Here is a 1,109,446-nt window from a genome sequence, read left to right as displayed (position 1 = left end):
CTTAGGTCACCTTCTGCTTCGTTCCCCACCTTTGCAGCCCCAGGCTCACTGTCGGGAGCCTGAGGTGGGGCAAACTTCAGAGACCTCCAGACCTCCTCCCTGGTCTCCTGGGCCCTCTCTTTTCTCTCCTTGTCCACACCGATGAGCTTTTGCTCATGCGTAGTGCTGGGGCCTGAGCTGTGTGCATGCTAAGCACATGGTCCACCGCTGAGCCACACTGCAGCCCTGGTTTTATTTTTACACCAAAATCTGGTTCTTTAAAGGTTAAAAGTTTAGGCTCAAAATTTTTATTTTTATTTCTTTGGAGTGTTGGGGATGAACACAGAACCTTCTATTGCCAAATAGAGTGGTAAGTACTCTACCACTGAGGTACATCTTCAGCCCTTCAAAAAATTGTTCTAAAAGCTCCTAGTGTCATGTTTAGGATCCTCGTGTGTTCATGGGATTGACCTCGTTTCCAACGTCATTTGCTTCATTCCCCTGCTTCGTCTACTCTAAAGCTACAGGAACTTTTTCAAAGGTCTCTGTTACGGCCATACTTGATGGATGAAAGATTACTCAAAGATTACTTGGGGTCAATGTTCAATCCATACTCCAAGGGGGTCCAGAGGGGTTGCCATTAACTGAGACCCCTCAGCACGAGAAGTCTCAAACAACAGCCCTGACCTGAAGCCTCTGTGGCCTTTTGTTGATAGAACTGGGAAGCAAGGATCAAAGAAAAAGAAGGGCATCTGGCCAGGAACTCATGCAGGGGACAGGGGAAGGCCAGGGTGGTCTGTTAAAGAGTTTGGGACTAATTTAGATGATATAATTTAGGAGTATGGAGGAGGGCAAAGGCGAGAGCATTCTCTCCTTCAGACAATGCATTGTGACCCTACCATAACTTGTGGCCCTGGAGCTCTTTTAATCTCTAACCATGCATTCTGGGAGGTTTTGCACTTACGGCTTCAAAAGTCCCTTAGCTCTCTGTATCTATCTCATGCAGACCTCTGGCCACCACCCCCACATTACAGAGTCACTGTCAAATTCACCTGAATGAAGTTGTGGATTTTTGGGGTGCCATAACTTACTAAAGGGTTGGATTAGAAAACCTTTAGAACATTTCGGCATATGAAAGAGTTCAGGTCGCGGGTCCTATTCCTGTGGATCATAACTAGTGTTAGAAAAGACAACGACTGAGGCTGGGGGACCCATTTCTCAGATGATCCATTTTAGACCCAGGGAATTGATGCTGGCTGTGGGTGGGAACCAAAGGTTCTTGCCCCTTGGACTGCTCATGGCTTCTTGGAGTGAGTAATCAGAGAGAGAGCAAGATGAAACTCAACAGTGATACCATCATAGCCAGCGAAGTCAGATAGAAATATTATAGGCACTCAGATAGGGCTAAGCCCCCGAGAGAGATAGGACCAAGATGAAACACCTCACAGCTGCAGCCAGAGACACATCTGCTGGAGACCAGGCCTCAAGATAAACATGAAATGACCAGGCCTGCATAATTCCTCAGAAGACAAACACTGGGCCTAATGAAGCCTAGATAGACATCAGTCACCCTGCTGGGTGACCATGACCTCCAGGCCCATCATTACCTAGAAAAAGTATTTGTTCTTTCCACACATCCTTGTTACATGACTTGTTTCCCCACTGGATCACTGCTACCTAAGGACTATACTTGTAACCTTATTGGTTAATCATAGCTGTAAACCACATTGCTCTATAAAACTCCCCTGTAAAGTGGGGTCTCAGGCTACCCATTTGGGTCCCCTCCTGCCTCTCAGGAGCTATCCTCTCAATAAATATTTTCCTACTCTTAACTTCGGTTGTTCCTAGAATTCATTCTTTGATTTTTAGGAAACACAATCTTGGTGTATCATACAGCTAATAGGTTGGGTAGTATTTTCATATTTCATCTCCTGTGTCACTACTCCTTAATATCTACTCTGACTCAGAACCCGGAAGGAAGCTCCCTGCCTCCATCCCAGGCTCCTAGGGCAGAGAATCTCAGCCAGTCCCAGCACCTGGAAGGAAGCTCCCCCACTGCCATCCCAGGCTCCTAGGGCAGAGAAGCCTCCTAGGGCAGAGAAGCTCAGCCTGTCCCAGCACCCAGAAGGAAGCTCCCCCACCACCATCCCAGGCTCCTAGGGCAGAGAAGGTGAGCTGCATGGGTGCCAGAAGCACCCGCTCCCGTCGAAATGAGAAGACACATAAACAAGCCTCAAAAACAGACTTCTGGATCACCTACAGCAACCCCAAAGGGAAACAAAATGGAATAATCTGATACTCAACCACCTGGACTCTCTGAACTGGCAACAAAAGAGGATCTGGGAAAAATGAAATCAGAAATAATTACTCAGATAACAGCAAAGATTTTGCTCATGGTGCAAGACATGATTAATAAATCTAGAGAGGACACAGATAAAAAAATAGAGGATCTGAGGAACATGATGGAATCCCACCAAAGGAAACAAATGGAAGCCATAAAACAGATACAAACAGATTTCCAAGAGATTAAAGCTCCATCAAAAGTCTAAGCAAAAGAATGAACCAATGTGAGGATAGAATTTCACATATAGAAGATAAGATTGCAAGTAGTGAGGAGGAAAAGAAAAATTGCTTTAAAATTGTAAGGGAACATGAGAAATCAATCCAGCAGCTGCTAGACGATGCAAAGAAGAATAACATAAGGCTAATTGGAGTCAATGAAGAAAGAGGAGAGAGTGCAGATGACATAAAAAAACTCTTCACAGAAGTGATGGCAGAAAACTTCCCAAGGAGGGGAAAAGAACTTGACATACAGATAAGTGAGGCATATAGGACTCCAGCTAGCCTTAATCAAAAAAAAATCTACACATAGGCATATAATAGGATTCCAGAAATCCAACAGAAGAACAAAATTCTACAAGCAGTGAGAGAAAAGAAACAAATCACATACAAAGGAAGGCCCGTCAGAGTCACAGCAGACTTCTCAATGCAAACTCTCAAGGCAAGAAGAACTTGGAGTGATGTATTTCAAGTCCTAAAGGAAAACAGCCTCCAACCCAGATTGATGTACCCTGCAAAACTATCTTTCAAAATGGATGGAGAAATCAGATACTTTCATAACATAGAGTACCTCAGGAACTTCATGAATATCAAACCAGCACTCCAAAAAATTTTAGACAATACCCTAGGAAAAGGCAATGAGGATCACAACCCCAGGAAACCCAGCAGAATGAATCCACTGGTCGTGACAAATTAAATGCAAAGGGGGAGAATCCAACAAAAAGAAAGTCATGACAAGGCTTTTAAAACTTTTAACTTCTTCTCCCTAATGAGTGTATAATTCAATCTTATTATTGTACTGATTAGTATTTTTCTTATTCTAGAGTTGCACACCATTCCTTGTGTCATACTGGCTATTTATCATCTTCTTACGTCTACATTTTAATTGGGTTGTCTATTAATGAGCTCTAAGAATTCTTTATATATTCTGGTCATAGGTTATATGTATTGTAAATATGGTCTGTTTAAGGACTACTTTTCATTTTAATGATGTCATTTAAAGTTCTAAATTTTGATGGAATCCCATTTATTAATTTTTTTCTTTTATACATCATGTTTTTTGTATCCTAGGTAGTTCTTGCCTACCCTGAATTCATGAACATTTTCCCTTATAATTTCTTCTTAAAGTTTTATACTTTTAGGCTTTCTTATTTAGGTTCATAGATCCCTTCAAGTTATTTTCATGTATGGAAAAAAGGATTGAAGTTAATTTTTTATATATGGATACCAGGTGTTCTAGTGCCATTTGCTGCAAACACTCTTCCTTGGCTCTTGAATTGAGTTTATATTCTATAAAATGCTAATGTTAAATAATCTTTCAAAACTCAGTGGACCATATATGTGTGGTTCTATTTCTAGATTCTCTGTTTTATTCAAATGATCTATAGGTCTTCCCTTACACCAACTCTGCCTTGATTACTGTAGGTTTAGAAGAAGTCTTAAAATTAGGTTCTAAACTTCTTCCAACACTGTTTTTATTTTTGTTTTTGTTTTTAACTTTTCTAGGTCCTTTGTACTCCTACATAACTTTTAAATTTCAATATCCAATTCTTCATTTATAGCAAGTATACACAGACTTGAATTTTTATATATACCTTGTGTTTTCTAATCCTGCTAAATTCAAATACAAGTTCTAGGGGCTCCTAGAGATTTCTTAGTATTTTCTCTGTAGATGATCATTTCATCTACATATAAAGATTTTGCTTCTGCTGTGCCAATCCTATCCTAGTTGTGTCATTTTATTGTCAGACTATTTTGGTGGGGACTAGGTTTCAAAGTTTAATGGTCAGATAAGGAGTAAGCATATCTGCCCTTGTTCCCCACCTTAAGGAGAAAGCATTGTATCTTCTCCATTTATATAAGGCATTCTCGCTGGAAGTATGGAGTACATGTCTTTAATCTGTTGAGAAGTTTCTGTTCTACTTCTAGGGCTCCTGATAGCTTTTACCATGAACAGCTGTAGAATTTAGTCCAACACTTTTTCTCCAACTAGTGACAGGATCATATGGCTTTTTCCTGTCCTCTGTTAAAATGATGACTTTTGGGGGTGGATCTTCCAATGCTAAAGCAACACTGCCATCCCTATAACAAAACCACTTTCTACATCTTGCCAGATCTGACGTCTAAGAGTTTGTTTTGTTAAACAAATTTCTATCTATGTTCATACTTTTTTCTTCTATTATCTTTATCCAGTTTTAGGATTAGCACAATGTTGAGTTCCTAAAATGAGGGGAGAAGTGTTCCTTCTTTTTTCTGCTTTAATTGTTTGATATACTTTATCAGTTAAAATGTTTATGAGCCTGCTGTTGTCATATAGGTAGGTTTTCAAGCTAGGAATATACTTTCTTTAATAGGTGCTATTCAAATTTTATATTTCCCCCAGAGTTAGTTTCATTAATTTGTCTTCCAAGGTACTTCTTAGAAGTTGTCAAATTTATTTCAAAAAAGATTTTTGTAATATGTTTTCTATATCCTTTTAAATTCTGTAAAATCTGTGGTAATGTCTCCTAGATCTTAATATTATAATTTAAAAAATGTATAACTGATATTGTGTAATAGGAAGAAAAGGTCTAAAAGAGCAGGGGAATTGGGAGGGGTAGGGGAAGGGAAAAAAGGGAAAGGGAAAAATATGAAAAGAGGGAAAAAAATGGAAACAAAGTCTTTGCAAATAGGGAAGGGTGGAGTGGGTGAAGGGAGGGCAAGGGAAGGGGAAAAAAATAAGAACCAAGATACTCATGTAAAGGTACAAGATCCCAAAGATGAATGTAACTGTATTTTATACCAAAAATGTACCAATAAACTTAATGCAAAAAAAAAATATCTGCTCTGACTATGTTGTATTTGATGTGGAAGGGGACTACAGAAGGCAAGAACAACAGGAAGCAAGAATCACTGGGGCCTATGTTAGAGGCTAGAGAACACAGTCCAGACTATGGATTCCCAATGGTACAGATCCCTCCTCACCCGGAACACCCTCACCCATGCCATCTCATTGGCTAAAGTTAAAACCTCATCTTTGTCAAATCTCAATGTGTGTGATTCTTTCTGAATGGAGTTCTTTTAGTTCCTCTTGGTCCTGACATGAAAACTGTTACAAGGAGTGCACAAGACACTACCCAAACACAGACTTTGTGTGAACAAAAGGGCTGGATTTATTTCTGCTTGGGTGCAGGCAGGGCTGAGGTCGTGAATGATTTCAGAAGCTGGCCAGAGGAGAAGTTAAGCTTTTCAGGGTTTGGGGATGGGGGTTACAATCCCAAGGAATCTGAGTGGAATGCTTGGGGTCCAAGTTCCACCTGTGCAGGTCAGTGCAGGTATGCACATAGTACTGGGCCTCTTGGTGCCAGGAGATTGCATCTCCTGTGCTACATTTTCTTTATGGCCATCTGTTCTGTTCCCTGAGGACAGTGTGGCCATTGGTGCTCTCCTGTTGTTTGTTGAGGGCTGCATGTTCGCTGAGAGGGTCTCACTCAGGTCAGGCATGACATAAACTAAAGAGGAAAGAGGTGCCTCTTCCAGCACCTAACCCTAACAGACAAAAGTGGAAAGGCATAGGAAAGCCGCTAAAAACAGTCCTAATCAAAAAGAGGAAAAAAGAAGGCATACAAGATTCACTGGTCCATAGCATTTCTGAAATCAGCTGGGTGAAAATGGGAAGTTCATTTTTTAAGACTCAGTCTTTCTCCTTCTGAGAAATGATCTCCGTGGCCCTCAGATCCACCTTCTGGGTGCTTGGTTTCACTGTGAGTCATTCTGATCCTTGTCCATGGAAGCTGGTCTATGTGTGGGACAGTAGGTTTCTCAACTGCTTTTCGAGTACAAAGGCTATTGTTGCTCTGTCTCTGGCTGTGTCAGCCCAGGCTGGTGGTGCTGTTGATGATATGAGCCTTTTAAATACCATGTAGATCTCTAAATTTTACTGGCATTCACTCCACTGGACAAAGGCCACACCCAGCAATCTGTTCCAGTTACTATTCTCACCTTGAACTTCTGTGAGGCCTGTTGGAGGGCAGCACCATTGACGTCTTAGAACCGCTGATGTTTGACAGACAATCCTTTGACTCACGGTCTTGTGGATTTCTGAGGTCTTAGCAAAGAATTCAAAATTCTTGGGTTTTTGTTTAGATCATATTTTCTTCAGAGTATTCTAGTATAGATCTTTTCTTGGAAGCCCTTTCTTAATTGTAGCATCATCTCATGTGTTCAGGGGTTAGAATTTTAAAAACATTTTTGTTGTTTAAAAATCTTTTTCATTTCTCTCTCTTTTCACATTTTATTACAAGCAACAAGAACTAACCAGGAAGTACTTTCTGCACTTTCTGGAAATCTCCTTAGCTAGATCACAATTCATTAGGTAAGTTTGATACTTTCTTATTATTGCAGGAGACAGTGCTGATGAGCTTTCTACCACTGTAGAATAAATATCTTTTTTTCTCCAGTTTCAGATAAAAATTTCTATACTTTTCTGCAAAGACTCATTCAAAAACTTCTCAAAGATTATTAGGGACTTTATGAAACACTCTTCAAGCTCTTCAGGCTTTCATTAACACTCGCTTCAGAGCCTTCCCAGCTTCCTTCCACAACCTGGTTCCAAAGTTTCTTCCACCTTCCAAGGTTTCATTGGGACAGAGCTCTACCAAGTACACTACTCTGGTTTCCTGAGTACAGAACTCTACTGAATGCTGTCATTGTCTAACAGCATTAGTGCTAGTTCATAGTTCTGAGCTTTATACATCTTCTCTCTTCTGGAGTATTTCCCAATAATCTTGTATGCCTGATAAACATCCAGATTATAGGATTTTCCCCAATACACAACAAAGTCCTTGGGTCTTTGTCACAACTTCTCTATGTTTCTTTTAGAGCAGTTGTCATGTTATTTTTTAACCTTTTGCTTTGTTCCCATTTTCTAGCTTTCCTCCATAAGTTCTTTGAGTAATTAACATCTTTTATTTTGTATATTTATCCTTTTTCCTCCCAAATTCCAACAGAGACACTCTTTGTGAGTGCATGGAGTCTTATCTTGCTAGATTTGGAATGAGAACATTTCAACACTCCCCAAAATACTTACAATCATTTTTTTCTTTTTATTTAGACCTTTTTTTTTGGTTTGGGTTTCCTTTCCCTGTCTCCTCCAGTGGCTGATGTTGATGGCAAAAGTACAAAATACTAGGAATTTTATTTTTCTTAAGTAGAGGAACTAGGGTTTTTATTCCATGTGTGTTCATCATTCAAAATGTTTTCTTTATACATATGCTTAAAAATATGTCAACTTGAAAGAAAACAATCTAACAAGGAAATTCGTAATTCTTGGTAATTAATGTCTGAACTTTCCCCCTTCTATTATTTCACGCACCTGTTGACTGTAAATTTCCTCAACCATTTTTATATCACATTAAGGCTGCTCAGAACTTGGACACAGTACTGAAGTTTTTTTGAATTTTAATTATTTTCAAATTAATTTTAATATTCTGAGTAATTTCAAACTTACCCATATGTTTCATAAAGCCGAACTTTATATTTCAAAACATGGATGAAGTTTTCCTAAGGTTTCAAAAGATTGGGCCGGGGATTTAGCTTAGTGGTGCAACACCTGCCTCTCAAGCACAAGGTCCTGAGTTCTATACTGGGTACCAAAAAAAAAAAAAGAAAAAAAAAGATAATGTGTGATCTAGTTTTATGAATACTGTAAAAATAGTTGTTGAAAAAAATTCTTTCACCAAAACCACTCTTATTCGTTGCAAATCTTATCTTCCGTGATCAACTTAGCACCTTGTCTTGTGCAGTAGCTCACGGATTTCCAAGGCGAAACATAGTTTCGTTTCTGTGCCAGCTTCCAGTACTGGGACCCCACCCCAGCCCCCCAGCCTCAGCCCCCACCCCACCCTACCCCACCCCTAGTTTAGGTCATTCTGTTTGCTTACAATAATTTTTGTTTTTCTCTTGCTTCACTTGACAGCCTCTTTGCTCTGAGGTGTGCTAATTTTACAAATGTGGCCACCATCCAGATGTTTATTAAAACATCAGCTGCTTTTGGTTAAAGTATTTCACAACATTAAGACTTTAAGAACAACCAATCAGATGAGGGTTGTTCTTACTGTATCAGTCTCTAGGGACTTGTCATTTTCTAAATATTCCTTATAATATAGGATAGGAGGAGGTCTTGTTTAGACTGGCAAAGTGAGGTTTCCGTTTTCTCATGGTGTTTAGCCTTCATATAGTAGTTTATATCACATAGTAACTTTTATTAGTTGCTGGTAATTATTGTGTAGTAACAATACAGACACAGCTAAAGGAACAAGACTTGGGCTTAGGAGGGTATATAGAGCATGTGGACTTTCTGACTTTAAAAATATTCATATTTTACACCTAGGTACATAGACTTATGAACTGATGGCCTATTATCAAAATAGTGGGGGAAAATCAAGATAAAATAGAAACTCATTTAATCAATGGAAACTCAACCTAAAGAACCAAAGTCCTAGATCAATTCTTGCCAACTACCACTCCCATTTCCTTTATTGAGATAGAGGCAATTAGGTCAGTGTCATTATGCCTTCCCTGAAACAGTAGGGTACATAAAGTGCGACTTACTGAGAATCCTTAGTGTGAAATACACCTAACACTTACACATAGTCAACCTCTAATACAGGGCACTAATTCCAATAATGTTTTCTTTACTTCAAGCATATTTGCAATCCTTCCTCAGGAACTCTCCTCCTTCTGGCTTTGCAGATGCCTGTGTGAAAATCAGTACTCTAGAAGTCATTATGATTTCTTTAACCCCGCCTAATGTTCAGATCAACAATGGGACCACTTAGCCTTGATCTTATGCACTAACGTGGCTCCAAGTGACTTGTGCTTTCAGAAATCACATGCAGCCTGTGAATTTAAAGAACTGCCATCATTCAAGATGTTTTAAGAATGATAGTGGATACTGTAAACGCTTTCCAGAAAATTTTCAAAAATCGTTTCAAGATATGGTAGAACAATTGAACAAGTGGAACTCCCAAGTTACTTCCACAGTGGTAACATACTCATTGGTAACATGTATTTATAGATACAAATTTCTTTATAAGCATTGATTCGGTCATGTCTCACAAGTTTTGACATTTGGTGCTTTCACTTTTACTCATCTCAGAACATTTTCTATTTTCCTGTGATTCCTTTTTTGATGAATTAGTTACTTAGGAGTATGTTCTTCAATTTCCACATATTTGTGAGTTTTCCAAAATTCCTTTGGCTACTGGTTTCTAATTTAATACCTTTGTGTCAAAGAACATATTTTGTATGATTTCCCTCCTTTTCAATTTATTGAGGCTTGTTTTATGGACTTACATATGATCTATTCAGGAGAATATTTCACATGTGCTTGAGAAAATATATATTCTGTTACTGTTGAGTGGTGTGTTCTGTAGATAGTCATTAGGTGTAGTTGCTTCACAGGATTGTTTAATTCTTCTATTTCCATGTTAATCTTCTGCCCACTTGTCCTATTCATTATTGAACATGATGCATGGAACTCTCCAAATATGATGTGAGTGTTTATTTCTCCCTCAACTGTAAAAGTTTTTGCTTTGTATATTTTCGGCTTTTATCATTATGTCCGTATATATTTATAATTGATGTCTTTTTGATGGATCAATCGTTTTAGTCATTAAAAAATGATCCTGTTTTGTTCCTAGTGACAAATTTGTCTTACAGTCTGTTTTGTCTGATTATTACACAGCCACTCGAGTTCTCTATGACACTGTTTGCATGGCATTTCTTTTTCCATGCAAATTAACCATCAGTGTAAAGTTTGTCATTTGTACACAGTTGTTCGTAGATAGTTATAGACAGCTGTGTTTTAAATTAGATAGGAGGCACTATATTACTTCTGTACCCTGTTGGTGTTCATATTTTTTCACATGCATTTAAGTTATTGTCTGGTGTCTTTTCATTTCAGCCTAAAGAATTCCCTTTGTTATTTCCTATAAGGGAGGTTGGTAGCAACGCATTCTCTCAATTTTTGTCTATCCTGAAATGTTTTAATTTTTCCATGTTTTTGAAGAATAAATGACTAGGTATAGAATTCATGGGTGGTAGTCTGTATCCTTCATTTTGAATATGCTGTTCCACTGCTTTCTGGACCCTATAGTCTCTGAAAAGGAGTCAGCTATTAGCCTTATCAGTATCGCTGATATGTGATGCATTGTTTTGTCTTGTGGCATTCCAAATTCTTTGTCTTTATATTTTGTCAATATGATTATGTTTCTTGGCTAGATATATTTGAGTTTATTCTATTTGGAGTCTTTTGAGCATATTGATTTTTTTCTATCAAATGTGAAAAATTTTTAACTATTCCTCATGCATTATTTCTGCTTCTTTTTCTCTCTCTTCTTCCTTTGGGAATCTCATTGAGCATATGTTAGTATGTTTGATGGAATTCCCCAGATAACTGAGGCTGTGCTCATTTTTCTTCATCTTTTTTATTTCTGTTCCTCAGACTGGATAATCTTAACTGACCTATGTTCAAGTTTGCTGATAATTTATTCTGCCAATCTAAATCTATTGTTGGTCTCTTCTAGTGAAATTTTCACATTAGGTATTATAACTTTTCAACTCCAAAATTACTAATTTAGAAAAATATTTATATCTCTTTATTAATATTTTCTATGAGACATCACTCTAATATTTTTATTCAAATATTTAGACATAGTTTCTTTCAATTCTTTGTAACTATTTTAATAGATAATTAAAAATCTTTCTAGTTAGTCTCAAAATCTGACTTCCTAATGGACAATGGCTATTGATTGTGTTTGTTCCTTTGAGCCATGCTTGCCATTTTCTTTCAGAGTCTCATAGTATTTTCTGTTGAAAACAGGACATTTGAAAAATAAACAATGGGTGATCAAAGAGATGGTTAAGTTTTTAAAGATTATTACCCTAAAAAATATATGGTCAGTAATCCTCCAAAATACTCCCCATCAGTTTGTAAACACCTGTCCCATCTTTCTTACCACTTTCTGAGGCACTTCTGGGAGTCCTCTTTCATAGGTGTCTTTACAAGCTATGATCAAAACTATGGTGAGTATTGCTGCCAACTGCCATCCAACGGGAAAGCAGGCTTGTAAAATCATTACAGTGTGTCCTCTTCCTCCTTATTCACCAAATCTAACACTGTGACTTCTGGTTCTTCCCCAGGTCTAAAATGATCATGAAAGTTAACTATCATGAATTGATTCTGGACATTGAGGCTGCTATGACAGCACAACTAAAGACAAAAAGAGGACTTCCGGAACTGCTTCAGAAAGTGGCAGAATGAGTTTGAAGTGAGGGGAATATTTTGAGGAGGATTAATGGCAATGTGTCTTTTACCATAATAATTTTTTTAAAATTTAAGCATTCACCATATTTCCCATCATACCTTGCAATGTACCTATTCTGTAAACCACATTCCTTCCTTTCCAGCGTTTGTTGTTGCTGTTGATGACAATTCCTACTTAGTGACTTTCTTGACCTACTTCTATAAAGTCTGTGTTCCTTGTCCCAGGTGATCACTTGTGTCTCTGTTCAGTTGGCTGAATTAGTGGTCAGTGACTAAGATTTTGAGAAGTCATTAAACATAGATTAAAAATAAAGCCTCCTACTCTTTGCTAGGTCTTTCCTGTGTATACTGGGACACATCTTCAATGCAGCCACATTCTAGAGCTCTGCCTTAGCCACCATGTCCTGCTTTCATAGGAACCCATGGTCAGGTAGATGGTGAGAGGCTAGGTTCTTCTTAGATTTTTTCTAAGCATGTATACAGTCTACACTGTGCTTGGCTTTCTGGATCCCTGGAATACGAACATAGGAAAATGAACATTTCATTCTCCAAATATGTTCCTGTAAGTTTTTTGGACAGCTCGTTACTTGCTCCAACTGGCAACATCATCTCAGGCAGTTGAGATGTTGAGTTTAGATATATGCCTGGGGGAGAAGGATGTTCTCACTGAGTGAACTCTCAGCTAGGTCAAATAACAACAAATCCTGCCAATGCAGATTCCCTAGGTAGCTTCCAGACAGGTCTAAAAGTAACAGTGCTCTCAGGATGGGAACATTTTGAGGAACTCCAAATGGATTATTTCCCTTCTACTGGTTGATAAACCACCTGCTGGTTTTCAAGACCACCATGAAACTGAAGAGAGGGGTAGGTGACGAGAGCAAGCTAAAACATTATAAAGCATGAACTCTACCACTGAGCTAGATCTCCTAGTCCTCATCAATTCTATTGATCTTCTCAAAGAACTGCTTATATTTAATTAGTTTTATCTATACATTTTTGTCTCTATTTCATTTATTTCTGTTCTTGATTATATCTTTCTTTACATTAGGTTCAGTTTGAGTCTTCTTTCTTTTCCTTATTTCATAAGAAGGAAGCTTAGGCCACTGAGTTGAAGTATTTCTTTCCTTTTCTCATATAATGAGTGTTAATAATTTCCCAAAGTACTGCTTTAAGCAGTAACCCCAAGGTAGTCTGTGATACAGATGGGAAGTAACTCAGTTTGCATTATAAAATAAAATTCCCTAGTAGCACTGTGTATGGGGCCCACTCCATGGGACCCTTACAGGTAAAACTACATTAACTTCTTCACATCTACACTCCTTTGGATAGAATCTATGGCAGATTGAAATTGTTGAGTTTCATGCTGTCATGTATGATAGTAAAGTGAAATTCCAATATGTTGTCCAGAAATATGGGCTAGTTTGAAGAAAATAAATCAGGAATATATTTAAACATGCTTAGTTGCATGAAATCTTGTGGTATACTATGTTCATAGTTATCATTACAAGTAGATATTTGTGTCTGGCATTGAGCTAAGAGATTTACCATCATTATCTAATTTAATATTCACAGTAACTTTTGCAAAGTGTTATGCCCTGCCATCATATCAACTGTCCTGACAGAGAAATTGAGCCTTAGATAATATGTTGCAGGTCCTTCCTATAGGAAGTGGCCAAAGGGAGGTTTCTCCTAAGGACTTTGAAACCGAAAGTCGTAATGAGCAGTTCCACACACTGCCTCTAAATCTGTCACAGACCTGACCTTTAGCATGCGGTGCTGATCTGGCAAGGATGGAATCAAAAGGCTGGGACAGAAAGAGAGAATGAGAAAGAAGCCACTTGAGAAAGCTTGGACTCTCTCCAGGGGTCACTGAGAAGGCTCACCTGACACACATCACGGCAGCAACAGCAGCTGTGGTCCTAATGGCACCCGGCACCTATGTCACTGTGGCATTATTAGGAAACTCTCCTGTGTCCACGCTAACTGGTATTACTTTCTATTGTCTGTGAACTACATACGCTCCCCCTCCACACACACACACGTGGTGCCTCACCTGCAGGGCAACTGAAAACAAAGGTCAAGGTGAATGTTCATGAGCTCATATGTAAAACATCAAGCCCAATAAAATTGATTTAAGGATAGAAAATTTCACACACACACACGCACACACACACGCTAAGGTTTTCTACACACTGCACCTGTTGTGAGATTGCAATTCTCAGTGGAAGACAAGGAACCAAACCTGGGATAACACAGCTTATCCTTTTTCCTAGGTGAGGTCAGTGCTTATCAGATGATTATCCACTGTAGACACATCTGTGAGCTTGTAGTAGTACATGCTTTTATGGATCATTTATGTTTGAAAAATCAATCTGTTCATCTAACATGAAAGTGTTCCGTTACTTTTTAAAAGTTTTACTTCTAGTCTACAGCTTTGTTCATATTTGTCAGCCATTCTGGAACTGTTTAAATTAGTGCAGGTTTTTTATTGAGTGTCAGGTACACTTGGGGATAGGCTGGCCTGCAGTTACTCCAAGTGCTCAGTCAGATCTTGGAGATCTGCAAGACAGGGAAGCACCATTGTTAATAAAAGGTTTTTGTGCAGAGCCTATCTGAGATCCTTCCTCTTGCCCTCTGATTTCCTTTCTGTGAACTGCCTGGGGGTTTGATCCTCCTCTGCTGGGAGGGGTTGTCAAGAGTTCTGTTCCAGGAGGAGAGCTTCTGGGGAATTTGAGACAGCTGCTCAACGCCTCAGTGGAATGACCTTCACAGAGCAGGCGGGCACGTCCAGCTGATATTTCAAAAGTGGCAGAAACCTGCTGATCATTCCCTGCCTCCAAAGAAAAATTCAAAAAGTACAGATTGTCCCTCAGGCCATTTAGCAAGTGCCTGGTCACCCTTAGAGCTCCGGTTACACATGTGCATATAATGAACATCCACCCAGGAATAGGCTGGGGTATCAGATTGTCCCAACTGCACCTCCTCTTCTCTTTAGAGAGGACTTCATTGCAGGTGCACGGCAGGCAGGAAATGTGCCCCCAGCTTGCTTCTGAGGAACTGGATACATTAAAGTGAAGCTATTAAACCTCCTCCACAGGCTTGTTTGTACAACAGCTTGGTCTAAGTCTCAGGTGGTGTGGTACATTCCACAGTGACAATCTTATACCGCTGTTTCTTCCAGAGGTGCAGAGACTCACACCATGGAACAGGGTCACAGAACCAGCAGCCAAGTTCACCCCGCTCTGAGCAGCACCCAGGGGACTCCCAAAGCAGCTCACAGAGGGAGCTGCCTGCCCCATCCCATCCCCATCCCTGCCCATTCCTCCCCAGCTTCTTCAGGGAGGATGTGTGGCTGTTACTTCTGTCAGAAGGGTTGTCCCTGCCAGCCATTTTCCTTTGGACTCAGGTTTATGTAACACCATATTCAACAACTTACCTGATTTCAGTGCAGCTGCAGTGAATAGCTGTGAGTATGTACAGCTGTGTACTCTGCTGTCTCCATTTAGCCCCAGGACCTTTCCTAATTCCCAGGAAGTAGCTTTTTCCAGGTGTACAATGTCCTAGAGTGGGATCCTCCACCAATGGGAGGTTTTGGTCGGTGGGAAATGCCCAGCTTCCTGCCCTGTGGAAAGGGAATTGTCATTCTTCAGATCTTCCAACGTGGGAAAGGCTTGACCCTGGATTGGTGCTGCTGGGAGGTGGTAGAACTTTAAGAGATGGAGACTAGTGGGAGACAGTTAGGTCATTGGGGTGTGGTCTTGAAAGGGAACTGTGGGCCTCCAGATTCCAGGCACGTTCTCTCCCTCTCTCTCTCCGCCTCCCTACCTCTCCAGCTTTCTGGGCATGAAGTAAGCATTTTTCTCTATCATGTGTTCCCACCATGACATGCTGCTTCACCACAGGCCAAAATGCAACAGGGCCGATCCATCACGGACTGACAGCTTCGAGCCACAATCATCCTCTCTTTTCCTATGTTGATTGCCTCAGGTATTTGTACTGACAGCTCACCAGCACAAGAGTTCTGAGTCATGCTCTTCACAATTCCTCAAAAGACACCCTGCAAGACTGGCCCCAGGTGCCCATGGCAGTAGCCAGCCTGGCCACAGTCGCTGTTGACTTTTCTTCCCTTTTGGTCTCTCTGGTCCTCACTCTGCCTCCTGGGATTACTTTCCATGTAAACGACCTGCTTCTCACTGCATACTCCAGGCTCTGCTTCAGAATAACTCAAACTCCAACAACTTCCCTTGAGTTTGGGTCTACAAGGGAACAAAGGACTAGATGGCTAAGTCACTCCAGCTAACCCTTCACCACCCGATGAATAGAAGGGAAGTTCAGCTGGTGGCTGAATACAGTCAACCCGGTTATTCGAATGAATTGGTGGTCTGCTGTTGATTTTTAATGCAATGAGAAGATGGACGCGGCCCCTCTTGACTTTTCTTGCTGCAAGCCTCCCTGCTAGATTTGAGCCTGCTCTGAGAATCGCCCATATTCAGCACTGTCCCTCCTCAGTCCCCAGTGTGTCTTTCTGCATGGCTCCAGCCAACCCAGGGGGTGACCAGGGCTCCCTGAGAACAGGTTGGGGTGTCTGAATCCTCCCTGCCACTAGCCTCCGTTCCCTGAGCTCTGTCCCCCAAAATGACTTTACTCTTGTAGCTGCCTGGGTCTTCTGCTGGATACAGAAATCTCTCACATTGCTCCTCCAGTCAATTAAAGAGCAAGAGGTGATGAGACTGTGCCAAGATCAATTCCTAACCTCAGTCAATTGTCCAGGAAGTGAGTGATACCGGCCATGAGTGAGTGGGAGTTAGCAAATGCTGTCTGCCCCTAGGGTAATGCCGTAAAGATAATATTGAAATGGATGATGCATGGAGGATGAATGATTTAAAATTTTTTTAGCTTTGTTGAGGTATTATTTACCTTAATAAAATGCAGACATGCAAATTGCATACGCTGTGCACTTAACACACACTATAGTGTACAGTGTGATGAATGTCAGTAGCTTTATATGGCAGCCCTCGCCACCATTGAGATATGGGACACTTGCATCCCTCTAAAACTTTCCTTGAGTTTTTTTACAATTGATCCTGTCTCAGGATCACCAGTTCCTGTCAACTAACTGATCAGCTTTATGCTACTGTAGTTTTATATTTCTAGACTTTTATATTAGCTTTCCCATTCCTGGACATAATACCAGACACCTGCAAATTTGTGCTTGTGCCATAAATAATAATTTCTCTATATCATGTGTCAAGCCACTTTTTATATGCTCATTGTCTAACTAAAGTTGCTGCTAAGCAATATCCTAAAACATTCTCAAGGGATGCGCCATCCCTAAGGTGGATGGTATCACCCCTCATTCGCAGGTGAAAGCCTGAGGCCTTTAGTCCTGCTCAGTGGTTGATCTTCTTTCCTTCTGGCCCATGAGGGCTGAAGCTTCCTAGGACAGTGTGTCCTCCACTGGGCAAGAGCTCCATGTTTTCAATGGCTGCAGACAGACACTCTGTGGCCTCCTGGGCACCAATTGGGACAGACAGGTGGCTCATTTTGACATTAATATTTTGTCAGAGTTCAGTATCAAGTATTTGACATTGCCAAGTACTTTGTTCTTTCAAGCTGTAGGTCCTCCAATTATTTTCAGAAGATTTAGTACATGGCATCATCTCATGCTTAGTTTATTTTTCCCGTCTTCTGACGTGCCCTGTTTGGTGTTTGTAGGAAGGAAGCCTCCCACTTATTCTCCCTTGTCCTGAGAGCTTGGGGAGACCCCCTGTCACTCAGTCCTCCCTCCCTGTTTGTTGATTCCCAAACCCTTTCTGTCCTAGCAGAGCAAGTCTTTTAACTGAAGGCCTAGAGCTCGGACAAAGCAGCGACCCAGTGTACCTAGGAGCAGATGCTCTCAGGGGAGCCTTTTGTGACCAGAGCTCTGCAGGCTGCAGGGAGACAGGAGAAGGCACGGTTCGAGGCCCAGGAGGGCGGCTGGGAGCACTGAGATGCTGGCAAAGAGAATTTTCTGTCGGTCTCGGGTCTCCGTCATTTCTATGATCTTGTCTATTTCTACTCTTTAAATACTCTAAAATATTCTTGTAGAGCTGTGTTTAGGGGTGTAGGAGGGGGCTCCCTGGAGATGGCCAATCTGAGGGAAGGAGAAGGCTTTGAAGGCAAAAAGAAGCCAGACCCTCAGGACTTTCAGGAAGACGGGGCCATACAGTGATGGTGCCCAGAGCGGCTGCCGCCCGGTTGCACATGCCTGCAAGCCACGCACACACACACACCTGCACTAGGGCAGGCATGAGTGTAGGAATGCACACGTGCATTGTCATGTGTGCGCTTGCATGTGTGCGTGCTGCATGTGCCCTTGTGCTCCTGTATCTGTGGGTCCCCCAGGCTTGTGGCATGTGTGCATTGTGGGGTGGGGACACTGTATGTGTGAGTTCGTGCATGTGTGCAGCTGGTGTGTGAGGGGTGTCTGTGTGTAGTGTGGTCTGTGAGTGCTGTGTGTGATATTTGGGGTGTGCGATGTGCACATGAGTGTGTATGTGTGTGACATCTGTGTGTGCTGTGCTTATCTGTGTGGTGTGGGAGTGCTGAGCATGCAGGCCGATGTGTGTGTGTGCAGTGTGGCAGGTGCTGGGGTGGGAAGGGAAAAGGCATCACTTTTACTCTCGCTGGTCATTTACTGTTTGGAATAAATTAATTCAATTCAATTAATTAATTTCATAGACTGAAATAAAAAATATTTTGCAGTACTGGGGATTGGACCCAGGCCCTTCCCACTAAGTGAAATCCCCTGCCCTTTTCTGATTTGATGCAGGGTCTCACCAAGTCGCCAAGTTGCCCAGGCTAGGCATGGACTTGTGATCCTCCTGCCTCAGCCTCCTGGAGTGCTGGGATTACAGATAGGCACCGGCACAGGTGGCTGAGGACAATTCTCAATGCGGACAGAACAGGAAGGGTTGACGGCGTTGTGTCCCAGACAGGAAGCAGGTGGGTGGGAAGGGGGCACACAAATCTCCCCGCCTCGTTTTCGCTTTCATGCCTGTGTCGGCGGGTGTTGCACTTTGGCTTACTTAGAACTACAAAGTCACAGGCAAAGATTTTCGCTTTTTTTTTTTTTTTTGCAGCTAAGCTCATTTATTTACTTATTATTTACTTATTTACAGTCTCGCTAAGTTGCCCAGGAGGTGCTTGCACTTTGGTCCTCCTGCCTCAGCCTCCCTAAGTGCTGGGGTCACAGTCGCACCCCACTGCAGGCAGTGGGGAGGATCCAAGTGAAGGAATTGCTCGTCCTCCTGAGCTGGCTGCTGGACCGCGCATGCATACTGACTATCACCTAGTGCCCCAGAAACACCTATGCACAACAAAGGAAATGTCTGGCTGCCCTGGTGCCCGCTGGCACAATCAGGTCAGTCCCGGGGTGCTGGCACCGTCCACCCCCCCATGCCGAGCGTTGACGAACCCACTCCCTCAGTGTGGGGGCAGCCTGGTCTGGGCAGGGGGCCCGGAGATCCGCCCAGGTCACTTTCCCAGGTAGGCCGAGGAGCGGGGCGGGGCCGGAAGCTGCAGGTCACAGCCAGCATGCAGGGCGGAGCCCCTGCCCAGTCCGACGCGCAGGCGTGCGAATGCCCCACTGTCGCAGGAGGACAGAACCCCTGAGGCGGAGTCCTTGCTGTCCCAGCCTTTGAAAGGGTCTCAGACTCACTTTGATGTTCGCAGTTCCTTGGACAAACAAAGGGTTAACGTTGGATTTTCCTGGGAAATGAGATAGGAATATTGGGATATGAAGATCCATCTTCTCTTGTTCGAAATATCCAAACACCCAAGCAGGCAGGCACACGAAGTTTTCGTGGGAACGCGTGCCTGTGTTTCAACCACAGCAGCACAGTCTTGAGGTTTTCGTTCTCTGGTGCCTGCAATAAAAACACTTCAGGAACAAATGAAACTCTGGGGCCACAAACAGTCGCTTAGTCACTTAGTGGCGCTGTAGTCACCAAAGCCGCTGCAGAGCTGAGGAAGCCTGCTATATTTAGACGATTTCCCATCCCGGCCCAATCCCAGACCTGGTCAGGGCCACCGTGGCTTCGCACGTGGTCATTTTTGTCTGTCAGGGTCTTGTTCCCTGGTAATTTGAGGTCCTCCCTTTTCGCAAGCTCTACTGTGGCTGAGCCCGCCGGAGCCCTGCCCGCCAGGGCGGTCTCCAGACCCTGGGCAGCGCTGGACGCGACGCGGTGACTTCGCGGCGTCAGAGCTGTGTGGTCCAGCCTGGCTGCTGCTCAGCTCCAGATGCCACCCAGGCACTGGTCATGAGGGCTCCGAGGTTCCCCAAAGTCTGCGTGTCCTTCCTCTACCAGCTCCCAACCTACTTTTAGGTGGTGAGGACCGAGGGGTGGGCCGTGGGTGGAGGAGGGAGAGAACCCCAGCCGGACCGGAGACTCCCCAGGGACCCCGGGTGTCCTGTAGGCCCTGGGTAGACTGTGACTGACGACACCCACACTCCGGAGAAGTCACCTTTCCGTAAACTCCCAGGCTGCCCCTGATCGGCGCATCAACCCAAAGAAAGCGGCTCCACGCCCCACACCCAGCAGGGCAGCTGCCATCAAAAGCCAGAAAAGGGCGTGTGGTCCAGGACGGAGAAGGTGGAACTCTTGTGCACCGCTGGTGGGAGGGCGAAGTCGCGCGGCCACTGTGGGAAATAGTGTGGCAAGTCCTCAAAACATTAGGCACCCAATTACCATATGGTCCAGCCGTTCCACTTTCGGGCATAGACCTAGGAGAACTGAAAGCAGGGACTTGAAGAGGGAGATCGGCCTCCCCACGCTCATAGCCCCGTCACTCATGATCGCCAAAGGGTAGAAGCACCCACTGTCTACTGATGGACGAGTGGATACAAAATGTGTTCCCCGCACACAGTGAAACGTTCCTCAGTCTTCAGAGGAAGGAAATTCTGACACACGCTACAGCGTGGATTCAGGTAAGTGCAAAACGCCAGCCACAAAAGGACAGTACTGTACGGGTCCACAGATGGGAGACGGGAAGCAGAATGCAGATTGCTGAGAGGAGAATGGAGAGTTGGTCTTCAGCGGGACAGAGCTTCAGTTAGGGGCATGCAAGAGTTCTGGAGAGACGAGGCGATGGTCACACAATGCAGAGTCCTTCAGGCCTCGGAACTGTGACTAACAGTGGATAAGACGGACGGTTTTATGCCAGGTTATCTTGCTTCAATTAAAAAACAAAAAGAAGGCAGCTTTAAAATCAGTGAAAGCAGGTTTCGCAGGTGGAGGAGCCACCTCCTCTTCGGAAGGGGACCCAGATCTCTGGTCAGGGCTCGCAGGACCAAGTGGGCCGAGCACTGGTTTGTGGAGCCCAGTGTGGGCCTTGCACACACAGGCCGTGCTGTGCCGGTTTGCATTTCCTCTTCATTCTGCGTCTGTACCTTCACCAGGAAACATCCTCCCGCTCTGGCAGTTACACTCCGCGAAACAAAGTGCGCACAGGTTGCCCGGAAGCGATCAGTCTACTCGGCCCTGCAGGGAAGGCAGCGTTCACAGGGCTGTTCGCTCCAGGAAGCCCCGGCGCGCTCTCAGAGCCGGCAGGACTAGGACTCATCTCACACGGCAGCCTGGCAGACCGGGCGGAGCGGGATTCTTCCACTCTGTGAGGAAGCGCGGAGAACTGAGTCAAGACTAAGCTGCTGGGGTGGAAAATACCAGAAGAGCGACGCCCTCTTGGCTTCCTGTGCCCCACTCAGCTCCCACACGTCGACAGCTCCGCCCCGAGCCCAGGGCACAGCGAGGGCGCCCGGGAGAGACGAAGCCCACGAGCTCCCATCGGGCCTGCAGGTCCCACGCCGGGCTTTCGGCTCACAGGGAACCACGGTGCTGGGTTTCTATCAAGGACACGCTGTGAATAATGCGTATGACAGTTTCGCTTGCTGCTGTACAAAAATCACAAACCATTCTTTTTGCCAAGTTTCACAAGCTAAAGTGTGCCCCAGTAACGGGCATGGCAATGGTTCCAACATGTTACTTGTGGACGACAATATTATACAATGTTTTAAAAGATCTGGGCCGCTTTTCTGACTCTGAACTACTGGGAAATTCAGCTTGCTATCTGGGAACCAAAACATTCATACTCTGAAATTCAAAGTGGAATTTTTATTTGTGTTTTCTACTGTCTTTCTCTCTGGCCTAGCGCTCGCTCCCTGGGAATGCTTCTCCTTGTCCACGCTTTCTTTGGGACTGGTGGGAACGGGGAGGCTCAGAGGCCGGGGCGGACCCCAGGGCTCCGGCCCAGCCCGCGCTGGCCACCAGAGGGCAGTGCTGCCATTCGCGGGCCGCTCCCGGTGCACGGCGTTAATAGTTTTTTGATTTATAAAGCGCCATTCAGGAGCGCAGCCCCCCTCCCCGCCCGCCAGCTGCTTCGGAGAGAGCTCGCCGAAGCGGCCGCGAGCGAGGACAGAAACCCCCGGCGCGAGGCGGCCCACGCCGCGCACAGGTGGGCGCGGGAGAGAGACCCCGAGGCCCGGGCAGTGTGGGCCGGGCTCCGCAGCAGGGAGCCCGGAAAACCGCGCTGTCCTGCTGGGCGCAGGCGCGAATGCGTTCCCATCAGAGAGTGGGAAGAGCAGCTTTGGAGTCCAGCAATCCCAACAGTCCCTCCTGGCCAAGACCTTCTGGGCCAGCGCTAGTGCTTGTTCTCGGTCCAGCCCTGTGGCCGGCTGGTCTGTGGGAGCAACACCAGCTCCCCACATTGTTTAGGGAACCGGGGCAGAAGAACCGGGGTGGCCGGAGGCTGGGAAGCCCAGTCCGAGAGCCCGGGGCCGAGGTCGCCAGTGGAACCCTTCTGGGGACAGCTGGGAGAGATTAGGAGCGCCGCGCGGAGGGGCAGGCGGGGGCGGGGGGGGGCAGCCGGAGCCACTGTGGGTTCCCGGGACTCCAGGCCCGCGCGTCCCCCTCCCAGCCGCGTTCCTCCCCAGGCCTCCAGGTTCCCCAGCTGGGCTGCCACAAGGCTGACTTCACTCTAAGCCATTCTCACAGCTACGGAGCAAAGCAGACTTAGCTCCAGGACTTCCCAGGTGAAGCAGGGGAAGGTCGGACGTCCAAGGTGACTCGGCCAAGGCCAGAGCTGGAGCTCAGGCTCCCAGGGAAAGGCCAGGCAGGGGGTGCGGGGCCAGGTCGGCGAGGGGCCAGTCTGCCTTCCCTCCCTGTCGCGAACGGGGCTGACAGCGGGCCGAGGGGGTCTCAGTCTCACCCTCTGCTTGCAGGGCAGAGGAGGCTGGAGAAGGCCCTGCTGGGCAGGGCACCGGGCACATCCAGGAGCCTGTCTGGGCCAGTCCTGGGGGGCGGCCGCCAGCCAGTGTCACCCAGGGCCACAGCAGTGTGGGTACAGAAAGAACAAATTGCAACCGTGAACTTGTGAGTCTGATAGCTCTGAAGTGTCTCATTGCTTTCTTTCAGTATTATTTAAACAAGATGAGCATTTTGGTTCCGCTAGAAAATATCTTTCTGCTAAAAAATCGCAAGGGCGGGAAAAGTCCCCAAGAATGGCTGATAGCAGAGTAACGCACTCGCATGCTGTGTCCGTGTGGCAGCAAAACAGTGCCCGGAGGATGGAGGACAGAGGACACAGAGCTTGGGGCCCGGGAGGAGGGAGGTGACTGGTCCTGGGTCAGCTCTGTGGGGACGGGGCCTCGAGGGTCTCCAGCGCCCTTGGATGGTTTAAACCAAGCTGGAAAAGGCAGACAAAGCTGTCCCGGAGGGATTTGTTTTTGGCTATCGTGTCAGCTTGGGAAAAAGATGGATCAGAGAGAAGGCAAGGTGGAGAAGGAGAGAAAATAAAGAACAAAGGCAGGCGCCGTGGGTAGAGAGCCACCGTGTGTGCGGCTGAGCGGGCGTTTCTGTGGTGGGCCCGGGTTTCGGTTGTGCAACAGCCGCCCTGCTGTCGGCTCTCGACAATGAGGCCCGGCAAGGGCCCGCCAGCCTGTTTTAGTCTCACACATTCGTGGACTGTGTTCAACAGCTCCTTGGTGCCAAGTTAAAATGGAGACAGGTTTGAGTCACAGCCACCTGGCTGGCGGCAGTGCGTGGGCCGGCAGGGCGGGGCGGGTGTCCCGGGCGGGGGTCGCGGGCTTCCTGGGGGTGCTTCTCAGCTGGCGGCCTGGGTGCATGCTGACTTTGGCCTGCAGCACCTGCGCCCACCCTCTCGCTGCTTCGGACTTCGCAGTGTAGAAGGTGGGGTCCGACCGCAGTCAGGGGAGGTGGAGCTCCCTCGAAGTCAACGTCCTCTGTGAGAGTGATCGGCTATTTTGGAGTGTTTTTTAAAAAAATTTAAATATCTGCATTACTTTCTGAGCCCTGTTCTAGATGGGTGGGGCATATCATAAAGCGGCCTTTTAAAGATTCCCATTTCACCTTTTGAAAGTTCTGATTATCCAGAAAGTGAATGCTGTTATTCCCATTCTGTGGATGTGGAAAATGAGGCCCTCAGTCTCACACCTGCTGAAGGTCACAGCTAGTGGTGGCCGAGTCAGGAGGAGATGCCAGGTCTCTGATTGAAAAGCCTGGGAGTTTCCTCCTTATTTCCAATTTTTAAAAATAGCTTTATTGCTATTGTCAAATAAATTGTGAAAAGGACCCCAAGTGACATCAACCAGGGATAGCCAGGGACATTTTAATGAATATCCTTCAAGAAACCTCGCTCCAGCCCTATCTTTAGGGTGAACTTGTCAAGACCCAGGTTATTTCAAACTTAAGCAAGTGGCTTTAGGACTTCAGGTCTGCTGAGGGTTTCTGCAAAAGACCCATCTTCAGGGTCTCATAAATCCCCTCTTCGTGGCCCCTGGAATCTGCCCCTCCACAACAGCCGGTGCAGGGCCTGTTCCCCATTTCTGTCCCCGCAGGAAAGTCTGCCTTGTGATCTCTGAATGCCTTGGACGTCCACTTGATTAGTGCCGAAATGGGCATATTACACTTTCTGGCTCTAGGGGGCAGGATTCCACAGCCCTGGCTGAGATAGGCAGAGGCATCGTCTTCCTCATTCTTTCCTATCTGTGGGACAAGAGATACTTGCACGTTTCCTTCTGGTCAGTTGAGTACAGAGCCAGGCAGTGACATGACCTTAGCCAATTTTCTGTGTGCGGAGATGGAGTTGAGCTGCCTGTGGACACACAGCTGGTAGCTGTCAGGATTTGAACCAGGGTCTCTTGAGTTTCAGAGCTCGTGCCTATATCACTCCAAGTCCCTTGGTCACATTCCTAGCACACAGGAAAGGGGTGCTTGTGTGAGAGGGGGCTATTGAAAATAACCAATTTTTTTTGGCCAGGAAGAATTAAGATTGAGCAAACCTTCATCAGTCCAACACACACACACACACACACACACACACACACACACACACACACACCCCTGTACCACGCTGACGTGGCCTAGCCCCTTCTTTTTGAAGTGTGTGTCAGTAAACAAACCTGTGCCAATCTGAACTCAAAGTTGAGTCCTTAACCACATTTGGCATCCAGCACAACCCTGAAAGCTGCTTTGTTTTTATTATTGAGCAAAAAAAGTGCTCTAAGTACAATACACTTTTCTGAGTCAGAGGAGTGAGGGAAACTGCTCTTTGGCTAGGGAGTGATATTTGTGAAATCCTGGAGGAAGAGACTATCAGTCGCTGCGAATGCCTGCTGAGCAGTGGAGTGAGAACCCTGACAATGGCGAACGGAGCAGGGAGGTCTGTAAGTGGCTGTCCATGGAGGTCAGCAGATGTAATAATGAGACAGTTGCTTCCCCGTGTGTGTATTTGTCAGGGGAGAGAATCCATGCTGCAGACACAAGCAGGCCCCACGCTCTCCGTAATTAAAAAAAAGTGGAATTCTTGCGCACCCAAGGCCAGGTCAGGCAGCCTTGGTCACCCTGGCCTTGTAGCAAGCCAGCTGGAGCACTGGTTCCTCCGTGACAGGGCCGGGGTGGGGAAGCTTTGCAATTGTGTAAGAGGTCTGCACCTACCCCACGAAGGACAAAACTAATTAGGGCTGTTGAGCGGATTAGACCTCACCACTTTTAAATGATGTCTTCATTTTCCTGCCGCATACTTTTGGATAACAGCTCCAGAATTTTGGAATCAGAATTGAATTCCATGATAGGAAAAACTTGCCATTAGATTGAGGGCTCAGGGTCCAGGATGACCTCATGTGCCAGTCCCCAACTCACGTACATCTGCAAAGGTCTCTGACTGAGCAGAGCCTGTTCACAGATCAGGGGCACACACATCTGAGGGGTGGATGGCACTCTCCCTATGGTCCAGTATTTGCATAACAAATTGAAACCTTACTAATAAATTCAGAGTCTTCTCTGGACACCTTGTTGGTCCTGTTTTTTTCTCCAGTTTCCCTTTGTTCTGTTTCCTCAGGAGCAACAGCCCTGATGAATTTGATGCATGTCCTTCCAGTCCGTGTTTTTATATTTCTATCTCACTTATATTTTCCATAACTGAAGCCTAGGAATGCTTTATAGTTTTAAAATTTACATAATTGGCATCCTGTTGAATATGTTGTTTATGATTATTTTGTATATTCAACAATTTGCTGGCCAGAGCTGATCAAGTGGAAAGACATGAACTAATTTACTGATTTTGATGGATGTTTGTATTCCATCATATGGATGTGTTGTGTATTAATTACCGAGTCCACTAATGTTGGGGATTTAAAGTTTCTTCCTTTTTTCCCTTACAAACTCTATTAGGATTCTTCAGAGAAACAGAATCAATAGGATATAGACACAGACCTACCTCATCTACTTGTCTGTCTGTCTGTCTATCTAGCTGATATAAAGGGATAAAGAGAGCAGAGGGCAAAGGCATGGGGAAAGGGCGAGGTGAGAGAGGAAGAGAGAGGGAGACAGAGACATAGACAAAGAGAGCCTGGGTTCGAGGACTTGGCTTACGCATAACCGAAGAAGCCAGCAAGCCTGAAACCCACAGGTGGGCCAGCGGGACAGGGACCCCACCAGGAAAGGCTTGGGTTTATGTCCAGTGGCTGATGGCCGAACTCTTCCTTCCTGGGTGACCTCAATCTTTTCTCCTTGGGCCTCTGCCTGCCTGAATGAGGCCCAGCCACAACGTGGAGGGCCTTCTGCTCGCACGCAGTGCACGGACTGAAATGCTAAACCTATTGGACCAAATCGCTGGGTGCTGGGGCCCAGCCAGCAGACTATAAACATGACCGAAACACAGGCCAACCTCTAGGTCATGTCCTAGACAAGCTTCCTGCCTCTGGGGACTGTTTCTCACATCGAGGGGCAGGAACAGTAACGGAACACAGCATAAAATGCAGTGGGTCCTAACCAGCATTTCTTATTTGCAAAATGGACTTGATTTTAAAATAAAAATTATGATTCTTTTAGTCTACTAGTGATATTTTTAAAATGTGATTATTTGAAGGGAAAAGAAGGCTGCTTGCCCCTCTTTTGTGTCGTACTGGGGATTGAGCCCAGGGCTTGTGCACTGAGCTGCATCCTTACCCCCTTACACATTATTCAGCATTTTGAGACAGGGTCTCTCTAAGTTGCTAAGTTACCCAGACTGGACTGGAACTTGTGATACCCCTGCCTCAGCCTCCCAGAGCACTGAGATAACAAGTGTGCACACCGCACCTGGCCTACTGTCTCCCTTTGCTTGTCCTGCATTTCTTTGATTTGAGGGGCTGGACCATTTCTTTAATTATTATAGATTAATAGTTCTTCCAAAAATCACATTCATTGGACAGCAAGCTGGAGGCTGAGAGGTCCTGGATTTAATCCCCAGCTCCACATGCACAAACACAAAGTCACACTTCAGAAGGGCTCTTTTCCAGATCCAGAACAAATCCTGTTTCATCCTCTTATGGCATAGTTTGGGTCTGGAACATTCTCCAAAGGCCCTGTGTTAAAGGCTTGGTCTCAGTCCATGGTACTACTGAGAAGTGGTGGGTGGGCCCTTTAAGAGGTGGGGCCTTGTGGGAGGAAGTAAGGTCACTGGAGGCGTGGCCTTGAAGGGTATTAGGACCTGGTTTCTTCTTTTCTCTCTTTCACTTCCAGCTCTGAGGTGAACTGTTTTGTTCTACTGCACACTCCCACCATGATGTGCTGCCTCAGCACAGGCCCTAAAGCACAAGGCCAAGCAACCATGGACTGAAACCTTCAAAATGTGGGCCAAACAAAGCTTTCCTCTTTATAAGTTGATTATCTCGGGTGTTTTCTTGCAGTAACAGAAAACAGACTAACATGCCTTAAGAGAAACACAATTACAACAACTCTCAAAGTGCTCGTGTTAGCTCATTATACAGCCCCAATGTCTTAATGGGATCATTCATATTTTGTAGGACTGTAGGACTAAGCTCAAATAAGCAGTAGTTCTCTACTTTCAAAAATCCAGCTTCAGGGACTGTTTCCCCTCCCTGCTGCTGACACTTCACAAGCCTCTCAGCCTCCATGTGATGGCTTCAGGGACTGGCAGGCCCAGTTCCTCAGAGGTCCCTTTGGGTGACATCTATTTCTTCTACTGTTCTCTGCACCACTTAATTCAGGGTTCTCAGCTTCAGCACTCTTGGTGTTTTGGATGAACTCTTTGTTGTGGGGCTCCCTGTGCATTATGGGGTGTTCAGCAGTGCCTCTGGCCTGTACCCTTCGCTGACACAGCATCTCTCCTTTTTGTGTCAATCAGAAACGTCTCCAGATATTGCCAGAAGTCTAGGGTGGGGGTGTGAATTGTCTAGAGTTGAGAACCCCTGACTACTTAAAACACCAAAGTAAAGCACTGGTGGAAGGTGCTCTGAAAATTCCCATCCAGCCAGCATATACTGAAATGGAATGGAGAGGACTTGAAAGGGTGACCTAACCTACCCAGCCTTGTCTGCTTTCTGGTTGCTCCAAAATTTTAGGTTCTGACTAGAGTTTATTTCTCTGCCTTGATACATTTTGAGGAGGAATAATTTCATGAGTAAGATCCTATGGTCTCGGGTCTGGGATTTAGCTCCATGGCACCACACCTGCTTCCCAAGTGTAAGGTCCTGAGTTCGATCCCTGGTACTGGAAAAAAAAATTATTGTCAAGGCACATTGAGAGCAAATAGAGAAAGAATCTGTCTTTTATTCAGTGGTAGGAAATGATAATAACCTAAAAGAGAATTTTACTTAAATTTTATCTCCTTAATTGAATTTTCTCTTTTGTTCTCACAGTGGGGATGGAGGCCACTAGATATTAGTACTGTGTTTTGCCTTTTGAGGTTAACAGAATCTTAAGGCAACCAAAATAGACAAGAAGAGGAGCCCTGCTTTGTTTATAGGGCAAGAGACTGTCAGTCACCACAAGCTAAGACAGCAAAGAGCCCAGAAGAGGTGAAGTCACTTTCCAAAGTACCATGCACCCACGGGATATGTATGAATATTGCTCACAGGACCTGTTGTCAACACTGGGACTCGTAGTTTAGTACGACTCTAAAGTTTAGTTTCTGGCTTGCTCTGTAGCAGATTAGGAAAGAGTTGATGTCACAGGCAAGTAAATTTGAAAATAGAGAAAAATGATTGTTTACAGCCTGATGAGAGAAGACAAAGAACAACGAAGAGCAATACAAAACCAGTATCTCAAGACCTCAGGACCTTAACCTGGGTTACTTAATGCATTCCTTGATATGGGGTAGACAGCCAGACACACCCTACTCTTCCCTGTGAAGGACAGTTCTACACAGTGCCATGCTGGACGCTTATAATGATGGTGCTGAGTTATCAAGGCAAAGTTAGTTTGCTGAAAACATCAGTTCTTATATCAAGGCAAGGTTATGTTAAAAATAATTGGCTGTTATGGACAGCAGTGTAAACGTGCTTCATGCAGTGACAGGTACACGTTGTGCTTAGAAAGGTGAGCTTTATGTTTCGCATATTCTAGCACAATTTTTTAAGAAGTAAAATAAGTGCTTAAGAAGGTTGGGAGTTAGCAATATGTTTCAGGGGGAAAATGTTATCAAAATGGCTAAGATTAAAAATAAATGGCTGGTAGTATAATTCAGAGGTAAAGTATGTGCTTAACTTGTGTGAGACCCTGGATTCAATCACCAGCACCAAAATAAATAAATACAAGAAAAGTAAGTAAGTAAATAAATAAATATGTGGTGTAAAGGGTTAAGCGAAGTTATCTCGATGACTCACCCATGAACAGTCTCTCCTTTATCAAGCCATCTTGATAAATAATATGTCACTGGAATTAGTTCAACAATAGCAAGCAATCATATTCTAATGAAAAGAATTGGATGTCATGATTTGGGGGAAGTAGGTTTTATTTTTGACTCTGACAATGAAATATGACTCCAAATCTGGGGGTCTGAAATTGGCACTTCCTGCCTGCACCGTAGGCCGGGCTCCTTCTGTGGTCAAAGCCCAGCCCTGCTCCTCCGATGAGGGTTGTTGGCTTCAGATTTGCACTTGAGCAGCCGGGGTTGATGGATGAATGCGTTCACTGTCTGGATGGATAACAAGGAACAGTGCTGGTGCTGAGCTCCGAACACAGGCGGCCCTCCTGGGCCTCTGGAGTCCCTGCTTAGACCCGGAGACAGGGCCATTTGGGAGTAATTGGAGCCTCACTGACCCAGCTCTGGAGAGCGCTCCTACACCAACCCATATTGCTGTCATGTTCCCAGGACCACTCCAGGAACACACTAAGGCTTTTTGTTACGTTGAGTGCGAAAGTTGGGCATTGCCTGCTGCTTCTTGCCTGGCCTTGAGCGATAGATTTTCCTTGACATTTCTGCTTTCCCACGCCACGGTGGGAGGAAGGCTGTAAGAAAGTGACTCTGATTAGTGGGCAGGGGACAGGCTGTGTTTGGAGACTTTGTTGCTTTGTACTAATCAGCTGTCTTCTTGGTAATTTCTTGTTTATTGGCAGTACCAGAGCCCAGGGCCTTCTCACTGAGCTACATCCCCAGCCCATTCTTAAAAATATCTAGCCAGGGTCTTGCTAAGTTGCTCAGGCTTTGCTCGAACTTGTGGTCTTCCTGCTTCAGACTCCCAGAGTGCTTGGTAAGTGTTTTGTAAGGCAGTGCTTTAAATAATTTGAGGGGAAGGGTTTCCATTATATTTTGGAGGGGGCGTGTGAGAACCCAATGTTTTACAAATGAGCCTGAAATGCATTTTATTTAATGAGGCAAGTAGAGCCATTTGAAATCTTTCATTTCCATTGCATGCAAATCTCAAAGCCTGAAAGGAAGGGGCAGCTACAAGAATAAGCAGACGTCCTTTGCTCAGGGGACAAATGGCATTTAGGCCAGGGTTTGAAAGTGCAGCTCTCCGTCTGTTGGGAGCCTTGGGCAGCCAACTGGGATGGGATTCTCTGAGGAAAGAAAGGATTTTTCGAAATCATTTCCTTAGCAGGGAACTAACCACACTCATTTTGGTCTCAGACTTTCTAAGTCAGTTCTCAGTCTTTGGAGGTTTTTCAAACCAGTTCCCAAAGTTTTTAGAAAGTCACAATGGCCCTGAAATCTCCCTGTCCAAGGGCAGAGACACATGCGGTAGGAACAGGGTGTGCTGCGGTTGCTGAGTTTATTTGGGTTTCAGGAAGTGAACGAGATAAGCTGAGTGGCCTTTGCCTACTCTGACTCTAAAACAAAAACAAAAACCTCTTGCCCAAAGATGCTCGAAAGAAACCACTGACGTTTCCTAACTTCAAAAGGACAGAAAAATCTAACGGGGAGAAAGGAAAGTCACAACTATAGCCAGGATGCAGCGAAGACATCAGAACGGCCACACGGCCCAGCCGCGGTGGGTCCACACGCAGTCTCCGAGCGCGCTTGCGCTTGCTGTGTTTGGTCTCTGCTTCCGCACGGCAAGGAGGAAACGCAGCTGCACCTGTGCCGTCTGGAGCGTTTCCCTTTCCTCCTGTTACTGGCTGCTGTGCTCTGTGATTCACAGCGAGGAAAGGAAGTCATCTTGGCTGGGGAGGAGGTACAGGGTGAGCCCCTGTTGATAAAATAGGTGGATGAGAGCCAAGATGTATTTTTGCTGTTTCAAAAAATAAAGCCGAAAAAAGCCTGGTGCCACCTTTATTGTGCGACCAACTTCGAGATGGGTAGATTTCCCCAGGGGAAGGACTCCCCCCATCGCTGCCTGGCAACTGCAGAGGCCGAGGTCGCATGCACCCGTCAGAGGGGCTCGGGCTGCCCCTCTCCGGCCTCCAGCCCCCCCCCCCCGCCCCCCGACTCCCAGCCCGCTCAGCCAGGTCGGGAGCTGCCTCAGCTGTGGTTTCAGATGCCAGACCTTCGCCACAGAGACTCAGGACACCCAGATCCCCAACCACAGCCTGCTCAGAGCCCCGCTGGGTGAAAGGGCGACCTGTCCTCCTCCGGCCCGTGTCAAACCGGTGGTCAGGGAGGCGGCGGAAGCTGCGTCCTGGGCCCTGCTGAGCCTCGGCGCCTCACTCTCACCCGCAGCTCGGTGGCCCAGGGCCCGGTGCTGCCTCCAGGCCCGGGCACCGTGGTCCCCACCATCGCCCAGGAAGGCCCAGCTCAGTTCGGTCTCTCTGAATCCCAGAATGCCCATTGCGGGGAAAAACAGCCCCAAACCTGGCTTTCCCTTTTAATCGTATCCCACGCAGGCCAGCAAACTGCATGGCATAAAATGTTCCGTTTCTCCAACGGAAATCTTCACCGCTGGGACGAATGAGTGGCTGGACCGGACCTCACTCCTGAAGCGCTCATGTCCCTGGGCTCCGCACCCCTCACTCCGCCCCCAGTCCTGGGAAGCGCCTTCCCCCGGGGCCGTGGAGCAGGGAGTCAGGCTGAGGCTCCGTCCAGCTCCAGAGCCAACTGTTCACTCCGGAAGTGCCTTGGATCCGAAGCACTTGCTCCCTCCATGGCTAGGACCTATGCAACAACGCCGGGCACCGAGCTTTGGCCCTCACGGGCCTGCAGTCCCTCTGTCCCTCTCTGCGGAGAGGCGGCTCTAGGAGTGGCTGACGGGCTCAGGACCTCAGGGAAGGAGGCTTTGGGCTCCCCTAGTGGAGGCGCATAGGAGTCAGGAAAACACGCGTGGGTTCCAGCCACTGCCCTCACAAGGTCCTTGAAAAGGATCTATATTCCCCTTTAGAGGGTTTGTCTTTCCTATGGTCCCTTGATTCATTCTGAACTACTCCTCCTCCTTTCCTTGAGGAAAGGAGAGAATGTGTCTATTCTCTCTCTGTCTCTCTCTGTCTCTGTCTCTCTGTGTCACTTACTATCTCTCTGTCTCTGTCTTTCTCTGTGTCTCTCTGACCTCCACCCCCATCACGCTGGGGATTGAACCCAGGGCCTTTGCCCTGAGCTACATCCCCAGCCCTTTTCTCATTTTTAATTTTGAGACAGTGTCTCACTAAGCTGCCAAGTTGCCCAGCTAGGCTCGTACTTTGTGATCTCCTGCTCAGCCTCCCAGAGTGCTAAGCCCTCAGGCGTGTGCCACTGCAGAGCCAAAGAGCTGATGACAGCGTCTGTGACCTCAGGTGACTTCAGGTGGCTTGGGATTCCTTGCTCCTGCCTGATCTTGCCCCACTACAGTTGCTGTCAGACCTGAAGCCTTTCCTCCTTTCCCATGGGTCCTACAGCCTTGCAAGACTGCAGAGACCAACGCGCTCCCGATGCCTGAGAAGCTAAAACCATCTTTCCTCAGGGGGCTCTCTGTCGTGGCTCCTTTCTTACTCATTGCCATGAGCTCCAAACCCACAAGAGACTGGAGACCCCGTGACCCACACAAGGCCTCCCCAGTGGGTGTCGCCCGCCAGAGCCCCACCTCATTACCAGGGTGGGGTGGGACAAACACCTGCCAGCGCCTGCAGCCACTTGACTCCCCAACCTCACAGCACCCTCGGGGCGGGAGAGGGCCAGAGCGAGGAGCCCGCCGGGGATGGCGCCGGGCTTCGCCTCGCCCCCTTCACTGAGAAATTCTTCCATCCCTGAAAGCACTTTACTGCTGAGATTCAGAGGAGGTGTTTTGAAGTCACGCCAGGAAAAGCTCTGGAAACTGGGGTGGGAGCTTGTGCTGGAAGTGAGGACAGAGCTCCATGCTGATTCTCCATTCTCTTATTTATTTGCATGATCTGAACTAATTTCTCAGCTGTAATGTACACCGCCCACCACCTAGGAACTTCCCAGAAGCGTCCAGCAGGGGAGGGTGGGAACGAGAAGGAATGTGCCGACCAGAGGCCGCCAGACTGTTCCGGACCATCCCAGACGACACTTAGCTGATCTCCAAATAAGCAAAACATGTTGGCAGCAAATGGCCGAGGAGAGTGCCCCGATTTTATTAGAGGAGAAAGCCTGTCACTTTGTCAGACAGCACATGGGCTACAAGTGTGGAGATGGGGTGGCCACGCAGAGTGACCCAGTCTTTGAGCTGTGCTATTCTGTTCATCTTGGAATTTTTTGCATTAATTTTGATCTTTTAAAAATACTAGTTATAGGTGCTCCATCCCCAAAGAAGAAATTGCATGGGGAAACTTGAATACCAGTTTTAAAAAGCCACTCTGAAAAAGCTACCTACTGTATGATTGCCACCACACCATGTTCTGGAGAAGGCAAAACTAGAGACAGAAAAAGATCAATGCAAAGGTTTTTTAAAAGGGGAGGGGATAAATAGGTGGAGAGAGGAATAAATAAGTTTTTTAAGGCAAGGGAATTACTTGGTGAGATGCTAGGGTGGTGGCTACCTGCCATCATGCATTTGTCCAAACCCATGGGACCTGTGACATGAAGAGCAAAGCCTGGTGCACACCATGGATCCAGGGCGGTAAGGGGAAGGCTGGGCCTGCGGGGATGGGGTGCAGGGACTCTCCATACCTAGGCTCAGTATTGCTGGGTTGTTCTGCAGGTGGTGGTGAGGAGGATGCTTACTCCGTGCATGTCCTTCAGGCCGCTCAACCGCACACTCAGAGGTGGTTCCCATGGCACATTTCGTATTGTGTAGGTTTCATGGTAATTAAATAATATTATCTATCTTGATGACGGGGCTTTTGGGGTGCTGCCTCCCAGCCCCACCCCTGCTTTCCTGACTGAGGAGCTGGGCTTCAGGCTGCTGTGGAGGCAGCCGGCCTCACAGGAGTCCCTTGCTTCATTATGCAGTCAGCTAGCTGCTTTGCTTTTCTTAAAACACGATGCCTTAAATGCCCAAATCATATTGGAAATATTACCTCCCTTTTAGACAAATACAATTAGTCTCATGTGTCTGGCTTACTCTTTATTTCACGTCAGTCAGAGGCAAGAATCAGAGTCACTGAGATAGGAGTGAGACAAATCCAGGGTTTCTCAGTGCCCCCTGGGAACTGGGTCCAGTGTCCCCGGCGGATCCTGAACTCTGCAGGTTCTCAAGACCCTCCTATAAAACAGCATTGTATTTGCTCAGAACCTGTGCACACCTCCTGGACACTCCGGTCACCTCGAGATGACTTATACCTAAGGCACTGTCAGTGCTACGTCAGTAGTTGATATGCTGTATCATTTAGGGAATAATGACAATAAAAAGTCTGTACATGTTCAGTATGATGCAATTTAAATTTCTTTTTTATCTGTGGTGAGTCTAGTTGAAGCACTGAGAATCCAGTGCTTCAGGAGGCTGACAGTATAGAAAGACACGAAAGTGACTTATTCTTGCGGAATAACCCATAACTCCAGACGTAGCGGCCTAAAGCAACCAGGCATCAGCTCACAATGTCTTTGGTCCAAAGTCCACAGCATTGTGCAGCTGGGCTCTTGCTCAGAGTGAAGGCCACTGTCAAGGTGTGGGCTGGCCTTAGTGCTCTGTAGCTTCCGAGGAAAAGTCCACTTCCAAGCTCGTTCTTGCCATAAACAGAGCTCAGTTCCTGTCCTTGCAGGACTGAGGCCCCATTTCCCTACTAGTGTCAGCTGCAGTCCTCCCCTGGGGCCCTTTCATCATTACTGAACAAGGATGGAACAAATTCTCCTCCAGCTTCCTGGGCCTCTGACTCCTCCGTCCAGGCCTCTGTACCAAGGTTCAAAGGATGTGTGTGGTTAGGTCAGACAATCTCCCTATTTGAGAGTCAATGAATCGAATTGGGGCCTTAATTCTATCTGCATGACCCCTTCCCAGTAGTATCACATTAGGGTCAAACTGAATCCCCGGGAGCTGTGAGAACAGGGGATAGAAATGTTGGGGCTGTCTCAGGATTCAGCCTGCTGCAGCAGCCTTTGAAATGTATCGCGCTGGCAGGTAAGTGACTTTGGGGTCCTCACGGATGGCATGCTTGCCTTGAACCCTTTGCCAATCACAGGTCACCTTGGAACCATCATAGCTCTGTTTCCAAGGAAGGAGCAGTGGGTTCTTTCTGCTCCTGGTCAGTGTGAACGTGGGCCAGGACCACCAGCATAGGTGATAATTGTGACAATTTTTTTTGAGATCAGATTACTGCTGGTCCTATCCTCTCCTGTCATACTCAGCCCCCGACCTTCCTCAGATGGAAATGATTTTCAGAGCTTGAGTAACTGCGCTCTGGAGGTACAGTCCTTGCTAGCTACTTACGTATATCATTTGGCATGGATTCCCTCCTCTTCTCAAAGCGTGTCGTATATCTTAGTGACAGTGGTGATTATTGCTCAGGTCATAGGTGTGTATCTTTCTAATGGCCACAGTTCAAAGAGAAAGAAAAGCATGCAGGATTTGCCGCTCCGGTTGGGAGCATTAGCTAAAGTTCGCTTTTATTCTCTCCGAGGAAAACGGCTATGTGAATAGTGCAAAGATGACAGAAAAGTCTACCACTTACAGTAGCAATGTGCTCTAAAGACTGAAAACCATTTCTAGGTAATCCACGCACTAAATCTAAACTTTTTACCTCAGGAATGAACTCACTGCTCCCTGATTGGTTGGGTGATGAGAAGAGGTGCTACTCCACTTTATTCCTGAGCAGTTTATTTTCCATGGAGTTAGCTACTGCTCTCTAGGAAGAAAGGGAAGGAAAGGTTTCCTTTTCAAAAACATGGTCTAGCATGGAGGCGGGGACCCCTTCTCTCCTCTGCTATTTGCCCTGCTTTGCCCTACCCTGCCACGGCAGTGGGCTCAGCAGCTGCACTTGGACTCTGGTGGGACCCATGGGCCTTGCTGGTCTCATCCCCCCAAGGAGGGCACACGCGTCCCTCGCTCTCCTTCCCCTTAGCTCTTCTGGAGGGAGTCCCAACGGCTTGAGTTCCAGTCCCTTCTTCTGGGTTTTTGATGGAAACTGACATAAAATCTGAATAAACCATTGCTTTCAGCTCCTGGACAAGCCCTCTGGACATCACCTGGTCTTAGTCACTTGCTTTTAGTTAACAGTAGACAGCACCTCTGATGTGTGGTCATGATTGTACCAGTTGACGAAGGTCGATTCAGGCTCCTTTCCCCACACCTCGGCCCATAATTACCCCCAAACCCCATCCTTCGGGAGGTGGATTTCAAACTTCTCTCCTGCCTCCATATGCTCGGCTGCCTTGTGAACAAATTCTTTCTCTTTTGCAAACTCATCATTTCAGCGACAGGCACAGCACACATGAGCAAAGCGGGCAGGTGTGGTAACCTGTGTCCTCCTGGCTCCCAGAGCCCCCAGAAAAGCATCGTCTCTTTGGACGGGGCCTTGCTTCAAACTCTCTAACTCATGTCCAAATACTTGCTAGAATATCTCCAATACTATTTATAGATCATCTTTTCTGAACACACTGATCAACCTCCATTTGTAGTGATGGCTTATGGCAAGAATCTTTTAAATGTCTTTTAGATCTTCAGCCTCCTGGGAAATGTACCCTGTTTAGATTTAAGAATGGCAACTCCATCTTTCTATCTTCTCTTGAGATACAGTTGCCACACTGACTAAAGATGTGAACTTACTGTCGTCAGAGATTCCACAAACTCTTTTCTGCCCCTTATATTGAGCAGAGGAATCCCATCTGTACTCCGTTAGAGTCTGGGTGCCCACTAAAATTGGGGGCAGTTTATTTTTTAAATTAATGTACTACTTCTGAGCCATTTTTAGATTTACAGAGAAACTGATTGGAAAGTACAGAGAGTTCTCATATACCTTTCCCCTGCACACACTTTTCCTTACTATTACATCCTGCATGAACGTGTTAGATTGCCCATAAAGAACCAAGAGAGCTGTACTTTGTATCTCAACCATTGCTCAAAGGCCCACGTGTTAAAGGCTGGTTCCCAGACTGGGCTATGGAGAGACTGGGAGCCTTATGAAGTGGGTTCCAGTGGAAGGTTCTAAGTCAGCGTTGGAGGCTGTGCCCTTAGAAAGAATCATGGACCCGGGCCACTTTTTCTCTTTAACTCTTTAGCTGCCGTGAGCAGAATGATTTTCTCCACCATGTGCTGCCTGCCACAATATATTGCCTGGCCCCAGAAAAGCAACAGGGACAATAGATCATGGACTGAAACCATGAGTGAAAAGAAACTTTGTTTTTCTATAAGTTGAATGACCGAAAGTATTTGTTACAGTAATGGAAAGCTGACTAATACAAGGAGTCAGGATTGGTACATTATTTCTAAGATTCCCATACTTTACATTTGTGTCCACTGGTTGGGTTGTAATTCTATAGGTTTCAATAAATGTATAATGTCTTGTATCCACTATTGGAGAATCATATAGAACAATTTCATGTCCCTAAAAACCCTCCCTCTTTCCCAATCCTTGACTACCGTGCATCTTTTTACTATTTTGGTAGTTTTATGTTTTCAAGAATGTTACATAGCTGGGATCAAATAGTATATACATAGCATTTCAAATTGGCTTCTTTCACTCAGGAATACACCTTTGCGATTTGGAGACAGTGTTTAATACAGCAACAAATAACTGAAACACTTGACCTGCCAAGAAAATTAGTGTGTTGGTCACATAGGTGACCACACCTACGTGTTTTCATTAATGGAGGTAAAATAAGCTAACAAGATTCATTTCTTAACATTTCAGCAATATTGGCTGTCTGGGTGACACATGAGGATGGCGTGCTTATTCAGTGACACATATTAAGCCAGTAGTTTGCTCAGAAATAGAAAAATTCAATTTATGGTCATCATCAGTCCTGCAGCAGTTTAGCCTAGCTCTGAATACAATACACTACTCTCTTCTTCTGCAAGCCAGTGGGGACTCCCCAAGCATGGGCAGGTCCTCCACACACAGAGTTACTCTGGAAGCTGGGATTGAGGTCTTGTTGTGGATTCTAACTCTGGCATCTGCCCCGGGTTGGACAACCTTCTCCCAGCTTTCCCTACCTGGTATATGCTTGCTGTGTGAGCATACAGTGATGTTTAAGAGCTGGAAAGAACAAAGCGTGAGAAAGTCCCCAAGCGCACTCACTTCCTCAGGATGTCATTTCCATTTAGCAAGGCCTGGAGGCAGCAGTGCCCACCCATAGTTTGACTGCAGGCTCCCCAGTGCCTGCATCCCCCAGGGTGGAGCACAGCGTGGTGCTCTTGAAAGTCAGACTGCCCTGGAAATTAATCACATCCTTTGCGAGGACCACTTGTTCAATGGGAATTATTTTTTTTATGGCGTCCTGCTCCAAACTAAATCCAGAGACCGCTATGTATTCATTTATCCATCAAACATGACTGGAACCCCTGTTCCTCGTGCCTGACACTGCAGGATGACTAGTAGTCAGTTACCTTACTAAAGGCTCATGATGGCTACGGGGTGGCACGGGCAGGGATTCAGTAATCCTGCCTGTGGCTGAGGAAAGGCTGCGCAGGGAGGTGACGCTGAACTGGCATTCAGCAGGCATGGTAGGGAGCATCCGTACAGAGGGAGGAGGACAGGACAGCTGGCCCTCGGTACTCATAGGTTCCGCAAAGATTCAGCCAACCTCAGAAAAAGACTGCATCTGCACTGAACACGTACAGCTATGCAAATACTATGCCATCTTTAGAGGGAGCTAGAGTGCCTGGAGATTTGGTGATCTTTAGCGGTTCCTGGACAGGGTACCCCGAGGGCACTGAGGGGCTGTGTCCACAGTGCCACGCTGATTGAAATAGGGGCCATTTGGTGAGCTCTACATCGCCAGCTATGATCTGAGGGGAGTGGGGTTGGAGAGTAGTGTGTGGGGAGTGGGATCGGGAGAGGACAGGATGGAGTTGATGGCGATGTAAGAGAACGAGCTTGGGGAAGCACAGTATTTGCATATTTAAACTTTTACTTCCGTGCAGAGTGTTTCCAAACTTAATTTCAAAATACCCTTTCTTGTCCTCGATAGCACCATTAAACTCCTAAAATAGCACGGTGTGCACACTGCTATCCATTCTTGGCTACACGCATTTCAAAAAAGCATTCTTTTTTCCTACAGATACCGGAAGCTCAGTAGTTTTGAAACAGAAAATTTAAACTTTGGAAACAAAGCATTTCCTGCATTAAGTTCAGAGCCCAGAAAAGTCTGATGTGAGTCACTAGTCCCAGGCACATCCTGGCTCTGCCACTAAAACAAGGGTAGCCCTGGCAAGTCACTGGAGCCTTCTGAGCCCTGGATACCCGGCTCAGAAAACAATAAAGTTGGGGTAGATGGTCATTCAGACCTCTCCCGGATCTTTTACTGAATGACACTTTCACCACATTTATAAGCCCTAAATAACCCGGAAAAATCAATTGCCTTTTGGATTTGTGGATAGGGTTTCCTATGTGTTACCGCCTTTTACCTAACTCAGCTGGAGTCCATTAGGGTAAAGCCAGCTGCCATATCCCAGGCATCCCAGCTCCTGGATGGGAAACCACACTAGTCTGGTTAAAGCTCTGCGGACTTCAGTGGCAGGCCTGATTCATGAAAAACCTGTCCACTTTCACTGAGCACCGGGAGTACAAAGGTTGTGTGATTCTACTTTTTTTCCTTACCAAAGTGCTCTTTTTCATGCCTGTAAAAATATATTAACAAACGGGGTTACATGAAGTGTATGCAGGCAGCATTGAATGATTCTGGATTTGCACAGAAACTTTCTAAAATAACAGCAAGAGAGCTATCATAAGAGTTTAAAGTACAGCAAGGCAGATGAACTTTCCCCTTGAAACATTTATTTATTTGTCGAAGTCCCGTTAGGCTGTAGGCTTCAGTCTATGAAGTTTGTTATAGACACTCTGAAATGTCGAGGGTCTGGTACCCAAGTTAATTCACACCCCAACAGAAGGGAGAAGAATTTCTACAACATTGTGCTATACAGAGCACACTGGTTCCTAACAGGCCGGGAGGCAGAATCTACCTTTAATTGAAGATTTTTTTACAATGGTAAAATAAAGGTATTGGAATTGGCTGTGACTATTCTCAAGTAAGATATTTGTATTGTGAGAGCAAAGTTGATTCATTATATTTCTTTAAAGTATAAAATAAAACAGCTTAAAACTTCTCTCTTGAGTAAATGTTTCAAAATATTTCAGAAGTATCATCTGAAGAGGTAATATATGAGGAATACATTAATATATGAGGGATACATTAATACTAACTGAAGGCCTGGGGGTGCTTGCCCACCATGCACACAGCTCTGAGTTTCAATGCCAGTACTGAAAAAATGAAGGAAATAAAGGAAGAAAAGAAGGGAGGAAGGGAGAAAGACAGACAGACAGAAAGAGAAAGAAAGACAGACAAATAGAAAGAAAGACAGACAGAAAGAAAGGCAGACAGACAGACAGACAGACAGAAAGAGAAAGAAAGAAAAGAGGGAGAAAGGGAGAGAAAACCCCTAGCTAGACTATCACAGTAGACATCATCTTTGGAAGCATGACTTCTGATTTTTTCCCCTCTTCTTTCCTGCTTTTCAATCTGATGCATTATTTTATTTTTTGAGAGGAATTTTAAATGTTTTGTAAAAGCTCATTTCCAAAAATCTTAAAATATTACGGTCTTGCAGTGCTCAGCACCACCAGATCTCATGGTGGCCTTTGAAGGAGACCGTTTCACCTTTTATTGCTCTCCTTTCTCAGCTGGAAATGGGATCTGAGTAGCCCTCAAGGCCGAGGACCATGCCTGCTTTACCACGTCGTCGCAGGGAGAGGAACGGCCCCAAAGATGTCCATGTTCTAGTTCCCGAAACCTGTCAGTATGTTCCTTCTCATGGCAAAAGGGACTCTGCCTGTGCTAGGGGAGGAGGAGGTTGCCCAGGACTCTTATAATCAGAGGCCTTACTCAGGCTTTATGAGAGGACCTCCTAAGACGGAGGCAGGAAGGCCAGAGTGAGAGGAGGTGCTGTGCTGATGGAATCAAAGGTTGGAAAAGTGGGACATGAGGATCTCATCTGCCATCTTGGGCACTGAATACAGGGAAGTGAACCATGAACAAAGAACATGGCAGACTTTCAACCTCAGAAAAGACAGCAAAATGGATTTTCCCTACTGTCTCCAGAGTAACGTAGTTCTGCTGACACCTTAATTTTAGGCAAGTGACACGCATTTCAGACTTCTGACCCCAGAGCAGTAAAACAACAAGCCTGTACTGCTTTCAGCCACCAGGCATGTGGGCATTTGTTACAACAGCAGTAGGAAACTAACACACCAGTGTATCCTCTGTGCAAACACAGAGCTGGGTGCAGAACAGAGTCATCCCTCAGTGTCGGGGAGCCTCAGGTCCAGGCCCCGGCCTCCCTACAGAAATGTGCAAGTGCTCAGGTCCCCTAGAGGAAACGGAAGAGTGCCCCATGGAACCCACACACACCCTCTCTTACGTGATCTCTTGATGACTTATAATACCTGATAGAGTGCAAGTGCCATGCACGTAGTTGCTTTACCATCTAGGACATGATATTAAGGAAAAAGGTCTGTATGTGTTTAGTACAAATGCAATATTTTAAAAAGTACTTAGGGCCCAGGTTTGGTTGACTCCTTGGATATGACACCCACAGATACAACCTGCCGACTGCAATGCTCTATGGTTACCCGAAGAGTCGTGATACCTAACATTTGTTTAGCAAAGAGCAGAAACTTAACATCGATTATATCGTTAGACTATGATGCTCCTGTATGAGATAGTTATTATTTCTTTACCAACATGGCCAAAGGCCTCGGTGAAAAGGCCATTGAGAGCATGAGACAGCAAGCCACAGACTGGTTAACAATATTTACAACAGGCACATCTGATAAAGGGCTGTTATTCAAAATAGATAAAGCACCCTTGAGACTCGACAATAGGAAAATAACCTGATGAGCAATGGAACCAAAGAACTTAACTGATCCTGCACCAAAGAACACAGGCACACAGCACTCAAGCTTACGTAAGGATGCTCCACTTCCTAATCCTCGGGGGAACACAAATTAAAACACGATCCATGCAAAACCTAGAAGAATGGCCCAAACCCAGAGCGCTGACAGCATCAAGTGTTCGATGCTCTTCCACTCTGAGCAGCATGTGCTTTGGTCTTCCCAATTGTAAAATGGATAACAGTCCCTGGCAGAGGTTATTAAAAAGATCCTGAGTGACATAACACACTTTCAGTTTCAGTTCTGAATTTCATAAGTTGAGTTTTTTTAAATCATAAGTTCATGTTCCTATGCCACTTACTGTGTGTGATGACATTTATATTTTTATTGCATATTAGAACAAAATGATCTCATATATTTCTTTTTTGGAAGACTTTCTTGACAAACATTTCCTTTGTAAGATCATAGCAAACAATTATAGAGCCTTCATGTGTCTTAATTCTCTTCTATGATTTTTATTTGTCTTTTTAAGTTGTAGAGTAACAGGAACTCTCATTTATTGCTAGTCAGAATGCGAAATGGTACAGTCACTTTGGAAGACAGTTACAAAGTTTTTTATAAAACTGAACTTCCTTTTACCATATAATCCAGCAATCATGCTCCTTGGTGCTTACCCAAAGGAACAGAAAACTTACATCCACGCAAAACCCACACAGGAATATTTACAGTGGCTTTACTAATAATCACTCCAATTGAAAGCATCAAGCTGTCTTTTAGAAAGTAAATGGAGAAATAAACTGTGGTACACCCAAACAATACAATATTAGTTAGCAATGCAAAGGAATGAGCTATCAAGTCATGAAAAGACAGGGAAGAATCATAAATGCACTTTTCCAAGTAAAGGAAGCCAATCTGGAAAGGATGCATACTCTGTGTTTCTAACTTCACGTCATTCTGGAAAATGCAAAGCCACAGAGACAGTAAAACAATTGGTGGTTGCCAGGGGCGAGGGGAGGGAGGAGAGGTGGATGAGTAGGTGGAGTGGAGAGGAGTTTTACAGCGTGAGACTCCGTGGTGTGGGATGGTGTGTGTGTGTGCGTGGTTATACATTAGTCCAAACCATAGAGTGTATGACACTGAGGGAGCCTGGTGTAAACTACAGACCCTGGTGCTCACGACAGTCCTTGCGAGCTAACTGATGACAACAATGCACCACGCTGGAGGGGAGAATGTGTTGGTAATGGGGGATTGATGTGTGTGTGGCAGCAGAGGATATGGGAGTTATCTGTTCCTTTCTCCCAATTTGGCTGTGAAACTAAAGTTGCTCTGAAAGTAAAGGTCTTCCCTTTGTAATTGTATATCCAGTGTCTTCTGGTGGAGTCAGTGGGAAGGGCAGCATAAATGAAGATCATCTTGGAGAAAAAAAAAACTCTGACTTAGGCAAAGAAAACGGGTGCTGCAATTGAATAAAATAATAAACAATCTAGTGCTAAATTTACTTTTAAAGCTCAGAATTAAAACAAAAACATTCATCTCTTCAATATTGCTTTTTATTTTTTTAACAAGAGCATATCTCAGTAAATGTATTTACTTTGTGGAAAGCTTGGCAGTTGGGCAAGGAAGAAACTATTGTTAGGCACCATAGTATATGGAGAACACTTAAGGCACGCTGTCATTACTGTGAGTTTTCTTCCAGTGCTACAGCTCAAACTAGGAGCTTTGTGTATGCTACCCAAGTGCCTTACAGGAGGTACATCCCAATCCTGTTCTGATACTTTAGGGCCATTTTTAAATCCTCAGATAGGATGTGATTGTATCAAGAGCTCCTCATATCAGATGTTTCGGGAGCAAGGAGAGGAGAGTGAGTGGAAACGTTGGGTGAACATGGATCTTTCATAGCAGCTCAAAGCTGGACTTGTGGAACTATCCTACCTGTTTTCTCCAAACCCGTTTCATAGGTATTTCCAACAAAGAACCATTAAGAATTCACATTGACTCTATAAAAGCTGATCTCAAAGAAAGACAGAGTAGAAGCCTGTTATCAGAGGAAGGGCTGGCTCGGGGCGGTGGCCTATGGGGAGACACTGGTCCAAGAATATGTCATTATAGCCAGGAACGAGGAAAAAGAAAATAAATACTGTCCGCAGAGACAAGGAGCAGATAAGTGCTTGCTGGGGGCTAGGTGGTTCCGGGGAAAGGATCAGTGCAAAGGGGAAAGGGGAGGTTGGAAGAACTGCTCAGGGCTATGTGCTTCATTCATCGGTGATGACCACGTGGGTGGTTGCACAACCGTGCGCATACTAAAAATTGCTTCATTCATTCATTCATTCATTCATTTGCTGGGCTGAGGATCAAACCCAGGCCCTCACACATGCTAGGGAAGTGCTCTACCACTGAGCCACATATCACACACTCTCTGTGAGTGAATCATATGGTAAAGCACAGCTCAACAAAATTGTTTGTAATAAAGAATTCATGAGCTATTTCACCTCCCAGATAAGGCGCAACATTCCTTCTTGTGGTTCCTACAGGCCTAGTGATACATATTCCCTTCTAGACCAAATGTGTGTTTTCTTTTTCTCCTCATCCATCATCTCTCCAAAACTTACTCTTTCACCCCTCATGTGGCTGGAAGATGCCTGCTGTGTGGCCAACCCCTCACCTGCGGTCTATAGTTTCACCACACCCCCTACCGGTTTTATTTATAATTTGTCTATTCTGTTTTACAGTACTTACACAGAAAAATCTGCACCTGTTCCTTCCAACAATTGTCTCATATCCTAGTTCCTTTCTATTTTGAACAAAATTCTCCCAAGATAATCTATTTCTGTACCATGTCAAGAAAGTCGTCTTTGATGAACTTCATCCTTCACATACCAGAAGGACGTGGGTCTGAGCAGTAGTCTTCCCTTATCTGAAGTTTCACTTTCCATGGTTTCAGTTACCTACAGTCAAAAGCAAATAGAAAATTCCAGAAATAAATAATTTATCTGTTTTCAGTTGCATGCTGTTCTAAATAGTGTGATAAAAATCTGTTTTGTCTACTCCCTGCAGCTTGGGATGTGAATCATCCCTTTGTCCAGTGTATCCACAGAGTATATATTACCCATAAGCCAAAAATTAGATTGACAGTTCCCATGAGCAGACACATAGCACAGTCACTCATTGGTGCGCACCCTACACCCAGCACCTAGCATAGTCAGGGTCTGGCACCACTGCTGTGTCACTGAATGATTGTGTAAGCACATAACAAGAGAAGACTAGGGCACATGGCTGTGTGATGCGCTTTGGGCTCTAAACTGATATGAACACTGTGCCAAAACAATCCTCTATTTCATCAAAAACTCAGCTAAGTAAATAAAGTAGCATTGGATTATAACCCAAAGGATAAAATAAATATCCACGAACCCAGACTGATATAAACAAATGACTGCATAAATAAATAAGTGGGAAAAGGAGACAATTCTTGCATGCAGAAAATTTCAAATAATTTGTGTAGACACTGTGCTCTCAAGGAGGGGGAGCCTAATGGCCAACTCTACATGTGGATGGCAGACGGTGCAGTGACTTCTTCCACAATGACAGTATGGGAAGGGAAAATGGAGTAAACTTTCCTCTAGATGAATATATTTGGAGAATAAATTATTAGAAAAACAACACTGGGTCAAGGAGTATATTCATTTATAATTTTTAGTAGATATTGCCAAATTCCCCACAGAAGTTGAAACCAATACATATTCCCATTAGCTTTGTTAAAGTGACTTTCTGCTCTAGCCTCTAGGTGCAATCACATGTTACCCTTTTTAAAAAAATAATAAACAGTCTGAGAGTTGGAAAATGAAATCTCAGCATAGTGTAATTTGCATTTTAATTATTGTGAGTGAGGTTGATCTCATCTGTTTACATTTCTGAGCCCTCGTCTGTACAGTATTGCTATAGTTTGGATCAGAAGAACGCCCAAAGGCTCCCTTCCTGAAAGCTAGGCCCCATCTGTGGCCTGCTGGGAGGTGGAGGAATCTTTCCCAGTGTGGCTTGTGGGAGGAAGCTCAGTCACTGAGGGTGTGGCCTAGAAGAGGATGTTGGGATCTAGCCTCTTCTATTTCTTTGAAACAGGGTCTCCCTATGTAGTTCAGGCTGGCCTTGAACTCACAGTAATCCTCCTGCCTCCGCCTCCCGGGTGCTGGGATTACAGGGATGCAGCACCATGCCCAGCCTCTTCTGTTTCTTTCTTGGCTTCCTGGCTACCATAGATGTCTTTTGTTCTATCACAAGCTCCCTGCCATGGTGAGCTGCCTTCCTATGTGCCCAAAAGCAATGAGGCCAAGTGACCATAGATCAAAACCTCTGAAGCCGTGAGCCAAAATAAACCTTTACTCTTCTAAAATTGGTTTACCTCACATATTTATTATAGCTATCAGAAACTAACACAAATGTTGTTTCCCCAGTTTGCTACTGGGCAGTTGGCATTTCTCTTATTGACTTGTGTGACCTGTTTAGATATGAGGTACATCATCCCTTTGCCCATGCATTATAAGTACCTTGCTCATTTGTGTTATAAAGGCTACATAATATAGAATTTAGATTTATTCTCAAATGGCCCTATCTTGGACCAAATTAAGTATTTCTTTTAGATTAGAAGTAGTTGGTAATTTATACTTTTCATCCTATGGAATCACTTGGAGGATGACAGTATATTGAGATACAAATATAAATGTGGGAGGATTGGATGTAAATTAGTGGTAGAGAACTTGCCTAGCATGTTCAAAGTTCTGGGTTCCACCTCCTGATCCAGAATTGAAAATTTTATATATATATATATGAGATTTGAATTCTTTTTGTAATGAATAAGTGGGTTTTTTCTCATTTTTTTGGAAGTTACATGAAACACCTATAATTTTACTCATCATTTATACAATACATTAGCAGTGACAAATTTCAATATTCACTCTACATAGACCTATCTTTATTACTCTGGCAAGATTCAAAGTTTGTTTACTAAAGAACCTTGGTATAAACAACAACTTATACACACACATGAATGTAGTTTTTGCAGAATCTTTTGGTCCAAAGAGTAAACAAAGACTTTGCATTAAGATTGTTAAAGTTTTACTGAAAAATATATACAGAAAGTCCCTGACTTATGATGGTTCAACTTAGGTAGGTGGCATAGCAGAGGAGAAACAGTTCATGGTGGGCAGGAGGCAGCAAGGCAGCAAAGTAGTGAAGAAGTAGCAAGTGAGAACACCAGCCCTCCGTCCCTTATATTCTAACCAGGCTACTTAGGGTAGGTAGTACTCACACCCAGGGTGAACATTCCCATTATCCATGCCCAAAATTATGCCAAACCAATCAGTGGACTAATTTAGTAATTACGCTTCCTTGATCCCAGCATCACACACTTAATCCCAGGATCGTGCACATAAACCCAGCATCAGATGCTCTAGATCCAGTCACCTCTGAAAAGTCCCTCTATGACTACATGAGACTTTAGGAGGACATCTAGACACAAGTCATAACACAACTTTATGATGATACCAAGCAGGCATGCATTGAGTACCAACCGTACTATGGATTTCGATTCAGATCTTGTCCTAGTCTAGTGATACATCCTTTACAACTCTGGGCAGTAACAGTGAGCCACAGCTCCTATTCAGTTCTGCAGTCACAAGGGAAACCCACTGACACTCTACAGTGTGCTGTGTTGCTAAGCTAGGATGCTTGGGAGGTGAGGGGTATTCAATGCATTTTCAGTTAATGAAGGGTTTATCAGGACACAATCCCATTGTAAACTGAGGAGTATCTGTGTGCCCTTTCTGGGATTGAACAAGCACCAGGTTGCCAGCTGACACCATCATTCCTGTTTTCTGAGGTTGTCAGTAGGAAATACCTGCCTGAGATTCCATTCCAGAGCTTTGCAAACGTTCCATTCCACAGCAATGCTCTAGGAGCTCGACATCGCAAAGGAGTTATGGAGAGATTCTGGTCACATCAAGCACCTCACTAGCCTTCCCACTCCCTACCAGCATCCAGGAGCCTCAGAGAAATTCACATGACATTAATCTTGGAGCCTTGGAGGATCAGCACTCTGTCCCCTTGGGAAAGAGGCTGCAGGGTTCACATTTTGAAAGTGGTTTTCTGTTGCTAAAAAATGTGTGGTTTATCACAGCCTTAAAAAATGTCCAATGATTGGGATTATCCCCTTTCTCCTTTCCTGTGTGCCTTCAATTAGCTGAATGAAAGCAAACCCATGGCTTTAGAACCCGAAATAGCTGGAGAAAAGTGACGCAGATTTCAGTGAGATGAAAGAGTGGAACCCAGAAGCCTAATTAAAAGCAACTGAGAAACTACTATTCGATCCAGAGTTTACTCACCTGAAAAAATAAACCAAGAGCTCCGGCGAGGCTTTGCTGGAGGGTTGTGGGAGAGGGGCTGAGATGTTTCACACAGGTCACAGGAAGGCCCAGCTTGGAGGACACAGAGCCCACTATTCGTCCACTCTTGGAGTCAGGAGAAGGTCAGCCAGAGAGTTGAGGCCACGCCACACTGGGGCTGTGGGACAGCAGTTAGCTAATGGGAGAAAAGGCCCTTGCTCCACGGTGGCAAGGGTGACACCTACCCAGCCCCTAATGCTGTGCCCTTTTTTAGTATATCTAAATATGCACGATTAATCAAACATCACCCCACTCTGATTTTCCAGGCTTCTTTTTCATCTCATTCCCCTGCTTCTCTTTCCTTCCCACATCACCTTTCTTAAATTCAGAGTATTTTTGTACATTCAGCATATGGATTGTTTTTGATGGCAGGTACTATCGAGGACTTACTGAAAGAATTAGCCTACTTTACTGAAGGAAAATTCTCTTGGCTTTGAGATAAATCAAAGCCCAAGGTCAGTCAAGAGAGGGAAGAAATAAATGAGTCTCTCTTTCATACATTGCATATTTTTAACCTACAAATCAGCTCTCCCAGTGGAATGTTGGCAAATAAAAACAGCTTCTGTGATCCTTCTAAATGTAATTGCCATCTTTTCCAAGATTTTATTTGGAGGCAAGAGGAATGACTTTACCTAATGTTCTTGGCCCTTGACGTGTGGGGGAGATGACCTTCATCCTTTTCCTTGTCAAGTTTGGTATTCATTACCTTGGTAGGGTGGGAGGTGGGGAATGTGGAAAGATCTATATGCTGTCTCCAAACAAATGCAGTGCTCTGTTACTGCAGAAAACTGAAATGACTGCACTGTTTTTAGAATAACCTGTTTAAGAAGCAGAGACGGGATGCTTCCAGCTTTGTGGGGTCACAGTTAGCTCTTCATGACTGCAGCCTTCGTGAACAGGGTCTATAGCTTATGAAGATATCAACACTGGATGGGAACTAGTCAGTGTTCTGTGATGCTCAGTGGGCTTCCAAAGTGGCAGCCCTGGAAGAGGATTTGCTCTGATGTTACAGCCCTCATCTCTCCCATGCTTGGCAACAGATATGCACTCACACTTTGCTGGGTATTGGGGGAAGCATAACAGGAAGTATTGAAGTTTTGACTCTTTTTTTTTGTACCAGGGATAGAACTCGGGACCTTGTGCTTGTGAAGCAGGCAGTGGCATCACTGAGTTAAATTCCCAGCCCAAAGCTTTGACTCTTGCCTGTAAGGAGTCAGCTATCTTAAAGGAACATTCACCACTGTTCTTGGAGTCCTGCTTATTTGTCCCTTCTGTTATATAAAATTTGTGGGAGGTCAGTGATTTGAGTGAGGTTCTTGTACTAAGCCCAAATAGACCAAATCAACACGAAGTCACTCATGCTAAATGAAACTACTTCATGAACGAGTACACCAAGTGTCACTCAGCTCAGCAGCTAAGCTTCAGGCACATGTAGGTGAGCAGCTGACTCACAAATGAGATTGTGGAGCTGTAAACAATTAAGTGGGTTTTTTGTCTCACTTCCATTTTCTGTCCATAAACGCTGCCTGACCATGAAGCAGATCAGAATTGCCCGAGCCTGTACTGGTTCAGAGAGCTGCCAGAGTCTAGCATCATTTGTTTTTTATTTTGTTTTGCCTTTTGTTCAAATAACTCATTAAACTTAAACTTGTCTAAGATTTTTCCTTTTAATTCTGCCTCCTTTCTTCCTTCTTTTCCTCTTTTTTCTTTCCTTCCTTCTTCCTTTCCTTCCTCTCTCCTCCCTTCCTTCCTTCCTTTCTTCCTTCGAGAATCCTCTCTTCTGCTTCTGTTTCTCCTGCCTCCATGCTATGCTTTGGAACTGGACCATTCCCTCAGTGTCCATGTGTTAACATCTTGGTCTTCAGGATGAGATCATTGGGAAGTGGAGGGACCTCTAGAGGGTGAGACATGCAGGAAGGTTCTTGAGTGGGTGAGCATGCGCACTTGAAAGGGATCATCAGACTTGTGCCGCTTCACCATCAGCCCAAAGCAATGGACCCAGCTGACCATGGAGAGAAATGTCCAAAACTGTGAGCCAAAACAAACCTTTCCTCTTTACCCTGGATATTTCCTTATAGTGATGGAAGCTTGACTGATCCACCCTGTTTCTCTTCATGACACTTCTCTGCCTGAAGCTTAGGGTCAATCTCTAGGGATCATGGCCCTGTGTCCAATACTAGAGGCTGCTTGCTTTATCAAATTATTTTTTTGTCCTTGTTTATTTTGGACACCTCAGGGGCAGAGATTCCACCCATTGCATTTCTCAGTACATTCTGTACAAAGCTCCCCGTGGGCCTTATTTTCCCATCATCTCCAATTTCTCCGCTATTTCATCACACCTATCCCCAGGCATAGAATAAGGCTTTATACAAGTCCTTAAGTAATCACATAATTATATATTCTTTTTGTAAAATAGACTGGGGTTTTTGGTGTGCATATGGACTTTAACGTACATAAACGGCATTGTGGTTCTCTTTCATTTTAAACTTTCCCCACACAGCACCACACCTTGAGGGTCTGTCCAGCTTCCTGTGCATGCATTTCATGATTTCTGATGCCTGCACAGACTGCCACAGCACCCACATGCAATTCTGGCCTCTGCCACTCCTCACCGTGTGCACCACTGGCTGTGGGAAGGGATGACCTTCTGAGAAGAGGAGGTAGAGTGTTCAGAATCATGGTGTGCCATAAGAGACAGCTACAGAAAGTCGTGGGTAATACAAGGGCAATCCTGCCCTGAAGGCAAATAAACTGAGGAGGTCCGTGAGTGCATCTGACCCATGCCCATGTGCTTCCCTCTATAGTGCATTCCTCCTGTGACCACATGGTTCTTGGGTGGTGACTGGTGAGTGTCTGGGAGCCCTAGAGGTTGGGACTCAGTGCCTGGGAAATAGGAAAGGCCCCATAAGTATTTATTGGAGGAGTGTTAGAATGAGTGGATAACTTAATAATAATGATTGTATGATGATTAAGAACATGGTGCTAGGGGCAGACAAATCTAGAGTTCCATCCTGACCAGACCACTGAGCAATGTCGTCAACCTTCCTGAGTCTATTATTTCTTCTGGAGGACAAGATAGAAAGGTTGTTGGGGCGATTGTATGAGATGATAAGGGCATAGTGGCTTGAAAGGTATTCTGCATTTAGTAAGGTCACAACCAAAACAGCTACTTTTCAGTCCAGTCCCAAAAGGCTAAGGGTCAATGAGAGGGCCTAATGCATAGGTGGGCACCCAGGGCTACAGGCATTCAGCAGATCCCAGCCAGCCACAAAGATAATTCCACTCGGGACATTATGGCTTGCAAAATTAGGACCCTGGGTTGTTTGGCTCCATTTAAACAGCACCAGGCTTTCACTCCAGACTTAGAAATGCAAAAGAGATGCTTAGAGACACAAGTATGAGCACCTATTTTGGGACTAGGAGGCCAGAGGGAGGGGGGGTTTCAGCTCTACCAACTTTCTCATTATTGGTTGTTGGAGTGTTGGTTATATACAGATGCTACAAAACTTGAAAGAATGAGGGGGGGCAGGCAATAAGTAGAATATTGGCCCACAACCTGGTTTTGGTGAAGTTTTATTAGAACACAGCCACACCCATTTGTCGATAGCTAATTTCAAATGGCAGAGTTGAGTAGTATGATAGAGACTATCTAGTCACACAGAGCCTGACGTGTTTGCTATCCGGCCCTGTACGGGGGGTTTGCCAGCTCCTAGCTTAGAGGAAGAGCCGTAGAACATACCTGTTTACTATGATTTTACAGCAAGTCACAGAGAGGAAATGAAGAGCTGGGGAAGCAAAATTTGCATTTGTGATCTTTGCGAGTGTATGTGAAGTGTGTGTGTGTGTGTGTGTGTGTGTGTGTGTCCAATCTTTCAATAACCCACTAGGTGGGCTCAGGACAGGTAGATCATTCACAACAGACAATCATTCACAAAAGTCTCTCTGGAGGCACCTGAGGGTCTCAAAGCCTGACTTTTACTGGTTGGTAAAAACAAACAAAAAGGAACCAATTTTTAAAGAACTTAAGAGGCCTCTGTGTCCCCCTAAATCACTGACTACTGGCCTCCATTCACAGCTAAATGGCAGGACCCGTAATTTAGCTGCAAAACTGTGACATGAAATCTGACCTTGAACACACAGAGCTCCCCTTTCAAGCTCTCCAGGCCTCTCGGGTTCATTTACGGAGACAGCTCACACGCGCAGTCCAGAGCCGCAAGAAACAGGCAGCGCTTTGCTCACTTCCACCCAGCCCTTACACCGCCATGTCCCACTCAGATTCCTTCTCCTACCGCGATCCTGTAAGAGAGAAGGATCAGAACATTATTGAGGCACTCGTGAAAAAACACAGACTAAAAGAGCAAAGAAATTGAAGATGGAAGATAAGGGTTTGATGTGTTTCCTTCCTTCTAAGATTGAAACTTGGGTAACTGAATCATTTTCAGCTTTATTTTCCTGAACTTTAAAGAGGGTGATGCTGATACTAGTTATTCATAGTCGTAAGGTCATTTAGAGGATTATTTTCAGTCTTTTCATGCCACTCTGAGTGTTCCAATTTTTTTGGCCTTCACAGTGAGGGCCTTTGTTCTTGGATTTTAGTGCTGTTCACGCTATGGCATCCTTTTATTTCATGCCCTCTTGTAGTTTCCTAGTGTCCCCTCTGTAGTAGCTGGCAGAGTGTGCAGCGTTGTCCCAATAAGCGTCCCTCCCCTCTGGCTGCCTCAGGGTCCCTAGACTCACCCAAAGCCCCTTTTCTCTCCCAAGAAGGGTGGATTCCCTGACCAACTCCACAGAGAGTTAAGTTCTAAGACAACCACCTCTGGGCTTATTTGCTTAGGATGAATTTCAGGAAGTAGAACTGTTGGCCAAAGAATTTGTCATTGACATATTGACTTCTAAGTGCTCTTTGTATATGGAGGACACTGGTCCTATATCTGAAATATGTATGGCAGATGTTTTTCTGATTTTTGAAGTGACATTTAATTTGCCCATGTAATTTATGGAATTTATCACCTGCAAGAAGAGCTACCAATGATTTAGTTATAATCTCTGCTTTGATCATATTTTTAGAAGGGACTTTTAAAACACCAAAATCATATAAATATTTATCTAAATTTCCTCCACTATTTGCAAAGTTTTATTTTAGAATTTTATCTCTTTAAATCATTTGGAATTTATTTTTATATTTGGATAAAAGTAAAAGCTCACTTAACTTTTTCCAGATAGGTAATTAGTTTTCTCAGTCCCTTTAATAATCTTTTCTTGGGCCAGGGATTTGGCTCAGTGGTTCTGCCACCTGCCTGGCAAGTGCAAGGTCCCAAGTTCGATTCCCAGTACCAAAAAAAAAAATCTTTCCTTCTACTGCTCATACAAAACACCACATTTATCATCTGTTAAACAATCACATAGTGTGGTGCCTGTTTCTGAATGCTGTTCTTAAATCTGTTTTTTTAATTAAGAGAAATCTGTTTTTTCTATCTAGGATAACACACATTCATATATGATAGTAAATATAAATTCTCATTATTTTTGAGTCTTAATTATTCTCCCCCAGTTATTCCTCCATCTGAAGTTTATAATCACTTTTTAAAGTTGAAATTCATTGGGGTTGTAACTGACATCGCATCTATGCATCAGATTCACTTGAAGACAACATGCACGGCTGTATCTCCAACTCAGCCACGTGATCTCCCTTTTCATTTATTCACCCCTCTTTTGGCTACTCAATAAAGCTTTTAAGGTTCCCCCCAAGAAATATATATGTTCTACACCTCCTCTTTGTTTGCTTGTTCAGAGACAGGATCTTGCTATGTTGTCCAGGCTGTCTAGAGCTCTCCAGCTCAAGTAAGCCTCCTGCCTCAGCCTTCCAAGTAGCCGGGACTATAGGCCTGCAAAACCAGGCCCAGCTCCTTTTGAGTATAATTCATAGATATTTCTTGTGATCTAAAGCTATTATGAGCATCTTTGCAATTCTATTTAATGTTTCCAGCATACTTATTTTCTATTACTTGCTGCTGGTACTGGAAGCCTCACTCCAATTGCTAATTAGTTCTAAAATATTGTGGTCACACAAAAAAAGAATAAAATATTGTGGTCACTGTCTAAATAGTTTCTTACTATCTGTAAATAACTCCAAATTTCACTACTGAGTACGATCAAATGAGGTCATCTGGGCAATATTCATTCCTCTCTTACCATTCTCCTATGTCTCAATGAAAGTAAATAGTTACAGGGGTTCAGTGGTCATCATGAGCTTCCTTTTCTTGACTTTAATAAAATATTCTCTTATTAAATACAATGTTGGCTGTTGGCCTAAAGCAGATATTCTTTACTATATGAAAGGAGTAACCAGGTTTGGTTTTCTGAATGTCGTCATTAGGAATGAATGTTAGTTTCACCAGAGCCTATATACTGAGGAGCAAGTTTTGCCCATCTGCTTTGACCCAAAGACACAAACAGATCCACTGTCGCTCTCCAGCTTTCCTTTCTAGAATATGCCCTGCTTGGTCCTGAGCTTATGCTTTGATATTTACTTATAGTTTTACATTGCCTATGGATTTAAGGTTGAGATTTATGTACAGATTTTCTTCCCTTTTGCTATTTTTTACTTGTTCTAAAGTTATTAATGATTATCCCTTAAAAGTTTAAGAAGACTTCCCTCAAAGCCAACTGGTTTGTAGGACTTTCTGGAGCTATTCCTTTGGTACCTTTTTTCATTGTCCTCCACGGTGTTGGTCTGTTCTAAGTTTCTGCATCTTTTTCTTCTCAATTCGATTACATTATAATTTTCTATTTTGTTAACGTAGTCATACATAATAAAATTCTTTATCAGAATATAATTTTCAAAATGTAAATATTTGCCTTTGTATCTGTGGTCATAGATGGCTCAGTCAGTATGGGCTGCTATAGCAAATTGCCATAGGTAGGAGGCTGACAAACAGTCAGGTTTACTTCTCACCATGCTGGAGGCTGGGAAGACCAAGACCGAGGTGCCAGCAGGCCCAGTGTCTGGTGAGGGCCGCTGCTTTGCTGACAGCCTTCTTTTCACTGTATCCTCCCAAGGAAGAGAGAGAGCTAAGGATATCTCTGGGATCTCATATTCTCTGTCTCTCTCTCTCTCTCTCTCTCTCTCTCCCCTCTCTCCTCTCTCTCTCTCACACACATACACAGAGACACACACACAGTGATAGTTCCATTTCTTGAAAGCAATTATTTCCTATCTGCAGGACCATTCAGTAGAGATCCTATAGAAGCAGTGTTTAGTGTGAGTCAATAATTTATTTTAATCTTTTCTGGGCTAAAATTTGTGGAAAGCTAAAGCCAATCTCTCCTTTGGGGGAAAAACTGCATCCATGCATTGCACACACACCAAGTGTTGCCTTTAATTTCAATGAATTCACAGTCTCTCTGAGGCTTACCCCCACCCATTCTAAATGGCAATGAACTAGGATTTTTCCAACCCTGCGATTCTGAGAAAGTCATTTTGTATCACTGAACTAGAGAAGGATCTTTCCTCCAAGCTCTTGTGACTTTATTGTACCATCGGTTACACCCGGAAGAGATGGCTGTGGCGGTGAATGTGACAAGGCTTAATGGTGGTGGCTTTGGACACCAGGTAGAAACAGCAGCAACAGCCTGGTGGGGGGCACGCTGAACCACCGTGCTGCCCAGGGACACCCACCAACACAATACACCCTCTGGGGCTGCACACCTGTGTGCCTGCACACCCGGAAAACAGGACTCCGACTTGTGCATGAGAGAAGTATAACTAATCATCAGGATAAAAGAGGGGCTTAAAACATTTCTATTCAAGAAAAGAAAAATAAACAGCAGGATCACTCCTACCCATGGGTGAGGGCTTCGGTGTATGGTTGTCTGTGGAGGACACTCAAAGCCAGCCCTCTCCAACTGGCCTGGCTCAAAGAGAATACCTGGGCTTGGGGTAGGGCTCGGTCAGAGAGCACCTGTCTAGCATGCGTGTGGCCTTGGGTTTGATCCCAAGCTCCACAATAATCATAATCATAGTTATTATTATTATTCCTGGCAAAATCAGGGGGCTGGACACATAGAGTGGTCTGGTGACCTCCCAGCAGGCCCTCTGTCTGTCACAATGGGGTCTTGGGCACAGCCTGAGTCCACCATGGTTATGTGTGGGCTGCTGGTGTTCACCACCTTGGGTTGCTTCCTCTTGAACAAGTACAGAGTTTGTGTTTTTAAAAGAGCAAGCGCCCTACAGAATCCTTCACGGACTCCAAAATGCAGACCAACTTTTTTCCCCCTCATTATTCTGACGAAGAAGAAAACACTGACGTGCTGCTCCCTGAACGGGAGCGTGCTGGGAGTAGCACTGAGGTCTCTGCTGCTGGTGTGGAATTAGATCAGTTTCTGAAACTGACATTTAACTGGCCCTTTTGTGGACTGTTTGATCCCCTCTAATTCTCTAATGTGTGTCTCAGAATATTTTGAACTTTGCTTTATTTTCTTAAGCTAGTAAAAGACCTCCTTATGTTTCCATTCACTTTATTTTAACAGCATTTTTTCTCGTAATGAATTTATTTTCTGGAGCTATTTCCATGCGAAGGAAGTATGGTATAGCATTTGGAGTGTGCCATGTGACTGTGGTTCATTTTCTGATGGGGAGGACAGTTTGAAAAAAGAAAGGGCTGTGGGCCAGTTGGTAGGTGAGCAGTTCATGCAGTGAGACATCAGGGTGGGGGCTTGTGGTCTCCCCAATCCCTCTCCTCCTCAGAATCAACACCCAGAGCATCTGGTTCCCTTGCCCTTCATAGAAGCTACATAAAAGCTTGCGTTTCTCCAACATAGTGTTTCACCATGGCAATAAAATAATATGAAATTACTGGTTCAACACCATCTCCAGGGCCAGAGGGTCATCGCATGAAAACAGGATCCATTTGAGGCCGTGTCCCAGTCCGTTTTGTGCCACTGTAACAGAATGCTCAGGACTGGGTAATTCACAATGACAGAGATTTATTTTCTTATGGTTCCAAAGGCTGCAAAGTCCAAGAGAAAGGCCCTGGCATCTGCGAAGGACCTTCTGTGTCATCTCGTGGCAGAAGACAAAGAGGCAGAGGCAAAGGGGGCCAAGGTAACTTTGTAACACCACAGTCCCACTTGTGAGGGTTGGCCCTACATAACCTAATCACCTGACAGTGTCCCCCTCTGCATGTGGATAGAATGGAAATTAAAATTCAAGCTGAGTTGTGGAGGGAACATTGAAAATAGAGCGGCCAGTTTTGCAGGTGAAAGGTCTTTGCAGCCACAGGGCTCCCCTCGAGAAGAGACCCATGGAGGGGCTAATGCGCTGTTGTCCCTACCTCTAAATTCTTCATAATTTTTAAAAATTTTTTTATTTTATTGGTACATTTTAGGTATACAATATAATGACATTCATCATTGGAAATTTGCACCCTTACATAGTCTCTCTTGGTTCTTATTTTTCCCCCTTCCCCTGTCCTCCCTTCACCCCCTCCATCCCTCCCTATTTACAAAGACTTGGTTTCCTTTTTTTCATTTTCTCATATTAATCCCATTCCCTTCTTTCCTTTCCCCTACCCCTTCCACTTCCTCTTTGTCCCTTTTCTTCCTATTTCACATTATCTATTATACCTTTTAGCCCTTATTTACACTTTCAGTTTCTCACACTAGAGAAACTATTTGGTATTTACACATGTGTGTCCTATTTATTTCACTTAAGAGTATGGCCTCAATGTGCATCCATTTAGCTCTAAATGTCTCTAATTTCTCATTTTTTATGGCTGAGTAGTACTCCATTTTATATTAAAAAAACACATTTTCTTTATCCACTCTCCAGTTGATGGACAATTGGGCTGCTTCCAAGTTTTAGCTATTACAAATTTTGCTTCTATAAACATGGGTGCACATATATCACTGTGGTATGATTCTTTTAATTCTTTGGGGAAGATCCCCAGCAGGGGAATAGCTGGGTCAAATGGGATTTCCAGTCCTAGTTCTTGGAGGTCTCTCCATACTGATTTCCACAGTGGTTGCACCAGTCTACACTCCCACCAGCAGTGGAGCAGGGTTCCTCTTTCCCCACAGCCCCGCCAGCATTTGTTATTGGTTGATTTCAAGATAGCAGCCATTCTCTCTGGAGTGAGGTGGAATCTCAGCATTGTTTTCATTTGCATCTCTCGAATGACCAGTGATGTTGAACATTTTTTCATATGTTTATTTGCTATTTCTACTTCTTTGTCTGAGAAATGTCTGTTCATTTCAGATGCCCATTTTTGGATTGGATCTTTAAATTTGGGAGGTCTGATTTTTGTAAGTTCTTTATAGATTCGAGATAGTAGACCTTTGTCTGAGGAAGAGCAGGTGAAAATTTTTTCCCACATTGTGGGTTGTCTCTTCACACTGCTGGGAGTTTCTCTTGCTATGCAGAAGCTTTTTAATAAGAAGAGATCCCATTTGTTGATTGTTTGTGCTAGTACACGGGCAACTGAGGCTTTGTTAATAAAATCTTGTCCTACACCAATGTCTTCAGGAGTTCTACCTAACCTCTGTTCCAGCTGATTCAGTGTTTCTATTTTAATATTTAGATCTTTAATCCATTTTAATTTTAGTTTAGTGCATGGTGGGAGATACAGGTCTAGTTTTAATCTTTGACAAATTGAAACCCAATTTTTCCAGCACTATTTATTTATTTATTTATTTATTTATTTGTATGAGGGATCAAACTTGGGACCTTGCACTTGCGAGACAGGTGCTGGAACCACTGAGCTAAATCCTTAGCCCTCCAGACCATTTACTAAAGAGGCTATCTTTCCTCCAGGGAGGGTGTTTGGCTCCTTTATCGAAGATGAGATGGCTGAGTGTGTCTGGAGTTGTTTCTGCATCTTCTAATCTGTTCCACTGGTCCTCAGGTCTGCTTCTTTGCCAGTACCATGCTGTTTTTATCATAGTAGTTTTGTAGTATAGTTTCAAGTTGGGGGTTGTGATACCCCCTGCCGTGTCTCTGTTACCTAGAATTGCTTTTGCTATTTTTTGTTTTGTTTTGTTTTGTTTTGTTTTTGGAACTGGGAATCAAACTCTGGTCCTTGAGCTTGCAAGGCAGGCGGTGGAACCACTGAGCTAAATCCCCAGCCCTGCTTTTGCTGTTCTGGGTCTCTTGTCCCAAATGAATTTTTGGATTGTTTTCTCAAGGTCCATGAAGTACAGTGCTGGGATTTCCATTGGGATTGCATTGAATTTATATAGCAGTTTTGGAAGTATGGCCATCTTCACTATGTTGATCCTTCCTACCCATGAGCAGGGGATATCTGTCCATTTTCTGATGTCATCTTCAATCTCTCTTTTCAGAGTGCTATAGTTTTCAGAGAAGAGGTCTTTGATTTCTTTTGTTAGGTTGATTCTTAGGTATTTCAGTCTTTTGGATGCTATTGTAAAAGGAATTGTTTGCCCTATTTCTCAGTGAGTCTGTAGTTTGTGTAGAGGAAAGCTATTGATTTTTGTGTGTTGACCTTGTATCCAGCTACTCTACTGAATTTGGTTATTAAGTCTAGAAGACTTTTGGTGGAGTTCTTGGGGTCTTCTATATAGAGTATCATGTCATCTGCAAATAATGACAATTTGATTTCTTCATTTCCTTTTTTTCTTTTATTTCTTTCTCTTGTCTAATTCCCGTGGCTAATGTTTCCAGAACTATATTGAACAGGAGTGGTGATAGTGGACATCCTTGTCTTGTTCCTGATTTTAGTGTGAAGGATTTCAGTTTTTGACCAGTTAGTATGATATTGGCTGTTGGTTTTTCATAGATGGCTTCTATCAGTTTGAAGTAGAGACCATCTATTCCAATTTTTTGTAGGGTTTTTATCATAAATGCATGTTGGAGTTTGTCAAATGCTTTTTCTGCATCTATGGAGATAATCATATGGTTTTTGTCCTTGGCTCTATTGATATAGTGTATTACACTGATTGATTTGTGTATATTGAACCATCCCTGCATCCCTGGGATGAACCCCACTTGATCAGGGTGTATGATCTTCTTGATGATCTTCTGCATTCTGTTTGCCATTATCTTATTAAGGATTTTTGCATCTATGTTCATTAGTGAGATTGGCCTATAGTTCTCCTTTTCAGTTGGGTCTTTCTCTGCTTTGAGGATCAAGGTGATGCTTTCTTCCAGGAATGAATTTGAGAGTATTGCTTCCCTTTCAATTTCATTGAAGAGTTTAAACAGTAGTGGCAGTAGTTCCTCTCTAAATGTCTTGTAGAATTCAGCAGTGAAGACATCAGGACCTGGGCTTTTCTTAGTTGGTAAGTTTTTCATTACGTTTTCAATTTCATTGATTGATATTGGGTCATTTACAATTTTTAGATCTTCTTCATTCAACTTTGGTAATTCATACATATCTAGGAATCTGTCTATTTCTTCCCGGTTTTCCATCTTATTGGCATATAGGTTCTCAAAGTAGGTATTGATGATCCTCTGGATTTCTGCTGGGTCTGTTGTAATTTCACCCTTTTCATTCCTAATTGCATGGATTTGGGACTTTTCTTTCCTTTTTCTGATAAGGTTGGCTAAGGGTTTGTCAATTTTGTTTATTCTTTCGAAGAACCAACTCTTAGCTTCATTAATATTTTTGTATCATTCTCTTAGTCTCCATTGAATTGATTTCTGCTCTGATCTTTATAATTTCCTCCCTTGTATGAGCTTTGGGTTTGTCCTGCTCCTCTTTGTCTAGAAGCTTGAGGTTTAGCATCAGGTGTTTAATTGGAACTCACTCTGTTTTCTTAATATGAGTATTCACTGCTGTGAATTTCCCTTGTAAGACTGCTTTCATTTTGTCCCATAGATTCCAATATGTTGTATTGTCATTGTCATTTAATTGAAGGAACTGTCTGATTTCTTCTTTAATTTCCTCTGTGACCCATTGGTTATTCAGAAGTGTGCTGTTCAATTTCCATGTGTTTATGAAATTCTTGTGGTTTATTCTGCTATTGATCTCCAATTTCATTGCATTATGGTCTGATAATATACAAAGGATAACTTCAATTCCTTTGCACTTACTTAACATGTTCTATGTGTGAGTATGTGGTCTATTTTGGAGAATGACCTATGTGCAGCTGAAAAGAATGTGTATTCTGATTTTGTGGAGTGGAACGCTCTGTAAACATCTGTTAAGTTCATTTGTTCAAGAGTTTGAGTTCTAGTATTTCATTACTAATTTTTTTCTAGTTGATCTATCTATTTATTTGTGACAGTGGGATACTGAGCTCTCCCACTATTATCATATTACTGCATATATGACTTTTCAAGTCTGTTAGTATTTGTTTTATATAGTTGGGTGCCTAGTGTTTGGTGCATAGATATTCATGATTGTCATCTCTTCCTCTTGGATTGTTCCCTTTACAAGGATGTAGTGTCCTTCTTTGTCTCTCTTAATCAGTGTTGGTTTGAAATCCACTTGATCTGCAAAGAGGATAGCTACTCCTGCTTTTTTTGGGTTCCTGTCACATGGAGTATTGTTTTCCACCTTTTAACTTTCAGTCTATGAGTTTCTCTTTGAATTAAGTGTGTTTCTTGTATGCAGCATATTGTTGGATTTTGCTTCTTGACCCATTCTGCCAGTCTATTTCTTTTGATTGGTGAATTGAGACCATTAACATTGGTGGTTATAAGTGATACATATTGACTTATCATTGTCATGACTTTTTGTTTTGGTTGGATTCTCCCCCTTTGCATTTAATTTCTTGTCATGCCCAATGGATTCATTCTGCTGAGCTTCCTGGGGTTGTGATCCTCACTGTCTTTTCCTAGGATATTTTCTAAAATTTTTTGGTGTGCTGATTTGATATTCATGAAGTTCCTAAGGTGCTCTTTGTCATGAAAGTGTCCTATTTCTCCATAGATTTTGAAAGAGAGCTTTGCAGGGTACATCAGTCTGTGTTGGAAGCTGTTTTCCTTTAGGGCTTGAAATACATCACTCCAAGCTCTTCTTACCTTGATGGTTTGTGTTTAGAAGTCTGCTGTGATTCTGATGGGCTTTCCTTTGTATGTGATTTGTTTCTTTTCTCTAACTGCTTGTAGAACTTTGTTCTTCTGTTGGGTTTCTGAAATCTTAACAATTATATGGCTATGTGTAGTTTTTTTTTTTATCAAGGCTATTTGGAGTCCTATATGCCTCCCTTATCTGTATGTCAAGTTCTTTTCCCCTTCTTGGGAAGTTTTCTGCCATTACTTCTGTGAACAGTTTTTTTAATGTCACCTGCACTCTCTCCTGTTCCTTTGTTGACTCCAATCAGTGTTATGTTATTCTTCTTTGCATCATCTAGCAGCTGCTGGATTGATTTCTCATGTTCCCTTACAATTTTGAAGCAATTTTTCTTTTCCTGGTCAATTATTGCAATCTTATCTTCTATATTTGAAATTCTGTCCTCACATTGGCTCATTCTGCTGTGTAGACTTTCAATGGAGTTTTTAATCTCCTGGAAATCTGCATCTGTTTTATGGATTCCATTTGTTTTCTATGTTGGGATTCAATCATGTTCCTGAGCTCCTCTCTAGATTTATTAATCATGTCTTGCACTCTGAGCACAATCTCTACTGTTATCTGAGAAATTATTTCTGATTTCATTTTTTTCCAGATCCTTTTTTGTTGCCAGTTCAGGGAGTCCAGGTGGTTGAGTATTAGGGTGTTCCTTCTCATTTCCCTTTGGGGTTGCTTTAGGTGATCTGGAAGTCTGGTTTTGAGACTTATTTACATATCTTCTCATTTCCATGGGGGGGAGGGGTGGCAGGAGGTGCTGTTGGTGCCTGCACAGCTCACCTCCTCTGCACTGGGAGCAGTGGTACGGTGGCCCAGAAGCCCCTTCCTCTGGGCTGGGAGTGGTGGAATGGCGGCCCAGAGGCCCCTTCCTGTCTCTTCATAATTTTTGAACAAGGGACTCTGAAAAATATCAGAGCCAGTACTGGACCTAAATCCAAACTTAGTTCCTAGATGTGTGCCTTATACCTTGTGGGAGGCAAATGTGCAGGCATCTTTGGCTGTGGTTACTGACTGAACATATGAAGATGAGCTGCGAAGTACTGAGGCTTTATCCAGACATGAGTATAGCAGACATGAGCTGCAGAGCCTGTTATTCTGGGAAAAGAAGAAGAGGACCAATGCTCTTGGCTGGCACCTCTGGAAGGCTCTGAGATGGTGGAATTGTTGGCGAGTCCCCTGGGATGGAGCAGCAGGTGCCCCAGGAGAGGCTGGCCTGCACAGCTGTCACAAAGAATGAGTCCCAGGCAACCCGTGGCGTGCTCTGAGACTGCACAGCCTAGGGAGGTGCCCTAAGTTCAGTTACCAGATGCAGCCCACCCTGGGAGGAGATGCAATTCCTGCCAAGGTAGTTCTCTCCAGCCTCCCACAGTGGTTCTCAGCCAGGGTGATTTTCCCACCAGGGACATTGGAAAATGTCCATGGTTGTTTTGGGTCATCAGAACTGGTGCTAGGGCATCCAGTGGGTAGAGGCTAGGGATGTTGCTGCACGTTCTATGGTGGCCTTCTCCAACCAACAGTGAGGGTCTCTAAGTGTCAATCATGTGAGGCTGAGAAACCTGGCTTAATGTTAAACCTGGCCAAGGTTGGGCCATCTGCAGACAGTTATTTGGTAGTAGTAATAGAAAGTTGCCTGCAGACTAAGGAACCTTTGGGGCAGCCTTGCATGGCTGGGCCTCACTGCCTCACAGAGGCAGAGAGAGCAGCTTCTCCATGGACATGGTTGGCCCATTTCCTGGGGGAAACCTACAAAAGGCAGCTAGTAGGAGACACTACAGACCTCGTGACTGTGAGGCATCAGGAGAGGACAGTGGACACCCTCCTTTCCATTCCACTGCTGGTGTGGGTGGCTTCATTAGTAGCCCTCTGTCTCCATGCAAGCATGTGGGGACCATAGTTCTTACCTGGTCCACTTCTAGCCCCCACTCACATACTGATCTGACCTTCGGTGAACACAGATCAGGACTGTCCCTCCCTCCACAGTTGACCAGGAGGGGTCCCCAGCCTCAGGAGTCTCTAGCAGTGGTTGAGGGACAGGCATTGCTGTAGTTCAGAGTATGGCATGGGGTGGGGGGTGCACCTGCTCAAGAGGCTCACCTTGGCTTCCATCCTTGCTCATGTCTGACCCCTAAGGTACTATTATGATTTATATCTAAAATGTCCCCCAAAGCTTCATGGGGACCTAGGTAGGGCTTTTGAGAGTTGCTGGATCACAGGTGTGTGATACTGGATCATGGGGGTGTGATGACTGAATTAGCCTACTGAATGGATTTGCATGGTTTTGAGTGTGGCTGAATGGATTTATTAAAGACAGGATACCTACACTGGCTGTGAGTGGCACCAACCAACAGAGTTGTAGCCTGAATGGAGTGAAAAGGGAAAGGAAGGCTCACTGCTTGCTACCTTCTGCCTGCATTGCCATGGACTGTTTCTCCTCTGCCGTGCCCCTCTGGTACATCACCTGCCTTGGAGCCAGCTGAATTATAGACTGAAAACACTACAAACTGTGAGCTAGTATACACCTTTCCTCATTTAACTTGTGGGTGTTGTGTATTTTGTCCTAGCAACAAGGAAGTAACTAAGATAGGTGCTACTTTCATGTTGTGATGGATGAGTTGGCTTGGCCTTTCCAACTTTAGGACTTGGTGGTTCTGATAGAACTCAATTTGGCTTTGTGATTGCTTTGCAACACAACTCTCGAGCTTTGTCTCTACCAGACAGTAGTAGCTTACCAGAAGGCATTTTCCATGAAGTATATAATTCACCTCTTCATATGGCATAGTCTAATCTAAATCTCTCAGCAACTGTGTAGCAATTCCCCTATTGAGGCATGTCATGAATTCCATGATGCATGTGCTCCCATATAGACACTTCCAATGCCATCAAATCTGCTAGCTTCAATGGTCAGAAACAAGGCCACTGTCTCACACCACAGGCTGCTGTGCACCACCCCCTCAAAGCTGGCAGTCTTTTATGTCACCTGATGTAGTGGATTTCATTTTATCCCACCCCACCCCCAAAATATGCACAAGATCTAATCCTTCCTAAGGTGAATGTTACCTTATTTGGAAATAGAGTTTTTACAGAAGTAATTAAGTTCAAGATCCTCAGATGAGATCATTCTGGAGTTAGTGTGGTTTCTACATTCAATGACAAGTGTCTTAGAAAACAGAGAAGGAGATTTAAAACACAGAGAAATACACAAGGAAAGAAGTGCTGGAAAGAGAGGCAGAGAATGGAGGAATGTTGCCATAAACCAAGAAGATATCAGATGTTGGAAGGAAGAATTTTCCCTAGAGGTTTTAACAGGAGTGTGGGAGTGTAGTCTTGCTGACACCTCGATTTTAAACTCTGGGCTCCATTATTGTGAGAGAACAGATGGCCATTGTTTTAAGACACAGTTGGTGGTAGTAACTTATTACAGCAGCCCTAAGAGATACAATGTGGATGATCCCCAATTTATGATGGTTTGGCAAATCATTTTTTAACTTTCCAATGGTGCAAAACTGATAAGCATTTAGTAAAACTGAATTTGAAATTTTGAATTTGGATAGTGTCCCAAGCTGGGAACATCAGTCCTCTCCCTTGATGGTGGGTGGACAGCAGCTCCCATTCACCTGGGAGAAAACAAGGGGATGTAACTGACACCTCACAGTGTCAGTTATAAGACGCTAAGATGTGCTGCTAAGATGTGAGGGTCAATAGATGAGGTGGATTGAATGCATTTTTGACTAAACATTTTCAAGTTACGATGAATTAATCAGGACACAGCCTCTTCGGAGGGCAAAGGGCACCTACACTTGGTATATGGGCCAGGTATGGAACATACTGTCTCTAAAACCTCTCAGGAGTTATGCCCTCTTTGTGGTTGGAGAAATAAGAAGCAATACTGTGTTCTGAATTTTGTGAGGATGCCCAGATCCCCAGGTCCCTAAAAGTTTTTTGATGTAGTGGTCCTAAATCATCATGGAGTTTATCACCTACCTCATAGGGTTCGTATGTCTGACCCTAATCCCCAATATATTTGCCATGTCTTGCTTATGTACCCTAGTTAGCAGGGCAGTCAACAGTGTAGTGTGATGTCTTGCAGAGGTCCAAAAGGTCCATGTCTCCCCAAACTGTGTTATCGCAGAGGGCAGATGAGCTGTCATAGCTTTGGGGCAGAACTATGCGTGTATACTGTTGTCTGTTCCAAATTAACGCAGATTGTTTCTGAACTTCCTTTCAGGATGGAAAAGACTCTCAATGGCTATATTGTTCACCTGCTTTTGCAAAAAATACCACATCTGGCACAGAAACTGCAATTGAGGCTATGACTTTGCAGAAGTCCACTGCCATCCCTGAAGATCTTTGTTCTTCTGTGGAGAAACAGCTGGTGGATTAAATGGATATTTGACTGGGGATTACCAGCCCTGACTCTTTTAGGGTTTGAAGGGCGGGCCTCATCTCTACCAGGTTGCCTAGTCACTTATGACGGACCCTCTCTGAAGTTTTCTAGGGTTCCATATGGCTTTCCCTTTCTGAAAGCTCTTAATCTGTTGGTTAGTGAAGCAATGTGAGAATTGCACAATGATCAAATGTGTCCATTGTAATACTACATTTAGGAGTGGAAAAAATCACTAGGGACTGTGGGCTACAGGAAACCTTGAAAATCAGACCTGGGCCAGGACTCCACTTCTGACCAGCCTCTGTATGGCCCATTCTATTGACATGGGGAGAGGGGAACATAATGGCACTTGGAATCCCTGGATATTAATATCACCTTGGACCTTGTTGCTGTGTCACAATGTTTGGGTACTCTCATTTCCCCTGTGTTCATTTATCTGAGTAAATGGCCATAGGCCTCTTTGGAGAAAGACAGGGAATCTATCACCTGTGCTTGCCATGGTGTTATGGGTCTTCACCCTGCGGATCTGGCCCTTTCTCGATCAGTGGGCTATGGGTGGACTCAGGTCCTCTGAAAGTGGACAATGAAGTCTTGACTTTAGTGGGATAGCTCTCCTTATTTTCCTGCTTAACAGTCTTGCTGTCTCTTGGTTCATATATCAAGCAGTGAATCCTCTTACCGTATGCCCCTCACTCCTGCCTCAGAAATATTGTGTTCTCAAATAATCTCCATAGTTCTATGAAGAACACACCTTCTGGCTGCCTTTACACTTGCCTCTCCCGAACCATACTTGATGCTGAAACACTCTGGCCTGGCCTCTGCTGTTTCAGGAGTCATTTCCCCAAAGTCACTAGGGAGCTCAGTTCTGGAACCACCTCAGTTCTAGGGTTACCCTTGGCCCCAGAGGGTTGCCACTAAGCTTCTCAGGGATGCTGGTGCATTCCTCAATGCTGGAGTAAACAGAAATTCCTCAAGTCCCTCCTGTATAACATGGTCACCCGGCAGGTGTCCTGGCCTTATCTAGGAGAGCCACTCCAGCAGGCCCACTTCCTGAGACTTTTGGTCTTCTTCTACCATGTGCCATGGCAATTTGGACCTTTCTATCTCATTTGGTGGGGACCATGGTCTTCTCAGTTTCCAATAGCACGCCTTCAGGAGGACACAGCTGAGTGGCGGAGTGGGAGGGGCGAGCAGGAATGGGAGGAGTCACCCACGGGGAGCCTTGAGGCAGGGATGTCCTGCAGAGTTGTCCCAAATTGGGGTGAGGGGACCAAGCCTGAGTGCCCCACATTGACCAGTCATTTGGATACAGGCTGTCCTCGGGAGGAGGGCAGGAACCTGGGTGTGGTCAGCTCTCCTTAGCCAAGAGTAATTCCTGGGCAGGGATGACAGCTGACCTCTGTCTGCCAGCTGCACCGAGAGCACCAGCCAGCAAGGAGAGCTCAGCACAGCGTCCACTGCTGCTGCGCAGGCCCGTCTGACACAGGCAGCACAATACAGCATGGTGTAAATGCTACACTATATTCTATATTGCAGTGCACACCATACACACGCCATGATACAGAAGGCACAATTGTATATAAAGACAAAAATTTTATATTATGGATTTATAATAATTAGCATATGTGATAATATATAATCCTAAATTAGACATTCTATATTATAAATATGTAATAATTTAAATATATAATGCTGTACTTATATAACAATTATGCAGTGTGTGTCATGATACATATATGAATATTATGATGTGTAATATATTTGATATCATGGTGTGTTATATATGATACATGGATATGATGTGTTATATATAATATAATACTATGTATTATATATTTCTATTACACTGCATTTCTGAAAATTGAAAAGCAACAGTAGTAGAAGCTGTGTGATAATATGCATTCTGCATATATTCTGTATTCTATATGCATATTATATATTAATATAGAACCTATAATTATGTAATTATATTCATATGTATTCTATAATTATGTAATTATATTTATTTTAAATTATATATCACAATAGGCTATGTTATGTTCCACTGGACTTTTATTAATTGGCATTTCATTATGAAGAAGCAGATCTGTCCAGGCACTGAGGGTTGAGGGTGTACATTCCTGTGTTGCTTAAGCACAGCGCATGCTTTGAGAACTGCGTCACTAGGCTTTTGTCATTGTGTGAACATCCTGGAATTCGCGCACAAATAACCCCTACGATGTCACCAGGGCACACAATCTCATTGGACTACTGTTACACATGCGGTCTGTCACTGACCAGGGCCCCACTGCATCTAGAGGTGCAGATAGAGAGTGACCAGCAACTACATTTAACCTCCACAGAGTCAAGAGAAGCGCCAGAAATTACTCCCCCGCTTTCCATGAATTTGGGGACTGGATTCTGGCAAGAAACTATCTCGCTCTCCTCCCTTACACAAACCCTGTGGCAGGCAGTCAAAGAGAATACACTTTTGCACATTTCTCAGACACCTCTGCTGGCTCCAGCATTGGCAGCTCACAGCTGGCCTGGGGCAATAGTCATTTGGCAAGTTACCCAGCACATGCTCCCCTGAGCCCCAGGGAGAACATCCTGTGGTCAGCAGCATTGTCAGGTAGAATACCATGCCATCGGTGGTCCACACATAGGAGCAGACAGATCACCTACAAGGCACTGATCATGGCTCTAAAAGGCATGTGTATGTGTGGGAGGGGTCAGTTTTAATTTTTCTCTTTTGCAGATTTGCCAGCTCAATTATATTCTGCTTAGATAAACTATAAAGCTGGGCTTTGCTCCCTTGGTGCTCTCTGGCTGAGATGGAAAAAGTGGGCAGAATCTAGCCCAGAATGAAAGTTAGATAAAGAGCAGACATTAGTCCTGCTGTTAATCAAGGCTTTGCTGTTTAGTTTCTAGGCTTACAGCTCCAGGTCAAGGTAAAGACTGTTTATTTAAGCCCACAGAACTGTCTAGGTCTCAAGCCTATCAATGTAAGTTTTGCGAGTTTGCCAAGTAGTGAAACTCTTAAAACTTTTACCATTGGTGAGCAGGTGAGGATTACATAAAGCGTTAGCAATGGCCCCATGGTCCCTCCATGGTGCCTAATGTGCTTGTCCTTCTGATTCACAGATGAGGCAGTGGCCTCTGCTGGAGACAGAGCTCTCATAGTGACAGCAAACAGAATTTTGGAAAGTGACCTCCTGAAAGGCCTGTGTGACAGTCATGTTCTGGCACCTTACTGCTTTGAAACTCATTGACTCTGTACCTGACAAATTTCAATGTGACGGTTTTGTTTGGTACTCAAAGGACAAGCTAGCACACACTGGTGTGTATTGTCTCGTGACTCACTACACTGTCCCACCGTAAGTGTTTGCTTGGTACTTGTTGTAGTGGGTGCTTTTTGCACCTTCCAGAACCAATGACAAGAATAGAGATAGCACTGTACAGTTTTTGTTTATAAAAAAATTATTATTATTTGATTGTACATTTTTATGGGGTATAGTTTGCTGTTTTGATGTATGTATACAATATGTAATGATCACATCAGGGTAGTTAGCATTTTTATCTCCTTGAACATTTTTTAAAAACTTGATTAACACATAATAATTACACATATTTATTACATAAAGTGTGACATTTCAATACATGTATATAATGTATACTCATCCAATCAGGGTAATTAACATTTCCATCTCCTTATCATTACTTTGTTTGGAGCCTTCCAGTTCCTCTGTCCTAATTACTCATAAAATATAGAATAGAATATTTTGGACTATGTATTTATATTTCATTTATGTTTTTTCACTCTTCATGGCCCCAATCTGGCCAGAAATTTGTGTAAATAACACAGGCCAGATGAAAACCTGCCCACTTTTATCTCCAACCAATCTCTACCTCTTAGTGAGTACTAAAATCAAAACAACTGAGTTTAGCTAAACTCTAAATTTCTACTATATTATTCTACCAAGCATAACTGGCTTTTTAATGTTGTTTCAGTTTGTGTTTCAGTGAATTTTTCATTTGAAACACCCTTTTCTTCTGCTTCTGGTGGGAGCCAAAACCGTTCGTCTTTCTGCCCCAAATAGGCCTTTCTTTGCTTATTACTGCACTGTGGTCTTAGCCCTATGAGCAACACAAAGGCGCGGCTGCCTGGGTCTCGAGCTAGTTCCTTGTCACCAGGCTGGAGAGTAGGAAGGAGGGAGACTCAGGATTCTGTGTGGATAATTGTTGAATTGTAGAGTAATCTTTGTAGCCATGCCCAGATTCTATACAATGGTGCATTTTGGAGATAGGAAAATAAATAAGGAAGAAATGAATACATCAGAGGAGATAGTATCATGCCTTCAGGGCTTGATTAAAACAATAGGACAAGCAGGAACTCTCTGGTAAGTCCCAGGCTGGGAAACTAGTTAGGGATTTGAGGGCTATTTTTGCTTGTCTTTTAATTTTGTTTTAAGGAATGACATGATAAAAGAATCTTTCAGTATTTTGATTCCCTTTTCCTCTTTAATTCCCTTTTACTGGTTTCTCCTTCAACTTTATATCTTCACTTCGACTTTGTTTGATGAGAAGTGATTTTGGAATTACAGCTCAGAAATGGAGGGATTCTCCGGGCATTTTGTTCCTGGGTCAAATGGCTATCACCAAATACTATGGTTTTGGATCTGTTCTGCCACTTTCCTCCTAATTCCTTCTCAGATGGGGTCTGAAATCCTGAATGTAGAAGCTGTCACCTTCCTAGCAGTTTTTCTGTTGTCTGTTGTGTAATTTCCTTAAAATCAATTCTCTTGCCTTTCTCTTCCCTTACCTCTCCTTGGAAGTAATATTTGACTAAAAGACTGTTCCTTGGAGGACTCCACACCACCTCTCCTGGTTGGTGATCTATCCTCTTCCGCTTTTTCTCAGGGACCATGCTTTATCATTATTCCTCCTCACTTCTCCAGATACACAGAGCAGAAGTTTACCAATCCACAACCATCTGCTCAGCTCCCAGTAGTTTCCCAGTACTGTCCAGTGTGTGCGTGCGTGTGTGCGTGTGTGTGTGTGTGTGTGTGTGTGCAGAGGGGCCAGCCAGGGAAAAACACGATAGAAAACAATAGAAAGATATCATTATCTTTTTCTTGCAAGAACTTACAATTTAGTGGGGTAGACAAGATGGACACATTAAAGCAAACAACTAGAGAGAAAAAATGAAACAAGAGAATAAGTACAGAAGTGACAATAAGAATTTTTGAGCAATTATTAATTAATTGCCAGGCATTGTATAAGCATATAGTGTGCAATTGTCTATTATATACTTCCTATAAACTCACAAGTGAGGAACTATGATTAGTCCCGGTTTGCAGGTAGATCAACGAAGGCTTCAAAATGTTCTAAACCCCTACTAATAAGTGATATCTGGCTTTGGGCCTGAATCTGTAAGCGCTGCCATGTCTTTGCTGTAGGTATAGCTGAATCTCAGAGCAGGTTCAAGTCAAGAGGAGCCATATGAGCTGCTGTGCTTGGAAGATACAAGGAGTTCAGAGGGACAAAGGCAGGGTACTTCAGGAGGCAGGCAGCAGGTGGAGTGAGTGTGTTACAAAGAGGAATAACAAATGCAGGACAGGTCAGGTCAAGGGTTTAGGCACAGAAGACAGGCACAAGACGTGGGACTTGACATGGCAGATGTTGGGCTCTCAGCCACAGAAATGACACTGACTATGGACTTTGGCTTAGCAATGGCCCAGGAGGGCCCCGGAGTCTGTAGGTGGCATCTTGGGTGACCTACAGGATGAAAATAAAAAATCTCCAGCTTCTTTCCAATTTTTGGTTTTGCTCTCCTTTTTGAAATTTCTTCTCTTTTGCAGTAACTTTAGCTATGTTCGCTTTTGTGAACAATGACTTTGGAATCATGACTCAGAAAGATCAGAGAAAAGAGACATCTGGAGATATCACCAACCGGGCCAGGGACAGATTTGACATGAACAGAGGGAAAAGTCAAAGATGTCCCCCCAGGCCTCCTCTGGGTGTCTGGAAGTGTGGTTTTGCTGACAGAATTAGGAAGAGGAGCCAGTTTGGGGGAGGATGAGCTCAGTTTTGGATAATTTAAATGTGACATCAGAAAAGCTAAAGGGAGCAGTCCAGATGGTAGCCCGGGGTATAATGAAAGGTCAAGGATGAGGAGGCACGTGTGTTACTCTCTTTATTCTTTCTCTTTATTCCCAAGAAGTTCCATACTATCACTCTCATACCCTCTATTTTTCCTCATCTTCCTGTTAAATATGGCTACCGAATTTTCTAGAACCTTTCAGACACTTCCAAAATCCCAACATTCCTCTAGTCCTGCCTCCACAGCCCTGTCTCTATCACCAGCTTGGTAAAACTGCCCCTCCTGGGAAAGCACTGCTGATTCCTGGCCAGAATGTCTCTCCTCAGCAGCCACAGACTCCTTTGGTGCTCTGGGAATGTGGCTCATTACAGATTGTCTGTTCAAACCCTGCTATCTGCACGAGGGGACTCTGCTTTCAGTCAAGTCTGTGATGATGCACTATTCCGGCAGCATCGGCTGCCAAAACCCAAGAAGAAATATATGGTGACAATTTCCCCTCACAGATAATATCGTGTGTGTGGCTGGCTGCTGACTGGAAATGTGGATCCTGTCAGGCTCACCGAACTCACTCCGAAAACACGGCGGTAATGTGTGACTGTGTAGGCTGGTGCTGGCCAGAGGCTGGGACCCAGGCCCTGTGGCGATGGGGGATGTAAGCACACTGACTGAAAGGCGGACCCTGTCAGAAACACTTCATCCATTCAGCCTACAGCTCCGAGAAGCCAGGAAGGCTTCATGAAAGTCTTTCAGTGCTGAGACACTATGAATATACTTCCTGTGTTCCATGGCTCACCACTGTCCCCTCCAGCCCTGTCAAAACTGGGATTCTACCTCTGAAAATGGGTTAGAGAAATATAATGTTGGGCAAAAATCATGGGCGGCCATAATGTTGGCCAAGGCCCCTCCACTGGACTGGCTGTAACATAAAGCTTCATACACTAAATACAACATAATTGAACTGAAACTTTAAGGAAGCAGATAAATCCCCAAAATAGACTGATTTTTCCTGAATACAGGGGATTCCAGTCTACCAGAATTAGCATAATAAGAAATGCCCCTCTGCTCTGATGATTATTGAAAAAAGTAACTTGAAGCAACCTGGTGTTAACCAACCAGCTTTTATTTCTATCTTTTCGTTCCCTTGTTTTCCCAATTTTCTACCATTGTGGTGGGATGGGGTTGGGGGCGGGGTTCTCCCTCTATTCTGTAGAACGGAGCTGCTCCAATTCATGAACCTCAAATAAAAGCCAATCAGATGTATAACTGACTTTGTCTCTTGAAACAGATAGGTTTTACGAGGTGACATGGATTGGAAGTACGGGTAGGGTGACCTCTGTGGGTAAAACTCCACAACCAGGACAAGGTGGAGGCCACAAAGCTTCCCGATCCAACACGGGTACCTGCCCTGGCTACTGGGTTCTTCTAACCACAGGAGGACAACAGACCTCTGAAGCTGGAAGCAGCCCCAGAGCCCACCCCGCCCACCTTCTCCTCATAAGGCCAAACTGTGAAGCTTAGAAAGGCTTTGCATCTTGTCCTAGTAGGAGTGGAAGAGAGAACTGCGGCCTAAGTCTCTGAAATCCCTTCTCTACCTACAAACCCCTCTTTCAAATTCTTTTAAAAGAATCAGGAGGTGAGGTTAATCGTTTGCTTGAGGTTATAATTGCTTGATGAAATAGAACTTGAGATTTCTCAGTGGGTCAAGGCCACTCCAGTCCCCCTCCTCACTATGCATACTGTTTGTTCTAACACACGTGAAGCAGGATTTTGGGAAGTAGTGCAGGAGTAGTCAGTATCTGCCTCCTTCAAGGCACAGTTGTGGCTCCAGGCCGGAAGAAAGAGGCCATTCACACGGAAGTCTCTCATTACTTTTCTTCTCATCTATAAGATCAGAGCATTAGGCTATGTGACCGCTAAAGTCCTCCCAGAATCACAAATTGCATTATTTCATGTAATCAAAGTAGGCCCTCAATTGTCCCTATCCATGGCAGATTTTATATCTGATAATGCCCAGAACTCTGCTGGACTCTACATGTGTTAGACCTTTCTAGAATATATATATATATTCTAAGACTATCTAAGACTACATATTCTAAGACTATCCAAAGGAAATAGGGTTAATTGATGTGCAAAGAAAGTATATCTATATTATAACATTATTTGGAGAAGTAGAAAATTAGGAAAAATTTAAGGTCCAAAATAAAGCAGTGTTTAAATCCAGCCACAGTGGTAACACATTAAAAACTATGATTTCAGAGAATATTTCTAAGAAAAATATTCACCTTATATTATATATGAAATATAATCTACAGTGGGCCCTTGACTTACAAACTCACTTTGTTCTTGAGGGCTGGTTATAACTCAAGTTGGTCAATTGAAGGCTCAGGCTCCTTTACACAGCCTTCAAAGTCTCTCTCCTGTATACAGGCAGATCTCAGTGACCTTAGGGAGACACTGGGCCAGGATTTGTCTGTTAACCCCACACAGGAAAGGATGTTATAATGTTCCTTCCAGAACTCTTAAAGGTTAAATCTGTATCTGAGACTATCTGGAAGCACAAGTGGCCAGCATCCAGGTCGTAACTCGAGACTTTGTTCATAAGTTAAAACTAAAATTTTGATCATAACCCAAGTTATTCTTAGGTCCAGACAGTTGTAACTCAAGGGTACACTTTACAAAAATAAATTTAAGTAGCTCATACTTTTAGAAAAAAGATCCTTAATTTATATGTGTACTTTAAAAGCCTGGAAATTTAAAAAATGTTAATGGTTATATCAGGAATCAGAGTTAGTATTACTCTTAAATTCTCTGCAATTTTTAAATTTTTCCTAATAAGCATGAATGCCTTTTATTCTCAAAGAACAAGTAATAGAACAAAAATGACTCAGTAGGGCCTTTGCTTTCAGGAAGACAGGGAATGGACTTTGCCCTAGCCCACCCTCTAAGTCCAAATAAGAGCCTGGGCATTATACAAAATCTGAAAGGTGGGGAGAAGCAGGTAGACCAGCTGGAGACATCAGAATACAAGGAACAATGTGATGAGCACTGTGGGTCTCAGTTTATTTCGTATATCCCAGTGTTAAAGCCAAAGAAGCAAACAACGCAGACAAATCAACATAGGAAAGAAAACTTCCAACAAAACCCACTCTTTTTAGTCAGGAAAAAGGCAGGTAAGTAAGACAGAACCTAAACAATAACAACCCTACTAGAGTCAAACACCACAGAAAAAACCTTTGGCCCCACCCAGGGTAACAGGCCAAATAGGAAGTCCAGACCCCCTCTGTTGTGAAGCTGAGCAGGGAGCTGGTTCTTTTATCCATGCTGGAGGGTAAAGCTTTCCTTTCTTCCCACCCCACTTCCCACAGTGTCAGTTGATATCACACAGGAAGCTTGGACTTCTACCCCAGCAATCAGTAACGAGGGAGTGCTCCTCTCCCTTCCCCTGTTTAGCAGTGTCACAGAAAGTCAGCTAAAACAGAAGGTTTAAGCGAAAGCCAGTCTTATAATGCCCCAAATATCCAGGCTTTAAGAAAAAGAACCCATTCATCATACTATGAAAACCAGAAAAATAAAAATTTTAATGACAAAAGATAATCAATAGATGCTCGCACTGAGATTACAGAGATGTTGGAACTAGCTGACAAAGATTTTAAAGTACTCAGGACCAAAATGCTTCAACAGTAGTTGCAAAACAACTTAAAATAACTGGTGAAAACATCTCAGAAAAGAAATAAGAAGGGTGGGGGAGGACAAAAAGAAGAATCAAGCAGAAATTTAGAACTGAAAATTCAAAAAGAAAAAATTAAAAGCACAATGGATGTGGTTAAGAGCAGAATGGAAGGATGGGGGGAAAAAGTCAATGATGTTGAAGATTTAATAGTAGAAATTCCTCAATCTGAATAATATAAAGAAAATAGACTAAAAAAAAAAATTATCAAAGACCCCAAGGAGAGGGGAAGAAAAAGCAGCCCTAAAAAATATTTGAGTAAATAATTGCTTTTTAAAAAGTCCCTAAACTTGACAAAAAACATAAACCTACAGATTCAAGAGGTTTAACAAGTTCCAAACTGAACAAATCTAAAGAAATCCACATCATATACATAAGGTCAAACTGCTAAAAACTGAAGAAGAAAGAAGTTAGAAAAGCAGCAAGAGAGAAGTGATGCACTATCTGTAGGAGAGAATCAACTCAAATGTCATCAAATTTCCTTTTGTCATTGTATCCCAGGCTTGGACTAAAGAAGATAGTGATCCAGGCCTTCTGGCCTCAGTCAGAAACCATAGAGGCCAGAGGAAGTGGCACAAGATTTTTAAGTGCTGAAATAAAAATAGAATCATCCCAGAAGAGTGGCATGCCAAAATCTTGTATCTGGTGAAAGTGCCCTTTGGGTATGAATGATAAATTAAGATATCTTTAGATGAAGAAAAATGAAGATAATTTACTATCAGCAGACATATCCTAAAATAATGGCTAAAGGAAATTTTCTAGTAAATAAAGAGATGATAAAAAAGGAATCTTGAAAGATCAGGAAAAAAGAAAGAGTAACATGAGTAAATAGAATACCATTTCCTTCTTCTTTTGAGTTTTCTAAATTATGTTGGATGAATAACTTAGTTTTAAAAGTACCTGGAAAAAATACTTCAGGCAATTATAAATGGCAGAGGACCAGGGCCATGATGAAAGGAAGTTCAGATTTCTGTGCTTCACTAAGCTGGCAAAGTACTGGTAGCAGGAGACTGAACTATATATAATCTAATGAACACAGTAATCACTAACACAAAAATATACACAGATACACTGAAAAACACTTTAGGTTAATAAAAACAGAATTCTAAATACTATTCAATTAACTCCACCAGAAAACAAGAAAAAGAAAACCAGAGAAATGAAAAGCAGAGTGAACAAACAGAAAACAAAAAATAAAATAGGCTTAGGCCCTAACATATCAAAAATTACACCAACTATAAATGTTCTAAATACACCAATTAAAAGATATACACAGGCAGATTGAATTTTTAAAATGATCATGTGCTATCTAAAAGAAATTATTCCAAATGTAATAATAGGGGCAAACTGGAATTAAAATTAATGAAAATATATATCATGAAAATATTAATCAAAGGAATCAGCAGTAGCTATACTAATGTTAGATAAATCAGACTCAGGTAAAAAAAAAATTACTAGAGGCATTACATAAAAAGGTCAATACCTGAAGACATAACAATCTTTATGTATCTAAAAGCCAAGCTGCAAAATATGTAGAAGAAAAAAATCAACAGAATGGGAGAGATAAATTAAAAACCCCACAATTATAGTTGGAGACTTCAACAGTGCTAGACAAAAAACCAGCAAGGATATAGAAAACCTCAATAACATTATCAACTAACAAGATCCAATTGACATTAATAAAACACTGCCCAACAATAACAGAATACACATTCTTCTCAAGCATCCACAGAAATGTACCAATATAAGCTCTACCCTGGGTCATAAAACAGACTTCAAAAATTAAAGAATAACTTAAATAATACAGAGAATTTCTGACTACAGTAAAATAAGTCAAAAACAAAGATAACACAAAAATCACAAAATAGTTGGAAACCAAACAACACATTTAAAAATAATCCGTGATTTAAAGAGGAAATGTCAAGAGAAAATTGAAAATATATTGAACTGAATGAAAAAGAAAATAAAACATAACAAATTTTATGGGACACAACTAAAACAGGAAAATTTCTATCACTAAGTTCTTAAATTAGAAAGAGGAAAAGTCTGAATTCAATAGTTTGAGCTCCCACATCAAGAATCTAGAAAAGAAAGATTAAAATAAACACAAAACAAGCAAGAAAAAGAAATAAAGCAAGAGCATCAATAAAAGAGGAAAGAAAAAATTAGAGAAAACAATGAAATAAAAAGCTATCATTTGAAAAACTCAATAAAATTGACAAATCTGACTACACAATTTATGAATACTAGAAATCCTAGATAAAAAGGATAATGAATTGATACTAAAATAAGTAATTTGAAAATTTAGATAAAAATGAACCAACTTATTGAAAAGCACAAATTACCAGAACTCACCCAAAAGGAAATAGATTATTTGAACAAATTATTATTAAGGACATTGAATTCAAAATCCATAGTTTTTAAAATCCCAAAAATGAAATTTCCAGTGCCAGATAGTTTCATTGGAGAATTCCACTAAATGTTTAAAGAGTTAATACTAATTCTATATAATCTGTTCCACAAAGTGGAAGAGGAGGGAACACTTCCTAAATCATTTTATGTGGTCAAATTACTCCAATATCCAAATCAGAAAAAAATAGCACAAAAAGGAAAAATACAGACCAGAATAGATGAAAAATTAACAAAATATTAGCAAACAGAACTTGGTAATATATAAAAATATATCATGATCAAGTAAGATTTATTCCAGTGATGCAAAGGTAGTTAAATATTCAAAATATCAACCAGTCTAATTCATCATATCAACATGCTAAAATTTATTAAATCAGTTGGTGAAGCAAATGCTTTTGAATATCTCCAAGCTCATTCATGATATTAAAAAAAACACTTAGAAAAAATGAATATCAAAGAATTATTTTCACCTTAATAAAAAGAAATTCTGTAACTAATAGCATATTTAATAGTGAAAGAATTAATACTTTCCTCCTCAGATTAGATATAAGGCAAGAATGACCTCTCTTCCATGTCTTCTTTAACATAATACTAGTAGTTCTATCCAGTACAACAAGGCAAGAAAATTAAATAAATGGCATACAGATCATAGAGGAAAGCAAATTGTTCCTGTTTGTCAATAACATAATGGTCTACGTAGAAAATTCAAAGTAATCTATAAAAACTCAACTGATAATATTAATAAACTAATAAATATGTTCAGCAAGGTCATAGGATACAAGACTAATATTCAAAATCAACTATACTGCCACACATTAGCCATGAACATATAAACACTATAATTTAAAATACAATTATAATCACTAAAACATAAGAAATACTTCAATGTAAATAAAACAAAATATGTAGAACTTGAATGTTGAAAACTACAAAATGACAATAAAAAAAATCAAAGGAAATCTAAATAAATGGACAGACAAACCATGTTCATGGATTGGAAAAGTCAACATAATTAAAATGTCAGTTCTCCTGATATACAAATTGTGGTAGACTTTGCCTCAAAGATATCCAGATAATAATCTGTGGGGCCTGCAAATATTACCTTACATAGCAAAAGAAATTTTGCATGTATGATTAAGCTAAGGATTTTGAGATTGGGAAATCATACCAGATTATTTTGTGAGCCCAAAATATAACCACAAGTTTCCTTATAGGAAGAACCAGAGGGATATTTGACACACACTCCTAGCACACAGATTCTTATACAAAAATTAATCCAAAATGGATATTATACCTACAGGAAAAAATGCAAACATAAAAGTTCTGGAAGAAATGTAGAAGAAAACCCTTTGTGACCTTGGATTGGTGATGCATTTTTGGTTACAACACCAAAGCATGACCTATGAATGAAAAAATATTGATAAGTTAAACTTTATTAAAATTAAACACTTAAGAGAATGAGGAGACAAGGCACAGGCTGGGATAAAATATTTATAAAACACACATCCAGTAAGTTACTTATAGCCAAAATACAAAGATTATTAAAACTCAACAATACAAAATACAACACAATTTTAAAATGAGCAAAAGATCTGAGCAGATATTTCACAAAAGACAATATGCAGATGGACATAAGCATATAATTTCAAATTTTTCAATCTGTTCAGATAACAGCCAAACTTTTAGTAATATCAGATCATCACACTGATCTTGACATCCAGCTCTCCAATCAACATGCCGCACTAGAGAAGGTTATAGGAGAGTTGCAATGGCTTCTAATGAACCTCTTATTAAATTAATGTGGATTTCACATTTCTATCTATGTTGTATTTCTTGCATATTATTGGGACCTTCAAGGTGTCAGGGGCTTTTGTAACATGGTTATTGGCAAAAGCTGTCAATCACTGTTTCCTCACCAACTCAAGGTGTTAAACATCTCCAGCACACCACTGCCAAGAACCTGCAGTAAGATTTAATTCAGCAAAGGATTTCTGAACTTCACATAGTGATGATCTCCATAGCCTAGCTAGAGTGAACATTCTGAAAGGTAAATCTGATCTCATCACCTTGTTTAGAATACTTTCCTTGTTCCTAGGATGGAGACCTTAACAAGACTTTTAAGGCCCCAAATGGTTTCAGTTATCTCTCTCTCCCATGAGATCACCTTTAGAATGGTATGCTGGTCACCTTTCCATCACTGTCACATAATTCCCAAGCAAATCACATTAAAAGGAGAAAAGGTTTACTTGGGCTCACAATTTAAGGGGTTTCAGCACATGATTATGTGGCACAGCACATCATGGCAAAACACGTAGCAGAGAAATTCTGTTCACCTAATGGTAGCCAGGAAGCAAAAAGAGAGGAGGGACTGGGGTTTCAATATTCTAACTTCTTCCCATGGAGCCATAAATTCTAGGGATTCCACCACCTCCCCAATAGAACCATAGACTGGCACTCAAGCCTTTAGGTTGTGGGCCTGGTGGTGGTGGGGAGATATTTGAGATCCAACAGATGGGATGCTGCCAAATATTCCAAGAGTTTTAGCCCTCCATCCTTTCCTTAAACACAACATGCTTTCTTCTTCGACAGGAGTTTTGCACACTCTGAACTTTTGTATAGTTTTTCTAGGGATCGTCCCACTTCCAACACTGCAAGTCCTTTTTAGCACTGAAAAATCCAGCAAGCCCCATTTGTGAGGAGACTTCTCTTCCTCAGCTCACCCAGTTACTCCTTACCTTGGCTCCAGTATCATCAACAGAGAAGGCTTCTCTGACTCCCTCAATTTCACCCATTTTTCTCACCCAGCCAAGTGTAACGCACTGCTATCATAAGCTTTAATAATAGCTCTACTTCATAGTGCAGCACTCACTGTAGTTCCAATTCTAAATGCATTATTGATCAGCCCGCTGCACACAGGTAGGTCTGCGCACACCCTACCGAGGTCCCGAGTTGCATGGAAGTCGCCGAATCAGCCCGCACCCCAGCAACAATCCACTGGACCCCCCACCCCCTGCTCCTCTGTACAGCCACCTGGTTCCACACTACAAAGACACAGAGGACACCAGACCACCAGACCACGGTACTGAGTCCCGCTGCTCCCGGCATGGAGGTAGGGGCTTCTGAGCCATTGTTCCACTACTCCTGGTCCAGAGGAAGAGGCTTCCCAGCCACCATCCCTCCTGCTGCTCCCAGCCCAGAGGAAAGGGCTTTTGGGCCACCTTCTGTCCCACCGCTCCTAGCCCAGAGGAAGGGGCTTCTAGGCCACCATCCCTCCCACTGCACCCAGCCCAGAGGAAAGGGCTTTTGGGCCACCTTCTGTCCTGCCACTCCTGGCCCAGAGGAAGGGGCTTCTGGGCCATCATCCCTCCCACCGCTCCCAGCCCAGAGGTAGGGGTTTTTGGGCCACCTTCTGTCCTGCCACTCCTGGCCCAGAGGAAGGGGCTTCCAGGCCACCATCCCTCCGGCTGCTCCCAGCCCACAGAAAAGGGCTTTTGACTTACCATCCCTACCACTGCTCCCAGCCCCTGTCCCATCTCTCCCAGCTCAGAGGACATAATCTGTGCAGGCGCCAACAGCCCCCCCCCCCCAGTCAAAATGAGAAAACACATAAATAAGTCTCAAAACCAGACTCTCAGATCACCTACAGCAACTCCAAAGGGAAATGAGATGGAATACTCTGATATTCAACCACCTGGACCCACTGAACTGGCAACAAAAGGGGATCTGGAAAAAATGAAATCAGAAATAATTTCTCAGATAACAGGAGAAATTGTGCTCCTCCTGCAAGACATGATTAATAAATCTAGAGAGGAGCTCAGGAACATGATGGAATCCCAACATAGGAAACAAACGGAATCCATAAAACAGATGCAAATAGATTTCCAGGACATGAAAAATTCCACTGAAAGTCTACACAGCAGAATGAGCCAATGTGAGGACAGAATTTCAGATATAGAAGATAAGATTGCAATTAGTGACCAGGAAAAGAAAAATTGCTTCAAAATTATAAGGGAACATGAGAAATCAATCCAGCAGCTGCTAGATGATGCAAAAAGGAATAACATAAGACTGATTGGAGTCAATGAAGAAACAGGAGAGAGTGCAGATGACATAAAAGATCTCTTCACAGAAATAATGGCAGAAAACTTCCCAAGCAGGGGAAAAGAGCTTGACATACAGAGAAGTGAGGCATATAGGACTCCAAATAGCCTTGATCAAAAAAAATCTATACATAGGCATATAATTGTTAAGATTCCAGAAACTCAACAGAAGAACAAAGTTCTACAAGCAGTTAGAGAAAAGAAACAAATCACATACAAAGGAAAGCCCATCAGAATCACAGTAGGCTTCTCAACACAAACCATCAAGGCAAGAAGAGCTTGGAGTGACATATTCCAAGCCCTAAAAGAAAACAGCCTCCAACCCAGATTGATGTGCCCTGCAAAAGTATCTTTCAAAATTGATGGAGAATTAAGATACTTTCATGACAAAGAGCACCTTAGGAACTTTGTGAATACCAAACCAACACTCCAAAGAATTTTATACAATATCCTAGGAACAGACATTGAGGATCACAACCCCAGGAAGCAAAGCAGAATGAACCCATCTGGCATGACAAGAAATTAAATGTAAAGGGGGACAACCCAACAAAAAGAAAAAGTCATGGCAATGACAAGTCAATACGTTTCAGTTATAACCATCAATGTTAATGGTCTCAATTCACCAATCAAAAGAAATAGACTGGCAGAATGGGTCAAGAAGCAAAATCCAACAATATGCTGCATACAAGAAACACACTTAATTCAAAGAGAAACTCATAGACTGAAAGATAAAGGGTGGAAAATAATACTCCAGGTGAAAGGAACCCGAAAAAAAGGAGGAGTAGCTATCCTCTTTGCAGATCAAGTAGATTTCAAACCAACACTGATGAAGAGAGACGAAGAAGGACTCTACATCCTTGTAAAGGGAACAATCCAAGAGGAAGAGATGAAAATCATAAATATCTATGCACCAAACACTAGTGCACCCAACTATATAAAACAAATATTAACAGACATGAAAAGTCATATATGCACTAATACAATTGTAGTGGGGGAACTCAACACCCCACTGTCACATATAGATAGATCAACTAGACAAAAAATAAGTAATGAAATACTAGAACTCAATGAAACTCTTGAATAAATGAACTTAACAGATGTTTACAGAGTCTTCCACCCCACAAAATCAGAATACACATTCTTCTCAGCTGCACATAGGTCATTCTCCAAAATAGACCACATACTCATACATAGAACATGTTTAAGTAAGTGCAAAGGAATTGAAGTTATCCCCTGTATATTATCAGACCATACTGCAATGAAATTGGAGATCCATAACAAAAAAAAACTAGAAAAATTTCATAAACACGTGGAAATTGAACAACACACTTCTGAATAACCAATGGGTCACAGAGGAAATTAAAGAAGAAATCAGACAGTTCCTTCAATTAAATGACAATGACAATACAACATATCGGATTCTATGTGACACAAAGAAAGCAGTCTTATGAGGGAAATTCATAGCAGTGAATATGCATATTAGGAAAACAGAACGAGCCCAATTAAACAACCTGATGCTGCACCTCAAGCTTCTAGAAAAAGAAGAACAGAACAACCCCAGAGCTCATACAAGGGAGGAAATTATAAAGATCAGAGGAGAAATCAATGCAATGGAGACTAAGAGAATGATACAAAAAAAATCAATGCAGCTAAGAGTTGGTTCTTTGAAAGAATCAACAAAATTGATAAACCCTTAGCCAACCTTGTCAGAAAAAAGGAAAGAAAAGGCCCAAATCCATGCAATTAGGAATGAAAAGGGTGAAATTACAACAGACCCAGTAGAAATCCAGAGGATCATCAATACCTACTTCCAGAACCTTTATGCCAATAAGATAGACAACACAGAAGAAATGGACAGATTCCTAGATACATATGAACTACCAAAGTTGAATGAAGAAGACCTAAAAATTCTGAAAAACCCAATATCAACCAATGAAATTGAAAATGTAATTAAAAACTTATCAACCAAGAAAAGCCTGGGCCCTGATGGCTTCACTGCTGAATTCTACCAGACATTTAGAGAGGAACTGCTGCCACTACTGTTTAAACTCTTCAATGAAATTGAAAGGGAAGCAATACTCTCAAATTCATTCCTGGAAGAAAGCATCACCTTGATCCTCAAAGCAGAGAAAGACCCAACTGAAAAGGAGAACTATAGGCCAATCTCACTAATGAACATAGATGCAAAAATCCTTAATAAGATAATGGCAAACAGAATGCAGAAGATCATCAAGAAGATCATACACCCTGATCAAGTGGGGTTCATCCCAGGGATGCAGGGATGGTTCAATATACACAAATCAATCAGTGTAATACACTATATCAATAGAGCCAAGGACAAAAACCATATGATTATCTCCATAGATGCAGAAAAAGCATTTGACAAACTCCAACATGCATTTATGATAAAAACCCTACAAAAAATTGGAATAGATGGTCTCTACTTCAAACTGATAGAAGCCATCTATGAAAAACCAACAGCCAATATCATACTAACTGGTCAAAAACTGAAATCCTTCACACTAAAATCAGGAACAAGACAAGGATGTCCACTATCACCACTCCTGTTCAATATAGTTCTGGAAACATTAGCCACGGGAATTAGACAAGAGAAAGAAATAAAAGGAAAAAAGATAGGAAATGAAGAAATCAAATTGTCATTATTTGCAGATGACATGATACTCTATATAGAAGACCCCAAGAACTCCACCAAAAGTCTTCTAGACTTAATAACTAAATTCAGTCAAGTAGCTGGTTACAAGGTCAGCACACAAAAATCAATAGCTTTCCTCTACACAAACTACAGACTCACTGACAAATAGGGCAAACAATTCCTTTTACAATAGCATCCAAAAAACTGAAATACCTAGGAATCAACCTAACAAAAGAAATCAAAGACCTCTTCTCTGAAAACTATAGCACTCTGAAAAGAGAGATTGAAGATGACATCAGAAAATTTACAGACATCCCCTGCTCATGGGTAGGAAGGATCAACATAGTGAAAATGGCCATACTTCCAAAACTGCTATATAAATTCAATGCAATCCCAATGGAAATCCCAGCACTGTACTTCATGGACCTTGAGAAAACAATCCAAAAATTCATTTGGAACGAGAGACCCAGAATAGCAAACACAGGGCTGGGGATTTAGCTCAGTGGTTCCGCCACCTGCCTTGCAAGCTCAAGGACCAGAGTTTGATTCCCAGTTCCAAAAACAAAACAAAATAGCAAAAGCAATTCTAGGTAACAGAGACATGGCAGGGGGTATCACAACCCCCAACTTGAAACTATACTACAAAACTACTATGATAAAAACAGCATGGTACTGGCAAAGAAACAGACCTGAGGACCAGTGGAACAGATTAGAAGATGCAGAAACAACTCCAGACACACTCAGCCATCTCATCTTTGATAAAGGAGCCAAACACCCTCACTGGAGGAAAGATAGCCTCTTTAGTAAATGGTCTGGAGGGCTAAGGATTTAGCTCAGTGGTTCCAGCACCTGTCTCGCAAGTGCAAGGTCCCAAGTTTGATCCCTCATACAAATAAATAAATAAATAATGCTGGAAAAATTGGGTTTCAATTTGTCAAAGATTAAAACTAGACCTGTATCTCTCACCATGCACTAAAGTAAAATCAAAATGGATTAAAGATCTAAATATTAAAATAGAAACACTGAATCAGCTGGAACAGAGGTTAGGTAGAACTCCTGAAGACATTGGTGTAGGACAAGATTTTATTAACAAAACCTCAGTTGCCCGTGAACTAGCACAAACAATCAACAAATGGGATCTCTTCTTATTAAAAAGCTTCTGCATAGCAAGAGAAACTCCCAGCAGTGTGAAGAGACAACCCACAATGTGGGAAAAAATTTTCACCTGCTCTTCCTCAGACAAAGGTCTACTATCTCGAATCTATAAAGAACTTACAAAAATCAGACCTCCCAAATTTAAAGACCCAATCTGAAAATGGGCATCTAAAATGAACAGACATTTCTCAGACAAAGAAGTAGAAATAGCAAATAAATACATGAAAAAATGTTCAACATCACTGGTCATTCGAGAGATGCAAATGAAAACAATGCTGAGATTCCACTTCACTCCAGAAAGAATGGCTGCTATCATGAAATCAACTGATTACAAATGCTGGCAGGGCTGTGGGGAAAGAGGAACCCTGCTCCACTGCTGGTGGGAGTGTAGACTGGTGCAACCACTGTGGAAATCAGTATGGAGAGACCTCAAAGAACTAGGACTGGAAGTCCCATTTGACCCCGCTATTCCTCTGCTGGGGATCTTCCCCAAAGAATTAAAAGAATCATACCACAGTGATATATGTGTGCCCATGTTCATAGCAGCACAGTTTGTAATAGCTAAAACTTGGAAACAGCCTAAATGCCCATCAACTGGAGACTGCATAAAGAAAATGTGGGTTTTTTATAAAATGGAGTACTACTCAGCCATAAAAAATGAGAAATTAAAGACATTTATAGCTAAGTGGATGCACATTGAGGTGATACTCTTAAGGTAAATAAATAGGACACACATGTGTAAATACTGAATAGTTTCTCTGGTGTGAGAAACTGAAAGTGTAAATAAGAACTAAAATGTATAATAGGTAATGTGAAATAGGAAGAAAAGGGGCAAAGGGGAAGGAAGTGGGAGGGCTAGGGGAAAGGATAGAAGGGAATGGGATTCATATGAGAAAATGGAAAAATAGGAACAAAATCTTTGTAAATAGGGAGGAATGGAGGGGTTGAAGGGAAGGCTGGGCAAGGGTGAAAAATAAGAACCAAGAGAGACTATGTAAAGTTGCAAATTTCCAATGATGAATGTCATTATATTGTATACCTAAAATGTACCAATGATTAGAATGAATAATCATTAATGCAAAATAGGAAGAAAAGGTCCAAAGGGGTAGGGGTAGTGGGAGGGGCAGGGGAAAGGAAAGAAGGGAAAGGAAAAATGTAAAGTCTTTGTAAATAGGGAAGGGTGGAGGGGGTGAAGGGAGGGCTAGGAATGGGGAAAAAATAAGAACCAAGATACATTACGTAAACATACAATTCCCAATGAGAAATGTAATTGTGTTGTATACCTACAATGTACCAATAAAAGAATTTAATTAAAAAATAAAATAAAAATAAATAAATAAATGCATTATTGTGATTACTTGAATAATGTCTCTCTTTCCCACTCACTACATGGGATCACGTCAGGTTTGCTTAACATTCCACCACTAATGCCCAGAACCCAGACCGCCGCTCAATAACACTGAAATATTTGTTGAATAAATCAGTGAATAACAAGCACTTCCTTTCCAAAGAGTTCCACTGCCTGATTATACCCTGTGGATTGAAGCACTAACAGCTTAAAGCTGGGGAAGGAGAAAGAACAAAAGATGGCTCTGATTGGGTCAAAGAGCAAAGAACAAGTGCTTTAGCAAAAGGCAAGCAAAAGACTTGGGAAGGTGGTGTTCAATGTCTACCTTCTTCACAGCGTGTGCCCCAGACATGGAACAAACTAGTTTGTTACAGTGAACTGTGACAGCTCAGCGTTAGAACCAAGTGTTACAGCTATCTGAAGGTCTCTGGAGGCAAAGAGGTCCAGCAGCAGAAAGAGAGATGCAGGAAACCTTTGTTATGCCAGTGGGCTCAGAGGAGTTTGCATTCTGAAGTCTGAGCCCTGAACAGCAATGGAAGCAGCCTTATATAGAGATCTACAGGATAGGGGGTTGGGCCCACCTCCTGGGCAAGTATGTTCATTGAGGTGGATAAGTGGAGTTAACAGAATATTCTTGCAGAAACATTGTGCAGCACAGTTACATTGTTGGAACAGAACATTTTATGGGAAAAACATGGAGGGGACAGAGGCCTGCCCTACTGTGCATTATTTCCATATCGGTTTAAAGTGTCAACACATGACCATCGTTTCTGGAGCCTCAAATACAGTGGACCCTCGAACCAAGACTAGCCTGACATATGAACAACTTGGGTTCCGACCAGAATTGTAACTTACCACCAAAATCTTGAGTTATGATCCAAATGCCACTGCTTGTGCTTCCAGATGGTCTCAGTTACAGATTTAACCCTTAAAGGGTTCTGGAAGGAACATTACAACATCCTTTCCTATGTGAGGTTAACTGAGAAATCCTAGGCTGATGTCTCTCTAAGGACACTGAGATCTGCCTGTGTGCAGGAGAGAGACTTTGAAGGCTGTGTAGGGGAGCCTGAGCTTTCATTGACCAACTTGATTACAACCAGCCCCTGAGAACGAATTGAGTTTGTAAGTCAAGGTTCCACTGTATATGCTTTCTCTTCTAATGAGGCTACACTCCCATTTGAGGCTTCTCTTGTAATGTTTGATCCACCAGAATGTAATCAGAGTAGAAAAGCATCTCATTTGAGAACCATAGGCCAACACTGAGGCATATCATCCTTCACACAAAAGGAGCTGGGGCCAGACCCCATTGCCTTCCAAAGCCTGGAGCAATGTGCTCCACATCCTCTTTAAGCCCAGGCAAAGCCTCTGGAAAATATAACCCAGGTACACTTTCAGTTTACTGACAACAATCATTAATTAGCACCGAAAGGGGAGCAGCCGAAAAGCTCTTTGTTCGAGGTTTGTTTCTTTATTCATTTTCCATGTCCCCCAATTAGGCAACACTTGTGGGTGGGAAGTGCTTTTTGCTTTAAGGAATTAGTTTAAAATAAAAAGGATCATTTTGCCTACTGCAAGGAAAAGCAGGTCCCCCTCTGCCTTAACAATCCCTTCATAGATTCCCATGGCCGTCTGTCTGCTGGAATCACAAGACACTCTGCCAATTGGCAACGGTGGGTACGCATTTCTAACTCACTGGGGAGTGAAGCAAGGAAAACATTTTTGTAAGGCTGTTTAAAAACTATTTGCAAGGGAAACAATTTGGAAAAAAATGTGTGGCCATTTTCTTGATGTTGAAGAAATGCTATATCCAACATCCAACTCCAGTGGGCCAGTTTTCTCCTGCAAGATTTATGAAGCAAATGCTGCCAAGCAGACAGAAATCTAAATAGGAACATGTTTCACTCTAACAGAACTTTAATTTAATGAGAATAATATCCCAAATGCCCAGACAGTTTTATAGTGCTCTAGTCTTAGTGTCCCACTTTCTCTTTGGAGCCTTGGGGATGATAAATCCGGTCCCATACGTCACCACCAGCAGCTGCCTTGTAACTGGCTTCAAGGATGGCTCTGGCTGAGCCTTCAATCTTCCAGAATTAATTGAGAATTTCATTTCTCAACAAGCATGCTTTTGCCACATCTCTAGGTGTACTATAGTTTCTCTTAAAAAGTCCTCAATTCTTGTTTGGTAAATCTGAAGTTTGAGAATAATCCCCTGACTATACTTACTGACAGGCCGCAGCTCGCATTCAGTCTTACAACAAAGTTGTGGGAAGACTTCATTTTTGTTATTCTTTGGGATAGAGTATCTGGACACAGTAGAGGCTTTTTATAAAATCACACTGGGGGTCTGGGTGGACATCAGTATTCCAGCATATAACTCTCTATGACTTTTCCTCTAAGCATTCTTTCTGTTTCAGGACCTAGCTTGACCCGTGGTGCTCACAAATCAGTGTAAGAAGGATCCATATTACAAAGGGAGGGCTGCTGTGCTCCCAGTTGGGCCTGGAAATCTGTGTTTGAGCTTTAACCCTGCCTTGATGGATTCTTGGGCTGTAGCATCTTTAGGACTGAAATGTTCATACGTGCATGTTGTTCCCCTTCCACACAGGGATCAGCAACAACCAGGCCACCATGTACCACTTCCTGTTGAGCCCTAATGTACCTCAGAATCCTTCTCAACATAGAGCCAGGGAGATGCCAGCAATCCATTAAATGTGGTTCACATGAAAAATACCTACTACTTTCCAGTCTATATACATAAACAAGTTGAAAGAAAGCACTCCCTAAAACAACTAATATTTTGGGAAAATAGTTGTGTAGTCCATTATTTGAAAATAAGCAGTTATTAACTGCTTATGCATCTCTATCCTGTGAGTTGTGGCTCTACTCAAGTGTGCCTGCTTTTTCTGCCAGGTTGAATGCCTTAAATTTGGGGGATATCAGGCTCCACCCCCAGCTCAGACGTATGGCAGGGGTATTGCTTATGCCCCATGGATGCTTGATGACTGGATTGGAAAGCTTTTGGGTAACTGTTGCAACCATAATCCAGAGTTCCTAAATGAGAAGCTGAGAGCTTTAAGGAGACCAGAAAGCTCATGCCAGGGGACAGAACCAGGATGAAAAAACTGTAAGAGTAGAGGGTTGCAATTTGAATCAAAAGGCAGCCTCTCAAAGTGCACTTGCTAAGCCAAAGTTTATCCAAACCCAGGGAATGCTTTGGTCAGCAAAACTGGACGGGAAAACCTCCTGAGAACAAGCTGTCTCATAAGATTTCCGTTACCTGCTGCTTCTAGCCGGACTGAAAATACCTCCAGGGCAGCCTTTCCAATGGTGGTTTTGGCACTTCTTCCCCCAGATGGAGCCCAGAAGTGCAGGAGTACACAGAAATCAAATGTCCCGGGAGGGGAGCTGATTAAATGTTTTCAAACCTCAAAAGGGGGGGAAATGAAAAAAAATCAGTTCAGGTAGAGTTCAAGTTTGGGGGTCAAGCTTCAGGGACCCCTGGGACTCTTTTGTAGTGAGGCCATTAACTTGCTCCTTGAAATTGTACCCCGGAGAGCTTATCAAGGGCAGCAGTGTTAGTTCATGGCATTGCCCTTCTTTGTTTTGTGTGGTCCGCTTGTCACACAGTGAACCTGGAATCGGCCACACTCTGCCTGCTAAAGGGAAACACAGCCAAGTCACAGGAGAATTTAGCGTCCATCCTGAGGCAGATGGCGTCTTTATTTTCCACACTTCCTCCCACTTCCCTCTTGAAATCAGAACTTCAAATGGTTGACCTCTGCCCGGGTCTGCTTTTCCCGCAGAGATAGCATCACTTCAAGCTGCTTTTCACATTGGAAGCCTTTAAAAGCCTCGATGACACCACCACCACCCTCCCAAGATGTGGCTGGAGGATGGAGCGGGCCTAAAAACAGTCCAATGTACGTTGAAAACTGAGCATACCAAGATTATTCCTTGTGCTGAGCCCTTTCCAGATGTTATCCCCGTGCTTGACACTGGGGCGGATGGCTGTTTTTCTGAATAGGAAATAGGGCTTCTTTTTCACTTTGGTGCAAGAATAATTCATGAAATGACTGATAGAGACCACTGGCACTTCCGCCTCACCCAGGGCTTTGCCTCCAGCTCCAACCCCCTCTCCCCACAGACCTGGCTTTTGCTCTTGGGGAAGGAGCTGTGGACTTTGATTACTCTTTACAAAAGAGGGCTAACATCATCCCTCAGCTGAAAGAAAACAGAATTTCAGTGCATAGTTGGCTGACTTTTCCAGTTGAGGACCACGTAGTAAATATTTTCAGCTTTACAGTCTCTGACATAATCCCTAACCACTGCCCTTGAGAAACCAGCGGCAGACAGTATGTCAACAAATGGTGTGGGAGGCTTAGAATAAAACTTTATTAGTAAAAGCAAGCTGTGAGCAGGGTTCAGCTCACCAGCCGTGGACTATACAACCCTATTTCAGATTCCGTGTGTGTGTGTGTGTGTGTGTGTGTGTGTGTGTGTTTCGGGATGCTGGGATCAAACCCAGGGCCTCGTGCATACTAAGCAGCTGCTCTACCACTGAGCTACACTCCAGCCCCTACATTCAAGTGGTTTCTTCTTTGACTCATAGTTTTTGATAAGGAGAGGTAACTGGAGGGGCAAACTACAGTTCCCAAGGATGACCATGTAGGGCTTAAACATACAGGTCTTATCTTTTTAGATCAAAGATGAGTATATTTAATGTTTTTAAGGGAACTTTCTTAATAAGCAGGTGCTTCAGTTTGGCCCCTCCAGCTAAGATTCCCTCCTTCACCCAGATTGATGGTGAGTGCTCTTTCAACCTTTGATCATCTGAAACCTCAAGGGCAATGTTAATTTGAATGGCTCATGCTGGAGCACTCATGGCTCCTCCGCATTTAGACATAAACTTCCTCCTCCTCAGTCATATTCAGTGGGGACCTAGGACTGTGCTCCATACTGAGAACTGCCCAGCTGGAGCTTGATCCATGGACTGTACCTCAGGGACACAGGGTCAGTGAGAGGCCAGGCCCGCTCCCTCCTGTCGCATTGGAACACGTGCAGAGCTATCTGATCGCACAGTTGCTTTCATTAGGTGAACATGTGCACACTTAGCCAAGCAGGTGAAATTGATTTATGCCAGCCTGCAAGGGCCAAGGACTGCCCAGGCAGCCGGGCTTTGTGTGCGTGGGAAGACTGGGATTCTTCTGGGTTGAACTCGGTGAGAAATTCAATTTGAGCGCGCCCCCTTTCCACCTCTGAGGCACGCCTGAGGCCACCTGAATCAAAACCAGATGGAGTCTCGGGCCTAAAGACAACAAACAGCAGTTCAAGATCCTGTGAGCTGAGGACCACCGGAGCAAGGGTGGGCCAGAGCCGCAGCTGGCTCCATCCCATACTCTGCGGGGTGCGTGGCAAGGCTCCCCAGCCCCGGCTGCCCAGCCTCACTAGCTCGCTGCCCAACACCCGGGAACACAGCATCCTTGGGGACCGGTTACTTGAGACTGTTCAAGTGCAGGCCGGCTGCGGCGGAGCCCCGCTTCCTCCGCCTTGCGCCCCTCGCAGGGCTGGCTTGTTTTGGCAGAGCCAGCAGGTGCCCTCCCGGGGCGGAGATCTGAGCTGTGACCCGGAGTCTTGGGTGGCCGCCTTCACACGCGCACTTCCCCGCCAGCCGGCCATCTGCCACCCACACACTGGACTCAGCCTCAGATTCCTGCTGGAGGGAGCGACCTCCGCCCCTGCCCCTAGCAGGCCGGGCCCCCTGGAGGAGCTGGACTCCCTTGGAAACCTCGGGCGCTGCCTTTCCATAAACAGCGAGGGAGGTGAGCATTTCAACATGTGGTCTGTGAAACATTACCTTCCAGCTGATCACTGAAATGGGGCCTGTAAACAAACGATGACTTGCATCGCCAGAAGTTTCTGCTAAACTCGCCTTTGAAGAGAGGAGAGGGATGAGTGGTTATTTTGTCAGAGGCTGGGTTTATTTGGGCACCCCAGTCACAAGAGCGTCCCCAGGAGGGACCTTTTCTCCCTCGCCTACCACTGAATTCCTGTGCATCCTACAGAGCCCCGGGACGGCCCGAGCAGCCCCCCAAAGACACCAACAGCCATCTCCACTGCCAGGAAAACAAAGCCAGGAAGCCCAGGGAGGTGTGGGGAGCTTCTTTTCCCTTTCTGTCCCCAGGGCACAAGACAGCCATTCAGATTCTAAAATAAAACCCTGCTGATGGCCTTGCTTCTGTTCCCATTGCATTTCCTCATTGACCTGAGCCCCAGCCCCGGAAGCTGTCCCAAAATTCCTGCTGTGTGCAGAGCAGAACGGCAGTGCTGGGGAGCGGTGGGCAGGGTGGGGTGCAGGGGCTGAACCTCCACAGCCCCGGGGGCAACCTGCCTCCTGGCCACCTGCTGCCTGCTCCACCTGGGAACAAGGGCACAGGTTGGAGTGGGTCTCTCTGCTCTGTCTGTCTGTCCCTTCACCAAAATGCAGGTGATAAATAAAGGAGACAGAGCACCTGCTGCCCTGAGCAGGAAGTGGGGTGCTGATGGACATTGGAACAAATAGGGGCGGCTCCGGGTGAGCAGCCCCTAAGCCAGGCGAGCCTGCCTCCTGGGGGATCCCAGTGCCAGGGTTTTCATCAGAGGCAGAGTTGGCCTCAACTGTGGGCTTCTTGCCTTGGAGTCTTACTGAATCTTCTCCTGCACAGTGTTTGAAATCCACTCAGGAACTAGGGGTCTGGCAATTCTACATCACGCAGAATGACCAGTCAGGCGGTAAAAGTAGGGGCACATGAAGGACAGCTCTGTGTTCTCGTAAGTGGTAGATTCTTATCACACACTTTCTAGATCTCTCCATGGCTCATTTGCTGCACACCAGGCATTGTGCTGATACTTTCCAGACCCTGATTCTCATGGAGGCTTTTATTGTACCCGCTCACACCAGAATGAGTGAGGCTTGAAAAAAGTGACTTGCCCCTTGTGGGGGGCATCTGATGGCTTAATGTGGAGACCCGAGTCTTCTCACAGTCTCATTGCTCAGGTGTTCGTCCTTCGCAGGCAGCAACAGCGTGGGGCGCTCTGTTTGTGGCTGATCTTTCTCTATGATGCAGTGCAGTTAAGGAGATAAGGTTGAAGGGAGCCCAAGGTGCAGATCGAGGAGAAGCCTAGGTAGTGCTCATATCAATGTAATATGCACACCCAGAACAAGATCATGAGTGCCAGGGAACAGACACAAACATGTACACACCCACATGTGTTTATGCACACAGTGCATGCTCGTCCATGTATGTGCACACACAGTGTATGGATATATGCACACACCACACACATGCACGCACTTGCACAGGTATATATATATATACACACAAAGACACCTCAAAACTAAGGGATCAGTGAGGAAGGAGAGGAGGTGGCTAGGAAACAATTATCTATTTTCACATCATCTCTTTTCACACTCTAGTGCACACCTTGCACTTCTGACTGAGTTGAGAGAAAGGTCTAGGGAATGCTGAGCATGGAGCAATTGCCCTAATCTGCCATATTCCTGGGAGAGTGGTAATTTGAATCAAAACTAGAGTGGAAAGCGTGGTTGTGCTTGTGGGAGCACTGGGCCCTGTCAGGAGGAAGCTTGTGTGTGTTTGCCGCTTCTGGTGGCTCTTCAATTCTGCCTCCCTGGTCTGTGAGCTTCCCAAGGCCTCTGCGGGTTTGCTGGGGAGATGCTGAGAAGGAGACAGTGCTGGGTGTGCCTGATGGTGCCTGTGGAGATGAGGAGCCTCAGCTTTGTGGGTGGAGTCCAATCCACAATGTTTAAAATCTCATTGCTAGAGTCAGCTAAAATTGAGTTCTTGGTTGAAATCTTCCTGGGAGTTGTACACATAGGTCTTAGGGTACATAAAGAGGTTACATGTGAGGTAAGGCAAGAACTAAAGGTAAAAGCTTGTGCTGTGGACCCTGGCTGCTCCGACATGACTAAGAAATGTTAAAGAATGGGAGGCTCTGCCCAAATCATCAGTCTCTTGTTACAGGGCTGGGCACTGCACAAGTTCCCACAGCATTTGATCCCATTCTGCCGTCGGGTTAAGACCTATCAGACAGCTGGGGATGTGCGAAGGTCCCACAAATAGTGGGGCAGGGAGAAAGGAAAGGGAGGAACCAGGCTACATCTCAGAATTAGGGTGAGGAAAAGCTTTGCTTTGTGACAGATTTCAGACCTTAACTGGAAAAGCTGTCCTATTGAATGACTGTGTATGTGCGCTTGTGTGTGTGTGTAGTGTTGGAGGGATATTTAATTCTCTTTATTCATTAAAATAAGTGCACTAATTAAAATAAGTTTCCCCGTGGGGCTGGCTGCAAGTATGTGGCATTAGCAGTACTGCTAATCTCCCACTTAAGCTACAGAGGGAACCAGTCATTCCACAGCAAGCAGCAGGGACAAAAGGTTCACTCCTGCAACCTGCTATTTTTTACTTTTGAAAGAAAGAAAAGAAAGAGAGGATGGGAAGGAAGAAGGGAGAAAGAATTCCCTTTAAGAAATAAACCAACATATACGTATATATACTTAGTGAAAAGGTAAAGCCCCAATGCCAGTAGCTGTGCCCTCTGCTAAAGAACTTTCAAAGTAGCCACATCTGGAAGCCTTTAAGAAAACTGCAGAGAATGGATTTTAGTTGCTCTTACCACAAAATGGGGAAAGGTAACTAACAAAGGTGATGGGTATGTTAATTTGCTTACCTGAACTAATTATTCCAGTATGTATACGTATAACAAAGTGTCATGTACACCTTAAACACATACGATAAAGATCTTCAAAAGAAAAACAGCAAAGAAGTCCTGCTTTCAGCTGAGCAGGCTGTGCTGCTGGGAAGAGGGGCTCTGCCGACCTTTGAGGCTGTGAGTGATCATGGCGTGAGTCATCTAGACTTGACACCAAGAAGCCAAGTTTGTCTTCACATTATTTGAGACTTTCGTATCATGTGTTGCTTGGCGAGGTAACATCTGTCAGAAGGGTTCTGTGTTCCTTTTTTTTTAAGATCTGAGCTTTGCAAGATTAAAGATGCCATACGCACTCTGTGGGGGCCAAGTCTCAGGTAGATCCAGCGATCTGAAGACAAATGTCACATGTGTTGTCACCACCCCATCAGGAAGAATTTTCAATGCACTTTATATTTGCACTGTGTTTCAGATTGCATTAGTTTTTGTCAGAATTCACTATTTAAAGATTTTGATGGGTAAAATTACAGAAGTCATCTAACACACAGTCTGAGGAATGACAATGGGTGAAATGTGTTTGCCTTTTTGCTATAGATAAGTGGAGGACTAGGAAAATTCAAGCCTTCAGTGTTGATTACGCATATTGTTTTCTGAGATGGGTTCTGGAGACCTAGGTGCCTGAGTTTGTACTTTGTGTTGTCACCCTAGAGCCATTCTTCATCTTCACTGCGCAGTAGCCCAGTTTGGGGTTTTTTAGTTAGTTTTTTTTAATCTACTTACTTCAAATTTTTATCAATGCATAGCACTTCTATAGTTTTTTTGAATGAGTCTTTCAAGGGTTGTTAATGAGAAGAAAAATTCTCATTTTGACATCTGGCTAGAATTTGAACAGCCAGAGCATAACCAGACATAGTAGGGATTCTGCAATTTTAATTTTTAAATCCAAATTTACTATTGTCCTTTTTAGTGAAAGCTTTACTATCCCTAATGTGGCTATCAATCTCCTCAATCCTTTTGGTAAATAGGGTGTGTGCGTGCGTGTGTGTGTCTGTGTGTGTGTGTGTGTGTGTGTGAATTCACTTCATACTGACATATTTGTTTTTATAATATCTCTTTGAAGGGTAGGAAAGAGGTTTCTTCATGTTCTGCAAGACAGATGCAACTGAAACCAAGCTTGATTTATCAGTTGCTAAAGTTTTGAAGGATCTTAGGGAAACTGCAGAGTAGAGGTGAAGAGAATCATAGAGTAACCAATAAACAAAGGTGAGCTGGGACAACTTACTTAACCTTAAACCTCAAGATTTTCAAGAACAAAACTGAAATAATACCAATCATGACTACTGTGCCTTATGACTATTGAAACAGATAATGATTGGAAAATATTTTGTAAACTTCAGATTGCTGTCCATTTGTGTATATAATTACACGCTACTGTATATTCATTTGCACATTATAGTATATAATTGTATATTTATATAATGCATTCTCACTAAAATTGAGGATGAAGCTATTTCATTTCATAAAGTTCAGATGCATTTTCTAATTCCGGTAAAAACAAGCTTTTGCTCTAGGCCCCTTGACACAGTCTGTTTATTTTTAGAAATAATTTTATAATGAGATTCTCCTGAAGTGAAAACTATCTATAAAAACAAACCTCAAATACCACCAGCAAGAGATTATTGTAAAATAAAAGCACATTTTATGAAACTGAATAGGCTTCACATTAATACTAGTCCTTCAAAGGTGTGTGGAATGAGACACATATTGCTGAAAAATATATTACTTTCTCTTTCAAGGAATAATAATATACCTTCTCTCCCTTTTACCCACAACTTAGGAAATAAATATTGGAGAAGCTTTCTCCCCTTTAGAAGCCAGGACATTTAAAAAGAGAAGTTCAGTGATTTCGTGGGCCTGGAGCCCAGGACCCCTCAAGGCCCAAGTCGCCGTATGGATCGCAGCTCTCGAAGGTGGGAGAAAGTGAGCCCCAACCAGCTTTTCAGGAGCTTTCCTTGAGGCCACAGTGTGGTGCTGTTCTTCTGGATGGTTTTCCTGCTTTCTAGGAAACTACCCCTAAGAACAGAATCAGAATGTGGACAAGATTTATATATAAGGATTGTCATTAGTGTGTTTAGAAGAGCAATCATAGAATAGAATAGAATAGAGTAGAATAGAATAGAATAGAATTTTGTCATCAATATAGTATTTCCAAAGAATGTTTATTAATACTACAAACTACTTCATGCTACAATGTGAGATGTAAGGGTTAAATATAAAATCAGGAATGTAATGCTTCCCCTTTTATAGATGTACTTATACACAGGAAAAAAGGATGAAAGCAAAGATATCCAAATAACAACTTTCCAGGGGTGGATATGAGAAAAATTTTCCCTCTTATTCTTTGCTGTATTTTATACATGTTCTATGATAATCACACATTACAATTAGGAAAAAAGTTTGTTATTTTTATCTAGAACATCTTTTCCAAGGATGTGAGTTTTGTTCTGACTCAACAATAAATCTGTTAAGAACTTAATTTTTCAAGATGTAGTTTACCTTTCATAGCTCCACTTTATTTCTATTTTTGTTTTGTTATCCGGTGGTGCAGGGGATCGAACCCAGGGCCTCACACATACTTGGCAAGGTCTCTGCCACTGAAGTACAGCCACAGCCCAGGCCTCCTGCTGAGAAAATGACCACGTTCTCAGTTGTAACCTCTGCTGGTCTGTGCCTTGTGTCTGTCCCTAGCCCAGCAGCCAAGCCAACTGAGCTCAGCTGCACAAGGGAGGCAAATAAAGGAACTCCAAAAAGATAAATTCACTAGTTTCTTGGTCCAGCAAGCGCTTCTTGCTCTGATGCTCTGCGGGTTGTATTTTAAGTGTTTTACATCAGGGTCTCTGTGTGAAGCAGCTTCTTTGGAATCTAAGGCCAGCTAAACCTTTCTCCAATATATCAGTTCTCATTCTTGACAGATGGACCCAACTCTCTGAAAGACGAATGTGAATTCTTAAATCCAAAACATATTTAATGAGCCCATTCTGTGTGTCAAATGCCATGCTAGGAATCCTGGATACAGAAAAGAAGTGTTAATAAATGTCCCTCACCTTCAAGCAGCAGCAGTTTTCCTCTCCCTTAGACTTTCCAGTTTCACCATCCTAAATAACTGTGTAGGCAGAAGGCAATATTATTTCATTTTCCTTGGCCATTATGAATTTCCACTGTAGCAATTGCTCGACATTCCAGTATCCACTTTCTAATTCTTTGGCAAACTTTATATGTATCTTAACAAATAAAACAGTGGCATTTTAAAGCTATGTGGGTAAGAGAACATTGCAATCTCTAGTCTTCTAGCTGTTATAAATAAAGCTCCATTCATTTAGTACATATTATTATTCTAGAAACACTAACATTAACCAAGATCACCCAGGAATTAAAGTACTGTATTTATCCCAAATGATATGTAAAAATAGCCTCAAATTTTCTCTGATACTCTCATTTCCTGACATTCATCAAGGTGCAGGATATAGTATTAGAAATAGATGAACAAAAAGATAAAGCATAACAGATAACATGAAAAAAAAAACCCTTTCTTCAACTTACTAAAAGTTTAAAAATATCAAGAATATCAGTATTCAGTAACTCAGCAAAGCTAGCAAAATCTTTGGGATAAAAACTTATAAGAAATACTACATTCATCAAGAAAATCTTTTGTAAGAATCCCTGTGTATAGCGAGATGTGGTATACGCCCATAATCCCAGCTCTTCGGGAGGCTAAGGCTGGAGGACCACAAGTTTGAGCCCAGCCTGGACAACTTAGCAACTTAATAGGACTCTGGCTCAAAACAAAAAATAAAATAAGGGTGAGGATGTAGCTCAGCGCAAGAGCCTTGGGTTCAATCCTCTACATTATGTTTGCAGCGTATTACAATGCGTGTATTAAACATTGCAATATACATCAATGTATGCTACAGGGTGTGCAGCAATGTGTAAAATGCATGTAAGATGCCTGCTTGGATAGCAATGTCTGTATGCAACAGAGCTTCTCAAACTTTCACATGTACACAAATCCCTGAGATCCTAGGAGATCTGGGAGCTGAGGCCCAAGTCTGCATCTTGACAAGATCCCAAGTGACACTAATGCTGACATCCACTGACCACACTTTGAGTAGCAAGGATCTTTAGGGTTAGCTCATGGAGAGAGGTATGAGCTTTGCAGGCAAATTCTGAGCTATCAAAAATCAATTTCCTTGTGGAGGAGGATTATACGTCTCGGGAATTCTTTGAGGCCTGTGTCATGGGACACTGTCTTTGGAAGGACACACGTGGTTGAGACACTGTCATGGCCCATGTGAGTGTGGCACATCACGAGGGCCTCCTCGATGGGAGGCTGCAGAGTGTGAGGATGGCTTGGCAGCCCAGAGTCTCGCAGGTGGGGTGTGGAAGCGACAAGTTTTCAACACATAGGCCAAGTGCCATACGTAGTGTGAAAATACTTTGCAAAGTACAATGAACATGTCAGGTGATATTATCGTCCTCATTATTTTGCAAAATTTACTGGGTCCTGAGGCCCAATCTTAGTGGGTGTGGAAAATTATAGGATCACAGCTGCTATTCTAGACAGCACTGGATGGCCCTCAAGATCTTCACTGAACGTTCCATAGGGTGAGGCTTTGACCACATTTGAGGGAAGGGAGAGGGTACATAGTTCGTGCCCTCACCACCTCTCCTCCACCTCCTATCAACTCATCTCTCCACTTTCTCCAGCCTCGGCCGGCGCCCCTGATCCTCTCCGTGATGCCCAGCCTTCCCCCCACTGGGGGAGCTTGCCCAAAGGAGCTGCCACGCGCTGCTTGACTTCTCCTTCCAGCTTCCATCCAGCCTCACCCAATGGCTCTCACATCCTTCCCACTGTGGGATACAGAGTATAAGCAAATTTGCTCAGCTCATCATCAGCCTTAAAAACAAAATAGGTCGGCTTCTCCTGTTTGCCATCCATCCACTTGTCTGGTAATCGACTGTCTTGCTCACAAGTGGATGGATGTGTGTATCTGCATGTATGGATGTATATATTTTGCATGCCTTTGTGTTTTTCATGAAATTGGAATTTCTCAGTGTTTCTGATGTGGTCATAATGCTCTTTTATTTTGTTTGTATGGTGGGTCGATCTTGGATGGTTAACACCAATATGATTTTTTACCTACTGATATATGTTTGTGCTTGCTGATCTAGGACTAGTACAATGTTTGCTCAAGAGTGAGGACCATTTGTTTTCTCTCTGAGTCTCTTGTAGAACTATCTAGAGGATGGTATTATCTGGCTCTTGTCAGCTACCTTGAGCTTTATCTTACTGGGTATGTTTTGAGAACCAAAGAAAAGAAATTGGGCCTCAAAGTACAAGCTGTTACCAGTGGACTCAGAATAAAAATAAATGGATAATTTGGTGGTCAAATGTGTAACAGCAGTTCACTGCAAGAGGAGCATACTCCAGTGTCCCATTCTCCATTCCTCCTTTAGCTCCTACTTAACAGCTATATACTGACCGCCTGCTAGGAGAAAGGATCCTGGTTACAATGGTGAACTGCACAACTTCTTGGCCCTTGAAGTTCTCACAGCTGGTGTGTGTGTGTGGGTGTGTGTGTGATGGAAACAGGCTCATCTGTCCCAATGTGTGTGTCCAGGTGTGCCTGCACACGTGTGTAGGTATATAACAGGAAGTGTGCTTACAAAGGTGGATACATAAACAGATTTCTTCAAAAGGACTTGCCAAAGAGGTATAGAGGTGAGCGCACAGACCGAAGGGGCTGCAGGCTGGAGGTTAAAGGAAAGTTCCTGTCCCAGGGACACCGAAAGTGCAGCTTGAAGGATGAACAGGAACATAGCCAGGCAGAGTATAGGAGAAATGAAATGTTTTAGTCAGAGGAAAATGTGTATCAGAGGCTCCAGGGCAGACTATTGCAGCATAAATGAAGCTTTGAGTGTGCAGGCAGGAGGGCCAGTGAGTGACAACATGGGGGAGATAAGCAGAGACCAGGTCACACCCCCCAGGCCCAAGGATGAGCAAGATGCTCCACGCCACAGCCCTGTCACTCCCCTCAGCCACAGTAATAACCCTTGGAAGAGTCCTCTTTGGTTTGTTCCCTGGTGAAACCTGAAAATCCCCAAGCTTTGTCTCCACCCCACTTCTTCCTGCTTGGTGTAATCATTGTGCAAAACACAAAAAGGCCTACTTGTGGTAGATGCAGGCAGGAAAAGGAGGGTTGACCTCTCTCTCCACCAAACCCATAAGCTCTTTGCAAACAATTACCATTTCTACTTCCAATTTACAGACACCAGTCACCCGTGAGACATCAGAACAAAAGCTCTAACAGCTGCCTCCTTGCTCCATTGCTCTGTGTTATCTCAGGAACCCTAGGCCTCTTTCCTTAAGCTCAGGGTTTTCATCACAGGTGAGTTGATGTAAAAGATCTGATTGGCTGCTGGGTGGATTTCCAAATACGCAATGTCTTACAAACCAAACACAGAGATAGAGAACCACTGTGTGCATGATAAAAGAAGCCCAGGATATCAGTCAGGAAGGACCCCATCCAGGGGACCTGGGACAGAGGCGATCACAATCCCAGCTGTTGCTAAATTTAGCATCACTAGCCAAGTAAGAGAAGTTATTGAGAAAACATGGAAGTCCACCCAACAGTTTCAGTGATGGAAAATTAGACGTAGTTAAGACATAAAATTTTACAATATTGTGATTGAAGGGTGACTGGATGTCTTTCATAGTTTTAAGAATGCAGTTCAATGGACCATCTCTTAGCATTATCCCAAAAGCTCATGTATTTGATTAAAACCATAAAATCTATCTTAGAGATCCAGGAAAGAGCACGCATACCTTAAACCCAAACATTCTACCACCTGGATGACCACTATTCTCATTTTTCTTCTACCTTTAATTTAATTAAAGTGGCCACAGCCAAACTGGAATTCTTGTATGTGAACTTCGTGTAGAAAATTCAAAGAAATTTGAGATTTTCAGAGATTATTTGAGAGTTTACACACAGGGATCATTGCAGGGGATATGGGTCACACCCACATTTAACCCAGGGCCTTGAAATGACTGTGAATCTGCCTTAGTCCTGCACACCTAGGGCCAGAGGTCGAATGGGGACACCAGCACGGCCCATGTGAATTGTCCTGTGATCCATGACATGTTGATTTGGAGGAGGGAGGAAGTCAGCTGGGGCCAGGCTAGACTGGAGTCCTGGCTGTGGGCCTCTCCAGCTGTCATTCAGTTCACTTCTACCTTGTCTGCTTCACTTACATCCACTCTCCTGACTCAGCCAGAATCACAAGCCTTCAAGTAATTGCACCAGGCCAGATAAAGAGAGGGCGGAGTGGTCTGGAGCAACCAATGCCAAGATCTGTCACACTAGTGAGCATTGTGTACTGTGAACAAGAAACCCAGAGGAATACAAAAGTAATAAAATAATAATCCTTGTTATGACATGTCTAGCAAATCCAAATTTTCATGAAATGCTAAACAATAAAAAGGTTTCTCAAGATACATCTGCCTTTATAAGAAAATCTCATGGTCTTAAATCAGTTTAGTCCAGTTCAAGGGGATTTATTGGGATCCTCCTATATTTGAGGCATTGTGAAAAGCCATGGTAATTGCGAGGTCTCAGGGAACAGTAAACATCATCCGATTACCAGATCTATGCTATGGACTGTGCTAGACCCTAAAGCTGTAAGGCGCGATGGCAAACCTTTTAGAGATGAGTGCCCAAACTGCAACCCCAAACCCACTTATTTATCACAAAGTGCCAACACTGAAATTAAACCTGAATACTGAGGTTGTAGTTTAGAAAAAACAACACATACTTTAATATCTTTGGTCTTAAAGGAAAAAGAACATGCGTGCCATAAGTTCACCACCACTGCTATAAGGTTTATTAGGACCAAAAAACTTAGGAGCTCATCCTTAGAACCTCATAAGCTTTAGGGCTATTGCCTTTTTTCCTGCTGCTTTACAAAATACAGAAATCCTTGGGACCAAAAAACTTTATCACACAGTAAAATGATAAGACTCTGGAAGATGATAAAACTTAGTCTAGCTCTTAGGGAACCTGATCAAAATGAGCAAACAAAATAGGAAATGCAGGGTTTCTAGCAAAGAAAAAAAGTAGTAATGAAGAAAACATGTTAGCCAAGGAAAGTTATCAAAAAAGTCAAAACATTTTTTTAAAATATCTCTTTCAAATAATAAAGAGAATGAATTAGATCTAAGAATATCTCACCTTCTAGGAGAGCTACCATGCCATGCCAAACACTTTACCCTTCTTTGTCATTTATTTCTTACAGCAGCCGCAGGAAGGGATGGCATGATCTGCATTTAATTAATAAGGAAACATAGGGAATAATTTTGACAAGTTTGTACTAAGTGGCCAGCCAAAACTGAAACCAAGGCTTGTGAGATTCTAAAGCATGTGCTCTTAAGCACTGTACTGCAGGTCAAAGCTAAGAGACTGTCTAGAAATTACCCAGCAGGGTCAGGAGTTTTCAGGAGAATTGATTGTCACTGGCCCAGGCTCTGTGTCCACCACTCTCGTGACACTAACAAGTGCAAGAGAAGAGGCCCCACCCTGTGTTGCCCAAAGGACTCTGTGGTCATCTATCTTTTCTAGAAAAATATTTCTAAAAGAGACCTAAAGAACACGATTTTCCTTCTAGACCTCTATCCTAAAAAAAGCGAAACTCAGGAAAAGTGTTGCTTAAAACAGGCAAGTAGCTTAAATAGGAGTAATGATAAGTATATAATGTTACCTTATGCAGCCTTCTAACTTGTGTCGTAGCAAAAATACAAATGGTATTAGAAAATGCTTTCATGATGGGGGAAATTTCAAGACAAAAAGTGTGTGTGTGTGTGTGTGTGTGTAAAATTATCCTAATTTTGTTAGAGTACATACATATGCATATGCCTTAAAAAAGGGATTGATAAAATTTCACAAAACAGTAATAGCAGGTCCTGAAACTGTGCTATTCATTTTCTTCTTAAAACTTTTATTGTCTAAGTCTCTATAATGAGCATGTGCTGTTTTTATAATTAAAATATTAAAGATAAAATTTTTAAAGGGAAAAATAATGAGTTTATATTAACTGTGTTATGGAAATAATTCTTTTACTTCTTGGCCTGTAGAAGAAATGATTAAAATAAGGAAAACAATGAAATAGGAAAAATTTTGAAGTAAAGTTAACAGACAAAAGCCTATTTAATTGAGTAAAATTTACAATAATGAAAATAGGGCTGGGGATTTAGCTCAGTGGTTCCAGTGCCTGCCATGCAAGCGCAAGGTCCCAAGTTCAATCTCCGGTACCAATAATAATAATAATAATGAAAATAGTTCAAATGTCCGATGACAGGATAATTGTCATATTAATTAATCATAATGTATGGGTGTACAGATGTTTCTAAGCCCACAAATTGAGAATGTAGGAATGACACAGACAGAACGTGACCTTCAATATCTAAAATATTTACTCTCTGGACCTTTATAGAAGAAATTGGCCAACTCTTACTATAAAATATTATGCACACATTAAATTAATATAGATAAAGGTTCTTGAATAGCAATATCAAAAAACCTACAGCAGCCCTGATTTATGGTTTAACCTGACATTTTTCAACTTTTCAATAGTGTGAAAGTGATATGCATTCAGCAGGATGTGTACTTGGACTTTTGAATCCCCATCTCCTGGGACCAGTGATATGCAGCCTGATGTCTCTTGCTGCTGGGGGTGGCAGCTACAGCTCCCAGCCAGCCCTGCGATCCCCAGGGGAAACAGCCAACAGCTATGTGCTGTGTTGCTGTGCTAGGATGCTTGGAAGGTCACATGTACCGAGTGTGTTTTCATCTGATGATATTTTCAGCTTGCAATGGGTTTACTGCTGTAAGCCCATAAATCAAGGAGCACCTGTATATCATATCATAGTATATGAAATATCACAACATGACAAAATGCACAAAGATTAAAAGAGCCTCCAAATTTTTATAGCTGCTTTTAGTCATTGATTGATTATCAAATATTTTCAAAACATTTACTGTGTTCCAGATTGTGTGAGTTACTTTTCTCTCATTGCTGAGACAAAATACCCAGCACCAAAAGTTAAAGGGGAAGAGGTTTATTTGGCTTGCAGTTTGGAGAGGTTTCAGTCCATAATCAGCGGGCTCCAAGGCAGGGATGGCAAACAAGCATCGCAGAGGAGAAACAACATGGCACGCACACAGTAGCAAAGGCGACAAGGGGCCTTCACAGAGTCTTTCTGCCTCTTTTATCCCATCCAGACTACCAGGATTAGGGCGGTACCAAACTAATCACTCACATGTAGTGGTTTAGTAATCACTTGCCCTTAACCCCAGCATCACACATTCCAGATTCAACTACCTCTGAGAAAGTCCCACCTCATCTGCATGAGACTTTGGGAGGACATCTAAACACAAACCATAACATTCTGCTCCTGGACCCTCAAAGACTCATGCCCATCCCTTTATGCAAAAAAAAATTTAGTCCATCTCTAAGAGTTGCCAAAATCCTGATAGTTTCAGCATTGCTGAAAAGTCCAAAATCTAAAGTCTCCTTTGAGATTTAAAGCAAACTCTTAGTTGCAAGCACCTATACAAATAAAAAGGAAGTTAAACACTTCCCACATTCAATGGCACAAAATAGACATTTCCATTCCAAAAGGTACGAACAGGAGGATACAAAGGAATGGGACCAAAGTAAGTCCAAAATCCAGCAGGCCAAACATTACATTCCACCATTTCACCTCCGGCATTCGAGGCAATCTGTGGCAAGCTGTGAACTCCAAAGGGCTTGGGTGGCTCTGCCCCTACAGCTCTTCCAGTGGTTGCAGCTCCCAGGGCTTCTCTCTCTCTCTCTTTTTTTTTCCGTGGTACTGGGGATTGAACTCAGGACCTTGCGCTTGTGAGGCAGGTTGCAGTGCCACTGAGCTAAATCCCTGGCCCTGCATGGCTTCTCTCTTGGGCAGGTTCTGCTCCCTCCTTGCAGCTTTCCTCAGATGATCCACACTCCTGGCTTCTCCAAACATCTGGGGTCTTCACTACACCTTTGGCTTCACACTCACAGCTTCACACACTGCCCTCTCAGGGGCACACTGCCTGGCCTCCCAGGCCTTCTCTGTTAAATAATCTTCTGAAATCTGGCTGGAAGCCTTACTGACCCCACAACTTTTGCATTCTGCATGTGCCTAAAACCAGCACCAAATGGATCATGCCAAGGTCTGCTGCTAGCTGGAGCAGTAGTAGTTAGTCTTCCCTCTCTCTTGGCTGTAGGGGTCCAATGCCTATGAACCAAATCCTAAGGAACAACATCCTTAAGCTGCCATTTTGGAACAACTTCCCAAGGCCTCTGCCATTCTGGACCATGGTGTTCTGGGGCTTTCTGCTCAAAGCAAAATCTTTCACCTTTACAACTCTGAGGCTGCAAAGGGTGGAGTCTTCCTGCTTTCTGTGATGCCTCTGGGCCATCTTTTCTATTTTCCTATTCCTTCTCACCAGTCAAGATCACCTCTGCTCTATCTTTGCAATCCACAGCTTTACTGGAGCTTCCTTTCTGGCCAAACTCAAAATGTTTTAAATCATTCTGGGTTTTTTGCTCTTGATTCTGAACATAAATCTGGCTAAAAGCCCCCAACAGCAGCCATGCCACCACCTCAATATTTGACTGCCTTGAAATCTCTTCTGCAAGATTAATTAGTCCACCACCCCTAATCTCAATCTCAGGAAAAGTCTCTGGACACAAACAAAATGCAAACAAACTTTCTGCCAAGCCATAACATACATCATCTGGAGTGCAACAGCCAATGCAGTCCTTCTTCCTAGCAGAAACCTCCCTAGCATGGTCTTTATAAGCTTTCTAGTCTTCTGAGCTCTGACCAGAATCTCCCATACAGAACAGCTTTAAGTGTTCCAGCTCTACCTCTTCAGCTGGCAGCTCTGAATGTTTTGACAAAGCCTCTGAACATGAGCAAAATGTAGACAAACTTTCTGTCAAACCATAACACACATCTTCTGGAGTTCAGCAGTCAATGCAGTCCTACTTCCCAGCAGAAACTCCTAAAGCCTGGTCTTTACTGGTTTCTGGTCTTCTGAGCTCTGATCAGAATTTCCCATACAAAACAGCCTAAGGCATTCCAGTACTACTTCTGAAGCTAATGTCTCTGAATCTTTCCTTCCTAACTCTTCTCCTTCCCACAAGCCAGTTCCAAATGCTTTTCAGCCACATGGACAGGTACTATCACAGCAACAACCCCACTCATGGTACCAAATTTCTATGTTAGTTACTTTTCTCTCATTGCTGAGACAAAAGACCCAGCACCAAAAGTTAAAGGGGGATGGGGTTGAGTTGGCTTGCAGTTTGGAGAGGTTTCAGTCCATAATCAGCGGGCTCCAAGGCAGGGATGGCAAACAGGCATCGCAGAGGAGAAATAACATGGTGCGCACACAGTAGCAAAGGTGACAAGGGGCCTTCACAGAGTCTTTCTGCCTCTTTTATCCCATCCAGACTACCAAGATTAGGGCGGTACCAAACTAATCACTCACATGTAGTGGTTTAGTAATCACTTGCCCTTAACCCCAGCATCACACATTCCAGATTCAACTCTGAGAAAGAAAGTCCCACCTCATCTGCATGAGGCTTTGGGGGGACATCTAAACACAAACCATAACACAGATCCTATTTCAGCACATAGGAAATATCAATGCACAAAACAGAGAAAAAACCCCAACACTATGGAGCTTGCACTTGAGCAGGAGGAAGACTAAATAGTAGTAACTATTGGAGAAAGTATGCTATCTAAAGATTGCAAATAGAGTAGGTGGCAGGGGACGCTCATTGAGAGGATCAGAAAAGATCAAATCCTGGAACAAAATGTCAGCCCAAATAAGGAAAAGAGATTCTATAAAAGACCAAGAGTTTACTCAGAGGTAGCATTGCAATGGGCTCACTTATGCCATAGTACAACTATGAGTATTCAAAGAGATTGAGGCAAAGGGAAGTTTCTAAAGGTAAAACAAGGAGAATTCCACAAGTTGTTTTGAATCAATTATTCTCGGGTATGAGGATCCATAACAAAGCTGGTGCCAATCTGAGGTTGAACTGGCAGATGTCCTCATGGAAGGGCTTTTTGTGTAAGACTGCAGTGGCCTTTGTGTAAGGTTGAGGTTCTACAAGAGTCTCTTGTGATAGTTCTTGTCATCCAGCTTGCCTGCATGAGATCCCCTCCTTCATGACCTTCTGGCTTTGCTTACTCATTAATGCTTTGCACACATGACTCTGTATTGGTTCCAACCATTTTCACAGAGGTCATGGTGTTATCAGTGAGGGTTGCTGGCAGAAGAGCATTCAGGCCAGTGGACAATGGACAGTACCTGGAGTGCGGAGATGGACAGAGCCATGTGCTGGATTGGACTTAGAGAGGTGGCCGGGCTGGGTCAGAATATAAGGAGTGTTGAGGACCATTCTGAGGCCCGGGAACAGGGTTTGAACAGAGGACAGACATAATGAGCCACACATGCTGTCTGCCGTTGTAGTGCTACACTACCGGCCTAAGGACAACAGCTGAGACACTTCTTGGGGAGCTAGTGGTAGGAACCCAGAAAGAAAGTCATCATGGTGACTCATGTAGTTTGGAGAGGTCAGAGTCTGGATATATGCTGAAGAGAAGGTAGAGACGAAATGATTTCTTATCAGAGTATATGGGTTGGGAGAGTTGGAAAATAATACCTAAATTTTTGACCTGAACAACTGGATAGATCGAATTGCCAATTAAGTAGATGAGAAAAATTCACTGTGCAATTCAATTTTTATGTATTAAATTGCATCTGTCAGAAATCAGGTATATATATAAGAGTTTGGAGTTGGAGGAAGATCTTGGCTGGAAAGATGCATTTGGGAATCTTCAGCAGATAGACTTAAGTCATCAGATCACTTACAGATGAATGTACATACACACTTTACAATGCATACATTCAGAGGGAAAGGACCCAGGAGCAAATTCCAGGCCACTGAAATGTTGAGTATTCCCAAGGAGAGGAGGAAGCTGCAGTTAGACTGAGAAAGAAGGGCCAGGTAATACAAGCAGGAAATCCGGAAATCAAAGGCAGGAAGTGTGTCAAAGAGGAGGAAGTTGTCAACGGATCTGAGGAGGAGTCAGCAGGAACAGAAAGTCATCATGGATTCAGCCATTCGAACATCACTTGTGACCTGGAAGGGGGCAGATTTGGTAAAGTGATAGCAGCAGAAGCCAAATTGGAGGAGCTTAACAAGAAATAAGAGGATGAGGTTTGGAAACAGCAAGTGTAGAGAGCATTTCTGAAAGGTTTTCTTGCATAAATGAGCAGAAAAATAGAATCATAGCTAACATGAGAGTTGGAATTCAGTTGAAGTTCTTTTTTCTTTTTGTTACAAGAAATAAATAGCACATTTGCATGCTGATAGGAACGATCCAGTAAGGCAGAAAAATGTGATGACATCAGCAAGAGATAATACGGTAGCACTTTGGAGGGGTGCTTTTCAGTAAGCAAGAGGAGGTGCAATCCAGTGCCAGGCGGGGCTGACTATTTAGAGAGTGATGCAGATCAGGACCTGGGACCTCCGAACCTTGCACCTCAGCACGCGAGGAAAGAGCAGGAGCAGGAAGGCCACTCTTACCTTCCCCTTGTCCTCTTCCCTGGAGCAGGTCCTGTAACCCACAAGGTCACGGCCCTTTTGATTTCTTTCTCCGCAGAAGTTCCCCACGACAGGTGACACATGGCGTATCAGGAGACGAGGAACACAGGAACACCAAGAATGTGAACAAACAAGTTCCCTCCAGCTTCGCATTAGAGCATACCCTTATTAAGCTTCTACACAATTGCCCACACAATTTCTGCAAGTTCTTGTGTCATGTAAACTTAGATCAAATAAACTTCTGCTTTTCTCTTGTCCATCTGTCTTTTGCTATAAAGGTCTTAGCCATGAACCGTGTGATGGGTCAAGCAAAGAGTACTTTTGCTTTGCTACAGATTGAGCCAGTAGCTCCTTTAGAGTAGCGTTGGGTTTATCTACGTGCAGAGGTGATTTTGTATCTTTTGAGATGCTGTCTCAAAAAACAAACAAACAAACAAAAATCTGCCCTTACTCAATGAAATAGTTATTAAACTAAAGTCAAAGAGAAGAGATTGAGGCATCTGTTGGCAATGTGGTTAAAGTATAAAATATTCGTTAAATTTTAAAAACCGTTTTACAGCAGGACAGCCTTTCAGTATCACGGGATAAGATCAGGGAAGTGGTTGATATGAAAACCAGTCAATCACGAGAGGCTACCAGTTCCTCACTGTGTATCCTGGAGATGTACAGGGCAAGACTCGAGGGTCCAGGTGACCAGCTGCATTCTGGGGGTAGCTTGGGGTCCAGCCACACCTGCTCCATACCCCACCATCCCTACCCTGTGGGGCCTGGGTGTCGCATCTCCCCGCTGGCCTCAGCAGCTCCCTCTCCACGAGCTGAAGGGGCCCCTGGCTTCTCCTCTGCCCTGACTCACCTGAGTCCTGCTTGAGGAGGTCAAGCTGCCGCTGCAGAGACCCATCTGGCTGTCTGCAGGGAGCCTGGAAGGGCCTGGGAACTCTTGCACAGGAAGTAAGGAATCCTCCCAGAGAGCCGAGTTAGAGATGAAATAGCCAAGAGCACAGAGAGCAGTGCGATTTTGATGATTTCTAATTACCTTCTCTATGAAACACTCTAAACACTAGCCTCAACCTTCCAATATTATCATCACAAAGCCTCAGACTGCACCGGAGCTAATTTAGCGATAAAAAACTCTAAGAAAGAACACGAATAGAATAACATCTTTTAGTTCCATTATGGAGAACACATTTGGTGGGCCTGAGTTCTGAAGTGAAATATAAGAATACAATAGCATGAAGTGTTTTTCCACATTTCCACCTATAGGGTGAGTGTAATCGCTGCCTGTTGACCTTACCCTGGAGCTGTTATGGACAAAACATAATGAAACTTGGGATTTGCACAGGAAGAAACAAGCAGAAAATCTCAATTCACATCAAGTGTCTTGATATTCACCACTTTCTGTCTTGAAAATGCTTATATTTTTTCAAAACATCTGCTAGCTTTTCAGTATGGCAAGAACATAAGACATTCAGTGTTGTTTATCTCCATAAACATATTTCTATGCCAAGTGAAACAGCCAATAATAATTTATTAAGCATTAATTATGAGACGTTGTTCTAAAAATTTTACATTCATTAACTTGTTTAATGTTCATAACAACTGTATGGAATACATATTATTACCATTATGCTAGTTATTAAGCTATTGGAAACATCAACTATGAAAAAGATGAAAAAAACTTTGAATGTGTTAAGCTAAGTAAAAGAAAGCAATCTTAAGAGATCACATACTATGTGATCCCATTTATGTGAAATATGAAGTGTCCTGAATAGGCAAATCTATGGAGACGGGACATAGAGTCATCATGTCGGGGAGAGTGGAATGGGGAGTGACTACCACTGGGTACTGGGTTTGTGTTTGTCCTGATTAAAGTATTTGTGGTAATGGTGAATATATTAAAAGCCACTGAATTGAATAGTTTAAGTGGATGAATTTTATCACAAAATTAAATATCAACAAAGATGTTTAAAAACATCCTAATCATGGCTTCATGATCAGTTACAGATACAGAGATGGTAGCAACTTGCTACAGCTTAGATCATAAATGTGCCACAAAGACCTGTGTGTTAAGGACTTGGTACTCAGTTCATAGGAGGTGGTGAAGCCTTTGAGAGATATTGCCCAGTGAGAGGTTTTGAGTCATCAGTAGCATGCTCTCAAGGGAGATTGTAGGATGTTGGCCTCTTCCTGTTTCCTTTACTCCCAGTCATGAGATCAATGGGCTTCCTCTGCCATGTGAAGCCACCATGGTATACTGTGCCACCACAAGCTTTGAATAACAGGGTCATCTGCCATGGACTGATCCCTCCAAAACTGTAAGCCAAGACAAATATTTCCTTTTTTTTTGAGTTAATCTGTCTCCATTTTTTATTATAGTAATGGAAAATTGAATAACACAAAGCTATACATATGTTATATAGGTATACAAATATTATTAGTAGTTTATACAAGTTTTGATGTAAGGTCACTTTGTAATCTAGTCTTTAACAGAACATTTAATGAGAATGTAGCTGAATATAAGGAATAAGTATTAACAGAGCTAGGGATGGTTAGTGTATCTGGCCCCCTCACTGGATATGACTGCTACTTTTCTTCATTGTAAAGAGAGTAGAATCAGGCTTATTTGTTCCATAAATGATTTCTTGTCTTATCAAATAGAAATACAGAATTGTTCTTGGTCTAGTATGATGTTATGGTTTGAATGTGAAGTGTGCTCCCAAGCATTCATGTGTGTCGGAAATTTGATCAATGTTAAGAGGTAAGCCCATACACACACACACACACACACACACACACACACACACACAGTCCAACCACTGTGCTTCCATCCACCATGAGGTCCACACCAGAGTTGAGCTGAGGCTGGTACCTTGTCCTTGAATCTCTAGAACTATGAGTAAAATACAGTGGTACCTCAGCTCCTGAACTTGATTCTTTCCATAATTCTGGTCAAACTGAGTTGGACAAGAACTAAATCAAGTATATTGGTTGGGCTCAATGTTGATCTTATGGAGAAATTTGACTTGGTTCTCGTCCAGTTTGGTTTGTGACCAGAACTGTGGGGAGAATTGAGTTTGTGAACTGAGGTACCACTATAAACCTCTTTTCTTTATAAAGTAGCCTTCCTTTCACACCCTCAGAAGGAGCCAACCCTGCTGACACCTTGACCTTGGATCCTGACTTTGACCTTGTCCAGCCTCCGGAAATGTGAAAAAATAAATCTGGTGTTTAATCTACCCAGTTTGTGGAATTTCCAACTTTCTGGGGGACATCTTACTGTTCTGTGTTTTTCTTGTGAGTTATCTAGTTAACAACTTTATATCAGGTTAAAAAGACTTGATTTTAAATTTTATGTGCTCCAATACCTTGTAAACCTTTTTCCTTATTTGTACTGAAACATAATCAACAAATAAAAATTGCATGTATTTAAAGTATACAATGTGATGTTTTGATATACATACACACTGTAAAATTATGACTATAATTAAGCTAAGGAACATATCTCACATAGTTTGTGTGCATGTAGGTGGTGAAGACTTAAAATTTCCTATTTTACCAGATTTCAAGTATACAATAATAGTCATCATGCCGTACGTTAGGTCTCTGGGATTTATCCATCTTGCAATTGCAAGTTTGTATACTTTGACCAGTATTTCTTCATTTTTCCCACCTCTCAGCCGCTGGCAACCACCCTTGTACTCTTTGCTTCTGAAAATCTAACTCTTTTAGATGCCACATACTTATGTGTGGAATGAGATAATGAAGTATTTATCTTTCTGTGCCTGGTTTGTTTTGCTAATGTAGTGTCTTCTGGGTCCACTCATGTCATAACAAATGGCAAAATTTCTCTCTTTTTTCAAGGCACATATATTCGTTTTTCTCTATAGCCTCACCAGCACTTATCTTTTGACTTTTTATAATAGTCATTCTAAGAGGTATGAGGTAATATCTCATTGTGGTCTTGATGGAAGAAGACAAAAAAAAATAGATGGAAAGATATATCCCATTTTCATGAAGTGGAAGAATTAATTAGTATTGTCAAAATATCCACATTACTCAAAGTGATTTACAGATCAATGTGTTTCCCCTATCAAAATTCCAGTGGTGCTTTTCATAGAAATAGAAAAAATCTTTAAGTTTATATAGAACCACAGAATACTTCAAATACCTAAAGTAATCCTAAGCAAAACAACAAAAGTAAATGTGTCATGTTTTCTGATTTTAAATTATACTACAAAGGTATAATAATTAAAACAGTATGCTACTGACATAAAAACAGGCACACAGACCAGCACACAGAATAGAAAGCCAGAAATAAACTATGCATATTCAGTCAACAAATTGTCAGGAAAGGTTCAAAGAACAAACCATGGGAAAAGGAAGTCTTCTTCAATAAGTGGTATTGGGAAAACTTGATATCCATAAGCAAAAGAATAAAATTGGATCTTTATCTTAGACTACTTACAAAACTAAGCTCAAGGTGAGTTAAAGATTTAAATAGAAGAGCTGAAACTATAAAGTTCCCAGAAGAAAACTTAAGGAAAAAGTTCCCTGATGTTGCTTGGACAGTGACCTCGGGATATAACACCCAAAGCACAGAAAACAAAAGCAAAAATAAACAATGAGAACTACATTAAACTAAATATTTCAGCACAGTTAAGGATATAATCAAAGAGCAAGAGCAAAGAACAAGCTACAGAATAAGAGAGGATAATTGCAAACCATTTATGTAATAAGGAGTTAATACCAAAAATATATAAGGAATTCAGGCAACTTGAGAGGAAAAAGTAACAATTTATAAAAGAGAAAAGGATCTGAATTGACATTCTTCCAAACGAGACATATGAATAGGCAAGTGCTTTGCACTCAACATCATGAACCATAGGGATGGATGCTGCTTAGCATCACAAATCATCAGAAATGTGCAAATCAATGCCTTGTAGTTTTTCTTCCTCCTGACTAAACATTGCCTGATATATCTACTTTCATATAAGGAAACTAACTGTTTTAGTCACTTTCCCATTGCTGAAACAAAATACCTGGCATCCACAACTCAAAGGAGGAAAGGTTTCTTTGGTTCACAGTTTCCAGTGGGTTCCATTCAAAGCTGTCTGGCTCCAAGGCAGAACTGGCATCGTGGAAGGGCCTGGTGAAGGAGAACTGTTCAATGGCAGCAGCCAGAAAGCAGAGAGAGAAGGGAGGAGTCAGGTTACACACCCAGTGACCCCAGGACACACCCCCAGGGACCCACCTCTTCCGACCCAGGCCCCTCCTTTGAACAGCACATTCAGATCTGAACCCATCAAAGGATTCATCCATTGATTAATGTCCCCAAGATTCAATCACCTTTCAAAAGCCTGACCTCTGAATTCAAGACTTTTGGGGAACATTTTAGATCTAAACCACAATAGTGGAGGGGATGGAGTGTGGAGGAGATGACAAATTGTCCAAGGTCAAAGAGCCAGCCAGTAACAGAACTAGTCTGGTATGCTTCTAGAATCCATCCCCTTAACCACAACACATAACTGCTTGTCCATAAACCAAGAATCTGAATTAATTTGTCTCTACACATGTAAGATATAAGACTTAATAGTACATTTCCTTTCAAAGATGAAGACTAATTTATCTTTTTAATGTCCTGTCTTTATAGACATTGGTTCAGGTCCTCTAGAAAGCAAGAAAGTGTTGGGCAAACTAATGGGGTGAATTTGAGTGAAGTCACCCATTGGGAAGATCCCATTTCTGGAAGGAATGAACCAGCCTGAATAGCTCCACCATGCTCAGTACCTGGCTAGGGGCAACTTGAGATGAACACACTTTTGGCAAGACCAGCATGGTGAGTTCAAATCTCCCCACGGCAGATTTTCCTGAAGGAATGCATCACCATGGCTGCCACATGAATCCACTTCCCTGTGCATGTCTGAGGAGCAGCTACTCCAGAGGCAGGCTATTTGGATGAGAAAGTTAATTTTATGTGTCAACTTGACTAGGTCACAGAATGCTTAGATTAAACATTATCTCTGGTTTGGTCTGTTAGATTAGCAAATGCGATGGCATTTGAATAGGTGGACTCAGTAGATTGCCCTTTCCAACATGATATAATCCAATCCACTGAGGGCTTAAATAGAACAAAAAGTGAAGGAATGAGGTATTCACTCTCTTTTTTCCTGCCCCATTGCTTGAGCTGGGACATCTCTCAGTCTCAGTCCCTTGTTTGCAGGTAGCAGATGCTGGGACTTTTCAGCCTTCACAATCATGTGGGTCAGTTCCTCTTTATCTATGTGTGTGTCTGTCTCTCTATCCATCCATCCAACATTGGCTTTTGCTTTGCTGAGGACACTGACTAGTGGATGAAGGGAACTATATTGCATGGAGCTGCTGGTTGCCACAACTGATACTCATCATCTCTTCTTCTCCATGCATTCTAATTTCCCCTCACTCTTTCCTTCACTGGTGAAGTGGCTTTGGTAGACCAGCAGAATGACTCAGACCTTTGTTTCTGGGGCAAATTGAGTCCTTAGTTATTTGATTCTTTTCAGGTCAGGGTCACTCACATTTCCACTCCCAGTCATATTTGGACACCTGAGAGAGTCCCCTGAGATCTGCACTTATTCTTGCATATCCTGTGCATTAGCATCCCCTCCTCCTCCTGCTGGGGAAACATCATGATACAAGGGTCAACAATTTACTACTTTTCTGATATTCTAAGGGATAGCACTGTCTCTTCAGGGTTTCCTCTGAGTCAGTGCTTCCGCTTTGTCTTTAGAAGGTTAGCTGTTTCTGAAGGGCATGATAGCTGTGACTATTAATGATTGTCAACCTCACTGGCTAGCAGATTAGTAAACCACACTTCAGGGTGCATCCAGATGGGTCATGGAGGCATAGTCTTGTATACCATGTCCTGTCCCTGGCCTCTTCCTCTCTGACACTGTTCTCTGATTCTCAGCTATAATAAACTATACAGCTTTGCTCCACTCTGCCCTCCCACCCTGGGGTTCCTGCCTTACAGCCAGATAACTATAGGCTGAACCCTCTGAAGCCATAAGCCAAATAAAATTTTCCTCCTTGAAATTGTAGTTGTCAGGTATTTTTCCCCAGTACTTCAAAATCTGAACCATATCATGGTGATATAACCAATGGCGCCTATCTGTACCTCCTTTGCTCTGAAGTACACCCCTGGGTCAGTACAGTACTGCTTATGGTTTCATACCTGTGGACCAAGGCAGCAGTACTGATAGAAGCCCTGAAAGCAAGAGAGATGGCCCACACTTAGAAGAGGCATCTACCTGTGTTAAGGGAAACTTCAGACTCTTCCAGAATAGAGGGGATGCAATGTGGATCATGCCACCAAGAAGCTTAGTGATTTCCTTGAGAAATAATATCATATAGAGAGCTCAGCAGAGCTCTATTGTAGACAGCTTGGCTATTCAGAGCCATCCCAAGCAACTGGCCTTGTTATGGGAAAATTTAAGCATTTCACCTCACTGTGGTCACTCCATTCATGTGCTTGAAGGAATCTAATGTCAAAGCCTGGTTACCCTGAACTGGCTGAGCCATTTGTCTACTTCTGCATCTATAATTTATGACAGACACTAGAATGGGATACAAAATCTTCATTCTTTGTGGCTGACCCCAGCTGTAAATCTTGAACCCCAACTCCTTCGCCTGTGATCTTGTCTTTCTTCTCCCAAGCCATGGCAAATTGATGAAGCTATTTGTCCCTGTCCAGAAAATCATATATTCCCCCTCTTCAGGGCACTTCTCCTATGTAGTGTGAGTGACCAAGTGCACACACGCAAGTCTGCCCTCTGGGAGGCTTTCCTCTATTCACTGACTTCAGGGCCACCCCTAAAAGTGACTGCAACATAGCCACTGTCCATTTTCAGCTTTCCCTTACATACTGAATTGAACTATCTATAACTAAGCTCCTTCTCCAGCTGGTCACAGAGGATCCCTAACACCCATAGATATGAGCTGAAGAAGAGTCTTAAAAAGACATAGTTGATGATAGGCAGGACTGGCTACCTGCTCATGCAGTTTCCTGTGCTCTCTGGTCTTGTTTAGGCTTGGGTCTCAGATATACCATCCCCATCCAGAGATAGAGAGCTGCTGAGACCATCCAGTATTATGACTTAGTGGGTCTCATGAACTTGCTGGTAGTGGGAAATTCCCCATGGTCAAGTTTTCCATCTCTACTAGGTCCTGGAACCCTGCCAGGAGGTCTCTCACCAGGTGTGCAATGCCACATTACAAACACAATTGACACGGCTCCACTCCAAGACCCCAGAGACACATTCAAGTATCTTTTCTGCGATTTAACACAAATTCAAACCACATCCAGCCCATTGTCACCTCTGACACATCATTGGGTCTGCAAGATTGGATGGTCCCAGAGGCAGGGCTGAATGTTCTGTGATCTTGTCTTGCTTCATGCCCCACCTAAAGCTGGTAGCTTTCCATGCCATCTAATAAGTGGGCCAGAGCACAACCTCAGTGTGAAATGATGCCTGCAAGAACTCAGAGGCCCACTATACATGTGTTTCCTCCTTCAAGGTTAGGATGCAAGATGCAGCAGATTATCTCTTTGGAGAGGATGTATAAGCACTCTACTGACCCATGGCCTCCTAAAAACTTTACCTGGCAGTTGCCTGAATGTTTACGTGCCTTATCCACTACCCTTTGAAGCCTACACATCTTACTAAGTGCGCCAATATATTCCCAACCTCTTGCTTGTCTCAGCCAATCAGCATGATGTCATCAATTTAATGAAGTGATATGGCATTTTCCAGGCATTTTCCAGTGGCCTGTGTTTCCTTGGCCTGATATAGAGGGTGTGAAAGCTAAAATAGTTTTGGAGAAAAGTGATAAATGGATGTAGTTGTCTATTTTATGTGAATACAAATGGTTCCTGACTCTGTTTCTGATAGAAAGACATCCACCAACTCAATGAATGCCATATACCTAAGGCCTGAAGAATCTGCTCTGGCAACAATACCACATCTGGAACTACAGTATTTGCACATGGAACTACCACTTGATTGAGCTTGGGAGTCTACAAAGATATAGAAAAGATGGGAAATTTGTGCAAATTGCACAGCAAAGTGTGGGGGCAGAAATAGACACATTATTCTTTCCAGTATGATGTGGACATTTGCAAGGTTAGCAATTGTTTGGGAGAAAAGCATGTGTAGATATTTGTAGAAGATAATGTCTTAACACATTCCTACTTTCCTTCCTCAGCTGGGGTCTGCTTTATTTTCTACTGAAGAGATTTCTCTATGAGGACTTGCTGCTCTGTCACCGACCAGTTTATTTGCCTTTTGAACAGGAACACTTGGCTTGTGTATATCCAGTCACAAAGTTGCCTTGATAAAAACCATATGAAAATACCACAAAGCCAAAGGGCAATATTGTTACATAGAGCATGCTTTGTTGAAAACCACAGTTTTAACATTAAAAAAAATCTCTTCCTAAGGTTTACTCACTCAACCCGAGGCTACTCAATCCAACCCCATTCTTTGTGATAGCTCTAATCCAACAGAGTCAGGATACTGATGTGACATTTGATATCAAGCACAACTTTAAAAAGAGAGGAAGGATAAACCTGGAACACATGACTCCTGGGGTCAGGTTGGTGGCACCCTGAGGCGGTTCAGAGTGAGGGCCTTTCCCTTTGCAGGAAGAGCCCATCACCTCTACCTACCCCTGGCCACCATGGTTAAGCAGAAGTCCGAGAGGCTGCAGAGCCACCTCTTGCTCTTCTCATCCTTCTTTTCTCTATCACATTTCATGAGCTACCTTCCATTATCCGAGTGCCCACTTCAGTCCTCTGCCAAGAGAGAATTATTAGGTGCCAGCACATTCAGTAGATGGCTATTTGGCTGCACTTGAAAATGTTCTTTTTCTGTAACAGACCCATTATTCTAGGAATGTAATTAGAACCCAGACTGTTATGACCTCAGGAAATAGAATGTAACAAAGCTATGCAGAAATATTAACTTTGCCTTGAAGCATGGCCACCCTTTCCTTGGAGAAAGTAGAAGACTCCATCACTCCGCCTTCCTAGTCTCTCATAAAGCTACAGATGGCTGGGTCTTCAGGAACTTCAGAGGATGTCTAAGCAAAAATCTTTACTTGACCCATGGGGAAACTGAAGATTATAATTTAAAAAGTAGAACTCCTACTGCCATGGAGAACTTTTTCTGGAGAACTCTCCAATTCCTTAATGTAGGCTAAGAAGACTTTGGGTATACAACATGGAAGTTGGGGGGACTTATAGCCCGATGTTATAATGACAATGTTAAAAAACATTTACAAGGTTGAAGAAAAGAAATAAAGGGGTGGAGATAAAAGCTAAATTAACAGCTTATTAAAATCAAAGGGGTCAGATAAAGTGACAAGGATCCTTTCAGCTCTGATATTCTGTCTCATGATATCTTTTGAACAGTATGGGTAAAATGGAGCTTAATATAAATATAACACACTGTGCACCATTAAAATAGCCAATACAGAAATTTGGTACGATGTTAATGATTTAGACTGGAAACTGTTCAACAAGTGGGCTTAAAATAATTAGAAATGCTATCCTTTTCAAGTGAGCTGTGCGGAGGCTAATCTGGGCCCTTACTTTTAAGCCTCAGAATAGCTGTATTCTAGAGAGCTCGTTTGAGTTTGGTTTCTCTTTTTGGGGTAAAGTTTTATGGCCTTGTGTGACTTTGTAAGAAGGACATCATTATGTGCACTCATACACACATATGAGCCATGTTTGAAATTCCCAATTTCAGCCTCTGAACAAAGACTATTTTGTAGTATAATAAGACATATTTACTAGTATTAAAATGGCAGACTTATTATAAGTTTTATAACATTAAAATGCAGTGGAATATTTTACTCTCAAAATAATTTATAACATTTAAGATTTCTCAGTTGGGTTAAAAATACAAAGCCAAGAGCAACGTACAATAGAAAAAGGAGCAAAGGATATGAACAGATAATTCACAGAAAATGAAAAATGTATCTTAAACCCAAGAAAAGATGTTCACTGCACTTATTACAAGAGAAATGAAAATTAAAACTATACTGGACTGTCATTTTTTCACAAATCAGATTAACAAAAATCTGAAGTTGTTGATGCTCTGTGTTGGAAAGGCTGTGAGGAGAGACACATTGTCAGTGGGACTGTAAACTCTTATAGGCCCAACAAAGATCCACTTGGCAGTAGCTATTGCCCTTTAAGCCAGAGATTCTCTTCATAAACTCAACCTTAAAATGTAGTTGTACATGTACAAAATGGCATATATGCAAAATAATCCATTGCAGCATTTTCTGTAATAATGAAAGATTGGAAACACCAAAATTTCCATTATCAGGGACTGTTTAAGTACAGTATAGCAAATAGCTTTTCTTTCAATGACGAGGTTCTGCATTAGTCAGCTTTTAGTCACTGTGACAAAATACTTGAGAGTCAATATATGAGGAGAAAAGGTTTGTTTTACCTCATGGCTCAGACAGTAAAGACAAGGCTCAGAAGATTTCAGCTGGAAACAAGGACCACACTGGCAGTTGGACTCCAAGCTATGGGGGTTATACTCTAGCAGAAAATTTGTCTATATTTTGTTCATGTCCTGAGACTTTGCTCAATGTTTAAGCTTAGCAATGGGTACTGTGTGGTAGACACCTCTGGCCAGAGCCAAAGTGGGCTACAGTATGGAGCAGGCATTTCCCTCATAACTGGCTACAACATATTTGGAGCTGGACAGAAGCCTGTGTGGCTCACAGGAGCATGTCAAATGCCACACAGGCTAGCATAAGCCCCTCCCCTCCCACCAGCAGCTATGACAGAGACCTAAGTCCTTGTCTATGAAGTGGCAGGGCTCCTAAATGAGATAACATTGCAGCCGAGGACCATGTGGCTCCAAACCAGATTTCATTCCTAGAGCTGCCTTAATTGTTTTAGTAGCTTACTAGTTAACTATGACCTACCTTTGGTCTGTTCTACTCTTTTCACAAGAATGCCTTATCCCCATTTTACAAGCCTGCCTGTGTCAGCTGATATCACCAGATGCCACATTCCCCCTACCCTATTTTACTCATGCTTGTATAATAAATAAATACTGGCAGGCCTGGTTGCTTGGGGTGCTCGCCACATGCTCTGTGTAGTCCATCTCAGTTCCCTGCTTTCCTGTGAATCTTTGTGTCTTCTTTTTACTTGTATTGCATTGCCTTGCAAGAGATCAGGGCTCATAGCTAGGGTCCTCGATAGTACTGCTTGGTGCTTTTAGTGAGATTTACACTAAGAAACAGAAGCACAAAGCCCATTTAAAAGTTTTCAGTTACCCCACAAAGGCAGCATCTGTAATTTAGTGCCTTTGAGAGCAAGATTAAAAGGAAGGCCAAGTACTTTGCATCATGAAAATAGGAAAGATGCCTTGCCAGAACCACAGGAATCAGCAAGACCCCTTCCTTCACAGGCTTAAGGGTGCAAAGCTGTAAACTTTTAATTTGAGAAGAGTTTCAGGGAACCCTGCTCTAGCAGGCCACCTAGAGCACTGATTCCCCAGGATTCAGTTTACAGTGCTCAGCCATCCAAGGCACACTCAGAGGCCCCTGCAGCCATGATTCAAGGGGGTCTGGCAACTGCCCAAGCTGATCGCAGACCTTGGCGTCATCCAGACAGTGATGGTTTTACAGTCATGCAGAATGCAAGAATTGTGGGGTCAGGGAGGATTCCACCCAGATTTCAAAAGAAGCCTTGGGAGGTCAGGCAGTGTGCCCCTGAGAGGGCAGTATGTGAAGCTGTGACAGTGAAGCCAAAAGTGCAGTGGAGAAGTCAGGAATGTAAACCTTCTGAGGACAACCACAGGAAATGAGTAAAGTCAGCCCAACAGAGAGGATATGAGGGCTGCAACAGGCAATGCCACAGGGCCAAAGATGCCCAAGCTGTTCAGAAGTTGTATTTTGCCCTGGGTCCTGGACGTGGATTAGGGGTTTAATGTTTGCCATTCTTGGTTTTGATCTTGGTTTGGTCACATTTCTTTCTACCGCACTTTCTACCATACAGTTCCCTTTTGAAATAGAAGTGTTTAGCCTGTGCTATTATATGTTGGAGGTGTTTTACTTTCTTTTTGATTTTTACAGAGGCTCATAGCTAAGAGTCTGAGGGGAGAACATGGACTTGGAATTTTCAACAGTGATGTGTCACTTAAGATTCTGACAACTCTTAGATATAGACTTAAATACATTTTGCATAAAGAGGTATGCATGTGTCTTTTGGGGACCAGTGGCAGAATGCTGTGATCTGGACCTAGATGTCCCCTAAGAGCCTCAAGTATGCAGCAGTAGGGCTTTTAGAAGATGATTGAATTACAGGGTTGCTGCCTTGGTGTTAGGAGGTGGAACCTGGTTAGAGGTGGTTAGAGTTGGGGGTATGACCTAGAAGGGCATATTTCCCTCTTCAGCTCCTCCCTTCATGCTCTCCTTCCTGGCCACCATGATGTGAGCAGCTTTTCTTCTGTTATGGTTCTCTCTATGTCATCCTGCCTTGGAATGAGCAGACTATGGGCTAACTGTGTGACCCAAAACAAATCTTTCTCCCCTTAAGTTATAGGTGTCAGGTATTGTGTCTCAGCAATGAGAAAGTAACTCAGACACTTATTTTTCAAATATTCTTTTAGAAATGCATTGAATATTTTTATTCCTTATTTAGGTCAAGAGTTAGCAGTTATAGCCAAGATATCATAATAATTCCAATAAGAATATCTTTATTACATAAATGTTAAACATGTGGTGACTTATTATTGCAATATTACCATAGTAACCTCCTAATGGGCTACCTGTCTTTCTTAAGTTTCTTCTCAATCAGCAACCAGAATCATTTTGTTAAAAGTATGAGTAAGATTCTATCAGTCTTCTGCTCAGAACCATCACCTTCTCATCTTGTTCTAAGAGTCCTTACAGTGGTTCTTTAAAATGATCTTCTCCTTTGCCTGCTGTGTGATCCTGGAGCAAGTCCCTGTTGATACTCTCCTAGGATGATGCCCAACTTTGTCAGCAGAAGGTACTGCAGGAGGCATGAATGAAACACTGTAAAACCTTGCAAATCCATAGCAGAGATCAAGTGCTTCAGAATACATGTAATCTGGTTCAAGAACCTACATTTTCTTTCCACTAAGTTTATTGGTATATTTTAGGTATACAATACAGTTACATTCATCATTGGGTGCTTGTACCTGTACATGATGCATCTTGGTTCTTATTTTTTCCCTATTCCCCTACCCTCTCTCCACCACCTCCTCCCTTCCCTATTTACAAAGACTTTGTTTCCATTTTTTTCCTTTTCTCATATATTTTCTTTTCCCTTCTTTCCTTTCCCTTAGCCCTCCCTCTTCCCCTACTCCTTTAGACATTTTCTTCCTATTTCACAATATCAATTATACATTTAGATCTTTATTTATACTTTTAGTTTTTCACACCAGAGAAACTATTTGGTATTTACACGTGTGTCCTATTTATTTCACTTAAGAGTATGGCCTCAATGTGCATCCACTTAGCTATAAATGTCTCTAGTTTTTGTTCTTTATGGTTCAGTAGTACTTCATTTTATTAAAAAACCCACATCTTCTTTATCCATCCTCCAGTTGATAGGCAATTGGGTTGTTTCCAAGTTTTAGCTATTACAAACCATGCCGCTATAAACATAGGTGAGCATATATCATTGTGGTATGATTCTTTTAATTCTTTTGGGAAGATACGCAGCAGAGGAATAGCTGGGTCAAATGGAACTTCTGATCCAAGTTTTTTTAAATTATCTCCATACTGATTTCCACAGTGGTTGCACAAGTCTGTACTCCTACCAACAATGAAGAAGTGTTCTTTTCTCCCCACAACTCCACCAACATTTGTTATTGGTTGATTTCTTGATAGCAGCCATTCTTTCTGGGGTGAGGTAGAATCTCAGCCTTGTTTTCATTTGCATCTCTCAAGTGATGTGGAAGATTTTTTCATATGTTTATTTGCTGCTTTTACTTCTTTGTCTGAAAAAATGTCTATTCATTTCAGATGCCCATTTTTGAATTGGGTCTTTATATTTGGGGGGTCTTATTCTTTTTTAGTTCTTTATATATTCTAGATAATAGACCTTTGTGTGAGGAACAGCTGGTAAAACTTTTTTCCCACTTTGTAGGTTGTCTCTTTACACTGTGGTGGTTTCTCTTTCTGTGCAGAAGTTTTTTAATATGATGAGATTCCAGTTAGTGATACTTTGTGCTACTTTCTGTGTGACTGAGGTTTTGTTCATAAGGTCTTTTCCTATGCCAATGTCTTTAAGAGTTCTACCTAACCTATCTTCCAGCAGGTTTAATGTTTCTGTTTTAATATTTAGATCTTTGATCCATTTTGATTTTAGTTTAGTGCATGGTGACACATAATAGGTCTAGTTTTAATCTTTGGCAAGTTGGAACCCAATTTTTTCCAGCACCATTTATTAAAGAGGCTATCTTTCCTCCAGTGAGGGTGGTTGGCTTCTTTGTCAAAGATGAGGTAGCTGAGTGTGTCTGGAGTTGTTTCTGCATCTTCTAATCTATTCCACTGATCCTCAGGTCTGTTTCTTTGCCAGTACCATGCTGTTTTTAATCACAGTGGCTTTTTAGTATAGTTTCAACTTGGGGGATTGTGATACCCCCAGCCATGTCTCTGTTGCCTAGAATTGCTTTTGCTGCTCTAGGTCTCTTCTGGTTCCAAATGAATTTTTGGACTTTTTTCTCTAGTTCTGTGAAATATAGTGTCGGGATTTCAATTGGGATTGCATTAAATCTGTAGAGCAGTTTTGGAAGTATGGCCATTTTCACTATATTGGTTCTTCCTACCCAGGAACAGGGGATCTCTTTCCATTTTCTTATATCCTCTTCAATCTCTTTTTTCAGTGTTCTGCAGTTCTCAATGTAGAGGTCTTTTGCTTCCTTCATTAGACTGATTCCTAGATATTCCATTTTTTGGATGTTATTGTGAAAAGAATTATTTCCCTAATTTCTCTCTCAGTGAGTCTTTGTGTAAAGAATGCTATTGATTTTTGTGTGTTGACCTTGTATCCAGCTACTCAACTGAATCTGGTTATTAAGTCTAGAAGTCTTTTGGAGGAGTTTTTTGGGTCTTCTATGTAGAGTATCATATCACCAGCAAATTAATGACAGTTTAACTTCTTCCTTTATTATCTTTATTCCTTTTATTTCTTTCCCATATCTAATTGCTGTGGCTAATAAGAACCTGCATTTTAAAATATTTTGTTTTCATGCTTTCGAATTATAGCAGGCAGGTAGGCAGTGGGTTATACTGTCTCTTCCAGTTGATATGAGCCATGGCTAATATTATTTAGGCAAAGATATTGAACAAATGTTGGATTCATCTACTGATAGCCACATTGGAGTTGAGTCTTGATAGCTATCAAAAGAGAGCTATGATGTTTTGCAGCAATTCAGAAGTGAGGTCCTCATACTTTGTCCCCATCCATAAGTTTTGTTGCAACTCCATCAGAAAAAGAAATTATGGGGTCTGTTCTTTCTATGGATGATGTCTACTAGCAAATACAATTTAGTGATCTGTTGTAGAATATCACTGGGAATTGATTTCAAGCTCACAGTTTCATCATTTCAAAATGTCAACTATTATGCAGTCATGCATCACTTAACGACAAAGATGCTTTCTGAAGAATGGGTTCTTGGCCAATTTCATAGTTGGGCAAACATCACAAGTGTAATTACATAAACTAAAGCAGCTACAATTTCACTAGATAATATAATCCTATAGAACTACCTTTGTATATGAGGTCCTTCGTTGGTCAAAATGTTACTATGTAGGGCCTGATCATAATTAAACAAGTAAACAGGACCTTTCTCAGACCCTTTCTCGCCCTACTACTAGAAAGATCCTCTGATTAACCTTACAAAGTAATTCTGAATTATGTCACCAAGTGGTTTCAATAATTTGGATGTTCTCCCATTGTTATTTCATATCTTGCTACAATTTAAACAATAAAATTTTCAGTGGCTACTATCCAGTATTAAAATACTAAAATATCCATAATCTTCCATTTCTCCTGGATTTTTAAAAAGTGGACAATTTTTTTGATAGGTGCCTTTGTAACCATGTCATCCTTAACTCCAGTGTACTAATTCTGGTGAAAATCTGTAGTGCCCTGGCCTGGTCTGAAGCACCTTAGAATTATCCTATGCATTTGCTCTAAGATTTACAGGCCTTAGAATAAAACATTGCCTGTGGCGATGAGTCTGCACCTCTTCTATAAAGCAGTAAGGCAAAGCTGAGGCTAAAAACAGCCAGTAGCCCTTCTTGACCTCTGCATGCTCTGTGTCTCAGGGTCCTGCAGGCACTGTGTCCATACATGCCGCTGTGTTAGAAAACCCAACCACCAGGGCCCAAGCCAAAGATATGTTCATCTAAGTTATAGTAACAGTTATGAGACGTCACTCTTTCTGTTGGTTTTTTGTTTTTCAAAAAATTTCCCCTATTGGTGCTTTCAAAGGTTGGCCTTGTGCCTCTGCACAACATGTCAGGACTAAGAAATTGCTCTGAGCTCATCTGATCTGGAGAGGTGGGATTACCTGTCAGACATGGATTTTGCTGCCTTTTGCAAAACAAGTATATGGGAATGAGTGGCACCAAGTGAGAGTAAAACACTCGAACAGTAAGTGACAGACACGCAAGGGTGGGAAGCTGAAGGTGCACAGCTGCAGGGTTCAGAGACCACATGGGCAGGGCAGGTTCTTTCCTACTTCTGGGAATTCATGCCCCATCATCACCTGTGTCCTGGGGTGCAAGGTTGAGCAGCTCCGAGAGCAGGAGGAAGGAGTATCTTTCTCAAAAAGGCTATTTCCTCAAGGGTAATACGTCATGACACAGACAGAAGGTAAACACGGCAAGGATGAAGAGCAAAGGAGAATGTGAAGGAAGAGGGAGGAGAGGGGGACAGGATGCCATCTGTGCTCACATCAAGAGCCTTGGTTCTGTGCTCTACACGTCCCTTTGCTTTGGTTCAGCTTGTTTTGCTCAGCAAGGTCCAAATGTATGCACAATATTTTTCTGTAAAGGATGCTGTTATCTAAACTTAATCCTCTTTCTGAAACCTGGGGAAGGATACTTTGTAATGGAAATTTTAGTTGTACAGCGCACCCACGAAATTTGTGGGTGTTAGGTTTCTGGTGCACCCGCGAATTGTGAAAAAAACCCACGAATTTCAGATATAGTCAGAAAAAAGCTTATAAATGCCTATTTTTATAGTTTAAACCATAAATATGCTATGTAATTTAATTTAATACAGATAAGTAATTTAATTTAATAAAATATTGTATTAATACAGCCTTAGAAGGTGCAGGGCATTTTGGTAGCATCTTGGGAACCTTAGGGCTTTAAGAACAAACCCGAGCCCACTGGACACAGCTACATGCGGTACCGCACCTTGTTATGATGTGGAAATGCTGGTCCATCTGTCCCAGATGGGTTACAACCCAGCAGCCAATCAGCAGCAAGGAGAACTGAATAACGCTCTCGGATTGGCTACTTGCAAACCTCCTGTCAAAAAAAAAAAAACAACAAAAAAACAATTTGCAGTTTCTGTGAAATTGCAGGGGTTTCCGCAAACAATTATTAATTAGGTTCTAAGGAAAAATCCTCGAACGACTGAGGCTGTGAACAACTGACCCAGAAAACTCTAAAACAGGACTTCGCGGGAGTATGCTGTATTGTTATTATAAATATATATCTTGTAGCATAGCATCAACATTCATAGAGTAAAACCCACAGGAAATGCAAAAAGAAATATGCAGAAATTCGTTGACTGTAGGAAACTTAGTCCATGTTAAATCTAGGATGTATATGTGCATGGGAATACACACAGTATATAACAGAAGACCTAGGTAATAAATAATGAGGTACCTCTAGTTGCTATATATCAAATTCTGTACTGAAAAATCAGAGAATAAATCTTTTTTTTCCTAATGACATAGTAAAAGTCATAAGACAGGATTTCTTATCATGCATTATCATGTAATAAAATTAGAAATTAATTAAAGAATAGAAACTAGAAAACAAAACATACCTGCCAATTAGAAACATTTTAAAGATTTTTTGAATTATCCAGATGAGTGTGGTGGCATACTCCTATGATCCCTGCATTGGGGACGGGGCATGAGTAGCTGAGGCAGGAGGATTACTGCAAATTCGAGGCCAGCCTGGGCTACACAGTGAATTCCAGGCCAGCCTAAACTACATAAGTGAGACTCTGTTTCACAAACAAACAAAAAAGTATAGGAGATAAATAAATTATATACAGTTTAAGAACTTTGAAAAACAGCAGAAAAAAGAACCGAAGGAAAGCAAAAATATTTTTTAAAGTATTTTTTATGCGTAAAACAGAAATGACTAGATTAAAATAAAGCTAGAATACCAGTAGGTAAACTCAAATATTGCTTATCAAAAGACATTGGAATGGGGCCAAAGATTTAGCTCAGTGGCACTGCACCTGCCTCAAAAGCACAAGGTCCTGAGTTTGATCCCTGGTAGCAAAAAAAAAAGACATTGGAATGAATTAGCAAAATACAGATATAAAAATGTTAGAAATGATAATGCAGAGTAGAATTTTAAAGTTATAAAACCAATTTTTAAAATTCATGCAAATAAATGTATATTAGTTACCAAAATTGTCCCCAAAATACAAAATCTATTCAGACCAATTAACAGAGAAGAACTAAAATTATTAAAGATCTGCTTTTTAAAATACTCCAAATCTGTACTATTTTATAAATTGCTACCAAACCTTAAGGCTTAGAAACTACACTGCTATTGAATCTATTTCAGAGCATTCACATTCTCTTTATACAAGTAGCATGATAGGGATAACAAAATTTACTGCATAAAGAAAACCACAGGCTACTATTTTAACTCATGAGTATTCATAGAGTAAAGACACAGAGTCACATAAACAAGGGCCAGTGTCCCCGCTGCAGCACAGCACCCTGGGGGCCAGGATGAAACCGCATCCAGGCGAACGGGCTTCCTTGCTGTCCACCACAGCCTGAAGTCCTGTGACCTGGTGGAGCCAGATGTGAGACTGAGGAGGAAAGTCATAAACTCGGGGATGGGGAATTTTTCTGCCACAGTACTGAGGAAGGCCCAGCCCTCACTTGGTGTAATCAAGGACTCAGATCTAATACTAATAACGTGCAATGGTGCCTTGGTTTGGACTCTATCCTGCCAGTCCAGGGCTCAGGAATTGTGGAAGGGAAGCTGCAAATCCTCTTCTGCTGAGAAAGGGATTGATTTCTTTCAAATCTTCGCGTTTAGGTTTTGCAGCTATAGTTAATAAGGGAGCAAGGTAACTTGAGTATGTCAGTCAGCTTTTGTTGCTTAACGAAACACCTGAGACAATCAATTTAAAAAGAGAAAAGCTTTACTCTGGCTCGCTGTTTTGGAAATTTCAGTCCATGGTCAGTTGGCTCATTGCTTTTGGGCCTGTGATGACACATTATAGTGGAAGTGCATGGTCGTGGAAGATTCTTGCCTCTTGGCATCCAGGAAGCAAAGAGAGAGGAAAGGGCTGAGTCAAAATGTCCCTTTCAAGCCCTACTCTTCCATGGCCTCACCTCTTACAAGTCCTGCCACCCCCCAGTAACAGGAAGCCTTTAATGCATGTGGCTTTGGGGGACACTTACACAAACCATAGCAAGTAGGATTTATCATATTGGCATTTGGGCTTGGGAAAATACCAGTCCTTACCCTAGCATGATCAGGAGCTGGATCTAAAGTAGAAAGGTAGGGCGGGGCAAAGCTGGCTGGGGGAATAAGCAGCACTTATTAATTACAAGATCCCAGGACAGCACCAAATAATTTCCAAGGCCTTGTATATGGACTTCTCACTGGGTTCCACAAGGTGGACAGAATATAAGGACACAGATGCTATGAAGAGCTCACTGTCATGCCTCTTCACCATAGCCTGCCCTGTGTGCCCCAGGCTGTACTTTATTTCTGCTTTTCACTTTTCCTCTTTTGTTCAGCCCAAGTTTGCTCTGCAGAGCTAGTTTCTCCTTTACCCTTCACTTTCACTTTGTCAAATAAACTGGTTTTGGCTTGTTTTGGTCAAGATGAGGAGGACCTGGAAACTAAGAGGAGTACCCCCCAAAACCTGGTAACTTTATTTGGTGAGCTATTTCTAGAAAGAGGCTACCCAACAACGGATCCAGGTCTTCCAATCAACCAGAAATGGGGCTTGAGTACTGTTCTGTAGCCAGGCTCCATGTAGCTTGGAAGAACAGTTCCTTTTCCAAAGGCCACATTTCAGGAGCTCAGTTTTGTACAACTCAGCTCTTACTTCTCAGTTAGTAAACAATCTAAAAAATAAGTAAAAGAATAATGTTCAAAAATTTCCAACAATTCAGGAGTGGCCAAATATTAGGAACTCCATTATCATCACTGCACATTCATATTCTTTCTATACAATGTTAAAATGAACCAAAAATGATATAATTTCCATAGATAATGAAAAAATGGTCAAGTCAAACATTCAAAATCCATCTGTGATTTCAAAAATAATAAGTTGGGAGAAAATTAATTGATTAAATAAAGAATGGCCTTTATCATCACCATTACGATCCTTCTATAGGTTCTAAAATTCTTAGACAAAAGAAAGAAATAAAAACCCAAAGATTAGAAAATAGAAAGCAAAATTATTATCATTGGCAGGTGACTGTGTTATTTTACTAGGAAACCTAATACACTCGATCTAAAATATGGCAACTTTTTTATAAGAAGTTGGCACTTTTTGATATTGAAATGTGACATAATTATAATACAGCACATGAATATATAAATTAACAGAACATATTCCAGAAATAGACCAAAATGAAGATAAGAATATAGTGTTTGAAAAATACAGCCTTTCGAATAATGGAGAAAACATGGATTATTCATTAACAGGACATCTAGATGTCACTGTCTGTTAAAATGATGAAGTTAGATTGCTGTCTCCCACACTGCGTGTTATAGTTTGCATCTGAACTTTCCCTGGAAGGCTCCTGTGTTGAAGCCTTGGTCCCCAGCTAGTGGTTCTCCCGGAAACTTTAGTAGGTTGGGCTCAAGGGAGGAAGTGGGTCACTGGAGCTATACAATCAAGGGTATGTTTTGCACCCAGCCACCGCCCCCGCCGCCCCAAGCCCACCATGAGGTGAGCAGTTTTGCCCCAATATGTGCTCCCTGACACAGTGCTCTGCCTTAACACAGGCCCAGAAATGACAGTGCCATGTGACCATGGACTGAAACCTCTGAAACTGTGAGCTAAATAATGCTTCCCTCCTTTAAGTTGATTTTCTGGGAATTTTGTCACAGTGATTTAAAGCTGACTAGCACACACACAAAATTGGTCCTAAGAACTGGGGTCATTGTATGATTATGCCTGGACCACAAAGTTCAGAATCCTCTAGAGTTTGCAGAAGTTTGGAAATATTCTGAGAAGCAGACTAGCAAAAGCTTTGCTGTAAGTGGGAGCTCAGAACATCAGCATGCTGATAGGAATATGGACAGTGATGTCTGTGTTTATGAGATTTCATAGGGAAATAAGGGTTATGTTTGGAATTGGACTAATGGCCATTCATGTTAATTCTGGCAAAGAACATTTCTATATTTTGCCCATTCCCTGAGACTTCATGAGGGGGTTGAGTAAATGTAATGGACTAGTTAATCTGGTGGAGGAAATTTCGAGGCAGCACAGCGGTCAGACTGTGGCATAGACATTGTTGGCTCCTCTTAGCAAGGTTTACAGTGAGAACTGGGAATAAAAAGCAGAGTGGAAAGATTTGAAAAAGTTGAAAGTTGGCCAGAAAAAAAAAGTGTGTGTAAAGTTGGAGCCCAGGAAGGTGTGGTTATAAAGAAATAAGCACCATTAAAACGAAGTTAAGCACTTTGCACTGGGACGATAGGACAGATGTCTTGAGGCCATCTCAGGAATTGGCCACACCTCCCCCACTGTAGGCTCAAGATGCAAAAGCTCTTTTGAAAAACTTTGCTTTTGAGAAGACAAAGGCAACCTGCTTGTGTGGGCCAGCTAGAAAGATGTTTGCCCAGGATTCATTTTACCATACTCAGCTGTGCAGGCACTCAGAAATTGCTGAAGCCATGGTCCCAGGGGGTCCAGCTGTTGCTCAAGCTAGAAGCGACCTTGGTATCATCCACATGACTCTGGGTTTGCAGGAATGTAGAATGTAAGAGTTGTGTGGTCATAGAGGCTTCTGTCCAGATTTCAAAGGAGAGACTGTGAGGCCAGGTAATTGTGTGGCCGTGTTGGGATCCCTTCACATAACCTCAAAGAGGGCGGTGTGTCAAACTTTGATAGTGAATCCAAAGCTGCAGCATATATTCCAGAGAATTAGAGATGCCGGGAACAACAACAAAATGTTTGTTGAGAGAAGCCACAGGCACTGGGCAGAGCCAACCCAAGAGTGGCAATGTGGGATGCAGCCAGCAAGGCCTAGGGGTGGGACTGGCCAAGACCTCTGGAGCTCACATCATGCCACCACCTGTCCTGATGCCAACAGAGAGCCACAGGATTCAATATTTACCCTCTGGATTTTGGTCTTGCTTCAGTCTGATTCCTCCATGATACTGTCATATTTTTCTTTTTTGAAATAGGAATGTTTACCCTCTGCTGTTGCATTTGGAAGTATTTTACTTTCATTTTGCATTTATAAGGGGTCACATCTAAGAGTTTGCTTTGAATCTCAGAGGAGACTTTGGACTCGGACTCCTGAGCAATTCTGGAACTGTTCAAACTTTGGCGACTGTTGGAGATGGACTGAATGCATTTTGCATTGCGAGATAAGCCTGAGTCTTTCAGGTTCAGGGGAAGAGTGTTATAGTTTGAGTCTGGAATGTCCCTCAAAGGCTTGGTTGTTGAAAGCTTGGTCCGAAGCTATTGAAAGGTGGTGAAAACTTCTGGAAGAGAAGCCTATTGGAGGAAGTATGTCCCCGGCAGTATGCCTTGAAGGGTATGTTTTGTCCCTGTCCCTGACCTTTCTCTTCTTTTCCTTCCCTTTCTTTCCTTTCTCTTCCCTTCCCCTTCCTCTACCTCTCTCCTTTCCACTTGTCTCTCTTCTCCTCTCCTTTTCTCTCTCCTCTTCCCTACTCCATGAACTGAGCAACTCTGCTCCACCACACCCCTCTTACCGCCTGTCCAGAAAGCAATGTGGCCCCTGATCCAAAATCAGTCTTTCCTCCTTTAAGTTGGTTATCTCAGTTACTTTGTCACAGTGATGGAAACCTAACATATTACGTCAAAATAATTGTCATCAATTAAAGATTTATTAATGAAAAAAAGCAAAACCAAAATGAAAAGAAGAAAGCACAAGATAATTAAATAATAATAGTAATAAAAATCTCAGAGGATGGGTGTCTTTTTAGAAAAATATCACACAAATCCAGAAGCCAAAAACAAAAGATTAATGAATCTTACTATATACAAATTCTTAATTATGCCCAAAACAAAACCTTCCATAAACAAAATCAAAATGCTGTGCAACAATCTAGGGAAAACATTTGCAACTCATAAAATAGTCATTTCTGTAATTTCCCTAATAAAAAACTCCCACCAGACAATCATTAAAAGGTCAAATCGGGCCAGGGATTTAGCTCAGTGGTTTCGCCGCCTGCTGTGCAAGTGCAAGGACCCGAGTTTGATCCCCGGTACCAGTGCCAAAAAAAAAAAAAAAAAAAAGGTCAAACCAACAAAGTGAAAACAGGCAAAGTCTATGAATAAAGAATTCACTGATGGGGCCAGGTATTTAGCTCAGTGGTTCTGGTGCCTGCCTTGCAAGAGCAAGGTCCTGAGTTCGATCCCCGATGCCTCCCCCGCAAAAAGAATTCATTGAAAAACTGTGTATGTAAGTGGCTCTCAAACATATGAAACGATCCGCATTCTCACTCAAAATAAGAGATAAAAATTAAAACTACACTGAAATTCAATGTTTTACTTAAGAAACAGGCAAAAGAAAATTTTTTTAAATGTAGCTAGCATGCTGCCTTGAAGGTGTGGGAGAAGAGAGTCTCTCATATATTAATTACTGTTGATAGTATCCATTCACATAGACAGATCTAGGGGAAAATTTGACAATATCCATGGGAAATTTAGATTCACAGTGCTTTGACTTAGTAATTCCACAACAGATATTTACCCTACATATAGAGTCATGCATATGTAGAATTATGTATGTACTGAGATAGTAATTGTTATTTGCAGCAGGAAAGTAATGTTACCAATTCAAAGGAAGATGTGTTACATTAACTGCAATTCATGGTTGTACTATTTTCAGACAAGCATTTTTTTGTGTATTGATATTAGCAATCTTAGAGACAGATTCTTGGGTTAAAAAATATGAAAGAAAAATGTGTTTAATGTGCGGTGTATATGCAGTCTCATTTAGTTGCCCCACGGCTCCATGAGTTCATCATCCAAGGCACTTTCATTCCACAAATAGCAGGCCCTTTGCAGTCCCAGCCGAATCCAGCAGGTGTCCATGGGCAGCCTGGCTGCCTCTCTGTCTGCAGGTACGAACCCCAGGAGGAACACGGGGAGGGGCAACGCCTGCACCTGCTGCTAGTTAAGCACCTGGAGATGGACACCAGGGGGGATTCAGTGCACAGGCAGCGTGGCTGGAAGCCTGGGTGAAGACCCAAGCTGCGGCATGGTGGGGACCTTCCCCAGGGCTGAGGGCCAGCTCGGGCTTGGTAACCCAAGATTTCAGCCTGCAGGGCAAGAGCACCTGCCATGCATAGTGCAGCAGCTTTCTCAGGGACAGCACACGTGGGCCCTGGAAAAGTGAGTCTCACCAAGAAAGCACAGCACAAGAACACTTCCTCCAGCTCTGCTGTGGAACGCTCCCCAAGAGGGGTCCCCAGGGGTGGCAGTGGCCCTGCAGGCCTGGGATAAACATGAACTCCCAATCTCTTTCTGTTCCCGCCCACCTTTAGTCTCCACTGGTGTTGCCCACTATTCAAACCAACTGGATGCCAGCCCAGCAGGATGCAGAGCAGGCCAGGCTAGGTGAAGAATAAGCCTTGGCAAATGATTCCTAAAGAATACCCAGCACAGCTGCCATGGCTCCGCACCTCCCAACACCCACACAGGTATCTCCATCCTTCAGCATTCACCCTGACTCTGTGCTCACAATGACCGGTGGAATTTCTCCCCTTGCCAGGTATGACATCAAGTCACTGAGAAGCTGATCTGTGCCACAGAGAACTGATTCATTATTAGATCAGCAAGATTACCCAAGACAACTCCAAAAGTAAATACAAATTCAAAAAGAAAACCAAAATACCAGGAAGGCATTTTTCTATGGGCATATTGTTTGCACACCACTGAAAATCACTGTTGGTATGAGGTGTTCACAAAAGCCAAAAAGCACTGCTATAATAAATTTGATCACCCATAAAATAGGATTGTTTTAGTCCCTGCAGGCATCACAGGCATAAGGATGAAACCAAATGATGTTTGAGAAAGTATTTATTCAATTGCAAAGAACTGGACAAATATGTTTGCATTATTTGCTTAGAGATTTCTAAGAAATTCTTTATACTTTTCTCAACAAACATGTATAAGAACCTACCCTGGTCCAAGGCTCTAGCTACAAAAACACGAGAAGCCCCAGCCCTCAAAGAATTCACACTGTAGTAAGCACAGGGGCCAGCAAACCCACGGTCCATGAGCCTAATTCTGTTTATGGTTTTAAATGTTTTTTTAATCCAAAGAAGAATAATACTTCATGATATGTTAAAATTATCCAAAATTGCAAATTTTAGTGCCCATAAATAAAGTGTTATTGGAACACAGCCATGCCCATTTGTTTACATATTGACTTGTGGTCTGGAGCTATAACCACTGAGTTGAGCAGTTAAGACAGAGACTGTGTGGCCCACAAAGTCTAAAATAGTTATTATCTAGTTCTTTATAGAAAAAAGATGTTGCTGACTACTGGTCTGGTATAAAATAGATCTATTAAAAAAATAACTTCAGCTCAGCTCAGCTCGTATGAATCAATCCAGGGTAAAAAGTAGAAAAAGATCCCATCTGGCTGTAGGAGGGGAGGGAGCAGAGCCAGGAGACCCCGAAGCAAGGTTTGTCAATCAAGAGCAGATTGGAACAGGATGTCGTGGCAACTCCTGTAATCCTAGCTTCTCAAAAGGCTGAGGCAGGAAGATTCCTTGTGCCTAGGAATTCGAGGGCAGCCTGGGCAACATGAAGAAACCCTAGCTCAAACAAAACAAGACAAAGTAGAGTAAATTTCTACTGTCCGCATGATACTAAGGAATGTACATGTCAGTGGCACATTTTCTAGAATTTTTCTATCCACTGCTGATGGTGGACGACTACAGATCCCACCAAACATTTGCACTTTTCCTGGGTGTCTAACACCCCACACTTGCTAGACTGCTAGATTGATGGAAGGCTCAGAATCTGCAAGCCTGCCAACATACACACTTACTGCCACCAACCACACTAACTAGCAACAGGTAGAAGTGAAGGGTTGAAGAATGACCAAAAGCACTGGGTTGAAAATCATGGCCCACACCTGGAAGGCACCGAAGGTCTGAGACTAGATGCTAAGCCTGCTCTTAAAAGCAGTCAAGAACAATGCACCTCAGCAAAGAGCAGCCCCAGAGAGCAAGCTGCCAAGGGGGCATCTCAGAAAGTAACACTTCAGGATGCACATCTCTCATGATAGGCCAGATACCAGAACTCATTTCCTCTCCCCTCCTTCTGATCATGAAATGAAATGTTGCTCCCTGAAGGAGCAAGGAGCCCATGCCACTGATTTGCCTGAAATGAACTTACTGTTCTGACAGACAAATTATTTTGTGAGCGAGTTGGCACTGGTTGACTCTTTCTTTAACTTCCACAGGTTAGCCTGGTCCTTGGGCTCTCTCGCTCAATGGCGGCAGATGCAGTTTGGAGGGACAATCTCCTGTGGGAATGTGGGGAGCACCCCCGAAGACGATCAGAGGGAAAGGGAAGACTTGATGGATAGGATGGCAGTAACATGCATGGGATGTGGCTAGCAACTCCCCTGCCAGCTCTCACAAGTTCAGTCAGATGAGACCCTGGGAGCTCGGGAGGCTCCATGCTTCACACGTGCTCTGAAGGGCCAGCCCAGCAGCCCGCCTTTCTGCCTGTGGTCACCTGGCAGTGAGCTGGGTCCTGGCTTCCCAGCTGGCCGGCATCAAAGGAGCCCTGCCCATGCCCCACCTCCTACCCTGGCACTCTGGTCCATCTTTCCAACTCCCCTTACACCCAAGAGCCAGTGGAATCTTTGCACAAAGCTTGGCTGTTTCCATCTTCTGGAAGCTGTGTTTCCTTCTCATCCTTGTGGTAAATGTGTATTACACTCCTCACACCCCATGGCACTTTGCTTGGGATTGTAAAGGAATGCTGCTCATGCCCGATTCTTCCCTAAAAGGAGATGGTGAATTATTAGCAATGATAGCTATTCCATAGCATTTTACAGATTTTTAAGTTTATTAGTACATGTGTGTAGTACATAATGTTTACACTCCTTGTGGAAAGCTGGTACATGTACATCATTTGGCAGATTTTAAAGGCTCCTATCCTAGACAACTTCACAATAATGCCATGGGGAGGATGATTTCACTCCTATTTTACAGACACCACCTCTGAGAGTCAGAGAGCTGCTAAGCAGCAAAGCCCAGGTGAGCCCAGCTCTTCAGAAGGGAAGTCTTGGGTTCCACAGTCCAATACTGCCCCCGCCACACTCGGGACAGAGACACTGGCTGAACTGAGTGCATTCCCAAAGAGTTAATATTAGAAGTTGCAGCAATCTCCCTTATCCATGGTTTGGCTTTCTGCAGTTTCAATTACCTGAGGTCAACCACAGCCCAAAAATAGTATATGGAAAATTCCAGAAATAAGCATTTCCTCTGTTTTAAATAACTTTTATTGCAGTATATTATAATAATCGGTCTATTTTTATAATTGGGTGCTATTGTTAACATCTTACTGTGTCTACTTTATAAAGTAAAATGCATCATAGGTATGAATGTACAGAAAAACCTAGTATCTGTTTTTAGGGTTCTGCACCAGCCATGGTTTCTGGCTCCCTGGTGGGTTGTAGCATATCCTCCATGGATAAGGAGGAACCACTAGATTTGTATAAATCTGTTCCAACAGAGCAAGATTCTCCCTTAAGGGGTAAAGACTAGATAGGAACTGAGTAAGTGAAATGCAAATCTGCTTGTCCTGAAAGTCTCACATGAACACACTGCCCTCCACCTGTCGGCTTTTTGGTTTCTCACTCACTCTAGCTGAATATTCAATGACAATGGCTGGGAAAACTGCCACTGTTGGCAACTTCCTCAACAGAGTTCTCTAATGTGAGCATAGAGAATCATAATGGTCTGAGCTGGTAACTAAGATGAATTTAAATATTCTGTGGGATACTGAACTACCTAAAGCACACTCATGAGTCATTAATAATTTTCTTTAGAAATATCTGCAGTGAATGATTCATCAAAAATGTTTTTTTATTTGAGAAATTCCTCTGAGAATTCTAGATTCTGAAGTAACTGTTTTTTAAACGATATTGTTTTTTATATGCCAAATGCCTCCTGAGAGTCGAAGATGAATCTTGAATTGCAGATTATTTGAAATCCCCGAATGAGCAATGGTGCACATCACGTCCGGAGCACACACTATGTGGAGACAGCCCCAAGCATTTCAGACTACTAGATACATCTCATTCCTACTACAGCCTCTGAGGCCAGGTCACTGCCTCTTTGTAGATGAGAAACTGGACATTTGGAGCTTGGTGTCAGGATCCTTCCCAAAGCATCCAGTTAGAAGGTGGCTAAGCTGAGATTCCAACAGCTCTGCCGGACACCTAGGCTTGCGAAAGAAAGGCCAGCCCCTTGTTGCACCTGCTGCAGGGTGTGGCCATCTCCAGGCAGAGCTCGAAATCGCCCACCTGCTTCCTGGGAGCCACCCAGCATTCTCGCTGCTTTTTTTTCTTTTCCAAGTCCATGCAAAAAAATCTCCTTCAGAAAGGATCTGAGACACTTGCTAAAGGAACAAAAATGACCAGAGAAGCTTGAAGTGTTCTCAGGGTGTTCCAGCAGAGGATAAGGACCACATCTGGGAGACATCAAAGACATAGCAGGCAGGGACTATGGAATTTCAGGCCCCAGGGAGTCAAGGGGCAGGTATTTGGAAAGGCAAGAAGATCCAAAAGTCACAGCAATTTCCATAAAAACCTCTACCCTCTCAGTGTCATTTCTGTACCCTACTCATTGCCCTGCACGCCCAAATTGTGAGGAGCATGAATTGCTCCCTGCCTGCTGGTTGAACTTCTGAGTCATTTTTTTAACCTGTATGTAGCACGCACCACACATCACACACTGTTCTGGGCACTTTCCAAATACTAATTCATTCGCTTTTCATGCCAATCTTATGTGGTAGGTGGTGTTGTTCTCATTGTGCCACACAATATGTAACTCACCCAAAGGCAAGAGAGGTGATAGAACAGAAATTTAAGCCCAGACGGTCTCCATCTTATTCCATTTCAATATTCAAAGACGAAACTAACCTTTAGCTTCACCAACTTAACAGCAGAGTCTCCAGATGCTTGAATGACATGAAGACAGTCCACTGTGAGAGGAGAAGAATTAATGTGGAGTTAATGTTGATGGAGAGTAGTAAGGACTGTTATGGAGACTGTATTTGCATTCTTGAATTTCTCATAAATAATAGTAAAATTACAGGGGAAATTCAGAGAGCTAGGGATCCCCCAATGATCTACTCTCCCCCATATAAACATAATATGATATAAAAAATTAAGAATGACAAGAGCTACAAAACCTTGAAGAGACAAAGAACCTGCCAAAAAACAAAAGACAAAGGGGATGTGGGAAGGAAATGCCCATGTCCTGCTCCCCATGTAGAATTCCATAGAATCAGGACAGCTGTGTCAGGGACAATTGGTCAGGTAAGAGGAGGCCTGTGTCCCACAGGATCAGAATGTTCTTTGGTACCTGGCTTCATCTCTCCATCCAGCCACCCACCCACCCATCCATCCACCCACCCATCCATCCATCCACCCACCCACACATCCATCCATGCACCCATCCATCCACCCATCCACCCATTCATCTATCCATTCATCCATCCATCCATCCACCCATCCATCCACCCACCCATCCACCCATCCATCCACCCATTCATCTATCCATTCATCCATCCACCCATCCACCCACCCACCCATCCATCCATCCACCCATCCATGCACCCACCCATCCATCCACCCATTCATCTATCCATTCATCCATCCATCCACCCATCCACCCATCCACCCATCCATCTACCCATTCATCCATCCATCCATCCATCCACCCACCCACCCATCCATCCATCCACCCATCCATGCACCCACCCATCCATCCACCCATTCATCTATCCATTCATCCATCCATCCACCCATCCACCCACCCACCCATCCATCCACCCATTCATCTATCCATTCATCCATCCATCCATCCACCCACCCACCCATCCATCCATCCACCCATCCATCCACCCACCCATCCACCCATCCACCCATCCATCTATCCATTCATCCATCCATCCACCCATCCACCCACCCATCCATCCATCCATCCACCCATTCATCTATCCATTCATCCATCCATCCACCCACCCATCCATGAGAGGAAGACCTATCCCTCCTTTCCTTGCCAATTTTTCATGAGTATTTACTTCTCTTACGAGGCATTTCAGAGATGAGGTTGAAGAAATGAGTGTTTGTCAAGGTAGGTCCAGATCGGGACCCTGCAAGTTACAGCCTGAGTTTTATTTACAATTCCCCATGACGGTTTTAATCCTATTGGCGCGCCTTACCTTACTCTTCAGAGAATTTTTATTTGGGAAACACAGCAAATCGTTCATCCCTGAAACATGAGATAGTTTTGTGACTCTGAGAGTATTACAGAAATTATAAATGATAAGGAAACACTGGGCCAAATTTAAGTTTTATGTGACTCTCCAGGAATTATATAGGATGGGAATCTGACCCTTCGAGAGCTACAAATGTATCTAAGATGGAGGAGACTTGATGCGCAAGAGCCAAAGCTCATTAAATCATACTGGTAGTGCAATTATCTCCCAGCAAAAAGCCCCAGAGTTGAAGGTTGAGCTGGGGGTTGAGGGGTTGGTTAGGGAAACAGGGTTCCTCTTGTTAAAATAGAGCAATTAGTTTAATACATACTGTAGGGAAAGGAGAGAAGGGAAGGGAAATTCCCCTTGTCAAATGTCAAACATTTAGAATACCGCTTAGAGCAAAAGTAATAAGGCTCTCTTCGTGAAAAAAATTGGCCATATACCATGTCTAAATGCAAACATGTGTGTTCTTTGTGTCCTTAATTCATTTCAACTTCTGTTAACTGGGAATATTTTTATGTGCATTCTCAGTCATCTCCTTCCTCGCTCGAACAAAAATGTGTCAGAGGTCAGGAATGGTGCCTGTTGCCCCCAGTACATTTAGATACCATAAAATATTTAACGGCTCTTTCTAGTACAGTTAAGCCCTGCCAAATGGCTAAGCAAACTCGAATTTATAATTCATAGGCTGAAGCATTCAAAGGGCCATAATATTTTGGTGCTGTTAATTTATATCTCTTAGAGAGACATTAAATTTAAAGTGGGCCATTTAGAAGTTCTAATTCCTTTCTGTGACACAAAGAACCAAACCCATTTTTATTTCTAGCAGTTGCATTCTTTGCCATCAAGGGGAGCAGCATTTCTCTGAGAGTTTCAAGGTCTTTGGAGAGACATTTTAAGTCACCCTGGAAAATAGGTGATTCTAATTCAACTTGGATCCTAGTTTCTTGGGTTCTTATAGAAAGAGCAAAAGAAAAAAATAGGTTTCTGCAATGATACATGCAAAAACATGGATAGTTTTCAAAAGCATGCTGAGTAAAGTAAGCCTTACCCAAAATTACATCTACCAAATGACTTCATTTATCTGAAATTCTATGACAGACAAAATAATCTACATTGGAAAAAAATCAGAAGAGTGGGTTTTCTGGCTGTTGGGAGAACGGACTGACTGGGAAGGGCCAGAGGGAGTGTTTAGGATTATTAAAATGTTTTGTCTTCCTACAACTTTGGGTTACACATTTATCAGCAGTTAGCAAAAAACACCTAGGATGTACATTTCATTTTATGTTAATTTTACTGCAAAAGGAAAAATCCACAAGCAAATATAGAGCACCAGTTAATTATTTAACTAAGGAGAAGTGTACTCTTTCTATAATTTACTCTGAAATGCATCCAAAAATAAAATGATTTGGTGGACAGAGAGAAATAAGGTAAGGCAAGTGTGGTGCAGTAAATTGTGAATGGTAGAATCTAAGTAACGGATATCCCACTATCCCTATAAAATTCACCTTTTCCTTGATAACATGGAATTTCTCATAAGAAGTTTAGGGTGGGGTGATACTATCAGCAATCAGCCCAGGAAAACAGGACTTGGCTGGGAATGTCTCAGACAAGCTCAAATATAAGGATATCCTGCACATAAGTAATCCTCCATCTTCATTTAAACACAACAGTATTCAAAGTTTTGGTAAAGCCATGTGTCCCCTCTTCCTCCGAGACAGAGGCTGAAGAATGTGTGCACCAGAGGGTAGACGGAGGTGCTGACTCTGCCCTCTGAGATGTGAGTGGATTCCTTAGGGCCAAGGGTCCAGAAAGCTTTCAAGGAGGAGAGATTCACGCGGCCTATGCCCTTGCCCTTTTTCAACCCTTTGCCACTTTTCCTTCCTCAATCTCTTTTCTTGCTGCGTGGAACATAGATGCAACACCTGGAATTGCAGTAGCCATCTTGAACCTTGAGGATGCAACCCTCACACTTCAAGAATGGCAGAGCAGGAAGGTGGATGGCGCTGGAAATCAGCCCTGTTACAGCGACACTAAGATTTCTTGTTACCCAACATGAGAAAATGCTTATTATGAAAACATCTTAGATTTTCTGCTATAGCCAACCAAAGACAAGCCTAACTGATATTCAGGGTATATTAGATCAGCTCTGAAGAACTGTTTATTTTAATGCACATTAATTTGAGTAATTAACTGCATTGAACATTTTAACTAGGAGGGAAGAAAGATGGAATGTCATGCGCTTAAACAGAGGGGATCATGAATGCCAGGCATGGGTGAGGTAAAGGCAGACCCGTATGTATCTCTCTGCTCCCATTCTTCCTTCCTTCCTTAGAATCTTTGTATGGACATGTTAGAGAAACACAGAACTTAGGCTTGACATGAAGAGAAGCTGCTCCAAAGAGCAAGACATGGCAGCTGGGAGGGTTATGGACAGAACTGGGAAAACCATCAGTGAACAGCCAGTCTCAGGGTGGCATTAACTGTGCTTATGGGAATATATGAAGAGCTAAGGGAATTCTTATCCTAACTTCTAAGTAGGTCCAGCCAGTAGATGGCTCTACATGGTAACCAAAGCCACATGGGCCTCCATGCCTAGGTTCTGGAGGTAACTACTCGAAATGCTGAGCCTAGGGACATTTAGTAACAATGACAGCAAATCCCTTCAGCATCCAGGACTGGGGCCACTAGGAAATATAGCAAACTGGGACAGACGAGTTACTCTGCGGGCATTGCCAAGACTTTCCAACCTTATGCTCATAATTCAAGCAAAATGAATTCTCACTACATGAAGACAGACAAGTCATAGATCTATACCTTTCTTATGTTCCCCAAAACCACTGGCTTCCTGCCTAAGGCATGTATAAAACTTTAATCTGCTAGACTTTTTTAAAGGGTGATTTCATTGAGCATCAGTATGGAGGACACTTTAAATGAAGGTCTTTCAACATCTTATGATTAAGCATCGCATCATTCTGATACTGTTTAAGGTCTGTCATCAGGCAATGGGGCAACACTCCCCAGTAATGCAGACAGCAACAGCGGGAACACAGGCAGGGAACTATCTGCCACAGCAGCATCCTGGAATCCACATGGTCAGTTTCACTAGACACTTGCTTCATACAGAACCTAAAAAAATTGCAAACATCTTTCATAGCCAAAACTTGCCCCACTTCAATGACTAACATGGTGTGAGTGGCCCTTGAGTTTGTAAATCTGAAAGTCACGCTCAATCAACAAGGGAGGGACCTACTTTCGTAGTCAAACCTGTTTTCTGCTTAGGACTGGATTTTTTTTAATTGCTAGTGAAAAATGGTTCTGGAAAACACTAACTTCCTCATTTTGTAGTCATTATTTTGCCCCCTTTTGTTCTTGAAAACAGCAGCATTCAAAAAGAAAAATTTCCCCTTCTTAGCTTTAAAGTTCTTGCCCTGTCTTAGTTACATGTGGGTTTAAAACACATTTTTATTTCAAGGAATGTCACTATTTGTAACAGACACAAGTAAGCATGATAGCACAATCATGCACTACACAGTGACATTTCAGTCAATAAAAGGCCACAAATACCATGGTGCTACCAGATCACAATGCGACCGAAAAATTCCTATCGCCTAGTGGCATCGTAGCTGTCATAACATAGTGCAACGCATGCCTCATGTGTTTTCAGTGGTGCTGGTGTGAACACACCCACTGGGCTGCCAGTTGTATAAAAGTAGAGCACATACAGCTGTTTTAGTACACAGTACTTGATAATTCTAAAAAACAACTACATTATCGCTTCTCAGCCTTTTGGCTAAGATCAAGTGTACAAACAACTACATTAGTGGTTTATGTGTTTACTATATGTTTTAACATTATTTTAGAGTGTCTTCCTCCTCCTTATTATTATTATTATTATTTTTTTTTTTTTTTTACCAGGGATTGAACTTGAGTTCTTGCTCTTGCGAGGCAGGTGGTGGAACCACTGAGCTAAATCCCCAGCCCTCTCCTCATTACTGAAAATAAGTTGGCTGTAAGTCAGTCTGCCATATGATGTCAGCAGTAGCCTCATACATCTTGTGTTTACCACATCTCCTGATTTTATCATTTTCTCTTGTGCTTGATTTCATCTCATGTTGTTTTGTTCATCATGGCCCTAGGAGTAATAAGGTGTAAGATATGTGGTGTGTGTGTTTGCCTATTACTGACCCTCTGTGTATAGTAAGCTGTCCCATCTAACATTGTGTATAGAGATACTATAGCAAAATTTCTTAATGACACATTTCCTGGGGACACGTCCCACCACGCATTTATGTCTCCATTTAATCATTCCAGCTGTCCCTGGAGCCCTGACTCTTGGAATTCCATGGTCCTAGAGTTGAGATCCTCAGATATCTATACAGCCAGCCAGCACATCAGACTCAAGTATGAGAAGGCAAGCTCAACATGATACAAACACCTGGGCCTGCACAGATACATTCTGACAAATGTGTCACTGTGCCCTCTGGTCATTGTACCAACATCATAGAGTACTCCACAAACCTAGATAGTACAGCCTACTCCACAGGCAGGTTGTATGGTATAGTTGGACAGGTAGTCTTTCGTTGACCAAAATGTCATTTGCTCATGGCTGCATATAAACATATAGGATACACTGCATATCTTGCACGGCCATTTGCTTTTTGGGGGAGCTGGTCCTGGGGAATGAACCCAGGGCCTTGTGTATGCTAGTCCAGCACTCTACCACCGAGCCACACCCCCTACCCCAGCCATTTGCATTTTTTATCCTCCATCTTCTCTAGTAATTGAAACAGCACAGATACACAAGAAAGAAAAAAATTGAGTAGGAATACACTGGAGTATCATATTTGCAAATTGTTGCTCTGTGTGTTTTCAATGCCAGCCTGAGGTGGTGGGTATTTGATACTGAGGTCCCCTCCTATTACAGCTTGGCCATGGGTCAACTGCCCTTAGTTGACTCTCCAGCATTTTACCTCATTATGTGCTGTTGAGCAGCCAGCTGATCTTTGCTCTCCTAATCTTTCTGTCATTAATGATTGGCCTTCATTCTGACAGCTTTTTGGCTTGAAACTGAACCCTTCTGACAAGTTCTACAAAGATGAGAATTTAGCCAAGGGGCTCTTTTGTCAATTAAAACATTTCATCCCACAATTGCCACCAGGGGCTTTCCAGGGCTCTCGCAGTTCCCATTGCTGTCTGATTGCAAGAGTGAAGAGGCAGATGTTAGGCCTTCTGAAGGTATCCTTCAATCACAGGAAAGGCAGTCTTACCCGCTCACACTTAAACTCTTGCTCAGAAAGGGGACGTGTGCACACGAAGGGCAGTTCCCCATTTGTTCCTTGAGTGAGTGCCTAGTGACTCAGAATTATCCAGACAGCCAAAGCAAATAAATCAGACCTAAGATACCACTTTGGGTCTCAATTGTCCAAATTGGCTGTCTAACCAAGCTGCTAATTCAGAGTGATCCTAATTCACAGGAAAATTGTTGAAACTTCTGCTTCAGCTGTTGAAAGTTGGCCTCAAGTTTCTTACTATTATATTACATGGGGAACACACAGGCATGCTTCCTAAGCATAATATACTCATTATTACATGGCAATGAGTATGTGACAGCTTAAAATGATCCCCCATGACTTTTTTGCAGCCCAATTCACAATTAATTGTTTGGTACAAAACACCAGGTTTTGTTCTAATGGATATTCAAAAAATTGTTTCACTCAGGTCATAGTTCCCTTTTCAAAATGATTTAGGAATTTTAATAAACTGTAATCTGAAAACTCTCAGGACGTTCTTCATGCTCTTCTGGGAAGAAGAGACATTGATGAACCCAAGGCAGAAACTGAGTTATGTTCTGCAAATCCAAAGGCCAAGATGTCAGGGCAGTCCTCGGAGCCAGAGCAGCTGACGTACAGTATCACCCAAATCCCCGAAGACATGTAATCACTTCTTATTTCCACTGCCTTTGTAAATTCTGTGTAACTTAAGAATTTTAATGCAGATACAGAGTATGAAGCACCAGTAAATACTCACAAATCAAGGAGCTTTACCCACCACTCAAACTTCCACTTAATGACTGCCTCTGGATAGAGATTAATTTCCATCTTCACCAGGCTGGGAAAACCATAGGTTCGCTGATCTGTTGGCTTCATTTGCTGAGTTCTGTCACAGAATCTCAGGAGCATTACATGAACAGCTTTGGTGAAAAGTAACAGGAATCCCCAAGGACCAGTTGTGATGGCATGGGCTGAACTACCTCGGATTTCAAGATATTTTAGAGCTTCGTCTTTTCACGGTTCTCCTCAAGTGTGTCTTCCCCAGGTTGGTGGGAATTCTTTCTCTCAGAGAGCTCCAAGGCAAAGTTTAATTGTACAGAGGTAGCAAAAACCAAACAAACAAAAAACAGGATAACACAAAAAGTAAGAAAGATGCCAAATCACTAGGAATTTATAACATGCAGAATACATTCCTGTCTTTACCTTATGCTTAAAAAATGAAGAAGGGAAAATTGAGAGATTTGGAGCTTTAGGTTTCTGTTGCTGTGACAAAATACTGAGAAAATCACCTTACAGAGAAAAACTCATTTTGGCTCACAGTTTCTCGCTCCATTGTTTCTGGTTCTGCGAAGTCGAATGTCACGGCAGAGAGCCCTGGTGAAGCAAAGCTGTTTGTCTCATGGCCACCAGAAAGCAGAAAGGTAGAGGAAGAGAACCAGAGAGGAAAAAGGCCAGGGACAAAACATGCCCTTCTGGCACTGTGGAACTTACTTCCCCTGCAGAGCAGGCTCAGAGTCTCCACCAGCTCCCTGAAGCCCCTGAAGCTGCAGATAGCAGGGAGTTAAACCAGTGACCCGCTGAGAGCCTCAGGACCCACTCACCTTCCAAAGCCCCACCTCTGAATATTGCTGCTCCAAGGAGCCAGCCTTCCACCCAGGAGCTTTTGGGTGACATTTCAGGTTCAAATCATACCATTCAGGTATTTTCCAAGTTAATTTCTGCAGAATGAAATTTTATCAATGCTGTTACAGATCCATTCACCACAGTGACTTTTTAGCATTATCTTTTAGGTGTGCACTTCCAGGATATTCTTAGCACAATTATCTGCCTACTTCTTATCTTAATTCAGACAATCCACAAGGACTAAGCAAGAGGGATTTAGATATGCTCAAGAACTGAAGGTCAGTTCAGATGTTCATAGGCATGGTGGTCTCTGAAACACCATTAGCAATTTCCTACTCAGTTATGATTTCACATTTATTTTTTCTTTCAATTTAAAACTATAGAGAGCAAAACCAGAAACCATTTCTACCTGTGTGAGGGTCACAGTCCAGGGGGCGGGGGAGACAGTCACTCCATAATGACACAAATGTGAGCTAAACTACAATTGCAGAAAAGCATCAGAGTAGGGGTACAGGGAGCTCTGCTCTCTTCCACCCTGGAGTTGACCCAGTGGGAAGTCAGGAGAGGACCCAACCCCATTGAGGTCTGCAGGCCAAAGAGGGCTGGTGCGAGTTAATTAGGCAAAACTTGGAAGAAATGGCTGTCCAGGCAGAGGGACAGATATAAAAAGGACCCTCACCACAGGAGTGGGAGGAGCATGGTAGATGTCTCTGAGATGGCAGAGCCACCCCATGCCAGTGTCTTGAGCCATATGAACAACATGTTTCCCTAAGGACAGAGAAAGCCACTGATTGTGTGTGTGTGTTTTATTGAGGATTAACTGACAAACAGAAGCTATGTAAGGATAGGGTATTCCATGTGATATTTTGGTATACATGGACATCCTGCAGTGATTATGACCATCTACTGATGTGTTTTCAGCTTTGTTCATTCTGGCTGCAGCATGGGAACTATTTGGAATGAACACCAGAGGGTTTGGGTGGAAAGAGTGAAGCCAGTGGCCATGAGCCCCAGGAAAGAATCAAAGCCTAGACCATGTGGTGGGAATGATGATGCAGTGGATTTGGGGTGAGGAGGGGAAAGGAGAGGGTGAGGTAGAAGAAGGAGAAGGAAGAGGAGGGAGAGGAAAGACGCAGAGGGGTGAAGATGGAGAGGGAGGGGTGCAAAAGAATTAGAAGGGAAAGGAGGGGAAAGGGGTTGGGGAGGGCGGAGAGAATCACTCACCCCACACCCAATGGCAATGGCAATGGCAATGGCAATGGCAATGTTGGGGCGGGGGGGGGTGTGTGTCACATCCTTCAAGATAATGAGCGGAGGCAGCCTTGGGGTTCAAGGGGAAACCAAGTGCGGTCTGGACTGGTGGAAATCCAGTTGCTCTTTGACACCCTTCCCCAAGGACACAGGAAGTGGGCTGTGGGACACACAGGCCTGACCTGCAGAGCGGGGTCCAGGCCAGAGGTAGAAGATGAGTCCCATAACCTGTCGGAGGCCATGGACATGCACACCCAGATTACTAGTGTCTCTATTTGCAACCCCAATGCTGGGAGCAAAATGGAAAGTAATAAAAACATCTGGACTTGTCTCACTGTTATCAATCACTCTCTAACACCCTTCCTCCCGCCAGGCGTGGGCTCCATTATGACTCCCGCAGGCCTCGAGACTCTTCTGGGAAATCTATCTGACTCCGGATCTCACACATAAAACTCGTTTTCTGCCTTTCTGGTTGGGAACCAGGAATTAGGGTTCTTCAGTTCAGCAAAAGCTAAACTGTGCTGATCTCTTCCACAGAATGTTGCTAAATTCCAGCAAGGTGTAGAGCTACACTCTATTTGGAGATTTTTCTTATCTCTCAGAGCACTTGGCACAGGTTGCTCAAGAGAAAATGACTGAAAGGGAAATACAGTATTTATTGGACAGTATAAGACCTAACAATTTATTTTTTCAATTAAAGGACAGTTTTCTATGTCTTTGATTATATCTTCCAACTTTTAAAAAACCATTCATCTCTTCAGTGAGAGATGGAGAAATTGTATGTTATATGTTTAACACTGAAAAAATTATTCAGAAGATCCACTGTTCTCGCAGACTTTGACTCTGCAAAGAGTTAGGCATTTTGAAATCTGTTTATTGGGTAATAATTGTAAGTTTTAAAAAAAACTTTTAAAAAGATTTTCAGGAAAATAAAACTATAGTTTCACTACTGATGGTTGCCTTTTGATCAATCTATGTATTTAAAATACTTTACACTGATTCACTCACAGCGGATTATTATAGAAAGAACTCATCTTGTTCTAGAGTTAGTTCTTTCTTCATTTACAGACAGGGTCTCACTGTGTTGTCCAGCCTGGTTCCAAATTCCTAGGCTTAAGCCATCCTCCTGTCTCAGCCTCCTAAGTAACTGGGATGGCAGGCATGTGCCACGACACTTAGTTTACTTATCTCTTTCATCTTAAAGCCTATATCTATAAAATTAGATTATCAGTACCTGGATTCAAAGGATAGATTTTTAAAATTTCATGTTAATGTAAACTTTATGAGAATCACACATGAAATCTATCATTTTATTACTAATGAATAGAAGGCATTATTATTGCCACAATTTTCAGAAAAAAAGCTTTCTACAGCATTCTTAATGTCTAGTTCTTCTTGAAATCATCTAAAATAAAAATGTTTTTATTATTAGCATCCTTTCTCTAACTGCAAGTAGTCAGAGGGCATGAACTTTCTTCGCAATACCGTGGATTGAAAGATTGTGGTCTAGGAAGTCAAGATGACCAGTGCTTAGGCATCATGCAAGCTGTGTGTCCTGGAACGGGGTACTTGACCTCCCTCTGGACCTCCTTGCAGTAATCTAGCATCCGCGACCTCACAGTACACCGAATGCCTTGTGCACTGTGGTCTCTCCATCAGTGCCTCGTGTATGGCGCCCATTAATGCTCTGTGAATCCTTTTTCCTGACTTCCCAGTCTCTTCTCACTGGGTGAGTGCCTCCAAAGATGTTGCACAACGCCTGGGGCCAGCAGCCCCCATGGGGACAGCTGATGTGTGAGCATTCTGACTGCTAACCACAATTTCCACACACAGTGCCGCTCTGGGAGTTCACTAATCCTACCAGGCTCCCAAGACGAATCCAGATCATAAAAACATGAAACACTAGACTTGTGTTGCAGAAAATAATTTCTAAATGTCTTTAACTCCCCAGTGATACCACAGCCTGGCCTCGTGCCTTCCTGCACTGCAACGCCACGAGCTCATGGTAGCTGGGCAGCCCTCCTTTGTAGCTAGGCCTACAGCGGGTACAGAGGCCAAGCCAAAACCCCTGGCATCTCATTCCTGGCATCCAACCTGCCCGGATCCTGACACAGGATCAGCGTCTCGCTGCTGCCTGCTCCCCTCTGGGAGCCTCCAGACCTCCTCCCGAAAGCCTTCCCCGCGAGGTGCCCTCTCCCATAGTGCTGCTGGCCTCACTCCCTCTCTTCATCACCCTGACCAAATCCCTGTGGCCCCATGGGCAGGGGGGTTATTTTTGGAAGGGCACTTGTGTTTGTCCTGCAGAAAACTCACCAGGCTAGGAGTGACGAATACTTTTCCCTTAGCTCAAGGATACTTTCTTCCAGGTAACACTCCGAGAGCCAGAGTATCAGATGATTCACTTTAAGGGTCGATATGTGAACCATCTGCGGGTTCTCCTGCTCCCAAGAGGGGATGATAAGGGGTCGATGCAACGACCTGAAAGTGTTCCCCAAACTTTAGGGTAGAAACAACCTCCAGATCAGACGTGAACGGTGTCCACAGTGGGATGCTGGGCGGTGACCAGGTCCAGAAGGTTCTAAGCCATACATGGATTAGTGGGCTCACAGGTCATGGTCACGGAGGAAGTGGTCGGTGGTAAAGGCAAACTCCCCCGGCGCGCTTCTTGCTCTCTCTATCCACGCGACACCTGCCCCACATCATGACCCGGCACCAGGCCGTCCTCAGACACTGGGCAGATGCTAGCACCACGCTCGCCGATGTCTGTCTCCAGAACCGCGATCCAATAAATGCCTCTTCCTTATATATCAGATACTTTGTTACAGCAACAGAAAACAGAAACAGTCAACTTGGAGGAAACCAAAGGAAGCTGCTAGCACCACTGGGGTCATGGAGCTGCCCCGCTTCTCACTGTTGCTGCAGGGGGTGCAGATCAGAAGGGACAGCGCAGCCTCCGCAGGGCGAGGCCCCTCTGATCTCCCTGTCGTTCTCGCTGGGTAGCCAGATGCCCTGCCATGCTGCCTCAACTTCGCAGGCAGACATGGCCCACAAAGCACCCTCCAAGGGTACTGTCTGCTCACTTCAGCTTGCCATCATGACCTTCGACCTGCAGTCTGCCTGCTTCCGGTAACGGGGATACAGGCGGTCCCGGGGAGGACAGCGGCAAGGCCCGCACAGCAGTACACATATGTTCAAAGCCTCAGAACCTAAAATTGGTCAGTTCAAAAATGGCTAAAATGGTAATTTGGGGGGCCACTAAGGACTGAACTCAGGACTTTTCACTGAGCTACATCCCTAGCCTTTTGATCTTTTCACTTTGAGACAGGGTCTTGCTAAGTTGGCCAGGCTCGGCTCCAACGTGGAATCCTCCTGCTTCAGCCTCCCTGAGTGTTGGGATTACAGGTGTGAGCCACCACACCCAGCTTAAAATAATAAATTTCATGTCAGACATCTTAACATAACTGAATGTGTTTGTTTATCTATTGGTATAGAACACAAAATACTTTAGTATTGAGAAAGTAATTAATATTTTAAATCCCCATTGTAACATTCCTGCATTTCGGGGTGTGATGTTCAGATTTGATGGCGAGTATTTTTTTTTGCTACCATAGGTCCATCCATCAAAATAAATCTCTAAAAGTTTATTTCTATCTTCTTCTTTGTACGTACAAAGATGTGCATAGGGGTTTATCTGTGGTGGACACCATGAGGTAAGAATGAAAGAATCACTCACAGATTTGGGGGAAATAAGAGGATAAATCCATACACAAGGCGTGGAGCTTGCATTTCCAGAGAAATGAAATTAGCTCGGCTCCATAACCAACGCTTCTCTCTTGGAGATGGCAGGCGGAGGGGTCCTCGGGTGCTTTAGGGCATGCATGTCATTCAAACTTCTCAGGAGGCTGCTTAAACTTATTATTTGCTGCTCAGAAATCCTCCAGAAACCATTACCTTATATTAATGTAAGGCCACTAAATTCTTCCCTAAGCCAGTGTTGGTAAAAGTGCCTAGTATAAGAGGCGCACAACTAACTTTACACCTGGGACATTTTATGGAGAAACTGGACCTGGCCCTGTTTTCTGTAGGCGCCTTCCTGATCGCCCGGACAGGAGTGCTCCTGTGGACCACTGGGAAGGAAAGTTACACCGGTGGAAGGGAGCAATTTTCATTTTCCGTCTGCTTCAGAACTTCTAATGGCACATCTCCGACTAGTTGTCATGTGTTTGAATTGTGGCGGTTTATGGCTCTCAATCACTACAGACAACAACGGTGGTAATATTGCATTTAAAAACATCTTTCATCTGCCAGGTGCTGGCAGTCACAGAGAAAAATTTCAGTCACTTTCCTTTATGGGGTTTGAGAAATGATTGCTTCAGAACAGAACAGCATCAAATGAGCAATGAACACAGGCATCGTTTTTACCTACAGAATGTATCGTGCTCCTATAAGTGCTTTTGTGTATGCCTCTCATGTGTGTTGCATAAGTCACACGATTACACTTTATTGGAGAGGTGAAAAAGACTGAGGCTCCAGGGCCAGGATGTAGCTCAGTGGTTTCGCCGCCTGCCTCGCAAGCACAAGGTCCCGAGTTCGATCCCCGGCACCAAAAAAAAAAAGACTGAGGCTCCAGAGACTGAGATTCCAACCCAAATCCTTAGCCCAGGCTTGTTTAGACGCATACATAACGGTGCCCTGGGGATATGACTGGCCTGTGATTTTTCAGCGACATTTTCAGTTTTCTTGGTCAATCCTTTACTAATTCTTGAGAAATCAAGCCTACATTTAGCTACTGTGTACTGTGACAGGGAAATAGAAGGAAGAGGACTTTTCTTTCAGACTCAGAGACAAATACTTGATGCCTCTCAAAATCCTTCATGAGTGAGGAAGTTAGAGGAGTTGTTTTGATGTACAACTTCCCCCGGAGAAAATAGTACTAAGCACTGACACTTAGCACTTGGTATGTGCCAAGCACTGTTTAACGTGGTTCACCTGCATCTCCAGTTGAACCTGATGACTGTGCTATAAAACAGATATCATGAAGTGTAGTTCAGGGAATGGAAACTAGGAGGCACCCAGAGCCCATACAGCTTACATAGCTTGAACTCGGGAGAGCCAGATTCTAAACATAAATGGTGAGACTGAAAAGCATATTCAGATGCTCCTCAATTTCCAGTGGGCTTATGGCCTTGTGCCAGTTAATCTTGAGTGTCAACATCACTGCATTAAGAGACTCCTGGAAAGCTGATTAGGGTCTTAATCTCTTCAATGGCATGATCCCTGAATGGGTTACTAGGAAGTGAGGATGGAAGAAGTGGGTTATGGGGGTGCAACCTTGGGAATTATATCTGGTCCCTGGTCCCTTCTGCTTGGGTTTCCCCTGTTCTCTGCCTCCAACGTCTTAGGATTTGAGCAGTTTTCCTTCATCGTGCTTTCCCACCATTGAGCCAGCTGGCCATGGACTGAAACCCCTGAAACTGTAAGCCAAATAAACTCCTCCTTTAAGTTGCAGGTATCAGGTATTTTGTCCCAGCAATGAGAAAAGTGACCAGTACAATCCTGATAAATCCATGCAAAGTTGAAAATGGAAGTCAAAAGTGCATTGAATCCATCTAAATTACCAAACATCACAGCTTAGTCCAGCCTAACTTAAATATGCTCAAAACACTTATGTTAGCCTGCAATTGAGCAAAATCACCTAACACAAAGCCTATTTTATAATAAGGTGCGAATATCTTGTGCAACTTATTAAATACCACACTGAAAATGAAATCAGAATGATTATCTTTTTGCAAGCTCAAAAAAAATCACTAAGTGGGCTCCATCAGTATTCTTAGCCACTCATGTGCTATATCTCCTTTAAGACTTTTCTTTTATAAAGCAATCAAATAAAAGCACCTTCTGTTCACTTCTCTATCATAGCTTCATTCTTTGTGCAGCAAAGTGAGATAAGGGATACACACACACGAGTTTCCTGCCCCTGGGAGGGCGAGGAAAGAAGGAGGTGTGCACTTGTGCACATGTGCAACACGTTCATCTGGGTCTTGGTAAGGAGGTAAAACATAAAGACCTGACATCCACATCATTTTCCAGGTCACTCTAGTTTATAGGGCATCTCAAGTCCGGGCTACCTGCTGCAGAGTGGAGACAGGCAAACGTAAGGGAAGTTTTGGTATGCTTCTTCCTTGTCAATCCATGTCAGTGCTCTCCTTTCTCTGCCTGGCTAACACTAATTCCTGCTTTGAGTCCCAGTCCAAATGTCCCTTCCCCTGGATAAGATTTCAGACTCCTCGGGCCAGGGCAGCCCCACCAGTCATAGGTGACAAAGAGCAGACTGTTTATAACAAGATAGGAGGGGAAATGCCTGAAAAGATTAGAGACACACAGGGCACAGGTCTACTGTGGGAAATCCCACGAGCCTTTGTATTCCTGCAGCCCAGTGCAGTTTGCAGCTCACGAAATGTTAGGCATGGGATGAATACATGGTTAAATGTGGACAGGGACCACCACATCCAGAGGCCATCATGTCCTCTTTTGCATCTATAGTGACACTAAACTCGGTGCATCAAGATTCTAGTTTCTTTATCCTCTGTCAGCTTTCAGCCAGAAGAGTGATGAGTAGAGATTGTGTTACACAGTGTCAGCTGGGGTCACCAGGTCCTTGAGGATTCAAACACAATTGGCAAAGCCTTTTCCCCACATCCTGTGGGAAGTCCAGGGCCCTACCCAGGATTTCTGCAGACTCCATGGGAGTGACATTCCCATGGTCACCGCTCATTCCAGTTTCCTGTCCTGCCGACCTCCCCGTCTCATTCACAGCTTGCCTCCTGTCACTGTTTTCTCTCCTTTGTCCTGTGTCATCCTGAACCTAGCCAAAGAGTTGCCCTTGACTTCATTAAACTCCACTCGCACAAACTAGTGGGAATACAAAAGACTCTGGCTCAAGATGATGGGAGCTGGGCATGGGGTGCCTTCTATACCACCCAGCAGATGGTTTAAGATAAAAAGCCAGGCGTCTTCTTCCATGAACCTATGAATGCTCATCGGCTATTACCCTATCATCTGGGACATCTCTGTTCCCCACATGGTGGAAATATTCTCAACATTTCCTCAGGTCTCTCTTTTGTGCCTTATTGATGTTTTCATCCAACCACCGCATCTTATTCTTTCTGCACACCAGCCAGGGCTCCAACTCTTGGTCAAACCTTGGCCCTCTGGGCCATGTCCTCACTTTCATAAGCAAGCACTCATCCAGATATACTCCCAAGAAGGACACAACACTAACTTCTTACTATAAGGATTTCCCCCTAGCCTTTCTCAGCAGGAACTACAATGGCCCTGGTATAGAGAAGGAGGAGGCAGATGGGTTAAGGGGGTGGGGTGGGTGGAGCCTGAGTTGCATCTGGCATTAGGCTGTGGACCTACAAGTAGCTCAAATGGTAGATGGCCAGGCTAGATGGAGACAAAGCCACATTTCACTTGCTTTGTAAAATATCATCAAGTGCTTAATATATGATGGTCACAGGAAAGTGCTGAGCCAAAAACATGTATGATGCCATCAAAGAATGCACACAGGTGAGCAGAGACCTCAGGATGGCAAGCTCTCCATGCGTACTCACCCGTCATCTACCCAGCTCCACCAGCAACCAACAGTGTCGTAACAATGACACTGCTGATTGTCTAAACTACATTCCACGTGTCTCCTTTTCTTCCTTACAGATTCCTCATTTCATTTAGGAATCTACCCCACCCACGGTGGAGCATATTGGAGCATTGTCCCAATACCACAGTCTGATTGTTCGTGTCCCCCTAATGTGCACATGTTGAGAGTGACCCCAGTGTAACAGTATCAGGGAGTGGGACCCTTGGCAGGTGATTAGGCCATACCATGGAGCCTCATGAATGCGATTAGGGTCCTTTATATAGAAGTCCCAGAAGGATTCCTCATCCCTTTAGATATAAGGACACAAGGAGAAGATGGTGGCATTTGAAGGAAGCAAGGCTCCGTTAGACACAGAATCTGCTGACACCTTGATCTTGGGTTTCCAACTTTCAGTTTCTGTTATTTTTAAGCCACCTGGTCTGCAGTATTTTGTCATGGCAGCCCTAAGAGACAGACACACAAAAAGATACTGATTCATTTTAATCCACAGAGATTGTCCCATTTCCTCTAAGAAGGATTGCTGGGTGACAAGAGTCCTCAGAAAGGGGATCTTTAAAGTCCCCATCTCCTCAGGGCTACCTGTGCCTGGCAGGTACCTGGCCACTGCAGCTGGCCAGTGGGTGGCAGGATGGACAAGAGGGGAACAGGTCCCTGGGATGCCATTAGAGTTAGGGTGTTACGGCTTATATCTAGATGTGCCCCCAAAGCCTCATTCAGTCTTAGGTGGAGCTTTTCAGAGGTGGCTGGATCTAGAGTGTATGATGCCAGGATTAAGGGTGTATGGTTACTAAATTAGCCCAGTGATTGGTTTGGCATAGTTATGGGTGTGGATTAGAAGTCCTTCTCATTAGAAGCCCCCCTCCCCGGGTGAGTGCTACACCTAACGGTGTATAACTGGATAGAATATAAGGGACAGAAAGAAAGCTGCTGTTATTGCTTGCTGCTTATTCTTTGATACTTTGCTGCTTTATGCCTGCCACAAACTATTTCTCTGTGATACCCTTCTGCCATGTGCCACCCTGCCTTTGTTCCAGCCAACTATGAACTGAAAGCTCTACAAACTGTGAGCTACAATAAACCTTTCCTCCTTTAACTTTAGGTTTCAGGTATTTTGAGCAACAAAAAAAGTAACTAGACATAGAGTTAAGGTCAGGATTCGGGCCATTGTTACAACAGAGTGGCTGTCCGTTTAATCGGTGATTTATGTTATTTATGACTGAAGGCCATTTAACTACTGTACCCAGAGCACAAGGTCTAGTTCTACAAAATATGTGTTAGATTGTATTAGTCCTTCACCAGCAACAGTGGGGATGTTTTCATATTGTCACAATAATTGAGAGAGGGATGTCTTGCAATTTGTAGACTATTCCAGAAAAATCCCTTCACATTCAACAAGATTCTGGAAGATCATGCAAAGATTATGTAATTATTATAATACTACATATCCCTAGGGTTTAACTCCATTCTACACCTACAGGGGGAGCTCCACTCACGTTTTTCACTTTCCATGGCTTCAGTTACCTGTGGTCAATGGCAGTTGGAAAATGGTATTAAATGGAAAACTCCAGAAATCCATGTTTTAAATAACTTTTACTGCAGTACAATGTTATACTTTTTCTATTCCATTATTAGTCACTGCTATCGATCTTTCACTGTGCCTAATTTATAAATTAAACTTTATCACAGGTGTGTGGCATGACCCTCAGTTTCGGGCATCATTGGAGGTCTCAGAACAGAGCCCCTGAGGCAAAGAGGCGGCTGCTGTGAGCACATGCATCCTAGAACAGGCTTCATTTATAGCTATCTTGTTCATTTATAGCTATCTTGTAAGTCTGGGGACTCCTTTCTTTTATTGCTGGAACAGCAACAGTGCATGTGCATTATTTTGGAAAGTCACCAGGAAGACAGCAAAGCTGCTCATTGTGTTTGAGCCCCAAGTTTAGCTCCTCTGTCTTTGTCTTATTGACACAGTTGTATTCCTGCCTCCCAAAATACACCCATCTCTGTCTTCACTGTCTCCTGATACCACCACTCGAGTATTGATCAATCATGATATTGATTTTTAAAATGCATTTGTGATGAGTTGTATATTATCTACTACTTTCTTGTATGGGTGTTACAGAATATTTTCAAAAGAAGATGATTGTGAAATGCATGCCCAAAGGTGGACATACTCAAAACTGATCAAACCGTAGACTTAAGATATATACTTCCCTAAAATTGGGAAAAGGGAGAGTCTGGGATCTAATAGAGCCAAAAACCCCTAGCTAAGGTAGTCCACGATGTCCTTTTCAAATCTTAAAGTTTCATCCGAACACATTTCTATTGTAGGAAGAATCCTGGGACAGAAACTATTATAAACAGGTAAGTAACTTCAGATGTTTATCCATCCTTAGCACGAGTTAGGCCCTTTCAGTTTGAACTTTTACTCAAGTATGCTGTGTGAGAAGACACGATAAATGTTGTCCAACACAAGACTGCTCCTTGTGGTGTGAATCTGATTCTACCAGATCATCTTCTTGCTTTGCCAAAGACAATTTTTAGGACATCTGAACATGAAAATAGCTTTCAGATCTTTTCCACTTCACCCCTAAACTGTTGCCAATTACTTCACAAATTAATACTCTTCTGCGCAGTTGATTTGTACTTACAGATTGCTACATAATAGACCCAGAGACAGAGGTGTGCTGGGTCCAGCTCCATGCTGAAAGTCATTTGTGTTCTTCTCACCACAGTTAATGCTGTGTTGGTAGCCTGAAATCAGCCATGGAGGGAGTACTTGCACCCCAGATATGGGCAAATGCTGCAGACCTAGGCTTTTTACTTTGGGAGACCTGATTGGTAAACATTTACCAGTACAACATGCCCAGATGGGGAGCAGACACCCTCTTAGTCACGCCCAGAGGCATCCCAGGTGGCAGGATCTTACCCTGAAAACATCACATAAACTGTTGCTTTGTTCTGAAGATTAAAATCTGCTTCCCCATTATCAGAAAACTGGGGTTACATATTAGACCTTGACCTTTTTGGAAGAAAGTCAAAGATCTGTAGAGGTTTGGTGGAGAGGTGAGATCTTGAATACAGGGGTAGCAGCAATGTGAAAATGTTGCTCCGTGTGTGTGTGTGTGTGTGTGTGTGTGTGTGTGTGTGTGAAAGCTGGCTAGAAATCAAAGCTAACAAACTGGCTCCAGCTAACAGGTCTGACATGAGCAGTGTAATTGCTGGGAGTTCATTAGCACTCTTGCTGGATGGGCTTGGCAGTGGGCTTGTTTTCCATTGGCAGGAGGGAGTTAAGAAAGAAAGTGCCAACAAATGTTTTAGCCAACCAGATGATAATCAGCATGCTCCACCTGAACCTGGTGCAATTAACACCTGAAAGTCTCCAGGACTTGGAGGAAAGCAGATGAAAAGATTCAGGATTGAGGAAAACATGTTAAGGGGCTGTGGGCTGAGCTCACAAATGAGACTCCAAGGCCATCTCTGTGAGATGAAGTTAACCACGGTCATGAGATGGATGAGTGTGTACGGGGACATAAACCACACTGACGAATACAAAAATGCAGACGCTCGTCACCACAGATCATCCTAAGCCAGGGTGTTGTCCGAGAACTTTCTGGGCATCTGGGACGGGATGTGCCCTGGGTCCCAGGGAAGTTGGCCTTGTGACCACTCTTGGAGACCCTCCTCTCTTCTCTCCCTCTGCCTGCTGTCTCCTTTCAGGCACATATTTATTCAGCACAAAGATTTCTGCCAAGCACACCATGTCCTCTGGTCTCTCTCCACTCCACAAAAAAGGCCCCATGCCCAGAAAGGGATCTGATGCCAGCTGTTTCCTTTGTGCCCATCTCGGTGCCAGTCATACCCAGTCAAAGGAGATGCCCATCAAATATGCAACGGAGCAGCCGAGGCCCTCCCACCGGAGTGTCTGTCAGCCTTTGCAGGAGGACTGCACCGCTGGGCAGCACCAGCCCGAGGGAGTTTTACTTCCTCTGCATGCCTGTAGACCCGACAGGCCCAGGAGTGTTTTGGCTACTTTGTTATATGATGGATTGGCTCCAGGCAAAATCAAGCACTCTTCTGAGTCTGATTTCTGAAAATTCTGAGTCTGTGGTCTTTTTTTCTAAGTAGTTAGGACTGGCAGCAAGATGGGAGCAGATTGGAGAATCATCTCCCTCAAAAGATAGTGCAGGCACAAAGAGGAAAAAGCAGCAAACAAAACAGTAAAGGCAACAAATAGGATTGGACCGTTGCAGTTCAGAAAAAATGCTTAGTGCCAGACCCTGGAGCCATTACTTCAGACCTCGGGCTTGTGGAGGGGAGCATGAGGCAGTGGCTCTGATCGGCTGGTAGAGGCTGAATTCTACAAGACATTTAGAGAGGAACTGGGGCCACTACTGTTTAAACTCTTCAATAAAATTGAAAGGGAAGCAATGCTCCCAAATTCATTCCTGGAAGCAAGCATCACCTGGATCCCCAAAGCAGAGAAAGACCCAATCAAAAAGGAGAACTATAGGCCAATCTCACTAATGAACATAGATGCAAAAATCCTTAATAAGATAATGGCAAACAGAATGCAGAAGATCATCAAGAAGATCATACACCCTGATCAAGTGGGGTTCATCCCAGGGATGCAGGGATGGTTCAACATACACAAATCAATCAGTGTAATACACTATTATCAATAGAGCCAAGGACAAAATCCATATGATTATCTCCATAGACGCAGAAAAAGCATTTGACAAACTCCAACATGCATTTATGATAAAAATCCTACAAAAAATTGGAATAGATGGTCTCTACCTCAAACTGATGAAGCCATCTATGAAAAACCAACAGGCAATATCATACTAAATGGTCAAAAACTGAAATCCTTCACACTAAAATCAGGAACAAGACAAGGATGTCCACTATCACCACTCCTGTTCAATATAGTTCTGGAAACATTAGCCACGGGAATTAGACAAGAGAAAGAAATAAAAGGAATAAAGATAGGAAATGAAGAAATCAAATTGTCATTATTTGCAGATGACACGATACTCTATATAGAAGACCCCAAGAACTCCACCAAAAGTCTTCTAGACTTAATAACCAAATTCAGTCAAGTAGCTGGTTACAAGGTCAACACAGAAAAATCAGTAGCTTTCCTCTACACAAACTATAGACTCACTGAGAAATAGGGCAAACAATTCCTTTCACAATAGCATCCAAAAGACTGAAATACCTAGGAATCAACCTAACGAAAGAAATCAAAGACCTCTTCTCTGAAAACTATGGCACTCTGAAAAGAGAGATTGAAGATGATATCAGAAAATGGACAGACATCCCCTGCTCCTGGGCAGGAAGGATTAATATAGTGAAAATGGTCATACTTCCAAAACTGCTATATAGATTTAATGCAATTTCAATTGAGATCCCAGCAGCATACTTCATGGATCTTGAGAAAATAATCCAAAAATTCATTTGGAGCAAGAAGAGACCCAGAATAGCAAAAGCAATTCTAGATAACAGAGACATGGCAGGGGGCATCACAATCCCCAACCTGCAACTATACTACAAAGCTACTGTGATAAAAACAGCATGGGGATGGCAAAGAAACAGACCTGAGGGCCAGTGGTACAGATTAGAAGATGCAGAAACAATGCCAGACACACTCAGCCATCTCATCTTCGATAAAGGAGCCAAACACCCTCATTGGAGGAAAGATAGCCTCTTTAATAAATGGTGCTGGAAAAAGTGGGCTTCAACTTGCCAAAGATTAAAACTAGACCTATATCTCTCACCATGCACTAAACTAAAATCAAAATGGATTAAAGATCTAAATATTAAAATAGAAACTCTGAAACAGTTGGAACAGAGGTTAGGTAGAACTCTTGAAGACATCGGTGTAGGAAAAGATTTTATGAACAAAACGTCAGTTGCCCGTGAACTAGCACAAACAATCAACAAGTGGGATCTCTTCTTATTAAAAGGCTTCTGCACAGCAAGAGAAATCACCAGCAGTGTGAACAGACAACCCACAATGTGGGAAAAAAATCTTCACCGGCTCTTCCTCAGACAAAGGTCTACTATCTCAAATCTATAAAGAACTTAAAAAGATCAGACCTCCCAAATTTAAAGACCCAATCCGAAAATGGGCATCTGAAATGAACAGACATTTCTCAAAGAAGCAGAAATAGCAAATAAATACATGAAAAAATGTTCAACATCACTGGTCATTCGAGAGATCCAAATGAAAACAACGCTGAGATTCCACTTCACTCCAGAAAGAATGGCTGCTATCATGAAATCAACTGATTACAAATGCTGGCGGGGCTGTGGGGAAAGAGGAACCCTGTTCCACTGCTGGTCGGAGTGTAGACTGGTGCAACCACTGTGGAAATCAGTATGGAGAGACCTCAAAGAACTAGGACTGGAAGTCCCATTTGACTCTGCTATTCCACTGCTGGGGATCTTCCCCAAAGAATTAAAAGAATCATACCACAGTGATATATGTGCACCCATGTTACAGCAGCACAGTCTGTGATAGCTAAAACTTGGAAACAGCCCAAATGCCCATCAGCTGGAGACTGGATAAAGAAAATGTGGGGTTTTTTTATATAATGGAGTACTACTCAGCCATAAAAAATGAGAAATTAAAGACATTTATAGCTAAGTGGATGCACATTGAGGCGATACTCTTAAGTGAAATAAATAGGACACACATGTATAAATACCAAATAGTTTCTCTGGTGTGAGAAACTGCAAGTGTAAATAAGGACTAAAATGTATAATAGGTAAAGTGAAATAGGAAGAAAAGGGGCAAAGGGGAAGGAAGTGGGAGGGCTAGGGGAAAGGATAGAAGGGAATGGGATTCATATGAGAAAATGGAAAAATAGGAACAAAATCTTTGTAAATAGGGAGGAATGGAGGGGTTGAAGGGAAGGCTGGGCAAGGGTGAAAAATAAGAACCAAGAGAGATTATGTAAAGGTGCAAATTTCCAATGATGAATGTCATTATATTGTATACCTAAAATGTACCAATGATTAGAATGAATAATCATTAATGCAAAATAGGAAGAAAAGGTCCAAAGGGGTAGGGGTAGTGGGAGGGGCAGGGAAAAGGAAAGAAGGGAAAGGAAAAATGATGAGAAATGGAAGAAATGGAAATAAAGTCTTTGTAAATAGGGAAGGGTGGAGGGGGTGAAGGGAGGGCTAGGAATGGGGAAAAAATAAGAACCAAGATGCATTATGTAAAGGTACAATTCCCAATGAGAAATGTAATTGTGTTGTCTACCTACAATGTACCAATAAAAGAATTTAATAAAGTGAAAAAAAAAGGAGTTGGAGTGATAGAGAGATAAAAGGAGGAGAGGTTAGAAATAGGGCTAGAGGACACAGGAAGATCATGAAAACCTTGGGAAACTGATGAAGACAAGAGGAAAAGGGAGATGGAAAGAACAAATACGAAATAGAACAAACAGTAATAGGGTGACTAGAAACTGAATTTACTCTCCAAAAGAATAAGAATAATCAAAATTGAAAAAGAAGAAAAGAAAAAATAGGACAATAACAGGAACAAGAAAGGAGAGAAATGAAGAAGAGAGGAAAAGGCCAGAGAGAAAGAAAAAAAAGGGAGGGTCTTCTTCAAAGTGTGTCTCTGCTGTCACTGGTAGCATGGGCAGCAGCCTGCAGATCCAAGTCAGATAATCTCAGTGAGCCCATCATAGTCCACTGAGATTAAAGCTGGTTTCTGGCTGTAAGACCAGGGTGAGCTCCCTGATCTCCTGCAGGTTTGAACTGTGCACAATTCTACTGCAGGTTTGAGCTGCCCTTCCCCTGAAGCAAAGCCAGGTTAGTAAGAGGTGCTGATCCCACCAACACACCAACTGCTGTAGTCTGATGGGTCTTCACTACAGTGTCTCTCTTACCTCACCCTGTGGGCTTCAACTTTGTGACTTCTGGGGTTGAGATCTGGGGACTTTCCCCAATCAGCAGTCTTCCCTATATCTCTTGCCCAAATCTCCCCTGTGATTTCGCCCGCACAGCTCTCTCAGCCGCTGTGGCACCTTTTGTGTCTGTCCACTGTCCCAGTGCAAGGGAGGGGGGAGTGTTCCCTCCCTGTCACTAGCCAAGGCCCCTTGTCTGTCCCTCCTATCTGGTTTCAAAGCAGAGTGGGTGTCTCCAGCCCTGGGTGGACCTGGGAGCAGAGTTTGGCCAGACTCATTCTCTACTTCACAACAGATTCTCTCGATCTGTTGAGCAGCTGCCAGCAGTCGAGTGTGGCTGTTTATCTCTTCTTTCCTTTCTCTCAAGGCAGCAAAGTGGCCCAGGGAGAACGGAGGGGAAAAAAAGTGCGGTGGGGTGGGGCAGCACCTCTGCCAAAATGGCAGGCAGGACCCAGCTGCCATTCACTTTGGGTGAACCAGGTTTCTACTTTTTGACTTAAATTCCCTCAGTCTGCTGTCCAGCTGCCCGCAATCCCAGTCTGCCGTGTCTGAGTGGCTTTTCCCTTTTGTCTCTCTGGGCCACAGTGCAGCAAGGAGGTATGCAGTGCCTAGAAGACAAACAAAGTTTCAGAATACTTCACTGAGTGGACTTCTTCCATTGGCCTGGATGGACAACACAAAAAATGTCTACATGAGCTCTTGAAGGGTCCCTAACACCATGCTCATAAGTGCATTTGTGAACAGATCTGCAAAAATATGACCCTTAACGGCAATGAATTAAGGTCTTTTGGGGGTGGCTGCAGGGAATTTGGGATTCAGAGAGGAGGTGAGTTGAGGATATAATTAGTTTGGATTTAATGGAATACACTTGTGTTCACTATGCCCTATCTTAACGTAGGGGTGACTACTAGAAATGTTCCAATTACACACTGGGTCTACCCACCCAGCATGAAGAATGAGGATGCAGCACCTGAGATAAGAATAAGTCCACCAGCCCCCAGCTGTGAACAGTGGAGGAGAAAACAGTTCTGGCAGACAAAGACCCTGAGGAAAATTTCCCCCCATCATCAGTTGTGTTAAATTATAGCACAGGGTCATCAGCACTTTCGTCCCAACAAAAGTTTATGAGAATTTCTTTTTCCATTTTAGTTGGGTGTCCCGGCCCGCGGGTAAGTCAACGGAGACCCTAGAGGGGGAGTGAGAATGACAAAGGACAGGGGACACGAGAGATGGAGACAAGACAGGTTTCTGATCAAGTCTCCTTTATTGTGGAAGCTGCTACAGCATATATACCGTAGGGCTAGAGGGAGGGAGCAAGGGGAGGGTACTGGGGCTACTTCCTTGTTACCGGGTAGACTTGCAGCAGGCTTAGACATGCCCGTAAAAGGCACTCAAGAGTACTAGCGGGGGGGGGGGGGGGGGACAAGGCCCCCCACAGTTGGGAATGGCAAGCTTGATAAAATGCGAAGACATTTTTACTTGCAATTTAGAAAGAGGAAACATATACAAAACACCTAAAGTCTTGATTTGGATGTATGAAGGCTATCTTATTTTGTCAGGCTTAAATTCAGTGGAATGTGAACCAGCATAAAGAAGATGTGTGACAGAATAAATAGGAATTATTCTGATCTAAAGAAGTGAATTTAATCAAAGAACGTTAAAATCATTCAAAAAGTAATTCATGGAAAGGAATAGATAAATTGAGTTGAAATCATGAATAAGCCATTGCATTATTCAAAGCGCTAATCAATGAAAATGTAAGAATCTTATAAGCATTTGGGAATAAGATGAAAATGTCTTGCTGACTTGAGACAAATGAGTTGCATCAATGAATGTAGCACAAAACTGTTAAATAAGAGTTACAGGAAGCCATTGTTTGGGACTAAGTTTCTTCACTAGGTCCCAACAGACCTAGGCTAAAATAACCAACACAGAATTGCACTGAAGTCCCCTGTCACCAAGATTGAACTAAATTGTTTCATCTGACCTTTTGAGGAACCAAGACTAGAGAAATGTCAGCCAAACTCCTGAAAAGAACAGTTTCAATCCACATGACCGTAAAGTTCTCTCCACTCTAGTCCTAATGCAAAAGAAGTAACTTGAAATAACCTGATGTGAGCTAATGCATTATTTTTCTATTGTTCTGTCTCCCTCTTCCAAGCCCACAAAGAAAGTAACTTTGAGATGACCAATCTGCTTTGTTTCTGCTTTATTCCTCCTTTCTCTGTCCACAAAACCAAACTCCTTGATTCAGACCACTGACTGCTTTGTCCATTTTGTAGAAGGAAGCATTGCCTGGGCTTCCAGGAATGCTCTCAATGCCCCTTCCACTGATATGGATGGTGAGCCCAGGGTGCAGGGTTATGGGGATCTGCTGTTCAAAACTGCTCTGTGGAGCTGGCTGCTGGCCGCTAGAAGTACACGCAAAGAAGATGTTAACATCCAAACATTAAGTGTCCTCTCAAGACTCATGCATTAAGGGTGCTAACCTCATCAGTGGCGGAACCTGTTGATAAAAGTTTCAAGCTGGATGGGCTGTTACTATTAGGAGCTGTGACTTAGCTGGAGGAAACAGGTCACTGTGAGAGTGCCTTTCAGGGACATGCCTCATGTTTCTTTCTCTCTCTCTGGCTCTTTCCCACCTGCTCTGTTTCCTGGCTGCCATGAGGTGAGCAGCTCTCCTCCACCACGTTGTCAACCATGGTTTCTGCCTCCAGACCAGAAAACCGTGCACTCAAACCCGAGACGACGGCCAAAATAAACATTTCCTCCTTTAAGTTGTGGGCGTAAAAGCTAGTACATGAGAAACACCATTGAAAAAGATGGCGCCCAAAACCACCCTTGGAAAAAATTTCCAAATCTTACAGCTTACCTATGCAAGAAAGGTGGTAGAAGTTACCTAAAATTTGATAGCAACACTGACACTTATGTGATGTTATCAATAATGAGTTGTAAAACTGAAAGAAATGTTTCCAATTAAACAGAAACTAATTCTGATCAATTGTGCAAGAAAGACTAAATGATCTCAGTATTCTCACTACAAAAATAATGGTGTAAAATTGTGGTCATAGAAAAAGGCAACTGAAGTATATAAAGCCAAAAAAAAAAAAAATAAGGGAAAAAATATACAGAGAGTGATTAGACAGTTAAGTAAAAAGGTCTTATTTTTCTGGACTTTATACTATTTGTAGTAGTTTTGAAGGTTTTAAAAATGTGTAATTGTTACCATTTTCTTTATCTTGGTAAGAATTTTGTACTTTATTTTGCATGTATTCTTTCTGAAAGAGGGTTCCCAAACTGTGCCAGGCATCTCTCCAGCTGGGGCTATACCAATGTGTGTGTTAAAAAGGAATTTTTCCTTAGCTATTTGAGAAGACATTCCCTGTCTCTCGTCACACCATTTAAACTCTGTGGATTTTGTCTTATCTGTAAAATGAAGGAATTAGCTTAAAACCGTTAAGGCCTACTGCAGCTGCAAAGGTAGTAGCTCTGTGATGCCGTGAATTGGGAAGGCGAGATTTCGTGAGGCTTAGCCACGGTGTGATCTTGTAAAATGACACATCCCTCATTTGACAGATGAAGAGAAGTGACCCAAAAGGAGAAAGGGCACATACACAACCGCATACACAGTTCTGGGCAAAGGGGACCAAAGTGGAAACAGACAGGGTGGACACAAAGAGCAAGGGCCAGTTTGGCCACGCCATTGGTCAGTTCCCTGGTCACGGTGCCAGGACCTCTCAGGGAAAGTCTCCAGCGCCGGCTTTACAACTTCAGCCCGACACTTTAGGGCACAAAATGGCTAACACTGAAAAAACAAGAAGAGAGGATTTTTTTGGACAAAGTTTTTAGAATTCCGTGGCATTTTCTTTTCTTACTCTCAGAGGTTTGGAGTTAGTATTTTTACACAGAAGTAGCCTTTTAGTTGTTAAAATTAAATTGAGGGACTAGACGTGACCAGTGGAGGTTTTCCTTTAAAATTGCAATGTGATTAGAGAAATCACGAGATTTATCCCAGATTCTAACCATGGTAAAGAAGATGCCAGCAGAGCTGGTGTGCAGCCCCGGTCACGCAGAAGCATAAATGTTATGTGTTGGCCAGTATATTCCACTCTTCGTACCTTAAAGACACTAGACATAGAGATGTTATACAAACTGTTTAGTGCTTTACAAATTTTGGTCTGGATTACACAGGAGGCATAGTTCACGAGATCAATGGGCCTTGTATTGACTAGATTTCAGAGATGAGATAAGTAACATTTAGAAACACTTTGAGAGGAACATATTTGGTTTCCAAATCTTTATTTTGCCAAGTGAAAACATATTTTTACACTCCACCATCTAAAATCCCTAATATTTCATAAGAGGAAGAAAAATTTTATACCAAAAAGTACAAAAGAGATATATGGCATATTATCAGAATAAAAATACTTGAAATACAATCAATTTAGCTTAATGAGTGGTATCTCCTCATAAGTGTGTTTCCCCATAGATGCACGAACACTTGCTACAGACCTGGGGATGGGAGCTGTGACTCAAATGCTTACAGAGGTGTGGATTAAATTGTGGCATTTCAACAATCGGAGAAAAATACACGATCATCTTGTAAGTATTTCAAAGGTATTTAAACTTATAATGAACCACAACCTGAATTATAAGTCCAGCTAAATCTGTTATTTTCTTGTATAATGAAGTCAAACATAAAATTCTAGTATCGCAGTACTCTCAGCTGGAGAGCACTTTCCCAGCATGAGGCCCTGGGTTCCATCCCCAGCACTGAAAAAAAGAAGCCAAAGTAAAATTGGGATATCATTCCCTTAGATACCTGCTTCCAAGGAATGGGCGGTCCCCTTCCTGTTTGCCACCTCAGAAGGAATGGAGACGCTTTCCCCCTTTAAAATCTCTAAACACAACGATGCTTGTCAACAACACCTGAGATATTCAGCTCTGAGAACCCCTGAGCAGTCTCAACACAAAGCACCCTCCCAGCAGTGACCAGGCAACTGCCCATGGAGGGCTTCATGACAGAAAGGCTACCGCCATTCTGTGACAACTTCCACAGCCCAACTTCTCCCTCTCCCCAGTCCTAGTGCCTCCAACCCACCAAAATTGTCACTTCGGAGAGGACATCTCATGCTAAGCTCAGGGTCAGCCTCCTGGTTGTTGCACAACACTGGGCCATTCTTCTGATGTCCCGGTCCTGCCAGTCGAATCCCTCAAGACCTGAGCAGACAACACGACCGACCAACCTACAACTTGGGCAGCTACTGCAAGGGAACATGGAAACATCCAGCCCACAGTCCATGGCCTCAGGGCTTGGGCCCATCCTCCATGGCCACAGGCTACAAACCGTCCACAGGTCAGGGCAGCATCACTGCAGACAGCAAAGTCACCTGTCCCCTTGCATGCTTACAGAGAGGGACTGGGGTACCCTGCTTAGTGTCTGTTGTTCAGCAGCACGGGTCTCCACCGCGTCCTTGACCAAGGCCCATCATAGTTGTCCTAAGTGTGAGCAGGTGTTCCCTCCAAAGACAAGTGTGGTCTCACATGTCCAATGAGCTTGGTACCCAAGTCACAACTCAACAGAAGACTCACGAGGCCCTTGCTAAGAAGGTGGTTCCTTTCCATGTGACACAAAGGACTTGTAGACCACTTGTTCATTGCTAGAATCTGCCCGGGGCAACAGGCAGGACGTTCTGGTAACTCAGAGCAGGGGCTCTAAGAGTGGTCCCTGGACCGGGGTCAGAATCCCTGGGAGAATTTGTGGAGATGCAGTTCTTAGGCCCTGCACCAGCACTACCGAATTGGGAACCTAGGGATGGGATCAGCAGTCTGCATTCTCACAGACCGCCCAGGGACTCGGATCTCTGCTAAAGCCCGAGAGCCATGGGTTTAGAGCAGAGCTTGCCAAGCGTTTCCTGCAAAGGGTCGGACAGTGACATTTTCATTCTTGTGGACAGACTGTAGCTTCTGTCACAGCCTCTCGGCTCTGCACACATAGCCATGGACAATGTACAAAACGGAGTGCAGCTGTGTTCCCAGAAAGCTGAATGTGTGGACCTTGCTGCGACCCGCACAGCGTAGGGTCCGAAGCCGGGGAGAGCAGTGGGAGACGAAGAAAAAGTGATGAGACCAAGAGAGAAGGATACATACCAAGACTATGCTTGAAGGTTGGCACCAGGTGGAACCGCAGCTCGTCGGGAGCTAACGGCCTCGTGGAGCGCCAGCGCTCTTTATTTATAGTGGAAGCAAACAGGAAGAGAAGGCGGGGCAAATAGTGCTACGTGGCCTACGTGGCCTAGGCGGAACGTAGCGTGATCTGGGCCTGCGCAGGAAGGAAACAGGGAAGGATACACGGTAACGCCCTTCCCGGGCTGTGCTGTCCAGGGTCTCTAATCTATGGAGGCGAAAGGGAGTAGGGAGGAAACGAAGTACCATTCTCAGGCCCGACACAGGGCAGACACCGACTTTTGATTTTCTGTGTCATGAAATATCACTTTCATTTTATCAATTTTAATTTAAAGGTGTAAAAACCACTCTTAATTTCCAAACCATCTGAAAACTGGCAGGCAGGCACACTGACCCTCAGGTTTGACTGCACCTGCTATGACTGGACTGGAATTCTGAGTCTCCCCTAACTAGGTGGGTGACCTTGGACATGAGCTGAAAGGTTCCCAAATGGGAGGTCAGGCCACACTAGCACCAGTCTTACAGGGATGCGGTTAACGTTCATGGCTAACACACTTAGGATAACCCTAGGTGGACACTTTCTATTGTTTTTAATGTCTGGGCGTAACTTACATCTTTCTTGTCAGATCTTTATTTCCTATACATTCCTATATATTTCTCATACACCCTGCTACCCTCCAAGAAGGGTGAGATGTGAGTCAGTTTTCCATCACTATAACAAAGCCCCTGAGACACGCAGCTCATTGGGGCATGATTTGGGCTCACAGCTTTGGAGGTTCCAGGCCATGGTTGTCTCCATTGCTTTGGGCTTAAGCAGAGGTGGCTCATCATGGTGAGAGCACAAGGCAGAGAAAACCACTCACTTCATTGCGTGGAAGTGAAATGAGGAGAGGAAGGGACTGGGGTCCCAGTGTGGCCTTCACAGCCACATCCCCAGTGTCCTAAGGGCTTCCCACAAGGCCCTGCCTCTCAGTGCTTCTACCATCTTCCCATAGTGCCAAGCCAGACCGAGCCTTTAACACATGGACCTTGGAGACATTCGAGATCCAAACTTCAGCAAGTGGTAAGAGCTGTTGGTGCTCTCGCTCCTACAGCCAAGAACCCCAGGGCTCCACAGTGAAAGGATGAGGAATTAGATGAGCAGAAATGAGCTCTATTCCTCAGCCTTCCTTCTCCTCCTGGTCTTCGGTGTTTTCACCCACATGTCATCACTCCAGTTTCACAGTTGACAGAACCGGTGGGGTCTCACCAGGGTCAGGCTGAGGGCAGCGTCTTAAATCATAGTAGGTGGGGGCCCTGTGCATGTGTGAGAGAGAGAATATGGCAAGTGGAAAGGGGTGAGGACAAGAAAGTGGGGATGCCCATGCTAGGAAGCCAACCCACCTCCCCTAAAGGGCATGGCTGAAAGGAAGGACCAGCGGCATAAATTGAGAGGCAGTGAAGGCACCTCCACCAGACAGCTGGGAGGGCTCAGACCTGGAGACCTGGAGCTGCATCCCAGGCAGGTGAATGGCAGTGACAGCATCGAGCACCCAGGACCCCACACGTGCATTATGTTCTGAGCGATGCCCTTCTACGGTGGTGTCATTCTGGAGCTCCATTTTCTGGAACATTCCCCATCCTCTCACATCAAAATGTGAGCCTTTTCTCTCCCCAAAGCTTGAGGGTAACATCTGCATGCAACTTTGCTCTTTGGGTGGTAAGAGAACACCTATGCTCACTGCCACCAACTAGAGGAGTGATAGGTTCACACACAAGAGAACACTTCCTGGCTGTCCATGATGGAAGACACTGAAACACGATACAAGGGGAAGTGGGAAGTGTTTGCCTGTAGAAATGGAGTTTTTGGTGTAAGAGGCAGAGAGGAACAATGTGATCATTCTGACTCAACACTTTCCTATTTCCCTAAACAAAAAGTCAGAATCTGATGTAAATGGCAAAATTCAGTTGTGCACATTTTATCCAGATATTATCTCAGCACTCAGCACAGTCTGATGTATCATAAGAATTCCAGGAGGCAGTTAATATTCTTCCTATTCCTACATGAGTCAGCAGAGGCTCCATAAGGTCAAATAACTTCCCCAAGGCCTCATAACCAGGCACTGAATCTGTGCCATGGGACTGGACCCGGAACAATCCAGTGAGGGAAAAAAATTAGACAAAGGTGCCCCACTAGGACAGCCTCAGGAAGAGAGGCCCCAAAGCCCTGCCAGAAGAGGACAAAAGTTGCTTTAATTGTCATTTTTCTGTGAGATTTTTTTTTAAAAAAATTTCCCCCTATTATGTAAGCTTTGCAAAGCAGTGCTTTCCTTATCATTCAGTTATCGCTCGTTTAGATCCTTGGTGACATTTCCTTCCACAGAGATAACTATTCGGGTTGAAATCTCTAATTATTGACCCTTCCAAGCCGATTCTCGTAGACAAAGGCTGTGACTTAAGACGCTGGTTTTCTTTCTCTCTTCTGCTTTGACTCAGTCCTCTTAACCCTCTCAGTTAACCCCAAGCACTGTTCTGACTCCTTGCTGCTTGGGCCAAGGCAAGCTAAGCCCTCCTCCCCAGCACCACCTCGACCCACTCACAGCAGGTGGTGCCCAGGGGCTATCTCCTGCTTTCATTATTTTGGACTTGTCCAAAGGCTCTTTCTTTACCTTGGAGGACCTTTGAACATGTGATGAAATATGAAAACCTTCAGTTAAAGTCAATGAAAGAATCAAACTGAGAGAATTTAGCAAACATTTCTTGAAGGCTCTTATGAAAGACAGGCCACGAGTCACAAAAATATGGCAGTCACTGTTGGATGCACATTCCAGCTTTGTGTTCCTGCTTCCCTCAGCAGAAACCAATAGTGAAGGAATCCTGTCTGACATTTGACTAGAACTCATCTTCCCAATTCTTTATCATCTTCCTGAATTCCCTGTTCTGCCTTTCAAACTCTACAATCTGATGTTCAACTTTATCCCTAACTCAAGGAACATTCTATGCTACAGCTGTATGTCCCCTCACCCATTCTCCTTCCCTTTGGCATCAGGTGGCATCTGTCCATTTTGATGAGCCTCTAGATCTGAAATTGATAGCCTGGGCTAATTCTCCTGAGTCCTCTGGGTGAGGATCTTGGGGACACATCACACAGAACAGTGAAAATCATGCCACCTCCCACACAGACACTTTTCATATCATGGGTAGTGAGCAAAGCACTTCCTCATAGAAGGACTGACCAGGGAGGAGGAAGCAGCCCCAGGTGTCCTCCCAGGTCTCCTCCTTCTCCTGACCCCAGGTATTCACTGCTGACTCAGCCTTACCAACTCTCAGCATGTATTTTGCTGCAAAGTTTCTCCAAAAGGTTGTAAGTAAAACCATTCCTTCACCACTTTTTTGGCAGCTCAGAGAATGAGAAAGATGAAGGTCATTCACCCTCCAGCCCTGCCTGGAGGACTCAGAAGGGCGTCCTGCTGGCCAGAGGATGACAGATGGCACCCCTTCCCTTGTATGCAGGGGAGACTGCCTTGGCCTGATTCTGTCCAGTTAACAAAACAGAGGGCTCTGCCAAGACAAACAGCCGAGGTATGAGAGTTAACAGCCAACCGTCACCGCGGTGTGAAGCGGACCCATGAAATGAGACATCAAGGATGCTGCTTGGAATAGCTTGAATGTCGAACATTCTTTCCCAGTGGAAGGACTTGGGGAGGGCAGCACACAGCAGTGTGGGAGACTGGGACTGGGGCTGAGCAGGAGACGCAGCCAGGGCATTGCCCTGGGTGTCAGGAGGCCGTGCCCACTTCTCACCCACCCTGTGCCAATGCTCCCTGCCACCCCCACCAAAAAATAACAGCTCTGAATAGGTCATATCAAAAGAGCCCTTGTAGTTTATAATCACTTTCATCTGGCTTAGGCAAACACAGCCATGAAATGTGTGTCTGGGGACAGCCGGAGCTGGCGAGGCAGGGTTATATTAGTCAGGACCGAGGACACTGACAGGCACAGCAGAGGATGGTTTATGGGCTTTAATGCCTGTGCTGACAAGGAGGATCGGTACAAGATTTATTTTAGGCTCAGGCCATCACCGAACACTGAAAAGCAGTCATTACAAGCCAGATGACAACTGGAATGCAGTAATCACTTGAAGGAATATTTATTTGGTTTTTAAAGTTTTTGGATGAATCTGGTTTTCAGAGTGTGAGGGACTTAGGAAGTCAGACTATGCCATTATTTCATCCAAACTATTATACATTTGCTAGCCAATTATGTAATCCTATATGGAACACATAACCAGAAAGTAGGATAAGCCCCAAGACCTGAGGGCTCATTATTATAGGCCTTGCCACCATAACTTCATTTGTGGTTACTACACACCCTAAATATTATTAATGGGCCAAGAGAACCCAATACTTGTAAAGTCTGGTCAGTATCATTAAATCCATGGCCCACTGTGACGGTGAATTTGATGGAGTAGCAATATATATTAGATTACTTGTCTTCTGACTCATTCTACTGAATTTCAGGTGATAAAGTACAAAAATCAAGCCAGACATTTTTATTAAGCCCGGTGTCACCCCGAAGATTTCAATTCTGTTTCTGTAAACACATCTTCTTACACTAAAACCATCCCAAATGTTCATAGTTCTGCCGGACATGCCTTAGAATCAACTACGTTTATCTGTGACATTTTTAATGCTTCTTGCTTCTTCCAGATAAGTAAAGGAAGTCAGACACAAAAGATTGATATGCCACTATTTCTATAAAATATGGCATAATGCTTCCTGTATAATCTTCAACCCATCCCATCCCACTTAACTATCTTGTTTTTCTTTCCTTTCCAGAACTTTAAGCAAGCACATTTCTACAATATTTTTTCTCCCCAAGAAAGCCCATCACTTTCTGAGTGCACCAGAAACAAGCAGGCTGATCTGATTTATGAACCCCTCACCCACAGGCCACTGCCACATACCACCCCCTTGGTCCTGGGCCTCACTTGTCAGCCGAGTGCACACAGGGCTCAGGACAATGTCAAAGACTGCTGTCTCTTCAGGCGTGTCCGCGGTGAGAAAATTCACTGGGCTGTTTGCTTGTGTGGGCGCATTTCTGGGTGCATCTCATACTCCAACAGAGAATTCATGATTTAAATAAACACAGACCACAATCATGGAGGTCCCTCCCATCTCTTCTCCTCTAATAAGTTTAAGATAAATACAAAGCAAATAAATGGAAGGTCCTCCCCTGTGAGCTGAGAGCCTGGAGCTTCGGGTGGGTCATGCTGTGTTGGGAGAAAGGAGTGTGAGGTCTTAGGGAGGGGCCAGGAACTAGAATCTCATCCCCTGCCCCTTAATTTGCTGTTGCTGGTTCCTGTTTCCATCTTAGTCATCTCTTCCCCCACCCACCCACCCCCTGGCTCACATTCAACAACTTCCACCTTCTCCTGTTTTAGATTTCATTACATTCGTGTTTAACAAACTTCGAGAAAGAGGTTTCAGAAAGGAAATATAGTAAAGCAGGTCTTATTGCTGTGTGTTTCTTCCAGGAGAGTAATCCTGGTGTGAGGAATTCACTCTGTTCTTTAACTTAGCTAAGCATCCTTTTGTGACCATGTCAGTGATCAGAACAGTTCTAAGATGGCATTGAAAACTAATGAATTAGGCAAACACGAGCCCATGTTGCTCCCCAGCCAAAGCCATGGGCATCCTCAGCTGTGGTACAGAGGGCAGGGCCAACAAAGGCAGGACCTTGTGGCTCTTGCTGGTCTCGCCAAATCTGCACCAGATGCCTGCTGCTTGAGTTCCTACAGATCCACTCTGCAGCCTTCTCCACACCGCCTGGGACTGTGGGAGCCCGGCCTGTGTGAGCCTCACCGACAACTCCCCAGCCACTGGCCTCCAGTAGGGCTTGGCCATAGAGAGCCAGGTCAGAGTATTTGACCCTCAGCTGCCTTCTGGAGGAGTTGCTTCCAATGGGCTTCCAAGGTGTGGATGTGGTTTGTCCCCCAAGAGTTTGTGGGTTGGAAGCCTGGTCTTCAGGGTGGGTGGTGTGGAACCTCTGAGAGGTGAGCTCTGTGGGAGGTCCTTTATCACTGGGAGCTGCCTGCAGAGGGAATAAAATACCTGCCAGCTCCCTAAGCCATTTTCTGGCTTCCTGTTTGATGATGGGATCTCTCCCTGCCTGCCATCATGTCATCGGCCATTGAGACCTTAGAGGCCAAAGCAGTGAGGCTCCAAACTGTGAGCTACACAAACTTCTTTATTTCTAAGCTTAGCCTGCCCTGGGCATTTCATAGTAACAATGAAAATGGGCTGGCATATGATGATTTCCCCTGAACTGAGGAGGACAGTCCTTCTCCAGGTGACCTCCTACACAGGACTCTCTCCTTCCAGGTCCCTATAACCCTCACCTTCACCCATCAGGCAGAGGAGCATAATAACCCTGGATGTTACTCTAGCGCCACTTGGCTTTTCTCTACACCCTGATAGCACCTCTGTCACTAGGCCCTCATATCAATCCCCTCAAATTGTTAGAATTGGTGCACACTATTTGTTTCTTGTGGAGCCTCTGGCCTGATATTGGGTCAGCAAGGCAGCTCTGATCAAGCACAGAATGGCGCCGTTCACTACATATTGTGTTGTCCTGAGGCCCAGGAGAGTATGGCTACAGAAAAGAAGGGCCCTGTGTTGTCCTCTGCTGCAGCCCACTAGGATTCTGCACATCAGAGACCCCTCTGGAAAGCTCTCGTCGAAGTCCTTGGTTGGCTGCTTTGTGTTACTGAACGCTGCTGGCCTCACTGGAAGACTGAAAGAAGGAGACTGGAGCGCGGGAGTGCCAGGGAACTGTGGACCAAGTGACAGCTGCATGAATTTTCAAACTGGGAGCACACCCATGTCGACAGTTTCCAACTTGCGAAACAGACGTTACTGGGCCCCTCCACATGCCCCCTGGGTATAGTCGCTCCACTGCCTATGGTGGATTTTACCCTGATCTTAATACCATAGTTCTGATTTCCTGCCTGTTTTTTAGCTTTATGTAAATAACATTGCACTTTTTTACGTCTACGTTCATTTGCTAGATATCATGTTTGTGGCATTCATTGATATGGTCACGCAGGTTCATTAGCATTGCTATGTAGTTTTCCATCTTATGAACACATTATACAATATTGATCCATCCTATCCTAGAAGAATATCTGAGTCATTTCCATGTTGAGGGTTATGAAAAATTGTGTGACCATGAGTACACTATACATGTCTTTTGGTGGACGTGACGTATGCATTTCTGTTGGATAATATACGTTGGATTGTCGACTCAGGGAATGCCTACATTCAGCTCTAGGAGATATTTCCAGACAGTTTTCTGGAGTGATTGTATTAATTTTCATTCTGGGTAGATTTATCTTTGTCGTCATTTGTAAGCACACACATATGCTGAATCTCCCCGATTCTTTCACGGTCCTGATGAAAAGATGTTTCAAGACTCCCCGCAGACTGATGAAAACCCTTTGACAGAACTGGCATCAACATATAAATCATTGTGGTCTTAGAGCCATGATTTGTACCAGCTTCTCTCCACTTCTTTCCACTCTAACCTGTGCTGCTCATTGGCCAGCACAGTTCAGGGCAGAGAGAAAAACAGGAGGAGCTGGAGCCTAAGAAGAGAAAGTGAGGTAAGATACAGAGCCAAGCTGTGGGTGGGTCCTCAGCATGCATTTGAGGACAACCGGAGAAACAGGAGCAAAGTTCATCTAGACCAGAAGACTGTCCTGCTCATCAGAGGGACTTCTCACCATTTCTGGCTTATCTGGGAGACTCATGCCTCTTTGCCTTTTCTGCCACAAAGGAAAATAAAAGACACATCAATTCTTATTGGGATGGGAAAAGAGGAAAATCCTAAAAAGTCTGTAAGGAATAAAGAATGATAAATGGAAATTTCCCAGGCCTGCAATAGAAGATTACGTCAAACTGGGTGGCTGCAAACAATAACTTATGCTCTCCAAGTTCTAAAGGCCAGAAGTCTGAAACTCAGGTGGTGGCTGGGTTGATTCTTCCTACAGGCCCTGAAGTGTAGCCTGTGCCATGCCTCTCACCTAGCTTCAGCCACTTGCCTGGGATCCTTGGCTCTCCCGCTGCAGCACCTGCCCCACCCCAGTCTCTGCCTCCGTCATGTGGCGTCCTCCCATGTGCGTCTGCGTCCAAACCCCACTCTTCTAACAAGAGCACCAACCATGTCGGATTGAGCCCTGCCTGTCTCCAGTGTGACCCCATCGTAGCTTGATTACATCCTGTTTCCAAATAAAGTCACAGTCACAGGTTCCAACTGTGTGTGAATTTGGGGAAGACACTTTTCATAGCAGTATAGCCCCTACATGATAGTCCCCCATAAATTTAAGATTAAATATGAATTTTCCTCCCACTTAGATGTTCAGGAGCATAAGTCTTGCCGTAGTGAAGAGAAATTAGATGCATGTAATACGCCTCCAGTTGGAACGTGAAGGTGAGTGGAGGAGTAGAGGATCTTGTCCCTTCTCTGAGGGAGAAATGGGGGAGGAAGCTTGGAAAACAGTTTTTGGTAACTTCTGCGGAGGTCTTATAACACAGTGGACTTGTTCATCAACCTAGAGAGGGGAGTAGGCAAAAAATGGAAATACACCTACTCATCCCCAGGAAGAAATAAAGATCCCTGCACGTTAGGGCTAATTGACATCTGCCACAGCCTCACATCCAGGACAGCAGAGCCTCCATGAAGACGGGGCTCGTGTCAATATAAATCCTGCAAGGCTTTGACCTGCCAGGCAGATTTTATGTCTAATCATTTTCTCTGGAAGTTTCTCTTTTTTGTCAGCATGCCCACATAGCAGCACTTCACACAGCGCAGCTGCAGGACAGCTGGACGCTTTCTCCTGGAGACCGGGGAAGGCTCCAGCTCACGGGAGGATTAACCACTGCGTGCCTCAGCCTCCAGTCTCTGTCCCTGCCGTCCACTATAACGGGGCCTGCAAGTCCTGGTGACATCGGTGACTCTCCTGTGGTTCACGATCATGCACATGGGACTTCAGCTTAGGATGACTGCTGTGGCCCCCACAGAGAGAACACTGAGAGTCTCAGTCTCTCTTGGACACTTTTGTTCCATTAAACGGCAACTTGGATCACTTGTTCAAAGGAGATGCATTACCCATGTGTGCTCAGAAACCCCAAACTCACTCCAAATTTTCAAACAATCTATTTGAACATTTGGTTCATGACTAAAGAAGCTCAAAATATCTGAAGGCGATTAACTCTGATGCATAACAGCTATCGAAAATGATAAAAATCGAAGGGAGGGCAGGGGACTGGGGACAAAATAAGAACCCAGATACATTATGTAAAGGTACAAATTTCCAATGATTAATGTCATCATATTGTATACCTAAAATGTACCAATAAAATTAAGAAAAAGAAAATGATAAAAACCCAGCTTCCTAGCTGGAAGGGTCCATTCTCATTAAACACTGCTTTTAAAAGTAGACGATGAGAAGCCAGCTAGACCTATGTTTGAGCAGAAATGGTTGCCCCCCCTACAACCACTGAAAAGGCACCTTTGAGGCCAGGGCTGTTTCTGCAAGAATTGTACGCGGAACACAGAAGAGAAATCGCTTCTGTGTCAAAAGCTGCTCTCGCCAAGGGAAGCGCTGCCCTGAACGGAGCGTTCGGAGCCGCGGGAGTTGCTGGCTCTGCTTCTCACTCTCAGGCCCGGCTCTGGGCCCTGGGTTTGCTCAGCTGGCCACGGCGCCTGCAGAGTGGGCTGAAGTTCAGGAGAGGATCACAGTAACATCGGGAAGCAAAAGTGAGAAAGAGGCCAGGAAATCAAATTGTGCTGAAAAAGATCCACCTGTCATTGATTTGGGGGTAAATGGCTGCTGCCCCACGGGGCAGCCCCTGATGTCAGTCCGTGCCCGAGAGGGGCAGAGGGCACCGCGGCGGGCCGTCCTGGAGAGCCTGCGCTGGTCTGGAGCCCAGGCCCTGCGGGCATCGCCGGGAGCCCTGGAGGAACTGACACCCGATGAAGTCGTCGATGTGGGTTCTTTTGCCTCCAAGGCCCGGACTCACCGCCAGCTCCAGGGATGTTCACCCCAGGAGACAGCCGACTTTCACGCTCTGGCGACCCCGTGTCCAGACCACGCCCCTCCGTCCACGCTGCCACCTGCGTTCAGAGTGGGCGTAGCTGACCACGCTGTTTAAGGTTGTTTGCTTTTTGCTAAACTCATAAAATTGAATTTGTAGAAGTGAAATGTAATCTTGATACAACCCACTCTATTTCAAGTAGACATTCTCATCTAAGGAGTCAGAGAGGAAAACATGCATGCATTTCTACACATGCGTGGTTAGGCTGCAGTTCACGTGTTAATGCAGTCACACGTGCGGGGCTGTGCACATCATGAGAAAGAGGACAGACCCACTTGTAGTTTGTGTCTAGTGAGCTTTTGAGTGGCAGAAACACGTTTAGAATTAAGACTAATGAGCTTACATAAATCGCAGGTTTTTGTGATGGCCCTAAATCTATAAATGATAAGGGATAAGCTCTTGGGGATATATTTTCTGGCTGGGGATGTAGCTCAGTGGTAGTCACTTATTTAGCATGTGCAGGGCCCTGGGTTCGATCCCCACCACTGGGGAAAATAAAGGTATGGTTTATGAAAGATTCTATTACCTCAAGTTAAGGACAAGCAAGTACCAAATAAGTAATTGTTACTGACTTGAAATAACGGAACCGATCAAGAGTTGGAGATAGATACGTATTTTCTTGTTATTGTTACTACATGGTAGGCTGTGAAATAAACTCAAGTACAGTTTTAACAGGCTATTTTCATACACCAAACACATAATAATAATTATGATCAATGGAAGTCCAACAAGTTTCTAGCAAACAAAAATAAAACTTAAGAGATGACTTAGTGATAACTACAAGGTCACTTATTTTAAAATATTGTCATCTTAAAGCAAAATATTATGTGTTTGTGGATGACTTTAAACAAATTTCTCATAGAAACAGATAGAAAGCTTTGGTAGGCTTTATGTCTGTACAGAATTCTTTGGCCCACAAAGCAAGGGGTGAACATTTTCTAGACACTTGGAGTAATTCTTGGTTCCTTCTTCCCTGACAAAGCCTACCCTTGTCTGTCCTTTTCACTAAGGCAATATAAATCTCATTATGATCCACAGGATTTACCTAGAAAGTCAGTCAGAAGAGCCTGTGAAATTCAGTGGCTCTCTGTATAGGTAGAAAAACAAAAGCAAACAAAACTCTTCTTTGAATCTACAATATTGGACTTTTATTCTGGGGAGAGAAGAAAAAAAATGACTACCTAAACTTTCCCCACGTGCTGTTTTCACTGAGGTCTCCTGGTCTGCAGAAGAGACTGGAGTAGGCGGCCCCAGCCTCGGTGTGCACCCAGGGCACCACCCCCCACTCCAGGGAGGGTCTGCCCTCCTATCCTCCTCCTGCATGGCCCCAGGGAGCCAGATCTGGACACCTGGGCTGGGGCCTTCTGTCTGAGTGCTCAAAGATGTGCTGCCTGCATCCTTTGCTGAAAGACAAGAAAAAGACAAAGTGTTTCCCTAGGACTAGGGCATTTGAGAGAAAATCCACTGTGCCATAGGAATAGATGGCTGCAAGGATTCTTAGCTTATCAGAGATGCAGCCAGCTATTCATGCCTCATCCTGGACTCGGTCCCTAGCATCACCATAACCTCTGTGCTTGTGTGTGTGCATGCACGCGCACACACACACACACACAGTCCCAGCATGCTTCCCCCTGAGAACAAGGGTGGCACTGTACACACAGCTCCCCAGTTCCAGTGTTTATTGCTGAGAGGCACTAGTATGAGGGAACACCGTGGTAGGCACGGTGAGGGGGAAGCTGGAGCAAGGTACTTGTCAAAGGCAGGGGACTGACTTCCAGCCACAGGCAACCCAGAGGGAGGTGAGGCGGCTGCCACAATCCCACTGACCGTACTTCTTCCATCTTTCCCCGGGGCCTTTCCTAGGATGTGCACAAAGTGTGTGTGTGTGTGTTTGTATCCACGCATGTGTGTGTGCTTGTGTGTGCAAGGGTTATGGGACACGTGCCTGTGAAAACTGGGCCAAGACCATGAGTCTTGTTTTCTCTTCCAAATCAAGCCAGGATTTGAGTTCAGGTCTCTAGAGGGGGCGGTGTGCCAAGCCATCCACATCCTCTGTAATAAGTGCCATGTCTACTGCAGGCCTGGTTCTGGGAAGGTAGAAGGAAGCCCGGAAAGAGGGCCTGCCTCAACATTCTAGAAACCCAGGCAAGTGAGGTCCCCAGACTCCAGGGCTCCCAGAGGACCCTTGCTTATTCTTTGATTTGCATCCGTTGGTTTCTTACTTTTACCCCAAACAAGAGAAAGGGACAAAAGATACTGAAGCAGTGGTACATTCTTGCCATATTTCTCAGCCGTTCATAGCTCTGAAGTGTTGGCAGTCTTGTGGGAAAGCTACTTCTCAGAGATCTCTGGCCCGATGTCCTAACAGCCTCGGTCTGCAGCTTTTGCCAGAATTCTAGATAAGGCCATAATTCCTGCTTGCCTAGCTGCTCAAGTTTCAAATTCTTCTCAAGTTCGAATCAATCATTCCCAGAGACAAGCAAAACACTTCATCTAACAAAATGGGCCAGTTTTTAATGTCTCTTTGGACTGAATGGAAAGACTTGTATGGCTTTGAGGGAAAACACATCTCAAGTAAACGCTCTTGCTCGTTCTCTTTCTCCTCCTCTTCCTTCCCTGTTCCTCTCACTTCCCTCTCAGTCTGTTTCTCTGCCTTCCCTGCTCTTTGTCTCCTTTTCCCCCTTTCTGTCCCTAATCCTGTCTTTGTCTCTCCTCTTTTCTTCTCTCCTATCCCCTCCCCTCCTAGATCCCTGTTCCCTCTCCTGTTTTTCTCCTGTCTCTCTCTCTTTTCTCCTTCTCCCTCCTTTCTTCTCTTCCAACATGTCTACCTCTCTGTCTTTCTAGATTTCTCTCTCCTGCCCCATCTCTCCCACTACTATAGCACAGAGCTCAGCACTGAGCAGCTAAACCAAGTGCTCTCTAAACGAAACGCACGGGGAAACCACAGCAATGAAGACAATTAGGGTAAATAAGATCCAGTGATCAAACATAGCTAATTTGTATCCATAATATTTGGGAGTTACACAGTCCGCTTCAATTTGAAAGATAGCTTCCAGACCACACTGTTTCCCCCCATAGAGGCTGCCTTTTGCTTTTAATTATTGACCCGTAGGAATTCTTGCTGTAATTTGGGGTTAGCTTGTAATTCTTGAAGGAGCAGAAAAGAATCTAGTCCATAAATCCTCCTGTATTCCATCACTTCCAATAATAGGCTTCTGTGGCCAAATTCACCATCCGTTAGCTGTATTTCACAGGGAGCCGGCGAAGACCGAGGGAGGCACAGCTGAAACCAAGCCCCCGGGAGCTTGGCCTCAGAGGCAGGGGCATGAACGGAAACTGCTTGGCAAAGAGCCGTGGTGGAATGCAATGTATAAGAAAGGCCCCCAAATAGGGTATGCACTGAGGAAAAAGTGAGCTCTAAGTAGCAAGACTTCACCCTCGCTTCTCAGGAGCACTTCTGTGGCGAGCGGCAGTTAGCGGCCTGATAACATCGCCCAGGATTGATTTTGTGATGCATTCTGAGCCCTGCCTTGCTGTCTCTCATCCATGCTGGGTGGGAGGCGGGGCGTGTCCTTGGGCCCCCTGAGTGTGCAGGGCTCCAAGGGGATCCCTACAAGTTAGCGTTCATTTTCCATCTTGGGCCTGCAAGAGGAGGGTTAACAGGCTGAGCGGTCCCGCTTGCACTGGAGCATTTCACACCCTTGATCAGGCGCCCTTGAGAGCACCATGAGCCAGAGACACTCCTGACAGGCCGGGTCAGCCGGGACTTGGATTTTGCCTGTTCTGAGGCTTCCGGGGCTGAAGTCTCTGCCCTGCGGGGACTGCCCTCCCCCACCCCACCCCAGGCAGCTACTTCTTAAAGAAGCAACAATGCACTAGCAAACGCGCCTTTCACATGCAAATCAAGCAATGCGGAGCCTCTGCTCCTGACCACCTCCTCCACTGACTGTGCTGGGTAGCAATCCACCTGCCCTAAACGCCCGGGATCCGGTACCAGACAGAGACAGCTATGCTCCAAAGCCCTGTGTCATAAAGCTTCTGGCTAACTTTCTCTGCTCCCTGTGCTCCCTGACCAGCCCTGAGGCTCCCTCACATGCACCCCAGAAAGGTGTTACCCTCTTCTTAGAAATCATTTCCCGATTTGTTGACTTCGCCATTCCTGAATAAGAATAAAACCTACACTTGAAAAGAAGCGTTTCCATCTAGAGTCATCAAAGACCCAGGAATTTATTTCTTAGGTTTATTTTCCAGCAATTCAACCAGGGGAAAAAAAGTAATGAGAAATGATCATATCTCAAATTTTAAACAATGAATTTTAAACCCTTCTATCAGATTGGCAATAATGTGTGTGTGTGTGTGTGTGTGTGTGTGTGTGTGCGTGTGCGCACTGTAACAGCATATTGTAAAAAAGTGAGTACTGTCATGGATTGTTATGGGAATGGTAGTAAGAGTAATTTTTCGAGAAGGTTATTTGGCAAAAGTATTTAAAGCCTTAAAAATATGCATATCCCCTTTGATCCAGAAATACTTCTATGAGGAATATTTCCTAAAGGGAAAAAACTGAGATTCAGCAAAATGATTTTCCTAGATGCATTATCTATAATTGAAAAAAGTGGGAGCAAAGACAACAACTAAATATGGAGTAGCAGATAACTCCATAAAGAGGTAATGGCACACACAGAACGGGGGTACCACCCTTCTGATAAAATATGTTAGCATAGAAAAATGTTAGTAATGTAATTTTAAATTTTAAAAAGAGACTTCAGGACAGCCTGTATAAACAAAGAAAACTCCATGTCTAAACACAGAGTATCCTAATTAAAGAGGTGAAGAATTTCTCACTGTGTTCTGACAAGTGGAAAAACAGATATCAACCAATATCTGCTCTGAATATCTTGAAATCACAACCCCTACTCCCATCCCTAACACACGGAGAGCAATGTCAGCACCCAGATATCTGGCAGATTACTGGCCACTGGGGACAGATGTATAAAAGAGCCGGAAAGGGACACATCAAAGTATAAACAGTGGTTATCACTGGGAAATGAAAGGGCAGATGTTTTTAAATTCTATTTTGCGTATTTGTATATCTAATGTTTCTACAATGAACATACCTCCTTTGTATTTTGAAAATATAAAATAAGCTTAAGCCAGCCATTCCTAAGGTATAGAAGGAAGAGTTAACTCAGAGGTGGTGTTGACCTAATTCGTCCAAGAAAATATTGGGATTCCATTAGGTCACTGGGGTGTAATTCAGATCGTGAGGGCTGGTGACCTGTTTACCACCTGACTATAGAACAGTCTCTGCTTGTGCACAAGGGATCCATTCCAAAAACCACCGTGGGTGCCTGAAACTGCAGATAGTACCAAGCTCTCTCTTTATCTCTACTTATAAAGATAGGGATAGATACATAGATATGGTAAACTTTTATGTTACACTTAGAGGAAGCACTTTATGGCTTCTCTTCTGCCTATCTGAACTGCCAGCATCACCCCTCTTGTGCTTTGGGTCATTAGTAAGTAAAGCAGGGGTTACCTGAACCCAAGCCCAGTGATACCAAGACCAGCTATAAATTACTAACAGGTGAGTAGTGTATACAGTGTGGAAATGATGGACAAAAGGATGATTCATGTCCCACACTGGGTGGAATGTGACAGAATGGGATTTCATCATACTACTCAAAATAGAATGCAATGTAAAGTCTATGAATTATTTCTGGAATTTTCCATTTAATGTTTTCAGCCTGCTATTGACCACAGGTAGCTGGAACCAAGGAAAGCAAAGCCACAGATATGGGAGGACTCGTATTTTCTAGGCCTAAGAATGGGGCACAGAGTTTGGCAACTGTACCTGCTCTTTGGAAGTAAGACCACCCGGTGCAGAGCCACTCTGCAGATGCTGAACTGATCTCACCTTCAACAGAAGAAGAGATCCACAGCTGGATGCTGAAGGAAAACCAAGCTGAAACAAAAACAAACACGGTTGCTAAGCACTGAAATTGCCACTCAAGTCTCTTCAACACCTTGACATTACAGAAGACGTCATCTGGGCCAGAGCCTGGGTGTGAAGAGAGACATGAATGGGACACAGACCCCAGATGCTCAGTCAGGACGACTGACTGAGCCTGTTCTCACTTAGTGAGCTGAGACTGCAAAGGCCCTTTCAGGGATGAATGCAGGGAAGAATGGACAAAACAAGTGTGCAGCCGAAACCCGCTGACCATTATGAAAGTTGAGCAGCCCGAGCGAGCCTCAGTTTCCACACCCACAGAATGAGAACGATGACAAATACTTCCTAGAGATGTTGTGAGGTGGCTAGGGAGGTGCCTGTCTTTGTCACTTCTCTTCACCGGGACAATACCCACAATTTAAAGGAGGAGAGGTTTATCTTGGCTCCTGTTTTACAAGTTCCCGCTCTTACATGGTCAGAGGCATGGTCCAAGGTTCTGGGCAGAGGAAAGCTGCTCACCTAAGGGAGGTCGGAAAGCAGAGAGTGAAGGGAGGAGCCAGGGAAGGAGATAAACCCTCCCAGGTCACTCCCCAGTGACCCACCTCTTCCACTGGACCCCACTCCCTAACACCAGAGGTAGCAGCCCAATCACCTTGCACAAGCCCTGCCTCTGAGTATATGAGGCTGTAGGGGGGCATCTAGATATAAACCAAAGCGGTTCCCATCTCCCCATTTCTGTGAGCTGTCCCATACCCCGAGGAGCCAACCCCAACCCCAGCAGACCTAGCACTGTCATTGTATAACTTAGAATTATTATTTCAACCAACAACTGTTCCAAGAGTAACTAGTGGCTATTGAACATTGGTATCTGCGCAGAGCTCAGAGAAACTTCATTTGACCCCTTGGGTTTCCTAACAACTACTCCTGTACAGTTTTCATAAAATAAAAATGCTTGAGGAGCTAAAAGAAAATATTGTGACGTGATTGTCATAGATCCCAACCGATCAGATGGGTCTTCACAGCTTTAAAAGAAAACCAGATACTTAAATAAAAGTAAAGTTTGTATCAAGCCTTTTCTCCCAAATATCAGATCATGCTTAATATTTTCTATCCCATTTTTCTTTTGCATATTTAAGGAATTTCTAATTGTCCTACAAACCTCATTCATCTTGCAGCTCTATTAGCCATCTATTTGGTTACCACCCAGCAGTGAGAGTGACTAGATATTTGGTTACTTGTCAGAGTTCAAGTTCTACTTCAAAATTTGGGATTGTAGGTAAGGCTTCTTCCATGAATGTGTTCCCAGTTCAGATGCAAGACTGATGCTAGTCAGCTTTCTGTTACCGTAACAAATGCCTGAGATGAGCAGGTATAATCAGCTCACATTTTGGGAGGTTTAAATTGCCACTAGTTAGCAAAATGAAACTAGAGCACATTTATGGAAGCCAAAGGGAAGAGGGCGGGGAGGCCAACTGGCAGAGAGAAGACAAGCTGAGAACCCTGAGTCATAAGCAGGGGAAACACTGTGTTTCCATGACAGTGATGAGCCTTAGAGACTGAGTATCTTAAGTGAACACAGGGACAGGATGAGGACCCGATTCTAGGGCTCATTTTGTGCATTTGCTGGCCACATGTTCCTTTGCCCACTTCTCACCCTTCATTCATCATAGCTGTTAACTGTCACAGCTGCTCTGTGATCTCCCAGTCTCCTCACATGTCCTTTCCTTAGTTTCCTCACATGGAGGAGGTGTGGCAGGCTGGACAGTTTAGTCCCCTCACCTGAATGGTGTAATTCCACTAAGGGAGGCAAGACAGAGCCATGCAGGGTGGGGACTTCCTGCTCAGCATGGTCCCCTCTGAGCCTCCACTTGCCCTGTGCTAGGGCAAGGCGCCATTGCAGAGCTGCACCCCAGAAGCTGAAAAACAGGCTCTCTCAGAAAAAACCTTATTTGTCCCAGGGTCAGCAAGAGAAGAGAAGGCACAGGTCCCCTCGACTTCCTGCCGTCCCACAGAGATAGGAGCCAGACCAAAGTATGTGGGACCTGCAGTAGAGGTCTAGGTTCCAGAGGAAGCACCAAATCCGACAGGGGGATTGGGCCTCCCTATTAAAAAAGTCATCATGGCAAAGTGGTCCTGTCCTTGGTGAATAGACAGGCTGCTGTGTCACTCAATCTGGGGATGGGGTGTGTGTTAGTCAGTTCTCCATTACTATAACAAAACACGTGAGATAACTGATTTGGCTCGTGGTTTCAGAGAGTTCAGTCCATAGCCATTTGGTCCATTGCTTTGGGGACTGCGGTAAGGCAATGCCTCATGCTAGGAGTGCAGTGGAGGAGGTTGCTTACCTCGTGGCATCCAGGAAGCAAAAAGAGACAAGGAGTGTCCAAGGTCCCAATATCCCCTGGAAAGGCAACTCTCAGTGACCTCACTTCCTCTCATGAGGCCCCACCTCTGAAAGCACCATGGGCTGGGACCAAACTCTCTAACACAGGGCTTTTGGGAGACACTCGGCTCAAACCCTAGCAGAGTGTTACTGTTTATAGGATTAAACTCTTCTCCCACATCAGCCATCAGAATCTAGGCATCTGGGAAAAACCGGAGTCTCCCTGAAAGCAGAAGGAATCCCCAGTCCCAAGAGAAGAAAAGTTTGGAGCAGGTCCTCCTGGAAAAACAGGAAACTCTTAGTTTCAAAGGGTTATCTACTAGGCTGCACAAAGTCAGCCTGTGAGCACTTTCAGTCAGTCTGCTCATTGTATCATTTCTTTTTACAGTTTCACAGCAGAGGCTAAGTGTGGTGGCATATACCTACGATCCCAACACTCTGGTAGGATGAGGCAGGAGAATTGCAAATTCAAGCCCAGCCTGGACAATTAATAACTCAGTGAGAACCTATACCAAAATGAGAGATAAAAATGAGCTAGGGATGCAGCTCAGTGCAAAGGTCCTTACTTCAATCCCAGTAATGGGAAAACAAATTTCAGGGTAGAATTCAGAAATCTTCTGATCAGGTAGATGGTAGGACTGCTGAGTTACAGTCAGTGAATGTGTCTTTGTGTCTTCACTGCCGTCCCCACACTGTGTGGTCTTATGTTCTGTTTGAATACAACAAAAAAATTTTGCTTTTTTACTGTTCTAGACCTCAAATTTTGCTGCGTGGTTAGTACAGAAATCCTCACAATGAAATTATTTTTTTCTTCCCAAATATGCTGTTCTTTTCAGCTCCATTAAGATGTTGGAATTCCCACTATTTCTTGAAATTTGGGGTTAGACTACCTGGTTTGGAGATATCACAGGATAAAGAACTCCTGGAACAAAATATCAGTTTCTAAATCCCGGCATGGAATATCTACCAAAAGTACTTTTCACTCAAGAAAGAGGGAGCTGGAGGCCTGGAACAAGGAGGACTGGCACCTACATCCTCTCCCTCCAGGGCCACCTCTGTCGTTTGAGCTGTGACGCAAGTATTTCCAAATGATCCCACGATGTTTTTCCTCTTCTCTATGTTGTTTGTCTTGAAGTAGACTGGGTGTTAAAGATAAGCCAGGTTTGGAACCGAGGCTGGAACCAAGTGTGACTAATCGCCAGCCGCTCGTGCAGGGAATCCGCCCCCGTGCGCCAGAGCGCCCCTTCTCCCCACCCTCGGTCCTTCTCGGTCACGTCCTGCTCCCCCAGCTCCACCCCCCAAGAAAATGCCTCCAGTGGGCAGCGCACTCAGCCGGTGCCCCGACACCTCTTAGGGCCCCAGCGTGCCATCCCACAGCAGAGGCTGAGCCGTGCGGGTGCCCAAGCGAGCAGCTGCTTCCTCTGGACGCCTCCCCTCGCCTTCTCCAGCAGCTGGTCCTCTGCAGCTGAGGGATGTAGCTCAGTGCAAAGGTCCTCAGTTCCATCCCCTCACTCACCCAGGGACTCTTTGTAAGTCAGTGGATTGGGCAGCCCATTTCGTTATCCATGAGAAATGGAGTTGGTAAGCAGGGGGATGCCATCCCTGCACATCTCCATGTCCACAGTCGACCTCCTGGATGCATCTGAGACCCAACATGAACCCAGAATCCTTCTCAGCCCAGGGCTCCAGGCTCCTACCAACCAATTGCTTTGGGCTTTTAAAATAAAAATGATCTTCCATCCAGGGACTAAACTTCTTCCAGACCTCACAGCCTATTACTGCATTAAAAGAATGCAGCTACAACGTAGCATTGAGAACAGTGGGATAGACTGACGGATGTGATGTCCTTCCACCTTTGTGTAGGTGGGATGAAATGAAGGCTGATCTAATTTTTTTAAACCATTATATAACTTGATTTGAAGTGAAATATCTCTAAGTTTAGTGACAGAACTGGATAGTGTTTGGGTAGGGCCATAGCATTTTGTATACTTAGAGCCTGTTCACAGGTGAGATGTGTCAGATCAGGCACAGTGGGAGCTGCAGTTCAAGTCTGCATTCCAGTCCCTCACTTAAACAGTCACTTTTTTGCTGGTAGTCATGCTACCTAGGTCCTTTTTCTTCTTCTATTATCAATTTTATAAAATTTAGAGCAATGGGGAAATTTTCTTCATTGAAATGAGTTAAGTGGACCTAGTGGCCCCCTGCACATATAAGAACCCTAGGTGTAGGAAGCCATCAGATCCAACAGCAGGGGTTTCAGGCTCAGAACCCTGGGGCAATAACGTGCTCCTTGTACCTCTGGCGCATCGTGGCTTTTACCAGTTTACATGAGTCTTGCCCCATACGCCGAAAAGCTCCTCAAGGAAAGAGACACTGCCTGTCCATCTCTAAATCCCAAGAGCCTGGGAATCAACCACCAAATTGTTGATAAATGATTTTTAAGTGACTCTTCTCATTGCTCAAGGCTCCAAGAAGCAGCCTTGAAAAAGTGTGAGGTTTTAGAAGACAGCATGCCTCTGTCGAAAACACATACCCACCATGGCTAGGCGGTGAAAGGATCCCAAGGACTTTCTTTCTTTCTCAGGACACTGTTCCTGGAAAAGTGAGCTGGAATATTGCTTCCAGGCTTGACTACAGTTTCTACCAGGCTGATCCAATTTACAGCCTCTCCAGCGGGCACTCTGTGTCCAGAGGCTGGGGGAAGGGGGCTTCTTTGAAGAATCAATATCAGATGCTGGGACCATCCCAATCCTTGGCTCTTGGGCAAAACACATCAACTTGAAATGGCAAAACCCCCAAGAAAGTTCATTAGAACATCTGGCACCTTATCAGGGATTTATCAAGCTTTCCTGAGTTGATCCAAGTTCTGCTTTAATGAAAATCGCCTGTCGATGAGCAATTTATGCCAAGAATTTTTCCTTTTCTTCTCCCCCTTCTCCTTCTCCTTTTCTTCTTTCTTCTTTCCTCAATCTCTGGCTTTTACCTCCACAAAAGTTAATTCTGAAATAGTAAAGAAACTTCATTATTTCCAGGCCTGCTGTATACATTGTTATTATCAAACATTTGTGCTTAGCTTAACCACTTTGTGTCAACATAAATAAGTGTCATGGACATCTATCATCCCAGCTTGAAACAGGGAATTACATGAGGTTGAATTACCCAGGACTTTTGCAACTGGGTCCTTGGCCAAGACAACATAACCTTTCAGTCTTAATTTGTATAAGTAAGAAAGATCTTATATATTTTACTGATTTTTAAACTGGTAATTGTACACCAGTCACATATTTTAATTAACTGTTATTCCTCTGTACTTATGCCTTGAGATGACTTAATTCTAGAAGTTACAATTATAAAATGAAAATAAATAACTATATTCCAACAGAGTACTACCCATCCATACAAATCAACAAATCAAATCCTTGGAGAAAAATAACATTCTTTGAACAATCAAAATGTCATTAGCATAATATTAACATATCCCCCTTTATTTCTCTGTTCTGCCCTGACTCAGTTGGTGTGTTTTGTTTTGTGATTTCTCCATTTACATAAATAAACTTACAATGGCAGTCAGTGAGACAAAGAAGGGGCTGACTTGGAGCCTAAGTAAGGGGCCACAGAGCTCAGGACCACAAATTCTCCAGGGTCAGATGGAAACTTAAGAGCCCCAGTGGTCTGGAAAACATAAAAGATAGCGCAAGGACCCGAGTTCGATCCCCGGCACCAAAAAAAAAAAAAAAAAAAAAAAAACATAAAAGATGCCAGAGTCTGGGAAGAAAAGTTAGCAGCCAATGACCTGAAAAGCCAGTGGGTGAGATTAGAGGGAAGGATAAATAGGCAGAGCACAGGGGCTTTTAGGGCAATAAAACCACTCTGGTGCTACTATGATGGTGGTTACATGTCATTACACTTTGGTGCACGCCCACGGAATGTGAAATGCCAGGAGTGAGCCCTGCTGAACACCACGCACTCTGGGTGCTGAGGATGGGAGGCGTGGACTCAGCAGCAGGAACATGTGTCCTGCTTGGGTGGGCACAGTGACAGGGAGATGCTGTGCACAGTGGGGAGTGATGTGTGGAAACTCTCCGTACTTCATGTTCCACTTTGTTGTAAGCCTAAAATGACTCTAAAAATAGTCTGTTTTAAAAAATCTAATATTATTCCTCCTGGCATGGAATAAACCAAAAACGTGGAAAAAAGAATAGGTACCAGTTTATACAGGTGAGATGATATTACCTGTACAGTAGGAAAATTCTGTTCATCGGTACAAAACTGTAGCTCCCTCACTACCGCATGTATTTATTCATTAAATAAGTGTGAGAAAAGCCAACTGGTTAAGTAAATATAGGAATGCCCATTGAGTTGAAAAGATGAGGAGCAGAGATCAATAGGCAACTAAAGGTTAGAAAGTCCTTGCGGTGATAAAGACTTACCCACTTAAGAAAAACAGGGAAGTTCAATCTAGCCCACTTCCAGCAGCATCAGAGCAGTCTTATTCACACGGCCAGGGGAGGCAGAGGGCCTGCATCCACATGCAGGAAGTGGCATGTCCACAGGGCCAAGCAGTGTCCAGTCCTCCTCCCTGCTGTCCCTCAGGCTGGAAGGAGAGTCAAGGCTGACTGGGGGCCCTGCGGGTGCAGTCCTGTGATCCAGGCCCCCCAGTCTCCTTACTGTCACATTTCCATCCTGTCTCCAACCCATGTGCATATCTAGTGTGTGTTGTGCTGTGTGATTCACTATACTTATTTTATTCCCTTCTTTATTTTAAACTCATTGTATTTCACAAACCTAAATACATTCAACGTGATAAAAATGTCAAATGCTACCGAGCAAATATGCCCCATAAAGTTCTCCCATCTCCTCCAATCTTAACCCTATTCTCTAAGAATCACAACTTGCAAGCAATCCCTGGAGACAAACTCAGGCCACCTCTGGGACACACTGCCCGCTGCCCCCTTACCCCAGGACCAGGCTTGGCTGATTCAAAACCCAGCGTCGTCTGTAGATTAAAAGAAACATGGACCAAATACAATGGAAACATCTCCTTTGGATACATGATTCCAACAAACCAACAGTAGAAAAATTAAAAGATCAATGAGGTGATAGGAAATGTGACCCATGATTGCATGTGGTATGATCTTAAAGAATTACTGTGAATACACTGACAGGTGATCATGGATTCATGTCTCTGTGAGTCCTTAGATTTTAGAGGTATGATCTGAAACTGTTATGAATGAAATATTTGAGGCTGAGGATTTGCTTCAGAATGGCCCCAGGCAGGCAGGGAGAGTGTCTTTGCGGGCAGGTATGACTGAGAGAAGACTGGCCGTGGGTGAACGATTGTGAAGCCAGCTACTGGGTGCCTGGGGGTTTACATGTGCTCAGAATTTTCTGTAGTAAAAATAAAAGAAAAAAGAAGACACATGAAACTCTGGTTGAGTTTCACTGGCCCGGTCCTGGAGAACAGATTCACTTTTGCTGTCCCCAGGACCACCGAGTTGGGGACAGCGGATGGGGAGGGAGGGCTGGTGGCCAGCGTGGGTGCAAGTGAGCTGAGTGGCCCTGGCCTGTTAAGGAAACTGGACTACTCCGTGCAGAACACTGAGTTCAGCCTTGGGCTCATTTGGAAAACATGAGCGGCATCCTCTGCTGTGACCTTAGCTTTGAGGTGCCTGTCGTTTTATGGCAGGCCCAGGTTCCCACACCCAGCTTAATTTGAAACATCCCGAACATCTCTGCCCACGCTAGAGAGCAGAGAGGTCTGGCCAGGCAGCAGCGGAGCTCTGTGACCACGTGGTCCTGACACCTGCGATGCTGGAGCAGATGTGGCTGAGCAGGGCTTAGGACTTTGCCCAGGCGTGAGAAGATGGCTGGAATATTTACTTTGAAAAGCAGCTGCCATAGATGGGAAATGATTAATTCACCATGAGGAATTTTATACTCCACAGGGTGATGCCCTCAGGAAAGAAAGGATCGCTGTGAGAAGCCAGCTGAGGACCCCTTGGTGACCAGGCACATCAACATCCTTTCCCACCCGCACTCACGGGATCCTGGGTCTTCAGAGAGGGCAGAAGCAGCAAAGAAGCAGTGGACGGAGGGACAGATACAATCCATTAGCCCGCTTTGAAAAAGTTGTCATCCATCAAAGGACAGTTTTAAGAAATGAAGAGACAACCTTCAGGATGGTAGGGAATATTTAGAAATTATGTATTGATAAAGCCCAAATATCCAGGATGTCTGAAGGACAGCTATAACACAATAAAACTTGGCAAAGGATGGGCCCGGGGATGTAGCTCAGTGGTTCTGGTGCCTGCCTCCTCGAAAGTTCGAGGTCCTGAGTTTGATCCCCGGTACTAAAGAAAAAAAAATGGCAAAGGAGATAAATAGACGTTTCTTGCAGGAATATAGTGAAATGGCCAACACACACGTGGAATGATACCCAGCATTGCTGGTCACTAGAGAAATGCAAATCAAAACTACAGGGAAATCTCACCTTATATCCACTAAGATGGCTGTAATAATTATTTTTTTAACGTGTGGCAAATAAGTGTTGGTGATGTGGAGAAACTAGAATACTCATATATTACTAGTAGAAATGCAAAATGGTAGCACCACTGAGGAAAACAGTATGTCAGTTCCTCAAGGAACTAAACTAGAATTACTCCATGATCTAGCAATTCCATTCCAAGCAATATCTCCAAAATTGAAAGCAAGGACTTGAGCAGATACTGATACACCGTAGCATTATTCACAAATGCCAAAGGGTGCAAATAACCTGAGTGTGCACCAACAGAGGAACAAAATGTAATGCATACACACAGTGGACCACTGTTCAGTCATGACGAGGTATGGATTTTTGAGAGATGGTACCACATGGGTGAATCTTGAAAACATTATGCTAAGTGGAATAAGTCAAACACACAAGAAACCAAACACTGTATAGTTCTTACATGAAATATCTAGAAAAGGCAAATTCGTAGAGACAGAAAGTAGATTAAAGGTTAGCAGGGGGCAGGGAGGGAGAAATGGAAGGCTATTATTTAATAGCCATTAGACAGAGTTTCTATTTGAGATGATGAAAGAGTATTAAAAATGGATATGGTGATCAGTGCACCACACTGTGAATGTAAATAATGCCACTGAACTGTATACTTCAAGGTTGTTAAACTGGCAGATTATGTTACACACATTTTAGCATAATCTAAAAATATTAATAATGTAGTATACCAAAACCTGTAGAACTGGACAACTGAAATAGGTGGATCTGTATGGGACATGAATTATTTCTTAGTAAAGTTGAAGAAACTTTTAAAAGGGCCCCGCACACCCAGTCCGGGTGATGTCCCCTGGCTCTGTGGCTGCTGGAGAGGGCAAAGTTGCCAGTGCCTGGGTCACCCCCAAAGCTGCCGCCACCTCCTCAGCCTGTGGGTCACCACCGTTGACTGGGGCTCCCTCTGCAGGTGCTCACGGAGCAGGTGTGGCTGTGTCTTCATGGTGTCCAGTGTTTGGGGGAAGGGGCTCTTTCAGGGTCTGCTCAGTCCCTGTGCCCAGAACACAGACCGGCAGCTGTAAAACCCAGGTTGTAGCCCACACTTCTGCGTGGTGACTTTGGACAGCTGAGCCATTCAGTCACCCTCAAATGAGATGGGAAACCAGGGCCCAGCAGACGCCTCCAGCACAAGGAGACAGAGGTCTTCTAGCAGGATGCAGGCTGAGTGGGGAGAAGCCAGGGGTCCCCAGGAAGGAGCTGCCATGTTACCTCCGGCCAAGTGGGGCGTGCCCAGCCCCTCTCCCCGCCCCGCAGCCTGCAGCCCACGCTCCAGCTCCTCTCCCCACACAGGAAGGAGCCCCCAGCCTGCAGACCCCCCTGCCTCCTCTCCCTTGGCCTGGTCCGACTGTCGGTTCTCAGCCCATCCTTACTGCACTTGAATCCTTTTAGGACTCCCACAGACACTAACTTGGAGTTATTTTGTCTTCCTCTGGTTCCTTCCTCAGCTCCAAACTGACACCGCCTTTGTCCATGTCTCTGAACTCCGGAGGCCTGAGGGCAGGGCCACATGTCCCTCTGCATCCCCATTGCTCAGCACAGTGGCCGCACACAACAAGCTCTTACCTGTTTGTTGGATGAATGAACAAACGAATGAGTGAGCGAATGAATTAGCACGTGAGTGGCAGGGCCACAGCTCTGGATAACCCAGGGCACAGCAGTAACACGGAAGGAAAACAGAGTGATTGCTTCGCCATCGAAGATGGTGCAAGCGGCCGCTCTCCATTTCCCCAAGTGGGCTCACACCCTGCTGAGATAGAACTCAGGTTACGTCGCTCCCACGATCCCCAAAGAGACTCTCCAGGGGTGACCGCAGGCCAGGCTCTATCACATCTATCCCCACAACCTAGTGCAGAGCTAATATGCTTGCCCCGAGTCTGGGACAGGGTCCTCTCCTGACCCTGGGAGGGGGCGTGCTGTGGAGAGAGCCGAGTCTTCGTTCCAGTTCCCCCACTGTGACACCGACCTCTTCAAACCGCCTCATGTGTGATTTCAGTCAAAACCACAAAAATAAACCATGTTTTCCAATTTTCCATCTTCTGAATATTACATTCACGTGTAGAAAGCAACATCAGCAGCTGGGTTCCCATTTTCCCCCGAAATGCCTAAGGGTGCTTTCAATAAGGCCTTAAGGATACACCAAAGAGGCCCAAACTGAAGAAGCTGAACAGTAGCAGATTGTCAAAGCCAATCGAATTCCTACTACATCTCCATCTTCAGACCTGAAATTTCCCCGAGATTTCCAAATGCCCCACAGGCTCCTGGGCTAACTCCAGTTTGGGCCCCTTCGAGCTAATATGGAAACTACAACCAACTGAACATTTATTGTTTTCTTTCTAGTAAACGAGTATATGCTGGAGACTTTTTTACTGCGTAATAAAACCAACATAAAATGAACTTGCTCCAGTCTTCCTCAGTCTCTAACACTACCGTGCCTTCCCCTGCTTGTCCTGCTCTTCCTTCCATGTCCTGCCGGGACCTTAATTTGGTTATCAGCCAGTGATGGCAGGCTGTCTCCAGCTCAGCGCTTGGGTGTCCTGCTGTCTGCCCACGCCGGGATCAGCATGGTGTGGACGGTTCTGGGATCAGTTTGTGCCCCGAAGGGGGCTTGGCCTCTGTGGATATTGTTTTTATAGACTCTGGTTGTTTCTGACTCTGTGTTTTTTATTACATTCCTATGCAATTCTAGCAGCTGTTTTCGTCAAGAGTCTTAATAAAGTTTGAACTGCTAAACGAACTTTATGGAAATTGGTCACAGAAGAGGTCTACATAGCACCTTTGAGAAAACCAGAGGCTAAATTGCCCCTCGGCTACCTTTCGGAGTCACAGTAGTGACGGAAGAAACCCACAGTGTGGGCGAAGGAGGATGGTTTGAAGACTCATTTCTAACTAGATTTCCAGGCTAGATTTCTGAGACCCTAACATCCACAGACAATTGGCTTCTTTAAGTCTGTGACCATAATTCATTGGAAACATTTGGCTGTGTGGCCCAAATTAGGAAGATACTTAGATACTTTAAGGACCTTTAAAAAGAAAATCTACTCGTTTGTTGTGGTTTGCTTTGCTTTATATATATATATATATGTATGTTGCTTTACAGTTTTATAAATCTAAGACCCAGAAAACTAAAACTAAGAGAGTTAATAAAGTTCTTTGGTCTATGAAAGAAAAATAGCCCGAGATACTGTACCTTATCTCTTTTATTACTTATAGGATAATATTGTTTCCATTATGTTAAGCATATTAATTTGGGCCTGAAGTTAACTTGTTTCTACAGTGTCTACACAAGCCAGTAAAGAATTCTAACCTGGTTCTAGGCCTGTCCTGAGTATGCTTTCCTCTCCACTTCACATACCAGCGTTCTGGAAGAACAACTCACCAACAGACTGAAACTAACCACTCATCTCTTTGGGTGTGACTTCATACATCTCCAAGAATAAAACATACTCAGAATGCAATAAAATCAAATGCTTCAGGGCCCGGGGATTTAGCTCCGTGGTTTCTCCCCCTGCTGCGCAAGTGTAAGGACCTGAGTTTGATCCCCAGTACCAAAAAACAAAACAAAACAAAAAAACCAAATCCTTCAGTCACCTTAGCCAAGTAGCTGAACACGGCCCCCCACCCCCAGCTCCTCCACAATAGTGGGTCTCTTATGAAACATCTTGAAAATTCATTTTGCCACTGACTTTAACAACAGAGTAAGTTATTAGCAGCACTGCAGCTAGTTGAAATAAAATACTTACATAGAGATGACTCAAGGATTTAGATAGTCACGTCAGACTTCCAAAGCATAAAAGGAAGAGGCAGAACCAGGAGAGTTTTAAGAACTCTCATCCCTGTAACACTGGCCTTTCAGTCCAGGATGCAAGAGGAATTCTAAGATGAGACCAGAGAGCACATGAGTGGTGGTCACCTCGGGGAGAAGACCTGGCTCACAAACCGCTTTCCCTGTGGACAGACGGACACTTCCACCCTTCCGGGCGGGCTGCCCCTGGGGTCTGGTGTAGGCTCTCAGGTGTGCTGGACCCAGCTCAAAGCAAATTGAAATTCACAAAGCCTGTGGTTCTAGGGTCAGCGCACAAATCTAGCTTCCTCTCACCACTGTTGGGAACTCATCTGATTCCAATTTGCTTTGGTCTGTCAAGCTCTATTTCAATATAAAGCAGAGTGGAAATATAATCAAGGTAAAGGGTCTTCTATCCTTTGCAACGATGTCATAGTGAAACTCACTAGAGATGATTCTTAGCTCCCATCACGAGATAATGGACACTTCTTTATACTGATTTTGCTATTTAAGAAAAACGGCATGATTCTCACCAGTTATGTTCGGGCACTCTGAGGCCTGTGCTGCCAGCAGCGAGGGAATCTGCCTTTAATTAGAACGAGGAAATCTGCCTCTAAGTAGAATGACCTTCAGCCTAGCACTGTTTCCTGTGTGGGTATAGAGGCTCGCAGCTTGCATTCCTCTGAACCGACAGTGGAGGGCGCTGCTGCATTTGGTGTTTTACATACAGGCTCTCCAAAAACACTTAAAGGGAAAATGGGCTCTTTCCCATAGTAATGTGGAGATGATGTACGATAATGAAAACAATAGCTACATCAACATTTTTTCCCCAGAAGTTGGGGTTTTTTCGGAGTGCAAATGTAGGACTCTTGAGCTTTCCGATACCAAGATGAACAAATGGATTTCAGACAAAGGTGGAAGGTATGGACAATGCTTTCAAGATGAACTTGGGTTCCGCAGACCTTGTGACGCAGGGCTTTTGACTACTGTATATTAGAAGTTTCATTGCGTGTCGTTGTTCAGCAGTGCGAAGATAATTTAACAACAATAACACAGAAAACAGCAAGATTCACATCTGGCCACAATCAGCGTGGTGTCGTGAACTTGACTCGCTAACTGCATTACCCAGGGCATGAGCCTGGCGAGAATGATAGAAAGATACACTTTTAAGCCATGCTGTGACAGATGAATATTGTTTTCAGCCGCTACACTGAAGATCTCTGCTGGGCGCTTCTCCATTCCCTCCCTGAAGCCTGAACTCCAAAGACCTGACTCAGTCCTTTTCCATCATCCCCATAGTAAACTTCCATTTCGATGTGACAGTGCCTTTTTTGTAGTCTCTCACTAATCAGAGACTGCTCCCCACCACATAGTAACTTAATAAATCAGTTTAAGAAGCATAAGCAGGCGTACAGTGTGCTCAAGCAAGACCTGGCTTTAGTTCAAGCACTTTTATGAACCCCAAGGAGGGTTGCCAGGTATAACACAGAACAAGCAGTTAAATTTGAATTTCAGATAAACAACAAACACTTTTTTTAGTATATGTATGTCCCCTGTGATATTTAGGCCATACTTATATGTAAAACATATTTGCTCTTTTCTGAAATTCAAATTTAACTGTGCTTCATCTGATTTGATTTGCTAAATCTGGCAATCCTAACCCCGAGACCCCAGGGAGACCCAGATTGGGAAGGACTATAATGTGGTCTCTACAGAACTTCCAGTTAAAATCCTACTTGTCTGTGCTGCCTGGAAATAGAAAGAAAAGCCTATGAATTAGCATACGTTTAAAATGTGCCTGCTGTACAGGTTTTTAAAAATACAGGGCATGGGTTTTCTTCCTCTTTCTTCCTTAGGGAGTATGCTGCGGCCAAGAGCCAGATGGAGAAACTTTGGCTGATTTAATATTCTGTTTCATGGAAAACGAAGCTTAGGGAGTCATATTTGTTTTAAGTCAGGCTGGCAGCTAACAAGAGAATTCAGCCCAAGTCACATGAATGAAAGTCCAACCATTAGCTGCCCATCCACCAGGCTCAGGGAGACACCTGGAGCAGAGCAAGGGGCCTCCCCACATCACCACCGGCTCGGCACCTGTCACTCACAACTGTTTCCATCTTGGCCACCTGAGCAGAGAATCTAGCTCCAGCTGCTGCCTGAGGTTCTTCTTAGGAATGACCAAGCAGGTGCTGTGGATGCTGAGCAATCAGGTGCCCTAAAGGGAAAAGGATCCTGAGCCAGGCGGTCCCCAGCAGCCAAAGGAGGCAAGCATTTAGGGGTCTCTAAGACTTGCAAACAAAAGGCAACCAGAATGCATGACACTCTTTAGGCTGTGTGTTATGCTGTTCCCTTAGAACCCCAACCTAGCTGGCAAAAATGTGGGGGGAAAGGGTCCCTTGTAGGTATAGCAGGAATGTACATTAGTACATCCATAGGATAAGAGTTGAGAGGTTCCTGAAAAGCCTAAAAATACAGCCACATGCAGCCCAGCAATCTCACGGTCCCACTCCGGGGTATTTGTCCAAGGGATGTGAAGTCTGAGTGTTGCAGGACCATCTTCTCCCGAGTTCGGGGCAGCACTGTTCAAGAGATGGAATCAAGCTGCATGTGTATCAACACAGGTGAGTAGATGAAGAAAACATGGTCTCTATGCACAATGAAGTGCTAGCTATCCCAAGAACAAGAAGGAAGTGCTGTCATTGCTGCCAACACTCCTGAGCCTGGGGAACATTATTCTAACTGAAGTCATCCAGAAACTCCATGGTCTCGCTAACATGTGGGATCCAGGAGCCAAGTTCACTGAAGTAGAAAGCAGCATGGCAGGCAGCAGGGTGGGAAGGGGAGGAAGGCTGGGGAGTTACTAGTCAAAGGGTACGAAAGTTCAGGTAGGCAGGGGAACTGGTTTCTGAGGTCAATCGTACAGCAGGCTGACTGTAGTTAGTAATAACGTACTGCATTCTTCAAAATCGCTAAGAATAAATGCCAAATGTTCTCATCTCCCCAAAAATAAGTGTATGGGGTAAAAAATACTAATTTGCTTAATTTCATGTTCTACTTGTATGTATGTATCAGAGCACTAAAGCCCATAAATATATACAATTATGATTTATTGATTAAAAACATTTCAATGGATTAGAAAGGAAAACATTTAAACTAAAAAATTCCATTCTAGGTGTAAAAAAAGTTTTAAGTTAAAAAGATAGAATTGTACATTTTCCTTTTTTTGTAGTACTGTGAGTGAACTACCTTTTGAGCTATGTTATCCCCAGCCCTTCCAAGGTGGAGGAAAGGAGGGAGAAACCACGGAAGGAGGGAGGGAGGGAGGGAGGAAAAGAAGAGATGAAAAGACCAATTTAATACGGGAGCAGCTCAAGGCGAGCACTCAGGCAAGCAGTGTGGAGGGAGTTGTGTCCACCACACAAATAAGGCATAAATCAAAGGGATGGGACCCATGATATAGTTAGTGATGGCTGTTGAATGCCCTGAATGCCACAGGCCAATTAATTGTTAATTAGGCAAAGTTAAATTTATTTGAGCTCACTGCAGTGAGAAAAAACACCACCTGGATAGAAGTCTCAGAAGGGCAAAGTCAGAAGTGTGACGTTCCTAGGGCTTTGAGAGCTGGGGTCAGGTTGTTGAAGGCAGGTTTTTCTAGGCAAGAAACTTGGAAATTGGTCATTTAGGATTGGTGAACTCAGCCAAAGGACTGCCTTGAAGTAAACTCCCTTGGGAAGTCAGCTGTTGTCCTAATAAGCTAGCTGTTTGCCCAGTGAACCTGCATGATAGTTTCTCCAATAAGTTGATTGTAGGAATTTCCTAAAGCAAACAGTGAAGTTAGTTCTCATTAAGAGCCTCATCCTCCAAATTTCCTTGGGACAAACAACTAAATCACGTTGACATAGGTGGACTCGGGCGTATCTTCACATGGTGACCTTTGGTGTGAGTGGAGCCTGGATGCAGAATTACTGCTTAATGAGGACCTGCTGCATGCAAGCACTTCCTACATCTCCATATATTAGGGGCAGTCTTGGCTGCCCCTTGACTGACAAGGAAACAAGTCTACATGATATTAAGTCATTCGCTAAATCTTTTTGGTCATTATTCTGAAAGAAAAAGAAACATTTCTAACCTGACATAAACAGAACTAAGACACATGCAAAGGTATTTGGTGAAGTCTTCAGCCCTCTGGAATGACTCTAGTATAACGTGGAAGGAGGTGAAGTTAGTTTCTGCAAACCTTTGTCTAAAATCTTTTCTTCTTTGTAGACACCCCATCTGATGAAGAGGTATTGGTCAGCTTTTCTGTTGCTGGGACAAAATACTTAAATACACCCATTTTGGCTCACAGTTTCAGAGGTTTCAGTTCATGGTTGGCTTCCTCCAAGACTAGACATCATGGCAGAAGGCCATGGTGAAGGAAAGCTGCACAACTCATGGCAACCAGGAAGCAGAGCATACTGGGGAAAGCCAGAGAGAGGGGCAGGGTCTGGGGACAAGAGCACACTCTCTTAGGTCACATCCCCAGTGACCTGCTCCTCTAACCATGCCCAACCTCCTAACAGTACATTCAGCTCTGAGCTCATAAATTGATTGATCCACTGATGAATTTAGCACTTCATGATCCAACAATCTTCCAAAGGCCCAACCTTTGAACACAAGAGCCTTTTGGAGGACATTTAGATCAAGCTGTAACAAAGAAGAGTACAGTTCCCACATGAGAGACATTCACAATTGGATTTACTTCCCTAATAGAATTCAGTGTCTGCTCTACCTACCTGTAAGCTAGATGCTACCAACACCCCAAAACCCAGCACCTCGACCCCAGCTTTGTGCTAAGAAACTTGCCTTTTGGACTTCACCTGAGGTCTGAGAAACTATCATGTTCCTTTCCTAAGGAGTTAAATAGTCTGCGCACTGTAGCAACTTTTCTCTCTCAGCATAATCCATCCCAAACATGGCCTAAGTCATGATAACAACCAAGCCCTCAGTTTTCAAAGTAGGACATGAAATTATATCTCAGTGACTTCCTTTGACCCAAAAGAAAAATGCAAAGCTGGCCCTACTTGGTTTATCTTCATGTTAACCATAGAGGAAGAGTGTGTTTAAAACACCCAGCAGATTAATGCTATTTTTCAACCCTTTCCTCACAGTGTTAGGTGCCTCTTGAACTGTGGTATTTGTTTAAATCATCAACTCCAGTGACCTTACTCTCTATATTTATTATGCTTTGGGTGGAATAATATTGCAGGCGTCCCTATTTTTAAAATTCCATGCTACTATAAAATATACACTGGATCTGTCACTAGTTCACCAATCTGCTCATGACTTTGAAATCATAAATGGGTTAGCTTCAAACCTTCTCTTTCTAAGAAAAATAAGATAAACTCTTTTTCATTTACTTTGGAAAGTGCTATCTTCTTTGTTTTAAATATACAACTTAGATCTATGTTTTCTTTTTAATAGAATTTTCTGTTTTTCTTATGCCTAGCCTGGACAATCCTCAGTGGAAAACAGAACTGCTTTTGGACAAATGCTGATATCACAGATTTAAGGAGAACATAATTCTTTGTGCATAAACGGAGGATTTTCCTTAGCTCTTCACTCACCGAAACAGTAGCATTAGACTGTATCCTGACATTTTAATGTATTTCCGCATGATATTTGTATATAAAGATAATTTTATCTGATTGGAAGTGAAAATCTTTCTTGTGTTGGACCAAATATTTACAAAAATAAAATGGCCTAGATTTGTCCTTTCTTTTTAAAAAATGTTATATTGATTTTATTCATTGTGGTGAGAGTATACTTTATTTACATAGACAATATAGCAGTGTAAACATAGGGATGATATAAATTTGTAAACTAGCAACACAGAAGCTAGTTGAAATAAAGAAGTTATATTTTGTCCATTAAGATTGCCAAATATTAAATTAATGGATATACCTCTTAGTTCTATCCTGGCCAACCTGGAGGACCTCTCTAAGAGTAAATGGAGTCATAGATGTTGTAACTATTATTAGTATTACAAATAGCAAGTTATCAAAAATATACCCACTTAGAACTCTGTTTCCAACCTTTATTCAGTATCATCCTTAAAGAGCCTTCTTTAGACAATCTTTTCTTGGTAAGTCTGCCACAAATCCCTAAAACTACAAACACAGTACATAGGTTCCATGTGTCTGTCTGTGACAAACATAAAAAGGGAAAAAGTATTTGGCACCATCCTCCAAACCAATTCTTACTCCTTCGGAGACAATATTACCCAACTTGATTTTAAGGATTCTAAACTGTAGAGAAAAACCAGCCCCCAAACTCTGACTTAGAAGTTTATTCTACTTTTCTTGAATCAGAGCCAAAAGAATGGGCCTAAAATAGAACAAATCTAAAATCCTTTTCTGGGTTTGGGTAGGGAAAGAGGAATTTCAATTCTAAGCCATTTTCCCCCTGAAAATATTAATTGTAATCCAACAGCAGTGAGTATATTACCAACTGAGAGGAAATATTGACCTTGGACGCTCAGCCCTCTAAAGAACCATAAACACTACCTCACCCTTTTGTTTTCTGCCACTCGTTCACTCACTGGCTACTGTGCCCAACAAGCTCTGTCCTAGGAGTTAAGGGAGCAGGGGTGGATAACATCCAGGCCGGGTTTATTCATTCCACTATGGAGACCACAGATTTTAGAAATGGTAACAAAATAAATAATTCTACATATTCTGAAACACCTAGAATCTAAAGAAAGAAAATATACTACAGACATCCTTGTCTTAAGATTGGGTTAAATCCAAATAAGCCTATCAAAGGGTGAAAGTATCACAGGTGGAAAATGCACGTGAGGCCCCTAATCTGCGGGGCACTGTAGCTTACACGACCAATTTGACTCTCCCTGTGGTCACGTGGCTGAGTGGAAGCTGCAGGTTGCTGCCACTGCAGAAGACCAGACCACATATCGCTGCCCCAGGAAAAGATCCAAGTTTAACATTCAAAGTATACTTGCTCCTGGGGGCCACCACTTTCACACCATTGTAAAGTCAGCACATCTGAAGCTGAGGCATCACGTGTTGGGATCATCTGCACTGCCCTGTCTAGAAGAGGGGCACAACAGCAGGGGCAGGTGACGTGACTATGAATCGCGGCCCAGTGACCATGTTTGCGTGTACAGGCCATTTCCACACTTTGGAGACAGCAAAGCAGTCGTCTAACTTTGGCTGTCCAAATGCAGGTGAACAACCCTGCCTTAAAACCAATGTGCCAGAGCTCAAATTATAAGTTTAAAGCACCCATAAAGTAATCGTGAGATGGTGTCTTGTAGCCCTCTGCTTCTCCTTTGAACTTAATTACGAATTTCAACCATTTTATGTTAAAATATGGGTTCTCAAACGGAGACAGGCATTCTCACAGTTTTTTCAAACCAGTCGCCTCCTGTTTTTCTCTCCAGACAGCCTTAAACCTCAGGCTCAACTTGTAAAAGTTCACTTTAACATCCATTGTCGTGGGAGGACGAGCAGCCTCGGCAAGCCCGTGGTTCACTGAAAAGCAACTGGGCTAGCACGCCATTTATTTCTGAAATGCTGCAAAGCCAAAAGGGGCTTTAACTCCACAAGGGGCAACATTTTTCTTCAGGAAAATTGTCAACACAGGTAAAACAGCTGTGTGCAAATTAAGAGAAATTAGCTATTGAGTCAAATTCCTGTAGTGCAGGGATGATTTTCACTGCCATAAACATAGTACTATGTTCTAAAGTAATAAAAAGTAGTGTTTCCCACATGAGGTTCAGGGAGCCAGATGATAGTGTACCTGTGATCTATGGTCCATCTGAGGATGAAGGCCGGAAGTCACAGCATCTCTAACTATTACGCTGTCCCTACTCTTGTTAACGAGGGCATGGGGCTCTAGCAATTAAGTGGTGGGAAGAAGGCCAACACAGACGGAGATAGGAGGACAAATCATACTCGTATGACCACCAAAAAGTTTGGCTTTGCCAGTCTCACAAGAGAGTCTCCATCTTCCACGTGATTTAATAGCTGCGAGGAGTATGGATATTGTGAGAGACAGTTTTTCAGCCATACATATAGTGTAAGAGTCTGGGAAAAAGCAATAGGAAAAGCTCCTTTCAGCTTACAAAGAAGAAAACACAGTCTTTTCAAAAATCTTGTTAATAAATCCAGAGTTTAAACCTGGCTACTGTCTAAGAAAAAATAATAACAAAGCTTGCTTTGTGCCAAGAATTGAGCTGCAGAGCAGAGCAGCAGAAAAGATGGACGGGCTGGAGTTAGAGTGGACATAAAACTGTAGCTGGCTGTGTATTCAAAGAAGCAGAACCTCTCGGGGTGAATTTGACTTTTTACATCACTTCCCTCAGTGCATTTGCTGAACTTTGAAAGGTAAATTAACTACATGTAGCAGTGCACGTGCCTTTTCCTATACTTGGCTCTCTAAGTCCTATGGTGTCGGGTATTTTACTATTCATTACAACAGACTGTTCGTGGTAAATGTCAGTTGTGTTACAAGAGCTAGCTTGTGCCAGTTTATGAAGCTTGTTGCTAAATTTTCAGGAATTTGCAAATATGCTTTCAAACACAACCATTACTAAAACATAAGGTATATCAACTTACAATTAAACACATCATAGCAAAAACAAAGGTAATGAGTCCATCCAGTGAGTTCATTTCAGTTATTGTGTTTTCCAACAGTATCTTTCCCTTTCTTTCCAAGCACATCCACAAATGCCTTTTGGAACGTTTTGCTAATTGTCTAACGTCTCTGTCATCGTAATTCCAAAATCTGTGTCTTCTCATTAACATCTGTTGATTGCCTTTTGCCATCTGAGTTGAGATTTCATCTCATTCTTCCCCAAGTACTTTTGGGTTGTTTCCTAGGCATTTTGACTCTTACGTTACGAGACTCTGGGGCTTGTATAAATCCTACGGAAAATGTTGATGATTGTGTTTTAGGAGACAATCACAACCTAGGTAGGTTGGGTTTCAGTTCCGACCCACCATCTTTGGCTACATTTTAAGATCAGTCCAACTTTCAGGCCCTTTGCAGGGTTGCATCGACACTGCACATCTGGGACGGAGACAGCAGTCTGTTATTTCAGTTCTCAAAGCCCTTTGTGTGCTGATGAGGATCAGATTCATTTCTGTGCAGCTCAGGAGTGAGCCCAGGATTTGTTCATAAACGACTCCACAGGCTGCTTTCCCAGCTCCTCTCAGGTGCTGCCGAGCTCTCCGTCCGGGAGTACACTCCAGGCCCCTGGCGCTTCCAGTTGGGATCCTCCGTCTGGAACACTGGAATCAGTTACCTCACTCTGCTGAGCCCTCCGAACCCACAGGCTGTGCGAAGCCGGGAGAACCAGAGGAAAACAGCTGGAAACTCATGACCAGAGCATAGCTGGGGTTCTGGTCTTCTCCCATCTACCTTCCAGGACTCGCTCTCCAGACTCCCAGCTTGCTGTCCTCACTCTGTGGCTGCATTGGTGGGAGAGGCAGGGAGGGATGAGCTCACCCCTCTCGCCAGGACTCCCCTGCACCTTCTGCCCTCTGAGAGGAGCCACCATCTCTTCCCGGTTTCTTTTTAGGAGAAATAGCCCTGCTTTCTTTTATTCCCTACAATTGATTATTTCCAGACTCTTCTTCAGCTCATTCAGGACTTTCCCAAATGTGTTAGTATTTTTCTTAAAGTGTGCTACCTGTAATATGGGGCAATTACTTCCCTCGGTCTGGATGGCATAAATCTACTAACTGTTGAAAGTGTGCTAGCTTTCTCAGTAATTGCATAACATTACTGGCTCAGACTAATTTTTTTTTTTTTTTGAAATATCAAGTCTTTTGCTTTTGAATAATGTCAGGTCTTTGTCCTGCTACTCCATTAGTTATTTTCATACAAATGCAGGGATTTGCAAATGTTAAAGGTGCATGTACCAAGTCCCCATGATGAATCTAACCATTATGTATAGCAAACATGCACTAACAAAAAACACTGCAAGAGACAGCAGTAAAAATGAAAAGCCTAAAAATAACAGTACTCTTATTAACTCTAGCTTGTCATTCTTGACTACTGAAGAAATTTGGAATTCTGATACTATTGCCTATTTTATCAGTTGCTCACCTGAGCCTTATGTAGAGGGAATAGAAGCCAGCGTCACTGTGATCTGAGAAGCCTGATACAGTGAAACTTTCTGAGATTGCAACCCTTCCCACACTGCGACTTCCATCAATTATGCCATCCCCACAATGCACTGCACTGGCCTTGCCTGAGCATATCTAATCCCCAGAATGGGCAGAGTTCAAGTTCCTTTCCTAGGAATTCTGTCCCAGGTCAAACAGCAGCTATGTGTAGACACCTGCTTCAGTGTGTTAAGCAGATTTCTCTTAGACTAGAACAGATGCACACCTGACAGCCGCTGGCAGCTCACCTACTCCAGGGGACTTTGGATTTGAGATGCAGATGCGGCACAACTCTCCTGCATATGTTATAGGAAAGCTGAAGAGGCAAAGCAGAAAAGAAGCAAAGAGAAGTGATGGGAAGAAGAAATTGTGAAAGAAAACTAGAAAGGAAGAAGGGAAGAAAGAGAAGCAGGCAAGAGTAGATCCCAAAGGGAAGCCAGTCTGAATCCAGCAGAGCTCAGCCTTATTCTCATTAGCTGGCTCTGGGCAGGACCCTCAGCATTGCAGTAGCCTGAAAGGAGCAGGGATAACAACACTCACACAGCATTGTCAACACTGTCTTGTAGGCTTGAGATTTCTTTTTTAAAAAGATGTCTAGATATTGCATTGGCAGAGATAGTGAACTGGGCAAAATGTGCTCTTTCCAGAAAAAAAAAAAAATTGAGAGCCTAGAGGATGGAGTTATAGATCAACAACCCAGGGACTGGTGAAAGAGAAAAATGAATCCAGGAGACAATGGAGGAAAACAAAACTAAAATATAACAATATAATAAACTTCATGTGCCCCAAAGACAGCTTCAGTAATAATTAGTTTAGGACCGAGGTAGTTCTGCCCAGAGTCAGAGCACCATTGAAAGCTCTGAAAACTTTGCCATCACTGTCCCAGATCCCCACCCCCTGCCTCATCCCACCAGATTGCTTTGAGGGAAATCTCAGACCTACGTCCACTTCCTCTGTCCACTTCAGTGCAGAGGGAGAGGATTCTGCTCAGCACCACTCCACAGAAACACCAAGGGAAAGTTAAACTTGAAAAAAAGTGGAAGTGAAGCCACTGGGGAAAAAAATGTGAAAGTCAGGTGAGGAGAGGAACAGGGAATTAATTCCTATGAACTACTCAGAGTTTGTTGACATTTTACTTTTTAAATATGACAGAAGTTTCCATTGCTGGTCATTTTTACTGAAAAAAAAATGCTAAAACAGAAATCAGACAGTTCACAGGGAAAAACAAGACTGATATTGGGGGGAAATCTACCCACTCCATACGGTTTAACATGAAAGGAACATATTTGAGCTACGTTGGTCCGTGGTGACAACACTTTTTAAAATATATGAGCCGTGACCATATTTTTAGAGTTTGTATTTATTTTGCTTCATTCCACAAGATGTAAACTGGGATATTCAGTTATAAAACAGCATTTTATTGCTTCTGGGTAATTCCCCAAGAGAGGAAAATAAAGTTTCTCTCCCTCCAAAAAAGTGATAAATGTTTAATAAAACATCTAGACTTTTCCCCCTTAAAGGTTAGGCATGACTTTAGAATATTTTTACAAGAATGTGATAGCTTCCACCTGAATTTAGCTGATGAATCAGAATCCAGGTATGAGTGTTGAAAAGGAGAAATTCTTGTGGCTTCCAAGACAGGATTTACCCTTCTGTAGAAGGAACTGCCCATCAAATGAGCACTCTGTCATTAGAAAGGCTCATAGACGCCCCTGCAAAAAAACCAACCCACTCGGAAACTATGGATCAGAGTTTGGAACGTCAGATTCAGTTCAAATTGCTAGCTACTTGTGAGAAAAGGTGTGACTATTTTCTCTTTCACATGCATCACAACAGACCCACATGCAATGTCCATCATGAGTTCTTCAGCACGCAGGTAGTTTTAAACTCAGCTGTTTCCCAAGAAGTGTGAAAGGAACCAGAAGCAAACATACACAAAGTTACTTAGAAAGCACAAACATTTTTTAAGCAAAAGAGGAAAAATCCTTACAAGGTTCCTTTAGGACTTCACCAAAGGTTGATCTTTCTCAGTGAGTCCTGGACCCAGTGACCCCGGGTTAGATAGCTGCACGCCCCACACCACTCACCCACTGTCCTACCACCTGCAGAAGTGTGGCTGACTAAGTTGTGGTTGTGAATACCTGTGCCACAAGCATAGGCTCTGTATTCAAAGTGTGGTCCCTTTTGCCCTTTCTTCTCCCCTTTTATTTCCTGTTCTGGTGATATTTGCTGCCCCATTTTTATACCTCTGGTTTTCATTAAATAAAAGTCGGGAGTAGAAGACGGTAAATCTCTTTCTTTATGTTCTGTGTGGCTCTGAGCAGCCAGACCCCATCCCAGCCTCAGGACCGCACTGCCAAAGCCACCGGTCCAGCCCCAGGGGACAGAGGCCAGGCAGGCGGGGAGCAGGAGGCTTTCTTGCCTAGGGCCCCTAACCTGAATCTACTTTCTCTTTCTCCGGTTTGTTTTCTCAGCTGGTGGTACACGCTCTGCTCCAGGACCACTAGGGCTGGTGGAAAACAGCTTCCTCCAAGATCTAACGGTCCATTTTCAAGAAGTGGTTTGGAGCTAAGAAGAAGGGAGCTCAGTTAGAGCTCAGTGCCCAGCTCTCCTCTGTTTTTCTTGGTTCTTGGAAATACGAGCTGTGTAAACAGTTCGGATTTCACATTCCACCTGTAGCAAAATCAGCCAAAGGAGACAAGGAAGGCTCTTTAGACTTTTCCCCACCTCCATTCTTTGTGTCTTCCACTTTACCCCTGTTCCCCACCACTGTTTCTCTACCAAACACACACACACACACACACACACACACACACACACACACACACACACGCCCCTGTCCTTATCCAAGGGGAAAGGTCTTTAACCAAAATATATCATCCTTACAACATCCTGTGGCTCACGGGCCTTCCAGCCAGAGCCCCCCCCCCGCCCCACCCTGCTCAACACAGCAAGCAGGATGCCTGTGACCCACTGGCGCTCGAAGGAGGCTTTTATTCATCTTTTCTCTAAATGAACACCAGTAAAAGTTGGCCTTCAAGGACCCAGCTAACAGCTTTTAACAGGGACCCGAAAGGACAGGCTCAAAGGTGCTTCTTCCTCAGGCAACCTGAGAAGAAACCCGCCTCCTTCCGTGAAGCTCCTACAGGAGACGGCTGCTTTCCTTTCTCTCAACCAGAACACGGTCCCAGAGCTTAGATGTCAAAGTGGTCCTGGAGCTTGGGTCTGTCACACATCAACACTTAGATTGCTCTCTCGGAGAGCAGAGGCCAATCAGCATGAAGAGAAATAAATGAGTGGTTAGAGACAGCACTAACCAGCTTTGCAAAGCCCCTAATCTGGGGGAGGACAAGGGAGCGAGTTCCAAATGCCTTCCAGGCCTCCAGCTGCAGCTTCTATGTATACAGCAAGGGCTCACCGGCCGTCAGGTGTCACTAGCGCGGAGGCAAAACCTGCCCATTAACCAGCAGCCCAGCCATCCGGAATCCAGAGGAAGCAGCCAGCCAGTAGGGAGGTTGGATTCCTCTCCTCAGATTGGAGGGGGTGGGAGGGTGGGAGGCTCTTTGTGCCTTACATTCTCAAGGTTTGCGAAGTGACTGAAGGGTGGGAGAGGGGAGGGGAGGAAGGTGAAGGAAGGAAGGAGGCAGGAAAGCGGGGAGAGAGAGAGGCTGAGGGGGCCAACGTGAAAGAGAAGAGAGGGCGATTTCCCTGGGCCCCACATGCAGCTGTAACTCCAGCTCCCAATTTCCAGTTGTCAGGATTCATGTCCCAGAAAAGTAAAAGCCGAAAAGAACGTGTAATCTTCTGGAGAGGCCCCACAGCATCTCCAGATGTTTCGGGTTATCCTGTGGGGAGGGAAAGACTTAGGTGCAGAGGAGTAAATACGTTCATTCCCCGAGAGGAGGAAGGTCAGCAAGCGGGAACGGCCTCTCCATCTTTGGAAGTATCGCGTTTCGGCAGAAGGAGCCAGGAATAAGATATCATTTGTTAGCTTTGCTAATCCATTAAGTAGATGTGGGACAACCGAGCTATTATTTGGAGCTCTCGACTGTGGATCCTCTGACAAGGAAACAATGTCCCGCTGAGTTTAGGTGTGGTGTGTGCTAAGACGACATAAAACTTTCAGCAGCTTTAGACGAAGGTGATTTTTATTTTAGGGAACAACACATACTCAATCGGGAGGAGAGAGAAACTACGGCCTTCCAGCCCCTTTTCAGGAAATACAGTACTAAGAAATAAATGCTTGGCTTAAATGGAGCATGGTGATTTTTATCAAATCTATCCCCACAATACAGAGTTTGTATTGTTTGTGTGTATGTATGGGGGGGGGCCTTGTCTCCCTAATGAAATATTTCAGAATCGTGGAAGCTTTTTGAACTAAAGGAGTACTTGTGTCCCAATTTCTCATGATATTGATTTTTTTAAATCCAAGGTTTAGCCAGGCATGGAGGTGCACACCTGTATTCCCAGCACCCAAGGGGCTGAGGTGGGAGGATCACCAGCAATTTGAGGCCAGCCTAGGCTACATAGCAAGACTCTACCCAAACACAACAACAAACAACAAAATCCAAGGCCGGGGCGGGGTGGGGGGGGCTGGGGAACAGCACCCGAGCTAATGCAGCAACTGAAGAGGCACTGGAGGTAAGGCCAGTCTCCCCAATGCCAGGCACCCACCAGGACAGCACTGTGGACCCTGAAGCTGGGGTGGGGGCTGGGCAATGCCAGCTCTCTCTCCCTGTCTCCTCTCATCTGAGCTCTCTCTTGCCTCCAAACATCCCTTCTCTGTGCAGTTTGAGCACCACAGAAGGTGGGAGGCAGGGACAGGGACGAGCCCATGCTGGATCCCGAGTGGAAGTGAGGATGCTTGAGGCCCCTGGAAACCCAAGCCTTCCGGAGCACCGTTCTGCATGACTTGCAGGTGATTCAGCACACGGGCCAGCCAAAACCAGCCGGCCGCGCCATCCTTCCTCATTCCCACGACATGGGACAGGGCATGACAGGCACAGGGGCACACTGAGAGCACGGCTTCAATGGCTCCCTTTCTCTTTGCTTCCTGTTCCCCTGACAGTGACCCGCTGACTAGGAAGCGAGAGGCTGACAGGAGAGACAAGCTGACGGATGGAGTGAATCGGAGGTTAAACCGCAATGGAGAAGTCAGGGCTGGGCCCGCCAAGCACAGAGGTGTCGCCAGCTAGGGCACCACACCTGGGACTAGCTCCCCCTCCCAGGAGCTCCTCTCCCCTGGCTGACATCCATCCCTTCTTCTGCAACCAGCACCCTTTTCCTGCGGGACCCACTCTGCTCCAGCTCGGGCCTCTGATGGTTGGCTGCGGGGTGTGGGACACAGGCTAGGCTGGCAGAGCATTCCACCTTCCTGGCCTTAGAGCTGGGCTCAGGGGTGAGTTCATAGGCTGGATCCGGTCAGAGAGGCTCTACTGGGGAAAGTCTGGTAGACAGAAACTTTCTCTTTCTGCTGGGTTTGCCAATTATAAATGCAATGTGAGGTAGAGGGCACAGGTAGAGGGCAGAGCCCAGATACGGAGGACAGAGGTCAAGTCTAAATGGCAGCACCAAAACTGTCATTCCAAGGTGTCCCTCAAAATTGCATGTGTTAGTAACTTAATTCTGGAGTTAATCCCAAATTCACAGGTTGATGTTATTTGGAGGTGGGCCCTTTGGGAGGTCCCTGGAATTAGATGAGGTCATGAGGATGTGACCTCATTATGACATCAGTGGCTTTCTGAGGAGAAGAGAGACCTGGGCTATATGGTTGCTGTCTCTGCCATTTATAATGCTGCAAGGAGACTCCCACTAGGTGAAAGAGTCCTGCTGTCTTGGGCTTCCTAGACTCCAGAATTATGAGTCAAGTAAACTTTTATTCAAGACCAGGTCATTTATAAATCATTCTCTGTAAATTACTGGCCTCAGGTATTTTGTTATTGCAACAGAAAACAGACAAACAAAACCCATGCCCCCAAGATCAAATCCAATGCTATCCGTTATAGTCTATTTTTCTTATACCCATACTTGTACTTCTGCCATGTCATCGAAATAGTACAAGGTTCATAGTACCCACATCTGTACATATCTATGGGAGAGGACAGGAGAACTCTGAAGCAATTGCAAGTTGTGTCAAAAGAGTACAGAACATCCAGTCTAATTCTACTCATCATTAGCATAGATGCCTGTGTTTCTTCCATGGTCCCATGTAGCCTCTTGCTCATGAGTTCTCACTTACTGTGGAAGACAGTACAGTGGTTGCCTCTGGTCGGTCACTGCTTTGAATCAAGAATGCAAAGGCTGTAGGTATAAGGACAGAGAGAGACTGCCTAACTGAGCCTGGGAGAAAAGACAGCACTCAAAGACAGTTTTGCAGATTGTTGCAGCAGAGCAGAGCAGCTCTGTGCTGCAGCTCAGTGTCATAGCTAAGTGCCACAGCTCTGAGGCACAGCTGAGCTTTGCAGCTCAATGTAGCAACTCTGGGTCACAGCTCTCATTCTTTGAAGACTTGAGAATCCTATCCCCAGTTGAAGAGGTGGAGATAAACCTTTTATTACACCAGTGAACCCCGGCAGGCTCAGAGGAGTCTGAGCGCTCTACCAGAAATGAAAGCATCCTTACACAGGGATCTACAGGGTAGGCGAGCATGCTCAATGAAGCAGGGGGGGCGGAGTTACAGAACATTCCTGAAAAACGTGCCTTGTGAGCATGCTCACTGAAGGGGGGGTGGGGTTACAGAATATTCCTGAAGTAAAGGGGTGGAGTTACAGAACATTCTTGAGAGGGGTGGAGCTTAACAGAACCTTCTTGTGAGGGGGTGGAGTTTAACAGCATTCGTGAAAGGTCACACGGTGTAGTCACAAACCATTTTGATATACTGGGCAGGAGACTAGCAACACAAACTTACAAAACATTCTATGGAAAGAAAATGGAGACAAGGCAAGGGCCTGTCTTCTTGTATAGCACTTCTCTATCAAGACGAGGGGAAGGAAGTAAGGAGTTGAGAAGGAGAGGAAAACAAAGAGGAAAACCTCAGGGATGTTATATTTTGAGTTGTTTTCAGAACATCTGACTGGTGGGGTCCAGTTGGGATGGACATACGTAGTTTTCAAGGTAAGAATGGGAATACAAGCTGGGGATATTAAATTCGGAGTCACTGATATTTGGGCATTGGCGGGGAAGGGACATTCACTAAAACCATGCTAACCAATGGATGACTACCCAGAGAAAAATGAATAGACCACAGACAGTCCTTGTAGGTCAGGAATATTTACAGGGCTGGGCCTGGAAGAGGGAACCAAGAAGGAAAATGGCACAGAGGGAAGAGAAACCAGTAGGAAATATCTCCAAAATTAAGCAAGAAAGTTTCCAAAAATGAAAGTCACTGGCAAAACCAAATGTCGCAGTGAGGTCAAAAAGTGGAGAAAATGAGAGATACCCCCTGGATTTGGTGGCGTTCTGGAGAGTTTCTGTTCTCAGTGAGACAGCGGCATAACCTACACAGGACACACTGAGCTTTCTTCCCCCAGAAGGAGGAGCCCACATGTGTCTCTGCCTCGGTTCTTGGTACACTTGATAGCAGCACTCAGCACATTGCAGGGAAATGATTCCTTCTGACATTTTTCTTCAGTATTAAACTATTAGCTCCTCCAGGCCAGGGACTCTGTATGGTTCAGCTTTTTCTTTTAAACTATTGAATTTAGGTTTAACTTACATCTAGAAAGTCATAATATTATAATATTAAAACATTATACAGCTCAACTGATTTTTATATAACCCCCACTTAGATCCATATATACACATTTCTAGACCCAGACTCCTACCTCTTAACCCTTCCCAGCCTTATTACAAATATCAAATTTTTAACTATCTGCAGGACATCCAAATGACTATGCCCAGTTAGCATATCCCTACGCAGTTCTTAGTACAGTGGTGCCTCAGCTCACGAGCTTGATTCTTTCCACGATTCTGGCTGAAAACTGAGTTGGATGAGAACAGAATCAAATTCAATGGTTAGGTTCAATGTTGACCTTAGAGGGAAATTTGATCCAATTTTTGTCCAGTTTGGTTTGTGACCAAAATTGTGAAGAGAATTAAGCTCATGACCCAAGGTACCACTGTATAAGGATGAAAGTATCAATTGGAGATATTGTACTTGGAGTCAATGATGTTTAGGTACTGAAGAAAGAATTAACCTATCAGCATGGATTAGTTTTCCCTAGGTTTGAACTTAATATAAATGGAATCATAGCGTCTGTCTCCTTGGAAATATCAGCTTTCTCTCAAGATGGCATACAGACTGTTGTATATAATACAATCTCTTCCTTTATATTGCTGTACATTAAAAGAATATAACACAGTTTATATATCCTTTCTTCATAGCTGGACATTCGAGTTGTTTCCAGGTTAGGATGCAAGATTGGCTCCAATGAACAGTCTGGTGCATATCTTTCAGTGGATACAGAACTCATTTTGGAGGTCTGAGCTCAGGAATGCAAATCTTGGATCCGTCTTTGGTCCTACATTCTTAGCATTTTTCTCTTCATCCCAAAGGGTCAATGGATTAGGTGGCTAATAAGTACAAATTACCCTTGCTATCATAACCAATTTTTCAACAAATCTCTTGTAGAAAGTTACATTAATGCTACTTTATAAGCTTTTTTCTTTTCAATTTTATATTAGCACATGTTTGCAGTACAGAATGGTTATAACTCCACGTGAGGAGTTGGTCTATGGACATAACACATCTTACGGCATCATCAACAAATATTTTTGGGTCAATTCCTGAGTAAGGGTATCAAAATCTAAAGAGTAGCGTGTAAGTTCAGTTAGCATAAAACAAACCCCCTCTCTTTTAATAAGTCATAATACAAGCTCAATTGGTTGAAATATACACAAATATACAAAATTTTATTAAATTAGGTAAAGTCTTCATAATGAATAAGAAAAAAATATTAAGAATTTGATTGCAAATAGAACTCAGGAATAGGGATCAGCAGTATTGGCAAGGGATGAGACACATATTTTACCCAGGTTGGAAGAAAGTCTGTGTTAATGTAACTCTTTTTGCACAAACAAAAAAAGTTTGGGCAGGGATCTTGACAAATGTCCCAAGAATAACATGACAAGAAAGTCAACCCACCAATCAGGATACCACATTTTTGTTTTTGCATAAGTACCTGCTTTGGTTTTCACTGGTTAGAAGAAGTGAATAGCGTTGGAGAGACAGGAGTGCATGACAAACCAGCCTGCATCACGTGGGGAGCAGTGCTTGGACAGCGCCCGGGTTTGAAGTTGCTGCCACTCCCTCCTCCTCCTCCTCTCCCTTCATGGGTAGGATCTGACCACAAGCTTGGCCTGAGTTTGTGAGAAACAAGGTGAAATCCTACCTGAAAGAGAGGATAAAAGGAGCTGGGAGACAGGTGATTTCCGGTTTGGACCCACGCCTTCTTCTTCATTCCATCTCCCTCTTTCTCCCATCTCATGCCCAGCCCAGCACCCTAAGGCAGGGCTCAAGTCCAAACTTGAAGCCAGTAGGATTTAGTGCTGTTTTTCTAGGCCCCCTCCAGCCCTTTGGGAATCTTTCCAAGAGGGAAGTGACCCCCTGCCCATCAAGCTTAAAATATCAATAGTGCAAAATGATTTGAGAGGTGATTTAGGCAGAGGGCACTGGTGAGGGTGAACTCAAGGCTGTTCATCCTCTGCGGCTGACAAACATGGTTAAGACATAGAGGACAAGTTGAAAAAGAAAGGAACACAAAGGAACAATGGGATTTTGGGGACCGGGTCTGCCCCAGAGAGTGCAGCTGGATGATCTCCTCTTAGCATCCAGCTCCTCTCAAGAGCTCAATTGTCAGCCTCAATACAGTGACACACTCATCAGCTCCATGACCTTGCATTATTAATGTCTGGGGTTCATTAGAAGATGACTTGTAAAGTGACCTGGCATCATTTCTACCTGTGGTACAAGGGTCTGCAGAACAGCAAGACTAGGCAGACAAGGGAAGTGAGAGGTCTCCTTGCCAGTGATGGGGTCCAGGTTCCTCTGGTACCTGAATCAGAAATTCCAGTGCATTTGCATGGAGACACCTGGCCATTGAGTTCACAGCTCCAGGGACACGACTTACACTGGGTACCTCTGGGGACCAGAACAGAAATGAACATTGTCACTGTGATTGTATTCCCTTGTTGGACAGTGGCCAATCACCCTGAAGTGTCCAGGATACTGTTGGATTTTAAATTGTTTGAGTTTAAATGCACAAAGGATGCAAAGAAGATGGAGGCCGGGAAAAGAAGGCAGCTGTAAAAGCTGTGAGAACCGACCCACCTCTGAGGATCAGTCACCCCGCAAAGAGTCATAGCTAACACATTCCTGCTGCTGTCCTCCCTTCCTTATGCACGTGGGATTCCACACAGTCAAAGCGCTTTGATTTAGTTCTTGACTAGAAATTCTTAGAAAATGTAGTTTCAACTAAATTAAAAATTCCCCAAGAAAAAGCATACAACAGGGCCTGTCTTCATGGAATACAAGCTCTGTAGAGCAGAGTCTTTGTCTCTTGCTCTTTTTTGTTCTTCAAACACCTAGACTAGTTCATGCACACCATAGATGCTAAATAATGTCAAATGGATATATCGGTGGAGCCAGCTCTCCTGGACGCACAAGACAGCTTTTCCTAAGGTTGTGTCTATGTGCTGGTCAAAATGCAGATTGAGCCTCAGCAGAATTAAGAATGAGGATGGGAAGTCTGCACTTTTAATGAGCTCTCCAGGCTATGCCTACCCATGAGGAGTGCAAGCTAAGTTTCTTAGACTCTAAGGTAGTGGTTTTCAATTTTAGTTTTAGCTTTTGATCTTTTTCTTCAAATGTCAGTCTACAATTTCCTAATAGATAAACCCAAATAAACTGATTTAAACAGACAGAAAGTGGGATGGCGGAGGTCTTTAGAAACCCTGTCTCCTTGTAGTGGCTTTTGAAAGGATGCAGCTGGCCTCCCCACAGCCTGGCATATAAAGTGTAAACCTCAAGGCCTGTCAGTTTCAGGACATTTTTATTAACGTTAACCTTTTATTAGTTATACTTCTCATTGCATCAGACTCCACTAACATTCAAAATGCCCCCACCTGGAAGGTGCTAAAGTATAAATTCCCCTCTGTATGCACAACTTTCCTCCTCCGCTCTGCTATGCCCACTCTCAAGTGTGATTCCTGCCCCTCCTTTTTCCTCTACTGAGGTCACTGCATCTGTGTTAGCTTTGCATCATTGTGACAAATACTTGAGCAAACAACTTAAAAGAGGAAAGGTTATTTTGGCTCATGGTTTCAGAAGTTTCAGTCCATGGTCAGCCACTTCATTCCTTTAGACCTGTAGTGAAGCAGAACATCACAGTGGAAGGTTGTGGTAGAGGAAAGCTGCTCACCTTATGGCAGCCAGGAAGAGAGTAAGCCAGAGAAGAAGGCTGGAGACAAGATATAGCCCCCAAGGTCACAACCCATGAGCCACTACCATCAGCTAGGCCTTAGCTCCTAGGCCTCTATCACCTCCCACAAATGCCATCATTTTTTGAATCCATCCATGGACTAATACACTAATGAAGTTAGAGCCCTCATGATCCCATTACCTTCCCAACTCCCCTCCTGTGAACGCAGGAGCCTTTTAGGGGCCATTTTAGATATAAACCATAATAGGCTATAGTTTCGACATGGACCTTCTGCGCCCTGGCCTGTGCTAATTTTAGCCCTGTATCACCTTGATTATCTGTCTTCTCTAGGTTTCTTCCTCAATTTCTCAGTATTGCTAAATAAACCACCGCATCCACACTCACTGCAAATTCATGTTTGAGACTTAGCAGGAACCATGGTCCTGCACAATCATCCACTCTGTCATTTTGGATCAGTTCCACTTTCCTTCCCTTCCCCCATGAAGGCCGTATTCAATTTTACCAACTGTCTTCAAGGCAATGACTCCCTTACATCCCTTAATAAATAACATTTTCTTCAGAATTGACAGAGAACACAAACGCTGTCTGCCACACACTTCTCAACTGCCCTCCTCTCATCTACTAATATTATTCACATGCTTACAGTTTAAAAAAGATGTCTTCTTCACCTCCTTTTAAGAGAATTCCCTTCCACGCCTCTCCCTCCATCTCCTCCCTTCTCATCTGGGATGTCCCATCTACTGTACCCTTCTACCTCTTTCTTTCCACTGTTCCTACTCTTCAGCCAGGAAAGAAATATACATAAAAGAAAATACAATAAAAGCTCTATTGACTCTGAGCTCCCTCAAGCCACTTGTTGTCTCATCTTATCCCTCACCTCCATGCTTTAGTAAAATGTTCTCAATGACTATCGCTGTATTCTCACCATCTGTTTATGCCTCAACCAATGCAGACTAATGTTTGTCCCTTATCCTTTCAAGAAATGCTCTCTCAGCAATGACAACCCTTCTCACAGTGAGAGTCCATGACTTGCTCCTCACCAGCAGAACATGGTATGGGGATGGAATGTCGCTCTCAAGACAATGGTGTGCTACATCAGACTCTGTCTTGCTAATCACCTCTCTCTGGGGTCTTGCTGTCTGCATTCACTTTGAAGAAGCAAGTCAGCAAGAAACCTACAAGAATAAAGAATTTTGCCAACAACCTAAGGAAGCTTGGAAATGGATTCTTCTTCAGTCGAGTCTCCAGATAAGAATGCAGACCAGACGAAACCTTGATCACAGTCATGTGAGACCCTGAGCAGAGGGCCTGCCTGAGCTGTGCACAGCCTCCTGACCCACAGAAACTATGAGATAATAAGTGTGTTGTTTGAAGCACCTATATGTGTGGCACTTTGTATGCAGCCATAGTAAACATATATCAGACGACGTGGTTCCTGGGCCAAAATTGTCACCATTGTCACCATGGCCTGTATGTTCTACATCATCTGGCTCCTACACCTCTCCAGAGCCATTGCCTTTCAGTTTGCCCTTGTGTCATTCCACCACAGAGACTCTACACTGCTCTTTATGCTGTTCCTCAAATACCCACATCCACTTCTACCCCTGGGCCATTGCACATGGTTTCCTCTGCCTAGTGCTCTCCACCCCCAGGTCCTTACAGGTTCACTCCTTGACTTCACTTAGGACTTCACTCAAGAGTCAGCACTTTGCGGGTGCCTCTCCCATCCACACCCCCACCTCAGTCCCTGTCAATACCTGAAATGATTCTATTTGTTTATTCCCTGTTGGTTTCTTGTACTAGAACATAAGCTCCTTAGGAGCAGAAACACTATGGGTTTCACCTAAGGACAGTGCTGCAGACATTTCCCAACATTTTGTGATTGTAATATTTGTTGAGTTAGTGGATAAATTATCCTACTCACCTACCTGAAGCATTCCATATTGTTGATGGCATCCTAGAAGTTTCCCCCATGTACTGTTCTTCTCCAGGTTCTCTTGCTACTTCTCTGAATAACTCAACCACAGTAAGCTTTGCCAACCACTTCTCTTCAAAACACCCATGGAAGTTCTATGAAACTGTAGCCCTTGGATGGTGAGTGGACAAATGACCCCAAGTGAGACCTAGAGTTCTCTCCCAGGGATCTGAAAAACTCAGCTGATAGATCTTAACCATCTCCCTATGTTTTCCTGCCAGGTAACTCATTTTTGTGTAGTTTTTCAGTAAAAAATACTTTGTTATTTCTATGCCTACTTAACATCATCCATGCATGATTGACAAGAAAGGATGAAGTCCTGTACTGGTATTCACATATCTGGACTCACATCTGTGAATTTTGTCACATACAAGTTGTACAGAGGACCACATATGTACAGCGCTCTGGGAGGACAGGCCAAGCTCAGGTGAGACTGGGGACCAGGTGATCTCACTGAGGTGCAGGTGTGATAGGCAGACACTGTGGGACATGTCAGATGTGATAATCTTGCACTACAGCAAGTTTTTAGGTGTGTATTGTTTTACACTGATAATGAAATCTTGAGCAATAGCCAAGGTATTAAATATTTTCTGTGGAAATGAGAATTTTGTTAGTTCTGTATAAAATTTCGTGCTGGGCTAGACACATTTACAACTGCCACCTCTAACCCTAGATTTCTGATGTGTGTTATCAAAATATCCAGTGGTTCTGAATATTGTTTTCATAGGAGTTGTAAATACGAACTCATGAAATAGGGAATGCTAATCCATAAGGAGAGAACTGTGGCATTTCAGTTTAGCCTCTGGAATGGAAGCAGCCCTGATGATCATCCACCATCTGGGTCAATACAAGGAAAAGCCAGTCTGTGGGGAAAGAAACAGATGCTGCAGGAAAGGGGAGGAGAGGCTCTGGGCTCCTGGTTCTCTTCCACCGAGTCTTGGCTGCGTTCTTGACCTTGATGTCTATGTGATACCTTGGGCCTTACAACAAAGTTCTCTCTTTTCAATCAATGCAGCTACAGTTTGTTTCTTTTACTATACCTTAGGTGATTATTCATCCTGGTTTGCTCTAGACAGTTCCAGTGTGAAGATCATGAGAGTTTCTTTTACTCTCCAACTAAAGCAGCTAGTTTTAAATGATAAATTGTTTGATTATCCCACTTATAACTAAAGAATCCCAGCCAGTATACAAGCCACTCTTTCTATTACATTAACAGAAATTTCTCCTTGGATTCTTCAAGGAGAATGTACGGATAACCATATCCACAACCAGGTGTGTGTTTGTGTGTGTGTGTGTGTGTGTGTGTGTGTGATTTTCTTCATACACTTCAGCCAAAACATCTTGCAACAGACTAAAGGCAAAGCAGGTATTAGAATCCAGTACGCTTTTATGAAGCCATATCTTAAGGAGATTTGCAAGAAAAGTGGAACGATGCCACTCTAGTTACTAAGTCTTTTTTTTTTGTTTTAAAACATGTAACCATTTTTCATTAAAACATGTCACTTATGTCACATGTATTAGGCTTATTTTTATAGGAATTGATGAACATTGATTTTATATGTGAATTATGAATTTTATGAATTAAACATGTTTAAATTACCTCAGTTCTAATCTACAATATGGCAAATGTCTGTAGGTATACTTCACATAAAGGCAGGCTCTTGGGTCAACAGTGCTTAGGAGTGCAAAAGGGAGCACCGAGACCAAAGTGTTCGCGAACTACTCCTCTCTACCATTCTGTTACAAGAGGAAACGTCATTCAATCTTCCTTTTGGGACTCCTCTGCCTTTGAAAATTTAGAAATTTAATTAATGGATCAAATTCAGACATCCCTATTCTGGGGTTTCAGGTCTGAATTCTGTATCTGTTTAACCATTTGGCCACATCTTCCAGATTCTGGTGGCTGCCCTCATGACCACTTATCTTGGTTGCATCTTCAAATGGCCCTCTCCTCTTCTGGATACCATTCTTTACTTATAGATCGATTGTATCCATATGAATTATAGTCTGTGAATCTTTATTGGTGCAGTCCATACACTCTCAATAAGCAATGCTTGATTTGTTCACAATGCACTTCATGGTTGCTTTTCTCATTTTCACACCATCACCACCGCTTATTAGAGAATGAGCCCAAGGCCTTGTGCATGCTAGGCAAGTGATCTAACACTGAGCTAAACCTGTAGCCTTTTAAATTTTATTTTGAGACAGAGTCTCACTAAGTTACTCAGGCTGGCCTCAAATTGGCATCCTCCCACCTCAGATGCCATAGTACCTGGGATTATAGACATGAGATACCATGCCCAGGTCTAGTCTTTTCTTAATCCATAATAAAGAGATACTAGTAAGGGTCTAGGTGTGGAATCCTCCTACCTAGGTTTGCGTCTCACTTCCATCATTTCTAACTTATGCGCCCTCAGGAAAGTTAGTCGTACCTGTGTTCTTTAGTTGCCTCACTCATAAAATGGGAATGATTAACACTAGTACCTGCCACTTAGGGTTGTCATGAGGAATAAATGAATCCATCCTTGTAAAGCACTTACAGTAAGCATCATAAATATTAGTTGTTATTATTATTACAGAACAGGGTTACCAAGAAAATATTGGGCATGGCTTAGTGATTGGTCACTGAAATTAGAACTGAAGCCCTCAACAGGGTTGATATGGATGAATCATTTTAGCTGTTAAGTAAGTGGCAAGACACTAGGATATGAATATCTGCTGTGGGTTAAATAAGGTTGGTCCCTGTTATGGTTTATTTATTTATTTTTTATTTATATATTAATTGGTACATTTTAGGTATACAATATGTTTACAATTATCATTGGGTGCTTGTACCTGTACCTGACGTATCTTAGTTCTTATTTTTTCCCCATTACCTGTGCACCCTTCACCCACTGCACCCTTCCCTATTTACATAGACTTTGTTTCCATTTTTTTTTCTTTCTCATAATTTTTCCTTTCTCTTCTTCCCTTTCCCCTTCCCCTCCCACCACCCCTACCCCTTTGGACCTTTTCCTATTTCAAATTATCAATTATTTATTTTAATCGTTTTCATCCTATTTACACTTTCAGTTTCTCACACTAGAGAAACTATTCGGTATTTACACATGTGTGTCCTATTTATTTCACTTAATAGCATGGCCTCGATATGCACCCATTTAGCTATAAATGAATCTAGTTTCTCACTCTTTATGGCTGAGTAGTACTCCATTTTATTAAAAAACCACATCTTTATCCAGTTTCCAACTGATGGGCACTTGGGCTGTTTCCAAGCTTTAGCTATTACAAATTGTGCTGCTATAAACATAGGTCCACATATATGGCTGTAGTATGATTCTTTTAATTCTTTGGGGAAGATACCCAGCAGGGGAATATCTGGGTCAAATGGCACCTCTAGCTCTAGTTCTTTGAGGTATCTCCACACTGATTTCCACAGTGGTTGCACCAGTCTACGCTCCCACCAGCAATGGAGAAGGGTTCCTTTCTGCCCACTACCCCACCAGCATTTGTTATTGGTTGATTTCTTGATAGCAGCCATTCTTTGTGGGGTGAGGTGGAATCGCAGTGTTGTTTTCATCTGCATCTCTCGAATGACCAGTGATGTTGAACATTTTTCCATATATTTATTTGCTGTTTTTACCTCTTTGTCTGAGAAATGTCTGTTCATTTCGGATGCCCATTTTTGAATTGGGTCTTTGAATTTGGGGGGTCTGATTTTTTTCAATTCTTTATATATTCTTGATAGTAGACCTTTGTCTGAGGTACAGCTGCTAAAAATTTCTTCCCATATTGTAGGTTGTCTCTTAGCTCTGTTGGTAGTTTCTCTTGCAGTGCAGAAGCTTTATAATATGATGAGATCCCAGTTGTTGATTCTTTGTGTTAGCTCCTGTGCTACTGAAGATTTGTTCATGAAGTCTTTTCCTATGCCAATGTCATTGAGAGTTCTACCTAACTTATCTTCCAGCAAGTTTAGTGTTTCTGTCTTAATATTTAGCTCTTTAATCCACTTCGATCTTAGTTTAGTGCATGGTGATAGGTATGGGTTTAGTCTTAATCTTTGGCAGGTTGAAATCCAGTTTTTCCAACACCATTTATTGAACAGGCTATCTTTCCTCCAATGAGGGTGGTTGGCTCCTTTGTCAAAGATGAGGTGGCTGAGTATGTCTGGAGTTGTTTCTACATCTTCTAATCTATTCCACTGATCTTCAGGTCTGTTTCTTTGCCAGTACCAATTTGTTTTTATCACAATAGCTTTGTAGTATAGTTTCAAGTTGGGGATTGTGATACCCCCAGCCATGTCTCTGTTGCCCAGAATTGCTTTTGCTATTCTATGTTTCTTCTGCTTCCAAATAAATTTTTGGATTGTTTTCTCTAGTTCTACGAAGTATATTGTTGGAATTTCAATCGGCATTGCATTAAACCTGTTATGGTTTAGATCTAAAATGTCCCCCTAAAGTTTCATGTGTTTGGAAGGTAATTGGATCATGGAGGGCTATACTCATCAGTGGATTCACCTATTGATGAGTTCAAACTGAATGTGTTGTTAGGAGGTGGGACCTGGTTGGAGGTGGTCACTGGGGTATGACCTGGAAGGGTGAATTCTTATCCCCAGCTCCTCCCTTCTCTCTCTGCTTCCTGGATGCCATAACCCAAATGGATTTCCTCCATTGAGACCCTTCCACCATGCCCTTCTGCCTTGGTGCCAACCAGCCAAGAACTGATTCCTCTAAAACTGTGAGCCAAATAAACCTCTCCTCCTGTAAGTTGTGGATGCAGGTATTTTGTCCCCATGACAGGAGAGGAACTACTACAATCCCTCTGAAGTGTGTGATGCAGTTTGATGGCCACTGTGGCAATGTTGAGAGGAGGGTCCTCTAAGAGGTCATAAAGGATTAACACCTTTCACGTGAGAGTGAGTTAATTCTTCGGGACTGAACCAGTTACTTCCAGATTAAGTCATTATAAAAGAAGTCTGCTCCTTGTGTTCTGTCTCTTCCACCTGTGCCTACTTCCCCTTTCACTCACTGCTCTGTTACACTGTAACACAGCACAAGTCCCTCCTCAGATGTGGCCAACCAATCTTGGACTTCTAGCCTACACAGCCATGAGCTACATAAATTTCTTTGTAAGCTACCTGGTCTCAGATATTTTGTTATAGCAGCACAAAACAGACTAAGACAATACATAACAAGGCATCACCTTGCATTTCTGCAGGGGAAGCCATGTCTCTTTTTCAGAAGTTTCCCTGGGGTGCAGTCATGCCCAGCCCACACACTTCCCAGGGGCACCTCCCACACCCAAAGGCTTCTCTGAACAGTCTCCAAAGGCTGCCAAGTCACTGTGAGTTTTTTCTTCTTCTTTAGCCATAGCCTGTTTCTGAGAATGAATAGTATATATTTACAGAGGAAAAATGACAGCGTGTTTTCTGTGAATAGCTACATGATTTTTATTCCACTTCCTGTTTCCACCATTTGGAGTATTTATAAAGCTTTCCATTTGATCCTTTTTTGGACGGTCTACATGTTTGGAAAAAGTGGAGGGACAACAGCTGAATCAAATGGAGCTCAGAGACCTGAAGCTATAAACAGCAGATCAGTATGGCCCTCCTGCCAAAGGGGTGGGTAAGCCTATCTGGGTCAGGACTCAAGGGCACTGAACTCTGAGTGCATGAAGGATGCAGAATGGCCAAGGTGCAGGACATTCAGACCTGCACAGAGCAGACCAGCATATGAAACATGGAGATTTTGGCCCTGGCCTGGAGCTCATTTGCAGTTATTACCCTGTGTGTGTGTGTGTGTGTGTGTGTGTGTGTGTGTGTGTGTGTGTGTGCCCATGTGTACAAAGAGCAAAAGCAGTTGCCCAGAAAACAGAGGATGGAAAAAAAGTGTTATCACAGACTATATGAAATAGTGCTGTGGTTTCTACCCCAAAGGAATCTGGAAAGGGGAGGCTTTTTAAAAAGCTGTCTCCAGATAGTCTCCAAAGAGAAGCTATTAGCAGAGATCAAGCCCTAAAAACATGAGTAGTGAAATGGCAGAGAGCCATTGAACAAAAGGAGACTGGGGAATATTGGATGGCAAAGATGAGGGTGCTTGTCGCAGGGACTTTACCAATGGCACAGTGACTGTGTGCCTGAAACAAATGATTCAGTGCATTTCCCAGAATGATTTTTCAAGCTGGCCTCTTTTCTGGGTGGGAGATCCAACCCATCCATTTGTAACATGTTAATTTCAGGACACATGAAAGCCATGATCCAAAGCTAGCCCAGAACCAAAATAGAACACACTATACAGGATGATTTGAGCCTTTCTGTTCAAAGCCCCTGGTGGCTGTAAAGCATTCCCTACAGCCTGATTCCTCAAAGGAAAATGCCTGCTTTTATTGAAATCTCTGTGTGTTACGTTATGGATGCAGCTTGGCTCTTTTCTTTGTTGCTTGCTTTAATCTGTCTGACCTTTAAATAGTAAAAAAATACCTCTAGAGTTGGCTCCCGACCGGTTATACAGAAGAACAAGTGCCAGGAGCACCCAAGTCAGGTAATGCAACACTAGAAACTTTCTCTTTAAAATGTTTTTTTTTCTTTTAAAATGTCCTCTATGTTAATGGTGGTACTGAGGCAACTGGAGGAGCCCTGCCCTTCCCAGACAGCTCAGAAAAGGGAATGAGTTCTTGTGACAGGTGGATGTGTCCCATGGGGTTGGAGACACGGGTGACAACATGAATCGCCCCAAAGTCCATGTATGGAGGGATAGTGAATGCTGTGCTTGCTTGCGATTTGTCCCCAAGGGTTCATGTGCTGGAAGCATGATTCCTGGGTGGAGGTGCTGAGAGGTGGTAAACCTCTAAGGGGCAGGATGTCATGGGAGGTGGCTAGGTCACAAGGACGCTGTCCTGGAAAGGATTAATGCTTCCAGGCATCAGGTGAGACTGGATTAGTTCCCTCAAGAACAGGTGGTTAAAAATCAATTTCAGCTTCGTTGGCTCTTTCTTGTTTCCACTCTCATACACAGGCTCCTTCTGTATGCACCAGCGTGTCCACTGTGTTGTGACTTGACCAGAGTGCTATTGGACTTCCCAGCCACTAGAATCATGAGCCAAATCTTTTTTCCTTATAAAGCACCCAGTCTCCGACATTTTGTGATAGTGACATGAAACAGACTAAGAAACAGAGCATTTTCAAAACCAGTCAACGAGTGCTGCAAAAACCACCCTTGTGATACATGATTGGTCAGGATGGCATCAGTAAGAACCCTCAAGGCCACCAGCAAACACCAAAGTGTTCACACAGGCTCAGGTACTTTGAAGGGAATTGTGTGAAAAGTACACAAATGCTCTCCTTAAGATTCTATTTAAATGAGTAGTATAAAAACCACCACAGAGTAGCTGGCCCTACCGTAACTGAAACATTCATCACAGCAGAGGGAAGGGAATTGGGGGTTAGCATACTTTTAAGCATTTCATTCAAGGGAGAAAGATGAGGGAAAACACATAATATATCTTAGGAACAGTAATGTCCTGTTATTGTTAAGAACTGCTGGGACCTCATTAGAGCCTATGAAAACATCGTCTGTAAGTACCGAAAAGCAATAAATCTTCAATAGCCAAGAAAGAAAGTGGGCAAAGGGAGGGAAAAGCACGAGGGAAGAAAAGAGGCAGAGGAGAACAAGGGAAACAAAACACAGACAAGAACTGCCTTCTACCTGTGGGTGTTCTCACCAAGCTGTGAGCCAACATTTCCATGCCAACCTGCGAAGTGGCCTCCCAAAAATCACTGTGTGGATTCACTGGCTCATTACAGTTGATCAGGTAGGAGACTACATTAAATATTTGTAAATAATTATTGGCAACTAACAATATGTTTAGGATACTTTTTCCCTCTTCAGTATTCATACTATGACCTCTCCGTGATCCGTACTCCTTCTTCTGATGTGGACATGTCTTTTTAAAACCCTCATGCTGTGACTAAAGTTGATCCAGTTGTGGAAAATGGAGCAGATATTAAACAGTAAAAGTCCAAGTTGCTCATTTTGCACTAATTCAATGTTTTCCCTATAAGCCATTGTTATTAGCACACAGCCAAGGAACATCTTCCAGCCCAAATACCTTTCCAAGGTTATAGGGACTGCACGGTTCATTTGTTCTCTTAGGAAATTGAAAAAGACCACAGATAATTGTGTCCTCTTTGTAAATAGAAAAGAATTACACTTTAGCAGTGAGCTACATGGAACTTACAGACTAGCAGAATCTGTACAGTAATCACATGAAGAGAAAGCTATCAAAGGTGAAAGGGTTCTTTTGATAAACAGAAAGCATACTATATTCTACATGAGAGATTACCTGATTCCTCAACATCCCAACCTATATAATACTGTAAATTCTTCAACATCTGAGCAGTTTTCATGGGTGGAGCAGAAACAAAAAGTCATCATTGTTTGTACTGTTTAATTCTCATTGAATATCTTTTAAACTCAACATTTCTCTAAATGTTGACAAAGTTCTCATAGATTTAACAATTAAGTTAAAGGCTGGGTTATTAAAGAACAAGCTGCAAGGACTAAGGGTGTAGATCAGTGGTAGAGGTCACTTGCCTACCATGTGCAAGGTCCTGGGTTCTACCCTGAAAAATCAAATACATAAATATCTATGAATTTAACAAGCTTGACTCTCTACACACTTGAACATTGTTTAATATAAAAATTAATCCGGCTTTCCCAAATATTTAATGGGCTTACATCTTATTAATGCTTTTAAAAACTTAAAAGAGACAGATGATCAAAATGAGCACAAAATGGATCAGTACACTTATACTTGAATTGGTTCACTAAAGACTTAATTCTGAAGGTTTAAATGCATTTCCCTGTTATTACTCTTGCTTGTATTCTAATTGCTTTCTAGAATACAAATTTCACTCAGCCAAGAAAGCAACGGTTATGTTCTTAGACTAAACCTGATTGCAGATGTGAGTTTTGAGATTGAAGACAAAATTAGACAGCTTCTAGGACAATTCTTGCCAAGTCACTTCCTTGGATCCCTTGATACAATTGTACTTGATCCATTATTAGGGAAACTCTCCTGATCATTGGCCATGGCAAATGAGATATGTTTTGACTTTTTTGGGGTTTTTTTTTTTTTGTACTGGGGATTGAACTCAAGACCTTAGCACTTGCAAGGCAGGCACAGTACCACTGAGCTACAACCTCGGCCCATGTTTTCACATTTTATGACCTTAGTCATATCATTGGCCTGGTCTGGTATACTTAAGTCTAAAGCCTTTAGTTGATTGGGGTCACAGAAACATCATGACATTTTATTGTTGGAGACTGCCCTATTGATTATGCCCAAAGTAGGCTGTAAACAGCGGAGGCTGCAAAGAGTTAACCCCTCAATTAGCTCATTTTAAAAAGTGAGCCCAACTGAAGCATGAGATGCAGAGAAGCACCTCCTAAGCACTGCTGTAGTGCACAGGCCAGCATGACCTTCCCACTAACAGCCATAGCAGGCACCAGAGTAATGACCTGCGAAGCGGTGGGGCCCAATAGGAGATAGCGTAGTAACTGAAGTCAGAGTAATGCACACCCAAATTCTATCCCACAACCAAAACCTTCTTAACTAGAAGGACAAGGTTCTAATTACAACCTTGTATTTTGTCTGTTCTGTTACTAATTCGAGAATGCTTTGCCTTTTCCTTTACAAGCCTTACCTGCATTTGTATGCATAGCAACTGCAAAACTGCATGTCCTTGCACATAGTTCCCCTTTACCCCAATCTGATTCCAATAAAAATCAGTGACTTGGAATAACCAGGGTGTTTGCTGGTTGAGCAGTACTGACCATCCTGGCTCCTCACTTTTTTCTTTGATTTTGTCTTTGAGTCTTTCTTCAACCCTGCGTTGTACACTGGGTAGAGACTGGAACCTACTGCAGGGGTCTGCAGTACTTCATTCTCATCCACTATCAAGACCCATAATACTGACAAACTATTTTCCCAGCAAAAACCCAATAGATGCTTTTCATCTACTTTTGTGTATAGGAAGCTAAGGTAGCCTAACTCCAACAGGGTCCCTCACTTCTTTAAAGAACCCAGATCTGCTGATCTCCTCCATCTTCCTCTTTGCAAGTAGATTTGATTAAGTGCAACATGGAAATAAGTGAGCTGAATAGCTCTCAATGACACTGAGGAACACAGAAAGAGGACCTATGTTGGATATACTTCCTTTTAAATTTGATTTTGCTTTGTTTGGATTAAATCCGAGTACCACTTCATTGATATTATTGTAAAGATTTGTTACCACTTGTCTCATTATTTCAGCCCTAAGTATGGTACCAAGATTGGCAGGACCACCTAGGAACTTGAAAGAAATTTAAATTCTCTGGCCCTGTCCCAGACTAACTGAATAAGACATTCAAAGACAGGGTGCCACAGTTTGTGTTCTTACAGGTCCAGCTGCATGCCACATGACTGTGGCACATGCTAACGTTTGATGACCATTGTCGCCAAGCATTTTAATCCTTTTAGAACTTCTTTGGTTGGAAAGAGGTTCCCCAAATTTTAAGATTACTGACCCTTGAAGATAAAATCAGCAGAAATGAAGAATGATTGGAAAATTCTGTCACTCTCATAAATAACCTAGTCTAAGAGTCATGCTACTTATAGAGGTTAGAGATGAAGACTGAATGTGTCTCTTCAATTAAGTCACAGGACTAGAGCATAATGAAGGAAAAACAACACTCCAAACCATCAAATTACAATTTACCACTTCTCAGTAGAAAAATGAGTCCAAGAGGGAGAATATAGGAAGACAGTGAAAGTGAAAAGAGGATTCTATGCCCCTTCCTGCCCTCTGCAGAAGAAGATTAAGCTGCTGGAGAAAATCACGCAACGTACAGGTGAGTTCTTGACATGCAACCCTGGTTGGGTCAAGAGTGAATCTGCCATCCTGTTCTTGTCTGTGGCCTCTGGGGTCCTCTGTCCCCCAGAGAAGTTCTTTCATGTGGTTTTTGTCAATCTAAAACTCGTCACTGTCACATGGCCTTTTACTCTCAGAAAGTGACCCTACCCCTACTTCAAAGAGAGAAGTCTTTGGATTGGAAATCTCTCCAATTTCTATTACAAACACATTGGACCTGCAAGCACGCTCATCCTTTCTTCTGCCTCCTGGTTAAATGAAACGGGCGACCCCTCTCAGTCTCAGGTTAACCCCCTCACCCGCTTCTGGAGCTACCCCTAGGGACTTGCCTCTCATGCTTATCCATCTCTCTCTTTCCCTTCACTATCCTCTTCCTTTCAGGCTCATTTCCAACTACATACTGTATAAATGTACTCAGATCCTTCCTCCTTTAAGTAAAATCACCATTTACCCCATATTTCTCCCAACTACTTCTATCCCTCCAACTACTTGTTATTCTGAGTTCTAGGTAGTCTGTATAGTAAAACAGCAGATTCGTAAGTTTCTACCAGGTAATGTCTTTACTCTCTCCCTCCACCCAGTCCTACCTGCTCTGTGGAGTTTGATCTTGCCCTTACCTAAAAGGAGGACTGGGTGAACCCACAGCGTATCTGCTCTCTTTGGTTGTGAGAATATACAAGACCCATCTTCTTTAGCCATTGCTGTGTTTGTTCCTCTGCTATAATGAAAGTTCTGAACTTTAAGCTTTTCCCTTCTCTCAGCTTTGTCCTGGAGGATTTGGGGTGGGCAAGGGTCTCCCTTCTCTGCTTCTAACCTTTGTGTTTCTGTTTCTTTTCTTCCTCACAAATCTCCACTGGCTCCTCCAGGGATGAGATAAAAAAAACAAGGAGGGGCAGAAGGGGAGGGATCCTCTTATTTGCAGGCAGTGCTTCTACCTACTGGGGTTCCCCCTTATCCATTGGGATAGATTTTAAGACTCCCAGTGGGTGCCTGAAACCATGAAAGTTTAATTCATAAAGTAGGCATAGTATGAAGTTAAAAAGAATAAAATAGAACAATTATAACAATAACTACAATAAAAGTTATGTGGCTGGTTTTGCTATCACACATACACACACACATACACACACACACTAGTGTGTACGTGAGCACAACTGTTACTATTTTTTGGACCACAATTGACCCAAAAACTGAGGACGAAGTGGAATGACTATAGTACTCTTTAGCCTTTTGGACATTCAAAACTGTCTTTTTTTTTTTCTTTTTTGGTGTCCACGTTCGGCTTCTTCAGAGGCATTCACGTAACTGTGGATCTCTCACAAACAGGTCCCCGCTTCCTCTGCTGAGCCACTTTCCACTTCTGGTCAACTGCACTCCTGATGTCCACAGAGTCAGTCTGGTGGGGTCTCCGGCCTCCGGGAAATGCCCCTGTGCAAAGACACTTCAGCACAACTCCAGCATCGGTCACCCTCAGCAATGTGGTTTAGAAACCCTAAATGACCTACCCACCACCTCAGGAAAGGAAAACAAACAAAGTCTGGATGAATATAAAACAAAAGAAAATAATATTTTAATGAATCGATGGGCAGGCAATAAAGTGAGGAGTCTATCTCACTTTGAAACTTGGACCCATCCATAGGTTTCCAGTTTCAAAGTAAGACACTGAGCCTGGGAACCACGGAAAGTGAGCAAGATCCAAACCTGTCTTCATCTGAAACTATGTCCTGAACTCTGATGACCCTCAGTTTCCATCGAGAGCTACACAGTGGCATGAGAAACAGGAAATGAAGCCTGGAGCCCACCCAAGGTGGAGAGACGACCACATAAAGAGAGGCTTGTAATGTCGCAGGTTTAGTACGAGGGCAGTGGGAACAAACCCAGGAAAGGAGGAAAGTGAGACACATGCCGATCTTGAGAAGTCTTAAGGACAGTCCCGCTGGCATGAGATTTCAACCAATACAAAGTACATCGATATTTGGAAAAAACACAGATAATTTTAATTCAGAATTGTCCCAAGCTGGTTATGCCCCCCCATCAGGCAACTCATAGAAGAAATCTCACATACACTCAAAAGAAACTTAAACTCAATGCAAGTCTCAAAGAATCCCAACAGATAAAGTTTCAAGAAACATAAACACAGAAGGAAACAAGGTGCTGTTAAATTGAATTAAGTTTGATCTAAAGCCACTTCCATACATATTTTAAACTTGCCTAGAGGTTTCTCCAGCATAGTGAACTGTAGCCTAACTTGATGTGTAAACAGACTATAACCCAATATCAAAATATACTCTTGTAATAAGTAGCTTAGTTTCAGCCAATAAGAGCAGCAGAACCCCCAGCCAATCAGAGGCCAAAAGCTGCCAAAATACAAGGCTATAGGCAAATGTCAATGGCAGCCAATCAGACTGTTTGTGTCACTTTTTTTTCTCTGACTACAAATACAGCCTACACTGATAGTGATCTACAGCATTCTGGGCCATTTTCAGTCTGACTTGCTGCACTGTTTTGTTGCTCAAATACTCTGCTAAATTTGATTTGAAGTTTTGTTTTTAACAGTATGATAAGCAAGAAGAATAAGAACACACACACATGCACGCACACTGCAGATTTGGTTATCTGGAAGCAGCTACAAGACCAGAACTGGGACCAGCAATTCTGAAAGGAAGACTGAGAAGGTAAGATTAAGCAAAAGGAAACACTGAGCTGCAAGAACACTGACAGAACCTAGTGCAACCCAGCATAGAGACCACTGGGCAGAAGTCTTGTCCATCTGAGAAATGGCCAGACCTTAATGTCCTCACTAAGGCCCAGGTACAGGCTGCACTTAATAGGGCAGGGCCGTAAGTAAGGCAGTTGTCTGCAGGTGGAGATAGCTACTGACTTCATTTCCCTCCACAGCCAGCCAAGAACAGCTGGACATTAGGTCTGTCCTCAGAGAGAAACACAGAGCGTGCATCTCTGTATCAGATAGGTAACAGGGAGACAGGGAGAACGAGAGAGATAAGTAGGTAGATATCAGAATAAGGCAGGCAAAGATTTTAAATATAGAAATTATCAGGCTACAAAATAAGTATTTTAATATTTTAAGAAATAATTTAGCGTTTTTAAAGTGAGCAAGCGCACTCACAAAGAGAACCATATTTGCAAGATAGAACCTCTAGAAATGAAATTATAATATTTGAGTTTAAAAATGCATGAAAAATGTGAAACAAGATTAAACACAACCAAAGTATTGCTAAAAAACAAGATATGAACAAATAATTCAGAATGCAGCCCACAGAAACAAAGAGCTGAATTCAGTAGAAATAAGAAAAAATGAAGAAATATGTTAGTCATCTTTCTGTCACTGTGACAAAATACTTGAGAATAACAGCTTAAAGGAAAAAAAGGTTTATTTTGGCTCATGGTTTCAGAGGTTTCAGTCCATGGTCAGTCGACTCCGTTGCTCTCAGACCTTTGCAAGCAGTATATAATGGTGGCTGACCTAGGGAGCAAAGCTGCTCTCCTCATGGGGGTCAGGAAGCAGAGAGAGAAAAGGAGGCAAAAAAGTAAGGAACCAGGGACAAGACATAGTCTCCAAGATCACCCCCATTCCCTCCTCTCTTCCACTACAATTCCCCTCCACTAAGTTTCCATCACCTCCCGTGAATAGCATCAAAGTATGAGTCCCTCAGTGGATTAGTCCACTGAGGAAGTTAGAGCCCTCATGACTCAGGCATTTTCCAACACCGATCAGAGATCAGCCAAGTGGCCAGCAAGTGCATTTCAGATCCAAATCATACCAAGAAGTTGTGTTCTAAATATAATGGTTGAGAAATTTCCAGACTTAATTTTCGAATTAAGGAACCTAGGTTGATTCCTAGTGGGATAAATACAAATAAATCCTAAAGTAGACACATCATAATACAAGCGAAGAATGTCAAAGACAAAGAGAAGATTTTTTTTCAGATGATGTTATATTTTATTTTATGAATGCCAAATGTTTTACAATATTGATTTACTAAGTTTTATGTACTGTATAAAATAAATACCATCTTTAAATACACTGGAATTCATAACAGAAATCATGAAAGAGTATTGGTTGAAATATATCCAGTAGGAAACTTATTTTTATTATCCAATCCTTTGATAAATGCCTCCTCCAGTGTTATAGACAAATTTGATCTTCTTTGAAATGTGCTGTCTGCTGCTTTTCTGTTTCTGTTACAGTAGCTATAAGTAGCTGTTTGAGGATGTCCTTCTCTAAATTCTGGCCAATAAGGGCCACTCGACTTGTTCCCTGTGTCATCTTTCCAGCTCACTGGAGTCTCTTCCAGGTCATAGAGTTCGTGGACACCTTGGACGATCATTTGTGCTTTGTCTCTGACTGACACCAGCCCCGTTGGCCATATGACCTCCATGCAGTGATCGTCCTTGTTTTTCACCTTCTTTTCCCACAGGAGATTCTGAATAAACACATTTAGACTTTCTTCCTTACATTTCCTGGTACTTCAAACGTGATTGTAACAATAGTCTGATCAAGGTGAGCTTGTGCTGCTGGAACATACTGAAGTTTTCCCTGAAAACTTATACCAGAGAGACTGTCAAAGACATGAAGTTCTAATCTAATATGTTAGAGAGATCAACTTTGGATCTTTGCGTTTCTAAAATTTGTCCTAGTCCATTTATTGATCTAATGGCTGTTCTTAATTTGTTTAACTCCTCTTCTGAAATCAAGTCTGTTTTATTGATGAGGATGATATCTGCTAAAGCAACTTGCCTAGTAGCTTCATTGGTAAGGCCATCAGGTTTCTTTTCTGCTAAATGTTTTAATCCATATTTTGAATCTACCACAGTTATGATACCATTAAGATAAATATCACTCCCTAGTTCAGCATCAACCCAAAATATAGAAGCCACAGCACCAGGATCTGCTAATCCAGTGGTCTGTAACAGTATGCAATCAAATTTCCCCTTCTTCTGCATCAAATTCTCAATAGCCCTAAGGCCACTGTCCTTCACTGAACAGCAGAGGCAACCATTTCCAAGTTCCAGCTGCTCTTCATAGAGCTCTCCACCTTGACTTACAGCTAAGGATTTCTCTACTGCACTTCCTTCACCAAATTCATTTAAAATAACTGCTATTCTTTTACTGTGTTGCTCCATTAAAATGTAGTTCAGTAGTGCTGTCTTTCCATGCCTAAAAACCCGGTAATAATTGTGCCTGGGATCTTAGCACTGGGGCCAAGCTTTTCCTCTTCCTCTCTTTGCTTCGTCTCCAAGAGAAGATTTTAAATGCAAGACAGAGAGAAAAGACAAAAACCTTCAAACGGAAGAAATTATATTGAACGTTAACTTCTTATCAGCAATAATCAAAGCCCAGCACGACAAAGGTTTTTTCTTTTGCAGTGTGCTGAGAGGAAATCGTGTCATACTTACTCAAATTAAGTTTTCAAGAATTAAGAGAAAATAACTTTTTCATACAAACAGAACTGAGGGCTGGGGATTTAGCTCAGTGGTGCCACACCTTCCTGTCAAGTGCAAGGTCCTGAATTCGATCCCTGGTACCGGAAAAAAAAAAAAAAAAAAGAAACAAAACTGAGAGCATTCACCCCAACATACCCTTACAAGCAGAAACGCCAAAGAACAGAAAAAAGTACTAGCAATTAAAAAGAAAACAATTAAAATATTTGATAATCCTGAAATTAAAAATTTATTTTTATTTATTCTCTTTTTCCCCATTAACTTTATTGGTACATTTTAGCTATAAAATAGTTACATTCATCATTGGGATCTTGTACCATTACATGAGTCTCTTGGTTCTTATTTTTTTCCCCTTCTCCTGCCCTCCCTTCACCCGCTCCACCCTTCCCTATTTGCAAAGACTTTGTTTCCATTTTTTCCTCTTCTCATATTTTTTCCTTTCCCTTTTTTCCCTTCCCCTACCCCTCCCAATTCCCCTGCTCTTTTAGACCTTTTCTTCCTGTTACACAATATCAGTTATACATTTTTAAAATTACAATATTAAGATCTAGGAGACATTACCACAGATTTTACAGAATTTAAAAGGACATAGAAAGCATATTACAAAAATCTTTTTTGAAATAAATTTGACAACTTCTAAGAAGTAACTTAGAAGACAAATTAATGAAACTAGCTCTGCAGGAAATATAAAATTTGAATAGCACCTATTAAAGAAAGTATATTCCTAGCTTGAAAACCTACCTATATGACAACAGCAGGCTCATAAACACTTTAACTGATAAATTATACCAAACATTTAAAGCAGAAAAAAGAAGGAACACTTCTCCCCTCATTTTAGGAACTCAACATTGTGCTAATCCTAAAACTGGATAAAGATAATAGAAGAAAAAAGTATGAACATAGATAGAAATTTGTTTAACAAAACAAACTATTAGAAGTCAGATCTGGCAGTATGTAGAAAGTTTTATTATAGGGATGGCAGTGTTGGTTCAGAATTGGAAGATCCACCCCCAAAAGTAATCATTTTAGCAGAAGAAAAGAAAAAGCCATATGATCCTGTCACTAGTTGAAGAAAGAGTATTGGACTAAATTCTACAGCTGTTCATGGTAAAAGCTATCAGGAGACTAGAAGTAGAACAGAACCTTCTCAACAGATTAAAGACATGTACTCCATACTTCCAGTGAGAATGCCTTCTATGAATGGAGAAGATACAATGCTTTCTCCCTAAAGTGGGGAACAAGGGCATATATGCCTACTCTTCATCTGTCCATTAGACTTTGAAACATAGGTCTAAACCAAAATAGTCTGGTAATAAAATGATACAACTAGGATAGGATTGGCATGGCAGAAGCAAAATCTTTATATGTAGATGAAATGATCATCTACAGAGAAAATATTAAGAAATCTCTAGGACTCCCTAGAACTTGTACTTGAATTTAGCAGGATTAGAAAATACAAGGTATATATAAAAATTCAGGTCTGTGTTTACTTGGTATAAATGAAGAACTGGATATTGAAATTTAAAAGTTATGTAGGAGTACAAAGGACCCAGAAAAGCCAAAAACAAAAACAAAAACAGTGTTGGAAGATGTTTAGCACCCAATTTTAAGACTTCTTCTAAAGCTACAGTAATCAAGGCAGTGTTGGTATAAGGAAAGACATATAGATCATTTGAATAAAACAGAGAATCTAGAAATAGAACCACACATATATGGTCCCCTGAGTTTTGAAAGATTCTTTAACATTAGCAAAAAATGTATTTTTATTAAAAGGCATCTTAAAGAAAGAAAACAAGGCAAAGAGTGGAAGAAGATACTTGCAATACGTATAACAGCGTTTGATGTCCGTATTAGAGACAGTGCTCCTACTAATAATAAGAACACAATAATCCAGTAGGAAAATGGCCAAACAACTGTGTAAAATAAAAATTTTACACAATAGAAAATTCAAATGGGTAATAAATGTATTTTCAGATACCCAAGTGTATTAGTAATCCAGGAAATGAAAATTTAAATCACCACTATACAGTACTAGGTTGTCAAAATTTTGCAGTTTGATAACACCAAATATTGGCTGGGAACAACGGGAGCTTTCATACCCTGAGGATGGAAATGAAGCTAACAAGGTGTTATAGAAGATAAAAATAAAGGGATCTTTCCAGATTAGGAGGCTTGAGACAACCCTTCTAAACAACTCTTACTGAGATGGAAGAATGAGGAACAGTTGTTCAGACTAAGTGAGCCCAGGCAAAGAACAATTTGTGAAAAAGCCAGAATGGTAAAAGGCTGGGAAGGTTGGAGGAACTGAAAGAGAGACAGAAGGACAAGGGGCACATGGGTGAAAAGCACAGAATTAGGCTGAAGAAGCAGAGAAGGGCTGGCCATGATTCTTCAGGTTACTGTAAGGATTTTTATCATTACTAAGTCCCAGGGGAAGCCATTAAAGGGCTTGACAAGCAAGGGAGTAACGTTATCGTCGTTGCATTTTTCAAAGACCACCGGTCAATAATGGGAAAATGGGTAGGGTGTGTGCATGTGTGTCCAAAAGTGGATAGAGGAAAACCACTTAGCAGCCTTTTGCAATAATCCAGGTGATTAGCAATGCTAGCACAGTATAAGGGGAAGAGGACAGATGGTGAAGATTTTGGAAGTAAAATCAATAGACATGGGTGGTGGTTTGGTTATAGAAATGAAGAAGAAAGACAATGTGAAGAGTTGCTCTGGGGTCTGAGGTTGGAATTGCAAAACCAGGTGCACTGTGGTTCCATCCACTCAGAGTGGAAGTGGAAGAGGAAAATACTGGGTGGGGGCAAAGAGATCATTAGCTCAGTTTTGCATGTGTTGATTTTGGGATGCTTATTTTACCCCCTAGTGTAAAGGATGCATTTAGTTTCAAGTTTGGAGCCAGTGGTGTCCTGCCACTAACTCACCCTGGTTCACAAAAGCCAGCTGTCTGTACCTCCTCCTGACCCTGTGATGGCAACAGTATCATGCTGCTAGCTTGTTATCAGCCATGGTGAGAACCTCTCACCATGGAAACTGGCAAATGTGGCGGTCCACTGTGTTATTTTCCTTCTTCTGGAAAACTGTCTGCTTAACACTGACCAGCACAGTATTCTTGGATCACGGAGAAGCCTGGAATAGAGATGTAGAGTTTGGGAGTCACCAGGCAGCAGCTGGAGGATCTCGGCTGCGCATGATTAAGCAGCAACTCATTTTGCACACTGAGCTGAATGTCTTAGCGGGGAATTAGTTCATACCGTCCCCATGAAACTGCCTCTTACTGACACATGAATGGCTGCCACATTCTTCAGACAGGTTGGGGATACTTTTATAAGAAAAGGAGTAAAAAAGAAATGTTTGTCAAGGAAACTCAGTTCTCCTGTGTCTGGCCTTGGTGTGGTGAGGAATGTAAAGAGTGTTACAGGTTTATGTGCCTGTTCCACTCACTGCTGTTGGGACCATTTGTAGCTTCCTCGGGAGATCGGTGGCCCGATGCCAGCGTCGCATGCACACCAGCACCAGGTGGCAGGCCTCCTGCACATCTAGGCCCACCTGACCTCACGTCCAGGCACAAGCAAGCAGACGTGAGCCAAGAGTCCTGCCGGCAGAGCCTTGTTTCCACCCGCAGAACCACGCACTTCCAGGCAGCACATGGAAGCGGAGCTTAAGAAAACACGGCGGCTGAGGTGTCTGACAACTGGAGCAAGACGTGTGGCTGATGCTGGGTGAGGGCTCCCAGGGGCCTCCAGGCAGCCGTTTTGCGCGGTTCTGAGCAGCGGCACTGCCCCGAGGAGGTGCTGGGAACCATCCACAGACAACAGCGCAAGGATGGGATGGAGTGCCCTCCTCTGCTGTGGGACTTGCCTTTTTCCAAGCATTTTCATATGCAGTTTCTCACTCGGATCGAAAGCACTAATACCACCCCCCCCCCCATTTTATAAATGAAGTAACTAAGGTGCAGAAAATACAGTTTTGATTATACCATTCCAGCCCCTTGAAATTAACATGGACCACCAAGCAGCACCATGCTGGGATAAAATTCTATCACATATTTTCCATTTATCTTCTCTCCGATGTCTTACTGGTGGCATCTCTGGCTTCCTGACCTCCTTATCTTCCCTGCCCTCTGCCAGTTAGAATTCCAGGAAATGGTCTATATATTTCCATATACATTGTAGATGTAATTGTGTCTACTATTAGCAGTGCATATTTTGCATGCTGAAATAGCTGAACTGACAGGCTGCTTTTCTATAAGGAACTAAGTAGAATTCCATGTTCACGTTCATATAAATCCATAAAATGTTTTGAAAGTTAACTTTTTCTGATTTTAAAAAGCATACATGTGTTTATATTATAAAATTTGGAATACTGGGAATACATTATAATTAATAATATTCAAACACAAATGTTTGGTGTGATAGGAATGTTTGTGGAATAAATATGTAACATATAATGACTATTTACGTGTATGTGTATACTACTTATGTGTATATAATTTCAATTAGTCTCATACCATGGCATCCCCTCAATTCCTATCTTAAATAGAGTCCTAGAGAGCAACTATGGAATTATAAAATACTTAGGGACTATGGTACCCAGCCTCTAAGGTGCCCCAGTGATCCTGGTCTCTATATTTACCCTCTTATGAAGTCTCTTGCCATAGTGGGCAAGGCTGGCCTGAGTAATTAATAAGATATTCCAGAAATGTCAATACAAGATTCCTAAGGCTAAGTAACAAAAAACATGTGATGGTTTCCTTGATGTCTCTTGGATTACTAACTCTAAGGAAAACCAGCCACCATGTTGGTCGAACACCCAAGCAGCCCTATAGCCAGGGCCACATGCAGGGATGCTGCAGTCTCCTGCCAACACTTGAGTGTGCCACTGTGGATGCAGATCCTTCAGCCCTGACAAAACCTTCAGATGACCAAAGTCCCAGCTGATCTCTTCAATGTGACTTCATGAAACCCTGAGCCAGAGCCACTGAGCTAAATCACTCCTGATTTCTGATTTAGTGAAGCTGTGAATTAATGAACACTTATTGTTAATTTAAGTCACCAAGTTTTGGGATAATTTATTATATAATAGATAGCTAATATTCGAGCTTTAAGCCAGACAACCAAATTTAAATCCAGGCTCTATCACTTACTAGGTCATTGGCTTTGGGAAACACAGTTCATCTCTTTATAGATTCCGTTAAACAGAAGTGATATTGTCAACCCTAACATATCGCTTTAAAGAGTAAATGCAATCATGTCACATTAACGTGCTCAGCATAGGGTCAGCAATCCTCGGGTGACTAATTCTTTCTGGTTTGCTCAGAACTTTCTCAGTTTTAGCACTGCAAATCCAGCATCCAGAGACACCGTCAATCGAGGCGGAGTGAGACAGTTGGTCACCCTAATACTCATGACAACTGGATGAAGGTGAAAAGTGTCAGTGGCAGATAAGAAAGCAAGAAAGTCTGGAAGCGCCAGGCAGACTGAACCTATGACCTATTTACCTGAGCATTAAGAGATGCATGCTACAAGAGTGCAGACCCAGGTTCTCAGGTGATCATTGCATTTCCTAGAGGTCCTCAGTGCCCCTGGGGACCCCAGTCTGCTGAGGAGCTGGGCTGCCTTTGTCACGATAGCCTTGAAGGAGAGACTCCAGGACTCCCCATGAAGGACAGGGCAGAGCCCGATCCTCACCAGAAGCAAGACCTGTCCAGAACATCCCACCACACACTCACTGCTCAAGGGTCTGGAGGTCCTGGGAGGGATGCGGAACCCTACCAGTGCTAGAAATGGCCACAGAGGGCCCCACCAAGTAGAGTCCCTGGCCAGTCCCAGGGACCTCCAGGGAATCCCCACCTATGCCCCACGCTCTACAGTCCACCTCCCTGTAGGGCTCATCTTCCCCAGGTTGGCCTGGAGTTCTTGTCTCTACCACCTTGTATTCGACACATCTCCACCCAGCCACCCTGCAGATGACCAGCTCCTTGTCCTTTGGCTCTACACTGTGACTCTGCTCCTTCTTGGAGAGTTCCACCAACTCTCAGGGAGTTTCTCTGGCACTCAGTGCTTATCCCAGCAGAACTACCTTCTACCACAGAACTCTTGCATTATCTGTCCCATTACCCACAAGTGGCAGTCAGCTCGAGCCCAGGACTGTTCTTGTTCACCTGCTCTCCACAGTGTCTGTCACTTAATAGAGAATTAATAAATGTTGGTTTAATAAACAAATGCAATCACCAATGCCTTTCCTTCCACTTTGCTTGATTTTGCTGAGGAAAATGTTCTCTTTAACTCCCTTGAGAGGCAGTTTGCTTAGCTAATGAGCCAATCAAGGGGACAGTGGGGGGTGGGGCAGAGTCTACAGCTCCTCCTTGTTCAGGACACCCAAGGGTTGATGATGATTCACAGACTGCACTGTAGAATTGGGAACACCTGCCCTAGGGTGAGGCCAGTGGTGGTTGCAACCCTTTTTGTTTGTTTTTCCGTACTAGAAATTGAACCCAGGGCCTTTGCACTAAGCTATATCTCCAACCCTTTTTTATTTGTTATTCTGAGACAGGGTCTCAAAAATCCCAGGCTGGGCTCACAACTGCAGTCCTCCTGCCTCAGCTTCCCAGAGTGCTGAGATCACAGTCATGCTAGGTAACAACTCTTGAAGAACACCCTGCTTTCTGTCTGCACTGATTGTTTAAGAAGTCAAGGATTAAAGCAACAAATCTTGAATGAGCATTATTTATTTTGAAAACAACATGACATAGACCTGGACTGGACTGTTTGACAAACTCCAGCGCTCGGGGATTCTCCCTATCAGGGAGCTTGGGTGCTCCGCTACTGCGTTACCCACCCGCAGCCTCGCTCATGGGTAGCTGGGTTGTCTGGGCGACTTGCCAGAGAGCGATTAGCTAGCAGATGCTGAGGCAGCTGGCCTCCTGGACACTGGGGGAGGCCTGAGTGAGTCCCCATGCTACACCCAGGGCTCCTACCTCATGCATCACGTGTCTGGTTGGGAGACAAGAAGAATGTCTTCCAGAAATCTCAGTCACCTCAACATCTGGTTTCCTGCTTTTTCCAGCAGCCCAAATAAACTGACTTGCTACTTTCAAAATCAGGTCAAAGAAAGTAGAGGGGAAGAATGTTTTAACAAACAGGCTTCCTTCCATCTGGTAAACAAGAAAAAAGGCGGGGAAGTGGCAAAGCCTTATAAACAGGAGCAGGGCTGAGTGGGTAGCCTGCAGTCCATTCAGGATGGGTAAAAACCCTGAAGCTGGGCTCTGAGACAGCTCGTCTGCTAGGATGCTAACCAGGCAGGAAAACAACTGGATGCTCATCAGCTTGTTTTACGGAATTTGCTATTAGATGGCTACAGTTGGGAGGCCAAGCACGAAGCTGTATGTGGTTCTCCAAGACAGCATTCTTACCAGAGCTCATAAAGTGTCTGACTGAGTAGCAGCCACCACCCCCAGTACTCAGGGAAGGGAGTTACCGTGAATTCGATGCCCTTATGTGCTCATGTATATTCTTTAAAGGGGTCCTTGTGACAAAGCTGTAAAGAAGTATTATTACCCCTGCTCTCTGCATTAGACCAACTACACACAACTAGTCAGTTTCAGAGTCGTGACCTACACCCACGGCTCCTGCCTTCATTGTGTAGGACGCCGTTCTGTCCTCTGGCTCAGCCACTCCATTGTCCTTTTGGGCCACTTTGCACACAGGGCTGCATGATTTTGTTTCTCAGTTTAACAGAGATTTTACTGGGTCCGTGTCCACCCCAGCAGACTATGGATTAAGGCTTTCTCAGCAGGTATGAGCCGCTAGGAAACCACTGTGTTGCCATTTGCCTTCCTACCTTCTACTCTGTGGGATTTAATACATTTTCCACAAGACGGACCATCAAGGTAACTACATAAAACTCACACTCACTTATTTTTTTTCAAATTTGAAAATCCAAATTCCCCATCTGGTCACAGAGCTGTGTCTGGAACTAACCAGACAGTGATCTCCTTACATTATAGAGTGAGTGCAGAGTTAAGGAAGTGAATTGAATTTACAGTGGTAACCTTTTCTTGCCAGGAAACTCATCCAACCAAGGTTGGAAAACCAATCCTCAAATCTTGGGTATTAATTGGATGCTTGGCCAAAGCAATCACTCTATCAGCCAGTTAAGGTCCTTGGAGAAAGAGCACACTGTCATCCAGAGCCAGCACCAAACCCATGACTTTGCCCCTTTGTCTCCAGTGACTTGAATTTCCTCTCTTCAGTCTTCTGGCAGAACTAGAGAGTTTTTAAAGCTCTCCTGGACCCAGCTGCCCAAGCATATTTCTCAAAAGAAGAAGAAGGAGGAGGGAGAGGAGGGAGAGGAGGAGGAGGAAGAGGAGGAGGAGGAGGAAGAGGAGGAGGAGAGGAAGAAGAAGCCTCTGCTAGTTTATTGACACTTGTAAAATGTTTGTGAATTTTCAGCAAAGATCCTTGAGAAGTTTGTGTTCTTCTGGGAGAAGACGAAAACAGGTGGAGGGCAGAGGGCCATCCTGGAGGACATGCCAGCCTCTCATTGCCTTTCTTTCCAAAGTGCAAAGGAATAGGCATCTGAGATCTGTTATGCTCTTTCTGCCATTGCTGTTTTCAGTAACATAGTGGCTGGTACGTTCCAGTGTCACTCAAGTTTCCACTGAGTGTTGACCATCACCCTTTGGAAAGACACAAAATGAATGTCCTCTGGTTGTAGGTTGGAATCCAGACTCCCTCACTTCCTACTTATAAAGCACTGGATAAGGAAGCCAAGTTCTCAAAACTTCCATGTTATCTGTTGAATTTAGGTTGCCAAAAGCTTTAGATAAAAACTACATCACACACTAAATACATAGTATATACTCAATCAATGTTAGTAGCTATTGTTCTCTGATATCCATTTTTCCAAATCCTGTCTAATGGAGCCAGATAAAGTTGGACCTTTTTGTGAGCCCCCACTATAAGTAACTACTTTCTAGCTTAAAATCAGTAGCAATCTTACATTAGCATACATGGTGACCAAGACATATGTTCCGGAGAGTCTCCAGTGGATTCCACAGTGTGGACGATCAGACCAGTGCAGAAGCAGAAAATTCTCTTTTGATGTATGACCAGAGAAGTGGAGAACTGCGGCAACTGCCATGCAGTTTGGCTACAGAGAGCATGTTCACCTGGAATGGCCCAATCATTGAAGGAAAAGTGGAAGCCTTTTATGGATTCAATTATCTGAAATATTGCTTCAAGTTCCCAGAGCATCTGTAAATACAGAAGTGATTTCCCAACAGGACAGGATCCGTCTGGCAGCCCACATTACAATATTAACCAGGAGATAATGGGCTGAACTGGTACGGAGCTAGAGGAATGTTCCCCAGCGGACAGTTATTTGAACACAGGGCTCCCTGGAGCAAAAAGCCGACTGGCTGAAGCATGGTACCACCAAGGACTGCATCAGTGTGGCCTGGCTTCTTGGAACAAAGCCAAACGCAGTGCTCAAAACAGAGCAAGATTTCAGTTTTATTTTTCTGACATTATCCCTGACAGCTCGAGGTCTGGGATGGTTGGCTTTGGCCAAGAATAAGTTTATGAGTAGTAGCCTTAGAATTCTTCGCTTCCAAGCCAAACACAAAGTCATATAGGAAGAAAATCATCTCTATTCATTTCACCTATGTTTCTTTCTTTCCTACCTCCTTCATTAAATGACCTTAATGTATTCACCTTTCTGGTCGCTGCTCTCCTCCCTACACCTGCCCTGACCATCAAACCAATAGCCAAGAAACAAATGTCCAACCAAGCGTATATTTATGGAGCTTCCCTAGGAGAAGCAAAGTGAGTGGACAGGAGGGACCCGGGGTGACACTGCACAGTGGGAAAACACATCAGAGCTGAGAAGTTTCCATGCTGAGTGACAAAGCAACGAGTTAACAGTGCCATGTGCCAAAACTTTGAGGACTGTTAGTAAAAAGATGGAAAATTCTTCTCAAGGCAGAGGATCCTATTAAAGCCGACTGCAAACTGTAAAATCAATTGGAAGGGATTCATACGTGTGCCAGGCGTGTCCCTGGCCTGCAGGTGCACCCACTGCTCCCCACTCTGTGCAGTCCCATGCTGTAAGTGCCCACTCTGCCAGACCAGGACCTCTCCAGCACCCGCTGTGCCCAGAGGACACAGGGGATGGATGGGCTGTGTGGCACCTGTGGCCTCGCACTTAGATATTTAGTTCAGGAATGTGCTCCGGGGGACATGAATTCAAAGTCTAAAACTTGTAATTATAACTTTTAGAGATTGCCATTTTAAAGTCTGTTCCATTTATAAGCTGAAAACTCATGAATTCTCTCAATAGTATAAAAATAATAGCATTAATAAAAATACCTAATAAAATAATAAAAGTAGGCTGTTACTCAACAGCACCCTTTGCTATCAGTCTGTGATTGAGGCCCTCAAAAGACATAGCCCACTGACCCATCGAGAGGCCTGCTCAGTGCTACCTGTGTCCCTCTAGGGGTCAGCTCTCACAGTGCTCCTGCTGAGAGCTCCAGCCAGTCTGGACCCGGGACTGAGGAGGAGGGAAGTGGGGCCACGTGCCATTTCCACAGCTCCCATTCCCAACACTGATCTGCTCTGACACTTAGTCCCGTGAGCAGCGAGAACAGGTATTTCTGCGCACACAGTACAAATGAGGATGCTGAGCCTAAAAGAGCCTCAGAGCAACTAATACTGGTGACCAGTTCACATGTTGCTGGATTTGGGTCCAGAGTCACAAGCCTGCCTGATCACAAAACACCCAACTCCACCACTCTATCAGTGCTTCCCAAACCTCAGCACGCTTTCAAGCTATGGGGGAGTACTTCGAAAATACAGATTCTGACTTGGTAGGTCTGAGGCAAGGCCTGAAGTCTAAACTCCCAGGGCTGTGGCTACTGCAGGTCCGGGGCCACACTTGGGTTTGGTGCAAGGTCACACAGTTGGCCTGCAGTACTTGGGGGACGAGTCCCAGGCCCTCATCTGAGGGTGTTCAAGCCCATTACATGAAACGTCCCTCTTATATATTTGCACATAAATTTTGTACACTCTCCCACATTATTAAATCATCTCTAGATTGCTTATAATACCTAGTAGAGTGTAAACACTACATAAATAGTTTTAGACTATATTGTTTAGGGAGTAACGACAAATATGTGTGTGCTCAGCACAGATACCAACACGGGCACGTGTATTTCCATGCACAGCTGACTGGATCTGAAGAAGCAGAAGCCGTAGATGACAAGGCTAACTTCTCCTTTCTCCTTGTCCAATGGGGTCCAGCCAGTGGCAGCGGAAGGGTGCATGGGAGGCAGAGGGGAACTTGGCCCTGTCCTTCAGTGCGTACCAGGCAGCAAAGAAATTTGCAAAGTTAATAATTTTCCTTCATGTGAGCTCTTAACTAGGAACTAAGTTCAGGCCCCACAAATCCACATCCAATCTGTCTTTGCCAGATTACTGGGGCTGTGATTTTTTAAAAAAAAATCAACCTCCAGCAGTAAAAACTGGTTGACTTCCTCCCCTCAGGATTGGGACTAAGGAAGTGGTAGCACTCACAACTGGGAAGTTTGAAAGCTTGCATGTGCCCTGCCATGCACACTGTGGAAGAGGGAGCACTGTCTTCCTTTAGGGACACCCCCAAGGACGCCCAAGGGCATCCACGGCAGGCTGGAATGGGCCCTTTTAGCTGACGGCTCTCATTTGGGAGCAGTGCCTGCTTCTCAGCATCACTTCCTTCCCCCAGGAGGTTTTTGAGGAAGATGAGTTCGTGGAAGATGAGTTTTCGTATCGCTGAGAACCTCACAGGGTCATGGACGTGGAGGGGTTCTGTGGAGACATTGCTGAGGCTCCAGCCTGGCACACAGGACAGGAAGTAACTCAGGACCACTGTAATTCCTTTCCGGAATCCGGCTCCCTCCCTCCCTGATGGACATCCTCTCTCTTCCCCACAGCAGGGCACAGAATCAGGATGTGCCAGGTGCAGCACTACACCCTCATCCTTGGCACGAGGTCATCCTTCCTGGAGAAAACACACAGTGCAGTGACCACCCCTGAAAAGTGTGGTGAGCACTGGGCAAGAGACATGTCTTCATCCTGCCTTTTCTCAGTCTGTGGCTGGAAATTTTAGGAGAGATTCTTCCCTGAAATCATCATCCATTGATCCATTCACTCAGCAAATACTTACTGCTGACCATGTAGGAGCTATGGTGTGGGCCCTGGAGCCACAGAGGTGAGAAAGCCCCACGTCACTGCGGGGGGTCGGGAGGCACCGTTGCTGGAGACCACCCGCCTAGGCTCCAGCACCCTACAACCAGAGGGGACCCACAGCACAGCACCCGCTAACCCATTCTCAGGTGCAGCATTGTAAAGGGGGCCAGGGAGGAATGAGTCGCATGCACCCTGGAAATGGTGGAACTCTGGAACTCTACACGTGCACGAAGAAGGCTGCCTGTGTTGAAGCAACTTGCTCAAAGGAATGGCAGCTCACCGAGGTGAGACTGACTCACACCCAGGCCTGTCTTGTTCTGAATTCATAGCACCTTCCTTTGGTACCGCATGGCCCCAGCTCTGCCTTCCTGAGCCCCAGGAGAGGACCCTGATGAAGACTTTCACCTCAGAAGGGACAAGAGTTCTCCAGCATAAGAGTCAGCAAGTGCCAATGCACTGGACATGAAATGAGTTCTTCTGGATCCCAAATCACAAGCCATGTAATCATATGTCTTCCTGTGTGTTAAGATGAAAGTTAACTATCATAGCACAGTCATTAATAATCATTTTCCTCCTCCCTTTTTGGTTCATTAAAAATAACACTACCATGAGCACTCGTGTGCAGGCTTTTTGTGGTGTACATTTTCGTTCCTCTTGGGTTTATACCAAAGGGTGGAATTCCTGACATACACTGTACCTCTATGGTTAACTGTGCACACTTTAGATTTTCTTTATAACCTCAATTATCCACTAGCCTCCTCCCTCACCTCTGGGGGCAGATAAGCCTCAGAGGGCAGCAACTTTCATCTTTTTTGATCACTGCCATGTCTCCAGTGCTTAGAAAATAGGTGCTCAGTAAATAGTTCTGGAATAAATGACTGAATGAATTGCAGAACCTGAGAGCAAAGCACACTTTGCCCCAGAAAGCCGGTCATTTAGGGCAGCTGGATTGGAACCTGCCATCTGAGAGGCTTAAACAATTATGCTGGAGTTGGAGAGGTAAGAAATGGGAACTGCCAAGGATGTGAGCTCTCGGCTGAAATCAAAGGGAAGACTGTAGTCAGGGAGCAACTGTATCCATGGGCACAATCGAAGCCACAAATATTGGAATTCTGGCTCAAATCAGCCTAAGCAAAAAGCCAATTCTAATGGTTCACATAGCTTGAGATTCAATGGAAGCGGTCGCTTCACCCCCTAAGGAATCCAGGGAATGAGATGATTCTTTCTCCCTCTACCGCCTGGGTCTCCCTCCTGCATCCTCCCCGCCTGGCTCCCCCTCCACACCCTACCCCACCTGTCCTCTGTCTCTCTCCTCTGTCCCACTATGCTTTCTGCCAGAAGCCCAGAAACAGCACAGTACCTCCTCCATCGCCTGTCAGAAGACCTGGAATGAACTCCACCTAGCTCTGAGCCTTGTCCGCTCTGACCCCAAGGGTACTATCCAGGCCACAGTGATGAACCCAATTATTGGAGGGCTCCTGAACTGCATGGAATGTGGTGGCAGGGGAAGTGTGCATGTGTGCATACATGTGGGATACTGGCATGACTGTGTGTGCGAGAGACTGGGTGTGAGTGTGAAATGTGATTGATGTTGTGTTGTACACATGGGGCATACATATATGTGCATGCATGAGTATCTGTGTGCTCATGTGTTTGTGCGCTTGTACATACTCACTGTGTGTGTACATGAGTGTTCCGTATGAAGGTGAGGGCATACATGAGCAACTCTGTGTGTGTGTGTGTGTGTGTGTGTGCGCGCGCATATGGGCACGATGGAGTGTATGTGCAGAGAGTATGTATACGGGTGTGCATGTGTGCTTCTGTGTGTATCTGTGAGTATAGAGGTGTGTGTTCAGGCTGTGCGTGTGGGTGTGTGTATCAGTATAGGTGTGTACGTGAGATGAGACACCACGTGTGTGCGCGTGTGTATTGGCGTAGCAGTGAGTGAGGAGGAGGAAACAGTTTCCAAAGGGAAAAGAGCCAAAGCTCTTGGTCTGGCTCCGGGATCCGATCTCAACTGCGGCTGTGTAAGGAGGCTGTGCCTGCCGGCAGGAGGGAGGATGGAGGGTGTGGGGAGGGGCAGGCACAGAGGCTGATGGGAGAAATGACGCATCCTGACTGACCCATGGGAGGACAGCGCAGAGCGGAGAGGACCTGCAGGGTGAGGAGCACTTAGTGACAGCTGTGACAACGCACACGGTCGCAGAACTCCCTGTGCGCTGGCCTGGGGGGCTTGAGGTGGCTTCGGGCTTGGCTGAAATGAGGACTAATTGAAGAGATTTGTTTTCTCGGTTTTGTTATTCTCTTAGCACACACTCTGATTTACTTTTACACCAAAAGGATACTCCTGAAAATCATGACCATTACATGGCATTGTTATCAGAGCTGCTAGAACAAAACCTGATTCATACAGTTCCCTCTGCTTCGAGGCACGAGAGCTAATGCAGACAACAGCAAAGAACACCCTGAGATGGGGTGGACGCACAGGGAGGCTTATTTTTAATATATGTATATGTGAGTATGCATTAATAAAATGAAGGATAGATATAAAATGTCCTCGAATTGAAAATGGTTAGAATTCATTTTTTCAGTTAGTAAAAATTTTTAGAGTACATGGGATAATAAAATATATCTAACTAAAGAAATAAGAATTGATTAGGAAGAAGGGGGCTATAATAAGAGGATAAGCACTGGGGATGGTAAGACACATGATGGAGTGCATAGGGATGGGGTGTGGATAGATGAGAGATGGGCAGACAGACAGACAGGTGATGGGTAAATTGGTTTCCTGTAGTAACCGTAGTGGATTATATGGTGGGTTGCTTCAAACAACAGAAACCTGTGCTCTCAGAGGCCTGCAGTCAGAACTCAAGGTGAAGCCTGTTCCTTCCACTTCCGGGGTTTTGTGGCTCCAGGAGTTCCTCGGTTGGTGGCTGCCTCACTCCGATCTCTGCCTCTGGTCACGCAGTTTCCTCTTCTGTCTGCATCTCCCCTATGTGTCTCTTACGAGGGCACTTGTCGCTGTATGTTGGACCCACCCACCTAATCGGGGTGACCTCATCTCCAGACCCTTGGTCACATCTGCAAAGACCCTTTTCCAAATAAAGTCAGGTTTGAAGCTCAGTGTGCAGACGTTTCTACAGGGAGAATCACCATTCGGCAGGTTGCAGGTGGATAGACAACAGGCAGGGCGTCTTTGCTCATCAGATTTTGTTAAATATCTCCAGCATCTGACTTTATCTTTCCTTCCTCTTAGTTGTGTTACAATTGCAGCCTAAGCACCTGCAACTCACTAGTATCTATTCTACTGTATCATTTTGGGTCACAAGCTCACAAAAGACTACATTTGTGAAAAGATGATTGTCAAACCAGACGCTAGAGCCTCGTGTGAGACAGTCACCCTGTAATTCAAACCATGAGCCCCTCAGGCCGTGTTTTAAGAAGACTGACCTTCAGTAAAAATACGGTGTGCAACCTCCCTCAGCCTTGCACAGGCTTAGGTGCTTAAGGCTGTGTCACCTGCGAGCAGACGATGTTCTGGAACCCGTTTGGGTGAACATACAGCAAGGGCTTGCTTAAAATCTGTTTTTCAGCTAAGAAATCGTCACCATAGCCACAGCCTGAGAGCTTGAGGTTCCAGGGATGTGGGCTGCCCCATGAGGTACATCTGTGGAAAAGAGATTTTTTTAAGAGTATCCAGTTTCTTTAATCTTCCATTCCTCATTGCTAAAAGAACTCCAAAATAAGAATTGTTTGGACTGGTGAGAAAGGAAGACTGAAGGTTTTTTTCTGCTTAATTTCCACCATGCAAACAGCCAAAAGAAATTCTTTGATTCTTTTTTGTGTCCCAGATTGGTCAGGGCAGGCAATTGTTTCAATGAAACCGGATTAAATAGTGGCCCATTTGGCAGAAGGCAGCCTGCCCAGGAGAGATGGAAGAATGTAAAATGCACTGGAAAATGAAAGTTTCTTTTTTTTAAAGCTTGTAGCAGGAAAATATTTAAATATACAGTAGTTAGGCATAATAAGTGCTTTTCATTTTAATCCATCAAACATTTCTCTTCATTTGTAACCTTTCGTTTTTCTTCCTTTCAATGAAAATTCTGACTCAGCTGATAAAATAGCTAATAGCACTTTTATTGCCACAAGCAAGCCATATTTCCATCCATGTGCCAAAATACAACTTAAAGAAATTATCGTTTTTATTTTTAAAAGGAATTAAGTCAGCCATTGTAGAACATCTGCTGAGCACGGGAGACAAAATACCCTTGGGACGGGGAGGAAGGTAAACCTTCACTGCCATCCAAGTGCAGCAGACTGTCAGACATCTGGCTTGCGTCTGTTAGCCTGGAAAGTTTCTGTCCCTTCTTTCCCACTTTATGCAAATACTTTTTGGCTTTTCCAAATGTATTCTTGGGTTTCTATACATTTATGGCCTCAAGTAGTTCCATATTTATTCATACACTGACTGACATAACCGAATTACACGAAGAGTTAAGGAAATGCTCCCAGTGAAAACCACCTTATCTCCCTTTTCCTATTTCACACAAAGAGAAATTTTTTACTCAAGAATCCATACAAGTGTCTCAACACTTATCTTGGTTTTTTTCTTTGTGTTTGTTGAAATCTTCTTTATTAAAAAAAAAAAAAGTCTTGCAATACAGCATTCCTTTGAATAAAAGTTTTGTTAATAGGCCAGAATTACGTAGGAAATAAAGTTAGCTAGGACTAATATTATTCACTTATACTTACAATTTAATACCATATTATTAAATTTTCAGTTCCTATTATTAAAATGACATTTATATCCTGGACAACTGCCTGGTCAACTGCCAAAAAAAAAAATACATTCCCTAAAATCGTGTTACCCAAATGCAGAATAAGCTATAGTGCTCAGAATTAATTGCTTCTATTACTCAAAAAAATACAAAACAGAATGTAAATACTAAGGTTTGCAAAGAACAGCTGGAAAATATTGCCCTCTTGATAAAAGTTACCTTAATTGTGAAATAATTCCCAAGCCAAGATATCAGCATTTAAATTTTGCTTGTCTCTCCCTTGGGCAATATTTTATGATTCAATGTCTAACTAATAAAGCTTACCTCAGTTGTTTATTTATAATTATTACTGTCAGTTGCCAAACCAATAAAATATTTAAACTCTATTATTTATCACAAGAAAGCTTTGTGGTTTTATAGACATGCATGGTGATTTTTCTGTGTATTTTACAGGTTCTGTAACCAATGCTGTGTCTCTAAACATCTAAAACAGCTCCTGCCCTGAGGGTACCCTTTCCCAGCTGTTACATTAAACATTAGTCACTACTTATTTTGTAAGATTTTTTTAATTTAATAAGTTTTACGACTGTCCATTCAATTAGCATTCAACCCTAGTAATCCAACTGAGTGTCTCCAAGATGCCAGGTGCTACATGAGGTCTAGGGTATAAATAAGATCTTTCTCAAAGAAGACTCATGTTCCTAATCTTGTAAATATTGCAGCCAGCAAGTACTGGAACTTGAAGAAAGGGTAACAAGGATGTTTAGATTGAATTGTTTGATCTATAGCTGCTTCCATATATGGTGAACTGCAACCTAACTTGATGTGTAAACAGACTGTAACCTACTCTTGGGACAAGTAGCTGAGTCTCAGCCAACTGCAAGCAACAAACTTCCAACTGTGTTCAAATAAAGTAAACATCAGCTGTAATGGCTGCACAGTCTGTATACCTCACCTACACTTTCTGCGTGTCACTTTCTTTTCTCTGACTTTAATTACACCCCTCCCTTTTGGTGGAAAAGAACTTTCTGAATCATTTTTTATCTAGATTACTGCCTGCTTCTAGAACTGATAATAAAGCCAATTAAGATCTGCCAAACTAGATTTGTTGCAATTTTGTCATTTAATAGAATATAAATTTTTACTCTAATGTTCATTTTAAACAGAACTTCTTTACCCAGAAGTTCACAAATGCCAATTGCAAAAGATCAAAGAAAAGATGTAATGAGATTTGAAGGTGATCATCGATAGTTATGCAATCTAGGAAATAGAATCATTCTGTCTACAATGGACCAAGCGAACAGAATACAGGAACATTGGAGGCTGGAGTTACCTGAGATGGACATGTAATTATGTCATTATACAGTCACGATATCATCGGAACTTTTTAGTGCTGGTTAGATGCAGATGAGATATATTTACATGCAAATATTGTTGATTCTTGTTATTCGAGGCACATGAGTTGGTGAGTACTGAGTCTTTCTTCCTAGGGGAAATACACTGTCCCTCCATATAGGGGATTTGGTCCCACTAACCCCAAGCAACCTCCCACCCTCCACCCTCCACTCCCACACACCTCTGTGGATGCTAAAATCCAGATGCCCAAGTTCCTTACATAGAATAGTATAATGTTTGTATATAATCTACTCAAATCCCCCCAAATACTTAAATCACCTCTAGATAACTTAGAGTACCTAATAGTAGGGGTCCCCAAAGCCAGGCCATGGACCCTGTTAGGAGCGAGGTGGCGCAACAGGAGGAGAGCAGCAGGCAAGCCAGTGAAGCCCCTCTGTATTTACACCCCCTCCTTTCCCTTCATCACTGCCCGAGCTTATGTCAAGTGAAATAAGCCAGACACAGGAAGACAGGTACTGCACCGTCTTACTCATATATTGGCTATAACAACGCTGATCTTATAGAAGTTGAGGGTAGAAGAGTATGACCAGAGATGAGGGACAGTCCTGGGGAGCAGGGATGGGGAAAGGTTGGTCAAAGGTACTAAGCCACAGAGAGGAGGAGTAGACTCTGCTATTCCACTACATGGTAGAGTAACTTCAGATAATGATAATATGCTGTATATTTCAAAAGGCCAGAAAAAAAGAATTTTGGGTGTTTTAACCACAAACAAGTGATAAATATTTAAGGAGATAGGTATATATTTACTTTGATTTGAACATTTCACCATGTATACACATACTGAGATATCACATGCTATCCTATAACACAGTACAGTAAATTTGGTGCTAACTAAAAAAATGAAAAGCAAGAGCAGAAAAATGGCCAAGGTATACAAACATGCCCTCACTCTAATAAAATCCAACACACAGTACAAATAGAACATCGGTACAAAGGGAAGACCCTTTGTCCTTCTAGCTGAATTGACTTGAGCTAGGCACCCTGCCCTGAAATTTCCCTTTCCTTATCTAGAAAATAATACAAGTCTCGTCCATTTCACAGGATGGCTGTAAAGACAAAATGGAGAGTTGGTTAATTAATATCCTGCAGTGCTCCAAAGTAACATAAAACAAAATGAAGAGTGTAAAGCGACTGGGTCAGTATATGGCTATGCTTTGAAACCCTAACCTACTGGAGATATGCACTGTTTTATTAGTAATCAAGTTAGCTAAAGGACTGGATTCTAAACCAGTTCAGAATGTAATACCTAGAACAATAGATATGGGAAAAGACAATATGATTTTATGCAGATCTCAGTCTTCTGTATTTCTTAATGATATCTCCACTACTGCAGTAACTTCTAGCAGAGTGTTTTGCATTTCAGATGCCAGGAGGGGTTTAGAGTTTAGTGGCAGAGAAGAGCACAATAGATTATAGACATTCCTCATGTAATGACAGGGTTCTGTTCATGTGACTAGGTCATTCAGTGAATTGGTCACTAACTGAGGAATTCAATATAGTATGTACATTACAATATTCAGAACAAAGAACTGGTCAAAGGAAACCCCAACTCGATGACTTTGCTTTTATTTGCATAAGTCTTCCATGCAGTACTGTAATGTATAACCAAACGTAAAGCTGCAGTGCTGACTGTACTGCACAATCAGCAAAATTACAGTGCTGTTCTGTAGAAGAAGCCACCATAAGGCCACACTACCATTCACATTCCTGTGTTATGAGCCCTAACACAGGTTGTAAGTCTGAACAGTAGTTAAATGGGTAGGTCATTAAATGAGGAACATCTGTATAAGACATCATATCATCCAAATCGTTCAATGAAAATGATTTGTTTTTCTTAAGAACAAATGCTCTCCAATAACCTTTAAAATAAAGCAGCGGCCATCAACAAATCATCACATCAGCTGGGTTCAGGTGCTATTGATCCCTCACATGTCAGAAAAGTCAGGGATGAAAATTATGCAGAAAATCCAGGATATCTAGCAATGATACAGAAAGTGCCCATCAATAATTAGGGCTGCAAAACAGATGCAATCCAGATATGACCTTTAGCTAGTCAATGAAGCATCTATTCCTGCATTTCCTCACATGCCCTTTCCTGGCATCTTAGCAGCTTCCATGAATTTTTCAGGGTCACATTGATATTGTTGGAAGCAGTGTTTTGAATGTGCAATTCTGGCTCATTAATTAAGGAGCTTCTGCAGGTCATTGCAAAGGACCAGTGAAACTAAAATACTACTAATGAGAGATCGTAGAACCATGAACTTGCTTGACTCCAAAAATCATTGGAAATGGCCAATGTCCTTGATAGTGCAACTGGCACTAGTGGAGCCACGGCTCTGTTTGCCTCTGCAGTAAATACTTTGTCAGACAGAAAGACGTAGAAAGTATGTAGCAAAGAAGCTGACTGTCCAGGAGTGTAAGGCAAAAATCAAACCATGAAATAGTCACAGAGCCAAGAATAGCAGTGATAATTAATCATTCAATTGTTTCCTGTGGTTGGGAAGGGTATATATAACCCTTGAGAAAATACGTGCACCCATATGAGACATTTCTACATACCAAAAAGGTTCAAAGGTAATATCACTTCTAAAAAGTTTGATTATATCTGAGACTTTATTTACCTCCAAAAGAGTCAGTTTTATTATCACCTGAGGAACTGTTGGAAGCAAACAGTCCTTAGAACCGAGCCCAATAAAAAGAGTGCCTGATAAATTTTTCTAGCCCTTTGGCCCAGCTGTTAGGCCTGTATCGTGTGTTATCAACAGGTCTCATAAGATCATGCTGCAGAGAGCTCCCTCTCACATCAAAACAGGCAAACCACATATTGTTTGGATATTGAAGGGAAAAAATCAACCTCAATACCCAAAAAGGCAAGGTAGCTTATTTTTTGCCAATATCAGATGTTACAGAAATAATAGATATTTTGAAGACATTTGTCTTTTCATGAATGCTGTATTTAATTGCACAACATGCTCAGTGAATGTGCCTAAAATGCTACAATCATTCCTTGTCTAACAATCAAGTTTTATTCCTGTGATAGGTCATTAAATGAATTGGTCACCTAATGAAGAACTGCGTATAGTATGTACATCACAATTTTCACACCAAGGAACTGGGCAAGGAAAACTCCAACCTGGTGACTTTTCTTTATTTCCGTAACTCTTACATGTATAATACTGTAATGTAAATAAAACTACAGCACTGTAGTACTGTACAGTACAATCAGAAAAAATACAGTACTGTATAAACAAGGTATACCATACCAAAAAAAAGACACTGAGGATCTATAAACAAGATGCACAGAACTGTGCAAAAGAAAGAGGGATTGTAAGTCCAAACACTCACTAAACAGGTAGGTCATTAAACAAGGGTGCCTGTGTGCCCCTAGTGTTCTCTGCTTATTATGATGCCAGTTGGTCAATTAATTGATGGTGATATTTTCAGTGTCTGTCTCCCCTGTTGAGTTGTGGGTGTCATAAAAGCAAGTCTGTTTTGCTCACTGTGATCTCTAGCGCCTGCTCTGCTGGCACATAGCAGATCTTCCACAAGGTAAGTTGAATAAGGGAGTCCAGGCCGGAGGGATGAGTGAATCTGCTTTTTAATCAGCATGTTGGAGCCAGGCAGGCAGGCTCCATCAGGGAAAAACTAACAGAGGCAGGCGGGGGAGGCCAGGGCGGTGCCCAAGAGTTCCGAGGATAGCCCTGTTCCTGAGCGTGTGCTCACCCCAGCCCCTGCTCTCCCTGGACTCAGGGCAGTACACTTCTGCTCTGGCCACGCTCTGCTGGACTGAATTATAGTATCTCGTTCCCTGCTCCCAACACGGAGCCAGTATGAATGGCTTTCCCAGTGACTTTAGTCAGTGGAAAGACTGAGCGATGCAACCCAGCCTGTGGCTGATGAATCTTCAAAACAAGCAAACCAAGGCCAGAAAGCTCGGGTTTGTCTACATGGTGAAATTGCATGAGGACATAGATGTGTCCACACAGGGATGGTTGAGCCGTGTTAAGGAGTCAAGTAAGTTAAGGAAGTAGATAAAACATTCAAAAACAAATGCGGGCACAGATACATGGTCAGGAAAGCGGCGACTGCATCTCCCAAAGGGAAGGTGAGTGCAATGCGCACAGTGTGTCTGAGTCAGGAGATGGTCACTGTGAAAGGTGAGGGAACACACGTATGACACCATTTCTCTTTGGCTGAGAAAAGATCCTAAATTTCACTAAATTGTCAGCTTCAACAATAACCAATAATTATACAAAAAGACATGTTTGGCTAATTTGAATAGGGAAGGTTTCTCCAAATTGAAGCAAAAGTTGATTAAAAATTTTTTTTATAGGTGAACAACTTATTTTATTGATTAGATCTTTTTTTTGCAAGGCATTATCCATTTGAAGAATCTACATAGGCACATTGTGCTTAATTATTAACAGGTGATTGTGTTATATTATGTAGAAAACCAAAACTTAGTATCAACTCCAATGATAAGCTGTAGTATAAAGACATAATATCAATTCCATATTATAAAATAGTGTACACTTCTTAAATTACCAAAGTGTGCTTTTCTTTTTTCTTTTTTGACTTAAATTTTTTTGCATAAGGAATTCACTCTTTGGACCTTCTGTAGTTTCCAATACTTGGATGAAAATGTCACTAAGGAAAGTAACCCAATTGGATGAAGAAAGTAGTCACCACTTAGTTATTACCAGTGTATTTGGAAAGAACATTTAATCTTCAAAAGATTATTCTCCATTTCACAGCCAAGACTCTGCTGAAGGCCTAGGCTCTCTGCCTGCTCCTCTCTTGCTCTTTCTTTTAGAAGTGAAACTACTGATTCTCTGAAGAAGTGTGTTGCAATGAAATTAACCAGGTCAAAAAAAACCCCAATAGTTACCATCTTTGATCAGGGCAGAGAACATTGTTTTCTGTTAAAATGAGAAGTTTAATATGTCTTTACTTATGTGAATTAAGAGACAAGGGCTGGGTAGCATATCATAATGTAAATAAAAGACATTCTTGAGTTGCATCATTTTAGGAGTGCCTTGTTCCAGGCAAATGCCAACTGCCAGGAAAATGAAGATGGATTGAATGGTCCAGGAAGTGAGCCAGCACTGGGCTGATGAAGGACAAAGCTAACCATTTGAATTTGATCCTGGCTTACATCTCCTTAACGTGCTCTCCACTGCTCCTGGGCCCTGGTATCTTAAGAGAGAGATGTTTTTTAATGTGGTCAGACTCCTATTTGGGTCCTGGCTCTCCCTCTCCTCCCTCCCCCAAATTATCCCAATCAGTTCTGTCTTTCCTCAGGATCGGGCATGCACAGAAAGCCTCCTCCCTTGCATCCGACTCAAACATCCAGTCCACACTGCTAGGCAGCGATGTCTCACTATAGAGCTGAGCGCTGGGAAAGCAGGTACATTGGTCATCAAGGCAGCCTTGCCCAGGGAGTGACTCGCGGTCCAAGTCTGAATTACTGTTGGCAAACTTTGTAAGACTGTTCTGTTCCAGGAATAAGGAAGATGATGACCATGAAACTTGGAAAAATTGGTTTGGGGCAAATGATATGATACATGATATGTTTTCCCGCTATGCAGAATGGCATGAACAGAGGAGGGAAAGGTAATCCAAATGGTCTCTGGTTAAGAACGCTGCACTCAGTCTCTGAGTGTCTGGTAAGGTATGTGTTCAGGGTCTGAAATCCACATGCATGTGGCAGATGTTTTAATTTCTGGATTCATTTCAGGAATGCGAGATTGAAAACAAAACTGCTTAGAAATTATTCTTGAGATTTTATGGTGGGAATACGTACAATGATGTGACTTTTTATGGGAAGAATATTTTTTGAAATAGATTAATGTAAAACTTAGAGAAAAAGAATTTTTACTTTCTTGAGCCAACAGGAAGGGCTTCTTATTCTTTCTTTATTAATTTTGTTTTAAATTATTATCATTATTTTAGTGTTGACAGTTGGCATTGTGAACTCATGGGTAAAGAGGTTTTTGTTTAAAATTATAAAATGTCTCATAACACTAATTTCACACTCATCTAGCCCATACTTGAGTTTACAGCTGATATTTCCAGCCAGGAAATTTCCTTGGGTTGGCTTTTTGAAGGGTCAATAATTGATGGTAAATATTTTCTGGTTAGTTTTTTACAGTATGTTAGTTAGCCTGTCTAGTGTCCACAAAATACTTTTCAAATATATTTGGCTGCTATTTGTTCTCATGCAAAACTCTAACTGACATGAAATATAATCCATATATCCTTGATGAATAAATGCTCTTTTAATTTATCAGTGCTGGAGATCAAACTCAAGGCCTTGAACATGCTAGGTAAGTGTTCTACTGCTGAGTTACACCCTTAGTCCACCTTTTTCATTTATTAATCCTTGCTTTGTTCTTTTTCCAAATAAGTACTTATCTTTTATACGTATTTATATCTGACCAGTACTCCTTCATTGTATCTCCTGCTCTTTATATTCAGCATGGTTTTGTTCATTACTGATTCTCAAAGAACCCAGCTGGACAAATATTAGATCAAAGGCAGATTGGTCTTTATATCATCTGAAAAGAGAAAATCCAAACTTCATTTTCTGTTGAAATACATAAGCCATACAGACAATGTTAAAAAAGTAAAACATTGGGACTATAGCTCAGGGTTAGAGCATTTGCTTAGTATGCATGAAGGCCTGGATTTGATGTCTCAGTGGTTCTTTAGTAAACTATAGGTTTTATCCTGAGTTGTTCTCATTGCAGATAACAGTATGCCGGGGGATTTGTGCTCTGTTCTGCCTCAGAGTGTGACTAGAGAAATTTAACAAAATTGTGTAAATATACTTCTTTTCCTTTATCATCATCATCATCATTATCAACTTATAATGGGCCAGATAACTTCTGCAATGGTACTTTTAGCCTTGATCATTTAAAATATTTTATTCGAACTTTCATACGTCTTAGTAAAAACAATGCTTTATAGGTTGACAAAGATTTGTGGCTTATTAAATTGTTGATTAGTTTGTACAAGTTCACAAAAATCCACTCAGATCCCAGAATGCCTTTTTGTTCCTTTACCATGTCTTTTCCCGTTTTTCAGCTCCTTGTTAAGGTGTATCTTCTCTAAACATTCTAGCATGTAGTAGGCACTCAGCATATACCATAGGAAGGAAGGAACGGAGCATCTACGGAAGCATCTCATGTTCCCAAGGCTGGGACGAAAGATACTTATTGAACAAGCTGCCTGAAAGGTGTTAAGAATCAATGAATGTTTTGCTTAAAAGGAAAAAAAGAATCCCCAAGTCATGCACATTTAAGAGCCTCGTAAAACTCACAGGGGCAGCTACAGGGCTGGGTCATCGAAATCAGCTCTAGAAAGGCCGGACTTGAGGTCTGGAGAAATCCTGCCTGGGCCAACTTCCTCTGAGACACAGTGAAGGCTCTGAGATGTCCCACACAGTCTTCAGAAACGGAATCACTATCTTTTGTCTTTTGAACATACCCACACCAGCTGTGGGGAGGTCACAGGTCATTCTAGCTTCGATTTGCATTTCCCAATATCAGTGACATAGAGCATTTTTCCACATGCTGCTTGGCCATTTGCATGTTTTCTTTTGAGAAATAATTCTTCAGGCCTTTTGTCCATTTTTAAAGTCAGATTACTGTATTTGTTAACAAATTCTGACGTGAATGTGGGGAAATAAGAACTTTTCTATGCTGTTGATGGGAGGGTGAATTAATAAAGTCATTATGGAAAACAATATGGAGCTTCTTCAAAAAATTAAAAACAGAATGACTACACGATCCAACCATGTAATCCAGCAACCCCACCCACTCATAGATGTTCATCCAAAGGAAATGAAATCAGTGTGTCAAAGCACATCTGTACTCCGTGTCCGCTCCAGCACTACTCACAATATGGAATTAACCTACATGTCCACCAGTGGATGAGTGGAAAAGGATATGTGGAGATATGGTATATCTACACAGTAGAATACTATTTAGCCATGAAAGAGTAAAATCCAGGCATTTGCAACAACATGGACGAACCTGGAGGACACTGTGTTAAAGTGAATAATCCAGATGCAGAGCAACAAATACCACATGATCTCACTTGTGGAATCTACAAAAGCCAATCACATTAAATACAGAGTGGAATAATGGTTGATAGAGGTGGGAGAATATGGGGAAAGGGGGTCAGGGAGAGACTGGTCAACACATACAGAATTAGAGCTGATAGGAGCAATAAGATGTAGTCATTGACTGCACAGTAGGGTGAATGTACTTAACAACACTGTATATTTCAAAGTAGCTGGAAGAGAGGATTTTGAAAGTTCTCATCCAGAGAAAGGAGAAATGTTGCAGGTGACGACATGTTAAATACCCTGGTTTGCTTATGACACAATGTATACTTGCATCAAAACATCACACATGCACCATGAGTGTGCACCATTATTCTGTGTCCATTATAAAAACAAAAAAACAAAAAACAGAGCCAAGTGCCAGTAGTCCCAGCTACTCAGGAGACTGAAGCAGGGGGACAGCTTGAGTCTAGGAGTTCAAGGCCATCCTGGGCAAGCTGAGAACACATCTCCCAAAAGAAAAAAAGGGGTCAAGCTTTGAAGCCAGACAGCCTTACATGGAAAAAAAATGCATTGACTGTAGGGCTTTCTCTTCCTTCTCTTTCTTTCCTTCCTGCCTTCTTCCCTTGCTCTTTCCTTTCTCCTCTTCTTCTTCCTCCCTCCCTCTCTCTCTTTTCAGAGCAACTTGGGACTGGTTGAGAAAGCTTCCTTACTGGACAATGCTAACCCAACAAACATGAAGTGTCAGATATAGGAAGGCACAGTGAAGCCTTGCCAGGGGGCAGAGGTCCCCAAGCCGATATCTGCCTTTCCGACATGACGTAGGACGTCTTACCTCAGAGCCTGTCCCCTGGACCCGGGCACACGAAGTTCTTAGAGCAGCACCACGCAGAGTAAATGCTCAGTAAAAAGGCACTATTGCCATTGTATTATTATTAATTACTGGGGTTAACCGTGGGGCGGGTCCTGGGTGAACCTTCTTTGAAACACTAATGGGGTACATGTTCAAAACACTCTCCGTGGTGGCAAATATTTTTTGAGTCAACAAACAAACTGGCTGCCCCTGGGGCATGCTATTTTTAACATTTTTTAAAATGACCTCTTTCTGTTACGTGGGTAGGTGGGCAGCTGTTTGCAATTATAGCCATATATGTGGTCCGCAGGTATGCCAGGGCTCGAGCATCTGGCTTTCCCTGAAATGTTTTCAAGCAACTTGCCGCCACATTGCCCTCAGCGGCCAAACCACACCAAATGGAAATGTACTCAAAGAGACGGGCAGAGCGAAGCGCTCCCTGAAAAACACCGAAGTGACTCACACTCATAAAATACCATCACCATGGAAATTCTTCACACACACCGGCCTGTCCGGGGGAGGCGGAGGGCATTTCCATGAACTGCCTATTGGCCCGTTATTGCGAATGTTGGTTTTTTTCTCATTTCTTTATTGGTGGGGCTGAAGTTGCTGTGGAACAGAGAAAGGCATTCTCTGCTCTGTAGAGCAGAAAATCTCCTCATTTGATTGCTGCAAACCCTGAAGCAGAAACTACGTCCAACAGCACAACAGCAGCTGTCAGAGTGCATTTAGATTTTTTTCGTGTTTTACTTTACTTTGTTTTACAATAGTGAGGTATTGAAATTAATCTAATAGTTCCATAAAGATGTCAGGCAGTACACCCTCTTTTCACCACTGGCAAAACTGTCAAGCCCTAGAATATGGAAAAGGTGCTTTGGAAAACTATTTATTTGAAGAATCTCCCACTCATGGTATTCAAGTCTGCTTACCGCAAGCTTCCTCGGTTTCTTATCCTGTTGGTGGCCGTCTTTTTTAAAGAAGCTAATTTATTACAGCTCACTGGGAGGGGAGTAGGCATGAGTGTGATGGATGTGTGCATGTGTATATGTGTGTGGAGTGTGTATTGGGGAGGTGTGGGTGGTGTGCTGGTGTGGTGTATTGGATACATGTATGTTAGGCATGTACATGTATGGAGTACTGGGAGTGTCTGGTGTGTGTGCTGCTGTATGTGTATTGGGTGAGTATTGGGTTTATGTTGTGGGGGGGGTGAGTGTGTTCCTGTGTGTAGTTTGTTGAGTTTGTGTGCAGTGCAGTGTGTATGCTGAGTGTGTGATGGGGAGATTTGTGTGTCTGTATGTGCTATGCATACAAAGGACAAATGTTAACACAAATAGGAAGGATTTCTACAAGTAACAAAGAGTGAATGTTCACACGTGGGCCAAAGCTTCATGGCACACACTTGGAGAGTAATAAAACCTACAATTCAACTAAAGTTGCCAACTGGTTTCGCTGTATATTTTTATTCCATCTATGTAGGTGACTGTCAAATATTAAAAGAGTATATCTTCATTTTTTACTGTTTTTTAATCTGTCCATGTTCCTTTCCTCGGAACAAAGGAGGAAGCAGCCCCGGGGGGCAGAAAAGGAGGGAAACGAGGAGGATCCAGTGGAAAGAAGAATGGAGACAGAGACACGAGGACAGAAACTGCAAGAGGGCTCCGGAGGCACCAGTCGGCTGGCACAGCCTGCGCAGCCCTGCAGCCACCGGAAACCAGAACAATTGCCTGAGTGTATCTGAGGGTAAGTGAATTAATGGCTCCAGAACCGTCGTCACCTGCTCACTAACACGTTCTCACCTGTGACATGTGGGCTGGCTCAGGTTTGCAGGTTCAAAGCCGGCTTTGTATACCCATTCCCTTGTGAAAGGTGTTGAATTTTCCCCGCACGCACACTTTTACATAATTGTTGCATGTTCTTGTGCTTAATGAGAATAACATAGTGGTCATGTGAGGAAGTCCCAGGTGTTCTGGAACAGTGGTCTCTCAGATAAGAGCTCCAAGGGGGAGGAGCACAGCCAGGAGACGGTATCCCGGGAGCCGCACCTAGATCTGCAGCCCTCCTCAGTCCCAGCTCGCCCGAGAGGAGCCAGTCATGTTACTATTACTGCCAAGAATGGCAGCAACAAGCAACTCAAGGACTTCTGCAGTTCTGCTACTTTCCCCCATAAACTGCTGTGCTAAATAAACTTTCAACCTCCGCTTCCATCTGGCTAGGGATTTCAAGCATGTTCAATAGATTTCATTCACAAAATATTACAGCTAAGAGGGACGTTAGTGATCATCTGATGTAGGCACCTCGGGCCCTGATGTATGAAATGAGCTGTCTGGGGGAAAGAACTGGTTGGAAACTGAACTCATATCCAGCTTCCAGCACCCCGAGGAGATGGACACACACTGGGTGGAGAACAAGCTGCCTCAGGACTGTTTTATCACTGAGGCTTGGTCAGCAGCCTTCACGAGGTACAGTGATTTAGGTGGACCAGTCTGTGAACATCTACCCTTAGCTCCTTCCTGTGCTGCTCCAGGAGAGAGAGCAAAATGCACACGGCCAGTGTGTAGCGTCTGCCTAAACAGAGCTTGTCTGTAATGCATTGCCTCCAGAATGAACTCTCTGAGGAATTAGATAGCCTTTCCACTCTCTCGAGGGTATCTGCACTCATCAGCCCAGATGAGAAAAAGGAGGAAGAGGAACATTCAGGAACATTTGGAACTTAACATTCAGTATTTCAAAACTCCTATGAAATATGTGCGTGCAAGTTTGTCTTGCCTATAAAGAGGAATATGAGAGCAAAGTTTTCCTCTTTGGGGGAAAGGAGAAAGAGACCAATATATCACAAGCTCTGAGCATACGAGACTTTGGCAAATTGAGACTGTTGTCTGCTTTACTGCTTTTGAGATTAAGTAGGAACAAAATGGATGGGAACGTGCACCTTCTCCCTGCACTCACTAAACGAGCAGTGTGGAACCGGATGTCAGTGTATCTCAAGAAACAAACTCAGGGATGATATCAAGACATTTTAACGTGGACTCCAAGCCAAAAAGCAAGGAGCTGAAAGGCAGAGTTTTCAAATCACTCAGATGTATGTAACCAACACATCCACAGACATTTTCAATTTTTGCATGCCTCAAAAGTTTCTGATGATATACCTAGTCACATGCTCTGTGTCCTGTTTGGAAGTTTCCTCCTATCCTCTTGGCTTACCCAACTCTTACAAAACTGAAGGTCTCAGCCCAGACACAGCTTCTTCCAAGAGGCCTTTCTTGCTCTGGTTTTACCCTAGGTTCCCTCCACCATGGGATCCTAAGGTGCTCATGATTCTCACCACGCTTGGGAGAAGCCATCCACCCTGCTAGGCACATGTGAGTATAGAAAGATGTTTTCCTGCTCACAGGACCCCTAGCCCATGCCTGCAAGACTGTTTGGCACATTGAAAACACTCACCAAGTGTTTACTGGTGGCACAGGAGGATCCATTACCTTCCCAGTGTCACAGGCTGCATTCAAAACTCAGATCAAGCATCCCTTACCTGAAACGTGGACCAGAAGATTTTCAGATTTGGGAATGTTGTGGATTTTGAAATGTTTGCATAGATTTTCCAGTTAACAACCCCTAATTAAAAAATTCAAAATCCAAAATTTGTGGAGCTTCATGTTGCCTCTTAAATGGTTTTGAATTTTAGAGCATTTCATATCTTTTTATTATGAAGGCTCAACATGTACCTCTCAACAAACTATAGAAGGAAGACACCTTCTTTATCCCGAGACCTCTTTTCTGGATCATGTTACCCCACTGAAGTCATTTCCAACAGAAAAACTGGGGTGTAGGACACAAGGCAAACAGGCTGCCATTGGTATCAACCAAGAATTTATCTTCAGGTGTCCACAAAATATTTCACATGCGGGCATTTGGATTCAGGTTACATTACCTTGAATTCAAGTCTTGAAAGAAAATGAAACTCCAAACTCTGGCTCCCTAACATGTTGAGTCAGGAAATGTGTCTCGTTCACTTTTGGGTCCCTAGTAGATATTCAGTACAATTTTGTTGAATAATGTCCATTTTTCTCATAGGCCAAGAAAATATCTTTCTATAACATTACTGTGTAAATGTGAGAAATTGTAAGTTAGCTTGCCTTCTCAGATAATTATTCTTTCTTGTTTTAATTCATTTTGTGCAGCTACAACAAAATACTTGAGATTGGATAATTTGTAAAGAACAGAAATTTATTCCTCACATTTCTGAGGCTGAGAAGTCCAAGATCCAAGTGAGGACTTCTGGTGAGAGCCTTCTCAGTGTGTTCCTCACTTCAGCCTTCTAAACACCTCAGCATAGAGGAATTTTTACCTCTTTTTCTTTTTCTTTGTTTCTTATTTGGGATTTTAAAAGTTTTTCCCTTTTTTTCATCTTTTTATTTCCTTTTTTACTAATTTTTTCTGTTATTTTTACCTAATTTTATTTACTTTTTTCCTTAATTGGATTTTCATTTCACTTTTTGCTCTTCTTCCTTCTCATTTTATCTTTCTTTTTCTGAACTTTACTTCTTGCATTTTTCCCTTTTCCTGCCCCATCTATGTTTATTACTTTATTGTTATTACTTTAACCTGTATTAACTTTTCAGTTTTTTAGCCTCTTATTTTACTTTGTATTATTACTACTGATTTCTTTTTTTATTTTCTGATATAGTTGTTGTCTTTAATTGGTTTCAACTGAATATCAATATCTGGGTTGTCCTTGTGTTGTTCCTATTAGAACAGTTTGTTTTCTCCTCTCAGCAGTGCTAGGGATCAAGGCTCCCAAAGAAGGTTGGATACTAGGAAGATCCTCACAAAAAAGTGGAAGAGATGTCCATCTCAACCAATACATAAATCTCATGCAAGAATGCAAGAAGTGTGAAAAAAAAGGCGATGAGACTTCTCCAAAGGTTCATAACTCACCAATAACTGACTACAGATATGGAAGTTAATAGAATGCCAAAGAATTCAAAAGGCTGACTTTTGAAATGATTAATGACTTCAACAAGGATACAAATAAACAACTAAGTAAGGAAAATAAGGCAAATACAGAGGAGTAATCCAACAAAGAGATAGAAATGCTGAAGAAGATCCAAACACAAATGTTGGAAAGAAAAAGCATAAGAAATCAAATTAAGAACTCAGTGGAAACCCTCATCAATAGACTGGATGAAGTAAAACACAGAATTTCAGCATTTGATGATAAAGCTAATAAATGATAACACTCAGACATGAATAAAGGAAAAATAAGAAATTATGAACAAAATATCCAAGAACTCTGGGACATAGTTAAAAGACAAAATTTACAAATTTTTGGTGTAAAAGAAGGAACTGAGTTTCAGAATAATGGCATAAAAACCTATTCAATATAATAATAATAGAAAACTTTCCAAATTTTAGGAATGATATAGATATTCAGGTACAGGAGGCATTTAGAACCCCAAATTGGCATGACTAGAAAAGAACCTCTCCATATCAGATTATAATTGAAATGTCAAGAGTACATGACCAGGAAAGTATATTGAAAGCTGAAAGAGAGGAACAGTCACTTATAGAAGTAACAGTCACTTATAGAGATAAACCTATCGGAATGACTGCAGACTTCTCTGCAGAAACTGTAAAGGTCAAAAGAACATGGAACAATGTATTTCAAGCCCTGAAAGAAAATAACTGCTAAAAAAGAAAGAAAGAAAGAAAGAAAGAAAGAAAGAAAGAAAGAAAATAACTTCTAACTTAGATTACTCTATCTAACAAAGTTATCCTTCAAATCTAAGGAGAAATAAAGAGAAGATGAGCATAAACCAAAGAAATTTATGACCACTAAGCCACCAATGCAGAAGGTACTTAAAGGAATCCTATACAGAGAATAGGAAAAGTATATGTTATTGAGAATGAGAAAAGAATCAAACATTAGAAAAACAGCAAAATGACAGGAATCAGTACAAAATTTTCTATAGTATCTCTGAGTGTAACTTGTCTTAATTTTCCAATTAAAAGACACAGACTGATAGATTGGATTAAAAGCCAAGACCCAACTTTTTCCTGCCTATAAGAAATCACTAGCAAAAGCATAAACAGACTTAAAGTGAAGGTTGGAAAACAATACTCCATTAAAATGTAACCCAAAAAGCAACCAGGAGTAGCTTCAGTCATATCCAACAAAGAAGACTTTAAGACAAAACCAGAAGAGACAAAGAAAGTCACTACATATTGGTAAAGGAAACAATCAACCAAAAATATATAACAATTGTAAATACACACACAGAGTGAACATTGATGTGCCCAATTTCATAAAACAAACACTACTCAATATAAAGGGACATACAGATCCCAATACAGTATTAGTGTGAGACTTCAATACTCCATTCTTACCAATAGTTCATCAAGACAAAAAAAGTCAATAATGATACATCAAGTTAAACTACACTGTAGATCAATGGATTTAACAGACACCTAAACAACAGTCTATCAAACAACCTCAGAATATGCATTCTTTCCAGTAGTTTGTGGACTGTTCTCCAAATTAGGTCATATTTTAGGCCCTAAAGAAAGTCTTAACAAATATGAAAAACTGAAATGATTTTTTGCATCTTATCAGATCATGATAGAATGAAACCAGAAATCAATGGTCAAACAAATACATAAACTTTACATACACATGGAGATTGAACAATTCACTTTTGAATGGTCAGTGGATCGTTGAAGAAATCACAGAAGAAAGGGATTTAAAAATTACTAGGGTCAAATTAAATTGGAAACACAACATATCAGAATCTGAAACATAGCAAAAGTAATTCTAAAAGGGAAGTGTATGGCTCTAAGTGTCCATATCAAAAAATCAAAGCTATCTCAAATAAATAACATAATGATGCATCTCACATTCTTAGAAACAAAAACAAGCCAAAAACAAATCCAACAGAAAGAAAGAAATAATAAAGATCAGAGCTAAAATTAATGGAATAGAGGCTAAAAGAACAATACACAGGGTCAATGAAACAAAGAGTTGTTCCTTTGAAAAGAAAACCCTTAGCCATAAGAAAGAGAAAAGATTCAAATCAATAAAATGAGAGATGAAAAAGGGGATGTTACAACAGAGAGGAAGGGTTCCTCAGGGAGGGTGACACGTTCCTGAATCCATCCTAGTTTCATTAGAAATGGCAGAGATTTTCCTGACTCTCAAGCTGCTCACCAGGGGTCCATAGCCTGGTGATACTGGAGCCATCTGACCCCAGTGGGAAAGCAGCACTTTCTTTCATTCTACAGCATTCCATTAATTGCAAAAACAAAAAACAAAAAAAAGCACTGTTGAACACCTCCATATAAGCCCTGCACTGCAGTCTATAGAGGGACCATTTCTCTCGTCCTGCTAGTAGTAGCTACTCATCCACTTTTCTATTGGCGGAGACCTTGCTCTAGTGGCAGTCCACAGTTGTGTTAAATCCATCAGTGTGTAGATACACTGGGACGAGGTTACAGAGAATGTTCTGGGTGGGAGCACCTGGACAGCTCTTGAGGGCTGTCAGCTGCCCATACTGTGGCAGCTGGGGCTTACATCACTATTTTATCAATTTAAGGAGGCCTCATGATTTGTCTTTCTTATTACTGTGTCTCTAGCATCCAGGAAAAAAAGCCTGGACCTTGACAAATATTGATCAAAATAATTTTGCTGATCGATTAATACTAAGATAAGCAGGCATTACTTTACAAGAGCCAATGCACTGATTATAGGAAGTTGGTTTTTGTATTTTCTGGGGTTCTCAGTTGGGTGTTCTACATGAATTTTTTTATCTACCAAATAGCACAGAGTCATTGTTTCTTACAAACACTAGGGGACTTTACAAATGCAGTAGAAAATCCATTTGAGACAGCAGAGCCAGCCACTCACTTGCAGGGTTATGTGAATACCAACACCAAGCTGTTCATAAGAGAGAGCCAACGGGGAAAGTGAACAGTGATCCTCAGTAAAGGGATGAGCCAGGAAAGAACACCACCCCTCAGTGTCCCTCCCTGAGGACAAAGAAGACTCCTGGCCGCTCACACAGCCTCCCAGCCCAGCCAGTAGGGAGAGGGGAACACCCCAAGGTGGCTGTGGGAGGAGAGCATTCTGGACAGCTCTTTGGAACCCTGTAAAACAATGCAATGCAAAGCATACGGTGTTTGATCCAATGGAGCTTCCTCTCCCGGGCTCTGACAGCTGCACAACCCAGAACTGCAGCACTGTAGCCCAGTGCCGGATTCCACGCAGTCTGCAAGCCATGAGGAACTCGTGTGACTTGGGAAGAGAACCAAGTTAGCAAGACAGGAGCGTGTGCATGGGGGATGTGTGTATAGGAATGTGGGGGACCTTCACGTGTGTACACGAGTGTGCACTCCACAGGTGTGTGTTTGTGTACATGTGAGTACGTGTGTGTGGATGTCAGTGCACAGTATTGTCTATTTATTCTTCTGTTAGAACACAAGTCAAGTACATTTTCTCTACAAAATAACGTCCTTTACAGCTACAAACCAAGAACAAGGATCACTAATTTCCTTTTAATTCAAAAGATGATTATTTCTCAAATGAGTCTCTTTTTTAATTTCCAAAGAGAGATTTTCAACAGGATCTCCATTGACTGACAAGAGACAAGTCTTATACATATAATGTACTGTTGGCCAAACTTTGGTTTGTTTCCACGTTGTTAATTTTGTACTTGCATTGTTATACTTGAATATGATACACATAAGTGGAAAAAGCTAAGTGTATCTCGTCCCTCCTTACCCCTGGTGCTATGATTTGGATGTGCTTCATTTCCTAAAGGTGCTTGTGCTGGAAGCTTGGTCCCCAGTCAGGGGATAATGGGGTGCTGGAAACAAGGAGAAGTGGGCACAGAGGAAGGTTATTAGGTTCTGGGGCTCCACCCTTGGGAACAGATGAAGGAGGCATTGGGTCTTATGTAACTAGAGCAGTTCCTGAGGTTGTTATAAAACAAGGTCACCTGACACAGTTGGCAGGCAACTAACTCACTTTCCTCTTCTCTGTCATGCTGGACACAGTGAAGGGTCCCTCATCTGAGCACCACAAGATTCTTTGGACTTTCCAGTCACTGGCATGGTAAACCACATAGATCTCTTATTTTGTTAAAGCAACTTAAAATGGAGTCAGACACTCAGTTACCACATTCCTTCTAGAGAGGCCCTTAAGTGCTTACTGCTATCAGCTCACCCCTACTCCTTATTTTATGTAACTGGGAGCTGTACTCGTTGGCTCTCCTATCACTGAGACAGAATACCTGACACTCACAATTTAAGGAAGAAAGGCTTCTTTTGGCTCATGGTTTAGCAAGGTTCAGTCCATGGTCCTCTAACTAAAAGGCAGAAATAACACACTGGAACGGCATAAAAGAGGACAGCCGCTCAATTTATGGCAGCCAGGGAGCCTCGATAGAGGGAAGAGCCAGAGTGAGAGAGTCATCCTCCACAGGTACACCCCCAGGGACCACCTCCTCCAACTCAGCCCCGCCTCCTAGTAGCACACTCAGCTAGGAGCTCATCAACATGTTAATCCACTGACGAGTAATCCCTATGCTTAATTAATCCCTATGATCTAGTCACCTGCTGAAAGCCCCACTTGTGAACAGGTGAGACTTTTGGAAGACATTTCAGACCTCAACCATAGCAGGAGCTTGCACTGCCATGCCCTTCTGCACCTGGCCCTTTGACTTCCCAGTACAGGCTGGAGGACTCTCCATGCTAACACAACCACCTCATTGTTTCTTGTCTAAAAAATATTCGCCTGCACGATACTTCCAACCGTTGGCTAATACAATTAGTACCTTTATAAGTATGATGTTTGCACATGTACAAGTATAGCCATATTACAACATCCTTGAGGTAAAATTTCTGGATTGAAATGTTTATGGTTTTAGGAGATGAGAACAAATTTTTCTCTGTAGAGACCATAATTGAGTGACATATCTTCCAGCAAAGTTGGAGACTTCCCGTGTTTTCACTTCTTCACCAATAAAGTATATTGATTTCTAAAATCTTTGTCAGTCTGATAGGTAGAAATTGGTCTTTCTGGGGAAAGTGCGCATGTGGGGTGGTAATAGATAAAACAAGACTGAGAAAGAGCTGAAAGTGTTGAACCTGGGTGATGATGGTACAGGCAGAAAACATTCATTGTTTTATCTTACTTTAATATACACTTGATCGCTTCTCTGCCTTTTGGCTAAGATCAAGGGTATTGGCCTATCAGGGTTCTATATCAGTGCTGCCAGCCACTAAACAACAGAGCCTGTCTAGAATGAGCATGTCTGCATTTGTTTGTTGTAAGACAGATAAATCAGTCCTTAAATACAACCACACGGTTTGACAAGCCTCCATTCTAGGAACTAAAATGTCTGAGAATGAAGTCTTTATTTCAATCGGAATCCGTCAAATACCATAGGGAGACCAAAATAAAATTGTTTAGAAAGGTCAAGTGTTACGGAAATCAAATACACAGACACACACACAACCTTCTATGTGGTCATATTTTCAATAGCCTTATTTCTCAAATTTTAGAAACAAATTACCCCTTCTTTTCTTCTGGACAATCAGGTACAAAGCACTGTGAGATATTTGTATATTCTAGAGAAATTAATCAAGAAATACGAAGTACAACAACTCTTAGAAAGTGGGTAGTTTCTTTTCCCAATCCAACCATTACTTGGATTTCTAATCAGAACTTTACTAGTTGCTGGATAGATCAGGTCTGACCAAACCTGGGTTGAGAGGGCGATGTGGGATGAATTCTCTCCCCAGGTTTGTCACAATGGGACACATGGTGTGACTCTCCCACACAGCTCCTCCCCTGCATCTTGCTTCTTCCACAGGATGACTTGGAAATACTGGAGGGCCCTCCCCAGGGGTCGGAGCAAAGGCCCCGGGCAGGTAAGCGGTGAGGCAGGAGCCCCCCGTCCCCACTTGGTATTGTCCCCTCATCTGCTTCTCCAGCCAGCATTTTCTGGAAGCTACTGTACGCCAGATCATGTGCCAGGTTGAAGGGTGTGGAGCAGAATCAGATCCGGACCCTTGAGAAAGCCACATCACTGTGAGGAAGGAGAGCGGACCTGAAAAATTAGCTCAGTGCTGTGTGGTTCCAGATTAAATCCAGCAGGCTCAGGCCTCCACCTGGAGATGGGCAGGAATTGCAGATTCCAAACTTGCACTTTCTGGTCCTTGTCCTGAGCCCTGCAGGTCCCGTCGCCAGCCTCCCAGGGGTGTGGCTCCACAGCCTCAGTCTTTCCAGACTCCCTTCCTGTCTTCCGGCCCCAGGCACATAGCTTTGGAGCCTCTGCAGGAGCCACAGTGACCTGTCCTCCTTCCAGACCCGAGGATTCCCGAGCAGCATGACTGCTTTCCTTTCTAAGGCCAGACGTACAAAGGCTTTCTTTCCTCTTCTTTCCATTGCACTACAGCTGTGACAAACCCAGGTCTGTGAACTACCTGGCAAGCAGGAGCGCTTCTTCGCAGATGTTATGTTCCAGCAGCTCATTTTGTGGTCTTGAATCAGGGCCACCACTTACTGTTGTGAAAGCTACACATTGCACAACTTCAGGAGAAAGATGGCTGGGTCAGGGGGCAGATGCACAGTGAATTTCACAAAGAAACTGATGGTTTTCCAGAATGACTCTACCCGTTTGCAGTTCCACAAGTACCACCCTGTCTCCCCACATCCTTGTCAATGCTTTAGTCATCCACCCTTCTAATTGTTGCTATTTGGGTGGGTATGGAGTGGTTTCCATGACCATGATTTCTAGAGCTGGCTGTGGTGACTCTGGGCTCTTGTATTTATAGTCTCTCTTGCTCATGAACTCCTATGGTCTGAATGTTTGGATCATCCCAAAGATGTTGAACTCCTAACCCCTGAGGCGATGGTCTTAGGAAGTGGGCCTTAAGGTAGTGACGGAATAGACAGCAGAGCCCTCTGTGCCCCAGCTCCCGGCATGAGAACACAGCCAGGTGCCATCTGCAAACCAAGAAGAGAGCCCTCATCATAGCCCAGGCCAGCCTCCAGAACAGTAAGAAACGCATGTTGGTGTTTATAAGCCACTCGGCCAGAATCAAGACGAGCACCTAAGCCCTAGAGAGTAATCTGGAAATAACATTAATCTGTATGACTCTCAGGGCTAACCAATAATAGATAACCGACACCCGTTCTTTCGGGGCACTCTCGGCGCATCCTGTCCTTGGCCCTCACAGCCACGGCGAAGAGCACTTTCCCCAGCACATTTCCTCCCATGGGCTGGCCAGGGTCTTGCCACCGTGGGTGCTGTGGATGGACGGGGGAAATACAAGCATATGCCAGGCAGTGAATTCAACACCAGTCTCCTTAGGACCACTCTGCATGAGCGTGCTCACCAACAAAACGTCGTGGGATGTGGGATCCCAGGCGTTATTCTACACATGAAGGACAGAGCAGGACAGGTGATGGAGCCCTGATGGACCTCACCTTCCGGCAGAGGAGAAGCAGACAACTTTAGAATGCAGTGCTGCTCCTGGAGGTGCCTGACTGAGTCTGGGCCCCCTGTGCTCTCCGTGTCCAAGGCAAGGCTCCTCCCCTGCACAGCTGCGGCACTGACAAGCACCACGTGGGACCCAGCAGGAGCCAGGCCAGAGGCCACAGTGGCTCCCAGGCACTGTCACCCTCGGCCTTCCTGCCCTGCTCCCCTCCCAAGCATGCAGCTCGCTGAGGGTGAGCATAACGGGGCCTTCCCGTCCTCCCAGCTGAGCTGGAAGAGGCCTCTTCCTCCTCCTGCACCAACCCGAGGCTTCTGTCCTCCCCTTGCAGATGGCGGGCTCCTTCCTTGCCCTGCATGTTCTTCCCTCTGCCTGTCTGTGTCCTGAGATCTCTTCTTACCCGGGTACCAGCCACACTGGTCTGTGGCCCATGGTCACGACCTCATTTAACCCATAACCCCTGTGAAAACCCAGTCTCCACGTATGGCCACCTATGGATCTGGCAAAGGCACAGCTCAGCCTGTGACAGGGCGAAACCACTGACGCGCACTGCAAAATCAATGGCGATTCTGTCCAGTGCCGGGCAAGGGAAGGCAGCAGGCAGCCAACAATCATCCAAGCCAACATCAGCCCGGAAGAGCAGATCACTGGGCTCTACTGACTTCATTTCCCTACACCTTCCTCTGTGCGCGAGGAGGTGAGAGCTCAGAAGCAGCTTTGGAGAAGCCACGGCCATGGGGCAGGGTTGCCCACCGCTCCATGGCAGGCCCTGCCCAAGCACGGTCTTGTGACGAGGCCGTCAGAGTGGGACCCGAGGCCAGGGGAAGACAGGGTGTGATGTTCCTCTGTGAGCCAGTAACTCAGCCAACATCCTTCCAGATTCAGAAGAGAGAACTTAATGGAACATTTTATTAAGTGTGTTCTCACGTTGCATAGAAGGACTGAACCGGCTTCATGTACCAAAAAAGACACAGTAAACCTAAAATGTGGAATTGTGAGAAATTTTTTAAAACTGAGATAACAGAAAGCTGCTGTTATAAAAAGCAGTAGCGGATGGGCGCCCTTGCAAAGTGCAAAGGGGCTCTGTGAGACATCCCAGGATAAGCCTTTTGGCGGGGCAGGTCCAAGAAGGGGGTTCTGAAAGCCCAGGCACTCAGGTGGACATGGGTCTGAGGCCCCAGGATGGCACAAGTCTGGGTGTCAGAGAGGGTGACCTGAGGGGTAAAATGAAAGTGCGCATGGAGTCAAGTAAAGTTACACTGTCTTTGACTCCTCATCAGTCTCTCCCCATCAACTGGCATTTTTAAAGCAAGTGTTAATTACATAAAACCCCGATCAGCACTGTCAAGATGACCATGACATGCACGAGCTAAATCTGGAGGCTTCCTTTTCAACTTAACAGTACAGTTTGGTGCTATGACTTGGAAACCCAAGACAAATGCATCAGCAGGAGTCCATGTGACTATTTCCTAACTCCGCAACAGAAACAGATTCAGAAATGGTAAGGACTTGAGCAGACATTTTTCCAAAGATGCACAAATAGGCAAGAAGCGCATGGAGACATGCGCAGCCTCCCTAGTCACTAGAGAACTTCAAATCACAGTGAGATGCCACTTTGCCCCCACCAGAATGGCTGTCATCAAAAACAGAGTTGGCTAGGGAAGTAGCTCAGTGGCAGGGTGCGCACTTAGCACGCATAAAGCTGAGTCGGATCCAGCACCAAACTACAGCAGTGAGGACAGAAAGGAAAGTAGCAAGTGTTAAGGAGGATGTGGAGAATTTGGAGGAGGAAGAAGAGGAAGAGGAGGAAAAGAGGGAGGGACAGGAAAGGGAGAAGGGGAGGAGGGAACAAACAAACAAGGCCATTTCCAGTCATGAATTGTTATTTGCCTTATTCCCAGGTTCTAGGGTTACGGTGTAGGCATCTTTGGGGCTACTGTTCTGCCTGCTCCAGAGCTGAAGACGTCAGTGTGGGAAATGGAAAGAATACAAATTCTTCATGACGACACTGAGCTGCAGACCCTAGACTCTCTCACTTCAGGATTTCTTATTATATGAAATAACAAATCTCCAAATTGTATAAGCCAAAAAAAGAAAGTAACCTAGTTTACTTTTCAACCAATACAGCACTACGTTCATGTTACAGCAGGGCCCTCTTTGTCCACAGTCCTGTGGTTTCAGTTACCCACTGCCCACTGTGTTCTGAATATATCAAGTGGAAAATTCCAGAAATAAGAAACTTGCAAAGTAAGCTGCTCTCGGTGCTGAGTAGTGCGATGAAATCTCTCAGCATCCAGTTCCATCCTCTGGGACTGAACCATCCCTTTGTCCAGCGTATCCACACTGTCTATGCTACCCACCCTCGGGCACTTAGCAGCTGTTCTGCTTCTCAGATAACTGTCCTGGGGGGCTGCTGTGCACGTGCTAATGTCACCCTTACTTTGCCTAACACTGGCCCCACAGCGCATTAGTGTCCCTGGCAATTCAGACGTGCCAAAGGGAAACCACAAAGCATTTCCTGTATGCATCATCTCATGCCAGCACAAGAAGGATAAACACAGGACAATAAAATACTCTGAGAAAAAAAATGCTCTGAGAGAGGCCACATTTGAGTACATTTATGACAGTATATTGTTATAATTATTCTATTTCTATCTTTTACTGTGCCTAATTTACAACTGGACTCTTACCATGGGTATAGGTATAGGGAAAACCAGAATATATAGGGTGAGCAGGGTGCACAGTGTTAAGCAGCCATGGAGGATGTTAGCAGGGATCCATATTGGTTGGGGGTGGATTTATATAACTGCATCCGTCTGAATGTCAGCCTTTCGAACACCAAGCCTCCAAGCTAAGGCTTCAGGTGAGTCAGCACAGAGCCCACGCAAGCTCACGGATAGGAAGACCTATGTCTGGGGATAACACGCCAAATTCTGACCACTACTTTAAAGCATTCAAAATTAATTGTTGCTACTAAAGCACATCTTTGTGAAGGAAGATAGACTTCCTGAGCGTATTTAAAAGTTTCAGGTAAAAATGTAACTGGCCACATGGCAGCCGGTCCATATTAACTCCATACGGAAACGCTGCAGGCCAGCTCTCTGCAAGGCTGCTCTGGAACGACTGATGCCTCAGCGGTCCTGATTCGCCAAGTGTGACTTCTCTCTGGGAGACAAGGGGCCCTGAGGGCAGCCAGAGAGGAAAAGCAGGGAGACTGCAGTCCTGCTTGCTGAAAAACGGGATTGAGAACACCCACAAGAAACAAAAGCAGAATGAGAAGAAGTACAGCAGCAGTTTTTCCTTTAATTTCTCCACTTTCCTCTTTCCACACATAATTTAACACAGTTTTACCATAATAGGCTTTCAATAAACACAGCAGATACAGAATTAATTAATGAGAATATTTACTAACTAATGAATGAATGAAAAATAAACGATTGACTAGAAGGGCTCATCCTTGGTATCATTTCTACAAAGGCAGGTGAAGAGAGCACAAGATACTGGAGGGATGGGGGGAGCTCAGTGGCAGAGCAAGTGTTTAGCATGCACAAGGCCCTGGGCTCAGTCTCCCAAATAACTAAATAAATGTATACATGAGTGTAAAAGTCTGAGCAGGGACTCATCTTTTGGTGACAACCCTCATTTAGAAATCACATAGACTATTGATTCATTTTGTGCATTTTACACAACCACACACAATATAAACTTTTTTAATGTATAGCCCTAAAGGAGTGCTTTAAGGCATGGCAGCAAGTGTGGTGGCATATCCTGTAGTGCCTCAGGAAGCTGAGGCAGGAGGATACCTAGAGATCTAGGTCATCTACACAGCATAGCAAGACCCCATCTTAAAAAATGAAATATAAAATGAAATGGTAGGAACCAAGTAGACCAATACATGTGTGACCAGAAGGAAACAGGAGTTCAGTTAGCTCTGTGTGAGAGCATTCATTTAAGTGCAAGCACCCATTACTTATTTAAACTAACAACCTAGTCCAGCCTTAGTTAAAAAACAAGTTTTGACACCATGGACAAGTCCCTTAGCCTGGTAGGACCCCCCACTTTTACCAACAAAAGAGAACTGGGTCATACGGCTATTGTGTCCCAGTTCAAAACCTCAACACCATCGTCCTAGTAAGGAGTAGTCTGAACTAATGGGTAAAGGAATACAAATGCCAAGAGTTCCAACTAGATTTTAACCACTAAGTAAGAGAGCTGGGCCACTCTCCAAATGTTTAAAACGCAATCCAAGGAGACAGAGTTTCTGAGAATAAGTTGAGTTCCCTTATGGATAAGAACCAAAATATGCCTTCAGCCCAGTATTCAAAAGGCTCACGGTTAGTTATCAATACCCAGCTTTCAGCATTACAAAAGTTATTTTAAAGTCTGAAACTACACTGACCAGGTTTTTAATGTTCTATTGCTCTTGAGTTTGTAATGCCCCTTGTTGTAGGAGGTGGAGATTGCTTCATTTTTAAACCTGAAATTCTGAATTCTTATCTAAGAATAAAGCTTTCCTGTCTTTGGGTGTATATACTACACTTCCAATTGCACATGCTGGGGAATGTACATGTGGTGTTACCATTTGTGCAGATTTAAATACTTTAGTTGATACATTCTTCTATGCAGGTTTCCCACCACCACCACTTTTTGGGTTTTGCTGTCGTTCTGCAATGCTGGGGGTGAAACCCAGAACCTTGCACGCACTAAACGAGCATTCTACAGTGGGGCCACACCCTCAGCCCTCTTCTGCTTTTTAAAGACTTTGGCCTATTACAACTGCATGATTTTGGCTGATATGGTTTTTTCCCCCTAGCATCTCCCATTATCCACAAGCACATGATTCAAAAAATAATACAGAAGTAAATTTAAATGCAGCCCCAAATTACAGAGATGGTACCAAAATCATTTGGTAAAACTAACTAACTGCCTCCAATCAAATGTTTGTTCCAACATACATTGAGGGAAGTAAATGCAGCAAGAAAATGAAGCTATAAATATGAGGGTTTTATGAAAAAATCAGTGTAACACACTAAAATACTGCACTACATCAATGAAGAATGGGTTTAAAGTCCACCAAGTTAGTAACCACAGACCCTCACTTTAACCAGTGGTTTTAAACTGCCCTTCCACCAATCACTTAATAGCGCTGAAAGCATCAGAAACAGTCGTTTGGTACAGGTTTCACCCTCTGTTCCTGAATCTGTCTGACTCTGTGTCTTTTAACGGCAGAGTCCCGGCACAGTGCCACCTTTCCAGAGTCCCAGCTAAGAGCGAAGCCGAAGCAGAAGGATCACGTGAGCCCGAGTTCAGAAACGACCTGGGCAACCTAGCGGACCTGTTTCTTAAAGAAAAAAAGTTGAACTGGGAGTATTTAGGAATATTCATCAGCAGCACAAAGATTCATAACTCTCATGAGTAAACTTTCGTCCATCGGACATGGACCGTGCTGTACTGTTTAATATGGATATGCAAACAGTCACAACCAGGGGCACAATTCTGTGAAAGCTGTTGGCAAAGAAAATGAAGTAGAAATAGAAATGAAAGAGATTAAATTTTAAAAGGATAGAAAGTTGCACCCCCCTCCCAAGTGGCTTAGTTTTATCACGTATTAGTGGTTCTATGAAGGACACGTCGACGCAAACCGCCTTCCTCCATCCGGCCGGCAGGTGGCGGTATTGACCGCATACCAGAACGCCAGACACCTGGCGGCAGCTTCTCATTGTTGCAAAAGAGTTATTCCCAAGAAATACAAATGAGTTCATCTTATCTGTGTTTTGAAACTTTCAAAGATATTGTTCCATCCTATCAGAGGCTACTGTGGGCGGCCTTTGTAAAGCCCGATGGATGATCCCTCTATTGCTCTTGGCTCCGGGGTGGCACTGAGTTGATGGTCCTTGTTTGGCTTCCAAGTGTGTGCTAACCGGGGAGGTGCATTATCTGTTCCGCAGCCACCAAAGCGCCGCTGTTTACCTTGCCGGGGACAAAGCTCCAGAACTGCCTGGGAATTTCCCGTAAGCAGAACACAGGGCAGCCCCAGTTTGCAGTCGGAGTCGGAAACATGGCTCGAATCGCCCTGGCTGCTCCGGGGCTTCCGTATGGTCGGTCGCGCGGTGACCCACATCTGCCCACAGCCCGCTGCTTCGCTGTGTTTTCATTTGACGCGTCCTAACCTGTGGGTGGTTTTTTATTTCCCCACTAAAGGGGGCAATCTCTGACATCAGGACTCTGAAACACACCAAGATAAACCAAAAATCGGTCATATCCTCAAAGACACATTTATAAGCACTGCTAAGTGAGCTGAATAACTGTGCGGCCTCCTTCACTCCCCCAAATTCTGTTTGCTCTCAGAGTACTTTCAACAGGCATTGTTGAGGGAGTTGTCCGTCCCATCCTGTCGAGCAGCGTTGACAAACTTTTCTTAATGGGTCAGACAAATATTTTAGGCTTTGGGAACCAAGCAGTAAAGCATGAGTACTTACATATCCACTTAAAAATGTAAAAATCATTCCTAGTTTAAGAAAAATATGACAGCCAGTGGCAGCCCAAGTTTGGCCTGTAGGTGGAAGTTTGCCAACTAATTTCTAGAGAAAAAACCCTCCATGACACATACAGATCTTCCCCATCCTGAGATGGCTCAACTTAAACAATTTTTCAACTGTACAGTGGTGCACAAGCCTAGCTATACAGTTCAGTTGCTCATTCTCAAGACCTTATTCAATAAATTACATGAAAAGGCTGGGGATTTAGCTCAGTGGTGCCGCCACCTGCCTTGAGATCACAAGGTCCTGAGTTCGATCACTGGTACCAAAAAAGAAATTACATGAGAAGTTGGGTGTGGTGGTAAACAACAGTCATCCCAGTTCGTACTTAGGAGGCCAAGGCAGGAAGATTGCTTGCTGTGAGTTTGAGGCCAGCCTGGGCTACATAGCAAGACCCTGTGTCAAAAAACAAAAACAAACACTGAGAGAGTCCACATTTTAGTGTAAAACAGGCTTTGTGTTAGATGGTTTTGCCCAGCTGAGGCACATGGAAGTGCTCTGGCCTGTGGAGGTAGACAGGCTAAGCTCTGGTGTGGGGTGGGCTGGGTGTGTTCAGTGCATTTTGGACTTAAAATACTAGGACCTGCCCCATCCTGTGGTAAACTGAGGAGCATCTCTATGTATATTTTTCCAGCCAAGTCCATAAAGGCTGCTAGAAAGATAGCCCTGTATGTTCATTTATTTTCTGTTTAGAAAAGCTTCCTCTAAGAGGTGGCTTTTGGAGACAGGAAAGGGGATCCATGGGGTGGAAAGGAGAGTAATGGACAGGAAATGATCAAGGTATGCTAATTGCACGCATCAACCTCCCAAGACGAGTCTGAGTCTCACCATTCTGTGCTGCTAACACATACTAATATTATTTTAAATTTCCTGTCTAAGTTGAGCATGGTAGCACATGCCTATAACCCTAGCACTCAGGAGGCTGAGGTGGGAAGATTGCTGTGAGTTCGAGGCCAGCCTGGACTACATGGTAGACCCTGTCTCAAAAACAAAACAAAGCAAAATTTCCCTGTTAAAGCTATGTACTAGAATTTGATACTAATCTTTTATATACTCTGTTTCTGGTGCTGGGGATTGAACCCAGAGCCTCACGCGTGCTAAAGAAGTGTGCTGTCAGTGAGCTGCACTGAGCCCAGCCACCCTCTTTTTAAATTTTTTACATTATTATTAGGAGAAACGAAACAAGCCAGGCATAGAATGACCTGTACTGCAGGATCTCACTCCCATGTAAAATATAGAAAGACTGATCTCAGAGAAACTGAGAGAAAATAGTAGAGACCGGAGCCTGAGAAGACTGGAGGGCAGGGAGGAGCTGATCAACAGGTACAGAGTCCTGGGCAGGAGACACCGGCTCTGGGTGTGACTGCACAGTGACTGAGGGTAACGATTCCGTTATTTAATGCATTCTGTTATTTTCTTAAAGCTAGAAGAGAGGGTTTTGGATGTTTGTATCACAAAGAAATGATAATTATTTGAGGAAATAGATAAACTTACCCTGATTTGCATATTGCCCAATGTATACACTTGTCAAAATATCTCATGGTACTCCATAAATATGTACAGTTTTCATGTGTCTATAGAGGGAACAGAAAGGGGACATGGCCAGAACCCCTGCAGTGGGCCCTTGTCTCCTGTGAGCCACAACAGCACAAGGCCAATGAGAGAATAAATTCAGGAATGAGACTTAGAGAGAAGGCTGGGTCTTGGGTGCAGCTCTAGACAGCAAAGACAAAGGCTCTCTGAGCTTGCCACTGTGTATTGGGTTCATAGGGAATAGCAGATGTCTCAGAGGGCGGCAGCAATCCTATGACCATGAGGATCTTGTGCTGATGAGGATTGTAGGTCGATGAGGAGCTTGTGTTGATGAGGATGGTGAGATGAGCGGAAGTTCTTACCACAGCAGGTGGGATGAGTTAAGGTGATAGGGAATTTGTCCCTCCCCAGGTGAAGCCTTTCTTTTTGTGTTGCTACTCGGTGTTCAAGGAACCAGGATGTCTTCAGCTGATGTAATCTTGCCCTGGAGCATCACAGCATCACAGGACCATTGAGGCCTCAGCTGTGACCGGGGGTAAAATGGAGTTATGTTTCCCCATGCCATAGTGGCCCGTAGGCAGGAAGACTAGGCCTCAGACAGCCCTAATCATAATTTAATTGTGAAATGATTTTTTCTCCAAAATTATGTAGAATGGCTCATGACAGGTATCAGTTAAAATTTTAAAGTAAAGAAAGGGAAGAAGGGAAAGGAAAAATTATAAGAAAAAAAATGGAATCAAACTCTGTGTAAATAGGGAAGGTGGAGGGGATAAAGGGTGCACAGGTAATGGGAGAAAAAATAAAAACTAAGATACATCATGTTCTGGTACAAACGCCCAATGATAAATGTAAATGTATTTTATACCTAAAATGTATCAATAAATATATATAAATAGAAAAGAAACCTTTAAAGTAAAATAAATAAAACAAATTTTAAAAGAGCTAAAAGCCTGGCCCCTAAAACAGAGAACGTATGTTCATGCTGCGTACCCTGAGCCGGGGGTTCGGGGAGGTCAACCAGGGACCCCACAAGTAAAGAGCCTGATGTTACCAATCACAGCAACACCTTCCAGTGAAGGGCTTAACATCCTTCCCGAAACACTTTCCATTCAGGGTGCGGCTTGCAACAGTTAGGGAATCGCCAGCACAGGAGGTTTCCAGAATGGCCGGCTGCCTGCACGCTGTGTGCACAGCGGCCCGGACAGGGCGGACAGGGCGGACAGGGCGCAGGGCTGGGCTGGGGCTGACGTGCGTCCCGCCCAGGGTGCAGGGGGCATGGGGGTCGCGGAACTAACTCAGAGGGCAGCACAGGTGAGGGCCCACGATGTCTTCTCCCCTTGCACCAACAGCGTAGGGTGTTTTGCAAAGTCAATTAGCTAGTAGGAGAGGAATGACATAAAATAATAAATCAACTCAGTAATTATTTATTTTTAACTCTGGAATATGGTGAAAAGTACTCTCAGAAGCTCGCTTTTCAAAACTGGAGGTGGGGCTGGAGGCACAGCTCAGCGGTAGAGTCCTTTCCTGCACGTGAAAAGCCCTGGGCTTCATCCCCGTAGCAAGAAAGGAAGAAGAGAAGGAGGGGAAAGACACCTGAATTCGAAGGCCCATCTGCCAGGCCCTGACTCGGCTGGGAGGCACTGTACACCCCAGTGCCCCCAGCCCTTCCCTCAGAGGGAGCTGGTTCGGCTGCTGGTCCCACAGGGAGCCCGGCTGGGGCTGCGCTGCCCAAGGTTCGAGTCAGCCTGCAACAGGGCACATGCAGTGCCAGGGCGGGGGCCAAAGCAGCCATTTCCTTTGGGCGAAGGGTTCTTCACTTAGACTCCCTGCAGAGGGGAAAGGCAAGGTCACCAGAACATCCCCGGCACTGTCTGATGATGCAGTAGGAATAAGGGGTCTGGCGGCCCTGCTCTGGGATGCTGTGCCCAAGCTCAGGGACAGGCGGGTGTCCTGTTCAGCCCGTCAGTGAGGAACTCTCACCTGGGTCTGAGGGTCGCTGGTGATGGCACAGACCAGCACCCGAAGCCAGCCCTGGGGACCCCTTGGTAGAATCAAAGGGAAGCACGGGCCTGGGATGTGGCTGGGTTGTGACCATTTGCTGAGCACACACGAGACCTTGGGCCTCAACCCCAGCACCACGGAAATAAAATAAATGAAATGAATGGGAGGGAAGCTCTGAGACAGAGCAGACGTTTCTAGGCCGGATTCTGCCAAACACCACCCCAGACTGGCCCCTCACACAACCAGTCAGACTCCTCCTGCACTTCACCCATGAACGATCGAACTGCAGGCACCACAGCCAGTGTCCTGAGGCTTTAGGGCTCCTGCTTTATGGGATACTCTGTGGCCCAGAAAATAAAATTTTATCACTAAGTGGTGTTTGCTCAGGGATTCCAGGCTGCTAAAGTGGATTGGCCTTGGGCCCCTGTCAGGATGGTCTGAACATCCGGGTCCCAGGTAGCAGAGATAGCGTCCATTCTACTGGGTCATCCTATAGCCTACACCTCATTCCCATCCAGTCTCTCCACACATTACCCATTTATTCCAGGAAGAAATAGAATAGTGACTTTTAATTTTGTATTACTGATTCTTTCCTAGGTCAAGCTGAGCCAATCCAAGAATTTCTTTGGCTCCAGCTGGCCTGGGGGAGCAGTCCCCTTTCCATTCACAAGGTCTTTAGGAGTGAGTCTGGTCCCCTCGGAAGCCTGGCTGCAGTAGGACTGAGGTGCAGAGAGAGGAGGTGGGAAGGCTCAAGGGAGCAAGAGGCAGAGTGAAGAGAGAGAGGGACCTAATTCTCTTTCCCCGGTTCCTCCAAACCCTACCAATTGAGATAGATAGATAGATAGACAGAGACAGAGACAGAGACAGAGACAAGGGTAGTATTTTTTTCCCAGTTAGTGCCCTTGTCCTTAACTGGGTGGCTGGGGATGGCACCTCGCTGTTTGATCATAGTTTATTCAGTTTACTTTGGATCCAGTCTTGGTTTGGTTTTGTTCTAACCTTTCAACAGGCTCGGCCCCTGCCAGGTATTACAGGTCAGCTAAAGGGACTATTTACCATTCTGCTTTCTGCTTTTGAGTCAGGTCTCCAATTTCAGGTTTACTGAACTACTCCAACTTTACTGCGGAAATGAAAGGGCTGCGGTTCTAGCAGCACCCTCTTCAACAGTGCTGTCTGAAGGCATTTCTGATCCATATCAAAAATCTCTTGCAGTCGCCTCTTTTTAGTTTGTCCGCATGATTGAACTATGACACAACCGATTTTCACTGGTGTGATTCCTAGACATGAAAGTCAGGAGGGCAGAGAGCCCCACCTGGGTTCCGCGGTGGTGCCCTGCAGTTGGTCCCTGAGGATGTCCACCCGGTGAGAGCCACGATTCCAGGAGGCCAGCACAATGACAGGCTCTCAGGTCCCCTGCCTGCCTCCTGCCTCTGCCTGTCCTTCTTATAACTAACCACTTTCAGACAGCACAACACCAAACAGTACCCAAAAGACAGCTAACGTGGGGTGGAAAAAGAAAATGGTCTGATTCCACCAAGGGTGCCAAGCAAATGAGAGCCAATACCTGGTGATAACAAACTCTGAGCACTAAGCACCAGTGACTGAGGACCTGAGCCCAGGCAGTGCAGTTGGAACTGAGCAGCAAGGCATTGGCCCTGGTGGGAGGGAGCCACACCTGGCTGAAGGTCAGGGTTTAGGACAATAGGAAGTAAAGACTTTCACTGTAACTGTGGAAATAAACAAAACGAACAAACAGAAGCTATTTATTCAGCGCTTCTCATAGAAAGGGGATTTAGGCACCACCATGTGTAACTTGGTAGAGACTCAAAGTCAAGCAAAAGGGAGGGGATTTTTATCATGAGGAAAAAGGAACTTGAGGGATGTGCTGACCGGGGGCTGCTGGCACGGACAAGTTGGAGGTAGCTGAGTGGAGGCAGGGAATCCTGCATGGTTGGTTAGCACAGCACACTTGGCTTTCTCTGATTGGTCCTCAGTTGGAAGCAGGGACAAAAATTAGGGAAGTTGTCAATCACTAATCAAGTCCTAGACATTTGGGGCCAGTTGTTACAGAATTATTATTGGCATCTGTCTTAGTTACTTCCCTCGTTGCTGGGACACAATACCCAACACCTTTTAACTACGGAGGAAAGGTTTAGTTGGGTCCACAGTTTGTAGAGTTTTCAGTCCACAGCTGACCCTAAGGCAGGGCGCCATGGCAGAGGGGCCTGGCAGGGGAGAGCTGCTCATGGCAGGGTCGTGGGAAGCAGAGAGAAATCAAGAGAAGTGGGAGGGAGACAGACCCTTCAGGCCACGCCCCAGTGACCCATCTCCTTCAACCCGGCTCCTCCTCCCAACATCACACTTAGCTATAAACTCACCAGCGGACTGCTCCAGTGTGAGTACCACCCCCCCAGAATCCAATCACCTTCCAAAAGCCCCAGCTAGGAGCACATGAGCCTTGGGGAGACACAGACACCCCAACCATAGCAGCATCCCGGGCTGATTGCTGCAGTTGTGGGTCAGAGATTTCCTTTTGGTTTTGTATGTTTCTTTGTGGTACTGCGGAGGGAACCCAAGTTCTTATGCATGGTAGGCAAGTGCCCCCAACCCACCAGTTCTGTTTTTACATAGAAATGATCTTTCAATATCCACAGATGATTGGTTCCAGCCACCAACCTTCAGACACACATAGATACCAAGATCCATGGGTGCTCAAATCCTTTATATAAAAAGGTGTAGTATCTGCATACAACCCTTCCCATCCTCTTGTGTACCGTACTTGAGATCATCTCTAGAAGACTCATGATCCCTAACACAGTGTCAATGCTACAGAAGGAGTTGTTATACCATACTCACTGGGGAACAATGGTAAAGAAAATGTCTGCACATGGTCAGTACAGATGTCATTTTTTTTAACAAATATTTTTTTCACCCATAGCTGTTGACTCCATGGATGCAGAACACGGGGAGGGCCCACCTTGGTCTGCCCATGGTTATGTCCAGTGTCTCTCCACACAGCCTGCAACCTAGCAGTTCCATTACTATGTGGATGAAACGGGCTTCATACAAAGCTATGTGTGGTAGGAAAATACAATGAAAGATTGAAAACAATTCAAGTGTCCCCCACTGGGGCACAGGAGAGTTAGTGAGTGCACACTATGATGGATACTAAGTAAGTCCCCTCTTCCTGTGTTCCCAATGCCTGTTATTCATTCCGGGCTGACAGCACTCATTGTACAGCATTGGTTCCTGTGTCCAGCCACTCTACCACAGTCTGAAGGACTTAGAGCAAAACTGACTTTCATCATCTCAGTGTCCTCTCATTATGTATTGTCATTGGAGAGTGAACTACAGCAGGGTACCATTTTTCTCCAACTGGACGGTGGGCAGCCATATAAAGCAGTGTAGGGTTTTAAATTCACACACAGAAAACCACAATTCCATAATTTAAAGCATTTTTAAAAGAAAAATATTATTCTATCACAAATAAAAATGATATACTATGTTTACAAAAGTACTGTGAGTATTTAATTCAAATTAAATAAGGTTCTTAGGACATTATCTAAAAGAAGGGGTCAGCAGACCTCTGTAAGAGGTCAGACAAAAATATTTTAGGCTTTGAGAGCCATATTACATCTGTCACCTCTTCCTTGCTGTTTTTGTTTTTAAAACACTTTTTTCTTTTTGGTGTTGGGGATTGAACACAAGGCCTTACACATTTAACAAGCTTTGAAAGATGTAAAACCTTCCTTAGTTCAAGGGCTACTTAAAAACAACTCACAAGCTGTATTTGGGGCTCACCGATCCCTAAGATCTGAAGTTCATGAAAATTTTTCTATTCTAAAGAGAACTTTTTGTAAAAATACTTAAGTATGATTTTTACAGATCAATGGAAGGTATAAAACACAGTAGGCATCTTTTGGAGTGGGGGACAATACAGGAAAAGAGATTGAAGTGACTACTGGAAACTTCAAAATCAGAATCAGTATGTTATCTTTCCATCACTATAAAAACACCTGAATAAATCATCTTTGAAGAGAAAAGTTTACCTTGCCTCACAGTATTTGGGTTTTTCAGTCCATGATTGGTTGGGCCTGTTGCTTTTGAGCTGTGGCAAGGCAGCACCATAGTGGGAGCCTGCAGTACAGCAAAACTTCTCACTGTCACGGCTGAAAAGCAGAAAGAGAGAGGGAAATGATCTGGAGTCCCATTTTCCCCTTCAAGGGCATGCCTCCAATGACCTAAAGACCTCCCACTAGACCACACCTCCAATGACCTAAAGACCTCCCAGTAGACCATGCCTCTAATAACCTAAAGATCTCTCACTAGACCCACCTCTTCACAGCTCTTCCAGCTCCCAATAGTGACCTGGACAAGGGTCCACTTATGAACCTTTTTGGATCACTTAAAAAACCATAGCAAATAGTATGGCTCGTGCGTGATCCCTCCCAACAAAGTTTCAGGTAGTGTAGTTTACACATTGTCCTTGGATATGATAACATGTGGGATGATCCAGACCCTGAGTGGCTGACTTTGGAAGAGACCCACCTTACCAGGGTCTGAGCCAATACCATCCATACCACACTCACCCAAGGAGTTCTATCAGAACCAACAGGTTCTATGAGTAAGGAGAGATAACTCTTTAACAACCAAAGGACACCCCAGGGCTTTCCTGAAAGCCCAGGCACAAGAAGTCTGTGCAGTACTGTGTTTCCGATATTGTGTCCCCAGATTCTAGGTACTGTCTCCATAACTGGAGGGAAGGAGGGCAAAGTGGGTGGGAAGAAGCAAGTACTTCTTTTGAAAAGCATGTTGAACAACAAATAGAGAGAGACCATTTTGATTATTTTTACGAGAAATACAGAGGAAGCTTACAGCATAACTACGTATTTGCTCAACAAGAAAGTTCTAATAATAAACAAATGGCTCAGGTAAGGCTGAGAAAATAGGATGAGGAAAGAGATGGGTATAGAACCACAGCTATATCACAGGACTTGAATCCATAAAAGTCTTCATGCTTTCCCAATGCCTACAGCCAAGCTGAATGAAAAGAAAGGGGCGGGCAACAGGGTACATACCAAAGACTGTGCAGAACTGCAAATGTGAGCATAATTTGAGCACATAATTCCTGCTCTGAAAAAGCTGAAGCACTTTACTTCCTTAGGGACCCCCAACAGACTGGTGAATGCTTATACAGGATGACACATTCGAGCAAACCTAGGCTTTTTTTTAGCAACAGCGCAATATTGCAGGCTAGGTTTCCTCTCTGTGCACCAGAACAATGATCCATCCCTGATATCACCACAAGGGACAGACAGACTGGACATAAATGATGTCTAGGTATACCTTAGTGGACTGTTACCGCGAGCAAATAATAATGTGCTGGCATAACTACCATAACCTTTTAATACTAACTACCAGTTTTTCCTTCTATAGTATTAGAAAAATGCCAGAGTTACCAGGTAAGTATAGCCTTCTAAATATACTTTTTATTTTTAATTGACACATAGTTATTGTACATATTTATGGGATATAGTGTGACATTTCAGTACATGCTTATGATATACAATAATCAGGCAAAGTATAGGTCTTTCAGTTGATTATTTTCTTCTGATATCATAATGATTCTATTACACTTATCCATTCATCAAACTTAAGGAGGTTCTTTTGCCTCCTTTTCTCTCTCTCCTCCTTTTGAATGTCAATTATATAACCTCTTAATGTTGTGCCAGAGATTCATGAGACTGTGCATTATTTTTTAATCTTTTTTCTTTGTTATTCAGACTGGAAAATATTTAAGTCTGTTTTCAAGATAGGATTGCTATTCAGTTCTTTTTTATAGTTTTCATACCTCTACTGAGACTGCCTATGTTTTCATTTATTGTGACCATATTTTCTTTTACAAAATTGAGCATGGTTTTGAGCACACAATTTGAAATCTTTATTGATTCTAATCCTTTGATCATCTTGGGAGTTGGTCTCCACTGGTTGTCTTTCTCTTGAAAATGGGTCACATTTGACTACTTTTCTCATTTCCCTAGTAATTTTGTTTTGTGTCTTAAACATTGAGTCTTCATTGGTTCAGACAGCTATAACAAATGACTATAGATTAGGGGCTTGAGTTTATGTCTTATGGTCCTGGAAGCTGGACAGTCAAGATGCTAGAAGATCTGGGGTCTGGTGAAAGCCTGCTTCCTGGCATACAGATGCTCATCTGATATTCTCATATGGTGGAGAGCAGAGAGAACCAACAAATTCTCATGTCTCTATAAGGGCACTAATCTCATTTGTGAGCGCTCCACCCTCAGGACCTAATTATTTCCCATGGACTCTATCTCCTAACATCATCACACTGAAAGCTAGGATTTCAACACATAAATATGAGGAGGACACAAACAGCCAATTCATAGTGTATTGCAAATGTTATGTTGTAGACTCTGGTTCATTATATTCCTCCTGATTTTTATTTGTTTTAACAGGCAGTTGGCTTCATGGAATTCAAACAGAAACCTGCCTTCTGGTAAGCCTCTAGAGAGACCACTCAGCCCAATTTACCTGGAACTGACAGTTTCCCGGAAAATGGGAATTTCATTCCAAATACCAGGAAAGTCCTGGGCAAATTGGACCAGCTGGTCACCACAGCAGGAGCAAAAGTCAGTTCAGTTCTTTCAGACCTAGTGCATAGCTTGGAGTCTGCCCCACATTCATAGTGTACATAGATGCTTCAAAAATCTGCCAGAGATCTTGGTAGAGTTTCAGAAGAGTTTAGAATAATTTGAGACAAAATCCTAACCACTTCCAACTTTTGCCAAGAGCACAAGTATGACATGACATTGATGACCTCCTCCTCTCTGGAGATTCATTTGACAAAATTATTCAGGCCAAACTAAGTACTCACAAAAGAGGTCAAAAAGGGCCATGAACCACTGAATTCCACACACTGCACGGTTCTTTTGTCAAATTTCTGAAAATTATTTGATAAGCAAGAGTGGGAAGGTCAAACCATACAACCATACCCTCCCCCAAACAGTGAGGACCCCTCCATCCCTGACATTGTCAAGAGACAGCTTCGGGCCTTCTCAGCAGCCACGTTAAAACAAGCCCAAAGCCACTTAGGATTTTTCAGACATTGGAGGCAACGTATTTTTCATTGACAAGTTTTACCCAAGGTCATTTACACTGGTACTCACAGATCTCCCAGCCTGAAGGAGCTTCTTATAATAAAAGATTCTATAGCCAAGGATTTAGCTCAGTGATTCCACAGCCTGCCTTGCAACTTCAAGGTCCCAAGTTCAATCCCCGGTACCAAAAAAAGACCCTATAATCTGTCCAAATTGCAATACAACAGGCACTGTCATTACTGCCCGCCCCGACCCCAAGATCCCTTCAAAGCAGGAGCTTGAGCAGTCTCCTCTCATACCCCCAGAGTTTATGGACCGCTCAAAATGGCCATTAGTTGCCCATTGGCTTCCAGTGAAAGAAACTGACCTCACGTACCATTAAGGCACCGTTATTGGTCACATACTGGATTCTCTTGGATGTAAAGGCTCTTACAGGTCCTGAGCCCATGATACTCTATACCTAGCTGCCCAACTGGGCCTTGAGTCATGGAATCCACATGTTACAAACTCAGCATTCCCGTTAAGGTCTTCTTGATACAATGAAAAATTATGCCTACAGGGTAGACTCAAGGCAGAGCTGTCTGGCATACTCACCTTAGGAAGAGGAGGTTACCCTGGTCCTAAGTCTCTTGTCAAATGCCACAGGCCTGAGAAGTTCACCCAGACCCTTGGCTATTTTGAAAGGTGATCCACTCTACAACTGGCTGGAGTTCAGGCATTTGGCGCGTTAGTGCCAAGTGCCCTGGCAGGAAGTTGGCTCCAGCTGCACACTTTTGCAGACTTAAGGGCCATTGCTCTCTGGCCTGTCCCAGTAGCTCCTTTCCCAAGGCTGCTTCACTTCAGGTGAAGAACTCTGGGGCAGCATGCAAAGGTGCCCAAAGTAGAACTCAGGGTCACACACGCCCATGAACACAATAAAGGCACACGCAAGTCCTCGCCAAGACCTCATCCCCTTTAAGCACCAGGCTTTCCTGACAGTGAGTGAGGCTCTCATTCTGCTTCTCCACATACACAACAGCAGGCTCTTGCTCAAGGCACTCATCAGAACTCACCTGCCCTGCTGGTCTCAGGGCACAGGCCCCAGGGAGCCCCAGATGCTAAGCACACAAGCTCACGTCAAGGGAACAAAGCCTGCACCTGTGAGTCTTCAAACACTACAAGTGAATTTTAGTGAAGAACCTGGCTGCTCCTTTGATCTTTGACTGCAGAAGATTCGGGACCCACTGCCTTCTTCCCTTCCTCCCACATCCAGACCAGCTGATAAGAAAGCCGAGGTGGTGTCAGTGGGAAGTCCGAGCCACACAACCCAAACCCACCCCTGAACACAGACCCCCGCACCCCGTGGCCCTGCTCCACTCTGCCAAGCTGGCTTAGTCCTGCCTGGGCACTAGCCCTGCTCTCCCTGGACAGCTTCCTTGGTGACACACTTCATGCCTTTCTGTGCACGTGTGGAGTGGTCAGTCCACACCCCAGTGAGATTCTGAATGGGGCCTGTCCACCCCTATGGAATAACTACATTAGGATGGCAATTTGTCCACTTACACAGTCACCTCCCTTGAGCTTTCCCTTGAAATTACTTAAGTAGAATCATACTGAATGTCTTCGTGTCTTGCTCCTTTGATCTGACATTATTCATATGGGATTCATTCACGTTATTATGTACAACTGTGGTCAATCCATGTGTAATGCTGCATGGAGTCTACTGTGTGAATATGCCAAAAGACAGCTATACCAGCTTCTTTCAAGTATTATGTGCATGATATGCCTTTTTCCTTCTTTCTATTTCTAACCATTCCCAGTTCAGAGACATAGAACATTTTCCCCCCAGAAATTCCCTTGGGTTCCTTTGCAACCCATCTTCTCCACTCTCAGCCCCATTTCTATTTCTCTTGGGGATAGAATTGCTAGTCAGGTAGTGGGGAAAGTGCCTTCCAAAATAATTATGCCAAGGTAGATCACTTTTTAAAAAAGAGACAGGGTCCCAATATATTGCCCAGGCTGGCTTCAAACTTCCAGGCTTCAATGATCCTACTGTCTCGGCCTCCCAAGTAGCTAGACTACAGGCGCACCCTACCACATCTGGCTCCAAGATGACTTTTAAATACATATAAGGCTTAAAACTGCTGGCCATGTAAGAGACACGAGTTTATGCTGTAGACCCATGAGAGGAGCTGCTGTTCCTATTCCTCAGGCATGGGTTTCCTTGCTCCCCACACTACCTATATTCCACTTCAGGGTAACTTTTCCAAAGATGCCTAGTGATCACTCACTGCTGATTGCCCTAAGGTTGATGGCCTGGTCCTCCCACCCCATGTTAAGGTGGGAACAATCTGCCCTGCTTAGGTGAATCATAAGATTTGCTTTCTGTCACTCCTGAGTCCATCAAAATGAAAGATCAAGTTTACCAGACCACCAAATGCCCCGAGGACCCAGGAGGCTTCTGGGTCTGCCTCCCCCCTAGGCTTCCATCTTCCCTCAGATTTGGGACAGGCAATGGGCTACATCTTGGATGATTTTTTTTAAATCTTTTACATATTATTCAAAATTTTAAGTGTCCTCAGGAGGATGATTGGTTCTGATCATTTCATCCTTATCAATAATTTGCTGTTTTCTTCACCTCACCTGTTATATCAGCAGACAAATCTGCTTCTTATTCTACCCATGCTTCTAAATTGTTTGAATTTTTATAGTGGGTATGCATTCCACTTCTAATCTCCAAAAAATAACAAGAGTATTTCCAATTTGAAAAAGTCTAGTAGTGGTTATCTTTAAATTTATCTAAAAATAAGGTCTGCTCTTTTTTCCTACAGGTTCATCATGGAAAACTATATGAAATACTTTTTCTATTTCTTCAAAAAAGAAAAAAAACAAGCAAAACCTCTTGTCTTCAAATGAGAGGTGGGGTGATGGTAAGGTTGGGATACCAAAGGTAGCAAGCATATGACCAGTTCTTCTGGGTTGCATGTGTGCTCAGATGACTCAGGTTGAAGTCCTAAGACTCCGTACCTCAGAATAGGGCCTTATTTGGAAACAGAGTCCTTGCAGATATAATTAAGACAGGGGTGTAGTGGAGTAGGGTGGGCCCTTAATCTACTGTAACAGCATCCTAATAAGGGGAGAAAGTGGAGTCTGAGACAGAGGAAGAACATCATGTGAAAATGGAGTTTAGGGTAAGGCAGTTCCTGTTCAAATGGGAAATGGGTAATGTCTTCAATAAATGGTAATGAGAAAATCAGTCACATGCAAAAGATTAAAATTAGACTCTTACCCTGTACATGAAAATCAATTTGAAATAAAGGCTTAAATGTAAGACCTTTAACTAAAAATGTATCCAAGAAAATACAGTGGAAAAGCTTTATAACATTGGTCTTAGCAATGAGTCCCTGGATATGATACCAAAAATAAAAATAGACAAGTGGGATTGCATTAAACTAAAAGGCTTCTGAATCACATAAGAAATAATAAACAGAGAAAAAGGTAGCCAAAGATTGGAAGAAGAGATTTGTGCTCATGTTTGGTAAGAAATTAATATTCAAAACATATAAAGAACTCCTACTACTCATAGCAAGAAAACCAAATAGCCCAAATAAAAAATGGACAAAGACTTAAAAAGACATTTGTCCAACATAATAGAAAAAGAGAAACAGTTTTCAGGAATATGTAGATACTCAGCATCATTAATTACCAGGGAGATGCATATCAAAACTACAATGTGGTGTCACCTCATATGCTGGGGAGGATATGAAGAAATTGGAACATTTGTGTATTGTTGGTAGGAATGTGAAATGGTGCAGTTGCTATAGAAAGCAGTATGGAAGTTCTTCAAAAACTTAAAAATAGAATTATCATATCATCCAACAATCCCACTTTTCAGTGTCTGTCATAAAAACTGAAAATAAGACCTGGAAGAGACATTTTCATTCACTGTGGTGTTATTCACAATAGCCAAGCTTAGAGGCATAGAAGCACTCTCCACTGATGGGTGAATGGATGAAGGAAATTTTGGATACTATACACATACAATATGTATCATTCAGCCCTAAAAAAAAAAAAAGGAAACCCTGTCATAGCTACCACACATGAAGTTTGAGTACAGTAAAATAAATGAAATAGCCAGCCACAGGGCAAATACTATATGGTATCTGATAGGCAAACTCATAGGTGTATGAGTGGTTGGCAGGGGATGGAAGGAGCAGGACTGAATAAGAAATTGCTGTTTAGTGAGTACAGTTTCCATTATGCAAGATGAAAAATTTCTACATCTCTACTGTATAATGATGTGCACATAGTTAACAATACTGTATTATATGCATAAAATTTGCTAAGAGAGTCCATCTCAGTTTATAAGTCTTAAATCATAAAAAATATTCACAATGAATGGCAAACATTCAAAAGCTCAACAATTATTGACAAAGCTATGAAGAAATAGGCATTCTAACACATTACTGACAGGAATACAAAGTAATTCTTTATGGATATTTGGCAATATTACATATACTTTCCCTCTACACAGTCTTTGAGTCAGCAATTTTATTTCTAAGAATCTATCCTATTGATATACTGGTATGAAAAGACATATGCATAAAGCAATCCACTGCAGGAATATTTGTAACACCAAAAACAAAATCTGAAGTGGTATTCAAAAGGAATGAAAAACACCTCAATTGTTGAGGATGACTTGTGTTTCCCCAAATGTTGGAGCCCCAGCTGCCCCTCCCCAGTGTGGCGATGTTTGGAGGTGGAGGCTTTGAGAGCTGATTCTGTTTAGATGAGGTCATGACATGGGAGCCCAGCTGGCTTGTAAGAAGAGGAACAGACAACAGAGTTTCCCGGCTCTCTCCCCCATGTGAAGATAACTCAGCATCTTCTGCACGCCAGGAGTAGGACTCTTGTCAAGAGCTGAGTCTTCCAGCACCTTGATCTTGGACTCCATTCCCTAGAACTGTGAAAACAGGTGTCTCTTGTGAAAGATGCCTCATCTAGAGTAATTTTTGTTGTAGCTGCCCAACCTAAATTGGGAGTGGTCCTCGGGTTACAAACTGCTGTGGAGTGGTCCTCGGGATACGTTAGTGCCGTGGTGAATTTCGGTGTCACCTGGCCTGAATGGGGAGATGTGCAGAGCAGCAGTAAAGCTTCCACAGAAGCCTGGCCTGAGGTAGCTGAACTCTATGGGAAAGGCTGCCCTCAATATGGTGGGTGCCACCCCATCCAGTGGGGGCCCCAGTGGAACAGGAAAGCCAAAGGAGGAGGAAACACCCCCTCTGGCTCTTCCTTCCAGAACAGGGTATGCTTCTCCTGCTGCTGCCCTTGACAATACACTCCAGGATCCTTAGCCTTGGGACACTGGGACTTACACCAGAGGCCCTCCCTCAGCCTCAGACGGGGGCTATATCCTTAGCCTACCTCATTTTGAGACTTCTGGCTTCTTGGATTGAGTCACCTTACTGACTTCTCTGGTTTTCTGGTTTACAGACAGCCTATTGGGGAGCTTTCCATCCTCTCTGATGGTACGAGATAACCCCTAACAAATCCCCTCATGGATATACAGCCACTTGTTCTACCTTTCTAGAAAACCCTACCTAACATCACAGGTATTGTGTGTTATCATTTATATAAGTAAGAAGGAGAGATATGAAAAAATTATACATATATATATATATATATGCTTTTCAAATTAGAGAATAAACCATAAATTTTGCATCATTATTTTAAAAGTAGAAAAAATAGTTCAGAGGATACAAGAATAAAAGTTAAAAAGTTGTTTGGACCAGCCACCAGCTTGGCCGAGCGGGACTGAGTGGGGCTGAGCAGTTGCAGGCTGACTGGGACCTGCTTCCTCCAGCTTGCTCCACCAGCTTGCGACCAAGACAGGGTGAGGAGGAACCCCCCCCCCCGCCCCGGCACGCTCACCAGCCATGAGCTTGGCTGTGTGGGCACCTCCAACAACAGGCTTCCCCCTGCCACCTCTGGCCTTTTGGCTGTGCAGCTACATGGTTCCACACTGCAGAGGCACAGGGGGACATAAAAGCCATTGTCCTGGGCTGCAGAAGTGAACAACAGAGAGAGGGCCTCTTTCAGGCTCCCTGATGAAAACAAGCCCAGTGGAAAAGTGAAGAGAATCTCTCCAATAAAGGCACACCAGACCACCGTACTTGGTAAGTTGGAGGGATCATCAGCTCCCATTGGAACCTGGACTTTCTTCAGGGGAAGGGGAACCGGAACCTGCAGTAGAGCCTTGCAGAGTGCAACCCTGCAGGAGGACAGGGAGCTCAACTTGGGACTTACAGCCAGAAATCTGCCTGAATCTCATGGGTCTGGGACTAGCTTACTGAGACTCATTGACTTATAACTGCACACTGCTGCCCATGTTGTCTATTGTGAGAGCAGAGACATACCCTGAAAGAGGCCCTCCATTTTTAAAGGTGATAGATTAATAACTACCACAGATTATCATTCTCTAAGATGTATTTGATGCTATGGTGTTGCTGATTGTATCACTTGGGCTAAGGTGTTGTGATGGATCTAATCAGTTGTCCTTCCTGGTATAATGAAAATGAGACATCCTCAGAGCCATTAGAGACTCAAAACCTAAAGATCAGCTATATCTGGAAGACACCTCTGAGAAGGAATCATTCCATAAGTGTTTTAACTATAGGCAACAAAGATATTAAAATAAGCAACTTCAAAATATCAACCCAGGAGCTAAACCAAGGACAGCATCAAAAACAAAAATGAGAAGACATTTAAGCAAGTCACAAAATCAGACTTCCACCCCACAAAAGGCAAATTCTGGGGGAAATGAGTTGCAAAAGTCTGATAATCAACCACCTGGACACACTGAACAGCACAGGAAGTAACAAAACAGATGAATGAGGCTCTAGAAAAATTCAAAGCAGAAATAATCTCCCAGATAACTACAGAGATGGTGAGCAGAATGAAAGATATGATTAGGGGCTCTAGAACAGAAATTGATTTAAAAAAATAGATAAGCTCAGAACTATGCTGGAAGCCATGAATGCCCAGCATAGGAAAGAAATGGAAACCATGATCACCCAACATAAGAAAGATATGGAATCCATGAAACAGATTCAAACAGATATTCAGGAGATTAAAAACTCCATTGAAAGTATGCAGAGCAGATTAAGAGAATCTGAAGATAGAATATCAGATATAGAAGACAGGGTTGTAGTGAAGGACCATGAAAACAGAGATTTCTTAAAAATAGTAAGGGACCATGAGAAATCAATTCAGCAGCTGCTAGATGATGCAAAGAAGAATAACATAAGACTCATAGGGGTCCAGGAAAAAACAGGAGAAAGTACAATTGACATAAAAAAAACTGTTCAAAGAAGTAATACTCGAAAACTTTCCCACAGAGGTGGAGAATTAGACATATAGATAAGTGAGATATATAGAACTCCACCTAGCCACGATCAAAAAAAAAAGTCTACACCTAGACATATAATAGTCAAGATCCCAGAAATCCAACAGAAGAATAAAATCCTACAGGCAGTTAGAGAAAAGAAACAAATCACCTATAAAGGAAAGCCCATCAGAATCATGGCAGACTTTTCAACACAAACCCTCAACTCAAGGAGAGCCTGGAGTGAAGCATTTCAAGCCATAAAAGAAAATAACTTCTAACCTAGACAGTTGTATCCTGCAAAATTATCTTTCAAAATTGTTGGGGAAATTAGATACTTTCATGACAAAGAACAACTGAGAAATTTCATGACCACAAAACCAGCACTCAAAAAAATTCTAAGCAGTATCCTAGAAAAAGGCAACAAAGGTCACAACTCCATGAGGCTTAACAGAGGGAAGCCACCAGGCAAGGTGAGAAATTAAAGGGAAAGGGGGAAAAAGAAATAAGAGCCAACAACAGTAAAACATCATGATAAGGATGAGTCAATATCTATCAAATTTAACTATCAATGTTAATGGTCTCAATTCACCAATCAAAAGAAATAGCCTGACAGAATGGATTAAGAAGCAAAATCCAGCAATTATGCTGTATACAAGAAGCACACCTAACTAAAAAGAAATTCATAGACTGAAAGTAAAAGGATGGAAAATGGCTCTCCATGTGACAGGAACCCAGGAAAAAAGCAGGGGTAGCAATCTTATTTGCAGGCAAAGTAGATTTCAAACCAAGAGACAAAGATGGTCATTACATCCTTGTGAAGGGAACAATCCAAGAGGAAGAGATGATAATCCTAAATATATATGCACCAAATATGAATGCCCCCAACTATACAAAACAAATATTAATAGACATGAAAAACCAAACAAGCACTAATACAGTTGTAGTGGGGGACCTCAATATCACACTATCATAAATGGACAGATGATCTAGACAAAAAATTAACAATGAAATTCAAGAACTGAACCAAGCTATTGAACAAATGTACTTAATAGATATTTACAGAGTGTTTCACCCCACAAAATCAGAATACACATTCTTTTCAGCTGCACATGGGTCATTCTCCAAAATAGACCACTCATAGGTGCTAGCTAGCTCATAAGACATGTCTAAGTAAATGTAAAAGAATTGAAATTACCCCCTGTATATTATCAGACCATAGTGCAATAAAATTGGAGATTAATAACATGAGAAACTGCAAAACTCCCACAAACACCTGGAAATTGAATAACACCCTCTTGAACAACCAATGGGTCACAGAGGAAATTAAAGAAGAAATTAGACAGTTTCCACAAGTAAATGATAATGCCAGTACAACATACAGAAATCTATGGGATACAATGAAAGCAGTTTTACGATGGAAATTCATAGCAGTGAATGACCATATTAGGAAAACAGAGAGAACTCAGATAAATACCCTAATCCAGAACCTCAAACTCCTAGAAAAAGAAGAGAATAACAAACCCAAAGCTTGCACAAGAGAGAAAATTATAAAGATCAGAGCAGAAAGCAATGCAATGGAGAATAAGAGAACAATACAAAAAATTAATGAATCAAAGAGTTGGTTTTTTGAAAGAATAAATAAAATTGATAAACTTTTAGCCAACCTTATCAAAAAAGGAAAGAAAAGGCTCAAATCCATGCAATTAAGAACAAAAAAGGTAAAGTCACAACAGACCCAGCAGAAATCCAGAGGATCATCAATACCCACTTCACGAACCTGTACTCTAATAAAATGGAAAACACAGAAGAAATGGACAGATTTCTAGATACATATGAATTGCCAAAGTTAAATGAAGAAGATATAGAAATTCTAAACACCCCAATTACAATGAGTTAAGTTGAAAATGTAATAAAATATTTACCAACAAAGAAAGGCCCAGGTCCTGATGGCTTCACTGCTGAATTCTACAAGACATTTGCCATTAATCTTTAAACTCATCGAGGAAATTGAAAGGGAAGCAAGGCTTCCAAATTCATTCTTGGAAGCAAGTGTTACTTTGATTCCAAAACCAGGGAAAGACACAACCCAAAAAGAGAACTACAGGCCAATCTCCCTAATGAACATAGAGGCAAAAATCCTCAACAAGATACTGGCAAACAGAATACAGAGGGTCATCAAGAAGATCATACACCCTGACCAAGTCGGATTTATCCCAGGGATGCAAGGATGGTTCAACATCCATAAATCAATAAATGTAATACACCATATTGACAGAGTCAAGGACAAAAACCATATGATCATCTCAATAGATGCAGAGAAAGCATTTGACAAAATCCAGCACCCATTCATGATAAAAAAAAAAAAACCCTACAGAAAATTGCAATAGAAGGGCTTTATCTCAACCTGATTAAGGCTATCTATGAAAAACCCACATCCAACATCATACTAAATGATCAAAAACTGAAAACTTTCACACTAAAATCAGGAACTAGACAAGGATGCCCGCTATCACCACTCCTGTTCAATATAGTTTTGGAAACATTAGCCATAGCAATTAGAAAAGAGAAAGAAATAAAAGGAATAAAGATAGGAAAGGAAGAAGTTAAACTGTCATTATTTGCTGATGATATGATACTTTACATAGAAGACCCAAAAAACTCTGCCAAAAGACTTCTAGACTTAATTGTCAGATTCAGTAGAGTAGCTGGATATAAGGTCAACACTCAAAAAACAATAGCCTTTTTATACACAAATAGCAGACTCACTGAGAGAGAAATTAGGGAAACAATTCCTTTTACAATAGCATCCAAAAAAATGAAATATCTAGGAATCAATCTAACAAAGGAAGCAAAAGACCTCTACACTGAAAACTATAGCACCCTGAAAAAGGAGATCAAGGAGGATATAAGAAAATGGAGTGACATCCCTTGTTCCTGGGTAGGAAGAACCAATATAGTAAAAATGGCCATACTTCCAAAACTACTGTACAGATTTAATGCAATACTGATTGAAATTCCAACAATATTCTTCACAGAACTAGAGAAAACAATTCAAAAATTCATTTGGAAGCAGAAGAGACCTAGAATAGCAAAAGCAATTCTGGGCAACAGAGACACAGCTGGGGGTATCGCAGTACCCAACTTGAAGCTATACTACAAAGCTACTGTGATAAAAAAGGCATGGTACTGGCAAAGAAACAGACCCGATGATCAGTGGAATAGATTAGAAGATGCAGAAACAACTTCAGACATACTCAGCTACCTTATCTTTGACAAGGGAGCCAAACATCATCATTGGAGGAAAGATAGCCTATTTAATAAATGGTGTTGGAAAAACTGGATTTCAACCTGCCAGAGATTAAAACTAGACCCATATCTATCACCATGCACTAAACTAAGAGTGAAGTGGATTCAAGATCTAAATATTAAGACAGAAACACTAAACTTGCTGGAAGATAAGTTAGGTAGAACTCTTGAAGATACTGGCACAGGAAATGACTTTATGAATAAAACCTCAATAGCATGGGAACTAGCAGAAAGAATCAACAACTGGGATTTCATCTTATTATAAAGCTTCTGTACTGCAAGAGAAACCACCAACAGAGCTAACAGACAACTTACAATGAGGGAAAAAAATTTTAGCAGCTGTACCTCAGACAAAGGGCTACTATCTATAATATACAAAGAACTGAAAAAATCAGGCCCCTCAAATTCAAAGACCCAATTCAAAAATGGGCATCTGAAATGAACAGACATTTCTCAGACAAAGAAGTAAAAGCAGCAAATAAACATATGAAAAAATGTTCAACATGACTGGTCATTCGAGAGATGCAGATGAAAACAACACCGAGATTCCACCTCACCCCAGAAACAGTGGCTGCTATCAAGAAACCAACCAATAACAAATGCTGGTGGGGGTGTGGAGAGAAAGGAATCCTTCTCCATTGTTGGTGGGAGTGCAGACTGGTGCGACCTCTATGGAAATCAGTGTGGTGATACTTCAAAGAACTAGGGCTGGAGGTCCCTTTTGACCCAGCTATTCACCTGCTGGGTATTTCCCCAAAACAATTAAAAGAATCATACCACAGAGATATAATGTGCACCCATGTTTATAGTGGCACAGTTTGTAATAGCTAAAGCTTGGAAAAAGCCCAAGTGCCCATCAACTGGAGACTGGATAAAGAAGATGTGGTTTTTTAATAAAATGGAGTACTACTCAGCCATAAAGAATGAGAAACTAGAGTCATTTATAGCTAAATGGATGCATATTGAGGCCATACTCTTAAGTGAAATAAATAGGACCCACATGTGTAAATACCAAATAGTTTCTCTAGTGTGAGAAACTCAGAGTGTAAATAAGGATTAAAAGGATTAAAAACTAATAATTAATACTTTGAAATAAGAAAAGGTCCAAAGGGGTAGGGGTGGTGGGAGGAGATGGGGAAAGGAAAGAATGGAAAGGAAAAATTATTAGAAAAGAAAAAAAATAGAAATGAAGTCTATGTAAATAGGGAAGGGTGGAGGGGTGAAGGGCGCACAGGTAATGGGGAAAAAATGAGAACCAAGGTACATCATGTACAGGTACAAGCACCCAATGATAAATGTAAACAAACTATATACCTAAAATGAACCAATAAAAGAATTTAAGCAAATAAAAGTTGTTTGATATTCCTGTATATTAACTTTTGCTATAACCAATTTCTACAAACTTAGTGGCTTAAACAACATACATTTGTTATCTTACAGCTCTAGAGGCCAGAAATCCAATGAGACTCACCGGGCTAACATGGAGGCTCCAGTGGAGATGAGGAATCTGGCTTCCTGCTTTTCTCAGCTTCTCCAGACTGCCCACCTTCCTGGCTCAGCCCCTTCCTCATCTCTAAAACTAGCAACAGCTGGTCAAGTCCTTCTCTGCATCTCTCAGGTTCTTTCTCTTCTGATTCCCAATTCCACTTTTTAAGATTTTTGCAATGACCTTGGGTAATCCAGGATATTTTCTCTATTTTATGGTCAGCCCTTTAGCAACATTAATTTTATATACAACCTTAATTCCTCTTTGCTATGTAACCTCACACATTGGTGTGTTTCAGGAATGAGGACATAAGCATCTTTGGGAAGCTATTGTTTTGCTTACTAAAAACCAGTTGCCTTAGTTCTATTTCCTCGTTGCTGAGACAGGATACCCAGCATCTACACTGTAAAGGAGGAGAGGGTTACTTTGGCTCACAATCTGTAGAGGTTTCAGTCCATAGTCAGCTGGCTCCAAGCAGGGTGCCCTGGCAGAGGGGTTTGCTCATGGCATGCCAGCAGGAAACAGAGAGGGATCAAGGGAGGAGGAGGGAGATTCACCCTTCCAGGGCACACCCCAGTGACCACCTCCTGCTACCCAGCTTTACCTCCCAAACCACATGTAGGTATAGACTCATCAGTGGATGAATCCAGTGGTGAGTATCACACCCCCATGATCCAGTCACCTCCCCAAAGCCCCACCTATGAGCGCTTGAGGCTTTGGGGGGACATCTAGATAGAAACCCTAACACTGGTATATTTGCTTGACACTATGTGAATCTTTTATCTCATTATAGAAGAAGAGATAATTTTTAAACCCTTACACATTGAAAATAAAATATAACTAATGAAACAAAATGTGTATCCAGTTGAAGATGTAAATAGCGGCTAAGTGTTCTAACGACAGAACACAGTAATATCATTGCATCTTAAAAGGGATATTCCCTAAAAATAAAAAAACCAAAGAACAATTTTAACTGCTTTCAGTCATCATATTGGTGGTAGTTAGTATATTTATTCTATGTAGGCTAAAGAAAATGAGTGGTTATATGATATTCTAAATACATTTTTCAGAATGCTTAGGACCAATGATTCTCATGTGGGAAAAAGGAGATATAGATGCAAGCTCAAGGCTAAGTGAAACCCTGGAGACCTAAATTGGAATTGAAAATATCAGCATCAACTCAGAAAGGGCAGAAAAAATGATAAACTCAGTAATAATAAGTGTCCCTAGAATCCTGTCTGTGGTTTCCATGTCCCTTTCCCACCAGAAGGAACTTGGGAAAAATGACTGATTTCAAGTCTTAAGAAGAAGATTTTAAAGACGAGTCTAAAAATAGAAATTTACTGAATGTCACTTGGATTGTGTCAGAAGTACTCAGGAGCCAATGTGAAGGAATCAAAGATGGGATAATTTGATCATCAATAAGAATAATTATTACAGGCCCAGGAGTATAATAGCAGAGCAGTAGAGTGCTTGCTTAGCATGGAAAAAACCCTGGGTTTGATCTCTGAAAAAAAACAGTGGGAAAAAAGAAAGAAAAGAGCAAAAAGCCAATAAGCAAAGCAGAGCAAATACACCCAAACCCATAAATTCATAAAGATACTCAAAATAATAGTAAAGAATGATAGAGTTAAAGTATAATCATTTTGCAACACTTAACGAATTAATGCATATAGGTAATGAGTGTCAACCACCATATTTTATGAACCTCCTGGTGGAGAAAGAACGTAACATGCTTGTGAAGTATCATGACAAAAACATAAGGACATAATTTGATCAAAGCTTTTGATTCAATTGTTACTTTATAATACATTGAGAGAACAGAGGAGATAGTTAAACCATGCCATGAAGGTACAATCCACAGAAACCAGGCTATGGAGATCCTGTGGCACACAGTCCGTGTTTCATCCAAAGGATTCCAAGGAAAAGGGAAAAAAATGAAGAGAAAACAAACAAAGTTTAATATTTATGTTAACCTATCACAATCTATTGACTTTATTTGGAGCCTAATTCAATCAAATGCAAGGGTCCTTATCTTGTAGATAATGAAATGCTCCAATGCCTTGCAATTTCCTCAAAAAATACAGAGAAGAGGGACCACGTGGGGTACATATGCACTGAGGTTAGTCATGGGTGATAATAACTGAAGCTGGATGGCAGGTGCACAAGTGTCCATCGTACTATTTTACCTAGGTCTTAGTCAGTTTGTGGCGCTATACCGAAATATCAGAGACGTAAAAGTGAATGTTTTCATGTAGAGGCTGGAAAGTCCAAGCACTGGCAGATCTGGTTCCTGGTGAGGGCTCTCTTCCTATTTTGCAGATGCCAAGGTTCCCCTTGAATCTTCACATGGTGGATGGAGCGAGGAGGCAAGCTCTGTCCCTCTGTCCCTCTCTCTCTCCCCTACCCTCTCTCTCTCTCTGTCTCTCTCTCCCTCTCTCTCTCTCCCTCTCCCTCTCCCTCTCTCTCTCCCTCCCCCTCTCTCTCTCCCTCCCCCTCTCTCTCTCCCTCTCTCTCTCTCTCCCTCTCTCTCCCTCTCCCTCTCTCTCTCCCTCTCTCCCTCTCTCCCTTTCCCCTCTTCTTGTAAGGGCACCACCCCACCATTAAGGCTTCACCTCAGGACCCAGCTGCCTCCGGAAATCCCATCTCCACACATCATTACACTGGGGCAGGGGTTCACCATGAGTTTGAGGAAGGGGGTCCCATTCATTTCATAGCAAGCTACTTTCCCGTAGAATAGATTAGCTAGCATTGTCCTCAAAAGAGAAAATGAATGTGTGTGTTTTGGTGATGTCGATGCCTTTCTCTACATAAGAACCACCTTATTTAAACAAACTACAAGTTTATTCTCCTCCACATATTCTTGGGCTGGGATGGCAGCTCCAGATCATCAAAGAACCAGAGTTCTTATTCTTCTGCTATTCTCAGCACATGGTTTCCACATCATTGGTCACCCTGGCTACTCAAACTCTACCTGTGCTGTCTGCATTCTAGCCAGCAAGGAATCATAAAGGATGCAGAATGGCCTGGCCCCTGCTTTGTATGACAGGAACTAAATGGTGGTCTCAGTTATAAGGTAAAAATTCTGAGAATTCATCACCACTTTAAACGGTGATGGTGAACCTTTTAGAGACGAGGGCCCAACTGCAACCCCAAACCCACTTGTTTATTGCAAAGTGCCAACACTGCAATTAAACATGAATATTGAGGTTTTAGTTTAGAAAAAACAAATCATACATTCACATCTTCTGTCTTAACAGAAAGACAAATAGCACGCGTGCCATAGGTTCACACCACTGGCCTAGAGACTTGATACACGCTTCCTCTTGCGAAGTGGGAGGTTTCTCACATTTCCACCTTATGGCTAGTATGTTCTGGTAGCAATAAAATCAAATTTCACACTTTTATTTTTCCAATAGTCTTTGCCAGTATGCAAGCAGAAACACACCCTGGTATTCAAATAAAGTGGCTTCTGGTGTGGAAAGTGGCAAGCCTTTATCCCATAAAACTTCAAAATTGATCTAAAGCTGGTGTAAGAGCTCCTAAAGAACCTTGCACCAGGAAAATGGAGGGAAAAGATTAAGATTAAAATTTCAAGGCCAAAGATTTGTGACATTTTTGCCTACATGTCACTAAGGATGTTTTAGCAGTGCTATCTCGGGACCAAAGTAAAACCAGGCTGCTCGTGTGTATATTCTTGAGGGCTTTTTCCTGGATTCTCATCGTCTTTAATTTTCTTGTTCCTGGAAAAGATGTACTCAATCCTTTTGTAATAAGACCTTTCCAAAGGTCTCTGGTTCAATGGCACTCAATAAATCTTTCAAAAGACTAAAATTGAAGGCAGCATTTTTTAAATGCCCCAGGACGATATCCTGTCTCATATGCATTAGGATTAGTACTTAAGAAAGAGAATTTTTTCATAAAACATGCACAGAGCTCAGGGCAGTGCAGAGCTTTCTGAGAGCCCGCTCCCTAGTGAGCAAAGCCAGAGCTTTCTAACCAGGCTGATGATTAGGCTATTACGGATAATCTAGTCCTTGACCCAGGAGTGACTCCCTACCAACCTGATGAGGGGACACTACAAGTAACCCTAGAGGAAGACGTAAAAGACATTCCATTCCCACCTGGCGATGTAGACCTCATTATTCTGGGCAAAGATGAGATATCCAGCTGTTGAAAGTTTTTATCTGATTTCAGGGGTAATAAAATACATGCTTATGAAGAATGGAGTATTACACTCCTACAGGCAAAGAATTTTTTTTTTGAGACTGTGTCTCACTGTGTTGCCCAGACTGTCTCTAAGTCATGGGCTCAAGTGATCTCCCTGCCTCAGCCTCCTGAATAGCTAATACTGCAGGTGTCCACCACTATGCACGGCTTTGTTTTGCTTTTTAGGAAGGCATTAAATAAGGCTGTTTTGTTCCCTAAAACCTCGAATTTGTAGTGTGATTTGTAGTTTGATATGTGAGTAAGCCATGATTACTACCGTGGAGACCCATTTCAACCTTCAGATTGAGGTAAAGATTATTTTAATTGGAAACATTTGATTGTACGGAGATGAAGAAAGAATCTTACCTAAACTTCCCTCCTGTGACTGCAGCCAGCTTTCCAGAAAACACTGCCACCAATAACCCTACCCTGAAGGAGGTTGCTGCTAAGTTAGTTGCCATGGAGACAGACATTTATTTAGCCTTTAATGAACACCTACTGTGTGCCAGGTCTTAAGATAGGCAACTGTAACAGCAGGAAGTATAAACAGCTTTTGCCTTTAAGGATTCTAGCTCTCTATGAGGGAGGGGTCTTAGGTCGTTAAACTTTATTGAGCCTGAGGGAGAAGGGAGGGGGTCCAACATAGCATGCTTTGCCATAACTAAAGGAAGAAACAAGGGCCTCAGCGGGCAATACATTCATGATCACTGGTCAGCTAATGACATTTTAAGGGTACACCCTGTGCACCTTCCTTCTGGTACCTGGCCACCTGGATGTCTATTTTCTAAGCACGGCCTGGGTGCTATGGAAAGGAAAAAGAAAATTTGGTATTTATATGCCATGGAGTACTACTCTGACATAAAGAAGGATAAACTTGAGTCATTTGTAGGAAAATAGATGCACCTTGAGATCCGAATGATAGGGGAAAGAAATCAAGTGTACAAGTTTAAATATTGCATGGTTTCTCTTATATGAGAAGCCCAAACTATAAATAAAGAGCAAAATAAAAGGTAGATACTAGGAAGTAGGGAGACAGATGTTTCTCAAAGGAGAAGCAGATGAAGACCCAGAGGGAGGGGAGAAGGGAGGGAGGCCGTGAGAAAGGAATGGAGGTGCGTTACGTTGGCACCGCCTCCCCATGAGGAGTGTAATCCTTAGGCACTGCAAACACGGACTACTAACAATCGAATTCTAAAAAGAGAAACATCCTTTAAGGCTCTTCTCTCCTTGGGCTGAAGACGAGATTGAATCTGTGTTTTCCCAGATTACAATCCTAATGAGACACAAATAAAAGTAATTTTCTTTGTCCTGAGAAAAGTTGGTTTTATTCTTCGTCAAACAACAATAAAGAAATGGGAACTACTGCTTTTAAGAAATAGCAAGTATTTCAATAGAGCTATAATTTAGAGAGTGAAAAGGAGAGGAAAGAAAAAATGACCCTTAAATCATGTCAACTAAAGCAAACTCCAGATGCTCCTCACTCAGGCAAAACAGTTACTGGACTAGCAAGGGAGTATGGGGGTATTATGAGATACAACCGGGGAGGCGGATCACAACGATACAAGGGATGGACTTGAGAAATGGAGGTGACAGAAAGGAACCATCTGTCAGTGCTTCAGGAGGAGGCCTCATCAACACGTGGCAGAGAGGTTCTGTCATGCGTTTACATACAACCCCACACTGCTCAGAGCCAGGGTCAGCGCCTGCAAGTTTCCTACCCGGAGGGAACCCACAGAGGAGGGTGGAGAAGGGAGGTCTGTGGTCAGTGTCAGACTTTGCTGCCTGGATATAGACTTCTGCCAGTAATCTAGCACCTCCGTGAATTGCCTCCCTTCTGTGATGTGATGAGCTGGAGAGGAAGACAGCAAGAAGATATAGTCACACACGTGAGTAGAAGAGAGTTCCTAAAGGCAAGGACAGGAAACATCCTTCACCCACAGCCTGAGTCCAGTTTTCTGGCCTCCAGTGCCATTAGCTCGGCCCAGGGAATAGGAGCAGGCATGGTGGACGCCACCTCTACATCCACAGAAACCTCGGAGCACTGTCCTCTCTTCTCCCATCCCTCCTCCTGCTGGGTGGTAAGGACGAGGAAAAGTGGAGGGCCACAAGCAGGAAAAGGCCTGGGTCCCTGGGTGGTTATGTGGAGCAGAGCCTTTCCAAAGCCTCCTCGTGAATAAGCTCCTTCCTTCTCTGCTACCTTTCCCTGTGCCTCCCCTCGTTCTCCTTTCCTTCTTTCTTCCTTCCTCTCCTTCCACCCTTCCACTTTCTACCAACCCGCTGTGGACTGTGAACAAGGGACATAAACCTTCATTATGTTAAACAAACCCTCTGCGTTGGCATGGATTAGAGGGTATAGGGAGGAACCAGGAGTTGTGCAGAAGCATCCAAGCAGGGCTGACGTTGCATCCTGGCTGTGGCTCCCTTGCCCAAGGACACCTCTGAGCATGGGCTGTGATTGTGGTGCTGCCCTAATTCAGCCTCCAACAAGGGCCTTCTGTATAACTTTCCCTAGACCCTAAGCCTTTCTCCCCCTGCCCACTACCCTTTCCACACAAATGACTACTGCTACAATGGCATCAGAAATGGACAGGGGTGCTAGAGAGAAATACTCACCCAAACACTTGGTAAAGAAGGTCTTCAAGGAAGACCGTGGCGATAGGCCTAGGGAGCGCTGCAACTGGTTCTTGCAGCAGGGGAGGGAGGTTGGTCAACTCTGGCTCTAAGAATAAGCAAGGATTTAAAAACCAAGAGCAAGGTGAGAGTCAGAGGATGGAAAATTACCAAGAGGAAACATTAAGGGTCAGAGGGTTTCTGGCTAAACTGTCTTGGTAGGACTATTGATAAGATATCAAGGTGATCATGTTAGTTGCTAGGCAGGAACTTTTAGGGTGAATCGCCTGTGCTGTGGGAAAAGAGGCTGCTGGCATTTTCAAGCATGAGAAGCATGATCTTTGACTGAGCATGCTCGGGAATGAGACCGCCCTACATGCAGGGACAAGTCTCTCCGGTATGAATATTCACAAGTTTCGCTTTGGGAGTTTCCCCAGGGTTTTTCTTCTTTGAACAAGCAATAAACCTTTCCTCTCTCTTTTATCTCCTGGTCGTGCTTACTGGCACGACACTCACCAAGGGCAAACCCATTGTGTTGGGTTATAATCAAATACTAAGGCAAGGGCAATTTGCTAAACTGACTTAGTAGGATTCTTGTCAAACTCTATTCTACAAGGACAGAAAGTCAAGCTTGGGGTTGGGCTTTGTCAAGCGTGGATCTCAGAGGAGGCTGACTAATGTTTTGGTCAAAGGAGAGAATCTTTGTCAGTCCCCCTTCTTGGACAAAGAAGGAAGAGACAGTTTTCGTCCCTGACCACATGGAAGTCTAGGTCTTGTTTGCTTACCTTTGGCCTATCACGGTTCATGCTCTGGTTTGAATGCATCTCCTCTGAGCTTCAGGTGCTGCCAGTGTGGGAGGTTGCAGAGGTGGGGACTTCCAGGGAGCTGAGGGCATGCAGGCTCCTTCCTCATAACTATGATTGAGGCTCTCAGGACAGAGGCTCCATGCAGTGTGCCGTTGACATGCCTTCCGCCCTCCACCACACGGGACACAGCTTCCCTCCTCTCTGCAGGATGCAGGACAAGCCACCACCTTGCAAGGGGACAGTGGCCCTCACCAGACAACTGGACCCCCTGGTTCCTTCATCTTGAAACTGGCTGCTCCTAGGACTATGAAAAATCTGCCTCAGTTGAGTCTAAATGGCCGAGCTGTCATCTTCTGTTACAGCAGCACACAGAGGTGAAGACTGCCCAGCTGGCCCTGCTGCTGAGATTTGGTAGCAGGGGATATTTTCTGGATGGTAGAAATGGCCAGGCATTTAATGAGCACAATTTATATGAGAAGAAAAAGAAAAATCAAAATTAATTATTGGGACCCATTCTTGAGTCCAGTGGGCAGCCAGTCAAGAAAATTTCTAGGTGATGGGCTCCATGTATCTTTTGATGGCAGAATCAGGATGGCAGTTGCAATGTACACGCAGTTTGCAGTTCTGATGCTTGCGGTGATAGCAGGCATCTTGGTGAACTTTCTGAGAGGCTTCCACAGGCAGGCAGGAAGGTTGCTCATACAGACCCGTCAGGGTGATTTCTCTGAAATTCGTATTGCATTTTCCATCTTCAGCTTGCGGGGCTTCAGGAAAGGGGCAGTTTTATTTTTTAGTGATGTCAAGTCAGGAAGGTAAGAGGAAACTGAGAAATGTTAGTAGAGAGAGTCATAGCCAGATATGGAAGGAAACTAGAATTCGGGACCCAGTCCAATGTACAAGTGGGATGAAGATCCTCAAGACAGGGAAAAATCTAAGCACGGGCGTGCTGGAGTTTCCCATACAACTAACACAAGTTTGCTCACTAAAGTCACATTCATTTCTACCGAGGATAATCACAGCACGATCAGTTTATTTGCAAAACAGATCCAGTCTCCTTAAATGTGCCCTGATTCCATAAGCACAGAAAGAACAGTAATTTGAACATATAGGCTAAGTCTGATTTGCTGGAATTTTTAATAAGAAATCTCAGATCACCTTGACTTTTAAAAGCTGCTTAGGACGAGATAGACAAGCTGCTTTAAAGATTTTCATTTGTCTTGGGGTTTAGTAGTTTGACTACAGCGTTCTCAGATTGTATTTTTCAGAAGGAAATAAACACTTTTATTTTTAATAGCACCAGAATAACGAAACACAGCCAGACGTTGTAGCACATGCCTACAATCTCAGCTACTAGGGAGGTTGAGGTGGCAGGATCGAAAGTTCAAGGTCAGCTGGAAACTTAGCAAAACCCTTTCTCAAAATAAAATACAAAGGGTTGGGGATACAGCTCAGTGGTAGAACACTCCTGGATTAAATCCCAATAATAATAATAATAATAATAATAATACTCACTTAGGAATAAATTTAACCAGGAAATAAGGATTAACACTTAAAATAGTAAAATATTGGTAAAAAGAAATTGAAGCAGACAAAAATAAAAGGAAAGATTCTGTTTATGGGTTGGAAGAATCAATATTGTTAAAATGTCTGGGGCTGAGTAATTCAGTGGCAAAGCACTTGCTCAGCATGTGCAAGGCCCTAGGTTTGATCTCCAGCACCACAGGGTCACTGCGCCTGGGGTGTATCTCTGTGGTAGAGACTTTCCTGCCTGGAATGAGGTCCTGGGTTCAATTCCCAGCCCTTAAAAAAAAAAAGTCCACACTGCCCAAAACAAGCTACAGAACTAACCCAATACCTATAAATTTCTGTAATATTTTACACAGAAATTGAAAAAACAATTTTACATTTTTTCTGGAACCCCAAAAGACTCCAGTGAAAGCAATCTTGTGAAAGAAGAAAAGTAGAGGCCTCACACTTTTCTATTGCTGTGATTGATTTCAAATTACATAACAAAGCTGTAGTAATCAAAACAGTATGGTACTGCCATAAAAACAGACACATTAACAAACAAAACAGAGCAGGCAGCCCAGAAATAAGCCCTCACATTTATACTAAACTGACTTCCCCAAGAGCACCAAGAAGAGACATTGGGGAAAGTAGTAATTAATCTTAATAACTGATGCTGGAAAAGTTGGGGATCCACATGCAGAAGGGTAAAACTGGAGCATTTGCCCCCCCATTGGCTGTGAAGGCTCAGAGGTCCAGAGAAGTCTCATGCCAGTCTGAGTTCTCCATCACCACCCTTGAGTGCTGGGGGTCTCCTGACGGGACCGTTGGCAATGTTATACAAGTGGATGTGGCCTTATTTGAGACGAACTGGGCAGGTGTGAAAGAATAGGCCAATTCAGAAGATAGTTCCCAAGACAGTCCGGAGGACAAGGACCAGGAGGGCACCATCACTACAAAGTCACCACAGATAACCCCGAGCTCCCTAAATCAGAAGGTAGAAAAGGGCAGATGGAAGTTTTGGACAGTCTAGCAACTAAAAGCAAGGAACAATGAGATAAATGATCTAAAAAGAAACAGGTGATTCATACCTGCTAATTCTGTGAAAGAGAATGAGATTCCAGGTGTTTGCCTTTCTGGTACCTATGTGCTCTTATGTGCTGAAAGAAAAACTTGAGACAAATCTAAGAGTTTGATCAAAGCACAGTTCATGAATTGAGCGGCACTCAACATGGAAAGGTTCAGAGAGCTACTCGTGTAGCGAAGGCAGCAGGCTTCTATAGCTGCACACAGAAATCAAGTACAGGAATAAGTGGGTGAGTCAAGTGAGGTCGTTACCTGGGCTGGACATGATCTGGTTCACTGCAGGCCTGCAATTGGCTGAAGCTCAGCTATTTACCTTTGTCTGAAACCCGCCACCATGATGGCCAGTAGGAAAGTTGAGTCCATAGAGACAGAGGGCAGGGTGGCATGGTGCTTACCAGGGGCAGGGCGCGGGGCCCAGTGGGAAGGTGGTGGTCAGAGTGCAAAGTTGCAGGTATAGTAGACGAATAGCCTAGTGAGCTACCTAACCTGCAGCATGTGGCTGTAGTTAGCAAGACAGTACTGCAAGCGGGAAATGAGCTACGAGAGACCATAAGCGTTCTCTCTCTGAAACCCGAAAGAGTGGCAGGTGGATAACAATGTGAGCAGAAGGACGTACTGATTGGCTTGACTGTAGTAATCATTTCACTGTGTACCTCTATATCAAAACACCATGCTAAACTGGCGAGGTGCATTCGCATAATCACCACACTCTAGGAGGCTGAGATGGGAGGAGCTCAAGTTCAAACCCAGCCTAGGTGACATAACGAGACTCTGCCTCAAATTTTAAAATAAACAAAAGGCTGAGGATGTAGCTCAATGTGAAGGCTCTGAGCTCAGTCCCCAGTACTAAAAAAAATCGTGCTATGCAGCTTAAATATATAAAACTTAAGCATCACCACCTCAATGGCCTTCTTTCATCTCAAAATCAGATTCATTTTCCTTCTCAAACTTCTGCTGACTTCTTTACTGCTTGTGCTACTTCACCAGGTCGGGCTTTTCTCATCTGAATAATGGACACAATATTATTTTCCATAAAAATTATTGTGAAGATGATAAATAAACATTGTGAAATAGCTGCAGCAGTACCTGGCACAGAGTCTGGGAGCGGCACATGCTTCCTTTAGTGAGAGCAGTCTGCTCTCCCAGGGCTCTGCTCACCAAGGCCCCAGCAGTTCCTCCTCCTCCTTACTCCTCTTCCCTGCTTCAGCTATCAGCACCACCTGTAATGCACTGCCAGCCTCATTCTCTGTGTCTGGCCCTTTGTCCTCCACATTTTACTATGCAAAATTTAAACAAATGGCAAAGTTGGAAGGATTTTATAGCAAACATTCTTATACTCGCTGCCTGGGTTCTACTGTAACCATGCCAGTTACACTTCCTTTGTCACCCATCTCTCCCTCCATCCGTCCATTTCTTTTCTTTCTTTTTTCTCTCTGTTGCTGTCTCTCTCTCTCCAGTACTGGGGGTTGAGCGCATGACCCTGCATGGAGCTACATCTCCAGTCCTTTGTATTTTTCATTTTGAGACAGTCTTGCTAAATTGTCCAGGCTGGCCTCAAACTTCTGATCGTCCTACTTCAGCCTCCATCTTAGTTTCTGATATATTTCAAAGTAGATTACAAGCATCAATACACCTCCCTCTAAATACTTCGTGATTCATATCTTCAACTACAATTCCATATTTGTTTAGTTTTTATTTTGTGATAAACTCATAATGCACAAATCTTATGTGTACAACTCATGATTTTTATAGTGAAAAAGTCCTTTGTACTCAAATTTCTATCAACCTATCAGGGATCCAGGTGTGCCTCAGCGACCAAGCACAAGCTTGACATAGGCAAGGGCCTGGCTTCAGTCCCTAGTTTTCTCTCCACTCTTCCTCCCCATAGCTGTCATTGTTCATTGTTCTGGATTTTTTTCTACCATAGATAGAGTTTGTCCAACAACTAAATAGTCTCTCATTGTTTTCTGTTTTAGGCAGCTTTCCGTTGCTGTGACAAAAGACCCTAAGAAACAACTTAAAGGAGGAAAGATTTCTTTTGGCTCGTGGCTTTAGTCCATGGCTTGCTGGCTTCATTGCATTAGGCCTGTGGCAAGGCAGGAACAACGTGGCAGAGGGGCGTGACAGAAGAAAGCTGCTCTCCCCTGGCAGCCACTTCCTGCATTTCCTCCAGCTAGGCCCTGCCTACTAGAGACTCCAGCACCTCCCAGGACTGCTGTGAAACGATGAGTCTGTAATGGGTCCATCCTCTGATGAGCTTAGAGCTCCAGGGATCCCATTGCCCTCCTGAAAGGCCTGCCTGGGAGCACTGCTGCCCTGGAGCCACAGCTTCTATGTGCGTGCACACTGTTTGGGAACAGTTAGATCCAAACCACAGCAGCTCCCTGACTCAACTACAACTGTGCTTTACGTATCAGAACTCACCTTGCATCCAGATGCTAAAACAATCCCAAAAGCACCACTTTGTCATGCTGCCAATCGCCCTGCCCCATCAACTCCCCACTGCCTGTTAAAAAGGGAGTGAACAAGCCCCTAACTCTCTGGCACTGCCCTGGCATGAAGTTGGATTAGTCATGGCCACTGTGTCTGTCCCATAAGAATGTGATGAGGTAGCCATGTAAGGGATCCTCGGGGACCCGATAAGATGTAGGGATCAGCAAAAAGAGAAAACCAAGGCATAAGAAGAAGAATCCTTAAAAAAAGAAGAATCCTTTGAAAATTGTTGATTAGGCTTCTCATGTGTAATTTTATGCCAACTAATGAAGAGATTGAAATTTTGGTTATTCTAAGTTCTCCTATTGTTGAATTAAAGACTAGTTTTCTAGTTGCAAGTGTACAGTGCAAAGTAGTTGATCTCACTTGGCTGCTTATTGGAAGTATCTGGGGAACTTTAAGAGCCTGCTGGTGCCCAGACCCCGGCCCCAGCAGCTCTGGTTCCATCTGTCTGGGGCTCAGCACAGGCCTGGTATGTTTTTAAAGCTCCCCAGGTAACTCTAATGTGTTGTCATCACTGCGAGATGAATTATTCTTTACACAGACCCCAGCTCGCAGCCTGTGAGAGACACACAAGCAAATTTACTGCCCTTTCTTCCCTCCCGAGCCCCAGTGGGAAAGGAAAGAGAAGATTCCTAGCCAGGAATAGCCAAACTATTTCTCCACTCCTGGCAGAGCGTGGCCTGTGCACATCAGAGAAAAGGGGCGGGGTTTTCCACCAACTATGGAATCCCGGAAAGCAAGGCCCTGTTCTTAGAGCGGGAGGAAGGTAGACCACTGGCTGCGGGCAGGACAAGCAGCAGGAAAAGTTTCCGACAAATCATATTGCTTCCGACCATCCTGGAGAGAGGGCGTGGAGCCCAGGAGCTTAGTACATGGGCAGTGATCAGGAAGGGAAAGGTAAGAGTGTCTCAAGCAAAAATTATCATCAAACTTTTTAAAATCCATAAGCTGAAGACACTGAATGGGTGTATTTCAAAGGTAAATTTGGGGCCTGTCTTATGGAAGCAGAGAAGTCGATTTTGTCAGTCAAGGTTCTATCTAAAAACTAAAGCACACCAGGGCTTCCAAACTTTTCAGTTGGTGGCAGTAATTGAAAATACAAGCAGAGCCAGGCATGGTGCCATGTGTCTATAATCCTAGAACTCAGGGGGCTGAGGCAGGAGGGTTACAGCAAGTTTCAGGCCAGCCTGGGATACATAGTGAGACCCTGTCTCTAAAAAGAAAAGAAAATACAATCATCCCTCTATATTCAGAGGTGAGGCAGGGGAAGATGGATCCAGGACCCCCAGAACCCCGGGACATGCAAGTCCCTTGCATAAAACAGCACAGTGTGTGTGAAGAACCCATGTTCATCCTCCCAGACACTCAACATCATCTCTGGATTACTCTTAACACCTGATTCGACACAAACTTGCTGCTCCTCAGTGCTGCATGGCGCTCTGGAGCACGAGCTCCCTTGCCCCTCCCCTCCCTCTGCACTGCTGAGGGTCCCTGGTGTTGCTTTCACTCCTTCCTCTCTACATCTGAGGATACAGGAAGCACATAGCAGGCCTCCTGATCAGCTGTGTCACCAAACCAGTGGTTCTTCAGCAGCAGGCACCAGGGAGGGTCCTCAAATTCAGCCATGTCCTGACCTTGCCCCCGAGATGGCATCAGAGCCCCAGGTGAGGGGCTCGTTCCCCGGTCCCTCAGGACTGCCACGAACCTCTGTGCCAATCTGGAGTCTAGACCTCTGACTTCTCACTCACCGAGGACAAGCTGGGGTCCCCTGGCTCCCTCCTGGGCTTGATTAACTTACTAGAGCGGCTTACAGGACTCAGGAAAGCACTTACTCTATTTACAGTTGCTTAGGCTGAGTGTTCCTGTCTGAAAAGCCAAAATCTGAAAGGCTCCCAAGGCTGTAACTTTCTTGGCTGAGAACACGGTGCATTGCAAGATGCAGATTTTCAACACCCTGGCTTTTCCTCCTGGTGACCAGCCTTATCCCGAAGCTACCCAGAGGCCGCCAGATATCAACAACTTCATCAGCATATGGATGACACTTACTGCTGTGAAGATACCAAAGACTTTGGACGTTGTATGCCAAGAAACAGGGATGAAGACCAAATACATATCTTACAGCATCCCACCATTGAACACTGTTTAACTTCTTTCACTTGACAACTGGAATTCAAATCATTCACTCCCTTTAAATCATTCACTTCTTTAAATCTAACAGTTTAAACCAGGCGTGGTGGGACTTGCCTTTAATCCCAGTACTCTGGAGGCTGAGGCAGGAGGATCGCTGTAAATTTGAGGCCAACCTGGGCTACACAGTGAGTTCAAGTCCAGCCTGAACTGCCTTTTGAGAACTTGTCTCAAAAAGACCAAAGTCAATCTATCTATCAATCAATCAATCCAATAGCACCTTCTTTAAGTTCACCGCCAGACCCGTTTTTAAATACAAAGGTTAAATCACAATGGATTTTCAATCCAGTTCAACTTTTTTACTTCAAGCATTCCAAAGTAACAAAGAATCCTTTGCTCAAATATATTTCTCTATTATACTGCTCACTGTGTTGTTTTAAACATTTCCCTTCGAAGATTCATATCATAATCTCACTAAGCTTCTTAGGCGAGCAACATTGTAAGCCATTTTCCTAAGGTTGAAGTTGTGCTGTGATTCCTGAAATTTTGCTAGTGCAAGATACTACATATTTTTACACATCCTTAAATATTTTTCTGTCAAATGAAATTGTATTTTTCTTTTAAGCTAAAGTCACCATTTTAAACTTCTTTGCATGGGAGCTGATGCTCACCTCTCTTTCCTCACTGGGACAAGCCCGGCCCGCTGCGGGGGAAGTCAGCCCTTTAGAGAAGCAAGGGCTGGGGGTTTCTTCTCCACCTCTGCACCTCTGCTCCTGCCCTCCCTTGCAGGTTTTGGTTTTGGACTCTCCTGGAATGGAAAACAAGGAGAGAAGAAAGGAAAGAAGGGGCAGGGAATTTTTATTAGTCTTTTAGAAAGGGAGCTGTCTTGCTGTCTTCCAATCTGCAAATATTTAAAGCTGACTCTTCTCGCCTGCAGTGACCTTGTTATGGATGATAAACTCTCCCCTAGCTCGAAACTCAGCCTTTGCCTCCCTGAGCCTCTGGAAGTTCACCTCCAGGTTCCTTTTGCAGAGAAACTTTTGTCCTGCACAGCCTTTGGGTCACCTACATCAGGCACCATGGCTCGTTCTCCCACAGATCGGCACCATTCCATGGCCCACCCATGCATCTTTGGCTTGACAAAATCTGAGGATGCAGCCCCTTACAGCTGTACGAATGTCTCTTTGATTCCCATGCCCAAAGGAGCAGCTGGCCAGCTCAGTCTTTTCTCTCCAAAAAGCCTCCTCACAATCTCCCACAGCCTCTACTTTGGGTTCCTTTATGTCTTTGCTGTAGGTGGAAGCTTTGGGCATCATGCAGCCAGCTTCTGCCCTCCTTCCTGCATGTCACCCACAGACATCTGCCTCTCGGGTGAGCTGGAAACTCTAGGAACTTTCTGTTCCCCGGGTGGCAGGATGCGCCAGCTGCAGCATGCTGACAGATGGCTTTTGAAGGAAATGATGGAAAGCAAGCAACAGGAAAGCAAGAACATACATAGAATGTGAGTTCACTGATGGTTCTGCTGCCTGTGTGGGCCTCTCCTCAGATCTGTCCCAGTAGTGTCCCCACGCCCTTTGACACCAACATTAACAACTAGGGAAATCCAGCTTCTCTTAGCAGTCACGTGTAGCTCTGTTAATTATAAACTCATCCTTTGTGAGGCCAACTCTATTTTTTTTTTGCCAGTTTTCAGAAAGGAAGGAAGGGCCAGGGCCGGGGTATCCGTGGAGCACCAGGCTAGGGTGCTCCAGAGCTAAGGGCAAGAGAGGCAAGGCCACCGACACACAGGAAACACTAGAGCTGAACAAAGGCAAGATTTGAGCAGGGATTCTGACATCCAGAATGTCAGGAAGGGAACTGGGGGGCAGCTCAGTGGAGAGCACTTGCCTCACATGCACAGGCTCTGAGTTCAAATCTCCATTGCTGCAAAAATAAAATAAAAATAAAGTCTGGACATGTAGCTCAGGGACAGAGTGCTGGCCTGGTATGCACAAAGCCCTGGGCCTGATCCCCAGCACCACAAAAATAAATAAGTAAATAACCAAGAGGGCACATCTACGTTACCAGAGCAGATTCTGAAGTCAACATAGGAAGCTGAACAATGACTTTATAACCAAGGATTTGAAAAATAAAAATGACAGTTGTTTGTGTACTTTATGACAATTTTTAAAAGTTCTTAGTTGTATTCTTTATCTGGGTATTAAAAGTAACATTAGCAGGGCTGGGGATTTAGCTCAGTGGTTCCGGCACCTGCCTCACAAGCACAGGTCCCGAGTTCAATCCCTGGTACCACCTCCCCCCCGCCAAAAAAAATAACATTAGAAAGTTATCGTGGTACATTTTCACATATTTTGATCCATTTCTTAGCTGTATCTGTCTCAAGAACTGGTCAGTGGTATTTCTCTAAAGAATTTGTCATTATTTGGTATTATTATCATTAATTTTCTTTTGCAAAATTTCCTGCAATTTTCTCCAAAGTGACATTTTGTGGTTAATACTTTTGAGGGCTTTTAGACTTTCAGTTGAGTTTTATTTCAAACTGAGAAAGTGCTCTGTATACAGGACCTGAAGTACTTGTTAGGCTGTGATCAAATTTTAGAAATGGTATTTTCAATTCTAATTATTTTGATATTGAAATGTATCCATATTTCAGCTCTGTCTTAGTTACTCTTTCATTGCTGAGACAAAATATAAGACACTCAAATTTGAAGGAGGAAAGGTTTATTTCAGCTCACAGTTTGTAGAAGTCTCAGTTCATGGTCAGCTGGCTCCAAGTCAGGGTGGCATGGCAGAAGGGCATCAAAGAGAGAAACAGTCCACAGCAGAGCCTGCAGGAGGCAGCAAAGCAGCAAGCAGCAGCAGCGAGCCGGCCTTCTCTCTCCCTTTACATTCCATCCAGGCTACAAGCCTGTGGATTTTTGCCATCCACACCCAGGATAGGGCTTCCATTATCCATACCCAGTAGTATGCTAATTCGTCAGTGGATTAATTTAACACCACACCCTTAATTCCAGTATCATACACACTAGATCCAGCCAGCTCTAAAAAACCCCACCTGTAAGCAACTGAGGCTTTGGGGGGCCTCTGGATAAAACTGTAACAAGCTCAAGTGCATTCATGAATGCTGCTTTTCTGCCCTTACCCTCAGCACTCACAGCCTTGGCCCTGCTATTAGCCTCCAGACCATGAAGATGGATCTCACTGTGTCATTCTTTCATTTGTTTTTTGTTGTTTGTTTGTAGTGAGGTTGCAGCCCAGGGCTCCTTGCTGGCTAGGCAAGCCCTGGCCTCTCAGCTGTATTCCCAGCTCCTCACTGTTAGAGGTTGCTCGGGTTCATAAGGGTCATTTAGGTTTGGACAGTTGCCTACTCCCCAAGACTCGGTGAAAAGGAAAAAGACTTCACTCAAAGCCAGCCTTGAAGGAGATGGAGGCACCTCATACTGCATCAAATCATTGCCTCACCATGCAAGGCGTGCAAGGGCTTTTATAGTAAGAAAGAGTGGGGACAGCCAGGCATGGCAGTGCAGGCCTGTAGTCACAGCACTCTGGGAGGCTGAAGCAGAAGAACTGAAAGTTGCAGCTCAGCCTGGGCAATCTAGCAACTTGGTGAAACTCTGTTTCAAAATAAATTTTAAAAAATTAAAATGGGCTGGGGATATAGCTTAGTACAAAGACCCTAGTTCAATCCCCAGTATAGAAAACTTTTTAAAAAAAGAATATGTGTGTGTGGGGAATATAATAAGACAATAGATAACAAAATTTCTACAGTGTTACACACACACACACACACACATACGTGCACGCGCACCAGCTTCTTACCTTCCTTGTGAAAAGGAAATCAGACTCCGATTTCGTGGGCCCTCACCTGCACATCACTCCTCTCAGACAGAGATGGCGCCTTTCTGTCCATTCTTCCGCACCAAGGAGAGGAGCAGGTGGAAGCGCTCCACCTGAGGAAGTTTGGAGGAGCAGCTCAACTTTAAAGTACATTTCGCCCTCTCAGTAACATCACTGCACTGTTTCTATGTCAGCTGTACATGGCCTGGACTGCCGGGGTCTGGGCTGTGTGCTTCTCCACACATCCTTTTATCTAACTTCATTTCTTGCTCTTTCAAACTCCTGAGACCTTTTCCCCGTGCCCTCAAAAATGCTACCATACAGGAGCCACATGAAGGTAACCATGTATGTAATTTCAAAATGTTCAGGAGCAACATAAAAAAGTAAAAACAAACAAACATTTTTTTCAATTCTTTGTGTTTTCTAGATATTAAGCCTTTGAGAAATAACTGGTTGCAATTTTTCTCTACTCTGTGGGTTGTCTCTTCACTCTGTTGGTGATTTCTTTTGCGTGAAAAGCTTTTTAATAGGATGAGATCCTTGTTGTTGATTCTTTCTATTATTTTTTGTGTGATTGGGGTTTTGTTTGTGAAGTAGTTGCCTATGTACGCAAGAGTTCTACCTATTCTCTTTTCCAGCAGATTTAGCGTTTCTGTTTTAATATTTAGATCTTTGACCCATTTTGATTTTAGTTTAGTGCATGGTGAAAAATATGGGTCTAGTTTTAGTCTTCAGCATGTGGAAAGCCAGTTTTTCCAGCGCCGCTTATTAAAGAGACTATCTTTCTTCCAGTGAAGATGTTTGGCCCATTTGTCAAAGATAAGGTGGCTGAGAGTGTTTGGGGCTGTTTCTGCATCTTCCAGTCTGTTCCATTGATCCTTGGGTCTGTTTTTTGCCAGTACCACGTAGTATAATTTCAAGTCAGGGATTGTGATGCCCCCTGCCTTGCCTTTGTTGCCCAGAATTCTTTTTGCTATTTTAAGTCTCTTCTCGTTCCAAATGAATTTTAGGAATGTTTTCTAGTTCTGTGAAGCATGCTAATGGTATTTTGATTAGGATTGCATTAAATCTGTATAATAATTTTGGGAGTATGGCCATTTTCACTATGTTGGTTCTTCCTACCCATAAGCAAGGATAGCTTTCTATTTTTGGATATCCTCTTTGATCTCCTTTTTCAGAGTACTGTAATTTTCAATGTAAAGATCTTTTACTTCCTTTGTTAGGTTGATTCCTAAGTATTTCATTTTTTTTTTTTTGGATGCTACTGTGAAAGATGTTGTTGCCCTAATTTCTCTCTCAGTGAGTTTGTTATTTGTAAACAGGAATGCTATTGACTTTTGACTGTTGACTTTGTATCCAGATACACTACTGAATTTGGTTATTAAATCTAGAAGTCTTTTGGTGGAGTTTTTAGGGTTTTCTATGTAGAGTACCATGTCATATGCAAATAATGATAATGTAACTTCTTCCTTTCCTGTCATTATTCATTTTATTTCTTTCCCTTGTCTGATTCCTCTGGTTAATGTTTCCAGAACTGTGTTGAACAGGAGTGGTGATAGTGGACATCCTTGTCTTCTTCCTGATTTTAGTGTGAAAACTTTCAATTTTTGACCATTTAGTATTATGTTGGGTGTTGGTTTAACATAGATGGCTTTTATCAGTTTGAGATAAAGACCATCTATTCTAATTTTCTATAGGATTTTTAACATGAATGGGTGTTGGACTTTGTCAGATGATTTTTCTGCATCTATTGAGATGATCATGTCATTTTTGTCTCTGGCTCTGTTGATATGGTGTATTGCATTTGTTGATTTGCATATGTTGAACCATCTCTGCATTCCTGGGATGAAACCTACCTGGTCATGGTGTATAATCTTCTTGATGATTTGCTACTTTCTGTTTGCCAGTATATTATTAAGGATTTTTGCGTCTATGTTCATTAGGGAGTCTGGTCTGTACTTCTCTTTTTTGGTTGGGTCCTTCTCTGGTTTTGGTATCAGGGTAATGCTTGCTTCCAGGAAAGACTTTGGGAATACAGCTTCCCTTTCTAATTCATTAAAGAGTTTGAAAATAAGAAGCATTAGATCTTCTCCAAATTTCTTGTAGAATTTAGCAGTGAAACCGTCAGGACCTGGGCTTTTCTTTGTTGGTAGGTTTTTAATTACATTTTCAATTTCATTGACTGATATTGGGTTATTTAGACTTTTAATATCTTCTTGGTTCAGCTTTTGTAATTCACATGATTTCAAATTTAAAGACCCAATCTAAAAATGGGCATCTGAAATGAATAATCACTTCTCAGACAAAGAAGTAGAAACGGTAAATAAATATATGAAAAAATGTTCAACATCACTGGTCATTCGAGAAATGGAAATTAAAACAATGCTGAGATTTCATTTCAGTCCAGAATAAATGACTATTATCAAGAAATCAACCAACAACAGATGCTGGTGGGGCTGTGGGGAAAACAGAATCCTTTTCCACTGTTGGTGGGCGTGTAAACTGGTGCAACCACTATGGAAATCAGTGTGGAAACACCTCAGAGAAGTAGAATTGGAGGTCCTATCTGACCCAGATATTCTCCTTCTGGGTATCTTCCCAAAAGGATTAAAGGCATCATACCACAGCAGTGTGTGCACACCTATGTTACAGTGACATAGTTTGTAATAGCTAAAATCTTGGAAACAACCCAAATGCTCATCAACCAATGAATTGATAAAAAGATGTGTGTGTGTGTGTGTGTGTGTGTGTTTATATATATATATATAAAATAAATATCGCACTCTGTCTCTGGTGTGAGAAACTGAAAGTGTAAATAAGGACCAAAATGTATAATAGATAGTGTGAAATAGGTAGAAAAGTTTCAAAAGGAAAGGGGAACTAGGGAGGAGGGTAATGAAAAAAGAAGGAAAACATGGAAACAAAGCTTTTGTAAATGGGGAGAGGAAGAGAGGTTGAAGGGAGGGGAGGGGAATGGGAAAAAAGAGGAATCAAGATACACCATGTACAGGTACAGACTCCCTATGATGAATGTGATCATTACGTATATCTAAAATGTACCAATGAAATTAATTTTTAAAACGAAACAGATAAAAATTTGTTCTAATAGGCTTTACTGCAATATATCTGAAATCCTATCATTGCAATGTATACTCTGCCTTGGCTCAGGCTGCTGGAACAAAGCACCGTGGCCTGGGGCTTAACCAATAAGCAGCTCTTTCTCCCCATTCTGGAGGCTGGAACTGTGGGTTCAGGGTGCCGCTGAGGTCGGACAGTATTTCATGTTCATGAGCCCTCCGCTCTCATGGCCCAATTATCCCTCAAAGGCCCTATCTCTTGATACTGTCACCTTGGGGGTTGAGAGGTCAACATACTAAATGTATGAGGGGATAAAAAGAGTGTGGTATTTATACACATTGGAGTACTACTCCACCATAAAGAAGGATAAACTTGAGTCATCTATGAGAAAATGGATGCACTTTGAGACCATAATGTTAAGTAAAATAAATCAGACACAAGAGCTTAAATATCATATGGCTTCTTTTCCATGAGAAACCCGAATTATAAATAAAGAGTAAAATAAAAGGTAAATAATAGGAGGAACATAAAAAGAGAAAGTTTCCTAGAGTCGTTCTTGGTTTATTCATCAAAATATTGTGATTTTATTTCTGCATTTTGTGATGTTTGTAGTAGTTGACAGCTTTTTAAAAGTGTACTGTGTAACCTTTACAGGCTAGAGTCCCCTTTCTATTTGGGATAATATCACTTCATATTTTTGTTGAGTAAATAAACCTTGGGAAGTGAAAAGGAGGAGATCAAGAAATGGAGGGAGGGAGAAGGGAGAGGAGGGGAGGGGGTGAACCAGGAATGAAGGCGTGGGATGCACATTACCACTCCACACGGGGAAGGCAATCATACACTGCAACAGTGGACTCATGAAAAAAACAGAGTTCAACATGTGAGTTTGAGGAGGATACAAGCATTCAGTCCACAGCATAATTAATACAGAAATTATTAATGAAATGTTTTACATCCTTTTGGCCAGAGTCCTTAAATTCCAGTGTGTATTGTACATTTATGGCACATCTCAACACAAACAAGTGTGCAGTAGTCTCCACATAGGACCTCAGGGCTTGAAAATGGTCCCAGCTCAGCGTGACAGCCTGCCTTACCAAGGACCTTATAGAAATGCAGACTCTCAGACTCCACCCAGGACCTCTTGAACTTGAATCTGCATTTTGGAAAGATCCCTGTGTGCCATGGCCAAACATGAGAGCGGAGAAACTCAGCTGGAAGACGCAGTCTGCAGCCCACAGTCCCATTTCCTCCACCTTCTTCAGCGTCCCCTGGCTGGCCTGGTCCTACAGAAGTTTAGCTCTGACCTGAGGCCACTACTTCTCCTGCAGCTCAGGGACAAAAAGTCCCTTGGATGATAAAAATCACTTGGGGACAGCTCTCTTCCTGATAGCTATCTTTACTAATAAAAGCTTCCTTAATAGATCAAAATTTCTTTTTACAAAAAAGGAAGCGTTTCAGTTACTTCTATGTCCAAAGTTTCTCAGATTTGCTAGCTTGAGACAATTAATGTGCCCAAGAGGTTTATTTCTGGGGTGTCATATTCATTCAGCCATGTCTTGGGGTGATGTATGTGTCCTGAGCCCCCAAATCAGCATAACAGTAATTATCACAGTACCTGGTATGCAGTAGGTGCTCATAAATGTTTACTGAATGAAGAGGGAGTAAATAAAATGCTCACTAAAAATTTAAATTAAGTCTCTTGTCTTTTTTGAACTTCAGCAAAAATGAAACTGCCCACTAATTTTCACAAAGAGCTTGACTGGACTTGAAGAGAACATTAAAGAAGTCATCTCTCTTTTTTTTTTTGGTACCGGGGATCGAACTCGGGTCCATTGTGCTTGCAAGGCAGGCGCCAGAGCCACTGAGCTAAATCCCTGGGCCCAAGAAGTCATCTCTTAAGACAACTTTTAAAAGGTTTTTGTAGGAGATCTCGATTCTGTTGTTTTATTTTTATAGTGATTCTGGTGGCTGGTCTCTAGATTTTACCCAGGGAAGAGTACTGAATACCATAAGCTGAAAAAGGCTTCCAGGACTATAGAGTGAGGAAGAAAGGACATTCCTGACCTTGAATGTCATGGTCTAAATGGATTGATTTTTAAGCTACTCTCATAAAACTGAACTAATAGAAGAACAGCATTCTGTTTCTCATCAAGATTCGATTCAGCAAGCGTTGACTGGGTATCTCTGCAATGCATTCTGGGTGTGTTCAAAGAAGTAAAATGCACAGTTCTCCTTCTGAGGGGCTGGAAACAGAAGACTCTGAATTCTCAGCAGTGTGAATTAAGACCTCTGTTTTGATCCAGCCTAACCCAGGAAGGCTTTTGCAGGAAGTACTACTTTCTAGTGTTTACTTGCCTTAAAGCTTTGAATCAAGCAGCAGGGAAAGGCAATTAGGGAGGTGTGAAATTTTTAACTGAGCAAGAGTTTCCATTCGCTTTGAATTTTCTTTCCATTTTCTGATTTCATGGTTTTCCCTCCTCCCCCCTTTTTTCTAAATACAATCGAAAGTTTATACTGGATTCTAAAGAAGTTCATATACATGCTGCTTTTATAAATGGAATTCCTGGCATAGTGCAGTGGAATGAATGCAGTTGCGAGCAAATGCTTAGAGCTTTTTCTTTCGACTTATTCTCACTGCTTTTTATACTCCATGAATTCTCTTTATGTGAGAAATTTTTTCAGGAATTTTAAAAAGACAGCAGCTTTTCACGGATTGTAATAGCCATCCTTAGATCACATTTAATCAGAAACATAAAATTTTAAAAATTCTATAGCATCCATTTTTCATATTTTAGATGAGACTTCTTTCCAATTCTGATTCAGCGGTGGTGTTTATTTGTAATCCTGTTGCTTCGATGCATGATCTTTACCCTTCGAATGAGTTTCATATCCACAAGACTCAGGATTGACTTGGAAGTCCAATAAGCATTAAGAGAGAGTTTTGGTAACATTCCTAGTTTAGGATGTCAAAGAACAACAGTGGTGTTTCGTCCAACTTATGCAATGGTTGATATAAATTCATGCTAATTAAAACTGAAATAGAGGGTTGAGGGTGTAGCTCAGTGGCTGAGCACTCATCTCATCTCCCATGTGTGAGGCCCTGGGTTCAAGTAAAGAAAAAAAACACCCCCCAAAAAACTTTGATTTAATCAGGAGACATGCTATACTTTTCCACAGATTTTAGTGTTAGAAGGGAACAAAGATGATACTTATCTCCAACATCCTAAGACCTTAGCTCCTGGGGGTCAAGGTTGTGTCTTAATCTCTACTGTTTCTGGCATATGTCAGGAAATTAGGAGTAGAGGGAGAGGGGAGGCATGATCTTCTTATTTAATTATGAGGCAATTGAGGAGAGGGAAGTTTCCTAAGATTTTATAACCAACAACAGTCACAACATCAGATTTTCTGCATCTTCTATGTGACATGGCAAGAAATAGCCACTTGGTCTCTGTTTCCAGTCCCTGCCATAGCACTCCCAAAGCTCTTATGTCTGAGTGATTGGGGTGATCAGAGTGTCTTTTTGGTACAATGTGTAGTCTTAGTTTCCTGATCCCAACACAAGAACTTCTAAGACCCTTGGAATCTCCAGGGTCATTTGTCTATGGTGGATGAGGATTCAGGATGGGAGCCAGAAAGACTGAGGCAAGATGAGAAGGTTGGGATTTCCAGCCTTACCCACCAATCTTCAGGAAGGGGAAGGGGGCTGCAGATTGAGTTAATTATCAATGGCCAATGATTTAATCAGTCAAGCCACATAAAGAGACTTGCTTACAAATGGGATATGGGCTGGGAGTGTGGAGTGCTAGAGCACTATCCTAGTGTGTGTGTGTGTGTGTGTGTGTGTGTGTGTGTGTGTGAGAGAGAGAGAGAGAGAGAGAGAGAGAGAGAGACAGAGAGAGAGACAGAGAGACAGAGAGAGAGAGAGACAGAGAGACAGAGACAGAGAGATTGAGAGAGAATCTTCCTTTCCATCTCCTCCTACTTCTAGCCTCCTACAACCTGCATCTACCTCCCTTTATCATCTTGAGATAGATTCTTTTCCCCGGTGGTTATTAAGCCTAAAGTTACCTCTGACAGCATGTGTGGTATTGAAAGAGAGACTTTTGTCCTGTCCTGGACAATTTTCCTAGAGGCACATCTTGCCCTTCCTTAGGGGAAAGCTTTCTACTCACAGCAAGATGAGTCAATCAGCAGGTGACTGTTTCCTAACACCAGGGTATTCCCCATGCCTTCTCCTTTTCAGATGTGGTTTTGTTCCTCACTAGCTTTGTACCCAGAGGGTGCTTAGTAAATACTTCGACTAACTGATGGTTTCCATGTGTCCTGGCTGCCATCACAGGGACAGGTGACTTTCTGAACTATCACAGGATGGTCTAACCTTGGCTGTACCCCTGTTCATATAGGTGTTCATAAGAGCTGGGCCCCAGCAGCAGACCAGGATTGTGATTCGCACCTCTTATGCACCGACCCCATGCATAAGTGCAGGTCCTGACCATTTGGACTCTGCCCATCTACATAAGGATTTGTGGAATCCAAGCCTTCCATTGACTCCATGCCTCCTCCAAGATGCTCAGGTTCCTTGATCACTGTCGGAAAATCTGTCTCCTGTTCTGCCTGCATGTAGTCAGCAGATCACAGGAAAAGTAAAACAGCAAGGTTTTCTGCCCTGTGGGCCTCTTTACATGGCTGGCGTGTTCCATTCACCACTATGGCAGTAAAAAGTTCTAGAAAACAAACAGACAAAATTGGCCTTAATACCATAGGTATTTGTCTAACAGTGACATTCAAAGCCTAATGGTGTTTGTCTTATCTGCTTAGGCTGCCATAACAAAATTGTACAGGATGGGTAGATTAAAGAACAGATCTGATTTTATCATGAAATGAAGTCCAAGATTAAGGTGCTAGAAAAATTGGGTTCTGGTGAGGCTGTTCGTCTTGGCAGGCAGACAGCTGACTTCTCACTGGGCATTCACATGGCGGCGGGGGGCGGGGTGCTTTGGTATCTCTCTCTCTCTCTTCTTATAGACACCCTGTCCTACTGGGTAGGTCCCCACTCTTATGAGCTCATTTAGCCTTAGTTAGGGCCTCATGAAAGGTCCTATCTCCAAATGTAGTCACACTGGGGTTAGGGCTTTGATTTATGGATTTTGGGGAAACAATTCAATCCATAAGAGGGTTATCAAGGACCACTCCGAATACAGGACTTCCCTTGTCATGATCCCTTGACATTTACAGTACTCCTATATTTTATTTATATACATTTACATAAATGTACCTATACACATAAATGGGTACATGCTTTCTATACATCTATGTATATGTAGCATGAGCATGAGCTTCTCCCAAAGTGTTTCAAGAAAGATAGTTCCATTAATTAATCTGATTGTCTTTATTAATATACAGATTGCATTTTCTAAAGAGGCCTGTGACAAATACTTTTACCTCATGTGCCCTTTCAGAAACCAAATTCCCTATAAAACAGTGACACCTATGTCTCTTCCTTGAGCCTGCTGGGGCCTTTGTGAGTGCCTCAATCAACAAAGCACAGCTGACGTAGGCCATGAAAGACAACATGACTTCCACCGGGCTCTCCCAGGGCCCTGGGCCTCGGGGGCCAGTTCTGAGCTGTGAGGACAGCAGGCTCCGAGCTGTGGCTACTTGCCCGTTCAGCAACAGCACACACCAGCTTGACAGCATGTGAGTTTGTCACTTTGGAGGGGAGCTCACTGCTCTCAGTTGGGACACTGCCCAGAGAGCGCTAGGCACTGAGATGCACCTTCCCTATGGAGCCACCCTCAGACTGAGGGGTCCAGGGCTGGCTGCAGCCCTGTGGGGTGATGACTGGTTGTCAGGTGCAAGGAACGGCCGCCCAGGTGGGGCACGTTGGCAGCTTGGGGGAATGTACATGTGTAGGGGCAGAGGGTTGTGGAAACCATACTTTCTGCTCAGTTTTGCTGTGAACCAAATACTGCTCTAAAAAATAAAGTTTAAGTACTGTATAAAAGACAACAGAAAAGAGGCTAAGGGGGTAGCTAGCTCAGTGGTAGAGCACATGTTTAATATGCAGAGGTACTGGGTTTCATTCCTAGCACCAAATAAATAAATCCAGAATGCCAAGGCAGATGGAGCTAGCTTATTAGAAGAGAGAGAACATTTAGGGAGACACAGTACAAATGAGAGATGTTTGTAAAATCCAAGAGTCTGATGAAGAAAAAAAATCAAGACATGGGAAGTGACTTTTTATATCTTGGTTTCTTTTTTTTTTGCAAGAATTAGTAGTTAAGATCTGAAAAAGTATTCTGATATTGCCCACAATAGCAATATACATTATGAAACTTTGGCAAAAGTCTAATAGGAAAAATATAAGAGCTATGTGTCAAACATTTTAAAGACATATAAATGGATAGAAAACAGTTCTATAAATTTAATGTTATTTGCCCTCAAAAATATTCCAGTGGAATGAATCTCTCCCTCTCTCTCTCTCTCTCTCGCGCTCTCTCTCTCTCTGTGCTCATGTGTGTGTGGGTGGTGCTGGTATTGAACCTAAAGCTTCACACATATGAAACATGTACTACTGAGCTACCCTACCCAACCCAGATTCCGTTAGTTTTTAGAAAGGGAAAATATATAAAAAAAGAGGTTTTGAAAAAAATGAAATCTTCAAGGGGAAAATATTATAACAAATATCAACTATTTGATCAAGTTATATTCAAAAGCTTGATATTAAAAAAGAAATAAGCTCGGCCAGGGATTTAGCTTAGTGGTTCCCACCACCTGCCTTGCAGGCGCAAGGTCCTGAGTTTGATCCCCGGTACCAATAAATAAATAAATAAATTAATTAATTAAATTAAATAAATAAAAAGGAAATAAGCTAATGAAAGAAATGATGGTATAGTAAAAGATTCATATATAAACTGTGATTCAAGATACAATAAGGATGAACTAATTAATAGATGAGATCTTTATCCACATGAGAAAAAAATTCATTATACTTTTATGAAGATATAAATACAAGACAACAACAAGAGGGCATTCGTATTATCATTCTGTGGGGAACACTTCTTTGAGTAAATTATAAGAAAGTCAAATGAAAACCAACTTAATGGGAGGAAACCTTTATAACATAGAAAATGACACTGCTAATATCTATCATACATGTAAAACGTCAACAAATCTATAAAAAGATGAAGCACCCAACAGAAAACTGGACAAAATATATGACAAGGCAATTCAGAGAAAAGGGAATAAAAATGGAAAGATAACCACTTAAAGAGATGCTTAACTTCACTAATCATTGAAAACACATGGGTTAAAACAAGATGCCACTCCTAGGCATCTGATTTTGAAGAATCCCAGATCGGGTATTCAATGTTGGGGATGGTCTGGGCCATCAGGCAGTTTTACACCCTATGAGTGGAAATGTAAACCAGGATTACCACTGTTGAAGTTGGCCGCTCTGGCCTGACACACCCTTTGATCAGGTACCTGGCATATAGCAGGCATCTGTAATTATTTGCTGACTTTATACAGGATTACTTTCACAAATAGAGAGTGGACTTTGTAGAAGGGTGAGTTTTATTGCATGTTCTGCCCTTTATTTACTAGGTAACCTTTAAGCAATTGACTTCATTTTCCTAAGTTCTAAGTTCCTTGTCTTGAAAATGGAGCTACTTCCTCTCTTGTAAGATTAGGAGAAATATTGAAATAATGTATGCAGTTTTTCTTCCAGTGGCTGCCATGTTGGAAGTGCTCAATTAAGAAGTCTTATTTTTTTCCATGTGATTTCCCTGGAAATCCAGAAGTACGTTTCCTCAGAAAATTTAACCCTGATTCTTTTGTCATTCTCCTTTCTCCCCTTATAAATCCCAGCTTTCTAGATCTGCCCTTAGGCTCTTCTCTTTTGTGCTGCCAACAAAATACATTAAAATCTTCCAGTTGAAGGTGACATTCATTCAGTACTGTTAGTCCTTTAATTGATTTGCTTATTGTGGATTGAATTAAATCTCCCAAAAAGATATATTCAAGTCTTAACTTCTAGTCATTGTAACTGTGACCTTGTCTGGAGAGAGGGTCTTTGCAGGTGTAAACAAGTTAAGAGGTGACAGTGGAGTAGGTGGTCACCTAAGCCAACACAACTACACTAGGGTCCTTGTAAAAAAGAGGAAATTTGAACTCAGAGACACATGGGAAGAATGCTGGTGAAGACAGAGGCAAGGGGCGAGGCGGTAAGTCTATAAGCCAAGGAATGCTGAGGATTGCTGGCAACTAGCAAGACCTAGAAAGAAACTAGGAGACACTCCCGTAAAGCCTTCAGGGAGACAGCGTGGCTCTGCAGACACCCTAATTTCAGACTGGCAGCCTCCAGAATGAGAGTATGAATTTCTGTGTTAACTCACCAAGTTTGTGGTACTTTATTACTGAAGTCCTGGGAGAATAATACACTGCCCTGCAAAGGTGAAATAGATGGAGATGATGCAAGCTATTACGGGTAATTATGGATCTATCCCTTAAAACATACTCTTGATTTTTCCTCATCAAGTCAGGCTTGGAAAGGAGAGAGGATTTGCTTAGTCTGTTTTGAGTTGATAAAACAAAATACCATAGCCTGGGTAATTTATAAATTATAGCAATTTATTTCTCACTGTTCTGGAGGCTGGGAAGTCCAAAATAAAAGCACTGACAGATCCCATCTCTGGTTCTGCCCTAGTCTATTTTGTGTTGCCATGGCAAAAAACCTGAGGCTCAGTACTCCACAAAGAAGAGATGCTCATTTAGCACACCATTCCGCAGGTATAAGAGCACGGTGCCCACCTCTGCTCAGCTTTAGCACGGTCTCAGGGTGGGCAGCTGGCATCACACAATGGTAGTATGTACAGGAGAGATCATGTGATGGATGAACAAGAAGCAAGAGAGCAGAGAAGACCAGGCTCACTGCTTTGTAACAAGCCATTACCGCTGGAGCTAAACCAGCACTGTGAGGATTTTATTAACTCCTCCCAAGAGTGATGACCCCACGATTGGCCCCTAGTGGGACTGCCTTCAGAGCCCCTCTCTCTTAAAGTTTCCCCCACTTTGATACAGCCCCCTGGAGACTAAACTTCCAAAACACCGGCCTTTGAGACAAGCCACATCCAGACCAAAGCAGATGAAAGATAGCACCTTGGCACTGCTTCCTCCAGAGAGGAAAACGGTGTTCTCACACGGCACAAAAGCAGAAGACAAAACTCACTCCCACAATCCCTTCTTACACTGGATTAATCACCTCCTATTAGGCCCTACCTCCTAATCCTTCTGCATTGGGGATAAGTTTCCAACACATGCAGTGCGGAGGAACATAATCAAAGCAGAACAATGTTTAAGGGTTAGATAGGTTTAAGAAATTCTAAGGAAACAAACCAAGTTCATTCTCTCAGACTATCTGGTCTCAGAGAGGAAAGTTTAAAGGGGTGGATTTCCAACCAGTAAGCTCCAAAAGTCCCAAATTTCCCTACAAGTTACCAGTTGATGACATTTTCTTAGTGGCTCTTCAAATCCCTCAGCTGCTCTTAAAGTCCCTCTCCTGCATTTGCCAGAGAACCTTCTTCTCCATAGCTTGGTGGCTTACAGAGATGTGTCTATAGCAATGTGTCGAATTACAATGAAGAGAATGTCCAGGTAAAGTAGTTTAGAAAGTAAGGAATGGAATGTAGCTCAGTGGTAGAGTGCTTGCCTAACATGTGGGAGGCCCTGGTTTGATCCCCAGCACCGAGAAAAAAAAAAAAGAGAAAAAACAAAAAATATCTCATAGAAGCTCTGGGTCTCCAGTACACAAAGCAAGTGCTCTACCACTGAAGTACACCCTGGCCCGCCTGCATCTTACAAAGCTAGCCTTATTCAGTCCTTGGGTCTCTACCCTAATGACCTTGCCAGGTCCTAATCCTGTCCTAGTGGCTTCACCTATAAGTGCCACATTCAGATTGAATTTCTACCTTCTTAATACCTGACAATGAGGACTAAATTTTAGCACCTGAACTATTGGGGAGCACTCCCAACCCATGCCCAACTCTGATACCTACAATAGCAGTGACCGATGTCACACTCCATGACTCTGAGCCTTGTAGCTTCCACCTGGAAAAGTGGAGTCTTTACCTTTGGAAAACCAGCCACAGTCTGATGTCTGAGTATGCTGAGACTTCCACACTGTGAAGGAGTACGGGACAGCCGTGCGGAGAGGGAGGACCATCCAGACAAGCCCCGAATTCCAGTCACCCCAACCCAGATGTGAAGAGGCCATCCTGACTTCCAGACCAGTTACGCCTGTAGATGATTCCAGCCCCGGATGCCCTCTGACGCAACCAGAAGCATAATCCCAAATAAAGCTTCCTATCTGAGCCCAACCTGCACACAGAACTGTGATGGAAAAGTTTTGTTTATTCCACCAAATTTGGTGCCTCCAAAGGGGAGGATGTGATAGACCTGGCCTCTCAAGATCCTGTCCCCTTGAGGAAGGGTGGGACCTGTGACTTGCTTCTAATCAACAGAATACGGCAGAGGTGACTGAGCTCTCTACTTCCTTAACTAGGTTATGTTATATAAGGTTCAGTGATAGAAAACTGTACAGAGAGATTCCCCTCACTGATTTGGAGAAGTGAGCAGCTATGTAGAGGAAGCCCATGTAGTACAGAACTGAAGGTAGTCTCTAGGACGTACGGCTGGCCTCTTTTGACAGCTCCCCCAAAGCCAAGGCTCTCCTGCTTCTACCCACAATTCTGCCACCAGTCTAATGGATGAGAAAGCAGAGTCTCCCCACGAAGCTTTCAGATGAGAACATGGCCCATCTGGCACCGTGATCCCAGTTACATGAGACCCCGAGCAGATGACCCAGCTAAGCTGTCCAGATTCTTATCCCACAGAAGCTGTGAGATAATAAATCTGCATTGTTTGAAGCTGCTAAGTTTGTGGTGATTTGTTATACAGCAGAGAAAACAATGCAACTTATTGTGCAAGAGGCCTTGGGTTTGGCTCCCAGCAACAAAGAGAAGAGAAGAGAGCAAGAGCCGAGGGTACTTTGTATAAGGAAGTGTGCAAGGAAGTAAGTGTGCAAGGAAGAGGTGGCTAAGGCTGCCTGGAGAGCAGCAGTTTCCAAAGAGCGCCAGTATCAATTATGGTCCTCCTCATATCAGAGGTGGGATCTCATTTTTTCCCTTTGACTTTGGACTGTCTTACTTAGTGCCTTGCCTTTACTGATAAAATGTTGTGGAAATGATTTCCTGAGTCATTAAGGGTAAGTCATAAGAAGGTCACAGTTTCTCCTTAAATCGTATAGAATCTTTACTGTTGCTAGCCCTGACCTACGGAGTAAGCTGTCTAGCATGCCAAAGGGACCATGCAGACAGAATTTAAAGAGAGGCTGGACAGATGGACAGTCCTGGCCATGTTAAATCTCAGTTGGACCCAGCCTTCCAGCCTTTCCCATCAAAAAACCAGACTGTGAATGAAGACTTTGTGGAAGCTTTAGGTCATACAAGCCACCGTCTTAATACAACTGAGCGGCCCTAGTTGATGTCACAAGGAGCAGAAGAACTGTCCAGCAGAGCCTTGTCTGAATTACTGACCCACAAACTTGTGAGCAGTTTGTTACATACCAATCAGGTAGGATCTGGTTGGATCACAACCAGGAGAAGCAGAACAGCATCACATTCAACTGAGGATATCTCCCATAGCAGGTAGGTAGGAGGGGATCAACAGCAGAATAATCTTGCCCATCATATCTCAGTGACTAGGATTGCATCAATGTCTGTGCCCAAATTCCTCACTGACAAGGAGAATGGAATTATCCTAATAGTTTTAGACTAATAATCATTCGCCTCCTCATGCTCCTTTCCTTTTTCCTTTGCCAAACTCTCCCTGACTTGGGGTCAAGCTGCAGTGTCTAACACAGGGGTGAGTTACCATCACAGTCATCTTTCCAGGACCAGAGTGGATACTAATTTGATCACAACTATTTCCACTGCTTGCTGTAGCTCTAGGTTCTGCCCTCCACCAGTGTTTACTGCTCTTTAATAAGGTTCCAAGAGGAGCCTCTTGCTTTATTAGGGTATACAGTTTGCTTTGAGAATCTTGGAAGTGTTACCCCAAAGCTGCATCTGAGGATCATCTAAGGTTCCATCCACTGAAATGTCAAAAGGTGGTCATCTCATTGAGGCTTAGGACACAGCTGAGGACACGGCCCAGGTACTCCTTAGTGTTCTTCTGTCCTAGGATGAGTTCTGTAAGGCATGCCTCTCAGGGGTTGACAGGGCCTCTGTAGCTGTTTAAAAAATTCACTAGGGGCTGGGGATGTATCTTAGCAGCAGAGCACTCACTTGCCTAGGATGCACGAAGCCCTGGGTTCAATCTCTCAACACTGCAAAAAAAAAAAAAATTAGGATCAAAGTTCTCTTTACTATTTACTCCTAGGAGGTCTAGCAAAGTCTGTAAGGCATAGGATCCAAGGCGCTGGGCTTTATAATCCTAGCTGGAGATTAGGCCCCTCATTAAGACCTTTTCTGGGCACCGAAGTACTAGAAGGAAAATTAGAAGCCATTACTAGTTGCAGTAGACGCAGGCTGGAGGAGTGAGATTTATGACAGCATCTTGAACATGTTACACGTTAGTATAAAATGGTAAGTTTTTGCTGGCTGTAGAGTGCTTAGAATTAAAAAATGAGACCAATATCTTAACCTTGAGGCAATTTTGACATATTATAAGAATCAGACTAGTAGCCAGGTACTGGAAAGCTTCCACAGGCAGTCAAGAGGGTTTTATTACCTCATCTAATTTAAAGAACAATGTATTACTTCACCTCTAGTGTTTTATGTTATTGGAGATCCACTTTTATTGAGCAAGGCTTTAAGAAATGTCACAAAGGGAGGAGTGGGCATGCACATGTTCTCAAATTCTGAGAGAATGCTGAAAATAGGGGCCAAAAGAGACTTAAAGCTTCATATGCTTTTCCCCTCTGGGTTTGAGGCACTAATGGAAAAACAGTGCTGTGCTTTCTGACAGGAGATTCTAATTAGACGGCACAGCAATGACCCCAGCCTCTGCTCCCGGGACTTTGTGCATTGAGAAACTGAGAGCATCCGAATGGAAAGCTTTCTGATGAAACTTCTAACCTGAAAACGACTGGTCCAACTTTTAAAAATTATAAATTAAAAAGCAAAGAAGCTAGAGACAAGGTGACTTTAGGCACACATTACCTTGCATGCTAGAGGCGGACACATAGAGTCTAGAACTAGGAATACACATTTGCTGAAGACAGAGCTCCGGTGATGGAAAATTAGATGAGTGAGAATGTAGGAGAAATCAGTACCCTCCATTATTCTGAACATTTTTCCCCTTTTCTAAACACACTAGGGGAAGGTGGTACATGGCTACAGTCTCAGCTACTCAGGAGGCTGAGATGGGAGGATTACTTGTGGCCAGGAGCTTCAGACCAGGCTAGGCAACATAGTGAGGTCCTGTCTCAAATGAAAACAAATCAACAAAAATCATCAAAAAAACCTTGCAAGGATTGTATGATTACATTAGTAGAATGATATATAGCAAAGTCGAGGTGGTGGATTTTAGTAAGGCCCTAGGAATTTCAAAACTATCCTGTTGCCTTCTCACTTGGCTAAAAGCTAATGAACAATTTGGTTCTTAAAAGCCCTGCCACTTCTGCTATCCATTCTAAGAAAGAAGACTGATGCAGTGTAATTCTATCCAGTGAAAAAGTAGGGATCTGCATTGTCTCATGGCCAACAGAGGTGGATCTTGTAAAATTTTATTTCAAAATCCACTGCTTCTGCCTTACTTATTTCCTGAACTGGAAAGCTTGTACAGATCCTGAGGTGGAGGGAAGGGAAAAAGAAAAAGTCTGAATGCTTTCTTTTGCACAACCCTTCTCTCTCCATCACATCCACACACTGTGTGTACTGGTCAGCTTTCCCACTGTTGGAACAAAATGCCTAACATACACAACTCGGGGAGGAAATGGTTTACTTGGCTCATGTTTTCAGAGGTTTCAGTTGATGGTTGGCTAGCTGCAAGACAAGTACATCATGGAGGATGGGTATAGTGGGGCAAAGCTGCTCTCTTCATGTGCGCCCGAAAGGAGAGCATAGAGGAAGAGCACCAGCAAGTTATATCCTCTCAGAAGGTCCCCCCAGTGACCCACCTACTTCAACTGGGCCCCAGCCCTTGACAGCACATTCAGCTACGAACACTCCCTTGATGATGAGTACAGCATCCCTGTGGTCCGGTCACCTCTCCAGGAGTCTCTTAATCCAGTACAGTTGGCAATGGGCATGAACTGGTCATCTCATTGGTCTTTCACTCTTGGTTAAGGGCACCGAATCCAGAGTTTGAGTCTTGTCTCTACTATCATGTCAGTCAGGGTTTAGAGCTAGACACAGAAACCATGATAGGTGTTTCAAGCAGAACGGGATTTAATGCAGGAATTCCTATATTTACAGAAATCTTTGCAAGAGTTTGGCAATTTTTACAAGACTAAATATGGTGCTAGGAATGTAGCTTAGTGACAGAGTATTTGCCTGGCATGTGCAAGGCCCTCAGTGCAGCAAAAAGACAAATACAAAAACAAAGCAAAAACAAAAAGCAGGAAAACATTAAACACACAATTTCTCTCAGACCCGGCATCAATTACACTCTGGGGAAAATGAAGAGTTTCATTCACACAAAAACTTGTACATGAATATTCACAGTGGCTCTATTTGTAGCAGCTCCAAAGTGGAAACAGCTCAGATACAATTCAATGGGTGAGTGATTACACAAACAATGGTATATCCATACTGTGGAATACTACTCAGCAGTAAAAATGAATGAACTCAACAGTAAAAATGAATGAACTATCAAAATACACAACTTGGATGAATCCCCAGAAAACAAAGGCAGGGAAAAAAACCATTCCTGAAAGGTTACAAGTTATGTGTCAATTATAGCACCTTCCCAATAACAAAACTTAAGAAATGGAGAACAGATTAGTGGGTTCCAGGGTTAAGATTGGGGTTGAGAGGAAGTGGTGTGGTTACCAAAGGGCAACGTGAGGCACCATGGTGGTGTTAGAACTGTTTGTACCCAGACTGTGGTGATGGGTGTGTGACTATACACATGCAAAACTGTATGGCACTAAATACTGTCAGGCCTCAGTATTCTCCTACCATCAACCCATTCCAAAATCCTCGGATGCTTAAGAGTCTTACATAAAATGGGGTAGCATTTGCATAAAGCCTACATACATCTTCTTGTATATTCTAAACCATCTTTTGATGGCTTCTAGTACCTAACACAATGTAAATATTGTGTAAATATTTGTTATATTGTTTAGAGAAAATGAAAAGGAAGAAAGACTACATCCTCATATTGTAGATGCAACCATTCTGGGGCTAGTTAGGTGATCAAGGTTGATTGAACTCCTGGATTCAGAGCCTATGGATACGGAGGACTGGCTGTACTGACACTTTGGGCCAGCTAACTCTGTTGATTTGGGCATGCTGTGCATTGTAGGGTGCTGAATAACATACCTGGCCTCCACTCACTAGCTAAAAACAGCACAGCTCCTGTTGTGACAGATAAAAATGTTTCCGGGAATTGTCAAATGTCTCCTCAGGAGTACAATCACCTGCAGGTTGAGAACCACTGTGTTAGGGTAAACACAGTGGGGACACACCCTCATGGTGTGCCATTATTGTGTAGCTTGTACTTTCCTTCCGGTTAATGTCATTTCCCACCCAGATCTAGTGCTGACTGTAAATTCCTAACTCCTACCACCAACCTCCTTCCTCATTTCCCAAACCAAAAAAACAAGAAAATCCTCTTTATCCCTCTAACTTTCTTGTCATGGGCTGAATTTTGTCCCTTCCCCATTTCATATGTTTAAGTCTTAAAGCTCAGTAGCTCCAAATGTGAATACATTTGGAAATAGGGTCTTTAAAGAGATAAGTTAACAGGTGATAGTTAGGGTGGGCCCTAATCAAGTGTCAGTGGTGTCCTTAAGAAGAGGAAACCAGGACACAAATACATAGAGGCATAACACCATGTGAACATGAAGATGGCTGTCCACAAGCAAAGCAAAGAGGCCTGGGGACAAATCAACCCTTATCTTGAACTTCTGGGCTCCAGAATTGCGGGGAAATAAATTTCTGTTATTTAAGCCACCCAGCCTGTGGCCTTACAGACATTTCCCATTTTCATCTTATCTTTAAACTATTTTATTTTAGTATTTTGTAAATATTTTATTTTCAGGCTCTAACAATATTGACTTTATTTACTTATTTAGTGGTGCTAGGGGGTCAACCCCAGGGCCTTGGACATCCTACCGAGCTACACTGACAGCCCAGGCAATATTGGTTTTATTTTGATGATTTCTTCTACTATCACACTTACTAGGACAAGTGAATTTCTTACCAGTTGTGATTGGGTGTGAAAGCTATGGGACTAATGGGGCATATTTCCTGAGTTACCAATTTTTCTGGAAAACGTTAAATAATTTGTCCATGCATTATCTTAAACCATATTTACATGAAAACATGTTGTCAAGATAACCTAATATATTTCAAAGATATTTCTACCTTATAGTGAGTTTGAATGAAAATGCTTCCTCTGCCTTAGGGTTTCATTCCCCATATAAAATGCAGACAGGTGGGATGTGAAACCAGACCTGTCTATAAAGCTAAGGAATATTCCTGAGGAGTTTTGGGGCAGTGGAGACTTTTTACTTAATCCCGAGCTTTCCTGATTTGGGATTCCAAGTCTGCAGCCCAGGCTGTTTTGTCGAGGCTGTGCCAGTAACTCAGTTCATAATTTGGGGCGATTATCTGAGGCTACTTACGGGGGAGTGGGCTATGTGCCCACAAGCAGAGTGGAGATGGGGAAGTTTGCCTTTCCCACACACCTGCTATGTCCGTGACTGAGTCACCGCCCCTCCTTTTCCTGCCCAATGTGCAGCGGCCAGATGGAAGCGAACTCAGTACACACCAAACTGCCACGTCCAGGCTTACTGACCCGGGAGGACTTTCCAACACTTTCTTGTGCTGTGCACGGGTGGGGCCCAAGACCTTCTTGTCCTGCACGGCAGGTCCTGTGAGCTTCAGTCCTGAAAAACGTGGCTGCAGAGCTAGGCAAGGGGTGAGCTTAGTTATTCTTCACACATGTGCCACGTTTGGGGGCCCGGAAGGCTAGGGTCCTTCAAGTAACGTAGCACTGGACTCCTCAGCAAGGCGTGCGGCAGCTTCCGGGCGCCCTGAGTCTCTGACCCCTGCCCGGGACGCCTGGATCTGGATTTCAGGGCCGTTTCCTAACGGAGCGGTCAACCCAGAGTTCCTCCCGCCCAGCATCCTCGAGTGACACTAGGATTCCCGGAGATTCGGAGCGGGGAGGGGAAGACTGGGGCCCGAGCCCAGGCCGCCCACGGCCCGTCCCAGCACGTTCCCGGGTGAAGAGAGATGCGGGCGCCCGAGACCAGCAAGCTCCTTCCTCTTCCCGGAGCCGCCACAGCGGCAGGCCCCGCCCCCGCGAGGCGCCGGCGAGGGGCGTGGCGCGGCGACGCGGGGGTGGGGCCTGCCGGCGGGCGTCCACCCGCGTCGCACTGACGTGGACGACGCGGCGCGCGCCTGCTGTCTCCCGGCGGCCGGCCCGCCCCCGGCCCTCCCCGCCCGGCCTCCGCGCCCTGTCAGACTGTGGCGGTCGGCAGCGTGGCGCGCTCTCCCTCGGCCGCAGCCCTGCGAGGCGGCTCGCGGTAACACACCCGCACGTCCCGCCTGCCCGCATTCTGCCCTGCCCTGCCCCTGCCGCCCGCCCTCAGCAGCATGGCACACGCGCCGGCGCGCGGCCCCAGCCCCCGCGGCTCCGGGGACGGCGGCGTGGGCAAGCCCAGGAGGGTGGCGCTCATCACCGGCATCACCGGGCAGGTGAGTGGGCGGCGGGCCGGCCTGCGCCCCACGTGCGCGCCTCCCCGCTGCCGCCACCCGGCCGGGAGGGACCGCGCGGGGACGGGTCCTGAGCGCGGCTGCGGGTCCTCGGGACGCGCTCCTCACCCGGCAGGGCTGCCGCTCCCGCCTGCAGGTGACGCGACGCGTTTCTCCGATCCCGCAGGGTGCACTTGGACTTCCGTTCCTTGCAGCGCCTCGTGCCTGGGGAAGGCGGAGGACGCGTGACCTGTGATGTGTACGGGGGTCATCTTGGTTTTCCTCGCCTGACCCCCAGGCTTCTGAGGCAGGGAAGGGATGCCTGGCTGTTTTGGATCCCCTGCATAGATTCCAATAGAAGAGAGAAAATGAAAGAACATAATACTTTGGAGTCGCAAACTAGGGAATATTGTTTTTGAGGGGAGGGCTCACAAAAAGTTTACACGAACTTCTGGGATCCATGTTCACACAGCTTGAAGATGTCTGACAGACTGGTCCAAAAGTGAGACTAGCGTTCCATTTCCAAAGAATTGAGCCCCCGGAGTGAGGCTGAAGGGGAGCTGTCCTGAGTGTTGGAGCCTGGGCATGGCTAGTTTGCAGGGTCATCTGCTTAGGGATGTTGCGACAGGTAGGGCATCACCACTGTCTCCTCAGCCTGTGTTGTTTTACAGTCAGTGGTGATGAAAAAAATCGTGCCCATATATTGCTGTTGAAAATGTAGTGAATCCCTGGATATCTCCTGGTGGTGGCCAATAAAATGTTGAAATAAAGGTAAAGTTAAGATGATAGTGGCTAATACACACTGGACTTATTATAGTCCAGTCACTTGACATTAACTCTTTAGTTCTCACAACAAACTCCCTATCATCCCCACTTTGGATGTGGAAATGATGCCGAGGAGTTTGGTTTGCCTGAAGGCAGACAGAAAGTGTCCAGTTGGGACTGAAACTGCCCGCAAAGCAAAGGAGAAGGGGAAATTGGCCAGTCTCAAAGTATTAGCCAATTTCAACTACTGGATACATATTAATTTCTAGTTATTTGAACATCTTTTTTTAAGGCAATTAAGATAGGTGTTTGTAAGCTGGTAAGAGAAGTGGATAGGAGATGGATCTCAGGTTGAGGAAGAAAACCCACAATTCTAGGCAGTAAGACACATGAGGGCCTACATGATGTTTTGCCTCTCTTTTGTGGTGCTGGAGTGGAACCCAGGGCTTAACAGGTGTATTCTGAGCTACACTTGTGGTGGTGAACCTATGGCACACGTGTCATTTCTTTGTCTTTTAAGACAAAAGATGTTAATGTATGAGTTGTTTTTTCCAAACCAAAACCTCAGTGCTGAGGTTTAATTGCAGTATTGGCATTTTGTGATAAATGAGTGGGTTTTGGGTTGCAGTCTCTAAAAGGTTCACCACCACTGCACTAGACTATCCTCTTTTTCAATGCTGGGAACCTTTCTCCCTGTATTTGCCCTGTATTTCAAGTTCTCAGAGTGGATCTGGAGCTCAGATGTTTACCAGATGTACACAGTCTTTCCCACATACTGGAGATTGAACACAGGGCCTTCACTTTGAGGTATATCCACCCCTTTCTCCACTTCCTTTATAAAATTTATCTATTTTGAGACAGGATCTCACTAATTTGCCCAGGCTGGGGTTGAGATTGGAATCTTCCTGCTCCAGCCTCCCAGGGCTGGGATTACAGGCATGCACCAGCACACCTGGCAAGTTTATAAAATCTCATGAAAGTAGAGGGTTTTTTTAAGCATTCTCAAGAAACCAGTTTTAAAACGTTAATGTGCTATGTTAGTTTGGTTTATACCAATTTAAATGACCATCAGTATGAATCAGTGCAGGTTAGAGATGGAATCATTTAGACCTCTGAGAGTGGTCATTTGGCCGGTACTGAGGGGCCAGGAAGGCTTGCAAGTGGCCCCTGACTCTAGTTTGACCTGTAGGCTGCCACAGGGGTCGTCTCCCGAAGCATTGCCTAGCACACCACTCCCTGACCTGGTGTTTCTCACTGACCACCTCGTTTCCCACTTTATACCCTCGCTTTGGTCTCAGCCTCCTCTGATCTCTGCCCCAGCTCCAACATCAGCACTTGGCATCATTTCCTTGTAGGTACCACACTGGCTTCCTAGCATAGCCTGGAGCACTGTGTTGAATTCTGTAGCTGCCATAAAGTACTGCTGATGCAATGTGCTGCTCTTCTATGCTTTTTATTTATTTTCTAGGACAATGACTCCCCACCTGGGTAGCAAGGGTCTCTGGAGGACTGTGGCATTAATGCAAGGGATCTCTACCTTATTGTACATCTTAATGTTAGCTGAGAACTTACCGATGTACTCACTCTGCTGGTCATATTATATGCCTAGATAAGAGGGAAGCATAACTTGTATCCCCGAGTATACCTGCCTAAGTAGGCTTCAGCACATTCATAGAGGTCACACACCTAGTGAGTGTCAGGGCTGATCTAAATCACAGAGTCAAACTCCAGGGCAGTTGCTCTAAGCTGTTTTGTATATTGCCTCTGATAAGTCACATATGTTAGTTGGGAGAGAGAGACAACAGACACAGACTCTCTAGGAAGAGGTCCCAGATTCAAGAGGTCCCCGCTGTGGCACTTGGGGCTGTCATGGCAGATGTCCACAAGGATTAGCTCACTAAATGGGTTATCCCAGATTGCTACTTGAAATATGAGAATAGTGTGGACAGCCAGGGTGTTTTATCTGCTATGCACTTCAGGTGTATATTCTCAGGCCTCTTCTTCTGGCTTTCCCCTCCTTTGTATTCTTGACACAGTGGTTGTGAATCTTTTTCTGAGATATGTACCTTATTAAATCACCTTTAAAGACACCCAGACCCTGGCTTTATATTGCTGCCTCCAGGCCCTCTGCCGGCTATACCCAAAGTTCTCCTCTGTTGTCTAATGGTGTTGGCTATTCTTTGTAAATTCATGGAAGTGTTCTTGCTGTCCTTTTAGTACTATTGCCTTGTACCTCTTTGCAGTCATTAGTAGTGGTTGACTGACAAGTCTTATTCCTTTTTCCTTTTAATTTGACTAATCTTGCCAAATGCAGCAACTCCACAAACTTTATGTGTACATATATATGTAGTCCCTGTTGGTGGGATAAGTTATTTATACATTTTTACACCTCTCCTTCCTTCTGGCTTTTTTTTTTGTTAGCTGTGGGGATTGAGCCCTGGACCTCGCGATACTAACCAGGGGAACATTCTACCATTGAGCTACATTCCTAGCCTCCATTTCCAAGAAAGATTTTTAGTTGGTTTCAATAAAACACATTATTGGATTCACCATAAAACAGAAATGAGGGGCTGAGGTGTAGCTCAGTAGTAGAGCATATGCCTAGCATGTGCAAGCATAGTTCAGTCCCCAGCATGTAAACACACACGTACACACACATGCACAAGAATGAAGAAAACCAGGAGTCTGTACCCAAAGAAGTGGTTTAGACATGGCCAAGCATTTAAATAAATGCTAAGTGAAGATTCCAAGGTTCTGCATGTGAAACCTGGCAGATGAAGATCTGTCTTTAAAGAGTGGACATAATCATGGTCTGTGTGCAGATTGAAGACAGCAGAATGTGGGTAAGTCCTGCATAGATGAATGAGTGGACACTTTGACTTATCAAGGTATGGTTATTTAAACCATATTATTTATTTTTCAAAATTTTATTTTGATGCCCTTATTTTATTTCACTTAAGAAAAAAAAGATTGTATTTCACTCTGTTGTCCAGACTAGCTTTGAACTCCTAGGCTTGAGTCATCCTCTTGCCTCAGCTTCCCAAGTAGCTGGACTGTAAGTGGACGCCACCATGCCAGGCTTGATGGCCTTACTTTCATTTTCAGTAATTTTCTAGGTTTCTTTTAAGTCTATTTTAGCTGCTGTAGAACACCTCTAACCTTTAAGGAGAATATGTGCAAAAATGACTGTGGTGACTCACACATGCTTCATCCTCTTTGTTTAAAAATTAAGCCCAGACACTCTAGAGCCCGAGGCAGGAGGATTACCAGTTTGAAGCCAGCTTGGGCTACATAGTGAGTTAAAGGCAGCTTGTATAACATAGGAAGGCCATGTCTCAAAAAAACAAAAATTTAATTCACAGTGTTAGGAAATGATAATTGAGAATTGGGAGGAAGTATTCTTTCTACAGTGGTCCTTAAGATCTTTAAATAATGCTTCAGTAGGTTTATAAGATACTAGCAATTTCATCTTATGGCTTACTTTTTAATGCCTGTTCAGTTTCCCACAAATTTCTCTATTCCAAAATAGGTATCAGAATAATAGTTTGTATAAGTGGAGATTTATGGAAATGTGATGAGGCCTATTAAATCCATTTAATTGGTAATGGCTACATAGAATCCTATAGTCAAATCTGTATCTAGTTCAATAGGGAGAGGTCCAAGATGGGTTAGTGATGTTTGCCTGGGAGGGGGATAGGAGTGAGCATGCATCCTGATTCTTTACAGGACTGTAACTCTTTGTGGGTAGGAAAAAAGTCACTTAGTCACTTACTTATCTAGAATAACTTGTACAGGCTAGGTTCTCAAAGTGCTTGATAGTTCTGTTAATTTTAAGTTACAGAAAATGGGCCTGGAAGTTACAGAATTCCATAGCCATGGGAATAAACTATTAGTACGTGTTCCTGGATGGTCAGATAGAGGCAAGATATTGTTAGGGTTACTAGGGAGAATTGGATAGTATATCCCTAGTGGACAAGTTGAAGTTTAGGGAAAAAAATAATTTTTTATAACATCAGATTGAAAGGACTTGGAATGTATACATTTATGGGAAAAATAACATACCAATTTTGCAAGATAGACTTAGTACTGTTTTTTGTACTTACGCTAACCACTGAATTTAAAATAATATTCCCTTGGCATACATGTTAGGACTTCAGAGCTGGAGTTAAATTACTATCATTACATGGAATAGGAAAGAGAGAGGAGGAAGTCCCCAGGTCACACAGAAAACTAGTGCTAGAGTTGGGATTACATCTCAGATCAGATCTCAGATGTTTGTGTTAATTCTGGTTATTGGTCTTTCTGCTTTAGGACTCTGCCATTATTCAACACTAAGAACAAGAAAGAGAAACTGCTATATGCCACAGAAATTGGAATGTAAGAGTATCTGTATTAGCAAAATTTGTATTGCAGTATTCTGTAAAGTTGAATGACAAATGATTGCATAAGTAGTCGAGCCTATTTCAATATTGAAGGAAAAACTATGTTACATTCAGCATCTTGTTTTAATAATGTTTGCAGTTTGAAAAGATTGAGAGATTAACAGCACTTAATTAGGAATCTTTAATATTTGATCTATAAAGGAAAATTAAAAATATCCCAGGAACTATAAAGAAAGACCTTAAGTGTAGACAGCACTTCTTTAGAGCACTGGAAGCATTTGACATTCATTCAAGGCCATACCCAGTCCTTGGCTGCTAGTTTCCCTCTAACTCCTGGAGGACCCAGTGCTACCTGTCTCTGTGTTTGGCTGCAGGACTCCAAGGCTGCCCTTGAGGGTGATTGCTATCCATTTTTTATTTTCTTTTCTTCCCCATGCTAGGCAAGTGCTTTACCACTGAGAATACCCCAGCCTTTGCTGTTCTTTGAATCAGGCTTTCCTGAACCTTTGTCCAACAAAAAATGATCACTAAATACATTGCCAAACCAGACTTATTCTGACTTGTGTGGTATGTAATTATTTGGAGTTTGTGCACAGACAAGAAGTTAGCACCAGGGATAGAATGATGGCTGTGTGCCAAGCGCTTTGCATGGAGTAGCTCACATCGCCCGGGTGTCGCCCAGGTGATACTCGTTTTACTGTGTATTTTTCATCAAGTGAGCAGGCCATGCCGTAGTGAGCTTCGAACTGCCTAAGGACCCTGGATGTACTACTAGCTTTTTCTTAGGACCCTTTCTTGGTTTCAGATCAGACTAGCTCTGCTGCCCAGTTTGTGGACTAATTGTAGACCTTTGCTGCTCTCAAGAAACAAGTTGTTTTAAAACACAGCTATGTTTGAGAGTACTTTCTTCACCATGCTCACTGGGTGGTGTTACCATGACCAGCTTGTATGTCTTAGAAGTTAGGACTAAGGGTGAACCGTGGAGGTGAAGCCCCAGCATTTTTCTCAGTTCTCCTTGGAGGATTCTTACAGGGAAAGAGATGAAAATGATGAGAGCACAGTGCTTTCCCTGCCCATGGACCTGCTGCTTGGTCAAGAGCTAGCAGCCAATTCCAGTGGTCCACAGTGGAGGTTAAGTGCCTGGAACTGCACCTCCGGGCGGCTCGCCTGAATGAATGTTGTACCTAGAGAGCTGCCCTGAGCCCCGAGAGCATGTGGACAGTCCAGATTCCGGTGTGCTGGAGAGGAGCGGACACTTGATTTTGCGCCCACCCACCAGTTGTTCTCAGAGGCCCTGCTCCCACCTCCAAGTGATGAGCTAGCATCCCCATGCTGGGCGCTCCTCTGCCTTTGGTTAGTTACTTCCTCTCTCTAGTGCTACTTTCCCTCTGTGGAGTGGGGTTTGTGGGGTTTGTGGTTATTTTCAACACCCAGATGGGATCTTCCTTTAGAGCCTCAGGATTCCCCAATTCTAGATTCTTATACCCTATCTTGAGTACGGAAGTCTGAAAAATCTTTTGTCTTGCAAAAATTTCTTAGCTAATACATTTGATCTAACTTTTTGCTTGTGGTTTGGTTTAGTTTATTGGAAGAGATGCTTCCTTCTCACTTCTCCCTTCTAATAAGCATTGCATTTGGGCTGTTAACAGTTCTTTATTTCTTCTCAAATTTCTAAGCATCAATTCCATTTTTCTTTTCTCTTTCCATACCTTTTTTTTTCATTATTGGGGATTGAATTGAGGAAGATCTGAGTTACATCTCCAGTGCTTTTTACTTTTTTAGACAAGGTCTCACTAAATTGCCAGGGCTGGCCTCAAATTTGTGATTCTCCTGTCTCCCAAGTAGCTGGGTTACAGGTGTGAGTCACCAGTCCAGGCTTAATTTATCTTTTCTTTTAGAAGCTATCACATTTTGATGCAAATTATCCTGTGCTTAATAATAGAAGTATTAGTAATCACAGTTCATTCAGCAAATGTCTGAGTGCCAGCTATGTGTCAGGCACAGGATACAACAGTGAACAGCAGATTAGAATTAACATCTGTATGGCATTGAGGTCCCGGGGTGATGTTGATGGCAGATATGATTGTACTAGTTAGCATATATTGAGCATTTACTCTGTGCCAAGCACTGTTCAAAGTGCAGTACTTGTTGAAGCAACAGAGCTCTCCTTTGAGGCAGTTTTCTCGACATCCCCAAGGGGCACACAGTTATGATTATTGTCCACAGGTCACTGAAGTTCTTGTTTGTAGAGTCGGACTTCAAGTATAAATCTCAGTAATTTTATTTTCTCTTAGGTTTGGAATTCATATCAACAAATGAATTCTAAGGAGAATTTAGCTAAATAGGTAAATTGTCAAATTTTGAAAACAAAGCATTTTCAAAAGTCTTTAGCAATTGTGGAGAGGTAGGTTGTAGTAATAAAATTAGCCTGTATTAATTGCTAATAGCAATTAATGAATTAGCCCCCTCCCCCCATTTTGTTTCCTTTGCTAGGCCACTTATTGCAGAGATATTTGAGTCATGTCTTTAGTTACTTTGGAGAGCATACATGATGATTATTAATCTTGTGAACTCCCTGAAGACTGGGACTCTGTTCTAGAGTGGAGTTGAGAATCGACCTGGGTTTGTGGATTTGAGTTACTGCTTAACTTCCGGGCTACATTGCTTTGGGCAAGTTACTTACACTTTCTGCCACCTTGGAAAAGTGATTCCCACCACAGGACACATAGTAGGGGCCTTTGGCTCATTGTTGGACTGGACCTTCCCTTACAGTGTTAACAAAATAATAAAACATTTCTTGAATTTTAGAAAAGGAATTTGAATGTGGTGGGCATTACAGTATCATAAAGCCTTACTTTGCATGGGAAATCCATTAGGATAGTGTAGGAAAGTTCCATAGTATTCCAGTGGAATCAACCCCAGGACTCCTAAAGTACTGGAGACCAGCAGATTTGCCATCTAGCAAGTGTGTAAAGCAGATCTAGTCTTATCTGCCCCACTAAGAGGATTGTGGCAGTGACTTTCACTCTAAATCTTCCTTGCTGGGATTTGTGGTCCTAGGATGAAAGGTTTGGCATAATTGGAGATGAGAGAGAGAGATCTTGAGTACTGTCCCGCTCTGATCAAACACTGACATGGATGGAGTCTTTGTAATTAAATGAAAGTGCTCTGCACTGAGACGCAGAGACTGGGTACTAACTCCAGTTTTTGCATGGACTTATGTTTATCTGAGTCTGTTTCTCAACTCTTAAGAGTTACCAGGCAATCTCCAAAACATGTATCTATAAAGGACTGTGACTTTAGGATTGCATGCTGAATTATAATTATGTGTAAGGTAAAAGATTAAATAAATATCTATATTTAAGCAGTCTAATCATTTAATATCAGTTTCAAAGGTAAAACCAATAGGAGAATTTTTAAATGAAACCAATGAACTATGTACTGAATTTAAACTAGCATGTAAACTAAGAAAAAAATTCAAAGAAGAATTTTATTTTGTCTGAATTTTTTAGTAAGGGCCTGGGGGTTTGCTCAGTGGTTCTGCTGCCTGCCTCGGAAGTGCAGGGTCCTGAGTTCGATCTCCGGTACCAAAAAAACCACAAAGAATTGGTTAGTAAGATTAAAAATCTGAGCTGTTCACTTTTGTAGGGCATACCAAATAAATAAAGTGATTTCTTTTCAGTGAGGGAGAAGTTTTTAAAAATTCCCATTGGTTTGATATAGATATTAAAATATGTGAACATTTGCATGTTAAGCCTAGAGTTTATATAGATGAGTTTTTATTCATTCAGCAAATATTAGTTGATTTACTGAGTACTGACCTGGGTGCTAGTGGTGTAGCAGTGAATTTAATATAGACATGATTTTTGGGGTCAGGGAGCTGATACTCTAATGAGGGATAAGCAATTAGATGGGTAATTATATTTGTAATAATAAATGAATTACTGCATTACAGTATTAAAATATTATTAATTGATAAGATTGAGCATCTCCTACTGGGGAAGTTTTTGGTTATAAATACCATGTTGTCAAAAGAGTTGGTTGTGAAGTTTTGGTGTGTGTGTGTATGTGTATGTTTTAAAGAGATGGGGTTGTACTATATTTAGCTCAGGCTGGCCTTAAGCTTCTGGGCTGAAACAATCTTTCTGCCTCAGCTTCTCTATGGCTGTAATTACAGGATCTTCTGCTATGTTTTGTGCCCTTAACACCATTTATTCCAAATGGAGGCCTTCCCAGTCATTTGATCACATACACTTACGTATGCCCAGGTGAATTGTAGAACAAGTGAAGCATTTGAGGAACTGTCATCTTAAGATGACAGAGTTAGAGGGCAAGTCCACTGGTAGTTTTTATTTTTTTCTTTTTTGCTGTGCTGTGATCAAACCTAGAGCCATTTTCCCTTCTCTTCCCTCTTTCCCCCAGGGGTTTGGACTTGGTGGCATAAATACTATGAAGTCAGGAGCATATACAATCATAGCCTTGGCTCAGGCTGAAACCTGAGCTCAAATTCTGCTTTGAAAAATAAGTGCATTAAAGAAAATTTGCCACTTACTGAGTGTCTCTGGGTAAGCTCCTTAGTCTCCTAGGGCCTTAATTTCCTGTTGTTTAAAATGGGGTTCATTATACCCACATCACAAATGATGTTCAGGTTAGATGTACAGGCATGCCTCTTGATTATGGGCAAGGTGCATGCCTGTGATCCCAGCTGCTCAGAAGGCTGAGACAGCATGATCACCAGTTCAAGGCCAGCCTGAGCAATTTAGCAAGACCTCGTCTCGAAGTAAATAAGAAGGGCTATGGATGTAGCTCAGTGGGTCTGATGCCTTGGGTTCAATTCCTAGTACTACCAAAAAACCAAAAACCAAAACAAACCCCCTCCCCCAAAAGTGAGTATGATGAGATGATGCCTAGCACATTGCTTAGCAGATAACTGTATAAAATGATAGGTTTCATCCTCCATTGTGTATAAATACTCAATATGGGAAGGAATGAGAGAAAGATAGAGAAGTATTTTTGGAATGTACTGTAAGGTGTAGATATGTAGGATGAATCTGAGTAGTAAAAGAATGGAAGCAGAAAGACCTGAGACAGAGATGCAAGTAAGTGTGGTTGTGAAGGTAAGGGAGTGAAAGAGACAACAGCACTTTGTGATTGGTTAGGTATAGTGAATGGCAGAAAGGGAAGATTTGGAGATCTTCAGTTTATTCTAATTTTGGAGTTTGTGGGATGGTATTTCTGTGCCTAGAAATGAAGTTACTTCAGTTTTCTGGGAAGGAAAGTAAATTATTTTTTTCCTCTCGAGTTTGAAGTAAGAGCATGCCATTCAAGTTCAAAAACCTTACAAGCTATTTAACATGCATGCTTGGAATGTAGGTGAGAGATCACAGCCTCATGCCTTACATCTACCTGAATAATGTTAACATTCGGAGATGACTGCTATGGAGTGGGAAAGTCCTAAACGTGACCCTGCTGCTGTGCTGTTCCCTTATTCAGTCCCCTTCCCCACCCCCAGAGCTTTCTGTGGCTCCCACTTACTGAGCATGAAAACTAACATTTTCCCCTTAGTTTTGTGATTGAGGTTAACTGGTTACTCCTAGTTACTCCCAGTATTCTTCAGTTTTCCCTCCCTCCCTTCTTCCCTCCTCTTCTCATTTATTTATTATTTGCATTTTCCTATTGGCTTACCCTTGTCTAACTCCCTCTTTCAGCTTGCCACCTTTTTCTTCCTTCCTTGAGGAATTTCTGGAATCCCACATTCCCAGACTAAAGGAAGCAAGGTACTCAGTTCCACTAAGCATTCCTGTGTGAGCTTGATGGATATGAAGTGAGCCATTGAGGTAACCTGGAAGGTAGTGCTGAGGACGGAGAGCTGATCACCAGTGATGATGTTCTTGGCAGCGGGGCACCACTGTGCCAAAGCTGTACTCTGGCAAGCCACAGATAGTTTTCCTGCCAAATCTGTGACCTCCTGCGCGTGGTGACCCGACTGTTTATGTAACCTGCTCACTGAAATGCCTGCTTTCCAGGGCATCGCCTTGGTGTTTAGTCCTGTAGGGCTCAGCTACACAGACTCGAGGTTAGATGGTTTTATACACAGTGACTGTCTTTGCTCAAGGGTGTTTACCTCACTTTTACAGACTCTTCAAGTCTAACAGAAATGTTCCTTTACGAAGAGTGAGAACGCCTTTCACTTGCCCCTTCAGCAGTCTTTTTAAGTTAAAACATAATTTCCTGTTGCTTAGAAGGGGACTCTATTTGTATATCCTTTCACAAAAAGTTAGTTTCTCAGTTTTCCTTTCTTATTAGTATATTGCTAATCATACAGAACAGTGGGTTTCATGGTGACGTATTGGCACATACATATATCGTACTGTGATCATACCCACTCTCCATCACCTCTCTTCCCCTCTCCCTCCCGCCCCTGCTCCTATTCCCCTTTCTAATAGTCTCCCTTCTACTATCATTTTTTTTTTATTTTTTAGATTCCACATATGAGAGAAAACGTGATACTTGTCATTCTGAGTCTGGCTTATTTCATGTAACATGATGGTCTCTAGTTCCATCTATTTTCTTGCAAATGGCATGATTTCATTCTTCTTCATGGCTGAATCCTTCTCCATTGTGTATATCTACCACATTGACTTTATCCATTCATCTGTTGCTGATTCCATAATTTGCCTATTGTGAATTGTGCTGCGATAAACATGGGTATGTACTTGTCTCTGTAGTATATTTACTTTAATTCCTTTGAGAATGTAAGGAGGACTGGGTCATATGGTTGTTCTATTTTTAGGTTTTTGAGGAGCCTCCATCTGATTTCCATAGTAGCTATGCTAATTTACATTCCCAGTTTCCCTTTTTTTTTTTGGTACCGGAGATCCAACTTGGGACCTTGCGCTTTCAAGGCAGGTGGCAGAACCACTGAGCTAAATCCCTGGCCGCAGTTTCCCTTTTTTTAAAAACTGTATTTTTACACTACTTTAAAAATGATGAATTAGAGTTTTGCAGGTACAGTATACGCAGGTGCCAGTAGCAGTTGTCACTGATTGTGTTAATGACTGTCTTCATCTCTAGAACAAAATACCTGACACCCACAACTTAAAAGAAGAGAGGTTTATTTTGGTTCTTGATTTTTAGAGGTTTCAGTTCATCTGGCAGCCTCAAATGCAGAAAGGCATGGTGGAAGGGCCTACTGTGGAGGAAAGCTGCCCACATCATGGTTGGTAGGAAGCAGAGGGGATGAGCTGGGGAGGGAGATCTACTCTTCTAGGTCCTGCTGCAGGGAACTGCCTCTTTCTACCAGGGCCCCACCTCTTAACAGCATGTTTAGCTGTGGATTTATTGGTGGACTGATTCACTGATGTGATAGTTAACTGTGGTGTCAACTTGAATAAGACACCCCCGGTTGTTGGTTTAGCATGGTTCTAGACATGTCTGGGTGATTGATTCACTGAAGAGGGAAGACCCGCCTTGGGTGTGGGTGGCACCAGCCAAGAGCCTCACAGCCTGGATGGAATAGATAGGGAGCAAAGAAGGAAGTCTCACTTCTGTGTCTTCTTTGGAGCTCCAGTCTCTGTGATTACCTTTGCATGGCTGTCTTTGGGCTTCCAATGCACACTATGCAACCTTCCAGTGCAGACTCTTTGGCTTCCTGATATGGACCTCTTAGAGGGACTCTGCAGTGAGCTCCTGGCCTTAGACCTTTGACTGGATCTTCCAGCTCTGTAGTGCACAGCTGCCTTTTGCATTCTTCCACCCCTGACCCTGCTTGCTATCACTGTAAGCCTACCTTGTAATTCCTTATATATTTTATAATAAATAAATACATTTAAAAATATATATATATAATTAAATCTGTTCCTCTTGTGAACCCTAACGGATACAACTGATGAGTATAGTGCCACCCTGAACCAGTCACCTTCCAAGAGCCACACCTCTGAACACATGAGGCTTTTGGGGCACATTCAGCTCCAACCTATAATATTGATCAATATTGATAAACATTTATTGTAGCTTACAGTGGAGTCTCTCAAAATGTAATCATGGTTGCAGGAGACCTAAAAGTCAAAATGCAAATATGGATTATGGTCCTGTTTTAGTGGACCTCATCAAGGCGAAAGACAGTGAGAACGCTGTCAGGAATTGTGGGAGGCCTGAGCCTCCCTCCACTTGTAGGCTAATAAGCTAACCTCCTATGGTTTCATGGATGATAGCAGAAGACACAGTGCCTGTGGATCACAGACAAAGGGCTGTCTTTTTTGATAGAGGTTCTGGGGATTGAACCCAGGGTCTTTGCATTGAGCTATATCTCCAGCCTTTTAAAATTTTTAAAATTATTTTTTATTTAGAGACAGGTTCTCACTAAGTTGCTAAGTTGCCCAGTGTGGGTTAGAACTTTTGATCCTCCTGCCTCAGTTTCCCAAAGTGCTAAAATTGCAGGTGTGTGCCACCATGCCTGACAAGTAGGCTTAGCTTTGATAAAACATTTAGTGGGTTTAATGTAACGTTTAGTCCTAGTGGTTCTGAAGAACACCACCCCAGCCGACCTCACACATGCTTCCCTTGAATGTTATCCCAGCGGAGGATTTGAATTCAGTTGGTTTAGAACTTTCCCTTCCTCTTCTGACCCTCAGGTGACTACATGCCGTCACTTGTTTTTAATTTATTCACTGAGCTACTGTAAACTTCTTTCACTCTCTTATCTCCATTTGAGATCACTATCATTGTTGAGAATGTTGGGTGTCTGCTGTGAGCTCATGGGATCTACCCTCAAGGTAAGAAAATTTAGGCCTTTTCATATTTGTTTTTGTGGTACTAGGCAACCTCTCCACCATTGAGCTACATCCCCGGCCCTCAGATTTTCTCAGAGGTTCCCTAAGGTCTTGTTTTGATTTTCATGAGTTTTGATGTTATCATTGCAATAAAGCCTAGATATTTGCATATTTTTTTTTTGGTACCGGGGATGGAACGTAGGTCCTTGCGCTTGCGCAGCAGGCAGCGAAACCACTGAGCTAAATCCCTGGCCCTATTTTTTTTTTGTTTTGATATTTGCGTATTTTATTAGGATCAGCTTTTTGTATTAAAGGTATGCTTTTTAAGGTAAGTGGTGCCTCATGTCAGAGATAGGAAGGAGTAAGATCATGAGAGGAGAACCAGAGCTTTGCTTCTGCAGCCAGTACCGTGATATTCCATTTGTCTGTGTCCTGAAGGGCAAGAACCACATTTTACTGCTGTGTCATAGCACGGAGCTCAGAATACGGTGGGCTCTCAACAAATAGTTATTTAATGACATCTATAGCCGATATCTTCTTTATTACAATTGCAGAGGAAATATGCCACATAGGAAAGAACTGGGAAGGTAGGTGTGCAATATGTATTTCAGCAAATTGTAGCTCATGGGCCAAACCTAGCTGCCACCTGTTTTTATAAATAGAGTTGTATGGTGGCATGGCCATACCTGTTCATTGTCTTTGGCTGCTGCCACAGAGTAGGTTGAATAGCTGCATCAAGACCATGTGTGCATAGCCTGAAATATTTATTGTCTGGTTCACTGCCGAAAAATTTTGTCAAACTGCTGTGGAGCTAACATGTCTTCCTAGAGTGGACAGTTGAATTGGTGTGGGTGTAGATGTTATCTTCATATGGGAGAATGTGGAGACAGAGGGAATGATGGTAATTTGGAGAAAGTATTTGTATTTCAGGATTGGAAGAGAAGGAAGTTACTCAGAGGGAGAGAGAAGGGGAACAGAGTACTTACGGTAGGAATCTGAGGGAGGCCAGAGGTGTTTTCATTGTTTTGGTATTAAAATATACATAAGATAAAATACACCATTATTGACACAATGTGCGGCTGTTACTATTTATTACGGAATTTTTTATCATCCCCAAAAGCAATTCCATACATTAAGTAATTATTCCAAGTTCCCCCATTTCTTACCCCGGTAGCCACTAGTCTGTGCATTCAGTCTCTCTGGATTTCTTTACTCTGGATGTTTCATATAAATGAATCATGTAATATATAGCCTTTTGTGTCTGGCTTTTTTTCTTAGTGTAATTGTCTTAGTTCATTTTCTTTTTTTTCCGGTACTGGGAACCGAACTCAGGACCTTGCACCTGCAAGTCAGGGGTGGTGCCACTGAGCTTAAGCCCCAGCCTTTCTTAGTTCATTTTCTGTTGTTATGATATAACATCTGAGACTGAGTGATTTGTGAAGAGAAGAAGTTTGTTTTGGCTCACAGTTTTGAAAGCTGGAAAGTGCATGATTAAGTGGCTGCAATTGTTGTGGACCAGGTGAGGGATGCATTAGCTCGTGGTGGAAACTGGAAGGGAAGTGGGTGCATGCAGATGAAAGAGATCACATGGCAAGAGGAAGCAAGCAAGAGCCAAGAAGCTGAACTTTATACCTAGCTGTGTGGTAACTCATCTGATGCTATGAGTCTAAGGACTCACTCCCACAAGATGCCAGGATCCATCTGTGAGGGCTGTGGCCTGGAACACATGAGGTTTGGTGGGGACAAACCATGCTCAAGTCATAGAATGATGCTTTCAAGGTTCATCCATGTTGTAGCATGTGTTAGAACGTCACTCCTTTTATGGCTGAGTGATCCACTGCACAGATATGCTGCGACTTGTTTATTCAGTCCCCCATTGAGGGACTTTCAGGTTGTTTCCACCTTTTGGTTTATGTAAATAAAGCTATAGTGAACATTTTGTGTACAAGTATCTTTAAACACCTATTTTTTGTTCTTTTGGTGCATATTCTGGAGTAAAACTACAAGACAGAATTTTGAGTAAGGGGCCTTAGTATAGCAAATCCTGCAAAGATGGTCAAGAAGATCTAGGACTGAAAAAGAGCCTTTTGATTTTGGCAACGAGGAAGTTATTTGGTGGCCATCATTAGTGCTAAGAAGGGAATAACAGTAAGATTGGAGTTACTGCAAGCAGGGGTTGAAATTAAGGTGAAGATATTCCTTGCTATACATCGATTTTTGGGTCTGAGAAAGAATGACTAGGAATATGAATGTCATTATCTCACAGATTCTTTATACAATGGTAAAAACTTGAGGTGGATATCTGATGACCAAGGTTTTATATTGAAAATAACCTTATGTTGAACAAAATATTACCTCCTCACAATCACTTAACTAAGAACAGACATTTGACACACTAAAATGTAAGGTCATGCTCTTAGAATATACTTCTGGCTATGTGAATGACTTTTTTTATTAAATTCTTTTATTGGTACATTTTAGATATACAATGCGTTTACATTTATCATTGGGCGCTTGTACCTGTACCTGATGTATCTTGGTTATTTTTTCCGTATTACCTGTGCGCCCTTCACCCCCTCCACCCTTCCCTATTTACATAGACTTTGTTTCCATTTTTTTCTTTTCTCATAATTTTTCCTTTCCCTTCTTTCCTTTCCCCTTCCCTTCCCACTTCCCCTACCCCTTTAGACCTTTTCTGCCTATTTCAAATTATCAGTTATTCGTTTTAATCACTTTAATCCTTATTTACACTTTCAGTTTTTCGCACTAGAGAAACTATTTGGTATTTACATATGTGTGTCCTATTCATTTCACTTAAGAGTATGGCCTCAATATGCATCCATTTAGCGATAAATGTCTCTAGTTTCTCATTCTTTATGGCTGAGTAGTACTCCATTTTATAAAAAATCCACATCTTCTTTATCCACTTTCCAGTTGATGGGCACTTGGGCTGTTTCCAAGCTTTAGCTGTTACAAACTGTGCCGCTATAAACGTGGGTGCACATATATCGCTGTGGTATGATTCTTTTAATTCTTTTGGGAAGATACCCAGCAGGGGAATAGCTGGGTCAAATAGGACCTCTAGCCCTAGTTCGCTGAGGTATCTCCATACTGATTTCCACAGTGGTTGTACCAGTCTGCACTCCTACCAACAATGGAGAAGGGTTCCTTTCTCCCCACACCCCCGCCAGCACTTGTTATTGGTTGATTTCTTGATAGCAGCCATTCTTTGTGGGGTGAGGTGGAATCTCAGTGTTGTTTTCATCTGCATCTCTTGAATGACCAGTGATGTTGAGCATTTTTTCATATGTTTATTTGCTGCTTTTACTTCTTTGTCTGAGAAATGTCTTTTCATTCCGGATGCCCATTTTTGAATTGGGTCTTTGAATTTGGGAGAGTCTGATTTTTTTTAGTTCTTTATATATTCTAGATAGTAGTCTTTTGTCTGAGGTACAGCTGCTGAAATTTTTTTCCCACATTGTAGGTTGTCTCTTTGCTCTGGTGGTAGTTTCTTTTGCAGTGCAGAAGCTTTTTAATAAGATGAGATCCCACTTGTTGATTCTTTGTGCTAGTTCTCATGCTACTGAGGTTTTGTTCATAAAGTTTTTTTCCTATGGCAGTGTCATTGAGGGTTCTACCTAACTTATCTTCTAGCAAGTTTAGTGTTTCTGTTTTAATATTCAGATCTTTAATCCACTTGGATCTTAGTTTAGTGCATGGTGATAGATATGGCTCTAGTTTTAATCTTTGGCAGGTTGAAATCCAGATTTTCCAACACCATTTATTAAATAGGCTATCTTTCCTCCATTGAGGGTGGTTGGGTCCTTTGTCAAAGATGAGGTAGCTGAGTATGTCTGGAGTTGTTTCTGCATCTTCTAATCTATTCCACTGATCTTTGGGTCTGTTTCTTTGCCAGTACCATGCTGTTTTTATCACAGTAGCTTTGTAATATAGTTTCAAGTTGGGGATTGTGATATCCCTTGCCATGTCTGTGTTGCTTAGAATTTCTTTTGCTATTCTAGGTCTCTTCTAGTTCCAAATGAATTTTTGGGTTGTTGTCTCTAGTTTTGTGAAGTATATTGTTGAAATTTCAATCAGCATTGCATTAAATCTGTATAGTAGTTTTGGAAGTATGGCCATTTTTACTATATTGGTTCTTCCTACCTAGGTGCAAGGAATGTCTTTCCATTTTCTTATATCCTCTTCGATCTCTTTTTTCAGGGTGCTATAGTTTTCAGTGTAGACGTCTTTTGCTACCTTTGTTAGATTGATTCCTAGATATTTCATTGTTGTGGATTCTCTTGTAAAAGTTGTTTCCTTAATTTCTTTCTCAGTGAGTCTGTTATTTGTGTATAAGAAGGCTATTGTTTTTTGAGTGTTGACCTTGTATCCAGCTACTCTACTGAATCTGTCAATTAAGTCTAGAAGTCTTTTGGCAGAGTGTTTTGGGTCTTCTATGTAAAGTATCATATCATCAGCAAATAATGACAGTTTAATTTCTTCCTTTCCTATCTTTATTCCTTTTATTTCTTTCTCTTTTCTAATTGCCGTGGCTAATGTTTCCAAAACTATATTGAAGAGGAATGGTGAGAGTGGACATCCTTGTCTTGTTCCTGATTTTAGTGTGAAAGTTTTCAGTTTTTGATCATTTAGTATGATGTTGGCTGTTGGTTTTTCATAGATAGCCTTAATCAGGTTAAGATAAAGGCCTTCTATTCCAATTTTCTGTAGAGTTTTTTTTTTTTTATCATGAATGGGTGCTGGATTTTGTCAAATGCTTTGTCTGCATCTATTGAGATGATCATATGGTTTTTGTCCTTGACTCTGTTAATATGGTGTATTACATTTATTGATTTATGGATGTTGAGCCATCCTTGCATCCCTGGATAAATCCGACTTGGTCAGGGTGTATGATCTTCTTGATGACCCTCTGTATTCTGTTTGCCAGTATCTTGTTGAGGATTTTTGCCTCTATGTTCATTAGGGAGATTGGCCTGTAGTTCTCTTTTTGGGTTGTGTCTTTCCCTGGTTTTGGAATCAAAGTAACACTTGCTTCCAGGAATGAATTTGGAAGCCTTGCTTCTCTTTCAATTTCCTCGATGAGTTTAAAGATTAATGGCAAATGTCTTGTAGAATTCAGCAGTGAAGCCATCAGGACCTGGGCTTTTCTTTGTTGGTAAATTTTTTTATTACATTTTCAATTTTGCTCATTGTAATTGGGGTGTTTAGAATTTCTATATCTTCTTCATTTATCTTTGGGAATTCTTAAGTATCTAGAAATCTGTCCATTTCTTCTGTGTTTTCCATTTTATTAGAGTACAGTTTCTCCAAGTAGGTATTGATGATCCTCTGGATTTCTGCTGCGTCTGTTTTGGCTTCATCTTTTTTGTTCTTAATCGCATGGATTTGAGCCTTTTCTTTCCTTTTTTTGATAAGGTTTATTGATTTTATGTATTCTTTCGAAAAGCCAACTCTTTGATTCATTGATTTTTTTTTTTGTATCATTCTCTTAGTCTCCATTGCATTGCTTTCTGCTCTGATCTTTATAATTTTCTCTCTTGTACTAGCTTTGGGTTTGTTATTTTCTTCTTTTTCTAGGAGCTTGAGGTTCTGCATTAGGATATTTATTTGAGTTCTCTCTGTTTTCCTAATATGAGGATTCACTGCTATGAATTTCCATCATAGAACTGCTTTCGTTTTGTCCCATAGATTCCTGTATGTTGTGCTGGCATTATCATTTACTTGTAGAAACTGTCTAATTTCTTCTTTAATTTCCTCTGTGACCCATAGGTTTTTCTGGAGGGTGTTATTCAATGTCCATGTGTTTGTGTGAGTTTTGTGGTTTCTTAGGTTATTGATTTCCAATTTTATTGCACTATGGTTTGATCATATACAGGGGATACTGTCAGTTCTTTTACATTTACTTAGACATGTCCTATGGGCTAGCATGTGGTCTGTTCTGGAGAATGACCCGTGTGCAGCCAAAAAGAATGTGTATTCTGATTTTGTGGGCTTGAATACTCTGTAAACATCTATTAAGTCCATTTGTTCAATAGCTTGGTTCAGTTCTAGAATTTCATTGTTAATTTTTTTCCTAGATGATCTATTTGTGATAGAGGGGTGTTGAGGTCCCCCACTACAATTGTGTTATTGTTTATTTGGTTTTTCATGTCCATTAGTATTTGTTTTATATAGTTGAGGGCATTCGTATTTGGTGCATATATATTTAGGATTGTCATCTCTTCCTCTTGGATTGTTCCCTTCACAAGGTTGTAGTGACCATCTTTGTTTCTCTTAATTAGTTTTGGTTTGAAATCTACTATGTCTACAAATAAGATTGCTACCCTTGCTTTTTTCTGTGTTCCTGTGGCATGGAGAACTGTTTTCCATCCTTTTACTTTCAGTCTGTGAAATTCTTTTTGAGTTAGGTATGTTTCTCATATACAGCATATTGCTGGATTTTGCTTCTTCTTCTTCTTTTTTTTTTTTTTGTTAGCAGGGATCGAACTTGAGTCCTTGCACTTGTGCAGCAGGGGGCGAAACCACTGAGCTAAATCCCCGGCCCTGGATTTTGCTTCTTAATCCATTCTGCCAGTCTAGTTCTAATTGAGGCCAGTAATATTTATGGTTATAATTGATAGATATTGACTCATCCTTGTCTTGATATTTTGTTTTTGTTGGGTCTTTTATTTCTTATTTTTCCCCCTTTCCCTTTAGTTTCTTACCTTGCCTGGTGGCTTCCCTCTGTTGCACCTCATGGAGTTGTGACCTTCATTGTCTTTTTCTAGGATATTGTTTAGAACTGTTTGGAGTGCTGGCTTGATACTCTTTGTCATGGAAGTATCTAATTTCTCCATTGATTTTGAAAGATAATTTTGCAGGATACAACAGTCTAGGTTGGAAGTTATTTTTTTTTTTAGGGCTTGAAATACTTTACTCCAACCTCTCCTTGACTTGAGGGTTTGTGTTGAGAAGCCTGCTGTGATTCTGATGGGCTTTCTTTTGTAGGTGCTTTGTTTCTTTTCTCTTAACTGCTTGTAGGATTTTGTTCTTCTGTGGGGTTTCTGGGATTTTGACTATTATCTGTCTAGGTGTAGATTTTTTTTGATCATGGCTAGTTGGAGTTCTGTATGGCTCACCTATCTGTATGTCCAATTCTCTACCTCTGTCTTGGAAGTTTTCTAGTATTACTTCTGTGAACAGTTTCTTTTATGTCAATTGTACTTTCTCCAGTTTTTTTGTGGACTCCTATCAGTCTTTCGTTATTTTTCTTTGCATCATGTAGCAGCTGCTGGGTTGATTTCTTGTGGTCCCTTACTATTTTGAAGAAATCTCTGTTTTCATGGTCATTAACCACAATCCTGTCTTCCATGTCCGATATTCTATCTTCACATTCCCTTAATCTACTGTGCATACTTTCAGTGGAGTTTTTAATTTCCTGGATATGTTTGAATCTGTTTCATGGTTTCCATTTCTTTCTTATGCTGGGCATTCATGGCTTCTCCATGGTTCTAAGCTCATCTATTTTTTTAAATCTGTTTCTGTTCTAGAGCCTCTAATCATGCCCTTCATTCTGCTCACCATCTCTGTAGTTATCTGGGAGATTATTTCTGCTTTAATTTTTCTAGCGCCTCATTCATCTGTTTTGTTACTTCCTGTGCTATCAGTTCAGGGTGTCCAGGTGGTTGATGATCAGACTTTTCCACCTTGTTTCCCCCAGAATTTACCTTTTGTGGGGTGGAAGTCTGAGTTTGTGTCTTGCTTAAATGTCTTCTTATTTTTCTTTTTGTTTTTGTCCTTGGTTTAATTCCTGGGTTGATACTTCCAAGTTGCTTATTGTAAGTATCTTTGTTGCTTGTAGTTAAAACCCTTATGGAATGATTGCTTCTCAGAGGTGTCTTCCAGATATAGCTGATCTTTAGGTTTTGAGTTTCTAATGGCTCTGAGGCTATCTCATTTTCATTATACCAGGAAGGGCAACTGATTAGATCAATCACAACACCTTAGCCATAGCATTCAGTGATACAAGTGATACAATCAGTAACGCCATAGCATCAAGTACATCTTAGAAAATGATAATTTGTGGCAGTTATTAATCTGTCACCTTTAACTGTGTGAATTAAATCAAAATCGAGGACCAACCCAACATATGTTTATAGTGAATAAAGTCTTCAATATAGCAACTTTACCCTTTGGGATGGGGAGTTAGAAGGAGTTGGGGAGGGAGGGATAGGTAGGTAGAAGGATAGGGGAAGATTAGCAGTGAGGCCAGAGGGCACAGGTGAGAGAAGGAAAAAGAGAAGAAAAGGAAAATAAAGAAGAAATATGAATTAAAGCCAGAAGAGGAACACAAATGGAGATGAAGAACAATGTGGGACAGCAAGGGAGTGAGGGTGAGAGAGAGGAAAAAAAAAGAGAAAAGAAAGAAAAAAGAGAAAAATAAAAATTTGAAAAGAGTAGAAAAAAATTAAAAATAAGAGCACAAATACTACTAATAATTTTGAAAATAACAAATAAAAGATAAAAATGAAGGGCCTCCATCAGGGTATGTCTCTGCTGTCACAATAGACAACGTGGGCAGCAGTGTGCAGATATAAGTCAATGAGTCTCAGCAAGCCAGTCACAGACCCATGAGATTCAGGCAGATTTCTGGCTGCAAGGCCCAAGTTGAGCTCCCTGTCCTCCTGCAGGGTTGAACTCTGCAAGGCTCTACTGCAGGTTCCAGCTGCCCTTCCCCTGAAGATAGTCCACGTTCCAATGGGAGGTGATGATCCCTCCAACTTACCAAGTACGGTGGTCTGGTGTGCCTTTATCGCAGAGATTCTCTTCACTTTTCCAGTGGCCTTCAGTTTTCATCAAGTAGCCTGAGAGAGGGCCTCTGTCTGTTTTTCACTTCTGCAGGTCAGGATAATGGCCTTTATCCCCCGCTGTGCCTCTGTAGTGTGGAACCAGGTAGCGGCACAGGCAGGATGCCAGAGGTTGGCGGGGGTGGTGTTGCAGGCGCCAGCTCTACTAAGCTGCTTGCCAGTGGGCGTGCCAAGGGGGTCCTCACTGTCTCGCTGGAGGGCATGGCGAGCCGGACGGAGCGTGGCTCCAGATGACCAGGGACCTCTCAGCCTGCCCGCCTCAGCTGCTTGCCGGTGGGTGTGCTGAGGGGTCCTTCGTGAATGACTTTTAATATCTTCCTTTTTTTTTTTTTCCTCATTTTGCCAAAGAATAGGTTAAAAATGTGTCATGGATAGGCGTTAGTCCATAGGCTACATTTGGGAACCACTACAGAATATATTAAAAATTTTACTTGGCTGATATTCAGAGTTCAAACATGAATTTTGGGGGGATAGGGATCTTGACTTCTATCAGAGGTGACATTTTTTTGGACTCCAAGGCAGGGAGTGGAACTCTCCAAGAGTTACTCTGCTTTATAGTACTTTGTCCTGCACTGTACCCATTTGATCCTAAGCACCATAAAGGGTAGTTGGGAAGCATGACTTAGTTTGAAATTTTCTTGTTTACTTCCTTGACTGTGCTAGGTGGACTGGTTAGGCAATTTTCATGTGCCTTAAAGAATTCCAGCAAAGCTGGTAGAGTTGAATTCCCGTTGGATCCTTCCTAGCTCTGTTTCTGCAACTGACCTTAGTTTCTGAATACACTTAGAAGGAATATTCAAATCAATGTTGTGTTTCAGTTTTAAATTGCAACTGAAATCAAGTTTTGAGGTGCTTCTGGGCAGTGATACATCTTGTAGTTTCAACTAGGCACTTTTCCTTGTTCCTTTTTCTTTGATGTTGACTTTGGCATCCAGTTGGTTTTCTGAGTTGGTCAAACCTGGGTGTATCTGAGGCAGGTGGGCAGTTAGATGTTAAATGTACAGTATTGAGTGAATTACTCAAGATGGATGGGAAGATTTTGGGGGATTGTTTAAGGTGAAGTTATATTATGTGATGGATTTTGGCAAGGTTTCCATTTTTTTCTTTAAATACAAATTTTTGAAATGTAGACTTAAGAGTTCAATAACTATTAAAGTCCCTCATTTTTTTTCTTTAGGGTTTTGATATACATAGTAGTTTTTTATTTCACTTGTTATCCATTTTGCTGTTTTGACTAGTAAGTTTTGAATTATTTTAACTAACATAGTATTTTCTTGTCACTGAATTGTCTTTTTTCTTTACTGATGTTAAATATATAGGTTTTAACCTATTTACACATAATAAAATATACTATTACCAGGCTGTTATTATGGGAATTTAAGTTTTAATTGCTAAAATCAAGGGAATATTTTCAAAGAAATTCTTTTGTCTAGACAAGACAAATGATTGAGAGTCCAAATGGGAATCTTAGAAGGTTTACTACAAAGTGGTTAGTGGTAGGCTTAGAGTTGGGTCCAGTAAACCTGAAATTACTGTTTAGCTCTTTGAAGATTGCAGATCATTTAACCTTTATGAACTTTAGTACTTTCTTTTTAAATATACATTTCAGGAAATAGATGTAAATATAGGTAGAGAATAAAAGCATCTAAATTTTCTTTTAGCTTTCCTAAGTTAAAATTTTCAGCATGTACAGTGGAACCTGGAATTCAGTAGGACACTGACTAATGTGGATAATGTTTAGTGTTTGGATTTGGAAAAGATTTCAGGAGTTACTTTGCTGGTAGGTCTCAAAGAGGAAGTCACCCATGGGTTCTGCAGAGAGGTTTCAGAAAAGGCTCAGGGAGGCTGTCTTGGGAGAGAAAGCTGTAGAATTCCTGGAGCATCTTGGGCCAAGGGTGCTCAGGGGAAATGAGCCTTGCAGTTTACGAGGTAGAGGCATGCAGAACAGCTGGTTTACAGCACAGTCCAGTTCAGGTGGGACAGCCAAATATGCTTTGAGTCTTTATAATGAAATAGTTGTCTTCTGCTTAGTTGCAGTGAGATTGTGTTAATAGGCAAATATTTTTGTTGGGATGATGTGGGTAAGGGACCCATTTCTAGTGTCTGAATTTCTGCCTCAGAATTGAGAGAAACCTGTTCCTAAAAGAAACAAAGGCAGAGGAGAGCTGGCTGACCATGAGTTTGGTTCCTGACCTCATACTTAGCTGGCTCCATGGGCAAACTTCTGAATATAGTTCTGCACCATGCCATCTGTATTAGGAGGTAATAAAACCTTATTTGTAACAGGAAATAAAGTACCTGCATAGTGGTGTTAAGGAAGTGGGAGCACCAGTATTCTGTCACTTTGTTTTTAGCAGTGTGCCAGATTAGGTATGGCCATGCCATACCTCCTGGCACCTAATGGGCCAGTGACCCTGCTGCAGGGGACCCCACTGGAAGGTAGAGCCTTCCACCCTTAGGAATCCACCTTAGCCCCTCTTCCTGGGCCTCTTCTCCTTTCCCTTCAAGCCTCTGCTGTCTTCACAGCCCAGACCCTGGCTGCCCTCTTCTGTCCCTGTCTGTTCCATTATTCCTTTGTCTACAGTAACCACGTTCATCCTGCTCCTCAGACATCACTGGACTCCATGTAGTGAAGCTGTAAACAGGGCACTGGGGTTTGTTTAATTCCATATGGCAAACAGGGAGCTTCACAGCACTGTCCAGTGGGAATTGAGAAAACTATTTCATGTGGCAAAAGCATTGCTAAGCCTTGATTGTAATACTATGTATTATGGGCTTCTAGGAACTAAATTTTTGTACTGCCGAATACTTTTTCCATGCAGAAATGGGCACACACTGAATTACCTGATTTCCGAGTGAGTCTTGGAAGGATTTGTGAAAGTATGCCCTTTAGTACTGCCAGTTCAAAAGCCCACCTGCTGGTATGCTTTAACATCAGGGCTGCTGTTTTGATTTACTCTGCAGTGATGTGGTTCCTTTCTCCTAAAAGCACTTTCACCTGTTTAAAAACTGGCTCCACTCAAGGCAGGTCATTTAAGGTGGAGGTGGAGAAGGGTTGCTGTGGGCAGTGACAGAAGAGTGAGATACTAGAAAAAGAGAGAAGGAAGTGGAGAGAGAAGGGAGGTTCCAGAAATGCTGAGAAGCCTAAAAGGATAGCATCGGCTTTTTAGTTTTCACTTTCCTCTGCGAGTGGATTCTTTTAGCAGTAATGAGGTTTCACGGACATTTAATCTCGAGTGACTTTCATGTTGGTTGACAGCTTTGCTGCCTATATTCAGGTAAAGCCAAGCATGCTCAGGCAGGTGTCTGACATCCTCATCTCTTTGGAATTGTTTGCGTTCCTTTTGCCTCATGCTTCACAATGTGGACCTTGTACAGGTCTTAACTGAGCTGCATCCCCATCCCTTAGCTGTGGCAATTTAAGCCTAGAACATTTTTCATGTGGAGATTTCATAATCTGGCTTATGAAATGATCTCCGCACCCATAAATCATTTAATTCTGAGCAATGTAAAGTTTTTGTTCATCTCCTGAAATATGTAGCCAAAATGTATCCTAGGTGTCTGGAGGCATGGATTTGTTACATAGGGGATTAGATCTTCTCCTTCAATAATTGTGTCCTAGATATTTAAACTGCATCTTTAAATATTCTCTTCTAATGACTGTGATGATAGTGTGATGGAAGGACAGGGAAGGATGTACAGAAATGTAGATATGGGATGGGAAGCAGCATCGTGTGGTGTAAAGTGCACATCTTTAGGTCTGATTTTGGGGCTTAGTGGACTTGAGTAAACTTCTGTGAACCTCAGTTTCTCAATCTATGGGATGAGGATAATGAACACTGAATTATAGGGTTGTTGGCAAATAGCATAGTTTTCAGTAGACAGTATTTATAGTATTTATAATCTGAAGCCTTATAAACACAGGCATATTTTGGATAAGATTCAAAATAACAAATGTACATATTTAAATATATTGAGGAATTATTTGGGAAGGATAAAAATGTTAATATCTGGTACTCTCTGAAGGGGATTTTAAAACAGTGCTTATTTTCCATTCCTAATGTGAAAGTGTGGCATTGTAGTGTATTTGCAAAAATGAATCATGAATTTCTAATAAAGACAGGTTCTTAATCCAAGAAGATCAAATATTTTGTAATTCATGAATGGTGTGATTGAACTGGTTTGCTCTCATCTTTCATTTCCCGTAGGCAAACATGATTCAATCTCTTGTTTTTCCTTATTAAAACTAAGAGAGGAAATTTATGTGGATTTGAGGTGCAGAAAGATGGGATTTGATTTGTCAGTTACAATTTTGTTTTCCTTTAGCCTGTGTGTTTCTAGAAGGTGAGTGCTATGTGTTTTGATATTCGGATGACTCATTATAACCCTTAACTTGCTTTTCCTGTTTTTACCTGAGGTTTTTGTTCCAATTCTGCAGATATTGTAAAAAGATGTGAGGGCTGGGTGTGCAGCTCAGGGCAAGAGTGCTCGCCTAATGTGCAGGAGGACCTGGCTTCTATCTCCAGCACCCCTCCCCCCAACACAAAACACCACAGGAGGGGTAAGAGAGAACATGGCACCTCAGCTTGGGGTGCTGTGGGGAGGGATCCAGTGAGCAAAGGTGTTGTGGAGCCTCTGAAGCCTTGCAAAGGTAAGTACTGACTTCACAAACCACTTCTCAGCTCTTTGGAGCTGAAAGCATTTGTTTTGTCTTTAGTCATTCATACATGGCCAGAACAGTGGCTTTAAGCAAGTCACTTGGTGTCTGATCTTGGGCTTCAGAGAAACTGACATTGGCATCTAGTGATCTGTGTTCTTCTAATCATAACCCCTGTTGAGCTGATTGCCTGCTGCTTGCAGCAGAGAGGTGCCCCTGTAGTGGAATGCAGTGACAGTTCTAGCCCACGTTCCTGCTCTTCAGCCAGTGCCCAGCTGCAGACAGGAACCTGGTTCCCTGCACAGTGTGCTAGAGCAGTAGGAAGTGCTGCCTGGGCCCTAGGGGCACATTGGTGGGGTGCCCTGGTCCTGGGAGGCATCCCAGAGTGCAGCTGAGTTCCCTTTCTTTGAAGAGGAGTAGGAATTACCTGGTGAGAGGGTTGGGCTGATGTCTTGCCTGCCCAAGGAAAGGCAGGTGAGAAACACCTGGGTCCTTCAGCCGGTGTGAGGCAGTCGGTGCCTTTGGAGCACCCCTGAAGTGTGGTATGCAGAGCTTCCCACAGAGGAACACGGAGACTCTTGGTGATCCTGCTTTTGAGGGGTGCTTTACCCATAGAAATTAATTTGTAGCCCTGAGAATTGATAGGAGCAGATCTAAATGAGCTGAACAACTTCAAAAATTCTTTTTGAGTCGCAGACTGTTTTAACTAAAGGCTGAGTTTTTCTCCACAAAACAGCATGAATCCAAAACATACAAGCATGCTCACACATGTACACCTGTGCACACAGATGCATAAGCTCACATATTCTTGGCTTACTGTCTGAAGCCTGTGTGCTCCTCTGGCTCAGGTGGAGTCTGTTTATCCTAAGGTGAGCCAGTGGAAAGCATGCTTTGTTCTAATGTTTGAATAATTGATAATCTAGGACTTATAAAATGAGATTGGCTGTTCTCCTCATAGATTTTTTTCTTCCAAAGTGCTGAGGGTTGAACCCAGTGTCTCACACATGCTAGGCAAGTGAGCTGCGTCCCAGCCCAGCGTGCGCACATTTCTGAACCTTAAATACTGTGTAATTAGGAATCTAATTCTCCCTCATATCTCATGATAGGAGCTTTTAAGTAGCATTTGTTGTCGGCATTAACACATTTTAATAATCTTTAAAATTTTTATTTAAAATCTGGCTTATTCCAAAAATGATTCAAAGCAACCTTATTAGTTTAAACTTTTCATTGAGAAAATTTTCAAGTATACGCTAGAGTATACTTGAGTATAATCAGCCTCCAGGTACCCCTCCCTTAACTACAATTAACTCATAGCCAGATTTATTTCATATATAGCTTTGTTTTCATGACCCCTTCTCCAAGATTTTTACAATAAATTCTGAGCATTATATTATTTCAGATGTATTTATTATAGTGTATTTTTCTCTAATTGGTTTTCAAAAATTACTGCACTACCATTTTTGTATTTAATGTTAATAATTCACCAATATTATCAGATATCTATCAGTGTTTAGATTTCCTCAATTGTCTCGTAATTGTTTTTAATAATGTATTTGAATCAGGATCCAAATAAAGTACATATCTTATAGTTTGATGGCTCCTAAGAGTTTATGTCTTTTTTCCTTCTACTATTTGTTTTTCTCTTCTCTCTTCCCCTTGATGTCTCTGTCTTTCCCTCTCACTCTCTGAATCTGTGCTCCCTCTACCGTGTGTGTGTGTGTGTGTGTGTGTGCGCGTGTGTGCACATGTATAAGTGCATGTGTGTGTGTTTTGTCTGTCTCTCCCTGAGTCCCTTTCTGTTATTGTGGACACTGGGTCATTTGTGGTCTCTTGTTTCTTTCATAGTCTGAGTCCAACCGATTACATTCCCAAAGTGTTCCTTCATTCCTTTATTTCCTGTAAACTGGTGTTTAAGGACTTGGTCACATTAGGTCTTGGTCTGGAGGTGGGAGGAGAACAAGAGCACTTCATAGCTGTTCTTGGGTACTTCCCTTAAAGGCAGGCACTGTCTTGGTTTCTTTACCTAATAGCATCTATTGAAGATTATTATGTCATTAGAATTTATTGTTTGTTTGTTTTTGGTACCAGGGATCAAACTCAGGATGTTGCACTTATAAGGCAGGTGTCGGAACCACTGAGCTAAATCCCCGGCCCCCATGTCATTAGAATTTAGAGAGTAGTGATTGTTATGATTTGGGTCTGGATGTCCCCCAAAGCCTCATGTGGTCATAGGCTTGGATCTAGAGTGTGTGAAGCTGGAATTGATTCATGATGCAGTGCTAGGCTCAAGGGCACTAGGATTAAGGGTGTGAGTGCTGCCGGCTCTAGGCTCTACGTAGTCTGAATGAGATAAAAGGGGAGGGAGACGCTGTTAACTCTTTTTTTCCTTTGCTGCCTTGTGTGCACCATGTTGTTTCTGCTCTCCCATGCCTGTTTGTCATCCCTGCCTTGGAGTTGGCTGATTATGGACTGAAACCTGTATGAACTGTAAGCCAAATAAACCTCTTCCCCTTTAACTTTGGGTGTCTGATATTTTGTCTCAGCAATGAGAGAAAAGTAACTAACTGTGGTAATCTAATTCTATAATTCTTTCAAGGATTAGCTAAAATACATTTAAAAAGATAAAGTTATAAGGGTTCCATTTGCTCATCCTCAGGGGTAGGAGATGCACAATAAATGATCAATTCTTTATCTTTACTGACTTCTAATGATGTGGTTCCAGACCATCCTGGTGACCTTTTTTCCCCTTGGTATCATTATGAACTAATGCATTTTTGAGTATTTTAAGTATTTTTGATGTGTTTCAGCCCATGGTACCTTGACATTTGATGGCAGAGGAACCTTTCTTTTTGGCTCTACATCCTTTTGATGTAGCTTGGCAGTCTTTCCTTCATTGCTTCTGTAAGACAAGAGAATCCATGCATTATTCCTGCTCAGAATCTGGAATCAGTGCTTTTCCCAAGAGCCTGAGGCGGGCTTATTTTAATTTTGAAAATCTTTAAGAAATTCACCTTATACTTTATCATGACGTTTCTGCTGAAGTGCAAGATTTGATTGTTGGCTTCCAAAATTTTGTCACATTTTTATTTGACCCCAAACTCTGTGAACAGTGGTAATTTAGGCTCCCCCTACCTTTTTTTTTCTAGTTTTCTGAGACAGGGTCTCATTGTGTAGTCTAGGCTGGCCTTGAACTCAAGGCAGTCCTCCTGCCACTACGCCTGGCGGCTTTCTCCCCTTTTAAGCTTAGTTCAGGCCTTCCTCATCCCTGTTCTCAGTAATACTGTACCCTCTGTGCCCTCATTGGTCTTCTTGTCTTCTGGATCACTCTGACCAGTAGACCCTGGGGGAGGGTGTGTAGTTGGTGCTTAAGTGGTGTTCTTCCCAGATCAGATGCCCCTCTCTGGAACTTGGCCCGCCATCTATTCCTGTCCATTGTAGTTTTGGTTTTTCCTCTGTAAGGCCATAACCTTCCCACCCTACAGTACAAATGTTTTATGTACCTTTATGACAAAATCAGTGTGTATTCTACTCCTATCCCAAAGTGAGTTCACATCAAGTACCCTATTTAATACCTACAACTGCTCTGTCAAGACCATTGGGTCTGCATTGATATTTTCATTTCACGAATGAAGAAAATTGAAACCCAGAAGGCTTAATGGATGTACGGGCCCACCATTAGCACATGACAGGTTAATGTGCAGCTGGAATGATGATTTAGAGCTGTGGAGTTTTTTCACTGGGCTTTGCTGACTACTGTAAATCAAGGGAGTCCCCTGTGCAAGGGGCCCTCTCCAGTCAAGACAGTCTCAGAGGGCTTTCCTGAGTGATACTTGGCCCCAGATGGTGAGCTTTGGCTGTGGATTATGGTTTTATGATTTCTAGTGCTGTGACAGGCGCTTGGTAGATACTATGCATTCTCCCTTTATTGAGTCCTACACTATTGGGAAACTATGTACGCTGCAGGGTAGTTTTAATTTCCCTGAGGTTCTTAAGTCACCTGGAGAGGGAGTAACCTTAGGGAAGAGAAATAAAATCAAAGAAAATGTCATCACCACACAGAAGAAGTGCTAAGCAAAGTGGATGCTTTTCTTAAAAATTTAAGCAGTGATTTTTTAAAATGCAGAATTAAATATTAAAATATCTGCCCTTTTTACTTTTCAAGAGGGTGATGAAGTGCTCTTAAGGACTGCAGTCACAATCCAGGTCAGGCAGCACAAGTACGAGATGACTGTAAGGTTATTTTCTGTCAATCAGCTCAGTGTTTCTTTTTCTTTTCTTGATACCGGGGATTGAACTCAGGACAGGCAGTGGTACCACTGAGACAAATCCCCGGGCCTAAGCTCAGTGTTTCTAATTTAGTCTTTCAGAAAATTAGTATGGGCTGGGGGAATAGCTCAGTGATAGAGCCTCTGCCTAGCCTGTGAGAGGTCCTGGGTTTTAGCCACACACATACCAAAATTTAATGTAACTTTTGAAAACAGTGAAAGCTAAAAAAAATAGAGTAAGCAGGCCCTTCCTGATACAAAATGATCAAGGATGTTTTCTCCAGCAACTGTATTTTTTAGTTTTCATGTTTTTTTGTGGGGAGGTGGTTGCTGGGAAATGCACCCAGGGCCTTGAACACACTACCACAGAGTGATACTCCAGCCCCCAGTGATTATATTCTTTGTAATAATTTCATAGTCTTTATTTTTTTCTCGCCAAACACAAGTTTGGGGTTATGTAATTTCAGAGAATGGGCATTGCTCAAGTGTAAAATTCCAGTTTATAAAGTGTCCTATAACTCGTATTTTAATCCAAAAACTACTGTATGTACTTGAGGTTTTGTCCTTTTGATTTTCATTACTTTTTCTCATTTGTTTGAAATAGCATCTTGCAGATGCTATATGCTGCAGCAGAGTTTTGTCTAAGTTTGGGAGGATGCTAAATTGCCAACGTGTTCATGTACTTTCCTACATGTCCTGGAGGAAGATTTTCTTGAATTCCAACTTTCCCAAGTAGAAAATAGCTAACACCAGAGCCGCTTAAGGATTAATTGAGGTATTGCTACTTATAATTGAATCCATATGTTTTAAAAAGTCCATGCCTGAGCTAGTAGGGCTTCTCTTTATCGTATCACAAAATATCACATCTTGTTGGGTTTTTAATCAATTGAATTACAGAGAAATGTAACACAGGTCCTCCATGAAAAGTAAGTAGTCACTATAACATTAAACCTATCCACATGGCCCTGCTATATTTACTTAATCGAATGAATTGTAATTCAAAAGGGATGTGTTAAATTATTATCAATTTTTGAAAGTTTAGTTCAATTGTAGGTGATCACCGTAGGAAAAATGATAGGAATGTTACAGTTTTAGAATGTCATGTAGTATATTTTACAAGAATACTTCATGGTAGTTCTTACTTTGGCTTACCTAAAAGATTAGAAATTGTAAACTTGGTAATCTTGTTTTAAAATGAAATAAATACTTTCTAGAAATCTTGAATTTTGTAGTAATTTTCTGGACGCATTTTCTTTGATGTCTGCTTTCTGACCCTACAGCATACATTATTTTAGGAATACTAACATGAAAAAAATCATGGGTTTTTTCCCCTCCTTTTCACATCCTTTGGGAGCTTTAAAAATTTCCTACTTTCTTGATGGGGGGTGGTTTCTCATTAAAAGGATGGTGTGGTTTATTGAGCATCTTTTGACATAGGCCCTGTTTCACAGAACATGTAGGACAGATGCCACTGTTGAATTTGGTCTTGTTTAAAATGAAAATTAGAAAACTGTAGTGAGAAAGTAATTGAAAGTGTTATCATAATTCCCTGGACCCATACGAACAACTTGGGTTAATTAGGTTAATGGAAGATTCATCCGCCTCTTGTTCTCTATAGCATGTACCCAAGCAAGCATCCTGTTCTCAGCTGTATTGACTTAAAATCAACTCGAGTTAAACCAGCCCTTGGGAACCAGTCAGATTTGTAAGTCAAGGTTCCACTGTACATTAACAGTAATAAGATGTTATTTGAAAAGTAGATGCTTTGCCAAATATTCTTGCAGTGGAATGAAATTAATTTCTTCCTTAACATGTATTTGTTGAGAGCCCACTGTGTTCAGGTAGGAGCAAACACGGTAGATGAGGCTCAGGTAACTAAACACTTGGTAGGGGACATTGCCTGTGCAGCCTAAAGAGATGTGTCCTTCACATTTTTCTGGGGTATGTGTGTATGGACATGGTAAGTAAATGAGCAGAGCGCTTCAGATAGTAATCACATGCTATGAAAGAGAACCACATGTATTATTGCGGAGTCCACAGTGACATTTCCATGTGCTGCCTCCTGAGATGAGTGATCAGGAGTTGTCTCTGCCTTTCTCTTCCTCTCTTTGGCGATAAGGCCTTTCCCAAAGGCCCCCAGCTGATGACTTCATATTTCATTGGCCCATGGTGTATATCGAGGCTGTCTGTTTAGGCATCACTTTATGTGTATCTATCGGATTTTCAAGTCCTTGTGTCTGTTTTCCTTTACTTGGCTCATGATGGTAGCGCTAGCTAGGTGCTGAGCTCCGTGAGCCCCTCATCTTATCTGAAGTAGCTTGAGCCATATTAAACATTGTGCTAAATCATATGTAAATACTCCTCGGATAGATCTCTCCCCCGATTTTTAAATTATTTTACTGTGTCCTTTTTAATGACCATTTATTCTAATTTCAGGTTTTAATAAATGGACACATTTGGTATCGCTAAATATAAATAATAAAAGCAGAAGTCCTTCTGAAATGTGATCTCTTAGTTGTATGTGCACGTGTGTATGATAAGATGCATCGTGTTCAGGATGTGAAGCATTCACCCTTTGCATGGCCCCCTGCCTCCTCTCAGGTGCACCCCTGTGGTGCTGCTGTTAGCAGCTGCCTGTGGGGCAGGACTGCTCCCTCTAGAGGGCGACGGTGGGCGAGCCACCAGTTCAGGATTAGCCCAGAGCTGGAGGAAAAGTAAACTGTCAGCTCTGGAAGGGACCGCAGTGTCTTGTTCTGTGGCCCAGACTTTTGATTTCCTTAACCAGCAGCATCTACCCCACACAATATATATTAATTCCTGGTCCACTGCGGTGCTACCAGTCCTGTTATCTTGCCTTGTAAGGACCTTTAAAATGAAAACAAACCCACAATGCCTCTATTATATACGGCTTTAAATATTGCCATCATTTAAAAAATAAAAGATACCTACTTTTAAACACCAGACATTTAGGAAGTAATCTGAATAGTAGAAGGTCTTGTAAGAAGTCTGAGTACTGAGTTGTTGGCCTACCTAATAGGATCTTGATTTCTTCTTTCCTTGTGTAGCACCTGATGAGTACACAGTCGCAGTTGTGCACTGTGACAGCTGGAGGACAGAGGCCACACCGCAAGTGCAGAAGCAGTGGGAGTGGTTTCTCAGCTGAGCTTGAGATGCAGTCTAGTTAGTGAGATCCCTGGAGTGGGCTGGGGTTAATGTTGGTGCCAGAAGCCAAACACTTGGTTGTGACCTGTGCTATTGAAACTATTAGACTGCCTTACTCCAGGATACACCTGTTTTTTCTCAAATAAGGATGGTAGGATGTTTCACAATTTTTTAATCTCTTTATATTTTTGGTACTGGAGATTGAATCTAGGCTTCTCTCATGGAGCTACATATTCAGCTCCACCCACTCACTCTGCCTTTTTTTTTTTTTTTAAATTTATTTTTTCTTTTGAGATAGGGTCTCATTAAATTGCTAAGTTATCCAGCTGGGCCTTGAATTCTGCTTCAGCCTACCAGAGTGTTGTGACTATGGGTGTGTGCTACCATACCCAGTTTATAGTTTTCTTTATGTAGCTCCCACCAAAGGCTTTAGAATTCATTGAGTTATTTAACAATAAGATACAGGTTTTCACTTGAAGAAAATAGTAAAAAAATGATCTTTCTAAAATTGTGGCTCCTCAAATTACCACATTTTGGGCATGCTATTTTCTAAAGTACTTTTATTTCCCTTTGGATATTTTAGCTACACTGACCTCTTCCAAGGCCTGACTGCCATAAATCTGTGAGAGAATGTTTTGATTAATCATGTAGACAGTTCCTTCTAAGCATCTGAGATATCTGGGCTGCCATCACTACCAGCTCTTTGCAGTCCTGTAAAGCTGTGGGAATTGTGTGAACACCACGCCTATAACACCGTGTGGTTCTCCTTTGACCACAAGTTGTGCCAAATGGGGACTGGGAGCAGTAGCTTGTATTGTATTATCAGCTCTGGGGATGATTTGATATTTACTCTTGGTGAGTTGCTTAGCCTTATTTTGAGGTAGTTTTCTCATCTCTAATGCCTGGGCTCTTGCATGTTAATAAACTAACCACACGGTCTAGCTGTGATGCAGCTTGGAGATGGTGCGGGCCTGCTGAAAATGGTGGTGATACTACAGAGAAATGGTCTGTTTTTCCTACACAGAGCAATTGGTTCATGTAATCCCCTTGGGCCTTGAGACAGTTGCAGTCTTCCCAAGAAAGCCTTCAGCCGGGCAGGATTGTGATCTCCAGAGGGGACAGAGATATCGAATGGAGACCTACTGTTACTTTTATATAATGATGATAGATAGGTTAATTGCTCTTATGGATGTATTTATTCCTTCAGCAAATACTTACTGACCATCTGCTAGGTGCTAGGAACAGAACGGTTCTAGAAACAGTGCAGACAAGCCAGTGGACAATATGAATTTGATACAAATTTTGTAAGTTTGATTACAATTCTAAGCCTTGTCATTGTAAGGCCAGTGTTTTGTTCTTGTGGTGACAGGAACGACCAGCTCTTACCATTCTTCTCTTCTTTCTTATAAAACAGTCCCTATATATTTGAGGGTAGCTTGTGTCTAGTTAAAAGATGACATTTTCCAGCTTAATTAGCAGCTGCTGTGATGCATGTGACTGAGTGCTTGCCTATGACTGCAAGAGGAAGTGCTCCATGGGACTTCAGGGAAAGTTGGGAGACTTGCCTCCTTTTCCTTCACCTGGATCTTTCCTGCTACATGTTGTGCAGATGTGATGTATAGAGTTTTAACAGCAATTTTGGATCATGCTGCGACCTTGAGACTGGAAGCCAGAAAGATGGTAGGTGCATGGATCCCTGATTATTGCTGACCCAGTGCTAATGGTTCTGCACTGGCCCCAGCAGGCTTCGTCTCGAGTCATGTGTTGGGTTCTGACTTACCTGCAGCTGTGTCTAGTCCTGAAAGAGAGAGTCTAGGTTTTTATGGGCACCTCCAGCCTTACAGCACGACGGTGCCATCACTAAGAAGCCTTCTGGAGCATGTTTTTAATGTGCTTTTCCTTCCTTTATGGCCCTGGTGGGTCTGGTGGGATCATTTCTGATTGCAGGTAAGGAAATCCTTAGATTAAGGAATATTAGATGTACTGCTCCTGAACAACTACACTCGGAAACCCTTTAAGACAGTGCTTCTCAAAGTGTTGCTCCTGGATCAGCAGCACTCACTTCGTCCAGACCTAGTGCATCTGAATGTAGGGGGAGGGCAGAGCTGACAGCTTGTGTTTTAATGAGTGATGTGGATAGTCTGACCTTTAAGACCCATTCTGTGGGGCTGAGCATGTAAGTCAGTCGTAGAGCACTTGCCTAGCTTGCGAGAGGCCCTGGGTTCTGTCTCCAGCACCACAAAAACAAACAACAAAAAATAAAATGAAATTTTGCTAAACTATCCTCTGTATCTTGCCACCCAAGGAAAGGGATTTGGCCAGGTGATGGGGCACATTGGTTTGAAGTTGAAAATGACCACTTGAACTCTATTCTAGTTGTTTTCCCTTGCTTAACTGCTGAAGGGACAAGTGAGCACTTCAGAAGGCTCATGAACCTTCAGGCTGAAGTCAGTATACCTGTCGGGGTTTTGGACAGCTGCTCAGGCCTGTAGGTTGTCAGGTAGCCTACTCAGAGGGGAACATGGAGCCCTCTAGCATCAAAGGGAAAAAACACTTTGAGTGGCACAACTGAGTTCATATTTGGATATCTGTTATTTTTATGTTGTCTGTACTACTGGCAATCCATTTCATTAAAAACTGGACAAATTTCTTGAAAAAGACAGCATACTTAAATTGACTCATGATGAAACAAAACACGTGTGAAGTAGTAACTCTATTAAGGAAATTGATATTATTATCAAAAACCTCTCACGTACAGAATTCCACAAAACAAAGAAAAAAGCAAACAAACCAACACCCAAAGTCTTACACTGAACAGTGGAAGGAGTCAGCCATGTAGTGCTCCCAGCGAGGACAGACTCAGGAACAGGAGCAGTGGGGACAGAGGCACCAGCTGAGAACCTGCCTGGTGAGATCTCTGTCCAGGAAGATCTCCTGCCACTTGGGGTTATTCTGGGTGGAATTGGAAAAAAGTGGAAGGTGTTAACTAGGAGAGAATTGTGATCTGATCTGTAGGTCAACAAGCCCTGTGTGGCTGCTGTGTGGAAGAGGGGCTGTGGAAGGTGGGGGAGGGGCACTTAGGTTCTCTCAGAACAGTTTTGGAAACTTGTGCCACAGGACATGGCGAGTAGTCAGATTTGGAGTGTATTTCAGAGGCAGAATGTGTGGGATTCACTACACAACGACTTTTCAGTGAGGGTTTCAGGTGCAAGCAATGGTGAGTTAGGTAGAGAAGGAATTATGATAGCCTTTAAGACCACAGGCTGTAACACTGCGAGTTGATTGCTTCAACTCTTCTGCTTACCATCTGTGTGGCTTTTGCCAGGTTATACTGTGTCTTCAACTTCTTCATTTGTAAAATGGTGATATTAACATCCACTGTGGGAGTTGCTGGGAGAATTACAGGTGTTCCTCTCTTAATAACCTATTTAACAACTGTTTGGACTTAGGACCCATTTTTTTTCCTGTACAATTCTGTACATTTATTTATAGAGCCTCATTTTTTTTTTGTTCAGTAAACCTTGTTTACTAGCACTGTAATTTTTGCTGATTGTATTGTATAGTACAGTACTGTAATTTTATGTTCTGTTATACATTACAGTACTGCATGTAAGAGTTATGTAAATAAAAGCAAAGTCATCAAGTTGGGGTTTCCTTTGACCATTTCTTTGTTCTGAATATTGTAATGTACATAGTATGTGCAATCCTCATTTTGTGACCAATTCATTTAACTACCTAGTCACAGGAAGGAATTAGGTCATTAAACGAGGCATGTCTATAAATGTAAAAGTATGTTAAAGTGTTTAGAACAATATCCAGAAGATAGTAAATGCTCAATAAATATGAATCATTACTTTTTTCCTTTGTAAATTTTAAAGAAAAAATTTGAAGGAGCTGGAGGTATAACTCAGCAGTAGAACACATACTTAGCATTCATGGGATGCTGGATTTAATTCCTACTACCAAAAGAAAAAAGAAAAAAGAACTCCAAACATTTTAACATTAGAAAAGATTATTCATTGAATTACACATATTACTGAATGATTTTTATTATAGAAACAAACGGTCAGTGTAGCTTTAGGCTCTAAGGTAACTTGTAAGTAAAAGTTAGAGCTTTTATAAGTAAAGCAATTTGTTCATTTTTTTTTATAGCCAGCCCCCCTACACAAGCAGGGCATTTCCTGCCTTTTGGCAGTAAAATAAGAAGGCAGATTAATGATGATCCCTGGTTTTTTCACCCAATCCATAGGCAGTTATGGTAAAGGTAACCTGTCTACTAGAGAAATGCTATCTAGTAAAACTTCTATGATGATGAGAATGTTCTGTGCCTAAAATGGCAGCCACAGGCCACATGTAGTTATCAAGCCCTGGAAGTGTGACTAGAGTAACCGAGTAACTGAATTTTTAATTTAATCTAATTTAAATTAAATTTAAGTTGCCATATGTGGCTAGTGACTACTATATTGGACAACACTGTTACAGAAAGTAGCTTCTGTATAGCAAAAGCAGTCCTGGGAAACAAGTGCAAAGCAGGAAACATCACAACACCTGACTTCAAGTTATACTACAAGTCAACAGTGATAAAAACAGCATGATATCAGCACAAAAACAGACGTATGGATCAGTGGAACAAAATAGAGGATGCAGAAGCATCCCCAGACACATTGAGCTATTTGATCTTTGACAAAAGGGCCAAAACCATGCATTGGTGGAAAGACAGCCTCTTTAGCAGATGATGCTGGGAAAACTGTCTGTTCATATGCAGAAGTTGAAGTTGAACCTATATTTCTCACCATGTGCTACACTAAAACCAAAATGAATTAAAGACCAGTACATTAAAACAGAAACACTTTAACCTACTGGATGATAAAATAGGTAAAACTCTTGAAGTCATTGGTGTAGGCAAGGACATTCTGAACAGAACTCCAGTCACGCAAGAATCAACACATGCAATCGTAGCAAATTCAAAAGTTTCTGCACAGCAAAGGAAACAACCAACACTGAAGAGACAACCTACAGAATGGGGAAAAACTTTTGCCAGCTAAACCTCAGACAGAGGACTAATATCTAGAATGTATAAAGAACTTAAAGTGTTAGACCCCTCAAAATAAAAGACCTGATCAAAAAATGGGCAAATGAAATGATTATATACTTCTCAGAAGTAAAAGCGACCACTAAACATGAAAAATGTTCAACATCTCTGGCCGTTAGAGAAATGCAAATTTAAATAACACTAAGATTTTATCTTATGCCAGAAAGACTGTCATCAAATCAAATAACAAATGCTCATGTGACTACTACAGTGAAAAAGAAACCCTTTTATATTGGAGGGAATGTAAACTAGTACAAACTACTATAGAAATCATATGGTGATTTCTCAAAAAATTAAAAATAGAAATTCTATTTGACTTAGCTATTCCCTTTCAGGAATCTTCCCAAAAGAGCTAATTACAGAGATACATGCATACCAGTGTTTATAGCAGCACAGTTCATAATAGCTAAATCTTGGAAGCAGTCTATATATCTGTCAACAGTCAAATGAATAAAGAAAATATAGTATCTCTACATAATGGAATAGAACCTGATTACAAAGAAGGATAAATTTGTGACATTTGTTGCCTTGAAAACAGTGTTAAGTGAAATATGTCTTGAAAACAAAATGTTAAGTGAAGTAAATCAGACATACAAGCTTAAATGCTGTATAGTTTCTCTCATTTGAGTGATCCAAAGTATAAGAGCAAAATAAAAGATTGATAAAAGGAAACAGGGAGATAGGTCTTTTGCAAATGGGAAGGGGACCAAGATTCTGAGGGTGGGGCGAGGAGGAGAGAAAAGGGGACGTAAACAGATTTAAGATATGTCATGTACATGTACTGACTATCCTTAATGAATGTAATCTTTGTATGTCTCAAACATGAGCTGAAAATAGTAGCCATGGAAATGGGGACAGGGATCTAGAGGTGGAGGGAGGTGGGTGGGGAAGGAAGAGGAATACAAAGCCAAGATATATTAGTGCATATACCCACTCCCTCAGGTGAAAGTAAACACCATGTACTCCAGACATCTACTCACAGAAAATAAAACCACAAATTGGCCTTTTGTAAAAAGGAAACGGGTAAATGCACAGACTGTCTTCTGTCACTGTACCTAAACACCTAAAATAGTTCTGAACACAAAAGCAGTATTTAGTAGAGATTTTGTTGAATGAATGAAAAGATGTCCTTTCAAGATGAAGAATATATGCAAGGGAAAGATGGTTGTGAGTGATTTCTATTTTATTGAAGCATTACACTATTGAAAGGATAAGAGAACACTGACCAGTATTTGGGAGGGGAAAGGGGTCTGGGGACAGTGGTGGGGAGACTATTTCCTGACATGGAAATTACCTCCATCTAGTTGGGGCGTCGTGGCACATACCTGTAACCCTGTAACCCTGTAACCAGGGCTGAGGCAGGAGGGTCACAAGGTGGAGCCTGGCCTGGACAACTTAGCTAGACCTGTCTCAAAGGATAAAAGGGCTGGGATGTAGCTCAGTGTGGAGGATGAAGGCCCTGAGTTTAACCCCAGTACTGGGGGAAAAGCCAACATAAAGATGGCCAGGAAACTGACCTGTTAGGGGCCAGTGCACACAGCTCTCTGCTGATAGGAACGTAATACGTGATGTATCGTGGCACTTAGAGAAAAGCTGTGAAGACAAACCTGTCAAAACAAGTACAACCTAAGGTAGTAGTTTTGTAACTGCCTTAGACAAATTTTTGTAAGAATCTAAGTCACTCAAGGAAATTTTGAAGGTAGGCTTGTTCAAAGCTATGTCAGCTTAGCTTCAAGGGCAGTTATCCTCTTCCCCCTTCCCACCCTTTCAGGGTTATAGTAGATATATGTTGATCCACAGTAATTTTATCTTAGTGATAATTTTCAGTTTTACAAAAGCATTTGCCTTCCTACGAAGTTAGGTGGACATTTAAAATGCTTTGCTCGGGCCGAGGATTTAGCTCAGTGGTTGTGCCGCCTGCTGCGCAAGCGCAAGGACCTGAGTTCGATCCCCGGTACCAAAAACAAAAAAAATAAAATGCTTTGCTCCTTGTACTCTTTGGGGTGTCTCTCCCTCAAGCCTCTACTTCACCACATGGTTTTCTACTAAACCAACTCCATCTACCAAGAAAACATGGCAGATCCACTGAGATCAGCGTGGACCATGTAGAATTTTGTGGTATACAAGTTAGAAGCTATTTGAAGAACACAATTCATTTTAAAGTTAACCATATTCTCCAAATCTTTGCAGAAAATATTGTTTTAAAAGTCATTTTAAAAAGTCTTGACATAAAACAAAAATTGTGGCATAAATGTCACAATAGTATTCACACTGGGCTTTCACAGTGAGCCTACTGTACTGTGTCTAAAGAAACTTGGCATTTTGTCCAAGAATAAGTCAATAACAGGAACTCAATCATAAATGCCCTGGTTTCCTGCTAATACAGGACTCCTCGCCTGACTCGCACTAGGCACAAGTTTAAATAACAGCTGGCAGCAAAGCCTGACAAGGAAGGCGACATTATTTTTAAATTGGGGAATTGTTTTTCATAAATTTCTTTTCTTACATATTCTTTTCCAATTTTACCATCATCTTTCATTTCAGAATTGAATAAATGTCTTCAAAGTGACAGGAAAAACTACATTGAATCAATAGATGTTAACTTCCCCTACCCCCCAGTACCCCCCAGTGGCTTGAAATAACTCCAGTACATAAGCATCAGCCTTTTATTAATTGGACAAGCTTTCAAAAATGAGGAAAAGTAATTTATGTTGGCAATTTGATTAACAGCCTTCCTAGGAACACACATTCCTATAAAGTTAACAAGTATGAGCCATTCAAGACACACCAAGAAAAGTTCTTAGAAATCTTTCATGTGAAAATAGAGCAGGATACTTGTGGCAGAGAGGTGCACAGCCCCCATCCAGGTGCCTTTGTGACTTGATTTGGGGTGACTTTCTGCAGACCCCGTCTCTCCCAGCTGTACCCATGGTCTGGGGCCTTGTTTGTTTCCTCCTCTGCTGCAGCCCTGGTTCATGGTGGTCCACGTCCCAGGGCTCAGCTCATCTTTACTAGAGCAGGACGGCTTTCATGCAGAGGCAGCATGTTGTGTCCTTGGTGCAGGCTCAGCCGGAATTGGCCTTTAGTTCTCCTCCGGGGCCTCCCTTTCTGTGCAGGCTGAGCCTGTAGCTGCCGTGACTGTTCCCATCAGTTCACTCCATTCCCCCTCCCAGGCTGAGGCAAACAGAGAGGACTGAGAAGTAGTTGAAAAAAATATTTGAGTTGAAACCTGACTTCAGGCGCACTGATGTTGGAGAAAATTGTATCTAAAGGGAGAAATTGAGAACCCGGGAGTAATATATGAGTCACCTAGAGCCAACCCTCTGGTACAGCTCGTTCTGCCATAATAATTGTTTGTTATGAGGTTGTGTGTTAACAACAGTAATAATGGCTGACTGAGACATTCTCACATCTCCGGGACTCCCTCTTCCTCAGTGTGCACTTGTGAGCGTAAGCCCGGCCATTTCACCTCCTTCCCAAACTCTCCAGCTGCTTCTCATCTCACCAGAACAAGCCTCGTCCTTCCCGTGGTCTTTTGACCATCTTCAGCCAGTTGTATCTGCTACTCGGTCACCTCACTTTCTCCCACTTCCCCTGCTGGCCTCAGCCACACGGCCATCTGTACCATTCCTCGGGTCCATTAGGCACAGCAGTCAGGGCCGGTACAGCACTCGGATCGTCCTTCCCAGGAGTCTCTGTGGGGTGCTCTCTCCTTTCAGGCGCTGAGATGTCTCCTCACAGTCTCCCCCTCCCCACTCCCTCACCTGCCTTATTTTTCTCTACAGCACTTACTATTGCTTGGCACATGTAGTTGTACCATGTCTGTCTCCTTCATGTCGAATGTGAACTTCTTAAGTCCCGGGACTTTGATGTGTTTACTGCTAGAATCCCCGCTGACTAGAATAGTATCTGACACACAATAGACATGCAATACCTATTTGTTTAATAAAAGGGTGAGCGTATTATTGAGCTGCTTATGCCTGGGCAGGGTTTCCAGAGCACAGTGTTCATCTGTGTGTCACATACAATCTGTTGTTTCTGGGATAGCGTCTTCTGCTATTACTCTCCTGCTTTTACCCTTTATCTTTTGTAAATTCTTTTTTTTGGTACTGGGGATCAAACTCAGGGCCTCACGCTTGTCAGGCAGGTGCTGTACCGCTGAGCTACATCCCTGGCTCTCTTCTGTAAATTCTTCTGATTTTCCACTTATTTATTTATTTGACAAATATCCTTGTATCTGCTCTGTACCTGGTACTATTCTAGGTGCTACTAAAAAGTGATTAACGTCCACATAAGAGTCCCTCTATTATAAGGAATTTATAATTGAATGAAGAAGACTAAAATGAATGATGATAATTTCAACCAATTACACATACCATGGTAATAATTTTGGGAACAGATTGAATTGGCTTGGGGCCAGGACAATGAATTAGATTATTGGAGGGAAGGCTTTTTTTTATTGGTTTGTTTGAAATAGGGTCTTACTGTGAGTCCAGGTTGGCCTTGAACTCACAGTGCAGCCCAGGCTGACCTTGAACCCTCCACCCTCCTCAGCCTCCTGAGTCAGGCATGTTCTACTACACCCAGTAGCAAGAAGGCTTTTCACGGGGCAGTACTGGGGGTTGAACCCAGAGCATTTGGACCAAGCTATACCCTAGGCCCTTTTAATTTTTTATTTTGAGACAGAGTCTTGCTAAATTGCTCAGTTAAGGCTTGAACTTCTTTTGCCCCCTAGAGTGTGAGCCACCATGCCCGATGGCAAGAAACCTTTTTAAGGAGGTGTCCTAGGAGCTGAGAAGGGAGCGGATCCAATAGCCTGAGGACATGTTTCAGGCAGTGGGAAGGGCAGTGAGTAGGCTGTGTCCTAGTAAGGAAAAGAAGGTCCAGGTGGGTGCAGAGTACACAGAGGGGAGGCAGCCAGTAGAGAGGGGAAGAGACTGGAGCCCTCTGAGGGGGAAGCAACCGGGGCAGATTCTGCAGGTCCTAGTACCGGGCTTACATTTCCCTCTGGTTGCAGTAGGGAGCCAGTGGAAGGGTGTCTGGTCCGCCTCGTACAAAGATCTCTGGCTGCCTGGGAGTTGTGTCAGAATAAATTCATTTTGGATTCCTGTTAAGGTCTGACAGATTTTAGTATAATGCTTTTTATTGCCATTCATAAAACTAGAATCTTTCATTATATGGTTTTAAGGAAAATCTCAATTATTGAATAAACAGTAGCACATGTAGTGGACTTGAAAGTTAAAACCACAAAGTAAATGAGTCTCAATATTTTTATCGTTATTACCAATAAGAAATGGACAGTATTGGGTTGTGAAGTCTTTTACATGAAGTAGGAAACTGCATTTTCAGATGTTACAGGGTGGGGAAATGAGTAGACGGTTAGGAATGAGAGACTGGACCTTATGAATGAGGGGACTGTTTTCTCTCTCTAGGGTAGCAATGGCGAGGTAAAGACCCTTACACAAAGCAGAGCGATGACCAAGCCTGGCTTTCTGACTCCAGACTCGGCCCTTCTCTGTCCTTCCCTTTCTCACCTGGAGGGTTGGAGTTGTGCCGACGACGCCTCCGGGCAGACGAGGATAATTCTTCTGACTTAGGAGCCATGACCCCTGCCTTTTCCATCCCGGACACTGTACAGTTCAAAGTGCTTAGTTTTCCTGAACTTGATGAGAAGTCTCATGTGGTATAAAAATTATCATAGTTGTACTATTTTCCAGTTTCATACACTGAAATATTACAGAGCAGTAAAATGAAAATTTTCTTACTCATCCTTACCCTCAGTTCTACTTTTTTTAATTGCCCAGTTTTATTTTTTAAGGTTTTAATCCAGTAGTCTCTGAAACATGATTAAAAATTCATATAATGTTGGACCTGCTGGTCATTGGAGTCCTAGCATGCTTCCACATTTTAGACAAGAAAAACAGAATGACACCTGTTTCAGTGAAGGAAACACAAAGTACATCAGTTCATGGCAAGACCCTCAAGGCCTCTCAGTATTTTGGATTTATTTCATTTCCTAACAAATATTTGTTCCTACTATAAGGCAAGGAGTGATGATGCGTGTTATATCTGTTCACAAGATGGCCCTTTCTTCAGGAACCACGTGTAACTGTAAATGTGTCCTTGAGTCTACATGTGCAGATACCCAGATTTCTTATCCTGGGCAGGAAATCATCCCCTCACTCCTGGGACAAGTTCTGCCCCCTCTATTACTCCTCCATTGGTTGGTCAGCCCTGGTCTTGTTTATTTGGGCGATCCCCACACCACTTCTTACCATTGGCTCACAGTGGCACTGCAGGGTGGAGTCCTTGTCTCCCTGCTGCAGATGGGCTGGGTGGAAATGATCAGAAAGCTCACTTTGGCAGCGCCTCCTGTGGTCAGTTTGGAGCTGAATTTGGACCCAGGCCTCCTGACTGATATGTGTGGTCTTTGCTGATACCGCGTGGTTCTTCTGTCACGACTTGTTGAAGGGAGCAGACTAATGGTGGGATCTGTGCCCGGTCTGCACAGTGACCTCTTTGAGAACAGTGGCCTTCGAGTGGAAGTGCACCTTGCCGCAGACCTCCTGACAGCTTGCCTGTGTCTCAGCAGTGGCTGCGTCACAAGCACCTGAAAGAAGGAAGCGTGCAAATTAAATCCACACTACCTTGGTAGAGTGTTTCAAGGAAATGGAACACTTAGGTTTGTGCTAGGGAAAATGTCAAGCCCGTGCCCCACTTTTTGATTTGTTCACAGCAAAGCCAGAGCTTCTCTAGCTGCACTGCTCCCCTGTGAAGGCAAATAGTGCAGAGCCAGGCAGGCCTTTACGGGAAATGTCATCATTTTTATAGACCTGGCCCTTGACGTGGTCAGGTTTAGCAACTTTCTTGGACCACACAGGGAGCCAAGCTGCAGGAACAGCTGGCAACAAAGCCTCCTCCTTCCAGCCAAATAGTCTTTCCCCGAAACTATCTACCTTCCCCAGGAAACTGGTCTTTTAATAGCAGCCTACCCTCCACTGAGAACCTGGGTGGGAGGAGGAACAGAGGCATCTTTTGAAGTCTCTTTCCACTGGTGTTTCCACTTGTGAGCTGTGTGGCCCCAGCCTCTGGATGAGTCAGGAGCCGAGGCTCTCAGGAGGGTGGAGAGGGCCTCTGGCATCTGCCTGGTGCACCTTCTGAGCCATTGTAATGGAGCTGTGAGTTCTTGGTGAAGTTTCTTTAATGCGGAGTTTATTGCTGCTTCACGGAAGAGATTTTGTATAAAAATTGAGAGGAAATTTCCTATCCTAGGGAGAGTGTGGACTATGCCTGGACTTCCAGGTTCACCTCCCAACCCTTTACTAGGTAGGTTTAGCTTGTCTCTGGCTTTTTAAAAAACCAAATATCCATTTAAGATAAAGTTTTATATAATCACCATCATCTTCCTTAGAGTTGTCACGGCTTTTGTCTAATACCCGCTAAGTGTTAGGGTATTACGTTTAAATGTAAATGTGAGAAGGTATACTTTGAACATATTCTGATTTTATAAAAATCGGGATTCCCTTTGGGAATTCTTTCTGGGAGCTTTTTCTTTTTTTTTGAGTGAGAGTCTTGCTGTGTTACCCAACCTGGCATCTTACGGCCTCAGCCTGCAAGCAGCTGGGACTACAAGTATGTGCCCCCATGCCTGGCTTGGAGGGCATAATTTGATGTCACAAAGATGAAAGTTCTGCACTTGTCCTCTTGGTGACAGAATGTACCTCTAGTTTAATTCTTTTCTGTGTTTTAAACTGATGACTCTGAGCACCTGTTACCACCTTGCTGACAGGTAAGACAGTGTCCTTTAAAAGGTAAATTTGCGCTGTCCGGAACTGCCCAGAAGTAAGCAAGACTAAACAAACCACAAGCAGGCCCACAGTGTGATCTACAGTTTCTCTGTATTTGTTTTGGATTCAGCGTTCAGAGTAGGTGTCAAACACTATTGCAAAAACAAAACTGGAGACCAGCTATGGTAGATTTTCAAGCGTACCTTCCGTACTTAGCCACAGTGAGCTTTTTAAAAAGTGCTTCTGAGTGGAGCCGTGCCTTGTGACCCACACTGTTACTGCAGCTAGGTGAACGTAAATTCTCTTTGGTCTCTGCTCTGAAGCGTCTGTAGCGTCCAGTAAGGGGCTGTGTGCAGACGGCTGGCATTTATCTGTGCAGTGAGGGAAACCAACCGCCAGGTGGCTCAAGTATGTAGTGTCCACACTGCAGTCCTCGCGGTTCCGCCTGGTTCTGTGATTGCGTTGTGCTTCGTGGAGACCGACTGATAGAGCTCTTGTAAACATGTGTTTTCTTCACAGTCTTAGAATGCTACAGCAGAAGGTGAACTGTTTTCAGTTGTCACTGGTAATGTTTACACGATTTTGGCCACAAACTCTGTGTCTTGCTTAGAGTAATACAAAACTTTGGACATTTTTCTTTGTCAATTTTAATTTCTCAATTATCGTCTTTGAATGTTTGGTTATCTGTTTATGTCCTTATTTTGACACATTTTCTACAGTTTGGAAATTAAATTAATAGGTGTTTTATTTTACTTTTGAAACATAAACTGTCTCCTTGGCCTATATTATCTTATTTTGGTACCTACATTCTGAAGAAAATAAACTAAAGAAGAAACACAAAAAAGCAAGAAATCAACATGTACTTTTTATGGACGTATTCCTCCCTCCAAACTTTTTATTTTATTTTATGAAAAGGAAGTGGCTATAAAGTTTCCTACTTATATGAGGAGAAAAATACCGCAGTGCCAACCTATTTGTTTTAGAATGCATGTGTAGTAAAGTTCACCCATTACACTTAGCAGACTGAGACACAGCGTCTTAATTCTGGTTTTCATGCTTTTTATTTTTTAAGCGCAGAGTTTATGGAATTAGATTTTTTTTTACATAGCTGAAGGCCTAAACAAAAATAAAATACATCTTCAAAAATTTAATTTCCAGTTTTCTGTCTATCTGGGTCTCTTTTCATTTGGCTTCAAAATTTTGAAAGTATTAAGTACTGTCACTTCTATTATAGCAGAAGAAAATGAAGATAAAATTCAAATCACTTTTTTTTCCTTGTACTAATTCTAGTTAAAGATTTTTGTTGGGGAACGATGAAATAAGTGTAAAGAACATGTTTAAAAATTACTGTGAGTTTATTTACTCTTGCTAACTCCATGTAAGTATAATTACTTGAGAAAGAAAATCAGGGCCTTTATTGGTATTATTAAAAATAATATTTCATTTTCTTTTTAGTGAAGTAAAGGCTGATGATTCCAGAGGCTGCCTAAGGAGAAATTGTGGCCAACAGAATAGCACTTATTGACATTGCTACTGTAATTGGCCCAGTGTTTCTGTGTCTAAAATCTTGATACATGTTGAGTTGACTCTGCTGATTTTCCCCCTTTATGCATGGCTAGCCAAGTGGTGACTGAGGGACCTAAACAGTGGATCTTTGTTAGAGTCTTAATTTTTTGTTGAGGAAATTGATGTGATTTTATAGAACTGTTATTGTATGTGAAATCTGTAGAGGAAGCTCTTTGGATTTTTTTTCTCCCTCACATGATTAGAAAAAAAAAAGAGTTAAAAAGTGTGTGTGAGGGTATGTATAGAATTTTTCAATCCTGGTTACCTTTTACTTGTATTTGGCTTGGTATGAAAATGGAATCTTTATTTTTTTCCTTCATAATGGTAAAGGGATTAGAGATGTGAAGCATGTTGATGGATAAAATGAAGTAAAATTGAGAGAAAACGCTTAAAGGTACTCTTTGGTGTTATAATGTTTGTAGCTGTAATGTTTATATATTGAGTTTAAACTGTGTGTGTGTTTAAAATACATTCACATTGGGTTGTAGCTCAGTACTAGGGTACTTGCTGGTTTGATCTCCAGCACCACGAAAATATACAATACAATATATGGGGAATTAACCTTGACCTTTAAGAATCATGAAACACATTTTCTCCCATTTTTTACTCTTACTTCTTTACAAGTTTCCCCCCAATCTTTGCTAGTATTTTTATAGCATTTTTCCTGCTTTAACTTACTGTTTAATTAGTTTTAGTCGGTATGTTCCTTGAGAGATTACTAGGAACTGAAAACTTGGGCTTTCAATTCCCAGAAGCCTCAAGGGCAGAACATGAAGGCCCTCTGGTCAGTGGACGGCTTCCCTCCCTCACTCCCAGACAAACGCTGACGAACGCTGACGACGGGGCTGAGGTGAAGTCGGGGCTCCGGGGCGTGGGAACTGCCTAACTTGACTTGCATCTCGCTGAATTGGGAAAGACAGGTCGTATTTATGGTGCCTTTTCTCCATTCCCAGTATCCACATGGACGTTTGTGTGTATCTGGCACCCTTGCAGTCTTGAAATGAAATTTGTGGGTAACGTTTCTTGTTAATAATGATATACATGTTACTAAAAGTCATGTGCTGTCTTTATTACAATAGAGAAAGACTTAGAAAGGAAGTCCTGCATTCAGAGCCCTTGCACTGGGGTATACAGATGTGCAGACTGGTGTGCTTGGTGACACCCTGTGGGCGTGTGGTGCCCCAGCAAGCACCAGTGTCACCTGAAATGGCCAGATTTGATTAAATTTGGAATAAAATCCTCTTTTACTTCATGCTTGTGTAAAAGCCATGTTGTATTCCATGGTGATTATAAGCAGGGTTTTTACCCACATGTGTTTTCAGCTGGCCTTTAGAGAGTGATGACGAATGCAGGATGGTCTTTGGCTGTGTGTACTGTCCTGGGTGCTGCAGAACCTCTGGTTCCCTGAGCTCGACCTCCTCAGTGCCTGCAGCCTAGTGTGACAACCAGAAAGCCTCGTATACCCCTGCGGCCCGCGAGGCTCTGGGGAGCAGGGCTTTGCGAGCCGGTGGTGGGGGCAGGTGAGCTACCCTGTGCCTGTTCTGCCAAGAAAGACCTTCTCTGTGGCAGGGCTGCTGGTGCCACAGAGGGAAGGCCCCAGGGAGCTTGTGTCTCTTGTATGGCATGCATCGAAGCTGTGGTGACCCTGGCACAGGTGAGATCCAGGGAGAAGGTGACCTGTTTTCTGCCTGCCTTTTCTTCTCTCCTGTCACCTTTCGGAGTCCTGACTAAGGACAGTGTCCTCAGCGAGCCCCTGGGGATGTCCAGCTCTGCCCGTGTGAGGAGGACGGCCAAGGCTGCCCACAGAGCAGGAGACTGAAGACTCAGTGAGGGATGCTGTAAGGACAGCAGTTTCATACAGAGCGAGTGTGCCAAAGTTAGCCTTTGGGTGTTTTTAAAAACAATTTTAATGAGAGAAAACAGGCAGTCAGTAGATGGGGTTAAGGTTACTCCAATTCTAAACTATCTTTGCTCTTTTATTAAAAACCAAAAGCATCAAAACCCCTCATGTTTGTAGTGTCAGATTTCCATCCCTCTCCTTTTTTTCCACCTCTGGTTATTTTCTTCAGAAAAAAACCAGAAAGATTTTTTGCCTTTAATAAAAGTTGCAGGTTGAATATTTTCCATTGGCTGGGTCACCTTCCCGAGCTTCATGCCCCCCTTGGCGAGGTGGACGGAGGCAGGAGCCAGGGAGGACTGGGAGTCAGCACTCCATGGAGGTCCATGCTGGCACTACTGTCATCCGTGAAAGGCTCCCTTCCAGTTGTGCAAGTTGCCCATGATCTCCCTGAGCCCATCACTGAAGGCAAAAGAGCCACGTGCTGTGCACTGTCATCAGCTTACCAGTACATTCATGAGCTCTCTTGGTCAAGCTGTGGAGTTTGATCTCTGTTGTAGTCACTGGTGCATGCAGACCTAGGCCATTGGTTAAGCAGTGGAGTATCAGACCTGTTCCCCATGACCAGGGAGCACAGACTGAGAAGTAATCATTTTCAGATGTGAAAGTATGTTTCCAATCCTCCAGAGAGGTGCAGTTTCACATTCTGCAAATGCCATCAAAGCGAATGTGCTCTGGAAGTATATTCAGAACTCTGGAGGCAGATTATGAGCTGCAAAGTGAGCAGAGTGCCAAAGAGCAGTGGCCCCCACGCTCTGCTTTGCAGTAATGTGGGTCCTGGGCCCCATCCCAGGTCTACTTGGGCAGGACCGTTAGGGTGGGGCCTCGGAGTCTTTGCTTTGAACAGGTTCCCCTGTTGATGCTGATGATCATATGGCTTTGGAAATCACCGTTATGGGTCAGCAAATGAATGCTCTAAATAATCTTACCCTGCTGCCTTTCCAGATGTCCCTGCATTTGATGTCTCTACTTGGCTTTTTCCCCTGAATCTCCAGGTAAAGCCATCACACAGCCAAAGCAAGCCATCTAGCCTGACCCGAGCCTAGTTTGGTTGTCAGCTTGGCTTATCTCCCTGTGGCCCAGTTCCAAACACTGGTTTCCTCTGAACAGTTGTCTGCCCCTTTGCCCCCTCAGAACAGTGACATTTTTCTCACCTGTCCTGTCCTGTTTTCATGAACTCCATTTGGGTTTTGGAGGCTTACTGGATGTTACTGCATTCATCTTCCCACCCGTTCGTATAACTATTTGTTCTCCAGAACAGTAACGGCAAACCTTGTAGAGGCTTCAGTGATACAGACAGCCGGCTGCAGAACGCGTGCCATAGGTTCACCACTACTGGCTTAAAGCACACGCTTCTGCTTCTGTTTAGTAAAAGTCTTGAGCCCAGCGGCCTGCCCTGCCCTGCTCTGTCCCTGGTGTGTCTTCCCGGTATCATAGGCTTTGGCCCTCAGGGGCAGTTGGCCCTACTGTTGCCCACACTGCTGGTTCTGGCAGTGTCACCTCCTGCCTGATCTGTGGCCTGTTGCTTCATCACCCTTCCTTGGAGCCCAGTTCACCTGCAGGTCCTTGAGCAGGGCCTCCAGATGTTCCTGGTCCACTTCCCAGCCTGCTGCTGCGAATTGCCGTTGAATAGCTATTGGCTGATCTTTGTGAGTGAGTGTTAAGCCTTGAGCACCAGCCTGCTGTCTCCATACCATCACACAGCCACTGTGAGAGGGCAGGGTTTTCTGTCCCCGACCTCCTTTCCCTTTCCCTCCTCTGCCTCTTCCTCCCCCACCCCCTCCCCCACCCCCCCTTACTGCGGATCCACCCAGGGCCTGCACACTGAGCTATATCCCGAGCCCCCTTGTTTTCTGACACAGTGCTTCACTAAGTTGCCCAGGCTGTGCTCAAACTTGTGACCTTCCTGCCTTAGCCTGCTAGAGTGCTGGGATTGCGAGCATGCAACACTATACCAAGCACTGCCAATGTTTAGCTTTGAAACTTCCTGGAAAATATTCCATTGCGGTGAAGATAAGAATTGAAATCTCTTACTCTTTCTTTCCTGCCTCAGTGATGAATCCAACCGTATGAAAATAACTTTTTCAAATCTATTGAAAAGGTGGAGGTTGCTTATGTGACCAGCGGATAGCACAGGCTAGGTGCCTGCAGAGACTAAGGCAGTTACTGATTCTGTTTTCATGGGCACATTTAAGTTAACTTTGGTTTTGGAAGTACAATGTTAAATAGAAAGGCAAAAATTCTTGGAGCTTTGATGGGTTTGAACTAAGTTGCATTTGGTGTCTGAGGAGAGAATTCTGAACATTTAGGTACAATAATCACATCTCTACTCCAGTAGTTTCCAGTACTGAAGCCTTTGCCGCCTAATTTTAAAGCCTGTCTCCTTGGTGGAAATGGATGTTTTGCCTCCAAGAATGTGGCCAGCTGTTCCTGTGAAGAGATCCAGCCTGTTAGGATGGGGAGGCGGCTGTTAGTTACTGATGGACCTGGGTTCCATGCTGAACGTTTCTATCCTAAGCCGGAAATGGGCAGAGGAGCCTGCTTTTATGTTCTCACTTTCCTTGACAAATTTCTTATGGGTGTTATTTCAGAAGCAAGAATTGAATAGTGATTCTGGAATGAGAATTCTGGTTTGAATCTGTGGTGAAAACCCTTTAATAACAGTCCCTTTGAATAAAACAACTTGAGCTTGAAACCTTTGCCCGTTCCCTTGTAATGTGGATGCCATTTTATATTGTCTGTTATAGTAAAAGAAAGGCAGAAAAAGTCATGGTCCAGGGTTTAAGTTTCTACTACATTATGTTTGACATACCATCTTAGGCAAAGTTTTCTTAACTTTACTTAAACCGTGGCATTCTCTTCTGCAAAATGGCAGAACACTGGTACCACCTGATTGGATAGGGCCTGCCAGTGGGTTGTGAAACACTGCCTAGCCAGTGCCGCATCGCTCCTCATGTGTTTATCTGTGTGGAACACTGTGAGGCACTTTGTGCTTCTTCCATTTTACTTTTTGTCTAACAGCTTGGTACCTCTGCAAGCAGGAGCTTGGATCCATTTGGATGAGAGTCAAGCTTGTGACTGTGATTAATGGATTTACCTGCACACAGGTAAGTCAAGTGTGCAGAAGTATGAATAATGGTCAGGTGATAAACAAAAGAATGAAACTTATTTCCCAAGCATGTCATAGGTCTTGTGGGCACTGCGACTTCCTCCTAGACCAACAGGGTGGAGCCGAGAGGAGTGTGAGAGCAGGGAGAGGCTCCTCACTGACCCGGGGTGGTGCTGATTCACCAGCCAGAGGCCCGGGTTGGTGCTGACCAGTGAGAGGCCAGGTCTTGCTTCCAAGGACCTGGCCCTGGAATGAACTTGTCCTCCATTCTTTGGTGAACTTGGCTGGTGAATGAAGAATATCTCCATCTCTAAATGATGTGACTGAAAAGTCTTTAAAGCAGAGAAGGTATAGAGTAAAATATAGAATATGATTGCCTAGAGGGTGGAGCATGTAAGATATTTTAATGATCTGGCAAAGTTTGTAAAGCATTTATTGTTTTTAAACATAGGGTATCACTAATATATAATGATAGACTTCACTCTCAACTGAAAGTACCAAATTTATCACATACAATTATATTACAGTTAATTATATTATAGTTATTATTACAGTATTGGGATTCAACCCATGGCCTTTGCATGAAGCTACCTCCCCAGCCCTTTATTTATTTTTATTTATTTTTATTTTTTGGCACAAGGCTTGCTAAATGATTGAGTTGTCCAAGTTGGGCTCAAACTTGCAATCCCCCTGCCTCAGCCTTCCAGGGTGCTGGGATTACATAGATTATACATACACATGTCAATCAACTTTCTTGAGGGAGGTGGCAAATATTGAAATAAGGACTCTTGGACTTTGTAGATGCCTATTCGGTTTTAAATGCCAACAACTATAGAGTCTTAGTATATATTTACCTGATAATTTCAGTCGCTCATGTTGATCAGTCAGAGCTTGACAAATGAAACTATGTAGGCGGTTGTGTGGTTTCTAGACCTCGCTTGACAGAATGGATTTTTTCTTTAAATTAATAAACCTAAACAATAGTCTTCAGTGTGTATTAGAATACATGCTCAAAGGCAGCTGGAAGGGACACCAGAGTTAGAGATGAAGTTCTTCTAGCATGTTTAATTTTTTGCAGGAAGGCCGGCTAACACATTGTTTCTCTGGGATAGCTGTAGGGGCTTGTTGAAGATTCTCCCTCCATCCAGGCTGTTTCAGATATTCACATGTTTTAATGGAAATCTCTGAACAGTGCCCTTGGCCTTATTTTAGGAATTGGCTAAACTGAATAGGTAGACTTCTGCCAGGTTCTATTAACTTTTGCTGTTTCTAAGGGATACACCTGGTCCTTAGTTGCAATAACATAAACATCTTTAGTGATTTAAAAAAATTGCTACACAATCTTCTAATAATATAATACATTGGAAGGTTACAGTAGCCCTTATACGTTTTGGAAATGTGTAGCTTTCATTTTCTTACCTCTCCTTTGTGTTTTGTCCATTTGCTCACTTGGTTTTTTCTACATGGCAAAGTTCATTGCTTCCTAATGCCAGTTGGGTTCCCAGAACTACCTATCAGCTTTGATTACTGCAGCCTGGTTGTTTGAAGCCTAACCGAGCTTGGGACCCTTTGGTAAGAATTTAACACTATGTTTAATAGAATAAAATTGCGACACATAAATCTTCATTCATTTTTAACATAAATCGATACTAAACACGTATAGTTCTCAGTTTTCTCATCTGTAAAACAGGAACGATAACAATATGAAGAGTTTTTGAGAGATGGTGAATTGGTTGAATGAGATTGGAAAGAATGTGACCCTTGGGAGCAGCCCCAGATCTGATATTTATGGAGATGGGGACCGGTGTGTTTTGAATGGAACCTCATTTTTCAGCTGTGGAGGCTTAAGGAAATTTGGGTTATGCACTGGTTAAGGAAATTTGGGTTATGCACTGGTTAGGGTAACATCTTCTTGGCCCTAGGGTGATAAAGCTGAGACATTGTTTGTATTTGAGGAGAAATTTTGAGTGTTTTCACTGCTGATCTGTGATGTGGGTGAGGATGTGGGCAAGGAGAACCCTGCCAGCAGGATGGACTTAGCACACGGTGGCTGTTCAGTGTGGAATGTCAGCGTAATGGTGGTTCAGTGTCGTCACTGGCTGAAGATGTTTAATTCTTCCATGTTGTTGGCTCCCCAAGTTAGTGTCTAGATGTGAACACATCTAGAAGAAGGGATTTAGATCAAAATAGAAGGGATTTTTGATCAAAATATTTGGTCATTATGCAATACAAAGAACACACAGGGAAACAAATATAGTTTTAGGAACGAAGGATGGTGCACATGAACTTGAGAGCTGCCACGATGAATCAGATTCATTCCTTGTGTGTTTTGTCCATACCTGCAGCTCCCATACCCAGAACAGAGTCCGGTGCAGATCAGCAGTGATTCTCGTGTGTGCCGAGTGCGTAATGGGAATGTGCTTGGTGGCGAATGGAGCAGTGTCACAGCCTGGCCTGCTGACAGTTGTGGTGGTTCTCAGTGGCTTGCAGTGACAGGCATGCAGAGTGAGATGCTCTTATTGTAATATGATAAAGTTTTGATTGTTGATGTGCTCATGAAAAATTTCTCCTTTTATATTGTTTAAAAAATTGCACCTTTAAAAGAAAATAATTTTTCTTGTATTTTTACAAAAGTATAGTTCCTTGGTAGATTGAATGCGAAAGGGGGGGCTTCATCACGTAGTTAGAGAGGCGCTGTGCTGTTGAGTGACAAGCTGGCCATAGAAAGTGTATCATTTAGAGTGCAGTGGAGGAGTAGATTAAATACAAGATATAGAAAAGATTTACAAAATAGGCTTACAGTGGCCACCTGCAGAGTCAGGAGTGAAAGGGCACAAGGCTCATTGGCATGCTGGGGACCCAGGGTATCCAGATGAAAGCCGAAGGCCTAGAGCTCACTGCAGAGTTGGGTGTGAGTCCTGTTGGAAACCTGAAGCAAGTGGAGACAAGTGTCCAAAGATGATGGTGAGGATCAGAGCGCCTCCCAAGAAGCAAAAGGACAGCCTTCCTTCTTCTTCTTCCCCTTTCTGTTCCACCCAGGCTGCAAGCCTATTGGTTGGTGCCACCCACATCCAGGGTGGGTCTTTCCTCTTCCGTTTGTGACCTACGTGTCAGTCACCCGCATATCTGCCCAGAACTGTGCTTCACTAATGGAGAAGGGGTTTTAATCTATTTAAGTTGACAGTACCATTAGCTGTCACAGAAGAGTGACCAGGACAAGGAAGCCTCTCTGAAGATGATGTTTGCATTGAAACCTAAAGACATGGGAGAAGAGCTTTTTAAGGCTAAGTGAACCAAAGTGCGAAGGACTGCAGGCAGCCAACAGCCTGGTTTGTATGTTCTAGGGACAGAAAGAGTCTGGGACCAAACTGAGTGAGAGGATAAGACCGGCGGTGGGGAAGTCAGCCGGCCTTTCCATCCACCTTCTTGATTCCAAAATCTTTTCTTGCTCCATCCAGTTCTACTTATTCTCTGCCCTTCCTTGTGCCTCTTTTCCCCACCTGTCTATGGACTTGCTCACGGCATCCCTGTCCTAATGAGGGGACTTTTGATTTGCTTGTCCTGCCTGGGTAGGTTGTGGCTTTTACACTGTGTTTGCCTTGATGGCCACGCATTTAAAGGTGTCCCCTCTGCCTGGCTGTCCACCTGACCTCCCTTGCAACTGTTTGTACTGTAGCCTGTCTGTGGAGTTGCCTGGAGCTCTTCTGCGGGAAGTGACATTGGTGGGAAGGAGGGACTTCTGTAACTGCTTCTGGGCTTCCTCCCGCTTCCCTCTCTGGGATTGCCTGGGGGACTTCCAGGAGGGAGTGGGAGAGCGAAGAGTCACTCCTGCTTAGCGCCTACCTCTGTCCGTGTGGCCTCTCCCTACTCAGCCCTCGGGTAAGCCATTATATGGTTTCTGTGCTCTTCCTCCCTAGTCTTGTCCCATCCCACCACAAATTTCCTCCCAGATAGGTTGTTTTACCAGACAGACACTGTTTGGGACTTCATGCTTTAATCTTTGCCCCATTGCATAAAGAAATGTGTGCAGGTCACAGCTGAGGTACAGAAAGTGATAGTGCTTCGCCAAACTAAATAGCACAGCTGAAGTAACATGGAACCCAATTTTCTCTTTGAATTCTGTTTTTAACCATTGGGTTGCCTGAAGTGCTTGAAATTCTTACAGCAGTGAGGTAAAATTTTAAGACAGAATTTGGGTAACCTGGTCAGTAAAATTGCAATATGTAATCCATCAAATAATAAATCGAATGGGAATGTTTTGATCCTATTTGTCAGCAAAGGTACAGTTTGCCTCCTGGGTTGCTGATGTGGGTGAGCTGGTGATACTGAAGGCCGAGCTTCCAGGGTGCATTTGCCTGTAGTTAGCTCTGCTGCCTTCAGCCCCTTGAGGACACAGCAGGCCTCCGTGCTCTGGGGCACTTGGGTGTGATGCAGGTGCACACAGGCAGCTTGGTGCAAGTGTTGCTGCTCTGTGTCCTTGTCTGCAGAAAGGGGATTAATAGTAGTACTTAAAGCCTTGTAGGGCTTATGTAAATTTGTGAGCTAGCATCTGCGTGGTCCTTAGAATACGTTTTAAGGCTGTATAAGTGTTAGCCATAGAAGTAACCATTGCTATTATTGTGAGATAGAAATAATTACTGATGTTTATTTATGGCAGTTTGAGAGGGACCTTGTCTTTGTGTGTTTGTGTGTGTATTATCAAAAAGTACAAACACAAAAGCAGGCCTGTTTCTCAGGAGCTCTGTCCCTTCAGGCTTGAGTAATTACAGTGTGAGCCATAGGAAGGTGGAATCTGAGTGAGGCGATTCATGCAATGAGATGATGCAACTCTCTTCTGGTTCTTCTTACACTGCAAGTGTAATGCTGCTCTTTCTCCCTTGAATATCTGCAGAGTGGCGGGTCACATGTCTGCTTTGCATAACATTTTCTACTTTGAAGCTTACCTTCTTTGTCACTGTGGCAAGTCTCCTTGGGAAAGAATTTCCTTTTTGAAATTAATAATACTTTTGATTCAGTTCTGCCAAGACTAGAAACTGTGTTTTTGTTATTCTTAAACTGCTTAAATTTGCTGATCTCTTTAAAGCTAATGTTTAGTCACCTTAAACTCATTGTCCTTATACATTTGATATGTGCTGCTCTCTTTTTGAGTTAATATTCTTTAAGTTAACTGATGTTAATAATTAAAGCATCTCCATTTTTAAGAAGCAAAAATGGGATTATTTCATGGATTCCCGAATCTGAGCAGCCATTAAGCCCCCCAAGAGAGAATGAGTGCACTGTGCCGTGCTGGAATCTCTAGTCCTCCACAATCGAGGAATGAGCCAGCTTCTCTCCTGTGAGCTGGTCCAGTGAAGAGCTGTCTTCCTTCTACAAGTGAGGGCTGTATTCCCTGCTGAGTGCCTGCTGCTCCCCAAGTCCCTGATGCTCCTACCCTCTCTAGTATAGGTTTTGCTGTTTCCATTATTTTCTGTATGACATTGAGCATTTGGAAACTGAGCACCTTTACATTTTATTTGCATCTAGGTTTTTTTTTTACTATATGAACAATACAATACTTAATGATAAAAACAAAATTTAAAAATTTTAGGATGGTCATACTCTCAAAGGAGGATATCTTTTTAATCCTGCATATATGAAATATTCTGCAAGCATAGTTTGAAAAAAATTAAATTTGAGTGTGGGTTCTAAACTTTTCTGTGTGAGACCTGAAGATGACTTAATAGGAAGGAATGGCATTCAAGTAAATTCTTTGTTTCTTAAACGTTGCGTTTGTGAGCATTTGCTCTTTTCACCTGCAAGCCTTTTGAAATGGATAGTATACGTGTCCATTCTTTTTGGAAGCTGAGAACTCTGATCCTTTGGCATCTAAGCATAGAGCTTAGCACAAAGACAGTGCTTAATAATGAGCACCTTTACTGAATGAGGGAGATGGCCCATGGTCACCTGGCTGGTCAGCATTAGCTAGGGGGTGATAGTTCACCTACTGTATGACCTGATCCTCCGTGTTATAGTTCCACTTAATGTTTATAACATATTGGGATCTAGGGTGGGAATCTTGCCTTGTACCTTTGCTCATTATATGGCCCTTGGGCTCTCCTGGAGCTTGTTGTGTTCCTAGGCAAATTGACAATGCCAGCGTGCTCTTTCTCGTCCTTAGGATGTGAGGGAGAAGTGTTACGGAATTCCTGATGCTCAAGTACTTGAAAAGTGGTAGTTTTCCTGAAAGGAATCAGATGAAGTGTTGGTGTACAATTTTGTGTGAAACTCTGCATACAGGGCTTATTTCCCTTATGAAAACTGCTATTGCTGTAGGTCACAAACCTGGTTGTTTCCTTTACTCTTGATTATTAGTATCATTAACCACAACCCCTCTAAGCTGTTGGGAAGTTAACGTTCCCTATGTACATGGTGTACAGTAGAATTTTCTGTTGATATATCCTGTCTATACTCTAAACTTCAATTAATGCTTTTTGTCAGTTAGACTTAGAGAAATTGTGCTAAGGATACATACTAAACTGCTTTGTGTGTCCCTAGTACTACTCTTTGAACTCTTCTAAACTTGTGACTTTTTATCCCTTTTGCCCTCTTCCCCCTGGTGCCCTGTAAAAACATGGCAGCATCTGGTATTAGTTAATGCTATCAGTTTTATCAGCTGGATGCAGGTGGCCTGAAACTGGTTTATTCTGAAACATGTTATCTTTTCTGAAATAATATTTTTAAGTGAATTATCACAAGCTATAGAATTGTGCTTTAAGTCCTTTAATTTCGTACTGTGAATGAAAAATCTCTACCCTGGCCCTCTTTTGGATAAATTGTAGGTATCAGCAAGTAGGCAGGAAAATTTTTATTTGTTTAATAATGAAAGGCTTTAAGGCAATACTTTTTCTTTTGAGTATATCTGATTATATTTTTTTGAGTATTGATAAGTAGCAATCTTGTTCTTTAAAAAATAATCTGTAATTGCAGATATCTGTTGACCCATGAATTACTTAGGTTAGCATTTTTAAGTTTCTAATATTTTTATTTAGAACTAGTTTCTAATTATATTGCTTTGGAAATTGAGAATATGGTTTTATGCAGTTCACGTTCATTTAGAACTATCTGGGATTTTATTTGTGGCATAATATATTATTTTTATAAATGCTCTATGGATGTTTCAAAAGAAGATATTTATTTATTTATTTAGACAGGATCTCCCTATGTAGTTCAGCTGGCCTTGAACTCACTGTGTAGCCCAGGTGGGCCTTGAACTCATAGTGATCCTCCTGTTTCAGCCTCCCTGAGTGCTGGGATTATAGGCGTGCTCCACCATGCCTGGCCAGGAAGATATTTTTTATATGTGAGTATAAAGCCTGATACAAGTCCATGGACTTTACAGTGATTTAATTTTAATCCTTTGCTCTTTGTAAGTTTTTCCTGTAGAATAGGTTGGGCTGAGAGCTGTGTTGTTCTAAATCTAGAAGATTTGGGGGGTTTTCATGCACTTTTAATAATTTTTGCTTCTTGTCTTAAACTTTTTTAAGCCTTTCAATACAATATTTGACACAAAACTTTATGGTTGCTTCATCTTGATTCTTACTCCACTTAATCCTTCTGCCTTGAATTGTACTTTGTCTTGTATTAATGTTTTTTGTGTTTTTATTTGCTCGGTGTATATCTGATCTGGCTATTTTGAAAGATGCTATCATTTTTCTCCTTCACTATAAGATATATTGTCTTTAAGAAAGGGGAGTTACATTCATTAATAATGGCTGTCATAGCCCATAATTTTGGATATACTTCTGTCTTCTTATTTTCATCATTTCTAATGTATTCTTGCCTTGTGTGGGAGTTAGAAGGGCTGTTTTTGTTATATGAGCTGTCATTTTTTTAAAAATGTCTTCCATCCACAGTGTTTTGAAGGTGTCTATTTTTTAAATTCTGCAGTCTGTAACTGCATCTCAAATTTGTCTGCCATATAGATTGTTTTTATGCTCTTTATTGTGTCAGTTTTGGTCCTCGCTGCTCTCACCGTGGATTTAAATTCTCTTATTGCAATGTGAGTTTCCCTTCCTATTTCATTTACTTTCTTTTCACATTATCCTGTTATCTTTTTACCTTAAATGCTTCTTCTGTTATGGCTGTTTGTACCTTTTTCACCAACATCTTTGGATATTTGAATGAGGCTGCTAAAAGTTTTCTAATATAATCTGTTGGCTCCTGTGGCAAACATCATTTATAGGAAAATGGGTGTATCTCTAGAGCATAATCTTAAGTGAAATAAATTAGACACACAAGTTTAAACATCACATTGTTTCTCTTGTGTGAGAAACCCACAGGGTGAATAAGGAGCATAATGGAGGATAGATTTTGGGAACAGGGAGAGGGAGGGCTAAGGAAAGGAAGGGAGAGGGAATTTAAAAAAGAGAATGGAAAGGAAAAAAATGAAAACAAAGCTTGTGTAAATGGGGAGGGGCAGAAGGATTGAAGAAGGGAGGGAAGGGAATGGGGAAAAAAAGAATTCAGATATATTATGTAAAGGTACAAATTCCCTATGATGAATATGATCACTGTGTATTGCAAATATGTACTAATGAAAAAAAGTTTAAAAAAATCAAAGTACTTTAGTACAAATGCACACAACTAAGTGAATTCAGGAACTTAGGGACTTCAATTCAGGAATCAGTGTTTTTAATCTAAGGAGTAAAGCCCCAAACTGGTAATCTCCAGGGCCTCAGGAACTTAGTGAAAACAGAGTGATGAGTTCTTACACATATCAAAGATACAAAAATAACAACAAAGAGGAAGAGATGATAGCTAAGATCTGTAAAATATAATTTGCTTAAAATTGCCTTCTTTCATTCAAGTCTGTATAACAAAATACCATAGGGCAGCTCATACACAGAAATTCTCAGTTCTGGAGCCTTGCGGAAGCCCAAGATCAAGGTATAGCAGATTCAGTGTCTGGTAAAAACTGATTCCTGGTTCAAAGCTGGAGACTTCGAGCTGTGATCTGAATGGTGGGAAGGACGAGGCAGTTTTTTTAGGCTTTTATTTAAGTATGTTTATAGTAATGGTCAGTTCTGTCTCACTTTTCAGTTCCCTTGAAGTACCTTCTAGTTCGTAACTTGTGAGTTTTACACAATGGTTGGGGTTATCCTAGATACTAAGAAAATGAGTGAATGTTAGTTTCTTCCTGCTAGAAAGTTGATTATGAAGTCTAAAATGAAACCTACAAATCTTTTTGAATCCTAGAACTATTCAAATATTATTTCTACCTAGATGACTTAAAATGTTCAGCATTTTTGAGTATTTAGATGATGTAGTCCTCCTTACTTATCATATCTTGTTAATATAATATGTGTAGAAAGAATTAAAAATGTCAGTTTATATTTTTGTTCTTTTGTTGAAATACATAGAAATTGAGAGTGGACTTTTGCCTCTAAATATTCAGAAGTAGATTTCCTTTTAATAATTTTGACTTTGCCTACAGTGCTTGTATTAAATTTGTATTTAGCAACCAAGTCCTTATGTGGCATCTACTTTAGCCCCATTTTGGGAGTTTCTTTTAAATATAAGCAGTTGATGTGCTCTGGCTAGTATTTGAAGAATGTAACTGATTCACTCAACTTAAGAAAGTACACCACAGGGCCGGGGATTTGGCTAGTGGTACCGCGCCTGCCTCACAAGTGCAAGGTCCTGAGTTCATTCTTGGTACCCGGGAAAAAAAAGGTTCACCACAGCAAGAAAAAACCCAGCAGAAATCTAATTTTATGGTTTATGAGATAAAAGCATAGTTAAGGCTTTTTCTAGACTATCTATGTCAAGTCAGTATACGAATACAAATGTGTTGGTTATTAATACTGACTGATAATTCCATCTGACATATAATGTTCAAATCGTGTACCATTTCACACTTGGAGGCTTGCTTTTTTTAGTGAAGTGACCCTTTGCTTTCCTCCCAGTTCTCCCCATGGGTCTCAGGCCTTGAAATGGGCTAAGTGCAGCCATCAGGTGTAAAGGCAGTTTTGGTCTTAGATGCTGTTATGACAAAGAGCAAGCGTCACACTCTCTCCTCCCTACAGTTTACAGAAACTTGGAAAATTAACAAAGGGAAATGCAAAGAATTGGAATATGACCATCACTTATACACCTTGGCATTTGAGAATGAAAGGCAAATAGCAGGTGAGTCCAGGAAAAAAAAAAACCCTGGAAAAAAGTTACTGTCCTCTCAGTACAGAGGTGTGAAATGACACTTTGAAACTACTAGAACCAGGATTTTGTGTTGTGTTCTGCCTCAGCACTGGCCAACATTCTCCTTAATGGAAATTTTACTCTTGGGAAACCTTAGAAATGCTCCAAATGAGGTTTATGAGCCACCCACTCACCTGTTTGCTCATTTAAGAATGCTTGTGCACTGCCTGCAGTGTGAATCAATTGTTGGAGATACAAAGAAAAAAAGACAAAAATTTGGTTTCCAAGGAATTAATAAATGAAGAGAGTAGCTTATGCAACTTAGTAGAATGGGATATTGCAGAGTAGAAGTGTGTGTAGCTTGTGATGGGAGCAGGGGGATAAGACACTAGGGAATGCTCCAGGAGGAATGCTTGGGTCAAGCATTGTAGGCCGGCATTCTGAGTCCAGGCTGCATGCAAGGACACTAAAGAGCAAACTACCTGTGGCGAGTAGGGAGGGTGCTCGGCAAGAGATTAGGTGGACGAGTAAAGGCCCTGTATGTCTTCCTGTAGAATTACGGTTTGCTTTTGGGATAGGGAGAACTGTATAGTTGAAAGGGTTTGAATCTGGTGAGATTTGAATTCTAAAAGATCATTCTGGTAGATCATGTTCTGGTGGACAGTGAAGTGGTGTAGGGAATGAGACCATAGATGGGAGGGCAGCAGGGAAACTAATGTGATGGTTAGCATCAGAAAATATGCAGAGCTAGGTGAGGCAGTGTAAAGGCATGAAGGAAATGGGCGTGACACGTGAAGACAACAGAATAGAGAACTTACTGATTAATTGGAGGCCATAAAAGGCATCAGAGATGACTCTTCCATTTTATCTTTGAGCGACCAGGTGAGTATTAATTCCATTAACTGCCTGCTCCCCCAAATAAAATGCTGCACAAAGTCCAAGGAAGGTCTGAAAAAGTGTCCAGCAGTTAGGCATCTAGGATGTCATTGGTGAGTTCACTGAAATGAGACAACTTCCTGATTCGGTCATAGTTTAAAGCTGCTTTAGAGAAACAGTGGCCAGGTAGGTGTCATAGGTTTGCCAGACAGTTCAGATGATGCAGTTGAAATCAGATCGCCTTTATTTGTGGAGGCAACAGTCGGCTCTGGGATTTCCCTTGGCCTATCTCAGCTGCCTGGGATTAGGAACAGAGAATGTAAACAGGAGACTAAAGAAGAAAGAGTGGGATGGTAGGGTTGGGGTTTTGCCCAGTGGGTGTCGCAGGCTCATAAGGAGGCAGGGTCCTGAAGGAGCACGGAGAACAGTTCCTATTGGCCATGTGTTTACAGATGGAGAAACTGAGGCCTGCTGATAAGAGATTCATTACTGCAGGAAGAGCCCTGCTTTGGAGTAAAATCTAGATTTACTTAGCTTGCTGTCCTGGGAAGGATATTTTAGAGCCTTTGTCTACATAAATTTTAGCCTCGCATTCCAGATGAAGACATTAATTCCAGGTATTTGTGGGTGGTGATTGTTAGTAGTAATAGAATTAATAAGGTTCTAGGATTTAGAGGCAGATCTGAATTTGAGTTTCAAATGTGGAAACTTGGTTAACTTTCTTGAACTCTGCATCTGCTTTTTCATCTGTAAATTAATATTCTCATAGGCTGTTTAGAAGTCTAAAGCTAAAAAAAAATACAGTAATCGTAATTGTAATGTTTCTTTAGTACAGGTCCATGTACAGAGTAACAGCACAGAGGCGCAGCTGTTCATTATGCTCTTTTTATTTTTATCATTAGTCAGTGAGAACAGTCAGGAGTTTCTTTCCCTAAGAGATTTATTGCTTTACTGGAGTTCCAGTGTTCTATGTACAGAAATGGGCTCGCTCTATTTATTTTGCCCAGCACTTGACATACTTTTTCTGTAGGTCTGTTTTCAGTTTTGGATGTGTTCTGCCATTTGTTCTGCTTTTCACCCTTGCTCTTACTGAATTCTTGTTGGAGTTGCTCAGTCTATCATCCAGGTTCCTCAACCTGCCTTTCAGATTTTCTCTTTTTTTTTTTTTTTTTTGGTACCACAGATCGAACTCGAGACCTTGCGCTTTCCAGGCAGGTGGCGGAACCACTGAGCTAAATACCTGGCCCTCAGATTTTCTCTCTTTATGAGTCATTTTTGATGCTTTTTTCCTGTTATTTATTTAGTTGAGTGTACTGATCAAGGCATCCTTGAGCTTTTCATTTTATTGCCTGTATATTATATTTTCATATGTGGAATTCCTGCTTCTTTTCCATAACTGCATGTTTTTATTTCATATATTCTGCTATTGCATTGTGAACTTGATTCCTTTTGTCTCATATATATTTGAAGTTCCACGGAGAATGTTCTGTCTGTCGTTTGTTACGAGTGCTGGCATTCTGTTACGTACTCATACTTAGGAATACAATTTGTCTCCCATACAAGTGCAGATGATGGAGCAAACACAAATGGGCAGAGGACAGCATGTGGCCCTCCCTAATGGAATGGGCCTTGTCTGGTCTGCTGAAGGTCTGAATCCACACAAAGGCTGCCTCTTCTACCAATAAAGGGTGCTTCTGCCTGATCATCTTGAACTACCAAGTGAGTCTTTTCCTTCCTTTGACTCAAACTGAAACATCTGGTCTGAGCTTTCAAAACTGCTAGATTTTGGTCTGGAACCTACCCCATCAGCTTGCCTGGGTCTCCAACTTCTGACTGAAGAAGCCAGAGTCTGTCTGTCTGTCTGTCATCTGTCTCTCTCTCTCCATACATGTGTGTGTGCCTGTGTGTGTGTCTGTGTATGTGTGTGTGTGTGTGTGTGTGTATACACACACACACATCTGTCCACAAATCTACACACATTCTCTTGGTTCTGTTTTTCTGGATCACCTTGATTAACACAGGTTTTGTACAAGAATGCTTCTAGAGGAACAGAACTTTAAAGATGTGTTTTCTGAATTAGGTCTGGGATTTTTGGAATTCACGGTCTAATCCGATTAGATTAAAACATGTTAGTGACTTTATTTGCAGTAGTAAAAAGAACACTGAGAGTCCATGGTCTCATGTGGCAGTAGGGATATACAAAATGTTGTAATTGAATGTTCTTTTTTTTTTTTTTTTTTTGGTACCAGGGATCGAACTTGGGTCCTGCTTGCGAGGGAGGCGGCGGAACCACTGAGCTAAATCCTCGGCCCCGTAATTGAATGTTCTTAATCAACCACTTATAAGATCAAGGCTCTGAGTAATTGTGTATATGATGCTTTTGGCCATTTTAGGCAAACAAACAAATAAAATGAAGTTACCTGGTTGCTTCCAGTGTCATTGGGCAAAGTGGGGAAAGAAAAGGATGAGCTCAGGGATTCAGATTCCTAGCTTGAGCACCACATAAATGATCCGAAGGCTCTGTGTGTGTCCTGAATTAGAGCCTCATTTCTTATAGCTGTGGGGCTGAGATGGTTGAAAATTAAACCCAAGTCTTATCCTGTGACTGGCTGAATTAAAACATGAAATGAATTCCTAGCTGCTTGGAGTGTCTACTGTTAAAGAAAGGCTGTTTCCTTTCCCTTGTTGGCGAAGGAATGGGACCTGGAGGTTGAAATGGGGATGTATATGAAGACTTACCTAAAACTGGGGACATTGAGCCCCCAAATTCTGACGAGTCTTTTGGCCCATGAGCATGGCCTTTCAACCCCTAGTTAGAGTGTCCTCTCCCCACTCCATTGTCCAAGGGAGCTTGTAGTAGCCTTCTTGAGGAAGTTGTTTTTGCAGGATAATGCAAAGACTCCCACAGGATCTACTCTCACCATCCCTCTGTGTTTCCAGACCTGTAACTTCATCAGGGCTCTGAAGGTGAGGTGTGAACTGTGACCCATGGGGAGATGTGTACACACTCCAAAAGAACTCCTTATGTTTCCCAAATTACACGCAGAAATTTGGGGAGCATGTGTAGGATGGGTATTACTACTGTGGGATTGAGAGGAGGAACATGAAGTTAGACCAAGCCAAATTTATTGACATAGGCTTCTGCAGCCTAGGGGGTTAGAAAGGGCTCTAGCAGTTTGTTGAGTTGGCCCAAATGAACCAAAAGGTAATCCAAAGTGAGTTAGTTAGAAATGATGAATTTACTTTGGTTTAATACAGAGGACAGGGTTCAAAGGCTTAGGGAGATTGAAATGTTAGAATGGATTTATCATTTAAGACCTATTCACACATCCTAGAAGGGTCCACAGATATACTTTTCACCATAACTCTAAGAAATAAAATTAGGTGGGAGCCCCAGCATCCTCAAAGAGTTCTGTGACTGCTTTTCTTTGTGGGAAAACCTTACAGTGGGAACTGCAGTTATTGAATTGGGAAAACTAAATGCAGTGAAGTAATTGGATCCCAGGGTGGTGGGGCCACTTTCAAATGCAAGGTGGGTGGAGTTACCATAATGGACACCAGGATTAGTACAGCAATCAGAATACAGTAGTCTGATTTGTGCAAATTTATGGCATTGGCTAGTTAGTTAGGAAGACATAAATAGATAGGAAGACAAAAAATTTTTTTCTTTTCTTTGTGCTGCTGGGGATTGAACTAGGGGCCTTATGCATGCTAGGAAGGTGCTCTACCACTGAGTTATACTTCTGGCCCAACAACTAAACACTTACTCAATCTCTGTATGCAGAAAAGTTCTAGATCAAATGAACAAAAGTCCAGCCTGAGTCATTAATACAGGGTCACAGCCTCTCAGTCCATTCCTAGACTTGAGTAAGTTTATAGACCCTTTGAATAAAGAGGAGGCCAGATCCCCTTAAGGAGGGACCACAGTACACTACTAAAATTTTTTGTTTATCTTTTTTCCAGGGTAACTGTGCATTTGAGTAAAAGAACTAGTGAGACCTTTTAGGGACTGCTGGATGCCATCTCTAAAGTGGAACTAATTCTAGGAGAGCCAAAGCATCAGTATGGCCCACCTGTCAGAGTAGGGGCCTGCAGGCTTCAAGGGACTGATGAAGTTTTTTCTCATGTCTGACTCACAGTGAGCCTAGTATGCTCTGAGCCTATCTTGTGCTTGTTTCCTCAGTTCTAGAAAGCATAATTGGAACAGGCACACTTAGCAGCTGGCAAATCTTATTAATTCCTTAACTTAAAGCATTGAAAGCTATTATGATGCGCAAGCCACTACAGCTTTCTTTAGCTAGGAAAATTATAAACCAAAAGCAATACTACATTTCTGAAGAGATTAGTGCTGCTACAAAGGCTTAAAGGAGGCAGGGCTGGTATTTCCTAGGGCATCTTATTAAACTCTGCTATTTGGCATGTGAGGAGACAGGTAGATCTTGGAGAATGACATTAGATTTTATTATTATTGTGAATTTAAATAGATGGTGACTTCATTTGCAGCTGCTGTACAGATGTGGTTTCATTGCTTGAAGCAAATGAACTTACCCCCCGGTATTTGGTATACCATTATTGATGTGCCAGGTACTTTATTCTCTCTCAGTAAATAATGTCCACTAGAAGATAGTTGCTTTCATCTAGCAAGGCCAGCAGTATACTTTCACTGTCTTACTCCAGGACTGTATCTGTTCTCCAGGACTGTAGTGTATCAGTTTAGTTTGCAGGAATGTTGATTGCCTTTTCATTCTCTAAGGTGTCACACTGCTCCATTACTTTGATGATATTATGCTTATTGGACCTAGTTAGCAAGTACACTAGACTTCTTGGTTAGACGTTTGCATGTCAGAGGGTGGGAAATAAAAATAATTAAAAGTAGAGACTGTCTGTGTCAGTGAAACTTTCAGGATCCATAAGTGTGGGGTATGTAGAGATACCCATTCTAAGGTGAAGGATAAGTTTGTATACCTGGCCTCTTTTACAACCAAGAAAGTGGCACAGTGCAGAGTTGACTTATTTGGATTTTGGAGCAACACCGTCCTCCCTGGGGTGTGTTAGTCTAGCTCGGGTACTGAGTGATTTGAAAAGCTTCTAGTTTTCAGTGGAGCCCAGAACAGGAGAAAGCTCAGCTGTAGGCCTCGGTGCAGTTGACTGTTCCGCTTGGGCCATATGATCCTGCAGATCCGGTGGTACATGGGGTGTCAGTGGCAGACGGGGAAGCTATTCGGAGCTTTTGGGAGGCCTTATAGGAAGCCTAAGCATAGGTGCTTAGGTTTTGGAGGAAGTCTGACTGTCCTCTGTGGATCACTACTCTCTTTTTGAGAAAAAGCTCTTGGTCTGCTACTGGACCTTAGTAGATACTGAATTCTACCAGGGAACCATGTGACCTGGGCTGCCTATTCTGAATTTGGTTACTCACAGAAGCACCTCATCAAGTGGAGGTCGTATGTATATAGTCAGGCCTGAGTGGACCCTGTAGGCACAGGTAAGTTATATGAAGAAGTAACTCATATGCACCTGTTTCACTCCTGTTATACTACCTTCTCTGCCCTAGCCTGTACCAATTCCTAGCAGTCAATTGTCAGAGGAAGAAAAGACTCATGCCTGGTTTTCAATTGTTTCTGCAGGCACCACCCAAATGTGAATAGCTGTAGCACTACAGACCATCTCTGGGGCATACCTCCAGGACATCATTAAGGGAAATCCTGTCAATAAGCAGGACTTTGGGCATGCTCCCTGGTTGTATACTTTGCTTGAAAGGAGAAATGGCCAGATACATGCTTATTTTTGGCTATAACCACTGATTTGGTGAGATGGCCAGGGACTTGGAACAAGTTGGAAAATCCATGACATGGGTATAATCTCAGCTCACACAATGGCATCAAGGTAAAAAAGCACAATCAACATCACCTTGGCAGACACACAGGGAGAACTGGGTGATTTCCACTGAGAACTTTGAACCCTGGTCTCAGGATCATAACCATAGATTCAAGTTTCATCACCTGTGATGATATTTCTTAAAAAGCTGGAATCTGAAGCAGCAAGTCCAGTGAAACTGACAGCATTTCATGTTGATCTATTGTTTGTGATCCAGGATCTAGGGGCACACTTTAAAATACACCTTTCAACTATAGCTCAAAACTGACGGAGTGCACTAAACATTTTAAAATCTGTCAAAGTTTTAGTAATTTTCAGTGCAGCACTTCTCATATTGAAGAGCCCTACCTTTCTGTTGAATGTTACCCTGCAGCAACATTCATCATACTTTTTCATCACACCTCAGATCTTTGCCATTTTGGTCATTCAGAGGTTAACCTGTGAATATTATAAGGGCTTATTAGAACATTTAAGAATTGATGTACATATAAAATAGTTTGAGAAATGGGCACATAGTTTCATCCTCTGTCATGACAGTGCTCCAAGTCATACTTTGTTTCTGGTGTGCAATTTCTGTCAAATAAAAAGTTACAGTATGTCCTTACTACCTTATTCATTCACTGGATCCAGCACTGTGTGACTTGCGGCTCTTCCCCAAAATGACCATGGAAGGTAAACATTTTGAATTGATTCAAGACATTGAGGCAGCCATGAGAGTGCAACTAAAAATACTCGTGAAAGAGACTGCTCTGAAAATGGAAAGAATGATGGAATAAGTGTATTCAAAGCAAGGGGGGGGTGTTTGAAAGAGGAATTAATGGTAATGTGTCTTACTATAATATAATTTAAAAGTCACTATAGTTTTTGATCACACTTGGTATTGTGTCCCATGCAAATGCCCACCTAAAAGGTGACCTCAACAGCAGAGGATTTTAATAAGTTCATAGGATGACCCATTCTATGGGTACCACTCAACTTTTTTCTCCAGTTACCCTACTGTTGTCCAGGCTCATTGACAAAGTGGCTATGGTGCCAGGAATGGAGGCTATGCATGAGCTCAGCAACATGAGCTTCACTCACCATGGCTGACCTGGCTATGGCCACTGTTGAGTGTCTGCAGCTCACTAAATTACTATTACTATGTGACCTAAGCTACCCATCATGAACTGGGTGTTATGGGACCTACCATAGACACCTTGGTTATTATTGTGAGTCCAGTCTGCCAACAAGAGAGACCAGTGCTGATTCCCTCAAATGACACCATTTCCTGGGATGATCAGCAAGCAACCTGGAAGGAACGATATTTTGTTTTTATAGGGGTAGATGATTACTTTAGATACAGATTTGTGTTTCCTGCATGCAGTATTTCTGCCCACACTACATCTGTGGACGTACAGAATGCCTTATCCACTATCACAGTATTCCACATGGCATAGCTTCTAATCAGAGGACTCACACAAATGAAGTATGGAAGTTTTCACAAGCTAATGGGCTTCACTGGCCTTGTCTTGTCACTCACCACTTTGAAGCACATACTTCAGTAGGACACTGGAATGGCCTATTTTTTTTCCATTAAGTTTATTGGTACATTTTAGGTATAAAATACAGTTAACATTCATCATTGGGATCTTGTACCTTTACATGATGTATCTTGGTTCTTATTTTTTTCCCATTCCCCTGCCCTCCTTTCCCTATTTACAAAGACTTTGTTTCCATTTTTTTCCTTTTCTCATATTTTTTCTTTTCCTTTCTTTCCTTTCCCCTATCTCTCCCACTTCCCCTGCTCCTTTAGGCCTTTTCTTCCTATTACACAATATCAATTATACATTTTTTAAAACTTATAATATCAAGATTTAGAGGACATTACCACAGGTTGTACAGAATTTAAAAGGATAATGAAAGCAGATTACAAAAATCTTTTTTGAAATAAATTTGACAACTTCTATGAAGTACCTTGGAAGAAAAATTAATGAAACTGACTCTGGAGGAAATATAAAATTTGTTCAGCACCTATTAAAGAAAGTATATTCCTAGCTTGAAAACCTATCTATATGACAACAGCAGATTCATATACATTTTAACTGATGAATTATGTCAAACATTTAAAGCAGAAAAAAGAAGGAACACATCTCCCTTCATTTTAGGGAATCAACATTGTGCTAATACTAAAACTGGATAAAGATAATGAAAGAGAAAAGTATGAACATAAATAAAAATGTGTTTAATGAAACGAACTTAGAAGTCAGATCTGGCAGTATGTAGTAAGTGGTTATATTATAGGGATGGCGGTGTTGGCTCAGCATTGGAAGATCCACCCATCATTTTAACAAAGGAAAGGAAAAAGCCATATGATCCTATTAGTAGTTGCAGAAAAAGTATTGGACTAAATTCTACAGCTGTTCATGGTAAAAGCTATCAGGAGACTAGAAGTAGAACAGAACCTTCTCAACAGATAAAAGACATGTACTCCATGCTTCCAGCAAAAACACCTTATATGAATGGAAAAGATACAATGCTTTCTCCCTGAGGTGGAGAACAAGGGCAAATATGCCTACTCTTCATTTGTCCATTAAACTTTGAAACATAGGCTCAAACCAAAATAGTGTGACAATAAAAAGAAACAAATAGCACAAGATTGGCAAGGTAGAATAAGATCTTTATATGTAGATGAAATGATCATCTACAGAGAAAATACTAAGAAATCTCTAGAAGCCCCTAGAACTTGTATTTGAATTTAGCAGGATTTGAAAACAAGGTATATATAAAAATTCAGATCTATGTATACTTGCTATAAATGAAGAATTGGGTATTGAAATTTAAAAGTTATATAGGAGTAGAAAGGACCTGGAAAAGTAAAAAGAAAAAAAAATAACAATGTTGGAAGACATTTATTACCTAATTTTAAGGCTTCTTCTAAAGCTACAGTAATCAAGGCAATGTTGGCATAAGGAAAGACATACAGATCAATGGAATAAAACAGAATCTAGAAATAGAACCACACATATATGGTCCACTGATTTTTTTGAAAGACTGTTTAACATTAACATTTTATAGAACATAAACTCAACTCAAGAGCAGAGGAAAAGATGTTTTCAACAAATGGTACTAGAACACCTAGTATCCTTATGTAAAAAATTAACCTCAACCCTTTATTTCCATACATAAAAATAACTTGAAAGGATCTATGAACCTAAATATGAAAGACTAAAACTATAAAACTTTAAGAAGAAATTATAAGGGAAAATGTTCATGAATTTAGGGTAGGCAAGCATTTCCTAGGATACAAAAAACATGATGCATAAAAGAAAATTGATAAATGAGATTCCATCAAAATTTAGAACTTTGGGGCTGGGGATTTAGCTCAGTGGCACCACGCCTGCCTTGCAAGTGCAAGGTCCTGAGTTCGATCCCTGGTACCAAAAAAAGAAAAAATTTAGAACTTTAAAAGACATTGTTAGGAAAATGAAAAGTAGTCCTTAACCAGAACATATTTATAATACATATAACCTATGACCAGAATGTAGAAAGAACTCTTGCAGCTCATTAATAGACAACCCAATTAAAAAGACACAAGAAGATGATAAAGAGCCAGTACAGTACAAGGAAATGTGTGCAACATTAGAATCAGAAAAATACTAATCAGTACAATAACAAGATCGTATTATACACTCATTAGGGAGATTAAGTTAAAGGTTTTAAAAGAACAAATGTCAGCTTAGGTGTGAACCAGTTAGAACTTTCTAATACCGTTAATGTGAATGTAAAATGATAAAACCATTTTGGAAATCAATGTAGAAATTTCTTGTATTACTGTTAAGAACCAACAGTTCTGTTCTTAAGTTTTTACTTAAGAGAAATGAAAACACATGTTCACAATAGATTTGTACATACAGGTTGACTGTCCCTTATCTGAAATTCTTGGGACCAGAAGTGTTTCAGATTTTGGTTTGAAATCCACTTGATCTGCAAAGAGCATAGCTACTCCTGGTTTTTTTCGGGTTCCTGTCACATGGAGTATTGTTTTCTACCCTTTAACTTTCAGTGTAGGAGTTTCTTTTTAAATTAAGTGTGTTTCTTGTATGCAGCCTATTGTTGGATCTTGCTTCTTGACCCATTCTGCCAGCCTGTTTCTTTTGATTGGTGAATTGAGACCATTAACGTGATAGTTATAACTGATATATATTGACTTATCATTGTCACGACTTTTTCTTTTTGTTGGATTCTCCCCCTTTGTGTTTAATTTCTTGTAATGCCTGATGTATTCATTCTGCTTTGCTTCCTGGGGTTGTGATCCTCATTGTCTTTTCCTAGGATATTGTCTAAAATTTTTTGGAGTGTTGGTTTGGTATTCATGAAGTTCCTAAGGTGCTCTTTGTCATGAAAGTATCTTATTTCTCCATCAATTTTGAAAGATAATTTTGCAGGGTATATCAGTCTGGGTTGCAGGCTGTTTTCCTTTAGGGCTTGAAATACGTGACTCCAAGCTCTTCTTGCCTTGAGGGTTTGCACTGAGAAGCCTGCTGTGATTCTGATGGGCTTTCCTTTGTATGTGATTTGTTTCTTTTCTCTAACTGCTTGTAGAATTTTGTTCTTCTGTTGGGTTTCTGGAATCTTAACTATTATATGCCTATGTGTAGATTTTTTTTTGATCAAGGCTAATTGGAGTCCTATATGCGTCCCTTATCTGTATGTCAAGTTCTTGTCCCCTGCTTCGGAAGTTTTCTGCCAACACTTCTGTGAACAGTTTTTTTATGTCATCTTCACTCTCTCCTGTTTCTTCATGGACTCCTATCAGTCTTATGTTATTCTTCTTTGCATCATCTAGCAGCTGATGGATTGATTTCTCATGGTCCCATACTATTTTAAAGAAATTTTTCTTTTCCTGGTCACTAATTGCAATCTTATCTTCTATGTCTGAAATTTTGTCTTCGCATTGGCTCATTCTGTTGTGTAAACTTTCAGGGGAGTTTTTAATTGCCTGGAAATCTGTTTGTATCTGTTTTGTGGATTCCATTTGTTTCCTATGTTGGGATTCCATATGTTCCTCAGCTCCTCAATTTTTTTTTTTAATCTGTGTCTGCTCTAGATTTATGAATCATGTCTTGCACTATGGGCACCATCTCTGCTGTTATCTGAGAAATTATTTCTTTTCTTTTTTTTTTTTTAGTTCTTTTATTGGTACATTTTAGGTATACAATTCTTTTACATTTATCATTGGGTGTTTGTACCTGTACATGAAATATCTTGGTTCTTTTTTTTTTTTCCCATTACCTGTGCACCCTTTTCACCCTCCACCCTTCCCTATTTACATAGATTTCATTTCCTTTTTTTTTTTTTCCTTTTCTCATAGTTTTTCCTTTCCCTCTTTTCCTTTCCCCTTCCCTTCCCTTTACTCCTTCGTGTTTGGACCTTTTTTCCTATTTCAAATTATGAATTATTCATTTTAATCATTTTAACCCTTGTTTACACTATCAGTTTCTCACACTAGTGAAACTATTCGGTATTTACACATGTGTGTCCTATTTATTTCACTTAAGAGTATGGCCTCAATATGCATCCATTTAGCTATAAATGACTAGTTTTTTCTTCTTTATGGCTGAGTAGTACTCCATTTTATAAAAAAAACACATTTTCTTTATCCACTTTCCAGTTGATGGGCACTTGGGCTGCCTCCAAGCTGTAGCTATTACAAACTGTGCTGCTATGAACATGGGTGCACATATATCACTGTGGTATGATTCTTTTAATTCTTTGGGGAAGATACCCAGCAGGGGAATAGCTGGATCAAATGGGACTCCTGGTCCTAGTTCTTTGAGGTATCTCCATACTGACTTCCACAGTGGTTGTACCAGTCTGCACTCCCACCAGCAATGGAGAAGGGTTCCTTTCTCCCCATAACCCCACCAGCATTTGTTATTTGTTGATTTCTTGATAGCAGCCATTCTTTATGGGGTGAGGTGGAATCTCAGTGTTGTTTTCGTCTGGATCTCTCAAATGACCAGTGATGTTGAACATTTTTTCATATATTTGTTTGCTGCTTTTACCTCTTTGTCTGAGAAATGTCTATTCATTTTAGATTCCCATTTTTGAATTGGGCCTTTGAATTTGGGGGGTCTGATTTTTTTCAATTCTTTACATGTTCTAGATAGTAGTCCTTTGTCTGAGGTACAGCTGCTAAAAATTTCTTCCCATATTGTAGGTTGTCTGTTAGCTCTGTTGGTGGTTTCTTTTGCAGTGCAGAAGCTTTTTAATAAGATGAGATCCCAGTTGTTGATTCTTTCTGCTAGTTCCCGCACTACTGAGGTTTTGTTCATAAAGTCTTTTCCTATACCAATATCTTCAAGAGTTCTACCTAACTTATCTTCCAGCAAGTTTAGTGTTTCTGTCTTAATATTTAGACTTTGATCTTAGTTTAGTGCATGGTGATAGGTATGGGTCTAGTTTCAATCTTTGGCAGGTTGAAATCCAGTTTTTCCAACACCATTTATTAAATAGGCTATCTTTCCTCCAATGATGGTGGTTGGCTCCTTTGTCAAAGATGAGGTGGCTGAGCATGTCTGGAGATCCTCAGATCTGTTCTTTTTCCGGTACCATGCTGATTTTATCACAGTAGCTTTGTAGTATAGTTTCAAGTTTGGTATATGATACCCCCAGCCATGTCTCTGTTGCTTAGAATTGCTTTAGCTATTCTAGGTCTCTTATGGTTCCAAATGAATTTTTAGATTGTTTTCTCTAGTTCTGTGAAGTATATTGTTGGAATTTCAATTGGCATTGCGTTGAATCTATATAGTAGTTTTGGAAGTATGGCCATTTTCACTATATTGGTTCTTCCTACCCAGGAACAAGGGATGTCTTTCCATTTTCTTATATCTTCTTCGATCTCTTTTTTCAGAGTGCTATAGTTTTCAATGTAGAGGTCTTTTGCTTCCTTTGTTAGATTGATTCCTAGATATTTCATTGTTCTGGATGCTATTGTAAAAGGAATTGTTTCCCTAATTTCTCTCTCAGTGAGTCTGTTATTTGTGTACAAGAAGGCTATTGTTTTTTGAGTGTTGACCTTGTATCCAGCTACTCTACTGAATCTGTCAATTAAGTCTAGAAGTCTTCTGGTGGAGTTTTTTGGGTCTTCTATGTAAAGTATCATATTGTCAGCAAATAATGACAGTTCAACTTCTTCTTTTCCCATCTTCATTCCTTTTATTTCTTTCTCTTTTCTAATTGCTGTGGCTAATGTTTCCAGAACTATATTGAACAGGAATGGTGTTAGTGTGCATCCTTGTCTTGTTCCTGATTTTAGCGTGAAAGTTTTCAGTTTTTGACCATTTAGTATGATGTTGGCTGTTGGTTTTTCATAGATAGCCTTAATTGGGTTAAGATAAAGACCTTCTATTCCAATTTTCTGTAGGGTTTTTATCATGAATGGGTGCTGGATTTTGTCAAATGCTTTCTCTGCATCTATTGAGATGATCATATGGTTTTTGTCCTTGACTCTGTTAATATGGTGTATTACATTTATTGATTTATGGATGTTGAACCATCCTTGCATCCCTGGGATAAATCCGACTTGGTCAGGTTGTATGATCTTCTTGATGACCCTCTGTATTCTGTTTGCCAGTATCTTGTTGAGGATTTTTGCATCTATGTTCATTAGGGAGATTGGCCTATAGTTCTCTTTTTGGGTTGGGTCTTTCCCTGGTTTTGGAATCAAAGTAACACTTGCTTCCAGGAATGAATTTGGAAGCCCTGCTTTCCTTTCAGTTTCCTCGATGAGTTTAAAGAGTAATGGCATTAGTTGTTCCTTAAATGTCTTGTAAAATTCAGCAATGAAGCCATCTGGACCTGGGCTTCTCTTTGTTGGTAAATATTTTATTACATTTTCAATTTAACTCATTGTAATTGGGGTGTGTAAAATTTCTATATCTTCTTCATTTAACTTTGGCAATTCATGTGTATCTAGGAATCTGTCCATTTCTTCTGTGTTTTCCATTTTATTAGAGTATGGGTTCTCAAAGTAGGAATTGATGATCCTCTGGATTTTTGCTGGGTCTGTTGTGGCTTCACCTTTTTCATTCTTAATTGCATGTATTTGTGCCTTTTGTTTCCTTTTTTTGATAAAGTTGGCTAAAGGTTTATCGATTTTATTTATTCTTTCAAAAAACCAACTCTTTGATTCATTGAGTTTTTGTATTGTTCTCTTAGTGTCCATTGCATTGATTTGTGCCCTAATCTTTATAATTTCCTCTCTTGTACGAGGTTTGGATTTGTTATGCTCTTCTTTTTCTAGGAGTTTGAGGTTCTGGATTAGGGTATTTATCTGAGTTTTTTTCTGTTTTCCTAATATGGGCATTCACTGCTATGAATTTCCCGTGTAGAACTGCTTTCTGTGTGTCCCATAGATTCCTGTATGTTGTACTGGCATTTTCATTTGCTTGTAGAAACTGTTTAATTTTTTCTTTAATTACTTCTTTGACCCATTCGTTGTTCAAGAGTGTGTTATTCGGTTTCCATGTGTTTGTTGGGATTTTGCAGTTTCTTATGTTATTGATCTTCAATTTTATTGCACTATGGTCTGATAATATACAGGGGGTAACTTTAATTCTTTTACATTTACTTAGATATGTCCTATGGGCTAGCATGTGGTCTATTCTGGAGAATGACCCGTATGCAGCTGAAAAGAATGTGTATTCCGATTTTGTGGGGTGGAACACTCTGTAAACTTCTATTAAGTTCATTTGTTCAATAGCTTGGTTCAATTCTAGAATTTCCTTGTTAACTTTTTGTCTAGATGATCTGTCTATTTGTGATAGTGAGGTATTGAGGTCCCCCACTGCAATTGTGTTATTTGGTTTTTCATGTCTATTAATATTTGTTTTGTATAGTTGGGGGCATTTGTATTTGGTGCATATATATTTAGGATTGTCATCTCTTCCTCTTGGATTATTCCCTTCACAAGGATGTAGTGACCATCTTTGTCTCTCTTAATTAGTTTTGGTTTGAAATATACTTTGTCTACAAATAAGATTGCTACCCCTGCTTTCTTCTGGGTATCTGTGGCATGGAGAACTGTTTTCCATCCTTTTACTTTCAGTCTATGAGTTTCTTTTTTAGTTAGGTGTGTTTCTTGTATACAGCATATTGTTGCATTTTCCTTTGTAATCCATTCTGTCAGTCCGTTTCTTTCAATTGGTGAATTGAGACCATTAACATTGATGGTTGTAATTAATAGATATTGATTTATCCTTGTCATGATGTTTTACTTTTGTTGGCTCTTTTATTTCTTATTTTTCCCCCTTTCCCCTTAGTGTCTTACCTTGCCTGGTGGCTTCCCTCTTTTGGGCCTCATGGAGTTGTGACCTTCATTGCTTTTTTCTAGGATATTTTTTAGAATTTCTTGTAGTGCTGGTTTGTTGTTCATGAAATTTCTCAGGTGTTCTTTGTCATGGAAGTATCTAATTTCCCCATCAATTTTGAAAGATAATTTTGCAGGATACAACAGCCTAGGTTGGAGGTTATTTTCTTTTAGGGCTTGAAATACTTCACTCCAGGCTCTCCTTGATTTGAGGGTTTGTGTTGAGAAGTCTGCTGTGATTCTGATGGGCTTTCCTTTGTAGGTGATTTGTTTCTTTTCTCTAACTGCTTGTAAGATTTTGGTTTTTTGTTGGATTTCTGGGATCTTGACCATTATATGCCTAGATGTAGATTTTTTTTGATCGTGGCTAGTTGGAGTTCTATATGCCTCACTTATCTGTATGTCCAATTCTCTACCTCTGTCTGGGAAGTTTTCCACTATCATTTCTGTGAACAGTTTTTTAATGTCAATTGTGCTTTCTCCTGTATTTTCATGGACTCCTATCAGTTTTATGTTATTCTTCTTTACATCGTCCAGCAGTTGTTGGATTGATTTCTCATGATCCTTTACTATTTTTAAGAAATCTCTATTTTCATGGTCTCTAACCATGATCCTGTCTTTTATATCTGATATTTTATCTTCTGATTCCCTTAATCTGCTGTAGATACTTTCAATGGAGTTTTTGATCTCCTGAATATCTGTTTGAATCTGTTTCATGGATTCCATATCTTTCTTATGTTGGGAGATCATGGTTTCTATTTCTTTCTTATGCTGGGGATTCATGGCTTCCAGCATGTTTCTGAGCTCATCTATTTTTTTTATCAGTTTCTGTTCTAGATCCTCTAATCATGTCTTTCACTCTGCTCACCATCTCTGCAGATATCTGGGAGATTATTTCTGCTTTGAATTTTTCTAGAGCCTCATTCATCTGTTTTGTTATTTCCTGTGCTATTAGTTCAGGGTATCCAGGAGGTTGGTTATGGGACTTTCCCATCTCATTTCCCCCAGGATTTACCCTTGGTGGGGTGGAATTCTGAGTTTGTGCCTTGCTTAAATGTCTTCTCATTTTTGTTTTTGGTACTGTCCTTGGTTTAACTCCTGGGTTGATAGTTTGAAATTGCTTATTGCAGGTGTCTTTGTTGCTTATAATTAGAACCCTTATGGAATGATTGCTTCTCAGAGGTGTCTTCCAAATATAGCTTGTCTTTAAGTTTTGAGTCTCTAATGACTCTAAGGCTATCTCATTTTCCTTATACTTGGAAGGTTCATTGACTAGATCAATACCAACACCTTAGCCCAAGTGATACAGTCAGCAACACCATTGCATCAAGTACATCTTCGAAAATGACATTTTGTGGTAGTTATTAATCTGTCACTTTTAGCTGTGTGAATTAAATCAAGGTTGAGGACCAACCCAACATACAGTTAATAAACTCTTCAATACAACAACTTTACCCTTTGGGATGGGGAGTTAGAAGGTGCTGGGGAGGGAGGGACAGATGGGAAGAAGGATAGGGGGAGATTAGCAGTGTGGCCAGAGGACACAGGTGAGAAGGAAAAAGAGAATAATAGGAAAATAAAGAAGAACTCCGAATGAGGACCAAAACAAGGACAAAAAGGGAAGATGAACAACGTGGGAGAGCAAGAGAGTGAGTGTAAGAGAGAGAGAAACAAATGAGAAAAGAAAGAAGAAAAGAAAAAAAAGGAGAGAAAAACAAATATTTGCAAAGAGTAGGGGAAAAAAATTAAAGATAAGAGGAGCAAAAGAAAAGAAAAGAGAAAAAAACCAAAATAATAAAACTAATTTTGGGAATAAACAATAACCATGAAGATGAAGGGCCTCTTTCAGGGTATGTCTCTGCCGTCACAATAGATAACATGGGTAGCAGTGTGCAGAGATAAGTCAATGAGTCTCAGCAAGCTAATTGCAGACCTGTGAGATTCAGGCAGATTTCTGGCTGCAAGTCCCAAGTTGAGCTCCCTGTCCTCCTGTATGGTTGCACTCTGCCGAGTTGTACTGCAGGTTCCAGCTGCCCTTCCCCTGAAGATAGTCCCGGTCCTGATGAGAGGTGAAGATGACTCCAACTTACCCAGTACAGTGGTCTGACGGTCCGGTGTCCTCTGCATCTTTGTAGTGTGGAACCAGGTGGCTGTACAGAGGAGCGGGGGGGGGGGGGGCGGGGTCCAGTGGATTGCTGTGCGTTCCACATGACTCGTGACGTTGCTGTGGCATCCACAGACCTGCCTGTCTGCAGCGGGCTGATCTCAGAAATTATTTCTGATTTCATTTTTCCCAGATCCTCTTTGTTGCCAGTTCAGGGAGTCCAGGTGTTTGAGTATCAGATTGTTTCATCTCATTTCCCTTCGGGGTTGGCTTAGGTGATCTGGAAGTCTGGTTTTGAGCCTTGTTTACATGTCTTCTCATTCCAACAGATGCAGCTTGCTGTGACTTTGTTGAGGCAACTTTTTGCTCACGCAGTGGTCTTCAATTCTTAGCAAGACACCGAGTTGCCTTTTCTCTGCTGCTCACCAGTACACCAATTCCTGGGTTCAGAATGGTTGCCTTTTGCATACCTAAACTGACCTGTTGTCTTGGTGGGCTTCTGGGTGGGTCCTGTGCACACTTGGGATGGTATCTAGGTGTACCACTGGCTAGGGCCCCTATGTATCTGTTTTCTGGGAGGGTCCTTGGCTGGGGGCTGTGCACCCCAGTTCCTGTTGTGTGAGCAGGCTTCTGGCTAGGGTCTCACGCACTTACTGATGGTATTGGGGCGAACCTCTGGCTGTTGCTTGTGTGCCTGTGCAGCTCTTTTCCAGGCAGGCCCTTGGGTTGGGCCAGTGTGCCTTAGCCTCTGGGGTCGGCGCAGAGCTCTGGCTGGGATCTCTTTGCAACCGCATTGCTCTGGTCCACACTGCTGCTAGTGTGCCTTTATTGCAGAGATTTTCTTCACTTTTCCAGTGGGCTTTAATTTTCCTCAAGGGGCTTCAGAGAGGCCCTCTTTCTGTTGTTTACTTGTACTCTATCTTCTCAAGCTCAGAACAGTGTCCTTTATGACCCCTGCAACTCTGTGGTGTGGATCCAGGTAATGGCTTGGCACAGCTTGGTGTGTGTGGGGGTGTGTGCTGGTGCCTACGTGGCTCACCTCCTTGGTCCTCTGGTGTGGTGGTCTGTAATGGCCTTTCAAAAGTGCAGTTACAGTGTCAAATAGGTGGCAGTTCTTTGCATGACTGGAGCAAGATTCTCCAGAAGGCTGAACATGTTCTAAATCATGTCCATTGCAGTACTGTTTCTTCCATAGCCAGGATTCACTTGCCCAGGTGTCAGGGGATGGAAATGAGAGTGGCACCACTCACCATTAATCCTAGTGAACCATTAGCAAACTTCTTGTTTCTTTACTCCATGACTTATACTCTGCTAGCCTACATTTCTTTTCTGTTTTGTTTTGTTTTTTTGGTACCGGGGATCGAACTTGGGTCCTTGCGCTTGCAAGGCAAGTGACGGAACCACTGAGCTAAATCTCCGGCCCTAGCCTACATTTCTTAATTTTGAAGGGTGCAGTGCTTTCACCAGGAGTCACAAGCATGATTCTTTGGAATTGGAAGGTAAAACTGCCACCCAGCCACTTCGGATGCCTCTGACTGAACAGGGAAAGGAGGGTGTTACAGTGCTATTGGAGTGATTGATCCTGACTACCAAGGTGTGGTGGAGGAAAGAAGAGAATGTCTGCAGCACAGAAGAACCTTTTGAATGTGTGAATTACTGTGCTCTGTTTAACGGGTAATTTCAACAAGCCAACTAGCCAGGACTATGAATAGCCAAGACTCTTTAGGAATCAAGGTTTGGTTAACCCCATGAGGTAAAGAATCACAGGCAATTGAGGTGCTTGTGGAAGACAACAGAAGTCCTGAAGGAGTAGAAGGAGGTACTGTAGTTGTAAATACCAGCTATGACCATGTGACCAGTAAAAGAACCAAGGACTATAATTATCATGACTATTTTTGCTTTATTTTGTTATGGATGTATTTATGTGTGTGTGTGCGTGTGTGCGTGTGTGTGTGTGTGTGTATGTATTATATAACTATATATATCAAATAAATATCTTTGTTTCCCATCAGTTAGTCTCTTAACACATAAGATGCATTGTAGTACTTAGCATTGATTTTATTTTGCTTTTTTGGTACTGGGGATCGAACTCTGGACCTTGCGCTTGTGAGGCAGGTGGCAGAACCACTGAGCTAAATCCCCAGCCCAATTTTATATCACAATGTTTAAGTTATGAGATAATAAAGAGAAGAGTGGCATCACTCAAAGGTTTACCTGCTCTTCTGGGGAAGAGGTTGGTGCGTTTTTGGTTGGTACACAGCATAATCGTATCATGTAGGTATATTTATGATCTTGTTATTGTCTTTATTTGCAGACTAAGTTTGCCTTAAGGAGATGCTTATGGTGCCAAGTTGCTGAGGGGTGTGCACAGACACCATAGTTAAGTTTATGGCCTCAGAGCATCCAGGCGTTTGGTCAGCCATTCTTCTGTGTGTGTGTCTGTGAGGGTGTTTCTGGATGAGAACATTTGAATGGGTAGACTGAATAGAACAGATTGCCTTCCTTGACATGAGTGAGCTGATCCAATCAGGTCAAGGCCTGAAGATAGCCAAAAGGCTGCCTTTCCTACCTGTAAGAGGGAACTTCTTCTTCCCAATTGCCATGAGCAGGGGTGTGGATCTTTTTCTTACTTTGGACTCAGATTGAAACACTGACTCCTCTTCAGTCTTGAACCTGCCAGCTTTTATGCAGAGACTTACACCATTAGTTCCCCTGTGTCTACAGCTGACTGAGTAGAGGTCTTGGGACTTTTTAGTATTCATAATCACTGAGCCAATTCCTTATAATAAATCTCCTTACACACACACACACACACACACACACACGCGCGCACACACACACACGCCCTCCCTGTTTGGTCTCTTTCTCTGGGAAACCCTGACCAGTACAGTCATTCCCTATTTGCTTCTTCTGGTCTCTGTGGACAAGCTTGAGAACCCTACAAGATGTAGGTAGCCATTCCACTGGAGATTCAAGGCAGATGGCATGATTTCCTGCACTGCTGCTGGCTTATAGGCAATGTTGATAGTCTGTGTTCATTGTTAGAGCTGCTCTTGTCACTTGGGCCACACACTGCCATTTGGTATTCTAGTCTCTAAGGTACCTGTCATCTGTTTTGATGCACAGCTCAAGTGCTTGCCCAGACTCTCCTTAGGACAGTTTTATGTTAGCATTGTAGTGCTAGGGTCTGTGAAGAGATTAGAAAGCATTTGGTGGTTTGCTACATTCTCATTTTTAAGTGTGGTCACTGAGTAGATGGGTGATAGTGAGGAGTGGCTGTGGGCACACAGAATGATAGGCATGAGGCGAAACTGTAGTGTCCTAGAAATTGGAGGGCTGGAGGAACTTGGTCTCCTGGGCCAGAGAATGAATGTAGCACCGCTGGCCTCTTCTCTTAACCCAAGCCACATCTTAGACGTTACCAACCTTGTGGGTCTCAAATCTAGTTATGTAGCAAGGTACCAAGATGAGGGGTGCGGTATACTTGTTGGAATGTTCTGAAAACCTGTCATGTTTGATTATATTATTTGAACCAGGAGTAATTTTACTAGTACTAAGTATGGCCATTTTAGGTATGAAGTTTATCCAACTCTGAACACATGACACTGGAGAAATGAAAAACAGTGTCTCCTCTTTATGTGAATAATTAATTTCTGCTTTTTCTTAGTGGACAAGAGAAAACCCTCAGAGGTACAAGAAAAAAATTGTGGGAAATAAATTTGAGAACATATGCCTATTACTTGATTTTAGCACCAGAAAGCTACATTCTTAATTTTTGGAACACTGGTGTTCTATAGCAGGAGAGTTTGAGAACCACTCAACTTGTCCAGTCCCTTTTCACCAGTGCAGAAACTGGTTTGTTTTGCTGTGGCTTACTCAAGATTCCAAGGGCATACAGCTGAGGGTAGACACATGACTAGAACCTAGGTGCTCACATTGTCAGGTATTCTTTCTTCCCCTTTCTTAAAAAAGGGCTGGCTTTTTGAGAGAGAGAGAGAGAGAGAGAGAGAGAGAGAGAGAGAGAGAGAGAGGTGTGTGTGTTTAAATAGGCACTGGAATGTATATCCTGGTGTGGCTCTGGGGCCAATTTAGTCTCAAGAGGTCTTGCCTATGAAAGCAGTGACCTTATCAGGCATAGACAATTTCCTGTGTCATTATGATGTTCCTTGGCAGAGTATTATTTTTCTTGGTGAATATATTGTGATATAAAACATGCATAGAGAGCCAGCTCTGTTTTTCATGAGTGAATTAGCTGTATTGTAGTTTATCTGTGGCAAATCTTGCTTTTCAGTTTATTGACAGTGCCTCCTGTCATTAGTGGCTTGCTTGGATGAGGTCTTGGCTTTCTTCTTATTCTGACTTTTTAAGCAGCCTGAGTCACAGCCAGGAAGTCCTTTGAAACCAAAACCCTTGGCCCTTATTTGTGTGTCAGGGATGGGTTAGGAAATGGTAACTGTCCCTAAAAAGGGGTGCTTTGGTTTTTCTGTTGGGTCTTTTATCTTTTCGCCAGCCTCGTGTGTGTTCCTGTTATGTCCTAGAGAGTTAGTCTGAAGGTCATGATGGGACCGCTGGGTAAGTGCTTCACAGCACAGCTTTGTTAAGATGCTGAAAATGAATTTCCAGATCCTCATGTGGACCCAAATAGAAACATAACACCTCAAAGTACACTTTTGAAGGCAGCCCTGCATCCTCTGCCTAATTCATACATCTTGGTTCAGTACTCAAAATGTGCAAAATGGCGTGTGCACTAGGTAGTCTGTTACCACCTGCAGTCACTCATGTCACTGGTTACTATTTAAGTAGGTTGTTCTATCAGTGAGCAAGACTAGCCTTGCTCTTCTGTAGAATGAGAGATTATAGTTTTAAATTATTTTAGCATTATACTTTTGATTATATTTAATAAAAATGTTTGTTCAGTTTGCAAGAATAACTTCTAAAAGTATATTCAGGGATGATATTTATTGGAATATTTGTAATTTTGTTATTTTAGTAAACTAAGCTTGGCCAGTGGTAATATCAGAGCCCACAGATTTATACTGGTAGCAACAACTGAAGGAGTTTTTTCTGTGATTTGAAAAATTGTCTTTAAAGAATTAATTTTTAAAAAGAATTATTGCAGTAGAGTTAAGTGTCAGACCTGGATTGAGCCCTAGCTTTTCTAGCCAAAATCTCTACCTATAAAATGGGGTTGCAGTAGTGTTCACTCATCAAGTGTTTGCGAAGATTAAATGAAAGAAGTCACATACAAGTTTAGCATAATGCCTGGACTTTCTCCACAAATGTCTGCTGCTGTTATTCTTCTGGGGAACAATCATTCAAAATTTACTCCTCTTAAGAGTTCAGATGTCAGAGTTTTGCTTACATTTCTATTTGTAAAGAAAAACTATTGTATGTAGCAAAAATTGATTGGGAAATGCAGTGCTTTATTTCTCGTTGTGGCAGAAATGCATGTTTGTCTTTCTTTAAAGTATATTAATGTTTAGGTTTAAATAGATCATAGATATGTCCTATTAACTCTAAAATGGTTGAATTGTATTTTTAGCTGAAGCATTTTTGTTGGCTTCCTTGTTCATGGTGCTATATAGTGTGACTATAAAACTGCATATTTTTTACATATTATGAAGAATTTTTAAAAATAGTTTTTGTGGCCTAAATATAATAAGTGACAAAATTCTAAAAATTTTGAGGAAACATGCAGTGCACTGTTTTTTAGTGGAATATATTCAGCATTGCTTAAACAGGACACATAATTCCTGAAGTCCTCCCTCCCCCTGCCCAATTTTTGATGATTTCTTTTTCTGTAAGAGTTAACCCTGACAGTTCTGATATAAGCAATGTATTTGTCAAAATCTGCCAAGGACTAGGCTCCTTTCACTACCTTAAGCGTGGAAGGAATTAATTATGGGCACACTATTTAAGCCAGTTGAAAAAAAAGTTATAGCGACCATATCTGAGTACAATGGCTTGAGTGAAGGTTGGGGGGAGCACTCAGAAAGGATTTGCTAAGGCCCCATTTAGCCTTTGCTCTTTTCTTGCCCAGAGCTGAAGCTACTGTTTTATCAACCACATGGCCAGAAGATATCCAAGCAGTTTACACTGAGGAGTGAGTAGTTTGGATGCATGATTCATACTGAAGTTGGAAGTTCCTATGCTGAGGTCCCCTGAAACACATACCCATTTAATGGACGAGAGGCACTATTTTATTTTAATGTCTAGATTGCATGCATTTTGAAATTGATTGGGAAGTTTGCCTCACAATTCTTTTTAAATTTGTCAGAAAAAAACCTGACCATCACGGGATATATATTTATGCTTTACTTTTGTGAAGTATTCTTATCATACTTCAGAAAGTACTTTCTTACACAGATTAAGGGATCCTTCCCAGGGAAGTTATTTGAATGTCAACTGAGAGACTTTCAGTTTCTGTTTCCATTATGTATACATACCAGGTTTTTTTTAACATTACTGGTAGCATGAATGGAAAATACCAGTTGGAAGCAGCAAGGTGATGCAAAGGCGCTGTGGGAGTTCAGCATGAAAGAATGGTGCTTTCATGAGGAGGGGAGCTATTGATGTGGCTTTGGGGGGTGAGGTTTGTTTTTGTTTCAGCTACCATCTTAGAGACAATAATGAATCAGAACCGTCTCAGGCAGGCGGGTCTTTGTGCCCATTTCCAAACAGAGATGTCTCTTAGATACACAGGGAAAGGCTAACGTAGACCGCTTGTATTTGTTCTGCTTCTCAGTTTACCCTTGAGGAATAAAAGAATCCTGCTGAACAGTGCCAGCATTAGTTTAGGATGAAACTCATAGTTGTGTTGGGTAATAAAGGAATTTAAAAATTCCTGTGTTTTCCTGTGGCTCTCTTTCACAAATCAGACTCATGGTGAAATACTTTTGCAAGTGTTCCCATTCATCTCTGACTGATGCAAGATGCCTAGTGCCTTGCGGTTTCCTAATTACTGAAGCCCTAATTTCTTTGGCACGTCTTTCTTCTGTCTGGAGAGTTCCTTTTGGCAGCAGAAATGTTTGTCCATGTGACAAGATGAACACTGGCATCTCTAGTCTGGTGCAGGCAGCATCTGGATGCTGAGATTAGCCCAGGATGGGTGATCTTTTCTGTGATGGTCAGTGGACTCGCTGTTCTTGGATTTCTTACCACTCACTTCTTTCCAGGCTCACTTAACATGCATCAGAGATAGGTGCTTGCATTTCACCACAGAAGTGATATCATAGTGCCCGCATTCAGAGAGAAGAGAAGTTGAGTGCCCTTAAATGACTGTTTCATGGGAGTGCTTTCTGGGACCTTGCTGTGCACTCTGGCTCACAGAGCCTGTGAGATGTGGAGTGTCTGGCCCCAGCCCAGTCCTCTGAATGAGAACGTGCATTTTTAAAAGGTGTCAGGTAACTTGGATGTGCAGCAAACGTTGGAGAAGCTCTCTCTAGCATGTGTTGAGTCAGTAAGAATCCAATTGCACTATACTGCTGTTAGAAATGAGGTTTTTAGTGTGTTTATCAGTCATTGCAATACTTTACACAAAAGCTAAATTCCTACGGAATGTGAGGGAATAAAAGTTTATTATGTGCATAGCTAAAGGAAAAAATTCTTAGTTGGTCCATGTTTTTCTTTAATAATAATTTGGTGATCATTTTATGCTTTCTTCTACAACTTTAGCAGAGAAAACTCGTGGCTTTGACTCCCTTGTTTAAAATCCAGAGTGCTTTTTTGCTTTCTTTTCATTTTAATAGGGTATTGAAGAAAGAAAGTATGGGCTACTTGGTATGTGTAAAGAAAATAGAAGTATATTCAGAGTAGAAATAAAACGTTCTTATTACAAAAGTAATAGTTATCCCAAAACAAATTGAAAATATAATGTTTTTGAATGATAGTCTCTGTTTTTACCTGACTTTAGGATAAAAATGGTAATTTACTTTTTGGTCATATCATGAAGTTTAATTTTTTTTGGAGTTTTAAACAAAACTAAAATATCAAAACTTTGTTTTAATGGTTATCAAAGAAATACTCTAAAATCAATGAATTTTTTGTTTTTTTATGAAAGTCAGTATTTTATTGTATGCCTGATGCTTATTTGTATCTTCACGTATCTGACCATTTATTTGTTGAGCATTTGCTTTAGGCTAATAATGTCCAAGGCAGGTCTTCATTAGCTTGAACACCATTCTTTTTTTTTTTTTTTTTTAAAGTAAGAGCATATTCTTCAAGTTCACAGTAATAGTGACATGTAGATAATTATATTACCCCAGGGAAGTATTTTTGAGTGATTGATAAATTTCTCTGCCTATAGTATTTCTTCTTCACATTTTCAACTTCAAATTGAGATGTATAACTTACACATATGGGAGACTCAGCTTTTAAGGTACTGTATAATTCATTTAAATTTCTAAGCCCTGAGTCAGGAAATAGTGTCAACTGAAAAGATTTAAAACAAGAAAACATTACACCATCTATTTAGATTTTTAACAGTTAACAAAACTTATAAATATGCTGCCCTTCTTGAATCATTAAAACATGCAAAAGTAGACCCAGTACTCATGTCTAGTAAATGGCAAAAGTAATGAGAAATTTAAATTTCTTTTGTTATTGGTTTATTTCTTTATAGCTCAGTGTGATTTTATAAGTAGGTTAACTTAAAATCTTTTCAAACTGTGACCATTATGGTTTATTTCATTTACAGATAACTCCTATTTGTGACATTTTCATAACTTGATTAAAAAGTGCCTTTTGACAGAGATGCTGATTCTTAGTGTCCATGACAAGAAAGAGCAAACAACTGGATGAAGTTGTTGCAGTTCACCCTGAGTCTCCTTCAGGCAGTGCATTTGTCCATATACTGTCTATCCTGAGTGTCACTTGGGCAGGTGTCATTTCAACCAGTTGATTCTTGTATTGAATAAATTTGATAAAATTGTCATTATTATATTTCCTGTTATGTTATAAAAATTAACCAAAAATATGCAATCTTTGATCATCCTGTATTTAAATAATTGGACTGGTAAGTGGTTAACAAGAAACTGGCATTGTGACTGTTATTGCACTTCATCATTCTTAAGGAATGCTCCAAAGTGCTCCATTAGTAGGGAACTCCTATGAGCGTAGTGCCTGAATCTGAAAAATTGAAAACAATTGGATTCTTATTATCTACTGCTTGGGACATACAGTACTAATCTTTGTCAGTTAGATGCATTAGGTTGAAATATTGAGCTGTCACATATTGACGGTAAGGAAGTAAAATGCTTCCTTGTGAAAGGGGGAGCCGTTTATGAGAGGTCTAAAATAAATTTCAGGTATTTTGTCACAAGTCTTAGCCACAAAAGATATCCACCCAAATGGTAATTACCTTCCATATGAGGCTTTGGATCTGCTTCAATTTTGGAATCTGTCCAATTTTTTGGTTCCTTTATTAATTGTCAACTTTGGAGAAAAATCATTGTCTTTTTGCAGTTCAGCTTCTTTCATATTTTGTCTTGGAAATAGTAAAGATCAACTTGTTGTGGAGAATTAGTAATTGGTAGGAACAAATATTCTTATGATTTAATTTTATTTGCATTGTGTCATACAGGGCACATTAAAAACTCACTTGAAGTTAGTCTGTTTATATTTTTGAAGTTGTCACAATTTATCTAGTATTCATGCTAGTATTTATGAAAGAAATGAGAAAAAACATCCTCAAAGAAGAGCCTTACCTCTGGTTTAGAAAAATTATTTTAAGAATAAAGTATGATTATGAGTTGAAAAAAGATAAAGAAATGTTATGAAACATTTGCTTAATCAGTCTCTTTAAGGTTAAATGTTAGATTTAGCCATATGAAACAGGTTAAAAAACTGCAGGTAAACTTTGAATACTGGAATTTTATGTGGTTCAACTTTACAACTTTATGTGGTTTGGTCTAAATTGAACTTCTGTTTTATCCCCTCATCTTCTCAATGAAAGTCTTTTTGCTGAAATTGCTTTTAGCCAGATAAAATTCAACAGAAGGTTGGGGCTAATCACAAGTTCAGGTCCTTACTGATAAAATCATTAGAAAAGAATCCAATTTTTACCCTGATCATTTGCATAATTGCATCCATGCATACATTTATGGGCATAATTACTAGTTTAATGCTCAGACCTAAGAAATCATCAAGAGAACAAGCTTGGGTGGCACCAGACAATGAATGTCTGGAAAGGAGTGGCCTCAGTTTAGGTGGAAAAATCTTTTACTGAATTTGAGTTGGAAAAGAGTTGGTGCATACTTGTGGTCACTGCCTTTCTTTCCTATTTTATGTGCCAAAATCTGAATTGTAGATCCTAACCACTTCCCAGTGTCCTAATTTAATTTTGAATATGAGTGCTTTTTGAACATTATTTTTGTGTATTCATTAATGTAAATTATTAATAGCATTCTGAATAAAAGCAAAAATTTGTTCAATGTTATTTTGATATTGAACAGACCTTTTGAAATAGAGGTAAAAGATTTCCCTAATAGGATTTTTGTATGTATTCACAAACTGTTTTCCTTTTAAGTCCAGAAAAATGTGGACTGGGCCAATAGCTCAAGAATAACTAAATATGGGTTTTTCCACTTTTGTGTCTAAAATCTACCGTGAAATATCAAAACCACTTTATTTAAATTTTTAATAATAATAATTGTGTTTTGAAGTTATATGTATCATTGGGAAAGTAGGGAATGTTTATATATTAAAAGCACTAAGTATATAAAAGTATTATATGGACTAGGCAAAAATCAGATTCTAAAAGCCCCACATGTTACTTTTATCTGTACCTCTATTCTTTCTTCAGAGTACAGTTTATACTGAATCTTGAGAAATATTTTTATGCTCATACCAATGTTTATCCTTTAAAATCTACATAAATGTTACATTCTATATATAATTCTGCCTCTTGCTGAAATACACATTCTTTTTCATGCACATGTATATAACTGGTCATAAATTATTTAGCATATCTTGATTGTAAGATTCTTCAGTAGAAATGTTGGGTCAGAAGACATGTGTATGTCCAAATTGTCCTTTAAGGGTGTGTGTATTGGTAGCACCATGTGTGAAAAGCACCTTATCACAATGGGTGTCTGTGGCTTTTCAGCATTTGTCAGTTTCAGCATTTATCAGGTGAAAAGTACGGCATCTCAAAACCAGTATGCTTTCATATATGTTTGTTTATAAATTCATTATAAATTTTCTGTTAATTGCCTCTTTGTCAACTGTTGTTTTCCTACTAGGGTTTTAGTTTATTTTTCTTTTAGAAACAGCCTTGGTACCTGGACATTAGGTTTTTTGTGTGATATTGCAGATAACTTTTCCCTTCTTAATTTTCATTTGCTTTGTAATTATTTAGTATTTTTTGGACCTATAGATTAGGTCCAAAAAGTTTTTAGATTTCCTGTAGTCAGAGTATCAGCCTTTTACATTATGATCTCAAGATTTTGTGTCCTGCTTAAAATAGTCCTTGCTCTAAAATTATAAATACATTTATCCACACTTTTTCTAATATTTTTTATGATGTTATTTGAAACCTTTGGTTTTTGTATCTGAAATCTGTTTTGGTATAAAGAGTGAGGTAGGGCTGTAGATTTATTTTTTCGTAAAATGCTACTTCCAGCATAGTTGTTAAATAAACCATTTCCCCCATTGTTGGAAAGATGCTCCCTTTACCTAAACTACCTTCCTTATATATTTGGGACCCTGTTTGGACTTGGCTTGTAGGAGTGTTGTCTCTCAGCTATAATTATTTTTTTCATAATACATAATATTTCATTACTTTCAGAATTCCTTGCTGTTCATCTTTTTTAGGGATTTCAGGTCATTCTTTCTTTTTTATGTTTTTACTACATAATTTTGTCACCCTCTGTCCAAGCCCCATAACCTGTCATTGAATCAAATTTAAAGTTAGAGTATAGCAGATGTCTTTATAATATTGAATATTCTAATTCAACACCATATATTATCTTTTGCTATTTTAAAATATATTTTTTATATGTCTTAAATGAGCTTGAGGTTTCTTTTATGTTCCTGTTAATATCTTTTTAACTATTTTTAGGTATTCACATTTGCTAATAATATACATAGGATGTTTTCCTCTAGTATAATTTTATTATGTTACAATTTTAAAACTGTGAAACACTTGATTTTGAATATCAGTTTTATAATCAGTTAACAAATTCCTGGGCTTTTAAAAGCATGCAGTTGTATCATTTACAAGATTATGAATCTTGTCTTTTTTTTTTTTTACAGTCTAATTGCATTTGCTACTAGCGGTAACCAATTCTGTGTCTTTTGAATACTTTCCAAATTGGCCAGTATATCCCTTGAGTGAGAAAGGTACTACTGAATTTAGTTTTCTTTTAATAAAGGCACTTTAAACACTCATCAAGAAATAAAGTCAGATTATAACAAAATTTTTAAAACTGGACTTAGGTCTTTTCTTTTAGTATATTATGTTTTCAGATTTGGGGTATGTCTATTTATGACATTGCCCTGTTAGCTTGGGTCTGGCCTCAATCATGGTTGGTTTTCTACCAAAAGATGTGAATCTAATTTGAAGACTTACAAGAGATTAGCAAATGCCTGTTTGGAGTGGTATTTCTCAAAACCATTGGCAAGACCACATGATCTATTTAAGGGGTACATTTAAAATTGTAGTTTTTCATTTAATTTATCTTTGGAAAAAAATATATAACTCATTTCTAACTTATGTTTTCATTGTTGAAATTTATTTAGAACAAGGTTGAGACAAATTGGCTTTATTTAACAAACAATGTAAAAATGTTGCACAAATGTCTTTTTTTGGTACCTGGGATCAAACTTGGGTCGTTGTGCTTTCGAGGCAGGCAGTGGAACCACTGCACAAATGTCTTAAAACGCATATGAGAAATTGATTGAAATATGGAGAAATCAGTTTTAGATTAATATTAAGGCACATCAATTTGAAGAGATCAAGAGCAATTTTCTGTGTATTTTCTTAATAGCAATGCTTAGTAAATAATACTGATAATAACAGTGGCGATTATGAGGAAGAAGTTACACTTCTGTTAAGAGCACCTGTGTATTACCTGTGAATTACCTGTAATTCATCCTTCTGGTGTTATTGCAAAGAAGTTACAGTTTTCTTGCAGCAGATTATGTAACTTGCAAGTGGCTGTCTTATATTTATATGTTCACTGAAAATTTTATGTAATTAGACTTCATTCTGACTCATACACGAGAGCATTATTTTAGAAACTTAGTGCTTGCCTGTTGGGATCTTCAATGAAAATAAATATCTTAAAGTTAACCTAGATAAATATATAAAAATCATGTATATAAATATATAAATATTATATCAATACACATGAGGATATCCTAATAGTTTAGGCATTTCTAAAGGAAATTTGTCAAATGCAGTTCAATCATATTAATACTCAACATTTCAAATTTGCAGATTTGTTAGAAGCTGTGAACTTTAGCTGAGGGCTGTATAATTTTTTTATAGACTAGAAATAGCTTATCACATAAAGATAGAGTCATTGATAACACTTAGAAATATTAATCAACCAAAGCATTTTTATATTTAGGGAGTGATTAGAACTCAGTTTATGACCAGTATCTACAAAGTTTACAGAAATATAGTCTTTGGAATATTCCTTCATTTCAGTTTTTTTGGATTTTTAATCCAGAATACTTGCTTCTGATAGGTGAAAATAATTTCAGTTTCAAGTGCTAATTTTATAGATGAAGAGTGAAACCAAGAGAATTGATTTTCCCAGAGGACAGTGTAACAAATGGTAAAGCCAATCTGGTGCAGGAATCCATCCCTAGAACTCTGTGGAGACAGTTTTGTAGTAATGGGAGAAGTAGACTTTAGAACCAGACACATGCTACTTAACGACATTTTTATTTTATTTCAGTTTTTTTTTTTTTTTTTTTTTGGTACCAGGGATCGAACTTGGGACCTTGCACTTGTGAGGCAGGCAGTGGAACCACTGAGCTAAATCCTCGGCCCACTTTATTTCAGTCTTGATCAGAAATTTTTCATTTTGTTGTCATCCTAGTTTCTAATACTGTTAATCTGTATATGACTGTTTCTAAATGAAAATCATTTGACAAGTACTTTATCTTTCTCCATACTATATGCAAGGTATGAGTGGTTTTTGAGAGAAATAACTAAATACAAACTGTAAGAATACTGTGGCTTGGAAGTTATTAATAAATATCAAATTCAGGAGTGAATCTACATAGCAAATCAAGATAAAGGGTCTTCTAAATATTTGCTGCCATTTCCAGGATACAAGGTAATTTAAAAGAAGTTTTCAAAACCAAAACAATAGAAAAAGAAAAAGAGAACTTGCCAGCCTCTAAACCTTGGGACTTTGTTAATGCATGCAGCTCTGGCTGGAATCTGCTGTGTGTAGAACACCAGTCTCCCCACAGCTTGTAAAGGCAGTTAAATATAGTCACCGTTGGGTTCTGTGGACCAGCAAATAGGAAAGGCAGGGAAAGCTGGAGGCATGTTGGAGAAATACACTTCAAAGTAATTTATTTTGACACTTTTTAAAGGCTTCTTTGTAAATGCACTTTTAAATAGTAGTTCTGTTTCCTTGAATCCATGCAAGAGCACAAAATAGACTGGATTTAGGAGAACTGGCGTGGGAATGTTTTCAGCTCCTTACTGCTTGTGTTGGGACAGCTGCTGCACTGCACTGGTCCGTTTCTTTTAATGAACCTAAATTCAGGTGGCTGAAAATGTCAGTTGGTGGTGGAGTTTTAAATAATCCTTATGTGCATGTTTATTGTGTGTGCCTGTTCATTGGCGTATTGTAGTTAAATTGTCCACCTCTCAGGTTTCCAAACAGAAGGAAACACATACAAATGACTAATACTTGAAAAAGACAACACTTTGTTCTCCTTACCTCTTGTATTCTTTTCTTAGGGTGCTGGGGGTGGCACTAGGACCTTATGCATACTAGGCAAGTGCTCACTACTGGGGTACAACCTCAGACCTTTTACCTCTATTTCAGTGAAAGCATCTGAATTGATGATCTCTTTAAAACAACTGGCTTTTCAGTGATTTTTTTCCATTTAAGAAAATAATTATCTACCATCTCTTAATTATGCTGAGATGAAGCCACTGACCACCCTAGACCGTGTGAGATAACTTTGGGCAGTGAAAGGACAGTTGTGTGTAGTGTGTGTGCTTGTGTTGCCTAGGTTTTGGTTTCCTCACTGGTAGATACTGTGACTAGATTTCATTGCTCTCTAGGGCCTTCTCCCCATGTAGTTCTATGATACCTAATGATGGAGCCATGGTGTGGAGCAGCCCAGCCCAGTGTAGCTGCAGACCTCAGAATGGCCTGGAGGTGCCTGGGTTACAATGTAAGCAGAGGTGAGCAGTCTCCCTCACCTCCTTCTCTACTGTTTCTGCACATCCATGAATGGTGCCCCCATGCACTGACTCAGGCATGGGTTTCAGATCCCTGAACCCCACCTCTTTCACACAGCTGACACGGCCCACCAGGTGTGATAACAGGTCCTGCAGGCGCCTACTGAGAAGACTGCTAACTTCTGAGCGTGAACACAAACCCAGGGACTGGAAGATGCTTTTAAGTTCATATTTATACTTTGCTGCTCTACTTAGGACTTCGAAGTACATGCTGAATCACTGAATAGATCCATTAACTAGAGGTTTTCACACTACAAATCTGAAGTCACCACACTCGGCTTAGTCACACCAGCATTTAATTTATTTTGGATCAGCCCCTCTAGTGAGGAACTTAAGGTTTTACTACTCTAAAAATGCTTTTGAAAATTTATTTACCCTCTTGCTCACTCAACATTTGACAAAAATGTGAAAGTGCTTCCAGGAATAGTAAAAATGTGTTTCCAAACATTGGACTGAAACAGGGAGTTGAAGTCTATGATATGGGTGCCCACTTTGAGAATGTCTAATATATAACAACCTTTGTAAATGATTTTACACAGGATTCTTTTAAGGAATAATCTGAACATATTTCAAATGTGAGTCAATATGTAAATATTTTGTTAAGACAACTTGTCAGCAACACATCTGCTTCATTATGTATAAAATGTAACTACTCTTAGATTCTAAGTTGCTGAATTATCTAGTATGTTCAGGGGAATTGCTCTAAATTTAATGCAGTTAATAGACGTGGATACATTTTATATTTTTTGGAGAATCTGGGAGAAAAGTTCTGTTTTGTAGCATGGTCTGCTTTGTAAGCATCTCAGTAAGAAAGGAAACCCTGTGAAAAGTACAGGATTGTTGCCCTTCTGGATGGATGGAGCTGGCCTGTGGGTGGGAGGGGAGGGATAAATACAAGGGCCCCAGGGTGATGGTCTGGGAGTGACTCAGAGGCTCTCAGTGTCTTTAGCACCACTAGAAATATTAAGGCAGAGGTTTTGGAATGGTATCAATCTGATGTTCAGGTCTTTCTTCCTCATTTGGAGTATCACCAAAGTACCCTTTGGACCAACTTACTGGAAACTTAGGGTGAGTCTTAGGCACCTCTTCTGGGCAGGCAACCCATGTCTTGTGCCCCTGACGTCAGCGGCTCTGGGCATGTGTGAGTGCAGGGAGCTCGTGTTGGTCTGTGTCAGAGGTCTAAGTGATGGCCGTTTGGATTATCTTCACCATTTGTTTCAGACCATCACTTTCACATTTTGGCCAGCCAGTAACCTTTTTTTAGGTTTCACAAAACTAAACTGTTTTCTGAATAGTCTTTTTTGCTCCTCATTCCAAAATACTGCCTTTGACTCTAAAATATAAGGAAATAGATATTTTTTAGGATTAAGAAACAACTAAGTGTAAGTTAAGTGGGACTCCTATTTTCTTTTGCCTTTGGTCCTCGAGTGTCAATTGATAGTATACCAGATCTATCTTCATGTCTTCCTTCATGTCTTCATACCCTTGAGACACACCGTTCCCTCTACCAAGAGTATCTTTCCTTTTCTCTGCTCATTAGTTTTTCTTTTTAGACCTTTAAAAGGTTGGCTCAAAATTCATCTGCTTTCTTGGCAGATTTTACTTGACAGTTAACTGTATCTCTGTGTTCCGTTTAAGGGGAAGAATGAACTGTAGTACTTAAGTATAATCAGCAGTGGTGGACGACATTCTGGAAACTACTCTTGCAGGAACCTATTGTTTCGTTGAAGAACGAGGAAAAAAAAAGTCAAGTGCCCACGTTACAGGGAACTTTGAGGCCGTTTCTAAACTCAGGTTTGCGCCTGTGAGAATGTAGAGCAGGAAAGATGTGAGTTCTAGTAGATTACTTGAAGGAGCCGTGCAGCTTGACCTTCCCAGGTAGTGTCATAGAGTTGCAGAGCTTTAGAGGCACAGGTGCCATTGGAGATGATGCAACTTAATTACGTTCTCATCTTGCATAACCAGAGATCGCCTATTGGATTTATTCAATGGAGTGTTTTGTTGTTGCCTAGAACTCAAAATGTCTAAAACTCAAGGTCGTGTCATCTTTTCCTTCTTCTTGTGCCATCACTGTTGGCACTGCTCACCTTTATGTGTTCTTTATCACCACCCTTCCATAGGAACTTAAGCACTTCCAAGCCTCTAGAGGCTGTGCTCTACATAACTTCAGCCTGGAAAGTAATTGGCTGTTACATTGTAAAGTGGTTTTTACCCACTCACGGTCCAACTAGCAGTGTACAGAATATGTCTTATTAACACATCTTTGCTAACAGTCGATTCTGGTAGCTGTTTAAACTTTGGCTGATCTACTGTGTGTAAGTATTATCTTACGGTGGTTGTAATCTGCATTTCCCTGATTGCTCGTGAAGATGATTATATTAGTTCATTTTCTGTTGCTGCAACAAAATACCTGAAGGTTGACACATTACTCAATAAATCCTTGAGAAACTGGGCTCCAATTCAGACATATTCATACTACTTGTCATTGCACACCTAACTGAACGTTGGGGATTGTTGCTGTCCCCGTCTGGGCTGCTGTGTTCTTCCGGCACCCAGCTCCAGTAATATCACGGTGCTGCAGCTAGGTGGACTGGTCGTGTGGCCGGGAAACCCTTCTTCCCTATCCTCATGCAGAGTTCCGCTTTTTCCTGGTACTTGTTCCAGAAGCTGTCTTGTTTTGGAGCCCTTTCCATGTGCGCTCCCCACACCCCTGCGTGCTGTCCTTTGTGTTTGCTCTGGTGTCAGGTGCTGCTGTGCTGGGAACAGAAGCTGGCACAGTGGTTGAGACCTGAAGTCAGGTAGTCTGGTGTATTGTTAGGGTTTTAAATTTTTATTTGTATCAGTATATGTTGATGTGTTAAAATCCTGTTGGCTAGGGAGACACTGCCCCTCCTGGGGCCAGGCACTTAGAGATGAAGGGCACAGCAGGAGCTGCCCTAGTGCAGAGCCATCTTCCTCTGTGTGGCCCGTGCATGCTAGGAGGCTACCCTTCTTTGCCAGGTGCCGGGCACCCTGTAGCCCAGAGGCCAGCCAGAGAATCCACTCTGGTCAGTCCTGAGCCACTCACCTTGCTCTGTCTCACCCTTCCTGGAAACCCCAGCTCTGTTGTAGGCTCTCCCCACACAGCTGTCCCAGACTCTGCTTCCCTGTGGCCCTACACAGCCTGTCTATGAGAATAATGAACCTTGTTTTCCTGAGCCACCCCTGTGCCTCCTTTTGGGTCCACAATTGGCCACCACCTAGAAGAATACAGGGCATCTGGCTTCAAGTCTTCACTTTACCTCTTTGTAGCTGTGCAGTGTGACCTCCCCTTCTCAAGACCCCATGTTCTTATTTGTAAAATTACAGTTACGAGACCTGCCCGATGAGGTCGTTCAAAAGATGAATGCTTCTGCAGTACTTCTGCCTGTGCTGCGCATGGCAAATATTCCCTCTACCTTTAGTTTTCCTGTTAGTGCTGTCAGTATATCCACGAACATGACCCTCCATCTGCTGCATGGCACTCAGTACACTTCTGGGAATGTCACAGATCCTGACACATGAATAAATGAGCGAAGGAGAAAATAAATATGGAAGGGAAGAATTGGAGTTAGGACATGTGATGCTCACATTAAAATTTTTTATTTGGTGAAGCTTTGGTAATGGAACTACTAGATAATGGGGAGCAATGACTCCTTTACTAAAATGTTTAGGTTTATTCAGAGGAGCTGCAGTTTCTAAACTGTGAGCTGACCATAGAGGTGCAAGGGGCAGGGGACAGGGTATGACCCGAGGTGGTGGGAGGCAAGGAGCCACACCTCTCCCAAATCCTTCCTGCCTTCCTGCCTGGCAACCAGGCAATTTCAGTAGCAGTCCTTTGCGTTTATTGAATTTCTATGTAAGTGTCATTTGAAAAGGAATTTAGTTGGAGGCAAAACCAAAAAAAGGAGAAGACCACCTTTGGGGGACAGGCAGAGGGACTCCACATCAGTTTTAGTGAGGAGTGGTGCAGCTGTTTGCTGATGTGTGCATAGCAGCTGGGTGCTGGCGCAGGGGGATGCGGGCTGCCTGGGCGAAGTGCATGGGGTGATGCAGCTGGGTTCTGAATGTGGGCCCAGCCCAGGTGACCCTGCAGAAAAGGGTGCTGGAGGCAAGACCCCTTTGGGATTCTGTGTTTTAAGACAGAGTCCATCTGAGACATATGGTTCTGATGCTAATGTTGCAGGTGTCATCGGCATTGTGTCTGCTGAGACCTGGACTCTGAGATGTATAAAGTGATCTGTGTTGTGTGCCAGGACACGATACACAGCACGCTGGGTCATGATGAGCACACCAGCCACCGTCCTGTCCTGTGGATTCTGTAGCCCATCGGGGCAGGCAGAGTCTGTGTGCACTGCCACAGGTCCGGACATCGCCCAGAGCCATGGTAACTATGCAGGAAAAGAACAGTGCACTTCCAGGGCTCCACAGCAGGGATCTCGCTTGGTCTGGAGCAGCAAGAAGGAGTTTCTGAGGAAGTGATGTTAGGCTGACACCTAGAGTTAAGGAGTTGGGCTAGTCAGCGTGCCGAGGACAGGTGGCCAGCAGTCTGGAGGAGGAGATGCCGCTGGTGGAACCCAAACAAGGCTGGTGTATCCCGAAGGCTGATGACCACGGTGAGCAGGGTCGCTGCAAACCTGGTGGCTTCTGACAGTGACTAGAGGTGTAAAGAGCGGAAATGCTTTACTCCAAACTGTCCCCACCTGCCCGACCTGTTGGTGGCCACTGTCCTCATTTGAGTCCCATCTCTAAGGCTGCCTGAAGAAAGTGCCACAGACTGGATGGCTTAACACAAAGGTTTTGGCGCACAGATCTGGGCTGGAAAGTCTGAGGTGAAGGAGTTGGCAGGGTTGGCTTCTTCTGAGGCTGAGAGGAAGATCCTGCTCCGAGCCCCCTCCTGGCTTCTGGTGGTGTGCTGGCAGTCTCTGGCATTCCGTGGCTTGTAGAAACATAACCTTGTCTCTGCCCGTGTCTTCGTGTGGTGCTCCCCCTGTGTGTGTGGCTCCAAGCTTCCCTCTTTCCTGAGGGCACCATTGGGATAGTGGCCTACCCTCCCCGAATATGACATCTTACCTAACTCCACCTGCAGCAACCCTCCTTCCAAGTGAGGTCACATTCTGAGGTGTGCACGTGTGTGTGTTGGGAGGGGTGGTACCATATAACGGGTACCATTTTCAGACTGGCATTGTTTTTGTTTGTTTGTTTCAATAGTCCCTTCTCATATGAATATGAATTTACTCTCCTTTGTCTTCAGGCTTAGCTTTGAAAACATAAAATAGAAACTGGTTTGTAGTAAACGTGCAGTAAAACTTAGATAATAAGTTCTTTGTTCAAGGACCATGCTTCACCTCTAGCTTATAAGAAAATACAAGTGCCTATTGTTGGGCCCTAACCTATTAGACAGCTGCTGCCAAGTGGATATTGCTAGCCTGAAACCAGAGGGACCAGCCCACATTTATGTTCTAAGAGGGAGATTGGAGGAGAGAGGGGAAAGAGGTGGGTGGAATGAGAAGGAGAACGGGTAGGGGGGGAATATGGATGAGAGCACACACAACCAAAACCAAACCCAGCCTTCCTGGAGTGTAATCTGAAGAAGGTACTGAGTCAGCAGCCCTGGGATCCACGGTGCGGCAGTGTGTGTCGGCCGGTCCTCAGTTGTCCGAGCCCAGCGTTTGCAAGTGGTTTCCAGCCTACCTGGCCACCTTCCTTTCCATCAGTGGCTTCTCAAGCCAGAGGACCTATTGTCAGTTCAAATAAACGTTTTTACTGGAGTTATTTACCCCCTGCTGTGTAGTCCTGCCTGCTCAGAATCCATATTCAACTACAGGTCAGTGTGAATGGTTTTTTGAAGGCTAAAATTCAGCTGGAAGGTACCCTGTGCAGGCAGGTAAACCGGCAGCCACTCTGGTGGGGCAGTGCTTGGGATATTCAGTAGTTTGAAGTTCACTTTGGTTTAATACAATTATATTTTTGACTCCGTTGTTTCAGCTCTGCATGTGGGCACGACAAAGAGGCCTGTGGCCAGTTCAAGGATAGAGGCTTAGAGTTGGAGGGCCACCTTCCTGCCTGAGGTACATTTCTCCTCCTACTACACTACAAACTTGTCTTCCTGTCTCCACAAGATTATCCAGATCAGCAAGGAGCCTCTTACTGCCCAGGCTATGGACAGCTTTGTGTTGACCCTCCCACTCTTGATTATTTCATTTTGGGGTTTTGTTGAACCTTTCCTCCTTCATCCATTCTATTGTTTTCTAGCCTTTCACTAACTTTATCACTGGCTTCCCCACTTGGTGATTCACAAGTGACTCTGTGGGTAAGGATTTGAAGGGTCTGTGGTCGCTGTATTAGTTACCCATGGTTGCTATAGCAAATCACCACAAGCTGGGTGGATTTCTCCTCTCACAGTCCTGGAAGCCCAAAATCAACGTGTACTTTGGTAGGATCACTCTGCCTTCAGAGCTGTAGTTGAAACATTCATCTCTTCACCTCTTTCCAGCTCCTGTTGGCTGCTGGCAACGCTTGATTTGTGGCTTTATCGCTCCAATCTCTGCCTCCATGGTCACATGGCCTCTTCTGTCTGTGTGAAATCTTCCACAACCTCTGTGTTACAGCAACACTTATGATTGCATTTGGAACCCACCCAGATAATCCAGGATAATCTCCCCTGTGCAAAATCCTTGATTTAATCACATCCTGAAAGGAACATTTGGTTTCCAGGGACTAGGACCTTGCCATATCTTTGGGGCCATTATTTAGCCACTGTAGTTACTAAACAGCTTTATCTGTTCATGACCAAGCAGCTCTTGGCTCACGTTTTCCACACCAGCTCCTGCTTCCTGCCCCTGTCCTGTTCATCTGTGACATGACCAGATGAACCATGCCTTCCACCATGCCTTCTCCTGGGGCCTGTCCTTCTCCTTCTTATTACAGAGATGCTTGTTCATACTTCGAAATAGGCTTTACACCTCTCTTAATAAACTTTGTGCCACTGAAATTTTGAGTCTGGAGTAGTGGAGAAGGATCCCTGGGTCACACTGGGCTTAAATCCTGGTTTCCCAGTTAATGGCGGGGTGAAGTTGGTAATGTATATAATTGATTCTGCCTCATTTTCATTGTGACACAGAGATAGTTAAATACATTGAGAGTATTTAAACTTGTAAGAATTACATCAGTTAATCCATGTAAACTGCTGAGAACAGGACCTGTTACTGCTCTGTCTAAAGTAGTAGCTGTAAGCCACATGTGGTTACCAATTAAAATGTTGCTACTGTAACCGAGGAGCTGAATTTCTGAAGCAAAAAACACAAAATATATTTCTGGTAAAAGTGTGATTTTGTTGTTTTGGCAGGAGTACATTAACGTTTTACATGTATTTAACGTACACACCGTAATCATTTTGTGAGCATTGGCTAATTTATTCTTGTTGGTGTTAACTGATTTATTCCTGTTGGTGTTAACTGATTTGAGAAATTTTCCTGTATTCTAACATTATAGTGTGTTTATTTGGATATTTTATGCATACAACATAACTTACAAGTGAACATGAATATTATCATTGTTAATTAAATTGAAATGTTTATTATTTCAGTAAATGTCATTAAATTATTTTTAGTTAAAGTAATTATGAGCAAATCCTTAAATTTAAAGCACAGGCACACTACAGAGCTCCTGCAGAATTGAGTGCAGATGTAGAAACCAGCACTCTTGAGCATGACAGAGCGAGCAGAAGGGACTGAACAGCTCCTGATGAGTGGCATTTGCAGTTTTCTGTGCCAGAGAAAAACAAAAAATCTATGTGTAAAAATAATTTAAAGAAAATAAAGTGGGCAATATTAAGATATTTTCAACAAATTCATAGCGGATATGAAGAGAAATTTCCTCTCAAAGTTCAAAAAAGAAGATGTAATTAATTGCCTGAACTCAGAATTTAATGTCCCAACAAATTTTAAAAATTTAACGGAAAATTTTAATAAAATTTATAACTTTGGCCACCTGAAAAATGACTTCGATTCAGATAAAAAGGAAGGGATCATTTTTAGATGGAGAGATGGCAAAAAACAGTGATGTTACTAAAATTTTGGTAAAAACTTACAAGAAACGACAAAAAAAGATAATAAGCAAAACCAAAAAGACCCTTAATTAGATCACTCCACACTTTCTGTGGACTGCAAGATCTTTTAAACAATATTAAAGATCAATTGATTTGAAATTTGAAAATTTCAAGTATTTTTCCTTAGCTTTAGATAAGTCGTGTGCTACATGATTCACTGTCTAGTTGATACTTTAGATGCCCATTGTGTTAAAGGACTTAAAAATTTATAAAGAAATGTAAGTTTGTTTTACTAATACCAAATAGGTATTTTTTAATGTTTTACATATGTCAAAGAATTTCAGATGTTATGAAAAAAATTAATTTCTATCATAACACAGTATTCTAGCTATGTTAAATCAAATATGTGCATGTCTCTTGCTTTATTTCATTATATTCTGAAAGTGTCATAGATACAGGAGTTAAAGATGTATGGTCTATATGTTACATGATTGCCAGATTATAGACCTGTTGAAAGAAATAGAAGACAGTAAAGGCTATGATCCTGTGCTGTATGACAGCACTCATTGATAGAGTCGTGGACAAGTTTTACAACTTGTAATATTTACTCCAGTATAAAATTTTATTTCTTGAAACAAAAGGAATGTTTGCCAAATATTCAGTGCTTACAAAGAAAACACTGCAGTGTGGTTTGTTTTCTCACTCAGATCACACTGTTTTGAAGGAGCTAAATTTGAAACTTTAAAGGAAAGGAAAAGCCAATTTGTGAACTTGCTAGGCAAGTATGAGAGTTTTTGTTGAAATGGAAGGTTTTCATAATAGAAGTTAATAATATGATTTTACAAATATTTCTAACATGAGTCAGTAGGAAGAGGATGTTAATTATAAATATCATTTCATAAATTGGCAACAGAAACTGGAAGGAATTTGAAGAGTACTTAATTGATACCGATAAATTTGGAGTTGTTTTCCAATTTATACAAATGCAGTATTGAATTGGATGCTGTTAATTTAAGTTACTAAGTTTAATTTAACAGATACAATTTGAAAGTAATACACTTTTGCTTCAAAGTCAAATCAGTTATTGGAAAAAAGTGAACCAGTTTTATCAATGCTTGTGAAGATTAAAGGGACATTATTTTTTGATATTCAATTGAGTTATTGGAAAACTTTTGAATATGTTTTAGTACAATTTGGGTATGGGTATGTGAATGTACTTTTCAGTTGTTAGTTTTGTGAAATCTAAACATAGTTCAAATATTTATGATGAAAATTTAGATTGGAATTGAGATGTGCTATGAGTGCAAAGTATAGGATTTTGAAAATTTTAATATAAAAAGAATGTAAAATATCTTAAGTTTTTCATTAACAGGTTGATAGAACATTCCAGATATATTGAGTTAAATATATACAATTAAATTATCTTTTCCTATTTTAACCTTTTAAAATTGGACTTCTAGAAAATTCTAAATTCTATATGTGGCTCACATTATTATATCTCTCTTAGCTACTACTGGCCTAAAACAGTACATATACCCAGTGAATTGATGCTAGTCCTAATGTGATGATGGTGACAAGGATGTACTGCTATCTTGTTCTTCTGTCTCCAGCTAACCTGGGTGCGTGTCCCAGTCATAACATGGACTAGTTCTAGAGTAAAATAAGATGAAATTTATTATAGAAAAGAAACAAAACTGACTGCCCAATAGTTCCAGGAAAGAATGAAGTTGGCTACTCCTTAGACAGTGACCTCTGACACACCATACATTGCACTTTTATGGGATCTTGAAGGAATGTCATTCATTTTTCATGTTTTTTTTTTTTTAAATTCCAGGGGTCCCAGGCAGGATAGAATTGAGTTATGTGCTGGTGTGAGTTTGCACACCATCCGGTTGTGCTTAAAATGTGTTATCTGGGAGCTTTTATTAGGAAACTTGTGATAATGAAGATATAAAGTGAAACATGGAGCCAGTTCTCAGTCAGCACTCTTACACTGGTCCCCCCAGTTTGCTGGCATCTCCCACTTCTCACATCAAGGACTACAGAGGTACCTTTCCCCTCTTAGTGCCAAAACTTGGAGAGGCTTGGGTGTCCTCTCTCAGGCTATTTCGAGTCCTGCCAACTCCCCACTCCCATTAGGTTATTAGCTCCTAGAGGGTAGGAAATGTTCTACATCCTTTCTTTTATTAATTGTATCAGTGCTTATAGTGCTTTAGGTACTAACAGATGTTTACCAGCTGATTGGTTGCCCTAGGACCTGCTTTTAGTAATTAAACATATACACCCACATTTTTGAAACCTCAGGATAAAAGTGTAAAACTCTGTTTGAGCACTGCCCACAAATACACACACACACACACACACACACACACATGCATATTCATACTCATGTAGTATTTGATTAGTGTACTTAGTTGAGTGACTAATTTAAGCAATGGTTTTTATCAGTGGATTGTCAAGGTAATGATTCAAGATACTTAAATTTTAAAAATTTTTATTAAACTTTATATAGAGAATTATATAACTTTTTAAAAGCACTATTATACCATCTTATTTTGGTTGAAATATTTTGATTTTTGTTTGAGACAGAGGTATTATGGAAATAAACGAGTTAGGACTAGTCACACTGGTTTATATTCTGCCAAGTTCTCTAACTAGCTATGTGACCTTGGATAAGGAATTTAAGTCTGAACTTCAAATTTCTAATCTGGAAAAATGAAGATAATATTAGCTACCTCACTAGGATGTTGTAAAATGTAAACAGGAAAAATATCTTAGAGTATTGAGCAACTCACTGTAAGGAATTACTCTAAAGTAAGTATTTCGATAAACAATAAATACTGAAGAACATATAGGCTATGAATGAAGGATGAATTAACCATACCCATGTGGAGACAATTGCCCAAGTGTGTGACCTGAATCTGCAGTGTCACCACCTATCCCAGGTGGGTTTTATACAGCAGGAGAGAGTAGTCGGGAAGCAGAAGCACTGCTGTTTGGAGCAGAGGTGCAGGCAGTCAGGTCAGACTTACCTGGGGACCCCTGTGTTCCACCTAAACACAGATGTTCATTGAGGCTTTTCCCCACCTCAGCCTGAGGTACTGGCCAGGTGGGAAATTTAGAGCTTGATGTTCCTAAGACCAAGATTAGAGGTGGTGTCCAGTACTATTAGGGAAGGAAGTTTTGTTCCACCAAAAGTCCCAGCCCTCCTTCCGAAGCTTTGGTCTTTTTCAGTGAAATCTTGAAAAAATTTTGTCAGTCTTACTGAGTAGAGAAGAAGTATATAGTTGGATAGGAGTTAAACTTCCACTGCTCTTGGTGAAAGAAAACACATTAAAAATAGAAATAAAAAGCAAAACATCAGCCCTGCAGGGTTTGTACTGTAGTGTTGGTACCTGACAAGCAGTTTGTTTTATCCCTATTTTGATGTAAGATCAGAAATATCTAGGAGTACACCTGAATCCTACAACCAGGAATGCAGCGACCCTGGAGGACAGAGTGACATATAATAGGATAATAGGGGTGCATATTTAAAAATATGTGACCTACTACTATCTAGAATACATAAAGAATTGAAAAAAATCAGACCCCCCAAATTCAAAGACCCAATTCAAAAATGGGCATCCGAAATGAACAGACATTTCTCAGACAAAGAAGTAAAAACAGCAAATAAAATATATGAAAAAATGTTCAACATCACTGGTCATTCGAGAGATGCAGATGAAAACAACACTGAGATTCCACCTCACCCCAGAAAGAATGGCTGCTATCAAGAAATCAACCAATAACAAATGCTGGCGGGGGTGTGGGGAGAAAGGAACCCTTCTCTATTGTTGGTAGGAGTGCAGACTGGTGCAACCACTGTGGAAATCAGTATGGAGATACCTCAAAGAACTAGGACTAGAACTAGGACTAGGGGTCCCATTTGACCCAGCTATTCCCCTGCTGGGTATCTTCCCAAAAGAATTAAAAGAATCATACCACAGTGATATATGTGCACTCATGTTTATAGTGGCACAATTTGTAATAGCTAAGGATTGGAAACAGCCCAAGTGCCCATCAACTGGAAACTGGATAAAGAAGATGTGATTTTTTATAAAATAGAATACCACTCAGCCATAAAGAATGAGAAACTAGAGACATTTATAGCTAAATGGATGCATATTGAGGCCATACTCTTAAGTGAAATAAATAGGATCCACATGTGTAAATACCGAATAGTATCTCTAGTGTGAGAAACTGAAAGTGTAAATAAGGATGAAAATGATTAAAACGAATAATTGATAATTTGAACTAGGAAAAGGTCCAAAGGTGGAGGGGTGGCAGGAAGGGAAGGGGAAAGGGAAGAAGGGAAAGGAAAAATTATGAGAAAGAAAAAAAATGGAAACAAAATCTATGTAAATACAGATGGGTGGTGGGGGTGAAGGGCGCATAGGTAATGAGGAAAAAAATAAAAACTAAGATACATCATGTTCAGGTACAAACACCCAATGATAAATGTAAATGTATTGTATACCTAAAATGTACCAGTTAATATATAAATTTAAAAAAATGTGACCTGATTTTAGTTCCTTTCTTTTGGGTGGTGGCCCTGGTGTATAATACAGCGTGACTTAAAAGATAAATGCTGCCCAGTGAGTTTCACCGGCTGCACTCACCCCAAACATTACCTCTGGGTGAGACAATGTTCATGATCATCACCAGGAGCTCTCTTGCTCCTGTTCTCGGTGACACAAGCTCCTGTAGCATTCCGTCTGTGCCAGGGCTCTGAGTATTAGTTAGCAGCATTACTTTCATTATCTGCAGCTTTACACTCATGTATATATGCTTGAATTTTATCTGTCTTTAAGTCATTCTGAGTCACAGTTTTGTGTATGTGTTTTTTTGTTTAGTTGTTTTGCTTTTGGTGCTACAGATTGAACCCAGGGCCTCACACTTGCTATGAATAGCACTCCACCACTGAGCTGAGATACCTATTTCCCCAGCACACAAAATTACAGTTCTTACATTGTATCTTCAGTGATTTACAGTGATTCCTGCATGATAGGGACTCCATAGTTGCAGAGGAGTCGGAAATGTATCAAGAAGCCAGTAAGTGGCTTTTCTATAATGATGTGCATGTATTTTAAAAACAGTCTTAACTGGATTGTGCTAATTGCAGCTGTGGGAGAAATTAGGTAAAAAACAGCAAGAATATTTGTTAATAGGTAAACTCTTGTGTAACCAACAATGATATTTTATCAACAACCTGTTAAATGAATGTGCAGTAAGATAAAGATATAATCATCATGTGTGTATTTTTTTGTTATTCTTCTGATCTTTTCAAAGCCATGAAGAAAAGGACAGTTGTGTACCTGCCTTAGGCAGGAATTATAAAAAGAAATGTACAAGGAAACTTTAATAAATCAGGCAAATACTAAAATTTCATCATTCTTCTTTTCAGTACAAAGTTTTTTCTTCCAAATTAAAAGTTTTTCATTAAGCATGTCCTTGAACACTGGACAGAGTGCAGCTCTGCTTTAGAGTACCTGCAAAAAATCATTTCCTCTATAAATCACTTAGGTGATTAGAACTACATAATCATGTACTTTGCAGAGAAACAGCTTTTAATTATATGGACTGTCACTTTGAAAGATAGTGGAGAGGGGAAAGGAAACGGAAAGGAACTTGATTCTCAAAATCTGCAGAATTATTATTATTATTTTTTGGGGGGGTACTGGGGATCGAACTCGGGACCTTGCGCTTGAGAGGCCGGGGGTAGAACCACTGAGCTAAATCTCTGGCCCCAATTTTATTTTTTATACAGTTGTAACTATTTACTGTAGAAGAGACTATTTAAACGTGAAGTTTACTAGTAATTTATTATTAACTTTCCTACAAAAGTCATGCACGTCTTTATCAGTGTATTTGGAGCCCTGATGTATGAAAGCACTCACCTTGCACATTGTCCTAAAGTTAAAAGGCGTTACTCAGAGCATCACTGAACTGGCCAGTTAGGCAGATCTTTGAATGGATTTTGACAGGGATATACTTCTTGTATTTCCTCTGTTTTTTTCCCCCACCCTTGATTTCATGCTCAAGTGAGGTGATTTATACTCCAGGGCACTGTGCCATCCGGAATAGAAGAGGTCAGTGTGGTAGCATTTCATAGCTTTGCTTTCATCCACAAAGCCCTGCCACCCTCTCCCCGTGACTCATGTGTCTCCTGGTGTTCCTGATAGCAGAACATTTTGATTAGCTGTGCAGGCTACCTGCTCATTATTCTCATCCTGTCCACGTGTGCATGTGCTGATGCGTGTGAAATCTGGAGGCCCCTGCCAGTGCTGAAGCATAATCCTATCTAGGCCAGGAAGTGCCTGGCTGCCCAGATACTTCTCGGAGCAATAGGGCAGACGCTGAATCTCTTCCTTCCTTCCTGTCCTCCATTCCATAACACCTATGGCCCATGTGGGTGTTTGATGCACTGATCCAGCTCTCTTTCCATTGTTAAGAGAGTTTATAGAAAACAAATTCATAATACAATATCTGTAGGCCCATCATTATGGAGCGATGAGGCAAGTTGCCCTAAAAATAATTCATTACAAATGTTCTTCAAGTCCATCTCTGATCTAGTTCTAGACCCTGGGCAGGTCAATTTGTCCTAGTTTACTCCTTTGTAAAAGTGAGGCAATAAAGTACCAATTGCATGAGATTTCTGTGAAAGTGGACGGATGTGGCGCACGCAGAGCATGCCTGAAACGGACGTATGGAGTGTGGGGCAGGCGCTCTGCTCTCCACTGGCATTTGGGGAGCTAGGGGGACACAGTGGGCTTTCTTCTCTCTGAAGGGTTAAACCTTCACGAATGGCAGGAATAGGAGACGGGGACAGAGGAAAACAGGTTCAAACTAAAGGAGCTTGCATTTAAAAAGAACCCAGGGAGTGCAGTACTTCTTGGCCATCGCACTGCTTTCCTGTGGAGAGGAGCGGGGGACTGACCCACGACGTCTCTGCACACTGGGTGCCATCCAGCGCTCGTGGGCACTGTCACCCAGGGCATCTGCTTTGATCTTCGAGGCAGCAGACATTTCTAGGACTGTATGTGTTGGGGTGTCTGTGTATAGGTTGCCTTTTTCCTAACCATTTAATTAAAAGTTATGTTTTTATACCGTGGCAAGGATTGCTTTGTTTTTGCTGGTTTTATAATCTTTACTGCCATTTTCCTTATAGAACTTGCCAAAATTAAAGTTATTTTAGTATATTGAAATCGTTATTACAAATGCTGGGTTATACAAATATACCTGGAGTTCACATTTTGGTACTTGCTTTCTTCCACTTATTAAACCAAGCATTTACGATAATTATTTGCAGTTGGAAGGACCATGTATTTCAGACTATGGTATTTATGGGAGCTCTACCCCTGGAAATCTGCTAATCTGTTTCACATATCAGTTTTTGAGTGGCTTTTATGAGAGAAGAAAATTAGGTAATTTTATACATTTTCTACATAGTACTTATAAACCAGTTGGCAAAATGCAGTCTATTGAAAGAATGGGTAAAGGATATAAAAGATAATAAACAGTTCCCAGAAGAAATACTATATAAGATCACAAATACAAAACAATTCTTCAGTCTTATACTTGTCAAGAAATGAAAGGAAAATGATCTCATTATACCTTTTTTTTTCTTTTTGGTTTTTTGGTTTTTTTTGGGGGGTACTGGGGATCGAACTCGGGACCTTGCGCTTGCGAGGCAGCATTGTACCATTTTTAATGTATCAGATTGGGAATATATTTTAAAAAATGAATCTTTCCTTTCATGTGCAAGTCTTCCCTTGTTTGTTTTAGCTGGCTGTGGGCATGGCACTCACATTCTGACCTCTTGAGGCTGAGCATGTTTTGAGGGAGAGCTTCTGGACCCTGGCAGAGCAAGATGCAGGCTGACGGGTGGTATCTGCCCCTGCTGAAACCTCTGCATCAGCCTCATACATCACCAGGCTCTGGAAGGCATGGTGCTGATGGCAGAGCCATTCTCTCTCCCTTTTCCATTTGTGTGTGTGTGTGTGTGTGTGTGACCTGTGCCAGCCAAGGGGCCTTTCCCTGGCCCAGCATGTTCTCACACAGAGAGAATCTTCCCTGCAGGGCATGGTCAGGTCTTTATTATTCAGAATGGTGATCCATCACCTTATCATATTTCAGGATTGTTGTGTTCCTCTCTGTCAGCTGTTAAATCAAAGGAAACGAAAGTTGGTTGTTTGGTGACAGCAGACTTTATGGAAAAATGATTTTCAACTTTCAAGACAATCTGAGATGGGACTGTATGTTTTAAATACCACTGACCAATGTCCTCATTTCCTTTCTGCCATTCAGTTCATTATAACTCCCGTTCTTATTGCTGGCTCTGTTCTTGTTCTTCACTCCCTGAATGCAGTGTCTTGAGTCGCAGCAGTAGACACTAGCTCAGTCTCTTCATTGTAGGTGTTTGTCAAGTAAGTTTTAGTCTAAAATTTTAAGGTGTGGGAGTTTAGAGCCCTGTTTCTCCCATGCCTCTGTGTGTGTGTGTGTGTGTGTGTGTGTGTGTGTGTGTGTGTGTCTGCATGTGTGTGTGCGTACATGCAGGTTCTGCTGCTTCCCACTATGTGACTGTACATTAAACACTTAACTGTTTTGAATCTCAATTTCCTGATCTGTAAAATGAGAGAGTTGGATTAATTAATCCCTATGGTCTTTTGAATTCTGTGAGTCTGACAGACATTTTTATCCAGTGATTTGTTACAAACATGAGCCAGGTGTAATTACTTTTCGAATATATTTTCCCCTGGATGGTTCCCACCGAATAGTCAAGTCATTGAAAGCAGCAGTGGTGAACCTTTTAGGGCATTCCGTGATGCAAACAGCCTGTTGTGGCACGCGTGTCGTAGGTTCCCTACCACTGATTTAAAGGGTTCATTCTGATTCAAAACAGCGTCTTTCCTTAATTGTTGCGGTGTCTGTAGTTTATTTAGTTGGGGCACAGAATGGCTTTATATTGTGTTTAGAATTAGTAGGAACGATGTGTGCTTTTAGAGCAGTTACCGTCTACAGAGTGAAACAGCGTGGAAGGTCTGTACAAATGACACTTCCTTATTTGCAGACGACTTATTTTTTTTTTCTGATGCTTGAGATAATCTAAATAAAGAGATTCATTTCATTTGTGGCATGGATTCTCTAGCTCAGTACTACTTACTTACCATCTCATCCTGTTCAAAGAAGCTGCCAAATGGTGCCTAAACATCGATTACGCATGATTTAGCTTTCTAATTTAGCACGCAGTTTAACGGGGCCGGGCTCTCGTGTTGCATATAAGAGGAGTCCCTTTTCATTTGTCCATGTAAACTGCAGATGCATCCATGTTGCACTTCTAGCTTCCCCTGGCACAGGACTGTGACTGCCCTAGCACATGTGTTTGGTCTTGGTGGGTGTATGCGGCCAACGAATGCCTTTCCCAGCTATCTCTTGCCATTGAGAGAAGGGAGTGTTTCTGTGTTTCCTTCAGTTGTTTATAGATATGGAGTTTTATAGTTTTAATATAGTAGTCAAAATATGACTCTTAAATTCTAGAGTTTTGTTTTTTTATGTGACTTGCACTGGGACATTTCTCAGTACTTCATGAAAAGTGACCCCCCCCCCCCCCCCCCCGCGCGCAAGAACAGTATAAGCATCAGGTACAGTAAAACCAGGCTCTTTCGTACCTTGGGCAGGGGCCACATCCCTCCAACATGTGTCGCCACCAAGGCAAGTCCACCTCCACAATCACTGTACCTCCCGGGAGCACATGCACCCATAACCAAGCCCTGGGAAATCTCAGGCGTGCTATCCTTTCTCCCTCTGAGCTCTGGAGTGTTCTCAGATTACACGACTTCTCTGGGCTTGAGTCACATGATTAAAAGTGGAAGCACTGTTTAATCCATAAAACACCCTGTAATGGAAAATGACTGAATCAAGTTGGTTTAAAAATGAATCCTTTATGGTCTTTTATTATTTTGTTGGGATTCTGACATGTTTTGGTAGCTCTCAGGTGGAAGAGGCCAAGGAAGGAGATTATTTCCTAGTTGAAAATCATGTAGGATTTGGATTCTAGCTCTGGCCTCATCTGTAACTAATGGTGTCATTTTCTGTATGTTGGCTAACCTCTTATGTTTCAATTGCCTGCGATGTTAGATTGTTGCTTACCTTCCCAGCTGAGTTCTTCTGAGAGTAAGACAAAATATTTCTGTGTCTTGAAAATGTTAAAGCCATAGCGATTGCCTAAAACAGTCTAGCATTAATGTGAAATAGATACCCTTAATAACTATGTGCAAAGTTAAATTTAGAGGGGTCACAGTTGGGCTATTACCTCTCCAGTAGAAAGTTTTCTGTATCAAACTTTGAGCCCAGGCTAGAATTTATACTGGATTGATTGTATTCATACTGAACATGTTAGAGATTTGTCTGTCGGTTCCTTGGTTTCAGTGGAATCCAGTGTCAGAACTGGATGTTCACTGCAGGCTTCGCTGAAATGTCAGCCATCAGTCAGATTGGAGCATTCTTTATCAGCCTGCACTTCAAGGGGGGCGGAAACAGCTATCGTTTTCATTCATGGACATCTGCCTGCTCCGATGCCGTGTCTCCCTGAGGATCCCCCAGGGGAGACCTGCTGGGCTCCTGGGCCGGAGACCGGGAGCCTTGCTCGGCTCGTTTCCCACTCATTGTGCAGCCTGGGCCCTATCGCTGGACAGGCCTGGCAAGGAAGTGAGGAGGAAGCCAGTACCACTGCTGGTTCAGAATGTTCCAGTGTGGTTGGAAAGTTTGAGAAGCAGCTTGGGTGAGAAGAACAAGATCTCACTGACAGAGTTCAGTGCTGGTCAGGTCTGGTTCACATCAGCTTTCTAAATAATCGCATATCTCCTACCCCAGGGAGCTCCAGCACAGTCACCTCTGCTATTTTTTTTTTTTTTTAACATTCTATGCAACTATGGAGGAACACAAAGCATTTCCCATTTTTATTCCAAGAGAATTCTAAACCATGGAAAGTATAGTGTTGTCTACTTCAAAACAGCACAAGCGCATACAACTCATGTTTACTAGGGCTTTCCAACCTATCGTTGAGTTATGGTCTTTATTTCAAGTATTTTTCTACTGAGCTGTTCATTGATTGATTTACAAGACTACTGATTATTTGAACGTTTGAAATGGTCACAAAGGCTAACCTGGCTTGTCCTGGCCTGACTTGGTCAGCCTTACGATCTGAGTTAGTGAGCACAGTGAGCATGTTAAATCTGTGCACAGCGATGAAAAGGCCAGACACTTTGTCTTCTTCACATCAGCCTATGAACCAGAATATTTATGTCAAGAAGTCAGAAGAAAATCTGCTGGAGATTTTAATGAACCACAAAATGTATCCCTTGCTTTCCCTGCCTTGTCATTTGGTCTGAATTTATGCAGGACTTCTGCATTAGTGTTGTGAGCACTCGCTTGGCAGTCTTGTCATTTTCAGGACCCATAGGGTGTCGCTAGCTCCAGCTTTAGGCCAATAAGGCTTGCTTTGTTTTTCTTTTTCCTGAAATATCTAGTTGGAATTGAAGCTCAAAGGGATCTTTTCAGTTTTTTCAAACTGAGGAAATCCAGACACCCCCAACTACTTTTGAGGACATACATTTCTAGGAGTTAGAGTTTTATGTTCATGTCCGGGTGGCATGAACCTGGCAAAGGAGACTCTGCCAGGAATAAAAGCAGAAGAGCACTTACAGGATCTGTTGTAAAATAGGGACCCAACTGTTCTGAGGGAGGTTGGTGACTTTTTACAGTATCTCTAGAATGGGTAATTTCTCAACTTTTAACTTCTTAGTAGTTTAATTGGTTATCTCACACACTTTCTTTCCCTTAAAAATGGTGCACAGAATACTGTTTAACTAGAAACTCCTACTCAAATTTTAAACACAATTATTGAAAACTAGTTGAGAATCTCAGTGTTTCATCAGATGCTTTCACCTTCGGTTAGGAATTAACTGCATGATTTAAGATGAATGCAAATGAAGTATTTATTATGTAATAAAAATTAATATCCTCATTTTTTTAAAGTTCACATGTGTATGTCCATAATGTGCTGTGATCATACAGATGTGATTGCCTTCCCATCCCCGTATACACATATACACCTTAAAATCCTTTATCCCCTCTGACTTTCTGCAATTCTGGAGGTTAGCAATACCTAGAAGCTCGGCAGATGGGCTCAGCTTCAGTAATTCTAACTTCCTCTCTTCTCGTGCCTGATCCTCCACCCATCCTTCCCTCTCCCCAGCCACCCAGCTCTTATTGCATCCCAGATATTCCTGTTTTACTCCCCACTCTGTTGTACTCCTGCTGGGTGTTCCTGCAGCACCCAGGCCTTCTGCTTTGTGCACATACATGCATATTTCGTATGACTAGTAAGGGGCAAAAGGTAAACCCAAGTCCTCTCTGTTACCTCCTGTTACATCCCTGGGTTGCTGCATCTTCCTGTGTCTTCTGTGGAGCTCACATGAATTACTGTTGGAAAAATGCTCTCTGAAGACAACACTGTATGTGTTTATTGTCATCCTAGGTACTTTTATTTTGGTTGTCAGCAGCCTTGATTTTTTTGTTCAAGTAGACTTTTACATGCTTTTCTCAAAAGTCTTGGTCCAGTGTGTGCCAGTCACCATAGGTCTGATGCTTCCCGATTTTCCTTTTCTTCCAGGATGGTTCCTACTTGGCTGAGTTCCTGTTGGAGAAAGGCTACGAGGTGAGTGACTCAGTAGTGTACTGGGCGGTGTGATCAGTAGGACATGGTGGCCTCGTGCTTCCTCTGCTTCGGTCCTCCTGTATGTGTTTTCCATGGAAACTGATAACAAATCAGAATCGGGGAAGACTATGCTGCTGGGCCTGTGGTCCTGCCAGCTCATTGTACTGTTTATCTGCTGGTGAGCCCTGGTGGCTCAGCTGCTCCACAGGCCTCCCCCTTTCTCCTTTAGATAAAGCAGCAGCCTGTGCAAGCCAAACTGCAAAATTTATGATGTAATGTGTTACATAAAAACGTTCTACTCACGGTGAAGTCACTTAATTCGGAAATTGCACAGAGCAATAAAAATGAAGCTGATCTTTGGCAAGCTTGAATGAAAAATTTACACCTGGAGGTTTTTGCCTTCTAATGGGCAGCCATATATTTCATAGAAGCTGAAAGTTTTAGATTTGTTGCTGCTGTTGTCTTCATCATCTTTTTCTTTTCCTTCAACATTTTCTCCTTTCCTTAAGAAACAAGGGTTTTTATATTAAATTTGATGCAGTTCAGTATGTACACTGCTTTTTTTAGAGCACTCTTAAGAGATATACATGTGTATAAATTTATGCTCTACAGAGACTAAAAACCTACACAGTGGTCCATGTGCTCTGACTTGCTTTACGCGGTCTTTTTTATTGATAGCTTTGCCTTGTCTCTTTATTCCAGTTGTAGTGACAGTGTATAAAAATGTGCAGTTGGGACAAATGGAAAAGCAACAGCAGGAATGTGGTATCTACACACCAATGAGATTTGAAGAAATGAAAATTAATTTTCTTACTGTAAATTCAAAATCTTATCTGATAGCTTTGACTTTTAGACTTGACAAAGTCACAGTAGATGTGTGTAGCACCTTTTTACTCTTATCTAATAGTTCTACATCTTGTAATATCAAAATAAGGTAAATGTAATTATGAAAATACATATTGTACTGCATAGATTGCTATGATAATTGAGGATATAAATGTGTATGCTACAGAGAAGAGAGTTTTAGGGTCAATCATATGAAGTTCAGAAGAGGGGATTTAGGAGAATATTCAGGCAATATTAACTGTGTAATGCGTTAATAAATATTAAAAGAATGACAGAGGGCATCTGCAGAACTGCGCTTCCCATGTGCGTACCTGCCGGAGACAGCCAGGAGCCAGTGCTATGGTCGAGGTATGGGTGAAGCAGGAGAAGGAGCCAGCTGAGCAGTGGTGGTTGCGGCTTCGAGGAGGGAAGTGGGGCGACAGCAGCAGCGCTCCAGCTGCAGGGCTATCGAGACCCTCTGTGATGTGGACAGGGAGGGGGGAGTGGGAGGGAGGTTGGTGGGAACCAGCAGTGCCCTTCTAGTCCTGAGGACTGGGTGTGGCCGCACGCTGTGCTGCCCGGTGAGGTGAGGGAAGATCACTGCGACTCAAGGCTCCAGTGAGGGCTGCTGACTGATGCAACCACAAGGGGAACAAGGTGGCTGAAGGTGTTATGAAGCTGAGAGGGCTGACCTCTCTGAGCGCTTTTGAATTAGGTCTATCACTAGTCTCAGAAGTAACTAGGAGCAGCGGTTTCAGGTAGCACAGTGCAAGTCAGGATCAGATAAACACTGTGAAGAAGAGGGCTGATGCTGAGGCTGAGTTGTTCTGAGGAAAGATGCAGGCCGACTTTGATTGGCTAGCAGTGGTGAGGGCAAGCCAGCATGAGGGTGGTGAGGAAGCGTGCGCTGTTCAGAGAAGCACTGCGAGGTTGGCAGGATAGTGGTGCTGGGGCGGTGTACACAGGAAGAGACCCTCTGTGGAGAATTCGCACGGCACAGGCAGCTACACGCCTTTGCTTTTTCTCCAGTTGAAAAAGCAAACGAAGAGCTTAGCTAACCTGAAAGCAAAAACAGACATTTGTGAATGGCTCTGAAAGCAGTAGCATATATTGAAGGACCAATTAATAATGGTAATTACCTTGTGTGACCACACACTTTAGATTTCTTTTTTCACACTTTAGATTTTTGAAGGTTTGAGGCCTGGCCATTTAAATGTGGCCACTGAAATATACACATCGGGTCATGTTTAGAATGAACTCTTTAACATGCACAAGTAAAGTATAGTCGTCATCTCTTGGTATCTTCAGGGGATCAGTTCAAAGAGCCCCAACAGATAACAAATTTACATATGATCTACACGTCTCCATGTGTACTTTAATCTCTAGATTATTTACAATAACTAAGACTCTGTAAATGTTATATAAATATATGTACTGTTTAGAGAATAATGGTAAGAAAATCTCTGTATGTGTTCAGTACAGATGCAACTAAAATTTTATTTTTTCAGTATGAGGTTGGTTGAACCCATGGATACAGAGTCTAAGGGTATGGAAGGCTGATTGTATCGCTTTATCCCCTGGCTCAGTTCTCAGTGAGAAGAGACTCAAAATTATCATTGTTATTGTTGCTTGTCTTGAATTTTACTCAGGATTAAACATTAAGGAAAACAGAGAATGTATCCAACATTGTTCATTCTTTATTATATATTATAATTATTATATATATTATAATGAGAACGAATTACCAGGCTTTATGGGAAATTACCCTGTGAATACTTGATGTACTTATTTCTGTGCCTTGCTGAAGTGCAAAGGGCCATTCTTTTTTACACCCACTTGGCCAGCACAGAGAAGCGAGCAAGGGAGACCTGGGGCTTGGGAACTGGATGGGCTGTGTCTTAATCCTCCTCTGCCAGTTGCTGGCTTTGTGGCCTTGAGCAAGTCACTTAGCTCCTCTAAGACTTAGTGTCCTCATCTGTAGATGGGGTGATGAGCATGCCTGTTTTCTGAGGTGGTCATGAAGAGCAGGTAAGAGGTCACACAGAAGACACTTAGCCAAGGCAGTCTGTGGAGTACAAGGGGCTTACTGCTGCAGGAGTGATGGAGAGGTGTCTGATGCCAGCAAGCAACGGACATGGATGGCGTGGAAGGCATGAGTTAGCGTTACTAAGAGGCAGTCATCTTGCTTAGGATGCTAGAGCCATGTGTGTTCCTTCCCATCATTAGGGAAAAAGGAAAATCAACAAAAGGGAACCTTTTTATGGAATCATATTCTAGTTTCATGTGTCTTCTTAGCACTGCTGACAGCAGCTAAGTGACAGCATATTGGCAGCAATGTACCCTTTTGTCCATTTACAGAGAAAAGCCAGAGAGACAAAGGGCTAATTGGAGTGCTTTTAAACTGGACATTTATCTAGATATATAAGAAAAATTTGTATTAAATAACTTGACAACAACAAAACAGCATATTGGAGTTTAAAATAATATGTACCTTGTGAATTTCTTTTGTAGGAAAGCATCTATGACCACCTCCTTTGAGGTGGAGTGCAAGAGTAGGAAAAAAGGAAAAGGGTTGTTTGATTGTTACCTCTGAGAGATTATTTGTTAGAATATTGAGTTCCTACACGTACCTTCTTGATCTATGAGAATCTTTGAAATATTCTTTTTCTGGGTTGTTGGCTATTTGCAAAGCCTGTGCATCTTGATTTGAAAAAAGGCCTTGCTTTTTATGGATTCTGTTTGGAAACCGTACTGAGTATCAGCAAGTTTGACCAACTTTACCCTTTAGCACTACCACTTAATGGCTGGGGGATCTCAGGCAGCATCCTCAGCTGAAGAGTGTGGATAACCGCGTGGCTGCTGTGAAGACTAGTGACTTCGTGTCTGTAAGAGCAGTGTCTGGCGCATGATTGCTGCCCTTGATGCTAGCCAAAAGGCCGAGAAGCAATGGCACATGGTTGCTGCTGTGTGAAAGTTGGCTGTTGATATTGACATTACTTAGATCAGTGATGGCGAACCTTTCAGAGCTTTCAGGAGCCCAAACAGCCCGCTGTGGCATGCATGCCATAGGTTCGTCACCACTGACCTAGATAATCTATACTTTTCAAAAGATGGATGGGATTGACTATCCCTGGGAGGCATTGCTGCCTCTAAGAAAAATCTAGACATGAAAGAATTTAAAATCCAATGGTAAGAGTTTTCTTGATCATAATGAATAAACCATTTCACTGTAATAATGCCTCATCTGACTCTAGATTTTGAAGTGAAATGACGTTTGTTCCGACATAAAAAAAGCTTAAAATTTTCCTCTAAATAACTTAGTTAACTGGCATGCGAAATTTGTTAGTCATAACACTCACATCCATTTATTTTAAGATCTCAGTTTTTCAGAATTATGTATTGTTTGAACTGCTGTAATTTAATAATGGTTCTGATTAAGTTTATATAAAGTCATTTAGCTCATTTATCTTTTCAGTCTGGTTTCCCAACCCTCATCTCTTTTTCTCCCCAAATCCTTATAAAAACAAACAAAAACCTTACCTACATCCTTTCTGTAAAGAAAAAGCTGCTAATCTCAAATTCTTAACTAGATTACGCAGTTTGCACACATTTTGGCTTGTCTTGAAGTTTGCATTTCACCTGTCCCCAAAGCAGACAGACTCAGCTTTCATTAGCTCTTAGAATAATACCTGCTGTCATGGATCAAGCATTTGGCAGCTCTTTATTTCCCTGTGTAACATTCCAAAAGTTGGGAGTTAGGGTAAATTAAAACTTTTTTATTAGGAAAAACCTCCAAATAAGTGTGACGTTGAGAGCAACATTGAGTGCTGTAGCTTTTTGTAGTTGTCTGCTGTTCACACTGAATCCATCAAGATCATTTAATATTTTTGTTGAAGTCTTGAATGTTTATGTGATACACACATATTTTTTTCTCTGTTTGGGGCTGTTAGGATGTGATTTCCCCAGAATTCAGTGGTCAACAGAAGTTAAATGATCTGTTCTTAGAACACAGAAATTCCTCTTTATAAAATAAAACAAAGTACTTGTATTTGAGAAATCTGTCTTTCAGAAATAGCTTTGGCGGAAAACAGGCTTTCTATGTATAAGTATATATATTAAATTGCTTTTTATTAAACAAAATTGATTAATTCTATAGAGCAGTTCAACTCTAAAACTAAATAACAATTGAAAAATTAGATTGAAGTAGAATAAATTCTAAGCTTAACATTCCCGTTATTTTCTACACTTCCAAATAAAGCAATGTCTATGTGTAGTCAAATCTCAATTTAATGTTTTGTAGACTTTAATATTTGCCTCCTAAAATGTCAACCAAGTTTGCAGTGTTCCCTTCCTAAAATATTTTTATATTTACCAACTTTTCTTGGGTTTAGTTCTTTTGGAAAATAGTGTCGCCGAGTGCTTTTCTCTTGGCTAAAGCTGCTAACCAACAGAATTGCTAATTGTGGTGTGCTGTAGCCTTTGCAGAAGTCAGTTTCTCATGTATGCCATATAAAATGATGATGGCATTTCTTTCTCTTTGAAAGAAAGCCTTATGTGCTTATAATTTCCCTCTTGCATTTGGAATATTTGACTCAGGCCAAGGATTAATTTTGGTCTGAAACAGACAGAAAATGATTGAAGTAAAATATAGAAGTGTATTCAGCTGCAAATGAACCTATCCAACATTAGAAGGAACACTTCTAAAATAAGTCAAGGATTAAAATTGCCACCAGTGGAACTGGAATGTGGACAGCTGGTGATAGAAGCTGGTGTTGGCATTGGCAGCACAAAGGGAGCAATCTAGACACAAAAAGGAAGTGGGGCCAGGTCTGGAACACTTTCTCCTATGTATGTATCAGACACAGATCGTCTTTTCTTCAGTGTCAGGCAGGTATGCATTCGTTCTCCAGCAACTTTTTCCTCTCACAGTAATCGTGACTAAGTCAAGATAAAAAGAAAATTTTTAAAAGTGCTCTTTTTCATTTGCCTTTTAATTTATGTCTTAAATCCAGTAGTAAGTAAATCACATCCCTAATCTATGCAATTTAGCTTGTGATTTTTCTGCACAGCTGCATAATAGCAACTGCTCTCTGATTGTATCTGTGGCTCTAGAAATATACATAATAATAGATGCTGCCTTCAGGAGCTCTGAGGACACTGGAAAGTTGTGGAGGTCTCCTGCTGTGTGTTAAAAAGGCTGCAGAGCTGTTTTGCAGATGCAGCCTCATGTGGCCTGTCTTCAGTTTCAAATTGAAAAGATATTTTTGTCAGCAGTAAGGCTGGAAGTGTGTATTTGGGGAAGGAGACATTTGAATATCTACAACTAAGCATGAAGTTACATAATTATCTAGTTACTTCTGTTGAGATTGGCAGTGCAAACACGGGGAAAGATGGAGGGGAGGTACTAGTAGCTAGCTGGCAGTGGTTGCAGAGAAAGAAAGCCCCGGAAATATTTCTAATACTTTAAAGATTGTTTATAAGTAATATTTATGTTCTTTCATAAAGTCAGACATTAGCAAAAGAACTTTTGAGTTATTTTTTAATCCTCACTGCACATTTATAATTTACTCTGATCTTTTCCACACTTAAAACTCAGGTCCATGGAATTGTACGGCGATCTAGTTCATTTAATACAGGGCGAATTGAACATCTGTATAAGAATCCCCAGGCTCATATTGAAGGAAGTAAGTGATTATATTTTTCTACAATTTCTTTTTATAACTTCCTATGTTCAGATAGGATGTTTTCAAATGTCGTATTTTCTCAGAGTCCATCAAGTCACAATTATTTACCCATGAATTACTGCCTTGACTACAACCTGCGCTTTATGAAAATCTTTGTTGTTGCTTGCTGTTCTAGGCCATAGTGTCATCTTGGTTTGTCTGTTAGAAGGATATTGGGTAGCTGGCTTGGAGAAACCAAGGGAAGATATGCCTTTGATCATCCTTTTCCATGTGCTCCAGTTCTCCTAAGTAAGAGCAATTCCATATTGAAGGAGAATGCCTTTCCTTTTTCCTTTTGGTCTGATTTACTCAAGTTAAATGGAGTTTGCACATTTAATTAAATTTTAAAATTATTTGTGAAGACAGGTCCAAAATCCATTAACAATCAAAACTGTATTTGAATTGTTTTACAGTTCATTGTCAGAATTTTCAATTATTTTGTTGTTTTTGCTACTAAATTTTCCTGTGTGTATCTATGTGGTTACCATAGCACAATCACAGTATTTTCTCCATGGATTCCATAGCAACTACTGAGCTTGTTAGGGAGACCATTTTGTACACAGGGAATGGGGACACAGAGAGGTTGTGACTTTACCAGTCACGTAACACAAAGAAGGCAGAGCTCTGACTAGGACACAGGATTTTTAACTCCAAGGTCAGCCTGCATTACTTAGCCTGTTTTTCTAGACAGCAAGGACAGTACTGTCAGCTTGTAAATGATAGTTGATTTTGTATTTACCTGGAGGGCCCTGAATATTTAAGGTTCAGTAGTTTAGGTAGTGATATCAGGAAGGTGATTCAGTTGTCCACAAGAAAGGCTCTCCACCTTAATGTCTATGTTTGTAAGTTCATCTTTCGTTAAGATTATTACAGGTTGAATATCCCTCATCCGAAATACTTGGGACCAGAAATTCTTTGGATTTTGGATTTTTCAGATTTTGGAATATTTCCATATACGTAATGAGATGGCTTGGGGATAGGACCCAACTCTAAATAGGAAATCCACTGGTTTTTCATATATACTTTATATATGTAACCCAATGATAATTTTTGCGATATTTTAAATAATTTTTTGGGTATGAAACAGTTTCATTGTGTGAAATTTTCCACTTAAGGTATCGTGTCATCAGCACTTTTTAAAAGTTTCAGGTTTTGGAGCATTTCAAATATTGAATTTTCAGATTAGAGATGTTCACTCTGTATTATTGTTGTGCAAACTGCAGAAGGCCACTGAATCTAGATATAAATTAATATTTTATAAAAATAATGAAATGATCAAGTAAGCAAATCATCTGTACATCTCAAATTCTTACACTAATGAAGTCAGTGAAAGGAGCAGCTTAAACTTAGGAGGTGATAGACTAGTTCTCTTAATCAATAATGTCACTACATTAGGCATATCACAGGAAGTGTAAAGATTGATCTTCGTGATGTACTTATAAATCACTGGAGAAAAGTATCTGAACAAAAGTATCAAATATAGAGCTATCTTCACTATCATTCAGTGTGTGTTACAGATTTCTTTAGAGGGTAAGTACATTATTCCAAGGTTTTATTTGTCTGACTCTTACTCATATATAACAGATCTTAAAACAACTATGAACCACAAGTTATGTTAATTGAAAAACATCTGTCATGTTATGATTTTTGAACAAGTCTGTGTTTACTACTAAAAATTCTGTATAGACATAGGCAACATATATAAATATCTTTCTACTCTGCTGGTGCTTTATAGTTGACAGTTATACTTTGCCAGTCCATTATAACCACACAAACACAACATTTTCATTGAGACCTGTTTTTCAGACTTTCTTAATAAGCATTTCAATTTTGATATTGTAAAAGATTGGATTCTGTTGTTTTCACCTGTTGAATGGCTCATTTCTAACCCTACAGACATGAAGTTGCACTACGGTGATCTCACTGACAGTACCTGCCTCGTGAAGATAATCAATGCAGTGAAGCCTACAGAGATCTACAACCTTGGAGCCCAGAGCCACGTCAAAGTAAGCTGTTCTTCTGTCAGGTCTCCCTGGCTGTGTTCCTGCTGCATTCTGTGTTTTCTGCTTCTCAATTCAATAACACAACCTCATTAATATTAGTTTGGATATTCATTCTGATAGAAAATCGATATTTTTAAAGGTGTCATCTGTTATTGACTAGCATAATAAAATGTTATGTGAACAGTGAAATAGCAGTTGTCATTTATTTTGGGCTGTTCACTGTAGGCATGAGTCACGGATGTGTTTTATGCCATTTCAAATCACATTGTGAATGAAATGTTTTGTTAAAATGTTGGAAGATGTAAGTTATTAGACTTTATTTTCATATTAATATTTGGTAGTGGCTATATGGCCAAGAGAATATTTTTTGTCATAATAATATGTTCAAATTAGCTGTGCTAACTTCTTCTTGTGAGGATAAAACTCCCTGGAAGAAGCTCTTAGCGTCCTCCTCCTCTGTGTGATGCATCATTTGTGCTCAGATTCTCTGGTGCTCTGCCCACCTTCTTGGAGTTGTTCTTTCTGGAATGAATTGCAGCAAACCTGAGGAGCTCATCCCAGACTTCTAACAACCTGCTTGACTTGGACTTTTGTGCCTGTGTCCTACAGCTCCCTTGGGGAAGTGGAAGCAGAAACCAGGGGCAATAGGAGTTCTATGTACTTATTCAGTCCCGATGTTTAGTGGAGCTTAGAAATGGCAGCAAATAACTAAGTTAAAAAAAAAAATCCAAAACTCTATCCACGTGTTTTGCTGTTTAATGAACAAAGATAGCGAGTTATTGGGGGAAGTATTTACAGTGATTTGGTATATCTTTGTACCCCCTTATTTGCACAGAATGGAGCCAAGATGAGTGTTTTCTGTGTCTCTGTTAGTTTAAAGAAGAAATTGTGAACTAAATCAAATGAAACAGTACAGTAAGCTCAGTCTTATAATTGATGACACATTTGAAAATTTAGCATCAATCTGCTTAATACATTTCCCTTTAATGTAGTGGCTATATAGCAATCATAAGGATGCTTCTCACCTGCCTCTGCTCTAGGAAAGAAATCCACCCATCCTTTTTCTGGTGCTGGGTCTTGTTAATCATGTGCTCTACCACTGAGATATACCTTTAGCCCTTTTCCCTTTCTTAATCTCTGATGACCTGTGTTACTACCATGCTTAAAACTTGGTCAGTAAAAAGGTATCAAGGTCTCTAGGTTCTAGTGGTTCTTATTTCCTAACTGATTTTCAGTGTGTTTTCCCATTTTGAAAACGTGTGTACTTGATATTGTACCTGAGAAATTATTAACCCTCTTTACGACAGAGGAGCAGTGACCCTCTATCATTCCAGGAATGAAGACTGTATTTTTCCCTAATTGAGGCAGTCTGTTTTCCACATTGTTATTCATCTGGTTGTTTTTGACCTTTATGACCAGCTGAGAGAATATCTTCCAGACAAAACAGAGTGTTTTGGAACCAGCTCTCTGTTACTCAATTTCCCTAAGATTAAGAAGTTTCCTTTGTGATCAAGATAGTTTATCACCTCTGAAAGCTATAAGCCAGAGTGGTGGGAAGATGCAAGAAATTTTATAAAAATGTATTTATGGAAAGCCTCCCCAGCTTGTTGTGGTGATTCACTCCTATAATCTCAGAAATCTGGGAAGCTGAAGGAGGAGCATTGCAAGTTTGAGTCCAGCCCAGGCAATTTAGCAATTTAGCAAGACTGTCTCAGAAAAGAAGAGGGCCGGGGATGTAGCTCAGTGTGAAGGCCTTGGGTTCGTTCCCCAGAACAGGGGCGCGGAGGAAGAGAGCAAGCCAGCCAGCCTTTACCCTGTCACTTTAGGATCAAATGAGTAGATCCTTTTCTTTCTCCAAAACACCTTTGTAGTTCAAAAAGATATGTTGTATTTTCCTTAGTTGCAGTGAGCATAATAGTGTTTGGTTATCATTCTGGAGTGGTTATACTGTCAGTAACAAAAAGCATAGGAAATTGAGTTGATTCCTTCTAAGTTGCTATGTTTGTGACTTTCTCTTCTTTTTTTTTTTTTTTTTTGGCTGCTTTTCTAAGGTCAATTAGTTGATAGGAATGGTGCTCAATTAAGAATTTAGGTTTGTAAGGCTATTTAATCCTCAGGCAAGTATTTGTGGAGTGCATAAGTGATACAGGTATCATACATGATGCAGTAAAGAATAAGGAGATGTAGAAAATCTACTCATGCTGGGGAGGGTTTCAGTGTAGAAGGGCCATTTGGGGCATGTGCCAGAGGCTTACATGAGGTCTTCAGATGTGTAGAGGAGAGTGAAAGAGGACTTCTGTCTGAGGGGATGAAGGAGAAGTTGGCTCTGGCTCTGGTCTTTTAAGTATAGGGTGGGCATTTACAGATAAGCAGGAAATGGAGACTTGAAATGGAAATAATAATGCAAAGCCAAGAGTTAGAAATGAGAAAATGCAGGCATGTTTGCAGCATGATGAGCACTGGAATGATGGCTGAGTGGAAAGAATACTGAGAAGAAATGTGAGGTCTGGTAAGATAGGGCCCTGGACTATGTCTATGTAGCCTGGGGGCGGTGATATATTGGTACAGGGGTCTTAAAGATCAGAGTCTTCTAGACTTCTGGTGGTGCTGGGGAAGACCTAAGAAGCTGTTGCATGACAGTGATGGCATTAGAAACTGAGGCAAGAGGGTGGAACAGGATGCCCTGTGGGGTGACTCCTCTGCCTGCTCAGTGTGGTCCTCAGTGAGGAAAGAAAGGTCCAGTGCTCAGGGGATCATTACAAGGTGTTTTACTTGAAGAACATTTAGGTGATGTGGGTCATGAGATAGTTTAAAATATGTTGTGAGGTGGTTTTTTTTTGGTACTGGGGATTGAACTTGGGTCCTTGCACTTGCACAGCTGGCGGCGAAACCACTGAGCTAAATCCCTGGCCCTATGTTGTGAGTTTTGCATGAGGGTCGAGGTACAAAGATGACTCTCACCTCTGAGATTCCTTGAGTTGCCAGGTAGTGGCTAGAGAAAGAGGGACAAGAGCCTGAAGACCGAACCTTGGGAACATGCCTATGGTTAGAAGGTGGGAAGGGGAAGAGTAGGTTTGGTAGAAGGAAGGAGAGGAGAGGCAATTGAGAAGTTAAGAGGATGAGTCCAGGGGAGAAAGGAAAAGGTCACTGGGTTTGTCAGTGAGGCCAGAGTTGACTTGTGATTTTTAAACAGGCATTTTAGTGATGGGCCGGAAAGGAGTTAGCCAGAGCACAAGGCGTTTAGAAGTTGAGGGGTACGGAGAGGAACACAAATTGAGTGGATTCTTTTCTAGACATTTCCTGGTCGGATGACAGAATCTGACAGATAAAGCATTCATCATTGTTCTCTGCAGTTGCCAGGCCCTCCCCAGAGTCTCTGATCCCTTAGGCCCAGGGTGAGACCTGCATCAGTTAGGTCTGTGAACTTGCATTTCTAGGACATGTCCAGATGAGCTTGACCCTGGTCATGGGACCACACTTTCAGGACGGAGTTGCTCTACTGTCTCATGTTTCTTGATTTATCCATATAGAGTATGTGCCTTAAATGCATTCTTTTTAGGCTTTCTTCCTTTAATGTACCAACTGTTGAGTTTGTTTTAAAATAGTCCTCTTATTCACCAGTTAATGACTATAGGAGCTTTTAAAGCCCAAGATTCCATCTGTACTCAGGAATGGTGAGAATGAATAATGTCTGAAGAGAATCTGATAGGCCTTTGTACCAAAGTTCCTCATGCTCAGAAATTTCTTTTTTTCAGGCAGTGTGTAGTCTGTGAGCCTAAATACTTCTCAGGTACTTGTAATATTTTGGAGAAATAGAATGAGTGCAAGCCATAGTTGGCATGTCTTTGAAATCCCATGTTTTGTACCTCTGTTTATTTTGTGATCTAAAGACAGGCTGATTTGAAAAAAAAAAACAAAAAACGCTGATTCACGGACATGGGTAAGAGGTGGGATGAAAGCTGGGAGGTGCTGACTGTGCTCAGCATCTGGGGTACTGCTTTGTCCCCTGAGCAGTCCAGGCTCTGCATTTGGGCTTCCAGTTGTCTGCCTGTTTTCCTAGTAGCTTGTTAGGCGGTCCGGCTGGAAAGTACATATTTTATTCCTTAGAATTAATTTCTCTGTATTAGTAACCTTTGTCCTATTTATTGTATTCATAGAAAACATTTAAAAAAAATGTTCATTCTGACAATGGAATGCTTGCAACAAGATTAATTAAAATAAATGTCTTATTGTTTGGTGTTCTTCTGAAGGAAGTTTCTAATATTAGCTCACTTTGTACTTAATTTTGAATCCGTGACTTCTAGACTGGGCATTGTTTTTGTTGGCTTCTCTTTGTGTGGAGTAAAGTCTTCTATCACTCTCACTTCCAGTTAATTTGATGTGGGCTATGGTATGCTAAAAGTAAGGAAAATAAAATAATAGGAAGTTGGTCTGGTTTCCTGTAGGAAACCAGTGAAGATGAAATTGGGTCTTGGAATAAACCCACAGTAGTCTGGGAAATACTGACTGAAGACATTTTTCTGAATCATAAACAGAGAAATTATGACTCATGAAGTAGGTCATTGAAAGGCTGGTTTGATCTGTGGGAGAAAGTGAGAGGTGACTGAAATGCTCTAGTTATTAAAGCAGTTAACCCAGCGTGATGACATCATCCAAGTAGGGACAAATTATCCAGTGGAGTCCAGACCGTTTTGGTGAAGAAGATCTTTTAGGAACCTATTTTTTTGAGGTCACTGGTTTTTTTTCTGGTGTAAATAATAGTGTTCCTTATCTGTTTAACATTTGTCACTGTCATGGTTTTGGGTTTGCCCACAGTTCCTAGCAGCTTCTTTGGTAATCTTATATTATTCTTGAAGTCATGGTGTGGGATGAGAGCTTTCCACGGCAAATCTCATACAGTGTTGCCCGCGTTCATTTCCCAATATCATAATGGAATTGCCTTGATTTTTTCAAAGAAAACTAAAAGTATGCAATAGTGGACTATGAGAGCTGGGAAGAAGTAATTTCATATTATTTTCACTTTTACAATTGCGTCACCTGCTCAAAATCAATTGAGCCAATCTAAGATTTGAACTAGGTCTTTATAGCTTATAATTTATTAAAAAACCAATCAGGAAAGTGATTATCTATGCTGGTGATAATTCTGATGGAAAATGGTCCTCACTCTAAGTACTATCTTCCCCCGCATATGTGAGTTTCTTCTTGAGCTTGTTTCCCTCTTACTTGTTCAGTGGAGAAAGTCTGTCCCTCTTTTTAATTTAGTTTTGAGAAAGATCCACAAATCCTTCTCAGTGTTAACGGCCTTTCTTTATCTTTCTTCATGTTCAACATGACTGACTCCATACTTTTCACTCCTTTTCTAAATCTTCAATTTTCTTTATTTTCCTTCCAGTTCTTTGTGAGTTACGTGTTAATTTTGTTCCATGACAGCCTGGAGGACTGAGCGCAGTGCATGTGAGCTGGGGCATGGCTCCGTGGCCGGGAGCTCAGATTCCCAGTGGTGCGGGACTCACCAGCACATTCCAAATGTGGGTCCCTAAAGGAAGGAGCCCCAGTGTCCTCCACAGGCAACCTCAGGCTCAGGAAGCTGCTCCTCAGTAGAGCCGATTGTGGGCCCAGACCTGGCGTGGTACCAGACAGAAAGTTAGCAGAGATAGAAAAGCTAGTTCAGGGAATGGAGTTGGGAATAAAAACAGGCATGGGAATTAGATTGGTGGGTCCTGGGAAAGGGCCTGAGTAGTTTAATTACCCCCAATTAAAGAACTGTCATCTCCAGTGGCTTTTTCCTGAAGGTCCTGAGTTGACGTTTATAGCTTGATAGCTAACCCCATATTCATCCACAGGAAGCCTGAAACTCTTGGGGCTTGTATCGGGTGGGGGTGGCTCAAGTGACTGAATGCAGTGGGAGAATTGCATTGTGGTGGGGAAGGGCAGGTGCCTATGGCTGAACATCTGGTTAGTGCCTGACCGACCCAATTACAGAACAAAATAAAACTGCAACAGCGTGCTCTTTACTGTGTAATTATAGCAAGGGTAAGGGGTGGCCTATTAAAAACCTAGGGCAAACAGCAGAAAGGGACTGTTCTCCTGTGTTCTTACTCATTCATTTGTTTATTTTGGACTCGGGGGAGCCTGGCAGGGAGGTGTGAGCCAAGCAGGAAAGTGAGGACTAGGTAGGGAACACAGCTGTTACTGTTATAAGGAACATCCTTTAACGTGTGTCAGGGCCTGGCCTCTGATGGCTCACCCAGTTGCATGGTAGAGTTCATTTTGCCACCATGTGTGAATATGGCCATCTACCTCTTCCCACTGGGGGCTGCTTTTTCTAAGCGCTGTGCCTGTAGGATGCAGTGACAGGATAGGAACAGAGGACTGCCAGGGGACAGAAGGCAGAAGTGTTCTCATCAATATAGGCAGGGCTCTCAGATCAGGGCTACCCATTGAGAATTTCTGGGACACGATCTGAAACTTCACATCCAGGGCCACTCTCTCCATCTCCACTCTTTTTTTGTTTTGTTTTGCTTTAATTTTTTTATTTTCTCAAAGTGCTGAGAAGGTTGGTTTTACAGACAGAAAAGGGCTGATGAAGGCATAAACAAAAGCAAAAACAAGATTGGTCATCTTAAAGTTACTTTTCTTATCAGGCCCAGGACAGGTGATAGAATAATAGGAAAACAACTAACTGGTTAATAGTAGGTTACTTGTGTATGTGTCTAGTACTGAGATTGAACTCAGGGCCTTAATACTGAGCTATATATCTCCAGGCCTTTCTTATTTTTTATTTTTACTTAATTTTGGTTATTGGGGATCAAACTCTGGACCTTATGCTTGCAAAGCAGGCGGCGGCACCACTGAGCTAAATACCCGGACCCTCTCTTTATTTTGAGGCAGGGTCTTGCTAGTTGTTAAGTTGCCCTGGCTGGGCTTGAACATCCAGTCCTCCTTCAGCTTCCAAAGTAGCTGGAATAACAAGTGTGTGCCACCAAGCCCTGCTCTAATATTCTTATATTCTTGGTTTTCATTTTTGCTTAACGAAGTGTGCTAAATGATTTGGTTTCAGCTTGGTGACTCTGATCTTTAATGGAGTGGCTTCATTTGTGTTTTTAGAAGTGGTCTGTTGGGGCCTAGTGTAGGAGCTTTGTCCAGTGGCCTCCAATGATTTTTATGTAAGTATAGTAATTTGTACCTTTGAGAACATTTTGGATCTACATACATATTTACAGTGCCTTACACCTCTAAGACTCTTTTTTTTGGTATCAGGGATCCAACTGCCTTGTGCTTGCAAGGCAGGTGGTGGCATCACTGAGCTAAATCCCCAACCTCTAAGAATTTTACTTATTGATATATCCCTAGAACACTGCCTTATATATAGCAGGCTTCAATAAGAAATGTTGACTAGTCAACTTTCATGCATGCAAGTGAATGCATGCATATACAAACATATGTGTAGTCTTTTGAAATAGTACCAAGAGCAAGTCATTATAATAGTTTCAAGTTTGAGTTATTTATATAAGGATAACCATGGTTTACAACGTTGGTCATCTTCACAGAAAAACACATACACTTAAAAAAGGAAGGTTCTGAATTACAAAAAGCTATAGCTGCTGGTTATTTTTTAAAATACAGAATATGAAAAACAAAAACAAAAAGTAGAAGCCTTAGCTGAGTGTGTGGTGTGTGTCTGAAGCCCACTGAGGGACCTGGGCAGCGGGACTCTGGAGGGTGCACCCTCCACTGGCTCACCATATTGCTTCAAAACCTGCCAGCTCTTGCAAGTCTAGAATTCCCTGTAAGTGGAGTAACACACCACGGAGTCTTCGTGTCTGGCATCTTTTGTTCAGCACATTTTTGACAGCCATCCACCTGTTTGCATGAATCAGATGTTCATTCCCCTTTACTGCTGAATAATATTCTCCAGTAGGAGCATAGCACTTTAGCTCTCCATTCATCCAGTCATGAACTCGTGGGTCATATTATCAATCAGGAGGCAGAAACTCATCCACCAGATCTGGTACTGTGCAACTTCTGGCTCTTCCCCAGAGCAAAATTACCATGAAAGGTAAGCGTTTGGAATCTATTCAGGACACAGGCAGCCTCGGCAGCACAGCGGGTCCTTAAACGACTAGGGCGCCTGTCCGGGTCGCCTCTCAGCCCGCCGGACTCTGCTGTTGGACTGGGGTGGGGGGCGGGGGTGGGGTGTTCCAGCAGAGAGCCCTGCGCTCCTCAGAGTCGCTTGCGCCACCTCCATCTCCACTCTTAAAGACCGAGCCTTGGACTTTTCCTGGTTTTCAAATCTTGGTCACATCACATGCTGGCTCTAGGACTTTGGCAAGGCACTCGGCTTTTCTAAGCCATATTCTTTGAGCATTGACCTTAGGTTTGAGTCCTGGCAATGTGATTCTGCCAGTGAGCCTATGCACTTGGACTTGACTGTGACACCAGATGTCTACCTGCCTTGTTCTCTTATCAGTGCCTAACCTTTCTACTCTGATATCAGCTTCTCAGTGAGGTTTTCCTGAGAATTTGTAGTAGTTCTCTGCATTCTGAGGGAGTAGGCCAGCAAGGAATACAGAAAACAAGGGAGGAAGTGTGGACTGGCTACCCCCCTTCCCTGTGTGCACAGTTGTGGCTATCATGAGGCAGATTATTCAGAGAAGTGGGTGTGGTGGGCTGCATGGTCAGCATGCCAGTCACTGCTGCTTCTGCTTTGCCTCAGCTGCTGTGTGAGATGACAGGCAAGAACACTTTCCTCGATCTGTTGCCTGTAGTTTCTGCCACTGAGCTGTTCACTTGTGTGACATATTCCAAATGGGGAACTGATGCTTTGGACCCCTTCGTGTTTAGTACCTGGGCTGCAGAATTTTGAGGTGGCAGAGTTCTTGTTCTTACAGGTGCCTGCTTGGGGTTGTCTGTTGACGGGCAGCCACACTCTTGCCTGCCTAGAACTCAGGACTAAATGTCACTCACACTACTTGTCATGCTCCTAAGCCGGGAAGTCTGAAGATGGGTGTGTGGGTGGGTAGATTGCATTAACTGTGAGAGAAATTTTACCTCTCTTGACATTCCCACCATTTATTACAGTGTAATGAAGTTTCAGTGCAGTTGATTTGAATTCAAAACAGTTTTTTCCTTGCTAGAGGGAACTGGTTGTAATTAATACCAGATGAGTCGTGTTTGCATAGCTAGGAAGATCCCCAAATACAACAATGCAAGGTACAACATGAACGTACCAGTGATAGTAAATGAAATTACTATACGTATGGGGGAAATGGAAATCTACAGTATTAACTTGTCAGGAATGATTACCATCTTTTGGTTAGGATAGTTTGATTCAATGTAAAATTTTTTATATGAGTACTTATATTGCACTGGTATATGAGTAAGTTTCCCTACTACAGGCTCTGGATGCTAATATTTGCCACTCATGGAACTGGAAGAATTACTAGCTTAATAATTAGAACAAGCAGCTGTTCCTGTTTGTATAATTACTTTGAAAGAAATTTCCAAGTTAGTTACATAAATACTATCTTAATTGATCAATTTTTAAGATTAGAAAATAAGCATTTCTGGTTTAATATGGCAAATAACATTTTTATCCACTTGTTAGTATATGTAAATTATAAGTCTGTGCAAGGTCTCTGAAAAGAATTCATTTTGCTTAGTAAATATATGAATTGATATAGCCCTATATATCATATGAGGTTTGAAATTGTTGTATTATCATATATAATTCTTAGATGTGCTTAGAACAACACAAAAGCTCCAGTTTGTTAGCAAATTGTGAGTGATGAAATAGTAAAAATGCCTTACAGGCAAAGGGCTTTCCAGTGAGCACAGGTGTGGGAAGCTGAGGATTTATCTGGCAGGTGTCTATTGAGACCTAATACCCATGCAGAGTGTGGTGCGTCCCTGGACATCCCAGCTCCCTTATGGGGAAAGTAGGCAGGTGACTGGGAAGGATGCCGGATGCTTTTAGTAGACAGATGGCATGGGCGGAACCAACTTCTGAACTCAAGTAAAGTTGCATTTTTCTATCTTTTTGTTCTATAAAACCCCATTTATTTCTGATGGGTCATACTGTCACCTCACCGGTACAGGCACGGCCACATATTTAATTTAGTTTGTTGAAGGCCAAATTGCAGTACACAGCCTTTTTTCATTTTATAATTTAATGTTTATATTTTCTGCACCCAAGCTCTCTTAATATAAATATGGCTGGTTCATTCCTGTGGTTCTTGGAAGAAGTTTGGCATTTTTTCATCTTATATTCATGTGGGCGGGTGGGAGTATACACTGTTGGTAGGTCCCTGTGTGTCATCTGGCTCAAATTCTTCTTGGAAGCCTGTAATAGATTTGAGCAATTGAATTCAAATCTAAACCCACTTAAAAAGTTCTTTATAGTCCATTAAGAATTTATATGGGAGAGAACACTCTATGAAAGTTCTCCTTTCCCTGTTCAAACAGATTGTTCTGTTTTATTAGATCTAGGTGGTATTGTAATTTTGATAACAGCTAATAATGTTTGGAATTTTTCTTATAATTAGTGGACCACACAAAGGTATATTTGTTGGGTTTTATAATCTGTTTACAATGCTGGCTTGTTTACTAAATAAAAGCCAAAGTAGTATTACTTTAGTATTGTAACAATTATTTTATGTATATTAAGCTTAAATTAATGCAAAGAGATAAATGCATGTTTATTTTAATACCAATTTCTAAATACAAGTTGTGAACAAATAATGAGTATACTATGAGTGAAACTTTTTGTTTTGGACTTTGATTGTAAATGGAAGCAGTTTTTAGGATTCTTAATTAGATGAGAATATGTACTTTTCACACATTAAGTTATAGACAAATAATACCACATTAATATCATAGTTAGATATATGTTCCCTCCCCCCAAAGTTGTGTGTAAATTTGAGAAATTAAGTTTATCTTCTCTTTTAAAAGACCTAGTGGCACTGGGGATTTGGTGCCAGTGGTTCCGCCACCTGCCTTGCAAGCACAAGGACCCAAGTTCAACCCCTGGTACCAAAAAAACAGAAAAAGACTTAGGAAAGCTTGGTTTCTAATATGATCTGTAGTTTATCCTCTTAGTACAGTGGAGTTTATAAAATTTGCTTTATTAAAGTGGGGTCCTTAAAGTTGGAATAGTGAGGTTGAAATCTTTTCTAATTGAAAGAAATTTAATGCACTGGAATCTGTTAATTTCTACTATAAGCCATTAATTGGATACCTTACCATTAGTAGCAAAAAAAAAATTAGAAGAAAAATGTTTTAATGTACTAGATTTCTATTTTTTAAAAACTAACATTAAAGATTAATAAGTATGATTTTTCTTTTTTATAATGGTCACATAACATGTGGCAACATAGTTTGAGGATGTTAACTTAAAAAATCTGCAGAGAATTTGAATTTGGTGTATTTACAAAAGACTACATGAAGTCTTAGTTTGGCATGCTAAAACAGTTAAATTCATCAATAGAATAACAGACTGAGAATTCCTTACAAAATGTTTCATTTTAAAAGGTTAGATTTACTTGTACAGTTGTAGTGTTGATTAAAATGAAATACTTACAGAGAAGAACATTGTGTTGGCAACAGTTGTGCAGTGGATGTAAGGGGCAGCTGGGGCAGGGAGGGCCCACTTTGAGCTTCTCATTTTGTTTGGTGTTACCAGGATCAACTTTTCTCCTGAGTCTCCTTTCTGCTCCTATTTCCATGTAATCTTTCAGAAGTAAGTAATATCGACCAAATAACCCTTTCAAGGACATTCTGTCGGGCCACTAACTCATACATTAGTCCTCATTGTAAATAATCCCTCTTTACCTTTACTGTGTGGACTCATTGTTTAGTGGTGCAAAGGATAAGTCTTGTTGTGTTAACAGTTCCCACACAACTTTCACCAGAGTGGCTGTTGGTTTGTGAGGACAGTTCAGAGCCAGGCAAAGGGGCATATTTGATATTTCTCCATCTTCTCTAGAAGAGAGGTATTTGAGTGTTTATTAGAGGTTACTGGATTATTACATCATGATATTTGAGTTACTGATTGATTCAATAATGTGAATGAATAATACTTTTGTCTGTGTATATCAAATATTATGGAACTTTTTTGGCTTAGTGATTATTTTATCCTACCATTGGTGAGATATTTAGATTGCAGCTTTAGAAAAGTTAATTTATTTTATTGGAATTACTTAAGTGACTTAAAATGTTGGCTTTTCTTTTTTACTTTTTCCTTTTCAATCCTAACACCACGGAAGTTGCCACATTAACTAAAATTCATTAGTAACAATAATGGAAAAGGCTATTATGATAAATATTATTTTGCTAATTAATGTGCCTTCTGTAGTCTTTTCAGTTTTATGAAGTTGCTTTACAGAGAAAGCACTAAAAATTTCTGACAAGTTTCTGCATTTGGGTGAGGGAAGCAGAGTATTCCTGTAGCTCCTGCTTTGTCCTCTAGATGAGAGGCAGGAGGCCAGGATTCTTTCTGAAACTCAGGGAAGATGTCTGGAGTGTTGTGCTCCTTCATACGCATAGATGGCAGCAGAACGTTACAGACAGGCAGCTTTATAGTTCGGATGGAAGGTGAGTGCCGGTACACACCGACTTCCATCAGTGTGGCTGTCAGTGTCCCACAGTTAAACCTAAAATGAGAAACAAAGCTACTATTGATAGCACAAGAATATAGGAGAGCGAAGAAGGCTGTGAGAAGCTATAATGCACTGAATTTCTGGACAAATCCCAGGTGGGAAATCTTAATCTTTTAAGGTATGTCATCCACTCCTGTAAAATGATTGGAATCAGCTAAGATAAAGTGCATGTCAAAATAAAGAGACAGTGAAGGGCGGAGGGCGCGGTAGGGCAAGAGGAAGTAAAAGAGAAACCATACACAAGTTGCAGCGGCACATAATGGCCTGCTGCCTGCGGGTACTGTAGAGTTTGGCCTGCATGTCTCCTTTTTAGTTAAGCAAGTTACAAAGAGGAAATGTCAGTCCACGAATCAGGCAAACATTCCATGGGAACATTTGCTGAAATGTCAGCATTTTAGAAAATAGAACTGCAGTCTATTATGGCCCAGTCCCCAGGCTGGATTTGCTGTTAATCGCACAAGCATAAGTGTATTTCTTTAGAACGAGTTTGCAATTAACGAATCATTTTATGTCTTAATTAGCATTCCTGTATAATGACATAGTCACTCTAAAAGATGACAGTAATCATTATAATTAATATTTAATATGTCTGCTTCTGAGGACCTTTCATTGGCTTCTCGCAAATTTCCAGGTAATTTTCAAGTTTTAGAATTGCATTTGGTAAAGTCATAGGCAGGAGGATCTGATGAAGCAGATGCCTGTTAGAAACTGAGATCTGGAAGTAAGTTATAAAAAAGCAATTTGTACCATTGTCCCAAACAATCAAGTCACATCACCCTCTTACTGTGTACAAACATAAAAAGGGCTTCTTAACACCACTAAAGTCATGGCAGTGTTGTTCAGGAAAGCATTTCCCCTTCCCTTTAGGTTTTTTCTGATCTCCTCTCAGGCGTTTTGGTACCACAGACTAATCTCTGTGTCACAAAATTGATTCTAAAGGTGTGTATAATGACTTGCTTAAATGAAATATCTGGCGAGTTTCTCTTGTGACAGCAACTTATTTCTCACGCAATTATTTTCTTAGTAAATTTGATATCTTAACAACCCCTTCCCTAGTTTCTGAGTTCAAAAAATGACTCTTAATATAATTTATTTCTCATACTTAATAAAAGCTTACTTGAGAGTATATTGCCATTCAGCCTCTAGCTGCTTCAACCAGATGAGGTTAGAAGGGAATGTGGTTTGCAAGGCCGAAGGTGGTTTCCAACATCGTTGGGTGTGTATTTTAATGAGCCTCAGTGGTGCTTTAATGAAGCATAGAACATATTCTTGCTGCTGTTTGTTACTTATTAGTGATTAAATGGTTATGGTCTGTCATACATCAGAGGGAGAAAATACATATATGTGTGGTTTTTCTATTTTAAATGATATGTTGTTCTTAATTTGTATGCCCAGATTGGTCTGTCTTGCTTAATGTTCTTAGTAGTGTAGGCTATATGAACTCAAGAATTAAGAAAAACCTGGTTCCTACACATGTAATTATTTTATAATTTTGTGGGTCTTCACTTGAATTTGTCAGAATTTTATAAGATTGACTTTCACCATCATACATTTCTTAAAACCAAAGTATAAAATGTTTGAATTAGTCACAATTATTTATAAGTTTCTATATAAGTCATTAATGGAATATCAAATATATTTGTTAAATGGGTTTTACATTAACATTCTGTTTTGCAGGTAGCTACATATTTTTTTCTTTTACACTTTTAGACAGTCCTTGGCAGATATTAGGTTTGGACTATGTTTTTTATTGGTAGGATAGTATCATCTAGGTTATTTATTTGACCTTTTCATTGCCACAGTTTTCATAAAAAGGACAGGATTGCAACACTACTTCCTCCAACTGCAGGGTTTCAAAAGAATCATGTCTCAAGTAGCCAGGTCTAAGTGATTTGTATTGCTTACTAACAGAAGAACATTGTTTTAAAACTTAGAAAGAACCAGTATATTGATTTTCTTAATGTTAGCACTGACACATTAATTTTTATTAATAATGTTTTATGAATATTTTTGCATGAATAATTAAATGGTGAATTAATAATAAAATATTTAATTTGCTTTTAGCTTATAAGTGGACTTTTAGAAAGAATGTACTTTATAGTTTTGTGCACTTTTTATATTAGAAAAAAGGACTTTGAGTTATAGAGGACTTCAATATTTTATTGGCATTTTATAACCCATTTTTATTTATGGCTTTAATTTTTTTATGACCTAATCTTACTACATCTTAGTTATATGAAAATTTTCCTTTATACAAGTAGCCTAAGTAATATTTGTCTTTTTATTTTTTCTTCATTATGTTATCTGTAATGTGCTTAATTAAGTAGCATTCCAGTTCATCAATAAAATAGAGTACACTGTTGTTTGGAAGTATACTACCAAAACATTTGTACTTATAATTATTGGCTTTTCTTTCCTATTATACCCAAATTGTACTCTGTTTGATGTAAAGTATTAGAAAGTGTATAAAGACTTTTAGAAATTATTCTAATTGATAGATGAGAGACTAGAATCACAAAGTGTATTTTTATATGGCCATTGTTTTCATATAGTATAATGATCAATGGAAAAATTAATGTGAATGGCAAAAGTTCATTTTTGCCCCAAATTTAATTGTCTTTTTTTAAAATAGGAAATATCTTTTTTTAGGATGGAACATCTAAGATCATAAATGTATTGACCACATTTGTATTTTTTGACAGATGATTTGACATAGACTTAATATGCTCTCATTTTGTGGAGAGTTCTTTTATATCTTTAGCACACACATTCTCTCTCACTGCCTTTTTTTTTTTTCAGTTTCTTATTAAGAATTCCAGTTGTCAAGTTGAAACATTTAATGTGATGATGAATCTTGGTGGTACAACTTTATTGGCACAGGATCCAGAGACGAATCCATGAAATAGTTATAAAATTCTCTAAAGTGCGAAATATTGGCTTGTCTTTTTTTTCTCGAGTTTTCTCTTTCTACAGTCTTCACTGAATTTTCTTTTTGTTTTCTTTCTACCATGCTAAATCTGAAAGAATTTTGGGAGAGATATCTTTTAACTGGTAATATAAAGATCTTGGTTAAACACTTATCTGGTCAGATTTTTAATAACAAGTCAGTAAAATTTTGTCCTTCATAATGTAGCATAAATTACAAACTGTAATACTTTCAATAAAAATACTGGTACAATTTTGACACTTAATAATTGTCACTTTTTAAAAAGAAATCTCACTTGTGGCAGCTCATATGCTTAAGAAATACTAAATAGAAACATTATGAGTTTATTTTTTTTCTTTTGTAGTAAAATAGAAGTTGGTAAAGGGGTTTGACTCATCTTACTTATTTTCATGTATTTTTACAAAAAATTAATACAACTGAAAATTTTTAGTGAAATCAGTTCTCTGGATAAGAATCACATTTCTGAGTGTAAAATAACAACTACACGGTACTGAGATTTAATGTTTTCCCTTTCTTCTCAGGGATGTTTCATGTTCCGCACTGTAGTAATCTTAATTCCAGATGTTCACACATGACATTTTGTATAGTGTTCCTACCACGTGTTTGTTTGAATGTTTTTAATATTAGCTCTATGATCTAATGCTATACGAAGTATCTCAGTTTCTCGTTGATACAGGTTTTGTTGCAGTCATGTACTTCTTATTCACAGTCTTTCATTTGCATTAGTCCATCTTAAACAAAGACATATGTTTGCTGCCACACATCAAATCCTTTACTGGATAATCTGTAGTTTATTTATATTGTATCATAACTTTAGACCTTTACAAATAGAGCTTCATAAAATAAAATAAAATAAAATGAAATATTGCATATACAGATATCTTGCTGAAACAGTAGAGTATCACAATAAAAACATTGGTTGGTACATTTAGGACATTAGGAGAACACAGATATGGCTTACTTCTGAAACTACACAACTCATTTATCTTGTAGGACTTTGTAATAAACCTAAAAGATAACTACAAGGTTGACATATGAACTAAGAGTTTCACTATATTGACAATTTATATATATATATATATATATATATATATGTGTATTTAACCCAGTTTTAATTATATAATTCTGTGATTCAAGCCTCATTGATTTACATCTGTGATTGATATATCGAAATGTAAAACCTTCTAAATAATAGCCCAGGATTTTTCTGTGTGACTCTGCATGTGTTATAAGAAATGAAGGAATCAGACGTGTTAGTGTCTTTATGATCTTGTAAAGTGAAACTTCTGAACAAAACACGTAGCCGCTGTGAGTGTGTTTCCTCATCTGTAAAGTGGCTTTGTGATTTGTTGAAGAGTTACATGCTTTCCAAGATTTCTATTGATCATAAAATTCTGTGATTTGTTTTTGAAGTACTACTGTGGTATTATGCCTGCCCATATAAATTGTGTGTTGTGTCTAATGTAAACATAAGAAAACCTAAGGATAAAAGATTCAGATAATCTCTTCAAAAGAGTACATTTTGGAAAGAATTGATTGACCAAGTTTAGTATATAATGGTTTTCTCCAGAGATATTTAAAATCCTTTTTAGAAATATGCTTATACCTTTTTAAAAATTAAAAAAAATTAATGCAGAATAGTGGAAACTTTGGTATGGAAAAAGCATTATGCTCCATTTTGTCAAAAACTACAAATAAAAGTCGAGTGGTCTTAAACCGCTGGTGACATTCTTACCAAGGGAAAATTAGTATGTGAATATTTTCTATAAAATAGAAATCTAGATAAGTTGGTTTTCTGAATAATACATATTGATTTTTTCTAAGTAAGTGTGCATTTTCCACAAAGTGATTTTGAAGCATAAAAGTAAAGTTAGGTGCTAGTGTTAATTTATTTCTTTATTTAGTTTTAATAATTATGTCTTCATTCCTTAAAAATTACAATTACAGTAGAATCTTATGAGCCCCAGATTTGGTCATCAGGGAAAAAAGGAAAGAACAAATAAACCTCTTTTCATGTCCTGACTACACTGAACATGCAGGCTGGGATTATGGAAACTATGCTGTTAAATATTGTAACTTAAGGAGAACTTTCCAGAAGTTTCTTTTTAATTAATTGCTGTTACTTTTTTCAGGGGGAAAGCTCTTTGTTTAAAGACTTAATTATATTTAAGATATATATTGGGTTTTTAGGATGATAAGCCAGTATTGTTGGTCTAATGAATGAATGCTAAATGAGAGTTTATAATATGAAATATAGTTTATAACATGAATATAGATGATTTTAGAGAACAAAAAGTGAAAGTTTTTAAAAAATGTGTTTTTAAAAGATGGTATTGTAATTTCTCCAGCACAGTACAAATGCATCATCTAGTCAAATATAAAAGTTTTAAAATGTCTGTTCTTCTCTAGGGTGGGGTTCAAGCCTCACACATGCTAGGCAGACACTTTGCCACTGAGCTACATTTTCAGCCCTGTAATTTTTTATTTGAATAAATAATTGCTATTTATACCTAGAGTTTATAAAAGTCAAAGAAAAATACTTGACTCTATTAAAATATTTTTCTTCTTAACTATTTTGCACTCAAGCTTTACATTCCCAGGTGAAAGATTCCAGTATTATAACTAGCATAGATTCAATTATTTTCAGTCATTAAGATTCTATTTCCATGCAGTCAAGGTAGCAAACTTTTTCCAAGGTTTTTTTTTAGGTTATCAGTCTTCTTTTAACCCCAAGTGAAACATTCCTAATATGTTTACTGTGAGCTTTTATGTTTCCTTGTATGTCTTGTAGAAATTTTAAAAGTTTTGTGCAGTGTTTGCTATAACTCAAATACTTATGTAAAAATTATATTTTCTACCTTCTATGAAATTACCTTAGAGTTAAGAATGTTTCAAACTGATGGTATAAATTACATACAAATTCTTAGATTGATCATTATCCTTTGCTATCTACAATAAAAGCTAAAACAATTTTAGTTCATTTTGTTTGTGATTAAATATTCATTATTTGAAGAATTATAAATATAACTTACATATAATTTTTTAATGTGTTAGATTTTTTTAGCTTACTAATACAAGGAAGTATTTAATCAGCTTTTTGCTGTGTTTTCTTAGGCTTTTGGGAACTTATTGAACTTTTTTTATAAAACCTATGGTACTGAATTTAGAAAGAAGCTACATGTTAATTATGGGTTATAATTAATTAGACTAACAACTTGTTTAAGTGACATGCTTCTTCGTTGTGCTTGTCCTAACTGTGTAGCCTGGTGACTGCCTTCTTACAGTTGGAAGATCCTGTGTGATGCTCTGTCGGGTGTTAGATAACTGACTCGCAGGTTGGCCCACACCTGGGGTCATGCCAGGTCAGCAGTGAGGCTGTGTGAGCAGGACTAAGGTGTGAGTGAAGGTCTGTACTCTTCCTCTTACCTCAGAGGCCCATCTTTTCTGCTCAGTGCTTCTCTCTGGCTTTGTCAGAATATGACATGGATGGATTGCTTGGAATTCTTTCAAAGACTTTCCTGTGTAATAGTGATGGCAAAGATTTCAAGCATTTGTCAGGGGCCATTAATACATGTTGTGACACCAGTTCAAGGAGAGAAAAGGTGGATTTATTACTAATAAAGCATTAAAACCTTATATTTAAAGCCAAACCTAATTTACATCCAGTTTCAATACTCAGTGCTTTACCTGTCCATTTTTGATTTAAACTGCCCATTTTCTCTCCCTGGAAGCATTCATCCTGCCCTGGCCATCCCCCATGGCCACCTCCTTCAGTGGGTAGGTGGTAAGGGGAGTTGTTAGAGGGCTTTGGCTGGAACCATCTGTTTCACAACTCTCCCCTAAGAACAATAGGCCAGGCACTATCTCATGGGCTGGTGAGCACGGTTATCCACAGTGATAAAAGAGAATCACACAGTTTTCAGATTCCAGAAATCCAGTGTCTGTAACAGCCTCTTTTGGACTTCTGTGTATTCTTGAAATTTTTTTGTTCATGTATTACCTGTAATGTACAATCATGTATAATTTATTTTTTCCTTTTCCTTTCAAATAACATCATTTTCTTTGTTTTTGCACAGCATGATATTGTTAAGGTGATACTTGTCACATTGTTTCTTAATATAGATACATTGTATATGTCTAGTAACTTTTTTTAAACAACTTATTCCTTGACTCTTAACTATGTGGGCATTTCTTAACGTAAAATTCACTATTAAATTAAGTAGTCTCTAAATGTATGTATACATACAGACATAGAACTGAAATATAGAGCATATTGGGCTTTGATGTCATGGCTTTCCTTTTTGACTGGCTTGAGACTTTGGTGATTTAACTGTACTTTAGAACTGCTACCCCTCTGTTTGAATGGGGAACCTTCCTGTTTGGCACAGGTCAACTAGGTTTTCACTGCCTCTAGGCTGTGAGAATTGATTTTTTCCCTTGCTTTTGTTTAGTCCAAAATTATTGAGCAATATGTGAATTTCATATTTAAATATTGTTTAAAACTGACTATGCATTGCTTCTAATGATTTTTAATTGCATTTGGCTTACTAACAGCTTTTACCCAACTTGCCATTTTCCTTAAAATGGTAAACCAGTGCTATAGCTCTTTTCACTACATCAGTTAACATCAAGTTTCTTGTTTCCGAAACAGACAGTAAATGTTTCCCTCACTGGGTTGTACTTAAATGGTGCTCAAGTTTGTAATAATTATGTTTTCTTAAAGAAAATCAAATTCTGGTAATAAAAGAAAAATGAATTAAATTTATGTATTTATTTGGAAATCATAAAATATACTGATTTCTCTGTACATCTTACCCTACTCTAAGCAAATTAGATGTGTAAAGATCTTAATTTAAGAAAACAAATTAGGATGCTCCTTTATAATTTGTAAAATGAAATTTACTTCACTTTAGAATTATTTTAAGAAACTTTCAGTATTTGCTAAATGTTAAGATTTATTCTGTAAACTAGAGAAGCATTGTACGATGTCATAGCTATATCTCTGATTAATAATGGGTAAACTCACTTCAGAGGTTTTTAGATATTCTAGAATTCCTGTGAAGCTCCTTTTCTTTTCCTTTATGCGTTCCGTTCTTCAACTTTTTACAACTGCTCTTTGTAGGAATGCCTATTAATCTTTTATCAGTTACATATGTTGTAAATACATTCTTTCAGTTTGCCACTTCTGTGCTAACTTTGTCTGTGGTGTCCTTCAGAGAACATAAATCTTAAATTTTATGAGGCTATCCCCCTCCTTATGGGACTGTATGTGACATGTTTGAGAAATCGTCTGGGATAACATGCTCCCACAATTGTTGGGAATCTTTCAGCATCTTAAAAAGTCGTCATCCAGCATGTTCAATATATTATTGGAAAGGTTCATACACTACAGTTAGTCCAAATTACCTCTGACTTTCCTTCCAAGACAAAGTGCTGTGTAGTATATACATACTGTGTTCTCAAAAAGCACATAGCACTGTTTCACTGATTCTGTATCACTTATATTCAGATGCATCATTATGGCATGTACTGTTGGGAAAGGTATTTTGTGCTTGTATACACCTCAAAAACAAAGTATTAGCAAACTGGTTTCTTTGTGAGAAAATACAGAATTGTAGAAATTCTTCCAGTGAGAAATATTTGCTTGTTAACATCCAGTTTGTTGTGCCTTGGAGTATATTTTAGTTCCTTTCTATGAATGATAATGGTGAATGATGGTATTATGTAATACTTGCAACATGCACTGTTTAACAAAGTACCAACAGCCTGAACAGCAGTGACTCGGGGTGTTCATGGTCAGGCAGCGGCAGCTACAGCACAACTGCCTGGCTGACCATGATTGTAAGGTGTAACCTGATTTCAGAGGTCTGGAATTGAGAAAACACCTCCTGTAGAATGCACGACATTCCGGACTGTGTTGTAAAGCTAGGTGTATGTTTGATGCTTTGGGGGAAGTGTCATTTTTTAAATTAACATAAAAATAACTATTTGGGGCCGGGGATTTAGCTCAGCAGTTTCGCCGCCTGCTGTGCAAGTGCAAGGACCCAAGTTCGATCCCCAGTACCAAAAAACAAACAAACAAACAAAAAACCACTTGATTCATAAAGAGGAAATTCCACATAGAATCCTGTTTTATATTTGGTGTTGGTCCTGTTGTCTCCTGCACTGTCCCTCAGCTGGCTTAACAAATCATGGAATCTGGTAGCTGGAAGAAATTCCTCAGGTAGTGTATCCTCACCTTTTGGATAGAAGAGGAATCTTTACTGTAGCTCCCCTGACTACACAGAAGGCCTCATTTATGCTCCTGTCGGAAGACTCACCTCCAGTAATGATGCTGGGTGTCTTTGTGAGCAGCTCCCCTGTGTTTGGACTGCTTTCTTGTCAGAATGGTCTGTGTAATGTTGATTCTAGATCTGCTTCTTTCTAATCTCTGTGCCATTGATTCCAGCTTTCCCAAACCCTGAGATTATACCAAATTTGTCTACCCCTTGCTCCTTTTTTCCAGGCACTTAGTTTGTGAATGTCGTGTGTAGACGGCGGTGCCAAGCATAGCATGTGGCACTCCAGGACTACCTGCCACCTTCTGTTTGGGGCCTTTTTGAACCACATTTGTTTTATTGCCCATTAAGGTGTGCTGTTGGATGAGAACTAAAATGCCTATGTTTCTCTGAGATTTTGGCCTGTTAGCTATATTTCCTTTTGTCCTACTTTGCTATTTGTGTTTTTGTACTTCAGACTTCTGTTAAGCTGCTATATTATCAACATAGGTTAAATTTTTTCCTGTCTGTGGGATTAAATAAAAAGCCTTAGGCTTTTATACAATGTCCAGTACTGTTATGGCCATTTCTAACACTGTCTTCTAAGTTTTGAAGCACACTTTCTTCGCATGTGTCTGACTCGCTTGCTTGTGTGTCGCACAGGACAGACTGGAGGAGAGAGCCCTTGTGACATCCGGTGGAACCTTCCCCATAGATGGATATTGTCTGTCTGCTGGTCTTGAGATTCCTCTGGGATCCTCTGCAGCCAGTTTAGAATATCCCTGTTTCCTCAGGAGGGCCTGCATTTCATTATCCTGTCTACAAGAATATCAAGAAGGACTTTATCAAGACTTGAAGAATGTGGGGAAATTATCATAGAATTGTTTCTTGAAAATCTGTTTCCCACACATACGTTCCCCCATTGTATCAACTCTTTCTAAATATTTTAAATGACATTTTGTTTCTACATTATAGAAAACAATGTGACAGCAAATTTGGAAAACTGAAAAATGTTACTAACAATCTTAACCCTAGAACCTCCATTTTCCTTGGGTTTTTTGCTGTTTCTCTGTCAGGTCTATTTTCAGCTATTTTTGAGATACATGAAATCATAATATACATTCAGTTATGTGTCTTTTTAGAAATAATTTTTAAAATAAAATCACTTGTTACAGTGATTTTTTTTCACATTTCAGTGGCTACATAATCTTACTGAGTCATCTTGAAGTGTCATGCAGAATAATGAATTTTCAACTTTACATTTATATAGGATATTATAATTAAAATGCATTTTTATGCATTTTTGTTACATTTTTGAATCTTCTCCCCATTTATAATAGGTACAGTTTCAGTTATTAACTACTTCTGTTAGTTTTACGGGATTAGATTGAATCTGAGCTACCCATATAAAAAGCCCTGTACATTTATTTTTAATACAAATCCATGTTTTTGTTTTCTTTTCATTTTATCTTATTTTACAAAAAAGGATACATATCCAAAAAAGGGGGAGGTTCGCCTATTTATTTGTATTTTTAAGTGTTTTCTCGTCTTTTAAATATGAGACAAATGTTTTATGGTCTTGTAGATCTGTTTTTCTTTTAAAATCAAGATTTCTAAAAGCCCTACAAGAATAGTAGAGGCTACATTTGTTTGGGCTTAATTCACCATTTGGTTATGTCTGGAAAGTCTGGTCACATTGGAAATATCTGACTTGGTGGTGAGACTATAGGTTTCCTGCTTTGCCTTATTTTTATAGTTTTGGCATATTTCTGTGCACAAGTTCAAACTGTAGCCCAGAAAACAAGATAATAATTTTTTATTTGTAAATTTGTAATCTGGCAACTATTGACTTAATACACATACCTCTCCATTTTTCCTGCTAGCTAGCTGTTTAATCATTCCTTATCTACCAAACATTCTACTTTATTTAGAATATCATTTATGTTACTATTCAATTTTCAACCCCCTATGCTGAACATGCCCACCATACAACTGTGGAGTTTCTGGATGAGATTTTTGTTTTTACTGGGCAGAAATGCACTGTATTCCTGAGTATTTTCTGCTTTGGTCCGAGAGTATGTTTACAGTACCTTTTTAGGGACACCAGTGATAGAATATCATCTGTGCTCACTGCCCGGAAGCCTCAAACATGTCTCTACATTTACTAGGTACTAGAGAGTCTCAGTGTCTTAAAAAATTTCGTACCTTGACTCTGATATATGAGTATTATTTGCCTTCAAAATACACCTGCTCCCTACAGTGTGACAAGCACTTAATGCTGAATCAGACATTACATAGGTGCCAGAAAATAATTATGATAGTCTCTTTCTTCTTTTCTCACACTTTAATGTAGGTAAATATTTGTAATAGAAAACAACAAAAAATACTGCCTAATCTGCGAGGAGAGAATGACTGTTTCTGAGGATGTGAGAGGACTAAGGAAGAAGGGGCCAGGGAAAGTTGTAGAAAGGGCTTTGTTTGAATTCCAGTGACTGAAGTTGTGTTTTGCCAGGTGGTCAGAAAAGGGGAATGATTCAGAGGGAACAGCATGACTGAGGCACAATTGTATAATGGTGCCTGGAAATTTAGTAGGATTAACAAGTACACCCTGAGAGAATGCTTCTGACTACTAGTACTGCTTGTCATGGCGGTCCATTCCAAATACAAGCAATCCTACTTGAAAAGCTCTCTCCCTGTAGCTTACTTTACATCTGTTATCTCTAGTTTTTTTGTTTGGTAGCCCATGTGAGTTAAATTCTGTTATTTTGTTACATTTCTACTTTTCAACTATTTGGAAAGGGTTAGAATATTCCAGTGTGGATACCTTGCTCCCCGGCTGTGCTCCTGACCCTCTTTGCTCAAGGTCATGTAGTCCATTTCCTGTACTTGTTTTTCCCTTGTACTTGTGCACTGATTCTTCCTGTTCAAGAAATATCGTTTGTCTTTATCCTTCTTAAGGTGTAGTGCTTATAATTAAATCCAGTATATTATATTACTGGTGCAGTCTTGACTGGTGTGGAAAGAAATGATTGGTTTTTGTTTTTTCCATTTGAGACCAAGATTGTGAAAGCCTGTTTTGGTGACCATATCAAACTGTCCCACTGTCCAGTTCCATTAGATGTACTTCAACTGTATGTGTAGCCTATTATTACTTGACATTTATTGAAATCCTGATAATCCAAAGAAAACTGGATAGAATTTGAGTACCTAATAATGGAAAATGCAAGAGCTAAACTCATTTCCCCTGAAGCGTTTTAATGTGTTTTGATCAGTTGAACTTGTTAAATGTATGAGCCTGTGTTTTATACAGCTAATGGTATTTTGGATCTCCTTTTGATATGTGTTGGTTTCACATCTATCCAAACATCTGGTGAGGATATTTTAGACCACATTGGGTTTTCTATCAGCATACTTTAAAAGTAAGCAATTCTAGCTAAACATTATGAAGTCTCCTATACTATAAACCAAGAAGCAATTTAGTTGGCAACTCAAAAGTGGAATGTAGAATGAAAATGAAATGAGATAAATTCCCCCAGAGGCAGTCCACATTGTACACCCTAAAGGGATGAATGCTGATATTGTACATAAAATGTGCTTTTATAAAAGCTTGGAATTTCCAAATATTTATCGTGGCAATGTTTTATACTCAAATCACATAATGAATATAGTGTCATTTTTCCTTTTAGTTCTCTTAGGCTATAGTTTGAACTAATAAGTGATGAGACCTTGAAACTTCAGCTAAATCCTTCTTTGATACTCTAAGCCTATATTCTGCTTTGGTTATGGGGGGTTGTTCAGATTATTTCATACCATTATAAACATAGTAAGAGTTCAGATATTTTAAAGTATTTGTTTTAATTTAAACTGGTATCAGTATAAACAAAGTGCCATTCCAAAAATTCGGTTTTAATACCTTCATAATTAAGACTGAGAAACAAGGGTTTTTCTGTTTTTGTTTAGCTTGTGATTGGAACCTTAGAAAGCAGTGTAAAATAGGTCATTTTATGAGCTTATGAGTTTTTCAAATCTATTCCTGTTCATTCAGATTTAATGTTACTTTGAATATTTAAGAGATTTGTTGGTACTTCACATTTACATCATTGAGTATTTTCTGTTTTTGCTGTTTGCTAGCATAATAAGGACAGTGGTAGATAACTTCGTGTATAACTGCCACATGAATATGTTAACCTCAGCTTTGCAAATACTTATTTTTTTCTAAGTGTAGGAATTTCCTATATTTGTTCCCTGCTTATTACCAGCAGATTTGAGACCAGATACTTACTTAGTTGACTACAATACTTGTTGTGCATGGAGATTTGAATTCATTGGTTTGGTCTTTATCCAGGAATATTGTAGGCTAGATTATTTGGATCAAGTCATCTCTGGAAAATAGCTAAAAGTGCAGGTTATACAATCTTAAAATCACTTTAAAAATAATTGAAGAACTAACAAGATAATGAGCCATCATTAGTCAAATATTTATGGGAAAGTAGGGGAGGTCACATCTTCAGGTTGTTTTGATCCTGAGCACATTTGCCCATTTGTTAGGCTGAAACTTCATTCTTGATAGTCCTCATCTCATTTTTTATGAAAGGGGCAGAAATCAAAGAATTACATTCTTAGGTTTAAGATGAATTAGGTATAATTCATAGGAAAACTGCCTTGGTACTGAGCAGAGCTAAGGTGAAAGGAAATTTCTGAGAAGGTGCAACCACATGTAAACCCTCAAGTATTTGGAATCCAAGTGCATATTTCTAGGGTAGTCCAGAAACCTTTAAGCGAGGGATTTAGTTTTAGGAGTTCAGGAGCTTGTAGAACACTAGATACCCGACAGGAGCTAACACCATTAGTCTCTGGAAGGAATTACCACAAATAAGACCTAAGAAGTAATTTTTCAAAGGCACTGAGCAGCACAGAATAAAAAATGACCAGGCATTCAAGGAAAAAATAGTTTTTGACAAGAGTACTTTTTTTCACATTTCTTTTTTCTTCTGCTTTTATGTGCTGCATATTTTTGCTTCACCTGCTCTTTATTCTCCCTGCATATTCTCCTTTCTTCAATTTTGTGGCTGTTTGGTATATTTCCAAATCATCAACTTCTGACTTGAGACCCTAAAACCATGGTCTTCATTCCCAGTGTTATTGCAGTGGTGAAGTCCTTATCCTCTCAAAAATGGGGTCTTCTTATAGCCTTCTAGTTGACTTTAGTTTCCCAAATTCAATAGTAAATCAGGTTCAGGCTAATTAAGTTGTTTCTCACAATCCTTTAGTAATTTCTCTATGAAAAAAAAAAATTTTTTTTTTGCAGTACCAGGGATCAAACTCAGGATGTTGCGCTTATGAGGCAGGTGTGGTGCCACTGGGCTAAATCCCCAGCCCTCTCTATGAAAATTCTTAAGCATGACATTTGATTTACTTGTGATCTGGCCCCAGAGCATTAAAACATTGTAAACTGGGAAAATGGTTGAGAACACTTATTCACATGATTCATTTCCATACTAGGTCACTATATCGTAAACTAATCTTTAAGCTGTTGGAAGAATGAGAGTTCTTCTGTTTGGTTTTAGTATTATTACTGGCATTTTATAAGGTGGTTTTTACATAAGAGCTACCTATAAGCACTCACAGGAAATGAATGACTAGGAGAAAGTGGATAATGCTTTTTCAGTCCGCTGCGTCCTGTGGCACACATTGCCTCTATCAGCGCTAAGGAGGAGGGCTTGCTGTGCCATGCTTGTCGCACATGGGCTGTCTTTTGGCCTTTCCATTTCTCAGTGTGCTGCCAGTGCCTTAGACTCGAGCATCTTGTTGGCCTTGTCAGTTTTGGCTTCCTTAGCCACAGGGTAAGGGAAAGAGCGTTGCCATGCCAGTTAGGGATGACGTGAGGACTGTGACGTCTTCTCTTTCCGGTGGCATTTCCCTGCTCTAGGTTCAAATTTGTGATCAGAAATGACCAATTATTTCTGTATCTTATTTCTGGAACCAACAACCATGTCCTTTACTGTAAGTAAATGTGTCAGAAGAGTGTACAATAATGCCAGTAAGAAATAGTCAAACTTGATTGTAGATACTTTACTCAATCTAGATCTGGTAAAAATTAAAATTTCTCATGCTGATAATATCTATGAACAGATAAGCACAGTGTGCTAGGTTTTAGGGTAATTAACAATCCAACACTGGGCAGGTCTATGGAAGCTGCAGTGTGGGACTCAGGGAGTCCCAATGTGGTTGTGGCTGTTTCACTGATAGTTTAGGGAGCATAACGTTTATTAAGTATTTATTGTTTTCAGGTAGTGAGGATCGATATATCTAACTGTCATATTTGAAAGGTAAAGATGAAATCATAAATATAAATGCAAATTCAGCCTCTTCTGTTGGAGATTTTTGATGAGAATATTTCCACTGAGACTGTTTATTTTCCCAGTGTTGTACCAACTTCCTGTCCTATAGATTATTATCACCACTGGGCATGTGTTACATTTGCAAAACCAAATTCTTCAACTCAGAGAAATAACTACGATTAGGATGACAAAAAGAAAGAAAAAGTGTTTACACTTTCCATATGAAGGGAAATATTTTAATTTCTTCAGACAGAATTGTGAGGGCTAGCTATTGCTTTACTAAGTGTTCTTTTACCCAAAGATTGAATCCTAACATCTTTTCTTGTCATTCTAACCTGTCCTATCTGTACTGCCGAGAATCCCCCAAATCCATTCATTCTGTCCGGCTGTACCAGTGGTATATGAAGGATAATACCAAACGTGTTCCTGTAGAGAAATGGAAAGGCTTCTGTGAGGCTGCGGCACTCAGACCCTCATAAATTACATCTGTGTTAATAATTCTTTAGTATTTTTGCTCAACATTTCAACAAGTTTTTTCTGTTAATATTTTATTTGGAGCAATATTGTGATTTTCCAAGTGATTTCTCTTATGGAAACTCTTGAGTCTATGAAGGACACAGACAAATATTTCAGAGCTTTTTTTATTGCTCCAGACAGCAGCAAACACATGGCAACAATAATGTACTAAAAGGAAAAGCATTATAGTCAGCTCAAACATTCTTTGTCAAAGCCCTTTTTTCATAATCTGGGCCATAAAGGGCCTGGAAATGCATACTACCACCTCTTCATTGTGTTATTCTCTGCCAGCACACATCCCAGAAGGGAAATAAAACACAGTTAACTGATGTGCACAGGCAGAATAAAGTCTATCAACAACTTTTGGTAAAGTGTCTATTATAGGAATTGAAAGTACATAAATGCTGGGAAGCAGCCCTCTCCACTACTGAAGCCGCCAAAGTCCTGAGGTAGCCAGGGAGCTGCAGCTGTGGGAAGAAAGTGCAGCAAGCTGCTTTCTCTTGGTTGGCTCTTCTGTCCTGACTTGAATGGAGATGCTGCCTTGTCAGTGTGCCTTGACTCTTCCGGATCTTAATGGAGTATCTGTGTTGTATTAAAATGATGCCGACCCAGGGTATATGGACCATAAATTTCTATTGTGCAACACCAGATATTGCTTTGAATTGTGTCTTAGAACAAAAGAAGTATTGCTGTCAGTAGAGGAATGGAAAGAAGACAGGGTACTCAGGTAAGGTTTTCAGAGATTCTGACCGTTGATAATTGGGGTAGTCAGGGCACACAGGCAGTCCCTGCCTCAAGATGCTAGGTTGCTGGGCAGATAGGACAGCAGGGACTGGTTTAGACTCTGTTAGTGGAGTATTCTCCTAGGTGTCATCACTGGAAAGAAAGGAATGAGTCTTTGGGACAATGTTCATTTTCATGAGGGTGGACCATAGAAAGCCTGTGGGATAAAAACGGCCCCAGTGTAACCACTGATCCCTTACTCTGGGACACACTATGCTGAGAGTTGCAAGTACACTTTATTTTATTTAATACTTTAATCTCTATTATGTTCCATGTTTTATTGGTGAAGAGACAAGCTCAGTGAGGCTTTGTGTCTTAAGGTCACAGAATTAGTGAATGAGGGGGAAGCCTGGATTTGAATACAACTTTGACCCTAAAAATGTCTAAATTTCATGATAATTTTTGCCTCTTTTGATGAGACATGTGAAAAAGTAAGAAAAGTTAGAAGAATGAGCATATGGTTGCTAAAAATGTTGGAAGATAAGATGCATAGCATTTAATTGAAGAATAATGTTCTTAATTCAAGATGGAACATTATAATCAAAATCCCTTGACTAAGTGAGAAGCCAAGTTTGATTGCTCCTTTTGGCTGCTGTAGGGCTGGTTCATGCAGGTGGGAGCTCCTGAGTGCTCTGATCTGGCGCAGCAGGTAGAAAGTTGGAGGGGAATTGTTCCCACTGAACACAAGTTCTCGTAGTCATAGAAGTGCTCATAGAACCTACTCAGAGCAGTGTGGCCTTTGAGGATGTGGCTGCATACTTCATTGGGGAGAAATGGTGTCCTCGATGACTCTCAGAAACTGCTGTATGCAAAGTGGCATTGGAGAGCCTTGCCCCTGTGATCTCACTTGGCGTTGGAACCCCCTTCTGAGGAGAATGTTCTGTGGAAGGGTCACAGCTGTCTGTGCCTTCCAGCACTTGGCTGTGAGCTTCACCTCGGAGCAGTGGGGATAACTGGAGCTGACCCAGAAGACCCTGTACCAGGAGATGGGTCTGGAAGCCTGCGGGCACCGAGTCCCAGGCATTCTGTTCCCACACCAGGAATGGTCTACCTCCTGGAGAGTGAGCACCCTGCACTTCCTGTCCCAATGAAACCTCTCAGCTCTTTACTACATCTGTCATTGCGGATATTTCACCTGAGATCACTTCCTATCATTCTAAAACAGAATTTCCATGAATAAGAATTAGAGTTTATGCAAGTTAATTTTTTTATTAAATTTCTCATTTTTTGGTCTAAAAAATGAAAAGCTACAGGTGGTTTGGAGGGTGGTGGTGAGAGAATAATGAAAATGGCAACACAGGGCACCAAGTAATCCAAATAAGCAAAGTAATCCAAACAAGGGAAATAGTATAACTCCCAACCTGTTAGCGATCCAAAACACAAGTTCATGTTGTCTAAAATCAAAGAATGAATTATAGGAACAACAGAAGTTAAGTGTAAGGAATATTTAATGAGGGAAAGACAGCTCCAGCGTAAGAGGGGCAGGAGGGGACACCCAGAAAGTGGGTTGCCTGGGACCTCATTTCCCAGGGGGTTTTTATGGAGTAAAGCCATGAGATGAGGCCAGCACAAAAGTGGGACAAAACTATAGTCAACTAATAAGGGCCAGTGGAAAGTCACAAGGTGGGCATGAGGTGGAACAAAACCGTGATCAACTAATAAGTTTACGAGCCCAGGTAGTACTGATTAAATGGAGATCAAATGGGTAAACAAGTCACTTAGCAAGCAGTAGCAAGCGTACATAGAATGAACAAGGAGTTTCCAAAAAGGAAATGGGCTAGGTGATTGATGTCTATTTAGAATATTAATCACTGCTGTTTATCTTTTTCTTTTTTATAATGCTGACCTTCAGTGAATGTGTCTTGATTATCTTTCATATTGACTCCTGGAGAGCAGGCTCTATCTAACTGCCTACAAGATATCTAATTATCTTAGCTGTGTACAGTAATAGCATGACCCATATTACAGATACCTGGTGAGAGAGACACAAAGGGAGGAGAAAAAGACAGGCCATGGGAATGGGCTGGGGTGGTTATAAATATTTCTAAGCTATACCTGTAGATTTAAGGATCGCCTGACTGGGTAAAGTGGTTGTAGAAGAGGCACACTTTCCTAAATGTGACATATGCAGGAGATTTTCCTAGACCTCATTTACTTTGCCTAATAAAAACTGGTATAACCTTGAAAAGCGATAGGCTTGCTAAATTTTGTGGTGACCGCTGAACCTGGCCGTGGTATCATATGACTAATGGCAAGCTCGTCCCTTTATTCTAGTAGTGTTAGGAAGTCTCTGATGCAGGGCTTGGCCCTCTCTGCTATGCGCAAACTGTATATAACCAACCCTCTTACTCTTGGAAGTTGAATTCAAGAATTTTATCTGGATTATTTTATTATAGTTACTTGCTGCAAAATGAAGGATAATTGACTAGGATCTGGGAGCTATTTTAGAGATTGGAAAATTGGATATCCATCTACCACTTGAATAAATAAGCAGCTTCTCTAATGTGAGCCCAACCAGTTGATACTAAAGAATGTATTTTGGGGGTTGCCTCATGATCATTTTTTCATGTTTTTATCAGTTTATCATGGTCTATATGATTTAGAAAACCTGCCCCCCCCCCAAAAAAAACCCTCAGAAACTGAGAAACATAGATACTGCTACATTATAGGTATTTGACATAAAAAGTATTTGTGAAGGGCCGGGGGTTTAGCTCAGTGGTTCTGGTGCCTGCCTCACAAGCGCAAGGTCCCGAGTTCAATGCCCAGTACCAAAAAAAAAAAGTATCTGTGAAGGTGAAAGAAAAGGTTAAGCTGCATATCAAGTGTAACATTCATACTGATACCTGAGACTTTAGCCAGGAAAGTACGTTACCTGTATTTACCTAAAATAGGGAGTCTAGCACTTTTTTTTGGTTTTTTTGCATATAGAGAGCATCTGATGAAGTAATTGTTTGCTACCTTGGTTTTCTCTACCCAGGATTGTCCTTGAGACATATCATTATGACTGGCTGACTTATGAATCATTATATCTTGACTATTGTTTATTTTACTTTTGCTGTTTCTTTCTATTCAAGTCTTAGTGATTTCTGTTAATGTAGGAGGTTGGAATGCCTGTCCCCCAATTAAGTGGAATGTTTTGGTAAAAATGAACCTCCACTTGAATGTATCTGTCAGAAATCGATAGCAAATGATAAATATACTGTAATTTTAAAATTACTTGATGATGGACTTGCCTAATAAACTGTAGTTAAGAATGTTCAAATAACATGAAGACTTGGGTGAAATGGGAGACATGATTGTACAATCAAAGCAAAATTAGGTTTCTGGGGGCATGGGGATGACCTTCAACTCCTAACTGTCTAGAAGGTGTTCAGCCCAGGCTTTCAAAACAGTTAAAAGTAACCAAATTGTCAGAAGAATTCTTAATGGGCATTTCAGTTGCAATGAATCTGATTTGATTCTTCCTTCCTAAATAGCTGTTCTGGGTTTAAATTTTCTGCCCATTTCATTTAATTCAATAATCTATTAGAATAATTCAAGGCATTCCTATGGCTATTGTGTTTTCTTAGGGCTGCCATAGGTGCTTGAAGAATTACAGATTCCATGATAATGCTAGATCCTGCTTTGCATGGTAAGCTCAGATGGAGGAGTTTCTATTGTTTTGGATGATCTGGGCTCAATTTAGGCTCAAGCTATGTAGATGGACTTGTAAGGGTGGCGTGATCTGAGACAATGACAGCTGTTTACCACATGCCTGACATTGTCTTGAAGTCTTCATGGGTTAAAGGCTTCTAATCTTATATTGATTGAAAGCCGTAACCCCAGAGTGCCTGGTTCTAATCCTACTGTCTTGTTTTTACCCTTGGATTCCAGATTTGTCAAGTGATTTGGAGAAATTGCTTAGATCATATTAAATTCTCTGGAAATTTTGGGAATACCTTGCTTCTTTGTTTTACAAATAAGTTGGGACTTTAAAAAACAAGGATTACATTCTTGGAAGGGGATGAAAAATAATTAAGATGTATAATATGTATATGTTCAACTCCCCACAATGAATGTAATCATTATGTACTATAAACATGTATTAATAAAAAGAGTATTGCTTTCTTAAGAAAACATATTAGAGGGTTGGGAATATAGTCAGTGGCAGAGTACATAACTAACATTTAAGGCCAGGTTCAATCCCCAGTACCACCACCAAAAAAAACCAACTGATTATAAAAGGTCATTAGGTTTGGATCCTTGCTAGTCACACACTATATAATTGTGAGGTCTTTTATCCATATTGGGGTTCAGTATTATTACTTGTCCAATAAAGATGTTGAGTGAGTCAGTGTTTACTGCAGTGCATAGTAAGGAATATATTATATAAAGCCTTTCAGCACACACACGTGTATTGAAAACAAAAGCTTTGCAGAATAATATGTAGCCTTACATATAATATGTCGTGTTTATCATATTTTTGTAAAATGTCTTTCCTAGCTGATTTCAGGAATTACAATGACTTTCATTTTGATCAACAGTGGATTCAATGTTCTCAGATGACCCTTTCAATTTTAGGCTTTAAAATGCACAGTTAGGGGATTTAGCTCAGTGGTTCCCCCGCCTACCTCGCAAGTGCGAAGACTGGAGTTCGATCCCCAGTACCCCCCAAAAATGCACAATTAATATTCAGTTTTACTATTTTTTGCCCCAGAAGAGCAAGTGAAGTTTTTAGCAATGGAGAGCCGCAATCCTTATTGCTCTGTGCACAGGTGGTGACAGAACCTGTGCCCGAGGTTCAGTGGAGAGGACTGGCAGATGGATAGCCATCATGCCAGCCGAAGGAGCTCCCCTGATCAGCACTGGCACTCGGCTTCATGTCCTCTTCTGCCAACTGTGCCTCGTTCCTTGAAGCTGAGATCACTAGAACTCAGAAGGCAAGACTAGGATAGCAGAATGATCAGGAAAAAGTAGAGGCAGATAGCATTTACATTTGTGCTATTTCACTTTGCCTGATGGTGAAAAAATATTTGAGATAGGTGAATGAAATAGCTAGTGGATGCCCTACCGAGGTCCTGAGTCGCGTGGAACTCGCCGAATCAGCCCTCTACAGACAGGCAGCCACCTGGTTCCACACTACAGAGACGCAGAGGACACTGGACCATCAGACCATGGTACTGGGTCCCGCCACTCCTGGCCCAGAGGTAGGGGCCTCTGAGCCGCTGTCTCACTGCTCCTGGTCCAGAGGAAGGGGCTTACGGGCCACCATCCCTCCCACGGCCCCCAGCCCAGAGGAAAGGGCTTTTGGGCCGCCTTCTCTCCCGCCGCTCCTGGCCCAGAGGAAGGGGCTCCGGGGCCACCATCTTGACCCCGCTCCTGGCCCCTGTCCCACCTCTCCCAGCTCAGAGGAGGTGAGCCTCGCTGGTGCCAACAGCACCCCCCCACGGCCCCCCCCAGTCAAAATGAGAGAACATGTAAATAAGTCTCAAAACCAGACTTCCAGATCACCTACAGCAACCCCAGAGGGAAATGAGATGGAACGTTCTGATACTCAACCACCTGGACCCACTGAACTGGCAACAAAAGGGGATCTGGAAAAAATGAAATCAGAAGTAATTTCTCAGATAACAGGAGAAATTGTGCTCCTCCTGCAAGACATGATTAATAAATCTAGGGAGGAGCTGAGGAACATGATGGAATCCCAACATAGGAAACAAACGGAACCCATAAAACAGATGCAAATAGATTTCCAGGACATGAAAAACTCCATTGAAAGTCTACACAGCAGAATGAGCCAATGTGAGGACAGAATTTCAGATATAGAAGATAAGATTGCAATTAATGACCAGGAAAAGAAAAATTGCTTCAAAATTATAAGGGAACATGAGAAATCAATCCAGCAGCTGCTAGATGATGCAAAGAAGAATAACATAAGACTGGTGGGAGTCAATGAAGAAACAGGAGAGAGTGCAGATGACATAAAAAAATCTCTTCACAGAAATAATGGCAGAAAACTTCCCAAGCATGGGAAAAGAGCTTGACATACAGATAAGTGAGGCATATAGGACTCCAAATAGCCTTGATAAAAAAAAATCTATACATAGGCATATAATTGTTAAGATTCCAGAAACTCAACAGAAGAACAAAGTTCTACAAGCAGTTAGAGAAAAGAAACAAATCACATACAAAGGAAAGCCCATCAGAATCACAGTAGGCTTCTCAACACAAACCATCAAGGCAAGAAGAGCTTGGAGTGACATATTCCAAGCCCTAAAAGAAAACAGCTTCCAACCCAGACTGATGTACCCTGCAAAAGTATCTTCCAAAATTGATGGAGAATTAAGATACTTTCATGACAAAGAGCACCTTAGGAACTTTGTGAATACCAAACCAACACTCCAAAGAATTTTATACAATATCCTAGGAACAGACATTGAGGATCACAACCCCAGGAAGCAAAGGAGAATGAACCCATCTGGCATGACAAGAAATTACATGTAAAGGGGGAGAACCCAACAAAAAGAAAAAGTCATGGCAATGACAAGTCAGTACGTTTCAGTTATAACCATCAACGTTAATGGTCTCAATTCACCAATCAAAAGAAACAGACTGGCAGAATGGGTCAAGAAGCAAAATCCAACAATATGCTGCATACAAGAAACACACTTAATTCAAAAGGAAACTCATAGACTGAAAGTTAAAGAGTGGAAAACAGTACTCCATGTGACAGGAACCCCCAAAAAAGCAGAAGTAGCTATCCTCTTTGCAGATCTAGTAGATTTCAAACCAACACTGATTAAGAGAGACGAAGAAGGACTCTACATCCTTGTAAAGGGAACAATCCAAGAGGAAGAGATGACAGTCATAAATATCTATGCACCAAACACTAGTGCACCCAACTATATAAAACAAATACTAACAGACATGAAAAGTCATGTATGCACTAATATAATTGTAGTGGGGGACCTCAACACCCCACTGTCACAAATAGATCAACTAGACAAAAAATAAGTAATGAAATACTAGAACTCTATCGAACTCTTGAACAAATGAACTTAACAGATGTTTACAGAGTCTTCCACCCCACAAAAGCAGAATACACATTCTTCTCAGCTGCACATGGGTCATTCTCCAAAATAGACCACATACTCACACATAGAACATGTTTAAGTAAATGCAAAGGAATTGAAGTTATCCCCTGTATATTATCAGACCATAATGGGATGAAATTGGAGATCCATAGCAAAAGAAAGTGGAAAAGTTTCATAAACACGTGGAAATTGAACAACATACTTCTGAGTAACCAATGGGTCACAGAGGAAATTAAAGAAGAAATCAGACAGTTCCTTCAATTAAATGACAATGACAATACAACATATTGGAATCTATGGGACACAAAGAAAGCAGTCTTACAAGGGAAATTCATAGCAGTGAATATGCATATTAGGAAAACAGAATGAGCCCAATTAAACAACCTGATGCTGCACCTCAAGCTTCTAGAAAAAGAAGACCAGGACAACCCCAGAGCTCATACAAGGGAGGAAATTATAAAACTCAGAGGAGAAATCAATCCAATGGAGACTAAGAGAACAATACAAAAAAATCAATGAAGCCAAGAGTTGGTTCTTCGAAAAAATCAACAAAATTGACAAACCCTTAGCCAACCTTATCAGAAAAAGGAAAGAAAAGGCCCAAATCCATGCAATTAGGAATTAAAAGGGTGAAATTACAGCAGACCCAGCAGAAATCCAGAGGATCATCAATACCTACTTCCAGAACCTATACGCCAATAAGATGGACAACACAGAAGAAATGGACAGATTCCTAGATACATATGAATTACCAAAGTTGAACAAAGAAGGCCTAAAAATTCTAAACAACCCAATATTAACCAATGAAATTGAAAACATAATAAAAAACTTATCAACTAAGAAAAGCCTGGGCCCTGATGGCTTCACTGCTGAATTCTACAAGACATTTAGAGAGGAACTGGGGCCACTACTGTTTCAACTCTTCAATGAAATTGAAAGGGAAGCAATACTCTCAAATTCATTCCTGGAAGCAAGCATCACCTTGATCCCCAAAGCAGAGAAAGACCCAATCGAAAAGGAGAACTATAGGCCAATCTCACTAATGAACACAGATGTAAAAATCCTTAATAAGATACTGGCAAATAGAATGCAGAAGATCATCAAGAAGATCATACACCCTGACCAAGTGGGATTCATCCCAGGGATGCAGGGATGGTTCAACATACACAAATCAATCAATGTAATACACTGTATCAGTAGAACCAAGGACAAAAACCATATAATTATCTCCATAGATGCAGAAAAAGCATTTGACAAAATCCAACATGCATTTATGATAAAAACCCTGCAAAAAATTAGAACAGATGGTCTCTACCTCAATCTGATAAAAGCCATCTATGAAAAACCAACAGCCAATATCATACTAAATGGTCAAAAACTGAAATCCTTCACACTAAAATCAGGAACAAGACAAGGACGTCCACTATCACCACTCTTGTTCAATATAGTTCTGGAAACATTAGCCACGGGAATTAGACAAGAGAAAGAAATAGAAGGAATAAAGATAGGAAATGAAAAAGTCAAATTGTCATTATTTGCAGATGACATGATACTCTGTATATGAGAACTCCACCAAAAGTCTCCTAGACTTAATAACCAAATTCAGTCAAGCAGCTGGTTACAAGGTCAACACACAAAAATCAATAGCTTTCCTCTACACCAATGACAGACTCACTGAGAGAGAAATAGGGCAAATAATTCCTTTCACAATAGCATCCAAAAAACTGAAATACCTAGGAATCAACCTAATGAAAGAAATCAAAGACCTCTTCTCTGAAAACTATGGCACTGTGAAAAGAGAGATTGAAGATGATATCAGAAAATGGACAGACATCCCCTGCTCCTGGGTAGGAAGGATTAATATAGTGAAAATGGCCGTACTTCCAGAACTGCGATATAGATTCAATGCAATTCCATTTGAGATCCCAGCAGCATACTTCATGGACCTTGAGAAAACAATCCAAAAATTCATTTGGAACAAGAAGAGACCCAGAATAGCAAAAGCAATTCTAGGTAACAGAAACATGGCAGGTGGGTATCACAATCCCCAACCTGCAACTATACTGCAAAGCTACTGTGATAAAAGCAGCATGGTACTGGCAAAGAAACAGACTTGAGGACCAGTGGAACAGATTAGAAGATGCAGAAACAATGCCAGACACACTCAGCCATCTCATCTTCAATATAGGAGCCAAACACCCTCACTGGAAGAAAGATAGCCTCTTTAATAAATAGTGCTGGAAAAAGTGGGTTTCACCTTGCCAGAGATTAAAATTAGACCTATATCTCTCGCCATGCACTAAACTAAAATCAAAATGGATTAAAGATCTAAATATTAAAATAGAAACTCTGAACCAGTTGGAACAGAGGTTAAGTAGCACTCTTGAAGACATCAGTGTAGGAAAAGATTTTATGAACAAAACCTCAGTTGCCCGTGAACTAGCACAAACAATCAACAAGTGGGATCTCTTCTTATTAAAAAGCTTCTGCACAGCAAGAGAAACCACCAGCAGTGTGAAGAGACAACCCACAATGTGGGAAAAATCTTCACCTGCTCTTCCTCAGACAAAGGTCTACTATCTCGAATCTATAAAGAACTTAAAAAGATCAGACCTCCCAAATTTAAAGACCCAATCCAGAAATGGGCATCTGAAATGAGCAGACATTTCTCAGACAAAGAAGTAGAAATAGCAAATAAATACATGAAAAAATGTTCAACGTCACTGGTCATTCGAGAGATGCAAATGAAAACAAAGCTGAGATTCCACTTCACTCCAGAAAGAATGGCTGCTATCATGAAATCAACCAATAACAAATGCTGGTGGGGCTGTGGGGAAAGAGGAACCCTGCTCCACTGCTGGTGGGAGTGTAGACTGGTGCAACCAGTGTGGAAATCAGTATGGCGATACCTCAAAGAACTAGAACTAGAAATCCTGTTTGACCCCGCTATTCCCCTGCTGGGTATCTTCCCCAAAGAATTAAAAGAATCATACCACAGTGATATATGTGCACTCATGTTCATAGCAGCACAGTTTGTGATAGCTAAAACTTGGAAACAGCCCAAATGCCCATCAACTGGAGACTGGATAAAGAAAATGTGTTTTTTTTTAAATAAAATGGAGTACTACTCAGCCATAAGAAATGAGAAATTAGAGACATTTATAGCTAAGTGGATGCACATTGAGGCGATACTCTTAAGTGAAATAAATAGGACACACATGTATAAATACTGAATAGTTTCTCTGGTGTGAGAAACTGAAAGTGTAAATAAGGACTAAAATGTATAGTATGTAATGTGAAATAGGAAGAAAAGTGCCAAAGGTGAGGCAAGTGGGAGGGCTAGGGGAAAGGATAGAAGGGAATGGGATTAATATGAGAAAATGGAAAAATAGGAACAAAATCTTTGTAAATAGGGAGGAATGGAGAGGTTGAAGGGAGGGCTAGGCAAGGGTGAAAAATAAGAACCAAGAGAGATTATGTAAGGGTGCAAATTTCCAATGATGAATGTCATTATATTGTATACTTAAAATGTACCAATGATTAGAATGAATAATCGATAATGCAAAATAGGAAGAAAAGGTCCCAAGGGGTAGGGGCAGTGGGAGAGGCAGGGGAAAGGAAAGAAGGGAAAGGAAAAATGATGAGAAATGGAAAAAATGGAAATAAAGTCTTTGTAAATAGGGAAGGGTGGAGGGGGTGAAGGGAGGGCTAGGAATGGGGAAAAAATAAGAACCAAGATGCATTATGTAAACGTACAGTTCCCAATGAGAAATGTAATTGTGTTGTATACCTACAATGTACCAATAAAAGAATCCCCATGCGGCTGCGCAGATGGCCCCATCCTCTCCCTGACATGCCCCGCAGACACAGGAAGGACCACAGGAGAGTTTCACAGACACTTCCTGTCTGTGGGTCTTAGAGGACTGGCTTCACCTAATCTGCAGCTCCTATGCCTCTGACCATGACAGCCCTGAGGGCCTGCCTGTTAGCATTAAGGCCAACCACACTCCTGAAAGGCATAGGGACAGTCCATGCTGCAACAGCGTACCCACTGCTCTCCCGGGACTGCAAAAGGGTCTGACTCCCAGGAGCACTAAGACCCAACCGAGTAGTCTCTGGTGTAACTAACACAACATCTGGCTCAACCTCGCCACCAACCCAAACTTAGGAGACGTGGCCACAAAGGGAAACAACCTCATGGTCTTATAAGATGGAAAACCATTTCTACTGCTCATGCTACCTATAAAGAAATTTACAGGCACATCAATAACATTCAAGATGAAGAAAAGCAATGAGTTCAAAAGACATACAGTACAATGTGTCCCCAACTCTGCCCACGCATACGCGCGCACACACACAAACACACACACATACAATCTATGTACTTCCCAAGAACCTTTTCAGTTGATTAGCATGAATTGTAGCCAGGTGCAACCTCTGGAGGTCTAGGGTACATTTATCTGCCCTCAATTTTTATTTTTACATTCTTCAGAAATCTCAGATTTACCATTATCATTTTCTTCCTTCAGAAATTTCAAAAATAATATATGGGTATCTCGCTGAGACTCGTTGTAAACGAAGCCTTGATATAGATGTTGACACAGTTTTGTGAGACTGGTGCATAACTCTGTTAGGCAGGGGAATATTATCTCAATTCTACATAACATTAAGACTTCTTTTAATTATTTGGTTGAGCCATATGTAGTTGCCATTTTGTACCCCCCAAATAGTTCAATGTCAACAATAGTAGATTATGCAGCCTAGTAATTTATGAGATAAAATATCCAGCAGTGGCAGAGTGGCATTCTAATCCAGCACTGATGACCCCAAAGCCCATCTTCACTTTCCCACTGTTTCCCAGAGCTTTCTCCGTGGAATTTACTCCCATTTAAGAAAATATGTGGATAGTATATAATAAACAAAGGATATTATCCCATCATGAGAGCACATTCTGTGTTGGCAAGAGAAAGATGGGGAAGTGAAGGTCAAAGGGACGTTTGGTCATTCGTATAAAATGAATATGCGTAGATGGGGGAGTTATGAAGGATTTCTGATGGGAGGGTGATTTTGCTGTTCCAGTATAATTATTTTTGAAAGTTGTTTTTACTGAACATTCATAGGTTTGAACTCTGAAGTACTATTTGACAAACAGCAGTTAAAAAGCAGAATAGGTTTCTTTCCCAGGCATCTGCCAAATGACTTCTGTCTGTAGGTTGAAGCTCTTTCCTTGCAGGATGCCCTGGTGATGAAGAGTAACTAGCTGTGTTTAGAGAAGGTGTCTCCTCAGCCCAGCACCATTCCCGAATTGCTTGGTGACACTGCACAAGTTGGCATGAATTGTAGCAGGTGGAAGCTGTATTAATTCTCCCAGGCACCGGACTGTCTAATCGAAACATTCCAATGTTGAAAACAAAACCATTATTTGGTATTTCTAGGGAAGGGTCATGGAGCTGCAGATGGAAAGAAACAATGTAGGCAAAGGAAGGCACTGTATTCATGCAGACTATCTGAACCCAAGATAGAGAAAGGTCACACACTCATCTAATTTAAACAGACAGAAATTCACTGATATGTTTGTGATTTTACCAGCTATAATGATTTCAAATATTGAAATGACATCTGGAACTGGAAGATAGGGTTCAGATTAGAGACAGTGAATAACAAAGTGAAAATGTTGTTATTCTAGCAGCTTACAGATACTTCACTGTGTTTGCCTCTGGTAAATCCAGATGAAATGATCTTGAAAGAGCCATGCCTGTTGTTCTTGGCATTTGTTGATTTTGTTGCATGCAGTGTGAAGGATCTACTGCTTCTCCTAAAATGATGAAATTAAAAGAAGATTGATTTTGGATGACTTCCAGTATCTTTCCTTAAATCTCAGTTTGCAGAAATTGGTCACTCAAACACAAAACCTTAATTCCTACAATCTATCCCCTGCTGCTATGACACCAGAATTTACAGGTCATGCTCCTAATATCTTAGAGAACTACAACTTTCAGCAAATTTTGGAGCAGTATTACTCCTATTTTTGATTGGTTCTATCTTTGAAGAATGGTTAAGTGAGCTACCTTCGACATCCTGGAACTCTGTAGATACCTTACATTTCTTGAAGTGAGTTCTCAAGAATGGTCTGAAACCTTGAAGAGATGTGATACTGAACACTCAGAGTTGAGGCTGCTTCTCCCAGACTCTTTAGATTTTGAACATTTTAAGGGACTTAATTGCAGAAACAAAATAATTTGCCTTTAAAACAAGTTATCACTAATTTAAAGTAATGAATCTATGGTGGCTGTTTCATATGACATGAATTTCCTTACTGTGTGAAAGAAAACTTGAATGTGCACACACACTCCTCCTTGGGGTCAACCTTCTGACTTATGTGTTGATTTCTCCATCATGGAGTATTCTTCTGCAGTTGACAGTAGGCTTTACCACATTATGATAGTGTCTGCATTTTAGAGGTGAAAATGAGACCTGGGTGTGTCTTGTGCACTGCCCAATACCACATTAAAAGGAAACATAAACGGCTTTCTATCAGACCATCTTTGGATCAGTCTTTGCTGTCATAGGCCATTTGTTTAGTTCTCAGAAATTTCAAATATGGCAGTGGACATGGCTGAAAGGAAATTCTGGGTTTGAGGCTCTTAGAATTTTAATTCTTCTTTTGAAATGTAAAGTATCCCATATGCCCCTGTTTTACATATTGTTTTTAGCCTTTGGTTTAATTGTTGAGGAGTTAATGCTTACTCTTTGCTAGAGATGGAGCTAGCATAACATCTGGGCCCTGTATTTACTTTGTTGTTCTTTAACTCATTCAGCACTTACTGAGCTCTTGTTAAGTATAAGGTAGCTGTTTGCCATATGAATGTTTGAAAGTGTGGGTTATAGGAATGTGTACAACATTGTTTTTGTCCTGAAGAAATTAACTGTCCATTAGGACAGATGGATTTAGGGAAAGGAAAGCCTCACTCAGGCCTGACCCTTGTCACCTTTATGCTGATGGAATAAATGGATCCTTAAGCTTTCTTAGTGAAGTACAACTCATGTGATAAGAACCCTAAAAACCTATGTAGAAAAAATAAATAAAGATGGCCGTTATTCTCTGTGCACTGAAACATAGAAATTTCTATTTTGGCTCTTGTAGGCATTTGATTGGGGCAGTTGAGGGTTATAATTCCGATTTTCACCTAGTTAACACCTGGATTGTGAGTGGGGCATAAGTGGACAATGAACGGAGCAAGCCACTGGAGAAAGATAGGAATCTTTGGCTCAGGCTGGGGAAGTCTTTTCTCTTATTTGAGTGAGGGAGTCCTTTCTGGAACAAGGGCACGTCCTTCGTGCGTGAACAGGAGTGAGCCGACACTGCTGCAGAGTTTCTCTGGCGTGTGCTCATGGGATGATGGCTGGAGAGCCAGGCAGGAATTCACCAGCTGGGAAGGGTACCCTTGGATGTGTCTATGTTCAGAAGTTGGACGAGGAGGCTGGGCATTGGTGGCCCCAGCTACTTGGGAGGCTGAGGTGGGAGGATCCCTTGAGGCCAGGAGTTCAAGATCAGCCTGGGCAACATACTGAGATCCCATTTTCCCCAAAGAACAAAAGAGAGAGAGGAAAAAGAGGGGGCAGGGAAGGAAGCAGAGAAGGGGAAGGAGGGAGGGAGAGAGAGAGAGCGAAAGAAATTGGAAGAAAAACTATTGAAGGAGTAGAGTAGGAATAGTGTGGGAGGAGAGGAGAAACAGGTGAGCGTGGGTTTAGAAGTCAAGTTCCATGACATCCTGCACCCAGGAGTGCACTGAATAAACCCTCTGGATTAAAGGGCCATAGGGGTATTCGGAGCTTTCTTTTGAGGTCATATGACTTTTGTCCTGTAGTGGTCCTAGTATTGATGATGTCTATAAACATGTAAGTGTAAAGACGTGTTTTTAATTTGTATATTTTATTACCTTTCCAGACTCAGCTCTTGTGATTTCCTCCCTTAAATTGCTACTTCTTAAACGGACATTTATTGCTATATCATGAATTTGATTTTGAAAATATTCTGATAACACTTTTTAAAAATATAATTGTACTTCCATTGTAATTTTAGGTTTTTTATTTGGTGTCTTAAACCACATTCTGAAGAAAGATCCACAGGCTTTCTGGATTGCCAAAGAGGTCGATGGCGCAGAAAGGTCCATGCATTGCCCTGGGGATTGCATTTCTGAGTCCCTCACGGTAGCTGTGTGGGTGTTGAATAGATACTGCTTTGGCTAAGGGAGAATGTGTGCATAAACTAGTAGAGCTCCCCATTTCTCTACTAGGAAAGGGGTAGTGCAGTTGAACAAGTCTCTGCTCTCTTAATTACAGTTATTTTCCCCAGTGACCAGACAGTAAGGGCTGGAATCTACAGTAGCTCCCCAGCTGGGGTCCTTCATCAAGAACCATTAGAGCGAGGGTTAAGACCACTGCTGTCACGCCCGGATTCCTTTCTGCACTCCCTTACCCCCCAGAAGAGTATACTACAAAAAGGATTCAGCATTTTATATTTAAGTTTTCTTCTCTGTAAAGCAGGATAGTAATAGAAAAGGACTGAAAAATTATCCACACCTTACCATTTTGGCATATGCTTGAGAAAAAATAGAAGTAAATAGACACGTGGTATGGTAAGACTGTGTATCTTTAGTTTACTTCCCACTTTGTCTATAAAATATCTCTTGGTCATACAGCATTTAAAATACATCTCAGAAAAGATTGCCTCGATGAATTGCTGGTAATGGAGTTAAAATCATAATTTTCATGTATTAATTTGCTAAAATAGGGACTTATTTTGAAGAAGTGTGAGATGCTAACCTGGGGATGATTGGCATTCCTTGGAATGCAGGAGTAATTTGATCTTTGGAATAATGTACTTCAGGGATTTAGGGACTGAAAGGCCCTTTCCTGTAAGTTCCTTTGTCTTGTGCCCCATTATCTCAGCATCTCTGTAGAAGTCTTACTTTGTGTGCCTGTAATGCTTTTTTGAACCACTATTACAACAATAACACGCTTTATTGTGATTATTTTTGCAACTTATGTAGTTAAAAATATACTATACAAATATGGAGGATGAACGAGTCAAAATCTAATATACAGTGTGAGAATACTCATCAGTGATATTCAGAATGACATTTGAGATTTTTGGCTAAAAGAATAGATTTTCAAGTACTCTTGCAGCACACAATAAAAGGAGGATGGTCCTCTTGCCTCAGCCATCCTAATAGCTGAAATGATGGATGTATTAATGTATTTGACTGTAGTAGGCATTTACTAGCTTCTCTGACCTCTGACAACCCAGCTGACCCTCTCTGTGCTTCAGTTTCCTTATAGTGTATATAACAGAGATAATAATAGTACCACTTCACTGGGTTGTTATGAAATTTATAGGAATATAGTGAAACGCTTATAATGACAACCTCCCCCCTTTCCGAAAGCTGGCGAGGCAGGACCACCTCTTTCTTTCTCCCTGTGCCAACCTTAGGAACCACCCTGCGTCTCCACTTCAGTGTCAGGATGTGTGGGAACGTTAGCCCGAGTGACTGGGCCAGAATGGGATGAAAACGGGGTGTGGGCAGGGATAACGCAGGAAGAAGCAGGGAATTGGAGCTAGGGAAGGGCAACGTGGGGTCCTAGGTACAGGGAAAAGCAGGCTTTCCTCTTCACACGGACACAGTGTCTGTCAGCCAGCTCCGGGGAGGAAAATAATGGGACAGTATTCAGCAAAGAACAAACCTGTGTCAAGTGTGTGGCTGAATGGCTAAAATGTATTTGTCCTTCGTCTCCCTCTACTCTTCCTCTTTCTGCTCCCCTCCATGAAGGTGACTTTTAAGCCCTTTCTTAGCCTTGGTATTCCTTATTCTCATTTCTAGCATACATTTACTAAATCTTGATACACCGAGAAATACTGTACTAATTGCATATATATAATTATGATTACAAACTAATAAGTTTAATTTTTTAAATTCTAGAACATTAAAGCAGTTCCCAAAGGCTGAAATGCCTTTTATGTCTTATGTTATATGAAAACATATTTTATGACAGTATCTACTCTTCAGGTGATGGAAAATGTGAGTTCTGCTCTTTGTATTTTGAAAACTATTTCATTAGGAGCCATTTGTTGATGTTTAAATTTGTGAGAAATCTTTTCCATGTGGTCTATAATTGATTATTCATTCTTGATATCTTTATTTGTGGGTCACCTATTTGTATAACTCAGTTTGTCCATCACCTGGGTATGTGGCTATATTAACATCTGTTAATTCATGGCTATTTCTGACCAGTAATGTTAGGGGTGTTAACAAGATTTATTCATTGCTGTTCGTTTTAACTGCTCGGTATATTTCTACCCTTCAAACAGCTTTTCTTGGTTGTACCCTCAGCTCAGCACATTTGACATGCAACAAAAGTGACTTTTGTCCTGTTGTGGAAGTGGGACAAATTGTTTGACGTAATGTCAGGTGGGATATTATTTAGGGCTGCTTAGACATTGGATTCCACAGTGCTTTGTTCCTGCTAGATTGTGTCTTGATTTGTATGTTTCAGACAGCCATTGTGCCATCCACCTCCTTTACTGAGCTTGGAGCATTCCTGCAAGGATGGGCCTTATGAAGATCTTAACTACAGTGTAGGCACTTTCTTAAGCATTTTATGTATTCATATTATTATAGTCTGATTTTAGTATTACCATTATATGTAGCATTTGTTGTGTGTTGGCTTTGTTTGATTTTATGAAGTCTCTCGTTATAAGAAGTATAGACACTGAGTTTATAATGACGAATTTTGTGCTTTTTGATTCCTTGTGCTTTTAGGAATAGAATGAATGTTTTGACTTGCATTTATTTGCAAATTAAAAAGATATAACAAACCTCCACTACTCCAGGTTGATGAACTTCTTAAGAAATCAAAGATCTTTCTTTTGCTTTTTGGGTACTGTTAATACGTGTGATTGCAGGAAGTGATGAAAAATTTAGGCTGATCTCAACTTTGAGGTATATTAAAATATTTCACAGGGGTAGTGATTTATCCTCCTTTCTTCCTTCTAACAAAAAGGTATATACTCCATATCTTTTAAATTCCAGGCACTGTGTAGGGAAGGTAGCTGTAATGCAGATAGAAAGGACTTCTGACTCCCTGGGCTTCGATGTCACAGGTTGTATCCATGCCAAGTTTATAAGATCTGATTAAAAATAAATTCCAAACCAAACTGGCAGTAATAATATGTGCAACAGTGGTAGAGTGCTTGCTAGCATGCCTGAAGCCCTGGGTTCAAATACTGGCGCACATGTGCACACACACACACACACACACACACACACACTGCACTTACTGAGAGCCAAGTGCTTTGTTAGTGACATCTCCAGCCCTTACTCCTGAGAAGGCACTGCTATATCCTCATTTATAGAAACTGAACCAAGGTTCAGGAAGATTGATTAGTTTTCCTCAATTCACAGACTGCTGGGAATTTTACAACTCCAGACTATTATATGTTGCCAGGTGATCTTTTAAATTATGACTCATCGCTGAGCATAGGTCTTCAAATAATGTTGTTTTTATTAAGATGAAATCAAAGCATAGCAGTTTAAAGCTTAGTGATTTTGATCATTAACAGAAAATTGTTATTTCTGAAACTTGATTTTTGCCTTTTTTTAAAAAAAAAAAAGGAAAAATGATAGGGCTTAAATTTTTACCAGCCACATATTTTGAATGCAGTTTATGTATATGTCACTAAAGCGAGAGGATTTGTATTTTTGCTTGCTTTTGTTTTTTACATTTTGAGACGAGGTCTAGCTGTGTCGTCAAGGCTGGCCTTGAACTCACCATGTTACCCGGGCTGCCCCCGAACTTCTTACCATCTTCTGGCCTCAGCTTTCCCAGTGCTGGGATTACTACTGATTTATACTACCATGCCTGGTGGAAGAGGATATATTTTTTTCTTGTTTCAGTGCAAAGTGATAATGTATTTATTACAGTTCTTGGGATCTTCATAAATATGTATGTTAGTCCAAGTGATCCGAAGTGTATAGAATCCTTCTTCACACTTTTCATCCTAAGCAGCAAATATTTACAATCATACCTAATATATTTATAATTTTGTTTTTTTAATTAGTTTACTTATATAATTCCATTAAATTTCCTAATGTGTGGATACATTTAGCCCCCTGTATTTCTGGGTTCTGCATCTGTAGATTCAACTGAAGATGGAAAATATTTGAAAGAAATAAGTTGCATGTGTAGTAAACATGTACAGACTTTTTCTCACTTTACCTACGTAACACATATAACAATTATTGACATAGCATTTACTTTGTATTAGGTATTACATGTCATATGGAGATGATTTAAAGTATGAGGTATGATTGAAAAATATGGTGGGTGTTTAAATTTAAATAACTTATTATAGTGAACGAGATTGCCATGAATCCTGTATAAAATACTCCCTCTTGTTTTGAACACGCTTATCCCATTGTTCTCACCACCTTCTGAAGCAGTTCTGAAAGTTCTCTTTCCTTAGTGTTTGTATTTGTGTTCTTGTAGCTGTCTTGATATCCTGAACTGATTGAAAATGTTCCCTTTTCTTGGTCATTTTGACTCTGGGGAAGAGCCAGAAGTCCATGGGGCCAGATCCTGTGAGTCAGGTGGTCTTTCCGGTGGATGGCACTCAGCAGCAGGATTCACTGTATTTTATATCTCACCTTATAAAGACACAAAAGAGGACTTTAAGAACTGCTTCAGAAAGTGGCAGGAATGATGGGATAAGTGTGTTCAAAGCCAGTGGTAGTATTCTGAGGGAGATTCATGGCAATGTGTCTTTTCCTGTAATAATTTTCAAAAATTTAAACATTTGTGTGTACTAGAACGTATGGGAAGGTTATTTGCAAATATTACGTTTTATGTAAGAGACTTGAAGAGCCCAGGGTTTTGTTAATCTAGGGGCTTCTGGAACCCATCCCCCATGGGTACCAGGGGTAATGATATATTTATTGACTAGCAAGGGCAACCCCTACGACTGACTTCCCTGGGTGCCACCTCCAGGGCATGAAGGGCACTCCTCTTAGGCCCCTTCCAGCCTCCCCTCTTGTGGCCACAGATGATAAACTGCTCCAGGGCCATTGCTGGCAGTGCTTTCTCTGGTTTCTTATGCTGATGTATGCATAATTGTGGTCAAGCAAGTATTGAGTGAGCGATTAACATATAGCTCTCAATTTTATTCAGCTGCCACATTCTTAGCACTAGGAAATAACCCAAGCCAACTACCTTGCAGTGGCTTAGGAGTTCAGGTTTTAATGTCAAAATTCATAGCTATAAAAACCTCTGAAATCTTTTAACATATTGTATAGATAAAGCATGACTAATGAGATAGAATTTAAACCAACACACATATTTCTTCCTCTGTCCTGTTGTTCCAGTTATTATATTTGGGGCTGGCCAAGCATTTGTAGTAACCATCCCAGCAGAGGCAGGCAGTTTCCAATGGTGTGTCAACTACTTAGGATCCTTAAGAGTGATCAATACATAAAGTTCATTTTCATTCTCCAGAGTAGCATACCACATTTGAGGATAGATTTTGGTGAGAAGCAACCAATCTACGGAAAAAATTTATTTTCACAAAGTACCACAAAGACTGCTTATTCCATGGCCTCTCATCTGAGAGCCTCGAAGCTTGGGTTTACAGGTGTGAGTGCCGGTGGTGGGAAGAGCCGTGAACAAGCAGTTGGCTAGTTCTGCAGGGTCTGCAGGACCTGGCTGCGCCCTCACTTCCTGCCCCTTCTCCCTCTGCCCTAGTCACAGCCTTATTTGTCTTCTTGCTGACCCTGGGACAGGGCAGCCAGCTCTTGCCTTGGGCCTTCTGCACCTGGAGGCCTTCAAAGGCTTCCTTCCTGCTGTTGCTCTTCCCCAGAGGTCGTCTTCTCAGTGAGGAGGTCGTCTTCTAAAGTCCCCTTTTCCATAGCACTTACCACAGCCTAACACACTGTACATCTTACTTATCAATGTCCTGTATTGCCCTTCCTCCCCACTCACATATGGGATCCAATAAGGCAGAGATTTTTGTCTGTAACACCACCTGGAGTGGTGGATGTACCAGAGTGGGACTTAGCATGGGAGGCCCATCCCCAGTGGCCAAGCAATGTTGTGTAAGTGAGTGGAGGAAGAGTTTTTATGTCCTCACAGAGCACAGAAGCTGGCTTCATTTTGTTTTATTTAAGTGGAGAACAGACTGCTTCTTCAATAAACGGTGCTGGCGAAATTGGATATGCTTTGCAGAAGAATGAAACTAGATCCCTTCTAACTGTACAAAAATCAATTCAAAATGGACCAAAGACTGAAACATTAAAACCTGAAACTGTGAAATTACTACCAAACAAAAACAAAACAAAACATAAAGAAAACAATTCTAAGACCTTTAGTAGGAAATGACTTTTTAAATAGAACTCCAAAGGCACGGGGAACAAAAGTAAAAATGGACAAATGGGATTATATCAAACCAAGAATCTTCTGGACAGCAAAGGAAATAAATCAACAGAATTAAGAAACAACGTTCAGTATGGAGTAAATCAAGAGATTGCTATCCAGAATATATAAGAAACTCAAAAAGCTGAACACCCAAGAAATCAAATAATCCAATTAAAAATGGATTAAAGAAGAAAAACAGTCTTAAAAGAACACATACAAAAGACCATCAAGTGTATGAAAATATGCCAGATTTCTCTTATGAAAGTAGTGCAAATCAAAACCCAGTTAAATAGCATCTCAACCCCAGTTAGAGTGGCTGTGGACAAAAAGACAAAAAATAATATGTTGGTGAAGATGAAAGAAAGGGAACTGTCACATACAATTGGTAGGAATGTAAATTCGTACAGCTACTACAGAATACAGCATGGAGATTCCTCAAAAACTAAAATTAGAATTGTGATATGATTTAGCCATTCAACTATTGGCTATATATCCAAATGAAATGAAATAATTCTACCAGAAAAGTGCTTATACTCCCATGTTTATTGCAGCACTATCCACAGTCACTAAAATATGGAATCACTCCAAATGCACTTCAGTAGACCAATTGATAAGGAAAATGTGGTATATTTATACAGCGGGATACTATTCAGCCATCAAAAAGAAAGAGATCTGTCATTTGCAGCACATGGAGGGAACTGGAGGTTGTTATGTTAGATGAAATAAAGCAGACACAAGAAGACAGATAAAACAGTGGTTCTCACTCCTCTGTGGGACCTAATAAGTCAACCTTGTAGAAGAATGGAATGGAATAGTCACTGAAGACTAGGAAGAGCAGGGGCAGAATGAAGTTCAATAAGGCCACCAGCTCACAGAGGGGAGGAAGGACTCCTGGCTCTTCAAGGCAGTGGCTCACTATTGGCTAAAACAACCTATGCTATTTTTCAGTGACTAGGAGAGTATGAAAGTCTTGGCACATATAAATGTCCAGTGTTTGAAGAGATAGAAATGCTGATTATTCACATTGGATCATTACACATTGTACATGTATATTGAATTTCCATAATGTACTCCTTAAAGATGCTCAAATATTATGTTTCAGTAAAAAAGAATGAATTTCAAGAGCTTCTCATACAAAAGGGGATGATAAAAACATTTATAATTATTCCAAGAATCATATTGTCAGCCTGCTTCTGTGAAATTTGAAGAAAATCGTCCTGTTAAATTAACGCGTTTTCAAATATATATCCCTCTCTGTTGAGTTCATAAAGAAACTGGACATAATGACACATTTAATGGACATCTCTACCAGCAGTTGAGTCCAGAATCTTTAAAATAACTTTAAAGTATGTGAATGTCTGTCTTCCACTGGACAAGATGAATTGAGGGTTGGAATCTAGCTCTGCTTCCCAGGTGCACTTCTGATTTATGTGACAGTTATAAAGAACACTTCTCTTTTATCTCTGCTTGCTCTTCCAAGCTTAGTCTTCAGTGGCTTCCTCTCCCTGCCCTGCTCCTGTTCTCCTGAGCTCCTCCCAGTGGTCTCAGTGTGGTGGGGAGAGAGTCTTAAACCTCTTTGTTGATGTAAACATGCTCAAGAATATTCCTTTCCACTTTCAGAGAGCTGTATTTGAAAGTTCTTTCTGTGTTCATAATCTGCCTGCCTCTAACCTTTGCCTCAGGAATAGGAAAAAAAATTAAATCTCTCTTCTACTTGCCATTTTTTCTGTTATATCAGGACAGGTACAATATGATAAGAATTATTATCCCCCATTATTCCAAGTTAAATCCCAGTCCTCTCAGTTGGGATTTTGAGCTCACTAATACCATCCTGGTCCTGTTCATGAAATAAGTTAGATCAGGCCTTGCTCTCGGCATGGCTCCCTGACTCAGTCCATAAATCAGGTGCCACCTCCGACCACACGGTGTGGAATGGCTGCACTCCCTTGTTTTGGAAACGGCTCTGTCTGTATATAGCTATGATGCCATTGGGTTCTTAGAATAGTCAATGTCATGCTGTTGCCATGTTGAGCTTCAGTTAAATCTGTTTTGTTTTCATTTTGTTGCTTGTGTAGCTGTGCACATACACCAGCATTGTCCTACACTCATGACACATTCTGTGTTTGTTTTTTGGGTTTGGTGTTTCATTCTCTTCATATAGTCATATCCCATTCACAGTAGGGGCATGCTCTAAGAAATATGTTGGTAGGCAGTTTTGTTGTGTGAACATCATAGAATGTGCTCACACAGACTGAGATGGCCTGGATGTCAGCAGGGTTCACTGTTGTACACATGCTGACTGAAACATCATCATAGAGCCCAGGGAGTACTCTTTTTCATTCCATGTGCTACACATTGACTGTGGTGCCAGCCCTTTGGTATCCTTTTTGGGGACATTATTTCTCCTCCTAACTTATCAGCCTCTCATTCTAGCTTTCTACTACTGAAATGATTGGTCTGAGGTAACAATACAGCAATTGAGTGCCATGAGGCTAAAGACAGTGCTCTGAGGTGGACCCCAGTGTACCTCTAGACTTGTGCTGCCTAATATGGCAGCTATCTGTATGTGACTGTTCACACTCAAATTTTCATTCAATTTAAAATCTGGTTCCCTAGCTGCACTTGCTATGTGTGGAATCCTCACTAGTCACCTGTGTGTTTGGGCAGCAGGGACACAGTGTCTCCATTACCATGCGGGCTCTCCTGGGCAGAATGGCTCTGGCCGATCGCTGATCTCTTAGCACTCTGAGACATAAAAAAATGCAATGAAATATTTTCCTGTATCTCCTTATACTTATTCCTTTAGTTTGATGACTGAAGATGGTTAAAAGGTCACATTTTATTTGAGGGAGTCAGGTAGGTTTTAATGAACGAGATGTAATTTGATTTGTGTTTTGCAGGATGACTGATTTTGGGAGTAGATGTTGGTGTAATTCTCATTTTCTTGGGAAAACTGGGTAGTACAGAAAGACAAGTAATTCAGCGTTCCGGGATTAAGGTTAGTGAAGTTTTATGGTTAGAGATGTATCAGAAGGGAAGTTGGGGACGTGATTAGGTTTTATTTAAAAAACTATAAAACACTGCCAGGGATTTAGCTCAGTGGTTCTGCCACCTACCTAACAAGTGCAAGGTCCTGAATTTGATCCCTGGTACCAAGACAAACAAACAAACTATAAAACGCTAATTTAAGTATGACATGTGAATTTGAGGAACAGTATATTCATTCATTCATTTGGTACTTATTTTTTTAAGTTTTATGAGTACATGTTTGCAGTACATACTGATGCTTTCTGGTTGAGTCTCCTCTGTTCTGGCCCTGACTGAGCTACGGCCACTGTAGAAGATGCTATCACGGGGCCTCTCCCTCTCCTGTTGGGGCTCAGCAGTGGCTAAAGAGACACACACATCATTGCAAGCAGCCATGTGCTGTAGGTGAGATAGGGCAGGGACAGGGTCCCTTAGAAGCAAGGCCCCTGGCCTGGGAAGGTATCACGTAGCACGTGACTTCAGTATCTGTCTCTGAGGTACAGATTGGCGAGGATTCTCATACTTCATTAAAAACATTTTGTTTCACTTCCCCCATCTTGCTAGGAACAGCGTATTTCAGTCCTCTCATCAGGTAAGATTTGGTTGTGTTGCTGCATTTTTGTGGAAACAAATTCCCTTCCTCGCAATCCCAAGTGGACAAATAATTTTTAAAGAATGTAATGAGGATAAAATCATGATACCACCAGAACGCTCTTGGTTGTACACAGTCAGCCTCTTATCCCAGAGTGCAGACCATGGGTGGTAGAAGTAATGGAGAGTGTATTGGTGGAAAAGTGTAAATAACCAAAATGAAGTTTGTTGCTCTTCCATGCTGGCCCTGCAGCAGAGAAGTACTGTACACAGTTCTACATGTGTTACAAAGCTGAAGATTCGGCCTCAGGCAGGTATGGGCACCCTATGTGTTTATTCTCTGTTTTCCTATGCATACCTACCTATGGTAGCATTTAAATTTATAAGTTAGGACACAGGATGAGATTAACAGTAATAAAGTAGAACAATAATATGCTGTGGTGAAAGCTATGTGAACTGTTCTCAAGATAGCGTGTCACACTGTGCTCACTCTTCTTGTGATGAGCTGAGCTGAGACAAGGCCCCTGTGGTGAGACCCAGTGGGCCAACAGTGCGTCCATTGTGATGCAGCAAGAAGCTACTCTGAGGTGGATCTGGTGACTGAGGTGCCCAGGTGACTAGCAAGTGGGCCGTGTACACAGCCTGGACATGCTCAACACAGGGAGAGTGCCCAAGAGGGACGGAGCGGGTGGCACGAGATTTCACTGTGCCACTCAGAACACTGTGGACTTAAAACATGAACTGTTTATTCTAGGATTTTCCATTTCATGTTTTGGGCTTTAGTTAATTCCTGAAACTGTAACTAAAGGGAAACTATCAGGTGCATACCTTATCTAATTGGTCCTAAATGTACACGTTACCAGCCCTAAAATCAGGAGGCATCATACAAGTACTAGAATCTGCTGGTTCACTTACCAAGGATTTTTCTTTCTGTGTGGTACATAAGGGTCAGGTGATGATGTTGGAGCTGCTAGGAAAAAAACTAAGATTGAAACACGTTTGTCTTCCACATTTAGCCTACTAACCACTATATTGTACTGAGTGACCTAATATTTAATCCACAGATATGTGTGTAATCCTCAGAGTAAGTTAGTTCTTTTAAAATAAAGTGACAAGAAACATAAAAGAGGAGGGAGATCCAAGTTAATGTTCCCATTGCACAGGCAAGTTAGCCCTCACGCTAACATTGCTACTTGCGAGGCTGAGGAAGGAGTGGCTGAGAAGGAGACAGAGGCATTTGACCCCTTCAGGCAAGACTGTGAAATGCACACGCCAGTGGCCTCGTGTCCAGACATGATGGCATGTCCAAAGACTGAGTGTCATCCAGTAAGCATGGGCCAGTGGCAGGAAATTGTCCTCATCATTGGTTTGCAGTCGTTTTACTGACGTGCTAGGTGTGGCTCTTGGTATTTATCTTGCTTGGGATTGACTGACTTTTATTACTCTGAAGATTTGAGTAATTTTAATCTGTTGGAGAAAATTGTTTCTTCTGCATTCTTTATTGTTTCTAGGAACCAAGTTATAGAAATGTTTTAATATTGTCCCACAGGTCCCTAAGATCTCTTCAATAGTTCAATAGTTTTTCTCTCCATTTCTTAGATTCCATAATATTTCTGTTGCTCTATCTTCTATTTTACTGGATCTTTTGTCTATCCCCAACAATTTGCTGCTATGTGCATTTGCTGCTTAACAAAGTTCATTGTATTTCAACATGATGTTTCTGAATTCTCGAAATTTTATGTTTTATGACATTTTATTTCTATGGTAATATTTTTATTCATCATAAGCATATATTCCGGATCAAAGTTACAGTACTGCTTGAAAACTCTTGCACGGATAGTGGCTTTGTCCTCCACCCTTCTGTTCTTGTGTGATGCAGCCCCACCTGTCATCCTCTGGTCTATCACCCCTCTGAGACCAATACTGTACCTTCAGTTAAGTTACAGAGTTCTAAAGGAGAGGTACAGTATTTAAGGTTGACGCAGAAATTACCAAACAACCCGTGATGATCAGAACCACATTGGAAGATTTGGGAAAGGAAGGTGAAGACAATGATGACCAGGTTCTGTACAAAGTGTTAACACAGCAGTATTTTCACAGCTCCTTCAGTGATGCACCTACCACAAGGACAACCCTACTCCTCCCGAGGACAATGAGAATGAAGAAAAGGGAACACATAGTATCCTTGTTTGAGACTAAGGATTCCTGAAAATTGACCAAGGGATACTTTTTGAACTTACTCTTACTGTAAACTACTTAGACATCAAAGGTTTCCTTGATGTAATAAGTGAGACTGTTGCCAGTATGCTCAAGAGGAAAACTCCTGAGGATATTTGCAAGACCTTCAGTACAAAAAAGGGCTTTGGCAAAGCGGAGGAAGCCCAGGCACTCAGAGAGCCTGTGGTGTGCAGAGAAGTGAAGTGCTGTGCCCAGCCCTGGAACAATGTAAGGATTGTTCCAAATATTCTTGCACTGTTCTGTTTACAGCTGTTAATATTAGACAAACAGACGGGTGTGGCAGAAATCAGCTGTGTTAAAATAACATTGTGGTCATTGCATTGCACTGTTTGAGTATAGAGTCCAAATCTATTTTTTTTTTTTTTTTTGGTATTAAGATCAAAAGTTTGTTTCTTTGTTTCTTTGCTCTCAGTAAAACTGAACTGTGCATTCTCTTGTTGAAAGTGGCATTTTGGGCATTCCCTCCTTGGTAAAGTGATTTCTACGTTTATTGTCTAGCTAACTTGACTTACCTTTTAAAAGTTAACATTGCACATAAAGCAATATGCAAAAAGTTTTCTGAAATGAAATTTAAAAAAACCAAACTTTTGTGCTGATTTCAGCATCTGGGCCATTTTAAGATCGGTCTTTGTTGAGTGTCTTGTCTTTTGAGAATAGATATTTTTTGATTTTGTTGAATTTCAGGGGGAATGCAAGATGCTTTAACAATTTAAAATCAATTAGTGTTTCACCATATTACTCAAAGGAGAAAATGATAATGACTAACTGGAAGCAGAAAATGACTGAACAAAGGAACTGTGAAAATGTGCTTACAGTGTGTGTATATATGGTTTTTTTCCCCATTAAGTTCTTTGGTACATTTTAGGTATAAAATACATTTACATTCATCATTGGGATCTTGTACCATTACATGAGTATCTTGGTTCTTTTTTTTTTTTTTCCCTTCCCCTGCCCTCCCTTCACCCCCTCCACCCTTCCCTATTTGCTAAGACTTTGTTTCCAGTGTTTTGCTTTTCTCATATTTTTTCTTTTCCCTTCTTTCCTTTCCCCTACCCCTCTCACTTCCCCTGCTCCTTTAGACCTTTTCTTCCTGTTACAGAATATCAATTATACATTTTTTAAATTACAATATCAAGATCTAGGAGACATTACCACAGATTTTACAGAATTTAAAAGGATATAGAGAGCATATTACAAAAATCTTTTTTGAAATAAATTTGACAACTTCTAAGAAGTACCTTGGAAGACAAATTAATGAAACTAACTCTGGAGGAAATACAAAATTTGAATAGCACCTATTAAAGAAAGTATATTCCTAGCTTGAAAACCTACTTATATGACAACAACAGGCTCATATACGTTTTAACTGATAAATTATATCAAACATTTAAAACAGAAAAAAAAGGGAACACTTCTCCCCACATTTTAGGAAATCAACATTGTGCTAATCCTAAAACTGGATAAAAATAATAGAAGGAAAAAATAGGAACATAGATAAAAATTTGTTTAACAAAACTATTAGAAGTCAGATCTGGCAGTATGTAGAAAGTGGCTTTATTATAGGGATGGCAGTGTTGGTTCAGCATTGGAAGATCCACCCCCAAAGTCATCATTTTAACAGAGGAAAGGAAAAAGCCATATGATCCTGTCAGTAGTTGGAGAAAAAGTATTGGACTAAATTCTACAGCTGTTCATGGTAAAAGCTATCAGGAGACTAGGAGTAGAATAGAACCTTCTCAACAGATCAAAGACATGTACTCCATACTTCCAGCAAAAACGCCTTATATGAATGGAGAATATACAATGCTTTCTCCCTAAGGTGGGGAACAAGGGCAGATATGCCTACTCTTCATCTGTCCATTAAACTTAGAAACATAGGCCTAAACCAAAATAGTCTGGCAATAAAATGACATAATTAGGATAGGATTGGCAAGGTAGAAGCAAAATCTTTATATGTAGATGAGGGCTGGGGATTTAGCTTAGTGGTTCTGCCGCCTGCCTGGCAAGCGCAAGGTCCCAAGTTCGATCCTCCGGTACCCCAAAAAATAATAACATTATATGTAGATGAATGATCATCTACAGAGAAAATACTAAGAAATCTCTAGGAGCCCCTAGAACTTGTATTTGAGTTTAGCAGGATTAGAAAACACAAGGTATATATAAAAATTCAGGTCTATGTATACTTGCTATAAATGAAGAATTGGATATTGAAATTTAAAAGTTGTGTAGGAGTACAAATGATGTAGAAAAGTAAAAAGAAAAAACAATGTTGGAAGACATTTAGTACCTAATTTTAAGACTTCCTCTAAAGCTACAGTAATCAAGGCAGTGTTGGTGTAAGGAAAGATATATAGATCATTGGAATAAAACAGAATCTAGAAATAGAACCACACATATATGGTCCACTGAGTTTTGAAAGATTATTTAACATTAACATTTTATAGAATATAAACTCAATTCAAGAGCAGAGGAAAAGATAGTGTTTTCAGGAAATGGCACTAGAACACCTGTTATCTGTATATAAAAAATTAACCTCAACCCTTTATTTCTATACATAAAAATAACTTGAAAAGATCTATGAACCTAAATATGAAAGACTAAAACTATAAAATTTTAAGAAGAAATTATAAGGGAAAATGTTTATGAATTTAGGGTAGTCAGGAACTTCCTAGGATACAAAAAACATGATGTATATAAGAGAAAAATTGATAAATGAGATTTCATCAAAATTTAGAACTTTAAATGACATCGTTAAAATGAAAAGTAGTCCTTAAACAGACCATATTTACAATGCGTATAACCTATGACCAGAATATATAAAGAACTCTTACAGCTCATTAATAGAGAACCCAATTAAAAAGTCGACACAAGAAGATGATAAATAGCCAGTACAGCACAAGGAAAGGTGTGCAACACTAGAATCAAAAAAATACTAATCAGTACAATAACAAGATTGAATTATGCACTCATTAGGGAGATGAAGTTAAAAGTTTTAAAAGTCTTGTCATGACTTTTTCTTTTTGTTGGATTCTCCCCCTTTGCGTTTAATTTGTCAGGCTCAATGGATTCATTATTTTGGGCTTCCTGGGGTTGTGATCCTCATTGTCTTTTCCTAGGATATTGTCTAAAATCTTTTGGAGTGCTGGTTTGGTATTCATAACGTTCTTAAGGTGCTCATTATGGTGAAAGTATCTTATTTCTCCATCAATTTTGAAAGATAGTTTTGCATGGTACGTCAATCTGGATTGCAGGCCATTTTCCTTTAGGGTTTGAAATAGGTCACTCCAAGTTCTTTTTGCCTTGAGGGTTTGCATTGAGAAGTCTGCTGTGATTCTGATGGACTTTCCTTTGTATGTGATTTGTTTCTTTTCTCTCACTGCTTGTAGAATTTTGTCCTTCTGTTGGGTTTTGGGAATCCTAACTATTATATGCCTATGTGTAGATTTTTTTTGATCAAGGCTAGTTGGAGTCCTATATGCCTCACTTATCTGTAGGTCAAGTTCTTTTCCCCTCCTTGGGAAGTTTTCTGCCGTCACTTCTGTGAACACTTTTTTTATGTCATCTGCACTCTCTCCTGTTTCTTCATTGACTCCCATCAGTCTTATGTTATTCTTCTTTGCATCATCTAGCAGCTGCTGCATTGATTTCTCTTGGTCCCTTACAATTTTAAAGCAGTTTTTCCTTTCCTGGTCACTAATTGCAACCTTATCTTCTATATCTGAAATTCTGTCCTCACATTGGCTCATTCTGCTGTGTAGACTTTCAATGGAGTTTTTAATCTCCTGGAAATTTGTTTGTATCTGTTTTATGGATTCCATTTGTTTCCTATGTTGGGATTCCATCATGTTCCTCAGCTCCTCTATTTTTTTATCTGTGTCCTCTCTACATTTATGAATCATGTCTTGCATTATGGGCACCATCTCTGCTGTTATCTGAGAAATTATTTCTTATTTCATCTCTTCCAGATCCTCTTTTGTTGCCAGTTCAGGGAGTCCAGGTGATTGAGTATCAGATTATTCCATCTCATTTCCCTTTGGGGTTGCTGTAGGTGATCTGGAAGTCTGTTTTTGAGGCTTGTTTACGTGTCTTCTCATTTCCATGGTGGGGGGGTGCTTCTGGTGCCCGCGCAGCTCACTGCCTCTGAGCTGGGAGCGGTGAAATGCCAGTCAGGGAGCCTCCTCCCAGGCGCTGGGATTGGCTCACCTCCTCTGCCCTAGGAGTGGTGGAATGGCCTCTATAATAATTTCCTATTGCTGCTGTAACAAATTCCCACAGACCTAGTGACTTAAAGCATCAGAAGCTCACTCTCTTACAGCTCTGGAGATCAGAAGATCACGGTGATTCTCCCTGAGCTGAAATCAAGGAGTCAGCAAGGCTGTGTTCCTTCTGGGGCCATGGGACACTACTTCCCTGCCTTTCCCAGCTTCCAGGGGCTGTCTGTGTGCCTTGGCTCCCAGCACTCCCCGTCTCTAACCTGTGCTGTGTCGTTATTGCAGTTTCTCTGACTCGGATCATCTTGTTTCCTTCTTTGCCACAAAAGGACCTTAGTGGTTACTGTGGACCAACCAACCACCTCAGAATTCCTCAGTCACGTACGTGAAGTCCCTTTGTGTTATAATATATTCACAGGCCCCAAGGATTAAGACATGGATGTGTGAGCGGGACTACTAATCTTCTTCTCCCCGTGTAGCTAAAAACGTATATAAAGAACGTTGCACTTAAAACCCTTCTGGGGTAAGGAATGAGACAAGGGTGCCCACTAATACCATGTCCATTTGACATGGTCATGGAGGACGTAACCAGTGTACTGTTTATTGGTGAAAAAATTAAATTATGAAAGCATCTCTAGATAAATTGTTAAAGCAAATAAGTAATTTTAGGAATTATCTTAGGTCATAACAAAATACCAAAGGTTGAAAGGCTTGAACAGTAGATATTTTTCATAGTTGTGGAGGCCGAAAGCCATGAGACCAAGGGAGATTGAGTCCTGGTGGGTGCTGTCTCCCCTGGCTTGCTGATTTCTGCCTTCCCCTGTGTCCTCATGGGGCGAGGGGATGGAGGGGAGTGGACAGTCAAGCTCCCTGGTGAGTCTTCCTAGGGCACTCATCATGAGGTTCCACCCCATGCCTCACTTTACCCTTCTGAACCTCCCACAGGCCCCATCTCTGGGTAGCATCATATTAGTACAGGGGTGAGGGAGTATTCAGTCCTTCACAGGAGAGTTGCAAGGTACAAAAACAATACGGTGAATACAGCCAGTTGATTTCTATATGACAGCAACAAACCTAAAACAACAACAACAAAAGATAGTACCATTAAAAAATATCATACAGGGGGCTGGGGATTTAGCTTAGTGGTTCCGCCGCCTGCTTCGCAAGCCCAAGGACCGGAGTTCGATCCCCGGTACCAAAAAAAAAAAACAATTAAAAAAAAAAATCAGACACGTAGTGAAAAATATGCAAAATAATACCAGGAAAAATTTATTGAGAGAAAAGTGCAGAATGGCAGAGCAAAAGGAGGTGAGCCATGGAGCCAGGCATTAAAATGTAGGTTTTTCTCTAACTGATTTATAAACAGATTTACACATGGGTGTAATCTATATGGAAGTGCAGAGGGACTAGAACTGCCAACATGCTCTTGGAAGAAAACAGGTGGTGAGAAGAAGCGGTCAGGTGGTTATTTAATTACATTAATTAAAACAGGGCAAGAGTACCAAACAGATGAGTGGAGCAGAGTGTAGAGGCCTTTGTGCAGTGCCTCCCCAACTGGTGCTGTGTCACCAATGCCTGTCTATAGGCAGGAAAAAATCTTAGACCATACATAATAGTTCTGCGTGCATTATAGGTGTGAATGTGAAATGCCAAATAATTGATCTTTCTAGGACATATAGTATAGAATATGTTCATAAGCTCAAGTTAGGGAAAGATTTCTTACATGGGTCACAAAAACTCATCAGTGACTATTAGCAAGTGAGGATGTATAACATAAGGAATGATTGTTGACTTCTTTGATGCCATTTTTAAGAGTGTTTGTTCCACACACTTTGAGTGCTGTCAGTCAGCATGAGCACAAGGGTTTGAGCCCTGGGAAATACTCTCCAGCTTCATCTAAGTGTCTGGGACGGAAGTCTAGTTCTCAGACTTTGTTTACTAGATTTTCTAACACTAAATATAGTTTACCCCATGCAGTTTATTATAGTGAGACAAGGAATTTTTAGAATTTTAGTATGTATAATCTTACAGAATTTGATTCTTAAAATTATCCAAATGGTTTGCATAAATTTTAAATTTTCAAAACTGCCCACAACTGGCTATTTTGGAAGACTCCTCAGTGCATTTGCTGTGTAGAGCCAGAGCTTCGCTCTGGGGCCACAGTAACCACAGCTCTCTCCCACTGCTCCTCTAGTCATTGGTAAATTTATGGTGTGCAGTTCGGCTTAGAAGGGTGCTGCTGAAGCTGTGTGTGCACCTCTGTATATAACCGGGACTGTGCAGGATAATGCGAAGAGAATGGCCAGATTTGTGTTCTGATGGGTCATATCAAATGGCTGTTGGAGTAACACAGTAATCTAGCGTGTGAATTGGGTATTGGTTTTAGTACATATTTGGGCTGCTTCTGATTTTCTTAAGTACTTGGAATTTTTCCAAACAAAACTAAAAAGTGAAATTTGTGTTCACTATAGTCAGAATTTCTGGTGATCCCTTTGTGCATGAGCATGCTTCTGTGCTGCACACATTCATGGCTATAATAAGTAGAAAGATATTTTTACTTGAGTGTAAAACTAATTCCTCAAACCACTATTTAATGTAAGGATTATGATGGATTTGGAGGACACTGTTAGTCTTGCAATCACTGTCCATATTTTTATCACTGTTCCCCAGCAAGTATGAAAAGTCAAAAATGAGCAGAGTAGTACTACTTTACCCAATGGTACACAAATATGAAAGCTGTGGTTAAATTATTCTCCAAACAGGAATGTTACCAGTGGTAATTAAGACCACAAATTTTAGATGCATTATCTTTTAGGTTTGATAAATTGCTATTCCCATGGTGTTCTTTTTATTCCATATGAAAATTTGTACTAAGCAAATATAGTTGTAGAAAGCTGGCATTTTAGGTATTTGAATCATAAATTTTACAAAACAATTGGTTTATCTTGATTTCTTGGGTTTATAATTTTAAAAAGAAAGCTTTTTAAAAAAATTGTTTTAAATGAACTATATTGGTCTCATTCATAGCCAGTCGTGTTGTAGTGAATACTTAAAAATGAGATTGTTGAAATCACTCTCACAGTAAAGGATAATTTGAATTTTTTTTTTTTCTTTTTGGTACCAGGGATCAAACTCAGGACCTTGGACTTGTCAGGCAGGCACGGTGCCACTGAGCTAAATCCCTGGCCCTTAATTTGAATATTTTTGACTGGGGCTGGTTCTCCTTTATTTCAGAGCCCAGTTCAGAACTCTATTATGACATTTAAGATTATTCACGGAAAGGTCGAGAACTCCCTGTTCTCTTCTACCACACACCTTGCCTCTTGCAGAACCATTGCCAATTATAAAAAGTACAGTTTCTTTTAATTTTTTTTTTTCCGGTACCAAGGGTGGAACTCAGGACCTTGTGCTTGCCAGGCAGGCAAGGCAGCCACTGAGCTAAAGCCTTGGCCCTCCTTTTAAAATTTTGAATTAAAAAGAAAAATCAAAACATCAATCAAAACTAATTATTTTGACCTTAACAACAGCACTACAATGATTAATCATGTTGAGATTTTATCACAAAACAAGAAAGAATAATAAATGACACCTAAGTATTCAATTCTAGCTCAGGAGAAAAACATCCCCCTAAAATAGAGGAAGCGTTTAATAAATTTAAAATTTTTAAACAGCAATGTATAAACAATTAAATTGACAAGTTTAAAATATGGCCACTGACAATACCAACCAAGAAAAAAAAAAGAAACGCCTGCTTGGTAATATTAGAAATGAGAAATAAAATATTACTGGAGAGGTATTTTTTTTAAATCTAAGAATTTTTATAATAGACAACAGAAAAATTGGTGAAATGAATTAACAGGGAAATATAAATTATTAAAATTTATTTAGGAAAATCTAAATACACTAGTGTTATTATTTACAGAAGTAACACTTGTTTTCTGGCACTGTGGATTGAATCCAGGGCTTTCATATGAGGCTACGTCCCTAGCCCCTTTTCAAATTTCTGTTGAGACAGTGGCTCACTAATTCCCATTGCCCAACCTGGGATTAATCTTACCATCCTCTTACTTCAGCCTCTCAGAGTGCTGGGACTTTTGCCATGCGCCAGCATACCTAGCTCTCAAAACCATTTTAAATCCTTGAATGAAAGGGTCCTCATGCAGTACAGCTTTGGGGGAGCTTCAAGAAAGGTGAGATGACTCCTAATGGAATTGTGTAGTCAACAAAGGCTGAAGGGTGGGTGAGCACAAATGAGGACAAATTCTCACAGTTAAGTTTTTAAAATGCTAGCAAAACTCATCCACTGGCCACACTGTGAGAATACTTTCTACCACTCTTACTGAAACTTCTCTAATAGTTTCTAGATTTGACTTTTTACAAAGCCGTATTAAGGTGTTTAAAACAAATTGATGTTTAAAAAACCAGTATCAGGCAATCTGTTCAACAGTCACCCTTGAGCCCAGCTGCACTTCTGAGCCCCACTGCCCTGGTCCCCACCTCCCCGCCCCCACCTGTCCTTCAGGCCCGAGGTGGGAGCCTAAGGATCTGGAGTGCCCGATGGCCTGCATGGTGTGTCAGTGGGTAATATTTCAACAGTTGAAACAGTTCAGTGGCTTGTTTTCTTTAAGTCCAGCCAAAATGGCCTTGGTGTCAAAATGGCTCTGTAAAAATGTCACAGGAAAAACGGTTTAATTAAATGGTCTGAGATAGATGTCATGGATGCTGTTATTGTTACTGTGGTCCATTAGTTACCACATCTCTTTCCAGGCAACTGAAACAGTCACCTTTTCTTGCTATTCATTTCTTTTCATTCATTTTTTAAAAATTTGCCTACATATTGAGCAGTTTCCTAGCTATTTATATTGCTAATGATTTTTCATCCTTTACTGCAGGCTTTGCAGTTATTAGAATCTGTTTATAGATAGAGGTACACTTGCAAATGTGTACTTTCATAGACATGACACATGCATTTGCACCTAGTATAGTATTTTTGAGCATTTGTCCTTAGGACCACAGAGTAAGAACTCTGCAAATAAAGTTTCTTCACTAAAGGAGAAAAAGTAGTGTCATTTCTCACTTATCTCTAGTTCATGGCTGAGGCTCCTATAACAAAAGGTACCGTAACAAAAGAAAAGCATCCCATTTATTTGACACATTTTTATTGACAAGGGAGCCTTCAGGAATGAAGATCTAATAATATGTTATTAATGTTTTTGTTATAAAGAAGAGTCTTAGCAAGTAAGCCAAGGAGTGGATCATATAACTGTTTTCTAATACATGATCTGAATAGTAACCAGTCTCTCATTTACACATGTACTGATTTTTGTCTTCAAGGCATGCTTATAAAATTGTATTTCCTCGAGTAGGATTTCAGCCAAGTGGATGACATGCCCACAACTGCATAGTGATTAGTGCTGAGGAATGTTCACCCTGCCCAGCCTCGCTCTTGAGCCCCTCCTGGAGTCCCTCTGCAGAGGGTGACAGGGAGGCCAGTGTCTCTCACATGTCTGTTCACAAAGTCTGCTGTGTGCTGCTCTAACAGAATCCTACAGGCCGTAGAAGTTTGCTCAGCTCCCAGTTCTAGAAGCAGGAAGTCCTGGCTCTAGGGCCCCTCTGGCAGGGCCTGCCGCCTCATCCCGAGGTGGCAGGCTCCAGTGAGGCAGCTTCTCCCTAGATAAAGAACCCAGCAGGTATGATAATCCCTGGTCCAGTCCCTTAATCCATCCTTGAGGGCGGAGCCCTCTTGACCTAATCACCTCCTAAGACCCTTCCTTCCCATACCATCACAATGGCAATTTTAAATTTCAGCTCCATGTTTGAGGGGAGCATTGAAACAATAGCAGGAGCGCTTGGGTTCAGAGAGAATATGTTAACAATTCAAGCCCTCTCTAGTCTACAAATCTAAACAAGGGACACATTCTTAAAGGGAAAAAATTGTTTAGGTTAGTGTGGGGTCATGTTCTCTTAACCTTCTGACTTTAATCAGCAACTGTGTATCAGGGGTACCTAGTGATTGAAACTCCAAATTCACCATAGTTTTTTTTTTTAACTTAAAGTTTCATTTTATTAATAAAAATGAGGGAGATATTTCTGTCCCTGTGTACTCAGCAATCACAGCATGTTTTAGGAGTGTTTTCTTTAATGCTATTCCTGGTAGGAGTTTAACTGAGAATACGTTTTGAGGAAAGTTATATAGAGTAATGGTTTCTTCCAGTTTCAAAACAATGTATGTTTTCCCGTATAAACAGGATATTGCTTTGGCTTGTCAAGGCACTGGTCTTTCTGCTAGCCGAAAACACTGAAGCGTGCAGGCGCAGTGCGGACTGGGGAGCAGGCAGGAGTGCTGGTGGGGACACCGAAAGCTCAGGTCCCCAAACAAGCCTGCATTCATCGCCTAGAGCGGGCCCTGCTGGCAGCCTTTCCAGCTTTTGCCAGTGTAGCTTGCTTATCAAAGCACTTTATCAGTGGGGAAGGGATGTGGGTTAACCACTTCACTTAGCTTGAGCTTCCCGGCTCACGATCTGTCAGCAAACAGCTGCTTTTCAACATATACGCCCTGTACTGTGCAGCTGATGCTGGGCTGGGGACAAAGCCAGCTTTGTGTCAGGAAGCGGGTGGGAGGGGGTCGATCCAGAGTGAAAAGTGGCGGAGCCCAACTTCAGGCTTTAATTTGTAAGCGTTCTTTGCTGAGCTAGGTTCTCTCCCACCCCTCTTAATTCAAGGTTCAAGGTTAACTTTAAGAGTATGGCTTACCAAAGCGGGTAAACTGCGGAGATAATGTGGGGAGGACGGGGTCAGACATTTATCTTTGTAGGCCCTTTGTTGTGGTGCCTGTGGTCCTTTTTTCTGCCATCCTCCACTCTCTTTCCCTCAGTCTCGGCTCTCTCGTCTTCCTTTCTGGCAGCTTCAGAAATAATGTGCAAGTAGCCACAGCTTTGAGAACTCAGTGGTAAGGAGAGCCCAGCTTTTGTGTTTGTAAACACTAGAGAGCAGCACAACCAAATCCCAAGCCCAGTTCCTCCTGGTCACAAAATCCAGGCCTCTGCTACATCAGTTCGTCTGTAGAATCCTTCAAAAACAAACAAAAATGTTCACCCAGGTCATGGACATTGCCGCTGTCACAGGGTGAACGGCACCTCTTGGTCCCTTCGAACCCCATCTTAGCCGAAGCCGCTTTTCTTCTCTTCCCTGTTGCTATGAAGCAGGACCATGCCCATGGACGGTGAGGGCGATAATTCTCTGCTACATTTCCATCTCTTTTTCCTGCTTTTATTCTACACCAAGCAGGGCTCAGCAGGCATGAGGTGCAGAGACCAAGTGAGAGTGAAGGTAAAGTGGCAGAAGCAACCCACGGGCGCGTGTGAACCTTTTAAGCATCAGTGGACCCCCAGCTTTGTAAGCGGAAACCTCTGTGCTAGAGAACCGTTGTGGGCAGTCACGGTGCTGCTGCCTGGGTGCTCTGTTCGCATCTCACCAGCTCAGGTCTTTCTGAACTCAGTATCTTTCTGTCTTCAGAAAGTAATTCCAGGCAGAACAGAAGTAGAAACTAAGGCAACTAGTCTTTACTTCAAACCTTACTTCGAAAAGCATGCTTTGTGGTTCGAGATATCATGCCAGAGCCAGGCCACATTAATTTAGGGAATACTGCTTACTTTGCAAGTTTCGCAGTGCATCTTAGCATACCAAAGGCTCTGAAGCCTATCAGTAAACCAGCATGTTTTTGCCTTGTTTATGATTTATTTTCCCATGGAAAACTGATCACAGGGCTAACTGCTTACACTCAGTTTGTCCTATAAAAGTGGTACCTTGGTGCATGAACTTGATTCTGTACACAGTTCTGGTTGCAAACCAAGTTGGATGAGAACCGAATCAAATTTCCCCATAAGGTCAACATTGAACCTAACCACTGAATTTGATTTGGTTCTCATTCAACTCAGTTTATGATCAGAATCATAGAAAGAATCAAGTTCGTGAACTGAGGCACCCCTGTATTTACTTCCTGGCATTTATAGGAGGAGAATTATCATTAATCAGCATATATGGTCCTGTTGTTTAACACTGTTTGGCATTTTGCCTGGAGCACTGATTATTTGTAATAAACAAATACTGTAATAGGCAACCTCGCGTGGACAGATGATGCCCAGAAAAGCCCATTTACTGAATGTTTCTGGAGACAGACCTTCCTGTGTGCGACAGAGCTTAGATTTTTAGGTACAATAATTAGTAAGACTCTGAAAAGCAATAATTTTGTTTCCAGTTAGCAAACTTACTAAAGAATCACTACACTATTTTATTCCTAGGATGTGCGTTTATGAACCACAGCCTCAAAACCTATTATGCTTATGTATTTAGATCTTTATCCAACCAAGGCCTAATTTATCAACACCTTGTTATCTTAAATACTTTACACAGAAGAGTCATAAATCCTCCTTAAAAGGACTTTATTTCACCAGTTAATTAAGTCTCCCTGATTTCCTTCATTGACTTTAAAAGGGAGTTCAGGGTTGAGTTGATTTTCATTAGGCACACAATTTCTGACATTGGAGTCAGTGAAAGGAGAACACTGCCATCTAACTCTTGGTGGCATGGTAACCTGGAGACTGAGCCAGGTCTGGCACAGGCCAGCTTGGCCCATGGCAGGCGGTTGCTAGCAGGGAGAGGAGCTTTAAGTGCTTTTCTACCCTGTCATTCTACAGTGTCTTCCATTTCCTAAAGAACTTGATTAAGGGTCATACTATTGAGGATTATTGAGAGAAATTTGAGCTTTTTATTGGTGCAAAATGGTGTGGTAAGTATGGTGGGGGATACAGATGTGAATAAGATAGTGCAGTAGAGTCACAAGACAGAAAGAAGTGAAATAGGAAACAGAAAGACTGAGGCACTTATGTGGGAGGTGAAAAGAGTAAGCAGGCATATTCTGAGGGGGCCTTCACTCAATAGTTGGGTTGGCCTGAAAGAATGGACAAGCTTTGAACTTTGGAAGATGGAGAAGGGCATTCAGGGAGATCAGCAAAGCTTCAGAGACCAAGGAGAGAAGCTCTGATGCTTGAAGGGCAAGCAGTCAACTTTCCATCATGGAGGACCGTGGTGTGTCACCATGAGGCCTGCCTTCAGCGATCGATAGCCTGCACGAGTCTGAGACACGGCAGTTGTCAAGAGTGTTTTTATACATGAGCTGTGAAGAGAATGGAGCTGTACATGTAAAGGATTTGACTTAGCTGCATGCCGTAGAATCCCGAAAACAGCCTACTTCTTCCTCATGTCTAGAGAAAAAGTCTAGAGAAGGCAGATCGGGGATGGTCTTGGTTCCACAGTGCTGCCAGGGGTGGCAGCTCCTCCTGTTTTCCACACAGCATCCTTAGCCTGCACTCTTCTTGGTCTCACAAGATGATTGCTTCACCATGGGCATCATGCCCAGTTTCTAGTCAGGAAGAAAGATTGGTTGTCAGTCCCACACATTATGTTGGCTCTGGAACATTCTACTCTGTACATGTGAGAATATAAAGATGAGAAACACATGAGATGGGGTAGTTCAGTGCTAGAGCATGTGCTTATTAGCGTGAAGCCCTGGGTTAATCCCCCAGGAATCCTCTAAGCTGAATTATGTCTTAATATTTTGAGATAATAGTTTTTACTTTTCACCACTCCTCCCAACCAGTGTCTTAGGTGCCCTCAGGAGCTCCCAGACTACACTTGGAGAACTGCTGCCATATACCAGTTGGCTATTCTGATATAAGAATGGAAGTTTTCTATTTTATAACAGCTTTATTGACATAAGGTTCATCTATCACAAAATTCAACCACTTAAAGTGTAAAATTCAGTGGATTTTAGTATATTCAGAGTTCTGTAACCATCTTGCAGTGGATCATCAACCCTAAAGAAGCCCCATGCAATGAGCACTCTGCCCATAGGAGAGAACTTCTCCCTCCCCGCAACCCCGATGGACTTTCTGTCTCTAGATTTGCTTGTGTTCTGACATTTCATATAAATGCAATCATGCAGTATGTAATCGATTAAAACTGAAAGTTGTTAAATGTTTAAAGAGTTGTAATAAGACAAAGAACAGAATATGATATACATCTGAGAGGGTATATGACCTGAAAAGCTTATGTTTACTTTCTGACTCTTAACAGGAAAGATTCGCTAAATTATCTTATAAGAGATCAATACACATTTTTTATTGGGAATACATTTTTGGACAAGTATTCCCCTATATTCATATACATATGCAGTCTATGTTAGTTACATTTCTCTCATTGCTGAGACAAGATACCTGACACCCAAAGTTAAAAGGGAAAGGAAGGGGGCCGGGGATTTAGCTCAGTGGTTTCGCCGCCTGCCCTGCAAGCTCAAGGACCCAAGCTTGATCCCCGGTACCAAAAAAAAAAAAGGGAAAGGAAGGATTTATCTCACAGTTGGTAGAGACGTCAGTCCATAATCAGCTGGCTCCAAGGCAGGGTGCCACATGGCAGAGGGGCACCAGTTCATGGCGGACCAAAGGTAGCAAAACAACAAGGGGCCTTAACAGTGTCTTTCTGCCCCTTTTATCTTACCCAGACTACTCGGATTAGGGCTGTGCCACACCAATCAGTGGACTGGTTTAGTACTCACACGCCCTTAATCTCAGCACCACACACTCGACATTCAGCCACCTCTGAAAAAGCCACTAATGACTGCATGAGGCTTTGGGGGACCTCTAGACACAAAGCATAATGCAACATACATATAAATATTGCTATAAATTGTATGCATTTAATACCAATATGGTATGTATGATATTAATCATTCAATTAAAAGATTTAAGTGGATGGAATAAAAATATTAAGAACATTAATTTTTTCATATCCTTGTGGTCTGCTGTATAACCCCTCAAGCAGTACAAATTCTGCTCCAGATCAATGATTCTAAATACTTATTTAGAAATAGACTTACTAGATTTGGCATTTATCAAAATTAGGTTTTAGGCCTCTACTTTAGGGCCACTGAAAAGATTTCCTAGAATTTGGAACCATGAATATACATTTTAGCAAATACTCTCAGAGACTGGAGTGTGTGCCCTTGGTCAGGAGCCACCCTTTGGAATGTTTGGGATCTAAGGTTCTGTGTACAGGCATCTCATAGGGCACATGATTCATAAGGTCCGTGCAGTAAATATCTGATAGTATAGCCCTTAACAAATTAATTTTGAGAGCCTTCTTATATCCCGAAAGCTTTCTTTCTGGTATAAATTTATTCTTATAAGTCAAACATTGCCACTTCTTCCTTAGGAAATACAAAGGTTTAGGAACAGAGAAGACTGGTCTAGTGATAAAGGGTTTGTTCCATGTCTCACCACTTTCAATGTATGTCTTTTCCAGAAAGTCTGAAAGATTCCTTGGCCCGTAGGACAAAAAAAAATTGATACCCCCAATCAAGTAATATGATAATTTCTGAGGGAAACATTTCTCTAACATTTTTCTAACATATTTTAATTTAAGGGCAGTATAACCTGATACTTTGGGACCCTCTTGTGACTTCTTCACTTTTAATAGCATGATTGGGTTTGCAGTGTCTTTCAGCAATTATTATTCATCCATTAATGAGTCATTGAGTGGTTGATTTGATGGTTTTACAATTATCATTCCATTGGTCATATGGTTTGTCTCCAGCTACAAACAAATGAAGGAAATACCAACTTAAATAATCCAAGAGTGGAAACTACACGAATTGTAAAGACTTCAATTTTGTCTTTTCCTGCACGATTATTTACCATACTCTTACCATTGACCAAGTACCTATAACTTAGTTTAAATACATGTTATATGGGGTTTGTTTGATTTCAGCATTTTTATAACTTTTAATTTAGAATTCATAAAAATGAAATTTAGGAAGTCTGAAGTTTGTATTAAAAACCTTTTTGTACCTTCTTCTTACAGAAATCAGTGAGTTATATAGCAGACCAGTAAAAAGAGTTACATTATGTCTTTGTCAACATAGGTTATATTCCAAATGGTACCTTACTTTTATATTGTAGCATTTCAGCTAGCAATGAATTAGCAGTTTTATAACAATGAGTGGAGATACTACTGCTAAGTATGTTGTTGGTTAAATCAGACTTCTTGTGAGCAAATTACCTTTTTCTTCTTTGCCTCTATGTGTTTTTATTTTTATAAGCTTCCTAAGGGCAAGGATTTTGTTTTGTTCTCTGATATATAGACAGCACCTAAAATAATACCTACTGTATAGTAGGCATTCAATAAATATTTAATAAGTGAATGGATTCCAGACCTCAGTTTGAAAAGGATTTAAAGATTTAATGATTCTGAGGATACAATAATGCTAAGAGAAAATAAATTTAACATTGGTAGAGAATGGAAAAGCACAAGAAGCAAAGTAAGATGGCACCAAGCATGAAATTCACATACAGATGATATCCATGAAATTCTGCAGACTTCCTGAGAAGGTTGCAGATCTTGCCCTGAGACTTCCTGCTATACAGAGTTCTGTACCAGGAGGATAAAGGCAAATTAGATTTACCATCTCCAAAGGCGCCCTTGACCTAGGCCACTTTCCTTTCAAATGCTTGACACTGATTACAGAGAGACTGAGGAATGGCTGTATGTCTTCAGTTGGTGCCAGTCACCAGCGCCAGATAAACAGGTCACCGTGCATGTCTTCCAGACGATGGACTGGTGGCAGCCAAGCCAGAGATGAAGGACAACTTTGCTGGAATTTTATTCTACCTTGGCTCATCAGGAGCCCCTGACATCTGCACTAGTTCTTCATGGATCATTGCGTGTGCACATTTTTAGTAATGAGCTGTTCCTTCCCTTCCCTCCTCTTCCTTTCCCTTCTCCTCCCCTCCTTTCTCTTCTCTCCTCTTCCTTTTTTGTTCTTTCTGACTGTTTTTTTGTGCTGGGGATTGAACTCAGTTCTTGCCTCATGCATGCTAAGCATGTGCTCTCTGAACTGTACCCTCAGCCCCTAAATTATATATTTTCAGTGTAATTCAGGAAAGAAATTGGGTAGTGATAAAAATGGCTAATAATTTATTCATAAAATATTTCTTAAAATTCTTAATCCTATTTCTAAACTTAAACTTTACTGGACAAAAAGGGGTGCCAGTGGCCTGCTGCTTTCTAAAGTTAGAACTCAGCTCTACATTTGAAATGCACTGCTTTCTGCTTCACCATCTTCAAGGGACTGGAATGTCATGTTCTCACTGAGGCCATCTCCAGTCGCCCTGCCTGACATGGTCCCAGCCCTGCCCAACACTGCTGTTTTCCCAGGTACTAACTAGGGGCCTGTGCATCTCACTGTTTGTCTCATTGGCTCCCCAGCCCCATTACCACGTTAACCCTAGGAGGGCGTGCAGTTTTATCTCTCAGGGTCTCTCCTGTATCTTCAGTCCCTTGAGTTCCCGGAGTACAGATGAGGTTGGGAAATTTGTTGAATGGATGATTTTTTTGGCCTCTGAGAAATCAGACAGCACTGAGCTTGGCAGCCTTTCTGTGGGGCGAGTCCATAGGAAGGGAACAGCTTTCTAGGTCTGTCCCTCTCCAAAGGAGCTTGTGAGAAATGCAAGATCTTGGGCTCCTCCCCAGGACTGCTGGATCTGGAGGTGCATTTTAAAGGGAGATTCCTTTGTGCTGTGGAGAAGTGGTATTAAGTTTACCACAGCCTGCACCTGGCCTGCTTCACTTATTTACATGACATGTTTGCCCTTGCAGGCATTTGAATTTGTGACCCTGATAGAGAGTAATATGATCATTTTTATGTGTGCGAGAGTTGACACAGTAATAATTGATTTTGTTTATAATAAAGCAACTGGAGAAAATCTTTGTTATTGTATTGGTGTTGAGTCATAAGGGTAATACTTACGTTTAGGCTTTTCACATTTTAGTGAAGCATGCGCTATATATCAAGATGTCTCTGAGCAATGTATTTTGACCTACAGTATATTCACATTTTAGTGAACCACTTTATAACAGTTTTATTATGTTTGTCTAAAGCACACTGCCTTGTTTGGAGCCAATACGTATTTTGGCAAGTGTACTATTTTTAAAAAATATCTATTACCTTCACTGTCAGAAAGTAATAGTTCCAAGGGAACTGTTATAGTGAGTCTTATAAATTCTTCTCTGTACACAAGTCATTGATCCCTAGAGAGAAGTTAGAGTCTTAAGACTTACTGTGGTCAAGTCAGTTGCACAAACTGCTTACTGCAAGTCCTTGGGAATTTCAGATAAGAAAACGTTTTATGTACGGAGCAAGGCCCATGTGAAATAAAAATAGGAGCAACATTTGAAGTTGTGTGCCCCCTTTTAACCTTTCCCTACAGATTCTCAGATGTCAAAATAAGAACAGCAGAGTATCCTTCGGGTGCTCTGTGAGCACCAAGTTAAAGTTCGCCTCCATCCTCTTACTTTGATTTCCAACTTCATAAATTTGATCCAGGCATTCCCATGCACTACCCTCAGCATACTGTAAAAATTGTCAGTACATGTTTATTCCTCTTCACTTTCTATCTTGAAATGTGTGCACCATGGGAGCGACGTGGGTGGTGCGGCTCTCAGTGTAGACACTGTCTCTTGTCCCCCATCTTCACTCTCTCTACACCACACTGCTCCAGTGAGAGGACAGCATGGGCAGAATGCACACCATCTGTTTTCCAGTAAAGATTTGACGAGAGCCCACTGAAATCCTTGTAGGCCCCCATACAGAAAGTGTACTGCATGCCACTCCCAAACCCCAGTGTGTACCTCAAAATGGCACAGAGTTTAAATTCATGGTTAAAGTAGCTTTTTTGAAATATTTTGTTAAAATTCTGGAACAATGTGTTAAAAACGCATTTTCCTATTTTACAATGTGACACCTAGAACCCTGTGCAGGTACTCAGTCTGTGTCTCAGTCCAGTAGGGTGTCAGCTCCAGATCCTTCCAGAGTACAATTCCAAATTACTGCGCCATGGAAGGGATGCCCGACACAGTCGTGAAGAAGGAGCGGTCTTCTAGGCTTATAAAGTTCACGGCTGACGGCACGAAGAGGTGGGCTGGACCATAGAAGCAGCTTGTAAACTGCCCCACTTTGCCAGAAGGGGTAGTTCTTGGGAATTCCCAATCCCTGCACAATTAGAGTGAATTGTTGACAGGTGGGTAATTTACGGTGCTTATCTCCCTGCTGAGGTGCTAAGACAGTAGTTGGTGAGAAGGAAACGCAGGGAGTCAGAGGCAGGGCGAGTTGGCAGATTGGACAGTCATCTGCTGAGTAATTAAATATAGGTTAGGATTTATTGTAGTTGAAATACATCTGATTAAGATGTGTTCGTGTACATCTGTGAGAGGAAGAAATATACACAGAGCCGGAAGGAGCCAAAAGGTGGTAGCCAAAATTAAATTAGTATTTGTTAGGATTATGCCTTTGAGGAGATCAAACTTCAACAAATAATTTACAGTTTATAAACATAGGCAATAAAATATTTTTAAAATTAGGGTAAAGGTCTTAAGAAATCTCTGCCTTCTCATTCACTCTGGTTAAAAAAAAAAATCACACAGAAAAGCCATTTATCTTGTATAATTATCCTCATAAACCCCTAAAGTACGCCTCTCTCCCAAAACATTACTGGCGTTGATCCTGGCATACAATCATCACACCAGTAATTACGGCTCTTAACTGGAATATGGTTGTCAGTATTTACTAGCCTCTGTTATGAACACATAAATCATTTAATAAAACGGTGAGTGGACACATTGCTTGTCATTGTTTGTGCTAGGCATTCTCTACAGGTATTCTACATGAAAGTTAAAGCAGTCTGAGGCTCTTTTTGTAGACTGCTTATCGTTAATAGAAAGCAGCATGTGTGCATCCTGCAAGCCCATTTCCTTATTTAAAGTGGGCATCCTTCCTCTACTAAGATGTGCTTCCTCTCTTATCACAGGACTGGAGACCAGGCCTTTGTAAACCCTTGGAGGCACATCCCTTCCAGTGACCTTTTGTCCTGAGTGGCCAAGATGCATTGTTCGTCCACTCAGAATTACATGGGGTGTCCTAGGAAATTTTGTTTTGGTTAATTAAATTTGGAAATGTGTCATTTTTTCCTATTATAAAGCATAAATGAAAGTTCAGTCAAATTGATTTTGGAGTTCTGGTAGATGAGATAATTGTAGAGGATAAATGATTTAGGATTTAAAAATATGTTTACCTTTTCTGCACTCGGCTTAAAGCATTTATGTTCAGTTAAGTGACCCTCTTGTCTGTGGGTCTTTTCTTCTTCTGAGGGGTTTAGGTCCATGTCACCTGCTAAGCAATTTACCCTTACTGACTATACCAAACAAAGAGTCCACTTGGATCCATGTATTCTTTTTATGCTGAAAGACATTAAAAATAGAGATCTAAAAAAAAAAAAATAGAGATCGAATCCAGAATTTATTGAGATATGTAATACTAGCTTACAAGTTAGTCTTTTTAAAGTAGCCCTTAATAGTAGCTGCCTTTAAGGATATTCTTTTGCCAAGAAAATTCTTCATTTTCTTCGAAAATTTGAAAGTTTTAAAAACCTGTGTTCAAAGAATAATAGACACTAAACTTTTTTGGTCTAAAAGTGTGGAAAAGGAAGATCCTGCAGTGATAATATGTTTATATATTGTATCATGATAGGAAGCCAACTTGATTAATATGGCAAAACAAGACCTGTTTTCTTCTACTGTACATGTGCAGAATACGCAGGTAATTGAAGTTCCCACTGTCCATTACACCCCCACATGCCTGGGTGTGCCCCAGTGCCACTGTTCTGTTCACTGGCAAGCAGACCTCCAGTTCCAAAGTGCTCCCGTGGACCACCTGCTGCTTGAAGCCATTTTACACAGCATGCTCTTGTTGTATTCTGTGTTCTCTGCTTCCAGTCTTAGTTTTCTGTGTTAGCTTTGCTTATGTTTTATGCATGCTGGTATGTACTCCATAATTTTTGGGGGGTTTTTTGATGTGGTTTCTTCAGTCTTATGTTATTCGTGTGTGTGTGTATGTGTGTGTGTGTGTGTGTGTGTGTGATCTGTATAGTTCGTGGCAAAAATATATTGCCTCATTCACTATTTCTTGATAACACCCCAGAATTAGTGCAAAGCTCTTCACATAGGCAATATTCAGTAAATTAATGAAGATGTGACATCTGCGTTACAAAGCAACTAATTTGTCCTTAATTAATATACACTAACATCCCACTTTACTTGGTAGCCATGCAGCTGATTGACTCAGGCACTGAGTTCTAGGAAGCTCATTTTGCTGTGTTTTCATAGGCTTTATCCAAAACAGTCACTGGGAAGATACCCCAGGAAACATTGAGAGTGTCCATGAATGGTTTAGGCAATGTGAATGCTAAGATTAAACATTTTGCTGATGACATGTACAAATTATACAAAGTACAAAACTGAGATTTACAACGAACTTGCTAGTTATATAGAAAATAGAAATGACACCTCAGATACTGCTGTTTTTGAATACCATTTTCTCATTTTCTAAGAAAAATGGTCTATGAGTTAAACATTCTTTTTATGTTTTGCTTATAAATTGCAGAGGTCTTTTTGTATAAGTTTATGTTTGAAAAAGACCTTGTTATCCTATTTTTCACTCCATTAAGCCCATGATGAATACTGAAGACATTTGTGAGGCTGGGAAAGCAGGACAAATGGACCCTAGAATGGCTGCAAAGGTGTGCGCTTGGGAACCAAAGCTGAGAGGAGCCTTTTGCATTGAAGTGAGAGAAGTTGGAAGCTTTCCACGCCAGGAGATAAAGAGGGAGCCACATGGCCAGAGAGCATGGGGGGGGGGGGTGCATCTGGCCCAGGACCAGGTGGTGGCCCTTTGACCTTCCTTTGTCTTCTGAACACTGTTTTTAGTGGACAGCTATTGAACTAAAATGAGTGTTCTGAGGGCCAACTCTTTTACATTAAAAAAACATTGAAAAGGTTGAGGATTTGAGCAAAATACAAAATAAGCCAAGTGATTTTAAAATTAATTTAAGAAGTTATTGTCATGTACAAAATTCTGAGGTCTATGTAGCTAGCAGCTTTAAACTTTTTTCTCTTTCTCTTTTGTTACAGTATGTAACATCTTAAGAGTTAGGAAGTCTTGATAATTTAACATGTGACAGGTAACATCATATAATTTACAGGGCTCATTATTCACTTAAGCAGACATAATTTCCTATGTAGGTTTCTTAGGATTAAGAAAGAACTTACTCATTTCAATTTAATTATTAAAATTTTTGTGTATTCCAAATAGTGATTTCAGCTTGAAGTGTGTATTGGATTTCCAGAAAACGTCTTGTCTACATGATGTATATCGTTATTCATTTACCTACGGAGCTAAAGATTAAGGTACAGGCAGTAGAAAGTACTTTTCTTTTTTCATTATTCATGCAGCATGTTAGTTTCATTCACTTGGCTAAAACTGGCATCTGTAAATTTAAGTGAATGCTTTATTAAAAAAAATTTTCAAGTAGAATAAAAAAGAAATCCTCATTTGTGTATGTGTCCCCAGTAAAATTTCTAAATATTTATTTCCATTAGGCTCTAACCTTTCAACATGGCCATTTTATCCTGTCCATTGAACAAACACTCATTAAATGTCTATTAAACACACACACACACACATCATCATCATCATCATCACTATCATCATCATCAGATTTAGAGAAAACTGGTAGTCCAGGTATGTTCAATCTTCCAGTATGTTTTTATATCAGACCTTAATTTGGGGACTTCAGCATGTGAATACAAGTAACAAACTAGATTTCTTTCCAAAATAAATATAAATTTTAATATCTTCTACTTTCTTTGGGTTATTTGGTCCTGTTTCTCTATCCATTGAATGTTAAGCTTGTTTATTTTAGTATCTTTTCTAAATGATTGCATTACAGGTAGAGATAATATTCCTGCAGAGTATTAAGATTTCTCACTGTAACAGTGGATTTATCTGCTCACCCTTGTTTTATGGTTATACTGTTTGATGGATTGCTTTACCATATTATACTACTATATATATATATATGATATATAGCATATTTTTATGTTTTTTGTCAGTACTGAAATATTTTTTTTTGGTACCGGTGATCGAACTCGGGTTCTTGCGCTTGCGAGGCAGGCGGCGAAACTGCTGAGCTAGATCTCCGGCTCTCAGTACTGAAATTTAAAACCCAAAAGGATTGGCATTGTTAAATCAACTTTTTTTTGTAATTAGTTGCCTGAGATTTCTTTTTCTACTTCTAATATATTCAACCAGTGTATTTTTATAAGCAATCATTGTGTTGTTTGCTTTTTTAATTTCAGTTTTATTTTCTTTCACTTTTATAGAGAGTTAATATATTTACATGTATTGTTATTTTTGATGTGTAGGTGCTTATGTCCTTTTTCTTTTCTTTGTTTTTGGTACCAGGGATCGAACTCAGGACCTTGCGCTTGCCAGGCAGGCGAGGTACCACTGAGCTACATTCCCGGCCCTGTAGGTGCTTATTTCTATTTTGTTAGTGTTTCTACTATTTCTTTGATCTCTAATTTTCTTTTTTCTGCTTTTGGTTAGTTTGAATTTTGTTTTTATTTATTTATTTATTTATTTATTTATTTATTTTTGGTACTGGGGATTGAACTCGGGCCAGGTGCTTGCAGGGCAGGTGGTGGAACCACTGAGCTAAATCCCTGGCCCCTGAATTTTATATTTTCCTTCAGAATTTATCTTTTCTGTTTTTACCCTTTTTGCTATTATGCTTAGTTTTAACATGGATACATTATTGAAATCTATATATGGCTAATAGTATTCTACTCAGAACACTTGAACTCTGATCTGCTGGCACCAAGGTTTCCATTTTCTGCTTTCCAGTAATTTAATTCTACTCTGTTTGTGTATCTTCCAGATTAATCAGTTATTTTTGTTTTTTAAAAGATGACTGATAGTTGATGGGCTTTATGCATATGATTACCATTTACTCACTATTCCTTCTTTTATCCTACTCCTGAGTTCAACTTCCTTCTGGTTAAACTGTGTTCTTCAGTGACGATTTCTTTGAAAGTATATGAGTTGTAGACCCCCTACCTTTGTCTGAAAATAGTTTTATTTTACCTGCACTCTTGAAATGGAATTTGGCTCATTGCAAAATTCTACATTAGTAGTAATTTTCTTTTAGCAACATGAAAATGTCAGTATATCTTGCTGTTTATTTTTGTTATTGGTGTAAATTTTACTCCTTTGTAATTAGACCCTCTGCTCTTAAGAGCGTTTTTTTTTGCTCCTTGTTTTTTATGTTCATCAGATACTTCACAGTCTATCTGAATTAGTCATGAGTGGAGCACAGTATCTTCCTTTACTCTGAGCATTTGTGGTTTTCTTTGGTTCTGGAAAATTCTCAGCCACTAACATGTGAACAAGTGCTTTGCATTTCTTTTTCTTTCCTATGCAACTTTTATTTGGGGCAGTTTGGAGCCTCTCAGCTTCCCTTCCATGTCTTTAAGATTCAGTGTCATCTATTTTTTTTTTTCTTTTGGTACTGGGGATTGAACTCGGGACCTTGCGCTTGGGAGGCAGGCAGTGGAACCACTGAGCTAAATCCCTGACCCTGGTGTCATCTATTTTTAACTGGGTCTTGTGCTGTATTTTGGTGATATTCTCTGTCCTATCTCCCAGATCATCATTTGGTTTCTTGTTGAGCTATGTCTTGTCTACTGTTCAACCTGTCCATTAATCCTATTTGTTATGCTAGAAACCATGTGAAATTTCTGCTAGTGCTTCTTTCAGATGCATCTTTTCTTACTTGGTGGCTTTACTTTCTCTTTTGTCTCTGAATATTTCAAGTAGGCTTATCTAGAGAGGCCCTTGCAGTCTCCTGCTGCTGGTTCTGGGAGTTTTTGTCCTTTGGGTGCTTCATCCCCCTCTGCTGAATGTCTGTCTAACCTGAGATGCAGATAGGCCCCTTAAAGAGAGGCTTCACCTCTGCATCTGCCAGGGGCCTCCACAGTTTTTGCCAGTTCCAAACAAGTGTTTTATATTTTTAATTCTGAAAATTGCAGCACAGTTTATCCAACAAATAGTTATTATGAGGAATAGACAGAAGTCCGGTTGCTTGTAGCTCATAACTATCTCAGTGGCACATCTGAAAGGTTCAAGTACATGTTAAGTTAGCAGGATAAACCGTATTCTCCAGTCTAAATAAAAATGAGTTTAATCAGACAGCATAAGTATGTAGTTAGGATTAATACAAGTGTCAGGGTAATTTGCATGTGTGAGTTTGAGTATACTTTGTGAAGTACTGTAAAATGGCATTCAACTCAGCTACTTAAAAGGTGCCCAAAATACTTCCAGAAATAGTTTCATAACCACTCACCGAGATTCTAGAATCTGCATCAATACTGTTTGATATTGTTGGCCAGCATGACCCAGGAGCTGAGTATTTAAGGAAAACAGTTATAGAGATCAATTATAAATACCTTTTAAACCCTCCAGTTATGTTTAGATTGAGCACACAGTTCCTAAAGGATAAGTGCCTGGATTGTTCTGTTACACGAGTCCTCAGACAAATCTTATTAGGGTATGGGTTTGTCTTTGTGAGTTTCTCTGAGAAAGAAAGTCCTACATCATCCCATGAGGCTTTGGGGTACTTCTACACACAAAGCATAACACCAAGTAACCAGTATCTTCTGGCTGAGATTAGAGTTTTAGGAATTGAGGTTAAGAAGGCCATAGATTTCTTTACTGTTTATGTCATATTTTGTCTCTTTTTTACCTTGTACCATTAAGTCTGTATTTCTGTTGATAGTGTTTGAATTCTCGTGTGTTTGTTTTTTTTTTCTGAACTACGCCTTTAAAATATTTAGTAGGAAAAAAGGCACCTAGATTTCTCGTTTTGTTGACTTACTATTGTAATAGACAAGTGCTGTCTGGGCTGCTGGTGACTACTGTTTTTACTTCAGAATTAGCCATTCTTCTCTGCTGCATTCCTAAATTTTAGGCTCAGTAGATAAAGAGGCTCCGCATTTGGCTCCTGGAGTGGCTGGTTATAAATAGACCGGAAAATAGCAACAAGCTGGGCTGCTGCTGCACTAATGGCCCTTTTTCAAATACTTAAAAGCAGATGATTCATCAAATAGAATACTACAAGCAGAAACCTGCCGATTTGTAGAATTTGACTCCTCCTAATCAGAGTGAGGCAACAGGATGTTGAGTTGCTGCTCTGCACCTGATTAAAGCCAAATGCAGGAGGAGCAGTTGGGAGGAGGGAGGGGCTTAAGGCCTGGCCATCTTAGCTGGGGGTGGGGCGGCCGCGGAAACTGAGGGGAAGGTGACCTTTCAAAAGATCTTCCACGTTTGTTTCATTTTCCACATATACTGGTAGATAAGCACACATTCAGTCTCAGGTTTTAAGTTTTTTAAAGCAACAGTCTGTACTGTTTAAGGAAAATAGTAAATCTATTGATGTATGAATTAAGCAAAATTTCTTCTTTTGAGAGATGTGTTATTTTCAGATCATTTTTATCCTAATTGTGTCATATTCTATCTTTAGCCTTTTATTTTAACTTTTAAACAACCACTGTCTTCCTTATATTTCATAGTAGTGATTTTCCCCATTTAGATTCTATTTTATTAAGAACTTTCGGCCCGGGGATTTAGCTCAGTGGTTCCGCCGCCTGCCTCGCAAGCACAAGGACCTGAGTTCAATCCCTGGTACCAAAAAAAAACCCAAAAAACTTTTTACCAATAAGGGGCTCATTGATTTTGATTTTTAAAACATATATGCATCTGGATTCATTGGAGCCTTTTCCCATGGTGTATCAAAGCATTGGTATTTATTGGTATTATTGGTATTTATTTTAATATTTTTACAATGTTAAGCTAAAACTTTGCTTCCCCAAGAATAAATTTTTTAAAAATAGGAAGAATTTACTGCCCCTTATTTAAGTTGTAGATCTGAGAAATTATTAAAATATTTGTTCATTTTTATTTTACTTTTGCTTCTAAAATTTGCTGTTTAGTATTCTGTATATTATCTTTGATAACTGATACATACACATATAGTATTTATTTACTCCTGAATTATGACCTTTATGGAAATATATTTAATGTTGACATATAATGTCTACAAATTCTCAGGTTTTTTTGCATACTTCTATAATTCCTAAAGTTAACCTTCTCAAAATACCGTTTTCTTGGGAAAGATACTATAAATGAATACATATCAGTCATATAAACAAACTTCTAAGACTTGTAGTAGTTTTCTGGCCTTTTGCCAATTTAAAATTTTAGGATAAACATCAAGAACCATGCAGAAATGTCCCAAGAAAAAAACACATTCTAATATCAGTCTGAGTACATGAAAAAATACAGACTAAATGCAGCAACATATAAGAAGGATTATACACCATGACCAAGTGGGACTTAACTCAGGAATGAAAGGTTGGCTTCATATCCATAGTTTGACAAACCTAATACAGCCACTTAGTAGAACAAAGGATAGAAAACACACAGTCATCTCTGTAGACACTGAGAAAATGGGACATTTGAAAAAATCCAACACCCTGTCACGGTAGTCCTCAACAAACTAAGAATAGAACTTCCCTCACTGAAAAGGGCATCTACAAAAAGCGCACCGCTGACCTGGAACTGGAGGTGTTCTCTCTAAGGTGTGAAGCAGAAGGCGGCCCTGGCCCTCTCCACTTCCTTTAGCAATGGAGCTTCACCCAGGCAAAGATGCAAGGGGAAAGAACAGTAGGCAGCCACCTTAGAAGAAGGATCGCCTCTAACTGGAGATGATATGACTCCATGTTCTGTATAAATGACCCCAAGGAATACACTAAAGTTAGTACAGCTAACAAATGAGTTCAGCAAAGATTCAGGATGTAAGATTAATATAGAATATCATTTGTATTTCTGTGCATTGTCAATGGCCAGTACACCTATGAAAACATCATTAACCATCAGGGAAGTGTAAATCAAACAATGAGATAATGCTACTTCCCTTCGCACCTATGAGGATGGCTGCAGTCAATGACAGTAATACCAAGGATGAAGATGTGAGGAAATTAGAGCCTTACTTACTGCTGCTGTGGATGTAAAGTAGTGTACTTTGGGAGCCATCTGGCAGTTCCTTCAAAAGTAGGGTAAAGGTTAGGGTTAGAATTTTTTCCAATATATTTTAACCCCACAATATACTTTTTAAATTTTTATTTTAATTTTTAAAGAAATGTTACATCTCTTTTTTTACATCTGTATCACTTTTGATTTTCAGTTTTGCACAGATGGAAAATTTTTGGAACTGTGTGTATCATTTGATACAGTTTTTGTTCAGCCTAAACATTTATGAGTCAGGTTGTATCAGCCTGTGGTAATAAATTTCTCAGCTCTTGTTTGTCTGAACCGAAGACTTTGTTTTTTTGAAGGTTATTTTCAGTGGACATATATTAAAACATACATCCTATTTTATATCATTTCTGACAAGTAGTCTTCAGTCATTCTTGTCTTTGTTTCCCTGTAGGTCTTTTCCTCTTTATTTGTAATATTTTCTCTGTATTGCTAGCTTACAGTAATTCTATTGTGATGTGCTATGGGGTTTGTCTATCCTGTGCAGGTTTATTAGTTTTCTTGGATCTGAAGGATTATAATCTTTATCAAATTATGAAATTTTAAGTCATTATATCTTGAAATACTGTTCTTCTATTTCAGCCACATTTAGATCACCTGACTTTTTCCTTTGACCATTGAGGTTTTGATCAAAATAAATAGAGCTGTCTCTTCTGGAGGGTACAATAACGTTTTTTGATACTCTGTATAATTCTACTGGTAGAGATGAAGATCACCTTAATTTTTCATTTCTAATTGACATTAGCAGCCTTTATCACATTTTAATCATCATTTTGCATTTTTAGTTTCTTTCCTTTATCAGTTTTTATTTCCTTTCTTTCTGATGTTCTGGTTTCAGCAGTAGACATCACTTATTCACCCTGCTTTATCCCAGGTTGACACATCTGTGCTGCTTTGAATACATGAGTGGCTTTTACAAGAACTCCGTTGTCTTTCAAGTTAAATCCAGAAGTCCTGGGCTTCACTTAGGGTTCTCTCTAAGTCTCCTTCTGCCCTGTGTCCTCCTCTCCTCTCCTGCTTTCCCTCTCCCACACCCCTCTAGCTTCCAGGGCTCCTCCTGAACCTCCTGGTGGAGGAGGAGGGGCTTCACCGGGCTTCTTATAACTGCCTTCCAGAGAGCCCATCACTGGGCCCATGTCCTCCTTGAATCTTTTGTTTACCAGTGGAAAAGTTAGAATTCCTTTTTGAATGTTAGAGCTACAAAATCCTCTGAACCATCTATAGTTATGAATTGTTTTTCCTTTCATTGAAATGTAGAAGGTGGAAAAGAAACTTCCTTTATAGTGTTATTTCAGAGATAAGACTTCTCTTTCTTAGGTCAGGCGACCTCTTTCTGTCTGGGTGTCTGAGGGTGTCGTTCACTCAGACTCGGGCCAGAACTTACTCTGATGTCAAACGCCCTGCGAATGATTTTCTTCTGTTCTAGGCCCTGATTAGTACAGAATATACTTTTACCTTTGCACCAGCTTTTGCAGTGAGAAAACTTCCCTGATGTGTGCCTTAAGTTCATCTGGGACATTGTGAAAAATGAGCTGAAGTGACACAATCTGCTTTTCCATATCCTCGGGAGTCTGGTGATTGCCTTCTTGTCTGAAATTGTGATGTTCTGTGTCTTTGTATTTCTGTGAGTCACGGAAGGCTGCTGGCTTCTTTAGCAAGGTGACTTTGAAGTCACCATGGACAACAGAATGAAACAGTTTTTATAGTTGAAAGACAAAGAGGAGTTTTGGAAATTCAGACGGGTGAGGGGGAGAGATGCCATCCGTTACCCAATTTCTGTATTTATGTAGCCCTGGCTTTTACATGATTAATGAGCTTTCTCAGTTACCGACACAGTGAGTCCTGAGTTGCAATTTGAAGTGGATGGTGCAGACAGAATTGAGAGGTTCCTGCACTCAGATCTGACCGATTTGGGAAACAGATTTCCCTGCCTTTAAAAAGCAGATCTCTGTGCATTGGGAACAGTTCCCAGGGCTTCAACTTGGGAGTCTTGGGTTCTAGTATGGCTTTGCCAGCTGTTAGGCACAGGACCTAAGCCCTCTGAAGTGTAATTTTCTAAGCCATTGGCTCCCAAATTACCCCGTCTTGAGATAGTGATCCTATACCTCCCACTGTGGCATCTGGCTTTATAGGTTCAATGTGGGTCTTGGGAGGATATCTCTACCATATATAGAGGCAGCGATAGACAGACAGATGTGAAATCAGCACCCGCTCACTAGTGAGAGCTGGTCTGTCCCTTTTTCTGCATGGTTTCATTGAAAGTCAGTGAGGAGCTAACAGCCCTGTTTAGAGTCCGGGATGTGTGAATGTACACGTGGAGCTTCAGTGGAGACTGAAGGCCCGAGGTGCACTGCTGAGTGTAACTGGACAGTCAGGAAGCAGGGCCTTATATGAGTGTGACCATTGCCTGTGTTGTTAAAGTAATGGCGCCACACATTGGATTGTTGTAAGGGTTAGATGAAGTGCTGGCTCCAAAATGATAGCAATAACAGCTAACACATCTTGCTTCCTGTTTTATTTTGATAAAGTGAGTAACAAATCCAGTAACTTGCTTTTCACACAGTAAATAGTGAAGTAAAGAAGAAGGAAAGCACAAACGAAAATGAAAAAATTAATGTTTGCAACAGTGCAATGACTGTAAACTTCAAAAACAAAAAAGAAGAAAAACAGGCCATTTTTTGGGAAAACTAAGTAAATTTGAGAACACAGTGAGGAAACAGTATAACCTATGTAATCTTTACTGTGGAAGAAAAAATGGAAGTGTCAAGAGGAAATTAAAGTACTTAAAAGCTTAGTTTTTCATAGGGTTTTTATAACTAACTGGAGAGAAGGCTCTGTGGAGGTGCACATGCCCGGAGTTGGGTAAGAACGTCCATTTGTAATGACGTGACTGCTCAGGTGTATCCTCATGGTATTGTTTGCTTTGGGCTGTTAGTTCACTCTGGGGTGGTACGATTTGTGTCTCTCACCCCGGTGGCCTGCTCCCCCCAAAAGGAAAGACTCTCCAGGGTGTGGCTTCATAGTAATTGCTTGCCTGGGAGTTTGAGACACTTCACTGTTTTTCCTGCCTTGAAGCTGTTGAAGGCTGAGCTTTTTGCAGTTATCCCACCCCATCAGCACTTGCTCACATCAGGCTTTGTGTTACTTTCTTGTTTTCTGTTGTGTTTTCAAGAGGCCAAGGAATATTCCGTGTGGAATTTTCTTTTATGTCATTTCTTTCTGCCCCAGGCGAAATTTTAAGACAAATTATATAGCAGATTAGTAATTTCCTCCTACATAGAACATACACTGCGTATTACTAAAAAACAGCCTTTTGGTAACAGAGTAGAAAAGATGGTAAAAATTATTGGTGGGAAGACATAGTAGAATGATATTGAAAAGTGGCTTTTTTTCAGTTAATATAAAGTGCATATATAATATTCATTTTTAAGTTTATTTGTCAATACTTTAAAATTTTGTTTTACAGCAGTTGCTAAGAAATGTGTTACTGAGAAGAGATTTAGAAGTCGGTTCTTTCTCTTGTCACTGAAGAAATCACTGGATTTGATGGTTTCTACATTTCTGTCAATGCAACTGTGTGAACAGAGACTGCTGGCTCAGGTGATAGTTGATTTGGAAAGGAGGACTTCAAGGTTATTTGTGTATTGAGTGGTAACTGAATGTGAAGAAATCAGTAGGATAGATTGAGTTGTGTGAGGGAAAACTAACCTTTGGGAACGCCCAGAGTTAAGAGGATCTGGGGTGAAAGGAAGCTTATTAGAAATGATCAGAGAAGCCGGAGGACAATCAGAGTTGGTGGCTCAGAGAAAGTCACCGAAGGAGTATACGGTATTCAGGAGCCGTGAGTGGGATGCAGTCAAAAGGCATAGCAGGTGGTACTGAGGATCCAGCTGAGTCTGGAAACTGTATGTTTGAAGTGTGTGCAATTGGTGTATTTCCGGTTTCCCTGAGGTTGCGCACACTGCGCTTAGGAATGGAGCAGACAAATGGCTAGCTGTAAGTTGGATCAATGGGAGAGGAGGAAGGTGAAGTGTAGTGGTCCGGATAGAGTGAAGAAAGTGGTAGACTGGGCTTCAGGCCTTACTCTGTTTTACCTAGGTTTCTTTGAGAAAATAAGCCAGCACAACTAAAACTGTTAAACCAGATTTCACATGTCAAAATGTTAGTTGATTTAAGTTGTAACTCCAGTCTCTGTCCATTCCAGAACACATAAATTTGTCTCTACTTTTTCCCTCACAGAATTGAAGTCATAAAGGGGCAATTGTTTTCTGAGGGGCAAATGGCCATTATAGACTGGCTCTGACTAGAATTTTCTTACCTCTAGCTTGGACCTTACAGTTGAATTCCCCGAATCCTAGTGATGCTTAATGTCTTGCACAAGGTCTTGTATTTTGAGGTAATTTAAAGCCTTATTAATCCAGGCCCCATTGAGTCAGGATTTGAGCTATTCCAGACACAAGCCTTATTAAAACTCACCATAACAGTCTCTGAAAAAAGTTCCCCTAAGCAAACTAATAGTGCAAACAAGATTTTAGCTAGAATGTTCAAACTACTTAAAACAGGACTTTGTTTATAAGTACCCTTAAGCACTTCTTAAGTACTTGAGCAGCTCTCACTTACTTACAAAGTATCTATGCACTCATGTAGATCATCCTTATCTACTTATTAAATCTATGGATTGATAATGTGTAACATTTTATTAGTTTAATTGTAGTCACTGAATTTTATAGATAGGCTTTGGCAGCTAAGGCCAAACATTAGCCGAAATCATTTCCCAAATATTGGTATTAAATCCAATCAGAAGCACACTTAAAATTTGCTCAACATTAGAATCTGTCTTGACTCCTATTACTTTATCCCTTATTCCTTATTTCCATCACTTCTCCATACAATTTTAAGCAACATCAGTGATGACTTCTTTCATAGAAGTCTAGAACTTTGGTTTCAGCTGCAAGACCCAGGATAGTTCAGAAGACTTCAGTCAGGAGGAGTATTGAACCCACCCAGAGAATGGGATCTGTGTCACGTCCCCTGTGTCTAGCAGCTCCTGGGCTGGCAAGGGTTCCGGTATGTAGTATCTGGTATTGTGTAGAAAGACTTAAGATGACGCAGACATTTATATTTTTAATTAGTTGTTATTATAGAAAATTATAAAATTCAAAAAAGTGGCTGAATTCTGTTCTCTAATTTGAAGTTGTTTTGAGGTAGTAACAGGTAGCTATTTTAAATGGCCTTGTGGGGGAGGGTCCACACACGTACAGTTGAACCCGTACTTAGCCCTACGCACGCCGAGCACACGCGGTACCACTGAGCGACAGCCCCAGCCCCAGTAGTGGCCTCTTGATGACTTCCATGGCTTGTGATTTCCTCTGCGCCTTCTACTCAAAAATGTGCTTTGGAAGCTTGACTGCTTTAAACCTACATCTGTTTTTAAGGGAGGAGGTGTTCTATGACTAATAAATATTTTTAAAATTGTTGATCGAGTGGAAGGACCTTTCCCTTTTGGCCTTTTGGCAGTGGGCGTACTCTAAAAGGTTTAATAAATAATTCTAAGTGTACAGATACACTCTCAGATTAAATTTTATTTCAGTGACCTCTGAGTGCTTTGTCCGCTTTCAGAGAGAAAGGTCCTTCCCGGTAAGCTGAACTGTAATGGTGGGACATTTAAGTCTGCACCGTGTAGTTCAGGATGTTATGTGAACATCCCATCATCTTGTAGTTGAGGTGCAAGTGCTCTGCCATTGAGCTAACCCCAGCCCATCCTTGGGTCTTAATGTAACATAGCATGGGTGTCTATGTGCCAAAATAGCAATACTTATATTGGATCTTCACCAGAAATGTTGATGAAATAGCAGCTTAAAATAATGGGCTTTGGCCCTGGGCTGGGACAATACTTCCCCTGACTTTTTTGAAAGATGTCAGTTTATTCCTGAGATGGTTTTATCTTTCCCCATTGCAAGACATCTTTCAAACTTGAAGAACTTGCTAAATTATTTTGTATTCCAGTTCGACTGTTGAGATTGTAAGGCACATGTTTGGTGATTAAGGAAAATGACTTGTCCTAGGCAGCCCTTCATTCCCAGTGATTCTAACTAACCAAGTGCCTTTGGAATTTGCTGCTGTTGCTGCCTCTTAGAAATTTCTGCTTTAATTTTTGTCACAGACTTTTTTGAGCACACTGTAAATGACAAGTGCTTCTAAATTTACAGCTTAATGGGCAGATTGCTTACACTGGTCATTGAGTTTGGCAGTACTTTGACTCATTGGAATTTTAAGTAAATTATTTTATATATGGCTTTTCTACTTGTGAAATTGAAATAATATGTACTCCCTCAGTACAGAGGATGTGAAACAGATTGTATCTATACCTCTACAGGGTTCTGCTGCCACATAAATCTATGTCATCAGCAGCAGCAGCATCCATCAGGTACATATCATACTCGTCGTGGCTTTCTCTACACTAAGAGCAATTATGACTAAGGCCATCCATCATCTCATGGCTGGAGTCTGATTTTCACTCTGACATTCCTTTACAAGTGTGTTAGCTTAGGAAACATGCATTTTATTATCATGTGCTTTGTTGTACAATCTTGTCTTGTGCTAGCCAATGTTCTACATGTTTAGACAGGGACTCCTCATTTTAAGTGTATTATTTGTTCCCTGACTCTTCGTAGTTAGAAAATAGGTTCCTAAAGAATCACAACTTTTCAAAATAATCTGCTACACCAAGATCTTTTCTATACCCAGGTAAGAGTGATAGATCTTGCTGGCATTATTTTATAGCACCACTTTGTAAAAACAACAATACTGCATTGAGTTCAGAATCCATTTTAGATGGAATTGAGGATGCTAGCCACTCATCAGGTAGATATTGAATTTAATTTTAATTTCTAAATGTGGTTTTTGTGTTCTTTTTCAATGTTTTATTGGTTATTCAGGGTCCTTTGCAATTTTAGAATTAGCTTCTCAGTTTTAGAGATAAAATAGAGATAAAACTATAAAGCTCTTACAAAAAACATAGGAAGCACCTTCATAATTACAGGTTTGTTGATCGATATTTAGTCATGACACGAAAAAGTACAAGTATGAAAAGAAAGAAAATACTGATGAATTGGACTTCATCAACATTTTAAAATTTTGTGCTTCAAAAGGTACCGTGAAGAAGCTGCACATGGTGGCATACAGCTATAATCCTAGGGCTCTTGGAGGCTCAGTCAGGAAGATAGAGAGTTTGAGCCCAGCATGGGTAACTTAGCTTAGTGAGACCCTGTCTCGAAATTAAAAAAAAAAAGAAGGAAAGGGCTAGGGATGTAACTCACTGCAAAGGTCCTGGATTCAATGCCCAGTAACACACACACACACACACACACACACACACACACACCCCATGAAAAAAGTGAAGGACAACTCATAAAATGGAAACTGCAAAGCATATATCAAATAAAAGATGTGTATCTAGGGCCAGGGATTTAGCTCAGTGGTTTCGCTGCCTGCCTTGCAAGTGCAAGGACCCAAGTTCGATCCCCGGGAAAAAAAAAAAGATGCATGTCTAGAATATATAAAAACTTACAACTCAATAATAACAACGTAAATGTCCAAATGAAAAGTGGCCAAAGGATCAGAGAGGACATTTCTTAGATTAAAAATAGAAAAGATACACAAATGGTGGATGCTATAATTTGGGCCTTAAATGCTCCCCAAAGCCCATGTGCTGGAGGCTTGGTTCCCTGACATTGGGCCCTTAAGGAGCGGGGCCTACAGGAAGTTCCTTATGTCTTTAGGGATGTGCCATTGAGGATTCTTAGTCCTTTCTTCTTCCTCTCATTGGTTCCTGGCCAAGAAGGGATTGTGCTCTGCCAGGTGTTCCCACCACTGCCACCCCACTCCCTTACCAGAGGCCCGGAGCAACGGGGCCAGCGGGCTGTGGACCAGAACCTCCAAAACTGGGGGCCAAAATGAAGCTTTTCTCTTTATCACTTGAATAGCCCAGACGTCTTGCGGAAGTGACAGAACACTGACTAACCCACTTGACATCATTAGTCAGTGGGGCGGTGTAGATAAAACCACAGTGGGACACCACTTCGTATCTGGTAAAATGAGTAGAAGCAAGTGAGATAATGACAAGGTGTTGGCAAAGAAATGAGAAGAGAGCCCTGAACACTGCTATAAATATAGTAAAATGGTGCAGCCCCCTTTGGGAGTGGTCTGCAGCTCTTCACATGGGTCAGCTAGAGCTGCCTGCCATCCAGCAGTTCCTCTCTTGGTTATCATCAACCCAAGAGAGGTGAAAGCAGAGGCTCACACAAAACCTTGTGCAGAATGTTACAGCAGCATTATTGATAGCAGCCAAATGCCCCACTGGTGAATGGCTGAACAAAATGTTGCACTTTGGTGTACAAGGGATTATTAATTAGCCATGAAAAGAAATGAAGTACTGATACTTGCTACAATATGGAGGAAACTTAAGAACAATATGAAAAGAAAGAAGACTTTCACAAAAGGTCACATTGTGTCCAAAATATATCCTAGAAACAGAGTTGAGTAGTGGCTGCCTAAGTGGGGAGGGAGCGGACAGGTGCAAGTCAGGGGAGTGACTGCTGCGGATACAGGGTTTCTTTCTGGGTGATTAAGATCTTCCGAAGTAGACTGTGGTGATAGTTGCAAAAAGCTGTCTGTCATTAGTAACCAGACCTCAGAGAGGTAAGTGAAGTATCACAGGGATTTAGTAACAGATTTAAGTACTTACAGATAAATTTTTCTGCTCATAAAATATATACTTTCTGAAAATATTAAACTGTTAATGCATATCTTCAGGTTTTATAGGTGTACACAAAAAGCGCAGTTGGTTTCCTTTCCTAACACTGTTTTGTCCCTTTGACGTGAGTCATGTGTCTTCCGGGTGCCCCTCCAGCAGGGCTTTGTCCAGGCTGCTTCCGGAGGACTTGAGCTTCAGCACTGTGCAGAGAGGGGTGTGGCACCCAGTACCCTGTCCTGAGCTTGCGGTCTCCTGAGTTAGATTCGCTCCGCTGCCTGCTGCTCTCCAGTCCCTGTGCAGTATTCAAAAGTGTGTGTCACGGAGACAACCAGGTGTGCCCAGCTTGCCAGGGAAACCCCACTCTATAGCCCGGTGCCCAAGGCCCCAGCCAGCCTCTCCCACCCTTGCCTCTCAGGGCAGCCTTGGTTCTCCTGGCTCTGGCCCCTGTCCTGAGGCCAGGTACTCTCCCACAGTGCAGCACCTGCCTCAGTGCTTTCCTGGCTGTCGGGTCTGGTGCAGGGCATCGGCCCCACCCAGAGGCCCTCCCCCTCCTCCCTCCTGCCCGCCTTTGTTTATTTTTGACTGCTCACTCTTTCAGATCTGGTGATGTCATCTAGACATCTCCCAGATGAAATTGTCTTGTCTAAGTCTGCTCGAATTTCTGTTTATTTTCACTTTACACACTTGGAGACTACTTTTCTTTATGTCCATAATTTTCAATATTTGTGTAGTCTACACTTTTAAGCATATTATACCTTACATTCTATTCCATTTTTCCTTATTAGTGCCATTTTCTTGAATTACACTTTATTTGATATTGACAGTATCACTTCTACTTCACTTTTATTAGCATTTGTTTATCCCTTGGTTTTCAGTCTTTCTAACTTGAGGCCTTTCTATTTATTTTATATTAATATATTTGCCCTAATACCTGAATAGCATTTTCTGTTCTCCATCTTTTTTGTTTCTTAATTTCATTTTTGTTGATGTCTCTTACTGATCTAATTCTCTGTAAGTTTCATTCCCTCCTGAGTTCTGCATTGTAGCTCTTTTCTTGGTTGGTTCTCATAAGAATACTTAAACCTTTCCATTCCAGGACCTTAACAGATCTCATCCCACTAATCTTTGCCAAGGATGAATGGAAATCTTGTGCTTGCTTTTGCTTGCCTGCCAACTTCTACTTGAATCTTAAAGTTTGTAGAAATAATTTATATGTTCTTTACTGAATCAGTATGCCTTTCTTATGAGCATTTTTCTGAACAGTTGCCATTAATCCCACAGCTAGTTTATTGAATATGGTTTAGACTAATTATAATCTTTATTATCTACATTGTTTATTACTCATTGAGCAGCTTGCTTATTTGTACTTTTCTCTGCAGTTCTTTCCAAGAAATATTTTGCATTTGGTGGCATAATGTTCAAATGTTGTTTTAAAAATTAGTTTTCCTTTATCTTCTCTCTTAATGTTATATCTTAACTCTGCGGTCATAATCCTTTCCCTCAGATTTTTGTGATTATTGCTCTATTTTTAGCCTGTAGGTTTGTCTTTTCTCTCCCCATCACAAACCTTCTTTTTCCTCCTTTACTTTTCCTCCTGTATTTCTTAGTAGTGGATTCATGTGATTTTCTGTTTTTCTTTTTCTTTCTTTCTTTTTTGTTTTTTGTTTTTTGTTTGTTTGTTTGTTTTTGTTCCCTACTGGGAATTGAACCCAAGGAGTAGGGAATGCCAAGCAAGTAGTCTACCACTAAGCTATATCCCTAGCCTTTGTTTGTTTTTGTTTTTTTGTTTTTAAAGACAGCATCTCACTAAATTGTCCAGGCTGGCCTTGAACCTAGATTTCCCTGCCTCAGCCTCCAGAATAGCTGGGATTACTGGTGAATGCCACTGGGCCCAATTTCTTTTATATTTATCAGTTCCACCAGGAGTTTAGTTATATATGGGTCTACGATCAGTATTCTTGTCTAGCACTTAATGGGTCCTTTACCCACAGGGAAATTTTCCATTGCGTTGATTATTCCTGCTTTTTCATCCATTAATTTTTAAATAGTGAATCTCCTGAATGTAATATTTGGTTTTTGTTTGCTTTTTATTTTTTCTCTGCATTCTGAGGATTACGTTTAGTTGATCTTCTAAATGAAGAATTTTATTTTCCTCCATGTTCACTTGTTTGCCTAGGTCCTCCCTAAGTTATTGGCTTTTGCCCCGGGAGCTTCTTGGGCCTGGACCTGTTTCCCATGGTGGCCTCGCCCCGCTCTGAGGTGTGGGTGCTTAGGAAGTGCCTCCGGCTGGGTACTGAGCCTGCTTCCCCTCCTCCTGTGTGGGTACCAGTGCTCCTCCAGGGTCCAGGGCTCTTCACTGCCTGCTCCTCCTTAGAGAGGGATTTGCAAACTGGGTGGCATTGGCAGTCAGCAAGTCCCCCAGCATGGCCAGTCTCATTTGCTCTCTCCAGGGGGCTCTGGGCACCAAATGGCCAGTGGGGATGAGTTCCTCAGGGGTCCCTGGGCCAAATGGTGGCTTTCCTCTGTGGATGCATCCCCTGGAAACCCCACTGGGAACAAACCGAGGATGCTGAGTGAAACCTTTCTGTTTCTTCATTCTGGTGCCATGTGCCCAGAGACATCCTAGAGCTGTGGAGCTTCCCATTTCCTAAGACAGCCGCCAACAGCAGGGACCACATTCCTTCTCCAGGGCCAGCTTTGCAGCACCCTTTCTTTATCTGCATCGATGCTGCCCCAGCCCTCCTGTCAGAGCAGACTGAGTAGGGAGAGGGGGAAGCCCTCCGAGTTATAAACCGGCTCATCCAAGAACCCATGGCCATTCCCTCTTCACCAGGCTGAGTGGCTGTGGATATCGAAAGACACGCTGGAAAAATTGGTGCTGGTCCAAGGAAAAGGCTGGCATCTTATGCTTTGGAAATCCACTTAGGTAGTGGGTCAGAAGAGGTTGTTTGTCTCCGATCTCTGTTCTCCCCCTTCTGACTAATGGAATTCTCAGTTTCTGTGTGACTACATGTCCTTCCACAATAGATGTATTTTTTATCTCCCCTCATAGCTGCGTCTACATTCTAAGAAATTACTTTCAGTAGAAATGATGTGTGCTAACTCCTTAGAAGAATCCAAAACAGAGGGGAGTGCTAGGGCTTTAGCTCAGTGGTAGAGCATGTGCTTAGCAAATATGAAGCCCTAAGTTTGATCCCCAGCATACCCCTAACACAAAAAAAAGATGAAGAATACATAAATGGAAAAGAATTCTGGCAACATTCATTTGTTTGTATAGCCTCTCATTATATAGCCCAGGCTAAACTTATACTCCTCCTGCCTCAGCCTCCCAAGTGCAGGAATTACAGGTGTGTACCATGCCCAGCTAAATTTTGGACTAAGAATTGAGGGCATATGATCTGGATAGTGGAACGGTAGATGGAAAACATGTATTCCTTAATAATTGGAGATTCTGTACTAGCCCTGTGTACCGCTAGACTTACACAATTGAAAAAGAAATCACTTTTCATCTCAGCTTCTGTTTTCTGCCACTCTCCTCTAGGCCCAGTGCTAACAGTGTAAGAGTCTGGCACAGCGGAGAGGAGGGCAGGAGAAAGGGCAGTGTGGAGTGGCCACCTTCTTGCTGCTCTGTGCTGTGGCCACGTGTTTCTGCTGGCTGCGTATGGGGCCAGGTGCCTGGCTTTATGGGCTTGTTGGGGTTTGTGGGTGACTTCTTGTAAGGCTGCCGCAGGCTGTGTTTTGCTGACCCCAGCTCAGCCTGCTTATGCTCGCCACACCGTCTGATCGCACACACTTACAGTGCCATGTTCTCCATAGTTTCTGTCGAATGCTCTCTAGGGCTGCTGTCAATACTTCTGTTAATTTTACCTGTGGTGTGGTGCATATGGTGTGTTAAAGTTGGAGGAGTGAATGAGCGTGACCCTCGGCTCTTCATGACCCTGGGAATATGTCATGCCTGTGTGCTGTGGCCTCTGCGAGCTGCTCCCTGCGCCCTGTGTAGCAGAGTCACCCCTGGTCTCCCACCCACCTCCTCTTCAAAGCCGCTGGCTCCCCTCCCTGGTGCTTGCTTGTCAGCCCCCACCTCTGTGTTTCTCCACTGTCTGTAGCTCTTGCTGTGCGTGCAGTAGGTCATCACCTTCTTACGTCTCTCCAGGTGTGTGTTCCAGGTATACTGTGGCTTTCTTAGGGACAAAACTCACACTTTCTTTATCTTTCCATCTCCAAACTCAGCATGGTGCCTGACCTGGATAAACGTCCCATAAATGTGTGTTGAGGAGTTATTTACGGCTTGCCTTCGTGGCACTTGGTGAAAATTATAAGCTTACCAATTATGGCACACAGCATATCATCTCCCTGTGGGAAAGCTGAAACACTAAGAATTGTTTTCAGGAGAGATGTATAGTCTTCTGCTTTCACAAACTACTTTTATTATCATGATTTATGTGTATTTGTTTTGTTTGAAGAGAGAGTTCGAAAGGTGTGCGTGTATCTGTGGATGTGTGGGGATGTGATAATCCATGGGCTTTAGTGTAAAGAGAACAACAGAATAGACAGTGCACATTTATATGTCTTGGGAGCCAAGGAATCTGAGTACAAATTGAAGCAACAAGAAAACTATTCAGATTCTTTAGTACGGACTTAGACCTGCTCTTAAATTCCTCCTTTGTGAGCGCCCCATACATCACTTCAGCAAAGCAGTGGTGGCAGTGGAACATGTCAGAGGTTACTATTTTCAGCTCCTTCAAGCACTTAGGAAGAGTGTTTTGAAGCCAGGAATGCAGGTTCCCATGACAGGTGTAAGGGCGGTGGTGGGAGTGCATCATGGATGATCACAGGGCCAGCGCTCTGAGGAGCGTGATTCTCCCATCCTTTTAGCACGGGGAGTTGGATGATGGTGATACCCAAGCTCGCTCTCCAGGAAAGAATCCACTCAAATCCCAGACACAGCTAAATCCAGTTTCTTTCAGGCTAGCACACACCTCTTGGCCCTTTTGGCCCTGTGCTTTTTAGAGAAGGAACCATTAACTTTACTTCTTACCTCAAACTCTGCAAACATTTATGAAGCAGAGGTTTCTGATACATTTGAGAATGAAGAACAAAGAAGAAACAAAATATGATTCTGATGAGATAAATTAAAAATCCCTATATACTTTGGATTCTTGCTTGATGGAAATCCTTTCCTCTTTGCGGTAAGGTTTGGGTTTGTTTTAGTAGCTGCTGGACCAGAAGTGTGCTGCGCAGTGCTGCTGTGCCAGGGCCCTGCAGAGGAAAAGCCACAGACCCTGCCCCAGGGAGCAGCCTGGAGGGCCTGGGCTTAGAACTTCCAGAGGACAGGAGTTACCTCGTTCAGCTCTGGAGTTAGCCCTGAGCGAAGAGGGATGAGGTGGTGGGGAATTCACTACGTGAAGGAAGTGACAGTGGAATAAGGCTCGTGCCGCCCTAGGGATAAGATCGCTGTGACTTGTTGGAGGAGGCAGAAGGGTGCAGAGGACTGGATGCATGGCGAGGTGTGGGTCTGGCTGCAGAGGAGGACAGGGCGCCATGGCGACAAAAGGAGAAGGGCTGTCCCAGTGGGAAGAGTTGTGAGCATCCACAAGAGAGTTTGGGCCTCAGAGGAGGGTCTGCCCACAGCTGGGGGCTGAGCCCTTTTCCTTCCAATAGTTCTTTCCTTTTGGTCAAATAAATGCCAAACACCTATTGAAAAGTGGGCAGTGTGGGGACCCCGATGGCTGGGGTGGCAGTGGGGACCAGAACACCCTAAGAAGCCCATTGTCTCCAGGATTAATGTACTCCAAACCCAGTTCTCGGCGCCTTCTTTGTCCCAGACACTCTTCTGGGTGTTTGGGGCCCAAGAATGACTTCACATGCATTTGCACCCATGTCTTCTTCCACGACTTAGCCTGCTGCGCTGCCCTGCACTTGTGTCTGTGGGGTGACTGGTGGAGGATGACCAAGGTCGGAGTCCTGTGACGACAGAGCTGTTTTCTGTGCTGTAGAAAGAGCTTCCAAGAGGGCGGCCCTTCTCCCTGCCATACGGAACCATGAGTGCCGAGCAGCTCCCAGTCTTGCTTCTCACTGTACTCATAAATCTCAGATTCTGTATTTTTGAGGCATGGACCTGATTCCCACTGTGCTTCTGTTGCAGACCCTCTGCATATGAGCTAACTTTCCTTTCCTCACTCAGGGAGTGTTTGCTCTGCTTATTCAGGCCATGGGGCCACTGAGGCTGGGCCTGGCCTCCTGTGCCCATGAGGCTGGGTGCCGGCAGCAGCAAGCAATGTGTCGCATCCCCAGGCAGGAGCAGAAGAGCAGCCACTCCTTCCACTCCTGCTTTGTCTAGGGCAGCACGGAGTATGGAGCACACTTGGTGTGGGAGAAAGTGTTCTTACCCTCTGTGATCCTGACAGTTGCTTTGGTATAATAAGTCATTGTATTACATGATTTCTAGATGATAGGGGAGCATTTAGGAATATAAAAATTAAAAGATTCTACACTGTGATGTTTGAGAATCCAGAAAACCAACTCGCTTCCTCGTCAAGGACCTTCCTGCTGAAATAAGTGTCTCTAATTGCTGGAGAGTTGCAGTAGCTGGCTGGGTTGCAAATGTGCTGTCCACACAGATTCTGAGAGAGACAAGGAGGGAAGCAGGAGCCTGGGGAGTGGCCTAGGCCGTCATACCTGGCAATCCTTCAGAGCTGCCGCCGTCCTCCCTCTGCAGCTTGTGCAGCAGGCCCAGGAGAAGAGCTGTCCCTGGCGCCTGCAGAGTCCTGGACACTCAGAGCTGAGTGTCCAAGACTAGGCAAAGTCTCCTGGATCCTTCGGAGTTTTCTGAGTGTACTTACTCTCTTTCTCTGTAATTTCTCTGAGGGAAAAGCAGAGCCTTTCTTGTATGAGACTGTCCAGGTTCCCTTCTCACCCAGGAGCAGACCCTGCTACCTTTGTTTCCCATTGTCCTAACCGCGCACCAGCCCGGATGTTCTGATGTAGGATTTTGCACATGTACCTACCTCCGGCATCGCAGCATCTTCCCCACTCTCTGGCCCTCTTCCTGACACCAAGACAATGCCAGTTCCTGCACTCTGGGCTTCCAGTTACTCGGTCCTATCTTCTTTTCTTGTCTTTTGAGTTACATTGGACTTCTTTGAAGGCAAAATATTGCAGTGGCCACTGATCGTAACTGGCAGGATAACCTTCTACCATGCTAGTTGGACCGTGTGAAATACACTGTCCTAACCTTTCTCCACCTCCATTCTCAGAACATTGCTGTAAGGAAATTCTGTGCTTATGCCCTTCTGTACTGTGAGTCCTCGGCTCAGCAAAGTCCTCTGCAATCTGGGCCCACCCTTTCGGTCTATTGCCACCCTCCCAGTGTCACTTTTCATAAGTGCAGCTGGCCCATGTCAGCTTAGGAGTGTTCTTAGGTTAGTGTGTGTGTGTGTGTGTGTGTGTGTGTGTATCTTCCTCACGTGTATTATTTTTTTCTTTTCAATGCCATTTTTAATATCCTGTCCTTCTAACCTAGATAACTAACATTTAAAATATTTCCAATTCTATTTTTCATTTAAAATGCTGATTTGTTTTATTTTTAAACATTAGTAACCTTTAAGACTCCTTGTAGCCACTGAGCCCAGGTTTCGTATTTGGACAGTACAGTATAATTCTGCGTTGTTAGATGCATAGGATGTGGCGTTGGTGCAGATGGCATGCGCACTTCTGAAATCCACACAGAGAGAGTTCTCCCTGAGCACAGCTTGCTGGGGGCTGTTGAACAGGGAGCCCCAGGGCTCAGGGCATGGAGTCCCTGAGAGGGAGTGAGGGGAGGCTTCTGTCCCTGAAGGAAGAGCTGGGGGCGGGGGGAGGACAGGCAGCTGGAAGGAGGACAATTACTTCTCTCCTTCTCAATTGTATTTGTGTGTTTAGTTGCCTTCTGAATGCGACTTGTTTATGTGAAAGCTAAGCCACTATTTAACATTATTATGTCTATGAGAAATATACTCTGAATTATGAAAAACTGTCCTAGAACTATATTCATTTAAGCAGGCTGAGTCTCAGTTCAGCTGCCCTGTTTTTAGAAAAAGCATCAGTTTGTTATTAAATGCATAGAAAAGTTGGACCACCAATTCTGTGTGTCTAGCTTGCCGAGGAAACATTAAAGGGTGCATATGAGTTGTGTGTGTGTGTGTGTGTGTGTGTGTGTTGGCGGTTTAGTTGTTTCCCTCACATTGTTATTTTTCCCCTAGTGTTAATTCCAGCCACACTGCTTATTAACTGTGACCACAGGTGAGCTCTTAATTGCTCTGAGCTTCAGTTTTTCCAGATGTAAGATAGATAGAATAGTAGTCCCTGACTCACAGACCTGTCACGGTATTTAAACGGCAGGGTGCTTATACAGCTCTTGGCCCAGTGCCTGGTCCATGGTGAGTTTCAGACACTCACAAAGACTGACTTCTACTGCAGCTACCACCTCTGTGCTTACTACATCTGTTAGCATGTTTAATTCCTTTGTGTGGTGAAGCCTCACATTATTTAAAAGTGTAACCCATATTTCCCACTTTATTTCTTGTTTCTTTTTTCCATGCTGCTTGTCAGCATTGCATTTACTGTAAGTTTTTATTTCTTTATATTGTCTGTCTTCTTCTCACTTGGACAGAAGCTCTACAAGGCTGGGCTTTCTGCTCGCTGCCTTCACTGCTGCACCCTGATACCTAGAATGGTGCCAAGGCTTGAGGTTGCTCGAAATGTGTGCACCGAGTGAGCACGGACAGTACTGGAAGACCCCCAGGTAGTTTTGGAAGTGCTGTCACTTGGTGTGTCTGGAGCTGCAAGTGAAGGTAAAATGAAGTGAGCAAAAATTCCATGCCTCAAAGAGATCACGACTTCTATAGGTTTTAAATTCTGGGTATATTTTAAACTTACAAATCTAAATAGAGAGGAACAAAAAAAAGAGTGAGAAAGGTTTTTAAATTCCTTTCCCACATTTAACCCCAGTCTTCCAGTTTCCATGGGCACAGGAGGGGAAGAATCAATGGGCCATCTCTGTACATCTTTGTGCTGCTGCTCTGTGCTCCGCCGTCAGTACATGAGCCCTGGTGAACCTCCTGGCCCAGCTGGCTGTGGCTGGTGTGTACAGCACAGGGCACGGCCCAGCCCTCGTGGTGGAGGGAGCCACCACCTCAACAGTGCAGCCTCTGCCTCGTCTGCTGGCTTGTGATGCCTTCCTAGTGCTGCGTGAAGAGCACAGTGCTTAAGAAATGCCCTTTGAACAGCTGCAGTACATGCTTCCTTGCTTAGTCAACATTGCTCTTATCTTACCCACCCCTCGTCCTCCTTGCTCTGAAACTTGTTGTAGCTTAAAGCTAAAAAAGTTCTAAATAGTAAGTTAGAGATTATCCTGAAAGCTAAATTGCTTTAACCAAATACCCCTGAGAGCTCCCCAGACCATTAAATTAATAGCAAGGAGTAGAGAGATAAGCAAAATTGATGGCAAGATTCAAGCTTTGTGATGGAGATTTACAGTCATCATGATCTGGTGGTCTCAGGTCATTCCTCTTTCTCGTGTTTTGTTTTTGTGTTGCAAAACTCAGCCTTCATATAGAAGCTTGCAGATAAGCTGTTGATTCAACTTTGTGATTATGTAGCCCTGCACTCTTAGGAGTTTAGGGCATCTCTCTTAGAAATTTCACCCTCCTTCCCTTCTCTCTCTCTCTCCCTCCTCTCTCTTTCTCTCTTTCTTCCATCCATCCGTCTGTCTGTCTCCCTCCCTCCCCTCCCTTTCTTTTTTCATAGTACTGGGACTGAATCCAGGGCCTCAGGCATACTAGGCAAGCACTCTACCACTGAATTATACCCCTAGAACTTTTCAAAATTTTGATTTGAGACAAATTCTCACTAAGATTTCCCGTGCTGACTTCAGAGTTGCAGTCCTGTTGCCCCAGCCTCCCAAGTAGCTGGGATTACAGGTGTGCACCATCCTGCTGGACTTTTAATTTTTAATCTGTTCTTTGGTCTCATCAAGGTAGTGAAAGTCTAGCTATCACAGAGAAAGCAAAATCAAGTGGCTGGAACTGTACAGATGGAAGTTCTGGCTCATCGTGGATGCCGGGGTTAGAAACCTCATCAGGTGTCTCTGTTACCGCACAGTGTGTCAATGCCTGGTAGTGATGGGGTATATTGTTTGTATGTTATACCTGTCCCAGCTTCACTGGTGCCTCCCCAGGTAGTTAATTCTGGAAGAACCAAGTGTATTCTCAGGTAGGGAAAACAGGTAACCATCTCTCTTTGAATCAGCAAACTCCCAGTGAAGGTCATTTTCCCAGTCAAAAAAACATCATTTACAGATTACCTATGAGTCAAGATGTCCTCTTATTGTAATAAATCTTAAAGAAAAATGACGTACTCTTAAATAAAGGAAATGTTGAAACTTGAAGTTATAGGCACTCACTAGTTTTTGAGGACTATTTTTCAAGCTGTCATAAATGTGCCAAGGTATCAAGCTGAGCTTTGTCCATAGCGAAGTCCTGGAGGAACAAGGTGGTGCCTTTATAAAGTGGAAGTGTGCCATTTCCCAGTTACCAAGCGAGCAGGTCCTCCCCTGGAGCCAGGTGCAGATTCTGACTTGCCCCAGCAGAGGCTACAAGGCTGGTAGCTTCTGCTGTCCCACAGCTCCAGAGGAGCCCCGTTCTGAGCCTCTGCCCTATTTGATCGCAGTCCTCCCCTTCCCTGCCCCCTTCTCTCCTGAGTGGTGTGTGTTTTGGGCAGCACCCCTGAAGGAGGGTGGGAGTCTTCCCAGAATGTGCCCGTTCTTTTGGCATCTTCCAGGTGTATTTTATACAGACTTGTGCCTTTCTTCAATCTTCATTTTGGGATTTTGCTAACTATATGATCTCCAGTATATATTGGATTCTTTGTGAAATCTGTTCCACTTTAATTTTGGCTATTTTAAAAATTGATTTCTTGTTTTTAGCTCATGTTCCTTTGTACCTTGGTCCTTTAGATCCAGTTTAAAGTTGCTGTTAGAGACATGTATCTTCAAAACATACTCATCATGTTACCTTATTTTCATTTCCTCTGGATAGATTGTTCCTTAGTTGTAGATTTTATTGGTTCTTGTTCTTAACATTATTAATAATGTTTTTAAATTTTTGGTTTATGATCTGTGGGTATAGCTTAAGGCTTGCTTAGCACACTCAAGGGCCTGAGTTCAATTCCTAGCACCAAAACGCAAAAAGATTATTTGCAAATCCATATGAGGCAGAAGCCTTACCCTGCCCCACCTGTGTGCCGTAGTGTTAATGGTCCTGTGGTTGCTCTCACCCGAGTCTAGGGCAGTCTCATCAGAGCCAGTTCCTTACTGGCCGCTTCAGTTTCCATCCAGCAGTGACCCTGGAACTCTTAACAAGTCTGTCCATGGCAAGGCCACCAGGCGTCTCAGAGCAGAGCCTCACTTGCAGCTTCAAGGCCACTTGCCCCTGTTCTTAGATGCCGAGATTGATCAACAATGAAAAGCCAGGTACAGTGGTGCATGACTGTAGTTCCGGCTGCTTAGAAGCTGAGGCAGGAGGATTGACTGCTTGAGCCCAAGAGTTGAAGACCAGTCTGTGCTAAGGGAAAACTCCAATCTCAAATATATTTAAATAAAACCTTCACAAACTCGGCTTCAAGCTGTCAGAGGCAGCTCTTTTGGTTTCCCCATTATGGAATGAGGTCTGCTTCAGCCCTTGGATGGAAGCAGGAAGTTGGCTCAAGCTCCCCTCACTGAGCACCCACTGAACCCTGTTGTCCTCTTACCTCTGCCACCTCCAGCCTGGAGCTCCAACAAGCTTGCACTTCAGCCTCACTGTTTATGTTCCAATAACTTCTACTATTTGGGGTCTGGCCTACACAGACATGTCTTTTTAGTATTCACTCTGTGCATGTCATCATTGCTATGCTTAGAGTAGCATTGATGGGGACTTGTGGCCTTACAATGTGGCTGTGTGTGTACCATGTATTCATTTATTTAAACCAAGGTGTTTGAACTTGATCTGAAAGCTCTGGGCAGCCACAACTTCAGAAGGGTGGGATCAGATTGATTAGATTTTTACATTGCTGAAAGACAATTCTGGTAGCATGGAGGATGGCTTGTAGAAAGGCCAACGGAGTGCCAGGAGACCTGGCACTTGGCCCAAGGTGTGCAGGGCTGCAGTGTCTGCAGGTCCTTGGGCTCAGCCCAGCAGTGATGTCTCCTACTCTCCCTCAGTGGCTCTTCTGAGCAGTGAGTGGTCGTTGTCCTTTCCTGTCCTGATCCTCAAATTACTATTGACTAGGAACTTGCATGGTTTTCTCAATTACATATAAAAATCAAGACTGGAAAAGATTTTAATTAGCAGAAAGATTTAATTAGCAGAAAGATTTAATTAGCAGAAAGAAACCGAGGCTTAGCAAGGCTGATTTCATTACCCATTGGTCATTGGGAAAATAAGGACTGGACCTCAGAACATTAGTCATCTGCTAGCATTTTTGTCAGAGTGTTGACACGCTGCAGTGTCACTCATGGTTCCCTGAGTGCCAGTCATTCTTAGTGTTTTGTCTGCATTTTAGTTTCTTACATCTGGGAAAGCCTGGCCTTTGCCACTGTTTCTGCCCATGAGTTCCAAGTGGACCTTCAAGAGGTGGCGCCTGCCTTGTATCTTCTGCTGGAGCAGGAGAGAATCCCACAGCTGGCCCTTTTGCAGGCCGCTGCAGGTCCTGGTACTCTTCTCTGTATATCTCGTCGCTCCTCTTCTTCTTTTGGATTCCTGTCCTTGAACCTCATCCTTTCCTTTCTTGAGCATAACTTAAATTTTGTTTCCATTTTGGGTTTTCCCTGTTTTCCTGCTTTTGCTCATGAAAATGGAAGGCAAACTGATTTGCCACAGTTTGCTTTCAGTACCTGCTTTTTCTTCCCAGGGATTTAATAAAATGTTTTCTACAAAGCACATTGGTCTCTCATGAAGGGGTTACTTATCTTATAGAAAATTTTTGTACATTTCCTTCTCAGCTTAGATATTTCTTCCCAGTATTTGTCCTGAACCTGATGCTATTTGTGGAAGACGGGAGGTCAAGGGAAAAGAGAGGCAGAGAAGGTAAGGAAACAGCATATTTTACCAGGTAATATGGTGTTGCTTTGGCCTCTTGGGTGTGCCTCACTTGCAGACACTGACACAAAGTGAGGTATTTGTCCTGCCTATAGGATTAGGTCGATTTCTGACTTCATGCACCCTTCTCTGTGGGCAGTTGAGACCTCCATCATGGTGACCTCAGGCTGTGATGTCGCTTCTCAGACTTGTTTAACCCTATCCCTAAGTTCTAATTTGACTGAAGAATGACTTGCTACTTAGATGGCCAGGTCAGTGTTCTGTTTGTATTGTAATGTTACAGTAGTCCCCATTCCAAATGTCATAGGAGTCATAAAAGGACAGTAAAACTTCACAACAATAGAGCTTGTGTATTATTTGCTATGTTTCTGCTCTCTTATGCCCAACTGAAGTGACTTTTCATTAGTTTATCTGTACAGACATAACATTATCATAATCTGGTTATCATAATCTGGGTGGATTATCATAATCTTGATTATCATAATCTGGGTGGAACTTTAAATTCTGTAGTCATCTGTGGATTATGGTCAATGAATATTTTGAATCCCTTGTTTGGTGTTTTAAGGTCCTCGACTAAGAACCCCTGATACAAATGATCCTGCAGTGTCTCTTGCCACCACCTCTTGCCATCCCCTGAGAGCTTGGGGATGTTAGTCATCTTGGTAGTGTGTGATTAGAAGGTGCTTCAGAAGATTAAAATTGTAAAAATTACATAATGCATTTCAAAGCCAATTTGGTTGTTCACATTCCAGTTCAGATGTACAACTCTAGAGTCACATTAATGCCTTCCCGTACTTACATTACATTTGGGGCTTTGTCTTTGAGGTCAGGAGTATGCTGAGTGGTTTGGACTGTGGAATAATAGATTGTGGAGAGCTTATGGCTGTGGCTGGATGTGAGCTGCAGGAGAGATTTAAGAGCTCTTCTTCTTTAAGCACATTCCAGAATACTGAAACTCTGTTACTACCCTTCAGTACAGAGCAGATGTTCTTAACCTTTCCTTGCCATGAATTCTTCCAATAACTTTGTGAAACCTAATCCTGTTCACAGATTGTTTTTAAGCGCATAAAACAAAATAACAACCATTACAGAGGAACTCAGTCTATTGATAGGTTAATGCTACACATGTAAAAGGTAGGCTTGTGGTGCAGGACTGTGTCACGACACATTATAGTTCTGGACCTGGCAGTGGGCCTGGTGACCACTGGCACTGTGAAGCAGTGAGGGACACAGGTGACATTTCGCGACACGTGCAGCAACTGTACCGCCATGTGGAGTGGCTGCCATCTGTGTTGGCGAAAAGGCCGCAGGAAGTGCTATTACTACTGAGGATTGAAGGACATTTTAAGTTGAAGGGAATTACAAAGTTTCACATACAGTTTAATGAAAATAGGTATGTAATTTTCCTATCCAAATCTACATGCCTCGCTGACTTCCATCTGTAGACCTCATGGATCCTTGTTTCACCCCATATAATTAATTTCTTTAGGTAGCGTGACTCATTATTTCTGCTAATCTATAAAGATTCTCCACCAGTTTCACTCTAGAAGAATTGCGTAGTTTCTTCTGTGCCATTCATTCTCTCATGCAGAAATCATGACAGGATTCTCTCTAACACCAGCCGATAAACCTGTAACATGGACAGAGATGGCACAGGTGGCTGCAGTGGCTCCTCTGTGATCACCGGGATCACAGGCATTTTTAAATTAAAGTTCTCTACAAAACCAGGAAACTTGGCTTAGTGTTTGTGTTAAACTAATTTTAACATATTAAAACAAATCAATGTCTGAAACTTACCTAATATTTGTTTTAGAGAAAGCACTCTCAGAAAGACTTTAAGAAATGAGCCAGAGGTTCTGGAGGATATGAAAGTGGCAAAAAATGCGAACAGTCAGCACTGCAGCAAAGGAGAAAGCAAATACCAGCATTGAGGAATGAGGATGCTCAAATTTTAAAGATAGACTTGGGGCCATCGATCTCCCTTTTGCTCCCAGTAAATATGAGTCAGCAGAGTTGCCAAGATTTATAATGAGGTTGGCCTTCCAGAGCAGGAGTTAAGCCCTTATAAAAAGAAAAAGCCTCCGAGTGTTCTAAAAATGGAACACCCTATGTTTTGTGTACTCTGATTAGTAGAAGTTTGCTGTTATCACTAAAAATATGAACTCATGCAAGCAGTCAACACTGGTAATTGGACGGATATTTTCTGTCCTCCTCTTTACTGAGCAGGAGAGAAGGAGGATGTTGTGGAATTCATGGCCTCGCAGTGCAGGAGCAGACAGAGGAGGAAGTGTGTGTGGCCATGCCCCTCAGAACCTCTGCGCACGGTGTCTTTGGGATTGTCACTTTGTGCTGTATAATGGAGGTTCTGATTCTCCATGAGAGCCCTTTGTCTACTTTGAGTATTTCAGAATAGCTAATGGAAACAGCATCTTAATTTACCTCTGAGCATACAAAGGCAAACACAGATGTCACATTTGTTTAGTCTGGGTGGAATTCATCACTCTGTAGAGTAACAACCTTATGATTGTTTGATGTTCCAAATCATTATTATAAATGTTTTTTAACAAAAATACAGTTGTAATAGGATAAGGAAAAATGATATAAAACTGGGTTTATGGCTGTGAGGCATAGCAGTTTGTGACCTGCAGCACTGGACCTGGCATGGCCTGGGGTTAGCAAGGCAAGGGCTGCGAGTGTGGTGTACACGGAGAAGCCTGGGCTGCAGTGATACTGTCCTGAGTCCTGAGCTTCGCTGCCCAGTCCCCTGGCTGGCCTAGCCCACTGGCCGGAAGAGCCTCTGCTTACCAGTACGTAGACAGCACTTCGCATTCTCAGCCTGTGGCTGATGCATCCTCTCTATTTGCTCCTGCAGTCTCGTCTCCAACAGCTGCATCCAGTTCGAGTAGCTCACATCCCTACAGCTTCCCTTCCCCATATGGTCATCTCCTGCCTGGGCCATTCATCCACCTATCCCTGTCATCTGTCCTTCACTCTCCTTCTCCCCACCCCTGTCAGCCCCTGCAGCTCCTTTCTGTAGCCTCTCCACCCCTCTTTCTCCTCTGCACCCTAAGGCCGTGAGCCAGAGAGTGGGGCAGCAGTGAGGCACTTGTGGTCATCTAGGCCTGTTGCTGTCCACTCATGGCGAGGCAGTGCCCTCTCGATCCCTCCTTGTCTGCTGCACTAGACCCACACTTGCCTGGCTTTGTGCATTTCTGGAGAAGCAGATTGACATCTGGTCCCAGCTGCTAAGTAAAAGTCAGCTCTGTTGGGCTCCTGCTTCCCAGGAAAGCCTGCTTCAGGATGGAAGGCGGGCTTCACTGTTGCTTTCTGTGATTAGGAACTTTCACTCACAGAGGAGTAGTAAACAGTGCGGCTGCCTGTGTGGTCTCCCTCAGTTCCCGCTCCTGTATGGAGCCTCCTCCTGTGTGCCTGAGATCACGTGGTAGAGGAAGTGTTGTCCTGGATACTGGTTATCTTTGCCACTTTTACTTCTTTTGAAGACAGAGCTCCTTTTCTGAGATGACATTTGTAGCCATTCATGGAGATTTTTAAAATGGGATTTGTGCCCTATGTAAGGTTTGTTCCTTTACTAATTGTATAATGAAGTCATTAGGGTCAAGTACTCAATCATGAGACTTAATGCTTCTCCTGCATTCAAGTAGAATCTCTTCTGTGTGGTAGAACAATAACAAAAAAAGAAAAAAGCAGAGCTCCTGTCCTCACAGAGCTGGTGGGCTGGCCTGGCCACGAGGAGGCTGTGCAGGGTCCACGGGGTGGGCGCTTGCAGGCACAGCAGCCAGGGAGGATGGGGCGGTTGGTTCTGATTGTGAGGTCTAGAGAGGACCCTGGGGAAAGAAAGGGAGGAGTGGGCAACAGGTTGTGAGCCACTGAGAGGTGTGAGCCCCAGCCATGACCAGGGTGGGAATGCAGGCTGGAGGAAGTAAGGCTGGAGTAAACCGCAGGGACTCGGTTGCACCCTGAACCCTGCGGGCCCTGGGAGGAAACAACATATGCTACACATAATTTTGCTATCTTTAAATTCCTTCCCATAGTCTTGTTTTCTCAGCTGAAAAGTCTTAAAGAAGTTCAGCCTTATACAAGAGTTTATTGTACAGTTCTGTCTTGCTGTGTTGGAATTTTTTTCCTTACTAAAATTGTTATTCACATATTTATACTTTAGAAAAGAATGGTTCGATGAGCATTTATGAAATAAATATACACTGTTTCATTTAGAGCATTTCTTCCAGTGGCTTTCCATTTTGACCTTGCTGGCGTCCTAGGGGATTTCCTTGACAGAAACAGCCGATGCCCTGCCCCCGAATTCATGGTCTTGTGTCCCAAGACAGCAGGGTTAGGGTGAGGATGTGTTTTTGTTCTTCATCTGCCTTAGCTTGGCATTGAGCAAGTGAGGGTTTCAAAACTATGTGCACCTTGGTGTGGTGTGTGTATTACCGTGGAGTAGTGTTGGGCAGCATGCGGGGACCCAGAGGCAGCAGTGCTGAGCCATTATCCTTGGACAGACGGACAGAGGGATGTACGGATGCCTCCAGGACCACAGCCTCCTCCCTTGCTCTGGAGCCCAGACTAAGATCCAGCTCAGTCTTGCTCCTTGAGGGCTCACATTCTGAGCAAGAGAAGCCCTTCTGGGGCAGCCTCATGGGAGAGCTGGGAACCAGGTGACCAAGTGGGACCTAAGTCCCCCGTAGGGTTCTGTCAGCCCCTCTTGGCTCTTTCCAGGGGCCTGGGTTCCACAGCTCCCATGCTGCCTGCTGTGCTGCTCAGAGAGAACCGCGGTCCTGCCTCAAGCTTTTGACCTTGGCCAGCATTTTCAGTAGATGAAGATGTGAAGGCTGCAGTCGGCACCATGCAGAAGCTCTCTGCTAATGGAACGCAGCCCCTGTTCTCCTGTCCTAGTTGACTAAAGTAAATAACACTTGACCTTAATCTCAGCCACCAGGGAGGCTGTAGCAGGAGAATCTTTCAAGCCTAGGAGTTTGAGAGCACCCCGAGCAACACAGCAAAATCCCCATCTCAAAGAAAGAAAGAAACAACATTTAGAAACTCATTCTTCTCTTTTTGCTTTGAATACCTTCCTCATTTCTGTTTGTTTTGATGTAGTTATGAAGTTAAAATAGCTATGCTGGCTTTGAAGAGATGAAAGGGCTTTAAGGATGGAGGGATTATCTTTATTATTTGCTTTATTTGATGTCAGGTCTAGCACAGTGAGCTTAGGCCTTCCGTAATAAAAGTCTGATATGATATCTTTCGACTGTGAAGAACCAGAATTTGAACTTTGAGCACCTATAACTGAGGCCTCCACAGATCATTCAGCAGACCATTCCTGATTTTCTGTTTGTTTCAAGACAGGCCATGATTTATCACCCATAAGTAAATGAAGATAATTCCTTGGATATCTGTTGTATCTTTTAAGAGTGGTTGGCTTTGTATCTGTCTCCCTTTGGCTTTGCGTCCTCCTTCAGGCCTCGCCGTGCCCTCATAGCTGGCTGCTGGGTCTCCTGGAGCCGCTCCACCCAGGTCCTGAGTATCCCAGCAGCCAGCTCCTCCCAGCCCGACTCACCAGCTGTGGTCCAAATGGTTCTCCTTTCCTCTCAGTTCTGACTCCATATAACTGGTACACCTTTGTCATAATTGTTATACTAAAGTTCAGCATTATATAGAGAATTATGTCTCTCTGGCCCTTCACATTTTTACCTATTATTTTACTGCTATTCAATTATCAATCTCTTATCATTCTGATAACCCTTTTCTTCTCTGCTGGTTTCTGTGTGTTTATTTTGATATTTGTTTATTTGACACTTAAACACATTGTTAGTTTACCCACTGTCTTCACTCAGCACATACTGTGCCGGGGAGCCCTGCAATGTAGGAGACACTGCAAAGAATGGACACAGGCCTCCCCTCAGGGCGCCCACATTTCAATAGGGAGAGAGAACAGGTGGAGTGAGAGATCACAGTGAGAAGGAAATGATGCAGGGCATAAGGGTGCGTAACTGGGGATGAGAAGCACTGGGTTGACTCCGAGGGAGGCAGGAATGGAGAAGGGAAGAGAGAGGGGAGATGGAGTAAGAGGCAGCCCAGAGGGAGTGCAGCAGGGTGCCCAGAGCAGCCGGCAGGCCGGAGGGAAGGCCCACGTGTGGAGGGGCTGCCGCTGCTCTTCCATGGAAAGAAGTGGGGAGAAATGCTTGGATTCCTGCAAACTGAGAAGGAAAGGAGGAGCAAGGATGACTCTTGGTTCTGTTTTGAATGCATATTATTGACAGCGAGGGTTGGGCCAAGGGAAGTGGAGCTTTGCGGGCAACATCACCCCACGGTCCGGTCCTGTAACTGAGGTGATGGGCAGGGCTGTGGGCCGGGAGGCAGCCTGACTCTGGGTCTCGGCTCTGCACAGTGGTGCAGAGACACACCTAGAGAGAGGAGAAAGAGGTTCTGCCCCGAGCCCTGGCAGGGGTGGCGAGGCCTGGGGCTGCTGAGGGTGGAGCCGGAGCCCCATTAGGCCAGTACCAGAGTCTGGAACTTTGCTGCCAGTAAAATGAAGAAGTTATTTCTAGAAAAGAAATTAGGATATTACCTTGTACGTTGAGTCTTTTGGTTTTTTCTTTCTATCAGTCAATTGTATTTGTTCTCTTTATTGGGTGAATTGTTTCTACTGTTAAGGAAGTCTCTGTGCCTCTGAAAATCCAACACTTTTCTGTGACTAGATGATGATGATGATGATGCCGTCATCATCCCATAGCACAGATGTCTCCAAGTCAGCATTTTTGCTTCACAGTGGTGCGAACATTACCCACGCTCATTGAAGCCGCACGTTGGATTTTAAATGCCATCTTTTCCTGGGCTGAGGGCAGCCTGACCCTCTGGACAGCTCCTCCCTCTGGAGGGTGAGCAGCTTGAGTGTGTGGTACGCCAGGTGTATCGGGTGCGCTTGTGACTTAGAGCGGGTTTATTGGGTCCTAACCCCATCCTAAGTCCAGGGGTATCTGTGTTGAGAAGATGTGGAAACCAGTGACTATCACCGTATTTTAATACATTGTTGGGCTCGCAAATAGAACTATGGATTAGTTCAGGGATCAGAAAGCTCTTTCTGTAAAGGGCCACATAGTTCATAGTTATATCTCTTCATGAGAAATGCATCCTATGTAGGAGCTATTCGACTCTGTGGGTGAGGCTGGAGAGTGACTGTAAACACGGGAGGGAAGCAATGCAGCTTTTCCCCAACAGGCAGCTGGCCAGATTTGGTCCATGGACAGTTACTTTCAGGACCCTGTATGTTTTAAGAATCATACTTGTAACCTTTAGGGGGTGATCAAGCTATAAAGTACTGCCTTGATTTAATTTGTTAGTTTGTATTAAAAAACATTTTTCAAACAATTAGATTTTGTCAGCCATTCTTACCTTTAGAATTCTGATCTTAAAACATATGCTTTATTCTTGAGAAACTTCCATAAAGTTTGCAGAAAGACAGCTGTCTTCTCCCTTCATCGCCTGCCTCAGTTTCTAACTTCAGCCCACCTGTTTTTCTCCTTCCTACTAGTATGACCTCTGAATAATGTCCTACCTAGATGCAGTTGTGCAATTTCTTTATCTTGTGCTCCAAAGATCAAGGGGATGTTTGGTTTGTCATGAGTATATCATACAAGTATTTAATATTCAGTATATAGTAAATTTGTCCTTAGTGTAAAATTCTGCTCTCCTATTTGCATAACTTCTCTGTCTCAGTTTGGTGCTTATCAGTTCAAGGAATAAATAACGTATTTGTGCAAACAGCTTAGAGTGGCATCTGCCCAGTGCAGAGGACTACTTCTCCTGGCTGTTGTTCTCATGTAGCTTTTGACACCCATCTTGAAGGTTTTATTCCCCAGCAAGGCCTTCTCAGTGCCTTATTCCTGACAAGACAGCCAGTGTCCAGTCCATTCTGTGGAGAAAGAGCAGGCACAACTGGATATCCATCTGTGAATAATGAAGTTGGACCCCTAACTGTACACACAAATTAACTCAAAATGGATTGTAGAAGTTAAATGCAAGAGACAAAACTATAAAACTCATAGAATAAAACATAGGAGCAAATCTTCATGATCTTGGGTTAAGTGAAGTATTCCTAAATATGACATTGAAACCATGAGTGATGAAACAAAAAGTAGGTAAATTGTACATGTTTTTCTCCATTGGCCACCCTTAAGAAAGTGCAAAGACAATCCTCACAATGAAGGAAAAGTCGAAATTATGTGTCAGGTAAGGGAGCTCTGTCCAGAATATAGAAAGAATTTTTAAACTCAGTAATGAAAAGACAAATAGTTAAAATACACAGATGGCCAGTGAGCACATGAACAGATGCTTAGGATCATTACTCATGAGGAAAATGCAGATGGAACCACAAGGAGATACCACTTTAGACCACAAGCATGGCTGGAAGACAAAGGGCAGACCACAGCTAGTGTTGGGTGGCATGTGGGCTGTGAGAGCCCTCAGTCCCTGCTGGTGAGAGCATGGGTGCTGTGGCAGGCAGTCTGGGAGGCAGTCTGGCAGGTCCTCGACAGGGTGGCCGCAGTGTTGCCATGCGGCTCAGCATGGCTTAGATGTTTGCGAGAAATGAAAACTTGGAGTGAAAGAAGCTGGTCACCAAAGCCTACATGTTAAATGTTGTGTTTTTGTGAAATGTCCACAGTAGGTAAATGTGTAGATTAGTGGTTGTCTGAGTCGGAGTGGAAGTTGGGGGCTGGGGAATGATGGCTGATGGCTACAGAGATTCTTTCTGGGGTGAGGGAATATTTTGGAATTAGATGGTAATGATGATTGCATAATGCTGTGAATATATTAAAACCACAGAATCATAAACTTTAAAATGGTGAATTGTATGGTATGTGAATGAATCCCAACAAACCATTATTTAAAAAGAAAAAAAAAATCCCATATTTGCCTTTGTGGCTTGATAGATTATGGGTAAAACATGCTGTCTTTTTGCTCATTTTTATTTCCTGGTTGTTACCTGGGCTTTCCGTAGGCCTAGAGGACAGGGGCTACGAGGCCGTTGACTCCCCGGCGAGCACTTATTTGGGTTCCAGAAGTACTGTGTGCAGGCTGCAGCCTCTTTTCAGGGGATATTTGGGCCCAGAAAGTAACAAAGGCCAGCCACTACCCAGTGAGAGGTTTTTCCCATGAAGACGGAGGTCCCTCACAAGGCAATGAACAGATCAGGGTCGAAGACTTTCAACCTCATTATTTAGAGGACTTCATAACAGGGTAATTTGTTGGTTGTATGTATAGATGACTTAAGAAAAAGGCATTTTGGTCACATCTGTTTTCTAAAACCTGTCTCAAAGGACAGCCATATATTGAATTGTTACTCAGTGTCCTCTTAGAAATTAGCCAGTTCATATATACATTAGCAACTTGCTATATGTACTGTCTTATAAAAAGATTATATAGACTTGCAATATACTGCAGTCATTCATGTGTCTTAATTTAAAGATAGAAAGCAAAACAATCCTTGCATACATCAGATGTATTCTAAAACATACATTATCAATCTTCTCTGTGTACAAAAATCAATAGGGGGCTGGGGATTTAGCTCAGTGGTTTCACCGCCTGCTGCGCAAACGCAAGGACCTGAGTTCGATCCCTGGTACCAAAAAAAAAGTCAATAGGGACTTGTGAAGAGTGTAAATGTCCTGGGCCTGCACCCCCATTTTTAAGGGACACCTTCTGAGGGAAAGGGCTTTGCCCATTGATAAGCAGTACCTAGGGATTCAGCCTGAAGTGAGGAGGTAACCTGAAGTTTTCTTTACTTTGCAGTAGGTATAAATGGGTAGTATAACATTTGCAGCCATTTGATGTTAGAATAGGGAACAGCCACACTCTTACTCGGCTGTTAGAAAATAGGACTGTTTTCTCACCAACACAACGTTGCACAGTGTGTGGAATCTTAGTCCTTGACACCCCTGCCAGCATTTGTCACTATTACCTTGAATGTAGCCCTGTCTCCACCATCTATTTGCAGATTTCCTTTGACTTAGCTGAGTACACTGCAGATGTTGATGGGATTGGCACTTTGCGGCTACTGGATGCAGTGAAGACCTGTGGCCTTATCAACTCTGTGAAATTTTACCAGGCCTCCACAAGTGAGCTGTATGGGAAGGTGCAAGAAATCCCCCAGAAGGAGACCACCCCTTTCTACCCACGGTCGCCCTATGGTGAGAGGCGTGTGCATGGTTCTCTGTGTGTGGGGCAGGGGCTGCTTTCACTCTGATCTGTTCGTGTCTTCTGGCTGAAGTCATCTGAGTGTGAGATCAACGTGAAGGTAGACTAAAGTGACTGGACTTGTTGAGAAGCATACCTTTGTACATCGCTAACTTCGCGTATTCACTGCCATTGCCCCGGGTGAAATTATCACCTCACTGCACCATTTGTGTGTGTTCAACTCTTCCATCCAGATCCCTCTGAGAGGAGAATCAGACCCAATGTGATTCTTGCACTGAGCTGTTCTGAGATTGTGCTGAAGTGATAAGGTTTCATGTTTTTTATTTCTCCATGCAAGTTTCCCTGTGCTCAAACCCTTAAGAAAAGAAAGAAAAATCTGGTACACCTAGTATATTTGTAAAGAAAATATTCATGAACGACTTCAGTGATAAAATTTCAAAGTGATTTGAATGTTAATATCTCCAATTTTTTCCTTTCTAATTCTTTAGCACTAAAAAAAAGAAAAACACACTATAAGATGTAAGAGCAGTGAACTTCTGTATGGTATAGTTGAATTAATTACACGGTAAAAGAAGGAAATTATTAATATTTCCTACGAGCATGATTAAGGCAGAGGAACCTATTTTGTTTTGGCTTTTGATTCATATTTTTAAATTTTGATATATTACACATTATAATTCTTGAAACTATTCCAACAGGGGCCGCAAAACTCTATGCCTATTGGATCGTGGTGAACTTCCGGGAAGCATACAACCTTTTTGCAGTGAATGGCATTCTCTTCAATCATGAGAGCCCCAGAAGAGGTTGGTAAATACACTAATTGAAAAGAGAACTTTAGACTTTAATAACAAAAAGTTGTAGGTATATTCTAAATATGTTCTATGCACTAAAAAAATGTTACCTCTATTTTGAGCTATCATAAATGTCAGAAGTGGTAAATGAAAAAATGTAAATCTGGCCTTAATTGCTTATCAAGTTTATGGGGTTTTGAAAAATTCAACATGAAAAACTGTGCATATTCCAATTTTACAGTTTTCATTAGTAGGTCTCACTAAGCATGTTTTCAACCTAAGTATTAGGAAGTTTCCATATGAACACAAAATTATAAGAAGTCAAATAATGGTTGTTTCTGGAAGTCACTTCCCATCACATAAACTCAGCCGATTGGGTATTTAGTATTTTTTCTTTACATTCCACTGAACAGACACCCAGAAATTACTGTGTTTCTAGGGTGTATCTTAAAATAAATTTGAAATCATTCTGTGTAGTGAGAAGCATTGTCAATTTTTATAAGACTTTATTTGTTTGTGTTGGCTTGTTGCCCTGTCATGGTTGTCATTGAGATTATTAACAGCATGCTAGCATTAAGTTTTAAATAAGAAAATGGTACTTCCCCCATTACTTCTGATTTCATGAAGGATAAGAAATCTTAGCTAAGTATATGTACTTTTAACAAAGTAAAAATTATCTTTATAGCCTGATTGGAAGAAGTTTTATTAAATGTCACTGTCATTCAGTCTTTTAGTGTGAACATAATGACAAGGCCAATATTATATGTTGTTTCATGCCCAATAACTAGTATAATTATAATTTTTGCAGTGAAACTCTACTTGATTATATAGCCACCAAATTGAACCAACAAGCCATGAAGAAAGATTAAAGTGACAGGTTTATAAAACTATCTTTAGCGTCAGTGCATTTTTATTTTATAATTGCTTAAGTTAAAAATTCCCATGATGGACTATTAAAGCATAAGATGCAAGCCTGTCATTTCTGTTGCCTGGGCAGCCAGGAACATTTCTTTAATTAATTTTGTGGTCTGGGCATGCTCCTAAGGGGAAAGAAGAGAAAGAGCTTAGCTCTCCGTGCCTCCAGCCTCTGGAATGTGGGTGCTCAAGGGATCTATTCAGTGAATGGGAATGCCTGCCTCTTTTCTCACAAACCTGTTTATACACAATGATTGGGTTTTCTTCTCCTCTTCACCTTTTCTACCTGAAGAGAAAACTAAAAATTAATTATTGTCAATAGGAGAGGGGAAAGCATTCGTAAGTTGTAGAGTTAAATGGTAGATTTAAATGTAGTGCCCCCTCAATCCTCTGTACCACAAAGAGAACAATTTTTTGTTAATGTTAATCACATTCTTTTTAACAAAAACTTGAAGCAGGAATTGTGCTTCGTTATAAAAGTAAGGGAGGCAGGAGGTAGGCGTAATGAGGAAATGTTCCTTCCACATACCAACTCCCAGCCCCATCGCCAGTGCCATGGCTGCTCTCCTGCAGAAAGGTAGCCTGCGCGAATTGTCCTGCCACGTGGCTTCTGTCAAGTGTTAGAAACCTGACCTTGCAGTACACACCATTTTGATTGATTTTTTATTACATGTCTGGAAACCAGTGGTGTTCTGTTTTTTTTACTTTATTTACATAATCAATTAACGAAAAAAATGTAGAGGTATATGTGAAAATGATGTTAGTGCTTTAATTAACTACAATATCTAATACCTAATACAATATTTCTAGAAACTTCAAAATTAATTTTCATAATGTGACAGTAAAGTTGTTCATAAAGACTAATTGTTGTTTTCTGAGGAGACATCTTTGCCATAGTGAATCTCTTGCTGGTAGGGCTGTGTCATATTCTTAAATCTGCAGCTTCTAAAGCAGTGCCTATCTGCTAGTAGGCGTTCGGTAAATATTTTTAAATGAATGAAGAAGTGAGTATCTCACATTTCAGTTAAATGTTCCTGACTTGAAAGCCAGATCATTGGAATTAGAGAACAGGAGAAATGCATAGGATGGTTTTAAATAAATATTGTTTTATTGATTTCACACATATAATAATTAAAGCCAACAAACTTTTAAAGTAGTGACTCAATCTGATATGCTTTAATAAGCAGATAAAATTAATGTTTAATAATTCTAGTTTGCTGTGACACTGAGTTTGTTTCCTTAAACTAGCCGGTCATTTACCTATCAGTGTTCATGTCCTGACCCAACAAGCAGCAAACACACCTTTACTCTAGGTGGGGCAGTAGGGACACCCGACCTAATCAGTCACAAATACCTGAGTAGTTGAGCCCACGTTGTGTAGATTTGGGGGCTCAGGAACTTTGTCTCAAAAGGAAAATAATTGACAAGATACATTTTGTCACATGAATGGCATTTCGTGAGAATTTACAACTTTAGGAAGTATGGAAGAAGTATTTTAATATAAATATATTCTAGATCAGAGGTTGGCCCACTGTGGCTCATGAGCCAAATCCAGCACACCAGCCTTTTTTCTATTCTTTGTAAATAAAGTTGGATTGGAACATAGCCAGGCTCATTTGTTTACATATTGTCCATGGCCCCTTTCACACTGGACTCCTGTAGCCTGCAAAGCCTAAAATATTTACTGTTTGGATTTTGAGGAAACATGTGCAGGCCCCAGCTGTAGACATTTGGTGCCTCAATATCTAAGAACCTTTCAGCTGGGTTTACTGTGGGTTTCTCCCGAGGTAACAAGGTAGTCTTTTAAAAAGATTTCCAAGAAGTATCAAAGTCAGAGTCAAGAATGTCCAATCCTTGTGCTGAATTCTGGAAGTACTCTGGTCACTTGGGGTTCTGTTGTCCCGCACGGCTGTACTGCAGTGTCTGGATGCCCTACAGGAAAGCTGATTGTCAGTGAGGAGTGGGCGTAACAAGCCAGCAGCATAGCTCATGACGTAACCCCAACTCCTGCTTTGACCCATCCTAATTATGTGTTCCTTGTCTTCTCTGTCTTGTCCATTCCAGTCCTGTATGATTTTCTTTCTTTAAAAAAAGACTATTTAGACTTTTTGTTAAATATATTTGTGTTGTTTTGAGAACTTTATAATACATCTGGAGAGAGTCACACTCACCTCTGGTTGCATACAATCAGCAGTCGTGACACAGTGACAGGGCCTGTGTGTCACTTGTCACAGTCCATTTCACTGCGTGAGATGCTCAGAGTATTCAGACCTTAGGTTTGCTGTCTGTAAAGTGAAGCACAGTTGTAGGGTTTGCTAACACAATTTTAGAATAGTATGTCCAGAAGGCATGAGAACATGTATATTAGCATGTTTTGTGAATAACTATCATTCTGCGCTATATATTGATATTCACAGATATTAGCAAGCTGCTTTTATTCTTAAGCATTCAGCTTTTGAAAATAAAAGTATATATCCACTTATTAACGAGAAGACTGAATGCTTTATTTCGTGCATAAATTGTGTAAAACTGCTCGTGTATCTGAAAAGCTTTTTCCTCTCATATTGTTTCTCTAAACCTGCAGTGCTATATCTATCTGGCTATGGCTGGGTATAGAGATACATATATTTCTCTATTTCTGTTTACATAAATATAATGTTCTATTTGCTGTGGATGTAGATATGGCAACACTTTTCTACTGGAAATAAAGATTTATATATTCTCTATTTAGGAGATTTTGCTTATTGTTTAGAACTATTTAATTTCTGCAAGGAAACTGACATACAATTTTTTTGCCCTTGTTATTAAATTTCTTTGAAAATTTAAACAGCTAATAAGATTGTATTGTCATAAAGATGTTAACTATATAAGTTAAACCATGAAAAAAAATTAAAAGATTTTTAATTATTTTAAAATAGCTTGTAAATAAGGATATTTGAATTTTTGAACATGTTGCTTACCAGTAATAAAATTTATTCTTATATAAAGATAATATTATTCTGTAAATTAGGGCATTAAAAACAAGCCTATTTAGTAAATCTAACAGTATTATGTCTTTTTTTCTGGTACCGGGGGATCAAACTCAGGACCTCACACTTGACAGGCAGGCATGGTGCCGCTGAGCTAAATCCCCGGCCCTAACATATTATTTCTAGTTGTGATTGTTTACTACTCTAGGAAGTAAAGTAACAAAAGTTTTTACTACTTGTCACCTAGATAATGTAATCACTTTGCCAACTGTGTCTTAATTCTTAACATATTCACAGAGTACCTTGGGGCAACATTAGTACAAATTTAATGACCTTTAAAAGTTATACATAACATTAATAAAAGTGTATTCCACATAAAACATTTTACATGATGATCCAGGGAAAACAACAATAAAAATAAGAAATATATCTTACCTTCTGTTTTTGGAAGACTTAAGAAAATTAAATTAAACTTGATTTCCTGACTTTGATGACTAAAGATACCATGAGTAAAGAGTGAAATGCAGCTAACTTTGAGCACTCCTGGACTTTGAATGTGCTTTTTCAGTTTTCAGTGTGAGTGTGGGATCAGTGGCTTGGCGCTAGTGCAGCTAAGGCCTGACTGAGGTCTCTCCAGGACTTCCCAGGCCCACATCTTAGAGAAGAGGGCCAGGCCAGGAGCAGGCCAGGGAGTTCGCTGCTGCCCAGTGGGGCCCAGTGGGGCCCAACCCTGAAGACACTGGCTTTGTAGAAGGAAGTTAATTCAGATTTCCAGTCACTCAATGGGTATATTTTTCTTAAGTTGACTCATCTTTGGCTTTTGATCATTAGGAAAGTCTGGGCAATATGCTGACTGCTGCTTCCAGGGTGACTGAGGAGGTAACTTTTGGCTAAGTGGACCTTCCTTGCACGCCATTAGTTTGCCAGTGTGAGTCACACACAGCGATTGGTTTCATTTGGATGCCTTCGGCCTGAGTAAGAAGTCACACTCCACGTGGACTGTGTATTTCTTCAATTCTCCGCCTACTTCTCTCTTCCTTTTTAAGTGTCTGAGAATGGGGTCTTTGGGGTTGGAGATGCAGCTTAGAGGTAGAGCACTTGTCTAGCATTCCCTAGGGTCAGGCTTCAGCACTGCAAAAAGGGGAGAGGCCCTTTACTCAGCTCCGCATATAGGATTCTTCTGAGCAGATTTTCTTCTGTTTCTCCATCCATGTCTGCCTAACCCCTCATCTAGGCTGCCTTTCACTTCCATGTGCAGCCATGCTAGTTCTCAGGGGTCGTGGGGCCTGCGCAGAGAGACACTGCCAGCTCTGTCTCCCTCCAAGCTCTCTAGGACTGCACAGAGCCCTGTACACACCACGCTAGGGCTGTGCAGGTACTCATTTTATTCTGCATTGCACTGTGTATCTTTTCCAAGCTGATGAAGCAGAGTAGTTTAGTTGTCAACATTGTCACCATCAAGTGTTGTAAGAGTGAAAAACATTACATCAGTGAGCTGTTTTTGGAGCTCGTGGCATTGGGCTTTAATATTCTAAAAGTCCTTTCAGAATACTTTTGAATACCTTACACATTTCTTTATGTTTGTATGAAAATTTATATACATTTCTATTTTTTCCTAATTTTTTATTACTGAAATAGTGTAGCAGCCCACTAGATGTTCTCTTTCTTTAAAAAAAAAAGTTGTGGGGGAATAACCAGTTTTTCCAAAATGCTCTCAGAGTGTATGAGTGAGAAAAAAAGTTAAAGGTCAATTTATCCCACTTTTTCATCAGTGAAGAAACTGAAGTAGCTGAGATCGAGTTGTCCACCCTCATAAACTGAACTAGTGGCAGTGAGGTAAAATACTCCTGAGGGAGCAGGAGTCGTGTGAGCATCGTCCATATGCACAGAAACCACAGATGGATGAGTTTTAGGGTTGGACATGGAGGAAACAATGCTTATTGGACAGGGTGGGTGCTTGCACTTTGCTATAAAATAAGTGGAGAAATTGGAGATTTAACTTCTCAGTTGCTCTTATATTTTGTAAAAGGTATAGATCAGTTTACTTCTCTCAGATGTTTAGCAGAAATAGTCATGATAAAACATTAATTTTAAATAAAAATGTGTGATGACAGAAATAACTTAGCTTGAGTATCAGGAAGAAGTTGGCAATGAGAGTAGAACTAATATAACACATTAAAAATCCTAGGGCAATAAAAACTTGTAAAGCACCTCAAATATACCCATGTTTACCAGTTTGAGACTACCACAAATGGAAGGTGTACTGCCAGTGTTTAGAGACTGAGCCATCTTCAGATGATATGGCACTTTCTTCTACACATAGGCTTCTTAACAAATCATATACATTAGTCCAAACACGGAATTCACCCACTGAGCTAATCTGATATTGTAAGGTTCATGAACTTGTGGTTTTGAGTTGTAGTCTTGAGAATTTTTTAGTTGCGAGGTGTTTTACTTCTCAAAATGTCTGAATTTATTATCCTAAATTAATCTTCAAAATTTTGAAAACTATAATAATTTTAAAATAATTTCCCCTTTGTTTTCTTCTGAAGATTATTCTTTATTTGTTGCTTCCAAGATGAGATTCATAGTCTATGATAGAGTTTCTCAAATAGGGTGGAGAACTGAATGGGGGGTCAGAATGATCTTGCTCCCCAGGGAGATAGGTGGCAATGTGGTTGTCATAACTGGGGATGGGAGACCCTTGTCACCTCATAGAAAGGGACCAGGGCCACCTTGGACACCCGTAGTGCACACGACAGCCCTTCCTCACAGAGAATGACCCAGTCCATGGTATGGAGCATGGTGACAATGAGAAACACTGTTCTACAGATTCACCCCAAAAATGTTGCTGTCACAGAATCTATGCCAGTGTTACTGGTAAGAATAGAATCTAATCTGTCATTGCACATCACTCTTGCTTTGAAGTAAATTCTCTCAGAGCTGTAGCAGACAAACACACCTTTCTGATTTCAGTATCTCCATGTGAAGCTATTTATTTCAGCCTTAGGTCTTCTGGATTCATGAAGGCCCAGACAGCTGACTTGTAATTTCAGAATACCACTCGTCAAGGGTCAGTTCTCAAGCTAGCCACCTGCTGGTCCACAGAGCAAGTCCAAATGGGGCTGTGACCCTCTGGCACCTCCCAAATAAATGAACATGTTTACCTTTGTTATAACTTAGAACAAGAACATATTACTCCTTTGGGAATAAGCTGTAGAGTCCATGTTCTTCCTTTAGCATAAAAAAATTGTTAAAACTATAGGATTATGGCAATATTAGTGTGAAAGATTTATTATAAATGAGAATTTTCCTTTGGATGTGTTGGAATTCAGAGACAGTTTAGTGTTTTAGGGTATAATATAATGAATGATAGAAATTAAATAGTTACTGTTTTTTAATCACAATGGACAGAAAATGCTTCTTTCTCTTCATATAAATAATATATCCATAAACAAAATAATCTTCAGAAAAGTAGTATTTAGTACTAAGCATTTGGCAGTTTGTCTAACAAATTAAAATCGTGCTACTTTAAAAATATTAAGAAACTGTGGCTGGGGATTTAGCTCAGTGGTTCTGCTGCCTGCCTCACAAGTGCAAGGTTTGGAGTTTGATCCCTGGTACCCCCCCAAAATTAAGAAACCAGCAAACTAGTTATCAAACAGTTCAATATTTTATTTGTATTTCTATCAAAGGTGCTTTTATAATTTTTAAAATGTGCATCCAAGCCTTAACATAGTGAAAAAATCTTTAGCTGTTCATTGTGAAACCAGGGGATGAAGTAATCTCCTGCTAGAGTTCAGTAGAGCATTACAGGCTTTACACAGTACCATTTTTCTGTTTGTAAATGGTTAGATTGTTGGCCACTACCATCGGACCGACTGGTTCTGGATCACCCTTCTGGTGGGGGCCCAGAGTGATGTCATGTGATTGCCATTGCGTTGGTCGAGTGTGGTACTCCACAGACGACATGCACCGCACCCTGGAGGTGGAATTGCTTGACCCCAAGAGTTTGGAAGCCACCTTGTCTAATGGAGGTGGTTATTACCACCAAACAGAGTGAAGTCCCTCCCACCAGTGGAGGTGAGATTTGGGGGATTTTCAAATTATATTTAAGGGTTTTTAAATGTTTCAGAATCTGTGTGACATTTATGTTTGAAACCAAACCAATGACTGTCTGGCTTCCTGGAGTGTAGCTTTCTGTAAGTCTAGCCAGGCAGTGTGCACAGAGAGCTGGGCCACTTCCCAGCCATGTGCACTGGGCAGGTTGCTCAGACCTCAGTTTCCTCCTCTGTGCATGGTGCAGACCATCGCGCCCCTCTGGTAGGGGCATCATGAGGATCACCTGCCTTATCAGGCTTTGTGCAGGGTAACAGGGAAAGCTCAGAGAAGATGAATACGGTGCTGGTAGACATGTGAACCTTATTTTGTTTCCCTTTCTCTCCTCTTTCCACTTTCTCTCTTCCTGTGTTTCCAGCTGAGTCCTAGATTATTAGTTTCGTATCCTCCCCTTCCAAGGTGAAGGACCCTGGTGGAGCCAACTCTATTAGCTGGGTTTTGGCAGCTGCTGGCTAAGGAATGTGAATACAGCGAGGTCTGCCAATGGGACATGGTCTGAACCAAAAACCAAGAACATGTCAGTGATGTTTGCAGATGAATTAGGGTACTCACTGAGGCATTTATGAGTTGCTGGAGGATTGCTGGAGTCAGAAGAAAAGCTATTTACTATTATGATTCTGGAGGGGAACCGTGTAACATTTGAATTAGGAAGTAAAAGGAGAAAAAAGATGTGAATGAAAGGACAATGGATAGGTACCAAAGGCCAAGGAAAGACACTTGACAAAATTAATGAAGCCTTCCAGTATTAATGGCCCTGTGAAAATCTTATTTGAAGTACATATGATTTTATTTAAAACATTTTCAAACCAGAAGAGAAAATACCGCTTTACTCTTTGGCTATACTAATAAAAAACACATAAGTACTTTGTTTGTTTATCTGTTTAGTGGTGCTAGGCAAGTGCTCTACTGCTGAACTATACCTCCAACCCATGACAAAAATTGAAATTATAAGATAAATTGCTCCCCCCTCCCCACATAGCATTTGGGCTGTGCTTCTTCCAAAATTAATTAGGGTAGGAGCTTTCTTTTTCCCTCTTTGTTGGGAAACTTTGTTCTCCCATTTTTCTGTGGGATACTGAAGATGAAGCCTAGTTCCTTGTTCGTGCTAAGCACATACTACTGTACCACTGAGCTACCCCGGCCCTTCCCCCTGTTAATTGATTCAGCTAAAGATACGAACTATTGGATGACTTAAATTTAATTCAGGTTCTGCATCTTAGTAGATGAGTGACTTTAGGCAAGGTTCTCAATCTCTCTGAGCCTCAGCCTGCTCATCTGGTCTTCGGGTTGTTACAGGCATTAAAAGACGTAGTATAAGTAAAGTTATTATCGCATTGTCATTGTTACCACTACTACTAACGTCGCACGTAGTGAAGTGGATTCGGCTTGCGCCACCTCAGGATTTAAGATGTGACCCTAAATGCGACTAGGGAAGGGGAAATGAATGAAGGGACAGATGCCTTGTTTTTCCTGCCGGAAGTAACGTGTAGCGCCTTCTCGGCCTGCTGAGTGGTCATTACAGGGGCTAGGACTGGCACAGTAACTCACAGGACATTGGCATGAAGCGCCGGGAGCATAGTGGGAGCAGCGTGGCCTGTGCTTATGCTGCTCATAGGGTGTTTCCACCCAGACAGCGCCGGGGCCTTCTGCATGCAGAGGGTCATAATGATGAGTCGATAGAAATTCCTGCATGAGAACGGTGTTATGTTAAAGAGGGTCTGTTTTTGCCTTCTTTCTCCTTTTCTATTTCTGCTAATGCTTTAGAGATTTCTTGGAGTGCACTAAAGTAGGATGTACCTGCAGAGGGATGCAGTTAAGGAAGTGCAAGTTCAGTGTGGTCACCGAGAAGCCCTTCCTGTGCAAGTTTTTGTCAGTGCCACTGGGGAAGCCCCAGTGCCCACAGCCTTAACGAAGGCAGCAAAGGTGCTTGGGAAACAGTATGAGCCCGGCCCTGTGTCACTTAGAATCCTCTGTACTGAACAAACAAGTGCTTTTTAACGAAGAAGAAGGCATTGCTTAGGGACACACTGGGAAGTTTATTCGAGGAATAATATGGATGTTGATAAAAACTTAGGACCGAGATCCCCACCGCAGCAGCTGTGCTCATGCAGAGTGCAGTGCGCGCTTCACCTGAAGTGCCAGGTGTTGGGCAAGGTTTCCTAATCTGTGGACCATGGAAGTGTTCCCCAAGGAGGCAACTTGGAGATGGAGGTTGGGAATATAAAAAGATAATCTGCTCTTCTTCACTCAGCGTTCACAGGAGCTCATACACCCCACATGCAGAGCGACGTGTGTACTTCTCTAACAGACGAGCCAGAAGGGAGCGCTGGGAACATGGTCCAGAGGCAGAGCGCTTCCCCAGGAGGCTGAGGCCTAGGGCTCAATCCCAGCACTGCAGAAATAGACGCATGCATGCATGGCAGGAGAACTTGGTGTGTGCCATCGAACCAACTGAGATGGATGATAATGCAGTCGCCCTTGGGGGTGGCAGTGGCAGGACTCGAAGGCTCCTTGTGAACCCTATGTTGGAGCTCGATGGCACTTCTGCTCCAGAGAGGCCACTGACACCTCCGAGGTGCTTCTGACTGTGCTCTTGGAAGCTGTGCCTGCTTGGTATCCATAGTGGTCACACCTGCTCTGCACTCCTTTCATCCTCAGGTGTGCCCTGTGCCACTGCTCCGTGGCCTCAGTCACCTCCTGGTGTGTGCAGCACACCCCTCTTCCCTGGCAGGACTCTGCAGTGCTTCTGAGACTGGGATCTTAACCACAAATCCTTCTTGAGAGACCTGGAGTGCTCTTAAGCTAATAGTGTACATGTTTGATAGTTTTACCATGCAGGACTGCTGGTGATCTAGGGATGATGATGGTGCCCAGCATTTAGGAGGACCTCACCACGTGCCCGGCACTCTATTTCCACTCCTTGTTTAGTCTTCATGACAAAGCTGCGTGGTAGGACTGGTTATGTGCAGCCTGCAGGTGGGGAGATGGGAGCTGGAGGTTAGACACCTTGCTGTAGCAGGAGAAAGGCACAGGATTTGAACCTGGTGACCGGCTCCAGGTCTGGGTGGCTGTCCTTAGCATTGCACCACTTCTAGCATGCCCTGTGTCCTCTGCCCCACTTCATTTCTCAAAATGAGCCCCGTTCCAGTCCTATTTAAGTTTGTTGAATCCTAAAAAATGCTACCGTGTTTTTAACTAGTTAGCATTATTTTTAAAAAATGAAGAAAGAAAGCAAATCTGTGACCTGAATTTTGCACAGTTGACGGAGAATCTGAGACTAAGCTGTCCTGGAACTGAGGCTGTTTACTTTCACAAGCCATGCTGTGTGCTTTTAGTTTGTGGAAACTCCCTGTGAGAACCACATCGGCAGTACTGCTGAATGATAGGCACCTTCATTTCTTATAATTCTTCATATTGTTTGTATACATATATGACTTAAATTAAACCTGCTTTCTTGTGATCTTGTGAACAATATCTTTTCTTGGCTGATTTGAAGAATACTGAGTTTTGCAGCTCAGACATTGCTTTTATGCAAATCAGATAAAGTATCTCAAGAGCCAGTGGGCAGCCTCCAACATTTCCCGGCAAAGCTCCTAGGGTGGGCAAAAGTGAAACAGCCCATCTCCTCGTACAATGTGGCCTAATGTCAGCATGTTTCAGAAATATCTCCCAAAGGCATTTTTTGCTCATTGCCTGATTCCCAAAACATAAACTATATGCTTCATTCCCCTGTAATGCTCTGGCGAGCCTTACGGGTGACCTGCCTGCTGTGTGCTTACCTGTCGCCTTGGACTTCTGTGTGTGACTCCACAGGGACGAGGAACCTCAGTAAGAGTTGAAGTATAAACACTGACAGGTAGAAGTAGGAAACCTGTCATTCTATGAGGTAGCCCCGTCAACTCTGAACTAAAACCCAAGGAGAGAGACTAAGTAACGAGGAGGAGAGCCACTTTTCTTTCCAAGTGTGTGTGTGCATGTGTCCCATATCAACAGCTATGGCAGTGTTTACTGGTTGGCACACAATACTTAGCAGTCATCCTTTATCTCTTCATTATTTTTGCCCTTGGAGTCTGACCCTTCTCAAAAAGCTGTTTGAAGTCCAAATTAAGTATTAGCAACAGTTATTACAAAGGAGACCATGTTACTTGCCTTCTTTGGGTGAATAAATACCTCTTGTACTCATTTGTTTTCAGGGTATTACATGTATTTACTTTTCCGTGACAGGAGAGAATAACAGAAACTGTATCAGGAAAGCCAAGTAAGATTATTGTGGAAGAAGACACAGTTCCCTCATTTTATAGACATTTGTTTCACCCCAGTTTTCTATCAGATGAAGCATTTGAATCAAAGGCCTTTTGAAGATTTTCTTACTTTGCAGTCTACATGCTGAGATGGCTATAAGCCAATACTGTTTCTTTTAAGTTACTTTGAACATGAAATTTATATGAAGTGGCCCTGCTTTACTTCTTGGATGTCACTACTTTTCTGAGTCAGGATGGAAGCTAAAGAGAATTTTAATCCAAATGGTTTAAGTGTAAGCACTGTCAGATAGAAGCAGGAACACTGTCATTCTGTGAGATAGCTCTGTCAACTCTGAAATAAAGCCCAAACATAATATAGAATAATGTGGGAAGAGTCATTTTTAATGCTAATAAATCATTGCTACAAAAAGCAGTTGATTTCAAAAAACGATACTGTGTATGTATGTACCTCTGTTTATCCATGAGCTAGCCTTCCCCTCTCCAGTAGATCTGTCCTCCACAGGTGCCCCACAGACATGGGGGCAGCAGGGACACACTTGGGTGTGTTGGAAGGGACACAGCCTTCCTCTTGGGCCATCAGTGGGCACCTGTGGTCTTACCTGGATGTGCTGTGGTGTGCATGTCCCTGAAACACAGATGGACCAGTTTCAGAGTTGAATCATCTCGAGAATCTCAGGTTATAGCAGAAGAAATAAAATAACAGGCTTCTAATTGCTAAGTTTCTAAGTGGCAAGATGCCCTAATGAGAGAGCCAAAACACAATTGCTTGTCCTTTAAAAACTACACCAAGAGTCACTGTGGAGGATACGAACAGCAGAGGCACTCTGCAGGGGCGACTGAAGGGCACGGAAAGAGAGGGCCCAGCGCCAGTGGGGAGGACCGGAAACCCTTCTGTGGAGGAGAGGGCTGGAGTGTGGAGCAGGCGGGCCGGCTGTGAGCACAGATGCTCAGGAGCGCCCGCGACTGCCCAGGGGTTAGCACACGGCAGGGTGTGGCTGGAGAGAACTGGGGCCACAGGGCGGGGGTGCTGCGAGCTGGCCATGACAAGTCACACGGGTATCTTCTGGCCTGGGGATAGTTTGTCGTTACTCAAGGAAGAGAGGGACAGCCGGGCAAGGCGGCTCACTGGGAGGCAGAGGCAGAGGGATTGCTAGTCCTGGGCCATGGCAGCGAACTTAGTAGGACCCTGTCTGAAAAAGTAAAAAAGTGTTGGGGATGTAGCTCAGTGTAAAGTCCCTTGGTCCAGTTCCCAGTACCATGGGGTGGGAGTGAGTTGTGGTTGGATTTGTGTTTCAAAACCATGATTTTTTAGGACAGATTTCGTGAGGGAAGAGATGAGGGTCAAGAAGGGCATCTGGAAGCAGGGGCAGGAATCCAGAAAAGAAAATGATAAGGGCCTGGACCAGATGGAATCATTTTATTCACTGTGCGTGACGTGCGGATCTCTCAGAACTCGGGTGGCAAAAACTCATACTGGGATTGAGCAAAATAATTGAATGTAGACAAGCAGAGGGCTGTATGGATATTTTCCAGGTAAGGGAATGGCAGCAGGGACAACTGGAACTGGAAACTCGGTATCTTCAGGGCTTTCCTATACTCAACACAAGTTTTTCTTGTTTTGGTCTCCTCTTTTCAGATCAGGTTGTTCTGTGAAGTCTGAACAAGGTCACTGCCAGCTTCCATCTCACCACTGTCAGGTGTCTCTTCACCCCTGTGCCGTGAGCCCCAGAAGGCTGCCCTCAGCCTGCCTTGGTCAGGGGCCGCTCCCTCAGTCCCCGTAGCAGGAGAGCTTGTCTCTGCCGGTGCAGTCACACTGGCAGTCAGACTGTTCCGTTAGGACCATGCGAAGAAGAGTGAGCCCAGGGCCTCCACACCGAGCCACGGCCCCAGCGCCCTTCACCCATTTTGAGAAGGGTCTTGCTAAGTTGCTCAGGCTGGGCTCAAACTTCCGGTCCTCCTGTCTCAGCCTCTCAGAGTGCTGGAATTGTGAGCGTGCAGCACCATGCCCAGCTTCCCTTCTCTCTTAAACCCTTTGGACTCTTGTCCACATTCCTTGCAAACTCTGATGAAGACTCGCGGTGGCCTTCACACTGGTCACTTTCATGCTGCTGTGCACTGTGGTCACGTCCCTGTCCCTCTTCGTCCTCTGGCCTGGCATTGTGGGTGCTTATCCCTGCTGGACCTGAGACTTGCAGATTGCAGGATCCCTCTGCGCTCCTAATTCCCTGCAGCCTCATCACCCTCGGCTTTGGTCTCCTGCTGCTTCCTCCTCGTCTTCTTACCTCCCACCAGGCCAGCGCCAGTGGATCTGCTTGGGGACCATCTCTGCTTTCTCGCACTCCCCCCCTGCCCTCGGTGGTCCCTGCTAGTGTCCAGACTTGAGCACCTGGCTGCTCGGCATGGTTCCCGAAGGCATGCCCTCAGCCTCCGCCCTCCTCCTCAGGACCAGGCCCACAGTCCCTGGCATCAGGGAAGACTCCTGCTTGTCCCGTCATGATTTCAGTATTTCACGTTCCTGAGTTTCCTGATGCCTTGGTCACTGTAGCGAAAGAACAGGAATGCAGAAAAGAACAGTGTCTGTCTGAGTAAGGCTCACTTGCTTTTTATGTCCAGTCATTTTGATTGTGTGGGATTTTGTGTCAGGGCTCTTTTGTTTGATCAAGGGTGGGTTGTCTCCTCGGGGGAAACTGGTGATGTCTGCAGCCATCCCAATTGTAACTGAGGAGCTGCTCCTGGCATCTGGGCAAAAGCTAGGGATGGACAGCACAGCCTCCAACAAAAAGGAATCACATCAGCAGCACCAGAGCTGAAAACCTTGGAAACACAGGTTTAGGCCTCTGAATTACCAGTGGAAGATGCCTTCCACATTTGATGCAAATAGCGAAGTGGTCTGTATGTCCGTAAGCACATATTTATAAATACTTGCCCAAGCTGGGGGCTTCCCCTGACAAACGCACATTGTAAGCTGTCCTCTTTCAAGCCTGGGATCCCTTTAAACATGCCCGCTGGATTCCGAGAACCTGCAGTTAAATAGTGTTGCTCTTGGCAGGGCTTGGTGAGCAAATGAGGTATGATCTCTCTGATCTCAGTAGTCTGCTCAGCCAGCCGTGACCTTCTCAGTGTCTCTTCTTTCTACACCCTGTCTGCCCCGAGCCGTGGCCCAGGCAGTTCTCGGCGGGGTGGCCAGAGATTGCCACAGGGGAAAGATGCAGGGCCGGTGGCGGAGGTTCACTTGGGGTTCAGGGTGGACTGGAATGATTTCTGTTTTGCAGTGAACATCATCCAAACTGTCTTTGTACTTTATCTAACTCCAAAACAATCTTTAAATCAAAAGCTTTTGGATGAAGTCCTGGGCAGTGGGATAGAATTTTTACTGGAGAAATTGTGGTTCCTTCAGATACTATTGGATACCAACAGACACATCTCACATCTCTCTGGATGTGTGCATGTGCCTATGCAATCTGGATGTGTGCAGTTATGGACAGTAGTGTTGCCACACACTCAGTTGTGCCATTGCACCGCTGCTCTGTTTGGTTAGACAAGATGATTTTAGGGCTGTGAAAATACACACTTGCAACAGAAATGATTTCGTTTAGAGCGATAGGCTGCATAATTGTTGCTTATTTCTTTCTCTACTTCCACCGTATCAGCATGGGATGCTCACTATTGCATTCTGTCTTAAAAAAAGAAAAGAAAAAAGAAAATCTCTATAAATTAGTGCATTTCTTAAAGGCAATTCCATTGTGTCTCATTTAGTGCCAGTGACATGAGGTACATGTTTTATAAATGTTGTCAGTTCTTTCCCTTCGTCTCTTGCTTCAGAATGTCTAGACTACAGGGATAGGAAGTTGCTGTGCCTGATGACACTGTAGCCCAAGTTTAAATTAACAAGGACTGCGAGTATATATGCTCGAAAACACACACACACACCCTACTCACGCGTGCGTGCACACTCACACAGTGCATGCACACTCACACAGTGCATGCACACGGATGTCAGGGTTAGACACAGAATAAAGCCAGGAAGTGAGGAACCGGGCTGTGGCTCTGTGTCTGAGCCACCTCCTGGTGGGCCGGTGCTGGCAATGCCTCACAGCCGTCTTGGCCATCTGTCTTCACAGGAAGTGAGGCCGGCATGAAGGGTAGAACCACAAAATCGAGATGTTCTGGCCCAGAACTTCATAAGGAAAAAAGTGTAGTTGGCCTGGAATGTGAAAAAAAAAGTTATAGATCATTGTGCTTGAGTCAGAGAAATAGTGTGAACAAGAAAGAAGACAAATTTAGATTTAAACACATTTTTATATACATATACTCATCCACACATAGTCTGCATAAAACAAAACATAAAGCAAGTACTTTGAACTTCTGAAGTGAAAATAAAAATAAATCTGTCGCAGTGCTTTGTATTGGCTCCAGATGCACAGGGCAGTGCAGTTTTTAGTTTCATGAGGCCTGTCATCTTCCTGGTGACTCCTGGCATGGTGTCTGGTCCTGCTCACTCAGAGTGAGGCTGTTCTCAGGCCATGGGGAATGCTAGGCCTCTCTGGTCCGTTCAGGGCAGAAGGTGTAAGTGCAGCACCCTGCTGTCCTGGTGATGCTGCAAGGTGAGAGGCCAAGTTTAGCGTCCCCGGGGCCCATGAGAAATGAGCACTTCCCTCTGGGGGAAACTGTTGTTCTCATAAAGTCCTCTGACCTCCAGCAGATTGGCAAGGTGGCTAAAGATGAGCTCTCTCTGAAGTCAGTGGGAAATAAACCACTATCAAAATGAGCAGGAAGAACAAGTAAGAGATTAATTCCTGGGGCCGGGGATTTAGCTCAGTGGCTCTGGTGCCTGCCGTGCAAGCCCAAGGTCCCGAGTTCAATCCCCGGTACCAAAAAAAAAAAGAAATTAATTCCCCAAGAATGTCAAGTATTGAAATTATCCAATTCACAATATAAAATTACTAAAACACATTGAAGTAAGAAAATGATAAGCTACAAAAAGCAAACACGCAACAACAATGTACAATACCCAGGCAGAATTTAAAAAGAACCAAAGAGAACTTTATTCCAAAAGAAAAGAAAGATGAATGAGTGAATTGAGTAGTTTAAATTTTAGATTAGCTTGCTGGAGGAAAACTAAATGGATCTGAGGAAATTGCCTGGATTATTTCAGAAAGGGAAAAATAAATGAAAAATATTTTTTAAAACTTAAGAGATGAGAAGTAGTGTGAACAAAACACTGTAATACTCTTTACCCAGCGTTGGGTTTGCTACAGAGAAGCTCACGTGAAGAGAAATGAAAGAGAAAAAAAGAAAGCTTGCTGTTTTGAAAGACAGTCGCAATAGAGAAGTGCAGGCCGGCAGGCATTTGCACTGAGCTGTGCTGTGCAGTGGGCAGTGCTCTGCTGCGGTGGAAGTGGCTCCTTTAGTCCTGAGTTGCAGCTTGTGATCTCGTCTACTGATAGGACTGCTGGGAGCTTTAGACATCTCCATGCGGTGGTGGTGCTGATAAGAGTCACAGAATTACAGGTCCTGATAGATAACTAGCACAGTGTGTCAACCTCCTTCCAGCACCCAGCCTGGTGGATCTCACCTTCTGTCCTGCCTGGGTGTTTCCAGGTCCTAAGGAGGCTTTTGGGCTCTCTCTGCCACACTCCCCGGTGCCCTGCAGGCTGTGGGCCGGAACCCCCACTTCGCCTGTCTGCTTTCCTTTAGTGCTAGAGGCCTAGCTCTGCAGTTAAAGAAATATCACCCAGCACATTGGTGGTTTTAGTATTGTGTTTTTTCTCCTCTGCTGTTTTGTCTTCATTGTATCAGTGCTAGCAGAACTCTAAACTCTACCCCTGATCTCTTTTTTTCTTTCTTTTTTTTTGGTACGGAAGATCAAGCTCAGGACCTTACATGGTGGCACCACTGAGCTAAATCCCCAGCCCAGCCAGCCCTGATCTCTTTTCTTATGTGTACTCGCCTTTTCCTGGCTTAATGAGTTGATATAGAATGAGTAACCTGAAATGGTTCAAGAAGTATTTGTTAGTGTTTCCTGTGTGAGTCCACAGCCTGCTGTTGGCAGTGACTGTTTAGATGTGTGCTTAATCTCAGACTCTCAAAATCAGAGAATTATGAGACATGGTCGAAAGAGCAGTTAGAAATTGAAACTTTTCATTGAGACTTAATTGTAGATACCATGAGCATTTTAATGAAATAATTGTAATAATGTTAGCATTGATTTCTTAGTGACTATATTATCTGGATTTTCTTATTAAAACTGTTATCATTTTACAAGCAACAGCATGATGATACTCCTTATGCATCTGAAGTGGCTCACGGCCTGTGATGCCATTTCATCAGGACTAGTGTGCCCTGTGGTCTGGCATCTCAGATGTCAGCCACTTACCAGTTTGCACAGAGCATCACAACAGCAGGTGTCACTTCACCCAGTCCATTCTTGTATTAAGAAATTTGATAAAATTGTCATTTCGTATTTCCTGTTATCTTATAAAAATTAGTGAAAAATATGCACTTTTTGGCCATCCTGTATTTGAATCACTGGACTGGTAAGTGGTTAATATGCAGGTGGTTTACAGATAAGTCTATAACTCAAGAGCTTTTAAATGGTTTGGGTGAGATGGCACAAACCACTAACAGAGCCAGCCTTTGTTCAGTTCATTGGGCTACCGTTTCTTAGTCTTCTTCCTAACTAGGGTCTTCGGGTTTAGGTCCATGCAAATGGCCTGTACTTAGTTAAGTATAGGTGTCTTCTATCCCATAGGTGGTGCAGTTAGCAGCCACCACAACCAAGTCATGGGGAGGGCGCCTCCCGCTGTGCTGTGCTGTGCTGGAGGCAGATGCATGCAGCCTGAGGCCAGAAAGCCAGGGACAGGCTCCCCACAGGCTCGGACACTTTTCCTGGCTGCTGGCAGGTGCTCAGCCCCAGCCTCTCTGCTTCACCTGTATATTTGGGATGGTTGGGAAGAGTCACTTTTAAGGTCTCAGCCGTCATGTTCAGTGATTTCCTTCAGTTCCCTCCCGAAAACAGTGGTCTTGTGGGATAAGGAGTAAAAATGCAGGGAACAGATTTTTTGAAAAGTCATTTTAAGCTTTCCCTAATAATTAGTGAAACATGAGGTTGCAAAACAAAATGTTTAAAATTAATCTGAAAATGAAATTAAGAATACAATTCTATTTCCCATCCTATTTTCAATTCTAGTTGCGATAGGAGACAGTTCTATTTGCAAGGTGAAAACAAATAAAATATTTAGAAACAAATTTAAGAAGAAAAGAATAAAATATTTCTCTGGACTCTGCTAAATGTTATTGAAAGAAATTTTAAAAGACCTAGGTAAAGGGCCAGGGATTTAGCTCAGTGGTTCTGGCGCCTGTCTCGCGAGCGCAAGGTCCCGAGTTTGATCCCCAGTACCAAAAAAACCCCCAAAAACAGAGTAGTAAAAGACCTAGGTAAGTAGGCATCCTGTGTTCATGTGCCTCAGGCATAAAATTGTTGGGTTGGAAATAATCCCCACATTCATCTACAGATTTAACACAATCCCTATTGAAATCCCAGTTGAACTTTTTGCAGAAATCAAGAAGCTGATCCTAAAATTCATATGGAAATTCAAAGGACAAGAATAGCTCATTAAAAAGTAAATTTGGAAAACTGATACTTTCTGATTTTAAACTTAGCATAAAACTACAGTAATGAAGACTCCGGTACTGACACAGGATCAACACATTAGATTGATGGAATAGAATTGAAAGTCAGAATGAACCCTCCCATTTATGATTGATTTTCACCAGAGACACCAAGACAATTCAGGGGGGGAAGAATAACCTTTTCAACATATAGTGCCTGGACAGCTAGATAGCTACATGCAAATGAATTCAGCTGGACCCTTTCTTCACACTTACAGAACAGTTGATTAACAATGGATGAGTGTCCAGATATAAAAACAAAACGATAAAAGGGGTCAGCATGGACAAGCTGGCTCCTCTCCCCCTCTCTATGCTACCTGGCAGCAGTGACTGCTTCCTCCTGCCCAGATGCCCGGGCCCAGCGCGGGACTTGTGCTATGCAGGTGCTCAGGCAATGCTGTTTGTTAGAATAAGTAATCCTTCAAGATCAGATGCGTTCGCTGGATTCCTGCACAGTGTTCACTAGTAAACAGGAAAATCGAAACTTTTGTATTGGGAACGTGGTCTAATAATTAACATCACTAGTGTACCTAGTATATTTTGGACTGATAGTATAATCCTGACATTAAAGTAAAGACAAACATCAAGAGACCTAAATTTAATTATAAAATTAAATTTAATTGTTACAAGTCAGTAAAAAATAAAATTTTGCTGACCAGTAATAGATTTAGAATTGTGTCTAATAAATGTGTCCTCATTTTAAAAGGCTTTCCTGAAGGATCTCTGTGTGTTTAATAAACTGCTTTGGAAAGTTGAAACTTTAGTTTCTTCATAAACCCTAAGAATTGCAATGGGAGATTAAATATCTGGATTTCCATGGCAGTCTTACTGTGTTTTTTCATGACATGGGATTGGTATAAATGTATATACCAGGTTGGTGTAGTAAGTCTAGTATGTGCTTGAACTTGTGCTAGGCCATATTCGTGACAAAATTTAGAAACCCTATTTAGAAATAGTCCCCTTACTCCTGTGCCAGTTTCTCAAGAAGCCAAAACCTTTCATCATATTTGCCTCCTGCTTCATCTGCAAGAGAACAAAGGTGAAGTTCCTGATATGTGGTAAGCTATGATATTAGCGTATCTGAGTTGTGTGAACCCATTATGAACTAGCTCAGATGTATGTTATTACTTTAAGAATTTGGCATTAAATGATGTTCTTTGATAAGCTTGCTACATACAGGGATTCAGATAAAATTGTCTTTAATTTTGTCTTTCTTTGTGATCTTCTCAAAGTTGGTAAAAGCCAGATGTGTGTCTGTAGTCCTAGGAGGCTATCATCCTAGGGGAATCCCTTGAGCCCAGGAGTTTGTGACCAGTCTAGGGAACTTAGTGAGAGCCCATCTCTAAAATAAAATAAAATGTTTTCATTAAAAACCAGAGGACATTAAAATAATATAAATAGTTCCTTCAATTTATGGTACCTTTCAGGCAGTCACTTCAAAATATTCGTACCAAATTCAGGACCCCATTTCTGTAGATGCCATTTATATGAAGCTGGAAAATTCTGTTGCAGTAAGTATAGTACAGAGAAACTTCTGACGAAAACCCTATCATACTTTCATGCAAATGGCCATACAGGTTTCTAAATAAGAGTGATCACCACTTATTTTGTTAAGCAAAAGACAGCCCAAATACATTTCTATTTTGTTTCCTTTAACTACATATACCCTGTGAACTAAGTTACTTTCTTTCCTCTTCCCATGGGCCCCAAAATAGCCTTATTAATAGGAATATATGATGTTTGTGTTCTTAAAAAAAATCAGGGTGGTCTTAGATGTATGTCTTCCATTCTGGCATTTCCCTTTATACAACCCTTTAGACTTCTCTGTTTAAAAACTGGCATTCCAATAGCGTTTCTTTGGCCTAATGCCTGGGTTGCATATTGAAGCAGCAAATTAAGAATGTTAAGATGTCCCCCAAAGAAAAAATGTTTGTTATGAAAGTAGAGCTGATGTGACACTTAGAATTAGAGCTTCTTAACTTGTCTAAATGACAGTTAATGATCTTTTTATTTTCTTTTATTATTTTGAGGGAAGGGAAAGGAGAATGAAAGAAATGCCCAGAGGCTGATACTGGGTTTGGTTCACCAAACTGTTAAATGTCAAAATGTGCTCCACTGATAATACATCTTTTGTCTCTTTTTAGGAGCTAATTTTGTTACTCGAAAAATTAGCCGGTCAGTAGCTAAGATTTACCTTGGACAACTGGAATGTTTCAGTTTGGGAAATCTGGATGCCAAACGAGACTGGGGCCATGCCAAGGACTACGTGGAGGTAGGAACGGAATCGATTGGTGTTGTGCCAGGCCTGTAGGTAAGAGGCACGACCCAGAGGTGGTGACACACAAACTTCGATAATGTGCATGTGTTTATCGCATGCTGCTTTCATTTTAAGGCTGGGTAGTTCAGGAGTACATGTTGCTTACCCTGACTGTTATTTAAATGAGGAAAGCTTTCACAAATTGTCTTTGTGTAGTTCAAAGGTACTGATCACTGTTTTGGATGGTGGATGGGTAAATAGATGGAAAACTGTTAGAATGTTGCTCTTCTTCACTTTCTTAAGGCTTTCCTCATTGTTCCACCTGCTCCTTCCCCACTGCCCAGGGCACACACAATCAACTGTGAGAGAAAGTACTGCTTTCACATCTTCAAGGAATAATAGATAATCCCAATTTTTATAAGCTAAAACCTTTAAATTTACCTTATTCTACAAAATACCTGAGTATGATATTCTTAGGAAAGTTTCAGTTCCTGGACTCAGTTTGTGACGACACACCCTTCTTTGCCTTTGTGTGCGCGCTTTGTCCACTAAGTGCAGAGAGAGATGTTCCTGCCCAGGCTGTCACGAACATGGGTAGGGTTAAAAGGAAGTTCAAGTTTTTACCCTGAGGATTCCTATACAGTTATGTTTGGGTTTTGGTTACCACATTATGTATACGAGTAATGTGATTTTTCTTTTTTAAAAACACATGGTTATATTTTCCTTTTCCCTGATTAGTGTGCTTTTACATCTCCGTGTCAGTTCTGTGCCCAGACAGGAATGAGCATGGTGGGGAAATTCTCTGGAGTTGCCTTGCCTCCTTCAGGGGCTCACAGATTTCCTGTGCTCAGGAACACTTCTGTCTTGAAGGGTTCTTATCTGGGAAACCAGATCTGGCTTCCTTGTGCATTAATGCAATTCAGAAAGAACTCAGACTTCTACAAAAGAAAGCAAACACGGAGTTCACTTGCTAACACAGAGGTCAGCTTCACCCATGGTTTTATTTTGTGTATAACAACTAAAAATGTGTGTGTAAATACCTAATATTGTATATTATGGGAAAAATTAGTTTTGATTTAAAACATTCAGCAGCACAATATTTTGATCATTTGAATTATAAACCTATAATTACAAAGAACCCTTTTATAGCGGTAGTCTTTAGATATATTTCAGAAATATTACATCAAAAAGTATATAGGTCCAAACTTGTAGAAATTACAAGAAAGTAGGAGAAAGGAGACACGTATAGGAGAAGCTAAAACTTTCTTGTCCAACTTAAATGGCCTTTGGTACTTAAAAATAGAAGACAGGTTTTACAAAAAAACCATAAAAACAAAAAATGTTATTTTCTCAGTAATACCTTCTAGCAGTCCGCGTATGCATAGAGCTACATGGATAGCTGCATCTAGATTCCTCTCTAGATTTTGTATCCCACTTCCCTCTATCCAGATTCTTTTCCCTATTTAGGAACCAAGGAGATTAAATTTCCTTTTGTTTTGTTTTGTTTTGTTCCATATGAGCAAAAGAGAAGTTTATATTGGAACTCAGAAATCTGTTAGATTTTGATAGTGAGGGAAATGCTTCACAAGGTGTAAATGGTGCTTGTTGCTGGTAATGTTTATTTTCTTCTGTATGTTTTCTAGATCTTTAAAATGAATATGTGTAAATTTTTGCAATCAGGAGGGAAAATTACATATTTTAAATAGGCCAAAAATTCCAGTAAATAGGAATGAGACTACTAAATAAATATGCAAGCAATAAGCAAACCTTCTCTGGACAGGAAGTACACAGTGCTGTCTTCTCCCTCCCCGAGGACCAACCCTGACACTGCTGAGGGTGCAGCCCAGACCTTGGCACAAAGGGTCCCCGTCTGTATTCACATAGAATAAAAATATTTTACAAACAATTTGACTCAAATACTTTAAAAAGGTTGCCCTGAATGAAGTCATTTTTATGACTGCTTTACCAGATGGTGTTGGTACAGAACATGGAATATTCTCTTAAGATTAAGATGCTTGGGCCTTTTAATAAAATGTGAATCGTCACAGTCCATGGATACATACAGTACACACACGCGCGCGCGCGCACACAAAGTTCAGACATTCTCCGTGACAACCAAAGCTTGACTCATTCCAGGAGACAAGTGGGTTTTGTATATTAAGGATTTTCCTGGGGTTCTAACAGTAACATATGTTGATGATGTAAGAAGCATTTTTTAGTTCTCATTTATGTGTTCTGGAAAAAAGTCTAAATTTCTGAAAAGGAACCATTATTAAGTAAGAACCCATAGTTTGCTACTCTCCACGTAAAGAAATACTAAGATTCTTTGCAGTTCTAAATGTATGAAAGTGAGGTTCCTTCAGAGACCTATGGCTAAAATTAAGTTTGTTGCCAAAATGAACGTCAGCAATCATAGAATTAAAAAAAGACAGGCATTGTTCGTTTTAAAATGCATGGGCATCCTGAAAGGGTAAGCAGCTTGAAGATGGAGAGCTGTTTGCAAGTGTATCCAACAAGTAATAAGAACATCTCACTCATACACATTTTAATCGGATGGTCCCACTTATTTAAACACAAAAATGTTGGAAACCCTTCAGATGAAGCACTGTATGCATCTTTTACTTGTAGATGGATTCCCTGATGGGGAATAGAGAGCATTTGTCCCTTGTGCTGTGAGACAAGGCACAGAGGATCCCAGCTGTACCAGTGAATCACTCAGCTGCATAAGTGTGTACATCTCAGTTTACCGATCTGTGAAAAGGATATAATAACAACCCTGTAAAAAGTTAGCACTAATGTGCTAGCCACACATGAGCAGTCTACCTCTGTCTTGTAAACATTTTTACAACTTACACAGTCATTTCCTATTGCTAATTTCAATTCCTTAACATCCATTTATAGTCCTGCTTACTAGATCAAAAGCTTTAAAAATTATTTAAACAGATAAAATATATTTCAATGTGAAATGAAGAAAGAATATAAAAACTGTATTAAATTATATTGTCCTTCAGAACAAGCAAGTTATAGGGAGTTACATCTTTTCTAATGGTTTATTATAAAGTTTTAAATGTACAAAATAATTGAATAAGTTTTACCATGAACTCCCACATTCCCAACACCCAGATTCTATAACATCTGCAAACACTGTTGCATTTTGCAAGAAAAAATAGTACTTAAATAATTACTGCAATGCTAATGCCTATACATGCTTAATTTACACAAATAGAAGTTATCAAAAATTTGCATTTCTCATGTAGTTAGCCTGCAGTTCAAACTTCTAAAACGTTTTGTTGTCTGAACTATTTTCCCAAGCTTTCCATAGCCCATTTCCATATCTGCTGAAGCAACTCCCAGTGTTCAGGAGGACACTTGGAGAACTCATCAGCTATGCCCAGGGAGACACAAACAGCCAAGGAAAGAAAGCCAGACTTCTCGGGGGACATTGTTCCTCAGCTACATTCTGTCGAGCCTCTGCCATGGTCACAGTCCTTGCTGCAGATGACAGTCCTAGGAGCTTTGTCCAGAGATAAATATGCTGAGGAAATGCACAAACTTAATTATATCTTTACAGTAGGACAGACTGTCAAAACTTAAGTGTGAATGTGCTAAGGTTGATATAGGATTTCCCAACCTATTTGACCTGGAAACCTTTTGAACAAATAGTAAGTGTGAGTACCTAGCAGTATTGAACAGAATTGGGAAATCGTGCCACAGTTTTGAGTAGAATTTATAGTAACTGTTTGGCTAATAAGCTCTCACTGTGGTCCCAGTTGATGAGAGTATTGAGAATGTAGTTCTAGCCAGAACGCACTTAGAGATAAGCAAACTCCTAGGGCCTGGACCAGAAGTAACCTTAAGCTCTTACCATTCATGCCAGGGTTCTTCTCCCTTGGAAAACACAGTGGTGAGAGACCTAAGTCCAAGCCTTTCCAAGACTTGGCTGAAGGCATTTCTGAATTGACAAGATGTTTTCCTGACAGCAGCCAACCCCACAGGTGCTTCTGGAGAGCTCTGCTGTCCAGAGGCAGTCCAAGGACATTCAGGTCATTAGGGGTATGCTTTAAAGTTCATCTGAATTAACACTATTTCTCCACCACTAGGGTTGAGTGGGTAGGAAACACAGGCTGAAATAAGAGTTTCAGAAATAAAAGCTATTGCCGAGTGTTCGGAACTTATTTTGTGCCAGAAACTTTACTGAGGACTTTATATGCATCAGCTTATATAGTAGACATTCGAGTCCTGAAAAATAGATAACACTTTCCCATTTTACAGATGAAGGAACTGAGGAATAGAGGGTTTTATCTTTGCTCAAAGCCCTCCAGGGAAAGATGAATGAAGACAGAACCCCATCCCAGGCCAGTTGCCTCACTCATTTATGTCAGCACCTTAGCCATAGTGTCTTGGTAATCTAATTTGAATGAATCAGAAAATCAAGCTTCTCTCCCTTTTCTGTTCCTAAGATTCATGCCCCAGGAGGAAGAGAAATAGCTAGAAGATGAGTATCTGACAGAAACAACTGTCAGATGTTGCTGGACTTGAGATTCCAGCTGGGTGATGCAAAGGAGCAAAGGGTGTGACTGGAGATGTGTAGTGAGGCCCTGTCCCCGTGTCCTCTTTCTCCGCCTGCGTGAACCTGCACTGCAGGTGTCAGCTGCTGCAGGGGCCTGGGAACACTGAGGAACTGCTGCTGCGGATGCAAGGCTGGGCAGAGGCAGGCCGGGAAGACTCCATTGCTGTCTCTCCTTCCCCTCTTCCCAATCTGTCACTCCACTGCTAGCAGTTTTTCAGTCTACATTGCACTAATCTGAAGGGAAAAAGTGTCATTTAAACTTCCTGACATCTTAGTGTGTGCATGCATGTGTTTCTGCTCATGGGACAGTGACATGTAAGAGTAGCATCCTTTGTGTTACAGTTATCTAAAGTCCCTGTTGTAAGATCTCATTTACAGAAAGGAAGGCAGGGCTCCTCTTAGCTCACAGTAGGAACACAGGCGAGATACGCAGGTCTTTGGAGAACTCCTATCTGAACAGCGGTCAGTCCTGCGTCAAGGTGCACTGGAAGGAAGGATGAATATCTGCCCAGAGCTGCCAGGGAGCTTCCCAGAAAACCAATGGAGTCTTTGCCAGCTGACTGCTGGTTAGGGGCTAAGATCAGCGATAAGATTTCTTCCTCTCCAGGAGTCTAATCCCATGTTCTTACTTAGGAACCTAGGATGTTCTTACTTGGAGGGAAAGCACAGCAGTGGCCTGCTCCTGGTATGTGTTGTAATAGTATTTGATTTTTTTTTAATTTTGACTTTTTATATTGACCACTGCAGTGTTGACTGCTGTTTTCCATGGGAGGGGAAATCTTCTAATCTTGTAGGGTGCTAATACAGTCTTTGAAAAATACTCCAGGAAAAAAACCTGAAAATAACTAAATAAGTAGTCTCTCCTTTATCTGTATTTAGAAGAATATGATGGTTTCTGAGTGTTTCTGACAAACCAAACATTTGTCAAAGAGCAACTCAAGAGTGTAAATTAATCAATAAAAAGGAAAGAGCCATTTTATTTGTTGTGGGAAGGGGGCATACAACAGTTTCCTACAATTTTGGAGCCTCAGATGTTTAGACTAAGCAACTATTCCTGTTCTAAAAGAATATACTGTCCATAAACAAGTGAAGAAAAAGTAATTTCCCTGCTTTTGCTGTGGAAAACTCTAGTTAACAAAGTTAACTTGCCATTTCTCATGTTTTTCGTCTTTCTCCTGCCATCTAAGGTTGTGGTTATCCAGAAAACATGTAAACTTTTTGTGGTGCTGGGGATTGAAACCAAGGCCTTGTGTATTCCAGGCAAGCCCTCTGCTTCTACCAGTGAGCTACAGTCTCCAGCTCTGTGCAGAAAACTTCTAGGCTTTCAATGAATGATGCAAAGTAAGCCAGGAAAAATATTGAAAGACATAGCTGTCTGTTTCTGTTGGCCAGGTGCTAACTGCCTGGGAATGACAGCCCAGGAGCATCCATGCCCCCAGATCCAATACTTGTAGACCTCATTTGAATTGCTGTCTTAGTGAGAAAGAGACACCTACCTGTCGTGTCTCTCGGGTGAGTTATTCACCCTTGTCATCCATGGGTAATTTCAAACACAAGGAGCATGAGTTCATTTCTAGGGTACATTTTCAGTTTGATATTAAACATAGAATCGGGGATCTGACACTAAATTAGAAAAGCCATCTTGGTGTGTGTGGAGCCAGAGGATGCAAATGAGTGTGGAGTGCAGGTGTGTGTTCTGTAGGCATAAAGCCCGTGGATGTGCTTTAGGAAACTAAATGCCACTTAAGTTCTAATGGGTAGCAATTAACTGCTTTGAGGTGGAAGCCCTACTCCACCCCTGAGTCACTCTCATTGAGGGGATGCGTCAGCCCACCACTGTGATCACTGAGTGACCCTCTGTACCTGAGAAAGTCACACTTCTAGTCCTGAGAATGAAACTTCCAGGAAAAGAGTATGAAAAGTTTCCCTTCACACTTAGATCGTGATACAGTCACATCCCCTACGTGAGGTCCTTGAGCTCATGCTGGAGCCTGACAGGCCTGCCCTCTGCTTCCTGGCTGGTCCAGGCCTCAGGCTCCCTCCTGCCCCCACCCCTTCATGCCCACTTCCACCCACAAACGAGAACCATCTCTTACTAACAAGTCCACTGATGTGACACAGATGGAATCACCTCATAAAAAACATCACTTTAATGCCACTAAACGCCCATTTAGACATAATTTGAAGGTACAGATCTTTAAAACTCAATGCTTTATTTTCTGCAATGATGTACTGTGGTGTCTTAGTTACTTTGCTCTTGTTGCTGAGACAAAGTCCCCGACAACCACAGTTAAAGGGGAAGGGGTTTATTTGGCTCACAGTTTGTAGAGGTTTCAGTCCATAATTGGCTGGGAGAGGGACAATAGTTGATGGTGGTGAGGACAGCAAAAGCAACAAGGGACTTCTTTTTGTCCCTTTTATCTTATTCAGACTACTTAGGGCGGGTAGCACACACGCCCTTAATCCTAGTGCCCTGGGGCCTGTCCCCACCAAGAATCAGTCACATGCCATAGATTCAGCCACCTGTCTAAAAGCATGAGGCTTTGGGGGGACACCTAGACACAAGCCATAACATTTGGAAAGGCAAACTGTATTTGCACTCAAGGCAGGCTTTCTGTCCCTGCATGAAGGCCACAGATTAATCTGTCTGTGTCTCAAATATATACTTGCCCTCATACATGAAGCTGAAAGTCTCTATTTAAAATCATTCCAAAGTGTTATTTAGCTTTATCCTACCTATTGGTGCCTCTATTGCAGGATCCTTTACCAACTTACCATGTCTTATCCTCACAGAGCCTGTGGGAGCCCGAGGCACTGCCCTGGCCTTTCTAGACCACTTCAATGTCCACACTTGGCCCCAGAGGGACCCTTTGCACCCAGAGCAGAAACCTTTTCCAAGTTGAACATTCTCTAAAGCAGATAAACACTTCTTATTTTCTGGTCCTGTTTACCCCTTTTCTGTTTATTGTCTGTGAGGAGATCATAGCAATGATTCACAGAGCTTTTTCTGATCCTTTTGTCCTAGGAAGTTTGATCCATTCTGCAGTGTTGGGTCATTTGCATTTTTTCCTCCTGTCAGCTTGAGTAAAGCTGGGATAATTGATGGTTTTGTAAATCCCAGTCGATCCTGAGACCACTGTGATTGATGTCATGGTGATCTGTCATCTGATGTCTGATTGCCGAGGGCAGCAGAGGTGAGTAGGTATGGTAGGAAGTGGAATGAATATTGCACAGGAATAAAGTGTCTGGCACCTTCACTTGCAGTGAAATAACTTTAAATACTCAAGTAACATTGATCCTTGTCCTGCTACTCTACGTTACCATAGTTAGAGAATGTTCCAAAGCTCTTGTCCTTTTGGGATTAAATTGCCAATGAGTTCCCGACTTATTAGAATTGCTTTAAAAATTGTGGACATACCATTCACACGAGTTAAATATGCCCCATGTGGATGGATCTGGGGTGCAGTTAAATGAAGTTCCTTTAAAAGAAAAAGAATCAGGCTTCTGCTAAGCCTAGTTAGTTTCACAACCATGATTTTACAGAAACAGAATTATCTAAAGGCAAAACTGAGAAGTCCTTTGAGAAACTGTCTTTGCGTTGTTGGTGTAAGTCTCATATGGAAATTATTATTCAAGTTCTCAAAGAAAGAAATTGAAATTACTCCTTAAGATAGGTTCCCTCAGTACCTCCCAGGGTTATACAGAACGCATGGGGGCCCTTGCAGAGAGAATGGTTGTGCTTAATTTGTGGCTGTTCATTGCCTCCTGCGGAATCTGTGATGAGCAAGACCTCTGAGGGTAAAATCTGCCAGCAGTTTCTCCAGTCTTGTCCTCTTTCTCTTTAATGTGTCCCAACATGCCTGGTATATAACAGATGCCCAGTAAATATCTAATCATTTCTCTGTAAAAACCCACGTTTCTTTATAAAATATATTAAAATTAAATATTAAATGTTTTATTTCTTATACTATTAAAGATTTTCATAGCATAAAACATTTCCTACCAAACATAATCTTTTCTTGTTTAGTTTGTGTTGTGATAGATGTACTTGGTTTGGTCAAAATGTTTTGAGTCAGGTTTCTCTATGGTTGTGTGCAGACTGCAAAGGAATCCAAGTAGGGCTCATATGTTCTTATACACTGGCTATTTCCTAGCTATCTCTCAATTTTATTGGTATCTGGATTCTATTATTTAGACTTTACTCCTATTTTTAAGGAAGGACATTGAACAGAAAATAAAAAACGGAAAGAATAGTACATTGACCCTGATTTACCAAGTAAAATTTAAAAATCACAACAATGGCATTTGTTTAGGAGGCTCAGAACCCCTGGGGTACCCTATGATGTGGCATTACCTCACTCAGAAACCTCTTTGTCTGCTCATCAGATTTCTAGGTCAGATTTATTACAGGATTCTTCTAGTTAGACCCAGATTTTCATCTCAGACTGTTACTGAAAACCATCAGACTTTGCCATTCCTTCCCCTCTTCCCTTCCAATCCTAACTCCAACACATGCACAGAAATTAGAAGCAGGTCACCTTCGAATAATGGGATGATGTTTTTAAGTACAAATAAAATTATATTCAAAGATTTTTTTTTTCCCTTTTGGGGCCGTGTGGTGCTGGGATGGAACCCAGGGCCTTTCCCTTCTTGAGCAAGCTCTCTACCACTGAGCTGTACCATCAGCCCCTTAAAAGATTTTCACTTAGACTTACTTAACAGTAGCTGTAGGAAATGTGTGTGAACTGCAGGAGAACAGAATCAATGCCTTGTGCAAGCCAGTCGCTCCGCGGTGTAATTCCAGTTCCTGTCACCCTGCCCGTCACCCACATGCACAGAGGACAGGTCCCAGCTCCCAGGTGGTCTGTCCTGCATGCTTAGACTCAGAGCAGTGGGATGGTGTGTGGGCACCTCGCTGGAGGAGACAGGGAACAGGTTGCATTCCAGGCAGGTGACTGTGGCCTCCCACCCCTTGGGCCATTCTGTCACCGGCTCCTCACCATCCAGGTATTCATTTGAGCAGCACAGTCACACCTGCCTCCTTCTTAGGAAGCTTTTTCATACAGGGTCTTTTTAGGTCAAAAATTACTTGCTGAGTTGTACTGAATCTTTAATTTCAGATTTGAAAATAAAATACAAAGAGCTTTCCCCAGACCTTGTTTTAAACCCCAGAAGTTTTAAACCCTTGTCCTATGTTTGGTCAGGTCTTAGCCTTTATATCTTTGGATTTGATTCTCCCAGCAAAGCCCTGACCATGTTTGGGATGGCAGGAACTGTTATTTGTAGCTCTCGGAAGAAGAAGGCCTTGGTGGTGGTCATCCTGTCTGACGCAGAGTGCTGGGTCTAGCCCTCTCCCGCCGTCTCCTCAGTGAGTGCCGTCCTCTGACACAGTGTGGTGTTCCTGGTGATTTCTGATGTATTCAGCTGTCCTTGGAAGTCGACTTCAGATGGTGCCCATCTAACAAACAGCGCCCCTTAGCTGTACGACTTGCAAAAGAGCGGCTGTTGGTGTTCCCATCCTCTTAAGGTCTGTGCTCCTGTGAAACAGCTGGGGTTGGGGGGTGCACAGAAAGCACCTGAAGAGCCCGAGTTAGGTGGCAGGGCCCTGCACCCGGACAGGAGGCTTCCTCCCAATGAGCACTCATTTAATAAGTGTACAATCATGTAATCTGAGGAGGGCATCGCTTCTGTGCAAAAAGTACAGGTTTAACAGAAATCGTTTTGTTTGATCCTTTCCTTCAAACACCCTGAAGTAAGCAGTCTGGAGACGTGGCAGAGGTGGTTGAAGTCCCATCGCCTTTGGTCGGTGGCAGCCAAAAGCCTCGCTGTGGTTAGCTATCCGGCAGGCCCTTTGGGAACCAAAGCACCCTGCACTGTCTGAGCCAAACGAGCCATCTATTAAAATTATCCCTAATGAACTGAGGGTTTTCGTGTTTAACTGTGCGTGCTGTAGGCTCTGGCGTGTTAGGAGTCCAGTGGGGCCCAAAGAAAGTACATTGGCTCAGCTGAGCATTCAGTAGGCTCTTTCCAACCCACTGTCCCCTGCCATTTCCTGTCCCTTGCAGTCCCCGCCCTGGCTTGTCCCTCTCTCCTCCGTCTGCTCTCCCTCCCTTGTCTCCCGGGAGGCTCCCTGTGGGCTTCTGGGAAAGGGCTGAGGCTACTTTAGTGTCTCCCGCTGGCTCTGTGCAGTGAAGACCACCTTAAGCCTGACGTGCTCTTGGTATCATGCCCCCGCTTCATTTTTTATTTTTGTTTTAGTTACTTTTGCAGTACTGGGGATTAAACCTGGGGCCTTCACACTGAGCTACGGTCTCAATCCTTTCTTAATTTTATTTTGGGTTTTGAGGCAGGGCCTCACTAAAGTCGCAAGTTGCCCCAGCTGGCCTCAAACTTGCCATCCTCCTGCCTCAGCCTCCCAGAGTGCTGGGATTACAGGCTGCACCACCCTGGGCAGCTTTGTGTTATATCAACACCATTCACTGTGTAGACAGCACTGTATTATGAATAGGTGCTGAACTGCATAAAGCCGTGGTTGTGTGAGCGTTTGTGTTGAAAATATTTCCTGACAGTTTCCACCCAGGTGACCCTCTGGCCGAGAAACCATTTGAGGGGTGCCTGTGCAACCTGTGTCTGAGTGCCAGAAAAATCTGTGCTGGGACGACCCTGCACCTGTGAAAAGGTGTAACTGTCAGTGTGGTAAAGGAAAAGCATTTAATTAAGTACCATTAATTAAAGTGTGCATGCAGCATTTCTTTTCAGCTCAGAAACTGTGTTGATTACTGGTAAGGTATCCACTGTTTGTCCATCCAGGTACAGGCTCACATTGCGGCACTCTGGTGTGGTAGGTGCTGCCCATCCTGTGCCCCCAGGCAGAAGCTGAGACTAGAGTGACAAAGTCACCACTGGGCGGGGGTCAGATCTGCCCTCTTCCCTACAACGCTCAGCAGCCCTGGCTGAGCTGCCCTGCCTTCCCTAACTCCAGCCCAGAGCCAGACACCCTTTCTGGCACCCAGTGACTGTGGTGTCATAGCTGCTCAGAGCCATCAGTGTCTCCACTGCAGGACAATGTCGCCAGAGTCGGTATGGCATGCTGGGTCCCAGGCAGGGCACATCTGGGGCTGTCTGCTGTAGCCGCCACATCTTCCTGCCTCCCTGGCATGGGCTCTGGCCCTGACCCTGGCCTCCAGGGGCTCCATGGGCTGGACTCCTACCCTGCTGCTTCTCCGAACTCTGGGCTGCTTCCCATCAGTTTTCCTGACAGACGGACCTCTGTTCACACTCCTCGTCCAGCCATGAGCCTGAAGAGTTATCCATTGTCCACTTGGCCTTCAGCTCTTCATTCACTCCCTGAGAGCCCTCTGGCTGCCCCCTGTGTAGCCCCCAGCACCCTGCACAGCACCCTGGACATAGGTACTCAGTACATGTTTATTAGTGACCACAGATTAGCCCCAGCTGGACGTTCATTTAACGTAAATGCTTCAGTGGCTTTCTGGGTCCTGTCCTCTGGGCCCTTCAACACCCGTGAAGCCGTTCCTTGCTTCTGGGTGTTGCTGACTTGAGCTAAGCAGGGCTTCAGAGCCCATCCTCCTTGTAGCCTCTGCCATAGCCATGTGCTCGGTGAGGTGGAGACCAGGCCTCTGAGTTGTTTGCATTGCCAGCGTAGGTGCACAGGAAGTCCGGGGCAGGCAGCCATCACAGATGCCATGGCCAAGATCTCGGGTCCTTTTGAGCCTTCCTGTGACCCCAGGGGACAGCAGCTCCAGCTGGCCCTGTGCACCTTCCACCCACACCCGGCAAGAGGGGTGGCCTGTGTCAGGTAGAGAAGGCTGTGGCCCTACCACCACCACCGGCAGGAGCATTTCATTGCCCAGGTGCGTGTTCGTGGCCACTGTGCCAGAGTGGGAGGCGGGCAGCCACCTGGAACTGAAGCCCACCCTCGGAGTCAGGAGAGACCTGGGGCTCCCTCAGAGTGCTGGTGTCTGGAGATATGTGCCTGAGTCTGAGCCCTGTCCGTCCTGCCGATGGGGCATGGTGTGGGCCAAAAGAGCTCAGGGCTTGTGGCTCCCTCTGGAAGTAGACCCGGGTTGCTGTCAGGTGTCCTGCATTTGGACTTCATGTGATTGTGAATAACCACATTTAACGGGATGTATGAGAAGCCCTAGCATCAACTGTGGTTCACCCAGAAAAAGCTTTTCGAATAATGCATAGATGCTCGGTGCTATTGGCTTCCAAACTTTTGCAATAGTGCCCAAATAGGGTTGTTAGTAGTTTTCCCCCTATGAGAAACTCATCCGGAACTGTGGAAAAGTCTTTTCCTTCTTTTTTTACCCCCACATCCACTTACTGATGTAGATGAGAACGTAATACAAAACTAAGCATGTCTTATTTACATAAATCTCCCTATTAGCTTTCTGTTTTAACATATCTGCATTTTTATGTTTGACCTATTAGTACTTTTTGGCTTTATAAAGGAAAAAAAACGTGCTTCCCTCAGCAGAACCATCTGGCTTCGTTTCCTGTTCCTCAGCAACTCTGTGTATTCCAGCAAGGCCACCCCGTGGTTTTCTGAGTGGTGTTGTTACACTGGTGGTCTTAGAATCCAACCAGAGTGATGGGGAGCTTACACTGTAGTCTCCTTTCAAGTCTAAAGTTTCCAAGGTGAAAAAATGCATATTATTGTCATTTTTGACATGGCACTATTTTTTTCCTGTAGCTGGAATACAGTTTTTTTTTTTTTTTTAAGGGAATTGCACCATTATATTCTTTGAAAAAGAAAACTAACTTGTAAAATATCTTTCAGATAGTGGGCTACCAAATTTACATTTCCAAACTCTGTTAATGGGGAATATAATCAGAACATGATTACCACATCCACATTTCTTTCAAGGGTCCCTAAACAATAAAGGGTCAAATTAATAATAAATAATAATAACATGCAAATTGTATAACCAAGGAACTGTACTCATTCATTTTTATGTGGCAGAGGTAAGATAAATCTCGTTTTGAAAGGCACTTTGTCATGCTGCTTTGAGCCTTTAGTGCACATGGAAAAGATCAGTTGGCCATTGGACCTATTTCCACATGTACAAGGTCATAATTTTGTAGGTTTGTAACATTCCTCAGATTTTGAAAATTTTCTGGCCCAGTGTGCACTTACTGTCCATTTTATGAAATGCTGTGTTTTAATGTAACGTCCTTGTTTTTAGAAACAAATGCGAAAAGGCTTTTATATGCTCGCTTTCCCTCCCTTCTCTCTCTCTCTACTCTCTCTCACTCTCTCTCCTCTGCATATCACATGTGTAGCTCACATACATAAGCTCTAGAGAAAGGAGGATTCCACAGTGCTTTTTTTCCTGGTATAAGATTCATCAGTAAGTAGGCATTACATTTCACGTGTGGGTAAGCGTGTGTTTTATAACCTTGTATTTAAAGCTTCCCGGCTTTGCCCCACGAGAGAATACATGTACTGCTCTTCACCTGCTGCTCATTGCTCAGGAAGGCCTGTACAAAGCCCCAGCCTTTGCCAGGATCCTCGATTAGATTATGTCACCCTTTTTTTTTATGATAGGACTGACACTAAATGATAAACACTAACATGGTAGGACTATGAAATCTCTTGTCTTTCTGGGAACTAAGTTTGAAAAAGTTTTAAAAATGTAACCCCTGACTTACTATTTTTAATGATGGTTTAAGAGTCTTTCAAAGAAATTATGCTCCAGAAGATATAATTATTTGAGGTATTGTTTCCCCTATAGACTGAGTCATTTGCAATCCCACGAAGACCCTGTTTAGTCTGAGTGCTACATGAAGGTGTGTGAAGCTGAAGGGAATGCTCAGTTTTAATTTTAAGAGGAGGGAAAAACGTTAAAAAATTGAGGCTAATAAAAGTTAATGAGGAACATTTAAATCCTTTAATGGTTCAATTTATGTCACAAGTCAGAATGGTTAATGCCATTATTATATGTGTGTGGCAACATCCTCTCTCTGGGTATAACTCTTTTCACTTGAAAAGGAGCCAGTACACCGTGGAAGGTATATCATACTCTCGTGATTTCTGCTTGTTCTTTTGACAAATTCCACATTTTTGTAATGCAAAAAGAACAGACATAAGGAAATTAAAATATAAAGGCCTGTTTTTTCTGTCATTTTTTTCCTGTCTGACTGATTACTTGAAAAAACATAGCTATCAGCTAAGTGACCCTTTCTAACTGCCTCTTTGTGTTTAAAAATTTTATTTTGGGATAGGAAACATACCCCAAGCCCAGAGAGTACATTCAGTATGCCAGTGTTCACTGGAGAAGAAATACTTTCCAGCTGCAGGTGTCCTGGGAGGTAGCCTGACACCGCACCCAGTGGCGATGGCCCTGAAAGAGCATCTGGAGGTCCTGCCTGCCTTCTCGGCAGACATTAACCCACCCCAAGACAGCTTCTGATCACTGCCTTCCTGTGTGGCCCTGCCCGTTGCCCACATCGAGTGCAGGCACGCTCCCTGCTCTCTTCTGTTACAAGTGCTCCAGGTCTCAGCCTTCCTCACCTGCGCGACCCCGGCTATGGGAACCCACCTTGCATCAGACACCTAGGGAGGGGGTCATCCAGCCCTGGGAAGCCCGAATACAACCCTTGCCCTCCTGGAGCAACAGCTGGCAATGCACTAGACCAGCAGTAGTGAATCCACAGCATGCATGCCGCAGCGGGCTGTTTGTATCCTGAAAGCTCTGAGAGGTTCACCATCACTGCTGTGGACAGTTCCAGGGAATGGCAAGTGCAGTGAACTTTTTTTGTGATAAATTTGATTGATCAACTTCCCTTTCTCCAGAGTTTCCAGAATTTATTTTATCTTCTTCCTTTCTTTTCCACTGTGCTGGATGGAGGTCCAACCCAGGGCCTCCCACAGTCTAGACAATCATTTTACCACTGAGTTTCCCCCCAGTCCTCAGATTTTTCTTAAAAGCATATGGCTAGTTTTTCTATAGCAGTTTTTACGATACCTAGAGAAAAACTCAACACTTGGCACCAATTTGTCACTACATGGAACATTATTCTTGCGTGATTGTAGCTGCTTTTTTCCTGGACTAAAGCCCGTGGTGGGGACTGTGATTGTGTGGCCTGACCCCATGCTTTGTGCTACTGTGACCAGCGCCCCTTCTGTGGTTTCTGGGTCCTTAGCCTCACCCTATGTCCCCATGTTGCCTCAAGCAAACCACTTTGATGTTTTAATTGTTTTCATTTTGAAAATCTTGATTTTTTTTCATCTTCAGAGTTAGGGAGCTAGAGTTCTATATAGTTTGAGATTCATAATTTGAGAATATGATTCTATATTAATAAACACTTTCTTGCAAGAATTATTTGTCACCTAGTATGTATAAAATTTATGTTGTTTTTAAATATCTGCAACAGAGACAGTGTTCTGTGGTACCGAGTATGATTTCATCTTTTAAGATTATGAAATCTCTGAATGAAACAAATAATGTATAACTGATGCCATCTTTGTTCCAGTTTCTGTCAGTTACAGTGGACCCTCAAGTTACGACCAGCCTGAGATATGAACAATTTGGGTTACGACCGGAATTTTAATTTTAATTTTTGACTAAAGTCCTGAGTTATGACCCAGATGTCAACCACTTGTGCTCCTAGATGGTCTCAAATTCAGATTTAACCCTTAAAGAGTTCTGGAGAGAACATTACAATATCCTATCCTGTGTGAGGTTAATTGGAAAATCCTCTGCCAGTGTCTCTAAGATCTGCCTGTGTACAGGAGAGAAACTTTGAAGGCTGTGTAGGGGAGCCTGAGCCTTCAGTTGACCAACTTGAGTTACAACCAGCTCTTGAGAACAAATCAAGTTCGTAAGTCAAGGGTCCACTGTATTCTGGATTAGTTTGCTACCATCTACTTTTTATATCCCAGGATAAAAGGCACTATAGAAAGGATTATCTGATAGAAATAGAATTCTAGCAACACATGTGATCCATATAATTTATGTTCATTGGCGACTAGAATCATAGAAAGAGTTAAGTTCGTGAACCCAGGTGCCACTGTAAGTTAAATGTTTCCTAGCTGTAAGTATAGCTCAGTGGTGCAATGTATTCTGAGCATACGGAAGGCCCCAGGGGCAGTCCCCAGCACAAGGCAGAAAGGAAAGAGGGAAGGAGGGAGGGAGGGAGGGGGAGAGAGAGAGAGAGAGAGAGAGAGAGAGAGAAGGAGGGAGGGGAACACCGAGGGGAGGAGGAGGAAAGGAAAGGGAAAGAAAGTAACCCAGGTAAAAGGAAACAGGTGGCATGAATTTAGTAGCATACTTTATTTAACTGAGTGAATCCCAAATATGCAACTGTGTAAAAGATATCTCAGTGCTATTGAGACATTGTACATTTTTTTCTATACTAAATCATCCAAATTGAGGGAACATTTGACACTTGACACTGTCTCAGCCTGGACCTGGGGAAGTTGGGTCACACTGCAGGCCAGCACCTGCCTCGTGAACACAGAAGTGGGGTTCTGCCTTCTCACTGAGCTGGAGTTTGCTTTTCTATACCTGGAGCTGCATGTTCTGAACTCAGCATTCTAACCTCCAGGTATGGAGCCCTGAGGACGAGCAGCCATGGCAAAGACTTGGTGGCTTGTACAGTGCCAGTTTTTGATAAGTGCTGTGTCATTTTTGCTGTGCTGAGCAGTGACTGGGTGCCTCTGGACCCTCACATTGTCTCCATAGATTAGCTGATGGGTCCCAGCTAAGTGCGACCTGCACATCAGTGGAGGTGGTGGAAAATGCTCCCCAGGCTTCTTCCTGAGGGACAGTTTCCAGGGGTGTCTTGCAATGCTTGGTCCATGCCACACACAGATGGGAGCCTCAGCTTTCTGGAATACACTATGCCCTTGGGGATGTACAGCCACACAGGAGTCACTGTGAGTGATTCCTCAAGACCAGTCAGAAGCAGAGCTGTTTACACCTCACAGCAAGAGCTTTCGGCAAGCCCAAGAATACCAGAATTCTTTTAAGCAAGCATCTTGTTGACATAGGATTAACCATAAAAGAGTCCTTTCCTTTGGGTCTTTGTTGAGTTTTGAACTCTATTCTTTCCGATGAGTAATTCAAAAGTAGGCAGAAGCTCAGTTGTCAAATGGCATTCCAGAAAAACTCACTTAAATGCGTTGGCTTTGAAGGCAGAATCCATTTCCTTATGCAGCAGTAGAGCTGCCCCTTATGTGCTTTAGCCCATGCCATTGTAAGACTACCAGACTTCACTGGTCATGAAAGCCCCAAAATCTTTGTTCCAAAGGACTCACAACAAGGCCTCTGGTATTCTCTTTTTGTTCCTAATGGCAGCAATACAAATAAATTAAATGTTTATAACTGTACTATTAGGATGAATATGCTAAGATTTCCAGTGGGCTCCATGGAATCCTTTTCATTTATGTAACATCATTTTTCTGAGGATTTCAAGGCGTGTTTCTCAAGGGATTCTCCTCAGTACGGAGATGTGGCTCTTCCAACTCCCCTGGGGCTAAAACATCTTTAGGGCCGGCAGAGGCAGGGGCAGACCTGGAGTTTCAGTCTGAGACTTTAGCTTCTTGAATTTCTGCACTAATCTTTTTTTTTTTAATATGTTTTTTCATAGATGGCTTTTATCAGATTGAGGTAGAGAATGTCTATTCAGATTTTTTGTAAGGTTTTAATCATAAATGCATGTTGGATTTTGTCAAATGCTTTTTCTGTATCTATTGAGATGGTCATATGGTTTTTGTCATTGGCTCTATTGATATAGTGTATTACATTGATTGATTTGCTTATGTTGAACCATCCCTGCATCACTGGAATAAATCCCAGTTGGTCAGGGTATGTGATCTTCTTGATGATCTTCTGTGTTCTATTTGCCAGTATCTTATTAAGGATTTTTGCATCTATGTTCATTTGTGTCTGCACTAATCTTTACTAAAAAATATGAAAAGATGGAATACAGTAGATCAAATACATACCCAGCTGTCTGTGGACCAGTGGTCACGGGGAGGTCTGCACTTCGCAATGCTTTGGGAATCTCCCCAGTATACAGCAGAATCCAGACCTCGAGTGCCAAGAGTCTGCCTGAGCACTGTGGTGTTGATGAAAAGAGGAGAGAGAGAAGTGGGGCCAAAGTGGGCAATGTACTTCCCATACCTCTTTGTGCCATTGCTAGTTAAAATGATGACATTAAAATGACACTAGCCTTATTAAAGTTGGTATCACAACTCCTGTTGTATACATCTCAAAGAAATTATGTGGCAAAGAGAAACCTTGGACCAACCTTTTATGTGAAAAATATAACAAAAGAACCTGTAAAAATTATGTAAGGGCCAGGGTTATTGCTTAGTGGAAAAGCAATTGTCCAGCATGTGAGGGTCCCTGGTTTCGCCCACAGAGAAAGTACAGCTCATTTAACTACCATTACTGGGTCTACACATAGACCAAGTCTTATTAGTTATAGCCTCGTTTGACCTAAAGAACTCGTTTTTGGAACTTCTGTAAGATGTGTGTCAGCCACAGAGGCCCAGAAGAAGGCTCTGAGGTAGTTCTGTGAGCGACATGCTTTGCAGTGTTCACCAGGGCCCCTGACACTTTCCCTATGAAACCCTTGGCTTACTCATCTGGGAAAAGTAGGCCTCTGGGAAGTCCAGACTTGCCCTCTGCAGGGCTCATGATTAACTGTGCTGAGATAAACCAACAGGAGAAAGGCACAGCAATCGACCGATGGCGCACTTGTGAGTGGGAGCCACACACAGTACACAGCTCAAGCAGGGCCAGAGGGCTGAGCTTAAGTACCCTCCTCCTAGCAGAGGGGCCAGGGGCTGCAGGCACCTTTCGAGTGGTCTCAGTGATGTTCAGGGGACATGAATGGGTTTGAACATCAGACAGTTGCCTAGGACAAAGCTCCTCTAGGCTCTTGTGTGGTGTTTGATTTTCAATCTCTTCTGTGACAGGAGATTTGTCTTTCTTGCTGGATGAAATTTCAGTGCAAAGCTTGGAGGAACTGTGTTCCTCCTTGGTAGCTCTGGTCTCTACATAGATAAATTCAGAGGCTGCCCATCCCTGTGTTTGCTGCTGCCCATTGCCCTCAGTTTGAAGTCCCAGGTGTTGTATTTGGGGGTATCTTTTTTGGCTCCAACAGCACTGTCTCCAAGAGGGAGATTGTTCACATGTGTTAGAGGATCCCTTCCGGTGGGAGAAACCTGGGAGCATTCAGATCACTGCTCTTTTCTTACTACTGTACTGGCCCAAAGCAGGCATCAGTTTGGGATTTCTTAAACCTTCTTTTAATACATTTTTAGAAAGTTATCTATATTTATAGAGCAGATTATATTACTCTGTGCCAAGTTTGTTTGTTTAAATTCTGTTTGAGTTCAGTTTTGAAAACTGATAGCAGGACTGCTCAGTGCTGGTTTCTCATCTCCCCTCTGTGCATGTGGCAGAGGCTCATGCTAACACACGTGTGCATGGTATACACAGGTACACACACATACACATGCACAGCCATCCTTCCCAAAGGCCAACCAAATGGGGAACAAAACTCCACATGCATACTTGCAGGCCCAGGCATAGGTTCATCCTTCATCCCTCATCATCCTGCTCACTCCGAAAACTCAGGAATTCTGGCAGCCAGGTTGCTGAGTAGTGAAGCTGATTCATGGGCCCCTGCAGTGGGTCTGAAGTGTTGTTAGCAAATGAATGGCTGAAAAAGGACTTGAATCCTGGCTTTGGATGGCTGGGATCCATGGGAACAGAGCCCTGGCCTGATGAGAGAGTCCCACAGCTCCAGTGGGGACATTCTGGTTCTTGACCATCTTCTCCCCTGCTCTCAGCACTGGTTTCTAAGAGCTGTGAGATCCACCTGTCATGCAGAGCAGGACTCCCAGGCTTCATGGGCCTGTGCATGCCAGCATTTCTCACCCCTGGCTCCATAGTCCCCAGCATCTCCAGGATCTCTGAGAAACTCAAATACCAGAGAGATGTGGAAAGAGTGTGACTCCAAAATTACTGAATAAGTGTATTTAAGTAACTTTGATTGGAGGTTTAAAAAAAAGAATAAAAATTTAAATATGCTGCCTGTAATGACAGAACAGTCGCGTTTTCTCATGCAGTTGTTGACTACCGACTTTGGTTATTTGAGTCACAGTTTTGGTGTGGGATACCTAGTCCCTAAGAATCCTGGGGGCTCTCACTGCATGCTTGGAGCTTGCTACCAAGACCGGCACACCAGCCCTCAGAGCTCTTAACTGCAGGAGTGGGGAACTGACCACCCACAAGGTGGTTTATTTATGTACATATGCATTTTGTCCTGAAGCATGTTTGAAATATGATAGCTCTCCTCCGAGCTCCCAAATGCACTGCTCAACCTTTAAGTCTGGTTACAGTGCTGCAATTACAGTAATGCTTATCACAAGCCTCTCTTATTCAGTAATTTTAGGTAAAGATTATTGAATCTTTAGGAACAGCGAGTCCACGTGGAGCTGAGAGGAAAGACAGTTCTTTGTTGTCCATGGGAGCATGGCAGGGACCCCCTGCCACCCAACTGTCTTCCTCGGAGCCACCTGTGTGTGGTCACTGTCCTGCCGCAGCACCTACAGCTGTGCGGTGCGGGTACATGATGCTGCCCAGTACAGCCCTAGGGCCTCAGCACGGAGAGCCAAGTGCTGGATGTGGTGAGAGTGTCCCAGGCCCTCCCCGTGTTGCTCGAAGGCCTGCAGAGTGAGCTTCTCCCAGCCTGGCCCTGAGAGTAGGAGGCTCAGCATGGTGAGGTCACTCAGCTGGAGTATATGTAGCTAAGCAGCTGAGGGCTTTGATGAATCTATGAGGTGTGGTCAAAAATACAGTGACTCTTCAAAACGTCTTTTAGTAAAAGACACATTGCCATTAACCTCCCTCAAAATATGAGCACACTTATTCCATCATTCTTGCCACTTTCTGAAGCAGTTCTGGAAGTCCTCTTTCTTGAGTGTTTTAATTGCATTGTGGCTGCCATGATGTCCTGAACAGATTCAGAACATTTACCTTTTATGGTCATTGTGACTTTGTGGAAGAGCTGCAAGTCACACATGCCAGACCCTGTGAACAAATGGATGAGGACGCATCAGCGTGTTTTTACGAGCCTTTTTTCCCCATTGGATGGTACTGGGGAGCAGCATTCACCAATATTCACAGAAGAGGACTCCCAGAACTGGTTCAGAAGGTGAGAACCCTGGGGTAAATGTGTTCAGAGTGAGGTGAAGTATTTTGAGGAGATAAATGACAATATGTCTTTCACTGCAGTAAGCATTTTTATTTAAACATTAATTATGTATTTTGATCACCCCTTGTATGTGTCCAAGGTCAAAGCTTTCCCTCACCCCACTTCCTTGGGCCATTCTGCCTCTGTCAATGTCTTGGCCATTTCCCCTTTCTTCTTCTCTTCTTTCTTCTACAACTCTTTTTTCCTACCATCAGCTTGCTTTTAGATATCTTAACTTTGCTCCTAGCAGTTGTTGCTACTCCTCTCTCTGTCAGCTGTGTGTTTCTTTGGACACTGGGGACACTCACTCTGTGCACACCTTCCCCCAGGGAGGGTGGTGGGATTTGTCAACAGAGATGCTGCCAGGGCCCCCCCCCCGCTGTGGGCCAGGGCTGGCTACAGAGAGGCATTAGTGGGCACTGCCCTGCGGGCCCTGACCTGACAAGTTTCATACTACTGAGCCATGCAGGGAGAGGGTGGCGTTGACCATGCTGGGGGACTCTGGGCGGGGCAGTGAGCAGACAACATCATCAAGGCCTCCGCCAGGGGAGCCTCCCCTGGGCAGAAGTGCATTAGTTAAGTCCACTGACTCTTTCGTCTTCATTTAATCAAATAATTTTGCCTCCTTTTGCCTTACTCTGTCACCGTGAAGAAAAGAAATCCTCCTCTCTTGAAAGAGCCAAAGGACTTGGTTTTGCTTAGGAGGGGACCTGTCTGGAGATGTCCGTTTCTGAGAGGGCTGTGAGGAGAGGCCAGCATGCTTAGCCCCCCACCCCCCAGCCCCATGCAAATAGATCCCCAGTCAACTCTCAGGCCCTGAGGAATTACTCCATTTCCCAGAGATAGGGCTGGGCTTTCTGTCCTGTAGCCATCAGCCAGCTGTTTGAGGGGCCATTTTCTCTTGTCCATGATTGCGTTTATTTTGTTTTGTACAATTTCATGTTATTTAAATCTTAGGTTTTTAAAAATGGCTTTCTCTTGTGACCCGCCTGCCCCGCGGCCCTCGGAAGTCTGGAGGTCCTGTCCTGACATCACGTGCTGGATATTCAACAGCGCTTTTCTGTTCTGAGCCTGCCCTCCTCACCAAAGCTGAAATAAATCAAAGTTGGTTGAGACTCAGTCGCAATAAATCAAGACCTGTCCAGAACTGGAGCCTGCCCAGTCAAAATGTCATAGCTTGGCTTTCACTGAGGATTAATTAAAGGCCTGATATAGAGCCCAGATGTGCTGCAGGAGAGTAGCAGGCTGCCTGGTGGCTGCATCTCCCGGGTTTCTGCCCACCCAAGAGTAGGGAGGAGAAGGACGAGAAAGGCATCCAGGGTTGGGAGGGCAAGGAGGGAGGGAGGCACCCGTCAGCACGTTGGGGTGGACTTCATCCAGCACGGAGAAACGGGACAAGCTTTCCAGCAAGGCCAGAGAACAGATCTGCCCCGCTCTGGGCCCTGATGTTAAGTCCAAGGAGAAAATAATACAGCAGAAATCATGAACCAAGTAAAGCAGGCTTCATGGTTTAGAAAGCAGTGCAATCAGTGCCTGGTGTGCACTGAACTTGTAAATGTTTAAGCTCAAGGAACCTGCTTAGGTAAGACACTTTTGAGATGTTTTTATTTACAGAAATCTGACGTAGACAGGATAGCTTTCAGATTGGGATATACTCCTCCCTTTTCCTTTAGTTTTACATAATTCCATGAAAAATGCTATCCAAAAAAGAGTACTTGGTTAAATTTTCCATTAAATATATAGGAAAACAGTTATGCAACATGAGCTAATTAGCTATATGTACAAAATGCTGCAGCTGAAATGGAAACTAAGATATAACATAATGCAAAATTATATATAGTGGCCATAGTGTTTTATGAATTAAACTTGGATTTACCACTGTAGAAATGTGATTTGGAAATTTGCAAAAAGAACTATTTAAGACTACTTCATCAATAATTTCTTCTGGTGGTGACATATGTATTTTCCTTATTTCATGTCTTAAAATCAGCCATTCAGAAGTTTTATTAATAAAGTGAATCTACTGATTGGCATCCAGTCTATACTAGAAAATTAATACTAATAATTAGAATATTTTGTATTTTAGAAAAATTAAGGTTTTTGTGTCTGGGTAAGTTTGGTTTTTTATACAGCATATCTTTATATTAACATTAAGCTTTTATCAATGGAAAATTTGACTTTTTCCACAATGTTATATTGATGTATAAATTGTAGATGTGAAATTTTTGTTATTTGACTTAGCTATAAGGATTTTTAAAAATTAATTGGACTTTCATTAGCCACATTATGTTATCATGCATAACTCCTTTATATTTTTTACCCTGTAGTTGCTTATCTTGTGGTTGAGGTCACCATTTAAATACGACTTTGCCTTCATGTGCAGTTTCTCAGAGACAGCTATTTCGGGACTTCTCCTGATGATCCACCAGGATGTTTCTGCTGAGATCACTGAGCACTGGTGATCTCAGTAGTGTTATTATGGACCTAGTAGCAGTATGATGTTTTTCCTAAAGACATTCTTGAAGGAGGACCCTTTGACTATTTTAGTCAACAATCTAGAGAAAATAATTTATTGCAAATTTAAGTTTCTGTTGTTCAGATGATTGGCATTTTTAGAAGGAATGCCAGTGCATGCTTTATTGCTCAGTACTAAATAATTTTTATATTTACTGTTGTCTTTTTAAATTTTTTTAATTAATTTTATTTATTTATTTGTTTGTTTGCGATACTGAGGGCTGAGCCCAGGATATGGGACTGAGTTATATCCCTAGATCTTTTTCTTTTTCAGTTTAATTTCATCTTTATTTTGAGACAGGGAGGGTCTCACTAAGCTGCCCAGGTAGGACTCAAACTTGCCATCCTCCTGCCTCAGCCTCCCAATTGCTGGGATTGCAGGTGTGTGTGCGCCACCATGCCCAGCTCTTACCGTTGCCTTTCGGTCCATATTTTAATTTTAACAACACCAGGTACTTGTCTCTCTAGAGTGAAGGCTGAGTTTTAAGAGAGAACATGTCAGAGAAAGCAGCCCTCCTTGGTGCCACTTTAAGAGCTCTAACATACTCAATTCTTAGTCCACAGGCTTCAGTTACATGGTTCTGGGGCTTAGCTCCAGTTGGCCTCTGGAAGATGACACCAAATGTGGCATTTTCCAATCTCTTACATTGTGCTTTTATATTTCAGTTTTGGAGTGTTTCCAGCCATGCCTTTTACTGCTAGGCTGGAACCTTCCACATGCACCCGCCCGCTGTGGCCGTCTCTGGCCTCACTTCTGTGTGCGGTGGCCTCCAAGGTGTTCTTAGCTGTTTCTGCGTCTGCCCATCCAGACAGATCAATGATCCCCCATGAGAAAGCGGTGCACCTCACTTGATTTCGTCAGTGTCTAACTCCTAACAGGCTCCTCACTTGAGCCCGGTACGTGCCGGCTGACTGAGCGGATGTGGCCGGCCTCTTTGTAGACCAGGCAGGGACAGTGCGTGCATGACCCCCACACCATGTCAGAGGCCACTGCAGAGTTCTCTTGACAGCCCCTCAAAACCAGGTGGCAAAGAGCAGCAGAATTCTCCTAGGAGACGAGGTATTTTGGGAGATGTGTCAACTCTTCCTGCTAGGATGCCTTTTAATCTGTAGAAATAATGTCTAACCCTCGGCCAGGCTTGAAGGCAGCCCTCCACTGCACTGATCTTTTTCCTGATACACTTTTCCTTCTATGTTTTTGCTCACAGTGAAGCTACTACAGTTGTGGTAAGTGTGAGCACATGCACTGCCACAGCTTCCTCTGCCTGTGCCAGCAGGACCATCTCATTAAAGACAGGCTGAGAGAGCTTGCTGGGTCAAGCTTCAGAGGGCCAGCACCCTGAGCAGTGCATCAGGGACCAGCTGCGGCCTGGAGCCTCCACCCTGGTGACTCCAGCCACACTTGTTCCCAGGGCTGACTGCTGAGGCCCAGGAACCAGGGAGCCTGCACCCCAGCACCCACTTGAGGGGAACCAGGCAGCTCTGCTCTTGGCACATTGCCCCCCATGTTGATAGCTCCTGAAGACGCACATTTCCTGGTAGTAATTGTGTGAGGAAATTGGCCTCAGGAAGAAAGATCATGGCCTAATTTAGCCAACATGTTGGCCAAAGTGAGTCGTCTGTGACACTCTGAGGGATTCCATCTAGAGCACTTGTTTTGGAATTCAAGCAGTTGGTGTTTGCAAATTGTAACATTTTAGATGCGGAACACTTGGACCTTGGCTCATCTGATTACATGCTGAAATGAAGACCAGGAGATTGACCTGGTGTACACAGCCAGAAGTGAAAATGGACCCACGGCTTCCTTCTTGGCTACTGGATTTTCCTTTGCACTGTTGCACCTTGCCTCTTGTTGAAAAATGAGTAGAAGTTGCCCATCAAAGTTGGCATGCTTAGTTTCTGAAAATACAGCAAACCATGGGGTCATGATATGAGTACCTTTTTATTTGTATATTTCACTATGTCATCTTAGAAACTTCATGGTTTATGAAATTTGACAGTATACAGTATTTACCACCACGGATTCTTTATGACATGTTGTAAGAATAATAGATGCCTTGTTCTTAAAGCTGAGGGGGTGGTTTTAAAAGATAGATTTGATTGACACTGCGTGTTTTGTGCTGAAACAGCCAATGCTTTAGTTTTCATGCATTATTGGCAGTGTTTGTTATAGATCCTGAATAATAAAAGTATTAGATTGGCAGCTGGGTGTGGTGGCACAGGCTTGTAATCCCAGCTCCTTGGGAGGCTGAGGCAGGAGGATTGCAAGTTCAAGGGCAGCCAAGGCAACTTAGTGAGACCCTGTGTCAAAATAAAGGCAAAATAAGAAGGTCTAGAGCTGTGGCTCAGTGCCCCTGGCTTGAATCCTCAGTACCAACATCAAAAAGAGTGTAAGACCACCACTGTGGTGTCCCTGTGCTTCCGGAGGCCCTGGCTGTGGAGGCATCAGTGCGGCTCCTGCTGCACAGAGCACCCTGCTCCTCAGAGCTGTCCTCGCAGTGCATGGAGAAGATGGAGCAGCTCCAGCCCAAGTCGTCAGCTCCGCGCGGGCCGGGCGCCCTTTCCCGTGCCTAGTGACGGGCCACTTGTCCCAGGCTCCGCGTGGCTGTGGAGCAGCCCTGCATCCTCTGCCCTGCCGTCCTGATGAAGATGTGGTCCTGCTTACGGAAGCCTGAGGGCAGGCCCTGCCAAAGCATTGTGAGGCGTTACTGGGCTTGAAACGTAATGGTTTATAGTAAGCTTATTAAAAGTTCTGCTTTCTTCTGTCATTTCCTGCAGTGGCCTAAGGGTTTTTCTCTTGGTTCCACGAAGCCTTCACAGCAGCTTGTGGTGCAGGTCGTCTCTCTGTGGTGGAGGCCACCCTCAGGGACCTCCTAGGCCGTCCTGGTCCTGTTTGGCCACCGTGAGTAGCGAAGCTTTTCTCCCTCTCCACATCACCACATGTGCAAGCACCGTGGTCTTCAGGCTTCTCCAGTAATAATGGTAGATCTGTCATGCCCTTGTGTCAGTATTGGATCAAAGCATTCAGAAGAAAAACCACTGGGAACATTTAAATATGACACTCCACGTGAAAATAGAATGTGGAGAATGAAAACACCACAAGTGATTGATTACCCTGCGCCTAGCATGTTCACAGTAGAAGCCTTACCAGCTCCCTACACAGAAGAGATGGGAGGAAGAGGGAGAGAGGAAAGGAGAGAGAAAGGAAGCTTTTGTTCTAACTTTATTCTTGAGTTAAACCTTCTAAGATCTTAGCAGAGAATCGCTTTTATGAGGGATGTGAAACTTCATGAAGTACTCATATGTACATTGTCATCATTCTGTTTTTCATGGCATTTACTCCAGTTGTAATTAAGTCATCATTTGTGTAATCCATCATGGTCTTTCTTGTCCACCAGATTGTAAGCTCCATCTAAGTAGGGGCCAGTCTGTCCTATCCATCTGACATCCTCATCCCCAGGCCCACTTCCTGGCCTAGGGTAGTGTCTGCTTAAATACTGGATTCTCCTTGCCCCACACATTAAGTGTGACTCCCGGGGAAGTTATTCTGAGCCCCCAGACTAAGTTTGTTGCTCGTTTGCAATCTTACATGTATGCTCTTCTTTACTTTGTAACTAAACACTGGTAGTCAGTTGTTCACAGTGTTTCTTCATGCTGAACTATAAGGTTCAACAGGGCTGGGCCAAAGTGTCCCCTAGGGACTTAGGGACAAATGCCCTCCGGAGAAGACAGACAACACTCTTCTTTTGGCCATTCTGTACAGAGTCTGACCCTCGGAGAGGGGGCTGACCGCTACCACATGAGTCATCGCTGGCACAGGTCTGCGCTTCCACACTGCCTTGACCATGCTGAAGAGGGCCCTTGCCGGGCCTGGGGGCCATGTTCAGTGTTCAGTGTAGGGGGACGGTCTGGAAGTAAGACTTTGAAATACGGGCAACATCTTCCACATGTCCTTCAGGGAGAGATGACAGCCTACATACAGGAAGTCCTGGTGTGCCTAGGATGTGGCTGGCTGCTCGTGAGGACCCAGGTCAGGCACTTCTCTCCCTCAGACAATGTGGCTGTTCACGAGCTACTCCCTCTTTCTAAAAATCCGTGTCTTAGCATAGTTCCCGAGGGAACGTGCTGCCTGCTGGCTACAGACCCTGGCCACCTGCTGGAAACTGTCCTGGAGCAGAGTGGCCTCCTAGGGAAGAAGGGACTGGATGTTCGTATGCCAGGTTCCACTGACAGCTCTATGCTGGAGCCTTCAGGCAAAAGCCGTTCATTGCTCCCTTGTTCATTCACCAAACACCCACGAGGGAGCCGTCCCAAGAAATGCTCCCTCCATTCAGTAGCTTAGTGCCTGGGGATGGAAACTGTCACATCAGTGCAGGTGATAGAGGGATAGGCTCAAAGTTACCAGAGAAAAGAGGTCTTGGAGAAAGAGGCAGTTTTGGAGTGCAGAGAAGGCCTTCACCAGGAGTTAAAGGTTTCACTTTTCTTCTTGTCAAATTGCGGCACTTCGGGCATCTTGGTCTGTTTCCTGCTGCCCTAACAGAGCCACCCACTGAGGTTGTGGGGCCTGGGAAGCCAAGGGCCTGGTGAGTGTCCCCTGAGAGCCCTCCAGCGGTGTCATCTCACTGTGGAAATCAGAAGGGCCAGGGTGCGCCCCCAGAGAGCTAGTGCACCCCGCCCCAGAGGGACTCCGAGTGCTCCAGGGGCACAGGCCTCGGACTCAAACACCTCCCGTTCACCCCGCTCCCACACTGCTGCATTGGGAACCAGGTTTCCAGCTCATGGACTTTTGGGGGCACAAACAAATCATAGCAGGGAGGAGAAACCACTCACACCTGCAAATATTAATTCCTTCAATTTAAAGTATCTTGGAGTTGTGATTTTAAAAGCCCCAGATAATTAAACTGTGAGTATTTCTTATGTTGGTAAGTTTGGTGTGGACTGAGCAAGGGGAAAGTGCTCAGGTGGGAACTCCTGGGACAGTGGGAGGGGAGGGCTCGCTGCCCTGGAGCCCTGGGCAGAGAGGGGCAGCAGGAGGCACATGGCACCTGGGCAGCAGAGGTGGTGGAGGAGTAAGCCGGCCTGCCAGAGGCCTCCGATGTCCTCCTTGATCCTGAGTGCAGGGAGTCAACCAGGGGCCCTGTCCAGCTGAGGACCCCTCCTCAGGACCCCTCAGACCCACAGCGCCTCCCTCATAGTAGAGAGCTTGGGGCCAGTCTGTTCACACTGTGTTAGGCCCACAAGGCCTTTCCTTCAGGCCCTGTGAAGGCTTTGTATGTGCAGTCATTGCTCAGCACTCCATAGGTGATTGGCACCAGGCTCTGTGCCCAAATCCATAGGTGCTCAAGTCCCTTGTGTGAAAGGGTGTAGCATTTGCATAGAACCTGCAGAGTCCTCCCTTAGACACTAGCTCCTGTGTAGATTCCTTATAATACCTAACACAGCATAAATGCTTTTTAAATAGTTGTTAGATTGTATTATACTATATTGTTAAGGACATAATGACAAGGGACAAACTCAGCATTTTTAATATGGTGAGTATAGACACAAACTTTTTAAATGTTCTTATTTTGGTGCAGGGGGTTGAACTCAGGACTTGTGTATGCTAAATGTGCACTCTTCTAGGTTGGTTGGACCTGCAGATGCTTGACCCACAGATACGGAGCCCGAAGCTAGAAAGGTCCAACTGTATTTAAACATGTGCCCTGAGGGAGGAAAGAAAAAAATGAAGCCAGTTCGTTTATAAAAATGCTTTTTTTTTGAGACAGGGTCTTGCTATATAGTTCAAGCTGGCCTCCAGCTCATGGCAATCCTTCTGCCTCAGTTTCCTGTATGCTGGGATCACAGGCATGTGCCACCACACCAAGCTCTAGAAATGGATTTTAAAAATTAGATGTCTTGGAAAGGGGAAGTTCATTTTACAAAAGGACTCACCCCAAGATGTTTTGAAATCAGAAGCTCTTTTAGTAAAGTTAAAATATGGATCAGTACCTTTCTGATTGATGCACATTTTTAAAGCACATAGCCCTGGCCTCTCTCTTTGCCTCATCTGATGTATCAAACTTTCCCAGAACTTGAGGTGCCCCGTTGCAATGTAAAAACATATAATTGCTTAAGAAAAGAAAGCATCATGCTGGAAGAGCTGCTAACCAAGCTTTCATTACAGTGCAGTGGCTGGTCTAAGAGGCCCCACTTGGGCAGTTGGGGGCTGCATGGCCCGAAAGGCTCCCTGCTCCTTTCCCCATGCTGTTGCCTTAGTGGTGCCAGCAGAGCCAGCCCACTCTCCAGGCTGCATTGCCACTATGGAGGACAGCACTGAGCCGAGGTGGAGACCCAGCCGTCCCCTGAGCCTGCCGGGTGCTCGCAAGCTGCTTTCTGCTTAAATTTTTGAAACATTTGCTGTCTTTGCCCAGTAGCAAAAATTCTGTTCACTTCTTTCAAAACAGTGGCAAAACTGTAGCAGCCTTAAGACGTTTCTTATTGAGTTTGTTTCTTTATTTCTTATCAATAAATAAGCATTAAAGGTGCAAACTTGGGACCACAAAGTAGTTTTTAGTTAGTATGTGTGGTAAATTTTGTGTTGTGTGTTCATATAGATCATGTGGCCATCAATCTAGGATTGATTCTATACAATTAATTTTAGATGAGTGATTTTGATAAATAATAAGAGCTAAAAATTATAAATCCACAAATATACACTTCAAAATAATTTACTCAGTAACACAGGTACATTGTACATGACTCGAACAGTTTTCCATTTATGTTTGAGACCAAAAGTTCACTTTTTCTAGGACTTCCATTTTAATGCTGGTTTGGTTTTACTTTTTTTTTTTAACAACTAGAACATGTTTTTCTTCCTTGTATTCTGAATACATTATAATTACCCTTTGAGTCTGTATATGCGGTGTTTTTAGGTGCTTTCAGCATTTTAATCATAACGGGAAAACCTGAAAGGTTTTAGTATGGGTAAGCATGCCTGAAGTCAAAAGCTGTTTTAAACAGAATATAGTATGTGAAATGCATATTTTTTGTGATAATTTTAAAGATGAAGTTGTCAAGTTAAAAAGAGGATTTCTTTACTAAATCACCCCCCTCCTTTTTATTGGGAGGGTACTGAGGATTGAGCCCAGGGCCTCTGTTCCCCAGGCAGGTCTGAGACTCTTAGTCTTCCTGCTTCAGCCTCCCAGAGTGCTGGGATCATAGGTGGCACCACCACACCCAGCTGAATTGCTTTTTTTTAAAAGTGATATTTTTCAAAGTTGACAAAAACTCCTGTCAACCTTGCATGCGGTTGTTCAGGTTAAGTCCTTAGAGGATCCTTTTAATGTATACTAAGTGCAACACAAATACTTTGTCTAGAACAAAAAAAAATTTTTTAACTTAATTTGAAAATTAACCTATAAAATTTTTTACTTTCTTTTTTACTTTTTACTTTTGGTTCTTCAGTTTGTAGAAGTTTTTAAAACTTTAGTAACTATGTGATAGACGAGCTGTAAAAGGAGCAGAAAAGAATATTTGCATTTTCCTCTGCTAGATTACTTCATGAACATTTAGAATGTGATAATGCTTGAGAAAACGCTGTTTTGGGACTGCCACAGCTGGCCTGCTGTTCAGAGGCGGGGCCTGGTGGGGAGAGGCGGTCTCTGGGGGCGTGGCCCGGAAGGGTGCAGCTCCCTTCTCGCTCTGCTTCCCCCGGCCTGGCCGGAGCAGCTCCTCTCTGCCATGCTGTCCTGCCATCGCGCCAGCTGTCTGTGGACTGAAACTTGAGCCAAAATAAACCTGTCCTCCTTTAAGTTGTGGGTGTTGGCTATTTTGTTTCATGGACTAGAAAGTGACTAAGACAAATACTACTAAACCAACTTAAACATTTTATTCAGTATGTAGTGATTGTTCTGCACATAGTACTGTTTGGTGACTTTGATACAATATTGTTTTAGTGCATTCCAATTACACACCTTAGGCTATTTACAATGCTAGGCCTAGTTAACAATGATTAAGAAAATAATACCTAGAGTTTCTCTCAAACTCTAGCCTTTCATAATGGGTCACCCCGGGAGACCTATTTTCCCCTTTGTAGTTACTTCTATCTCCTGAGTTCTTCCTCCCAGAGCTGGCTGGGTCATTGCCTACTCTTCTGCCTCCCCCTGACCCCAGGATGCTCCTTCTGTAAGCCTGGGAAACCCCTCATCTCCTGCCCTTCCCGCTTCTCAAGCTCCTCACAGTACCAGTCCTCTTTGAACACTGGACAGTTCCCAGGGTCCACCAGCCCTCTGAACTCTGCTATCTGCTGTTCCCTTACTGTGAAGTGCCCTGCATCTTTGCCCCACCTGCCCATTCTTTTTCCCAGTAGACATTGGCATTAAGCTTCTGATTTTGGGGGTTTTTTTGGTACCGGGGATCGAACTTGGGACCTTGTGCTTGTGAGGCAGGCGTCGGAACCACTGAGCTAAATCCTGGCCCTAAGCTTCTGCTTTTAAGACAAGAGTCTCTTATTGTTGTGCAGGCTGGTCTTGAACTCTTGAACACAAGTCATCCTACCACATCAGCCTCCCAAGTAGCTGGGACCACAGGCACACACCCCACCCCACCTTGACATTGACCATCTTTATGTGAAGACCTTGTCCTTCTCTCTCATTATCTTCCCCCTTAGTTTTCAATAGTTGCCCCAGGAATTCTGTGGAATAAATAATGACTGTGTCTCAAAGGCCATAGCACAGTGCCTCTCTAAAGGAAGCAGTTCTGCCCCCATGAGACATTTGGCAATGTCTGGAGCTATTTTTGCTGCTCACATTTGAGAGGAGGAGGTGCACACATGGAGTAAGTTGAGAGCGAGGATGCTACCAAACATCTTCCAGTGCACAAAACAGCAAAGTGTGATCCAGCCCAAACTGTTAATAGTACCACGTTTGAGAATGTCTGTCTTTGCCTCCATCCCTTAGGGAATCATCCTTCAAGCCAAGTTCTCTGCTTCCTGAGTGCATTTATTGTGGCTTTTAGGAAATTCGTGTGTGGTTGTCACTTTTCCATGTCCGCTATTGGACTGGGCTCTCTGAGTCTCAGCGTGTATCCTCAGTTCTTGCGTGCTAGCTCACTAATACAGACATGTGGCAGGGACATACTCTGAGAAATGTGTCATTAGGTGATTGTGTCATTGTGCAAACATCATGGAGGCCATCTGAACAAAGAAAGGCAGCAACAGCAGCAGAAAGCAGTGTCGTCATATGGGACAAGTGTACATGTGGCCTGTTGGTTGAAATGTCCTCATGTGGCGCAAGACTAAAAGTTGAATAGAAGAAAAAAAGGGGTGGTGGAAAATGCTAATGGCAGAGTTTTATATCTAGTGAGCTCACTGTTTCTATATTTAGTGGTTCTTATTAGAACCGAGAGGGACAAGGGCAGTATAAATGTAGAGTGATATGCAAGAACCTGATGGCCACAGTAATAGTTTCAAACACCAGATAACTGGCTGCAGGCGCATGTTGTTATTCATTTCTGCTCTATGTTAACTAGGATTTATAGAGGAGAAAGCGAAAGGAAGATTATTTAAAGCACCATACCCTGTGGAAGATTCTGCCGTGATGGAAACATTCTGTATCATCAGTGTTCAGCACAGTCACCAGCAGCCATGGGCAGCTACTGAGCACTTAAGTTGAGAGGCTTGATTTTTAATTTATTGATTTTAATTAATGGAAACTTAAATTATCACATGTGGTTAAGTGGTTACTATAATGGACAGTGGAGATCTGAGGTCTGTTTGAGGCTGACCCAGTATGCATGGTGGTGTTAGGAGTGTTCTGTTAATCTTACTATGGTTCATTTTGGGTGGAGAAAGGTGATACTTTGCACAATTTTTAAAAATGAGAAATAATGCAGTAAGAAACAGCCCTGATGTTCTGGGTCACTCATGACGGTAGGGCAGATGGAAGGCAGCCTCGCTAGGCAGTTTCTGCAAAGCATGGCACACCAGACAGTCTCGCTGGACATTCGCAGCCTCGGCCATGGAGCTGACTTACTCTGAATGCAAAATTGCGACACAGTGTTTCTCATGGTGTTTCATAAGGACTCCTGGAGCCTCGGCAGCTTTTGATGGGTGTGGAGTGAGCTGGGGGTGGGAATGAATCTTAGTTCTGGGGGAGACATCTCGGACCCTAATGACGGGGGAGAGCACATCTTTGAAATTAACCTTGTGTGGATGGGTTTTTTCATTTCAGTAAGATCTTCAGTAATGAACAAATCAAGTAAAATCCCACCCCCAAACCTATCTGTTAAATGCTTGTTAGAGGGGCCACAGTATCAGTAGGCTCTGGTGGCATATTTAAGGGAACTGTTAGATGGACTTCCAGACTCCATAGGCCTGTCTTTTGCATAAAACATACCTTTTTAAAATAGGAATATTTCCAGGGCTTGGGTGGTGTCCTTCAGTGGTAGAGCGCTTGCCTAGCATGCATGAGTGAGGCCTTGGGTTCCATCCCTGGAACCACAAAACAGTTATTTTAGTGCCTATATTATTTTTATCTAATACTTTTCACAAAATAGCCTGTAGTATTTGGTATATTTCTATTTCTTACTGGATACCTGATTGTGGAAATAAAATATTAGATGTGAGATCTTACTTTCCATGTAATAAGAAAATGTAGGTGAAATGTAAATATATGCTACACATTGAAACTGATATGTAATACCATCATCCACTCCTGTTCTATTAATCCTTTAATATTTTAAGTGTTTTGATACTAAAATTAGATAGCTACTTAAAAAATTTCCATAACCAGATTAGATTAATATAATATATCAATACTATAATATATGATAATATAAAACATAAAGCCCTGCCATGTAATAATATACATCTAATTTAAAAACCCTTTTTCTTGTAACTACACTCTCATTCTTCAGTAGAATTCCCCGTGGCTTTTCAGAGAGTGGGGATAAGATCAGATTAGAAGTGTGAGTAAAATATTATTGCAGTCAATTAAAGCATTAACCTCATAAATCGATCAATAATTTTTTAAGAACATGATAGGTCATGATTTCTTTTCATTTCATTAAAGAAAAGTGGGATAGCTAGGATGAAAAGTCATGTTTATTGTTGTGTCAGGTGTTCTGTGATTAAGTATCTTCATTGGTTCAGTGACCGCTTGCTTCACAACTGCGTACTGACTGTCCCTCTGGTGCCTTCTGTCCTGGACCACAGGGAGAGACCACACTCCCTGAGAGCTCCTGGCTCTCTTGTCTAACTCAAGAACGCCTCTTCTAGGGGCTTCTCTTGGGCCAGGAATGAGCCCAAAGGTCTCCGTTTTGTAAAAAGGTTCATGGCAGGTCAGGTATTTTTCAGTATATTTTTTAAAGGCTTGGTTGAGCTAATTTAATTTCTTCTGTTCATTAATTCCTCTCCTTCCACCTCCACCCCCCTCTGGATAAATGGCCCTTCACACGAATCCAATTTAGCTTCAATACACCTTATTCACACTGCCTTTTATTGCAAGCCACATTCCAGCCAGCTGTAAGGTTGCCCGGCTGCCTCAGGTTTCCTGATTTAGCTCTGGAAATGATTTCAGCATGGCAAAAACTTTCCCCTGGCCAATTTGGAAAACAGGATTCAATTTGTGAAGAAAGCCCGAAATGCCAACTGAGAACAAGAAAGGATGGAGTGGGCTGGGACCCGGAGGAGAGGAGAAGTGTGATAGCTCCTCCTGCCCCTCCTGTCTTGTCCTGCCCTGTCCCCCTGCCTCTCTTCAGATCAGGTAGGATGGGGGTGGCGCAGTGAAGCCACAAATCAGGGTTTGGCGCCGCGTTTCGTCCCTGTCCTAGGGACCTCTCCTCCTGGCGCCACTTTCTTCTCGGGACTGGTAGACACCTTGGGCTGGTGTGGGACTCACAGGCAGCTAGAAGGGAAGGAGTAGCTGCTGCTAGGCTGGAGCTCCATCAGTCCGAAGTTGCGTGCTCTTCTCTGGTGTCAGCCGCAGGGGAAGCTGCCCTGCTGGGAGTAAGGACACATGGCTAATCCACATAGGCCTGGACATCAGCTGTTCATGTCCACTCAGCCCGGGTGAAGAACAGTAACACTTCCCTCTTTGGAACACCTCGGAGCTTAAAGCCGCCCTGCTGAATTTGAGTCTGTTAATTAGATCTGAAAGTTATTTTTAAGTGATTCATATGGGGTGCTGCAAGGTTAATTAAAAGTGGATTTATTATGGGCTTGGGTAAAAGATATATTATGGGAATACACACTGGCAGCCTGGATTTCCAAGGCTGATTGATTTCGAGTCCAGGGAGGAAATATTTCTGGGTAAAAGCTGTATATGTGTCATTGCTTTGCTCTTTCAGTGTAGACTTCAGTGTTTCCCAAGACCAGAGAATGTTGTCATATTTAAGTATGAGCATGCTTTAATAATACAGGCTACTTATCTCTCTAGGATGTTGCTTCTCTTGTATGGATTAGTGTTATCAAATTAAGCAAGTTTATTATTCGTAACTTTTCCTTCAGAGAACACTCAATTTTGAGTAATGCCAAAAGCCTGATATCTATAGAAGTTCACCACTGATCATGGCAGTGCATATGATCAGCCATATCATTAAGGCTTGGCTTCTGAATATTGGTACTCAATTGGGTTTTCAGAGCTCTTCGGCTTCCCAGGCAGTTCTAGCATGTGGGAGAAGTGTTGGGTTGTCAGGGGGCCCTCAGGTGCTTATGCCATGGCCCAGGCTCCAAATCCCCAACTGCCATCCTTGGTTCCCAGTGGTTCTGGGGCTTCTTGCATGCACAGGAATGACCTGGAAGGCTGTTCAGACACTCCCTCTCGTCCTTACCTGCGTGGTTCCACACTGAGTAGGTCTGAGCGGACCTAAGAATTTGCCTTTTCTTAACAAGTTCCCTGTGATGCCAGTGTTCCTTTTACTACCACATTTTCAGAACCACTGTCTCCTAGTCATTCATCTTCATCCTGACCCAATAAGGAAGTGGTAACCAAGTTTTAAAAATTAGCCTCTCTGGCTAACTTAGAGGGTAATCTATTTCCAATAAGTTGACAGTTTCTTTAAAATAACCTAGATGTATTCTAATTGTCTAGGACTGCTCAGCACAATCCATTCTAGAAATCCAGGGATTAGGCTGAAAATTTGAATAGACCCTTATTCTAACAGCCATTTGTAGCACCAGTTTTACCTAGGGTAGCACATTCGGCTCCTGCGTCTCGGCTGTTAGAGGTATGGTAGCCTGGATTTGTGATAGCTCTGTAGGTCAGGTTATATGGAGACCTCTCTCTCACCCTCCCTTTCTTCTTTCAGTACTGGGGCTTGAACCCAGGGCCTTCACACTGACCTACATCCTTAGCCCCTTTAAAAAATGTTTTTGAGACAGGGTCTCACAAATCATTAAATTTCCCAGGCTGAACTCAAACTTGCTGTCCTTCTGCCTCAGCTTCTTAGACAACCGGGATCGCGGGTGTGTGCCACCACACCCTTTGCTTCTCAACTCTGGACAACAACACTTCTGAGGATTTGATTTAATACAGTGGCATTGAGAATGGAAAGGAAAGGATGCATGAAAAAAACAACTTGTAGAATTGGAAATCACATGGTTTGATGAATCCTTGTTCACGGGAGGCAAAGAATCAGAAAGAAAAGGAAAACAAGGAAAGAATCAAATATGACTTCTTGTATCCAACCAGGTGAATACGTGGCAGTACCATTACAGAAACGTCAGGAAATGGCTTACGGAAAGAAAGCAAGGAGAGTAAGGTTTGATCTTTAAAGTTTTAGACCATACATTTGTTGTTGACTGATTTTCAACAAGGGTACTGAGACAAACCAATGGGAAAGGAACCTCACACCATACACAAAGACTAACCCAGAGTGAACTCACGGTGGATCATATCCCAAATGTAAGTGCTGCAGCTAGAACACTCTTGAAGAAAACACAGGAGAAAGTCGTCCTGACAGATATGCAAAGCCTTCTTAGATATGCACCTACACCCAAAGAAAAGCTAGATACATTGGATGTCATCAAAGTTAAAAACCTCTGTACCTGATAGGACTCCATCAAGAAAGTGCAAAAACAGCCTGCAGAATGGGAGAAAATATTTGCAAATCTGATACATAAAAAGGGACTTAAATCCAGCATATATACAAAACCATTACAGGACAGTAATAAAAAGGCAGATAACCCAATGAAAATTAGGCAAAGGACTTGAGTAGAGATTCTCAAAAGGAAGGTATTCAATTCAGAATGACCAATAAGTGCAAGAAAATATTTGCAGCATCCTTAGTCATCAAGGAAATCCAAAGCAAACTGCAGTGAAATAACCATCTCACACCTGCTAGAATTGGTACAATCTTGCATGTGGAATATAAAATGGTTCAGCCACTTTGTAAAACAGTTTGGCAATTGGTCCAAATGTTCAATGCAGGTAATATATCTAAGAGAAATGAAAACACACATCCACACAAAAGCTTGCACTGGAATGTTTATCGCAACATTGTTCACAATAACCAAAAAGTGGAACTTTTGATAGGATGCTCTCCATCAACTGATAAATGAATGAACAAAATGTGGTGTGTCATATACAGTGGACTACTGTTCAGCAATGAAGAGTAAGTACTGACACTGGCTCCAATGTGGGTGAGCCTTGGAAAGAGCCTTTGTGAAAGGCAACATACTACCTGACTCCACTTACGTGAAACGTCCATGACTGGGAAATCACGGGGACAGAAGGTAGATTGGTTGTTGCTGGAGGTAGGAGACCAGGGATGGAGGATGACTAGGGATGAGTACAAGTCTTTTTGTGGTGGCGAATGTTCTAAACTTAGATTGGGATGATTGTGGTGCAACCCTGTGACTACTCACAGTCCATTGAGTTGCACACTTGAAGTGGGTGACTTTTATCATATGTGAATTCCTAGGTATAAAGAGAGGAATCTTACGAAACCAAGAGCTTACTCGAGGGTAAAGTTGGGTGGATGTGTAGACACTGGGAGGCCTGTGAAATTGCGTAGAGGAGCAAGTGCAGCCATGGAAATGAGCCCAGTGTCTGCGAGAGACAAGGTAGAGGGAGGGTCGTGTCATTGGAATGCAGAATCTGGGAGCACAGCTTTTTCTGTTTAAGTACCAAGGAAGAAGTTGGAGGACGGTCTACGAGGAGAGAGGAAACAGGACAGCCTGGAATAGCAGAAGTGAAGGAGAGGCAGAGTGATGGAGGAGGCGCTCACAAGAGCAAATGCCAGAGTGATGGGAGGGCCGCTAGGTGCAGTGTTCAGAAGGTAGTGGTTTTTCAGTTGAGTGCAGCAGAGCTGGAAGCCAGATATGAAGTTCTAATGACTATGGAAAGAATAAGTGAGTGTGTAAGGAACGTAGTACACAATAGTTTGGGAGAAAAAGAAAGAAGAAATCACTAAAGGCTAAATAAAAGTTTTGTTGTTAATAATCCTGATGACCTTCAATAGAAGGGGCAAATCTTAAGATTTAGAGGCAGCGGGAAGGAAGCCGGTCGAGAGGGATGATTGATAACAAAGGCAGAGCAGAACAAAATAAAGCTCTGGGTCTGGGTATGATGAACACTGAGCACCCACCCCCACCTCCAAAGCCCCTTCCTCCGGTTTTGGAGACAGGCAGAGATGTTAGTGTGCATTTGGGTTTTTTACATGCTGGAAAATGTACTCTCAGATGTTGCTAACTTGGGGTTTCGTGAAGTGTTCTTTAACCTGAGGCATGAAATCTGGAGCCCTTCCCTGTGAGTGCCCCATAGTGCGAGGACCTTGGGTCCAGCACTGCCTCTTACAAGCTTTGCACAATTTCATAAACCCTTCCAAATATGCCTGTGCCTCCAAAATATCAACTTGAAAGTGTCTGTTGGGATTGTTGAAAATGACTTACTGAATAATGTAGCTGCTAAATAATTGATAAAGAATAAAGCCCTCAAATAGACTCTCCAAGGATCCCACCCAGGGCAACTTACTTCCCTCTTTAAGTCTCTGTTTTCTTGCCTGTGAAGTGGGTATGATAAAAATGCTTATCTCATGTGCATGTTAAGATGGGCAAATGAGAATGCATAAATACATAGCCTGACACATGGTGAGTTTCCTTAATAATTTAAAGTAGCAACAGTTGCTATTTTTATTTCTACTCAACATAAAAGTGCTAGGAACAAACAGGAAATGTTTGTCAGTTGTTAATGAGCAATAACCAACAAGAATTAGTTCTACTGATTTGACTACTGATTCACATTAAAGTTGATGATGCTGTGATAAAGCTTTTATCATTTTAAAAAGAATCATATCTCCTATCTTATTACAATAGCCAGACATGACTGTTAACTTACCTCTGACATGGAAACTTCAGTCTTTCTTCCCTCCGTTACTAATATTGATAAATATAAAAATAAATATTATTTTGTCCTTATTTTTAAAGTATAGTTAAGTAAAATGAGTACATGATTATTATTCATTGCAAAGCTATTGGATCTGATGGACTAATAAGTAATCCTAGTAGGATAGTTTGTTACTTGGGATGCTATTAGCGAAATAACAATTAGATTTTAAGCCTCTGTAAATGAAATGTCTTAGTGTAAAGCCTTCTTGTGGTCACAGAAGCAGGGTCTCTCTGTTTACCTTTCCATCTCTGATACTCGATGAAGATCGTTGATTTATCACAGAATAAAATCTGTGCCATTTTGGTCATTATCATTTTTCCACTGATATTTTTGTGCTTGTTACAGTAAAATTCCAACAGAATTACACAACTGAGAAAGAACAATATGATAGGTCCTGAAAGTATATACCCTAATGGATTTCTGATGGAGATTGAACTTGATGGCACTACGCTCAGTTCTTAAAGTTGGAAATTAATGTTATATTTTTAGGGGACATTCTTGGCATTGCTTTTACCTTTTGGGAGGAGGGGAGGAGCAATATCATAACTTTTCTTTTCTCAGACAAATGACCCAGTAAGAAATTTTTTATAAATTACAGAAACATTCAGTTTGAATAGCATGCTGTGATTCCCAGCTCAGCACTCTGTTTCTGCCCGCCCCTGGCATTTCTGCAGACTGCAGTAATCAGAGCAGTATGGGAACCACTCAGGGTCTGTGTCAGAGTGGCCAGGGGTTCAGAGGTCCCCTTTGTTTCACAACATGGAGCAAGAGGAAAGCTCGGTGCCCCAGGCAGCCAGCAGTACAGGATGAGACCTGTCGCTCTGCCTGCCAGGCCACGGAGAAGCAGTGCCCCGTGGGGTGTGCCAGGTAGATGACAGCACAGGGGGACAGAAAAGACAGAAGTGTCGTGGACATGCGGGCAGCCCACAGGTCGGCAGTGTGGGCTGCACCTGCCCTTGGATGCCGGGGCAGCCTCAGGCCCAGGAGCCACCCTGACTTTGCTGCTCTCCTCCCTCCCGTCGTGATCCTCATGGACGGAAACATCCCACTTCAGCGCTGTGGAGACCTGCTTTGTCCTTGCTCTGTAGTCTCCAGCAGCGTCAGTTAGATCTGTTCTGCCACTTCTACTCTTTATTGGTCTGAGGAAGTGACATAAAGTTCAGATGAAGCACTCCACTTCTTTGCTTGGGTTTGTGGACACATTAATTTGATATATGGTGAGGATAAACAGCAGATCCAGAGAATGAGTGGGAGAATCCACTTATTCTAAGATAGCTTTTCTTTTTCAACTTCAAAATGAGAAATAATTATATTTATCTCTGTAGCATGAAGATAACTAGACTGTAAATTAATTTCCATGCAGACTTTCCCAATAAATTACAAAGTTTTACTCTTTTCCAATAAATTACAAAGTTTCACTCTTTTCCAGAATCAGAAGTCAACGTGACTTTGCCGGGTCAAGTACTCTCAGCCTCCTGAGCTGTTTCTTCACAACAAGGGCTTCACCACTTCTAATCCATAAATTATTCGAAACATCCTTTTAACTTCTAGAGGAGAGGTGCCAGTTTGCTTAAATAGTTCGTTCCTATTTGATGTTTATCAGGGTTCTACATTCATTTTTCACTCATTTCAATGTAGTTTCCCCCTGTAGTTAAACCAGTATTTCAAAATGTAACATGGAGTAGGGAGCTTATAGATAAATGATAGAGCTCTGTGACTTGCACAGATAAATCTTGGGCTGCTGCCAGTAGATAAATAACTTACTTCTATTCGAGCAGTTTAACAGTGATCAACTCTGAGGTCGGCAGCTCAGGACGCTGTAGCCTAATGCACTTTTCAATGAGTAAATCATTGGTAAACTGGTGTGCTCACAATTTAACTCCTTTTTAAATATACTGCCCATGGGTTATGCCCCTAAAAAGCAAGTGAGGTACCTCGGGGCCAGAAGGGGACTGGGAACATTTACAAATGAGCATGACACTAATGTGAACCAATGGATTATTTGCATTCCACTGCTTCAGTTATCACTTAATGGCCGCGGGCTCTGGTGGCAGGCCTGTGGACTGCATTATGTTAGCCTCAAAAATAAATGCTAATATCTGTGATGTTTCCACATTCCCCACCATATTTGGTAAATCATACTAGCTAAGCCCCTCACGGGCTGCCAAGAGTCTTGTTGGCAAAAATGCCAGTTAGGTGAAGATATAACTGACCACCAGTCCTATTTGTAGACTTTCCCTGGGTGACACTGCATCATTTCCTGCTCCAGAAGTCTGGGATTTGTGCTTTTCATCAAATGTGATCCCTTGAGCCAGTTATATATAAATTGTCCTCCCATATCATCTGTTCCTCTGCTGGCTGTGTTTTAGTCTGTGGTAATTCTCTTGAAGGAAGTCCTCATCTGTATAAGTTTAATGAATGGTTGTAGCAAGCTGCTTTTCAAGTAGATACTTGATTGGGCAATTAGGACCCATTGGTAGCAGAAGATACATGATTGTGGCTCTTTCCTTAAATTGAGGTTCTCGTCTAATTGCAATTCCATTAAATCAGAAATTTTTGCTAGTTGAAAATTTTATGCTAAACATAGGTGGCCATATTTAATCTATTAATTCAAAATGAAATGGCCTTAAAAGTAGGCAATAAATTTTGTAATAATTGGGGAGTGTTATTTTGATTAAACAAACCTATAACAATGTATTTGAGTCTTGTCAATTTTCTTTGGTTAATAATGAAACAAAACATATGGAGTCAACACTCCTTTTTGGAATATTTTATATTTAAATTTTGCTAACATTAAATTTAAATGTTAATATTTTAGTGATGACTTTTTATCACTTGACTCATGTAAGAAATAATTTGTATGCATTTAAGTAGGAGGAAAAGTCTTTCCTTGGGTATGGGAGGAGTTGGCTTTAGTTCCTGATCTGTTCCCTAATATGTGTATGTCTGTGTGTAACTTAAAGGCTCACCTAAATTTCTTCAGTGAGACAGGGTTTTAGAATGATGGGTCATGGGGCCGGGTATTTAGCCCCGTGGTGCCGCTGCCTGCCTCACAAGCGCAAGGTCCCGAGTTCCATCCCTAGAATCAAAAAAAAAGAATGATGGATCATGTATTTGAGGTTGTTTCTGGTTGTTAAAATCTGTGATCTTGTAATATGTGTGGAAAATTCTTTTGTCTATTTAGCCTTTAAAAGAGATTTAATTTGCTTATTTTTTCTTCATAACATTGATGTTTAAAACCCATCGATCAGTGTGCCAAAAATTTTAGACTAATAGTCATGATTTTTATAAAATTATTTTTAACAAATTAAAACATGTATATTTGACCTCACAAGCTGCACTGGGTTAAAAAGAGTAATTCTCTTCTCTAGTTAATGTTGTGTAGGTACTTTCAGAGTAGCTACTGTTTTACCAGCTCCTGGGGGCAACTGGGCTAAATTCTATACACTATTTCATCGAATCCTCACCATAGTCACTCATCAGAGATACTACTAACTATGTTTTGCAGATGGAAAAAAATGTAGCTAAACTCAAAATATATAAAGATGGGCATCTGACCCGGCTAACCCATGATTTGTCTACTATGTCATGTTGTCTTCCCCTAATAAATCCATTCTTGGACATCAGCAGGTAATGATTTCAAGAGAATGTAACGAAGGAATGTACAGGTCCCCTTGGCAGCCAGGTCAGTGCTGACCAGCAGTCAGCAGCAGGAGCTGTTTAGTTCCCCATCACCAGTCTGTGGGCACTGCTCAAGGTCTTAAGTTTCTTAACCCTAAATTTCGAGTTCTTTCCCCCTTGTAAGTCCTCCATTTCATCCTTTCTCTCCCTTCTTTCTAATCATGTGTCATGATCTTTCTACTTGAAACATGAGGAATCTTGTAGTTAACTCGCCATTGTATCGTAAGGGCACCTCTGATGACACTTTGTTTTATGTCATCCCAACTGTCTGTTCATATGTGACTGTATACTTGGTGCTTATGTGTGCACACATATGCAGTTCCCATGCACACGCAACAAAACTTGGGAGGACTTAAACTTTAACCAATATTTGTATTTCTAAGCAATTCTATACATACATCTCTCTTTTCAAAAGCCAGTAAGAGTAATCCGCATTAATTTTCTCTGCCTTCAGTTCTGAGGAAACAGAGGCTACCAAGAATTCTCAGCCCCCTGCTGCTTGCTAAATATGCTTCACTTAGATAGCCTAAACTGTATGCTCTAGTTTGAAAATGCCACACCATGTTTTTACATCAGTGCCTTCCTTGGGTGACTTAGAAAAGAAGTTCTAAAAATAAAAAACCCTAAATAAACCTACTTACATGTACATTCAAAACATGATCATTTTGATTATCTTCTGTGGACAGAGGCTCACTGGCGAGGACCTTGTCTGGGAAAAGAGCTCTGTTAATGCTCCCCGTGGCTTGCGGGGCTCGACTTGCCCTGCTGCCTGTGTTTCTAGAAGGCTTGTCTGCCTTGTTCCACTCCTCATTCTCACCAGACCCCTCTCTGACTGGTGCTTGGCTTGCCACATCTCTAGCGGTGTCTCTGCTTCACCCCGCTGTGCATCTTGTGGAAAAGCAGATGCTCTTGATCATCTGAGTAATCCGAATCCTCTTATTTCCAGTAAACTCAGTGGGATTTCTGGGATGAGAGTTGGAGCAGTCCCGCTGCAGAGCTGGGATGACAGATGAGAAGCTTGCTGAAAACCGGAACAGGCATTTTTGGTAGATTAATTTGTCTCATTTCTCTGGCTCTTATTTTAATCACATTTTTGCTGTTTTAAGTAGAACCCATTCTCATTTTTTCAGATTGCCTTCTTTTGACAGCATCAGTTTTGCCTTTGCAAGGCCGTGGTGCAGAGGTTTGGGATGATGTGCTGATAGCAGTTCAGAGTCACTCTGCTTAGACATATGTTCAGCTTTCTTTTTCCCCGGAAAGTCATCTAATTTCTCCCTCTCTCTCTTTTTCTCTCCCACTCCCAGTTTTTGGTCTCATATATTTATTTTCAAGACAAAGACTCTGATACAGTTTGGGTTAAAATACAATGTGGAATATTATAGCTTCTCTTTCTTTTTTTCATCTACTTATCGGTTTCTCCCAGGTTCTGGGCCTACATCCCAAGTTGATTGTGTGTAGCACGGGTTTATTTCTGCAGCAAGAGGCAGCTTTTCTGTTTGATCATTTTTGTTTCTCTGTGCCCCTCTTCTGCCTGTCTGGTTTTAAATTAATAGCTAATTTACTGAGAACAGAAAAATACCCATTTCAAAATAAGACACACAAGCTTAAATATCACATGGTCTCTCTTATATGAGAAACCCAAAGTATAAAAGCTTTAAAGAGCACAATAAAGGATGGATAATATGGTAGGAATCATGAAGATAGATCTTTTGGAAATGAAAAAGGGATCTAGAGATGGAGGAGAGGGGAAGGGAAAGTAGAAAGAATTAAAATGTATTATGTACATGTACCAACTTCCCATGATGAATGTACTTAGTAATAAAAAATTTTTAAGAAAGAAAAATACTCATTTCAGAATTATCTCTCTTTTGAATTGTGTTGTGTTGTGTTGTATACATGTACCTAGTCCCTATGAGGAATGTGGTCATTGTGTACTACAAACAAGTACAAAAAAGAAAAAGAAGCAGGGTTCAAGAAATGGAGGGAAGGACACAGAGGGAAGGGGAAGGAGATACAAAAGAAAATTAGGATGTGTCCGGTACCCACAATGAATGTAACTATTATGTACTATAAACATGTACTAATAAAAAATTATGTCTTCTTATGATTCTGAAGTATACTTTAGGGATGATTTTACCTTTGACACACTCTAGTATTTTCGAGGTAGCAGAATTAATTTTTTTGTTTGTTTCTTTGGCCACCTTTGTTTCTCTTTTCATGTTTCATCAACAATTCATGTCCTTCTTTCTAGTTTAATTTCTCTGCCAAGTATCATCTCTATCTAATAGGGATATATACTTCCTCATCTAGTTCATTGTGCACCTGAGTACAGAGACTATATCTTAGGTAATGTTTGATATTTCGAGCTGGATATGAGGCATTGCTTCTGAAGACTTTTGAAATATGTTAGTAGAATTTAGTTGGAATTAGGAACATTTTAGGATGAGCTTTATTGAATTCTATCTTTGCAATGAAAGATACCATATAAGATACCATATAAGTACACACTTTCTGGTGTGTGGCAACTGTGGCAACTATTTGTATATTAACGAAAATGACTAGGCTCCAAAGCAGTATACTTCATTTGGCAAAGCAAGACTACTGAGCAGTGTTGGGTAAAACAAGATTAGTGAGCTCCCAAATGAGGCAAGTTATGTTTGTATTCATTTTGTATAACAATAAAACATGTTAGCAACTTTTCCTTTCCCTCCGTTACATTTTCATGTTTTGTCTTCCCAGAGCCTAAGAATGTGAACCGCTTGTCATTCACTCTTTTCCCATGTCAATTCAGATACATGATTACTAGTATAATCAGTTCATTCTCTCTTCCTTCACGTTTGCCATCTCTGTCTCATCTTTCCCCATCTCATGTGTGGAGCAGGGTCACATGTTCTTGGAGTAAAATGAGTCTCTGGACCGTTGAACATTGTGTCAGCATTCAGAAATGCCTACGGGAACTTGCCATGGCCTGAACAGTGTCCGTGGTCTTCTCCACAGTGTTTGAGCGCATCTGGCCCTATGGAGACAGTTTTGAGAGGTACCGCAGATCTCTGCATTGGGAACCTGAAGCCACCTGCTGTGGTCTGTCTGTGAGAGTCGGGTCTGTCTGCGTGTTCACCAGATGGTGCTGAGGACTGTGCTGCTTCCACAGTGGGCGGTCAGTGAGAGCTCACCTACAGTGGAGGGTTTCTCCAGCCCGCTCAGCCCTACAAACCCCAAGGAACATGTTGAGAAATGGGGATAAATGTCTGCCTTCTGGAAATATTCAGTTATTAAATAACATGCGAATCCCCATATTGGCTCAGACTAGCTGTGAGGTCACTTGCCCTTACTCAGCCAGCAGCAGTTTCCTTAGCAGATGTGTCCAGCCTACCCAAGGTCTGCCTTGCAAAGGTTTCTGGGAATTTGGAGAAATTCCACTGCCCCTTTCTGGGGCCTCTTTAGTGTTTTGCCTTATAGTAAAGAATTCCTTCTTTTATATCTAAAAGCTTGTTTTTCCCAGTTATTTGTACTTTTTCATGTTTTAATAGAAAATAACCAGTTAATTATTTTCTATGTCCACAATAAAATTATAGAGATAACCCTTGAATTTGTTTTTCCCTTTTCTTCATAACTTTTCCTGATCATTCATTTAGCAAATATTTCTTAAATACCAGCCATCTATTGGTACTTGATTGTGTGCACTGGGGACGGATGACAGAGCAATTACTGTGGAGGCACTGGCCCCCAGGGCCCTCTGTGTGACAGAGAGACCTCTCACTGTCAACAGCGCTGGCGGCGTGGGGTAGTGTGGCCAGGTGTGTTTAGAAAGCCTCAGAGCTGTGGCAGCCCTGCGTTCTCTCTTTAGTCTCTTGAGGAGAGAGTCACCAGGAAAGCTTCTCCCTCTGAGTCTTTCAAATTTTACTCTTAAGAGGTCTCTTTCAGGTGTCTGAGTATTAACCTTGCCTTCACTGGACTCTGCAGAAAAGAACATTAGTGTATGCATTTGCCTGTCACACGGCCACACCCACGTGGCCAGTAGAAATGTTGAAAACCAAACCCCACGGCAATAAACGTCACATACCCATGTCTCTGCTCTGCGGTGCACATCTGGGCTACCAAGAATTCCCCCACGCTTGCTGGCTCCATTTCTGAGGGTACTGTATCACAATCCCTGAAAATGCCCATGGTTAAAAAAATGGCAGGATATCCTTGGGGCAGAAGTGAATGTAACTTGTTTTGCCTCGCTAGTTTAAGGACTTTTTATAGAAGTGACATTTCTGCACACAGTTCTGTGTTTCAGCTCCTGGAAGCAAGAGTGCTTCCAGTCATGTGGCGAGCAGAGCTGAAGCGAGCAGGAAGGTGGGTCTCACCTCTAAGGAATAAACCTTTGCTCCTTGCTCCAAAGGGCCACAGTATTTTGGTTAAAGATCTTAGGGCTTGTATAATCTGACTTCTCAAATGAAGCATCCCTCAGACAGTTGAAGTTGCTCTAGACCCCACATCCTAGTGCTTTTTTCACTTCCAAAATGTGGTCTTCTATAGGCTTCCAGGGTCTGAGAGGGCAAATGGGAGGCTAGCCAGGAGAAGGCGCACCTTCAGTCCTATCCCCTTTAGTCCCCTGTCATCGTTTCCATCAATAGTTCTGCTGAACATCTGGGAATCTACTGCAAACTGAGACCACATTTCTGTAGCTCTGGCTGTGTGACTGAAGAAAAGTTCTTTGAACTCAGTCTCTCTCCTCGATCAGAGGTGATGGTCAAGCCAGCAGGGTGATTTCTCTTGAGGACACTGAGGGGAAGGAAGGCTCGCCCTGTGTCTATCAGCATGTCAGAAACCTGAGCTGGAACCCACTCTCCCCATTGTTCGGAGAAGGTCCATGCTTCTGAAACACTGCAGAAGTAGGGCAGCATGCCTGGGGCATTTCCACTGTGACTGTCCCACAGTGCGTCTTTCCCTACCCTCACTGTCTCCTGATTTGCCCACTGTGAGAACAGGCAACGATGATCAGAAAACCTTGTAACACTGGAGAAGGGATTATCTCCTTTTTCACTAGAAATCAAAACATGAAGGAAAACATTTGATTTGATTTGGTGTATTCCAAATAAAACTCTGTCAAACAAACAGAAACAGGTATAGTGATACCCAACATTTATATGGTAGGCATTTCCAGAAAGCTTTCTTACGCATGACCTCTTTCACTTAGTTGGTGTTATGATCTCCCCTGTAAGTGAGAGAGATGAAGGACCCAGGAGCTCAGGGGCTCTGTGCGAGCCAGGCAGGAACATGGTCTTCCATTCCAGCCTTCTCCTTCTCCCGCTAGCTGAGTGCACCCCATGGCCTTCCAACAACATGGCGTGGGGTTGCTTCTGTAACCACATTTATTTTAATTTATTTCTATTCGTTGAATAGAGCCCTACTAGCTACTCTTAACTATTTTACAGTTTATTTTTTGTTTTCATTGTTGTTTTTGCAGTGCTAGGGATTGAAATCAAGGCCTTGTGCATGCTAGGCAAGGGTTTCCCTAGTCTCCTAATAGTATATTGCTTTCTGAAATGATTTTACATTACTGACATCAAACTTTTATAAGTCTATGGTGAAAACCATAGTAATTACAGCTAAATGTTTACCTCACGTTTCCTGAGTATTCTCTTATGATCAGGATGGAGTGGTGTTACTCCGTGCTAACACACAGTGTGTAGTTGGCCAGTGAAATGTAATTGAAGGCTGCCCCACACGCACAGGATTTTGTTAGTACTTGACTTATAAGGTGACTCCCCTTTGCTAAGAGGTACTGAAGGGAAGATTTGAAAGTTTAAACCACAATGTAAAAGAAATATCTACCCCTCCCCTGTTCTTTCTAGATCACTTGTTGACTTTTACATTTTGTTTTAAAGCTTTGTTATATCATCAAAATAGCAAACTTGGAATTCCATCAGGTCAAAATGGAAAACTAAAGTCAAGAACAGGGTGCCCCCAGCCACAGAGGCTGGCAGTCTTAGGTGGCCAGCACTCAGACACAGTGGCCGCTCTTCCTCCTGCAAGCTGTGATTACAGCATGGCTCTCATACAGCAGCGGCCTTTGGGGAATACAAAAGTACGAGCCACTGACTGTTTCATATGAATAAAGCGAGTATGGCGGACAAGCCTTTAATGAGTTCCAGTGGTTGCTGGAACTTTCAAAGAGGTTGACACTTGTCTTTTCGCAGGAAATCATGGCCCCATCCAAACAAGGCAGGGTGTTGTGTTTTCTTGCTGTCACCAGCTTCTCCTATTGATGAAGCTTGTCTTTCACCAAGCAGGCCTTACCCCGGTACTTGAAACCACAGATAAAGAGGTAGGACCTTTACCACTTAAAAGCAAGTGCGTGGCTTTGGTGTTTAGGTCTCCAGTTTTTTACATAGAAAACATCTTCAATTTTCTGTCTTTCTCAGGCTTTCTGTTTCAGCTCCAGTCTTTTTACTTCTTCATGAATATTCTAGGCATTGAGAAATCCACGAAATGCATCACCTGGTATTTCATTTCTGAGTGTCTGAGCTCATTGTGTGACCCATTTCCAGGGAAAAGTGGCCCCCATGTAGATGCCCTGTGGGGAGTTGTGGCTCAGATCCCATCCAGTGTCGAGCAGCTTAGGGGTGCTCTTCTCCCATGGTGAGCAGCAGGGGTGGCCTTGGGAAGGAGGGTGTGGATGTGGGCCCAGCACACATGGAAACTTTCTGAAGGAGGCCAGGCCATGAGGCACCCTGTGGTACGCTCAGTGGGTGCTGCAGTGCATAATCACGACCTGTGGGACCCCCACCTGACCGTCTGCCCTTCCAGGCGAACTCCTAACATTTAGCTCATTCCTTCTCTGACACTTCCATGAGGTAGGTCTGATTATCTTTGTCTTGCTTGTAAGACCCAACACAGAGAGGGAGCAGACTTGTCAGCCCTCACTGTCTCTGTGACCCACAAAAATAGGGGTTTCTTCAGTTGCCAGAAACCTGTGTGATGCAAAACCCTCATGCCACTTGTTGTCCTTGGAAATAGCGGGCCTCCTGGTGCTGCAGTTCTGTGGCTGCTTACAGCAGCAAGGCGCAGACTGAAAACACGTAAACAGCTGTTGGGGGCCGGGGCGGGTGAGTGTAACAGAATAGGCTGCCAAATTCTTGACTGCCATATGTGCTGTGTAACGCTTGTCATCTCAAGTGAGTCATTAAAAGGTCTCCCCTAATGGGGCTTTGAAGTGCCGGGACAGCTTGAGCGCATCTATAAATTGCCACAAACAGCCCTCTGACTGAGTTAGCTAATTGCTTGCTCTTTGACTTATTAGGATCAACTGAGTTAAATAATTTGTCACATGTGTGGCTCGTAATAAATAATGTGACTAGCCAGTTTGCGAGCTGTTTCAGTGATATATTGTACCCCTTTTGGGTGTTGTCACATGTAGCTAGCAAATGTAGACTCTTTTATCCACAAGACTATCATATCCCTGCAAAAAGAGTAGGTTCTGACAGAGCAGTTGGGGAAATGTTCAAAAAGAGTCTGGTTACAAACATGTGTTCATTTCTTCAGCTTTTCCATAAAGCATTAATCATCATTTTTCTGGGATATTAGGCACATATATCACACATCACACAAGTCATAAGCAAAAGAATTGTAAATACTAAGTATTGAATTATTAGAGTTAACGTGGACTGAATTATCACACTTGAAATGCTGTCTGTTCCCTTTGTGAAGAGAAGCCATTGCTCCCAAAGGTCAGCTCCAAACTGCATTCAGCAAAGCCCCTGCTGTGGCGCGTGAGGCCAGGGCTGTGCTGGTGGCAGCCGGGAGCAAGTTGTTGGCAGCGGGGCCTGGAAGATGATGTCCACCATTGGGGAGAAAGGCCTTGCTGGGGAGCAGTTAGCACTAAGGGCTTCGCTAGGCCAGCATATAACCTGATGTCCAAAGCATGAGGTGGTGGTGGCCGGCCCCACTAGGATGTGTTTCCATGGTGTGTTTGTTCCCAGGCAGAACACTTAAAAAGTAAAGAAGAAGAAAAGGAAAGGAAAGCCAAGTAGCCTGCCATGTTGCTCATCTTAATCTGAACTATGGGCACGCACAAAGTGTTATTCTATGACAACTAAGAAAAGAATTGTGCTATTTGTAGTTGTTTTTAAACAGTCTGTATAAAAAGACATCGTAATTGGCTTTCCTCATTATTAGCAACAGCAGTTTGGAACAGCGATTTTGTTGTGTTTATCCTGGAACAAGTGTGTCTAAAACAGAATAACTGTACTTTTCTTTTATAAAATTTGGTACATGAATCCCTTTACAATTTCATGAAGAAAGAATTTCTGTAACAAAGAAGTGTTAGAATAGTTTACCACAGGTTTCTTTCAGCTGTTTGTTCCCGGAAGGTCCTTAAGAAGCATCCTCCCCAAAGTGCTCAACTGAAATAATAGTGGCCTCAACTAATACTTTTTAATGAAATTCTTAAACAATTAAAATATTGCATACTCTGCACGTCACTTCAAAATTATTACTTCTCCGCTGTTTTCTCTAATGAGCTATTCTTTCTCTGTCTTTGAATATATTTATTGAGCATTTTAATATATCTCTATGCTTACACATTATCACTGAGACAACAGGCAATAAAAATGCCAGAAAGTCTCAAACAGTACGGCTGAGAAGTCACAAACAGGTCCCAGCTGGAGGGTCCCTGAGCTAGTCCTACCCCCTTCCTCAGCAGCCCTCTTTTAACACAGGGTGCTTGTTAACTGTCCTTTAGATGTTCTGCTAGTAGATAATGGTTTGGGGAATGGGGATGATGTACTCCCTTCAGAAAGGCAGGCATTTACTCTCATTACAGGGACGCCACCCAAGCCCTGGCTTGTTTCATATGCAACACAGGAAAGTCTGCAGTAGACACAGATGTGCGTCCAACATGTAGAATAGGTGACAGTGTTCATTCTCTGGGCCCTATTCATGTTTATTTTTGCTTATGTAAATGAACATACCATTTCTGCCTTCTCTGAGAAGTGATATAAAAAATAAAATTACTCTTATTTTGGCTTAATGTCACTAATAGTATGTGTTTTGCATTTGTTTTCAATACTATTCCTAAATGACTTCTTAAATTTAATAGATGTGTCTTGGGTGTAACAAAAATAATTGTTCTATTAAAAGGTATGTGTCAGGAAGAGTGTACTTAAAGATATGTATCTCAAGGTGACTGGCACTGAACTGTTTCCTTCCCTTAAAAGACAAGACATGCTGAGGCTGCGCTAACCCAGACAACCTGAGGCTTCCACCTCACAAGAATTGTGCTGGTGATTGAGCCTGGGTTGTTCCACACCTGTTGTGTGTATGGCATGTGGAGATAGAGGGATTGAGGTGGGTCCCAGTGGACACTCTCCAAGGGCTGAGAACATCATCGGTGTTGAAGAATGAGCTGGATGGGGTACCTTCCTCACCCTTCTCGAGGAAGAGCTAATGGAAGGCGCGTCCTCCTTTTCTTACTGGTTGTCCCCGAATGTAGCTGTGACTGCAGAGTGCACTTCTCTAATCACATACTACTCACAAAAGTATCATTCAGCACTGAGGCATGGCGAGAAACCTGCAAGGATTTCACTGCTTATTCCAGAAAAAAGAAATGCAATAAAGCAGCCACTGAATTAAAGCTGAGGTGACGCTTCCCAGCTCAAGCGCCAGAGACAGCATTCTGGCAGAGCCAAAGCCTTGTGCTGAGGGTCACCGCCCTGTTCTCCCCTCCCAGAAAGCAGGCACCCATGTGACTGCGAGAGAGCCGGTTCTGCGCCCGTGGTCAGGGAGCAACAGCCCACGCCCTCCCTGTGGAGGGGCCCCTCCCAGGGCTCGCACGTGTGCCCGCCAGCTGGGCTCCCTGTGCTTGTGCCTGCAGTGGTCCGAGGTTAGGGCAGGGAGTGGTGGGTAGGACCCTCCTGCCCTCCTCGGGTCCTCGGGAGAGTGGGGTAATCACACAGTGCGTGGTGCTTTCCTGCCTTGTGGCCCCCAATATTAGATTCTGTGCTGTTGGTTTTTCTGCAGATCCTTATCTTTTTTTCCTTTTAAATTTAATGTTCAAGGCTGGCTTCTGAACAACCACTTCTATTACCTGCTCTCCTCTGCCTTTGGTAACAGGTTGTTAGTTGCCCCAGCCTCATCAGTCACTCCTGAACAGCTAAGACGGGTGGCGCTCGTCCAGACACTTGGGGAGCAGGATCTCACGGCCTCCGCCTCAGGCCCGCAGTGGCCTGAAGTCAGCTGCTGGAAGAAAGCCACCGCCCCAGCTCTTTGCTTCCCAGCCCAGGTTCTGCCCTACATGGATCCCGCAGAGAACTGCCCTGAGCCTCTTCTGCATCAGCACTCCCTCGGAGAAGCCTGCCCTGGACTGCAGGTTATGCCTTTGCTCTTCTTTAGGGCACCTTAAAAACAAAACAAAACAGGTAGCAGTGGGACGGTTCAGCATCGAGGAGCAGCTCGCCTTTGAATGTTGCCCACCATGGTGTCAGTGTCCATGTGAGTCGGTAGCTGGTGCCGGAGAAAGTGTTCTCGGAGAGCCCAGGTTTCCTCGTGTCTGAAGACTGTGCAGTGCACAGGCCAGCAGGCCTGGCTTCTCACTTGGGCAGGAGGCCCAGGGCTCTCGCTCTGCTCTGGCCTCCACTCCAGCCTGGGCTCGTCCTTCACCCTCAGTGCGCCTGCAGATCCCTGTTTCACTCTTTTCTTTGCACTTTATTTAATTTATTTATTTATTTTTTGGTACTGGGGATTGAACTCAGATCCTTGCGCTTGCACAGCAGGCGGCGAAACCACTGAGCTAAATCCCTGGCCCCCTTTGCACTTTAATATTTCAGTTGTGGGTGATTACATTTTTAAATGTTTTGAGTCATTTCTAGAAGAAAAATGGGAATAAATTGTAAGTAATTCAATAGAAGTGAACATTTTAAATGTGAAATATATCCTGAATTCAAGTAATACAAAAATTTGCTTTATAAGATTCTGGGCTACCAAACTACCTGAATATTGAGCCTCTGAATTCAGAATCATACATAACAGATGCTGTACATTCTAGAGCCACTAAACATTTATCTGTAATCTTTATAGAACAATGTACTAGAAAGAGCCTTACACTTGAATTCAGAGAGTTGGGGATGAATCTGCATTGATTGCTGAGAAAAATCCTCATCTGAATAATTCTTAAGCTTAAAGAATCTTAAAAATTATCAAATGAAGTAAAGAATGTAGAAATGCTACCTCCGTGTCTGCAAAGGAGAGGCTGTCACTTTCTTCTGTCCTTTCTGCCTCCCTGGGCGGGAGGAAATACTGTGATGCAACGTGTTCAATTTGTGAGACGAGGTGCATTCAACATAAATGACTGCTATCTTCCCCCATTCCCTTCACCAGCATGGCAGAGCATTTCCTAGGTTACCGGAAGAGCTTTTGGAGTAGGGACTAAACTTAGCGGGGGAAGGTCGCCTGGTGGCAGAGTAGCTGTTGAAAGGGAGGTAACATTTTGGGCCTTCTTTGTCTGAGACCGTCTGTTGGGTGGAAACCACCTGTCTGCAGACTTGAGGGGCCCCTGATGTAGCAGCGTGGTGTGTGTCTTGTACCTCCAGAAATTCTACCTTCTCTTATCAGTGTTCCTGAATCCATGTCTTCTTCATAGTTGCATTTCTCACTCAGTTTTAACTTTAATCCTGATTTGCTTTTGTAGGCATTGTATTTATTGATTTCTTATCGTAGTCATGATTATGAACCATTCAGAATCACTCAGGCAACACAGGGAAAATTTCCCTTCATTCCTTATTCTCCAGTATTTGTGTCCACTCGTTCTTGGCTCTCCGTGGTGGACCAGCTCAGGCAGTGTTTAGGGAGCTTTCTGCATCACTGCAGGTTTTGGCGTCAGTGAGTTGCGAGTGTTATGATGTAAAGTATCCTGGGGTTCTTGGTCCACTGTGGAAAAATCCAGATGAATGGGTCCGAAGTTTGTCAGAATTATTCCTGTCTATATTGTAATTCTATCAGATTTGTCAGATATAATCTTACTGGCACCTTTTTAACTCATGCTTGGAATACTCTGTTGTGGTATACTTTGGTTAACATTTCTAGGGACAAAACTTTTTATTTCTAGAAGGTGTCCAATATTATTTTGCCAGACTTGTTAAACCACTTATTAGGGTAATCGTTCTTTGACCCAATTAGCACTTTCTTAAGAAAATGTCAATATTTGAACATTTAAAATTTTCAACATTATCACAATTTATAGCTGTTTCAAATTCAAAGTGATTTTTGCATTCACTAAGGAATTCACTGGAATTAATATCAAAAAGAAACAGAATTATTATAAATAAATTGGAAAATGTAGCTACATACATCCATGCAAACTGTCAGGAGCATTTTTTATTTTGCATAAACAGAAAGACAGTACTGATTTTTTAACATTTGTTGCTGTGATTAAAAAGAAAACAAACCGGGCATGGTGGCACACATCTGTAACCCCAGTACTGTAAGGAGGCTGAGGCAGGAGGATTGCAAATTCAAGCCCAGCCTAGGCAATTTAGCTACTTAGGGAGATCTGTCTCAAAATTAAAAATGTGCAGACGATGTAGCTCAATGTGAAGGCCCTAGGTTCAATCTGCAGTACTGGGGAAAAACAACAACAACAACAACAAAGCATAGCAGCCCATGTGTTATAAACTAAGAACTATATTTCTGTTTCCATTCAGTGCACCTGGTGTATTTATTGGGCACTCTAAGAAAGGAAAAGAGCAAGTCACAGGGGTTTTGGGTGCCCTGTGTCGCCCTGCAGTTCAGGTGCCCCTGCGCAGTCTTCCCAGGCTCTTCACCAGAGGGTTCACTGGGTCACCTTTTCAGACATTAAAATAAGGCCGATGTAACTACAAATTTTTTAAAGCTTGTCTTTTTCTCCGTGTCAGCAGCAGTTCAGAGCGACCCACCGCGCCGGCTGCCGTATGCAGTCCACAGAGATCCAGCCCTCTCACGTACAGAAACCAAATGATCAGCAGCAGAGTTAGCTCACGCTGCCGGCCGGCTACCTGCTTTCTGTATGGCACTCAGTAGCTTCGACCACTTAACATTTTTAAGCCTTTTTTCCCCTCTGTAATGTAAACTCTGTGAAGCTTGGGCCTTTGAAAAGCATATACCCTTCCCTGAGTAAACCTGACACAATGCGATCTTTGTTCTCTGCAGCATTGCAGATTCATATATGTATATACACACACGCACTGTCTAATATTTATCTGGTCTGGAATAAGCATTAATCTTTAATCACTGTATAAACATTTTAAACAGGTGTGGAATAACTGCGCTCTCAGAAACTCAGTGTTTATCTCCTTGCCGCCTGATGGGATTGGCCGCAGCCCGACAGCGCTGGAGGTGGAAACCGAGAGGTGGGCGGGAGAGGGCAGAGAAATGCCCCGAATCCCACATGAATCAGAAATTTCCAGTTATAAATTATGCACCACCGTAACATCCTACACCACAGTTTGCCAGCCAGGAACTGAGTTTGGGATAGGTTAGAGCAGAAAAATGTGCCTTTCTGTCTTGGTGGGGCTGAAGGAGCAAGGTTGTGTGTATACCTTGCGTTTTTTTCTTCCTGTGGATTGCACACTCTCCACCGCCTTTTCTTGGGGCTGTGCACAGAGCCTGTGGTGTGAGGAGATAGAAAGCAGCATTTTTCTAACTGCCTTTGAAAACAATAAGGGCTCTGTTAACAAGAGCCCAGGCCTCTGCAGACTGCCTCGCTGGTGGAAAGGCCGGTGGGGCCCAGCCAGGTTCAAAGCCACTGACCTCCAAGTGCTTTACCTCAGCATTATTTTCCTTAGAACCTCTCTTCTCTCCTCCCTCCCCTCCTTTCCCTTCCCCTCTCCTCTCCTCTGTTCTCCCTGCTTTCCATATACTTTCTGAGGGTTCTTTGTTTGGTCGAAAACTGGGCAGTGACTTTTTATAATTAGATTAAAGTTAATCAGATGAAGACTTGGATATTTTTTAATGTCATTTAATCTCCTCCTCTTTCCTCATGGCTTCTATCACTCTGGCTTAATTTGTTGTAAAATTTCAGCCCAGGTTTTCAAATTTAAAAAATAGAGGATAGCAGATATTTTCAGGAACCTTATTTTTCCTTGGAATAAACACAGAAGCTCAGTTCTTCACTAGGCATTACCACTCAGTAGGTGTCATCTTCCTTTAACCTATTCTGCTATTATAAATCCACCAGGTTGGCGAAGTTGAAAAGCAGATACAAAACAAAAGGTTCTCTAATCAAGGACAAAAGGGGAAGAAAGGGTCCTCAAGAAAGCCTCAAGGAAATCAGATTATTTCTGTGACAAGTGACAACTAAGATGAGATATTGTAGTCAGTTGGGGGGGACCCAAGCGTGGGTGATGGGCTGTCTGTTTCTCAGCACTAGAAGTGCACATTTTCTTTCTTGTTCAATCACAGTTCTATCTTCTCTATTATGTTTCCTAAATGCAATAGGAAACAAATCAAAGGAAAGGACTAGTTAATTGAAAGCTGTGCTTTGCAGTCAGCACTGCTGTAAACACTGCATCCCTCCTGAAGGTGCTTTCCTAGGTCTTCTTGTTCTCATGAGCTGCCAGGCATAGTCCATGCAGCCTGGCCTCCGACAAGCTGCCTCTCTGGATGCGGTAGCTCAGGTTTCCAATTTGTTAGGCTACAAGCAGTCGGGTGGTGCACTGACGGGTCTGGTTCTGATTTTTAAGTGGTGTTAAAAAGGTCAGGGTTCACATTTTTCCCATTTTATCCTGAGTTCATCACCAGCATATCTGCCTTTGCCACATTTAGTCAACACCACTAACTGAATGAAGACCAGAATTGGGGAGATGGGTGTTTCCCTCCCTCCCAGTGCGTGCTGAAGCTCACTGCCTAGGAAGGGAAGTGCATGCCATTGTACAGTGATTTTTGGTTCATAGCTATAGTTATCTGATAATTCAGATGTCTACCTAACGTGTCTTATTATAGAAAAAATAATTTAATAATTTTAACCTTCGGGATTAAGATCTGAGGGCTGTTTTGTTAATTCATTTTCCCTTTGTCATTGTTGTTTATTTTAAATTTACCACTGTTTTGAAAAGTGCTGTTAGGAACTATATTATGTCGAAATATATAGTATCAAAATACCCTATCTCTTTTCTAATACAAAAGTTAATAGCTTCCCAAATCTCTGCTTTTAAAAAGATTAATCCAAGTACTTTCATATGTAGTCATACCAAAGAATAATAAAAAAAGCCTATAGAAATCATTGTTGACACTTATGTTTTATCTCCTTGGTATAATTCTTTTAATCGATGACCAAGTAGACAGTGCATTTCTTATTTTTGTAAAAAGTGACTTAAAATCTATATAAATGAAATATTATGATCTACCTCTCCTAGATAATTTAATTTTATCTATTGAAAGTGGCCACTTGTTTTTCCTGTAGGGTTATTGGCCAGCTTGTTCAAAATTGACTAAATGACGCACTAGAAAATTATGGTATCAAAACTTCTGAGATAAACCTGGTACCTTTGAAGTTTAATGATCTGATTTGCTAAAATGCACAAGTATGGAGGAATGTGTGTTTTATATATATATAATTACTTTGTGCTGATTGTATGATGCGCTTTGTGGCAGTGGCAAAAATAAAGTGATTTGAGATTAGCAAACTGCCACTCTGTGTAAAAACATCTATTAGTGTGTTCTTTATCTTTAATTCCTTAATCTTTAATTTAAAGATGAATTTAATTTATTAGGTTAAAAAGAAGCTCTTACAAGGTACCAGAAACTGTTACAAATAAAATAAAATATTATATCCTCATGCCATTGAAAAGGAAAGCTAGCCAGGTATTTCATGTAAATGTAAAGGTGCAGAATATAATTGCTAGGGGGCTTTTTTTGCTCCTTGTTTATATTGGCACACATACAAACACACACAGACTGTTCTTCTGTGTTTGAAAGCACCGTGTTGGGAAGTGATGCGTGCTGCATTGCAACCCTGGCTTCACAGCCAAGCATCTGCGGTGCTGATCCTACCCGCTCTCCCTACACGCAGAGTAGCCTCAAGCAGGAAACGAAAACCCTCTAAGATGAAAGCATTTTCTTTTTTACTTGCTAGAATTTTTTCTGTGGTGAATTTTTCTTAACATGTTAGGAGAAACTAAAGGTTATGTATGATTTCAAAACCTCCTAATTGTGAGTTGATATCACTTCCTTGAGATCCCCAGTACGTGCCTACTGTCTGTCACACAGGCAATAAGGGCCACGAACCAGTAGATAACACTCAGAAGGTTTTGAATGTAGAATTTAAAATCAGATTTCCTAAAAAGTTTTTCCCTGTTATGCAGAATAAAAATGTAAGCATTATTTCTTACGTATTAAAAAGTAATATAATATAATTAGTTTGGCTTCAATATGTAACTCCTCAGATTTTAGCAGTGTTTTCTCAGTGCTTTTAGAAGTTGTTTGTGTGGGTATTACATAAGTTGTTTGTAAGAGATAATGCTGCTCAGACTCTTAGAGCATTGTAAACGTGATGTCCGTAAGATTGACAGCGGTTCACCAGGAGGTTTCATGTTGTGGCCATTATTTCATCCTCCGGAATAGCACACACAATCAATAATGACCTGCTGTTCTCACCTGGGGAAGTGCTGCATGATTAAAATGTTGGTGCTGTGGTGCTGTGGTGCTGTCAGTCCAGGAGTCCCGCAGCAGCTGGGAAAGACTCAGTCAGAGACTGACCAGTGAGTGCTCCAGCAAGGTGAGGAGATGCATCTGTCAGTCACTCGTCCTTTTAAGGCAGATTTCAGTGTCCTTCAGCTTTATTCTAGCTAGTGTGAAGAATTGGTGGGACACCTTCCACATCTTCGGCAAAGTCTTTTGAATAGTGCAGCACACTGCACTGGTAGTCAGTGCACCCTTGCCTGGGTGTGGCCTATGCCCTGTGGCCCCAAGCCCTGCCAGCAGGATCCTTTGTCTTGTTCTTTTGCCTCTTGCTAAAGGTGTGTTTATGTAAAAGGAGAACCATTATTTTAGTTTAAAAGATTAAGCAAAATAATTTTTACTACTATTTCAGTGCTGATGGATCACCCACAGCCTCTAAAATAAATAAATGAGATTAAGTCATCAAACAAAACCTTATTTTTATTGGCCTGGTTTATAAATGATGAGAAGTCCTAGTGTAGAAGTGTCTGTTCTTTCATCATCATCATCTCCCTGTTCAAGTTATTTTCTATAAATCCAAGCTAAATACTCCAAGGTTTAAAGTGTGACTAAAATGTAGAAGGTTAGGAAAGTGGTTGAAGTGAACGCCCTCTCTGAAATTCTTCTGTTACCTTCAGGTCTGTAATTTCAGTGTACTTTGGGCCTTTTATCCAGTAACACCTACTTTCCAGTTTGGAGTTAAGCAAAAATAATTCTTGGTGTAAGCGATGGTACGGATTTGGTTGCTGCAGTCTCGACTGCCTTTCTAGAAGTCCAGTCAGGAAGGACGGTGTTCAGGAGACCCCGGCTCCCCTGGGCCGGGGACTCACTTGAAGCTGTTTACTTCTCTCTAGTGCAGAGAGAAGGCAGCCCCATCAGGTGGGGCTCATGGGAGGCCAGACCTCTCCTAGCCAAATAGCCCATTTCCCTGTGACCTGTGGGGTATCTCTGGGGTTTGTTTCCTCTACTTTTTCCGGGAGAAAGCAGTGATGACCTTTAGCCACTGACATTTCTACTTCATGCTCTGAAATTAGAGGAATTTGATCGGCCTGGTTAGTGCTGGCGGTCCAACTCTGTGGGCTGGAATTCCCACAGGACAGGCTCTCCCGATTTCCCCCCAAATGCAGTGCTCAAGATGTTTGCTCCCAGGGCTGCACAGTCAGATGAAACCACTGCATCTGCACATGCAGGGTGCCGAGGTGGCCCTCACTGGTTCCCTAGACCCTGGATTCTCACCATGTGCAGCTTTTTGTTTTATTTTGTTTAAGTATATTTCACCACCACCTCTTACGTACATTTATTCATAAGTGTACAGTAGTATAAATGTTTATTTATATAAAGGTGAGGACACCCGTGTCCTAGAATGAACACTACAGCACCGCATAGCTGTGAGCCTAGAGTTTCAGAGATGTGTTTGGCTTCTTCCTCCTCCCCTTACTACGGGTGCTTTCACCTTGTGTGCGTTCCACCGTCCTAAAACTTGTCTACTAATCTAGCTCAAAAGCAGACATCTTATTTGGTTTAACAGTATAGTGATTGGGAGGCAGAGAAAAGACATCTTGCTTCTGTAAATCGTGTTCTTGAATTGAGAAGCATGATATTTCATTGCTGCGACAGTGGGCTTAGGGCCAGAATGTGTAAATGTGAGTATGCTGCTAACTGACCAGCAGCTCACAGAGCAGGGTGAGGAAAGGCACCCTGCCCACGTCCTGTAATCATCATAAAAGCAGAAACGCTAGATTCTTATCTCTTTCCCAGCAGAGCTTGGTTGCAGTGGAACTCAGCAAGTCGGAGAACCTCTCATTTAACCTTCAAAAAGTACCTTTGGATTTTGCTCTCCTCGTCATGACCCTGAGATGCATCCCTAAAAGACCAGGCCTTCTTCTTGTTCACCGCTAACACCCTAAGATGACTCTTCCTGTCCCTGTTTTGGGTATCATACCTACTCTGATAAAAACCATCAGCTGTTTTGTTTTTAAAGCCAGGTTTATAGGAGCGTAACTCATATACAGTCAAATTATTGTTTTTAGTGTGCACCTCTATGAGGCTTTAAAATTTCCTATAGTCCTGTAACCACCACCGTCATCAAGATATAGAGCAGCCCATCACCCCTCCTGCACCCCTTCATAACCGCAGACCTGTTTTCTACTCCTGAGTGGTTTTTCCCCACAGAATAGCATACAAGTGGACTTACCCAGTAGGTAACTTTTGCACTCTGCTTTCCTTCACTTAGCATGTGCATGTGAGATTCATCCATGGTGTTGACTTTAGTAATGCATTTTTTAAAAAATTGTTCAGTAGTAGTCTGGTAGTATGGGTCACCTTTTTTTAAACTGAAAAACAAAATAACTTCATTATACCATTTTTATTATATATTAAATTTAAATGACTTTTCAGCATTTTAAAATATAAAGTCTGAGATGGATGGTTCATTTTGGATTTCTGTATTCCTTTTTTTTTTTAACTATTTTTTTAAATACCATTGTTTTGTATGATTTCTTTTCTGTTTTATTCTGTTTTTCTCTGTTTATTTTCTCAAACTCTTTTCCATACTACAGATTGAAGTCTAGAGGCCCATGGGGATCAGGACAGTCTTCAGGTCAACGTATAGGTTAATCTGAGTTATAAGCTTCTAGTCCGGTCATATTAATTTCCTCACGGCTTAACATTGTTACATAAGTATTTTCTTAAAATAAGCACTGAATAGGGGCTCAGAATGAAACTCAGTGGTAAATGCCTGCTTAGCATGTCCAGGGTCCTGGGTTCAATCCTCAGCATGCCACAAGGAATAAAATCAGGACTGAATGTGTTGGAAGGCGTTTAGTCAGTACAGTAGGGCGCTTGTTCTCTGGACACCGTCAAGTGTTGTGATTCCCAGTTCAGATGGAACTGCTGTCAGGCTGCGGAGGGTCGGTTCCCAGCTAGGTGGCCCACTGGCTGGGAGGACAGCCCCAGCCTGATGGCCTTGATTTCCGTGACTGTGCACAAGCCCCCGCTCTTCTCTCAAGGCTGGATCTTCTGACAGACCAGGTAGAAGGGCTCTGGGGTCATTTCTCCTTGACTTAAATTTTTTTCTAAAAAAGGCAAATGTTAAAGTTCAGCATCTCAAAAAGTAATTAGATTCTTTGCATTGCACTTTTGGGGCCATTACAGCTAAAATGTTGCAGTTTTATACTAAATTGAATTAATTGATTTTTTTCCTCTTTTTCATCTAAGACACTATAGCCTAGTTTAGTTTGATATTTTGCCTAAGAAGGTTTTTGGGTTTTTTATCTCTGTCCTGAAATACATTTTAGTAAAGACTGTAGAAGGCCATTATCGAAGCAGGGAAATATAAAGATATTTGAAGAGAGCACACGGATCCAATTGGAATCCTACTTTCTGGTGAGGTGTCGATATCAACAGTCAATCTCTTAGGTAAGTGCCAGCCCTGGATATCAGCAAAAATCATGTGAACATTTCCCTCACCAGTTAGTCACTTCAGAGAACCAGGACCAGCCTGCAGAGCCACTGCCACAGAGATCCTGAAGCGCAAACTTGTGGAGCTGAGCCCTGAGAATCTGACCACAGGGCTTCTGATTTCATCCTAGACCTATGCAAATGAAACACCGAAATATGGATGGCATTTCCTTTCCCCTTTAATATGCCCTACTAATCCCTGTAAATGATCTAAAACTATTAAAACTATCTTTTAATAAAAGTCAAATAGATTTTAACCTTCCATGTATGGCAAGAAAGAAAAACAGAAATTGTCATCTTTGTTGAGTTCTCATAAATCAGCTGATGATTCTTAATATTAGTGATCCCAGAAAGGTCAGCAGAAATGTCAGTGTCTTGATCTTGCCCATGAGGAATTGTCAACCCCTTGCCAGTGTCAAAAATGAGCATTGGAATTCCTCTCTCTCTCGATTTTATCCCTATTTAGTAACATATAGTGCCCTTCTCAGCAAAAATGACAACCAAAGAAAGTAATTGGAAATGAGTAAAATCTAAACCAAATAGTAGTGTGAAGTAGTAGAAAAAATGAAATGGAAATGTAGTGACAAGCAAAGCATTGTTATTGAAAGGTTTGGGAGAAAAAAGCCTCTTTCATTTTCTTGGCCCAGTTAGGAAGTTTGGTCCCTGGTACAAAGCCATACAGCTGCACACAATATAAAGTAAGGTTAACAGCATATTTGGTGCGTTTATAACTTCCCTGGGGCATTTTAATATTAAAAATAGTGATTGTTAACCTGGTCCATCTGAACTTAAGTATGAGCTTACTTTGCAAGAAATGAGGGGTAACATCTAAGCACTTTTCTCCAGGTTTTATTATTCTTTTTAAGATTTTACAGTGTGGCTCCTTTTTGTCTGTTTTTATATGTTTTATTCAGATAGTTGGAGCGGTAGGTTACTTGAATATAAGACTTGCGACTCTTGGCTCTGTAACTTTACTCCTATGGTGTGACGTAGATCTTTATAAATATGGCACACACTTTCTCTGTTGTGAGGTGATACTGATCTTTATAAGTATACATGCTTTACTCTTACATTGTGTGGCATAAACACACATTTATGATGGATGTGGTGCTACTTTACCAGAGAATTGGTCCAATGGGCTTTCCTGGATGATGATCATAAATGACTGATTATTTTGTTTGCAATCACAGAAAGGCAGCACATTTCTAACAGCAGTGCCAACGCCTAGACTGTCAAAATAGTTGCTGCCCTATTTACTACTTTTCTTAATAAAACGAGGGAGTCTGCACATGGACTATAGTTCAGGCCTGCGATGTAATGTAATACAGTCATATCTTCAGTCGTGCAAAAAAGGGGAGACATCCATATCCTCGAAGCTCAGGGATACTTGTGTTCTGCTTGGCAGTTCTAAAACTCATAAACTGGAAGCAAATGTATTTACCCTCAAGAGACATCCTGACATGAGGACATTTAGGAGTACTTTGAAAATTAGCTCCTACTGTGACCCTAAAATCAGCCTAGCACTAGCAAGAGCCAAACCACAATTTCCAAGGTGGAAAGGACTGAGGGTACTGGAACAGACACACTGTCAGCCCAGATCCAGGGGAGCACTCCAGAGTCTGCTGTCTCTGAACATCTCCAGGCCTTATTTATTGCTCCTGGGAATTAGAAACCGTGGGCTCCATAATCCTGTGCTTCTCGTCCTGGTGGCGGGGACTAAACTCCGCATGCAGACTGTCAAGTGATTCCGTGAAATGTGAATACAGCAAGACCCAGTTGCATGCACTACAGTGATGTTAGGCAAATGGGATTCTTTGTGCCTTGTCTAAGCCCCTGTTCCCATCACACTTCATACGTTGGTCATGGAGTCAGTATTTTCAAAGATAAGGCCTCAGGGGTATCTCAGACAAGGATGGATTCCAGTGGAAATAATGGTGCTGCAGGTGTGTTTGTGTGTAGGGTCCACATTCCCTCCAGAAAGACCCGTTAGCTCTGGAGAGAGGCTCAGCTGTCAGCATGTGGGGCAGCTCTGCATTCTGGAACTGAGTTCATCTGTTTAGTTTCCTGGATTATAAATGTGATATAAACTCAAGAACTCACAAGGTGTCTTCCCAGGAATGGCTTTTAATATTTTTGCCCCCATTCTTCATGCACAGAATGGTGTCCCTCGCTCTCAAGATGGGCATAAGGAATAGCCTGTTCATGTCCATGTGGCTCCCTAGAGGAAGTGGTGGTTCAGGGATAAGATATCTAGAAGGAAATATCAGAGCAGTGCAGCCTAATAAGGAGCTTTTCCCAGCTGACCTCATCTAAGCCGGTTGCTGGGTCCAGGGTGGAGCCCCCCACGTGTTGACCGCTGTTGGCAATAAGAGGCTATGCTCTGTTGCGTTTCATCCAAATAAGCTTCAGCTGTTGAGCTCCGGGCGGCTTGCCAGGATGGCCTATCTTGAGCAAAGCCGGGGCATCCCCAGCATGAAGTGACTGGAGTCCACTCCAGCTGCAGACTGTTGGGATGCAAATTGGGCGCATAGGTTGGTGCTCAGCCATCTGAAGAGCTGATGTACATCAGTGGCAGATTCTGGCGCTCTGCGTGGTAGCTGAGGACGTTTTCAGGGCCAAGAGGACTCTTCTGATTCACGGGAGTAAGGGGAGAGCGGTAGGTGCTGAGATGTGAGCAGGACTAGGTACAGGCAGCCCCCCACAGGTAGGGTAGGGTGCCCTTTCCTTGGCATGGCAGTAGGCCCAGGAGAATTATAAAGAAGGCTTTCATTTCCAGCAGCTTCACTCGCCAAAACCAGGAGGTGAAAATAGCTAGGATATTTCAAGCACACATACACCATCACCATCACCACCACCACCATCGCCAAGTTACTTGTGTGATCCTCACCAGCCATAGCTGCAGAACACAAAACTCGCCTGGGACAGTGTGTGCACTGACAGGGAGGTTCACATACCCCAAATAGTCAGAGGTTCACTGTTCAGCCATTTAGGGCTCTGGAGGGTGTTGGCGCTGTTATGGAGAGATTTTGGAACTGAGAGACTAGATCCACAGACACACAATGTATATGTATATATGTTTATGAATCTGGTCTCCAGAATCTCACTGTAATGTGCGTATGTGCATCCATCCACGTACACGTTTGTGTGCATGTGAATTGGGTAGTAATAGGTAGAAAAAAAGGATAGACGTTGCCAGCCCTAAAATTAGTTAGAAAACTAAAATTAGTTAGAAAATATTTTCAATGTTTTTATTTCTGATAAGATGAATTTGTATTTTTTCCCTGAAAACTGCTACTCACATGTCAGTCCGCGACTCAGCCTCTTGCTAGTCAGATTGCATTTTGTTTAACAAAAGTAACGTTTTATGCTTGGTCCAGGACCACTGTCTAGATAACAAATGCAGAAATCATACACTGCCGTGACACTCTGGGGGTGTGCTGCCGGCCACACCTGAACCTGTGAACTGGATTCCTTCTCTGTGCTGGAATAAACCACTCTTCTGTCTCCTGTTGACCAGTAAATCCTTGCCCAGCCTTCAGTGTCTTTTTCTGTACTCGCTGCTTACCAAACAGGCCTTCTTTCCCCTCGAAGATAGAAATAAGAAAGATGAGTTGGAATTTGATTCACCAAGATCTCATTACTTGATTAATGGTTTGAGCAAATGAATGGCATGTCGGGGAGATGTTGCCTCGAATGGCCAAAGCCAGAGTTGGTGCTGTGCTTTAAAGTCTGGCTCTGCGCTCTGCCTGTGTTCTCCTGTGGCAGGTCACCAGGGCACCTGGAGCCACCTGATAGCTTCCCTGACACAAAGTGGGGAGGCTGAATGGTTGATGTAACAGATAGATAAGGTTTGGGTGTAGCGAAGCATTTGTCATAGATAAGCAAAGTGAAGGAAGAAAGATATTTGAGTGCTAAGTGAGTGCCTAGTCCAAGTGAAGCACTTTAGTGTTTTCAGACAGCTACATACTCTAGCCTATCAGCTTCCTGAAACTCCCTAAGGAAAATGCGAAAAATAATCATCTTTTCATAAGCACAGAGCCACTATTGCTCATCTTCCTTTTCATTCTTTTTCTATTTATCTCTGTGCTTTTAAAGACGCTACCCTTTAGCAGGAAAGTACCATAATAAAGGAAGTGTTCCAGGATAATCAATCTGAGATTTTGAACTGTCTCCTCCCCCCAGTCTTAAATAGAAAGGAAAGAGAAAACAAACAAATCCACGTTTCAGGACACTGGGAGGTGGCTGTGTATGAGTGTGGCTTGTCCTCCTTGTCCACACAGCTTTGCGCCTCCCTCGGGTGCTGCGGGCTGGCTGAGGAGGCCCTGCAGCAGGCAGTGGCGTGGGAGGTGTGGCACTCTGCAGCACCCCTGGCCTCCGTCCTCATGTGAGCAACATTGCACCAGTTGTGCCAGCCACCGTGTCTCCATATACTGCCAGAAGTCCTTCAGGGGACAAAGTCCTCCCCAGTTGAGAACCACCAGTGCTGGAAGGTAACATTAACAGAAGACATTTGAAGTTTGTGTTCAGACTGTTGTGTTGCAGTGTTTCCAACCACAAAAATCTGAATGTTTTAGTCTGAAATCCCAATTTTGTGCAGGTACTTTTGCTCTTGATTGCTGTAAATAATGCTGTTGTGTAGCCTGAGTCCAGCGATCCTCACACACACACACACACACACACACATTTGTCTTTCTCTGGGTTCTGTTATCACATATCTGTGTATGAGAAATTGGTGCTCATTAAAAATAGGAATTCTAAGCAAACACATTTTCCAGTTTTACGTAATGAAATCGTTTCTGCCACCAAAATTTTGCCTGGATGTGAATTTTTACAACAGAGATATTAATACTTGAAAAGAGACTTTTATAATGGAAATGCTGACACAACCTTAGCTGCCCTGCTTCAAGTGGCATCATTATATTATTCCTCTCTTGACCGCATCCATGTTCTGAGAACAGTGGTGGCATTGTCTGCCTCTGAATAGTGCTAAAGGACCGAGGTGGGGAAGGACTTGGCACTGATATCAGAGTTGGGGAAATAACTTAAAATAAAAAATACACCTTGCATGCATGACTCATTCATTCAAGTCAGGCAATTTTCTGAAATGAATTAGTAGGCTTGATCCTCGTAGGATTTATGTTTCACCACAAAAGGGTAAATCAAACTGATAATAATGCCTTTTGGTTATATCCTCCAACTGTCTCAACTGGATATTGAACTGCTAAAACAACTGCCCACTTCTGAATGTTCTCTTTAGTAAACTAATCAGCTCACTGTGGTCTAACTTAAAATCATGTTTTCTGTCTTGCCCCATATACAGTCACCCGAGTGTGTTCCCTCCCTCCCTCGCTCCTCTTTCCTCCCTCCTCATATAATCTTGAGAAAAACCATGTATTTAAAAAAGGCATGGTGCTCTGTGCATGCTGTTGGCAATATTGTATGCCTCCGATACTTTTTAGAGTTTCCTGTGCACATTTGCTGAGGAAAGAGAACACTGGAAGGAGTTTAAGTTAAGCCCACGGGCGTTTCCCCTTCCTCACAACAAGGGCAGAAAGGCGACATTCCCCAAGTGAGACGCAGGCACCAGCGTCATCCCACTTTCCACTGTTCTTCCAGCACTTTCAGGGCAGGAAAAATAGGATAAGGCTGTTTAGTAACAAGAGTCAAGAGAAAAACTGAGAAGCCAAATAAAGTGCTTAATTACTAAAGCAAGATTATGGAAGGGGCTGGGGGTGTGGCTTAGTGGTGGAGCACTTGCCTACCATGTGCAAGGCTCTGGGCTCCATCCTCGGCACTGCAATTATTATTATTATTATTAATTATTATGAAACACATCTTTCCTTTTGGTACTGGGGATCGAACTTGCAACCTTGTGCTTGCAAGGCAAGCGGCGGCACCGCTGAGCTAAATCCCCAGTCCGAAACACATCGTTTTAATGAAGGGAAAAGCTTGTGGAAAATGAAAAATATTGGTGAGCCAATAAAAAATAAAATAAATAATAAAAAATAAACAATAAAAAAATATTGGTGAACTAACATTAAACTGGTTCAATGTTGGGCAGAGGGCAGAAAACACATCACTGTGTCTGGAATGAAAAGGAAACTAAATTTTTTTCTATGTACCTTTTGACCCCCATTGTTGAATTTATTCATTAAGTTAAAAAAAAATCCAGAATCTTTAGTTATAAAAATGCACTTGAAAAATTCTAACCAAAAGGAAGCCCTGGTCAACTTACCGTTTGGTTTTAAGTTCCTAGCATACACTGTGTGAGGCCTGTGGCTTGGAGGGACCCCAGAATGTTGCCTGAGCTCTCTTCCCCTGCTGCGTGGACTCGGAGCTCCAGTCGCCTCCTGAGCATGGTGGCTGGGTGGCCATTGGGAAGGGATGTATTTCACAGCCGCTGCTGAGCCACAGCAGGGAGACAGTGCTGTCCAGAAAGGCACAGTCCATGTCTTCTCGAATGCCCTTGGGACACGCATTTGGACCCCAGGTCCGGGACTTCTCTCCTCGGGGCTGCTGTTGCTGCTGAGGAGGGCCGGACACTGCCATACCATGCGTGTAGAAACAGCCCGGGGAGGAGGGGATGTGCACGTGTGTGCTGGGCCCAGGGCCTGCCAGGGGCCTGTCTTTTCTGTCTCATGTGGAAGTGTGACTCTCCCTAAATAAAAGATGTTCCCATTAAAAGCATTTAATGTGTTGTGGACAGTTTTCAATTCTATTTTTTTGAGGGGATGTCTGGTTTTTGGTGCTGGCCTTTGAACCCAGGGCCTCAAAGCATGCTAGGCAAGTACTCTACCACTGACCTACATCTCCTACCCAACTTTTCTTTTTTTTAATTCTTATTTTATAAATATAAAGTGTTCCGTGGGAAAATCCAGAGTAAGGGCAAGTTCTCCAGCAGGTTAGTATTAGTGTTCTCTTCCTCATGGGTTGGCCCATATTTACAGCCTCTTACTAAGTGCTAGTCTCTGTGGGGTCTGCTGTACAGCAAGTGTGCTTGCGCACAGTGAGTTAGCACAGGCACGGAGCAGATTCCTGCCCTGGAGCTCTTGACTTTAATGAAGTATGTTATTTCCAGCAAATCCCTCAAATAGGAGTATATTGTTTGCCAAGTGCGTTAAAATATTTAAATGTTGAAATGTTATCAGCAAACACCTAAAACTTATTTCCCATTGCCATAAAATACTGTATGTATTTTCTCCATCTTAACTCTCCACAGTAATAATAATTAAAACATGAGGAGACAGCCTGAATCACAGCTAATCTCTCGCCCTTTCCGACTCATTGTTTGGAATAAACACAAACATTCCCTAAATAGCTTCACCAGAATGTCTCGTGCTCCATTCTTCTTTTTTAAAATGTTTATCTGCTGCGTAAGAAAGAGTGTTTGATTGATGGGGCATCCCATCCACAGCCCCTCTAGTAAATCTCTCAAAGTCCTTAACCTTGTGCAGCCTGCTCGATAGAGCATTTGCTGTTGTTTATAGTCTGTTATCCCTGGGATTGGCTCTCCCTGTAATAAAGCACTAAAGTTCTCGTTGAGAAGGACCAACTTGGGTGTCCTGCGGTTTGCACAGTGGTGGTTATGCCTGATTCTCGCAGCAGGGCGGGGTGGGGAGCGAGAGGGAGCGTCGTAAAGAACAAAAGTCAGTGGGCTGCCAGCTGAGTAAGCCCGCCCTGCGAACAGATTTGGGTAATAGCAGTATTTCTAAAGCGGGGGGCAGTGACACTTCAGTGGGTGGGTCTGAGGAAGCACTTGCAGGTCTGGATCCAATAATGTATCATTGACTGCGTCTGGAATAGATCGCCGGGTAAATTGAGTGAACTCTTACCCTGCTGGGAGCTTTTCGGCTCTGTGCTCTGTGCTTATTAGCCTCCTAGCCCTCGTTTGACCCTGTTCCCTTTTTAAATTAATGCATCTCCAATTCCCTAATCTAACCTTTTTTTTTTAATCTCATGTTTCTTTGTTTCCACCCAATTTGAGGAAATAGCTGAGGAGTTTTTAACTGTTTACCTAGAGGCAAAATTAACAGGTGCATTCAGGGTTATTGTAAAGCTCATCAAATACTCTGAAGGCCTGGCTCATTTCCAGTTCTGATAAACAAGCCAGCATTGTAAATTAATTGAAAACTGACAAAGATAAAAAGCAGTATTTGGTGGCCAAGATAAAAGTTTTACTGTGTACTGGCCGAAGAGCCTCACCGCAGCACGTATTTTGACACTAGGCCCACGGTAATGAGTTTGTAATGAACACAGCCCAGGTAACAGACACCGAGACTGAAGCAAAAAGAGCGCACTTCTGACACAGTCTGGGAATGTATTCACACCGATGGCAGCTTGCTGTGAGGGAGAAACTATTCCAAAACGTGGCCATCTATTGGTGCCAGTTCATGCCTTTATTTGGGGGTAGCTAGCAGAAAGCCCAGGAGCTTACAGGAGGATGACAGGAAGAAGAAAGGGAAATGCGCAGGGAAAGAGGGTGTCTCTGACCTCCCACTTGGGTCACACGTAAGGGTCATTTACAGAAACAAATGCTGTTTTACATACATTCTTCAGGTACAAAAGCTCTTTAAGGCTTAACTTCCTTCTTGTGCAAAACAAACTTCACATTTTGCAAAGAACATCCACTTTTTCTCAGCAATTCTAGCTCTGTGAAAGAGTTTTGAAAAGTTCTTTGTTAGACAGGGAGAAGGGATTGCAAAACGGTGTCATAGTCACCCAGACGGTGTTCGGTTTTATATAATGTGGCATGAGGCTTCCAACTGAACTGTTGAGTCACTGGATATGACAGGGTAATTCTTATAGTGTGTTTTCAGAGTGTGATAGAGGTTTAGAAAAGTTAAGTTCAGAAAAGCTATAAGGACAGTAAGTAATTCTGGGATTTGTTTTTGCAGTGACAGAATATTTTACTCCATATAACATAAGAGCATTTTCTGTGTATTTACAGGCTAGTTGCAAATAAAGAGCCTTCATGAGTTTGTGCCAATAAACTTTTGTTGTTTTGTTTTTTGTTTTGTGTCAACGGTCTTTTCTGGGTCTAGAGAATAAAAGGAGTCAGTGTTGTTTGCTTCTTCCCCTGTCATGCTCTTCAAGAAAGATTGTTATACTCATCTAGTCCCTAAGTGCCTCCTGGCCTGCACTGTTTGTACATTAGTGCATGTGGCATGTAGACACATGATCGTGAAACTGTTTGATCTACATTCTTATTGTGATCATTTCATTTAGTAGCCACTAGGTTTTGTATTATCTGGTTTTTCCCTGAAATGTAGCAGTGTAGTTTCTCATTTATTTACTAAATATGTATTAAGCACCTTATGCCTTCAGTGTTTCTTATACATAACAGATGATAACTGAGTGTTTGCTTAACGAGTCAGTGGATGTGTGACTAAGACACTGAAAGGAAGAGCCATATTTAGAACCTCCCTTTACAGGCCTCGGCCAGTTGTTCTCCATCAGTAGTCATTTTGCCTCCTGGGGGACAGTTGGACATTTACCTAGAGGTTGGGGTAGGGGTTGGGGTGGAGGTGGCTGGGCAGAGATAGGCGCTACAGACAGGGGCCAGGGGTGCTAGTAAATAAATATCCGGGGTGCAAGACAGCCCCCACAGCTCCAAATGTCAGAATGCTGCTGCTCTGGTACCGTGCTGCTCACCTGTCCACTTGCACAGCCGCTCCACGATGCTTCACACACCGACACCAGGCTCTCGTCTGCTGCATCTAGTTACATGCAGATCTGTCTCCATCCCAGACCTCTCCCTGGTTCAGCCCTGTGCAGCCCTGCCCTGTGGGCACTCCCATCCCATAGCTCAAAGCGTGCCTCCAAAAATGGAATTTACTACCTTTCCTCCAGGGTTTGTTTACAGTGGTCTGCTGGGCACATGGTTGGCGCTCAAAAATAAAAGGGGAGGAGCCTGGTTAAGTCAGATTGCATAAATGGCCCAAGGCAAAGAGCAGTCAGTCTCAAGAGAAGTGCTGGGAGTTCAGAGACAGGAGAAAGTTTTTTCCATTGAGGCACAGGGAGGAGTTGGGGGTTGTTGGCCAACAGGGAAGGCTAGGTAGCACCTGACGCTGGGCTTCTGGGTGGAGGCGACAGATGGGCGGAGGTGACAGATGGGCAGAGACACAGCGGCCAAGAAGGAGAGCTGTGAGCTGGAACTGCTCGATGAAGCTCTCTATGGGGACTTCAGCATCCCCTGCTCAAGGGGAGCAGCGGATGATGAAAGATGAACTGTGCCTGATCGTGGGGAATTCACGCACAAAGGCGAAAAGTCTGCAGGTGACTCTGTTGGCAGTGGAGAGCCAGGAAGATTGGACGTTGACATGGTTCACAGTGGACTTGGAAAAGATCAGACTAACAGCAGTACCCAGACCCCCAGTGCCTCCACTGAGCATCCTCCAGCTCTCACCTCAGCAGCCCGCCTCAGAGACCAGTGCCCATCATGAGGCTGGCTTTGATTCCTGGCATCTTGTTCTTCTCTCCAAAAATCTTACTGCACTTTCCCCTCCCCACACACTCATCTCCCCGGGGACTGTGCCCCCCAGACCTTGTGCCCCTTGGCTAACCCGAGAGCAGTACAAGCTAGCATTTCAGCCTTGGCTTGCAGAAACGCTGCCAAGGTGGGCACTGCAGAATTCACCAAGCACTAGTGTTGGGGCAGAGGAAAAGAGTGATTTCAGAGTGACCTCCTTATAGGGGTATGAGTTGCATTAGGAGGATTCATATTTCTGTCTAAGAAACACACCGCTGAGGCATGGTCAGAAAAGAACCCAGGTTCTGTGTTTGTCATGCAGAGGTTTGAGTGCTGACTGGTGTTGGTATAGAGCGTTAGGCAGCACAGGAAACGCAGAAGAAACCTTGGGATATGGACTTGGATGTGAAAGTCAGCTCATGTTGCTTCAAAAGCACAGGCTGGATAGGCTTCCGCCCTCGGGAGCTTCCGAACATTGCCAAGAGCGGAGACTTAATCACTGTCCCCATTGTCTGTCTCACTCCCTTCCAGGTTTCAAGAACATTTACCCTCTCTCCAACAAAAGATACATGGTGATGCTTCCTAAATACATCTCTAGCATCAAAAATGAGCTTATGTGCCTTTTTCTTCTTCTTTTTTTAATACTGAGGATTGAACCCAAGGCCTTCACACCGAGCTATATCTCCAGCCCTTTTCTTATATTTTTAGTGGTTTTTTTGAGACAAGGTCTTGCTGAGTTCTATAGGTTGGATTCAAATTTGTGATCCTCCTGCCTCAGCCTCCCAGAGTACTGGGTTTACCATGCCTGGCCTTGTCTGCTTTTTTCCTATATCTTAGGTATTTTCACTTCCGTGTTTGTCATCTTGCTTTGGCAGTTTCTGCCTTCCTAGTGTAGTGTTCACACTGATGGACCTCATATACCCCAAAGGATGGGAGTTATGAGGCTACCATCAGCTGCTCTCCTGGGGCCTTGCTGTGCTGTGCTGTCCCCTCCCGGCCAAGCCTACAGTGCCTCTTGCGCCATGCTCAGTCTTCCCAGTGCTGGTTTTCCAGACTACAAATTGCAATTTGAATGATGCAGTGGAGAAACACAGGTCTGCAATCTTAGATTTCTTAAAAATAATTTCTTAAAAATCATGGTGTCTGGCACCCTGGCCTTGCTGCCTGCCTCCTGTTACCAAGGAGATTGCAGGACAAGGGTCTTCCTGGGGACCCACGCACTGCAGGCCTGGGGTTCAGGCTGGCTTCCCCATGTCATCATGAGGACTTAATGCCATTGAGAAAAGGTAGACCTGGGCACAGATTAAAACAGTAAGGGGGGCTGTGGTGAGGCTTGAAATTAGGGTGAGTAAATAATGATAAAGAGCCAGAGATCTCAGATGTGTTAGGGACCCCAGGATTCCCCCAGGCCAGACACCATTTAATGTGTATAAGCAGCGAAGTGGTTAGCTAGTAAACATATGGACCAGAGCATTGTTCTGCTGTAATCTTGTGTGCGTTTTCTGTAAGATCTGTGTTTACCTTGATAGATGTATATTGTATGTGTGTGTGGCTATAACTGTGTTCACCAACAATGCAGAGCATCTCAGTATATTTTCCTCCCCCCAAAAGCTTAAGAACAGTTTGCATATGGGATAATAAACCATGACTGTGAACCCCATTATGCTCTCTGCCATTAACTCACTCTGTGATCTTGTATAAGTCACATCTTTTACTTTTAATATATGATAGAGAGCATTACAGAATCAGATGATGACGCTGACAAATGGCCTCAATCTCAGTTGTAAAATCTCTGTGACATGAAAACAATTTGTCTTGCCATTATTTCAGATGTTTCTAGTTTTCTTCTGTAACCAGAGTCTCATTTTATAATCACTTTGAACATGAGAAAAATATTAAGACTACATGATTTAAGTGCTTTGAGCTTTAGCAACATTTACTGGCTGTTAGAGTAAAACCTAAAGATTTCTTCTGAGACCAAATTCCCATTTCATTTGAAGAGGGCCACTTCATCTAGTCATTATCCATCCACATAAAGAAATAAGACCTTCAGTTATAGCTGCTAATTTCTCTTAAAGGAAGTTGTCTAAGAAAGAAGTTAACCTATTTATTAAAGTATGTGTTTGGACTTGAGCCAAAAATTATTTAAAAATGTGCTTTCGTGTATTAATGCCACTAAAAGTTGCTTGATACACTACACACAGCTTGCACTGTTATTTTCTTTACCGTAACTATAGCCTAAACTATTTTAAACAACAAAAAGGACACTAAAATCAGTTTTTTCAAATCCGTCAATAAAAAGGATGTAAGTTATTGTGTTTCCTGGTGCAAAGTTTTGAAATATTTTCTCTGATAATGAAGGCTGTTATTGGTTTTAGGAAGACTCAAGCTAAAAGTACATCTATATATATATAGGTGAAAGTTAAATTCAAGCTAAATGGAAAAAGTATGTATGCCAAGAATTTTAAACTTAATTCTGACAAATTATTTAAGGTAAATTTGCTATAATACTCACTCTTTGTTTTCTTTTTTAAATTTTTATTTTGTTTTGCTCGATGTGGTAGTGCACACCTGTAATCCCAGCACTTCAGGAGGCTAAGTCAGGAGGATCACAAGTTTGAGCCTCGCCTGGGCAACTTAGTGAGACCCTGTCTCAAAATAAAAAATAAAAAGGGCTGGGATGCAGCTCAGTGCAAAGGCTCTGGGAACCCAAGGTATCCCCAGTACCACAAGTATTTTGTTTTTAATGGATGCATAGTACTTTACATATTTATGGGGCACACTGTGATGTTTAGATGCATATTTACTAATGAAATCTGGGTATTCAGCGTATCTATCCCCTCAAACACTTATCTTTTCTCGGCTGTGAGTCCTCATCCACTTATTTTGAGGTATGTAGTAACAGCTGCAAGCACCCTTCGGTGCAGTAGAACCAGGACTTACTTCCCCTGAGTGGAACTTTGTACCCGCTGACATTCTCTCCTTATTCCCCAGTGCCACTGGGACCCAATGTGACAAACTGCACCCAGTCTGTTCATTATTCCTCAAGGGTTTTCCTTAGGGTTTTGGGTTGAGAAACAGTCGTTCTACTTCTGTGCAGTTTGGGTTATTTCAGCTGCTTTCTATTTCAGTAATATACTACATTAGGAAAAATACAAGGTTTAACAAACATAAATTTAGTTCCCTGCTCAGCCATTTAACCAGTTGTAGATTTTGAGGGTAGTGGGCTACAGCAAGGTGGATTACTGTGATCATTAAAGCTCGTGGCATCTATAAAACTCCTAATTCAGTGCCCACCGTATGTTACATTTTCCGTAAATAATAGTCCTTGTGCCGGGATCACCTGTACAATCAGTGAAAACAAAACCTGTGAACAAGATGAGAAAAACTGTTGCTGAAGGTAAGCTGAAGTCTGTGCGTAGAGAGTGGGCAGCACAGCTTCCTGCTGCTCTCAGCCATGGGGTCCCCAGGTCCTCCCCCTTTCCCTTTAGGAAGGGACCTTGGGTGGGGCATGATGGTGACAGGAAGCTGCCTGTGCTCAGCCAGGGTGTTTCACCTGGAATGCCCCTCACATTGAAGTGCCCAGGCCACTGTGGTCTTGCTGTTTTCCCACCTGATTGTGTGTTGCTGTAGGTTCTTTTCTAATGTAGGAATCTGGAGCCCCAGCAGGCTGACAGATGTCTCCTTTTGACCCACGTGGGTGTGGCCTGCTTTGTGCATAGGGATGTACCTGCTGGTGGCTGTCACCTCCTGCCACTCTGAGGGGCCCCCTTGGGCATGAGCATTTGTCCTGTTCTGTGCTTTGCCACCCAGGCAGAACCCACCTTCCAGGGGGCTGGATACTTTCTTGTTAAAAACACACACGATGAACCTCTGTATCTCACCACAACCTTTGAAAGAAAAACCTATTTGGCAGCTTATCCCCCACCCCAAAATAATGAGGATATTTTTACCTACAGCAGAAAATTGAATCACACTGGCCATACCCATAGGATATGTATACGGTCTCCTGTGACATGACTCCCATAGGGAGGCTGGGCTTTCTCCTCCCCAGGCTCTCTTTTCTCTGCTGCCCGGGCTGTAGGCCAGCAGCCAGGAGTTGGGGCTACATTCTTCTCCATCTCCAGGAAGGAAGCTGCTTCCCAGGGCCTCGCCAGAGGTCCCCAGCAGGTCCCTCCCCATCTGCCCAGCTAGGGTTGGGTTGTACACGCATGCCTGGGCTCTTGCCTGGTTTGGGAGAGGAGTGCTCTGTGGGTCCTATAAGCTCAAGCCTTGGGCTGCCCCCATGAAGCACAAGACTGAAGATGAACACCTAAGTCATGCCAGTGCTGTCTGAGGAAGGGAAAAGGTGAGAATGCCCTTGGCCACCTGGACAAAGCCACCTCAGAAGGTTTCTTAGAGAAGGCTTTTCAAGTTGAGTTGTGAAGAGTCTGTGTGTCTCATGGCCAAGTTCGAAAGCCATTTGAATCGTAGAAGTATCCAGACCAGATAGGAGGAAGTCCCTCAAGGCAGTGGTTGGGAGAATGGAGAGGAAGTGGTATTTGGAGCACTACCTCCGGTGGCACTGTAGGACCTCCTGGCCAGTAGAAACCAGAGAATGAGAAAAGCGGGCAAGTGATGACCTGAACAATCTTCATCCTCCAGCCCCTGGAACCACCTGTGTAAGCATCCCTTCACGTGGTCTGCCTCCCCTGTCTGTCTGCTGTATGTACCTACACGCCCGTGTCTATGTGATCAGGGAGAACATCTCTGTGGCAGTGCCGCTACAGCAAAAATAGGGACAAATGGATAAAATACTGTTAATTCTCCTCTCCTTTCTTCCCTTTTCTCAGCTTTTGGAAAGATTTTAATTGAGCAACTGTACTCATTTAAGGTTGCAAAAAACACGGTTCTTTAAAGAACAATGATTTGGTGATTTCTAATTAGCTATAACACTGGTCTTCAGTAAGAATCAATCATTTCAGAAACCTCAGCATTTGGTTATCAGCTACTTATGAATTTGTTGAGCTCCGTAGAAGTTTCATTTTGCACTTAGGCTTTGGGAGGAAATGTATTGTTTTCCAGGATCGTGTTTCCTACAAATGACTGAAAGATGCTTAGTCAGCCCTCCTCCCCACAAAATATTCACCTTTGAACTAAGACCAAAGTGAGAACAAGGAACTCCTTGAAAAATTTCAGGATGTTCTGGAAACAGAGGATTGTAGAAGAGGGAGTCCTTTTTTTCCTTTGTTTGTTGTTGTTGTTTTGCATTTCCAGCACCTTATAACACTCCCTAAAGATAAATGCCCATGACTTATCGGCCTTATTCTTTTACTACTTAGAATCTTTTCCTATCACTAAAACATTACTTACTAAGGCTTGAAAAAAGAAATCCAGGGAATTTAAAGTTTATAACTTGTTGAGTCTTTGATATTCAAATGCTGTATACTGTTTCCACATGTGTCATCCTTGGAGAAATAGGAAAGAAATCATTCATAAATTGCAGCCCGCCCTGTTTGGTTTAACTTGCAGTAAGCATACAGTGGGCCTGGACAATTCAGCAGGCGCCCTCACAGAGGAGGAAGTGGCTGCCTGTCCAGTAGGCACCAGACTGCCACTGAGGCGCTTTACCCAGCCCAGCATCATTTCCTGGGATTGCACTTAGGACCACACAGTGCGGCTGGGCTATAGAGCTGCAGATTTGTCTTTTCTTTTTAAGCCCAGCTGATTCGCACGCCAGCTTTGGCATCCTTCAGAAAGCAGGCTTGTGGGCCAGCTGGCCACCAGAGCCTGGAGCCTCCACTGGCGTTCTGCTTGGAAGCGCAGCTGACCCAGACTTGCATTTCTTAAGGTATCCAAAAACTAGCATCTGGCCCTAATTTAGACTCAGCTTATGGGCTCCCCACTAGCAGCAAATACATCTCCTGCTCTCTTCCTCTCTTGCTCTGACAGGGTGGGGCCGGGAAGGAAAGCAAGGGTACTCGCTTCTGTTTTTCTGCTTCTGATTGCTTTTCGCTTCCAGTCACATTCTTCTTTCTGCTTGCACAGAACTAGTTTCATTTCTGGTTGGTGTGTCTGCCTTTGTAAGCTTGATTACGTGACTGTTGCATTTAATTCAAGAAGTTCTGGAGATCCAGCTGTGGGCCAGGCATGCCGGTATCTGGAACCAGCTAGGGCACCAAGGCCAAAGGCTGGTGGTGTTGGCCCAGAAGCAAGGACCTGCTGCACCTCCCTTCCACTGTGAAGCCTTGCAGTGCCCACAGCAAGCACCCAGCATCTGTTTACCTTTTGAAATTGGTTACTGCCTAATGAGTGCCTTTTCTTCCCCAGTCTTTTAAATTAAAATACATTTCTAAAATTCTACCATTGGAAGAGCACTTTTCTATGTTAGCTGCTGCGTGAGCTTTTTTTTTTTTTAATGCCAGGATAGAAGAAATGAAGTCCCTTCCTGGGAATGCTCTATTGAGCCATCTGCTGCCTAGGAAAACTCAGGGAGGTTTAAAAAAATGCATTTCCTAAGACACAGCTCAGTGAAGTTGACTTCCAACAAACCAAGGAAAACGGCTCTCAAATATCCCTTTCTTGATTGTGAGTTGAAGATTGGTTTTAAGGCCCCCACAGAGGCTCAGTGGGCTGCCCAGTGGCCAAAGAGCAGCTGCATCTATGCTACTGCCTCCTGCGTGTCACTGTTGTCACTGTGGCTCTTGGCTGGGAGCCCACCCTGCTCCTGCAGTGGCTGGGGTGGAGCAACAGGTGCCTTTGGCTTTGTCCGACAGAGCTCACTATAGAACAACTTGATTTCGTTTCCACTTCTAAGGTGAAAATTACAGCGTTGGTCGTTGCAATGGTGCATCTGACTTGGAATTGGGTAGAGTGGTCCGAATGATAGATCTGAGATATACTTGAAGGAATAATTGTACACAACCATTTTAAAAGCTGGTAAATATTTAAGGGTCAGGGGTTAAATGTCAAAGCCACAATGCTTGGGCTCAGCTCCATAAAATATCAAGAATGACTCCTAATTAAATCCAGGGTGTATTTCACCGAAGGGAAATAAATTTGACAGCTAACAACCCATACTGGATTACCACCTTACAGAGGTTAGGGATCATGCTAGTAATTGTAGGTGGTTTACAGTGTTTAACCCGGTCCTAATCGGGAGGATGATTGCTTACAGTTACAGATTACTGCACTACACAAAGTCCTGTGTGCCAAAAATAAGTATTACCAAAACACATATATATCCAAGTCCCGGGCTCACTTTTTGTTTAAAAATAAACTCCTTGTGGCTGTCGCCGAGCAAATCTCTAAAACAAATGCAGTCAAAAACATGCTCACTTTTTTTTCTATGCTGAAAATTCTATGATAAATAATTGCCAACCAGTGCCGTCAACAGCAATGAAATTAGGTAAATTAGATTTCCAAACCAGTACAGTGAATTGAAGGCAGAAGAATCTCAGCTAAAGGTATGGCAGTCCCTTCCTCAGTCACACACTTGCTGTTGTACTTAGGTAACACAATATTTTACGTAAGTTCAGCATGCTTAGCTGGGCATGTAATTTGGACGCTACTTTGGATGCCCCACCTCAGGGAGAAGGCTGTTTACTTTCAGATGAGATATACCTTATGAACACTAAGCAAACAGAGTAATTGTAATATCTTAATAGCTATGTTTACATGCAGATCTTGAGATGATTTCTGCATTAGGTGATTTATAGGGCTATATTAAGTAAATCACACTTGGAATACTGTTCCGGAGGATGAGTCATAAAACACTGCCGTCTCCCCTTTCCCATCTCCAAAGAGAACTCCACGGGAAGGAGGTGGAAAAGGAACCCCTCACTCCTCACCCACTCTGTGCTAATCAGAAACCATCCCATGAAGGTTAGCCTGTCAGTTATTTTTGCTATTCTATTTCCACTGCTATGTAGGTGCCATGCAAAGAAAATTGTCAAACCCAGAATTTCACAAAGAAATTTATGTTGAAATAAAATAGCCAAAGCCATTATAGAAAACCTCATCACCCCTAATACTCAGGCATCTGCAGGCTGAACTAATTACCACATAATCTTTACTTGAGGTATTGGTTAAATCAATTAAGTTGTTAGGAGTAATTTCAATAATGCTAGTGTTTGAGAGAACTACATGGCAAACAGGATTTGCCTTAATTAGACTTTTAAATTCAGAGCCCTATCTAAGTCTGGAGCCAAGTACTATATTTTGAATCTCTCCGTATTCACTTAGTTGTAAAGGGAAATTTTTTAATATGTCTGGCTCTAAGTAATTAGTTTGCAAATTTGTAACATGAGCTGTTGTAGGAGCCTAGTTGGGGAAGGAGAGCAGAGCCTCCTCCCTTTTGGTTTTATTAGCTTTTCCTGTGTCTGGAGACTTCCTGCTAGGACTGAATGTTCCCTTAAGTTCAACTCGTGGGAGGTTTGCACCGATAGCATAAAATGCCTGCAGACAGGTACCTGCCACTGACCCTCAAGCACCTTTTGCCCTTAAGGGGAAAAAAAAAAGTACTGCTTTTCTTTGTCAAGCCCTTCTGAGAGTGAGGTGGTGGTGAAGCCCAGGGCCAGCCTGAGCTGCTCTCCAAAGCCCCCCTGTTTGCTCCCTGTGAGGCCCTTGTCTCCTTCCTCTCTGAACAGGAGATCCTGAGCTGCAGATCCTGTCCAGACCTGTGGGAAAATGCACAAAGCCCAGCCATGTGTCCTGGCCTTTCCCACTCACTGGGGAAGGAACTCCCGGCAGGAAGGCTTCATTAGGCTGAAAGAACATCGGCCTTTCCCTTTTAACTCTTTGGCTCCTCTGGAGTCAGCCCAGAGTGCGTGTTCACATTTCACAGGCTAGACCTCTAAAGAGTGCTCCTTGCTTGGCTCCACAGCGTTTTCCCAGTAGCTTCCTTCACTAGGCAAGGGTTAATCATATCAGGCCTGCCTCTAGAAAATTCAGTGTTTGGTATAGGGGACAGGCACACTGCTAGCACTTTGAGTAATGCCATTACGCATCCTGTATGCAAATACCAGATTAGGAATCTAAAAGATCACATTATGTTAGAATCTGAACCTTGATAAAAATGTAATTTGTTCAGGGTTTTCCATTCTCCAAAGATTCCATGTGTCTGGTCTCACAATAAGTTTCTATATGTTGTAAAAAAAAAATGGCTTCCAAGTGTGCCATTAGCAAAGGGCTCCCTTGTATGCTGTCTCTCTCCACCACCCCCTGGCCTCTGGTAAATGCAGGAAAATCACCACAACAAAGGCATACAGTTATAGTAAACAGGGAACAATCCTAGGCTTTTCCTGGTTTATTTTATCATCTGCACATGTGTGAGCCCAAATAGGTGAAATGCCTTTTCCCTGAGGTGCAATATTTCTGCACTTTTTAATGCAATTTAAATTATATTTTTAGAGTCCTACAATGACACATTTGAACATTCTGAAAGTTAAAACTGTTGTGAACATAATTGCAAAAGTTAGCAGAAACTGAGCAAATGAAATATAAAGACTTCCACTTCCTGTATATGAATTTTTAGCCTTTTCCCAAACTTTCACTATTGTAAAGTTAAAACAAAGTCTTATCAGCCAGTAACATGGAATAGCAGCTGGATATCATTAAATCCCTCTGTCTAAGCTATTCTTCTTCATTACCTTTTGCCTGACAGCTCTTGCTCTGCACAGAAAATGTAACTTTGTGATAGAGATTTATGTAATTCAGGTGTCCTCTGTGTGAAGGAGAACTTGGCTCAGAAGAATGGGGCTTTTGCAAGAGTACATAGACTTTGATAGGAAGAAAAGGGCGCACTTTACCAACTTCAGTGAAGAAGCTTGGGTTACTGACCACTTTTACCCAATCTCTTTTACTGGCTGTTTTCGTGGTACTGACTTTCTGCAAATTGACATCACTAGTTGATTTCATTCTGCTAAAGAGCTAGGCTGTTTTGTCATACGATGCACATCTGTACTTTGCAGATGCTTTCAGATTCAGCAAAGCTGCAGTGCCTTTACCTCGTAACAGGACAGAACCGCTGTGCTCGGCACCTCACTGTGAGCACTGTTAGAGCAAACACCCTGGTGCCCTGGCCCAGGAAGGGGCAGTGCATTTATGCCGCTGGTGGTGTCCTGCAGGGTCGCCTTCGGTGTGGCCTCTGCTGGCTCCCGTGTGTCGCAGTTGGAGTTCGGCCTTAGCTATTTCTTTCCGTGACACAACAAAACCACTGCAAAAAGAGACTTGAAATTGTAGGGCTAGTGAGACACTAGGGAATCAAAAAAATACGCTAGAAACTTAGAGCAAATGAGAAACTCTCTGACCCTTTGAACACTAAATTGATAGCCTCCTCTTGTTTGATATGTTATTTTTTTATTATATTACCAAATTGATATCTTTAAGAGTTACTGAGAAAAAAAATCTTTTAAAATGTTACTCATGGTTTTTCACCATCAGCTATTTAAATGATATTTATGTCCTCATCCTATACTTGTTATCCAAATGAGAAAAACAGCAAAAGGTTTAAGAACTTATAAAATAGTTGAATCACAACCTAAAAAGACTTTAATTTAGTAATTTAAATATGTATGTTACTAGGTTTATTAGTGGTTCACAGTGATTTATCTCCTTTTATTTCAATTTTGTTTCACTTATTTTCTGTAAAAGCAAAATAAAAATTCCCCAGAATGGACACAGCCTCCCCACCCCCGTGCTGCTGTTCTCCCAGTTAGGAGTTTGCTTCTCCTGCTCAGAGGCAGGGTTCAGACTACCGGCCAGATGGCCGCTGCCTCCGCATGATGGTCTCCACCCTGGCCCTAGCCCCTGGCCCTCTATGTCCTCAGCCAGTTCGGAGGTCCTGTCTTCTGGGGAACATCTCCCACCTGCTTGGTTCAGAGTCACATCATTCAGACCATTTCAGCCTCTCCCTTTCAGTAAAGAACTTTCTGTTCTTGCCTCATGTGGTGGTGCACACCTGTAATCCTGGCTCCTGAGGATCGGACGTTTGCAATTCACCGCAGCCTGGGCAACTTAGCAAGACCTAGTCTCAAAATACAAAATAATAGAAAAGGGCTAGGGATGTAGCTCAGGGTGAGTCCCTGGGTGCAGTCCCCAGTACTTCCAGAAGAACTTTCTGTCTTTTCTCTGTCATGTTTTGGGGGCCAGCACCTCCTGGTTAGTAAGCATGTCATCCCTTTCCCTCCTTTTGGCAATCCTGGAAGTAGGAGGGAGGGCCCTTTGTATAGATGAAGAAAAGGGCCAAGAGGCACACAAAAGAGCTTGCCCAGGACCATACGGAAAGTAATTGGCAGATTCTGCATTTGAATTCAAATATTTCTAGCCAAAACTGCTGTAACCTTAAACTATTTAAACAATCTGTTTGTTTTATTTTTGCTTTTGAGATAGGGTCTCACTGTGCAGTCTCTGTGTAGCCCAGGCTGGGCTCGAACTCATGGTCCTCCTGCCTCAGCACCCTGTAACGCTGGGATTGCAGGCATGTGCCACCATGCCTGCCAAAGGTGTTTTACTAGCTTACGTAGCTCATCTAAGCTCCGGCAGCTGTTATTTGGACACCTGGTCATACACCACTTTCGGCCCTTCGAGCTGTGTTTGGATTGTTTCACTAATAACATCCTAAGCTCCTATTGGACATCGGGAGTGTTCAACATCTCCCCACCTCCGCCTCCACTTGATACCTAGAAGGCACCCAGAGTAGACACTCGGTAAAGACTTGTTAAAAATATAAAAGTTTAAAACAGGATACATTCATGTTTAAAATAGGTAGATGACAAACTTTGATTATGGATCAAATTCAAGGACCAAAACAACTAGACTCAAGTGGTCAGATATATTGAGGTAGAACCACCAAACAATCACAGCAAGATTTAAAAGTCCAAAAGCATTTTTCCATTTCTCTCTTTCTCCCTCTCTCTCTGAAGCAGGGAAATGGAACGCCTGTGCCCATCAACAGAGAACCAGATTTAAAAATTAAATTATGACAGATCTGTAGCTGTTTGCTTGCACTGTCAAGGCAGATTATCCATGAAACCGAAAGGTGTTGAATGGAAAAGGCAAGGCCAAATAGTGCGCCTAGGGTAGCACCAAGAAAGAGGGGTGGGAGGTAGGGAGGTAACTGGTTCGATTGCAGGAGGAAGAGGGCTCGGCAGATGGGGTGTTCCAGGCACTGCATGGAGGCAGTTCGCCATATCCCTTGTTAATTTTTTTTTTTTTCCAGTACTGAGGATTGAAGTCAGGACCTTGAGCTTGGGAGGCAGGCGCGGTGCCACTGGGCTAAATCCCCAGCCCTACCTTGTTAATTTTTGAGATTTTAACCATGTAAATCCAATGTCTGAATTTTTTTAAAAAATGAGTTATTTGGGAGTTATTGCATATGATACATTTTAATAAGAAATTACCCTTGAATCTTTAAGAACAGAGTAAAACTGTATTCGTGTTTGGAAGTGTGTTAAAAACCAAATGCTGGTACTTAAAGCAAATCCTCCAACAGCACTGTAAATAAAGGGATTTGTTGTGTTTCATTACTTCATGAAAAAGGGAGTTGCTGACTCTCCACATAGATGTCACGCACAGAGACAAGACGGATCCCAACTGGAGCCAGCAGACAGAAGATGCATCATGGTGATGCTGACACCCGTAACCCCAGTGCCCCTGGCGCCTCAGAGCCATTGCTCAGGGAAACGCAGTGTTGTAGGTCTGGCTCTGCTCCTCCAGATGGAAATTCATGTCTTAAAATAGCCCGACTCTTTTCCCCAACCACTAAAAACATTTTAGATGGAATCTCTCTTAGATTTAAATGTTTTTTAACCTTCAGTGGTCCCTTAATGAAGTCTTGTAGAGTATCTTTCAGTTTCTTGCTAATTCATGAAATTAATGTCAGCTGGTTTAATTTTCAGAGCGTGACAAGCCTTTTAACCTACAAATTTGTAACTTTCTGAGTTTCCATTTTTACTACTACATTTTAAAATACTAATCCTTAATCATTTCTCCTGAAAACTTTTGTAAATATTAGCCAAGACCTAAGCTCTGCCTTGATAATTGGGTTGCCTTTTTTACATAGGTGTCTTCATTTGTTAATGCGTGAGAAGAAAGCTGAGATTGTTCTCAGGATCTGGTGGAATGTATGCATTGTGATTTTAAGAACATACTTCCCACTTAGTGACTAGAAATACAAAAAAGCTAACCATCAGCCTCATAATTTACTTTGTTTTCTTAATGAACAACTTGAGTTTGGTGGTAACTTCTTTCTCCATAAATTATCTTATTTTTGAATAATGAAGATTTTTCAACCCACTGTGCTTTTATCTGAAAATTATACTCTAAACAACCTTGGTTATGGTTTTAAACTTTGCTGGGAGAACTAGGTCATCCAAAATATGTGTGGGGTGTGAAGTTTTGTTTTCTTCACACATTTTGACATGAGTCTATAAACATTTCTCTCAAGTAATTTACCATTTAATTACATTGTGTTGTGTTCCCTCAGGAAGGGGAGGAAAAGGGAAAGGAAGAAAAGGCAAAAAAAAAAAGTTTTAAAAATATATACTGTGCGCAGGATTTAGATTTCACCTTACAAAGTTTTATTACGGTGTCCTCCTCCCCTCTTTGTGCCACAAAATAGTGAATCACTCTCCAGGTCTCTGAGGACAGATGTTGTTCTCGTGTTTTATCCCGACACCTCGGAGATGAGCTTTCCATATGAAGGAAGGAGGACATTTGATGCGCCCACTGTTATTCTGGGGCCTTCCCTTTTCTGGGAGTCACTGACACATGTAGTTTTGGCAGTGGAGCCCAGCGGGAGGTGACATTTGGCTGATTCCCCTGCTGATTAATGTGCCTGAGGGTCCATGCCACCCTTTGCCCTCTTCAGTGTGTCAGTTATAAAAAAGGCTGCTTTCATAGGCTCCGCTGCAGGGGGAGCTGGGCACCAGGCCAGCGGTACCAGCAATTTTCCGTCCTTTGTATGAGTGATCAGAGGCCAACCCCGAGAAGCTGACAGTGCTTGCACTCAGCGCTACTAATGATCTTCAGTAGCCGAAGACTTCCTTCCTCGTGCAGCCTGGACATTTTGCTGGGGAAATGTGTGATTTGGAAGGTCGCCACAGAGACAGCCTGATAAAGTTCACTGTGTGCCTCACACCTCCAGGTCTGTGGCAGCAAAGCTCCATGCAGAAGAGAGAAAATGAAGGCTTGGTCACATGAAAGGCTTTCTGCACATGAGCTTTCTGAAAGTGGAAGGGCTCCCTTGGCTAGTTTTCATTCTTACCGAGGGTTCACACTCAGGCTAGCATTTATACGGTGAGCTATCTTGAAGCCCAGAGAATGACTCTTACCTCCCCTTTCCTCTTCTGCCCTTTGTCCTAAGCATCCAGTGAGCACGAACAGCCGGGTCCTTGCTGCGAGTCTCACAAGGGCAGAAGGTAGCCCAGTCGTGAGTGGCAACAGCTGCACCTCCACGTCTGTCAAAACAAAAAATATCATTTAAACTATAGGGTCAGCAAGCAGAATGCACCCCTAAGGAGTTTTCGTATTCTGTACTCTAATCTTTATTTACTTCCAGCCATACCATGTAAATAATAAAGTTTATTTTATGAAATTTCTGACGACATTTTAAAAATCACCTTGTGTTATTTGTTCTGGGACAGATCCACTGTGATCGTGAAGAAACTCCTCCTTAGAATTACTTATTACAGAAACTCATGCACAGAGATAGAACTGGGAGGACAGAGGACACAGATGCTGCTGTGACCTTGGGCCACGGCTGCAGAGAGACGCTGCTCAGGTGGCTACTGTGGGCTAAAGCCAGGCTGCCCCAGCAGCACGTTGGGGTTTTCTGTCTGCTCCTCACCCCGGCAGATACCTCCAGGGCCGTGTCAGCTGCAGACACATAATCCCTGCAGTGCTCAAAGAGCATTCAGGATGTCATCGAAAACTTAAAAAGGGTAGGGTGTCTTTCTTCAAATGAATCCTCAGAAAACTGGAGTAAAAGCTTTCAGTGTCCTCCAGGTGACATGGCATTCTACTGTGTTTGTTTTTATTCTATTAAACCATATTTTCCTAAAATCTGTCTCTGGGATCCATAATTCTCACTGATGCATGTTCTTCCCTAGGCCCTTTGCTAAAAACTAGTCCTACCTAAAACACTTCAGTAAACTCTGTTTAGAGCTTTGTAGTTCATACTTTCCTTTCACCCACCATGATAAAAGAGCAGCCATTATCCTGATTCCTCATTTTACTGAAAAGACTGAGAAAGGGCACACTGGTAAGGGGCAGATCCAGAGTTCAAAGCCTGCTTGCTTTTATTGCCCATCACCAGGGCAGGAGGGACACAAGCTGCTGAGCTGTCCTTCGGCTCCAGAAGAGGAGGGCTTCAACCTAGTGATCAGGAGGCCACTGTGTCTAGTAGAATGATTTAGAGGGAAGAAGGCTATTAACTTCCTCTGGTCCTGTAATGCAGGGATGCTTTTTAGCCAATCAGGGAGCAATTCACAAATGGGCCTGACCTAAACAACTGCTGGATCATTCTGACTCGGAAACATAAACCTGTGTCTGTACTGGCAAAGTACAACCAACAGAATTGCTTTTGAAGTACAACAGGGAAAAATAATGCTTTGGGCAAGTACTTTTCTAAATTAGTGAAATTTAGAAATTTTCAGTAAGTGAGTGAAAGGGGGTACCTTTTCAGGAGTGTTAGGATAAATTTCTGCATGTCAGTGTAGAAAATGGGCATGTTCTCAAAGAGATGCTACTGTGTGTCTCTGTCCCTTATCTATGAAATACCTTGGTAAGGTGCAGGAGATTCAATTTTATATCAGTTTCAGGCAACATTCATAGCAAATGATTCATTGCTGATGATTATCAACTACAGATTTCTGAAAAGGAACCAAGTATAGTTCATTATTCACTTAAGTTCTAGGCAAAAATAACTGTAGCAAAATGCATTGTTGACTTTTTTGCCTAGAGAAGCTTTAACTTTACTAGAGTGCAAAAGTACTTCTTAGGCTTTTCTTCTGCCCCTTCTTGTCTTTGTTCCTAAGCCTAATTGAGTCCCTGTGGTCTACCAGGCACTGTGATTGGTTGTGTGGAACACAGCTGAGTGAAGAGATTTTCTCACATTAAAGTGTTGAGTCTGGAATAGTGGTTCTCAGTGAGGATCAGTGTCTGGAGACAATTTTGATTATCCCTCTTGGAGGATGCTCTTGACCCCTAGAAAGTAGAGACTTCTACTCTGCTTATCTTCAAATGCATAAGAGATCCCATAACAAAGAACTGTTTGACACAAATGTTGACAGGGCCAAAGTTGAGAGTTCCTGATCTAGAAATCTGTATTGCAAAGAGCTTTGTCTGATGATGAGAATGTTCTGAATCTACAGTTTCAAATGGTAGCCAGTAGCCACGAATGGCTTTTGAGCATTTGAAATATGGCTATTGTAACTGAGGAGCCAAACATTTAATTTTATCTAATTTTGATTAATTTAACTTTAAATTAAAAAGCCACTGGTGGCTACCTTGTTGTCTAGTGCCAGTCTAAGAGAAGAGATTGATGAGTTGGCCAGTGACCACAGCTACATGGAAGGTAACTCCGAAAACCAAGGCTGCGGGAGGACTTATGGGACTACAGAAAAAAGAAATTCAAATTAGGCTCAGGCAAGAGGCAGTTTTCTAGAAATACAGCATATGGGTGGTTCTTGAGCTGAATGTTGAAGAATTAAGTACCATACCTACATATAAAATGACTAGAGTAAGATGACTCTCCAGCTACCTAATTAGAAGATTCAGTAGAAAAAATTGGATGAAAGGACAACATATGGAATTCTGAGGTCTTCTTAGTACATACCACATTTTTGTTCACTTCTTCACTGCAAGTTCTGTCAGTTCAACTCCATATTGTCTTTCAGAATTAACATTGAATGAGGTCTTTTCAGGCTATTGGATCTACCTTAAAGAATACCCTGGTGTTCCCAATGAACTCACCAAGGGAACAATCCATGTGAGAGGTCTTTTTTAAGGACTTGAAGTCAAGGTAGGATTTAGCTATTTACTCCTGTGGCTCCATTTTTAAAAAGAAAATAAAGGGATAAAAGATTTTTATATCTAATTATCAAAGTAGAAAAATAGGGTGGGGGTTTTACTTAATTTCTGGAAGACAGACCAGGGCAAAGAATTTTAATGGACTAAGCAAAATAGAAGTTGTGGTTTAAAACTCCCATGCATCTATGAATAGCAGGGGTCTGGATGGAGTTGACATTCTGCACTTCTGAGATTTCTAGGTGATGCATATGCTACCAAGGGCCACATAGTGAGAGCCAATGGCATCTAAGATGCAGGAGGGAGCCTGTCTGCCCAAAGTATGTAGAACTTTACCCCAAGCATTGATGCACAGCACGGAGGGTGAAAGCCGCTTGCAGGACTACAATCCACAGCCTTAACTAAGGGTCTGCATGTAAAACGCTGGGACAGCCTTGCTTTACCCTGAAAAGCTAAAAGACTGTTCTCTGTAGTGGACAGGCAAGCTCCCTGAGCTGGACCAGCAGGGCTGAGGTAGTTTGGATTCCCAAAACCAAGCATTCATTATCCTGTCTTTGGTGGGTCCTCGATATAATTGCTGACTCTCTACGCACCATAAAGAAGAGCACATTTCTGTCAGTGCTGTTTCACACAAAGACTTCTTCTCTGGCTTCCCCCTCGCCTCATTTCTCCTTAGCACACACAGAGAGATTCAGTAGGACATATTGCCTCCACTAAATAAAACTCGAAGACTCTAAAAGAGCAATTATTGGGAAATAAGAGAAAGTAAATAACGGATTTCTGTGCTTCCATAGAAAGGCAGGTAGACAAAGTTTAAACTAGGCCAGGGCTTAAAACAAAAACTTAAAGACATAGAAAATAGGAGGCAAAGATAAAAGACATAGCAGATAAATCATGGGTGCTCAAATTTCATGTTAAGAGTCACAGGAGAAACCTCTCCAAAGCTTGCAGGGGGCTAGGAGCTTTTAAGATGAGGTGCCTGTTACGCTGATGAAGATGAATGAAGCTGTAGAAGACCAAGTGCACAGAGAAGACCAGGAAACTGAGCACAGGTCACCCATGACCGCACAAGAAGCAGGCCAGCATGGAGACTTCTGGCAGCAGCAATGGAGGCTAAATATGAGTTAAGCCCGGCCTTCACAATTCTGAGAGAAAAGTTAAAAATATTATCAGTATATTAAAGTTGATTTATAAAATTATATTTAATCAAACACTTATATTTAGTCACGTTTTCCTTGTCTAACAGCACTGCCAACCACTGGGAAGGCTGAAGTCAGTTTTGAGGTCTCCATCTCCTATACCCATAACACTAACAAATGGAGAGAGAAGCCCAAAAGAGAACTGTTCAAAGCAGAAAGTGACAGAACTAACACGGGCACCCTATGAAAAGAACCTCTGGTCAGGTGGCTGTGATTCAAGCCTGATAACTGATCCTTATAGGTCAGAATAGAGCCATTTGGTTCCAAATAGGCTGGCATGAACTCCAAGCAATAGATAAACTGTGTAAGGTAATTAATAAAATAGTAAGAGGTACACTGATGTTTTATCACTTTCTAAACAAAAAGCATAAGAAACATAGGAAGACCAGATAGTTATGGTCCAAGAACAGAGCAAGCTAAAAGGAAATTCACTTTTTAAAATATCATACATATAATACTAGAAAGTATAGAATAATGAACAACCTCTCAGGTTCCCTTCACCTAGCCTAAATAATTTACTAACTTATGGGTCTGTCTCATTTAATTTATCCCTTCACCTCTCCTTTCAACGTGTATTATTTTGAAGTAAACCTCAGGCATGATATTTCACTTGACTTTAATGCTGGCAGTTTTCCTGACTTGACAGATCTTTGTTGCTACCCTGGAATCTTAGGGAAGGAATTGTGATCAGAACACAGTAAATGGTTTTATTTAGTTATCCTAATGAAAAATTATATTTTGTCTTCTAGTGTTTAGAGTCGACCTATGAGAAAGCAGGACTATATAATTATGAGGACAGATCAGAATACAATATCATCAGCTTGACAGTGAGAAACTGGAAAGTAGATGTAGGCCAGAGGATCACATGTTGTCCTTTGTTGTATGCTTTGAAACTACTACTCATCATTGTCAGGGAAAGTTATTGGCCCCTTTCTCTCTTAACAGGAACTTTATTATTTACAGGGGGTTGAGGGGACCCTAAGTTATTTGTGCTCTTAAATTTGTTTCATTAAAATATTTTTTTTTAAATTGTATCTCAAATCCCCAAGTCATTTACAGCTATTCTAATTAATTATACTTCTAGGTTTAGTCAATTGTATTGAGCCCTTTATTCCCTTGCGAGTATGGTTTAGTTTGGTTTGGTTTGGTTTTGAGACAGAGTCTCCCTATGCAGTCCAGTTTGGCCTTGAACTCACTATGTAGCATAGGCTGTCTTCGAACTGTGGTGATCCTCCTGCCTTAGCCTCCACGTTCTGGGATCACAGGTGTGCGCCACCATGCCCAGCACCTTGGTTATTTTAAATATGTGAAGTCCTAGGTAGAATTCTAAGGGCAGCTTCATGAGCACCACACCCCCATAGGCATACCAAGGTCTGGTAACATCTACTTCCTCCTAAACTCAAGAAAGCATATCCAGCTCAGGGGATAACCCTGAGTATGCCCAGGTTGGGTTTTTGGTCATTTATAAACTTTAGTACTATGGTTTGTAACTGATCTTTTATGCTCTTCTAAAAAACTAATCGCATCCCACTGGATTCACATGACTCCTCAGCAGTAAATAGTGGTTCTAAAATACATTCCAGTATCATACAGTTTTGCTAAAGACTGGGACCAGAAAAGATGTAGTGAATGTTTTATCTTCTTTTTAAGAGAGATCTTCGGAAATTATTAATACTGATGTGTGGAAACTTCTGAGCTACTACTGTTACATCTACCCAATTAAAAACTGAATGTGTAATTAATAATTTAGAACAGTAGGATATTTCCTATTTATGAAGCACTATTTCTAGTATTGAACAGGAAAGATCAGGCTTACATATCATCCTCTGTCCATATAAAGAGACTGGGGAAAGTGAGCACAGATATTATAGACAGTGGAATAGCAGATTCAAGTGGAACAATGTCAGATCAAATACAGTGTGTTTTTTCCTCAGTCACCCAAATTCCCAATGGAAAGTTTAAGTTTACCAAGCATTTTACTTATTTAAAGTCACATTTAAAGTAGGCAAGGCTAATGATAGTAATCCCATTTTATTAATAAAAAAACTAAAGTTAAGTGGCCAACCAAGGGTTACAAGGCTGGTCGGGGCAGAGCTGATTCCAAATCTTTGTCTTTAACCTCATTACTTTCTCTATATAATATTCTATGTATGCTTTCTTTATAATTACCATGGAGATTTTAATATATTTAAATTATAATTTAATTTGAATTTATACAAATTTACCTTCAAAACAGGTCCGTCCCCATCCAGTTCATCCAATGGCAGATATAATGTTCCCAGTCACATAGAATAACAACTGGTTTTTTTTATATATCCTTTTGTTTATCCTTTTTTTCAAATCATAGAAAATAAACAGGATTATAAAACATGATTAGAATAATATTATTAGCTTTTATAGTGGCTCATGTATCTCTCTCACTACTGGAAATATTTATGTATTTATCTGACTTCAAGTGCCTTTCTAACATACTTTCATGTCACTCTGAAGAACACTTTTTAACATTTCTTTTAGGACTATCAAGGGGTAATGGACTTCCTTGGTTTCTTTTCTTCCTTACTTCTGAAGTTTTACTAGAATTCTTGGTTGACATAGGGTTTTTTCAGCACTTAAATACATCATCCAGTGAGCCTCTTATATGTGATATGTTGCTTCTGTCTTGTTGCTTTCAGGATTTTTCATTATGAGTCTCAGGCTAGTTCTGTCTGAGTTTAACCTACTTGTCTGGTAAACATTTTGGATCTGTAGAGTCACATCTTTCATCAAATGTGGGAGGTTTTCACCCATTATTTCTTTTGATGTTTTTTCTATCTCTCTTCTCTCTCCGGGATTTCCATGACACATATGATGGTCTGCTTGATGGTATGCTAAGGTCTCTCAGGCTCTGCCCATTTTCTTCGTCCTTTTTTTCCCGTTCTGTTCTCAAATGGGTAGGTTATTTTACTTGCTCAGATCTGCTTTTGAACCCTTCTGTTATATTTTTCATTTCAATTATTTCATTTTTCAGCTGCAGAATTTCTTTTTGGTTAGTTTAACAAATTTCTATCTCTTTATTGATATTTGCATTTTGTTCTCATGCCATTATCTTATTATTGTCAATGAGTTGTTGCTTTAGGTCTTTATTTTTAAGATAGTTATTTAATTTAGTTAAGTCCTCAAATATATTTCCTCTCAATTAATTTCTGCTCTTTCTAATGAGCCATACTCATCTGTTTTCTGTTTGTTTGATTTATGTCTTGTAATCTTTTTGTTGTTATTAGAACCTGGACATTTAAGTCCTGCAATGTGGTAAGTCTGGATATCAGATTCTCCCCTCCTCCAGGATTGCTGGTGTTTTAGTTACTATAGTGCTAGGAATTATTCTGAGTGAAATCTTGAGGTCTCCCAGTTCTGCTGTCCTGTACCTCTCCCTGGTCTGTGCAGTGGTTTTATAACCTTAATCGTGTGTAGTTACCGGAATAACCTAAAGGCAGATGCAGTTCCTTTCAATGCTTGAAAGCTGCCTCAGCCAGTGGAGGTTGAAATAATGGTGACAAATCCTTTTCTTTTATGAAAAATAACTTAGAAGATTGTTAAACCAGGAATTCTGTTTAGGACTTTCTTCCAAAACATGTCGTGCAGTGACTTAAAACTAATAGGCATTCAATACACATTTGTTAAATTATGGTAAGCATTCATTCTACAAACTCATTTTGTACACACTAGATTTCTAAAATGAAGTGATTTTAGATAAGCAGTTTGAAGCATATACAGAGCATTAGATCATTTTATGGTAACTCAGAATTTAAAACACAGTCAGGTATTTTGTTTGTTTGTTTTTTGGTACCAGGGATCGAACTTGGGTCCTTACGCTTGAGAGGCAGGCGGCGGAACCACTGAGGTAAATCCCCAGCCCTACAGTCAGGTATTTTGTATAATTAAAAGTACAGTTATTATAACTTGCCTCACTAATTTGGAGTTCATAACTGTACCTTTGTGCTATCTGTAGAAAAGACTTTGTATCATATTAAGAGTTTTTAAAAGGTGCAAATGGTGCATTTCTACAAACTTTTAAGCATTTAAAATATTTTTAGAAGCTTCCATTTGGATGAGGAGAGTTTGCTAATATAAATGTTATATATTTAGAAATGTTGATCTCATAAGCTCACCACTTAGAAACATTCCTTAGTCCTCTTACTACAGATACTCAAACTAGTTTCTCAAATTAGACTGGCCGTCCTTATTCCACATAACTTAATTAGGCCAATTTTTAATTTATTTGCCTGCTGTTTTGCAAACCTAAGGATTTGAAATGCACTTGGTCCGGTACATGTTCATGAATTTAAGAAAATTAATGTGTTGTAAAATGTTTAGGTTTCTGTGTCTCCTATGAACATGGTCTCACAAGAGTTGGGATGATTTAAGGGCCACTACACAAATTAAACTTTATTACAAGTGTTCTCAGTGATGCTTTGCCTTGGTACATGTGAAGACCCAGGCACTGTATCTCAGGTGCAAGTCTGAAGTAGTAACTAACTCCAGAAGCAGATTTACTTGCAAATAAAGGATTTAGAAGGGGAGTGGGGCTCTGAATGAAAAAGGGCTCTAAAACCTTGTGTGCTTCCTCTCCTATTCTTCACCCCTTTGCCCTCCTGCCTCTTCTGGCCAAAGAAAGAGTAACTTCAGATAAGAACAACCACATACTTAGTAAGGACTGAGGTGAAGGGCTGTGGATAGAGACTATGCTGGATGCTCAAGGTGATTTAAATCATATTTGGAGATAAGAAAACAACAAACGTACAGACAAGAGTCTCAAGCAGAAGATTGTGAAATTGCTACAGGGGTTGAGATTGTCAAAATAATAGCTCAAATGTAATGTATTGAACACTTGAAATGTACCAGGCACTTAACATGCGTTATTCCATTTAATCCTCACATCCTGACTATTAAATTTTATCTGCACTTTAAAAGGAGGCCCTTGGTGTGGAGAGTTTAAGTCGTGTGCAGATGGTTACTTGGGTAGTTCATGTTGGAGCAGGGTCCAGATCAGGATCTGACACCCATGCCCTTGCTGCAAACACTGCTCTCGGAGAATCATGGGGGAGATAAACATGAGGACTACCAGGCTTCGGGAGAGGTGGGATTTGGAGGGATTTTTCCAAAACACAGGCATCAGCAGGAGTCATAGCGCAAAGGCTTTTTTAATAGCTGTGGACATATTCATGGAATGTGAACTGGGGACTGGGGACCAGGGGCTGGGCATAGCTGAGAGTCGGGCAGCAGAGGGAAGTGAGAATGCTGTTGTGAGAAGTCCAGAAGTCTGTGCGCTCATTCATGGGTTACAGAGCCCTGGTGTGTGTCACGTCATTTGCAGGTAGGACACATTGCAGGGAACATGACACGAGTCACTCTGCGGACAGTGCTGCGGCAGATAGGGAGTCTTTGGGAGGCAAAACCTTCATATAACCTAATACCTCAGGGCCCTGCACTGGAGAGGGGCAGTCGATAGAGACAAGAACATTGCGGAAAGTCTGTGGAGTTGCAGCCATGGGGGCTTCTGGGAGAGGGGAATGGAGAGGTAGAGATGGTGACACCCCAGCCAGATAGGACTAGAAATGGGGCAGGCAGCTTCCTCAAGAGGAGCAGATAAGAGGATCAAGTGACTTTGAAGTTCAGTGATGCTGGGAACAGTCAAGTGGAGGGGGTCAGTTTGGCTGTTAGAAATGGCCCTTCTGTTGTGGAAGGGGGCAAGAGTGTCGGGTTTTTGTGTCAAGGACACCTTTCTTTCTTTCTTTTTTTTTTTTATTAAATTCTTTTATTGGTACATTGTAGGTATACAACACAATTACATTTCTCAGTGGGAATTGTACCTTTACATGATGGATCTTGGTTCTTATTTTTTCCCCATTCCTAGCCCTCCCTTCACCCCCACCACCCTTCCCTATTTACAAAGACTTTATTTCCATTTTTTCCATTTCTCATCATTTTTCCTTTCCCTTCTTTCCTTTCCCCTGCCCCTCCCACTGCCCCTACCCCTTTGGACCTTCCTATTTTGCATTGTCGATTATTCATTCTAATCATTGGTACATTTTAGGTATACAATAAAATGACATTCATCATTGGAAATTTGCACCTTTACATAGTCTCTCTTGGTTCTTATTTTTCGCCCTTGCCCAGCCCTCCCTTCAACCCCTCTATTCCTCCCTATTTACAAAGCTTTTGTTCCTAGTTTTCCATTTTCTCATATGAATCCCATTCCCTTCTATCCTTTCCCCTAGCCCTCCCACTTCCTTCCCCTTTGCCCCTTTTCTTCCTATTTCACATTCCCTATTACACATTTAGTTCAAGGACACCTTTCAATGAAAATTTTAGATTCTCAACCAAAAATTCACCTATTTATTTGTATTTTTAAATATAATTTCAGGACACTAATGGACTCCCTAAAGTCCACACCGACCCTCTGTTGCCTAAGAGCCTCAGGCTACAAGCATTTAGTGAGTAGTATACTGAAGAATAGTATGTAAAAAGAAGAGGGAGGGAGGGAGGGTGGTGACTTTTAGAAATGCTGAAACTTAGGTTGCAGGAAGAAGGCAAAAGGAAGAATCTTTGGTTAAGACAGTGTCTTAAAAGCCATGAGATCCCCCGACAAGCCTATGGTCCCCTTTGTCTAAGATGCTATCACTAGAGCCACGAGTGCTGGTGGCCCACACCTGGAATCCCAGCACTCGGGAGGGAGGCTGAGGCAGGAGGGTAGCTGACGGCCAGCATGGGCTATGTGCTGCGTTCGAGGCCAGCCTGCACTGCAGAAGGAGGCTTGGTCTCAACAGACAGCACACGAACACACCTGATATGCCACCAGGAGGCTCATGTCGGAGAGGGTCAGACCGAGGAGCGGAGTCCTCGCTGGTCACTGTCACCAGTCCCACCCGGAGAAAGCTGTGGAAGGCCGGGTTGGAACTGCAGAGCTGGTGGAGAGAAATGAGAGAAAGAAGAAAGTCATCAATTTCATGTCAAAAGATACAGTGCTTATTTTCGTCTACTCATTCTAACCTAAAGGGGGAAATCAAACAATTAGTAGGTACCTACTCTGCTATATTAGATTCTGAAGGGCATCGAAATACAAAATGAGATCACCTTATATAAATTTTACAAATGCATAGCTTTTGTTTATATAAGAATTTTGCCAAATATTTCACACTTCTTATATCCATACCAAATGGTTTTCAGCAGTTCAAAATTTTGAAAGTACAAAAAGTCACTGAGATTGAGAGGATGTTTGGCACGAAGGAAATCATGTGGTATAAATGACCAAAACCCATGGTGTAACGATGCTGAAAACCTTTTTCTTTTTTGTCTCAGACTTTCCTTTCCCAGGGAAATATTTATATGGTGGTAAAACACAATATTTTTTAAGTTATAGATGATTTTATTGTAGATCACTTTAAAATTTACAGTACTTAAAAATTCTCTTTGCTGAAATAAAAATAGATCATTGCAATCTAAATTGGCCTCTAATGTAAGAAAAAGCAAGTTTGGGTGGCTGTGGGTATAGCTCAGTAGTATGCACAAGGCCGTAGGTTCAATCCCCAGCAAGAAAAAAAGAAAAGTTTTTTTAAGAACATGAATAAATTTCCAACATACTTCTATGTTGGGTTAATTTGTATACCTATCACAAAGACTTGAGCTTAACTGATAATCCTATTTCTTCTTTTCCCTTCTCTTCTATTGGAATATTAACTATCAAATAATTTTCTGTATAATTTTGATTTTCTAGAAATGTATTGATATTTTTCTCAAAGTATCTCAAGAGTCCATGTTTTTATTCCATGATTTGTTTCTGTTCCTTGAATTGTGAAAGTAGTATTGGTTAGGCACTTTTATATGTGTTTTCCCCCCTTTTTCATCTTAAGAAACTTACTTCCTGTGAAAATAATCAGAGCACTGTCAAGACTACCAGGAATCGTGACCTGAACCTTACCCCAATACTTCTCAGAATGATGAGTTTCTTAATGTGTTGGTGCTTAGCCAAGAAATCACACCCTTCGCAATATGTCTAGGGCTTTGAGTTTCCAAGTGCATTCACATGAAATAAGTGCATAATGTTGGCTTTTTTAAATGGAGAAAATGTGACTTGGGGCAGAAAGCTTGCTTTTTCCCCACGTCCTCCAGCTCAGTGACGTGTGGCACCATTTCATTATGCAGAGCTCAATGAACAAGAAGTCAGTTGTCACAGCCGTCTGTTTCCTGGTAGTTTACACACCAGAAACTGAAATCTGAGAATGGCACTTGAAGGAAAACAAAGAGCTTTACAGTATTTTTTTTCCTTCTTTTCAGGAAAACACACAGAAGCTAATTTTAGCTTCTTGATCAAATTGACCCAGCCTTTAACCCTGGCAAACGTTACCACAACACACTTCCAATAGACAATAGTTTGCATACCAGCATCACACTGGAAACAGATGTGCATGCAGAATTGGCCTCCTTTTCCCCCTCCAAACACTGAGCCTGCCACTGTAGGGAAAGCTGAAATGTGGCCCTTCCTAATTAAGGAACACATAGGTCTTCTTTCACATTTTAGACGATAGCTTTAATGTCGTCTTTAAGAATTTATTATGTCACAGTTATGTTTTGAGCAGAGTTTCAAAATATCATTCACGAGAAAGACATCTCTTGGCTTCAGCATGATTTTTATCCTGGGGGAGAAAAGAGAGAAAGAAATTGTTAGCAGCTGCACTATTCATGAGTGATGGTTACACAGTTTATGTATTAAAACTTTTGGAATGTGAACAATTGCCTCTTTTACTTTCTCACCAAGTCTCCTATAGTTTATGCAAACTATGTTTTTATTACCAAAGAAATGTCTGTCTCCTCCTCCCCACCCCTTCCCACCCTGCCCTGGCAGGACTCGTCCCGAGCCGCCAGTGGCAGTGCCGCACAGCACAGGAGGGTCGTGTGGAAGGCAGCCTGCGGCGCACAGGAGCCACAGGGTTTTCTTAGTTTGGGGTTTCATACGGACTTTTCTTGGAACCCCGGAGAACCTGTCGACTTCTGAAACGCTGAAGCGTTCCCCAGGGCACCAGAGACAAAGGTCCCTGTCTCTGGAGCAGTGCACAAGTCTTTCCCGTCCCGTTTGCTGGACGGGTTGCTGCGCTCACGACAGCCTTCACTCCGGGATAGCTGGAGTTACGGCTGTGTGTGTGAGCGCACAGAGGCTATGCTGGAAGGTGAGTGCGGGGCCTTTTTATAAACACTTGCGTGACTTTTTAAAAAACTGATTTGCAAGATGCCGGCTCTGCAACTTCCTGAAGTCATAAAGTGAGTTAATGGCAGGCGGGTTTGAACTAGAACTCCAAGCCAAGTGTGTAGCACCAGGAACAGAGGCCCTTGTGTCTCTAAGGCAAACAGGTAGAGGATTCTTAATCAATAATTCATACTTGGAAGAAGAATTTAGAATGCATGATAGTTTTAAAAGTTGCAGGCTTAGTATTACACAGCATTATGTAAATTATAATGCTTAGCAGAATTCTAGAAATTAAGTGAACCTATTCATCAGTGCATGAGTTGCCCCTCTTTGTAAAATATTCTTCTATCTCTAAAAAAGTCAACCTTGCTTATCCTCTAAAGTGAATTGTTTACATTAAAATTTAAAGAGAATTTTAGGATTCTAGTCAGAACTGTAATACATCTGTATAGAATTGCATTTAATAAATAGATCTTGGACTGGTGTAACAATCAGTAATTGCACATTAAATACAAAAAAGTATTCCAAAGTTTAGAGAATACATTGGTCAGATACACCAAAAAATTTTTTTCTTTTATTTGCAAGTTAATATCCAATAACTACTTTTGAACTTTGTGAGGGGAATTTAAACTATTCTCCTGAAATTCTTGCTTGACTGCCAAAGGGCGAAAATTGTCATTGGCGTTTGATTGTGAAACCCAGTGCTTTCTGTGTATCTTTTTATTACCAAGGATTCTAAATCCACATTTTACTCTTTCATAATAAAGTTTATGTATCTTCTTTCAGTAACACATGAACAGTATGTAAGTACCCTAAGTACTCTCCTCCATTTACAATTTGTTTCAAATATATTTTCAAGATTTTAAATTTCTTTTCATGATCCTAAGTCAGAGATAAGTAGTTCATAAACTGTGGCAACTGATTAGGAAATGTGCACTCTTATAAAATAATGGTTTTATCAAAGAGCTTTTTTATATTTGTACCATTTTAGTGATATATGTATTTATTGTTCTACAGATTGCTGAAATAAATATTCAAAATTGTAGTAATGTCCACTTATATGAAGATTTCTGATTTGTATCATACTCTCTTGTCGTTCATGTTTTCATCATCACAGTGAGGCACTGAGATTGACATTACCCTGGCAGTGCTCACCTGATGTATTCTGCCTCTGAGAAACACAACGCAAAGTACGTCTTTACATGTACGCTTTTAAACAATGCAAGTTTTTAGAAGTACAGGTTTTTAAATGGATATAAAAGTTTATACATTCATATGGAAATAAAAGTTTAAATGAATATAAAAGCTTTTAAATGGATATAAAGAAATATCTTCCGTGTGACTTTCCTGAGATGATGAGTTACAGCCAGATATTTTTCACGTAAAATAATGACATCCATTGAATCAAGATCCACCTTGAGTTTATGGAAATAGAGTAAACACCAAATTGCAGGGTACAGTCCTAGAACATTACCTATAATGACTGTTTCTCTGGGTAGCCCTGTAAGGTGAGTGGTATTATTCCTAGTTTGAGGAAAAATGGAAAGAAAGGACTTACTTATAAATGATAAATAATGGATCTGCGATTTAGATCTAGTGTACAAGATATGGTCAGAATTTCAGTGAATATTTAAATTTTAAGAATCTCATTACAGTAAAAGAGACACTGCTGTCACTCCCCCTGAAAATACTGACCCTTGTTTCATCCAAATCCCATCATTTCTTGCCATTTTCCAAAGCAGTTCTGGAAATCCTCTTTTATGACTGCCTTTCTATGCTGTAAACAAAAATTTAGTGAATGCCGATGCCAAGTGCCATGCGATAGAAAGACAGATCTGTAAAAACATTACGTACCTTCATCCACTTTATTCATTGAGTCTGGCACCCTGCAACTTCTGGCTCCTCTGCAAAGTCACAATGACCATGAAAGGTAAACATTTTAAATTGATCCAGGACATCAAGGCAGCCACGAAAGAACAACTAAAGACGTGAGAAAGGACTTCCAGAGCTGCTTCAGAAGGTGGCAAGAACAGTGCGATGAGGTTGTTCAGAGTGAGGGAGAGTGTTCTGAGGGAACCCTAATATGTTCTTTACCATGATAATTATTTTAAATTTAAACATTCACCATATGTTTGACCACATAGTATGTGCATATACCATACATATGATATGTGTGGTTATATATGTATATGTGTGCATGCATGTATACATATATAAGTATTCGTACTAGTACTTTTACCCCATTTGGTCAGTATTTCTTACCAACTTACTCAAGGAGAAAACTTTTATTTAGAGAAAACCTTGCATTTGTTGGTACAGTCTGCCATTGAAACTGTTTTTTTTTTTAAAAACCTTGTCATAGAGAGCACATTTTACTTGACCCAGTGAAGTTGTGCAGAAGTGTCGCAGACCCGGGAGATGTACACTTTGTGGTGATGTTAATGCACATTGCTGTATTTGTCCTGCATGTGGAATGCATAGTGCACTTGCATTCTTCGGGCTTCTTTCTGTGTTTTCTCCAGCTTTCCGCTGGGCTAGTGACTATGAGGCAAACTTTTAAGACTAACCCTGTATTTCAGAAAACTAAATAGTGGATTCACTCCTCCCACCTCTTTAACTTTTTACAGCTCTAAAACTTTTCTTTCTTTTGAGTTTCTCCTCTAAATGAAAAAAATGAAAGTAAAAGAAAAACAGTATGTCCTCGTATTATAAGCTCCTTTACCATGTAGCGGCTAACAAGCAGGGTTTTCTCCCTCTAAGCATGCTGTTCACTCCCTCCGGAGGTGCTGCTCCTTTGATGTGCAGAGAGTGTCAGGGTGAACAGCTTTGGGTTGTAGGACCCCCATTAAGCCTGGGGTGCCCCTGCTCCAGAGTCATCAGGAGCTGTTTGCCCTCACAAGGACAGAAGCAATTAAATTGTTTGTTCTGCTGCAAAGTAAATGGCCCACTGAGAACTTGTTTGTACTTTTATATGTTTTTATGGTTAATGTTTTCAGTGACCCATGTTACAAAGTAAACCATAACTACTTCTGTAAGCATGTTACAGTAGTAAAGCAAAACTGTATATTCCTAGATATTTATATCACTTCACTCAAACTCTTAAGAGTAAAGCTGTAAAAAAAGACTTCTTCCCAAACATTTCAGTTAGAAACTCAATTTCAGATCCTTGGCAGTCTTATGTATAGGTTTTCTTACATGATTGTTGAATAACATGTTATTATACGTGGGGGAAGAATAGTTCTTTTGTTGGCTGCATTACATTTTGTGGTGAAATTGGAGAAAACAAATCATTAAGGAAGTCTATTTTGGTTCAAGACATTACACACTTATGACGAGTCTGTTTTTTAACCTTGCCAAGTTAAAAGAAAATGCAGACCCATTTGTATTGGAACAGGAAGGCATGTTCTAGATTGCAATCTATCCGGACCCTCGTGTGTGTGTGTGTGTGTGTGTGTGTGTGTGTGTGTGTGTGTGCGCGCGCGCACATAAAAAGGAGAGCAGTTCATTAAATGTATGTGTAAATACCAGCTTGTATATAGTCGTGTCATTTCCTTGGATGTGGCCACTGCTAATTTACTAATGGCTAATTTTCTAGACACTGCTTTAGAAGAAAGGAAAAATATGTTCTTGATGAAATGTTAAACTCTGATAACCCCACCCAGACCTGGTTTCCTCTGGCAGTTTCCCCAGTCTTCCAAAACTCTATTACCACCTCTTCAATGAAACTCTCATCAAAGCTGTGGCTTTCGGTCAGCAGACAAAAAGACAAGCTTCTAGAACTTAAAAAAAATCAGATCTGTGTGTGATTATTGCACTTTTAAACAGAGAGAAAGGGATGAAAAGAAATAATAGTTGGGTAAATTCAAAATTGATTGAAAGAAGTAAACTTATGTGATCTTTGATTAAAATGAAAACATATTACCTTTATATGAAAGATATAAAATATAGAAAACATAGCAAAATTGTTTATACTATGTTCCAAATTATCAACAACAGTCTACCATTGTACCTCACTTGGTAATATCTGTAGTTTAGAAGAGTGCTGTCAGGGGGTGCTTTGTGGGGTCACCAATGTATAGCCATCAGAAAACACCTGAGCTTTGGAATGAGACAAAGCTGGGATCCAGTAGTCAAGCCCAGTCTTTATTTATTTAAGACAGGTGAATGAGCTTTCTGAACTTCAGTTTCCTTATCTATATGATAAAAATACCTCTTTCATAAAATAGTGCCAGGAAGAATGGAGATAATTACAGCTGCTAACACATGGCATATCTCCCACAAATGCTACACAATGTGTTGCCAAGCACATAACGTCCTCTTATAAATACTGACTGAATGGATGAATGGATGAATGGATGAATGAATGAATGATGACATGGTCATTTCTCCTCTCACTTCCCTGCCTCTTGCCCAGTCCCACTGGCCAAATGAAGGCCAGGAGCACAAGCCACCCACTCTCCTCCTCAGCTCTCTTGCAGGTAAGACAAGGAACACTCTTATTCATTTATTTCTTCTCTTTTCTTTGAGTAGGGTATTTTGTTTTATTTGAGTTTGTCTTGTGTGCTGAGGACTGAGCCCAGGGCCTGATGCTTGTTGAGCATGCATTCTACCACTGAGCTACATCCCCAGCTACTCACTCAACTCTTTCTTATTGCAAGCAAGCGTGGAATAGTAGAAGTGTGAATGTATTTCGGTGTCATGAAGAAAGACTTTTTTTCCTCAAATTTCTTTTCCCTTGGAGATGTTTTGTCAGCCTGAGCTTTCTTGTGGAAGAAATCTGGAAGAGTGAAAAGAAAGCTTGACATCATTGTAAAGTGTACAACAAGCAAAGGGCAATCAGAGCCAACTGAACTTAGCATAGCAAGCTGTCCACAGAAGCCACCTTTGCTTTGTACTACTGGGACTCTCTTTTATTTAAAGGAAGAGAGGAAGGGGAATTCTTATCTTTTGATTTGTGTGATGGGAGTGGTTTTGTCTTTAAAAATCTCACTTGAACAACTTTACTGATTCTGCTTAATAAAAGATCTGTGGCTTATCACAAGTAAGAAAAACAAGCAAAAAATTTAGATTTTCTTTTGCTTCCCCAAGAAATAATTATTTCATACTCTTAATAAGTAGAAGGTTTCCTTTCAAGTACTAAATTGGGAACAATAAGCAGCCTTCATTTAAAATTTGACTGGAAAACTAAGGGCACTTATATTTCCCACCATAATATTTTGTTCCAGAAGTAAATAAGTTATTTAATACTTACTTTGTGAAAAGATCATCTGTCCTATAGTTTGCAATAATAACTTGTTCTTTATAGGGCTGACTGACACTCTAGGCTTGACTTAGGTGATTTGCTGATGGTTTTTTCTGTAGATGAATTGGTGTGTTATGACATATAATCCATACATTGGGAAAAAATACCTTAAATGAGCTAAAGGATTTCAGTATACCGAGGAACTCCAGCTCTCTGTGTGAAAGGGATATACAATGTTCATGGAGAGTTTAGACCGTGGCAGAATTCTTCAGCTTACAGATGGTTATTTTAGAAGATGACCATGTATTGTGCCTTAGAATTTATGATGTTTTATTACGTACCTTTATTGTTGCCAAATGTGGCCCGTTTTCTTTTCATATTTGATTTAAAATAAACCTTTTTCTTAGTATAAGTCTGCTAAGTACAAAACTGTTCATACTATCATTTTTAATTAGAAACTGAGATATCAGGAAATTACAAAAGCATATTATAAATGCCAGTAGTTTAATTGGTTTTGTATGAAGTTTTGAGACTGACTTTATTTTTTTGTCCCATTCCCCCCCTCAAGCCCCCTCCCCTCCCTGTGTACAGGAGCTTTGTTTCCATTTTTCCTTCTATTTTCACTTTTTTCTTGTCCCTTCCTTCTTTTCTCCCTCCTAGGGAATGAATTTAAAATAAAATTGTTTCACACAAATGTATTTGGCAAAAATATAGAGAGATATTTGGCCCCTAAAGATTTATTACAGTTAAATGTGACTATATAATTTTAAATTATCATTAGCTAAATGTATGTATCACATTCATGTGATATTTCCTTAGAAAAACATAAAGTGTCTTTGTTCATCTTCTACCTCAAGTTCTTTAAAAGTATAGACATTAAGTTGCTTTTTGATATTGTCTTACATTACTTAAGTCTTCATAATATCCCACATATGTTTAAATTGCTTTTTTGCCACAGACTTAGAAAATACAGCTGGGTGGTCATTGAGTGTTCCCAAAGCAGCTGCACTTTTTTTTCTGGGTACCCTTATCTTGGGTGCTAATGTTGCAAACATTGTGAGAGCCTCCAGAACCTCCCAGTAGCCTTTCTGGTCCCGAGATTTATACATCTTTCAGAAAGAAACAAAGCCCTTCCAGCTTGGCCCTCGAGATGTGTGTGCTGGTTCCCGCTGGGAAGGAGTCTGCCCTTGTGCGGGCTGCCTTGGACTCAGAGTGAGGACCTCCCCATCGTTTGCTTCTCGACTGCAGCTGACATTGCTATTTAGCTTAAAAGTATGCAGTCAGCCTCAGTTGTTCTTATGGACATGTCAGAATCCACTGAAATAAAAATGGAAACAGAAAGGATCAGCAGCCCCACAGTTTCTTGGACCACCAAGCTTCATTCTGATGTTATAGCACAGCTTCCATCATGCCGGGTTTTCAAGATGGACTCATAAGAAACAATTAGGTTTTGTAATTGGTTATATATTCCTTATATGAAACCAAGTATTGCTGTCTGTGTTAAACAAGGCATGAAATTTATTCTGTAATCCCCCATCCTGAGTTTCCTTTCCAATGATAAAACAATTGAATGAACAATTCTGCGTTTAGTTGACTTGTACTAAGAAAAATCTAAAAGGGGTTTGGTTTTAAATCACATGCGCAGAACACAAATTAGTAGAAGCTTGGTTAGTACAGAAAAGTTGGTGGATTCCTTCCCTCTCACTGGAAGAGCTCAAGTGTGGGCTCTTGGGTATTGTCATCCTTGGAGAGATGCTCTCTTAAAACCTCTGAAGCACACTCTGCTTTCTCACCCATACATTATTAGCTATCTAGAACTAAGGGCTCCCCAGGCCCTGCTGCTGGGATTTTAAATTCTGTTCATCTCCTGGGATAGCATGTAAAATCTCTGGATGAAAAAGGAAGCCTAAAATGTGCCTTCTTTTTTTTTTTTTTTTTTTTTTTTGGTACCGGGGATGGAACTCAGGACCTTTGTGCTTTCGAGGCAGACACCAGAACCACTGAGCTAAATCCCCAGCCCTGCTTTCTTTTTTTTTCTTACATCAAATGAAGATAGGAATGGCTCAGGAATAGTAGTTTCCAAAATAACCTCACTTGGACTACTTACTGAGCTCTGGGTTTCTTTTCTGAACCTGAAGCCTTTAGGAGAAAAGAGCTTTTCTTTTTTTCCCAAGATTCTTGGAAACATATTGCTTCTTAATATCTCATTTTAGAAGCATATAGCTGCAGAGAGTTATCAAAAAGATAAAACCAAGAAAGCTCTAGCAAAATTAAAGTTCTATTCCCAGTGTGCAAAACAATTAAAAAGTAGAGTCTACTCCCTCCCAGTGAGTCTGAGGATTAAATTAGCAGATCCCAACCAAGCTCCATGCAAACTGCACTCCTCAGCTCTTGGCATGTGGATTCTGGGCCAGCGCTGGCACTTCCGGCTCAGGTCTGCTTGTCCTCTGTCCTCAGGCCTCTGACCTGCTGTCTCCTGCTCTTTCTTCTCTTTCTGTCCCCATATCCCCCGTTTCTCTTTCCTCTGTCCTTTCTTCTTTTTCTCCCTCATCTCCTCTTCCTGAATTTCCTAGAAGATTCTGCAGCTGCCAATATTAGGAACCTCTGGTTTCTCTATTTTTCCAAGTCCACCTTCACCAACAGAAGATCTGGAGCCATCGGTAATTATCCAGTTCCAGATTTGTTGACTCAGATCTCTCTCGTGTCCTCTTCACATTAGTCACCAGGAGTCCAGGGCATTCCATTAACTGGCGCCCTGCCTCCCTCTTTCTGGCTTACTAGCTCCTCTTCATTCTACAAGGGCCTGACTAAAATTTACCTCTGTGAGCTCTGCCCCAGCCCACTTTTCATACTATTCGAACTGAAGTCTTCTCTCCAAGGTGCTTCTGTAGCATTATGTGGGGATCTACCTAGTATTTATCGACCATAGCTATAATCATCTCCCCCTGCTCTACTGTGATTTCCACCACAGTAAGACTGTGCCTGGAATATAGCACTTAGTCAGTAAACATTAGTTGAATGACCCTCAGCAATTATGGAAGCAGATCAGTTTAAAAGCCAGTTTTTCATTTCCAGTGGGATTATCTTAGATATCCAAAGACAGTTCCAAGGACTAATCCCTACTTCAGTGGGCCATCAGACTTACACAGAGAATAGCAGTTAGCAGCAGAGGAATAGTGATCCAGTATGTCACTGTCTTTACACGCGGAGTGCCACTGTGTAGTGACAGGAGGCTAACCAGTGTTCGCATCTTCCCACAATGCCTGTGGGTGTTCTGAATGCCTGTTTTAACAGGAAACAAGGCATCTCTTTCCATGAATCCTCCAGAGGCACCATGGAGGTCTTCCATTAAAAACATTTATACAGTCAAATTACTTTGCTATTACACAAGTACAATTTTATGTATTAAAGATAAATTTAAATGAAGGACTCACTATAACTTACAGCACTACTCATTCCTTTTATTTTCTTAAGGTGTTTTTAATCACTAATTTTGCACAAGTATTACAGAGAATTTTGAATAATATAAATAAATTTTATTTATTTATATACCGATAATTATTTACATGACCTGTTTGTCATTATGTCTATTCATGGCAATTCAAACTTGATAGCACCAGAGTGAATATTTAAAAGGACCTCAAAGCTGTACTCGTACATATTTTCCATGAAAGGGGACATTTATTTTTGATGAGGGTGAAAAGTTTTAAATATTCCATCATCTGAACATCAGAGAAAAATGAGTTTACCTGGCATAGCATTGTCTTTGCAGTGAAAGTAATCAAGACACAAAAAGATTTTAGAATCTATCCTTTCTACACACAATAAATTCAGCAGCAAGATTCTATTTTGTGTTGTCAGAATCTTCCCCAAACCATTACAAATCATTCTGTTGAATATGGAAGGAGAGAGAGAGGGTAAAAAAACTTGTAGAGAAAGAAGAGAGAGCAATCAGGAAGGAGATATAAAAAGTCACATACATCTGCCTGTGCCAAAGGTATCATAGTGAGGTAGATGCCTTCCACTGTCACAGAAAATACCCTAATTTCTACAAAAATACATTTCCAGTTTCCACAATTGTTCTGTTTAAAAGCTAAATGTACTTCACTTGGATCATTAACCGGTGCCATAATGACATTACGCATCATGCTGCAGTGACAATCTAAATGTCAATCTGATCGCCATTGGCCTGCTTGCCTACAAGGGAAGGTTCACCACCTCCCTCCATTGGCTGAGGAAACGTTCCTGATTGCCCACACGCCCGCTGCTCAGGCTCTTCAAGTCTCTTTTGCCCAGCCAGCCCCACCTTCCAGGAACACTGTTCCTTTGTCCCCTGCCCACCTATCCCCCCAAGATACTTATCTCTCACATACACAATGCAGTGCAGGGGACGGAACCAGGACAGCGTGAAGGACACAGCTTGACAGGCTGGTACAACCAGCTCCCTCTCCTCTAGGGAGGCAGGGCTGTGGTTTGTGCATTTCTGTACCAGTTCCCGGCCCAGGGGCTGGCATACTGTGCTCAGTAGATTTTAGTTGCATAAATGGAAGCACTACTAACTATATTTAAAAATTAATATAACTTATTTGAAAATTGCCTTCCAAGGTTTACCTCTGAGACACCTGTTGCACACTGATGTTTACCCTTTGATGTGTGCATGAAGCCTGTGAATGCAAAGTGTCCTGTCCTCTAATGTCCCAGGGTGCATGCTCAGGCCCTGCGGTGTGTCCCCCAGCAGGGAGGATCTGTGCTGCCTGCGTGGTTTCTTCATCACTTTTCTCCCATTGCCAAGAGGAGAAAAGAGCTTCTCTGGGATCATAATCTCTCTTTTCTTAGGATTCCAGAATTCTTTCACTAGTCCTCTTCTTCATCACTAGTTCTTTAATTTACACATTTGGTTGTCTGGTTCCTGTTACTTGGCCTACAAATCTGTCCTATGTCATCTCCTTTGAGTAATTTATAATGTCTATAAAATGCCATGTAGAAGTACTTTTTTACATTTTTGAGTAATGGCAAGAAAGAATTGCCCTGGGAATCAAAAATCCAGTGAGTCATAGATTATTTTGTTATTTATGACCAGAGAGCAGTCATTGACAATATTTGGCAATTTTACAGCTATGAACCTCGGCTATTGTGCTTTAGAATGTAATTTATTAAGCAAATAAAACTCATACTGGTAATGGGTCCTGTTAAACCTGGAGAACCACGTGAGCTCCGGGCCAGTACAGCTGGGGAAGTTTCATAGTAGCTGCATACATCTCGGATGTCTGGACACTAATATTTTACACTTACTTCATGGTTTTATTTATTCAGTTGCCTTTATATTCTTGATTGGATTCTAACCAACCATTTTGGTTTAAGAAGTCATCGACTTTGAGTAGTAAGGGAGGAGCCAGGAGAAAATAAAATGAATTCATGTAAGAAAAAAAAGCATAAATCCTTCTTTCATTAGATATGACATTTAGTAAATCCAGGCTATAAAGGAACACCAGATGTGTTCATGGAAAATACTAATGTAAAAGCATCTTTGAGAAAGAAAATGACAGAGACCTAAAACTCCATTAAATATACTTGATGGAGAGATATTAATGTAAATACAGAGATAAATGTGTATGTATGTGTGTGTGTGTAAACATATATAAAAAATGATTGCAAACAAGCATGAGTAAGAAAACTTTGGATTTTGTTTTGAAATTATTCATCTATCTCATCTCCTTCATTCATGTCATCTCCTTCAGTTTAATAATTGGTGGCATTCTAGACATCCTTGCCTTTTAATAGATTTGGAGAAAAGGAAAAGTCTTGAAATTCTTAGCAAAGTTAATATTTTTCTAAGTAGAAACACTGGGCAGTATTTTTAAGCTATTATTGTGCTTCCTTTGAGATAATTATTGTATAACTATATGATATGATCAAAAGCTACAGTGAATGCCTAAATTTTAAACATATATTATAGCAAAAGACACACTGCTATTAATTGCCTTCAAAATACCCACCCCTCCTTCATACGCACTTTTCCCATCCTTCTTGTTCTTGCTGCGGTCTGAGGCAGCTCCAGAAGTTCTCTTTTGTGTGTCATCAGTTGTGCTGTTGTGGCCGCCTCCATGCTCTGAGTCCGCTCAGATGCTCGCTTGCTGAGGAAGAGCCAGAAGTCACGTGGGCTAGATCCAGGCCTGAGGAGGAGGAGAGGGACAAGGGTAATGTTCTTATTTCACAGAAGTTGTGGTAAACTTTTCCTCAACCAGGCACCACATAAACAATACAGTGAATGTTCAGACTGTAAGGATTTGCTACAGTAAAGGACGTGTTGCCATTGACCCTTCATCACTTGAAACATTCATCACATTTTTCCATCACTCCTTGTGTATCTGACAACTTCTATATACCTTATAGTACAAAACTCAAAGAAGACTGTAAACTCAAGCTCCCAATACTGATCAATAACCAAATTCTTTTCTTTTTTCTTTTGGTTGTTTTTTTGAGACAAGGTCTTGCTATGTAATTCCATCTGGCTTTGAACTCACTATGTAGCCCAGGTTGGTCTTGAACTTGTGGTGATCCTCCTGCCTCAGCCTCCCAAGTGCTGGGATCACAGGTGTGCACCACCACACCCTGCTCAATAAGCCAATTCTAAGAATGTTCCTTCCTTTGTAAATAATTTCAGTATGTTCCACCACTGTGACCCACAAGCAATTAGTTCAGCCTCAGCATCCGTGTTCTCATGTCTCTGCACAGAAGAGAGGTGAGCAAGTGAGACCTCAGTATGTCCGATAGAAGTGGCAGAATAAAAATAAGACCAGAAGGAGTGAAAGTAGTCACATGACCTTCAGGGTCTCCCGGACTTAGCCAGCCCTCATCCAGGCTCTCATGCTTACGTCCCACTGTTGTAATTTCCTGCTTACCTTTCCACCTCCCTGGTTAAATTGGGGGCTTCTTACCATGTATTTTTCAACTGATACATAAAGTTGTACATACTGATGGAGCGCCATTACTTCAATGCATGGCCTGTATTTTGCCAGCTGTGTGTGCACAGTTCCTGTCATGAGGTTGAGCAGCAGGAACTGCCTGGGAGAAAGAACAAGCCGCTGCCCTGCTGGCTGTTTCGACCCTACTTCTCAGGACAACTGAGGGCTCTTACCTGGAAAATGATTGCGCTCGTAGCTTTTCCTATTAATCTCCAGCTCTTTATATAATCTAAAATAAAGCCCTCTGCCAGTCATGTGCAATATATTTCCTCTGAGGCTTCTTCACTTTCTTAATGCTCTCCTTTGAAGAACAGTTTTTATCATTTTCTTCTTTGTGGAAAGTCTTTCACCATTAAGAATCTTCTCTTCTCCCGTGGTCATGATGTTCTGTTCATTAAGCAGCTTTTTCGTCTTAGTATTCACATCTATATCTGTGCTCCGCCTCTGATTAATTCAGCGTGTGTGCCCTGGGATGGGTGTTCATTCCTGGCCCCCTGCACATGCAGTTGCCTTAGAGCTGACAGAGAGCACTTTCCTTCCCCCACTGAATTACACAGGGACTTTTGCCCAGTTAAAACTATAGTAATAGATCCATTTTTAATAGATTCATTTTTTAAGATTTCTTCTTTAATCTGTGAATTCTTCTATTGAATTTTAATGAGTTCATGGTGCCATCACTGCCAAAATAGGGTTGAAAAATAGACACAGTTCCTGTTCTCATGGGGTGTATAGTCCATGAACTACCCCTTGATTAAGATTGGATCAGGAAAGTAAATGTGGAGGGGAATAAAAAACAGTAACTGTAGGCATAAGACTCCTGTCAGTAAATCTCTGCCTCTAATATCTTCTTGGAGATGTTAAAAACAAATGTTGTGACCAAAATAAAACAATGAAAATACTGAAAAGCTTTTACAAAGCACTCCAACTTTCCCTGCAATTCCTCTTATTTAGATTTGTTGATCTAAATGAAGACAAATGGGCAGATTATATCATCAGGACAGAATGTATCACTAACTCGCAAGGCTGGGGTGGTTGAACAATGACATTTCTCTGTCCTCACCTGACACTGTGGATATAGACTGAACAGTGGCTCTCAGAGTGAGGGAAGAACTGTTAGCTGATTCCTGAAGTTGAGTGGCATTTATGGCTCTGGCTTTGAGAGATAACTAACCATGGCTTAAATCAAACCCTATGCTGCAGTGGTGGGTATCAGTATATGAAAATACCATAACATGTAAGAATCCCAAATTCTAATCTACACAAAATCAATCTCTTATTCTATGTCAGTGATAAATACTACTGCTTGTAATGACAGAAGACCTTAGGGCCAAATAATAAAATGGGCAGATTTGAAAGTAATATTTTCAAAGCTCTGATTTGTTCAGTTACAAAAAGGGCCTGCCAGACTCAGGTCTCAATTAAGAACTCTGTGTGTGTGTGTGTGTGTGTGTGTGTGTGAGTGTGCGCACACATGTGCACTTTCTTATACACAAAGTCTTTTTTGACAATGGAGGACCTTTGCCCAAACTCAGTCTTTTTCTGATCTGAATTACATGGTCAAGATAAATCCTAATCTAAGTCCAAAACTGAGTTTTCAGTTTGTAAGAAATTTTAGTAGTATTCAAAATTATAAATAACCTCTGGTAAGCAAATTTTAGTAACTCTTTTTTTTTTCCCCCAGTGCTGGGGATTGAACTCAGGACCTCGCACTTGCTAGGCAGGCTCAGCGCTGCTGAGCTACTTCTCCAGCCCCACTAGTAAGTCTTATTTGAGTGAGAACAACTCTTTTAAGCTAATGAAGTCAATTAGCGAATGGCTAGATACTTCTGGAGCAAAGTTGTTTACCCAGGCCCATGTTCACACATACATCACAATGACACATATCACACTTTACATAAATGAAGCTGTGTGATCAAGTAGCCCAAAGTTAGAATTGACCTAATCACCCTATACTAGAGTTTCTCAAACTATTTTTTGCCTCAGAACCCTGTTTATTGAGGACCTTAAAGCACTTTAGTTCATGTGGATTATTTTATTATATCTGTGAACCATATTAGCAAGTAAAACTGACATTTAAAAGATACTTATCAATTCATTTAAATAACAAAAATAACATATTTATATTAAAAATAACAGTATTTTCCAAAATGAAAAAAGTCGAAGAGTGGCATTATTTCACAATTTTGGAAATCTCGTGATTGTCTGGATTAAGAGAAGACAGCTGGATTCTCTTACCTGCTCAGTGGTCAGTCTTTGGCCTGATGGGAGAATGAGAACCACAAAGGGACAAAGCCCTTGTGTTACTTGCACGTAGACAAGATGAAAGGTTGCCAGGGGCTCCGGGGGGTCCCCACACTGCTGCCCCGAGCTGTCAGAATATGTATGTGAACCACAGTAGAGAACACCATGCAGCCCTATAAACAGCATGCATGCGGAGCCTGACAGCACATCGACATATACCTATATCCCAGCTACTCAGAGAGTAGGCTCTTTAACATATTCACATGCTCATAGGACACAGCAGGAGAAATGAGGAAAGAATATGTCAGACTCCATTTTATTCAAGAGCTTAAAGGAGACACTGCATTTTCTCAAGGGCTGAACTAATGAGTCACCCTGTAGAACTCTCACGGCAAAGAGATGGGGCTCTAAGCTCCATGTGACTGAAGCGAGACCCATCAGCTCCAAAAATGAGATAAGAGGAAGCAAGGCTGACACTCTACTGTGGACCTTAAGGTGCAGTCTTGATTTCTCTGAAATCCAGAGCCACCAGCCTCTTTAGAAGGTTGCCTAATGGATATCTGGAGTGCAGTGTTTTACCTCAAACGAAAGCATTAATTCTTTTGAAACCTTGGAAACCCATTGAGACCCTAGAGTTCCACACCTTAAGAGTTTGGCAGAGAAGATGTCAGCCTAGAAAATGTTAAAGGTAATATATTTCAGCTGCCGTTGAAAATGAGCCTGTGAGGTTACAGATTTTTAGAAAAACACAAAATATAAACACATTTATGCTGTGTGGAAATGTGCACTGACATTAAAAATGAGGGTTTTTTAGAATTTTCTGCTTGCTGGGTTCTTTCCTTTCAAAAAAGTTAGTACATGTATGATGAAATGATATAATCTGAAATTAAATGTGTGTTCTGTGGTAGCCAGAGAACCCAGCAGCCTGGTATCATCAGCTGAGTGGACACAGTGTGCTTGAGTTCTGACTCCCTAGCAACATTAACAGAAAGCCAGCATTTTTACACAGGACCCTGGGGCAATGGAGAGGCGAGCAGAGGCCACATTCCTGGGCTGGGCGAGCCTCAGAGGGCCCGAGGTGGTCCCCGGTGCCCAGCCAGTGTGTGACTTTGGAAATGTGGCACTTACGTGGCTTCTGTTAGAACAGCGTTGGAGCCACAAGCAGCCAGCATGTGTTAGAAAGCTCCATGCGAAGTCTTACAGTCCCCTGAATGCATTTGTGAATCAAAGTGACCCTAAAGCATTTACAGACCAAAGACAATAAAGGAAAAGACAAAAGTAACAGAGTTCCTTTTTAGCTCTCAAACTGCAAGCTTTTCTTCTTGTGAACAGTCAAGTTTTACCTTTCCTTTGACTGAAACACCTAGGGTTTTGGCAGACTTTCAAAATCCGTGCTGACACTCAGAAACCCTAAATCGCACCTGTGAGCTGAGCCTCAGAATAACATATAACTGACCGTGCGCACCCCTCCAGTAGCAGCAGCCTCCTTATTGTACGTTGCCTGCAGCTCGAGTGTGTACGGAGTTGGTGTTTTACTTCTGAAGCTCTCCTCCACTCTCTCCCACCTCATTTCCCCTCCGTGTAACTGAATACTTTCGGCAACTGGAGGCCCAAACAATCTTGTTAACTTAAAAGTTTTCCTGCAGATTTATTGACCCAGTAGAGTTAAACAGGGTAAGTGTTGATCAACACCTCTCAGGTATTTCTTTAATTATTGGCCTGGCATCTCTGGGGCCTAATAAAACTTTGCAATGTGAGTAATAAAGTCACTATTTATTTATTTATTTATTTATTTATTTATTTATTTATTTATTTGGGGTTGGGGAGGAGGAGCCATTTTGGTTTTTCTAAAGGGAAACTGTACTTTTTGCCATAAATTGTAGCTGTGGCCTTGATAATACCGTGGTTGAACAATAAGATCTCCAGGGCTGGTTGCTGAAAGAGATTAAACTGTAATTAAACTACACCATGAGTAAAAAGGGACAGGAAAAAAATCCTGTGGTTTTCATAAGCAGAAAAGAAATACATTGACTAGTGTTTACAGCCCAGAGACTTTTTTTTTTTTGCCTCCTCAACTACAAAACAGTCTTATTTTTAGCCAGCCAAGGTTTTGCAAGAATGCTGTATCAATCCCACAGTCCTGTGCTTTGAAATAATTGCACCAAGCTGGTCCCAAATCAGCAGTAACTAACTGAAAGGCAGGAGGGAAACATTTCTCAAACATACAGTGCTGATGAAATTTGCCATAACACTATGAATTATGTCGGCTGCCTGTGTGAAGTTCCCCATAGTGAGGGAAAAGAAGTTAACTAGGTCTTAATTGAACGTACAGCTACATAATATCCTTTTGTTTAGGCTCAAAAATGGATTTTTTTAAACCTCCTTATCAGTGCAGCTATTAAATATTGTGGCTCTCCAGCTATCAGTCTCCGATCAGCACAGTTAGTGCATTTTACCTTCCAAGGAAGTGCACTTTGAGCCAGCTGGAGCTCAAGAAATGTAGGAGCTGGAGAAAGTCGTAATTGAAACAGGCGACTGCTTCGGCACAGACAGGAAATAAAAGGAAGACTGGCCCTCCAACGGATTAAATTAGATGTTTCAAATTCAGACAGTATCAGGAAAAAGAAGACTTATGTGAGAGGGGGAAAAAGGTAACAGTAAGTTCATTCAGCTGAGTGCCCCCTCCCCGCACGACACATGTTTTTGCTGGAATCTCGCTGTGCCGCCCTGGAGGGCAGCCTCCCGCCGCCTTGCTCCTGCCAAACAACAGCAGAGCAGGTCCCTGTGCTCAGTCGCACTATCCTCTCCTCCGCCCGCCCGCTCCCTTTCGGGGGCCTTTGGTATTCTGTTTCCATAAATTAGGCGTGAAATTATGTTGGGCTGAGGATACATGATTTCAGCTGCTTTATAGTTGGAAAGGAAAATCTTTTAGACCTAAAGCAAAAACATTTCTTAAATATACTTCCTGCCTATTAGTTTGAGATATGCCTATTATAGAAAATGCTTGCTTTGGAGAGACTTTCTTCTTTCTTTTTGATCTCCCAGAATTCTGTCTTGTCTTTCAGTTCCAGTAACATTTCTTGAGTACCGACTATGCGCGAGGCCGTGGGCTGGCTGGTGTTTTGATTAAATATCGATTTATGTGCAGTTCAGAGTCTCAAGTGAAGACCTGTACCTTTATTCCAAGGTTTACAAGACAGATTTTATTTTGCATTGGAATAATCTACTGAAACTGTATCAACATTTTCTCTTTTCACTTCCCTGTGTGGTACTGAATCTCAGTTTTTCTATTTAAGTAAATATGGCTTTTACTTAAGACAATTTGCTTAAGTAACCAATTCCAAAATTTATTACTAACAATGCCTGAGACATTGGTTTTTAAGATTAATGCCTATTTCCATATTTCAGGATCCACTGTATCGGGAAGAGGTGGCCTTAGGTAAGGTGTTTTCTCTGAGATGAGTCTAAACACACTACAGAATTCAACAAGCTTACCCATACTGTGTAGTTCAGTTTTTCATCTTCCCCTCCTGGTGCTGAGCAAGTTAAACACTACTCAGCGAGTGGACAGAATTCTAGCTTTAAAGAAGAAAGGTTTTTCTCTCTGCTCTCTGTGCTAAGTGTGCGCATCCATAACCCTGGAGAAAGTGGGCACTCCCCAGGCGAGCTCCCGCGCTAGCTCCTCGGATTGAGCGCTGGAAAGTTCTTGTGCACACATCTGCTTCATCCATCTGCCTCCAATGCCAGTGGGGGTGGGGGGAGGCATCACGTGAGTGGCTTTTGCATGGAAAATGTTGTGGGTTGCTTCTCCTCCAGCTGGACAGCTTTACACAGCTATAAACCTTTACGGCTGCATTAAGGTTCTACTCAGAGGGTATGACTCTTCAATATTCATGGTCCCACAAACTGTTACTAATTACTTATCTACTGAATAACTACCAGGATTGGCAGCTTGAACAACAACAAAACTGTATATGCTGAGCGTTCTCCAACAAGGCAACATCCCTGTTCCCATAACGAGCAGAGCTGGCTTTTTTAAAATTAAAAGGAGCAAGCTGGAAATGTGTGCTTGTACCCCACCAAGTCTACCTTGCCTCACCTCCTTGTGGAAGGCATGCCCCTCCATGCCCAAAGGTGTTTTCAAGGAGTCGCAAAGCATGAGAACATGTACAGAGAACTCTGGTTTCTGAGCTCTGGGCAGGTGTTTCTCCCCCCTGGTTCTCATGGTCAGCACTTGGAAGGAACTGTGTCCTCAGAGGGTGGCTGCAGGGTCAAAGATGAAGTGGCACCTGCCTGCTACCAAGATCTGTCACCTCCATAGCCCTAGACCAGGCACAGCCTTCAAGATTTCCCCTTCACGCTCTCCAGCACTTCCGCCCAAAGTTTGCATCCACACCAGGACATCTTTTGCTGTGGCTGTGTTCTTCCAGACCCACGACAGCTCTGTGCATTTAGATGCAAAATTACATTCATTCTCTGACGGTGTGGCTGTGCCTGCCTTACCCCAGTCCCAGGATGGGTGACCTTTGTGTACTGCCGGAAAGTAGTAACATCGGTAGGCACCACATGGTGCTGGCCCGTTATACATGTCACAGCAGTACGTGTGCTTCTGGCCTCAGGTTGCCCTCCCAAGAGAAGGTGCTGTTGTTAACTACTTTTCACAAACGAGTAAACCAAGACTTAGAGGGTTTAGAGAATGAACCGATATCAATATGACCTGAATTTAGAGCTGTTAGAATTTACATCGAGTCCTCGGCCTCTTTATTTCCATTTATCACAGTACTTAACTGAGACTTAAACTGGACTTTGATGCTTTGAAGGCCTGGGTTTTATTGCAGGTGGCCTTGTTGTTTTGAATCACTAGCTCCAGAGGCCAGCCATCATACAGGAGTGTGGGGGTGCCAGCTGGCTCCAACTTGGGAGCAACATGGTAATCATTGTCCTCATCCCTGGTCCTCCTGCTCTCCCGGAGAGCAGAGGTGGGAATCACTGAGACCTTCTCAGTGAGTTGCAATTTCCATGTAAAGTTTAAAAAGGACACTAAGGTACGGATGATTAGCTTAACCTGTGGAGAGCCTAAACATCCGACCCATGTGAACTGAGAGGAGGCATTTTAAGTGATGAGGGAGGTTTCTTGTCTGTTTACAGAGGCAGCCCCCAAATCAGCGGCCATGTGTGACATGTGTAGAGTTTGTTCACGGGGTGCAGCCCTGAAACCAACACCCAGCTCTGTGTGGACGGGGTGCCTGTGTACCCAAGAGGCATCCTCGCCAGCGTCTCGGCCACACCCCTTCGCCCCCAGCCTGTTTCTCTCGGCTGTCCTGCCCTGTCTTCCTTCTCCCTTTGCTGAGGTGGCTTCTGTTATCCTAGAACATGACAGAGCCAGGAAGGAGACCAGAGCCTCTGCCCTTGCCTTCCGTGGCCTAGGTTGATAATAATGAGACGTCCAGACTTACAGTGAAGGAACATACTGATCATAGCTTGCTTGCTTAAAATACTCCTGTCCTAGGTGGCACAGTTTCAAAGTGAGATTGGCCCTTAGCAAAGAGGTGCCCTGCCGCTGTCCTGTGTGGCCCCTCAGCCGCCTCCCGAGGTCCTGGTGCTCAGCATAGGCCTCTCAGAGGGACGCGCTGCTCCTCCACACTGGGGCCACTCACTTTGAGAGATGTGAGAGATGGGGCGTTTTACAGCGAGCCCGTCTTCTCCTGTCTGAGCCCGCAGGGACAGCAGATCCTGTGGGTGGGAAACGGGCCAGCTGCCCATTTTTCTCCCGGTCCCCACTGCAGGTTCCTTCTCTCCCCTGTCTTTGACCTGCAGGCTGTCCTGGGAACTGGTAGGAGTAAAGGTTTTGAAAGTTCATATTTAGAAGATAAGCGGTGGTGACTGAAATGCCCCTTTGCTGTCTTGTGGAGCACTGACTGGGCCAGGACACCATCTGTGTGACACAGGTAAATTGGGGGTTTCGAGGTTATTTGTGTCCAGCTTCCTGCCTGACTGAATTCTTATAACTACTCCCCATAGAGAAGAAGCGTGTTTTGAAGCAAGCAAAATGCAGGTTTGTGTTGCCACCGATGTGTCATAGCCTGCAGTTCACACCCCCAGTGTAGGTGTCAGCAAAGCCCGCTCCTGCTGTCCGAGGGCATCTGGTGCCAGAAGCAGAAAGTGGGATCTGATTGCAAGGAAGGCTCTGGCTAAACAGAACTTTATGGTGCTTGTTTGTGCCTGACATTTGGGGTTCATTCCCTTGGAGGACTCCCACAGTGTCACCTGCCAGAGGGACGCTTTCCCTTGGAGATGCAGCGGGCCTGCGGCTGTGGGAGCTTCTGAAGCCCTTCTGCTCGGAAGGGGCCTCGCTGCCCCCTCCCATCGCCTCTCTCATGCCACTGAGCCTTCCACGGAGGCTCACCCAGGCCCAGTGGTCCTGCAGCTTCTGCTCCTAGCCGAGAAGGACCAAGTACTGAAAGATTTTCTGCATACGTCTTTAAAATCTGATTTCACTTAAAATTACCTAGCACAGTCACTTCTCTGAAAATTGGAATACAGTGTGGAATTGGATTCTGAGATGATAGCTTCTAAATTCTTACAACATTTTCCCTTAAAATGGAGTTTGTATGTGTGTGTGTGCACGTATGTGTGTGCATGTGCATGAGTGTGTGTGTCCACTTTGCTGTGTAATTAGAACTAAACTTACAAATCAGAATTTAGGCAAGGTTGATCCATCAGTTTGCAGTCACTGTGAATGAATTTCTGGAACTGTGGGATGAGTGTCTGAAGCTGGTGAAAACTGGGATGGGAACCAAAGCTGAGAAAACGCGAAAACACTGCCCTTGGCCTGCTTTGTTCAGAAATGGCCAAAGGGTGTTTTCCAGGAGTACTTTTGAATCTATAAAACCAGGAAATAACTGTGTGACATTCCTAACATTCGCATGAAAAAAGTGAGTCAGGTCCAAGCCAGAGCAAAGATTGAGAGTGCTATGCTTGTCCCCACCAGGGAGGCATCTTTGACACCTCAGCAGACCTGTGTGCTGTGCACAGAGGCGTGGGTCCTGCAGGGCTGTGCAGCTCTGTGGTGTTCTGTGTGAGAGATGCCTTGGAGCACAAACCCAGAGCACCAATGAGAGCCAGACATCCTCTGTCCATACTGTTCTGCCTCTTCCTAGCTGTGACCTGCGGGTCAAGTGTGCTAAGGGCTCTGTGCGTTGGTTTCCCCGCTTGTAGAGTGAAGATGACAATGGCACTTTTTTCATGGAACTCCAGTGGAGAGCTAAACACATGACTGTACATGAAGTGCGTGGACCTATGGATGCTCTAGACTAGGAGCAGCCGTGATGGTGCTGATGCTGGCAGTGGTGACAGAGGTGCTGATAGCACTGGGCACTGCCATCGTACAAATAAGACCTTCACCGACGACATCGTCAGGAAGAGCTTGCAACCTTGTAGGAAGTGGGCCTAGACACAGACGAGTCTGTCGGGATATGCACAACCTTCACTAGAGAGACAAGTGAGAGAATTCTTTTATCTTTGTATCACATGTGATTTTATCAGCTATAGCTGTGCTAGCTATAAAATGTGTCCTTTACCACAACAGAACCGTGATGTAGCAATCATTTGATGAGCATATACTAACACCATTCTTCCTCCTTTCTTTGTGTAACTTATTCTTTATTGCTACATGTTTGTGATACATATGTTAGCGTTGAGGGGAATTGAGGATACATCATACCGCAATCGTTTTAGGTCCCCTTCCCTTATCCCCTTCCCCATCTCCAAAAACTCTGCTTCCCATTTCCTGCTGTCTTTCCTGTGTCTCTTTAAGTTCCTCAGACAAAAGAAACCATGTGATATTTAACTTTCGGTGTCTAACTTATTTCATTTAACATTGTGGCCTCAAGATCTCTCCATTTATCTGCAAGTGATATGAATTCATTCTTTATGGCTAGACAATATTCCATTGCATACATATGCAACATTTTCCCTATCCTTCGTCTGTTGACAGATAGCTGGGCTGTTTCCAGAGCTTAGCTATTGTGAATTGCACTGCAACATGGGTAGAATGTATCGCTATAGTATGATGACTTCAGCTCTCTCCAGAATGTATACGAGAGTGGTAGCACTAGGTCGAGTGGAATTTCTAGTTTTAGTTTTTTGAGGAATCTCCTCACTGGTTTCCATAGTGGTTGTACTAGTCTACATTCTTGTCAACAATGTAGAAGGGTTCCTTTTTCCACACATCCTTGCCAGCATTTGTTCTTTTTTGTGTTCTTGATGATAGCCATTCTCACTGGAGTAAGATAGAATGTCAGACTTGTTTTGATTTCCATTTTCCTAATGACTAAAAATGCTGAACATTTTTTGTATACTCATGGGCCATTTTTTTTTTTTTTTTTTTGGTACTGGGGATCGAACTTGGGTCCTTGCACTTGCGAGGCAGGTGGTGGAACCACTGAGCTAAATCCCCAGCCCCTCATGGACCATTTTTACTTCTTTAGAGAGGTATCAGTTCAGTTCATTTGCCAATTTTTAAACTGGGTCATTTATTTTTGTGAGGTTAATTTTTTGAGTTCTTTATATATTCTGAATATTAGTTCTCTATCAGAAGCAAGCTGGCAAACTTTTTCCCATTCTGTCAGTTGTCTGTTTACACTGTGGTTTTCTTTGGTGTGCAGAAGTGTTTTAATTTGGGGTAATCCCATTGGTTCACTCTTGGTGTTGCCTCTTGTGCTACTGGAGTTCTGTCCAGAAGTCCTTGCCTGTGCCAGTAGATAGAGGTGGTTCCTGTGTTTTGTCAGTACAGGGTTTCTTTTTTATGTCTAGGTATTTGATCTATTTTGCTTTTATTTTATTTTAGTGATGGTGACAGATATGGATCCTCCACTCGGCTCGTAGATAACCAGTTTTCACAGCACCTCTGTTAGAAGAGGCTGTGTTTTCTCCAATGTATGTTTTTAGCCTCTTGGTCAAAGATCAGATGGCTGAAGGTGCATGAGATTGTTTCTGTGTCTCCTGTTCTATTCCATTGGTCCTCGTGTCTGTTTCTGAGCCAGTACCATGCGGGTTTTGTTTCTGTAGTTTCATAGCATGACATGAAATTTGGTATTGTGATTCCCCCCTCCCAGCCCACCTTGTTCTCTTTGCTTAAGATTGCTTTGACTGTTCTGGATCTCTTCTAGTTCTGTATAAACATTATCTTCCTACTTTTTTGAGCCAGGTGAATAAGCATTTCACATTAGAAGCAGGATAACTTTTTTCTGACCTGTTATTAGTGAGAGGGTAAAAATGATTAGCAAGTATATAAAAATAAAAGTCAGCAAAGTTTGCGAGAACAAGCTCTAAGGAAATGCTGAGTAAGGAAAAAACCTTGTTCTGTGCTTCCTTGAGAGAGAGAGAGAGAGAGAGAGAGGGAGAGAGAGTGCACTATTAAAACAAAGCATTTGGGTGGAAAACTCAGCAAATTAATATTTTATGTAGGTTATTTTTGATTGAAGTGAGGTGGTAAATTAACCATTATTTGCTAAAGAAGCAGATACATATTGCAGTTTAGTATTTCAAAATTGAAATAAAATTTGAGAGTTATGATTTGAGAAGTTATATTGTCCCCCCCAAATTTTCCAAAACAGCATGAAATCTAAAATATCAGATATGTCTTGAGTTTGATCTCCAGCACCACACACACACACACACACACACACACACACACACACACCACGGAAGAAGAAAAAAAAGGAAAAGAGAGAAGGAATTTTATTTTAATTTAAAGCATAGTTCCCATTGATTTATCTGTTTGACACTACATGATTATTATTTTAAAATCTATAAGTTTTCTTTCTGCCTTTCTTTGTTCTACACTAAGAAAACATAGTTTATGAGGTATATATAGGTCCTCTAATAGCTGATTTAAATATACACATACACATGTGGCAAAAGAGGTTGGAATATTCAGAAAGAAAAATTATAAGTACATTTAAGCCATTAGAGTAAAAGTGTGTGCTTTTGTGTAGTTTTGATGCTTTGTGTACTGTTTTGTCCTTACAAACAAAGTGCCGCAAAGCCTTTGACAGTGTATATAAATTGGTATATGATAATACACTCATTTTAAACCACTTAGGATATTATTAATATCAAAGTATACTTTGTCTAGAACGGGACATTTCTATCTCCTTTTCAGAAGTCTCAAGTGAATTTTATATTTTTGGAATAAGAATGACATGTTCCAACTTGTACTCATGGAAAGATTTTTTCACTATACATACAGCTTTTAATCAATATATTCAATGGTTTAGCTACTATTGCTAATATTCAGTGTTGATGGGAAACTTGGAAAATTATTCCTAATTATTCCTTCAACCCAAGTCAGTAGTGTTCATCCTGCTCTTTGTTCATCCTGCTCTTTCATGAAATCAAAGTGATGCCAGATTCTCCCAAAGCTGCTGCATTTCTGGCAGTTTCTTGGTGTTCGATTTGACCTCTAATTTTGTCCTCGAAGAACCATCATAATTGGCCATTACATGGTTTTAGCCACCAAATACCAAACAATTTAATATCTTAGATTGAGAAATCCTTTGAGTAGAGTAGCAGAATGAAGCAGAATTGGAATGTAATTATTTAATTATGGAAATCTCCTTGGGTATATCTCAAAGGATAAAAGAACTCACTATGTGTTGTTATAGCACTAGAAAAGGAAATTGTAAACTTATTTCAGAAGATTCAGGTACACTTCTCATGCAGATCAAATACTGTATTAGGCTGTTGTTTATTTTTCTTTCTCCTTGAACGTGTCTTCATGGGATAAGTGTCTACTGTGCCCACCCTTTGTTTATAAGTATTTATCTCCATTTCCTGCCTATCTAAAACTGAGCCATTCCCAGGTAAGCACATAAGCCCTTTCCATCATTTGACTCCCTCCTATCTTTGAGGACTCCTCATTCTGTCAGACTCAGGCACATTACACTTTAAGGTGAGTACAGACATTGCTTCCTTTGGGCACCACATGGTCAAACCTTCTTTTCTTTTACGTCTTGGGTATTTGGGAGAAGGTTGTGAGTAAGACTTGATACATACCGGCAGAGAATTTGTGTGAATTCAGGAATACTGAGCAAAATAAGAAACCCAGAATTCCAGATGACCGTGAAATTACGGAGCATGAAGGAAGAGGAGTAATTGTCTCCCGGGGGCTTTTACCTTTCTTTGACATTTTAAAGTGAGAAGATCAGCTGCCCATATCTATCATCTCTGTTTAGGAGGCACCCCCAGTCATCTCCTGGGATCAGGGAAGCATCCCATTATCCTGGAGTTGACACCACTCACTTCACACAGGGCACTCTCATAAAGCCCATGGACATCTGTCTTAGTTACTTTTCTCGTTACTGAGACAAAATACCCAACACTCAAAGTTAAAGGAGGAAAAGTTTATTTGGCTCACAGTTTGTAGATGTTTCAGTCCACAGTCTGCTGGTCCAAGGCAGGGCAGCATGGCAGACAAGTATTACAGAGGAGAAACAGTTTATGATGGGCAGAAGGTACCAAAGCAAGCAAGGGTCAACCCACAGCTCTTTCTATCCCTTATGTTTTATCCAGGCTACCTAGGGTGTGTAGCACTCACACACTTAATCCTAGTACCTTTGATCCTAGCACTGCACCATGGATCGATCCCAGCATAACACACTCTAGATTCAGCCACCTCTGAAAAAGCCCCACTTATGGCTACATGAGGCTCTGAGGGGACATCTAGATACAAGCCGTAACAACATCTTAAAGTTATAAGTCAGATTTTCATTTCATGAGCATCTATAAAGAGGCAGTTTATAGTTTCCTGCTCTGGTTCAGATCTGCTTTGAAAGAACATTAGAATTTATCACTTTATTAGAATTTCGTGCAACTGTTTTGAAGTCAGGTGAAATCCTTAAGCTCATCATAATTGATATCTACATCCCTAGGATAGCCTGATAGGTTCCTAAAGCCATTAAAAATGGTTAAGTACATGACAAACACATCATTTTATCAAGGTTCTGAGACTATTATAGAACATAGCACACTTGGAAACATATAATGACCCAGAAAAATGCCCCACGGTTTCCCCAGAGGGAACCTCATCCATCAGCACTGGAATGACAAGCCAATAAAGCAAAACTTGCTAAATTTTGGAAATAATTTATATCTGAAATTCTGAAGTTTTTATCCTTTGTATACTTTTCTGAGAAATCTACTGGAGGGTATACTCCAGCATAAAAAGGTGGGAAGGGGGACAGGTAAACTAAGAAGTTTAAAGGTATAGTATTCAGGAACAGGGTATTGAACTCTGAGACAGAGGAGGAGGGAATTCTCAAAATGACAGTAAAGAAAGTCCCAACAAGGACATAGCAACAGATCTGGGTGAGTCAGTATTGAAGGTGGAGGGCAAAGACTTTTTTTTATAAAAGAAGAAACAAAATTGTACACTATTTGATATAGGATTGAATAATCCTTAGAAATTAATAATGGCTACTGTGAATATATATTTAATCAAGAATTGAGATATAATTGTAGAGGGGAAGTAGAGTTTTTTAAAAATGGGCCTGGGGAGAGGGCTTCCCTAGCATGTGCATAGTCCTTAGCTCAGGATGCAGTACTGGGGGAGAGAAAGTATGTAGATATGCTAAAAGTCTATAGTTCATGCCTAAGTATGTTAATCAGAAGATTAAAGAATAGAAGCACCATTTGGCAAACATAACAGTGTTGTAAATATTTCAAGGAGACTGGATAGTTCTGTTTTTAATTATGATTTAGCACTATTTGACTTTTTATAATATTTTGAATAGGATAAAAGTTAATTTAAAAACATATTTCACAATATGTTATAGACAGTAATAAAGATAAAAATATATTCATCCTTTATTTTTACTAGAAACACTAATTTTCACTTTGTATTTCAGGAACAGGAAGTAGAAAGTTAATTTCATTCATGAAGGGAAATAAATGTATTAGTTTCGTATTGCTGCTGTAATGAATTAGTATAAATTTAGTGGTGTAAAAGAACACTGCTATGGATTAAATTGTGTCTCCTTTAAATTCATATATTGACCTCCTAGATCCCAATTTGCTCATCTGTAAAACAAAGAAAATAATAGCATCTATGGCTGGGTTATTGTAAGACCATGCCTGAAACACTGCCTGCCACATTGGAAGCATTCAATAAATATAAGCTCTTATTTTTGTTATTATTCATAGTCATTATTCCTACTTACTGGTTCATCCTTTTGACAAGACAGCCTTGTCTAATAACTCTAAGCCCTGATAGTTTATTCCTAAGCTGTCTTATGAGAGCGAGGCTGTTTCTGCTGGATTTGTCACCAACTGAGTAGGATTGGTGAGATTGTTGATAGAGACGTTTTCAGGATGACCTTGAAAATTAGAGAAATAAACTTAAATGGCAGTAAATGCAATACTCATATATTTTAAAACAGAAAAATGTTATGAATATAAAAAGCGAAATGATAAAATATATCAGAGCAAATCACAAATAGTCTAATACACTTACATGTGATTTTTTTTTGAGACAGTCCTACTATGTAATCAAGGCCAGCCTCAAACTTGGTATGTATCCCAGGCTGGCTTCTACCTCACAGCAGTCCTTCTGCCTCTGCCTCCCAAGATCTAGGATGACAAGGGCATGCCACCACAACTGCCGTTGCAAAGTTTAAAAGGCGTAGGGTTATCTACTCTTCTTCTAAATGCTATAGTAGTACATATTTGTCTATACCACCAGCAGTAAGATGCAATTAAAAAGTAATTTTTTAGTTCATTTCTATCTAACTTTATAATGAATAATTTGCCCTTTATCCTGGTTCATGGGAGACAAAGTAAAACTTTGGGATTTCTTGAGCAGTAGGAGTTTCTGTTATTCCTGGTGGGCCCCTAGATGCTTTTAGGATCAGGGTACTTTTTCTAGAAAGACCAACTTTGTGCCTAAGCTTGGGGTTTTGAGCCACATGAGGTCAGCCCAACCTCCTGACCTCTAGGGAGCAGAAGGCTCTGGAGACTGAGTTCAGTAGGAGGAGGGTGCCTCTTGAGCGTTGCCTGTGGGACGCTTCCAACCATGCCCTAAGGTCCCTTCCGTGGCTGGTTCCGAGTTGCTTCTTTATAATAAAGCTGTTGTAGTGTGTGCAGCCCTTTCCTGAGTCCCATGAGGCATTCTAGTGATTGTCAAACCTAAGGGAGTTGTGGGGACCCCTCTAATTTGTAGCAAGCTGTTTGAAGTTTGAGTGGCCTGGGAACTCTGTGACCTGTGAGTGGCATCAAAAGTGAGAGCTGTCCTGTCAGCACTGTGCTCTCAGTGCCCTCTGGTACTGAGCACCCGTGCCTTGCAGGAATGCACTGGCAGGTTGAAGGAAGAAAGAATATCCAGAAACCTAAAGGATCAAGGAAAGCAAATGTAGGATTCTCCATTAACACCATTTCAATCATATTGTAGCTTGAGGAACTTGGATGATTTTAATGAGCGAGAGTGAAGGCCAGTGCTAAGACAGTTGGTAGAAGAGAATTGCGATGGACACCTCTGGTGTCTTCTCTGAAGTAAAGAAGTCATTGCCTGCAGTCCTCACTCTTCCCTCTCCATTGCCAATTAAGTATCACAATCACCTTTCTTTCTTCTACCATTTCCAAGCAGATCTTCTCAAGACATTTCTGCCAAGAAACCCCAGTATATATATATAGTCATGCCTCGCCTGTGAATGAACTGGCCACACCCCTAGAGCCAAGAAGAGAGCCCCCAGATGAGGCCAGGCTGCTCTACTCACTCCCATCCTTGCTTTTGAATTTGCAGAAACAAAGGACGCAGCGCAGCACATGCATACTCGAGGTCTTCCTTGTCCACAGGTCTGCCCCAGCTCCCTGCACTGCCCCCACCTGCTCCTCCCCAGGCTGAACTCTGGCTCGCCCGCCCTCCAACTGCGGCCTTGGTCGTCTCCTGGTCCCTGCCTCTGTCTCCCTTGCAGTGACTCATGGTTTCCTCTCTGTGCCTGCCTCTGCCTTGCTTGCCAAGCCTTTCCTCACTGCCTTTTCTAACCTCTGGGCATTAATATTCCCTCTTGACAGCTGGGCGACTGAGACAGAGGGCAAGGGACCTGCCAAGGTTGCAGGGGGAGCCCAGGCAGGGCTGCATTCTGGCTGAGGGCCTCAAGGCCGTCGCTCCAGTCTCCCACGCTGCCGCCTCCCAGCAGCCGAGCCTGCGTCACCGGTGGAAATCCACATTTAGTCCCCATCTGAGCTCTGCTTTGAAAAGCCCTGCGTCAGCCACGGAGGCCTTACGGTTCAGAGTTGGCAAAGTGTATGTCCCACAGAAAAACATCCCAAACAAAATTCCCCCTTTTCTCTCACTTGGGGCGGCTTATGAGATTTATTTAGGCTGTATTTCTACTCTAAAGGATCTAGGTTCTTTCTTTGGCATCCAGGAAAGTGTCTTTACACCTCTTGCCCCATTGAAAATGTTTCACGTGTACAGGGCTTGCTCTCCTCTCATTTTCATGTATCAGATTGGGAAACCGTATATGTTAATTTTGTTGCAAAAATATGGGGGTGGGGCACAACTGAAATGAGAGGACCATCTCAAATCGGTTTTTTTGTATGCAAGTGAAATTCCCATAATGGCAGCCAGGGCTGAGCGTGATAGAGAAGGGGCCTCTGGCATTGGGAGATGGACTTATCACGTGGTTAGCAGCTGGGATTTATGTGGAGGCTCATTAAATAAAACAGCAGTGGCAGCTACCTCCTGCTGAAGTATGCTCGGAGGTACAGTACCTGAATTTTCCCAGTCCTAGCTGATCTTTTCTACTTTGTTTTATGTTTCTCTCATTTCTCTGACTGTGCCTGACATTCTCTGACCTCACAGTGCTTTTATTATTATTTTTATTACTACTATAACAATGATAACTTAAGGGTCTGATTTATATGATGGCAACTCAGCCAAGGGGGAGATTAAGGCATACCCAGAAAACATGCAGTAAATGTTCAAGTCTCTTAGCCCTTCATTTTTATTAAGTGGGAACTTTCATTTTGTTTTGACACAAATGAGTTTGGAGATTATGACTGCAGGGTTGTGTTTGCTGCCGGGCACATCGCCGTGGGTGTGTGGACCGATGCGTGGAATAACTCGGGACTTTCCAGGGTCCGTGACTCAGGCATCCCACAAGACAGGCAGCTCCCTCGGTTTCACTGTTCTGTTTTGTTTTTTTAATAATTGGTAGTCATTCTTAGCGTCTTATTTTTTCCAATGTAATTACCATTTTCAAATTGTAATAATAAAAGTGCCACAAATTTCTCTAATTAAATCCTATAACTGATTTGGGAGCTGTCAGCTGACCAGTCCCCCGTGAGAATGGGGCATTGCCCTGAGCCTGCCTTCCTGGAGGCCACTGACCTTCTGAGGCAGATGACTGTCCAGTGTCTGGCCCAGCAGCAGCTGAACTATCAGGACTCACTGGAGTCCACCCTCTAGCCCGTGCATGGCCCATGACCCTGACATGCTGAGGTGCCCTCTGTCCACGCACCTCCCGTGCTCACCCAGCCCAGTTACTGCCTCTGTCCTGAGTCACTGCGTTCCCTTCCCGGGGTCAGAGACTTGGACTCTCGTTGGTGCCTCAGTGACCTCTACCTCACGTGCTCCTTGCCCTCGGATGCTCGGATTCCTTTTGCTGAGCCGTGGCCATTTCTGTCTTTCTGCATCATGGTTATCAACTCATTGCTGGCTTAGACTTAAGGAATTTTGTTGAATTGAGCTGAACTACACTGTTGCTCCATTGCTTTACCATTTCTATAGTTGTTCAGACAACATCATTCTGTGCAGGATAGATTAAATGACCTTGAGCATCAATAACAAGACTTTCCAAGACCATCAGTCTCCAGAGTCTCAGACAGCAGCTTACCTGTACTAAAATAGTAGCACACTAGGTTTAAGTAGGGTTTTTTTCTTTACCACTGTCCTATTTAACACCTTGTTCTTAATCAAATACTTCAACTGTCTGGCTGAACCATCCATCCCTGTGGACCTGTTACTTCCTCCCTCAGGGCGTATATTCAGCTTTGTTTCCAGGAACTTTTCCACCAACAATGTTTCATCCTTTCATGGGGTTAAGTGGGTAGTAAGCAGCGCTTGGAGCCCTTCTGAAATCCACAGAGAGGTGCTGCACAGACTGCAGCTCTAACACTGGCCCCACTCACATGTCATCCTCCTGCTCTCCCACCGCCTCTCCATTCTCCCACCAAGAGCTGGAGCCTCTTCCCCTGCCTGGACACTGGGGAACCTCACTCTGGCCTGATGAGGCAAGGTCAGAGGGGGTACACGAGCCCCAGCCAGCTGCTCCCATGGGACACTTGCCTGTGGGATCCAGTCACTGTCCTGTGAGGATGCCTGAGTTAGCCCAGGAGAGAGGGCACTGTGGAAAGGAGCTGCACTCCAGCCGACTGGCCTGCTATGCAGGCAGGAGCCAGCGTGCCCACCTCCACCCTGACCTCTTCCACCTGAGACCCCAGACACTGCCCACACTGCCAACCCAGAGAATTCACGGGCATAAAAACTGGTGCTCATGTCAGGCTGCGGACCTTTGGGGAGCTTTCACTCAGCTGTAACGACCAGCAAGTTCACCAGAGCACTGTTTTCTGGAGCCAGCCCTGCTGAGTGTGGACACGTGGCTTGCACATCGTGGACCTGGGGAGCCCTGGAGCATGGCATCCCAGTCCTCCAGAGCTCTAGTCGGGAGCCACGTCTGCACCAAACCAGGGTAACTTGTCTCCTCTCAGTAACAGAGCAGAAACATCAGGACTGCAGTGCTAGAAACATGGGCAGCTTCACAGCGAGCACATGGTCTGCCCTGCCAAGGAAGACAGACTGTAGCTGTGGGTTCTGCCCACTCTCTGCAGATCCATAATCCTTTGAGTTGTTGCTAAGTGGGAAGTGATGTTTCCTGGTCCCTATTCAGAGCAGAATGATGTTGGTCGCTTCTAGGTCTTCCTCCTCCTCGCTCTTCCTGCTCATCTACTAGAAATGAAGGTCTGAGGCCTGCTGGGGGAGGGGTTAGACAGATACACAGATTGGAAGGACCCTGGTCCTGCCCCAGCACGTGGAAGACTGTTTGAAATACCCAGCTGAACAGGGAGAGAGGAACAGAGTGAATTCTCTTGTTGAAACTGCCATCTAGACTAGAGCCACAGCATTTGTGGCTACTGAGCACTTGAAGTGAGGCCAGCATGACCTAACCTGGTGTGCTGTAAGTGTAAAGTACACACTGAATTGCAAAGAGTCCTCCAAATGCAAAACATTTCATTAATAATTATGTGAATTTCAAGGTAGAATGACATTGTCTTGCATATATTAGGTTAAGTAACATTAAAACCCTTGCACCTATTTTTTTTCTAATGTGGCTGCTAGGGAAAACTTCCAATCACATGTGTGACTAACAGAGTGATTCTGCTGGCCAGGCTGGGTTAGGCACTGGGTTCTGTGGCAGCAGCAGTTCCATTCACAGGTGCCTGCTGCATGGTCTCAAAGGCTGTTCCCCTAGGATCATACTGGGCCACTTTCTTACACATTGTTTTGCCAGAATGAGGAGTTATCCATGTTGTTGAATTGTAAAATTAAGCATTTTGGGGCATAGGTTTTCTGTGATGCCCTTCAAGAAAAGGGAAGTTTCATGGACACCATCCTGGCATTCCGTTGCCACAGTCATGGTTAAATTACCCTTGAAGGAAATGAAGCCTCAGGACCTAACCTGTTGCAGTTGTAGGTAACTTATGACTCGTCTGATAAAAAGTATTTTTTCTTCCTACTTGTTGGAATTTTTCTTAACCTACCATCTATCTATAGCTGTTCTTATTTTTTTATGTTCCATGCTGAAGATTTATTAAGAGTATAAATAAAAACATGTTTTCATCTTGTTCTGTGATTATAAACCATCTGGATTTATTATAGCCAGACAAAGAGCTTCATGAATTATATAGCTAAACTTGCTTGGCTAATATAACCCTCTGCTAGAAAATAGTGCATCAACTTCTTAGGCCTTTGAGGTATTATTGCAGCTTTATCCAGCACATTTTTATGTTGATCCTTGCCTTATTAGACTAAGAAGTCATCCTTTGTGCTTTTAAAGAGAAAAATTCATGTTGTAACAGATTATTTTTATATCAAAACTAGTCTGGAAAATCTGAACTCTTTCTTTCTGCATGCTTTCAGAGCAGTAACATCCAAACTAGATTTGCACAGTTATAATTGTGTTGATATGCCACAACGGTTCTTTGTTCACATCTGCAAAGTTGAATTTGCAATCCTTCAGAGAATGAAATCAGTCCACTTACAGCAATGCAGAGGAAACTCAGCTTCAGTGTGTCCTCCCTATGTGGCAACTCATCCAAAAAACACATGACCCCAACTCCATGGAAGCTTTGAGAGTGGCTTTATTCTTTTCTATAGTTTCTAGAAGAGGTGACAACAGGTATCAGTCACATGACACAGAGCGGTGAGTCCAAAAGTTCAGCTTCTCTGGATTTCCCTGAGCCCAGACTCCTCTGCCAGCCCTGTACACCCAGCCCACACTTCAGTTCTCCAATCAGCACTGGAGAGCCACAGACTGGCTTTGCACATCTGTGAGCGGGGCGGGAGGGAGAAGGGGAGCACACACAGATTCACGCTTTTGGTCTCTGTTGTATTTTTTAAAAAGAGGATGATTATAAATAACTCACCTGTAACATACAGAATGGATGTTGTATTATAGCAGATTTAACCCCCTAACATTTGTAGTTGCTCAGGCACTCGCTAAAGCTGATGTGTTTTCTTCTTGTTTTGTCTGTTTTGTTTTTCAGGTTTGCCCATTGAGCCTAATGGCTTACCAAGGGTCTCAGACCCAGGGCTGGCATGGGCTGGCCTTCATAAGTCACCCAAACTGACCTCAGCAGACTATCACAAAATTCCAAAGAGCCTCTGGCCTTCTAGTTTGTGTATTTGAAACTCATTGATGTAAAGAAATGAGCTGCTTCTTCTATAGCTTATACTTATTGTTTTCAAATTTCTCTCTACAGTGTATTTTCAATAGTAATAAAATTGCCAACTCTTAAAGGGCAAAATTATGTTTATTCCAGTAGCATTGTCCTTACCTATGTAAAATATCACAGCTTCTCTGGAGGAACAATGAAAATTTAACTTTATGCAATATGCATTATATCATTTTGATTCACAGACATTATTCAGATTTTGTATTCAAAGAGTAAAAGAAACATCTTCGTCCTTTGGAATTCTTTTGGCTGTGTGGGTCCTACTTGAGTATGTAGTGTTCATCTGGTGTTTATTGAGTCGGGCACTAGGGATGGAGCAGCCTCCTCCCCACCGTGCTGTCCTCAGGGGGATGCAGTTTGTGAGGATACCTAAGGGAATAGACAGTGTTGGAGTTCGCTAGAAGGCAGAGAAGAGAGAGCAGCCTCCATGCAGCCAGGCCCAGGGTTTCCCGCAGGAAGGGGTGGAAGATGCGCCGAGTTGAATGATTGAATCCTGCTTGAGTTTTGATCTCAAAAACTCATTCAGAATCCCGTGTCCCAGGTATTTCCCCCAATTAAGGCAGTTTCTTAACCTCTCTGACCTGTCCTGACGACAATAATGCCTCCTTTACAGTGTCATTCTGAGAACCAAACATGGTAACGTGGATGTGGCTACTACTACTGGGAACACTGTAGGCATGTATCATTTCATTTTGGTCTAATTTCCATTTCATGCTTACACATCCCTCCCTAATAATTCCTAGCACTTGTCTTTGCTGAGATTGGGTTAGAATCAGTGAGAGCAGAGGCAGACCTCTATCTGCAAGGCACTTTTGGATAAAGAGCTTTTGTCTTCCTGAGGATGCTACCAGCTCTGTGTTAGATGTGGTCCCATTTGCTCTAAAGTCAGGGTTTATTGGTCCTAACAATAAAAACTCAGAACTTGAATAATAGCATTAGAAGATTAAGATTTTGAAGCCTTTTGTGGGTTCTGGTGAGACAATAAGTTACCTGCTTTTCCTTACTCAAGATGAATAAGGTGAATGTTCACAGAGTGAGAATGTCAGGTTAATGTGTTTGCGTGTATATATCTGGAAACAGTGACTCGTAGTATAAACTTAGGTTCAGGTATGTTGGTTTGAGTGTTGTTTTTCCCTCCTGCTTTTTAAACACATGTGATTGGGTCTTTTGCTAGAAATTTCTTTGGGGCTAACTTGGAGTGAGAAAGTAAATGAAAGAATTGGATCAGATTTTGTGAGTCTGGGCTGAACAGGGCCAAATCCCTCCCCTCCTCACTGCAGTTTCAGTAGAATTCCATTGAATTAGTTTTAACTCATAATAAAACCCATGGTACTTCAGGCCTGCCTGAAGACTCCAGCACTCTTGATCCAAGCACGGCGGCCTGTTGCTGTGCAGTCTGTTGTACTTGGCTGCAAGGTCCAGGGAACCGGACCTTGTTTGAAGTTAGCTTGTTCCACTCCTGCTCATCAGTGTTTGAGAACAGCTGGGATTCTCTGAAAATCAACTTTTGGGGGAAAAATCAATTTGAAAGGATTGTGCCACTCCTAAATTGTAAAAAGGCTCATCTTTCAGCACTGAGTTGAAAGGAAAGGAAGTAGTGACCAGTGGGTTTGTTCCAGAAGATGCTCATGGCGGGTGTGACTCCCCACCCACAAGCCAGTAGGGTGCAGTACGTGTTGGGGAGCCACCAACACATGGCACAGGAGGGACCCTGCGGGACCAGGGAGATAGGAACAGCCAAGGTCGCGGTTCCTACAGTTTGTCCCTACCTGTAAGCGCTCAAACCCACCTGAGGCCAAGGGGACAAGGAGGCAAAGGAGGGGCAGGCAGGAGCCCCAAAGGCCAAGGCTACAGCGCCCAAAACCTGCTGGGTGGGGGGGGAGTGGCAATAGGCCAGAAGCCGCATGGGACCCCTGCAGCAGCAGGAGCACAGCCCCTGCAGAGCATCGAGTCAGCTGGAGGGCAGGGCCGGCAGGGTGGGCGGGAGAGGCCTCTGCAGGAGGTGCTGCCGGCTGGAGTTCGAGGCCACTTTCTCACGGTCAGTTAGCAGCGAGCTTTCAAGCCAGTGAGCTGTCCTGCAGTCTCTCTGACTGCATCTCTAAAGTCATGATTTCCTGCTTTAAGCAGGCCTTGTGAGCTGGAGGAATTTACAGCACAGATTGGTTTTCGTCCATCTACAACAGTTAGAGAAAAGCTTTCTTCTGAAAGACCTTCAAACTCAAATTGTGTTCAGAATGAGATAAAAGGAAAAGAAAAATCTCATTCCATTTGTAAACAGTTGCAGCTCTTTCCCCTTGAGAGCCCACAGCCTTTTAAATTTTAAGTTTGGTTCCTTGATAGGATGGTTTTAAATTTATATAAGACACCACAAAAAATCCACATGGAGTAGTGATGTTGCTGTCTTGGGGTGTGCACCGCGGTCAGCTCAGGCTCTGATGAAGCAGAAACTTCCCCTGGGCACTGGAGAATGCAACAAGAAGGCAGGTCCTACTCTGGGCCCGATCCCCCATCAAACGTCTGCACCCCTTGGTGCTGATGCTTGTGTGTAACTGGGCTTGGGGCGGGGACGGTAGCTGCGTGTGTCGGTGCAAACTGAGCGTGGGCAGAGAGGCAGCCAAGCAGCCATCACTGGGCCTCGCAGCAGTGTCCCCTGCTTTTCGCAGCTGGCAGGAAGGGGACCCCCTTTCCACTGGCAGGAAGCCTTCCTCTCATGGTGGTGGAGATACTCCTTGAACTCTGGGGTCCCCTGTGCCCCTATGGGCGTGGTTCGGGTGACAGCAGTTGTGGCTGTGTATCAGAAACACTGCTGTGCTTTCCACTGAGCACTGTAGTTTACTTTAATAAGAACCTCTGTGGCACCGCGTGGTATGTCCCATTGTGCAGATGAGGAAACTAGAGCACAAAGACGTAAGCAGTCTGCCCCGAGTCACACATTGCCAGAGGATCAGAAGTCACTGTTTAGGAAGCACGACTTTTACTCATATATGCTGCAGGCAGCTACCAGAGTGTACCTTTACACATAAACAGACAGGAGGCTTCCCAGGAGAGTGCAGCATGAATGCTCACCTTTGTCCTTCAGAAGGTGGACTTCATGGCTCCTGGCCTGGGAAATATTTGGTGGGAGGCGTCCACAGCAAGTGAACTCAGAGCTGGAGTCAGGCTGAGCCTGTGGTGGCCTGGAACCAGCCAAGACAGGGCTTTGGGCAACCAGTCTGGTTGTGTGTGTTGAGCGCTAAATACACCTGATATTCCAGTTTCAGAACGGGCTCCCCCCAGGGTTCTGAGCAGTTAAAACACAGACCTTTCGTTTAATTAACTCTGGGGCCCTCAATGAATTAAAGAAGAAATTGAATTTGACCAGTGGTGTTTTTGTTTTATCTCTGTCAGTTAGAGGGAGAGATTAACACACAGTACTGAGGTCTGCTTGCCCAGCTGTGTAGGGGCTGTTCTCTGGGAGTCGGGAATAAAAGGGTACTTTGTGGACATTTCCTGTCCAAGGATGGCATCCCTCCTTACCCAGCCACGTGCTCACAACAACGCCAAGGAAGGCCTCTGTGGAGGTCAGCTGCACGGTCTCCCCAGAAAGCTGCAGACGCGGTCAACACCTTCCCTTCCAGGGCCACCATTACAAGCCTCTAAGGTCATTCACGGGTTCACACAGTGGGAAAAGCTACCCTTATCCATGGTCAGTTTGGAGAGGTGAGCAGGGACCGGGCCCAGGCAGGGTCCCAGGCATCTGACTTAACTGCTCTGGGACCCTGAGCCTCAATAAATCCATCTGGAAGCCACAGGGACACGTTCTACTGCACAGCACACCCCAGCCCTTGTTGGGAGCCTGTGTCCCCAGGACTGGCAGGAGGGCGGGGGCTGGGCCAGGCCCGGGGTGGTGGGGGACAGGCCCACCTCTGAAGTGTTCCAGCAAGCGGCAGCCATGGGGAGGTGGTGGCCACCACTGCCCTCTCATCAGGAAATGGCTTGCAGCTCCTTCCCCTTGAGGCCCGTGAACGCTCTTGCCTCACCCCACCCAGCCAACCCAGGGAGCAGCCCGGGAGGCCACCCCAGCCTGCAAGGTGGCAGGCCAGGCCTTTGAAGGGCAGGACTTGGTGCTAAGAAACCTGAACCCGCAGGGCAGCGGGGGTGCTAGGGTTGGAAAAACATTTTCAGGCGCTTTTCTGCCGTAAGAGAAAAAAACAGAAGAAAATCCAAGGGACTGAGTTCTTACTGCAGCACTGGTATAGCCCTGACCCATGCTGGCCAGGCCACTGCTGTCAATGCTTTGAGGTTGGAGCTGCCGGCGTCAGCAGCCTTTTTCCTGGCTGGCAGGAAGGGAAAGTTCCCTCCAGTGACAGACAAAAATAATGGATTTGGGGCAAGTCTAGGCCTTCAGAGGTTATAGTGAAAATTAATGGAGGGCCACATTCACTAATGTTACTCTAATCCTGCAGTTTGGGGCATTGGGCTAAATTTCTGTTTTATGGCATGTTTTACAAACTAACCTATTTTAGATCTTGGAATCCTCAGGCTGGAGTAAGTTCCAGGTCAGGAAACCTGCCCCTCCTCTTGAATTCCACACTTACGGGCTGCTCCTGGCTCCTCGCTGAGGTGCCTGCTGTTTCCAGTCCTCAGCTATCTCCACTGGATCCTTCACATCAGCTCATTTATCTTCCAGGTGTTATAATAATTGACTTCAATCAGTATTCCATTATCCTAAACAGGCAATTATCCACATTGTCACTTTTGCGTTTGCTCCTTTGACCTAGAGGTCACAGGGGCCCTAGTGTAACAGAATCCAGCAAAATTATTCCCTTACCTGTCATATAAATAGTCATCCCAGCACAATGAGACCCAAGGGGGCTTTTCTAGAGGTGTTGAGAAGGCCAGTCTAACTCGATCCTTTATTCAGCTCTTTAAGGAATGCAGTACTGTTTTGGCACTCTATCAAAATAAAACAAAGTTCCATTTTTCAGCTTCTTTTTTTTTTAATGCATGTACCCCTGAGCTTACAAATGCTTCTTTGTGGCCCTCTTTATTGAAATTTCCATTCAGCTCTTCCATCTGTTAGCTGTGTTTACCTCTATTTTGAGGGAAAGAATTCAGCATTTCACCTTTATTTGGGGTATAAGGTCATAAAACTGTCTGGATTATTTCAGGTATATTTATACCAAACTTAATATTGCTTCTTTAACAGGTTTAAAGCTTTTAATTCCCTGGTTCATTATTCACAGTGAGCAGTTTGAAGAGAACAGTTTGTGTTTTATAACAAGGAAGGCATTTTATACCCTCTTGCTATCCCTCCTCCATCCCCCAGAGAAGAAAGTGTCGCTCGGATGTGAATCTCATCCACAGGACATTTAGTCAGACTTTAGTTCTGTCTCCTGCCATTACTGCTAAATGCACTAGATCACATTTCAGGAGCAGAGACCTGCTCAACTTCATTCCCCCTTTTCTTTTTCCTGGAAATATTAATGACATAATCTCAGAAAACTCTTACAAGAGTAATGGTGGAACAGCCACTGTTGAAATGGAGTTTCACAGATGCAGCTGATATGGGTGTATATTTATATATAATTTCCCAAAACAAAGTGACTTCAACCTTCAGCAATACATTTGGAACTATACCAGCAAGAAGCATAGAGATAATATAAGATAAAAGGTCATTTTCTTGTAGAATTGCAGCATTACAAAAGTTTCACACCTTCCCTACAGCAGCATGAACCTTTAGGAAGTGGTGTGGACTGGGGGGTGCACATCACCCTGTGATGGGCACACGGGTGCCCACTCTGATTAGGAGTTGTGTGATGTAGCACGGTAAAGCGTCTGACCTCCTTTCTTCTGCCTCCCTGGAGGATCCCCACAGTTGCTTCCGTGTCAGCATGAGGGTGAGTGCACATGGGAAATCCCTGCATGGCGCCTGGCACATGGTAGGCATCCACCGGTGGTGAGCTTTATTATCAGTATGCCAAATTCTGCTGCATGAAAGATGCCTATAATTCATGTAGAGATCCGTTTGCTTTCACACTGCTGATCGCCTGACACCTCATCCATCAGTTGTGAGCCCTTGCCAGATTGCTCCCCACAGTTGTTCCTGCTTCTTCCCCAGTTGGTGAGGGAGGGCCACACCCCCTGGGGCCTGCAGCCCTCGGTGGGGAAGAGCATGGACTTCACCTGCACATCTCAGTGTTGCTTGGGTTGGTGATCTCATCCAGGGCAGGCACGCTGTGTGCCAGATGCCTGCGTGAGCCAGCGCTCTGGGGGTTTGTTTGCTTCCGTGGGGCAGGTTTCACTTTCAGGTGACTGCTGTGCCTACGCTACTCTTTGAGTACCAATGACATAAGATTACAAATACTGTGTGGCACGTGGTCTTGATAACAGTGGCAGTGCCTTAGGTTTAAATGACAGTTCTGTGTACTTTAGCGTAATTTAAGGAAAAGCAAAACCTGTCCCATGGTTTTCCAAATTCAAATGGATATGAGAAATGGAGTTTATTCTTTATGAATGGTTGCGAAAAGCCCATATCCTCTCAGCCCCAGGGTGCAGTCCGCTCGGGATTTTGAGTAGTCGTGTTTTTGAGCGTGCCCACGGGTGCAGGGGCTCGGCCTGGGCCCAGCCACTCCCTGCCCCCAGCTCCCCCTGGTTTTCCAAGGTGGCGGCAGTGTGAAGGCCCCAGCAGGCACAGCGAGGGAGGGGACAGAGCACACACTTACTGCTGAGAAGAGTGCAAGCACAGAAGCCCGCACACCTCCCCACTGCCCCGGCGGTCGGTTGCAGTTCTTCCAAATAAACTTCTTTTTCACTACAAAGACAAATGATGTTGCATTCTTTCTAGAAACTCTGAAGATGTTGAAGAAGTAAACATCACGTAGCAACAACCATCCACTGCTCAAATTTTTGAAAACTGTAAGATAATTTCTTAGTATTTTCTTGTATCTATCTATTTTGTGGTGCCAAGGATTGAACCTAGGACCTTTTGCATGCTAGGCGGGGACTAAGCTAAACTCTTCCTTGTCTTCTCTTGTCTTGTGCTGTTTTGACTGACTGGGTTTTTTTGAGACAGGGTCTTGCTCTGTTGCCCAGGCTGAAGTCCTAGATTCAAGTGCTCCTCTTAGCCCTTCAAGGAGCTGAGACTACATTCGTGAGCCGTCGTGCCCAGGCTCCCAGTATTTTAAACAACATTTTGAACTATGAACAGTACAAGATTCGAGAGGGAAAGAAATGGGCTGGTTACTTCCATCTCTATCCTGGAGAGGATCTCACAAAGCACTGCCTCCCTCTGTCCCTGGATTCTGGGAGCGGAACCTCTGGCCAGCCGCGAGTCACTCCATATGCACAGGCTGCAGAGTAAGGTGTTCAGGCCTCAGCGATGCATAAAGTCAAGGAAGCTGCAAACCATAGTGGGTTCAAGGGCATCATGTCTAGGGTGGATAGCCTTCTTATAGACATCGCGGGTTCATGTACTTGGGATAATTCTCTACCAAGTAACACTATGCATTACCCAATTAAAACAGTCAACATATTGATATATTTTTTCAACAGAATGAAAGGAAAAGGCCCCTTTTACTAGTGCACAAAAGATGTCCTTCCAGATAGCAGCCACACTGTGTTGATGGGGGAGGTTGGGCAGTGGTTGTCTTAAGTAACACTGGCCAAGTTTTGGCCCTTAAACTGCCTCTACCAACAGGAAGATGAGAACGCAGAGATAAATTCACAAGGTCTCACTGGGGTCACCCATGGCAGTCCCCATCCCTAGCTAGGCATCCCCTGCTAGCAGAGTGCTCCATCTCTCCTCTGGAAGCCTGAGTATATCCAAAGGCTCTCACCCCTGGATCCCTAACTGTTTTATTGGTTTTCTTTGTTTTGCTTTTTTCCTGGTACTGGGGATTGAAATCAGGACGTTATGCTTGCAAGGCAGGTGCGGTGCCCCTGAGCTGAATCCTCAACTGTCTTATTACTTTTCTCTGCAAGGTTATTAGGTGGTATGGATCTTAATTAAGTAGTTGTCCTTTGGAAGAAGCTGAAGATAAGAGACCATTGAGCGGCCTCCACTTGGAAACCTCTGATGCCCCTCCCTACCCCAGGAATGCATAATCTGTCTGGTCCCACAGACGTTCCTCATTCATCAGGCCTGGCTTTGCCTCTGACAAGCTGCGCGACCGTTAGCTCTGAAACTCTGTTCCTTTTCCCCCACCTGAGGCCTGCTGATCCTCTAAAGCAGTAGTGGAGAACCTATGGCATGTGTGCCACAGTGGGTTGTTTGTTATCTTTGAAAGTTCTAAAAAGTTTGCCACCACTGCTCTAAATAATACACATTTCTGGTTCAGTCAAGAGGCAGGTAAACATAACGTAATAAAATATGAAATTTTTCTTTGTAAACAATTTTTAAATTACTTTTGGCAGTGCAGGGGATGGAACCCAGAACCTCATCCATGCTAGGCAAGTAAGCCATACTGTACTCACCCCTGGCCTGCTGGAATTCTTCTTCTCCATAACCACAAAGGAAAACTTTGCAAGCTATTCCTTTTTTACTTTAGGTCAACTTGTTTCTACCCCAAGATGAGTTTCTGAGCTAGAACGTGCTGCACATGTGTTTTCAATGTGGCCACCGTCTGAAACATCTTTCTTAGATATTTGGTGAGACGGGAGGGCAGAGTGTGTGCATTCGCACACACATTTGTCTGTGTCTGCACATTTACACACGGTCATCATGTGGGGATGCTGACGGGCCCTAATCCACCTTAATGATGTACTGAGAGATTGCATCATGTTTTGTTTTACCAAATATGAAAACTCTCTGCAGCTGTGAAGGAATAACCCACATAACTCATCTGAGAGCCTGCCTCTCTTGCTGGGGGATGTACTCCATATCTCATATCAGCTCGGCTCTCTGTGTCCTCCATGGATGCAGAAAGATCGCATGATCGATGCCATGAAACAAGGATGTTATTTCCACAGGCAGGGGAGGTGGAGCCCTTGACAGGTGAGTGATGAGGCACCAGTGAGTTCAGAAGACAGTATATCTCTCCACACCAGATAACGTACTGTCCTGTATTCATTCTGCAGCTATATTACATTAGCAGTACTGTGAAAGGAAGAATTCTCACACTTTGGCTTCGTTTATTATAAGGCCTGTCTCCCCATATATCCAGTACCCTTTAGGAATTTTGCAAGAAGCAATAAAGGCCATGGTAGGCTTCGAGATTTCCCTCAGCTGATTTTTTTATATGCCATTAATATTGACTTCAAATAGGTTTGTCACTTTCATGCTTTAAATTAAAATTATTACTCTCAAAAATTCAGTTTAGTTCCTGTCTTTTTCACAAAGTGTATGTATGATGCAGAGTGACTTGACATTTTGACCTAATACAAAATAATTATAGTGTAAGATCCTCATAAAATGTTAATGGACTTGATATTTCTTAAAACAAGCCACACCCTTTCATGCTAAACTTCACTGTACTTCCTGAGGAGCCTGAGGAACCCTTCCTTTCTTGGAGTAAGATGTCTTTGCCTCCATGGTGATTTCTTTCTCTGCTCTTTTGCAGTGGAATAAAAGGTTTAGAGTTAACATTCAGATGTTACCACTAGAGAACTGGGCCAGTGTCTGGGAGCAGTGCACGCTGCCCAAGGCAAGTTCCCAGCCGATAGTTGCCGTGGGGGCGTGACCCTGTCCCCTCTCCTGCCCACTGGCTGATGCTCAGCTCTCCCTCTGACACATACGCCCATCCAAGGGGCAGCCACCCCTCTTCCTCTGCTTGCACCACTCTGCTTGCTGTGGCCCGGCACCAACAGCCCATTTGTGAAGCAGTTGAGTGCAAAAACATACTTCACACCTGCCATTTAGAGCTGAGCTCTGGACATGCTGAGCAGTGGAAAGAGCTTTTGTTAGTAATTTTGTTAAAAGAATAGCACTGTATTTGAAATATTACTACTTTGGTAGATGCTTGTAGTTTCTAGGAGTATCACAGCCATGGATACTAGCTTTACCCAAATAACCTAGATGTTTCTCTCCAGTGGGATACTTCTCTTGAAGTTGCCTGCGAGCTTTCTCTACCCTGAAACGCTGGCACAGTATAAAGCACACTAGGGTCCCCTGCATTTGCCCTCATCCAGAGAGGCAGTGAGCGCCTGCTCTGCCTTGGCCCTCACCCGGCTGCTGGAGCGGCCTGGCCGCAGTGCAGGATGCCTGCTGCATCCGCAGAGGGAGAGTGACTTTTCGCTCTTAGTCTCAGTTACAAGCTTCCGCGCATGGTCTCTTTCCCTTCTTGTCTGCTCTGAAGCGCATATCCCAACGTAAACAGGAGGACTATCAAACATGAGCCCTGAATACATTTCTCAGTAACACCTTCCTTCCAGAAACAGGTTGCTACTGATAACCTACCGCCTGCAGAGAGTGGAGAGGGAATAGAGAATATCTGTCTTGGTTCATTTTGGTTTTGCCCTTGGTGGTATCAAAGCAGCACTGTGTGCCTTTGAGTCCTTCCCCGTGGTCCCCAGTTTGTGTTCCAAGCTCTTTACATGTCTGGTCCCCAGATAGGTAAAATCCTTTGTGTTTTGTTCAGTCTTGAATCTGGTACATGATAGGAGATGGGATGGCACCCCGAATGGGTGTCTCTGTCTTCTGGATCTTTGTTCAGACTCTCTTTGTTTTCATTTAACAGCTAAATATAATTCATAAAATGTTTGATCATTTCTCAGGATGAATTTCTAATATCCACTGAAATCCTGCAAATGCGATTGTTGCATTTGAAATTTGCCTTTTCTATTTACGCACAAGTTCAAGCCATTGTCTCCTTCATTTCTCACTGGAGATGGAGAGGACTCAGGAAATCACACACATCAAAATGTCTCCTCATGTACCACATCACTTCCTAATTATAAAGAACCTTTTTTTCCTTAGTATATTCTTTCTTTGTCCACCCTCAAGGATAAAAGGGGGAAAAATGCCTGACGTCTTCCATTCATTGTCTCCTCTTGCCTCATTTTCCTTGTAGCAGTAACTGAAAATAGCACGAGATTCTAGAGATTACAACAGGGCAGAACACATTAATGTACTGTTTTCATAAATATTATTCTTCTAGTCCCAGTAATTCTGGCCCTCAGTCAGGCTGTAGATCTCTGCTCACAGTGGTTCTTTCTATGGCTCTTGGAAGGCAGCAAAAGTCTCTTTGCCCGCTCTTCCTTTTCTTTTCTACACTCCTGAGTTTCTCCTGAAATTGCTTCCTCCTTGTACAGTCACGTGTTCCAGATAGCTCTTCTCTTCTCTTCTCCTTGTCTTGCATCTGTAGAGTAGAATGGGCTCTACCATTCTACCATACCAATAGCTACTGAAAACAGAATTCTCTCCTTGCAGAACACATCAGATGTTATAAACTTATCAGTTGTGCCATTTCTTTTTCTATGACTGTGTGACATTGGCAATCAGTGAACAAACACCTTTTATCCACTGTTTTGGCACAGGTAAGAGGGAAACAATAAGACCTGCTTTTTTTGTTTTTGGTACCGGGTATTGAACATGGGACCTTGTGCTTGTGAGGCAGGCGGTGGAACCACTGAGCTAAATCCCTGGCCCAAGACCTTCATATTTAATGCAAGTTTATCAGAGGATCAAATGACATATTGTCAGGGTGTTTTGCAAAGCATACAGTGCTCTAACTATAGGATATATGCATCTAGTTTACTGTGATTGAATCATATTGTATCTGCAAATTATGGTAGCTGCTGCTTCCCTGATCTACTACTGTATGCCAAGCACTTCATATTCATTTTGTCTTCTAATTTAAAAACTCTGAAGTAGAGGGATTGTTATCTTTACTTTACAGTTGAAATGACTCGTCCAGAGTCCCGGTTACTGAGTAGCAGAGCTCAGAGTCTGTCTGAGGCCTAGGAGCTTCCCTCTTGCCTTCCTTTGGCCCCCTGTATTAGAAGGAAGAGAAGATGAAGTCCCCAGCACAGCCATCCTCAATGGGATGCAGTTACTGTCCAGAAGCTGACATGCTCCAAATTAACTATATTGTTAGTCCTAGATATCTTAGCTCCAAAACAACAGGATGTTTGAGTAATGGGGAGGGGCAGGGTCTTTTGGGGGGAAGATAGCGTATAAGAGATAAGTAGGTCTGCCCTATATTTCATCTACTTAAGCTTAGTTTTATTTGTATATCCTATAAAGCAAATAAAGAATATTGAAGTAATTCATTATTTTGCATAGTTCAAACATATCTGGGATTGCCTGAAAATGGAAAAAAACCACTTTACATAAAATCACAGATTAAGCTCCCTGCAGCACTATCAAAAAATGCTTATTCAGTTATTAGTATGGAAGTCTAATTTCTTTATTGGATCTTGTTTTTTAAATGTTTTCAAAAAGTTGACTGGTTCCTTTGGTACTTAGTCTCTGAATAAATGATCTCCAGTCCTCATTAAGGAGACCCATATGGATGCTTTTGATTAATTCTCTGATTTCTCACTTTCACTTTCCTGGTATGAATTCTTGCTTTACAACTCAATGGTTGGCTCTGAAAACAGGAAGACAAGTTTGACTTCATAAAACCAACAACTAACATTTGCCCACTGGTTTCATATTGACAAAGCAAGCCCTGTTCCCTCACATTGTCTCACTCCTTATGCTGCGGGGGGTGGGCAGGGGGGATGGGTCACAGGCTCCAAGTCGCTAGGTAGGGAGCTGCCTTCCAGAGGAACTCGGGGCAGTGCAGGCGACAGTGTCTCCATGAGTCAGGTCCCCCCCTGCCGGGACGGTCCTTGATATTTCTTTTGTATCCCACTCAGCTCTTACAGTGTTTTAAACTCGGCCTTCAATAAATGTGTGCAGTGTGGAAACATGAATGCATGACAGATCAGTGGAAATTATGGCCTTATGTCTGTAAATCAAATCAGGTCAATGAACTCCTGAATTCTTAGGCACAATGTGACCATGTACTTTTCATGGAAGATATCCTTATTTTTCATCATTCTCAGAAGAGTCCATGACATAAGTAAAGCTACTAATCACTGCTTTAAAAACTTAAGTAGCCACAAAATGTTTGAAGGTTTTATTATCATTCTTAACAAGAGACAGAGATCATCACGAAGTTAAATTTCACCTCTGTTTAAAGGTTATCAACATTTTATGTCTGAGCTAGTTGATTTTGGTTTGTTAGAGCTTAAAGCTAATGAGATTGTAGCTCGAGCTTCATTCTTGCCATTGTCTAATCACCAGCTTAGTTCTGTGGCCAAGGGTTTCCCAGGATCTTCCAGCCTCTTGAAAATGATGAGTTAAAAAACAAAAGGCAAGGAATTACTGAACGCCGATCAATTCCTTCCCTGTGTTTTTATACCTGCAGTGTGAATATAACGTGTACTTCCTGTGAGAAGTAACTCATCATAGGCTAAAACAGCGTTTTCTTTATTCCCTAGATTTGACAGTTTCTTAACTCAATGTTTGACATTTAGGCATTTTATTTTCTCACAAGTTAGACTGTAGACCTTCTGCTACACTTGATCCTTCTGAGAGAAGGGTCTGTTTCCTCTTAGTCTCTGTAAAGGAAATGCCAGTGCACAGCATGTGCTCAGGGTGTGTCAGTCATCATGAAGCAGTGGTGAGTACCAGGGGGCATGTTACACAAAATCCCCAAAATAGAGGGCATCTTGAGGAATGGATTGCATCACTAAGTAACCCAACTTAAAGTACAATATACTAGCACATGACTTTTTCACTGAGGACTCTGCTATCCATAGAAGGTAGCATGATCAGGCATAGTAAGCCATTATCCTTCATCCTGGGCATATTATTCTATATCTTTATCTCTTAGGATGGTCGAGAATTATTAAAAAGAATCCAGTGGAAACTGTCAAAAATGCTAAAAGATGAGCAATACAAGTATAATTCTTAGCCTGTAAAATGTCAATAAATAATAGTTATTAAGTTTCTATTTTCACAAATTGTGAATATGCAAGAGAAACTAAAGATCTTTTAAATCAAAGTAAATCCTAATATACATGATGGGATAATAGCTATCAAGAAACATTCATTCATGAAAGTAGATGTAGTACTTTCTTGGCTATAGCAAAAGAGTTCTAAGAGACACATCCAAATTTGGACTCTTACTTTAACAATCACATTTTGTAGACAGTTGGCTACATTGATTCCTTTTCTGAGGTTATCCTCCCAGTTGAATTTCTGGAAATGATGATATTCTTGTACTTTTGGAACATACCTCATTAATTATACTATCATTTCTAAATACTTACAATGTGTTCTTTGAAATATTTGTAGGTACAATAGGAAGCATGTCTCCGTGACAGTATATGGCCTACTGAGTTGACATTAGGTATTCTCAGGTTTACACACATGCATAGGGTTAATGACTCATGTTACCTGTTAAAGTTTCCTGTTTCCTCATTTAAAGATATTTAAAGGCTGAAGCCCTGAAATGTTTATTTCTGACCTCTGAATCTTCTGCTACATATAGTAACACATAAATAGGCTAAATACTTATTTTAACACCACCAAACCAGTTTTTTTCCTTTATTATGAAACCAAAATTTGGTCAGCTGAGGTCAAGTTGTATACATGACATAGATAGAGTCAAAAGGAGAGAGTCAAAATACGAACCCCGAACATTTCTACAGCAGCTTAGAGCGGGGATTAACTTGGATCACCTAGTCTTCTGCTTTTAATGAAATTCTCTCCCTGTATTTTCATGTTTGGGAGAGAGTCCAAAGTTATCTCATGGTAATTTAGTTAGGCAGTGCCCTCGGGGGATGTCACAGGCTTCCCTGACCTCTCCAGAGAGAGCCGCACAGGAGGGTGAGGAGAATTAAACATTCCTAAGAAATTGGAAGGCAGCAGCCCCCAGAGAATTTGCAGGGAAACTCGCTCCAGACCCGGCTTCAGGGCCTCAGTCACCTTTTCAGCACTCCTTTGACGTCTCTGTCAGCCCCATCTGGCTTGGCTCTGAGGTCAGTGCGGGCCGGGCTGGGAGAGGTGGCAGCTCAGAAAGGAATTCAGGGGAGGTCCGGCCATTGCATGCCTCGTTTTTGTCATTTGCTGTGACCTGATGTACACTCAAAAAGATGCACAGAGCACAAGGTTGAAGCAGTACTTCTGCAAATACTCTATTTTCTTGTCTGTCGTTTGTTCTTTAAGCTCAAAATTTATTTTAGGTGAGTTGGTATCTTAGAACCTCAGGTAATGCGCTGGCTAATTTTTGATGACTGAAGGGTAAAGGCTTTTTTTATTGCAGAAGACTTCTGTGACTAATTATTTTATAATTATATTAGCTATCTTACAAAGGGAAATGTCCTTACAAAGGACGTTTTCTCTTGTGCACTTAATCAAATGTGTTTCCCATTTTAAAATCATATTCCCTTTTGTGGTTTACTTTTTCCTATATGAAGAATTTTAGAAAGTAGGAAAACAAGAGTATTATTAAAGGTGGAATCTATATTGTAAGCACATCTAAGGCACCACATGTTATAATTTGTCCATTTTATTTTCTACTGCGCTGGGTAAGATTTAGGGTTCCCTGCGGTGATGTTCTGAGGAGAAGGTTGGGGGGTCTCTGCTGGATTTTACACTTAGATTCCTTAAGAAAACACTCTTCCACTGCTGCTGCAGGCAGGATTGCTAAGCAGGCCTACTGTACCAGAGCTGCCCACTGGAATCAACATGTTAGCCACTGTGAAAATTGGAGTTTTTGTTCTGAACATAACTGTCCGTTTGTAGTGTGTGTTGGCTATGTGACTGTCCTGGCAGGCCAGATGGTGGGCGTCTCCTGTGGGGCTGGCTCCAGGTCCTTGAGTGGGGACAGGCCACGGGCACCGTCCCCGTGCTGGCTTCGGACAGGCCTCCCCCATGAGTGACCGAGGCGGCCTTCTTCTGGGTGCCACAGAAAAGGGAGACTCACTTCGGTTCACTTGAAAGTTACTCCTCATCTCCATGGAAAAGCAGAGGTTCTTGCTGGCTTCCAAGGTGGCTCTCAAAGTGACCTCCAGTGACACCCTGCCTGCAAGACAGAAGGTGTGGCCCCCATCACTGACCTGTCCCGAGCCATCTGGACTGCCTCTTGGGACCCCAGGCTCCACTTATCTCTAAAACCCAGAGGAGCCCATCAAGCTCTCAAAAGTTCTGTGATCTTTTCTTCTTGATTTCAATTTCCAGTGACTCAGTGCACATCAGCATAAGTTTCCTAACTTCCCCTAGCTTCCCTGTCAGAGAGAGAGAGAGAGAGAGAGAGAGAGAGAGAGAGAGAGAGAGAGAGAGAGAGAAATAATCATAGGAACAGGCATTTCAGTGCAGTGAGAGGACTGCCTGTAACTGGAACCCCCTTTTGAAGATAAGAGCTATTCTGTACTTTAGATGATCATGTCTCCTTTCACGTGTAGTTTTCATAAAGCCTCACCAGATGCCCTGTGCAATTGGTGGCTGAGGGGACCGGGCGTGTGTCAAAGGACGCAGCCCAAAGGCTTCCGCACCTCAGCCCTTGGCACCAGGCTAGGGAGCGGGACAGGACGAGGGTGGTGTGTTGCACCTCAGAAGTCCCTCCAAGGTCCTGGCTCTCCTGCTGTTGCCCGGCCGCAGCCCAGTGTGCCGAAGGAGTTAAAGGACTCCAGCCCTAACCCCACAGGGAGTGTCAGCGGGCACCACACAGGATCTGGCACAGGATGTGTTTTCATGGAACTGCTTATCAAAACTAAGCTTCTGCCATTTCACTTCGACGGGGCAGATTGGGTGGAAAACTGGCCCAGGGACCAGGAAATTCGCCTCTGTTCCTGCCCAGCCGCTACGTGACCCTGTCGCAGGTCGGTCCTCCAACTGTGTCTCAGTTTCTCCACCTGTAAAGTTAGACAATGAGATGAACATTACTTACAAGACTCGCTAGGGAAACCCTCCGAAGGATTTTCACTGTAACTATGCGCGGAAGACTTTCGAGGGGGCTCAGCCTTGCTCCTGCTGGGGGCTGCTCTGGTCTGGTGCCTTCTTTTCTGCTCAGAGGGTTTTCAGACCACAGCCCTGGCCGCCTTTGATGGGTTGTGTCCTACCTAACCTCTTTAACACCATCCTGGATGTAGGAAGAGCGAGTTCTAGGCCAAAATAAATACTGAAGTTTGGAAATGCTTAGCCCAAGATAATTAGGAAGATGATGTTGAATAAAGGATGGCATTAGAATTACTATTGTGCTTGAGTTAGAATCTGGTTTCAAACAGCACAGTCTCTAGTGAACTGATCTGTTTTAAAGGGTTTTTTGTTTTATTTTGTTTTGGTTTGGCTTAGTTTCTGTCTTTTCAAAGATTTAACTTGTTTAAATATACTTACTGCTCAGTTCAGCCCCACTTACAGGTTTTTCTTCTTCATTGAGAAGTTACGTTGGAAAAAATAACTTTGTCAACATCTGTTTACTATCTAAGAACACTAAAAGCAAAGGAACAGTCTTTCACAATCATTAATGCATCTGACTATTCAGAAACAAGACAGTGCCCCTGGAGTATCTACTGGGATTTATTTTTGTTAGGCGGCAGAGACCCACATGTAGGACACATATGTGTAAACCGCTGGGTTTTATGCTCTTTCCGAACTTGAACATACCTGACTTTTTGAGCAGGGAAGCAGAATTCTTAAGGATAGAAGTGTTGAAACCCCAGAGTCTGTTCTAAAACACGTTTAAAAACAAGAATTAGTGCTCTGAACAGCGCTGTGCTTTTGTGTTTGGTGTGATAACAGTTGGTGGAATTATCACACGGTATCTCGACACTTGTTACGGTGCACTGATCCCTCGGGCATTAACCCAGGAATTTTCTCCAGTAATATCGTTTCTAATAGCAAAAACATTTGGTAGATCACAAAGTGCTCTTAATATATTATCTGATGGGATATCCACAGCCTTGCAACCTGAGGAAGAAGACCAGGGGCGAGATGAGGAAGTTGTCTAAACTGCCAGGTGTGCTCAGCTGCCAGCAGGCTCCTGTTGTGATCCACGTGGAGACTGGCGGCGTCACTGCGCGTTGCCCTGGACAGCACTCCAACTCAAAGGGCACACGAGCACGCAAGGTGCCATGCTGGTCGCGGGGACCTCTGGGCTCTCACCGCCTCATGCCAGTTGCTGTTCTGAGTGCAGGTCTTCTGTGTTTGTGTCCCCTCTCCCAACACACATAGCTTTAAGTAGTAATCTCCCTCTTGTATAAGGGTATACCTGCAATCCAGAAAGGCCTCCTGAGCCACCAGCACTGTTTCCACTGTGGAAACAAGATAGTTTCAAGCAAACAAACATGTGCAACTTTTTCTTTTCTTCTCCACTCCTTTAATCTTAAATTCCAAGCCCAGTAGCACCCCAAGAAATAGAGTTGGACGAGAAGCAGGCAGGTCTAGGCGCCTCTCCTTTTCAGTAGTGCTTTTTGGGGCGGGAGCGTAGTACTAGGGATTGATCACAGGGATTTTGTGATGAGCTACGGCTCCCGCCTTCTTTTTTCTTTTTCCTTTTCCCCCTCCCCCTCCCCCTCCCCCTCCCCCTCTCCCTCTCTCTCGGACAAAGTCTAAATTGTCCATGGAGGACTTCAACTTGCAGTCGTCCTGCCTCAGCCTCCCAAAGGCTGGAATTATAGGCCTGCCAGCACCACCACGCCCAGCACCCTGGTAAGCTTGTCCCTTCCACCCGGCCGGCGGGGTGCCTCCGCTCCAGCAGGTGGCGCTGTTTCCGCCATGTGAGCCACGCCTCTGTGCCCTCAGCTGGCGGTCACCCTTCAATCTTGGAAGCAGGGCCCAGTCCTCGACCTTTTTCATGTTCTTAGTAAAGTTAAACCAGTCTGAGCCGGAGACAGAAAAATGTCAGGCAAATGGAGAGCCTCGCGGCTTTGCAGATCCTGGTCCCGCCATGGCCTCGTGGACGCACACCACAGCGAGCCTGCAGCTCATTTTCTTGGTGACAGTACCCTTCTCCACTCCCATTTTTCTTGGAGTCATCAGCGGTCCGCGTGAAAGGAGAAGGAAAGGAGGGGCAGCTGTGTCGCCTCAACCAGCGCGCTCGCTCCCACCTGGTGGAGGGTCTTTGTCGAGCACTCGGCTCACCGACAGACCCCGAGTTAATCCTGCCCTCACTGAGGTTTCCCGAGGGTGGACTCTGACAGCCTTCTTGCAAGCCTCTCCCCGGGTGCCTGCTGCTTCCTTCGGTTGCGCTCCATCCCAGGGGACAGGGCAGTGGACCCGCTTCGGGCGAGGCTCCTTAGCTTCTGCTCGCTTCTGAGCACCCGGCCCACCTTGCCAGCCTCCAAGCAATGCGCACCTCCAGCAGCACACCTTGCTTTCCTCCGGTGTGGGAAGGGAAGGGTGCACAGAAACAGGAAGTGGGGAGAGAGCAGAAGGAGGGGTTACCTCTGTGTCTGCCGGGTGTGTGCTAGAGCAGGAACAGTAGGCCAAATGTTCTGGCTGCATGCCGCTAGTACTTCTGAATCACCAGCTTTCTAAAGCACAGACCTATGATATTGAGAGCAAATGTTCAATATGTGTTTTTTGATGCTGTTGAATAATATCCCCTAGGTTCTCAAAGAAAAGACAGAAATTTCAGGGAACACATTTTAAATGTAGCTTTGTGATGTTTTCAGTTTGAGACTCTGAATTCTCTCTTGTCAGATTCTTTGAGAACTGTAACTGCAATGTGGGGCAAACGTGCTGGGCGTTGAGTGCATCTTTCTGAAGACCCTGCATATTGCCTGTCTTCCTGGGAAGGTTTACATCAAGAAGTTAGCATCTGCTTTTTTGTAAACACCCCTCTAAGTGCTCTTTCTCTGAATGTTGGAGGCTGAAAGAATGAAGCAGAAATCTTCTCTGGGCCAAGAGTTGCATCATGAGTCCTGTGTGATCAATGAGTACATTGTAGTGGTGATTTCATAGCTGATTAACTTTTGTGTCTACAAGCCAACACTTGACTTGAAAGGCTGGTCTGGCTGCTCGAGGTGCAAGGGTGGCCTTCGCTAGCCTGCCGGGCAGCACACTCTGGCTGCCAGGCCCGACCGCAGCCTGGGTACAGCCCTCAGTTTCATGGTGAGTAACCCATCAGCCGGAGCCTGCGCCCAATGAAAGGGCATCTGTCTCTTCGGGCAGTGCCAAGTGACGAGAAAATGAGTGCTAGGGAGGGAGAAGCCAAACCGAACACTGAGTTGGAGATGTGATCATGGACTGCTGAACTCTGAGGAGACCGAAAATGTGGTGCGATTGCTGGGATGAAGGCAAACAACTTAAGCAATGAGGATTTAGTAATGAGATGTTCCCAAAAGGCAGAACTCAAAAGCAGCCTTTGAGATGCAGCTTGTTTCTTGTCTTTTCTGTAATTAGTTTACATCCTCTTGTCTTTCAATTCATGTTAGGCTCTTAGACCTTCCTTCTGGAGTTCTTATATTCTGCCTTGCAGACTTTCTGTTTCATTTTTAAGGAAGTGAATTCTTATGGTTGGAGTCCGGTTTTGTTGTCTCGGACGCTTTTAATCTTGTCCGTCAAAGGGTAAATAAATCATTGTGTACTTGGGAAAAAAACTGGCAGAAAAGCAGACTATGTTAAAGACTCTTGCTTTTCATTGGGAGTAAGATTTCCCAACTGGAGCATCTCTGTTTTATTTTGCCTGTGGCTAACATCTGAAGATCAGTAATAAAGCTCTATGCAAAAACTTTCATGTATTAAAAGAACAATATTTTGACATTCATTGACACAAGCAAAAAAAATACAACACTAAATTAGTGTTCACGAATACAATGAAGACATTGTTCATTCATGAAGTGAATGTGAAAAATGTTGTGTTATATTAACAGAAAGGGGTGCCACGTGGAGCTCAGCCTTTAGCATTTGCCTGGTTGGCATTACTCATGCATTGTATAGGAATAGACCCCTTTTGGGTTAACAGCCTGAAGCAGTCATTGATCCTTGTCAGGCTACTGAAAAGTTTAATCACCAAAAAATAAATGTTCATTCTCCAGAATCTGATCACGTAAGTTCCTCTAAAAATTTTTTTTAAATATTTTGGAACTTTCAAATAGGAAGTTAAATGTTTTGAAAATATTAACAGCGTCGAGCTATTTTTTTATTCATTTATCTTAATTTCATTTAGAGTTATATAGACTTAAACTTTTTTAAAAAATCTCCCTTGACCATCTATATATGTTTTAAATAATTGAATTTGTAGGAGTGCTCTTGATTTTTATTTTAAATCTGGGAAGACAAAGGGGGCTTTTTGTATAGCTATCAGTGTGGAGCGGAGAGGGGTTTTCCCTAAATTACTCGTTCTGTGTGTAGCGCAGTTTCTTGGTATCTCTGTCACTGCCTGTGTTCCCCTGTGTCACTGGCTTCCCTTTCACTGTATCGACCGGGACAGGCAGAGGTGGCATGGAGGGAGTCACTGTGACTACAGACCTGCCGGGGTCACAGGCAGGACCGACCATGTGAGCGTAATCTCCCCAAACTCAACGCTGTTTATGATAGGGTACTTTTACATTTCAGAAGCAAAATCTAGAGGAGGCAGGATGCAGTCTCATTTCTTTAGGGTGTATTTCCAGAAGTACTGAGGGGAGAGTGACGTGACACCCTGATCTGGGAGTGAGGCCCTGTGGAAGCGCTCTGGGGGCAAGTTTCAGTGCAAGAGGCAAAGGGAACCTGGGTCCAGTTACAGAGGGGCACTGGCCTAGCCCGGCACCTCCCAGGAGCCGGAGGGAGCATCACGGACAACCAGCCCAGGACGCCCAGCGCCTCCTGCTGTGCCTAGACGTCTGGGCAGCACCTCTTCCCTCCTGCGGGCGCTGCCCGCTGCTGCTGCTGCGTGCCTTTGGCTTTCTGGCTGGGCACAGGGCCTGCTTCCCCAGGGGGCTCAGCCTGTGCCCCTCAGAGTTGCCTGCTGGGCACCAAGCGCAGAGCCCATCAGGACTGGTCCCATGGCTGTGGCCCACGGATCTGTCTGGGCCCAGCTGTCTTCATCTGAGCTCTGGGCTTGTTGGCACAGCAGCAGGAATTCAAGGGGAGGGAGGAGTCCTGAGGAGCCTCGGAGAACACCACAGCGGGAATGGAGATTCGCTTCTTCTCTCCCGCTGCCTCTGGCCATGGCCCCATTCTCCTCTGCCTTCACAGGTCCCTCCTCCTAGCATGGCAGTGACAGGAACGCTGGGCAGTAGTCAGTCTCTCCCAACAGCAGAGCTCGACCCTGTTCCGATGGCTCCATCTGTCCTTCCCTCCACACATCTTTGAGACTGACTGGCCCTGGGGATGCCAGGCTTCCGTGCCTGCCAGGGGTGCTGGTGGGGCCAGAGGCACGGGACAGGTCGCTGGGTTTACATCCAGCTGCCAGACTGGCCCCTCCACTGGCACAGGGTGGGGACAGTCTTACCTATCAGGAGGAAGCTTTGGAAAGGAGCCACACCTGCTGGCGCCAGGAAACCACCTGGAGCCTGTGTCCACAGCCCTTTCTTAAGCCAGGCCCAGGAGTGAGGCCCTTTCTCCTGTGTAAGTGCTGGAAGTCCCCAGCCCCATCACAGGCCTGCCACTCAGCGGTGCTCCCTAGAGAACCCCTGCCGCCACGTGGGGCTCCGAGCTTACCTGCAGCAGTTCCGAAGCCGCATTTCTAACCAAGTTTCTGTGGGAAAATGCATGTTAGTGTGATGCAAGAGAAAGAGCCAACCAGGGAGTCGAGGCTCTGCTCCAGCACGGGCGTGGAGTCACAGTGTGACTTTGGGCGCCACTTAATCTCCCTGGTTTCAGTGGCTTCATCTTCAGAATGTATGCAGTTGAATGAGCACAGCTCTGAGGCCCCTTCCAGCTATAAAATTCTGTGGCTCTGACTAACAGACTCAGGATTTCATCGCCCCACCCTATCAGCCTTCCCTCCCCATGCCATTTATGGGTTTGAGATGTGGTCATGGAGATGAGCTAGATTCTCCCAGGCACCAGTAATTCTCCTGAGCTATGTAATCGCCGCTGTCATCATCAGCCTGATGATGAATACTAGTGCATTGTAAATCAGTACCTGTTCCTGATAAATACCTGTTCTCAGGCCCCAGGCTCTTTACATATATTAGCTAATTTAACCCTAAAAACAGCCCCATGAGGTAGGGTCTCTGTTTACCAAGCATGGGAAGATTGAGTAACTCGCTGGAAGCTGCCCAGTAAGCAAGCGGAGCCCAGCCTCCCCAGAACTTTCCCACAAGAACGCTCCCTAGCCTGCTGCTCGGCATCCTGGCGTCGAGGGGCCAGCAGCCAGTGTTGTGTCCTTGCAGGTGTTGCCAGGGCCTGCTGCCCTCTGCCCAGAGCTGCAACTCACACGCCCATCGGGGTACCCCTTAGGTGTTTCTTCCAGGTCCACCTGTTGTGGAGCAAAGGGTGAAGTCCTTTTGTGGGTGAAAGGGACTCAGTCGCCAAAGCCCCTAACTCCAAGCTGGTTGTGCTATTTAACAAGCTGGCTGCCTGCTAGCTGTCACCACTGATGAAATTGTGCGCAAGTCAGGAGGTGAAGACAGTCACGAAGGAGGACACGGGGGGCCGACTGCTCCTCCAGAAGGTGAGGAGGCCCCTCTGGGAGGCCCTGGCAGCCGGTGGGCAGGCCGGGCAGGCGGCACTGGATAGTGGGTCACACAGGAAGGGACGCCGTCCCTCCTCAACATGAGGTCTGCACTGCCTGGTGCAGACACCACAAGCCAAGTGTGGCTGCTGAGCACCGAGTGTGACTTCCGGACTGAGATGCACCGTGAACACCAACTTCCTGCTGCACATCCAAGGCTCGGGTATGGGATAGGTGTGGGAAACATCTCAATAGCACTTGTATCAAAGCAATAATATCCTGGATAATATCGAGTAAAATAAAGCAATAAAATCAGCTACATCATTTCTTTTTACTTTTTAATGTGGCTAATAGAAAGTGTTAAATTATATATATGGCCGCATTGTATTTCTGTTGGACAGTACTGTTTTACATGGTCTTGTACAGTCATATCTGTGTGTGTAATATGATAGTGTATAATTTTATTTACTGGTAACAATGATTGGAACACCGGAAAGGTCGTGGAAAGGCCAGGGCTGGCTTCCTAGTAACAGGTTTGGGTAGCACAGCCAGGAACCAGGGGCAGAGAGATGGACAGTGGACAGTTGGGTGTTGATGAGTGGGAAGAAACTTCCTCCAGCATACCCAGGGCTTTTATATTGTTTCCACTGGGCCAGGAGCTAATTCTAGAAGGGCTTACCTGGGTATTCAGGTGGGAGCAGGTAATTGGAAACACCTGGCTGACGTAGGTGGCTGGGCATGCTCCAGGAAGCAGCACTTCTGGGAAGTGTGTTGTGACAGTAGTGATGTCTGTGCCAGGGAGGAGTGTTTATCAAGTTATAGCAAACTGAACGTGAGCTTCCATATTGCAGGTGCTAGCCTATGTGTGAATTATTCTTTCCCTCATGAAAACCCATCTTTGGACAAAGTTAAAGATAGATGATCTTGCATAGAAACTGAAGCCCAAATGCTTATATTAAAAACAACTATAGTAATTTTGTTGCCACACTGAAACATGTAGCCCACGTCGTATCTCCATAGCCCTTTGTTGTAGATTCTCCTAGAGATAGCTGCAGTGATGTCACCCACCCCCCTGGGAGTGGGAAGATGACATCCTCTTTGATTTGGAGCTGGCCCTGCAACCAAGGGTATGCATAGGAAGTGACCCTGAGCCCTTACAGCTTCTGTTCTTGGTGGCAGCCACCATATAGGAATCCTGGGCTAAGGCTAAGGAATTGGTGAGAGAACAGTGTGAGGAAGGGACAGTAGCCACATGGAGGAGAACTTCAGTCTATGCAGCTCCAGGCACCCGGGCCTGGGGAAGAGGCCTTCGAGTCCCACAGCCCCAGCCAGACCCCGCTGGCCAGCAACAACAGAACTGAGCTGATGTCCTCTGAGCCCATGAATCCCAGCCAGCAACAAGGCTGCAGCCATTAAGTGTGGGATAGTTGATCAAGCCAGGATCAAGGTCCTGAGTTCGATCCCCAGTACCCCCCCACACACACACAAAAAAAGCAAAGCAGGAGTGGCAGGAACATTATTCAAGGAAAAACATGCAGCTGAGTTCGTTCTTCTGCATAGGCTCAAAGAAATTCTAGGCTCCTGTTTTTGATAACTGCTTAGAGCAAAGCTGGGCAGGTTAACCTATTGGTTTGTAAATAATATTTTATTGGGTTCTTCCCCTTTTGTTTCTACCTTGTCCACAGCTGCTTTGTGCTACAACAGCAGAGCTGAATGGTGGTAAAAGCCATATGTCCCATAAGCCTAAAAGTGTTTGCTGTCTAACCTTTCAAGATGACAGGCTGCTGTCCCCTGGCTTCAGCACAATACTGAAAGAGATAACAAAGCAAAGTGGTAGTAATCAGGAATGATATAAAAAGGAAAAAGAAAACCATGACAGAAATTGAAGTCACAGCAGCAAAATTTAAAATAAATGATACTAAATCAGGTGGATTGCCTAGAGGATCTTACATAAAACAGGGAAAAGACAGACATAAAATGACTGGCTAGGAGATGATAGAGATCCAACATATGCATAACTGGTGTGCCTGAACCAGAGATGGAAGAAACAGGAGACAGAATATATTCAAAGATAGGTATAAGTAACCAGATTCCACTATACTAATTAGTCTAATCACTAAAATAATGAGGATCTGCATTGAAAGAGCAGATAATATCACATATTTGTTTTATACTTCATACTATTTCCAGGGAAGAGAAAAATTCATCCCAACCTTGGAATTTTCAGATTGGTGTGCCTACCTGAAATAACAAGATAAAGAGCAGGGCGAACCTTGTCATACCCTCTTTCTTCCAGTACTTAGGTGTTAATGTAAAATGACATGTTAAGAGCAAAAGCAGAGCCAGAGGTGTTGGTGCACAGCTGTAACCCTAGCACTCTGGGAGGTGAGGCTAGAGAACCATAAGCTCAAGTCAGCCTGAGCAACTTAGCAAGACCTTGTCTCAAACTTTTAAAAGGATTGGGTGCAGCTCAGCGCACAGGCCTATGTTTAGTCTCTAGTACCAAAAATTGTTTTTAAAAATAGCGAGACCTATATAACTCTCTAAATTGTGTTCTGTTAGTTGGTCTTTTTATTTATTTATTATCTGTTAGTTTTTTTTCTGTTCAGTAACTTTGAATCTTTAAAGTGTTAAAAAGATATTTAATCAAGAAATCTTTGTGCTACAGTGCTTTAGTCCATGAAAAAAAATAGATGAACTGAAAGGGCCCTAAGGCCAAGCTATATGATTTTGTGAATACAATTTTTTTAACTAAGTAGATCATTTGATTCTTATTTCCCCCAAAATGTCAGAGTAGAGAGTATTCTCCTGGTCTAACTTAGAGCCCACCCACCAAGTATAAGTCCTGGTCTACCACAGGCCAATTGAGGTTCTGACCCACACTGTAAATATCAGGCCACCATCATGAGAACAGCTACTGAACAACACTTAAGGAGTGTGTGAAGGGATCCACACTTTCATTCTTTGTTTGGAACTCTAGTTTTTCCTTTGTTGGAATTCACATGATTGTGTGTGTGTGTGTGTGTGTGTGTCTGTGTGTCTGTGTGTATGTGTGTGTGGTGCTGGGGATGGAACCTGAGGCCTTATGAATGCTAGGCAAGTGCTCTACCAATGAGCTACATCCTTGGCCCCCATGATTTTTATTAGACTAGATGTCATAGACTTTCTCCAAATGTATGTATGTATATTCCTATTTTAAGATTATTTTTATGCCAGTACATAAAGCACAGAAGCACAGGGCTGAAAGCACCAGTCAAATACACATAGTTAAACATAACCTTGATTAACAAATCTTGTTATTCATGGATGCCAGCTCGGTTAATAAGTGTTTGTGGCTTGGATACTGAACTGCAGGTTAATGGTGAGGTGGAAGCAATTGTAGAATCTAGATTTTTAAGACAAACACACATCACACCCCAGAAGGCATGCATGGAATCAGGTGTAGTCAGTCGGCTGTGGTGATGGCTTTGGTTGTTCTCCTTCACTGGTCCAGCTGTGAACAGCCTCCAGAGCTGGCACCTTCGCAAGTAGAGAGGACCGAGCCCTCTCCAAGGGCCTCAGGAGCCTCGGACAGCCGAGTAGCAGACTTGAAGTTTCTAAAAGTTAAAGTTGTATTTGACTTCTCTAAATTACATTTGAAGAGCACATAGGTTAATTTTGCAGTTAGAAAGAAGCATACATACAAATTTAACAAACATCTATAGCCATCTCAGTGCGGCTGTCAGATGCCAGCTGTGTGGGTTGAGTTTCCCTTCGTTCTCACGTGCCTTCCATGCACAATGAACACGAGGCGCGATTTGAAAATGGAATTGTTCATTTGCCAAGAAGGGATATTTTTATGTTGAAGAATCTGAAGCTCTGGTGCATTCCTTAACTGATTTGCTTTCCTCCCTGTGGGATGGGTGAAAAGCAGGAGCTTTTTCCATGTGAACGGGTAATCAGGTCAGGACTGAAAGTAAGTTAAGTGTCTGAGGAAGTGGATAAGTCAGTCACATCCTCAAAGGGCACTGAAGGAATGTGGGAGGACTCTGGCTTTTTCCTCCTGGATTCCTTGAGAGACAGAGAGAGAGAAGGCTGGGGTCTAAGATGTGTAACCTCACAAGGGCTTCGCGGTCGGCAGCCAGAGCTGGGTGGCGATCTCTTCACAGACTGTGGCCCGTGTGTCATGGGTCGTGTGGTCCCTCATGTGAACAGGAAGGTGAGCATCGTGAACTTTTGCCTCAGTTGTGCCATCCATCAGGGAATAAATGGAGCAAATCAACGTGTGCAGCTGCGCACGGAGGCGAGCGGCTGCATCCTCCTCACACAGGGGCCTTTGTCTCCGACATGATCTGGCATCGATGGGATGCACTCAGCCTGGGCTTTGTGGCAGATTACTAACCCATTATCACACCAGAACACAGGATCGTTTATCTTCTAATCCAGTGTCACCTGTTCTTCATTTACCAGTCAATAACCATTAATTATGCTCAGTGGAAAGTTAAACAAAGCCCCTTCCCTCTGTTAAAACCAGTAAACTATTCAGTAATAACAAATAAATCTGGAATTGTATATCCTTTCCCTTCCCATTCCCAGACTGCAGTCTGGTACAATATGAACTTTAGAGGAAATGCCTAGAAATTGATAGGTCAAAGGCCACAGATAGTCTGATGGAAAAGAAGCAGGCAGATTCTTGGCCCTGGCTTTCCTGCAAGTGAGAGGCTCTGACTGATCCTCAGATTTCTTCGGGGAACAAAACAAGACCAGGGAGCTGGGCCATGTGTAGAATGAGCCACCGCTGATGAGCAATCGTGTTTCCTCCTTTCATTTTTCTAAGCCCTTGTTTTCCTTCACATGATTAAACCAGGATTTTTCTGTGCCCTTTCTAGCACAAGAGTGTCCTTAAAGAAAGAAAATTCACTGAGTGGTCCCAAAAGACCTACTGGAAACATTTTTTTTAAAATAGAAAAGTGAGTGAAACACATTTAAGTGTATTTACCCTGTTACGTATAATCCCTCAGAAAAATGTTCAAACCGAAATTCTATCCAGAGCCATAATTTAATTTTTTCTGAAAATATTTTGACAAATGCCAAAACAAGTGTGTGTGTGTGTGTGTGTGTGTGCGCACATGTATATGTGTGCACGTGTAGGTGTGCACTGGGCTTGCTCAGCGAGCTACAGAGTTGTCTTGGTCGGGAAGGGTGGCCAAAGGGCAGCCAGAGCCTGGCGAAGTCACAGTGGCCTGCGCTGCTGGTCACAGGGAGACCCAGTGAGACAGTGCCAACTCATTCCAGGCCTGGACTTGGGACCCAGGTCCAGGATCTAGAAGGAAAGTTCAGCGTCCCCTGACAGATCACAAGAGAATGCATTCCAGGCTCAAGGACCTCCCGGGCGGGCAGGCGAAGACCTACGAAGAGGTCCTTGACCTCCATGCAGCCTGGTGCCCACACCCAGGAGCGCGTCCCTGTTCTGACTGTTGGTCCTCAGCTCTTCACAGTGTGTAACGGCTAGTAAGTGTGGACTCCCATCTGCGGTGTGCACTGTCCCTGTAAAGGGAATGCTTGCATTCGATGCCTCTTATAAACTGATCAAGCTTTATCAGTAGAAACAGTAGTACAGCTACATTCATCAAGTCTAATCTCTTAATGCAAAATGCAACTGCCGGTATTTCATGAAAGTGAACAAAACTGTCTCTCCATCAAGGCAGGTTCCTCTGCCAGTTACTTTACGGTGAGTCTGACTCAGAATGATGCCTTTGTCTCCACCAGTGGGGACATCTCAAGGCATGAGAAACTGCCTAACTGCCATCTTCCACAGAGCAAAAATATAATTTCAAGCAGGAAAGGTGCCCAAACTAACATCTTCCTTAAAACAAAAGCATGACTTCAAATAATTTCATAGCAGGCCAACAATATGAAAATATTCACAAGAAACAACTTAGGGTAAAAGGGAAATATACTTCATTTTTTAGAGAGTTGCCACAAATCCACAAAAATAAATAAATAAATAAATACATAAATAAATAAATAAATAGGGATTACGAATTTTGGTGGCATCTTCTAAGGGAAAATAAGCTGGTTTGTTGATTTCAGCAACCTGTTTTTAAGCTTCTCTAAAGCTAGCCAGGGAAACACCCACCACAATAGTGTTTGCTAAATGTGAGGACAAAGATTCAGTACATGTAACACTGGGACAGTGTCGCAGCAGAGTGCTTATTCTTTTTAGCTAGTTCATTTTGAGAAATGGGTGCCAGTGAAAGGGAAAACCATTTTTCACTTGGATCATTCTCTTTGTTTGGTTTTGGGTTTTTTCCTTTCCTTTCCCTTCTTTTTTCCTTTTTTGTCGTGCTGGGGATGGAACCCAGAGCTGCGTACGTGCTGAGCACATGCTCTGTGCTGCACCACTGAGCTACACCCCTGCCTTGGACTTGGGTCTTTCTCCAGGGAACAAGTTCCTCTCTTTACCAGCTACACTTAATTTTTTCAACTCTGCATCCTGAACCATATAAAATGCTTTGTAATTGACACCTAGTGCCATGCTATGGAAACTGTAGGCCTGTGAGCTTTTCTAACTTCGTAAAGACAGGCATGACTGGTGCCACCAGTCTGTTTTCAGAATGCTGCAGTACTTTTTGCCAGCCAGACTTCTGTTCCCACTGAGAACTGCAACTCAGTGAGAAGTCCGTCATGATCACCATAGAGAGGCTGAGTCCCTGGCCCTGACCTGGTGCCTTAGGAAACCCTTAACGCTGGTGCTAACATATTCACTGCCTCTCAGATAACCGTTTAGTTGTTTCTCTAGTGATGATCATTTATTTTCCTTTCCAACTGATAGATTTTCAACTTCATGTTTAAGAAATGAGTTTATACTTTTGAAGAGTTTAATGATTGAGTTTATAATCTCTGTTCAAATGATTTTTCCTTACTGCCATTGATGATGTGCATGAAAATTAGTCCTTTGGAATCATTCTTTCATGAACATACCCTAAAAAGCCTATTAGCCAAAGAGAGTTGTGGTGCAAGGACCTACTGCACATACATCCTCACCAGGGATGTAAAAGCTTCCTCCTGCGGAGTCCATACCTCTCCAGCTAGGGCCCAGGCATCTATACCGAGAGAGTCCCCAGGTGTTTGTGAAGCACATCAAAGTGTGAGAGGCATCACAGCAGGGTTGGAACATTGTATTAAACTCATGTTCAATTTTCTGGCTGTACCTGTCCATATCCGACTAGCTTTGCCTTCCCAAAGTGGCTGCTGAGTACAATGTCACATGGATCTGCCTCTCTCTCTAGGCTATGTGGCTGATGTTGCAGAATGATGAGCCAGAGGACTTTGTCATCGCTACTGGGGAAGTCCACAGTGTCCGTGAATTTGTGGAGAAATCATTTATGCACATTGGCAAAACCATCGTGTAAGTATGGCTGGGAGGTACTTGCTGCTCAGCTGCCAGACACTCCCTGGCAGGCACTCGTACCTGCTCCCTCCTCCTAGTCGGCACTACTTTCCTCTTCCCCTTTCCACTTTTGTAAAGCCGGCTCTGCATTCTGAATGACTGTCCAGCCCTGCTTACTTTAGGGATCAAATGTCTAAACCCAGTCTTTTCAAATTTTATTTATGTCTTATTTTAATGTCTTATTTAAAAATTTTATTTTTGTTTTTCCAGTCTTAAGTTTTTATCATGATATAAATGCTATCTTTTGCTTTTTATTACTGTCTATTTTACTGTGGCTAATTGTACTCTTACTAGCCCAATGCAATAACATTATCCAGTCTTTTGTACTACCTTCATTTTATATTTCTAAAAATTAAGACCATCACAAATTCACAGAAAAGTTTCAAATACATTACAGTCTTCTCTCTGAACCATTGAAAGTAAGTTATGGCCTGATGCCCCATCATCCTGAACCTGTGTGTGTATTTCCTACAAACAATGATGTTCTCCTGCATAAATGCAATACAACCATCAAACTCAGGAAATTCACAAAAATAAATTACTCCCATCTAATCCTCAGAGCCCATTTGGGCCGATGCAGTACTTTATACCAGATGACCCAGTTTATAATCATGCACTCCATTTACTTGTTGCATTACTCAGATTTTGAAGTCAGATTTTCATATTCTGATCAGAATATTTGAATGATTTGTGGACGGTACTTATACATGAAAGATTCTTCCCTTTTGATGAGTTTTTTTATGGAGGTACAATACAGATAATGTTAAATTTTCCATTTTAATTGTAAAGTATAGTTTAGTAGCATTAATTACATTCATATGTGCACCCATCACTTCTATCCATTTTCAGAACTTTTTCATCATCCTAAATAATAACTCCTCCTTCTTGTTCCCTCAGTAACCACTATTTGCTCTCTATATAAATTTACCTATTCTAGGAACCTCATATGAGTGGAGTCCTACAATATTTATCCTTTTGTGTCTGTCTATTTTGCTTACCACAATGTTTTCAAAATTCAGTCATGTTGCAGCAGTCATGTCTCTGTAAGACGAAGTGAAGTTCCATTGTGTGTATGCACCCCATTTTGTTGATCTCTTCATCCACTGATGAACACCTGCCTTGTTTTCACCTCTTGCTGTTGGGAATAATGCTGCCATGGACCCCAATTTAGAAATACCTGTTTGAGCCCCTGCTTCCAGTGTTTTGGAGTCTGGACCTAGAATTGGAATTTCTGGGTCATGTGGTAATTCTATGTTTAACTTTTTGAGGAACCACCAAACTATTTTCCAGAATTTGTTTTTATAACATAAGAAAAGACTTCTACTTTTAGCCATGATGAAATAAAAGAAAGTAGATTTAGCCCTTTGTCTTAAACAAAAAAAAGAAACTAGATAAAATATGAAACAATTGTTTTAGGCATTGAATGACTGGCAGTGGAAGTCACTCCAACATACATGATAATCAAAACTCTGAAACTAAGTGGTAATGAAAAAAATTCAAGAGCTCCTAGAGAAGAAAGATAATTATTTACAGAAGAATTAATAAAAAATCTTTTTGTCAGAAAATATGAAAGGCAGAAGGCAATAGATCTGCATCTTTAAACTGCTAACAGAAATCTTCAACTTAGAATTCTGTACCTAAAAATATATTTTTAAAAATATATGTGAATTAAAGAGTTTTCCCATGCAAACAAAAGCTGAGATGATGCATGGCAAACAAAAAAATATGTGGATCACAGCTAAAGCAATGCTTAAGGGGCAATTTAAGGTTTTAAATACCAATATTAAGAAAGAAGAGAGTTATTTGACCAGCAATCTAATTTCCCATGTTATGAAGCTAGGAAAGGAAGAGCAAATTAAATTCAAAGAAAACAGAAAGAAGGAATTAATCAAATAAAAATGGCCATCAACGAACTAAAGGACAGATAAAACACAAATTATAAATATGAGGAAAAAAAGTAGGAACATCACTATAGAACCTTCAAACACTAGCAAAATAATAACAGAATTAGTAAAATAATAAAGGGATATTATGAAGAATTTTTTGCCTGTCCATTTGTCAAATTAAAGGACATAGACATATTTTATGAAAGACAGGAATTGCCAAAACTGACTACAGAAAAACTTGAGATCTTAATCAAATCATTCATTCTATATCTGTTAAAGAAACTGAATTTCACTAGTGAATTCTAGCAAGTATTTAAGGGAGAAAACAATGATTTTGCTGTATATATTTAGAAGAGTGAATATTTCCCAACTTTTTAAATGGGGCCAGCATTACCCTGGTACTATATAGACTAGTATTCTATATAAATACAGAAACAAAAAAAAAATCACTTGCAAAATATAAGCAAGTTGAATCTATAAATGTACAAAAAGTTAATACACCATGACCAAGTGGGATTTATCTCAGGAATGCAAGGTTGGTTTAAGATTTGAAAATGACTTCAATTCACCACATTAAGAAAGCAAAAGAGATTAACACGGTGACATAAACCTGTGATCCCAGCTCCTTGGGAGACCGAGACAGAAGGATCACAAGTTGGAGGCCAGCCTGGGGTCCATAACTACCCTCTCCAAAAGAGCAGCTATGTATACCATACGAATGTAGCAATAAATGCAGAAAAAGCATTTAACAAAATTCAGCAACTATTCTAAAAAAAATTTTTAGAACTTTCAACAAACTTTACTAGGAAAGTAAATTTCTTGAAGCTGATAAATAGCATCAAAGAAAAATACACAATTATCATATTTAATGAGGCTAGACTGGGTCCTTTTCTCCAAAAATCACAGTCAAAACAAGGATTATCATTCTTTATCAACATTGTCCTGGAGATCTTGTCCAAAACTAACAGAGTAGAAGAAATTAAAAGAAAAAGTATATTTACCTTTCTCCACAGATAGATTGAGATCTGTGAACATAGAAAATCTAAATAATTTACAAAAGAGTAAGTAGAACTAGCAGAGGTATTTAACAGAGTCACAAAGTACAAAATCTGTACGTAATAATCAACTGTTATTTCTGTGCACTGCCAGTGAGCAAGTGGAAACTGAAATAAAAATTACCACTCACAATAGAGTCAGAAAAACTTGAAAATTGTCAGAGATGAATTTACTTGAAAAATGTGTGTACTAAAATCTAAAATACAAAGAAGAAACTTGAAATAAAGGGAGAAATAGACCATGTTTTTCGATTGGAGCACAGAATGTTGATGAGATTTTACTTTCCTTCACAGGTTTAGGGGAATCCCACTATAATCACAGGCTTTTTTTTTAATGGCTAATTATAAAATTTATTGGAAATGCAAATGATCCAGAGTCATTTTGAAACAGGTGAGAGCTGGAGAACACATTGCTGCATTTTGTGACTTCTATGAAGCATAAACCGTGTGGTATTGACATGGGTCATGTTTATAGATCAATGCAACAGAAGTAAACATTCTGGAAACAGACCCACACGTATATGACCAACTGAATTTCCACAAAAATGCCAGCATAACTCCATTGGCAAAGGCTAGTCATTCCAACAAGTGATGCTAAAACAGCAGATCATCATGGGGGGAAGCAGACATCTCATCTACAAACAAAAGTGAATTAACTCTGAATGTAAGAGCTAAAACTAAAAACCTGCTAGACCAAAAGAGGAATAAAGCTTTACACGTCTGGGCTAACAGACTTCTTAGGCTGCTTTGCTACTGGGATGGTGAGTTTTTATGTTCTGTACATAGCCTCCTGGTCTATGACTTACCTTTTCAGTTTCCTAACAGTGTGTTTCACATAACAAATATTTTACTTTTTTGTATGGTCCACTTGATCACTTTTATGGCTTTTTGTGTTGTGTGTATGCATTTTCATTGAATATATATGTCAATTTGGGAGAAAGACAAAAGTTTCTTAGGATACAGAAAGCAAGAACCATTTTTTAAATTGTAGGCTTGGGATGTAGCTCAGGGGTAGCTTGCCTAAGATGCATGAGGCCCTGGGTTCAATACCCAACACCTCAAAAAAGAATACTGATTAATTGAGTAGCACAATTTATAATCTCTGCTCTTGGAAAGGGACAATTAATAAAATGAAAAGTCAAGCCACAGTCTGGGAAAAAAAATAAGTGTGATTTGTATATCTGATAAATATATATATATATATATATATATATATATATATATATATATATGGGAGAGAGAGAATGTAAAAGAACTCCAATAATTTACAAGAAGATAACTCAATTAAAAATGAGTAAAATTCTGAACTATAACTTCATGCAAGAGCAAATAAAAATAGCCATTAAGCACTTCTGGAAAGTGTCTGAAACCTTGCCATTCTTCTTTCTTGGAGACAGTGTTCTGAATTCAGTCATCATGAGTCGTCATGATATCCTCTTATGCTATAGTCCTAAGGGCTTAAATGCTTATTTCATTTTTTAACCTCACAGTCTTCCCCAAACTTGTATGCTGTTCTAAAATAGGATGCCATGCCTAGCTTCTTTAGAAAATACTGCATACAACAAGCCCTCTTGGAGAACTACTGATCACCATAGCATGCTTAAAAATCTTCAGTAGAGGAAGTACTTCACTGTGTTGAACCTGGCCCTTTTCAGGCTTAAATTGTCCTTTTTTGTGCTGAGAATTGAGCTCAGGGCCTTGGATGTGGCAAGCATGTGCTTTACCACTGAGTTGCACCTAGCTTCTAGGAATATACTTCCTCTCAGTGACTGGCTGATGGATGGAAAATGTCAGGTGAGCCTTATGATCATCTACACCGTTCACTGTGGCCCTTGTGGGGTCGAGTCCCAGGGCCTGTCCTGTGGTATGTGGTGAGCAGCTCCACCAGGAGAGGAGCAAGGCCCTCCCCTGTTAGGTTGCTGGTAAGCAAGGAAGTGATACCCATGTGCTGATCATTGGTGTGAGCTCATGCCAGGAGTCACACACTTACACTGGTTAATTCCAGGCTGACGCACTGTCATACTGAGGAGCTTGGCGAGGCTTCCCGCCCTCCCCAGGCCTTCAGCAAGCCAGTAGCAGAGGCAGGATCCGGACTCAATACTGGCCTGGCATGTAAGGCCCTGGGCTTCATCCCGCAAAGGAAAAGAGGTTCCTCTTCCCATTGTGCTGCACTGTTCATCCTTCTTGTTCATGCCCTTCCAAAAACCTTTGTGATGTGTCATTGGCGGTGAAAATAGACCCAGGCCTTCACCCCTTTGGGAAAGGGAAGCCCCAGCTAAATCCAAAGGGAGCAAAAGGAGGTATCACTTGGCTTTTGAGCTTTCAAAAGCCCAAATTCTGGTGGAGGAAAGCTAGATTTGGAGGATTTTTCACTATATACAGTTTTGGTCTTAAACCCTGTCACTAGAAGCAAATCCCCTGGTCTGCAGCTGTAACAGTTGAAACCAGCGCTGTAGAGCCCCACTCCCAGGTCAGCCTCCCTTGGCACTCAGCAGGTGCTTCTCTGATAGTCCCCAGAGCCAGCTTGTCCAGGAAGACCTGCCTAGATTACCAGGTGTCACCCTGATCTTCCTTGTTTCATAGTCAGCGTGACTGACAACATATGGTGGTGACAGCTATAGGGAAGCCACCACGCTTCCTCCTAGAAGACCTGATTCATGGAAGGGAATGGAGAGAGCAGGGGGGATTGATTCAAGAGAGGCTTAGGATCAACAGGATTTGGTGAACAGTTAAGTCCGGAGGCACCAGGAGTGACAACAGTAAGACCAAAAGCTTCTAAGCTCAAGGTCCTGTGTTCGATCCCCAGTACCAGAAGAAGAAAAAAAAGATTGAAAACTTCTGTATGTGGGAGGGCCTCAAAAAATAATAGAGAAAGATTTCCTCCCTCTCACAGTTTCTACCTGCTGCACTTCATGTGCTGAAAAGGAGTTAGAGGGCTGGGGTTGCGACCTAGTGGTGGTGTGCTTGCCTAGCACCACACCAAAAAAGAAAAAACCAAAGGAAAGTTACAGATGTTTTCCCTGAGCTTCTAGACTTTCTCTGCAACCTCATGACTCCTCTTTACCAAGCACACTAATCAGTGTCTGGAACATCTTCACTTGAGCTGTTTTAAGATCTGTTGCCTGTCTATTTAGGCTACTGTTTTTGTAAATACTTAATGTGTTATAATGTCCACTGAAAAGGCTAGACTTCTGTGTCACAGTATTCCGTCTTGAAGTCGTTGATGTCATGTGGGTGATTTTTGCTTTGAATATATTAGGAAATAGCACATTGATTGGAGTTTGGGTTAGTGGAAGACACCCAGAGGAACAGATCAGTACCTTGTTGGACCCTGATAAAAGTTAAAGTCATTAAATTTTCATGTGGACATTTGTGTTTGGAAGGCAGCCTTGTGACAGCAACTGTTTTCTTCTAAGAGTGTTACAGGGTGTGGGCGTGTGTGTGTGTGTGTGTGTGTGTGTGTGTGTGTTTAGGGAGGGTCCATCATGAGGGGCTCTTTTTAGTGCCATGTTTTGTTTCAGTTTCATGTCAACTTACTAGTAATATGAAAAGGAAACATTTTGCTCCTACAACTACGGTGATGGTAGGATAAACCAAACAGGCAAATACTTGTCATGACTAATTTTCTGTCATTAATCTTGTTAAATTTTGAAAAGAGAATTGTAAGAACAGCTTGCAACCACATGAGTACTGTTATGTGCTGCTGGGGGAAAAGGATGTCTCAGTCAGTGGAAATAGTTATCATAGTTTGTGGTGCTGTGCTTACATTTTCTGTGAAAGTGGGGGTAAAAGTATTATACATTTAAAAAGTAATCCCTTTCCAACATCCTCGCGGCCATTCTGTGCCTGTGTGCTCCCCTTATTTGACATTGTTTCCTGGTGGGTGGAACTTGTGGACCTGGGTCCTGCCCTCTGGAGCAGGATTCTGAGAGGATGATCAAGGAGGAAGGCCAGTGGCTACAGAGGTTTCGAGTTTCAGGCCAGGAATCCAATCTGTGTTTGGTTCATTCCTCCAGAGTTTGCTGCTCTGTGGCTATGTTCCACAGTGCTATAGGAAAACAAACCCTGATCTGTGGCTGCTGATGAGTAGAATTTCATGTGACGTATTAACAAGAGTCCCACGTAGGGGGACTTTCAGGAGAAGGAAAACCATGTGGCTCTCCATTTTCCCATCATACCTTTAAATTTGCTGTTTTTAGGCCTGCCATCTTTGATCCCTCTGATGGCTTTGACTCCCACCTCAGAAACTTGTTACATCATTCTGTCGTGACTAGACCATTTAACCAAGTTGAGTGACAGAAATGTAACTCACTTCAGTCATCATCACACAGAATCTGCCATTAGAGATAGAAAAACTGATCATGGCAGGCAAATGCGTGTGTAACTACCTATCCTGAGTGGAAGTGCCCTGAACTTCCAGAACAGTCTCGAAATAGATTGAGGCCTTTGAAAGTACCCACCCTGTATTTAGTCATAGTGGTGAGATTGGGCTGTTCATCAAAACTCCAGGTTTTGTTCTACAGGGGAACTCTCAGTGGTAGACCATTTGCCCAGCTTGCCTGAGCCCTGGGTTCCATCCTCAATACCACAAAAGAAAGTGGGAGTCTTTTTCTCCCCCTCTTCCTCTCTTTGTCTTCTTGCTTTCTTCCTCTTCCCTGCCTTCCTATCCTCTCTGTCTCCCTGTTTCCTGCTTGAATTCATATCATTGATTTTTATAAGTGTAAGAAACTTGGATTCTTTGCCCATAACAACTCAAATACTTCAGCCTAAGTAAACGTGTGCTTTTGTTGAAGCAGCAGACATGTGGGGTTGAGTCCTGATGTGGTGCTGTGCCTTAGTGACTGAGGTAACCCTGATTCATTCCATGTACAGCTGATCAGTTCATTAAAGTCACAGGTCAGTTTTAGCTGTGAGCCATTGGTCTCTTGGATCCTGAAAATAATTGCTTTCTTCATAATTATCTAACTGAACAGCCAGCACAGTACCCAACAAATATCCATGCTCAGTAAATGTGCTCTGCTTACCTCATTTTCTCTCAAAGACAAAGTTATCAAAACAAATCAAAAGGCATTCCCTTGCCCTTGAGAATTATAGATCCAACCGGGTGACAGTTAATAAAAACACAATCCTTACACATATATCTGCACAGGTGTTGGTATTGTGTAAAGGTGTGGTATTAGCACTGAAGTCAGGGCACCATGGTCAAGATTGGAGGGATGTTTGCAGAGAGGTGGATTGGAGCCAGCCTTGCCCAAGCAGAAGATGTGGATGGTAGTTCAGAAGAGGGAAAGCATCCCAGTGGGGTGGCATGGCATGAGAAAGCCATAGAGGTAAGAGGCAGCCAGTTGTATGTGGGTGCTGAGCAAGCTGGTAAACTGGGTAAACCAGCTGAACCACACTGGGGCAAACCAAGAACTGCCTATTCCTAGTTTCCTACTGCTTCCGGGGTCACTTCCCACACCGCCACCACCCGCCATGCCCCGCCACTCCAGCATCTTAGCTTAGATATCCTCACTGAGGCATCCACCCTCCCCCCCACCAGGTCTATGCTGGGGCCTCCTCTCAGCTGTGCCAGCTCCTGTCTCCTACCATCATTTGCTCATGAGCTGGGAAGGCCCCCAACTCCAAGCACCTAAGGCTGGAGACCAGGCCCATTTCCTGCAGGAGCGTAGTAGCCGGCACTTAGGACTGCATGGCACAGACATGGAGGCCAGGTGGAAGGAAGGGATACGGGGTGATATGGTCATGCCAAGGAGACCTTCTGTCTCCAAGTAGCCCTGCAGTGAGGCCTCAATACCTTTGCTTTCTCTTGTAAAGCAGGAGAAATTCCACCTACATCCTTCAGGAGTGGATAGTGTGCCCCAGCTGAGTTTAAACAAATAAGTAAATAAATAAAAATAAAGTAGGGAGACAGAGCATGTTTAGCAATGCATGTAAGGATAACTTAGGGACTTCAAGGCTTATTTAAATTCTGGTTGTGGATTGGAAAATTCTTTCACTGCCATTTGACAGCTGAGGAGAGCCAATGTTAGCCTTTACTTAACTGTTAAATGTTTATTTATTTCCTTTTGATCTCTTGACCCACCCCCACCCCCCATAGGCACTGTCCCCCAGGGCTTTTTCCTTTGAGTTCCTCAACCCAGTCCAACTCTGGAGGTGAAGCATGTGAAAAGACAGCTCCAAAGCAGGCTTATCTATGGAACAGCTTCTCAGTAATAATGATTAAAAGAAGATGGAAGTATGGGCCAGCTGACAACTGTTCCCAAGAATAATGTTTGGGAGAGGGCTGCCCATAAACACAACACTGCTCTTTTAAGTGGGTGTCATACCACCAGCTCCTTCAGTGGGTGGAACAGAAGCACAGCCCGAGCACTGCCCAGCAGCCCGAGGCCTGGCTTTGCAGTGTTGGTCCTCACAGTGATGCCCGTGCCATCTTCTGCAAGTCACACAGCCCTGAGCTGCTTTCTCTCCATTGATAAACTGCAACTCCGCTACCTGCCTGGCTCTGGGTAGAGTTCAACAGTTCACACTGGGAAGGGCCTGGATAGAGAAAGCACAGGACATATGCAAATGTTAATCTTGAGAAGCGCCATCCACCTGAAGAGCTGGAGGATGGATTTCATTTGTAGTTCACTTACTATAACATTAACAGCTGGGCTTCTTGCTGCTAGAACCGCGCTTACTGAAGAGCAGTTATCTTCATTAGCATAAATGAAGCCTTAGAATCCTGGGCAGGAGGGTCGGCAGCCCTGTGAGGGTGCTGTGTGAAGCCTGGGGTCTGTCCTGCAGGAGGAAGGGTATCAAAGTGGAGGGAGGGGAGGGTAAACGGGACTGGATAGGATCAAAATATGTTCCGTGCACATATGAAAGTACCACATTGAAATCCGATATTCTGTAAAATTAATAGGCACTAATAAAAATATACTGAAAACAGAAAAGTAACTTACTGAATTGGCCAGGCTGTCTTTGAACCCAAGCGATCCTCCAGCCTCCTGAGTTGCTGGGCTGTAGACACTGGCCACAATGCTCAGCTTGGCAAAATGAAGGGTCCACAGAGGCAAATCAAGCACTCTGCTCCAATTTTTCTATACTCTCTGGAAACTTCTCCTTTGCTTACCTTATGCCTTCATCTTATTATTCTATTTTCTGGGAGATTTCCTCAACTCTTTCTAGAGTTTTAAATTTCTGGTTGTCTTTTTCTAAAATCTCTCAATTTGTTTAAATTGTCCTTTTTTAAAATGGAAAGACATCCCTTGTTCCTGGGTAGGAAGAACCAATATAGTGAAAATGGCCATACTTCCAAAACTGCTATATAGATTAATGCAATGCCATTGAAATTCCAACAGTATACTTCACAGAACTAGAGAAAACAATCCAAAAATTAATTTGGAACCAGAAGAGACCTACCATAGCAAAAGCAATTCTAGGCAACAGAGACATGGCTGGGGATATGACAATCCCCAACTTGAAACTATACTACAAAGCTACTGTGATAAAAACAGCATGGTACTGGCAAAGAAACAGACCCGAAGATCAGTGGAATAGATTAGAAGATGCAGAAACAACTTCAGACATACTCAGTCACCTCATCTTTGACAAAGGAGCCAAGCACCCTCATTGGAGGAAAGATAGCCTATGTAATAAATGGTGTTGGAAAAACTGGATTTCAACCTGCCAAAGATTAAAACTAAACCCATACCTATCACCATGCACTAAACTAAGATCAAAGTGGATTAAAGAGCTAAATATTAAGACAGAAATATTAAGACACTAAACTTGCTAGAAGATAAGTTAGGTAGAACTCTTGAAGACATTGGCATAGGAAAAGACTTTATGAACAAAACTTCAGTAGCATGAGAACTAGCAGAAAGAATCAACAACTGGGATCTCATGTTATTAAAAAGCTTCTGCACTGCAAGAGAAACCACCAACAGAGCTAAGAGACAACCTACAATGTGGGAAAAAATTTTTAGCAGCTGTTCCTCAGACAAAGGACTACTATCTAGAATATATAAAGAACTGAAAAAAATCAGACCCTCCCAAATTCAAAGACCCAATTCAAAAATAGGCCTCTGAAATGAACAGACATTTCTCAGACAAAGAAGTAAAAGCAGCAAATAAATATATGAAAAAATGTTCAACACCACTGGTCATTCGAGAGATGCAGATGAAAACAACACCAAGATTCCACCTTACCCCAGAAAGAGTGGCTGCTATCAAGAAATCAACCAATAACAAATACTGGTGGGGGTGTGGGGAAAAAGGAACCCTTCTCCATTGTTGGTGGGAGTGCAGACTGGTGCAACCACTGTGGAAATCCGTATGGAGATACCTCAAAGAACTAGGGCTAGAGGTCCCATTTGACCCAGCTATTCCCCTGCTGGATATCTTCCCAAAAGAATTAAAAGAATCATACCACAGCGATATATGTGCACCCATGTTTATAGTGGCACAGTTTGTAATAGCTAAAGCTTGGAAACAGCCCAAGTGCCCATCAACTGGAAACTGGATAAAGAAGATGTGGTTTTTTAATAAAATGGAGTACCACTCAGCCATAAAGCATGACATATTAGAGTCATTTATAGCTAAATGGATGCATATTGAGGCCATACTCTTAAGTGAAATAAATAGGACACACGTGTGTAAATACTGAATAGTTTCTCTAGTGTGAGAAAATGAAAGTGTAAATAAGGATGAAAATGATTAAAATGAATAATTGATAATTTGAAATAAGAAAAGGTCCAAAGGTGTAGGGGTGGTGGGACGGGAAGAGGAAAGGTAAGAAGGGAAAGGAAAAATTATGAGAAAAGAAAAAAAATGGAAACAAAGTCTATGTAAAGAGGGAAGGGTGGAGGGGGTGAAGGGAGCACAGGTAATGGGGAAAAAAATAAGAACCAAGCTACACTATGTGCAGGTACAAGCATCCAATAATAAATGTAAACGTATTGTATACCTAAAATGTACCAATAAAAGAATTTTTAAAACTAAATAAATAAATTGTCCTTTTTTAATATATTAGCCTGTTTGGGTTTTTTTCCTATATCTATTTCTCTGTGTCTGGCATTATGAAAGATGTTACAAGGGAAGGGTGTTTGTTTTCATTTGGTTTTAGTTTTCTTCATGCTTGTTCTATTTCCCCCAAGTTATTGTTGTTGGTTTAACTTATTTTTTCCCCCATTAAGTTTATTGGTACATATTAGGTATAAAATACATTTACATTCATCATTGGGATCTTGTACCATTACGTGAGTATCTTGGTTCTTTTTTTTTCCCCTTCCCTTGCCCTCCCTTCCCTATTTGCAAAAACTTTGATTCCATTTTTTTCCTTTTCTCGTATTTTTTCTTTTCCCTTTTTTCCTTTCCCCTACTCCTCCCACTTCCCCTGCTCCTTTAGACCTTTTCTTCCTGTTACACAATATCAATTATACATTTTTTACATTACAATATCAAGATCTAGGAGACATTACCACAGATTTTACAGAATTTAAAAGGACATAGAAAGCATATTTCAAAAATCTGTTTTGAAATAAATTTGACAACTTCTAAGAAGCACCTTGGAAGACAAATTAATGAAACTAACTCTGGAGGAAATATAAAATTTGAATAGCACCTATTAAAGAAAGTATATTCCTAGCTTGAAAACCTACCTATATGACAACAGCAGGCTCATAAACATTTTAACTGATAAACTGTATCAAACATTTAAAGCAGAAAAAAGAAGGAACACTTCTCCCCTCATTTTAGGAACTTAACATTGTGCTAATCCTAAAACTGGATAAAGATAATAGAAGAAAAAAGTATGAACATAGATAGAAATTTGTTTAACAAAACAAACCTAATAGAAGTCAGATTTGGAAGTATGTAGAAAGTGGTTTTATTATAGGGATGGCAGTGTTCAGCATTGGAAGATCCACCCCCAAAAGTCATCATTTTAACAGAGGAAAGGAAAAAGCCATATGATCCTGTCGGTAGTTGGAGAAAAAGTATTGGACTAAATTCTACATCTTTTCATGGTAAAAGCTATCAGGAGACTAGAAGTAGAACAGAACCTTCTCAACAGATTAAAGACATGTACTCCATACTTCCAGCAAGAATGCCTTATACGAATGGAGAAGACACAATGCTTTCTCCCTAAGGTGGGGAACAAGGGCAGATATGCTCACTCTTTATCTGTCCATTAAACTTTGAAACCTAGTCCCCACCAAAATAGTCTGGCAATAAAATGACACAATTAGGATAGGATGGTAGAAGCAAAATCTTTATATGTGGATGAAATGATCGTCTACAGAGAAAATACTAAGAAATCTCTAGGAGCCCCTAGAACTTGTATATGAATTTAGCAGGATTAGAAAACACAAGGTATATATAAAAATTCAGGTCTGTGTATATACTTGCTATAAATGAAGAACTGGATATTGAAATTTAAAAGTTATGTAGGCATACAAAGGGCCTAGAAAAGTTAGAAAAAGAAAAAAACCAGTATTGGAAGACGTTTAGTACCTTATTTTATTTTATTTTATTTTATTTATTTATTTTTTTGGTACCAGGGATCGAACTCGGGTCCTTGCGCTTGCGCAGCAGGCAGCAAAACCACTGAGCTAAATCCCCGGCAGGTACCTAATTTTAAGACTTCTTCTAAAACTACAGTAATCAAGGCAGTGTTGGTGTAAGGAAAGACATATAGATCATTGGAATAAAACAGAGAATCTAGAAAGAGAACCACACATATATGGTCCACTGAGTTTTGAAAGATTATTTAACATTAGCATTTTATAGACTATAAACTCAATTCGAGAGCTGAGGAAGAGATAGTGTTTTCAGCAAATGGCACTAGAACACCTGGTATCCATATATAAAAAATTAACCTCAACCCTTTATTTCCATACATGAAAATAACTTGAAGGGATCTATGAACCTAAATAGGAAAGCCTAAAAGTATAAAACTTTAAGAAGAAATTATAAGGGAATATGTTTATGAATTCAGGGTAGGCAAGGACTACCTAGTATACAAAAGACATGATATATAAAAGAAAAAAATTCATAAATGAGATTCCATCAAAATTTAGAACTTTAAATGATGTCATTAAAATGAAAAGTAGTCCTTAAACAGACCATATTTACAATGCATATAACCTATGACCAGAATATATAAAGAACTTTTAGAGCTCATTAATAGACAACCCAATTAAAAAGTAGACATAAGATGATAAATAGCCAGTATAGCACAAGGAAAGGTGTGTAACTCTAGAATCAGAAAAATACCAATCAGTACAATAACAAGATTGAATTATACACTCATTAGGGAGATTAAGTTAAAAGTTTTAAAAGCCTTGTCATGACTTTTTCTTTTTGTTGGATTCTCCCGCTTTGCGTTTAATTTGTCACGCCCAGTGGATTCATTCTGCTGGGTTTCCTGGAGTTGTGATCCTCATTGTCTTTTCCTAGGGTATCGTCTAAAATTTTTTGGAGTGCTGGTTTGGTATTCATGAAGTTCCTGAGGTGTTTTTTTATCATGAAAGTATCTTATTTCTCCATCCATTTTGAAAGATAGTTTTGCAGGGTACATCAATCTGGGTTGGAGGCTGTTTTCCTTTAGGGCTTGAAATACATCACTCCAAGCTCTTCTTGCCTTGAGAGTTTGCATTGAGAAGTCTGCTATGATTCTGATGGGCTTTCCTTTGTATATGATTTGTTTCTTTTCTCTCACTGCTTGTAGAATTTTGTTCTTCTGTTGGATTTCTGGAATCCTAACTATTATATGCCTATGTGTAGATTTTTTTTGAACAAGGCTATTTGGGTCCCATTTGCCTCACTTATCTGTATGTCAAGTTCTTTTCCCCGCCTTGGGAAGTTTTCTGCCATCACTTCTGTGAACAGTTTTTTTATGTCATCTTTCCCCTTTCTTCATTGACTCTGATCAATCTTATGTTATTCTTCTTTGCATCATCTAGCAGCTGCTGGATTGATTTCTCATGCTCCTTTACAATTTTAAAGCTATTTTTCTTTTCCTGGTCACTAATTGCAATCTTTTCTTCTATATCTGAAATTCTGTCCTCACATTGGTTCATTCTGCTGCACAGACTTTCGATGGAGCTTTTAATCTCCTGGAAATCTATTTGCATCTGTTTTATGGATTCCATTTGTTTCCTGTGTTGGGATTCCATCATGTTCCTCAGATCCTCTATTTTTTTAATCTGTGTCCTCTCTAGGTTTATTAATCATGTCTTGCACCATGAGCAAAATCTTTGCTGTTATCTGAGTAATTATTTCTGATTTCATTTTTCCCAGATCCTCTTTTGTTGCCAGTTCATTGAGTCAAGGTGGTTGAGTATCAGATTGTTCCATCTCGTTTCCCTTTGGGGTTGCTGTAGGTGATCCAGAAGTCTGTTTTTGAGGCTTTTTTATGTGTCTTCTCATTTCCACGGGGGAGGGGGGTGCTTCTGGTGCCCACGCAGCTCACTTTCTCTGCCCTAGGAGCTTGGGATGGCGGTGGGGGAGCTTCCTTCTGGGTGCTGTCAAACTCTTTAATGAAAAAAATTAGAAGGCAGAGCCAAACTTTCTGGTAAGGGGAAGCGGTAGAACTCACCCCTAGATGTCCCACCAAGGAAGCTACCAATTTTATCTTATTTTGATATGCCTTTTTACATGTGGTTTTCCTCACAGTTCTGTGTGTTAAGCCTTGGTTTTCTACTTATGTTTAAAAGTTGGGACCGCGATGTGAATTGGGTGCCTTGCGTGCACAGTGACAGCATGGCTAAGGTTGGCTGTGTCCCTATGGCTGACCTGGGGCTGTGCAGCTGAGACAGTCTCCTAGCTCAAAGGAGTAGGCTTGTCCCCTCTGCTGGGCACATAGACACTAGCTCTGTCCCCTGGTTTCAGCATCCTGACTCCCCTGGGCCAGTGACCTTCAGTCCGGAGACCTTTTTCCTCAGGCTAGTGGGATGGTTGCCAGGTGATAAGGACTAGGGAGAGGTGGCCCCAGGATCCTGCGAGCATCCGCAGCTGGGTTCCTGTTCGGCCTTCAAGCCGGGCTTCTTCTAGGCCCGATAGTAGCACTCCTCCAGTCTGCTCCCAGCTTCCAGAATTCAGTTTCTTTCCCGTTCTTTCAGCCTTGTGAATTCATTCCTGTTTCAAAAGTGGCCTGGGGAGGAAGCAAAAGTGTGTGCAAACCATGGTCTCTGTTCCAGGACTGTCACTGACAGAGCTCTCGTGCTGGCACCTTCACTTCCATGCCCACACCCGAATAAACGGCCTTTGTTGACCATCAGTCCTGATAGCTTGTGACCGTCCTCTCCCCAGCACTACATCTCGCCCTCCCGTGCAGATGGAGTCGCCCTAAGCTGGACTCAGCCTGGTGGATTTTGCTCTTCATGTTCCTTAAGGGGCCTCTCACTGGAGTACATGGTAGTAGGTCCTCATAGGGCCTTACTGTGCATGATTCTGTCACTATTTTCTGTGGCTATTTAATGCTTACTAGGAGCCAACTATTTATTTTGTAAAAATGAATATATAGGATCCTTGCTTGGTGACTGCTGATCTACATTAGTGACTAGTAATTCCTGTTAATTAGCTGAGTCTTCTGCTCCCTGTCAAGCCGCCATGATTTCATTGACATTTCAGATGCACTTTGATTCATAGCATTATTTACTAGGGCGCATTAGCTGTTACCTTTCTCTTGTTCATGCAAGTGTTTCACATATTGTTGTAACCTATTATTTTTTGGCCCTTGGCTGAAACTTGCTTACTGGCCTCTTTCAGACCTAGTAGAAATTAGAAAGTGGTTTTTGCCAACTCAGTTCTGCTTGGAGCCATGTCCTAGTTCCATCTGATTATTCAGTGCAGCCGTATTGATTGTAGAGGGAAATGGCATGACCTTAGATATTACTTTAGTATATGTGCTGCCGAAGCGAGAACAGCCTTAGATACTGTTTTGACGCTAGATACGCTTGCAAGAGCGAAGCCCAGCAGATAGTATTCAGACAACAAGAAAGGTTTGGTCGAAGCTCAGCCCTGTAAGTGCCAAAGTAACTCTAACCACAGCCTGGCTTTCTGGTTGTATATAACAGGCCCCTAAGCGGGTGGAGTGTCTTTCCTTTAGCCTTTTCCCATTTCCACTAGTGCTACAATCCCCAGTGCTCTCTACGGCAAGGGAAGCAATCAGAGAGAATCAGTAGTAGGTACAGAAAAGCAAATGGGCCATGCGTTTCTGAAGTTGAGGTTAAGTAGATACCACTAACCCAGTCTGCTAGAGCAGGGGAGCATCTGTAGCCTGCATGCCAGAGCTTCCCAGGGCCTGGAATGTGGATGGTTTTCAGTTTTAAAGGGTGGCTTGGGCAAAAAGAAAAGATGACAAGAAGAGGAGGGGGAGGAGGGAGAGAAGTAGGAAGCGAGAGAAGGAATACATAACAGAGATTTTACATGATGTGTACCACGGAAAGTATTTACCAGCTGGCTGTTCTCAAGAAGTTTGCAGACATGTAGTCTCAGGGCCTCACTGGCTTGGGCTCATTCCTGTCCTGACCCTCATGTTCCTCAAATCAGGGAGATCTCTCAGGTGTTTGCTGTGGCTTTTCATGTGTGTGTCTCTATCTGATTTCACAAAGCAAGAAAGAATTATAAATAGGTTTGAATCACTGCTTCTTGAGTTTGTGACATCTGAGATTTACCAACATAAAGGACGTGTTGAATACACATTCCATAGTGGAGTGTGTACACACACGCATACACAGATTGGCACTGCCTATCCTAGGCTGAGTACCCAGCGACATGTGGAAGAAACAGCAACAATATGAATAGGGTTTCTGTTAACCCTGTGGCTTAGGTAGAGATGCTGTCATTAAGATAGCTGCTGAATTTATGTCTCTTTGTGAAGAGCAAAGTTTGGATAAAAGTGAAAACATACCCATGAAATACAGATACTTTCATCTACTGAAAACCTAACCTAATAAAAGGTTCCACCTAAATAATTAACTTTAGAATTAGATGTGTTTTGCAAGTTATGTTGTTGTAAAACAGTTTCAATCTCCATACTCCAAAACATCCACATACCACTTCCAGGTGAATTTTCCAAAAATTTAGCTCTGATCCACTCATTCCCTGCCTTTGAAATGGTCAGGTCTACGTTACTTATCAAAGGGATGTGATACTCAACATTGAGAAAGAAGTGCGAGCCACTAAGTAAATTACCAAACACCCCCTTTTCTGTCAGCTAACCAGTGTAAAAGTCACGGGAAATGATGAGTGGCCAGTCTCTGGGCTGCACATATTATGCCACGCTTCTCTCAGTGTTAGGGGCAGTTCCACAATCCCCTTGAGTCCACAGGCAAATTCAGCATACTGATAAGCTGATTATTCCTCTGGCAGCACAGTATTTCCCCTGTGCCACCAAGAGGCGATTTGACAGAATGTTCAGATGAGCAATCAGAAACAAATTTTTGCAGCCCTAGTTTATGTCTTTAATACTGAAGCTATTTTAAAATACAACCCTCTGCAAGACGCAGCATTCACCGTCAGCAGCACCTGTGATTCAATTCAAGTAACTAACTCAGGGGCCAGGATTTAGCTCAGTGGTTCCACCGCCTGCCTCGAAAGCGAAAGCGCAAGGTCCCAAGTTCGATCTGCGGTACCAAAAAAAAAAAAATAACGAACTCGGTGTTCCGTTCTTCCCTTTGATCCCCGTCAACACTGATCCAGGGCACACACAGAATTTTCCTGTGTTCATAGGGTTTCTTTCCAGCTGACAAAGCAAACTCTAAGGTTAAACACCGAAGTCGAACATAACTCAGGATTTTTAATTTCTTTTCTTGCCAGAAAAAATTTATAATAATAAATAACTCAAAATATTTTATATATTCTGTTGTTGGGATATTAGGTTGTAGAAGTCCAGAGGTAACTATTAAGTTAGTGTCTTCATTTATTTTTAAAAAATGAGAACAGAACACAGATAAGTAGAATTGTAGGAAGAGCTGACCTTTAAGCTCAGTGTGCACTTGAAGAAGCATGTGGCTCCTTACTGTTGCCAGCATAGATGTTTAGGGAAGGAGACTCGAGCCCAAAGGACATTCCATGGTGGAGAGGTGTGGATGGGCCTCTCTCAGCAGGAAATGACCCGTTCCCTGTGCACTTTTTGGAGGTTTCATCACCTGAGATTTCTGTGTGAGGCCCCGTGCAGCGTGGGAGGAGCAGGGGCACTTGTATACAGTGGAGGGATGACGTGAATGGCCCATTAGGGCGAGGAACATGTCCTCCAAAGGAACAGATTGAATTGACACTGAATAACCCCGTAAGTATGAAAAGCAGGAAAAAAAGAAAGGGAGAATAAAAGACATTAATTAATCCATAATAATTGACCTTATCAATAATGGTCTAAAAAAGAACATATCTTTCAAATCCCTGAAAGATATCTAAATCCTTCTTTTTATGTAATGTCTTCATTTCTGAAGTCTCGCTTCCGAGTTTATTATGACTTCCTCAGGCAGGTGGGGGTGCCCAGAAAGCTGTCTTCTCAACACAGCTCTTGAAGGGCTTGGAGCGCCCCTATTGAGCTGGTGGTAGGGCCAAGTGCAGGCCGCACTTCTGAGTTAATGAGCTTACACCCCCTGCCCCCACCCCGCCCGGCAGCGAGCCAGCCGGCCATCCTGTGGGCTGCAGCCTGGCCAAATGCTCCCCAGCAATTAGACACTGATGAAGTGTTTCTCTTCTTTACAGGTGGGAAGGAAAGAATGAAAATGAAGTGGGCAGATGTAAGGAGACCGGCAAAGTTCACGTGAAGGTGGATCTCAAGTACTACCGACCGACCGAAGTGGTAAGGACCCTGGCTGTCCAGGGCCTGGCCATACTGGCCAGGTGGCTAGGAACATCTTCTCACAGGGTGCCTGCTGCCGGCCTTCAGCGCTGTCCTTGTGCCTCTCATTGGGCATTTCTCCAACCAGAACCCAGTGAATTAAACCTGAATATCGTTCTCACCCCTCAAAGTCCATTCCTCTAGAAAGGAAAACAGTAGACCATATCCAAGGAAAGTTGATTTCAGAAGTGGGGCTCAGTGTTGGCCAATCCGGTCCCATCAGGCTGTGCTGGGCTGACCCTGATGCCCACAGGACCTCCGACTTGGGACGCCCGCCTGGCCTTCAGGGTCTCTGCGGTCCAGAGAGCCACAGACCTGTCCAGCTCCTCCTGTGCGCGCCCACCCGTGCACAGCTCCGCAAATGTGTCCACACCTAACTCCTGGTGACCTGCCTCAGCTCAGGGGCCGCCTGCCTGTGAAGCTCTTTCTGGCCATTGCACTACTACCATTGAGATCTCTTCCCTTCCCTTTGTATCCACATTGCGTGCTAGATATAATCCTGTCAAGTGCCTATCAGAATCATTTGTTTACCTGTCTTTCTCCCTTTGGATATTGTTTTTAAAAGGACTGTAATAAGGCAGGTGCTTAATACATACTGATTGGTAGATGGATAAATTTTGAAATACAGAAGTTTCTGTATTAAGAAATAACCTGGGCTAGGGATTTAGCTCAGTGGTTCCACCGCCTGCCTTGAAAGCGCAAGGTCCCGAGTTTGATCCCCGGTACCAAAGGAAAAAAAGAAAGAAAGAAATAACCTGTAACCAGGGATTTAGCTCAGTGGCGCCATGCCTGCCTCACAAGTGCAAGGCCCTGAGTTCAATCCCTGGTATTGAGAAGAAAAAAAAAAAAGGAAATAACCTATAGATTGTCAATTTCAGTAGTATATATTGTTAAGTTCATTGCATCTTTGCCTAAATTTATAAAAATATGTAGTTTGGTACTATTGCTTTACATGTGATCCACCCTCCCTATGGTGACAAAACTGAAAGTATTAAAATAATATAAATATACAAAACTAACAGCAGCATTTTCAGAGATAAACATTGAAATGTGGCGGTTGCCTCCTGAAGTGCACATTAACTATGAAAATTAGGTTCTTTTAAACCTGTTTTCTCTGTGTTTTGAACCAAATTCCTACATATTGTACAACCTTTCAAAGATTAGAAGAACCCCAGGGAAGAGTCACCCAGAGTGAAGATAGCGAGTGTACTGTCATTAGCCACCTCTCAGAGGTTCAAACCCGGAAAAGCTGTGCCTGCTGCACTCAGCACAGAAGCACCTCAAAGGCAAAGGAAGTCATGGGGCAGGGGCAGGGGCAGCGGGAGGGCGGGGCAGGAGCATTGGCCCGGCGCAGGGCGTGGCTGGCTCTGACACAGCCAACTATTGTTCCCTCTGCTCATGGCCAGTGGGTGTGCCCAGGAGAGGATGTGCCCTGTCCCTGGGGGAGGAAGATACCAGCCCACCGGTGCTGACAGTGCAAGGACAGTTGGTGTAGAGCCCCAGGCAGCACTGCTTGCATTTCCCTGTCCTTTGGAGGTTCCACAGGGAGTCGGTCTGGAACCCAGCACGATCACATATATGGGCAAACCCATCTCTCCTCACAGAGCAGTAGTCATCTTGGGGTGGAAACTTCACGAAGCCAACCAAAACCTGAGTTCACACAACAGCTTAAACGTGGCTTTCTCTCCTCGGCACCAAAATAGTTTCAAAAGCTAGGAAGTTGCTAAGAATGGCTTGTCTGTCATTCTTACTTAGGCAAGGTGTGGGATTGATAAGACACAGAACAAAAGAATTTGTTGAACAGGAAAAGGACCCTCAGACTGACAAGACTGCTCTTGAATCCCAGTCGACCCCCTTTCCTGCATCCCTGTCCATTTCTTTTGTTCATTCAAATGCTATCATCATACCTGTTCTGCAACTCTGTTGACACCAGCATTGTTTGAACATAGAATGGTGTCTGATTTCATAGGCCTACTTCATTTTTCCACCCATCTAGTTCTCCCCCAAGATCCCTTACTACCTGCTTGTGGATCTGGAACTGCATTTCGTCTTCCCAGGCCTGGGGCTACATTACTTTTGTTCACTCCACTTCAACTCAGTATTTCATTGGCCTGGCCTTCCTGGTGTGGTGAGACTAACCTTTAACCTCATGGTTCAGAACTCCAAGGCCTCCTTAGACTTGGATCAATCTCACTAGCCTTTGGTGGAGTCGCCTCAGGGGTGACCGTGTTCTTCCAGTTGAAAGGCAACCAGAATGGAGGCTGCACTGTAAACGGGCTTTTGCCTAGCAGCATCTCAGGGTCCTTCTCCATGAGTCCTGAAGTGCTCTGTGCATCCTGAGGTTCACCAGCTGGCACAGTAGGGCAGAGCCAAGACACCCACCCCTCACCCACAGCCTTCCCCGTTGGCATCTCAGTCCGTGCTGCACCTGCAGAGGCTTCTGTGAGTCTGCTCTCCTGCTCAGCTTTAGTCCTCTGTCCCCCAGATCTTCAGTGTGTGGGGCACTTGCAGCACACACGATAGAGTAGGGCTGGGAGTATAGCTGAGTGGTAGGGCGCTTGCCTTTGCTCAAGACCCCGGGTTCTATCCCCAGCACTCCCAAAAAAGGCATAAAGTAGGTCTTGTAGTCAGATGACTCCAGAATGACTAATAGAAGAAAAAGATAATAAAGAAAAATTGGAAAAAATAAAGAGTAATCAGGGCATATGGGGCCTCAGAGCACTAATACCCTAAAGCAAGACTGACAGAAAGTAGAGCTTTATGTTGTTTTTTGAATAAGCTTCAGCCTAGTCTTAACCAATGCCCTTTCCTCCACAGCGGCAGGTACTAATCCAGGAGAGGCCCCCAGTGACTTCGCATAGAGCATAGTTCCCTGTGTGCTGATACTTATTTTCCTTGTTGATGTAGCCACCACAAAACCTTAAATCTGGCTTCTGTACCAGCATGAAAAGTTCCTATTCTGGACCAAGGACTCCAGCATACAGTTACAGCTGAATCCAGTCACCAGTGAGCCTCTGGGCTCCTTAAGCTGTTTAGGAGTTTTTGCTACTATAGAAAGCTTGATCTTGGAAATCACACTTTAAATTTTCCGTTGCCCCTGAATTCCGGTATCTGATGATGCCAGTTTTAATGCTTGAGTCCTAAGCTGCTTAACACTCCTGCCCTAGGCTGGGGGTGCAGCTCAGTGGTAGAGAGATTGCCTAGCATGTGCACAGCCCAGGGTTCCACCCCCAGCACTGGGGAAGAAAACATGAACCAACTGATGCCTTGTCTGTAGTTTTCTCTATATTTGTATGTTGCCACAGAGTTTTATTGCACAGTACACTGATTTCTGGAGAGGAAATAGTATTGTGTTTGAATGGGAACCCTGGGGCTGGACTGCCTGAGTTCGAAACCTGTCAGTGACTAACTGTGTAACCTTAGGCCAGTTACTTAACTTCTCAGTGCCTTTATTTTCCTCATTTTAAAAAGTAGGACTAATAATAGAACTTCTTTCAAAGAATTGTTGAGAGATGAATGGAGTCAGTTCTAGAGTGTGTGGCACACAGTAAATACCCAGTATTGTTGCTGTTCCTTCTGTATTTTTTCATTCCTTAAGTATTTACCAAGCACTGGTGGGCCCTGGGACTGTAATGATGCACAAGAAAATCACAGTCCCCGCCCTCGTGGAAGTTGTAGGTGCAGAGGTGACATTGGTTCCTGGAATCTGAAATCTTTGGAAAAGTAGGATGACATCATTAGTGAACTATATGGACTATATTAACTGACAGTTAAAATGTACAGTAAAGGATAATCAAGGCTTCTAGGAAACATTAATATGTTCTTAGCTTCACTATGCTTGTTCTATCTCCGATTTCATCCTTTGGAGTCTCATTCTAAAAGTTCAGTGCCTATTTCAGTGGCACTGAAATATGGAAATATGAAGGAATTGATAGTGACCTGTTAGTTAATTTAAAATAACCACAAAGATGTCTTCTTTTTCTTTGAGAAATTTTGACTTGGAAAATTCACAAAGGAGGGATTAATAAAGTAGTCATCCTCATATACCAAATATTTAACCACATCAAATGATCAATCCACTATAAAAGGGAAAACAAAGACTTTTTTTAGTGAAACTAACAAGAACTCCTTTTTTTCCCTGCAGAGGACTTTAGGAAATGGGGTAAGGGACATGTTCACAGACCAATATCAAGAACTTTTCATGAAAAATAGCTTAAACTCTGTTAGCTGATACTGAATTTTTTCTTCCTATATCATTTTTTTCTTTAACATTAATTTTTCTTCCCATCCTATTTCTGATGTCCTAGATGTGATTTAGTCTTATTTACTTAAATATCTTGTATTTACTCCTGCTAAGGCAGTAGTGATTTCAAACTCCAACAAGCTAATTAACACACCTTCCTCTAGTGAAAATGTGTGGCCTGTTTCTAATCAGATTACCATATGCTGTCTCCCCCTGGCCCCCCACAAACCTTTCCTAATATTTTTCAGTAAGTGATGTTAAGTTAAACGGCCTGTAATTGCTTGTTCCATCGCCTAACCCTGTTTAAAATAATGATACGTAACACTTTCCAGGTCTTAGGAATCCGATCTGTCAGCAGAGGACTTGTGTAAATTCCACCGAGGGCTTCCCTCCTGCGTCTGTGTTTTGGGGTGGAAAGTCCTGGATGTGTTCACCAGGCGGCCTTCTGTCCCCAAACTGTGCCCCTGTTCTCCCAAAGCTGTCCTCACCACCTTCGGCACTTCCCCACCACACAGGAAATGCGATCCGTCCCTCTGTCCCTGCATCTGCAGCAGCCCCGGTGGAAACCAGTCCACCTTCCCCAGCCCTGACCCTCTGACCCTCTGACCCCTGGGGCGCTCATCCTCCCTTGTGTGCCTGCTCTTTGATCCCTCTCACACTGGTGAGAGCTGGGGTCCGGGGCTGCAGAGAGCAGGGTGGGGCGCAGGCCTCTCTTCCGGCACTCCTGGGCCCATGAAAGGAGAAGCTGGGAGCGACCTGCAGGTCCCTTCACAGACGTGACCACGGCAGTGTGGAAAGCTGTCTGTAAGGTTCAATTGCTGGTAACGCTTCCGCTGGGGTCATTACTCTCTGGACTTCCGACGACGATGCGTGCTTCATAAATAGTTTATATCTCTAAATCACTGTTTAGATATTTTAAGCCTCCCTCTTAGGCTGTCATCCTAATCTTTATATCCTTCCTTAATCACATTGGCCTTTCCTGCCCTTTTCCTTCCTTGGACTTAACCAAGGGAGCTCTAAGTTTCGATCTCTCCAGTTGATTCTCAAATATTCCAGTTTTTCTTACTTCATAGGATCTCATGCAAACCCCGGGGGCAGATAACATTCCTCTGGAAGCCGGTGAGCCTTCCTCAGTTGCTGTCCCCCTGGAGAGCATTTCTTGTCTAATGAAATAGTAATTGTGGCTGGTTACAATGTCCTCAGCTTCTTCCCACTTTTTTCCTTGGAGGTTCTTCTCTTCTGGTCAGGTTTAGAATAGAATTATGTCATTAAAAACTCAAAAATCTGTATACATAGCTGTGTACCTTCCCTTGAATTTTTTCAAATATATGAGATTGCCTGGTATCCTTAATGTTGACACATTCCTTACTTGCTCCAATAGATGATTCCTATAGAATCTGTATTTTTCCAAAAAGCTATCCGGATAGTAACTATCCTTATTTATTATCATAGTGGTAACCAACCTCTTAACTTTTACAAAATAATTTCCGTCATCTTAGAAATTCATCTTAGCACCTGCAGCAGGCTGAAGTCAGCATACACCTGCACCACCTCCAACCCAGGCACCCAGACATCCATCCCTCACTGATGCTGTTACCTCTTCCAGTTTTCTTTTCGTCCTAGCCAGTATTCTGAAATGTTTAACGGCTCACTTGCTAGATTTTAAAATTTTTCTTTTGTTTTACAGATCAACAGTACTCTTCCTGTTCTATCAGGGCCACATTTACTTTCTAAGATAACTGTGACTCACACAGCTGTTCATGGAAACTCCAGAGAATACTGACTGTGGGTTCCGTCCCTCACCCTGTCTGCCTCATGCTCCCAGTGGAGTGAATTATTCTTTACCAAACTTGGTCTCTTCCCAGCACATTCTTTCCTTGACCCGGAGTACTCTGGGTCTATTAAGATGTAGCTCATGCGTATCTCCTTCAGGCGCCTCTGCTCCTACCCTGGTGCCTCCTCCAACTTCTCTCCTCACAGCCTCGGCTCGTGCCAGGGTGGTTTCTCCATTCCTTCTTGCATCCGTTAGCTGACTTGAGAGCCCATCTGGCTCCTGGGTCATCCAGCTCCGAGGTGGCACGTCCAAACTTGGTGGTCTCACTTCCTGACTCAGTCACTCTGATCGGGCCCCAGATTGACAGTGATGTTCACCATGCTTGGCTGCCCAGTAACTCCTGAACACTATCATACAAGGGTAGGAACTGTCTGTTCTCGATAGAAAATCCAATTTGGCATTTAGTAATGCTGGACTAAATTGCCAAATCCTTGGATAGGTCAGATGTCTCCTGCTTCCTGAAAACCTGGAATAAGACTGTGTACACTAAAAAATGAGTAGGTGGTGTGCAGGTAGGAAAAGGTTCTCAAGGTTTTAGTATTCATTCCAGGAATCCTTCAAATATGCCTTCACTGTGTACATTGAAATATCATTCTGATTTACCTTCACCTTCTTGGAAACATATCAGTATATAAAAATAAAATATCTTATGTGATTGAGGCCTGAGATCCAGTTCAAAAAGAATTTTACTGAATCCCTGTCATGAAAGCTGATACCACTCTAATGGTTTGAAGTATGGAGATGGCTGAGGCAAGGTCCTTGTCTGACAGTGGCTCTCAGCCGAGGATGGGGCAGCTGTGACAATTCAGGGCACATGGAGTGCAGCTCTCAGGACACAGGACAGAGAAGGGAGCACAGACTCAGGGAGCTTCGAGGGCACCTCAGGACCTCGGGGAGAGGCAGGGCTGAGGGCTGATCAGCAAAGAGAGGAGGCCATGAGGGGGAACTCAGGTCAGAGAAAGGGAGGGATTTGCAAGAGGAGGTGTGGAGCTCTGAGGAACATCCGTGGAGCAACGCCAAGGAGGCAGATGGAGGTGTGGGCCCCGAGGAGAGGAAAGAGGTCAGGACCAGGGCCAAACATGTGAGAGGCCAGGGCTGAGCTGGGAGACGGGTTCCCCAAAAGGGCCTTGCTGGGTGAGGCAGGGCAGAGGAACATGGACAGGGAGCTTGGCAAAGCCAGGCAGACTTGAATTTCGGGAGCTAGGTCTAAGAAACACATTTGAAGAAGTGAGTTCAGAATTCGCAGAATTCACAGACTAAGCACTCATACCCTGGAGCTGTAGAGCTGGACTAAACTGTCTGCCACCCTGGATAATCATGCTCTGCCTCAGGCTCCTTTGGGACTGAAGGGCCAACACTCCCGAGGTCTCTGCTCCCTGGCAGGCAATTACAGGGTCTCAGTCCAGGCCTCCGGAGTCCCCGAGGCGAACAGAGACCCGGTCTCTAGTGATGCATGCATCCTAGAAGTCAAGTTGCAAAGCATTTTAAAATGCTTAAAAGATGAAAGAGCTTATGTTATTATAAGCTACTCTGTGCTGCATAAAATCATTTTATTACCATCCTCATTATTAATTAGCATCATCATTTACTACCGTGAAATCATTAGTTATTGAGAGACAGTTTCTGAAAGGATACTTTGGGCTCTCCAATCCCCGATATTTTCTTTTATTACTATTTATTTTGTTCTGTACCTAGACAACTTCATGCAGAAAAATTTCTTGCTCCTTAATACTGGCAGCTCTCAGCTTCTTTCTTGACCCAGTGATAGAAATGATGACTGAGGTGAAAGGGAGGTGATTCTGCCTTTGATTCTGCCCAAGCTGTGAGTCCCTAAGTGCTGTGTGAGGCCCTGGGATCCAGCCAGTCTGTGGCTGCTCCAAGAACCTCAGTATCCCAGCAGGTGGGAGCACAGCCACCAGGGACAAGGCCTTGAGCACGACCTGCTTTAGTATTTACCTGCCAGCCACTCCTTCACTCATCGCTCAACAGTCTTCCTGAACAAAACCTACGTTTGTACTTGCTGCACCAAGCCGACCACAGGACACTCCCAGAGGCTAAAATCTGTGTTGTTTCCTACTGCTGCTGTGGCAAATTATCACCAACTGTATAGCAGCATAAGGTTTCTGAGATTTGCCGTCTTACAGTTCTGGAAGGCTGAGGCCTGAACCGGACCCCACTGGTCTGAAATCAAGGTATTGAGGAGAGGAGTTTCTCCTGGATGCTCAAGAGACTAAAGGGCTTACGGGGCAAAGACTTGCAAATTAATCACTGTGAACCGTTGCTTTCTATTGTTCAACAAGCCCCTTATTAATCTCCTTGAAGAGGAGAAACCCAAAGACTGGCTCATTGTTCATCGAGAGTTTCATAACATATACACTCAGAAACACCCCAGCCATGCACATAACCGAGGACAGATTGTCCTGAAGTCTGAGAGACCTCAGGCAGACAGATGACATGGGCTTGCTGAGGAAAGTGAGTTTCAGAATAGGTACAGTGACCTGAGCCCAAGGCCTTCCCTCTGAGCTACTTTCCTGGCCCCTTTTGATTTTTTTTTTTTTTTTTTTTTTTTTTTGAGACAGGGCCTTGCTGAGTTGCCCAGGCTGGGCTCAAACTTGCAACCTTCCTGCCCCAGTCTCCTAGAGTGCTGGGATTGTAGGTGTGGCCCACTCTGCCCAGCTGGAATGGGGTTTTTTTAAGATCTGTGCTGGGAGTGGGGACAGACTGATTTGGAAGGCACACGGGGAGAAAGGGTGTTCCCCATCTGGCGGGAGGTGCTGTGAGAATGATCCAGCAGTATGTGGAGAGGAAAGACAGCGGCTTGATGGGCCCTGCCCAGGGCCCTGAGAAAGGAGGGTGCAGGCCCCTCCCAGGCCTGCCCTCGCCCACCTCATCTGGGGGCCAGCAGCACGCACGCTGTTCTGCACCTCCTGCCTGTCTGCTCAGCCACTGCGCTGCTCCCCTTCATTTTTGTCTTCCTCTTGCTCTGTGGTTCTATTTTTCTTTGTTTTCTTTCCTTTGTCTTTACCTCTTTTTTCCCCTTTCTCTTTTCTCGGTGTCCTGAGTCTTAAAACCTGCGGTGTGGCCTCCTTCGACTCCACATAGCTGGTCTTCTTTCTGACCCCACTAACTGCCTTTTGGTACCTGCCCTCCACAAGATGTCCCCTGATCTGTTCCTTTAAGTTAATTAAGCGAGTTTGGTGTTGGAGACCCAGATGGCAGAACTTTGGGAATACGTCACATTTTCTCTACTGCAAGTCAGTAAGATGTATTTATTTCTGAGTCCATTTTAGTTTGGGAAGAAAGTACAGTGGTAATGTGAATGGATCTTATTGCTTTGCCTTCCAAGTTTACAGGGTATACATCTCAACACTTTTTCTTTCCAACTTTCAGACTTCTGTAAACCTAAGCCACTGACCCTCCTGACTTCTGGGTTTCCCACTGTAACTTGGCAGGAAGTACCTTCCCGCTCTTTCCATGGATAGTGGCAGAGGTGGGAGAGGTCCTGGGTTCAAGGCAGTGCACATGGGCAGTGCCCTGCTCTCCAGGGAGAGTGAGTCCTCGCCTGCCCCTCTCCCAGCGCCTGCACATCACACTGTAATGTGTCACTTCCACCCGGGAGCTTGCGGAGAACCGTGTGTGATGGCCTGGTGTGGCACCTGGCACTTAGTGTGTGTGTCCACATCACCAAAGAACCATTCTCTTGTGTCCAACCAGCTCTACAGCAACCACAGTTACTCAAACCCACATGCTAACCTGTGTTCCTAAATGGGGAAGATTCATCCACAGCTTACATGTGTACATCCAATGCTTAAGTTTTTTATTCCGTTTCTATGCCTTTATCTCTATGCAACCCACATTTGCTGGTTCTTTCACTTTCTTCCCCTTGGCTAGCTCCTTGTCTTTTGCTCATACTGTCATCTTCATCCTTTCTGTCACTCTTGGGTCTCATGGGCTCTGTTTTCCCACTTCCGCCCTGCAGCATTCTCTGTAAGTGCCCCGCCCATCTGGGACACAAGCTGACCGCACCAGAGCTGTTGGCTCCTGGCCCCTCCTCACAGAAAGAGCTAGCCACCATGGTGTGGAAGTCTTGCGAGACTGTACCAGTAGCACCACATATACACAGGGCATGCCAGGTTGAAGAAAATCCACCCACCAAGAGAGCCTTCTCCAGCACTGATGCCTGACTGAGAGACTTCCCATGGCCAGGCAGCTGCCATCTTCCTTGTACCCACTCTGGGACTGCATGTGTCCAGCCTGAGAGACACACACGCAGGTGTCTGGCCTCACCTGCTGGCTGTGCTCCTCTGCTCTTCTGTCTCTAAAACTTTCCGAGTGAAAACGTGAGGAATAAGCAGCAGGCAGTGAATGGCTCTTAGTGGTACAGTTTCACTGTGGAGCCAAAGTCTTCCAGAAACCTGGCACTTCCTTTCTTCACTTGCAGTTTTCACTATTTTCCTTCTGTGTTAAAATGGTGTGAAAATTTTAAATATACTATTATATAAGACAAGCGGTAATCATTTAGAACAACATTTTAACTTCTGAAGTCAGTTTTGGGCATCTGGATATGTTCTTCATTAAGCTTGTGATGTCTTCTCTGAGTGCTTTCCATTTTGGTGAGAGATTCAGTCTGATGCACTGGAATAGGCTTTGGATATGTGCTCCAAAACAGGCACCTGCAATACTGTTTTCTTTTTTGTTTGTTTGTTTGTTTGTTTGTTTGTTTTTGGTACCGGGGATCGAACTTGGGTCCTTGCACTTGCGCAGCAGGCGGCGAAACCACTGAGCTAAATCCCTGTCCCAGTGCTGTTTTCTTTAATGTTATATTTCCCACATGAAGAGAAATGAACAGCCTGACTGTCTTGCTAAAAACTGTTGGCTTACAGCGAGGACGTGAAGAGGTGGGACCTCCAGGGACCTGTGGAAAAGAAGATAGAGCTTGGATAAAAACAGCAGCTGGTTTTCCCTCTGTGCTGCCAGACTGGCATACGTGGCCCATCTGCAAATGCAGCCTGTACTGTGTGAGTGGGGGAGGGCTGGCAGGGACGTCTGTTGCTCCAAACCTGTTCTTCCCGAGGTGAGGTGAAACAGTATCTCCGTGCATCAGCACCTCCCACTTGTCCACGAGGTGGGATGGCTGCTCATGCCAATGCATTGTCTCCTCTTTCAGCTGCAAGCAAGGCGGTAGGAGGCAGCCACAGGGAGGAGCCGATGAACAAACAGCCCAGCAAGGATCCCAGCGTGGGTGGGTGGGAGGTGGGCGCTGGGAGCAGCCAAAGCTTGTGCCCAGTTGTCACATGGGCACTGAGCAACCACCAAGTGATTCCAGAAAGGAGGTGAAAAGATAACACACACTGGAATCCACTGGAGAACAAGGACAGTCCATGCCATAAAGAGGGCAGTGTCTAGGGGAATGGTTTTAGTGTGAGCTTCTGTAACACATTTGTGAAAAGGCCAGTGTTTTCTTCCTGTGGTGTGGGTCTGCCTGGCAAAACACAGGCAGCGGAGGTGGCTTGTCCCCGAGGGCGTCCACCAGGGGTCTGTCCTGCTTCTTCCTGTTTATGAGACTCACCTCGGCAGTGAGGTTCTTGGGGCTTTGTTTACAGAGCCTCCACTTTGGATCACTGCAGACTTGAAGGCCTTGGCCTCCAGCTTTCTACTGCAGGAGCCCATCTCCCCTGCGTCCCACTCACGGAAGGACATTAGTCAGTCTTTCTGATCACATTGCCCATCAGCCTCCCCCAACCAGATAATGTTTCTAGGGTTCCATTCCCGCCTCTGTCGAAGCCCAAACTTCACAACTCTTTGTTTACTAGGAACAGTCTCTGTTCCTCTTCTGCTTTTTCTCATGGTGTTGCTTTTTTTTTTTTAGGAATTTTGATTTTCTTTTCCTTTTCTCCATCTGTATAATTTTTAAGACATTTAAACTTTATTTCTGAAACCCTCATACTTTGTGGGCAGCATCAGAGACGTCAGAGTAAAGCATGGACATGTTTTAAAACATGAGTTGATGATAAGTCACTGTTTCTTCTGCGTCTTCTATCCATATGAGTGACATTTTGCAAGCTAACCTTAGCTGGAGGGGATATGTTAGGAATATGGTTTTTGCCTTACTGTTATTTATATAAACCATTGACAGTAATATTAGTTTATTCATCTGAAGGAAACAAGAGAGAACATTTTGGTCAAAATAATTAAAGGTTAAGATAGAAGGCAGCATCTGAAAGTTCTGCATTTGGTTATCTGCATCTTCCATTTTATACATCATCTCAGTTTGCCCAACATCTAAATGGAGGTGATTATGCTAACCTCCACAACAGTGGGAGGTTAAATTAGTGTTTGTGAAATGTGTTGAGAGCTTGTGATTAACGATAGCAAATTATTGCAAACCGATGAGATTGCTATCAAAAAAAGAGCTACTCAAAGGAATCTGATTCCTCTGACTGGATTACCCAGCATCTTCTGTGTCTGCCGGAAAGTGCCAACCTCTACTCTCCTGCAGTTTTCTCTCTTGATCTTAGAATCGGTGTGTGAGTGCTGAAGAGGATTAGAGAGTAGGTCACAGCCTGGAATAGGAAACAGAGGAAATGTGTCAGGCATTAGCTCAAGCTCAGGTAGGAGCCTCTGGCAGATGCCAGTTCCCCAGCTCGTCACCCACAGCACTCCAGATGCCCATGGTGGCATCTGCTATGCCAGAAAACCGATCCTCTCACCCTGCTCATCCTGGTGGCCAGCAGGAATTTCCGTCCGTGCTGCAGATTCTGACCGACAGGGTGGCTCTCCACAAGTTTCCCAAGTCAAGTGGAGGCGAGGAAGGGCCCTGTCAAACAGGGCCTCAGAGGCAGAGCTTGGTGGATGGCACAGAGGTAAGCTGGGTGGACTAGAAATCAGTCCTGAGCTGGCTTGTGGGAAGATGCAGAGGGGACCAGGTGTATTGTACCACAGCCTCGGCAAAACAGGTCTCCACTGATTTCCCACCTGCACTTCCTTTTGACTGCAAAGCCAGAGCCGTGCTGGATGTGTGACCAGTGTTCCCTAAGTGTTCTTAGGACATGACCGGAACCCTGTTTTCCCCTGTGGAGCTGCCGCCATAAAGATGCATGGCCATATTTGCTAAGGGTCACTACCCTAGGCTATGCTTCTTATGCCTGGTGCCTGCCTCAGCCAGAGGCTGTCAAAAACACAGTTTTCCAGCTTGTCCTCCACCCAGCTGAGCTGTGGCCTCAGAATGCAGGACCCTTCCTGGGGCCTCTGAGGTTCCAGTGCACAGTCAGGAAGTGATCCTCATGGTTTATCCCTGACCTTCCCAGTTCCGCTAACCCCACTGAGAATCAGATAAAAGCCGATCTGTCCAGGGGAGAATGCTCAGAACGTAACCCTGTGTGTGATTGTAGGGAGCTCTCATTCCTTTCCAGTCATCCATGCCGAGAAAACCAAGTTGCAGTGCCATGTCTGGCCCCGTGCTTGCTTGCTGGGGAGTTCCTGGGTTTGTCTGCTAAATGCTCATTTTCAGTGCTCCAGCTCTCTCTTGGGTTCTTCCTGATGATGTGTCATCACCCCCCACAAGCTCAGGTGCTCCCCTGGCCTCTCCAGGGAGGGCACCGCACGTCACACTTGACTGGACCTGTCACTAGATCACTCACCAATGAAAGTGAATTGAGACAGTTTGTGCCCAGGCAGCCTTGGTTTCCCCAGCCCCACCCAGAGGGACCTGCAGTACGGAGGAGCCACACCTGAGGACCTCAGGACTAACCTGGCCTTGCCTATGCAGACATGACCTTTGGCTGCTTGAAGGTGATGCCACTTAGGGCCCCATAGAGTCCTCCCATGGGCGGCAGCTCCGTCAGACCTGAGGCCAGGGCTAGGTTCACCCCTGCCAGGTATAGTGCAGGTGGCCTCTGAGCATTTGAAGATCTGGGGCTTCCGCAGCTGAGTGTGGAAGAGAATGGGGCCCGCCCGCCCTGTCAGGCACCTGATCAATGAGCGAGGCCGCTTTTCTTCCCCAGGTTGGTGGATGGGTCCGCTGTGTCCACAGGAACACACCCTTGCTTACGAGTGCCTCCCAGCCCCCTGGAGGCGGGACTGGGAAGCAGAGCTTGGGAGACACGGGCAGCCTGGCAGGCAGAGCTGAGGTGTCCGCCTGTGTGCAGGAGTGGTGTTGACAAGTGGTGATTCTTGGGACGTGTCCAGCCACAGCTCGGGCTCTGACTTCAGGGACACGGGCTGTATAAAAACAGTTTTGAAGATCTGAAGTCATTTGCATGAGGTATACTTGTTCCGGTTGTGGCTTATGTTAGCCTTTTGTACACATAGGAACTTTTTACTGACCATTTCCATAAATAAGTCTGCGCCGAAGCCAGAGCTTCTGCTCAAGGTTCAAGCTGTCCACTCTCGGGCTTCTGCCACGGTTGAGTGAGAAGGTCACAGCCTGAAGGCCAGGATCATTGAGAGAAGACTTCACCTTGCTCCGAACTTCACGGTCCTAGTCTGAAACCTTACTCTCAGCCCTGGCCCTGCATCCTGACTAAGGCACTGACGCTCAGCGAACTCCTCTTTTCTCCTTTTTCTGATGCCACCCTGGGCCTGTCACTTTTCTTTGCCTCTTCAGTGAGCAGCTCCAAACACCCCTGTGCCTGCGGACAGGCAGCAGACGCGCTGGTGGGCTGGGCCACCATCCCACAGATGTTCGGTCTTTCCTGCCATTCCTGTCATGACTGCTGCAGCACAGAGCCCCATTGTCACTTCCTCCGCCTGCCTGGGGAGCATGATCTCAGTGTCTTCATCTCAGTGAGGAAACCGGGCTACTAAGGGCCAAGCGGCTCACCCAAGGCTATGCCGGGTAGCACGGCTGGTTTCTAGGCCACTCCTCTGCATCTTCCAGGATCATGTGCTCTGCATCACTGAGAAACTTTACCTTCTGCTCTGTGGCCCCCAGGGTTCCCTGTCTCAGTGTCCTCTAGCCTGGCCCCTGGGCAGTGGCTCGAGAAAGCAGGTGTCGGGCACGCAGGTTCCCTGAATGTCTCCTCTGCCTTTTTCTGTGCAGCTTAGCTGTGTTTGTGCCTCCTCGGTGCCTGACACTGTGACCTGGGACTCGGGCCAGGGCCGCATGCAGGGGATGGATCCTGCCACGCCCACCTTTGGGGCTGAGGCTCATGGCAGGTTCTCAACCAGCCACAACTTGGGGACTGAGCATGGAACTCCACCACGCGTGAAGCCTGGATTTCCTGGGAGTGGGAAAGTTCAGAGCCCAACGGTGGCTCTGTCTGTGCAGTGTATGACTGGCACACCTGCCCTCACTGAGCAGAGCTGCATCTGGTTCACATTTAGAGAAAAACTTATTTGGGAGATGCGGCCCCCACTGACACTTTCTTGTTCGAGCAATAGCGCCCCAGAGAGCATGCCCAAGGCCCAGGCCCACCTGAGCATGGGCCTCTCTGGAAGGTGCCCTTGGGCCCTTAGAATAGACTGGGGTCTACTGTCCCAGGAAGTCTAGAGCTCCACGGAAAAGTGCTTGTCTAGTGTACCCAGGCCCTGTGTTGGATCCCAGCACCATGAATGTGTTTATAATAGGCACAGTTTGAGGAAAACCCAAACCTGCTTTCCCACATCAGATGCCGTGGGCTTTCTCTCTGACAGTCTTCAGACTTAAGCCACACTGTCATCTTCCTCTTTCACTCCGCAGTGACCTATTTACCCCTGCGCAGTTCAGGCTGGGGCCCACCTGTGGGGCTCCATGCTGTCCTGGACAGCGCCCCGGGAGCGCTCTGACTGCAGGCCCACCCTTCAGGTCCTCCCACCCCTCTTCCGCCCTCAGCTTCTCCTGGCATGCATCGCTGCTCACAGGGAATGCCGCCTGGCCGAGGAGTGATGCTTCAAGTGTCAGAGAAGTTACGGCCTCGGAGTTGTTTTCCTTCGTACCTCTGAGACATCTGAAGATGCCATGTTGTGTTTCACACGCTCTTGTGTGCACGGTGAACAAACGGCTCTTTCTCTGTGGCTGGCCATCCCTCGGAGGTGTGGATGAGCACACTTCCCGCTCCGCGCCTCTGAATGCTCCCTCTCAGCCGTTGGAGTCGAGTGAGCACTGTTCTTGTTTTTTCTTGTATCACTTACTTATACCTTCCTTTATTCCAGGAAACGTTTAAGAATGGTAATTGAGGGCCTGGGATTTAGCTCAGTGGTTTCACCGCCTGCTGGGCAAGTGCAAGGACCCGAGTTCTATCCCCGGTACCAAAAAAAGAGAATGCTAATTGATCCACATGAATAGGAAGGTGCAGGCTATCTTGAGAAGTCTTTTGTGCAATAACAGATTTGGTATCTGAAAACATTTTGCTCCCAGAAAGCAAGTTTTCAATGACACTGGGGCCCGGCGCTGCCAGCAAAAACCTATTTTCCCAATAACGTATCTAAAATAGTAATAAACCATCTTAATGGCACCTCCTTACCATATTTAAAATGATTTTCTATGCAAGTGCATGTTCCAAGTTCCAAATGTGGATGCTAGTAAATGTGTCTGTGGGGAAGAGGGATTGGAGCAGGACAGGAGGCTGGCAGAGCGTCTGTCCGCAGCCTCTGTGTGGTCAGTCTGGGAAGGGCCGTCCTGGGGGCAGAGCCTCACGGCCCTTCCTAGCGCCTTCCCCACACACTGCTGTGGGCCTCGGGCTGAGAGAAGGCCAAGGCCTTCCAGGAGAGCAAGCAGTACTTGTAAGCAATAGAGGGATGGACAAATAAGTATTTTTAAACATTAGAATCTTTTCAGCCCATATTTTGACCTCGAAACCTTATGATTTGATTTCACTTTCTTAAAGTCACATAAAAAGTCTGGTTAGCAGAGACGTGGTTCTGGTGGGCACAATGGAGATGTAATTTTAATTCCTTCTATTCCCAACCAATAATAATATTGAAATTTTGAGTAAACAACATTTGAGAGGTACTGAAACTTGAGATCCACTTAACTGCTAAAATACTACTCTGTTATCCACAAACCACCAGTTATAAACGTTTCCATGCCCAGTTCAGTTGATGGCAAGAGAATTTGGAAAGTTACAAGCTAGGATCCAGCGAGAGATGCCAAACACTCCCTTGCCTTCCGTAAAGATCTGGCACAAGGCTTGCCTTTAATTTCCGAGTCCAGAGATCCTCTCGGCGGCACAGTGCCGAGCCATGGCGGATAACAGAGCGCAGTGCCCCAAATTGGATCAGTCTAGAAAGTCCCTGAGTGAATGTCAAGGGGAAAAGAAGTGTAAACAGGCACCAGCAGTGTGGTCCGAGGCATGTAAGAAAACCTGCATGCAGGCGGGAAAGCCGGAGGGCTGAGGTCAGGCACATGCTTCAGACATTCGGATGAAGCGCCTGTGAGGGCTCGCCACTACTCTTCTGTGCTGTCCCAGTGTCCTCTGATGAACACATATGACTTCAAAATAAAAAGAATGAAAAAGGAAAGAAAGCCCACTAGGCCTCAGCACTGTTCCTGCCAGTTAGAATAAAGAAAAGCGTGCGGAGAGAGAAGAATGTTTTTCACAGGCCTCCAGTTAGAACGCGTAGACAGCAAAACCTGGGTGCTTCGCCTCCCCTTCTCCTTTGCCTCCGCCTCTGCCTAACCCTCAGCCCTGCCCGGCACCTGAGCACCTCGCAGGTGATTCCTGCCTCTGCCTCCGACACGGGCTCTCCCCCAGCCTTCTCAGGTGCCCCAGCCCACGCTGCCCGGACCCCAACCCGTCCAGCCCTGCTCTTGCTGCTGAGCCCCCGAGGCACCTGTGCTGGGCCTCCTCTTCTGGCAGGCTGGCTCCAGCCCCGGGTGACCGGGTGCCCTGCCGCCTCCCGGACTTTACCGTCGCTGTCGCTGTCGATCCTGCCCTCTTCCTCCCAGACTCGACCCCTCCAGCCTCAGGGTCAGTGATACTTCCCCTAGAAGTGCTGGGAACCTCCCAGGAGCCACCTAGGTCACCCTTCTGTCCCCAAAACACCTGCACTTACTGTGTCACGAGGTCCACAACCCCTTCCACATGACTCCGAGGTCCAGAAAGCCCAGGGGGAACTCAAATGCTCTCATAGCCTATGTGGCCTCAAACGGAGGCCTGAACTGTCCCAGGACTTCGACCTTTTCATCACCGGGTGTGAACCCATGCTTTTGCTGAAGGGACGTGCATATGTTTGGCTCGGGCACGCTGCCCCGACACTGCCGGGGTGTGCAGAAAGGTGAGGGCTCGGTGACCGGCGTCTGCCATCCAGACACTGAGAGGAGGGCTGCTGGGGGCGCCAGGACGAGTGTGGCCCAGGACTGTCCCTGGAGGCCAGGGCAGGAGTCCGTCCGCCTCCATGGGCTGCCCAGGCCCCGGTCTCTACGGACCACAGCTGCTCAGTGCCAAAGGCCCCCAGAGACGTGCACAGGGACACAGACGTGTCTGACTGCACCATGTATCTTAGGCTGTAGGGCTGTAGGGATGTGTGTTTGTTTGTTTGTTTGTTTGTTTTCCTATTTGTGTCCCCAGTGCTTTACTTGGTGTGTAATGGGATTGAACTTGGGTATTCACCACTTTGTCCTTTGTGGTATTTAATAAATCTCTATAGAACCAGCGTCTCATTGTACATGGACCTTGAGCTGCATGTGTAGGAAACCCCAGCAAGGGCTTTGTCCAGCGTTTTAGCCATGAGTGTTGTTGGATTCCACTTCATAATCCTGCCCTAAAGGTTCTTTTAGGGCAGAACAAGGGAGCACAGTGTCCTAGTCAGGTAGCCCTAACAGTCCACAGAGCCAGGTCTGTGCAGGTGGGAGGGTGCTGACTTACTTCCTGTTTGTCCACTTCTCTTCTCCCTCGCGGAAGTACTGACGCCTGTTAGAGTTCCACAGGCCATGTTCACTGGGCACTGGCTCATGCCATCTTCTCCATGACGTCATGAGGTGGGTAGTTCTGCCCTCCCCATTCCCTGTCCAGGTGTGCCTCTGTTCCCTGAGCTTCCTTTCTGCTTAGTCATCTGCCTCTGTCCTCCTCCCTCCTCACCATCCTGACGAGGGTGGTGCTGGCCATCCCTCCTCACTGCCACGCCCTCGCCAGTCACCTGCAGTGGGTCCCTGTTGCCTGTCCTCAGGAGTTCAGACTATTCGGCCAGCCTTCAGAGTCCTCCAGCATCAGGGTTGGCTGTGCACACTACCTGCACCATCCAGGCGGCCCCTCCCCTGGATCTTCTGCGCTCCTTCTGGGTCGCTCTCCTTCGGGTGTCCTGCAGCCAGCATCACCCACTCCATCCTGCAGACAACCTTGTGTTGTTTCCTCAGTGTTCATCTTGTCTCTTAGGGAAAAAACCTAAGAGAGTCCGGAGCCGTGTCTTGTCTTGCCGTTGCATCCTGCAGGATGTCTCGTCACCGCGGCAGACAAATGGCAGGCCATGGAGCAGTGGGGCATAAGCCTCATGAAATCAGCACACATGGATGCTCAGAAACTACAGGTGGCACGCAAGGGCCATGTTCTGAAGCTCGTTTTTACTACCAAGGTGAACAAAAGGGAAAAGATAAAATAGGATGACTTTGGCTCCTGAACGTGGTCTAAACAACAATTCATTGAAGGGATACAGCGGACAGCAGTGCATGAGGAAGGCGCTCTCCCCATCTGTGAGCTCTGTGTGAGCCAGGCCTGTGTGCTGGCATCCTCAGATGCGGCCAGTCCTGGCTCCTCTCCTGGCACTGTGTGCCTGGTGCCTGGCAGAAACCATGTGGGGCCTAGTGGACACATCAGGTACAGGGCTCAGCATGCCACCACAAAGGGAGAGGTTCTGTCTCTGCATTGATGCAGAAGAGTTTGGGTGAGGCTCAGGATTGAATCCAGGGCCTCTGCATGCTAAGCACATGCTGTACCACTGAGCTACTCTCCCTGGCCCACAGACTGTTTTGAATGGACTACCAGCTAGTCCAAAAGAAGCAGTCTACCAAGCAACTTCTTAAACTTTGTTTAGAGTCAAAGTCTGTCTACTGGGCTAGACTGTCTCTGGAATGACAAGACATGTTTGGATATGTTGTGTTATCACTTTCGGGTGGAACTAGAGATAAGAGAGGTGAACTCAGGCAGGAACTGCCTGCCTGGACAGTATTTACAAACTATCAGGTAAGACATCTGCTCTCCCATAGGGAAAAGAGAGAGGCAGAAAGAGGGAGGCAGGGAAGGAGAGGGAGGAAAGAAAGTGAGCAAACCCCTGTGGGCTCAGTTTCCCCCCAGGGCCTGTGCCTACATGGCCACGATTCCTGCCATTTCTCATGTTATTTCTCAGGGGCCGAAGGAGCCCAACTGCATACACTAGGTTCACTGTACTTCAGACAGATTTCAGCTTCCTCAACCCAAATGCACAGTTGCAGCTGTATCTCGGGGCATGCATTGCTTAACACTTTAGTGCCCTTTGCATACATGGGCTGTGCTCCAGCTATATTAGGAAATCCTCCCTGGATAGTGATCTGGAACACAAAAACCCAGTCATAAGTCAACACAGTTGGTCACCTCCTTCTCAGCATCAATTGGGGCGGAGCTGTCACAGAATCAGAGTTATCTGTCATAGGGAAGGGTCCCCAGACTGAGGTTCGGGTCAATGGCAGGGCAGGAGGCGGAGTGGTTCTCTGCAGTTCAGAGCTCTGCAGCCCTGAGTCCTTGGGCCTTAAAAGCTCAGCCTGTGAACCTGCAGAAACCTCCTCTAGAGGCTCATAAAGCCTCCCAGCATTCACCCCTGTGGGCACCACCCTGACCCACATGTGGTTAACGCCATTGCCACTGGCAGGGCCGGAGAGGGTCAGAAGCAGCCCATTGTGGCTCCTCTCGATGGAGCCTACATCTTCTCTAAAGAACAAGATCGAACAACATCCAGCTTTGCCTGGCCTAGAGCTCTTTCTACCCCTGACTGCTCTCCCACCCCACTTGGTGAAATTTAAAACACAGCCAGGTTTGGTGCTGGCAGCAAAGGATGTAAGCTCTTGTGTGGGCAGAGGGTATTTCTAATCATTCGGATTTGAGGTGAAAGAGCAGAAGTGCCTTCATGTTTCAGCTGGTTCTGGCACCAGCTGAGTGTGTCTTTAGCCTGGCTCTGACTGCAAAACCATGCGTCTTCCCCAGGTCCCTGCCACTCTCGGCGTTTTTACTTCTCCAGCAGGCGGGGCTGAGCTGCACATTCACCAGCGGATGATTGTGCCAGGCCCTGCTCAGAAAGCAGCCAGCTTTGGCCATGTGGCATTGTGGTGCCTTTCCTCAGCTCTTCTGGCCCCAAGTTGGTGATACCAGAGAGCCGCTTGTCCCTTAGGGGAGCCCCTCTAACCCAGCCAGAAAGCTGGGACACCTGACATGGCCCAGCCACAGTGACCTGGAAAGGCTGCCTGGAGCATGAGCCAGCTCAGCCCCTCCAAGAGATCCCATCCTCTTTCAAGTAGCACATGCTTTGCTCCAAATAAAATTATTTATCTCATCTGTCATCAGTAAACAAGAAGAATTGGTTCTAAGGAATTTGCTTTAAGCTTACAGAAATAAAAGACATTTATAGTGATATGGAATGAAGAGATTTACTTATAAATAAATTTATTTAGGGCTGAGGGTGTGGCTTGATGGTAGAGTGCTTCCCTAGCACTCACAAGGCCCTAGGTTTGATCCCAGCAACACAAAAAATATTATAATTAATACTCATAAATAATTTTAAAACAATACTTTTGCCCTAGGGAACCTAAGATTTGATGACCTAATATAAAAATGTAATATTTGTTTTTAATTCTGTGATCCTAGACCAAGGCATTCATTTTTCAAAAATGTGAATACACACCCTTTGAATCTGAGACTTGTCTCTCGGTTCAGGCTTTGTAGGTGAGTGGGGCTCTGTCAGAGCTGACGGCCTCCTGCTCTAGACCTGTATCAGCAGGCTGGTAACCAGGCTGCGAAGGGTCATGACAGCAGGGGCTGCAGGACAGTGATTCTCTTGTTTCCGTCTCATTTTTTTAGGGAAAAACACCAGTGGTTCTCCCCCCCCCCCCCATGTGTTAAGATCCAGTTGCAAAAAGTGGGAAAGGCTTAAATTCGATCATATGAAAATAAAAAATTTACATAAGCAAAATTAAAAGAAAAAACCAAACTGGGGAACTGTGTGAAGATTGCAACTGAAACCATTTATAAACTATTGCTATCCCTAATGGGAGTGGGACTCTTAGAAAAGATTATAAAATGCTGTAGAAAAGTGAGCAAGTTCAGAGAAGAAGAAAGCCCAAATCACTTGGACATACGGGCAAAATCCCAAACACTGAATAACATGGTCTGTGATGAGGCTATGGGAGACAGACACTCTTGTATTCTGCAGCTAGAAATGGAAATAGTGTGGTCCTCGAGGAAGGGAATTTGGCAGTGCCTAGAAAGAGTACATACACTCTTACCCATTGGCCCAGCAAGGCCACCACTAGGAATCTTTTCGGCTACTAGCCCATGTGTGTGGCGTGTCATATTTGTGCTCCTCGTGTAGACCCGGTGCACATGCATAACGCATCTCAGTTCGCTTGCCGGCCCCTTCTTCTCTCTACTTCCTGTTGTCTACTTCTAGCTGGCTCTTTATTTATAATTTGGGTTTCTAATACAAGAGAAACCAAGTGATATTTAGGCTTGTGTGTCTGATCCTTTTCACTTAGGGTTATGGTCTCATTTTCTACGGGAAGAGAACAACGTGTACGCACAGTGAAACAGTCATGCGTGAAAGAAGGCGACCTGCACTTTTAAATCATAAATACAACTGAGGTGGAGCGTCAGGGTCGCCTGGTCACCAGAATCAGGATCACCAGCCCACTTCCAACAGAAGGGTGTACTGCAGCAGGACGGGGGTGGAGAGAGGAGAGGAGGCGGGTCGGCCGCCCACAGAGGAATGATCGAAGATGCGGAGGGGACTCCCGGTGACGGTGACGCCGCTCATGGCCTCACGGCCGGAAACTGCGGAGGTGCAGCCCGGGGAGCCCCGTCTGTGCCCAGCGCTGGCCCAGCCCGACCGGATTTCACGCTCTGCTGCTCCGGGTGATGAGTGCGGTGGGTTCCGCCTGACCCTTCTGCTTGACCCACTGCTTCTTGTCAGTTATCTTTAAAGTACAGTCGGCATGTTAGATTTCCAGAGCGGGAGCTGGGGTGGGTCCCACTGTGTGTGCCCAACGGACATTGCTCAACACAGTGTCGCTGTGCCGGGGGAGGCTGCACACTGGCCTGTTGGGCGGCACCTTGGGGCCTGCTGTCTGGGACCATGCTGCGGTGCCCCCGACCGGCAGCAGAGCCCAGGACCGAAAGGCGGCAGGACTGGGCGCTGTCCTGTGATGGCGTCCTTCCCCTCCCTCCTGGCCCGGATGCTCAGCCAGTCTTCATTTCCTTGGCTACCCACTCGCTTTCAAAACCTGCTGTGGAACCCTCCCTGCACTGCTCAGAATGACAAGGAGCTGCAGGACCAACTGCAGATCGGCCTTTTCCTCCCCAGGGAGAAATGAGTAATTTGGAGTTTGCAAGGCCTGCTGCGGGGCGTCCCCTCCTCGCCCTGCTTATGTGGTACTGATGGGCTCCATAGGAGCAGGACCTAAGATTCCCTTTGCTTCTGATGCCTTTTGTGACTAGTATACGAAAATGGAAGACTGCAGATCTTTTTCCAGTAAGCATAATAACAAAATTCAGAACCAAAGTAGAACCTTCCAAAGAAATCACTGATTACAATATTTTTTTAAGTATTTGTTTCAAATAAGTTATCTCACACAGATAAAGAAGGAACGTGGAAACTTTTCTTTAAAGAAATTCGTCACCTCCTGCACTTCTGCACAACTTGCTATTTCTGACATATTTTTAACTACAAGGTGTTTCAAATTAAACAGCAGTTCCCCCTGAGGGCTTTTAAATAGATGGACAAAATGGCTAAGTAGGGGTAGATCCAGTTTTTGTGTCAGTTCATACATTTGGGGGACCCCGCTATAGGAAAGAATGCAGAGATATCTGACTTTTATAGGGTGTTTGCCATAGCCCACGTGATCTGTTGTACGGCCCAACCTGCGCCTGCAAAGTGCAGGTGGGGTGGTAGAGGGATGTTCCACAGAGTCAGATGAAGGGTCTCAAGATGGGTAGGTGGACCCGGGTCATCCAGGTGGACCCTGACATTCCCTACAGGAGACCCTTAGCCACAGTTTTGCTTTCCACCACTTCAGTTACCCACAGTCCTGAGACAGTAAATGGAAAATTGCAGAAAGAGAGAGCTCTCACATACCTTTTAGTGTATATGTTTCTATAATTGCTCTACTGTATCATTGTTGCTGCTGTTGTCCTCTTACTATGCCTAATCTATAACTTAAACTGTGTCATATTACATAGGGCTCAGTGCAGTCCCTGGTGTCTGGTGCCCCTGGGGGTCTTGGAGTTGGCTTCCTGCAGATCAGGGGACACTGCTCTAGTCCCTGGGCCCTTTCCAAGGGAGCTAGGAGAGTCCAGAGTCAGAGGTGTGAGCCGAGGTCAGAGTGGCCTAAGGAAGGGGCAGTGAAGCAGGCGCCTCCGGAAGCTGGGGAGTCCCAGGGAGCCCGGAGTCTGGCAGAGCCGGCCCTGCGCACACCCACCACAGGAGGATAAACTTTGTTGTGTAAGCCTCTGTGTCTGCAGTGGTCATTAGCCCGACAGCCCCAAGACAGCCAAGGCTTCCCAGCCACCATGATGCTGCCCTGGCCCACAGCAGCCCAGCGGGCTGCTCAGACGGCAGGCTGCTGTGTCTCCTGCAGGTCTGCGCTCACTGCTCCCAGGACCCCAGGTTGGGCTCCATCTCGTGGTACCCAGAGGCTGGGCGGCTGGGCCAGTGGACAGCTGGAGCCCAGAGCATGCCTGTGTTTATGAGATTTGTTAGGACTCCAAGCTACCCGTCCTGTCTGTGTGAAGTGTACATGGGGAATTCTTCTTCAGCGCGCCCTGAATCCCAGTGGCACTGCCTGTCCAGACGCTTGTGGAACTTCCATTTGGCCAGGTGACAAGAAAGCATTCATGGTTCTAAGGAGGAACTTACTTGTCTTCTCCTTCCTGAGGAAATATGCACCCCCACCAAAAAAAAAAGGAAACCCAGCCCAGAGTTCCACCACACAGCCCCTCCAGCCACCCTGCCCTCAATGGGGACTCAGGCAGTGTACGGAAACCAAGTTTGCATTTGCTGTAAAGGATCCACTTCAGGCTTCACAGGTGTCACCGTCCATTCCAGGCCTCATTGCCAGTGACACTGCATATGTGCATCCGGTGTAAATAATGCAGTGTGTGTCTATGTGTGTGTAAATACACAGAGTTCAAGTGTTTGCCAGGGTTTCCATCTCCCAAGAGGCTCTATTACTGCAGCCTGGCCCCACCAGGGCAGCTCAGAGAGGAAACCAGGCTCTGGTGGGAGCCCTGGGAGCCCCTCCTCCCCTCTTCTTTCCAAGCACATGCATAACTCGCATTCAGATGTGGCCACAGATGGTGTAGCATGACACCTTCCTTGTCAATGTGCAAGACTCTGGAGATGCCTTGTACTCGATAATCACCAAATCATTCATATCAGGTTCTCAGGAAACAAGAGAGCCCAAAGTGGTGTGCATTTCCTGGCTTGGTTGGAGTGATCCAGAATGCAAGCATGGATAACAGGGAAGGGAGAAGTTGCCCATAAACTGTTGTGACTTCTGTTCTGCTTTGCACCTGCACTGACTTCTGCTTCTGCTCCACACAAGCCGATCTAAACCTGAGCGAGCCTCAGGATCACCCCAACTTCTGGGCCACACTCCAGGGCTCTTGACTCACTGGGTGTGACGCACACCCCATTTGTTATTCTGACAACTTCGCAGATGCTGCTGCTGCTGTGGGGTGGGCTTGGGGACCACACCTTGAGAGCCACTGGTTCAAAGTCTGTGGTCACAATGCCCAAGACTTGGCCTTGTCTGCTGCTAAGGAATGCACACCTTCTAAGAAGCTGGGTCCGTCTTATTAATGATTCAGTCTCTGTGATTGACCGACTCACCAGCCATCCTGGTTTGCCCAGGATGAGGGGATTCCCAGGCCACAGGACTTGCAATGCTGAAACCAGGAGTTCTAGGTAAACCACAATGCATCAGCCACCTTAATTACTGATCCAGCACCATAAAGTGCTTTACCGTGGTGCCAGGGTGTGGCTCGGGTCAGGAACCTGACCCAGTGGGCCCATTTCAAATGCCCTGCCACAGGGATGTAAGCAGGCTGCCCACGGGTTCCTCGGGACACTTAGAGTTTGATGACATCTGCATCAAAGCACAGGGCAGATCTCTGGTGTTGCTGATGACTCCCTGTAGGAAGATGGAAGAAGCACAGCCTCCTTAAAGCACTGCACTACCCAACCGCAGCCCTAGGCCTGTGACACATGCTGCTGGACGTGCTTGCCATGTGACAGATGCATCACTGTCTCTCGTGCACACTTGGCTATCTCATTCCTGAACAGCCCTACCAGCTAATTATCGTCATTTCCGCTTTCAAAAATAGATGTTTAAAGATTTATTATTTACCCCATGGTCACATCTTGTAAGTGGCACAGCCACAGGGCAAACACTTGTTTTTTTACTATATGACCCTAAAGAATATTAAATCAGTCTTTTTATTTTCGTATTTCTTTTTTCCAACTCTCACATTCTTTACCCTAATGGAAAGGAAAGGAAAGGAAAGGAAAGAAAGCCATGCTAAGAGCAGAATAGTGGACTGAGGGTGAGGATGGATGAAATGTGCATGTGTGTGTGCGCGCGTGCACAGGCACATGCACCCTGGGGATTGAGTCCAGGGCCTTGCACATGCTAAGCATGTGTCCTACCAGTGAGCTGCACCCTAAGTCACCCATCACCTCCTCTGAGCCTCCCTTTCGCCATCCATGCAATGGGTGCCCCAGTGCCCACCCGCTCTTCTGCCTTAGCTTCTCTTTGGAGGAGTGGAAATGATGTTGGTGAAGCTGTCAGGAACCTGCCAAGTGCTATCCCAAGTGTACTCACTTATTAAACCTCTGCTATTCTCAAAGAAATATTTGGCATATCAACTTGAGAGTATTTACTTAATGGAGGAGAAACAACACAGCTAAAGTAGGCAAAATTAGCAAAGAGCAGAAGAAAATTCTCAGGGGAGAAATGGTCCTTCAGCTGGTTTTACAAGGATTAGCCACTGTGCGCTGGTCCCAGAGTAGTGACAGCCCCGCCGTGCTTGGAAAGACTGCTCTCTTCAGAAATGTTCTTTTGCAAGGCACAGATTACAGGTGTGTGGGGGAGGGCAGGCCTGCACTACGGCTTCCTCGGTGTCAAAGGGTCTCATTACATTTCATTACAGTTATTTTCTTCTTGCTGAAAACATTAAGAACCATAGAGCACTGGACCAAGAATCCAGCTCTTCTGCATGTTTCTGTTTCTCTCTCCAATTTTTCTATTCTTCTGTTTTCTCTGTGTTTAGATTTGGCTGCCTGCAGCTTTATTGTCAAAGCTCACGCACTTAGGTCAAACCAGACCCTCTCGTTCCCCGCCAGCATTGTTTTTCCCATCAAAGCTTCAACTTAACAAAAAAAAGGAAAGAAAGAAGGAATGCGTGCTTGTTTTCTGGTCAGGTTCAGCCTGCTCTGGGGGCCACAGGCTTCCTCTCAGCACTGTGTATCCTCAGGCCTAAGTCTCTGGGTTCCAGGCTCTAAATAAGGCTCAGATTGGAGGTGCCAGAGTCTGAGTGACAGGGCAAGGTCTTGGGGAACCTGCCCAGTGCTTCTCCTAGACTCCTTTGTTACGGCCACAGGTGTCCATGTCAAGAAGGGACTGGCTAGGAGCTGGAGATTTAGCTCAGTGGCACACCGCCTGCCTGATTAAGTGCAAAGTCCTGAGTTCGATCCTCAGTACCAAAAACAAAGAAAACACTGGCCCGTTAGATGTCTACTGCTGCCTGAGTGAGGCTTCTGTGGTTACCCATACCTGGCATTCAGAAAACCTGTTCCATATATGTCACGGTCACCCTTACTCCTCTGAAATAGAGCACATCACTGCACCATTCACATTGAGAACACGGCATTGCTAAACCGAGATTAGAGGAATCTCTTCATTAAGATACCTGGAGTTCTGTAGAAGGTCTCAAAGGGAGTTGCCTTTCATCCCCCTGTTTCAAAGCTGCTCCTTGGTTCAGAGCTTTTACAGAAAGCTCAGAAATCCGCTCATTTCTAAGATGAGCCCTCTGTGGAGACTCAGTGCTTCTCAGAAGTACGCATCACTAGCAGTAGCCTCAGCCTTCGGGTGGTGCCACTTGCCTCACTGGCAGCATCGGGCACGAAAGTCATGAGGTTCACCAGGGGCTCCACTGTCACAGGCGATGAAAACCTCTCCCCGCTTTACCTTCAGGAAAGTTGGGTTTTTAAAATATGTGTTCATTAAAAGAAGTATAAATCTGTTTTCTGTTGTTTGTACCAAAAAAAGAGAAACTAACAACAACCAAAAAAGAAATTCTACCAGAAGCAACATCCTCCTCTCAAATATTGTAAAGATGCAGTCCTGGTTCCAAGTGCTTCAGAGTCACAGTCCTGAAGAGGGTTTGCCTTCAGGCTTTCCACTCTTGGACTAGGTGGGAATGCACAAATGTACGTCCTAGTTTAAAACCAGCTCATTCCCACAGTAGCTGGTTAAGCTTGGAGTCTAAGCCTCTCCTAAGTTTGGGCCGTGCCTTCCCTAGCTGTAGGCAGATGAGAATTTGATCCTGCCAGCGTTTACTGGTGCTGTGTCCTGTCAACACCCTGCTAAGGCAGGCCTAACTTCTGCAGCACCATCAAGATACATGTATGTGCTGTGTGTGTACACATGGACTTAACATGCCATCACCAGAACATGTTAATTTTAATAGAAGGTTGAGACTTTTTAGATGCATGTGTGAAATAGCAAACACCTGCACTGATGTTGATTAGCTTTGTGACCCTGGAAACCTCACCTCTCTGAGCCCTACTTCCTACTCTGTGGAAGGTAGACTGCCGATGCCTGTGAGGGTGTGAGTCAGTCACCGTGACAACACGCAGTAGGTACAGTTGGTCCCAGTCATTCAAATTGAAATGTCAGGCAAATTGAAACCCATCCTAAAATTAATGGAATCGCAAACACTATGTTGCAGTGTTTAATGGGCACATATTTTATTTCTCAGGAATAGATAAAATAATGACACATCTCGTCAGTCCATGGCAACTTAGAACTAGTTAAACAGAGTGATTGTTATCACTGTGTGTTGTCAAGTCGTCAGAGAGGGGCCGAACAGTGTGTGTTTTAATAATGCTACCATTGTTCCAGCACATTTTTCTGTGGCCCAAGATCTTTTTTCAGTACATCCGGAAGTGCCGTTAGTAAGAGTACAGGCTTTGGAATCTGACAGACTTGATTGCAGCTCTCAGCCCTGTCACCCACTAGCTAGGTAACACTGTACACATTACTTGATTCACCAAGTCTTAAGGATTTACTTCATAAAGTTGTCCAGCCAGCACGAGGTAGCCGTTCCTCCTGAGGAATCGTAGTGGTGCATGCCTGTTATTCCAGCCCTCGGGAGGCAGAGGCAGGAGGATCACTGTAAGTTCCAGGCAAGCCTGGGCTACATGGTGAGTTCAAGACCAGACTGAACTGCGTAGTGAGACCCTGTCTCAAAAAAAAACAAACAAGCAAACAAAAACAGAGCACGAGTTAGTGTATGTAAAACACTGAATCCTTCGGGGTTTTCAGTACCTGCTCAGTAAATGGTAAAAGGCAACACACTAGTAATCATGCTTGCTGGTAAGAGAGTTTGTTCCTTTATCTCATAATTTAACTTTACTGAAAGGAGCAAAGGAACCCAAAGTCAGCCCTTACTGAGCTGAGCTGCCGGCTACATTGAGTGTTTCGACGATAAGGGCAAGATAGGGTGACAGAGTAGTTGGGCCTCCTGCTTGCTGGGCAACACAGGACAGCGTCTCTGAGCAGTGGGCGGCAAGGCCAGTCCTGCCCTCAGCCCGGCTCGCTGCTGGGAGAGGTAGCAGGATGTGTACAGGGCAGGCCTGGCAGCAGCGGAGGGCGAGTTCGGGGGACCGGCCTGGTGGCGGAGGAAGGGGTTCATGCCGTGTGTGACGCCAGGCCTCTGCAGAGGCCTCTCATTTATGTAGCAATGTGCTGGTCATTGTTTGGGTACAAAGAAATGACCCGAAGCTGGGGCAGAACCAGCCAGAAGGTGTAGAGGGCATGCACAGAATGTGCACAGGCTGGGAACAGCCAGCCCAGGAAGGCTAGGCATCCCAGGGCATTGGGTGGGGTGGACAAGTGGGTGGCCTTCGTGGTGAGGGTTCATGAGCCCCAGATTGTGCATGCACAGCTCCACACGTGCCTAAAATCCTGAAAGGAAGATCCAGAAGGACAGTTTCCAAGGAACCTCATTGTGTCCCAGAACAAAGCTCAAGAGTACTTATGGGAATTCAGGAATATCTACCAACCCAGAAGATAAATTTTACAGCTACAACATTCAATCAAAAATTATCAGTCTTGCAAAGAAGCAGAAAGATATGCTGCCTAATGAATGGGAAAAGCACCAATCAGAACTGACAAGGAACTGATACAGATGCTAGCATTAGTAGTGGGGACATGGAGCCAATCTCTAGAGCCCTACTGCATGTGTTAAGCAGAAGGAAGACATGGAATTGGATGTCCGGCATGAGAATTATATTGGATAGAATTAATGGCGTCTTAGACATCGCAAAAGAAATGATTAGTGAATTTGAAGACACATGGATAGGAACCACACAACATGAAACCGAAAAATTTTTTTTGAAAAGAAGAACAGAAAATCGGTTCTGGGAGACAACCTCAGATGTCCTAATGTTCTTGTGATTGGAGTCCCCCCAAAAGATGAGAGGACAGAAAAGAAATTTGAGGAAATAACTACAGTTGGTCCAAATCCTAGGAAAACTGTAAGCCAAGAAGCTTAGCAAACTCCAAGCCAAGAATCTGAGGAATCCTTCCTTTTTCCCCCTTCCCTTGGCCTTTCCTTTCCATGCTGGGATGGAACCAGGGATGGAACCTATACCTCCTCAACTCTACCTGACTTCCACCCCTCACTCCTACAGCTGGTTTCACGGTGACTGGCAGATTCTGTCAAGGCAGGTTGGAGAGGTACTCCAGAAGTATTTCGAACCACCGCTCAATAAGTGTAGACTCCCTGCCCTCTGACCCTGAGGTGATGTCTCAGTTCACTTGTATACAAATGTATGCCTGGTTTTATTTTAACAAGAGTAGTCTATTTTGTGTCCATGCTTTGTGTTTTACCTACATGTCTTTCAGCCTGGATTCTGTGCTGTCCAAAGACAATCTGCATGTTCATTTAAGACTAAGCCAACATGGTCCACTTGACAAGGAAACCATGGCTCTTTATTGCACTTTTTCAGAAGATACTTTTAGGAAGCTGTGATCTAAGACAATCCTTGAATCAGACTTGCAGGCAACAGAAAGGCAAGGTGGGTAAAATCCCTGGAAAGTGAAGCCTTATGGGACATGAGCACAGGAGAGACATCTGGGTACTGGAGAGCAATGGCAGCATGCTGGAGTTTCAAGTTCACATGCACAGGAGGGCACTTCCTGCGGACACCCAGTGTGTGATATTGGAAAGTACAGATGTAGCTGATTCAAGGAGGCGGTGTGGTTTTAACATATCTCTATTCAGGTCTGCACTGGTTGTGATTCAGGGGGGAGTGTCCCTTGATTGCTCCATTGCTCGATGACATTAGTCATGAGGCAGATCATTCAGAAAATAAGAAGTTGCCTTCTAATAGCTAGTGAAAGCTTCCAAGTACTCATTGGGAGGTAGTTTTAAAGGCCTACACTTAAGTAATTTATGGGCTCTCTTGGCACATGCCTGCAGAACTGGGTGTGGGGCAGAGAGAGATGAAGAGGAAGAAGGAAGTGGTTGGTGAATCCTTCCTGATTGTGTCCAGCCAAGTATACAGGATCCCACACAGGCCGTTCCTCCTGCATCCCCTCAGTGCTAAGAAAATCTGTGTCTGATACATCAACAGCCCTTGCCTGCCTGTGGACCAAGCCGCGATGTGGGCTGACAATAGCATAAAAGTTACAAAGGAGCCCTCATAGCAAGACTGTTGTTCAAGAAAGAAAGCTTTACCTCGATGATCTTACAAAACATACATTTTCTACCACTGGCTTTAGGGGAATCTCTAGTATTTTAAATTCCTATTGTTTATCTTCCCCCCATAACATATACTGTGGAGAGCTGATGTTTTACCCTGTAAACTCATCTTTCTTGGATAGATGCCAGAATTTGCAAAAGGCACCATCTCAGAAATGTGCACATACCTTAAAAGCTTTAGCAGCTATCTGTACAGAACTCCTGCTCTACCCCATCTTGGTACCTGTAATAAGACTGTGCAGTGATCCCTTTAATATCACCTGAGCTGTACCAGGAGTGTAACTTCCCGGGGCCGGTCCTCCCTCTTTGGCTAGTGTTGAAGCCTGAGACCTTCCAAGACCGGCAGTAGATTTGTGGCCCAGCAGCTGCAGATGTTGAGAACAAGGGCAGCTGCAGATGTGGAGAACAAGGGCAGTTTTCAGACAAGAGTCATGGAGAGATGCAAAGCACACACACACACACACACACACACACACACACACACACACACTTTAGGTGGTGGAGGGAACAGGAATGCCCTGACCGTGGAGCCAAGTAGGACAAAGCCCAAGATCTTGGGAGGTGGGCCTGCCTGTGTGGGAAGCAAACTGCCCGGCTTCCACGAGCCTTTTCCCTCTGCACACCCAGATGGTGCCTGCCCACCCTGCAGAGCTCCTGTGGCTGAAAGAGACGCTTTGTCTGCCTTTCATACCCAGGGTATCCGGGCAACTCCGTCCACCTCCCCTGGAGATGACCCAGAGTCCAGCTTGTCACAGTCTGGGCCACCATCCCCCCTGCCATGGGTCCCCCAGAGGTGCTTCTAAAACAAAGGGGGACCAAACTAACCCCACACACACACTCGCCCCCACCCTGGCCAGGCAGACCCAGCTCCTGCCCTCTCACCTCTGCCACCTCTCTCTGACCACACTGACCCTTCCCCATGGCCTGGGGCACTGACACCTGCTCCTCCCCCAGGAGCCAGTGGGCCTCTGTGTCAGAGTAGCCTCCCTGGGACAGCACAGTATCACACCCTCCACCCCAGCTCCGTGGCTCCCTTCCCCCAGGTGTCAGTGCATGGTCGGAACCCTGTGTGGGATGAATCGGCCCTGACCTCTACACAACACTGAGGGAGAGGCCTGGAATGCCACAGAAAGAGTTTGGGGCTGAAATGCAGCGCACCTGGGGCCCAAATTCAAGTCCTGACCTCCCAACCTCACACCTGTGTCACTTGGGCAAGACCGAGACGTAAGGGCTGGGCCTCTGCCCTGTCGCTGGAGATGGAGCCAGCACCACCAGGCCGAGGCCAGGAGCCTATGACACGTGGCACATGTGGCGCACCTGCCGGCCGGCTGCCCCACCTTCTGATGCCAGGCTCGGGCTCGGAGGGCACTGAGGCGAGGAGGGGCTGTTCGTGCGGAGGCAGGGCTGTGGTTGGGGTGCCTCTGGGCTTGCAGAGGAGCCAGCTCTGCTTGTCCTGGGGGTATCACGGAGTGTGGCCTGAAGCTGGGATGGAGGTCATTCCCATCTGGGGTCACCACTGCTTTTTATCTTCTTTTACTTTAAATAGGATTTGGGATGGAGAAAATGAAGTTTCTCAATATTTCAACAGATGGCGCTGCTGATAGGTATTATCTGACTATAAAAACGAATTCAAGCTCCCCAAATTTCAGTAATGTCATTTTTAAAAATTGTATTGCATCCTGGGATTTATACATTCATTGTTTACAGTTTTCTTCTTGCCGATGCGCGCTCAGTGTTGGAAGCAGCCTGCACTAACCCTTCTGAGTGCTGTCAGGGAAGAGGCCAAAATGCTTTGCCTGGAAGAAAGGAGAGGGTCGTTGGTATGTGAGGAAGCCCAGAGTGGCTTGTGACGTGAGCATGACCAGCCTGGGAGAGTCGTGTGCCTAGAACCTTTATGCACGTGAACATGTTTTCTTAAGCAGCTGCTCGTACAGAGAGCTGTGATTCATCAGTGGGCACAGAGAAGGTGTCTCAGAGCCCGGGAGAAAATGCTTTGCAGAGAGCCAGAGCCAAAGGCTCAGAGACCCTGTGCAGCCCACCCATCAGCATCTCCCACCGGCCACGTTCTGGCTGGCCCTCAGCTAGGCCTTCCAGCACGCAGCTGTAATTATGCAGCCATTGCACTTGCTCCTGGGTGTGGCTCCCTGATTGCATACTTAAGCACAGATTACAAATATTTGGCAGGATTCCTCCCTCTGTGGGAACCAGACAAGTCATAACACCAGCAGAATGCTCTGCGCTGCTGTGCAGGAAGGAGGCCGTGGCATCTCGGGTTTCAGAGTACAGCCTGAAAAACTCGCCTTGGCCGGCCGGGGTGCCCTAGCCAAGAAAGGGTTTGTAATGAAGGCTGCACAGCCCTCGTCCCTGCCACCCTCGCACAGGACGCATGGCCACCAGGAGGCCACAAGTCCCCGATGGGGAGTGACCTGTCTCAGAAAGTGGCTCCGCATCGTCTGCTTCATAGTGTGATCACTGGGGATAGGAAAAGAAACTTGGACCCCTGCTGTGGCCTCTGTGCCAAAGGAGGGCTTCCGTGTTCGGGATTCAAGAGCATGCAGCAAGCATGTGAGCACAAAACACCGAACACGTTAGCAGTCAGCGAAGCCGGAAACGTTGAGTGGAGCAGCCCTCCTCTGTCTTCATCTTGTTTCTACAGTTTCTGCCCGACCCGACCCTCGGTCCCTTTCCTGTTACTGTTCTTCCTGGTGAACGCCAAGCCCTCCCCTCGTCACTGTCCCCCCTCCCCGCCCTCCCCAGGAGCAGGAGTCTGCAGTGGAGCGTGGTGTAGCACAGGGGGAGAGGAGGAGCGTGTGGTCAAATGGCCTTTTAATTACACTAAGATTAAAAAGGGTTTGCAGAACTTTATTACTGAAACCACTTAGGAAACAAAGACCCACACTGTTGGTGGAGTTGGAAACAGCGCTTGGCTCTCCTGTATCACTCTTTATCTAGGAGCCTCCGGGGCCTGACAAGCGTTAATTAGCCTCACTACCCTTCCCTTTTATTTCAAGGTATGTAAGAGGGTTTTTTTGGTACCAGGGATCGAACTCGGGACCTTATGCTTGTGAGGCAGGTGGTGGCACCACTGAGCTGAATCCCCAGCCCCATAAGAGAATTTTTAGAGGCAGTTTAGAGTGCAAAGTTCTCGAAGGAGAGAAGCACACTTAGGCCTGAGAGCAGGGTGGCTGCGGGACAGATGGGCACGGGTTTATGATCCTAGGTGCCGCCAGCAGGGAGAGGTCACTAGTAGGCTGCTGAGTACGGACTCAGTGCCAGGGACTGTGCTTGGTTGTACCCCAGCTGTAGGGTGGAGAGATTTGTTTTTAAATAAAACCCACCACTTTCAGTGTGGAGTGTGATGAGTTTTAGAAGTTCCCGGCTGTGTCATCTGTGCCAGGCTCACTGTGACTCCTAAGATGACCCAGTCCTGAGGGGAGCGTGTGGCACCCCCTGTGGAGGTGCAGTGCGTGCCCTGCCCCAAGGCTCTCTCCCAAAGGGCGTCTGCGCCGTCATGTCACGCTGGGTTTGCCTCTCCACGGTGTCACATAGCCGGAGCGTCCGCTCTGTCTCCCACACAGTCGTGTTCCCAGCATGTCCCCAGCCCACTCCTTACCATGCGAGGTGGGCACCACTTACCCGGTCGCCGCCTAAGGGCCCCTGTGGCTCTTTCTTTGGGGTGGTGAGCATGGCTGCCGTGAACATTCACACGCAGCGTTTGTGTGGACCTGTGTTTTCATTCCTCTTGTATAAATACATGTGCCTGGGATTGCTGCTGCATATGGGAAGTATATTTTTAACTTTATAGACTCTGCCAAATTGTTTCCCAAAGCTACCGTGCCTTTTGCATTCCCACCAACAACATGTGAGACTTCCCGTTGTGCCACAAGCTAGTATTTACCTGCTGCTGCCTCAGCCAATGTGCACAGCAGCGCTGTGAGGCTAGGCCATGTTGTTATTGTGTCCAGCTCACAGATGAGGAAACAGAGCCAACGACTAAGTGACTTGTAGAAAGTACCCAGCTAATAGATGGCAGATGCAGGTCTGCTGATGTCAAAGCCCACTCTTCTATCATAAAATTTGCTGTACTTAAAGTTAGAAAAGCTTTTGTTGCTAATCAGAGGATTTCAGGTCAGGTACAATATTAGCTACATGGCAAAAGTCAAGAGCCCACTACTTCTACTCCTGAGTTCTAACTGCAAAGTTGAACATGTGAAAAGGAACTTTTTTAATTAACTAGGAAACAAGCTTAGGGAAAATGCATGAGGCAAAATGTCTGGTGTCTAAAGCTTTTTTCTCCCCAAAAACAGAGCACCATGTCATGTCTACATGCTGACTGGCCTCATCCTCAAAAGCCATGACAGTAAAGGTCGCACCCTATTGGCTGAAGCTGGAAAAAAAATCCAGCCCCACCCAGGATTCCTGGGCTCCCCTGCCAACCTTCCCGCCGGGTCTGGGATCAAAGCAACCTCCCCTTTGTGACAGGGCATAAGGCACATCCCTGAGACCTTTACCCTGGAGCTGTAGGTGAACCGTGCACTTTGGGAGCTGGTCCACAGAGACAGGAAGTGGTGCGGGCAGCCAGTGCCCTTGAATGCACTGCTGTGGGGTGGTTTCCTCCCCTTCCTCCTCCCGGCCCACCCAGACCTCTCAGACTGGGGCCTCTCGGCCAGCAGAAGTGCTCCCTTTAATTGGCTTAGTACTGACAGAGTTCATTCACTAATCTAGATTTCTGTTTCTGAAAAATCGGAAGCCCACTGGGGCTGGTGCACACTTTTGGGCTGAGTCATCTGCCTGCTGTGGCCTGGTCACCAAGGTGGTGAAGGACTGGGCATCGAAGGGCACACAGGCCCCTTAGTACAGTGCAGGGGGCCTGCCTGTGACCCGCTCAGAAGCCGCCAGAGCACCGCAGGGACAGGCTGGCTGCTCGACACAGGGAATTATGGGGCTGCTTCCTAACTGCAGGTGTGGCATGTTAGACAGTTGAGAAGGTCTTTGGGACATGACTCCTTTTTCTGTTTTCTAATTTTCTTAGAATAAATTCTAGAATAAAATAGATTCTATCAAATTACTCACAAGTGCATCTGCTTCTAAAGGTGCAATGTAGGTATTTAACAAACATCAAAATTTCGAAAGAAAAGAATATTTCATAACCCTCAACATACAGAATACAAAGGGCTTGTAAGTGAAGGGACTGTAACTTCATTTTTGGAGGGGTTTTTGTTTTTGTTTTGCTTTGTTTTTGAGACAGAGTCTCACTGTGTAGGCCAGGCTGGCCTTGAACTCCTAAGCAGTCCTCCTGTCTCAGCCTCTTGAGTGCTGGGATTACAGGTGTGCACCACCACGTGTAGCATCCCATCTTTTCTGTAAAGGACCACTGTCCACACAGACATATGAAATGTTTTTGAAGAATTCACAGCATTCTCTTTGTTCGCCCTTGAGCACTTCTTGTGGTGGCTTGGACCCACGGGGCTGGGCGATTTGATGTCCCCTCCATAGTGGAGGCTGCCCTGGGGCCCAGGGTGGCCAGCTTTGTGTTCACAGCCTCCCGGCATTCGCAGCCACTGCACATGTGCCCAGGGATGCCACCTGGGGCCACACGCCAGTTCCCATCTTTGTCCCAAAAGCACAACCTTCCATAACTTCTCCCAGGCAGTGGCTAGACACTGGATGGTATTCTTTCTTCCTGTGCCATTTGGGACCCTGCATGCTGGGACACAGCGAGCTAAGAAGTGACTTGCCCAGCTGTGGGGCAGGGTTTGCATCGTGATGTCACACATGGGTGAAGCGGAAGCCTTGCTGCAGCTGGACAAGTCCCTGCACGCCTGGGTGGCAGGGTGACAGGACACAGCCAGGAGGCGCATTCCTCCGCTGAGTCACACATGCCCTTGTCCAGCACTCTGTGTGTGCACATGTGTGTGTGCACGTGGGCCTGGGTGTGGGTGGTGTGAGTGCATGTGCCCAAGTGTGTGGGCTGCGTCTTTCTACCTTCTCTAAGGAGGCAGCAGTGAGCATCGTGCCGGGGGAACAGACCCAGAGTTCGGTCATCCCTGGTCACATGCGTGACTTTTCTTTAGGACACATCATCCAGGGTACTTTGTCATGGAGAGCGGCCTCCCGGGTCCCTCGGATCCATTTCAGAAACAACACCAGGCACAGGGGCATCTCTGCAGACGCATTCTGTAGCCACTCTGCTCTGTCCGAGAGACCTCTCTGTGGCCCCATAGCTCAGGGGATGTCACTGGAACATTTGTTGTCCTTGGCGATGCTCTCCAGGTACGAGTCCCTTCGCCATGGGCTCTCAGAGGGCCGATCAGCGTGACAGGCACTGCGCCCAGGGCAGTGAAGCCTCAGCAGAGTCGAGGCTAAGGCTGACCTGAACCTTGATACGCAACCATGAGGAAGGCAGCAGCATAAGAGGAGACGGAGCAACCCAGGGAAATGGATTCTGACAGTTGGGTTGGGACTTGAGAACATTTCAGTCCTGAGGTGGGTCAGACCCCTGTGACTCCCAGACACCAGCCTTCCTACCCATCCTGTTCATTAACCTGGTTGCTGAGAGCCTCATCTTGTCACTTGGAAGATGCTGGGAGGAGGTGGCTGATGTGTGACAGGAGGATTTGCAGTAGCCATGGAGAAACGCCTCGAGAGTGAAGCTCACCTTCTGGGCCTGGTGATGATGATCTGGTGCGTGTCTGAACATTAAATACAGCATGTTCTCCTGTATTTCCTCTTTTGACCAACCAAAAATGTATCTAAAGAGAGAGCGCAATTTCAGCCTACAACAATACGTGAAATCACAGACCACTTGAAATTAATGATCACCTTGGCGAGGATTTGTACAGCATGGCTACGGCTTGTCCATGCTGTGACATCCAAGAACAATATCTTCCACTGTCAATCTTTTATTTTGTTTTCTTTCCTTTTTTTCCTCTTGTCTCCAGGAGACCAATTAATTGTTCAAAGGTAATATATAGAGGAGATTCAAGAGAATTTACTTTGGCACGGTCTCAGCCCCTTTGTGGTCTGGCTAACAATAAAGCTGAAATTTGTTTTGTAATGAGGTTCCAGTTGGACTGGAATCCCTTTGAAGTTCCTGCAGTTTGCTGTTGTGAGAGCTCGAGATATTATTTGAGTGCAATAAAACACTCTGTGTTATCAAAATATGACACACACCGAACTGTAGCAACTTGGTGCCGAACCCCCCGGAGAGGCCCTCCAAGGCGGCGTGTGTGGCTTGGAAAGGTGAGGTGCTCTCCAAGTGTGTGCTCATCCCTCCCTCCGTGGGCACTCGCAGATCTGACCTCCTCACCAAACTGATGCCAGCAGGCATGGGGAGGGGAGGGCATCTGCACGGTGCCATTAGCCAGGGCACACTCACGCCTGGTGATTAAGTTAGAGCACCGTGCCAGCTGCTGGAAAGGTTCAGCTTCTCAGCTCTTGCATCAGGTGACCTAAATTATTTAATGATGTTGTCACCTCAAATAAATATAGTCATTGTACTGGTCTCTATTTATATTTTAAAACTCTTTCCCACCCACACCACAGCTGGGACAATCCATATGCTTCAGTAGACGAAGGCTGTGTAGCCAGGTTGGAGCCAGAGCCAAGCTTCACACAAGTTCCTGCTCCTCTGAGCCGTAGCTGTTGCTCGTATACCAGGACAGAAGTGTTTGGTAACCACTTTGTGTGCTCCGGACAGATTGACCGCACAGGGTGAGAATGAGAGAAAAAGGTGTGCCCCTGTGTGTGTGTGTGTGTGTGTGTGTGTGTGTGTCTACCCCTGTGCCCCCCAAGATCATTAGGCCGTATGAATCAAAGATGCACTTTTGTTCTAAGGTGCTCAGTGTTTTTCTTTGCTGTCAAAATCATATTACAAGTACCAGAATGTGCTGTGGCAGTGCTTGTTCAAAACAAATAACGAGATCCTGTGTTTAGCAACATAGCTGCCTGTGCTCTCTTCCTCTACTTATGTAAATGAAAATAAAGTTTTTATGATAAGTCAAAATGATCAAAAGGGACACCTGAAAATATATTTTGACACAGGGAAATCCCTCCTTATTGTAAAAGTATTGCAGAGAAGAATAACTACAACATTTATTTTCACTTTTTTCCTCTGACTACAAGTGAAGTGAAAATGCTCTGCTCAGCACCCTGTGTCCTCTTGCTCCTGTCTCTGCCTGTGTGTTACCTTCCCGTGGTCAGTCTGAATCGTATTCAGTTGAGGAGAACAGAAACTTTGAGCTCCACTGAACTCACTTCCAGTTTCAGTCAGCCATATGAGGAGCGAGGAAGCCTTTACTCCACCCTCACTGTAAGAAGAAAGCTGGACAAACAGAGCCAGAGACTCTTCCTGATCCACCAGAGAACCTGAGTCCCAGGGCAAAGTGCTGCCCTCAGAAGCGGGGAGACCTGTGGACACACAGATCAGGGCTTCCCGGAGCAGAGCTGCCCCGTGTTGGGAGGACTACCTGGAACCCAAAGGTTGGCGGTGTGGACCAGCCTGGACCAGCTGAGAGGACATTCCTGGGACCCAGCTGTAGGAGAGGACTCACACTTCTTACTGGGTTCTCATGGTGACCAGCAGGAAAAAATCCTCTTGTGTTCCTGGCAGGGGAGGGGGAGGTGGCTATCTTGAAATAACCTCAGAGGACCTGCTCCTAACAAAGGCCTTCCCTTGGGAGAAAGGTTCACCCGAGCCCTCTTGTCTCACATAGGGTAGAAAAGAGGAACCCTAGACATACTTCCCAAGGCCACAGCCCGAGGACCCAGACTCACCAAAAATCACAGCAGTCAGTCACTGCCAAAAGCACTGTGCAGCGTCTCTATGGAAATCCAGAGATGAGGGAAGCAGAAACAAGGACAGAGCAGGAAAATTCGGCCTAGCCTTGGACCCAGCTGCCACAGACAGTGTGCAGCCTGACTCCTGGGCAGACAGACTTACAGGCCCATGTGCCAGTGTGTCTCCGGCCTGCACCTACAGGGCATGCTAAACAGCAAGACCACAGTATGAGGAGACAAAGCAAGCATCTGAACCAGGATCAGTCAGATGTGGGACCATCATCCTGAGAATTTCAGATTGCCTGAGAGCATGCTGAGCACGCATGGAAAGGAAACCAGGCACTGGGGGGTAATGGAAGCAGTAAGATGTGAACTCTAGGAAAGAACTGGAAGGAAACGAAGGAAATGCCAGAAGAAAGAACTATGAGGACATGAAAGGAGGCTTGACGCCCTTTTGGAAGCTCTGGGACGTGACACAGGGGAAAGCCAAGGTGACTTGTGTGGTGAGGACTCTGCACCAGAAGCTGGATCCATGAAGGGGAAAGTTGGTAAGTAGAACATAAGTAAAATCAAACACTTATGCTCTAAAAGATGCCATCAAGAGAACGAAAAGGCAAGTCACAGACTGAGCAAAAGTGATTGCAAAATAGATAAAGGACAGATAAAGGACTGGTATCCAGAATATATAAAGAACTCTTAAAATTCAACAACAAAAAAAGAGCAACGCTATTTTAAAATGCGCCAGAACCTTTAACAAGGTGCAGAAGATGTACAGATGACAAGTATATGAAAATACCCTTGACATGGAAAGTGGGGATTGCAAACTAAACCAACAACCAGATGCATTAGACCTAGGGGGGAGGAATCCAGACATTGACAGGGACATGAAGCCTCAGGAGCTTTCATTCACTGCTGCTAGGAATGCAAAATGCTATGGACTCAGTCTTGGTTTGTTTGTTTGTTTTTGAGACAAGCTCTTGCTATGTAGTCCAGACTGGCCTCAAACTCATTCTGTAGCCTAGGCTGGCCTTGAGCTTGTGACGATCCTCTTGCCTCAGCCTCCCGAGTGCTGATATTACAGGCACAAGCCACCATGCCCAGCCTAGTCTCTTTCTTGAAAAGCTAGACGTTGTTTTGCTGCATAGTCCAGCAGTTGTACTGCCAGGTATTTACTCAAGTAAGTTAAGCCTTGTGTCCACATAAAAGCCTGCACGTGGATATTTATAACAATCTTATTCATAATTGGCAGATACTAGAAGCAAGCAATATACACTTCTGTGAGTGAGTGGATAAACTGTGGTATATTCATACAATGGAATATTATTCACCAATAAAAAGAGATGAGCTATCAAACCACAAAAATAACATGGAGGAACCTTAAATACATATTGATAAATCAAAGAAGTCAATCTGAGAAGACTGCATATTTTATGACACCACTATATAACAATATAGAAAAATCATAGCTGGAAAAAGTGAAAAATTGAGTGTTTGCCCAGGGGAGGGAGAGAAAGATGACTCAGCAGAGCATGGGGTTGCTTTTCAGGCCTTGGACCTGTAAGATACCACAGTAGTGGGTGCATGACATTGCACCTCAAAACTCACAAAACGATCTAGGACAAAGGAGGAAGCCAGTGGAATCCACCAATGTCAATAAGAATATGTCTGTGGTTTGTCAGTTCTAACAAGCGCACCACTCAGATACAAGGCAAGGACAACAGGGGCCTTTGGGGAGCAACAATACGTGGGAGCTCTGCCTTTCCGTGTGCTTGATTTGTTCACAGCGCCGGGGCTGAACCCAGGACCGGGCAGAAGCTAGACAAGTGCTCTACCACTGAGCTACATCCCGAGTCCTTGCATGTTTTCATAAACCTGAAACTGTTCTAAAACTTAGATATGTTTTTAAAATACATAACTAAGCTAAAAATATAGTGAGAGCAGAGAGCTGCGGCTCCCGGTCCCTTGGCCGTGTCATGTGTGGGGACTCAGCAGCACAGTGTGGAGGAGTCGGTGCGAGTGAGGTCCGAAGCCCAGGGCTCCCAGAGCCTGAGCCTCACTGTTCTCCCCAGAGATCAGATCATTGGTGGGCCTCGTGATCCTGGGCCTGCTGCTGCTGGCTCATCAATGCTGTTTCATGTGTGTTTGAAAATACGAATGGGGAGCTTCATGGTACTGTGTGAACCCCGCTTAGTGCCTGGCTGGGGCTGGGCAGCGTGGGGTCGTCTTTCCTGGTGCATCCAGAAGGGACCTCAGGCAGCGGCATTCTCTGCAGCCCTGTGACATCGAAGCTTCAGGTCAGCAGCCCTGACAGCAGCGCTGGGTGGGCTCTGCGGGGGTCCAGAGAGCAGCACGCAGCATGAAGCAGCGAGCCCAGAAGCGTGCAGCCTGGCCCCCGTCGGGGTCCTGCTGCCGTGTCTGGCTTCTCCACAGGCCAAGTGTCAGCTGCCGTTCCCCTGGGAAGGCCGCTGTCTGGCGAGGAAGTGGGCCTCTTCACCTCCTGAGAGCCCCCGCCATAAGCCGCCAGGCCTTGTTCTTCTTTCAGCCACCGTAGAATTATTTCCCAGCATCGTCTTTCACCGCTTTGGTTTTTTGGCTTCGGGTTGTGTTTTGTTTTGAGGGTTTTGTTTGTTTGTTTTTGTTTTTCTCAAACAGTCCTCATTATGTAGTCCAAGCTGGCCTCACCCCAGCAGTCCTCCTGCCTCAGCCTCCTGAGTGCTGAAATCAGGCTTGCACCTCCACACCCAGCCTCCAGTCCCCCTATGGAGGAACCAGCCCCTGCGAATGCCTCTTTTCTATTCTCACCTTTAAGGTGGAAATTGCAGCAGAGCGGCAGAGCGTGTTAGACTTGTTTCTAAGAACTGTGGCAGCCCACAGCCAGGTGCAGGCACTGCCTGACCGACCACTCACTCCTGCGCCGCCTCTGATGCACCCAGCTCCCTCTCCCTCCTCACCCCCCTTCCCTACGCTCCTCAGACCACACTCCAACCCCAGGCGCCTGTGTCACTCGGAGCAGCATGGCCCTCTGGGAGCTGCTGCACCTCATTGTCTCACTCGCAACAGAACTCTGCTTGTGGAAATGTTGTGGGGATTGGCAATGCTGGGTCTGTGAGTTGGCCCCCTTGTCATTTATTGTGTCCACGTTTAGGAGTGCACAAAATGCTTGCCTCCCACATCACCAGTGATGTTAATTCGGCGCTTTGGTTGTGACTTCGTGGCTTACAGTCCCATACATCTGCGGCCAGCGATATGACCAGACAGCAGCGGTGCCCTTCATCAGAGCAGCCTGCCTTGGCAGTGCAGGGGCCCAGGGGACTTCGGGGCCCAATGAGCTGGCCCAGCCACTGGCAAGAGAGCCATGTCCTCGCTGCTTGCTTGGCCTGAGCAGGGCACTGAGCGACACGCAGCCTTCCCACCTGGCGTCGGCACCTTGTGTCTGCAAACACACTCGGGGAGTGACAGCCTGGTGGCAGGTTGGCCTCTGCGGGTGGGTTGCAGGTTGCCGAGAAAGGTGAGCTTAGCGTGGCTGACTGACGCCTTGAAGCGGCTCTGCCAGGTGGTTTGCAGGGGCACTGCCATGGCTCTGTGCCTTAGTCAGAGTCCTGGAGGCTATGGGGGCCACCCGGCTGCTGGGAGGTGAGCAGTGTGGAAGTGAGCTATGTCTTGCAGGGTCATGGTTCTGGCGAGCCCTGCAGCTGTGGGTGCCAGGGAGCTCCAAGCAGAAGTCTTCGGGTAGGGAGCCGAGAAAGACAAGTTAGCAGGGGTGTGGCGAGCTTGACCCACTGCCGAGCAAGAGTCTTCATGTTTTCCCAGCGAAGATGCATTTTTTTAAAGATGTACGAGGTACTTACCCCAGGCCATGGTTTGACCTGCAGATGACTTCAGCTTTTGGAACCGTGGAATGCAGAAAGAAAACTAAAAATATATCTGGTAACAAAAGACACAAGGAGATGATTATCTCTCTAGTACTACCGAGTGATTACCTTGGGAAGAGTCTGTGGCGAGGATGAGTCTATTAACTTTTCCTCATTTTCAGTGTCCTTGCAAGCTTGGAAAATAGTCCAGCCATTCATAGCCACAGGTTTTTTTCTCTGTCTTATCCCGGTGGAGAGAAAACAAGTCCATATAGATATGTGGACTACTCCTTAAGAAAGACGAAGCCTCTGTTTCAGAGACAGTGTCACATTCCAGCGTGCACTGGGTTCAGCGCAAGAGGCCTGCCTGCCTGCCTGCCCAGGCTTCCCAGCCCTTCTTGTGGCTGCAGCGTGGGCCAGACGAGCAGAAGCATTTGATGTTGAAATAGCCCTTTCAGATCAAGGCAAGAAAAATACCACTCTTGAAAGCCGTGCGCCGCACCGACAAACAGCGCAGCCCTCTTGCCTCTGATCCTGTGACCAACCTGACACCCGCTGGTGGGGCGGCCATCCAGGCCAGCTGGGAGGCATCGTGGCTGCCATGCCCGTCCTGGCCGCATGCTTTGCTCCCGCGTCGTCCCCTGCCTGGCCCCTGCCTCATCCTCCCGGGAGCCCCGATGGCTCTGCGGGCGCCCTTCAAGGTCTGACCCCGCCGTGTGCCATGTGAGGCCCGGGCGTTCTGAGCGGCCTCGTGGCCCGGAGGTTTCTGCCGTCCTCGTGGGCACACGGCCTTCATGGACAGGAAGTGGCAGCTCTCGGGGGCAGACCTCCATTTCTGTGTGGAGGTTCGGGCCCCAGAGGCCCAGGGAGTGTGAAACACGCACACCTGTTCTTTCTTTTGTTATTCAGAGTCCGTTTTCTTCGCTAAACAAATGATTCAGACAGGTGTTGAATCCTAGAGACAGGAACAGCCTTCAAGGCTGCTATCTGTGAGGCGCCTCCCAGAGAGAATGTGTGCGCAGGAGGCAGAGTCAGAGCTGAGGGGCTGAGGGAACCTGGGCGCCGTGGCCTCTGAAGCCCGAGGGACGAGGGACGGCCAGCGTCACCCACAGACGTCTGCTGCCGGGCCCCAGCCGTCCGGAGGCCAGCCGCAGCGCCCTCTCCTCCCTGCAGACAAGGGTTAGAGTAATTCTTTAGTCGGACCGGCAGCATGGCACGGGGTCGCCCGCCCCAGCCTTCGACGCTACCACCGCAGACGGTTGTGCACCAGGAGGAGCGGCATCTGGGGAGCTGAGGTCTCCTCTGTTTCCATCTTGGATTGTTCACTATCGCCAGCGTGTCTTGGGTTCTGCGTAGGATCCCTTTGGAAACTCACTGGCCTTTGTATCCTGAGCGGATACCTTGGTACTTGTTTGATTTGGCAAAACTCAGATGTCGTGTCGATTTGTCTAATTACACATCTTTGCACATGTTTGGAGACTATTTCTAAATTCATGGCATTTTTTTTCCCTTACTGGAGAATGTTCTGTTTCAGTATTTGGATTCCTTTTTTCCCCCTGTGTCTCTTAAAATATTTACATGTTCTCCCTCTTTCTGTTTTGTTTGGGTTTTTTTGTTTTGTTTTCAGGTAGGGTCTCCCTATGTTGCCTAGGCTGGCCTTGAACTCCTGGGCTCAAGTGTTCCTCCCTCCTCAGCATCCCAGCTAGCTGGGACTGCAGGCATGTGCCATCATACCTTTTGTTTTTTTAATTGTACAACTTATAACTCTAAGATTTATTTTTATTTTACTGAGAAGATGGTTTTCAAAGTAACTGTGTGTGTGGGTATGTATAGTACTAGATATTAAACTCAGGGCCTCACACTGAGCCAGATCCCCAGCCCTTCATTTGTTTATTTTTATTTTGAGACAGTCTCACTAAATTGTTAAATTGCCCAGCCTTCCCCTCAAACTTGGCAATCCACCTGCCTCAGCTCCCACAGGGTCGTGATTATAGGCATGCACCACCATCAAAGTAATTTCTATAAGAGTAGTTTGTAAATCTTACAATCACACAGCTATTTATCCACCAATGCCCTATTTTAGCATTTTAACAGAAGGGGAAAGTATCCTATTTAATGGAAGCTAAGCCACAAGGTAACTGAGTAACAGTTCATGTAAAGCAAACAAAAACAGTAAAGAAACACTCCTACATTTGATTTTCTTTTTTGAAATAGCCTTATATCAAAGTATACTTATTTCTAAAATATATATTTTTACATTTTATAAAACATCTAAATTTCATTTGTTTGGAGTGTTAACAGAAATGGGCACTGCCTTCCTTGGTCCAGGTCACATCTGCACTGGATGTTCTGGCCTTGTCAGCTGCGTGCAGTGTGGGAAGAGTCACCATAGTGTCACCTGAGTGTTGGGTCCAGGTTCTTCCAGCCTCCATCAGAAGGAAATGTGACCAGGACACAAATGTGTTCAATCCCTCCGAAAACGTCCAGGCTACTGATAAGTGGGATACTTTTTTTTTTTTTCCACTTACTGGAATGGCCAGCTTAGAGCAAACATTCAAGAAGGAAGAAAAAAACTAATAAAAATCTGTCACTTTAAAAAATACAAAAGTGTTTCAAACCACCCTCTACCCATTCCTAGGCTGCCTTTACACCAACTAGTCTTCAGAAAGGACTGTCACCGTCAATTTTTCATTTTTAAAGGATTCTAATTCTTTCAGCATGTTCATATGGTTTTATAAAGCCCCAGATGCCCAGCAAATCCCCTTGGTGTTGTAAGACAAGATTGCTGTTAAAAAATGTTTAGGCTTAGTCAGCTTCTTCTCGCCGCTGACTTCACGAGGGGCTCTGGGAAATGGTGTTTACACTAAGCTCAAATTGATAGGGCAAGTTTAATGCAATCGGGTCAAAGGTACAACTGCTTAGCTGGTCTCATCAACCACTCAGGTTTCAGCATGGGTTTATAAAAAGAGGTCTGTAATGATAACATCTGGTGCTTGAGTGTGACTGCATTTCGCCTACCATGATTGAATGGGATTTAATGGTGAACAGGGGAAACCTGGGGCAATTTCATTCTTGAATTATGGGTCCAGATAGATAAGGCAAAATGGCAGACTTTGATCCATCCGGGTCTGGCTGTCTAGCAGTTCGCTGAGCAGACTTGCTGCTGCTCTCGTCCCTACCCCACACCCTAGCAGACACCCCAGCTAGCTCAGTGGCAGGGCCAGACTGGGTAGAGCTGTGCCTCACCTTCAGGCTGAGTGTCTCGCTGCACTCTGACTGCTCTGTACAGATGCCAAGGGTAACTGGGGCTCCGCAGAAAACCCAGCACCCTTTCCCTGGGGCTGCCGCTCCGTCGGTAGCTGCGGGGTGGGTGGGAGGGCTGACCACATTCACTATGGACAGAAGGCCAGTGTCAAAGGAGAGAGATGCAGGCATTATCTCCCCATCTCTGCCATCAGTCCAGTTAGCTATCTCGATGCCAGGGTTACAAGGACATTATGACCCTAAGGACCAAAACTGTAACTGTGTCATAAGTTAGGAGGTGGCTCTGGTGAGGGACAACCTCAGATCCTACCTAGGATTCCAAGGGACTTTTGAATTCTGTGGAAACTCGGTAAATTCCACCACCTTCACATGAAAAGCTGACAGTGTAAGTGTAAGTCCAGGCTGCTTAATTATGTAAAGTCTTCCTGACTTCACCTTTGGATCACTGAGGGGCTGCATAACTTTTTAAGTTTACAAGGACTGCCTCATGATTGGTAGACAAATGTTTAAGAAGGCTTCTCCTCTAGCTGCGTTCGGCTGGGCAAGCCAGAGGACAGTTGCTGCACACACGGGACAGGATCCTGGTCTTTGCATCAGCAGGATAAAAGAGAGCAGTGTTGGCCACCACACCCGACAGGAAACAATAAGGTGCAGAAAAGGAGGAGAGGCAGGCATCCTGGGGCAGCTGCAGGACCCCACCTCTAGGCCTTCACGGCTCTGACCCTTGGGGACTCACAGAGCCTTTGTTCTTCTGTCCACTACAAAGGGCATGCCCGATCTACCTGGCCCCTTGCGTCCTTAGCCCTGTGGTGTAGGAAAATCATTAGCACTCTTCCACTGATGGTCCTGTTGGCTGACCCCTGTTAATGTGTCAAAGATCAAGTCTTAACACCTGTAAATCAATGAAGTTAGACATATGGTCCCCTGTGAATTCTATCACAGGACTCGGCCTGATATACTGTTCATAAAAAGTAATTCTCATTGAGCTCAGCAGGGTGTTTTCAAAGAACTGGCCTCCTTGCCACACTAAAGACATGATCATACACAAATTCCATTCTGTAGGGCTGCAGCCCTTGTACGAACAAGGCACCTGTGAACCTTCTTCTCTTCCCACCGTTGCCTGCTACAGCAGGACAAGTGCAGAAGGGGAAAAACCAGGTCCCTTGCTCTGGCACTGGTGAGAGAGGAGACATGGTGACAACAGCAGAACTCACCCAAGATGCATCCCTGTCGGATACCCATCCCACCACAGAAGGAAAACGGGGCGTGATGCACACAGCAAACCTTCATCTTCATTCTCTGTTGCACAAACAATCCAGGGTCTGTCTCCTCTTCCTTCTTACATTAATATTTCACTATCACGCTCCATTCCTAAGCTGGCCCATTACCTCTCTAACACATGGAATTGAAATCTTTTAAAGTCATGGTGACTACACATTTTGTGCCTTTAAATACATAAGCCACCTTTGAATACAGCAGTCAAAGATAAACTGCCAGCTGCTGATTCCATGAATCATGCCCCTTCCCAGGGTGTTAGAGACGTGCAAAGCCGACTGTATATGCAGAAGGATATATATATTTACACAGCACATGTGTCATGGGTAAGTGATCCCAAAGAGCATGATTGAAGTAAAATATGTTAATTCTACATTTAAGATGATTTTAACTTCAGTTTCAAAATGTTTTTACTGCCCTGTACCCTGGGTATCATTGAGATTGTAAAAATCTCTACTCGTTTATCCACGTCTCTTTACTGCTATACAATCACTAGGCTTTTCCAAATTAAATATTATGCTTAAATATTAAATATTAGCATTTCCCCCTAATTGGGAGGCCAGAACCATAGCCAACCAGGGAATAGTTTACACAAGGCCCGAACACTTCAATGTGGCGTGGCTGGCAGAAAATCACTCTTTATCAGTCTGACTGATCCTCAGAGCCCATCACTTTTGGACATAGTGGAAAGAGAAATCTAAGGAGATTTTCTCGCGAGAGAAATGACTTCTTCCCATGGGGTGGGGGGGAAACTCCCCATCTCCCGTGTGCATGAGCGGTGACTTGTGAGAATGCTCCCCAATCTCACGCCTGGGCCAGAGGCAGCGGGCAGACGTACATGGGTCCTGGGGTCAAGGAGATGCAAGGATAACCCCGAAAGCCTGGGACCAGCAGCTCAGCCCACACTTCTATTGGTTTTGACCACAGGCCAATACATGATTCAAGTAGCTAGGAGCAGTTTTACATCTTAGAAAAAAATTATAAAGCCCAAGCGTTGGACTTTGGAGTACGAACAGGTAGCATTTCAGAATTCATTTGACAGAAGAGAAGCACAGAGGAAAACGGACTGGGCTGCTGTTTTTTCTTATTGTAAGCAGCTTTTAGCCTAATTAATGTTAAGAAACTTTGCTAGCTGGGGCCTTGAGTTTCTTTGTTGGGTAGAGGGAAGCATCTATCCACAACATTCCTACTGGGCAGCACTGTGTGCCCGGGAGGGCACACTCACCCACCCTGGAGGCCTTGCGTCTTCTGGGAGGGCACAGCCCATGAACACACGGATGCCCTGCCAGGTAGACCTGCTCGCCAGGAAGGAAGAGGACAGCATAGGGGAGATAGGCAAGGCCTGAGTACCTCGACATGCAGCAAAGCCATGGAGGGAGGGAGGGAGGAAGAGGAGCAGGCCATACACTCCTGGCCGAGGAGATGTGGGCAAAGGCCCAGAGCAGGGGACAGGCTGAGCAGCCTTGCAGCAGGTGAGCGCAGTGTGTGCTTGCTTTGCCAGGTGAAGGGGCAGCCGTGAGGCCAGGGTACCTGACATGGAGAGCAAAGAAGGAAATGGGGAGGGAGCCACAGGCCAGTCGCTGTGGGCCCAGGGTAGGGTTGAGGGACCCGAGACCCCGACGTCGGGGCCACAGGAGGACGCCACGGTGTGACCTGTATTCTTCAAAACATCACTGGGCTGTGGGAACAACTCTGCAGGGAGAAAGGAGCATGGTCTCCTACTGTTCCAGAAGAGGGGGTAGCAAAACTGCTTCTAGGGAGCTTTGGGAAGTCTCGGTTGAGTGGGTCAGAAGAACAGGTGATTTCCAGGCACCTTGGTGAAGTGTAGACTGGGCTGGGCTCGGATGGAAAGGGGCAGCAGCCTTTTCTGAGCCAGCAACCTCAGCCCCTTCCAGACACCCTCCCTGCGCTGTTCCCGTGCCCTCCTCCCTCCCCAGCACCCTGACTAGGGTTTCGAAGATGTCCCTAGCTGAATCCCCCTCCTTTGCCTGTGAGTGCTCTGACAAAGCTCCACGATGCCAAGGGAAGCTACGGTGGGATCACAAGCATCATGTTTGAGCAGCGAGCTCTATGACATAAGAAGCCTGTTTGAGGCTTGACATCTCCTTAAGGAGCGCAGAGAAAGAAAGGCCATGGTTGAATGGAAAGAGTCCATCCCCAACGGTGACATCCAGAAAGGAGGAAAATCGCGAGCAGTGGAATCAATAAATGGAAACCTACATCCTCGTGCTGACTCTTAAGGCAAGGACTCATCTGTGGAAGTTTGGTTTTTGGGGCCCTCACTCTCTCTCCATTCGCCTGTCTGCCAGTCATCCTCAGGGTGGCAGCCTCCCAGCAGGCGGCCTAGCATCTTGCAGGAGAGAACACAAAACAGGAAGCCCCAACTTTGTGTCTCTGTCCAACAACCAGGGAATCGCCAGGATCACTTTTTCTAGCTCTGCCACCTACTGTCCAGCTGGCCTTCCTGGGCCTTCCTTCTGCCCACTGTTGGGTTCCCTGACTGCAGGCTGTGCTGAGACAAAGGCCAGTGCCTGCCCATCACTGCAGCTGGACTGTGTGGTCTACTTTGTGTTGCTGTAACAGAGTTCCTGAGACTTTGTCATTTATATGGAACAGAAATGTATTTCTTACACTTCTGGAGGCTGGAAAGTCGAAGGTCAATGGACTGCCTCTGGTGAGGACCTTCTTGCTGGGGGACTCTGGAGTCCCAAGTGGCCCAGGGCAGAGCATGGCAGGACAATGAGCGACAGCCATTCCCTCGGTAGCCCATTAGTCCAGGAATGGATGAGCCCATTCATGAGGCTCTACGTCACCCAGTCTCCATGGAAAGGTCCACTCCAAATGCCATTAACATTTGACTTGGAGGATTCAGTGTCCAACAGGAGTTCTGAGACACAAACATCCAGACAGAAGTGAGGACCGCAATGGATTCGGTAGAATGAGTGCTGTTCATCAGACTTCTGCTCTCTGTCCTAGGCTGGAACATGATCGAGAAGAAGTAGGACAGGGTCTGTGGGACACCCTGGGGGCTTGGTCCCTCCAGCCGCAGGTCAGCATGTGTCCTAAAACCACAGGCTACGTGCTGGGGGCACTTGGGCTGGGGAATAGGTGAGCCACTGACCCCCATAGCAAGCCTCCATGTATGCCAGATCAGGTGCTTCTAATTTTCATTCCCAGCCCCACTCCGGGTTTGTGTGTGGCCTCAAGCAAGCCACTTAACCTGTCTACTTCCTTCTATGTCAAGTGGAGATAATAATACTTAATGACATCACAGGGGCGTACTGCATATTAATTAATGAGTGTTTGCGAAGGGCTTTGAAGATGCGAAGCTGCCTAAGTGCTTAAGCATCCTGATGATAGTCCTGGCTTCTCATTAGAGCCTTCCCAGGTTCCTGGGCCATCACTTGCTGATCACAGCCAGGATGTAATAGCACCTGCTCTGCAGTCCCACAGGGACCTATGGCTCTGCCCCCAAGAATTCCACCCAAATGGGTTTATAATTTTAAAAAGATGTTGCTTAGGCCAGTGTCTGAACTCTGGGCCAGTTGCAGGGATCCCCAGCAACTTTCCAGAAGCCAGGGGACTACGCTGAGGTCTTGGCTGCAAACAGTGCTCATTGTAATTACTTTCATCTTTTATGTGGCACTGCTCAGATACAGATTGAAAACTGCTTGCTGGGACTTTCAGTCTCCTCGGGCCATATCTCAAGGTCAGGATGGGGGAAAATGGAGGCCATATGGTGTGGCCAGCACTGATTTATTTACAAAGCCGTAGAACTATGCCGGGGAGAATGAGAGTTCCTAATGTGCTTGTCGTCTAGGCTGCTCTCTGAAGGATTCCAGGTGCTGTCAGGAATATCCCCTCCACTCTTCTGTGTGGCCAAGTGGATTTTAGGTGGGCCAGCAACATCTTCTATCATGTTATATTGCCTGTGTCTCACAAGCCTAATAGGAGGATTGAATTCAGGTAATAATCTGAGTAGAAAGGAGTGTATTCCCAAAGCTTGGTAGAGTTTGGGCCCTTATTTGTTTGACCTGGGAAGTGAACAGACTTGAATGCATCCCAGGATTTTGCAACTTAAGCACACTTTGTTTGACGATTCTAACCAAAGTTGTGATTCCTGGACATTCTTCTCACTGACATGTGTCTGTTTTGTCCAACTGGACAGCCACAGATGACCCCCTTCCCTCCTCACCCTCTCCAGCCTCCCTGGAGAAACTCATCCTGTGTCTACAAAATGTTCAAAGTTTCAAAAAGCTGAAATGACTTTCTCAGTGTTTTAGGGTCCTTGGGGTTGTTTTTACTGCTTTTGGATTTGGGAGCTTTTAAACCTAAAGACACACTGAGCCCCACTCCCTGAAGAACTAGCTCTCAAGATTGTCACACTCTTGTCAGAGCTGAAGTCCTAGGTGCTACGTTGAAAGGGTCTCAGGACCCCTTGGGATTTCATAGCATGGTGGCGGTGGCTTCACCTTGCCTGTCTCGTGACTGTCACCTAGATGCCATTGGGAGAGATTTGTTTTCCATGCATGCGCCACTGAGGAAGCAAGCAGGCACCGAAGCCAGCACACACGTCACTTTCTCAGGTGCCACTTAAGCACCTGCTTGGAGAACACTGGCAGGCTCTTTGCGATGGGGAGGGATGTGACACACATCTAGGGCTTGCAGCCCAGCCGACTCTGTCACACAGAATGACCAAGTGCAGGCAGGCGAGACTTCTCAGGGTACACCACAGATAACCTTAGCTTAAATAACACGTTAACTTGCTAGAGAAACAAACTGGGTTTAAACTGGATTTTTTTAGTGCATGTTGCATAACAGTTGTGATTGTCTTTTTGCTGAAATCTGAGGTCTTAACATAGGTCAGTATTCTTAAAGGCCTTCAAAGTTTGTTATAAACTGTGAGTGGATGGTGTCAGGTTTATTGTGACCAGAACCTTGTGTGGGGTTGGAGAGGCTCAGTGAGAGAGGAATATACTCATGTTCAGTTGGCACCTCACTGTCACCTGCCCTTTGGCCACTGGTGGACCTCTGTCACCTGCCTGCCAACCTATTCCTGTCTGGGTAGGCACCCTGCATGTCACTCGTGGGTACCACACCTGATGGTGCCCTGAGCAAAGTACCCAGGTGGAAGGGAGGACGGTGGCGATGCATCCTTCGGAGCTGGCCTCAGGAGCTGTCCAGGCCCTGGACGTGCTTTAGTGAAATGACTCTCCCCAGGGACCTTGCCCGGGTGAAAATGTTCTGAAATTGATTTGTGATGACAGTTGGACAACTTGGCAAAGTAACTAAAGGCCATTGAATTGTACATTCGGGATGGGGAATTATATGATAAGTAAAACATGTGGTGATAAAGTTGTAAAATAATCCTACCCCAGCATCGGATCTCAGGGCATTTCCAGCCTCCTCCCACACATCTCTTGGGGCAAGCAGTCTGCTGGGGCCCTGTACATGGAGCTCCTCACTTGCTCATGGGGTGCCCGTGGGAGATTGATGGGGAAAGGCCGTTTGGGTGTTTTCCTAGTAAAGTAAAACCTGCCCTCGTGTACCCTCTACATTTGCCTTCCCTAAGCAGCCACATCCCCTTCTCTTGGGAGACTGCAGGGGTCTGAGGACAACTCCAGGTGTCCCTAACCCACAGGTCTCTCACTGTAAGCAAACTCTAATTGCACCTTCCTGTTCCTTGCCCAACCACTAGCTTGGTAGGGGTGACAACGCCATACCAGCAGGTGACATTGACCTCTCCAAGCCTAGGTCCTCAGTTCCTCATCTCTGCAATGAAAGAGGAGTAGAAAACTTCTCTCGTGTTTCTGGCTTGTTTCTGTGTTTACTTCTGTGATGCTGGGAATCAAATCCAGCCACTCACATGCTAAAGGTGTGCTTTACCTCTAAGCTACACGCCAGCCCCCAGATTCTGAGACAGAGAATATCATTATGTATATTGATCTTGTTCTCTTCCTCTATAAGTATTTTTAAAACTTTACTCTAAAAGTAATATGTGTGTGGTGCTGCAGATGGCTCTCCTCCCACTGAGCTATGCCTCCGGCCATCTGAAAGTAGTGTTTTTCAAAAGAATGTGATTAACCATTGAGAGCAATTGCTCTTCTCTCTCATGATCAGTACATGCCAGTTAACCAAGATTGCCCTAAAGTAGATGGAACATTGGGTGGAAATGGCACTTGCCTCCCACCCATCCTGTGATGCCTCAGTGCTTTGTGCAGGGCCAGCAGCCAGCAGGGTGTCTGCCCCTCCTCCCCATGGGTCTCTGACCGAGTCTAGCAAAGTAAGACTACAGGTGGTGCTCTCAGCTTGGGAACTAGAGCTCGGGGAAGGGTCGTTGTTAGGGACCAAGTCCCGGGTAGCGATGAGAACGCCCCTCCAGACAGTGCCCCCTCGCTTAGGATTCTGGGCACGTGTTCTGGGTAATCGTTCAGGAATCCATTTGCAAAGGCACGCCCGCAGCCGGCCCGCAGGCTCCTGGGAAAGGCCCAGAACGGCCCTCGAAGGGCATGCGGAGGACTGCTGTCCAGGGCTCACCCTGCCTCTAAGCAAGGAGGGCACATTTGGTGATTTTTTTTTTTTTGAGTTCTTTGTTACAAGGATTTTGAGGGGAAGGAAGAATAAAGTAAAGGAGAGAATTTTGCTTGATTCTGCAGGGAGAGGGAGAGGAATCTGTGAGCGTGGGGCATCCGCCCTGGCTCCCACTGGGATGGAAACGTTTTCCCGCGCCTGCGTGCTCATGCTCCTGGGGGCGCTAAGGACAGGAAATCTGGTCTCGCTTCACAAACCTGGGCAGTGAAAGAGCCGTGTGAACACCAGTTAATAAATGCCTAGGTCTGTTTTTAACCATAGAGAGTATCAGTGTCCTGCTTGAAAGCATTCCTAAACTAGTCCATGTTGTAAAATAATACAGAAAACTGACGGGTTTATTCAGACACAAGTTGCTGTAGAGTGGTTATCTGCTGCCTCATCTGGTTTTTATGATCTGTACGGTAGCTGTCACATGCAGCCTTGGCCAGCCATCCTCAGGCTCAGCCTCTCGTTTCAGCACCTGCCGAGGAGTGTGAGCACCACATCCAGCACCGAGGCTAATGGGCTCTGTCTGCAGCCCGTCCCTGCCCGCCTGTGCTGTCTGCTCTCCACCATAACTCACTCAGCTCTGGGGGCCCCCGGGGAGCAGGCGCTGCAGAGCCTGGGGTTCCCAGCACCAGGGCTTCATGCTCATCAGGAGTCCAGGGCATCAAAGACCTCCGATGGAGGCTGGAGGTTCCCGCTCAGACACCATGAATCAGTCAAGGCACAGGCACTCCCGGGAGCCAGCGCCATCTGGCCCACTGGGAAGCAAACCCTCTCAGCTGTCCCCTCGTGAGGGTCCTCTCTGAAGCTGGATGGGCAGGGCACTGGGAGGTGCTTGACCTGCACCTGTGGTCCCATCCCTGTACTCACACAGGCACACACGCATGCACGCCCATGCACACACACAGCCTTCAGCACAGGGCTCGGGAGGCCAGACCTCGGCCTCTCTGTGGCCTTCTTCTAGAGCACAGTGTATGTCATTGCCCTTCGGTCCTCAGCCCAGGGGTATCTCGTTTATGGGGTGAAAGAGGTGCAGTGTGCAGCCAGGAGCCGGGAAATGCTAAGCTTAGCGTTTCCCAGCCATCAGCTCAGTCCTGCCCTGCACACAACCTGCTCTCCATTCACTCAGCTCTGCAGGTGCTACCTCCCTGAGCCAAACTTGTGATTCCTGGCTGGGGAATGGAGTCAAAGCAAGGGGTCGGCCACTAAACATTTTTTCCAAAATGAATAAATTGCTTCCTCATTGACCCAATGAAAAGAAGGCTAGGCCTGGGTCCGATTTAGCAGCCTGAGCGCTGACTGACAGGAGGCAGCACCGTGGCCCTGTGGCCATTGGCCTGTGCTCAGAACGGGCCTGCAGGGGCCTGAGCCCAGGGGCTGAGCCGAGTTCCCAGGGACAGCAGTGGCTGCGCTTCCTCGACAGCAGCCCACAGACCTAAGCCATGTGCTTCCTGCTAGGAAAGTGTGATTGACCTTATCTGAACAACTGGACATGGGGTCTTGGAAAATTCATTTCATTAGTTAAGACAATTAACTTGCAGCTAGGTGTGGACCCAGTCTCAAAATAAAATTTAAAAAGGGCTGGAGATGTGGCTCTGATAGAGCACTGAGCTAGCATGCACAAGGGCCTGGGTTCCATCTCCTGTACTGCAGAAAAGAGCAGGGGAAGAAGATAATTAATTTGCAAGAATAAGTGAACAAAAGGAGAACTGATAGTTTGGCAGACACTGCCCCAGAGCTGGACTATGGAGGCAGATGTCCTGGGCCCAGCCAGCCTGCAGTCTCTGTCACCCCAGTCAGTTGCCCACCTCACTTCTGCTAGGTCTGAGTGACAAGGACATGCGGTCCCGACTGTGAGGACAGGGGCACAGACGAGTAGGACACCGTGGCCAAACGCACAGCCCTCTGGATTGTCGGAGCTGAGGAGGAGCGTGGACATGCTTTATGTTGTTCTTTCTTGTTTTGTGCAAAAAATGTTAATGGCTCTGAACTGTTAAAAAAAACAATGTAAATATTTTACATAAATAGGAAATTTCTCATTAAACAATGTATGTATATGAGCACAACATGAAATAGTTTAGTGAGTAGTCTTAGAAGTTTGAGGAAAGAATAATGAGAATCCATGTGGTCACCCTGCACTTTTTATTGGGTTCCCATGATGTAACCAGCCCTATGTGGGTCCTAATTGTTATAAAATGCACATAATGTAAAATTTTTCACTGACTATTTTAACCTTTTTTTTGCAGTACTGCGGATCAAACATGGGTGCTCTACCACTGAGCTACAACTCTGGCCCTTTTCATTTTTTGTTTTGAAACAAAGTCTCATTAAGTTGTTCACTAGAATGAGAGGTATGCACCACTTCCCCTGGCCATTTTTCCCGTCCTTAACTACAGTTCAGTGGCATTAAGTGCATTCACATTGTCATGCACCATCACATCCATCTCCAAAACTCTTCATCTTGAAAGACCAAAACTACCCCATCATGCAACTCCCCTTTCCCCGACCCCAAGCCCCTGAAAGCCCCTGTTCTACTTTCCATTTCCATGAATCTGAGTAACCCAGAAACCTCAAAGAAGTAAACGCATACAGTTCTCCTTTTGTGACCAGCTTATCTTACTGAGCACAATGTCCATGAGTGGCACGTGTCAGAATTCCTTTTTATTGTTTAAGCAGAGTTATATTGCACCCTACAACCGGACCACATTCTGCTCACTCATTCAGCCATCAGTGGACACTTGAGTTGCTTCCATATGTTGGCTGTTTTGAATAACACTGCAGTCAATATGAGTATGCAAATATCTGTTTGACACTCTGCTTTCAGTTCTTTGAGTTATAAGCCAGAAGTAGAATGACTGCCTGTCTCACATGGTAATTCTATTTCTAATTTTTTGAACAACCAATATATTGTTGTCCATAGCAGCCTCAGAATTTTACACTCCTACCAGCAGTGCATAAGGGTTCCAACTTCTTCACATCCTTGCTGACTCTTGTTATTTTTGATAGTGTCTGCTATCCAAGAAGCCATCCTGTGGGTTGTGAGATGGTATCTCATTTGTGGTTTTGGTTTGCACTTCCTAATCCAGTGAGGTTGAGCATCGCTTCATGTGCTGTTGGCTATCTATATATCTTCTTTGTAGAAATGTCTAGTCAGGACCCATCCCCATTTCTAATTGGGTTATTCTAGGTTGTTTTGAGTTGTAGAAGTTCCTAATATATTGTGGCTATTAGTCCTTTCTCAGGTTTATGATTTTCAAGTATTTTCTTCCATTCAGTAGGTTGCCTTTTCACTCTGTTGACTGTGTCCTTTGATGAACAGAAGTTTTAATTTTAATGTACTCTAGTACAGTGAACCTTCAAGTTACAACCAACCTGGCATCCAAACAACTTGGGTTACAACTGGAATTTTTTGTTTGTTTGTTTTGTTTTTTGGTACTGGGGATTGAACTCAGGTCCTTGCGCTGCAAGGCAGGCAGCGGAACCACTGAGCTAAATCCCTGGCTCTGGAATTTTAGTTTTAACTTACAAAGTCTTGAGTTATGACCCGAATGCCAGCCGCTTGTACTTCCAGATGGTCTTAGATACAGATTTAACTCTTACAGAGTTCTGGAAGGAACATGGCAGCATCCTTCCCTATGTGGGGTTAAATAAGAAATCCTGGGCTGAGATCTGCCTGGAAGAAAGCATGGCCTAAAATTATACAAGAGAGAGACTGTGAAGGGTGTGTAGAGGAGCCTGAGCCTTCAGTTGACCAGCTTGAGTTACAACCAGCCTTCGGGAACCAAATGAGTTTCTAAGTTATTTTCACTTTTGGTGCCTATGTTTTTAGAGTTGCACCCAAGAAATCATCACTAAATCCATAAATCTTTTCTGATTCATAAATCAATGCCATAAATCTTTTTTATGTTTATTTCTATGAGTTTTTATAATCTTGGGTCTTTGATCTATTTCCAGTTCATATAGGGTATGAAGTAAGGGTCCAACTTGGCTCTTTCTACATGGATATCCAATTTTTCCATTACCATTTATTGGAAATACTTTTTCCCCACTGAATGTTCTTGCACCCTCAGAGAAAATCAGTTGACCCTATTTGCAAAGTTTCATTTCCAGGGTCTCTATTCCATCTATTGGTCAGTAAGTCCATCTTTACGACAATACCACATTATTTTCAGCACTTTATCTTTGTAATGAGCTTTGCAGTCATGAAGTCTGAGACCTTCAACTCTGTTCTTCTTTTCCAGAATGGTTTTGGTTATTCAGATCCCCTTGTGGCTCCTATAAATTTTAGGATGGCTTTTTATTTTTCAGGAATTTTGCAGGGATGCATTAAATCTGTAGATTACTTTCAGTCGTAATTTTTTACAACCTGAACAGTAGTGAATCCAGAATACAGGATGTCTCACCCTTTATTTGTGTATCTTGTGCTTGATTTCGAAGCCTTATCATAAACACAGGGCCATCTTTGGTCATAGAAAAATAAAAATTTAATCTTTTGCTGACAATAGCTTACATAAGACAAATGGCATGAATGAAGGGAGAGCGTAGATAAGAAGGGATGCCAGTGCCAGGGGCCGTGCCATGGGGTCTGAGGAGGGAAGCGTATCTGTCCTTCCTGATGCTACCCACCTCAGGACCCTCGTGAGTCTGAAAATGACCACAAGCCAGGTGTCCAGCAGCCGATGGCCTGGATGACTGAGAGTGACCAGGAAGGGAACACAGAGCAGGCCAGCCTGAGGAACTGGGGGCCCAGAAGAGTGGGAAGGGGGCCAGACAGCTCCAAGTGTCTGCAGCAGCCACAGGATGGACAGTAGCGCAGTTTTCACCAAATGGCTGCCCAGACACCCGGTCCAGTAAGGATGATCTTCTGAGGAGCTTTCTGATGGCCCCAGATGCCCTGCTTCCACCAAGACAAACTCAGGCTGACCTTTGTGAGCTCTGCCTCACCATCCATGATGAGCACAGCAGGTAGGGAACCTCCCATCAGCAGCAACCACGGTGCTTGGCAGTGGCGAGCGTGTGGCATGGAAGCCATGGGCTTTCCTCTAACACCGGCTTGGAACCAAGGCCCATGTGCATTTGTGTGTCTGGGATGGGAGAGCAGAAAGAGCACTGTTTCTTACGGCGGGACGTCTCGAGGCTTTGTACCCGCACAGGCTTCTGTTCACCTCCTCCAGATCCTGTGCACCAGAGATCCAGGTCTGCTGAAGGTGAAGAAGTCCACACAGAAATCTCCCTGCTTCCAGACACTGCAGAGTGGCACCTGTGTGGCATCCGCCAAAGGCCCACACCTGTATCCACTTCCTCCCAGGTCAGAGAAGGGGAGAGCAAATGTGGCGTTGGCCATGTCCACAGCTTCAGACCTCTTGGATGCAACTAGGAAGTGTGTCCCGAGCCACCGATGTGCCACAGCTGCTGCTCTGTTATAGCAGGCGTGGGAGCCCTGGTGACATGGGACCCTGGCACGGAGGTCACAGAGCATGGTCGGGGAACTCCAGGAAGACACCCGCCTCCCCCGCAGAAGGCGGGCAGGGCCTATTCCAGGACCAGACCACACATGGCCTGTGGGAGAAGCTCCACTGGGCTCAGCGAGCCAACCAGCTGACTTTTGGAACTCATCCTGGGGGCTCCTTGCCCATGTGACAGGTGTGGGCCACAGACGGGGAGGACCCTCGTGTGTGTCCGTGCTGCCAAACCTGCACCTGGATCTGGTTATATCTTTGCGCTGTGCTCTTGGTGCCTTGAGACCTAGCGGGGCTGTCCCAGGGCTTGGTGTACCTGCTAAATGCCAAGCCCAGTTTCTGTCCCGTGAAAGGCCGGGTCTCCTCTGTGGGCCATGGCAGGGTCACTGGTATTTCTCCGATTCACTCATCTGTTCATTTGTTTTCCATCTGAGACTGTCACGGTTTAAAGCAGTTAATTAATGGACAGTAAGAGGGGTTTTTTCTCCCTGTGCTTGCTAATTAATGAAATGAGAATTGATGGGTGAATCTTGGTAGTACATGCCTATAATCCCAGCACTCTGGGAGGCTGAAGCAGGAGGACTGCAAGTTCAAGCTCAGCCTGGGCAACTTAGTGACTTAGCAAGGCCTTGTCTCAAAATAAAAAATAAAATTTAAAATGGCTGGCAATGTAGCTAAGTGCACAGGCCTTGGGTTCAATTTCCAGTACTGAAAAAATAATAATAGTAACAATAATATTAATAATAATAATAATTAGTGAGAGCAACCTTGCAGTGTTGTGAGTCCTGCTCAGTTACTGATGGACTCTGGGTGTTTCATTCATTGTCCTTAAATGGGAACCACTGCAACAGGCCACCTAGGGACACCATGGAAGGACATAAAGGAGGCTTCTATGGCTTTAGAGCAAGAAATCACATAATCACTGGCTGGTTCTCTTCTTGGCACCGAGTTGGGTCAGAAGAGAGCTGGTGGGACCAGTGAATGCTTTCGGCCTGGGCCAGGGTCACGGCTGCTGGGACAGTTGAGACCTTTTGCCACCATGTAGACAGCAGTCCACTGAGGTGGTGAGGAGGGGCAGGGGCCTTGTGGCAGAGCTGTGCTTCTCAGAGAGGTCTTGCGGCTCCCTCCAGCTTTGCCACTTTCCAGCCGAATGAAGGGGCCCCCAGAAGTTGTCACTTGTGCAAGGCGGTCACCAAGAGGTCACTTAGAAAGCGAGGTTCTGAGGGGACAGTCACTGTGCGGGAGGCATACTGAATATTCCACCTGGCTCCTTGGGACACTGCCAGGAGGATTTGGAAGTATGTCACCAGGCATTGCCACCCACAAAAAGGAACAAGACATGTTAGAACTGTTCTAACAGGGGCCCTGGGAACACAATACCTGAGGGCTATCTCTGAACAGTCAAAATGTCCTTATGGGAGGAGGGTGCAATAAACTTTTCTTCAGAAATAAAGATGAGATGGAAAGAAGCTGGGTGGCATAGGCTTTGTGTTTGAGAATGAGTTGGAATATAGCAAAAGGGAAAATACCCTTTGTCCTGCATGTAAAGAAGACGAAGTAATTAGGGCAAGAACACTGGGATCTATTGCAGTGGTGCCTGGTGTAATGTGCTTTTGTGTCATGAGGTTCACAAAGAGGAGAGCTCAGCTCCTTAAGCATCTGAGTTGGACATCATATGATTAGACGAATTAAAGTGTATTACCAAATGCACAGTGTTAGACACATTTTTAATGCTCTGGGCATAAATATAATGTGTGAATTTAGACATGAAGAAATTATCAGATACCTGCCCTTCTGAATCTAAACCATAGGCCAAGTCATTGACCTGTGCGATTTGCGTTTTCCCATCTGTTAAGAGTTAGTGACACAGGGTCGGGATTTAGCTGAGTGGTTTCACCGCCTGCCTCACAAGCACAAGGTCCTGAGTTCAATCTCAGATATCAAAAAAAAAAGGTTAATGACATGTACTTGAAATGAGTCGTAGCAGGACAGCTTTACACCCCAAGAGTAGTAGGATCATTTCTTCCTAGAACCCAAGTTCCGTTCCTGTAAACTGTTCAAAACCAGGGCCCTGGGCAGGGGATTTAGCTCAGTGGTTCCACCGCCTGCCTCAAAAGTGCAAGGTCCTGAGTTCGATCCCCAGTACCAAAAAAAAAAACCAAAAAGAAAAAACCAGGGCCCTAATGGCTAGAAAGGTTCCTGTGACACACACCTCCCCACAAACCCAGCCATAGGGCCAGCAGTTTTCCAGCATATCCCCAACTTTGCATGTGAATCATATCTTGTAGAAATGCCACTGTTTTAAAAATAAGAATTATAATTACACTTGTATATTTTTAATCACCTTAAAAATAAGTTTACAATCTTCTATTTATGATTCTGTGTAGTATTGTCTTTACCACCATTATATCTAAAAATTTAGGGCAATAAGTTCAAATATGAGCTCTGAGGAAAGCATGTTTTAGATCCTTTATTGGCAAGGTCTCAGCAACAGCCAACAGAAAAATGAAACAGATGTGGCCAGCGGATGATCACCACAGTATTTTCACACTCAGGCCAACAAAAGGCAGCTATTTTACAGAAACAATTTCACTGAAAATTATTAATGGTTACAACATTTCTTACCTTGGGAGTGGAGATTAGCTAAATGGCCCATGGATTAAAGTACTATGAAAGCAGCAGGCCTGACAGTGTGCTTTGCAAAACTGCTTTGCATTTTTAGTGATATGGGAAGAGCCATGCTTTTCCTTGTGTGCAAGAAAATTTAATTGCAAAATCTTAACCTGTTCAAAACCATTCCTTTCTGTCACAGCAAGGAGTGAGGGATTGGCTGAACTGAAGCTTGCTCTGTTTTGCCCACACAAGTTATAAGGTTGGCATAGCTCATGGGGCAGCCCCAAGTAGGGAGACAAGAGTAACCCCTATGGTCTCTTGTGTACCTGGAGCAGCTCTACCAGCAGCCGTAAATAAGGAAGCCATGGCAGGGAAGAAAAAGCTTCCCTTGGACAAGGTGGGTATGGCAGTTATCTGGGTATTCCAAGAAGTAAACTTGGACTCAGCAGCCCTTCCTGTGAACCTCTGCCACCCAGAGCCACCACAGGGCATGAGTGAAGAGTGACCTGCAGAGACCCTGGAAAGAGGATGCGGTGAGAATGTGGTAAGCAGGGCATGGCAGGGCACACCCGTGATCCCAGCTCTCTGGGAGGCTGAGGCAGGAAGACAGCAATGTCAAGCCCAGCCTGGGCAGCTTGGAAACTTTGTGAGACCCTGTCTCAAAATTTAAAAATAAAATAAAAAACAGTCATGGATATAGCCCAGTGGGAAGGCCCCAGGTTCAATCCCGAGTACTGGAGAACAAGATACAATGAGCCATTCCCCAAATCACAGACCCCAGGCCTGTCCCACCTAACCTGGAGAAAGCTTTGGGCAAGGACCACAGCCTCGCCTCGCCTCCTGGAGACAGGTTTAAAGCTTCACGCAAGGAGCACAGGTCCCCAGTGCTCATAGACCTCAAGGGCCTCCAGGGCCTCTGGAGCTGAGGCTCTGTGCTGGCCTGTGCACATAGCTGGTCCCAGGACACCTGCCAGAAGGGATGCTGGCCCCCTTGCTGCACGCTGGCAGGCCCTGTGACACTCTCCATTTGCAGTTCAGGGTTCAAGGTGAACCCCGCCTCCAGCCCACAGGACAAAGACCAGGCAGATCTCCGCCATAAGGGAAGGGAGGATTTTGAAGGAGGAATTCAAGTTCTCTTCAAGAAAACCAAACTCTTCTGGCAAACTGGAATGACAGTTACAGAGCTGAGGACTTAGGGGCAGGTTTACAGATGACCCTGGCCAGGTTTCAGCAGGAATGGAGCTTGCTCCTGGCCACCCGTATTTGGAGAACGTGATTTCCAGGCACAGAGCCCACAGGATAAAAAGGAAATCGCTATGCAGGGCACATTTTCCAAGTGAGGAACCCACAAAGTGGGACAAGGGAAGTCCCTAAGGAGGCAGTGAGATAAAGGCCTTGGGTTCTGAGGAGGCTTCTCTTTGCCTCCATTGTTTGAGGGGAAAGGGAGTGAGCTTCGTGGGAGTATTTCCACTTCCCCTTTCCCGAAGGTGAGCCAGAGATGCAAGGAAGAGTCGAAGACGTGTTCAAGATACTAACCCGAAAGGGCAGCCAGTCGGGTAAAAGCCTTCACTTTAGCTGAATCCTCCAGAAGGAAAGCAGAGAGGAAGGAGATGGCCAAAAGCCATCCCGGAGAGATGAGCTGTAGCAGTCAGCAGCTGACGGCCATGCTGGAGCTGCTCCCACCTGGGATGGTTAAGGGGCCTTTCCCACATCTCCCTCCTGGCTCTGTTCTTGCCCAGTGCCGAGGGCGGAGTCACCCGATAAGGATCAAAGTGGCCCTTCAGGTTCTGCCATGCTGGCTCAGGCAGGCACTTGCTGTGCTGCACCCTGGCCTTGTGAGGGACGTTTCCCACCTGTGAGGAGGATAATCTCTTCTCCTCCGACCATGCGACCATGCACCCTGAGACGGGGCGCTGCCCCCAGGGCACTTCCTGCGTGCCGTCCCTAGCCATTCCATGCTCCCCTCCAGTTTTCTCTGCTAACATGACAGCGATGGTTCTATGTTCCTTGGGCACTCAGAAATGGGTGAGGCCAGGGGGAGCCCTGCAGCACTCGGGACAGACGGGGGCGTCCCTGGACACTCCATCACCAGCATTCAGCAAGGGGAAGCCCAGGACCGCTGCAGGCACAGGGTCTAAGATCAATCCACAGATATTTCTTGTCAAAGCCGTAAATCATTCTTACACCCCGGAGTCACCACCTGCAGCAGTGTCCCTCACTCAGCCTCACGGGCCACCGAAACTCAGGGTTTCTGACCAGCCAGGCCCTTGGGGCCCAGCCCAAGCGCTGCTTCCACCTGGGGCGCTTGTCCGCAGATCTCCCGGTGGCCAGGCAAGGCTCCGCCCGAACACCACCTCGGCAGCATTCCTAGTTCCCATTACTCAGTCGTGTTTCTTTATTTTTATTAGTACATGTTTGCAGTCCATGATGATATCCTGGGGAGTTCACATATGTACGTAATACACCTTCGTTCTTTCTCTGTCTCTCCCCTCCTGACCCTCACTTCTCCCACCAACTCTTGTTCCCCTTTCCATTTGCAAAACCTCTAGTTCTATTATTTTCTTCAATTCTCTTCTTAAAAACCCTTTTCTCGCTTCCTTCCTTCCCGACTCCCACCATCTTTTGGTCCCCGGTACCAATAAAAGAGCTCTCCCTGTTTCCTGTAATCTGTCTTTTACTTTGCTCTTTATTTACACTTTGGGTTTCTTATATAAAAGAAAGCATGTGATACTTAAATTTGGATGTCTGATTCACTTAACATTATGGTCTCAAAGTGCATCCATTTACCTACAAATGCCTCAAGTTTATGCTCCCTTGTGGCACACACAGTAGTTCTCCATTGTATATAAATACCACATTTTCTTTACCCATTCATTTGATGATGAGCATATACGCTGTTTCCAAGATTTAGCTGTTATGAATTGTGCTGCTATAAACATGGGTATGCATGTATCACAATCATATGATATTTTCAGTTCTTTCAGGAAGATACCTAGAAGAATAGTTGCATCAAATAGAATTTCTATTTTTAGTTTTCTGAAGCATCTCCATACTCATCTCCAGAGCGGTTGTACTAGTCTACATTCCTACCAACAATGTAGAAGGGTTCCTTTTTCCCCAGAGCCTTGCTTTTTGTTATTATTTGATTCCTTCATGATAGCCATTCTTTCTTGAGTAAGATGGTATCTCAGTGTTGTTTTAATTTGCGTTTCTCTAATGGCCAGAGAAGTTGAACATTTTTTTCGTGTATATATTGGCCATCTGTTCTTCTTCTGAGAAGTATCAATTCATTTCAGTTGCCCATTTTTTATTGAGTCTTTTATTTTGAAGGAGTCTAAATTTTTTGAGTTCTTTATATATTTTAGATAATAGTCCTCTGACTGAGGAATAGCTGGCAAAAAATATTCCCGTTCTATAGGTTGTCTCTTCACTCTGTTGTTTACTTTATGTGCAGAAGCTTTTAATTTGACATGATCCCATTTGTTGATTCTCTGTCCTGTATTATTTCTTGTGCCACTGGGGTTCTGTTCAACACCTATGTCTTCAAGAGTTTTTCTATTTTATCTTCCAGCAGTTTGAGTGTTTCTGTTTTAATATTTAGATTTGATTCATTTTGATTTTTGTTTAGCACATGGTGAGATATATGGGTGTAGGCCTAATATTCTGGATTTGGATATCCACTTTTCCCAGCACCATTTATTAAGGAGACAGTCTTTCCTCCAGTGTATGTTTTTGGCCCCTTTATCAAAGATCAAATAGTTGAATGTGTCTGCGGTTGTTTCTGCTTCCCCTGTTCTTTTCCACTGATCCACATTTCTCATTTTGTGCCAGTACCATGCTGTTTTGGTTTTTTTTTTCACTGTAGCCTTATAATATAACTTTAAATCTGGGATTGTGATGCTATTACAAAGAGTTGCTTTTGTTATTCTGGGCCCTTTCTGGTTCCATGTGAATTTTTGGATTGTTTTCTTAGGTCTATGGGGAATGCTGTTGGTTTTTTTATTGGGATTGCATTAAATCTATATATCAGTTTGGAACGATAGCCATTTTGATTATAATGGTTCTACCTATCCAGAAACATGGGATATCTTGCCATATTCTGATGTCCCCTTCAATATTCTTTTTCAAAGTGAGGTAATTTTCACTGTACAAGTCCTTTAGTTCCTTGGTTAGGTCAACTCCTAAATATTTAATTTTTCTACTGTGAATGATATTGTTTTCCTAATTTCTTTTTCAGTGAGTTCATTATTAGTGTATAGGATTGCTATTGACTGTTGTGTGCTGATTTTGTATCCTAGTACATTGCTGAAGTTGGTTATTAATTCAAAGAGTTTATTGGTGAAATTCTTTGGGTCTTCTACATGGAGTATCATGTCATCTACAAGTAATGATGATTTGAGTTCTTCCTTTCCTATATGTATCCATTTTATTTCTTTCTCTTGCCTGCTTGCTCTGGCTAGTGTTTTGAGTATAACATTGAATGAAAGTGGTGAGAATGGGCATCCTTGCCTTGTTCCTGATTTTAGAGGAAGTGCTTTCCTAGTGTCCCCACTTGATATGATGTTAGCGTCATAAATAGCTTTTGTCAAACTCAGGTCCTTCCATACCTATTTTCTTCAGGACTTTTTTTTTTTTTTGGTACCAGGGATCGAACTCGGGACTTTGCGCTTGAGAGGCAGGCGCCAGAACCACTGAGCTAAATCCCCGGCCCTCTTCAGGACTTTTTATCATGAAGGCGTGTTGGATTTTGTCAAAGGCTTTTTCTGCATCTATTGAGATCATCATATGATTTTTGTTCCATCTTCTGTTTACGTGATTCTGCATTAATTGATTGTGTATGTTGAGCCATCTTTGTATCTCGAGGTGAAGCCTACTTGGTCATGATATAAAATGATTTATTCCATTTTGTTTACCAGTATCTTGCTGAGGATTTTTGCATCTCTGTTCATGAGAGAGATTGGCCTATGGTTTCCTTTTTGGGTTGGGTCTTTGTCTGGTTTTGGAATCAGGATAATGCCAGATTCTAGGAATGACTTTGGGACCACCTTTTCCTTTCAGTTACACTAAAGGGTCTGAGTAGCATTGGTGTGGGATCTTCCCTGAGGCTCTTGTAGGACTTAGCAATGAGTCCGTCAGGTCCTGAGCTATTCTTAGTTGGGAGGTGTTTCATTACTGTTTCAATTTCATGGCCTGTTATTGGGTTATTCCTGATTTTTAAGTCTTCTTGATTCAGTTTTGGTAATTCATATATATCTAGGAAACTCTCCATTTCTTCTGAGCTTTCAAGTTTATTGGCTTACAGGTTTCTCAAGTAGTTGGTAATAATATTCTGGATTTCAGCAGCGTTTGATGTAGTTTCACCTTTTTCATTTATAACTGCATTTATCTGTGTCTTTTCTTTCCTTTTTTGGTAACATTGTCTAAGGGTCTGTCTATTTTATTTATTCTTTAAAAGAATCAGCTCTTCAATTAATCAATTAATCAATTCTTTGTGTGTGTGTGTGTTTGTGTGTGTATGTATGTTTTGTCTGTTTTATTGATTTCTGAGCTGATCTTTATAATTTCCTTCCTCAGATCTTACATATTAATTTAATACTCAAATGTATGAAGATGTTTGTTTGTAGCATAACAGCACAGTAGCCTTGACTTAGTTTCCTTTGGTCAGTACTGTACCTTTTTGCCATGGCCAGTGCTCCTCATCCCTACAAAGACATTTTATTTATTTCACTCTGTAACCTGAAGTGAATAGGAACAAGAGTTTTAAACCATGTTACATTAACTTATTTCTGACATTGTAAATTAGCCTAAGATATTACAGGAACATGACTGTTATATAATTTATATCAGAACCTTTCTATAAATATGTGCTTATTACATTTTGAATGCTTCCAATGTACTTTATTTGCTGTTTGTAATTCCAAAAAGGATATGCAAACCAGTCTGTCTAGTTCCTGGATATTTAATAGTGAGATCTCCCATGTTGAAGGTAATGTATTTTTTTTTTTAAGATTTTAAAATTGCTATTTTGTTACAAAATAGAGACCTATTAACAGTTCGAAAGCTTCTTATGTGCCCTCAGGTAAATAACCCTCTGTGCAACAGAACTACACAAAACATCTTCAGCACGTTCTCAGGGTGAATATATACTACATAAATTGATCTTGTGTATTTAACCTTATCTTTTTAATTTTAAAATTGAAATTTTGAAATTTGGTTGTGCTCTGCTGGAGGGGGTTGGGATAAACTGCTTAGGTGTTTGCCTACTTGTCCAGTAAATCACATTTGCATCAGTGTATGTATATACCTGCCAACTTTATTGATATGTCTCTGAATATTTATATTAAAATAATGCTTGTCTTGCAGCAGGTGATCCCATAAAATAGTCACTCCCTAGTCTTAAAAATCTCACTCTGTTTTCCACTAACAACATAGGAATTGATTCTGTGTTGACATTATTCTGTATTGCATCCTCCTCTAGGTGGTGGCCAACTTCTGTCTGTCATGGTGGGTTTAATGTGAAATAAAGCCATTGGTTCTCTGCCATTTAAAAAAAAATTCCTTCCTCATGCTAGCTCTGGATTAGGATTTTTCTTATTTCTCTAGGACTTTGAGGTGCATCATTAGATTATTTATTTGGGCTTACTTGGCTTTTCTGGTGAGAGCATTCACAGCTGTAAGCTTCCCTCCTAGGACTGCCATTGTTGTGCCCAATAGGCTCTGATGTGTTGTCCTGGGAATATCATGTAATTCTAAGAACTGTCTTATTTTTTCCTTAATTTCTTCTGTGACCCATTGATTAATTAACAGTGTGTCACTTAATTTCTATATATTCATATAATTTCTATGGTTTCTTTTGCCATTGATTTGTAGTTTCATTGCACCATGATCGGATAATATGCATGGTAAAATTTCAATTCTTTTGCATTTACTTAATCATGCTTTATTTGCTGATATGTGGTCTTTGTCTTAGTTACTTTTCTCATTGCTCAGACAAAATACTTGATACCCAAAATTAAAGAGGGAAAGGTTTATTTAGCTCACAGTTTGTAGAGGTCTCAATTCATAATCAATTGGCTCCAAGGCAGGGTGGCATGACAGACAGGCTTCACAGAGGAGAAACAGCTCATGGTAGACAGAAGGTAGCAAAGCAAGCAAGCAAGGAACAAGACGAGCCTCTTCCTGTCCTTTATATTGTATCAGGGCTACCGGGATTAGGGCCATGCCAAAACAATCAGTGGACTGATTTAGTAATCACCCACCCTTAACCCTAGCATTGCACCATGAATCAGTCACATATTCCAGATTCAGCCACCTCTGAAAAAGCCCCACATATGACTGCATGAGGCTTTTCGGGGGACATCTGGACACAAGCCATAACATCCTGCCTGTGGCCCCCCAAAGAATCATGCACATCCCTTTATGTAAAAGGCACTTAGTCCGTCTCCAAGAGTTGCCAAAATTGCAACAGTTTCAGCACTGCTGAAAAGTCCAAGTCCAAAGTCTCCTCTGAGATGTAAGACAAACTCTTAGCTGAGAACCTCTGTACAAATGAAAAGAAAGTGAAACACTTCCAAGATTCAATGGCACAAGACAGACGTTACCATTCCAAAAGGTGCAAATAAGGGTATACAAAGGAGTGAGACCAAAGCAATTCCAAACTCCAGCACGGCAAACATTAAGCCCTGAGTTTTCTGTCCAGCCTCCAAGGCAATCTATGGCAAGATGTAAACTCCAAAGGGCTTGGGTGGCTCCACCCCTACAGCGCTTCCAGTGGTTGTAGCTCCCATGGCTTCTCTCTCGGGCAGACTCTGCTCCCTCCTAGCAGTTTTCCTTAGACAATCCACACTCCTGGCTTCTCTAAACTTCTGGGGTCTCCCCTGCACCTTCAGCTTCCCACTCACAGCTTCACACACTGCCTTCTCAGGAGGACACTGCCTGGCCTCCCAGGCCTTCTTCTGAAATCTGAGTGGAAGCTTTCCTCACCCTATAACTCTTACATTCTACACTAAAACCAGCACTACATGCGTGTTGCCAATGTCTGCTACTAGGTGAAGCAGTAGTCAGGCTTCCTTCTCTCTTGACTGTAGGGATTGAGTGCTTGGATCGCAGAGCACTCTGAACCCAGTCCTGAGGAACAAATTCTCTAGGCTGCTGCCATTCTAGAACATGATGTTCTAGGGCTCTTTTCTCAAAGCAGAGTCTTTCACTTTTGCGATTTTGAGGCTGCAAAGTGTGGTGTCCTGCTGCTTCTTGTGATATCCTCAGGCCATCTTTTTATTATCCTTTTCTGAAATACTTGACTTTTTCTTGCTAGTCTTTTCAGCAACCAATTTCTCCTTTGTTTCATCTTTGCAAGTTGCAACTTTACTGGAGTTTCCTTTTTTGCCAAACTCAAAATGTTTTAAATAATTCTGCTGGGCTCTTTGCTCTTGATTCTCAACATACATCTGGCTAAAAGCCCCCAACAGTAGCCATGCCACCTCAACATTACACTGCCTTGAAATTTCTTCTGCAAGACTAATTAGTCCACTACCCATACCTTCAGTCTCAGGAAAAGTCTCTGGAAACAAGCAAAATGCAAACAAACTTTCTGCCAAGCCATAACAGACATCATCTGGAGTCCCAACAGCCAATGCAGTCCTTCTTTCCAGCAGAAACCTCCTGAGCCTGGTCTTTACCAGCATCATTTCTATCAGCTTTCTGGTCTTTTGAGCTCTGACTAGAATCTTCCACCAAGCACACCCTAAGGCTTTCCAGGTCTTCTTTTTCAGCCAGCATCTCCAAACCTTTCCTAACTCTTCCCCTTTCCATAAGCCAGTTTCAAACACTCCTGAACCACATGGTCAGGTACAGTCACAGCAACGACCCCACTTCTGGTACCAAAATCTGTATGAGTCAGGGTTTACTAAAAAAACATATAATACAAGATATAATTTACAAGTTTGGCTTACAATGGCCAACCATAGAGTCAGATGTGGAAGGGTGCAGAGGGTCTGACAGCACACTGGCGATCTGAAAGATCCAGTTGACAGTCTGGAGCTCACTACAGTGTCCTAGGCAAGTCCATATCAGTAGGCCTATGGGTCCGCACCGAAAGGCTGAAGAATCTGCACTGGAAGCTCCAGAGTCTGCACTGGAAGCCAGGAGATGACGTCCAGGGTGAAGGTGAAGACTGGAGCTCCTCCAGAGAAACAGAAACAGATTGGTCCTTCTTCCTTCCCCTTTTATACCATCTAGGTGACAAGCTGCTCTAGGTTGGGTTTTCCACACCCTAGAATGTGGAATTGCTGAGCCATTTTAGTTGTTTCTCTTACTCAAGTTGACACAGTCAATCAACCAATACAGTCTGTTTTGGAGAAAGTTCTACGTGCTGTCAAGAGGAATGTGTATTCTGTTGTTGTTGGGCAGAATGCTCTGTATATACCTATTAAGTCCATTTGTTGAAAGGTTTGTTTCAACTGTGATATTTCTTTATTGGTTTTTTGTTTATTTTATCTAATTGTGATAGTGGGATAGAGTGAAGCCCCCCACCGTTATTGAACTGATATTTATCTGATATTTTTCCAGTACTGTTTGTTTTATGAACTTTGATGTACCATTGTTTGGTGCATGTATGTTTATGGTTATTATCTTTTCCTGTTTAATGGTTTGCCTTAACCAATATATAGTGACCTTCTTCACCTCTTCTATTGGTTTTAAGTCCAGTTTGTCTGAAAGTAAGTTAGCTATTCCTGCTTTTTTTCAGGTTTTCATTACATGGAATATTGTTTTCCATCCATCTAAGAATTTCTTTTTGGATTAAATGTGTTTCTTCTATACAGTATATTGTTGAATTTTGTTTCTTGATTCATTCTGCTAATCTGTGTATTTTTATTGGTGAATTGAGTCCATTCACATTGATGGTTTTAACTAATAGGTATTGACTTATTCCTGCAGTTGTATTATTTTTCTGCTGCTGATTGCTTCTGCCCCATCTACTTAATTGCTCTCCCTGCCTAGTGCATGCGTTCTATTGGGCCTTTTGGCATTGTTATTTCATTGTCTTTTTCTAGGATATTCTTGAGAATTTTTTGAAGTACTGCTTTAGAGGTCATGAATTTCTGTAGGTGTTCTTTATCATGGAAATATCTTATTTCTGTCAATTTTGAAAGCTAATTTTGCAGTATATATCAGTCTGCATTGGAAATTGTTTTCTTTCAGGGCTTGAAACACTTCACTTCATGTTCTTGACTTTAAGGTTTGTGTTGAGAAGTCTGTTGTAATTCTGATGAGTTTTCCTTTATAAATGTTGCAGTGCTCTTTTATAACAGCTTTTAAGATTCTGTTCTTGTGTTGGATTTCTGGTACCATGCCCATGATGTATCTTGGGGTGGTTCTTTTCTGGTCATGGCTATTGGCACACCCTAAGAACCAATAATGTACCACCACCCTTAACCATAGAAAAGAGATTTATAGTTATAGTATATTCTCTAAGATAAATCAGATATTGATCTACAGTAAATATCTACTCAATAGAACAACTTTACCTTCATTAAAAATAGAACAGTATTCAACCATAGTAAGATTAACCATCTTCAGCCTCCTAAATCTTAATGGTTATACTGGTAAGGACAGAAGTTTCAGGGAGTGGGAGTATGATAAAAGCAGAATTTGAAAAATTAGGCAATGGGAGATGGGAAGAAGGTGATAAAATTAAATTAAGGATCATATGACAGTAAAAGGAAATTAGTAGTATTAGATACAAGTAACAAAAAACTAACAAGGAGAGAGAAATAATAAAAAATAGAGAGTAAACTAGATAAAAAATAACAAAGGAACAAATTGAGAGCGGGGAAGAAAAGAAAAGAAGAAAAAAGGAGAACCCAATCAAATAAAAAAGTAATAATAAAAATGGGGAATGAAAATGGGAGCTAAAACTGCAAACACTACCAAAAAATAATAATAATAATAACCAATATAGAAAAAAATGGGTCAAATGAAGAAAAACAAATTCTTATACTTTCCAAATGAATCGTTTTCTTCTGGAAGCTGCAGTCTTTGGAATCCAGCAAGTCACATTCCTCTCTGCCCCTTTTTATAGTCTGCAGGTTTGTGTGGTACCCATCTGTAAACTCTAGTCTGTGGCAACTGTCTAGACATGTCTGTACTTGTGTTTGTACACGGGGAAGCAATCAGACCACTGTTCTCCTCTGGATGTAGGAAGTAGGACAGGAGCTCAAGCAGACTGCTGGACTCAATGCCATAATCTTCAGATACAGCCACCTCTGACAGCCAGAACCCCTGAATCTCCTCCCACCACAGAATGTAGGCCCCATGTCCTTTCCTGGCCTGAGCTTGAACTTCTCAAGGGATCTCTGGGGATCTGTGTCCAACCCTCACCCTCTCACCAGTCTGTCTCCCATGGCTGTCTGTCACCAAGTCCTGGGCTTAGGTAACACTTCAGTCCCAGAGTGAGACTGTAGTGTAGGTGTTCCATAGCCCAGTCCCACACAACCAGCCCCTTCCTAAATAGCACTCTGGCAAAAAACACTCTGGCATTATGGCAGATGCTGCACTGGATTTCTTCTCCAACTCTGTCCCACTGTGCAGAAGTCACCCTCAGGGTGAAAGCCTACGCTGGGTTGGTTTGTTTGTTTGTTTTTTCAATAGACATCCACATGTGCTTCTCTTGGGGTTTGTCACTGCTGGCCCATCTGTTATTTCAGCCTCCAGCAACCGACTCCTTCATGCTCACCTTTTCTCTGAGGTGTTGACCTCTTCTTTGCTCCAGTTGGTTGTTTGATAGTCATTTGTGTGACTCTATCCTTTTCAGAACTATGTACAACAATGAAGTTTCTCCAATGTTCTCAGGGAATTTCAGGTAATCCAATCAGAATCTTCTATTCCAAACTTTGGCCTCATCCAAGAACAGGTCTGTCAGGGGGTTGGCACTTCTGCAGCCCCATGCAGAGAGAAACAAAGCACAGAGCCAGCTCAAGAGTTGGTGGTGTCCACGGCTAGGGTGCAGGACCCATGGATATGCATGGGCCCACGTGTTCTGTGGGAGCCACAGGCCTGTGCATTCCAATTTTGTTTTCATTAGAACAGTCCGGTTTTTCCTTTGCTTGCTTGTGTGCTGCCATAGTGGAGCATCACCCACAGTGTGTTGGGGACATCGCAGTACACTTAAGGTCATATGATTCCACATCCTGAGACAGCCCACCCTGCAGTTCATAAGAAACACAGCAGCTGTTAACAGTCACCTGGAAGGCAAGGCACTGTCTGCCCTGACTGACAGGGGCCTCTTGTGCGGAGTGGGCAACAGAAGGGGTGGGAATGAGTGGGAGATGTGAAGAACACTGAGGATGGACATAGCAGAGGAGATGAGTGAGTATGAAGCCTCTCAGGGTGTTATAATTTAAATCTGAAATATCCTCCAATGACTCATGTTTGGGGTTGGGCCTGGTCATCATGAGTGGGGATTGAGGCCTGCAAACCTCCGTTCCTCTGTGCTTCTGACTGCCATCACTGAGCAGCTGTCCTCTGCCCGGCCTTCTATCATGCTGTTTCTGCCAGGAGCCAGCTGACCTCGGACTGAATCCTCTGAAACCACGAGCCAAAATAGACCTCTCCTCCTTTAAATTGTGGGTATTGGGTATTTTGTCCCAGTGCCAGAAAAGTGATAGTACACTAGGTGACCAGTATATCACTTCCACACCATGCTTCAGATGGTGGCACAAATGAGGAACTTCAGTAATGCGTGTGTCTGGAATTTCAGCCAAAGTCCCTCTGACTCTGAACCCAGGGGTACAATTTGAATGAATGAGTTGGAAGGATGTTTGAGGCATTCAGAAGGTTTCTGCCTGAGGAGAGGGACTTCGGGTCACTGGGAATGAAGGGTTACTTAGAGGGCCATTGGCACCAATGCTCCAGAACTAGAGTGGAAGAACTAACTTGAGCCCCTAGGCCCTGGCATAGTCACTTTGTGTGCATTGACAGTGGCAGTGGCTGGTACTGATTGAGTACCGGCTGGACACCAACCACTCATGAGTTCCCTCCTGCTTATTCATAGGTACAAAGGAATGGGTTTGTAAATGATGGGACTGAGGCCCAATGAGCTCAGCTCAATCAGAAAATAAGTGGCAGAATTGGGCTTCCACTTAGATCTGATGCCAAAGTTCATGCCAAGCAGGTGCTAACTACTCAACACCTGGGGTCCCACTGTCCCCCAAGCCACACTCCAGACCCAGTCCAATTCCCAGAAGGTTCTTGGAACCGTTTGGGCCCTTGAATTCCCCTTTCCGTATATGGATGGCTTCACCCTGGCTCTTTGCCTTCCTGCCTCCTGCTGTTTCCTCATAGCCCAACTCAGGGAATGTCTGCTCTGAGAAGCATTTCCTGAGTCCTCTCCTCTGTCCCACTGTGAGGGCAGCTCTTCTGGAGACAAAAATGTTGGACAAGTCATCCATTATTTATTTCTTCAGGTGCCTTGGCCTGCTAAACACTGGGCAGTTATGGCTCCTGCCACACTCCTTCTCCCCCTACCCCACGTCCCTCTGCACATCTCTATATCCTACGCTCATGCTGAATCTGACCCCGGGTCCCTGTCACCCTTCTCTCTATCATCTACCCTATGCATGGCACAGGTGCTGACGTCCACTTCGTAGTCTCTGGTTCTGACCTTGAGCCCCTGGGGCTAGGTGTTTAGGTCAAGTGCATGAAGGAATAAACATTTCTGGATTCAATGACCAAATAGATTTAAGCGTCCTTTTATGACAACTTTTACCACACAGATCACTACTGTTAATACCACAGTGATAATGTAAGGTTTGTCTTGCTTTCTGAACTCTGACCAGCTAAATTCCAGGCCTAAGTAGATTTGGACAAAGTCTGTAGCTATCTTGGGGTCTCCAGACCTGCTCTTCTCATATCCAAGTGCACAGTCTCTAACAGTGTGGTCTCCTTCCCTCTGCAGACTCTGAAAAGTTGCACATCCCAAAGTGGAACTGTGTTTCTCTTTGTCATAGTCATGGTGGCTGCATAAATAAGAGCCCAACCATTCATTTTAGTTCTGTGAGCTGAAGTCTTTTCAGAGAAAAGGGTGTTCTAAAGGAGTCAGCTTCCTCCTTTGGAAGTCTCCTGAGCTCCAGAGTTACCACACCAAGCAGTTCTTAGTATTCCTTGTGGTCTTCCAAAGCAACTGTTTCTTGAAGAATCTGCCCCAAAGCCAGGTCTGCCAGAGAAAGTCTCCTAACAGTGCATGGCCTTGGGTTGTCAGGGATGCATGAGTGGAATCCTTGCATGCGCATGTGTAGGGCCCGATGCTCTGTGTCTAGCTACTCACAAGGTCTAGGATCATCACTGATCCTGATAGTTCTGGAGGAATTGATAGTTATTTCTGAGAAAGTTACATTCATCAGATAAATCAAATCAAAGACGCTTTCTCTCCTGCCAAGCTTCCCTTTATAAAACTCTTCACCTGCAGCTGGAGACAAGTTATTTTTGCTCTGAAAACCCAGGTTACATCAGGCTTCTCCTAGGACACTGCTGTGACCTGAAGGAGCCCTGTGCTTATTTCATCCTGCTCTCTCCTGGCGCCCCGCCCCGATATCTGCTGGGACCTCACTGAGGCAAGCGGTGTAACCTGCTGCTTTCCTGTTTCTGGCACCCTACGGAATGAAAGCGTGTGCTGTTTCTTCGGCCTCTATCTTTAACAAGTTCTTCCCTGGGTACACACTCCACCCTCAACCAGAGCTTCTACTTGGGGCGGAACAGCTTTGCTCATGGTTGCTCTCAAGAGTGAAGTCCCTGGGAGAAGTGGCCTAGACTTCGGAATTTGAGTCCAGGCTCCACCTAAGAGGGCCAGCGCAAAGTTACTGAATTTGTGGGAGCATCATTTCCTTATCTGCATGTGGGGCCATTGGCAGGTTAAGCAGCATGGGGTGCAGCGTGTCTGCTACATAGCACAAGAGGGGTCCAATCAGTAGGTGTTATCACTGGCTTTAAAGGGTCCCGGGCCCACCCCTCACCCAGTTGTGACCCTGGAGAAGGACCCTCACGCACAAGCCCCTTAGCAAAGGCTTCCTATTGCTTACCGGTCACCATGGGTCAGGCCACTGGGATAGTGCTCTTCGTGGTGGGGGGCTTGTTTCCCCCATTAGGATGGTGTCTTGCCTGGGGCCACAGGTAGCACAGGCACCCGCTGTGTGGCTGCAGTGTGGTATGTACCCTCAGAGAGCCCAAGCTGTGGAGGGATAGTTCCCGGTGGGTCCAGCACTGTGTTCCCTGGACCTCATTCAGCTCCCCGATCCCAGCAGCAGGGCACCCAGTGCTGGCTGTGTGGAGCACAGGAAGCAAGTGCCCCGCTGTGATAAAGATCAGGTGCAGGGCAGGGCCTGTCCCTGGCCTATGTGCTGCTCACACGGCTTCCCTGGCTCCCAGCTTGACGCACACCGGGTGCCCTTGGCTGCCACACCCACTGTGGAACGGTGACAGGCCAGGATAACAGCTGGGTCCCCAGCCAAGGAGCAGGCACAGGGCCACTCCAGGGGAACCCTGGGAAATCAGGCCTGGGCCTGTGGGCTGCTGAGGAGTTTAGAGCTCAGCCTTGCAGGGATGCAGGGCTGTGGAGGGGCTGCTGTGTGGCCCTAGGCAGCCCCTCCCTTCTGAGCTCCCCGCCCACAGGGGCCCCATCCCTCTCCCCAGCCAGCACTAGCCTTCTGGGAACTTTCCAGGTGACCAGGGAGGACCTGCTCACTTGGACCCGTGGTCCTGTGCACAGGTCCGGGACGCAGACTTGCTGGGATACAGTACAGTGAAAGCAATTGAGAGCCCAAGTGTTTGCTTCTGCCAGCCTCAAACCCACAGTAGTCTGTTTCCTGCCCTGATCAAACTTTTACTGTGTCTTTCTTCCCTGAAATTCAAGAATGCTAGGGCTGGGGATGTAACGCAGTGGCAAAATGCTCTGCTAGAATGCACAAGGCCCTGGGTTCAATCCCCGATCCCTAGGACCCTACAAAAGAGGGGAGTCAGGGACCCTAGTTCAGTGACTCATAACTGTAATGCCAGCTACTCAGTAGGCTGAGGCAGGAGAATTCCAAGTTCCTGCAGAGTCTAGGCAACTTAGCCAGGCCCTGCCTCAAAATAAAATTCTTAAAAGGGCTCAGTATGTAGCTTGATGGTAGACTGCTTGCCTGCCCTGCGTTCAATCCGCAGGAGAAAGGGGTGGGGGGAGAGACCCACTTTCTCCATCCATAGGCTTTGTAGAATTCATGTGGCCAGAATTCTAGGATTGTTGTAGGCTCCAGGCTATCCTTATCCATCCCTCCTTCCTGTGCTTATTTGTATCAAAGAAGAGGTTCCTGGTTGGCGGTTTTATCGACTTCCTGAGCAGGAGCAGTAGTGGGGAGACAGACATTTCCAGGACAGATTTCTGTGCCATGAGGAACTCACCCTTTCATTTCCTCTGACCCCGTGCACCTCTGGTCCGCATCTCTCAGCCCCTTTGTCTGTCAGGGATGTGCCAAGGTGGCATAGTGCCCTGCAAACTCTAGCCCGGAAAGGTGCTTTGTGAGAAAGAGACAGGCTGAAGAGTAGGGTCCTAAAGACAGGCCTAGGGCTGGGGCAGAGCACTCGCTTAGCGCATTCGAGGCTCTGGGTTCCATCCCCAGTACAAGCGGTGATCCACCCAGTCAGTCCATTAAAATAAAGAAGGACCTAGCTTCGAGCAGAGAAGAGCAGAAGGCTGGTGGCCAGAAGCTGCAGGGGCCTGGCCTCCCTGGGGCAGCAGCGGGTCATGGAATAAGACCTGCTCTTACAATCCCATAACACGTCACTGCTCAGCCGTGCATTCTGTGCGCAGCGTGCTGTTTCAGGCTAGCTGGCAGAGTGTGTCCAGATCGTGTTATCTGTGGACAAGAAGGCCCGCTCCATCCCAGGCCGCATGGCTTGGACACTTGGCCTTGTCAGCGAGGCTGGTGCCGAGGCAAACAAAGCACCTGCCAGGCATTGCTGTGTGGAATGTCATACTCGGAGTCCCCACCAAAGCTTTCATCAAAGCACCCTGATTATTTTCCACTGCATCTTCCTGAAAGGATGTTATGATTTTCTAGATGTCTGGTGGCTGGCGATAAATCAGGCTTTTATGATGTCATGTGAAAGGCCACCTCTCGGACTTCCTCCCGCCGCCCCCGGAGGATAAAAGTGGGACGTGCTGCGTAGGGCACAGTGGATCGGGCTGACTTAACCCCTGGGGCCCTGTCCTAAGGCTTGGGCCACGGGCGAAGGTGCGCCTTCCCCGGCCGTAGAGGGAGGACGGAGACCCTGAGTCCAGAGACCTCCTCAGGGAGGCTTTGGCACCGAATTGAGGTTCAAAGGAGCAAGTGTGTCCTGCAGAAGGACAGGAGAAGTCACGGGGGATTTTACAAAAGTCTTTCGAAAGAGTCCCTGTTGTACAATCTTGGAAAGGAGAGGCTTCCTTGAAGAAGAGATAATGCATCATGCCTATGAGGCTGGGGTAGAATGTCACGCTCAGCGCTCCAAGCGTTGGACATCCATGCATGCCTTTGAGGAGGGAGGGCTCTGGGTGAAGCCGGAGCCTGGGGTTCTTTATCCTGAGCCCTGTGTCCCTCGCCCTGTCCAGTTGACCTGCAAGTCCCCATGCTCTCCCTTCCACATGGGTCCTGAGCTCTTCCCATGGCCACATCTCCTTCTCCGCTCACTCATCCGCTCCCTCCTGCTCTGCAGCTCTTATCTAACACGGTGAATGTCCACTGCCCGCTTTGAAAACCACCATGACAGCATCAGGCTCCAAGGAAACCTTGGGTCCTGGAACAAAGCCAGACTCCTTGCTTCCACTATGGCTGACTTTTTACAAGCAGGTTCTTTCACTGCAGATCTGTGGACAAGGGGGAGGGGGGGATTTAGCTCACTGGTGCCGCTGCCTGCCTCACAACCATAAGGTCCTGAGTTCAATCTCCAGTACGAGGGAGAGAGAGAGAGAGAGAGAGAACCATGACACCCATGCACATACATAGAGTAAACAAATCTGCAACTCCAGTGAGCTTCAGGCTGCATCCCATCCTCTCCAGCATGGAAGGGAAGGCGGCCTGGCCAGCCAGGGGAGCCAGGCTCCATCCAGCTGCATGCGGAGGTGGGAGAAGAGGGATAACCCTTCACAGCCCGTTCCCTGGCCCTAGTCCTGCAGAGCCACCCGCAGCCATCCGACCGGCCACTGCTGCACAGACCGAGCGCCTTTAGGAACGGCCAGGTGCATGCAGGCTGAGCTGCTGTGTCAGCCAAACACAGCCAAGAGTGGGGTGGGTCTTCAGTGGGGAGGGCCACACATTGGGAGTCTTCAAGACAAAAACAACCCACCCAAGAGATGTGCGTAGGGCTGGAATTCAGTCCCCACTCTGAAAAGCCGCTCGGCCCCAGGAGCCCAGACCTCGCCTCCATGTATGTGTCCTATGTGTCCGCACGTGCTCCAAGGGGCAAGCCGTGTGGCTCAGAGAACAAAGCTTGTGACAGCTTCTGCAGAGAAGGGCCTGCGCCCCGTGTCGGGGACCCGGGACTCATGGCCTGCGCTGCACACCTGTGGAAGTCCTGCAGCCCTCTCCCCCAGCCCTCCTGCAATCCACTCCTGCCCGTCAGTCAGACCTCTGATGGATGTCTCCGAATCCCTCCCCTCTATCCTCCGCTCCCCGCGACTCCTCCACGCCTCTGTGACCTTTGTTATCTCTGCCCAGAGGAACGTGGTCACCATAACAGCCAATGCCTGGCCTTGCCCCAGTCGCCCCAGTGCCTGAAGCGCTCAGTGTCTGGTGACAGGCAAGAGTTGGGAAATACATGCAGTAATTGGAGAAAAGCAGGATGCGCACAGCCGCGTACTCCAGCTACAGCTACTTAGGAGACGATGATCTGACGTGGAACTGAGGCTGGGCTGTAGCTCAGCGGTAGAGCACTGGCTGAGTGTGGTGGGGCCCTGGGTTCTGTCTCCAGCACCAAAAAGCAAGGAAGGGGGAGGGAGGGAAATGGTGGGAAGCGCCTCTCACCTACAGTCTTGGATTTTCGCAGCTACCCTGCCGGGTAGGTAGGTTCCCCCATTTTAGGGTTTCAGGTCTCTCCTTTCATGTCTCCGTGTTGGGGTGCTGTCCGAACACACTTCCACGCACAGTGTGATGCAGTGAACACACACGCTGACAGTACGCTGGAGAGGTCCTATAACTCGAGCTCCTCTCTGCCACCCAGGGCCCACTCTGCGTCTCCCTGCTCGGTGCTCTCCCCATAGCTACCGACCTCGTTTCTGTCCCCAGGGAGCTTGCCTGCTCTGAAACCACATGAGTATCAGGTCTCACCGTGATGCTGTCCACCTGCACGGTGGGTGTGCTGGTGTCCCTGCATGTGGACATCGTGTTGTGCAGAGCTCTCCTTCCACTCAGCATGGAGTAGTGTACGGTATGGTGCTTGCACTGGCTTCTACAAAGGGTCTCGTCCTTTGAGCACTGTGGCTGCCAGACCAAGAACCAGAAATCCAGCTTTCTAGTCCAAAAGCCTACCACTAGATGGCTTTGTGACACTGATCAAGTCATTTGGCTTAAACATCTTTACAGATGAATTCAGGAGTAGGACTCGGCTCCTCTCATGAAGGCATAAAGGAATAGCAGGTAACCATGTGGTGTAGCTCCTGAGAGCCAGTTAAAGCTCTCTGCTAGTCGTGGTAGTAAGAAGCCAACTGAATAGGTAAACAAAACCCGGGAAAGCCCAAGGATTCATCCTTATGCTCATCTTTTCTCTGTACCTCTCAAGAAACTAACAAATGTCAGGATAGTTGTCTTAATTTTTCCTCAAAAAGCCAAAAAGCAATAATGTAGATGTGGTCAGTTGTCTGGTTAATCCTAAATTTCCTAAGAAGCTACTGTGGGAGTAAATGCTGGCACCCATAGCTGTACGTTGTGAGTGGTCCTGTTATGTCATTCATGTTTGGCTTCGGTAAGGAGAGGGATGGATTGTTGAAGTGAAGGTTTTGGAACTAGAGGACTTTAATGTACTACATAAATTGAAGGAAGCCTCAATGGGAGAAAAAAGCCCAGCCCATCTATATTGTGGGGGAACTTGTATTCTTTACCCTGCTCTTTGCCGCTAATGTTTGAAACAGTGGGAGGATTTTCTAAGCGCTGGGGTAGATTTCCTAACAAAAGGAAAGAAGCTTGAGGAGAATCACCTTTGCCTTGTGCAACTCGGGTGCCCTGTGGCCCAAGCTGGCTTCCCAGATCCCGGATGAGAAGGCGTTGGCCAAAGATTAGCCAGAGGACAGTTTGGCTTTGAGCTCCAAGATGCTTTGCACAGAACTTTCATCTCTAGGAAAGAGGCACCTGGAGTAGATACAAGATCTCCTGAGTTGCATCCAAATGTGATTGTCCTCAGGTTTAATTAGCTGAAGCCTCTAAAGTGCTTTGAGGGCGGAAAGTACTAAGTGGCAAAAGAAAAGCTGCTGTAGTGTTGTGTTCAGAGCGCCACTTGCTAATTATGTCACAACAATCCCTAATCAGTCCACTTAAAGGTGCTTTATCTCCTTTCCTCGGGGCTTATGCCACCTCCTTCCAGCAAGGATAAATCTTTATAACCAGGGTCCAGTTATTAACACGAACCAGTCATTTCCGAGCTTAAACATGGTGCTGACTCGAAGCCTGGAGTGATGAGGTCACCCACAATCTTATCTCCCTTTCATTAAATGGCCCCTGCATTACAGCTGTGCGTCAGCTGTCCCACCCCTCCCCACCCCATTCTGCCGGCCATCAGCTGGCCCGAATGAGGGTCAGAGGAGGAATCAGAACAGGGGCTGCAATTACTGCTTTCCCTGGGCCCACACCACTTTAAGCACCAGAATCAAGAGGCAGAGCTGTGGGAAAAAGTTAATTCTTCCATTGCAATCATAGACTTCAAGCAGAAGCAAAGAGCTGTGGTGGCCGATCAGTACCAGTGAGGCACTCTGGGTCCCCAAGTTCTGTGGGCTCATTTTATTTAAAGCAGCCGGCTAGACACCAACCCTCAAGTAGGGAGCTTCCCAGCTACTAGGCACAGCTGCTGGCAAATGCTGGCCAGCTCAGTGGCACCTGGTCCCGCCATGCTCAGGGATGGGGCCCCTCCTCTGCCCCAGCCAAGGCTACGGGCAGGCAGGTGGGCACCCGGCAGGAACATGTGACTAAGAAGGACAGGGAGCACTTCTGCCTGTAACTCAACCACGCTGTCCTGAAAGGGCTTTCCTGGAATATTTTATAAAACTCTATTTAAAAGGAACTTCATGAATTTAAAGCCTGGATTCCCCTTCAAGTCCCCTCTTGGTGTCCTCAGGGGACTGGTTCCAGGACCCCACACAGCCAAGTCTGCAGATGCTTAAGCCCTGATATACAATGTCTGTATTTGCGTGGGGGGCTTACATCCTCCTGTACGCGTGCAGCCCTGTCCAGGTGACTCATAACAACTGACACAATGTGGATGCTCTGTAGTGGTTTCACTGCATTGCTTAAGGGTGATGACAAGAAAACAATCAGTACGTGTTCGCCACAGGACCCAGCTTCCCCAACAGTTTGATCTGCAGCTGGTTGAACCTATGCATGTAAAACCCCTGGATACTGATAGCCTGTAGAGCCCTTCTTGCCTAATTACATCTCCCTTCCTAGTTAACCATTTGTTTAAATAAAAATAAAAAAATTCATCTATATATGGGCTCCACTAGGAATGCAAAAATTAAGCTCTTCCTTTGTCAAATTGATTTGAGTTTTTAACCCCACCTCTGCTGTATGGACAGCCAGACACAGGAAGAGGACAGGTGGATGCTTTCTAAGAAAGCTCCACACCTTGCTGCTGCTTCCTGGGTGCCTGGGTGTCTGCATAGATGGATGTGCTGCTGCCAAGCCTGTGCTTAGGACTCTTCATAGCTGCTGGACCCAAATGACAAATGTGACCTATTAAGCAGCACACACACACTCCCAGAAAAACGGGGTTGTGGCAGGAGCCCAGGTCCTGAAGACCCCTCAGGCACCACACGGGAGCACAGGCCAGCCTGTCTGACTCGTGACTAATGGGGCTAACATTGAGGCCACCAGCGTGGAGGGGACAGAGGACAGCAAGAGGACCCTGGGGTGGGCAGCTGGAGTCCAGGGCCCTCATGCAGGGCCTGCTCACTCGGCTCATCTCCACTTGCTGACTGACTTGACTTCCCAGAGGCTGGCCGAGGCCCCGGCAGCCCTGCTGATGGACATTCCCCCTGAGCCCGCTTCCTGAGCAGACAGACAGCCTGCTGTTCTCGTCTTGTCTCTTATCGCCCCTTGTCATTAAAGGAGAGGCCTGGCTTCAACTTCAATTTGTGCTGATACACAGCAGTGATGGGGAAGAGAGGGGAAGCTTGTTACTGCTCCCTGCTCCGAGGCTCGCTCCTCCCTGGGAAGGATTAAACCAGAGCCTGCACCGTGAGCTGGAGCTGCCGGGCCAGGAGAGACTGTGCCACCTCCTCCTGGGGCTCTCGGCCTCGGGGTCCTGCTGGTCCCAGTCTTGATCCATGCTGCCCAGCTCGATTCCACTGGGCTTCTTCCCGAGGCTGTGCTGCCTTGTGTGTCTTCAGCAGTCCCGTCTTTCCCAGAAAACGTGTCACCCCGAGAGCAGAGCTTCCCTGCTCTCCATTAGCATAAAGTTAGACAAGGGCCTCTTCTGTTCCCTTGGAACTTGAACTTTTCCTTAGTTTTGCTTTTCTAAGAGAAATAGGAGGAAAAACTGAATATATCTTGTGCCACCCTCAGCTCCACGGTTCAAATTCCTGAAGATGTTCAACCAGGTTTCCACCAGTCTTGATTTTCCTTAGTAACATTCCCTGTCTGTGCACCTTGTCCTTGTTTATAGCACTGCTGCGCTGACTTCTTTCAATATGTGCACTAGAAATTTAACAACATCCTGCCGAAAGATTTCACACTCTTAAAATGTCTCCTCTCCTCAACACATGTTCTTTGCAAACCTTACCAGCAAACCTGTTTCGGAAATATGGCATCCAACACAGTTCAAACTAAATTTTAAAACTGTCCCAAAGCAAACTCAGTGAAAGGGGAAGAAAAGAAATTAGATTATGAACTTGGAAGGTTATCCTGCATGATACAGGGTACTTACTGCACAGCATTTGCTACCATGAATTTAGGGAAGGGGCCGCTGAAGGGATTTAAGGTGTTAAAGAACCACCGAAATAAGGTCTGGGGAAGGAAAGCGGAGTCAACAGTGCAGTTTCAAGGTGTGTTGTTATGTGGGGGAGATGAAAAGGGATCTAAGAGATTGCAGGACAGGGACCTATAGTTAGGGGAGACATAATAGCATGGTGTGGGCTCCTTTTCTGGATTTTCCGTTAACTGCTGTGGGCTCAGGAACTGGCTTAATGATTTTTCCAGGATTTGGTCTGGCGCTTTATCTGTTCACTATAACAAGGACATGAGCCAGGAAAGCCTGAAAAATCACTACAGCCAAACATGCCCTTCTGCCGGGCGATGTTTGTGGCACAGAGCAGGGTGCTGAGCCCCTCAGGATTGGGCCCAGATGCTGTAGCCAGAGGACAACTCCTAAAGGCCAGGCGAACAGACAGCAGTGCAGAGTTCGAGGGAGAGGGAGGAAACAAACGGGAAAGGCCCATGCTGTTTTGCTGCTGTAAAATGCTCAGTTAAACCTAATTGAATTTGACAATAATAAATTACATATTGAAACTGTATAGTTCACCTAAGGAATAGCAATGAAAACAGTGAAGACACCAGAAGCCAGAGTTCAGGAAATGTCATATTCACATAGAAATGCTTTAAATTTTTCTCAGAGGTTCTTGTGTCTTTTTTTCCAGAAAGACTCCAGACCACCCAGTGCACAGAGTCCTTTCTGGAAACCGTACATAAAATCATCACTTTCACTCGGCTTCTACCCTGTTGTCTTATTATGGCTGTAAGCCTACAAATAAAGCAGGAGCCAAGCTGCCCACAGAGAAGAGGGACACGGACAAAGAGCTGAATATAAAAGCAGGCCGTGTCACGGCCTCACTCACCCTGCTCCCAGGGCCTCGCTTCCCCAAATCCTGCCCTTCTTGCACAACCTGACTGTTCTGCAGGCCAGAGGAAGCTGTGTGTAGTGGAGGATCCCACTCAGGCCTCCTGCCACACTGCAAGTGTGCCTGTGCCCAACCTTGCAGATGAGTGGTGGGCTTTTCCTAAGCGACAGTGCAGCAGAGCAAGGCATGTCTTCAAGAACGGTTAGGTACAAACAAGCTGGGACAGCCACAGCCCTTCCTCAGGAGATGATTGGGGCTGGGGACGTTTGGGTGGTGGAGCACTTGCCTCGCATATGGGGTGTCCTGGGTTTAGTCCCCAGCGCTGCAAAACGAAACCAAAAGGAGACACAGACTTGATGGGGCTCCAGCATGTGGACCGGTCCCGATGCCAGCTCAGTGGCGGCTGGCACATGAGCCTCGGTGCCGTTCTGATGGGTTCCTCATCCTCTCCCTTCCCAAGGTCTCTGGGTCTCATCACACTGCAGGGAGACAAAGCCTTGGCAGAGGGTTAAAGAAGCTGCTAGGCTGCAGGCTAAGAGCTCAGCTTAGAACTAAACCGGGAAGTCTAACTGGGCCATCTCTGGTTTCAATGAAATACTTTTACAGCGTTTGGGAGCAATGTCTGTTTCTAAGCTTTGGAAAACCATTTTTCTCTTTCCTTAATTGTAGTTCCCTGGTTGTTTTTATATTATGAGCTACTTGTAGAAAAATACAGGAAACATAATTACAATACAAAGCTCCCTTTCCCAAGCCTACTGAGATCATTTGAAGCCAAACTGGGTTTTAGGGTTTTGCTAACTCTAAGTTCACAGCCATGAGCGGGATCCTTTGCAGCGCTCGCTTCAGCTGCAGCCCGGGTTATGTGACTGAACAATAACCATGCTGCTCCAAGCAGGGAGCTGTTCTAGGGCTGAGGCGGGCGGTCGGCTGGGTTGCTTCAGAACGCCACCCTGCTCAGGTTCCTCTGGGGAGAAAGAATGAGTATCTTTGTGTGACTCCTCTAGTAAAAGAGGAGCATTGTAGAAGCATCTACGAGTGTACTTAGGGAAAGGAAAGAGAAATAAATTACTCGGTTTGTTTTCCCACTTACGTTGGCGCTCCTCCTGCACTGTGCTAATTACTAATTTTGACTCCCACCTTCCCGGGAATCTGTGCACGACTCAGGGCTGGCAGAATGGCTTGTTTTACTCTAGGTAACACTCTGGGGAGGAAATGGGTACTCGGATGTATTGTGAAATTTGAAGCCTGTGGGAGTAGGGTTCATTCAAGGCTAAAAAGCCATGCTGGGTGGCTGAGGAGAGGCTCCCTGAGTCTGCTGGGGCTGGGCGCAGAGCGGACGGACCGCGCCGGTGCGAGGCTGAGCTGCGGAGGTGGCCACTGGGCAGCGCCATCGGGGCCTGCCCAGCCCGGCCCTCGCAGGGTGAGTCTAGGACAGAGCCCCACCTGCACGCCCAGGGCAGGAGCAAACGCGCAGAGAGCGTCAGGGCCTCCTGGAGACCAGCAGGTCACGTGACGTGGCCGTTCAGGTTGTCCTTTGCTCCTGAAGGAGCGGCTCTGACCACCCAAGGGGACAGGCAGCCTCCCGCGGCTGCGCTGGGCACCCACGTGCTGTGCACCGAGTGTGCCAACGCCGCCGAGGGCCCTGGCCTCCAGAGTGGTGAGGCGAGCGCGGGCTTTTCCTTTTGCTTCCCGCCCCCCCTTCCTTCCTTTCCTGCTGCTCGAAGCTCATCTCGAAGTCCTCCTCACATCTTCCCCCGAATGAGCCTGCAGACTGTGGTGAAGCAGTCCGTGATGGAGGCTGAGGCGGGATGGTCTGGATGGACACGCGCTTCCCGGTGTCCCCGGGACTCTCGGAGACGCCCCAAAGGGGAGCCGAGCAGGCAGGTCCTCACCGCTCCTGGAGAAGGCCCCGGGACGGCGGCGGCGGGATGACAGCCTTGGCCCGCACGGCGGCCTCTGCGCGCCCGAGGCCCCTGAGAGTCGCCTGGCTCCGCTCCTGGGCGCACGGAGCTCCGGGAGGGAGGGAGGCAGCGTGGGCTGCAGGGCCTCGGAGAGAGTATTTGCGAACTGCTGGTGCAGCGGGTAGTGGGGGAGAAATGAAGCGAGGTGGGGGCGAGGTGCTCCTAAGGACAGGCAGTAAAGCGCAGGCTAGGACCGACCGCGCGGCGCCTGGACGGAGGGTGAGCGCTGCTTCCGAGCCTCCGGTTTCGGTTTATGAGCGCGCGCTCCTGTGCGTGTGTGTGCGCGTGTGTGTGTGTGTGCACGCGCGCGTGCCGCCTTCGCCGTGGCCGGGAAAGCTCCGGCGCCCCACAGCCCGCTGCCGTCCAGTCCCGGCCCGGCCCGGCCCGCGTGGCCGGCGGAAGGCGAGCGTCGCCGTGGGGTGCGCAGTGCGCGGCCGCAGGGACCCAGGGGCCCTGGGCGGGTGCGCAGTGCGCGGCCGCAGGGACCCAGGGGCCCTGGGCGGAGCGCCGGATTCGCCTCCTGGCCCAGCCGAGCGGAGCGGCGCAGTGCAGTGCTCGGAACGGCCCTCAGCGGCGCCCGGACACGCGCTCACGAGAGAGGAGAAGCGCCCTGAAGCGTCGCCGGGCCGGGGGCGCACGGGGTGGGCGGGCCGGGGGCGCACGGGGTGGGCGGGCCGGGCCCGAGGCCCGAGGGGCGAGCAGGGAGCGGGCGCCGGCGCGGAGGGTCTCCGGCTCTGGCCGCCGACCCACGCCCGCCTCTCCCCTTCCCAGGACTTCCTGCAGGGAGACTGCACCAAAGCCAGGCAGAAGCTGAGCTGGAAGCCGCGAGTGGCCTTTGACGTGAGTGTCCTTCCCTCCCTTCCTGGGGACCTGCGGCGGGCTCGGGCCGGGGGCGGGGGGCGGGCGCGCCGCCCGGGGCCAGCTGTCACCTGGGAGGCGGCAGAAGCTCCGCCCATCGACACCCCTTCTGGGCCGCAGGAGCTGGTGCGCGAGATGGTTCAGGCCGACGTGGAGCTCATGAGGACCAACCCCACGGCCTGAGCGCGGACCCGCGCGGGAGGTGCCTCCGCTGGAGCGGGACGCCGAGGTTTGCAGCAGCCGGGACGCTACGTTTCCAGGTTCGCTGCTTCGCTTTTGTCGGGCGAAGCCGCCTCTCAATGGCTTTGTGAAATCAAGACGTTTTAATCACGTATTCACGTTACTTGAAATTATGTCACTTAGACAAATCTTGGGGCCTTCAAATTGTTTTTCTCTTTTCCTATTAAAAATGATCTTTTATGAACTAGCATTAAGAGTCAATGCCGCTGTTTTCTCCAAGTTATAAAAGCAGCTGTATTGGGCCAAACAGAAAGACCAAAGGCAGTGTGGGAGAGAGATTGCGCCTTTCTGAGAAAGGCCTGCTGGAAGAGCCCTGAAGGCTGAGTGTCCCGCCGCTGCCCCGGGCGTTCCCTCCACTGCTGGTGACAGTGAGCTGCTCGGGAAGCAGGAAGCCAGCCGGGGCCCTGCAGATTCTGGGGCAGGGCAGCACCCACACCCCCTCTGCCCTGCTGACCACAGACCCTGGAGAGCCGTGAGTCGCTGAGTCGCTGCCTGCCTGCCGGTGGTGGCCAGGCCCTTCCCTGCCGTCCCAAGCCCTCCTCACAGCGCTCTTCCCAGCGTCTCCCAGCACGACATCACTTTCCGCTCATTCGGATGTGTTCACTTCATAGCAGAGGCCAGGCCACACTGAGAGACCTCAGGCCCAGCCTCTGGTGGCCTGAGGGTGACCAGGTGCCGACGAGCTGCCCACAGTCGGTTTTCACACACGCATGGATGCACCAGGCAGCGAGCAAGGCCTTGTGCACAGGTGCACACCCTGCACAGATGCAGTGTTCCGCCCCAGAACCAGTGAGGCGAGGACTCCTCTGCCCCTCTCACTCCCCTTCCAAGGAAAATAAAGTAAAACTTCGTGGCAAATGGAATTGCAGCCCGAGCACATGCGTGTGTGAGTGCGGGCAGCTCCGGAGTCTTCACTTCACGGCGGCTTTAATGGGGGGGAGGCGACCAGGGCCCTTTGTGTGGTAATGCCAGGCCCTGTGCAAGCGGCTTGCTGGGGCTGCCACGGAGCAGCGCTGGGCAGCCGGAGCTGGGGCACCCGGTCCTCAAGCGGCCCCCGACGACGCCTTCCCTCCTGCTCCCCAGCGGGGTGCTGCTAATTGGAAGCAGACATCCCTGGGAGCTGGGCCTCCAGGACCAAGGCCGGTGGGCACGCACACTCACAAACACAGGCTCACACAGCATACGTCGTCACGCACAGGCCCAAACACATCCCTCACTCACAAATACAAATACACCCACAAGCATGCCATCTCACACAATGTCACCTGACAGACGCTTCAAACAATCAGAAACCTACGGAAGCAAACAAGGCACTCACACACAGCACAGGTCTCACAAGCAGTCACTGCCTCCTCAGCCTGGACCCGGGGCGGGCACCCTCCTCTGGCCACCTGGGCTGGCCCACACTCACAGGAAGCCACCTGGCCCTTCCGGCTTGCAGCCCCCTCCACTGAGTGGTTTGAGGCCCTTTAGCCCAAAGCTGTACAAGCTCCTCAGGGAGGGGCAGGAGAAACTCTAGGCGGGGGTTTCATGCACCTCTGGCCGACCATATTGTGAAGTCACACTGCTCCAAATGGACCAGAACATTGCATTTTAAAGCAAAGGGTATTTTAATTGCAACCTCACTGTTTGCCCCTCACCACAGTGTGTGTTGGGGAAGGGGTATCGTTTGGCCTTCTGACTGCTCACTAGTGTGTGTGCGTGTCTTTAAAAGGAGAAAAAGAACAGCTTGTCTTCAGGGCTTCCTTTCCGCGCAGTAAGAGAACTTTGTGTGGCTATCCTTGGCGACAATTCTTAGTAAAGGCTCTCTTCTATCTTGATCTCAATTTAAATTTCAGCAATGGGGATTTGCTCCTGCAAGCTTTGCTCTTTTTCCTGCTCTGAAAACTCTGGCTGTTGTGTTTTGGTGTTATAAAACATCTCCCACCTTGGTTGTTTATTTTGTTTTTGTTCTTGGTTTTTTGGTAAAAACTTCGAAAGTTAAACCTGCATACACTCAAATATTACCAGAGGAAGGACAAAGTGCTCAAATTCTTGGGCTCACTTTCCATCTGACCCGCTGGCAGCCCTAGTGGAGGGCTGCCTCTGCGCCCCTTTGTGAGGAGTTAGGGCCAGGGTAATAAACCTGTCACACCTCAGCAGCTGCTGAGGGGCATGCACTCCTGCCTGCGCTGTCAGGGAAGTGCCTCGTGCTAGGAGGGATGAATTCCCCGAAAGATGGCTCTCGGACGCCGGCGCAGGGCTGGAATTTGTGCCAGGTGAGGGTCAGGTCCCATTCTGAGTCCATTTTTGTCCCCTGTACTCACCATCACCAATACCAACCACCAAACCCCAGTGGGCCGCCGGGGAATGTGACCTTCCCTTGTTGTGAGAACCTGCAGCAATAGGCAGCACTTTAAATTTTTATTTTAAAATGAGCTTCCGGATTCATCCCAAAACCCTAAATAAACAATCATAACCTTGAGTGCATCATTAACATATTTCTAAGACCCATCCCCACAGTTAGACAAACACACACCTCACACACACACCCCTCAAAGCACCCCAGGCTCCTTATTTGTGTGGGGGGAGATTTTTAAATTGTAACCCGAGGAGTCCAAGCTCACACATCCTGTGTTTTTCAGACCCTGATCGGCGGGTGGCACTGGTGTGTGGGGTCCCACCCAGGATTTAGACTGTGCGTGTGTGCGCGCGCGCGTGTTTTACGAAGAGATCAGCATCCCAATATGCCACTCGCATTTCCAAAAAAGGGTTTTCATCTTTGAGGGCGCAGAACTTGCAACAGCAGCAACTACTGGGACACCAGGCAGCCCCGGAGGCCCCAGAGCCTCACTTCTCAGGGCCCTTTGAGAAGACACCGGTCTGTCCTCTTCTGGGAGTGGCAGCCAGCGAGGGGCACCCAGCAGCCAGGCCTGGTCCTCCCTCTGGCCTCCACCTCCCTCAGCCCTGGACCCAGCAGGCGCCTGAAGCACACAAGGTGTGTGTGTGGGGGGGGACTGGTCAGAGGCACCCCAACCTCCAGTGCTGCCCTGGGCCTGGGAGGTGCCCGGAACCCCAGCCCACGCAAAAACCTTGTCAAGTCCCGGTCAGGAGTGGGATAGCGGTGCCCACCCCATGCTCCATGCTCGGCTGCGCCCTGGGCCGGGTTCCTCCAGGGTTGGCGGTCGCACTGTGGGGACCCTGGTCTGGTCCCACCCGCCCTTTTGATCTCTGAATTCCGGAACCAAGCAAGCTGTGCACTGGGTAAGCCCGAAAAGGACTACTCTGCTACGATGCCCAGGAGCCCGACGGCCTGCGGAGGCCTAGTCTGGCCGGCCCCTGCTCACTGCCATGTGACCTCTGTGAGGCGGGCTTCTCCTGGTTTCCCAGCCTGGGCCTCGAAGGAGGGGTCTGCACGCGGCCGACCGCGGACTCAGCGGACTGGGGAGCCACACGCGTGCGCATGCGCCGCCGCAGCAAGGGCTCAGCGCGGGCCGTGGGGACCCGGAGCCCAGCGCCCCATCCCAAGCCCCGGCGTTTATCAGGCAGGGAGCAGACAGGGCTTTGGGGAGGCTGATGAAACTGGGGCTCCCAACGCCCCGTTGTTTGGGGAGCCTGCGCCCCGGCTGGCCTGGGTGGAAGCAGCGCGGCCGAGGCCCAGGCTGGAGCGGCGGGCCGAAATGTATATTTGGACGGGGTCAGGACCTCGCTGGAGTCTGGCTTTTTATGGCGAGGAAGCCGCCTGGGCAGGGCCTCTGCGACGCTTTCCTGTCGTGCCACTTTCCCGGCCCGGCCTGCGGCAGTGCTCTGGGACTGGCTGGTCCCGGCCGGCCCGGACAGCGCGGGAGCTCTGCCGCCTCTCTGTCACCGGACACTCACCGCGGGCAGGGGGGTCCCGGCAACCCGGGCCCTCGGACTGGAGGGAAGCGGGGCTTCAGACCCAGCGGGTGCCGGCGCCGCTCCTGGACGGACTTCCCTGTCTTCGCCACAGCGGATTTCGGGCCGGGCGGTCCGCCCTCCACTGCCGCATGCGCTCCTCCGCAGTCCTGCGCTTGCTGCTGGCTGCCGGCTCCCCTGGAGCCATTAAGGAGGCCCCACATTCAGGGCCCAGTGACCTGCTTTCCTACCGAAGGAAATGCGGAGGCCTTTAGGAGTTAATGGCGCTAAATGTGTTGGTTTTCCTGCTTTTTCCCTGGAGTAGGTAGTGGGAGGGGGCGTACGCACACGTATGTCTTTTTCTCCGTCGAAGTCCTCCCCAAAGCCCTCCAGCAAACCCCTCAGCCCTCAATCCCCAGCCCGACCCATACCGACCTCCCCACCCTGTGGGAGAATCGAGGAGGGAGCCCCTTTGGGGACCCCTGGCCTCCCTCTGCCTCGCCTCCGCCTCCGTGCACTCTCGCTGTGCTCACAGATCTTGTGCCCACCCAAGTCACCATGGTGACTTAGGGCAAAGGAGCAGCCCACCCAGCCCCTTCCTGGGAGCGACCTGCTGGAGCAGCAGGGCAGAGGGCAGGAGGCATAGGAGCAGGAAGCTGCTCCAGCGCAGGAGGAGGCACCATCCTGGGCATAGGGCCTGGGGCAGTGCCACCAGGCCCGCAGTTCTGAGCGCCCTTCGAGACTGCCCGCCCTAGATGCAAGGAAATTCCAGAGCCTCTGCATCTCCTGTAATACGCTCAGTATGCTACAAATTCAAAATCAGTGAGGGGAAAAAATCAAGTAAACAACAACAAAAAAATGTAACATAAAACAGAGTTTCTTTTGGTCCAAAGTAAGATGGAAGGCAGGCAGGCAACAGAGGCCTTGAGTGGAGCCCATGCTGTCTTATTTCGGTTTCCAGTAAGACGGACATGGTACGTTTTGCCCAATTTTCCACTCCTAATCATGTTGAGGATGTTGGTGGAGAAGCAGCCATCTTTCTCTGAGTGGGTTTTGGAGCTGGAATTCATTTAATTGAGCATCGTTCCTTCCCCAACCTGGAACCCGTCAGCCCTGCTCACCCGTGACCCTGGGTCTATCCTCCCAGGCCTGGGCGGGACTCAGACAGGCGCACCATCTCCTCCTCAGAAGGTCCAGCACAGCAAGCCCTGGGGCCACCAGTGATGCCACAGCTGGGAGTGGGGACATCTGGAAGACACTCTGGAGCCCAAGGCCTTCTGTGAGAAGGAAGAGGGATGGGAGGACGACAGTGACACAGGGGCAGAGGAGCAGAGACACAAAGACAGGCCAAACTTAACAGCTGTGAGACACTCCACAGGACCGGGGCCAACAAAGGGGACACAGCCCGGGCCAGCGAGGTCGGCAGAGGAAACGGCCCATGGAGGTCAGAGAGAGAGAGAGTGAGCCACTGGGGCCCTCTAGGCCGAACCTCCTGCCTTTGCTATAAATTCACCAGGAGCTTTCAGAGAAGCTTTGGGCAGCCGGCACCCGGGCCGTGGCACATCCCCGTGGGTTTCTCTTGTTGCCCAGGCCCATTGTGAGCGTAAACCGGACTTCCCTGGCTGGGGACTCCCTGAGCTTTTGACCTCTCTCCCTGCCTGGCCTCCACTGGTCAGGAGCTGCCTCTGGTTCCTTCTCTGGTCACACTCAGGCTTTCTGCTCGGCTGGGAGTGACTCCCCACACCGAGTCCTGCTCCGTCCTGCCTGGCCAGCTTTATTGCTTGGACACCATCAATCTTGCCCCTAACTCGACATTTGTTTATGGGCGGGTGGGACAGGCAAATGGCTCCATGACCCAGGCATGACACAAATAGAGAGCAGTCAGAAGAGAAGGCCCTGAAACAAGAGGCAGGACCTGGGGCCAGGGGACTCCAAAGCAAACGGCCCCTCCCCAGACGGAAGACATGGGGTGAGCTGGAAGGACACAGGGAAGCAGCTGTCCATGCTGCAGGCACCACCGACCGACCCAGAGGGCACCTCGAACACCAGTGTGAGTGCCGGAGGCCTAGACCAGCGGGGACAGGGATGCTCACCCTGCTGGGCTGTGTGGCCAGGCCACCCAACCCCTTGGGATTTCCACCAATAAAAGGAATGGTCCTCCTCTTAAAGGGAGGCTTCCTCTGCCCCAAGTGAACAGCGCCTGCGGGAGACAGAAAGTGCCAAGCCCTTTCCTAGCCAAGCACAGTTAGGGGAGCCCAGAGGGCCTGGAGGCGCTCTTGTTTCCTGACCCGTGTTTCTGACCCAGCAGGAAACAGCCAAGAGCTCACAGGCAACCAGGACAATTGAGCCTTATTCCTCCCCAAACATCGATTATTAGTGACACCAGCTGAGTGCAATGATAAGTCGTAAAGTACGTGCTTGTTTGCCTCAGCCTGGTGAAAAAGGCCTGCTAAGGACTAAGGATGTAGCCCTGGAAAACAGCATGTGTTCCTATCACGCTTGCAACCTACCAACTGCAAGATGTTACATGGCATAGAACATGCGTGTGGCCTGCTCCTGGTATAAATTGCTCCATACGGGTAAATACTGATTACCCTAAAACATCCTGCGGAGGCAGTTCACAAAACTTGCCAGTCCCCACCAGGAGTGCCGCCAGCCACCCACTGGCTCATTTCACACAGCCTTACCAGCTAAAATGTCAAGGAGTTTGTCCTAGAATAATGTGCAGAAAAAGGATCCTTCTTGATAATATAAAAAGTACAAACCAAATTGCAAACCACTAGAAAATAAGTAATTCCAGGTTAAATAAGGTTGCCAAGGCTTGTCTTTTCTTAAATTGGATTTGAGAATCCAAGAGTAAATGTATTGATAGCAAATATTACACATATGTGCTTTTTAAACATCAGAATAATAAGCGTCTCACCTTCCACTCAAACAACTTCTGAACTTTTCAAAAGTAACTAGAGATGTGTAACACACACACCTTCCTAGACGCATTCGTCTTCCAGGCCTAATTTTTCAAACTTTAAAATGGAACAGGGTAGAGCGCTAGGAAGCTGACCTCAGGAGCCCGTGGAAACGTCCTGGGCCTGCTACGAGGGGCCACGGAGTGGCCCTCACACCCTCGGGCTCCGCCTGGGCTTGGGGACTGGGCTCCAAGGGCCCGGGCAGGGACCGCACTCTGAACCAGCGCCCCGTCCTCGCCACGCATCCCAGCCTACCCCTGGGGAGCAGCGCGGCGGGCAGGGGCTCCCAGGGCCGCCAGGCCTAGGCCGGGCTGGCGGTGGCGCGGCGCCCTCGGGCCTCCGGGCAGAAGCTGCGGCGCGCGAACCCGCACGGCGGTCAAGGGCCCGGCGGCCCCTGTCAGCCGACCTCTCCCGCCGCGGGGACTCGGGCCCGGCCAGGCCCGGCCTGGCTGCGTGAGGTCCTCGCGCCGGCCGAGGCCGGGTGGCGCTGCCGCCGTGTGCCAAGTGCGCTGACCTCTCCGCCCGCGGCCCGCACCCACGTGTGGCTTCCAAACAAAGCCGGGCGCCAAGGAAACGGAGTGGGCCCCCGCCTCGGCCCCCCGCGTCCCGACGCAGCCTGTGATTAACTCGCCCCGCTCGAGCGGAGGTCGCCTTTGACTCGATTTCCCTCGCACAATCTTTCCCGAGGAGGCCACTGGGACCGGAGGGAGCGGCGCGGGCGGAGGACCGGGCCCTGCCGCCCCGGCTGGCCGAGCGTCCCCGGCGCCCTGCAGGGGAGGCCCCAAAGCCAGCGGGGCCCTCCCGCCACGCTGCACCCCGAAATGCCGCACCGGCCAAGAGAGCTGCTCAGCCTGCAGCCGCCCCGCTCCGGGGACCAGGCCGCTCCCCTCGGGCCTACACACCCTGCCCGCCACCGGACCCTTTGTCCACAAATCCCAGCCCCGCGCTCGGCCCCGGGGGAGCAAGCCACGCACCAGCCCGGGCGAGAGAGCCGTCGGCGGCGTCCCTCCCGCCCCACCGCAGAAAGAGGCGCCGAGAGGGCCGGCATCCCCGGCCGGGCCGCCCGGCGGCCCCGCGCAACGCCCGCCCGCCCGGCCTCGAGCCTCCTGCGCTATTAGGTTACGGCCTGGGGGAGGGGACCGAGCAATCAGAGGCCACGGAAAGCTGTTTTTGACTGAAATTAGAGAGTATTTATTTGCAGCAATCCTTTAACAATGATCAAATTTTGACAACAAGCAACAGCAATTACTGCTTAAGTGTTGCCTCTAGATAGGAGCGGCAGATAGGAAACTGCATTATCTGAAAACAAACTGAAAGGCCCTGAATGTCTGTAATCAAATCGCCATCTCCCCAAAGTCTGATTGACAGGGCAGATCACCCCACGATAATGAATTTATTACATTTCCTGGGTTATTTACAAAAGGGGGGAGGGTCAGTCCAGATTGCCCCCTGGGTTTAACTGTAAATTAAGAAGAAAAATTGGGTTGTAAAGAAACCACCCCTGACTGAAATATTCTGCCCTTCTCTCCTTCCTTCTTGTTATTGCTTTAAATCTTTTTCAAAAATAATTATTCTACAAACATAGCTTCTAAAATAGTTTCCCAAGGATTAAATATCCCTTTCTAACCCATGGTTTATTTATATTTTTAAAAGCCAATCCTTCTATGTACTACATACACGAAGGATAGTAAATGTGGATGAATTATATACATACGTTTAAAAACTGGTTCATTTTTCCTCCTATAAAGGACTGGAATTAACAGGTTAAAAATCTCTTCCACGTCTTGCTCGCGTGGATGGAGCACTGCAGTGTTACATGGGACACACAAGCCAAGTCGCCAGCTGAGTGTATCTGGGGACAGATTCGCATCTCCACGCAAGGTCCCACTGCGGGAAGACTGGCTGATTTCACTGGCTGAAACTGTTCAAGCCACGTTCTGTTATTACTGAGAAAAAGTATTTGTTTAGATGTCAGCTCGGATCTGTTTAGGAAATTATCTTTTCATTAACTAGACAGCAAATTAACTACAGAGCACGTTTTGCAGAAGATGCAGAAGGAAAAAGTATCTAAACAAAAAGACAGGGAAATCTGACAAGGACCGTCAGAGGGTTTCTCCAGTTTTAGGAGATCTGGGTGGAGAACCGGTTTACTCCTAGTGTTTATCTCTGAAATCTTTCCTTTGTATTAAAGCTCTATTGAAGTATCCAGACATATAGGTCTCGTTCAAATTGAATGGCAATTTATTAATGAACAAACAGTGAATACGTTCAACACAAAGAAAAGACGATAGAATAAGATTAATACAGTTTCCCTTTTTATAATGAGGAAAAGAAGCACAACTTAAAGTTTCGGGTAATTTAACGTCAGGTTTTGGAAACACGTTCTGGCGTTTGGTCCACGACATCCAACTACAAATTAAAAATAAATTACTATGTTGCAATTTACATTTTAAAACAAGTCCATGAATAAAAAGAGAGTGATTTTCATATACGGAGACTCCCCCTCCTTTCAGCATAGGACAAAAAACTATCTTACAGGCGAGGAAGAAGGCAGGGAAGGGCGGGAGGGGAGCGGGAAAGCCAGTCTCTGAGAAGCAAGAAGAAACTTACGTGCTATCTGCGGTAACACAGTCCTTAGCCAGCCGTGCCTGTTCGGCCCGGCCTCGTACTGAGCAGTTCACGGCTTTATTTCGATAAGGCACGTGGAGGTGGCTCGGAATCAATCTTTTAAGAAGATACAGTTTTCTCGGCGCGGCTGCTGGTGCGTTGAACTTGGGAGCGACTCCCGTTGGCTGGTGCGGTGAGCGTTTCTCAAGGCTTCTAAGTCGGTGTTTTTAGTTTCGATTTTGCAGATGGTCCTCTCCGTCTGCTCGGCTCGCTCGCGGGGTGCCGGACCCGCGCGGGTCAGAACTTGCTGCAGTCATAGACGAAGGCCCCGGACGGGCGGTACAGAGACTGGCTGGCAGGGAAGGCCATCTGACAGCTGCTGTTCCCGTTCACCGGCGAGTTGTTCAGGCCGAGGCGCTGCGACTCGAACATCTCGCGCACCGAGTGGAAGTTCTGCTGCTGGCCCGGGTAGCCCGCGGCGGCCGCCGCCGCGCTCGCCAGATGACCCAGGTCTCCGCCCGCCTGGTTCAGGTACCACGAGGCCAGCCGGCCTTGGTGGGCCGCGGCGTGGTGGCCGGCGTCCTGGCCGCCCGTGCCGTGGCTCAGGGACGACGAGCTGCTGCCGCTGCTGGTGGCCGGAGGCAGCGCGTAGTCGGGCAGCGCGTCGTCCACGGCCGAGCCACCCGCCGCGCCCGGCGCGCCCTGCAGGTGGCCGCCGCGCTCGCCGGCCGCATACAGGCTCATGGCCTGCAGGTTGCAGTGGTAGGTCCCCGCGCCCGCGCCGCCCGCCGCCCCGCCGGCGCCGCCCGCGCCGCCCGCGCCCGGGCTCTGGCTGCAGGGGGAGCTGTAGAGCGCGCTCTGGCCCGGCGAGTAGGCGCCCAGCGCCAGCGGGGGCGCGAGGCCCGCGCGCGACGACGCGGTCGCCGGCGCCAGGAGGGCCGAGCCCAGCTCCGCGGCCGCACCCTGCGGCGACCCCCGTAGCGACGTCATGATGTTGTCCACGCTGAAGCCAGGCCCAGCATGCGGCGCGGGAGCGGGCGCAGGGTCCGCCCCGTCCAGGCTCAGCGGGCGCGCGGCCGGCAGGCTGCCCGGGGGGCTGGCCCCGCTCGACAGGCTGCTGCTGCTGCTGTCGGGGCTCTCGATCTTGGGCACGGCGGCGGCTGCGGCGGCCGGGGACAGGGGCCGGGGCGGCGAGGGGCACGTACCGTTCTCCGTCTTGATGTCCTGGATGCGCACGGGCGGCGGCTGCGGGCCGGGCGCGGCGCCGTCTGCCGGCTCGGGGGGCGCGGGCGCCGCCGGGCGGCCGGGCGGCGGCGGCTCCTTGAGGTGCAACCGGTCCTTCTCCTCCTTGTCCTTCACCGCGTCCTTCTTCTTGAAGCGCCGCCGCCGCCGAAGGAAGCTGCCGTTCTCGAACATGTTGTAGGAGTCGGGGTCCAGCGTCCAGTAGCTACCCTTGCCCGGCTTCTTGTCGTCGCGTGGCACCTTGACGAAGCACTCGTTCAGCGAGAGGTTGTGGCGGATGGAGTTCTGCCAGCCCTGCTTGTTGTCCCGGTAGAAGGGGAAGCGGTCCATGATGAACTGGTAGATGCCGTTCAGCGTGATCTTCTTGTCGGGCGCGTTCTGGATGGCCATGGTGATGAGCGCGATGTAGCTGTAGGGCGGCTTCACCATGTCCTTGGGCTGCGGCTGCGGCGCGTAGGGCCCGTAGGCGCGCGCCATGCCGGCCGGGTACTGCTCGGCGTGCGCCGGGTGCGAGTACACGCTCATGGGCGCGGGCATGGCGGGGTAGCCGCCCCCGGCCGCCGCCGCGCGGTAGTAGCTCTGCTCGCCGCCGAGGTAGGACACCACTCCCAGGGAGTTGGGGCTGGACACGGAGTAGCGCGCCTGCATGGCCCTGCCCGGCCGGGCCGAGCCCGCGCCCGCGGAGCCCGCGGAGTCGGGCGGAGTCCGGGCCTCGCCGCCGCCTCCCTGCGCCTCGCCGCCGCCTCCCTGCGCCTCCGGCCTCACTCCGCCCCGCCGGCCGGCCGAGAGCGGGGGCCGCCACGGGGAGAGGCCGGGCGGGGACGCGGCCGCCCGGAGCTCGCGGAGCAGCGCCGGGCGCCGGCGGAGTGGAGGCGGCCGAGCGAGGCGCCCTGGCCGCCGGGCCCTACGCGCCTCCCGCCGGCGGAGGGCCGAGCCGGGCTGGGGCCGCGCCGCCGCCTCCCCGGGCCCCGCGCACCGTCCTGCAGTCGCGCGCCGGCCGCCGAAGGCAGCGTTGGGAAAACTCCTGAACTTTTGAGCATCCGTCACCCGGCCAGCACTTTTTTACGCAGTTACATTTTTTTCCGGGCCGCGGAGCCCCGCCCTGCCCCGGCGGCCGCAGCCAATGGGAGGCGAGAGCCGCCTCTGAATGAGCCGGAGGCCAGGCCGGCCCGCGCCCTGCCGAGCCCCGCGCTGGGCACACGCGCGCCTCCCGGGTCCCGCGTCCCCATCCTGCCCGCGCCCTCGGCTCCCACGCGGACCTTCCCGCCGCCCCCGAGCCCTCAGGCCTGCCGGGGACCTCGCCTTCCGTCCCCGCCCTCCCGCGCATGGTTCCGGGCTCCCTCCGCCGGCCCCGCGTGCCCCGCTTCGCCACGCCCCGCAGGTCACGAAGGCCTCCGGCCCCCCCCAGCCCCCCCCAGCCCCCCCGAGCCCCCCCCAGAGCTCGGTTACAAAGGGCGCGACTTTGCGGGCGGGCGCAGGCACAGCGGGCCCAGCGGGGAGGAGGTGCTGCGGGCCACCTCGCCCTCGGGAACGCTGCCGCCCCGTCCCCCCACCGGGCTCTGCGCTCCCCGCCGTGGCCCGGCCGCACTGTCCCCAGCTCGCGGGCCTCACAGCTGGGCGACATTAGCAGGTGCGATGACAAACCACTAAGTACGCCGGAGAGCTGAAGGCAGCCCCGGCCCGTCTCACCTCCAGCGACAGCGGGCGCGCTGGGGGACGCCCAGACCGCACCTGCGGGCTTCTCGGGCTGGGGCAGGACGGCCACGGAGCGTCCCGGTTCCCACCCCACACCGGTGTCTGCGTCTCTGGGTGACTAGGGCGGGTGGGAGAGGGGAGGACAGGACAGGACAGGACGGGACGGGACGGGAAGGCCTGCCTGCGCCCCTCCGTGCTGCTGGTCAGACTCCTAGAAAAGACCCTCCTGGAGGTGGACTCGGATCCTTTTCTGGAAACCGAGGAAGTGGCGCATGTGGGGCACTGTGAGGCCGGCTGGGGTTTTCCCTCCCTCTTCCGATGTCTGGCAATCTGCAACTTTGGCTTCCCTGCTTGAGGCCCGGCTTCCTCCCTTCTTTCTGCGCAAAAATTCGGAGGACAGCTTGGCCCTTAGATGTCAGGATGCTGACTTCCGTGGCGGCACAGCTCCGGGTCCCTTGAACTTAGAATGCGCACATTGTATCCAACGGGGACGGTGACATCAGGGAGGAGGAAGCCCTGCTGTTTCTAGAATTCGCTCTGGGGAGGGGCTGCCCGGAAGTTCCCGATCCTGAGGCTGTGGCCTCCGGCCTGCTGTGCTCTCGGGTCTCCGGAGACCCCTTTCCCAGGTTGCTGGAGGCCGAGGCGCTGGGAGAAACGCCCGGCCCTGTCCGCTCTTGATGTTTGGTGTGGAGGGAGTGTGTTGAAGCCCTTAGACGGGAAAACTGAGTTCGTGTCCAAGCCCTGGCCCCGCACCCCAGTCCTCCCCCGGGCTCCTTTGGTGAAGGCTTTAAGCAAGGTTTGGCTTCAGCCTGAGGCACAGTTAGAAAGTGATTTCCCCAAACACCTTGGCGTTTGGTGGACTCCGACTTTAAACAGTGTTTATGCTGCCAGCAGTGTGTGGAGATGAACGTAGCTTTTAACAACGCGTTTGTTTTCTTCGTATAGGAACGGCAGGCGTGCGGGTCTGGCCCCAGGCAGTGTGCTGGCTGCCACCCCCGCTACCCAGTCACCCCCACCCGCCCCTCTGTGTCCCCTGCACCCGGGCCACTCCAGCAGCCCAGCCAGCCAGGGCTGAACTGCTTCACTCGTTGCAACGGCAGTGTTCGCGTTGCAGTTCACCCCAACTCCGAGCTTTGGGTATAAAAATTGCCGTTGTGAAATTACTGTCTGGCACGGGGGGTGGGGTGGGGGGTGGAGGGGTGCAGTTTTATAAAGATCAACTTTCCACTGGTTCAGCGCTGGATATTCACCAGGAAAAGATATTTGCATTCATGTTTTATAAGCTTACTCGGAAGCAAAGCTCCAGTAAACGGTTTGATTCTATCTCAAGCACTTGGCTATTTTATTATTGTTGTTACTGGTGTTGTTTGAACCCTCGGACGCACACATGAAGTCTTTGGGGGAACAGAAAGGTTACATTTCTCATTTTCGGTGTGAAGTTTTTGATCCCTCTTTCTGCTTTATGCAGGCATCTGCCTCCGCTCCAACCCTGGACTCCAGGCAGAGATGCCCGTGCACTGGACCCCGAAGCTCTGGTCCAGACACCTCCGGCAGCCTGGAGGCCAGGGCGACAGCCTTGGTGGAGCAGTTGCTGGCCCTCGCCCCTCCTCCCGCCCACCCGACAGGCAGGGTTACAAGTCCCATTCCCAGGGCCACCGGAGGCTCCTCTCAGGAGCGGCCTGACACAGGCGAGGTTCAAAACAAGTCCTCTCCGGCCCCTCAGGCACAGAGCACTGGGAAGGGAGAGGAGGTCAGCATTGCAGGAAATGGGGCTGGGACTGGGGACACCCGGAATGGGGAGGCCAGGGACTGTGTTCTGACCAGGAGCCGGAAGGAGGGCACGCTCTCTCCCTCTCTCTCTCTCCCTCTCTCCCCTTCTCTCTCTCTCTCTCTCTCTCTTTCTCTCTCTCTCTCTCTCCCCCTCCTCTTCCCTTCCCTTTTCCTCCCTCCTTCCCTCCTTTTTTTGAGCCAAGATCTCCCTCTGTACTCCAGGCCAGCCTTAAACTATGTAGCCCTCACTGGCCTCAAACTTGCGATCCTCCTGCCTCAGCCTCCTGAGAGCCTGAATTACAGGCGCAGGCCACCACCCCGCCAATCTGTTTGTCCACGTAGAGGGGCAGAGGGGCCAGGCAGTGACCTCAGAGCCATGAACATAACTCTGAAGATGCAGCCTGTGTGCCCAGGGACCCCCTTGCTCAGGAGCCTCTGTGTCCCCCTTGGCCCAGGTGGCCCTGTGCTGGCTCGGGCTGGGCCTTGGAAGCCGGTCTGTCCTGTACTGGCGGCCAGTGTGCGTGGGGGGGGGCACAGACACGGGAGGGAGGCAGCTGCAGAGCCTGCACACCAGGGGACCCTGTAGCTTCCCACCAGGCGGTGTTGGCCACACCTGCAGCAGAGCCCCCTGGGGCTCTTTGAACTGTTTAGATAATCGCCCTCTTTGTCCATTTGGCCTGGCTGGTGTGGCCCGGCAGGGTGGACACCCGGGTCACTGCCCGTTATTCCATATGGAGCCGGCAGGCCGCAGGTAGCGTTTGTCGTCAGTGGCTTTTCAGCCGAGAGTCGCAGGGACCCAGCGTCTGGGGGGCCGCAGGCCCGGGATTCAGGTCCACCTCTACTCTGGGGTTCACAGCCCCACTCAGCCTCCTTAGCGAGAAAAGAATCCCTGCAAGAGAAACAAAAAGAGCATTCGTTCCGATCGATCGTTGCATAGGCAAAACGGCCCATTTGGCCCCATCTGTGCGGCTGCACTGGTCGGCTGTTGCCCTCTGCGGGAGCTTGTGATGGGCTAATCTGCCATCGGCCCCCAAGTCCCCAAGGCCCCTGCTCACCGAGGCACGGGGGAGAACGGCCCGCCGGGGCCCCTCTTCACCCCACCCGCGTAGCCCCGCAGCCTGTGCGGAGGAGCCAGACCCGTGCCGGCCACCGAAGCGCGGGGCTTTCCTGCCTGTCGGGCAGAGCCTGAGCCTTCACCTTTCATAAAAACCTGGCATAAGCAGCAGGTTCGACGCGAGGTGGATGATTGGAAAAACGAGTGGTGGGCGCGCCCGCACCCGCGCCCCGGGCTTCTCCCCACGCAGGTTCGCGGGCGCAGCGGCTGCCCAGGCCCCGGCTGCGCCGGCAGAGGACGGGGCACTGCGGCCGCGGCAGCGGGCGGCCGGGAGCACGCGCTCTGCACCCGCTCCTGGGCCTTGGGCACCGGTCTTGGGACGGAGCCAGGAGGGCGGCTGAGTTGGGTAGCACCTTGCCAGCGGGGCACCGGGGGGGGGGCGGCGGAGGCCCCTTCCCGGCCGCCCGGCCGCCCTCGGCGGCGTCGCCGCTCCCCTGCCCAGCTTCTCGCCCCAGGCTCCCAGGTCGCCCTTGCCCCCCGCCGGCGGCAGCAGCGGGGGCCTGGGCCCCTGCGCGCCTCCCCGGGTGGTCGCGGTGCGACCTTTCCTCGCTGGCGGGGAAGGGGTGGAAGCCCCAGGCTTCGGCGTAGCGGGGGCTGGGGCTCCCTGAGGCCGCCCAGACTCCGCGCCACTTGGCGCCTCCAGGCCGGGACAGCAGGGCGCTGCGCGAGCTCCGAGCGCCCCCTACCGCCCGCCCCATGACCCTGGGTGCAGCCAGGCCTTGACCCTCGGTGGCAGGGGGTCCAGGGAAGGACCAGGTCACTGCAGGGGTCCCCAGGGCCTGGCCCCTGCTTCCGCGCGGACGCCCAGGTACAGGCGGGGCTCTTTCTTGTCCCTGGAGCCAGCCGGGGTGACTTGGGATTGGGACTCAGAGCCACAGGCTCCGCATTCCTTCCAGGCAGCCCCTTTGAATGGACACAAGGTACGGAAAAGCAAGGCCCCGCGTCCAGAGAACTGTGTCCGTGTCCGGGAGATGCCAAGGAATGCATCCCCTGGCACCCAGGTCTGCCAGTAAAAGTTGCAAGGGAAGACTGCTGGTTTCCAGGAAAATGTACTTCTCTTTCTTAACCAGTCCTTAGTCCTAATTACCAAAAGCTGACTCTCCAGAGAGCCGGTTGAGAGAGCAGGACTGGTGAGCCTCGGTGAGGATGGGAGCAGGCGAGGCCCCACACCCCCACGGGCGTTTACACTCCCCGAAGTCGCTGTGTGAGCGCAGACAGATGCGCCCACCGCCCACGGCTTCACTCGTGGGGAGCGACGCTGGGGTTCGAGCTGGGCAGACACAGGCCTGGCGAGGGTGGCGTGCATCCTGAGCAGTGCTATTTAGTTTGGAAGGAAAGCTAGAAGAAAAGACTACTGCAAACAGGCAAAGGTCCGCCGAGTAAATAGACATCAATCTACGAAAAGAAAGGAGGCGCCGGCTCTGCGGTGCACTGTGCCCGTCCTAGGCCTAGTGTTTCGGTAGAGCCACGCCACAAAATAAGGCAGCAGAAATCCAGAATGGACCTTTTTCTTGTTTGGCAAGTTGAGTCCAGGCTCTGGCCTTTGCAAAGTGCACGCCCCACCCCTGAGCTGCACCCCTGGCCTGAAGCAGGTTTTGACCACAGGCCCCCTTCTGGGGGAGGCCACAGCGGCCCCAGGTCCCCACTGCAGTCCACACCTCTCCACTCACCAGATCAGGAGCGCTTCTTTCTGTTTGGGCCAGAGCATCGACTTCACTGAAAGGTGAATCTGTTTGCTATGCTGTTTCCTCCTAATCCCAGACAATAATAATCCCAATAAAAAAGATAGGCAAGACGCTGGGCACACTCGTGTTGTCATTCTGTCTGCTGCCCTGAGTAACCGTCCCACATAAGCCTCCCAGAGGCCTTCACCTGCATGCTGCCATGCACTGTGTGCCCGAGAAAAGGAAAACCATGTGAACAAATAGCCCTCAGGTCCACAGCCCTCACAACTGCACCGCCTGTGTCTCACTGGATCTAAGATGTTGTTTCCAATAAGGCACATGTGTGTGCCCCTGAGACGGGGTAAAATGATGAGCTGCCATCGGGGGAGCCAGCTCTGTTTTAGATGTTAAATGCAAGAACAAGAGGTGCCTTTCAGGCCAAGGGTTCGTTCACCCAGCCACTGACTCAGCAAGAGCCGGGTGGGGTCCACAGGCTCCACACTGTTCTAGCAGCGGGTCGTAGAGCAGGGGTCCCTGGTGCTGGGTGTCTTCGTGACATCCACATCGACAACCATAGCGACAGGAAGCTTGAATCTATTGTACCTGTCTAAATACACTGGCTAGTGCATGTCACACTTGCACAGGATTCCAGTGAGGAGGGCAGAAAGATGTAAATGACCATCAGGAGAATGCTCTGGCTGGGGCACCCACAGAACTTGTGCGGGACAGCGGGCCTGCTGGGCCCCACCTTCTCTCCCCTTCTGGGCGCTCCCTCCTCCCCGCCCTGTTGAGTGACCCAAGGAAGATGCCCGGGGAAGCAGCCAGTAAGGGAGAGGCCCCCTGCGTGCCCTGTCCTTGCGCCTGCTGTGCCCCCCCTTCAGAGGCACCCACCTGGACCTCACAGGCTCGAGGAGCTTAGGGCCCCAGTAGGGGTCAGGGGTTCCTCTCCTTTGTCCTCACAGAGTTTGGGCAAAGGAGGAGGCTGATGAAGGAGGGCTTCAAAGCGTGCCCACCCTCCAGGACCCGCAGCCGGGACCGTCTGGCCGGCATCAAAGGCAGGCCCTTGGAGTCACAGGGAGGGAAACTGAGGCTCATAGAGGTGAGTTGGCCCAGATGAAGAGGGTTGCTATAGTGACTGGGAAAACCCAGGCTACCCTTCCCCACCCTTTCCCCGGGAAGCTGGGCCTCGACTCCCACCAGGGCCTAGAGGCTGATGCTCAAGGAGGCCTTGGGCAAGCCTGGGGCAAGAGCAGCTAGGGGCTCTGCTTTCCCAGGGACTGGCCCTGGGGTGGGGTCCCCTGTCCTGGGGCCCGGCACAGACGCCTTGGGGGCGCCCCAGACCCCCAAGCCTTGGCGACAGTGGGGGGCTGTTCTGCTTCTCCTCAAGAGCGGCCGGCCGGGCGTCTGGCCTGCCTGTGTCCCCGCTGAGGGAGGAAGGGCCTGGTTCCCACGGGCCGGGCCGCACACAGAATCCCCAGCAGGGCCTGTGTTTAGTCTGCCTCGCTGACGTCCTTCCTGAGCAGGAGCAGAGAGGAAATGAGCCTCGCGGCCATTTTTGCTGCCCTGTACCCGACCATCGATCATTTTCTCACCTCTCCTAGGCTGCACCGCGCCTCTCCTCCTCCCGGAAGGCGGAGGCTCCCACTGCAGGTGCTGCCACCAAGGCCCCATGGATAACCCTGAGCTCCACTCTCCTGCGGTGCCCGGATGGCCCACACACGCTCCCGATCGTGAGTGGGCGCCCGTCACAAGCGTCACTTGTTTCTATGCAGCTCCTGCTCACCCCAGAGCAGGCTGCTAGGAGTCGCTGGCTTCTGGGAGTTGGCGCAGGGCGGCGGGGAGCTGTTTTGCTTCTGTGTGTGGCACTTCCGCACAGGACCAGTGCCGTCTGAAGAAACACGCCACAGTAGTTTTCATTGTTTGCCTTTATGAGCATGCACTAGCAAAGATTTTTTGTTAGGCCTATTTATGTTAGTGCGGAACCGGTCCAGAGGCGGCCTGGCGGGCAGGCGGGCGGGCAGCTGAGAAGGCGCTCTGGCAGGGAGGGCGGTGCGGCCAGGCTCTGCCCTCTGACGCCAGGGCTCACAGGGCCACTCTGTTTATCAGCAGCACGCAGCCGTGTCTGTTGGAAGCAGGTTGGTTTTCTAGTAAACATCACTGCTGTCTCTGCCAACTGTTTTTTCTGGAATGGGCTGAGGCTCACGTGGGCCCCAGCTTCCTGATCCTTGCAGTTTCCAGTTGTCTTTGGATGATTTCAGCCTGAGGACCGGGCTGGCGACAGACCGCTGGCCTAGCATGGAGGAGGAGGCCCTCGGTTTGAGCCCCAGGACTGCACAAATACATCAGTACGTTAGTTGGTTAACAGGAGAAGTAAATGCACTGTGGTGTGTCCTTTACCTTAAAGCTGGAAAATGGATTCCCATATTTCTCTCAAGTTTGGCAAGTTTGAATCTGCCCTGCCATGCATTCAATGGCAGAAAACGAGCTCGCTTTTCCCACTGTTATCCCCTCTCCGGTTTGCACATCAGCGTCCTTGATGGTATCTACATAGCTCTGTGGAGTCCCAGGAAATGGACAATCTGTGTGAACCTCATAAAAGGAGAATTGTGCCGTCTTTTCCATCCCTGCTGGACATTTTCCAAGTTGGTGTGTAGAATCCCGAGTGGCCCAATGCAGGCCGGAGTAATATGAAATGTGGGTCAAGGGCTGGAGTCGAGAGTTCTTGGCCATCGCTCTTTACAAACAGATTTCTCTGATATGGCCAGATCTGCTTTTGCAATATTAGCATAACTTTCGGTTTTATCCACCAGACAAACAAATATTGGAAGTGTCTACATCGGTGGGTGCATAATTTATTCTTCCTCTTAGGAAACGCTTATGGAATTTTGAGCCGCTCAGTCTAACATATGCCCTAATGGATTCAGCTCGCCTCCCCTCTTGGCACCATTTCTCGCCACTTCAGATTATTTTAAAAATTCAAAGTTAGGCACATGTGATGGGAAGGGAAGGAGAGGACCGAGGAGGGGTCCGAAAAGAGCTCAGATGGGTCTCAAAACATCCCGCGGTCCCTGTTAATACACACAGCTCTCATATCTCTTTGTATCAGTTAAACATACATTGAATTAAAAAAAAGAGGTTCAAATTCTTGAAGAAAACCCGTGGTACAACTTTATCGATACTTGTTTCTCTTAAAAAACGCAGGAAGGCGGTCCCTGACGCTCTCATATTTGAAGGGCTTGTGAACAACTGTGGGAGGCGAAGACTCTGCAGGGGATCCTGTGGGGAGTCCCCTCGAACCCTCCTGCCTCATAGTCCTCCCCAAGGCTGTGCCCAGGGCCCGGTGGGCCTCTGCTTGCTGAAGTGCTGAGTCTGGAGAGTGGAATGGGGTTATTATTGTTCACTCACACCGGCGCCTTTTCCTCTCCTTCTCTCTCCTCTTTCTTTCTGGGCTGCTGAGGATTGAACCCAGGGCCCTGTGCTCTCTCACTAGTAGATCCCAGCCCTCCTTTTTTCCTTTCTAACTTTTTTCTTTCAAAGCTGCACAAAGTCCAGGCTCTGATGCATCAGTGGGAACTGTCCCTGCGTGATCACTTCTCTTCACTGGGCCCTGTGTCCCTGGTGGGGTGCGCTCGAGTGCGTGGCCATCGCTCTCCACCTTCCCACAGCTGGCTGCCTGGCTTAGGGGGTCCCAGCAAGATCTGTGCCCCACAGTGGGCCATGCAGGGATACAGGGCGGGCCCTGCCTTCTCAGGCAACAGCCACAGTCTCTCCCTGGGAGCCATGGCCAATGGGAGGGGCACCCAGAATGGCAAATGCACCTGGTAGCAGGTGAGTGTCTGGCGACCCTGCAGGAGGGAGGCGCCCTGGGCAGAGGCAAGGGTCAGGGGCCCACGGCCACCTGGCCAGCCGAGGGAGCTGCCTTTTAGTGGACCTCGGGGGTCTGCTGCGGGGGCCGTGCAGCCTCCTGTCCTCTCCCTTCCTCGAGAGCCTGGCTGTCTCCACCAGTGCTTTCCACCCATCCAGCCTCTGCCCATATGCAGCACACACCAGGACAGGCAGGTTTTCTTTCTGAACCAGATCCAGAATAATACCCATGATGGAGTGCAGGCAAGACGCTCATGGGAAAAACTTCTCCCAGTTACTCCCAAGGAGCAAACAGTCAGGCTCTCTCTCCAAGCAAAACCAGACTGAGCACGAAACCTGTCCCCACGGAGGGTGGAGGTGTTTGTGACAGAGGGGCTCACAGGGCTCTGGCTGGCTCATGCCGGGGCATTGGGCTGCACGGGCAAGCACAGAGTCTAGCTTGAGGGAGCCTAGCCATGCCTCAGTTTACCTTTACACAAGAGAGGTTAATACCTGTGTCTCATATAACTTACGTGTTAAAGGAGGGACTTTCATGAGGAGGTCTCCATGGAGGGAGTTAAGCCAGGGTTAGAAATAGTGAATGAGAGGGAGAGAGAGGAGGAGGAGGAAGAGAAGAAGAAAAAGAAGGAAGGAGAAGGACGAGGGGAGAAGGAGAAACTCCCTAAAGTTCACACTGATTATACCCTGAGGAGCCCATGTGCTTAGACCCCTAGACCGGAAGCAGGAGCCGGAATGTGCTGGGAAAGGGCCAGGAATGGGGCAGGACACCTCTTTCCAGAGTGCCTGCCTCCACCTCCCTGTCTGTGTGCAGCAGTTTCTATAGAAACCATTTCGAATCGCTGTAGAAGAACTGGTGTACAGCAGAGGGAGCCAGGAAAGCTGGGAGAAGTCCCTTATATACTGAAACAGGTGTTAGATTTCTAAGTGTATGTGGTATACTAATGCATTCGATATCCTCATCGGCTTTGGAGCGAGGTGAATGTTGGACAAGGCTTTGCATTTGGTGTTGGGGTCAAACTCTGTCAGAGAGCAACACCCTGGACCTCAAGGGTGATGGAGCTGAAGCCAGTGACACAAGGATGAAAACACCTGGGGACTCCGGAGAGAGGGACCAGCGCTTTGCCCACTGTGGACTGGTGAGCTCCTGACGTCTCATTTGGAGGGCGATTGTTAAGATGGAATGGCCCCTGTGCATAAGGGAATGGTGCTTTTTTCCACCAACACATTTGCTTTCCTGCACGATAGCGTCAGTTTTTAAGTTACAAAACAGGAGAATGGAATTTGGAAAAACACGGTGATTTGAGAGACAAGATCACACCCAGAGAGGCCTTTCAGGAAAAGCCTGCAGGAACCAGCCTGGGAAGAGAAAGAAGAGGTGTGGGTGGGAAGGAGAGGTGTGAATGGCCCTCAGTAATTTGGGGAAGGAAGAGATAAAAAGGGGCCTGAGGCCTTGGAAAGGCCTGAAGAGAAGCCCCGGTTACTCCCCAAACCAGGTGTTGGGTTTCACTAAAGCCCTTTATCTGCCTCACGTCTGATGTTATCTCACCTTGGAAATGGTAAATCGTTTATATAACATTTGCTGATTCGCAACTGAAGGTGCTGCTCATTCACAGGAGCAGGAGAGGCTCAGGCGCTTGAGGGCAGGAGCTGCAGGGAGTATGGGCTTCCGGGTTGGCAGGAGCCTTATCACCTGGCTGCTCAGGTGGGAGGTGCGGAGGCAGCAGCAGGGGGTGGTTGCTGCTGAGGCTGCTCTTCCGGTTTTCCCGTGTGTGTGTGTGTGTGTGTGTGTGTGTGTGTGTGTGTGTGTGTGTGTGTGTGTGTGTGTGTGTGTGTAAGAGAGAGCTGGGGCAAGTGGCTGTGGCTTCCCCAGTGGGAGAGGAATTTTCATGAGCACCGGCTCTACTCAGCTGGGGCCGGGGACCAGGAGACCCTGTTCCTGGACGCTCCTTTTAAACAGAAGACAGAGCTCTGAGCACAGAAGTGGGGGCATTGCTGAGAGGTTTGCTTGCCCAGGGTCTGCAGAGAAACCCTAAGAACAACTCACGGCTCACGGTAGACGGCTAACAAGTCAGTGGTGTTTTATCTGGGCTTAAGATTAGGAATAGATTCTGTATCTCCCACTTATTTGTTGCAAATTTGGATGTCAGGGGTTTTTCTGCATTTTGTCCTCTTGTGCTTCTCAATGGGCTAGAATGAGAGCTCAGTTCTAAAGACTGAAACCAGTGGTTTTATTTCTCCCTTCCTAAGAGTTTGTTGACAGAAGTCATTTCTGATCCCTCCACTCCTCCTTTCCCTTCCTTTTCGCTTTTTCCCGTTCCTGCTTTTTAGCCAGTCTTCAGGGACTGGGGTGGAGCTCTGTCGCCATCTCCTGCTGAGGACAGAGAAGCGCACTCTCCGGTTGGACAGGCAAGTTCACGCAGCAAAATGAGCAGTTGGCTGGGTAAAATACGTGAGCGTTGGGACTAAGTACTTGCAGGACGAGCCTGCCCGCTTCCCGGGTTCAGAGCGGTGTATGCCGGGTGGGCTTCATCGCTGGTCTCTCAGAATGATTCTGGCTCGCTAGGAAGAGAAGCCGGTGTACGTCACAGTAGCCCGCTGGGGTCTGCAGTGGTGGTTGTTTCTCTAGGGTGGGCTCCCTTGTTTCATATTTTGGTCTCGCCCATCTTTAATTCCAAATATACACCGAGAGACACTGAGGCCCCGAGAGGTTCGGAACGTGTAGGTGGCCCAGGCTCTGCCAACTGACATGGGGGTTTGTTCGCTCTCTTCGCTCCTGAGTGGAGGTCAGCCCTCAGCACGCTGTGTTTCGGTGCCGGTTGCTCTTCAGTGTGTGCAGCCAGGTGCACTTCTGCACAGCACTGCGGCCTCGGCGCGGAGGGCAGCTGAGCTTCTGGAGTCTGCCTTAGCAGCTGGAGTTACGCTGTCTGCGGCTGTCCTTGCCCTGGGCCAGGGAAGCCTGTGGGGTCAGAGGCAGAGTGTAAGGGGGGTGCCGCCATCCCCCCAAGGTCAAGGTTCCTCAACCAAAGTGGCCTAGGGTGCGGCCGGGCAGGGATTGGCCCCAAGCCTTTCCAGGAAGGAGCCAGGGCCGGTGGGGCCCGAGCTCTCTGGTCAGCCCACAGCCTTGGATTCAGGCGCAGGGCCTGGGGGTCAGCTCTCCCTCCGAGAGACTCCGTGGGGGTCCACAGGGGCTGTGGGGGCCCAGTGAACCAACGGCCAAGTTCAGAGCTGTCTCCCCCAACGCCGGGCTGGTGGAGAGGCCACTCCTTCCACGGGAGCCAGGCTGGCCTTGCCTGGCCACGGGAGCCGCAAACTTTCTGAGCCCCATGTGGGCCTGGCCGGGCACCCCTGTGGCCAGCCTGGTGCTCCCCGTCCCCTGATGTGCCCCAGGTGTGACACTGTAGGGCACAGCCTGCTGCCTGCCTGAAGGACCACGGAGCGCAGGGGGCTGCCAGGTGGAGGGACTCTGGCAGTTCTCCAGCACTGGGAGGAGGACAGAGTGTGACTGACTTAATCTCTCCCGGGAGAAGCCAGCGCCTCCCTCCTTCCTCTCTTCCTCCCCTCTCCTTTGCTTCATTTCGCAGTGCTGGGGTGGAACCCGGGGTCTCGTGCATGCCCGGCCTGCGCCCCCACACAGAGCTCTACCCTGTGCAGACGGCCCAGCTTCCACAGGAGGCTTTCCCGGTGACACTGAATTTCACTGCAGCGTGTGCAGTCGGTCAGGATGCTGGCATCCGGACCTGCATCATTCGTGGCCAGGAAAGCACTCAAGAGTAGGAGGCCATGGTTCTCTGGAAAAGGGGCCCCTGGACAGACCACTCCCATCACGAGGTGCCACCCTTTCTCCTGCCTTGGCCTGTGGCCCACGGGAGTCTGAATCCCAGATCTGGACGGGAGCTGCCGGGGAAGTGCCCTGGTGGAGGCGGTGGCTCCCGGAGGGGACAGCCCTGGGTGTGGGAGGCGGCCCACGGGCTGCCAGGCCTGTGCCGGCCCGGGTGTGGGACCTCCTGCAGCTGCCCCGCCCAGGCCCCGCCTGAGTGGAGTTATATAAAGGGCCTTTATGAGCTGGGAGCGGGTGTGATCCGCCCCGGGAGAACACACAGTCCATTGTTGGCGGGCCCTTGTGGGCTCCCAGCGCAATCTGTCTGTTTTGGGTGCTCCTCACCCCGTCGGTCTCCGCAGGCAGCGTCGCTGAGGGCTTCCACGTGGCAGCCCGCAGACAGCAGAACTCCAGCCCTTCGGGAGTGAGGGAGAGCAAGGCTTTCTGTCCTCCCTCTGGGGTGGGGAAGGGAATTCTGCTGAAGACTAACCTTTGACTTGTCTCCCTGGCTCTGTTTCATTTTGGTTGTGGCCCGGATGGAACTCAGGGCCTTTCCCACGCCAGGCCCCGAGCTGACATTACGTGGTCCACAGCACAGCGAGCACGTATGTTCTCATCAGTCACGTGTGTGTGGAAACCGAGTGCAGGCACTTTCTCAATGGAGGGTTTTTACCTGGACAGACTTGAAACTTGCGGGGAAGACCAGGGCTCTCTGCTGACCTCTGAGCAGAGGGGGCTCGGAAGGTAAGCGGATCTGTCCCGGACTCTGAGTGCCCGGAGCAAGCCCAGCACACAGGAAGCTGGTCGCTGGGCTAAGGGACCCTGACCAGCAGCTCCTCCTGGCTGGCCCTCTTGTACGCTGGTCTAGCCTTGTTTTCCCTTTCAGGACAGCGAAATGGAAGGCACTTTTGAAGAATCCCATCACACACACAAGCTGGATTGAGCGCATTAACGTTGCAGCCCTCAGCTGCCCCCAGATTCCAGGGACAGGGGCAGGGGACAGTCAGGTCAGAAAGGGCTTCTGATCCCAAGGACCTCACCCCAGGGAGCTTCTGCTTCCAGTCCCAGCCACCACCTTCCTCCCTGTCCCACAGGAAAGTTGCTGCCCGCTGTGGCCCCTGGAGGGACAGCCAGGACCCGGTGGAGGCATCCAGCTCCAGAGCTCACCTGGGACTCTGATCCTGGGTGGCAGGACTCCAGCCTTCTCCGTCCCTGTCCCTTCCTGGCCTGCTGTCTTGGACAGAGGTGGCAGGGCTGGGCTCCCTCCAGGGGGCAGAAGGACAGGGGCTCAGCCCGTACCCAGGCGTCGGGGCCCCGGTGGCCTTGGCCGGGCTTCTGGAAATCTCTCCCGGGAGCAGCACTCCTCCTCACACGGATGAAGCCAGGAGACTGATTTTGTGTCTGTTTTCCTCGAGCCCTTGGTGTGTTTGCACAGCCACAAAAAGCCCCTTGTCAATTACTTCACTCCTTGCAAACCCTGGGTGCAGGCTTCAAAATCGCCCAAGGATCTTTTCATCAGGTCAAAGGAAAAGCATGCTATTTCGGTCTAGGAACACATCTCTCTGAGCTGCAGAATTCACGTCACGTAACAAGCACACTGCCTGGGGTAGGGTAGGAGTGTAAGTGGTTTTTTGATTATTTTTCTTGTAGTGTATTTTTCAGTAAATACACTTTCAAGTCACACCTGAGCAGCCGTAACTTGCTACTCACAGGCTAAGTCCAGAAGCATTTTTTTAAGAATTGCACAAGACCAGTGTTTTGGAAGAGGTTTTGCCTGTGTGGGGGGCAGGAGCTGTGCATGGAGCTGGCAGCAGAGATGTGAACTTCCGCCCCCAGCACTGACAGCCGGGCTCCATGGGGCCTGAGTTTCAGGGCCCATCCAACCCTGAGCTGTGTCCTGTGGACCAGACGGCCCTGTGGGTCAGCAAGCTCTCTTCCCAGCCAGGGGGAGCCCTGTGACCGGGCCCAGCACCGCTCTGGGTGAATCCACAGGGGACAGGAGCTCCTGTCACCCCCATGTGGGTCTCGTCAGCGTGGGCCGGCTGCTTGGAGAGGTGGGCGTGTGTCACAGTGTGAGCCAGCATCTATGGGTGTGCACGGCCTCACAAGGCTGCCTGAGAGCAGCTGGTCAGTGCCCCTCTCTCCTCTGGGGACGTCTTCCAAGAAGTTCTGGCGATGCCTGAGGGCCAGTGCTGTGCTCTTTCTTGTGCGTTCAAATTCACCGTAAAGTTCATGCTGCAAATCAGGCGCAGTAAGAGATCAACAAGGATAAACCCTAATAAAGTAGGACAATGGTAATGATGTGCTGTTATATTGTACATTTATAACACGGGACTTATTTAAGACTCATGCGCTGTTTATTTCTGGAATTTTCTACTTGACAGTTTTGGACTGTGGTTCACTTTGGGTAACTAACCCTGTGGAAAGGAAAGCTGCTGACTAAGGAGGACCCGCAGATTGATGATCGCGGTTTGGGGGGAGTTTGAGGATGGAACCCGGGGGTCCTTAACTGCCCAACACGTGCTCTGCTGCTGAGCAGCAAGTGATGTTCAATTTTTTGATTATTTTAAAAAAGTTTTTTGGCCCTTTTGAGACAGGGCCTCACTATGTAGCTCTCAGGCTGGCCTCAAACTCAAAGCAATCCTGCTGCCTCGGCCTCTGAGTAGCTGGGGTGACAGGTGGATATCACCGTACCCAACTGTAACTCGTGCCTGGATGAAGTTCATCTGTTTTTCCAACGCTGGGGATCGAACTCTGGGCCCCCCCATGCTGAGCATGTGCTCTGCATCTGAGCCACTCCCAGGGCCCGGGAATTTACCTGACACAGATTTTTCTCTGCAGGCTCACGCAGCCCCCGTGCTGACAGCAGGTGCCCTTCAGCACCATGTGTGGGCTGTTTTGACAGCAAAGTCCTGGAAGAAAGGCACACAGAGGTGGAAACGGGGCCCTCTGCAGGCAGGAGAGGTGTTTGCAGTCCAGGGGCTGAAGGAAGAAGGCAGCTGTGACCTGGCTCAGCTGTGTTCATGCTCCTCTGGCTACTAAATCTTTTTTTTTCCTCGCTTGTCACATGTCCACAAACAGCACAGGCACTGATGAGGGTTACGAATGAATATTAGTGAGTGGAAGAATTAGCGAGTGTGGAGCCCATGAAAATAGACCGACAATGTGTTGATGAAGCCAACGTACATTTTTAGGATCTGTTGACTCTGGATAATGGTTCCTTGTAACAGTTTAACCTTAGGTTTTATCCATTGTGAAAATGTTTAAAATTAGGTGTCGTGGTGCCGCCCTGGAACCCCAGCTCTTTGGGAAGCTGAGGTGAGGCAGGACGTTGCAAAGCTCGAGTCTCACGTGCACAATACAGCCTGACACTGTTGTGTACTGCGAAGGCCCTGAGTTATCACCAGCTCCTACAAAAGGATTTAAAGGAAATAACTACCTTATAGTGTTTTGCTAACAATGATGCATTTTGGGAAAAGATTTTTGCCCTTCTCGCCTCTTAAAATCAACGACGCCTTTCTAGCTGGTTTTTGACACTCAAAAGATCTTCCCCAGCAGACCCCACTGCTTTTGGGTCCCTGGTTTTAAGCCCCAGTAAGCAGGCGGTGGTGGTAGAGTTTGGGATGTGCCGAAGATGGTGCTCTGCTGCTGAACCTCGGATGTGACCAGAACTGTGGTTGGCACATGGGAGGGAGGGAATCGTGTCACATGGGGACACCGTTTTGCCCTTTTGAGCTATACTGGGGGAGATGGTTCAGGTAACAAATCCTTTCAGGTATGCGTTTTCTATTTTCTTGACAAGGAAGCATTATTAAACTTTCAAGTGAGATTAGGAAGCTGTCCCCACAGGACAGCCTTACCCAATGCGGGTTCTTACGCCAGCCACACAATTGGATGGACTCGGAAATTCTGGGCCAAGTCAAACTTCTCTGCTGCAGACCTCTTCAGAGCCTTCAGTGGCTCAAGGCTTTCGGAAGCCTGTGAGGTGCACCGTGCACCCCACGGAGCTGCCACGGCCCTGCAAGGGCACTCTTTGGGCCCCCTCTTGGGAAACCCAGACTGGCTGCTCCACGGAACACACAGCTTTCTAGTATCAGTCAGCTTCCAGCCCTCTAACAAACACCAGCAGAATCGTCTGGAAAGGAAAGATTTATTTGCCTCACAGTTCTGGTCTTGGTCAGTTGGTCCTGTGGCTTTTTGGCCTACAGCAAGACAGCCACACCTCACGGCAGGCTGTGTGTGTGAAACAAGCCCTTTGCTGCATAGCTGGGGAGCAAGAGCAGAGGAAGAGGCTGGGTCCTGCTGACCCTTCAGGTCACACGCAGCCCAGTGACCCGATGCCCCCCACCTCCTAAGGCCCCCTTTGCAGGGCCTCTCATCCAAACCTCAGCTTGGGGAGTGTCTGCCGGGCAGCCCTGCGTGGGGACAGTCCCCGGTGCAAAGCGGGGCAGGCCCTGCTATCGCGTGGTCAGGAACTCTGCCTGCACGCGGAGGCTGAGGGGTCACTTCCTGCTCCGTCGGTCCTGAAACCGCCCTGCCGCGCCTTCCCGGGAGATTTCGCAAGGCGGCCGCTACCTACCAAGGTGAGCAGCGCCACTTGGCGTGGGCCACGGAGAGACACCGGCGGGGCGGTCGGGTGCCAAGGGAGGAAAGTCCTCAGGGCGCCTTCCCTTTGATCGTGTTTTTCATGGAGCGTGATAATCATCTCCACCTCAGTTACCAAACATAAATATCTCAGGAGGTGCCTGGGCCCGGTTTCGAAACTGCCCCTGTTGAAATTCGGAGCTCACCTCGCTCCCCGCACAGTTCCCGTGCAGGCAGCGCCACGAGTGGCACAGATGAGAAATGACACGTTCGAAACACGACAGGAGCTTGGGGCAGTCAGGCAGGGCTCAGCGTGCGCGGATTCTCGCTGTCCCCTTTGGCTGCGGTATCAGACATCTCTGTAGTGAGAAAGGCGCTGTGACTTTGCTGCCCAGCGTCCCTCGCCTGCCGGGCAACGTGCTGGGTGCTAGGAGATAAGGCGGGCGCGGGCTGGTCCTGTTGCCCGTGGAAACAGGGCGCGCTTTGCAGTTAGGAATGACAGCCGCAGCTGCCCTTCCCCGGAGATGGCGCTGGGCCTGCTCTTCACAGATTCCCTCTGAGCCATAACCTGCAGTTTCTGGCAGTGTTTGCAACAGAGGTTTTAAAGAATGAAATTGGCCCCAGTTGTTGGGTATTAGACGAAAGCAGGAAGCCCCGACCACAGTCTGCCGGCGTGGGAGAGGGGCTTCCGTTGCCCATTGTCGTCGTGATGCAGGGCGACTTCTGCGTCTTACCCCTCTTGCTCTTCTCAGTGCCTGGCCCCAAACAGAGGTTGCCTTTGTGTTTACTGAACACATAAAGGCGCGACTTAAAGAAGAAACGCCAGACTGCTTAACAAAGCACAGCCAGAGGAGCTCGCGTGTCCTCGGAGGTCTCAGGAGCATTTCTCTTTCTCCTTGCTCCTTTGGGGAATGAACGGCACACACAAACGGAAGAGTGCGACTGAGTCAGTCTGCTGGCTCGGGCCGGCCTGTGGCGGGCTCCCACGGTTCCCCACATACCTGGGGTGCAAGCGTTGTGGCCGAATGTTACCCGGAAATGGCCTCACCTCTGCGGTTCACGCTGCGTCTTGGCCTCCGTTCCGGAACACCGGAAACCTGCTGTGAACGTCAGCACAGAAGCGCTGTCGCATGTGCTCGATGTTCTGTGGGCAGGGCAGTGGGGTTCCACGCAGGCAGAGTTCCCCAGGGAGCAGACAGCGCTAGGGTTAGAGCAGAGCTCTTCCGCAGAGTCTGCAGCCTGTGCTAGTTCCACGCAGGTCACTTAACCTAAACTCCCAGCGTCTTCCGGGGATGCCATTCTGCAGCTGCCAATGCTGTGTGTTCTGCACACGCGCCCAGCTGGGCAGCCCCAGGGAGGCAGAGCCAGTGTCCCCGCTGTCAGGAGGCGCGGACAGGCTCCTTACTGAGATCCACGCACCTCGCCGCCCAACTCCTTCATTCACTCGCTCACAACTTTCTGCCAAATCCTTTGGGGTTGAAACCTTTCTTGTCTGGTGCTGGGCCATGTCTGCCCAGAGGTAAATTTTTCTGGAGAGTTCCTGCTAGATGTCTGGGGCCTTTGAGTCAACGAAAAAAGAAATTCTTCATTTAAAGAGGTTGGCTCCATTCAACCGCAACTCAAAGCATAGCCTGGTTATTAGGGATCTCTGTCCCTGACCCCGATGCACACCTGAACCCACACTCACACCCAGCGTACTCTCATAAGCAGGCCTGCACACATCCAACACACACCCATGGAACATGTATGCACACTCATGGACATGCAGCAGATACACTACAGACATTCTGCATACAACATGTTCGCTTAAACACAAACACTGAAACACACGATGCACACCAGCAGACTCACATCATCAGTATACACTCACAATTTACACACACAGCCTGCACACACTCACACACAGGCAGATGCACTAGCACACACTGGTGCCTGCACACACCCCACCCGCAGCACACACAGGGGCATCCAGACTCACATGTGGCCACACGGGCAGGACCTGCGCCCTCAGGCTGGGCTGGGAGCCCTGTTTGAGCTCATTTTTCCCTCGGGGACAGACATGCTGCCTGTGGTTCTGCATGCAGGAGTGAGGCCCAGAGGAGCAGACAGCCTCCTGGGGTCGTAGCCTTCTTGGCAGCCTGCGCCTGGGACTGGAGGATGAGGTGTGTGCAGCAGCGTGGGAGGAGGAGCAGGCTCTGAGGACACGGCTGGTCCCCTGGCCCGTCTGTGCCTTGGGGAGGCGCATGTGTTCTCTACAGCGGGGATGTGAGGCCAGCTCAGCCTGCTGCCCTCACCCAGGCCTTGCTGCTTCCTAGCTCGGGTAGGGCGTGATCACCTGGAACCAGAGTGGGGGGGGGAGTGGCTGCCTGGCTTGGCCACCCCTCACTGCGGATGTACTGATGGAGCTGCTGTCCAGGCTGTTGTCAGGAGCAGCTGCTTCCCCAGAGCTCAGAAAAAAGTGTTGAAGGGCCGGGGATTTAGCTCAGTGGTTCTCCCTCCTGCCCTGCAAGCACAAGGACCCGAGTTCAAGCCCTGGTACTGAAAAACAAACAAACAAACAAAAACAGTGCTGGCCTTGGTGAGCAGCTGACTCCTGGCCAGCCAGGCCTCTGGCATAGCTTCTCTCCTTCCCTCGGCCCTCCATTCTTCTTTTCCTTTTCTAGCAGTTCTTTCTACAACCCAGTGCTGTCTTCAGAAGGCTCTGAATAACAGTTGGACACAAACACTACCTGCTTTGCAAAAAACTGAAGTGTCTAGTTTTTTATATTTAAACCTTCATTGCATTGTGTCCTTTTATTTGCAAAAGAAAAACAGAGAAAACTGAAGTCACGAGAGAGAACAGGCCAAGGAATTCGGGAAGATAAACGGAGGGAGATGGCCACCTTCAGCCAGTCCGTTCCGGGGACACCTCGCCAGCCCAGCAGAGCTCCGAGGCGGCCCTGTGGACCCTGCCTGGTCTGCCCCCGGGGCCCAGCCAGCGCGGAGGAGGCGTTGCCGGGAGCGCAGCCCTCCACCGCCAGCGTCTGCGGCCCAGGCAGGGCCCACGTGGCCGCCCGCCCGGTGTGCAGTGCTGCCGTTGCCAAGGCTCGTGACGTGACTGCTGGGAACCCACAGGCGCCCCGAGCAACCCCGACCCTCCCCTTCGGCTGCGTTGCTTTTAGCGAGTATTTTGTTCTTTCCCGTATTTCTCGTCCTGTTTCTTTCCTCCTGGCTCCGTCCGCCTGGGAGCGGAAGTCGCAGTGGACGCGGGCGGCCGGGAGGCGCCTGGGGACCGTCCACGCGCGGTCCCACGCTTCGCCTCCCAGGAGCCCAGGCTTCCGTCCGGAGGTGTCCTCCCCACAGCCAGCCGCCGGCCTGATATTCTGCTGTGCCGGAAACCCTTCCCGGGAGAGGGTCGTGGGCTTCAGGCGGGGCCAGTGGGCTGCTCCTCCGCGGGCGTTCGGGGTTCTCGAAGCGAGGCCGAGTCAGGCGGAGCCGGCGCAGGTGGGCCCCGGGGTGGCCCGGCGCGGGGCTGGTTTTGGACGGGTCGGTCCACGTGGAGCAGTGCTGGCCCTCGTTGAGCGCTGGCCCTCATGCCTGCACTGGGGACTTCGTCACCTCCAAGCTGCTGCTGGTATCTGGAAGGGCCTGCTGAGCCTGCCAGGGGCCTCGGACAAACCGGGGCGCCACCCCGGAGGGAGGAGTTGGAGAAGCTGCCTCTTCTCGGGGGGCTTCCGGCCCTAGACTGGAGAGGTCACTTTGCCACATGGACCAAATCTAGCAGCCGAGCCGCTGGCTCCTGACTTTGCCCCTCTCAGAAAAGGCCAGTAGGGTTCGATACTGGTAGAAAGTTGAGAATCAAAATTTTGACCGAATAACCTATAAAATAATCTTCAAAACCAATGTCACCGACATTTAAGAAATCTTTATTTAAAAAATCAAAGTGAAGTTCTAGAAGACTTTTTTTCTTTTAAATTACATTTTATTGTTTGAATAGGCAAAACAGAATTCGGTTTAAATAGGAGAAAGACCTAACAAGGTGTGTACTGAGTTTCCATTCAAGCCTCACCCCACCTTCAAATGGAAGTACATTTTCTGCTCTTGCCAGGAAGGGGAAGCACATGTATATTCATGATGGAAAGAAATTCTTAAAAACTGTTATTTTTTCTTTTCAAACCTTAATCCCCAAAATGTTTTTAAAGAGGTTTTTAAAAATTGGTTTTTTTCTTCTTTTCAAATCCCACAACGCAAGACATTGCTACTTTTGAATTTGGCAATATGTCCTGTTCTGTCCTTGGTACAAAGAGACTCCTTCAGAGCCGCCGGGCTCCCTGCAGTGGACATGCTGAGGCTTGTCTGCCCAGTCCCCAGGATGGGTACACCTATTGCTGCTGGTCTTTTATTCTAAGGAGCAATGATGGAACAGATCCCATTGGACATATGTCATCATAACTTCATGCAGGAGCAAGCTCCCAGCAGTCAGACTGCTGGGTCACAGGTAAGCGCCTTTAAACCTTGATAGTTAGAAATGCCCTTTCCACTGCTGCTTGACCACTTTGCCATTTTATGGGAACTGAGTGCTTATTTCCCCACAGCCTTACCCAACTAACACGTTGACTGATTTCTGGATTTTCTCTCATCTTTTGAGAACTGTAGCTATAGCGATGTCATTTGACACAGATTTCCTTTCAGTGAGATTTCACATTTTTTCATATAGTCACATTTCTTTTCTGTGAACTTTCTTTTTCTTTTTAAATTTTTCTGTTGCGCTATGAGATTTGTCCCTCTGGATTTATAGAAATCTATTATGTATTAGGAAGACTAACCCTTGTCTCTGATATGAGTTACATTCTTTTTTTTCAGTTTGACTTTGGTCTTTTGACTTTGTTGATGGTGTATCTTTTTTCAACTTCCTATTGCAAATAAAACCATCGAAAGAACAGTGAAGGTGGGAGGTGATGAACATCTCTCCCCTGAATTTAACAATTGACAGCAGTTACCTCCTCTGTCTTATCTTTGTGTGCATGTGTGCATCTAGATACAAGGTACAGATGAAATTTCTTGTACCTAAGGACTTCAGCATGCATCTTCCAAAAATAAGAATATTTCCTTACACAATCTTATCATTATTACACCCCAAAAGTCACAGTAATTCCCTGGTATCTAATATTTGTATCGTCCATGTTGTTTTTGTCATATACAAATCTTTAATTTGGATTAGCCAGCCTCATAATCTTCTTCTTCTTTTTTTTATTAGATCCTTTTATTGGTACATTGTAGGTAGACAACACCATTACATTTCTCAGTGGGAATTGTACCTTTACATGACGCATCTTGGTTCTTATTTTTTCCCCATTCCTAGCCCTCCCTTCACCCCCTCCACCCTTCCCTATTTACAAAGACTTTATTTCCATTTTGTCCATTTCTCCACAATCTTCTTTTAATGGCTACTGAATTTTTTAGTCTTATTTAAAAAGATCTCCTTATTCAAGGTTTTAGAGGTATCTGCCCTTGAATTTTTCTAGGATTTTTTATGCTTTTATTTTCTTATATTTAAATTTATGACATCTTTGGAATTTATTCTAGCATGTTCTTTGATGGGTATATCCAGTGTATCGTTTCCCAGATGACTTCCTGGTTACAACAGCCTCCGCTATCTACAAGGGGTGATCAAAGCATAAGGTGAGTATAAAAATTACTGCAGTAAAAAGCAGATTGCCATTAACCCTTCCCAAAACAGTTCCCTTCTCCTTGAACACATTTATCCCATCACTCTTGCCCCTTTCGGCAGCAGTTCTGGAGTCCTCTTTTGCGAGTGTCTGCCAAGAGCATCCACCAGAAAGTCAGGCCCATGAAGACATGACAGTGTGTCCTCATCCTCTTATGATGCCGCTGGATCTGGCATCAAAGGGCTTCTGGCTCTTCCCCAAATCAAACTGAACATGAAAGGTAAATGTTTTGATCAATTCAGGCATCAAGGCAGCCACAACAGTGCGACTAAAGCCATGAAAGAAGACTTCCAAATTTAAAAAAATTTAAACTTTTAATTTAAAAATTCAAACATTCAGTGTTTTTTTATCACATTATGTAAAAGTCCGTCTGAAAGCCACGTGAGGTGTTACATCCTGTGGTTCTAGCTACTTTGCAGGATGACCCAAGAGGGGCCCTTGGGCCATGGGGTCAGGACCAGGCTGAGCAGCACGGAAGGAAGAGAAGCCTGTCTGAGACAGAGGTGCTAATCACCCTGACTTCATGTACCTGATGAGCATGCCATGGGCCACACAGCGCAAGGCAACCAGGAGTGAAGGAAAACTAAATGCCAGTATTTATGGCCACAGATTAAAGTGCACACTTATCACGCACTGGTCTCACGTATTCCTTTGGCCCTGTTTCTGAGCTTTCTGCTCTTTTCCACAAGTCTGTTTTTCTTTCAGGTTTTTTTTTTGGTACCGGGGATCAAACTCAAGTCCTTGTGTTTGTGAGGCAGGTGGCAAAACCACTGAGCTAAATCCCTGGCCCCTCTTTCTGTTTTAACTATTGCATCTTGAGAAGACTGAAAATTCTTGAAGCTTGTGCTTCCTCATTTTTCTTTCGTTTTAGAATTCTCTTGACTCTCTTTTTTTCTTTCTCTTTCATATCAACCTTAGTTACTTGTCTCATTACAGAAAGACTCCATTTGAAAAATTGAGAGGGTGATCTCAGAATTTCCTAAATGAACCAGACTTGACATCTCAGTGGTGAAGGTTAGAAGCTCTGCACCTGTGGATCTGACTGCTCAGACCTTGCTCAGACGGGTGGAGTTTGTGCACCTCACTCAGTGTAACACTCTCACGGTTCACCCACGTCAGCGGCAGAATTTCCTTCCTTCTTAAGGCTGGACAGTATTCCTTTGCACGTAGGCCCCACATTTTGCTTATCTAGTCATTTGTCCCTGGACTTTAGATCCTCTTTCAAACATTGATGCAAAAGTCCCCAGTGAAATGCCTGTTCTTCTCCACTGTAGTCTGCCCAGAACCTCGAATAGCACAGAGCAGGACTCCCAGAAAATACTGTAGGTGTTTACTAAGTACATGATTGCAAACCAATATGCAGATGTAGTTAAAATTATGAAATGGAAGTTTATAAAAATTTCAGCTTCCATTTATATGGCATTTCAGGATTTAAAATGTTTTAAAATGTCCTCATGCTAGCGACACAGCCCCTTGAGGTACAGAGGGGTTACTACTCGGTATCCTCTGTTGTTGCATCAGTAAGATGACTGAGGTGGGAAAGGTCATGTGATAGCCTGAGGCCTCCTCAGTGGCTGAGATGAAGCTGAATCCCATGGACGTGTGTTTGGGTTTGGTGGTTTTGCTCCCTGCCCACTTGCTTTTACTCTGCGCTGTGTTTGGATGGACAGAGGGAAGGACGGAGGGAGGCCTCGGGAGCTGTCTACCCATGGGCATCTCCAGCATCTCGGACAGCAGAGCCTCCTCTGGGACCTCCAGGGAGATAATGTGCTCTTTAGACCTTTGGGTCCCCTTGCCTTTATGTCACAGTACAGCACGCACCCACTCCATGCCTGAATGGCCCCTGCAGGAGACCGTGCAGCTGCTCCCGACAGCCTACAAGACAAAGGCTCAGTGGACAGGAGGACAGCAGGGCCCCCGGGCACTGTGGAAGCACAGACTCTGCAAATTCCAGTGTGGCAGGTGAGCCACTGAGGGTCCTGGAAGCTGCAGGCTACAAATACACAGCTGGTTGTTTGTCCAGGAGCCCCAGTGGGGTCTGCATCTGTCTGGGTCCCATCCCTGGAAGAACGGAGACCTTCATGGGGGAGGCCTGTGGTTATTTTTAGGTTGTTCTTGCCCAGTTGACTTACAGCCACTGACCTCAAGTGTCACAGCCTGCAGCTCAGCTTTGCGGTTGCCCTCTGGAAGGTTTCCAGTCTCAATGTTTCCTTGAACCTGGGGTGCTCCAAACTGTCTGCGGTCTTCTTACAGGGCTGAAGCAAGGTTACAATCTGCAGAATAAAAGACAGCCTTGTTCCCAATCAAAACCCTCAGTGTTCTACCTCTTTGTGTGCGTTCGCTGCATCATGCGCTTTAAAAAATCCTATTAGTGGCTGTGTGACATCATCTATTTATAAGGACTCTGCTGCTCCTTGATACCCAGACTTTTCCCGGAACTGTTCCTGTCCCTGTCACCCTCCCACTGGTTCTCAGTATCTACCACAGCAGTGAACTAACAATCGTTCGGCTGCTCTCCTTCCCCGAGGCTTTGATGTGCTGATCCATTGTCCTTCCCAGGCCAAGACTGCCTGGTTCTGGTCTGTTTTCAGCCTGGAGGATGGGCCATTTCAGGTGAGATCTCTTTGCCTACTGGGACTGCTAAACTCAACCTATAAAAAAGCAATACGTGAGGCTGAGTCCGAATTCAGAGGGCCCCTCTTCCCTGCCCTTACGGGAGCTGGGGTTCCCCACCCTAGTGTCTTTCCAGCCTTCTCTGTCCATTTCTTCTAAGACATCACTTGATTTTTTCCCCTGCTCCTGTAAGTTTCAAGGAACAGCCAGCTCCTCAGAGCTGGAGGCCTATTAGGGACTGATTTTAGGGAGCAGGCAGCTGAGCTCCAGGTGCAAGCTGACCACAGGTGACCATGGTCATGTTCAGTTGTGGGTAGATGAGAACAGACCGCATGAGTGATGAGCTGTCCCTACCACTTGCCTAACCAGCCCAGTGTGACCAATGAATGTGAGTGTAAGTGAGAACTGGCCGGGCATCCCACCCTCGCCTCATCCTCAGTTTATGAAGAGGGAATATGCTTGTTCCTGCGGATGGCCTCTGTGCTTAAATTCATCGTGCCTAACCTAGCGTTTGAGGAAAGGATTGTGGTCAAAGTCTGACTCACTCATCAGTGGATTTATAGTCTGTTCAGAGCCCACGTAAGAGATGGAAAGAACCGGGGCCAGTGTGTGACAACAGCGGGATCTATGTGGAATGAGATGACTGCCCCAGAGGACTCTTTACAGCTTTTTGGATACGTGTTTTTTGCAACCTCTGAATTTTGGACATGTGGCATTATTGTTTTTGGAGAGATTGTGGAATATCCTGGTCCATTATCAGTTGTGCCTGGATGAGCAACTAATTCCAGCAAAGCAATGAGGAAAACAGAAGGCTGGACCTTCTTCCTCGGCAGCGGGACACTGCCCCGAAGCCCTCACCCCTCCCTATGCCTCATCAGCTTTGCCTTGCGGTTCCTCTTTTGTCGAGTTGTTCAAACCAGGATTTTCTAATAAAGCATAAACGTCATCATAAAACCCGCCAGTGGCCTTGGAAGTCAGGGTGCTCTGTACCCAAACTCTGGCTCCACTTCTGGGAGCCGACATCGTTGTCAAGGGCTGAGCTCTTGCCTTCGCTGGCCAGGAAGCCTCAGCGCTTGATCCTGCCTCTGCCCTCAGGACTTGCTGTTCCTTCCTTCCAGAGACACCCTGACACGGGTGGCATCCAAGTTTCTCTTTGTCTTCCCTAGTGCACTTCTTATGCTTTAAAGACTCCAAAAATAATGTTGGTTTTTGAGGCTTCTATTAAGGTTTCCAAATGCGCTGACACTAAACTCAATTTTACAGCCATGTATTCGTCTCTCTCTTGTGCTCATTTCCAGATATTCTTCTTTATTTGGCACTCTTGACCTGCGCCTGGATCTTTGCAAACGCCAGGCCCTGGAGGAGGGCTGTGGACTGGGCCAAGGCCAGCTGTAGAGGTCGCTGTCACCAGGAAGCTGCACAGACAACGGGGGCTACCTCACCTCCATATCACAAGCCCTTCCCAAGTTGGCCGATGGTGCAGGGAACTCCTGCAGCCCAAAGTGGGTCTGTGGACACTATGCCCAAACCCTGCACCATTCAGGGCTCTGGCAGCAGGGTAGGGAGGTCAGGGTAGCCAATGTCCTGGGAGGAGAGCGAGTGCCCTTCGTCCCTCTGGGAGGGGTTTGCTAGCAGAAGGGGAAGAGGAGCATGGCGGGAGAGGAATCCAAGAGATGCAGAGGCCCAGTCCAGTGTGGGTGCGGATGGCCACCGAAGGCCTCTGCCAGGGCCCTGTAGTCTTTTCCATTTGCTCTTCGCTTGTTTATTTCCCAGGACTTTGCAGGACATTTGAAAGGACACTTTGCATTGCCACTGCTTTGTTCCAAGTGCATAGAATGTGGAGTGTGCCCTGCTTGTTGCAGGAGATTCCAAAGGCTCCTGGGGGCCTGGCACTGTGGCCGGGGTAAGGCTGGGGCACAGCTTCCTGAGGGGCCGGGCGGAAATGGGTTTGTAAATGCAGTTTGCATTGGTGGCAACTGCTCCATCTCTTCTAAAAAGCAACGAAAGAAAGAAGGCAAGGAGGAGAAGAAAGGGCCAAAGTAGACCTTCTGGGGTCTTCTTGCCTCCTCGTGGTCACTGGTTTTCCCTAGAATCCCTCCTTCGTGCCAGTATGGCAGCACATTAGCTGGCCATTCCTGAAGGGCTTGGCCTTCTTCAGTGGTTTGTTCTTCTTTAGTTTTTGCAGTGCTGGGGGTTGACACCAGGGCAGACACTGCCACTGAGACACATCCCCAGCCCGAGTTCCGCCGGCTAAGTTACTTGCTGCACCAAGTTGTGCACGGAGCCATGATTGAGTCTGAGCCCGACTGTCTCTTTGTCCAACCTCTCTTCCTTCATTCATTGTCAGGTTACTTCATAAACTGACCTCAAAGAAATGCACATCGAAAGCCGCGCACTTGCCTTAGAAACGATAGCGCATTAGAATGTGACAGCCGAGGGTCCGTGTAAGTCCAGTCGCAGACACACTACAGAAACCAGCTGGAAACTGCAAATTTGAGTATTGCCACAGAGCCCAGCGTCAGTCACTTAGCGGCAGGGTGTGTTGTGAGAACTGCATTGTTAGGAGACAGTGTGGTCATCAAGCCTAAGACACGCTGGGCACGGTGTGCAGTGGAGCCAGGGGCAGCATCTGCATAGCAAACACGGAAACGGAGAGCAGGTACAGTGACCACCGTGGGCGACGGAACGCGTTGGTCCCGTTACAGGCTTACAGGACCACCGTTGTGTATGTAGCTCGGCATTCAGTAAAAGTCACTCAGTAAACGGCAAAGCTAGATACTGCTGTACAGCCCGAATTCTGTTTCCCGAAGGCTCGGTTTCTGCCCTGTGTGATAGATAACTCACCTCCCTTGTTGATTCTTCTATGGTCGGAGAGACCCTCAGCTTGGGAACAGGCCTCCAATAGAGCGTTTTGGACTGTTTTTCATGGCTGGGTTTTCCAAGCTCCAGACCATGACCTCTCTCTCAGCCCTGTGGGTCCTACTAAAAATTGCAAAGTTTTAATTTCCTTGCCTACTGGGGCCAGGAGTTCAGAGAACACAGGCTGCTGGGTGCCCACTGGCAGTGTCCTCCTGTCCTTGCTGCCTGGAAGTCTGTCGCCAAGCCCGTGGACGTGCGTGCCTGAGCCATTACAGCGGCGCTGCGGCCCTTCCTTCCCACGGACACGGAACTGAGGGCGGCCTTTCCTTCTCCACGGGGGGCTGAGCAGAGCCGGGGGAGGCCTGGGTGAGGAGAAACCAAAACAGAGCATCCTGTTGGCCCTTTTGGGAAGGAGAACTTTCTGGAACGGGTGCTTTGTGAAAAGGAGCAAACGGAGACGTAAGCCTCGGGCCGTGGCCTCTGGCTGCCGGGCACGGGGGTTGTGCCTGGCTGGCTGGGGCGGGCCCGGACTGGGACGGTGGGATCTTGGCTGCCTTCCCTCTGGAGCTGAATTAGGGCCTGGTCTGCGTTTGCAAGTAGAAACCGTCCGTCCTGCGAGAGCGGCTGAGGGTTCTCCTCTTTCCCTCTGTGCGGCGACTTGGAGCCGTCAGTGGCTGCTGCACTCTGAAAACCAGACTTGAGCTTTTAAACCTTTCCCAGGGGAGGGCGGGAGTCTGTGAGCGAGGTGACCTGGCTGGGCTGGTGGTGGGCAGGAGCCTGGGAAGGCGGAGGCTGTGAGTTTCCGGTCCTGGCTCCAGTCCATCCGCCCGAGCCCTGGCTCCCCACGCTTACCTAGAGGGGCCCCGGAGTGGAGTGCGGGGCTCCGTCCACCGGTGGGTGGTCAGGTGCTCGCCACAGCTCCACCCCAGAGGCGCAGGGGAGCAAGGGGGCTCAGGTTGCGGAGCTGCTGGCCCGACAGAGGCCCGGTGAGGCTGCAGGGAGTGGGGTTCCCCGCAGTGCCTCCTCTGTGACCCCGGAAGGGCTCGCCTCTCCTCCCCAGGGCAACCTGCCCACCTGAGCTTGTGCTGGTCTCCAGGACACAGCGCAGGCCGAAGGGACTTGGCTCTTTGCGCCTTCATTTTTGCCTGTGGGAACTGCCTCTCGAAAGCCATCCAGGGAATGTTCTGGGCTCCTCAGTCCCATCGTGCTCGGATGCAGGGACGCATCACTCCTAGCCGGAAGGGTGCGAGTCCCGAGGCTGCACCTGCCCGGGTGGCTGTGTGAGAGGCGGCTGGTCAGGGTCCAGGCCGAGGAGGGTGTGAGGCCCAGGCAGGTCCGCCCAGCGAGCAGCCCTTGGAGATGGCTGTGGGGCCAGGAAGCCTGTGAGGAGAGAGGGACTCTGGGCAGAGATGAGCCACACTGCCCAGGACTGAGGCCGTCTGGGGCCAGACTGCAGCAGGCCTTCCTGTCCACAGATCCTCTTTCATTGTTGTGGTTAACTGAGGTCGGCAGATACTAAATGGAAAATGCCAGAAATACAACGTTTACAAGCTTTACCTTACATTACCCTAGCTGAGTATACGCACAGAAGAAAACAGTGCCTACAGAAAGTAACAGCTGGATTTCAGAGCCCGCTGGGGGCCTTGGACGGTATCTGCTGAGCACAAGGTGGGCCGCCGCTGCTGGCCCAGAACTGCTTTCCTGAGCCCACTCTGGATCTGTGGAGACCGTGCAGCTCTGTGGGCTGCACATGGGGTGCAGTGTGGCTCCATCGCCCCGCAGGTCCCTGCTGTGCCAAAGTTCCCATACTTGGCAGGCTGCACAGAATGGTTGCCTGCCAGTGTGGGGAGACGCTGATCCGCATCCACATGGCCTTTTATGTCTCCAGCAGCTGCGACCATAGAAGGCAGCGCTCCTGCTGGTCCCGTGAGGGCAGGAGGGGGCGCGGAGCGGGCGCTGGTGCCCTCTGCATCAGGGCCGGGAGTTTCCCTCTGTTTTCCCTGAGCAGGCCTGGCCATGCCCTATCCGCCTCGGAGGCTGACTTTTCCACACGGAGGCTGGAGCCAGGCAGCCACAGGTTGGATTCTTTCTGTCCATGTGCTTTGTTGGATCCACGCAGTGTTTCTAAACATTCTGTGTCATTCCTGTAAAAATCAGGGGTTTAGAAACTGAAGCCTGGATATTTCTAGCTTCTGTTCTGAAAATTGGAAGATCAGGCAATGCCATGCCTGCACGTCCCGTGACAGTTGGTAATGGGAAACTGCTCGCCCAGAGAGGACTGAACGCATCTGTGGATTAGGAGCAATCAGGGAGGAGCTTGGTGAGCAACTGGGGACAGAGATGCTGTTCCGGCTCTGCTCACTTTTACCTGTGGAGGGGCTGGATCAGCACACAGATTTGAATCTAATGCCCATTAAATTCATTCCTTCTTTCCTTCACTCATTTTGTGGTGCTGGGCCCTTGTGGATAGCAAGGCAAGCTCTGCACTGCCCAGCTCCATGCCCAGCCCTGTGTTTTAGAATACTCTCTGTTTTAATCCTTTGCTCACTAAGCAAATTCCCAGCTCTTACTCACCTTCAACACTGCACCACCTGCGCAAGAGAAGGCAGGCAAGGATGGGACTGCTACCGATCAGGGAGCCGTGAGCGGCGCCTAGCTCCTGCACTTGTCTCTGGCTCTGGGAGCGCTGCCAGAGTGAAACTTGGGAGCCTTAAGGCTGAGCCTCAGATTCTGGGCCTGCAGCAGCCAGGTGAGCCCACCTCCCGAAACTTCCCAGCCCCAGCTCGGCAGCGAGTCCCTTCTTTCCTCACCTACCGCTGCTGGAGCTGGTGTCTGTTTGGGGCTCCCAGGGCCGCGCCTGAGGTTACTGTAAACTGTAAACCTTGGGACACTCTGGGCTGGGAGTCCCCACACAGTGGAACGCAGTCGGGATCTTACCTGAATTGTGCAACATTTGAGGTAATTGCTAGCTGCTGATCAAGCCATGTAAGAGGAGGAAACAGAACTGCTAGGGTTCGATTGTGCTCCAGAGGTGCCTGTGCCAGAAACCCAGTCCCCAGATCACACGTGATGCACTGGGAGGAGGGGCAGTGGGGGGTGAGAGCGTTGGGTGAGATCACAGGGGAGGGTGAGGTGAGATCTGGCTCTGTCCACACGATGCCCGGCCATGCTAGGAGGCCAAGCAGCTGTCTGCACCGTGCTGTTGGATTTCCCACCTCCAGAACCATGAGCTAAATAAGCTTCTTTCCTTTCTAAATTATCTAGCCTGTGGAACTCTGTTATAGCAACAGAAAACTGACCAAGACAAGAACTATTACTGAAGTATCCCACGGGAGAGCTGGGGCCCTCTCACGCCAGACTTCTGTTGCTGTTTAATAAACTACCTAGGCCTAGGTGGTGTCCAGAAGCCATTTTATTATGCCGAGGGGCTCTGTGGGTCAGATTTTGGGTGACGCACGTGGAGACAGCTCATATCTCCTGTACAGGGTCCAGCGCCTCTGCTGGACCTGGGGTCTGCACCGGACCAGCCTTGGAGGTGGCACTCAGCTAGGTCTCTCGGAGTAGCCTGGGCTTCCTCACAGCATGGCTGCCTGAGGACGGCCACAGTCCTACCAGACACAATGTCTTCATCCGATGACGAAGAACCTGTGTGGTATTTTAGGATCTGTCTTTGAAATTGCTTATTTTTTAAAAAGCATATTCTAATGCACATTGCTATGAAATGAAGGTAATTTTATCTCTCTATCCTTTGTATACAATTTCTTGAATATTCTCCCAGAAGAATGATTACACTAACAGGAGCACACATGATTCATTGGCCAGTGGAAGAGTGGTGTGAAGAACTCCATGTTTTGTTCCCTAACAAAACAAGTACAACTAATGGAAAGGAGTTTTTGTGGTGCTGGGGATTGAACCCAACACCTTGTGCCTCCTAAACACATGCTCTATCCCTGAGCTGCACTCCCAGCCTGGATGAAATTATTTTTTAAAAATCCAACCATGTAAAATCTTTGGACATTGTCCTAGGAGCACAGAGTAAATTAATAAATATTTGTTGAACAGCTGCTCCTGCAAGGAAAGCAAGAATCTGTGACACTCGAGCCCCAGTCAACTGTCGGCTAGCTCAGTGTGATGGCAGCTACAGTCATGGATTCGGCCAAGATTTCAGGGCTTCCTCTCCCACCACTGCTCAGCCAGGATGGGCTGACACCAGCATTTCTTATCTTATCGCTCTAGGCCTGTGCTGAATGGGCTACATCCCAGCGGACTCTTGCTGAGTCAGTGCCCTTCATCCTCCCATCAGCTCCCATTCATAGGGTGGGGGCTCTACTTCAGGTGTGGCAGGCTAACAACACTGGGCCCAATTTACCCTCACCCATAAAGCAGCATTAGTTACAATAGCTAAAAGGAGGGAGCAATCTAGGTCAGTGACAAATGAATGGGTAAACAAAACAAAGCAAATGTGGTGTACACATACAATGGAATATTACCCAGCCTTAAAAAAGAAGGAGATTCTGATAACATGGATGAACCTTGAGGACAATGTATGCTAAATGAGGTAAACCAGCCACAAAGGGACAAATACTGTATGAGTTCACTTATTTGGTGTATCTGAAATAGTCAAGTTCATTGAAACATAAAGTAGAATGGTGATTGTCAGAAAATGGTGTCAGGAGGGGGAAAATAGTGATTTGTGATTTCATGGATATAGAATTTCAGTTTTGCAAGATGGAAAAGTTCTGGAGATTGGACACCAAATTGCATACTCTTGACGCTAACAGTTAAAAGTGGTTAAGACAATAAATTTCACATATATATATATACATATATACTTATATATATGTATATATATATAAGTATATATGTATATATATGTATATATGTATATATATGTGTATATATACATATATATGTATATATACACATATATGTATATATGTATATATACACACATATATGTATATATACGTATATATGTGTATATATATACGTATATATATGTATATATATGTGTATATATATAACCATAATTAGGAAAACAGAAAGAAATGTTTTACTGTTACATGCTACCACATAGCTGTACCTTGAAAATACTATGCTAAGTGAAAGAAGCCAATCACAAAATAATGACTGTTACATGACTTTGTTTATTTGAAATGTCCAGAACTGGCAGATCCATAGAGACAAAAAGTAGGTTAATGGGGGCTTGGTCTGGGAGGGGAGCAGCAGGGTAAATAAACAAATAGATGCAGACCTTCTTGATTTTTTTTTTTTGTCCTAAAACTGATTTTGATTTTGGTGATATTTTCAGAACTCTGCCAATATACTAAAATTGTTTGAACCATGTACTTTAAATATGTGGATTTTGCACATAAATTATATCTCATTGATGTTGGTACAGAAAAAAATATAGCATAGAAAATTTAAAAATGAGCATGCACAAACAAAGGAGCATTTGTTAGTCAGCTGTTCATCATGGTAACAAAATACCTGGGAAAATCAACTTATAAAGAGAATAGGTTTCCTTTGGCTCACAGTTCTGGAGGTTCAGTCTCTGGTTAGCCCTGTTGCTCTGGGGTTGTGGTGAGCAGTATGTAATGGTGAGAGGCTTTGTGGTGGAGCACAGCTGTGCTTCATGACCAGGAAATGAGAGCGAAGAGGGTCTGGGCCCATGATCCCCTTCAAGGGCTCACATCTGGTAACCAAGGACTTTCATTAGCCCTGCCTTGTAAAGCCTCCTCCTCCACCTCTCAACACCACCACAGGCTGAGCCTGAGTCTTTGCCAAATGGGCTCTAAAATTATTTATTATTTTTTTCAAACTTTTGAAATTTAGTTTCTATAGTCCCTTTTGCTTCTATAACTCTCTATTGAATATGATTGCTGCAATGTAGCCCTTCGGTTACAGCAGAATTGTTGGCCTGTCATAACTTCCTTCATTGTACTCCGAGGACTTTTGTTTCTAATTACAACTCTCTTGGTTTTTTTTCTTTGTGTTGTTGTTTGAACATGAGAGACTCCTTGATGAGGAAGACTGTACACCACACAGACTGAGAATATGTATTTCATGAAGGCATAGCCTCCTTAACTGATGGCAAGAAGAGCAAGTATGGATACTGGAAAGTTAAAGGGGCAGACTGTACCGACAATGCTTGTTGTCTATTTAGGATTAATTCCCTGTTTATGTTTAACATGACTTTGGCTTTGTTCGGGGTCCACCTTTCCAGGTGCATCGCTTGCTCAGGGAAAGCTTATTCCCTCCTAAATTCCAGGGAGTGCATCTGTCTGGCCTGAGAATGATGTCATCTTTATTGCCATGATTTGCTTAGGGAAGACGTAGGTATTTCCATGGTTGGGAATAGATGGATTCTTGATGTTAGTATTGCATGTGTGAGGTTCACAGGTGGGAAAGTTGGAAAATGACCAAGTTCTGAGCTTTCTGAATTTAGTTTCCAAAGCAGTATCAGAAGCTGAGCAGTCATTTTCTAAAATCAGTTCAGTGATCTCAAATTGCTTCTAACATGTGGCAAAATGTGTCCCTGGCAGCTGCTTAGGGCAGTGTCTCTGTGTATCCCTGACCCGGCCTGCAGTCACTCATACCGAAGTGAATAAGCATTCATTGTGGGGTATCAGAGCCCACTGCACTCAGGGTGCCATAAATCAGGGTCATGCAGTGGATTCAGTTTCATCACATCTTCAGGACTGAGTGGGGTACATAGCTAATGTCAACCTGGGGGAAGAACTGCTTTTTTCTGGCATCGTGTCTTCATTTCTCTCATAATTCATTCAAACAGATTTCTGTGGCTCAAGCCAGGAAGCAGCAGCCCATTCATACTTATAAATGCAGCCACATAGCTTTATATCTTTAATAATTGGACCTTCATGATGTTTTAGGTTTATGCTCATCAGTATTTCATTTTCAAATGAATGAAAGTTTCATATTTTCATTTTTTCCTCAACAAGCATTGATTGACAACTGGATATTTTGGGGACTGTGTCAGGAGTTTGGACACAGGATGCCCCTGCCATCCATGTTTCTGTCCCCAGAGAAACACTAACAAGTATTGACTCTCAAGCATGTGTTCACAGGGACAAGTGCTGTGGCTGCCCTTGGAGCACTGCTTGTGGTAGCAAAAGGGGCAATGGATCCAACTCTTCCTCAGGAGCAAGTGGCTGATAAATGATAATTTGTTCATATAACAGAATATTATATGTCAAATAAAACAAGAGAAAAACAAATACAAGTGAAATAAATGCAAAATTAGTGAACATATTAGCAATTGAAAGAAATGAAAAAATTATTTACATGACAATGAAAAAGCAAGACACAAAAGGATACATGCAGCTTGAGTGCCACTTACATAAACATTAAAGATTCAGTGCATGCATTAGTGTGTCTTCATCAGGAATTCATAGATATGAAATAAAAGTATACAGTCATGTTTTAGAATAGACATTTCTTTCGTGAAGGAAAGGATTAGGGGATTTTTTTATTCATTGAGTTCATTGGTACATTTTAGGTGTACATTATGATCACATCATCATTGGGAATTTGTGTCTGAACATGATGAATCTTGGTTCTTATTTTTTCCCCATTCCCCTTCCTTCCCTTCCATCCCTCCCCCTTCCCTATTTATAAAAACTTTGTTTCTGTTTTTCCTTCTTTTTTCATATTTTTTTCTTTTCTTTCCCCTATTCTCCCTACTTCCCCTTCCCCTTTGGACCTTTCCTTCCTCTTTCACATTATTTATTATATTTATTATATATTTTGGTCCTTGTATACACTTTCAGTTTCTCACACTAGAGAAACTATTCGGTATCTACACATGTGTGTACTATTTATTTCACTTAAGAGTACACCTCAATGTGCATCCATCTAGCTATAAATGTCTCTAGTTTATTATTCTTTATGGCTGAATAGTACTCCATTTAATAAAAATCCACATCTTCTTTATCCAGTAGCCTGTTGACAGGCATTTGTCTTGTTTCCAAGATTTAGCTATTACAAACTCTGCTGCTATAAACATGGCTGTTCATATATCACTGCCATATGATGCTTTTAGTTCTTTTGGGAAGATACCCAGCAGGGGAATAGCTGGATCAAATGGGACCTCTAATCCTAGTTTTTTGTGGAATCTCCACACTGATTTCCACAGTGGTTGCACCAGTCGACACTCCCACCAGCAGTGGATCAGGGTTCCTTTTTCCCCACAGCCCCACCAGCATTTGTTATTGGTTGATTTCTTGATAGCGTCCATTCTTTCTAGGGTGAGGTGGAATCTCAGGGTTGTTTTCATTTGCATCTCTCGAATGACCAGTGATGTTGCACATTTTTTCATGTTTATTTGCTGTTTTTACTTTTTTGTCTGAGAAATGTCTGTTCATTTCAGATGCCCATTTTTGGACTGGGTCTTTAAATTTAGAGGGTCTGATTTTTTAAGTTCTTTATGCAAAGAATGAGGGAATTATAGGGGTGAGGACACTAATACTTTTTAAAGAGAGAAGGATGAATTTAATTAGACAAAATATTAATGCTTGCTTAATTTTTATCAATTAAATAAAAACCACAGAAGTGTTATCTTCAAGTAGCTCACATTTTAGCAAGGAAGAGATAGAAGCAAACTAATAGTGGTTTGATAAATGCTAGTATGCACAAGGAAGAGGAGCCTGGAGCTCAGGCTGAGGGTGTGGGAGGACCTCCAGGAAGAGAAAGTGGTCAGATGGGGTGTTGAAAAATGTTATGGAATTAGGACATTCCAGGTAGAGAGGAGAGCCATCATCGGTAACCCCATAGAGTATTAGGATAATAACAACCACTACTGGAAATGTATAATGTCTTCAATGCCTTTTATATGTTACTTACATTAATCTTTACAGCAGCATTATAAGCATTATAACTCGTGTTCCTGTTTTATAAATGAAACAACTGACCCTTAAATAGCTTGTTCCAGGTCACGAAGCTCATAGGTAGAGCCTGCTGCTGAGCTCTGCAGGGCTCTATATTTTATGTTCCTTCCATCAGACCATGCAAGAGTTCCTACAGCATCCCCACCAAAGGATTCCACAGAGAAAACCAGCCTCATTCGTGGTAGTTATGAATGGCATAGCATTGAGGTACCTTTTCAAGGAGAAGGGCAAATCCTACAGTGAACAGCCTCAAAGAGGCAGCAGCAAATCTGCCAAGGACCCAGACCTGTCAGGGTGCACAAAGTACAGGGAACATTTTAAATACACCACTAGCATACAATCCACTATCTGTGATTGTGGAAGGCACCACATAGAAAATGACCTTGCTTCCTCAGCAACAGCATGGGAAGAAGAAAGAAAGAGGAATGCTGTGGGTTAAAGATGACTTGAGACACTGAGCCGTCAATTACACCCGGTGGCATTGGATGGATCCTAGAAAGAAATGCAATGACTGGGTATTGGATGATGTCAAGGAATTGCTGCTATTTTTCAAGGTGTGGTGATTTTAGGATAGTTATTTTTGAAAGAGTCATCATATTTTAGAAATATCCACTTAGATATTTTATATGACATGGTATATCTTGTATTCAAAATAATCGGAGGAGAAGATGGGTAATATCTAAGGGTATATAAAATAATAGAGAGAGATAAATATTGAATTATATGAAGGGTACAGGAAGGATCATTACAATTTTCTATCTACATTTTGTATATATTTCAAATATTTTAAAATAAAATTCCACAGAAAATGAGACCATAGAGATAATCTACTCTCACTGATGTGTGAAGCCTCTTACAGAATGTTGGTTACATACAAACCTGAACTCACCCACTCTTCCATGTTTTAAAGTGTATTTATCTCTTTGAAGTTTTTTTTTCAAGGTAAATCATTAGGTGGACAAGGGAAAGTTTAATTTTTTTGGCAGTATTGTTTTGGGCTGATGAATATTTTTGTTTTATGCCATTGAAAGCTTATAGCTTTCAAGCACAAAAATATGTAGCTCCATTTCTCATGTTCAGGGGAAGCGTAAATATTTCCTAATACATTGACTTAATTTAATCTGAAATAATCAAATGAATGCTTCAGTTTTAACTTGTGAGTTAAGTTGATATATACAGTAGTTGTAAGTTAATTGTATATATGTGTATATATGTATATATAATTTATCTTTAGACATAAATAACTGGGAAAAATTCTCAAGTATGAACTAAACTTTAAAAACTATGATTTTAGCACGTTGGTGCTACTTGGCTTCATAACCACCATTTTTATTTCACATCTACCCAGTGCCGATTGCATACTGGCCTAATGAAGCACAATACACCCAATTTACTAAGGAAATTTGGTTATTAAAAGGCAATGCTCTGATGAGCAGTCAGGGTGCAGGCACCCACAGGTCTGGGTCAGACCCTTGCACACATGAACTCCCATCTTTAAGCCCCACTCTGCTCAGCTGGATGATGGGAACAAGAGCAGGCCCAGCCTCCCAGGAATTTTTCAAGAATTTCCGTGCTGTACCGCCAGCCTGACGCAGGGAACTTTCTCCGCTGGTGCTGATTCTTGTGATTCCTGGGATTTCTGTGCATATATATAGATGATATAGTCACCACTGCACAGCATCAAGAGTATGGACGATGCAGCACAGGCTTCTGGGTTAGCACCTAAATGCAAGCAAGAGATCACTCTGCCTGGAGCTGCCAGGTCTGAGGGTCAGGTGCCGTGAGGTTTGCATTTGTTACCAAATTTTATTTTCACTGAAGAGGACTGCAGTTTCTCTTAGAGTTAAAAGTACTGTGGAACACATGGGCTTGTGCACCCTACACAAGACTGTGTGTGCAGGAGGGGTTTTTTGGTGCTGGAAATTGAACCCAGGATCTTGCACATGCTAAGGGCATATGCCATCACTGAGCTATGACCCCAGCCCCTTTACATTTTTATTTTGAGACACAGTCTCCCTAAGTTGCCCTGCCTGTCCCTGAACTTGTGATCTTCCTACCTCAGCTTCATGAGTAGCTAGTGTGACAGACCTGCACCAGCACACCTGCTAAGCGTCTGCCAGGTGGCTGGGGATTTTTCTTGAGAATTCTCAGCTAAGACACTCTGCAGTCCTTCTACTCTTCAATGTCCACAGCATGACCAAGAGGCCAATGACAAGTGTGGTCCACATGTCCAACGTGCAGCTTCTGCAAGTTATGCCCAAAACATGTTTATGTTCTGTTAATATTTGGTTGATTCCAGGTAAACAAGCCTTTCATACAGACATGAATATAAAATTATCACAAAAACTCTTCCTGTGGTTTGGAGAAGTGTTCCCCAAAGGCCTGGTCTGCAGCTCGTGGCGCTACTGGGAGAGAGTGAATGCTTCAGAAAGTAAAACCTGGTGGGAGGAGTTGGGTCACATGCTGTGCCTGTCCTGCAAGTGGGCAGCAGGGTCCCATCTGTTTCTCTCAGTTCTCTTCCCAGCCATCATGAGCAGAGCAGCTTCCTCTGCCGCTTGTTTGCACCACCATGTGCTGCTTAGCCACAGGCATGAACGTGATATGGCTAAGTTACCAGGGACTGAACCCTCTGAAACCATAAGCCAAAATAAACCTTTCCTCCTTAGAAGGCTATTATCTCAGGTGTTTTGTCAAGGGTCAGAAAGCTAACGCAGTTATATAATAGAATCCAATAATTAAAGGAAAGACTGTTTCAAGTAGGAGCAGATCTGTGTCCTTAGCAGAAAAGCCAACCTTTCAATTAAAGAATCTCTTTAATTTATGTTTTAGTTTCAAATCCTAAATGTTGATTTAGAGAAATGTCCACAAGTTGCTAGAAAAAGTTGGTTTTATTATTCAAAGCATCGTGGTTTTAGGAAATAGTGCGTAGACGCATGAAGTGGACCGACTAGTTTGCCTGGCATTGTTTTTGAATTTTGTAAAAGATGTCAGAGTGTAGGTGGTAGTTGCCAGTTTTTGTCTTTTAATTTTTCTAAGTTGCTTGACGATGCTGTCAAAGTCAGATGATATCATTTATTAAAGTCATGAGACCACTTCCGAGTGAGGTAGGAGCAGGTCATGAAAAGGCAAGAACTTCGCATGGGAACTGGCGGCTAAAAGGAAATACGTTTTATGCATTTTCTAATGATTCCAACATATTTAAATCATCACATGTGATATTTATTGGAATGGACACTCCTTATTTAGATTTCTTTCAAAAAGTTTTTCTTGCAAAACTGTCAGTGAGTTTGTTTCTGTGTGCTTATTGGCCACCACTCTGGGCCAGATGGAAAGTCCACAGCTGTGAAAGGAGCAAACACCCGTGGGAATGCAGGACGCAGTGCCAAGGTCCATCCACAGGGGGCGTGCGGGCCGCTGGCCGGGGGCAGATTCTGGGCAGATGTCAGCACTCGGTCATCTGTGTGCTGGAGCAAGGCCAGCACCCGGGGGCCGATTCTGGGCTGCAGGTCTCCTAGAAATGGAGACGCTTTGTGGAGCGATTTGGATGTTTATTTCCTAATGAATCTTCTCATTACTGTGATAAACCACCATCTAGCTCCGCTACCAAGAGTTCTGGGAGGACTGAAGGAGTGAGGGAAAGGGGATAGAAATTGTTTGAGGGACTGGAGGACTGCGTGTCCACAGCTTTTGCCATCTCAGCCTTAAACTTGGGTTTCTAAGCCCTGGCCTGCCCTGCTGAGGTCAAAGTCCTTTTTATTTTATGTGGAAAATGCCACCCAAGGGAAGCTCTCTGACTCCAGTTGTGAAGCTGATTAATGTCCTTACAGCCCCCAAAGAACCATCACTAAGTGTCTAGGTTCCCGTTCCAGAGGAAATGGGATGCATTTTTGAACTCACCTAAAATGACTTCATGGAGGGTAAATTTCAAGTTGAATCTTTAAAAGGGGAAAGCCTTGCTTTGGCTGGGAGGATTGAGTGACATATTCTAGATCCATGTGTAGCAACTTGCTTTGGGCGTGGGGGGATACAGAGGGACCCGAACAGCAAAGAGGGCTACATGGCCTATTGCCCAGGGCTGCGTGCAGGGAACAGAATTTAATCCAGTTAGTTTAAGCAGAAAGGGATTTATGACAGGATATTAAATGGTTTACATACTCTTTGAGCAAGACTGAAGGATCAGATTCCAGACTGATCTTTCAAGGACACTGCCCAAAGCCACCCCGAAGAACTAAAGAAGTTGATGCCTCTTCTTAACCCAGAGAACACCAACCGGGAAATGGTGGCCGCCAACCAGGAAATGGTGGCTACTGCTCCCAGCGCCAAAGCCACATCACCTGCCGGGATGAGGAAGCCACCCTGACAGGACATTGGCATAATCAGGAAACTTCCACCCATAGAAAGCTACTGCGAGTGCTGATAGTGCCCAGACCATGGCATGCTCGGTGCCATCCACCCCAGCAAAACAGACTCTCGGTAGTGACTTTTCCCACCACACAAAGCCATAAATACTGCAGACCCTGAGGCCTCTCCTCAAGCTTTCCTGGAGGAACCAGATGCCTCCAGGATGGTGCTAGCCAGCAGAACATGAGACGCATACCACCGACACTAATGAATGTTTGCCATAAGTTGGACCTGCAATGTGCTCCAGATTGGGAGCTGGTGGAGGCTGGGAGATGGGTCCGATGGAGGCTCTTCTGGCCGTTGTGGGCATGCCCTTGAAGGGGAAAGTGGAAGCCACCCCATCCTCTCTTTTTCGCACCCTGCCAGGCAGTGAGCAGCTTCCCCTGCCACACATTTCTGCCGTGATGTGCTGTTTGTTGCGGACCCAAAAGCAACAAGGCCACTCGATCATGGACTGATATCTCCAAAACGGTGAGTCAAACTAAACCTTTTCTTGTTGTAAGTTGGTTATCTCAGGAGTAGTGTTCGTCAGGGTGTAGTTACAGAGCAGAACCCACTCTCAGTAGTTGGGACAGAAAGGGATTTGCTGCAGGATATTAAATGGCTCATGGAGTCACTGGGGAAGGGGCCAAAGAGATGCTGGCTGATCTCCCCTATGTGACACCTAGAGGACCAGCAGCAAGGGGCTGGTGGCTTTTCTTAGGTCAGAGAGCAGCAGCCCAATCCTGTGGGAAGCTGCTTCAGCTGTGGTTTCAGACCACACTGCCATTGCCTTGAGCTGGGTGGTGCTTTTATGGCTGGCCATTGTGTAGAAGAAGACACTCTAAGAAAAGGATGATATTGGGCTCCAGCAAATCCTGTCTGTGATATAGGGATGGAGGGTCACCTGGCAGGTGGTGGGGCCACAGTCACTGTGATTCTGTATGAGATTTACCAGAATCCAGTGACTGTGGTAAGGAGGATGGGTCACAGAAGAGCGTGAATGTTGCCCAAGCAGGCTGCAGCTTGTGGGAGAATGTGACCTGAGGGAGGAGAGAGGACAGCTTCCCCAGGGACCTGGCAGGAGCTCATCCAGCAGGCTGCATGTGCACATCTTCACCTAGAGACACCTCAGCTCCATCATGCACATCTTGTCCCCACCCCTTTTTCTCTCTCTGGTTCCTCCTTGTTCTCTCTCCTTCCTGGGTACCATGAGGTCAGCTTTCCTCTGCCACAACCTTTCACCATGATGTTCCTGCCTTGGAGGCAGCTGACCATGGACTGAAGCCTCTGAAACTGTGAGCCAAATTAAACCCTTTCTCCTTTAAGTTGTGTATGTCAGGTATTTTTATCCCAGCAAAGAAAAGCTGACTGACACAGTGTACAAGTTATGTTAAGTCTATGGCAAGTCCTTTTGAAAAAGTTTAAGAGCTACAGAGAAGAGGAAGGTCTCACTATCACCAGCCAACATCATCTGTCCTTGACATCCAAGTAAGGGTCATCATGGTACCGTATGGCCTTAAAACCCCAGCCTCAGTACCACAGTTTGAGCACTCACTGTGTACTCAACACAACATCACATACTCAATGTTCATCATGTCATGTAATCATCACGATGGAAGTGTGAGTCTTGGGTTGGAAAAATGACTAACCTGAGGTCATTGGATTGGACATCAACTGAAGTTTTATTTCCAGCCTTTTACTAATGAATTGGGACACTAGAAAGAAATGCAGAAGATTTGGGTTTTGGGGCTAGTTCTGCTGTGGGATACCCTAGCCTGGGGGCACTGCCAGTCTCTCTCCTGTGCTGCACACACAGGGATGTGGGCTTTTCCAACAGTGCTGGTGGAGAAGTCATACGGCCAAATGGCCCCATGGGCCATGCTTGGAAATGTCTAGGGTCACATGAGACACATGCCCTTCTTTCTTCTGCTATGGGGACTGGGAAAGACTTGTGCTGTCCATGCTGTCCATGCTGTCCATGCCACAGGAAGGGGAGCCATCATCATCCTGGGTCCCAATGACACAGAGTAGGGAGCCCTGGTGGCCCGTGTTGGACACTGTGTAAGAGTCCTGCAAGCTTGTGCAGGCATGGGAGCCATTGTTGCTTGTTTCTACAGGGCAGCCCAGTTTATACTGACCAATGTGCTTGACTAACTCCCTTTAATCCAGTAAGACTTAGTTTTGTATCTAGTGATGACAGTGATACCTACCAGTCAGCTGTGTGGGGATAGTTAAAGGAGCCAGAGGAGGCAATGGCTCTTTCAGGTCTAATGCTGTCCGAAGACCTTCTGGCATAGTAACTTAGTGTGCTCTAAAAGAACAGTTTCCTTCTCCACCACAGCATTGTGTGTGTAAGGTCTTAAGGTCTTAATTTCACTATGAGAGTAAAGAACATGGAGATGACCAGGGCTCCTCATGGCTTTGGGTTGTGATTTTTCCAAGGCTCCATCCCAGCTCAATTCAGAGCTGTCCTGAGAAAGGTTGAGACTTCTGTGGGTGAATCTTGTCTTTGCTTCTCCCCACCTTTGTAACACAACATGGCAGTTGTGAACCACTCCATGTGCTTCCCTGTGGGTTATTAAACAGTGGCTCTGTGGGGTGGAAGACAGATCAAGTGCTCCCTTCGTCAAACCTGAGGCAAGACTGCCTTTCCCAAACACTGGAGACCGGCTTTGGCTAACGAGATGCAAAGGTCACTACATGGGGGAGCCCTGAAGAGCTGCTGTGAGACCCCCTACACTTTCCTTACAGAAGTGAACTGAAGATTTATGTGGAGACTTGTGTGGCCATCACCTCAGACCCACAATTCCGTCCTCTTGAGTCTCTGCTGGGCTATGATGAACAGAGCACCCCCTGCTGGCCAGGGTGGGCAAGAACACAACCACTGTTGCTTTGCGCCATGGGATTTGGGGGTAGCTGCCTACTGGAGAATTATTTACTTTAACCTGACTAATCCTATTGGGAATGAGGCAAAGTACAACAGTAGATCTCTGGACTAAGAGGCAGAAGTCTTGGACTTTAGGTGTCATTGGGGGAAACATGCACTTGGTCTCTCTGGTCTCTCACCATTAATTGAAGGCACTTGAACAAGATTTTCTCTCAGTCGTCTTACGATTCTTATGTAGTTCTCTCTCTTCCTCATCATCTATCCATCCGCCCAGCCATCCACTCATCCATACGTCCAGTCGTCCTATCTATCAATCATCATCATCTATCTCTATCCATCCTTATTTTAGAGACCAAAGTAAATAAGTAAGCCATAATATTTTCACAAAATTCGACTTTTATATTTTACTCACTAATGGATGTAACACTTAAAAGAAGAAGGCAAAATGTGTGACAGATTTTTCCTTCCATGACATTGCTGAGATGGAGAAAAATTGAGCTTTTTCACTCTGAATCCCTCTTTTGTTTCCATGGTCTTCACTCTAGTTTTGTGCACATAGAAAATGAAATAAGGGAGTCTTTTTAACTTTGATTTTTATTGGTGCATGTGTGTAGTACATTATGATTACACTCACTGTGGGGAGTGGGTACATGTACATGAGAGACGAATTCTTTTAAAGTCTTCTTCCCCCTTTATTTCAGCCTCCTTCCTTCTCTTGGTTCTCTTCCTATTTGCAAAAGATCTGTTCCCTGTTTCCTACTAGCTATCTTTTATTTTGCTCTTTAATTTATTTGTATTTGGGGTTCCTCATATAAGATAAACCATGTGATATTTAGCTTGCATGTCTGATTTATTTCACTTGGCATTACGATCTCAAGGTGCATCCATTTTCCTGTAATAACCAAGGAGTGCTTGAATTTGAGTTGGACAGCTGGAAAAAGTATCTAAGCCAATAAACGCTGATGAAAATCATTGTGGTCCTCTTGTTACATCAATTTACTGAATCAAAAAGAAACTTCCTCTTACTAGGAAGCCAGTTCCTGACAGACAAAGAGAGAGCGACGGAAACCTGCAGAAGGTGTCCCAACCAGATGACTCAGTGACCTTGGGGTGCTGAATGCTGTTCCAGAAGGAGACAGAGCAAGTGAAGAATGAGAGTTTTGGGAGAAATTTATGTCGTGAGAGCAAAGCTCAGCAGGAGCTCTGGGCTGTGACTCTGGGAGGAACCAAGCAGACATGGAATAGCTCCTGTCATGGAGAAAGGACAAGGCCACAGGCTGCGATTCTGCCAGAGAAGAAATCCCCAGGGAAAAAGGGGAATTTGGTTTGTTATCAGGTAATACATTAGCTTACGCTTCGCCTAGAGGAGCAGCTGGGAGATGGACATTTATCAGGAAGTCTGGACTGGAAGCATCAATAAACTCTCGCAAGTAGTTTCTCTGTTTTCTTTGGTTCAGATTTGACTCCACTGCCTTGCAGAGAAAACCTCCAGTGAGAGCAACTTAAACATACAAGTGTTTATTTTGCCATCAGGTTCATGTGCAGGATTCCTGGGCATATATAGCAACCTCCAAAGGGCAGCAGGGATCCAGACCCCTCTATCTTTCTGACCCTACATCCTCAGCAGATTGCTTCCATATTCAGGATAACCTCGCTGCTGTTCAAAGTGAAGAATGGAGCTCGTGCCACTGCATTCTTTTTTTTTTTGGTACCAGGGATCAAACTCGGGTCCTTCCGCTTGCACAGCAGGCGGTGAAACCACTGAGCTAAATCCCTGGCCTTGCCACTGCGTTCTTGACAGCAGAAAAAAAAAAGGGAACCATGGAAAGGCAAAATGGGGTCGTTATCCACCTAAATCAGCTTTTTTTTAAAAAAAAGAAATCATCCCAGAAGTCCCACCATCAGTCTCACTGGGCAGCACGTAGTTAGCTGTACTTAGCTGTAAAGGGGTTGGGAAATGGACTTTTCAGTTGGGTGTCTTGCCACCCCCAATAAAATCCGAGTTACGTCACTAACTAAGAAGGGAAGAAAGGGCATTATGAGGCCATGAACAGCTTTTGCCTCATTATTTTTCCATCCATTGTCTCTGAAATACTTTTTGAGCTTAGTTGTATATGCTCAATCTGAATTACCAGTAGACAGTGGGGTGTGTTGGTTGTCAATTCTAAAACTTCTCGAGACAGGCAGGTCTGCCCTCACCCTACCGAGGTCCTGAGTCACATGGAACACGCCGAATCAGCCTGCTGCAGACAGGCAGGTCTGTGCACGCCCTACCGAGGTCCCCAGTTGCCCAGAACACGCCGAATCACCCCGCTGCAGACAGGCAGCCACCTGGTTCCACACTACAAAGATGCAGAGGACACCGGACCACCAGACCATGGTACTGAGTCCCGCTGCTCCTGGTCCAGAGGAAGGGGCTTCCCGGCCACCATCCCTCCAGCTGCTCCCAGCCCACAGGAAAGGGCTTTTGGGTCACCATCCCTACCACTGCTCCCGGCCCCTGTCCCACCTCTCCCAGCTCAGAGGAGGTAATCTGTGCAGGCGCTAATAGCCCCCCACCTCAGTCGAAATGAGGAAACACATAAATAAGTCTCAAAACCAGACTTCCAGATCACCTACAGCAACCCCAAAGGGAAATGAGATGGAACACTCTGATACTCAAACACCTGGACCCACTGAACTGGCAACAAAAGGGGATCTGGAAAAAATGAAATCAGAAATAATTTCTCAGATAACAGGAGAAATTGTGCCCCTAGTACAAGACATGATTAATAAATCTAGAGAGGAGCTCAGGAACATGATGGAATCCCAACATAAGAAACAAATGGAATCCATAAAACAGATGCAAATAGATTTCCAGGACATGAAAAACTCCGTTGAAAGTCTACACAGCAGAATGAGCCAGTGTGAGGACAGAATTTCAGATATAGAAGATAAGATTGCAATTAGTGACCAGGAAAAGAAAAATTGCTTCAAAATTATAAGGGAACATGAGAAATCAATCCAGCAGCTGCTAGATGATGCAAAGAAGAATAACATAAGACTGATTGGGCTCGATGAAGAAACAGGAGAGAGAGGAGATGACATAAAAAATCTCTTCACAGAAATAATGGCAGAAAACTTCCCAAGCATGGGAAAAGAGCTTGACATACAGATAAGTGAGGCATATAGGACTCCAAATAGCCTTGATCAAAAAAAATCTACACATAGACATATAATTGTTAAGATTCCAGAAACACAACAGAAGAACAAAGTTCTACAAGCAGTCAGAGAAAAGAAACAAATCACATACAAAGGAAAGCCCATCAGAATCACAGCAGACTTCTCAACACAAACGATCAAGGTAAGAAGAGCTTGGAGTAATATATTCCAAGCCCTAAAAGAAAACAGCCTCCAACCCAGATTGATGTACCCTGCAAAACTGTCTTTCAAAACTGATGGATAAATAAGATACTTTCATGACAAAGAGCACCTTAGGAACTTTGTGAATAAAACTTCTCACATCATTTAGGTGAGGGACAGCTTTTGCGCAGGTGTATGTCCTGGGCCAGCCTTTTGGGGAGTGTTCTCACACACCCAGGGTCATGGCTGTTAGTTGCTGTCAGTGGTGCAATTTACAAAAACAGTTCCAGGACACACACCTTCTACATCGACTTCCCTCAAGACTCCAGTATGCAAAGGTGATTTGTGACTTTTCAGAAGCAGTAGCTTCCTGCTCTCTTTCCCCAAGTCTATTTTGGAACTACTGCTCCATAGAATACTCTTTCTGAGTTGTCCTGGGGGTTACAGTGCCCTGGGGAGGAGGGCTATAGTGTCCACTGCTCCAGGACAGGACTGAATTGATAGATTGCATGCTTCTGTGAACTGGGACCAGTCTTCTATTCCCTTGGGACATTGCTGGTGTGCTTTGGCATTCCCAATATATTTGCTGCTCAGTTAATTGAGTGATGGTGATCATTTTGTTTGTTTTTTGTTTTGTTTTGTCTTTTTGACAGGGTCTCAATGCGTAGTTCAGGCTGCCCTTGAACTTACTACAGCCCAGGCTGGCCTCAAACTCATGGTGATCTTCCTGCCTCAGTCTCCAGAGTGCTGGAATTACAGAAGTGTGCCACCACTCTCAGTGATTGTTATCATTTAATAAGGCATCCGGAAGTACAGACTTTTCCCCTATGATCAAAGGCCTGTGGGATCCACCTGACAGAGTAGGGTCTTTTGCCACCGTCCTCTCCTTTCCCTGGCTGAGGCTCATTTGGTCACAACCCTGATCATTCCTGGGGGTTGGGCTCCCTGGAGGATCCTCCAGGGTGAGGCATTCTCTGACTGCACTTGAAGAAGATGAGAAGTCGAGTTACTAAAAGTCACTGCCCCTCTATCACTTGCCTTAGCGAGGACGGTCCAGCATGGGCCCACACTCAGTTTCTTGCACAAGTTTCAGCTTCCATGGAGTCGACACACTGGGGGGAGCCCTGCAGTCTGTGGCGCTGCTCGCTTAGGCTCCCCTGGCTTGGGGAAGGTGAGGAAGATGACTCTTTGGGGCCGAATAGGGGTCACCAGGGCTGGGGGGAAGGCACATGGGGAGCTGGGGCTTAACGGGTCCAGAGTTTCACTTTGGGAGGATGAGAAAGTTCTGGGAGTGGGTGCTGGTGATGGTTGCACAACAAAAAATAGTTAAAATGATAAATTTTATGTTCTGTGTAATTTCTGCAATAAAAATATAAATAACACAAATTACAAAATTAACCATTTTGTAAAGTAGGAGGCAGCGTCATGAACCCTAGTGTATTCTTAGAAGAAGAGCCTGCTGTGGTTTGGACCTGGTCCCCAAAGCCTGGCCCCCAGCCCACAGGACTCTTGGGAGGCAGTGGGACCTTAAGAAGCCAGGCCTAGCAGAAGGAAATGAGGTCACTGTGGGCGTGGCCTTGAGGAGGGATATTGGGGTCTGTCCTGCTCACTGCTTCCTGGCTGCTATGTGAGCCAGCCTCCTCTGCCATCAGCTCAGGCCATGATGTTCTGGGCTGCCACGGGCCCAAAATGATGAGGCCACATGTCCATGGACTGACACTTCTGCCACCATGAGCCAAAATAAACCTTTCCTCTTTTATGCTGTTTGTGTTATCATAGCAACTCAAAGCTGACTCACACGCCATTGCCCACTTGTGGAGCACTGGGTAGATCACTGTGGAACACAGTATCTCTTCTCAATGTCTTCTGTGGACCCCACATTGCAAGGAGAGAACAGACTCACAGTTAGGGCCCATAGGGTCAGATCAGTTAGTGAGTCGGCTGGGTGCTTCTTGGGGGAAGACATCTGGCTGTGTATTTCAGATCACAGATGTTTTACTCACTGTCAGTCAAATCAAATACATCTCTGTAAAACTGGAGATGTCTGGAGAGTTTGATATTGTGCAGGCTGAACTTGGAGACGTTAGGTGGTCTCTGGTTTATGTAGTAAAAAGAGCTCCTCATGACACGGCCTTGACCATTTCTGTTCCACTGGGACAAACACAGTAGTATTCCTGCCTCCTCCACCTGGGCCACGGCGTGCAGCGGGTCTAGGGCCTCCTCTGCTGTGCATGTGCCTCTGCGGCTCGCCATGACAAAGCCGTGTCTCTTATTGAGCTGTCCAGATGCTCTGCAAACCTTTGCGCACAGACGGTTAAAACATTGAAACCATGCCATGGAAGCAAGGCTGCTTTCTCCACCGACCCAGCGGAGCTCTTCCTGGTGGTCTTTTTGGCTCCTGGACATTGGTCAGGAAGCAGAGGCATGGGGAACTGCAGGGTCTCACAGAAGAGGAAATACTCTGGGATCAGCGATGGCCCTTCATGGGGCCTGGCCTGCCACTCTGGAAGGGGAACCACAGGCCTTCTGGGGTGCGCATTCTGAGACCTTGGTTCTTGCAAAGATTTGTGCTCAGGGACCCTAAAATAACGAGGACAGAGATAAGTGTGTCCCCCACGCTTCTGCTTCTGTTTACCAGCAGGGACTGTGATGATGGCTGTGACAAATTCACTTTCCCTGCCTGTCCCTGCCCACAGGTCTCTGAGCTGGTCGCTCATGTGAAGGAGCATCTGAGTAAAGCTCGGTGGCTGTGAGGGACATAGCGTTGCTGGAGGGGACTCTGAGGCTGGAACCCAGCTGAGCACAACGATTGCCCACACGCTCCTCACGCCAGCTCCAGGAATGGAGTCCTTCCCACCACAGAGAGCAAAGACACCCGTGACCGGGAACTTGGGAAAGGACTTCAGCCCATGTTCCTCTGGGACAAAGTTTGGGTTGGACTGTGGACGGCTGTGGCATGGATGTGGCCCATGGAGGTCCTGACCAGAGGGCTCCAGCAAAGGGACATTCATCTTAAAGACGAGTCACAGATGTCTACTAAGCCTTGCTGTTTCCTCCTCTGGTACCAGACACACCCCCATGCCCTGTCCTACAGCTGCCTCTGCCCTCAAGGGGGAGAAAATATGCCCCGGAGGGCAGATCTGTGCTTTTCATGGCTGCCTGTGTCCATTCACTGTGGCTATAAGTTAGCACAATCACTAAGGCTCGGTGTGGTTGTTTTTGTTGTTGTCTAGTACTTGCCCTGTGGGCTGGCAGTGTTGCTCAGTGGTAGAGCTCTTGCCTGGCACACACAAGGCACTGGGTTCAATGTGTAGCACAGAAAACAATTCTCGCTCTACTATTGAGTAGATATAAAGGATCAATTCTCCAAAGCCATGACCACTGAGTGTAATTTAAAAAACAAAAGTTGGCAGTGATCAACAAGTTATTTTGATCCTAAACCATGCCAGTTTGGATCTGTTAGACCTCAAAAAAAAATTTTGTCCAAATGAGCAGTCTTGAAAGTACAGATCGGTCAAGTGAAACATAATTACCCATGCTAGTCTGTGCTTGGCAGACAGTGGGGAAATCCATTGCTTCTATAAAATGGGCCCCAAAATACTTCATGTTGAAAGTTCAGGAGTTTCTTCAGGGTCCTTGGCCTCCCAGGGCCTAGTTTCAATTCGGCCTGTTATCACTACATCATTCCTAACAGTGTTGCCAAATACCCGCTCCGTCTGCTTGAAGCGCTTCCTCCCAGTTTCCCTGGGTTCCCTTCCCTCTGCTTTCCTCGTGCTGACCACCCAAGTTCCTGGAAGCCTGGCTCCCAGCACCCCAAAGGAATGAACTTAGCACTATTTTGAGGTCTCTGCTGTTTTTATAAATGGCACAGTTGGTACAGAGAGGAGAGCCACATTATTGCATTTCTTCCTTTTTAAAGGTGAACTTCATCTCCAGTTTTTAAGAGGGTTATTTATTTAGCAGTGTCTGCTACATTTTGTTCGTCTACTTCTAAGTAGTAGGTAAGTGGTTTTGTATGGGCCCCTTTCCCAGATCTTGGAGTCCGGGGCTCTCTTTGGGCCAGAACAATTGTTTGGGGCTTTGAACCTGTTCTGTTTTTGTTTAGATACAATTTGAGGTGTCTTTGGGGACAGAGCCCCCAAGTTTAATAAAACCAGATGCAGGAAGTATGCTACGAGTCGTTCCTGTGGCTTGCACATGCTGGGTTTGTTGTGGGTGGAGAGAAAGTTTCTCTGAAAATGAGGCATCTGAAACCTTGGGATGCTGCTTTGTTCATTACCACTGTTCATGCCCAGTGTCCCTGCGCCTGGCTGTCATGGTTTCGGGAGCAGGATTTAGGGTTGCGTGCAGTTTCTGAGAGGACAGCGCTGGGACCACAGCCAGTCCATACAGCTATCGAGTCTGCTCCTGGGTTCTCATAAGCTTTGTAAGTGGCTTTGCTTTGTTGTTGTAGAAGTCTCGCGGCTCACGGCGGCAGTAAGAAGGACAAAAACAGAAAATATAGGCTACGGAGGGAAATATCTGGGCCAACTAATGAAAACATTTTTTTAAAATATGCAGTAGAAGACAGTACACTATGTTTTACCCTTTTGACATGCAGGACTGAGTCTTTCTGCTCTGGAAACCTAACTAAACGGGACAAATGATACAACAGGATAAGCTGCTGTCTATCACATGCCTACTCTTATTTACTTTAAAGAATAGCTTTTAAAAATGAAAAGAGAAGTTTGGCTTATGTGGAATCTGCTAACTAACTGGAGTTTTTTTCCAGATCATTATTTGTTCAATGTTGGTTGTGGGGATCTTTCTGAAACAAATCTTATCCTCTGGTGTCTTGTTGGTGCTTGAGATGCTTTTTTAAATTATATGGAAAAAATGTTTAAGTGATTTTCTGTTTTGTTTTGTTTGAGTTCTACTGTATTTGAATATTATTGTAGTTTTTTTCCCCTTGCATTATTCTTTTTTGAATGGTTTTAATTTTTTGTATGTGTGTGTGTTTGATAATAAAGTTATTTTAAAAAAATGAAAATACATTTACTATAGAGTATTTGCAAAAAAAAAAAAATAAATAAATACATAGAAAAACAAAACCCAAACCAAAAAAGCAACAAAGACATCCTAATGCACCACACGGGCGTAGTCACTGTTCATGCTTTGGTCTTTTTCTTCCCAGGCTTTTCTGTCAGTGACGAAGGGCTGCAGGATGATAGTCCCGCGAACATCACATTGCCATAGTGTCCTAGCTTGAGTAAGTACACTCTACAGTGTTTGTGTAACACGCACAGCAACCAACACACAGTTCTAAGAATGAAACCCTGTTGCTAAGTGACGTGTGACTGTATTTACACACATGGGTTTTGAAGGAGTTAAGGCTGTGGCATCTCAAAATAGGCTGAACTGCTGTTCTGATCATTTCAAGCCAAAAGCTCTTGAGGAACTGTGACTTCAGAAAGGGCCGTGTGGTCTGACTTCCCTATGTGTAGCCAGCCATAAAGATTCTTCCAGGAGGGGCCTGCTCATTCCAAGACCAGAAAATAGCCTCGGTAACCAGAGACTCTTAACTGGGGCTGCAGTGAACCTGATAAACAAACACTGAGCTTCACACTCCAGATGTAGGTTGTTACATCCCTAGAACTGACTACCCTATCCCAGGTATCCTTTTGGCCTGTCATTCCTTTACAAATTTACTGTTTCTGGTCTAAAATGTCTAAAAGCACCATGAATTGGTCATTTCTTCAGATTTCACTCTTTGAGAAGATCCCATGTTAAGTTAATAAAACACTTACACCTTTCTCTGGTTAATTATCTCTCCTATTCCTAGGTTCTTAGATCCAGCCACAGCTCCCACACGAGGATGAAGAAGGAGTGAAAGAGCCCTCTTTTCACATTTGAGAAGACCAAGGCCTGTCCACATCTTACCCTTATGTTATGTTAAACCAAATTACTGACACCACATCATTGTGTCCATCAATACCTTTGTACATATCATTAAAGGCAAAGATTTATAAAATAGTTATAATGCCATTATCACACCGAAAATAATTGACAGATGCTCCTGGACTTGCTGTGGGGTTTTGTGTGGGTAAACTCATCATCAGTGGAAAGTACTGCACCGTGAAGCTGAAAATGCACGTACTGCACCCCACCTGGTGCATGTCCTAGCGCGAGGACGAAGACACACAGTGGCCATGGTAGGCTGTTCCCTGCTGAGCCTGGGGGCTCCTGGCTGTGGCCCTGGGCTGCTGCTCAGCATCATGGTGCAGGATACTGTGGCATGTAGGAAAAGAGCCAAATTCTGAATGCAAAGGATGGTTTCTATGAATGCATGCCAACTACGCACCATCCTAAAATAGAAAAATTGGAATTCAGAAATGGTAAGGAATCAGCAAGTGTTCAAATCACTACCTGTCTTGTGAATAATTTTCTGACACCTCATTTACTCAAATCAGGATCCAAACAACCCCACACATTGCAAACGACTGCTGTGTTTTAAGTGTCCTTTAACTTGGAGGTGGATCCCTCCACTTTCCTCTTCTTCCCCTTACAATTTGTCAGAAACCCTCACTTGCATGCTCCATAGTTTTCCATAGCCTGGATTGCTGTGTGCTTCCCTGTGGTGTGGTTACTGTTCCTTCTCCCTCTGTATTTCTGTAAGTTGGTGCAGGTTGAGTATCCTTTTTCCATAACCCTTGGGACCAAAAGTGTTGGATCTTCAATGTCCCCAAAGGCCAATATGTTGAAAGCTTGGCTACCTGCGAGGAGGTGGGGGATCCAGTGGAAGGAGGTAAGGTGCTTGGGGCACAACCTTGGAGAGACAGTGGGACCCTGGCCCTTCCTTTCTTTCTCTTTGCCACGTGAGGTGAGCATCCTCTTCAGCCATGTGTTCCTGCCATCATGTCCTGTGTTGTCACACATCCAAGTAACATGGCCAAGTGACCTTGGACTGGAGCCTCTGAAACCATGAGCCAAGATAAACTTCTCCTCCTATATGCTGTTCATCTCAGATATTTTGTCACCGTAACAGAAAACTAACACAACTCCCCTAGAGAACAGTCAACACAGCACACAGAAAGTAATGTATGAAAATTTTTAAAAAGGAAAACTCATCATTATTTGCAGCTACCATGGTAATTTTTCTTTCCACAGATTTTCTTGCATTTTCCAGGGAAATACAAACAGTAAAATACTTTTGTATGGTGTCTGGATCAAAAATTTATACACTACTGGGGTGGGCCTGGCTCTGGGCCTAGGAACTGCTGTCCAAGATGCTCCCTTTAAGGCACCATTTGCAAGGTGAACATAAATTAAGGGAATAAACTGTAAAGATAGTTGTTACTAGTGGAATGCAGGGTTTTGGTGTTTTTTTTGACTACTGGGGATTGAATCCAGGGCTACTGAGCTACATCAGCAGTCCTTTTTGTATTTTTTTATTTTGAGACATATTCTTGCTGAGTTGCCCAGGCTGGACTTGGAATTTGTGATCTTCCTGCCTCAGCCTCCTAAGTAGCTGGGATTAGAGCTGTGTGCCTGTGTATGAGGCTGAAGAATTATTATTATTATTAGTCTGTTTGTTTTTTTGAGATACGGTGTTTCTATGTAGTTCATTCTGGCCTTGAACTCACTGTGTAGCCTAAGCTGATCTCAAACTTGAGGCGATCCTACTGCCTCAGCCTCCTGAGTGCTAGGATTACAGATGTGTACTACCTTGCCTGCCCTGAAGAATTATTTGAAAAGTCCTTTTCCTTGAATTTCAGCTTAGTTGTTAGGTTAATGTTACCAGTTTTTTTTCAGTTAAGTTTAATAGATAGTTTGGCGCAATTATTCAGAGGTCGAAATATTCTTAATGTTTGTTTCAGATTTACTTGTTAAATTGAAAATCACTGTAGAATAGAAAAAAATGATAACCCTGTTTAGTCTTTTATTTAAACCACCATGATTTTATTCCGATTTCAACTTTAAAATTAATTTTGTAGTTCGTATTAAAAATTCACAAAGAATATAGAAGACTAGGAAGCACAGTAAAAAAAAAAATTATGCACTACTGTCATTAGTTTTCATATAGACAAGTAAAAAGATGTTAGCATAACATCTAACAAAATAAATATTCTGTGTATAGTAGCAATAACCACAAAAGGGACACATAGGAGTAAAATTAATCAGAAATGTGCAAAAAATCTATAGAAAAACACATAAACATGATACTCCAAGTAGGACCTAGCCAAACTCATCAATTACAACAAGAAACCAAAACCAACCATCGAAACAACGCACCTGCTTTGTTATGTGTGACACAAATGCAGAGTCCTATGGGAAGATGGATGAGTAAAACAGGAGAAAAGGTCTAGGAAAAAAGAAATACGTAGCGGGGAAGAGCAGACTGTGACAAAGAGTAAATGCACATAAAGCTGCAGTAATGAAAACGTGTTTCTGATGGATGATTAGCGAGAGAGCTCAACATAACCATCAGAGCCATCAATTTACATATGAAGGTTTAGCACGTGTGCTAATCACCGCATTTCAAATCAGGAAAATGTGGTACCTGGAAAAGATAAAGTTAGAGTCCAAATCACACATTCCATAAAAGTAAATTTTAGATCAATAATAGATTTAAACATGAAAAACAGAACTATAAAAATTATTTTTAGCATTGAAATGAGATATGAGAGAATTCTAAAATTAATACCAGAGTGGGAAAGGTTTTCCTAAGTGACAAAGATGTAGAAAAACTAAAAAGAAAATAATTGCATAAAAGAAAAAGAAACTTCTGCATAGCAGAGAGCAAAACAAAGCAACAAAGTCCCTCCAATAACTAGGAGTCGAAGGCAAATGGCAAGTGAAAACAAATGCTCAGACTCACCCCATTTGGAGGCCTAATGCCCTCGGTGTATGAAGAGTTTTCAGAAAGTAAGAAGAGAACCCAGCAGGCATTTCAGGGTGGGGCTGTCCCGGCAGACGGGGATGTGCAGAGCAGAGACAGGTGGCGTGGTGACCTTGCTGTGTGTGGGAGAACCTGGCTCTAGAGGCCCAGTCACTCCCGGGAGCTCCCAAATGAGATCGTCCCAAAGACCATGCCAGTGGTTCATGGGGACATAACCTTTTGGGTCAATGAGAAAGCTTTTTCTAGGAGAGCTGTTTGCTGTCAGAATAAGGAGCTCAGCATGCCGGAATCAAGATCCTCACAAGGAGGCCCCTAGCATCTGGGAGACGTGGTAGATGTCCCAACTGCTCTTTCTCACCAAGCCCCTCTTCCTCATCACCCTCCTGTTCCTTGACAGCAGCAGTCCCTGGCGGTCTCATGAGAAGTCCAGGGGAAGAATCAATATGTTGAGCCTGGTGAGGTGGTACACACCTGTAGTCTCAGCACTCAGGAGGCTGAAGCAGGAAGATTGCCATGAGTTTGAGCCCAGCCTGAACCACATAGCAAAAACAAAATCAATATCTCAACCAAAAAAAAAGGACATATCTCCGTAGAGTCTCAAATGGCTTCAGGAGCCCCGCACCATAGATATGATGAGTATGGGTCATAACTATATGTTTTGTTACTTTTCTGTAGCCGGAAAAAAACACCAACACGTACAATTTAAAGGAGGAGAGGTTTATTTTGGCTCATGGTATTAGTCATTATTTCAGTCCATAGTCAGCTGGCTCCAAGGAAGAAACAATATGGTGGAAAGGCCTGGCAGAACAAAGGTGCTCACCCCATGGATACCAGGAAACAGAGGAAGAAGGGAGGATCCCCAGACAAGAACGCGTTCTTCCAGGTCAAGCCCCAGGGACCGCCTCCAAATAGACCCCACCTCCTATAGCACATTCAGCTACAAACTCATCAATGGATGCGTACACTGGTGAGTATAGTGCCCCATGATCCAATCACCCCCCAAACACATGAGCCTTTTGGAAGACATTTGAGGTCTAAACCATAATGCTGTGGAAGGCTGGAGTCCCAGTGCCACCAGATTCTGGAGGCTGTGGCCTGTTACCAAACCCAAATCCATTTCCTTGTCGCTGGAAGAGGGCCCAATGAATTGAGGACAAGTCATGAGAGAAAGAAAAAATATTTCCTGGGAAGCCAGAAAACCTGCGGCGAGGGTGGGTGAGCACCCTGGAAGGGCTTCTGCACCAGCTGTCACCCTCTTGTCTTTAGGAGGAGATGATGGGGCGACCTGGCACAGTAGCTGGCAGGCCATTGATTTGCACCCCTGTGGAAAGCAGAACTGGATCAGGGTCGTTTAGGGTAAGTCAGCCTGGTGCTGCTAGGTTAAATGATGAAGAAGGCCTCTGTCCCAGGGAGAATGGGCTTTTTCTACCGGAAGGACAAGAAGGAGTGAGGCTATGCCCCCAGGCTCCCTTGTAAGGGGATGAAGACTGCAAACCTGAAAAGCAGGAGGAGGGTGTGGGTGGGAAGCGTTGTCCTTGGGGCTGAGGGTGCAGCACCTGGCCCAGGTGTGTAAGGCCCTGGGTTCCATGCCCAGCACCCAGGGTGCAGGGAGAAGTATTATCCATGAACACAAACAGCTGTAGACAGCCAGTGTGTGCTGGGAAGGTAACCAGCCGGGCCCAGCCCCAGCCCCAGGATGCAGGGTGTCAGCCTGGAACAGCCGTCAACACAGGAAAGGAAGGAACTGGATCACCCTTCCTTTTCCCTATCTCTAAGCGGTCTCTAACCCTCTGCAGCTGGGGAGATCTGGGCCTCAGACTGACTGAAAAGGCTTCCGGGCTCCCTGCAGCAGCCTCAGGCCTCGGGCAAGCCAGAGTCTGGAGAGCCGGGGTGAAAGTGTAGCCACAGACTATTTTTAAAACGCATGGTGTGGAGGAGGAACAAGAGCAAACCAAGCCTTTCCCACTCATCAAAGGAATTAAAACTAACCTAACCTTTATCACAGAGCCAGCAAAGACTCATTTAGTTCCTGGAAAACTTGCAGTTTAAAAATCCTGCTCACTCTTGGTGGCACTGTAAATTGTTAACAGCTTTTGGAAAGCGAGTTGGAATGCATCAAGTCCTAATAATGATTAGACCCGTTGATCCAACGGTTGCCTCTCTCGAACAAGGCAACCTGTCAGCCTGTGTTGCTTCCCAGTGTTCAGCAAGAAGGAAGTGGCAAAATAAAATAAACCCCAACACATCTTTTGGGCGGGAGGGAGACTGAGCACTAGACAGTACAGTTGTGCAGACTGGATCGCAAGCGGACATGGCTTTAAGTAATGTTAATCATTAACAATCTAATCACAACTGCATTAGTATAATGTAAAACAATATGTGAAATTCCGGGTGTCCAATTAAAACTGGGTAAGCTGCATTCATACAGTCGGGATTAGGAAATTTAAAAGAAATGAAAGTCCTGGAGCTAACAAATTGGTACTGTGCGTTATAGTTTTCTCTTGGTCAAAAATTTCTTGAAAGATGTGGAATTGTTTTACAATGAAACCAGAACATTAAAAGAAGCATACAAGTCAGTCCTCCATGTCCATGGGTCCTGTATCTATGGATTAAAACAAGCATGGATTAAAATTAAACAAGCTAAAACCACTACTGCTTCTGTACTGAATTTGTAGATTTGCTCCTTATCATTATTCCCGAGACAGCAGAGCTTCGGTAACCATTTGCATAGCGTTTCCATCTTATTAGGCATTACAGGTCCTCTAGAGGTGACCAGCGGCCCAGCTGTGTGTAGGTTCTGTGCAAACAGGAGGACTTCACTTCTGCAGGTGTCAGTGCCCTGGGGGGATCCTGGAGCCAGTCCTGTGCAGACAGAGGGGACAGCTGTGTGTTTTGGGGATCCAGCCTATGGTGGCCAAGGGGACAAGTGAGGGACTGGCCCATCACGCTGAGGAAGCTCTCAGCCAAGACCGCAGAGGCCAGACAGAGAGAAAGTCGGCCGTTTGTGCAGGCTTCTCCTAGGTGGATCCTCTTAGGCAGAGGGAATGTATGCTGTGGTCAGCACCTTAATTCAACCCCCAGATCAGAATGATTGTCTCAGGCAGAAGAAACCAAGGGAGGAAGCAGCATCTTCAGAACCAGAGAGAACTTTCTGGAGGGTAAAACCCCAATACCGGGAACTCTGCAGGATTGGTGTTTTAACAATAGCTTTGCATCCCAGACCAGCTGGGCCTTGGGGTCATAAATATGGGGCTGTTGACAAACGGTTTCCCACCTTGGGACCTGGGTCTGCAGCTCAAGGCTCACACGGGCCTGCTTGAGCCGCAGGGCTTGGCTGTCCAAGGCTTCTAGAGAAAGCCTTCCAGGAAGGGAAAGGCTCGGGTTTCACACAAGGAGGAGGTGCAAGGCTAGAGAAAGAATGGGCCCTTTCAATGCAGACAGATGCAGCCTGGCTCCGATTCAGCTCGGCCTCCCCACAACCCAAGTGGTCCAATAACATCTAAAAATCTGCACACATTCGCAGTCATAGTTTAAATAGCGCACAAGGACAGACAGTAACTGTGATGGCTTTTCCATACCCGCATATGGCCTGCCTGCTGTCTCCTGTTGCTTCATGTGTGAGCGCACAGGTAAATGCACACCCACCTTGAGGTGTGCACAGATGCCTGCGTGCCAGACACAAACATGCACACCCAGGGCCACCTGTTTCTGTCCTCCCCTCAGAGAGCTCTGAGGACATAGCCTGTGGAGTGGCACTGCTGAGGCTGCTTGGGCTGGGTCTGAGCAGGATGAGGGGCCCACAGTTCCTGGGGAGACACAGCCCCTTTTTATCTGGTTGGTAAATGAAGACGGCCACTGTCCATTGAGGGACCATTCCACCGTGGCCCAGCCTGGCCACCGTCCTCTGTGTTTGATGAGAGAATTTTGCTGCTCACTCCCTTCCCTTCTTTCCTTCCTTTCTCTCCCTCCTTCCCTCCCTTCTTTTCTTCCTCCCTTCGCTGGGAGCTGGGGAGGCCCCCAGGCCCTGTACCAGCTAGCCAGCCAAGGGCTCCACATCTGAGCTCCACCTCTGAGCTCCACCTCCGAGCTCCACCCTAGCCCTGGGCTCCAATTTCTTCGGTCTGCTTTCCTGATGGAGAAGGTGACAGGCAGGTTCAGTCCTGGGGTTTTGTGGCTGGGGAATGATGAGCGTGCCCCTCCTCTTTCTTCTCCTGAATCCTGTGAGCTTATCTGGGTGTTTGTCCCACACGACACAGCTGGAGAGGCGAGCCTGGGCCTGCAAAGGCCGTGGGGTGCCCGTGTCCTGGCTGGGGAGCCTGTGGAAGAGCCAGCTGGCCCCAGTCAGGGCCGGGCTCCATAAATCCCTGGCTCTCACATCAGCTGCTCGAGAACTCTGACCACCTCATAAAGCCCTGCCTGATTAGCCTCCTCGCAGCTCAGGTCTGGTGGCAGAGGGTGACTGAGGGGGTGAGGGGAGCAGGTAGGACTCATGCCAGCACCTCTCTGAAGGGACTTCGACTGCACAGGCCAGGTGGTGACCCAGTGGGGTCTGTGGCAGGCACTCTGGGACCGGCAGGAAATATCCGTTCAGGGAACACCGGAGCCCGGCACCTGTGCCCTTTCTGCTGCTTGGTGGTGGGGGCACCACCTTGCTGGCATCCCCTATACTGCATCTCTGGGCCAGCTGTTACCCCTCGAGACCCATTCCCTCTCTGTGCTGGCCTCTGTGTGCCCAGTGGGACCTGCCACGCCAGGCCATTTCACGGAAAGGAGGGATCGAAGGGCTCTTGGGCTCATCCTGTCCGGACCCTCTCATTTTGCCAGCAAAGGATCTGGTGCTTGGAGAGGTGCAGGACTCCCTGAAGCAACACAGGGAGTGGAGCCAGGGGTCCCCAAGCCACACCTTGTTCTGCTGCTGCTCACACAGGTGCTGGGGAGGGGTGGTCCTGAGCCCTGGAGTTGGGTGAAGCCCCCAGTGGGTGACAAGCAGAGGACAGTGGGGAGGGGTGTGCTGTCCTCTCACTGCCATGGTGCTGGCCCCTTCCACGACTGCACCCCCAGTGGCAGCCAGGGGGCCCAGAATGTGGCCTACACACTCACCAATGTCCTCTTCTCAGAAGAGCCCAGAAAGAAGCGTTGAGGCTTCTCAGTGGGGCATTTAATGGGCACTGAGGCTCTGTACCCACAAACAGCTCCCCCTCCCCTTCTGCCCAACCCTGAGCCCCGGCTTTCTGCTCCTTTGAGTAGGATCCCATTTGGGCAAATTCCTAGGCTGAAGCCCTAAGGCTCCAGGTTACAGTACTGAGGGGCGGGGCTTTGGGAAGGTCAAGAGGCTATGGGGGTGGAGCCCTCAGACTGGGGTTAGTACCCTTACAGAAGAGACCCCAGACAACTCTGTGTCCTTTCTGCCACCCGAGGGCCTCTGGTATTCCTGTTACAGCAGCCTCACTGGACTGGTGACTGAGCAGCTCAGGTAAGTGGAAGCCTATTGTCTTAGTCACTTTCCATCAGTGGGGCCAAATTTCCAGCACCCACAGCCTAAAGCGTTCATTTTGGCTCACAGTTTCAGTCCACAGTCGGCTGACTCCAAGGCAGAAGCAGCACTGTGGAAGGGCATGGTGGGAGAAAGCTGTTCACCTCTGGAAGGTAGGAAGCAGACAGAGGGGAGGCATCCTAGACCAGAGCTCACCCTTCCAGGCCATGCCCTCCAGGTCCTGGCTCTGGGCAATGAAGTCCCCGAAGGGTGCATTCAGGGATCTGCACAGTGCCCTCTGATCCAATCACCTCCCCCACACGGGAGACTTTTGGGGAACGTTTTGGGTCTAACCATATGACTACACGTTGTATCTGTTTGTGCCTGGCTCATCTCACTGGGCCTAATGTCCCCAAGGTTGATCTGTGCTTAGCGCGACCACCGTGGATTTTCAACCCCATCTGATGGGAAGCGCTTTGCTCTCCAGCCCTCAGTGCAAACCATCTGAGACACGCTGGCTGGCTGGCTGGCTGTCGAGGGGCTTGCCCTGCTGTGCCCAGTGTGACTGGAACAGGGCAGATCCACCAGGCTTCTGGAGCTCTCTGCCCTTCATCCATCTTCATCTGGGGAAAACCTCGGTGGTTTTCTTATTTTTGCTAGATTCACACTGAAAGAGGTTGGACTGGGTATGTGAGTGGAAAAAGCTGTAGGTGGGGGATTTCCACCCTTGCCCTGAAGATGCACAATGTTGGTGAGGCTCTGAACACATTGTCTGGGTTTGGCAGAAGCTGACGTTAATTAAGTATTTTAGAGAAAATGGTTCTGTAGAGCTGACATCAAGGCAGACCTCGGGAGTGCTTGTGTCTTTGAGAGTGTCCTTGACCCCAGCACCACAGCGACACTATTTCTGCGGGCCCCAGAGGGCAGGAGGGAAGGGCGCCCTGCCCACAAGCCCACCAGATGTGCTGGATTTTCGAGAATGACCGGGAGAGCCATGAACTGGGACTTGCTGTCTCTCCAGGGTGCACTGTCTGGAAAGGCAGGAGGGGCTCGTGACAGGAAAGAGGGAGGGCCCTGTCCCTGCAGGGGCCCCAGAGTGGCCTGGGGGGGCGCGGGCCTTGCAGGTGTGCACCACCTCAGAGAGGGCGCAGGGCGCTGGTCCACACCCTGCCCCCCTGCTCCTGTCCCCTGCCCTGTATGTGGGCTTCAGGCCTGGCGGGGAGCAGGGCGGGTCCTCAGCCAATGAGGGAGCTTTAAAAGGAAATTAAAGATGTTAAGTATTTGTGTCATAAAATATACCCACCTAAACCCTGCCTCTTAACGTCCTCCTTCCTTTCCCCTCCCTCCTTCCCTCCCTTCCTTTTTTCTTTTGGCAGTATTGAGGATTGAACCCAGGACCTTCACAGTGAGCCCCCTTCCCATATGTTTTATTTGGAGACAGGATCTTGCTAAGTTACCAAGTTGCCTGGGCTGGACTTGAACTTCCGTCCTCCTGCCTCAGCCTTTCAGAGTACTGAGACTGCAGGAGTGCACCACCATGCCCAGCTCATTTTGATCATTTTCAAGTGTGCAGTGCAGTTCAGCAGCACTGAGCATGACCCCATTGTGCAGCCGTCACCACTGTCCCTCTCCAGGATTTTCATCTTCCCCAACTGAAACTCTGCATCCACTGAACAATAGCTCACCAGTTTCCCCTGTGCCCTGTCCCTGGGATTCCACCCCTGTCTCTGTGAGCCTGACCTGGTACCTCATGCACATGGAATCCTGCAGGACTTGTCTTTCTGTCCCTGGCTTATTTCTCTTAGCATATTGTCTTCCAGGTTTGCCCCTGTGGTAGTATGTGACAGAATTTCCTCCTGTTTTAAGGCTGAATATCCTTCCATGCTGTGTCCCCTCCCTCCCAAGGAAGACCTCAGCCAGGCAAGTCTGGTCCCCAGTCCCTCTGCTTCTCTGCTTCTGGCTCTGTGCTGGGCTCTGCAGTTGGCTTTCTTATCCTCAAAGTCTGCACTTGGTGAGGCCCAGGCTGAGTCTCCAGCAAGTCAGCCCACTGGATGATGCTAAAACATGCCAGGCAGGCTGCACAGGCCCCTGGGGCAGAGAGGAACAGGCATTTGGGACCCAGAGGGAACTCACAGGCTGTGTGAGCTTCAGGTAGGAGGACACAAGGCTTGAGCTGGGAGAGAGGGTGACAGGAGTCGGAGAGGAGACAGGAGGACATGGCAGCTGATGGTAAGTAACAAACTGTCCCAGACAAAGGTAAGCATTGTTTCTCAGCCCTCAGCAGGTGGAAGGCAACTCTGCTGTCTCACTGTCAGCTTTGCTGTTGCATAGAATCACAGAAAGCCAGCTTGGAGCTGCTGGAGCAAGAAAACTACGAAGTCTGAGGTTGGAAAGATCTGGATTTCAGTCTCCATTAGATGACATCATAGCAAGTGACCTTGAGCATGTCTCTCAGTCAACTTGAGGCCTTGTTTTCTCACCCATAGGGTGGACATGGTAATACCTGATGTTCAGGTTTCTAAGGGTATTCATGTATTTGTAATACTTAGCAAAATGTCTGGCTTGTGTTGGATTCTCAGCAAACACTAGAAACAGTAGAAGCAGAAATAGTGGTCAGAGGAGCAGAAGTTTGTTTGCTGAAAAATGCCTCTTAGGCGGCTTGGAGCTTGGTCCCAGCACAAGGTGTTAAAGATATTGAGGCCAAGACAGGCCAGGTGCCAGCACTGAGAGCTCCAAGGGGAGGGAGATAGAAAAGAAAAGGACCAGAATAGACAAGGTCGTAAGGCTGTGATGGACAGGAGGGGGCTTTGACAGTGGCCCAGGGCGGTCAGCTAAGGCGGAGGGCGTGGTGGTCCCCAAAGGCCTCTCTGAGCAGAGAGGGGAGGCGCAGGGCAGAGGGAGCCGAGGAAAGGTCAGAGGTGCATTGGAGGGAGAGAAGGAAGGCGCTGGGGTTTCTTAGAGAGCTGGGGGGTGGGGTGAGCTGGTGAAAGGCAGCTTGCAAAGAGTCACCAACCAGGGCGGGCATGTGAACGGGGTGCATTTACATGCAGTGGAAAGCCAGTGTAGGGCTGAAGTGGGAGACGGCATGAACTGATTCAAGTTTAACGGCAACCTAAAACCCAACAACAGAAAAACAGGCAAGAGAGCTGGATAGTCGTTTCTTCCCAGAGGGTATTCAGACGCCAACATGCACAGGAACACATGCTCAACACCACCAGCTGTAAGGGAAATTCGAACAGAGCTCCAATGAGCACTGTGATATGTACTGCACTTCTGAGTATATATTTAAATGAACTGAAAAGAGAGACTCAAAGAAATATTTGTACACCCATGTCCACAGCAGCATTATACACTGTAGACACAAATGTCTACGGATAGATGGACAAACAAACTATGGTCTTTCCATCCAATGGAATATTATTCAGCCTTTAAAAGGAAGGGAATTTCGACACGTGTTACATTATGAATGAACTTTGAGGACATTATGCTCAGTGAAGTAAACCAGTTGCAAAAGACAAATATTTTATGATGTCAATTATATGAGGTACTTAGAGTTGTCAAATTCCTAGAGACAGGAAGCAGAGGGGGTGGCCAGGGAGGGCTGGGGAGTTGCTGCTTCTTGGGAACAGAGCTTCAGCTTGGGAAGACGGAATAGTCCTAGAGATGGGCGGTGGTGATGGCCACCACGAAGTGTGAGTGGATTTGCATGGAATGGTAGAATGACCCACGCCTTTAAAAATGGTTCAGATAGAGGGGTAGCTCAGCGGTAGAGCGTGTGTTGAATATACAGGAAGCCCTGGGTTAAACCCCTGGAACCAAAAGAAAGATGAAAATGACACATGTTATAGTGTGTACATCTTAGCATACACACACATGCACACATTAACAATATGAGTTATTGAATATAACTCATAACACTCTGAGGGGAAGGCAGTGTTACCACTGCGGTGGAAAATGCTAATCACATGCCAAAGCTCGCTCTTCTGTCACGGAAGTCAGTTTATCTGGAATTTGGAGACTGGCTACACTACCTGTCCCAGCCCTCCATGTGGTACCTGGTTCAACAGGGCCAAGTTCTTCCCACAGAGTGGGTCACTCCAGAGAGGGGCCTATGAGACAATGGGATGTGTCATCCACTCTTTTCTACCCCTTCCTTAGTGACAAAAGTGGCAGTGGAAGCCATGGCCAAAGATGGCAGGAAGCTCCCGCCTGCGGCCCTGACTCACTGCATGGGACAGAACTACCAGCCAGACTGGAAGGCTTGCTTCAGAATAGTCTGCGAGTGAGCAATGAACTCTTTTGCTCTTCCAGCTCCCAGGTCTTTGCTGGTCTCTTGTCACAGCAGTTGATTCTGCGGTGTCTAATGTCACCACGTATGGATGTTTGGGTGAGTGAAGATAACTAGGGTCATCCAGCTAGGATCCAAATGTTATTCCATCTAATTTTACAATCTGGATGCATCCATTGCCTGAGACCAATAAAGATTGAGAATATGTGGAGCCTGGGAATATCTGGAGGCCCAATTCTGAGCCAGCCTGGTAGGTCATGGAGCACAGTGGGAAGCAAATCCTGCCATTTCACGGAGATAATCAAAGAGCACATGGTTTGTTAGGGTTTAGAACAGGAACAAGGTAGCACGTGTTGGAGGCTTGGTCTTCAGCCTGGGGTGTGATGGTCGGGTGGTGCAGTCTTTAAGAGGAGGGGCCTAGTGGAAGGAAGTGAGGTCACGGGGGCATGGCCTTCAGGGGATGTTGGGACTCTGGCCTCTTCCTTCTGTTTCCTGGCTACCATGAGGTGAGCAGGCCTCCTATGCCATGTGCTTCTGTCATCTTATACTGTGTTGCCACAGCCCAAAGCAACAGGGCCAAGCAACCATGGACTGAAAGCTTTAAAACCATAAACCAAAGTAAACTTTTCCTCCTGTAAGCTCGTTGATTCGGGTATGTTGTCACAATGACAGAAAGCTGACAGACACAATGTCAGAGAAACATTACAGGAGAGCTGGAGCTCTTCCGAATGACCAGGAAGGTGATGTGTTGCTTGATATGTATGGCTCTTAAGGGTCACCACAGCAAGCTGGACCATCTCCTCCTCAGTGTGTCTGAATTTCTGGGAAACATGACTCCCAAGTATGTCTTTAGTATGTCTCTTATGGGATGCTGATGAGAAAGAGCTGTTCAGTTTCCATGACAAATGGAGAGGCTGAGAGCTGTCACAAACTTTAAAAGAACTCTTTAGCTGGGCCAGGAGAGAGCAAAATGTCAAGCTTCAAGCTATAAACCTGGAGCGATGCCTGGGGGGATGGCAGAGAAACCCCCAGCCAACCCAGGCCACCAGTACCAGGGCAGTTACAGCTGTCCTAGTGAGTGTCATGATGTGGCATCAAGACTCAGGTATGCCTCTGGCTGCTGATCATTTACTGCCCACTTTGGTTTTTGCTTTTTTTTTTTTTTTTGGTACTGGGGATTGAACTCAGGTCCTTCTGCTTTCGAGGCAGATGCAGTGCCACTGAGCTAAATCCCCGGCCCCCACTGCCCACTTTGGAATGGAGGCCAGCTGGGGGCACCAGGTTGGTGGTGAGATGCTGGAGCCCTCACCTGAAAGATGAGGTGTGCAGATCTCTAGGACTGATTCCCAGCTCTACGCCACTGCACAGTTCATTGTCCCAACTGGGATGCCTTCCAGAATGAAGGGGTGAAATCAACAGTGACCCTGGATGATGAGAGAGAGTGTTCCGTGTTGGACACACGAGGATGGAGGGTTGGCCTTGTCAGCACCTGCAAGTTCCTCCTAGAGCCTGGGAAGGTCTCACTCTGGATGTACTGGCTTCCCATGTGAGCATCTCTAGGCTCCCGACTGTATCTTTTCCTTATGCATCTGACCTGTGCTTCTTATGTGCTTGCTTTGAGTCAGTTTGCAGTGTTTTAGATCAAGAGAAATGATGCACAAAGCCTCCATGTTTCATATGAAAAATGCTTTAAGGAAAGAGAACTCTCTGGGGGCGATGGTATAGAAGATGAAGCCTAAAATATCAAACGGGCTGGGCAAGGTGGTGCTGGCCTGTAATCCTAGCACTCTGGGAGGCTGAGGCAGGAGGACCACCAGCACAGCTCCAGCTCGGGCACCTTAGAGACTCAGTGAGAACCTATCTCAGAATAAAGAATAAAAAGAGCAAACTCCAAATTGTAATGGATTTCTGTCCTGTGCATGGGCTAAAACTTGCCTTTCTTTCCATCTTCAGCAGAATATTTTACCTTCAGTCCATGACTGAGAATGTTCCCCACAGCTAGACGTGGTGACCTGGGTGAGCCCGCCCACCTGTATCATCCGGCCCGCTTCTTCCGCTGATGGAGGGCTGGCGCTGCTGTGGCATCAGAGACAGGTGACGAATCCCAGCCCTAAGCAGCTTCATGATCACGGCCCTGCCTGACCCACCTTGTCTCCAGCCTCCTCTCCGTTAGCAGCCGCTATTCCTGGTATTCCTGAAATGCGTGACTTCACTTTTCCCGACTCTGCCCCTCCCCCTCAGTGGCCAGTGTGCCCTTGTTGCAGGTTGTCACCTGTGCTATCCACCTGTGCTCCTGTTGGATGCGCAGTGCTTCATGAATCAGGGACCCGCACTGGACAGCGGGTCCCCGGCCTTCCCTGGAGTGATTCTCTTGCAGCATGACTGTCCCTGTAACACAGGCTCCGCTGTGTGCATGCTGGCGGCTGTGGGATTGCAGTCAGAGCTCAATAAATCCAGCAGTCTTGAGTTGGCCCCTTGGGCATTGCCACCCACCTCATAAAACCATGATTAATTAGGTGCAGTGCAGTTCAGCTGGCAACCTGGGCTTCTGGCCACAGCCCCAGGCCCAAGTGAATGGATGTGCTCCTGCCGACCCTGAGTGCAGGGGGCCCGAGCGTGGCAGCAGAGGAGACCATCTCCGGGATCACAGGAGACCTGTATGACCCTTGGAGAGCTCAGCTGGAGGGCAGACCCAGGATCAGAGGCCCTGGAAGGGCTTGTTTTTGACTAATTGTGTTTTACAGATGAAGTGGATTACAAAGAAATAACAAAGAAAAGCTGTCTTTGCTGGGAAAACGCCTGTTCACTAGTCATTTACAAATTCTTCTTCATACAGATGGAGTCTCCCCTAGCCCAGGTGCTCGGGACCCGGAGTGTTGTCTGACTTTGGAGGATTTGTAAGCACATGTAAGATATCTTGGTGACAGGGCCCAAATTTAAACACAAAACTCATTTATGTGCTATATATTTTATACAGAATCTTGGGGTGAGTTTATACAATATTTTCCATAGATCAGTGCAGGAATCAAGATTTTATGATGCAGAGATTTCTGCTGGGTGTCATTTTGGTGTTCGAGAGTTCTGGCTTTGGAGCTTTTCAGATTTGGGGTTTTTGTATCAGGGATGTCAACCTGTATGGCCTTTGTTTCAGCAGAACTTTGGTGAGAAGAAACATTGACGTTTAGACTTCAGTCATTTGAATTACAATGAGCTGCTTCCAACTGTTTCGGAGATTGTGATTAGTGTTGGCCGTCAAAGGCTTCAGAGGATAGCTGTGCAGCGTCGGTTCTGGGAAGGTGCTATGGATACCGTCACAGTTTGTTCAAGGTGAGGCTCCTGAAAGCCACTTCTAGAAGCAGCTCTGCTGGGTTGCGCTCATCCCTCTTGCCCTGGGGCTGGGTGCGAGCCTGGCAGGGCTGCAGCTGGGGCTGTGGTTGACGTTGGCACCAGACAGTGGCGTGTGAGGGAGCTCGAGGTTCTCTGGGAGAATCCTGGTGTCGTTGCCGTCGCGTCCCCAACCTCAGACAATGGAGGAGGTGGTGGTGAACGACGCCCAGTCAGTGGGTGCCCACTGTGCAGCAGGCACAGCTCCAGGCTCCGAGGACCCAGCACTGGAGAACAGAAACAGAAATCCCTGCCCTCGCGGACCTCATGTCCTTGGAGCATGGGCGGTACAGACGGCCCCTCGGAGCTGAAGCCTGGCGGCTCCATTAGGGAATATTTGTGGTCTGGCACTTCGCTGTCCGCCGCTGGACCCAGGACCCCCAGGAAGGAGCTCTGCACTTGTGCCTTCCCCCTCAGCCTCCTGCACTCCTCTCTGAGTCGAGTCTAAGAGATTTTAGGCGAGGAGAAGCCCATGGGGCAGGTGCCTGCTGAGGGTGGCAGGGTGGCCCAGGCACCTCATCCCTGGGATTCCGCCCAGAAAACTACAGGCAGAGGGGAAGAACTCGTGGTGGTTTGCACAGAGGCAGAAACCCTGGAAGGAGGAGTAGGAAGGCTGCAGGCCTTCTCCTCAGCAAGCAGGAGTGTAACTGGTGAAGGCTCTATAGAAGGAAAAAGTAACCCAACCATTACGGAGAGTGGAGCAGAGGTCACGGGAGGTTAGGAAGGGAAAGGAGGGGCTGGAGCCCAGCCTCCAAAACATGGTCACACCGGAAGGGCAAGTCCCAGTGTCCTCCGGTGCAGTTGGGAGACTGGAGTTCAACATTTACTGTGTGTTTTGTGCATTCAAAGCTCCCAACACGGCGGAGTGACAGCAGTCAGTTCTCGGAGGTGAAGGATAATCACCCTTTGCTCACTGTGCACTTGTGTCAAACTGTCACACTGCACCGGAAGTTTTGTTTGTTGTGTTTTGGTACTGGGGATCGAACTCGGGTTCTTGTGCTTGCGCAGCAAGCGGCGAAACCACTGCGCTAAATCCCCAGGCCGTGCACCGGAAGGAACAGGGACAGTTAGCCAACTTCTGAGGTGGACGAAGATTATGTAACACGAAGAACAGAAAGGAAAAGAATAAAGAAAAACGAGTAGGACCTCAGAGGAAGGCGGACGCCAGCACCCCGTGCCCCTGCTCATGAAAGGACGCAGAGCTTTCTCGGGGAACAGCTAAACCGGGTTATTTTAACTGCTCTAGGGGTTGTAATTTACCTCAACATGTCTTTCAACTTTTTAAATTAAGAACCACAATGAATAAAACATTTAACATTGCAATAATCTAGCGTCTACGCGCATGTGCATCAGAAACAGGAATTTTGTGAAATAACGCTTTTTTAAAAAATATACTTTGATCTAAAGTTCTTTCTTTGTAATGTTATTTGTGTCTATGGTCACAGTCCCCTGAAAGGACCTCATGGCCCTCTACTGGGTGGCCTGCTGGTGAAAACCCTCGCTAGAGGGCACTGCTGCCCCCTTGCCAGCGAGTGAAGCGGCTGCCTCGCCTAGTGGTTCTTGTTATCTTGTCTCCATCATCAGCCCTTCATGCCGCCTGATTTGCGCGAGAGCCATTCAGTGTTCATCAGTCCCAGCAGTCAGTGAAATCGGAAAGCTGTTGAGTGTTGGGTGCTAGCTGCAGGATGATACATGCTACGAAGTGACATACCCGGAAATGGGACAGGGGTTTGAGGTATGGACTTGAGTCAGGATCTGAAAGAGAGGAGAACGAGCCGTGGACATTTGTTGGGGAAGAGCCTTGATGGCAGAGGAAGACACAGGTCCAAAGGCCCTGAGGTGGGCCACGCCTAGAAAGTTCAAGGTCAGCAAGAAGGACTGACTGGCTGGGGTGGGTTGAGCAGAGGAAAACAGTAAGAGAGGTCGGAGAGAGAGACAGCAGGATCCGATGGGATGGAGCCCGCTTGCCCACTGCAAGACTTTGGCTTCCACTGGGTGGAAGGTGAGACGCTGTTGGAGGGTTCCGAGAGCGTGGGGCTCTGGGCTGACTCACATCCTACCAGACGGTGCTGGCTGCCGTGCGGAGCCCGGGCCGAAGGGGCGAAGACAGCTCATCTGGGAAGCGAGCCGTGCAGGCGAGGCGCTGGGGAGCAGCTCTGTTCTGCAGGTGGAACTGACTGGAGGGGTGAACTAATGCGCGCAGCCAGGATGTGAGCCCGAGACCACGGTGCAGGGGCTCTCAGACGCCGTTCCGTGGTGATCGCAGAGTTGAGGCTGAGAGAGACATTTGCATTTAAAGTAGAAGCCCGAGATCTGGGGCCCACGAAGGAAACTCATCAAGGCTGTGAACCTGGCAGGGGAGGGGCTGGGGCAGACGTGCCCAGCCAACAGCTCGGTCCCGCTGCCCTGCTGTGCCGCAGACCTCTCGCCCCTGAGCACGCTGTGCTGGCCAAGTGCGATCTCCGGCTGCTTGAGACACCCTGGACAGCCGTGCTCTCCATCTCTCTTCTTGTTTCACCTGAGCACGGACAAACCGCTAGGGAAAACTGGGTATGTCGCCTGCCTTGCTTTGGAGCAGAGGGACATCTCCTCTGGCTTTCTGTCCAGTCTGCTCACCTCTGGGCCCCAGGAGCAAATTGTTCCCTGGGCTGCAGGCAGGGGTCCGGGAGCCCCCCAACACGTGCTGACGTCGCCCCCTGGTGTCCTACTTCTGCCTGACCCTTTCCAGCTCCTCTGGCCCCACATCTGATCCCCAGAAGCCAGGTAACCTTAGTTCTTTCTGACTCAGCAAGATGTACCTGGAAGGGGCAGATGGAAGGCTGTGCCCTAGTTTCGGGTTCCGGACAGTCTGGTTTCGCTGGTACTTTGGACACTTCCTGTACATTCATGCTCTGAAGAGTCTGTCTTCACTCAGCCAGCAGACCTCCGTGAGTCCTTCCAGGAATTCAGACGTGAGTTATTGGCCCTGACCCCTTCTGCATACAGCTCACTCAGAATTCCACCTCTTCACTTTCTTCACTCATGCGTCCCTAAAAGCTTTGGCTGTCTGGGGAGGGAGGGCTGCTGTGCGGTTCCAGGTAGGCTTGCTGTGAAGGAATCTCTTGTAAGTCTCAGCGGAAAATAAATTGCATGTTTTTGGTGACAGGACAAGATGAGGCCTCCCTGTGTGTCCTGAGAAATGTGAAATGCTAAGCAGAACACGAAATCCAGTGGTGGAAGGCGCTGTAAAGGAAACCACAGGTTCCAGTTCTCAGGTCAGTTGAGCTCTCCCTGAGGCTGGGTCTGCTGAGCCATCAGCGCCATGCCCGGCAGCCAGCGCTGCCTAACCCCAGAGCACACAGGTCCCTCTCTCCTCACTTGTGGTTGGATTGGAGCAGCTCTTTAACGCTGGCTTCTTTGAGCAAACTGTCCTTTCAGTGGATGGATCAGTGCTGGTCCAATGACATCATTCTTGTTCCAGGTTCTGCCGGGCAATGTGCTTTCCTGTGGTGTCCATTTACATGGAAGAGATTAGAGGAAGGGGCCTCCCTGGGCCAAGGGTCCCTGCTGCTCCTCTGCCTGCTGCGGCTGCTCCTGGAATTCCCAGCCCACAGACTACAACCGGACCCTCCTGGTTACCATGCAAGCCTTGCACTGGGCAAAAGACTTTCAGCCCAAATACCCAGACCTTCCTTTTCATCTTTATTTTTAAAATTGACTTTGCTGACTTTGGCAAACTCCCCTTATAACACTTAGTGCATTTACAAGTAATAGAATGAGTTGGGAATGCAGAGCAAGTGTTTCCTGATGATATGGTCGGGCTCCATTGTTTACCATTTCTCCACAACAAGAGGCCGGGCAGTGTTTTGCACACCGGGTGTTCTTTCAATAACATGTTTGGCCGACTGAGTCAGTGGCGCATGGAGAGCAGTGTTGCCTGGGTGTGGGTCTACGCACTGACATATTCTTCATGGGCTGAGGTGGTTTACACACCACATCGGGCTGTTTACAGTCAGTATAATGAACATTGCAAAGTGTAAAGAGATTAGTATGAGTATTTTAAAAGCAAGCTAAAATGCATTTTATCGGAATGACAGGCAGCAAATTTAAAACAATAAAATAAAACGAGATAGAATCATATTTTTGGGAGCCAGTGAAACTATTTTGCTTGTTGTTATTAGTAAAATAGCAAGCAGTGTGTGGAGTCCAGCCTTCCTCCGGAATAGTGAGTCCAGAGGAGGTGATTTGCTATGCCAAGATGCAGAAAAACTTGAAGAAGCAGCCAAACTCAAAGTATTTTGAAGGCTTACAATGATTTCATAGATGGGAACTTTTTTCATTGCACTGATCAGCTTTCCTGTCTTTTGGATAAAACACCTGACACTTAAAAGGCAGAGAGGTTTACTCAGGCTCGTGGTCGCAGAGGTTTCAGACTAAGGGTGGCTCCAAGGCAGAAACATCACGGTGGAAGGGTGTGGTGGAGCCAGGCAGCTGGGAAGCTGGGGGAGCACACCAGAGGGAGAGGCCAGGGACCACATGCAGCTCCCAAGCTCATGGCTCCCCATGGGCTGGAGTGTGCTTTACTAATCGACGTAGGAGCGGTTAAGCAAATCAAGCTGATGATCAAGATTAACTGTCGCACTCTCTAAGCTGATCACAGAGACTCCAACCAAGAAAATCCATTAGGAAATAGTTAAGGGAAATACAGACTCAGACCTGCTTTGAGAGTTTAGTGACTCTCCGTTCATTACAGCTTCACCGAGTGTTTTTAACCATGTCTTTGAATTTGAGCAGAAACTTTTATTTTAAAATAATTTCACACTTCCTAAAGAGTTGTTAAAAAAAGTAGAGAATTTTCCAGTATACTTTTCATTCAATTTCTCCTAATGTTAACACCTGACACATCCATATTATAATGCTCAAAACCAGGAAACAAACATCAACCCAAACTACTAACTAAAGAACAGGGCCTACATGGTATTCTATTGATGCCTTGCCCATTCCATGTTGCAGTCTGAAGCCTCATCTTGCAGTTAGTCACTGTGTGTCACCACCATCGTTCCCCTTGCAGAAACCTTTAATAATGACAATGACAGTAACTATGCCTTGCATTCCCTCTGTCCTCCACAGGCTTAGATCTCATCCCAGAGATGTAGGCGTGCACCTCACAGTGCTGCATCTAAGAAGTCGAAACCCCAGCAGGTGACTTCTCTGGCATGAGGTTCTCTGCTAGCTTCCCTGTGTCCCTGGGGCTTGTCAGCACCCGGAGAAGAGTGGGCACTCTGGTTGGGTGTGGTTTGTGTGTGCTGGAACTGGGTTGCTGGGTGGTGTGTGAGGCAGTGGAAGATAATCAGGTCTTTGGAATGGATTGATGCTGGTCTCCGGGAGTGAACTGGGTCCCACAGAAGTGAGCCTACAAGGATAAGTGCTTCTGAAATGCCTGTCACTTACTGTGTCACCTTGGAACTCCTTGTAGCTGCCTTCTCCCCTGTAATTGTGGGCCCCCCTGCCAACCGCCATGTTGGTCCTCACCAGAGTGGAGTAGAGGCCAGCACCGTCCAGTGAGCTGAACAAACCTCTTTAGTTGATACACTGTTGCTATAGCAACAGAGAAAGGAATAAGACGGAGTTCTCCAATTTGTGAAGTTATTCAATATCAGAATAATTCCAGTCTATACTTCATACAGAGATTGACAAATAAATATGCCAGGAAATAAATAGCTGCACTGTACTTACAGTCCCACATAATATGCATCGGATTTATTTTTTCCCCCTCTTTTACAATTCTATTACCTTTTATATTTTATCTTTTCGTACAAATCTTCAGTCTATTTTTAATTTTTGAAACAAAAGTAATTTTGACCTGTGTGACCCTTTCCAACCTGGGTAGGTTCGCTCTTCCTTAGGCAACCTGTTGGTCTCCCACTCTTGTGAGGTCACCGTATTTGACGCTAAACTTAGACCCAATTACCTCAGCTCACCATGGCCCAGAACTCCCAGACTCAAGCCATCTGCCTGCCTCAGGCTCCCAAGGAGCTGGGACTGCAGGTGCATGCCATCGGGCCTGGCAAAAATAATTTTGGATGACAATATTTTAACTTTTTGAATTGTGGTTCCTGGAATTGAAATTCCTGTTGCAGTGTTGCTACTGAACATGATGAAAATTGGCATTTCATATGCAACTGATAGTTTTGCTATCGATTTCCTTGTTCACCCTAAGAGACTGTGTAGCAGGTAAGAAAGAGAAAGTATTCGCACTCTGTTGAAGGGAGATAGATGTCTGTGTCATTTCAGGGTGATTGGCGTAGACTCTGACACCTGCATTCTCCTTTTACATGTTTTTTAAATTCAATTTTTCCTTTTTAAATAACACACAAGTATATATATTTATGAGGAACAGTGTGATATTTCTACATATTATCCGCATGAAATGATCCAGGTCAAGGTAATTAGCATTCCCTCTCTCTTTTTTTTTAATGTTTGCACCCTTCAAGCTCTTGTCTTCTAGTTCTTCATAAAATATGTAATGGGCTCTTGCAAACTGCGGTCATCCCACTGCACTGGAATCACTTCTTCTCTCTGTGTCTTTGTTCCCTTTATCCAGCCTCCCTCTGTCCCCTCTCCCTGCCTCCCGTAACCACTGCCCTACTCTCTTCAGATCTGAGGCCCACTTTTTCCCCTTTCACATATGAGTGAGAACCTGAGTACTTGCCTTTCTGTGTGTGTCTCATTTCACATAAGGCGATGTCCCCCAGGTCCACCCGTGTTGTCAGAAATGACAGGGTCGCCCCTTCTTTGGGTCTGGATAATGTCCCCTTGTGTACACAGAAGCCCTGTGTTTCCTCCCCCTCACCCACTGGTGGACACTAGGTTGATTCTGCCTCTTGGCTTCTGTGAGCTGAGCTCTTTTTCAAGGTGCTTGCTTTTCTTGGCTGTCGGGGGCAGAGCACAATGCTCATTTTCTTTACTTTGGCCTCCTCCTGCTGACTACTCTTCGATTTCTCTTGTGTTAGGAGTTATAAACTCTCTCATTATTTTAAACTCTCACCCTAGGTAAATATATCCATGCCGATGGCTTCAATTCTCATTTAAGTGACAAATGTTGTAAGTTCCACGGGGACAGCAATAAGATCTTCACTTACTAATGTGGGTCTGGACCACAGTGTTTAGCCGGTGCACGTGGCAGGAGCTGAGGAAGTATCTGGCATGTAAACACCATTTCTTATCTCCCCTCTTCTTCTCTACCTCGAGACACCTGTCCACCTGCTGTGTGACACCTCCAAGATACGTTTTGCACAGACTTCAATCTTGGCTGTCTGAGCAGCTCACTCTGCAGAGCAGCATGCTTCCTCTCCAAGATTCCCTTCAGAAAACACGGCCCACGATGCAAACCATTGCTCTGGCCAACATCCTGGGAAGCAGACTCTACTTCTCACCAGCTCACTGACACACTCCATCCACATCAGACCTTAGAGGTGCCTCCTTCCCACAGCCCTGGCCCCAGGGCTCCAGCCAGATGAAGGGCGATCGACCCCTCTGCAGCTGCCTCTTGCTTCCAGTCTTACTCCTCACAGTGCATTTTCTTCTCTGCAACCAGGGTGGAACTTCACACACACAGCCCGGTCACCATGCGGGCTTCAGTCCTTCAGTGGTTTCTCAGTTGACTGAACATAAAGTGACATTTAAAATATTTTCTTTTGACTAGGATGAATGGTAAGGAATACGTGTCATCTTGTAGACCCAGCAAACATGCATACCTATGAGTGGGTGCTTGTGCATGTGCATGCGCATGCGTGCGTGCACACACACACACACACACACAGACACACACACATGTGAATGCACAGAATTAAGAGGAATAGGATATAAACACGTAAAGTGCTGTGGCTTGGGTATGGTTTGTCCCCCAAAGGGTCAAATACAGGTTTGGTCCCGAGTGTTAAGGGTGAGTTTGTGCTTGCAGAGTGGGAAGTCACAAGCAAAGCCGTCCCCTGCACTTGGTCCCTCCTGCAAGGTTTCCCTTTCTGCTCCTCTGCCATGTTGGGGTGCAGCCGGGGGGGCTGTCACTAGAGACAGGAGACATGGGACCCCCAGTTTTGGATTTCCAGCCTCCAAAACCATGAGTGAAATAAACCTTTCTTCTTTATAAAGTTCCCAGCCTCTGCTGTTTCATTATAGCAACAGAAATGAACTGATATACAAGGTTAAGAGCAAAGCTCATCTCTCATCAGTTTTTGTCCCTCTCAGGCCCCCTGACCTTTCCTACTGCAGGTCAGGAGTGTCTCCAGATCCCTGAATATCCTAGATGCTACATTTTGGGATGTGGTGTTTGTTTCCTGCACCTGCAACAATGCATGTCCTCCTCGTCCCTTTCCCCCCAAGTTCTAGGGCTCCTCCTAAATATCACTTCTTCAGATAAGAGATGTTTTTGGCCCCGCTCCCTCTCCAGGTCTTAACGCAGGTTACCCCTTCCGAGCCTCTTCGTTTTCTCAGCCTTATGCATCCCTGACATAAGAGAACCTCATTTTTGCCCCATAGGGAAGAGATCGTATTTGTCTTTCTCACTACCATATTCAGAGTTGCTGGCAAAAGACAATCAGTAAATATTTGTTAAATTACCAAGCTGGTTAATCAAGATTTTTCTGTGTAACGGTCGAGCTCATTAACTTCAATCAATAAAGGTAAACGTGTGTTGCCTCTTGATGGAGAAATAATTATTCAGCAGTGTGAGACTGGGTTTGAATTTGTCAGCTAGGTTTCCAGAGGTACTCTATCTTACACGGTCCAAGAGGACATTTATAGAACCCTAAATTCATGTGCGCTTAATGCTAACTATTTAAATAGTCTCGCAGTAACTTTAGTACATTATAAATGTCTAAGTTAAACAGCCTTAGGGTTCCTAAGATTAAAAAAAACCCAGCAAATGAGATTTTAGGACCAAACTGAAAACTAAATTATAGAATTATATAATAAGTCAATTCTGCCCATACTATTTTTACTTTGTGTGATTTTATCCAGCTGGATATATTGCAAGAAAATATTAAAAGGAGGAGAAAAACTTTTCCATAATGCCTTTATTAATTATAACCATGTTAGAATGACCTAAGCATCCAGATTTTAGGGCAAAGAGATCTAATGTTATTATCTAGCTTTTTATTATGTTTTATTTTGCAACACCCTGCCCTATATTTTATTTGTCATCATCTCTCAGAGTGATGTGTTCTTAGGAATCCTCCCCTGCAGGGTCCGGCTGTTGCCTCCTTTCGGCACGGGTCTGGATGAAGTCATGTGGTTGCCACGCGGACAGCTGTGGTGGTGAGAAAGTCCTTACCTCTGCTGCTTGGGGTCTTCCTTCTGCCTCATAGCTTTTACAGCTTGGTCCTCTCTCTGTCTGAATTTCCTGTTCAACAAGACAAGTCCATTGTCACAAGCCAGCTCTCCAGGACCTGGAAGGCAGCAGATAGTATCTGCTGGAATTTCCTTCATCTGCCCTTGATTCTATCCTGCTCCACCTAGAATGGGGTGATTCCACAGCCTTCCCTGGCGTGACCGCCCCGCCATGCATTTAACAAGCCGCGCTGTTTTCCGGGGAAACAAGGGCCACTGAAGCTGCTCGTCAGCTGGGATCCTGTCAGGAGTCAGAAGTCACTTCTGAGCTTGAATAGGGACACTTGGGAAGTCAGAGTCAGGAAGGATTGGCTGGTTAGCAGTGAGGGGAGCACCAGGAATAAAGACCTGTGATACACAAGCAGTGGTCGCCTCCTTCGGGCCCCGCCGAGTACCCAAGACATGGTTCGAGTCCCTGACCCAAGGCCCAAAGAAGGACCACAGTTAGGGCTCCCCAAATGGCGAGAAGCTGCTCTGGCCTAGCTTGGGTGGAACTTCCTGGAAATCTACCCTCTAGTGGCCAGGGGAGTTGTTCAGGAGGCATCTCCTCAGGGGCCTGGAGCCCAAGGTAGGGGTGTGGAGAGGGGCTCCAGGCCCCAGGAGTGGGGGGGCCTGAGGAGTGGGCAGGCTGGAGCCAGGGTGGCAGCACCTTCACTGACAAGGTTAGCAAAGGACACCTCTGTCCTCACAGGCAGGTCAGAGTGAGTGCAGAGCTGCTGATAAACTGACACTGGGTACAGGTAAAACTCGGGCGGCTTGGGCCTCGCCGAGAAGACAGCCCTGAGTTTGCCCCGTGTCTCTGCTTCCCGCTCAGCCCTCCTGCTGGTGTCCGGTCACTTGGGCAGAAGGGAAGCCCACGGCGGGCAGACTGGCACACTGAGCAGTGTGTGGTTGGCTGCCAGGCCTCAGGGTCAGATGTCGGGAGGACCTGGGCCCCACTGCTCCCTCTCCTCCTGCTGGCTGTGTCACACCCAGCTCAATGACAGTGACAGGACCTTGGCCTCTGTAAGTTGCGTGGAGGCTTTGCTGAGCCTAATCCCAGGTAAGAACCAAGAGAGAGAGCGAGACAGCCCAAAGTGCAGGGGTGAGCTTCGGGCCCTGTGAGTCACCACTAGGACACCATTGTTCCTTGGGAACTGCAGGATATTTGGTCCCTGGAGTCACCCCCGAGGATACAAAATCCGTGGGTGTGTGAGTCTCATATATTAAATGGCACAGAACTAGACATAGCCTGTGTACAGTGTTATGTGCACTTACAATCATCTCTAGGTGACTCACAGTGCCACGTACAATACTTGTTACTACATTATTTAGGGGACATCGACAGGAGAAAAAGCTGTACATGTCCAGCATGGACATAATTTTTTTTCGAATACTTCTGATCTTAGCTGCGAGGGTGGTCTTTGTCTGACAGATGGCTTTTTGCTTCTGAGAAAGAACCTATGTAGAGAGAGAAAAATGCCACGCTCTGTCTATGCCCTAGGAACTGCAGGTGGTGACGCAGGGTGGAGAGGAGCAGACTGACAGCCAGGGTGCCGCCTCGCCTTCGATCTTGGCAGTGAGGGCAGTGCGGTTGCAGTAGCAGCTGCGACATCTCTGAGAAGCCTGGGGAGTCCTGGTGCGGAGAGAGAGCTGAGCTCGGAGCCCCTGAGTCCACCCTTCCGGAAGGATTGGGCAGCACGGCGGAAGCAGGGCAGCACCGGAGTTGCAGAGGCAGTGGGCCCCCTCTGAGGGCTGGCTCCGGAAAGCAACTGCAGAGGGAGGAAGGAGGCAAGCAAGTGGGCTGACAGCAGCTGCAGAGCGTCCACAGCGAGGAGCTCTGCAGCCTGTGTGCGGGAAAGGGGTCCCGACCTGTGCTCCTCCTCCAAGGCCAAGGGCCCAGCTGCGGAGCCCCAGACTCGTCCCAGAGGCCCCTGCAGGCTGGACCTGGGCTGACAGCGCCCATGCCGGGGCCTTTCATGCTCCACGAAAACCAGAGGGCCTGGCTTGCTTATGATGCTGGGGATGGACGGGGCACGCACAGAGGTGAAGGTGGTCAGGGTGGCCGTCAGCTGCCGCCGGCCGGGGCCACACACCTGTGCATGGCAGGGGCTTGCAGGACTGCTGAGTGAAGCCCGAGCTCCCCGCGTTTGCCGTTCTCAGCTGGTGGGACTCGGGCCTAGCCCAACAGCCTGGACTCCGCTGTGGGTTCACGGGGACCGACCTGTCTGTCTTGGCGCCTGAAAAGCCCTGTGGGCTCGGACCTCTGCTCCCCACTGTGTCTGCAGAAGTGGCCGTGGACTCTGGTGTCCTTGGGCAGATGTCACCCAGCTCTGGGGCTTTCCTGGTCTTCACAACTGCGTCCCCACTGTACCCACAGGAAGAGTTCACGTGAGCACGGCCGGTCTCCCTCCTGGTCTCTGTGTATTCGGCTTCAGTTTAGTACACATTGTTACTGGGTGACCTCGGCAAGCATATGTAGTGAGTGGTATTTTTATTATTTTGTTTAATTTTTTAAAATTTATATATATATTTATTGGTACATTTTAGATATACAATACGTTTACATTTATCATTGGGTGTTTGTACCTGTCCATGATGTATCTTGGTTCTTATTTTTTCTCCCATTACCTGTGCGCCCTTCACCCCCTCCACCCTTCCCTATTTACAGTTTGATTCCATTTTTTTTCATAATTTTTCCTTTTCCTTCTTCCCTTTCCCCTTCCCCTCCCACCATCCCCAAACCCTTGGGCCTTTTCTTATTTCAAATTATCAATTTTTCATTTTAATCATTTTCATCCTTATTTACACTTTCAGTTTCTCACACTAGAGAAACTATTTGGTATTTACACATGTGTGTCCTATTTATTTCACTTAAGAGTATGGCCTCAATATGCATCCATTTAGCGATAAATGTCTCTAGTTTCTCATTCTTTATGGCTGAGTAGTACTCCATTTTATAAAAAAACCACATCTTCTTTATCCAGTTTCCAGTCGATGGGCATTTGGGCGGTTTCCAAGCTTTAGCTATTACAAACTGTGCTGCTATGAACATGGGTGCACATATGTCGCTGTGGTATGATTCTTTTAATTCTTTTGGGAAGATAGCCAGCAGGGGAATAGCTGGGTCAAATGGGACCTCTAGTCCTAGTTCTTTGAGGTATCTGCATACTGACTTCCACAGTGGTTGCACCAGTCTACATTCCTACCAGCAATGGAGAAGGGCTCCTTTCTCTCCACACCCCTGTCAGCATTTGTTATTGGTTGATTTCATGATAGCAGCCATTCTTTGTAGGGTGAGGTGGACTCTCAGTGTTGTTCTCATCTGCGTCTCTCGAATGACAAGTGATGTTGAACATTTTTCCATATATTTATTTGCTGTTTTTACTTCTTTGTCTGAGAAATGTCTGTTCATTTCAGATGCCCATTTTTGAATTGGGTCTTTGAATTTGGGGGGTCTGATTTTTTTCAATTCTTTATATATTCTTGATAGTAGACCTTTGCCTGAGCTACAGCTGCTGAATATTTCTTTCCACATTGTAGGTTGTCTCTTAGCTCTGTTGGTAGTTTCTATTGCAGTGCAGAAGCTTTTTAATACAATGAGATCCCAGTTGTTGATTCTTTGTGCTAGCTCCCGTGCTACTGAAGATTTGTTCATAAAGTCTTTTCCTATGCCAATGTCATCAAGAGTTCTACCTAACTTATCTTCCAGCAAGTTTAGTGTTTCTGACTTAATATTTAGCTCTTTAATCCACTTCGATCTTAGTTTAGTGTGCAGTGATAGGTATGAATCTAGTTTTAATCTCTGACAGGTTGAAATCCAGTTTTTCCAACACCATTTATTAAATAGGCTATCTTTCCTCCAATGATAGTGGCTGGCTCCTTTGTCAAAGATGAGGTGGCTGAGTATGTCTGGAGTTGTTTCTGCATCTTCTAATCTATTCCATTGATCTTCGGGTCTGTTTCTTTGCCAGTACCATGCTTTTTTTAATCACAGTAGCTTTGTAGTATAGTTTCAAGTTGAGGATTGTGATACCCCCAGCCATGTCTCTGTTGCCTAGAATTCCTTTTGCTATTCTAGGTTTCTTCTGCGTCCAAATGAATTTTTGGATTGTTTTCTCTAGTTCTGTGAGGTATATTGTTGGAATTTCAATTGGCATTGCATTGAATCTATATAGTAGTTTGGAAGTATGGCCATTTTCACTATATTGGTTCTTCCTACCCAGGAACAAGGTATATCTTTCCATTTTCTTATATCCTCTTTGATCTCCTTCTTCAGAGTGCTGTAGTTTTCAGTGTAGAGGTCTTTTGCTTCCTTTGTTAGGTTGATTCCTAGATATTTCATTTTTTAGATGCTATTGTAAAAGGAGTTATTTCCCAAATTTCTCTCTCAATGGGTCTGCTATTTGTGTATAAGAAGGCTATTGTTTTTTGAGTGTTGACCTTGTATCCAGTTACTCTACTGAATCTGTCAATTAGGTCTAGAAGACTTTTGACGGAGCTTTTTGGGTCTTCTATGTAAAGTATCCTATCATCAGCAAATAATGACAGTTTAACTTCTTTCTTTCCTATCTTTATTCCTTTTTATTTCTTTCTCTTTTCTAATTGCTATGGCTAATGTTTCCAGAACAATATTGAACAGGAGTGGTGATACTGGGCATCCTTGTCTTGTTCCTGATTTTAGCATGAAAGTTTTCAGTTTTTGACCATTTAATATGATGTTGGGTGTTGGTTTTTCATAGATAGCCTTAATCAGGTTGAGATAAAGGCCTTCTATTCCAATTTTCTGTAGCGTTTTTATCATGAATGGGTGTTGGATTTTGTCAAATGCTTTGTCTGCATCTATTGAGATGATCATGTGGTTTTAGTCCTTGACTCTGTTAATATGGTGTATTACATTTATTGATTTACGAATATTGAACCTTCCTTGCATCCCTGGGATAAATCCGACTTGGTCAGGGTGTATGATCTTCTTGATGACCCTCTGTATTCTGTTTGCCAGTATCTTGTTGAGGATTTTTGTGTCTATGTTCATTAGGGAGATTGGTCTGTAGTTCTCTTTTTGGGTTGGGTCTTTCCCTGATTTTGGAATCAAAGTAACAGTTGCTTCCAGGAATGAATTTGGAAGCCTTGCTTCCCTTTCAATTTCCTTGATGAGTTTAAAGATTAATGGCAATAGTTCTTCTTTAAATGTCTTGAAGAATTCAGCAGTGAAGCCATCAGGACCTGGGCTTTTCTTTGTTGGTAAGTTTTTTATTACATTTTCAATTTCACTCAGTGTAATTGGGGTGTTTAGAATTTCTATATCTTCTTCATTTAGCTTTGGGAATTTTTAAGTATCTAGGAATCTGTCCATTTCTTTTGTGTTTTCCATTTTATTAGAGTACAGGTTCTCAAAGTAGGTATTGATGATTCTCTGGATTTCTGCTGGATTTGTTGTGGCTTCCCCTTTTTCATTCTTAATTGCATGGATTTGAGCCTTTTCTTTCCTTTTTTTGATAAGGTTGGCTAAAGGTTTATCGATTTTATTTATTCTTTCAAAAAACTAACTCTTTCATTCATTGATTTTTTTGTATCATTCTCTTAGTCTCCATTGCATTGATTTCTTCTCAGATCTTTATAATTTCCTGTCTTGCACGAGCTTTGGGTTTGTTATGCTCTTCTTTTTTTAGGAGCTTGAGGTTCTGCATTAGGTTATTTAACTGAGTTCTCTCTGTTGTCCTAATATGGGCATTCACTGCTATGAATTTCCCACGTAGAACTGCTTTCATTGTGTCCCACAGATTCCTGTATGTTGTACTGGCATTATCATTTACTTGTAGAAACTGTCTAATTTCTTCTTTAATTTCCTCTGTCACCCATTGGTTGTTCAGGAGGGTGTTGTTCAATTTCCATGTGTTTGTGGGAGTTTTGCGGTTTCTTAGGTTACTGATCTCCAATTGTATTGCACTATGGTCTGATAATATACAGGGGATAACTTCAATTCTTTTACATTTACTTAGATATATCCTATGAGCTAGCATGTGATCTATTTTGGAGAATGACCTATGTGCAGCCGAAAAGAATGTGTATTCTGATTTTGTGGAGTGGAATACTCTGTAAACATCTATTAAGTCCATTTGTTCAATAGCTTGGTTCAGTTCTAGAATTTCATTGTTAATTTTTTTCCTAGATGATCTATTTGTGATAGAGGGGTATTGAGGTCCCCCACTACAATTGTATTAGTGTTTATTTGGTTTTTCGTGTCCATTAATATTTGTTTTGTATAGTTGGGGGCATTCGTATTTGGTGCATATATATTTAGGATTGTCATCTCTTCCTCTTGGATTATTCCCTTCACAAGGATGTAGTGACCATCTTTGTCTCCCTTAATTAGTTTTGGTTTGAAATCTGCTTTGTCTGCAAATAAGATTGCTACCCCTGCTTTCTTCTGGGTTCCTGTGGTGTGGAGAACTGTTTTCCATCCTTTTACTTTCAGTCTATGAGTTTCTTTTTGAGTTAGGTGTGTTTCTTGTATACAGCATATTGCTGAGTTTTGTTTCTTAATCCATTTTGTCAGTCTTTTTCTTTTGAATGGTGAATTGAGGCCATTAACACTGATAGTTATAATTGACAGATATTGACTCATCCTTGTCATGATGTTTTACTCTTGTTGGCTCTTTTATTTCTTATTTTCCCCTCTTTTGCTTTACTGTTTTACCTTGTGTGGTGCCTTCTCTCTGCTGGGCCTCATGGAGTAGTGACCTTCATTGTCTTTTTCTAGGATATTGCTTAAAATTGTTTGGAGTGCTGGTTTGGTGCTCACGAAATTTCTCAGGTGTTCTTTGCCATGGAAGTATCTAATTTCCCCATTGATTTTGAAAGATAATTTTCTGGATACAACAGTCTATGTTGGAAGTTATTTTCTTTTAGAGCTTGAAATACTTCACTTCAGGCTCTCCTTGATTTGAGGGTTTGTGTTGAGAAATCTGCTGTGATTCTGATGGGCTTTCCTTTGTAGGTGATTTGTTTCTTTTCTCTAACTGCCTGTAGGATTTTGTTCTTCTGTTGGGTTTCTGGGATCTTGACTACTATATGTCCAGGTGTAGATTTTTTTTTGGTCATGGCTGGTTGGAGCTCTATATGCCTCACTTATCTGTACGTCCAATTCTCTACCTCTGTCTGGGAAGTTTTCTACTCTTACTTCTGTGGACAGTTTTTTTACGTCAGTTGTACTTTCTCCTGTTTTTTCATGGACTCCTATGAGTCTTATGTTATTCTTCTTTGTATCATCTAGCAGCTTGGATTGATATCTCATGGTCCCTTACTATCTTTAAGAAATCTCTGTTTTCATGGTCCTTAACCGCTATCCTGTCTTCTATATCTGATATTCTGTCTTCAGATTCTCTTAGTCTGCTCTGCATGCTTTCAATAGAGTTTTTGATCTCCTGAATATCTGTTTGAATCTGTTTCATGGATTCCATATCTTTCTTATGCTGGGTGATCATGTTTTCCATTTCTTTCTTATGCTGGGCATTCATGGCTTCCAGCGTGTTTCTGATCTCATCTATTTTTCTTATCTGTTTCTGCTGTAGAGCTTCTAATCATGTCTTTCGCTCTGCTCACCATGTCTGTATTTATCTGGGAGATTATTTCTGTTTTGAAATTTTCTAGAGCCTCATGCATCTGCTTTGTTACTTCCTGTGCTATCAGTTCAGGGTGTCCAAGTGGTTGCTTATCTGACTTTTCCACCTCATTTCCCCCAGAATTTCCTTTTTGTGGCACGGAAGCCTGCAATTGTGGCTTACTTAAGGGTCTTCTCATTTTTGTTTCTGGTACTGCCTTGGTTTAATTCCTGGGTTGATATTTCAAAATTCCTTAATGTAGGTATCTTTGTTGCTTGTGTTTGAAACCTTTGTGGAATGATTGCTTTTCAGAGGTTTTTATTTTTCTTATACCAGGAAGGAAAACTAATTAGATCAATTACAACATGTTAGCCCAAATGACATAGTCAGAAATACCATAGCATCAAGCACAGCTTAGAAAATGACAATTTGTGGTAGTTATTAATCTATAACTTTTAACTATGTGAGTTAAATTAAAACCGAGGTCCAACCCAACATAAGTTTATAATGAATAACCTCTTCAATATAGCATTTTTCCCCTTGGGGGTGGGGAGTTAAAAGGAGTTGGGGGGGGACAGGTAGGAAGAACAGGTAAGATTAGTGGTGAGGCCAGAAGACACAGAAAGATCACACAAACTCTAAGAAGTTGTTAAAGGCAAGAGAAAAAGGCAGAATGAAAGAACAAAGATGTGAATGGAATCATCTAACAGCAACAGGGAGGCTAGATACTAAATTTACTTTCCTTTAAACCTAATGATAATCAAGAGAAGGAAAAAGAGAAGAAAAAAACAATAAGGGAGAAATCCGAATTCAGTGCAGAAAGGAACAAATGGGGAGATGAGGAGCAATGTGGGACAGCAAGAGAATAAGTGAGAGAGAGGGAAAAAAAGATAAAAGAAAGAAAAGAAAGAAAAGTAAACTTTGAAGAGTAGGAGAAAAGTAAAAATTAAGAATTAAAAATAAGAGAAAAAAATTTTTTTTTCTTTTTTGCAAATAGCAATAGAAATTGTGGGCCTCCTTCAGGGTATATCTCTGCTGTTACAGTAGCAACGTAGGAATCCCTGTGCATATACGAGTCAATGAGTCTCAGCAAGCCAGCAGCAGACCCAGTACAGTGGTCTGATGGGCCTTTATTGTAGAGGTTCTCTGTACTTTTCCTCTGAGCTTCAGTTTTCATCGAGGAGCCTGAGAGGTCCTCTTTCTGTTACTAACTTCTGCTCTATCTTGTGGTGCTCAGGACAAGGGTCTTTATAATCTCCTGTGCCTCTGCGGTGTGGGACCAGGTAGCAGAAGAGCCAGAGGGTAGGCGGCACAGGAGGTGGGGGGGGGGGCGAGACTGGGCGAGCTAAGCAGATCTCACCGTGCCGTGGGCGTGGCCCGAGACTGCCGCGGAGCTTCAAGCTGCTTGCCTTGTCTCTCCTGGCTGGTCACAGTTTAGAGAGCGTCGGATGAGGCGTGAGTGGTGTTTTTATAGAGCAGCTGAATACTTGGGGATGTGAATTATGGGTCGTTCTTCTTTCCGAGGAAATGGTCTGGGCTCAGTTATGCCTCCCTGCCGCAATCCTCGTATGAAGCCCAGCCCCTCACCTAGGAAGAAGTCATCGAAGAAAGACTCTTGGCGTCCTCAGGGGGTCATCTCAGTGGACCCCACCCCATCTCCCTAGTGTCCTAATAAGAGGAGGTCAGGACACAGGCTCCGCTGCTGGAGACCACGAGAGGACACAGGAGATGATGCCATCTGCAGGTCAAGTAGAGAAGGCTTGGGACAAACCAGCCCTGCCCACACCTCGATCTTGGACTCCAGCCTCTAGAACTGTCCCGAAATAAACCTTTGTTGTTGAAGCCACCCAGTGGTGCCTGACGGCACGTTGTTATGGCGGCGCCGCTTCATTATTTATTGCTGCACAGCAAGCTCCAGTCAGCCCTCTGTCCCTGTCTGCAGGTTCTTCAGCCGCAGACTCAGCCAACTGTGATCAAGATGTTTGAAAAGAAACTGCGTCTGTCCTGAGCATATGCAGACTTTTCTTCATCATTATTCTCCAAGGGACATAGTAGGACAGCAGTTTATACAGACAGAATTTACATCATATTGGGCATTGTAAGTAATTTATTGATGATTTAAAACACAGGGGAGGAAATGCATAGTTTGTGTGCAAATCCTGTGCCATTTTATATAAAGGACTTGGGCATTGGTGGATTGGGGACTCACACATGGTGTGGGGCTGGAATCACCCCCCACAGGTACCATACTTCAGAACCTCATGGCTTGAAACAATGATTTTTCTAAGTAAGGCACCCAGGACTGAGGGCCAGGGATTATGACAGAGCCCAGTGGGCCATCCTCCCACTCCCCGTGGAAGTGACTGTGCCCTTGGTGGCATTGAGCTGTGGAAGGGCCAGGTCTGGATGTTCCAGGACCCGCAGGTCAGGATGGAGGGCGGAGCTAGGGTGGCGAGGCAGGTGGCTCAGTGGGCCAAGGGCTGCCATGTGCATGTGTGGGCTGGCTCTGCACCCTCAGGGAGCTGGGCTTCATCTGTGTGCCTCAGGGACCCAGAAGCAAGTGTTCCAGCAGGTAAAGGAGCTGCCCCTGCTGGGCGAAGGAGCAGGGCCACCCAGCTTGATAGGGAAAGGGTTACACCCTGCCTCTCAGTGGAAGAAGGACAGAGTCTGTGGCCCTCTGGGGCCATGCTGGGAGGGTACAAGCCCTTAGTCATTTTGGTAACAAGCTGCATGGGTTAGGGTGAGTCCTCAGACCTCAGTTCCCACCCTGTAAAACAGGATTAGCTCCCCAGTCTCAGGGAGCTTTCCAACCCCGAGGTGCATCCAGGACAGTATGATACAATGGCACAAAAAATGAACAAAGTGTCTCCAGGGAGGTCCGGGGCATGGCCTTGGAAATGGACAGTGGCTTTATGTTTGGGGTTGGATGAGCGGCCAGGGCTGGATTTTAGTTCCTGCATCTGGTTCTCTCTGGATCTGGCAGTTGATGTGGTATGGAGCGGCACAAGGGAGGTCTCAAGGGGAAAGAGGGCATCGAGTCAGAGCCTCCTGACAATCTAGGGTCTGGGGCACCATGCAGGAGGTCCAGTGTGAGTCCCAGAGCAGTGGTCAGGGCGAATGATGACCTTTATGCTGGGAGGAGGTTGGGATGGGAGGGGCCCTGGGACACCTGAATGGAGGTGTGGGAGGTGACTCCTCTCTGAGCTTGGTTTCTATGAATTTACCTCCACTTAGAAGGATAACTCAGAGCCCATTGGGGTCTTTGCTATGGTTTGGGTGTGGCTTGAGTGTTAGGGTTGGGTCCCTAGGGGTCCCTATTGGGAAGTGCCATGGAATCTTGTTGGTCCTCGTGGGAGGTTTTGGGTCAGAGAGAGTGTTTCGCAGGTAGCACTCGGGACCATTTGAATTCTTGCAAGAGAGTCATCATAGAAGACACAAGCCAGACTCTCCTGCCCTTGCTCCTTCTCGGCTTCCTTGCCCTAAGTGTGACCACTTGCCCAATATGAGCTCCTCCCTGTGCCACTGGCCATGAGGGTTGCCCTGTGATGACCCCAAGCAGGTGCCATGCCCTTGACTCTCTCTAGCACTGGGAGCTAAATAAACCTGTTCTCTTTATAAAGGAGCTTGTCTTCAAAAGCTTAGTGATGCAGTCCTTGCAAATGGGCCCAGGAGGGCGCTTTTCCCAGCCTGGAGAAGACAGTCCTCCACTTCTGTGGAGGGGGCAGTAACCGGGCTGCTGGGACACAGGGCTGGGTCCCAGAATGACATGTGTGCTAAGATCCATGTCCTGCTTGGCTGCTAGGAGCAGGAGCTAAGGACAGACTCAAAGAGCAGGTGCACCCACTGGCCGGTGCACAGCATTAGCCAATGAGGGGGAAGCGGGTCAGGGCTAAGATGGAAGCTCAAGAGCCCAGGACAGGATCCTCCAAGTCCTAACAGGAAGTGCTTTCCTTACTCTGGATTCCATCCGGGACTGGAGTGGATGGGATTGGAGAGAACTGGAGAGAGATCCCAGGCAGCCTGAGAATCCTAACACTCCCTGGTGCCAACAGCAATGCCTCAACTCTGTTTCTATTTTGGTTCTTTTGCAATGGGGTGATCTTACTGAACACTGCAGGGCACTTCAGCTGTGCTCTGGGAACCTGAGGAAAAGAGCGTCCACGCATGCTCAGGAGGAGTCTGAAGCAGCGAAAGTCAACACTGAGCCCCCAAGGGGGTGGAGGACACACACAGCCTGGGACCACCTCACCATGTCCCGGCCTCCTTGCAGATATGGCTTCCTGTCCAAGCTCTACTCTGATCAGACCCCAGGAGTCCAACTCTTCCTAAGGAAGGCTGAATCTGGACACTGGAAATACTGGGGAAGCTGCTCTTTTCCAGTATTTGGTTTCCTTACCTTCATAGAACAGCTCTCCCCAATTTGTAATTCATTTGTTTTAAGCAAAAGTCACAGCCAATAACAGAAATAAGCTAGATCAAAGGAGAACTTAGTTATAGTCAAGTCCCTCAAGAGGATTCAAGCAGAGTTGAAGTTAGAGGGCTGCACAACCATGAGGCTACCAAACCTTACAAATCAGCAACTCTTTTCAGGATTGGTACACTCAGGGATTTCACATGGCAGCAGGATTCTATTTCTTTTTGGCTTTTACAGCTAATAATTGAAAGTAACAGCGGTGGGAGTTTGTATTGGATAAAGTACAAGCTATAAAAATTGTTCAAATAGGGCCTGGGGTGTAGGTCAGTGGTAAAGCTCTTGCCTAGCACATGCAAGGCCCTGGGTTTGAGCCTCAGCACCACAAAATGAAAAGACAGATAGGTTGTTCAAATAAAAAATTTGATGTGAGCTGGTGAGAATGGAATGGGTTTCGTAGAAAGGAAGTAAGAATCCCTCACTCTGGGATCCAGGAGGACTCGTTTGTGGGGCTAGTCGGCTGACTTCTTGGGCCGTCTCTCAACAGCTCCCAAGTCTGTAGTTACCAGCCTCAGTTGCTCTGCTAAGACCGACTCTGGACCCCAGGACTTCCCAGGGGAACCCCAGGCCCTGCCTGCAGTTTTTTCCGAAAGGGTCTGGGTATGTGTTTATGCATCCCCCGAGAGGAGAGCTAATTAGTCCTAATTGTGGTTTCTTTACCTTCAAATAATAAATGTCAGACTTGTGTGAGTCTGGGCTTTTCACTCAGGAACTTGTTTTCTTAGGGGGAAACTTTGCAGTGTGATAAGGTAAACATCCCAGAGGTGTTGCTGGGAACACAGCGGTGGCCACGCCACAGAGCTGGAAAAAGTCTTCTAACCCAAGGTGCCTCGCAGAGCTGGCCGGTGACACTGGGTGAGAGTGCTGGACTTTCAAAGCTTTTGCTACTGCAAGGCCCATTAACAAATCCATTCACATTACACACCAACTTCACTGCTGTATAAGCAAAGCAAACGTCGCAGAAAACAGCAATCTACTTCATTTTCCTCCCTGTGATCCACTGCCGTTTCCAGTACCATTTACTACCATTTCCTTTTGTCTTCCACTTCATCTTTAAATATGCTGCACAGAACCACATAAGTTAATTTGTGACGCACTACTGGGGGACACCCTTGGTTTGAAATTTTAATGTAGACTGAACTCTGAGATTAGTCCTAAAATTTAGGCCTTTTTTAACCCCACTTTATGGATTTTTTTAAACGTCAAGGCTCTGATGTTCAGCTGTCAAAAGCTACCAAATTGTCAACATTGCTCAGAGAGATGAGATCTAAGAAGCAGCGACTTGCTTATGTGCATATCTATTTATGCACACATATATTCATTCACGCCTGCATGCATTCTAGATTTATTGTGCTGTTACTATGTGCCAGACACTGCTGGTTTATGGGTGTAAAAATAAACAACAGTGGATGATCTCTCTCCTCAAAGACCTCACAGTCTGGGAGATGAGAACCAATTCGAGATTACACTTTTTCCTCAGGCTCCCTGAACTTAATTTGGGGAATCTGACCTTCATTTTTAGAACAGGGAAGATTGGCTTTGGCAACTTAACATCCTGTTGCTTTGCCTGGCTTTTCGCAGAATAAAAACATCTGCAATCATTTGAGCACTGTACCAAAAGTTCCCACGTTGGAAGCCTCACCCCATGCACCAGTGTTAGGAAGAGTGGCCTGTGTATGCTTTCAATACAGCAAGAAGGCCCCCATCATGCGCTGATCCCCTGGCCTTGGAGTTGCCAGTCTCCAGAGCTGGAGGAATCCCTGTTCTTCATAAGTTATCCAGTCTCAGATATCCTGTCATAGCAACACCACGCGGACTAAGACAATGTCTGATTCCGAGGCCACCACAGTTAGGACTCCAGTCTCCTCTGCACATTCTGACAGACACAGCACAGAGAAGTATGAGGGTGGCTCTTTCTTCTTGCATCAGGGTCTTTCCATCTGGTGTGTCCTGGGCTTACACAGATGTATGTGGCCATGTGGTATTTCTCTGTATGACCAGGAAGGCGAATTTACGGATCTGGAACCCATTGCCTGTAGACACCAAGGAACAGCTGGATCTGTGTTGCCTAAGATACCACAGCTTGAGGATTCTGAAGTCTGGCTGGGGCCTTGGCCTGCCTGAGGGTGTGGGCTGAGGCTGATCCCAAGGAAGGGAGGAGCAAGCAAGGAAAATGATTCCTGGCTAGAAGGCACCAGAAGGTTGGGGCTTTTGAGGTCCTGGCCTGGTCTTTACCCCGGTTCAGGCAGCTCAGGTGGGCTAAATTGAGATCAACTGTGCAGCTCCGCACACCAGCCCTGTTCAGCTCACAAACACGATGTCCTTACTCCATCTTGGCCCTTGGCCCAAGCAGCTTTTCTGTACCTTCCCCAGGGGAAAGCCTTTGTGGGGACTCTCAGCCCTGCACCTCAAAGGACAACTTCCTTCCTGTTTTCCTGGAAGTTCTGCTTCAGTCTGGCTCCCATGAGTGCCTCCTGGGGAGGGAGGATGCCCACAGAGCTAGGATCACCTGTGGTGAGGCTTCACTGCAAAGCCACTTACCCTCTGGGCTGGGGAATAGCTGGCTTGGTGCTCCCAGCTGTGGTCCTTGGCTCACTTGGGTTGGTCATTTTCTCCCTGGCTTGCAGCGGCATCGAGGTCTGGGAATACCTGGGCAGAGAGCCCCCGTCGAATGTTCATGCTACAGCATCCATGATGTTCCAGTCCCCTTTCATTTCTACATCAAAGTATACATAAAAGAAATGTTCGTTCCTCGGGGAGACCACAAAAATAGAAGCCAGGCCCCTTTCCCATCTCCCACAGATAGTTGGCTTTGCCAGCACCTTGCTAGGAAATAGGTCATTTCAGATTCTCGAGTGCGCTTCTTGGCCCTTTATCAAACTAATGAGTTTAATGTGAGAATCCAGCCATTATTGCCAGGCAAAAGCCAGACAAAGCTGTCTAGAGTTTCACAGATGAGAGCAACGTTATTCAAAGTGGAACACCCCCATCCTTAATTCCATTTATTTATTCAGCCAGGGACTTGGGGAATATACAATTTAAGCTGAAAAGCAAGACTATGAAGGGTATCATATATCAGTCTGGTTACTGAAAAAGAGGCTAGAGTCCAGCTTCTTCTTGGCACCATGTGGCTTTCTCAAGAGGCCCCTATGTAAATCCAGAGGCTTTGTGCTGACAAAGCCTTTTGATAAGATCAGCCTCAGCGCCTACTAGGAAGACTTCATAGGGAAAATAAGAGAGGCTTTTGATTTGGATATGTCAGAAGTTTTGAGGAGGCGTCATCATTGTGCAGAAGTCTGTCAGGCAACAAGACTGTCCAGAGGGATCCCTTTGTGTGTTTTCTGCAATACCCAAAGAGGGGAGCAGGTTTAGGAGCCAAGTGTTGTGAAAGACCTCACTGGTGTTGGTCAAGTAGATCGGGTATCGTGGAGGAGCAGACGCAGGTTCCTGGATGAAGATACTCCTTCCTCTGTGTTACAGCTCAACTATATTCCCGCAAATTCCTGCCTTGAAGTGCCAACTCCTGGTACCTCAGAGTATGACTATATTTGGAGATAGTCTTTCAGGAGATAATTAAGATGCAATGAAGCCATTAGGATGAGATCTGGTCCAATCTGGTCCAATCTGCTGTCCTCTTAAACAGAGATTAGGACACACACAAAGGGAAGACCACGTGGGGCCACAGGGCGAAGATGGCCACCTATGAGCCAAAGAGAGGCTTCAGGAGAAACCAGCCCTGCCCATTCCTCGATCTCTGGATTTCCAGCCCCGAGCACTGTGATAAAATGCATGTCTCTTGTGTCAACCACCTGGTCTGTGGTACTTTGTGTAGCAGTCCTAGAAGACTAATATATTTTGTAATGAAGACTTTTCCTATTAGGCAGTTCCAGTGATGACTTGAAGATATTTTGAGTTGACATAGAAAACCAAAGGGAATCAACTTCCCACAGAGCTTTTGGCTGCATGGGGCGACTCTTCAAAGGAAATCAAGTATTTTGTAAGATAAAGGTAATAGATGGGGGAGAAGCAACCATAATGTCCTGTACAGCTAGGGTACGAGGGAATGGAGAATAGGGATCACCAACTTTATCTATACAGAACTGGTTTTTGTTTCATTATCATTTACATTAATCTATCTTTAATATCCTTTGTGATTTCTTCATAAATTTGGAGGGATTTTATTATGTGACTATTAAAATGTATATTAAAATTTAAAATTATAAATTTTGGGAGATTTTCTATCTATATTGCTATTATTTTTTCTAACTTAATTATATGATTTTAATTCTTTAACATGTATTACAACTTACTGTGTGGTGTATAGTTTATTTTGGTGAATGTTCCACTTGCAATTAAAAGAATGTATATTTTGTAGTTGTTGGATATAATGTTTCAGAAATGTCAATTAAGTCAAGGTAGTTGATGATATATTAAAATTTTCTTTATCCCTGTTCATATATATATATATTTTTTGGTACCAGGGATCGAACTCGGGTCCTTGCGCTTGCGAGGCAAGTGGCAGAACTACTGAGCTAAATCCCCAGCCCCCTGTTCATATTTTTGTCTGACCTTTTCTACAACTTACTGAGAGAGCGGTGTTAAAAGGTCTGACATAACCTTCATTTACTTCCATTATTTTTGCTTTAAGTGTGTTAAGTATCTATTAGATACCCATTAGGAATTTTTTGTCTTCTTGGTGAATGAACCCATTTAGCATTATAAAATCTTTTCTGATAGTATTTCTTGGCATGATGTCTACATTGTTTATGTTAGTATAACCACTTCAGCTTCCTTATATTTAGTCTTTGTATAGTGTTCATTTAGTTCATTTAAGCTGCTATAACAAAATTCTGTAGACTGAGTAATTTATAAAGAATAGAAATTTATTTCTTGTAGTTCTGGAGCTGGAAGGTCAAAAACTAAGCCACCAGATCCGTGTCTGTGAGGGCTGCTCGCCGCTTCTCCAGTGGTGCCTGGTGGCCCTGTGCTCCCATCTTGGGAGGTAGAAGGGCGAGACTCTCCCTGCCCAGAAGCCCTTCCATAAGGGCGCTCCTTTCATTCACGGGGTGGGGCTTCGTGACAGTGCCCTCCCAAAGCTGTGCCTCCCAGTGCTGCTGTTGTGAGGGTCAGGTTTCAACACACGTTTTGGAGGGAGGCTGTAATTCAAACCACAGTGCACAGAATACTTTTTCAAACATTTTACTTTCAATCTGTTGTGTCTTCATATTAAAGTATTGCTCTTATACTGAAGCACTTTAGTAATACGATTCCACTCCCTTTTGGCCTCTGAACATTTCTGGTGTCAGTGTGCCCTTTCTTTCTGCTGTCTTAGGATGTTTCTCTGTATCATTAGTTTTCAAATAGCTGGAGGATGAGGTGCCTACATGAGGGTTTCTTTCTATTTGTCCTGCTTGGGATGTTCTCATCTCCTGAAACTGGGGCTGTTGTTAATCATTGGGAAGAACTGACCTGAACATTTTTCTATTTTTTTCTGTCTTAGATTGCTTGGTACCATCCTGTGTATCACTCTAGCTCTAGTCAATATTTTACAAATAATTTCTCCCATTTTTCAGTTTAGATAATTTCTACTGAAATGATCTATCTTTAAGGTCATTTCTTCTGTATTAAGGAAGTTTTTTTTTTTTAAGTTTCAGATATTCAATTCCAGGAGATTCATTCATTCATTATTTTGAAATTTCCATTTCTCTCCTAAAATTCTCTGACTCTTCATCTGTGTATTCCCTCTTTCCCTCTAAATTCCTTAACATATTTATTAATCGTTAATTTTGGGCAATCAGCAAATCTGCTTTGTTGACCGAGTTTTCTCTTGGTGAAGGGTGGTATTTTCCTGCTTATTGTGATGGCTAGTAATTTTGATTATATTCTGGACATTGTCAATGATGCAGTGTAGAAATTATTAACTGTTTCATATTCTTGTGAAAAAGCCTGAGCTTTTTCTCTAGCAGGCAATTAATCTCCTGTGTGGTTCTCTTCTCTAAGAGATTTCCCCCTGCCTTGATTTCTGGCTGGGGTCGCAGTCACAGCTATGAGCTTGGTGCTTCAGTCCAATGAGACTGATACTTCTGCTTGCTCTCTTCTGTTGGGAAAGCTCCCACCCAGGAATTGGATACCAAAGCTGGAATCACTAAACAGACTTGATTAGAACTTGAGCTTGGAGGACCTGACATTTTGGGGACAGAGGAGAAGGCATGCTGTTCTATGGGTGGACTAGACTGTATTCCTTCATGATTCGTATGTCGGAGCCATGGCCCTCAGCACAGCAGAATGTCAACTGGACTTGAAGATGGGCCTCTGAAGGGTGATGAAGGGTCATGGGGGGGTGATGAGAGTGCAGCTCAATGGTAGAGAGCTTGCTTAGAATGCACAAGGCCCTGCGTTCAGTCCCCAGTACTGAAGGAAAAGGTTAAATGACGTAATAGGGTGGTTCCCAGTCCAATAACTCCAGTGTCTGTATGGGAAGCAGCAGCTAGGGGTGGTGGCCCACACTTGTAATTCCAGAACTCTGAGAGGTAGAGGCAGGAGGGTTGCAAGTTCGAGCTCACCTTATACAACTTAGCAACTTAGCAAGACCCTGCCTCAAAATGCAAAATAAAAATGGCTGAGGATGTAGCTTAGTGCACAGGCCCTGGGTTCAAGCCCTAGTACTGAAAAAAAATCAAAAACACCCCCCCAAAATCCCAAATAAAACAAAAAACACCCCAAAAAAGACAACAGATTTTTTTCTTAAGCCAATTTTAATGTGTGTGTGTGTGTGTGTGTGTGTGTGTGTGTGTTATTTACCAGATAAAGGAAGAAGGGCACATTGAGGAGCCTCTTGACTTGTTCTGTGTTCCTGTAACAAAATACCCGAAGCTGGGGACCTTCCAAAGGTGACTCAGGAACCCTGTGGCTGGAAAGTCCAAACCGCAGGACTTGGCATCTTGTGAGGGCCCTGTTGGCCATATCATGATGTGGTGGAGTCGCAGAGAGGGAAAAGGCAGAGTCCAGCGAACTCCAGAACTGGCTCTGCAGTCACAGGAGCCCTAACCCACCCTAGAGACGCATCGCTGAGGGTGGAGCCCCTCGACCTCATCAGTTCCACTGGGCCCGGTTTCTCCGTGCTACCCGCAGACCAAGGTTCAGGGTAGGAACCTTGGGTGGACAAACCCTATCCGAACCATAGCAAGGAGGCAGTGACTGCGGTGTGACGAATTCAGTTTGCATGACCAATTGGAGGGCCCAGTCAGTAGCTCCACACTAGACCTCAAGATGAGGAGGGCCTCGAAAGTCATCCCAGGTGCCAGCCCCACATCAAAGAGGACAGCTCGATCCTAAACACCCCAGCCCGGCTGGGACGCAGTAGGAATTTAACAGCTGTTACATGAATGAGCGAATGAGGTTGACTTGCTACCTAGCAAAAGGCTTTCTTTTTCCAATGAAGGGGTGTGTGTGTATGTGTGTGTGTGTGTGTGTGTGTGCGTGTGCGTGTGTTATACTTTGATGACTCTTTTCTGGAGTACCAATTCTCTTTTTAAAATCCTGTTAATGGAGGAGTAGAAGGTCCAGGAGGTTGGTTTTATCATTCATAGGTTTTGGAAAATTCCCTGGAATTCTCTGTCTTCTTTCTTATTCCCATCATAAAATTCTGAACATTAGCTAATTTTATTCTATTTTTTTTTGTCTTTCCTGAAAATAAGGAGAGGCAGTTGTAGTTCACAGTTTCTGTTAAGCATTTTGCCCATAAACTTCAGTGTACTTGTACTGTGGATTGTTAGAATATTTCTTTTGAGAATTAATGAAAACCTTAGCTCAGGAATGAAGCTTATTTGAATTATGTTTTAAGCTGCTCACTGAATTTCTAAGATGTGCCTGCTCTCCAGGTGTTTTCTCTTTGGACCTGAGGGCCTAAAACATAATTTGGAAAACAAATTGGGAGGCATGTACTCACGAATAAATTTAGTTGGGAGCAGAGATTTGGGTCATATCCATGGGCCTTGCAACTACACTGAAGGAAAAGCTGGGGAAGAAGATTAAAGAGATAAAATTATGGAAGTAACTGATTTGGAAAAGACTCACATGGAAGATTGAAGGACCTAGTGGTTGTGCTGAGGATTAAGAAACATAAGTGAATTTGGCCACTTTACTTGCTTTGAAAACCACACGAAATACTTTTTCCATTTTCCTAAGGCTTGGAACCTCTCTGTTCAAAATAACCTCAAACAGATGTGTCTGATTTCAGATGTTCTCCCCAAAGATGGTGCCTGCTGCTCTGCAGAGTGAGTGACACACGACCCTGCATCATGGGGGTCCTTGTGGGATAGTGCCACTTATCTCATTTCAGTCCAGGTTGGGAACTGTCAAGCCCAAATCAAGTCGGCCACAAATGGCTTTGAAAACATAAGCTGGGCTTTGTAAAAACTGAAGTGCAAAATTAAATGTGGTCATCTAAAGATGCCATCGGCTGTAGGAGAGTGGGAGAAATAGGGAAAGGGAGAAGACTTGATTAAAAAATCCCTGGACTCTAACTGGGTACTTCGCTTTCTAGGGTTGTCCACTGGGGACATTTGTGTGAGGGTTGGGACCGTGGTTTGTCTCATCCTAAGACCAGTTATAACCAACACACACACACACACACACACACACACACACACACACACACACTCCCATTTCTAGCACCACTTCTACTCCCCACCCCATCCTCTATTTTGAAGGTAGATGCCCCAGGCTAAAAGCTGAAACAGGATGTTAACATGCAGAAATTAGCCAGTCCTGGAATTACATTTTCCAAGTCCACGTAAGAGGATTAAAATCCTAAATTTAACATCCATCTGTTACAAAATTCCTCCAAATCAGCCCTTCTCCTAAGTAATGGATTATACATCAAAGTCAGGTTGTGTTTGGCATTCTATTCCACGATTCAGCCAAACTCTTATTTGAGGAATTTAATTTATTTCAAATCTACATTTCATTGATGTTCCTTGCATTTTTACCTAACTGTGTTCTCTGTATTTACTTTGGCTGATGTGCCATTGCATAGTTAGACGAAAGGAAATAGCTCTGTGTTTTCTGATTTGCCAACTCTAAGGGGTGCACTTCATCTTTTGAGTATTTAAGGAGAAATCTAACTTCAAGTCACATGCCAGCAAGCACCTGGATTCTTTGTGCTGAAATTTTCAGGGGTCCTGACTAATGTCCAGTGCAGAACACACTTAATGAATAGATACCACATACCAGCCAGCCCCAACACTGGAAAATGAGCATTTGGTGTTATTTTCAGAGTTTCTTGTGCTCTTTGAAAATTGTACTTTCTTTTCCCCCTTACTCACTGTGAAAATAGGAATAATAATCTTTTAAGTGTAAAGTTTATCAAATACTTCTTTTTTAGTGTTGGGGAGCAAACCTAGGGCTTCATGCCATCACTGAGCTATATTCCCCAGCTCCAACCATGTTTTTTTTTGCTAGTACTGGGGATTGATCCCAAGGTCTTAAAACTGAGAAACATCACTAGCCCTTTTTTCTTTCTCTTTTTGAGATAGGGTCTTGCTAGGTTGCCCAGGCTGTGCTCGATCCTCCTGCCTCACCCTCCCAGAGTGGTGGGATTATTGGCATGAGCCACCAGGCCAGGCTCCAACCACTTTCTTGATATAGATATCCTACTGGGCAATTTAAGATTTGTAAGCTCACTTAGTTCTCTAAAAGAATGAGTTATGTTAGTACTTTGCCTACTGCTCTATCCACAGAAGGTACTGAGAAGTATGAATTATGATTATAACTATTACAATGCTCTGAGAAGAGAAGTTACATCACATGCTCTGGCCCCACATAGTGTTAGGGGCAGAATGGAAATCTAGTTTCATGTGACACTGAAGCCCACCCTTCCTATGCATCGTGAGATGGCAGATCACACTTCCACATTATGGGCTAACAGAGGACTAGTTGGATCCACTCTTACTCCATCTCCAGGCTCTCTCCGGACCAGTGGGGTGAGAGGACATTCACAGCTGTGGAACAGAACTGAGTTAGACCCAAGGGACTGTGTCTGGAATCTTGAACTGGTCTGCTGGAGCCGACTCTGGGGAAAACATAATTGGCAACTCCATTAGGAGTAACCTCGTCCCCATAACCTGCACACACGAGTGCACACACACGCACTCACATTCACACGTAAGCAGCCATTTACCCACCTGCCCATCTCCAGGGCTTGCCTTTCTCTTCTCCCCAGCCTTCCAAGGCCTGTTCATGATTCCTACTAATGCTAGGGTTGGGAGGAAGAAGTTCCTACTTTGAGGGGAAGGCTTTGAACCAGCCCAGGGTGGGCATCAGTGCACAGCAGCCTTGCCGGGAGCTGATGGGCTCTGCAGTCCTGCAGGAGATGCCCTTCTTCAGGATACGGTCTCTGACTCGGAGGATCTCGGTATACTTTGTAGATTCCTCACCATCTAGAAAATGAGCATTTAGATTTTTTTGGAAAATATTTCTATTCTGAAATAACTATACACACAGAAAGTTGCAAAAACTATACTAAGATGCCTAGGTACCCCTCACCATCTGTTTTCATTTTCCTCATAGAAACATCTTACACATGTAGAGTATAATACCAAAGTCAAGAACCCGGCATGAGTGTGGCAGTGTAAGAGCCTACAGACCTGTGCCTGAGCCACTTGTACGTGGGCTTATGCATAGTTCAGTGCAGATGTGTGTAACCATCACAACGGAGTTCCAGACTGTTGTGTGCACACAGAAGAGCTCTCTTGGGCTACTTGTTTGCATTCCCACCTCCTGCACACGTCCCTTTCCTCTGCATCCTGGTCCCTGGCAACCACTAATTTTTCTCCATCTCTGTAATTCTGTCAAATCAAGAACACTAGATAATTGCTTCTCAGCCCTTTGGCTAAGATCAAGTGAAGAGCTCTGGATAAACTGAATCACATACTGCTCAGTGTAAAGCTCATGAGGTCAAACACAAGGCTGCGTGTATCAGCAATTCACTCTCCTGTATTGCTGAGCAGAATGTCATTGTCCAGCTATACTATGGTTTACCCATTTGTCCTGGAAAGGACGTTTGGTTCTTCCCATGGTTTGATTGTTACAAATAAAGCTGCTGGGAACATTCATGTGCAGGTTCCTGTGTGGTGATGTTTTCATTTCCAGGGGATAAATGCTGAGGAGGGCAATGGCTGGCCTATACAGTATCTGTTTAATTTAGTGCAAAACCATTTTCCAGAGAGGCTACACCATTTTGCCTTCCCACCAGCATCGTACAAGAGATGCAGTATCTTCCGCGTTTCACTTGTATTTGATGTTACAACTGTTTTTATTTTAGCTGTTGTGAAAAAGTGTTCAATTGTCTCGGATACCCCACTGTGGTTTTAACTTGCCTTCCCCTAACGGCTAATGATGTTGCACAATTTTTACTCTGTGCATGTTGAACAAGCATGCTCCTACTCTGTTCAATCCCTGTGTTTGTTACACGTTGACAACCTGTCGTTTTGAATATTGTCTCACTGTCAGATGGTTTATAACCAGTGGACTGCAAAAGAAGCCAAAAAGGTGGGATTTTTTGGTTGTGAGACACACGCTTGGTCTACGCCAATAGTAAAGCCTTTTCCTTAGCTTTGTGTGCACTCAGGTAAACGAAACTCACCTTGGAAAATCCAAGAAAGGCAAAAAAAAAAAAGAAAAGAAAAGATACTATTTTTGTGCTGCTGAACAGGAATAGGTGAATGGAAAAAATGGTAATTAGAAGTTGTATGAAGTAGGAAGTTGTTTTCTTATTCTACTTTACTATCATTTATTATTTGAGAAAATTCAAAATGAGTATTGACTACTTCCTTTTCTGAAAAAAGCAGTAATTTAAGTACTAACTTCTTTTTTTTTTTTTGCCTCAACACAGAATTCTTTATTTTGTCCAAAACAGCACAGTAAAAACATCTCCAACAATACATAAACCTATATATAAAACATAGACTATCTCTAATGTTTTCCCTTTCTATGGCAGCACACCAGTATATGCAAGAGAAAGTACTGTTGAGGAGCCAAAGGGAAAAGCGATTTAGACAATGACCTGGCTGCCAGGCATTCGCCTTCAAAGACAAGGTCAGTGCCAATTTCAGTCAGAAAAGCAGGATTAAAAGAGTTTCTATGAACTGAGATTTGTGTATTTAATTCTGCATTCCTGGTCATTTCATCCACAGCCTAACTTCTTAGTCATGGTTCTTCGCCTCTGGAGTGGTACTAAAAAGTGTAGGGAATGCCTATCCAACATCAAATTTTCATCTGAAAAACTCAATAGAAATGACAAAGCTTAAAAAAAATGTGCTGGATTTCAGAAGTATGTAGTAATTTTTAAGAAAGCTTACCACGAACACTTCCAAAAACAACAGGCTTTACAACATCCTGTGCAAAGGAGTAAACATCTGCTCAGGCCAGTCGTCAAAATCTGCTTAGTAATTTGTTTCTCACATACTCTTTCATCTCAGGATAATCAAGTCAATAATCATTTGATTTCTTCTTTACCTAATGATCTGTTGTTTGCCCACCTTTAATAATGAGAGGAAGAAAACTGGCACATGTTTTAAGCCAACTGGTTCTTCTCGGTCTCATGATTTCTATTGTTTCAACATCACGTTATTATGTCTTTACAGAAGCAATCTCGCAATTAAGAAAAATAAAACATCAGTTGCAGGACTTACAAAGTGAAAAGGGAGATTCTTTCCCAAACTCTTTCTTGGTTAAAAAATTACATGAAATTTAAATGTACAAGACCAAGCACAGGCACTTTCCAAGAAATGAAGCCAAACCACAAAACTGCTTGATAGTTACAGAAGACAGCTCTGATTTGGGGGATCATCTCTGGTAGCTTCAGATGAGCACTGGTCTTTGGCTGCACTGGCCTCTCTTCTTCCTCTTCTGCCAGCCTAGCAAGAGATCCCGTGGGGAAAGTGCTCTCACAGTTCTGGGAGGAGGAGACCTGTGAAATCACAGGCATTTCAACAGAAGAGTTGCTTTCAAAACCATGTTCTCCAAGATCATACTGAACAAGGGTTTCTTCTTGCTCTTGGTTTAAGTAGTCCGGTACTAGGAAATCACTGCTCTAGAAGTAGTTTGTTAGCTCTGATGTCTCATGGTTCAGATGCCTCAGGTGCACGATTAAATTTCCAGAGTTGGTGAACATGGCACCACATGTTTTGTACTGGTAAATCCGAGGCTTGCGGATAGTGTGCTGGGAAACCCTCATGATGTTTGTATTTCCCGAAGGAAGTGAATGTGGCACTACATGTCTGGCACCGGAAACAGCGATTACCTTCATGCTTTAGGCAATGCATCTTTAGCGAGTAGGCCCTGGTGAACTTTCCCGCAGTGGCCACGCTGAAATGGGTTAATTCCTGCATGGATGAACGCGTGCTGTTTTAGGTTCTGAATATGGGTGAATCACACCCCACAGGTTGGACACTGAAGAGGTCTGTCTGGACCATTTGGCCTTGGTCGTTCTGTACTGCTGGTAGAAGGAGCCATGTGGAGTTGGTAGGGATACTGAACATCTTCCAGTCGATCACCGTCATCCACATGAGCATGAGTGCTGGAAGTGTTTTGAAGTGTAGGCAAGCCCTCAGTAACACCTTCATCTACTGAGCCTACAGAGGAAGACTGTGCACTGATCAGAAGGTCCTCTTGGACTTGTTAGCTTCCCGGAACTGTCTGTTGATCACTCAGTGAACTCTGAGATGCACTGGCACTGACAGGCGGGGACACTTCCTCGCGGACCCCTCATCACTTAGCCTTTCTACTTTGACTGGGATATCTTCTTAGGTACCCAGAGGCAAGGCAGCTTTTGCGGTCTCACAAGTCCCACAATCAGTCATTCTTCTACCTGCCTCAGATGGCCCAGGTAATTCTAGAGACTGGGTGTTCTCTGCCTGTTTAGCTTTCTCAGACTGAATCCTTCGATCAATTCCAAAAGGAAAAGTCCAAGGAAAAGCTAAAGAAGAGTCAACTGGTTGACTTCTCTTTTCTGTGTAGAAAGCGGAAGAATTCAATACCTGGGGTGAACTTGTGTGCTACATTAATAGGACTCTCAGGAGACATAACAGTGTAGCTTTTGTGCTTTCTCCACAATTCTCGGCAGACAGGAATGGTTCTTTCCACCACACTGCACTCTGAAGGTACTGGAGAAATGCTTCCATCTTGAGAAGTAAAATTGCAGGTAGAATTTTCTTGTCCCGCATCTAGACTCTTTTCTGGCTGGCTATGGGGTGTGTCCATAAAATACTTGATTTCATGAACTCTGAGCAGGTGCTAGCAACAGTAAACATTTGCATATAGCCGGCTGCAGCTAGAACATCAATACTGTTTTCTGTGTTCATTGACAGAGCGGCTGTGGAAGCATATTCTAAAAGGGTATAAGCCAGTCACTGCAGCATGCTGCCGGTCCAGCATGCTCTTGTTCTCATCCTCTGCTTGGCCCACAAGCTTGGTGCAAAAGAAATCGCTGCAAGCTGCCAGTACCACCTATGTGGCCGGAAGATTCTATCCTGGACACAAATAGTGGCATCACAGAAACTTCCATCATTTCGCAGCATATGTAGTTTTCCAAGCATTTCCTGACTGTGGGAAGAGGAGCTGTGAGGAAATGTTTTCACACCCATCTTTTCCCTCCTCTTTGACAGAGGCCCTTCGAGGATGTAAATGAATCAGAAATGTCTTTGATTGGGATCGTGTGGTTCAGGGAGGAAACACGCCTTCAGAGCAAGTGGCAGTCACAATCCAGGAACCACCTGCGGGCGGGTGGCTGCTCCCTCGCCTCCCCCGGGAGCGGGGACCCTACCTCGGGCCGCCGAGCGTCCAGGCCGGTGGGCGGCCGGGGCTGGGGCATCGCGGGAGAGCGCGTTTTGGGGGTGGGGCAGGGCAGCCCCCTCTGCGCGCCTGCTGGCGGGCACCCAGTAGTAATTTCTAGTAAGTCTTAAAAATCTGAGAAGAATCCTTATTGTTTTCTGATTGAATTGTTTCTTTATTTACTACTGAGTTTTTGAAGTTTGATTAGACTAATGCACGTGAAAATATTGCTTTCTCCCACACACCCTCACTTAGGGTTTCATCATTCCCATCTCCTTGCCTCTAATCTGCTAGGCCCTCCTCTATGATTTTCTTTAATTTAAAAATTGAAGAGATTTCTATTAATTTTATTGGTACATTTAAGGTATACAATATAATGACATTCATCATTGGCAATTTGCACCTTTACGTAACCCATCTTGGTTCTTATTTTTTGCCCTCCTCTATAATTCAAAGGCCTCCCCTCTATTTTTGGATTATTCTAATTCTATGCATCCTTTTCACGGTCTTTGAGCCTTTTCTCCTAGAAATTTTGCATGGGGGCTGAGACCCTTCATGGTCTCTTTTCTTGGCCTTCAGTGGTACTTATGCAGTCATAACCACACAACATAACAAAGGGAAAATTTGGCTACCTGTTCCACTGCCTTCCTGAACTTGGTGCTGTGTCTGGAGCCTAAGGCCCCATCAGTTGTAAGAAGAATGTACTACTGTTTTATGCCTCATTAAGGAAGAATAACTATTCCAATTAAAATCCAACACACCATCAAGTATGACCCATGCTGATTTCAAGGGTGCTAAAATGTGAGGACAGAGTGCATCTTAGAATAGAAAAGATGCAGATTCCTTTTTAAAGACAGACTTAGTGAGGTTTAAGGCTCATGCTCAAGGCCATTCTTGGTGATAGAGTCAGGGTTTACATACCTACCAGGTCCTGGCTCTTCTACTTTCTAGAAGAAACTAGAAAGCTCCTTTTGTTCTTCAGTATTTTTTACATTAAAAAAACTGAAAAAATTTTCAGTAGGGATTGAACTCAGGGCCTTTGCACTAAGCTACATCCCCAGCCATTTTAATTTCTTAAAAATTGTTTAGAGTCAGTGTCTTGCTAAGTTGCCAAGATGGGCTCAAATTTGCAATCCTCCTGCCTCAGCCTCCCGCATGCTGGGATGACAGGCTGCACCAGCACTCCTGGCTTGCTTTTTAGTCTTGAACGGTTTTGTGAATGTTGGTTCTTTCTCCTAGTGTTATTGGAAGCTTCTTGATACCAAAGATTTAATCATAAAATGGTCAGCATTCTATAAACCTACACTAATATGTACAGCAGCATAATCACGCTAGCCAAAAGGTGGAAGGCGTAAGCAAAGTGTGCTCTCTGTACACAGTAGAATATTATTCAGCTTTTAGAAGGAAGGAGATTCTGATGTACACTGCAAACATGGATGAAACTGGAAGACATTATGCTAAGTGAAATAAGCCAGTCACATAGAGCCAGCCCTGCAGGATTCTACTCATATGAGCTGCCCAGAGTGGTCAGACCGAGGTGGAAGGAGAATGTAGGGAAAGGCATTGGTGTTTAATGGCACAGAGTTTCCATTTGGGATGAAGGCTCACAGCATTGAGAATATGCTGAATTCCTTGAAGCTCTTGAACTGAGCACCTAAATTGGTTAAAGTGGTAAATTTATGTTACGCATATTTTACTAAAATTTTTTTTAAAGCTTTTTGAGGAGAGAGCCTACAGTCTTGGATCTCACCAGAGCCAGGCCCTAGGGACACTTGGCTAGCTGGTGTCGGGTGCTCAGCGCTCTCACCCCAGTGTAACCAGTGTGCCAGACATATGCAGGTGTGAAAGGCTGTGGAAGAGGCTCTGCACCAGGCCCTGGTGACTCTGATGAGAAGTTATTTTTCCAGATGGAACAGTTTAGGAGAGCATCCAGGAATAAGTGTCTCAGGCTGGGCCTGAGAGGACACCAGGGATATTTTGGTGTCAGACTGAAAAACGTATGACTTTCAGAATGTAATGGCTGGGGGACCCTGAACACAGGGTGTGTAGTGTGGATCTGGAGTGTCCCTAAAGGCCCATGAGTTCAAGGTGTGGCCCTCAGCTTGGCACTACTGGAAGTGGTGGAACCTTTAAGAGGAGGGGCCTTGGGAAAGAAGTTAGGTCTCTGGGGGTGTGGTCTTGAAGGGGATGTTGAGATTCCAGCCCCTTCCTGTTTCTCTCTCTTTTTATTTCCTGGCCACCATGAGGTAAGCAGCTTTTCCTGCCATGTCCTCCCACCATGATGTACTGGGGCGCCACAGACCCCCAAACAATGTGCCAACTGACCATCAACTGAAAATTCTGTGAGCCAAAGTAAACCTTTCCTACTGATGGGTGACCACCTCAGATATTTTGTCACAGTAATGGGAAGCTGATTAACACACAGGGGTGGGTGAGGGATGAGAAGGCCCGTGTGGAGGCAAGGGTGGTAGGGCACTGACTACCTGTGAGTGATGGCACAGGATGAGAAGGGCCAGCAAGAGAGGAGCCAGGAGGCAGACATGAGGGCTCATTGGGTTATTTTGATTGTGGTGAAACACACGTAACATAAAACTTACCACCTTACCTATAATAAAGGTACATTAAATACATGTGCTTTGATGTAGAGTCATCACCCTCATTCACCTTCAGGAGGTTTTTCATCCTCTCCAGCTCAAACTCTACATCTGTTCAATAACAGCTTCCCACTTCTGCTTCCCCGCTCCTGGTAAGAAGAGTTTGCCTTTGCACTGAGGAGCACGGATGAGTCTTCATTCCAGGTGCTGGGGCCTGGAGGAAGTGTCTCACAGTGTTGAGCTGGCAGTGGCTGTTTACATGCAGGGGCTCCATGGTAAGCAAGGTGACCCTCAGTCCCAGAGCAAGGTGCAGCATCCCCAGTCTGGATTCATAGGGGCCCGGGGGCTCCTGCAGGTGCCCAACACACCCCTCTAGTGCCCTCACAGGGACTCAGCTACCCCAGCTTTTCTGCTCCACTGACAACTACTCTCCTCAGATTCTGGAGCAATAGCTGGGCCCCAAGCTAAAGTGGCCCCAAGGAGTCAGCAAGAAGAGGAGGCATCAGCCAGTGGGGGAAAGAGAGAGGGGACACGGGACACATGTGGCACACGGGGACTCCTTGAAGGACCTGCGGCGTTATCTGCAGGGAGCAGCTGTGCTCTCCAGAGAGCCCTCACCATACAGTTACTTCAGTTACCCCTCAGTAACAGCCTTCTGCAGTCAAGCACTGCCACACAAGAGAGCTCAGGGCAGGATGGGTCAGAACTCGAACCTGGCATTCCCATAGTAGCATAATGGCTTGAGAAGACATTAAACCTTCGAATCCCAATTTCCTCCTTTGTAAAATGGAGCAAGTGCCAGCCTCTGCCTCCCAGGGTTGTGCTGCGGGCCAGCAACAGGGGGCTTGAGCAAGGTGCCTCGGAGTGTTCAGCACAGAGTGGCCGCTTCACAAATGGTGGTGTTTTATGGGTGCCCCGGATCAGCATTTCCCAAGCCTGGCCATCCCAGTCCCACTTTGTCCTGGGCAGAAAGACCTGAGATCCAGCGCCTGTGCACCAGAGGGCTGGCGGGGCCGTGGACGGGTGGGGGTGGGTGCCCTCCTCCGACTGCTCACCAGTTGGTTGATTTGATGTCATCAAGGGGAAGTTGTTCTGCTTACTACCTTTTCATTACACTCTCCCCATCCACTCCGCATGCCTTCTTTTTCTATTTTTCATATTTTTCAAAGTTTGTTTCCCTTTGACGGACAGTGTACATGAGATTAATGTCACCAATCTCCCTCCCTCCCCTCCATGACAAACAAGGCTGTCACTCTTTACAAACCTTCTAGAGCTGTGGTTTACCTCCTTGCTTTACCCCTTTTTACTTGATGCTCATCTGGGTCATTGGCACTCAGAAGGGAGAAATTAAAGTTGAAGACGAGACAGCGTCAGTTGGTGTCCTCGGGAATCTCACCCAGTAAATGAAGAGCCGGGAGGCACAGATTTGCTGGTTTAATGGAATTAGGGAGGAGATGATATTTCATCAGATGGGTTTTAAAAAGACTGGGAAGAGACGAGTGTGGAGCCAAGTAACAAGGTGTTAATCGTTCCAGGGCTAGATTCAGGTGGAGAAAACCCTCTGTGAATGGGGCTCCTGACTTTCTGGTGATGAATTCCAGCTGAAAACCATTACACATGAACAGGGGGCTCCAAGCACAAAGGTAAGCGGGCTGCCCTGGGGAGCAGGGAGCTGTGTCCTGGGGTGGGCAGGGGTCTGAGGAACCCGACGAGCAAGACTTGCACTGAGTTTCTTTGGTTGTGCACGGGTGGTCACTCACAAACAAGAGCAGTTTCACGCACCCCTCGCTGCGGCTTTTGTCCCCTCTCCACCCAAAACTCTGAGGAAGCCTCTAACCTTCCTCAGGGGTTTGGTTTGTGAAAAATGCAAACTTTCCCAGGTCCCACAATTGCTTTTCAGAATTACTGTTCCAGATGTTTTTTAGAACCCAGTAATTTTGCTAAAATTCAGTCATGCACATCTTTGGGAGAGGAGGAGAGGAAGAAGCAGCTTGGTGAGCAGGAAGAGATTAAGGGGAGAGTGAGGGAGGACAGGAGGGCGGCCTGGCTCGGTGTAGTCCAGGGGGACAGGAAGGGGACCAAGATAAGAGGGAAAAACATTTGCAGCATCAGAGCGTCAACACAACGCACAGCACTTGCTCTGAATGAAACATGAGATAGTTTATTCTGAGCTGGGGACCACAGGTTCAGGTTACCCTGAGTAATGTGCTTCACTGTGGAAGAGGTTACATTAACTTTAGTCACCAACAAAGGAAAGCCATAAACCAAGGCATTTACCAAGCACATCGGTGGGGCCGTTAGGTGGTCAGGCTGCAGTTTTCAGGAATTTCTTCAATAGGTGTTAGCTGTTGTCTTACAGCACCCTTAGCCTTAGAGGTGATGGAGGGCAGAGGTCTGCTGAGCTCGGTGATGCATTCTGAGAGTTTTATCTAACAGTCCTGAAGGTGTTGGGTAAGATGTAGAGGTTGAATGTAAAGGCTACGCAAATGACTAAGATAGCCCAAGTCTAACTTCAGCCCTCGACCTGCAGCGTTCCATCTCTCCACCAGCACTGTGTTCCATTTGACCAAGGTAAGTCTGCAGGCTCCTGTTTAGATGTGGCTTCCTCACAGAATTTCAGTTCCACATGAGGGACTCCTTGGGCAGAAATGCTAACCAAGCCTTGCAATAAGAAAAATGACCATCTAGCCAGATGAAGTCTCTACCTGATTTGTCACAATGAATATGTATTTGTATATGGTGTAAAACTTCCAATAATTAACTTCCTAAAGAAATTCTAGTGCTGGGCTGGGGATTTAGCTCAGTGGCACCCATGCCTGCCTCAAAAGCTCAAGGTCCTGAGTTCGATCCCTAGTACCACAAAAAAAGAAAGACAGAAATTCTAGTGCTGTTGCAAAGTGGATGCGTATTGGCAGAGAAATGGGGGAATGGATGCGATTTATGCACACCACAGAGTTCGATGCAGCCTCTGGGCAGAGGGAATGGTCATTGGTGTGCCAGTTTACTTAGAGGGATTTCCATGGGGAGTGTGTGAGTGAAAAAGTGGGCATGGAGAAGTAAATACCGTGGCTTTGTATTCGTAAGTCAAACAAGGAAAAGCCTCTGTGGAGGACAGGGTACAGACACAGATGGCTACACATGGGTAAGAGGCTGAGGGAGCAGGCCAGGTTGCCGCTTGTGGGGGAAACAGGGAGGAGGTGCCATACAGAAGAGATACATAGAAGAGCAGCCAAGAGGAAGAGATTATGTCAACAACAAAACTTGATATTTATGATATAACATCGTTTATGTGAAATCTATATATCTCCCCATCCATCATCCATTATCCATCCATTCTTCCCCCATCTCGCCATCATCCGTCTATCCATCCATTCATTCATCTGCAAAAGAATTTAGCTAAAGGAGCATTATCTCTCCCAACTGGTAAGAGATACATTAAATCAAATAGTAAGTCAAAAGGCTTATTGGAAATGAATATGTATACTATGAGTTGCTTTCCATAAAAACAAACACTATTTCTATGTGTATAGTCATTTGGATCCATCTCTCTTTAAGCAAGGCGAAAGTGTCACCATGCCCCAGGTTTTAAGAAGCATGCTTTAGTTGTGTTTTCATAGACATTTGTCCACTGAATGGGTCAGAAGGCCTTTGAACCACATGAAACAGCTCTGTCCACTATCTGACCTACTTGCCCAGAAAAAGTGATGGCACAAGGTCCTAAGGTTCAAGGTGAAGGAGTTCCTAGAGGTTAATTAGGGAGGGCCCTTGCTGAGATTTGATCATCCTCTTTGATCAACACCCCTTTCTTGCTGAGTCCGTTCTGAGTTACAGCTCCTGTGTGCTGTGAACTGGCAGTAATAAGAATCAAAGCTGCAACAAATAGGACGTTGGCTCCAAGCCCTTTCAACTTGCCCTAATGGCTGTGAAGACTTTTTCTCTGTTCATTACAAACACGAGCTAGTCAGAAGCTTATGCCTACCTGAGCCCTTAGGAGATTGTAGTGGATTCTGACATCAGCTAGCATTTCTTAGACACTAGAAAAGCCAGTGTTCTGGAAGACCTGAAATTTTTATGGGGATTGGGATTATGGCAGCATTTGGAACGTTCTCGCCCTGGTTACTTACTGCATGGGATTAGTGGATGCTTTCTCATCTTCTCCAACTCTCCTAAGTTTCTCTCTTTCAGCCACATCATCTCCTCCTCTTTCTGATGATGACACCCAGGACAATAATTGGTAACTCATTGCATCAAACATTTTCCAAGCATTGAGCATGGGAAAAACTGGAAACTTGTATCTGGTCTTCATCACATGACATAAGTTAGGAAATGCATGCAGGGAGTTGACGTATTTCAGGCATTCGATGGGAATACACTGATGTTTTAAATTCCTCGCTCCGGACACATGCCATGTGATAGTTGGGACACTTAGGACACAGCACTTCTGCTGTGGCAGCTGGCCAGCTCTCCCAGTGGAGGGCGATTGCCTGGAACTGCTGCAGGCTGTGGGTGCTTCCCAGCTGCCTCTGCATCCAGGTGGCCTGGGCACCTGGCTTTGGCAAGTGGGTACCGCTTCTTGTCTAAGGTGATTTAGAGTCTGTTATGACCTGCAGTGGTGCCCTTCAAACACAACTCCCAGTATCTCAGAATGTCGCTGTATGTGGAGTCGGGGTCTTTAAAGAGGTAATTAAAGTGAAGTGACATTAAGCAAGGTCACACACAGACACACACACACACACACACACACACACAGACGACCAGGTGAAAACACAGAGAGAAGATGGTGATACACAAGCTGAGGAAAGAGGCCCCAGGAGAAGCCAACCCTGTCTACACCCTGATTTGGACTTCCAGACTCGAAAACTTCCAGGAAATAAATCTCTTTTGCTTCAGGCTCCAAACCTGTGGTCTGTGTTATGGCCCCCAGAGCAAACCCGCGCACCATGAGTGAGCTCTCTCTGCTCTCCCCCTTCCTGCCTTTGCTGGGTGGTGGGAGAGTGGCTGTGGGGTGGGTGGCTGCGTGTGGGTGCTGAGGACAAACTTGGAAGCATGGTTGAAGGTGACGGGTTCTCTACTGGCCTCAATCTCTAGCTGATTCTGTGAACTGGAGCCTGCCCTTGGCGGCAATCAGGAATGTCTGCCTAGGATTTTAAGGCAATGAGAAAAAAGCTCCTATCCTGTGAATCCATAGAGACTTGTGAGCTTTGTCTGACAGCTAGAGTCCCACAGACAACCATTCCCAGAAGAAGAACAGCAGCAAAGCAAGTGTGAGGTGGTGTCCTCTGTAGCCACAGAGCCTCTGGGATGGCCAGGAGAGGGTAGGTTAAAGTAGCCAAGATACCTCACTAATTGCCAGATGGTCCTGGGAGTTGCAAGGCGGGTAGAGAGGAAGCAAATGCTTAAAGCCACAGGATGCCACAGAAAAGATAGCATGATCCAGGACTAAAGACCTTGGATGAATGATTCTCATTTAGAAAAACGATGGGTTCCATACTGATAAACAACAGCTGTGGCAGAAAATACAAAAAAAGTTCATGTTTATGTTGGCTTCCACTGTCAGGACTTTTCATGTAGAGGGTATTTCGTGTAACGTTTTCTGACTTAAGTTATTTAAGAAGTCACCAAAGCACCCAAGTAATTAGGAAGTGGGTGGTCTATCTTGATGGGTAAACAACATAATTTATCTGTGGTCCTTTTAGTTCCTGCTGTTGGAATGAGTTCCAAGTTCATGAAACTCAGAGTGAAAACCGAAAACTGCTTGGCTGGAATGATCTTGCTTCCTAACTGGGAAGCCCCTAGCAGCCAGCATGCATGTGGCAGTCTGGGATGGGAACCTGGGGCTGGAGCCATCTGTGTCTTGCCTGCCACACCATGAACTGTGTCTTCTCTGTGATGTCCCTTTGCCGTGCCACCCTGCTGGAGCCAGCTGACTATGGACTGAAACCTCTACAAACTGTGAGGCACACTGGAGGCATCCTGAAAGCCCCACATGGTATCAGAGATGCACTGTTTTTGCCCATTTTCTGGCTCTCTTTACCTTCCAAGTTCACAAGGAGGTCATGCTGCCCCACACAACTTGGTTAGGTGAGGCCATGTTGCTCTGGTGAGTGAAACCCAAGTAGGTACATTGGGTGCCATTTCTGGGTGAAAGCATTTAGGAGCCATAGCCTGGGTCATCCTCCCTGCCAACATGATGGTGGAGCACACATGTCCTTGGTGTGCAGGTCTACATGACCATGCAAGATGGAACCACCTTGGAGAGATTGTTGTCTGCAAGGTGGCACAGACCCACAACAGATTCTGCAAGAGCTCACCTTCTATTCAGTTAGCCACTGAGATGTGATTTTATTTCTTCTTTGCCTCTTCCATTCTGACTAAGGCTCAGCATAGACTGGTACATGTGTCTGAAGGCTTAATTGAGGCAAGTGGGACTGGCCCAATATCCAATCTCCTCCCCTCCTGTCTTAGTTACTTTTCTCATTGCTGGGACAAAATACCTGACACCCAAAGTTAAAGGAGGAACAGTTTATTTTGGATCACAGTAGAGGTTTGTAGAGGTTTCAGTCCATAGGCAGCAGGCTCCAAGGCAGGATGCTATGGCAGAGAAGAAATGGTTCATGGTTGGCAGAAGGTAGCAGAGGGCCATGGCAGAGGAGAAACAGTCCATAGCATGGTCAGCAAGAAGCAGTAAGCAGTCTGCCTTTCCCTTTTATTCCATCTACAAGCCTTTTGGGTGGTGCCATCCACACCCAGGGTGGGGCTTCTGTCTTCAGTAAATCCATTCAGCCATACCTAGAACTATGCTAATTCCCATCAGTGGACTAATTTAGTACCACACCTCCATAATTGCAGTATCACATGCCCTAGGTCCAGTCAACTGCAAAAGCACATGAGGTTTGGGGGGACATCTGGATACAAACCATGACCCCTCCCCAGATAACTAGAGCCCTTTCAGTGGGGAGTACAGGTGTGTGAGCCAGACATGGCATTGCCCAGCCTCTCTCATTGCCAGGAAAGGGCTTTGTAATTGGTTCTCCCAGTGTCAGCCTGTGGTTTCCCAGATAATGATTTCTTTCTTTCTTTTTTAATATTTTATCTGAGCAAAATGAGCTGATCCAGGGAAACTGCCTGTGTCTCCGCTATGTCCCACCTTGGTTCTGAATGGAAAGAAAATGTCTTTCCCAAGACTATGCCTCCATGGGTGTTTGCCTGTTCTGAGGGGAGACTGCTGCCATTCTTTGAGCTGCCCCATGGAGATATCAAGGGGAAAAGGAATGGAGGGTGACAGCTGTCCAGCAGCTATCAAGGACCCTCGGCCCTCGGCCCCACACTCCCCAGCTCCCACAGCCATGGATGTGGGCTCTCTCCCTGCACAGCTTCAGATGAGGATGCTGTCCTGGCTACCAGCTCGACTGCAGTTTCAGGAGAGACCTGAGCCAGGGTGCCCAGCACAGCCAGACCCATCTTCCTGATGCTGAGAGACCTGGGGCTAGAAACGCTTGCTGTTTTAATTCAGTGGTTACATTCTGGGGGTAATGTGCTACAGGATAGGGTTTGCATGGTAATGGCACAGGTCATCTATGCCATATGCTATTAAAGTGAAAGACATACCTTCCCCTTTCCTTCCCTGTCCCCCGGTGGCTGGAGAGTCACTGTGGAATGACACTGAGCCATGAACACAGGGAGCAACTTGAAGGCTGGCAGAAGGAACTGGTCCCTGACAACTTCGGGGGGCTGACCTGTCCTGCTGGTTCTTACTTTTGTATGAGAAAAACACACTTCTCTCTGGTTTAAGCCATTGGACCTTGGGTTCTCCCTAAGATCCTAAACCTCCATCATGGCTGGAACATTTCCTTGAATTCTGTTGGACGAGAAGACTCCAGGAAAAGTGTCCTAGACCAAGATGCTTCAAAGAAGCTGAGACCCATGTACACTGCAAGGTGACTGAGATGTGTAAGAGCCACTTTCTCCCTTCAAATGGTAGATGACAGAAATCAGTCTCTCGAAAATGAGGCTAAGGCCGCATTTCAGGGAGGCCAAGGGCTTGCATTTTTATTCATGAGAATTATTTTGTGGATCAGGCTAAATAGCTCTTTTAAAAAGAAAATTCAGTGTCTGCATGGATTGTGTTTATACTGAAATTTCAGAAAGTGGCCTTTTTAGCATGTCTTGAGCATGCCTGGGAGTGGCCACACCCACAGTAGCCGTGGGGACACCAGGATGATGTGAGAGGTCAGCTCTCCCTTGGGTGGAAAATGAGCTGAAAGAGTCCACATTCACTGTGAAGAGTTATGGGCTGCACAGGGACGGGGCCTTCTCTTCGACTGGGGCTATTTGCTTTTCTAATCTTCAGATTTAATGCTGTAAGTTTTACAAATTGCTAAAATAGGACAGATGTAAAAGCCGTCATTGACATCGTGTGGTCTGAAGCCATCCAGTTCGCGACTGAACTGGAACCCTGCCAAAGAGCGCCCTGTTTTCATTTCTGATTTAATCCCTGATCCTGTGCACGCTGACCATGAAAACAGACAAGCACAAATACCTGAGAAGAAATTAACCTATCAGGCACAAATGGAGACTTGAATAAAAGGAATGGTCTGTCTTTTATTGGATTGGGAGACATGGGCATAAAGGTCCATTTTCCCTAAATTCAATATCATTTCAGGTAAACATATGAACAGAATTTGGGAAGAACTTGAAAAAATTATTCTAATGTTGAGTTGGAAAATAAATATTTGAAAATAACCAAGGAATAATTTGGAAGAGAATAAGGGGAGACTTGTCTTATACAAATGAAATACATTCTTACAGTAATAAAACAGTTACAGTAATAAAAACAGTGTGGTCCTGGCCCAGGAATAGACAGGTAGATTAATGGGCTGGAACGGGGAATCCAGAAATAGACTCACATAGATCTGAGCATGTGGTGCCTAAGAAAGACACTGTGTCAACCCCAAATAAGAAAACAACCTAATAAAAAGTGGGGCACAGGATTGGGAGAGACACTTCAACAAAGATTTTCAAGTGGCAAATAAACACATGAAAAGGTGCTCAACACTGTCAGCCATTGGGGAAATGTAAATTAAACCCAGAGTGAAATACTATTACATGTTTACCAGAATGAGTTAAGCAAAACAAACAACAACAACAAAAGCCAGGGCAACACAACCGCTGACACACCAAGTGCTAGTGAGGTAACGGAGCCACTGGAACTGCCACTCGCCACTGGTAGCAACACAAAGGCTCATCTCTGCTTCCTGAGAGAGCTGCTACTTGATATGCTCCAGGCATCTACTTACCAAGTGACCTAAAATACCACACAGCACGATCCAGTCACCCCTCTCCTAGAGATTTACTCAAGAGAAGTGAAAATGGGTGTTCTCACAAAAACTGGTAGGCAAATGTTCACAGCGACTTTGTTCACAATCACAGGAAACAGAAACACCTCACATGTCCTTCAGATGGTGAATAGTGGTGACACAGTGCAATCTATAGAGCAGTCATGGGTTGTGGGCTCTCGACCTACACATACCACCTGGGCGGAGCTCCTGTGTCATGCTCGATAGAACCCACTGGAATTTGAGTGCTGGGTGTCTCCCAAAAGCCCATGTGTTAAAGGCTGGGTCCCAAGATGGCGCTGTGGCCAGGTACTAGAAACCTCAGGTGTTAGAGACCCCTGCAGCCAGGTTCCAGTCCCCGCCTGCCTAGTACATGACACAGGCCTGAGAAAATAAATACACTAAGAGACAGAACTAAGGGAGAGAAAGCGGGGCCCAGGATGACCAGTGCCGGTGCAACTGACAAAGGCCCTGGCCAGTCCCAGGCACTGACTTTCACCGGCAATCAATTGGGATAAAGGCAATGTGTGGTTTCTATGGAAATTGATGTAAACAAGGCTCATAAAGGACAAGACAAAGCATCCTCAAATTAGGAACAGAATGGACCAAATATATGGTTGTAATTGGAACATTGTCCTTCTAGTCTGAAGGTTTTAGTTGTGGGAATGGAATCTGGATGTGAGTTACCCTGACCTGGGCACGTAGGCTTCCGCCAGACTCACGTCTATAAACAAGCCGACTGCGGGGCTAACTTCACAGCCTGCCTCGGGCATGATCAGTATTGTAGTCCTCTGCATTCAGGAAGTGGGCTTCAGTGGGTCTGGGGTCACGCCCTGGAAGGGGATTGTGACGCCTTGTCTCCTTCGTCTCCCTGTCACTTCCCAACCATGAGGTGAGCAGCTTGTTCTACCACATGCCCCCCGTTACCTTCTGCACCCCCAGTGAAGGCCCAAAGTGACAGGCCCACCCAGTCTCGGTCTGGTACCTCCAAAACCATGAACCAAAGTAAGCCTTTTCTCTTTACACATTAGCTACCTCAGACGCTTTGCTACAGCAACGTGAAGCTGAGCAACACAGAACCCTTCCCAAAGTGGCACGCTGGGTCATTCCATCCTTTCCATTCTAGAAAGGCAGAACTGGGGGAAGGAGGAGGAACTGTGGGCTTGGCCTGAGTTGGGAATGGGGTAGGAAGTGGCCACGAAGGGTGTGAGAGGAAATTCAGAGGGCAATTTGGGCTGCCCTGTATCTTGCTTGTGATGGTGGCTACCTGATTCTGTACATCGTCCAACCCTGGCTGGGGATTTGGCTGAGTGGAAGAAGAACTTGCCTATGCTCTGGGCTCCAAAAACAAAACTCTGTATACCAAAGATGAATTTTCTGAATGTAAAATATGAAAGAAATTTAAAAAGACTTCATGTCATCTTTGAGTTAAAAATCAATTTTCTAGCATACAGATGTGATAATAGGCTAGAGAAGTCAATAGTAGAGGTAAATCTTTCTTCAGATCTCACATGAAGATAAAGGACATGTGAGCTGAGGATTTAATTATGGGTCGAAGACAAGACTATAACGAATTTAGTTATAGGTCACATTGGCTTCTATCTGAGATTCCAGCATCCCAGCAGCCTCTACTCTACAAAATAGAGTGAGAAGCCACCCCCAGCACAAAACAATGGGCTTGTAAGGAGAAACTACTTCTGAAAATCTTTTGGTTGGCTAATGTCCGGTCATTTCTGGTCACTGTTTTGTGAAGGTGACAGCAGAGGAAGCATTCTTATTATACTCCCTTGCCCCTCGGCTAGATCAGAAATCTCCAGTTCCGGTTCAGGGACTGGTGTTGGGCACCAGCTTGGTTTGTTCTGATCCGCTGAGGGCCAGGGCAGAAGCCTGATTTGAAAGGGCGGCCTCTGTTATCTGTGTTTAATGTTTGAAATACTGTTGTAAGAAACCAGGGTGGATGACTTTGTAGTCCTGGTTGGGGGAAATCTTTCAAATAAGCATGATGGAAATCCACAAACTCATGGATTTGATGATGTACAAATAGAAACTATTTCATAGCAAAATGAAATAAAATAAATAAGCATTTTGAAAACTACATTGATGAAAATGCTTCCAATCTCAAGATAGAAAAAATAATTTTCTTATTAAGTAATGAACTTGCAAAAGAAAAAAGTAAAAGAAACCCAAATGAAAATTTGCAAAGAACATTGAACAAGCAGTTTATAAATTAACCAGTGAACACCTCATAAATGATTAAAGAAAGAAATAAAAGCGGCAGTCAGCTTTGGTGGTGTATTAGACTGACATAGAGCAAAGGGGCTGATAAAACCTGCTAGCAATGGGTATAGACAAGGAGAGTTCTCAGGGGCAGTTTGTGGGTGTGTAAAGCTGCACGGTCTCGTGTGGGGCAAGGAGTCTGCTCCACCCCTGCGTCCCCTGAGGAAATAACAGCGGAATGGTAAGATACTGACTCCGAGGACACTCGCCCAGCACTGCTTGTAATAGCAAACTGTTCTGCTGCAACCACATTGGGGACCTGTAACACGCTTCTGCTCTCTTCGCTCTCCTGGGTGGAATATAAGACGCAGAAGGTCCTCAGACTCGCTGGGCACTGGTAATTGGTCCCCTTCTGCCCCTGCCTTTCTCCCTCTCTGCTCAGTGGGTCGCCCTGAGGTAGTAAAGAGGTGACCGGAGGAAGAGTAACGGAAATGCTAACATCAGAGATGGGGAGGTTTTCCCCACTTCTTTGTTCTCTTCCACATCGCTCCAATGCTTTACACACAGATCGTGGCCCTTCTGATAAAGAACAATACATCTGCGTGCGGAAGGGGGGAGGATCCAAGTTATAACAGAAGAGTAACTTAGAACATCACCGGAAAGCAAAGCTTTTGGACGCCAGTGTGTACAAAGACGGGAGCACAAGAGCCAGCGTAGAGCAGATGTTTGAAGTAGCTGGGTGCCCTGAAGACCAAGAGGTTCAAATCCGCAGACAAAGGTTTGAGCCCTGCCATGGCCACCTGCTTTGTGACACTGGGCAGATACTTTGACCTCCGTAGTCTCCTCACCTGAAAGGTGGAGAAGAGGGCATCGGCCTGGCCTCACTGCCAGGAATGCTTATGGGGACAGTCACTGCGGAGACTTGCTTCTCCCAAAATCATCCTGGGGAAATGACCTTGATTCCTGGGAAGAATCTGAGGCCCGAGAGAGGAGGAACCTCCTGCAGGGCCAGCGGCTGCTGAGCGGTGGGTCGGTCCAGCACGTGAGCCAGAGAGAGGGCCCCTCGTGCTGGGAGCATCGGTCCCCCAGCCTCAGCACTGTCTGGTTTAACAAGAGCCCCGCGATTTGGGGGTAGCCAAACCGCACCAAGCATAGTCTAATCTGCAGTGTCAGAAGTCTGTGCCTGGCCAGGGGGTTTTCTCCTAAAAGCATGAGGACTTCGGTTCTGAGTGGAGCCTGGCTGCAAGTTCTGCATCTCTTAGCGTTTCCTGGGGCTCCTTTTTCACACCGGTGAACCCGAAAGACTGAGTGAATGAGCTGAGCCTTTGCAGCACACTTGAGACAGACCCAGCAACTTCGCTTGCAGGGCCTGGTGTGAAGTGGAAATGTGGGCGCCTCGGTAGAAACAGAGAGACTGACAGGGCGGGGGCCGCGGAGTGGGACACCGAGCTCGGTGCTGTGCGGCCCAGCAGCTGGCCCCGCTTCGGTTCCGTTCACTGTTGTAAGGGACGGTGACACCCGGGCTGGGGGTGTACACCGACAATCCCAGCTCTGTGGGAGGCTGGGGCAGGAAGACTGCAGGTTCAAGCCCAGCCTGGGCATTTTAGTGATTTAGCAAGACCTTGTCTCAAAATAAAACATAAAATAGAACCGGGAATTTGTCGCTCAGTGTGAGCGTGAAGACCCTGGATTCAAACCACAGGGCTGGAAAAAATCACTGCGACTAAGTCTAAACAAGACAACTGTGGCCTTGAGCCAGATTCGTCACTCCCAAAGCATGGCTAAATGTTTAGGTTTTTACCCAAAAGAATGAATATACACAAAAGACGGAAAGGTATTTATCTGCTTTAGACACTAGGGAAATAAAAACTAAAACCACAGTAAGTTGGTGGGCAATGCTCCCGTTAGAGTGCCTAGCGAAATGAACGGCGTAGCCAGTGTGGCCCGGGCTGCAGGCGAGCACAGCCGCCGCCTCGGAGTCTGGCCAGTTAACGTCTCGCCACGGGGCAGAACTGTGAACTGCCCTGGAGAGGGTGTCCAGGCCCATCCCTCTGAGAGCCCCTGCCTGCTGTAGTCTTCTCCAGGCTCCTCCCCCCAAACCAAGGCAGCCACTCATGTGCTTTCTCTCATTGTAGATCAGTTCTCATTTTCTAAAGTGTATAAAGACAGGACGAGACAGCGCAAACTCTTGTAGGTCTGGCTTCTTCTACCCTGCAAAATTATTTGCAGATTACCCATGGGGAGCATGGAGAGGATTCAGAGTTTCACTCCTTTTCATTGCTGAGCAGTATTTCATTGTGTGAATTGACACTTGGTTCATCTGTTCACTCACTGGGGGACATTTAGGGGGTTTCCATTTTAGGGTTCTTACAAATAAAGGCGCTGAGAGCCTTCATGGACAACGGCTGTTTAATTAGCCATCCCAGTAGGTATGCAGTGCTGAGCTACTGAGGGTTTCCTTTGCACTGAGCGACTAACGCCATTGAACGCCTTTTCATTCCTCATTTGCCACCCTTGCACTCTCCTTGGCGACATGTCTCCTTTTATCTTTGGTGTGCTCTTTCAATCTGTCTCTTAAGAAATGCTGTTATGAGGTCTGAGGATCTCTGGACGCAGACCCAAGCCCTTTGGCAGACGCATAATCTGCAGACATTCCTCTCGCGCTGGCTTGCCCTTTCGTCCTCACCGGGCGCTTTTAACTGTGGCAGCGCGAAGTGGCCAGTCTGCTCCCTTACCGACCGGCCTCCGGGGTTGCAGCTGAAACCTTCCAGCGACGCTCGGTGGCGGCCACAGCCCGCGTCCGGCCAGAGGCGCGCTCTTCCCACAGCGGCGGCTGGGGCCCGGCCCACGTGGGGCACAGCCGAGCGCGACCAGCGCAGGTTGCGCGAGGCAGGTGAGGCCGAGGGGCCGGGCGGCACCGGAGAGGGGCGCTTGGCGGGTGGAGCAGAGGACATGGAAGTCAGGCAGGAGCAGAAAGCTGCCTCTCTACGGGCAGGGCAGGCAGAGCAGGCAAGGGCGTGTGGACTGGTCAAGCCTGCCTGCGAGGGGGCGGCCCCACAGCCGGGACGTGGCCCTGACCGCCCTTACCTCTTGCCCCACGGCCCGGGTCCTGGGAGGCCAGGCCCACGCTGGGCTCAGCGTCTTTGCCTTTCTACCTGTCTCCGGAAGAAGTCTCGGAGGCAGATTTAGGCTAAGGCCTGCGTCTTCCTAAGGACAGAGGCCTGCTGGGGGGCGGGGGGGGGGTGCGTTGCACGCACACTGGGGAGCGGCCCGGCGCCTGCGCATTCGGCCAAGCTCTTTACCAGAGCCACACCTCCAGCCCCTAAGGCTCACTGTAAAAATACATTTTCCTGGGCCAGGATTCAGCTCTGTGCGACCCGCGCCCGCCTCGCAAGCGCAAGGTCCTGTGTTTGATCCCCGGTACACAGAAAACAAGAAAACTAACACTTCCCTCTCATGAGCTTCGATTTGGAGGACATCTCTAAGATCTCCCTCACTTCCAAACTACATTTCCACCCGCTGCTTTTAAAACAGGACGGCAGGGGTCCGGACCCTCCTGAAATTCAATCGGGAAAGACATTTTAATCTTAAAAAGGAAGTCAAGGCAACGTGATAACCTGCTTTTGCCCCCCAAATTTAGCTCGCAGAGACAGGATGGTCCTGTAAGGGCTCCTTTTGGAGGCACTGATTAAGATTCAGAGTTGAACTGTTAGAGGTCCTCGCAGGATCTGGGACGGGAAAGTATTTGCTTTAGGCCTCGACTATATGAACTTTGTCCATGAGGCGGCGCTGTTGTGCTATAAAAGAAAACTTTCCTTTTAACTCATTCTAAAATACCCCAAAACAACTTTTTAAAAACTAGGTCATCTTTTTCCATCCTACCCACGTCTAGTTTTTCACAAAATTAGAGGGCTGCTTGCCCCGTCTCCTCATCCACCTTCGGAGCAGGCACCTGCCTGTCCAGTGTGGCACCTGCACACGCTGTCTGGAATCCAGCTGTCTGCAAAGCCTGCCCCTGCCATTTCTGCCAAGTTCCAAGGCGGATCCTACCAGACCTCTAGAGAATGACTCTGCCCTGCTTGGAGAGGGCAGAGGCTTATTTAAAATCAGACCCCTGTGGGCGTAAGCTCTCTTTGCTTTGTCCCTAAGAATAGAGGGCTACAGTCCTAGGCTTTAAAAGCCCCACATTAAAAATCTGTAGCTTTAGAGTAAGTCTTCTCCTACCCAGGCAAAATCTATACAAGATGTCTCAGTCAATTGTGTGCAACTCCGCACGGGGCAGGAGTGGGCCTCAGCTTCCCTACAAGGGCTTGTTATGCTCAGCGGATGATATGCAAAGAGGAAAGGATGCTGCTTCACAGGGCTGGCCTCTGACGGGGTGTCTGAGCAGCTCCCCACCAGGCCAGAGATCCCTTTGTGGCTCCAGAGGTTGGCATCTGGCCCTCCTCACCCGCCGTGCAGTTCCGGGTCTGCCTGAGCTCTGAGCACGGAGACTGTACCGCAGTGGGTGCAGCTGCCTGTTGAGCCTGCTTCCAGTGCCCCCTGGAGGGCAGGCGGCCCGAGCTCCCCAGGTGGTGGGCACACAGGGCAGTGGCTTCCAGATCTGCTCACTGTGACTGTTTGGAAACCAACTGATGAGTCCCCTAATTCCTGGAGTATATGAGTCAGGTAGGAAAAACGTCCAGATTCTCTTGTCTCCAGGCCTTGGTGGTTTCCCAGATACTGGCTGAAGCATGGTCAGGAGCTGTCCCGTTCATGTTTAGGAAGAAGAACCAGGGCTGGGAGCCAGGGACCCTGGGGACAGCCTTGCTAGTGGTGGCCCAGGCCCACTAGAGGCTGGAGGGGAGCAGGGAGGAGCCTGTGACACCCCGGGGTTTGTGGTGGCCCAGGAGTGTCCCCCCCGTCCACGAGCAGTGAAGCCACGTGGACAGGGGCACATGCAGAGAAGCAGTCAGCCCTGGAGAGGAGGACGGAGCTCGGCACCTCCTTGTGGTCACCTCTCCAGACGGCTGTCATACTCGGTACAAATGATCCGAGCCCGTTGTCCCCAAAATCGCTCTTCAGGGGTTTAGAGGACACAGGCGGGGCCACCTCAGTGGTAGTGTTCACCTAGCGTGAGGGAGGCTGGGCTCCATGTCAGCACGGAAGAGCAAACAAAGGAAAAACTCCCACAGTGAATACGAGGCAGATGCCTGTGAACGTGCTCTGGGAAGTGGGGCTGCCTGACAGGAACGCAAGGGGACCCCAGTGCTCCTGTGCAAAAGGCCCAGGCTGGCTTCCGTGGTGCAGCAGACCCAGCGCTCAGGACTAAGAGAGAAACCTGATCTTATTTCTTTTGAAGAAAGAATTGTCCTAATGACAGCAACGACTCATAAACAACCACAACTGTTTGGTTTTTAAAGGCGGGTGTTGCTGTGGGAGGGGCCCAGGCGTCTGCCTGAGACCACCAGTGACAGTAGCTGACGCTCATCAGCACTCTGTACCCACGATGTTCTCCCTCTCCAGTGTCATCCAGTCAGGAATCTGCACAGTCACCCTAAAGAATTACTGGGTATGATTTCCAGCCCACTTCATAGATGCAAATGCTGAGGCCCAGCAAGGTCAAGTAACATGCCCAAGGTCACAGAGCTGTCCAGTGCCAGAGTTGAAATGAAATGCTAGCACTCCACCACTCTTCCTTACTGCCTCGAAAAGAAAACTAAACTAGAACTCACTGATTCCTTAGTCTAATCGGGACCGTGCCCTGCTAAATTGAATCCTGCCTCCGAACAGCACTGCCACTAGGTGGCAATAGAGATGCCAGGTTTGTTTCCTGTGCCTGGAATCCACCTCACCCTTGCCTGTGAGCAGCACCTCCACCCAAACGTGCAGGTCACTCCCGGGACAGGTGGCGGGGCGGAGCAAACCCGAGGTGTCAGAACCTCCAGAGGAAGAGAGGTTTAGGACACAGCTGTTCTTTCACCTTGAGACCACGGTGCTAAGTGAAATAAATCAGACTCAGCTTCGTGTGGCATGGCTTGTCTCCTACGAGAGACACAGAGTATGAATAAACCAAAGAGCAAGATAAAAGGTAGCTGAAAGGGATCAGGGCTGGCGGTCATGAGAAATAGGAAGAGGACGAAGAGAAGGAGGGAAGGTAAAGGGGGGGATGAGAATAGAGGCGTGTTGTGTCCGCGTGCCCGCGCCCCGACTTCCAGCATGGTCATTCACATCTCGTGCCACCCCAGGCACTGAGCAGCCTCCTGTCTCAGAGTGGACGAGGCCACAGGACCCTGTGGCCCTGCAGCTCACCCAGATCCGGGCTGACCCTCAGCTTGTGGTGTGATGGACCGTGGGTTGGCAGCGCTGTGCTCAGGCCAAAGCCTTGCCCACGCCCACTCCTGGGGCTCCCAGCTTTACCTTCTTGGAATGATCTCCAAGGGGGCTGGCAGAGGCCTGCCCTGTGAGCCAGGCCCTACAGCCCACCCCCGGGCAGCCGTTGACCCGAACCCAGGTAACCCTGGCAGCCCCTAGCACTGTGACAAGGACATGCGGTGAGCCCTCCCCAGCTGGGATCAAAACATTTTTAAAAATGCACCTGAAGGGTGGGGAATGAAGTTCAGTGGTGGAGTGTGTGCCTTGCATTCCCGGCACAGGAGAAAGCATTTCATCTGTACTGAACATATGGACTCTGTCCTCGTCACAGTGTGACCACTGTGGATGCAGCATTGACAGGGAATCAGGTGCTGTCTCATCTAGAACAATTTGGAATCTATGGCAGCAGGAGCGTGGGTTCCGTACCTGCACGTCCACCCCTGTGGGGACCTCAGACACCACCTGCCACCGCTGGTTCCCTTCCTCCTGAGCTAGCTGAGCCTCCGGTGGAGAACCCTGCTGCCTATGGAAGGGAAGGCCCTGCGTGACCTTGCCTAGGCCCCTCCAGCTCCTGCTCCCTGGACCGTCTGTTCCAGGAACTTGGAAGCCGCCGACACCCTGCTCCAGGCTTCCCTGGGGCTGCTCCTCAGCTCTCTGCCCCTCTGTCCCCTCCTCATCAGAAACATCAGGCCTCTCTTCCCCCCTGCATCCCCTCTTCCTTCCCTAGCTTTATTTCCTTACAGCATTGGTTAGCACTTGACATTCTGTTGCTTCTTTTCTTTGTCTGGCTCCCCTCGACCACCCCTGCCCTGCCACTGAAGTGCAGGCTCAGTGAAGGCAAGATTCTGTCTCCGAGCTGTGTGCCAGCTCTGACCTGATACAGATAGTAGCCTAGACCTCCACGGTACTTGTCCCCAGCTGCAGACCATGTAACGGCTGCACATACTTCTCACAACAAAACGTGGGGTGTAGGTGACCTGGGCACCATTATCCCATTTTACACAGAGGGAAACTGAGCATAGGGTGTTCAGAAGCTTGCTCAAGGTAATGCAGCTACCAGATAGCAGAGCTGGGGTTTGGACCCAGCAGACTGGCTCATAGCAGTACTGAGAATTACCCACCGGGTAAAGGAACTCCCTGTCCCGCCAGCTCAAGGCTCTGGCAGTGCTGACCCCAGGGACAACTTGTCCGTGTCATATATAGAAGTGAAATTGCTCAGTTTCCTACCACTGCAGTTAATCTCCTTTGACTTTGTATGAAAAATTGAAATCCAGGCAACATTTTTGGGTGGGTATAAGATCAATATACAAAAATCAACTGTATTTCTATGGAACTTAATAATCTGAAAATGAGATCAATGAAACAATTTTATTATATAGATATTAGAAAGAATAAATAATCTCAACAAATTTAGCAACAAAAAGGTCAAAGTGTCATGGTGTTTGTTGTTTGTCTGTTTTTTGCAGTACCAGGGGCCTTCACACTGAACTACATCCTGGACCTTTTTCTTTTTGAGACAAGGTCATTCTATGTAGCTAAATTGCCGAGGTAGGTTTCAGCTTTCCAGAGTTCTGGGATCACAGGCATTACCACCATGCCTAACTAAAACTGCAAAACATTTACTCTTAAAGACTACAATATATAACGGATAAAAGTTAAAGATCCAGATCAATGGAAACGTATCACATGTTCTTGTATCAGAAATGTTAAATGTTAAAATAGCAATACTCTCCAAATGGATCTACAGATTAAAAAAATTTCCTCTGAAAAATCCCAGCTGGCTTTGTTGCAGAAATTAATAAGTTGATCCTACACTTCATGTAGAGATGCAAGGACTAACTCATGATAGCCAAGTATTTTAGAAAAAGAATAACAAGTATGAGGATTCATATTTCCCACTTTCAAAACTTACTATGAAGCTGCACTAAGCAAGACAGTGCGGTGCTGGCTTAGGTACAGATATGTACCTGGGACAGAGCTGAGGGCTCTGAAATCCACTCTTACATTTGTGGCCAATGCCAAGGCAACTTTGCGAGAAGAAGAATGATCTTTTCACCAAATGGTGCAAAAGAATAAAGCTGGATCCCTACCTCACACCATATTTTTTAAATGAACTCAAAAGACCTAACTGTAGGGATTGAAACTATATATAAAACCCTTAGAAGAAAACAAAAGGGTGAATCCTGTGACCAAGGGTTAGGCAAACCCTTCATAGGTATGCAAAAGTACAACCAGGGAAGATAATAGATCAACTGGACTTACCAAAATTTAAAACTTTTGAAATGATACCTTTAGGAACAGAAAAAGGGAACACATTGGATAGGAGAAAACATTTTCAAGTCATGTACAGCGGTACCTCGGTTCGTGAGCTTAATTGGTTCCATGACTCTGGGGAAGATGGCCACGCTTGTGTTCATTCAGGAAGACAGCTCAGTTGTGCTCCTTGCCCAACACGGAGTTTGTGGACAGAAGCAAAATTTTGTGGAACTGTCCCTTTGCAAATTCTGCATGACCTGAACCTGCCTGACACTGGAAGCTGCTGTCCTCTTCTCTGGAGCCTGAATTCCTTCATCTGTGAAACAAGAGCAGCGACTGCAGCCTGTGTTCTGGATGGGTGCTATACAACTGAAAAGAGCAAGCCCCCTGCAGTGCCTTACCTAGTGCCGTGGTCCACTGTGTGCTGTCATAGCACAGCACCTGAGGCTGAATGATTTATAAACAACAAAGTTTACCTGTGTCACAGTTCTGGAGGCTGAGAAATCCCAGACCCATCTCCCCACATGGTTGAGTTTCACACCCATGGACTGTGGGGACTCAGTCACACTCAGCTCCTGGCAGCCAGCAAGGATGCGCTCACCTGGAGCCCATGAGGCTCACCTTCTCTGTCCTAGGAGCTTGGGATGGCGGCGGGGGAGCTTCCTTCCGGGTGCTGGGACCGGCTGAGCTTCACTGCCTGGAAGTATCTATTTAAAAATGGTAAAAATGTGTTCTCTGCAATCAGTCACCTCACGGTTGACAGGACCCAAGGAGCATTTACAGCCTGGGGTGTGAGCTGGGACACGCGGCCTTGGGATCGCAGGGAGGTGGTGGGGAGGTTGGCGCGGGGCCGGGTCGGGAGCCGGGAGCCGGGGTGCGGGGTCCTCGGCTCCGTGACCACGGGGGAGGACTGCGCTGCAGGCAGGACAGGGCGCTGGCCCGGGCGGTGCGCAGGAGGGTTACCCGAGCAGCGGGCTCTGTCCAGGGGCCAGGGGAAATGGAGCTGAGATCAAGGCAGGATCTTCTCAGAGCAAACCCCGCCAACGCACCACCGTCCAGATCCAGGGCCGAGCCCCGCCCACAGTGCTGGGGCCCAACCAGGGCCTGGGTGCCGCGCAGGTGGGGCTCCCGGAACCGGAACCGTGCTGGCTGCGTCTGTTCTCTTCCGGTGCAGTGACATCCCCGTGGCCTACAGCCCGCTGGCTCTGTGGCCACAGGCGTCAGTAGCCTCTGGATCTCTGTCCATTCACCCCAACACCTGCCTAAGTTTGCCCCTTCAGGCGGAAGCCTTGGGTCCCGCAGGAGAGCTGTCTATCCCATAGGGCCCTGGGCCTGGGTGTCGGGAGCAATGCTCCATAATTTCAGGGTAAAATCATTTGGTTAGCCCAGTTCTCCTGCCTACAGCCCAGCTATGGCATTCCGAGACATAATTCCGTTTTGGCCTCCGGTCACAACTGAGACCTCAATGATCCGGTGATGCTGTCTGTGATTCTCCAGGACAAGAAACATCCTGGGAGCTGAAAACGTCCTGGGGGGAACAAACATCTGCTCAGTTCCTCATTGTTCTTGGACTGTTACCGTCTTATTTACGCAGGATGTACTGAACTCTCTGCAAGTCATCTCTTACATCTGTTTCTCCTGATGTACTGAGTACTGAATAAAAGGTGCAGTAAGCCGGGGGCTTTGTCTTTGCCGCCCAGAGCAGCACTGATCAGACCCAAAGCTCAGCTTCTTCTCAGTCTCATTTGTCTACCTTTCCTGTAATTCACCGTGTGCTGTTGTGGCTCACAGGAGAGCAGGACTCACTGCAGAGATTCTGGTAACATCCCTTTCCCTGCTCCCTACACCTGGGGACCCCAGCAGAGCAGTGGTTGCCTGCATCCACAGAACCTGTCACCCTGCCCCTTGGGGGGTGCCCAGGGCTCTGCTCAGAGCGGGGCTTGGGAGGCATCTCTCAGGATGACGTAGTGTCCCTGGCTGCCTGGGCCTGGTGAGACCCCACCACTGTCCCCAGGGCGCAGGCTCCTTGCTCTGTGTGGCGATGCAGCCGAACCCTGAGAGGCTGCAGGCAGGAGAACGGGAGGGTGGCTCTTCTCGGGGGATCCCATGTACCCGGGGTTGTGCCGGGCAGTGTGCCCTGTGAGGCACTCTGTAGACTGTGGCACAGGCAGTCGTGGCTCCAGCCCCGAGCCTCTCGGGCCACCACAAGCAAGGAGCCAGAGCTCCTGGAGGCTGGCCCAGGCTCCGTCTGTCCTCACCTCCGTCCTTATCTCTAAGAAGCAGCAGTGGAGTCGCTGGGAAGATGGGAGAAAGCTCGGAGAGCCCTGCTGCGGTATGGGGTCACGGAGTGCCCGGGAATGACTGCTGGAAGAGGAGAAGTGTGCCGGCGTCGACATGACAGCGCACGCGGTGAGTGGGAGTGGGTGGACCCTGCTGTGACCCGCCTTGGCCGAGCTGCTCCAGGGTCGCCTGTGGGTTGGGCTCACCTGGACGGACGGCTCCAGGTGTCGCCTTGAGTCACACGCCCTGTGTAGTTCTGGGCTTGAGATCCGGGTGGGGCTCGGGTCCTGTCCTTTTTCTTTCCTTTTTCTCTCTTCCCTTCCTCCCTTTTGTCTTCCTTCCCTCTCCTCCTCCTCCCTGTCCTTTCTCTCCCTCCCCTTTCTCTTTTTCTCTTTCTTCTTCTTGAACCCAGGGCTCACACCTTCTAAGGCAAACCCTGTACCCCTGAGAGAGCTCCCCAGCCCCGCTCCTATGATTGCAAGAGAGTCCTCTGCCTTGAAAGCCCCAGACACAAGCTCTTGTCCTCTAGTTAAAAGTTTTAGACTCAAGAAGACATTTCGAGGTGGCCTGGCCTGTGCTCTTTGCTTCGAGTGAGGAAAGACCCAGAAGAGTGGGGAGGCCATTGCCCCCTGACGGAGGGCAGAGAATTCGCTCTGTGCCGGGGCTGGGAAGCGCCTGAGCTGAGTTGCCTTTCTGAATCCTCAGGGCAGCCGCTTCTGCGTTGTCACACAGCTCTGTGGCCCGAGGATCCTCCGGGATCCACTGAAGCAGGTGCTTACGAGTGCAGCTTCGGTCTGGATCTGGGTCTCCCGAGGCTCCTCACCGGGCGGTGGGCACAGAGAGGGGCCCGAGGAGCGCAATGCAAGTACTTCCTGGCAGCGCTGCTAGGCCCGTATTGTGATTGGCAGTGAAACAGGTTCTTGTTTCAGGTCAGTCTTGCCTACGAAAACTGCACAGCCTGACTCTTGCCTGGCTTCCCAGGAAGATGCTAGGAAATCACAGAGGGAGCTTTGGGTCCTGTCCTCGCCGGGCCTGGAATTAGCGTTAGGAGACTTTATAGGTCTGACACTCGCTAGCACCTCATCCACAATGCCTGCCTCAAAGCAGTCGCCGCAGGAAATGAAAATAAATCTTTATTTGGGTTTGCCCCTGTTTTACGTCCAAGAGTTACTTGTCTCCTCAATAGCAAATCGTTTGGGTGATGATAGATCGTAAGCTCAGGAGGAAGTTGCCTCCGGGAAACGGGTACTTCATAAATCGTCTGGGGGTGGACGGAGGCTGGCTCATCCTGGAGTCTGGGGCTGGGGCCGACCTCCAGGGTCCCCCTCAGGAGCAGCAGTCCATTAGAAAATACCAGTTGAGTTAGGGTTTGCCAGGCCAGGGTGGAGAGTCGGGCTCCCTGGGCCCCTGCCCCTCCACCTCCACCTGCGACGTCAAGGCAGTGAGAAGTGACCGTCCCGGAGGCCTGGGCGTCTTTCTGGACGAGTTACGTGTGCGTGCTTGGGCCAGGACTGCATCTGTGCTGCTCACCTCTCAGTCCCTTGCGCCCCGGACACAGGAATGGACAGGTGATCTGTGGCACCCGAGTGAGCTGGCCCTGTGAAGGAATAAACACGCACAACCCAAGGCAGGGCAGACGCAGTCTCTACAGCGAAGCCAGGGAGGGCTTTGCAGGAGTGAGCGCCGGACAAGTCACAGTTCTTGGATACGCTCATTCACTTCCAAAATGGCTATCACTTAGATCCTGTGGTTTGAGCATCGAACAGGGATTTTTTTTGTTATTCTTTTTTTTCTTTTTCTTTGTTTTGGTACCAGGGATTGAATTCAGGACCTTGCGCTTGTGAGGCAGGTGCAGTGCCACTGAGCTAGATGCCGGCCCTTTTTTTGTTATTCGTAATAATCATCCTTCCAGACTGTTTCTACCAGCTGGGTTGGGCCCAGAAACCCAGTGACTTCATTGCTTGCCTGATCATCTTCCCAATATCGTCATCACTTTGTGTGTTTAGAGTTCCACCATCTTTCTTTAGCTACCTCATTATTGCAGTACCCTCTTATTAAGTTCAGAGGTCTAAGACCCATTACTATTATTGAGAATATTCCTTCAAATATGTTCTGATCTTTGAAAATGTAAGATATGTAGACTCTGCACTAGTTTCTTCTGTTTCTCTTTATCTGGAAGAAAATCATGCACCAGAGATTTCACTCTGGTGACCTGTTCGTGCTGAACCTGAAGATAGGTTGTATGTGCTTGGCATAGGACTTACAAGTATGGGTCAGTATTTAAAAATCGGATTTTACATAAAGTCTGGATTTCTGAAATTTCCAGCTGCCTTTAGGACCGAGGCTGGCTGTACCTTTCCTGGGTTGATGGGATCAGTACCCCAATCCTGGCTTGTTTTACCTTTTACACTACTGGGATTGTGGGATCAGGGCTAATTTGTTTTCTTTTTTCAAATTTTAATTAACGTTGCTTCAGTGAAAAGGAGCTTTGGAAAAGTTTAACTTGTACTAGGCTAAGGATTATCTGTGCCTATCTGGGTTCATCCCAGTCAAATTTTCCTTGCAGAATTAGTGAATATTTTAGAAAGGAACACTGAGAGGAAGAGAAATGAAGTAACAGTGGGTTTGACTGCCTGCAGCGTCCGCGACCCTTCCTTTGTTAGCCAGCTGAGTTATTCTGTGTTTGACTGGTGGTTTCTGGTGTTGCCAGATGTAAGCATGCCCCGAGTGGCATGCGGGAAGCAGCACGTCAGAAACATCTCCTTTTCCATCGAGGGAGGATGAGGTGGCCCAGGCTGGGTCCCCCGTGGGTCATGCAGCTCACCCCGAGTCCATGTCTGAGACGGTGCAGAAGGACGGTGGCCTGGCTGCCTTGAGGAGGAACGTTAAAATCCACAATAAGCACGGCCACCCTGGGACCAGCATTTCATCAAGAAACCCGGCAGTTTCTGTTTCCAAAGTCCTGATTCGTGCCGAGCAGCACCCTGTGCATGTCTCAGTGTCTGTTGTTTCCCTGCATTCACTGAACCTTTGTCATGTTGTACACACGGGTAGCAGCACCAGGCTTTTCCTGAAGGAAGAGACGCTGTCAGAATCCAGTGCCCTGCTCTGTCCTAGGGGTCTCCAGGCTGTGCCTGTACCCACGGGTAATACAGAACCTTACAGACTCTGTTCCTTTTCCTGTACACAAATACTTCCCATGAATTCTAAATTAGGCATCAGAATTAACAATAACTACTGGGCCGGGGATTTAGCTCAGTGGTTTTGCTGCCTGCTGCGCAAGCGCAAGGACCCGAATTCGATCCCGGTACCAAAAAAATAAAAAGAAAACAATAATTACTAATAAAATAGAACAATTATAAAAGTATGCTGTAATAAATTTACTAACACCGCTATTCCTACACTTTGTGGCTATGGTAACCAAGATAAAGTTTACTTGAACACAGGCCCTGTGCTCCTGTGAGATTCCCCTCCATACCAGTGGCTTCTGAGCACCTGCGGGTGGGTGGAGGACACGGGTGGACGCACTGGCAGAGGGGCAATTCCCTTCAGGGGGATTTCATTACACCACTCAGGGCAGCGTGTACTGCACATAAAAACTTATGGGTTATTTATCTATGGAATTTTCCATCTAACATCTTCAGATTCTGGCTCACTGCAGGGGAGTGAGCTGGGCACTGAGCAGTTATTTGGCAGCAGGGTCTGTGACCGCAGGAGCCAAGCAAAGTCTGTCTTTCTCCTAAGAACGTGGGGCATTTACAGTAGAAGATGTAATGTGGCCACAAAAGGCATACGCCACTGAAGGATTCATGAACACTTCTTGAGAACATACCAGGCAGGTTTGACTCTGTTACCAATAGCCCAGAGTTTCTCAAGCTGTCAACTTGTACGGCATCAGGTGCACAGTGCTGTAGGTTGTGGGGCTGCCCTGGGCATTGTGGGGTGCTCAGCACATCCCTGGACTTTACGTATCAGGGCCAGCACCCTTCCTACAGCGTCACCACCTGTGCTGCCTCAGCTTGGGCCCTGGAGGGTGGAAATCACCCCTAGTTGTGAGGACTGCTGAGAGTGTCCCCAAACCTTTTGGCCTGACCAGAACGGTTGCTCGCAGATCCCAAAGGGGACTTGGGAGCAGGAAAACTGTGCTCCTTCTCGGCGTCCTCAAAGGGCCAGGGCCAGGCTTCTGAATCGATGCCGCTTGCCTTTCTGTCCTTTGGTGAGCTGCACTGGGGCCCTGGGTGAACCACTTCATCTAAGCCCCGTTTCCTTTTTAGAGACAGTGTGTGCGATCCCCTGGAACAGGCGATGAGGCGGCCTGGGTGAGGGCCGGGTCTTCCCGCTCCACTGCTCCTGCCACAGGCAGCTCCTGTGCAGGGTGGAGCTGTCTTCTGTTCAACTGAGCCTGGCTGTGTTGGCAGCAGAGTTCCACCTCCACATCCAGAAGCCGTGGGCCAGGACTCTGGTCCAGGCCAGGCAGGTTTGTTATTTTCTGAAAAGGCCGAGGGAGGACCGCTCCCCAACCTCTCCCAATGGGTGAGTGGCTGGGCCCTCGGGCACAGCCGCCTGATGACACCAGTGCACCCCTGCACAGCCTCCTGAGATTATGATTCTCATACTGTAGGGTGAGCTTTCTTCATCTCCATATAAATAAAGTCAATTCATTTTTCTGACTCTTGTAAGAAAACCCAAAGCCACAAGATCATGTTTGAAGCTTGAGGTTTCCCTCCTGTAGCTCATTCACCTCAGCCACAGAGACCCAGCTCTGCTTGGTCAGGTCCCGAGGCCGCGGCAGAGGCAGGCAGCCAGAGGACGTGCAGCCACAGAGGCAGCTCCCTCACGGCACTGCCCCAGGGTCTGCCTTCACCTGCAGGGCTCCAGGGGCTGCTGATGCTTCCACCCTATCCTGCTCTCCTGCAGAGCGTGTTTGGACTCCTATCTCTGTGACAGCTCAGGCAGCAGTGATGCTCCACCTCTACAATCGGGAAGGGTAACATGTGCACATGTGCACGTGTGTGTGTTTGTGCATGTGTGTGTGTGTGCACATGTGTGTGTGTGTGTGTTTCAGCAAAGTCACAGCTCTCTTCAGTAAGCCGCTGAGGTCTTATCAGGAAGTCCATAAGAATAAACAGGAAATAAGCAGCTGGAAACTTGGGGAAAAGTTATACTTTGCTTTGTACATGTCAAAATTATAATTAAAATGTTAAATTTATTTACAGGTCCACTTGGTCCCTGACTTACAATGGTTCGACTAACAATGGTATAAATCAATACCCATTCAGTGGAAACTGTGCTTGTGCTTGGAAGTTTGCATGTGGACATTTTCCCAGGCTAGCAATATGGCCTGATCCTCTCTCCCATGCGGGCAAGCAGGAGGCGGCTCGGGGCCAGCCCTGAAACCCTGACACTTGCAGTGTGCTGTGCCTTAAAGTGGAATATGTGGTAGAGGAGATGGGCAGGCTTTCTTTTTGAACTGGAATTGAACTCAGAGCTCTCATACTGCACTACATCACCAGCTCTTCATTTTTTTTTTTCGTATCAGGGATCAAACTCGGGACCTTGTGCTTGCAAAGCAGACGGTGGAACCAGTGAGCTAAGTACCCAGCCTGTCTTCGTATTTTTTTATTTTGAGGCTGGGTCTCACTAAGTCATGAAGGTGCCTGAGATGGGCTGAAACTCGCAATCCTCCCGCCTCAGCCTCCTGGAGTGCACCGCCACAGCTGTCTTAAATGCATTTTTGACTTATAATATTCAGTTTAGGATGTGTTTATCAAGATGCCTCCAGTGTAAATTGAGCGGCACCTCTGTGTGCTTGTGTACATGTGTCTCTCTCAAAACTACCCCAAGACACAGCAAGAGGATGATGGCTTTTGCAATGAAGTGGACCACAGTGGTTCGCTGTATGCATTTGCACATAGAAGCCATCCTATATGTACCATCGCTGTTCACCCATTACAATAGAATAAAACTTAAAAACAAAATAACATTTTAAAAAAACACCTGGAAATTGACACAAAAGCTCTCAGCTAAGGAGGAAAAAGAAAGGCCAGCTGAAGCGACTTGCAGGGTTACATTTAACACGGCGCAAAGGAAGCTGGGGTGAGGGAAAACACAGGTCAGCCCGCAAGAGACTCGCAGAGCAGCCCCACCGTGTGGGAGCTGGGCGGAGGGAAGGCTGCTTCAGAAAGAGTCTTGTGGCCTGGGCAAGAGAGATGTGATTCGAAGCCCATCATCTAGAGGCCGCCTGGTAGCTAGGAACGGAATGCGACCTTAGCCACCTGCTTCCTGTAAGTACTGAGCTCTCTGGTGGACTGGTGAGACAAAGGTAGGATTTTGGGTGAGAGGGCCATGTGTCTCAGGGTAATCTTTTGTGAGAGCTGTTCATTGGCAGTACAAGGGTTGGACCCAGGGCCTTTGCACTGAGCTGCATCCCAGCCCTTTTTATTTTTTATTTTGAGACAGGGAGGGTCTCACTAAGTTGCCCAGGAGAGGCTCAAACTTGCAATCCTCCTGCTTCAGCCTCCCAGAGTGCTGGGATTCCAGGCTGCACCACCACGCCCACTGAGAGTTGTTTCTTTAAAAATTAGCTTTAGACAGGCTCAGTGGCACATGCCTGTAGTCCCAGCTACTTGGGAGGCTGAAGCAGGAGGATCACTGGAACCCTGGAGTTGCAGACCAGCCTGGGACACAGTCTCTATTTCTTAGAAAAGAAAAATGCAAATGAGCTTTGTGATAAGACTGGAAGCTTAAACTGGAGTTTAAACTTAACTCCAGTTAGGTTCTATTCTCTGACAACAACCTCAGCACGGAGACTGAATTGCCGAAGACGTGTAAATCCACGTCCTCGGGTGACTGGCCGTTGTTCTTGTCAACTCGGCACAGACAAATGTAAGATTGGGGTTCCCCTCCCATGGGGAGCTCTGAGAACATTGGGGTTTTTAGCTTGTCAGGGGCTAGCATCAGAAAACCTCTGAAAGCATGAAAAAGTCCTGATCCTCCAGCAACGGCTGGCCTCACACGGATGCAGGGAGTGCAGCAGTGAACCAAGTGTTTACACAAGGGAATCTCCCTGGACCTCGAGCCCTGGCCCCAGTCTGTACTCTGACTCCTGGAAGCCACTCCGTGTCAGCCTATCAGTCACCCCAGCTTCCTTGCATGCTCTCTGTCCCTGTGGCCAGGCTCCCGGGTGGGCGCTGTTACCAACCTCAGATCTGACCAGCATTGGCCGAGGACAGCCTGTATTGAGAGTCTGCAGCCGCGATACACTGTGATGTCACAGCAGCCCTCAACAGAGCCGAAGGGAGGTTCTGCAGCAGTGTGGGGTGCAGAGCCAAGAAGAAGCCGGGGAAATTAATCAGTCTCAGTAGCCATTTGCTGCTTCACCTATTACAAAGCAGGAGCGATTGTGTCTCCTCACATGCTCTTCATTCCGAGAAGCTGGCTCATCTGCAGTGGCCACTCGCATTGAAAGCAATCTACAGAAAACATGTGCCTGTCCTCTGAAGTTAGTAATGCGCTGACATTGTTTCCAGGGGCATGAAAGGGCTCTGTAATCGAGGACAATTGCTACGTGGGCTTCCACTGAGTCACCGGCTGTGAACACACTGTGGGCAGAGTCTGGCTCATCCAGGGCTTTTCACAGCGGGGGCTGAGGGTGGGAATGTGGGTGGGGGTCACCAGGATCCAGACCCATGGAGGTGGCCGTCAGAGAGCTGGGGACCCCGCAGTGCTGAGGCTGGAGGGCCGGACTGCCTCCCTCGGGGCCTGGCTTTTCCCCTCTCGAAGGAAATGCAGCAGACATTTAAATAGTTCCAAACCAAACAAGACACCCTAAGGGCTCCACTCCTGTGGCCCCGTCCTCTGCTGCAGGGCAGATTTGAAAATATCAAACTAGGCAGTGACAGAGGCAGCCCCCCTCGGATGGGGACTGGCAGAGGGGACAGGAAAACATGCTGGCTGCCCCACTGCCCTCAGACTCAGGGGCTGCTTTTCTAAGCTGCAAAGTCAAGAACGTGGGGTGGTCTCCCTGTCACAGTTCACTGAGGTCCCTCACCCTCCTGCAGGATCCGAAATAACAAGCCAGGGTGGTCAGGGCTTCCATTCATCAAATCCTTTTTCCCACCCGGGAACACTGGCTCTCGGCTTTTTAATGTCTATTTCTCCAAGAGCATCTTTGTACCCTCATGCATCCAAAAACCCCAGTAGTTTAATCAGATGTAACATTTTCATCTGGGCTTTGATGAGAACATAAATAAAATTACTGGAAGCCAACCATCCGCGTGACCCCTCCCATTCCCCTTCCCAGCCCCGAAGTCACCTCCTCTCTCGTCCCTGCAACTGCAGCCTGCTCTGAAATTCTGAAAAGCTTCATCTAAGGTCAGCGCTGAACTTGGGAGAGAAAAAGGAAAGTTGTAACTAACTCTGGTCTTGTTCTGCATGTAATTGTTAATAGAATCGTGGTTTCTGTCTTTCTTTTGTGATCTTGTTCTCCAAATTTAAAACCCTCAGACTCAGCCTCTGCTCCAGTCTGAGAACCAATCCTGCCACTGAACTTGGGGCACAGGCTGGGGATAGCATCCGGGCCTCAGGAGTCAATGGGAACTCAGGACACCTGCAGGCCCAGGACTGCCCGTCACCCTTCTCCAGGGTCCAGGATGTTTCGGTTCCCCAGAGGCTCGGTGACCGTGACGCCTCCCTGGCCTGCCCTCCCTTGGGACAGAATCCAGGCCAGGCTCTTGTTCTGGACACTGAGGGCCGCACACTTCCTGTCCCTATGCGTCCCTGCAGCCCCCTTTTGTGCCAGCCCTGTCCTGGCAGATTGGATCCTAGCCTTTCTCCCCTTGGACAGTGCCAGCGGAGCCCCAGGTGGGGAGCTGGCTGGGCTGGAGCGCCTCCCCATCTGCCTCCCCCCTGGGCGCTGGGGCTCACTCTTCTCCCACTTCAGTGGGGGCTGATGGCACAGTCGGGCTCTGTGACAGGACCTTGAGCACAGGCAGGGGCCCGGGGCCAAGCGCCGCCTTGCTGCGGTTCCCAGTGGATGAGGGTGGGGTGTCCACGGTGCTCAGCAGCCCGACACATCCCCTGCACCCACAACTGGCAGAGTGAGCGCAGGCATGCGGCTCCTCCCACACCTGTGCTGGTGGCCGATGCCAGCGCGTGGTGTTCGGTGGATTTGGGCTGGGCTCCAGCAGTCCCAGAAGGAGCTGTAGGGTCAGAGGCAGCTGCTGGCCTAAGAAGCAGGTTGGTGAGGGCCTCCTGGGGCTTGCGAGTCTCCAGGAAATGTGCGTGGTTGGCATTGGCGGGCTCTGTCCTCCCTGAGAGGATGCAGCTGGCTTCAGCCTAGAGCTCACCTGCATGCTGCTTCTAGCCTGGTTTCTCTTCAAAGGAAACAAAGCAAGCTTGCGGACTCACTGCCCAGGCAGGCAGAGGTGGAGGGGGTACGCCCGTCACTGGTGTCCTCCGGATAGCTGCCGGCAGGACCTGAAGTGGCCAGGGTAGTGCTGAAGCCGGGGCGGAGAGCCACAGAGGGGTGAGCTCTCAAAGGTGGCCACCCACCACCTCGTTTCCCCAGACAGGTGACAGCTGGATTGAAACCCACCAGGGCCAGCTCCCCTCTGCTGAGCCCAGGCCTGGGCCTTCTGCCTGGAGACCGTTACTTATTTCTACAGTCCGCTCGCGTCCAGCTGGACGTGTCTGCAGGTGATGGGTTGGATGGCGTTCCCTATTCCCACTCCTGGGAAAAGCTGGACTCACAGTGGTGCACCTGGGCCGTCCTGGTGTGCCGGGGGCGGGGCGGGGGGACCTCAGGGTCCCTCAGGCACCTCTGGGCATCTAAGGGGTGTCCGCAGCACGGCGTGTAGCCAGGGGAGGGAGCCCGGAGCCCTGCGGGGGCATCCCTGTCCCTCGGGCTGGGGGCTCCCAGGCCCACACCTGGCTCTTGGCGAGGGGCCGAAGTCTGGCTGCTCCCCACAGGCCTCAGACTCCAGCCTCCGAATTCGACTCACTGTAGCCTGCAGGGGCCACCCGCCCGGCCGGGGCCTCCGCCTGGGCTGCACCTCAGATCTTCCCAAGTCTTGGGCTGAGCTGTTGGTTTCTCTGGGGCTCCATCCCGCATATGGCTGTGTGGGGCTGTCCAGCCTCCTCCTCTGACAGTGTAAACCAATGCAATAATTTTCCCACCTCGGACCGCGTGACGTGCTGTACTTCAGCGCAGCAGCCTGACGGACATACACAGCGAGCGCTCTGTGCTGGATCCTGCCCTGCTCTGGGACCAGCAGTCTCCCCTCCTGGACCTGGGCCTTCCCTGGGCTCCGTCCATCCGTACATGGACCCTCCTGGCCCAGCCCTGTGCCTGCACAAGGTGGAGGCAAGACCTGAGTCTCGACCACCGCATCAGCCAAGGCAGCTGCTCCACCTTTGGTGTGAGCCTGCGTGAACATCTGCTGCTGCTCAGGAAACTGAGGCACAGACCGCCACAGTCACCCCTATGTGTCAGGGCCGCGGTGAAGGGGCTGCTCTTAGGGGCACCTGGGGACCAGGGTGAGTAGGGCATCTGCCAATCCGCCCCCAATGCCTGTGGGCTCTTCCTGCTTGGTCAGTGCTGGCCAAACAGCCCAGTGGCTGCCAGGAGAGAGCGACAGAGCAGGTCCTCCTCTGTCTCCATGCCCAGGCTGGATTCAAGCCGCTTGAAGACAGCTTGCAGGGACTGGGCTGTAGCTCAGACATCCTGCTCTTGCCTAGCACATGTGAGGCCCTGGGTTTGGCTCCTAGCACCAAAAACAAAGCAGTTCGCGATTCTGGATGGCGATGGTGTGCTGCCAGCTCTGGGAGGTGGCCCTGCTGTCCAGCAGCCACCCCTGCTGGGCATGAGACAGCAGCCCCAGGAGGCTGTGCCAGGCTGGGGCGGGCGGTGCCACGCTGGCTCCAGCACTCCTCCGAGTCCCCTCTGTCCTCTCCTGAATACGTTTGTGCCACCAGGGCTGGCTCAGAGGCGGTGGACGCCCGGGCTCTGCATTGTATGGGGCTCACACAGGTCCCCGCGGAGCAGGGAGCTGAATATTTATGAGTCGGATTGCCATGGTCTCGGGGCTCTGAACTCCAAAGGAACTTTCAGGACTTTCATTTCTTTCCCTGAAGATCTTGGTGTCTGCATGGCCCAGCCTCCCTGGCCCGGGGTCTACATCTGTGGTCTTTTCCCCATGTTAAGATAGTGTTTCATAGAGGCAGGTTGGGTAAAATGTATTTCCGTCCTGATACAATATATTAAAATATATTTCCATTCTAACTAAGCCAGTGTCTGTTTTGAATGAGTCACCACGATGCACAGTAATTAGGAATCATGAGTCTGCAGAGACCTTTGCCAGGCAGGCAGCCGTTTGCTCACTCCAACCCTCCATCCTGACCAGAGATTTCCCCCGGAATGTGACCTCCACTTTCTGCCCTGTAAGCCAAGGACGTTCTTCCTCAATTCTCAACAAGTCGCGGGTTCAGAAAACGAGAGCGTTCACAAGGAGCGTCCAGGCCCGAGCCTGGAAAAGCAGGGCCGGGGAGGCCCGAGAGAACCTGGCGGCCTGGCCTGGGGACAGGGGCTCCGGGTTCTCAGGCTGCTCTTCTGCGTGCCTTCCCTCCCCTCTCTGTCCCTCTGTCCCTCTTCCTTCTCTGTCTGTCCCCCTTTCTCTCTCCTTCCCCTGTTTCTGTACTTCTCTCTTTCCTTTCTTTCTTCCCCTCCTTCTCTCCATCTCCTTTAGTCTTTTCTATCTCTCCTTCCTTCCTCTTCCTGTCTCTCCCTTTTTTCTCTCTTCTTGTCTCTCTCTCCTCTTCCTCTACTTCTCCCTCCCTTTCTCCTTCATCTCTCCCCTCACCTTCTTCTGTTTCCCCTCTCTCTCCCTCTCCTTTCTGTTTTGCTTTCTCTCTCCCTTTTTCTTTTCTCTCTCCCCCCGCCCCCGCCCTCTCCCCTTCCACCCCATCCTGCCTGACCCCTTTGCATCTAGGGTTCACCACTGCTGTGCTCTGAGACTGCAGGCCCCTCCTTGCCTGCTGTTCTACCCCAAGAATTTTTTAAAACCAGGAAGGGAGTTTCTCTTCCCTGCCTACCTCCTTTTGCTTGGAGAATTCTGACAGGGCTGCTGTAAGTACTAAGTATTACTATAAAGTGCTTGCTAGTAGGGAGACTTAGTGATCCCATCGGACTGTGGTCTGCAGCATTTCCTAAACTACACCAAGCACCCCCAGGGCTTTGAATAAAAATGGAGATTGTATTTTCTGGTGTGGGGTTCAAAATTAGGCCTTGCGTTTTCCCAGGCCCAGTACTCAGCGACAGGGCCATTTGGGTGAACAGACTGCTGCGTGTGTGAACGGGTCTGTCGCTCAGCCTTGCCAGAGTCGTGGCTTCCAAGATGCGGTCCCAGGTGCAGGGGACCAAAGCGGCAAACAGCAGTGCCACTCGGGGAGGCTCGCTTCTCTTTGCTGTGTTGTCCTCTGAACTCCCCTTCCCTCTCCTCCTCTTCCTTTCCCTCCTCCCTTTGGCCCCAGGCCCACTGAACCGGAAGCTGGGGTAGGCCGGGCAGCTGTGACTAACAAGCCCTAGGGATGCAGATGCCCCTCAGATTTGGGAGTCAGCCCTGCCAGGTGGGACACAAACTTCTCCTGGGTAACCTGGGAAATGCACGGAAGGAACCCAATTCAGAAGACAGATGGGATGAAGCCCAGAAGGTCGAGCTCCTGCACGGCGGTCCTGTGCCTGGAGCATCCCCAGAGGCCTCAAATTGCAGCTCGATCCCAGCCCAGGGGTCACTGGGAGGCCTGCAGGTCCAGGGCCGCCCTCCCGGGGGTGCCCCTCATCCTCCTGCCCTCTGTAGCTGGCATGAAGTGAGCGGTACACCTGGCCACATGCCCCACCGTGCCGTGGACTGTGGACAGAGCCCTCTCAGACTGGGCTGAGATAAACCTCTCCTTTACAAATGGGCCATCTCAGGCATTTGTAATCATGATGGATGGTGAACTCGGCCCACACCCAGGGACTGGAAGGCTTAAGATAACCACAAGAGGTTAGGAACATAACCAGGCCTCTTGTGAGCTCAGAGTTTACCTGGTTTCTTCCTCCTTCATTGTATAGCCCTAAGTGAAAACACACAAACAAAAGCCAATAAATCTTCCACACAAGAGTCAGCTGTCCTTTTATACATTCTTTTTTCTGCCAATGCAGAAACTCTGGGCTTTCAAAATTCATTTGATGAAAGAGTTGGGCGTGGCCTGGGTGCGGTCTACACACTTGGGGTGTGCAGCTGCCCTCTCCGAGCAGGACCCAACCACCCAAAGGGGGAAAAAGTTGAAGAGCTTACCCTGGTCGAGTTAGTTCATTTAGTTTTGCTTCTAACGCCACAACAACGCTTTTTTCAGACTTTATCCAGCATTAGAGCGACATTTACAACTAAGCACTGCATACTTAAAAAAAAAAAGGCAGGAAGCAGAAAGAGGTCAGTGTGAACGTGTCTCTGCGTGGGGATCTCTAAGCGAGGGACCGTAGGAGAAAAGCTTTTTTGATGGAAAAAAACAAACAAGGATCTTAGCTGAGAGCAACCCAGAAGTGAAGTCCAAAGTTTGCAAGTCAGGATTTTTGCCCTATTAAATCACTACTGTTAATGAATCCTGATTGTGTTTCAGGATGAGACGTTAGGCAGAAAGAGCCAAGTGGGAAGAACAGTTCTCTGAAAGCAGAAAGAGTAAACGTGAGGCCGCGAGCTCCCGCAGCCCAGGCCACCAGGGGGCGCCCGGCGGCCCGGGCGGCCGGCGCATTTTCTGCCTCGAGGTCCTGTCATTCTCTAAACAAGTTACGTCCAAGTGTTTAGGGTATAAATTACGACCATGCCGGCCGCCTCGGGAGGAATGTAAACACAGCACTGTGGTCGGAGCAAACTCTGAGACTGACTTCATAATTTATAGCAGGCCCCTGAGCAGCTCAGTGTAAAAGACAAGAAAAAAAGAAAAAAAGAAAAGGCCCTATTTAAATGGAAATGTGATAATAGAGAGATAAAAAATATTTAAATCACTGCTTAATTTTGGAAAACATAGAAGGGAAGCCTACGGATTAGGAAGATGGTTAAGACTTTTTAAAAAACAACAAGATGCCTACCCTAGCTTGTATCTGGCCTGAAATTCACTTAGACTTTAGGGGGCCAGAAACCAAGGTAAGTTTCACATTCAGGAGGGCAAAAACAAAACCAGAGGTCCAGCCCCGAGCTGGAGAGAAGATGCCCAGGGGACTGTGGTTGAGGGGCTCTGGGTCCCCGGGGTCCATGTTGGGGCTGGAGCCGACGCCCTTCTGCTGGGTGTCCCACATCCCCTGCAGCATTCCTGATGGGGATCCCAGGGGCCTGGGGGCACAGCGCAGGCCGGGGTGTCCAGCGGGACAGGGCCAGCTCTGCCCGGGCCCACAGCGCTTGCTGCTGGGCAAGAGGAAAGAGCCCGGAAACAGAAGGAGCCCCAAACTTGGGTTTCCTCAAATCAGACCCTCGCCTCTCATTATCTTGCCTGGTTTTCTTTGCATTTCTTTTCACCTTCTGGTTTTTGTTTAGGCAGAAAAAAAACCTAAGCACAAAGCAGAGGAAGGGATAGGCGTCCCCGCTTGTCTCTGGCTCTGAGAAGACCCACAGGCGGAAGCTGGCCTGTGTTACTAGAGACAGACTCCACACCACGCCGGTTACACACCCGGGTGGGCATGGAGAGCCACAGCGCTGGGGGAGGTGCGGCGACAGACCCAGGCAGGCACCGTGGAAGGAAGCCGGTCCCTGAAACAACGATTTGTTATATACATTTTATTGAAAAAAATTTTACATCAAAATATTTTGGCAAACTGTAAAAGTATACATAAGTGCAAATATATCCTCCTTTTAAAATACAAGCAAAGTGTGAGTATACACAAAGATCATAAAAATATCTTTAGAATACGGTGGTAGAAAAGAACCTTGTAAAAACACTGTATTGTCACAATACTGAGAACCCTTTCTTAAGCTAGAATGCTGGGTCTGCTTGGTTCTTCAGAGTGCTCTGTGGCACCTGTATCCAAACAGAGTGTCTGGGGCAAACCACTCTCCTACTTAGCCGGGCAACACGCCGAGGCTTTCTTGAACGCCTGTGCTTTGCACACTGCCTTTTTCAAAAGCACACAAGTTTTCATAGATAAAGAAAAGCGCACATACACGGCTTCTCTGCTTTTTTCAGACCCTGATTACGGAAGGCAACAAAGATCCCAGAGGTATAAGTTTATGTTTTACGCTTGGCCACCTCCTCCTTCGTTTGGGTCCACTCTCCCCTGGCTGGGGCATTACCTCGCCAAGGGCTTCCCTCCTCCAGCGGCAGGTGAGGCAGAGGCCAGGCCCTGCTGGGGTTCTGCAAAGTGGCTGCTACTTACTGCTGTACTGCTGTCCCGTGCACATACGGGAGTGTGTCACCACGGCCTCCCCAGGGTCTGTCTGCCCCTCGGCCAAGGAGAGGAGAGAGGGCGGCCTGGCCTCCGGGCGACCTCCATCCACTCACATGACGCAGGGCTTAATGTCCTGACACATGCTTTGGTGGTGATGGTGATAGTAAGACCCGCTGGCCGAGGGGTGGAAGGAAGAAATGCCGTTGAAATTGAGGACAAAATCCTTTCTGTCACACACTGGCGTGGAGTGATGTTGGTAACGAGGCAGACCCACTGAAAGAAAGGAAAACCTCTTCAGAGACAGATGCACCCGATGATCACAGGCTATTTGTTAAAATTCCCATCTCGTCATGACTCAGGGTACAAAAGCAAGTGGCCCCTTGTGATACGTTGCTAAAGACAGGCAGGGAAACCCAGCCCTGCAAGGGTCTCAGTTTCAAACTTTCTATCCTAGACCCTGGCTGGAATCATGCTTTTGCTTCGGGTTGATGCACACGAAGGGAGGCAGGAGACCCTCCCTAAGGAGTGCTCCGGATTCCTGAATTTCGGCATCTCTCTCCCAGGCCTGGGTTTCCTCCCTGAGGTGCGGCGACAATCGAGTGCCCTGCCCAGAATCACAGCTGCTACCTTTGCCTCTTGTTTGAGCTTTATTTCCCAACTAACTGACCCAGCTGAGATTCAGGAAGTGGAGATGTTCCCTGCGGCAGAGGATGGGGATAGAAAACAATCTCAGGAGAAAAAGGAAGAGAAGACAGGAAAGAAAGGCACAGTGTCCCTTGCCTCCCGAGGGCCCTAAAGTCCTGGGCTTTGCTAGAGATGCCAGGACTCAGGGAGCAGAGCAGAGCTGCCTGCAGGGGTCTCCGAGGGAGCCTCAGAGGGCCCGCTCTCTCCGCCTGGGGCCGACCTACCACTGCTGTTGCTTTTACTTTCTCGTAGGGCTCAGCAGGCCTGGGCGTTACAGGGCTGGGGCCGCTCTGGCCAGGGCTTTGCCACCAACCTATCGGTGCGACAGCTGGCACTGTGTGTCCTGCCAGGCCGACCTGGTTTTCCTGTGCATGAAAACCACACACGCGAGCACAGGGGCTTGGACCCTGCACCCGTCCTGTGGGCCCCTATGGAGCTCTGGCTGCTGGCGGGTGACCGGCACCCCTGGCTTGCGGCCAGCACCTAACCCTGCAGGTGTGGGGACAGCGGCCGGGATGCAGGTCCTCCCACAGCTTCCAGGTGCCCACTGCAGTGGGGGAAGGGTGGAAGCAGGCGCTGCGAGCCTGCGAAGAGAGGAGAGCCAGATCCCCTGTGAGGCTCCAGGAGCCTAGAGAGGGGTCCGGTCCGCCTCCCGGGAGTGCGCTCCTGCATGGGTGCTAAGCTGGGTGCAGGGTGCGGGTGCAGGGTCCCCCAGGCCCTGCAGATGAGGCGCGCGGTCTGACTCAGGCCCCCCTAGAGGCCACCATGGAGGAAGGGCACTCGGAGAAAGACAAGGGAGGCGGGAGGATGAGGAGAGGCGGCCTTGATCCTGGGGAAGGACAAAGCCCCTGGTTCCCTAGGATCCACACACCTGTTGGGGCTTTTCTGGACCTGGGGCAGGGCAGCCTCGTGGGGTTGGGCTCTGTCTCTCCCTCGAGCACTCCAGGCAGCTGCCAGTCTCTCTTCTGGGTTCAAGCTGAGAAAGGCCTGCCCCAGACAGGGCATCCGGCAGAGCCCCAGTCTGAGGGGGAGACTGACAGCTGGTGGAGGGGATAAGGTTTTTTTTTTTTTTTTTAGTACCGGGGATTGAACTCAGGTCCTTGCACTTACGCAGCAGGCAGCGAAACCACTGAGCTAAATTCCCAGCCCCTAGGGGATAAGTTTTTAAAAGGAAGAAAAAGAAAAGAAAAACAAGAGCGAGGCTGTCTGTGTTGGTCACTTCTTGAAATTCCCATAAAATGGAACAAGACTGCTCTGGGTGGGTTAAGTCAGGCTCAAATCCTCTCCGGTGTGGTCCTGCCTGCCGAGACGTCTTTGTTTAGTTAACCTCTGAGACCCACATTTAAAAGGCCTATTTGGGAAATTTCTCTGTCCAGAGAGCCAACATCTTGCGCCCATCTCTGGCCCTGGTGCTGGTTGCCCACGGATTCAGCAACATGAAGGTCGCTCTGCCGGCTCCGGCTCCGCAGCGAGGAGGGAGAACATGTGGGCCTCGCCCGGCCTGGAGGCTGCAGGATTTCAGTCCGCCCAGAGAGCTGGAGGGGCTGAGCCGTGAGGGTCTATCTCCACCCTCCAAATGAAGCTGGCCACATACTACAGTTCCTAGGGCACCTTCCCCTCCCACCTTTCAGCGCTTCCCACACGGCAATAAATGTTCATAGTCTGCAGCCCACACGATGTGAATCAGCCACGTTCAGCCCGCGTGGCCTCCAGGCAGCTCTCGGGAGGCACAGCGGGAGGCTCTGGTCTGCTGCCCCAGATGGACTCCCGTGTCAGCCGTGCCCACTGTGTGTTGGGGGCTCCCCTCTAGCGAAGGTCCCCAAGACCTCGCTCTGCTTTCCAGGCCCCTACCCATAGCCCAGCACGTTTCCCTTCCTGAAATTCAGAGACAGAAGTGCAGCAAAATGAACTGCTACAACAAGAAGACAGAAAGACCCCCGCAGTTCCTGGGCCAACATCCCCGAAGGCCGGGCGCCTCTCAGAGCTGAATGGGGCTGAATCCGGACCCCACCCGCGCCCGGAGGGGAGCGGGACCCGCGGCCTTCTGGAGCTGCGCGGCTCTGGGGGCCACGGTACCGCAGGCAGAAGAGCCCACCGACCCAGCGCCCTCTCCCACAAACACGCCCCCCCCCGCGCCGGTGCCGCACTGCACCCCGGGCGTTGCGGGGCTCAGCCCCTTACCTGAGAGGTCGTCGCGGGCGTTCTGGTGCAGGTAGCTCTGCTCCAGCGAGTAGGACGCCACGCCGGAGTGCAGGCCAGCGGAGGCCGCGGGGTTGCTGCTGGGCGTCAGCGCGGGCGGCTGCTTGAGGTAAGGCGAGGCGCCGGGCGAGCTCCAGTGCGCCGCGGGGCTCGTGTAAGGCGAGTGGCACTCGATGGCCACTGCCGGGGACGAGGGCACCGGGCTGCTGCTACTGTCCGGCCCGTAGTCCCCGCCGCCACCCGCTGCCCCGACGCCCCCCGGGCCCGCGGGCACCGGGCAGCTGGCCATGTAGGTGGAGCCCGGGTTAGGTGACATGTGCGGGACGTGGTGGTGGTGATGGTGCGGGTGCGCGTGCCCAGGGGCACCCGCGCCCGGGTCGTAGCCCGCGGGCATCATGTCGAGGCCTCCGTAGCCGCCCTGGCCCGGGCAGCCGAGCGGCGCGGCCGGGGGCGCCTGGAAGTCGAAGCCTTGGGGCAGCAGCGAGGCGCCGAAGCCCAGGCCGCCGACCACGCGGTGGTACATGGGCTTGAGCGCCTGGCACTTGCGCCTGAAGCCGCGCGGCCGGCGGCGGAACGAGCCCTCCTCGAACATGAACTCGCTGGCCGGGTCAATGGTCCAGTAGTGGCCCTTGCCGGGCCGGCCCAGCCCCTTGGGCAGCTTGATGAAGCACTCGTTGAGCGAGAGGTTGTGGCGCACCGAGTTCTTCCAGCCCTGGTAGGCGCCGCGGAAGAAGGGGAAGCGCGCCTGCAGGAACTGGTAGATCTCGCTGAGGGTCAGGCGCTTGCTGGGCGAGCTCTGGATGGCCATGACGATGAGCGCGATGTAGGAGTACGGCGGCTTCTCGGGCCGCCGCAGCCCGGAGCTCGCCTTCTTGGAGCCCGCGCCGCTGCCCGAGCCCTTGCAGGCGGCCGGGGCCGGGGCCGGGGCCGGAGCCGGGGCCGGGGCCGGGGCGCGCGGGGCGGAGGCGGGCGACGCGGAGGACGCGGGCGCGCTCTCCAGGGCGGCGGCGGGCGGCGGGCTCAGCAGGGCCTGCAGCGCGCCGGGGCCCGGGCTGCACGCGCGGCGGAGCTGGGCCGGCGGCGGGCCGCCCTCGGTGGTCATCGGGACGGGAGCGGAGCGGGGCGACGCCGGAGCGGGGTGGGCCCGGAGGCCGCGCGCGCCTCGCCCGCCCGGGGCCGCAGCCGGGGCCGCTCCGGGCCGCGCTCAGCTGCTCCGGGGCTGCGGGCGGCGGCGGCGGCGCATCCCTCGCCGAGCCTGGGCGCCGCCTGGCGCGACCCTCGCGGGCGGCTGTGCCCGGAGCTGGGACCGCGGCCGGGGCCCGGGACTGCGCGACGTCTGCCCGCAGGAGCGCGGCTCGCTCTGGCTCCGCACTTCCTCCTCCTCCTCCTCCCGCGCCCTCCTCCCGCCTCCGCCTCCTCCCCAGCCGCCCGCCCCTTATCTGCTGCCCCGCTCTCCAGGGTCCCCCGCGCTCTTTAACCCCTCTCCCGGCCTCTTTGCCTTTCCCCACCCACCCTCTTCCCAACTCTGGACCTCAGCTCGCAGTTCGCCCGCCCGGAGGACGACCCCACCCCTACCGCAATCCCAGTACCCAGGGAACCCTGCTCCGGTCCAGCGCCGCTCCCCACCGGCACCGCCACCCCCGGCAATGGACCCTCCCCTCCCCTCCCCTCCCCCTCCGCCCGCCCCTCTCCTCCCCCGTCCTCTGCCCGCGGGCCAGGCCGCCGCCTGGAGCCTCCCTAGCCGGCGTCCCCGGTGCCCGAGCTGACACCAGCTGTCAACTCCATTTAGGCCCCGCGGCCCTCAGCCACACGCCGGGGTGCCGGACGCCCAAAGGTAAAGTGCCAATCGGCTCTCTTTCCGGCGAGGGCTGCAGCCCGACCCTTGCTGTTGGAGGCCGAGCTCAGCGTCCGAGGGCTGCGGTCCTGCGCTCCAGGACGCGTTCGGGTTTGGATGGAACCTGGGCCAGGCTTAGCGGTCCAGACACCCGGGTGGACAGGGGCTCTTGTTGGTGTTTACTTCCACTTCCTTTTCGATTTTCAATTCATGTTCTGTGAAAAGGAGAAGAGAAAAGAAGGCCGAGCGTGAGATAAGCCAGAGAGCCGTATTTACTGGGTCCCCAGGAGGGCGCAGCTGTCACGAGGGCCTCACCTCGGTGTCTTCGCGGGCCACCAGTGTGCCGTCTCTGCCTCACTTGTGTGCAAGAGCTCACCACCGCCACCGAGTTCTCCGAGGCCTGCCGGGTACCAGCGCCCCAGCGGGGATGTGCCCTGGGGGGGACATCATTTCAATGAGCCCGACAGCCAGTCACTGGGTCACACGTGCAGGGCTGGCGGGGTGGCCTGTGTGCGCGCCTGTGGGTGCGCGTGTGCACTCGTGTGTGGGTGTGTGTTGCGCACCGGGGATGAGCAGGGCAGCCTGGGGCAACGGGTGGGTGCAGGCCGACCTGGGGAGGTCAGAGAAGGTTGACTAGAAAAGGGAGATTTCGGGGCGCTGTAAAAAGCCCTGGGCACAGCAGAGCCAAGCAGGCCTCGGGGGCTGGCGCCACTCCGTGCCCCAGAGCCTGGGGGCCGCTGCTGGCAGAGGGCTGGTGGGTCTGCAGGCCAGCAGGGCAGTGTGAGCGGAGGCCTGGGCCGGGCTGGCCCCAGACAGTGACCTGAAGTTGAGTGGAAGCAGGCTTTTTCCATCAAGCCCTGCCTGGATACCACACACGGAGACCGAGTGTCAGTTTACTGCCCCGAGCCCGGCTCCTTTTCCCTAAGCCCCGCAGTAATTAGACAAAGAAAACCTAAATTAGCTGAACAGGCGTCGACAGCTTCCCCCAGAGCACCCCTGGTACCTCCATGGGAATGCGTCCGAAAATGGTCTGATTGTAGCCCAGAGTCAGCTAAGAAAACACCACCAAGCCGAACTCAGTTTACCACTCATTTCCAAGAGAAAAAAGAAACAAGTCAGTCTTTTCCGGAAGGGATGTTTTGATTGGGTTGGGGTAGGGGGTTTGCAGTCCTTTCCACCTTCTAAGAATTTCTTTCAGGTTGGTGAACATTTTAGGGGGACAGATTCTGATTTATTTCATGCTGATTTCCCCCTCTTATCTTCTTTTGTCATTTTGCACAAAATAATTTAAAAATAAGTAACTACATATGGAAGTAAATCTGTGCATGCTACATCAACGCTCTGAGTGTCTGAAAATAATTACCTAAGTAAAATAGTAGGGAAGACGGTCATACCCAAAAGGGTACAGGCTTCAGCGTGTGTGTGTGTGTGTGTGTGTGTGTGTGTGTTTGTTTCTGTGAACATGGGAAGAGCATGGGGCCAGAGGAGGAGAATGCAGAGAAGAAAGACAATCATCTCACTTGTAGGTGGGGGTGGTGGGGAACATCAAGCAAATCTGTCTCCTTGTCACCTCTGAGATTTTCTGCGCCTGGGAATTGTACTATATAACGTCCCGGGGGGACCTGCTTTAAAAGCAGGCCTCAAAAAAATCTGGGACCCAGACTCAAAAATAAAAGGCACTAAACTTAAAATCAAGGCGGGGCCAGAAATAGCCAGTAGATCCCACGGTTGGGGGTCAAGGGTCTCTTTGGGATAGGTGGAAGCTGTGGAGCCTAGACCTACCCAAAACGCCTCCAGTTTGTCTGTGGTTTTAGGAGGAGTAGTGTGGACACCCTTTGAAAGAAGTCCCTCTCTCTGCATGTTTAGCTCCTAAGTTAAATTGTGAGAGATTTTTAAGGCTCCCTTCTCCATCCAGGTAACAATGGTACTTGTTTCACCTAAACTTTCTAAACTGAGGAGAAAGCCCACTTTACAATTCGGTGAGTGTTAGGGGCCCCAGCCAGGTCCTGGAAAGGCAGTAGAGCCAGGGGAGGCCTCTCACTTGCAGCCTGCTCACCAGGGGTTTAGAAACTGCCCCTGAAGCCCCTAATGTCCAGAAAGACAGGAGCTCAGGGGCCTGAAGTTACAGAGCAGGAAGAGCTCTTCTCCAAACTGCCATGGAGTCCTCGCTGCTGCCTGTCCCCTCAGAGCCCCCTGAAATGACTGTCCCCAAGCCACAAAGGCCAGTGGCAAATCCAGGTCTCCTTTCACTGTCTCGCAGTAGAAGCTCCCAAGGTCTGCTGTCATCACGGGTAGGGACCAACTCATTGGGTAAGAATGTACTGAGCAAACCATGTCACGTCCTTTTCCCTAGCGAAATACCAACGTCTGGCTTTTATTTACCACTTGCTTATTCATTATTTTGGGGTGCTGGACACTAAGCAGGTGCTCTGCCTGTGGTCTGCAGGGGTCCAGCAGACAAGGTTTGAAAGCAAAGTCATGAGTGCCTCTGAAGCACGGCTTTGTTTAGCCGGTTTTCTGCTCTGAGAACCCCCTTCTTACAGTTGGGAGCTCCTCTCCACTGACTTCCACTCCCGTAACCACACAGATTCTGGTTTTTCTCTCACACGGGAAGGAAAGGTGGGGTTCATTGAAATGAGTCTGGACTAGCCCAGTGCTTCCAGGTTAGCCAGAACGAAGGCCCGGGAGAAGGTCCTCTCTCTCCTCCCTGGGGTTGACCCTCTCTGCCTGCTTCTTCTGCTGCTCCAAAGCCTTGGGTCCCACCCTTTCCCCTGCGCAAAGGAATGTAAACTTCGGGAAGCTTGGGTTTCTCCTACTTTGTTCTGTAATCGGTGTTTTATTCTAGGAAATCTTTTCATTATTGTGGCTTAAATCTTATGTTTTTAGCATCCTTCCTCTGCTTCGTGGGTTTTACACGAAGTGGCTTAGACTAAACCAGCTAGTGGCAGGAGAGACGCATCTGTCGGGACAGAGTTTATGGCCCTCATTGAGGGCAGCTGGGGCGGTTGGCACGCCCTGCACCCTCCCTTCCTGCCGCCTGGCCCGGGTGAGGAAAGTTTTTCCCCAGTTCAGCCGGAAACTGACTGACCTTCCTTTTGACCCTGTGTGTAGGCATGACACTAAGGTGGGTAGAGGGTTCTTGAACCCCCAGGAGACCTAAGAGTGAAGGTGGGAACCAACTGAGCACTGGGTCCTAGAGCTGTGGGTGTGATTGAGCAAAGTGTAGAGATTTCTCAGAAACCTCAAGATGCAATAGAGAATTCAGCCCAGAGCAGCATTTAGGCTGGTGGCTGGAGCAGGGGTCGGAGAGGAAGGAGGGTTAATTGGGAATTTTACACCCTGGCATCTGCTAACCTTCCTGGGCCCAGAAACCCCATGCTCCGGATCTGAACCCCAGCCCCCCAATTTTCAGTGTTTATTTGGATCGATTCGATTCTTCTGCTCTCCAAACGCTGGTGTCCTGGGCACGGCTCTTTTTATAGCCACTCTCCCGAGGGATCCTCGGACAGCCCAGCTGTCCCAGCTTGGCCCAGTGTGACGGTGCACGAGAGGGAGGAAGAGGTCCTTCCACCCTTGTGCAGAGCTGCATCTTCTCATCTCAGTGCTTCTGGGGTTGTGAGGCAGGCGGCTCCAGTTTCTTGGGAGAGAAGCCTCAGGGTGCTCCCGGGAGCCAGCTCTGCCTCCCCTGTGCTGCACTTGGCTCATGGCCTGCTGCTCAGGAGGGCGCCGGGGTACAAGCAGGTCTCTGTGGCAGGCGGCCTGCTGGGACTGACAGGCAGGGAAGAAAGGCCTGGGTTGGGCAGAGCAGTCTGGTCTCCCAGGGGCCAGAGGAAGGTTTCAGGTGGAGAAGGGAACCCACAGGGAGGCCGGGGCCACTCCTGGCGGCAGTGTGGGAGCTGGGCGCCTCAGCTGTGTCCACTGCAGCTGGTAGAGAAGCTCCCTTGGTTTAGGGTGCCGGCAGGCTTTGGAGATGAGATGGAAAGTGGTAGGAGCCAGGCTACATTTGGGGTGTAGGGTGAGGCGCGGGGCCCTGAGGACCTCCGAAGCACCCCCCACCGTCACTCTGCTGGAGCCAAGGGCACTGGGCAGAGCTGGGGCCCATACACACCCGCAGGAGGCGCCCACAGGGCCTGGAGGGGCACCGGGCACAGGCGATGGGGAGGGTACGGCCGAGGGCTGCAGGAGGCGCGGACCCAAGGCCCTGAGGTCCCAGGCCAAGCCTTGGACAGGCGATCAGAGGGGAGTCGGCGGCTCTCGGGAAGCGCCCTGGAGGTCCTGACCCAGCCGGGGTCTGGTTTTCTCTGTCTGGTCCCTTCTCCCGGTGCCCTCCCTCCCCCAGATAAATAAATATCTCCCAGGGCAGCAGCCTAGGCGGGGCGCCGGGCCCTGGGCGCCCAGGGATGGACCAACTTCCTGGCGCATCAAACCCGGCCCAGTCTCCCCGTCGCGCTCAGGATGAGGGCCACGCTCACTTCTCTTCAGAAAAGGAAGCGCTGCGCTTCCAAAAATATAAATCAGCTCTGACGTCCAAATACTTCTTTTGTCCTCCAGCATCCTCTGTGGGGATAAATAAAACGTGCTCGGCGCCCAGGGGCCGACTGGGAACCTGGGGCTCCCAGACTCCGCCTCCGGGGCGCTGCCCACGGGGGCTTCTCCGTCCCAGCCCCCGGCCTGCAGCCGGGCCTTGTCCGGCCTGGGTCTGCAGCCTGATTCTCTGTCCCAGGACTGCGGCGGGGGTGGGGGGGGGGTGAGGCTCCTTCCGGAAGCCAGAAGCCAAAGCGGGAAGCCCAGGCTTGCTTGCCTGGCAGGATGGGGCCAGAGAGGAGGCCATGAAACCCCCTGCGCCCTAGACAAGCTTGGTCCCTCACCTGGGCCGACTGCCCTGCAGGTTCGCACCACCCTGTCCCCGACTGACTGGACCCGGGGCAGCCTCCAACTCCAGGCCGCCCTTGTTTGGGGCGGAGTAGGGGGACGTCTCCCTCCCTGAGAGCTTTGTAGGGCCTGGATCTCCAGAGGCCGGAGTGAGGGGTGTCGCTCCCTCACGGCCGCCCTCAAGACTTTCTCTCCAGTTTGACAGGTTTTCACCTGGGGCTTGGGAAGAAATCTACTGGGGTCACCCGTAGGCAGCGGGGCGGTGCAGAAGGCTCAGCCCCCAGAGGATGGGGCCAGGCAAAAGGCCGGGCGAGGAGCTGGCTGAAGGGCGCCTGCGCCTCTCCGCACCTCCAGCCCAGACGCCGCGGGACCCGGAGCCCTCGGCCTTTCAGCTTTTCGTCCCCAGCGAATCCCCCGGGCCGGCCTGACAAGCTCTGCGGGCTGGAGTCCGCGCCTGCCGGGCGTCCCCTCCTCTGCTCCCCGAGCCCCCTCTCCAGGGCTCCTCATGGACGCGCTGCCCGGGACCCGCCGCAGGCCTGGACGCGCCCTCCCTTTCCTGCCACCCTCGCGGCCCGACGGTTGCGCTGCGGCGAGGACGGGGCTGGAGCCAGCCACAGCCACGCCGTCCACCTGGAGGCCGCCCGGGGCCTCCCGGAAACGCGGAGCAGGGCCGGAATCCCAGCGCGGGGCCGCACCGCGCCCCCTCCACCTGCCCGCAGCCCGCCCTGCGCCCCAGCGCCCCTGCGTGCTTCTGCTCGGGGTTCTGGGCGAGGCAGCTCCGCGGCCTGGCCTCGGTGTCCCCCAGCGGTGGAAAAGCGGGCCGGGAAAGGCTCGGCGGCGCCCTTGGAGGTCCCCGGAGCTCGCGGTCCCGTTCTGCGTCTCCGCGTCCGCGCCTCCCGCACCCGGCTCCCGCAGTTCTCCCGCCTGCCGCTGGGTGGCGCCGGGCTCTCGGGAATCGCGGCTGCCGCAGGCCGGGCTGTAGCTGTCACCTGCTCCGGGGCTCCCGGTGCCGAGGCCACCGCTGCGCGGGCGCTCGCGTCGCCGCCTCCCGCCTTCCCTGCCGCGCCAGGCCGCTCTGGGCGCACGCGGGCCGGGTCCTTCCTCGAAGTTCCTTCGCCTCGGGGCGGGGCAGAGGCGCGGCACCTCCCAGCGTTCGGCCTAGAGCTGCGGTCTGGTAGAAAGCAATCGATGGGAGGAAGGACCGAGCACCCAGCACCCGGAGACACCGGTTCGGGTTCCGGCGGTTCTGCAGTGATCGCTGTGTCTCGGGGAAGTCGAAGGTGGGTTTCTCTCTGGACCGCAGCGGTCTCCTGCGGGAAGCAGCCTCTTGTCTTCCAGAGTCCATGGCGACAGGAAGATGATATTTGCTTCCCTTATCTCTCCCCTTTTAAGGCAGGGTCTTGAACTCACTGTGGAGCCCAGGCTGGCCTCTTGGCGATCCTCCTGCCTCAGCCTCACTCTTTGTAAGGGGAGACTTTGCCTCTCCTCGAACTTGTCCTGGTGGAAGTCTGCAAACAAAAGGGGGACTCGGAGGTTCGTTTTGGGGCGGGCCGGATCCAAAGGGGAGGCCGGAGGCAGCCGGAGTTCGGCTCCTCCAGGCTGCTGGACTCCAAACCAGAGACCTTGGGCCTGACTCTGCCACAGGGCGTCTGCAAAGGAGCTGGGCTTCGCCTTGTATGAGATAAGACATTCTCCATGGCAACCAATTTAAAAAAAGAACCTCTGAAAATTAGCTTTATCGAGATGAAATTCACACACAGGGAAATATATCTATTTTAAGTGAAGAGGTTGCGTTTTCATTTTTTATCTTTTTATATTTGTTAGAATGGGAAGTTTCATAGCATACCTATAATGTAAGTGGAACAGTTTATCAAGGTTTTGCTGCACTTGGCTCTTTTAGATCTTCTTTTTTCATCTTTTTGTCTTGAAATATTTCAGAGGTAGACTGTGTGTGGTGCTGAGGATTGAACCCGGGAGCTTCACACTGAGCTACGCCCTCGTGCCATTCCACCCCCCAACCCTTTTTTAAATTCTGAGACAGGCTCTGTCAGTTTCCCAGGCTGGGCTTGAACTTGGGTCGTCCTGCCTCAGCCTCCCAGAGTGCTAGGATTATAGATAGGGCTGTGCCACATGGGCTAGACATTGTGTTTTAAACTCTCTCCCTGTTCCTCCACCCCTCGCCCTCCGGGTCTTGCTCCCTGCACCTCAGCTTGGTCACGCCTTCCCCAGGGGACTCAGGATCAGGCTGAGACGCGGTGCTGGATGAGACTTTGCCTGCGGGACTCTCCACTCTGCCGCTCCAGCCCTCGGCGGGTCACGCCAGGCCTTCCTGGCTTTCCACTGGCAGCTGAATCCTGGATCCTGGGCGAAGCTGACACTTTCCCCTCCGTCGCGCTCCCTGGGGCTGGGTTTGTGCAGTCGCACTCGTGTGCCAGATCACACACGAAGCTCACGCGTGTCCTCGCGACTCTGTGCAGGCATGTTCGTATGTGTGTGCATGTGTCTCCATGCGCGCCACGCAGGGCTCTTGAAATCGGTCATCCGGGACGGCGGGCACCTGAGGAAGAAGCGTCAGTGTTGCAGAGTTTGGGCCAGGCTGGAGGGGCAAAGGGGCTGGGAAGTGAGTCCGGAAGACCCCCCTCACAAAGCCAGGACCCCGGGCAGACATTTCCCAAGTATTTACTGATTTGTCTCATTTTTCTGCTCCTCAAACAATGCAGGTTGCCGTTGGAGTGGTTCCCTTGCTCTCCATATGACCCTCAGCAGGTGAAGGGCGGTGTGGCTCTCGAATGGCCAGGTTCTCAGTTTGACAGTTGCACCTGCTCCCAGTCTTCCGGTGAGTATTTAATGTCGCTAAGCCTCTCTCCCTCCCTCCCTTCTTTATAAAATGGGAAAGATAAAAAGTGCCCCTCGCACAGTGACTATGAAGATGAAACCATGGAGGTCCTAACATTCTGACATATGCACATGTATTCTGTTATTTCCGGCCAATAGTTTTCAGGCGTTCTGTAGATTTCACGCACACGCGCGGTCTTTCCTTCCAGGTGCCGCCTCTTATAAACTCGCCGGTTTTGTGCTTCATGAGAAAGAGAACGGCCTGCAGCCTGCAGGTTGACGCCCGTGTGCCGCCGCGCCTCTGCCTCCAGTCTTGGGCGTGGGCGTGGGCGTGCACGGCCCCGAGCGAGGGCCGGGGGCGGGGAAGCAGCGATTTCGCCGGTCGGTCGGGGTCGCGCGGACGAGAGGTGTCCGACTCCTTCCCTTCGCAGCACGGGGTGGGGGTGGGGGGAGACGCATTGGCCCGCAGCTCGGTGGGGGCGTCCGGCCCGCAGGCGCTCGGAGGGCGCGGCGGTGAGGGCGGGTGCGCGTGTGCCCGCGGGAGTGGGCTCCACGGGGTGGGCGTGGGCCCCGTGGACCTGCAGGAGCAGCGGGCGGAGAGGCCAGGCCATTTGTCTCCGGATCCGAAGGAAAAGGGTGCTCCGCGGGGAGGCGCGCACGCGGTGGGCCCTGGGGCCTAGGTGTGCGCCCCGATGGGCACCGGGCAACAGGCACCGGGTGGGCAAGGCAGCCCCTTGGGTTTGTTTGAAGCGCGAATTTCCTCTTCCGGGCGGGCTCTGGGTGTCGGAGGAGGCGCGGCGGGCGAGGCCTCCAGGGCGCGAGGGCCGGGCGGGCAGCGCAGGCTCAGCCGCTGTGGAAGGGATGCGAAGCTCGGGCGCCCTGGCTGGCCGCTGTCTGCTTCTCCTCCCTCCCAGCTCAGTGCACTCCGCCACCGGTTCGGGCCTTGAGCCTTTACCGGGCTATGTGCGCCCGGCCGGCCGCAGTGACCCAGGCGCAGGCAGGCGGAGGACTGGAGCCCAGGTGTCCGCCGGCGCCCAGCCCTTCCCGGCCGCTGCTGGAGACCCGCGGCGCCTGCTTCAGCCCTAGCCAACCCGCTGCTGCTGGTGTGTAAGATCAGGAGTCGGAGACCAGCAAGGAGAAAGCAGGGCGGCGGGCCCAGGAGGGGGCTGAAGCGCCAGGAGGGGCGGGCGGCGAGGCTTCCTTCGGGAAGGGCCGGCGCCTGTGTCGCCGCTCCTCCCGCCTCGGAGGCCCCGCGGTCCCCCTGCGTAGGGGGCCGGTCCCGCTGCTGCCTTCTTTCCTAGCGGGGCTTGGCCAGCGGTTTCTCCCCGCTGCCCTGTCGTGGCCAGGTTCTGCTGCCGCGGGGAGAAGCGCGGGCCTCTGAAGGGGGAACTCGAACCCCGAACCCCGCTGCGCCCGCCCGCAGGCCCGGCCTGGAGGAAGGGTCCGGACGCGCAGCGGGGAGCAGTGGCAGAGAGCGGAGGGGAAGTGACCTTTGACCTCACCAAATGCAAATGCTGTAAGAAGTTTTTAAGGAAAGAAAAAGCGGAAGGTCAGGGAAATGGAGAAACGCGGAGTCCACCTGAGGCGTGAAGGGCCCTTTTAGAGCTCCGAGCCCCTGGGTTTGGCGACTTCTCTGCGGTAGGCCTTGTGCGTTAGGGAGTGGGGCTTTCCCTTGGAGGGCGAAGCTGCCTGCCGGCAGACTTCCTCCAGTAGCATATTTTACATATATAAACACCTTTGCAGCCTAATAGCTATTTAAAGAGATCATTCACATAACGCTTACCTAAACCGATCTTTCGTAAAATAGCTTTCCTTTATTTCAAGTCTTTTTCTCCCTTCTTTTGATTACTAGCCTTTGTCACTTGGCTTTCATCTCCAGGTTGGTCGCCAGAGTCTTTCTATGTCGAACTTTCCCATCTGCTCCTTTGTAACATCTCTCAGGGCTTTCCTTATTTAGGCGGGGACAGGATTTTATTTTTCCAATTGTATGGATTGTGCATTTTCTGGAAAAGGCCGATGTCCCCTGTGTTTGGCCCCTGTTGGTTCTTGCAAACAAGGATGCAGATGGGGCGCTCAGTTGCAGCATCCTAAGGAGAGTCCAGGTCTTGGCTCAAGGCACCCCGACCTATCGCTTCCCCGACCTTCTTGATAAGCCAGATACTCTGCTCATCTCTGGACTTAAAATGTGTGGAGTCGGAGAAACTGCGAGTTATTTCCCATTGTCGCTTCTAGCAAAAGCAAAGGGGGAGGGGCACCGAAACATTGTTTCTGCCCAGGAAAAGAAACGCTGTTCTGCAGCCCGCATCTCAGGACAAAGTGAGTGTGGGACGATGAAGTGGGCGCTGGGCAGACAGGACTCGGTGGAGCTGGAGGATGCGGGGGCTGCGTACTCTTTGGAGAGTCGTGTTCCTCCCAGTGAAGACAGGGAAGGCATTTGGGCTCTGCTCTGGTGCTGGAGAAGGAAGCCACGTCCCGAGGCGAGGTGTGACCCGCTCTGTGGAGGGAGGATTTTGCATCTGGAGAACAGGTCTAGGCAGCCCTGGCCACCACTGGAAGGGGCTTTGTGCAGGAGGGAGGGGATGCATTGTCCACAGGCTGAGGTGGTCAGCGTGGCTGAGCTCCACTTAAACAGTTTAATAAACCTCTTCGCTTTTGTGGTTTCTACCTATGGAAAACTTTTTTTGCAGTTGGAGGCTTTCAGAGAGGAAAAAAAACTTTTCCATTTGTGAATCAGTTACAAAAATGCAGTTGAACTGTGCAGTTTATGGCCACAGGGATTTAATAAAAAGGGAACGAACACAGGTGCATGGCCAGAGAAGGCATTTTGTTCTTATTTTGGACATCAGAATGTGCAGGTTCATAGTAATGTGAAAAGGATAAGAAACTTGAATTTTCTTTTTTTGGTACCGGAGATCAAACTCGGGACCTTGTGTTTGCAAGGCAGGCGGAGGCACCACTGAGCTAAATCCCCGGCCCTTATTTATTTATTTATTTTTTTACTTTATTCTAATGTATCCCTGATCTCCTTCTGACTAGGAAATTATTTCAAGTCCAATGTTTGGTTGGCGTTTGGACTTCAGTGTCTCTACAAAGTGAAGATTGGAGTTGGTGGAGTCAGGAGTACCCCTCAGAATATCCTTATGGCTACATTATTTGTACTTTTGCTTTAAGTTTTCATTCACTTTTCTGATATATAGGACATAGTACAATTTGCTTTCATAGCTAGACTTAATGGTGGAATTTCAGTTGATGGAGGTAGAGGGAGTGAAGTTACTCCGGTAATGCAGAGACGTTCATGTGCATCAGTAGAGTCTCCTTCAAGACTTCTGTTTAAACTACTTGTTAATCAAGTCCACACTGTCTTTAAATATGACCATAAGGAAAGAATTAAACTTTGAAAATGTAAAGAATTTTACAGGGTTCTGCATTTCGCTCTTTTTTTTTTTTTTGGTGGTAATGTGCATTGTATTTAGTTGCAATTCACTTTGTCCTTTCGACAGAGCAGGAACAACTTGGCAAATCTATTAACCTTCACTTTAGTCTGTTAAAGCAGGAGAGGTCAGCAACATCCTCACTCTTTGAAGCTAGGAAAGTAGAGTCATTGGAAGATTAAACCCTGACATCTGTATAGCTCGACATTGTCGTTAATAAATGGGAATTGTGAAAGGCTGCAGTATGGCAGAAGACGTTAAACACCTTCCTATACTTGGAGAACTTTCTGCATGTCCTGGCATCGTAGGAGATGCGTTCCAGGACACCTGCAGACACCAGAACCTCAGATGTTCATGTCCCCTCTGTAAATTAGACCTCAAAGCAAAACAAAAACAGATAGACAGGATTGCATCAGCCGAAACACTTCTGAACAGCAGAGTGAAGAGAAGGACTGTGATGGAGGGGTAAAGGCTGGCACGTGTGAGGAGAAGCTGGCATGTCTGAGAAACATTAGATTTTGAGAAGGCTGGAGAGGGATTTAATTGTGGCCTTTACATAAGCAAAAGATACCATATCCAAAATCAAAAGTATTTTGTTGAATTTTTAGTGAAATGGATCCCAGGAATTCGTGAACTGGGATGGTTCAGGCTGTGAGCAGCAGAAAACCTACTCACTCTGCAGGCAGGAGCCCAGGGTGTTCATGGCCTCCTGCCCTTGCGGGGACCTCAGGTGTCTTTGGTTAGCGGTGCAGTGATGCCAGCGAGGACCCCAATTCTTTCTCTTTTTCTACTTTTAGAAAATTACAGAACCCACTTCTGGGTGTAAGACAGCAAGAGTTATGTGCTTTGTTGTTTGCACCTAGAAGATAAAAATGGGAAAAGAAGCCCTCTTCAATAGTGGAATGAAAGCTCTGTTCTCTGGGCCGGTTTGGAGCCCTGCTTCTCCCTGGGCAATGATGTCTCCGATGGGAGGTTGACTGCAGGTGACCGAAGACAGGCGTGGGGGGCGGTGGGCTTGGGGCCTCCTTGTGGGTCCCACGGCCCTCACAGGGCTGTCAAATGCAGTCTGGGTCTGCAGCAAGAAAGGCGCGCGCATGGACCCCCGAGAGCCCGATCACGGAGATGTGCGGAAGGGTGGCCTCATAGAGACAATTTTGAATGTTGGCAAATCTCAGCACAGACAGATGTGGAACCTGTCTCTAAAGTGACAGAATTTTATCTGTCTCAGATTATATCTCTGATTCTGTCTGAACATGGGGACACGGTGGAGTGAGAATGAAAGACAGTGTTTCTTCAAAGTGCCCCGAGCTCCCTCAGGCTCTGGTCAGCATACAGGCTCAGGAGCCTGCTGAGGGACAGAGATGTGGTGGCTTGGGAGGAGATTGAGAGCACTTTATTTTTACTTTTATTTTTCCTGGTACTGGAAGTTGAACTCAGGACCTTGCAGTTGCCAGACAGGCATGGCACCACTGAGCTACTTCCCCAGATGCTGAGCACTTTATTTTCAAGCAGTGATTCCTACATGCCTGAGGTGAACTGAGGTGTCAGCTGAACTCCCTTTGGAGAGCGCTGGTAATTAACACAGAATAGAAATATATTTTTGAGCCCCTAAAAACATTCACAAAAGTTAATCCTGTTCTAGATCACAAAGGGCAGTCTCATAAGTTCCAGAGAGCTGATATATGAATCATGTCCTCTCACCTCAATACAATAAATTCAGATATTTATTGGACACAAAAAGGATAGCTTGAAAAACATGTTTGGGAGCACCCCCAAAACTATGAAGTAGAGTTTATCCTAAGGCAGTTACGAACACTGAGAGCTGACGACATGCAGCAAGAGCATAACTTGAAGAGAAATTTATAGCATTGAAACCATGATCAGAAATTAAGGAAGCTTGATAACAAAGAAACTAAGGATTCAATTCCAGAAGCTAGAGCAAGGGCAGGAGAGCCAATCCACAGAAACAGTGTATCGGTCTGAGCTGTTACTGTTTTACTTCAGGCCCTGGTGGAGACTGAATGCAGGGCCGGTACACATATGGTTAGGCTTTACCCATGAGCTCTACTCCCAGCCCTGGCTCTTACTTGGAAGCAACAGAGCCCTCACTGGCTAGATTCTTCAGAACAGGTACTTATTAATGGACAGTTAAAGATGCTCTGGTTTCTTGAGAGGACCAAAAAATTGGTATTGGAGGCTGTGATATGAGGAAGAACAAGGAGTCTGCCACGTAACAGCTGCCTCTGTCCAGCACCACCAATCCTAGCTGACCACGCAGGCCTCCTTGGCTAACTCCTGCCCCTGAGATCCCTTGGAGAAAGAGCAGACTCCACGTGCACGGATAATGTCCGGTTCTCAGGTCCCTCTCTCTCAAGTACAAGCCTCACAGGGATGGGCCCGGTGAGCAGTCAGGGCTGTGTGTGGGATCCCGCAGCCGGAGGCTGGGTGGTGTTTCTGGCCTCCGCCTTGGGAGATAGAACTCATTGTGCAGGAATTCCATCACCAGGGGTGGGTAGAGGTACAAGGCAGGTGCCTTCTACATTCAAGAAGGAAGGAGATAACATCAGGCATCAATGAAATAGATGATGCTCTTTTGCAATACTGAGATGATTTATAGAACCAACAAGCATTTCCTTGAAAATAATCATAAAATAGAGCCTGCTGCTGAGATTTAGAAGAAATATCCATGACACACACACACGCACACACGCACACACACACATATGCACATAATTAGGAAATAGCTAGAGAATGTATTCTAGCTTTTATTTTTGGTGTTGAGGGTTGAAGCAGGGCCTTGTGCGTGTGCAGGACGCGCTCTGCCACTGAGCTTCATCCCCCGCCCCCAGAATCGACAGTTGATGAACTAATCCTTCTCCCCTGTCCAAGTCAGTTGCTGGGGTGGAGACCATGACCCAGTGAGTTTGCCTTAGGTGTGGGCCTCATCCTCACCCCCGTGTCTGGGTGTCCAGGCAACACCCCAACAAGACCACACACAGCACAATGCGCTACACAGGGGCAGCCGGCAAGTGACACCCGTGCGGTTGGAATGTGACTCACGTCACACAAGCAGCCACGCATCCTCGATGTTTCACGACTGTAAGAAAGTGTTGATAGACATCTTTATCTTACTTTTGTTTCCCAGCAGTGAAATTGCTGTATCAAAACATACGAGTGACGTGAAAGCACGTATTACACTATCAAACCTCTTCCTTTGTCAGGGGTGGCCATTTGCATCTTAGCTAGCTGTGAGGAGATAGGGCCTGTCTTTTCAGCTTGGATTATTTCATAACAAAATGGTTTCTGATGGTTGTTTTAATTTGAACTTGGAAGAATTCCTCAGGGTAAGTGACTTTCCATAGCTTAGCCAATCTAATATTTATAATGTTTTGTAAGGTAGTTACTGCACTTTTACAGATGAGAAAACAGAAGCTCAAAAAGTCAGCAGAACTTTCAGCCCTTTAGTTAGCAAGGATGTAGGACTTGTACCCAGATTTTTCAGAGTCCAAAGCTATTGTTTGTAATAAATATTTGAGCATATGGAAGACAGTCATATTTGATTGAGTACATAAATGAAAACATAGACATGGAGACGTATAAAATGGAGATAAAAAAGAGCTTCTCCAAAATTGTTCCAAGGAACATGAAACTTTTAAATTTCCCTAGAAAAAGACCAGTTCGGTATGTGAGAAGTCGGGAAACACCAGCTAGTGTTTCCCGTCTTGGAGATGCATAGCAAATGTGGCCTATTTTAAGGGTTGGAGAAGACTTCCAGCAAAAACTTTGTTTAACATACCAGAAAAGTAGTGTTCCAAGGAGCATGCTTTGGGAAATGCTGCCAAGTAGTGTACCTTTCCTGTTTTCATGTTTTATTGGGCTGGCTGGAATGTCTAGGCCGTGGTAATGATATTGCTGATGGTGATAGTTTATTCTCCCCTGATTTAATGAGAATGTTTCTAGTATTTCATCATCAAATATGATGTTGGGCACAAGTTTAGAATAGATTCAGACATCATCTATTATCTTAAATAGAGCCTTTTCTTGTTTTCTGACTTACCCAGCAGTGGGTGCTGAATAGGAAGGAATCAACTTAGCACATAAAGGAGAGAACATTCAAAAGTGAGTTATTAGTTGAGTAAAGGAAACGTGAATCTGTTGAACTTGGCTAACATGTGCCGGGCAATCACTCTGCCACTGAGCTACCTCCCAGCCCAGGGACAGTGTTTCTGGTGGGTGAGCAATGTATCCTAAACCTCTTGCCAAAGTACTGCTTCTGCCCTGGGTGGGGAAAGGCCCGAGCATCTTCCCCCAGGAGGGTGATATTCAAGTGGTTTATCTCTTTACCCTTGACTGGAGACTAGAAATGGCATCACCCTTGCTCACCCTTCACTCCACAAGTATTTTTTTGAATGCCTATTGCTGCTAGGCCTAGTTCTGGGTGCTGTGCCTCAAGTAGCATTTAGCATAGGGGGAGCCTGGTGGTGTTGGTCTAAGTCAAGTGCTGAGGCATTGGGCTTCCTGTGGGGCTGTTTGGATTCTCCCTGGCAAAAGAACTAGTGCTGTGTGGATCCTGTCCCTGGTCCCTTCTGTTTCTTGCCTCCCCCTTCCTTCTCCGCCTTCCTCACCCTGGCTTTGGTCAGCAGGCATCTCTGCCCTGGAATATCTGCTGAGCACTGGCCAGGCTGACCCAGTGCTGGCTCGGGTAGCGTAAGTACTCAAAACTGAACTGGGGCAGGAAGATGTGTACTGCTCTGGTGAATTTTGCTGTTGGCCAGAGAAGCCCCCTGGAGATGGACTCGGTTGTTCTTGGGGGAACTGCCGCATGGGTGATTGCATTTAAGTTTTGGAAACCACTTTTTCACTAACAATTTCCTTGTCTACAACTTTATGAGGCGGTAAATAGCCCCTATGTGCATAATTAATCCTGACATCATAGGTCTCTGGCACTGAAAGACAGCAGCCCAGCCAGCGCTGGCTTTTATTAGCAGCACAGCCCGGGGCAGAGCACCCAGCCAGTCCCACCCAAATGTCCTATTCTCAACCTTAATAGAAAACCCTCCCCGGCCTTTGCCTGTCTTCAGGGAGGCCGCCTTTTCCTGGTCCAAGTAACACCCTCCTCCTTGAGGAGTGCTAGCACAAGATGCAGTCAGATTGCATAAGCCCTGCTTTGCACATATGTCTTCAATTTTGCCTCTGGAAGTGTGGTGGTTGTTAGGAGGAGCAGTGTGGTCCTAATCCAAGAAGATGACAGGATAACAGCACAGTTCTCAGGTGTCTTTGACAAAGCCTAGGGACTTCTACCTTTCCAATTGCAATTTATCCCTAACCGGGGGCCTGTGAAATTTTGGAAACTACTTATTTATTATTTATTTGTGGTGCTGAATCTGGAACTTTGTGCATGCCAGGCAAGCACGGTACCACTGAGCTGCATCCCCAGCCCTAGGACTTTGATTTAACGAGTTAAAAAAATGATGAGTTGAAGCACGAATGAAGGAGGGAAGCTTGGAAAGTGGTGATGAGGTATTGGTTCTTAGACTTTATGAATCTATTTTTGGGAAGGTTGAAAAGGTTTCAAAGAAAATAGGACAGATAGAGCTGGAGGTGTACAGTGCATGCTAAATGCTGTGGGTGGAGAAAGGTAGGAGCATTTGGATTCAATCCCAAGGAGGAAAGAAGGAAGGGAGGGACTTAGAGAGAGAGGGAGGGAAAACAGAAAAGACAAAAGAAAGGAAAAGAAACAGCAAACCGACTGTGGAGGACGCCTCATTTAAGACCACGTGGTGCACGCTCAGGGTGCAGGTGAAGTGTGAGAATTTGCCACCTGTGCCCTTGGCCTTCCAGCCCTGTGGACTCTGGCACATGGACGAAGATGGTTGGCAGGATAGGTTGGAGTTTACGGAAGTGAGTCTTATTGTATCTTTAAGCCACTTGAGAACCATCTGGGTTAATTTTTATAATTTAAGGGGGATTAAGGGAATCATTTCATAGTTCTAAGTCACAGGGCAGACCGTTGGTCACAAAATGTCCAATGATTACACTATAAAGCTTGGTTTATCATGGCCCAAGCATACATTCTCCTTTCTTCTCCATCCAATGTGAGCATATTTCTCATTTAAAATGTTAGGTCTGTATTTCGCAACTCCAAAATGCTAAGATGGTCTTTACGTGCCTTTTAGAGTAGAGAAGGGCTGCCCTGGGGTTGGTCCCGTGTGGGTCGGAGCTGCACAGTGTCTTTGAGATGGGGATGGCGGGGAGGTCAGCTCAGGACTTGACTTCGCAGGAAGCATTTGGGCCCTGCTGTCTTCCCTCGCTGCAGCCCTGGTGGGCCTGTGGTTGGCCTGGGCTGGATGTGTCTTCCTCACTGGATTCCTTCCAAGCTGAGCACCCAGTGGGGTGGGGGTGACTGGGGGCCCTGGGGTTGGGTTCTGCCACACCAGGGACAACCTGGGACCCACTTTGGCGTGTTCCGTCCCGTGGACACCACTGGCGATTGTTCCATTGGGAGACTTTCTGTTCCCTGTTGCTGCTTCCAGTCCAATCCTTCTCACATGAAAAGGCATCCATTAAAAGTTCTCATGTCTCCTACTAGTTCTTCAAGGTCATTATTCCCACCCTGCTTGCTTGCTTTTTGATACCTCGATAAAAGTTTGCTAATTTATTATTGTCCAAAAGGTTTTCTTGTCCCAGGGACAAACAGAAAAGTCCAAGTTTTCCTGTTTTTCTAGGTCTCCACAATTTGAACATGAAAGCAAGATTTTTCAGGCCCCTTCTGTTTTGAACGGAAGGCAGATGAACAGCACTTTGGCCATGGGCTTTCTCACTGAGCAGAGGGTGGGTTCTGGGACAGCTCTGAAGCACATTTCAGTTCCTTCCTCTTGCTGGGGTCCTTACCCCTGAGGTCGTCATGAGAGCCATCCCTGTCTTCGTACTTGGAGAAGATGTTTTAGCATGGACGGGGACACAGGCTCCTCGGTGGGCCCTTTCTGTAGCACAGAGCCCTGGGCAACTGTCTGCAGGGTGCCCTTCATGGTGAATTGAATTTGCTGCTCAGCGCCTCACTGAGGGCCTCATCCTGGTCCGGGGCCCAGGTGAGCTCCCTTCCAGTTACAAATGCATTGCAGGAAAGCCTCAACCGGACTTCAAACCAGAGCGACCCTCGAAGGCAGGATCTGAGCCTCTGAGGCTTCATCAGTGTAGTTCCTGAGGTGGGGAGCTTTTTTTTCTCTTTTTATAAGTTTCTTTTGCCTTGTACTTTTTTTCAACTGAAATCCTTTTTCAAGTTCCATTGTTGCCGCATAGGTTATCTGTAGGTCAGTGGGTTCACAGGTTGTTTGGATTTCCTAAAATTGTGCTTTTGCCTACATGTGGTGGGCGAGATTGTGGGTGAGTCTGAGGAGCAGTGGAGCCCGATCAGGCCGTGCATCCGGCTCCTTCTGTCCCTGCTGCGTGCAGTGAGGGCAGCCGGCTCCCTGGTGTTAAGCCTAAGGCCAGCAGAGACCAGTCCCAGACTTCTGGAGCTTCTGGCCAATTCTGTGGCCTCACTCTTTCCTTCCTTCTGTCTCTCTTTCAAGCATTTTCTAGGACCGTCAAGGGGCCGGCTGCATTTTGCAGTACTTTTCCTTTTGATGAACAGTTTTCCAGATGCAGTATGCAGCTGCCCTTCCATTCAGAGTCAGGCTGCAGCGTGCCAGATGCAAGTGCGGGCGTTCGTGAGTTCATGGAAGAGCAGATTAATGTCCTGACTTTCCCCTGTGCCTTGGGAAGCATCCGCTTTTCCATTTAGAGAGAAGAGAGGGAAGAAAATACCCTAACAACCCAGATTTGCTTAATTTCCTGCTTTAAACATTGATGCCCTAAAGGAGCTCATTTTCATATGAAATTGAATGGTGTGGTAACACGTGGGGGAATTTTGATCTAAAAAGCGTTTTCCTTTGCTGTGCACGTACTGCAGACACACATGCAGGTTTATCTACAGGGGAGGATCTAGTCCATGGACAGCACAGTTGAAATGAACTTGTCTCAGTGATAATGTGGTGAATTGCTCCCAAACTTCATTCTGAAAATGGCATTTTAAAAGCTTATTTAGTTCTCTTCTCTTTGAGATAAGAGTACAAGCATTAAGTAAAGTTACAGAACTATTTTGAGTTGCTACTCAGAAAACAAGGTTTGGAATTGGACCATTGGGTCTGATACTTTGGGGGCACTTTGTGTGGGATGAAATGATTGTTGCTATGAATCCATAGAATTGTGTTGCTTCAGAGCAGGACTGTAAGTTTCAGTATTTTCATCTTCGTGATGCCGATGGATCCAGAAGTCAGCATGTATAAAGCTTTTGTATTCTCAAAAAAATATTTATTGACCTCTCACTGCATGATAGGAACGTGCTGAGGGCTGGCTCAAACCTAAGGGAGCAGGAGGGTTATGGGAGAAACCATGCCCCCAAACTGTGCATGTTGAAGTCCTAACCCCCAGGCCTCGGAATGCCCTGAAGCCTGGAGACAGAGTCTCCAAAGAGGTAGGGAAGGTAAACCGAGTCTTATAAAGGGCCCATGTCCAGTCTTCCTGGGGTTCGCATGAGGAGTGGAGGTCTGGACACAGGCACCTCGGAGGACTCAGGCTCTGCAAGCAAGGAGGGGCCTGGGGGCCCAGAGCTACCTAGTCCAGTACCACTCTCCCTAAGGAAGAGCGAAAGAGGAGTAGTGTTCGTGGATACCGGGTGAAATGTGAGCCCGATGTTGTCTTGCGGCAGGGCCAAAGAGCACTAAATCTGAAGAAGTACAAGCAGAGTAAACGCTCATGTCTGACAACCCAGCTGGCTTACAAGCGAGGCAGACACACTGATACTACTAGGCCTGTTATTATCATGAATCACTATTTGTCAAACTCCTAAACACGGGGATGGTGTTATCTGCAGCCCCCCAGTTCCGTGTTTCAGGGCGGCTGCAGAGTGGTGCCCCATACTGGCTCTAAACAAAGTTGCCGTCACAGTGGAAAGATTCCGTCCTGACCGCAGCAGTTTCCGAGCAGGAGAGGCGAGTGCTGTGTCATGAGCTCAGCTCACGGCCTCCTTCCTAGCTGGGAAGCGGCTGAGGTTCTGCTTCGCACTCATATTTTCGTCCGTGGTAAGTGGATAAATGTGGTTCGCATCACTCAGTGCCTTGGGAATGTCTTACGGTTATTTCTGGAATGGGCAAAGTTCAGCACAGTCTGGAGCCAAAATGTCCCCATTACCCAGCCAGTATCGTTGAAATGTTTATGGCCCGTCCTCAGAATGGTGTGTACATGTGTGCGGCTGACATGCACTTTGAGCACATCCCGGAGCATGGTAGAAGGCTGCAGAGCAGCGAGGACAGTGCCTGTGTGTCCCTGGAGGCCTTTTCTGTTTGGGAAGCCTGAAGCTGCCAGGGAAGGTGCACGGTGTGTGGATGTTTATGCGACTGCTGCTCAAAGCATCAAGCCTCCTCACCTGGTCAGAAGCCCTGAAGGACATAAGATAGCTCAACTTTCCGACGCTTTAGTTTTCTTTCTTCTTGTGCTGGATTCCACCTCGAGACCAGCGCAGCACTGCGTCCCGAAGCTTCTCATGACAGTCAGGAAGGATGTCTGTTTTCACAGCGTGGCTCAGGGGTTCTTGGTGTCTCCAGCCCTTTTAGGGACTCTGTGAGGTTGCAACTATTTTCACAGTGACGCTTAAGACAACAGATATTTTTCAGAAGCAATGTGGCGAGCGAAGATGCCATGGCTTGAAAACTGGTGGAATGTGTCTCGTGTAATTGCATGTTCTCCCCAGTTTTTCAGTCAGCAGGATTGAGGGGTATATACTCATGTTGTGTAAGATTAACTCAGTTTGTTCTCAGCATTTCTCCCTTGTTCTTACTATCTACCATACCTGTGCTTACTGTAAGCTTCATAACTTGTCATTTTGAAGTCCCAATTTTCTTGTGCCTACACAGAAATACAACCAAATGTAAATACGGTTCTTGTGTTGTTTTAATATTTTATTTTTTCTGAAAAATTTGATAATTTTATCTGAAATTGGATCTATCTAAATAGGATCGAATCCTTTAATGCAAAATAAATTGAAGTTCATATTTTTGTTGTGTGTAAGGATGGATTTTTGTCACTGAAAGGAGGATTAAAGGCTTTGCTTTCTCAACGTGCCTTTAAAGAGGCTAAAAAGGTTAGAATTTGTATATCAGAGGATTCTCTGACTCACGAAGAGCAAAATCTATTCCAAAGAAACTGGAAATAAGAAATGAAAATGTGACGAAAACTATTTCCCCTCAGCTCTATGAAGGTTAATAATTTATCTTATCGTGTCTTAACAGAAAAAGATCAAATTGCATTATTCATGGTGCTATTTAAATCATGACTTCATTTTTTGAGCCAGTAATAGTTCAGAGTTTCAAGAAAAAAATGAAATGAATGTTTTAGATGAACATGATGAGTTCCTTTAAAACCCAAACTTATTTGTTGCAGCTTCTGGACTAGACACGAAGGGGCCACAGAACCCTGTGCCAAGCTTCCTGTCGCGTGGCTGGCGAGTGCCCACAGCAGCTCAGGGACAGCGCCCGGCGCAGCTGCCCGGCTGGATGGCTCTGGTCCGAAGCCAGCCACATGGTGCCTGCCCCTACCCACAGCACAGTGCCCTGCTGAGCCCGAGCTGCAGCTGGAACACGGGGGCCAAGTGGGCAGTGCATCTGCAGAATTGTACTTGCAGCTTGTGAACAGAGGCGGGACTTACCATTTCGCTTGTATTCAGCCAGTGTGGAATCTGTGACTGGCTGAAGGAAGCTTCTTTTATGGCAGAGCTGGGTAACACCCCGGCTGCTGAAATTCAAGGTGTGATCAAACATATGGTGAATATGGAAACTGTCCTTACAGTGAAAGACACGGGCTATTAATCCCTCTAATGCTCTGCTCCTCGAGTCCAGCACACTTAGCCCATCATTCTGCCCCTTCCTGCATCCTCTTTCCTGGCTTTCTTTAGTCGTGCTGTCATGGCTGCCTCGAGGTCCTGATAGATTAAAAACATTGACCTTTTGTGGTCATTTTGACTTTGAGGAAGAACCAGAAGTCACATGGTGCCAGATCTGGTGAATGAGTGCCAGCATTCTCCATATTTTAAAAATATATTTCAGAAAAATGCAAAAGAAGATGTCAAGTACTGTTCAGAAAGGGGTGAGTGTGCTCTGAGCGAGGAGTGTGTTCGGTGGGTTAATAGTAATGTGTCTTTTTCTGCAATACACCTTTCAGAACTGAATATTCCCTGTATATTTTGCACTCGCCTCATATCCAAGATGATGAGTAGCATTCCTGAGTCTCACAGTTTACCCTGGAAAGACAGACAGTGCAAAAGCAAATGTGGGTGAAGCTGCCTGGGTCCCGCCACACACTGCCTCCTGCCACTCATCGCTGTTCTTCGTTTACCACACACTTTGCTTCTTTTTCAGAGCTAGTTTTCTTTAAGAATGTCTTTGTGGGGACAGGGGATTTGGCTCAGTGGTGCCGCTGCCTGCCTCACAAGCGCAAGGTCCCGAGTTCGATCCATGGTACCAAAGAAAAAAAGAATGTCTTTGTGAAGACATGAAAATTACTAACTTGGTAGTGTTTGTCGCCAATGGTAAAATTCAGGCTTTCTGGTAAAAATTAGGATTTTAGAAAACTTATGTCCATCCCTGTGAACATTACTGAGTCCTAAAAATTAAGGAACTTTCAGCTAAAATTAGTAGTGCTATTAACAAATACTTTAAAAACTTGGCTTGTGAAATATGTGAGATTTAGAACATTTGTATACGTCAGCAAACCAGTCTTTTCACATGACCAGGGCACGACACTGCAGACTCCTGTGAGGTAGACCGCTCGACTTTCATGTAGCAGAGTTAACAAGTTCAATGACACAGTTTCAGATTCCACACTGTAATTACTCTTTAAGAGATTATCACTGTCAAGTTTTGATGTGGTATCAAAGAATATCTACAATTTTCTGAAAAAGTAGCTAAAAGCGTGCTCAACTTACACCTCTTGGCTACCTGTGGAGGTTGGGGATCTTCATGCACTTAAAGGAAAAGAACGTTTTGCTGCAGATTATGGGTAACATCAGTGTGAGAGTCCAGCTGTCTTCTCCTCTCTTTCAAAGTGTTGGAGTCAGATCCAGGCCCGATGCTGCCAGACAAGGGCTCTGCTGCTGCACCACACCCAGCCCCAGCTGCCTTCTCTCAAGCCAAGCAGCACAGAGACTGCAAACATGAAAATGGTGTTACCCTGCTCCACCAGTTTGTTTTGTTTTAGGAAATACAGTTATTTTTCATAAAATACTTTACTTACACTAACATATAATAGATTTATCATGGTTCTTTTATAAATTAATGAATGAAAAATATTTTTACAACTTAGTTTCCAGTTAAAATATAGTAAAAATTGTTAAGTAGGGCTGGGGATTTAGCTCAGTGGTTCTGACACCTGCCTCACAAGCACAAAGTCCTGAGTTCGATCTCTGGTACCAAAAACAAAAGGGTAAATAAAGCCACCTACACAAAATCTCTTGAAAACTCGAATTTTAAGAATGTAAAGAGGTCTTGAGAAAAACAACAACAAAAATGAAACAAAGTGTGAGAAATGATGCTTGGGACTCTTGAGCAGGCCACATCAAGTCTACTCCTGCTAATTCAGGAAACTGATTTATTTTTAAGTGGTCCCCACCCTATCTAGATCCAAATCTGTCAAATCAACTCAGCCAGCATTTTTGACACCCGCTGACTTCTGGTCATGGTGACTGATAGGATATGAAATCTGAGCTTGGAATTTGGATTCAAAGCAGCTATGCAAAAGGGAAGGTTGGTTCTTGGGCCCTGGAGAAACTGAGCGCCACTTTGGAGTTTCAGCAGCAGCTCACTCAGGCACTGCCGCAGCAGGTTGGGATGTTTGGTGGTGGGAAAGAGGGGACTGTTTTTGGAAATAGCTTCTATTTTAACAGAGTGAGGCACCAGGAGGGTTATGGACGTCTAAGAACAGAGTCATGAAATAGTCTTGGTTATTTCTTGCTTTTTCAAATCATTCAAACAATCTTGGTTTGCTACAGATGCCATAAACAAAAAGGGCAAAATCTGAAATATACCAGCTGGATAAAGGAAGGATACAGCCAGTGTACACAGAGCTCTCATAAGTTGTTAAGTAAAAGACAAATCATCTAATATAGAAAAAGAATAAAAGCTACAGTTTGGTAATTCTTAGAGAAATCCAAATTACAAGTAATAAAACATGCCATTAAAGAGGAAAATGCAGGTTTAATAATGATATTATTGGGCCAGGGATTTAGCTCAGTGGTTCCGCCGCCTGCCCCACAAGCACAAGGACCCGAGTTCAATCCCTGCTACTAAAAAAAAAAAAAAAAAAATGATATTATTTTCACCCATCATCTTGGTGAAAAAATTATAAAATGACTGAGACAGAACTAGAGGAATGAAACTTTTGATGCTTTTTTGTTGTGTGCTTGAATTTATGCACTACTTTTGGGAAATAATGTGGCAATATGTGGAATTAGGAGGAAAACTTCATATACATTTGATGCAGCAATCTCACATTTGGGAATTCATCCTTGAAAAAAACACTTCCGTAGGTAACAAAACATGTGTAAAGATATTTATTGCTGCATTTTAGTTTTTAGTGAGATACACATTCCATAAAAGCCGCCCATTTAAAGTGAATTTTATTTTCAGTGAATTTTATTGTATTTGTAGAGTTGTGCAATCATCATCACTATGTAATTCCAGAACACTCACCCTAACAACAACAACAACAAAGATAGATGTTTGGACTGTTCCTATTGTTTGGCTGTTATCGGTTACGCTGCTAGGAACATTCATGTGCAAGGTGTCCTATGGGCAGGTGTTTTCAGCTGTCTTGGGAGTGCAACTTCTCAGTCACTTCCTAACTGTGGCATCGTGAGGACTGTGCACACTGCTTTGCAGAGTGCTGCACCACTTTACACTTCCACCAGCAAGATAGGAGGGTTCCAGCTTCTGAGCTGAGCCTCTGGGGGTGGAGATCCCACAGGGAGCCCAGGCTTTACTCCGAGGAACTGTGGGGACACCAAGAACGCAAGTGTGAGGCTCAGAAGAGAGAACCAAGACTTCACACATCTTATTTATAAAGACATGAAACTGCCCTTCAGACAACTTCAGCCAGTCGCAGGAATATTTGTGCAGACCTCCAGCTCATTGATTACAGCGATTTTGTAAACTCCACATGGCCCTTCTGTCTCAGCAACATTAGTGTTTTATAATTTTTATTGTTCAGGCAGTGTGCTTTCTGCGGTCAAGCATGGTTTTGAATTTAGTTTCTTTTATTTCTCTCTGTTCAGAATTGTCATCCGCCTGATGGATGGTGCAGCCGTTCCTCTCAGGCAGTGGCTTCCTCAGGGTGGGGTGTGGGTCGGGCCTGTCAGGCTCACCCAAGAACTAGTTTGGAACTGGGTTTCTGGGCCTGAGCTCAGGCTTACTGATGCAGAGTTTCTGGCATGGGGCCTGGGTGTATGTTTTCACAGCCCGCCACTTGATGCTGATGCTGGCTACATTTGAGAACCATTCGTCCAAAGGAACAAAAATAACATGGTGTAGATAACAAACAAATGATGCATTTGCTATTCTGAATTTGTGATCTCTCCTCTCTCTGTATAAACTGATTTAAAATGTATTATTTTCTCATCTAATTATAAATATTTCATAAATGTTATAAATGTTTGGAGGAAACGGAAATACTTAAAATCCGCAGAAATGCATGGTTTGCCCTCCATATCAGTGGGCTCAGTGTCCACAGATTTAACAAAGTGCAGATCAAAATTATTTCTTAGAAACGACTGTCTCTGACATGCATAGGCTTCTTCCAGTTCATCATTCCCTAAACAACACAGTGTAAGAACTATCTCCTTTGCATTTCCATTGCATTCCGTACAAAGAGTAATCTAGAGATGATTTAAATGCCCTGGTGGATGTGGGTAGGTGCCGGGTAAACATGACACCACTTTCTTTAGGGTCTTGAGCACCTGTGGGTGTGGAGGTCTCTGTGGAGTCCTGGGGCCAGTGCACCGTGGATGTTGAGAGATGGCTGCATATATGAAGTGAGATGTGAGGATTCGACATGAAACACCAGGAGGAATCTGCACTGATATTTCAGGAGCCAATGGACAGGGTGAGTAAACCTGTGTTCCTGAAGATTCAGAAAAGAGAGCCAGGAGCGGTTATGAGTAAACTTGTTTGAAAAGGTCAGAGTTTCATATAGCTCAGTCAGAGAAAAGAGCAAAAAAAACAAAGAAACCCCCAAACCCCCCAGAATAATCATGCGGAATAATCCACCATCAATACTAATGACAAAAAAACCCCACAATGACTTTCAAATGAGGCTCTCACGAATGCAATTCAGAGTGTGTGCTTGGCATGCCTAGCTTCCTTATTTTGAGAACATAGATATTAGGGGACTGGCCAAATGTAGGGGTGGAGAGGGAAATGTGGTTGATGAGAAGTGAGTGTGCAAACAGGTTGTATGTGTGTTGCTTTGGGACACTAGGTGCATTTTGATTTTTACAAGCCAGGAAGGGTGGTATCCTTTTCCAGGGGAGAGTCCCACTTGAGAACTTTCTGAATGGCCCTTAGCCATTCTACCACTTTTACTACTGTTGTCAGACATGTTAAGTTGACAGCATTTCCTCGAATATTTATTATCTCTGGCAGGGCATAAAGCCAATTTTGTCATAAAGATGCATTGTTGTGGGTTTACAATACACACGTTTATTCTTTAGAATATTTCTATTGATGAGTTATTAATTTTATGAGTTTTGTTATGTTAAACAATGTGTACTTAAGGGGGAAAATATCAAAAAAATGAAGTATTGAATTTTTAATATTTATTGAGTATAAAAAAGCATCAAAATTTTCAACATTGACTAGTTCTTGGTGTAAAAAGTCTAAAAAATAAAAACGGAAATAAATTCCTGTATGAACTACAATGAAAATACTAACAGAACTCTACAACAAAAATAATCTTTAATTATCACACCTGAGGCAGTCTTCACACATGACAACAGCATGTTCCATACACACATGTTGCTTACACTGACAGCACATGTGTTTTGCTTTCCTGGCCTTTTTGTAGGACATACTTGACGTCTTACTGGTCTTGCTGTTTTCTCAGGACCTTCTTATTATATTGTATAATTTGTAGTAAACAGGAACATAAAATATCAATAAAATAAAGTATTAAATTCTTAATATATAGTGTACATTTAGGAATAAACATCAACATTTTCACATCAGCTGTGTACTTGCTTACAAAACCTAAAAGATAACTTCAGAAATACAAACCTATGTGAACTACAATGTAAATACAAACAAAAGTCTACCACAGAAATAATCTTCAACTGTCACACTCAAGGCAGTCTTCACACATGACAACTGCATGTCAATGCACAAGTATCACTTATACTGATAGCACTTATGTTTTGTTTTCCTGATGTTTCTTGTAGGGCACAATTGACATTCTTTTGGTTTTCCTGTTGTCATAGTAGGCCTTTGTGATGTTGCACTTGCCTGTTCTGTTAGCTCTCAAGTGTGCTCCACAATTTTTTTTTGTAGTTCCCTGGGCAGAAGCATTTTGTTCTTCCTCTGCTATAAATGATCTCTTATGAGTTCCAGTCCCAATCTAAGAAAATTTCTCAGTAATATTGTGCACTTGTTATTTTCTTTGTAAATTATCAAACTATTTAATGCCACATGTGTTTAGGGTTGAGTAAAACACAGCAAATGGCCAATGCTTTGTATTTTGAGTGACATCATAGTTACTGCATAACTCATCAACAATATTTACTCCACCTTTCATTTTGTTGTTAAGAGTTACCGTCTGAGGCTTCAGTTTTGTTGAGGGTTTAGTGCAGTTAGAAACAAAGGAGCTGAGTCACTTCCTTCTCTTACTTTTGTTCAGCTGTAAATGCTACACCACCCTAATTCACTGCCTAAAGCTACAGCAACCACAAAATACTGCAAGATGTTCAGCAATAGTTAAGTATTCAGATGGTGTGTAAATTGCTTGACATTTTGAAACCAAACTCTCACACAATGAGCAGGTAGCAGCCAGAATATCAGTTATTTTTCTTTCTTGATGGGTGATTTTGTCAAAAAACCTCAGCAATTCCAAAGGAAACCAAATCTCAGTGTCATTGTTATTCTAAAAACCTCAAGCCTACACCCATAAATCTTTTACATCCATAAGTCTTTTACATTCCTGCAATTACCATGAGAAAGCCCTGTTAAGTACAGCAGACCTATGCTTTCTGTTCAGCTAGTGAGATGTCATAATGAACATACTTTTAAGTATGGCTATTGGTGTGTATATTTCATTATTTTCATATTTCACATTTTGCAGCATTTTGTCTGTTACAAACAATTTCCAACATTGAATGGCAGTGCTGGCATTCTATCCCCTGCTGAGATCCTCACTACATTTTCAGACATAGTTCTAACACTGGATTATTCCATTTGGTTTTGTGACCATTTTGACTAGTCAAATATGTACTAATATTGCTGTTTTCTTTGTCATCTGAATCAGGGAGTTCTTCATTCTGTGTTTGTATTGACTAATTCTTGCTCCATTTCACTGTCACAGGAACTTTGGCTCACATGGCCAACATCATCATATGTGCACAAGTCACTTGATTATTCACTTTGAACCTCCTCTAAACCTTGCAAATCTAGTTTTTCTTGTGCCATTGTATTGCACTGAGCTACTTCTACCAGAAATGTCAAATGAAAACTTTAAAAAACAAGTCCTAAATGCACACTTGTTGCTTCTTTGGAACTCCTGTACACACCTTGCTATTCATCTGTCAAGTGGGTGAATGCACAGATGGGTTCCTGCTGTCTCCATGCCCAGGTACTGTGAGCCACATCCACATTCAATTATGGTAAAGTACATGTTTACTTAATGGAAGAATGGTATGGGTGTATTCTACCCCCTATAATGCTCAGATAAACATATGCAAAGATTGTTAGCATTATGTGAGTAAAAATCCCAGTTTGACACTTTTGCACACATCTACACACCTTGCTGTTCATCATACCAAGTGGGTAAACACAAAGATTGCTTCCTATATTTCCCAGGCACAGATCCTGAGATACACAGCCAGCTACTATTCTGCCAAAGTACAAATTTACAGTAGAGAAGTATGGGATGGGTTGTTGTAACTCAATGTTATGCCCTTTGGGTAAAGGTGTTTTGACTTCCTGTAGGGATTGGTTATTAGTAATTACTAATCACACTGGTGAGGAGTAGTTAGGAGCATATCTTGAAATCACATGGTTTGGTTATACAAACTTTTCCAGAGTTAGAGTGTGCTTCCTCTTAGCTTGAGGACCTCTAAATGTGGCACAGATGGTTTCTGGTGCTCATTTCTTAGGTGATAAGAATGTTGGAGGGTATCTTAGTTACTTTACTTACCACTGGGACACATACCCAACACTAACAAATTAAAGGAGGAAAGGATTATTTTGGCTCGGTGTGCAGGGGTTTCAGTTCATAGTTTGTTGGCTGCCAGGCAGTAGGCATGGCAGAGGGGCTTGGCAGAGGAGAACTACTCAGGATGTTGGATGGGAAGCAGAGAGAGTGGAGGGAGGGATTGGGAGAGCTAACCATGCAGCCCTGTCCCCAGTGACCCACCTCCTAGCAGCAAGTCAGCTATAAACTGACCCTTGGACTAATCCACAGATGAATATCATGTCCCACAAGCCAATCACCTACCTATGAGCACATGAGGCTTTGGGGACCATCTAGATGTAAATCATAACAGAGAAGTTTATACACTCGGTTCCTCCAGGGCCATCTGCTTATTTGCTCTCTTGAGTCATCCAGTACTCCATGCAAGACATTGTGTAGTTGGTATGCAGACAGCAGTGAGAAGGTGGAGGCCTAGAGCCCAGCTGTCCCTGTTGGTGTCACAGCAATAGTCTCGACTCTATCCTTGTCCTGCTAGGTAGTCTGAGGCAACAGGAAGCAATGGCTTAACACATAGGCTTTGGATTTGTGGCAGAGTTGGGGCAAAACTGTACCCTGCCGCAGAGGGTCCTTGGAAATGTTATTTCACCTTTCAGTGCTCCAGTGTCTTTGTAAGCTGGTGGTGATAGCTGTACCAACCTGTGTGTGTGTGTGTGTGTGTGTGTGTGTGTGTGTTTGTGACTTGATGACAACATAGATGGTCCATGAAAGAACCCAGCACCACCTCACAGATGGCCCTCAACAGGTTGTTACAGGACACAGCTGCGGGGAGGATGGGGATGAATTTGTAAAAAAAACCATTAGTGCTCTGGAAAACAATGAGGGGCCCAAGGACGTAGCTCAGAGGTACCGAGCCTGCCTGGCAAGCGCAATCCCTGGTACTGAAAAAAACAAATCAGTAAGGGGACAGCATCATTCCTAAGCACGGCTATTATGTTCACGCACCAAAGCCTGCACTTTTGAGTCTCAGTGAAGAAGGTCTTCCCTAAATTCTGGGCAAGTTTCATGTACAGTGGCATAAATAAAAGAGTTAAGCTGCAAATGTAGGGTCTGTGTCAGATTTGACGGATGTGGAGGACAAAGTCCCTGCCCAGTGCTGATCTACCAGCTCTTTCTGAGAGGGACGCGTGGGTTGTTGGCAAGCCTCACTCCCCTTTTATTATACTGGGAAACTGAGACATGCACGTGGTTAAAAGGCCGACCATCCAAGACACACGTGAAACCTCTCACTCAGTCCCCAGACCTTCCTACAGTGCCGCTTCTGGGGTTTTCGTTCAATAATATGTTGTGCAGACACAAATTTGTGCCAAATATCTACTTAGCCTCTTATTTTAAAAATATTGAATCATGGTAAAGTACACAAAACATGTAAGTTACCGCATGAGCCATTTTCACAGTGTAGAAGTGTGAAGTATTCTCACTTAACGCAGAACTCCTTTCTTCTAGTATGGCTGAAGCGCCACGCTCGCTACACAATAGCATCTCATTTCCCTCCTCCCCAGCCCCTGCTAACCACAATTCTACCTTCCTTTCTATGAACTTGACCACTCCATACCTCAGGTAAGAGAAATAGTGCAGGTCTCCTTTCATCACTGGTTCATCTCATTTAGCATGATGTCCTCAAGGTACATCTGTGTTGTCAGGTGTCGACATTTCCCTTTGTAAGGCTGAAAAGTATTCCAAGACTTTTACACATCCTACTTTGTTCGTCCATTCTTCCACTGGTGGACACTTCAGTAGCTTGCACCTTTTGGCTAATATGAATGATGCTGCTGTGAACACGGGTGAGCAAATGTCTCTTAGACTCTGCTTTCAATTCTTTTGAGTCTATAGTCAGAAGTGGAATTTCTGGATCATATGGTAATTCTCCTTTTCAATTTTTAGAGAACTCATTATTTCTAATAGATTATTTTTTGAGCAATTTTGGGTATATAGAACAATTGAGTGGAAAGTACAGTGAGTAGAAGAGTGAAGAGTGTTTCTGTGTCTCCTCTCACCCTTTTCCAGTTTTCTGTGCTGTAATATCTTTCATTAGTGGGCCACACTTGTCACCCCTGATGAGCAGTACTGATTGTTATCAACTAATGTCCAAGTTTACCTCAGTGCTCACTCTGGGTACTCAGCATTTTGGGTGTTGACAAATGTATAATGACTTGTATCCACCATTATGAGCCAGAGTAGTTTTGTAAAAATCCCATGTGCTCGCCTGTTCACTCTTCTCTTCCCTCTAACTCTGGGCAGCCAATGGACTTTTTACTGTCTCTGTAGTTTTGCCTTTTTGAGAATGTCATGTAGTTGGAATCATGCACTGTGTGGCCTTTTCAGATTGGCTTCTGTCATTTACGAATATGCAGTTAAGCTTTCTTAAATTATCTTCATGTTTTGATAACTCAGTTCTTTTCATTGCTGAATAATATTCCTTTTTATAGAGGTACCACAGTTTGAAGGACATCTTCGTGTTAGAAAATTTTGGCAATTATGAATAAAATGGCTGTGAATATCCATATGCAGATTTTTTGTGGACATAAAAAGTATGATTGAAAACTATGGTAAATGTGTAAGTCAAAAATTCATTACAGTAAAAGACATATTACTCTTAGTCCCGTGAGAATGCACCCCCTCACTTACAACACATGGGATCCATCTTTCTTGCCACTTTCCAAAGCAATTCTGGAAGTCTTCTTTCATGTCTTTCTAAAATGTGATAAAAAAAATACGGTGATTGCTACAGCTGAGTGTCATCTAAAAGAAAGGCAGCTCATAAAACATGGCGCTGTGTCCTCATCCGCTGTATTCACCAGATCTGGTGCTGTGCAACTTCCGGCTCTTTCTCAAGTCAAAATGACCATGAAAGGTAAATGGTTTGGATCAGTTCCGGACATGGAGGCTACCAGCATAGCACAACTAAAGACACTCATGGAAAAGGACTTCAGAGCTGCTTTAGAAGGTAGCCAGAAGGGGGGGATATGTGTGTTAGAAGAGAAGGGGACTATTTGAGGGAGATTAATGGCAATGTGTTTTTACTGTAATACATTTTTTAAAAATTTAAACATTCACAGTAATTTCAATCACACCTCATAAATTTTCAACTTAAATACCAAGAATACCGAGAAGCACAGTTGCTGGATCATATGGTAAGAGTATGTTTAGCTTTCTAAGAAATTGCCAAACTGTCTTCCAAAGTAGCTGTACCATTTGGCATTCCTACCAGGGAAGAAAGGAGAGCAGAGCTGCTGATTTTCAGTTTGTTCAGCTTTTCCCTTGTGAGAATGCAAGTGATGAGTTCCAAGCCTCCCGCAATGCCAGACTGGAAAGTAGAAACCCTGCAATTACGATCGCAGTTTTAATGTTTAACACGAATACACAAAGTTTGTTGCTAACAGATACTTTTGCTATTTGCCTTTGTACTTAGAACATTCTCTCAGATTAGTGTGCCATGCTGGCACAGGGTCTTTTCATAGCTGCGGAGAAGGTGACGCTACAAAGTGCACAGAACTGTGTGCTCTGCAGATGAGGAAGCGTGGAGACACGCTAACAGATTGCAAGGAAATAATTCCTGGGGACAAGAGCTCCCTTTGATCTGCTTTCCGTTTTGAAGAAGAAAGACAGACCAGGAAGTGTCTTTACTGGATAAACACTGAGTATCATTTTTGGAAAGCATGACACTCAGATTTGACTATTCTACAGGTGAGAAAGCCTTGACGGCCACAGAAAAATAAAGAGATCACTTTTTAGTACTGGTACTGTGTATCGGTTTAAAAAAGTATAAAACTGTGTGTGTTAAATATGAAAAAATGCTTTTACTTGTTTGTAATTTAAATTTGAGTTTTTGACTAGCTAGTACCTGCACATGGTGCCAAATTCAAAAGGAACAAAGACAGGTGTCCTTGCCACTGCTGTCCCCACGCCACATCCCCAGAGCTAACACGCCCACTGTGTCCTCTGTGGCTGCTTCCTCCCTGTCATGACCGTGATGTGTGCCCAGAGTCCTTGCGTCTCCCCACATGAAGTGCACAACAGATATATTGCTCTGCATGTTGCTTGTTCCACTTAAAAATAGCCTTGAAACTATGGAAGGGCAGAAAGAGACAAGGTAGCCGAGGAGCAGTGGAATGCGAGGCTGTGGTGGGTGACTGTGCAGAAGGATGTGCAAGGGACTCACAGCATCGCACCCCAACTCCATACGCACAGCCCAAGGCCAGCATCTTCATTCATCCTGGCTTTTGTTCCCAAAATCCTAGTAGAGTAGGGCTCTCACAGCTGAGCATCGTCTGCAGCACAGAAGGAAGAAGGTGGAGAGGCGAGACTAGCATTGGGGTGAAGGAGCAGAGAGCAGATCCGGACCTCCCAAGTCCTAGAAGGGGAGAGGACCCCTGGAGGCTGCCAGCTCCAGGAGGGATGGCTTTGCTCACTCCCTGGGCCTTGTCAGGTCCCACATTCTGGCAGGGGAAGGTGCTGCGCTGCAGCTCAATGTCAGCTCAATGTCAGAGTGTAAAGAAATCCCCAGGCTGGTTCTGAGGTTCCCCTAGACCGGGCATGCTTTTGGAGGAGCAGGCACAGCTGAGGCTGAACACATAGGTAGTTGCTACAGCAAGCACTGGCCACAGCAGGTGCCCCTAGCCGGGCTGGGTGACCAAGGAAGCACATGTTTTACACCTACTGATGTCCCTGCCGTGGCAGAGTTGGGCTGGGCAAAGTCAGCTGCCTTTGACACCAGCTCAGCCGTGGTCACTTCTGGGTTGGTCAGGGAAGAGGATGCTGCAAAATCCACCGCCGCTGAGAGTATCCTGGGGGCCGCTGTGGGTGTGGACCTTAAGCTGCTGGACACATGAAGCACCCTGACGTCCCGGACAAGAGGAGGCCCGCGGGATGTGGGGTGGAGGGAAGGGAGGCCTCGTCCTCCAGAGTGTGGGTGGGCCGGGCAGGGGGGCTAAGCTCCTTCTGTGAGGCAGACCTTCTCTTTAAGGTACACATACTCGGTACACACTGACACTCTCACGTGTGCTCGGTGACTGGGGAACAATACCAAAATCAAAATCAGCCCTTCTCTGGCACCTACATAATCCTGTGGGGGGGGGGGTGAGGGCTTAAAATCAACTGCCAACAAATTTCCAGGGTACAAGATTATTAATTATAGTCTCCATGCTGTACCTTCAATTCCAGATTTTCTTCACCTTAAAGCAACAAATTTGTGCCCTTCAACCAATGTCTCTCCATTATCCTACTGTCTCTATGAGTTTGACTTTGTTAGGTCCCGCAAGGAAGTGGGGTCATACATTGCCTGTCTTTCTATGTCTGACTTGCTTCACTGAACATAGCATCTGTTCGATTTATCCTCATTGCTGCAAATGGCAGGATTTCCTACTTTTTCAAGGGTGAAGAGTACTCCACTGTGTACCGTAACAGATTTTCTTCCAATTCATTCGCTGATGAACCCCTGGGCTCTGTCTGTGTCTTGGTTATTGTGAACAGTGCTGCAGTATACCCAGGAGAGCAGGTAACTCTTCGATGTATCGATTTCATTCATTAGATGCCTGGAAATGGGGTTGCTTGATCATACAGTTAGTTCTATTTTTAATTTTTTGAAAAGCCTCCATACTGTTTTCCATATGCTCTATACCATTTTAATTTACTCTTGTGCCTCAATAAAGCTGGAAAACAAAAACAAAACAAAAAATGAAGAACTTGTGCCAGCCAAGCCTCTAGGGAATAAACCCCACGCCTTTCAAGTTATCAGTGTAACCCTTGGTGCTTGAAGCTATGCCTGGATTGGAACGAACACTCAGCAGGTATTAACTGGAGGAATAACTCAACAATGGAAGATGTGTCTTAAAGAAGAAATAAGAAAGGTACAATGATATTTAAAGTGTTTTAAAAGTGTTTCAGAAATTTAGTCACTCGAGTAGTTCAAAGCCTGCTAAATGGCACTGGATTATACCTGAAAATGGTTAAAATGGTAAATTTCATGTTATGTATAGTTTACCATTATATGTGTCACTTTCCGCCTTTGGGACAAACGTAAAGGAGAGTTTCTTTTGGCTCATGCTTCAGAGGATTCAGTCCAAGGTTGGTTGGCTCCAAGGCAGAAATGGAATGGCAGAAGGACATGGCAGTGGGAGAGAGAAGCGGGGAACAGAGGCGGAGAGGCGGAGAGGCAGGCGGGAGGCCGAAGCATACCCGTTCAGGCCATGCCCTTAGTGAACAGGCTCTTTTGACCTGGCCTCACCTCTGAACACATGGGATCTTGGGGGGACATTTTATATCTAAACCATAACAACAATACAAATATTTACCACAAAAGAAGGAAGAAGGCTTGTGAAGTTTCAGTGGGCATGGGAATCTGATCAAGAAGCAGATTTTGAGCTGGGCATGGTAGAGCACACGTGTAATCGCAGAACCCTGGGAGGCTGAGACAGGAAGGGTCATGAATTCAAGCCCAGCCTGGGCAACTTGGTGACTTAGTGCGGCCATCTCAGAAGAAAGATCTTAAAAGGGCCAGGGACGTGGGTCAGTGCAGAGGCCCTGAGTTTGATCTCCAGGGCCACAGATTCTGTTCCGTGGGCCTGGGGTTGGCCCTGCTGCCCTGCTCTGCTTACATTTCCATGCGAAGGGCCGGGGTCACGCTGAGTAGCAAGGCTCCAAATCTGGAGAAAGCGTAGCATCTGCTTTCTCTTCTGGTTAAGGCCCCTCCCGCTCTGCCCCTACCCACTCACCTTGCAGATTGCTCTAAATTTCTGCGTGAAGAATTTTCCTGTCCTTGTTCAAGAAAGGATTCCACTGTGTGCTTTCCCTCCTTTATTTAATCAGTAGACATTCAGGTGATTTCTCCTCTTGGCTTACTCACTGAGCTGCAGTGCATAACCTTGTTCTTATGCTGCACACAGATGTTAAAAGAGGTGCATTTAAGCGAAGGAATGCACATAGCACACACGAGCACTGAAAACTGTGATTATTTTAATTAGTGATGATCCCAAACCTTGTGCCTTTTGATAGGCTGGTTTTGCTTTTGACTCAGGTTGAGCTGGCAGTCATCCGGGACCCCATTATTGCTCATGTGCTGTTGCTCAGCTGTGTTATCATTCCCATCTTGCTCTTGTGCAATTGTTTTCCTGAAGTCTAAGTGTGGGGTTGATTTATGGAGACTGCGATGCTCTGCTGTGCTGGCTTCCGCCTGTGGCAGTCGTCTATCAACGTCATTGTGCTTGGTGACATTGTCGTCTAATGTTGTCCTGGCCTCCCGGGCTTGTTATCTTCCCAGGCGTTGGGCTGTGAACTCTGTTCTCGTGTCCGATCAGTGCCTGTGTATCGAGCAGGGCTCCATGTGCCAGGCACTGTGCTGAAGCTTGAGGATCAGTAGTGAGAAAAACAGAAAGAAATCCCTGTTCTCCTGGTGGAGATGAAAAGCACTAAACAAAGGCAAGTAGGTTACATGTGTGGTGTGTTTGGTAATGCTAGTGCCAAGGAGAAAGAGCAGGGAGAGGGATAATATACTTGGAGAATCTTTGCCACTTTAGATAGGATGGCTAGTGAGGGCCTCACAGGAAATAGTGACATTTAAGCAGAGACCTGAGATATTTCTATCCAATTTATTGCAAAAAAAAAAAAAAACAATGGTGAAAAAATAATTCTTCGATCTGCCACCGGAGGCCTTCATACAGGTTGACATTGATCTATTAACTGCCACCTTGGGGTACAACTGATGAATCCACCCGATTTCTCTGTTTTTTTGAGACAGGGTCTTGCTATGTAGCCCAGGCTGGTCTTGACCTCCCAGCCATTCTTCTGCCTCAGCTTCCTGAGTGTTGGGATTTACAGGTGTGCACCACCAAGCCCAGCTTGACAGGGTTCTTAGAGACATCCGGAGACACACTAAAATCTGGACTCTAGCATCTGCATCACCCTCCTGATGTCCTCCAGTGAGACTCTCAGGTTTGGAAATGGCTGTAATGTGGAGAGTTTTTCTCTCGTTAGTGTGGAGGTCTTCGTGGTCCCCAGGGCCACAACTGAGAAGCAGCGGCTTCTTCGGGGAGGACAGGCCACCCAGGCTCTTGGGTCCTCACGCTTCTTCTCCAGAAAGCACAGGCAAAGACTCAGTCTCCTGACCACACTGCGGAGGCTAGACTGCCCCCCCACCACGGGCCCCTTCTCGGACAGCTCCCCTCCTGGCGAGGGTCCTGCGTACCTGTCCCTGCCTGGCTCTCCGAGGCTGCTGGCCCTGAGCCAGGCTCCGCCTGCTGAGCGGCTCTCGCAGGTGTGCACTGTGATTTTCCCACTCACCTGCAGGCTGCACTGTTGCCACAGTGATCTCCCAGCCGGCTCGCTGCTGGGAAGACAGGTGGGGTCCAGGCTGCAGGTAGGAGCTGAATTTATTGGGCAGAGGTTTGCGAGAGGTAACTGGGGAGGCCAGAGAGCCCAGGAAGCTGGGCACCTTTGTGAGGCCCCACCTAGGCGTCTGCTGCCTCAGTTTCTCCGTCTGTGGACTCAGTGGGCCAGACTTGGCTCTTTCTAGTTCTCTAAATTTCAGGTTCTAGGTTTGGGTCTCAATAAAAGGAATCAGGGCATTGGTAGTTCAGAGCCTGACTTCACAGTTGTGAGGACGAAGAAGATGAGTGTGGATACGAAGACAGGTGAGGGTTTTGCTGAAGAGGAAAAGTGGGGGAGGGCAGCGTGCTGGGAAGCTCAGGGCCCGGTGGGAGGACACTTTCCATCCACCAGCCAAGCAGGGAGGGGCCCGGGTCACACGCTGGCCCGGTGGCCGTCTAGATGAGCACAGGAAAAGCGACACAGCAGAAATAGCAACAAAGCCCAGTGGTCTGCGTTCTCGCCCAGCGCTAGGATTCATCCCCCTTTCCCCGCATCTTCCCTTCCTGATCGCCTTTCCTTCCAACTTCCTGGCAGGGCAGAATGCGCAAGAAATTTCTCCTTTCCTGAAAGCAAGTCCATGCAGTGGTAGAGGGCCACCTTGGTCCGAATGGCCCTTTGTTCTGCTTCTTAATGACTAATTATTATGCTATGAAAAGACTTATGCAACCCTGGCACCGTGGCTGGACGTGTGTAATCTTCAGAGAGCTGTGACTGGGACCTGGAGTTGCATAAGAAATAATTACAGAATCCAGCCGAGGCTTGCTCCTTATTACCAGCTCCAGGCTTTTCTTCCAGTAGCTTTACATGCTGGTTAATATTTAAACTGTCGAGTGGTAGCAGGCTGTTTTGTATGCTTTAGTAGTGGTCGCACTGTTCAGGGCTGGGTGAGGACCTGGGACGGGCCAGGGAGGGGAGAGGGACAGGATGGAGTCCCACGGGGTTTTCCAGGCGGACTCTGTCCTTCAAATATGGCCCAGAGGAGGCCTGAACTTTCCTCCTTTGCTATGAAAAAGGATTAAAAATCATAAGTCTTCTTAAAATTTCCCAATTTCTATTTTATTTTATTTTTGGTCATGTTGGGGATGCAACCCAGGGCCTTGTGCGTGCCAGGCAAGTGCTGTACCACGGAGCTACACCCTCAACCTAAAATCTCAATTTTTAAAAACCAGTTCTTTATGGGAAAAAAAAAAAACCCCTGACCATAACCCATTATTTTATAAAACAGACCTCAGATATGATTTTAACTTCCACAAGGAAGCAAAAAAAAATACATTTTATGCAGCTTCTGGTAAACTCTCAGAATCTTAGAGGGAGGGAGATCTAAGCTGCGTAAGCCCCGCACGCACAGGCCATGGCGCCTGACCGCTGATTGGCCCCAGCTGGCCAAGGTCAGTCCCCACTGTGGCCTTGGGGAATCGGCCCTTGAGCCCTGCGTGTCTGTCTCCCGCTGTAGAGGCAGGGCGTCCTCTGTCTGTCTGTGAGCTCCGGTGGCGCCTATCACTGTGGGATCTAGGCACAGAGACAAAAACATCAGGCAAAACACACATTTGTGTATTTCAGGAGGAAATGCCGTCTGGCTTCCGGTAGTCTCCCCCTGGGCGGAGGCTGCAGTAAGGACTTTATCCCAGGGCTACAGCCCAGACGAAGGAAAAGTGTGGGCAAAGCCAGCCCAGGGCTCCTTCTTTGTTTTTACTTGTAAAAGATGCAACAGATTGGTTTGGCAAAACTGCTGGAGTTTTTAAATGCGCTACTAGTTTGTCTTCCTTCACACAGGAAAAACCCTCTACTCAAAGGGATAAGAAAGTGTTTCTGCTCCCTCTTTTCTCTCTCCTTTCCTCCCCCCTTCACTTCTTATGCTTTCCCTCCCTCCTCTCATTCTTTTTCTTCTTTTCTTTTTTCTTGCCTTTTCAATAAAGTTGTTTAAATTGTAAAATAATATGCATTCATGGTACATTTTCTTGCCAATTGGGCATGGTGGCACATGCCTGTAATCTTAGCTCTATGGTAGGCAGTGGCAGGAGGATGAAAGTTCAAGCCTAGCCAGGGCAACTAATTCAGTGACTTAGCAAAGCTCTGTCTCAAAGTAAAGCATAAAAGTTGGGACAGCTGGGAGTGTAGCTCAGTGTGAAGGCCCCGGGTTCCATCTCCAGTGCCAAACAAGGTGAAAACAAAACCCCAAACAAAGCATGAAACAATAATAACAAACCCCCACCAAAACATGCACACAAAACAAAAAACAAAATTCCAAACAGAGTATAAAGGTAAAAGAGAAAATATTTTCCTTCACTTAAGGCCCTGCTTAGAATCTTTCTGAAGCTTTCCTCCGTGCAAACATTTCTCTCTCTTTCTTTCTCTTTCAAGATCTTCAAGGGGAACGGAGCCATACTCAAAGTATTGTTCTGCCACTTGTTTCCCGCATGCATCGGATACCTTTCCACACAACACAAAGATCCACTCTGCATATCGTAACTACTTAGCAATCTACTGCATGGTTGTATTTTAATTATTTTAAGCAGTTTCTAAAATTGATGTTAATTTTTTTCCAGTTTGGGAGGAATTACAAACAACACTGCCATGTACACCCCACTGACACATGTACTTTTTGCACAGTTGAGAGAACATACCCTCAGGATAAATTCTTCACAGTGGAATTGCAGGGTCAAAGGGTATGTGCATTTTACATTTTAATAGATATTGCCAAATTGCCCTGCAGAAAGGCTGTACCAGTTTACAACCCCATTAACATTCTATGAATTGCCTATTTCCTCAAAGCCTTGCTGACTCCAGGTCCAATCAGACTTTTAAATCTTTGCCAAAAAGCAACAAATAGTCATTATTGTTTTAATTTGCATTTTAATTATGAAAAATTGATCCTTGTATACACGCTTATGGCCTATTTGCCATAAACATTTATTATTTATTTATTGAAACTATGCTCTTAACTATTGTCCATTTCTGTTGATTTTTTTAGTAGTTTTAAGGATTAATGTATAAAATCTTTGATTTGTCATTAGTCTTTCACTTGTTGATAGGCCACATTTTCTTTTCACCTGTTTTTATTTATTTATTTTCTTTTTTTTGGTACTGGGGATTGAACTCAGGTCCTTGCGCTTGTGCAGCAGGCAACAAAACCACTGAGCTAAATCCCTGGGCCCTCTTCACCTGTTTTTAAATGAATAGACGTTATCAGCGATTGCAGATTCCAACTTGCCTGCTTTCCTCTGGCAGCACTGAGGCTGTGCCACGTCATGACGAACTTTGTCTCCACGGAGAAGACTTAAAACTCAGCCACGGTCCCCCTTGAGCGCTCCTCTGGTTTGCATTAGAAATGCGTCTTCTCTGATTCAGGCATCTACTTCGGTGTACAGAGTGAGGTGGGGAAGTGATTCAAGGCGATCCTGTTGACTCTGTGTAGCTCAAGATGTCAGCTCCAGGGGTGTGTGGCCAGCGAGGCTCTGGGCCCCCATGGAAACAGAGAAGATGTAGCAGCCTTTGTGCGAGGCCTGGGCAGGGACTCCCCACCTTCTCTCCTCAGATCAAGAGTGCTGTCCATTTCCAGGCAGGAAAATACTTGGCTGCTCTTTGATAACCGCAAAGAGTAGACGGGAAGACAGCAAGGACATTGAAAGAAAAATGGAGAATGGAGGACTTGTATTAGAGAGGGAGGAAAACAAGTTTCAAATGGAATTAGTCAAATACATGCACGCTCTCAGAACCAATAGGGCTTTTTTTCTACTTTGACCATAGAAATATAGAAGATGGAGGATCCTGAGCTGAAGAAAGAATTGAACAGAAGAATTTTGCTCCTCTTTTGTTTAGCTCTGCTAGAGAAGGAAATGAGAAAAATAAAACTTTCTGTGGCTACTCTCCTTGCAATAATATTTCTGCAATATATTTTCTTGACTTAACACATAAAAATTGCTACAGGGCACTCAACATGTCTCATCCGTATGCAGCCTACGGTTGTAATGTTTCTGCTATAGTTCCTAAATATGTGGGGTATTTTTCCCTTAGAGACCAAATAAGTTAATTGCACAATCAGTCACACTGGAGTTTTATATTTCTTGGCATGAGTGATATGATATGTGTGTTGGCAAAGACCTACATGACTTTGATTTGCAACATAAATAATATAATCCTGTAGATCAAATTCCAGGTAATTTAATTGAAAGTACTGAAGCACTCTTTCCCCTGCATCTACCTCATGGTAAATTGCATAATTTGTATAATTATAAGTTGATTTGTTGAGGATTGATTTCATCATTAAAGGTGTAACGTTACAGCTGTGAACACTGATTATCATTTGTTGAATACTCACTCCACATGCTATATATAGGAGTTTGAATGTATATATGTATAATAGTCACACGTATCCATTTTACATAAAATATGCATATATATTCTAGTTTAATCTCAGGGCCCCCACAAGGCCTACAAACCCAGTTGGCCGCTCTCTAGATGGAAGAATTAAAGTTCAGCTTGAGCAAGTACCTAGTGTGAGATCAGCGAACTACCGAGTGTGCAGATGAGTCCTGATCCAGGACACTTTGACCCCAACCTCTGCTGCGACCAGGATGGCTTCCACGGAACTTCAGTGAGTTAGCTGGAGTCAACACCAGTTCTCCCCTTCTTTCCTGTCACCCTGCATCTCATGGGGCATGGATTTGTTGCTGTGGCACCCGCCTGCTGCTGCTCTGTCCCGAGGCCGGCAGCCCCGGCCTGGCCCCTAAGCTCAGGGTGAGAGGTGGACAGGGCACCTCAGCCCACCGTCTGCTCCAGTCCTCCTTCGAGAGACCCCAGCCCTGTCCAGCCCACGCGAGCTCTTTCCAGGGTCTGTACCCGGTGCTCCCCTACGGAGCCCAGGAACCCTGAGGATGCTCAGGGCTTTGCTCCCCAAGTCAGAGTGACCTTCCCCCACCCGGTGTCATTCCTAGCCCCTCCACTCCTCGTCTGCCCTGTGTGGTCAGCGTTCTGGAGATGATGCGCCCCAGTCACTGTCCCCCTCCCTGGGTAGGGCCCTAGAGGACGTGCGCTCTGCAGCCTTTATCTCATTTTTTTGTTTTTGTTTTTGAGACAGGGACTTGCTATGCAGTTCAGGCTGGCCTTGAGCTCACTGTGGAGCCCAGACTGGCCTCGAACTCCTGGTGAGCCAACTGCCTCAGCCTCCTGGGTCCGGGGATTATAGGCCTGTGCCACCATGCCTGGCTTTTAGTCGTACCTGGGTCTCCTGCTTCTCCCTGAGCCAGGGAGCACTTTCCTAGGAGCTTAGGAGCTGTGTTATTTTCCCCGATTCACTCGTATACACACTTAACTGAACTCGGCTCTGCCTTCTGCGCGGTATTTCTTCCCCCAGTCCGCAGCAGGCTGCCTGCTGCCCACATTCAGCACCTGCTCCCTCTCTCCAGCCTCCGGGGTGGGGGCCTCCGTGTGCTGGTGTTGCCTGCCAGACAGCTCCACTCGGGGGCTGAACTTCAGGCCTGCAGCCACTCCCCTCCCCTGGCCGCCCCACCTGCACTTCCTGCCCAGGACTCAAGCTCCTTGGCCCCAGGGCCACCCCCGCCCTGCCCTCAGGCCACAGCCAGGGAAAGGCCTCGGGCCTCCCTCCTGTGCTTGGTCAGAAACTGAGGCCCGGAGGCCGCCTGCCCTGCCCTCGCCCACCCAGCGCCCTCCCAGACCGGACCTCCACCTCCAGGCCTGGGCTGCAACCCCACGGCCTGTGGGCGCCCCACTCCACCCTGTGCTCCTGGGTTCCGAGAGTCCGGCCTCAGAGGGGCCACTGGAGGAGGCTGCGGCCGCCCACCGTCACTGTGTCCCCAGGACCAGCGGTTCTCTGCCCGATGCGCTTCCTGGGCTCCCGGGCTCCCTGCTCGGCCGCAGGCTCAGGCGCAGGGTCCAGCCGACACTGCCCCTCTCCCCTCTCCCGTGCGGACGTGGACGCAGCCGGTGGCCGCTCCCCGCATGCGCGGGGTGCCTTCCTCGCCCCGGCCGGAGACGCCAGTTCATTCCCATTCCGGGAAACAGGCTGTGCCCTGACCTCGGCCCAGCCTCGCCGTGCCCCCTGCTGTGCGGTCCGCGCGTTGCCTCGAGGAGGCCCCACCCTGGCCTGGCACAGGCGTCCAGTCCACAGCGAGGCGAGGCCAGCAGGCGGGGCAGGGGCCGGGCCTTGTGCCCTTGCTCCTCCTCCGTGCCAGGTGCGGGACAAGCACTAAAGTGCCGCACGGGTTTGCAGCTGGACCAAGATCCCCAGAGCTCCGTCTTACCATTCGATTTCCTCCTTCTACAATTTCACCCAAGCACCCGTGTTTTACTGACAATGTGTGATGGGCCAAAAAGCGTCAGAGGCAAAAATCACACAGCATCCATTATTATTAAAATCTATAAGGAACTCTGACAATGCAATAGTAAGGAAACAAATAATCTGGCTGTAAAATGGGCCAAGGACCACATGGTGGGTCAACTAATGGTCGACTTAGAACGCCCAGCTAAACTGGGTCTGCGTGGTTCTGGGCGTGGAAGACCGCCTGAGGATTGTTGCCACGGGCATAAAAGGGGACCTGCAGGGGAAGACCGTGGGCTATTGGTTTCCCTGGAGAAGCCTGCCGTGGTGGCTGGTTTTCCTGATGTGAACTCGGCTGCGCCCATTGTTAGAGGAGCTCAGGGTCTCGCTGTCACTGTCCCTGGCTGCCATTCTGTCAGGGGAGCGCTGGGCTTCACCTTGAGCCTGGCTTCCCAGCTCCAGTGCAGGAAAGACTTCATCCTTCAGTGCACAAATCCTCCACCCCACTGGCCAGGTTTTCTGCCTTCCACTGCTGGGCCTGGGCCTTCCCAGTGTAGATCCTCAATATGGACTTGCATGAGACACTGCTGCGGGCTCTCGGCCTTCAGCTGGACTTGTGTGGGCCATTGCCCTGGGATCCAGGCCCTCGGCTGGATTCTTTGGGTCTCTGGTGTGTGGACAGATCTCTTGCACTCCTCTGCATTTGACTTTTTGGATGAATATTATAAAATAATCCTATAAATTATGTGTTCTGTATAAAATCTATTCCCTTGCAAAATCTGACTACAACAAACCAGAATAGACACGTCTTAACAGAAGACAGGAGAGTGGCTGAATGATATGGGAAAAGACATTTGGCACCTGGAATCATCAGAGAAATGCAAATGAAAGTGACGGTAAGGTATTGCTTCACACCTGTTAGAATGGTGATCACCCACAGCCAGGATTTGGGCAGATGGACAGAAGGAGGCTCTCTGGCATGCTGCTGACCGGAAGAAAATGAGCACAGCTGCTATGGGAGGTAGTGTGGAGAGTCTCCCTAAATGAAGAACACAGCTACCACACGATCCAGCAGTTGGCTATTGTGTGAACCTCTAAAGGAAATGACCAGTATGTGGCAGATGCCACACTCTCGAATTCATGGCAGCACTTGTTATCCACATAAGCAAGATAAGGAATCAACCTTTCAGCTTCAGCACGTCCTTCAGTGGCACAAAGAGCACGTGGCACATACATACAATGGAATAGCAGACAGTCTTTAAAAAGAACTCCTGTCATCTTTGGAGAACATTTTGATAAGTAAAGTAAGACAAACACAAAAGACTGCATAATCTCACTTAGATCAGGGATAGAAAAGAGTTGAATTCACAGAAACAGAGTAGCATGGTGGTGGCCCGGGACTAGGGGGTGGGGAGATGTTGGAGAGGACACAGTTTCAGCGGGAGAGCAGCTCTGGAGACACACTGCACCCTGCACTGGGAGTAAACAATGATGTGTTGTATACTTGGCAGACAACTGCTAGCAGAGTGGATCTTAAATGTTCTCATCACAAACAGTGAGAAGTCTATGAGGTGATGGGTCTGTTAATTAGCCTGATTTAATCACTTGACAACATATACATTAAACCAAGCCATCACTTGGTACATGGCAGTGTACAAAATAAGGACAAAACAAACCTTAGCCCAAGTACAGGGCTGTGCAAATCCCCAGGGTGGGGTTCTCCCATCCAGCCAGTCCTGGGCGTGGAAGGGTGGCTTCTTGTCCTGTGGGGTCAGGAGGCTTCCCTCGTGGAAGGGCGGCTGTCTCCTCTGTCTCCAGAGAGGGTTTGGTGGACTCGAGTGATCGCCGCGTGGCCTTCAGGATACACGGACGACTCTGTTCTGCTCTCAGGGTCCTGGCTTATCAGTTGCTCATTCTCAGCCCAAAGTCATCATAGCTTAGTCCATGGCAGGCACCGTTCTCAGCACCCGAAGGGGCTTCTCATTCACTTTTGCAAGAGCCCTTAGAGGTCAGTGCTGTCGTTGTCCCCGGGGTAGCAGTGAGGAAACAGGCCCAGAGAGGCTAAGTAACTTGCCCAGGGTCACAACACAAAGTACCTGGTCTGGGATTCAGACCTGGGGCGGCGGCTCGGAGTTGTGGATCTCCAGGTGACGGCGACTCACCTGAGCCCCAGGGGTGACGACCCCATCTCGGGGTGCAGTGGAGCAGACACTTGCGTTCACTCACGACACGACTCAGTTAAGTGTGGCTGGGCATCCTGTAGAAGGCGGGAAACTGTAAGAATATCGATCCCATGGAAACTGGGAAATTCCACGAATCAGAGGCCACATCCCAGACCGGTGTCCCTGCTGGAGTAGCCCAGTGGTGACGGGAAGGGGTGGCTGGGTGGCACTGGGAGGAAAGGGATCTGCTGAGTGCGGTCCACTGTGGTCTCTGCTCCAGGTGGTCTTTGGGGCATGGGAAGAAGCCACTGGGCCTATGGCCTGCCAGTGACATTGTCCCACCCTGACCAGCCCCAGGACATCTCGGATGGCAGCCGCTGGGCCCCAGGCACTGGCGGATCCTTCGCAGACAGGGATTTTACACCACCCCGATTTCCTCACGGCCTTCTGTTCTCATTGCTCAGGGCCTGGCCGGCTTGGTAGCACCCTGGGTTTGCTGCCTTCTGTTAACTGCCCACTTTCCTGTCTGCTATTGGTACTTCTAGAGCTGGTGCTCCAAGTCTTTCCCGAGCATTTGCTTCTGGGTGAGCCCCAACCAAAGAGGGGCTGAGTGGGCATGTCTGCGTGCACCCAGGGCACAGCCTGGCGTTCTCCGGTCTCTTTTCCTGGCTGGCCTGGCCTGCCCCTGGGCCTTTGCTCCTTATTTAGCAGGCCTACTGAACCAGTGCCCACTCACCCCCTCCCCAAGTAACTCCTCGCTGACTTTTCTCCAGGGAAGAGGTGGTAAAGTCTGAAAGAGCTTCCCAGAAGGACTGGCTCGCTCTCACTCTATTGTCCTGCCAGGAGGAGAGGTTGGAGGAGTCCACCTTCAGCAGGGATGGGG

At 44.4% G+C, this 1,109,446-nt stretch overlaps 3 protein-coding genes, 6 long non-coding RNA genes and 3 pseudogenes across 11 annotated transcripts; 5 read left to right on the top strand and 7 right to left on the bottom strand.

Moving 5' to 3' along the window:
• Nucleotides 1-139,396: 139,396 nt before the first annotated feature.
• On the bottom strand, nt 139,397-174,704 carry LOC110349731 (uncharacterized). The gene is made up of 3 exons (XR_002395942.2): nt 174,606-174,704; nt 143,378-143,439; nt 139,397-141,231 (listed from the first exon to the last, which is right to left on the bottom strand). It is a non-coding gene; the product is annotated as an uncharacterized LOC110349731 (long non-coding RNA).
• On the top strand, nt 174,697-179,826 carry LOC110349732 (uncharacterized). The gene is made up of 3 exons (XR_002395943.2): nt 174,697-174,809; nt 178,021-178,202; nt 179,459-179,826. It is a non-coding gene; the product is annotated as an uncharacterized LOC110349732 (long non-coding RNA).
• Nucleotides 179,827-242,063: 62,237 nt separating this feature from the next.
• LOC101721112 (zinc-regulated GTPase metalloprotein activator 1B-like) lies at nt 242,064-246,378 on the bottom strand (annotated as a pseudogene).
• A 105,620-nt stretch (nt 246,379-351,998) lies between these two features.
• Gmds (GDP-mannose 4,6-dehydratase) lies at nt 351,999-898,950 on the top strand. 2 transcript variants are annotated; one of them, XR_015439275.1, is made up of 12 exons: nt 351,999-352,260; nt 471,170-471,214; nt 477,636-477,723; nt 479,659-479,768; nt 596,851-597,043; nt 597,749-597,853; nt 619,922-620,049; nt 787,677-787,795; nt 807,486-807,582; nt 830,332-897,121; nt 898,434-898,502; nt 898,641-898,950. XR_015439275.1 is itself a non-coding variant. In XM_004847792.4 (11 exons), the coding sequence occupies exons 1-11, from the start codon at nt 352,159-352,161 to the stop codon at nt 898,701-898,703; spliced, it is 1,119 nt and encodes a 372-aa protein (XP_004847849.1). In that variant the 5' UTR covers nt 351,999-352,158; the 3' UTR covers nt 898,704-898,950. The 2 variants fall into 2 exon arrangements, 1 of the variants encoding a protein (XP_004847849.1); XM_004847792.4 differs by lacking the exon at nt 830,332-897,121.
• Nucleotides 398,184-399,865, bottom strand: LOC147826155 (uncharacterized). The gene is made up of 2 exons (XR_015439277.1): nt 399,211-399,865; nt 398,184-398,828 (listed from the first exon to the last, which is right to left on the bottom strand). It is a non-coding gene; the product is annotated as an uncharacterized LOC147826155 (long non-coding RNA).
• Nucleotides 405,293-431,082, top strand: LOC110349797 (uncharacterized). Its single transcript, XR_015439276.1, has 3 exons — nt 405,293-410,456; nt 419,195-419,345; nt 419,876-431,082. It is a non-coding gene; the product is annotated as an uncharacterized LOC110349797 (long non-coding RNA).
• Nucleotides 534,699-574,503, top strand: LOC106009611 (S-phase kinase-associated protein 1 pseudogene; annotated as a pseudogene). The gene is made up of 2 exons (XR_015439265.1): nt 534,699-534,733; nt 536,299-574,503. The product of XR_015439265.1 is annotated as an S-phase kinase-associated protein 1 pseudogene (transcript).
• An 8,849-nt stretch (nt 898,951-907,799) lies between the features above and the next one.
• On the bottom strand, nt 907,800-910,176 carry Foxc1 (forkhead box C1). Its single transcript, XM_004847794.3, has one exon. The coding sequence runs from the start codon at nt 910,076-910,078 to the stop codon at nt 908,486-908,488; it is 1,593 nt and encodes a 530-aa protein (XP_004847851.1). The 5' UTR covers nt 910,079-910,176; the 3' UTR covers nt 907,800-908,485.
• An 11,565-nt stretch (nt 910,177-921,741) lies between these two features.
• Nucleotides 921,742-923,544, bottom strand: LOC110349798 (uncharacterized). The gene is made up of 2 exons (XR_015439274.1): nt 923,385-923,544; nt 921,742-922,493 (listed from the first exon to the last, which is right to left on the bottom strand). It is a non-coding gene; the product is annotated as an uncharacterized LOC110349798 (long non-coding RNA).
• A 90,742-nt stretch (nt 923,545-1,014,286) lies between these two features.
• Nucleotides 1,014,287-1,016,724, bottom strand: LOC101721468 (zinc finger and BTB domain-containing protein 44-like; annotated as a pseudogene).
• Nucleotides 1,016,725-1,056,747: 40,023 nt separating this feature from the next.
• On the bottom strand, nt 1,056,748-1,061,350 carry Foxf2 (forkhead box F2). The gene is made up of 2 exons (XM_021260845.2): nt 1,060,231-1,061,350; nt 1,056,748-1,057,638 (listed from the first exon to the last, which is right to left on the bottom strand). The coding sequence occupies exons 1-2, from the start codon at nt 1,061,348-1,061,350 to the stop codon at nt 1,057,475-1,057,477; spliced, it is 1,284 nt and encodes a 427-aa protein (XP_021116504.2). The 3' UTR covers nt 1,056,748-1,057,474.
• Nucleotides 1,061,351-1,067,918: 6,568 nt separating this feature from the next.
• Nucleotides 1,067,919-1,096,665, top strand: LOC147826154 (uncharacterized). The gene is made up of 3 exons (XR_015439273.1): nt 1,067,919-1,068,234; nt 1,069,675-1,069,790; nt 1,088,252-1,096,665. It is a non-coding gene; the product is annotated as an uncharacterized LOC147826154 (long non-coding RNA).
• Nucleotides 1,096,666-1,109,446: the final 12,781 nt, after the last annotated feature.

This window comes from Heterocephalus glaber, unplaced genomic scaffold, assembly GCF_053883595.1.
Source record: "Heterocephalus glaber isolate CG9 unplaced genomic scaffold, H.glaber_assembly_v1.0 deba00001472, whole genome shotgun sequence".
NCBI lineage: Eukaryota > Metazoa > Chordata > Mammalia > Rodentia > Bathyergidae > Heterocephalus > Heterocephalus glaber.
Note: the sequence above shows the minus strand (reverse complement) of the source record. Positions and strands in the feature narration are given on the sequence as shown.

Bases quoted from the DNA above. Each gene is read 5' to 3' on its own strand.
- Foxc1 (XM_004847794.3), bottom strand. From the start codon at position 910,078: ATGCAGGCGCGCTACTCCGTGTCCAGCCCCAACTCCCTGGGAGTGGTG.
- Foxf2 (XM_021260845.2), bottom strand. From the start codon at position 1,061,350: ATGACCACCGAGGGCGGCCCGCCGCCGGCCCAGCTCCGCCGCGCGTGC. The intron at 1,057,639-1,060,230 runs GTAAGGGGCTGA...CCTTTCTTTCAG, and splicing joins CGCCCGCGACGACCTCTCAG to TGGGTCTGCCTCGTTACCAA.
- Gmds (XM_004847792.4), top strand. From the start codon at position 352,159: ATGGCACACGCGCCGGCGCGCGGCCCCAGCCCCCGCGGCTCCGGGGAC. The intron at 352,261-471,169 runs GTGAGTGGGCGG...CTTTTCTTCCAG, and splicing joins TCACCGGCATCACCGGGCAG to GATGGTTCCTACTTGGCTGA. The intron at 597,044-597,748 runs GTGAGAGGCGTG...CTATTCCAACAG, and splicing joins CTACCCACGGTCGCCCTATG to GGGCCGCAAAACTCTATGCC.